Source organism: Engystomops pustulosus, chromosome 6, assembly GCF_040894005.1.
Source record: "Engystomops pustulosus chromosome 6, aEngPut4.maternal, whole genome shotgun sequence".
NCBI classification, from domain to species: Eukaryota; Metazoa; Chordata; class Amphibia; order Anura; family Leptodactylidae; genus Engystomops; species Engystomops pustulosus.
Genome location: NC_092416.1, coordinates 102,447,312 through 103,464,686, shown reverse-complemented (window position 1 = coordinate 103,464,686; position 1,017,375 = coordinate 102,447,312). Strand labels below are relative to the sequence as shown.

General features: G+C 44.3%; 1 protein-coding gene across 3 annotated transcripts; it reads left to right on the top strand.

Annotated features, from left to right (window-relative positions):
- Positions 1-97,133: 97,133 nt before the first annotated feature.
- Positions 97,134-813,424, top strand: CA11 (carbonic anhydrase 11). Of its 3 annotated transcripts, none has more exons than XM_072110509.1 (9): positions 97,134-97,532; positions 234,545-234,619; positions 454,742-454,884; positions 625,129-625,314; positions 629,488-629,583; positions 705,522-705,594; positions 751,337-751,491; positions 798,424-798,589; positions 812,941-813,424. In XM_072110509.1, exons 1-9 carry the CDS (start codon positions 97,469-97,471, stop codon positions 812,964-812,966), a joined length of 984 nt encoding a protein of 327 aa, XP_071966610.1. In that variant the 5' UTR covers positions 97,134-97,468; the 3' UTR covers positions 812,967-813,424. The 3 variants fall into 3 exon arrangements, with proteins under 3 accessions (XP_071966610.1, XP_071966609.1, XP_071966611.1); XM_072110508.1 differs by having other exon boundaries at positions 812,938-813,424; XM_072110510.1 differs by lacking the exon at positions 629,488-629,583 and having other exon boundaries at positions 812,938-813,424.
- Positions 813,425-1,017,375: the final 203,951 nt, after the last annotated feature.

Sequence of the window (1,017,375 nt, the reverse complement as noted above, 5' to 3'; positions counted from 1 at the left end):
GGGGGCATGTGCATATTGTACGGCTCTTACGGAATAACATTTTAAAATTTGTGGTGTTAATGGCTCTCTCAGCCAAAAAGGTTCCTGACCCCTGCTGTAGACCTTGTCTTTTCTGCAGATCTGTCACAATCAGCTGGTGTCTATTATTCAAAAGGCCATATGCTTCTTCTTTTTATACTTTTTCTGTGTATATTGTCTTTATAAATTGATTTGTTTTAATTGATCTAATGCATCAAGTCATTTGGGACATGGTGATATCTGACATGTTTATGAATTTTATTGTTTATTTCTTTTTATATCTGTACTTGGGAAAGGGGAATGATTTTAACTTTTTGAAAAAAAAATCTTTCCTATTTTTCTTTTTTTTTTTATACCATTGATGTTTCCACATACTACAGTATAGATAGTGTATAGATACTGTAGTATGTGGAAACATCAATGGCATAAAAAAAAAGAAAAATAGGAAAGATTTTTTTTTTCAAAAAGTTAAAATCCTTCCCCTTTCCCAAGTACAGATATAAAAAGAAATAAACAATAAAATTCATAAACATGTCAGATATCACCATGTCCCAAATGACTTGATGCATTAGATCAATTAAAACAAATCCATTTATAAAGACAATATACACAGAAAAAGTCCACCAATGGTTAAATAACTAAATATACAGAATAAATAGATCACAGTAACCTGTATAGAAGGTATACACCTCAGAACAAGGTATTCCTTTACAAACAAGTATTGCACGTTACCCAGAAGAAATACAGGGGCAAGGGACACTTATACAGGTATATAAAGACCAAGGGTGGACACCACCCAGTACATGTTTCGCCAGTTTTTTCCTTGATGAAGCAAAGCGAAACACGTCTTGGGTGGTGTCCACCCTTGGTCTGTGTGCAATACTTGTTTGCAAGCAAATACCTTCCATACCCCTATACAGGTGGGTGGGTGTGGGTGCGTTCACACGTTGCGTTTTGACCTGCGTTTTCATTGCGTTTGAAACGCATATACAACAGCTGAGGAGAGGTTATTTGCCTAATTACATCACTGTTAACATTTCTGTTTACAAACCGCATCGTAAATGCGACAATTGAGATACTCTTGATACATTATGTATATGTAGTTATTTGACCATTGGTGGACTTTTTCTGTATCTGTTGTCTTTTTAAATGGATTTGTTTTAACCCCTACGGGACTCAGCCTCTTTTGGCCTTAAGGACGCGCCCCACTTTTCAAATCTGGCCTGTGTCACTATAAGTGGTTATGGCTTTGGAACGCTATGAGATATCCAGGGGATTTTGAGATTGTTTTCTCGTGACACATTGTACTTCAAATTACTTTAAAAATTTGGATAAAATCTTTTGCGTTTAGTTATGAAAAAAACTAAATTTGGCAAAAAGTTGGAAATATTCTTTATTTTCAACGTTCTAAATTCTCTACTTTTGATGCAGAAAGTCATAGTACCCAAATAAATTAATAACTGACATTTCCCAAATGTCTGCTTTATGTTGGCATGGATTTTTAAGATTCCACATATTTTACTAGAATGTTATAAGGCTCAGAATTTAGGTATCATTTTTCACATTTTTTGTAAAATCACCAAAAGCCGTAATTAGATGGACCTGCTCAACTTCTAATTGACTGTGAGAGGCTTAAATAATAGCTAGACTCATAAATTACCCCATTATGGAAACTACACCAATCAACGTATGAAAAAACATTTTTAAGAAGTTTGTTAACCCTTTAGGTGTTTTATAGGGGTTAAAACAAAATGGAAATTATAATATTTTTTCACAATACACTCAATTTGGGTGGAAAATTAAACATTTACAATAGATTAAATGAAAAAAGGCTCCACAAAGTTTGATACCCTATCCCTCTCGATTACACCGATACCCCATATGTGGTGGTAACCTGCTGTATGGGCGCACGGCCGGGCATAGAAGGGAAGGAGGCGCCATCCAGATCAGAATTGCTAGGTCACATTGTACAGGCTATAATTTTTTTCTTTTTTTAATGTGGACCTATAGGGGCTTATTTCTTTTGCCACATGAGATGCACTTTTCTGGTAGGTAATTTTGGGGCATCTATAGCTAATTGGTGAGATTTTATTAACTCTTTGTTGGTGGAGGAAATGAAAATCATACATTTTTAGGAAAATGTTAGTTTTTTTTTTGGTCGTTAACCATACCATAAAAATAGTACATTATTTTTATTCCATGGGTTTGGCACGATTACGAAAAGACCTCATTTATATAGATTTTTTTATTTTTTCTCATTTTTACTGAATAAAAAGTAATTTTGTAAAAATGTTGTTAATTTTAGCATCACCGTCTTTCATATGCATAACTTTTTTATTTTTCGCCTCGCAAATCGGTTTAAGGGCTTATTTTTGCAACAAGGATTGTTTTTTTTAGTGGTCTTATTTTAGAGTGCATAACATTTTTTAAATCACTTTTTAGAACATTTTTTTATAGGGTATTAATTGAAAATTATCTTTTTTTGAGCTTTTTTGTTTTTTTTTTACAGGGTTCAGTTTGCAGTTCTAATAATGATTCTGTTTTATTATGCAGATTGATATGGACACAGGGATACCAAATATGTGGGGATTTTGTGTATTTTATTCAATTGTACTGAATAAAAGCTAATTTGGAGAAATTCTTGTTCATTTTAGCATCACCATCTTTACATATGCATAACTTTTTTATTTTTCGGCTGACAAATCTTGTTAAGGGCTAATTTTTGGCGAGAAGAGTTGCTATTTTGAGTGGGCTTATTTTAGAGTGCATAACATTTTTTAAATCACTTTTTAGAGCATTTTTTATAGGGTATTAATTAAAAATGATCTTATTTCTGAACGTTTTTGCGTTTTTTTTTCTCCAGCGCTTACCGTGCGGGTCCAGTAACGATTCTGTTTAATTATACAGATTGTTACGGATGCAGCAATACCAATTATGCTGTTTTTTTTTGTGGTTTTGTTTTTTTTATACTTTATTAAGTGTTTTTATTGGAAAGTGGCATTTTAGGGGCTTATATTTTAACCCGTTCACGACCCGTGACGTAACAGCACGTCACGGGTCGGCCGCGGGTGCATGGAGAGGGCTCACGCGCTGAGCCCTCTCCATAGCCCGTAAGTCTTTGCTGCATATTGCAGCAAAGGCTTACCAGTAACACCCGCGATCGGTGCTAGCAATGCTGCCGGCGGCTTCAAAAGGATGGCGGTGCGTGGGCGCCGCCATCTTTTCGAGGATTGCCGCTCCCTGTGACGTCATCGGGGAGCGGCGATCCGTCGCCATGGTAACCTCGGGTCTCAAGAAGACCCGAGGCTACTTCGGGTTAACCCATGCATTACAATGTGCTATCAGCACATTGTAATGTATGAGTAGTAAAATCCCCATATACTGCCATACTGTAGTATGGCAGTATATGATAGGATCGTGCAGACAACCTAGGGTTAAAGTACCCTAGGAAGTCTGAAAAGTACCAAAAATAAAAATAAAAAAAAGTTTAAAAAAAAAAAATTATAATAAAAAACCCTAAAAACTCAAATCACCCCCCTTTCCCTAGAACTGATATAAATATAAATAAACAGTAAAAATCATAAACACATTAGGTATCAACGCGTCCGAAAATGCCGGATCTATCAAAATATGCTAACGGTTTTTCACTGCGTTTAATCCCGTAACGGAAAATCGCGCCCAAAGTCGAAAATGGCACTTTTTTGTCATTTAAAAAAATTTAAAAATTCTTTAAAAAGTGATCACAATGTCAAACAGTCCTAAAATTGATAACATTGTAAACGTCATCAAAATCCGCAAAAAACGACACCACCCACAGCTCAGTACACCAAAGTGTAAAAAAGTTATTAGCGCCAGAAGATGTCAAAATCCCCCAAAAAATTTTTGTACAGGAGGTTTTAATTTTTTTAAATGTATGAAAACATTATAAAACCTATACAAATTTGGTATCCCCGTAATTGCACAGACCCAAAGAATAAAGTAGACATGTCATTTGGGGCGCACAGTGAAATCTGTAAGATCCAAGCCCACAAGAAGACGGCACAAATGCGTTTTTTTTACCAATTTCACTGCATTTGGAATTTTTTTCCCGCTTCCTAGTACACGGCATGGAATATTCTATACCATCTCTATGAAGTGCAATTTGTTATGCAGAAAATAAGCCATCACACAGCTCTGTACATGGAAAAATAAAAAAGTTATGGATTTTTGATCATGGGGAGTAAAAAATGAAAATGAAAAAACAAAAAAGGGCCAGGTCCTGAAAGGGTTAATGTATTTATTTTTTATTTATTATAATGTGTAGTGTTCAGTGTTTTTCACTTTTTTTTACTTATACATACTTGAACTTGAACAAGCAATGCTCTGATCGCTGGTTCAAGTTCAATACACTGCTCTACAATACTATTTTATTGTAGAGCAGTGTAATCTGTCTGGCATGCTCGCACATGCTCAGACAGTTTACAGTCAGACCCGGAAGGGGTCTGACTGCCAGGGAGACCGGGCAGCTCCGGGGCACATGCCAGTCCTCGGAGCTACCCAGAAGTGGATCGGATCCCCCGGTAAGCGACGCGGGGGATCCGATCCATAGCGCAAACACCCTTACACGCCGCGGTCATGCTTGACCGCGGCGTGTAAGGGGTTAACAACTGCGATCGGAGTCGGCTCCAATCGAGGGTGTTAGCGCAGGCTGTCAGCTGTGATAGACAGCTGACAGCCGCTGCTTCTGGTGCCGGTTCCGTTCGTGAGCCGGTGCAAGAAGCAGTACGTTATAGTGCGTCCCCGTGCGCTTAGCATGTAGCTCCGGGGACGTACTATAACGTCCTGGTGCGCCTAGGGGTTAATTGATCTAATGAAGTGTTGTTTTAAGCTTTGTACATTTTGGGTTTTGTTTCATTTTTTTGTGGTGTTACATATATACATGTGCAAACTGGTTGCATGTTTATTTATGAAATGTTTGCACTAGTATTGTGTTGCGCTGGTACTATGTACGATGCAACACAATACTGTGCATAGAAAGGGGCTTCCCAGTGCACATTCACACTGGCTGCCACATTGATGTCAGAAGTCTGACATAAATGTGTCGCACACCCATTAAATTGATTGCAACAGAAAATGTGTTTATTGGCTTTGGGCGGACGCAGCGTGTGCTAGATTCATGAATGTGGGGCACAGTGCACATTAGTGCAGTTTGCCTCACTAATAATAAATGCGGGCCATTGTCTCACCACACTGTGACCGTGCACAGAGAAATATATATTCCACCGCACTACGACGCCGGCCCTCCTCTCTCCTGCACTCGGCTTTATGCTCGTCTGGGCTATGAGCATATGTTTGTCTGCATTAGGCCTAAGACTGCATTTACACAGCCATGTGCTCGCCTGGGTGGATCGCAGGCGAACACAGGGCTGGGAGGAGGAGTTCATACGTCCCATAATTTGCACCGCGATCACTTGACTCACAAAGTGGTGCTTCAAATACAGTTTGTACCTGCACACGAGCCGCAGTCGGGCCACCTGCAGCAGCATAACTATGGTTGTGCACTCTGCATATTTTTGAGTACCGTATATGCTCAGGTATAAGCCGAGTTTCTCAGCAGGGGCTATATACAAGGGCTAGCTTGCTGCCTATATACTGGGGTAGGCAGGCTGGCTATATACTGGTGGGGCAGACTGGCTATATACTGGGGCAGGGCCGGATTAAGGTTGGTGGGGGCCCCTGGGCGCAAAATCTGGTGGAGGCCCCCACTGATTGTAGCGTGCATACACGTCCTCCTGCTCACTTTCCACTATCCCAGCTGTAACACAGCTACATACAGCCGCCTCGCCCCCAGTAACACAACTACATACAACTGCCTCACCGCCAGTAACACAGCTACATACAGCCGCCTCGTCCCCAGTAACACAGCTACATGCAGCCGCCTCACCGCCAGTGACACAGCTACATACAGCCGCCTCGCCCCCAGTAACACAACTACATACAACTGCCTCACCGCAAGTAACACAGCTACATACAGCCGCCTCGCCCCCAGTAACACAACTACATACAACTGCCTCACCGCCAGTAACACAGCTACATACAGCCGCCTCACCCCAGTAACACAGCTACATACAGCCGCCTCATCCCCAGTAACACAGCTACATACAGCCGCCTCGCCCCCAGTAATACAGCCGCCTCTCCCTCAGTAACACAGCTACATACAACTGCCTCACCGCCAGTAACATAGCTACATACAACTGCCTCACCGCCAGTAACATAGCTACATACAGCCGCCTCACCGCCAGTAAAATAGCTACACACAGCCGCCTCACCCCCAATAACACAGCTACATACAGCCGCCTCATCCCCAGTAACACAGCTACACACAGCCGCCTCATCCCCAGTAACACATCTTTATATCTACCTTCACCCCTACCAGATATGCAGTCCCATGTAACATACACCTCAGCCCGCACAGCCACACACACACATTCACTGTATAGAGCATATACATACATACCATATACACAGCATATACAAAAACACACACATATATATATATTTAAAGGAAACCTACCAGTTAGAATGGCAGGGGTAAGCTGTAAGTACCGAGCACGAGCTCAGGGTGAGTTGGTGCCAGTACTTACTTTCGTTAGTGTTATTAACCGCTGTATCGCGGTTTTAACACTGTTTAAACTTTAGAGCAGAAGAGGCTGCGGCGCTGCGCACGACCGTGCACGCGCAACATCTCCGGCATTTCCTATGCGTTCACACATCGCCGAAGCCTCTTCTATATACACATATACACATATACACAGTATATACAGATATACACATATACACAGTATATACAGATATACACAGTATATACATATATACACATATACACAGTATATACATATATACACATATACACAGTATATACATATATACACATATACACAGTAGATGCATATATACACATATATACACAGTATCTACACAGTATATACACATTAAGGCCTAATTTACACGGACGTCTGGGAGGACGTGCATGCGGCTGCATATATGTCCCCATAGAGGGCAATGGCTGGCCGGTAGCGGTACGGTGCCGAACCTCGCCGTACACCGCAAAGAGATATAGCATGATCTATCTTTTTGCAAGTGTGCGACCGTGCACCGCTATTCTCTATGGAGGAAGGAGGGGCCACCTCCTCCTCCTCTACAGCACACTGTATACATACACAGTATATACACAGTAGATGCGCATATACACACACAGTATATACACAGTAGATGCGCATATACACACACAGTATATACACAGTAGATGCGCATATACACACAGTATATACACTGTAGTTGCGCATATACACACACAGTATATACACTGTATATACACTGTAGTTGCGCATATACACACACAGTATATACACTGTATATACGCTGTAGCTGCGCATATATACAGTATATACATATATACACAGTATATACACAGTATATACATATATACACAGTATATACACAGTATATACATATATACACAGTATATACATATATACACAGTATATACACAGTATATACACAGTATATACATATATACACAGTATATACACAGTATATACATATATACACAGTATATACACAGTATATACATATATACACAGTATATACACAGTATATACATATATACACAGTATATACACAGTATATACATATATACACAGTATATACACAGTATATACATATATACACAGTATATACATATATACACAGTATATACACAGTATATACATATATACACAGTATATACGTATATACACAGTATATACACAGTATATACATATATACACAGTATATACACAGTATATACATATATACACAGTATATACACAGTATATACATATATACACAGTATATACACAGTATATACATATATACACAGTATATACACAGTATATACATATATACACAGTATATACACAGTATATACATATATACACAGTATATACACAGTATATACATATATACACAGTATATACACAGTATATACATATATACACAGTATATACACAGTATATACATATATACACAGTATATACACAGTATATACATATATACACAGTATATACACAGTATATACATATATACATATATACACAGTATATACATATATACATAGTATATACATATATACACAGTATATACATATATACATATATACACAGTATATACGTATATACATATATACACAGTATATACATACATACACAGTATATACATATATACACAGTATATACATGTATACACATATTCACAGTATATACATATATACACATATTCACAGTATATACATATATACACAGTATATACATATATACACATATATACACAACTAAATACATATTTACACACAATAAACATACATTTCCGGGTGACCGGCCGTGGCGTCAAGCGGGTGTTTGAGCGGATGGGGGGTCTTGAGGGTGCTTGTTCGGCCCGCGGGGGGGGGGTTGCGGCGGGGGGGGCGACGGTCGGACTGTTGCTTGTACGGCCGGGGGGGTGGGTCGCTTGTTTGGCGGGAGAGGAGGGGGGCGGGGGGGACCGTGTTCGGGTGGGTGCATCTTCCGACGGGGGAGTTGCGGAGGGCGGGAGCTTTTTCGGGCGGGGGGCGGTGGGAGTACGAGCGGGGTTGCTTGTTCGGCCTGGGGGGGAGGGGGGCGTTTTTCAGCCGGGTGCTTTTTCTGGCGGGGGGCCGGGGGGAGTTTGCGGAGGGCGAATGCTTTTTCGGGGCTGCTTGTTGGGGCAGGGGGTTGGAGCCTCGGCCATGCGGGGTGTGAGCGGGCATGGAGGCGGTCCACTTCGCCGGGGGCCGTGTGACTCGGCCTTGCAGGGGAATAGGTGGAGGGCAGGCGCAGGATGGGCATGTGGGGAGGCTGTGACCTGTGCCGTGGGGGCGTTCAGGGAGATGTCGGCTCAGGAAGGGAGGCGCGGGGGGTGCCATCTGGTGGAGGCCCCCTGGGGGGGGCAAGATGGTGGGGGCCCCGGGGCTCTAGCCCAGGGAGCCCCGCCTATAATCCGGCCCTGTACTGGGGGACTGGATGGCGGTGTAATATGGTACAGTAATAGTAGTTATATTTTTGTACATACGGGCAGTATTATAGTAGTTATATTCTTGTACATGGGGGGCAGTATTATAGGAGGCATTATTATAGTAGTTATAGTCTTGTACATAGGGGACAGTATTATAGTAGTTATATTCCTGTACATAGGGGGCAGTTGTCAGGCTTGCGGGATGTGGATCCGCTGGACCACTGCAGACGATGACTCAAGCCACTACCTGGGACCAGAGTCTAAGTGGTACCCGGTTTTCACCAGAGCCCGCCGCAAAGCGGGTTAGACAAGCTGCGGCGTGGTACCACCAGGTCGTTCCTCAGGCGTGACTTGTCTGCAGTGGCGGCCAAGGTTGCGGTACAGAAAGAGCAGTCAAGCTCGAGGTCACAGTCCAGGCACAGGGTCAGGGCAGGCGGCAGAGATGCAACGTCAGAATCCAAACCGGGGTCAGCAACAGGAGGTCCAAGCAGAAGGGTACGGGAACACAGAACTCACGACAGCAATATGGAGGGACACTGGTACACGGGAACACGAAGGTAGTCAGGCAACACAGGAACACAGAGGGAGTCAGGCACGCAGGAAACACAGGAACGCAGAAGACACTGGAACGCAGGCAAATCGCAACAGAGCTTTCTCTAAGGCTGTGAGGCACAAAGATCCTGCAAGGTAGTAAGGGTGGTACTTGCCTTTTAAAGGTGAAGTGTTCAGCCAGCGCACCAATCAGCGGTGCGCTGGGCCTTTAAATCTTCTGAAGGTGCCGCGCACACGCCCTAGGAGACGCGCGCGCGCACGACGGAGACACAGGACCGGGGAGAGGTGAGCTGCGCCGGCGCTGCGCCAGCGAGCCCCGGGGAGCACGGGTGAGCCCGCGACCAGCGATATGAGTCGCGGGACCACCCGTGACAGTACCCCCCCCTCTTCGGCCTCCCCCTCCTCTTGGGCTGTAGAAACTTCTGTAGGAGGTCATGGTCTAGGATGGTGTCTTCAGGCTCCCAGGATCTCTCTTCTGGCCCGAACTCCTTCCAGTCAACCAAGAAGAACCGCTTCCCTCTCACCATCTTCATGTCGAGGATCTCCTTCACCTCATAGACGTCCGAGGAGTCAGCCACCGGGGCAGGAGGAGGTACTTGCCGGGAGAAGCGGTTCAGGATGACAGGCTTAAGTAGGGAGACATGGAAGGAGTTTGGGATGCGCATGGTGGAGGGAAGGCGCAGTTTGTAAGAGACTGGATTTATGCGGGAAAGAACCACGAAAGGACCCAAGAATCGAGGACCAAGCTTGTACCCAGGAATCTTCAACCGGATGTATCTAGCGGATAACCAGACCTTGTCACCAGGAGAAAAGACTGGAGAAGGCCTGCGTTTTTTGTCGGCCTGGAGTTTGGTGCGAGCAGAGGCTTGCAGCAAAGAAAGGCGAGTCTGCTCCCAGATGGTCTTCAGATCTCGTATCAACACATCAGCAGCAGGAACATCAGTGGGCACAGGTAGAGGAAGAGGAGGACGTGGATGATGTCCATACACGATGAAGAAGGGAGAAGAACCAGAAGTCTCAGAGTTCAAGGAATTGTATGAGAACTCCGCCCATGGCAATAAAGCGGACCAGTCGTCCTGGCGGGCCGAGACGAAATGGCGAAGATAGCAGCCTAGAGTTTGGTTGACTCTCTCTACCATTAGACTGTGGATGGTATGCAGAGGAAAAGTCCAGTTTCACCTGTAATTGGCTACACAGAGATCGCCAGAAGCGGGAGACAAACTGAACCCCTCGATCCGAAACAATGTGTAATGGCAATCCATGCAGTCGAAAGATGTGACTGAAGAATAGGCTGGCTAGGCGTGGAGCAGATGGCAGTCCAGGCGACGGGATAAAATGGGACATTTTAGAGAACCGGTCAGTTACCACCCAGATGACAGTATTCCCAGAAGACAATGGAAGGTCTGTGATGAAGTCCATGGCTATGTGTGTCCACAGGTGGCTGGGTATCGGCAACGGCATCAGGAGACCAGCAGGTTTAAGGCAAGATGGCTTATTACGAGCACAGGAAATGCAGGAACCCACAAAATCCCGCACATCCTTGGCCAGGTCTGGCCACCAATAGTAACGGGAAATGAAGGCTATAGAACGCTGCACTCCAGGGTGCCCAGCCACACGAGAGCAATGTCCCCAAGTTAAAATTCTCTTCCGAAGAGCAGGTCGGACATACGTCTTGCCTGGTGGAAGCTGCCGGAGATCCACTGGAGCAGCCTGAACCAGTCGTTCCGGAGGAACAATATGACTAGGAACGGGATCTTCTCCAACCACATCTGAAGCACGAGAGAGGGCAACGGTCTTAACGTTCTTCTCTGCAGGACGGAAATGTATTAAATAATCAAATCGGGAGAAGAAGAGAGACCCACGAGCCTGTCGAGGATTAAGATGCTGAGCGGTCTGGAGATACAGGAGGTTCTTGTGGTCGGTATAAATATGAACCGGATGACGAGCTCCCTCCAGTAGATAGCGCCATTCCTCCAAAGCTAACTTTATGGCCAAGAGTTCCCGATCACCAATGGAATAATTTCTTTCGGCAGGTGTGAAAGTCTTTGAGAAAAAAACGCAGGTGAGGGTACGACCCTTGGGCCCCTTCTAAGTGAGGACGGCCCCAGCACCCAGGGATGAGGCGTCAACCTCTAATTGGAAAGACCTCTCCGTGTCAGGCCTTGTGAGTACTGGCGCAGAAGCAAAGGCAGACTTCAACCCAGTGAAGGCCTCTTCAGCAGCCGGAGGCCATAGTCTCGGGTTGGCATCCTTCTTAGTCAATGCCACGATGGGAGCCACCAGGGAGGAGAAGTGAGGAATGAATTGTCGATAATAATTGGCAAAGCCCAGAAATCTTTGTATGGCACGTAACCCGACTGGACGAGGCCACTGAAGTACGGCTGCCAACTTGGAAGGGTCCATCTGAAGTCCTTTATCAGAAATGATGTATCCCAGAAACGGAAGCCTACTCTGGTGAAATAGGCATTTCTCGAGTTTGGCATATAAACGTCGGAGAACCTGTCGGACGTGGGTCTGATGAGACTGTAGATCTGGGGAAAACACCAAAATGTCGTCCAAGTAGACTATGACACAAAAGTAGAGCAAGTCTCTGAAAATATCGTTAACAAATTCTTGAAAAACCGCTGGAGCATTGCAGAGTCCAAAGGGCATCACCAAATACTCAAAATGGCTGTCACGGGTATTGAAAGCTGTCTTCCACTCATCGCCTTCCCGAATACGAATTAGGTTGTATGCCCCTCGCAGATCCAGCTGGGTGAAAACCTTGGCACCCCGTAGGCGGTCAAAGAGTTCGTTGATGAGAGTCAAGGGATAGCATTTTTTTATCGTGACTTAATTGAGGCCGCGGTAATCTATCCGCGAGGGACCATCCTGCTTGGATACAAAGAAGAAACTAGCTCCAGCGGGGGAAGAAGACTTCCGGATGAATCCTTTCTCCAAATTTTCCTTTATGTAGGCAGACATGGCTTCAGTCTCAGGCACTGATAACGGGTATACTCGTCCTGGAGGAGGAGGCATACTCGGTAGCAAGTCGATGGGACAGTCATAGGAACGGTGTGGAGGCTTGCTTCTCAGAAAAAACGTCGGCATAGTCTCGGTAGCACGCAGGAAGGTTCTTCAGAGGCTTGTCGCCCAAGGTAGTTGGCAAGACAGGTACAGGGTGAGGAACTTCTAAGCAACGAGACCGACAATCCGGACCCCAACGTAGAACTTCTCCCGTCCTCCAATCAAGAACTGGTGCGTGGCTCTGCAACCATGGAAGACCTAGCAGAAGAGACAAAGTAGAGCGAGGTAGCACCAGGAAGGACAACTTCTCCTTGTGTAGAGCACCGACTTGCATAGTTAGAGGCTTAGTGCGATATCGCACCGGATCAGAGAGGACTTGTCCGCTAACTGAGGAAATAACCAGTGGCTTGTCAAGTAGGACCACTGGAAAGTGATACCGGGAAACCAGTGCGGCATCCATGAAGTTCCCCGCGGAGCCGGAGTCCAGGAAGGCAGAAACTTGGGTCTGGTTGCCGTCACCAATGCTGAGAAGCACCGGAATCAACAAGCGTGGAGAAGCACTGCTCACACCTAGGGACGCTTCTCCCAAGAACCCTAGCTGCTGGCATTTCCCGGACGTTGGGTTCGGATGGGACAAGACCCAAGGAAATGCTCAGGACTAGCGCAGGACACGCTCCTGCGGTGACAATTTGGCTCTGTCCACTTCCATAGACTCCTCTGCAGTTAGTGCGACCGGAGGCTGGAATGGTCTTTGGAAGGTAGGAGTTAGGCGAGGGGGGCGTCATGGACGGAGTGGAAGTTGCTCAAAACATGACTCTTCAGCACGCTCTCTGAACCGCACATCAATTCGGGTGGCCAGAGAGATGAGGTCACTCAGAGAGGATGGCAGATCACGAGCGGCCAGGGCGTCCTTAACCTGAAAAGATAGACCCTTCTTAAAAGCTGCCGACAAAGCCGCGTCGTTCCAGGAGAGTTCTGACGCCAAGGTGCGGAACTGGACGGCGTACTCTCCGACGGAGGAATTCCCCTGACGTAAATTCAGCAAGGCAGACTCCGCGGAGGAGGCCCGAGCTGGTTCCTTGAATACAGACCGGAATTCAAACAGAAAGGCCGCAAGGGAAGCAGTGACTGGGTCGTTTTGGTCCCAAAGGGTAGTAGCCCAGGCCAGGGCTTTCCCAGAGAGAAGGCTGATTATAAACGCCACCTTGGCACGCTCCGTGATAAATTGGCTCGGCATAAGTTCTATGTGCAGAGAGCACTGAGTTATAAATCTCCTGCACATCTTGGAATCGCCATCATACTTGGTGGGCATGGACAGCCGTATTCTGGGTTCAACAGCAGGTAGACCAGTCGGTGCAAAAGGAGTCGCAATAGCAGCCTCAGGAACCTGTTGCTGGTTAGCTAGCAGTTGTTGCAGCATGGCGGTGACTTGCTCCAGTTGATCACGCTGTGCAGCAATCTGCCGGGATTGGTGGATCACAATAGTGGCAAGATCTGGCTTGCTGGGAGGCGAAACCTCGGCGGGATCCATGGCCGAATCTTACTGTCAGGCTTGCGGGATGTGGATCCGCTGGACCACTGCAGACGATGACTCAAGCCACTACCTGGGCCCGGAGTCTAAGTGGTACCCGGTTTTCACCAGAGCCCGCCGCAAAGCGGGTTAAACAAGCTGCGGCATGGTACCACCAGGTCGTTCCTCAGGTGTGACTTGTCTGCAGTGGCGGCCAAGGTTGAGGTACAGAAACAGCAGTCAAGCTCGAGGTCACAGTCCAGGCACAGGGTCAGGGCAGGCGGCAGAGATGCAACGTCAGAATCCAAACCGGGGTCAGCAACAGGAGGTCCAAGCAGAAGGGTACGGGAACACAGAACTCACGACAGCAATACGGAGGGACACTGGTACACGGGAACACGAAGGTAGTCAGGCAACACAGGAACACGGAGGGAGTCAGGCACGCAGGAAACACAGGAACGCAGAAGACACTGGAACGCAGGCAAATCGCAACAGAGCTTTCTCTAAGGCTGTGAGGCACAAAGATCCGGCAAGGTAGTAAGGGAGGTACTTGCCTTTTAAAGGTGAAGTGTTCAGCCAGCGCACCAATCAGCGGTGCGCTGGGCCTTTAAATCTTCTGAAGGTGCCGCGCGCGCACCCTAGGAGACGGGGACGCGCGCACAGAGCCAGACGGAGACATAGGACCGGGGAGAGGTGAGCGATATGAGTCGCGGGACCACCCGTGACAACAGTTTTATAATTGTTATATTCTTGTACATAGGTCACAGTATTATAGTAGTTATATTCTTGTACATAGGGGCCAGTATTATAGTAGTTATATTTTTGTACATAGTAACACTATTATAGTAGTTATATTCTTGTACATACGAACAGTATTATAGAAAAGAAAAGATCTCTTAACTCCAAAGTCTCGTCTTTTGGACCCCAAAACACGACTTATCACCACCTATAATAACCAGTGGGGTGATATTTGGAGGATTTTAGAAATCTACTGGGGTATTCTTTGGAGTGATACTTGGATAACCACACATATCACAGGAAGACCACAACTAATGGCAAAAGAGCAAGAAACATAAAAGACCGCCTAGTTGGAAGTTACTTTCAACGGCCCACTGTGTCTACAGGTCGAGGTCATAGATTACAGGGGTCTTTTCCATATGGTAATTGTACTGTGTGCCCACAGTACTGTACTGTGTAACCTTTTTAAATGCATTCAGAAAAGCGAGTGTGTGAGCTTTGTGGCGAGTGTGCATTGATCCTAAGTGTGTGCAGTGTCCAAAGTAGGACTTAACCCCTTAACGCTCTGCGCCGTAGCTCTACGGCGCAGAGGTATAAGGGATGTATGAAGAGGGCTCACGGGCTGAGTCCTCTTCATACAGAGGTGGGGGTTTTTGCATTTTGCACAAAACCCCCACCGCTAATAACCGCGGTCGGTGCTTGCACCGATCGCGGCTATTAACCCCCTAAACGCCGCCGGCAAAGTCGCCGGCGGCGTTTAAAAGACGGCGGCGCGCGGGCGCCGCCATCTTTTTTTCGATCGCCACGCCCCCGAACGTCATCGGGGGGCGGCGATCGGTTGCCATGGTAGCCTCGTGTCTTCTTTTGACACGAGGCTATCTGGCAGCTGCATATTCGTTACAATGAGCCAGTGGCTCATTGTAATGAATGTGCTGCAAAAATGCCATATATTGCAATACAGAAGTATTGCAGTATATGGTAGCAGCGATCTGACCATCTAGGGTTAATGTACCCTAGATGGTCTAAAAGATAGTGAAAAAAAAAAGGAAAAAAAAAGTTTAAAAAATAAAAAAAATTAATAAAATATTAAAAGTTCAAATCACCCCCCTTTCCCTAGAACGGATATAAAACATAACAAACAGTAAAAATCACAGACATATTAGGTATCGCCGCGTCCCAAAATGCCCGATCTATCAAAATATAAAAACGGTTACGGCCAGCGGTGACCTCCGAGGCGGGAAATGGCGCCCAAATGTCCGAAATGCGACTTTTACACCTTTTTACATAACATAAAAAATGAAATAAAAAATGATCAAAATGTCGCACAGAAGATGGCAAAATTTTTTTTTTCTTTTTTGTACACATTCGTTTAATTTTTGAAAATGTATTAAAACACAATAAAACCTGTATAAATTTGGTATCACCGCGATCGCACCTAACCAAAGAATAAAGTAGGCGTGTTATTTGGAGTGAAGAGTGAAAGTCGTAAAAACTGAGCCCACAAGAACGTGACGCACGTGCGGTTTTTTTTCAATTTTTCCACATTTGGAATTTTTTTTCAGCTTTGCAGTACACGGCATGTTAAAATAAATAACATTACGGGAAAGTAAAATTTGTTACGCACAAAATAAGCCCTCACACAGGTCTTTACACGGAAAAATGAAAAAGTTATGGATTTTTGAAGTTGGAGAGCGAGAAATGAGGCGAAAAACCCTCCGTCCTTAAGGGGTTAAGGGTCTTAAGTTTGAGGGACTTTATCAGGTAACTGCTGTATTTTTGTAAATAGAAAAATAAGCAGCACTCCAGACGTCCAGGTCAAGTGAAAAAAGTGGTCTTTTTTATTCCATGTAAAGTAGCGACGTTTCGGCTCGTGTTTGAGCCTTTTTCAAGCCAAACAATTAGTGCATGGGGTGGGTATATATACACAATTCAACGGTCACATGACCTACAATAAGCCCGCCCTTAACATCTCAATATACAAAGTTAGTGTAGAAAATACAATATTAAAAGTACAGTGCCTGTGTACAGCTTATACAGAATGCATTAAAGTACGTATGTGACATTATACACGTGAAGTTAGATAATGGGGCAGATTTACTTACCCGGTCCGTTTGCGATCCAGCGGCGCGTTCTCTGCGCTGGATTCGGGTCCGGCCGGGATTCATCAAAGCAGTTCCTCCGACGTCCACCAGGTGGCGCTGCTGCGCTGAAGTCCGCTGGAATGCCTCGAAATACACCGGCCTATCCAGGATGAAGGTGAGTGTAATTTTCGCGACACATATTTTTTTTTAAATGCGGCGGTTTTTCCGAATACGTCGGGTTTTCGTTCGGCCACGCCCCCCGATTTCCGTCGCGCGCATGCCGGCGCCGATGCGCCACAATCCGATCGCGTGCGCCACAATTCCGGGGCAATTCAGGTACAATCGGCGCAAATCGGAAATATTCGGGTAACACGTCGGGAAAACGCGAATCGGGCCCTTAGTAAATGACCCCCAATATGCGAAACAATGTGTTATATATAATCGTCATACAAATATAGATATAAAGTGCAATAAGTGCTTAAAATCCACTACTAGAGTGGAAGGACATACCACCGCGTGATCAAAGGTCTCCGATCCATACTCCGCTTGTTGCTGTGTGTGCATTGGAGCCAGCGGTTCGCTGGCACGCATTTTGGAACGCAAGCCGGGATCAACCCAACTGCGCATGCGTCAAGAATATAAGACCGGAAGTGGCTGTCCGTTGCAATGGAATCGAGCATACAAAGAACATTGCGAGCTATCATCGCTAGGTAATGTTTATGAAGTCATGGTATATAAGTAAAATAGGATTAATGGGCACACTAGTCATGCTTAACCATTATAACAAGTAATGTCACCTGTTTGTGAAGGAATAATATAACGCACTGTGGGGGTGTGGGGAGTTCCATCTGTCACCGATCCCCAACTTTATGACCTCCTATATATAAATAGTACATCCTCCAATCGGTAGACATACCTATAGCCAGCAGACAAATATATGTGTAGCCAATACAAAAAATTTTTTGAAACCACGGCAAAATACGGGCATGAGAGGCACACTGCGCAATTATAAAGAGTAATCAGAGAGCTGTAGAGACACACGGGGGTCATCCTCGATGGCTTTGAAGTGTAATAACATATTCAATCTGAAAAATATATGAATATAATATTAGTATATCAATAGTAGTATACACTAAATTGATCAAATCACATATATGGGGATGATAGAAAAGAATTACAGTATCACTCTAGTACATATACAACAAATCATATTATATATTCAATTTGTAATCCACATTAAGCCCATTGGGTTTCAGGGCATTAAGTGTGAAGATCCAATAAAGTTCACGTTTTTTTAACAATCGTTCTCTGTCACCACCACGTCTTAATATAGGTATGTGGTCTATGAGACGGAAACGTAAGTGTTTCTCTGTATGGCCAGCCTCTATGAAGTGTTTTGAGACCGGTAAGTCTTTTCTTCCAGATCTGATGGTATATCGATGTTGGTTCAAACGAACCTTAAACTCCAATGTAGTTTCTCCTACATAAATATATCCACATGGACAATATAGAATATACACCACATATGTAATGATGCATGTCAAAAAATATTTAATGTTATATTCTACCCCATTGTGCGTAAAGCTGGACCCTCTATGTATCAAACCACAATTTATACAATTACAACAGGGGTAACACCCCTTTCTAGTGTGTCCAAATAATCCAGGCTGTCTACTTGTTTTAAAGGTGCCCACATCTGAGTGGCTTAACCTGTCCCTAATGCTTTGTGCTCTGCGATACGAAAAGAGAGGTGGATTGTCAAATTCTGGAATTGTCATGTTACTCTGTTTCTGGACAGAGTATTGAGAGATCTAGCGATCAATGACAGGTCATATATAAGGGACAGTGCAGACTTCATTAACAAATTGAGTGGGATACACATATTGGCACATGATAAGATTTTACTTGTTTCATTCGACGTAGTGTCACTATACACTTCTATAGGTCACAATATGGGCCTGGAGAAGGTACGCCAACTACTCACCACCATGAACATGACATCGACAGCACAGGAATTTGTCATGACATTGCTTGATTTTGTTCTACGCAATAATTATTTTTTGTTTGGTGACCAGTTCTTCCTTCAACAAGCAGGAGTAGCTATGGGCGCGAATATGGCGCCGACATACGCTAACATTGTAATGAGAGACCTCGAGAGAGCCCTTCAGTATATAGCCTGCAGCCGCTGCCCCCAGTATATAGCCTGCAGCCCCTGCCCTTCAGTATATAGCCTGCAGCCCCTGAACCCCAGTATATAGCCAGCAGCCCCTCCCCCTAGTATATAGCCTGCAGCCCCTGCCCCCAGTATATAGCCTGCAGCTCCTGCCCCCCAGTATGAAGCCTGCAGCCCCTGCCCCCCAGTGTATAGCCTGCAGCCCCTGCCCTCCAGTATATAGCCAGCAGCCCCTGCCCCGAGGAAATATAGCCTGCAGCCCCTGCCCCCCAGTATATAGCCAGCAGCCCCTGTCCCCCAGTATATAGCCTGCAGCCCCTGCCCCCAGTGTATAGCCTGCAGCCCCTGCCCTCCAGTATATAGCCAGCAGCCCCTGCCCCGAGGAAATATAGCCTGCAGCCCCTGCCCCCCAGTATATAGCCAGCAGCCCCTTCCCCCCAGTATATAGCCTGCAGCCCCTGCCCCCCAGTGTATAGCCTGCAGACCCAGCACCCCCTGTATATAGCCTGCACCCCATGTCCCCTAGTATATAGCCAACAGCTCCTGCCCCGAAGTATATAGCCTGCACCCCCTTCCCCCCAGTTAATAGCCTGCAGCCCCCTGTCCCCAGTGTTTAGCCTGCAGCCCCTGCCCACATTATTTAGCCTGCAGCCCCTGCCCTCAGTATATAGCCTGCAGTCCCTTCCCCCAGTATTAACCTGTAGCTGCTGCCCAAGTATATAGCCTGTAGCCCCTGCCCTCAGTATATAGCCTGTAGCCCCTGTCCTCAGTATAAAGCCTGTAGCCCCTGCCCTCAGTATATACGCTGTAACCCCTGCCCACAGTATATACCCTGTAGCCCCTGTCCTCAATATATAGCTTGTAGCCCCTGCCCCCAGTATATACCCTGTAGCCCCTGCCCTCAGTATATACCCTGTAGCCCCTGACCTCAGTATATACTCTGTAGCCACTTTCCTCATGATATAGCCTGTAGATCCTCCCTGAAGAATGTCCAGCCTTTAAGAAAAAAAAAAGTGTACTCACCTTCCGACACCCCCTTGGCAGGTCCTCTTCTCTCCATTGATGCTTCGGCTCCAGTTTCCCTGCCCGATAAGGTAGCTTGTGTCAATGGCAGCACAAACACACAAACACACAATGTCAGCAAGCAGCTGAGGTCATGACTAAAATGGGCGTGAGAACAACGTGTTACATGGGGCAGAGAACTCTGGGAAGGAGAAAGGAACACCCCCGATGACATCTGCAGACCTGTTAGCCAGCAGCGACCAGCAGGCTTATGTGATGTCACACAGCCCTATAAAACCCAGCCATTTTCAAACTCGGCACTTCACACTTCATGTGCTGCCTGTAGCGTCTAGTTGCTGCTACTGTTCTGTGTAGTAACAATTCATGCTGCAATCCCTGGTTGTTCTTTAAGGGGGATCTGTATACCCCAAATAGCAGTTCTATTTAGTGACAAAATCAATTAGGAAGAAATCTGTTTGACTTTCATGCACTGCAGTAGCGGTTGGTGGACCAATCCCTGGTTGTTCTTTAAGGGGGATCTGTATACCCCAAATAGGAGTTCTATTTAGTGACAAAATCGAATAGGAACAAATCTGTTCTTTCATGCATCTGCAGTAGTGATTTCTTTATGCAGCTGCTGTAGTGATTTGTGAACCTCTCACTGGGTGTAAGTTGTAGGGTATCTGTATAACACACATTTCCATCCCTTTTTGGGGCTATAGTTTACAGCCAGATTTACGTGTCAAATCAAAGTAGTTTATACAGTGATTTTCGCTGAAATTACACTGTCAGTTGTGGGGTATCTGTATAACGCACATTGCCATACCTTTTTGGGCTATAGTTTACAGCCAGATTTACGTGTCAAATCCACGTAGTTTATAAACCATTATGTCAGACAGAAAGGTGGCAGGTGGAGCAGGCAGAGGTGGCAGCACAGTAAGGGGACGTCGCAGCAGGGGTGACTCTGTGAGGCCAGAACTGCCGTTGTCATCTAGTGGCAGTGTGTTGATCAACAACTCAAAGGTTGTTGAATGGTTGACTAGGTCATCCAATTTCTCAAATATAACATCTGACAACCCCAGCCAAGAGTCTGTGGGTTCCTCAGATACAACAATTAGTTGGCATGGCCCAGGAGCAGGTCAGAGGCCCTCACCTGTCCTCAAGCAGCCTCTGTCCTGTTCCTTTCCCGCAGCCAGAGAGCTACTAGGTGGTCTGGGCTCAGCGCCACAATTCAGCGAGGACAAAGTGTTTGAGGACAGTCAGCAGCTGCTTGGCAGTGAAGAGGTGGGGCAGACTTCCGCTGCTTCCTGCAGTAGGCAGGCTGTGCATACTGACACCGATGAGGAGAGTAGCAGTGATCGGGAAACGCAAATTGACGATGACGTAGCTGATCGCACTTAGGAGCTGAGTGTAGCAGGGGATTCATCATCGTCAGGCGAAGAGAGTGTCAGCTTGCTCGTCAGGCAGCGGAGCAGGCAGCAAGTTGCTACTGTGGCCGTGAGTCAGCAGGATGGCAGCAGTGTGAGAACTGGAGCCAAACGGCCGTGGGGTACAAATCCTGACTCGCAGGTCCAAGTAAGCAGTGGCACAGGGGCTCAGCGAGGCAGCAGCGGTAGTAGGCCTCAGTGCAGAGTGTTGGCGGTAAAATTACCACCTCGGCGGCTTGTGCCGGACTGAGGTGGAGACTTCCAAGCCACCAAAAAAGTTTTCTCAGGTGCCTGCGCAACCTAGCACGGGGAAACAGGCCGTGCTAAGTTATGCAGGCGCGCGTGTGCCGGAGAGCTCGGTGACGTCACCGGCTCTCCAGCACTTAAGAATCCGGTGTACCCGGTGCACCCGAATTACGGGTGACGGTGCACCCGTAATGTGGAGAGAATGACCTTTGTCAAGATGAATCAGGCATGAGAAATGAGTCTGGGCTCTAACTACCTGCCTCAGCCACTATTCTGATGCTGCCAACCGCCTGATGCCACACATCTGCTGCCAGTTGCTCCATCTGCCTCCTATCATCTTTACCAGGAACTGGAATTGTCCGTCAACTCCACACTATATCATGGTGCCACTCTGCAGGCTCCTGCTGCTACTGATGCCACCAACACACGATATCATTGTGCCACTCTGCGGGCTCCTGCTGCTGCTGCTATTGATGCCACCTACACACTATATCATTGTGCCACTCTGCAGGCTCCTGCTGCTGCTACTGATTCCACCTTTACACTATATCATTGTGCCACCCTGCAGGCTCCTGCTGCTACTGATTCCACCTTCACACTATATCATTGTGCCACTCTGCGGGCTCCTGCTGCTGCTGCTACTGATGCCACCTTCACACTAGATCATTGTGCCACTCTGCGGGCTCCTGCTGCTGCTGCTACTGGTGCCACCATCACACTATATCATTGTGCCACTCTGCGGGCTCCTGCTGCTGCTGCTACTGGTGCCACCATCACACTATATCATTGTGCCACTCTGTGGGCTCCTGCTGCTACTGATTCCACCTTCACACTATATCATTGTGCCACTTTGCGGGCTCCTGCTGCTGCTACTGATGCCACCTTCACACTATATCATTGTGCCACTCGGCGGGCTCCAGCTGCTGCTGCTACTGATGCCACCTTCACATAATTCACATAATTGTGCCACCCTGTGGGCTCCTGCTGCTGCCACTACTGATGCCACCTTCTCACTATATCATTGTGCCACTCCGTGGGCTTCTGCTGCTGCTGCTAATGATGCCACCTTCTCACTGTGGCCTACCATGTTGCCACCACCTCCACACCTCTGACCTCACGCTGCTGCTGCTGGTGCCACCTTTGGAGTTATTTTTGTCAAAGGCCTGATTTTTCAGGAAAACTGTAATATATTATGGATGTGGCTTCTCTAATCAAATTAAAATGGAAAATTTCAACTTCTAATTCATTTCAAACTTCGTCATTGTGCCACAATGTGGCCTCCTCTGCTGTTGGCTATATGGGCTCCTGCTGCCGCCACCTGCAGACTCTATCATTGTGCCACTTTGTGGGCTCCTGCTGCTACTGATGCCACCTTCACACTATATCATTTTGCCACTCTGTGGCCTACCATGTTGCTGCTACCTCCACACCTCTGACCTCATGATGCTGGTGCCACCTTTGGAGTTCTTTTTTGTCAAGGCCTGATTTTTTTTGCGAAAACTGTAATGTATAATAGATGTGTCGTCTACAATCTGCTGCTACTGATGCCACCTCCACACTATATCATTGTGCCACCCTGTGTCTTTCCCTGTTGCTGCCACCATGTTGCTGACACCTGTGGGCTCCTCCTGCTGCTGCCGCCACTTCCACAGTCTTATCATTGTACCACTTTGTGGCCTCCTGTTGCCGCTTCTGATACTACTGCTGCTGCCGCCACCTCCACACTCTGTCATTGGACCACTCTGTGGCTTTCCATGTTGCTGCCACCATGTTGCTGCCACCTGTGGGCTCCTGTTGATGACACCTTCACACTATATCATTGTGCCTATCTGTGGCTTTCCAAGTTGCTGCCACCTGTGGGCTCCTGCTGCTGCCACCACCTCCACACTCTTATCATTGTGCCACTTTGTGGCCTCCTGTTGCCGCTGCTGATGCTTTTGCTGCCGCCACCGCCACACTCTGTCATTGGACCACTCTGTGGCTTTCCATGTTGCTGCCACCTGTGGCCTCCTGTTGCTGCTGCCGCCACCTCCACACTCTTATCATTGTGCCACTTTGTGACCAACCATGTTTCCGCCACCTCCATAATTTGTAATTGTGCCACTCTGCAGCCTACACATGCTGCTGCCAACTGACCGATGTCTCCCTGGAGAATGCTGTTTTCACCCTCCACCACTCTATGATGTTGCCAGTGTTTGGTTTTCCCCTTCATTTCATCTGTCAGAAGGATGAAAAGCTTCAGGATTGATATCCAAAAGCAGGAGTGGATACAGAACACACAGGACATGCAAGTATCCCATTTGCTGCTCATCTCTGGATCATATTATGAATCAACTCCTGTTTGTTTTTGGCTTTAGCAATAATGATAGATTATTGACTGATTGAAAGAAGACACTGACGAGTGAAAAGAAGGGCAAAATGATCAGTGACGTCAATGCAAAATTACTGCCGACACCCTCCGCGTTTAACAGAACAGATTCTGTAGTAATCTATGGAATCATCTGATGTCTGTGTAAAAAGAATGCAATCTTTGATGTAACAGTGGGATCTTGGCCCTCGGCTCGGACCTTTCGAGCTCCCACAGGCGATTCTAAGAGTGGTGGCTGTCATGTGCGTGTCATACTTAAACACAGCATTGTTTGAAGACCAAACCATGCTCCCTATGCATATTTAAGCATGGCACAATGTTCTAAAACACCCTACAGGCTCTCTGCAGCCAGGAAATACCTATTTTTTAACGTGATTCGTCATGATTTGATTCAGGTCGAATATCATTTTTTCAAAAAATTCTGCAAATAGGGTCTAATCGAATTTCAATCGATTTCAGCCATCTCTACTCAGGATAACAAAATAACACATTCTCTAATTTAATTTTATTAACAAAAATACAGCATTTCACAGATATTATTCCAACCTGTCTATCAGTCCTGGTGTACACAATTTCAGTTGCCTCTGGTTTACAACCCTGGATCTTCTGACTTTAGTGTCAGCAGCCATCTTGCCTGATGCTGTGGAGCTGAGCTTTCTCTGCTCTCTGCTTCCTGAAGCAGCCCCACCCTCTGCATTGCAGGAAGCACTCACACCAATACAAACATCAAAGATCAATCCAGCTGTTGAATTATTGTGGTAAAACATAAAAGTTTTATTCTTCCATTAAGAAACAAGTAATGTGATATACATAAATTGGATAAAATAGAAAAAATGCAGACTGGCTATAGCCGACAGATTTCAATATAGATATCTTACTCAAGGCTTGGCGTGTGTCATGCACTGGGGTGTGAGATAATCTCTTGGGGGCAAAAGTCTGTGGAATCCCTTGCCCACCGCAGGGAATGATGGTACTGGCCGCGGTGGCAGCCAAGGTAGGGACACAGGGTAGGCAGGACCACGGGAAGGCAGGACCATGGGAAGGCAGGACCTCAGGATGGTCAATGGGATACTGGACCGCCACAGGAACACAGGACTGCCACAGGAGTACAGGACCGCCACAGGAACAAACGAATACAGGAATACCACAGGAACACGGGAAACACAAAGGCGTCTGAAAATGCTCATGAAAGGCTTTCTCTTCAGCTGAAGGACTTGAAGATCCGGCAGGGGATGCTGGGAGCCGTCGGGCTATAGGAACCAGGAAATGCCAGCGCCAATTAGGAGGACGCTGTCCTTTAAATCTTGCAGAGTCGGCGCGTGGGGACGCGCGGCCTAGTCATGCAGCACGAGCCCCGCCAGACGGGACCGGAGCCAGAATCCGGGAGAGGTGAGCACGGATCCTGGGGCAACAGGCGCGGCAGAGAGGGCACTCATGAGGGCACGGGTGCACCCGCGATCCATACCGAGGATCGCGGGTGTAATCCGTGCCAGCGTGTAATGCTGCCAGCCAGTCTTTAAAGGACCATCTCTTCTATCACGTGAGAAAAAATAGAAAAGATGTAGAGTGTGTTTTTTTAATAGGAACAAATGACGTTTTGTTTATTCAGACCATATGGGGTATGGGTTTTTTAATGTATATATCCAAAAGGTTTACCTATTGAGTAATTTTTTCTTACCGTCCGTCCCTGGTTTTGTTTAAGAAAATATTGATATGCTTGATATGTTGTAGTGTTTGTAACAACTCTAAATTGAGATATTTGTATAAGCCTGCGTTTAATAGTACCATTCCCCCTCATGATAAACGGATCATGAGATCGTCATTTTTCTGCACTTCATTAAATACTGTCTATTCTTATTTGAACAAATTGGAGTTGGAACTGCTATTAGTTTTACTCAGTTCAATCAAATCTTGTTCTACTTGTTCTTGGAACATGTCCACAATAGGCAACCTAGATAGGATAAAAATTTGGGTTTGGAGTTGAACATTACTATTTAAATTGACATCATTGTCTTTTTCTGATTCACCTTCAAGTTTCCGCAATGTACTGTGTATACTCCAGTATAAGCCGACCCGAGTATAAGCCGAGGTTCCCAATTTTAACACAAAAAACTGGGAAAACCTTTTGACTCGAGTATAAGCTGAGGGTGGGAAATGCATGAGTCACAAACTCCCAGTACATAGCCAGCCAGCCCCCTGTAGTATATAGCCTGTGAGCCCCTGTAGTATATAGCCAGCCAGCCCCTGTAGTATACAGCCTGCCAGCAGTTGTGGTAAAAAAAAAAAAATTAACACTGTACTCACCTTTCCAACGTCCTTCGTAGGTCCTCTTCTGCTTCTGATGCTGCCTCGAGTCCTTCGGTACTCTTCAAGTTCTTTGGCACGTTCTGCTCCTCTTCGGGTCTTTTCACTCAGCCGGCACACAAAATGATGTCAGCCACTTGCCCACATCATTGTTTGTGAGCCGCCGGCATCGAGAGGGGACCCAAAGAGGAGTGGAACTTTCCGAAGAAGAGCCAAAGAGGAGTGGAAGAGCCCTAAGAGGATACAAAGGACCCGAGGCGGCACCGGAGCATTGGACGCAGAGGAGGACCCAAGGGGGACGTCGGAAAGGTGCGAACAGTGTTAATTTTTTTATAGACTCGAGTATAAGCCGAGTTAGGGTTTTTCAGCACAAATTTTGTGCTGAAAAACTCGGCTTATACTCGAGTATATACGGTAGTTAAATGTAGTAAATCTTGGAACCAATTCCCACTATAGCGATAATTAGAGATGCTCGGGTGCTCGTTATTCGGACGAACTTTTCCCGATGCACAGGGTCTGCGCAGGGAAGCTTGGCCAAACACCTGGAAACCTCAGAAAATGATGGAAACACCACGAAAAATGGACAGGAAAAAGCAGGGGCAGCATGCATGGATGCCTCTGAGGCTGCTTAATCGCACCATTATGCCAAAATTATGGGCAACAGCATGGCCATGACAGAGTGACCAAATGAGGCTAGATAGCATCTAAAACATCCAATAATTGACCCTGACACTATAGAAGACAGCATGCAGAGGCAGCGGCAGAAGCGGCAGGCTGGAGAGTGTCATGGCGACATACACTAAATGGACTCAGGCTTCAAACCAATGAGTGGCAGAGAGGAACCAAAGGAGGTGAGCAAGAAACGCTGAAATGATTTCCTATGTGAACAAAAGGTTGACTGTATATTTAGTCGATAACACAGCATGGTGGCGACATAGTGACCAAGTTCCATAACACATCTGGTGAAACACCCGAAAAATGAGCCTGACACAGCTCGTTTGATAAGGGGACGACATGTGGAGGCAGCCATGGAGACGACTTCCATGATTAAGAGTGACAGTATGGGGCATCCATATTGCTTCTATGATTGAAACTTCAGGTCTCCAGGATGCCGGCGACAGATGTGCCGAGTTCCATTATATATCTGGTGAAACACCTGAAAATTCTGCCTGACACAGCTCGTTTGATAAGGGGATGATGTGCTATATATCCTCTCGTGCTCCAGCGTCTGGGGTATAGAGAGTTGAAAGTTGCGCATGGGGACATTGGTGGACGCTGTGGAGGATCGTGGAGGCGAAATGGACAGGAAACAGCAGGGGCAGTATGCATGGATGCCTCTGAGGCTGCCTAATCTTGGGATGGAGCTGGCGGTCCGCTGCCAGGCAAGCTTTTGCCTGTCCAAGCCCCTGTCTCTCGGCTCCTCCCCACCCAAAATGGGCCTGGGGGCCAGAAGCGTTATATAAAAATAGTGTATGGTATGTCTTGAGGAACCGCTGAACTATGAGATTTAACACATGGGCCAGGCATGGCAAATGTGTCAGTCTGCCGAGTTGCAGAGCCGCCACCAGGTTATGGCCATTGTCACACACAACCATGCCTGGCTTCAGGTTCAGCGGTGCCAGCCACAGATTAGTCTGCGCCGTGATGCCCTGTAATAGCTCTTGGGCGGTGTGCCTTTTATCACCTAGGCTCAGCAGTTTGAGCACCGCCTGCTGTCGCTTAGCAACAGCACTGCTTCTGTGCCTAGAGCTACCGACTGATGGCGCCATGCCCACGGATGGTAATTCGGAGGAGGTGGTGGAGGAGGGGTGGGAGGAGCAAGCGGCATAGTAGGCCTGAGAGACCTGGACCGAGGTCGGCCCCGCAATCCTCGGTGTCGGCAGTATATGACCAGCCCCAGGGTCAGACTCGCTCCCAGCCTCCACCAAGTTAACCAAATGTGCCGTCAGCGATATATATATAGTGGCCCTGCCCGGCAGCACTCGTCCACGTGTCCATGGTCAGGTGGACCTTGTCAGAAATGGCGTTGGTCAGGGCACGGATAATGTTGTCTGACACGTGCTTGTGCAGGGCTGGGACGTCACATCGGGAAACGTAGTGGAGGCTGGGGACCGAATACCAAGGGGCGGCTGCCGCCATGAGGTTTCGAAAGGCCTCGGTCTCTACCAGCCTATAGGGCCGCATCTCCAGGCTAAGCAGTTTGGAGATGTGGACGTTGAGGGCTTGGGCGTGTGGGTGGGTTGCACTATACTTCCTTTGCGCTCCAGCGTCTGGGGTATGGAGAGCTGAACGCTAGTGGATGCTGTGGAGGATCGTGGAGGCGAAGATGAGGTTTTCGCACAGGAGGTGTTTGGGCCGGGGTCCTGGGCAGGGGGCTGACTAGCAGATGACACAGGGGAAGGAGCAGTGGTGTGCCCGGCCGGAGGTGAACGGGCTTGGTGCCATTGAGTGGGGTGTTTAGCATTCATATGCCTGCGCATACTGGTGGTAGTTAAGCTAGTAGTGGTGGAACCCCTGCTGATCCTGGTTTGGCACAGGTTGCACACCACAGTCCGTCGGTCATCCTGTGTTTCTTTAAAGAACCTCCAGACTTCTGAAAATCTAGCCCTTGCCACGGGAGCTTGACTACGTGAAACATTTGGAGCTGATTCACCAGCTCTGGCCCTGCCTCTCCGTCTGGCCCCACCACTGCCTCTTCCAACCTGTTCTGGTATAGGACTCGCCTCCGTCTCAGAAGCACTGTGTTCACCCGGCCTATCGACCCAGCCTATCTGTCACCTCATCATCCTCGATCCCTCAGTCTGCTCCCCCCTCAGACTTTCTGCCCTGACAACAACTTCACCACTGTCTGACAACCATGTCTCCTCATCGTCCGACACCTCTTTACACACTTCTTCCACTACGTGAATAATGTCATCATCACCCAAAGACTGCGACCGGTGGAAAACCTGGGCATCGGAAAAGAGCTCAGCAGCAACCGGACAAGTGGTTTGTGACTCTGGGAAGGGTCCAGAAAACAGTTCCTCAGAGTATGCCGGTTCAAATGCCAAATTTTCCTGGGAGGGGGCAGACTGGGGGGAAGGAGGCTGAGGTGGAGGAGCTGGAGGAGTGCTGATTTCGGTGACATGGGTGGACTGCGTGGAAGACTGACTGGTGGACAAATGGCTAGAAGCATTGTCCGCAATTCACAACATCATCTGTTCGCACTGTTCTGGCCTCAACAGTGCTCTACTACGAGTCCCAGTAACTTGAGACATGAACCTAGGGAGTGTAGCTCTGCGGCGTTCCCCTGCTCCCTCATCAGCAGGTGGTGTGTCACCCCGCCCAGGACCACGGCCTCTGACCCCTGCAGTAGTTAGACATCCACGCCCTCGTCCTCTACCCCTAGCCCTCGGGTTAAACATTTTCCAAATTAAAGTGTAAACTGTAAATTTATTTGTTTTTTGTGGTTTTTTTTTTTAAACAAAACGATGCTATCCTATTGCTATGGCTAGTTTCTAACCTACACTGACAGCACACAACTGGTTTTTGTGCTGTTCCTGATGACTTTGAGTTATAAAAGAATATAAACGTAAAAAAAAAATAAATCAGCAGACTGTGCCTAATTCAAATCAAACCCCTAATAAATTGTCTCACTTCGGTGTTTGAGGTGGATATGTGTGTCCGGAGCTCCTTGTGTGTCCTTTTATATATCCTTTGATAAATCGATGATTTCACTCCTTTCCCAACTATGTTCCAAATTCTTCAGTACACCTCCACACAAACGGTATATGGATGGGAATAGATCGCTATTCAGACAGTTTTAAGCTGCGTTTTCTTGCATCCTGTAGCCAAATAGTGTACAGCTACTATAGAAGAGATTAAGCAGCAGATAGGGTACTATGTTCAAATATATGGAGTTTATTTTATTAAAACATACTCACAAAATAGAATAAAATCATGTGCATATAAAATCCACCATGTGGACGCCAGACTCGCTAGTTCGCCCAGTTTTTACTAATTGCTAGATGTGGGATCCATCTGTGACTGTTTGGCAGCTCCTATAGGGGATAGTGTGCATCACAAAAACACTTTTTCTTTTGGATATGTGTGTCACTAAGAGCTAAACACAACGGTCGCAAGTCTCCCTGCAAATTCCTCACTACTAGTGGCAGCAAGCCCAGCCACAAGCAAACCAAAAAAAAAGTAAAATATAACGCTATTGTAGGCCTAAGTAAGCCGTTGGGGTTCTCCTATGGCTATTTTGTAGCCTACACTGAAAGCACACTGCTTTGCCAGATTACTTTGAGTTATAAAAGAAAATAAACGTAAAAAAATATATATCAGCAGACTGTGCCTAATTCAAATCAATAAATTGTCCCACTTCGGTGTTTGAGGTGGATATGTGTGTCACTAAGAGCTAAACACAACGGTCGCAAGTCTCCCTGCAAATTCCTCATAATATGGTACTAGCTGCACTACTAGTGGCAGCAAGCCCAGCCACAAGCAAACCAAAAAAAAGTAAATATATAACGTTATTGTAGCCCTAAGAAGGGCTGTTGGGTTCTTGTAGTATCACTCCTGCCTAACACTATTCTAATAGAACACCCTAACGCTTTCCCTGACCAGCTGCAGCTCTCTCCCTAACGGCATCCAGACAGAGAATGATCCGAGCAGCGCGGGCAGGGGCTAGTCTATTCCAGGGTCACCTGATCAGGCCAGCCAACCACTGCTATCGACGTGTAAGGGTACCAAGTCATGCTGGGTGGAGTGCAGAGTCTCCTGGCTTGTGATTGGCTCTGTTTCTGGCCGCCAAAAATCACAACGGCAAGAGATGCTATTTTCTCGAGCTGACGAAATACTCGTCCGAGCAACAAGCAATTTCGAGTACGCTAATGCTCGAACGAGCATCAAGCTCGGAAGAGTGTGTTCGCTCATCTCTAGTGATAATTGATTTCATTTTTTGGGGCATTTTATTTGTGTTTTGGTCCACCTTTTCGTCTTTTTTGGATGTTGAGCGAAAAAGTCCATCCATCCTTCCCATTTTTTTTGATAGCGGAGGAGTTATTTTTTTAGTATTTTCAATTGAACTTGAGAAGTAAAAAAAAAATTCTAAAGTTGTTGCAAAAGATGTCTCTAAGTGGGTGAAGCTGACTCTAGATCCTTCCTGTGTTCCATGTTTATGTGTAGGTTTATTTTTTAGACTAGACGTTCATCTCTTTCCAGGGTTTTTTAACTGTTCTTTTCATTTCCATACATAAACTATTGGTTACATAGTCTTGTGTATCACAATCAAACTTAATTTCCTTTGTTTTCATAGTGTCCTCTTCAATTTTGGTAATATTTTCTTTTGATTTGTTATTTAAGTTTGAAAAAGAATCGCTCAGCATTGAAAACATGTGAACAGACTCCTGTGTTTGTTCAATATTAGTTTGTAACTCAACCAATACTTTTTCTTTCTCTTCTACAATTAGTGCCATACGTTTTATGGAGCATTCAGGTGTTCCTCCTTTGTTAAGAAGTCGGAGGGAGGCACATCAGATCTGATGTGTGTGTTTGTACCTGGGATGTAGAAGATATGAGTGTGTAATAGTGTGTTATATATATATGCATCTCATTATCGCATCTCTGATCTCTCTCATGCTTCTTTCTATGTGTCAGATACAAGTACAATGTTCCAAAGTTATAAACTTCTTGCACAGGTATTTAGGAGTTTGCACCAAAAATGTGTAGCTTAACACCGTTTTGTGGCGTATCCACCACACAACACAAATTCGGTGTGTCTAATTTAAAGGACACCTGTCATCAGGTCTGTGTCACTAGTCCTGTCAACACTACCTGTTGGAGCAGCTCACAAGGATCCCATCCCAGCCTTTATCTAGTTATTTCATACATTATTCATTGTAAAATCATCTATTTTTTATCATGTAAATGAGGCTGGTCACATGGTCAGAGGCAGTGATGTCACTCCTGTTACCCCTCCCCTCTCCTCCCCCTGCTCATGTCTGTGTGTAATGTATAGTAAAGCATGGCTAGTGTGTGTGCTGCATCTGCTGACATGCTGCATCCTCCTAATATACAGGTGAGAGACACAGACATCAGCTACACATGAATCTGACATGTTCTGCTGTAACATGGCTGCCTGGAGCTGCTGTATCTCTCCTATACACACACACACACACACACACACAGGCTGCAGGGGGCGTGGCCACCATCAGCAGGAAGCACATCATTACACAGCCTCACATCATTATACAGCCTCACATCATTACACAGGCTGTCAGTCATGCACTGGGGGTGTGGCTGTGCCTCCCACTCATGAATAGAGTGGACAGCTTGAATATGCTAATGCTTCATTGGACATTTCACAGGTCATTTGCATACAGCTTTAGGACCTCATTGCTTAGGTTTACAGGCATGTAGAGGGACAATGAAGGGATAGAAGCAATGCTCTCTAATGGCAGTTTATGAAAATATATTTAGTTTAGGGGGGTTATTTTGCATGACGGGTTCTCTTTAACCTGCAAAGTCTGTTTCACACTATGTTAATTTTGTGCACCACAAAAAAGTTGGTGAACTCAGTTGGGCCAGTGCAGGGAAGTCAACAGATTCATGATTTCTGGCACCCCTAGCAATATACACAGGCAGAGCACTTTTAGTGCCGTTTCCCACATTCTTATTAAATTTGCTCCACTGTGTTATTTAATATGTGTTGTGCATCAGAAAATGGGGCTCATTTACTAAGGGTCAGCAGACCGCATTTTTGTCAATTTCCGTGTTGCACCGCATTTAACAGGGATTTTTGGCGCACGCGATCGGCTTTTAGCGCATCGGTGACGTTTTTCACATGGCACAAATCGGGGGGCAGGCTGTCGGATGATCTGACGGATTCGGACAACGCGCGGGATTTAACATTGCAAATTGTGTCGCAAGACATGCACTCACATACACCGGGAAGAAGAAGGTGAACTCTGGTGGACCTCAGCGGGGAAGCGACACCTGCAGGATCTCGGGCGTACGATGTTGGTGAATCTTGCCAGACTTCATCTTCATCGGACCGTCCGGATCGGGGATCGCGACAGGACTGGGTAAGTAAATGTGCCCCAATTTATCAGTTAAATCTAACTCCGATGCCATCAAATAACAGTGCTTGATAGTTAAAATCCTCTATGATCTAATTTAGATGTATTTATTTAGACTGCATTTCTGTTCATGGTTGGTATGACTGATAAAGTGTAGTTGCTTTGATGCATGCAAAAGAGTGCCAAGTACTCTTATAAAAAGAAGTCAGTAATGTTCACCTGTGACCACATCCTCCTGCTTCATATCAGTACTGAATATATCACACAGCTTGATGTAAATTTGTCCAATAAAGAGCTCTCTGGTTTGTTATTAACCTTTTCCTGATGTACTTTTACCAGAACTGGAGAGACACTACATTTTTTCTTCATTATCTATTCTAGAGCAGTCTGACTTTCTTTCTACATGATATTTGAGTAAATTCGAAAGTATCCCACAAGCAATGTGGTATCACTAATTATCAGTAATTGAAACATTAATAGACTAGTCCTTTCATGCTGTATTTGAACTGTGTCACCTGTCATACAGTATGACATTTGTACCTTAAACATTACATGACACTGTGGTTGTTGACTTTTTAATACGATCTCAATTGTCAGCAGTACGCTATCAGTGAATCATAAACCTAACTACCCAAGAAATCCCTTCCTCATAACCTCAAAAATGTTTACTCTATAAAAAATACAAAGTCCAAGGGTTTAAAGAACTCAATATCAAACATTTTAAATTACATATAAAAAGTTTATATAAAAAAATATAAAGAAACAGTAATTCAGACCTGTGTTTTAAGTCTAGTACTACTATAGTGTTATGGAAGACACGTGAATTCTTCAAAAACTTTATTCAACTGACTGCTTCAAATGCTATTTTACAAGAGTGGGAGATTGTATGTAGATTTCCATGTTGCTGCAACATGTCATAGTTATACTTTCTGTATTCTTTTCTGTAGTTATTTCAGGTAGTCAAACAGTCACAGTCCCTCTGGTAGCCAATAGTCACACAGTTCCTGAATAGTCACAGTGTCCCTATAAGCTAATAATAACAGGCAATACTATAGGCAATACTTATGGTGCCCCAATAGTCAACATTACAGAGTCCTCAGTAAGCATTATTCATTGATCATAACTAGAGATGAGCAAACACACTCGTTCGAGCATTAGCGTACTCGAAACTGCTCGTTGCTTGGATGAGTATTTTTGAGTAGTTTTGATTTTTGGCGGCCAGAAACAGAGCCAATCACAAGCCAGGAGACTCTGCACTCCACCCAGCATGACGTGGTACCCTTACACGTCGCTAGCAGTGGTTGGCTGGCCAGATCAGGTGACCCTGGAATAAACTAGCACCTGCCCGCGCTGCTCGGATCATTCTCTGTCTGGATGCCGTTAGGGAGAGAGTTGCTGCTGCTGCAGGGATAGCGTTAGGGTGTTATATTAGCTTACTGTTAGGCAGGAGTGAGTCTACATAAACACAACAGCCCTTGTTAGGGCTAGAATAGCGTTATATTTTATTTTTTTTTTGTTTGCTTGTGGCTGGGCTTGCTGGCACTAGTAGTGCAGCTAGTACCATATTGTGAGGAATTTGCGAACGTTATATTCAGCTCTTAGTGACACACACACATCTCAAACACCTAAGTGGGACAATTTATTAGGGGTTTGATTGAATTAGGCACAGTCTGCTGATTTTTTTTTTTTACTTTTATTTTTTTTTTATAACTCAAAGTCATCAGGCACAGCACAAAATCCAGCTGTGTGCTGTCAGTGTAGGTTAGAAACTAGCCATAGCAATAGGATGCATCGTTTTGTAAAAAAAAAAAAAAAAAAAACACACAAAAACACAAATACAACAAAAAAAAACAAAAAAATCCCCATAAATTTACAGTTTACACTTTAATTTTGAAAATGTTGAACCCGAGGGCTAGGGGTAGAGGACGAGGGCGTGGACGTGGGCGTCCAACTACTGCAGGGGTCAGAGGCCGTGGTCCTGGGTCGGGGTGAGACACCACCTGCTGATGAGGGAGCAGGGGAACGCCGCAGAGCTACACTTCCTAGGTACATGTCTCAAGTTACTGGGACTCGTGGTAGAGTACTGTTGAGGCCAGAACAATGCGAACAGGTGATGTCGTGGATTGCGGACAATGCTTCTAGCCATTTGTCCACAAGTCAGTCTTCCACGCAGTCCACCCATGTCACCGAAATCAGCACTCCTCCAGCTCCTCCACCTCAGCCTCCTTCCCCCTAGTCTGCCCCCTCCCAGGAAAATTTGGAATTTGAACTGGCGTACTCTGAGGAACTGTTTTCTGGACCCTTCCCAGAGTCACAAACCACTTGTCCGGTTGCTGCTGAGAAAGTCTGAGGGGGGAGCAGACTGAGGGATCGAGGATGATGAGGTGACAGATAGGCTGGGTCGATAGGCCGGGTGAACACAGTGCTTCTGAGACGGAGGCGAGTCCTATACCAGAACAGGTTGGAAGAGGCAGTGGTGGGGCCAGACGGAGAGGCAGGGCCAGAGCTGGTGCATCAGCGCCAAATGTTTCACGTAGTCAAGCTCCCGTGGCGAGGGCTAGATTTTCGGAAGTCTGGAGGTTCTTTATAGAAACACCGGATGACCGACGGACTGTGGTGTGCAACCTGTGCCACACCAAGATCAGCAGGGGTTCCACCACTACTAGCTTAACTAGTAGGCATATGAATGCTAAACACCCCACTCAATGGCACCAAGCCCGTTCACCTCCGGCCGGGCACACCACTGCTCCTTCCCCTGTGTCATCTGTTGCCTCTGCTAGTCAGCCCCCTGCCCAGGACTCCAGCCCAAACACCTCTCGTGCGAAAACCACATCTTCGCCTCCACAATCCTCCACAGCATCCACCAATGTCTCCATGCGCAGAGTTCGGCTCTCCATACCCCAGACACTGGAGCCCAAAAGGAAGTATAGTGCAACCCACCCACATGCCCAAGCCCTCAACGTCCACATCTCCAGATTACTTAGCCTGGAGATGCTGCCCTATAGGCTGGTAGAGACCGAGGCCTTTCACAACCTCATGGCGGCGGCCGCCCCTCGGTATTCGGTCCCCAGCCACCACTACTTTTCCCGATGTGCCGTCCCAGCCCTACACCAGCACGTGTCATACAACATCATCCGTGCCCTGACCAACGCCGTTTCTGACAATGTCCACCTGACCACAGACACGTGGATGAGTGCTGCCGGGCAGGGCCACTATATATTGCTGACGGCACATTGGGTTAACTTGGTGGAGGCTGGGACCGAGTCTGACCCTGCGGCTGGTCATATTCTGCCGACGCCGAGGATTGCGGGGCCTACCTCGGTCCAGGTCTCTCAGGCCTACTATGCCTCCTCCTCCTCCCACCCCTCCTCCACCACCTCCTCTGAATTACCATACGTGGGCATGGCGCCATCAGTCGGTAGCTCTAGGCACAGCAGCAGTGCCGTCGCTAAGCGACAGCAGGCGGTGCTCAAACTGCTGAACCTAGGCGATAAAAGGCACACCGCCCAAGAGCTATTACAGGGCATCACAACGCAGACTGATCTGTGGCTGGCACCGCTGAACCTGAAGCCAGGCACGGTTGTGTGTGACAACGGCTGTAACCTGGTGGCGGCTCTGCAACTCGGCAGACTGACACATGTGCCATGCCTGGCCCATGTGTTAAATCTCATAGTTCAGCGGTTCCTCAAGACATACCCCAATCTGTCTGATTTGCTCACGAAGGTGCTCCGCATCTGTGCGCATTTCAGGAAGTCCAGCACAGATGCTGCCACTCTCAGGGCAGCGCAGCGCCGCCTCCAACTGCCCGCTCACCGACTGTTGTGCGACGTGCCCACAAGGTGGAATTCAACATTAACCATTGTGACAAAGTCACTATTGAATTGGAGAGAAAATGAGTGTTCATTTGTATTCCAGCGACCACAGTGTGAATTAGGACAAAAAGGAAGCTGTTTTTCATGTGTTGGTCTCTTGGAAGACCTGGTACAGGACTCTAATTGCTGGAGTGAAGACAGAAGTGTGATCATTGCTCCAGACCAAAGGATCCAGTTTCTAATGAGTCTAATAATGCACCAGGTGTGCAATCCCTTAAAGAAGGGTGGGGAGCAGTCAGAAGACGCTCTCTACCTAGAGACACAGAGGCTGGACTGTGTGAGAGCCACACGTGAGTGACACAGGGTTACTGAACGTATGTTTCATGCTGGCAGGGAGAAGCCCTCCAGTGGCTAGTGAGGACCGCCAAGTGTTTAGTTAGAGCCGGACAGGCAAGGATTTTTATTTGATGTTTTGTTTGCTACTGCTGTTTTTGCTGGAATAAATGCACAGTTTCAACTTTAATCCTGCTGTCCAAGAGAGCTTTGTCATTGCCGACCCCCACGTTTGAGCTGAACCCCTACAATTGGTGGAGGATGCAATGGGCAGATTGCTAGCGGCAACTGCATGACAAAAGCTGCGGATGAACTTTAACTTTGTGAAAATTTAAAGGGCCAGAAGTCTATGTCCTGTGTGAAAGCAGCTGCAGGGTCCAGACAAGACAATGGAGGAGCTGATGGAGCAGCTGAGACAGTCTAACCTGAGACATGAGCAAGTTATGGCTGATGTGCTACAAGCCCAACAAGAAGTACAACGGCAGCAAAGCATGGAAAGCTTGAGTGCACGTCTGAGAGCAGAAATTGCTTTACTGGCAGCTAGACCGGCTGCAATAAAAATGGCTGTGAGGTCTGAAGGTCCAGATGCAAGGAGTAAGAGTACTGTTGCTATGGGCAACCAACAGGAGCCATGTTGGGGATGTCTGCAGGTGGATCACTGCATGAAAGGATGTCCTGTTGCTAAGAGGCCCAGTGTTTTGTTGGAGGTGCCATATTGGAGGAGCAATACTGTTGCTACAAGCAACCAACCTCAAAAACGCATGGACACATGGGATCGATTTTCTGCAACAGAGGAATTGCTACATACAACCCAGCACCGATGCCAAACCCCTGGTAAAGTGAAATATCCAGGAGTTCCTGGTAAGACTGTTTTGGGCTTTAAGGGAGCTGGGAGAAGTGTGAACACTGTGAAAAATAATGTTACAGTGGGCTTGGGAAAGCCAGAAGTAAATAATTATGGACCAACTAAAGGTCTGGTGAAGTGTGCGTGTTGCCAGAAGCTTGGGCACGTTCCCATTGACTGTCCATTAATTGCTAAACCCTCTGCTGGTTCTGATCAGAAATATGGTGTGGTCAGAGGGAACCAAACTCCTGGACCTGTGATGACACAACAGGTGCAACTTCCAAGGAAGACATTTGATTGTACTGTGGGTGAAATCCCATTAGGGGTTTGTTTAGTTCCAGACCAAAAGATGTCTAAAATCATGCCAGAACTGTTACTGTTTCTGGATGTTGTTCATGAGACCCGCAAGACTGTGACTTTAAACTTTGAGACTGAGTTTGGAACAGTGGAATATGAACTTATTAAATCTGATGATATTGATGTGGAGATTGTGCTAGGTAGAGATTTCAAGTTCTGTGGGGAAATTCTGGGGAAAAAATATGTTCTTGCTAACCCTGATGTTTATCCGCAGGAGACAAATTCCCCAGAAAATGCTGTGATCTCTCAGAAAGAACCTGCATCCATAGAGCCTTTACCTGATGATAATAATGTGTGTAATGACATGCTATGTGATAATGTCACCCAGTATTCCTCTGGTGTACACCTGCAACCTCACAGTGCAGAGTCTGTAGACTTGGTGGTAGGTGCTCCAGAGTTTGTGGAAACAGAGGCGTCTAAGTGCTCAAGGGCACCCCAGAAGTTGTGGCTGGTAACAGTGAAAATTCCCTGTCTGAGGAAAATGTACCATTACATGATGTCAATGTTGTTACCAATGCTAACACAGAAAATGTTATGACTATGCCAGTATTAAGCCCTAATAATGTGTTTGCTAATAGCGACCAATTCTTTCCTACACTGACAGGGAACAATGATAAGATGGACATTACAGTGGGGGAAGAAAATGTAGTGGTAAATGTGCTTTCCAATGTGACCACACAAGACAGGGAGGTACATAATGGTGGGGAGATTTGTACTGATAATTTAACCCACCACTCACATAACACGTGTGGAAGTGATGCTGAGTGCTGTTCGGAGATGACTGATTGTGTTGTGGACTCCTCAGGTTTGACTGAACTGAGTAAATCAAGCAGCAGAGATCTGTCATTGCATTCAGAGAAGTGCCCTGGTGTGAATGAAGCCATAAATGATGGAGGTGCGTTTCCAGTTGGAAGAGTCAGTGAGGTGCACTTGAGGTGGCTATGGCACCTGTCAGTGAGGTGGGTGCACTTGTGGTGGCTATGGCACCTGTCAGTGAGGTGGGTGCACTTGTGGTGGATATGGCACCTGTCAGTGCTGAAACGCTCAGTACTAAACAATAAATATGGAATAGCTTCCCTAGAAGTAATTATTACTGATGTTATGGAGTATGACACAGACAGGCGCGATTGTGATAGAAATAGTGTGCAAGAGGACAAGATTTCACCCCTAGAAATTGTGCCCCCCGCAGGCAGTTATAATGAAAGAGATAGTGACTGCTGTGTAGCGCTTGATCATGTCAAAGGGATGAAGGGAGCCATGGATATGGATTTCAGCCCTGGTTCTGTGAGTTATGCTGCAGAGCAGGATGAGGGTCCTGACAGCTTTGTAGAAAGGACCTCTACCTTGAGTGAGACACACAAACTGAGTGTGCCTGAGAAGTGTAATGGGAAAGTGATCTTTGCTGACCCGATGGAACATTCAGGTGATAAAACAGAGGCAGATTCCTTGGTTTCCAATGTGGAGGGAAGTGTAACAGATGTAGTGGTGTCTACTACAATGACTTCTCTTGATTTTCAGATGGCTATAAATGCTGGGAATGGTAAGGATTACAGTAGAGGATAGTAGTGATGCATGTATGTCTGCCATGGACACTGGCTGTTCTCATACACAACTGATGAGTGTAAGAGATGATCAGAACACTGGCCTGCAGTTTGAAACAAATACTTCAGAAGATGTTGGGTTGATTGTATTGTCCTCAGGCCATGAATATAAGATACATGAGGAACATATGGAGTGTGTGCATGTATCCTGTGCGTTTAATGTGGCACCAACTGCACAGTCCATATTGCAAGATGACGTGTCCAAGGTTGTTTTTGGAAGCTTGAAGTGTGGTGTGACTGATTCTAAAAACTGTTTGCCCATAAAATACCTGTGTGTGCAAGAAGTGGCGACTGAGAACTGCTTTATCCAGGCAACATTATACATGGACGACATCCCACGCAAGAAACCTTATTACAAGGGGGTGAGCATGTTACAAAAGAAAGATGTCCATTTAAAATTTGGAAAATTTGACCCTGGAGGTTGTAGTCAGGTGATCCCACCTACGGTTGTGATCAAAGAGGGGGGATATGTGACAAAGTAACTATTGAATTGGAGAGAAAATGAGTGTTCATTTGTATTCCAGCGACCACAGTGTGAATTAGGACAAAAAGGAAGCTGTTTTTCATGTGTTGGTCTCTTGGAAGACCTGGTACAGGACTCTAATTGCTGGAGTGGAGACAGAAGTGTGATCATTGCTCCAGACCAAAGGATCCAGTTTCTAATGAGTCTAATAATGCACCAGGTGTGCAATCCCTTAAACAAGGGTGGGGAGCAGTCAGAAGACACTCTCTACCTGGAGACACAGAGGCTGGACTGTGTGAGAGCCACATGTGAGTGACACAGGGTTACTGAACGTATGTTTCATGCTGGCAGGGAGAAGCCCTCCAGTGGCTAGTGAGGACCGCCAAGTGTTTAGTTAGAGCCGGACAGGCAAGGATTTTTATTTGATGTTTTGTTTGCTACTGCTGTTTTTGCTGGAATAAATGCACAGTTTCAACTTTAATCCTGCTGTCCAAGAGAGCTTTGTCATTGCCGACCCCCACGTTTGAGCTGAACCCCTACACCATGTTATCCAGAGTTTACAAGCAGCGCAGAGCGATTGTAGACTACCAGATGTCAACTTCCACCAGAACTGGTAGTCAGGTCAGTCAGCTTCCTCAAGTCTACAATGAGGAGTGGACGTGGATGTCTGATATCTGTCAGGTGCTGAGTAACTTTGAGGAGTCGACACAGATGGTCAGTGGCGATGCCGCCATCATCAGCCTCACCATCCCGCTGCTTGGCCTGTTGAAAAACTCTCTGGTCAGCATGAAGTCGGAAGCTTTGCGCTCGTCACAAGAGACGGGGGAAGAAGATTCCCTTGTTGATAGCCAAAGCACCCACAGGTCTGTTTCTCAGCGCATATCGGAGGAGGTGGAGGAGGAGAATGTTGGCGAGACAGAAGAGGGGACCATTGTTCAGTCCTTCACTGTTCAGCGTGTATGGGCAGAAGAAGAGGAGTTGGAGGAGGAGGAAATGGAGAGTCAGGCCAGTGAGGGGAGTGAATTCTTGCGCGTTGGTACTCTGGCGCATATGGCAGATTTCATGCTAGGCTGCCTATCCCGTGACCCTCGCGTTCAAAGAATTTATTCCAGCACCGATTACTGGGTATTCACTCTCCTGGACCCAAGGTACAAGCAAAATCTTTCCACTTTCATCCCTGGAGAGGAAAGGAGTGTGAGAATGCATGAATACCAGCAGGCCCTGGTGCACAAGCTGAAACAGTATTTCCCTTCTGACAGCGCTAGCGGCAGAGGGCGTACTTCTGCGGGACAAGTAGCGAGGGAGAGTAGGCGAGCAGGCAGCTTGTCCAGCACTGGCAGGGGTACGCTTTACAAGGCCTTTGCCAGTTTTATGTCACCCCAGCAAGACACTGTCACCTGTCCCCAGTCTCAGCAGAGTAGGGCTGATCTTTACAGAAAGATGGTGAGGGAGTACGTAGCTGACCATACCATCGTCCTAAAAGATCACACAGCTCCCTACAACTACTGGGTTTCAAAGCTGGACATGTGGCACGAACTGGCGCTGTACGCCTTGGAAGTTCTTGCCTGCCCTGCCGCTAGCGTGTTGTCCAAGCGGGTTTTCAGTGCAGCTGGTGGCATCATCACCGATAAGCGTACACGCCTGTCGACTGACAGCGCTGACAGGCTGACGCTTATCAAGATGAATAAAGCCTGGATTTCTCAGGATTTCCATTCTCCACCAGGTGAAGGAAGCTCAACCTGAATAATTCATGCACTCCTCCTCCTCATTTTCCTCCTTCTCCTCCTCTTTGTACACTAAAGCAGAGGAAACTGGCTATTTTTTGCCAGGGCCAACTGGCTCTAGCTATAGTACTCTATGTATTTAATCTTTCTGGAGGACCACCTACCCAGTCCTCTGTTTTAAACAATTTTTGGGAGTGCCACATAAGGGCACTCAATCTATTTAATTTTTCTGGAGGGCCACCTACCTGCTCCTCTGGTTTAAAAACTTTTTTGGACTGCAACATACAGGCACTATCCAAATTAAATTGTCTCCATAGCAGCCTCCACACGTAGTCTTTTTAGCTGCCTCCACACGTTGTCTCAATTGCTACCTCCACACGTCATCTCCATAGCTGCCTCCAAAAGTCGTCCATATAGCTGCCTCCATACATCGTCCCCTGAGCTGCCTGAGCTGTGTCAGGCAGAATTTTGGGTTGTTTTCATGGCTTCCACATCAAACTTGTTAACTTTGTCGCCACCCTGCTGTGTTATCCACAAAATATACTGGCAAACTTTTATCATTTACCGATATTACTTCTTGCGCATCTGTTTACATTCCCCTCACCCGCCATAACCCAAACTTATAAGAACACTACTACACTTGATCTTATACAAAAGGTTCTTAGAAGTGCTGTTTGGGGAGGAGACGAGAGACTGGGGCTTGGACAGAAGAAAGCTCATCTGGCAGGGGACCGCCAGCTCCATCCCAAGATTAGGCAGCCTCAGAGGCATCCATGCATACTGCCCCTGCTGTTTCCAGGTTACTCGTCCTGGAGGAGGAGGCATACTCGGTAGCAAGTCGATGGGACAGTCATAGGAACGGTGTGGAGGCTTGCGTCTCAGAAAAAACGTCGGCATAGTCTCGGTAGCACGCAGGAAGGTTCTTCAGAGGCTTGTCGCCCAAGGTAGTTGGCAAGACAGGTACAGGGTGAGGAACTTCTAAGCAACGAGACCGACAATCCGGACCCCAACGTAGAACTTCTCCCGTCCTCCAATCAAGAACTGTTGCGTGGCTCTGCAACCATGGAAGACCTAGCAGAAGAGACAAAGTAGAGCAAGGTAGCACCAGGAAGGACAACTTCTCCTTGTGTAGAGCACCGACTTGCATAGTTAGAGGCTTAGTGCGATATCGCACCGGATCAGAGAGGACTTGTCCGCTAACTGAGGAAATAACCAGTGGCTTGTCAAGTAGGACCACTGGAAAGTGATACCGGGAAACCAGTGCGGCATCCATGAAGTTCCCCGCGGAGCCGGAGTCCAGGAAGGCAGAAACTTGGGTCTGGTTGCCGTCACCAATGCTGAGAAGCACCGGAATCCACAAGCGTGGAGAAGCACTGCTCACACCTAGGGACGCTTCTCCCAAGAACCCTAGCTGCTGGCATTTCCCGGACGTTGGGTTCGGATGGGACAAGACCCAAGGAAATGCTCAGGACTAGCGCAGGACACGCTCCTGCGGTGACAATTTGGCTCTGTCCACTTCCATAGACTCCTCTGCAGGTAGTGCGACCGGAGGCTGGAATGGTCTTTGGAAGGTAGGAGTTAGGCGAGGGGGGCGTCATGGACGGAGTGGAAGTTGCTCAAAACATGACTCTTCAGCACGCTCTCTGAACCGCACATCAATTCGGGTGGCCAGAGAGATGAGGTCACTCAGAGAGGATGGCAGATCACGAGCGGCCAGGGCGTCCTTAACCTGAAAAGATAGACCCTTCTTAAAAGCTGCCGACAAAGCCGCGTCGTTCCAGGAGAGTTCTGACGCCAAGGTGCGGAACTGGACGGCGTACTCTCCGACGGAGGAATTCCCCTGACGTAAATTCAGCAAGGCAGACTCCGCGGAGGAGGCCCGAGCTGGTTCCTTGAATACAGACCGGAATTCAAACAGAAAGGCCGCAAGGGAAGCAGTGACTGGGTCGTTTTGGTCCCAAAGGGTAGTAGCCCAGGCCAGGGCTTTCCCAGAGAGAAGGCTGATTATAAACGCCACCTTGGCACGCTCCGTGATAAATTGGCTCGGCATAAGTTCTATGTGCAGAGAGCACTGAGTTATAAATCTCCTGCACATCTTGGAATCGCCATCATACTTGGTGGGCATGGACAGCCGTATTCTGGGTTCAACAGCAGGTAGACCAGTCGGTGCAAAAGGAGTCGCAATAGCAGCCTCAGGAACCTGTTGCTGGTTAGCTAGCAGTTGTTGCAGCATGGCGGTGACTTGCTCCAGTTGATCACGCTGTGCAGCAATCTGCCGGGATTGGTGGATCACAATAGTGGCAAGATCTGGCTTGCTGGGAGGCGAAACCTCGGCGGGATCCATGGCCGAATCTTACTGTCAGGCTTGCGGGATGTGGATCCGCTGGACCACTGCAGACGATGACTCAAGCCACTACCTGGGCCCGGAGTCTAAGTGGTACCCGGTTTTCACCAGAGCCCGCCGCAAAGCGGGTTAAACAAGCTGCGGCATGGTACCACCAGGTCGTTCCTCAGGCGTGACTTGTCTGCAGTGGCGGCCAAGGTTGAGGTACAGAAACAGCAGTCAAGCTCGAGGTCACAGTCCAGGCACAGGGTCAGGGCAGGCGGCAGAGATGCAACGTCAGAATCCAAACCGGGGTCAGCAACAGGAGGTCCAAGCAGAAGGGTACGGGAACACAGAACTCACAACAGCAATACGGAGGGACACTGGTACACGGGAACACGAAGGTAGTCAGGCAACACAGGAACACGGAGGGAGTCAGGCACGCAGGAAACACAGGAACGCAGAAGACACTGGAACGCAGGCAAATCACAACAGAGCTTTCTCTAAGGCTGTGAGGCACAAAGATCCGGCAAGGTAGTAAGGGAGGTACTTGCCTTTTAAAGGTGAAGTGTTCAGCCAGCGCACCAATCAGCGGTGCGCTGGGCCTTTAAATCTTCTGAAGGTGCCGCGCGCGCACCCTAGGAGACGGGGACGCGCGCACAGAGCCAGACGGAGACACAGGACCGGGGAGAGGTGAGCTGCGCGGGACCACCCGTGATATGAGTCGCGGGACCACCCGTGACAGCAGTTTTATAATTGTTATATTCTTGTACATAGGTCACAGTATTATAGTAGTTATATTCTTGTACATAGGGGCCAGTATTATAGTAGTTATATTTTTGTACATAGTAACACTATTATAGTAATTATATTCTTGTACATACGAACAGTATTATAGAAAAGAAAAGATCTCTTAACTCCAAAGTCTCGTCTTTTGGACCCCAAAACACGACTTATCACCACCTATAATAACCAGTGGGGTGATATTTGGAGGATTTTAGAAATCTACTGGGGTATTCTTTGGAGTGATACTTGGATAACCACACATATCACAGGAAGACCACAACTAATGGCAAAAGAGCAAGAAACATAAAAGACCGCCTAGTTGGAAGTTACTTTCAACGGCCCACTGTGTCTACAGGTCGAGGTCATAGATTACAGGGGTCTTTTCCATATGGTAATTGTACTGTGTGCCCACAGTACTGTACTGTGTAACCATTTTAAATGCATTCAGAAAAGCGAGTGTGTGAGCTTTGTGGCGAGTGTGCATTGATCCTAAGTGTGTGCAGTGTCCAAAGTAGGACTTAAGGGTCTTAAGTTTGAGGGACTTTATCAGGTAACTGCTGTATTTTTGTAAATAGAAAAATAAGCAGCACTCCAGACGTCCAGGTCAAGTGAAAAAAGTGGTCTTTTTTATTCCATGTAAAGTAGCGACGTTTCGGCTCGTGTTTGAGCCTTTTTCAAGCCAAACAATTAGTGCATGGGGTGGGTATATATACACAATTCAACAGTCACATGACCTACAATAAGCCCGCCCTTAACATCTCAATATACAAAGTTAGTGTAGAAAATACAATATTAAAAGTACAGTGCCTGTGTACAGCTTATACAGAATGCATTAAAGTACGTATGTGACATTATACACGTGAAGTTAGATAATATGCGAAACAATGTGTTATATATAATCGTCATACAAATATAGATATAAAGTGCAATAAGTGCTTAAAATCCACTACTAGAGTGGAAGGACATACCACCGCGTGATCAAAGGTCTCCGATCCATACTCCGCTTGTTGCTGTGTGTGCATTGGAGCCAGCGGTTCGCTGGCACGCATTTTGGAACGCAAGCCGGGATCAACCCAACTGCGCATGCGTCAAGAATATAAGACCGGAAGTGGCTGTCCGTTGCCATGGAATCGAGCATACAAAGAACATTGCGAGCTATCATCGCTAGGTAATGTTTATGAAGTCATGGTATATAAGTAAAATAGGATTAATGGGCACACTAGTCATGCTTAACCATTATAACAAGTAATGTCACCTGTTTGTGAAGGAATAATATAACGCACTGTGGGGGTGTGGGGAGTTCCATCTGTCACCGATCCCCAACTTTATGACCTCCTATATATAAATAGTACATCCTCCAATCGGTAGACATACCTATAGCCAGCAGACAAATATATGTGTAGCCAATACAAAAAATTTTTTGAAACCACGGCAAAATACGGGCATGAGAGGCACACTGCGCAATTATAAAGAGTAATCAGAGAGCTGTAGAGACACACGGGGGTCATCCTCGATGGCTTTGAAGTGTAATAACATATTCGATCTGAAAAATATATGAATATAATATTAGTATATCAATAGTAGTATACACTAAATTGATCAAATCACATATATGGGGATGATAGAAAAGAATTACAGTATCACTCTAGTACATATACAACAAATCATATTATATATTCAATTTGTAATCCACATTAAGCCCATTGGGTTTCAGGGCATTAAGTGTGAAGATCCAATAAAGTTCACGTTTTTTTAACAATCGTTCTCTGTCACCACCACGTCTTAATATAGGTATGTGGTCTATGAGACGGAAACGTAAGTGTTTCTCTGTATGGCCAGCCTCTATGAAGTGTTTTGAGACCGGTAAGTCTTTTCTTCCAGATCTGATGGTATATCGATGTTGGTTCAAACGAACCTTAAACTCCAATGTAGTTTCTCCTACATAAATATATCCACATGGACAATATAGAATATACACCACATATGTACTGATGCATGTCAAAAAATATTTAATGTTATATTCTACCCCATTGTGCGTAAAGCTGGACCCTCTATGTATCAAACCACAATTTATACAATTACAACAGGGGTAACACCCCTTTCTAGTGTGTCCAAATAATCCAGGCTGTCTACTTGTTTTAAAGGTGCCCACATCTGAGTGGCTTAACCTGTCCCTAATGCTTTGTGCTCTGCGATACGAAAAGAGAGGTGGATTGTCAAATTCTGGAATTGTCATGTTACTCTGTTTCTGGACAGAGTATTGAGAGATCTAGCGATCAATGGCAGGTCATATATAAGGGACAGTGCAGACTTCATTAACAAATTGAGTGGGATACACATATTGGCACATGATAAGATTTTACTTGTTTCATTCGACGTAGTGTCACTATACACTTCTATAGGTCACAATATGGGCCTGGAGAAGGTACGCCAACTACTCACCACCATGAACATGACATCGACAGCACAGGAATTTGTCATGACATTGCTTGATTTTGTTCTACGCAATAATTATTTTTTGTTTGGTGACCAGTTCTTCCTTCAACAAGCAGGAGTAGCTATGGGCGCGAATATGGCGCCGAAATACGCTAACATTGTAATGAGAGACCTCGAGAGAGCCCTTCAGTATATAGCCTGCAGCCGCTGCCCCCAGTATATAGCCTGCAGCCCCTGCCCTTCAGTATATAGCCTGCAGCCCCTGAACCCCAGTATATAGCCAGCAGCCCCTCCCCCCAGTATATAGCCTGCAGCCCCTGCCCCCAGTATATAGCCTGCAGCTCCTGCCCCCCAGTATGAAGCCTGCAGCCCCTGCCCCCCAGTATATAGCCTGCATCCCCTGCCCTCCAGTATATAGCCAGCAGCCCCTGCCCCGAGGAAATATAGCCTGCAGCCCCTGCCCCCCAGTATATAGCCAGCAGCCCCTGTCCCCCAGTATATAGCCTGCAGCCCCTGCCCCCAGTATATAGCCTGCACCCCCTGCCCCCAGTATGTAGCCTGCAGCCCCTTCCCCCCAGTATATAGCCTGCAGCCCCTGCCCCCCAGTGTATAGCCTGCAGACCCAGCACCCCCTGTATATAGCCTGCACTCCATGTCCCCTAGTATATAGCCAACAGCTCCTGCCCCGAAGTATATAGCCTGCACCCCCTTCCCCCCAGTTAATAGCCTGCAGCCCCCTGTCCCCAGTGTTTAGCCTGCAGCCCCTGCCCACATTATTTAGCCTGCAGCCCCTGCCCTCAGTATATAGCCTGCAGTCCCTTCCCCCAGTATTAACCTGTAGCTGCTGCCCAAGTATATAGCCTGTAGCCCCTGCCCTCAGTATATAGCCTGTAGCCCCTGTCCTCAGTATATAGCCTGTAGCCCCTGCCCTCAGTATATACGCTGTAACCCCTGCCCACAGTATATACCCTGTAGCCCCTGTCCTCAATATATAGCTTGTAGCCCCTGCCCCCAGTATATACCCTGTAGCCCCTGCCCTCAGTATATACCCTGTAGCCCCTGACCTCAGTATATACTCTGTAGCCACTTTCCTCATGATATAGCCTGTAGATCCTCCCTGAAGAATGTCCAGCCTTTAAGAAAAAAAAAAGTGTACTCACCTTCCGACACCCCCTTGGCAGGTCCTCTTCTCTCCATTGATGCTTCGGCTCCAGTTTCCCTGCCCGATAAGGTAGCTTGTGTCAATGGCAGCACAAACACACAAACACACAATGTCAGCAAGCAGCTGAGGTCATGACTAAAATGGGCGTGAGAACAACGTGTTACATGGGGCAGAGAACTCTGGGAAGGAGAAAGGAACACCCCCGATGACATCTGCAGACCTGTTAGCCAGCAGCGACCAGCAGGCTTATGTGATGTCACACAGCCCTATAAAACCCAGCCATTTTCAAACTCGGCACTTCACACTTCATGTGCTGCCTGTAGCGTCTAGTTGCTGCTACTGTTCTGTGTAGTAACAATTCATGCTGCAATCCCTGGTTGTTCTTTAAGGGGGATCTGTATACCCCAAATAGCAGTTCTATTTAGTGACAAAATCAATTAGGAAGAAATCTGTTTGACTTTCATGCACTGCAGTAGTGGTTGGTGGACCAATCCCTGGTTGTTCTTTAAGGGGGATCTGTATACCCCAAATAGGAGTTCTATTTAGTGACAAAATCGAATAGGAACAAATCTGTTCTTTCATGCATCTGCAGTAGTGATTTCTTTATGCAGCTGCTGTAGTGATTTGTGAACCTCTCACTGGGTGTAAGTTGTAGGGTATCTGTATAACACACATTTCCATCCCTTTTTGGGGCTATAGTTTACAGCCAGATTTACGTGTCAAATCAAAGTAGTTTATACAGTGATTTTCGCTGAAATTACACTGTCAGTTGTGGGGTATCTGTATAACGCACATTGCCATACCTTTTTGGGCTATAGTTTACAGCCAGATTTACGTGTCAAATCCACGTAGTTTATAAACCATTATGTCAGACAGAAAGGTGGCAGGTGGAGCAGGCAGAGGTGGCAGCACAGTAAGGGGACGTCGCAGCAGGGGTGACTCTGTGAGGCCAGAACTGCCGTTGTCATCTAGTGGCAGTGTGTTGATCAACAACTCAAAGATTGTTGAATGGTTGACTAGGTCATCCAATTTCTCAAATATAACATCTGACAACCCCAGCCAAGAGTCTGTGGGTTCCTCAGATACAACAATTAGTTGGCATGGCCCAGGAGCAGGACAGAGGCCTTCTGTCCTCAAGCAGCCTCTGTCCTGTTCCTTTCCCGCAGCCAGAGAGCTACTAGGTGGTCTGAGGAGAGTAGCAGTGATCGGGAAACGCAAATTGACGATGACGTAGCTGATCGCACTTAGGAGCTGAGTGTAGCAGGGGATTCATCATCGTCAGGCGAAGAGAGTGTCAGCTTGCTCGTCAGGCAGCGGAGCAGGCAGCAAGTTGCTACTGTGGCCGTGAGTCAGCAGGGTGGCAGCAGTGTGAGAACTGGAGCCAAACGGCCGCGGGGTACAAATCCTGACTCGCAGGTCCAAGTAAGCAGTGGCACAGGGGCTCAGCGAGGCAGCAGCGGTAGTAGGCCTCAGTGCAGAGTAAAATTACCACCTCGGCGGCTTGTGCCGGACTGAGGTGGAGACTTCCAAGCCACCAAAAAAGTTTTCTCAGGTGCCTGCGCAACCTAGCACGGGGAAACAGGCCGTGCTAAGTTGCGCAGGCGCGCGTGTGCCGGAGAGCTCGGTGACGTCACCGGCTCTCCAGTACTTAAGAATCCGGTGTACCCGGTGCACCCGAATTACGGGTGACGGTGCACCCGTAATGTGGAGAGAATGACCTTTGTCAAGATGAATCAGGCATCAGAAATGAGTCTGGGCTCTAACTACCTGCCTCAGCCACTATTCTGATGCTGCCAACCGCCTGATGCCACACATCTGCTGCCAGTTGCTCCATCTGCCTCCTATCATCTTTACCAGGAACTGGAATTGTCCGTCAACTCCACACTATATCATGGTGCCACTCTGCAGGCTCCTGCTGCTGCTGCTACTGATGCCACCAACACACGATATCATTGTGCCACTCTGCGGGCTCCTGCTGCTGCTGCTATTGATGCCACCTACACACTATATCATTGTGCCACTCTGCAGGCTCCTGCTGCTGCTACTGATTCCACCTTTACACTATATCATTGTGCCACCCTGCAGGCTCCTGCTGCTACTGATTCCACCTTCACACTATATCATTGTGCCACTCTGCGGGCTCCTGCTGCTGCTGCTACTGATGCCACCTTCACACTAGATCATTGTGCCACTCTGCGGGCTCCTGCTGCTGCTGCTACTGGTGCCACCATCACACTATATCATTGTGCCACTCTGCGGGCTCCTGCTGCTGCTACTGGTGCCACCATCACACTATATCATTGTGCCACTCTGTGGGCTCCTGCTGCTACTGATGCCACCTTCACACTATATCATTGTGCCACTTTGCGGGCTCCTGCTGCTGCTACTGATGCCACCTTCACACTATATCATTGTGCCACTCGGCGGGCTCCTGCTGCTGCTGCTACTGATGCCACCTTCACATAATTCACATAATTGTGCCACCCTGTGGGCTCCTGCTGCTGCCACTACTGATGCCACCTTCTCACTATATCATTGTGCCACTCCGTGGGCTTCTGCTGCTGCTGCTAATGATGCCACCTTCTCACTGTGGCCTACCATGTTGCCACCACCTCCACACCTCTGACCTCACGCTGCTGCTGCTGGTGCCACCTTTGGAGTTATTTTTGTCAAAGGCCTGATTTTTCAGGAAAACTGTAATATATTATGGATGTGGCTTCTCTAATCAAATTAAAATGGAAAATTTCAACTTCTAATTCATTTCAAACTTCGTCATTGTGCCACAATGTGGCCTCCTCTGCTGTTGGCTATATGGGCTCCTGCTGCCGCCACCTGCAGACTCTATCATTGTGCCACTTTGTGGGCTCCTGCTGCTACTGATGCCACCTTCACACTATATCATTTTGCCACTCTGTGGCCTACCATGTTGCTGCTACCTCCACACCTCTGACCTCATGATGCTGGTGCCACCTTTGGAGTTCTTTTTTGTCAAGGCCTGATTTTTTTTGCGAAAACTGTAATGTATAATAGATGTGTCGTCTACAATCTGCTGCTACTGATGCCACCTCCACACTATATCATTGTGCCACCCTGTGTCTTTCCCTGTTGCTGCCACCATGTTGCTGACACCTGTGGGCTCCTCCTGCTGCTGCCGCCACTTCCACAGTCTTATCATTGTACCACTTTGTGGCCTCCTGTTGCCGCTTCTGATACTACTGCTGCTGCTGCCGCCACCTCCACACTCTGTCATTGGACCACTCTGTGGCTTTCCATGTTGCTGCCACCATGTTGCTGCCACCTGTGGGCTCCTGTTGATGACACCTTCACACTATATCATTGTGCCTATCTGTGGCTTTCCAAGTTTCTGCCACCTGTGGGCTCCTGCTGCTGCCACCACCTCCACACTCTTATCATTGTGCCACTTTGTGGCCTCCTGTTGCCGCTGCTGATGCTACTGCTGCCGCCACCGCCACACTCTGTCATTGGACCACTCTGTGGCTTTCCATGTTGCTGCCACCTGTGGCCTCCTGTTGCTGCTGCCGCCACCTCCACACTCTTATCATTGTGCCACTTTGTGACCAACCATGTTTCCGCCACCTCCATAATTTGTAATTGTGCCACTCTGCAGCCTACACATGCTGCTGCCAACTGACCGATGTCTCCCTGGAACACCCTGTGTTTCCAGAATGCTGTTTTCACCCTCCACCACTCTATGATGTTGCCAGTGTTTGGTTTTCCCCTTCATTTCATCTGTCAGAAGGATGAAAAGCTTCAGGATTGATATCCAAAAGCAGGAGTGGATACAGAACACACAGGACATGCAAGTATCCCATTTGCTGCTCATCTCTGGATCATATTATGAATCAACTCCTGTTTGTTTTTGGCTTTAGCAATAATGATAGATTATTGACTGATTGAAAGAAGACACTGACGAGTGAAAAGAAGGGCAAAATGATCAGTGACGTCAATGCAAAATTACTGCCGACACCCTCCGTGTTTAACAGAACAGATTCTGTAGTAATCTATGGAATCATCTGATGTCTGTGTAAAAAGAATGCAATCTTTGATGTAACAGTGGGATCTTGGCCCTCGGCTCGGACCTTTCGAGCTGCCACAGGCGATTCTAAGAGTGGTGGCTGTCATGTGCGTGTCATACTTAAACACAGCATTGTTTGAAGACCAAACCATGCTCCCTATGCATATTTAAGCATGGCACAATGTTCTAAAACACCCTACAGGCTCTCTGCAGCCAGGAAATACCTATTTTTTAACGTGATTCGTCATGATTTGATTCAGGTCGAATATCATTTTTTCAAAAAATTCTGCAAATAGGGTCTAATCGAATTTCAATCGATTTCAGCCATCTCTACTCAGGATAACAAAATAACACATTCTCTAATTTAATTTTATTAACAAAAATACAGCATTTCACAGATATTATTCCAACCTGTCTATCAGTCCTGGTGTACACAATTTCAGTTGCCTCTGGTTTACAACCCTGGATCTTCTGACTTTAGTGTCAGCAGCCATCTTGCCTGATGCTGTGGAGCTGAGCTTTCTCTGCTCTCTGCTTCCTGAAGCAGCCCCACCCTCTGCATTGCAGGAAGCACTCACACCAATACAAACAGCAAAGATCAATCCAGCTGTTGAATTATTGTGGTAAAACATAAAAGTTTTATTCTTCCATTAAGAAACAAGTAATGTGATATACATAAATTGGATAAAATAGAAAAAATGCAGACTGGCTATAGCCGACAGATTTCAATATAGATATCTTACTCAAGGCTTGGCGTGTGTCATGCACTGGGGTGTGAGATAATCTCTTTGGGGGCAAAAGTCTGTGGAATCCCTTGCCCACCGCAGGGAATGATGGTACTGGCCGCGGTGGCAGCCAAGGTAGGGACACAGGGTAGGCAGGACCACGGGAAGGCAGGACCATGGGAAGGCAGGACCATGGGAAGGCAGGATCTCAGGATGGTCAATGGGATACTGGACCGCCACAGGAACACAGGACTGCCACAGGAGTACAGGACCGCCACAGGAACAAACGAATACAGGAATACCACAGGAACACGGGAAACACAAAGGCGTCTGAAAATGCTCATGAAAGGCTTTCTCTTCAGCTGAAGGACTTGAAGATCCGGCAGGGGATGCTGGGAGCCGTCGGGCTATAGGAACCAGGAAATGCCAGCGCCAATTAGGAGGACGCTGTCCTTTAAATCTTGCAGAGTCGGCGCGTGGGGACGCGCGGCCTAGTCATGCAGCACGAGCCCCGCCAGACGGGACCGGAGCCAGAATCCGGGAGAGGTGAGCACGGATCCTGGGGCAACAGGCGCGGCAGAGAGGGCACTCATGAGGGCACGGGTGCACCCGCGATCCATACCGAGGATCGCGGGTGTAATCCGTGCCAGCGTGTAATGCTGCCAGCCAGTCTTTAAAGGACCATCTCTTCTATCACGTGAGAAAAAATAGAAAAGATGTAGAGTGTGTTTTTTTAATAGGAACAAATGACGTTTTGTTTATTCAGACCATATGGGGTATGGGTTTTTTTATGTATATATCCAAAAGGTTTCCCTATTGAGTAATTTTTTCTTACCGTCTGTCCCTGGTTTTGTTTTAGAAAATATTGATATGCTTGATATGTTGTAGTGTTTGTAACAACTCTAAATTGAGATATTTGTATAAGCCTGCGTTTAATAGTACCATTCCCCCTCATGATAAACGGATCATGAGATCGTCATTTTTCTGCACTTCATTAAATACTGTCTATTCTTATTTGAACAAATTGGAGTTGGAACTGCTATTAGTTTTACTCAGTTCAATCAAATCTTGTTCTACTTGTTCTTGGAACATGTCCACAATAGGCAACCTAGATAGGATAAAAATTTGGGTTTGGAGTTGAACATTACTATTTAAATTGACATCATTGTCTTTTTCTGATTCACCTTCAAGTTTCCGCAATGTACTGTGTATACTCCAGTATAAGCCGACCCGAGTATAAGCCGAGGTTCCCAATTTTAACACAAAAAACTGGGAAAACCTTTTGACTCGAGTATAAGCTGAGGGTGGGAAATGCATGAGTCACAAACTCCCAGTACATAGCCAGCCAGCCCCCTGTAGTATATAGCCTGTGAGCCCCTGTAGTATATAGCCAGCCAGCCCCTGTAGTATACAGCCTGCCAGCAGTTGTGGTAAAAAAAAAAAAAATTAACACTGTACTCACCTTTCCAACGTCCTTCGTAGGTCCTCTTCTGCTTCTGATGCTGCCTCGAGTCCTTCGGTACTCTTCAAGTTCTTTGGCACGTTCTGCTCCTCTTCGGGTCTTTTCACTCAGCCGGCACACAAAATGATGTCAGCCACTTGCCCCCATCATTGTTTGTGAGCCGCCGGCATCGAGAGGGGACCCAAAGAGGAGTGGAACTTTCCGAAGAGGAGCCAAAGAGGAGTGGAAGAGCCCTAAGAGGATACAAAGGACCCGAGGCGGCACCGGAGCATTGGACGCAGAGGAGGACCCAAGGGGGATGTCGGAAAGGTGCGAACAGTGTTAATTTTTTATAGACTCGAGTATAAGCCGAGTTAGGGTTTTTCAGCACAAATTTTGTGCTGAAAAACTCGGCTTATACTCGAGTATATACGGTAGTTAAATGTAGTAAATCTTGGAACCAATTCCCACTATAGCGATAATTAGAGATGCTCGGGTGCTCGTTATTCGAGACGAACTTTTCCCGATGCACAGGGTCTGCACAGGGAAGCTTGGCCAAACACCTGGAAACCTCAGAAAATGATGGAAACACCACGAAAAATGGACAGGAAAAAGCAGGGGCAGCATGCATGGATGCCTCTGAGGCTGCTTAATCGCACCATTATGCCAAAATTATGGGCAACAGCATGGCCATGACAGAGTGACTGAATGAGGCTAGATAGCATCTAAAACATCCAATAATTGACCCTGACACTATAGAAGACAGCATGCAGAGGCAGCGGCAGAAGCGGCAGGCTGGAGAGTGTCATGGCGACATACACTAAATGGACTCAGGCTTCAAACCAATGAGTGGCAGAGAGGAACCAAAGGAGGTGAGCAAGAAACGCTGAAATGATTTCCTATGTGAACAAAAGGTTGACTGTATATTTAGTCGATAACACAGCATGGTGGCGACATAGTGACCAAGTTCCATAACATATCTGGTGAAACACCCGAAAAATGAGCCTGACACAGCTCGTTTGATAAGGGGACGACATGTGGAGGCAGCCATGGAGACGACTTCCATGATTAAGAGTGACAGTATGGGGCATCCATATTGCTTCTATGATTGAAACTTCAGGTCTCCAGGATGCCGGCGACAGATGTGCCGAGTTCCATTATATATCTGGTGAAACACCTGAAAATTCTGCCTGACACAGCTCGTTTGATAAGGGGATGATGTGCTATATATCCTCTCGTGCTCCAGCGTCTGGGGTATAGAGAGTTGAAAGTTGCGCATGGGGACATTGGTGGACGCTGTGGAGGATCGTGGAGGCGAAATGGACAGGAAACAGCAGGGGCAGTATGCATGGATGCCTCTGAGGCTGCCTAATCTTGGGATGGAGCTGGCGGTCCGCTGCCAGGCAAGCTTTTGCCTGTCCAAGCCCCTGTCTCTCGGCTCCTCCCCACCCAAAATGGGCCTGGGGGCCAGAAGCGTTATATAAAAATTATAATTTTCAAAGCAGGCGGGGTCGTTTGAATATTTCATCTAGGAATAATGGAATAGCATAGCGGTTCTATTTTTAATTGTTATTTCGGAAATAGTTCCACGATTAAGAGCGACAGTATGGAGCATCCATATTGCGCTGCTATGATTGCAACTTCAGGTCTCCAGCATGGCGGCGACAGATGCGCCGAGTTCCATTATATATCTGGTGAAACACCCGAAAATTCTGCCTGACACAGCTCGTTTGATAAGGGGACGATGTATGGAGGCAGTGAAGTAGTAGTAGATTAAAGGTGCTGCAGTTAAAACTATGTTAGTTGGATCTTGGGATGGAGCTGGCGGTCCGCTGCCAAGCGAGCTTTCGCCTGTCCAAGCCCCTGTCTCTCGGCTCCTCCCCAAACAGCACTTCTAAGAACCTTTTGTATAAGATCAAGTGTAGTAGTGTTCTTATAAGTTTGGGTTATGGCGGGTGAGGGGAATGTAAACAGATGCGCAAGAAGCGCTGAAATAATATCGGTAAATGATAAAAGTTTGCCAGTATATTTTGTGGATAACACAGCAGGGTGCGACAAAGTTAACAAGTTTGATGTGGAAGCCATGAAAACAACCCAAAATTCTGCCTGACACAGCTCGTTTGATAAGAGGACGATGTATGGAGGCAGCTAAAAAGAAGAAGTGTGGAGGCTGCTATGGAGACAATTTAATTTGGATAGTGCCTGTATGTGGCAGTCCAAAAAAGTTTTCAAACCAGAGTAGCAGACAGGTGGTCCTCCAGAAAATTAAATAGATTGAGTGCCTGTATATGGCACTCCCAAAAATTTTTTAAAACAGAGGACCGGGGAGGTGGCCATACAGAAAAATTAAATACATGAAGTACTATAGCTAGAGCCAGTTGGCCCTGGCAAAAAATAGCCAGTTTCCTCTGCTTTAGTGTACAAATAGGAGGAGAAGGAGTGCATAAATTATTCAGGTTGAGCTTCCTTCACCTGGTGGAGAATGGAAATCCTGAGAAATCCAGGCTTTATTCATCTTGATAAGCGTCAGCCTGTCAGTCGACAGGCGTGTACGCTTATTGGTGATGATGCCTCCAGCTGCACTGACACCCGCTCGGACAACATGCTAGCGGCAGGGCAGGCAAGAACCTCCAAGGCGTACAGTTCGTGCCACATGTCCAGCTTTGAAACCCAGTAGTTGTAGGGAGCTGTGTAATCATTTAGGACGATGGTATGGTCAGCTACGTACTTCCTCACCATCTTTCTGTAAAGATCAGCCCTACTCTGCCGAGACTGGGGACAGGTGACAGTGTCTTGCTGGGGTGACATAAAACTGGCAAAGGCCTTGTAAAGCGTACCCCTGCCAGTGCTGGACAAGCTGCCTGCTCACCTACTCTCCCTCGCTACTTGTCCCGCAGAAGTACGCCCTCTGCCGCTAGCGCTGTCAGAAGGGAAATACTGTTTCAGCTTGTGCACCAGGGCCTGCTGGTATTCATTCATTCTCACACTCCTTTCCTCTCTAGGGATGAGAGTGGAAAGATTTTGCTTGTACCGTGGGTCCAGGAGAGTGAATACCCAGTAATCGGTGCTGGAATAAATTCTTTGAACGCGAGGGTCACGGGATAGGCAGCCTAGCATGAAATCTGCCATATTCGCCAGAGTACCAACGCGCAAGAATTCACTCCCCTCACTGGCCTGACTCTCCATTTCCTCCTCCTCCAACTCCTCTTCTTCTGCCCATACACGCTGAACAGTGAAGGACTGAACAATGGTCCCCCTCTTCTGTCTCGCCAACATTCTCCTCCTCTTCCTCCTCCACCTCCTCCGATATGCGCTGAGAAACAGACCTGTGGGTGCTTTGGCTATCAACAAGGGAATCTTCTTCCCCCGTCTCTTGTGACGAGCGCAAAGCTTCCGACTTCATGCTGACCAGAGAGTTTTTCAACAGGCCAAGCAGCGGGATGGTGAGACTGATGATGGCGGCATCGCCACTGACCATCTGTGTCGACTCCTCAAAGTTACTCAGCACCTGACAGATATCAGACATCCACGTCCACTCCTCATTGTAGACTTGAGGAAGCTGACTGACCTGACTACCAGGTCTGGTGGAAGTTGACATCTGGTAGTCTACAATCGCTCTGCGCTGCTGGTAAACTCTGGATAACATAATTAATGTTGAATTCCACCTCGTGGGCACGTCGCACAACAGTCGGTGAGCGGGCAGTTGGAGGCGGCGCTGCACTGCCCTGAGAGTGGCAGCATCTGTGCTGGACTTCCTGAAATGCGCACAGATGCGGAGCACCTTCGTGATCAAATCAGACAGATTGGGGTATGTCTTGAGGAACCGCTGAACTATGAGATTTAACACATGGGCCAGGCATGGCAAATGTGTCAGTCTGCCGAGTTGCAGAGCCGCCACCAGGTTACGGCCATTGTCACACACAACCATGCCTGGATTCAGGTTCAGCGGTGCCAGCCACAGATTAGTCTGCGCCGTGATGCCCTGTAATAGCTCTTGGGCGGTGTGCCTTTTATCACCTAGGCTCAGCAGTTTGAGCACCGCCTGCTGTCGCTTAGCAACAGCACTGCTTCTGTGCCTAGAGCTACCGACTGATGGCGCCATGCCCACGGATGGTAATTCGGAGGAGGTGGTGGAGGAGGGTTGGGAGGAGCAAGCGGCATAGTAGGCCTGAGAGACCTGGACACAGAAACAGAGCCAATCACAAGCCAGGAGACTCTGCACTCCACCCAGCATGACGTGGTACCCTTACACGTCAATAGCAGTGGTTGGCTGGCCTGATCAGGTGACCCTGGAATAGACTAGCCCCTGCCCGCGCTGCTCGGATCATTCTCTGTCTGGATGCCGTTAGGGAGAGAGCTGCAGCTGGTCAGGGAAAGCGTTAGGGTGTTCTATTAGAATAGTGTTAGGCAGGAGTGATACTACAAGAACCCAACAGCCCTTCTTAGGGCTACAATAACGTTATATATTTACTTTTTTTTGGTTTGCTTGTGGCTGGGCTTGCTGCCACTAGTAGTGCAGCTAGTACCATATTATGAGGAATTTGCAGGGAGACTTGCGACCGTTGTGTTTAGCTCTTAGTGACACACATATCCACCTCAAACACCGAAGTGGGACAATTTATTGATTTGAATTAGGCACAGTCTGCTGATATATATTTTTTTACGTTTATTTTCTTTTATAACTCAAAGTAATCTGGCAAAGCAGTGTGCTTTCAGTGTAGGCTACAAAATAGCCATAGGAGAACCCCAACGGCTTACTTAGGCCTACAATAGCGTTATATTTCAAAGTCATCAGGAACAGCACAAAAACCAGTTGTGTGCTGTCAGTGTAGGTTAGAAACTAGCCATAGCAATAGGATAGCATCGTTTTGTTAAAAAAAAAAACACAAAAAACAAATAAATTTACAGTTTACACTTTAATTTGGAAAATGTTTAACCCGAGGGCTAGGGGTAGAGGACGAGGGCGTGGATGTCTAACTACTGCAGGGGTCAGAGGCCGTGGTCCTGGGCGGGGTGAGACACCACCTGCTGATGAGGGAGCAGGGGAACGCCGCAGAGCTACACTTCCTAGGTACATGTCTCAAGTCACTGGGACTCGTGGTAGAGTACTGTTGAGGCCAGAACAATGCGAACAGGTGATGTCGTGGATTGCGGACAATGCTTCTAGCCATTTGTCCACAAGTCAGTCTTCCACGCAGTCCACCCATGTCACCGAAATCAGCACTCCTCCAGCTCCTCCACCTCAGCCTCCTTCCCCCCAGTCTGCCCCCTCCCAGGAAAATTTGGAATTTGAACTGGCGTACTCTGAGGAACTGTTTTCTGGACCCTTCCCAGAGTCACAAACCACTTGTCCGGTTGCTGCTGAGAAAGTCTGAGGGGGGAGCAGACTGAGGGATCGAGGATGATGAGGTGACAGATAGGCTGGGTCGATAGGCCGGTTGAACACAGTGCTTCTGAGACGGAGGCGAGTCCTATACCAGAACAGGTTGGAAGAGGCAGTGGTGGGACCAGACGGAGAGGCAGGGCCAGAGCTGGTGCATCAGCGCCAAATGTTTCACGTAGTCAAGCTCCCGTGGCGAGGGCTAGATTTTCAGAAGTCTGGAGGTTCTTTATAGAAACACCGGATGACCGACGGACTGTGGTGTGCAACCTGTGCCACACCAAGATCAGCAGGGGTTCCACCACTACTAGCTTAACTAGTAGGCATATGAATGCTAAACACCCCACTCAATGGCACCAAGCCCGTTCACCTCCGGCCGGGCACACCACTGCTCCTTCCCCTGTGTCATCTGTTGCCTCTGCTAGTCAGCCCCCTGCCCAGGACCCCAGCCCAAACACCTCCCGTGCGGAAACCACATCTTCGCCTCCACAATCCTCCACAGCATCCACCAATGTCTCCATGCGCAGAGTTCGGCTCTCCATACCCCAGACACTGGAGCCCAAAAGGAAGTATAGTGCAACCCACCCACATGCCCAAGCCCTCAACGTCCACATCTCCAGATTACTTAGCCTGGAGATGCTGCCCTATAGGCTGGTAGAGACCGAGGCCTTTCACAACCTCATGGCGGCGGCCGCCCCTCGGTATTCGGTCCCCAGCCACCACTACTTTTCCCGATGTGCCGTCCCAGCCCTACACCAGCACGTGTCATACAACATCATCCGTGCCCTGACCAACGCCGTTTCTGACAATGTCCACCTGACCACAGACACGTGGATGAGTGCTGCCGGGCAGGGCCACTATATATTGCTGACGGCAAATTGGGTTAACTTGGTGGAGGCTGGGACCGAGTCTGAGGATTGCGGGGCCTACCTCGGGCCAGGTCTCTCAGGCCTACTATGCCTCCTCCTCCTCCCACCCCTCCTCCACCACCTCCTCTGAATTACCATACGTGGGCATGGCGCCATCAGTCGGTAGCTCTAGGCACAGCAGCAGTGCCGTCGCTAAGCGACAGCAGGCGGTGCTCAAACTGCTGAACCTAGGCGATAAAAGGCACACCGCCCAAGAGCTATTACAGGGCATCACAACGCAGACTGATCTGTGGCTGGCACCGCTGAACCTGAAGCCAGGCACGGTTGTGTGTGACAACGGCTGTAACCTGGTGGCGGCTCTGCAACTCGGCAGACTGACACATGTGCCATGCCTGGCCCATGTGTTAAATCTCATAGTTCAGCGGTTCCTCAAGACATACCCCAATCTGTCTGATTTGCTCACGAAGGTGCTCCGCATCTGTGCGCATTTCAGGAAGTCCAGCACAGATGCTGCCACTCTCAGGGCAGCGCAGCGCCGCCTCCAACTGCCCGCTCACCGACTGTTGTGCGACGTGCCCACAAGGTGGAATTCAACATTAACCATTGTGACAAAGTCACTATTGAATTGGAGAGAAAATGAGTGTTCATTTGTATTCCAGCGACCACAGTGTGAATTAGGACAAAAAGGAAGCTGTTTTTCATGTGTTGGTCTCTTGGAAGACCTGGTACAGGACTCTAATTGCTGGAGTGAAGACAGAAGTGTGATCATTGCTCCAGACCAAAGGATCCAGTTTCTAATGAGTCTAATAATGCACCAGGTGTGCAATCCCTTAAAGAAGGGTGGGGAGCAGTCAGAAGACGCTCTCTACCTAGAGACACAGAGGCTGGACTGTGTGAGAGCCACACGTGAGTGACACAGGGTTACTGAACGTATGTTTCATGCTGGCAGGGAGAAGCCCTCCAGTGGCTAGTGAGGACCGCCAAGTGTTTAGTTAGAGCCGGACAGGCAAGGATTTTTATTTGATGTTTTGTTTGCTACTGCTGTTTTTGCTGGAATAAATGCACAGTTTCAACTTTAATCCTGCTGTCCAAGAGAGCTTTGTCATTGCCGACCCCCACGTTTGAGCTGAACCCCTACAATTGGTGGAGGATGCAATGGGCAGATTGCTAGCGGCAACTGCATGACAAAAGCTGCGGATGAACTTTAACTTTGTGAAAATTTAAAGGGCCAGAAGTCTATGTCCTGTGTGAAAGCAGCTGCAGGGTCCAGACAAGACAATGGAGGAGCTGATGGAGCAGCTGAGACAGTCTAACCTGAGACATGAGCAAGTTATGGCTGATGTGCTACAAGCCCAACAAGAAGTACAACGGCAGCAAAGCATGGAAAGCTTGAGTGCACGTCTGAGAGCAGAAATTGCTTTACTGGCAGCTAGACCGGCTGCAATAAAAATGGCTGTGAGGTCTGAAGGTCCAGATGCAAGGAGTAAGAGTACTGTTGCTATGGGCAACCAACAGGAGCCATGTTGGGGATGTCTGCAGGTGGATCACTGCATGAAAGGATGTCCTGTTGCTAAGAGGCCCAGTGTTTTGTTGGAGGTGCCATATTGGAGGAGCAATACTGTTGCTACAAGCAACCAACCTCAAAAACGCATGGACACATGGGATCGATTTTCTGCAACAGAGGAATTGCTACATACAACCCAGCACCGATGCCAAACCCCTGGTAAAGTGAAATATCCAGGAGTTCCTGGTAAGACTGTTTTGGGCTTTAAGGGAGCTGGGAGAAGTGTGAACACTGTGAAAAATAATGTTACAGTGGGCTTGGGAAAGCCAGAAGTAAATAATTATGGACCAACTAAAGGTCTGGTGAAGTGTGCGTGTTGCCAGAAGCTTGGGCACGTTCCCATTGACTGTCCATTAATTGCTAAACCCTCTGCTGGTTCTGATCAGAAATATGGTGTGGTCAGAGGGAACCAAACTCCTGGACCTGTGATGACACAACAGGTGCAACTTCCAAGGAAGACATTTGATTGTACTGTGGGTGAAATCCCATTAGGGGTTTGTTTAGTTCCAGACCAAAAGATGTCTAAAATCATGCCAGAACTGTTACTGTTTCTGGATGTTGTTCATGAGACCCGCAAGACTGTGACTTTAAACTTTGAGACTGAGTTTGGAACAGTGGAATATGAACTTATTAAATCTGATGATATTGATGTGGAGATTGTGCTAGGTAGAGATTTCAAGTTCTGTGGGGAAATTCTGGGGAAAAAATATGTTCTTGCTAACCCTGATGTTTATCCGCAGGAGACAAATTCCCCAGAAAATGCTGTGATCTCTCAGAAAGAACCTGCATCCATAGAGCCTTTACCTGATGATAATAATGTGTGTAATGACATGCTATGTGATAATGTCACCCAGTATTCCTCTGGTGTACACCTGCAACCTCACAGTGCAGAGTCTGTAGACTTGGTGGTAGGTGCTCCAGAGTTTGTGGAAACAGAGGCGTCTAAGTGCTCAAGGGCACCCCAGAAGTTGTGGCTGGTAACAGTGAAAATTCCCTGTCTGAGGAAAATGTACCATTACATGATGTCAATGTTGTTACCAATGCTAACACAGAAAATGTTATGACTATGCCAGTATTAAGCCCTAATAATGTGTTTGCTAATAGCGACCAATTCTTTCCTACACTGACAGGGAACAATGATAAGATGGACATTACTGTGGGGGAAGAAAATGTAGTGGTAAATGTGCTTTCCAATGTGACCACACAAGACAGGGAGGTACATAATGGTGGGGAGATTTGTACTGATAATTTAACCCACCACTCACATAACACGTGTGGAAGTGATGCTGAGTGCTGTTCGGAGATGACTGATTGTGTTGTGGACTCCTCAGGTTTGACTGAACTGAGTGAGGGCGCGGTCCCACGTTGCGTTTGCAGACGCAGACCAAACCGCGCCCATCGGGCGGTCCGCGGTCCAATCGCATCGGCGTTTTCAATAGAAACATAGAGAAACACCGGTGCGATTGGACCGCGGACCGCCCGGTGGGCGCGGTTTGGTCTGCGTCTGCGTTTGCAAACGCAACGTGGGACCGCGCCCTGAATCAAGCAGCAGAGATCTGTCATTGCATTCAGAGAAGTGCCCTGGTGTGAATGAAGCCATAAATGATGGAGGTGCGTTTCCAGTTGGAAGAGTCAGTGAGGTGCACTTGAGGTGGCTATGGCACCTGTCAGTGAGGTGGGTGCACTTGTGGTGGATATGGCACCTGTCAGTGCTGAAACGCTCAGTACTAAACAATAAATATGGAATAGCTTCCCTAGAAGTAATTATTACTGATGTTATGGAGTATGACACAGACAGGCGCGATTGTGATAGAAATAGTGTGCAAGAGGACAAGATTTCACCCCTAGAAATTGTGCCCCCCGCAGGCAGTTATAATGAAAGAGATAGTGACTGCTGTGTAGCGCTTGATCATGTCAAAGGGATGAAGGGAGCCATGGATATGGATTTCAGCCCTGGTTCTGTGAGTTATGCTGCAGAGCAGGATGAGGGTCCTGACAGCTTTGTAGAAAGGACCTCTACCTTGAGTGAGACACACAAACTGAGTGTGCCTGAGAAGTGTAATGGGAAAGTGATCTTTGCTGACCCGATGGAACATTCAGGTGATAAAACAGAGGCAGATTCCTTGGTTTCCAATGTGGAGGGAAGTGTAACAGATGTAGTGGTGTCTACTACAATGACTTCTCTTGATTTTCAGATGGCTATAAATGCTGGGAATGGTAAGGATTACAGTAGAGGATAGTAGTGATGCATGTATGTCTGCCATGGACACTGGCTGTTCTCATACACAACTGATGAGTGTAAGAGATGATCAGAACACTGGCCTGCAGTTTGAAACAAATACTTCAGAAGATGTTGGGTTGATTGTATTGTCCTCAGGCCATGAATATAAGATACATGAGGAACATATGGAGTGTGTGCATGTATCCTGTGCGTTTAATGTGGCACCAACTGCACAGTCCATATTGCAAGATGACGTGTCCAAGGTTGTTTTTGGAAGCTTGAAGTGTGGTGTGACTGATTCTAAAAACTGTTTGCCCATAAAATACCTGTGTGTGCAAGAAGTGGCGACTGAGAACTGCTTTATCCAGGCAACATTATACATGGACGACATCCCACGCAAGAAACCTTATTACAAGGGGGTGAGCATGTTACAAAAGAAAGATGTCCATTTAAAATTTGGAAAATTTGACCCTGGAGGTTGTAGTCAGGTGATCCCACCTACGGTTGTGATCAAAGAGGGGGGATATGTGACAAAGTAACTATTGAATTGGAGAGAAAATGAGTGTTCATTTGTATTCCAGCGACCACAGTGTGAATTAGGACAAAAAGGAAGCTGTTTTTCATGTGTTGGTCTCTTGGAAGACCTGGTACAGGACTCTAATTGCTGGAGTGGAGACAGAAGTGTGATCATTGCTCCAGACCAAAGGATCCAGTTTCTAATGAGTCTAATAATGCACCAGGTGTGCAATCCCTTAAACAAGGGTGGGGAGCAGTCAGAAGACACTCTCTACCTGGAGACACAGAGGCTGGACTGTGTGAGAGCCACATGTGAGTGACACAGGGTTACTGAACGTATGTTTCATGCTGGCAGGGAGAAGCCCTCCAGTGGCTAGTGAGGACCGCCAAGTGTTTAGTTAGAGCCGGACAGGCAAGGATTTTTATTTGATGTTTTGTTTGCTACTGCTGTTTTTGCTGGAATAAATGCACAGTTTCAACTTTAATCCTGCTGTCCAAGAGAGCTTTGTCATTGCCGACCCCCACGTTTTGAGCTGAACCCCTACACCATGTTATCCAGAGTTTACAAGCAGCGCAGAGCGATTGTAGACTACCAGATGTCAACTTCCACCAGAACTGGTAGTCAGGTCAGTCAGCTTCCTCAAGTCTACAATGAGGAGTGGACGTGGATGTCTGATATCTGTCAGGTGCTGAGTAACTTTGAGGAGTCGACACAGATGGTCAGTGGCGATGCCGCCATCATCAGCCTCACCATCCCGCTGCTTGGCCTGTTGAAAAACTCTCTGGTCAGCATGAAGTCGGAAGCTTTGCGCTCGTCACAAGAGACGGGGGAAGAAGATTCCCTTGTTGATAGCCAAAGCACCCACAGGTCTGTTTCTCAGCGCATATCGGAGGAGGTGGAGGAGGAGAATGTTGGCGAGACAGAAGAGGGGACCATTGTTCAGTCCTTCACTGTTTAGCGTGTATGGGCAGAAGAAGAGGAGTTGGAGGAGGAGGAAATGGAGAGTCAGGCCATTCTCCACCAGGTGAAGGAAGCTCAACCTGAATAATTCATGCACTCCTCCTCCTCCTCATTTTCCTCCTTCTCCTCCTCTTTGTACACTAAAGCAGAGGAAACTGGCTATTTTTTGCCAGGGCCAACTGGCTCTAGCTATAGTACTCTATGTATTTAATCTTTCTGGAGGACCACCTACCCAGTCCTCTGTTTTAAACAATTTTTGGGAGTGCCACATAAGGGCACTCAATCTATTTAATTTTTCTGGAGGGCCACCTACCTGCTCCTCTGGTTTAAAAACTTTTTTGGACTGCAACATACAGGCACTATCCAAATTAAATTGTCTCCATAGCAGCCTCCACACGTAGTCTTTTTAGCTGCCTCCACACGTTGTCTCAATTGCTACCTCCACACGTCATCTCCATAGCTGCCTCCAAAAGTCGTCCATATAGCTGCCTCCATACATCGTCCCCTGAGCTGCCTGAGCTGTGTCAGGCAGAATTTTGGGTTGTTTTCATGGCTTCCACATCAAACTTGTTAACTTTGTCGCCACCCTGCTGTGTTATCCACAAAATATACTGGCAAACTTTTATCATTTACCGATATTACTTCTTGCGCATCTGTTTACATTCCCCTCACCCGCCATAACCCAAACTTATAAGAACACTACTACACTTGATCTTATACAAAAGGTTCTTAGAAGTGCTGTTTGGGGAGGAGACGAGAGACTGGGGCTTGGACAGAAGAAAGCTCATCTGGCAGGGGACCGCCAGCTCCATCCCAAGATTAGGCAGCCTCAGAGGCATCCATGCATACTGCCCCTGCTGTTTCCTGTCCATTTTGCCTCCACAATCCTCCACAGCGTCCACCAATGTCTCCATGCGCAACATTTAACTCTCTATACCCCAGACGCTGGAGCACGAGAGGATATACAGCACATCATCCCCTTATCAAACGAGCTGTGTCAGGCAGAATTTTCAGGTGTTTCACCAGCTACATAATGGAACTCGGCCCATCTGTCGCCGCCATGCTGGAGACGTGAAGTTGCAATCCTAGCAGCGCAATATCGATGCCCCATACTGTTGCTCTTAATCATGGAACCATTTACGAAAAAACTATTAAAAATAAAACCGCTATGCTATTCCATTATTCCTAGGTGAAATATTCAAACGACCCCGCCTGCTTTGAAAATTATAATTTTTTCAAAGTAAACGCTTCTGGCCCCCAGGCCCATTTTGGGTGATGAGGAGCCGAGAGACAGGGGCTTGGACAGGCAAAAGCTCGCCTGGCAGCAAACCACCAGCTCCATCCAAAGATTAGGCAGCCTCAGAGGCATCCATGCATGCTGCCCCTGCTGTTTCCTGTCCATTTTGCCTCCACGATCCTCCACAGCGTCCACCAATGTCTCCATGCGCAACATTTAACTCTCTATACCCCAGACGCTGGAGCACGAGAGGATATACAGCACATCATCCCCTTATCAAACGAGCTGTGTCAGGCAGAATTTTCAGGTGTTTCACTAGATACATAATGGAACTCGGCCCATCTGTCGCCACCATGCTGGAGACCTGAAGTTTCAATCATAGAAGCAATACGGATGCCCCATACTGTTACTCTTAATCATGGAAGTCGTCTCCATGGCTGCCTCCACATGTCGTCCCTTTATCAAACGAGCTGTGTCAGGCTCATTTTTCGGGTGTTTCACCAGATACAAGCATGTAACACCTTCACTACACAGTAGAAAAAAGTGAAAAAAAGCCGGCTCACCCAACCTTCAGATCTCTTCGGCTGCACACACTCTGTGAACGTCTTCTGGTGCTCGGAAAGACTAGTCCATAGGCGTATAGCGCATGCAGGAAAAAATACTGGTAGACCGGCACAGTATGAAGGACATCACATGGGTACACTGCCAACATTGGTTCTTTATTGATTAAAATGTCATAAACACGTGGATACATGCTGGTTAACGCGTTTCGACGGAGACTGTCTTAATCATAACCATTATTAAGACGGACTCCGTCGAAACGCGTTAACCAGCTTGTATCCACGTGTTTATGACCTTTTTATCAATAAAGAACCAACGTTGGCAGTGTACCCATGTGATGTTCTTCATGCTGTGCCGGTCTACCAGTATTTTTTCACCAGATACGTTATGGAACTTGGTCACTATGTCGCCACCATGCTGTGTTATCGACTAAATATACTGTCAACCTTTTGTTCACATAGGAAATCATTTCAGCGCTTCTTGCTCACCTCCTTTGGTTCCTCTCTGCCACCCATTGGTTTGAAGCCTGAGTCCATTTAGGGTATGTCGGCATGACACTCTCTAGCCTGTCGCTGCCTCTGCATGCCGTCCCCTATAGTGTCAGGGTCAATTATTGGATGTTTTAGATGCTTTCTAGCCTCATTCGGTCACTCTGTCATGGCCATGCTGTTGCCCATAATTTTGGCATAATGGTGCGATTAAGCAGCCTCAGAGGCATCCATGCATGCTGCCCCTGCTGTTTCCTGTCCATTTCCATGGTGTTTCCATCCTTTTCTGAGGTTCCCAGGTCCCCTTGAAAAATGCTCGAGTCTCCCATTGACTTCAATGGGGCTCGTTATTCGAGACGAGCACTCGAGCATCGGGAAAAGTTTGTCTCGAATAACGAGCATCCGAGCATTTTAGTGCTCGCTCATCTCTAATCATAATATATGGGACCTTAACAGACCAGTGCTAAATTTTGCTTATGTATTACATACAGGCCAAATTGTTTCAAAAATGTGCAGTTTGCCTGTCAAGTGTGCAGCATGTGACAGATTTATGCACAACTAATATCTATCAAGGCAGGAAGAATGGCTAGGCACTAGAGATGAGCGAGCACTAAAATGCTCGGGTGCTCGTTATTCGAGACGAACTTTTCCAGATGCTCGAGTGCTCGTCTCGAATAACGAGCCCCATTGAAGTCAATGGGAGACCCGAGCATTTTTTTAATAAAACTGAACAGTAAAAGAACAGTGCAAAAAAAAAAATCCAGATGTTTGCAGATGTTTTACTTGTTAGAACACATTGAAATAACACTATTCTTCACTTTGCAGGTGTTCGCGCATGTCTCCCGCTAAGTTAGGAGATGTGCACGAACATCTGGAATGTGAAGAATAGTGTTATTTCAATGTGTTCTGCACTTAAATGGTCCTGTATTCACTGTTTTTAATGTTTTAATTCTATTCTTCACATTGCAGGTGTGCGCGCGTGTCTCCCGATAGGTTCGGAGATACGCCCGCACATCTGCAAAGTGAAGAATAGTGTTATATCAATGTGTTCTGCCCTTAAATGTTCGTGTTTTCACTGTTTTTAATGTTTTAATTCTATTCTTCACATTGCAGGTGTGCGCGCGTGTCTCCCGATAGGTTCGGAGATACGCGCGCACAGCTGCAAAGTGAAGAATAGAATTAAAACATTAAAAACAGTGAATACAGGACCATTTAAGTGCAGAACACATTGAAATAACACTATTCTTCACATTCCAGATGTTCGTGCACATCTCCTAACTTAGCGGGAGACACGCGCGAACACCTGCAAAGTGAAGAATAGTGTTATTTCAATGTGTTCTTACAAGTAAAACATCTGCAAACATGTGTAATATTTTTTTTTTACAATAAAAATACTTTTATTCAATTTATTTTATTAATTTACTGCTCGATCTCGAGCCGGCGAGATACTCGTCCGAGTAACGAGCCGGTCCGAGTATGCTAATACTCGACCGAGCAGTATACTCGGACGAGTATACTCGCTCATCTCTACTAGGCACCTTAACATGCCCTCTTCCTCTGCTACAAGTGCTGGTGCCAAACTTATGGCCTATTTGTGGCAACATTTTCCTTAGGAGCAATCATGGCGGAACACCCAGCATGTGCCTTCCGTTAGTGAATACCACCATCCCATCTGCTGGTCCGCCGTCTGCTCCTGGGGCTCGCCCACCCGGTGTTGTGATATGGCAGGCTCTGCAGATGATGAAGACGATGATGCAGGCCAGTGTTTGGATTAAAGTTTTCAGATGTGGAGATGGAGATATTAGTGGAGGAGTTATATCTAATTTTGTTATATTTATATTTTTGTGGGCAAACTCCTTGTACACCGTTGCATAGAGCTTTGACTGGGTGTGATTCCCCCTTTGAAAACAAACAGAACGATGTCTACTTTGTGCTGCTCGCCCTTTTCTTTCCAAGTTATGGCATTTTCTGTTCTGAAAGTGTCTTACAAAAATCTCTCACAAGAGGTGAAGTGGGCGGAGACTAATGTCTGTCAGTCTATGCCCTCAGGCTGAGCTTGCCCACAGATTCCTTGATGCCTTGTATTCTCTCTCAAAGTAATTTAGCATTACATTCATTTAGTTTTTCACAAGTAAATCCTTTGAACACTGCACAGCCTGGTGACCAGCCTGGCAGCTTCTATCACATGTAGGAGCAGGGAACATGTAGGGCGGTACGTTGGCTGAGTGGTTAGCATTACAGCCATGCAGTGCTGGTTCAAGTCCCATGGTCAAAATCTGCAAAGAGTTTGTATGTTCTCTCTGTGTTTGCGTGGGTTTCCTCCAGGTCCTCCGGTTTCTTCTCACACTACAAAACATACTGGTAGGTTGATTGGATTGTGAGCCCCATTGGGGACAGGGACCGATTTGGCAAGCTCTGTGCAGCGCTGCATAATCTGTGTGCACTATATAAATAAAGGAATGATTATAATTTTAAGTGGTAGAAATCATCAGTACATGAAGGCTATGCCTGTGCTGTTTGAACACTAGCTCACTAGTCTGTGCAGGAGACATCTGAATTAACACATCCAGCTCTGCTACATACACTGTCACATCACCTCCTACCCTGTGAGCAGGGAGCAGCAGCTCCTCCCCTCCCATGAATCCATCTGATAAACATCAGATAAACAAATCTACGGACTTCAGCACATGGAGAGGAAGCAGCAATAGCAGCAATGAGGTAATCTGAGGGGGATAGCAAAGAAACTACTGAATATAGGTAACAAAGATAATAGGCAAAGTTGTTTTACATCCCAAGAGCTTTTGATTTGTGAAAAATAAAAAAAACCTTTACAGTTACTCTTTAACTGACAACTCTCTCCATACCATTGCAAAGTGCTTGGACTGGGATCATTTGTGATCTGACTTTATTTTTGTGCAAAATAATGTAAACCTTACATTTTTTTTTAAGTTGCATCCAATTACCATTTGCTGTTTGGCAGGATGTCGGACACAGTTCCCCTGTCATCCAAGAATGGAATATAGATAGGGATCTTGGAGCAAATAAATTAATTCGGTAACATTTTGTATTGTAATTGCATCTGTCTATTATTACTGTAAAAGTGCTACAGAATATGATGGCGCTATACAAAAATTATGAATATTATTTTTCAGATGTTGAGTATCTTAACATTGCAGAAATAAATAAAAAGTGTCAAGGCTGCAGGAGGAGGATGATAAACAAATTGGCGAAGCAGAAAGAGTCAGCCAGGATGACCAGTGGTGTCAGCATCAGTCGTGGTTAGAGTTGAAGATTAGTCAAATGACTACAGTTTTTACTGTTTCAATACAACTTTACTGTAAGAAGCATAACATGACAATATTTAATATTTACATTTCAAAATTAATTATTCTTTCCTTTATTTTATTGTTCAACAGAGAGTGCAGCTCCACTCCCAGCACCACCAACAACACCACCACCACATAAGGAAGCTTCCCCTCTCCATGTGGATGCTCCCTCCACCTCCTTCAGTAGTGCTATCTACAAGTGCAGATGAAGCTCCCCAACCTGTACCTTCTGGGAATCGGGCCATAAACACCATATTTTAAGGGACTACATGGTTCTAAATGAGGGATGATACAGACTTTGGAAGTTGTAGGTAAAAATATTTGTGATGCAAATGTTCCTGCTGCAAATATTCTTGCCTACAAGCGTCAACCAGGAAATATGGCTCCGGGGGCAGTGAGAATATCTTCCGTCTGGACACTCAAGGTTTCTCCTGGCTTGGATCCAGGCGTACAGCCCAATCCTACCTCCAAACAGGGCAGGATTATAGGGGGTAGGGCATCATAGTATCATAGTATATAAGGCTGGAAGGAGACGCAAGTCCATCAAGTCCAACCTTCAAGAATTAAATAAATGTTTTATCCCCATAACCCGTGATATTTTTTCTCTCCAGAAAGTCATCCAGGCCTCTCTTGAACATGTACATAGAGTCGGCCATAACAACCTCCTGCAGCAGAGAGTTCCATAGTCTCACTGCTCTTACAGTAAAGAACCTTTGTCTGTCCGTTCAGGTATTTGTACATTGTAATGAGGTCTCCCCTCAGTCGTCTTTTTTCTAAACTGAATAATCCCAAATTTTGTAATCTGTCATTGTATTCTAGTCCCCCCATTCCCCTAATAATCCTGGTTGCTCTCCTCTGCACCCGTTCCAGCTCTACTATATCCTTTTTATACACTGGTGCCCAAAACTGTACACAATATTCCATGTGTGGTCTGACCAGGGATTTGTATAAGGGCAAAACTATGTCTTTATCATGAGAATCTATTCCTCTCTTGATACATCCCATTATTTTATTTGCTTTAGCAGCAGCCGCCTGGCTCTGGTCACTAAAATTAAGTTTACCATCCACCAATACCCCCAAGTCCTTTTCAGCTTCAGTTTTACTAAGTAATTGACCGTTTAGAACATAATAATACTTTTTGTTTCCATGGCCCAAGTGCATAACTTTACATTTATCTACATTAAACCTCATCAACCATTTCTCTGCCCATCCCTCAAGCTTCCACAAATCCCTCTGTAATGCTAAACTATCGACCTCAGTATTTATTACTTTACACAGCTTAGTACAGTGATGGCAAACCTTTTAGAGGCCGGGTGCCCAAACTACAACAAAGACCCGCTTATTTATCGCAAAGTGCCAACACAGAAATTTAATTTGTGATTTGTATTCCCTTCTCTGTCACAGTTTTCATTGATACCAGCACCCTGAGGACACCAATAAAGCAGAAAATAGTCCCAGGTAAAGCTGTCACTTTAAAATAGCTCTGTGCACAGCAAGTCCTGGGATGTCTGGGACTGCAGGATGATACCTGGAGTCATCTCTGGTGATGGCCTGAGTGCCCACAGAAAGGGCTCTGAGTGCCACCTCTGGCACCAGTGCCATAGGTTAGCCATAACTGGCTTAGTATCATCTGCAAATATTGAAACCTGACTGTGTAAACCCACTACAAGGTCATTAATAAAAATATTAAAAAGAAGTGGCCCCAATACTGACCCCTGTGGCACTCCACTGGTAACATCAACCCAATCTGAGAATGTGCCATTAATGAGGACCCTCTGTTTTCTATCACTAAGCCAATTACTTACCCAGATAAACAGATTTTCTCCTATTTCCAGCAGTCTCATTTTATATACCAACTTTTTATGTGGCACGGTGTCAAATGCCTTTGAAAAGTCCAGATATACAACATCCACAGCGTCCCCCAGATCCAGTCTTGAACTTACCTCCTCGTAGAAACCAATCAGATTAGTCTGACAGGACCGATCTCTCATAAACCCATGCTGACGCTGGGTTATAAGGTTGTGCACAGTGAGATACTCCAGGATAGCATCTCTAATAAACCCCTCAAATATTTTCCCCACCACAGCAGTTAGACTTACGGGTCTGTAGTTTCCAGGATCGCTATTTGATCCTTTTTTGTATATTGGTACCACATTTGCTATGCGCCATTCCTGTGGAACATAACCAGTCCTCAGTGAATCTTCAAATATTAAAAATAACGGTCTGTCTATCACCGTACATAATTCATGCAGAACCTGAGGGTGTATGCCATCTGGCCCAGGTGATTTATCTATCTTAGTGGTTGCGAGGCGGCGCCATACCTCTTCCTGGGTTAAACTGTTGACATTATAAAAAGAATTTACATTATTCCTCATTGTGTCTTCCACCAGGGTATTTTCCTGGGTAAAGACAGTTGAGAAGGCGACATTCAGTAGATTGGCCCTTTCCTCATCTCCTTCCACCATGACCCCCATGTTATTTCTAAGGGGACCCACACTCTCTGTTTTTAGTTTCTTATCATTTATATACTTGAAAAATAATTTGGGATTATTTTTGCTCTCCCTGGCAATATTTCTCTCAGTCTCTATTTTTGCGGCCTTTATCTGCTTTTTACAGGATTTATTTTTCTCTCTATAATCCTGTAATGCCTCATCGCTACCTTCACGTTTTAGCACCTTAAACGCTTTATCTTTCTCGCTTATTGCTTTCCTTACCAGACTAGTTAGCCACATAGGCTTTTTCTTGTTCCTTTTATGCTTTTTCCCATAAGGTATGTGTTTCTCACAGGACTTTTTCAGAATATATGAGAAAAAGTCCCATTTTTTGGGGGGGCTTTTGTCTTTGAGAGCATTATCCCAGTCTATGCCTTTAAGGTCTTCCCTTAGTTGCTGAAAATTTGCCCTCCTGAAGTTTAGAGTGTTGGTTGCCCCTTCACTAACGTGCTTAGTAAAGCGTAATACAAAATCAATGATATTATGATCACTATTCCCCAGGTTCCCCCCAACCTGTAGTTTTGATATCCTATCAGGTCTGTTGGTAAGGATAAGGTCCAGCAGTGCCCCCCCTCTTGTTGGCTCCAGGACTAGTTGCGACAGGTAATTGTCTTTTGTTGTTGACAAGAACCTGCTACCTTTGAAGGACCTGCAGGTTTCTGCCCCCCAGTCAATATCTGGGTAATTGAAGTCCCCCATGATAAGTACTTCACCTTGCTTTGAAGCCGCATCCATTTCACTTATCAGCATTTCCTCTGCTGCCTCCATTATATTTGGAGCCCTATAACAAACCCCTAGTAATATTTTATTATTCTTTTTCCCTCCTCTTATCTCAACCCATAGGGACTCCACATTTGCGTTACTGATGTCATCTCGCAAGACGGGCTTGAGGCAAGAATTCACATATAAACAAACCCCTCCCCCTTTTTTATTTATACAATCCTTTCTAAAAAGACTATAACCATCTATAGTAACAGCCCAGTCATAGCTACTGTCCAGCCATGTCTCGCTGATACCCACTATATCATATTTCCGCTCCAACATCAAGAGTTCCAGTTCCTCCATTTTGTTTGTGAGGCTTCTGGCATTTGTGTACATACACTTTATATGGTTTTCCCTGTCCGTATTCCTTTTGTCCTTATTCCCCAATCTCATTCCAGCCCCCCTTCCTCCCCCATGGACTATAACTCTTTCCAGCTCTCTATGTACACCGTCTATTTGCCCTGCACAAGTGTAGTTGCCCTCCCCCCAGGTCTATAGTTTAAATACTCCTCCAACCTTCTAGCCATTTTTTCCCCTAAAACAGCGTCCCCCTCCCCATTGAGGTGCAGCCCATCCCTACTGTAGAGCCTGTAGCCGACAGAAAAGTCAGCCCAGTTCTCCATGAACCCAAACCCCTCCTTCCTACACCATTTTTTGAGCCACTTATTTACCTCCTTAATCTCCCGCTGCCTTTCTGGTGTGGCACGTGGTACAGGCAGTATTTTGGAGAAAATTACCTTTGAGGTCCTTGCCCTGAGGTTATGGCCTAAATCTCTGAAATCATTTTTAAGGACCTTCCACCTACCTGTTACTTTGTCATTAGTGCCAATGTGGACCATGACCGCTGGTTCCTCACCAGCCCCTCCCAGTAATCCGTCAACCCGATCCGCAACATGCCGAACCCGAGCACCCGGCAAACAACACACTGTTCGGTATGCACGGTCTTTGTGACAGATTGCCCTGTCTGTTCCCCTAATAATGGAATCTCCCACTACCAGCACCTGTCTGACCTTGCCTGTGCTCCCATTACCCTTCTTACTGGAGCAGACAGTCCCCTGGTTACTAGCGGCCACGACTTGCTGCAGTATTGCTACCCCAGAGCTGATATCCCCCTCATCCACCAGCCTGGCAAACTCATTGGGGTGCACCAGATCAGGACTAGACTCTCTACAACTCTTCCCTCTACCCCGCCTTCTACATGTTACCCAACTAGCTGCCCCCAAATTCTGCACCTCGATACTTCCCTCCCCACAACCATCTTCCCCAGAGAGTTTGTGCTCCAGGTGCAGCATACTTCGTTCCATATTATCAATTGCCCGCAGCCTTGAAACTTGCTCATTTAGATCCAGAATCTGGGCTTCCAGATGAGCAATTTTCACACACCCCACACAGCAGTATTCCCCCTCGAACGGCTGTTCAAGGAAAGCATACATGGCACAGGATGTACACCGTGTAGCAATGCCACTTATGGAGTCCATTATTCTAATGGGGATTACAATAGAAATATGCACAGAAAGAAGAATTTACAGTCAAAGTAACACAAAACACAGAAGTTACCTGCTAAAGCCCCTCAAACTTAAGTCCCTTAAACCTAAGTCACACTTAAGACACTGCACACACTCGGGATCAATGCACACTCGCCGCCAAGCTCACACACTCGCTTTGCTAATGCTTTTTTTTAAAGTTATCTGCCACAAAAATCTGCAGAGCTCACTGCACAAGATCTGGCTGCAAACCACCAAACAAACTGACCACAGAAGTATATAAAGGCTGCTAATTAGATAGCCACACCCCACTATTAATTAGGCAGCACCTGTGACTATACTGTCTAGATAAGCAAGGTGACTGCCTCCCTATACCCCCACACAATATACAGATTATGCAAGTAAAATACCTTCAGATCTACTTGGTTGCAATAAAAATCACACAATGAATATCAGGAAATAAAAATGTAGATGCACTTATTTATTTGTTGCTGGATCCAAAAAGTACTCCTTCCCTTAAACCTAAGTCACACTTAAGACACTGCACACACTTGGGATCAATGCACACTCGCCGCCAAGCTCACACACTCGCTTTGCTAATGCTTTTTTTTAAAGTTATCTGCCACAAAAATCTGCAGAGCTCACTGCACAAGATCTGGCTGCAAACCCACCACTTTGCCCTAAAAGGGCCCCCACCATAGTGATAGCCCGAATGGCCAACAGTGTATTTGGCTCCGGGCTCCTGGGCCGAATCCCGCCCATGTGCCCTGAATAAGTCTATGGCAGAGCAAGGGAACAATAATAATAATAATCGGATGTTAACAAATCCTGACACCGTGGTGGAAGGGAAGGAGGTTGGCGGGCATCGGGGGAATGATGTAAGGTGAGTAAGGTATTATTTTACTTAGGACTGTATATAGTTATTATAGGGAGATTGTATATATTTATTATGGGGATATATATATATATATATATATATATATATATATATATATATATATATATATATAGTTGTTACAGGGGGACTGTATGTAGTTAGTTATTATAGGGAGGCTGTAAATACTTATTATAGGGGACTGTATATAGTTATTATAGGGGGATTGTATATAGGTATTATATGGGGACCGTTATAGTTATAGGGAGGCTTTATATATTTTAGGGGGGTATACAGTCATTATAGGGGGCTTATATAGTTAATGCTGTGGGACTTTGTATAGGTAATATGGGGGGCTGTGAATGTTTATTGCTGGGGGGCTATACATACTTATTACTGGGGGGCTGTATATAGTGATTGCTGTGGGGGCTGTATATAGTAGTTGCTGGGGGATCTGTATATAGTGGTTGCTGGGGGATCTGTATATAGTGGTTGCTGGGGGAGCTGTATATAGTGGTTGCTGGGGTAGCTGTACATAGTTATTGCTGGGGAGCAGCATATAGAGATTGATGTTCCCTGTCTGGACTACATTCAAAATATGGACTACACCATATTTTGCGACCAGGGGCCCCCACCAATCTTAATCCGGCCCTGCCTCCAAATCTGAATGAAGGAAATCCAAGTTCCATTGTTTCAGACTTGTGGTACAGTTCTCAGTTATCTGGTTTCTTGCAACTTTCTTCAGCTTTGAATCCACCTGGGGTATCTGGGAGTTTGGTTGTGACTAGAGATGGGCGAATTTGTTAAAATTCGGTTCGTCCCGATTCGCCGAATTTTTCGAAAAAATTTTATTCGACTCGAATTGAATCATAACGAATCACGCATTAAAAAACAGGTATTTCCTGGTTGAAAAGAGCCTGTAGGATGTTGTAGAATGTTGTGCCATGCTTAAATATGCATATGGAGCATGGTTTGGTCTTCAAACAATGCTATATTTTAGTATGACACACACATGACAGCCGCCGCTCTCAGAATCGCTTTACTCTTCACTTCCATGTGCACTTACATAGGCCAACTTCAACAAATAAGCGAAGTGGGAACGCAGACTGGCAAGGTAACGTTTGTGCCAGCTCGAAAGGACCGAGCTGAGGGCCAAGATCCCACTATAACACCAAAGAGTACACTCTTTTTACACTGACATCAGATGATTCCATAGATTATGACAGAACCTGTTCAGTTAAACACGGATACATGTAGAAACCCCCCAAAAGAGTAGAGAGGGTGTCGGCAGTAATTTTGCATTGACGTCGCTGATCATTTTGCCCATCTTTTCACGTGTCAGTGTCCTCTTTCAACCGGTCAATAATCCATCAGTATTGCTAAAGCCAAAAACAAACAGGAGTTGATCCAGAATAAAATTGAGCAGCAAATGTGATACTTGCATGTCCTGTGTGTTCTGTATCAACTCCTTCTTTTGGCTATCAATCCTGAAGCTTTTCATCCTTCTGACAGATGAAATGAAGGGGAAAACCAAACAGTGGCAACGTCATAGAGTGGTGGAGGGTGAAAACAACAATATGGAAATCACAGGGCGGTCAGTTGGCAGCAGCATGAGTAGGCTGCAGAGTGGCACAATGACAAATTATGTAGGTTGCTGAAACATGGTAGGCCACAAAGTCGCACAATGATAAGAGTGTGGAGGTGGCAGCAGCAGCAGCAACAGGAGACAGCAACATGGTGGCAGCAACATGGAAAGCCACAGAGTGGCACAATGATATAGTGTGAAGGTGACATCAACAGGAGCCCACAGGTGGCAGCAACATGGAAACCCACAGAGTGGTCCAATGACAAAGTGTGCAGGTTGCAGCAGCAGCAGCAGGAGTCCAAAGGTGGCAGCAACATGGTGGCAGCAACATGGAAAGCCACAGAGTGGCACAATGATATGTAGTATGCAGGTGGCATCAACAGGAGCCCACAGCTGGCAGCAACATTGAAAGCCACAGAGTGGTCCAATGACAGTGTGTGGAGGTGGCAGCAGCAGCAGCAGCAGCAGCAACAGGAGGCCACAAAGTAGCACAAAGATAAGAGTGTGGAGGTGGCGGCAGCAGCAGGAGCCCACTGGTGGCAACAACATGGTGGCAGCAACATGGAAAGCCACAGAGTGGCACAATGATAAGAGTGTGGAGGTGGCGGCAGAAGAAGCAGCAGCACGAGCCCACAGGTGTCAGCAACATGGTGGCAGTAACAGGGAAAGCCACATAGGGGCACAATGATATAGTGTGGAGGTGGCAAAAACAGCAGCATGAGCCCACAAAACCCACAGCAGAGGAGGCCACATTGTGGCACAACCATGAAGTTTGAAATGAATTTGAACTCAAAGTATTCAATGTAAATTTTAATTTTTAGATTCGAGACGCCACATCCTTTATAGATTACAGTTTTCCTGAAAATATCAGGTCTTTGACAAAAAAGCACTCCAAAGGTGGCACCAGCAGCAGCAGCATGAGGTCAGAGGTGTGGAGGTGGCAGCAACATGGTAGGCCACAGAGTGGCACAATGATATAGTGTGGAGGTGGCATCAGTATCAGCAGGAGCCCACAGGGTGGCACAATGATATAGTGTGGAGGTGGTATCAGCAGCAGAAGCCCACAAAACCCACAGCAGAGGAGGCCACATTGTGGCACTACGATGAAGTTTGAAATTAATTTGAATTCAAAGTATTCAATGTAAATTTTAATTTGTAGATTCGAGACGCCACATCCATTCTGCATTACAGTTTTCCTGAAAATATCAGGTCTTTGACAAAAAAGAATTTCAAAGGTGGCAACAGCAGCAGCAGCATGAGTTCAGAGGTGTGTAGGTGGCTGCAACATGGTAGGCCTTAGAGAGGCACAATGATATAGTGTGGAGGTGGCATCTATATCAGCAGGAGCCCACAGGGTGGCACAATGTTATTGTGTGGAGGTGGTATCAGCAGCAGCAGAAGCCCACAAAACCCACAGCAGAGGAGGCCACATTGTGACACAATGATGAAGTTTGAAATGAATTTGAATTCAAAGTATTCAATGTAGTTTTAATTTGTAGATTCGAGACGCCACATCCATTATACATTACAGTTTTCCTGAAAATATCAGGTCTTTGACAAAAAAGAACTCCAAAGGTGGAACCAGCAGCAGCAGCATGAGGTGAGAGGTGTGGAGGTGGTGGCAACATGGTAGGCCACAGTGTGTTGGTGCCATCAGTAGCAGCAGCAGCAGGAGCCCGCAGAGTCGCCAAATTATATAGTGTGAAGGTGGCATCAGTAGCAGCAGCAGGAGCTTGCAGAGTCGCCAAATGATATAGTGTGAAGGTGGCATCAGTAGCAGCAGCAGGAGCCCGCAGAGTGGCAAAATGATATAGCGTGAAGGTGGCATCAGCAGCAGGAGCCCGCAGAGTGGCACAATGATAAAGTGTCGAGGTGGCATCAGCAGCAGCAGGAGCCCACAGAGTGGGACAATGATATAGTGTGGAGGTGGCATCAGCAGCAGCAGGAGCCCACATAGTGGCACAAAGATATAGTGTGAAGGTGGCATCAGCAGCAGCAGGAGCCTGCAGAGTGGCACCATGATATAGTGTGGGGGTGATGGACAATTCTAGTCCCTGGTAAAGATGGTAGGAGGCAGATGGAGCAACTGGCAGCAGATGTGTGGCATCAGGCGGGTGGCAGCATCAGAATAGTGGCTGAGGCAGATAGTTAGAACCCCGGCTCATTTCTCAACGTTTGGAGAAGGCGTCATGGCTGATCTAATCTGATGCATTAGGCATTGGTGAGTTGAAATCCTGGCCGATCCAAGCCTGATTCATCTTGACAAAGGTCCGTCTCTCCACATTAAGGGTGGACAAGAGGGTTCTCTTTGGGGTAACGATGGCCCCCGCTCTGATGCCACACTACTGGCCAGGCAGGACAGCTTCTCTACTGCAATCTCCACAAGTTGCGGCCATGCCTCAAGTTTGGCTTCCCTGTAGTCCATGGGATCCTCTACCTCAGGTGGTAAACTACTGTCCAAGCAGGCCACCACCTGCTGGTGCAGGATCTGCTCCATGTCCTGCTGCTGGTGGCGGCTACCCTCCTCACTAGGCGGGTGAAGAAAGTTGCTCAATAAGGAATCCAGACTTAAGCTGCTGCTGATGGAGCTGCTGCTTCTCCTACCCCCCCAGCTCCCCACAGCAGTAGTGGCAGTAGTACACGAGCGATGACTGCCAGGAATCCCCCGGTCAGACCTCACAGAGGATGGACAATGTCGCACATAGGCAGCGGCCAACTGTCTGCACAGTATTTCTGTACAGTAAGCCAGTTGTTTCTCCTTCTCAGCAGCTGGAAAAAAGTCACCAATTTTTGCCCGGTAGCGAGGGTCCAAGAGGGTGGAGATCCAAAAGTCATCCCTATGGCGGATGTTGACTATTGGCTGTCACTAGTTAGGCAAAGCAGCATGCTGCGGGCCATCTGCGCAAGTTACTCTGATGGACTCCCGGCCTCTATCTCCACAGTATAATGCAACGGTGCTTCTGGGTCATCTGACTCGTCTTCTACCTCCTCCGGATGCTCCTGCTCCTCCTCTCCTGTCACCTGAGCAGAAAAACCACAAATTGCACCAGACTCTGCTTGTGCTCCAATGTCCTCCTCCTCATCCTCCTCCAGTTCAGCCCCCACTGGACTTATGTGGCCATGAGATGTAGTCTCCACTTCTCCAGTGCCCTGACCAGACAAATTTTGCAGCATGAGCTCCAGGACCTGAAGCAGTGGAATGACGTTATTAATCCCACAGTCCTGTCAACTGACAAATAACGTGGCCTTTTCAAAGGGCCTGAGCAAACGGCAGGTGTCACGCATGAGCTGCCAGTGGCTGACATCAAGTTACACAAGGGAGTACTCCGGTCCGCTTGCATCATAAAAAAATCATTAATGGCTTTTCTCTGTTCATACAGGCGGTCTTAAAATATGAAGGCTGGAATTCCAATGGGTGGAAACATCGCATATCAAACTATGTTGGAGGAGGCCGTTCTGATGCTGCAACTCGAGGAGGGTGTGCTTGGCTTTGTAAGAATGGCAGAAGTGCATGCACAGTTTCCTGGCCATTTTTAGAATGTCTTGCAGACGGGTGGAATACTTGAGGAACGTGTTGACAACCAGATTGAACACGTGTGCCATGCAGAGCGCATGGACCATCCCTCCTCGTTGCAGCGCAGACACCATGTTCCTCCCATTGTGTGTCACCATGGTTTCGATTTTTAGTTGTCGCGGGGAAAGCCACACATTGATTTCTTGTTGCATGACACGGAACAGTTCCTCCCCTGTGTGACTTTGTTCGCTCAGGCAAACCAGGTGTAGAACTGCATGACACCCCTGTACCCTGCACATGTGGTATGATGGAGCAGCACTTGCGAAGGCTGAGGTGGTGGTGGAGAAGGAGGAGAAAGCTCCGTCTCTTGTGGAAGTTGTTGGTGTGGCAGGGAGGAAAGCACATTCACCCAGTGGGCTGTAAAGGACATGTACTGGCCCTGACCATAGTTACAGCTCCACACGTCCGCGCCGCCATTCACCTTGGAAGAAACTGATAAGCTCAAGGACTGGGCCACCTTCTGTTGTACATAATGGTGACGGGCTGGCAGTGCCTTTTTGAAAAAAAAATTGTGGCTTGGAACTCTCCACCTCAGTCCGGCACAAGCCATTAGTTCTCTGAATGGTGCAGAGTCTACGACTTGAAAAGGGAGAGACTGCGGCACCAACAACTTTGACAAGAGCACGGTCAGCTTCTGCACCTTAGGATGGCTGGACGCATAGAGTTGTCTCTTTGTAATCGTCTTGCCCAACAACTGCTGGCACCATGGGTAGCGAGGAGCAGGAGCATCTGGACCGGGAGATGATGTCAAAGACACACAGCTCCCTTCGGCAGAGGTGCTGGAGCCTTGACTTGCTGAAACAGCATGTGTGCCACTAGGTGCTGCTGCTGTTGCTGCGCCTGTAGGATGGACCACATCTGATACCCGTTTCTCCCAGGCCGTTGGATGGTGATGCTGCATGTGTTGGCGCAGGTCATGGTGCCAAGGTTAGCTCCCTGGCCACGCTTCACTTTCTGCCCGCAGATATGACATATACCCACGATCTGCTCCTCTGGTGTCTTAAAAAAACTGCCACACCGCCGAGGTGGTAATTTTACCACCAACACTCTGCACTGAGCAACTACTACCGCTGCTGCCTCACTGAGCCCCTGTGCCACTGCTTACTTGGACCAGCGAATCGTGATTTGTACCCCGTGGACATTTGGCTCCCATTCTCGCACTGCTGCCACCCTGCTGACTCACGGCCACAGTAGCGACTTGCTGCCTGCTCTGCTGCCTGACATGCAAGCTGACACTCCCTTCGCCTGACGATGATGAATCCCCTGATACTCCCTGCTTCCAATTGCGACCGGCTACATCATCGTCAATTTGCGTTTCCTGGTCACTGCTACTCTCCTTACTGGTGTCAGTATGCACAGCCAGCCTACTGCAGGAAGCAGTGGAAATCTGCCCAACCTCTTCACTGCCAAGCAGCTGCTGACTGTCCTCAAACACTTCGTCCTCGCTGAATAGTGATGCTGAGCCCAGACCACCAAGTAGCTCTCTGGCTGCGGGAAAGGAACAGGACAGAGGCTGGTTGAGGACAGGTGATGGCCGCTGACCTGCTCCTGGGCCATGCCAACTAATTGTTGTATCTGAGGAACCCACGGACTCCTGGCTGGGGTTGTCAGATGTTATATTTGAGGAATTGGATGACCTAGTCAACAATTCAACAGTAAACTACTGCTGCAACGTCCCTTTACTGTGCTGTGACCTCTGCCCGCTCCACCTGCCACCTTTCTGTCTGACATAGTGGTTTATAAACTACGTGGATTTGACACAAAAAGGTATGGCAATTTGCATTATACAGATACCCCACAACTGACACTCTGTAATTTTAGCGAAAATCCCTGTATAAACTACGTGGATTTGACACATAAATCTGGCCGTAAACTATAGGCCCAAAAAGGTATGGTAATTTGCATTATACAGATACCCCACAACTGACACTCTGTAATTTCAGTGAAAATCACTGTATAAACTATGTGGATTTCAAGCGTAAATCTGGTTGTAAACTAGAGCCCCAAAAAGATATTGCAATTTGCGTTATACAGATACCCCACAACTGACACTCTGTAATTTCATCAAAAATCACTGTATAAACTATGTGGATTTCACACGTAAATCTGGCTGTAAACTATAGCCCCAAAAATGTATGGGAATTTGCGTTATACAGATACCCCACAACTGCCACTCTGTAATTTCAGCGAAAATCACTGTATAAACTATGTGGATTTGACACGTAAATCTGGCTCTAAACTTTAGCCCCAAATAGGTATGGGAATTTGCGTTATACAGATACCAAACAACAGACACTATATAATTTCAGTGAAAATCACTGTATAAACTATGTGGATTTGACACGTAAATCTGGCTGTAAACTATAGCCCCAAAAAGGTATGGGAATTTGCGTTATACAGATACCCCGCAAATGACACCCAGTGAGAGGTCCACAAATTACTACTGCAGATGCATGAATGTGAAACAGATTTCTTCCTATTCGATTTTGTCACTAAATAGAACCGCTATTTGGGGTATACAGATCCCCCTTAAAGAACAACCAGGGATAGGTCCACAAATCGCTACTGCAGATGCATGAATGTGAAACAGATTTTTTCCTGTTTGATTTTGTCACTAAACAGAACTGCTATTTGGGGTATACAGATCCCCCTTAAAGAACATCCAGAGATTGGAGCAAGAATCGCTACTGCACAGTACAGTAGCAGCAGCTAGACGCTACAGACAGCACATGCAGTGTAAAATGCCGGGATTGCAAATGGCCGACAGTTTTTATAGGGATGTGAGCCGGTGTGACATCACATAAGCCTGCCGGTCGCTGATTGGCTTACAGGTCTGCAGATGTCATCGGGGGTGTTCCTTTCTCCTTCCCAGAGTTCTCTGCCCCATGTAACATGTTGTGCTTGCGCCCATTTAGCTGAAAAAAGAGGGGAAAAACCCTTTGTTCCCGCGAATCAGCGTAAACTTCAGCTTCGTGACAAATCAAATTTTTTTGTGAAAATCGTATCGAATTCCACTTCGTTAGAATCGATCCGTCCATCTCTAATTACAGAGTAACTCTATCCCCTGCATTTTTGTAGAGAAAGAAAATATATTGGATAATCCAATTACAATTTAAATATCTTGGCATAATTATCAGTAGAAAGCTGAATTACTATATGAATCTTAATGTAAAGCCCATGCTTCAAAAAATAAAACAGAAAGTGGGATCTTGGAATAACATGAACTTATCTTTAGCAGCTAGTTCAATTCTATGTAAAATGGTGATATTGCCACAGACCCTTTATATCTTTCAAAATAGTCCTATAATAGTATCAAAAAAGAAATTGACACTAATGGATAAATTAATTAGGGATTTGATATAGGTGGTAAGAGAGCACGAATAAGTTTAAAAAAAATATATACACCAATAGGGAATGGAGGCTTTGGCCTCCCAGATCTTAGAAAATATTTCTAGCAGCACAATTACAAAACATAATAGACTGTGATATGGGGAAATGAATGTATACACTACAGGGGAAATTTGAACATTTGGAAGGATGTAATGTATGGAGTGTGTTAGAATCTGAGGTTATGGTGAAAAAAGAATTTAAAAATTCTCATATATTTGCTTTGATGCAATGGGTCTGGGAAAGAGTTAAACTAGAGTTAGGTTGGGAAAGTTATCTACACGATACTCCACTTTGGGGTTATAGGGAGTGGACACTGGCCACCTATTGGTATAGTAAAGGGGTGGTAGCAGTTAATAGAAGGGAATAGATTGAAAACACTTGAGCAAATGAGACAACAATTTGGGATTCAGAGAAGGGATTTGCTATTCTATGCCCAGATCGGATATGCCTTTGGTGCATCAGAGAAGTGCAGTATTCCCTACTTAATCTTCTTAGATCACAAGTGAACCGGAAGGGTACACTGTCAAAAATTTACAAGTTATTAGATAATGAACTGAAGGATTGTTCTGCCCCATATTGGTAAGAAAAGTGGAAAAAAGACATAACTAGGGAAGAATGGGATGATTCTCTGGGTATGATTAGACAAGTCACGAAAAATCCTCCATATATAGTATCCAAACTATTCTTGGTACACAGAGTGCATTATACCCCTAAAATAATGAATACGTTTGGGCGGCATAGACAGGAAAAATGTCCCAGATGTGATCTAGTGGAAGCAGACCTGATTCATATGATATGGAGGTGCCCAAAATTGCATTGTTTTTGGGATAAAATATTAGAATGCTTAAGGGCATCCTATGGATGTACTATTCTGGGCACCAGGATTGGAATTGAGGGATCAAAAAAGGCTACTTGCAACATCATGAAGGGTTTATTGATGGCACATATATGAATCCTTTATAATTGGAAGAACAACAACCCACCCAGTGTACAAGCCTGGTAAACAGAATGAGTTACATGTTAGAAATAGAAGCCAGTGCAAAAGCGGAGTTATAAGGAGTAAATGGTTGTATTACCTAAAGATTGGGACATTTAAAATATATGGAAATAAGGATAAATACATGCGCAACAAGGAAGGGTATCTGTATTTATATTTTTTCTTTTTTTTGCTCTTAAATGGGAACAGAAGCAATAGCGTACTCAATCTATATAGAAGGAAAAGGGGATTGTGTTAAAAAGCAACGTAAACATGAATAATAGGAAGAGATACCAGTAATGCGATGGTCAGTTATGTTTTCTGATGTAAATTGTGAATAGTGAAGCAATTCTGAACTCAGTAAAGATGTAATAAGTCTAAGTATAATTCTGTACTTCTTCCTCTTCCATCCGGCTTTATGTTTACTGTTACATTATGTATTTTGTAATTTTTTATACTCAATAAAATTTGTTAAAAAAAAGAAAAAAGAACTTGCCGCACATGGGACTGATGAGACTGCAGGTCTGTAGAATTCACCAAAATGTCATCTAGGTAAAGCTAGCACCTTACATAGTCCGAAAGGCATCACCAGATACTCAAAATGTCCATCACAGGTGTTAAAAGCTGTTTTCCATTCGTCACCATTGCAGATGGAAAAGATCCTGGAACTGCGAAAGTGGTCAAAAAACTCGGTAATCAAGGGCAACGGATAGCAGTTCTTAACCGTGACCTTGTTTAGTCAGCAATAGTCACTACAAAGATGGAGTGATCCATCCTTCTTGGTCACAAAAAAGAAAGAGAGGTACCCGGCAACAGATCTGTAGGGCAGTCGTCGGGACGGTGCGGTGGCAACGTCTCTGCCTGCTTCTTGGAGAACACTTTAGCAAAGTCCTGGTAGCATGTTGGTAGGTCCTGAAAAGACTTAGGAATCATGGAACAGGCCAAGACGGGCACTGTTAGGGACACCGCCATGCCTGACTGACACTCTTGGCTCCAACAAAGAATTTTCCCCGTCAGCCAGTTGAGATCTGGTACATGGAGTTGCAGCCATGGAAGACCAGCAGGAGAGACGAGATAGAGTGTGGCAGCATGTAGAAGGACAATCTCTCCTTATGCAAAAAACCGACCTGCAGGGAAATTGGCTCAGTGCGGTATCGGAACAGATCGGAGAGCATTTGTCCACTGACCAAGGAGAAAACCAGAGGCTTCTCGAGAGAAGGATTGATGCGGTGCCGGGAGACCAGAGCGGCAACCACGAAGTTCACCGCAGAACAAGAGTCCAAGAAAGCAGAGACCTGGATCTGGGTGTAGGTGCCAACGCTGGGAAGCACTGGAATAGTCAAGCATGGATACGCTTTACTCACACCTAGGGACGCTTCTCACAAGAGCCCTAGGTGCTAGCATTTCCCGGACGTTGGGGGCGAACAGGACAAGTTCCAATGAAGTGCTTGGGACTAGCACAATACAGACAGAGGCTCTCGAGATGTCGTCTGGAACGCTCCTGGAGCGATAGTCGGGTTCTGTCCACCTGCAGAGGTTCCATTGCAGACCATACAGGCGGAAGCTGGAGTGGCCTTTGGAAGGAAGGTGCCAGGCAAGGTAAAGGTCTAACCCAGGATTGTGGATGCTCAAAATGTAATTCCTCACCACGCTCCTTAAATTGTATCTCAATCCGAGTGGCCAGTGTGATGATATCACTCAGAGTAGGCGGCAGATCACGTGCAGCCAAAGCGTCTTTGACATGAAGACCGAATGACCTTTTTGAAAAGGTGCCAGTCAGGGCTGCATCGTTCCATGAAAGTTCAGAGGCCAAGATGTGGAACTGTACTGCATACTCTCCCATGGATGAGTCTCCCTGGCGCAGATTCAGCAGCGCAGTCTCAGCAGAGGTGCCCATGCAGGTTATTCGAACACGGAGTCTCCTCTGTGAGTAGCCGTGACCAGATCGTATAGGTTCCAAAGAGGGGTAGCCCAGGCCAGGGCCTTTACAGATAGGAGACTGATGATAAATGCCACCTAGAAATGATCTGTGACAAACTGAGACGGCATGAGTTCAATCTGCAGAGAACACTGGATAATAAAGCCCCTGCACAGCTTGGGGTCCCCATCATACATATCGGGCATAGTTAGCTGTAGCCTAGGTTCAGCGGCAAGAAGACAAGCCGGGGTAGCAGTAGTTGCTGGAGTCTGACGTTGATGCTGCATGGCAAGCAGCTGCTAAAGCATGGTGGTGAGTTGACCCAACTGTTCTCTTTGCGAAGCAACCTGCTGGGACTGCTGGACCACAATGGCGATAAGATTGGCCTGTCTAGATTGCGGAACCTTGGCGGGGGTCCATGGCCGGATCTTCTGTCAGGCTTCTGGGGTAGTAAACTCCCTGGACCACGGCATACAAAGACACAAGCCGACACATGGGGCCGAAATCTGAGTGGCATCTGGTCTTCACCAGAGCCTGCCGCAAATCAGGTTGGTCTTGCTGCAGCGTGGTACCACCAGGTCGTACCACAAGCTGTGGCAGCCAAGGTCGAGATACAAAATCAGCAGGCAATCTCGAAGTCGGGGACAGGCAGAAGGCAGGCAGCAATGATGCAAGGTCAGGGACGAAGCAAGAGGTCAGGGCTGGCACCGGAGGAGCAAAGTCAAGAACAGGCCCGGGGTCAAAACAGGAATTCGAAACACATGCACAAGGCTCAGGAAACAGCTTTCTCATTGGCTATAGCACGAAAATCCGCCAGGGTGTGCAGGAAGAGGCAGACTTATATGCTCTTCGGAAAATGGCCAGTGGCAATTAACGGTGCGCTGGACCTTTAAATCTAGTGAAGCCGGCGTGCAGGCCCTAGGAGTCAGGAACAACGCACCAGTGGGGGCAGAGGGGCATGGGTGAGCCTGCGACCTTCCATATGGGTTGCAGGACCACCCGAGGCAAGCATAGACGAGTCCCTGATACAATTTAAAGGGAGACTTCAATTCTGCCAGTACCTGCCCAAAAAGAGGGCAAGGTATGGCATGAAGATATATAAGCTGTGCGAAAGTAAATCAGGGTATACGTACAGGTTCAGGGTATATGAAGGGAAGGACTCCACTATAGTGCCCCCAGAATGCCCCCCCCCCCTCCTTGGTGTTACAGGGAAGATAGTATGGGATTTGGTGCACCCACTGCTGGAATAGAGCTACCACCTCTACCTGGACAATTTCTACACTAGCACTACCCTGTTCAAGTGCCTCGTTTCCAGAGATACTGTGGCATGGGGCTCTGTACACAGAAATCAGAGAGGTCTCCCTAAGTCGCTGCTTGGACAAAAACTTAAAAGGCACGATAACAGGGCATTATGCAGCGACTCTGTATTGCGTGTTAAGTACAAGGACAAGAGAGGTCCTTGTATTAAGGACACCATTTATCATTGTGAGACGTGCCCAGAAAAAACAGGACTATGTATGAAAGATTGTGTCAGTGCCTGTCCAGCAACCGCACAACCACAACCAGGCTTGGCGCTACCTGTCAGACTAGGTAAGTTGTGGCGAACTCATCCTGCGACGTCCCTGCGGGCTAGGGCCCCGCCTAGAGCAGATTAACCACCATGACAAGGGCGAACCCACTATCAGGAACCTAACTGACGTTCCCTGGGCGACCCTACAAGATGACAGGGAAGACTTACTTTGTCTGACAGCTGCTGGATGGTGGCGAGGACAGGTTACAGGAATACTGAGATAGACCAGTGTTCACACTGGTGCACAGAAATCTAACACAGATCTGAGACAAAGAAAGCGGGATAACACCGGGAGAGACACAACACTGAGGGACAAACTACAGATACTAACAGACAAGGGGAGTCAGACTGAATCAGGTCAAAACCAAGATGGCAGCATAGGTACAGAATCGTATAGCAAAAAGAATGGTCTGTAGGCAAAGCAGAAGTCAAAACACAGAATAGCAAAGAAGATAGCAAGAGTACTAGATAAACAGGTAAGACTGAATAATCAGCAAGGTCTGATGGGAGTAAGTATATAAGGCAGTTCTCGGACACACCTCCTGCAGCACACTGGGGGAACTGTCCATCAGGCTAGTAAACCTTGCAGGCTGAAATCGAAGGAGAAGGGTGTGGCTCAGTTAATAAAATCCAAACACACAAATTAACGCAACCTAATCTGCCAACTAAGATAGTGCAACGTTTTAGCAAGGACGTTACAGATTGATTTCCGAATTTATCATACATCCCTGGATTTTTAGATTACCCTGTTGTTGTGATGTACTATGCACAGCTTATACATCATGACACAAGCCACACCTGCCCTTCTAAACCCTGCCATGTGCTTAGCCTGTAGATTTTTGCCCCATATGTGGTATTGCTGTGTCCGGGAAAACATGCATCATGATTTTTGAGGTGTTTGTCTCCCAAGGCAGGAGCTGGGCAAAATATGACATAATGCGCTATCCATTATTAATTTCTTGGGGATCCACCAGTGGGGTTAAAATGCTAACTATGCCCTTAGATGAATTCATAGAGAGGTGTGGTTTCCAAAATAGGGTCAGTTCTTGCTGTTCCCTATTGTGCTCCAAATGTCAGTTATTCCCTTTTGAGCCTTGCTGTGTCTCCATCCTGCAGATTATTGCCACCTACAGGGTATTGCCCTAACCAGGGTAACGCGCAGAATAATTTTTGATGTTTTTTTCCCCAATGGCATGAGTTGGGCAAAATACTTTTGTCACTACAATGGCATATTTGATAAATTGCAATACAATTTTTACTCTGCACTACTCATTCTGTATGACATTTGAGCCAGCATCTCAGGGCTTAAAATGCTCATACAACCCTACATACATTCTTTGAGGGGTGCCCTTTCCAAAATGAGGTCACTCCTTGGGGGTTTCTATTGTTACGGTACCTCAGGGGCACCCCCAATACCAGTCTAGTGAAAACGGAGCTCAAAAAGCAAAAATTCACTCCTTCCCTTGTCAGCCCTGTTGTGTGCCCATCCTGTCAATTTTTGGCACATGTTTGGTATTGCTGTACTCAGGACAACCCGCAAAATGATTTTTGGAGTGAAGTTCCATGGGTTAGGAACAATATATTAACTTTATTAACAATCTTTACTCTGCACCATTTACTTTGCATTTGATTTTGACCAGCATGTTGGGGGTTAAAATGCTCACCACAACCCCAGATAAATTCTTTGAGGGGTATAGTTCCCAAAATAATTTAATCTCTCATGGGTTTCTATTGCACTGGTACCCTACGAGCCCTGCGAACATGACATGGCACTGTTAAGGTAAACCTAGCTGATCAAATCCTGTCATTTCTACTTGTCTTATTTTCCTCAAAGTACTCTAGCAGAGAATACATTTTAAGATGGCGACGGCATCGTCGGCATATGATTCATTTCCTTGCGACCGTGCACATATGCTTAAATAATTTGAATCACACAATTGATGCACATTCAACAAGGATATCACAAATCCTACCCTAATAGCACTCCAAATCCTAAGGTGTGAAAACGGAGTTCCAAAAGCAAAATTTTGCTCCTTCCCTTCTCAGCCATGCTGTGTGCCCAGCCTGTCCATTATTGGCACATGTGTGGTATTGCCGTACTTGGAACGACCCGTAGAATGATTTTTGGGGTGTTTGTCTAAAATTCCAATTCCACTGGTTGGGCACAGTATATTAGGCACTAAAATGACATTTTTGCGATAAAAACACAATTTTTACTCTGCACCATTTACTTTGCATTAGATTTTGGCCAGCATGTTGGGAGTTATACTTCTCAGGGGTCTAGTTTCCGAAATGGTATAATTTCTCAGAAGTTTCTGTTGCACTGGTACCCCACAGGCCCTGCGAACATGACATGGCACTCCAAACGTATGAAAATGGAGCTCCAAAAGCAAAATTTTGCTCCTTCCCTTCTCAGCCATGCTGTGTGCCCAGCCTGTCAATTATTGGCACATGTGTGGTATTGCTGACAACTAGAAATGAGCGAGCATTAAAATGCTCGGGTGCTCGTTATTTGATTCAAACTTTTTCCGATGCTCGAATGCTCGTATCGAATAACGAACCCCATTAAAGTCAATGGGAGACCCGAGCATTTTTTCACTTAGAAGAGCAGTGAAGAACAACAAATTACAGATGTTTACGGATGTTTTCCTTGTAAGAACACATTGAAAGAACACTATTCTTCACATTGCAGGTGTTGCGCGTGTCTTTCGATAAGTTAGGAGATGTGCACGAACATCTGCAGTGTGAAGAATAAAATAAAAACAGTGAACACAGTGAACACAGGATCATTTAAGTGAAGTACACATTGAAAGAACACAGTGAAGAACACATTGCAGATGTTTGCGCACATCTCCTAACTTATCGGAAGACATGCGGGAACACCTGCAATGTGAAGAATAGTGTTCTTTCAATGTGTTCTTACAAGGAAAACATCTGAAACATCTGTAATTTGTTGTTCTTCACTGTTCTTTCGTTAACTAAATGTTCGTTATCGAGCAGGGGAAATACTCGTCCGAGCAACGAGCCGGCAGAGTATGCATCAAGCACGGACGATTATACTCTCTCATCTCTACTGACAACCCACAGAACGATTTTGGGGTGTTTTTCTAAAGTTCCATGGGTTGGACACAATACATTGAGCACTAAAATGAAATTTTTGCAATAAAAACAAAATTTGTACTCTGCACCATTTACTTTGCATTAGATTTTGTCCAGCATGTTGGTGGTTTAAATGCTCACCACAACCACAGATACATTTTTTTGAGGAGTCTAGTTTACTAAATGGTATAATTTCTCGGGAGTTTCTACTGCACTGGTACCCCACTCGCCCTGCGAACATGATATGGCACTCCAAATCCAAACGTGTGAAAATGGAGCTCCAAAAGCAACATTTTGCTCCTTCCCTTCTCAGCCCTGCTGTGTGCCCAGCCTGTCAATTATTGGCACATGTGTGGTAGTGCTAACAACCCACAGAACGATTTTTGGGGTGTTTTTCTGAAGTTCCATGGGTTGGGCACAATATATTAGGCACTAAAATGAAATTTTTGTGCTAAAACACAATTTTTACTCTGCACCATTTACTTTGCATTAGATTTTGGCCAGCATGTTGGGAGTTAAAATTCTCACCACAACCCCAGATAAATTATTTGAGGGGTCTAGTTTCCGAACTTGGTATAATTTCTCAGATGTTTCTATTGCACTGGTACATCACGAGCCCTGTGAACATGACATGGCACTCAAAATCCAAACGTGTGAAAACGGAGCTGGAAAATCAAAATTTCACTCCTTCCCTTCTCAGCCCTGCTATGTGCCCAGCCTGTCAATTTTGTCGTACTCGGGACAGCGCGCAGAAGGATTTTTGTGATGTTTATTTAATGCGCCATGGGTTGGGCACAATATAATAGGCACTAAAAAAAAGTTTTGAACTAAAAGACTGTTTTTACCCTGCACCATTTACTGTGCATTAGATTTTGCCAGCACGTTGGGGGTTAAAATGCTCACCACAACCCCAGATAAATTCTTTGAGGGGTCTAGTTTACTAAATGGTGACATATTTGGAGGTTTTCTACCAGGGATAACAGACTTCTCCAATGCTGATTTGAATAGTCTGAGATGTTACGTTCATAAAATGATATTACTTGTGGGGGTATATAATACATAAGCCTTTATAGGGCACTTCCAAGCTGAATTGGTCACCAAAAATGTAGTATTTTTCAAATCTCTTGAAAAAAGTTGCTGCTAAAACGTGAAACCTTCTCACATCTGTAAAAAATGAAAACTTAAAGCAAATTATGGAAATACAAAGAAGACCAATGGCAAAAGGTTTATACAAAAAATTGCGGTTTGACTTTTTGTCTAAAAAGTAGAACATTTGAAACTTTGAAAATTGTCACTACTAACATAAACTACAATGTTTCATGAGAAAACAGTCTCAAAACATATCTTAAAGCGTTGAAAAGTTATTACCACAGGAAGAGACACTGGTCAAATTAAAAAAAAAAGGCTGAGCCTTAGGCCGAGGTCACACGTTCCGCTAGGCGTCCATTCATAACGCGACGCTAGCGCACAGGGGGTGGTCCTTAGCCCGAAGTCGCATGCGTTTCACTGGCATGTGCGTTTGGGTCGAGGACCGCCCCCTGTTCACTAGTGTCGCATTATGAACGGACACCGAGCGGAACGTATGACCGCGGCCTTAACGTACAAACAGACTGGGTCCTTAAGGGGTTAAAGAACTATTTATTTTGGGTGGGTTATTTTAAATACAGAGATTTAAAAAGTATCCAACAGCACAATTAAATACAGTGGATGCACAGCTTAGACTTGATTAATCCACCAGATCAAATATATTCAAAAAATATGAGGGGACTTTATTAACCCACAGTGAAAAAGTCTACATTTCAGTTCTTCTACAGGAACCTTTGTCAAGGCAAGACAAGGGTTCCTGGAAAGGAATTGGAACATGGCCTTTTTCACTCTGGGTCAATGAATTACCCCCACCTTTTTAAAAACCTTTGATGTACCACCATTTTTGAATGTATTGCATACCAGATATTGTATACACTCTATATAATTTAGTAGTTCAAATTTTCAATACCATCAGTAGCAATTTTTAATGATGACTGTGGTGGATTTATGGACAAGGGAGCATATTAAACTAGCTTAATCCATTTAAACATCACCCTTTGTTAATTCTCATGTGGCAGAGGATTCTTTTTTACCCTACAGCAAATAGTGTAAGCTACAAATACTAAGACAGCAACATACTTCACCTTACCTTTGCAAGGAACATACTACTAAGTATGTAATCTTATAAAGCACTGTGTATTTAATTTGCATCTCTGTTTTAATTTTCAGTGTGTGAATGTGTTATTGCACCTTACTCATTCTACATTTTTATTGCATACAAGCATTTTGGTTAAACTGAAATAAGTGTTGTTTACACTTATTGCATTATGACAGAAACTAATCAATGTGTTTAATCTACAATATACACACATGCATTATTATCCTTTTTACATTGGAACTGTTTTGTTTCATAGATTACCAATCCTCCTGAGATCACTAAGGGTGATCAAAAAGATAGCGTTTATGCATAAAACTGTGATACATAAAAAGTAGAAATGAAATTTACACCTGAAGAGGAGATGGTGATTACAGAAATGAGGGCAAGCTAGGAAATCCTGAGGGAAAGAATCAAAACATATTATACAAGGAAGACAATACCAGAGAGATAGAGAGAGAGGAAGGGAATAAAATAAATAAATATATTCAAAAGGGGGGGAGGGTAAGAGTAACTGGAAGGTATAGAGCCAGGGAGAGAGAGAAAGGAAAATGGAATAGAATGAAAAAGGAGGAGCAAAATAAAATCAAACAAGAAGCTTTATTCCAGGAACCAAGGAATTCTGCGAGGCAGAGTGATTTTGGGAGATGATAGCTTAGTATATGCGCTAGGCAGCTGAATAGTTTGCACTGTTTGTTACAAGATTCAATAAACTGTAGCAAACATTAGGAAGGGAGAGGGAACCAGTAAGGGTTATCTGATTCATGGAAACTAGCAGCATTTCTCTCAACCTGTATATGTATTGATGGATATCTAGCTGTTTTCCAGCATTCAAGGGATGAAGGGATAAACCAGCAGCAGAATGCCAGAATTTATTTTGAGATCTGTGTTAATCCTTCAGGCAAGCACTGCCATATACACCGCAGGTAAGTAATAGCATGCTGGGCAGTGGCCACTAAGGTGATTTATATTATTAATATTGCATGTGTTCTATTAACAGTCACCACCAAGTTAAGGATCAATATTCTGTGTAGATAGGGTTGGGAAATTGTATTTATTAGTTTGTTATTTTATTGATGGGGTAATGTATTTATTTGTCCTGTAAAAGAAGATATTGACCACTGATACCGGAGTTTAACTTTCATATAATACATGAAAAATGTCAGAATCACTTTGGTTTAGAATGGTATATACTATACCGAGTGCAAGCATTTGTGTAAGTAGCTATCATCCATTTATCCATGTTTCATTAAGTTAACATTACCCAGCACAGAGCTTTTGAGACTGTGAATGTATCTGGCTGTCAATGAAAATCACACAGACTGGTAAATAAAGTATGAATCCATTGTAAGCAATGTGAATTTAATCCTATTCCTTGAAATAGTGACATGTGACAAAGAATGGGTATTATCCAGCCCAACAGTGTTATTTTCTTTAATAGAGTCTAGGTGGAAAGTGATTACTCATGGAGAAATTAGAATATGATAATCTTTGAAAGTTGTGTGGAAAGTTCATTCATCTTCTTTGCTGCAAATCAAATTTCTGTCATTTAACTGGATCATTTTGTGAAATTTTGTGGGATGTGCTAATTGAAGCCTTCTGTTGTTATATACCATATGATTCAACTGGATTTCCATTTTCAAAATAACACCTCAGAAATGCAAGGCAGGATACTGTTAGGTGAAATCTAATAAACCAGGTGATTTTTTATATTTGTTATCCATAGCCTCCTCTCTTCTAAAATTAAGTTTTTAAAATTATTGTAATGAGCCATAATTATGCTAATGAGCTTTGGAGGCATTACCAGAGCCCCTTTGTGCTGCAGCATCACACGATATTACACTGTTAAAATTATTTTATCCTCCCACTGAGTGCTGAAACCTCCTCTTTTGCCATACAATTACAGGAGGAATAGGGAGGGGGGAACTGTACAGGTGGAGGCAGTGAGGAGGAGCTCTGGTAATGCCTCCCAGAGCCCTTCTGGGCTAGTAGCATGATGTTAAAAGTGAATTTTAAAGGGAAAGAGGCCATGGGTAACAAATATAAGAAAATAGGCACAGTTTTGGTGCCTGGATCTATGAATAAGTGTCCTTAGATAATCATGCTTAATTTTGATTTCCTTATATTGCATACAGTATTTTCTATCCTAAGTAACCAAGTAGTATTACTATCTTTAGTAATACAAGTGGATAAGAGCACACAATGTGGCAAGTTAAATGCACGAGTTGGTTGAGAATATATTATTATTATTATTATTATTATTATTATTATTATTATAATGAGCTATGTAGGTCACTTCTCCCTAGGTATAGGATGACATGAATTGTTTATGACTGTTAAAATTAAATTAAATTACTTCATGTACTGTTTACCAAATGTAAATGTTCTTATTCTATTATATGTAGAAATTAATTTTAATATTTTGAGAACATTTGGAAAATATGGGCCTATAAGAATTTTAAAAAGTGGTATGACTTAAAAAATACTTTTGTGGAATACAACTCAAACTAGTTATCTATGTAGATTGTTCTCACTGTGGTATGATAGGTTGCTTCTATAACAGCAAACAAAAGAAAACCCTAGCACAAGTGTAAGCAAAATCATACAGAGTATTGTGTTTTCTGGTAATCTGTAATTTGTGTTATACAGTACCATTCCATTTTACAATTGCACTCCTTTAATGCAGGGTTAAGGAAAGACTGGAAAAATCTTCTGTAGCTTAGGGCACAAAGTTTTATATAAAGTGTTCCTATTTTTGACACTCAATATAAGCTGATAAAATATGTATAACTAATATTTCATACCGTTGAATGTCTTAAAGGAAATTTACCACTTGCATGGTAGTTATTTGAGCTTATTATATGCACCTGTTGGCATCTTCACCCCAATCCCGACACATATCTTCATTAAGCTTGACACGTGGGCAATCCTGTAAAAAAAAAAAAATAGGCATCTAAAAATATGCCAATTGTAATGTATAGAGTATCAGAGGCTAATAATTAAACATCAATAGTTACCTCCTCTCCCCTCATGGATAGCCCAGTGATGTCACCCAGGAGACTTGCATAGTTGTAAGCGGAGAGCACTGGGCAGCCTAAATGATATACAAAGGGTGCCCGCAGTTAATAATTATGCATTAGCCTCGGGTGCTCTGTATACATCACAATGCCCACAGGGCTAATTAGCATATTTTAAAAAGTCTTTTTTAAAGGATTGCTAGTGAGTTAAGCTTAAAGGGTTTTTTTTTCCATGTAAGAAAGTTATTACATTTTTATCCCCTAGTCATGTTTACACAATAAAGAGCATTTTTTAACCCCCTTCCATTTCAATTTTACCTCGTTTTATTGTTGTCTTAGCTTCTAAATTTTCTCGATTTCCCAATTTCAGTTTTCTCTTCCTCAACTCAGTGATGGTCAATGTAAAATTCCAGAGTGTGGGAAGTAGACACTTTATAATTCCTCTGTTCTATGGGATTCTATGTGCAGAGAATGTGCCCTGATTATCAGGGTACTGGGTTTATCTACGCTTTTATTTAGCTTCTGAACATTCTACCATTCTATCGGACAAATAAAAAAAGACAGTTGAGAGATCAGAGTCATGAGATGGATATAAGACACAATAACACACTCCTGCTTTGCTATCTCACCTATATCACACAGTCAGCTCTGCTATAAAGACCTTATTTTGTCTTTGGCTTGTACAGTAAGTTTCTGTATGCTGAATGTTTTCAGGAATTTCCTGTATCAGTACTGTGTCTAAACTGGTCTTGTAATGCAGGGGTAGCAGGAGGCAGAGAGCATTTCAGCTGTGTAGACAAGAGAAGCTATTCATGAGTGTAATCGGACCATAGTGAGAAGATTTACGGTTGGATCAGGGACAACCAAATTTATACTGATTGAGGACTGATAGAGAGGTAGGAATTATATCTGTGAAATGCTGTATATTTATAACATAAGTGAATTAGAGAATGTATTATTTGTTATGCTGAGTATATTTAAGAATCCTTTCTTCATGGGAATACCCTTTTAATGAAGATATGTGCCAGGATTTGGGAGAATAAGCCAGCTTATATTAAGCTTAAATTACTACCATGCAAATGTTAGATTTCCTTTAAGTTGTATTATTAGGAACAAGTGACTATAGTACATTAACACCTCCACTGCTTTGCAGATTAAAAACTTAATTATACATTCTCAAACTCCAGTACAACACAATATTTTCTTATTAAAACCTTAAAGCCTTTTGAAGGAATAAGTTCTGAATACTCACAGTAGTACATACTCCCAGGAGTTGGCAATGCTTTGAAAACTTGTACACCAGTAGCTCAGTGAATATTCATACAGTTCTAAATCAATAATTCACACCAGATTCATCCATGTTGTGCGAATCAAACCAGGAAAAAAGAAAATGTCACTATGCGCTGCAATGACTTTGTTCTGAAGCAATGTATCTTTAACTCAGTTAAAACTTTTTTTCTCTAAAGATTGTTAGCAATCATTTAGAGCAAATATACCTATATTTAGCTATATTTATAATCTGTACAAAAAAAAATATTCAACAGTCCTTTTATCTATGCAAATTGTAAAAGAGCTTCTTGATATATTAGAAGACCGAAAAGTTAATATTTTCAGTAGATACTCGTTTATATTTACCCACCAAAAATTCCTAAGGAAATCAACCATCAGGATTATGGATTATAAATCAGGCACATTTACAGTCCCCTCTCACAGGATCTGCTCTTCTTTTGTTTTTTTTATGCCTTTGTTTTTATGAAGAAAGATAAAGAAAGCCCCTGAGACTCATTTACATAATTCATTAAGATTTTTTTTTGTAAAAACAAAGGCATAAAAAGCTAAAAGAAGAGTACTGCTAGAGAGGACTCACACCAGCATGTCAGTGTGCTTGGTTTATAATCCATAATCCTGGTATATGTCCTTTAAAGGAAATCTACCATCAAAATAAATCATGGTAAACCAAGTAATCATAGATACAGGAACTGTGACTATGGTAATCTACTTGTGTTTGTTATCCATGACATCATTCCTTCAAAAATGAAGTTTTAAAATGATGCTATGGGGGCAGTTCTAAGAGCCCCTCCATGCTGAAAATTCACAGGCTGTTACAGTGTGCAAGAAGCACTTCATCCTACCACTGTGTGCTGAAACTTCCTGTGCTGCAGTGAGATTACATGAGGCAGAGGAAACCAAGCAACACAGAACATGTCCATAAAGCTATATGTAACACTTAAAACACACACAAGTTCTGAAATAAAGTTTTTATTTCTCACGTTCTTACTCTCATTCTTATGAATAGTGGTGGGTTCTGTTATTGTGCGGCTAATACAATGGTGCACATATAAATGAAGTGAATTTTGCTATCTCATTAGCTTGGTTTATGGATATATAGTTTTTTATTTGGGTTACCATTGTGGATGGGAGCATACATTGATAGATCTGTGTGAAGGTCAGTGCAATTTTCAGCAAATTAACATTCCCTTTGCTATGTGGGGGTGTATGAACTCCTCACATCCTGCTTTTTTAGGAAAGTATGTTTTCTTTATATAAGTATTCTGGATTTGTACATATTTTAGAGGAAATTTTGAATTTTCATGCGATGTTTTCATTTGTTTCCTGAAAACTTGCATGAAGGTGGTAGTGTGTATGGATTTAAAAGTTATTCTTGTTTACATGTTGATTTCTGGAAAAATTTTATTTTGACAGAATAGGAGCTTTTTATTTTGTGTATGATATATTTTTAAACACATTCGAGGATAGAAACCAAACACGTCACGGTTTTTGTTTTAGCATTTTTGGGAGTGTAAATTCTGTATGTTGTGTATTGTGGCATATATAAATCTGCTCACTTTGTGTTATTATTTTTAAATCCCTATTTGTGTGTAAACCTCCACTTCGATGTGAGTTTTATGTTAAAATGTACTTTATGAAGGGAAACTGTTTGCAGATTTTGACCAGCGGTGCAAGGCTGCTAACCACTGAGCCGGCACATAGTATGAGTTCAGCAGCGGCTGCGTCATAGTATGCGCCTGCCAGCCGGGAGGATGCATGGCCGCACCCTGCAGGCTGTTACAGAAGAAAGAAGACAGGTGCGGAAGACAGAAGAGAAGCCACGCTGACATCAGGGGAGCCGCGCTGAGCATTGGGGCCGCCGGAGGGTGAGCATATAAGTTTTTTTTTTTTTTAGTGTTGGGCTGGCTGTATACTACTGGGGGCAGGCTGGGCTGGCTGTATACTACTGGGGGCAGGCTGGTCTGGCTGTATACTACTGGGGAAGGCTGGGCTAGCTGTATACTACTGGGGGCAGGCTGAGCTGGCTTTATACTACTGGGGGCAGGCTGAGTTGGCTTTATACTACTGGAGGCAGGCAGGCTGTCTACTACTGGGGGCAGGCAGGCTGTCTACTACTGGGGGCAGGCTTGACTGGCTGTATACTACAGGGGGCTGGCTGTATACTACTGGAGTCAGGATGGGCTGGCTGTATACTACTGGGGGCAGGCTGGGATGGCTGTCTACTACTGGGTGGCAGGCTGAGCTGGCTGTATACTACAAGGGGCTGGCTACTACATGGGGGCAAGCTATATACTACTGGCAGCTTGCTGCCTATAAACTGGGGGGGGGGGGGGTCTGTGACCAATGCATTTCCCACCCACGGCTTGTACTCAAGTCAATAGGTTTTCCCAGTTTTTGGTGGTAAAATTAGGGGTTTCGGCTACTCGGGTCGGCTTATACTCGAGTATACACGGTATATAAAGGTTCTAAATTTTCTGTCTGTTGAGATTTTCATGACCACATCCCAAATTTTTGAGTTCAAATACATTTTCCACCAGAAAGAAAAATTTGAAAGCTTTGAGATTGCCATACCAAATTTTGCTTTAAACATGTCTTTGGTCCATTTTCATATATTTTAGTTTCAAATAGACTTCATTCCTGTAATAAAGATAGAAAGATAGGCAACAGCCTTTTGCAGGTCCATATCCCTTTCTTTTGGGTACAAATAAGCTTCTGTCCTGCATGTTATACATAAAGATATTTTTAACTGTCTCTTGAGGTTTTAGGCTCTATATCCCTATTTTGAGGTGCAAATATGCTTATGACCTGTACATATGGATTTGAAACCGAAAACCTGAGGTTCTTCATTATGTCAGTTGAGGTCCTCAATTCCATATCCATATTTTTGGGTTTAAATATGCATATGGTTTGTTTTCAATGCACTTGAGGTGTTGGGTTCCATAACCATATATTTTGGGTTCAAATACACTTCTGGTTTGTTTGTAATGCAGTAAGGTGCTGAATTGTATGTCTGTAGAGGTGAAAGGATCTATATCCACATATTTTCAGTTAAAATATTATTCTGGTCTATACTACAGAAAGAAAATGTAGTTCCTGTCTAGTCAGATTTTGGGGTTAACATCCAGATATTTGGGGTTCAAACATTCTTCTGGCCAGTGTGAAATAAAGAGAGAACATTTTAACTACTCTTTGTTTAGGTTTTAGGGTCCACCCATCTCCATGCATTTATGCTTCAAACACATTTCTGGTTTCTGTGTAAGAAAGAAAATTTAGACAATGTTTGTTTAGGTTTTTGGTTCCAAATCCATATATTTTGTGGCACTTTACTAAGAACAGTGCAAACTGCACTATTTTCAGTTAAAAAAAAATTGATTGTATTCACATACAAATATGGTCAGCTAAACTTGTAATTGTAATTGATGTAATGAAAACCACCTATGAGGTCCTTTAACCCTTTCCCGACACGCGCTGTCATGATACGGCACATGTCGGATGCGGGTGCATGGAGAGGGCTCACGGGCTGAGCCCTCTTCATAGCCGGTAAGCCTTTGCTGCATATTGCATCATAAACTTACTGGTAACACCCGTGATTGGTGCTAGCACCGATCGCTGGTGTTATCCCATCGATCACCGGCGGCAAAGCTTCCAGTGGCTTCAAAAAGATGGCTTCCGGAGACCCGAGGCTGTCTCATTTGAACCCATTCATTACAAAGTGCGTTTTGCACATTGTAACACATGAAGAGGAAAAACCCCATATACTCTCATACTGTAGTATGGCAGTATATGGTAGGATCAATCAGACAACCCAGGGGGTCTGAAAAATAGTAAAAATAAAACAATTATAATAAATAAACTTTTTCCAAGAAGTCATATAAATAAACGGTAAAAATCGTCCAAAAATGTCCGATCTATTAAAATATAGTAACAGTTTTTCACTGTGTTTAACCCCGTAACGGAAAATAGTGCCCAAATTTGAAAGTGACACTTTTTTGCCATTTTGAAAAATATAAAAGAATTCGACAAAAAGTGAACAAAAGGTTTTACAGTCCTAAAAGTGGTAGCATTGAAAGTCGCAAAAAAGGACACTATCCACAGCTCCATACACCAAAGTATAAAACAGTTATTAACGCCAGAAGATGGCAAAAAAATGTACAGGGTAGAGGTTTTAATATTTGTAAATGTATGAAAACATTATTGAAAACCTATACAAATTTATTATTCCAGTGATCGCATCCACCTAAAGAATAAAGAAGACATGTCATTTTGGGTGCACATTGAAAGTTGTAAAATCCAAGCCCACAAGAAAACAGCACAATTGTTTTTTAACCATTTTCACATTTTTTTTTTCTATTTTTTTTCCCACTTCCCAGTACATGGCATGGGATATTAATTACTGTAATTATGAAGAACAATTTTTTTACACAGCAAACAAGCCATCACAAAGCTTTTTACGTATAAAAATAAAAAAAAATTTGATTTCTGAAGGTGGGGAGTGAAAAATGAAAAATGGAAATGAAAAAACAAAAAAGGGCCAGGTCATTAAGGGGTTCAATTGGTGCACAGAGATAGGTAGAGGGGGGGTAAACTGCATCAGCCAATGGTGTGAATATAATCCAATGGAAGAAAATTGAGTAAGGGCCACATGTAAAGGCTTGAAATGCATAGGTTTGCCTACTTTTTATGCCATGTTTATGCATGTTGAATCTGGCGCACCTTCCGACTGTGCACCAGAATGCCCCCTTCAGTGCTGAAATTTGAGACACATGAAGAATAGTGCAGCCGCAACACAAAAGGGTCCATTAGACTGGTGCATGGAGTTTAGAAAATGTGCCCCTTTGAGTTCAAATACTCTCTGCATTGACTGTAACGCCTGAAGAAAATTTTCAATTGTCTGTTGAAGTTTTGGGGTCCATATCCTAATTATTTTGTTTTAATAAGCTTCTTCTCTGAGTGTTACATAAATATGCTACATTTTCTGTTGATTGAGGTTTTGGGGGTCAGATTCATATATTTTGGGATCATATAAGATCCATTGTAGTACCAAGCAAGGGAGCCCATTCCGCAACCTGGTGCAAATTTAACTTTAACTTATCAGGAAATCTCAGGAGACACATGAGCCACAGTTTATTAGTAGAGATGGGCGAATTTTTCAAAATTCGGTTCGACCAGGTTCGCAGACTTTTTTTTAAAAAAAATTGATTTTACCCGATTTGAATCATGTTGAGTCACGTTAAAAAACAGGTATTTTCTGGCTGCGGAGAGCCTGTAGTGTGTTGTAGAAATTTGTGCCATGCTCAAATATGCATAGGGAGCATGGTTTGGTCTTCAAACAATGCTGTGTTTTTGTATGACACGCACATCACAGACGCCCCTCTTAGAATCGCATTACTCTTCCATGTTCACTTACAGGGGCCAACTTGACCAAAAAGTGAAGCGGGAATGCAGCCTGACAAGGTGACGTCTGTGCCAGCTCGAAAGGACTGAGAGCCAAGATCCCACCATAACATCAAAAAATGCACTCTTTTTACACTGACATCAGATGATTCCATAGATTACAACAGAACCTGTTCCGTTAAACACGGATACATGTAGAATCCCCCCAAAAGAGTTGAGAGGGTGTCGGCGGTAATTCTGCATTGATGTCACTGATCATTTTGCCCTTCTTTTCATCCGTCAGTGTCTGCTTTCAATCGGTCAATAATCAGAGATGACCTGTAAGTGGGATATTTGCATGGCCTCTATGTTCTGAACTGCACTTAACTGCATGGCTATCAATCCAGAGGGTTTTCATTCCTTCTGACTGATGAAATGAAGGGGAAAACCAAACATAGTGGCAACTTCATAGAGTGGTGGAGGGTGTAAACAGCATTATGAAAATCACAGGGTGTTCCAGGGAGACAGCGATCAGCTGGCAGCAGTATGAGTAGGCCGCAGAGTGGCACAATGACAAATTCTGGAGGTGGCAGCAACATGTGGACAGGTAGAGGTGTGCACGGCTGCAGAGATAAGCAAACACTGAAAAAGATAAATGCCAGCTCACCTCTCCACTAGTGTCAAGTGGCATGGGCCACCCCTCTACTGGGGTATAACAATCGTGGAAGTAGGGGATGTACCTGCCATACCACTCTTTGTTGACCACCTCAATAATAACACGTTTAATTTGAGTTTTACCTATGTCACCCATTCAAATGAAATTTCCTTCTTTGATTTATCTTTACACGGTACCAGTGGTGCGAAATTTACAACCAGAACATACCGTAAACCCACGGCGGGCAATACAATCCTACACGCCAAATCCCAACATCCGTCACATATGATTCAGTCCATCCCCATGGAGGAATTAACAAGGGTGAGGAGAAATTGCAGCACCACCACTTTATTCTGTACAAAGGCAACACAAGTATGCAACAGATTGAGGTGTAGAGGCTACCCCGAATGGACATTAGAAAGACCCTATAACAGAGCCATAAACAAAAATAGACACAATCTCATATATCCCCAACAACACTGCAACCCAATTTGCAATCGTAACAGGGGTTCTGACTCCACTTATACTCCTACACTAGAACTACAGTTTAGTCCACAGTTCAAGGCCATTTCTAATATTGTTTAACAACATGTCCCCCTACTTAAAACAGACCCCATACTTGAACAGATCCTCAATAATGGCTGCAAAATTGTTTCCAGAAGGAGTCAAAGCCTTGGTAACTTACTGTCCCCCTCTCTATTCATCACACAACCCAAGTCTACTTGGCTATCTATTCAGGGTTTCTATAGATGTTGCGCCTCTCGATGCCTGACATGCAAATTGGTTAACAACAAAAAGAAGTTTTTTACTACTAGCGATGGCACAAGGAAATTTTTCATTAAAAAACTCATGAATTGCAATTCTGACAATGTAGTTTATATTATACATTGTATCACGTGCAACCTAATGTATGTCGAACATAAGACTTGCAAATTCAAAGTTAGATTCAAGGAGCATCTACATTTTGAATCCTGTGGGTCAGAATTTATCCGGCGCATCACAACATTTTGTCATATTACACAAAGGGGACACTCGTTCACTAAGCACATATGCCAATGGTAATATTGGAGCCCATGTGGCCAACAGGGAGGCTTACTGGATTTTTTCATTAGGAATGTGTTTCCCACAAGGATTAAATATGAAGAGGGAGTTTATGTACCATTACTAATCATTGTAATGTCTCTCCCGTGGCTCTTGCGCATCCTAATATAATTGTTATAACTTTGATGTACATAAAGGGAAGTATTGGCCACAGATATTGTAAATTTTATTGTACCAGTTCTATTCTGTTGCTCCATTCTTTCTTTTATCTCGATTATGTGTTCATGATTGTTTTTATCATTAGCCATATTTTTAATATCTCTACATTCATCTTAGATTTATCGGTACCTTGCCTTGTTGTCTGGGGGAGTTGCCTCGGCTACGCTGCGTGGATCCCCGTCGATGCTGCCCGGACGTCGCTGTCTACCTGCGGTTTCGTCCAGGATCTTCGCAGCGATTCCGATTCCTCCTCGTCAAGGTTCCTTCGCCCCAGTAATCCTTGCTCGGTGCACTCGCTTTATGACCGGGACTAAAAATATGGATGATGCATCCACCGGTTCCTATGCAACCTGAAGCGTGACATGTGAGTTTGATCATGTGACACGAATACTGGTTGCTACTCAACCCTAAGTGTGACACGTGACCTCGATCATGTGACGGGACACGATTCGCCAAAGATGCCGCTAACAGTATACTCCGCCTTAGAGCAAGGGTTTGTGTCATGAGACATGATGCACATGTTCTTTATTTTGGGCATCTTCAAATTGGGATTGCTCTATTATCAGTTGTCTATATGTGAGTACTTTGTTTAATGAAATGTGGGCGGGATCGGAAGTGACTGGTTTGAGAGGAGGTACTGTTGAGTGTATTTTGGATATAAATGTAAATCTATGCCATTACTAAGGACAGGATGTCTGTCGAAACGTGGCAATTTTCTCTTTTTTTGCTCCTTTTATCCTCTGTAGGGCAAACTGCATGTATAATAATTTGCACAGGCAATTGCACTTTTGTTTGCATGATGACTGGGTGTGTGTATGTATGATTCATGGGCCCATGAAAGAATGAGTGTTCATTTGGATATGAGTGTGTCATTGGCAGCTATGTGGGGCACAACTTTAATTGATTGACAACTAACTTTAGGATGAACTATTTACCCTTGATAGTGTGGCATATAGTTATATATAATATAACAAACCCCCTGTTCTTTGTACTAATTTCCACATGTATTTAGATGAGATATATATTTTTTTTTCTATTAGGTATATATGGGCTCAGTGGTTTTTGTATAATGTATAATTCATGCATTCACTTATTTATTATTTATTCTCACATTTTTATATTTTGTCAACCGCTCTTCTTTCTCATCACACTCAGCCGCTCTTCTTTCTCAGCACGACACTAGTTCACACTCAGCTCACACTCAGCACGACACTAGTTCAACACATACCCATATGTTACACTCATGTAGTACATTTGGAGAACACTAGAGGACACTAGTAAGAGCGTGCGCCAGTGCGCCAATCACTCACACCAGAGGACATTAGCAGAAGCGGCCGTCAGATTCTGGCGCATGTGCGATTACTCAGGCTTCTGAGGCCCCGCGAAAATACAATTGACAGCTATGTATCAGACCGGAAGTCACCAGCTGCAGCATCCATTGCTGAATGAGAGACGCCGGCATATAAACGGGACACCAGCCAACACCACGGCACCCCTGAGGAAGCCAGTTGGGTGGCGATACGCATGGGGCTGTGTGCCCCAGCTTCCCCTCACCTCTCCTTTGCATGCACCCGGTTGTTGTAGGTAGATACCCTCATTCATTTTTCATATAGTCTTTCATTGTATATTTTTTTGCAGAAATTTCTGTGGCATGGTTGTTGTTCATACAATTGCAGATTTTCATGGGGGTCCCCTTCCGGGATTCATTGCTTTGATTTCATTCATTGGTATAACCTTTCAGCATTTTATCATTATATCATCTTTTCCATCTTGTGCAGCTAGGGGAGTGTTATTCCAGTAGGGGGAGCTGGAGGCTTGTAGGGATGACCAGCACTATCATATACTAGGTCTCCCTGCTGGATTGGTTTTGTGTGTTGTTCACACTTTTAAACGTTTTTATTGTCTTTTTGTGTCTTGGTGTTTTATGGTATCAATAAAATTTGTTTATATTTCATTTTGGGTCCTATAGCATACTTCTTTTTTTTCTTGTGTTTTTAGTATTGGTATTACATGTATGTCTTTCACCCTTACTATACCTACCAAAGGAGTGCTAGTCCCGCCCCTTTTGTTGTGTCGAAACGCGTAGGCATTTTATCTGTCTGTCTGAGTGGACTGTCTGTATTACGACTATGCATTAAATAAAGAATTCTTCGGTGTTTGGAGCCTGGCTGGACCGCGCACTTATTTCTTCCACAATTGTTATACCCCAGCAGAGGGGTGGCCCGTGACGGACTTGACACTAGTGGTTAGAGAGTGGCCCAATGACAAATTCTGGAGGTGGCAGCAACATGGTAGGCCACAGAGTGGCACAATGAGAGAGTGTGGAGATGGCAGCATCATGGTAGGCCACAGAGTGGCACAATGACAGAGTGTGGAGGTGCCGGCAGCAGCAGGACATCAGAGAGTGGCACAATGGCGAATTATGGAGGTGGCAGCAACATGGTAGACCACAGTGTGGCACAATGACAGAGTGTGGAAGTAGCAGCAACATGGCAGGCCACAGAGTGACAAAATGACAAAAGTGTGGAGGTGGCAACAACATGGTAGGCCAAAGAGTGGCACAATGACAGAGTGTGGAGGTGTCAGAAGCAGCAGCAGGAGGTCAGGGAGTGGCACAATGACAAATTCTGGAGCTGGCAGCAACATGGTAGGCCACAGTGTGACACATTGTCAGAGTTTGGAGGTGGTGGCAACATGGACGGCCTCAGAGTGACAGAATGACAGAATTTGGAGGTGGTGGCAACATGGTAGACAACAGAGTGGCACAATGACAGAGTGTGGAGGTGGCAGCAACATGGTAGGCCACAGAGTTACACAATGACATAGTGTGGCGGTGGCAGCAACATGGCAGGCCCCAGAGTGGCACGATGACAGAGTGTGGAGGTGGTGGCAGCAGTAGCAGGAGGTCAGAAAGTGGCACAATGACAGAGTGTCGAAGTGGATGACAATTCCATTTCCTAGTAAAGATGGTGGGAGGCAGATGGAGCAACTGGCAGTAGATGTGTGGCATCAGGCAGTTGACAGTATCAGAATATTGGCTGAGGCAGACTCATTTCTCAACATTTGGGGGAAGGCATCATGGCTGATCTAACATGATGCATAAGGCATTGGTGTGTTGAAATCCTGGCCGACCCACTCCTGATTCATCTTGACAAAAATCAGCCTCTCCACATTACGGGTTCTCCTTGGGGTAACGATGGCCCCCGCCCCACTGAACAGTCGCTCTGATGCCACACTACTGGCCAGGCAGGACAGGTTCCCTATTGCAAACTCTGCAAGTTGCGGCCACACATGGTGTGGCTGCCCAGTAGTCCAGGGCATCCTCTACCTGTGGTGGTAAAGTACTGTCCAAATAGGCCACCACCTGCTGGTGCAGGGTCTGCTCCATGTCCTGCTGCTGCTGGTGGCGGCTACCCTCCACACTAGGCGGGTGAAGGAAGCTGCTCATTAATGACTCCAGACTTTAGACCCAACTGATGGAGCTGCTATTGATTGAGGGTGTTTCTTTTTTCTTCCCAGAGTTCTCTGCCCCATGTATCATGTTGTGCTTGTGCCCATTTCACTAATAAAGTGGAAAAAAACCTTTGTTCCCACAAATCACTGTAAACTTAAAGTTTTCCTGAAATTCGGAACAAATTCCAATTTATTAGAATCGATTCACCCATCTCTACTCCCGAGGTTAAGATAGGACCCGAATGGCTTCAGATAGGTCGTTAGAGGTGTCGGTAGTTAAATCGGATAAGCACTACCAATCCCAGACCTTGTGGAACTTGTCTGGGTGCTTCCTATTCTTGTTTACAACTTTTTCATATGGAATTACATTATTATCTAAGCCCTTCCACATAGGTAGTGCAGGGAGTATAGGGTCCACCCATTTAAGAACTCTGGCCTTCCTAGATAAGAAGAGAGCTGATGTTAGAAAGATCTTAAAATATTTGGGCTCTGTTTTCTCATCTAACATCGCCAAAAAGGCACACCTCCTGCTGGAGAGGGACTGCACTGAAGAGAGCAAGTCAATAACCTCTGACCACTATGACTGTAATGTGGGACCATATCAATGTGTGCCATATCAAGTGACAAAATGCAGCGGGGGCATGTCAGCACCTATGACACTCAGGGAAAGGAATATGATGCATCCTATATAGCCACAGAGGAGTAAGTTATCTCTGAGGTATGACATGAAGCCCGCAGGTGTGAACGCTTAAGATCAGTTACCATGTCAACATCCAGGGTGGGTATTAATTCTCGCCACCTGGTAACTGTCACATATTAGTGAATGTTCAGAAGCTAAATAAAAGTGCATATAAACTTGAACCCTGATGATCTAAACACATTGTCAGCACACAGGGATCATAATTGGGCACATTTACTAACATGGTCACTGGAGTTAACTGAAAGTACATTGTCCAACTATAAAGCATGTGCGGCAAGTCACTTAGATTGTGTGCCTGATATCATGAATGTGTCACTTCCCCGTTCAGGTCCAACAGAGTACACCATCTTTTTAGTGGTGTATCTAAATGCTCAGGGTTGTGACACAATTTGAACGTTAAATCCCGCACTCAGTCCGAATCAGTCGGGCTGTCTGATGGCATGCTCCCTAATCTGTGTCGCATGGAAGCCAGATAAGCTGTGCCGCAAAAATGGTCACATGCACCACAATCCCAGCACACACACTTATTAAATACCCGCGCAAGATGCTTTAGCCCCGAAAACGGTGCTCAGTCAAAAGTGTGTGCACGACCCTTAGTAAATGTGTCTGCTTAGAACACTCTGGAATATTACATTCACCATCACTGAAGTATAGGAGCTAAATCAGCAATAAAACTGAGTAAAATTGTAAAATAAGGAGATAAAAATGATCTTTATGTGTAAACATCACTAGGGGATTAAAATGTGAGAGCTTTCTGGGGCGGAGCCTGACTGAGCTGCATGGTGGACGCTCGCTGCTGAGCTCCCGAGACACAAGTCCTGCTACAAAGAAATTTCGCAGCTAAACTCACCCAACATGGGTAAAAACAATAAGGAGAAACCCACGGAGAGTTGGGGCACGCCGAGATCGAGGAGAGGGCAGGGAGACATCGACAAATACCTGAGGAAAAGGCTGCAATCCCCGCAAGATAGAAGCACCAAGATGGCGCCGTGCACGCAGCCAGAATCAGATGTGCCTGACGACTCTGATCTGGAAAGCTTAGCGGAACAAGAAGAGCTAACGGAATCATCAGACCCTGCTCCTCTATCAAGATCCTTCATGAAAAAGGTACTTTCACAGGCATTAGCCCCCATTATGAAAGAACTTACCGCGATCCATGCAGAGGTCCGAGCCACGAGGCAGAGAGTTGAAACGCTTGAATCCTCACAAGCCGCCATTATAGAGCACAGCTCAGCAATGGCTCACTATATGTCTACACAAGCAGATGGTCTGAATAATGCGCTCCTACAAATCGAAGACCAGGAGAATAGGAGCCGAAGGAAAAATATAAGAATAAAAGGTCTTGACGAATCTGTCACACAGGACAAGCTAGAGGAGAAGGTCAGATCATTATTTGCCATATTACTTTCAGAGGATAAGGCGCAAACTATTATTATTGAAAGAGTGCATAGAGCACTGCACCCACTGCCTTCAAAAGACGATCCACCAAGAGATGTCATATGTGGATTGCTGAGTTACAGAGACACGGCAGCCATCCTCAAAGCTGCAAGGGAAAAAAGAGATTTAGAAGAGGATGATCATAGAATTTCCTTTTTTCAAGATCTGGCACCGTCCACATTATATAAAAGAAAGCTCCTGCGCCCATTAACGACCAGCCTGAGAGATCAGGGGATCCTATTTAGATGGCTGTTCCCTTTTGGACTCTCCTTCACAAAGAATGGAAGAAGATGCACTATCAAATCTCCGGGAGACCTCATGAAGGCTTGGGACATCCTTGAAATGGATGTACCTTCATGGATGCCGGTAACGGAGCAACACATGGAATTACCAGCCCTACCAGTAATTGAAAAATGGGAGATGCCCAAGAAATTTAAATCTCCAAAGATGAAGAAGAGAGCTTAAAGAAAAAACGTGTAACTCCTTACATAACTCTTAGATTGAAGAAAGTATCTTGGTTTAAGTATTTTTTCCACTCATGCACACCATAGTAGATAACCAAAATTACTTACACCTCAAATACCCATCGAGAGAGTTTACTAATAATTGATAGTACATATCACAACATGTGTAGCAAACTTGTGTCACTCCAGTCAGGAACACAACTCCTTTTACTCCTCCCCCCCCCCATAGATCTCCACAATGGGAGACGTAATTGTGTATAAGATCACTACTGTTACACCACAGAACAACCCTCCACACCCACAAAAGTACTCAGTATCTTGGTTAATGGTCTGAAAGCTTAGTGGCAGGAAAAGGAGGATGATCATTGTTAAATGTTATTTGTTGAATTGTTTGTTTTTTATCTACTCTTTTCAGATCCAACCAATCCATGAGTCTGAGGTCGGAAACAAAATTGATACCAAAACTACATATATATTCCTATGGCTGATATTAAGGTAACCACGTACAATGTAAGAGGCCTAAACTCGCAAAAAAAGAGGTCACAACTATTACAACTGCTGTATAAAGAAAAATCCGACATTTGTTTTCTCCAGGAGACTCATTTAAGAAACAATTGCACACCACCATTCGCACGAAGCAGATATACACATAGATATTATAACAGCTACCATAAAACAAAAAGAGGAGTAGGAATTTTAATTTCACGCTCAGTCCCTTTCAAACACAGCCTCACATGGGCAGACTCAGAGGGAAGAATAATCCTAGTTAAAGGGAAAATAGGGCATACGACAGTGACCCTAGTATGTATTTATGCCCCGAACACAGGTCAAGCTACATGGTTTAGGAGTGCGTTAAGACAAATTGACACCTTAGCGGAAGGGTATAAAATATACGGGGGAGATATCAACATCGCTTTAAATCCCCTCATAGACTGCTCAGCGGGATGCTCCTCACAATCACAAAAATCGCTGAGAATTATACAAAAAAACATCCATGAAGCAGGGCTACTTGACACATGGAGGCTAATCCACCCAACAGAGAAAGACTTTTCTCACTATTCGGCAGTACATAAAAATTTCCAGCGTCTAGATTACATATTTACACCGATTAGCCACCCTGATATCATCAAAACCGCTGAAATTGGACCAAGCACAATATCGGATCACTCCCCGGTTTCAATAACATTTTCGATAGCAGGTCTAGCAAACAAGCCCCCATTATGGCGCCTCAATGAGACGCTTCTAGATGACCCCAAACAAGTTAAGAGAATAGAGGAAAAACTTACTTTCTACTTCATAAAGAATAAGCCGGACGGCACTTCTCAAACCATAAGGTGGGAGTCCCATAAAGTAGCAATAAGAGGGGAGTTGATGGCATTAGGAGCATGGCATAAGAAGAAAAGAGAATCAAAGATACAAAATTTATTATCACGCATTTTGGCTATAGAGTCAGCGGCAAAGCGCTCTAGGGTCAGCAGAAATATGGAAGATTTAACAGACCTTAGAAAGGAGCTTTTAGACCTCCTTAACCAACGAACAGCAAGTAGATATCAGTACGCCAAATTCACACAATACGCGCACGGTGACAAAGGTAACAAATTAATGTCATATTTAATTAAAAAAGAAAGGGAACAAGCCTTTGTAGAATCATTAACGAACCAAAAAGGTAAAAAGTGTACCCAAACTAACGAAATAGCAGAAGCTTTTCGTGAGTTCTATCAAGAGCTATACAACCTAGATAAGGAAACTGACACCAATACTCCCAACAGACAAAAATTAATAGACAGCTTCCTGGGGAAGATAAAGCTACCAACACTAAACGGAGAAGGGCAATTAAACCTCACAAAACCCATAACAGTACAAGAAGTAAAAGAAATAATAACCTCCCTACCCCTAAAGAAAAGTCCAGGCCCGGACGGATTCCCTCCCGGATACTATAAAAAATTTGCAACAATATTATCACCCCACTTAACCGACTGTTGTAACGCAATGATGGAAGGAGTACCACTACCGAAACACGCTCTTTCAGCAACTATCACGGTTCTCCCCAAGCCAGGCAAGAATCCAGAAAATTGCGGTAGCTACCGCCCTATTTCTCTATTAAACTCGGACATTAAGATTTGGGCGAAGCTCTTGTCTAAAAGACTGAACCCTTATCTTCCCGAGTTGATAAATAAAGAACAAACTGGGTTTGTTCCTGGTAGAGAGGGAAACCACAACTCAATAAGGGTTATCCACGCCATTCATTATGCCTCGGTCAAGAAACTTCCACTAGTCCTTCTCGGCACTGATGCCGAGAAGGCATTTGATAGGGTCTCATGGCAATACATGATAGCGACATGTGAAAAATTTGGTATCCCACAGAAATTTATCCAAGCCGTAATGTCATTGTACTCCAATCCTTCGGCTTGCATCAAAGTGAATGGGACTTTGTCAAAATCCTTTAATATTAAGAATGGGACCAGACAAGGCTGCCCATTATCACCAACGCTTTTTATAATGGTGATGGAAACACTATTACAAACCCTGAGAGAACATCCACATATCCATGGGCTAAAAGTAGGGAAAACAACCCATCTAAATGCAGCATTTGCTGATGACCTCCTACTGATGCTCACTAAACCGACCGAATCGATACCAAAAGTAATGGAAACTTTCGAGGAATTTGGCAAAATATCAAATTTTAAAATAAACTTCGGAAAGTCAGAAGCGCTTAACATATCCACACCCGAAGGAATAGTTAAAAAACTACAGGAAACTACCCCATTCCATTGGCAACCATCAAAGATTACTTACTTAGGGATACAAATTACTAAAAACATAAATTCATTGTATAAAGAAAATTACGCCCCATTAATAAACCAGATACAATCCACCCTAGACACATATGCCCTTCCATTTGTGTCCTGGATGGGCAGGAAGAACCTGCTCAAAGCTTTCACAATGCCTAAAGTCTTATACCTGCTGAAAATGATCCCAATAGCTCTACCAAGCACATTTTTCACAAAAATAAGAACACTTTTCTCCAAATTCCTGTGGAGAGGTTCAAAGGCGAGGGTAGCATATGACAGATTAACACTTAGAAAACAAGATGGCGGCTTTGGGCTACCAGACGCCAAAATATACCAAACAATCCACCTTAAAAGATGGACGCAACTACATAATCCTAAATTCCTCAACTTAAGCACGGATATTGAATTAGCCTCCATAGAACCAATGCACAGGGCGAAACTATGGAATATTAGTACCAAATCACAATGCACAAACCCTATCACCTTAGGCATGATCAAAACAGTGAACGCCTTAGTAAAACAAAAGAACCTTATAAATTCCCCCTCACCATTGATGCCTAGCAACCTGATTCCATACTGGATCAATCCTAAAAAAGAAGACACTTCAAACATATGGGACACGTGGAAAGAGACCCCCCCTCAAACAATTCCACACAACTTCATACGACAAATTAAAAGAAAAAGTAGTAGAACAACGTCCTGGTATCACTTTTATACACCTAGCCGAACTCAAATCCACACATGAAAACCTGACAAAGAAAATCTCCCTTCTAAAAGATCCGACTTGGCTTGAAACATGGCTGAAAAAAGATAAACTACCTAAAGGTACTATCTCAATTTTTTATGATTACATTCTAAACAAAACTTCGACACCCAAACCAGCATATGTTTTAGGCTGGGAAAAAGATCTCAAAACAATATTCACAGACACACAAATCAAGACCATTCATAGACATTCACATGGATTCTCTAAATGTGTGAGGATACAGGAAAACACATATAAGACCGTCACCAGATGGTACAATACACCAGACAAACTGAAACAAAAAGGGCTAACTGATTCAGAAAGCTGCTGGAGGTGCAAGAAGGAGAAAGGGACATTGGGGCACACTCTGTGGGGCTGTCCTATAATTAGACCCTATTGGACGGATATAGAAAGGCAAATTTCACAAATAATGGGGAAAAAATTATTACTAACGCCGGAGTCAGTCCTATTATGGCTACCCCATAAAACGTGGACCCCAAACAAAAAGAATCTCACTACACACCTAATACAAGCTGCCAAACTAGTAATCCCAGCAAAATGGTTACAAACAGACCCACCTACCATTAAGGACTGGACCGAGAAGGTAGATAGCATTCTGAGAATGGAAGAACTAGTTAGCTGGGAAAACAGGTCACATCACAGATTCTCTCTCTTATGGGAACCCTGGAAAAAATTCAGACGCAAATGAAAACAAAACACACAAATCGACTCAGTTTATATATCATATAACAAACAGGTCATGGCCCCAGTAGAGTATTAAGAGTATCCTTAGGCAGTACTAGACACTGAATATTAGATTGAACTTACCTTGAACCTCAACTTTTAGACAAGTTAAAACTACAGCAAACTCAAAACAAAACGACCGAAGACTCATGGATGGATCTCAAGTTACCCCCTGTTACCAATACGTTATAAGATAATATATGACTTAAAGTTAATAAGATAATAAACTTTTACATTCCCGGTATAGTAAGAAGTCTTAAGATGTACCCACCCCCCAACCCATCTTTACCCCCCCCCCCTCAACCCATTTTTCCTCCACCCATCCCGCTACAGATATTTGGAGCACACAACAAAAGGTCTTTTCAGGAGATAAAAGAAGATATTAATCTCTTCAAATAGAGAGTCATCATAACTGCGAGCGGGAAAACTCAATCCAAAGAAGAAAGCATTTTCTATACCCTTGTTCCCTCTTTCCTCATCCTCTCTCCTCCCTACCCTCAACCAACTTCCCCCTTAACCTAACTTATATAGTTTTCTCTGAAGAGCACGTAAACTAACCATAATGCTCCTGCGCGAGCGAATGCAAAGTGTAAAATACCTTGTCTTACCAGAGAATTAATTGTAATATGTTTTTGCTGTCCCTTTATCATAAAAAACAATAAAAATGATTTAAACAAAAAAAATGTGAGAGCTTTCTTTCATGGGAAAATCCCTTTGACCATCTTTGTCATTTGAAAAGTATCTGCCACCAGCTAATCAAACATCCTTATTCAGTGATTCTTCGCTTGATGAAGAAGTGGATCCAGTGGATTTTGAAGAAATTATAAGTAGAACATCCAAAACAAATGTTTCTTGGAACAGTAATCTTTCATTAGCCGGACGTACTCCAATACATAATATTGTGAGACATGCTCAGGGAGCTGTGGAAAGTCCTAGGTACTTTCCTCCTAACCCCTTAACGACTTGGCTCTTTTTCATTTTTGTGTTTCCATTTTTTTACTCAGCATAACAAAACCAACAATAAGAAGCCTTTCTAGACACTATACTGAATCTGGCTATACATTCAGGAATGCTCCCGTAGTCTTAGGTTAGGCAAGCAAATAGGGAACACTCTATCCCCCTCCCTGATAACAAGTACATCCAACAATACAAATAAAACATGGTTGAACACAACTGGATTTTTCAAATGTGGCACTTTCCCTTGTAAAACATGTAATTACGTAAGGTATACAAAAACAATCACAAACAATACGGGTGACATCAAATTCACCATAGATAGTTTCCTAAATTGCAACAGTACCAATGTAATATATACTGTGTATTGTGATGAATGCCATTTACAGTATACAAGCCAAACAAGCAGAAAGTTCAAGACTAGACTCTTGGAACATCTAAAAGATATTAAAAACCCAGCAGGGAAAAATTTATCAGGGATATCTAGACACTTTGTGATGGTACATGAGGGAAAAACTGCCAGTCTGAGAGCACATGCATTTGAGAAGATCAGGCTACCTATACGAGGGGGCAATATAAGCACTTTATTAAAAAACAGGGAAGCCTATTGGCAATTTAAGCTTAAAACAATGTTTCCATCAGGGATGAACTATAAGAACGAATTTATGTACCACTACTGAATGTGCTGAGTGTCATCTGCTAGATAGTGTTGTGTTATGCCTTTCTATGTGTTTAATAGCCAAAACTCAGTTTTTGGGTTTTTTCTCCCTTTTTTAATTTTTTTTTCTTAGGTGTGTAGTAACAAGTGTGTACAAGGATGTGTTACCCAGATCGAGTGCCCAGCAGGGTACCGGACACTTCCGTACACACTTTTTAGGGATGGAAAGAAATCCATTGCATATCCCACACAACTTGCTTAATGCATGTTTACATGTTTAATGTTTACATGTTAGCAGTTTACAGTTTGCATATTTACATGTTAACATATGTTTACATGTTTAATATTTACATATTTAATGTTTACATGTTTACATATTAATGCATGTTTACAATCACTACTTGTGGTTTTATATTTACTCATTGTTTTTTTTTTTTTTTTTAAATATAATATTTTAATATTTGTGTCTTACTCTTTGTATTTAGTTACTGGGCTAATCGGTATCCATCGATCGACCGACCAACCGATGGTACCTCGTGGATAATATTATTAACACAAAGTGTTCCCCAACGACCGTGAGATATGCCAGGCTGGTTGGTCCTCGATGCACCGGTATATATACATACCTTTATGAATTCAAGGCGCCACGTAATGTCTTGCTATTGAATGTATTCCGGCTGTTCACCGGTTGCTGTACCAGGTGACAAGTCACATGACCGCAGATACCAGATCAGTGTGGAGTTCCCTTGGTAACAGCTGAAAGGAACCACAGAACACAAAGAAAAACATTGCCTCTGTATTATTTAAGTTTAATTTTTATAACAAACATGATTATTATGTATAATTCTTGCACCTATAATGCCTTGCAATGGAATTTTGTACTAAGTTTTGCAAAGATTGACATGTTTTATTGTTATCACATGTGATTGGTGGAATCTGAAGGGGGAGGAGTGGCCGATGGGTTATTTAACAAACAGGTCGACCACACTCCTCAGTCAAGATTGTACTTCATGATTGTACAAGTGCTTCTAGCACTTGTATGTGCTAGAAACGCGTTGACGATTATACCATGCCACCTGTATTTTATCTGATGGATGCCCTGAAAATCGAATAAAGGCGATTTTAATCTGCAGATTTTAATCTGCTGGATCCGGAAATTTCTTTTTTGTGGTAGAGACCGAGGCCTTTCGAAACCTCATGGCGGCGGACGCCCCTCGGTATTCGGTCCCCAGCCGCCACTACTTTTCCCGATGTGCCGTCCCAGCCCTGCACAAGCACGTGTCAGAGAACATCATCCGTGCCCTGACCAACGCCGTTTCTGACAAGGTCCACCTGACCACGGACACGTGGACGAGTGCTGCCGGGCAGGGCCACTATATATCGCTGACGGCACATTGGGTTAACTTGGTGGAAGCTGGGACCGAGTCTGACCCTGGGGCTGGTCATATACTGCCGACGCCGAGGATTGCGGGGCCTACCTCGGTCCAGATCTCAAAGGCCTACTATGCCTCCTCCTCCTCCCACCCCTATTCCACCTCCTCCTCCGAATTACCATCCGTGGGCATGGCGCCATCAGTCGGTAGCTCTAGGCACAGCAGCAGTGCCATCGCTAAGCGTCAGCAGGCGGTGCTCAAACTGCTGAGCCTAGGCGATAAAAGGCACACCGCCCAAGAGCTATTACAGGGCATCATGGCGCAGACTGATCTGTGGCTGGCACCGCTGAACCGGAAGCCAGGCATGGTTGTGTGTGACAACGGGCGTAACCTGGTGGCGGCTCTGCAACTCGGCAGACTGACACATGTGCCATGCCTGGCCCATGTGTTAAATCTCATAGTTCAGCGTTTCCTCAAGACATACCCCAATCTGTCTGATTTGCTCACGAAGGTGCGCCGCATCTGTGCGCATTTCAGGAAGTCCAGCACAGATGCTGCCACTCTCAGGGCAGCGCAGCGCCGCCTCCAACTGCCCGCTCACCGACTGTTGTGCGACGTGCACACGAGGTGGAATTCTACATTAACCATGTTATCCAGAGTTTACCAGCAGCGCAGAGCGATTGTAGACTGCCAGATGTCAACCTCCACCAGAACTGGTAGTCAGGTCACTCTGCGTCCTCAAGTCTACAATGAGGAGTGGACATGGATGTCTGATATCTGTCAGGTGCTGAGTAACTTTGAGGAGTCAACACAGATGGTCAGTGGTGATGCCGCCATCATCAGCCTCACCATCCTGCTGCTTGGCCTGTTGAAAAACTCTCTGGTCAGCATGAAGTCGGAAGCTTTGCGCTCGTCACAAGAGACGGGGGAAGAAGATTCCCTTGTTGATAGCCAAAGCACCCTTAGGTCTGTTTCTCAGCGCATATCGGAGGAGGTGGAGGAGGATGAGGAGGAAGAGGAGGAGAATGTTGGCGAGACAGAAGAGGGGACCATTGTTCAGTCCTTCACTGTTCAGCGTGTATGGGCAGAAGAAGAGGAGTTGGAGGAGTTGGAGGAGGAGGAAATGGACAGTCAGGCCAGTGAGGGGAGTGAATTCTTGCGCGTTGGGACTCTGGCGCATATGGCAGATTTCATGCTAGGCTGCCTATCCCATGACCCTCGCGTTCAAAGAATTTATTCCAGCACCGATTACTGGGTATTCACTCTCCTGGACCCACGGTACAAGCAAAATCTTTCCACACTCATCCCTGGAGAGGAAAGGAGTGTGAGAATGCATGAATACCAGAAGGCCCTGGTGCACTAGCTGAAACAGTATTTCCCTTCTGACAGCGCTAGTGGCAGAGGGCGTACTTCTGCGGGACAAGTAGCGAGGGAGAGTAGGCGAGCCGGCAGCTTGTCCAGCACTGGCAGGGGTACGCTTTACAAGGCCTTTGCCAGTTTTATGTCACCCCAGCAAGACACTGTCACATGTCCCCAGTCTCGGCAGAGTAGGGCTGATCTTTACAGAAAGATGGTGAGGGAGTACGTAGCTGACCATATCATCGTCCTAAATGATCACACAGCTCCCTACAACTACTGGGTTTCAAAGCTGGACATGTGGCACGAACTGGCGCTGTACGCCTTGGAGGTTCTTGCCTGCCCTGCCGCTAGCGTGTTGTCCGAGCGGGTTTTCAGTGCAGCTGGTGGCATCATCACCGATAAGCGTACACGCCTGTCGACTGATAGCGCTGACAGGCTGACGCTTATCAAGATGAATAAAGCCTGGATTTCTCCGGATTTTCATTCTCCACCAGGTGAAAGAAGCTCAACCTGAATAATGTATGCACTCCTCCTCCTCATTGTCCTCCTTCTCCTCCTCTTTGTACACTAAAGCATAGGAAACTGGCTATTTTTTGCCAGGGCCAACTGGCTCTAGCTATAGTACTCTATGTATTTAATTTTTCTGGAGGGCCACCTAACCGGTCCTCTGTTTTAAACAATTTTTGGGAGTGTCACATACAGATTCTCAATCTATTTAATTTTTCTGGAGGACCACGTACCTGCTCCTCTGGTTTGAAAACTTTTTTGGACTGCCACATACAGGCACTCAATTTATTTAATTTTTCTGGAGGACCACCTACCTGCTCCTCTGGTTTGAAAACTTTTTTGGACTGCCACATACAGGCACTCAATCTATTTAATTTTTCTGGAGGACCACCTACCTGCTCCTCTGGTTTGAAAACTTTTTTGGACTGCCACATACAGGCACTATCCAAATTAAATTGTCTAAATAGCAGCCTCCACATGTTGTCTTTTTAGCTGCCTCCACACGTTGTCTCCATTGCTAGCTCCACACGTCATCGCCATAGCTGCCTCCAAAAGTCGTCCATATAGCTGCCTCCATACATGGTCCCCTTATCAAACGAGCTGTGTCAGGCAGAATTTTGGGTTGTTTTCATGGCTTCCACATCAAACTTGTTAACTTTGTCGCCACCTTGCTGTATAATACACACAATATACTGGCAAACTTTTATCATTTACCGATATTATTTCAGCGCTTCTTGCGCATCTGTTTACATTCCCCTCACCCGCCATAACCCAAACTTATAAGAACACTACTACACTTGATCTTATACAAAAGGTTCTTAGAAGTGCTGTTTGGGGAGTAGCCTAGAGACAGGGGCTTGGATTGGCGAAAGCTCGCCTGGCAGCGGAGCGCCAACTCCATCCCAAGATCCAACTAACATAGTTTTAACTGCAGCACCTTTAATCTACTACTAGTTCACTGCCTCCATACATCGTCCCCTTATCAAACGAGCTGTGTCAGGCAGAATTTTGGGTTGTTTTCATGGCTTCCACATCAAACTTGTTAACTTTGTCGCCACCCTGCTGTGTAATCCACAAAATATACTGGCAAACTTTTATCATTTACCGATATTATTTCAGCGCTTCTTGCTTAGAAGTGCTGTTTGGGGAGTAGCCGAGAGACAGGGGCTTGGATTGGCGAAAGCTCGCCTGGCAGCGGAGCGCCAGCTCTATCCCAAGATCCAACTAACATAATTTTAACTGCAGCACCTTTAATCTACTAAAAGTTCACTGCCTCCATATATCCTCCCAATTATCAAATGAGCGGTGTCGGTGTTTTCAGGTGTTTCACCAGAAACATAGTGGAACTCGGCCCATCTGTCGCCGCCATGCTGGAGAACTGAAGTTGCAATCATAGCAGCGCAATATGAATGCCCCATACTGTTGCTCTTAATCATGGAAGTCATCCCCATGGCTGCCTCCACATGTCGTTCCCTTATCAAAAGAGCTGTGTCAGGCTCATTTTTCGGGTGTTTCACCAGATACGTTATGGAACTTGGTCACTATGTCGCCACCTCGCAGTGTTATCGACTAAATATACCGTCAACCTTTTGTTCACATAGGAAATCATTTCAGCGCTTCTTGCTCACTTCCTTTGGTTCCTCTCTGCCACCCATTGGTTTGAAGCCTGAGTCCATTTAGGGTATGTCGCCATGACACTCTCTAGCCTGCCGCTGCTGCCGCTGCCTCTGCATGCCGTCCCCTATAGTGTCAGGGTCAATTATTGCATGTTTTAGATGCTATCTAGTCTCATTCGGTCACTCTGTCATGGGCATGCTATTGCCCATAATTTTGGCATAATGGTACGATTAAGCAGCCTCAGAGGCATCCATGCATGCTGCCCCTGCTGTTTCCTGTCCATTTCCGTGGTGTTTCCATCCTTTTCTGAGGTTCCCAGGTGTTTGGCCAAGCTTCCCTGTGCAGAGCCTTGGTCCCCTTGAAAAATGCTCGAGTCTCCCATTGACTTCAATGGGGCTCGTTATTCGAGACGAGCACTCGAGCATCGGGAAAAGTTTGTCTCTAATAACGAGTACCCGAGCATTTTAGTGCTCGCTCATCTCTAATGCTTATCCAATGTTGTTGTAGAGGCATCAGATCATCTCTGCAGGAGTGCAGGTCACAAGTTTACAAGAGGACAGTACTGGAAAGAGTAAGAAAAAACAGAGATATAGACAAGGGGAAGCCATTCATACTCACAATGACAACAAGTCACAATTGGAAAGAAACAAAGGAGATGTCCATGTCACTCTCCCTCTCGTCCCAGTTCCTCCGCCCAAAAGCGATTGTTCCCATGTTTTATCATTAAACAATGAGGTGCAGTTATTCAAGGAGGCGGTCAGGGATTCCATCCTGCGAATTTCCCTTACCCTGGAAAGTAGGTGGTAGTGTGGATGTTTAAGTATATTCCTGAGCCTGCCCTCTCTCCTCATACCCGGTGATATTCTTTTTATATATTTCTCACTATTGCTGTATTTGCTATATGCTGCTTAGACTGCTGGTATTGTACCATAGCTCTACAAGATTTAGGAACCTATTCACATTCTTAGGTTAAGTAGGAGACGGGATAATAGCAACCTTTGCTCATTTTGCACAATATTGTTAGGCTGCTATTGCTACCAGTGCTAATCTATGCGCTTATTCTTCTGGTAGCCCTTCAGAAAGCTATGCACATGTTTGTTCTTTTAAAGAGAACCTGTCATGCAATATAACCCCCCTAAACTAAATATATTTTCATAAACTGCCATTAGAAAGCATTGCCTCTATCCCTTCATTGTCCCTCTACATGCCTGTAAACCTAAGCAATGAGGTCCTAAAGCTGTATGCAAATGACCTGTGAATTGTCCAAAGAGTCATTAGCATATTCAAGCTGTCCAGCTTATTCATGAGTGGGAGGGAGGTACAGCCACACCCCCAGTGCTTGACTGACAGCCTGTATAATGGTGTAATGGCTGCTCCATTTGCTTCCTGGTGCTGGCAGCCACATCCCCTGCAGCCTGTGTGTGTATAGGAAAGATACAACAGCTCCAGGCAGCCATGTTATAGCAGAACATGTATAGCAGGTACATGTGTAGCTGATAAAGTAAATAGAAGAAAAATCGCGGCACTCACCAAGGGAACTTCAGTATTTATTGAAGGCAACACAGGTGATACAGGACGCCGACGTGCGGCAAGGCGACGGGCCGTTTCGCGCTAAACAGCGCTTTCTCTAGCCTCTGACGTCATCCTTCCGGGGCGTGCGTGTTTTAAGCGCTGGCCCCGGGAGGTTGTCATGGATACATAGCAACAAGACATACAGGTGCATAATCATTAATAAACGTGACTAAGCTAACAATAAGTTAAAAACAAGGCAAATGGGGGAAATGCATTACACGAACAGTTAATATTTTCAAAATGAGACAGTAATGGCTGAGTAAGGTGTATGCAGAGGGGCAATTTGGGTATACGCGTACACCCTAAAAGGTTATAGGAAAACGCTAAGATCATTTCGATCATTCAATCCTAAAGCACCCATAGCATTACATCTAAGAATCCATTTGGCTTCGCGGCGTAATAGGGTTTTTTGGCGATCTCCACCCCTTGGGTTAATATCCACCCTCTCTATGCCCGCAAAGCGGAGTGAGTCATTGGGGTGATCAAGCCTCATATGTTCGATCAGCCTCGGACAGCCATTCCCGGTCTCAATGGACTTAAAGTGTTCTCTCACTCGTATAAACATATTTCTGATTGTTTTACCAATGTAAAATCTATTACAAGGACAGAAAAGAACATACACTACAAACGACGTTCTACAAGTAATGAAACTTTTCACATCAATCGTCACGCCTCCTATGTTCAGAGATTTAGCCTGCATGTTACATCTGCAAAAATTACAGTGCCCGCATTTAAAGTTTCCCTTAGGAGCTCCTTTACTGAGCCAGTTTTGTCTCGAGGCAGAGTATCTGCTTTGGACGAGCTCAGTTCTCAATGTGGGGCTGCGTCTAAAGGTAACAAGGGGTCTCTGGACCGTAAGTTCAGCCAATTTTGGTTCCTGACGAAGGATATTCCAATGTCTGTTGATAGCCTTACGAATAGCGCCATCATTCGGGCTAAAGTCAAAGGAGAAGGCAAATCTCCTCTCCTCTTTATTCTTCTCTTTCTTAACATTGGCAAACAAACTTCGTCTGGGAATAGAATCGGCTTTTTTCAGGGCAACCTGTATATCTTTGTCTGGGTAACCACGCTCTAAGAACCGCCCAGCAAGTTCCTGTGCTTGTCGTTGGAACCCTGCACTGTCACTATTGAGTCTCTTAAGGCGCAAAAATTGACTGAAAGGGACGCCAGATTTTACATGTGAGGGGTGAAAACTATCGTGATGCAAAAGTGAATTAGTCGCTGTGGGTTTTCTAAATCCTTCCGTAAAAAGTGTTCCGTCGGCTATCTTGAGCCTTACATCCAGAAAATCTAGTGACTCGCCTCCAAACAAAGAGGTAAATTTCATATTCATGTCATTATTGTCATTCAGATAGTCGACAAATGATGAGAATGCGTCATGTGATCCATCCCAAACAATGAAAATATCATCCACGTAACGTAGATACACGCGGATGTTTTTGATAAACGGGTTGCGCAGAGAGTGGACAAAGCGGGACTCAAAAACAGCCAGAAAAATATTGGCTAATGTACAAGCTACGGGAGTACCCATAGCTGTGCCCACCCTCTGCGCATACCACGACTCATCAAACATGAACGCATTGTGAGATAGGACAAAGGTGAGTGCATCGCTCACAAAAGCGATGTAGTCAGCATCCTTACCCGCATTCCGCAGAGCCAGGCGTACAGCCTCGACGCCAAGGTCCTGCGGGATGCGGGTATATAGGCTCTCAACATCGATGGAAGCAAGTTGGAAGCCTTCCTGCCAAGTCAAGTCCTCGATGGCCAAAAGGAAGGCCGTCGTGTCCTTCAAATAGGCCGGAATGTCGTTCAACAACGGGCGTAGCAGCCAATCTAAATATTGGGAGATGGGTTCTGTAATGGACCCTATGCCGGCGACGATAGGACGTCCCGGTGGGTCACAGAGGGTCTTGTGAATCTTCGGAAGGAAATACCACACCGGGTATATAGGATTTTTTGGAAACAGTCGATCGGCTGTCTTTTTAGAAAGGATCCCCTTCTCCACATTGCGCCTAAGTAGGGTCTGAAGACGTGATGCATAATTACGAGTCGGATTCTGGTCGAGACGTCTGTAAGTACAGGTGTCCCCCAACTGTCGTTTGGCTTCAGCCAGGTAATATTTTCGTGTCATGACCACCACGTTCCCACCCTTGTCGGCTGGTTTTATAATTATGTCACCCTGCGTTTTGAGATACTTCAGGGCTAGTTTTTCACTCGAGGATATATTATCTGCGGTGATAGGATAGGTCAGTGCTTTGACATCCTCAATGACGCATTGGACAAAAGTATCAATAGGGTGACCAGCCGGCAAGGGTGGGCAAAACGTGGAGGGGACCCCTCTTCTGAACTCTTCAATGCAAACCTGTGTCGTATCGTTAGGTATGGGCTCAAAGTCGGGTAGGTAGTGTAAATCATGCAGTAGTCGAATGTCAGATTCGTCAACCGTTGAGGTTACATCAGGGGGGCTAAACCCTAAGGGGCCAATAATACTGGGGATCTCGCCAGGCCTCCGTTCTACTTCAGGTGTAAATTTGTCGTGAAAAAACCTGTGTAAATTGAGTTTACGTGCTGCCTTAAACAGGTCAATCTCAAAATTACAAGCATCGAAAGCATTAGGCATGGCAAAATTCAATCCTTTAGACAGCAGGGATATCACATTATCATTAAGGGGGATGTTAGTAAGGTTGACCACAGTTCGGTTAGTGCATGGATCACCTGTTTCGGCTATCGCCAGGAGACCTGTTTTCGTTTCATGCTCTGCTTTCTTCCTCGACCGCCTCGTCCCGCCCCGGCGGGTGCGTCGCCTAAAGGGACAGAGACCGCGGGAGTGTTCTCGTTGCTCTGAACTGTGGTGCCTTGGTTACTTGGTCCTGCTTCGTCAGATGGACTAGAATCGGACTCAGTGGTCCAAAAGTCTGTATTGGTTTTGGTTCTGATATTCCTCCTGCGGTTCCCTCCTTTTCTTCTGTACGTGTTGCTATTAGATTGCCAATCGAATATCCGACCTTCATCGAAATCTTGTTTATCCCGGAGGAACTTGTCACGCTTCCGGTTTTTAACTTCCATCTGTGTTAAGAGCATTTTTTTCTCCAGTTTTTTAGAGAAAGTTTGGAACTGGCTTTCTGAGAGGCGTGATCTCAACTCAGTCTTTGCCTTACAAAGCTCTGTAGTGACAGATTCATATTCGGTTCTATTTCTATCCAGTACCAGTTGCATTATCTCGAGAGAGTACTGCAGGTGTAATTTCTTCCAAGCATCAAAGAAAAGAGGATCATCTTTGTATTGAGCAGGTTCTTTGTATGTCCGTAAACCTCTGGGAACACGTCCGTGGTCCTTATAGGATTGTAGTGAATGATTAGTCCAAAACAATCTAATTTCCTTGTCTGCAAGCGAGAACACTTTATGTTCCAGGGTTTTTGTGCTGATCATTTGTAGCATGTCCCTCTTGTTGCATAGATCAAAAAACGCAGCGGCGTCCTCTCTACCTGTGTTAATATTTATTTCTGCATTGTCGGTGCCCATATTTATCTCCATCTCCGGATCCATCTGATTCAAGGCGTCTTCGCACGCCCCGGAAGGATGACGTCAGAGGCTAGAGAAAGCGCTGTTTAGCGCGAAACGGCCCGTCGCCTTGCCGCACGTCGGCGTCCTGTATCACCTGTGTTGCCTTCAATAAATACTGAAGTTCCCTTGGTGAGTGCCGCGATTTTTCTTCTATTTACTTTTTTGGGACTGTTTCATTGCTCCACTGAGCACCACCTGTGACTTCAACACTACTGCTTCAGATGCCCAAACATAACTCCAGTAACGCCGTGGTCCAATTGTGTCGCGAGGTACATAGAGGTGGTGCCAGACCTACTGTTTCTCTCTGTATATGACATGTGTAGCTGATGTCTGTGTATTAGGAGGATGCAGCAGGTCAGCAGATGCAGCACACACACTAGCAATGCTTTACTATACATTATTTAACACAAACCGCCACCTAAGGTAGCGCTAAAAGTACCCATATCCGGACAGGCGAAATGAAAGTAAAACGTCACTTTTATTGATATCTGATAGTAAAAAGTGATTATTAGCCCGACCCCTGATGAAGCCGGTTTACCGGTGAAACATGTCGGGGCGCTAATTTCTGTTCATTTTAATAGCAGGAGTGCCTAGGCAACCTCAGTCTATTTGAGCCTACGTCTTAGATCTTAGGGGGCAGTTTAGCTGTTCTAGGGTCTAATCAGTACCTGAGAATCAAAATCTACTTAGAATCAGATAGTGAGATCGGCACAGGGTACAATACAAATTCTGTGAGCATATAGGTTCTCAAGCTGAAGTTTTATAGCTTGGTTTGGAATGTACTGAGATCATGTTTGATCACATGCTACCGAACCTAATGCATTGGGTTTAAATGATAATAACCCTTTACATTATAGATGTGCTTATCATGGTCTATTCAGCTTACTTAGCTTAACCCTAGCTTACTTAGGGTATACACTCGCAGTGTGGGGTACACCTATTTGGTACCCTAGATAGCCTAACTCCTATCTCAAACAGGCAGTGGTTCCCCGCTTATACCACTATTTCTCCCTACAGTTTGATCTCAGGCTTATATTGTGTAACTTGTTAGCCTTTGGCACCTGTGTTTTTAACAATTTTTCCTCTAACTGAGCATCTAGTAGTGATTCTACTATCACTTTTTACTATCAGATATCAATAAAAGTGACGTTTTACTTTCATTTCGCCTGTCCGGATATGGGTACTTTTTGCGCTACCTTAGGTGGCGGTTTGTGTTAAATATTTTCCCAATATCCCTGCCATGACAGCAGGTCCATTCTTTAGTTTTTTTTAGATTTACTATACATTACACACAGACATGAGCAGGGGGAGGAGAGGGGAGGTGTAACAGGGGTGACATCACTGCCTCTGATCAAGTGACCAGCCTCATTTACATAATAAAGAAAAGATGATTTTGCAATGATTAATGTATGAAATAACTAGATAAAGGCTGGGATGAGATCCTAGTGAGCTGCTCTAACAGGTAGTAGTGACAGGACAAGTGACACAGACCTGATGACAGGTGTCCTTTAATTGTTTTTAAATGTTTGGCTAATATTGCTATATGTATTTCTACCACAAAAAAAAATTTCAATTGTATTTTCCATTGATTCATTGATTGCATTATTCCAGTACCTATAACACGTCATACTTCTCTTTTGGTTTTGTATAGTACATTGTTCTGACGTGTTCAGACGTGACAGCTGTCATCCTGCACATATTACCAGGAACTTACCTATAGGGGAGTTTATTAGGGCGAAGTGTGCATCTTCGGACAATACCACTTACAACTCTGAAACTACCAATATTTCCTCACAATTACATGAGAGAGTTTATACCTCCTCTGATTGTTAACATGCCCTTAGGCCCCTTCCACACTAGCGAGTGTGATGCGATGAACTCGCATCACACTCGCAACGCAAGCTGCCGGGAACGCACGGCCCGAACGCTGCACCGCGGGAGTGAACTCAGCATGTCAGTTCACTCCCGCGGTGCAGCGTTCGGGCTGTGCGTTCCCGGCAGCTTGCGTTGCGAGTGTGATGCGAGTTCATCGCATCACACTCGCTTGTGTGGAAGGGGCCTTAGAATTGTGGATTCCCAACCACGTTCTCATTACCTCACTGATAAAACCCCCCAAAAATTGTCTGTAACCAAACCAGTGTTAAGTACCAAATTTTCCACTATGTAAGGATTTGTCCCTAACATAGTGAAAAAAAAACCCATTTTACAGTGTGACCCAACCTTGAATAAAATTTTGCATAATGGCATCATGTGCACATCCAGACATGCACCTACTTTAGCTAACTCTATATCCCCCAATACTTTCTCCACTGTGAGCTATGAAGCCACATGGCTGTCCTATAAAGGAAGCTTCTGCTGTGGAGGTATGCGCTGCAACATTTGCAAGTACATGAAAAAAAACTCCAGTTTCACTTCCATTCGTACTCCTAAATCTTTTAACATCTATAGACACATGAACTGCGAGACATCCCATGTTGTCTATTTAGCAGAATGCACAGTCTGCAGTCTACAGTACTACAGAATGCAGTCTACAGTACATTGGTTGTACTTATAGAAAGCTTAAGGATCGTCTCTTTGAGCACATTACTGGAGCCAATCCTAACACAATCTCAAGTATATGTAATATCACAGGTTTATCTAAACACTTCTGTGATATTCATTCAGGTAACATGATGACTATGAAGGTTTGCGCCATTGACCATGTCCCTCCACTTAAACGTGACGGTGATAGGGTTAAAATCCTGCATACAAAAGAAGCCAAATGGATCCTGTTACTTGACAGTGATCTTCTTATTAATTTTGCTACATCGTTATTCTGTCATGCTTTTCTATATACATAATGTCATTTGCTTTCTAAATGCATTCCTATGCTATTGTGTGCTCTTGTTTACTGATGTTAACATATGTTTCATTCTGATGATATCACCTGTGCCAGATCTCAGGGGAGGTGTGACGCTCTGTTCACTTCCTCTTCCTTAAATATCTGTCCATTTTTACTCCCTTTAGGTATGACTAAGGGCCCATTTTCTGCAGTCTGAAATGCGTAACCTGTTACCATGGTACTTCTATTTTTTAAGATTTTGATGAATAAATATTTTTTTACCAGCTAATTTTTCATTTTTTGCCTGTTGCCGGTGGACCTCATGTTTATATATAATTACTATAATACTGCCCCCTATATACAAGAATATAACTACTATATTACTACCCCCTGTGTACAAGAAAATAGCTACTATAATACTGCCCCTATGTACAAGAATATAACTACTATAATACTGCCTCCAATGTACAAGAATATAACTTCTTTAATCCTGCCCACTATGTACAAGAATATAACTACTGTAATACTGCCCCCATGTACAAGAATATAACTACTATAATACTGCCCCTATGTACAAGAATATAACTACTATAATGTACAAATAGCAAAGCAAAAAATGCAGTGGTATATGCTCACCCCTGAGTTTGTAGTAAGCTTGTGTATGCCGTGCACAGATGGTTTGGTTGCTGGTCCGGTTCCAAGCACTTGAAATGAGAATGAATGAAAAAGTGATGTCCATCGGCAGCAGGCGAAAAAAGTCAGTGGCTGGTAAAAAAAGGCTTTATTGAAAAAATAATGGTTAAAACAAGGATACCATGGTAGCAGGTTACGCGTTTCAGACCCTAGAGAGCGGGTCCTTAGTCATACCTAATAGGTAAAGCAAAAAACCTCAACCTGCAATGATTCAAAAAACGCCAAGCCCCCGCCTCCAACCAAACCGAACATAAAAAAATCAACCAAAAAAACGCGGAGAGAGGGCACCAAATGAAGAAAACACAAATTCCTACATGACCAGACAAATGACAAAACCATCGAAAAACTAATGCATTTTTTTCCAAATGTAGTCAATTTATCTGCCTGCACTCTGTTTTTCTATCAGTTAAAGATTTTGTCCAAAGGTCTAGATTTTGCTCCCACCAATACCTTCAACCTTTTTGACACACTTTGTGATGTCAATAAATTTGTTCGTACCTTGACTGTCAAAAAACATTTTTTTAATACCAACAACACAGATGCTTGTATACTTCCTCTTTTCCTCTACAAAAAACCCATATTTTTACCCCATAAATTCACAAGTACCTGTTATGGATTTATTTCAGGAGTCTATTGAAAGAGACTTGAGATTTCTTTATTTCAATATGCCTGAATGTAAACAAAATCTTACCTCCAAAGAGAGACGCGCTATACGAGAACTGAGAACCAATCCATACATACTTGTAAGACCTTCAGACAAAGGAGGAAGCATCACAGTCCTTGACAAAGAGTTATATCGCACTCAAGCTCACATGATGCTGACTGATAAGGCCCCTTCCACACTAGCGAGTGTGATGCGATGAACTCGCATCACACTCGCAACGCAAGCTGCCGGGAACGCACGGCCCGAACGCTGCACCGCGGGAGTGAACTCAGCATGTCAGTTCACTCCCGCGGTGCAGGGTTCGGGCCGTGCGTTCCCGGCAGCTTGCGTTGCGAGTGTGATGCGAGTTCATCGCATCACACTCGCTAGTGTGGAAGGGGCCTTAGAGTACCTACCACTGCCTATCTTCTGATCCCACCAACCGCATAAAAACCCAAATGACATCCCTAATTCATGAGGGATTACATCTAGGAATTATTGATACCCGGACTGCAGAATACCTCATTCCCGAGAAACCTACGTGTGCAAATTTTCTACATGCTTCCAAAGACGCACAAACAAGGCTTTCCACCAGCCTTTCGTCAAATAGTGTCAAACCGGTTCTCTCTTGGAAAAACTTGGAACTTGGTTCCCTATTCCCTTCTTGAACGTCATGCTCACTGGTAACCCGGATGATGGTACAGTTCACACAGCCCTTTACCGCAAGCCCACCAGTGGAAACACACTCCTCAGAAAAGATGGCTGCCATCCAGCTCACATTACAAAAAATCCACTTATAGGAGAGTTTATTAGAGCCAAACGTGCGTGTTCTGACAATATTTCTTATGAAACCGAGGCCATTAATATGACATCTCGCCTACATCAAAGAGGCTATTCTAATTCTGATTGTCTACGAGCCCAAAATATTGTGAACGCAAAACCTCGTTCACACTACTGAAAAACCAAATAAGAATAATATTGCCATCGCCAAACCGGTGTTTTGCACTCGTTTTTCTCCTATGTACACTCAAATTGTAAATACTGTAAAAAAAATACTTACCCATCTTACAATGCGATCCCACGCTTAATCAAATCCTTCAAGAAGGCATCATGTGTACATCCAGACACGCTCCGATTCTGGCCAATATTATCTCTCCAAACACTTTCACTGCTTCTACCCAGGGCAGTACATGGCTATCGTATAAGGGCAGTTTCTTCTGCGGGGGCTCTCGATGCAACATTTTCAAATATATGAAAAAAACATCTACTTTCACATCCGTGTCCACCAATACTAATTACAACATCAACAGACACATGAATTGTGAAACCTCGCATGTTGTTTATTTAGCCGAGTGTGTTACCTGTAAACTGCAATACGTAGGCTGCACTTACAGGAAGCTTAAAGATAGGCTTTCTGAACATATTACCGGTGCCAACCCAAATACCATCGCCAGCACCCGCAATTTAACAGGCCTATCGAAGCATTTCCGAGACACACATCTGGGAAATATGACGTCCCTCAAAGTGTGTGCCATCGATCATGTCCCTCCACAGAAACATGGCGGTGACAGGGTTAAAACCTTACATCTTAAAGAAGCCAAATGGATCCTTCTGCTTGATACCAGACATCCTCTTGGTCTTAACTACAAAAGTGACCTTCTATATATTTACTAAATGTATTATTTTCTCTGCCTCTCTATATAAGTGCCTTGGTCTTTGTGGTCATACACTGTTGTTTTTTCACGCATATTTTTTGCATCTTTTGTATATTCTGTGCCTGTGCTCATTTGAATATCATCACCTGTTACTGAGTATTGAAGAGGCGTAACCCTCAATGGTTTACTTCCTTTTCCTTTAAATACTAGTTCATTGCTTTACCTCTTAGGTATGACTAAGGACCGCTCTCTAGGGTCTGAAACGCGTAACCTGCTACCATGGTATCCTTGTTTTAACTATTGTTTTTTCAATAAAGCCTTTTTTTACCAGTCACTGACTTTTTTCGCCTGCTGCCGATGGACATCACTTTTTCATTCATAACTACTATAATACTGCCCCCCATGTACAAGAATATAACTACTATAATACTGCCCCCTATGTACAAGAATATAGCTACAACAACACCGCCCCCTATGTACAAGAATATAACTACTATAATACTGCCGCCTATGTACAAGAATTTAACTACTATAATACTGCCCTCCATGTACAAGAATATAACTGCTATAATACTGCCCCTATGTACAAGAATATAACTACCGTATATAATCGTGTATAAGCCGAGTTTTTCAGCACAAATAATGTGCTGAAAAATGTCCCCTCGGCTTATTCACGAGTCTATTAAAAAAAAATACCCACTTAAAAAAAATAAACTTATATACTCACCCTCTGATGTCAGCACGGCTCCCCGATGTCAGTGCGGCTCACCGATGTCCCCGATGTCAGCGCGCCCCGTCTTCTTTCTTCTCCGCGGCTCCTCTTCTTTCTTCCGGCATGGACACATGGACATATGACGCGGCCGCTGCTGACGTCATAGTATGCGCGGCCACGAAGAAAACATGGCCGCGTCCATGACAGAAGCAAGAAGAAAGAAGAGGAGCCGCGGAGAGGAAAGAAGACGGGGCACGCTGACATCGGGGACATCGGTAAGCCGCGCTGACATCGGAGGGTGAGTATATAAGTTTATTTTTTAAGGGCTGTGGGGGCAGGCTGGCTGTATACTAACTACTAGGGGCTGCTGTATACTACTAGGGGCTGTTGTATACTACTAGGGGCTGCTGTATACTACACGCTGAGGCTGGCTGTATACTACTAGGCACTTGCTGTATACTACTAGGGGCTGCTATATACTACATGGGGGCTGCTGTATACTACATGGGTGCTGGCAGGCTGTATACTACTAGGGGCTGCTGTATACTACGTGAGGGCTGGCAGGCTGTATACTACTAAGGGCTGCTGTATACTACATGGGGGCAGGCTGGCTGTATACTACTAGGGGCTTGCTGTATACTACTAGGGGCTGCTGTATACTATTAGGGGCTTGCTGTATACTACTAGGGGCTGCTGTATACGACATGGGGCAGGCTGGCTGTATACTACTAGGGGCTTGCTGTATACTACTAGGGGCTGCTGTATACTACTAGGGGCTGCTGTATACTACATGGGGGCTGGCAGGCTGTATACTACTGGGGGTGCTGTATACTACATGGGGGCTGGCAGGCTGTATACTACTAGGGGCTGCTGTATACTACATGGGGGCTGGCAGGCTGTATACTACTAGGGGCTGCTGTATACTACATGGGGGCTGGCAGGCTGTATACTACTGGGGGCTGCTGTATACTACATGGGGGCTGGCAGGCTGTATACTACTAGGGGCTGCTGTATACTACATGGGGGCTGGCAGGCTGTATACTACTAGGGGCTGCTGTATACTACATGGGGGCTGGCTGGCTGTATACTACTGGGGGCTGGCAGGCTGTATACTACTAGGGGCTGCTGTATACTACATGGGGGCTGGCAGGCCGTATACTACTGGGGGCTGGCAGGCTGTATACTACTGGGGGGGGGTTTGACCAATGCATTTCCCACCCTCGGCTTATACTCGAGTCAGTAGTTTTTCCCAGTTTTTGGTGGTAAAATTATGGGTCTCGGCTTATACTCGGGTCAGCTTATACTCGAGTATATACGGTACTACATTTCCGCCTCTATGTATAAGAATATAACCACTATAATACTGCTGCCTATGTACAAGAATTTAACTACCATAATACTGTCCCCTATGTACAAGAATATAATTGCAAAAAAAACTGCCTCCTATGTACATGACCGCTTTACATAGAGGGGGGACAGCAGTCCTGTGCAAGAAAATAAAGGGTGTCAGGCTGCAGCAGGCCAATGTAAAATATGGACCTATGGGGTACAGCAGACCTGTTTAATTTATCCACATGCCTGCTGCACCCCATGGCACCATATTATATGCAGGCCTCCCAATCTTTCCTTCCTCAGGACTGTTGCTACCTAGTGTAAAACAGAAAGTGTCACACTTTGTACAGGATTGTCAGAAGTGACATTTAGCTACTCACAGGTGATGATCTTCTCCATCTGGTATAAAAGTGCACTGAGATTCTCCAGGCCATCACTTGTCGATAAAGAATTCACAGTCACATGTAGTCGGCTCCTTGCAGAACCTCTGTAAGCCTGTGATCCTAAAGATACTACAGTCACACTATTATGTCACCTGAATAACCCTGTGCTCCTAAGTAATATAATGTATGCCCCTCACACCACAACTGACCACACTGTGCCCTAGGATAAATTATGTGTGTACTAAAATAATAATGATATTTACATTGTCACTTATAATTTACTATAAAACATGCAGTTCCCCACTACATTAGAATAACTACAATCTAAATGAATAAATAATATATACCGTATTTTTCGGACTATAAGGCGCACAAAAAATCCTTTCATTTTCTCAGAAATCAAAGGTGCGCCTTATAGTCCAGTGTGCCTTATATATGAATCATCCTTACAGACAACAGCTGTCTTGAACTGTGCACAGGTCTGCCACCTGCTGGTCATTCATCCTTATAATCAGGTGCGCTTTATAATCTGGTGCACCTTATATATGAACCTATACGTTATAGCAGGCATTTATTAATGGTGCGCCTTATAGTCTGAAAAATATGGTACTGTGAATACAGAAGTATATTCTGCTATATTTCCTGTTACAATGTGCCAATTCACACGTCAGCTTATCCAAGCACTCACATTTTATCAACTTTTCTTTTGGGTCAGTCTCTTTTTTAATATCATTTCTTAATCTGGTTATTTGCATCTCCATTTTAAATCCATCTTTTTTTAGAAACACTTGAGCTCAGTCAAGAAACACCATAAACTTAATTTGACTCACCAGCCACCATTACAGCTCCTCCATGATCCCCATGATGCAGGCTGCACTCCAGGCTCTGGTTTTCTCAGGATTCTCAACCCAGCTACTCTATCCTCCTCGGGGGTCAGGAGGCCATGCCTCCACCCTGCAGAGAGCTCACAAGCACACATCTATCCTCTCCTATGACCAAGAATATAACTACTATAATACTGCCCCTATGTACAAGAATATAACTACTATAATGCTGCCCCTGTGCACAACAATACAGCTACTATAAAACTGCTCCTATGTTCAAGAATATAACTGCTATAATACTATAACATCACAAACAAATATTGCAGAGTCTGCAGGCGGATACGGCTTTTTTGAATACACCTTCTATTTATATATAACGCAAGTGTGAATCTTTTGTGATTTCTCTACAATTACATATGGCTACTCTTGGTGAATACCTTAAATTCCCAGAGGCATGAGATCCAACATTCGTCCTCACCTCTTTGCACAAGGCCCTGCAATTTGAATGAAATTTATGCAGATTTCTAATAAATACTTCTTGGATCTAATCATGCTGGACATTGAATATCTACAGCAAGAAATATCTAAATTACAAAGCACTACAAACCAGACGAACTCCACTCTGAAAAATGATCTTACAGAGGAGGATTATAAAAAAAATTAATGGATTCCATTCTAATGAAAAAGTCACAACTTAAGTCTGAACAGGAACAAATTAAATGGTCAAGGGATTAAGAGGACTATCATATTGGCAAAATCTATGCTTGGTAAGGTACACACACTTACACTGCTAACACTTCAAACAAAGATAACACTTGGAAGAAAAAACGCAGTCCCGCTAGGAAAAATCTTGATAACATCAATAATCAGGATACCGCCCAAGCTCAAGCAGAGAATCCTTTTTAGGATCATCTCCAAACAACATAGAAAACCCAGAGGGGTGGAAAACATCAATTCAGACACCGAAAAAGTTAGACCTACGAAGGCACATTTTTTCCCACATAGATCAACGTCCAACAAGAAGAAGCCACAGTAAATATTTCCTCTAAAATTTTAACTAATCATGAGTTTAATGTACTACAAAAAGGACTGTCCTTTAGCCCTTGGTCATATACCAATTGGTTTGAATTGGATGTTGATATATGTAGATTTATACGTAGCATTAAGCTTAAACATTGGTTTTTATAACAGAATTAGAACAGGTGACTCCAACAAGGGGGACACTCTAGACCCCAGACAGTTTGGTCTATTTAATAAAAGTAATTTCATAACTCCCCGGTGAGGTACCAGCGATTGAGGCTTTCGCTGAGGCAGTTAAACATGACATACATAAATTATGATAATGTGACGAGTGCCAAAATTGCAGCTTTGGACTGACTTGACCATTTTCCCATGACGACGACATCATCGCCACGGCTGTTGTCGTCATGGACAAGTCAGCCTATGTTTCTGAAATATATTGCCAACTTAGCGATATAACCGCTTACAAACAAGTATCTCAAGATCCCAAGTTTACACTAGGACATGGAATCAAATATGTCCTAGACATGGCATTGTCATCTGGCACGATCAGTGAAGATATGCAAAAAATATTTATTGGTCAATGATTCGGTTACTCTGGTAATATATATTCTAACTAAAATTCACAAGGATCTTCAACATCCGCCTGGACGCCCAATAGTCTCAAGCAATGATTCTATTTTTTATCACATTACTATTTTCTTAGACCGTGTACTCAGAAAATATGCCATTAAGAGGGATTCATATATACAAGACACTTCAGATTTTCTTTGCAACAGTAATGTGATTGAAAATGTCCCTCATCTGATTTTGGCATCATTTGATGTAGTTTCTTTTATGTACCTCCATCAGTCACACATTGGGTACAAAGGTAGTGGGGAAATGTTTGGGTCAAACTGATTATAATGAACAAGAAATTATGTTTATTTTGAAACTTTTGGAACTTGTTCTATATAACAACTATTTTCTTTTTGGTAGCAATTTTTTTGTTCAGTTAAAAGGGGTCGCAATGGGTGCCAGTATGGCCCCTTGCTATGACAACATCGTCATGACTGCCCTGGAGGAGGACTTTATCTATGTATCCCACAACTTCCAACATGTGTTGAGGTGGTGGAGATACATAGATGACATGTTCCTATTTTGGATCGCCTCCCCCTCAAGCAGCTTTTTGCTTTTCATGAGTTTCTTAAAACCATTTACTCTGACATAAAATTCACATTGGTTCATTCCATAGAGACGATACAATTCCTAGACATACAAGTGACATACACTGATCTGGGACTAAGTACTGATTTGTATCCCAAACCGATGGACAGAAATACTATTCTCAGCTACGAGAGTAGCCACCCACGTCCTATGTTAAATTCATTACCTCTAAGCCAATTCCTTAGAGTTAAAAGGATATCCTCTGATGATAATAAATTCCAAAAAATTTTTGGAAAAATGGCTTCTAAATTCCGATGTAGGGGCAATACAGAAAAAGTTATACAAAATAGTTTGACTAAGACACATGCAAAAACTAGACAAGAATTACATAATCCTTCTATCAATAGGAAACCCATGACCAGGATACTGTTTGTATCTACATTTAATGATAATAGTGATAGTACTTCAGAGTACTGGTAGCTTTCCATGTCGATCATGTGTGCTAATAAGGGCAACACATTCACACATAATAATGTCACATATCGTATAATAGATTACCTGGACTGTAAAAGTGACTTTGTAATTGCAATTGGTGAGGCGACCCTTGACTTTAAGACCAGGTTTACACAACATCGGTATACAATCTGTAAACAAAGACTTGATCTACCGGTCAGTAGACATTTAACGATAAAGGTCATAAAGAATCACATTTAAAATTTTACACTGGCCTTGGATAGGGCTAACATAGTGTGTTTCTGATGCCCTGTTTGGAAAAGACCTTCTATACTTACTTCTTCACTCTCCACCGTCGATTGTATGGCTTTCGCTCCACTTTCCCTCATCCAATATGGGTTCTCTGTACAAACAATGAATGTTATACACTCCAGGTCCAGGACCAAGCCAGCTGGTTGCATGTCTTTATGTAGCGGTTTCTAATTTACATATGTTTCGTGAATGGAACTCACGAGACGATGGGGCGGTCCTTTACCAAGAGGCAACATTGATCAACTTTTTATGCACAATGTACTTTTAATTTTTCATATGCACTTTTGTATTCATGCTACGATTATGAATGTACATTATGTCACATGTTTATGTTTATTACTCCACTATGTAACCAACAAATCAAAATGTGGGATGGTCCTTATATATGCAAATGCTGGTCACTATGTTGTATGCTTGAAAAAGGTGGACACCCACTGAAACGTTGCGTTCATGGAATAAAGATCACCCTGCTTTGGAACACTAAATTGGACTGCTGCTGCTTTTCCTGATATACTATAATACTGCCCCTATGTACAAGAATATAACTACTATAATACTGCCCCTGGGTACAACAACATAACTACTATAATACTGCCCCCAGGTCTAGTTTCCCTCCTCCCCTGCCCTGACTTCTAGTTCCTCCCTCCTGCCCCCAGTACTAGTACTAGTTCCCCCTCCACTCCTGCCCCTAGGTCTAGTCCCCCCTCCCCTCCTGCACCCACTTCTAGTCCTTTGCTTCTGCCCCCGGTTCTAGTTCCCCCCCTACAGCCCCCAGTTCTAGTTCCCCCTCCTGCCTCCAGTTCTAGTTAACCCTCTTGGCCCAAGTTCTAGTTCCCCCCTTCTGCCCCTAGTTCTATTCCCCCCTGCCCCCAGTTCTAGTTCTCCCCTCTGCCTCAGTTCTAGTTTCCCCCCTGCTGCCCCCAATTCTATCCCCCCCTCTCCTACTGCCCCGAGTTTTAGTCCCCCCCTGCAGCCCCCAGTTCTAGTTCCCCTCCCCCCTAGTTGTAGTCCCCCCCCTGTTCTAGTTCCCCTCTCCCCCCTGCTGCCCCTATGTACTGTCTTACAAATCATAGCTTTGAAAACGTCATCAAAATTCACAAAAAATAACACCACCCACAGCCCCATAAACCAAAGTATGAAAAAGTTATTATAAAAGATTTTTTTTTTTTACAGGAGGTTTTAATTTTTGTAAATGTATGAAAACATTATAAAACCTATAAAAATGTGGTATCCCCATGATCGCACCGAACCAAAGAATGAAGTAGACACGTAATTTGGGGCATAAAGTGAAAGCTGTAAAATCCAAGCCCACAAGAATACATTGCAAAAGTGTTTTTTCACCATTTTCGATATTTTTTCCACTTCCCAGTACAAGGCATGGGATATTAAATACTGTCACTATGTAGCTCAATTTGTTCTGCAGAAAACAAAGCCCTCAAACAGCTCTTTACATGGAAAATTAAAAAAAGTTATGGATTTTTGAAGGTCGGGAGTGAAAAATGAAACATGATTACACGATGCATGATCTATTACATGATCCATGATCATGATCCATTACATGATGCATGATCCATTACACATATGCTCCTCTATAATTTTTTATTCTCCTCCTTTTTCCTAACCTCTAAGGTTCGGATCCACCAAAATTCTGACATAACAAGTGTGACAGCGTTCATATGCTGGAAAGAGTCGCTTTGTACAGACTCTAGTCCTGGTGTGCCAGTGGTAATACTTTATGATGGAGATAATTAGATACATGGTTTCTCAGTCAATGTCAGTTATATGTTATGTTATATGTTACAAAAAGCCTCCGATGCAGAGATAACCATGTTATATCAAAGGACCCTCAGACTCTCCCGCAGGGTGGCCAGCCCTATTCCAAGCCCAGATATCAAAACTAGATGCACATCTCCTTCTTGTCAAGCGAGTCTTCTGTGCAGACTTTATGTCTTTCTGTGTATAGTGATGGTGTATCCTGTACAAAGAAAGAGGGAAAGAGACAGCCATTCTTTTTACTATGCAGAAAAATAAGTTAAGGAGTTTGCCAGTCAGAGGTTCACACTTACAGGCTTAAACCAGCGGTAGTTACACTGAGCAATCTTCATCCTTGTAATAAGGATGAGTATCTCTTCTACCAAAGGCTTCATTATCGATCTGTCTACAGAGGGCAGGGCCAGATCATAGGGGGGCACCCGGGGCACGAGCTCCAGGGCCCCCACCACTTTGCCCTTAAAGTGGTCCCCACCAAATGTGGGCGATTTGGAATCGCCCACAGTATATTTGCGTCTGGGCTCCCTAGGCCATACAAAATGCACCTAACTGAATACAGTCTATAGCAGAGTGAGGGAACAATAAGTTACCTACTCTGACATAGACAATCGGAGCTTGCGCAAGATGGTGGCATCACGTGTGACATCACAGTGTCACAATGTTACAGCGGCTTGATGCCACGGCACCAATTGCAGCAGGGCGCCGCCATCTTGTTGACCCATCTTGATATCCACCCGAATAAAGATGACACCCCAAGGAAGGATGAGGACGGCATGCATCGGGGGAACAATTTTATTATTTTACCTAGGACTGTATATAGTAATTATGGGGGGAGTGTATATAGTTGTAATAAGAGTCTCTATATAGTTAGTTATTATAAGGGCTGTATATAGTGATTATAGGAGGACTGTATATAGTGATTATAGGGGGACTGTAAATAGTATCATAGTATCATAGTATCATAGTATATAAGGCTGGAAGGAGACTCAAGTCCATCAAGTCCAACCTTTAAGAATTAAATAAATGTTTTATTCCCATAACCCGTGATATTTTTTCTCTCCAGAAAGTCATCCAGGCCTCTCTTGAACATGTACATAGAGTCCGCCATAACAACCTCCTGCAGCAGAGAGTTCCATAGTCTCACTGCTCTTACAGTAAAGAACCTTTGTCTATGGCTATGGTAGAATCGCCTCTCCTATAGGCGTAGAGGATGCCCCCTTGTCCTGGTCACAGGCCTAGGTATAAAAAGATCTTTGGAGAGATCCTTGTACTGTCCGTTCAGGTATTTGTACATTGTAATGAGGTCTCTCCTCAGTCGTCTTTTTTCTAAACTGAATAATCCCAAATTTTGTAATCTGTCATTGTATTCTAGTCCCCCCATTCCCCTAATAATCCTGGTTGCTCTCCTCTGCACCCGTTCCAGCTCTACTATATCCTTTTTATACACTGGTGCCCAAAACTGTACACAATATTCCATGTGTGGTCTGACCAGGGATTTGTATAAGGGCAGAACTATGTCTTTATCATGAGAATCTATTCCTCTCTTGATACATCCCATTATTTTAAATGCTTTAGCAGCAGCCGCCTGGCTCTGGTCACTAAAATTAAGTTTACCATCCACCAATACTCCCAAGTCCTTTTCAGCTTCAGTTTTACTAAGTAATTGACCGTTTAGAACATAATTATACTTTTTGTTTCCATGGCCCAAGTGCATAACTTTACATTTATCTACATTAAACCTCATCAACCATTTCTCTGCCCATCCCTCAAGCTTCCACAAATCCCTCTGTAATGCTAAACTATCGACCTCAGTATTTATTACTTTACACAGCTTAGTATCATCTGCAAATATTGAAACTTGACTGTGTAAACCCACTACTAGGTCATTAATAAAAATATTAAAAAGAAGTGGCCCCAATACTGACCCCTGTGGCACTCCACAGGTAACATCAACCCAATCTGAGAATGTGCCATTAATGACTACCCTCTGTTTTCTATCACTAAGCCAATTACTTACCCAGATTACTTACACAGATTTTCTCCTATTCCCAGCAGTCTCATTTTATATACCAACCTTTTATGTGGCACGGTGTCAAATGCCTTTGAAAAGTCCAGATATACAACATCCACAGCGTCCCCCAGATCCAGTTTTGAACTTACCTCCTCGTAGAAACCAATCAGATTAGTCTGACAGGACCGATTTCTCATAAACCCATGCTGTCGCTGGGTTATAAGGTTGTGCACAGTGAGATACTCCAGGATAGCATCTCTAATAAACCCCTCAAATATTTTCCCCACCACAGCAGTTAGACTTACGGGTCTGTAGTTTCCAGGATCGCTATTTGATCCTTTTTTGTATATTGGTACCACATTTGCTATGCGCCATTCCTGTGGAACATAACCAGTCCTCAGTGAATCTTCAAATATTAAAAATAACGGTCTGTCTATCACCGTACATAATTCATGCAGAACCCGGGGGTGTATGCCATCTGGCCCAGGTGATTTATCTATCTTAGTGGTTGCGAGGCGGCGCCGTACCTCTTCCTGGGTTAAACTGTTGACATTATAAAAAGAATTTACATTATTCCTCATTGTGTCTTCCACCAGGGGATTTTCCTGGGTAAAGACAGTTGAGAAGGCGACATTCAGTAGATTGGCCCTTTCCTCATCTCCTTCCACCATGACCCCCATGTTATTTCTAAGGGGACCCACACTCTCTGTTTTTAATTTCTTATCATTTATATACTTGAAAAATAATTTGGGATTATTTTTGCTCTCCCTGGCAATATTTCTCTCAGTCTCTATTTTTGCGGCCTTTATCTGCTTTTTACAGGATTTATTTTTCTCTCTATAATCCTGTAATGCCTCATCGCTACCTTCACGTTTTAGCACCTTAAACTCTTTATCTTTCTCACTTATTGCTTTCCTTACAAGACTAGTTAGCCACATAGGCTTTTTCTTGTTCCTTTTATGCTTTTTCCCATAAGGTGTGTGTTTCTCACAGGACTTTTTCACAATATATGAGAAAAAGTCCCATTTTTGGGGGGGCTTTTGTCTTTGAGAGCATTATCCCAGTCTATGCCTTTAAGGTCTTCCCTTAGTTGCTGAAAATTTGCCCTCCTGAAGTTTAGAGTGTTGGTTGCCCCTTCACTAACGTGCTTAGTAAAGCGTAATACAAAATCAATGATATTATGATCACTATTCCCCAGGTTCCCCCCAACCTGTAGTTTTGATACCCTATCAGGTCTGTTGGTAAGGATAAGGTCCAGCAGTGCCCCCCCTCTTGTTGGCTCCAGGACTAGTTGCGACAGGTAATTGTCTTTTGTTGTTGACAAGAACCTGCTACCTTTGAAGGACCTGCAGGTTTCTGCCCCCCAGTCAATATCTGGGTAATTGAAGTCCCCCATGATAAGTACTTCACCATGCTTTGAAGCCGCATCCATTTCACTTATCAGCATTTCCTCTGCTGCCTCCATTATATTTGGAGCCTTATAACAAACCCCTAGTAATATTTTATTATTCTTTTTCCCTCCTATTATCTCCACCCATAGGGACTCCACATTTGCGTTACTGATGTCATCTCGCAAGACGGGCTTGAGGCAAGAATTCACATATAAACAAACCCCTCCCCCTTTTTTATTTATACGATCCTTTCTAAAAAGACTATAACCATCTATAGTAACAGCCCAGTCATAGCTACTGTCCAGCCATGTCTCGCTGATACCCACTATATCATATTTCCGTTCCAACATCAAGAGTTCCAGTTCCTCCATTTTGTTTGTGAGGCTTCTAGCATTTGTGTACATACACTTTATATGGTTTTCCCTGTCCGTATTCCTTTTGTCCTTATTCCCCAATCTCATTCCAGCCCCCCTTCCTCCCCCATGGACTATGACTCTTCCCAGCTCTCTATGTACACCGTCTATTTGCCCTGCACAAGTGTAGTTGCCCTCCCCCCAGGTCTCTAGTTTAAACACTCTTCCAACCTTCTAGCCATTTTTTCCCCTAAAACAGTGCCCCCCTCCCCATTGAGGTGCAGCCCATCCCTACTGTAGAGCCTGTAGCCGACAGAAACGTCAGCCCAATTCTCCATGAACCCAAAACCCTCCTTCCTACACCAACTTTTGAGCCACTTATTTACCTCCTTGACCTCCCGCTGCCTTTCTGGTGTGGCACGTGGTACAGGCAGTATTTCGGAGAAAATTACCTTTGAGGTCCTTGCCCTGAGCTTATGGCCTAAATCTCTGAAATCATTTTTAAGGACCTTCCACCTACCTGTTACTTTGTCATTAGTGCCAATGTGGACCATGACCACTGGTTCCTCACCAGCCCCTCCCAGTAATCCGTCAACCCGATCCGCAACATGCCGAACCCGAGCACCCGGCAAACAACACACTGTTCGGTATGCACGGTCTTTGTGACAGATTGCCCTGTGTGTTCCCCTAATAATGGAATCTCCCACTACCAGCACCTGTCTGACCTTGCCTGTGCTCCCATTACCCTTCTTACTGGAGCAGACATTCCCCTGGTTGCTAGCGTCCACGTCTTTCTGCAGCATTGCTACCCCAGAGCTGATATCCCCCTCATCCGCTAGCCTGGCAAACTTATTGGGGTGCACCAGATCAGGACTAGACTCTCTACAACTCTTCCCTCTACCCCGCCTTCTACACGTTACCCAACTTGCTGCCCCCTCATTCTGCACCTCGATACTTCCCTCCCCACAACCATCTTCCCCAGAGAGTTTGTGCTCCAGGAGCAGGAAACTTCGTTCCATATTATCAATTGCCCGCAGCCTTGAAACTTGCTCATTTAGATCCAGAATCTGGGCTTCCAGATGAACAATTTTCACACACCCCACACAGCAGTATTCCCCCTCGAACGGCTGTTCAAGTGATCATAGGGAGATGTATAAAGTTATTATAGGGGGACTGTATATAGTTATAGGGGTTGTATATATTTATTATAGATGGGTTGCATATATTTATTATTGGGGGACTGTATGTAGTTATAGGGGGACCGTATATAGTTGTTATAGGGAGACTTAATATATAGTTATATTGGGGCTGTATACAGTGATTGATAGGGGAGCTGTATATAGTGATTGCTGGGGAGCTGTATATAGTAATTACTCGGGGCTGTATATAGTGATTACTGAGAGCTGCATATAGTGATTGCTGGGGAGCTGTATATAGTTATTGCTGGGGGAGCTGTATATAGTGGTTACTGTGGTAGCTGTATATAGAGCTTGCTGGGGGAGCTGTATATAGTAATTACTGGGGGCTGTATATAGTGATTACTGAGAGCTGCATATAGTGATTGCTGGGGAGCTGTATATAGTGCTTCCTGGGGTAGCTGTATATAGTGATTGCTGGGGGAGCTGTATATAGTGGTTGCTGGTGGGCTGTGTATAGTGATTGCTGGTGGCTTTATATAGTGATTACTGGGAGTTGTATATAGCGATTGGTCGGGAAGCAATATATAGTGATTGCTGGGAGCTGTATAAAGCGATTGGTCGGGAAGCTATATATAGTGATTGCTGGAAGCTTTAACCCCTTAATGACCGCCCTATCGGGTTTTTACGGCGGTCATTAAGGGTACTTCTTCTGATGCGACGCCTTTCTACGGCGGCGCATCAGAAGAAGCTTTCGGGACACCGGGTCTCGCTGGTGCCGGTGTCGGGCTGTGATATCACAGCCCAGACCCGGCACTAACACCCGGGATCGGAAAAACTCCGGACGGTGTGCTTACCGGGGGATCCGATGCCTCCTGCCGCTGCCCCGGGTTCCGACGAGTGACCCGGGGCTGTCGGCTCCTCTTCTCACCGGGTCCTGCCTTCCTGGCAGGACCCGGCTGTAAGTAACTGAGCATGCGCAGCATGCTCAGTTACTTACACTATACACTGCAATACAAGTGTATTGCAGTGTAAAGGCTTGAATAAGCGATCGGATGATCGCTTATTCAAGCCAAGAAGTAGAAAATGTAAAAAAGTAAAAAAAAAAAATTAAATCTTTTTATAATATAATTAAATAAATAAATAAAAGTCCCATAATCTCCCCAGTAACACATAAAATGCAAATAAAGTAAATAAAACACAAAAACACGTACATATTTGGTATCACCGCGTCCGTATTAATCTGTACAATAAATCTAAATCAATATTGAACCCGCTCGGTGAACTACGTAAAAAAAAAACTCGAAAAACTTCCCATAATATACAATTTTTCATCAAACACCATCACAAAAAATGTTCTAAATAGTGATCAAAAAAATTTACGGTACCTAATATGATACGACTGAAAAGAACAACTGTTTTCGCAAAAAATAAGCCCTCAACCAGATCTGACAACAGAAAAATACAGAAGTTATGGCCCTGAAAAGTTGTCAATAGTAAAAACAATGCGATTTTCTCCAATATTGGTTTTGCTCAGGAAAATTGAGCAAAAATAAGAAAAACTATATAAATGAGGTATCACCGCAATCGTAGTGAACCAGAGAATAAAGATAAAATATTATTTTTATGTTACGGTGAGCGGGGGGAAAAAAATGCTAACAATCCAAAATAAAAATTGATGATTTTGTTTGTGTCACCTTGAAATAGTTAATAAAATCTCATGAATAAGCTTTAGACTCCCAAAATAAATTATTTATACATTGTATATCATCCCATAAAAAATAAGCCCTCATATGATCGCATTACCAAAAAAAATAAAAATTTATAGGTCGTACAATGTGATAATACAAATCTGCTGTGAATGGCACCTCCATTCATTCTATACTTGGCCGTGCGCCTGTACAGAAGTTTACCACCACATATGTGGTATCAGTACACTCGGGAGGAATTGGGCATCAATCGTTGCAGTGCGTTTCATCATTTAATTTATTCTGAAAATGTCAGTTTTGGCCTAAATGAATGTATTTCCAAAAAAATTCTAGTTTCTAAATCGCAGGTCCATATTTTTTAACCCATGTGAAACACTTAAAGGGTTAATAGACTTAATAGAAGTTGTTTTACATATGTTGATGGGTGAACTTTCTATAGTGGGGTAATTTATGGGGTTTTACTATTATTTAGGCCTCTCAAAGTCACTTGAAAGCTGAGTTGTCCCTCAAAATGTGAGTTATGGCAATTTTCATGAAAATAAGAAAAATCGCACCTAAAGTTCTGCACCTCATAACATCCTAGAAAAATGACCGGAAGCATAAAATATCATCCCAACATAAAGCAGATATTCTGTAAATGTTAATTATCAAACTTTTTGGGTAGTTTTACTTCCTGTCTGGAAACCAGAACATTTCAAACTTGGAAAATGAAGAATTTTTACAAACTTTTGCCAAATTTTCACTTTTTTTCAGAACGAAACGCAAAACTTATCACTTAAATTTTATAACTAACATGAAGTACAATGTGTCACGAGAAAACAATCTCAAAATCACCAGGATATGTTAAAGCGTTCCGAAGTTATAACCAATTATCGTGAGACATGTCAGATTTGAAAAATCGAGTCTGTTCATTGAGCTGAAAACTAGTGTCGGTGATAAGGGGTTAAACAGTGGTTGCTGGGGGAGATGTTTATAGTGATTAATGGGGGAGCTGTATACAGTGATTGCTGGGGGGCTGTTCATAGTGGTTTCTGGGGGAGCTGTATATAGTGATTGCTGGGGAGGGGCTGTATATAGTGATTGATGGGACCTCTATAAAGTGGTTGCTGTGGGAGATGTATAAAGTGATGTCTGGGGGAGCTGTATATAGTGGTTGCTGGGGGAGGTGTATATAGTGGTTGCTGGGGACAGTATACAGTGATTGCTGGGGTACTGTATACAGTGGTTGCCGGGGAGCTGTATATAATGATTGCTGGGAGCTGTATATGGTTATTGCTGGCGGGCTGTATACAGTGATTGCTAGGGGGCTGTATACAGTGATTGCTGGGGGCTGTGTATATGGATTACTGGGGTAGCTGTATAAAGTGATGTCTGGGGGAGCTGTATATAGTGATTGCTTGGGGAGCTGTATATAGTGATTGCTGGGGGAGATGTAAATAGTGGTTGCTGGCGGGCTGTATACAGTGATTTTGGGGAGCTGCATAGAGTGGTTGCTGGAGGAGCTGTATACAGTGATTGCTGGGGGAGCTGCATAGAGTGGTTGCTGGAGGAGCTGCATACAGTGATTGCTGGGGGCTGTGTATATGGATTACTGGGGTACCTGTATATAGTGATGTCTGGGGAGCTGTATAAAGTGATTGCTTGGGGAGCTGTATATAGTGATTGCTAAGGGAGATGTAAATAGTGGTTGTTGATGTCGCTGTATACAATGATTTCGGGGAGCTGCATAGAGTGGTTGCTGGAGGAGCTGTATACAGTGATTGCTGGGGGCTGTGTATATGGATTACTGGGGTACCTGTATATAGTGATGTCTGGGGGAGCTGTATATAGTGATTGCTTGGGGAGCTTTATATAGTAATTGATGGGGAGGGGCTGTATATAGTGATTGATGGGACCTCTATAAAGTGGTTGCTGTGGGAGATGTATAAAGTGATTGCAGGGAGCTGTATATAGTGGTTGCTGGGGGAGGTGTATATAGAGGTTGCTGGGGACAGTATACAGTGATTGCTGGGGTACTGTATACAGTGGTTGCCGGGGAGCTGTATATAATGATTGCTAGGAGCTGTATATGGTTATTGCTGGCGGGCTGTATACAGGGATTGCTAGGGGGCTGTATACAGTGATTGCTGGGGGCTGTGTATATGGATTACTGGGGTAGCTGTATAAAGTGATGTCTGGGGGAGCTGTATATAGTGATTGCTTGGGGAGCTGTATATAGTGATTGCTGGGGGAGATGTAAATAGTGGTTGCTGGCGGGCTGTATACAGTGATTTTGGGGAGCTGCATAGAGTGGTTGCTGGAGGAGCTGTATACAGTGATTGCTGGGGGAGCTGCATAGAGTGGTTGCTGGAGGAGCTGTATGCAGTGATTGCTGTGGGCTGTGTATATGGATTACTGGGGTACCTGTATATAGTGATGTCTGGGGAGCTGTATAAAGTGATTGCTTGGGGAGCTGTATATAGTGATTGCTGGGGGAGATGTAAATAGTGGTTGTTGATGTGGCTGTATACAATGATTTCAGGGAGCTGCATAGAGTGGTTTCTGGAGGAGCTGTATACAGTGATTGCTGGGGGCTGTGTATATGGATTACTTGGGTACCTGTATATAGTGATGTCTGGGGGAGCTGTATATAGTGATTGCTTGGGGAGCTGTATATAGTGATTGCTGGGGGAGATGTAAATAGTGGTTGCTGGCGGGCTGTATACAGTGATTTCTGGGAGCTGTATATATTGAATACTGAGTTGCATAGAGTGGTTGCTGGAGGAGCTGTATACAGAGATTGCTGGGGGAGCTGTATACTGTGATGGCTAGGAGAGCTGCATACAGTGATTGCTGTGGGAGCTGTATATAGTGATTGCTGGGGGCTGTATATACTGATGTCTGGGGGAGCTGTATATAGTGATTGCTGGGACCTGTATATAGTGGTTGCTGGGGGAGCTGTATATAGTGATTGCTGGGGGAGATGTAAATAGTGGTTGCTGGCGGGCTGTATACAGTGATTTCTGGGAGCTGTATATATTGAATACTGGGACCTGTATATAGTGGTTGCTGGGGGAGTTGCATAGAGTGGTTGCTGGAGGAGCTGTATACAGAGATTGCTGGGGGAGCTGTATACTGTGATGGCTAGGAGAGCTGCATACAGTGATTGCTGTGGGAGCTGTATATAGTGATTGCTGGGGGCTGTATATACTGATGTCTGGGGGAGCTGTATATAGTGATTGCTGGGACCTGTATATAGTGGTTGCTGGGGGAGTTGTATATAGTGATTGCTGGGGGCTGTGTATAGTGATTACTGGGAGCTGTATATAGTGATTGCTGGGGGAGCTTTATATAGTGGTTGCTGGGGGAGCTGTGTACAGTGATTGCTGGGAACTGTATATGGCTATTGCTGGGGTAGCTGTATATAGTGATTTGTAGGAAGTCTATATGGATATTGCTGGGGGACTGGTTACAGTTATTGCTCTGAGAGCTGAATACAGTGATTTCTGGGGGCTGTGTATAGTGATTACTGGGAGCTGTATATAGTGGTTGCTGACGGGCTGTATATAGTGATTACTGTGAGCTGTATATAGTGGTTGCTGGGGGAGCTGCATTGAGTGGTTGCCGGAGGAGCTGTATACAGTGCTTGCTAGGGGAGCTGTATACAGTTATTACTGGGGGAGCTGTATACAGTGGTTGCTGGGGCAGCTGTATATAGTGATTGCTGGGACCCGTGTATAGTGGTTGCTGGGGTAGCTATATATAGTGATTGCTGCCGGAGCTGTAAATAGCAATTTCTTGGGGCTGTATTTAGTGATTGCTGGGGGAGCTGTATAAAGTGATTATTGGGAGCTGTATATAGTGATTGCTGGGGTCTGTATACAGTGATTGCTGGGGCAGCTGTACACTATGATTGCTGGGGGAGCTGTACATAGTGGTTGCCAGGGGGTTGTGTATAGTGATTGCTGGTGGCTTTATATAGTGATTACTGGGAGCTGTATATAGTGGTTGCTGGGGAGCTTTATACAGTGGTTGCTGAGGGAGCTGTATATAGTGATTGCTGGGGGGAGATGTATATAGTGATTGCTGGGGAAGCTGTATACAGTGATTGCTGGGGGGCTGTTCATAGTGGTTGCTGGGGGAGCTGTATATAGTGATTGCTGGGGAACTGTTCATAGTGGTTGCTGGGGGGGGGGTTTATATAGTGATTGCTGGGACCTGTATATAGTGGTTGCTGGGGGAGATGTATAAAGTGATTGCAGAGAGCTGTATATAGTGTTTGCTGAGGGACTCTATACAGTGATTGTTGGGGTACTGTATAGAGTTATTGCTGGGGGAGCTGTATGCAGTGTTTGCTGGGGAGCTGTATGTAGTGATTGCTGGGAGCTATATATTTATACAGTGATTGCTAGGGGGCTGTATACAGTGATTGATGGGGGCTGTGTATATGGATTAATGGGGTAGCTGTATATACTGATGTCTGGGGGAGCTTTATATAGTGATTGCTGGGACACCTGTATATAGTGATTGTTGTCGGGTTGTATATAGTGATTGCTAGAAGCTTTATATATTGATTAGTGGGAGCTGTATATAGTGGTTGCTGGGGTAGTTGTATATAGTGGTTGCTGGGGGAGCTGTATACAGTGATTGCTGGGGAGCTGTATATAGTGGTTGCTGGGGGAGCTGTGTACAGTGATTTCTGGGGGATCTTTATACAGTGATTGCTAGGGGAGCTGTATACAGTGGTTGCAGGAGGAGCTGTATACAGTGATTACTGCGACCTGTATATAGTGGTTGCTGGGGGAGTTGTATACAGTGATTGCTGGGAGCAGTATATAGTGGTTGCTGGGGGAGTTGTATATAGTGATTGCTGGGAACTGTATACATAGGTTGCTGGGGGAGCAGTAAATGATTATTGTTTGGGGGCTGTATACAGTGATTGTTGGGGGAGTTGTATATAGTGGTTGCTGGGGGAGCTGTGTACAGTGATAGCTGGGAGCTGTATATGGCTATTGCACGGGTAGCTGTATAAAATGATGGCTGGGGGAGCTGTATATAGTGATTGCTGGGAGGTGTACATGGTTATTGCTGTGGGAGCTGTATGCAGTGGTTGCTGGGGGCTGTGTATGGTGATTACTGGGAGGTGTATATCGTTATTGCTGTGGGTCTGGATACAGTGATTGCTAGGAGAGCTGTATACTGTGATTGCTGGGGGCTGTGTACAGTGATTGTTAGGGGATCTCTATACTTCGGTTGCTGGGGGAGCTGTATATAGTGATTGCTGGGGGAGCTGTATACAATGACTCCTGGGGAGCTGTATATAGTGGTTGCTGGGGGAGCTTTGTACAGTGATTGCTGGGAGCTGAATATGGCTATTGCTGGGGTAGCTGTATATAGTGATGGCTGTGGGGGCTGCATATAGTGATTGCTGGGAGGTGTATATCATTATTGCTGTGGGCCTGGATACAGTGATTGCTAGGAGAGCTGTATACTGTGATTGCTGGGGGCTGTGTACAGTGATTGTTAGGGGATCTCTATACTTTGGTTGCTGGGGGAGCTGTATATAGTGATTGCTGCGGGAGCTGTATATAGTGATTGCTGGGGAAGCTGTTTATAGTGATTGCTGGGGATCTGTATATAGTGATTGCTGGGGGGCTGTATATAGTGATTACTGGGAGGCTGTATACAGTGATTGCTAGGGGAGCTTTATACAGTGATTTCTCGGGAGGTGTATATAGTGATTACTGGAAGCTGTATATAGTTATTGCTGGGGGAGCTGTATATAGTGATTAATGGGAGCTGTATACAGTGATTGCTGGGGAGCTATATATAGTGACAGTGGTTGCTAACGGAGCTGTATGTAGTGATTGCTGGGAGTTGTATATAGTGATTGCTGGGAGGCTGTATACAGTGAATTCTGGGAGCTGTATACACTGATTGCTGGGCATCTGTATATAGGGATTACTGGGGGCTGTATACAGTGATTGCTAGGGGAGCTGAATACAGTAATTGCTGGGGGAGCTGTATATAGTGGTTGCTGGGGGACTGTATATAGTGATCGCTGGGGGACTGTATGCAGTGTTTGCTGGGGGAGATGTATGCAGTGTTTGCTGGGCAGCTGTACAGAGTGATTGCTGGTAGCTGTATATGGTTATTGCTGGTGGGCTCTATACAGTGATTGCTAGGGGGCTGTATACAGTGATTGCTGGGGCCTGTGTATATTGATTACTGGAGTAGCTGTATATAGTGATGTCTGGGGGAGCTGTAAATAGTGGTTGCTGGGGGAGCTGTATATTGTGTTTGCTGAGTGAGCTGTATATAGTGGTTGCTGGGGGAGCTGTATATAGTGATTGTTGGGGGAGCTATATATAGTGGTTGCTGGCAGACTATATATAGTCATTGCTGCCAGTCTGTATATAGTGATTGCTGGGAGCTGTATATATTACTAGGAGCTGTATATAGTGGTTGCTGGTGGAGCTGCAAAGAGTGGTTGCTGGAGGAGCTGTTTACAGTTATTGCAGGGGGAGCTGTATACAGTGATTGCTAGGGGAGCTGTATACAGTGATTGCTGGGGGAGCTTTATATAGGGATTTCTGGGGGGCTGTTTATAGTGATTGCTGGGGGAGCTGTATATAGTGATTGCAGGGACCTGTATATAGTGGTTGCTGGGGGAGTTGTATATAGTGATTGCTGGGAGCTGTATATAGTGATTGCTGGGACCTGTATATAGTGATTGCTGGGGGGCTGTATACAGTTATTGCTGGGGAGCTGTATACAGTGATTGATGAAGCAGCTGTATATACCGTAAATACTCGAGTATAAGCCGACCCGAGTATAAGCCGAGACCCCTAATTTTACCACCAAAAACTGGGAAAAACGACCGACTCGAAAATAAGCCGAGGGTGGGAATACAGCAAGCCCCTAGTAGTATACAGCAAGCCCCCATGTAGTATACAGCAAGCCCCTAGTAGTATACAGCAAGCCCCTAGTAGTATAAAGCAAGCCCCTAGTAGTATAAAGCAAGCCCCTAGTAGTATACAGCAGCCCCTAGTAGTATACAGCAAGCCCCAAGTAGTATACAGCAAGCCCCTAGTAGTATACAGCAAGCCCCTAGTAGTATACAGCAAGCCCCTAGTAGTATACAGCAAGCCCCTAGTACTATACAGGAAGCCCCTAGTACTATACAGCAAGCCCCTAGTAGTATACAGCAGCCCATAGTACTATACAGCAAGCCCCTAGTACTATACAGCAAGCCCCTAGTTGTATACAGCAGCCTGCCCCCATGGCCCTTAAAAAATAAACTTAAATACTCACCCTCCGATGTCAGCGCGGCTCCCCGATGTCGGCGCGGCTTACCGATGTTCCCGATGTCAGCGAGTCCCGTCTTCTTTCTTCTCCGCGGCTCCTCTTCTCTCTTCCGGCATGGACGCGGCCATGTTTTCTTCTAGTATAATAATAATAATAATAATATAATAATCTTTATTTATATAGCGCCATCATATTACGTAGCGCTTTACAAATCATAGGAAACAAATACAAATATAATATAACATGACAGAGCACAACATTTGTATGGAACAACAGGAGTGAGGTCCCTGCTCGCCAGAGCTTACGGTTTATGAGGATGATGGGGTACCACGAGGTAAAAGAATATTTAATGGTCAAGCCATTCTTCTTAGGGAATAGAACAAAATATAATAAATGGAATTGCTGTCGCTTGAACCAATCAGCCGTCATCATATATACCAGGTCCAGGGTGAATGGGACTGCAGAGAAGTCTGGTGCCTGTTGGTTGCTGGATAACAGATGGGAGGACGACACAGGACGGGTTAGAAGAAGAGTTAAAACTTCATGCAGTTAATGAGTGTTGCCTAAAGAAATGGGTTTTAAGAGCACGTTTGAAACTTTGGAGGTTAGGTATTAGTCTGATAGTCCGGGGCAGAACATTCCATAGAATTGGTGCAGCTCTAGAGAAGTCTTGGAGACGCGAGTGGGAGGTCTGCACTAGGGTAGAGGTTAATCTAAGATCACTGGCAGATCTAAGAGCACGAGTTGGGCGATAGACTGAGATAAGAGAGGAGAGGTAGGAAGGTGCAGCATTATTCAGAGCTTTGTGGATGAGGGTTATTATTTTAAACTGTATTCGAAAGGAGACTGGCAGCCAGTGCAGTGACTGGCATGAACTGGAGGCATCCGTGTAGCGTTTAGTCTGAAAGACGAGCCTGGCTGCTGCATTAAGAATCGATTGGAGAGGAGAGAGTTTGGTGAGTGGAAGACCGGTTAGTAGAGAGTTACAGTAGTCTAGTCGAGAGTGAATCAGAGCAACAGTTAGCATTTTACAGGTTTCAAATGTGAGAAACGGTCGGATTCTGGAGATGTTTCTGAGATGCATCCGGCAAGAGCGAGCAAGAGATTGAATGTGTGGCTCAAAGGAGAGGTCGGAATCCAACACAACCCCAAGACAGCGGGCCTGCTGCTTTGGGGTTATGGTGACCCCACAGACTGATATGGAGAGGTTAGGATAGGCTCTGTTAGTGGATGGTGGAAAGACAAGAAGTTCGGTCTTAGAAAGATTAAGTTTCAAGAAGAGAGAGGACATGATGTTAGAGACAGCAGAGAGACAGTCACTAGTGTTCTGGATTAAGGCAGGAGTGATGTTACGTGCTGAGGTATACAGCTGGGTGTCATCAGCATAAAGATGATATTGAAAACCAAATCTGCTGATGGTTTGTCCAATGGGTGCAGTATAGAGGGAGAAGAGGAGAGGACCTAGGACTGAGCCCTGAGGAACCCCGACAGAGAGCGGAACAGAAGAAGAGATAGATCCAGAAAAGGAGACACTGAAAGTGCGGTCAGAGAGATAGGAGGAAAACCAAGAGAGTGCAGAGCCTTTTAGGCCAATGGAGCAAAGCATTCTGACGCGGCTGACGTCATAGTATGCGCGGCCACAAAGAAAATATGGCCGCGTCCATGCCGGAAGAAAGAAGAAGAGCCGCGGAGAAGAAAGAAGACGGAACACGCTGACATCGGGGACATCGGTAAGCCGCGCCGACATCGGGGAGCCGCGCTGACATCGGAGGGTGAGTATTTAAGTTTATTTTTTTAAGTGGTCTTTTTTTTTGTAGTAGACTCGTGTATAAGCCGAGGGGACGTTTTTCAGCACATTTTTTGTGCTGAAAAACTCGGCTTATACACGAGTATATAGGGTAGTGATTACTTGGGGCTGTATACAGTGATTGCTAGGGGAGCTGTATAAAGTAATTGCTGGGGGAGCTGTACAAAGTAATTGCTGGGGGAGCTGTATATAGTTATTGCTGGGGGAGCTGTATATAGTGATTCCTGGACCTGTATATATTAATTGCTGGGGGAGCTGTATATAGTGGTTGCTGGGGGGCTGTATATAGTGAAAACTGGGAGCTGTAAATAGTGATTGCTGGGGAGCTGTATACAGTAATTGCTGGTAAGCTGTATACAGTGATTGCTGGGGGGCTGTATGAAGTGCTTGCTGGGGAGCTGTATACAGTGATGGCTGGGGGAGCTGTATATAGTGATTACTGGGGGCTGTATACAGTGATTGCTAGGGGGGCTGTATACCGTAATTGCTGGGGGAGTTGTATATAGTTATTGCTGGGGGAGCTGTATATAGTGATTAATGGGGGCTGTATACAGTGATTGCTAGGGAAGCGGTATATAGTAATTGGTGGGGGAGCTGTATATAGTGATTGCTGGGGAGCTGTATATAGTGATTGCTGGGGGAGCAGTATATAGTAATTGGTGGGGGAGCTGTATATAGTGATTTCTGGGGGCTCTATATAGTGAAAACTGGGCACTGTATATAGTGATTACTGGGGAGGCTGTATATAGTTATTTCTGGGGAGCAGTATATAGCGATTGAAGTTCCCCGACTGGACTACATTCAATGGGCCCCCACCAGATTTTGCGCCCAGGGACACTCGCCAACTTTAAACCTGGCGATGATATAGGGCACTTTCTCTGTTGTATAACAAGCAAGACAGCAAGATAGAATGGGTCAGTGAATGCTTGTGTAGCCCTCTCCACTACTTCTGTAAAGGTTGTTGTAAGACCCATGCCAGCATCGTCTTTTGTATGCAGAAAGCGACTTGGAAGGCATAGGTTCTCTTCTGCGTTTTGTGTGTGTAGACTTTGGGTAAGGTTGCTGCTTTGTTGGGATTGATAGAGCTCCCTGCAGCCCAGCCCTGCAAAGGTTACTAGAGTGAACAACAGCCAATCCACTCAGCAGCAGTCTAGAGATGAGAGAGCACTAAAATGCTCGGATGCTCGTTATTCGAGACGAACTTTTCCCGATGTTCGAGTGCTCGTCTCGAATAACGAGCCCCATTGAAGTCAATGGGAGACTCAAGCATTTTTCAAGGGGACCAAGGCTCTGCACAGGGAAGCTTGGCCAAACACCTGGGAACCTCAGAAAAGGATGGAAACACCACGGAAATGGACAGGAAACAGCAGGGGCAGCATGCATGGATGCCTCTGAGGCTGTTTAATCGTACCATTATGCCAAAATTATGGGCAACAGCATGGCCATGATAGAGTGACCGAATGAAACTAAATAGCATCTAAAACATGCAATAATTGACCCTGACACTATAGAGGACGGCATGCAGAGGCAGCAGTGGCAGGCTAGAGAGTGTCATGGCGACATACCCTAAATGGACTCAGGCTTCAAACCAATGGGTGGCAGAGAGGAACCAAAGGAAGTGAGCAAGAAGCGCTGAAATTATTTCCTATGTGAACAAAAGGTTGACGGTATATTTAGTCGATAACACTGCATGGTGGCGACATACTGACCAAGTTCCATAACGTATCTGGTGAAACAACCGAAAAATGAGCCTGACACAGCTCTTTTGATAAGGGGACGACATGTGGAGGCAGCCATGGAGATGACTTCCATGATTAAGAGCAACAGTATGGGGCATTCATATTGCGCTGCTATGATTGCAACTTCAGGTCTCCAGCATGGCGGCGACAGATGGGCCGAGTTCCACTATGTTTCTGGTGAAACACCTGAAAATTCTGCCTGACACCGCTCATTTGATAATTGGGACGATATATGGAGGCAGTGAACTTTTAGTAGATTAAAGGTGCTGCAGTTAAAATTATGTTAGTTGGATCTTGGGATAGAGCTGGCGCTCCGCTGCCAGGCAAGCTTTCGCCTATCCAAGCCCATGTCTCTCGGCTACTCCCCAAACAGCACTTCTAAGAACCTTTTGTATAAGATCAAGTGTAGTAGTGTTCTTATAAGTTTGGGTTATGGCGGGTGAGGGGAATGTAAACAGATACGCAAGAAGCGCTGAAATAATATCGGTAAATGATAAAAGTTTGCCAGTATTGTAACAGCCACACACGCCAGACCACGATGGGCTAGCAGGGGCGAGTTCTTTTAGATTTCTGAGGGTGTATAGTTTAGGGGATATAAGGCCCAGAAAGGTAAGCACATGTTCCACAGTCTCTTTGAACAGTTTATTCTCAACAGTATGAACACTTAAGTCAGCAATCACAGTAATAATAATAATCCAAGACAAGTTCTAGGGGCTGGGGCAGTGACTCCGGTACCTGATGTATGAGGCTGAGGGGTCTCTGTGCTCCAGTGTCCTCCCTCTACAGATGTCTCTGGGTCCTCTGTAGCTTCTGCAGTTACATATACTCATTCTCTCTGTCCTGTACAGAAATGTCTTGTGCTTCCAGCTCTTTCTAATGTGCAATCTCTTCCCAGCTTTGCTGAGGTGTCTTCTGCTGCTACAGGTTGCTGCACTACAACCCAGACACTGGACCTGCTCTGCACTGCAACAACTGCAGACACTGGACCTGCTCTGCACAGATCTCTGCAAATGTAACAATATTGTGTGATGTCACTACAGCAGCTCTGTTTAGTTAACTCTATAGTTGCTATGTAGCAGTGTGATACACATGTGTATGTGCACAGTTTAGCTGTGTTTGTGAGGCAGGGATCTAGAGATGATGATACCCCTGTTTTCACTGGGCTACACTCTCTGAATTTAATGTTGTCCTCGACATCAGTGATTTACACTGGTGAAGACAGGGTTGGTTGGAACTAGTCCTCCCAGTTTTGTTCCTGGTAGAGGGTTGTTACCCCTGGTAAGGTTTCCTCTGGGTAGTGGACGTCTCCACTTCCAGTGGTCCAGTTGGTAAACTGGTTTAAGGCATGTGACCCAGGTTTCCACCGTGGTAGGTGTATATTGCTTGACCTGTCCTTTTTGTGAGGTGACAAGGGAGGTGATGACCTGACATATTAAGAGATGTAGGTTTAAACAGGTTACAGCAAAAACAATAACATCCTATTTTATAAATTCTAACTAACATTCGCAAAAAATTTCCTGCTTAAAGGAGAAAAAGAATGTTTAAGCTGAATTAAACATTGCATGAATATATATATATAAACAGTTTCTTGAGATCTTGATGGGTTGGTCTGTTGTTCATTGAAGCTTGAAACCTAAGCTAACACTAATTAACTGATAGAACATTTGTATGTCCTTAGTCCATCAAAAAAATATGAAAGGATTCAAAAATCATTGTTCAAAAAGGTTCGAAAAACAAGTGGTTGGTAGGTACCACTCAGGTTGTAATTCCTGGGTAACAGGTAATGAAACTTGTTTCAATTGAACAGTTCTTGGTACGGCACTTGGTTCACCCAATGTGTCATAGGTTAAAGTAAGAGGTCTTCTTCTTTATCTTGTAGAAGATCTGATTACAGTCTCAGGTATTGGATCATCAGCTTCAACTTCCGGAATTGGTTCAAGTTCAGGTTCCTGATCTGTTTCAGCTTCTGGTTCAACTGTAGTTGGCTCTGGTACGATTTCAGTACTTCCCGGAGTTTCTTCACAAGATGTTTGTGGTGTAAACTTTGAGGCTTCAGGGTTTAATGTACTTCTGTTTTGAGGATTACTGCTCCTAGTAGGCATTCTCAAGATGTAAGTATTATCTTCTTCATCTGAGCTATCTAAGTAATTTTCTTCAGGTTCTTCAAATGGTTCTTCAAGTTGCGTTCTTCTTGAAGGTTTAGGTTAATTCCTTAATTCAAGATTGAATTTATCTGGTGGTAGGTAGTCACAAGGCAATAACAAGTTTAAGTGTAGGATTCTTGTTTTATTGTTGTTTCCCGCTTCTGGCTTCACTTCATATACAGGACTATCTTTACTCCTTCTTCCGACGACAACGTAAATTTTGTCTTCCCAGTAAGAATGGAGTTTACCAGGTCCCCCTTTTTCAAGCAGATTTCTAACTAATACTCTGTTTCCAGGTAACAATTCAGCTCCATGACATTTCCTATCATAGTGGTCTTTGTTTTTGTGTTGTCCTTCAGTGTCAACTTTTGAAGCTATTTTATAGGCTTCAGTCATGCGTTGTTTCCAAGCACAAACATAGTCAGGGTAGGTCTTGTAAGTGTCTGAAACTGGTGTATCAAACATTATGTCTATTGGAAGATGGGGTGATCTGCCAAATAGAAGATAAAAGGGTGAATATCCTGTGGCTTCATTTTTGGTACAATTGTAGGCATGCACCATCTCAGACAGTGAATTTTTCCAATCTCTTTTCTCTTCTGAGGTAAGAGTTCTCAACATGGATAGTAGAGTTCTGTTGAATCTTTCCACTTGGCCATTTCCTTCTGGATGATATGGGGTGGTATGTGATTTCTGAATTCTACAGTATCTTCCAAGGTGATGAAAGAGCTGATTTTCAAACTCTCTACCTTGATCATGGTGGAGCTTTGTTGGAAAGCCAAACTTGAGGGCAAAATCATTGAAGATTTTCTCAGCAGCTGTTCTCCCAGACTTATTGGTAGTTGCATAAGCCTGTGCAAACTTAGTGAAATGATCCATGACAACAAGGATGTATTCATAACCTCCTTTACATTGTTCTAGATGTAAGAAGTCAATGGACACCATCTCAAACGGGTAAGTTGTTGTGATGTTTCCCATGGGTGCTCTGATAGGTTTATGAGGGTGTTTGTCTTTTAAACAACCACATTCCTTGGTCACATATCTTTCAATGTCTTTCTGCATATAAGGCCAAAAGAATCTTTCTCGAATTAGGTTAGTTGTTCTTTCAACTCCTAAATGACCCATGTCTTCATGGAGTTCTCTAAACACTGTATGGTGGTAGACTCTTGGTAACACAAGTTGTGAATTGAGTCTTCTCTTTCGATGTAGAATCCCATCTGAAGTCAAAAAGAGCTTAGGCCACCGCTTCAGTAAAGTATTGATAGCAGGTGACTCAGCTTCTCTCTCTCTTTTGCTTGGAAGTCTATCTTGACTTAGATAGTGAAGTACTCTTCCAATAACTCTGTCTTCTTCCTGATCCTTTACAGTTATCTCCATGGCAAGAGGACACCAGGTGGGCATGTATTCCTCTTGTTGTATTTGAATGGCTTGAACAGTACTCACAATGTCTTCCATTCCCACTTCTTCTGAACATTGTTGCATGTAGTCATCTGGTTCAAGTGGCATTCTTGACAAGACGTCTGCATCTGTGTTAGACTTGCCTGGACGATATTTAATACTGAAATTAAAGTCTGCTAGTTCAGCAACCCATCTTTGACCAGTTGCATTTAGTTTTGCTGTGGTTAGGACATAAGTCAAAGGATTGTTGTCTGTGTAGACCACAAATTCTGCACTGTAGTATAAGTAGTCTCTGAATCTTTCACAGATGGCCCACTTCATAGCTAGGAATTCTAACTTCCCAGAATGTAAATGGTAGTTTTTCTCAGCTGGTGTTAAAGTTCTTGACCCATAACCAATAACTCTTAGTTTTCCATTTTGTCTTTGGTACAGGACGACTCCAAGTCCTACTTGAGAAGCATCACAATGTAGGATGAATGAAGTGTTAAAGTCTGGGTATCCCATAACTGGATCAAACAGTCAACTTGTTCCTCTAGCACTTCTTGGTGAGGAGAAGTCCAGTTGATAGGTTGTTGGGCAGAAGCAGATATTCTTCCTTTGGTTTTAGGTCTGCTTTGTTTCTTTTTTTTGTCCTCTGGTGTCACAGCACTAGAGGTGGAGTTTCCTGACAACAGAGCATATAAAGGAGATGCAATCTTGGAAAAGTTCTGAATGTAAGTTCGGTAGTAGGAAAGGAAACCTAGAACCTTTCTTAGTTCTCCTACTGTAGATGGAGGTTTGTCTTTCAATGTTTTCACTGGAGCAATTTCTTTTGGATCCATTGTATAACCTTCTCCGGATACAATCTTTCCAAGATATCTGACCTTTCTCTTGAAGAGCTCACATTTTTTTGGTGTCAACTTCACTCCATGTTGTTGACAACGTTGTACAACTGTTCGACATGATCAGCGAAGGTCTTACTGTGGACAAGGTTATCATCCAAATATGGCTGGCAGATAATCATCTCTCAATCCTTCCATACAGGCTTCCATGCTTCTTTGAAACTCGGCGGGTAAATTGCTGAGTCCAAAGGGAATGCGAATCCACTCATAGAGACCCCAAGGAGTAATGAAGGCGGTCAATAGTCTACTGGCTTCTTCAATAAAACCTTGATGATAGGCCTTGCCTTGGTCTAGGATAGAAAACCATGTGCTTCCGGACAAGCTGTCTAGCATATCTTGTATTCTGGGTAGAGGATGACAATCTGGTATAGTCTTGGAATTTAACTCTCTGTAGTCACAGCAAAGTCTAAGAGTTCCATCCTTCTTCCTAACATACACAATCGGAGAGGAATAAGATGATTTTGACTTCTGGACCCATCCTCTGTTGATAAGGTCTTGTAGGTATTCTTTAACTTCTTTGTGTAGGGGTTTTGGTACTCCTGTATACCCCTTAGTCACTGGAGTATTATCTTTAAGGTTGATCCTCATTTTCAGTGAAGGAATACATCCAACATCAAAGTCATCTTTAGCAAAGGCATGACATTCTTCTCTCAACATCCGTCTTACCATCTGTTGTTCTTCTGCTCCCAAATGCTCTAGGGAAACCGGTGGATCCCAATGTTCTCTCGAGGAAGGTGTCTATTTCTCTTTTTGACAGGTGTTCACTCTGGGAGATGATGATGCACTCTCAGGTGGTGAATGGATTGGTCTCACATTGGCTGGGTAAACAGTCTTGATATCTTCAAGATGTCCCAATGCAGTTCTAGGATCCAATTTCACTTCATGCTTGGTGGAATTCATAACTAGCACAGTCACTTTGGAAAAACCACTATAAGGAACGCTTACCACAGTCTCACCTGTGATGACTCCTTCAGGCAGCTGAGCAGGATCTCGAGGAACAAACAGCATCTTCTGTGGCTTTGGTCTTGGTCCCACTCTGACACCACACTTCACTCCCACCGCTGTATGAGCAGGAATGGTAGTTGAGCGTAGGCCTATCCTTACCTCTCAGACTGACACAGTTGTTTCGGCCTTCTTGAGAGCTTGCACCACTCTCTCTGCTGCCCTGTTAGGTAATGCAAAGGATGTAGACACTGAGTCCACTAGTTGAGTGTGACTCTTGGTTTGGTGAACCACTTCAGCAATCACATTGTAACCAATAATAGGTTCTTCTGCGACTCGCTGGTCACTAGTAACCAGGATAGGTACTGACAGTTCACACGAATTTTTCTGCTTGGCACACAATTGAAAGATAACTTCAACCCATCCTAACAAAGGTATTACAGTCTGATTTGCAGCTCTTCCACTGAATGGGCCAGAACCTACGAGTTCTTGTACTGATCTGATTCTGGTGTGAGGTAGGTATTGTCGCCTCCACTCTTCATTCAGGATACTGACTTGAGCTCCTGTGTCCCACAGAGCTTTAAAAGGAAATCTATCTAGTGTGCACTGGATTATGCATTTTTCTCCAACCAGATTAATTAGTTTAGGCTGGTCTTCTGACATGCTTTCCTCTGATGGCGCATAGCCTGAAGAAGTGTCACTATCAATACTGGTGACTGAGTAGTTTCTTCTTGCTTGGAGTTGTTGAAGACGGTCACACACTTGGGGATAATATTGGCACAACCTCTCTCCATTTTGAGTAGCTTCAAAAGACATAGCATGGTCTGTGTGATTAGTTTGGGACCTCTTTGGGGTTGAGGTTACTGGTTGTCCCTCACCAGCAACCCTCTGCCTTTTAACTGCTTGAAACTAGGTACTCTACAGTCTTTAGAAAAATGTCCTTCTTCACCACATTTAAGGCAATGGCAACAGGCTCTAGCTTGAATGGAGTTTATGCAATCTTCACAAGCTGGAGGTGGTCTGTCCACTGGGGGCGGTCTGTGTTGAAAGACTCAACATGTTCTCCTGAATCTCTGTTCTGGTTCTGCTCTTAAGGCTCTTTTCACTTCAGCCAATTCTGCTCGAAGATCACTCACTACTGCTTCAGTTGGTGCTACTGTCGCTGTAAGTAGTGTTTTGGGGGTGATTGGTGCTTGGTTAGGCACAAGATCAGTTTCTCTGACTTCTCCTTGTGGCACAATCACCATTTCTGTTTTAGGAGGAGTCACCTTGGTGATTTTGCTTGCAGGGTGCTTCTTTAACTTTTGTTCTCTTTCTGATTCAAGGCTGACAGCATCATTTAGTTTCTCAATTAATTCCTCATCTGTTATGTGGGGCACTTCCAGATACCGCTTCAACTGGAACTTGATGTTTTCACTTAATAAACCTGTCCAAACAGATCTGAGAAACTTCTTCTGGATTAAACCTGGATCAAATCTTTCTTCTGCTTCATCTTCTCTTGATGCAAACAAAAGCCTCTCTTTAAGCACAATAGCTCTAAACAAGAAGTTTTGAGGGGATTCTCTGATTTCTTGAGAGATATTGATCAGTTTATGGTAAAGGTCAGATGTGCTTTCTTCTTTGTAATGTCCCTTTAAGATAATTCTGAGTTGGGGTAAAGTCAGATTATTTTTTATTTCCAGCATATTTCTGAGGTGCAGTCCTGGACTGATGGCTTTCACTACTGCTTCAATAATTTCTTCATCATGGTATCCTTTCTCGACTCCCAAATCTATCTGATGAATGAGATTAGTATAGGACAGTCTTTCTCTTTCCTCTCGCTCCTCAATCTTGCCATTTATTTTAAACTCTTTCCTGATGGTGATCTCAGGCGTAGGACTGGTTCTCTTTGTAGGCTTAGACTTGCTTGGAGATGGACCAGTGCTAAATACCCCTTCCAGTGTAGTAGCTGAATCTAACACAGTCTGTTGTAGGGCTTGAACCTGATCTTTTAATCCTTGCAGCACCTTTTGTGGGGATGACAGGTCCTCTTCAGGCACCAAACAATCATCTGAGTTACTAGTTCCAAGGCTTGCAATAAATTGAGCTAGTCTTTGCAAGAACACAATCACAGTCTCTGATTCTTCACTCTCCTAAACTTCATCTAGGGTGCTATTAATGGCTGTGATAAGATGTCTGCGGGTGCGGGCCTGATTAATTCTGTCCTCTGGCACCTTGGCTTGTTTGGCCACTGACACCAGTTCTGCGTGGGTTAATGGCAGGAGAGACCCAGTAATGGCATCTAACTGTTGCTGTATATTCATGGCTATTGTTAGTACAGAAAGGCACTTTCTCTTTATACACAGTTCTGAGATTCACTAGCGGTGTACTGTATCTTCAAGAGACTCTGGGGCATCCCAAATCCACTCAAAATCCGCGTACGGGCCACGAATGTAACAGCCACACACGCCAGACCATGATGGGCTAGCAGGGGCAAGTTCTTTTAGGATTCTGAGGGTGTGTAGTTTAGGGGATATAAGGCCCAGAAAGGTAAGCACATGTTCCACAGTCTCTTTGAACAGTTTATTCTCAACAGTATGAACACTTAAGTCAGCAATCACAGTAATAATAATAATCCAAGATAAGTTCTAGGGGCTGGGGCAGTGACTCCGGTACCTGATGTATGAGGCTGAGGGGTCTCTGTGCTCCAGTGTCCTCCCTCTACAGATGTCTCTGGGTCCTCTGTAGCTTCTGCAGTTACATATACTCATTCTCTCTGTCCTGTACAGAAATATCTTGTGCTTCCAGCTCTTTCTAATGTGCAATCTCTTCCCAGCTTTGCTGAGGTGTCTTCTGCTGTTACAGGTTGCTGCACTACAACCCAGACAGTGGACCTGTTCTGCACAGATCTCTGCAAATGTAACAATATTTTGTGATGTCACTACAGCAGCTCTGTTTAGTTAACTCTATAGTTGCTACACATGATACACATGTGTATGTGCACAGTTTAGCTGTGTTTGTGAGGCAGGGATCTAGAGATGATGTATGGAGGCAGTAAGGTAGTAGTAGTAGATTAAAGGTGCTGCAGTTAAAACTATGTTAGTTGGATCTTGGGATGGAGCTGGCGCTCAGCTGCCAGGCAAGCTTTCGCCTATCCAAGCCCAGGTCTCTCGGCTACTCCCCAAACAGCACTTCTAAGAACCTTTTGTATTAGATCAAGTGTAGTAGTGTTCTTATAAGTTTGGGTTATGGCGGGTGAGGGGAATGTAAACAGATGCGCAAGAAGCGCTGAAATAATATCGGTAAATTATAAAAGTTTGCCAGTATATTTTGGAGATGACACAGCAGGTTGGTGACAAAGTTAACAAGTTTGATGTGGAAGCCATGAAAACAACCCAAAATTCTGCCTGACACAGCTCGTTTGATAAGGGGACGATGTATGGAGGCAGCTATATGGACAACGTGTGGAGGCAGCTAAAAAGACGACGTGTGGAGGCTGCTATGGAGACAATTTAATTTGGATAGTGCCTGTATTTGAAAAAAGTTTTCAAACCAGAGGAGCAGGTAGGTGGTCCTCCAGAAAAATTAAATAGATTGAGTGCCTGTATGTGGCAGTCCAAAAAAGTTTTCAAACCAGAGGAGCAGGTAGGTGGTCCTCCAGAAAAATTAAATAGACTGAGTGCCTGTATGTGGCACTCCCAAAAATTGTTTAAAACAGAGGACCGGGTAGGTGGCCCTCCAGAAAAATTAAATACATAGAGTACTATAGCTAGAGCCAGTTGGGCCTGGCAAAAAATAGCCAGTTTCCTCTGCTTTAGTGTACAAAGAGGAGGAGAAGGAGGAAAATGAGGAGGAGGAGTGCATAAATTATTCAGGTTGAGCTTCCTTCACCTGGTGGAGAATGGAAATCCTGAGAAATCCAGGCTTTATTCATCTTGATAAGCATCAGCCTGTCAGCGCTGTCAGTCGATAGGCGTGTACGCTTATCGGTGATGATGCCACCAGCTTCACTGAAAACCCGCTCGAACAACACGCTAGCGGCAGGGCAGGCAAGAACCTCGGCATGGCGCATGTGTCAGTCTGCCGAGTTACAGAGCCGCCACCAGGTTACGGCCATTGTCACACACAACCATGCCTGGCTTCAGGTTCAGCGGTGCCAGCCACAGATCAGTCTGCGTCGTGATGCCCTGTAATAGCTCTTGGGCAGTGTGCCTTTTATCGCCTAGGCTCAGCAGTTTGAGCACCGCCTGCTGTCGCTTAGCGACGGCACTGCTGCTGTGCCTAGAGCTACCGACTGATGGCGCCATGCCCACGGATGGTAATTCAGAGGAGGAGGTGGAGGAGGGGTGGGAGGAGGAGGAGGCATAGTAGGCCTGAGAGACCTGTACCGAGGTAGGCCCCGCAATCCTCTGCGTCGGCAGTATATGACCAGCCCAAGGGTCAGACTCGGTCCCAGCCTCCACCAAGTTAACCCAATGTGCTGTCAGCGATATATAGTGGCCCTGCCCAGCAGCACTTGTCCACGTGTCCGTGGTCAGGTGGACCTTGTCAGAAACGGCGTTGGTCAGGACACGTGCTTGTGCAGGGCTGGGACGGCACATCGGGAAAAGTAGTGGCGGCTGGAAACCAAATACCGAGGGGCGGCCGCCGCCATGAGGTTTTGAACGGCCTCGGTCTCTACCAGCCTATAGGGCAGCATCTCCAGGCTAAGCCGTTTGGAGATGTGGACGTTGAGGGCTTGGGCGTGTGGGTGGGTTGCACTCTACTTCCTTTTGCGCTCCAGCGTCTGGGGTATGGAGAGCTGAACGCTTGTGGATGCTGTGGAGGATCGTGGAGGCGAAGATGGGGTTTTTGCACGCGAGGTGTTTGGGCCGGGGTCCTGGGCAGGGGGCTGACTAGCAGATGACACAGGGGAAGGAGCAGTGGTGTGCCCGGCCGGAGGTGAACGGGCTTGGTGCCATTGAGTGGGGTGTTTAGCATTCATATGTCTGCGCATACTGGTGGTAGTTAAGCTAGTAGTGGTGGAACCCCTGCTGATCCTGGTTTGGCACAGGTTGCACACCACAGTCCGTCGGTCATCCGGTGTTTCTTTAAAGAATCTCCAGACTTCTGAAAATCTAACCCTCGGCACGGGAGCTTGACTACGTGAATAGGACTCGCCTCCGTCTCAGAAGCACTGTGTTCACCTGGCCTATCAACTCAGCTTGGGTCTGTCACCTCATCATCCTCCGATCACTCTGTCTGCTTCCCCCTCGGACTTCCTGCCCTGACAACAACTTCACCACTGTCTGACAACCATGTCTCCTCATTGTCCGACACCTCTTTACACACTTCTTCCACTACGTCAATAATGTCATCATCACCCACAGACTGCGACCGGTGGTAACCTGGGCATCGGAAAATAGCTCAGCAGCAACTGGACAAGTGGTTTGTGACTGTGTGAATGGTCCAAAAAACAGTTCCTCAGTGTATGCCGGTTCAAATGCCAAATTTTGATGGGAGGGGGCAGACTGGGGGGAAGGAGGCTGAGGTGGAGGAGCTGGAGGAGTGCTGATTTCGGTGACATGGGTGGAGTTCGTGGAAGGCTGACTGGTGGACAAATGGCTAGAAGCATTGTCCGCAATACACAACATCACCTGTTTGCACTGTTCTGGCCTCAACAGTGCTCTACCACGAGTCCCAGTAACTTGAGACATGAATCTAGGGAGTGTAGCTCTGCGGCATTCCCCTGCTCCCTCATCAGCAGGTAGTGTCTCACCCCGCCCACGTCCACGCCCTCGTCCTCTACCCCTAGCCCTCGGGTTAAACATTTTCCAAATTAAAGTGTAAACTGTAAATTTTTTGTGTTTTTTATTTTTTTTTATTTTTTTATTTTTTTTAAACAAAACAATGCTATCTTATTGCTATGGCTAGTTTCTAACCTTCACTGACAGCACACAACTGGATTTTGTGCTGTGCCTGATGACTTTGAGTTATAAAAAAAAATAAACGTAAAAAAAAATAAATCAGCAGACTGTGCCTAATTCAAATCAAACCCCTAATAAATTGTCCTACTTAGGTGTTTGAGATGGATATGTGTGTCACTAAGAGCTAAACACAACGGTCACAAGTCTCCCTGCAAATTCCTCACAATATGGTACTAGCTGCACTACTAGTGCCAGCAAGCCCAGCCACAAGCAAACAAAAGAAAGGAAAATATAACGCTATTGTAGGCCTAAGTAAGCCGTTGGGGTTCTCCTATGGCTATTTTCTAGCCTACACTGAAAGCACACTGCTATGCCAGCTTGTCTGTATCTTTTGTTTTTTTCTCTTTAACTTCCACCATACAGCAGCTGCCAGACAAAGTAAGTTTCTCCCTATCACCTTGTTTGGCTTCTCAGGGACCGTTAGTTAGGTTCCTGATAGCAGAACTGCTTAAGGCAGCCTGTCCTGGCATAAGACAGTGTTGTGAAAGCTTCTGCTGCCTGAAAATACTGTACAGAAGGTAAATGTAAGTATGTGTGTGCTTCGCCAAAAAAACATAACCAATTATGGCTCTCTCACTATGACCCAATTCCAAACCAACAACTGGTTGGTTAAAAAATAAAAACATTTACCTAATTCCACGGTCGCTCTCAGCGTCTTGCCCTGCCATCACTCCGGTCTGTGCCCCATGTAAACAAACAGGGGCTGAGAAACACTGCGTTTAACTTCCGTCTGGCTGAGATGGCCAGCCACGCCCACTCATCCCTATTCTAAGCTAAATGCAGCTTCCATGTCCCTTTTTATTTACATGGGACACGGACCAGAGAGATGGCAGCACATATCATATCACCTTTATCGCTGGCTGCCTGTAACCATTTTCACTTTTAGACTTGTGTCTAGTAAATATAACATATTCACAGGGAGTATTTGTTATTGTGTGCAAATATATATGCACTCAATTTACAACCCTGAACTTGGTTTTTATTCTGTGTGTGTGTGTGTATATAAGGGATTTGGTAGCCTGGTAGTTGTCTCCTGGGGTAGAGACACACATTTTGAGACACCACAACAACAAAGTCCATTTGTTTTAGCTAGTCAAAACCAGTTTTATTTTCCATTATATATAGCAGTAAAAACAAAGGAATAACAAAAATAAATCCTAGGCCGCCTGGCCTTTAACTAGACATGAGACTCCTGACTACCAGAGACTGTGCCTACTGCACAGTCTCCCAAACAACACAGCAATAGACTCGCAGTTGTTTCCCGAGGTACAGAGAGCCCTGAGTGTTATCACCGGTCTCCTCCCAGCACACCTGTAGACCAAGTAATGAGGACATCCAAAACCCAGACTGTCTGGATGGAGTGGGGCCCACCATCTCTTCCCCACTCCAGCAACACAGGTCCCTAGAAGGTTTTTTCCATAAACCTACATGCAGAGGAGCCTGCAAAGAACTGACATACATCTTGGTTGCTTTTCCAGAAACATGTAGATGTGAGGTACCTTGGACAAATGTATGCCCGATCCACAACTTCTCCAGACACTCACATACACAAACACACACAGCACAGACTGGGCTGTCTTAAGCTTCATTTACACTAATGTATGCAATCATAAGGATGTACAGTGCCTGGCTGTACTAACGGGGATAGATAGAACATGCTCTGTCTTTTCCCTGGCTGCCAGATGCCTATTGCCGTCCATGAGGACGTTTTTAATTTGTGGCACACTGTTAACAGATCTCGTCAAATGACAGGCCCTAGAGTCCCATGCAGACCTCAGGCATCACTCCTTGATGTTCCCAGCCAAAATGGCAGTTAACAACTGCAATTAGTGGCAGCACCGACCATTGGTATTAGCAGTAGGTGTTTGTTTCAATATGCAGGAAACATCCGATCTGCATGAAAAAAGCTCAGCCCATGAGCCCTCTCCATACTCCCTTAACGGCCTTAAGACATACTGAGACACTAAGTTATTAAGGGCTTAAATATACACACTGCAAAATGGCTGTGGCAGCGATAATTCACCAGCTGTTTCACAAGCAAAAAAGCTAGCTGATTAGACTGATTTCTGATGTGGTTTTAGGCCTCGTGCACACTGCCGTACTTCTGGCCTCATGCTAGTGGCTAGCACACAGCCCTATAAATTTCTATGCCCAGTTTAGGAGCCAATTGCCTGGAACACAATTTATACAGCACATCCTATTCCTGACCATTTTTGATGCTCGAGCAGTAACTTTGCATTGACACTCATTTGAAACTTTGAGATATCCTGAAGACATGCATGAGAGGTTCCAAATGAGGCTGGGATTATTCTAATATCACTGGCGGATCAAAGAACTCTGGTTGTGCGATACACTGAGATAATAGAAGAGAGATAAGAAGGTTCATCATTATTCAGAGCTTTGTGAATGAGGTTTATTATTTTAAACTAAATTTGTAAGGAGACGGCAGCCAGTGCAGTGATTGGCACAAACTGGAGGCATCCATGTAGGGTTTGGTCTGAAAGACAAGCCTGGCTGCTGCATTAAGAATAGATTGTAGAGGAGAGAGTTTAGTGAGTGGAAGACCAATTAGTAGGGACTTACAGTAGTCTAGTCGAGAGTGAAGAAGAGCATCAATTAGCATTTTTGTGGTTTCAACTATCAGAAATGGGCGGATTCTTGAGATGTTTCTGAGATGCATGTGGCAAGACCAAGTAAAAGATTGAATATACCGTGCAAAGGAGAGGTCGGAGTCCAGCACAACCCCAAGACATCGGGCCTGCTGCCTCGGTGCTATAGTGATCCCACAGACTGAGATGGAGAATGCATGGTTGGGTGGTTTAGTAGATGGTGGAAAGAGAAGAAGTTCAGTCTTAGATAGATTAAGTTTCAAGAAGAGAGAGGGAATGATGTTAGAGCCAGCAGAGAGACATTCACTGGTGTTCTGGATTAAGGTAGGGAAGATGTTACATGCAGAAGTATATAGCTGGGTATCATCAGCATAGAGATAATACTGGAAACCTACTCTGCTGATGGTTTGTCCGATGGGGGAAGTATAGAGAGAAAAGAGAAGAGGATGTAGGACTGAGCCCTGAGGATCCCCGACACTGAGAGGGAGCAGCAGGAGAAGCTGGTGGTCCACAGCATTGAATGCTGCCGAGAGATCCAGAAGAATGAGGTACAAATAGTCATCTTTGGATATAGCATTGAGGAGATTATTGGAGACTTTGGTAAGAGCAGTTTTAGTAGAGTGCATAGTACGAAAACCAGATTAAAGGGAGTGAAGCTAAGGGAGTTAGCTGGCATTAGACCAGGCATTCCAAGAGTTTGAAGATTTTAGTGAGGTGAGAAGTGACTAATGACTAGCTCAAAGAAACAGAGCGAACAAGTTAAGGTAATGGAGGGAACTGAATAAGTGGAGGGATCGGATTGAGAAATTATTTCATGGAAAATGCAATAAATTTTATCTTTAACCCCTTAAGGACGCAGCCTGTTTTTAAGTTAAGGCACACTTTTTTAAAATTTGACCAGTGTCTCTTCCAGTGGTAATAACTTTTCAACACTTTTAGATATCTCAGTGATTTTGAAATTGTTTTCTCGTGAGACATTGTAGATTACGATAGTAGTGTCATTTCAGTGATCAGTGTCTTTTTTGGGGGGTAAAATTTCAATAATTTAGGAAAATTTTGAAAGAAATGACAATTTTCAGAGTTTCAAATGTTCTACTTTTTAGACAAAAAGTAAAACCAATTTTTTTTTTGGTAGAAACCCTTTGCCATCGGTCTTCTTTTTATTTCCATCATTTTTTTTACAGTTCCATTTTTTTATGGATGTGAGAAGGTTTCAAGTTTTAGTAGCTACTTCTCAGATTTTCAAGAGATTTGAAAAATGCTAAATTTTTGGTGACCAATTCAGTTTGGAAGTGCCCTATAAAGGCTTATGTACTATATACCCCCACAAGTAACACCATTTTATGAACCTAACATCTCACACTATTCAAATCAGAATTTGAGGAATCTGTTAACCCTTTAATTTTTTCTCCCGAAGCAAACAAAAATGGATTGGAAACTTTGAAATTTACATTTTTGAACAATATTATTCTCATTTAGCCCTAAAATGGACATATTCAGAAGGAATTTGAGGTAAATTTCCATCCCACAATTTTTGCCCTGCTTCTTCTGAGTACGGCAATACCAGACATGTGGATGTCAACTGCTGTTTCGTGGCACAGCGATGTCCAGAACAGAGTTGGTGCTATTGGGTTTTTGGCAGGCCAATTTGGCTGCAAATGTTTTGTGGTTCCACAGTGTACTTGAAGAGCCCCTGAAGTAACAGTACAATAGAAAAGCCCAAAAGATGTCACCATAAAGGAAACCAGACCCCTCAAAGAATTTATCTGGGGTGGTGATGAGCATTTTAACCCCCAACATGCTGACCAAAATGTAATGCAAAGTAAATGGTGCAGGCTGGGCACACAGCAGAGCTGAAAAGGGAAGGAGCAAAATTTTGCTTTTGGAGCTCCGTTTTCACACGTTTGGATTTAGAGTGCCATGTCATCTTTGCAGGCCTCGTGAGGTACCATTGCAATAGAAACGCCTGAGAATTTATACCATTTCGGAAACTAGACCCCTCAAAGAATTTATCTGGGGTAGTGTTGATCATTTTAACCACCAACATGCTGGCCAAATTGTAATGAAAAATAAATGGTGCAGAATAAAAATTGTGTTTTTAACGTAAAATTGTCATTTTAGTGCCGAATATATTGTGCCCAACCCATGGCTCTTTAGACAAACACCCCAAAAATCATTCTGCGGGTTGTCCCGAGTATGGCAATACCACACATGTGCCAACAATTGACAGGCTGGGCACACAGCAGGGCTGACTAGGAATGGAGTAAGATTTTGCTTTTGGAGCTTCGTTTTCACTAGACTGGTGCTGGGGTGCCCCTGAGGTACCAGTGCAATAGAAACCTCTGAGTAGTGACCCCGTTTTTGGAAAGGGCACACCTCAAAGAATTGTTCTAGGGTAGTATGAGCATTTTAACCCCTGAGATGCTGGCCCAAATGGAATACAAAGTAAATGGCGCAGTGTAAAAATTGCATTGTTTTCTCAAATGTGCCATTGTAGTGACAAATGAAATCAGAACAACTCATGCCACTGTGGATAAACACCCCAAAAATCATTCTGCAGGTTATGACGGGTATGACAATACCCCATGTGTGGTGATAGTCTACAGGCTGGGGACACGGCAGGGCTGAGAAGTGACAAGCAATATTTAGCTTTTGGAGCACCCTTTCCCCTAGAATGTTATTGGGGTGCCCCTGAGGTACCAGTGCAATAGAAAACACTGAGTAGTGACCCCGTTTTTGGAAAGGGCACACCTCAAAGAATTGATCTTGGGTTGTATGAGCATTTTAACCCCTGAGATGCTGGCCCAAATGCAATACAAAGTGAATGGGGAAGTGTAAAAATTGCATTGTTTTCTCAAATGTGCCACTGTAGTGACAAATTAAATCAGCCCAACTCATGCCACTAAGGATAAACACCCCAAAAATCATTCTGTGGGTTATGACGGGTATGGCAATACCCCATGTGTGGCAATGGGCTACAAGGTGGAGATACGGTAGAGCTCAGAAGAGAATGGTATGGAGCACAGACATTTATATAAATCTAGGGGTGAAGAGAGCATTTTAACCCAACAGGTGGACTCCAAGGATGATGCATAATGGATAGTGCATAGTACAAAATATCCATTATGTCATCTTGTGCCCAGCTCCTGCCACGTTAGACAAACACCCCAAAGATCATGATGCGGGTGCATATGTGGCAATTATCTACAGGCTGGGCACACGGCAGAGCTCAGCAGGGAAGGTGCGGCATGCAGCACGATGTATAAGCTTTGTGAGCTGTGTGCATCAGTATACAATTATAAATCCAGGGACGTGTGATATATCCTAAAACATTCCTTCATGCATAACCCTGGTTTGTTGGGGCATGTGTCACACTGGTATATGGATTCCCTCCTTATGCTTCTTTTGGAGCAAACCCAGCACCTTTTTTGATTCCTTCCCTTGCTGGCTGTTTGGGGAACTTCTCCTGGAAAGTGCTGCCCTGGTACAATCCATGATGAGGCCTCGCTTCCAGACGTACTATAACTCCCCCGTTCCTGGTCTCCAAAAATCAAATTCTTGACTACCACCTCTTGAAATTCCAGGAAAGTTCCCCTCTGGCCGGCACATCCATACAGCACGTATGCATTATACAATGCCATCTGCATGATGTGCACGGCCAGCTTCTTGTACCACATCCTTGACTTCCGCATGGCATTGTATGGCTGAAGTACCTGGTCTGACATATCCACCCCTCCCATGTATTTATTGTAATCCAAAATACAGTCCAACTTGGGGGCTTCTACATTGGTACCTCGTACATGGGCATAGGTGATGCTGTGTCCATGAATTGTTGTTAGTACAAGGACACCCCTCTTGTCCTTGTACCTAACACACAATACTGAGTCGCTGCATAGTGCGACTTAGGGAGACCTCTCTGACTTTTCATAACAGTGCCGCATGCCAAAGTTTGTCTGGAAGCGAGGCACTTGAACAGGGTAATACTCGTATAAAAATTATCCACGTAGCCCTGGTCCAATGGTGGGTGCACCAAATCCCAAACTATCTTTCCAGCAATTCCCAGAAAAGGGATTCAGGGGGCACTATCCTAGAGTCCTTCCCTTCATATACCCTGAACCTAAAAGTGTACCCTGATGCACTATAACACAGCTTCTACATCTTCACGCCATACCTTTCCCTCTTATTGGGAAGTTACTGGCGGAACTGAAGTCTCCCTTTGATATGTGCCTCTTTGGAGTATACACTTCCATAAATCGGGCACTCACGTAGTCTAATATGGGTCAGGCCTTATACAACCTATCATAACTGGGGTCATCTCTGGGTGGGCACTGAGAATTGTCAGCAAAATGCAGAAACCTATGGAAGGCTTCAAAGCGCATCCTATTCATTGCCATGCGTAACATCGGGGTGTGGTACAGTACATCTGTGCTCCTATAGTCCCTGATAGTAGGGTTTTTTCCCATCAGAAGTACTATGCCCCAATACATCTCCATCTTTGCTGCACTAACAGGGGTCCACCTGTGGGGTTGCGCATAAAAAGAAGTGGGGTTTTGGGCCAGCCATGTATTGTTCAGCATAGAGATTGATCTGGGAAACCATCAGACCAATTAGGTCCTCACTAAAAAAGAACTTACAAAAGTCCACTGGTCCGAGCCCTGCCGTGTCTCTTTGTATCCCAGGACTGGCCATAAATCAAGGACTTGAGGGGCATAGTTACTGGGGGTCACCCATGTGGGGTCAGAAATCCTGGGCACTCCAGCAGAAGCTGCAGGCACTTCGGCACTACTACATAAGGGCCTTTTGGGGAGTTGCTTTGTGAGGATGAGGTAGACAAATAAAATGGAGGACACCTCCAAATCAGTATATGTCTCCTGGGACATGATGGGGGAATAATACAGAGCCTACACAGAAAAATACCTACTCCTCCACAGAACAACACGTACTCCTCTGCAGAACAAAACAGAACAACACAGAACAACACATACTCCTCCGCAGAACAACACCAGAATGCCTCCTCAACAAAACGCCTGCTCCTCCACAGAACCACTATTCCTCTGCAAAACGCCTCCTCCTCCACAGAACCACTACTCCTCCACAAAACGCCTCCTGCACCACAGAACCACTATTACTCCACAAAATGCCTTCTTCTCCACAAAACCACTACTCCTCCACAAAACGCCTTCTCCTCAACAGAACCACTATTCCTCCAGAAAACGCCTGCTCCTCCACAAAACGCCTGCTCCTCCACACAACACCTGCTATTCGACACAATGCCTGCTCCTCCACACAACGCCTGCTCCTCCACACAACGCCTGGTTTTCCACACAATGCCTGCTCCTCCACACAACACCTGGTTCTCCACACAACACCTTCTCCTCCACACAACACCTTCTCCTCCACACAACGCCTGCTCCTCCACACAACGCCTGCTTCTCCACACAACGCCTTCTCCTCCACACGCCTTCTCCTCCACACAAAACCTTCACCTCCACACAACACCTGCTCCTCCACACAACACCTGCTCCGCCACACAATGCCTTCTCCTACACACAACGCCTTCTCCGCCACACAACGCCTGCTCCTCCACACAACGCCTTCTCCTCCACAAAATGCCTGGTTCTCCACACAATGCCTGCTCCTCCACACAACACCTGCTCCTCCACACAATTCCTTCTCCTCCACACAATGCCTTCTCCTCCACACAACACCTGCTTCTCCATACAATGCCTGCTCCTCCACATAATGCCTGCTTCTCCATACAACGCCTTCTCCTCCACAAGCCTTTTCCTCCACACAACGCCTTCTCCTCCACACAACGCCTGCTCCTCCACACAACGCTTGCTCTTCCACACAATGCCTACTCCTCCACAAAACACCTACTCCACACAATTCGCACTTAAAAGTGCAGTTTGGTGGGAAAGGGAATACAGACAATGGGGGAGAAAGTACAGGGAAGTGGGATACACTGGGCAGGGGGTGGATGAGGGGTGTACTGGTTTTATGCACATTCTACAGGACAGATCACAAGACACTCTGCACTCCAACACTACCAAAAGCAGAATGGCGGCGTTCTGGAGGGTCTTTGATCTTCCGTCCACAGTCTCTGATTGCTGCGATTGGCCAGTCTGTACAGACGGGCCAATCGCAGCGATCGACATCACAGGACCAATCAGATCGGTCCTGTGATATCAGAGGGGGATGTCCCTTCGCGATCCCGGCATGCTCTGGAGGTATGTCATCCCATCTCGGGACGGGATGTCGTCATTTAACTATGGAGCCGCCAGTCTGCAGTCTCAGATCGCTGCAATTGGCTGTCTGTACAGACAGGCCAAACGCAGCAATCAACATCACAGGACCAATATGACAGGCCCTGTGATGTCAGAGGAGGGATGTCCCCTCGCGATTCCACCCGGTTTCTGCGTTCTGTCATACTGTCTTGCGACGGGATGGCATATTCTTTACATGTCGTGTCGCCAGCAGATATATCCACCGCTGAGCGCTAACTCACTGCGGCGAGGCGTTAAAGTAGGTGGCCAGATCTTCAGCCTCAAGGTCTGTGACAGGTAGCTGCACCTGTGGTGTTAGCAAGGAGTGAAGAGTATCAAAGAGCCTTTTGAAGTTTTAGAGAGAGAGGATATTAGATAAGTAAAATAGACCTGTTTAACAAGGTGAAGTGAAGTGGGGTGTTACTCCTGTGTTTGTTGCGGCCCTGATCCTGACAGATGATGAGATATCCATGCTAAGCAAGAGTAACATTTTTCCCTGACATAGGACTTTAACCTTTTTAATACAATATTAGATGTCAACAGATTTGTGCATAATATAAAGATAAAAAGCATTTTGCAGCTTGCTGGTAGTGAGATGGTTATAGTTATATGCAGAATGTATCAGATGACAATCTTTATATTGACTTCAGAGAACAAGAAGGGGTTTTAACGTACAGACAATTAGCATGTGAGGCGACACCGGAGGACAATAACACTGCCACTCCTTTTTCTGCTGGCAATCCTGGATTTTATGCCTTGACATCTAGAACAACCAAACAGGATATATTCCAGGATTTGATAGTTGGAACTAACAGCACTAACAAATGCTCCAAATAGGCTAACCTAACAAGTAAGGAACAAACAACCATACGTACTCTCAAAGACCCCAGTGATTTAATGTTGAGGGCAGCCAACAAAGGGGGATCTGTGATCGTCATGATTACTTCACTGTATAAAACACTGAACAAGGATATTTTGATTGATTAATTGACTTATCGCAGACTCCCCAATAACCCTACGCATTTATGTCAGTGGCACAAAAACGTCTTCTTGAACAAGTGTTTCAGATGGGGGCTATTAATATGAAGTTAATGGACACCTTGTGCATTAATTGTCTAGTCACTCCAATCTTCCACTCTCTCCCCAAGATCCATAAAGGGGTATTTCCCCCTTCCCTATGCCGAATTGTGGCAGGCATTGGGTCTTTGGGAGAGCGCTTGGGGGAGTGGCTGGATGCCCATCTGAAGCCATTTATGAAAGTCCCTCTTGTTATCTAAGGGACACCCCATAATTTAGGAATTCACATGTTGGAAAGGCATCTGGAGCTCTATAGCACATACAGCCCACCCCTTATTAATTTTGTTGATGGCCCCTAGATTCCTCTTTTCTATGTTCAATGGAGATTATTATTGGCAAGTGAGGGGTTTCAAACATAACATTAAGTGGATGGGAAGATTTATCGATGACCTAATATGGGTTTGGAATGACACTGAATTTGTTCACTCTTGAATTTGGTGGTCCTGACATTGCTTTCATGAATGTGAAGCTTCATATTGATCAGAACATTATAGGAGTTTTGTCTTATAGAAAAATTGTAGCAGGCAATACTCTTTTGTTATCACCATCATGTCATCCCAGTTGCTCCAAGCAGCTGGATGGGCCCACTCATGTTTAGGGGTGGACTGGCCATTCAATCTACCAGGATAAATCCGATGGGCTGACAGGTCTTGGGCCTGTTCTTATACTGTGCAGGAGGATATTGGATGCTCTATTGGTAGAGTGACCAGCCTCATATACATCCTCAAAGGGGCCACCAGTTTGGTACTTGAGTGGTAACGTCCTAGGGTCAGTGTCTGCTCTGCTCCTGCTTTGCTCCATCTTTCACAACCAGGAAGTGACTCAGCTTGTTGGGTCTGAGAGGGCTGGGGAGGATGTGTGAAGCCTCCAATATAGCTGCTCCCCTGCATGTCCACCATTCCTCCATAACCCTTCATAAGCAGTAGGTGTATTTGTGAAGTGTGCTTAATTTATTCTAAGTGTGTGGGCATGTATATGTAAGTGTCTATGTGTGTTGTATATGCGTGGGTATGTGTTTAATATATTTCAAAGCATTTCTACGGGTTTCCAAGTGTTATAGCTGGTGGACCATGATCTGGTCAGTTTCCATGGACTGAGCATCATAGTGATATTTAATACAAGAAGTCCCTGTCTGTCAGCCGAACAACATTGTTGGCGCTGTAGTTATGATGTATGACACTGCTCTTCAGCTGGAAGACAGTATCACCTTATGTTTACGATGTAAGGACTCCTGTTCTATTTACTATGCTCTGTCTGGGGGACGTGCAGGGATGACGTGATCACATCACGCTCCGAGTCTCCTCCTCCTCCCCGCTCCGTTCCACCGCGTTCTCCATGAGGTGATCCCAGCTGGTAATGCAGGGACGGAACGCTCCTTCACCCCGCCGCTAGCACCTTCCAAACGGTCCTGAATGGGGTGCCGTGATCGGTGCTGCGCTTAGAGGCCGGAGAGGATAGCTTGTTTTTCGGGGGTTGCCAGGATTGAATCCGGACCCCGGGCATGATGTGAGCGGCGAAGCAGGTGATCCGGATGCAGAGGAGAGGCTTCTTCTTTCATGGCCATAGTAGCAACGGGTAGCAGAAGGCCGGTGCCGGAAAAGGGCTGTGTGGGTCAAAGAATCCGGACTGAAGTACTGTGAAACAGTCAGGTAAGTACTAAGTGACTGACTTCGAAATCTGGCATTTATTTCTGTCTTTAATTCATATGTCTGCTAACCCATATGTCTGCTAACCCCTATGTATGCTCAAAGCTTGGGCTGTGGCTGCATCAAAACCACTTTTTTTTCTCTCTCTATTGAGTGCTGACTGGTTTACTAACATCTATTAGTTATACCAACTCCTGGACAAGCAGACTACTATATTAACTCAGCCAGTCTATATGGAACTTACAGCTGTCTCCTGATCCCGGAGTTCTCTGGGAACGGACTACTGCTTTAATACCAGTGCATGACCTTAACCACTCTGTCTTTGAAATTAAGACTATGGCTGTGCTAAAATACTAAGTGGTATTTTTTTTTTCTTTTCTCAGTACTGGCTGGCCTATTTGCATTTAACAATTGTACTAATTATTGGACAAGCGGACTATTATACTAACTGCTGCAATTTTACCAAGATTTTGTGAGTCTGGACGTATCTCCTGTGCTGGCCGGCTTACTTATATCAAATAGCGGTACTTACTTTTGGACAAGAAGATTACTATACTAATTGTATTAATTCAGCCAGACTATATGGAACTGACCCCGGAGTCCTCTGTGAACGGACTACTGCTCTAAAACCAGTATTTTTCCTTAAGCACTCTTTTGAAATTAAGATTGTGGTTGCGCTAAAATATTAAGTGGTATCTTTTTGAGTATTGGTTAGCTTATCTACATTTAACAACTGTACCAATTATTGGACAAACGGACTATTATACTAACTGCTGCAACTTCTGTGTGTTTGGATGCATTTCCTGTGCTGGTCGGCATACTAATACTTAATGGCTGCACTAACTCTGGGTTAAGCAGGCTATTACACTACAACTGTACCAACGGTACTAACTACTTGACAAGCGGACTATTATACTAACTGCTGCAATTCTGTCAAGATCACATGGAATTGATGTATGTCTTTTGACTCCAGATTTCTCCGGGAGCGAACAGTGGCTTGTACAACGGAAATTTTTTTCCCTTGTCCCTTATAATCGCCAGGTTCTTTGGCTAACATCTCCCTACCTGCCACAGAGGCTTGGGGAGTAGAGATAATTGTTAACTGAGCAATTTATTTAAATTTGGCATAAGTAGATTATTGTAGTATATTGTATTAACTCTTCTCAACGCTACATAGAAGCCAATATTTGTTTGTTAACCCTCTGCATTTTTTTGGGAATGGATTGTTGCTGGTCTATTTACTGAAGGGGTCAATTCTTATGTACCTGCAGGCCGTTTAATTATTACCTGTCTGTGTTTTTTATGTATTAAGACGTTTGACGATTTCTAACTTTGCTAAATTGCTTATTTGAAAATGCCTTCTAAAAATCAAGGAAGGAAGTCTGGGGGTATAACCTCCCCAAAGGAGAAAGAAAAGGCCGGGGGGAAAGTAGAATCCACGGGAAAGTTGGACAAGTTATGGAAATCCCCCAGCATTAAAACGAGACAGGTGGGGAAAACCCCGCAAAGTCAGACGGATCCTCAAGAAGATGTGGCAACAGGGGGGGGTTCCAGGTATGAGGTCCTACCGGTGGAGGGAGAAGAGGTAGAGCAAAATCCCATCCTTAGGGAAATACTGGTAAATGTTCAGAAACTTAATTCCTCCATGGAAGAACTTGGGTTAAATCAGAGATTCCTTGGCGGAGACCAGGGCACAGGTAAAAACGCTAGAAAAAGAGCAGAGGGCCCTAGGAAAATCAACAGAAAAACTAGAGAAGGAGAATAAATTTCTGAGGGAAAAATTAACAGATCTAGAAGATAGGTCGAGAAGATCCAATTTACGGATTGTGGGGTTTCCCGAGGATTTAGGGGATAAGGATGTAGAATCATTTCTGGAAAAATGGATAGTGGACACTTTGAAAATAGAAGGGCTCTCTAAGACCTTTTCAATAGAAAGGGCCCACAGGGTCACAGGAAAATCTCCTTCGGTGGGCCCTCTCCCTAGAGCGATATTGGAAAAACTCCTAAACTCAAAAGATAGAGATACTATTCTGAGGGCTATAAGGGATAAGAAAGATCTAACACATAATGGTAATAAAATATTTATTTTCTCAGACTACTCCAAGGACACTCAACAAAAAAGAGTAAAATTCAAAGAGGTCAAAAAACGTTTGTACGAAGCACATCTGAAATTTGCTTTATTGTATCCAGCTAAATAAAGAGTGATTCATAATGAAAAGGCACATTTTTTTTTACAATAGTGAGGAAGCCTCAGACTGGCTGGAAAGAATTGGAATAGAAAGCTAAAATAGAACTGGAAGAGGGGGGATAGGGGTAGGAGGGGGAGGGATGCACAGAAGGTGGAGAGTGTGGGGAAAGGGGGGGGGCTGGAGGGGAGGGAAGAGAGGGGGAGAGGGGGTATCTTGTGGCTGCAGACTTCGCCAAAAGGGCTTTTTCCTTTTTTTTTTTTTTTTCTTTTCCCCCTCCCAGTTGATAAATGGAATTACAGATAGTCACCTGGAATGTTAGGGGTTTGGGGGACCGTACGAAAAGGTGTATGGTGGAGGACTGCATAAAAAGGCACCTCCCAGCCATAGTCTGCCTATTAGAAACACATCTTACTTTAGAATCTAAACACTGGCTGGAAAGGAAATGGGCTTCAAAAGTATTTCATTCGTTCGGTTCCTCATACTCCAGGGGGGTAACGGTTCTGTTTCATAACAGGATCGATTATAAAATTTTTAAAATCGAGATTGATAAATTGGGGAGGTATATTTTCTTTTATGGGTCCTGGAGGGAGCAGGTTAATATCTTGGCATTTGTCTATATTCCCCCGCCATTCTCGTTTGCGGTTCTTGGAAAACTTTTGGAATTCATGGAAGTGAGGGATCCATGCCCCGTTTTTATAATGGGGGACATTAACGCTATTATGGATGGGGAAAAGGACAGAATGAGAATGAGGGGCAACATGAGTTACAAGAACAGTAGTACCCCAAATTTGAAGAATTTTTGTATGGAAGCCGGTTTTATTGATCTCTGGCGGTTCTTATATTCAGAAAAAAAGGCATTTTCTTGTTTTAGTCAGACCCACGAGAGCTTCTCCAGAATAGACCTTAGTTTGGTAAACCATAAAGCCCTGGATTTAATAAGTGGGATGAAGTATGAATCCATCACTATCAATCGCACAATCGCACTGTTCCAGACCTGAGAATAGGCAGGAAGGTGGGGTAGGCATACTCCTCTCTCCACAATGCACTTTCCAGGTCATTCCTCCTGTACCCTCTCTTACTTTCCCATCTTTTGATGTCCACACCCTTAGACTTTTCCGCCCGTTCTCTCTTCGTGTGGCTGTAGTATACCGTCCTCCTGGCTCACCCTATCAGTTTCTTGACCACTTTGCCTCTTGGTTCTCTCACTTTCTATCCTGTGACATTCCAACCATCATCATGGGAGACTTCAACATCCCTGTTAACACTCCCATTTCCCCTCCTGCCTCTCAGCTCCTAGCACTAACTACTTCTCTCGGTCTTTCACAACTCTGCGATTCCCCCACTCATAGTGAGGGAAACCTCCTCGATTTGGTCTTCTCCCGACCATCATCAATATCTGATTTTACCAATTCCTCCTTTCCACTTTCAGACCATAATCTCCTTTCTTTTACTTTCAATAATCCTTCTCATTCTCAGAATCCTTCCACCCATCACTCATACCTGAACCCACGTGCAATAGATACTCATAAACTCACAGAAAACTTACAGACTGCACTGTCCCCCATCTCCTCTTTCACCTGTCCAAACCTGGCTACTGACCACTATAATCACACTGTCAGAAGCGCACTAGATGAGATGGCACCACTCACTATCCGAAATTTTCAACACACACGCAGGCAACCTTGGCACACTGAACAAACTCGTTTCCTTCGACAGTGCTCCAGGATTGCTGAGCGTCTGTGGAGAAAATCGCGCACATCTGCAGACTTTCTTCACTTCAAATTTATGCTAAAAACTTATAACTCTGCCCTTCACCTTGCTAAACAGGTCTATTTTACTAATCTCATATCCTCTCTCTCTAACAACCCCAAAAGGCTCTTTGATACCCTTCACTCCTTACTAACACCAAAGGTGCAGCCACCGGTCACAGACCTCGGGGCTGAAGATCTGGCCACCTACTTTAAGGATAAAATTGATTGTATCCGCCAGGAAATAGTTGCTCAATCCTCTCACCCTTCCAATCCCCTTCCCTCCCATACCTTATCTTGTTCACTCTCTTCCTTTGAGCCAGTCACAGAGGAAGAAGTGTCTAGGCTCCTTTCCTCTGCTCGCCCCACTACCTGCATCAGTGACCCCATCCCCTCACATCTGGTACAGTCTCTCTCCCCAGCAGTCACTTCTCACCTCACCAAAATTTTCAATCTCTCTCTCTCTTCTGGTGTCGTCCAGAGCATGCTATTGTTAACCCTTTACTAAAGAAACCTTCACTGGACCCATCCAATGCTACTAACTACCGACCAGTTTCTAACCTCCCTTTCATCTCCAAACTCCTGGAACGCTTGGTCTATTCTCGACTAACCCGCTATCTCTCAGCTAACTCCCTCCTTGACCCCCTGCAATCTGGTTTCCGCTCTATGTATTCCACTGAAACTGCTCTTTCTAAAGTCTCCAATGATCTCCTCACTGCAAAATCCAAAGGTGACTATTCTCTCCTCATTCTCCTGGATCTATCGGCAGCGTTCGATACTGTGGACCACCAGCTCCTCCTTAGGATGCTTCACTCCATTGGCCTAAAGGACACTGCACTCTCTTGGTTTGCTTCCTATCTATCTGACCGCACTTTCAGTGTCTCCTTTTCTGGATCTTTCTCTTCTCATCATCCTCTCAGTGTCGGGGTTCCTCAGGGATCAGTCCTAGGTCCTCTTCTCTTCTCTCTCTATACTGCCCCCATTGGACAAACCATCAGCAGATTTGGTTTCCAGTATCATCTTTATGCTGATGACACCCAGCTATATACTTCTGCACGTAACATCACCCCTGCCTTACTCCAGAACACTAGTGACTGTCTCTCTGCTGTCTCTAACATCATGTCTTCTCTCTTCTTGAAACTTAATCTTTCTAAGACTGAACTTCTTGTCTTTCTACCATCTACTAACCAAACCAACCCTGACCTCTCCATCTCGGTCTGTGGGATCACTATAGCACCGAGGCAGCATGCCCGCTGTTTTGGGGTTGTGCTGGATTCTGACCTCTCCTTTTTACCATATATTCAATCTCTTGCTCGCTCTTGCCGTATGCATCTCAGAAACATCTCCAGAATCCGTCCGTTTCTGACATTTGAAACTTCTAATTGTTGCACTTATTCACTCTCGACTAGACTACTGTAACTCCCTACTAATCGGTCTTCCACTCTCTAAACTCTCTCCTCTTCAATCTATTCTTAATGCAGCAGCCAGGCTCGTCTTTCAGGCCAAACGCTACACAGATGCCTCCAGTTTGTGCCAATCACTGCACTGGCTACCTGTCTCCTTCCGTATTCACTTTAAAATAATAACTCTAATACACAAAGCTCTGAATAATGCTGCACCTCCCTATCTCTCTTCTCTCATCTCAGTCTATCGCCCTTCCCGTGCTCTTCGATCTGCCAGTGACATTAGATTAATCTCTACCGTAATTCGAACCTCCCATGCACGTATCCAGGACTTCTCCTGAGTTGCACCAATTCTCTGGAATGCCCTTCCCCAGACTCTGAGACTAATACCCACCCTCCAAAGCTTCAAACGTGCTCTTAAAACCCATCTCTTTAGGCAAGCCTATCACACTCGCTAACTGCTTAAAATGTCAACTCTCCCTTTACTAATTCATCCTATCTCCCATCTGTTATCTGGCAAACAGCTGATATATACCAAGCTCCAGGCTTCTCTGCAGTCTTTTTCACCTAGGACCCTGTAAATAAGATGGAGGCTGATGGCTGGTTCAAGCAGCAACATCGTTGTTTATTAAATTATTTATTAAATTATTTTATATTGTTCCCTTATAAAGAATGGCTGGACCATTATACAACCTCTTGTGTCACCCCCTCATCCTCATAGACTGTAAGCTCTTGTGAGCAGGGCCCTCACTCCTATTGTTCCATATGACTGTTTGTTCTTTGTAATGTAATATAGTTGTATATGTCCCCTATGATTTGTAAAGCGCTACAGAATTTGATGGCGCTATATAAATAAAGATTATTATTATTATATTATTATTATCACTATATCTGATCATGCGCCGGTGGCTTTAAGGTTGAAAGCTGGGGGAAGAGGTAAGGGAGAAATTTCTTTTAGACTAAACCCCCATTGGCTTAGTCTATTAAATGATAAAGGCAGAATTTCGGGGCTCATTACCGAATTCTGGGAGGATAACTGAGGTAGGACCGATCTGCTCTTCGTTTGGGATACCCTGAAGGCATACCTTAGAGGAATACTTAGGGATAAAATTTAGGATACAGGAAAGGTCCCTGAGATGGGACATGGAAAAAAAAACTAAGGGATCTGGTAAATGACCCAACGAGAGAAAGGAGGATAGCATGGTGGGAGGCAAAGAACTCTATGAATACATATATGAAAGAAAAGGCACAGCAAAAGACCTTCTTTAGGGGACAGAAAAATTTCCTAGAAAGAGGAAAACCGGGAAAACTTTTAGCCTCTATTATAGACCCTGGTTCACAGGACATCAAAATTTAAGAAATAATAAATCAGGAGGGAAGATCGGAAAAGACGGAGGAAGGAATATTGGAACAGTTTAGGATCCATTACCAAAAACTGTACCAATCAGAGTTGGAGGTCTCATCTTCAGAAATGGACCATTATTTGGATAATATCAAATTCCCTCAGTTGATATTGGAGGAGAGAGAGGAATTGGAGGCGCCAATTTCCTTTGAGGAATTAAAGGAGGTTATTGGGACTTCGCCTGACTCCAGCCCAGGAGCGGACGGCTTCCCATATAGGCTCTATAGGGAACATTCCGAAGTGTTGGGGCCCCTTCTGTTCTGGGTGTTCAACGAGGCGAGGAGAATGGGTCATATTTCATATTCAATGGAGGAGGCAGTGATAGTGGTTATCCCTAAAAAGCACAAGGATTTAAGGGACGTAGGCTCTTATCGACCTATATCTCTTTTAAATTCAGATATAAAAATTTATGCCAAGGTTATGGCGAATAGATTAAAAAAAGTGATCCCCTCTCTGATACACCCGGATCAGACCGGGTTTATACCCGGTAGGAGTACAAGCAACAATTTACACCGTCTGTATTCTGATATTCGGTTGGGAGAAGGGGGGCGTCGCTCCATCCTGTCATTAGATGCTGTCAAGGCCTTTGACAGGGCGCTTCCTCTGGGCAGTATTACAAAAATTTGGTTTTGGACCAGGATTTGTTGAGGCGGTGAGGATAATGTATCAGTCCCCGAAGGCTAGAGTTAGGGTGGGGGGAGGTGCTTCGTCTTGTTTTTCTCTGAGCAGGGGTACGCGGCAGGGGTGTCCCCTCTCCCCGCTTCTCTTTGCATTGTATATTGAGCCTTTGGCTATTAAAATAAGAGAAATGAAGGATATTCAGGGATGCGGGAGCGGCGGGGAGAGGGATAAGATATCCCTGTACGCGGATGACATTCTGCTTACATTAAAGGACTCAGATGAAGGGATCCCCAAAGTGATTGAAGCAGTGGAAGAATTCGGGAGGTTCTCCGGACTGCTTATAAACTGGGAAAAATCTATAGTTATCCCATTGGGGGAGGAAATTAATTTACGGGAATGTAAGCTGAGGAACCTCAAAAAGGGATGGAATTTCAAATATTTGGGGGTTCAGGTCTCGGAGGAGTTAGGTAGATTTACAGAACTGAATATCAACCCTCTAATCGAAAAAATCAAGAAAAGGGTAAATGGTTGGAAAAAAATGCCTTTCTCAAAAGCGGACAGAGTTAGTCTTATCAAAATGGTGGTCCTGCCACAGTTATTGTACCCTCTCAGTTGCTCTCCGGTTTGGATTAAATTAAATATTTTCAAAAAAATAGAAGGTATTCTGGGAGACCTGATTTGGGGAGGGAAGAGAGCCAGAATAAAGATCTCTCACCTATATAATCCAGTGAATCAAGGGGGATTAGCTATTCCTGATTTTAGGGGGTACTTTCTGGCATCTGAATTGAGCTTTCTGACCCTCAGGAATATCAAAAATTAAATTCAGGTAGAAACAGGGTTCTAATAAAAGGGTAGACGATTAAAGTATCCTTTAGTATGGTTCAGGATTATATTGTTATTAGAATTCGTCTGAAACTCCCAAAATAACTGAATTTTAAGGGTGTTTATGTTATGTTTGGTCATTTACAATTATGTAAGAATGAACCGATGGCTATTATTGAAAACAGGAGAGAACCCCTTAAGGGCAGGATGATTTCAGTCTGTATTTCAGTATTTTTGTTTGATCGGTATATGTAATTCTATTCAGCTGTACTGTATTTACCTGAACATGTATATTTTTTATCAAAGATATTTTGTAAACTTCGAATGGATCAATAAACACTTTGTTTAAAAAAAAAAACAAAAACTATGCTCTGTCTAAAGAATCTGAAGAGAAACATGGGGCACGGCGCCATATTCTGGGAAAAGATAGGACACCTGTTTAGCAAGGTGAAGTGCAGAGGTTTTGAGCATAAATTTGAAGTGTAGAAAGTCTGCAAACATGGGTGTAACTACAGTGGTAGCAGCCATAGCAACCGCTATGGGGCCCACTGTGTCAGGGGTCCCTGCCATCGAACTTGATACACTAATGAGTGGAGGATGTGCATCATTATATCCATATTGTGATGCACATTGTACATCATAATATGTATATATCATATATGTGATGTATATATGCTCCATCTGTGATGTGTATATGCTGTATGTGTTTATGGTGAATGGTGTCTGCATATACTGTATGTGTGTATATATTCTGTGTGTTTGTATATGTCACTGTATGTGTGTGTATATGCTCTATATGTATATGTATAAATGTATCTATGTGTATAAATGTGTGATTGTAACTCAAATGTGTGAGTATACAAATATGTATAATATTTAAGTGGGAAGCAGGGCCCCAATCATAAGCTTTCTATGGGGCCCTGCCTCTCCTAGTTACGCCACTCTCTGCAAATGTGTGCTATTTTCTCCACATAGGTCAGGGCAGTGGGCAGAGGAGCATAGTCAGGAACGGAACTGAGGTCACAATGGGAAATCTCAATAACAGCGCAAGGCTTCAGACACAGCTTTCTCTAAGGCACAAGGCACGAAGATCCGGCAGGGTGAGATGGAAGAGGCAAGTTTAAATAGCCTTAATACATGGAGGAATATTACCAGAAGCCATCCAACACAGGAGTAACGCCCCACGCGTATCGCCTAACACGTACGGAACGGTTCGGTGTCGCACTTGTGCTGCAGTGTGCTGCTCCCGCAGGGCACCGTGCATCCATTGCTGTCTATTGGTGGCGTATATCCGATATATATATGTCGACGGTATATACGTCCCCCATATGGCTGTGTAACTGCAGCCTAAGGGTACATATACACATCAGAGTGCTGGAATGGAGGAAGAATGTCCGTGCACAGTCACAGTGCGGTGAGACAACAGGGAACATTTACTTACCCGGCGGCTAGCGTTCACATGGTACGGAGTGTACGATGATCATGCACTCTGGCGCGATTCACTAAGATTGTGCACCTGATATCCTGCATGTGTCGCTTCCCTGCTCAGGTCAGCCGGAGTTCACCTTCTTCTTCCTGGTACATGTAAGTGCATTGTCTTGCGATACAATTTGAATCTTAAATCCTACGCTCAGTCCGAATCAGTAGGATCGCCCGACGGCACCCCCCCATGTCTGTCGCATGAAAGCCAGCGCAGCTGCGCCATAATTTGATGTTCTGTGACACAATCCCCAGTTAAATACCTGCCACAGCGGTGCAAATCCAGAAAAACGCGCAAAGTGCGAAAGTGCGTTCTGCAGATCCTTAGTAAATAAACCCCAACATGTTCTCACCACACCGTGGCCAGACAACATGAACTTATGAACTTCAATGGGGACTGATATGTGGCTGCAAATCGTATGGCCGCATATCAGCCCCTATTACGTTTCATGTGAATGTACCCTAAGCATGTTTGTCACTATTGACTAACATTACAAATTTAGAGAACCAAATTACAAATTATTAGTCTGATCTGGAGGTCTCCAGTATTTGCTGTCTGCTATGGGAGATTCTAGTGTTATTAGTCTGCTCTGGGGGGGGTCTCCATTATTATTATAATTTGCCTGCTGCAGTGTCTCTTGTTTACTATCTATTTTTTATTAGCATTTATTATTTGTCTGTATTATTATTTGTTGCCTTGATTGTGGTCTGTATTGTGTGATTATTGCCTTGTCTGGGATCTTCATAAGTTCTTGTCTGAATGCAGTATTTGGCTTCTATTCCTTAGCTCCGTTAAAAAAAAATAAAGAACAGAGGTTTAATAGAGCCTAAATTAAAAATCCCATTGACATAAATCTAAATTTTATATCTTCCGTTATGTTGTATATAGGTATCCGTTTAATATATATATAAAATGATGAAGGATGCAGTACTTTTCCTCCATGGATAATGGACACCTGCCTATCATAGTGGATGAATAAAATTTTGTTTGATGTCAATGGGATTTTTATGGTATTTGAATGGTAGTGTAATTGCTGGTTACTGGTGTGGCCCAATGATATTGAGCAGTATGACAATGCGGCCCTTGGACCAATAAAGTTTGCATGAGACTGAGGACTGACATTTGAAATCATTTACATAAGAATTCAGACTGACTGGATGTGTTCTTCAAGATAGCGATATAGCTGCATAGTAAAGCAGGGAGCTAACAGCCTCTGGCATTGACATTCTCTAATATTAACATACCTTGATTGGGGGACCCACATGAATGAGTTTGCCCCCTCTGAGCTGAACCCCTAGTTACACCACTGTGTCATCCTAAGCATGTTACCAGAAATATCCCCTATGGGTAATTTATTAGAACAAAACAGAATTACTCCAGTGATACTATATTTGTTAGGTAAGCCTGTGTGCTTGGTCAGAAGCTAACAAAACCGGGCTACAGTGAACAACTTATTGCATCGGCTTACAACAGAGTTAAGGACAAAACTAGATCTGTGCTTCTGGTAGCCAAAAAAAAACAGGTCACGCACAACACAAAAAATGAAACCCGTTTGAAACGAATTATAGTTGACAATTTGAGAAAATCAAACGTATAGTGAAGAAATATTTACAAATTCTTAAGCAAAATAATGAGCTTCACAATATAGTCTCTCAGGGTGTGAGATTTGTGGCCAAAAATACATGACTTTAGTTTGTTTTCTAGTGAAATACCAGAGGAAAATACAGTCATGGCCATAAGTTTTGAGAATGACACAAATATTATATTTTCACATGATCAGTTGACCTATGGTTTTTATGTGTGTTTGTCAGATGTTTTTATCACATACAGAAATACAAGTGCAATCATATTATGAGTAACAAAAGCTTTTATTGACAGTTAGAATGAGTTAATGCAGCAAGTCAATATTTACAGTGTTGACCCCTCTTCTTTAGGACCACTGCTATTCTCCCTGGCAAGCTCTCAATCAACTTCTGAACCAAATCCTGACTGATAGCAGTCCATTCTTGCACAATCAATGCTTGTCAGCAGTCCACTCCCTGTACCTTTTGCAGAATATCGGTCTGTCCCTGATGTTTTTTCTGGAGAGAAGTGGCTTCTTTGCTGCCCTCCTTGACACCAGGCCTTGCTCCAAGAGTCTCCTCCTCACAGTGCGTGCAGATGCACTCACACCTACTACCATTCCTGAGCAAGCTCTGCACTGCTGGTAGCCCGAACCCGAAGCTGAAACACTTTTAAGAGATGGTCCTGGTGCTTGCTGGTCCTTCATGGGCGCCCTGGGGCCTTTTTGGCAACAATGGAACCTCTCTCCTTGAATTCCTTGATGATGCCATAGATTGTTGACTGAGGTGCAATCTTTCTAGCTGCGATACTCTTCACTGTTAGGCCAGTTTTGTGCAGTACAATGATGACTGCACGTGTTTCTTTAGAGATAACCATGGTTAACAGAAGAGAAACAATGATGCCAAGCACCAGCCTCCTTTTAAAGTGTCCAGTGGTGTGATTTTTACTTAATCATGACAGATTGATCTCCAGCCTTGTCCTCATCAGCACCCACACCTGTGTTAATGGAGCAATCACTGAAACAATGTTAGCTGCTCCTTTTATGGCAGGCCTGCAATGAAGTTGAAATGTGTTTTGGGGGAAAAAGTTCATTTTCTTGACTTTGCAATTAATTGCTGTTAAGCTGATCACTCTTTATAACATTCTGGAGTATATGCAAATTGCCATTATAAAACCTGATGCAGTAGACTTTGTAAAAATTAACATTTGTCTCATTCTCAAAACTTATGGCCATGACTGTAGACATACATGGTCGGACAATCAGGGTTGCCACAAATGGGGTCACAGCCGTTACAACTCCTTACTCTATACATCACAACCTACATAAATTGCAATACCACACATATTGTGTACGTGGCAGCTTGCGTTAGTTGTAGAATGCAGTATGTAGGCTGTACTATTTGTTCAGTTAACCCTTTAATGCTGAAGCCACTTTTAACCTTTTAACCATTTTTTCAAATCTGCCCTGTGTCACTATAAGTGGTTATAACTCTGGAATGCTTTAACATATCAAAGTGATTTTGAAAGTGTTTTCTCAGTATACTTTGTACTTCATGTTAGTTGAAAATTTTTTTGGTATATTTTGCTATTATTTATGAAAAAAGATATTTGGTGAAAATTTGGAAAAAGTCTTGATTTTTGAAATTGCAAAGGTTCATCTTTTTCATAACTGCAAAAAAACTTGATAACTAACATTAACCGGTTCGCGACCGCCCGCCGTGTATTCACGGCGGCGGTCGCGTCGCGCTGCATGGAGAGGGCTCACGGGCTGAGCCCTCTCCATAGCCGGTAAGTCTTTGCTGCATATTGCAGCAAAGGCTTACCGGTAACATCCGCGATCGGTGCTAGCACCGATCGCGGGTGTTTTTACAGCGTGGGCTGCCGGCAAAGCTGCCGGCAGCCTCAAACAGATAGCGGCGCATGGGCGCCGCCATCTTACCTGGGATCGCCGCTCCCCGTGACGTCATCGGGGGGCGGCGATCCGTCTCCATGGTAGCCTCGGGTCTTCCGAAGACCCGAGGCTATTTCGTTTTAACCCCTTCATTACAATGTGCAGATAGCACATTGTAATGAATGAGGAAGAAAATCCCCATATACTGCCATACTGTAGTATGGCAGTATATGATAGGATCGATCAGACAACCTAGGGTTAAAGTACCCTAGGGAGTCTGAAAAATAGTATAAATAAAAATAAAAAAAAGTTAAAAAAAAAAAATTATAATAAAAAAACCTAAAATTTCAAATCACCCCCCTTTCCCTAGAACTGACATAAATATAAATAAACAGTAAAACTCATAAACACATCAGGTATCGACGCGTCCGAAAATGCCCGATCTATCAAAATATGATAACGGTTTTTCAATGCGTTTAACCCCGTAACGGAAAATAGCGCTTTTTTGCCATTTTTTTTGTCATTTTGAAAAATCTAAAAAAATCTATAAAAAGTGATCAAAAGGTCGTACAGTCCTAAAAATGATATCATTGAAAATATTATCAAATCTCGCAAAAAATGACACCACCCACTGCTCCGTACACCAAAGTATAAAAAAGTTATTAGCGCCAGAAGTTGGCAAAATCAAAAAAAATATTTTTGTACAGGAGGTTTTAATTTTTGTAAATGTATGAAAACATTATAAAACCTATACAAATTTGGTATCCTCTTAATCGTACCGACCCAAAGAATAAAGTAGACATGTCATTTGGGGCGCTCAGTGAAAGACGTAATATCCAAGCCCACAAGAAAATGGTGCAAATGCGTTTTTTCACCATTTTCATTGCATTTGGAATTTTTTTCCCACTTCCGAGTACATGGCATGGAATATTTAATACCATCATTATGAAGTGCAATTTGTTACGCAGAAAACAAGCCATCACACAGCTCTTTACGTGTAAAAATAAAAAAGTTATAGATTTTTGAAGGTGGGGAGTGAAAAATGGACATGAAAAAACAGGAAAGGGCCCGGTCCTTAACCGGTTAAACAAATGTCTGCTTTATGTCTCCATTGTTTTTTATGCATTCTCTCATTTTTGTAAGATGTTCTGGGGCTTTGAACTTTAGGTGTAATTTCTCACATTTTCATAAAGCACACAAAAGCAGGACCTGTTCAAATTTCAAGTCACTTTAAGAGGCCTAAATAAAAATAAGAACCCCATAATTTAACCCATGATAGAAACTACACCCCTTAAAGTATGTAAAACAACTTACATTGAGTTTGTTAACCCTTTCATTGTTTTACAGGGGATAAAACAATATTGGATGCAATTTTGAAATGCAATTTTTTTTTTTTGGCTAAATTAATGTGCAAATTCTCAATTTATAAAATACCAAAACGCTCCACAAAGTTTGATACCCAATCTCTCCCAAATATAACAATATGTGTTGGTAACCTGCTGTATGAGCACACACCAAGGCATTGAAGTGAAGCTGCGCCATTCAGAGCAAATTATGCGTTGTCACTTATTAATGGCTATACAATCTTTATTTTTTTGGCAATTTTGACAAATAAGGGCTTATTTTCTGCAACATTAGATGCACATTACAAACATTTCCTTTTAATGGGTGATTAGCTCATTGATGAGAATTTATTAACTCTTAAATGTATGTAGGAAAAAAAATCGTAAATTTTGGTTTCCATTCTTCTTATATTTTTTGGGGCTGTACACTGTACCATATAAATAACATATTGTCTTTGTTCTATAGACTACTACTAGAGATGAGCGAGCACTAAAATCCTCGGGTGCTCGTTATTCGAGACAAACTTTTCCCGATGCTCGAGTGCTCGTCTCGAATAACGAACCCCATTGAAGTCAATGGGAGACTCGAGCATTTTTCAAGGGGACCAAGGGTCTGCACAGGGAAGCTTGGCCAAACACCTGGAAACCTCAGAAAATGATGGAAACACCACGGAAATGGAAAGGAAACTGCAGGGGCAGAGAGTCTCTGAGGCTGCTTAATCGCACCATTGTGCAAAAATTATTGGCAACAGCATGGCGATGTGACCGAATGAGGCTAGATAGCATCTAAAACATCCAATAATAGACCCTGACACTATAGAAGACGGCATGCAGAGGCAGCAGCAGCGGCAGGCTAGAGAGTGGCATGGTGACATACCCCAAATGGACTCAGGCTTCAAACCAATTAAAAAAATTCCTTTTAGTAAGGATAACGTGTAGCGCTGTAGAGAGGAACCGAAGGAGGTGAGCAAGAAGCGCTGAAATGATTTCCTATGTCAACAAAAGGTTGACGGTATATTTAGTCGATAACACAGCATGGTGGTGACATAGTGACCAAGTTCCATAACGTATCTGGTGAAACACCCGAAAAACGAGCCTGACAGTTCGTTTGATAAGGGGACGACATGTGAAGTCAGCCTTGGAGACGACTTCCATGATAAAAGCGACAGTATGGGGCATCCATATTGCGCTGCTATGATTGAAACTTCAGGTCTCCAGCATGGCGGTGATGCGCCGAGTTCCATTATGTATCTGGTGAAACACCCGAAAATTCTGCCTGGCACAGCTCTTTTGATAAGGGGACGATGTATGGAGGCAGTAAAGTAGTAGTAGATTAAAGGTGCTGCAGTTAAAACTATGTTAGTTGGATCTTGGGATAGAGCTGGCGGTCCGCTGCCAGGCGAGCTTTCTCCTGTCCAAGCCCCTGCCTCTCGGCTCCTCCCCACCCAAAATGGGACTGGGGGCCAGAAGCATTTACTTTGAAAAAATTCTAATTTTCAACGCAGGCGGGGGCCTTATCAAGTGTAGTACTGTTCTTATAAGTAATTGGCTTGGTTATGGCGGGTGAGGGGAATGCAAACAGATGCGCAAGAAGCGCTGAAATAATATCGACTGATGGCGCCATGCCCACGGATGGTAATTCGGGGGAGGAGATGGAGGAGGGGGAGGCATAGTAGGCCTGAGAGACCTGGACCGAGGTAGGCCCCGCAATCCTCGGTGTCGGCAGTATATGACCAGCCCAAGGGTCAGACTCGGTCCCAGCCTCCACCAAGTTAACCCAAAGTGCCGTAAGCGATACATAGTGGCCCTGCCCGGCAGCACTCGTCCACGTGTCCATGGTCAGGTGGACCTTGTCAGAAACGGCGTTGGTCAGGGCACGGATGATGTTGTCTGACACGTGCTGGTGCAGGGCTGGGACGGCACATCTGGAAATGTAGTGGCGGCTGGGGACCGAATACCGAGGGGCGGCCGCCGCTATGAGGTTGCGAAAGGCCTCGGTCTCTACCAGCCTATAGGGCAGAATCTCCAGGCTGAGTAATTTGGAGATGTGGACATTGAGGGCTTGGGCGTGTGGGTGAGTTGCACTGTATTTCCTCTTGCGCTCCAGCGTCTGGGGTATAGAGAGCTGGACGCTGCGCATGGAGACATTTTCCTGGGAGGTGGCAGACTGGAGGGAAGGAGGCTGAGGTGGAGGAGCTCGAGGAGTACTGATTTCGGTGACATGGGTGGACTGCGTGAAAGACTGACTGGTGGACAAATGGCTAGAAGCATTGTCCGCAATCCACAACATCACCTGTTCGCACTGTTCTGGCCTCAACATTGCTCTACCACGAGTCCCAGTAACTTCAGACATGAACCTAGGGAGTGTAGCTCTGCGGCGTTCCCCTGCTCCCTCATCAGCAGGTGGTGTCTCACCCCGCCCAGGACCACGGCCTCTGACCCCTGCAGTAGTTGGACGCCCATGCCCTCGTCCTCTACCCCTACCCCTAGCCCCCGGGTTCAACATTTTCAAAATTAAGTCCAACAAGAGATAAAGCGTCTCCGCACTGCTCAAAAAGCCGGTGTGCACCCACGCAGGTGCGCTTCATGGATCGAACAGATGACCGGAAACAAAAGGGTAATACGCTGCTGTGGTAAAGTTCCGTCACGGAGTTGCTCAGCCTGAATTATCAGAGGAGGATCCACAATATGTAAGCAAACAAAGTAAGGCGGCACTCACCGAGTCTGTGGAACAACTTTCTTTATTCAGCAGACGTGATAGTACAGGGAGGACGCTGGAGCCATGCGGCGACGGGCCGTTTCGCGCTTACTAGCGCATCTTCAAGCCGTTTACGTCATCCACCTGCGACGCGCCGAATATAAGCAGCGAGGCAGGTGGGTGTCGTCAAGGAGACAATGTACACATAATCAGATGGGAGACAAATGCATCAACAACAAATATTAAAAAGCGTCAAAGTTTAAAAACAAAATACAGGATGAATATAAAAAATGCGACTGTAAATGAGGGAACGCTAATACATAAGCTGTTATAAGGGTAGCACAAAAGAGCTCGTACAAGTACAGAGTGTAGCATAAGATAGGACGGGTATGGGCACATGCGTTATAAAAAAACGCTGAAATCATTTCTGTCATTAAGGCCCAAAGAACCCATGGCATTAAACCTCATAATGCATCTACTTTCGTGCTGCATAAGGATTCTATTTCTGTTGCCTCCTAACGGATCCGTCGCCACTACTTCAATACCTGAAAATTTTAGAATGTTCGGGTTGCCGTCGTGATGAGTTCTAACATGCTCAATCAAACGTGGGCAACCATTACCATTTTTTATGGACCTTTTATGTTCCTGAAATCGTACATTTAATCTGCGTATGGTTTTACCTATATAGAAGTAGTTGCATGGACAATACACAATGTATACTACATATGTGGATTTGCATGAGATAAAGGACGTTACCTTCTGTGTATGACCCCCAAATTTTATCCATTTTAATTGGCCATTGAAAGTGCAGCTACTACAACCACCACATCTAAAGTTACCTATAGGCACTGATCTGTCTAACCATGTAGACTTTGGGGTGTGGAAGTGACTCCTGATGAGGGCCTTTCTAATAGTAGGGGAACGTCTAAAAGCGACGTGCGGGCGTGTGTCGGTGAGGCCCTGCAGTTGTGGATCGAGCCTGAGAATGCTCCAATTCTTCAAAATGGCATCACGTATCACTTTCTCGTGGGGACTAAACTCGAAGGAAAACACCACGCGCTCGTGGCTATTTTCATTAGTCTGTGCGTGAGTGTTACCACTGGTCTCTGTCATGATTTGTTTTTTGGGCCGAAATAATTCCTTCCGTGACATACCCAACACTTTGTTGTAAGCCTCATTAATTAGTTGTTCGGGGTAGTCCCTAGCTTTCAGTCTATCTTTTAGTTCTTCAGCCTGGATTTTAAATTGTGTTACGTTATTATTAATTCGTTTTAATCGTAAGAACTGACTGTAGGGAAGTCCTCTCTTAGTGTGCATAGGATGATGGCTATTGAAATGGAGAAGCGAGTTCGTGGCGGTGGCTTTTCGAAAGGCCATAGTACTTAGCTCGCCATTCTCCACCCTTACCTTAACATCCAGGAAATCTAATTCTGCTCCTCCATATACGGCAGTGAAACGCATATTCATAAAATTATCAAGGTTGAGATAATCAACAAAATGAGAAAATTGCGTTTCTGTGCCCTCCCACAGAAAGGGCTGAAGAACTAAAAGATAGACAGAAAGCTAGGGACTACCCCGAACAACTAATTAATGAGGCTTACAACAAAGTGTTGGGTATGTCACGGAAGGAATTATTTCGGCCCAAAAAACAAATCATGACAGAGACCAGTGGTAACACTCACGCACAGACTAATGAAAATAGCCACGAGCGCGTGGTGTTTTCCTTCGAGTTTAGTCCCCACGAGAAAGTGATACGTGATGCCATTTTGAAGAATTGGAGCATTCTCAGGCTCGATCCACAACTGCAGGGCCTCACCGACACACGCCCGCACGTCGCTTTTAGACGTTCCCCTACTATTAGAAAGGCCCTCATCAGGAGTCACTTCCACACCCCAAAGTCTACATGGTTAGACAGATCAGTGCCTATAGGTAACTTTAGATGTGGTGGTTGTAGTAGCTGCACTTTCAATGGCCAATTAAAATGGATAAAATTTGGGGGTCATACACAGAAGGTAACGTCCTTTATCTCATGCAAATCCACATATGTAGTATACATTGTGTATTGTCCATGCAACTACTTCTATATAGGTAAAACCATACGCAGATTAAATGTACGATTTCAGGAACATAAAAGGTCCATAAAAAATGGTAATGGTTGCCCACGTTTGATTGAGCATGTTAGAACTCATCACGACGGCAACCCGAACATTCTAAAATTTTCAGGTATTGAAGTAGTGGCGACGGATCCGTTAGGAGGCAACAGAAATAGAATCCTTATGCAGCACGAAAGTAGATGCATTATGAGGTTTAATGCCATGGGTTCATTGGGCCTTAATGACAGAAATGATTTCAGCGTTTTTTTATAACGCATGTGCCCATACCCGTCCTATCTTATGCTACACTCTGTACTTGTACGAGCTCTTTTGTGCTACCCTTATAACAGCTTATGTATTAGCGTTCCCTCATTTACAGTCGCATTTTTTATATTCATCCTGTATTTTGTTTTTAAACTTTGACGCTTTTTAATATTTGTTGTTGATGCATTTGTCTCCCATCTGATTATGTGTACATTGTCTCCTTGACGACACCCACCTGCCTCGCTGCTTATATTCGGCGCGTCGCAGGTGGATGACGTAAACGGCTTGAAGATGCGCTAGTAAGCGCGAAACGGCCCGTCGCCGCATGGCTCCAGCGTCCTCCCTGTACTATCACGTCTGCTGAATAAAGAAAGTTGTTCCACAGACTCGGTGAGTGGCGCCTTACTTTGTTTGCTTACATATTTTCAAAATTAAAGTGTCAAATTTTTTTGTGTATTTTTTGTTTTTTTGTGTTTTTTTTTGTTTTTTTTTAACAAAACGATCAGAAGAAAACACACAGCAACCACAGAAGATGATGACGATTGCTTTGGCTAGTTTCTAACCTACACTGACAGCACACAACAGGATTTTGTGCTTTGCCTGTGATGACTTTCAGTTTTGAAAAAAAAATAAAATCGGCAGACTGTACCTAATTCAATCAAACCTCTAATAAATTGTCCCACTTAGGTGTTTGAGATGGATATGTGTGTCACTAAGAGCTAAATAGAACGTTCGCAAGTCTCCTTGTAAATTCTTCACAATGTGGTACTAGCTGCACTACTAGTGCCAGCAAGGCAAGCCACAAGCAAAGAAAAAAAAAATATATATAACGCTATTGTAGCCCTAAGAAAGCCAGTTGGGTTCTTGTATGGCTAGTTTCTAACCTACACTGACAGCACACAACTGGATTTTGTGGTGTGCCTGCCACTTTAAGTTTTGAAAAAAAAAAAAAAATCGGCAGACTGTGCCTAATTCAATCAAACCCCTAATAAATTGCCCCACTTAGGTGTTTGATATGGATATGTTTGTCACTAATAGCTAAATAGAACGTTCGCAAGTCTCCCTGCAAATTCGTCACAATATGGTATTAGCTGCACTACTAGTGCCAGCAGGCCCAGCCATAAGCAAAGAAAAAAAATATATATATATAACGCTATTGTAGCCCTAAGAAAGCCAGTTGGGTTCTTGTATGGCTAGTTTGTAACCTACACTGACAGCACACAACTGGATTTTGTGGTGTGCCTGCCACTTTAAGTTTTGAAAAAAAAAAAAAACGGCAGACTGTGCCTAATTCAATCAAACCCCTAATAAATTGCCCCACTTAGGTGTTTGATATGGATATGTTTGTCACTAAGAGCTAAATAGAACGTTCGCAAGTCTCCCTGCAAATTCGTCACAATATGGTATTAGCTGCACTACTAGTGCCAGCAGGCCCAGCCATAAGCAAAGAAAAAAAATATATATAACGCTATTGTAGCCCTAAGAAAGCCAGTTGGGTTCTTGATTGGCTAGTTTCTAACCTACACTGACAGCACACAACTGGATTTTGTGGTGTGCCTGCCACTTTAAGTTTTGGAAAAAAAAAATCGGCAGACTGTGCCTAATTCAATCAAACCCCTAATAAATTGCCCCACTTAGGTGTTTGATATGGATATGTTTGTCACTAAGAGCTAAATAGAACGTTCGCAAGTCTCCCTGCAAATTCGTCACAATATGGTATTAGCTGCACTACTAGTGCCAGCAGGCCCAGCCATAAGCAAAGAAAAAAAATATATATTCTAGCCCTAACAAGGGCTGTTGGGTTCTTGTAGACTCACTCCTGCCTAACAGTAAGCTAATATAACACCCTAACCCTATCCCTGCAGCAGCAGCAGCAGCAGCTCTCTCCCTAATGGCATCCAGACAGAGAATGATGCGAGCAGCGCGGGCAGGGGCTAATCTATTCCAGGGTCACCTGATCAGGCCAGCCAACCACTGCTATCGACGTGTAAGTGTACCACGTCATGCTAGGTGGAGTGCAGAGTCTCCTGGCTTGTTATTGGCTCTTTTTCTGGCCGCCAACGGCGGGAGATGCCATTTTCTCGAGCTGGCGAAATATTCGTCCGAGCAACGAGCAGTTTCGAGTACGCTAATGCTCGAACGAGCATCAAGCTCAGACGAGTGTGTTCGCTCATCTCTAATCACTACGATTACGGTGTTACTTCATTTATATAGATTTTTATATATTTTTACAATTTTACTGAAGAAAAATGAATACAGAGAAAATCTCATTTATTTTTGTATCGCCATCTTTTCGGAGACATAACTTTAATATTTTTTGGTTGACAGAGCTGGTTTAGGGCTTTTTTTTTTTTTACGTGTTGAGTTGTCCTTTTCATTGCTATCATTTTGGTGCACATAACTTTTTTTTTATCACTTTTTAGAACATTTTTGTGAAGGTATTTTATGAAAAAAATTTTTTTCGGGTTTTGTTTTTACAGCGCTCACCGAACGGGTCCAATAATGTTATGTTATTGTACAGATTGTTATGGATGCGGGGATACCAAATATGTTGGGTTTTTTTGTGATTTTGTGTTTTTTTACTTTATTAGATATGTATAGGAAATGATTGTGTTTAGGGGACTTTAATTAATTCTTTTTATTAAAAAGTGTTTTTATTACGTGTTTTTACCTTTTTTCTTTACTTTTACAGGTTGGCTTGGACAAGCGATGCTCTGATCGTATGTTCAAGCTCTTCTTCACCTTATACAGTGTAATACGGATGTATTACACTGTATTATGTAACACACTGAGCATGTTGTGCATGCTCAGTCTGTTACAGCCGGCACGTCTCCGGGAAGAAGCGCAGCCCTGGGGCACTGACCAACCATGGGGTTGCCAGCGGAGGATCGGACCCCCACCAGGGGGGTCCAGTTTTGCGCACGGGTCCCTTGCACGCCGTGATTAAACACTGATCGCGGGTGCTAGAGACGGGTGCCAACTGTAACATACAGCTGGCACCCGATGCTTCTGGTATCGGCTCCATTCAGCAGCCAGTTCCAGAAGCATGACGTATTGGACAGTACTATTACGTCAAATATCGGGAAGGGGTTAAGACCCATATTAGACAGCACATCTCTGATGTTACTAACTCTTCTGTTATTGTATGATTTCTGACTCTGCACTTCAGAGATATACATAAAGGAGATGTTACTAGTCTTCGATGGACAGGTATAGAAAGGGTCTATAGACCTATTAGAGGAGGTGACCACTAGAAAAAAACTTTTGAATAGAGAGTCATATTAGATTTTTGCTTTGGGAACTAAGAAACATAATGGGATGAATTCCCATCATGATTTAATCACTAGCTGTTGGCCCCTTTCAGATGGTATGTTTTTTGTAGTATCACATATTGTGATATTCATATAACATCTATATATAACATTACATTGTAGATGTTTTGCATCATATTTACTCCATGATTGTTCGCTTCATCTGAGTACTTACCCACCCACATATCTGAACATGAAGAGTATTTATTTTTAGGGTTAATTAGTTAACCTTGTCCCCTCCCCTTCATGTGACTAGGGTTAGGAGTTTTATGCATGTGTATTGTTTGATGCTTGTTAGATCATGTCTAAGGTTTTAAGCCGAATCGATTGATTGTGTGCTTTTAACCAATGTACTTACTGCTGTTACACAACTAAAGACTTTTTTTATGAGGACGAAAGAAGCCTGCGCTGGAATTTTTCTTCTTGCTTAACCTTAGACAGGATGATCAGGGCAGAACTGCTCATTGACATCTCAGTCAAGAAGGGAACCAAGGCATCCTTAAAACTCGGATGTTAAGCCTTTAGGACAAGCCCTTCAATCACCAGGCTGGCTTCCTCTTCCATGATCATTTCTGTCAAAACATCAAGTGAGGGGTCTACTCCTGGCTCAGGGACAGTTTGAGCCAGGAAAGCCAACATCACATCAAGATCTAGATCCTTCCTGCCCAAGAGGTGTGAACAGAAGGATCTCATGACATACAGAATCCCTGATCTGGACCTTTTCATGGATCCCGTACTATGAACCAGTATTGTTGACAACTTTACCATGCACTGACATCTTGCAGTTTCTGTAAGGGTCTGGCGAACGTAATCCCTTCCAAAAACCAAAGATGCATGTCTGTTGTTCTGACACTTTTTCAGCAAAGATTTCACTCCTCCTGGACCTGTTGTACCTGTCCATCCTCCAGAGGCTCGAGAGCTGGTGGAATAATCTTGCCACCCTCTTCTTTAACATCTCCCACCACTCTGACTTACTGCTACAAGGACCAGCAATGGAGAGGGAAGATGATTATAAACTCCCTCTCTCCATGGTTCAACGTGTCAGGGGCAGCAAAACAACTTAAAGTACTTGGGGGTTTCAAACCCGAATGACATATCAAAACTTTTTGCCCTTAACTATAGACCAATTTTGGAACGCACTTTGAGTCATTTGAAAATTTGTATGGTATGATATGGCAGGCATTTGATAAGAAGCATCTCTCCTGGTTTGGCAGGATTAATGTCCTTAAAATGGACGTGTTCCCCCGATTCTTGTATTTCTTTCAAGGTGTGCCGATCCTCCCTCCATCAAGCTTTTTTTTTGCACTTCAAGATCTGCCATATTACAGTTTATTTTGGGGGCTACAAGTCTTAACATAGGTTAGAAGATGTTGACTAGTCCAAAATCTCAAATGTAGGCCGATCTCAAAATTTATCATCAGGCCTCAATACTATTGATCTTATTGGATTGGCACTTCCATTCTGTAACGAAGCAATGGGTACTGTTTGAACAGATCCACTCCTTGAGCCTTATTGAACTTCTCTCGTGGATCCCTACAAGTTTTGCCCTTCTTCAGATCATTGATCTCCAAAGGCATTCTGTCTTGCCAGTTTAGCCCAATCACGCCTATGTTCTGGAACCTGGGATTCTCTCCAGGGATGGCTAGAGATCTTACTGAAGAATCCAGTCTGTGTTAGGAAAACAATAGCGTTTGAATATTCACAGTTGCGGTCCTTTATAGTAAGCACAGGGGCAGACCCTTTCACAAGTTTTGAGGGTTCCGTTCTCACCGGTTCACCAAAGCATATTATAGCTCTGATTTACTCTATTTTATCAGAAGGCTCAGACATCACAAAGCATCCATTTGTTCGAAGAGGGAGTGGGAACTAGGGACTTCTCTGCCTTCAGAAGAGTAGAAGTGGGGAGATATACTAGACATATGGTTGAATTGTAGTGTATTTAAACCATTCTGGATCAGGTGTTTAATTCGTATCAGCAGATTTCAAGTAAGCAGGTGGATGCTTCCCCCGACGGTGCACTGTGCTCCTTAGTGCTACAAGAGCCCAAAAGAAAGATATCCTGAGATTCAGTTTAGTAGTGGCTCGAGTCGGTGATTCCATGCCACTGGAGTTCTGATGTCTTTTCCCCAATGTAGGAATGGGTGTCTGGATTTCAGGACTTCAAGGAATTTAGAGCCCTTTTAAGAGAATAGGCTTAACAACTTACCGTTATCGTACCTCTTGATCTTATTTCTCCCTTCCATTCATATTCCAGGCCTCCCAGCTCAAATGTATGAATCTTGTAGAACAAGATTTGAGAACACTATACTCAATAACAAAGGATAATGTTTGTTATCATAATTTAACAAACCATAAAAGGAAAGCATTGATAGCACTTAAAGAAAACCTTCCGTTTGATTTGATGCACTATGAAGCAAACATACCAAGATAATGCTGTAGCTACACTGATGCAGGATCCTATCTTGGTTGATCCCTGTGCTTAGTGATTTTACTGAACAAGTGGTTTACTTGTCTTCCCCTGTCTTCCCTTCCTTATGCCAACTCCCTTTCTGTTTAGGACCAGGTCTAACACTTAAGGTTACCATGATCCTTTTTTTGTAACTATATACAAAATGGCAGACTTAACAATATTTAATGTGAAGGGATTTAATATCCCTAGAAAACGTGGTCAGATACTCCACTCTCTCCATAAGAAGTAAGCCAACAACATTATGTTACAGGAGACCCACTTTGAGCCGGAACTAAATTCTCCACTTCAGAGACTGACATTACATCACCTGGCATCCATCTCCAGGTTTAGATGGCCGCTCCAGGGGGGTCTCCATTGGATTTCATTGCTTCTTCTCCGCAGCAGAAATGGAATCACCTATTGATCCAGATGGACGATATTTTTTCTAAAAGCAGCTATATGTTACACCCTGGCTAACATGTACGTTTTCTAAAATGCAGCTATATGTTATACCCTGGCTAACATGTAAGTCATCCCTCTCCTCAGCAGCAGTGCGTAGACTCAGGAAGGAACACCAGAAACGGCTTTTAGTAGACTCATGAAGAATCTTGAACCCCTACACAAGAGACTACTCCTTTTATTTGGTGGCTCATAAGTCATAAAGCTGCATAGACATTACACTCACCGGCCACTTTATTAGGTACACCTGTCCAACTGCTCGTTAACACTTAATTTCTAATCAGCCAATCACATGGCAGCAACTCAGTGCATTTAGGCATATAGACATGGTCAAGGCAATCTCCTGCAGTTCAAACCGAGCATCAGTATGGGGAAGAAAGGTGATTTGAGTGCCTTTGAACGTGGCATAGTTGTTGGTGCCAGAAGGGCTGGTCTGAGTATTTCAGAAACTGATGATCTACTGGGATTTTCACGCACAGCCATCTCTAGGGTTTACAGAGAATGGTCCGAAAAAGAAAAAACATCCAGTGAGCCGCAGTTCTGTAGGCGGAAATGCCTTGTTGATGCCAGAGGAGAATGGCAGACTGGTTCGAGCTGATACAAAGGCAACAGTGACTCAAATCGCCACCCGTTACAACCAAGGTAGGCAGAAGAGCATCTCTGAATGCACAGTACGTTGTACTTTGAGGCAGATGGGCTACAGCAGAAGAAGACCACACCGGGTGCCACTCCTTTCAGCTAAGAACAGGAAACTGAGGCTACAATTTGCACAAGCTCATCGAAATTGGACAGCAGAAGGTTGGAAAACGTTGCCTGGTCTGATGAGTCTCGATTTCTGCTGCGACATTCGGATGGTATGGTCAGAATTTGACGTCAACAACATGAAAGCATGGATCCATCCTGCCTTGTATCAACGATTCAGGCTGGTGGTGGTGGTGTCATGGTGTGGGGAATATTTTCTTGGCACTCCTTGGGCCCCTTGGTACCAATTGAGCATCGTTGCAACGACACAGCCTATCTGAGTATTGTTGCTGACCATGTCCATCCCTTTATGACCACAATGTACCCAACATCTGATGGCTACTTTCAGCAGGATAATGCGCCATGTCATAAAGCTGGAATCATCTCAGACTGGTTTCTTGAACATGACAATGAGTTCACTGTACTCAAATGGCCTCCACAGTCACCAGATCTCAATCCAATAGAGCATCTATGGGATGTGGTGGAACGGGAGATTCGCATCATGGATGTGCAGCCGACAAATCTGCGGCAACTGTGTGATGCCATCATGTCAATATGGACGAAAATCTCTGAGGAATGCTTCCAGCACCTTGTTGAACCTATGCCACGAAGAATTGAGGCAGTTCTGAAGGCAAAAGGGGGTCCAACCCGTTACTAGCATGGTGTACCTAATAAAGTGGCTGGTGAGTGTATATTCATTAGTCATCGCATCAATGAACAGTGTCCTATGAAATGACCATTTAAGACTGAAATATACTTTTGCAAATTTTACTTCATTATAGTATATACAAGTATTTACATTTGTTCATATTCATATTCTTTTATCTTCAATACATTTTCATGACATGCAGTATATTTTTTTACTTTTCACTGCGGCTAGCAAATAGGTAATCATGTGAGTGTGCTAACGTGTAGGAAAGTTTAGAAAGTTCACCTCTCTTGGCGTTCGACAGAATCTTCACACTACTCACTTGTTTAGAGACCCCAGGGCTGAGACATGACTCTAACTGTTGGATAGAGTGGTATCATCCACCTGTTGTGACGTTTCGAGGGACACGCCCTCTTCCTCAGACGTATGCGATACGTGTCTCCAAGGTATTTAAAACCCTGTTGGCCGGAAGTTGTTATATTGTATACTATAAACTTTACAAACGCATAGAATAGTTAAATATATATATGAATTATCACTAGATGTAGAAAATGTATGGTCTAAGTAAAGTTGTGATAACATTTATCTATTATAACACTATTGCACAACCCTTTTATATATTATTTCTACAATGCATTATTTCAAAAATATATTATAATTGCATTCTTCATTTAGACCTTTAGGACTTAAGGACTCCAAACGATTAATCCAATATACTTCTCTTCGTAATAGACGTATTTTAATTTGTTCCCTATCACTACCTTCCACCTCCTCGATTATCATTAGAGATGAGCGAACATACTCGTCCGAGCTTGATGCTCGATCGAGCATTAGCGTACTCGTAACTGCTCGTTGCACGGACGAGTATTTCGCCCGCTCAAGAAAATGGCAGCTCCCGCCGTCTTGCTTTTTGGCGGCCAGAAACAGAGCCAATCACAAGCCAGGAGACTCTGCACTCCACCCAGAATGACGTGGTACCCTTACACGTCGATAGCAGTGGTTGGCTGGCCAGATCAGGTGACCCTGGGATAGACTAGCCGCTGCCCGCGCTGCTCGGATCATTCTCTGTCTGGATGCCGCTAGGGAGAGAGCTGCTGCTGGTCAGGGAAAGCGTTAGGGTGTTCTATTAGCTTACTGTTAGGCAGGAGTGATTCTACAACAACCCAACAGCCCTTCTTAGGGCTACAATAACGTTATACTTTTTTTTTTATTTGCTTGTGGCTGGGCTTGCTGGCACTAGTAGTGCAGCTAGTACCATATTGTGAGGAATTAGCAGGGGGACTTGCTACCGTTGTGTTTAGCTCTTAGTGACACACATATCCACCTCAAACACCAAAGTGGGAAAATTTATTAGGGGTTTGATTTCAATTAGGCACAGTCTGCCAGTTTCTTTTTATTTTACGTTTATTTTTTTAATAACTCAGTGTCATCTCATCTTGCATAGTAGTGTGCTTTAATACTTGGCTAGAAAATAGCCATAGGAGAATCCAAACGGCTTACTTACGCCTACAGTAGCGTTATATATATTTGATTTCTGGTTGATCTGCTGGTGGCTGTAGTTGCTGCAGTGCATCTACTAGCAAATTGTGAGCAATTTGGAGTGAGACTTGCGACCACTGTGTTTTGCGCTTAGTGACGCACATATCCATCGCAAAGACCGAAGTGGGAAAATTTATAAGGGCCCGGGGTTGTATTTCAATTAGGCACAGTCTGCCATTTCCTTTTTTATTTTACGTTTATTTTTTTCATAACTCAGCGTCATCTCATCTGGCATAGTAGTGTGCTTTAATACTTGGCTAGAAAATAGCCATAGGAGAATCCAAACGGCTTACTTACGCCTACAGTAGCGTTATATATATTTGATTTCTGGTTGATCTGCTGGTGGCTGTAGTTGCTGCAGTGCATCTACTAGCAAATTGTGAGCAATTTGGAGTGAGACTTGCGACCACTGTGTTTTGCGCTTAGTGACGCACATATCCATCGCAAAGACCGAAGTGGGAAAATTTATTAGGGCCCGGGGTTGGATTTCAATTAGGCACAGTCTGCCATTTCCTTTTTTATTTTACGTTTATTTTTTTCATAACTCAGCGTCATCTCATCTGGCATAGTAGTGTGCTTTAATACTTGGCTAGAAAATAGCCATAGGAGAATCCAAACGGCTTACTTACGCCTACAGTAGCGTTATATATATTTGATTTCTGGTTGATCTGCTGGTGGCTGTAGTTGCTGCAGTGCATCTACTAGCAAATTGTGAGCAATTTGGAGTGAGACTTGCGACCACTGTGTTTTGCGCTTAGTGACGCACATATCCATCGCAAAGCCCGAAGTGGGAAAATTTATTAGGGCCCGGGGTTGGATTTCAATTAGGCACAGTCTGCCATTTCCTTTTTTATTTTACGTTTATTTTTTTCATAACTCAGCGTCATCTCATCTGGCATAGTAGTGTGCTTTAATACTTGGCTAGAAAATAGCCATAGGAGAATCCAAACGGCATACTTACGCCTACAGTAGCGTTATATATATTTGATTTCTGGTTGATCTGCTGGTGGCTGTAGTTGCTGCAGTGCATCTACTAGCAAATTGTGAGCAATTTGGAGTGAGACTTGTGACCACTGTGTTTTGCGCTTAGTGACGCACATATCCATCGCAAAGACCGAAGTGGGAAAATTTATTAGGGCCCGGGGTTGGATTTCAATTAGGCACAGTCTGCCATTTCCTTTTTTATTTTACGTTTATTTTTTTCATAACTCAGCGTCATCTCATCTGGCATAGTAGTGTGCTTTAATACTTGGCTAGAAAATAGCCATAGGAGAATCCAAACGGCTTACTTACGCCTACAGTAGCGTTATATATATTTGATTTCTGGTTGATCTGCTGGTGGCTGTAGTTGCTGCAGTGCATCTACTAGCAAATTGTGAGCAATTTGGAGTGAGACTTGCGACCACTGTGTTTTGCGCTTAGTGACGCACATATCCATCGCAAAGACCGAAGTGGGAAAATTTATTAGGGCCCGGGGTTGGATTTCAATTAGGCACAGTCTGCCATTTCCTTTTTTATTTTACGTTTATTTTTTTCAAAACTCAGCGTCATCTCATCTGGCATAGTAGTGTGCTTTAATACTTGGCTAGAAAATAGCCATAGCAATAGGATAGCATCGTTTGGTTTTAAAAACTAAAAAACACACAAAAAAAAAAACACAAAAAAAAGTTAAAAAAAAAATTAAAGTTATAACTCTCATTTTCAAAATGTTTAACCCGAGGGCTAGGGGTAGAGGACGAGGGCGGGGACGTGGGCGTCCAACTACTGCAGGGGTCAGAGGCCGTGGTCCTGGGCGGGGTGAGACACCACCTGCTTATGAGGGAGCAGGGGAACGCCGCAGATCTACACTCCCTAGGTTCATGTCTGAAGTTACTGGGAACAGTGCGAACAGGTGATGTCGTGGATTGCCGACAATGCTTCGAGCAATTTGTCCACCAGTCAGTCTTCCACGCAGTCCACCCATGTCACCGAAATCGGCACTCCTCCAGCTCCTGCACCTCAGCCTCCTCCCCCCCAGTCTGCCCCCTCCCAGCAAAATTTGCCATTTGAACCGGCATACTCTGAGGAACTGTTTTCTGGACCCTTCCCACAGTCACAAACCACTTGTCCGGTTGCTGATGAGCAATTTTCCGATGCCCAGGTTTTCCACCAGTCGCAGTCTGTGGGTGATGATGAACTTGTTGACGTACTGGAAGAAGTGTGTAAAGAGGTGTCCGACGATGAGGAGACACGGTTGTCAGACAGTGGGGAAGTTGTTGTCAGGGCAGGAAGTCCGAGGGGGGAGCAGACTGAGGGATCGGAGGATGATGAGGTGACAGACCCAAGCTGGGTTGAGAGGCCGGGTGAACACAGTGCTTCTGAGACGGAGGAGAGTCCTCGACCAGAACAGGTTGGAAGAGGCAGTGGTGGGGCCAGACGGAGAGGCAGGGCCAGAGCTGGTGCATCAGCGCCAAATGTGTCAACTAGTGAAGCTCCCGTGGCGAGGGCTCCTGCGGCGAGGGCTAGATTTTCAGAAGTCTGGAGGTTCTTTAAGGAAACACCGGATGACCGAAGGACTGTGGTGTGCCACATTTGCCAAACCAGGATCAGCAGGGGTTCCACCACTAATAGCTTAACTACCACCAGTATGCGCAGGCATATGAATGCTAAACACCCCACTCAGTGGCAACAAGCGCGTTCACCTCCGGCCGTGCACACCACTGCTCCTTCCCCTGTGTCAGCTGATAGTCAGCCCCGTGCCCAGGACCCTGCCACAAAAACCCCATCGTCGCCTCCACGATCCTCCACAGCATCCACCAGCGTTCAGCTCTCCATACCCCAGACGCTGGAGCGGAAACGCAAATATAGTGCAACCCACCCGCACGCCCAAGCCCTTAATGTGCACATCTCCAGATTGCTAAGCCTGGAGATGCTGCCCTATAGGCTAGTAGAGACCGAGGCCTTTCGCAGCCTCATGGCGGCGGCCGCCCCTCGGTATTCGGTTCCCAGCCGCCACTACTTTTCCCGATGTGCCGTCCCAGCCCTGCACCAGCACGTGTCAGACAACATAATCCGTGCCCTGACCAACGCCGTTTCTGACAAGGTCCACCTGACCACGGACACGTGGACGAGTGCTGCCGGGCAGGGCCACTATATATCGCTGACGGCACATTGGGTTAACTTGGTGGAGGCTGGGACCGAGTCTGACCCTGCGGCTGGTCATATACTGCCGACGCCGAGGATTGCGGGGCCTACCTCGGTCCAGGTGTTTCAGGCCTATTATGCCTCCTCCTCCTCCCACCCCTCCTCCACCTCCTCCTCCGAAAGACCATCCGTGGGCATGGCGCCATCAGTCGGTAGCTCTAGGCACAGCAGCAGTGCCGTCGCTAAGCGACAGCAGGCGGTGCTCAAACTGCTGAGCCTAGGCGATAAAAGGCACACCGCCCAAGAACTATTACAGGGCATCACGGCGCAGACTGATCTGTGGCTGGCACCGCTGAACCTGAAGCCAGGCATGGTTGTGTGTGACAACGGCCGTAACCTGGTGGCGGCTCTGCAACTCGGCAGACTGACACATGTGCCATGCCTGGCCCATGTGTTAAATCTGATAGTTCAGCGTTTCCTCAAGACATACCCCAATCTGTCTGATTTGCTCACGAAGGTGCGCCGCATCTGTGCGCATTTCAGGAAGTCCAGCACAGATGCTGCCACTTTCAGGGCAGCGCAGCGCCGCCTCCAACTGCCCGCTCACCGACTGTTGTGCGACGTGCCCACGAGGTGGAATTCAACACTGACCATGTTATCCAGAGTTTACCAGCAGCGCCGAGCGATTGTAGACTGCCAGATGTCAACTTCCACCAGAACTGGTAGTCAGGTCAGTCAGCTTCCTCAAGTCTACAATGAGGAGTGGACGTGGATGTCTGATATCTGTCAGGTGCTGAGTAACTTTGAGGAGTCAACACAGATGGTCAGTGGCGATGCCGCCATCATCAGCCTCACCATCCCGCTGCTTGGCCTGTTGAAAAACTCTCTGGTCAGCATGAAGTCGGAAGCTTTGCGCTCCTCACAAGAGACGGGGGAAGAAGATTCCCTTGTTGATAGCCAAAGCACCCTTAGGTCTGTTTCTCAGCGCATATCGGAGGAGGTGGAGGTGGAGGAGGATGAGGAGGAAGAGGAGGAGAATGTTGGCGAGACACAAGAGGGGACCATTGTTGAGATTGTTGGATTGTGTGAGAATGCATGAATACCAGCAGGCCTTGGTGCACAAGCTGAAACAGTATTTCCCTTCTGACAGCGCTAGCGGCAGAGTGCGTAGTTCTGCGGGACAAGTAGCGAGGGAGAGTAGGCGAGCAGGCAGCTTGTCCAGCACTGGCAAGGGTACGCTTTACAAGGCTTTTGCCAGCTTTATGTCACCCCAGCAAGACACTGTCACCTGTCCCCAGTCTCGGCAGAGTAGGGCTGATCTTTACAAAAAGATGGTGAGGGAGTACGTAGCTGACCATACCATCGTCCTAAATGATCACACAGCTCCCTACAACTACTGGGTTTCAAAGCTGGACATGTGGCACGAACTGGCGCTGTACGCCTTGGAGGTTCTTGCCTGCCCTGCCGCTAGCGTCTTGTCCGAGCGGGTTTTCAGTGCAGCTGGTGGCATCATCACCGATAAGCGTACACGCCTGTCGACTGACAGCGTTGACAGGCTGATGCTTATCAAGATGAATAAAGCCTGGATTTCTCCTAATTTCCAATCTCCACCAGGTGAAGGAAGCTCAACCTGAATAATTTATCCACTCCTCCTCCTCCTCATTTTCCTCCTTCTCCTCCTCTTTGTACAGTAAAGCAGAGGAAACTGGCTATTTTTTGACAGGGCCCACTGGCTCTAGCTTTAGTACTTTATGCATTTAATTTTTCTGGAGGGCCACCGACCCGGTCCTCTGTTTTAAACAATTTTTGGGAGTGCCACATACAGGCACTCAATCTATTCAATTTTTCTGGAGGGCCACCTACCTGCTCCTCTGGTTTGAAAACTTTTTTGGACTGCCACATACAGGCCCTCAATCTATTCCATTTTTCTGGAGGGCCACCTACCTGCTCCTCTGGTTTGAAAACTTTTTTGGACTGCCACATACAGGCACTCAATCTATTCCATTTTTCTGGAGGGCCACCTACCTGCTCCTCTGGTTTGAAAACTTTTTTGGACTGCCACATACAGGCACTCAATCTATTCAATTTTTCTGGAGGGCCACCTACCTGCTCCTCTGGTTTGAAAACTTTTTTGGACTGCCACATACAGGCACTCAATCTATTCCATTTTTCTGGAGGGCCACCTACCTGCTCCTCTGGTTTGAAAACTTTTTTGGACTGCCACATACAGGCACTCAATCTATTCAATTTTTCTGGAGGGCCACCTACCTGCTCCTCTGGTTTGAAAACTTTTTTGGACTGCCACATACAGGCACTCAATCTATTCCATTTTTCTGGAGGGCCACCTACCTGCTCCTCTGGTTTGAAAACTTTTTTGGACTGCCACATACAGGCACTCAATCTATTAAATTTTTCTGGAGGGCCACCTACCTGCTCCTCTGGTTTGAAAACTTTTTGGACTGCCACATACAGGCACTATCCAAATTGAATTGTCTCCATAGCAGCCTCCACACGTTGTCTCCATTGCTACCTCCAAAAGTCGTCCATATAGCTGCCTCCATACATCGTCCCTTTATCAAACGAGGTGTGTCAGGCCGAAATTTGGGTTGTTTTCATGGATTCCACATCAAAGTTGTTAACTTTGTTGCCACCCTGCTGTGTTATCCACAAAATACACTGGCAAACTTTTACCATTTACGGATATTATTTCAGCGCTTCTTGCGCATCTGTTTACATTCCCCTCACCCGCCATATCCTAAACTTATAAGAACGCTACTACACTTGATCTTATACAAAAGGTTCTTAGAAGTGCTGTTTGGGGAGTAGCCTAGAGACAGGGGCTTGGATTGGCGAAAGCTCGCCTGGCAGCGGAGCGCCAGCTCCATGCCAAGAACCAACTAACATAGTTTTAACTGCAGCACCTTTAATCTACTACTAGTTCACTGCCTCCATACATGGCGGCATTATCAAACATGCTGTGTCAGGCAGAATTTTGGGTTGTTTTCATGGCTTCCACAACAAACTTGTTAACTTTGTCGCCACCCTGCTGTGTAATCCTCAAAATATACTGGCAAACTTTTACCATTTACGGATATTATTTCAGCGCTTCTTGCGCATCTGTTTACATTCCCCTCACCCACCATATTCCAAACTTATAAGAACGCTACTACACTTAACTTGGTGCAGGCTGGGACCGAGTCTGACCCTGGGGCTGGTCGTTTACTGCCGACGCAGAGGATTGCGGGCCCTACCTCGGTCCAGGTGTTTCAGGCCTACTATGCCTCCTCCTCCTCCCACCCCTCCTCCACCTCCTCCTACTCCGAATTACCATCCGTGGGCATGGCGCCATCAGTCGGTAGCTCTAGGCACAGCAGCAGTTCCGTCGCTAAGCGACAGCAGGCGGTGCTCAAACTGCTGAGCCTAGGTGATAAAAGGCACACCGCCCAAGAGCTATTACAGGGCATTCCACATCAAACTTGTTAACTTTGTCGCCACCGTGCTGTGTAAGCCACAAAATATACTGGAAAACTTTTTTCATTTACGGATATTATTTCAGCGCTTCTTGCGCAGATGTTTACATTCCCCTCACCCGCCATATCCCAAACTTATAAGAACGCTACTACACTTGATCTTATACAAAAGGTTCTTAGAAGTGCTGTTTGGGGAGTAGCCTAGAGACAGGGGCTTGGATTGGCGAAAGCTCGCCTGGCAGCGGAGCGCCAGCTCCATGCCAAGATCCAACTAACATAGTTTTAACTGCAGCACCTTTAATCTACTACTAGTTCACTGCCTCCATACATGGTCCCCTTATCAAACGAGCTGTGTCAGGCAGAATTTTGGATTGTTTTCATGGCTTCCATGTTAACTTTGTCGCCACCCTGCTGTGTAATCCACAAAATATACTGGCAAACTTTTATCATGTACCGATATTATTTGAGCGCTTCTTGCTCACCTCCTTTGGTTCCTCTCTGCCACCCATTGGTTTGAAGCCTGATTCCATTTAGGGTATGTTGCCATGACACTCTCTAGCCTGCCGCTGCTGCCGCTGCCGCTGCCTCTGCATGCCGTCCCCTATAGTGTCAGGGTCAATTATTTGATGTTTTAGATGCTATCTAGCCTCATTTGGTCACTCTGTCATGGCCATGCTGTTGCCCATAATTTTGGCATAATGGTGCGATTAAGCAGCCTCAGAGGCATCCATGCATGCTGCCCCTGCTGTTTCCTGTCCATTTCCGTGGTGTTTCCATCCTTTTCTGAGGTTCCCAGGTGTTTGGCCAAGCTTCCCTGTGCAGAGCCTTGGTCCCCTTGAAAAATGCTCGAGTCTCCCATTGACTTCAATGGGGCTCGTTACTCGAAACGAGCACTCGAGCATCGGGAAAAGTTCGTCTCGAATAATGAGTACCCGAGCATTTTAGTGCTCGCTCATCTCTAATTATCATCCATCTTAGGTCTGACACTTGATGGCCACTTTCTTGAAAATGCCTTGCTACTGTAGTTTCTCCGTATTTTTTATTCTTATCCTCTTTTGCTCCTGTTTTTAAATGTGTTCTTATAGCGCTTCTGTGTTCATTAAGCCTAACTCTAATATTTCTGGATGTCTGCCCTATATATGTTTTCCCACATGGGCATTTCAACATATATATAACGTTTTTGCTGTTACAGGAATACCAGCCTTTTATTGGGATTATTGTACCTTGGGTGGGATGGTATAATTTATCACCTTTTATGATGGAATTGCAATTCTGGCATGATAAACATGCAAATGTACCTTTCTGCTGGGCTTTAAGAAAAGATTGCTTTTTTGGTTTATTAAGGTTTTTTTCTACATCTGCTCTGATTAAGTAATTTGCTAGTGTCTTGCCTCTTCTATAGATAAATCGCGGTTTGTTTCTGAATATTTTACCATATTTGGGGTCACATTGGAGTATGTCCCAATGTTTTAGTATAACATTCTGGATCATTCTTGAGTGTTTGTCATACATGGAAACAAATGCTAAATTTTCTCTATCTGCATTATTACCTGAAATACATTTTGTTCTCAGTTCTTTCCAATCTTTTTGTGCTACTACACTTTTGTGATACCACTCTGTCCAACAGTTAGAGTCATGTCTCAGCCCTGGGGTCTCTAAACAAGTGAGTAGTGCGAAGATTCTGTCGAACGCCAAGAGAGGTGAACTTTCTAAACTTTCCTACACGTTAGCACACTCACATGATTACCTATTTGCTAGCCACAGTGAAAAGTAAAAAAATATACTGCATGTCATGAAAATGTATTGAAGATAAAAGAATATGAATATGAACAAATGTAAATACTTGTATATACTATAATGAAGTAAAATTTGCAAAAGTATATTTCAGTCTTAAATGGTCATTTCATAGGACACTGTTCATTGATGCGATTTCTTGGAGGATGTGGAGATCCTACCTAGTCCTTGACCAATGATATAAACGGATACCTCTGCAGAATTATCAATACTTCTACTCTATTCATTAGTCATCCACTTCCTGAACTGGCCACCAAAGCAACTATAGGGTTGATAACATGGTCGGACCATGCCCCAGTATTTCTCACCCTCTCAGTATTCCCCACACCGTGCAAATCGTTCACCTGGTGGCTTAACGAAAACCTTGTAAATGACGCCCTATGTGTAGAGGAGGTAAAAATGGGTCTCCTGGTGACACGTTCTCTTTAAATGTGAGATCAGAATGATTTTTAAGTCCAAAGGCTCACGCTTGAAAAAAGCAAACTCTGCTAAAATTTGTGTTCTTTTAACTCATTTATCTAAGCTAGAAGCACACAATAAAAAGAACTGTACCTCCTCCACCCAGGTAGAAATCTCCAATACACGCTAGGAACTACTTAGCCTTCTAGGTAAAAGATCCTTTTGTGCAAGGGAAAAGTTATATAGGGAATATTACAAGCATACTGATAAGTGTGGCCAGTGGTTGTCCTGAGCATTACAACCTAGAACTAGGGGTTCATATATTACATCTCTTAACTACGGGGTAGGAGCAAAACTCCACACAACTCCATAAATTGTATCGGAGTTCCAGAAATACTATTTTTCTCTATACAATATACAACCTAAATTCGCAGGGGCATTGGATAGCGACAGGATGGCCAAAATGAAAGTATATATTGCTACTCATGACTTACCATCCCTGTTAGAGGAGAATATTACACAACTAGAGGCAGACTTTACCCCTCAGGAACTGGAATTTGTCATAAAGAACTTAAAAATGGCAAAATCCCAGGCACAGACGGATTCACTTCTAGATTCTTTAAGATATTTTCGGAGGTTCTGTCCCCTACCATGATCAGAGTCTTCAACGACATCACAAGAGAAGGAAAATTTCCCCCACAGGTCCTACAAGCCCATATAACTGTCCTCCCCAAACCCGGAAAGGATCCCTCAATATGTGGCAACTTCATACCAATCTCCTTGATCAACATAGATCTGAAATTATACTAGCCACTAGGTTGAACTTCCTGTTACCAAAAATAATTCATCTCCACCAGGTCAGGTTTGTAGTCAGCAGGGAAGCTAGGGACAGCACCCTAAAAACTATAGCTCTAAAAAAGTGCACCAAATTTAGGGTAGTCCTGCAGTGCCTTCCATCCATTAATTCTGAGAAAGCATCTGGACATAACAGGAATTAAGGGGCTATATATATCTGCTCCCCACATAACTTTCCCTAACATACAAGCAGAATTTGAAGCCTTTGGGGCCCTAAGTAACTTCAAAATCAATATGAGCAAGTCCAAAAGTATTGCATTCCTATGTCCACAAGCTCATGTGCCTCTATAAGGGCAAATTTTACCTTTAAAGACGGAGTTCCATAAAACATTTGGGAGTTATTTTTGTCATGGTTTGGACGTACGACAGCAATCAAAATGGATACCCTCCCTAAGATATTCCAATATTGCCGATTCCGCTATCAAAATCCTTCCTTAGGAAGCTGAAAGCCCAGATTATCAGATTTATTTGGAAAGGGACAACGACCCTGCATTCAGCATTCACTATTGACGTGCCATAAACTCAGAGGGGTAATTGGTCTGCCAGACTTCAAGATATATCACAAGGCAGTGATTAGCACCTGTCTGATGATTCCACCATCTGTTCATGTCCGATTGCTCCAAAAAGATCTCCCGAGATTGTCAAAAGAGGCATTTTTCCTTCACTGGAAGGTGATAGGGGACTCTATACTAGCACGCTGGCCTTTTTTCCCCCTATGGGCCCTTTGACACCTTTATTGTTTAACCCCACATTTAACATCTCACAATCTAGGCTCTCCTCATTATTCCCCTCAGCCCCTCCCATTATAAGGTTAAGAGACATAATCACAGAGAAAGGGTTATAACCACTGGCGGCCTTATGTCCTCTCAAGCCAGAGACTGATTAACATACAATTCTTTAACAGCTGGTATTGAATCTTTGGGTCCGATCACTACGTTGAACTGCTTAACATTGAACTATCTTAACAATATTTGAAGAAACACAGAATATTGTGGGTCTACGCACTGCTCAGAGATGGGGTAGGGGACGCAGACTCTTTACCGTCTCCACCTTACCTAACTAAATGTGAGGAAGAGCTGGGAAGATCCTGTGCAGAGGATGAGATAATGAAAATACTTACCATGACCCATCAGCCCTCAATTTTTGGGAGGTGCCAGAAAAGGAATTTTAAAAAACTTTCAAGATGGTACAGGTGCACTACAGTGTTACATAAGATCATCCCTGAGATATCTGATTCTTGTTGGCACAGTCTTTCTGATGTAGGATCACACCTTGCTTGTGGGAATGTCCTTTAATCAAACAGTTTTGGGAGACGATCTGGGACCTATATACTAAAGTATGTGGGGAAGTGATCTTGCCTTTTCCTGACTTAGCTTTATTGTCGCTACTTCCATACTCTATAATGAAAGCTAAGAAAGGAATCCTCCAACATTTTCCAAGTGCTGCCATTACGGTAATACCACGTCATTGGAGGTCCCCCCCACCCAGACACATCTAGGGTAAACTTTGTTCATTGTCTCAACCATATCATGAGAATGAAAGAGCTCCCGGCTTTAGATAATTATAAAGTGAGTACCTTTCATAATGTTTGGTCTACCTGGTCTATGTTTCGGACCTGAGCAGCCATGACATCCTGGCTTTCTTCAGGAGATACTTAGCTGCTGATACTTAGTCCTCTTCACCTTTCGAGTCCCGAGTCCCTTATGTGTTACCCTGTTGTTTTTTCCTTAGTCCTTGTCAACCCCCCCATGACTTATATTATGGTTTCTTTATTTATTTGTTTATTACATATCAAGATATGCCATAAACTGTGCTCTCATGATGCTCTGTTTCATTTAGATTGTTACTTTAGTTCGAAACTTGTCAATATCATCAGCACCTATGACACGAGTGTTGTTTTTCAATGCAAGGTATTCTCAATTAAAATTATTTACCTATAAACCTAACCCACAACCCCACACAGTACATATCTGAGAGATTGCATAGCCTCATTACAGAAGGAGTATGTCTCTGGATTTTTACAGAAAATAGTACAGAACGTCTAAAACCACAACTGTCAGAACTCTAATTATTCTGATGGGATCAGGTTTCAGGCTTCTTGCCGAAAAACCACACCCAGATTGACAGCTCCATTTCTGATCTTGGAAAAGCTGGGTGTGTCTTTGAGCTAGTTTTGTCTGCAGCTGCGGTTTGAGTGATGGACGGCTGAGCCAGTCAGTGCTGGAGGTAGTGTCTATTACTGCCTATATTCTGCCCAGCCCCTGCATTGGATGCTGGTTATTCAATCTCCTATGTTCTCTAGTGCTCTTGTGTTGCTTGCTATTCTGTGTATTGACCTCTGCTTTGCCTACTGACCATTCTATTTGCTATACAATTCTGTACATTTGCCGCCATCTTGGTTTTTACCGGGTTTGTTTGACTCCGCTTGTATCGGGTTCTGTTTATCAGTGTGAACACTGGTCTATATCCTGTCCGCTTCACCATCCAGCAGCTGCCAGACGAAGTAAGTCTTCCTAGTCATCTTGTAGGGTTTGCACCACTTACCTAGTCTGACAGCTAGCACCAAGCCTGGTTGTGGTTGCGCGGTTGCTGGACAGGTACTGACAACAACCAATGCCAAAAACACATTAAAAGAACTTTCCGCTGGCATTGAGACCAATAGTATCGGGAATCGGATCTATTACAGAGATACTAAGCATATGGTTAGATAAAACATTACAACCATTGGTAAAAATATTGCCTAGTTATATCCAGGATTCTAATGTGTTCTGCAAACGATGGAGAAAACGAATGTGTAGAGCGATATGACATCACATGTAAACCTCATATTGTCCATTTTCATATGCAAAATTACAGCAATTATACACCTATATTACAGGAATACATACTTCAAGTACTACTATTCTTGCTGTCAAACAATTATTTCTCCTTTAAAAGGCATCTACCACCAGGATGAAGGACTGTATGCAAATGAGCCTTAGGGGCTGCAGGTTCTATATGTGTTAATGGTGCCTGGAGCCTCTCAGGTTCATTTGCATACAGTCTTTCATCCTGGTGGTAGATGTCCTTTAATAATAAATTTTACCTACAACAACAAGGATGACCGATGGGTGCTTGTTTTTCACTAACACTGGCAGATCTAGGTATGGCATACCTACCTAGGTATTTCTGTGCAGCTATAAGAACCTCTACCTCAAGCTTGATAAGGCTGTTTTACTCCTTGGGACAGCACTTGCTGTGCTGCTGTTCTTCTAGTTTCATATAAGTACCCACATACCTTTAACGTAGTTGCATACATGTAAGTCAGTTTCTATGTATTCTATATCTTGTAATACTTTGAACACCACTAGAGATGAGCGAGCACTAAAATGCTCGGGTACTCGTTATTCGAGACGAACTTTTCCCGATGCTCGAGTGCTCGTCTCGAATAACGAGCCCCATTGAAGTCAATGGGAGCCTCGAGCATTTTTCAAGGGGACCAAGGCTCTGCACAGGGAAGCTTGGCCAAACACCTGGGAACCTCAGAAAAGGATGGAAACACCACGGAAATGGACAGGAAACAGCAGGGGCAGCATGCATGGATGCCTCTGAGGCTGCTTAATCGCACCATTATGCCAAAATTATGGGCAACAGCATGGCCATGACAGAGTGACAGAATGAGGCTAGATAGCATCTAAAACATCCAATAATTGACCCTGACACTATAGGGGACGGCATGCAGAGGCAGCGGCAGCAGCGGCAGGCTAGAGAGTGGCATGGCGACATACCCTAAATGGACTCAGGCTTCAAACCAATGGGTGGCAGAGAGGAACCAAAGGAGGTGAGCAAGAAGCGCTCAAATAATATCGGTACATGATAAAAGTTTGCCAGTATATTTTGTGGATTACACAGCAGGGTGGCGACAAAGTTAACATGGAAGCCATGAAAACAACCCAAAATTCTGCCTGACACAGCTCGTTTGATAAGGGGACCATGTATGGAGGCAGTGAACTAGTAGTAGATTAAAGGTGCTGCAGTTAAAACTATGTTAGTTGGATCTTGGCATGGAGCTGGCGCTCCGCTGCCAGGCGAGCTTTCGCCAATCCAAGCCCCTGTCTCTAGGCTACTCCCCAAACAGCACTTCTAAGAACCTTTTGTATAAGATCAAGTGTAGTAGCGTTCTTATAAGTTTAGGATATGGCGGGTGAGGGGAATGTAAACAGATGCGCAAGAAGCGCTGAAATAATATTGGTAAATGATAAAAGTTTGCCAGTATATTTTGTGGATTACACAGCAGGGTGGCGACAAAGTTAACATGGAAGCCATGAAAACAACCCAAAATTCTGCCTGACACAGCTCGTTTGATAAGGGGACCATGTATGGAGGCAGTGAACTAGTAGTAGATTAAAGGTGCTGCAGTTAAAACTATGTTAGTTGGATCTTGGCATGGAGCTGGCGCTCCGCTGCCAGGCGAGCTTTCGCCAATCCAAGCCCCTGTCTCTAGGCTACTCCCCAAACAGCACTTCTAAGAACCTTTTGTATAAGATCAAGTGTAGTAGCGTTCTTATAAGTTTAGGATATGGCGGGTGAGGGGAATGTAAACAGATGCGCAAGAAGCGCTGAAATAATATTGGTAAATGATAAAAGTTTGCCAGTATATTTTGTGGATTACACAGCAGGGTGGCGACAAAGTTAACATGGAAGCCATGAAAACAACCCAAAATTCTGCCTGACACAGCTCGTTTGATAAGGGGACCATGTATGGAGGCAGTGAACTAGTAGTAGATTAAAGGTGCTGCAGTTAAAACTATGTTAGTTGGATCTTGGCATGGAGCTGGCGCTCCGCTTCCAGGCGAGCTTTCGCCAATCCAAGCCACTGTCTCTAGGCTACTCCCCAAACAGCACTTCTAAGAACCTTTTGTATAAGATCAAGTGTAGTAGCGTTCTTATAAGTTTGGGATATGGCGGGTGAGGGGAATGTAAACAGATGCGCAAGGAGCGCTGAAATAATATCCGTAAATGGTAAAAGTTTGCCAGTATATTTTGTGGATAACACAGCAGGGTGGCGACAAAGTTAACAACTTTGATGTGGAATCCATGAAAACAACCCAAATTTCGGCCTGACACACCTCGTTTGATAAGGGGACGATGTATGGAGGCAGCTATATGGACGACTTTTGGAGGTAGCAATGGAGACAACGTGTGGAGGCTGCTATGGAGACAATTTAATTTGGATAGTGCCTGTATGTGGCAGTCCAAAAAAGTTTTCAAACCAGAGGAGCAGGTAGGTGGCCCTCCAGAAAAATGAAATAGATTGAGTGCCTGTATGTGGCAGTCCAAAAAAGTTTTCAAACCAGAGGAGCAGGTAGGTGGCCCTCCAGAAAAATGAAATAGATTGAGTGCCTGTATGTGGCAGTCCAAAAAAGTTTTCAAACCAGAGGAGCAGGTAGGTGGCCCTCCAGAAAAATTGAATAGATTGAGTGCCTGTATGTGGCAGTCCAAAAAAGTTTTCAAACCAGAGGAGCAGGTAGGTGGCCCTCCAGAAAAATGAAATAGATTGAGTGCCTGTATGTGGCAGTCCAAAAAAGTTTTCAAACCAGAGGAGCAGGTAGGTGGCCCTCCAGAAAAATGAAATAGATTGAGTGCCTGTATGTGGCAGTCCAAAAAAGTTTTCAAACCAGAGGAGCAGGTAGGTGGCCCTCCAGAAAAATTGAATAGATTGAGTGCCTGTATGTGGCAGTCCAAAAAAGTTTTCAAACCAGAGGAGCAGGTAGGTGGCCCTCCAGAAAAATTGAATAGATTGAGTGCCTGTATGTGGCAGTCCAAAAAAGTTTTCAAACCAGAGGAGCAGGTAGGTGGCCCTCCAGAAAAATGAAATAGATTGAGTGCCTGTATGTGGCACTCCCAAAAATTGTTTAAAACAGAGGACCGGGTAGGTGGCCCTCCAGAAAAATTATATGCATAAAGTACTATAGCTAGAGCCAGTGGGCCCTGTCAAAAAATAGCCAGTTTCCTCTGCTTTAGTGTACAAAGAGGAGGAGAAGGAGGAAAATGAGGAGGAGGAGGAGTGGATAAATTATTCAGGTTGAGCTTCCTTCACCTGGTGGAGATTGGAAATGATGAGAAATCCAGGCTTTATTCATCTTAATAAGCGTCAGCCTGTCAGCGCTGTCAGTCGACAGGCGTGTACGCTTATCGGTGATGATGCCACCAGCTGCACTGAAAACCCGCTCGGACAACACGCTAGCGGCAGGGCAGGCAAGAACCTCCAAGGCGTATAGCGCCAGTTCGTGCCACATGTCCAGCTTTGAAACCCAGTAGTTGTAGGGAGCTGTGTGATCATTTAGGACGATGGTATGGTCAGCTACGTACTCCCTCACCATCTTTCTGTAAAGATCAGCCCTACTCTGCCGAGACTGGGGACAGGTGACAGTGTCTTGCTGGGGTGACATAAAGCTGGCAAAAGCCTTGTAAAGCGTACCCTTGCCAGTGCTGGACAAGCTGCCTGCTCGCCTACTCTCCCTCGCTACTTGTCCCGCAGAACTACGCACTCTGCCTCTAGCGCTGTCAGAAGGGAAATAGTGTTTCAGCTTGTGCACCAGGGCCTGCTGGTATTCATGCATTCTCACACTCCTTTCCTCTCCAGGGATGAGAGTGGAAAGACTTTGCTTGTACCGTGGGTCCAGGAGAGTTAATACCCAGTAATCGGTGCTGGAAAAAATTCTTCAAACGCGAGGGTCACGGGATAGGCAGCCTAGCATGAAATCTGCCATATGCGCCAGAGTACCAACGCGTAAGAATTCACTCCCCTCACTGGCCTGACTGTCCATTTCCTCCTCCTCCAACTCCTCTAACTCCTCTTCTTCTGCCCATACACGCTGAACAGTGAAGGACTCAACAATGGTCCCCTCTTGTGTCTCGCCAACATTCTCCTCCTCTTCCTCCTCATCCTCCTCCACCTCCTCCGATATGCGCTGAGAAACAGACCTAAGGGTGCTTTGGCTATCAACAAGGGAATCTTCTTCCCCCGTCTCTTGTGACGAGCGCAAAGCTTCCGACTTCATGCTGATCAGAGAGTTTTTCAACAGGCCAAGCAGCGGGATGGTGAGGCTGATGATGGCGGCATCGCCACTGACCATCTGTGTTGACTCCTCGAAGTTACTCAGCACCTGACAGATATCAGACATCCACGTCCACTCCTCATTGTAGACTTGAGGAAGCTGACTGACCTGACTACCAGTTCTGGTGGAAGTTGACATCTGGCAGTCTACAATCGCTCTGCGCTGCTGGTAAACTCTGGATAACATGGTTAATGTTGAATTCCACCTCGTGGGCACGTCGCACAACAGTCGGTGAGCGGGCAGTTGGAGGCGGCGCTGCGCTGCCCTGAGAGTGGCAGCATCTGTGCTGGACTTCCTGAAATGCGCACAGATGCGGCGCACCTTCGTGAGCAAATCAGACAGATTGGGGTATGTCTTGAGGAAACGCTGAACTATCAGATTTAACACATGCGCCAGGCATGGCACATGTGTCAGTCTGCCGAGTTGCAGAGCCGCCACCAGGTTACGGCCGTTGTCACACACAACCATGCCTGGCTTCAGGTTCAGCGGTGCCAGCCACAGATCAGTCTGCGCCGTGATGCCCTGTAATAGCTCTTGGGCGGTGTGCCTTTTATCGCCTAGGCTCAGCAGTTTGAGCACCGCCTGCTGTCGCTTAGCGACGGCACTGCTGCTGTGCCTAGAGCTAGCGACTGATGGCGCCATGCCCACGGATGGTAGTTCGGAGGAGGAGGTGGAGGAGGGGTGGGAGGAGGAGGAGGCATAGTAGGCCTGAAAGACCTGGACCGAGGTAGGCCCCGCAATCCTCGGCGTCGGCAGTATATGACCAGCCGCAGGGTCAGACTCGGTCCCAGCCTCCACCAAGTTAACCCAATGTGCCGTCAGCAATATATAGTGGCCCTGCCCGGCAGCACTCGTCCACGTGTCCGTGGTCAGGTGGACCTTGTCAGAAACGGCGTTGGTCAGGGCACGGATGATGTTGTCTGACACGTGCTGGTGCAGGGCTGGGACGGCACATCGGGAAAAGTAGTGGCGGCTGGGGACCGAATACCGAGGGGCGGCCGCCGCCATGAGGTTGCGAAAGGCCTCGGTCTCTACTAGCCTATAGGGCAGCATCTCCAGGCTAAGCAATCTGGAGATGTGGACATTAAGGGCTTGGGCGTGCGGGTGGGTTGCACTATATTTGCGTTTCCGCTCCAGCGTCTGGGGTATGGAGAGCTGAACGCTGGTGGATGCTGTGGAGGATCGTGGAGGCGACGATGGGGTTTTTGTGGCAGGGTCCTGGGCAGGGGGCTGACTATCAGCTGACACAGGGGAAGGAGCAGTGGTGTGCACGGCCGGAGGTGAACGGGCTTGGTGCCACTGAGTGGGGTGTTTAGCATTCATATGCCTGCGCATACTGGTGGTAGTTAAGCTAGTAGTGGTGGAACCCCTGCTGATCCTGGTTTGGCAAAGGTTGCACACCACAGTCCGTCGGTCATCCGGTGTTTCCTTAAAGAACCTCCAGACTTCTGAAAATCTAGCCCTCGCCGCGGGAGCCCTCGCCACGGGAGCTTCACTACGTGACACATTTGGCGCTGATGCACCTGCTCTGGCCCTGCCTCTCCGTCTGGCCCCACCACTGCCTCTTCCAACCTGTTCTGGTCGAGGACTCTCCTCCGTCTCAGAAGCACTGTGTTCACCCGGCCTCTCACCCAGCTTGGGTCTGTCACCTCATCATCCTCCGATCCCTCAGTCTGCTCCCCCCTCGGACTTCCTGCCCTGACAACAACTTCACCACTGTCTGACAACCGTGTCTCCTCATCGTCGGACACCTCTTTACACACTTCTTCCACTACGTCAAGAAGGTCATCATCACCCACATACTGCGACTGGTGGAAAACCTGGGCATCGGAAAATTGCTCAGCAGCAACCGGACAAGTGGTTTGTGACTGTGGGAAGGGTCCAGAAAAAAGTTCCTCAGAGTATGCCGGTTCAAATGCCAAATTTTCATGGGAGGGGGCAGACTGGGGGGGAGGAGGCTGAGGTGCAGGAGCTGGAGGAGTGCCGATTTCGGTGACATGGGTGGACTGCGTGGAAGACTGACTGGTGGACAAATTGCTCGAAGCATTGTCGGCAATCCACGACATCACCTGTTCGCACTGTTCTGGCCTCAACAGTGCTCTACCACGAGTCCCAGTAACTTCAGACATGAACCTAGGGAGTGTAGCTCTGCGGCGTTCCCCTGCTCCCTCATCAGCAGGTGGTGTCTCACCCCACCCAGGACCACGCCCTCTGACCCCTGCAGTAGTTGGACGCCCACGTCCCCGCCCTCGTCCTCGTCCTCTACCCCTAGCCCTCGGGTTAAACATTTTGAAAATGAAAGTTATATAACTTTAATTTTTTTTTTAACTTTTTTTTGTGTTTTTTTGTGTTTTTTAGTTTTTTTTTGTGTTTTTTAGTTTTTAAAACCAAACAATGCTATCCTATTGCTATGGCTATTTTCTAGCCAAGTATGAAAGCACACTGCAATGCCAGATGAGATGACGCTGAGTTATGAAAAAATAAACGTAAAAAGGAAATGGCAGACTGTGCCTAATTGAAATCAAACCCCTAATAAATTTTCCCACTTCGGTCTTTGCGATGGATATGTGCGTCACTAAGCGCTAAACACAGCGGTCGCAAGTCTCACTCCAAATTCCTCACAATTGGCTAGTATATGCACTGCAGCAAGGACAGCCACCAGCAGATCAACCAGAAATAAAATATATATAACGCTATTGTAGGCGTAAGTAAGTCGTTTGGATTCTCCTTTGGCTATTTTTTAGCCAAGTATGAAAGCACACTGATGAGATGACGCTGAGTTATGAAAAAACAAACGTAAAATAAAAAGAAACTGCCAGACTGTGCCTAATTGAAATCAAACCCCTAATAAATTTTCCCACTTTGGTGTTTGTGGTGGATATGTGTGTCACTAAGAGCTAAACACAACGGTAGCAAGTCCCCCTGCAAATTCCTCACAATATGGTACTAGCTGCACTACTAGTGCCAGCAAGCCCAGCCACAAGCAAACAAAAAAAAAAAAAGTATAACGTTATTGTAGCCCTAAGAAGGGCTGTTGGGTTCTTGTTGAATCACTCCTGCCTAACACTATTCTAATAGAACACCCTCCCTAATGCTTTCCCTGACCAGCAGCAGCTCTCTCCCTAGCGGCATCCAGACACAGAATGATCCGAGCAGCGCGGGCAGCGGCTAGTCTATCCCAGGGTCACCTGATCTGGCCAGCCAACCACTGCTATCGACGTGTAAGGGTACCACGTCATGCTGGGTGGAGTGCAGAGTCTCCTGGCTTGTGATTGGCTCTGTTTCTGGCCGTCAAAAAGCAAAACGGCGGGAGCTGCCATTTTCTCGAGCGGGCAAAGTATTCGTCCGAGCAACGAGCAGTTTCGAGTACGCTAATGCTCGAACGAGCATCAAGCTCGGGCGAGTATGTTCGCTCATCTCTAAACACCACATATACAAGGCTTACTATTTCTTTTCTCTTGTTCATGGGGATTGGACTAGTCCGCTTTGTCTTTCTGAACTAGTACCTTTACCTTCTTTTTTTCTTTTTTAAGTTGGCTATATATTTGCAATGTTTACTCCAATGTCCTTCCTAATTCAAAAAGTAATTGCAGATATGAGATTGCAGCTCTGAATGTGATTGGAGTATAAAAGATAATATATATCAGATTGATGCTCCAGTCACATACAGAGTTGCAGCCATCTCAAATGCTATAACGGTAGGTAGATGATGGCATCTTGGATGTGACTGGAGTATCATAAATTAACAATACATAGATGTCTGCAGTTCTGGATGTGACTGGAATATTAGAGATGAGCTAATGCATCCACAACAACATTAGCTAAGTGTTCTAATCCAAATCATATAATAAATAAGCTGTTTTATACTGAGAATGTCCTTTACTGGCTTTATAAAGAGTTCATTTTACTAACCTGTAGCAAAATAAAAGCTTATCTGTGATTGGTCACTGATGTAGCAGTCAACAGACAATGGCTCCTGTAGTTTTTTTTTATAATGTGTGTTTGCTTTGCTTGGTTCTGGATTCTTGTTTGCTTTCCTCCTAGTGGCAATATTTACGGTTATATTTCATGCTGTGTTTTGGGAAGCAGAAAAATTTCCAAATGGGGTGTAACTGTCGAAAATAATGATGTCATTTTCTCGTGGGCTCTGTTTTTACAGTGCAGTCCATATTCCGGCCTTTATTCCTTATTTAGTTGGTACAATCACAGAGTTTTCAAATTTACTGCATTTTAAAAGATCTTAAGTATAAAAAAAGTAATTGCAGTATATGGGAGTTTAGCTATGGGTAGATCATCACATTGTCATGGGAACTCATGATGTAATTGTGGTTGTAATTTGTACAAAAAACTTAAATACATGGTAAAAAGGCTATAAAGATATATTATATATTATAATGCTTTTAAACACTTTTATAACTAGAATGACAAATGGGTCGATGTCTTAAAAAGGGACATGGCTTCCCTGGAAAAGGAGCATGTGCCAAAAATATGAACATGCACCATAATTTTCTTGTAGTTTGCTGGTGTAACTAATAGGAGGTTTTTAAAAATGGAAAAAGTCCCAGGAGGATGGTGGCGTCTGTAGATGACCTTTTTAGTACATCTTAAACCTTATAACCTTATCTATCTATAAAGGCTTTCAGAAATATACGTCTCACTACAGGTGAAAGAAAGATCAGAAAAATGCACTGTTATACTTCATGAAGAATGTTACAAATTGGGATAAATGCCAATGTTCTGTGTTTGAACAGTGTGAATGCCAAGCTGCACAAATAAAAAATCTGATGTCAGTATATGGACTTGACAATGGCTCAGTAGATTAACAATTATTATGCTCTCAATGCTCTACCCCATATTGTACAATAATATTACAATATTGCATTTGTGTATTCACAGAACAGTTCACCCCAGCTAAAACTTATGAAGATTGGTGGGCATATAAGGAGGCAGTCCATGGGAGCTTTGTGCCAGGTATGTGCTAATGTCGGATACTGTACAATAAATAAGATATGTTTATAAAAATGAAGCAATTATACACACCCTAGATAAGAGAGAATTATTCAAAACTGGAATTATTGAAGCTTCACCAAATGTTTTAAAAGATTTGGTTTGGGTCGGAATCTAAGCAGTCTGAAACATTGTTGCTTCAATTGTTATGGAAATTGGTAGATAACCTCTTCTAGGGTTAGCGCAAGGGAAGGGGTTAGTGTACACTTTAGGGTTAAATAATTGAAATATTACTAGAAAATTATTGAAATGAGATGAGACTTTTTTAATTTGGAAAAAAAAATTAGGGAACAATGTTGAATAATAAATGAGAAATTTTAAAGCATTTTTATTACTTTCTGAAAATTAAAATTTGACATACATTTCATTAGTATTTGGTACCATTGCCCCTTAACTGCAAACAAACCATTCCGGCTTCAAGAGCAACTGTCCACTCCAAGAATATCATCATTTCTTTATTGAAAAATACCACGCATATACAACGTTAAAAAAAGGACATGGATAGCAATTTGAGTCAGGATAAGTGCCTACACGTTTTGGAAAACAAATATATCCCTATTCGTGGCTATATGACTCTGCAATGAACTTCAAGATATCACCTGCCCGCATAATATAAAACTATAAATGCATTGCAAGCACACAAACATACAATAAAATAAGAACAAATGTATGTTGTAAACAAATATGTAAACATTTATCTCTTAAGTAAAGATCAATGGTTAGTTAATATCAGTTACAATTGACACATCACGTCAAGACGTTTATTTAACCATTTTAGGGTACGTGTTTCAATACAGAATATCCAATACGTTTGGTGGTTGAACATTTTCTTTTTTAAATCACCTCCTCGAGGTGACTTGAAAATTCTTTCAATGCCTTGGCATGTGAAAGACCCATAGTCTCCTCCGTGAACCAATTGAAAGTGCTTGGAAGCCATCGAGATGTTCATGGCATCTTTATTCTTCGCATCAGACAAATGCCGTCTAATGCGAACTTTAAGAGCACCGCTGGTGCCTCCAATGTACTGGACCTTACATAGCTCACAGGTAATCATATACACCACATAAGTGGTATTGCAATTAATGTAGCTTCTAATGTCAAAATTTTGATTCGTATGTGAAGACTGAAAAGACTTTGAAGGTACAGAGTGATTTCAACATAGACATTTGTTGTGGCCACATTTGTAAAAACCCCTAGTGGACAGCCATGTGCCCTTATTAGCGTCTTTCATAAAAAAAAAGACTAGGTGATAAAATATTGCCTAATGTTGGTGCCTTTTTCGGTATAAACTTGATATTAGAATTAATGAAGCCAGAGAGAGAACTTTCTGTTAGTAACAAGGGTAAGTATTTTTTTAATAACTAACTAAATCATTAACTAAATGACATAGAAAAAGTAATCAAAGAGCTTGCAGTAGCATCACAAATATCTCTTTTCCTGTCCCTATCCACAATAAGATCGTAGATATTTTTTTGAATATTGTTCACTATTTCAACGGCTCTACGTAACATCCATGGGGGATAATTTTTTTTTACATAATCCCCTGTGTACATTCTGATTATCTTCCTGAAACACAGTCGGGTTTGTACAGTTTCGTTTAAACCTTATTAATTCTCCAACAGGTATATTCTTAATAACGTGAGAGGGGTGACACGATGTGGCATCTAGAATAGAAACAGTTGCAGTAGGTTTAATATATTGTGCAATTGATCCTGTGTCCCCCCCCTTTCAAGGAAACATCCAAAAAGTTAGTCGTGCGTGAATTCAGGGCAAACGTAACCTTTGAATTCATATCATTCTGATTAATATATTTAACAAAATTAATGGCTTGTGAATTCGTCCCCTCCCATACAAGGAGCAGGTCATCGATATAACGACCATACCACCTGATATGGGAGAGGAACAGATTGTTTGACAAAAAAAGTAAATTCTCCTCCCATACTGGCATGTAGATATTGGCCATGGAGGGCGAACATCTACCCCCCCATGGCCGCTATCCACTGTTGTAAAAAGAATTGGTCATCAAAGGAAAAATAATTATTAGTGAGTAAAAATTTCATCGACATAAGAATAAACTCTTTAACCCCATCATCATAGTTACTGTAAGAGTGCCAAAAATGTGCAAGGCACTTCAATGCTACATCATGTATAAGTGAAGGATATAATCCCACGACATCACACGTCAACCAACCGTAATCTCTCCCCCAATGAAACCCATCTAATGGGGACATGTTTGGTGTCACGTAGATATCCTAGAAGAGTCCTCACCATTGGCTGGAGGTCGACCCACTCACCGAGTTTTTCGGTGAGAGAGCCTATGCCTGCCACTATGGGCCTGAGGGGAGGTGGAAAGACATCCTTATGAATTTTAGGAAGCAAATGGTATATAGGAACAATCGGGTTATCAACATATAAATATTCTGAGATTTTTTCACTGATTGCACCAATATAAACCCCCTCTTGTAACAATCTTTTTAAGCTTCTTTGGAACTGTTTAGTAGGATCAGATGATAATTCCCTGTATGTAGATGTATCTTGTAACATTTGAAAATTAAATTTTTTATACAGACTGGCATCCAAGAGAATCACGGCACCCCCTTTATAAGTCTGACGTATAATTAAATCCTTATTATTTTTCAATTCATCAATAGCTATTTTCTGTGACGTGTGATGTCGATGGAATTTTTACTCACTAATAATTATTTTTCTTTTGGTGACCAATTCTTTTTACAACAGTGTGGAGCGGCTATAAGGGGGGGGAGGGGTAAATGTTCGCCCTCCATGGCCAATATCTACATGGCAGTATGGGAGGAGAATTTTCTTTTTTTGTCAAACAATCCGTTCCTCTCCCATATCAGATGGTATGGTCATTATATCGCTGACCTGCTCCTGGTATAAGAGGGGATGGATTCACGAGCCATTGATTTTTTTTAACCCCTTGATGCTCCATGACGGATATACCCGCCACGGAGCTATGAAGGGTGTATGAAGAGGGCTCACGGACTGAGCCTTCCTCATACAGAGATGGGCTTTGTTGCATATCGCAGCAAAGATCCATCGCTAACACCCGTGGTCGGCGCATGGGCGCATGGTTACCTGCGATCATCACTTCCCCGAACGTCAGACCCAAGGCTGAATGGCTTCTGCGCATTCGTTACAATGAGCCATTGGCTCATTGTAATGAATGACCTGCAGAAACTCCATATACCACGATACAGTTGTATTGCAGTATATGGTAGGAACGATCGGACCATCTAGGGTTAAAGTACCCTAGATGGTCCAAGAAATAGTGAAAAAAAAAGAAAAAAAAAGTTTAAAAATGTAAAAGATTTATAAAATATTAAAAGTTCAAATCACCCCCCTTTCCCTAGAACTGATATAAAACGGAATAAACAGTAAAAATCACAGACACATTATGTATCACTGCATCCCGAAAATGCCTGATCTATCAAAATAAAAAACCATTGTGGCCGGCGGTGACCTGCGAGACAGGAAATGGCGCCCAAATGTCCGAAATGCGACCTTTACACCTTTCTACATGACATGAAAATGTAATAAAAATTATCAAAATGTCACACAGTGGTAGATATGAAAACGTCAGCTCATTTTGTAAAAAATGACACCTCACACAGCTCCGTGCACTCAAGTATGAAAAAGTTATTAGCGTCAGAAGATTTTTTTTCTTTTTTGTACACATTCGTTCAATTTTTGAAAATGTATTAAAACGCAATAAAAAATAAACGCAATAAGTGTGAAAGTCGTAAAATTGAGCCCACAAGAACATGACGCACACTCGTTTTTTTTCAAGTTTTCCACATTTGGACTATTTTTCTGGCTTCCCACTACATGGCAGGACATAATAAATAACATCAGGGGAAAGTAAAATTTGTTGCGCACAAAATAAGCCCTCACATAGCTCTGTACACTTAAAAATGAAAAAGCTATGGATTTTTGAAGATGGGGGGCGTGAAAAGAGCGAAAATACCCTGTGTCCTTAAGGGGTTAAATATATTAATCAGAATGATATGAATTTAAAGTTTACGTTTGCCCTGAATTCACACAAAACAAATTTTTTTTGGATGTTTCCTTGAAAGGATTGTGTAAAAGAAATTATCCCCCATGGATGTTACGTAGAGCCACTGAAATAGTGTACAATATTCTACGAACCTTATTGTGGATAGGGACAGGAAAAGGGATATTTGTGATGCTACTGCAAGCTCTCAGATTACTTTTTCTACGTCATTTAGTTTACAATATCAACAGATTGTCCAAATAATTAAAAAATTCTTACTCTTGTTACTAACAGAAAGTCCTCTCTCTGGCTTCATTAATTCTAATATCAAGTTTATACCGAAAAAGGCACCAACATTAGGCAATATTTTATCACCTAGTCTTTTTTTGATGAAAGAAGCTAATAAGGGCACATGGCTGTCTACTAGGGGTTTTTACAAATGTGGCCACAACAAATGTCTATGTTGAAATCACTCTGTACCTTCAAAGTCTGTTCAGTCTTCACATACAAATCAAAAATTTGACATTAGAAGCTACATTAATTGCAATGCCACTTATGTGGTATGTATAATATCCTGTGAGCTATGTAAGGTCCAGTACGTTGGATGCACCAGTGGTGCTCTTAAAGTTCGCATTAGACGGCATTTTACTGATGCAAAGAATAGAGATGCCATGAACATCTCGATGGCTTTCAAGCACTTCCAATTGGATCACTGAGGTGACTGTGGGTCTTTCTCATGCCAGGGCATTGAAAGAATTTTCAGGTCACCTCGAGGAGGGGATTTAAAAAAGAAAATGCAACCGCGAAACATATTGGATATTCTGTCCTGAAACACGTACCCCAAAAGGGTTAAATAAAAGTATTGACGTGATGTGTCAATTGTAACTGATATTAACTAACCATTGTTATTTACTTATGTGATAAATGTTTACATATATGTTTACGACTTACATTTATTCTTATTTTATTGTGTTATTGTATGTTTGTGTGCTTGCAATGCATTTTTAGTTTTATATTATGCGGGCAGGTGATTGTTGCCGGCTGACCAACAGGCTGGTATTGAGCATGTGACCCGTATTCGTGTCTTATATCTTGAATTTCATTGCAGAGTCATATAGCCATGAAAAAGGATATATTTTTTATCCGAAACGCGTAGGCACTTATCCGTACTGAATTTGCTATCCATGTCCTGTTTTTAACGTTGTGGAGACCCGTAGGGAAAAGAAATAGTAACGGACCGGCGCTCAAATTTGCAAATGAGATAGCAATAGCCTCTTCTGGCATTTGTGAAACTTTTTATTAGCGATGCGACGCGTTTCAGCTCCAGACTGGAGCTTTCATCAGGCATAGTGAAAAGTAAAAAAGACATTCCTTATATACAAAAAACATACAATGAACCGGAAACCACCCCGAGATCAAGTGTGGTAATGGAAGATCAAAGGACATAAGGATGATGTATGTACCAGCTTAGTTTTGACACATTAAAACAATAAAAGATCATCTAAAACAGTATTTCAAAGACATAAAATGGGAGGGGAGAGACATATCATATAAAATAACAAAATAAAATGATATTATAATTAGAGATGAGCGAACATGCTCGTCCGAGCTTGATGCTCGTTCGAGCATTAGCGTACTCGAAACTGCTCGTTGCTCGGACGAATACTTCGCCCGCTCGAGAAAATGGCAGCTCCCGCCGTTTTGCTTTTTGGCGGCCAGAAACAGAGCCAATCACAAGCCAGGAGACTCTGCACTCCACCCAGCATGACGTGGTACCCTTACACGTCGATAGCAGTGGTTGGCTGGCCAGATCAGGTGACCCTGGGATAGACTAGCCGCTGCCCGCGCTGCTCGGATCATTCTGTGTCTGGATGCCGCTAGGGAGAGAGCTGCTGCTGGTCAGGGAAAGCGTTAGGGTGTTCTATTAGCTTACTGTTAGGCAGGAGTGATTCTCCAAGAACCCAACAGCCCTTCTTAGGGCTACAATAACGTTCTACTTTTTTTTTTTTTTATTTGCATCTAGTACCATTTTGTGAGGAATTAGCAGGGGGACTTGCTACCGTTGTGTTTAGCTCTTAGTGGCACACATATCCACCTCAAACACCAAAGTGGGAAAATTTAGTAGGGGTTGGATTTCAATTAGGCACAGTCTGCCATTTTTCCTTTTTTATTTTACGTTTATTTTGTTTAATAACTCAGTGTCATCTCATCTGGCATAGTAGTGTGCTTTCATACTTGGCTAGAAAATAGCCATAGGAGAATCCAAACGGCTTACGCCTACAGTAGCGTTATATATTTGATTTCTGGTTGATCTGCTGGTGGCTGTACTTGCTGCAGTGCATCTACTAGCCAATTGTGAGCAATTTGTAGTGAGACTTGCGACCGCTGTGTTTTGCGCTTAGTGACGCACATATCCATTGCAAAGACCGAAGTGGGAAAATTTAGTAGGGGTTGGATTTCAATTAGGCACAGTCTGCCATTTGTCCTTTTTTATTTTACGTTTATTTTGTTTAATAACTCAGCGTCATCTCATCTGGCATAGTAGTGTGCTTTCATACTTGGCTAGAAAATAGCCATAGGAGAATCCAAACGGCTTACGCCTACAGTAGCGTTATATATTTGATTTCTGGTTGATCTGCTGGTGGCTGTACTTGCTGCAGTGCATCTACTAGCCAATTGTGAGCAATTTGTAGTGAGACTTGCGACCGCTGTGTTTTGCGCTTAGTGACGCACATATCCATTGCAAAGACCGAAGTGGGAAAATTTAGTAGGGGTTGGATTTCAATTAGGCACAGTCTGCCATTTGTCCTTTTTTATTTTACGTTTATTTTGTTTAATAACTCAGCGTCATCTCATCTGGCATAGTAGTGTGCTTTCATACTTGGCTAGAAAATAGCCATAGGAGAATCCAAACGGCTTACGCCTACAGTAGCGTTATATATTTGATTTCTGGTTGATCTGCTGGTGGCTGTACTTGCTGCAGTGCATCTACTAGCCAATTGTGAGCAATTTGTAGTGAGACTTGCGACCGCTGTGTTTTGCGCTTAGTGACGCACATATCCATTGCAAAGACCGAAGTGGGAAAATTTAGTAGGGGTTGGATTTCAATTAGGCACAGTCTGCCATTTGTCCTTTTTTATTTTACGTTTATTTTGTTTAATAACTCAGCGTCATCTCATCTGGCATAGTAGTGTGCTTTCATACTTGGCTAGAAAATAGCCATAGGAGAATCCAAACGGCTTACGCCTACAGTAGCGTTATATATTTGATTTCTGGTTGATCTGCTGGTGGCTGTACTTGCTGCAGTGCATCTACTAGCCAATTGTGAGCAATTTGTAGTGAGACTTGCGACCGCTGTGTTTTGCGCTTAGTGACGCACATATCCATTGCAAAGACCGAAGTGGGAAAATTTAGTAGGGGTTGGATTTCAATTAGGCACAGTCTGCCATTTGTCCTTTTTTATTTTACGTTTATTTTGTTTAATAACTCAGCGTCATCTCATCTGGCATAGTAGTGTGCTTTCATACTTGGCTAGAAAATAGCCATAGGAGAATCCAAACGGCTTACGCCTACAGTAGCGTTATATATTTGATTTCTGGTTGATCTGCTGGTGGCTGTACTTGCTGCAGTGCATCTACTAGCCAATTGTGAGCAATTTGTAGTGAGACTTGCGACCGCTGTGTTTTGCGCTTAGTGACGCACATATCCATTGCAAAGACCGAAGTGGGAAAATTTAGTAGGGGTTGGATTTCAATTAGGCACAGTCTGCCATTTGTCCTTTTTTATTTTACGTTTATTTTGTTTAATAACTCAGCGTCATCTCATCTGGCATAGTAGTGTGCTTTCATACTTGGCTAGAAAATAGCCATAGGAGAATCCAAACGGCTTACGCCTACAGTAGCGTTATATATTTGATTTCTGGTTGATCTGCTGGTGGCTGTACTTGCTGCAGTGCATCTACTAGCCAATTGTGAGCAATTTGTAGTGAGACTTGCGACCGCTGTGTTTTGCGCTTAGTGACGCACATATCCATTGCAAAGACCGAAGTGGGAAAATTTAGTAGGGGTTGGATTTCAATTAGGCACAGTCTGCCATTTGTCCTTTTTTATTTTACGTTTATTTTGTTTAATAACTCAGCGTCATCTCATCTGGCATAGTAGTGTGCTTTCATACTTGGCTAGAAAATAGCCATAGGAGAATCCAAACGGCTTACGCCTACAGTAGCGTTATATATTTGATTTCTGGTTGATCTGCTGGTGGCTGTACTTGCTGCAGTGCATCTACTAGCCAATTGTGAGCAATTTGTAGTGAGACTTGCGACCGCTGTGTTTTGCGCTTAGTGACGCACATATCCATTGCAAAGACCGAAGTGGGAAAATTTAGTAGGGGTTGGATTTCAATTAGGCACAGTCTGCCATTTGTCCTTTTTTATTTTACGTTTATTTTGTTTAATAACTCAGCGTCATCTCATCTGGCATAGTAGTGTGCTTTCATACTTGGCTAGAAAATAGCCATAGCAATAGGATAGCATTGTTTGGTTTTAAAAACTCAAAAACACAAAAAAAAAAAAAAACACAAAAAAAAGTTAAAAAAAAATTAAAGCTATAACTCTCATTTTAAAAATGTTTAACCCGAGGGCTAGGGGTAGAGGACGAGGGCGGGGACGTGGGCGTCCAACTACTGCAGGGGTCAGAGGCCGTGGTCCTGGCCGGGGTGAGACACCACCTGCTTATGAGGGAGCAGGGGAACGCCGCAGAGCTACACTCCCTAGGTTCATGTCTGAAGTTACTGGGACTCGTGGTAGAGCACTGTTGAGGCCAGAACAGTGCGAACAGGTGATGTCGTGGATTGCTGACAATGCTTCGAGCAATTTGTCCACCAGTCAGTCTTCCACGCAGTCCACCCATGTCACCGAAATCGCCACTCCTCCAGCTCCTGCACCTCAGCCTCCTCCCCCCCAGTCTGCCCCCTCCCAGGAAAATTTGGCATTTGAACCGGCATACTCTGAGGAACTGTTTTCTGGACCCTTCCCACAGTCACAAACCACTTGTCCGGTTGCTGATGAGCAATTTTCCGATGCCCAGGTTTTCCACCAGTCGCAGTCTGTGGGTGATGATGACCTTCTTGACGTAGTGGAAGTGTGTAAAGAGGTGTCCGACGATGAGGAGACACGGTTGTCAGACAGTGGGGAAGTTGTTGTCAGGGCAGGAAGTCCGAGGGGGGAGCAGACTGAGGGATCGGAGGATGATGAGGTGACAGACCCAAGCTGGGTTGAGAGGCCGGGTGAACACAGTGCTTCTGAGACGGAGGAGAGTCCTCGACCAGAACAGGTTGGAAGAGGCAGTGGTGGGGCCAGACGGAGAGGCAGGGCCAGAGCTGGTGCATCAGCGCCAAATGTGTCAACTAGTGAAGCTCCCGTGGCGAGGGCTCTTGCGGCGAGGGCTAGATCTTCAGAAGTCTGGAGGTTCTTTAAGGAAACACCGGATGACCGACGGACTGTGGTGTGCAACATTTGCCAAACCAGGCTCAGCAGGGGTTCCACCACTACTAGCTTAACTACCACCAGTATGCGCAGGCATATGAATGCTAAACACCCCACTCAGTGGCAACAAGCCCGTTCACCTCCGGCCGTGCACACCACTGCTCCTTCCCCTGTGTCAGCTGATAGTCAGCCCCCTGCCCAGGACCCTGCCACAAAAACCCCATCGTCGCCTCCACGATCCTCCACAGCATCCACCAGCGTTCAGCTCTCCATACCCCAGACGCTGGAGCGGAAACGCAAATATAGTGCAACCCACCCGCACGCCCAAGCCCTTAATGTGCACATCTCCAGATTGCTTAGCCTGGAGATGCTGCCCTATAGGCTAGTAGAGACCGAGGCCTTTCGCAACCTCATGGCGGCGGCCGCCCCTCGGTATTCGGTCCCCAGCCGCCACTACTTTTCCCGATGTGCCGTCCCAGCCCTGCACCAGCACGTGTCAGACAACATCACCCGTGCCCTGACCAACGCCGTTTCTGACAAGGTCCACCTGACCACGGACACGTGGACGAGTGCTGCCGGGCAGGGCCACTATATGTCGCTGACGACACATTGGGTTAACTTGGTGGAGGCTGGGACCGAGTCTGACCCTGGGGCTGGTCATATACTGCCGACGCCGAGGATTGCGGGGCCTACCTCGGTCCAGGTGTTTCAGGCCTACTATGCCTCCTCCTCCTCCCACCCCTCCTCCACCTCCTCCTCCGAACTACCATTCGTGGGCACGGCGCCATCAGTTGGTAGCTCTAGGCACAGCAGCAGTGCCGTTGCTAAGCGACAGCAGGCGGTGCTCAAACTGTTGAGCCTAGGCGATAAAAGGCACACCGCCCAAGAGCTATTACAGGGCATCACGGCGCAGACTGATCTGTGGCTGGCACCGCTGAACCTGAAGCCAGGCATGGTTGTGTGTGACAATGGCCGTAACCTGGTGGCGGCTCTGCAACTCGGCAGACTGACACATGTGCCATGCCTGGCCCATGTGTTAAATCTGATAGTTCAGCGTTTCCTCAAGACATACCCCAATCTGTCAGATTTGCTCACGAAGGTGCGCCGCATCTGCACGCATTTCAGGAAGTCCAGCACAGATGCTGCCACTCTCAGGGCAGCGCAGCGCCGCCTCCAACTGCCCGCTCACCGACTGTTGTGCGACGTGCCCACGAGGTGGAATTCAACACTGACCATGTTATCCAGAGTTTACCAGCAGCGCCGAGCCATTGTAGACTGCCAGATGTCAACTTCCACCAGAACTGGTAGTCAGGTCAGTCAGCTTCCTCAAGTCTACAATGAGGAGTGGACATGGATGTCTGATATCTGTCAGGTGCTGAGTAACTTTGAGGAGTCAACACAGATGGTCAGTGGCGATGCCGCCATCATCAGCCTCACCATCCCGCTGCTTGGCCTGTTGAAAAACTCTCTGATCAGCATGAAGTCGGAAGCTTTGCGCTCGTCACAAGAGACGGGGGAAGAAGATTCCCTTGTTGATAGCCAAAGCACCCTTAGGTCTGTTTCTCAGCGCATATCGGAGGAGGTGGAGGTGGAGGAGGATGAGGAGGAAGAGGAGGAGAATGTTGGCGAGACACAAGAGGGGACCATTGTTGAGTCCTTCACTGTTCAGCGTGTATAGGCAGAAGAAGAGGAGTTGGAGGAGTTGGAGGAGGAGGAAATGGACAGTCAGGCCAGTGAGGGGAGTGAATTCTTACGCGTTGGTACTCTGGCGCATATGGCAGATTTCATGCTAGGCTGCCTATCCCGTGACCCTCGCGTTCAAAGAATTTATTCCAGCACCGATTACTGGGTGTTCACTCTCCTGGACCCACGGTACAAGCAAAATCTTTCCACTCTCATCCCTGCAGAGGAAAGGAGTGTGAGAATGCATGAATACCAGCAGGCCCTGGTTCACAAGCTGAAACAGTATTTCCCTTCTGACAGCGCTAGCGGCAGAGTGCGTAGTTCTGCGGGACAAGTAGCGAGGGAGAGTAGGCGAGCAGGCAGCTTGTCCAGCACTGGCAAGGGTACGCTTTACAAGGCTTTTGCCAGCTTTATGTCACCCCAGCAAGACACTGTCACCTGTCCCCAGTCTCGGCAGAGTAGGGCTGATCTTTACAGAAAGATGGTGAGGGAGTACGTAGCTGACCATACCATCGTCCTAAATGATCACACAGCTCCCTACAACTACTGGGTTTCAAAGCTGGACATGTGGCACGAACTGGCGCTGTACGCCTTGGAGGTTCTTGACTGCCCTGCCGCTAGCGTCTTGTCCGAGCGGGTTTTCAGTGCAGCTGGTGGCATCATCACCGATAAGCGTACACGCCTGTCGACTGACAGCGCTGACAGGCTGACGCTTATTAAGATGAATAAAGCCTGGATTTCTCATAATTTCCAATCTCCACCAGGTGAAGGAAGCTCAACCTGAATAATTGATCCACTCCTCCTCCTCCTCATTTTCCTCCTTCTCCTTCTCTTTGTACAGTAAAGCAGAGGAAACTGGCTATTTTTTGCCAGGGCCAACTGGCTCTAGCTATAGTACTTTATGCATTTAATTTTTCTGGAGGGCCACCGACCCGGTCCTCTGTTTTAAACAATTTTTGGGAGTGCCACATACAGGCACTCAATCTATTCAATTTTTCTGGAGGGCCACCGACCCGTTCCTCTGTTTTAAACAATTTTTGGGAGTGCCACATACAGGCACTCAATCTATTCAATTTTTCTGGAGGGCCACCTACCTGCTCCTCTGGTTTGAAAACTTTTTGGGACTGCCACATACAGGCACTCAATCTATTCAATTTTTCTGGAGGGCCACCTACCTGCTCCTCTGGTTTGAAAACTTTTTGGGACTGCCACATACAGGCACTCAATCGATTCAATTTTTCTGGAGGGCCACCTACCTGCTCCTCTGGTTTGAAAACTTTTTGGGACTGCCACATACAGGCAATCAATCTATTCTATTTTTCTGGAGGGCCACCTACCTGCTCCTCTGGTTTGAAAACTTTTTGGGACTGCCACATACAGGCACTCAATCGATTCCATTTTTCTGGAGGGCCACCTACCTGCTCCTCTGGTTTGAAAACTTTTTGGGACTGCCACATACAGGCACTCAATCTATTCTATTTTTCTGGAGGGCCACCTACCTGCTCCTCTGGTTTGAAAAATTTTTGGGACTGCCACATACAGGCACTATCCAAATTAAATTGTCTCCATAGCAGCCTCCACACGTTGTCTCCATTGCTACCTCCAAAAGTCGTCCATATAGCTGCCTCCATACATCGTCCCTTTATCAAACGAGGTGTGTCAGGCAGAAATTTGGGTTGTTTTCATGGATTCCACATCAAAGTTGTTAACTTTGTCGCCACCCAGCTGTGTTATCCACAAAATATACTAATAAACTTTTATCATTTACCAATATTATTTCAGCGCTTCTTGCGCATCTTTTTACATTCCCCTCACCCGCCATATCCCAAACTTATAAGAACGCTACTACACTTGATCTTATACAAAAGGTTCTTAGAAGTGCTGTTTGGGGAGTAGCCTAGAGACAGGGGCTTGGATTGGCGAAAGCTCGCCTGGCTGCGGAGCGCCAGCTCCATCCCAAGATCCAACTAACATAGTTTTAACTGCAGCACCTTTAATCTACTACTAGTTCACTGCCTCCATAATAATAATAATAATCTTTATTTATATAGCGCCATCATATTCCGTAGCGCTTTACAAATCATAGGAAACAAATACAAATGTAATGTAACAGAGCACAACATTTGTATGGAACAACAGGAGTGAGGTCCCTGCTCGCCAGAGCTTACGGTTTATGAAGATGATGGGGTAACACGAGGTAAAAGAATATTTAATGGTCAAGACATTCTTCTTAGGGAATAGAACAAAATATAATAAATGGAATTGCTGTCGCTTGAACCACTCAGCCGTCATCTTATATACCAGGTCCAGGGTGAATGGGACTGTAGAGAAGTCTGGTGCCTGTTGGTTGCTGGATAACAGATGGGAGGACGACACAGGACGGGTTAGTAGAAGAGTTAAAACTTCATGCAGTTAATGAGTGTTATAGGCTTGCCTAAAGAAATGGGTTTTAAGAGCACGTTTGAAACTTTGGAGGTTAGGTATTAGTCTGATAGTCCAGGGCAGAGCATTCCATAGAATTGGTGCAGCTCTAGAGAAGTCTTGGAGACGCGAGTGGGAGGTCCGCACTAGGGTAGAGGTTAATCTAAGATCACTGGCGGATCTAAGAGCACGGGTTGGGCGATAGACTGAGATAAGAGAGGAGAGGTAGGGGGGTGCAGCATTATACAGAGCTTTATGGATGAGGGTTATTATTTTAAACTATTCGAAAGGAGACTGGCAGCCAGTGCAGCTACTGGCATGAACTGTAAGCATACATGGTCCCCTTATCAAACGAGCTGTGTCAGGCAGTATTTTGGGTTGTTTTCATGGCTTCCACAACAAACTTGTTAACTTTGTCGCCACCCTGCTGTGTAATCCACAAAAAATACTGGCAAACTTTTATCATTTACCGATATTATTTCAGCGCTTCTTGCGCATCTGTTTACATTCCCCTCACCCGCCATATCCTAAACTTATAAGAACGCTACTACACTTGATCTTATACAAAAGGTTCTTAGAAGTGCTGTTTGGGGAGTAGCCTAGAGACAGGGGCTTGGATTGGCGAAAGCTCGCCTGGCAGCGGAGCGCCAGCTCCATGCCAAGATCCAACTAACATAGTTTTAACTGCAGCACCTTTAATCTACTACTAGTTCACTGCCTCCATACATGGTCCCCTTATCAAACGAGCTGTGTCAGGCAGAATTTTGGGTTGTTTTCATGGCTTCCATGTTAACTTTGTCGCCACCCTGCTGTGTAATCCACAAAATATACTGGCAAACTTTTATCATGTACCGATATTATTTGAGCGCTTCTTGCTCACCTCCTTTGGTTCCTCTCTGCCACCCATTGGTTTGAAGCCTGAGTCCATTTAGGGTATGTCGCCATGACACTCTCTAGCCTGCCGCTGCTGCCTCTGCATGCCGTCCCCTATAGTGTCAGGGTCAATTATTGGATGTTTTAGATGCTATCTAGCTTCATTCTGTCACTCTGTCATGGCCATGCTGTTGCCCATAATTTTGGCATAATGGTGCGATTATGCAGCCTCAGAGGCATCCATGCATGCTGCCCCTGCTGTTTCCTGTCCATTTCCGTGGTGTTTCCATCCTTTTCTGAGGTTCCCAGGTGTTTGGCCAAGCTTCCCTGTGCAGAGCCTTGGTCCCCTTGAAAAATGCTCGAGTCTCCCATTGACTTCAATGGGGTTCGTTATTCGAGACGAGCACTCGAGCATCGGGAAAAGTTCGTCTCGAATAACGAGTACCCGAGCATTTTAGTGCTCGCTCATCTCTAATTATAATCTAATATAATATGGTAGTGACATTTAGATGAGCAATGCAAAAACGCCAACCACTTGACATGAATTAAAAAGATTAGAATGACAACAGTTATTCAAATATATCGATCATATTAGCAACATATTCATAAAATCAATCAAACTTGTAACTTAAATATTATTACTAGGTAGAATGCTCGTATGTATAGACTCGAAGAAGAGAAAATCGATATCCTCAAATTACGGATCGTGTGGGGGACCAAAAAGGGCAAAAGACACGGACGCGCTGTAGGAAAAGTAATGAGCGGCTGTATCTGCAGGGAGGAGAACCAGGCACAGAGGTGAGTGTGGAAGTTGGGAAATAGGAAGAAAAGGGAGGGGAAAAAAAGGGGAGGACCATGCATCAGACCAACTCTATGGCCTCATTTAGGCAATTCGGGATGAGAGTGCCCAATTTGTAAATCCAGTAGGATTCCCTGCGGTTCAGAGTTCCTATTCTATTGGATGTATCCTGCGGTATCTTCTCAATCTGGGTGATCCTAATGGCATCAAAACTACAACTATGTTCCAGTGTGAGATGTTTCGAGAGACTCTGTTTGAGGTAGCCAATCTTAGTCTTGAAACCATGGCCATTCATCCTCATCTTCAGTGACTGAAGTGTAAGACCTACGTACTGTTTACCGCAGACACAATCAATCAGGTAGACAACAAAGTTAGATGAGCAGGATAACTTACTCCTGATTTTGAATGTTTCCTTTGAACTTCTAGAAGAAAATTCTTTTAAACCATGGTTAATTATCTCGCAGCAGAGACATAATTTATGGTTACATCTAACCACCCCGGGAGATATACTACTAAATTTGGTAGTCACCTTAGGTCTTAATTTTCTCAGGGCTATTAGGTTTTTGATCGTGGTCGATTTTCTAAAAGTCATGATAGGTTGAGTCGGAAGGATGTTCTTAAGTAGGGGGTCCTTGAGGAAGATGTCCCAATGTTTCCTTAGGATGGCTCAAATTTTACTGTTGCCTTTATCAAATGTAGTGATGAAATTCAGGGACCTATTTTTGGGATCAATATTCTCCTGGGGACGTTTGTTCGGATTAAGACAATCAGGCTGGGAGATTTTAGAGTATTTCTGATATGCTCATTCTATTAATCCTCCTGGGTATTTCTTTTCATGAAATCTCTTTTTCAAAATTAGAGATTGTTTTATATATTCTGCTTGTGTTGTGCAGTTTTTCCTTATTCGATGAAATTGGTTAAAGGCCATATTCCTTAGCCATTTGGGATAATGTGCACTGTTAAACTCGAGAAAACTATTACTATCCACTGTTTTAAAGTGGGTGGACGTATGGATATCTTCTCCAATATGTGTCAATTGAAGATCCAAGAAAATAATTCTTCCACTGTTGATGTCCATGGAAAACTTTAGACCCCAATCATTAGTATTGAGGGTGTCAACAAAGTTTTTTGCTTCCATCATGGTCCCACACCATATGATGAAGAGATCGTCTATATAACGTCTATAATAGACAATATTATTGGACCAACAATCAAGACTGTATATGGTAGAGGACTCGAACCACCCCATGAACAGATTAGCATAGCTCAGGGCGTCCCGAGTCCCCATCGCAGTCCCACGGGTTTGATGGTATATTTTTCCTTGAAAGTCAAACACATTATGTGTAAGAATAAATTCAGGGAATTTAGTCAGAAAGTCCGTTTGCATTTTATGGAGATCAGTCTGTTCAGACAAATACCAACGTACTGCTTCTATAACAAACTTGTGTGAGATGTTAGAGTACAAGGAGGAGATGTCTATAGCCAAAAAAAGGTAATCGTCCTTCCAAACAAAATCCTCTAGATCCATAATCAGACTAGAGGAATCCCATAAGTATGATGGTAATTTGGCCACCAGTGGCTGTAAGAACAGGTCCACGTAATGGGAGAGATTACACGTCATGGATTCAATGCCCGATATGATGGGGCACCCAGGTGGTCTCTTTTGGTCCTTATGGACCTTGGGTAGATGGTAAAAGATCGGAAGAGAGGGATGGCTTACAGTGAGGAAACCTTTTACTTTTTTATTTATGATTTCTGCTTCGAAGGCTTCTTGGATCATGATTCTATATTCCTTTAGGAAACGATGGGTAGGATCTGAATCAAGTGGTGTGTAGTAACAAGGGTTATTCAGAATATTGAGCGCTTCAGCTACATAGTCTGTTCGATCTTGGACAGCCACTCCCCCACCTTTATCCGCTGAACGAATGACAATATCTGTGTTGTTCCCAAGTCCCTTAAGGGCTTCCATCTCCTTTTTGGTCAAATTGTTACCAGGTAACTGGGAGGATTTGATATTTTTAAACTCATCAGAGACGAGACCAAAAAACATTTCGATGTGATGACCTGTATGCTGAATTGGGTTAACAGAGGATTTTTTACTCACATCTTGATGTAAAGGGATCCTGTGGAACGTGCCCTGTAACATTAGAATGTTTAATTTCCTTATTATAGAAAAATCTTTGCTGCCCCAGTTTCTTTAAAACGGTGGATAGTAATAGTTTTCTCAAGTTTAACAGTGCACATTATCCCAAATGGCTAAGAAATGTGCCCTTTAGCCAATTTAATCGAATCAGGAAAAACTGCACAACACGAGAGGACTATATAAAACAATCTCTAATTTTGAAAAAGAGATTTCATGAAAAGAAATACCCAGGAGGATTAATAGAATGAGCATATCAGAAATACTCTGAAATCTCCCAGCATGATTGTCCAAACAAACGTCCCCAGGAGAATATTGATCCCAAAAAAAGGTCCCTGAATTTAATCACTACATTTGATAAAGGCAACAGTAAAATTCGAACCATCCTAATGAAACATTGGGGCATCTTGCTCAAGGACCCCCTACTTAACCCCTTTGCGCACCTTGACGTGACTCTACGTCATAGGATGCGGGTCTTTCCCGCACCTAGACGTAGAGTCACGTCACAACTTTAAAGTGTCACTGTCACGAGTGACAGTGACACAGACCCGCGATCTCAGCGCCGGCCGCCGGGTTCGGTATCCTAGTAACCGGCAAGGGACCTATCACAGCGGTCCCTTGCCGGCGATCGCTCTGATTGGCCGATCTGTACAGAATGGCCAATCAGACAGCGATCACGTGTCAAGAGGAGGACAGAGGAGGGCTGCAAGCTCCATTCTCCTCATTCAGCGTTGTGAAGTGAAGAGAACGGAGCCTGTGTCCTTCTGCTGTCCCCTCATAGTCAAAATCCACCATTTTAACCCTTTGATCACAGCTGCCCCTCTGTGATCATCCCCCATAACTCCCACACTATTAGGGAGTTCCCAGTTTCTTTTTTTTTTGTCAAAAAAACAAAAACAAAAAAAAAAAAGTCAGTGTTAGTTAGTATCAGTGTCAGTCAGTGTCAGTTAGTGTCCGTCAGCGTCAGTGAGCATCAGTCAGTGTCAGTTAGCATCCGTCAGTGTCAGTTAGCTTCCGTCAGCATCAGTGAGCATCAGTCAGTGTCTGTCAGTGTCAGTTAGCGTCCGTCAGCGTCAGTTAGCGTCCGTCAGCGTCAGTTAGCGTCCGTCAGCATCAGTTAGCGTCCGTCAGAGTCAGTGAGCGTCCGTCAGAGTCAGTGAGCGTCCGTCAGAGTCAGTGAGCGTCCGTCAGAGTCAGTGAGCGTCCGTCAGAGTCAGTGAGCGTCCGTCAGAGTTCAGTTTCTTTGTCAAAAAAACTTATACATAAAAAAATTTAAAAAAAGTCAGTGTTAGTGTTATAAACAATTAGTGTCAGCGTCCGTCACAGTCAGTCAGCGTCCGTCACAGTCAGTCAGCGTCCGTGACAGTCAGCGTCCGCCACAGTCAGTCAGCGTCCGCCACAGTCAGTCAGCGTCCGCCACAGTCAGTCAGCGTCCGCCACAGTCAGTCAGCGTCCGCCACAGCCAGAGAGCTTCCGTCACAGCCAGAGAGCTTCCGTCACAGCCAGTTTCAGTGTCAGCGTCCGTCAGAGTCTCCTAATCTAAGGGAGCTTCAGTTTCTTTGTTCTTTGTCAAAAAAACTTTTTTTAAAAAGTCAGTGTTAGTGTTATAATCAATTAGTGTCAGTCAGCGTCCGTCACAGTCAGTCAGCGTCCGTCACAGTCAGTGTCCGTCACAGTCAGCGTCCGCCACAGTCGGTCAGCGTCCGCCACAGTCAGTCAGCGTCCGCCACAGTCAGTCAGCGTCCGCCACAGTCAGTCAGCGTCCGTCACAGTCAGTCAGCGTCCGCCACAGTCAGTCAGCGTCCGCCACAGTCAGTCAGCGTCCGCCACAGTCAGTCAGCGTCCGCCACAGCCAGAGAGCTTCCGTCAAAGCCAGTGAGCGTCCGTCACAGCCAGTTTCAGTGTCAGCGTCCGTCAGAGTCTCCTAATCTAAGGGAGCTTCAGTTTCTTTGTTTTTTGTCAAAAAAACTTATACATAAAAAATTTTTAAAAAAGTCAGTGTTAGTGTTATAATCAATTAGTGTCAGTCAGCGCCCGTCACAGTCAGTCAGCGTCCGTCACAGTCAGTCAGTGTCCGTGACAGTCAGCGTCCGCCACAGTCAGTCAGCGTCCGCCACAGTCAGTCAGTGTCCGCCACAGTCAGTGAGCATCCGCCACAGCCAGTGAGCGTCCGTCACAGCCAGTTTCAGTGTCAGCGTCCGTCAGAGTCTCCTAATCTAAGGGAGCTTCAGTTTCTTTGTTCTTTGTCAAAAAAACTTATACATAAAAATTTTTTAAAAAAGTCAGTGTTAGTGTTATAATCAATTAGTGTCAGTCAGCGTCCGTCACAGTCAGTCAGCGTCCGTCACAGTCAGTCAGCGTCCGCCACAGTCAGTCAGCGTCCGCCACAGCCAGTCAGTGTCCGTCACAGCCAGTTTCAGTGTCAGCGAGAGTCCAACAGCGTTATTCACTGTCAGACTGACAGTTTTGAACAGTGACAGTTCATCTGTGTCCACCAGCAGCAGTCAGTGTCACTGTAACAATTGTTACATTTGCAAGTAAATTACATTACACATTGTTACAGTTTCAAATAAAGTGCATTAGACAAAATGACACAAAGAACATACAGTGCTGAGGAGGCGTATGCTATGTTAGCCTCAGATACAGAATCAGCGAGTGAGGGAGGCTCAGAATTTGTTCTGTCCTCCTCTTCTTCTTCCTCATCTGATAATGAAGAACCTCCTCGCAGGGTTAGGAGGGCCATAACTCCAGTTTTACCTCCACCTCCAGAAAGTAACTGGTTTTCCACAACCTCCTATGTCCCCCAAGTACTTGACTTTACCGCTGTTCCAGGAGCCCAAGTACAAACAGCAGGGTTATCTGAAATTGGCCATTTCAAATTATTTTTTACAGATGACCTGCTGGACTTGATTGTTGAGCAAACCAATTTATATGCCCAGCAATTTTTAGAAACTAACCCCAATTCATTTTATGCCAGGCCATATAGATGGTATCCAACCACTAGAGAAATTTTGGGCATTAGTGCTAAATATGGGCCTTACAAAAAAACCATCAGTAAGGGACTATTGGTCTAAAGATCTCTTACATCATACCCCCTTGTATGGATCAACAATGCCCAGGGCTCGCTTTGAGGCTGTCCAAAAATTTCTCCATTTTGCAGACAATTCCCAATGCCCCCCTCAAAATGACCCCAGTTTTGACAGACTGTATAAGATTCGGCCCCTGATTAAATTTCTAAGCCACAAATTCTCTTCCCTATACACCCCAAAAAGAGAGATTTCGGTGGATGAGTCCCTTGTGCACTTCAAGGGGAGAATAAAGTTTAGGCAATATTTGCCTAACAAACGTGCCAGATATGGCATAAAGATTTACAAAATGTGTGAGTCCGAAACAGGCTACACTCACACATTTCGGATCTATGAGGGAAGGGACAGTCAAATTCAGCCCCCTGATTGTCCTCCATCCCTCACAATAACTGGGAAGATTGCCTGGGACCTCCTGCATTCAGTGTTTGACAAGGGGTACCACGTGTACCTTGATAACTGGTACACAAGTGTGGCCTTGTTTCAGTGCCTGGCTGAGAAAAAAACACTTGCATGTGGGACGATCCGCAGGAATCAGAGGCACCTTCCCAAGACCCTAATAAGCCAAACCCTGCAGGTTGGGGAGAGCAGAGCACTTCACAGTGATGGGGTCCTCTTTTTAAAATTTAGGGACAAAAAAGAAGTGTTTATGCTATCTAGCATTCATGATGCCAGCAGCTCCCTTGTCCCTGTCCGCGGAACAGCAGAACCTATCTCAAGACCACTATGCATTCAGCATTACAATAAATTTATGGGGGGAGTGGACATGTCTGACCAGATCCTCAAACCGTACAATGCCATGCGGAAATGTAAAATATGGTACAAAAAGCTGGCAGTATATTTTATCCAAACGGCATTGTACAACTCCTATGTCATCTTTAGGAGCACTGGTCACCAGGGATCATACCTGGAATACCAGGAGAAGGTAATTAAATGTCTTCTCTTTGGTGATAATGCGGCAGAGGGAGGAGAAAGTTCTGCCTCTGCGACTGCTGTCTGCAGAATTGTTCCTGGGCAGCACTTTCCTGGAGTAGTGCCCCCCACTGCAAAAAAAAGTCACCCCCAGAAAAGATGTGTTGTCTGCTTCAAAAATGGCAAACGCAAAGACACAACATATCAGTGCGACACATGTCCCTCCCACCCTGGTCTTTGTATTAAAAACTGCTTCCGCATTTACCACACATCCCTGGACTTATAAATTTCTTTTTTACCTGTTTTCTTTTTTTTTATTTGAATTCTCTGAACCCCTAATCTCGTCCACCTCCATAATTCCCATTATACCCCTAGATGAATACCAAGTAAATGAAGGCCTCAGAATCCTTGTGGCGTTCTATCACTTCCAGGCCCTGCCATGTGTCCAGGCAGTATATAAAGGTTTATTTTATGAAAGCAGGGGAAATAACCTTATAAATGTCAGAGTATATTTTTCCACATTTTTGCTGTTGCATGAAAATGATGTACTAAGTGGACATTTTTGATAAAAAATGTGTTTCAATATTTCAGATATTCACCACATCTGTTCCAAAAAAACAAGAGAACAATACAAGCGTATATACAAAACCCCTTAAAAAATATTTAGTGTGGTCTTTTATAAAACAGAGGTACTTATGGCTATAAGGGCCTATGTAAATCAAACTGGGACCTGCAAAACCTATAGGGAAATAGCCCTAAAAGCTTCAAAATCCTTGCATTGTCCTATCACTTGCAGGCCCTGCCATATGTCCAGTGAACATATTTATGCCACTTTGGGCGTATTTCTGAACTCAGGAGAAACAGCACTATAAAAATTAAGCCCATTTGTTTCACTTTCATGCTCTGCATCTGACAAATCTGTCCTATAAATGCTGAATTTGTGAAAAATGGCACAAAATTTTTTTCACGCTACATTTCAACAAAAAACTGTAAAACAGCCATAGCATCAAAAGGCTTATCATAACCATAAATACATTCTTGCAGGGGTGTAGTTTCAAAAATGGTGTCATTTGTGGGGGGTTTCCATCATTCTGGGGGTCCACGGTCTCTTTGAACATTACTTGGGGCTGGTGAATCAATCATTCAAATATTGGTCTTTGAACGCCTCAGGTTGCTGCTTCACTTGCAGGCCCTGCCGTATGTCCAGTGAACATATTTATGCCACTTTGGGAGTATTTCTGAACTCAGGAGAAACAGCACTATAAAAATTAAGCCCATTTGTTTCACTTTCATGCTCTGCAGCTGACAAATCTGTCCTATAAATGCTGAATTTGTGAAAAATGGCACAAAATTTTTTTTCACGCTACATTTCAACAAAAAACTGTAAAACAGCCATAGCATCAAAAGGCTTATCATAACCATAAATACATTCTTGCAGGGGTGTAGTTTCAAAAATGGTGTCATTTGCGGGGGGTTTCCATCATTCTGGGGGTCCACGGTCTCTTTGAACATTACTTGGGGCTGGTGAATCAATCATTCAAATATTGGTCTTTGAACGCCTCAGGTTGCTGCTTCACTTGCAGGCCCTGCCGTATGTCCAGTGAACATATTTATGCCACTTTGGGCATATTTCTGAACTCAGGAGAAACAGCACTATAAAAATTAAGCCCATTGGTTTCACTTTCATGCTCTGCATCTGACAAATCTGTCCTATAAATGCTGAATTTGTGAAAAATGGCACAAAAATTTTTTTCATGCTACATTTCAACAAAAAACTGTAAAAAAAACCATTGCGTCAAAAGGCTGATCATAACCAAAAAAACATTCTCTGTAGTTTCAAAAATGGTGTCATTTGTTGGGGGTTTCACCCTTCTGGAAACCTCAGGAACTTTTGAAATGTGTCCTGGCACCTGATCTGTGTCCTTCGCCTAATCTGCCCTCCAAAAGCTCAATGGCGCTCTTTCTATTCTTTACCCTATTGTGGCCTCATAAAGCGGTTTACATCCACATGGGGATTATTGCCATAGTAAAAAGAAACTGCACAAACAAAAATTTGTGAGGTTTTTTCCTTTTATCCTGTATGGACATATGTATTTTAGGGCTAAATATTAACTTAATTGTAAAAATTAGAAAATTCCAAATGGAACCTCCATCTTGTTTCAATTCATATGAGACACTGAAAGGGTTAACAAACTTATCAATGGCTGTTCTGAGCAGTTTGAGGGGTGCAGTTTTAAAAATGGGATGATTTGTGAGGAGTTCCACAAAATATAACTTGTAAAACCCTTTACAATATGAAATGGCCTCTAAAATCATTGAATCTTACATTTTTTTGAAAATTTGAAAAATTGCTGTTCTATTAGAAAGTCACCTAATGGCCAAATAAAATATTATAACATTTAAAAAATGATGCCAACATAAAGTAGATTTATGGTAAATGTTAATTAGTTACTAATTTGGGTGGTTAGACTTACTGTAAAATGGGAATAACATTTAGAAATCAAAAAATTGCCATTTTTTCAAAATTTTTACCAAATTTCTTACTTTTTAATAAATAAATGCAAAGCATAACAACCAAAATATACCACTAACGTGAAGTACAACATGTCACAAAAAAACAATCTCAAAATTACCTAGGTATGATAAACCGTTCTAAATTTATAACTGCAAATAGTGACACAGAACAGATTTTAAAAATTGTGCTTGGTCCTGAAGCTATATAATGGCTTAGACGCGAAGGGGTTAAGAGCATCCTCCCGACTCAAACTATCGTGACTTTTAGAAAATCGACCACAATCAAAAACCTAATAGCCCCGAGAAAATTAAGACTTAAGGTGACTACCAAATTTAGTAGTATATCTCCCGGGGTGGTTAGATGTAACCATAAATTATGTCTCTGCTGCGGGATAATTGACCTTGGTTTAAAAGAATTTTTTTCTAGAAGTTCAAAGGAAACATTCAAAATCAGGAGTAAGTTATCCTGCTCATCTAACTTTGTTGTCTACCTGATTGATTGTGTCTGCGGTAAACAGTATGTAGGTCCTCACTGAAGATGAGGATGAAAGGCCATCATTTCAAGACCAAGATTGGCTACCTCAAACAGAGTCTCTTGAAACATCTCACACTGGAACATGGTGGCAGTTTCGATGCCATTAGGGTCACCCCGATACCACAGGATAAATCCGATAAATTGGGCACTCTCATCCCGAATGGCCTAAATGAGGCCATAGAGTCAGTCTGATGCATGGTCCTCCCCTTTCCCCCCCCCCCCCTTTTCTTCCCGTTTCCCAACTTCCACACTCACCTCTGTGCCTGGTTCTCCTCCATCCAGATACAGCCACTCATTACTTCTACTATGGCGCATCCATGTTGAATGGCTTCTGCTCTTTTGCCCTTTTTGGTCCCCACACGATCCGTAATTTGAGTATAGCGATCTTCTCTTCTTCGAGTCTATACATACAAGCATTCTACCTAGTAATAATATTCAAGTTACAAGTATGATTGATTTATATGAATATGTTGCTAATATGATCGATATATTTGAACAACTGTTGTTATTCTAATCTTTTTAATTCATGTCAAGTGGTTGGCGTTTTTGCATTGCTCATCTAAATGTCACTACTATATTATATTAGATTATTATATCATTTTATTTTGTTATTTTATATGATATGTCTCCCCCCTCCCATTTTATGTCTTTGAAATACTGTCTTAGATCATCTTTTATTGTTTTAATGTGTCAAAACTAAGCTGGTACATACATCGTCCTTATGTCCTTTGACCTTCCGTTACCACACGTGATCCCGGGCTGGTTTCCGGTTCATTGTATGTTTTTTGTATATAAGGAATGTCTTTTTTACTTTTCACTATGCCTGATGAAAGCTCCGGTCTGGAGCTGAAATGCGTCGCATCGCTAATAAAAAGTTTCACAAATGCCAGAAGAGGCTATTGCTATCTCATTTGCAAATTTGAGTGCCGGTCAATTACTGACGATATTCTTGGATTGGACAGTTGCTCTTGAAGCGGGAATGGTTCGTTTGCATGTTATACTCCATTGAAGCTGGTGAGATCCATGCTCGAGCTATTCACCTGATTACCTGATGCACCGAGGTGAGCTGACAACGCCCTCTGATGTTTCTAAATTGCCCCTAAAATTTATGACTTGGGTAAAACGATTTGGATATCCTTCGACAAGCTTCTCACAATAGTTGATAAAAATTTGGTAGTTGAGCCATGTTTGTAGCTTGCCTTGCTCACACCTGCCTTTTCAGCTTTACCCATATATTTTCATTAGGAATGTAATCAGGGCTTTGTGCTGACCACTCCAAAAAATTTACTTTGGTATCCTTAAAAGACATCTACCATCAGATTGCTGATGGTAGATGCCCCAAACTTACTGGCTTGTCCTGTCTGTCAGGGGATGATTTCGCTTTGACATTGGCACTGTTCTAAAAAAAGACTTCATAAAGCTAATCAAATGAGCTATAGGCGCTCAGGACTAAGTTTTAATGAAGTTCAAGCACTACTTGTTGATGCTAATAATACGGTTTATTTTTTTAAACAAGTTTTTATTGAAAGGATTTTTCAGAAGTACAGGCATAATATCAGTAATGTAAGACACGTCGCCATTTACAAGCATACATTCTTTGGTACCACAGAGGAAATCAAAGCATTTTTATCAAGAGACATGCCTGAGGATAGGTACATTTATATGCCTGGTTTTATATGATGTAGAACATACGCTAAGATCGCACAGAATATTATTCGTACTTATAGGTTTAAATAGCCGGTCATACTTAACTATTAAACCCAACATTTAAACAAGGGAACATTAAACAAAAAGAACATAATTAACAAAAGTTAGGCCATTTGTGGTGTGATCAACCACTCCTCTCACGAGTAGAATATTTAACACATAAATTGTTGAAGCTACCAAAGTGAGAACATGTATGGCGATTGGGTACCTCTTAAGCTGATATACCTGGGCATTCCGGGGTGAGCCATGGGAACAGAGAAATCCATGGATCCCTCATTTTTCTGAATAGGTGGGGGGTCCAGTTTTTATGAGTGAGCAATCTTTGAAAGCTACAATGCTCAGTTAGCAAGTCGTGACATCTTGAATTTTAGGGGGAGAATTTTTCTTCCAGTTTCTGGCTATTAGGAGTTTGGCAGACATCAGTATATGATTAACCAGTTTGCGGCTAGCAGCCGGCACCTTTTTAATACCCACTACCCCCAGAGCTAAGGCTTTATTTTTCCCCACCTTCTTTACTGAAACATTAGAGCACATTTCAAAGACCTTTGTCCAGAAATCATCCAATATTGGACACCCCCAAAATACATGAGACAGTGTTTCTACCTCATTACAGCCTCTCCAACATTTCTCAGAGTAACCCGGGAAAATGTTTGCCAATTTGCTGGGGGTTAGGTACCATCTTGTCAATATTTTGTGATGGACCTCCATCAGGTTAGCTGAATGGGAGGCCTTAGAGGCCCAATATATAGCGGAAGCCCAATCTTCATGGGGGATTTGTTTCCCCAGATCAGCATTCCATTTATTATAATGCGTTAATTCTCCTTTGGATTCCTTTTTCTTAAATGCTGCATATATGAGTTGGATTTAAAGCATTTACTAAGTTTACCTTCCAGCACATTTCCTAGTGGTTCAGGAAAAGTCAAAGTTGGAGAGGGGATTTTAGTTCTAGTTTGCACATATAATAGAAAGTCTGCTGCTCCTAGATTGTATTTATTGCTCAATGATTGGTAGGAAGCTGGGACCCCCCCCCCCATCAAATAAGTCACTGAAGGAATGTATGCCCTTGACGAGCCAATGTTTAGTTGGTAAAGTAGGGTTGATGACGTTCAGAGTTTCCAAGGGGATATGCACTACTTTCGTGAGAATGGACAAGTTGTTCATGGAAAGCAGAGATTTCCAGGCCACCAATGAGTATTTAATAGTAGGTGGAAGATTTCCAGGGAGGGGTAAACCTGACTGGCCAACTTGACTGTGGGTATGTTCCCCCTCGAGCCTTTAATTGCTGAGCGACAAAGGCTTCGTGGTATAGCCAGATATTGGGTACTCCCAAGCCTCCTTCTAATTTGGGGGTATATAAAATTGTCTGAGACACTCTGGGTTTCTGCCCCTTCCAGATGAAGTTCAGCATTTGCTTCTGAAACCTCCAAAGCAAGGATTTAGGAATGGGGATAGTTAACGCTCTCAAAATATACAAAATCTTAGGAAGAACCAACATTTTATATAATGTCATCCTACCTAGCCAGGAGGGTTCCGTTCTATTTAAGGCGTCAAGTTCTTTTTGTAAGACACTCAGCATGGGTATTAGATTAATCTTGGCAAGGTTAGGAAGCGGGAAGCAGATTTTTACTCCTAGATAAGGTATTGCTTCTTTCACCCATTGGAAAGGGAAGGCCTCTTTTATTTGATTACATACCGCTTGAGGAGGGATTTGCTAGCATTTATTTTATAGAAAGAGACCCTTCCAAATTTCTCAATTACCTCCATTACCTCTTTCAACGAATTAAGGGGATCTGTGAGTGTGAGGACAACATCATCCGCAAACACTCCAATTTTATGCTGGATATTCGCAGTCTGGACTCCTTTGATTGAGTCTTTAGATCTGATTTTAATTGCCAAAGGTTCCATTAGTAACACAAAAATGAGTGGGGATAGTGGGCATCCTTGGCGTGTTCCATTAGTTATAGATAAAACTTCGGACAGGAAGCCATTCGCAAGGACCCTAGCTGAGGGAGCTGAGTATAGTGCTTTTATAGCACTCAGTATAGGACCCTCAAATCCAAACTTTTTAAGGGTAGAAAATGCAAAACTCCAATAGATCAAATGCCTTCTCTGCATCCAAAGTTAGGAGCAGAGAAGGCATCCAAGACAAACCCATGGCCGACACTATATCAATAATTCTACGTGTGCCATCAGACGTTTGGCATCCATTAGTAAAGCCCGCCTGGTCGAAGTGTATTAAACTTGGGAGTATTATAAGTAATCTATTGGCCAGGATTTTAGCATACAGCTTGGTATCACAATTTAGCAATGAGATGGGTCTAAAATTGGCTGGAGTTGTGGGTTCCTTTCCAGGCTTTGGAAGTGTCACTATTGTGGCCGCTAACATCTCTGATGGTAAAGAACCTCTAGACATAGCCCTGTTGAAAACTTTCAACATGTATGGGCCCAGAATGTGAGAGAAAGTCTGGTAGTATTCGTTACCGAACCCATCTGTGCCTGGGATTTTCCCCTTCTTTGCATTTTTAATAGCCTCATTTAGTTAATTCATGGTGATAGGTGAATTCAGTGATTCTATTTGGCCTGGAGATAAAGTTGGGACTTTGATTTGATCTAAGAAGGAGTCAATGTCAGCCTGGGAGGGGACATACGTTGCCTTATCAGACTTGAGGTTATAAAGTTCCTCATAGAAGGATTTAAAAATGTTTGCTATTTTATTTGGGTGGGATACCTTCTCTGAGGGTTTTTTTTTAATTATATAAGAAGGGGATTGCTGTCCTTGTTCTTGTGGGTGTGGCCTTCATAGCCATTAACCTACTGAGTTTATTAAAGGAGGAATAATAAGAAGCTTTTTATTGCCATCAATTGTTTGTTATACTGGGACATGAGAGCTGACCTCATACTTTGTCTAGCCTCTATTAATTCTAAATATTTATCTGCCGAATAATTAGATTGCAGGGCAGTCTCAAGAGATCTAATATTATGGATACACTCATCTAATTTCTTTTCTTTAGCTCTATTGATTTGGGCTGCGATCTGCATTAATGTTCCCCTAATGGCGATTTTATGTGCAACCCAAAGTTCTTCTGGGGAAATATTATCCACATTATTTAAAGAGAAAAATTCTAGCATGGCTCACTCAATTCTAGAGGTCATGGAAGGGAGATGAAATATATATGTGGAGTTCCTCCATCTTCTTGTAGGAAGAAGTTTAGGTGACAAATTTATTGATAAATAAATAGGAGCGTGATCAGACCAAGTTGCCACCCCTATCTCAGAGGATTCCACCCAGGGTAAAGTATCCTTATCTGTTAGAAAGAGGTCGATCCTCGAGAAAGTTTTGTGGCAGTTAGAGAAGAAGGTATACTCTTTTGATGTGGCATTGCAACATCTAAAACAATCAAAGAGGCCCCTCTCGATGAGCCATTAACCTAGTGATGGAGGAGATAGCCTGCCCTGATTCGTAGAATCCACCTTGGGGTCTGGAATTAGATTAAAATCCCCACACAACAGTAGGTTTCCTTTTTGTATGCGGTTAAATTTTTTCATTAACTTATTCAGGAACCTTTTTTGTAAGGAGTTTGGACAGTAGAGGTTCACTAGAGTAAAGGGCACTGAATCAATGGTGCATACCAGGACAAGATATCTTCCCCCATCATCTATCAAAGATTCTAGAACACAGAAATTTACACTGTCCCCTACTGCTATAAATACTCCTGCTGTTTTGGTATCCGCATTTGCTTGGAAGGAGATTGGAAACTTGTTGTTAGAGAACATGAGGCTGTTATGTTTAGCAAAATGTGTCTCCTGTAGACAAATTATGTCTGCCTTCACTCTATTTGCTTCTCTCCACACTGATGATCTTTTAAATGGAGAGTTGAGCCCCTTGGTGTTAAGAGACAATATTTTAAGAGACATTAGATATTAAATACAAAGGTGACAGGGTACGTATAGAGGAAACATAAGTATTAATTATCTGCTCACTTCGGTAGTGTGCTTGAACATGGCCTACAACCTGACCACTTAACCTCCAGAACAGAAAACAGAAAAACTTAGTGGCAATGGAGGCGATGCAGTGATCCTGCTGCCAACGCCGAACAATTGCTTTTGACTTGTTGAGGTACATAGCCATAAACCAACACAAGAATACAGGATTTATTTTGACCTGTTGATACATGGGGGTAACAGTCTACCTTCGGCTTTTCAACCTGAAAATGAAAGGTTGTTGATACATTTTTACAATTTTAACTTCTGTGGAGAATCATATTGTATCCCAGTCCTTCCGGATCTTCTGCTGGGGTGAGGTATTGGAAGCTTGAGACATCACAACTTCACCCAAGCCCCATTTTGCCAGAAGTGGAGGGCCTTCCTCAGGGCTATTCAAGACAGATGTAATTCCATCTCGGCGAATTAGTAATTTCAGCAGGAAATCCCATTTGTAAGGAATTTTCTGCTCTCTCAGAATTGTAATAGGAGCAAATTTTTTCCTTGCTTGGATCGTAGCTTGCGATAAATCCACAAACAGATGAATACCCTTAAAGGGGTCTGGGAGCTCCGATAATTTCCGGGACTCAAACATCAAGGCTTCTTTGACATGAAAGAAATGCAGTCTTGCATATACGTCCCTCGGTAAGTTTTCAGAGATGTTTTTGGGCTTCGGGAGCCTGTGGGCTCTATCTATTAGCTGTTCCGCTGGTGGTGTATTAGGCAAAACAGTGGCGATTAACTGGGAAATATATGTTCTTAAGTCCACCGGGGAAACAGACTCTGGTATTCCCCGGAATTTCATGTTGTTCCTCCTTCCTCTATCCTCCATATCAGCAATTTTTACTTTTATCGCCTCCACTTGTTCTTCTAAGCTGTAGTGAGCATCAATAAGCTCATTGTGGGAACTTGTCAGTTCTGACATTTTGTTTTCTATATGGTCAACATGACCTCCCAGGTCATCTATAGAAGCGTGGATGGCTGATGTTAGTTGTGAGAGATCCTTCTGCAGAGATCCCTTTAGCGCCAGCATCATGTTTTTTATAAACGCTTCTGAAGCAGGCTGATCTGATGAAGGTAAATCCTCAATAATATATTCCTCATCCCCATTATTATTAAAGATTGACTGAGAGAAATCCTCTGTTATATCTGACAGCCTCTGGCGCTGTTTATCAGGATTTTGTCCTGGAGTGCTCGGTGTTCTGTTTCTTACCGGCGCCATTTTGTTTTTACCGCCAACACTCTATCCGGATCGCGGAGGGGAATCAGAGGCTAGGTGTGGGGAGAATTCAGGACTTACATTGCTGCTCGGTCCCGTTCATGCCCTCTTCCTCATTTCAGTAAGCGATGGCGTGGAGGAGTTGTTTGACTCCGGCAAGTGCATGCGGAGACCGCGAGATGCCATCTTGTCTTTTCCTGGGCCTTGCGGTCTGGAGGAAAAGAAGTCTGTGAGCCTCTTTGGGCCGCTTTTCGGCAACTTCTTGTGGGTAATCATGATGGTGGGAGATCCCAGTAGGTTCCAGTACCAAATATAGCTTTTTTATGTCGCTAGGAGAAGGTTGCTGTCAGGTCTAGAGACGGAGCTCACTCACATGCGTCCGTCTCGGAGCTCAGTCAGGCCACCCCCCCAATAATACGGTTTATTAAAACACAGCAAATATCAAAAAATGTGTGAGCTTTTGGCCAAGATGGCCTTTATCAAACAGTGGAAAATACATAGCCATGTAATGTGCAGTTCAGCTAAGTGCGGGTGGTGCCCAAACATACGAAGTGCTCACCAACACACAGATTGGGATGATTAAAATAAGCGGAGTTTGAAAAAGAGAGGTCCACAGAACTGTAAGTAATCTACATTTTATATCTCTTGATTTATATATTCATCACAGTTTTGTTACTAGGATATGGGTAGCAAGATTGGTGGTATGCTCCAGTGCACACTCTGCTGCATGTATACACTGCTGGAGCAGGAGTTCCAGGGTGAATACTGCTGCGACAGATGTGCCCATATTTTTCTACTGGATGCTCGTGTTAGAGATGGAGGAAGATATTGCACAGCTGCGAGCAATCGACAATCTTGAGAGGAGTATGCTGCTCACTAAGCAAGCAATAAGTGGGGTAGAAGTGGAGGGTGGAGAGGAAAGCCAGCAGGACCAGGTGGGTAGACGGGTTACTGTAAATAGAGGGGGTAGGAAGGGGTCAAAGAAAAGGAAGGCCAACTCTGACTCCGAACATGCAAGCAAAATTGCAAAATTGTGCAATGATGTAAGGACGTCAGTGTCAGAAATGGCAGCCCTAGCGGATCCTGCTCTCCCTAACAGCCGGGGGAACAGACCAACTAGTAGTTGGGTGGATGGGAGTGCAGGTAAGCCAAGACAGCTAGTGGTAGTAGGGGACTCTATAATCAGAAAGACGGATAGAATAATTTGTCACCAAGACCGCTACAACCGAATGGTTTGCTGTCTCCCTGGTGCCAGGGTTCGGCATGTGGTGGAAATGGTGGATTATGTGACCTTATATGGCTTATGTGACCTTATATGCACTTGCGGGGATTATGCTTGCTATCTTTTTAATGGACTTACCTGAAATAAAGAGCTCTTCGATGGAAGACAAACACTTTTAATCAAGCACTGTTGCGGAGTCTTGTGTTTTTCTTGGAATGGGTGGATAAATTACTGGGAGAGGCTGGGGATGACCCAGCTGTCGTGGTCCATTTTGGTACCAATGACAGAATAGATGGTAGGTGGAGGACCCTGAAGAATAATTTTAAAGAACTAGGTTCAAAGCTTAAGGAAAGGACCTCCAAGGTAGTATTCTCCGGAATTCTACCTGTGCCATGCGCTACACAGAACAGACAGCGGGAGCTCAGGGAGTTAAATGCATGGCTCAGATCCTGGTGTAGAGCAGAGGGATTTGGGTTCCTAGAGCACTGGGCTGACTTTTCATTGGGTACAAGCTGTTTTCTGCAGATAACTTGCACCTAAATGGAAGGGGGGCTGCTGTGCTGGGGGAGAAGATCCTAGCAGGGGTGGCGGAGTATTTAAGCTAGGATCGGGGGAGGAGGAAAAGGAAGATACTAAAGGGGTAGACAGGTCAGAGAGGGGGCAGGTTATGGGTGGTGAGGTATATGGGGGCCTGAGGCAGTGGATAAGGAGATCCACAAGTTACAGAACAGTGGTGAGGATATATGTGCCAGTAAAATTACTTTAAATCAGATAAATAACTGTGGAAAATTAAATTGTATGTTCAAAAATTCCAGAAGTATCACAGGCAAAATGGGCGAGCTTGAGGCTCTGATATTAGAGGAACAGTTAGATGTTGTTGGTGTAGCAGAGACATGGCTTGATGCATCGCATGATTGGGGTGTTAATATTCAAGGTTTTACACTCTCTCGGAAAGACAGGGCAAATAGGAGGGGAGGTGGTGTATGTCTGTATGTCAGAAGAGACTTAAAAGCGATTGTGAACGAAACAGTGGTCTCAGAAGAGTGTGAGGAGGCTGAAACTTTGTGGGTTGAAATCCAAAGCCAAGAGAGCTTTGAGAAAAAAATATTTTTGGTGTAATATATAGACCCCCTAACATCTCTGAGGAAATAGAGGGTCACCTATATAAACAGATGGAGCGGGCTGCACAGGAGGGGACCGTAGTGATAATGGGAGACTTTAACTTTCCAAATAGGAAAAGTCTCTTCTTCATCTGTGAAGGGGAGACATTTTATCAACTTTCTGCAGGATAATTTTATGGTGCAGCTTGTAGAAGATCCCACAAGAGGTGACGCATTGTTGGACCTTGTGATTTCTAACAACGAGGAGATTGTCCAAAATGTCAGTGTCTGGGAACTCCTTGGGAACAGAGATCATAATATAATTATTTTCCTCTTAAACTTTAAAAAACAGAAACAGGTGGGAAAATATTGAAAACTTTGAATTTTAAGAGAACTAATTTCCAAAAATTCAGGGCTGCAATACAGGATATAGACTGGGATCAGATTCTGTCCAATGATAATACTAATGTTGAATGGGAGAAATTCAAATCTATCTTTTTTTACACTTTTTTTTTTATACTTCTAAATTTATTCCAATAGGTAACAAGTATAGACGGGCTAGATTACACCCTGCGTGGCTTACAGCTACAGTTAAAAGGGCAATTAACGAGAAAAAGAGGGCATTTAAAAAAGATAAATCTGACGGGTCACCTGAGGCTTTCAATACTTACAAAAAGCTTACCAAAATCTGTAAAAAGGAAATCAAATCAGCCAAAATACAAAATGAAAGATAGGTGGCCAAAGATAGCAAAACAAATCCCAAGAAATTTTTTAAGTATATCAATGCAAAAAAAATGGGGCAGAACAGGTTGGACCCCTTTATTCTGAAAATGGGGCATCGGTTACTGGAGAAGGTGGAAATATTTAATAGGTTTTTTAGCTCCATTTATAAGATAGAAGAAGGAACTTCTGACGTGGGTGGTGCCACTGCGGGTCATGCTCCCTGTAATATACTAGACTGGCTGAATGTAGACATGATCCAATCTAAGCTCAATAAAATCAATGTGTACAAGGCTCCTGGACCAGATGGGTTACATCTCAGAGTTCTTAAAGAACTGAATTCTGTTATTGCTGTACCGTTGTCTAAAATCTTCAGGGATTCCGTAATGTCTGGTGTGGTGCCAAGTGACTGGCGCAAGGCAAATGTGGTGCCAATATATAAAAAAGGGCTCTAGAACTTCGCCAGGTAATTACAGGCCTGTAAGCTTAACTTCCATTGTGGGGAAAATACTGGAAGGGTTAGTAAAAGACTAAGTACTGGAGTATGTGACATCAAATTGTATAATAAGTGACAGCCAGCATGGGTTTACTAAGAATAGAAGTTGTCAAACTAACCTTATCTGCTTCTATGAAGAGGTGAGCAGGTGCCTGGATGGAGGAGCAGCTGTGGATATTGTGTTCTTGGACTTTGCAAAGGCATTTGACACTGTCCCTCATAGACGCCTGATGGGTAAAATTAAGGCTAGTGGTTTGGCAGAAATCATTTGCAATTGGATTGAGAACTGGCTGAAGGATCATATCCAGAGAGTTGTGGTCAATGATTCCTACTCGGAATGGTTACCAGTTATGAGTGGTGTACCCCAGGGTTCTGTGCTTGGCCTACTATTATTTAATATATTTATTAATGATATAGAGGTAGGAATTAATAGCACTGTGTCTATTTTTGCAGATGACACCAAACTGTGTAGTGTAGTATAGTCTTTGGAGAATGTTCATAGGCTTCAGGGTGACTTGGACAAACTGAATGCTTGGTCATCCACTTGGCAAATGTTTAATGTGGATAAATGTAAGGTAATGCACCTGGGGGGTAATAATCCAAAGGCAAAATATGTCCATGGGGGAGTAAATCTGGGAGAGTCCCTTGTTGAGAAGGACCTGGGGGTACCAGTAGATCATACATTGAATAACAGCATGCAATGTCAATCAGCTGCCTCTAAAGCTAGTAGGATCTTGTCATGTACCAAAAGTGGTATGGACTCTCGAGATAAGGATGTAATATGACTAGAGATGAGTGAACATACTAGTCCGAGCTTGATGTTTGTTCGAGCATTAGCGTACTCGAAACTGCTCGTTGCTCGGACGAATACTTCGCCCGCTCGAGAAAATGGCATCTCCCGCCGTTGTGATTTTTGGCGGCCAGAAACAGAGCCAATCACAAGCCAGGAGACTCTGCACTCCACCCAGTATGACGTGGTACCCTTACACGTCGATAGCAGTGGTTGGCTGGCCAGATCAGGTGATCCTGGAATAGACAAGCCCCTGCCCGCGCTGCTCGGATGATTCTCTGTCTGGATGCCGCTAGGGAGAGAGCTGCTGATGGTCAGGGAAAGCGTTAGGGTGTTCTATTAGAATAGTGTTAGGCAGGAGTGATTCTACAAGAACCCAACAGCCCTTCTTAGGGCTACAATAATGTTTTATTTTACTTTTTTTTGGTTTGCCTGTGGCTGGGCTTGCTGGCATTAGTAGTGCAGCTAGTACCATATTGTGAGGTATTTGCTGGGAGACTTGCGACCGTTGTGTTTAGCTCTTAGTGACACGCATATCCACCTTAAACACCGAAGCGGGACAATTTATTAGGGGTTTGATTTGAATTAGGCAGAGTCTGCTGATTTATTTTTTTTTACCTTTATTTCTTTTTATAGCTCAAAGTAATCTTGCAAAGCAATGTGCTTTCAGTGTAGGCTAGAAAATAGCCATAGGAGAACCCCAACGGCTTACTTAGGCCTACAATAGAGTTATATTTTCTTTTTTTTTGTTTGCTTGTGGCTGGGCTTGCTGGCATTAGTAGTGCAGCTAGTACCATATTGTGAGGAATTTGCTGGGAGACTTGCGACCGTTGTGTTTAGCTCTTAGTGACACGCATATCCACCTCAAACACCGAAGTGGGACAATTTATTAGGGGTTTGATTTGAATTAGGCAGAGTCTGCTGATTTATTTTTTTTTACGTTTATTTCTTTTTATAACTCAAAGTCATCAGGCACAGCACAAAATCCAGTTGTGTGCTGTCAGTGTAGGTTAGAAACTAGCCATAGCAATAGGATAGCATCGTTTTGTTTAAAAAAAATAAATAAATAAAAAAAATAAACACAAAAAAAAATAAAATTTTAAGTTTACACTTTAATTTGGAAAATGTTTAACCCGAGGGCTAGGGGTAGAGGATGAGGGCGTGGACGTGGGCGTCCAACTACTGCAGGGGTCAGAGGCCGTGGTCCTGGGCGGGGTGAGACACCACCTGCTGATGAGGGAGCAGGGGAATGCCGCAGAGCTACACTCCCTAGGTTCATCATGTCTCAAGTTACTGGGACTCGTGGTAGAGCACTGTTGAGGCCAGAACAGTGCGAAAAGGTGATGTCGTGGATTGCGGACAATGCTTCTAGCCATTTGTCCACCAGTCAGTCTTCCACGCAGTCCACCCATGTCACCGAAATCAGCACTCCTCCAGCTCCTCCACCTCAGCCACCTTCCCCCCAGTCTCCCCCCTCCCAGCAAAATTTGGCATTTGAACCGGCATACTCTGAGGAACTGTTTTCTGGACCCTTCCCACAGTCACAAACCACTTGTCTGGTAGCTGCTGAGCTATTTTTCGATGCCCAGGTTTTCCACTGGTCGCAGTCTGTGGGTGATGATGACATTATTGACGTAGTGGAAGAAGTGTGTAAAGAGGTGTCGGACGATGAGGAGACACGGTTGTCAGACAGTGGGGAAGTTGTTGTCAGGGCAGGAAGTCCGAGGGGGGAGCAGACTGAGGGATCGGAGGATGATGAGGTGACAGACCCAAGCTGGGTTGATAGGCCGGGTGAACACAGGGCTTCTGAGACGGAGGCGAGTCCTATAGCAGAAAAGGTTGGAAGAGGCAGTATTGGGGCCAGACAGAGAGGCAGGGCCAGAGCTGGTGCATCAGCACCAAATGTTTCCCGTAGTCAAGCTCCAGTGGCGAGGGCTAGATTTTCAGAAGTCTGGAGGTTCTTTAAAGAAACACCGGATGACCGACAGACTGTCGTGTTTAACCTGTGCCAAACCAGGATCAGCAGGGGTTCCACCACTACTAGCTTAACTACCACCAGTATACGCAGGCATATGAATGCTAAACACCCCACTCAATGGCACCAAGCCCAATCACCTCCGGCCGGGCACACCACTGCTCCTTCCCCTGTGTCATCTGCTAGTCAGCCCCCTGCCCAGGACCCCGGTCCAAACACCTCCCGTGCGAAAACCCCATCTTCGCCTCCACGATCCTCCACAGCATCCAACAGCGTTCAGCTCTCCATACCCTAGACGCTGGAGCGCAAAAGGAAGTATAGCGCAAACTGCTGAGCCTAGGCGATAAAAGGCACACTGCCCAAGAGCTATTACAGGGCATCACGGCGCAGACCGATCTGTGGCTGGCACCGCTGAAACTGAAGCCAGGCATGGTTGTGTGTGACAACGGCCGTAACCTGGTGGCGGCTCTGCAACTCGGCAGACTGACACATGTGCCATGCCTGGCCCATGTGTTAAATCTCATAGTTCAGCGTTTCCTCAAGACATACCCCAATCTGTCTGATTTGCTCACGAAGGTGCGCCGCATCTGTGCGCATTTCAGGAAGTCCAGCACAGATGTTGCCACTCTCAGGGCAGCGCAGCGCCGCCTCCAACTGCCCACTCACCGACTGTTGTGCGACGTGCCCACGAGGTGGAATTCAACATTAACCATGTTATCCAGTTTACCAGCAGCGCAGAGCGATTGTAGACTGCCAGATGTCAACTTCCACCAGAACTGGTAGTCAGGTCAGTCAGCTTCCTCAAGTCTACAATGAGGAGTGGACGTGGATGTCTGATATCTGTCAGGTGCTGAGTAACTTTGAGGAGTCAACACAGATGGTCAGTGGCGATGCCGCCATCATCAGCCTCACCATCCTGCTGCTTGACCTGTTGAAAAACTCTCTGGTCAGCATGAAGTCGGAAGCTTTGCGCTCATCACAAGAGACGGGGGAAGAAGATTCCCTTGTTGATAGCCAAAGAACCCTTAGGTCTGTTTCTCAGCGCATATCGGAGGAGGTGGAGGAGGATGAGGAGGAAGAGGAGGAGAATGTTGGTGAGACAGAAGAGGGGACCATTGTTCAGTCCTTCACTGTTCAGCGTGTATGGGCAGAAAAAGAGGAGTTGGAGGAGTTGGAGGAGGAGGAAATGGGCAGTAAGGCCAGTGAGGGGAGTGAATTCTTGCGCGTTGGGACACTGGCGCATATGGCAGATTTCATGCTAGGCTGCCTATTCCGTGACCCTCGCGTTCAAAGAATTTATTCCAGCACCAATTACTGGGTATTCACTCTCCTGGACCCACGGTACAAGCAAAATCTTTCCACTCTCATCCCTGGAGAGGAAAGGAGTGTGAGAATGCATGAATACCAGCAGGCCCTGGTGCACAAGCTGAAACAGTATTTCCCTTCTGACAGCGCTAGCGGCAGAGGACGTACTTCTGCGGGACAAGCAGCGAGGGAGAGTAGGCGAGCAGGCAGCTTTTCCAGCACTGGCAGGGGTACACTTTACAAGGCCTTTGCCAGTTTTATGTCACCCCAGCAAGACACTGTCACCTGTCCCCAGTATCGGCAGAGTAGGGCTGATCTTTACAGAAAGATGGTGAGGGAGTACGTAGCTGACTATACCATCGTCCTAAATGATCACACAGCTCCCTACAACTACTGGGTTTCAAAGCTGGACATGTGGCACGAACTGGCGCTGTACGCCTTGGAGGTTCTTGCCTGCCCTGCCGCTAGCTTGTTGTCCAAGCGGGTTTTCAGTGCAGCTGGTGGCATCATCACCAATAAGCGTACACGCCTGTCGACTGACAGCGCTGACAGGCTGACGCTTATAAAGATGAATAAAGCCTGGATTTCTCCGGATTTTCATTCTCCACCAGGTGAAAGAAGCTCAACCTGAATAATGTATGCACTCCTCCTCCTCATTGTCCTCCTTCTCCTCCTCTTTGTACACTAAAGCAGAGGAAACTGGCAATTTTTGCCAGGGCCAACTGACTCTAGCTATAGTTCTCTTTGTATTTAATTTTTCTGGAGGGCCACCTACCCGGTCCTCTGTTTTAAGCAATTTTTGGGAGTGCCACATACAGGCACTCAATCTATTTAATTTTTCTGGAGGACCACCTACCTGCTCCTCTGGTTTGAAAACTTTTTTGGACTGCCACATACAGGCACTATCCAAATTAAATTGTCTCCATAGCAGCCTCCACATGTCGTCTTTTTAGGTGGCTCCACAAGTTGTCTCCATTGCTACCTCCACACGTCATCGCCATAGCTGCCTCCAAAAGTCGTCCATATAGCTGCATCCATACATGGTCTCCTTATCAAACGAACTGTGTCAGGCAGAATTTTGGGTTGTTTTCATGGATTCCACATCAAACTTGTTAACTTTGTAGCCACCCTGCTGTGTAATCCACAAAATATACTGGCAAACTTTTATCATTTACTGATATTATTTCAGCGCTTCTTGCGCATCTGTTTACATTCCCCTCACCCGCCATAACCCAAACTTATAAGAACGCTACTACACTTGATCTTATACAAAAGGTTCTTAGAAGTGCTGCTTGGGGAGTAGCCTAGAGACAGGGGCTTGGATTGGTGAAAGCTCGCCTGGCAGCGGAGCGCCAGCTCCATCCCAAGATCCAACTAACATAGTTTTAACTGCAGCACCTTTAATCTACTACTAGTTCACTGCCTCCATACATCGTCCCCTTATCAAACGAGCTGTGTCAGGCAGAATTTTCAGGTGTTTCACCAGATACATAGTGGAACTCGGCCCATCTGTCGCCGCCAGGCTGGAGACCTGAAGTTGCAATCATAGCAGCGCAATATGGATGCCCCATACTGTCGCTCTTAATCACGGAACCATTTCCGTAAAAACAATTAAAAATTGAACCACTATCCTATTCCATTATTCCTAGGTGAAATATTCAAACGACCCGGCCTGCTTTGAAAATTATAATTTTTTCAAAGTAAATGCTTCTGGCCCCCAGGCCCATTTTGGGTGGGGAGGAGCTGAGAGACCGGGGCTTGGACAGGCGAAAGCTCGCCTGGCAGTGGAACGCCAGCTCCATCCCAAGATTAGGCAGCCTCAGAGGCATCCATGCATGCTGCCCCTGCTGTTTCCTGTCCATTTTGCCTCCACGATCCTCCACAGCGTCCACCAATGTCTCATTTCAACTCTCTATACCCCAGACGCTGGAGCACGAGAGGATATGCAGCACATCATCCCCTTATCAAACGAGCTGTGTCAGGCAGAATTTTCAGGTGTTTCATACATAGTGCAACTCGGTCTATCTGTCGCCGCCATGCTGGAGACCTGAAGTTGCAATCATAGCAGCACAATATGAATGCCCCATACTGTCGCTCTTAATCATGGAAGTCGTCTCCATGGCTGCCTCAACATGTCGTCCCGTTATCAAAAGAGCTGTGTCAGGCTCATTTTTCGGGTGTTTCACCAGATACGTTATGGAACTTGGTCACTATGTCGCCACCATGCTGTGTTATCGACTAAATATACCGTCAACCTTTTGTTCACATAGGAAATCATTTCAGCGCTTCTTGCTCACCTCCTTTGGTGAAGCCTGAGTCCATTTAGGGTATGTCGCCATGACACTCTCTAGCCTGCCACTGCTGCCGCTGCCTCTGCATGCCATTCCCTATAGTGTCAGGGTCAATTATTGCATGTTTTAGATGCTATCTAGCCTCATTCGGTCACTCTGTCATGGCCATGCTGTTGCCCATAATTTTGGCATAATGGTGCGATTAAGCAGCCTCAGAGGCATCCATGCATGCTGACCCTGCTGTTTCCTGTCCATTTCCGTGGTGTTTCCATCCTTTTCTGAGGTTCCCAGGTGTTTGGCCAAGCTTCCCTGTGCAGAGCCTTGGTCCCCTTGAAAAATGCTCGAGTCTCCCATTGACTTCAATGGGGCTCATTATTCGAGACGAGCACTCGAGCATCGGGAAAAGTTTGTCTCGAATAACGAGTACCTGAGCATTTTAGTGCTCGCTCATCTCTAAATATGACCACTATATAAGGCATTGGTTCGCCCTCACCTGGAATATGCAGTCCAGTTCTTGGCACCGGTCCATAAAAAGGATGCCCTGGAGCTGGAGAGGGTTCAACGTAGAGCCACAAAAATGATAAGGGGTATGGAGGGTCTTAGTTATGAGGAAAGATTAAAACAACTAGATTTATTTAGTCTGGAAAAGAGACGACTACAAGGGGACATGATTAATTTATTTAAATATATGAATGGTCCAAAAAATATGGTGGTAAGTTGTTTCAGATTAAATCAAATCAAAATACGAGGGGGCACTGTCTCCATTTGGAGAAATCAAGGTTTAATCACCAGAGGCGACAGGTTTTTTTACTATGAGAACTGTCAATCTGTGGAATAGCCTGCCTCAGGCGCTGGTCACAGCAGGGACAGCAGAGAGCTTCAAGAAGGATCTAGATGCCTTTTTACACCTAAATAACATTGATAGTTATGTTATATAGAATTGTTTCCCATAAATTCCTTCCTTATCCAATCCCTTCCCTTCCTCGGTTGAACTTGATGGACAAGTGTCTTTTTTCAACCGTATAAACTATGATACTATGATACTAAGACTGTGTCCCTGGATACGGCCACCTCTGCTGGAGGGATCGCACAAAGAAACAAAAAGTTTTTGTATATGAAATGTCCAGGAGATACTACATGTCCCACAGCCGTCATGTGGTAATGATTGCTGAAGCCAAGTGGTCAGACTCAATAGTGTATGTCTGGCCACTGCTGCCTAAATGTGAGGTGGACGTATCCAAGGAAGCCATCTCGTTTCTAAGGGACAACATGGCTGCATTTATGAGAAATTATCTTCACACAGGAACATTTTTTTAAATAGCATCCAATTGAAGTAATGTTAACATATGGCAAATGAATTAAATTAAATGTAAATGCCCATATGGGATTACCCCTTTAATAAACAAAGGCATTATCTGTACTAGATACTGCCACATCATCATCTTGTAATATGTACTAGATACTGTCACATCATAATTTTGCAACATTTGTATCAATGATCTGCACTGTTATGTGCAGAAGGATTGTTATTGTCTTAAGCAGCGCGTGCTACCTGTTTTTTAACACTACGTGATTACATCATGGATAAGACATTGTCAAATTCTAAATTATGTAATTATTATTCACACTCCAAATGCTTCACATTTGTATCACAGTAAAATACATATTTTATTAAAGTTCAATGGTAATCTATAAGGAAGCATTACATACATACATTAAATATGAGTATCTCTTGTGTACCTATGAGTACCTGTGTATGGAGACAGAATGAAGAGCACAGAAGTAGTGGCATTGGATGAAATACAAACTCATCGTATGGAAGTTATGCTGTGCTTTTGAAACCAGAAACCATTCCCCCAAAGGTGGTCGCGTCACTGTATGGGAGAATAGAAGCACCTGATGGGGAACAGTTCATCTGTCTGATTGCAGGGTATGAGTTTTGAGGCACTTTATTGTTGTTCTTCTGGACTTTGTATGCCATAGAGAATCTGTGGAAGAGCTTGAATGATTTTAGCCAAGTAGACATCTTCCAAAATTCACGCTCATAACTCTGGACAAACAGAGGAAGTGAGGTGGACATGTTGTCTATCAAGATGCTATAGACCAAAGAAAGGTTACCAGTTGAAGAGTATTTAGTGATGCATGGGGTTTCAAAGGGCATCAAGTCCCTTGCACTTCTATTTCTAGTTCTATTTTATTCTAAAAAGTTGGTGTTGGTTATATTCCTAAATTAGCTTAGGGGTCTGAGGTCAGACAGATAGCAAGGATTCAATAGGTTGGAACGTTGACGGAGTAATAACATCACAAAAGGTCAAGGGAGGGTATTACTTTTGACTTCCTAGCAAGGCCCATTGGGAAGTCGCTATTACCAGACAAAGGGATGAGCTTTGCTTTCCGGTAAAGGCATAACTTCCCAGCTAGGGATCTCTGGGCTGCCAATGATTGAGAAGCTACATTGAGTAGATCCTAGAGTTTATAGAATGTAGACTGGTGCCAGGAAAGAGTGTAGAGAGGCCATGGAGACAAAGCTGACTCCAGCCAAACCCACAATTTAGAGTTACGATAATGAAACAAATCTAGAAATCTAGAAGTGCCAGTCACAATATTGTAAGCAATGTAGTCTGAAAGAGCCAGCCCTACACAAATGTTTTTCTGAACAAGGACCTATTTAGCTGTACGGGGATAGGAGGATGCCCATATATACTTGGTGAATAATGAAGACAGATGGTTAAAAAAGGAGGTGGGGAGGTGGAACGGAAGGGTTTGAAAAAGGTACAATAGTCTAGGTAGAGCATTTATCTTTAGGCCATTGATACATCCTATCAAGGCGATATTCCCTCAACCCTATTTCACCAGGTCAGCTTTTATCTGCCTAAGATAGGTAGCGTAATTCAGAGCGAATATCTGGGTTAGGTCAGCAGGAACATGGACGCCTATATATTTCAAGGACTGGGTGGACCAGGAAAAATTGAACATAGAGTGCAGGGAAGCTGGAGGGTCCAGATTGAAATGCATCGATCAATGATTGCTTAAGGCATGCCTGAATAGTTCCAAGAACAGCAGGTAATGATCATTCAGTGTCTGTGATATATATATGAGGACACCATGAGCATATGCTGAGCATTGAAAGTACCAATCTGGGCCTCAGGGTTAGTCTTAATAGATGTCAACAGATATTCCATTACAAAACCATACAAATGGAGGGACAGGAGGCAACACTGTATAGTCCTGTCACAGAGGTTAAAAGGACAGGATATAAAGCTATTGACCGTTACGCTAGCTTGCAGGTTCTCATATAGTGCCCAGATTCTTGTCATCATATTGCATATGCTGTTAAAAGACGCTTGGAGTGAGCCTGCACCTTACACTATTTGCAGTAGGTTGCACATGTGGCACTTTTCTCTGGGAAAATGAGGAAAATAAAGACTACTTTGGATGTAATTAAATCAAATTTAGTGATAGAGAACAAGGTTGGCCATGTTTACTATAGATTAAAAGGAGGGGGGTGTTTTATTTACATGATCATAATTGGAGAATAATTTAACAATACTTAATACATTTATAAATAGGCAAGTGGTTGTTAGTCATCTAGCATTTAATATACACAATGTGAATAGATAACTAGGTACACAGGATATTAGTAGGTCATTTTTTAAGACAGAGATGTTTTCCATCCTCATCTTTATGCATTCAAAATGGATATTTTTATATGCTTTTGCTCAATATTTAATGAAACATCTCAGTTCAGCACCCCCCCCCCCCAATCCCGCTTGCCAGTACTGTCACAAGGAGTCATTAGGAATGCGCATTTCAACTAGAGAGTGGGTGACTGAAAAGAAACAAACATAATTAGAATGAATCTGAGCACAGGCAAACATATTTATACAAATAAAATTCATTGTATAAAATTATAAGCTTAGATTATGTGAGCCTACTAATATTTAAAGCTATTTGTACACATTCATTTATAATTGGCAAACATTTCTTGCAGTCTGATTTTTCCAATTGCTTCTTTATTAATAGGCAGAACTAAATTGATGCAAAATCTCCTGTTACAGCCAAGTCTGGGGAGTTTGCTCTGTATGTACTGTGAGAAAGTCAGAGGTGTCGTGTGGGAGAACTGCTATCTGTCCTACAGGCAGATAAAATGTACATGGTAAAAGCCCTGGATTTATCTGCAGTAACCCGAGGGTTAATGCAGACATGTGGTAAGCAGGAGAAGTCTGTTAGTCTATGTTGGGCTAGCTACCATAGACTCCTTTGTAAAGTCCGTACTGGGTCTGCTTATTATGGCAAGCCTATTCGCAACTACCAGTCTGCTTATGTATTGGCAGGGGTGTTGCATAGGCATCTCATGCATTTCATGTCTCTTTCTATGTGTCAGTGTGTTAGTACAATGTTAGAAGCCAGATGAAAGTGTATATAAACCTGTATCCTGATAATCTAACCACATTGTCACCCCACAGAACTAGATGGATCATGTGTTTTCTTAGAGTGTCCCCACCGACACCCTAGGATTTTACACTGACCAGTCTGGGGAGTGATAGAAGCTAAAACAGCAATAACACTGAGCAAAATTGGAAAATAAAAACGCACAGGTTCTGAGAGACACAGGAAGAGATTTAAAGTTGTTCACACAACTTCCGGATATGGCACAACAATAAATCACAACCCTGAATGGCTATTAGATCCCTCTAACTAGCCTCAGTGAGACAGAATCTTATCAGCTCTGATGAAGCCGCCATCAGTTCTCCTTTAATATAAGCCTGGTCCGTAATGAGATTATATAGGGCTAGGAACCAACCCAGTAGCATGTATATAAGCGAGAATCGGACGTGGGGATTCGTCGATCGAGATAAAAGGGCAACACAGGTTAAATTTTATATTTAATTGACTTACAAAATACTACAAGTATCAGCAGTTCAGTAAGTTAGTTACCTTGTGTGTGTGGCCCTAATGGGGACGGATAGTCCACTCTTTGATATCCTCCCTGCGCTTGTTGATGGTAAGATTTCCCCCAGGTGAAAGACAATGCTGCTTTAGAGGTGATTGCTTATATCAGGTGGAGTCAAACCTCTGCCCACCTCCAGGAGGGGTCATCAGTCCCTTCTACCTGGTACTACAACCAGAGCCCTGGAGAAGCCATAGCTTCTCAAGGGGGAGTCGTAGGGTCATAGTTATGGTATCATTGGATCCGACCAAATCACTGGATTGCAGTGATACTAAACCTGACCCATTTCCTATTGTCCTATTGATATCTCTGTTACTGAGTATTCTAGAGCGCCAGAAATTGGATTATTATGATCTGCTGAAAATAACCAATCCAAAAATGTATTTGTTCTTCTAGTAAGATGGGACATAACTCCCCTATTCAACTTAGTAGCTTAAGAGTTTTGTGCACTGCATGTTCATCAGTGGATCACTGATATCTCTGACTCTTCTCTCTCAGTCAGAAAAGCTAATTTGCATATCAGAAAAATTGCTGTAACTACAGTAATTACAGTAACGTGTCCCACTGGCAGCTAACTTTAGGTGATATGGGGAGGATTTGTAACCCTTTATCAGCAGGCATTGTTAGTCAGGGAGGAAATGTCAAAATCTGTTGAAGTCGGAAGAGGCAAAACCATAGTCGGGCAAGGTGATGGCATACTTATAAAGTCTTAAGGCTGTCTGGTTTTAACCCATTTATTACAATTACTTTGCACATTGTAATGAATGAGGAGAAATATCCCAATATGCTGCCATACAGTAGTATGGCAGTATATGGTAGGATCAATCAGACGATCTAAGGTTAAAGTACCCTAGGGGGTCTAACAAGTAGTAAAAAAAAATGAAAAGTTAAATTTTTTTTTAAAAACCCTTTCCCTAGAAGTCATATAAATATAAATAAACAGTAAAAATCATACACACATTAGGTATTACCGCATCCAAAAATGATCAAAGTATCACAACGGTTTTTCATGGCCTTTAACCCTGAAACAAAAAATAGTGGCCAAAGCCGAAAATGGCACTTTTTTGCCATTTTGTTAAATATTTAAAATTCAATAAAAAGTGATCAAAAGGATGTAAAGTCCTAAAAATGGTAGCAGTGAAACATCATCAAAAGTATGAAAAAGTTATTAGCGCCAGAAGATCGCAAAATAAAAAAATGTATTTTGTACAGGAGGTTTAAATTCTTGTAAATGTATGAAAACATTTCAAAACCTATACAGATTTGGTATCCCTGTGATCATACGGACCCAAAGAATAAAATAGACTTGTTAGTTTGGGTGTAGAGTGAAAGCTGTAAAATCAAAGTCCACAAGAAAATGGCACAAATGCATTTTTTCACCAATTTCGCTGCATTTGGAATTTATTTTAAATACAATCACTATGAAGTGCAATTTGTTACAAAACAAACAAACAAACAAGCCCTCACACAGCTCTGTACATGGAAAAATAAAAAAAGTTAAAGATTTCTGAAGGTGGGGAGTAAAAAATGAAAAATTAAAAAGGCCTCAGCCTTAAAAACTTGGCCATTTTGCACCTTACTGATACAGCCCTTTTTTTTTAAAATCTGACATATGTCATTTTAAGTGGTCATAACTGTGGAACGCTTAAACATATCCAGTTGATTTTGAGATTGTACTTCACGTTGGTTGAGAAATTTAAGCAATATGTTTAGTATTTATTTATGAAATAAATGGAGATTTGGTGAAAATTTTGAAAAAAACTGTTTTCCAAATTAAACATTTTCTACTTTTTTGGAAAGTTAATCATATCACCAAAATAACTTTATAACTAACATTTTCCATATATCTGCTTTAACTTGGCAAAAAAGAAAAAAATTCCCTCAAGAAATAATAAAACACATTTGAAAAATGCGTCAACAAAAGCAGAGCATGCAGAAAACATCGGTATCACAAGATCCTACACGAATTGTTACAAAAAAAAAAAAATAACCAAAGTGTAATATATCTGTCTGGCTGCATTTTTAAGAGGTATTCTGGGAATATGAACATTGCAAAAACCCATAATGCTATAAATAATAGAATATAACAAAACTCAATGTCATTAGTCATAAAATGGAGTTTAAATAGTTTGATTTTATGATTCAAAAAATGTTATGGGCTTTCTAAAGTAGGCGTAGTTATAAACAAAATGGCCACCACTGGAATCCATGATCCCATGATCCTTTAGTTCTCTGTAATTGCTCCTCCCTCTTATGCTCTGCTACCAGTGATGATGTAACTGACTGTCCTGCTCTGTTACCATAGTAATCATGTGTGTAACTGTCATCACTGCACATTAGCTCACTGAGAAGAGTCTCACCACAACACTGGTCATACTGGATACACTGTTACCAACTGACTACAGCCAAACACAATGCTGATCACATGACCTGTCCAGGCACATGTTGGACATGTGATGTGGAATTGTGACCAGCGGCATCTTCTGTCCTGTGTCTGCTCTTAGTGCAGAAAATCAACTGACTGATTAAAGGGCCAGAGTCAAAACTCACCTTTCCGGCAACCCCTGCTGCTGGCTATATGCAGGGGCAGGGGGCTGGCTATATACAGGGGCAGCAGGCTGGCTATATACAGGGGCAGGAGGCTGGCTATTTACTGTGGGATATGGGCTGGCTTGCTATATACTGGGGGCAGGTGCTGGCTATATACTATGGGGCGGGGTCCGGGGTCCGATGACCAATGCATTTCCCACCCTCGGCTTATACTCGAGTCAATAGGTTTTCCCAGGTTTTTGTGGTAAAATTAGTGGCCTCGGCTTATAATTGGGTCGGCTTATACTCAAGTATGTATGGATGTTTATTCCTGGAATACCCATTTTCTGTTTTGTCAAATGGTCTCAATTTAATACATAGGTGGACGTAAATACATTTATCCGTCTTTTAACCCTGTGAAAACATTTTTTCTCAGATGACAATAATCAAGATGTGCCTAATTCACATCTCACTCCATCCACTTTTAAACTTTTGAATGAATGAGGACTAGTCAGATATGAGGGAAAACAAAGTTTCTTTGAACATGTAGTTATGAAACAACTAATGGAGTTACAGACAGAATATTCTTCTCAACAGGACCATATATTGGACACATCGGAATCTGTTAAATTGAAGAATCCTTTTTTTCAAACCAGGACACTGGCTATGGATCAGTTTCATAATATGATAGAGAGACCTATCACTTCTGCAAAAAATATACCACAACAGATTAAAAATATTCATATTCTTAACCCCTTCACGACTTGGCCTTTTTTAGTTTTTTCACTTCTATTTTTCACACCCCACCTTCAAAAATCTATAACTTTTTTATTTTTCCACATAAAGAGCTCTGTTATGGCTTATTTTCTGCGTAACAAATTGCACTTCGTAGTGACGGTATTTAATATTCCATGGCGCGTACTGGGAAGCGGGAAAAAAATTCCAAATGCAGTGAAAATGGTGAAAAAACACATTTGCGACGTTTTCTTGTGGGCTTGGATTTCACAGCTTTCACTCTGCGTCCCAAATGACATGTCTACTTTATTCTTTGGGTTGCTACGATCACAGGGATACCACATTTGTACAGGTTTTATAATGTTTTCATACATTTAAAAAAATTAAAACCTCCTGTACAAAATTTTTTTTTTGATTTTGCCATCTTCTGGCGCTAATAACTTTTTCATACTTTGGTGTACGAAGCTGTGGGTGGTGTCATTTTTTGCGACTTTTGATGGCGTTTTCATTGCTATCATTGTTAGGACTGTGCGACCTTTTGATCCCTTTTTATTAATTTTTTTATATTTTCCAAAATGGCAAAAAAATGTCATTTTTGACTTTGGACACTATTTTCCGTTACGGGGTTAAACGCAGTGAAAAACCGTTATAATATTTTGATAGATCGGACATTTTCGGACGCGGTGATACCTAATGTGTTTATGATTTTTACTGTTTATTAATATTAATATCAGTTCTAGGGAAAGGGGGGTGATTTAAATTTTTAGGTTTTTTTAATATAATTTTTTTTTTTTTAACTTTTTTTTACTTTTACTTTAACTATTTTTCAGACTCCCTAGGGTACTTTAACCCTAGGTTGTCTCATCGATCCTACCATATACTGCCATACTGCAATATGGCAGTATATGGGGATTTTACTCCTCATTCATTACAATGTGCTGATAGCACATTGTAATGAATAGGTTAAAACGAGACAGCTTCGGGCCTTCGTGAGGCCCGATGCTGTCATGGCAACGGATCACCGCTCCCCGTGACGTCATCGGGGAGCGGAGATCCGCGCCAAGATGGCGGCGCCCTTGCGGCGCCATCTTTTTGAAGCCTCCGGCAGCATTGCCGGAGGCGATCGCGGTGAAAGCACCCGCGATCGGTGCTAGCACCGATCGCGGGTGTTACCGGTAAGCCTTTGCTGCAATATGCAGCAAAGACTTACCGGCTATGGAGAGGGCTCGGCCCGCGAGCCCTCTCCATGCACCGGGACCCGGCGCGCGCCGTACTAGTACGGCGCGCGTCGGGAAGGGGTTAAATTACATATTCATTACCAAAGGAAAATCCAACCACGTATATTCAAAGAAAAATATCCAGATTGATTTCTGAAGGAGTCAGTTTAGGCATTTTTTCCACGTAGCTGAATATTTGTTACCAGAATATCTAAAATAGCTATTTTTTATGATTTGCCTAAAACACATAAAGACTTCCTCCCACCTTCCTTCAGACCTAAAAGTTCTGAAGTTAATTCTCTATTAGGACGCATGTTGTCCTGTTGGATACTATGTTACAGCCTCTTGTACAAAGAATACCATCATACATAAAGGATTCCAAATTCTAAAAATCTTTGATAATGCAAATTGGTCTAATGATGATGTATGGTTAACATGTGATGTTGTATCTTTATATACATCTATACCGCACACACAAGCTGTTACTGCTATTCAATATCATTTAAACAAATAATAATTTTATTTCCTAGATAACTGTTTTTATTAACTCAGAATTTTTTTCATGTTTTCTAATGATTTCTATATACAACATCAAGTTTGTCCAATGGGAAAAAACAGCAAATAGTTAAATTTACTGTAGTAGTATGCTAGGATACAATGAATTCCAGATGGTGCTATGGCTTTAGGGACTAAAAAGTGTCCAGGCCAATACACAGAGAAGACCAGTACTTGTCACATAACAATCCAAATATATATATAAGCAATAGTGACTATAATAAAACATAACTTTTAATAAATAAGGGATAAAAGGTATTATGGTGCTTATGACAAAATGTCAACTGAATGATGCCGCACAACAAAATATCTATTTAAGGTAGGCAACTGCCTACCTGTAACAGTAGCAGTCGTGGGATGCACACATGCAGCTACAAAGTGTTGCCAGTCTAGTGCGTCCCTGATTCTGCAATCCCTGTCACCCAACAAAATTGCTCCCGCCCTAACAAGGGCGGTCACACACTTTCCCTGATCACTGTCGCTATTTCAACGTAGGGCACCACAGTTTCATACTGTATAAACAAGGCAATTTGATGTTTTTCCCTTCCCAACGCGTTCCCCGCAGTTTTTAGGGATTCATCAGGGGTTGGAAGGAATTTTGACTATATTATAGTAACCTGTTACTGCCCGCCGTGCACTTGCGGCATTAGCACCCCATGGAGTATATAGTACAAAAAACAGAGTTTTATGGATTAGCATGCAAAGATAATATGTTGAGGAAATGGATTTACAGTAGTAAGTTGAGATTGTAATATTAATGACTTAGTTCTTCTCACTGAGACAGGCAACACATGAAGTTTCAATAATTTTACAGAGGCTGAATATCATAGAGTAACAAGCTGGAGTAATTAGCAGGAGATGTACATTAAATAGGACAAATTTCTCCTACTCACAAAAAAACAAGCATAACTAAGAGTCTCATTCAGGCTCTTTGGTGTCACTGTATCTAGGCGAAAGATCCACCTGGTCCCAATTTCCACCTCGTATGGGTCTATTTACCCTGGTGATAAGGTGGAAGCTAAGAACCTTGGCATCCCCTAATTGTAGACAGTTCACATGTCTTGCTATAGGGGTATCATGATGGTTTCTGATGTCTGAAAGGTGGGCTCTTATCCTCCGACGGAACTCCATGATGGTATTCCCTACATATTCAATCTTACAGTCACACACAGCTCTATCACCCCCTTAGATTTACACTTGACAAATTTCCTGATACTGACATTTTCATTTGACACGTTAGAAATAAACATATTTCCAGTTTTTATAAAGGGGCAGGCTACACAACCACTACAACTATATGTCCCGTTGTTGGTTTGTAAATCCAGCCAGGTACTGTGTGAATTTGGAATAAAATGGCTGTGGACAAGGCAATCCCTTAGGGCTTGTCCCTTTCTATATGTTATAGACGAGGCTGGTCCTATCACATCTTGGATGTCAGGATCCATAAGTAGTGTATCCCAGTGTTTTGTGACAATTTCTCTTGCTGCCTGTGTTCCATTGTCAAAGGTGGTAAGAAGTCTAATCTGTCCATCACTTTCTGGACGCCTTTATGTATCTAGCAAATCAATACGGTTTTGTGCCCAAGCAAAGTTGAAGGCATTTCTGAGGACAATATCAGGGTATCCTCGAGGTTGGAATCTCAAACGCAGGTCATCGGCCTGTTTTTTGAAAGAATGGTCATACGAAAAGTTGCGTCTCAGGCGTAGATATTGACCATGTGGTATACCACGTTTAAGGGGGAGTGGATTGCTACTCTCCCACCTGAGTAACGAGTTGGTGGCTGTTTTTTATGGTAATCCTCCGTCTCCAATGACCCAGTAGTACTCTTAGAGATTCACATCAAGGAAGGCAAAACTCTCCTGTTGCGTCTCAATAGAGTTCTGATTGAGGCCCTGTACAAATTGGTAGAAGGTATTGATTGGCCCCGCCCATACAATAAATATATCATCGATATAGCGCAGCCAGATGTCAATGGCTGCGCTTTCTGGGTCCCGGGTATCTGAGAAGATCTCAGTCTCCTCCCACCAGCCCAGGAGCAGGTTAGCGTAGGCTGGCACACAGGGCCAGCCCATCACTGTGCCTCTGAGCTGGTGGTAGTACCAGTTATTAAAGAGGAACACATTTCTCTTTAGGCAAATTCTAGTATCTTGAGCACAAAATCACTATGCCGGTGTCCCTCTTGAGCATAAATAGTGTTTGTCCAATGGACTCCAAAATCTCGCCACCCCTGGCCAATTTGTGTATGTCCTGGTTTGAAAAATCCTTTTTATTTAACGAAGACAATCCATTCCTTAACCAAATCAGACCATACAATCGTTACATTGACGATTGTCTTCTCATTTGGTCAGGATTCACTCATTACATCCAGTCATCATCCCCATGTCACATGTAAATTACCAAAAGGGGAATTTACCAGAGTGAAAAGAATTTGCTTCACAGATAATCTGTTTCTTACTATTTCTCATCAAATGGTGGAACGAAGACTAAAAAGGAGAAGCATAACAAGAAATTTCAATGGGATTTAACAGGTCTAGAAACGATAAAGGCAGTCCCCGTGTTCTTTAGGTTTGTTCCTAAGTTAAATTTGTATGTACATAGGAACTGTATATTTTACAATTGTAGCTCCAGACAAGTTTATTGTTTGTCCCAGTGACAATTGGATTTTCAAAATTTTTTGCTGTAATGGGACCAAGGATTATTAATAAAACTTAATTACCTTACAGCTGATAATTGCAGCCTTGAACTGAAGTAAAGTATCCAGGGAGCTTCACCAGAGGTCACAGTGGATAGATAGGTCCGTCTGTAACTAGGGGTCGTCTGTAAGTTGGGTGTCTTTAAGTAGGGGACCACCTGTATAGTGAATCGAGAAAAAAGAAAAGCAATCTTTTTTATTTAATGAAGGCAATCCATTCCTTGACCAAATCAGAACATACAACAGTTACATTGACGATTGTCTTCTCATTTGGTCAGGACCCACTCATAACATCCCAAAATTTGTACAGTATTTGAATAACAACAGTTTTAATCTTAAGTTAACTTATTCATATTCCGTCACAAACATCCCTTTCTTAGGCCTTTTGCTACTTGGTAATAGCGATACAGTTAATATCGAATTCAACCTTTTCTAGAAACCTACTGCTGGTAACTCTTTATTATATGCCACAGCCTGTCATCATCCTTATGTCACACGTAACTTACCAAAAGGAAAATTCACCAGAGCGTGAAGAATTTGCTCTACAGATAATGTGTTTCTTAACAATTCTAATGAAATGGTGGAACTACAAGAAAAGGGCTATAATAAATATTGCATAACCATAACATTCAATGGGATTTACAAGAGGTCTAGAAACAATCGGTTATATAGTGAATCTAGAGAAAAAGAAAACTCATACTAGAAAATCAAATTGTGAGGTTTTATTGTGACATACAAGGTGAAATATCATTAGGATTATGAAGAGACAATTACCTATCCTTTTTCAGGATGATACTCTATCCATTATTTTAAAAAAAATGTTGTTTCCAAATATTGTGCCTAAACCTTATACTCTACTCTGTCTCCTGACCAGTTTTATATTTAAGACAAAAAAACCATGGTTACCTACTAGAGGTAATAACTAGAGATGAGCGAACATACTCGTCCGAGCTTGATGCTCGTTCAAGCATTAGCGTACTCGAAACTGCTCGTTGCTCGGACGAATTCTTCGCCCGCTCGAGAAAATGGCATCTCCCTCTGTTTTGCTTTTTGGCGGCCAGAAACAGAGCCAATCACAAGCCAGGAGACTCTGCACTCCACCCAGCATGACGTGGTACCCTTACACGTCGATAGCAGTGGTTGGCTGGCCAGATCAGGTGACCCTGGAATAGACAAGCCCCTGCCCGCGCTACTCGGATCATTCTCTGTCTGGATGCCCCTAGGGAGAGAGCTGCTGCTGGTCAGGGAAAGCGTTAGGCTGTTCTATTAGAATAGTGTTAGGCAGGAGTGATTCTACAAGAACCCAACAGCCCTACAATAACGTTTTATTTTACGTTTTTTTGTTTGCTTGTGGCTGGGCTTGCTGGCATTAGTAGTGCAGCTAGTACCATATTGTGAGGAATTTGCAGGGAGACTTGCTACCGTTGTGTTTAGCTCTTAGTGACACACATATCCACCTTAAACACCGAAGTGGGACAATTTATTAGGGGTTTGATTAGAATTAGGCAGAGTCTGCTGATTTATTTTTTTTTAACTTTATTTCTTTTTATAGCTCAAAGTCATATTGCAAAGCAGTGTGCTTTCACTGTAGGCTAGAAAATAGCCATAGGAGAACCCCAACGGCTTACTTAGGCCTACAATAGCGTTATATTTTCCTTTCTTTTGTTTGCTTGTGGCTGGGCTTGCTGGCATTAGTAGTGCAGCTAGTACCATATTGTGAGGAATTTGCTGGGAGACTTGCGACCGTTGTGTTTAGCTCTTAGTGACACACATATCCACCTTAAACACCGAAGTGGGACAATTTATTAGGGGTTTGATTAGAATTAGGCAGAGTCTGCTGATTTATTTTTTTTACCTTTATTTCTTTTTATAGCTCAAAGTCATCAGGCACAGCACAAAATCCAGTTGTGTGCTGTCAGTGTAGGTTAGAAACTAGCCATAGCAATAGGATAACATCGTTTTGTTTAAAAAAAAAACACAAAAAAAAAAAATTTGAAGTTTACACTTTAATTTTGAAAATGTTTAACCCGAGGGCTAGGGGTAGAGGACGAGGGCGTGGACGTGGGCGTCCACCTACTGCAGGGGTCAGAGGCCGTGGTCCTGGGCGGGGTGAGACACCACCTGCTGATGAGGGAGCAGGGGAACGCCGCAGAGCTACACTCCCTAGGTTCATCATGTCTCAAGTTACTGGGACTCGTGGTAGAGCACTGTTGAGGCCAGAACAGTGCGAAGAGGTGATGTCGTGGATTGCGGACAATGCTTCTAGCCATTTGTCCACCAGTCAGTCTTCCACGCAGTCCACCCATGTCACCGAAATTGGCACTCCTCCAGCTCCTCCACCTCAGCCTCCTTCCCCCCAGTCTGCCCCCTGGCAGCAAAAATTGGCATTTGAACCGGCATACTCTGAGGAACTGTTTTCTGGACCCTTCCCACAGTCACAAACCACTTGTCCGGTTGCTGCTGAGCTATTTTCCGATGCCCAGGTTTTCCATCGGTCGCAGTCTGTGGGTGATGATGACATTATTGACGTAGTGGAAGAAGTGTGTAAAGAGGTGTCGGACGATGAGGAGACACGGTTGTGAGACAGTGGTGAAGTTGTTGTCAGGGCAGGAAGTCCGAGGGGGGAGCAGACTGAGGGATCTGAGGATGATGAGGTGACAGACCCAAGCTGGGTTGATAGGCCGGGTGAACACAGTGCTTCTGAGACGGAGGAAAGTCCTATAGCAGAACAGGTTGGAAGAGGCAGTGGTGGGGCCAGACGGAGAGGCAGGGCCAGAGCTGGTGCATCAGCGGCAAATGTTGCCCGTAGTCAAGCTCCCGTGGCTAGAGCTAGATTTTCAGAAGTCTGGAGGTTTTTTAAAGATCCACCAGCGTTCAGCTCTCCATACCCCAGACGCTGGAGCGCAAAAGGAAGTAAAGCCTGGCCCATGTGTTAAATCTGATAGTTCAGCGTTTCCTCAAGACATACCCCAATCTGTCTGATTTGCTCACGAAGGTGCGCCGCATCTGTGCGCATTTCAGGAAGTCCAGCACAGATGCTGCCACTCTCAGGGCAGCGCAGCGCCGCCTCCAACTGCCCGCTCACCGACTGTTGTGCGACGTGCCCACGAGGTGGAATTCAACATTAACCATGTTATCCAGAGTTTACCAGCAGCGCAGAGCGATTGTAGACTGCCAGATGTCAACTTCCACCAGAACTGGTAGTCAGGTCAGTCAGCTTCCTCAAGTCTACAATGAGGAGTGGACGTGGATGTCTGATATCTGTCAGGTGCTGAGTAACTTTGAGGAGTCAACACAGATGGTCAGTGGCGATGCCACCATCATCAGCCTCACCATCCCGCTGCTTGGCTTGTTGAAAAACTCTCTGGTCAGCATGAAGTCGGAAGCTTTGCGCTCGTCACAAGAGATGGGGGAAGAAGATTCCCTTGTTGATAGCCAAAGCACCCTTAGGTCTGTTTCTCAGCGCATATCGGAGGAGGTGGAGGAGGATGAGGAGGAAGAGGAGGAGAATGTTGGCGAGACAGAAGAGGGGACCATTGTTCAGTCCTTCACTGTTCAGCGTGTATGGGCAGAAGAAGAGGAGTTGGAGGAGTTGGAGGAGGAGGAAATGGGCAGTCAGGCCAGTGAGGGGAGTGAATTCTTGCGCGTTGGGACTCTTGCGCATATGGCAGATTTCATGCTAGGCTGCCTATCCCGTGACCCTCGCGTTCAAAGAATTTATTCCAGCACCGATTACTGGGTATTCACTCTCCTGGACCCACGGTACAAGCAAAATCTTTCCACTCTCATTCCTGGAGAGGAAAGGAGTATGAGAATGCATGAATACCAGCAGGCCCTGATGCACAAGCTGAAACAGTATTTCCCTTCTGACAGCGCTAGCGGCAGAGGGCGTACTTCTGCGGGACAAGTAGCGAGGGAGAGTAGGCGAGCAGGCAGCTTTTCCAGCACTGGCAGGGGTACGCTTTACAAGGCCTTTGCCAGTTTTATGTCACCCCAGCAAGACACTGTCACCTGTCACCAGTCTCGGCAGAATACGGCTGATCTTTACAGAAAGATGGTGAGGGAGTACGTAGCTGACCATAACATCGTCCTAAATGATCACACAGCTCCCTACAAGTACTGGGTTTCAAAGCTGGACATGTGGCACCAACTGGCGCTGTACGCCTTGGAGGTTCTTGCCTGCCCTGCCGCTAGCGTGTTGTCCGAGCGGGTTTTCAGTGCAGCTGGTGGCATCATCACCGATAAGCGTACACGCCTGTCGACTGACAGCGCTGACAGGCTGACGCTTATCAAGATGAATAAAGCCTGGATTTCTCCGGATTTTCATTCTCCACCAAGTGAAAGAAGCTCAACCTGAATAATGTATGCACTCCTCCTCCTCATTGCCCTCCTTCTCCTCCTCTTTGTACACTAAAGCATAGGAAACTGGCTATTTTTTGGCTCTGGCTCTAGCTATAGTACTCTATGTATTTAATTTTTCTGGAGGGCCACCTACCCGATCCTCTGTTTTAAGCAATTTTTGGGAGTGCCACATACAGGCACTCAATCTATTTAATTTTTCTGGAGGACCACCTACCTGCTCCTCTGGTTTGAAAACTTTTTTGGACTGCCACATACAGGCACTCAATTTATTTAATTTTTCTGGAGGACCACCTACCTGCTCCTCTGGTTTGAAAACTTTTTTGGACTGCCACAAACAGGCACTCAATTTATTTAATTTTTCTGAAGGACCACCTACCTGCTCGTCTGGTTTGAAAACTTTTTTGGACTGCCACATACAGGCACTCAATTTATTTAATTTCTCTGGAGGACCACCTACCTGCTCCTCTGGTTTGAAAACTTTTTTCACAACTGCCACATACAGGCACTATCCAAATTAAATTGTCTCCATAGCAGCCTCCACATGTCGTCTTTTTAGCTGGCTCCACACGTTGTCTCCATTGCTACCTCCACACGTCATCGCCATAGCTGCCTCCAAAAGTCGTCCATATAGCTGCCTCCATACATGGTCTCCTTATCAAACGAACTGTGTCAGGCAGAATTTTGGATTGTTTTCATGGATTCCACATCAAACTTGTTAACTTTGCCGCCCCCCTGCTGTGTAATCCACAAAATATACTGGCAAACTTTTATCATTTACCGATATTATTTCAGCGCTTCTTGCGCATCTGTTTACATTCCCCTCACCCGCCATATCCCAAACTTATAAGAACGCTACTACACTTGATCTTATACAAAAGGTTCTTAGAAGTGCTGTTTGGGGAGTAGCCTAGAGACAGGGGCTTGGATTGGCAAAAGCTCGCCTGGCAGCGGAGCGCCAGCTCCATCTCATGATCCAACTAACATAGTTTTAACTGCAGCACCTTTAATCTACTACTAGTTCACTGCCTCCATACATGGTCCCCTTATCAAACGAGCTGTGTCAGGCAGAATTTTCAGGTGTTTCACCAGATACATAGTGGAACTCGGCCCATCTGTCGCCGCCATGCTGGAGACCTGAAGTTGCAATCATAGCAGCGCAATTTGGATGCCCCATACTGTCGCTCTTAATCATGGAACCATTTCCGTAAAAACAATTAAAAATAGAACCACTATGCTATTCCATTATTCCTAGGTGAAATATTCAAACGACCCGGCCTGCTTTGAAAATTATAATTTTTTCAAAGTAAACGCTTCTGGCCCCCAGACCCATTTTGGGTGGGGAGGAGCCGAGAAACAGGGGCTTGGACAGGCGAAATCTCGCCTGGCAGTGGACCGCCAGCTCCATCCCAAGATTAGGCAGCCTCAGAGGCATCCATGCATGCTGCCCCTGCTGTTTCCTGTCCATTTTGCCTCCACGATCCTCCACAGCGTCCACCAATGTCTCATTTCAATTCTCTATACCCCAGACGCTGGAGCACGAGAGGATATGCAGCACATCATCCCCTTATCAAACGAGCTGTGTCAGGCAGAATTTTCAGGTGTTTCATACATAGTGCAACTCGGTCTATCAGTCGCCGCCATGCTGGAGACCTGAAGTTGCAATCATAGCAGCACAATATGAATGCCCCATACTGTCGCTCTTAATCATGGAAGTCGTCTCCATGGCTGCCTCCACATGTTGTCCCCTTATCAAAAGAGCTGTGTCAGGCTCATTTTTCGGGTGTTTCACCAGATACGTTATGGAACTTGGTCACTATGTCGCCACCATGCTGTGTTATCGACTAAATATACCGTCAACCTTTTGTTCACATAGGAAATCATTTCACCTCCTTTGGTGAAACCTGAGTCCATTTAGGGTATGTCGCCATGACACTCTCTAGCCTGCCACTGCTGCCGCTGCCTCTGCATGCCGTCCCTTATAGTGTCAGGGTCAATTATTGGATGCTATCTATCCTCATTCGGTCATTCTGTCATGGCCATGCTGTTGCCCATAATTTTGGCATAATGGTGCGATTAAGCAGCCTCAGAGGCATCCATGCATGCTGCCCCTGCTGTTTCCTGTCCATTTCCGTGGTGTTTCCATCCTTTTCTGAGGTTCCCAGGTGTTTGGCCAAGCTTCCCTGTCCAGACCCTTGGTCCCCTTGAAAAATGCTCGAGTCTCCCATTGACTTCAATGGGGCTCGTTATTCGAGACGAGCACTCGAGCATCGGGAAAAGTTCGTCTCGAATAACGAGTACCCGAGCATTTTAGTGCTCGCTCATCTCTAGTAATAACAAACGTGGAGGTTTAAGATGCAATTCATGCAAATAGATTTAAGTCACTAACACTACTTATTTCACCTACTCAAAACAGAAACTTTTTATTATACCTAAACTGCAATTTGGACCATGTATTATTAGGTGTAATGCATGTAATGTGCAATATATAGGGTACACTATTCATAAATTAATGGTCTCCATTGCAGAACATCTAACAGATATTTCATCCTCCACCTACCTTACAAATTTATTTTCTGCCTCTAAGCATTTTAAAGAGATTCACATATGGAGCGTAAGTTCCCTGTCTGTAACACCTATTGAAATGGTTAACAATCTAAAGAGAGGTCGGGACTAAACGCGTAAAGTGAAATCGAGGGAAGCTTATTAGATCCTAATTTTAGATATTTATATTCCTAAGGGTCCTAATCTCGGCAATGATCTGATGTAATGTATAAGATTTTCATAATAACTGGTTCTATACTCATCAGATCATTATACATGTCCCTATTTATGGGAAAAGTATTACATTTAAGAGTACCAATTTACAAGTGACATTCCTTCCGGGGAGGAACATACAGCTGTTCAGCTATTTATTCATTACTGCCATCAGGAACAATCACACTACGGCTAAGAATCTCTAGGATTCGAAATGCGTCAGCCATGGTTTTTTTCATTTATAGAGAGGGTATATGCCGCGTTCCAAGTGATATAAGAACATAAGAGAGATGACCTAAAGGAAGTCAGATAAAGCTAAGCTTCTTGTGAGGAAGCAGTTCGTTCTCCTCAGGGTACTCTTGGGGGTAAGTTGCTGCTGAATAATGTCTAACATAAATCATATGTGACATTTTATTTATGTCACATATGAGACAAACAAATAAAATATAAAGGAACTATTTTGTATACAGTGTAGTAGGACAACGCGTTTCGGGGAGGAATTAACCCTTTCTTCAGATCCAATATGTATAGTTCTGGAATAGGTAAAGACAACGTATAAGATACAGACACTATCAATATATGCTCAGAATTGAAATAAAATACATTAACTAGATGTAATAAGAGTTTTTTTGTATCTAGTCTAAACAGAAAGTTACTTAATAGTTATATACACTCACCTGCCACTTTATTAGGTACACCATGCTAGTAACGGGTTGGACCCCATTTTGCCTTCAGAACTGCCTCAATTCTTCGTGGCATAGATTCAACAAGGTGCTGGAAGCATTCCTCAGAGATTTTGGTCCATATTGACATGATGGCATCACACAGTTGCCGCAGATTTGTCGGCTGCACATCCATGATGCGAATCTCCTGTTCCACCACATCCCAAAGATGCTCAATTGGATTGAGATCTGGTGACTGTGGAGGCCATTTGAGTACAGTGAACTCATTGTCATGTTCAAGAAACCAGTCTGAGATGATTCCAGCTTTATGACATGGCACATGATCCTGCTGAAAGTAGCCATCAGATGTTGGGTACATTGTGGTCATAAAGGGATGGACATGGTCAGCAACAATACTCAGGTAGGCTGTGGCGTTGCAATGATGCTCAATTGGTACCAAGGGGCCCAAGGAGTGCCAAGAAAATATTCCCCACACCATGACACCACCACCACCAGCCTGAACCGTTGATACAAGGCAGGATGGATCCATGCTTTCGTGTTGTTGACGCCAAATTCTGACCCTACCATCCGAATGTTGCAGCAGAAATCGAGACTCATCAGACCAGGCAACGTTTTTCCAATCTTCTACTGTCCAATTTCAATGAGCTTGTGCAAATTGTAGCCTCAGTTTCCTGTTCTTAGCTGAAAGGAGTGGCACCCGGTGTGGTCTTCTGCTGCTGTAGCCCATATGCCTCAAAGTTCGACGTACTCTGCATTCAGAGATGCTCTTCTGCCTACCTTGGTTGTAACGGGTGGCGATTTGAGTCACTGTTGCCTTTCTATCAGCTCGAACCAGTCTGCCCATTCTCCTCTGACCTCTGGCATCAACAAGGCATTTCTGCCCACAGAACTGCCGCTCACTGGATGTATTTTCTTTTTCGGACCATTCTCTGTAAACCCTAGAGATGGTTGTGCGTGAAAATCCCAGCAGACCAGCCCTTCTGGCACCAACAACCATGCCACGTTCAAAGGCACTCAAATCACCTTTCTTCCCCATACTGATGCTCGGTTTGAACTGCAGGAGATTGTCTTGACCATGTCTACATGCCTAAATGCACTGAGTTGCCGCCATGTGATTGGCTGATTAGAATTTAAGTGTTAACGAGCAGTTGGACAGGTGTACCTGATAAAGTGGCCGGTGAGTGTACACTGGTTCTAGCATTCAATAAAAATTCATATGTAAAATTAATTTATGAAAATATTAAACATAGGTATGTTTTTAGTTACATTAAATCATAGGTGTATGAGAGTGATCATTATATAATAGAATGATACGGAAAACACATTCAGGTAAGAATAATCAATTTCATAGATTTTATAGATATAACACTTAATATAGACAGACAAGGATGTGTGTGCGAGAAGAATAATTTATTTGTTAATTTACAGTAAATGATTAATAAGTGGTATCAATTGGACTGACTGTTTTGCAGACAGGGCTTTGGCTTTTGGAAGACTGTAATTGACTCATATATTTGATACTAAAAAGGGTGAATAGAATGTTAGATGAAAAGTTTTATAGATAAAATAGGGTGATCTTATTATCTGTTAGGTGTTACTTCTGACCCATTAGTTGGAAAGCTGAATAGAGATGTAATGATGATGGTTAGCTGGAGGTGGTATCTTCTGATTATTCAAACACTGCTGAAAGGGTGAGAAGCAGTGGGGGTAATATAATCTGAAATCCAAGGTGGCTCATGGACTATTGTGGGAGTAAGGAGATGTACTTACATAGTAGGGTAAGTCATCCATATGCACGCAAAAGAGAGGTACAGCCATGGGGACAATGTTTGCCCAAAGGTATACCAACCTCTTCATGGGAGAGTTCGAAAACACCTTTATCATAGGAAACCCTAACTTTAATAATAAGATCAAAACTTTAAATGGTACATTGCTGATCTATTCATTATCTGGGAATTTACCGAACAGGAAGTGCGAGAGTTCATTAGGACTATCAACGGCAACCCATGGGGTAATCACTAGAGATGAGCGAGAACTAAAATGCTCGGGTACTCGTTATTCGAGACGAACTTTTCCCGATGCTCGAGTGCTCGTCTCGAATAACGAGCCCCATTGAAGTCAATGGGAGACTCGAGCATTTTTCAAGGGGACCAAGGGTCTGCACAGGGAAGCTTGGCCAAACACCTGGGAACCTCAGAAAAGGATGGAAACACCACGGAAATGGACAGGAAACAGCAGGGGCAGCATGCATGGATGCCTCTGAGGCTGCTTAATCGCACCATTATGCCAAAATTATGGGCAACAGCATGGCCATGATAGAGTGCCCGAATGAAGCTAGATAGCATCTAAAACATCCAATAATTGACCCTGACACTATAAGGGACGGCATGCAGAGGCAGCGGCAGCAGTGGCAGGCTAGAGAGTGTCATGGCGACATACCCTAAATGGACTCAGGTTTCACCAAAGGAGGTGAAATGATTTCCTATGTGAACAAAAGGTTGACGGTATATTTAGTCGATAACACAGCATGGTGGCGACATAGTGACCAAGTTCCATAACGTATCTGGTGAAACACCCGAAAAATGAGCCTGACACAGCTCTTTTGATAAGGGGACGACATGTGGAGGCAGCCATGGAGACGACTTCCATGATTAAGAGCGACAGTATGGGGCATTCATATTGCGCTGCTATGATTGCAACTTCAGGTCTCCAGCATGGCGGCGACAGATGGGCCGAGTTCCACTATGTATCTGGTGAAACACCTGAAAATTCTGCCTGACACAGCTCGTTTGATAAGGGGATGATGTGCTGCATATCCTCTCGTGCTCCAGCGTCTGGGGTATAGAGAGTTGAAATGAGACATTGGTGGACACTGTGGAGGATTGTGGAGGCAAAATGGACAGGAAACAGCAGGGTTAGCATGCATGGATGCCTCTGAGGCTGCCTAATCTTGGGATGGAGCTGGCAGTCCACTGCCAGGCGAGCTTTCGCCTGTCCAAGCCCCTGTCTCTCGGCTCCTCCCCACCCAAAATGGGCCTGGGGGCCAGAAGCGTTTACTTTGAAAAAATTATAATTTTCAAAGCAGGCCGGGTCGTTTGAATATTTCACCTAGGAATAATGGAATAGCATAGTGGTTCTATTTTTAATAGTTTTTTCGGAAATGGTTCCATGATTAAGAGCGACAGTATGGGGCATCCATATTGCGCTGCTATGATTGCAACTTCAGGTCTCCAGCATGGCGGCGACAGATGGGCCGAGTTCCACTATGTATCTGGTGAAACATCTGAAAATTCTGCCTGACACAGCTCGTTTGATAAGGGGACGATGTATGGAGGCAGTGAACTAGTAGTATATTAAAGGTGCTGCAGTTAAAACTATGTTAGTTGGATCCTGGGATTGAGCTGGCGCTCCGCTGCCGGGCGAACTTTCGCCTATCCAAGCCCCTGTCTCTCGGCTATTCCCCAAACAGCACTTCTAAGAACCTTTTGTATAAGATCAAGTGTAGTAGTGTTCTTATAAGTTTGGGATATGGTGGGTGAGGGGAATGTAAACAGATGCGCAAGAAGCGCTGAAATAATATCGGTAAATGATAAAAGTTTGCCAGTATATTTTGTGAATTACACAGCAGGGTGGCGACAAAGTTAACAAGTTTGATGTGGAAGCCATGAAAACAACCCAAAATTCTGCCTGACACAGTTCGTTTGATAAGGGACCATGTATGGAGGCAGCTATATGGACGACTTTTGGAGGCAGCTATGGCGATGACGTGTGGAGGTAGCAATGGAGACAACGTGTAGAGGCAGCTAAAAAGACGACGTGTGGAGGCTGCTATGGAGACAATTTAATTTGGATAGTGCCTGTATGTGGCAGTCCAAAAAAGTTTTCAAACCATAGGAGCAGGTAGGTGGTCCTCCAGAAAAATTAAATAGATTGAGTGCCTGTATGTGGCACTCCCAAAAATTGTTTAAAACAGAGGACCGGGTAGGTGGCCCTCCAGAAAAATTAAATACATAGAGTACTATAGCTAGAGCCAGTTGGCCCTGGCAAAAAATAGCCAGTTTCCTCTGCTTTAGTGTACAAAGAGGAGGAGAAGGAGGACAATGAGGAGGAGGAGTGCATACATTATTCAGGTTGAGCTTCTTTCACCTGGTTGACAATGAAAATCCGGAGAAATCCAGGCTTTATTCATCTTGATAAGCGTCAGCCTGTCAGCGCTGTCAGTCGACAGGCGTGTACGCTTATCGGTGATGATGCCACCAGCTGCACTGAAAACCCACTCGGACAACACGCTAGCGGCTGGGCAGGCAAGAACCTCCAAGGCGTACAGCGCCAGTTCGTGCCACATGTCCAGCTTTGAAACCCAGTAGTTGTAGGGAGCTGTGTGATCATTTAGGACGATGGTATGGTCAGCTACGTACTCCCTCACCATCTTTCTGTAAAGATCAGCCCTACTCTGCCGAGACTGGGGACAGGTGACAGTGTCTTGCTGGGGTGACATAAAACTGGCAAAGGCCTTGTAAAGCGTATCCCTGCCAGTGCTGGACAAGCTGCCTGCTCGCCTACTCTCCCTCGCTACTTGTCCTTAGAAGTACGCCCTCTGCCGAAAGCGCTGTCAGAAGGGAAATACTGTTTCAGCTTGTGCACCAGGGCCTGCTGGTATTTATGCATTCTCACACTCCTTTTCTCTCCAGGGATGAGAGTGGAAAGATTTTGCTTGTACCGTGGGTCCAGGAGAGTGAATACCCAGTAATCGGTGCCGGAATAAATTCTTTGAACGCGAGGGTCACGGGATAGGCAGCCTAGCATGAAATCTGCCCAACGCGCAAGAATTCACTCCCCTCACTGGCCTGACTGCCCATTTCCTCCTCCTCCAACTCCTCCAACTCCTCTTCTTCTGCCCATACACGCTGAACAGTGAAGGACTGAACAATGGTCCCCTCTTCTGTCTAGCCAACATTCTCTTCCTCTTCCTCCTCCACCTCCTCCGATATGCGCTGAGAAACAGTCCTAAGGGTGCTTTGGCTATCAACAAGGGAATCTTCTTCCCCCATCTCTTGTGACGAGCGCAAAGCTTCCGACTTCATGCTGACCAGAGAGTTTTTTAACAGGCCAAGCAGCGGGATTGGGAGGCTGATGATGGCGGCATCGCCACTGACCATCTGTGTTGACTCCTCAAAGTTACTCAGCACCTGACAGATATCAGACATCCACGTCCACTCCTCATTGTAGACTTGAGGAAGCTGACTGACCTGACTACCTGGTGGAAGTTCACATCTGGCAGTCTACAATCGCTCTGCGCTGCTTGTAAACTCTGGATAACATGGTTAATGTTGAATTTCACCTTGTGGGCACGTCGCACAACAGTTGGTGAGCGGGCAGTTGGAGGCGGTGCTGCGCTGCCCTGAGAGTGGCAGCATCTGTGCTGGACTTCCTGAAATGCGCACAGATGCGCCGCACCTTCGTGAGCAAATCAGACAGATTGGGGTATGTCTTGAAGAAACGCTGAACTATGAGATTTAACACATGGGCCAAGCATGGCACATGTGTTAGTCTGCCGAGTTACAGAGCCGCCACCAGGTTATGGCTGTTGTCACACACAACCATGCCTGGCTTCAGGTTCAGCGGTGCCAGCCACAGATCAGTCTGCGCCGTGATGCCCTGTAATAGCTCTTGGGCGGTGTGCCTTTTATCGCCTAGGCTCAGCAGTTTGAGCACCGCCTGCTGTCGCTTAGCGATGGCACTGCTGCTGTGCCTAGAGCTACCGACTGATGGCGCCATGCCCACGGATGGTAATTCAGAGGAGGAGGTGGAGGACGGGTGGGAGGAGGAGGAGGCATAGTAGGCCTTTGAGACCTGGACCGAGGTAGGCCCCGCAATCCTCGGCGTCGGCAATATATGACCAGCCCCAGGGTCAGACTCGGTCCCAGCCTCCACCAAGTTAACCCAATGTGCCGTCAGCGATATATAGTGGCCCTGCCCGGCAGCACTCGTCCACGTGTCCATGGTCAGGTGGACCTTGTCAGAAACGGCGTTGGTCAGGGCACGGATGTTGTTGTCTGACACATGCTTTTGCAGGGCTGGGACGGCACATCGGGAAAAGTAGTGGCGGCTGGGGACTGAATACCGAGGGGCAGCCGCCACCATGAGGTTTCTAAAGGCCTCGGTCTCTACCAGCCTATAGGGCAGCATCTCCAGGCTAAGAAGTTTGGAGATGTGGACGTTGAGGGCTTGGGCGTGTGGGTGGGTTGCACTATACTTCCTTTTGCGCTCCAGCTTCTGGGGTATGGAGAGCTGAACGCTGGTGGATGCTGTGGAGGATCGTGGAGGCGAAGATGGGGTTTTCGCACGAGACGTGTTTGGGCCGGGGTCCTGGGCAGGGGGTTGACTAGCAGATGACACAGGGGAAGGAGCAGTGGTGTGCCCGGCCGGAGGTGAACGGGCTTGGTGCCATTGAGTGGGGTGTTTAGCATTCATATGCCTGCGCATACTGGTGGTAGTTAAGCTGGTAGTGGTGGAACCCCTGCTGATCCTGGTTTGGCACAGGTTGCACACCACAGTCCGTCGGTCATCCGGTGTTTCTTTAAAGAACCTCCAGACTTCTGAAAATCTAGCCCTCGCCACGGGATCTTGACTACGTGAAACATTTGGTGCTGATGCACCAGCTCTGGCCCTGCTTCTCCACCACTGCCTCTTACAACCTGTTCTGCTATAGGACTCGCCTCCGTTTAAGAAGCACTGTGTTCACCCGGCTTATCAACCCAGCTTGGGTCTGTCACCTCATCATCCTCAGATCCCTCAGTCTGCTCCCCCCTCGGACTTCCTGCCCTGACAACCATGTCTCCTCATCGTCCGACACCTCTTTACACACTTCTTCCACTACGTCAATAATGTCATCATCACCCACAGACTGCGACCGGTGGAAAACCTGGGCATCAGAAAATAGCTCAGCAGCAACCGGACAAGTGGTTTGTGACTGTGGGAAGGGTCCAGAAAACAGTTCCTCAGAGTATGCCGGTTCAAATGCTAAATTTTGCTGGGAGGGGGCAGACTGGGAAGAAGGAGGCTGAGGTGGAGGAGCTGGAGGAGTGCTGATTTCAGTGACATGGGTGGACTGCGTGGAAGACTGACTGGTGGACAAATGGCTAGAAGCATTGTCCGCAATCCACGACATCACCTCTTCGCACTGTTCTGGCCTCAACAGTGCTCTACCACGAGTCCCAGTAACTTGAGACATGATGAACCTAGGGAGTGTAGCTCTGTGGCGTTCCCCTGCTCCCTCATCAGCAGGTGGTGTGTCACCCCGCCCAGTAGTTGGACGCCCACGTCCACGCCCTCTTCCTCTACTCCTCGGGTTAAACATTTTCCTAATTAAAGTGTAAATTTTAATTTTTTTTTTTTTTTTAAACAAAACAATGCTATCCTATTGCTATGGCTAGTTTCTAACCTACACTGACAGCACACAACTGGATTTTGTGCTTTGCCAGATTACTTTGAGTTCTAAAAAGAAATAAACGTAAAAAAAAAAAAAAAATCAGCAGACTGTGCCTAATTCAAATCAAACCCCTAATAAATTGTCCCACTTCGGTGTTTGAGGTGGATATGTGTGTCACTAAGAGCTAAACACAACGGTAGCAAGTCTCCCTGCAAATTACTCACAATATGGTACTAGCTGCACTACTAATGGCAGCAAGCCCAGCCACAAGCAAACCAAAAAAAAGGAAAATAAAACGTTATTGCAGCCCTAAGAAGGGCTGTTGGGTTCTTGTAGAATCACTCCTGCCTAACACTATTCTAATAGAACACCCTAACGCTTTCCCTGACCAGCAGCAGCTCTCTCCCTAGCGGCATCCAGACAGAGAATGATCCGAGCAGCGCGGGCAAGGGCTAGTCTATTCCAGGGTCACCTGATCAGGTCAGCCAACCACTGCTATCGACGTGTAAGGGTACCACGTCATGCTGGGTGGAGTGCAGAGTCTCCTGGCTTGTGATTGGCTCTGTTTCTGGCCGCCAAAAATCACAATTGCGGGAGATGCCATTTTCTCGAGCGGGCGAAGTATTCGAGTACGCTAATGCTCGAACGAGCATCAAGCTCGGATGAGTATGTTCGCTCATCTCTAATCCTGATCCTTATGACAGCCCAGATATGTGTAGTGGGTAAATAGCAATACACAGAGTTAGGCCCCTTCCACACTAGCGTTTTTCACGCGCAAGTTCTGCCCTTGCTTTTGACATGCAGAACTTGCATTGCATTCTGTCCCATTGTTTCCAGTGGGCCTTTCCTCATTTGCGTTTTTTTTCACGCTCGTGCGTGCGTTTGTTTTGACGCGCTTCAAAATTGCAGCATGCTCTACTTTTGCATTTCACGCACGTTTTTCCCGCCCCATTCAAGTCTATGGAGACGCATCAAAAACGCATTGCACTCGCAAGCATTGCAAGTGCAATGCGAGTGCAATGCGTTTTAAACGGATGGGTTGCTAGGTGACATGAATAATTCCCCTGCTCGAGATCGAGCATTTAATTAAAAAAACACAGTGAAGAACAGTGAAGAATAGAATAAAAACAGTGAACACAGTGAACACAGGATCATTTAAGTGAAAAACACAGTGAACGGTGAACAGTGCGAACAAAATAGTATGTGAAGAACAATATATATGTGTGAAGAACACATTGCAGATGTATGGAAACATCTGCAATGTGTTCTTCACACACATATATAATGTTCTTCACATGCTATTTTGTTCGCACCGTTCGGCGCGTATCTCCCGACAAGTAAGCAGATGTGCCGAACATCTGCAATCTATTCTTCACTGTGTTTTTCACTGTTTTTATTCTATTCTTCACTGTTCTTTACATCTGCTAACTTGTCGGGAGATAATATAGGCGCGGAACAGTAAAGAATAGATTGCAGATGTTTGCATACATCTGCTAACTTATCAGAAGACATTCTTTTTCAATTAATTAACACATTTTATTCCCGAACCATGGTCCCTTTGAAAAATGCTCAAGTCTCCCATTGACTTCAATGGGGCTCGTTATTCGAGACGATGTGATTTAAAAAACGTGCATGAAAAACGCACTGAAAACGCAAGAAAAATGCAAACAACACACTCGTGAAAAACGCAAAAACGCTAATGACTCCAAGGAAAAATGGAAAAAAAGCGCAGCCAAAAAAGTCAGTTTTTCACGCATTGCACCCTGACGTGAAATGCAATGCTAGTGAGGAAGAGGCCTAACTCCTTCAAAGCTCATATTAATAAAATAAAGCTATTACAAGTAAGACTGTAAAGCTGCAACATGGAAGGGCTCTGGTAACACCACAAAAGCCGTTCTGGTTCATTAGCATGATTTTAAAATTTAATTCGATTTTAGAATGAAGGAGGCCATAGATAAAAAATATTTAAAAAATCACAAAGGAATTCATTGATCCTATACAGATAATAAAACACAATTTAATCCTTTTATTTCATTTTTTTATTTTTGTTTACAGCTAAAGATCTTTTATAGGCAATCATTTCCAAAATGGCAGCCCTAGAATAAGTTCACCATACATCAATTCCCCAGTTACACTCATTCAGACATCTACTCAAAACAAATCCCACTTTAACAAAACTCCTAAGCTAAGAGGGATAGAACTTTATACATATCTCATATTCTATGTATGTTTTGACAAAGAGCTTGTGTAACTGTCTGCCAATAACTATCAGATTTCTGTGGGTTAATTCACACTCTTGGGTGTTCCTTCTTGTTACAGCTTTGGCTTATTTGTCTTGCTGTGCTTCCCCCTCACAGATGTTCTTACTCTTTGCACTCACACAGCCTGTCAAAGATTTATAGGGCTCCTCGACCTGTGGGAAATTACTCCAGATTTCTCTCAAATCAATGCTGAGTGTCCCCTCACTGTCTCTCACCCTGCTCGCCTCCCTCCCAATCGGTCTATCTTTATGTTTAATAGGAACTGAGATGTGATTTTTTTTTTCTATCTCTGTTTGATGAAAAGAGGCTGCAATGTGTCTTCGAGTGGATTGGACAGGCATGGAGAGGGGGGAGACGCTGAGACAAAATGAAAAGGAAAGGGAGAGAGAGGAATATGAATTGGGAGGGAGACACAGATACAAGGTGGAATGAATCTTCAACATGCAGGCAGGAGAAAACTGTGAGACAGGCATATAACAATAAGTCTAAAAGAAAATAATTATGTATGTGTGGATGAACCAAACAGATAAAAACTAAAGGGGGCATCATGTGTCATTTTCTTAAAAAGATGTTTAGAGAACCCTTTAAGAACTTGGATTTTGTTTTCTAATGTACACTATAAGCTGACTAAATATTATAAAATCACTAATGATTTTAGATTCCTTAAAAGGAGCTTTGCAGGAATTTTGCAGACTCAAAATAGGAAAGTATTGTTACCTTGCTCCTTCTCCTACCGAGTTATTGCATTTAGATTGTATGGAGAGAGCTTGAAGGCTGAGCCCTCCTGATACAGGATGAATGACTGAATTATGCGGCAGACTTGCTGCTAATAACCCTGATCAGTGTTTGCACTGAGAACAGGTGTTAACTAGAGATGAGCGAACATACTCGTCCGAGCTTGATGCTCGTTCGAGCATTAGCGTACTCGAAACTGCTCGTTGCTCGGACGAATACTTCGCCCGCTCGAGAAAATGGCATCTCCCGCCGTTTTGCTTTTTGGCGGCCAGAAACAGAGCCAATCACAAGCCAGGAGACTCTGCACTCCACCCAGCATGACGTGGTACCCTTACACGTCGATAGCAGTGGTTGGCTGGCCAGATCAGGTGACCCTGGAATAGACTAGCCCCTGCCTGCGCTGCTCGGATCATTCTGTGTCTGGATGCCGCTAGGGAGAGAGCTGCTGCTGGTCAGGGAAAGCGTTAGGCAGGAGTGATTCTACAAGAACCGAACAGCCCTTCTTAGGGCTACAATAACGTTATACATTTTTTTTTTATTTGCAGCTAGTACCATATTGTGAGGAATTTGCAGGGGGACTTGCTACCGTTGTGTTTAGCTCTTAGTGACACACATATCCACCTCAAACACCAAAGTGGGACAATTTATTAGGGGTTTGATTTCAATTAGGCACAGTCTGCCATTTACTTTTTATTTTACGTTTATTTTTTCATAACTCAGCGTCATCTCATCTGGCATAGCAGTGTGCTTTCATACTTGGCTAGAAAATAGCCATAGGAGAATCCAAACGGCTTACTTGGGCCTACAATAGCGTTATATATTTTATTTCTGGTTGATCTGCTGGTGGCTGGCCTTGCTGTAGTGCATCTACTACCATATTGTGAGGAATTTGCAGTGAGACTTGCGACCGTTGTGTTTAGCGCTTAGTGACGCACATATCCATCGCAAAGACCGAAGTGGGACAATTTATTAGGGGTTTGATTTCAATTAGGCACAGTCTGCCAGTTTCCTTTTATTTTACGTTTATTTTTTCATAACTCAGCGTCATCTCAACTGGCATAGCAGTGTGCTTTCATACTTGGCTAGAAAATAGCCATAGGAGAATCCAAACGGCTTACTTGGGCCTACAATAGCGTTATATATTTTATTTCTGGTTGATCTGCTGGTGGCTGGCCTTGCTGTAGTGCATCTACTACCATATTGTGAGGAATTTGCAGGGAGACTTGCGACCGTTGTGTTTAGCGCTTAGTGACGCACATATCCATCGCAAAGACCGAAGTGGGACAATTTATTAGGGGTTGGATTTCAATTAGGCACAGTCTGCCATTTACTTTTTATTTTACGTTTATTTTTTCATAACTCAGCGTCATCTCATCTGGCATAGCAGTGTGCTTTCATACTTGGCTAGAAAATAGCCATAGGAGAATCCAAACGGCTTACTTGAGCCTACAATAGCGTTATATATTTTATTTCTGGTTGATCTGCTGGTGGCTGGCCTTGCTGTAGTGCATCTACTACCATATTGTGAGGAATTTGCAGTGAGACTTGCGACCGTTGTGTTTAGCGCTTAGTGACGCACATATCCATCGCAAAGACCGAAGTGGGACAATTTATTAGGGGTTGGATTTCAATTAGGCACAGTCTGCCATTTACTTTTTATTTTACGTTTATTTTTTCATAACTCAGCGTCATCTCATCTGGCATAGCAGTGTGCTTTCATACTTGGCTAGAAAATAGCCATAGCAATAGGATAGCATCGTTTGGTTTTAAAAACTAAAAAACACACAAAAAAAAAAAAATTAAAGTTATAACTTTAATTTGGAAAATGTTTAACCCGAGGGCTAGGGGTAGAGGACGAGGGCGGGAACGTGGGCGTCCAACTACTGCAGGGGTCAGAGGCCGTGGTCCTGGGCGGGGTGAGACACCACCTGCTGATGAGGGAGCAGGGGAACGCCGCAGAGCTACACTCCCTAGGTTCATGTCTGAAGTTACTGGGACTCGTGGTAGAGCACTGTTGAGGCCAGAACAGTGCGAACAGGTGATGTCGTGGATTGCTGACAATGCTTCGAGCAATTTGTCCACCAGTCAGTCTTCCACGCAGTCCACCCATGTCACCGAAATCGGCACTCCTCCAGCTCCTGCACCTCAGCCTCCTCCCCCCCAGTCTGCCCCCTCCCAGGAAAATTTGGCATTTGAACCGGCATACTCTGAGGAACTGTTTTCTGGACCCTTCCCACAGTCACAAACCACTTGTCCGGTTGCTGCTGAGCAATTTTCCGATGCCCAGGTTTTCCACCAGTCGCAGTCTGTGGGTGATGATGACCTTCTTGACGTAGTGGAAGAAGTGTGTAAAGAGGTGTCGGACGATGAGGAGACACGGTTGTCAGACAGTGGTGAAGTTGTTGTCAGGGCAGGAAGTCCGAGGGGGGAGCAGACTGAGGGATCGGAGGATGATGAGGTGACAGACCTAAGCTGGGTTGAGAGGCCGGGTGAACACAGTGCTTCTGAGACGGAGGAGAGTCCTCGACCAGAACAGGTTGGAAGAGGCAGTGGTGGGGCCAGACCGAGAGGCAGGGCCAGAGCTGGTGCATCAGCGCCAAATGTGTCACGTAGTGAAGCTCCCGTGGCGAGGGCTCCCGCGGCGAGGGCTAAATTTTCAGAAGTCTGGAGGTTCTTTAAGGAAACACCGGATGACCGACGGACTGTGGTGTGCAACCTTTGCCAAACCAGGATCAGCAGGGGTTCCACCACTACTAGCTTAACTACCACCAGTATGCGCAGGCATATGAATGCTAAACACCCCACTCAGTGGCACCAAGCCCGTTCACCTCCGGCCGTGCACACCACTGCTCCTTCCCCTCTGTCAGCTGATAGTCAGCCCAGGACCCTGGCACAAAAACCCCATCGTCGCCTCCACGATCCTCCACAGCATCCACCAGCGTTCAGCTCTCCATACCCCAGACGCTGGAGCGGAAAGGGAAATATAGTGCAACCCACCCGCACGCCCAAGCCCTTAATGTCCACATCTCCAGATTGCTTAGCCTGGAGATGCTGCCCTATAGGCTAGTAGAGACCGAGGCCTTTCGCAACCTCATGGCGGCGGCCGCCCCTCGGTATTCGGTCCCCAGCCGCCACTACTTTTCCCGATGTGCCGTCCCAGCCCTGCACCAGCATGTGTCAGATAACATCATCCGTGCCCTGACCAACGCCGTTTCTGACAAGGTCCACCTGACCACGGACACGTGGACGAGTGCTGCCGGGCAGGGCCACTATATATCGCTGACGGCACATTGGGTTAACTTGGTGGAGGCTGGGACCGAGTCTGACCCTGCGGCTGGTCATATACTGCCGACGCCGAGGATTGCGGGGCCTACCTCGGTCCAGGTCTTACAGGCCTACTATGCCTCCTCCTCCTCCCACCCCTCCTGCACCTCCTCCTCCGAACTACCATCCGTGGGCATGGCGCCATCAGTCGCTAGCTCTAGGCACAGCAGCAGTGCCGTCGCTAAGCGACAGCAGGCGGTGCTCAAACTGCTGAGCCTAGGCGATAAAAGGCACACCGCCCAAGAACTATTACAGGGCATCACGTATGCAGACTGATCTGTGGCTGGCACCGCTGAACCTGAAGCCAGGCAAAGTTGTGTGTGACAACGGCCGTAACCTGGTGGCGGCTCTGCAACTCGGCAGACTGACACATGTGCCATGCCTGGCCCATGTGTTAAATCTGATAGTTCAGCGTTTCCTCAAGACATACCCCAATCTGTCTGATTTGCTCACGAAGGTGCGCCGCATCTGTGCGCATTTGTGCGCCGCATCTGTGCGCATTTCAGGAAGTCCAGCACAGATGCTCAGGGCAGCGCAGGGCCGCCTCCAACTGCCGCGCTCACCGACTGTTGTGCGACGTGCCCACGAGGTGGAATTCAACATTAACCATGTTATCCAGAGTTTACCAGCAGCGCAGAGCGATTGTAGACTGCCAGATGTCAACTTCCACCAGAACTGGTAGTCAGGTCACTCAGCTTCCTCAAGTCTACAATGAGGAGTGGACGTGGATGTCTGATATCTGTCAGGTGCTGAGTAACTTCGAGGAGTCAACACAGATGGTCAGTGGCGATGCCGCCATCATCAGCCTCACCATCCCGCTGCTTGGCCTGTTGAAAAACTCTCTGATCAGCATGAAGTCGGAAGCTTTGCGCTCGTCACAAGAGACGGGGGAAGAAGATTCCCTTGTTGATAGCCAAAGCACCCTCAAGTCTGTTTCTCAGCGCATATCGGAGGAGGTGGAGGAGGAGAATGTTGGCGAGACACAAGAGGGGACCATTGTTCAGTCCTTCACTGTTCAGCGTGTATGGGCAGAAGAAGAGGAGTTGGAGGAGTTGGAGGAGGAGGAAATGGGCAGTTAGGCCAGTGAGGGGAGTGAATTCTTGCGCGTTGGGACTCTGGCGCATATGGCAGATTTCATGCTAGGCTGTCTATCCCGTGACCCTCGCGTTCAAAGAATTTATTCCAGCACCGATTACTGGGTATTCACTCTCCTGGACCCACGGTACAAGCAAAATCTTTCCACTCTCATCCCTGGAGAGGAAAGGAGTGTGAGAATGCATGAATACCAGCAGGCCCTGGTGCACAAGCTGAAACAGTATTTCCCTTCTGACAGCGCTAGCGGCAGAGTGCGTAGTTCTGCGGGACAAGTAGCGAGGGAGAGTAGGCGAGCAGGCAGCTTGTCCAGCACTGGCAAGGGTACGCTTTACAAGGCTTTTGCCAGCTTTATGTCACCCCAGCAAGACACTGTCACCTGTCCCCAGTCTCGGCAGAGTAGGGCTGATCTTTACAGAAAGATGGTGAGGGAGTACGTAGCTGACCATACCATCGTCCTAAATGATCACACAGCTCCCTACAACTACTGGGTTTCAAAGCTGGACATGTGGCACGAACTGGCGCTGTACGCCTTGGAGGTTCTTGCCTGCCCTGCCGCTAGCGTGTTGTCCGAGCGGGTTTTCAGTGCAGCTGGTGGCATCATCACCGATAAGCGTACACGCCTGACGACTGACAGCGCTGACAGGCTGACGCTTATTAAGATGAATAAAGCCTGGATTTCTCATAATTTCCAATCTCCACCAGGTGAAGGAAGCTCAACCTGAATAATTTATGCACTCCTCCTCCTCATTTTCCTCCTTCTCCTCCTCTTTGTACACTAAAGCAGAGGAAACTGGCTATGTTTTGACAGGGCCCACTGGCTCTAGCTATAGTACTTTATGCATTTAATTTTTCTGGAGGGCCACCTACCCGGTCTTCTGTTTTAAACAATTTTTGGGACTGCCACATACAGCCACTCAATCTATTCAATTTTTCTGGAGGGCCACCTACCTGCTCCTCTGGTTTGAAAACTTTTTTGGACTGCCACATACAGGCACTCAATCTATTTCATTTTTCTAGGGGGCCACCTACCTGCTCCTCTGGTTTGAAAACTTTTTTGGACTGCCACATACAGGCACTCAATCCATTTCATTTTTCTGGAGGGCCACCTACCTGCTCCTCTGGTTTGAAAACTTTTTTGGACTGCCACATACAGGCACTATCCAAATTAAATTGTCTCCATAGCAGCCTCCACACGTTGTCTCCATTGCTACCTCCAAAAGTCGTCCATATAGCTGCCTCCATACATCGTCCCCTTATCAAACGAGGTGTGTCAGGCAGAAATTTGGGTTGTTTTCATGGATTCCACATCAAAGTTGTTAACTTTGTCGCCACCCTGCTGTGTTATCCACAAAATATACTGGCAAACTTTTATGATTAACCGATATTATTTCAGCGCTTCTTGCGCATCTGTTGATTACACTGCTGTGTAATCCACAAAGTATACTGCCAAACTTTTACCATTTACGGATATTATTTCAGCGCTTCTTGCGCATCTGTTTACATTCCCCTCACCCGCCATATCCCAAACTTATAAGAACGCTACTACACTTAACTTGGTGGAGGCTGGGACCGAGTCTGACCCTGCGGCTGGTCATATACTGCCGACGCCGAGGATTGCGGGGCCTACCTCGGTCCAGGTCTCAAAGGCCTACTATACCTCCTCCTCCTCCCACCCCTCCTCCACCTCCTCCTCCTCCGAATTACCATCCGTGGGCATGGTGCCATCAGTCGGTAGCTCTAGGCACAGCAGCAGTGCCGTCGCTAAGCGACAGCAGGCGGTGCTCAAACTGCTGAGCCTAGGCGATAAAAGGCACACCGCCCAAGAGCTATTACAGGGCATTCCACATCAAACTTGTTAACTTTGTCGCCACCCTGCTGTGTAATCCACAAAATATACTGGCAAACTTTTATCATTTACCGATATTATTTCAGCGCTTCTTGCGCATCTGTTTACATTCCCCTCACCCGCCATATCCCAAACTTATAAGAACGCTACTACACTTGATCTTATACAAAAGGTTCTTAGAAGTGCTGTTTGGGGAGTAGCCTAGAGACAGGGGCTTGGATTGGCGAAAGCTCGCCTGGCAGCGGAGTGCCAGCTCCATCCCAAGATCCAACTAACATAGTTTTAACTGCAGCACCTTTAATCTACTACTAGTTCACTGCCTCCATAATAATAATAATAATAATAATAATAATCTTTATTTATATAGCGCCATCATATTCCGTATCGCTTTACAAATCATAGGAAACAAATACAAATGTAATATAACAGAGCACAACATTTGTATGGAACAACAGGAGTGAGGTCCCTGCTCGCCAGAGCTTACGGTTTATGAAGATGATGGGGTAACACGAGGTAAAAGAATATTTAATGGTCAAGCCATTCTTCTTAGGGAATAGAACAAAATATAATAAATGGAATTGCTGTCGCTTGAACCACTCAGCCGTCATCTTATATACCAGGTCCAGGGTGAATGGGACTGCAGAGAAGTCTGGTGCCTGTTGGTTGCTGGATAACAGATGGGAGGACGACACAGGACGGGTTAGTAGAAGAGTTAAAACTTCATGCAGTTAATGAGTGTTATAGGCTTGCCTAAAGAAATGGGTTTTAAGAGCACGTTTGAAACTTTGGAGGTTAGGTATTAGTCTGATAGTCCGGGGCAGAGCATGCCATAGAATTGGTGCAGCTCTAGAGAAGTCTTGGAGACGCGAGTGGGAGGTCCGCACTAGGGTAGAGGTTAATCTAAGATCACTGGCGGATCTAAGAGCACGGGTTGGGCGATAGACTGAGATAAGAGAGGAGAGGTAGGGGGGTGCAGCATTATACAGAGCTTTATGGATGAGGGTTATTATTTTAAACTGTATTCGAAAGGAGACTGGCAGCCAGTGCAGCGACTGGCATGAACTGTAGGCATACATGGTCCCCTTATCAAACGAGCTGTGTCAGGCAGAATTTTGGGTTGTTTTCATGGCTTCCACAACAAACTTGTTAACTTTGTCGCCACCCTGCTGTGTAATCCACAAAATATACTGGCAAACTTTTATCATTTACCAATATTATTTCAGCGCTTCTTGCGCATCTGTTTACATTCCCCTCACCCGCCATATCCTAAACTTATAAGAACGCTACTACACTTGATCTTATACAAAAGGTTCTTAGAAGTGCTGTTTGGGGAGTAGCCTAGAGACAGGGGCTTGGATTGGCGAAAGCTCGCCTGGCAGCGGAGCACCAGCTCCATGCCAAGATCCAACTAACATAGTTTTAACTGCAGCACCTTTAATCTACTACTAGTTCACTGCCTCCATACATGGTCCCCTTATCAAACGAGCTGTGTCAGGCAGAATTTTGGATTGTTTTCATGGCTTCCATGTTAACTTTGTCGCCACCCTGCTGTGTAATCCACAAAATATACTGGCAAACTTTTATCATGTACCGATATTATTTGAGTGCTTCTTGCTCACCTCCTTTGGTTCCTCTCTGCCACCCATTGGTTTGAAGCCTGAGTCCATTTAGGGTATGTCGCCATGCCACTCTCTAGCCTGCCGCTGCTGCCGCTGCCTCTGCATGCCGTCCCCTATAGTGTCAGGGTCAATTATTGGATGTTTTAGATGCTATCTAGCTTCATTCTGTCACTCTGTCATGGCCATGCTGTTGCCCATAATTTTGGCATAATGGTGCGTTTAAGCAGCCTCAGAGGCATCCATGCATGCTGCCCCTGCTGTTTCCTGTCCATTTCCGTGGTGTTTCCATCCTTTTCTGAGGTTTCCAGGTGTTTGGCCAAGCTTCCCTGTGCAGAGCCTTGGTCCCCTTGAAAAATGCTCGAGTCTCCCATTGACTTCAATGGGGCTCGTTATTCGAGACGAGCACTCGAGCATCGGGAAAAGTTCGTCTCGAATAACGAGTACCCGAGCATTTTAGTGCTCGCTCATCTCTAGTGTTAACCTTATAAGCCATCTTGGAACCAATTGTTCTACCATGTAAACAAATATTTAAAAAATTGAAAAAATGTATAACTTCAAATCAGCCCCTTTTCCATAAAACCCTTTTATGAATACATAAATAAATATATATAACCATAAATATGTTATCCTACTTATTGTCCCATGTGGCCTCTACACTGAAAACTGCAGGTGTCTAATTGTACAAAAATGTAAAAATTGTGGGCACTAGTCATCAGAATGACACCTCCTATCAATAATATCAATAATATCTCAAAAGTGTATTAGTATATATGTGACTTTTGAATGATATCACGGTGAAAAACATCCATTATTTAAGGCCAAAATCTGCAGCTGTATATACAGAACATGAAAAAATATATATGGTCATGTGCATGAGGATAAACATGAGCAACTAGGTTCTGAAAGAACATTGCATCTGGAGTGCAATTCACATGCATTCCAGTCCACCATTCAGAGCAAATTCTAGGGGTCTATATATTTTATATAAATATGGAGGACACTAAAATATAAGCCACTGAGGAAGAATCAAATGCTTTGAAACACGTATAGCAGAAGGGATTATTATATCCCACTCATTTTATCTCCTATTGGAAAACATAATTTTAAGTATTGACATACCGTATATACTCGTGTATAAGCCGATTTTTTCACTGGGGAGGCTGGGGTGCTGTATACTACTGGGGGCAAGCTGTATACTACTGGGGGCAGGCTGAGGTGGCTGTATACTACTGGGGACTGGCTGTATACTACTGGGGGCAAGCTGTATACTACTGGGGGCAGGCTGTATACTACTGGGTGAAGGCTGTATTCTACTGGGGGCAGGCTGTATACTACTGGGGGCAGGCTGTATACTACGGGGGGAAAGTTGTATACTACTGGGGGCAAGCTGTATACTACTGGGGGCAGGCTGAGGTGGCTGTATACTACTAGGGACTGGCTGTATACTACTGGGGGCAAGCTGTATACTACTGGGGGCAGGCTGTATACTACTGGGGGCAAGCTGTATACTACATGGGGGCAGGCTGGCTGTATACTACATTGGGGGCATGCTGGCTGTATACTACATTGGGCAGGCTGGCTGTATACTACTGGGGGCAGGATGTATAATACTGGGGGCAGGCTGTATACTACTGGGGGCAAGCTGGGCTGGCTGTATACTACTGGGGGCAGGCTGTATGCTATAGGGGGCTGGTTGGCTATATACTGCTGGGGTCTGTGACCAATGCATTTCCCACCCTCGGCTTATACTTGAGTCAATACATTGGTAATGTAAAAATACCAACATTTATAGGAGTTGCCTGGTAAGGCAATGGACATATAATCAAGTCATCTTTCCCAAGTCCTATTAAACACGTGTAACTTGCATGTTTGTTTGGTGATATGATTCTCAAGAGTCCAATTGTACAGAATTTCTTGTATAATAGCCTGCATATTTAGGGTTTCAGATTATTTTCATTTTCTTGTTTTGAGAACTCTATTTTTAAATCAAGTAATTTTTTATTAACATCATTTAAACATGATCACATAGACCACCAAACAAAACACAAAAATACTTTTACAGTGTCCTCTAAGCCCCCCTCACAGCAAAGGGTGTCCAAGAAACAGACCTAATAGACGGGCAAATAATAATCCACCCAACATTAATCATACATTGTTTTTGAAGATAGTTTTAGTGGATTGGGTAGGCTTGGTACTTTTATGCTCAGAGGTAGAGTTAACTAATGGCCATAACACTTGGTTGGAGTCTTCCAAAAATAATAAAGTGGTCTTCCTTAATTTTATCAGCTCTCGCCAGAAACTTTCTAAGAAAAAATGATGTTTAGAATTGGGACTGCAAACTGAAACTTTTGTGTACTGAATGTTATATACAGGCAGTCCCCGGGTTACGTACAAGATATGTTCTGTAGGTTTGATCTTAAGTTGAATTTGTATGCAATTGGAACTGTATATTTTATCATTTTAGCCCCAATCAAAATCTTTTTGGTCTCTGTGAATTTGAACTGCATAGAATTTTTAAAATGTTGGATTGTCATAAAAAAACACAAACACAAATACTTGTGAACCTTTATATACATATTATGCTGCACATTGTACAGCATAATATGTATAACATATATGTGATATACACTCACCGGCCACTTTATTAGGTACACCATGCTAGTAACGGGTTGGACCCCCTTTTGCCTTCAGAACTGCCTCAGTTCTTCGTGGCATAGATTCAACAAGGTGCTGGAAGCATTCCTCAGAGATTTTGGTACATATTGACATGATGGCATCACACAGTTGCCGCAGATTTGTCGGCTGCACATCCATGATGCGAATCTCCCGTTCCACCACATCCCAAAGATGCTCTATTGGATTGAGATCTGGTGACGGTGGAGGCCATTTGAGTACAGTGAACTCATTGTCATGTTCAAGAAACCAGCCTGAGATGATTCCAGCTTTATGACATGGCGCATTATCCTGCTGAAAGTAGCCATCAGATGTTGGGTACATTGTGGTCATTATCCCAAATTATTTTTCAAGTATATAAATGATAAGAAACTAAAAACAGAGAGTGTGGGTCCCCTTAGAAATAACATGGGGGTCATGGTGGAAGGAGATGAGGAAAGGGCCAATCTACTGAATGTCGCCTTCTCAACTGTCTTTACCCAGGAAAATCCCCTGGTGGAAGACACAATGAGGAATAATGTAAATTCTTTTTATAATGTCAACAGTTTAACCCAGGAAGAGGTACGGCGCCGCCTCTCAACCACTAAGATAGATAAATCACCTGGGCCAGATGGCATACACCCCCGGGTTCTGCATGAATTATGTACGGTGATAGACAAACCGTTATTTTTAATATTTGAAGATTCACTGGTTATGTTCCACAGGAATGGCGCATAGCAAATGTGGTACCAATATACAAAAAAGGATCAAATAGCGATCCTGGAAACTACAGACCCGTGAGTCTAACTGCTGTGGTGAGGAAAATATTTGAGGGGTTTATTAGAGATGCTATCCTGGAGTATCTCACTGTGCACAACCTTATAACCTAGCATCAGCATGGGTTTATGAGAGATCGGTCCTGTCAGACTAATCTGATAAGTTCAAGACTGGATCTGGGGGACGCTGTAGATGTTGTATATTTGGACTTTTCAAAGGCATTTGACATCGTGCCACATAAAAGGTTGGTATATAAAATCAGACTGCTGGGAATAGGAGAAAATCTGTGTATTTGGCTTAGTGATAGAAAACAGAGGGTGGTCATTAATGGCACATTCTCATATTGGGTTGATGTTACCAGTGGAGTGCCACAGGGGTCAGTATTGGGGCCACTTCTTTTTAATATTTTTATTAATGACCTTGTAGTGGGTTTACACAGTCAGGTTTCAATATTTGCAGATGATACTAAGCTGTGTAAAGTAATAAATACTGAGGTCGATAGTTTAGCATTACAGAGGGATTTGTGGAAGCTTGAGGGATGGGCAGAGAAATGGTTGATGAGATTTAATGTAGATAAATGTAAAGTTATGCACTTGGGCCATGGAAACAAAAAGTATAATTATGTTCTAAACGGTCAATTACTTAGTAAAACTGAAGCTGAAAAGGACTTGGGGGTATTGGTGGATGGTAAACTTAATTTTAGTGACCAGAGCCAGGCGGCTGCTGCTAAAGCAAATAAAATAATGGGATGTATCAAGAGAGGAATAGATTCTCATGATAAAGACATAGTTTTGCCCTTATACAAATCCCTGGTCAGACCACACATGGAATATTGTGTACAGTTTTGGGCACCAGTGTATAAAAAGGATATAGTAGAGCTGGAATGGGTGCAGAGGAGAGCAACCAGGATTATTAGGGGAATGGGGGAACTAGAATACACTGACAGATTAAAAAATTTGGGATTATTCAGTTTAGAAAAAAGACGGCTGAGGGGAGACCTCATTACAATGTACAAATACCTGAACGGACAGTACAAGGATTTCTCCAAAGATCTTTTTATACCTCGGCCTGTGACCAGGACAAGGGGGCATCCTCTACGCCTAGAGGAGAGGCGATTTTACCATCACCATAGACAAAGGTTCTTTACTGTAAGAGCAGTGAGACTATGGAACTCTCTGCCGCAGGAGGTTGTTATGGCGGACTCTATGTACATGTTCAAGAGAGGCCTGGATGCCTTTCTGGAGAGAAAAAATATCACGGGTTATGGGGATAAAACATTTAATTTAATTCTTAAAGGTTGGACTTGATGGACTTGCGTCTCCTTCCAGCCTTATATACTATGATACTATGATACTATGATAAAGGGATGGACATGGTTAGCAACAATACTTAGGTAGGCTGTGGCGTTGCAACAATGCTCAATTGAAATCCAAGGGGCCCAAAGAGTGCCAAGAAAATATTCCCCACACCATGACACCACCACCACCAGCCTGAACCGTTGATAAAAAGGCATCATGGATCCATGCTTTCATGTTGTTGACGCCAAATTCTGACCCTACCATACGAATGTCGCAGCAGAAATCGAGACTCATCAGACCAGGCAGCGTTTTTCCAACTGTCCAATTTCGATGAGCTTGTGCAAATTGTAGCCTCAGTTTCCTGTTCTTAGCTGAAAGGAGTGGCACCCGGTGTGGTCTTCTGCTGCTGTAGCCCATCTGCCTCAAAGTTCGACGTACTGTGCGTTCAGAGATGCTCTTCTGCCTACCTTGGTTGTAACGGGTGGCTATTTGAGTCACTGTTGCCTTTCTATCAGCTCGAACCAGTCTGCCCATTCTCCTCTGACCTCTGGCATCAACAAGGCATTTCCGCCCACAGAACTGCCGCTCACTGGATGTTTTTTCTTTTTCGGACCATTCTCTGTAAACCCTAGAGATGGTTGTGTGTGAAAATCCCAGTAGATCAGCAGTTTCTTAAATTCTCAGACCAGCCCTTCTGGCACCAACAACCATGCCACGTTCAAAGGCACTCAAATCACCTTTCTTCCCCATACTGATGCTCGGTTTGAACTGCAGGAGATTGTCTTGACCATGTCTACATGCCTAAATGCACTGAGTTGCCGCCATGTGATTGGCTGATTAGAAATTAAGTGTTAACGAGCAGTTGGACAGGTGTACCTAATAAAGTGGCCGGTGAGTGTATATAAAAGTTGCTTCTGTAATTTGTAAATGCTGTATGTGTATATGTTGTGTGTATATACTTTATGTGTGTACATATATTTTGCACTTTTATGCATGACATAAGTGGGAAAGGAGCCCTTTTCAGAAGGCTGCTATGGGACCCTGCTTCCCTTAGTTATGCCCCTGATCAATGAGGAAGAAGGCTCAGTGGCAGTGTCTGTCTCTCACACACTGCTAGTGATAAAAAACACCTAGATATATAAATAGATAGATAGATAGATAGATATATAGATGGATATGAGTATTGGTTTGCAGTAGATTAAACATGTTCAAGTCTAAGGCTTAAATGAAGATAAAAAAATGTAAAAATACTCTCTGTCAGAACAGGGAGAAAGAAGTACTTTATGCACGCTTTTAACTAGGCTCTTAATAAAAATACCTTCCCTTGACTTTGGGGGAATAAGCCGTCACCTCTCAAGCCTGCTGGTTTTCTTCTGCCATTGCCGATACCCAGCTGTCCTTGGACTCATATTTCCATGGACTTCATTGCAGACCTACTGCCTTCCTCAGGCAATACCGTCATCTGGGTGGTGACTTCCCCAGCACATTGTGTCTGACCATGGGGTTAAGTTTGTCTCTAAATTCTGCAGATAAATTCTATCTGCAGCCAACTTCAAGTGAAATTAAACTTTTCTTCCGCCTATCATCCCCAGACTAATGGACAGGTGGAAAGAATTAATCAGACCCTGGGCTGCCATTTTGTTTCTACCTGCCAGGACGATTGGTCCACTCCTTTACCATGGGCGGAGTTCTCTGAATCCGCGGGCTCCGCCCCACTTTTTGTTAATTATGGACTGCACCCCCGTCTTCCTCTTTCCCTGCCCGTGTCATTCAATCCTGGTGACAAAGTTTGGTTGTCCTCCAAGTATGTCTGGCTTAAGATCCCTGGCTACAAGCTTGGTCCCCATTTCCTGGGTCCCTTCGAGGTGCTGAATCGCATCAATCCAGTCTCCAATCCAATTCCTTCAATGTGTCCCTGATGAAGCCACTTCTCCCGACAACTCTCCCCTCCTGCTCCTGTGGCCGACTCCTCTGACATCTATGAGGTTAAGGAGATCCTGGACCTTTTCTTTTTAGTTGACTGGAAGGGGTTCCAGCTGGAGGAGAGATATTGGGAGCCCGAGGACAATATCCTGGACCAGGATCTCCTGCAGAGATTTCTCCAGCCCAGGAAGAGGGGGAGGCCGAAGGGAGGGTACTGTCAGGGCGAGCCCCGCGACCCATATCGCGGGTTGCGGGCTCACCCGTGTCTCTCACCCTCCGCCAACGCATTGCCCGCACAACTTACGGGCCCCGGCTCCTACTCTGTCTTCTTCGACTCCGGCTGCTGCTCCTCCACCGTCTTCGGCCACGTGTGCGCGTCCCTGAAGCCTATGGTGTGTGTGCGCCGACTTCTGCAGATTTGAAGGGCCAGCGCGGCGCTCATAGGCGCTGGCCATTTCTAAGTAACTATTTAACCCTGCCTCTTCCTGTGACCCCTGCCGGATCTTTGTGCCTAGAGCCCTAGAGAAAGCTTTGTCTATGCCATGTGCCGTTTCTGTGTATTCCCGTTGTGACCCCGGTTCCGTTTCTGACTTTGCTCCTTTGCCGCCTGCGTTGACGTGTTGCTACATCTCTGATTCCGATTCTGTGCTGCCCGTCCTGACCTCCTGCCTGTCCCTAACTGTACCTCGACCGTGGCTGCCACTGTGGACAAGTCACGCCTGTGGAACGACCTGGTAGTGCTACTCCGCAACAAGTCCAACTCGCATTGCGGCGGGCTCTGGTGAAAACCGGGTGCCACTTAGACTTCGGCCCCAGGTTGTGGCTTGTGCCATCGTCCGCAGTGTTCCAGGGGATCCACAACCTCTAAGCCTGACAAGCGCTGGTATCAACACTAAGAGCACAGGAACCGTCAGACGTGGAGAAGTAGAATTCACACCTAGGGATGTTTCTCCCAGGAGACCAAGGTGCTGGCGTCTCCTGGATGTGGGAGGACAGACAGGACAACACCCAATGAAGTGGTTGGTACTGGCACAGTACAGGCAGAGGTTTTCCTTACATCGTCTGGAATGTTCCTTGATGGTGAGATGGGCTCTGTCGACCAGGAATGCAGTATGAGTGCCCGTGACTGGTTTGACTCTGTCCCATAGAAGTGTAGCCCAGGCCAGGGCCTTCCTGGTAGACTTGACGATGAATGCAACCTTGGAGCGTTCGGTGACAAACTGGGATGGCATCAGTTCTATGTGCAGCGAGCATCATACTTTTTAGGCATAGAGAGTCTGAGCCTAGGTTCTGCCGCTGGAAGATAACTTGGAGTAATGAGAGGGGTAGCAAGAACTGCCGCTGGTGCACAGAAGAAATCAGCTGTTGTAGTGACATGGTGACTTGACCAAGTATTCTCCCTGTGAAGCAATCTGCAGGGTCTGCTAGGCGACAACTTTGGAAATATCAGCCAGTATCGGAAGCGGAGCCTCGGCGGGGTCCATGGCTGGATCTTACTATAGGGTTTGGGTTCAGTGGAACCCCTGGACAACCGCGGGAGATTGTACTAGCCGACACCTGGGACCGGTGTCTAAGTGGCACCTGGTTTTAACCAGAGCCCGCCGCAAAGCAGGATGGTCTTACTGCGGCTGTGTGCCACCAGGTCGTTCCAAAGGTGCGACTAGCTCATGGTAGTAGCCGAGGTCGCGGTACAGAAACGGAGTTCAGGCTCTGGGTCAGTAACAGGCACAAAGTCAGGGCAGGCGGCAGAGATGCAGAGGTCAGGTCCGAGGTCACAACAGGAATTCAGCAGAGAAAGTAACAGGAACAACAAAGGAACACACTGGAAGCTTTCACTAAGGCGAAGAGCACAATGATCGTCAGGAAATCCTGGAAACAGACATCCTTTAAGGAAACCCGAAAGTACCAGAACCAATGAAATGGGCGCTATCCCTTTAAATCCTTGAGTGATGGTTTGCGCGTGTCCTAGGATGCGGGAGCAGGAGCGTGGGGAGGTGAGCTTGATGCTGGCGCGGGAGGGGGGGACACCTCAGAGAGAGGCAAGGGTGTGCCCACGAGTCAAGACATGGATTGCGTTGGCAGCGTGACATCTTGGAAATCAACACAACATACGAATACGAAAAAAGCACTATATTAAGGCTTCTTCAGACATCAACCAGTTAAGTGTATATGGTCTTCATGTCCCAAATATAGGAATATAAAATGGGGATTTCATAATAACTGGTAGAAAGCTTCTTCTTTTGCAATATTTGTTTTTTTAATACTCTTCCTTCTGGAAGGACACTAAACTGCCAGCCTGAGAATGTTTCAATGTCTGTACTTACAGGGCATCTACTACCAAGATGAATGAGGTGTTAATGGAGCCTGGAGCCTTATTTTCATTTATTGTTCTTGTTTGAATTAGTGGTATCTAGTACCTTATAGATGACAATCTTTTCCATCAGTAGGACTTTATTCCAGGTTCTCCAATCCATGAAGTATCAAAGGTGAATTCACAGCCAGATAGCTTCAGCTCCATGCAGCATCTCCACCCGGTGTCCCTAAAAATACCACAGTCACTTACGGTATAAAGTCTCCTGGATAACAACACTGTGCTCCTAAATAATATATATACCCCTCACAACACAACTGACCGCACGCTACCCCACATATAACACATCTCTTCTTATATATTTCTAAAGGAGTTATAGCATGCACAGCCACCAATCAATATACAACACCCCCAATTTATTAATACAGAGCCCTAACATTTGGTTTAAATGATGCAAAGTAATCTATTATATTATATATATATTTATTTTTAAAATAGCCTTGCCCTCATATATTAAATTAAATTATATACAACTCCCATATACAGATCCCCTACGGCTTAAATAAAATCTTGCCCCACATATACAGCCCCCTCCTAGCTAAAAAATATACTGTATCCCATATACAGCCCCCCAGCTTAGTAATATACTGTATCCCATATACAGCTCCCAGCTTAGTAATATACTGTATCCCATATACAGCCTCCCAGCTTAGTAATATACTGTATCCCATATACAGCCCCCAGCTTAGTAATAAACCGCAACCCATATACAGCCCCCCAGCTTAGTAATACACTGTATCCCATATACAGCCCCCAGCTTAGTAATATACTGCAACCCATATACCGCCTCCCAGCTTAGTAATAAACTGCAACCCATATACAGCCCCCCAGCTTAGTAATATACTGTATCCCATATACAGCCCCCCAGCTTAGTAATATACTGTATCCCATATACAACCCCCCCAGCTTAGTAATTTACTGTATCCCATATACAACCTCCCAGCTTAGTTATATACTGTATCCCATATACAGCCCCCCAGCTTAGTAATATACTGTATCCCATATACAGCCCCCTCCCAGCTTACTAATATACTGTACCCCATATACAGCCCCCCAGCTTAGTAATATACTGTATCCCATATACAGCCTCCCAGCTTAGTTATATACTGTATCCCATATACAGCCCCCCAGCTTCGTAATATACTATATCCCATATACAGCCCCCCACCTTAGTAATATACTGTATCCCATATACAGCCCCCCAGCTTAGTAATATACGGTATCCAATATACAGCCCCCTCCCAGCTTAGTAATATACTGTATCCCATATACAGCCCCCCAGCTTAGTTATATACTGTATCCCAAATACAACCTCCCAGCTTAGTTATATACTATACACCATATACAGCCTCCCAGCTTAGTTATATACTGTATACCATATACAGCCCCCGAGCTTAGTAACATACTGTATCCCATATACAGCCCCCAGCTTAGTAATAAACTGAAACCCATATACAGCCCCCCAGCTTAGTAATATACTGTATCCCATATACAGCCCCCCAGCTTAGTAATATACTGTATCCCATATACAACCTCCCAGCTTAGTAATATACTGTATCCCATATACAGCCCCCTCCCAGCTTAGTAATATACTGTATCCCATATACAGCCCCCTCCCAGCTTAGTTATATACTGGATCCCATTGCCAGCCTCCCAGCTTAGTAATATACTGCACCCCAGGCGTGAGGAAAGGGTTTAGAATGGCACCATGTGAAGGTCGGGTGCAGTATGAAGCAGTATGAAGCAGCACTCCAATGTAAAGTGAAAAAGAAAAGAAGTTTATTCCACCATCGATGCGACGTTTCGCCTTATCAATAAAGGCATTTTCAAGCATAGTGTTAGTCAGAAATCAGCTGACTTAAATAGGCGGCGTCAGACAACGCCGTAACACGTGACATATCATACAAAGTATTGGAAACATGTTAAACAGTATTAAAAACACGTTAAAGATACAAAAAGTGTAAAGTGACATTGTTGGTGCAAAAAAGCAATAAAGTGCATGGTAATTATTAGAGATGAGCGAACATACTCGGATCATTCTCAGTCTGGATGCCGCTAGGGAGAGAGCTGCTGCTGGTCAGGGAAAGCGTTAGGGTGTTCTATTAGAATAGTGTTAGGCAGGAGTGATTCCACAAGAACCCAACAGCCCTTCTTAGGGCTACAATAACGTTATATATTTACTTTTTTTTGGTTTGCTTGTAGCTGGGCTTGCTGCCACTAGTAGTGCAGCTAGTACCATATTGTGAGGAATTTGCAGGGAGACTTGCGACCGTTGTGTTTAGCTCTTAATGACACACATATCCATCTCAAACACCGAAGTGGGACAATTTATTAGGGATTTGATTTGAATTAGGCACAGTCTGCTGATTTATTTTTTTTTACGTTTATTTCTTTTTATAACTCAAAGTCATCGGGCACAGCACAAAATCCAGTTGTGTGCTGTCAGTGAAGGTTAGAAACTAGCCATAGCAATAGGATAGCATCGTTTTGTTTAAAAAAAAAAAAAAAACACAAAAAAAAAAATTTAAGTTTACACTTTAATTTTCAAAATGTTTAACCCGAGGGCTAGGGGTAGAGGACGTGGGCGTCCAACTACTGCAGGGGTCAGAGGCCGTTGTCCTGGGCGGAGTGAGAAACCACCTGCTGATGAGGGAGCAGGGGAACGCCACAGAGCTACACTCCCTAGGTTCATCATGTCTCAAGTTACTGGGACTCGTGGTAGAGCACTGTTGAGGCCAGAACAGTGCGAAGAAGTGATGTCGTGGATTGCGGACAATGCTTCTAGCCATTTGTCCACCAGTCAGTCTTCCACGCAGTCCACCCATGTCACCGAAATCAGCACTCCTCCAGCTCCTCCACCTCAGCCTCCTTCCCCCCAGTCTGCCCCCTCCCAGCAAAATTTGGCATTTGAACCGGCATACTCTGAGGAACTGTTTTCTGGACCCTTCCCACAGTCACAAACCACTTGTCCGGTTGCTGCTGAGCTATTTTCCGATGCCCAGGTTTTCCACCGGTCGCAGTCTGTGGGTGATGATGACTTTATTGATGTAGTGGAAGAAGTGTGTAAAGAGGTGTCGGACGATGAGGAGACACGGTTGTCAGACAGTGGTGAAGTTGTTGTCAGGGCAGGAAGTCCGAGGGGGGAGCAGACTGAGGGATCGGAGGATGATGAGGTGACAGACCCAAGCTGGGTTGATAGGCCGGGTGAACACAGTGCTTCTGAGACGGAGGCGAGTCCTATAGCAGATCAGGTTGGAAGAGGCAGTGGTGGGGCCAGACGGAGAGGCAGGACCAGAGCTGTTGCAACAGCGCCAAATGTTTCACGTAGTCAAGCTCCCGTGGCGAGGGCTAGATTTTCAGAAGTCTGGAGGTTCTTTAAAGAAACATCGGATAACCGACGGACTGTGGTGTGCAACCTTTGCCAAACCAGGATCAGCAGGGGTTCCACCACTACCAGCTTAACTACCACCAATATGCGCAGGCATATGAATGCTAAACACCCCACTCAATGGCACCAAGCCCGTTCACCTCCGGCCGGGCACACCACTGCTCCTTCCCCTGTGTCCAGGACCCCGGCCCGAACACCTCCCGTGCGAAAACCCCATCTTCGCCTCCACGATCCTCCACAGCATCCACCAGCGTTCAGCTCTCCATACCCCAGACGCTGGAGCACAAAAGGAAGTATAATGCAACCCAATCACACGCCCAAGCCCTCAACGTCCATATCTCCAAACTGCTTAGCCTGGAGATGCTGCCCTATAGGCTGGTAGAGACCGAGGCCTTTCGAAACCTCATGGTGGCGGCCGCCCCTCGGTATTCGGTCCCCAGCCGCCACTACTTTTCCCGATGTGCCGTCCCAGCCCTGAACAAGCACGTGTCAGACAACATCATCCGTGCCCTGACCAACACCGTTTCTGACAAGGTCCACCTGACCACGGACACGTGGACGAGTGCTGCCGGGCAGGGCTACTATAGATCGCTGACAGCACATTGGGTTAACTTGGTGGAGGCTGGGACCGAGTCTGACCCTGGGGCTGGTCATATACTGCCGACACCTAGGATTGCGGGGCATAACTCGGTCCAGGTCTCAAAGGCCTACTATGCCTCCTCCTCCTCCCACCCCTCCTCCACCTCCTCCTCCGAATTACCATCCGTGGGCATGGCGCCATCAGTCGGTAGCTCTAGGCACAGCAGCAGTGCCATCACTAAGCGACAGCAGGCGGTGCTCAAACTGCTGAGCCTAGGCGATAAAAGGCACACCGCCCAAGAGCTATTACAGGGCATTACGGCGCAGACTGATCTGTGGCTGGCACCGCTGAACCTGAAGCCAGGCATGGTTGTATGTGACAACGGCCGTAACGTGGTGGCGGCTCTGCAACTCGGCAGACTGACACATGTGCCATGCCTGGCCCATGTGTTAAATCTCATAGTTCAGCGTTTCTTCAAGACATACCCCAATCTGTCTGATTTGCTCACGAAGGTGCGCCACATCTGTGGACATTTCAGGAAGTCCAGCACAGATGCTGCCACTGTCAGGGCATAGCAGCGCCACCTCCAACTGCCCGCTCACCGACTGTTGTGCGACGTGCCCATGAGGTGGAATTCAACATTAACCAGGTTATCCAGAGTTTACCAGCAGAGCGATTGTAGACTGCCAGATGTCAACTTCCACCAGAACTGGTAGTCAGGTCAGTCAGCTTCCTCAAGTCTACAATGAGGAGTGGACGTGAATGTCTGATATCTGTCAGGTGCTGAGTAACTTTGAGGAGTCAACACAGATGGTCAGTGGCGATGCCGCCATCATCAGCCTCACCATCCCGCTGCTTGGCCTGTTGAAAAACTCTCTAGTCAGCATGAAGTCGGAAGCTTTGCGCTCGTCACAATAGACGGGGGAAGAAGATTCCCTTGTTGATAGCCAAAGCACCCTCAGGTCTGTTTCTCAGTGCATATCAGAGGAGGTGGAGGAGGATGAGGAGGAAGAGGAGGAGAATGTTGGCGAGACAGAAGAGGGGACCATTGTTCAGTCCTTCACTGTTCAGCGTGTATGGGCAGAAGAAGAGGAGTTGGAGGAGGAGGAAACGGAGAGTCAGACCAGTGAGGGGAGTGAATTCTTGCGTGTTGGGACTCTGGCGCATATGGCAGATTTCATGCTAGGCTGCCTATCCCGTGACCCTCACATTCAAAGAATTTATTCCAGCACCGATTACTGGGTATTCACTCTCCTGGACCCACGGTACAAGCAAAATCTTTCCACTCTCATCCCTGGAGAGGAAAGGAGTGTGAGAATGCATGAATACCAGCAGGCCCTGGTGCACAAGCTGAAACAGTATTTCCCTTCTGACAGCGCTAGCGGCAGAGGGCATACTTCTGCGGGACAAGTAGCGAGGGAGAGTAGGCGAGCAGGCAGCTTGTCCAGCACTGGCAGGGGTACGCTTTACAAGGCCTTTGCCAGTTTTATGTCACCCAAGCAAGACACTGTCACCTGTCCCCAGTCTCGGCAGAGTAGGGCTGATCTTTACAGAAAGATGGTGAGGGAGTACGTAGCTGACCATACCATCGTCCTAAATGATCACACAGCTCCCTACAACTACTGGGTTTCAAAGCTGGACATTTGGCACGAACTGGCGCTGTACGCCTTGGAGGTTCTTGCCTGCCCTGCCGCTATCGTGTTGTCCGAGCGGGTTTTCAGTGCAGCTGGTGGCATCATCACCGATAAGCGTACACGCCTGTCGACAGACAGTGCTGACAGGCTGACGCTTATCAAGATGAATAAAGCCTGGATTTCTCAGGATTTCCATTCTCCACCAGGTGAAAGAAGTTCAACCTGAATAATGTATGCACTCCTCCTCCTCATTTTCCTCCTTCTCCTCCTCTTTGTACACTAAAGCAGAGGAAACTGGCTATTTTTTGCCAGGGCCAACTGGCTCTAGCTATAGTACTCTATGTATTTAATTTTTCTGGAGGGCCACCTACCCGGTCCTCTGTTTTAAACAATTTTTGGGAGTGCCACATACAGGCACTCAATCTATTTAATTTTTCTGGAGGACCACCTACCTGCTCCTCTGGTTTGAAAACTTTTCTGGACTGCCACATACAGGCACTATCCAAATTAAATTGTCTCCATAGCAGCCTCCACACGTCATCTTTTTAGCTGCCTCCACGCGTTGTCTCCATTGCTACCTCCACACGTCATCGCCATAGCTGCCTCCAAAAGTCGTCCATATAGCTGCCTCCATACATGGTCCCCTTATCAAACGAGCCGTGTCAGGCAGAATTTTGGGTTGTTTTCATGGCTTCCACATCAAACATGTTAACTTTGTCGACACCCTGCTGTGTAATTCACAAAATATACTGGCAAACCGATATTATTTCAGCGCTTCTTGCGCATCCATTTACATTCCCCTCACCCGCCATAACCCAAACTTATAAGAACACTACTACACTTGATCTTATACAAAAGGTTCTTAGAAGTGCTGTATGGGGAGTAGCCGAGAGACAGGGACTTGGATTGGCGAAAGCTCGCCTGGCAGCGGAGCGCCAGCTCCATCCCAGGATCCAACTAACATAGTTTTAACTGCAGCACCTTTAATCTACTACTACTTCACTGCCTCCATACATCGTCCCCTTATCAAACGAGCTGTGTCAGGCAGAATTTTCAGGTGTTTCACCAGATACATAGTCGCCGCCATGCTGGAGACCTGAAGTTGCAATCATAGCAGCGCAATATGGATGCCCCATACTGTTGCTCTTAATCATGGAACCATTTCCGAAAAAACAATTAAAAATAGAACCACTATGCTATTCCATTATTCCTAGGTGAAATATTCAAAAAACCCGGCCTGCTTTGAAAATTATAATTTTTTCAAAGTAAACACTTCTGGCCCCCAGGCCCATTTTGGGTGGGGAGGAGCCGAGAGACAGGGGCTTGGACAGGCGAACGCTCGCCTGGCAGCGGACCGCCAGCTCCATCCCAAGATTAGGCAGCCTCAGAGGCATCCATGCATGCTGCCCCTACTGTTTCCTGTCCATTTTGCCTCCACGATCCTCCACAGCGTCCACCAATGTCTCCATGCGCAACTTTCAACTCTCTATACCCCAGACGCTGGAGCACGAGAGGATATGCAGCACATCATCCCCTTATCAAACGAGCTGTGTCAGGCAGAATTTTCAGGTGTTTCACCAGATACATAGTGGAACTCGGCCCATCTGTTGCCGCCATGCTGGAGACCTGAAGTTGCAACCATAATAGCAAGGCAATATGAACGCCCCATACTGTCGCTCTTAATCATGGAAGTCGTCTCCATGGCTGCCTCCACATGTCGTCCCCTTATCAAAAGAGCTGTGTCAGGCTCATTTTTCGGGTGTTTCACCAGATACGTTATGGAACTTGGTCACTATATCGCCACCATGCTGTGTTATCGACTATATATACCGTCAACCTTTTGTTCACATAGGAAATCATTTCAGCGCTTCTTGCTCAGCTCCTTTGGTGAAGCCTGAGTCCATTTAGGGTATGTCGCCATGACACTCTCTAGCCTGCCACTGCTGCCGCTGCCTCTGCATGCCGTCCCCTATAGTGTCAGGGTCAATTATTGCATGTTTTAGATTCTATCTAGCCTCATTCGGTCACTCTGTCATGGCCATGCTGTTGCCCATAATTTTGGCATAATGGTGCGATTAAGCAGCCTCAGAGGCATCCATGCATGCTGCCCCTGCTGTTTCCTCTCCATTTCCGTGGTGTTTCCATCCTTTTCTGAGGTTCCCAGGTGTTTGGCCAAGCTTCCCTGTGCAGAGCCTTGGTCCCCTTGAAAAAATGCTCGAGTCTCCCATTTACTTCAATGGGGCTCGTTATTCGAGACGAGCACTCGAGCATCGGGAAAAGTTCATCTCGAATAACGAGTACCTGAGCATTTTAGTGCTCGCTCATCTCTAGTAATTATATAAAAGAAGTCCGTTAGTTGTCATGGACGCTATCATCATATGTGAGTGAAAGATCATACAAGTGCATAACCATCTGTGCATTAACCAATGTCCATATAAAATCAGGGAGGTTTCATGTCGAGGTGTTCAATTACAAAAAAATATAACATGCAAGCTCACGGACCAAACATCGGTTTGGAGCTGTCGATCAGCTTGGAACTGGCATACAGAGTCCGAGACATGCGCATGCGTAGAAGGGTCGTAAGTCCACATAGTAGCCTTCTTCATTAGGGGAATTTCGCCCAACTCCAATACAGCTAGGAACTCACGGACGGACTCAGACAGACCAAGCGGGACTGTAAGTGGTGTGGGAGAATAGGAGAAAGATCACTATACAAGCAGTTGCAGAGAAGAAGGTGCGGCACTCTCCAGTGTGGTACATCAATACTTTCTTTATTCAGTGCGGGTGCAGGTACAGGACGCCGACATGCGGCAAGGCAACGGGCCGTTTCGCGCTACAAAGCGCTTTCTCAAGCCTCTGACGTCACTTCCTCGGGGCGTGCTGAATTTATGCATGGCCCGGGGGAAGTTGTCATGGTAATTGACAACAAAGTTACAATGTGTGGACTGGTGTGTCTGGATACACATCAAAGCCATAAAAATACCCAGGCTACAAGTGACAATTAAAAAGATACTAATACAATAGAGGGGAAACTTATAAGGCAATACACTCATAAGAAAAGAAACATGAAAAACAGTAATGAAACCAATTGGTTAGTTGTCACGGGAAACACAAGCTTAGGATATTACAAGAACACACTAAGATCGTTGCGGTCATTTAACCCTAGTGCACCTAATGCGTTACATTTAAGGATCCATCTGGCTTCGCGCCGTAATAGATCTTTCTGACGGTCTCCCCCTCTGGGGTTTACCTGTACCCTTTCAATACCGGAGAAGTGTAAGGGGGAGGGGTCGTTCGCATGGTGTTTCCTAATGTGTTCTATAAGTCTGGGGCAACCATTTCCTGATGATATAGAGTTCAGATGTTCTCTAACTCTAATAAAGAGATTTCTAATTGTTTTACCAATGTAGAACCTGTTACACGAGCAAAAGAGCACATAAACCACAAAGGAGGTTCTACATGTGATGAAGTCCTTAACGTCTATTTGGATCCCCCCTAGTTGTAGGGTCTTGGCTTGAGTGTTAAGTCTGCAGAAATTACAATGCCCACATTTAAAATTCCCTTTCGGGATTCCTTTACTGAGCCAATTATGTCTTGGGACGGAGTATCTACTCCGGACAAGCTCAGTTTTTAAAGTGGGACAGCGTCTAAATGTGACCAAAGGTCTGGAAGACGCAAGCTCCGCCAGTTTTGTTTCCTGACGCAATAAATTCCAGTGTCTGTTGATGGCTCTGCGTGTTATATTTTTTTTATAATTGAACACCTCGACATGAAACCTCCCTGATTTTATATGGAAATTGGTTAATGCACGATTGGTTATGCACTTGTATGATCTTTCACTCACATATGATGATAGCGTCAATGACAACTTACGGACTTTCTTTTATATAATTACCATGCACTTTATTGCTTTTTTGCACTAACAATGTCACTTTACACTTTTTGTATCTTTAACGTGTTTTTAATACTGTTTAACATGTTTCCGATACTTTGTATAATATGTCACGAGTTACGGCGTTGTCTGACGCCGCCTATTTAAGTCAGCTGATTTCTATCTAACACTATGCTTGAAAATGCCTTTATTGATAAGGCGAAACGTCGCATCGATGGTGGAATAAACTTCTTTTCTTTTTCACTTTATACTACACCCCATATACAGCCCCCCAGCTTAGTAATATACTGTATCCCATATACAGCCCCCTCCCAGCATAGTAATATACTGTATCCCATATACAGCCCTCCAGCTTAGTAATATACTGTACCCCATATACAGCCCCCTCCCAGCTTAGTAATATACTGTATCCAATATACAGCCCCCTCCCAGCTTAGTAATATGCTGTATCCCATATACAGCTCCCCAGCTTAGTAATATACTGTATCCCATATACAGCCTCCCCAGCTTAGTAATATACTATATCCCATATACAGCCTCCCCAGCTTAGTTATATACTGTATCCCATATACAGCCTCCCAGCTTAGAAATATACTTAATCCCATATACAGACCCCCAGCTTAGTAATATACTGTATGCCATATGCAGCCCCCAGCTTAGTAATATATTGTATCCCATGTACAACCCCCCAGCTTAGTAATATACTGTACCCCATATACAACCCCCCAGCTTAGTAATATACTGTATCCCATATACAGCCCCCGCAGCTTAGTAATATACTGTATCCCATATACATCCTCCCAGCTTAGTAATATCCTGTATCCCATATACACCCCCCCAGCATAGTAATATACTGTATCCCATATACAGCCCCAGCTTAGTAATATACTGTATCGCATATACAGCCCACCCCCCCAGCTTAGTAATATACTGTATCCCATATACAGCCCCAGCTTAGTAATAAACTGTTTACCCCCCAGATGAAATCTGGCCCCATATAAATATATAACCCCCCAGGAAAATATAATATATCCAGTCCCCCAGTATAAAATTATTCTGGCCCCATATAATATAGAGAGCACCCCCCGCCCCAGTATAAATGACTCTGGCCCCTTATAATATATACTGCATCCCCCCCCCATAAAATATATACAGGACCCCCCTCCCCCCAAGTATGAAACAATTCTGGCCCCATAAAATATATACAGGACCCCCCCCAGTATAAAACAATTCTGGCCCCATATAATATATACAGTACTTCCCCAGTATAAAACAATTATAGCCCCATATAATATATACAGCACCCCCCCTCCACACACACACACACACACACTGAATAAAACAATGATGGCCCCATATAATGTATACAGCACCCCCCAGTATAAAACAATTATTGCCACACATAATATATTCAGCACCCCCAGTATAGAACAATTCTAGCCCCATGTAATATATACCCCCCCACAGTATAAAACAATTATAGCCCCATATAATGTATACAGCACCCCCCCTCGCCACAGAATAAAACAATTATTGCCACATATAATATATTCAGCACCCCCCCAGTATAGAACAATTATGGCCCCATGTAATATATACACACACCCCCACAGTATAAAACAATTATGGCCCCATATAATGTATACAGTACCCCCCACCGGAATATAACAATTATTGCCACATATGATATATATTCAGCACCCCCCCAGTATAGAACAATTATGGCCCCATATAATATCTACAGTACTCCCCCCCCCCAGTATAGCACGACACCTCCCCACTCCCCCTTATTAGCCACATAGAATGAATGATATTACATGAAAAATAATAAAAATCATACTCACCTGCAGGCAGGCTGCTCCCTCAGCATGCGGCTCCGGTCTTCACGCGGCTCTTCTGTGAGCTGCGGCTCCGCACAGTGATACAGGCGGAGTGACGTCATGGCGCCTGTGTCGCTGCTTAAAATGGAGTGATGCCAGAAGCCAGAAAGGCACTGCGTCACTCCGCGTATAAATCGCGCCGGTGTCTTAAAGAGACAGGCACGATTTATTTAGCTGGTGGGCGATTCGGGCATTAACGGGCACCCGAATCGCCCACTTTAGAGCGGCAAATTTCGACGCTCTTTACAGGGAGCCGCATTCTCGCCTCATGGCAGATGCGGCCCTGAGTGGCGCCTAAGGACACCTGTGCACCTACACTTGGACCCCTATGCACTTGCAATGCTCCCTGCCGCAGAGTGGATTAGTCTGTTTCACTGGACAAATTACATTGTATCAAACAGCTGCCAGTCCAATCAGGAGATCCAAAGGTAGAGACTGAGTCTGAGCACAAAGATCAGTTTCAGACAGCATGTGGATGGCTGCGCTATGAAACATTCCTGAAACTGCTTCCTTGTGATCCCTTCCTTACAGTTATCAGACAATACACTGCAGACTGAGGAAACCTGTGTTGGATGGTGGGAGCCTTCTGTGTAACCAGTATGAGGAAGCATGATCTATTCCTATTCTTGCCGTTTATGTTTATAAGTGTGTTTTTGGCCTCTGCTGCAGAGACAGCCACTAGATCCTGCATACTACATGGGGAAAGTGTTTGATGGATATTGTGTATTATGTGCTGCCCAGAGCGCCTGGGATCCCAGTATATCCATCCTCCTAAGTCATTCATGTCTGAAACAAACACCTCACCAAGCATCATAGACACATGATCGAGCACCACTCCCCAAAATAAGTGCGAAGTGTAAAAGTATGCTTACTAATTATCCCATGTAGTGGTCAGGCTAAGTGGTCCGGTATGTGCTGCAATCCTGCAAAGGAAGAAAATATCATTAGCAGGATCGCAGCACGCCGGACTGCTAGCAGTACAGGTGACACAGTGTCCACAAAACGAATGACGCTATTTCACACTGCTGATGTGTGTTCTTCAAGAGGCAGCCGGCGGCCACCGTGGTAAAGTGTTGCGTCCTGAGTGTGCACATGCGATCCAGCTGAGAATTCTTTCTGGCGACTATGAAGGAAGACACTTGCTCCCTGGCACCCTCAGCTTCGGCGATTCTTTCGCCACAAGTGACAAAAAGGAGGCTGAGAAAGATTTACACTTCTTCAACGGAATTTAATTCCACACTACATAAAATTTCAGAATGAGAAAATTTCATATTTATTCCTAGTCTACCCAATTTGGCAGTCCAAGTCAAGGTATCCCATTAATTAGCTGTTCAGATACCCATAACTAACAGAACAGACTAATGAACTACTAAATTGGTCATTGAGACAAAAAACACGTTCCAAATACAGATCTATAATACAGAAGTTCCATAGATGGCAGACTGAAAAAGGGGTTAGAGTTCCTGGCATTGAAACATAGAACAGGTATTACATTGAATACTCTTAAAACAATCGGTTCTGCTCTTAATATTATAAGCCTGATCCTGACTGAAAACAAAATGAGATTAATAAGCGGCGTTATTGCATCCAGACCAATTGTCCCTACATTTATGTGGGATATAGAATGTAGCTTGTCTAATGGCGCTAGCTTTGTCAGTGAGAACAATGGAATTAACATTAATCCATATTAACGAACTATGGACGTCACAGGACGGTGAGCAAGTGGTCTTACGTAGGTATTAAATGTCTGAAATATGAGTTCTATGGAAGAAATTAGGCCATCAAGCCTTCTGGTAAAAAAAAAAAAATAAATTAGGTGGAGCGCACGCTGAGGACACACCACTTGACCGTGGCGGCTATGGAGCGGTCACTTTCAGTGTACCAACAGACTTAGGCTACATTCACACTAACGTATGGGGGACGTATATACGGCCGACGTATATACGGCCGATATACGTCCCCCATAGGCAGCAATGGGCGCACGGCACCCTAAGGGAGCGGTACGGTGCCGCACACGTGCGGCACCGTACCGTTCCGTACCCGGGAAAAAGATACGACCTGTCCTATCTTTTCCCGTAATACGGCGCCGTGCGCCATAGGTTGCTATGGAGAGGGGCGGGGTTGAGCTGCGCTCACCTCCTCTCCCCGTACACTGCCGTTGCCCGCTACGGTACGGGCGGGCAACGGCAGTGTGAATATAGCCTTAACAGGAGGCAGCCACTGGCACCCATTAGCTGTTACTGACCTATTCCCTTGAACAAATGAAGTTTGCAGCTCATAGATTCATGCAAACAGAGCTTTGTTATTGAGTGCAGTCTGCGGCCACAGTCTACAAGCGCTTTGGCAGAAAAAGGACGGATAAAAAAGTGAGAGCCCTTGTCTTATTTATCCTTGGCAGCTAAGGATAGCCTTTCTGGCCCTGTTTATTATAGCATTGCAATCAGTTATGGTTTAATATGATTAAGGCTGCTTTTACACTTTCCAGTTGACTTGCATTTCTGCCAAATTCCTTGTGGAGCAGGGTAGTGTGTGTGGCTGGAGTCTGAAAGACTGAGGGAGCACTTGTAGACTGTGGCTGCAGACTGCAAAATGTATCTGTATCATTATGCTCCCGCTATGTAATCAGACACTGAAGTCATCTTTATTCCCCTAACATTGTATTTAATTCTATATTCTGCAATGAAAAAACATTTCTCCTTCCTCTTGGTCTGCACTCTCGACAGACCCGTAAAATACAAAAACACTTTCAGTTCCTCAGTAATTTCTACTGCCACTAAATGAAGGTAAAAAAAAGAAATAGGTCCACAAAATTTTCTATATAACATAGCATATTTGATAAAAGTAAACCGTATATAAAGAACTATCACCCACACAGGATGCAGCACATGCCGCGTGGTGGTGGACTGGTGTTACTGGTTACTCAGTTGGAATTGTAACTTATATGAAAACAACAAGAAATCACGATTAGATTCCATACATATACAGTATAAATAAACCTATAGCAAAAAAGAGAAATAACATCCCAGCAATGAAGAATGCAGGAAAAACCTCCATATTTGTTACTGACGGGCATAACTAGATAAGTGTTCAAATGCATTTCAAAATTCAATCCAGCAGGTTGTAAAGCGTTAAATCTATGGATCCATTCAGTTTTGCAACTTGGCTTCAAAGTTGTGGCGATATTGGACCTCTTGTCAAGAGGGCCAATGTCACTTTTTCCAATTGGTACCTGAGATTTTGCTGAAATTCTGCAAATTGTGTCAGAAATATATTGGCTGTGAGAGTCGTTGTCATCACAAATGGGATCCTATTCATTTTGTCTCCTCCCATCTTGTCTCAACAATGTTGACCTGTCTACATTTTTAACCCTAGCTTTGTGTTTTGCCACTAATTTAGTCAGATAACCATGGCTAATTTATCAGTCATATGATCGAGTCTCATGTCCGCCCATTCCAGGTCATCAGTTGGTTTTATAAACAAGTCCTTTTTCAATTTTGTCACCAATCAAAAGCATCAAAAACTGAACTTCAGTAAATGAATAGTACATTGTGCATTTAATATGTGGATCCAGCTGGTTAAGGAAAATCAATAAAGGACAAAAAATATCAAAATCTCCCTTCCAGATCAGGAGTATGTCACCAATATAATGCCACCAAAGAGCCAAAGAATGGCGACGGATATGTCAATAACCAAATCGGACATGAAGATATTTGCATAAATCGGGGTCATGTTGGCCCCCATGGCTGTCACATGTAATTGTAAGTAAGTCATTGACAAGAAAAATTATAATCGCAGGTGAGTATGATCGCCATGATCTCCAACAGACCCAAAATGAAAGAAGTCAGTTGTACATAAGACCAAATTCTTAATTTAATGGCTCTGAAAAATCAGGCTTTGCCTCAAATTTTATCCAATCTATTTTTTCAACAAGATTGATCCGGACATTTAATTCACCATGTCCTATTTATTTACTTAAGTTCAGTATTTGGACACTTGTGTTAACATTGATGGTGACAAATTGAAATGGACTTGTTTTAAAGTACAATTCAATAGTGCAGACCCTAAGAAAATGATGGAATCACTGCCATAAAGTCAAATGACTAGGGTCTGCATGATGGTGGATGACAAGGAAGGGGCGGGTGTGAGACTGGATCAAATGGCTGAGATGGGATACATAGGGACAAAATGAATAGGATTCCATATGTGATGACATATGGCTTTCAGGGTTGGTATGTTTCTGACACGATACACAGAAATCTAAGGGACACATTGGTGAAAAGTGACATTGGCCTCATTGACAAGGTCTAATCTTACAAATACTTTAAATCTGGGTTGTTATCCATGCTCACTACCCTATTAAACATCATATGATTTGAAGGTCGGATCATGAAATTTCAGAGTGCCCAAAAAACCGCAATTATTACAGATTTTGACCTGTCCCTAATAACAGCAGCCTCCTCCTCTCTATACATAAGTGCTCTGAAAGAGGCAATTGCTGTTTTTTGAGAAGACCCCGCCTATCTGGCTGACCCTATGATGAGCAGCAACCTCTCTTTAGCTGTGTCACCGGTATGTACAGTATTGGTGTCGGGACACGTGCAGACATGCATGTGGTTGCTAAGTGGCAGAAAGCTGCTTAAATGGCTTTTTCATCAGTTAAAGGGGTATTCCAGGAATCAGCATAATTCATATACAAATGGGTCCTTAAAATATAAGATAATATGTAGTTGTTATTTAAAATTTTGCTACCCTTATAAGAAAATATTATGGACTTACACTGTGATGGAGAATTAAAATGCTACTCCACATGGAGCAGACACAGGACATAAAATGTCCGCTGGTCACATGTCCACATCACATGTCCTGCACCTGCCTAGCCAGGTCATGTGATCACCACTATGTTTCACTGTAGTCTGTTGGTTGCAGTGCATCCAGTATGGCCAGTGTTGTGGTGATGTGCAGGGTTGGCAGAGCAAGAAAACCTGTTATATCATCACTGGAAGCAGAGCATAAGAGGTAGGAGGGGTTACTGAGAACTAAAGGATCATGGGACTTGTAGATTCCAGTGGCAGCCATCTTAGTGATAACTCTGCATACTTTATAGAGGCCATAACATTTTGTGTATCATAAAATCCAACTATTTAAGCTCTGTTTTGTGTCTAATGACATTGAGGTTTGTTTTATTCATTTATTTTTATCACAATATTCCTAGGATACCCCTTTAATTAAACAGCTTGGTGCTTTTTCCTGAACACAAACCCAGATCTTTAACCCCTTCCCGACATTTGACGTAATAGTACTGCATCGCGGAAGGTGCGTTCCCGCAAAATGCAGTACTATTACGTCAAGCTTCTGGCCCCGGCTCCTGAACGGAGCCGGGGCCAGAAGCTGCGGGTGTCGGCTATATGTTATAGCTGACACCCGCCTCTAACACCCGCGATCGGAGATTTCTCCGATCGCGGGTGTTAACCCCTAACACGCCGCGGTCGCGCTGACCGCGGCGTGTTAGAGGCATTTAAAGTTTATTTAAGCTGAATCGGACCCCCCCGTGGCGCTTACCGGGGGGGTCCGCTCCTCCGATCGCAGCCCCGGGACTGCTGGTGCCCGGGGCTGCGCGATCCTCCTCTCGGTGCCGGGTCCCTGCCTCCTGGCAGGACCCGGCTGTAAGACACTGGGCATGCGCAGCATGCTCAGTGTCTTACATTACACAGTGCAATACATCTGTATTGCACTGTGTAACCTGTAAAAAAGCTTGAACAAGTGATCAGAAGATCACTTGTTCAAGCTAAGATGTCAGTAAATGTAAAAAAAGTAAAAATAAATAAATAAAGGTTTTTTACAGTAAAAATAAATAATAAAAGAAAGTGAAAGTCCCCCCAAACACCACATTTCCCTTTACACAAGTAATAAAGTATAAAAAACACTAAATCACGAAAAAACCCCACTTATTTGGTATCGCCGCGTCCGTAACAATCTGTACAATAAATCCTAATCATAATTGGACCCGCTCGGTGAACGTGGTAAAAAAAAAAAAAAAAAAACTTGCCAAAAATTAAAACTTTTTATCAAATTGCTTTACAAAAAATGTTCTAAAAAGTGATCCGAAAAAGTTACAAGCACCAAAATGATACCAATAAAAAGAGCAACTTGTCACGCAAAAAATAAGCTTACAACCAGCTCCGTAAACCAAAAAATACTATAATTATGCTGCTATAAAAATGGCAATACTAAAACAAATGCAATTTTTTCTATTCTAGTTTTCCTTCAATAAAATTGGACAAATAAAAATAAAACTATATAAATGAGGTATCACCGTAATCGTAGTGATCCGTAGAATAAAGATAATATATTATTGTTATGCTACAGTGAACAACCCCCCCAAAAAATGCTAAAAATCCAAAACAAGAATTGATGATTTTATTTTCCTCCACACGTAAAAAGTTAATAAAATTTCTTCAATAAGCTAAAAACCCACTAAAATTAAGTTTTTTTTTACAGTGCATCTCGTCTCGCAAAAAATAAGCCCTTATTTGTCTAAATTGCTTAAAAAATAAATAAAGATTGTATAGCCTATTCCCAACGAGCGTTGTTATAGAACGGTGCGGCGGGTAGTGACTTTCCAACAACGGTCAGGGTAAGACGGCGGCTGTTCACTGATCGGGGTAAGACGGTGGTTGTTCCTGACAGCCATCCATCCTGCCCCATGGACCAGAAGGGTTACGTCCCCCCCACACACCCCCAGTTTATTATCGCTGCTACTGGCTCATCAATTCAGACGAGCCGATAGCAGCGAATTTACTTATGACGTCAGTAATACCGGTCATCATGTCTATAGACACGGTGATCGGGGCAGGGTGGCGGCTGTTCCTGACAGCCACCAATTTTGCCTTGCGGTCCAGAGGGGTTTTGTTGCCCCCCTCTGTCCATGTTTGCCGCTATTTGCTGGTCGATTTGGTCCAGCCAAAAGCAGCAATATTCGTCACAATGGGCATCGCTAGGGTGAATAAAAGCAACACTTGGTGATAATTTCCCTACTAAAACGAAGATTTGGTACAAAAGTGCGGGCCGTGTACATTGTACAGATTATGGTGTACAACTCTTACGAGCTGTTCCAATGTGCATGTCCTGCCGTATCATTTCTCCGTTTTCAAGAGGAAGATATTAGGAAACTAATATTGGGACAAGAAGGACGGGCCCCAGTATCTCTGGTTTAGATGTTCCTGTGTTTTGCCAGGACAGCATTTTCCCGGTGAATTCTGCTGCTTCTAATGGTAGGACTCAATAAAGAGTCTGTTCCAAAAGAGAAGTTAGGATGGACACTATGTACTAAGAGACCTGCGACAACTCCAGAGTGACAAAAGTTTAGTTGGTCCCCTGATATATTCTACCTCCTTATACACTAGACATTCACAATTCACGCCCAACCTATTGTGAATTAATTTCGGTAAAATGAATAATTGTAACAACTTATGTCCCGTTGCTCCCTATACCCCTCCATTATTTCATAAGGGGCGCCACATAACGGGCACTGAACTTTCCAGAAATAATTGCAATTTCCATCTTGGACTCCGTTGCACATCATATTTGGAAACCACCTATATGTTCAAAATGCTCATTTCACCACGTGTATTACACTACACCACATATTACACCTTGCTATATTCCCCAAGGGGTGTACATTCAACAATTAGGGTCACTTTTCGGGTTTTCCTCTGTTTTGGTACCACTACGGCTCTCCAAATGTATCCTGACACATGTGAAGGATTTCTTACAAATTTGGCCTCTAAAAGACAAACATCCCTCTTTTCCTCTACTGTGCGCCCATAAAGCATTTTATATGCACATGTGGGGTACTTCTACACTCGGGAGAAATAGTTTTACACCTTTTTTGGGGTTATTTAATATATTATCCCTTGTGGCTTACATAAATTAGGGGTAAAGTGACATTTATAGGAAAATTTTCACATTTTTAATGATTCGGGCCTAATTGGATCATTCACCTGTAGGGGCAAATATATATATTACACATTGCAAAATTCTCTAAGGGGTGTGCATTCAAAGATTAGGGTCACTTTTCAGATTCTTATCTGTTTTATACCACTAGGGTTCTCCAAATGCATGTCAAACATTTCTGTCAAATTTGGCTTCTAAAAGGCAAACATTCCCCTTTCCTTTTACTGTGCGCCCATACAACATTTTATATACACATGTGGGGTACTTCTACACTCGAGAGAAATAGGTTTACACATTTTGAGGGGTTATTACTAGAGATGAGCGAGCACTAAAATGCTCGAGTGCTCGTTATTCGAGACGAACTTTTCCAGATGCTCGAGTGCTCGTCTCGAATAACGAGCCCCATTGAAGTCAATGGGAGACTCGAGCATTTTTCAAAGGGACCATGGTTCGGGAATAAAATGTGTTAATTAATTGAAAAAGAATGTCTTCTGATAAGTTAGCAGATGTATGCAAACATCTGCAATCTATTCTTCACTGTTCCGCGCGTATATTATCTCCCGACAAGTTAGCAGATGTGAAGAACAGTGAAGAATAGGATCATTTAAGTGAAAAACACAGTGAAGAATAGATTGCAGATGTTCGGCACATCTGCTTACTTGTCGGGAGATACGCTGTCTCCGTGCCCCGCTGTCTCCGTGCCCCGCTGTCTCCGTGCCCCGCTGTCTCCGTGCCCCGCTGTCTCCGTGCCCAGCTGTCTCCGTGCCCAGCTGTCTCCGTGCCCCGCTGTCTCCGTGCCCCGCTGTCTCCGTGCCCCGCTGTCTCCGTGCCCCGATGTCTCCGTGCCCCGCTGTCTCCGTGCCCCGCTGTCTCCGTGCCCCGCTGTCTCCGTGCCCCGCTCTCTCCGTGCCCCGATGTCTCCGTGCCCAGCTGTCTCCGTGCCCCGCTGTCTCCGTGCCCCGCTGTCTCCGTGCCCCGATGTCTCCGTGCCCCGCTGTCTCCGTGCCCCGCTGTCTCCGTGCCCCGCTGTCTCCGTGCCCCGCTCTCTCCGTGCCCCGATGTCTCCGTGCCCAGCTGTCTCCGTGCCCAGCTGTCTCCGTGCCCCGCTCTCTCCGTGCCCCGATGTCTCCGTGCCCCGATGTCTCCGTGCCCAGCTGTCTCCGTGCCCAGCTGTCTCCGTGCCCCGCTGTCTCCGTGCCCCGATGTCTCCGTGCCCCGATGTCTCCGTGCCCCGATGTCTCCGTGCCCCGATGTCTCCGTGCCCCGATGTCTCCGTGCCGCTCCGTGCCGCTGCCTGATGTCTTCGTGCTGCCGCTGCCCCATGTCTTCGTGCTGCCGCTGCCCCATGTCTCCGTGCTGCTCCCCGGTGTCTCTGTGCTGCTCCCCGGTGTCTCTGTGCTGCTCCTCGTTGTCTCTGTCCTGCTCACCGTGTTCTGCAATGTGTTCTTCACACATATATATTGTTCTTCACATAGTATTTTGTTCGCACCGTTCCGCGCGTATCTCCCGACAAGTAAGCAGATGTGCCGAACATCTGTAATCTATTCTTCACTGTGTTTTTCACTGTGTTTTTCACTTAAATGATCCTGTGTTCACTGTGTTCACTGTTTTTATTCTATTCTTCATTGTTCTTCACTGTGTTTTTTTAATTAAATGCTCGATCTCGAGCAGGGGAAATACTCGTCCGAGCAACGAGCCGTTTCGAGTACCTTAATACTCGAACGAGCATCAAGCTCGGACGAGTATACTCGCTCATCTCTAGTTATTACATTTTTTTATCCCTTGTGGCTATATAAAATTAGGAGTAAAATGACCTTTATAAGAAAATGTTCACCTTTTATCTATTTAAGTCCTAATTAAATCAAACACCTTTACGGACAAATACACATATTACACCTTGCAAAATTCTATAAGGGGTGTGCTTTCCAAAATGGTGATACTTGTTGGGGTTCCGCTCTGTTTTGGTACCACTACGGCTCTCTAAATGCATCCTGACACATGTAAAGGATGTCTGTCAAATTTGGCTTCTAAAAGGCCAACGCCCCTCTTTCCCTTCTGAGCTTCACTGCGTACCCATACAACATTTTATTTGCATGTGTGGGGCAATTTTATACTCGGGAGAAATGCTAGTACACATTTTTTGGGGTAGTTTCATCTTTAATGCCTTATGGGATACAAAAATTAGCCGTAAAAGTGACTTTTTTGGGAAAATGTTCACCTTTTTCCTTTTAGGGACCTAATTGAAGCAAACACCTGTAGGGGAAAATACACATATTACACCTTGTTAAATTCTCCAAAGGGTGCACTTTCCAAAATGGTGACACTTGTTGGGGTTCCCCTCTGTTTTGGTACCACTAGGGCTCTCCAAATGCATCCTGACACATGTAAAGGATGATTGTCAAATCTGGCTTCTAAAAGGCCAAAGCCCCACTTTCCCTTCTGAGCCCTACTGTGCACCCATACAACACTTTATATGCAAAAGTGGTGCAGTTCTGTGCTTAGGAGAAATAGTTTTACACATTTATGGGGTTGTTTCATCTTTTATCCCTTGTGGCTTACAAAAATTTGGGGTAAAAGTGACTTTTTTGAGAAAATTTTCACCTTTTTTCCCTTTTGGGGCCTAATTGAATCAAACACCTATTGGGGAAAATACACAAATTACACGTTGCTAAACTCTCCAAGGGGTGTACTTTCCAAAATGGTGTCTCATGTTGGGGCTTTCCTCTGTTTTGGTACCACTATGGCTCTCCAAATGCATCCTGACACATGTAAACTTTTTCAGCCATATTTGCCCTGCAAAAACGAAACAACGCTCTTTCCATTCCAAGTGCCCCCATGTGCCCGTACAGCAGGGTACAGTGACAAAATGGGTATTGGCATACTCAAGAGGAATTGCCCTCAACATTGTAAAATGCATTTTCCTTTTTAACCCATTGTGAAGGTGCAAATTTTAGTGTTAAATGAATCTATAGTAAGATAAAATTACATTTCTCTAATTTCACTTTCATTTATCTTTCACGCTCATGAAACGCTCAAAGGGTTAACAAAATTCCCAAAGGTTGTTTTGAATATTTTGAGGGGTGTAGTTTCTAAAATGGTGTCATTTGTGGGGGGTTTCTGTCATGTGGGCCTTATAAAGTCACTTCTAACTAAATTGACCCTCCAAAAGTAGGTTTTGATGATTTTTGTAAAAATCTGAAAAATTGCACCTAAAGTTATAAGCCTCCTAACATCCAAAATAAAGGAAAAGATGTTTGAAAAATGATGCCAAGTTAAAGCAGACATATGGAAAATGTTAGTTATCAAGTTATTTTAGTGCTATGACCAACTTTCCAAAAAGTAGAAAATTTTGAATTTGGAAAACATTGTTTTTTTCAAAATTTTTGCCAAATTTCCATTTATTTCATAAATAAATACTAAATATATTTATTAAATTTCTCAACCAGCATGAAGTACAATGTGTCACGAAAAAACAATCTCAAAATCAACTGGATATGTTAAAGCGTTCCAAAGTTATAACCACTTAAATAGACACGTCAGATTTTAAAAAATGGTCCGTGTCAGGAAGGTGGAAAGTGGCTTCAGCGTTAAGGGGTTAAAGGCAGGGGGTGCTTCATCGACCAAATTCAGTACAAACCTGAACTTTGCAATTTGAGTCTGTGCATTATTATTTGATATATAATTTTTTTGTCTGATTATCATCTTGAAACTGTCATCATTTAAAGGAGATTGCAGCAGCAAGCTGCATGGCTGACGCTGACTGACTGCAAGACAGGTTGTTAGATCAACCATCTGTTTTCTGATTATAATCTAAACTGCCATCATCTAATGGAAAATTGTGGACATAACAAACACCACATTGAATTAACCCCTTAATGATGCAGCCAGTTTATAACTTGAGGCTCAGACCCATTTTTTGGATTCTGACTTGCGTCGCTTTATATGGTTATAACTTTTGAACACTGTTACTTATCAAACGATTCTGAGATTATGTTTTTTCCCCACATGCTGTACTTCATTTTAGTAGTAAATGTTAGATGATAAGTTTTGCATTTATTTACAAAAAAAAAAAAAACGAAATTCAAAATCACTGCGTTTTCAGGCAGATAGATTTACAACCTAAATAAATTGCTGAATAACATTTCCCCTAAGTTTACTTTACATTATCATCATATTTTAAATGTCTGGATAATTAACTTTGATGTCACGCGGCTTACAAATCGAATATCGGTTTTCTGTTTTTTCAGAATTGACCATTTGGGGATAAATATCATTTTCATTGAAATTTTACATATTTAACATCAAAAAACACTATATATCAACCCATTTTGAAATCTGCACCTCTCAAACTATCAGAAACAGCTTTTAGGAAGATTTTTAACCCCTTGAGATCTTCATAGTTATTAAATCAAAATGGAGGTGAAATTTGGAATGGTCAAATTGTGCCGGTTATCCGTTCATTTAGCCCTAAAATTTTCACATTTTCAAAAGATAAAAAGAGAAAACCCACCATACAATTTATTCTTCAATTTTTCCAAGTACAGAGACCCCCTACATGTGGCCATTGCTCATTGTCGGGGCTCACAGCGAGGTGCAGAAGGGAAGAAGCGCCCTGTAGCTGCCAGGATTTTAGTTTTCTCGTTGCCTTCTTTTGTAGGCTATAAAATTTTAGCTTTTTTGTTATTGGGCCATGTGATGGCATTTTTTCTTTGCAGGATAAGATGCTTTTTCCAGTGTTACCATTTTGTGGTTGGTATCTCCTATTGTTTTAGGAATTTAGGAACTTTTTTCTGAGGGCAGGAGTAGAAAAGCATCAATTCTGTACTGGATTTTTTACTAACTTTTTTTTTTCACCGTATAGCCTAATAATTATGTTATCTTTATTCTATAGGTTGATACGATTATGGGGATACCATACATGAATATTTTTTCTTACGTTTTACTAAATTTGTCAAATAAAACACTAATGTAGGAAAATCTATTATTTTTGCAACGCCATCTTACAAGTGGCATAACATTATTAAATTTTTGGCTACAGAGCTTTATTGATGGCTTGTTTTTTGCAGGACATGTTGTACTTTGCAACAGTATCATTCAGGAGTACATTTGTTTTTTTGATCACTTTGTATTGCAAAGGTTGAATAGATAAAAATCATAATTTTTGGCCGGTTTTTAACAGTTTTTTTTAACGCCGTACATCGAGCAGGTTCAATAATGTTTTGCTTTTATTCTACAGGTTGTTACGGACGCAGTGATACTATATATGTGGGGGGATTATGGGCATTTTTATTGATTTATTACTTTATTTTTTATTGAATAATATTTTTTTTAACTTTTTCACTATTTCCACCATGGGACATGAAGAAGCAATCATCTGACTGCTTGTTCATGATAATATCCAACGCCATCTTTCAGGCAGTGCCTACAGGCAGCTCTGGGGTCTTGATCAGCAACAATCGGCACTCCCCCAAAATGGCATGGGGGGGGGGGCGATCATGGGGGAAAGACCCATCCAAAGGCAAGTTAAATGCCGCAGTCGCACTGACTGCGGCATTTTACGGGTTAAACACCCATAATCTGACTGCGGGTGTTACACTGGGGTGTGGGCTATCAGTCACAGCCTGCACCCTGTGTTTCCCGATGCTGGTTCATCTCAGATTTTGAGCTGAACTGGCATCAGCTCAGCGTCCAGTATGATATTTTTTGCATACTTTGGTGTACGGAGCTGTGCGAGTTGTCATTTTTTGAGAAATGAGCCAAAATTTTCATATTTTGAGGACTGTGTGACATTTTGATCAATTTTATAAAATTTTTTATGTGATGTAAAAAGGTGTAAAAGTTGTGTTTCGGACATTTGGGCGCTATTTTCCGGGTATAACCATTTTTATATTTTGATTGCTCGGGTATTTTAGGACACGGCGATACCTAATGTATTTGTGATTTTTTTACTGTTTATTTAGTTTAGGGAAAGGGCGGTGATTTGATTTTTTATATTTTTATAAATTTTTAATATTAAACTTTTTTATTTATTTTTTTTTTTACCATTTTTTGTACCCTCTAGAGTACTTTAACCCTAAATGCTCTGATCATCCCTACCATATACTGTAATATTACTGTATTGCAGTATATGTCGTTTTTACATGGGATTAAATGGGAATCTTCAGAAACCATGCAGCCTTGGGTCTGACGAGGACCCAAGGCTGTCATGGCAACCAATTGATGCTCCCCAATGATGTTCGGGGGAGCAGTGATCTCAATAAAGATGGCAGCACCCATGCACCTCTGTGTTTTAAATGCCACCGGCATCTTTGCCGGCGAACAAGACCGTGGGACCTAGCAATAGGTCTTTGCTGCAATATGCAGCAATACCCATCTTTGTATGAAGAGGGCTCAGGCTGTGAGCCCTGGTTATACACCCTCCATAGCACTCTGGACGATGTATTCATTGTTGAGCGAGAAGGTGTTAATAAAAAGCGTTCAAAAGGTACTACACAGGCTACTGATCTTCATGGCCGCATCCACTCACTGCTGGGGTTTAAATACTGTCAGCAGTACTTAACAGGTGCTTCCTGTGAGGAGGTTGGGGTTTGGTACCTGGACAGAATCACTATCGTTTATTACTACTCTGGACACATTCTATTTTTTTCTAAACTGACCATTTATGGTAATAGAATAATTGGAAATGAACCCAAATTAATTTTGAAGTATTCGGATATAAAGAGAGCAAGCTCATGTTGTAGGAGAGGCTTTTTAAGAAGGAATTTATTTTGTCACCTATAGTAGATAGGGTTGGACCAGGTGATGATGCCAACCTCTACACCTTTTAGCAAACATTGGTTCTGAATATTCTCAAAAAAGTAATCAATGAGGCAGTGGGCGCCATGGGGAGGAGGATGGGAGGGTTTGATTAAAAAGTGTAAGGGCGATAAACCATTATCTTTGGTGTTTTTTTTGTTTTTTAAAAAAACATTGGGGCAGATTTACTTACCCGGTCCCTTCGCGATCCTGCGGTGCATTGTCCGACGAGGATTCGGGTCTGCCGCGATTCACTAAGATCGTGCGCCCGAGTTCCTGCATCTGTAGCTTCTGCGCGGAGGTCTGCCGGAGTTCACCTTCTTCTACCCGGTGCATGTGAGTGCTTGATGTTGTGACACAATTCCGTTTTTAAATTCCGCGGTTTGTCCGAATCCATCAGGTTTTTCAAACGTCCGCGCCACCCGATGCAAGCCGGCACCGATGCGCCACAATCCGGTCGCATGCGCCAAAAACCCGGGGCAATTTGGCGCAAAACGGAAATAATCGCGAAAGTCAGGTGTTCGGACCCTTAGTAAATGTGCCTTATTATTTACAATGTTCATTATGTGGGTTCAGAAATTTTGTTTTATTGTACAGGTCATAACGGATATGTGGCTACCATATAAGTGCGGTTTGCAATTCTTTTATTTACCTGCTATGGGGCATGAACAATTAATCATTTGATTTATTGATCACTATAAAACCCTGAAATACTGATGTATACGCAGACACAAATGCATACCTGACACAGTGCCTATAAAATCCTGTCTGTGACAGGACATTACAGGTGTTTACTACAGACAGCCTTGGTGTCTTGAATCATACTCCAGGGATACCATATCAACAATTACCCATTTGAGTAATGCGGTTGTGTTTAAGGAGCTCCAATCGTGGGTGTTGCACGGTGATGTCAGCTGTAAGATACTGATTCAATTCCAGTGATGAGCTAAACTGGTATTGGCTCCTTAACATGCTATGCTGTGACTTGGCGTACAATGCAGTAAGCGTACGTCAAGGAGTGATAAGGAGTTAATGGAGAATTTAACAAAACTGCATACATTTCCTGTTTTCGATTATATTTTAGTGACTTTTGGACGCATTTGGTTATTTGCACAACTTTTTACCCCTTATTCAAGCAGTTCACTGGAGTTCACCACGTAGCAGTAATCCTGGTTTGTGCCTAATTTCTTTATCTATTTCTCCTGCCTCCAGGTGTTTGCACCTGATGTTTTGCCATGTCTTGGGTCGCGGGCACACCCGAGTACCTCCATCTTACGGTACCTCTTTTGCGGCGGCTGCAAGCATACTCACACATCTGCGCTCCAGTGATAGTGCCTGTGTTCTGGCGTGCACCTCCCTGCCCCCTAGGCACTGTGACATTTAAAGGCCAGCGTGCTCCCAATTGGTGCTGGCTGGCTGCTGCCCTGCTATATAGCCGGCCTCTTCCTATGACTGCTGCTGGATCTTTGTACCCTGTTGCCTTAGAGAAAGCATTATTATTAAGTCTCTTGGGATTTATCTGTTGTTACCTTTGTTTCCTGACCTTCTCTGCTGCCTGTCTTAACGTCTGCTACGTTCCTACTCCAATCCTGTGCTTGACTTTGAATCTGACTCTGTCTGCCATCCCCGTTTTAGCATGCTTCTCCTTTTATCACACTAAAGATCAACTGCTGACATACTCCAGGAAGCATCCATCTCTTCCCACACCATGCAACTCAGTGAAACTATACGCTGACCTATCGGCTGCCACGTTGCAAGCCAGAAGAGCCTTCCAATCCCTGACCACCATGCAGCCGAAGCATGGAATTTCGTACAGATGGGGATTTCTGACTAAGCTGTTGATAAAACACCAGAATATATTTCACATAGTGCATACCCCAGAAGACGGCCTAAGACTAATTAACACCTGGGACTTACCTGAAGAACTGTAATGGTCAAGCCGGTATATATGGGCGGCTAGCCAGAGTTACGGTAGCTATAATTCTTACATCAATAATGCTAAAATTAGGCGATATATAAATGTTTATAAATAAGTTGGATGCCACATTTTTTACCTAAGATTTACTGTTCAGGAACAGATGGGCTACATTTATGTGATTACTACTCTTGCCCTCTAGAGTATAGTATGTGCTTTGTACCTAAAAAAAACTACTAATACTGTGTTAATTTGATATTTGTTAAAACTGTTATTTGGTAAATTATCAGTCAGGTGTTGAGTACACACTATATCATAAAAGACTCTAAGGACTTACTGCCCTATTGCATCTACATCTGGGAGAAAGTTTCATACTATTGTGGACTGTAGATAGAACTGATTGCAACATGGGTTTCAAAAGAGTCTCCATTAATGTTAGAGGCTTAAACATTCTGCAGAAAAAAGCCTTTTTATGGAGGGAGGCTATTACTCAAAAATGTGATATATTATGTGCACAGGAGACACACCTACAAGCAGAGAAACCTCCACGACTATACCACAAAAATTTCCCAACAGTCATATCATACAGGTAGAGAAAGACCGGCAGGTTGAAACGCGCATTGGGGATTTTTTCTGACCAGTTAACTATGAATACAGGGCTCGGTGCACAGCTTCTTATATTGTATATGTCCGTGGACTAGTCTTTGGTCATGGTATTGTATTGTCATTGCTGTTAAACCGCTTGGGCACACACAATGCTGTAACTCAATTTTGAGACTGCCAGCAGCATGCCCCTCACTTGTAATTACTTTTCACCTGTATTTCATATGTCCTGGTCTTTGTGAACGTCTGCCTCTCCTGTAGCCATCCTTTTTATCCATTATGTTTTAAATTTACATTGTATCTAATAAAGCAAATATATTTTTTCACCTTTAATGTATCTCATTTTGTCATTATATTCCCCTTCCTCTTGTGCTCCTTGATTGCATCTAACCTGCATGGGGATTAAATATAGTTCCCTGGCACTACCCCCTTCCTATAGGTATAGAGTACTACACCTAGCGTTCTTTTGACCGTAGTCATTTCATCCACATTCAGTAAAAAGAAAAGAGGAGAGATGGTAGCATTTAGAGACACCCTAAAATTGGAAGTACATTCTCAAATAGTGGACCCACAGAACAGATACATAGTGGTGGTCTGTAGCATTAACAATATAGACTTTACCCTGGTGAACATATATGCTCCCAACAAACACCAGATTTTTTTGCAAGGCAATGAAGGTGGTGAGTAAAGTACATAGGGGCAATCTACTCCTCTGTGGAGACTTTAATGCCCCCCCAACACCAGAAATTGACACTACATCACAAAACCCCAACTCAAACAATAGACTAGACGGGGCGGTCTCAGAATACTCGCTTTTTGATGTCTGGAGAGTCGTACACGCCGGCGAGAAAGATTATACAGGCAGTCCCTGGGTTACATACAAGATAGGGTCTGTAGGTTTGTTCTTAAGTTGAATTTGTATGTAAGTCGGAACTGTATATTTTATCATTGTAATCCCAGACAGAACTTTTTTGGTCTCTGTGACAATTGGATTTTTAAAATGTGGGATTGTCATAAGAATCAATATTAACAGTAAAGCTTCATTACAGACACCTGTGATAACTGTTACAGCTGATCATTGTAGCCTAGGACTTAAGTACAATAAATTACCAATATCCAGTTGTCCGTTTGTAACTAGGGGTCGTATGTAAGTCGAGTGTTCTTAAGTAGGAGACCGCCTGTACTTACTTTTCTTCTCGTCATCAAACTTACTCGAGAATTGATCTATTTTTGGCAGATAAGGATCTACTAGACAGAGTGGAAGAGATCAGAATAGGCGAGATCTCGTGGTCTGACCACGCTCCAATTTCTATTCCTCTGAATGACAAACACCCCAAGCATAACGACTTTATCTGGAGGTTAAACACATACTTACTAGCAAATGACCAGAACGCAAAAAAAATAGAAAAATACATACCCGACTACTACCATTACAATACAACCCACAAAGTTTATGTCAGAGGACTTATCTCAGACCTAAGTGGCAGAATAAAACAACGAATGGACGCCCAAATAGAAAGCACATTAAACAAAATCCGGGACTTAGAGACAATCAATAAAAAAGCTCAAAATTCTTCCCTGGTAGAGCGGTTAAAAAAAGAGAGAGACCACCTCCATAACTTAATACAATATAAATATGAAAAAAATCTTAAAACATTAAAACTGAAGCATTATTCACAAGACAAAGCAGCCTCTAAAGTTAAGAAACTTATACAGAAAAGCAGAATACTGAACATAATTCACCCAACAACGTGGGAAAAAATCCTATCACCTAGAGGGATAGCAGGAGCATTCCCGGACTATTACAGTACTCTATACAATTTAAAAGACAATCCGGAAACTCCAATACCCTCTCAAGCTTCCATTGGCACCTTTTAAGAAAAAGTTAAACTCCCAAAACTATCTGAGACCCAACTACAAGAATTAAATGACCCTATAAAAATATCAGAGATTATCTCAACAATAAAATCACTACCCAAACATAAGGACCTGCTGGGTTTGCCAATGAATACTATAAAAAATTTGTGGACATTCTGGCCCCACACCTAGAAATAATCTTTAATAAGGCCATCAAAGAGGGCAGTTTTCCCCCAGACATGCTATATGCCATTATCACAACAATCCCAAAACCAGGTAAAAATCCACACGGAACGTCAAATTACAGACCAATTACAGATCTCGCTCCTTAATGGAGATATCAAAATATACGCTAAAATACTTGCCACGCGTTTGATGAAAGTTACCCTGTACCTTATTAAAAATGATCAAATAGGATTTACACCAGGCAGACAGGCTCCGGACAACACAAGGAGAATAATCTCTTTAATGCAATATTGTGAAAATAAACAGATATCAGCGGTCTTTGTGACGGTTGATGGCATTTGACCGAGTTAATTGGTCTTATGTAGAGATGAGCGAGCACTAAAATGCTCGGGTACTCGTTATTCGAGACGAACTTTTCCCGATGCTCGAGTGCTCGTCTCGAATAACGAACCCCATTGAAGTCAATGGGAGACTCGAGCATTTTTCAAGGGGACCAAGGCTCTGCACAGGGAAGCTTGGCCAAACACCTGGGAACCTCAGAAAAGGATGGAAACACCACGGAAATGGACAGGAAACAGCAGGGGCAGCATGCATGGATGCCTCTGAGGCTGCTTAATCGCACCATTATGCCAAAATTATGGGCAACAGCATGGCCATGACAGAGTGACAGAATGAAGCTAGATAGCATCTAAAACATGCAATAATTGACCCTGACACTATAGGGGACGGCATGCAGAGGCAGCGGCAGCAGGCTAGAGAGTGGCATGGCGACATACCTTAAATGGACTCAGGCTTCAAACCAATGGGTGGCAGAGAGGAACCAAAGGAGGTGAGCAAGAAGCGCTCAAATAATATCGGTGATAAAAGTTTGCAAGTATATTTTGTGGATTACACAGCAGGGTGGCGACAAAGTTAACATGGAAGCCATGAAAACAACCCAAAATTCTGCCTGACACAGCTCGTTTGATAAGGGGACCATGTATGGAGGCAGTGAACTAGTAGTAGATTAAAGGTTCTGCAGTTAAAACTATGTTAGTTGGATCTTGGCATGGAGTTGGCGCTCCGCTGCCAGGCGAGCTTTCGCCAATCCAAGCCCCTGTCTCTAGGCTACTCCCCAAACAGCACTTCTAAGAACCTTTTGTATAAGATCAAGTGTAGTAGCGTTCTTATAAGTTTAGGATATGGCGGGTGAGGGGAATGTAAACAGATGCGCAAGAAGCGCTGAAATAATATTGGTAAATGATAAAAGTTTATTAGTATATTTTGTGGATAACACAGCTGGGTGGCGACAAAGTTAACAACTTTGATGTGGAATCCATGAAAACAACCCAAATTTCTGCCTGACACACCTCGTTTGATAAAGGGACGATGTATGGAGGCAGCTATATGGACGACTTTTGGAGGTAGCAATGGAGACAACGTGTGGAGGCTGCTATGGAGACAATTTAATTTGGATAGTGCCTGTATGTGGCAGTCCCAAAAATTTTTCAAACCAGAGGAGCAGGTAGGTGGCCCTCCAGAAAAATAGAATAGATTGAGTGCCTGTATGTGGCAGTCCCAAAAAGTTTTCAAACCAGAGGAGCAGGTAGGTGGCCCTCCAGAAAAATTGAATAGATTGAGTGCCTGTATGTGGCAGTCCCAAAAAGTTTTCAAACCAGAGGAGCAGGTAGGTGACCCTCCAGAAAAATTGAATAGATTGAGTGCCTGTATGTGGCAGTCCCAAAAAGTTTTCTTTCCAGAGGAGCAGGTAGGTGGCCCTCCAGAAAAATTGAATAGATTGAGTGCCTGTATGTGGCAGTCCCAAAAAGTTTTCAAACCAGAGGAGCAGGTAGGTGGCCCTCCAGAAAAATTGAATAGATTGAGTGCCTGTATGTGGCAGTCCCAAAAAGTTTTCAAACCAGAGGAGCAGGTAGGTGGCCCTCCAGAAAAATAGAATAGATTAAGTGCCTGTATGTGGCAGTCCCAAAAAGTTTTCAAACCAGAGGAGCAGGTAGGTGGCCCTCCAGAAAAATGGAATCGATTGAGTGCCTGTATGTGGCAGTCCCAAAAAGTTTTCAAACCAGAGGAGCAGGTAGGTGGCCCTCCAGAAAAATAGAATAGATTGAGTGCCTGTATGTGGCACTCCCAAAAATTGTTTAAAACAGAGGAACGGGTCGGTGGCCCTCCAGAAAAATTGAATAGATTGAGTGCCTGTATGTGGCACTCCCAAAAATTGTTTAAAACAGAGGACCGGGTCGGTGGCCCTCCAGAAAAATTAAATGCATAAAGTACTATAGCAAGAGCCAGTGGGCCCTGTCAAAAAATAGCCAGTTTCCTCTGCTTTACTGTACAAAGAGGAGGAGAAGGAGGAAAAGGAGGAGAAGGAGGAAAATGAGGAGGAGGAGGAGTGGATCAATTATTCAGGTTGAGCTTCCTTCACCTGGTGGAGATTGGAAATTATGAGAAATCCAGGCTTTATTCATCTTAATAAGCGTCAGCCTATCAGCGCTGTCAGTCGACAGGCGTGTACGCTTATCGGTGATGATGCCACCAGCTGCACTGAAAACCCGCTCGGACAAGACGCTAGCGGCAGGGCAGGCAAGAACCTCCAAGGCGTACAGCGCCAGTTCGTGCCACATGTCCAGCTTTGAAACCCAGTAGTTGTAGGGAGCTGTGTGATCATTTAGGACGATGGTATGGTCAGCTACGTACTCCCTCACCATCTTTCTGTAAAGATCAGCCCTACTCTGCCGAGACTGGGGACAGGTGACAGTGTCTTGCTGGGGTGACATAAAGCTGGCAAAAGCCTTGTAAAGCGTACCCTTGCCAGTGCTGGACAAGCTGCCTGCTCGCCTACTCTCCCTCGCTACTTGTCCCGCAGAACTACGCACTCTGCCGCTAGCGCTGTCAGAAGGGAAATACTGTTTCAGCTTGTGCACCAGGGCCTGCTGGTATTCATGCATTCTCACACTCCTTTCCTCTGCAGGGATGAGAGTGGAAAGATTTTGCTTGTACCGTGGGTCCAGGAGAGTGAACACCCAGTAATCGGTGCTGGAATAAATTCTTTGAACGCGAGGGTCACGGGATAGGCAGCCTAGCATGAAATCTGCCATATGCGCCAGAGTACCAACGCGTAAGAATTCACTCCCCTCACTGGCCTGACTGTCCATTTCCTCCTCCTCCAACTCCTCTTCTTCTGCCCATACACGCTGAACAGTAAAGGACTCAACAATGGTCCCCTCTTGTGTCTCGCCAACATTCTCCTCCTCTTCCTCCTCATCCTCCTCCACCTCCACCTCCTCCGATATGCGCTGAGAAACAGACCTAAGGGTGCTTTGGCTATCAACAAGGGAATCTTCTTCCCCCGTCTCTTGTGACGAGCGCAAAGCTTCCGACTTCATGCTGATCAGAGAGTTTTTCAACAGGCCAAGCAGCGGGATGGTGAGGCTGATGATGGCGGCATCGCCACTGACCATCTGTGTTGACTCCTCAAAGTTACTCAGCACCTGACAGATATCAGACATCCACGTCCACTCCTCATTGTAGACTTGAGGAAGCTGACTGACCTGACTACCAGTTCTGGTGGAAGTTGACATCTGGCAGTCTACAATGGCTCGGCGCTGCTGGTAAACTCTGGATAACATGGTCAGTGTTGAATTCCACCTCGTGGGCACGTCGCACAACAGTCGGTGAGCGGGCAGTTGGAGGCGGCGCTGCGCTGCCCTGAGAGTGGCAGCATCTGTGCTGGACTTCCTGAAATGCGCACAGATGCGGCGCACCTTCGTGAGCAAATCTGACAGATTGGGGTATGTCTTGAGGAAACGCTGAACTATCAGATTTAACACATGGGCCAGGCATGGCACATGTGTCAGTCTGCCGAGTTGCAGAGCCGCCACCAGGTTACGGCCGTTGTCACACACAACCATGCCTGGCTTCAGGTTCAGCGGTGCCAGCCACAGATCAGTCTGCGCCGTGATGCCCTGTAATAGCTCTTGGGCGGTGTGCCTTTTATCGCCTAGGCTCAGCAGTTTGAGCCTGCTGTCGCTTAGCAACGGCACTGCTGCTGTGCCTAGAGCTACCGACTGATGGCGCCGTGCCCACGGATGGTAGTTCGGAGGAGGAGGTGGAGGAGGGGTGGGAGGAGGAGGAGGCATAGTAGGCCTGAAACACCTGGACCGAGGTAGGCCCCGCAATCCTCGGCGTCGGCAGTATATGACCAGCCCCAGGGTCAGACTCGGTCCCAGCCTCCACCAAGTTAACCCAATGTGCCGTCAGCGATATATAGTGGCCCTGCCCGGCAGCACTCGTCCACGTGTCCGTGGTCAGGTGGACCTTGTCAGAAACGGCGTTGGTCAGGGCACGGGTGATGTTGTCTGACACGTGCTGGTGCAGGGCTGGGACGGCACATCGGGAAAAGTAGTGGCGGCTGGGGACCGAATACCGAGGGGCGGCCGCCGCCATGAGGTTGCGAAAGGCCTCGGTCTCTACTAGCCTATAGGGCAGCATCTCCAGGCTAAGCAATCTGGAGATGTGCACATTAAGGGCTTGGGCGTGCGGGTGGGTTGCACTATATTTGCGTTTCCGCTCCAGCGTCTGGGGTATGGAGAGCTGAACGCTGGTGGATGCTGTGGAGGATCGTGGAGGCGACGATGGGGTTTTTGTGGCAGGGTCCTGGGCAGGGGGCTGACTATCAGCTGACACAGGGGAAGGAGCAGTGGTGTGCACGGCCGGAGGTGAACGGGCTTGTTGCCACTGAGTGGGGTGTTTAGCATTCATATGCCTGCGCATACTGGTGGTAGTTAAGCTAGTAGTGGTGGAACCCCTGCTGAGCCTGGTTTGGCAAATGTTGCACACCACAGTCCGTCGGTCATCCGGTGTTTCCTTAAAGAACCTCCAGACTTCTGAAGATCTAGCCCTCGCCGCAAGAGCCCTCGCCACGGGAGCTTCACTAGTTGACACATTTGGCGCTGATGCACCAGCTCTGGCCCTGCCTCTCCGTCTGGCCCCACCACTGCCTCTTCCAACCTGTTCTGGTCGAGGACTCTCCTCCGTCTCAGAAGCACTGTGTTCACCCGGCCTCTCAACCCAGCTTGGGTCTGTCACCTCATCATCCTCCGATCCCTCAGTCTGCTCCCCCCTCGGACTTCCTGCCCTGACAACAACTTCCCCACTGTCTGACAACCGTGTCTCCTCATCGTCGGACACCTCTTTACACACTTCCACTACGTCAAGAAGGTCATCATCACCCACAGACTGTGACTGGTGGAAAACCTGGGCATCGGAAAATTGCTCAGCAGCAACCGGACAAGTGGTTTGTGACTGTGGGAAGGGTCCAGAAAACAGTTCCTCAGAGTATGCCGGTTCAAATGCCAAATTTTCCTGGGAGGGGGCAGACTGGGGGGGAGGAGGCTGAGGTGCAGGAGCTGGAGGAGTGGCGATTTCGGTGACATGGGTGGACTGCGTGGAAGACTGACTGGTGGACAAATTGCTCGAAGCATTGTCAGCAATCCACGACATCACCTGTTCGCACTGTTCTGGCCTCAACAGTGCTCTACCACGAGTCCCAGTAACTTCAGACATGAACCTAGGGAGTGTAGCTCTGCGGCGTTCCCCTGCTCCCTCATAAGCAGGTGGTGTCTCACCCCGGCCAGGACCACGGCCTCTGACCCCTGCAGTAGTTGGACGCCCACGTCCCCGCCCTCGTCCTCTACCCCTAGCCCTCGGGTTAAACATTTTTAAAATGAGAGTTATAGCTTTAATTTTTTTTTAACTTTTTTTTGTGTTTTTTTTTTTTTTTTGTGTTTTTGAGTTTTTAAAACCAAACAATGCTATCCTATTGCTATGGCTATTTTCTAGCCAAGTATGAAAGCACACTACTATGCCAGATGAGATGACACCGAGTTATTAAACAAAATAAACGTAAAATAAAAAAGGACAAATGGCAGACTGTGCCTAATTGAAATCCAACCCCTACTAAATTTTCCCACTTCGGTCTTTGCAATGGATATGTGCGTCACTAAGCGCAAAACACAGCGGTCGCAAGTCTCACTACAAATTGCTGACAATTGGCTAGTAGATGCACTGCAGCAAGTACAGCCACCAGCAGATCAACCAGAAATCAAATATATAACGCTACTGTAGGCGTAAGCCGTTTGGATTCTCCTATGGCTATTTTCTAGCCAAGTATGAAAGCACACTACTATGCCAGATGAGATGACGCCAGGGGCGGACTGGGAATTTAAAGTGGCCCTGGAAAAAGATTAAAAGCGGCCCCATGATATAGGCAGGGCCAATTTACTTTAGGCGTGGCCATCACAAGTAGGCGGAGTCAACTAACCATAAGTGACAATAAGGGTGATGCCACACGCACTGGGGTGGATCGCATATGTGTTTGTACGTAAATGCATGCATCACAATGAGCATCCGGTGTCCCGCATTTACACAATATGCGCTGATTGCCAATCACATACGTTTGCATAGAAACGCATATGCGATCGGCCGTGGCCCGCCACGATGCGTTTTGATTCAGTTACAAAACGGAATCAAAACGCTAAGGGCGCGTTCACACGTTGCATGTTGGCCTGGGTTTTCATTGTGTTTGAAACGCATTACAACAGCTGAGAGGTGATTTGCCTAATTACATTACTGCGTTTCAAACACAATAAAAACTCAGGCCAACATGCAACATGTGACCCCTCCCCCCCCACACACACAGCAGGCACCAGCACCATCTCCCCACACACACACACACACAGCAGGCACCAGCACCATCTCCCCACACACACACACACATACAGCAGGCACCAGCCCCATCTCCCCCCCCCCCCCACACACACACAGGCACCAGCACCATCTCCCCACACACACACACATACAGCAGGCACCAGCACCATCTCCCCACACACACACACACACAGCAGGCACCAGCACCATCTCCCCACACACATACACAGCATGCACCAGCACCATCTCCCCCCACACACACACACACACACACACAGCAGGCACCAGCACCATCTCCCCACACACATACACAGCATGCACCAGCGCCATCTCCCCACACACACACACACACAGCAGGCACCAGCACCATCTCCCCACACACACACACATACAGCAGGCACCAGCCCCATCTCCCCCCACACACACACACACAGCAGGCACCAGCACCATCTCCCCACACACACACACATACAGCAGGCACCAGCCCCATCTCCCCCCACACACACACACACACACACAGCAGGCACCAGCACCATCCCCCCCCCCCCACACACACACACACAGCAGGCACCAGCACCATCTCCCATACACATACACAGCAGGCACCAGCACCATCTCCCATACATACACAGCATGCACCAGCACCATCTCCCATACACATACACAGCATGCACCAGCACCATCTCCCATACACATACGCAGCATGCACCAGCACCATCTCCCATACACATACACAGCATGCACCAGCGCCAACTCCCATACACATACACAGCATGCACCAGCGCCAACTCCCATACACATACACAGCAGGCACCAGCGCCATCTCCCATACACATACACAGCAGGCACCAGCGCCATCTCCCATACACATACACAGCAGGCACCAGCCCCATCTCCCATACACATACACAGCATGCACCAGCCCCATCTCCCATACACATACACAGCATGCACCAGCCCCATCTCCCATACACATACACAGCATGCACCAGCCCCATCTCCCATACACATACACAGCATGCACCAGCCCCATCTCCCATACACATACACAGCATGCACCAGCCCCATCTCCCATACACATACACAGCATGCACCAGCACCATCTCCCATACACATACACAGCAGGCACCAGCGCCATCTCCCATACACATACACAGCAGGCACCAGCGCCATCTCCCATACACATACACAGCAGGCACCAGCCCCATCTCCCATACACATACACAGCATGCACCAGCCCCATCTCCCATACACATACACAGCATGCACCAGCACCATCTCCCATACACATACACAGCATGCACCAGCACCATCTCCCATACACATACACAGCATGCACCAGCACCATCTCCCATACACATACACAGCATGCACCAGCGCCAACTCCCATACACATACACAGCATGCACCAGCGCCAACTCCCATACACATACACAGCAGGCACCAGCGCCATCTCCCATACACATACACAGCAGGCACCAGCGCCATCTCCCATACACATACACAGCAGGCACCAGCGCCATCTCCCATACACATACACAGCAGGCACCAGCGCCATCTCCCATACACATACACAGCATGCGCCAGCCCCATCTCCCATACACATACACAGCATGCACCAGTCCCATCTCCCATACACACACACAGCAGACACCAGCCCCATCTCCCATACACACAGCAGCAAGCACCAGCATCATCTCTCATACACATATACAGCATGCACCAGCCCCATCTCCCATACACACACACAGCAGGCACCAGCCCCATCTCCCATACACAGCAGGCACCAGCCCCATCTCCCATACACAGCAGGCACCAGCCCCATCTCCCATACACAGCAGGCACCAGCCCCATCTCCCATACACAGCAGGCACCAGCCCCATCTCCCATACACAGCAGGCACCAGCCCCATCTCCCATACACAGCATGCACCAGCCCCATCTCCCATACACACAGCAGCAAGCACCAGCATCATCTCTCATACACATATACAGCATGCACCAGCCCCATCTCCCATACACACACACAGCAGGCACCAGCCCCATCTCCCATACACAGCAGGCACCAGCCCCATCTCCCATACACATACACAGCATGCACCAGCCCCATCTCCCATACACACACACAGCATGCACCAGCCCCATCTCCCATACACATACACAGCACGCACCAGCCCCATCTCCCATACACATACACAGCATGCACCAGCCCCATCTCCCATACACATACACAGCACACACCAGCCCCATCTCCCATACACAGCAGGCACCAGCCCCATCTCCCATACACATACACAGCATGCACCAGCACCATCTCCCATACACAGCACACACCAGCCCCATCTCCCACACACACAGCAGGCACCATCCCCCCTACCACCCCTCCAGCACTCACCTCTTCCTCCATGCTGCCAGGCCCGGGCTGTGCTGTGCTGTGGGGGCGTGGTCTCCTGTGTAATGTGCAGGGCTGGGCCTGTGAGGAGCCCAGCGCTAGGGCTGACATCTGCAGGGGAGAACAGGCTCCTGCACTGCCACCCCTGCTGTGCATCCATATCATAAGGTTAATTTATCATATGGATGCATCAGGGAGGGAGGGCAGTGCAGGAGCCTGTACATAGGAAGTGATGTGCCCGACAGCTCGACAAATGTAGTGAGGGAGAGGAGGAGCGGCCAAGCGGAGGAAGGGACCGGCCCTATCAGCTGCTCAGGGCACCGGCCCACCGGGAAGTCTCCCGGTAAAGTCTATGGCCAGTCCGCCCCTGGATGACGCTGAGTTATTAAACAAAATAAACGTAAAATAAAAAAGGACAAATGGCAGACTGTGCCTAATTGAAATCCAACCCCTACTAAATTTTCCCACTTCGGTCTTTGCAATGGATATGTGCGTCACTAAGCGCAAAACACAGCGGTCGCAAGTCTCACTACAAATTGCTCACAATTGGCTAGTAGATGCACTGCAGCAAGTACAGCCACCAGCAGATCAACCAGAAATCAAATATATAACGCTACTGTAGGCGTAAGCCGTTTGGATTCTCCTATGGCTATTTTCTAGCCAAGTATGAAAGCACACTACTATGCCAGATGAGATGACGCTGAGTTATTAAACAAAATAAACGTAAAATAAAAAAGGACAAATGGCAGACTGTGCCTAATTGAAATCCAACCCCTACTAAATTTTCCCACTTCGGTCTTTGCAATGGATATGTGCGTCACTAAGCGCAAAACACAGCGGTCGCAAGTCTCACTACAAATTGCTCACAATTGGCTAGTAGATGCACTGCAGCAAGTACAGCCACCAGCAGATCAACCAGAAATCAAATATATAACGCTACTGTAGGCGTAAGCCGTTTGGATTCTCCTATGGCTATTTTCTAGCCAAGTATGAAAGCACACTACTATGCCAGATGAGATGACGCTGAGTTATTAAACAAAATAAACGTAAAATAAAAAAGGACAAATGGCAGACTGTGCCTAATTGAAATCCAACCCCTACTAAATTTTCCCACTTCGGTCTTTGCAATGGATATGTGCGTCACTAAGCGCAAAACACAGCGGTCGCAAGTCTCACTACAAATTGCTGACAATTGGCTAGTAGATGCACTGCAGCAAGTACAGCCACCAGCAGATCAACCAGAAATCAAATATATAACGCTACTGTAGGCGTAAGCCGTTTGGATTCTCCTATGGCTATTTTCTAGCCAAGTATGAAAGCACACTACTATGCCAGATGAGATGACACTGAGTTATTAAACAAAATAAACGTAAAATAAAAAAGGAAAAATGGCAGACTGTGCCTAATTGAAATCCAACCCCTACTAAATTTTCCCACTTTGGTGTTTGAGGTGGATATGTGTGCCACTAAGAGCTAAACACAACGGTAGCAAGTCCCCCTGCTAATTCCTCACAAAATGGTACTAGATGCAAATAAAAAAAAAAAAAAGTAGAACGTTATTGTAGCCCTAAGAAGGGCTGTTGGGTTCTTGGAGAATCACTCCTGCCTAACAGTAAGCTAATAGAACACCCTAACGCTTTCCCTGACCAGCAGCAGCTCTCTCCCTAGCGGCATCCAGACACAGAATGATCCGAGCAGCGCGGGCAGCGGCTAGTCTATCCCAGGGTCACCTGATCTGGCCAGCCAACCACTGCTATCGACGTGTAAGGGTACCACGTCATGCTGGGTGGAGTGCAGAGTCTCCTGGCTTGTGATTGGCTCTGTTTCTGGCCGCCAAAAAGCAAAACGGCGGGAGCTGCCATTTTCTCGAGCGGGCGAAGTATTCGTCCGAGCAACGAGCAGTTTCGAGTACGCTAATGCTCGAACGAGCATCAAGCTCGGACGAGCATGTTCGCTCATCTCTAGTCTTATGCATTCTCGGTTCAAACAAATTTGGCCTCTCACTCCCAATATTTTCAGCCATCAAGGCATTATACTCTAACCCTAATGCCCAAGTACTAACCAACGGAGTCCTTTCAAAATCTTTTTACTTGACAAATGGAACACGACAGGGATGCCCACTTTCCCCCACTTTTTTTTTTTAATTTCTCCATCAAACCGTTAGCAGAAGCAATTAGGTCTAATGATCAAATCGAAGGTGTAGAGATAGGGAATGAATCACATAAACTTGCTCTCTATGCGGATGATGTGATTTTGATGCATACTAACCCCGCTTCTTCCCTGAAACACTCAATGGCCTTGTTAAAAGCCTTTGGGGAGATCTCATTTTACGAACTTAACTCATCCAAAACACAGATCCTGCCTATTTCCCTACCCATCAAATAGATGCAAATTTGATCTAGACTGGCAAACAGCTAGCGTAGACTATTTAGGTGTCAAACTATCATCTCCTACAAATGAACTATTTAAATACAAATACAAGCCAAAATACAAATGTGCAAATTTATATGGCAAGGCAAAAAGCCAATAACTTCCATGAGTATTCTAACAAAGCATAGACGGATAGGAAAGCTAGCGTCCCGTTATGTGAATTTGTGATATGCGCATTTTTAATGGAATCTTGTGAGTATGATGAACTGAAATAAATTTTAACTTTGTTGGAACGTACCACACCATCTGCCTGCATATTTTCTTCCAGCTACAAATATAATTAAAGGAGGATGATGAGAGTGCAATGGTGCTAGTCTGAATGGTGACATACTTTCAGCAGGAAAAACTGAAGATTGGTCCTCTTCATCAGTGCTTTAAGATGGAATAACGAGGGAGAAGAAAAATATTGGGAGCTCCGGTCATAGTGAAATTATTTTCTCTATTTCTGTACAGCATAGACTAGCGGAAGGACCCCAATCTAGGTCCCCAATCAAGAAGACTACCACACGGCTTGTATGGTTCCACACTGGTGGAACTTAAACACTCAGAAAGCGTGGATTCCACTAGAACTAGCACTAACTAAGACATCATCCTTAAAAAACAGACTGATTGCAGCAATGTGGAATCTGAAACCGCCGCAGTCCGATATGCACACTATACAGGCCTCAGATTGCAGTTGGTCGATGCTCCTTACAAAAACAAAACAGACGTCTAAACTACCTCTACAAGAAATTCCCATAGAGTTTATAGAAGATCAGATTCATGATTTGAACCTGAAATGCTGGAAATCTAGAGGAATAAAGTCTTTATTTGTAATCAAACCAGACTCTCGAAAGAGAGATTCAAAATATTAAAACTAAATTTTAATGACCAGAATCAGAATTCTTAGCAGTCCACAGGATAAATGACTTTTTTACACCCCTCCAAACATCCTCCCCATCAATCAACACTGAGGTTCTTAGATTCTTTACCAACAAAGGAGAAAAGATTAGGGGAATATCAGCCATATACAATATCTTAGATGACAAGACCTTGCTGACACAATCTAAATCGATGAAAAATTGGGTTAGAGATCTAGGCGTACAAATCTCAGACTTAGACTGGCGAAGCGCCCTTAGAGATATATACAACATCTTCAAGTGCACTCAATTCCAGGAAGCCGCGATAAAGACATGCCTCCGGTGGTATTATACACCTTCCCGACCGCATCTCATATACCCAGCAACATCACCCAAATGCTGGAGGGGGTGTGAGCACGCAGGAACATTACTTCATACTATCTGGAAATGCACACAAATTTCTCCTTTGTGGATGCAGACTAACGCGCTGGTTTCAACCCTAATTCGCAGACCTTACATTCTCACGCCCAAGACAGCACTCTTGCTGATGGACCTAAAAACATTTAAACCAAAACAAAGAGTGGTGATTGCCCACATATTGATCATTACAAAACTGGTAATCACGCGACCACATATGCTTACGAATCCACCTTAGCCTCTCAACGCAGATCATCTAACCGAAAAAAAGTGGGCACTATGGTCCTCCTCACCTTATATTGAAATATAGTGTGTACATGCTTTACATATCTGAGCCATGAAAACTAAAGCAGACACCTCCAAACTATGCCTTTAAGTAAGTGTTATTACCGTATATACTCGAGTATAAGCCGAGACCCTTAATTTTACCACCAAAAACTGGGGAAAACGATTGACTCGAGTATAAGCCGAGGGTGGGAAATGCATTGGTCACAGACCCCTTCCAGTATATAGCCAACCAGCCCCCTATAGTATACAGCCAGCCCAGCCTGCCCCCAGTAGTATACAGCCTGCCCCCAGTAGTATACAGCCTGCCCCCGGTAGTATACAGTTGTCAAAGTGACAAAAAATAATTAGCAAATTTAGATTTTGAAGAAAGTTGGAAAAAGACCAAGTCAAGTATGTACAACGTCCCCCACCGGGGCCTAGTCTTTTCTTGGGGCCTGGAGACAGCCGGGGCCCAGAATACCGGAGTGGCTGGCGATTGTGGCCTAGGCACGCTAGTGTCACGGTGCTTGGTATGGGGACCGGAGGGCTGTCCTACAGCCTGGTAGGTCTCCAGCAGGTGTTGTTGGTAAGAAATGATATGGAGGGAGAGGCTGTGGTACTTGTTCTCCCTGGGGCAGCCTTAGAGTCTGTAGTATGCGTCCCTGGTAGATAGATGGGGTGCCCTTGGTGGTGATACATGTGTAGCAGGGACCAGACATAGGCAATGTTGTGCATAAAAGTAACTTACAGTTCTTTATTCAACCAACAGTAACAACACGCCAAACGATTCTGTACAAATGCAGTACTGGAGTGATTTTGGAGAGGAACCTCAGGAGTTGTCTCACCAGCCTGGATGCAGGGGCAGGCTGGGATGTAGTTTGTGGTTCAGTGTCACTCTGTGAAGTTGCTGAGCTGAAGCCTAGTAGCTTCTCCTGTGGTGAGAGCTGGGCCTGAGAGATCTGCACCCTCTGAAGTTTCTGGAACTCTCTTCTAACTCCTCCCCTGATTACGGGTTTAGTTCCTCCCTAGTCAGGTGGTCTCCTTCTCCAATCACACTCCAGTTACAATAGTGGAACATCATTGGATGATAACATAACATTGCTTTAATCCTTGCCTATCCAGGCAGACTCTACCACTGCACAATTACCTGAATATATGTGTAGTGTCCTGCAGGGGAGCTGATCAGACTCACTACCAGGGGGACACAAATATGAGGGGCTTATTCACAACAGTTCCTCTGCCTTGCATTGGCAGGGATGTTGCAGATGTTACCCTCATTATAAGTCAGAGAATCAAAGAGATGTGAAAAAAAAGGAAGAAAGGTAGCTGGTGATAAGAGCTGAGAGGCAGGTGGTTAGACAGGGGTTCATAGGGATGTTAGACTCCCACAATGAATGTTTCAATCTCACAGGATAGAAAGTGAGGGAGCCAAGAGGCAAAGTGTTCAAGGAACTCATGGGCTGAGCCATAGGACAGTATACTACATCCACACAAAGGGAGAACAGGCAGAAAAGCCTCAGGGTATGGACCTCAAAAGATGGAAAGGTGAGAGTACAGCAGAAATGACCTGAAAAGAACATTATGGGCAGAGGAGCGTACATATGAACAGACATCAGGTCTGGAGCAGTGAGAGTTTTAGTGATGGCCAGCAGGTGGAAGGACTTTGAAAGAAAGGTCATGGACCATAGTTTCTTACACACAGAGGTGGTGTTCCAGAGGAACAGGTTTTGTGGGTGGAAGAGAAGCAGAAAAAGGGATACACTGAACCTAATAAGGTTAGCAAGGTTTTTGTGTGAAGCGTTAAAATGAACTAAAGGCAGGCCAGTGCTAGTAGAGATGTCCCCTTCAGCAAGAGAAAACTGAAAAAGAAGAAGATCCAGAGATTTCAAGGAGGTTATTTTTTGCTTCAAAAAAAGAAAGTTGTGATATGCTAGTATGATAACATAAGGAATAGAGTGTGTGAGAGGTGAACAAAGGTGAGTGATGAAGTGAAACGATGTGGACAGTTGGAAAATAAAATAATATAAGATAAGATAAGATAATCCTTTATTAGTCCCACAGTGGGGAAATTCACAGCGTTACAGCAGCAGAGAGGGTACAGAGAGTGAAGTACAAACTATGACAACAATAATATTAGGGATAAATGAACAAAAAGAAAAAGGGGGATAAAAAGACAAAAAAGAGACAAGCAATGATCGGCAGTTTGATGTTTAGTCTGTGGATGGGACCTGCAGGGACTGGTTAGGTGGGGGCGCAGGTTACTTCTGTTTGGGCCTTGTTTGTTGAACAGCCTGATGGCAGCGGGGAGGAATGACTTATGATAACGCTCCCTCTCACACTTGGGGTGAAGCAGTCGGTCACTGAATGTGCTCCCCAATGCCACCACAGTCTCATGCAAGGGATGGGAGCTATTCTCCAGAATAGACTTCAACTTACACAGTGTCCTCCTCTCAGCAACCACCTGCACTGTGTCAAGAGGACCCCCCAGGACAGAACTGGCTTTCCTAATCATTTTGTCCAGTCTGCTCCTCTCCCTAGCTGAGATGCTGCTTCCCCAACAGACTTTGCCAAAGAAGATGGCTGGTGCCACTACAGAGTTGAAGAAGGTCTTAAGAAGAGCCCCCCGCACTCCGAATGCCCTCAGCCTCCTCAGCAGGTGTAGCCGGCTCTGACCCCTCCTGTGAAGTGCGTTTATGTTCTCTGCCCACTCCAGTTTATTGTTGAGGAGGACACCCAAGTACTTATAGGACTTCACTGCCTCAATGTCTGTCCCATGGATAACCACCGGTTGAGAAGGAGGACTGTGCTTACGAAAGTCCATCACCATCTCCTTGGTCTTCCCAGCATTAATCCTAAGGTGGTTTCGCTGGCACCAGTCCACAAATTTCCGGATCAGTTCTTTGTACTCCCTGTCGTTCTCACCTGTAATGAGGCCTACTATTGCAGAGTCATCAGAGAACTTCTGGAGGTAGCAGCTACATGAATTGTACCTGAAGTCTGCTGTGTACAATGTGAAGAGGAAGGGAGCCAGAACTGTACCTTGAGGTGCACCGGTACTACTCATCACAGTATCCGACACACAGTCCTGGGCTCTCACATATTGAGGTCGGTTTGTGAGGTAGTCTAGGATCCAACTAGAGAGATGGTGGTCCACTCCAGCCAGATCCAGTTTGTCCCTTAGTAGCCCTGGCTGTATGGTATTGAAAGCACTGGAGAAATCATTGAACATTATTCTCACAGTGTTCCCAGGTTTCTCCAAGTGAGAAAGAGTTCGATGTAGAAGGTGGATGATGGCATCATCTACACCAATGCCTGGCCGATAAGCAAACTGTAGGGCGTCCATAGATGAGCTCACTAGAGGGCGGAGATGTCTGAGAACCAACCTCTCGAAGACCTTCATCAAATGGGATGTTAATGCCACCGGTCTGTAGCTGTTGAGGTCCGATGGGTGAAGTGTTTTTGGAACTGGTACCACACAAGATGTTTTCCACAGTTGTGGTACCCTTCCCAACTCCAGGCTCATGTTGAACATATGTGCAATGATACCACAAAGCTGATCACCACAGGTCTTGATTAATCTTGCACTGATACAATCTGGTCCTGTAGCCTTTCCCACTTTGAGTCTTTTCAGCTCTTTTCTCACCTGGGCACTTGTAAGGATCAAATTGTAGCCTGATGACTGACAGCTGGTTTCACTGATCTGTGGATGAGGGCTAACAGCAGGGGATCTAGTGGGGGAGACATTGAGTGTGGAGGAGACAATAGAATGGTTTCCTGATGACATGGACTCATGTTGTCTCAGGAGGGAAGCCTGTGAGGTGGGAGAGGCAGGTGTGTGATCAAACCTATTGAAGAATAGATTAAGTTCATTAACCCACTCCTTATCTGCTGTAACCTGAGAGACAGGCTGTCTGTGATCAGATATTGATTTGAGGCTTTTCCAGACCCCACTGATGTTTTTCTGTTGCATCTGCTCCTCTATCTTCCTCTTGTATCTGGATTTCCCCTCCCTTATTTGTCGCCTCAGCTCCTTTTGAACAATCCTCAGGTTTTCCCTGTCACCTAATCTAAAAAATCTCTTTTTCTCTTTAAGAAGAGCTTTTATATCAGGGTTAATCCAGGGTTTGTTGTTAGAGAAGCACCTCACCATTTTTGTGGGTACCGTGTTCTCTGTACAGAAGTTAATATAGTCCGTTATGCAGTGTGTTAGACCATCAATGTCCTCCCCATAAGAATCCTGCAGGACTTCCCATACAGTTGTATTGAAACAATCCCTCAAAGCCTCTTCAGCCTCCACAGACCATATCCTCGCTGTGCGGATAGCAACTGGTTCTCTCTGTACAAGGGGTAGGTACACAGGGCATAGGTGCACAATGTTGTGATCTGCTCTTCCCAAGGGAGGTAGGGCTGATGACTTATATGCCTCCTTTATGTTGGCAAAAAAGAGGTCCAGTGTTTTATTTTCCCTTGTGTTGCAGGATACATACTGTGTGAAATTTGACAATGCAGATGTTGGACAAGCGTGGTTAAAATCTCCAGACCCCAGAAAGAGGGCCTGGGGGTGCAGTGTCTGCAGCCGGCTCAGCGCAGATTGTAGGACGTCACAGGCAGTATCAGCATCCGCAGAGGGGGGCACATAAGCAGCTATGACAATGACATGGGATAGTTCCCTTGGCAGATAAAAAGGTCTCATACTCATAGCTAACAGTTCAATGTCTTTACAGCAAGTTTGCTCCTTAATCATAATGTGCCTAGGGTCACACCATCTTTCATTCACAAATATTGCCAGCCCTCCTCCTATCCTCATACAGCTATCCCTTGTCCTGTCTGCGCAAAAGAGTTTAAAACCTCCCAAGGAGACAAGTTTGTCCGGAATAAGTCCAGTAAGCCAAGTCTCTGTAAACAGCATCATGCTGCACTCCCGAAACTCCTGTTGATACCGGGTCAGCGCCGACAGTTCTTCCATCTTATTTGAGAGAGATCTTACGTTGCCCATAACGACGGAGGGTAAAACAGGTCTATGACGTCTCCTCCTGGCTTTCCGAAGAGCTCCAGCCCTACAACCTCGTCTCCTTCTTTTCCTCAGTTCTTGGGGGATGTCAGGTCTGATAGCATGCTGCCCTGATGTGTCACTGAGCTCCAGCAGCTGTTCCCTAGTGTAGACTATAGACCCTCGGCCCATAGTTCAATCTCTCTTAAGTAGAGTAATAGAAGTAATAAAAAAAAGAAAAAAGAGAATAAGCTCATAGGTGAGCAGGAGCTGCTGTAACAGGCTGCCACTCCAGGCGGCGCCTAACTGTCAACTCATAGTAAACATGAAATCTGAAAAGATTTTTTTAGACAAACATAATTGTTAGTTTCTCTCTGCCTGCTTACCTGTTACTGGGATGTATAACTGTGACACTCGGCAATCTCCATCAGCTCCATAGAGATGAATAAGGAATGGACATGCACAGCCGTCTGCTCCATTTATGTACAGGAGTGATGAGGGGTCTGACGGAGGTACCTCGGACCCTGTTGGACTCACCATCATACCTCCCAACATTTGTGAAAGGGAAAGAGGGACAAAATGGCGGCACGCGTAGCGATCCCCCTAAGCCACACCCCCAATCACTCCCTGGCCGCGCCCCAAATTTTAGCCATATTATAATAATAAAAATCATCTCAATAAAAAAAAAAAAAATTATCATCCTCTATGGGATTTGAACCTAGAACCTGCAGTGTCCATGTACAATAATGTCACAGTGCCTCAACCAAGTGAGCTATGACCTCAGTGATTATCAAGGTTTAGAATTATGGTAACCAAGAACTATGACTACTGTTACACTGTGACACAGATTTAATGCCTTGGTATATAGAGAGGGATCTTCTCAGAGATTATTGTAATTATTGAGACTATTATTATTGAGATAATTATTATTATTGAGATGATTATTATTATTATTAATAATCATCTCCATAATAATAAAAATAAAATTTATAATAATAATAGTTTCAATAATTACAATAATAACCTCTGAGAAGATCCCTCTCTAGATATCAGGGCAGTAAGTCTGTGTCACAATGTAACAGTGGCAGATAACACTTCTTAGTTACCAGAAATCCTCTGATAAGTATCGAATCTCAGCCTGGGCAAAACTTAAAAAGAGTTTGTGTCTGGGGAAGCCCTAGGAGACCATATATGGACAGATACTGATCTGAGTCTGATGACGTGGTCCCTGCTCTCCGCTAACCCGACACATCTCTGAAAAGGATTCCCTGCCGATGTCTGCTCTGGGGAACCCTAGGAGATGCAGTGACCATATATGGACAGTTGTGGATCTGAACCCGATGACGTGGTCCCTGCTCTCCGCTAACCTGACACTTCTCTGAAAAGGATTCCCTGCCCGATGTCTGTAGAAGCCATTCTGTATTAACAGTTCAGGCTTTCAAAGTGTTTACTATGCGGACTGCCCCTCTCACATGTGGCTTTGCCTGCCCGCTTCAGGTGCAGCCTGGCCCGCCTGCCGAGCATCTGGCCCGCGTGACTTACAGGCCTGTTCACCCTCACCTATGTGGTGTCCTTCCAGACCACCACATCCTGACCGAGTGACATCCAGCTGAAGGTGGGCGGAATATAATTACTACGTATGTAACAGTGTGTATATATGCTTTATATCTGTGGTTATGTGTTGTATTTACTGGATGTGTTTATATATATATATATATATATATATATATATATAGCATATATGCTGTATATCTGTGCATCTGTGTTTGTATAAATTGGATGCGTGTTTGTATATGCTGTATATTTGTGTGTATGTGTTGTATATCCTGGATGTGAGTATATATGCTGTATATCTGTGTGTATGTTGTATATACTGAATGTGTGTGTATATATGCTGTATATCTGTTCGTATGTGTTGTATATACTAGATATGTGTTTATATCTGCTGTTTTACCTGTCTATGTTGTATATACTGGGGCTTATTTACTAAGGGTCCGCAGAACACACTTTTGTTGGATTTTTGAAATTCTCAGGATTCGCGCTGCTGTATAGAAGGGGATTGTGTTGCACGTGATTGGATTTTGGCGCATGTGATCCAACGGATTTGGACTGGGCGCGGGATTTAACTTTGAAATTGTGTCACAAGACATGCACTTACATACACCGGGAAGAAGATGTAAACTCCGGCGGACCAGAGCGGGGAAGCAACAGATGCATGAAATTGGGTGCACAATCTTTGTGAATAACGGCAAACTTGATTCACATCGGACAATGCACAGCTGGGATTGCGCAGGACCGGGTAAGTAAATGTGACCCACTGTGTGTGTGTGTGTATGCTGTATATACTGGATGTGTGTATGTGTATATACAGGTGGTCCCCTACTCAACTTACATACGACCCCTAGTTACAAACGGACCTCTGGATATTGGTAATTTATTTTACTTTAGTCCTAGGCTACAAATGATCAGCTGTAACAGTTATCACAGGTGTCTGTAATTAAGCTTTATTGTTAATCCAGATTCTTATGACAACCCAACATTTTTAAAATCCAATTGTCACAGAGACCAAAAAAGTTCTGGTTGGGATTGCAATGATAAAATATACAGTTCCGACTTACATACAAACTCAACTTAAGAACAAACCTACAGACCCTATCTTGTATGTAACCCGGGGACTGCCTGTATACTGTATGTTGTATATGTTGTAAATTTGATATGTATATACTGCATTTATGTATAAGATGTGTATATACTTATGTGTGTAGGAATGTATAGACACGTGTATGAGTGTAAAAATCATTGTGATTGTGTAAATGTGTGTATAAATATGTAAGTATTTTTAAGGGGAAGGGACCCCATTCAATGGTCTGCTATAGGGACAAGCCTCTGCTGGTTACAACTCTGGGTCTTTGTAAAAACATGGCTATATCCCAGAAACATTTGTCAGCTGTGATCACAGCTCTGTTAATTACTACATTAACCACCTCTCTAGGACCAAGTTATACTGAGAAACATCAATATCACTTGTTTTCCACTGTGAAAGCTTACTCTAAAAAAGCCTTATTGGAAATGTTTCGTTCTAAAGGATGCATTCCTAGCAAATACTACCATGCTGTGGATCCTGAGATTCATGATTCATGTGTTAATTCTGGGAGTTGCAATGTAGATTAACAGCTCCTTAAATCTTGTTTCCTGGCTTTCTCCGAATTTAGCCCTACAGTAGCAGAGTTGAAGGGAATGTGTCTCTAGAATTTCATATATACTGAAAACATAAATAATCTCTGCTCACAGTTCTAAAGTTTACACTATACTCATTGACAGAAATGAGGAAAGAGAAAGTCCACTATGGAGCAGGAATGGGATCTCCTGCACAATAGTCAGCTTTGGGGGGTCTTCCAGCAGTTTTATGGGTAGCTATGGGGGTCTTGATACAATACTCCGTTCTGGAGGTTTGCAGCAGTGTTACAGCAAGCTCAGAGGGTCTCCAGCAGAGATGGGTCAATCGATAATAATGAAGTGGAATTTGTTTAGAATTTCAAGAAAACTTCGGTTCGGCATGAATCCAAAGTTTATGGTGATATGTGGGAACAATTTTTTTCCCCCTTTATTAGCAAAATGGCCGCGAGCACAACGTGTTACATGGGGCAGAGAACTCTGGGAATTAAAAAAGGAACACCCTCAATCAAATGTGCAGACATGTTAGCCAATCAGCTACCTGCAGGCTTATGTGATATAAAAACAGACGGCCATTTGCAATCCCATCATTTCACACTGCATGTGCTGTCCTAGTGTCTGGCTGCTTGTAATCAGTAGCTGATGGAGTAATTTTTTTCTCAAGGTCTGGGGTGTCAGTTTCTGTCTGGCCAGTAGTGTGGCATCATAGCGAGTGTTCAGTGCGGCAGGGGCCATCGCTACCACAAGGAGAATCCGCTTGTCCACCCGTAATGTGGAGGGACTGACCTTTGTCAAGATGAATTAGGCCGGCGCCACACAGGGCGCTTTGTCTGCGCTTGCAAACGCAAACAAAGTCGCGCCCACCGGGGCGGGCCTCGGCCCGATCGCATCGGCGTTTCTATGGAAACGCCTGCGATCGGGAACGAGCCGCCGGTGTTTCGCGTTAAATTAACGCAAAAACAAAAATTGTCTGCGTTTGCAAGCGCAGACAAGCGCCCTGTGTGGCGCCGGCCTCAGGCTTGGATTGTCCAGGATTTCAACACACCAATGCCTTATGCATCAGATTAGATCAGCCATGACGCCTCCCCCAAACGTTGAGAAATGAGTCTGGATTCTGACCAGTGCCTCATCCACTATTCTGATGCTGCCACCCACCTGATGCCACACATCTACTGCCAGCTGCCTCCCACCATCTTTACCCAGGACAGGAATTGTCACCCACCTCCACACTCTGTCATTGTGCCATTTTTCTGACCTCCTGCTGCTGCTGTTGGTACCTCCACTCTCTGTCAATGTGCCGCACTGTGGCCTACCAATTTGCTGCCACCACCAGAATTTGGCATTGTGCCACTCTCTGGCCTCATGCTGCTGCTAGTGCTGCCGCCCACCTACACACACTGTGATTGTGCCACTCTGACCTCCAGCTGCTGCTGCACCACCTCCACACTCTGTCATTGTGCCACACTGTGGCCTACCATGTTGCTGCCACCTCCATAATTAGTCATTTGTGCCACTCTGCTCAGCTGCCACTGTGCCAAGTGACCGCTGTCTCTCTAGAACACTCTGTGATTTCCAAAATGCTGTTTTCACCCTGCACCACTCAATGATGTTGTCTCTATGTTTTGTTTTTCCCTTCATTTCATCTGTCAGAAGGAATGAAAAGCTTCAGGATTGATAGCCAAAAGCAGGAGTGGATACAGAACACAGAGGACATGCAAATATCACAGTATCCCAATGACTTTACCCAAGTCCTCAGCAGTCCACTCCCTGTACCTTTTGCAGAATATCAGTCTGTCCCTGATGTTTTTTTTGGAGAGAAGTGGCTTCTTTGCTGCCCTCCTTGGCACCAGGCCTTGCTCCAAGAGTCTCCACCTCACAGTGCGTGCAGATGCACTCGCACCTGCCTGCTGCCATTCCTGAGTAAGCTCTGCATTGCTGTTATCCCGAAGCTGAAACACTATTAAGAGACGGTCCTGGTGCTTGCTGGTCCATCTTGGGCACCCTGGAGCCTTTTTAGCAACAATGGAACCTCTCAACTTAAATTCGATAGATTGTTGACTGAGTTGCAATCTTTCTAGCTGCAATACTCTTCCCTGTTAGGCAAGTTTTGTGCAGTGCAATGATGACTGCACATGTTTAACCATGGTTAACAGGAGAGAAACAATGATGCCAAGCACCAGCCTCCTTTTAAAGTGTCCAGTGGTGTGATTCTTACTTAATCATGATAGATTAATCTCCAGCCCTGTCCCCATCAACACCCACATCTGTGTTAATGGAGCAATCACTGAAACAATGTTAGCTGCTCCTTTTAAGGCAGGCCTGCAATGAAGTTGAAATGTATTTTGGAGGAAAAAGTCGTTTTCTAGGCAAATATTGACTGCAATTAATTGCTGTTAAGCTGATCATTCTGGAGTATAAGCAAATTGCCATTATAAAACCTGATGCAGTAGATGCAGACTTTGTAAAAATTAACATTTGTATCATTCTGAAAACTTTTGGCCATGGTTGTATGAAACTAAGAAGCATTTTTCTATGTAGTATTTTGTAAAGGTATATAAGAAGGTGTACCAGTAGCACTACGCATATCTGAGGAAGGAGGAGCCTTCTCTGAAAACGTCACATTTACGGCTTGGGCATTTATGGTTTTGGGGGGGAAAAGATTGATCGCTATGGACTTATGCTTGTATTTATTTGCACTAATATATGAACATAAAAAGTTTTGACTATACAAGGTCTCCTTGATCTGCTGTATATGAACAAGAGGGAGGTGACGGGCTGCCGGTAAGACCTTGTTCACACCACCAAAAGGAGCTGCAGCATTTTTATGTGCGTGCTTACATGTTTTGTGCATGCTTTTGACGTGCAGAACTTGCATTGCACTCTGACTCATTGTAATCAACAGGCTTTTTCAGAGTTGCATTTTTTTTTCACACACACATTCGCGTGAAAAACGTATGTCTATACATGTCTATGGGGATTAATTAAAAAAGCTGAGACACATGAAAGTGCAATGTAAGTGAAATGCATTTTTCATGCATCAATTTCCATAGAATAGATAGACCTCAGTCCTGAGTCCTTTTCATGCGCTTTATCTGCGCTTTAAAAACGCATTAAAATTTCATTGAAAATGCAAATGAAAAACTGAGACACTGAACAAACTCTGAGGGCGCGTTCACACATTCCGCTATCGTCGTGTTCATAACGCAATGCTAGCGCACAGTGGGCGGGGCTCGGGCCGGGAAACACATGCGATTAATAACCCGTTCGCATGCATTTCACGTCGCGTTATGAACGCAGCGCTAGCGGAACGTGTGAACGCTCCCTGAGGGTGCGTACACACGTTTCCATAGCGTCACGTTGTGAACACACAAGGGGCGGGCCTCAGGGCAAACACATATGCGATCGGGTTATCAATCATATGCGTTTTCCGGGAAAAGCATATGAGGTCGGCCTGAGCCCCGCCCCCTGTGCGCTAGCGTTGAGTTATGAATGCAACGCTAGTGGAACGTGTGAATGCGCCCTGACTGAAAACTGATTGAACTCTGATGAAAAATGTCAGTTTTTCACTGAACAAACCCTGATCGCACCGTGATGTGTGAAAGAGACCTTATACTGCACCAGAATTCATCATCACAGTGATAAATCTGGTGTAGCAAGAGATAAGTGTTTTCCTGCTAGATACTGGCAGAAACTCAGACACATTGTTAAATACCCCCTATATGTTACAGTGGTAGGCAGGTAACTGAGCCTCTGTGAACATTTGGCGGCTATCGTATAACTGGGGAGGGGAGGCTGTATATAGTATAACTGGGGAGAGGAGGCTGTATATTATATAACTTTTTTATAGAGTATATATTTTAATTATTAGGAGGGACACACAGACTGTTTTATATGTTGAAACTGTTTGGTCCGTTGTGGTGTGAGGTGTATGTATTACTAAGGAGCACAGTGACATTATAGTGTAAGTGACTGTAGTATTTTTATGGGTGCAGTGTGACAATGTGCTGAACGGAACACATAGATGCCACTAATGTCTGTAAATGACTGACTACACAGGCTGATGCTGTCTCAGAGAGTGTCAGTGATCAGTTTACTTCTGAACTGGCGGCACTAGTTGGGGGTGTTAAATGCTTTTTTAAAGTTGGTCCATAAATTCAGTAGCCTGGGTATAGCAGGGAATTAGGGGTGTTTAAATTTTGCCTCAGGGCGCGTTCACACGTTCCGCTAGCACCGCGTTCATAACGCGACGCTAGCGCACACGGGGCGGAGTTTGGGGCGATCGCATATGCGTTTCCAGAGAAACTCATGCGATCGGGTTATTAATCGCATGCGTTTCCCAGGAAACACATATGCGATAGGCCCGAGCCCCGCCCACTGTGCGCTAGCGTCGCGTTATGAACGCGACGATAGCGGAACGTGTGAACGCGCCCTCAGGCAGTTAAAAGGTGAGAATTGGCCCTGTTATTATTTGGTATGTTCAGTTGTCAGCATCTGCATTCACACATTCCAGTTGGATTGCGTTTCTAAAGACAATCCAACCGGAACAGGGATTAGCTTGGCCTGAGAGCATATGTGTTTCAAGTGAAATGCATGTGATTGATAAGGAGAATTGTATGTTTTGCATTCTTTACATAGTGTTCGTTTAAAATAGCAAGACTTTCAGTGTGAGAGCAGATGCAGTCACCACTGTGCTTGAATTCCACTCCTAAATGTAATTCAAACCCAATGGGGGACATTTACTATGGTGTTTCCGCCAGTTTTGTGGCGCTTTCACCGCATCTTCTGATCTCCTACCTATTTATTAGCTGTCGGGGACAGAAAAAATGACTTTTTCCGCCTGCTCCGACTCTTCTCTGAAAAGGGGCGTGGCTTTGGCGCAGTGGAAACTCAGACACAATTAATATGTGTCACAGCCATTTTTGGACGCTGTAAACTGGCGTAAAGTAGACCAAAAGAAATTTGGTCTAGCAGGGACACAAAACAGTGCTATTGCACTGTTGCCTGTTCTCTGACTGTTGGACACATTTCTGGTTCTCGGGACAGATTTTAGTCCCAGGGACAGAAAATGGTCTCGGCGCCAGAAATTTATCTGCACAGCTACACAATATTAAATGTGTGTCTTCTTACCGAGAGCAGGTCGGTAACAAAGCCAATGCAGACACCGACACTTTATGTAAATGTACCCCAATGTGTGAACACAGACAGAGGCTGTGTTCTGATGATGTGTTTGTAATGCAACTGCATTGGGCAAAACGTTAGCATGACAGCACCAATAGGTGGCATAAGCACGGAGAGTGCCTAGGGCAGCATCAACACTAAGGCCGCGGTCACACGATCCGCTAGGCGTCCGTTCATAACGCGACGCTAGCGCACAGGGGGCGGTCCTCGGCCCGAACGAACATGCGTTAACAGGGAAACGCATGCGATCGGCTTATCAATCGCATGCGTTTCCCTGTTAACGCATGTGCGGTCGGGCCGAGGACCGCCCCCTGTGCGCTAGCGTCGCGTTATGAACGGACGCCTAGCGGATCGTGTGACCGCGGCCTAAATATGGCCCTGGGAATAGCAAGAATCTCTGGCTTCTTCTGAAGTGTTAAACTCTCCGCCTCCTTGACTTTATGCAACCAAATTACATGTTACTCCAATGTTGATTTTCTGGACGATGCCACCTCGCTGGGCCATAAAATAGACATGATCTAGAAAGCGTTCAACAGCTTGATATACTTGACATACTGGTAGTAGTTTATTAGTTTAAGTCTGAAGTCTGGGCACAGAACTGATGCTGCGTCTAAATCTGCAACTTTGAATTATTAATTTATGTATAAAATTAATTGTGCATGCCCCATAATATTTACTGTATACAATAAAGAAAGCCTCTTCTGTTTTTATTTTAGTACTTCGTTTTTTATATTTTTTCTTTTGACAAGGTCAATGCATGTATCTTTGTTTACATTTTTATTGTACATTTTAAGAATTAAAATATATTTTTAACTTAATAAGATTACTTTTGAAACATGAACAGAATCTCTGTAATATAACATAATTGAAGTCTACAGCATGTCCACTGAACACACAAATTTACTTTAAGGGAAATCAATGCAAGTTGACCTAGAACATACAGTTGGTTCATGTTTCACTTTCTTTCAATTCCCTGATTTCGAGGGATTTTTACACATTTCAAGGGAAAATGATAGCTTTCAAACTGCAAATATTACAGTTTCAGATAGTATTTATTTCAAATTATTGAAATTAAAAAAGTATTAATGTGAAAATTACATTAAAACAGCTCCCTTCAGTAACTCCGGTTCTAAAGCTGCTCTGCGCCTGTCACTGTGTGCTGTCCATAATTTTCATGGACAAGGCCAAGGGTGCTGTCACACAGTCCGTTCTTGGACTGTTTTTACACGAACTCAAACATACGCTTTAAATCTGTTTAAAAACACATGCCTTCTTGTAAATTCTCCACGCTTTTGGCTGGTTTTAATCTGTTTCTCAGGTGCCTATTCTTCTAAAAATAGAAGATAAACAGATTCAAACCAGCCAAACACATGGTGAATATACAAAAGGAACAAGAACGCACCATGTGACCGCACCCTTTAAGAGCAAAGGGATTTCCGTATAAAATGCAGACTTCAAACTTACAAATGAATCACAGCATGCGAGGGCCAGGATGCAGACATTTCTAACTCAAGCAATCTCCAAAACCTTGTGGTCTGTTTTGGGAATGGCATCTAATGGGTTAAATGGCTTTGTTGCCACTTACTATAGCTCTTGAAGCAAGATTTCTAGTGTTTAGACGTTTCAGGCTCCTGTTGTGATTTCACAAGTTGAGCTTCTGAGTCTGTGCAAATACCATGTAATGCTTATAAATTTGAAGACTATTCAAGATGTACAAGGACTGTACTCCTTGGTGTTTTAAGAGATTAAAGCTCACCAAGTACAAAAAAGCTAAATGCCTCATTTTCTTGTTACCATGCCACTATTTGAAGTGGTGTTTTTTAATCTGTTCAGCCAATCAAAGACTTTAACCAACGCAAGTTTATATAGCTTCTCCATTCCATCCAAAATAATTGTAAACTGAGAAGGTTGTACATTGATATCTATAGTCTAGTTTAGTCTCCCAGTCATGGAAGCCTTTGCATCTATTTGAAAAAATATGGCATTAGATTGTTATTGATAAGGACATTCTACTTGATTGCATATAGTAAATAGAACGTGATCTGACTCAGTTGAGCCTGCCACCCATTAATTTGTGCCATCAAGCTCTTTGCACATTCATTTCTCATCCTCTAATAGTAAAAAATATAATTTAATATCACTTTTTATAAAGTAGTTTTACTCTATAATAGCAGACCAAACAAACTACGTATATATATAGGGTTATATGTTAATGATTTTAAAGATCTGTTCAAGTCCCCAAACAAACCAATTTGACAATGTGCACCGTAATTTTGGGGTTTTGATTTAAATGCTATCAGCCACTCTTTTGGTGCTTCCGGGCTAGCAAAGCTGCCAGTGGCGATATAAAGCCAGCAGCACATGGACGCCCCCATATTGGCTTAGATCAATGCTTCCATTGACTTCACTGGGGAGTAATTTGTTACCATGACAGCCTTGGGTCATACATAGACACAAGGCTGTCTCTTTTTAGCTTATCTATTACAATGTGTGATTTGCATATTGTAATAGATGCATTATGGCAGTATATGATAGCATCAATGAGAGAACTTAGGGTTAAAGTACCCTAGGAGGTCTTAAAAATAGTAAAAAAAATTAATAAAAAAAAAATTTTAAAAATCAACCCCCCCCCCTTCCTAGAACTGATATAAAAATAAACAGTAAAATTCATGTTAGGTATTTACGCATCCCAAAATGTGCGATCTATCAAACTATAAAAACGGTTATTCCAGTTCTATAGGTTATTCCCCATAACAGAAAATAGCGCACAGTCTTAAATGCCACTTTTTCGCCATTTTGCAACATATAAAAAATGTAATAAAAGGTGACTAGAAGGCCGTACCTTTGTAAAAACATCATCTCATTTCTCAAAAAATCAACACCACATACAGCTCCGTAAACTGAAGTATGAAAAAGTTATTAGCTCCAGAAGATAGCAGAATGAAGAATTTATTTTTTGTTCTGGATGTTTACATTTTTGTAAATCAAAAAATATTATAAATCTATTGCACAAGTGCAATTTGTTATGCAGTTACACAGCTCTTTTCAAGAAAAAAATTAAAAAGTTATAGATTTTTGAAGGTGGGGAGTGAAAAATGGAAATTGGTCCTGCTCAAAAAACAATTAGAAAATTCAGGACCTTGGGAAAGCTGGGTGCAGGCTGGCTGCCAACCATAAGCACATTACTGAAGTGTCCATACAGGACTAATCAACATAAGAAGGATGACTCCTACACAGCAGCTGGGGGATGGTGCAGCGATTGATTACTTCATCCTGTCAGGGCCAACACGGTAAATACAGTGATCTCGGATTATGCTGGTCAGGACAAGGATGGAGCAGTGCATAATTAGGGTAAGAGGAGAGCACCAGGGAAGCCACAGGAGCGACAGAGCCTGATTATCATAATTTTATAATCAGGAGCGTAACTAGAATAGGCTGGGCCCCATAGCAGATTTCTGTATGGGGGGCCCCCCTTCCCCTTAAAAAAATTATATACATATTTAGGCTGCATTCACATAAACGTGTGCCCACCCGGCTATGCTAGAGAGGAGGAGAGGTGATCGCGGCTCACTCCTCCCCTCTCCATAGAGAATAGAGCACAGCTCAAAACAGTGAGTATTCGTTGTGCTCACCGTAACGAGCCCAGGTGCTATACTTGACTATGAGGTAAGTATATCCGGCAGAAAATTTGTGGCGAGATATACGTCCCCCATAAGTTCCTGTGAGTGTACCCTTATACAGACTTGTTTATACATTTACACACATTTATACACTTATATATACACACCTTTATATAGTTATATACACACACATAAAGTTCTACTTCATATACTCGCACCTATAGACATACACTTATGCCCTCATTTATACACTAATACACAGAGTATATACAAACTCATACAGTATAAACACACATACAGTATACACTGACCATATACACTCACCGGCCACTTTATTAGGTACACCTGTCCAACTGCTCGTTAACACTTAATTTCTAATCAGCCAATCACATGGCGGCAACTCAGTGCATTTAGGCATGTAGACATGGTCAAGACAATCTCCTGCAGTTCAAACCAAGCATCAGTATGGGGAAGAAAGGTGATTTGAGTGCCTTTGAACGTGGCATGGTTGTTGGTGCCAGAAGGGCTGGTCTGAGTATTTCAGAAACTGCTGATCTACTGGGATTTTCACGCACAACCATCTCTAGGGTTTACAGAGAATAGTCCGAAAAAGAAAAAACATCCAGTGAGCGGCAGTTCTGTGGGCGGAAATGCCTTGTTGATGCCAGAGGTCAGAGGAGAATGGGCAGACTGGTTCGAGCTGATAGAAAGGCAACATTGACTCAAATCGCCACCCGTTACAACCAAGGTAGGCAGAAGAGCATCTCTGAGCGCACAGTACGTCGAACTTTGAGGCAGATGGGCTACAGCAGCAGAAGACCACACCGGGTGCCACTCTTTTCAGCTCTTTTGCACAAGCTCATCGAAATTGGACAGTAGAATATTGGAAAAACGTTGCCTGGTCTGATGAGTCTCGATTTCTGCTGCGACATTCGGATGCTAGGGTCAGAATTTGGCATCAACAACATGAAAGCATGGATTCATCCTGCCTTGTATCAACGGTTCAGGCTGGTGGTGGTGGCGTCATGGTGTGGGGAATATTTTCTTGGCACTCTTTGGGCCCCTTGGTACCAATTGAGCATTGTTGAAACGCCACAGCCTACCTGAGTATTGTTGCTGACCATGTCCATCCCTTTATGACGACAATGTACCCAACATCTGATGGCTACTTTCAGCAGGATAATGCGCCATGTCATAAAGCTGGAATCATCTCAGACTGGTTTCTTGAACATGACAATGAGGTCACTGTACTCAAATGTCCTCCACAGTCACCAGATCTCAATCCAATAGAGCATCTTTGGGATGTGGTGGAACGGGAGATTCACATCATGGATGTGCAGCCGACAAATCTGCGGCAACTGTGTGATGCCATCATGCCAATATGGACCAAAATCTCTGAGGAATGCTTCCAGCACCTTGTTGAATCTATGCCACGAAGAATTGAGGTAGTTCTGAAGGCAAAAGGGGGCCCAACCCGTTACTAGCATGGTGTACCTAATAAAGTGGCCGGTGAGTGTATACACATACATGCAGTATAAAAACACCATAAACACACATACTGCGTATACATACAAAATATGCACACATACAGCAAATACACACGCATTCAGTATATACAGCATATACACTCGCATACGGGAAATACACACACATTCATTATATAGTTCATATACATACATGCCATAGAGACAGCATATACAAAAACACACACATGCATTTGTATATACAGGGGCGTTGCTAGGTCGAAAGGGCCCCTGCCCTGGATCTCTTGGTCTGTGCCCTGGATGTCTCACTGTTCATGTCTCACCACAGTTTATGTGGTGTTCCCTGCCTCCTGTCACTTCGTTGCCTCTTTGTAATGTAACTTTACACCATGCCTGAACAGAGTTAAACTCTTTCCTCTGCCCGACACCAGCCATGCCCCCAGCTCCTCCGCCTTCTCTAACAAGCCTGGTGAACCATTTACTGTCTGTGGAGTACTCTAACATCATGCAGGATCTTAGACCTGCTGGCAGAAAGTTGATAGATTAGCTCTCCACATATTAGCGTTTCCTTGACAAGCAGTGTGATAACAGCAGTCCACATGGAGGAGGAGGGAGAATTCCTGCAGCTATTATGTCAGCCCTGCATGCTAGCCACCTTCTACAACTGAAAGCTAGCCACTTCCGATTATCTTCCATTAAACATAGTAAGCTGTGTGAAGATGTCCATACTGTAGCTGTTGTACACACTGAATTTATATTCTTATTTATGTTTTTGAGTGTGCATGAGGAGAGCTGCAAGCGAAAAAACTTATCCCCCTGCTTGCGGTCCGTCTGACCTCAGCGAGTGAGCCAATGTGAATAATCAGAAATGGGCACCACATCATATCCTCTACAAACCTTAGTCACAGCGTGGTGAGGTATACCGTGCCTCAGTGTGCTGTGACCGCACACAAAAGAAGTCTGTGAGGCACTATATGATCATATGATGATGTCCAGGCACTTGCTGGATCTACCAGAAGGCTCCAGCCTCCAGAAAAATCCCAACGGGCACCTGAGAAGTGCTACGGCACTGGGACACTTCCACAACAGATCTGACCTGGCGTAGAATTGCGCCCTAGGCTGTGCATGAATAGGTGCAGTGTGCAGGCGCAGGACAGTAACACCCTGTGCGGGCCCACTGCATTGCCTGGCCCCCTCTCTGCCCAACCAGCTTAGTTGGCAGAGTAGTTGTAATTCCCGGCTCTGTGTCGGAAATTTCAATTAAATCACATATTTTATCTGTTTGTATTTGTACAAGCCATGATAAATCACAGTCGTGCGTGTGAAGCTTATGAACGTATAATTTGAAGGACATACACAATCAGATTCATTTCTTATATCTAGCATCTAGCACCACATTTATTACGCAAAGTCGGACAGAATGCACGGCCCATGCACCCGAAAAAAAATGGTACGCTCTGTCAGAGCAGTGCAGGAGGCACCAGATTCATGAAGAAGGTGCACAGGACACTGCACATAGTACACACTGCACTGTTCTAAGTAAATGTGGACCATTATTCACTGTGCATTAGTGAATAAGGGGGCATTATTGAGTGTGTACGGGAAGGGGCACATCTATCCACTCTGTCAGCGGCAGCATTGCTGCCATGGGGATGGGCCAGTGGGCGGGCCAGGGAGGGGGCGGTTGGGTGTTACAGGAGAGAGGTGGGTGGGCCAGGTTTAGGAGGTGGCACCCGCCAGTGCATCCCCGGACCACTTTCCAGGTTTAGGAGGTGGCAAAGCACTGCCGTGCATCCCTGGGCCCCTTAACCTCAAGGCTGCTACGGTAGTAGTTACGCCATGGTTTTGAATTGTTTTTCAGCAAAACTACTGAGGGATTAAACAAGATATTTTTCCGCATCAGTGTAGCTACAACATTCTCAAGGTATTTTTAGTTCATAATTAGTGATGAGCGAGTATACTCGTCCGAGCTTAATGCTCGGTCGAGTATTAGCATACTCGGACCGGCTCGTTGCTCGGACGAGTATTTGCCCTGCTCGATAACGAGCATTTAATTTAAAAAAAAAAAGTAAAGAACAGTAAAAAAAAATACAATTAAAACATTTAATTTAATCATTTAATTGAAGAACACAGTGAAAGAACACTGTGCAGAATAGATTGCAGATGTTCGCGAACATCTGCGATCTGCTCCGGAGACACGCGTGCAGAACGGTGTTCTCCGCAATAGTATTCGAAGAACAATATGTGTAGAGAACAACTTGCAGATGTTGTCAAACATCTGCAAGTTGTTCTTCACACATATTGTTCTTCAAATACTATTGCGGAGAACACCGTTCTGCACGTGTGTCTCCGGAGCAGATCGCAGATGTTCCGGAGACACGCTTGCACGGTGCAATAGTATTTGAAGAACAATATGTGTGAAGAACAACTTGCAGATGTTTGACAACATCTGCAAGTTGTTCTCTACACATATTGTTCTTCGAATACTATTGCGGAGAACACCGTGTCTCCGGAGCAGATCGCAGATGTCCCGGAGACACGCTTGCAGAACGGTGTTCTCTGCAATAGTATTTGAAGAACAGTATGTGTGAAGAACAACTTGCAGATGTTTCCAAACATCTGCAAGTTGTTCTTCACACATATTGTTCTTCAAATACTATTGCAGAGAACATCGTTCTGCACGCGTCTCCGGAACAGATCGCAGATGTTCGCGAACATCTGCAATCTGTTCTGCAGTGTTCTTTCACTCTGTTCTTTTAGTGAAAACATCTGCACTGAACAGTGCTCGTTCAGTTTTTAATTTTACTAAAAAATGCTCGGGTCTCCCATTGATTTCAATGGGGCTCGTTACTCGAAACGAGCACTCGAGCATCAGGAAATGTTCGGCTCGAGTAACGAGTACCCGAGCATTTTAATGCTCGCTCATCTCTATTCATAATACATAAAAGTAAATGGGAGATTTCCTTTAACACCCACAATTGATGCTGCTGTTTACAGGCAATACCACCAGCGGGGTAGGGTGATCAAAACCCAAACTTTGCGGTTCTATTCAGCTCAACGCTTTTTAAGTGAGCAGAAATATTTAATTAAAATTTTCTTAAGAATACATAGGGTTCCATTAAATGACTTTCAGCTTGAGGTAAGTAGTAATGCTAAGGCTAGGCTCCAAAGCTTAAGCACCCTGGCAGGCATTGGTAATTCTGGTGTGCTTACTTCTTCAAGGATGCATAATGTATGGCTATCTAAAATATTGTCCTTTTAATCTCCTACAAATGCTGCCATTTTGTAGCTTAAAACTGAGCCTATTTCTCCTCATGCACTCTTATTTTACTTCACACCATCCACCTCCATCTTCTGCCTGCTCAATGCACATGACAGGAAGTGGTGAGGGAGGCTGTCTGTGTGTGGAGAAGAGGAGACTGACACAGCTGCCTCCTCCCCTTCTTCTCTGGAATTCGCCATATGCCTCTGGCAGGGAGCCAGGTAATGTGAAATAAACTTTTTGTGAAATAAAGTTCTGAAATGATTCAGAATGCTGACATATGTTGTCCGGATTTTAAAACTGCCCATGGCTATTTCAACCTGTCACCGGCTAAAAATGACATTCCTGGTGGCAGGTTCAGATTACGGCTTAGCTTTACTTTTTTTGTAATTTGTCATGTTTCACTTTATATGGTTTTAACTTTTGAACACTAACTTAGCAAAGTGATCTGAGATTGTGTTTTTATGACATGTTGAAATACGTTTTGGTACGTTTGGCATTCACGAAACTTCACGAAAATTATCTTTTTTTATACTTTTTCAAATCTATACCACTCAACATTTTCATAACAGCTTTTACAATGCTCGTTAGTTATTTTAGAGCTTTACAGTAACTCAAACAAAATTGAGGGAAAAATTAGAATGCTCTAATTTCAAAAGTAATAAGTTCAAAACCCAGTTGTTATGAAGTTTCTCCCAAAGACAGACACCCCACATGTCAACGTTACTTGTTGTATTGGCATATAGTGAGAGGCAGGTGAAAGGTGGGCCATACATCAGCCAGTAAGCTATAAAATATTTGTTTTTCCGTTAATGTGAGAACTTATTTTTTGGGCGAAAGAGATGCATTTTTAATATTTTTTTCTTTCTAAAGTGGCTGCAGGGTGCAAAAATTGCATTGTTTTCTCAAATGTGTCATTGTAGTGAGAAATGTTTTCAACCCAACTTATGCCACTGTGATAAACACCCCACAAATAATTTTGCAGGTTTTTACAGTTATAGCAATAGGCTACTATACTGGTGTATTGAGCATTTTAACCTCAAAGGTGGACCCAGAGGTAGATTGGCCATAAGACCCACTGGAAGAAATCCCAGTGGGCCGATTCATTTGGGGCTAGTCCGGGGCCGCTTTGGGACTGGTGGGGCCGGTGGAAAAATAAACTGCTCCGCTACATGATCCAGTCCGGCCGCGGTCACAGCTCCGTATGCGCCAGCGTTACACAGACTATGACACTGGCAAGCAGCTGACGTCATAGTCTGCGACCCTGGCGCGTACGGAGCAGTGTCCGCGGTCGGACTGAATCATGTAGCGGAGCAGCGGGGGGAGCGTTGGAAAGGTGAGTTTCATGTTTTTTATTTGCATGTAGTGTGTTGGGGAGGGGCTGACTGTATAGCAGAGGGGGCTGACTGTATAGCAGAGGAGGCTGGGCGGAATGCGGCATGATGTATAAGCTATGTTTGCATTAGGGTAAATCATTCAGGGTAAAATTATACATCCAGGGACGTGTGATAAATCTTTAAAAGATTCTTCATGCATAACCCTAGTTTCTCGGGGCACATGTCACACTGGTATATGGTTTGTTTATTTAAACCCCTTTTGGAGCACACCCTGCACCTCTTCTGTGTCCTTACCTTGCTGGCTGTTTGGGGAACTTCTCCTGGAAAGTGCTGCCCTTGTACAATGCGTGATGTGGCCACGCTTCCAGACATATAGCACTCCCTCCTTCCTGGTCACTAAAAATCAACTGCTTGACTACCACCTCTTGAAAAATTTTCCTCTGGCCTGCACATTTGCATGGCGTTATATGGCTGAAGCACCTGGTCAGACAAGTAATTATTGTAATTACTATTGCAATTCAAAATACAGTACAGCTTGGAAGCTGTACTGGTACCTCACACAGGGATAGTGGTGGTGGTGTGCCCATGTATTGTTTTTAGTACAAGGACATCCCTCTTGTCCTTGTACTTAACACACAATACTGAGTCGCTGCATAGTGCTCAGTGAGCTTTTCCCTTAGCAGCGATTTCATGATTTTTCCTAACAGTGCCACATGCTGCAGTTCATCTGGAAGCGAGGCACTTGAACAGGGGAGTACTAGTATAAAAACGGTCCACGTGGAAGCCCTGGTCCAATAGTGGGTGCGCCAATTCCCAGACTTCCATGTGGGCGTGAAAGGGGTCTCGCTAATGCTATCACCCTGGGTAGAAATCAGCACTGCGCAAGCTTTATTTGGTTTCACAAGTCTATATAGAAAAGTAGGAAAGAAGCAGAAGAGGGAGTAGAATACTAATCATAACATCAAAGTTCCCAGCTTATGAAGTCTCTTGATTGGAGAACTTCCAAGCTGTCGCACATTGACGTCATCATAGTGGATTTCTGAAATTCTTTAGCATTGATGTTTTGGGTTGCAGTACACGATGCCATCTTGAGTTCATTGTTTCTATTACAGTACTTTTTAGGAAAATAAGACAAGTACAAATGACAGGATTGAATCTATCAGCTAGGTTTACCTTAACAGTCCCCCCTAAATCCTAGAATTTCTCTCAGCTACTCTTAGTCTAGAACAGTGGTTCTCAACCTTTCTAATGCTGTGACCCCGCAATGCAGTTCCTCATGTTGCGGTGACCCCAAACCATGCACAAGAATATAACGACTATAATACTGCCCCCTATGTACAAGAATATAACTACTTTAATACTGCCCCCTATTTACAAGAATATAACGACTATAATACTGCCCCTATGTACAAGGATATAACTACTATAATACTGCCCCCATGTACAAGGATATAACTACTATAATACTGCCCCCTATGTACAAGGATATAACTACTATAATACTGCCCCCTACGTACAAGAATATAACTACTATAATACTGCCCCCTATGTATAGGAATATATCTACTATAATACTGCCCCCTATGTACAGGAATATAACTACTATAATACTGCCCCCTATGTACAAGAATATAACTACTATAATACTGCCACCGATGTATAAGAATATAACTACTATAATACTGCCCCCTATGTATAGGAATATAACTACTATAATACTGCCCCCTATGTACAGGAATACATATGAATCCTGCCCCCAGTTCTAGCCCTCCCCTGCTGCCTCCAGTTCTATCCCTTTTCCGCTGCCCCCAGTTCTAGCCCTCCCCTGCAGCCCCCAGTTCTAGCCCTCCCCTGCTGCCCCCAGTTGTAACCCTTCCCTGATGCCCCCAGTTCTAGCCCTCCCCTGCAGCCCTCAGTTCTAGCCCTCCCCTGCAGCCCCCAGTTCTAGCCCTCCCCTGCAGCCCCCAGTTCTAGCCCTCCCCTGCAGTCCCAGTTCTAGCCCTCCCCTGCTGCCCCCAGTTCTAGCCCTCCCCTGCAGCCCCCAGTTCCAGCCCTTCCCTGCTGCCCCCAGTTCTGCCCCCAGTTCTAGCCCTCCCCTGCTGCCCCCAGTTCTAGCCCTTCCTGGCAGCCCCCAGTTCTAGCCCTCCCCTGCTGCCCCCAGTTCTAGCCCTTCCCTGCTGCCCCCAGTTCTAGCCCTTCCCTGCAACCCCCAGTTCTAGCCCTCCCCTGCAGCCCTCAGTTATACCCCTTCCCTGCTGCCCCCAGTTCTGCCCCCAGTTCTAGCCCTCCCCTGCTGCTCCCAGTTCTAGCCCTTCCCTGCAGCCCCCAGTTCTAGCCCTCCCCTGCAGCCCCCAGTTCTAGCCCTCCCCTGCAGCCCCCAGTTCTAGCCCTTCCCTGCTGCCCCCAGTTCTAGCCCTCCCCTGCTGCCCCCAGTTCTAGCCCTTTCCTGCAGCCCCCAGTTCTAGCCCTCCCCTGCAGCCCCCAGTTCTAGCCCTTCCCTGCTGCCCCCAGTTCTGCCTCCAATTCTAGCCCCCCCCCCCTGCTGCCCCCAGTTCTAGCCCTTCCCTGCAGCCCCCAGTTCTCCCCCTGGTTACAGCCCTCCCCTGCTGCCCCCAGTTCTAGCCCTCCCCTGCTGCCCCCAGTTCTAGCCCTCCCCTGCTGCCCCCAGTTCTAACCCTCCCCTGCAGCCCCCAGTTCTAGCCCTCCCCAGCTGCCCCCAGTTCTAGCCCTCCCCTGCTGCCACCAGTTCTAGCCCTTCCCTGTTGCCCACAGTTCTGCCCCCAGTTCTAGCCCTCCCCTGCTGCCCCCAGTTCTAGCCCTCCCCTGCTGCCCCCAGTTCTAGCCCTCCCCTGCTGCCCCCAGTTCTAACCCTCCCCTGCAGCCCCCAGTTCTAGCCCTCCCCTGCTGCCCCCAGTTCTAGCCCTCCCCAGCTGCCCCCAGTTCTAGCCCTCCCCTGCTGCCACCAGTTCTAGCCCTTCCCTGCTGCCCACAGTTCTGCCCCCAGTTCTAGCCCTCCCCTGCTGCCACCAGTTCTAGCCCTTCCCTGCTGCCCCCAGTTCTAGCCCTTCCCTGCTGCCCCCAGTTATAGCCCTCCCCTGCTGCCCCCAGTTCTAGCCTTTCCCTGCAGCCCCCAGTTCTAGCCCTCCCCTGCTGCCACCAGTTCTAGCCCTTCCCTGCAGCCTCCAGTTCTAGCCCTCCCCTGCTGCCCCCAGTTCTAGCCCTCCTCTTCTGCCCCCAGTTCTAGCCCTCCCCTGCTGCCCCCAGTTCTAGCCCTCCTCTTCTGCCCCCAGTTCTAGCCCTCCCCTGCTGCCCCCAGTTTTAGTTCCTCCTCCAGCCCTCAGTTTTGGTTCCTCCATTTGTTGCCCCAGTTCTAGTGCCCCCTTCCTGCCCCCAGTTTTGGTGTGTCCCCCCTTCATGCTCCCAGTTTTGGTGTCCCCCTCCCCCTGCTGCTTCAAGTTGTAGTTTCTACTCACTGAGCAGAGCAGTCCTGTTCCGCGGGAGTCTGTATAGAGGAGAAGCCAGGGGGTCATGTGATGATGACATCACCAAAGGTTCTCAAGCTTCCTCTGTATACAGCAGCCACAGGTCCTCAAGCAGTGAGTGCTTATTACACATCTCGACCCCTGTGTTTTGGTCGTTCGACCCCGGGGTCGCGACCCACAGGTTGAGAACCGCTGGTCTAGAAGGAACTACAGATCTGCCCATATGTGCATTGTTCTCCTCTTCACCAGTTGGATGACAGCAGACCCCTGTTGGGTGTGCCCCCATTTAGTGGACTTTCACATATTGGAATCAGATCTCTACTCTACCTCTCCCTACTCCAGGGGGGCTGTTTGATGTTTCAGGGGCGGTTGATCTCAGAGGGATATCTTCATTATGCAAATGTAGGTAACTTGAGTAAGGGATCTTTGGCTTGTCTAACTACTGATACCCATGATACTTGGTGGACTTAATGAGAGGGACCACATAACACGTAAAAAAATGACAAGAGCAAAATCACAATCCCCAATATCACCCCCACCTAAAGGAAGCCCATCCAATCCCCCAACCACAAAGTGAAGGATATAGCGTCCACTTCTGAGTTTCTCTTGAGTTCCCTTCAATCTCTTCAAGTGCATGGGTAATGGATCCATAGGGGGTGATGTCATCCGGGATGTACATGCAACAAGCCGCTCCCACCATCTTACAGACTCCTCCCTTCTCAGAAAGGATCATGCCCAAAGGCATGCGGTTCTGGAAAGCATTTTGGATATAATTCACAAATCTCTGTTGATTACAATAAAAACAGTTAGCCCAATCAACATTTTTGTTCATAGCTATCTGGGAAATAATGGACTCTAGACCTGCCCATATCTGATTGTGAGACTTGAACTCATCTGGGACTCCCCTTGGTACTCCTGCTGTATCTATATAAACATTGTCATATAAGTGCTTCTCACTTAGCCCTCCAGAATCCCTTGGATTAACTACCTTTTCTTTGTGTCCGATCAAACTTATCCTTCGGGATCACTAGGAAGAAATGCGCAAACTTTATCACAGTACACTCACCTTCCCAGCCTCTAGGCAGGCTTGACCTGACTCTCCTATCCCCACAAATCCAGTACACATCAGACACTGCTAATACAGGGTTACCTGTGCTGTCAATGTTAAAGAAAGTCATTGTCTTGTTGCACCGACCATAGGTAAAGTCTCCTACCCTGGGGGAATCCTGTCAGCCCTATAGATACAGTGATAGTCATGGTTGGGGTGTCCCTGAGCATACAGTCAGTTAGAAGAAACCAGCTAGCAAGAAGAATAAGTAAGTTTGCAATAGAAAGCGTGGAAGCATGTTAGCTTCCCTCTAGCTCTAGCTTCACAGACGTGGCACTGGTCAGCAGGACTTGGAAAGGACAATCGTGGCGAGGCTCCAGACTTTCTCTCTCTCTGGTGCGTCGCTTTACCACCACATAGCCTCCAGGCTTCAGGGTATGCATCCTGCGGTCACTGTCTGGATCTGAAAAGGAATCAAACACTTTTGCGGACCTTTTCAAAGGCCTGGCTCAACTGTATGGCATATTCCACCTGGTTTCTTGCCATCAGCTATAGGGTCTGTGGGAAGTAGGGGCCTAGTCTGGGTGCACAGCCAAAAAGTACTTCGAAGGGGACAATCCCTTCATTTTGTTAGGGGTGGTCATGACTGAATAGAGGGCAGCAGGAAGGCACTCGGGCCATGGTCTCCCTGTTACTTCCATGGCCTTCCGGATCTCTAACTTAAGAGTGCCGTTTAGTCTTTTAATCCCACCACTAGCTTGGGGATTGAAAGGGGTGAGCAGGGCCTGTTCAACACCCAGGAGGGACAAGGTTTCAGGTCTTTACCTGTCCAGTGAAGTGGGTTTTGCGACCGGACTCTATGGTCTCTGGAAGTCCAAACCTGCAGAAAAATCTCACTCACCAACTTCTTGGCTGTAGCTCTGCTTGTAGCACTGGTCATGGGAAAAGCTTCTGGCCACCCTGGAAAGAGATCAATGCACACATGCATATATTCCTACGTACCAATTTTTGGTAGCTGGATAAAATCCATCTGCAGTCTCTGGAAGGGATACTGCGGCTTGGATGTCACCTTCTGTGGTGTCTTTACCACCATACCCAGGTTGTGGCGGGCACAGACTAAACAGGCTTTCACTAGTCTAGTGACAGGGATAGTAATGACTCTCGGGCCACCGTGGACTGGAAGACCTGTGGATCAAAGTTCTTAGCTCAGAACTCACCGCTGAGACTTCAGGAAAGTCTCCGGGTTCCATCTGTGCAGCTGCCTTTGTCACCCTGTCAGCCACTTACTTGCCCTTGGCTTGTGGAGTTACCAAATTGTGTGTGCTTTTACTTTTATTATCCCCACCTCTTGTGGAAGTAAGAGAACATCCATGAACTCTTTAATCAGTGTGCCATGCTTAAAGGGGGTTCCTGCAGAGGTTAAGAAATCTCTAGCCTTTCATATAGGTTCATAGTCGTGTTTAGACCCCAAAACTACACCTTGAGTATAGATGTTTGCCCTTTTACCTTCCACCAGCTGTAGCACTTCCTTGAGTACCGTCACTCTCCCTCCAGCACTGACATGTGTGGAGGGAGTGTTTCTGCTTTTACTACCTCATGTGCGCCACTGATCACTGTATATCTAGTGTAGAACTGCCTGGCTTTTCCTGCAGACCTGGAGCCATCTACAAGAAAAAAAAACTCAACATCTGGGTTAATCACTCTTCTCTCGGTTAAGCGCATCTTGTCAGTGTGACATTCCGGGGCATCAAGAGTCTGAGCTGTCTGGCCTTTGCTCAGATGCTTGGGCTATACTTAGGTGAGGCCACTGTGCAAGTCATGTGGGGTTTACAAAGTAACTGAGTGATCTAGGATCTGGGATCAACTCACTGGCCTTACTGAGCAGTTTGCTGTCTGCAGCTATTGACTCATGAGGGGTTCCCCTCACGACTGAGCCTAACCGGGCTTATTAGTGGGCCACTGGGGAGGCTACCACGTTCCTGGGTTAGTACACCTTTGGTGTGGCTTAGATACTCAGTGCAAAACAAAATAAAAGGTCTGGTTCAGTGGGGTGTGCTAGGACCAGGGCAGACAGGATTTGCCAGCTTAAGGCTGTGGAATGCATCAATTGCCTCCTGATTAAGGGCAAATGGGGAAGATGCAGCATCAGGGGCAGCATCAGGCTGGAGACAGCAGACCTTATCCCGGGCCTGCAGTAGCTGGCCAGTCCTAGACAGGGGCATATTCTGGACTGCCAGCTGTCTTTCCTCTGTCAGGTGTCTGCCTGTAGAGAAGAAGCAGTGGCCTAGGAAGACCACCTTCTCCTGGCAGTACTGGAGCCTGTCTCTGGAAACTTTGCAACCCTTCTTGAACAGAAAACACATAAGGTCAACAAATGCATCCTGGCAAACCTGAAAATAGAGGCACAAAAAACAGTATGTCATCCACATACTGTTAAAGAACATCATCCAGTAAGGGGCTAGTCTGCCTGTCTACTCCCTGTAGAGCCTTGGAGTATGAAGTACTGGCTGGGTGAGTTTTACTCCCCTTCAGGGAATATGCCTAGGTGTACTGGAATACTGAACTGGTAAGGGCAAATAGGTACTGTAGAGGCAAAGAGAGGAAAACACTTGCCAAATCAATAACAGTGTATAATATGTCACTCTCAGGGACAGATTTGTGGGTTATGAACCACTGGGCTTCAGTACACACTCAATGGGTTAAATCATCACTGGGCTAGCAGGGGAGAGTTCTACAATGAAAGGAGCTAACTCTGTCCGTAGGGATGTACTTGCTGACGTCCTCGTCCGTTACCACCCAATTAGAATGTGGCCACTCAATTTAGTCACCACAGTCATGTCTCCTCCCTGCAAGTTAAAGCACGCCCCCTTGACCTGGGCTCATCTGGGATCGGAACTTCTTTCAGTTTTACTTTGGTAGTGGTCTGTGAAACTACCGACCCTGGTCTCTGCTCCCTCTGTACGCAAGTCTGGCAGAGATGTCTATAGTCCGTTAACACCTTTGGTAACAACCCGTTACAAAACAGCTGGCAAAGTGCACTAGATGTACACAACACTGTCAGGTCATCCCCCATGTGTTTAAAAGCTGTAAACAGGGGGCGTGGCTTGGAAGCCGAGCTGAATGGAAGCGTGAGGGAAGAGCTCCCGTGTTAATCCCTGCTATTAGCGACAGTTATCAGCGAGAATCACATCTACTTGCCGGTGAATGAAAGCGGCAACCACAGAGGATCTCCCGAAGATGACTAAAAGGAGAAGGAAAGTCTCCAGGCCTAAAAAACTGATGGACTTTTACTTCGGCCCTGCAACGGACCTCAGCCAAGATGGCGCCAGCCTTCATGAGGAAGATCCATCCTCCCCGCGAACCCCAGGACTATCTCCCACTCCATCTAGAGGTACACACTCACCTCCGTGACGATCGACATCAGCCCCAGCTTCCCCACAGTGCAGCGTGGCAGAATCGGAGAGCTGAGGAGAACAGCTTCCACGAGCGGGGAACACGAGGCAACACGTCACCGTCTCAGAGCCATGAAAAGCAAAGGCAGTGCACGAGCCCCAAAGGATCCCGCGACCACGGGGCACAGCACAGATCCCCGGAGGTGAGTCAGGATGAATTTCTACAGATCCCAGCCTCAGACAAAATAATGACTGAGGCACATGTTGGGGGTCCTACGTCACTCCTTCCAAACAGACATCAGTGCACTCTTAAAGCCCATTTCAGCTGAATTAGAACAAACTGGCACAAGGGTAAACCATCTCAAAGTCAAAATGGGAGAAATGGTATCCTCGCATAATAACCTCATAGATGCCCACTATGAACTGGAGGAGGAAGTCAGGAACATACAAAGCAAGATGGCGGACCTAGAGGATAGGTCCCGCCATAATAATATAAAGTTCAGGGGCATAACGGAACTGGTGGGACCAGCAGAGCTGACAAAATACCTGCAAGAGTTAATGAAAACCCTTTTACCAAACTGCACTCAGCAGGATCTAGAAATTGATAGAGCCCACAGATTCCTCAGACCGAAACACCTGGAGGAATCATCCCCACGAGACGTCCTGGCCAGGATCCATTTCTTCAATATAAAAGAAAAACTAATGCTTGAAGCATGCAAACGGCAGAAGATGCCCGCTCCTTATCAAGATGTTAACCTATATGCTGAACTGTCTGCAGTTACTTTAAGAGCCAGACGTCAACTCTCACCTATAACAGCGGCTCCGAGGGAACACCAGATCCCGTACAAGTGGGGTTTCCCAGTACGTCTACTAATTAATCGAAATGGTAGAATAAATGTCATCAGATCTCTGGATGAAGGCATCAAGCTGCTTTCATGGGGCATAAAGATCAAGGAATCAGAACCAGACATCAAATAATCACAGCCTCGGAAGCTCACAGATGAATGGCAGGTGGTGTCTCACAGAAAAAGCAGGAAGGCTGCAGTCCCTTCCCCGCAGGGTAGCGGGCACGGGTAGGACTTTTCTCTCCCTCATTGCTCCGGAATCGGAGTAGAATCTTCTTGGTTCCTGAACCAATGAGACTCCATTCAGTCTCGGAAAACCAGACTGGTCGATACTTCTTTACCCGTTTATCAGAGCAGTTTGGACTGATACTGCTCTTTCAGAGTTTGGTTAGTAATGTAAACTGCATTGTGTGTTATTGTAATGTTTCTTCACAGGAGTTCAATGTTAGCTTGTCAAGAAGTCATATGGGGAAAAATGGGAAGTATGTCAAAAAGGTTTTTAAGAAGAGTCTAGACTACAGGGGTGCTCAAATGATTATAATGCTTAGGATGTTAAAAATATAATGGAACTGAAATTCATGTCTATGAATGTGAAGGGGCTAAACAGTCCTTACAAAAGAAATAGATTATGGGCAGAAGCACAATCCCTAAAATGCGACATTCTATTCATACAAGAGTCACATATAGTGGAAAAAGATGTGCATAGGATTAAAAACCAAGCTTTCCCATACATTTATATGTCTCACTATACAAAAAAGAGCAGAGGAGTGATAATAGCAATTAAAAATACAGTCACCTTTCAAGAAATAGATGTCACAGCTGACGAGACAGGGAGATACGTTATTCTCAATTGTTTAGTTAATAATGTCCCATACACCCCTGTATCGGCCTACGCGCCGAATAACAAACAAATCCGGTTTGCACGTGTATTACAAAGAGTGACAGGTTCTTTGGATTTCGTGTTATAGAATAAGAAAAATGACACAGTCAACAATATTTAAAAGGTTTATTGTAATACAAAAGTATATAAAGAGGTAAATATCAAAAGATTATACTCACAACACTGTCAACTTTCATTGATGAGCTCCGGCACACAAAATCTTCACGGGCTTATCAACTTACAACTCTGTCCAGCATCATTGATGACCTTCCGGCAGGTAGGGGTCTTCACGGACTATCACCAAGCAGTAGAATGACAGGTATTGACAGGTATCATCAGGTCTTGAGGCGTCCCACAAGTACCCAAGCAGTATAGCATCAGTCAAAAGCTAGCTCTCAATTCTCTCAAATCCCTCCGCTAGGTGATAGTACGGAAGTTTTATACCCCATGTCTGTGCGTCACCAAACTATATGGAAAAACATATGTATGCATATGTTTTCTCTCATTATTCTCCTAATGGTATAGTTTCCCATGAAAGTGGCCAGTTTTCATTGGAAAGCATCCCAGGAGATGAGCGCATCCCAGGAGATAGGCACATCCCAGCAGGTGTGTAATGCCTAACAGAGTGCCAAATAAGGATAAGAATATTTCAAACTTAATGAGAATAAAAATGTCAAATATAATGAGGATCCAAATATGTTGATTTGGGCTCATTCACAGTTGAAATAAGGTTACATGAACTGTCTTTTATCTCAAGAGCAGACATGTTGTATCTTCGACTCCATTTTGGTTTTCCATTACATTCCACCCTAGACAGGTCAGGTCACCTTATATGCACCATAAGCTACCTTTATATGCTGGCGCTTAGTGGGTTTGAACATAGCACATAAGGATGGAATGCATTGGAGACAACAGCAACTTACAATTAGGAGAGCTATTATGCAAATTATAATTCCGACAATTTTTCAGAGATATCCAAAATCTGGTAGGAAGGCTAATAGCCAATCCCACCACCCTTGATTTACATCTTGTTTTATATGGGTAATCATTTCATGCAGTTGCTGTAATTTACCATGAACATCTTCTGAATGGTCAGATAAATTAAAGCAACACAGTCCTGCAAAACTTTCACATCCGTGACCGTGTTTGAGTAACAGGTAATCTATAGCGGCTCTATTTTGTAATATAGCCTTCTTATATGAATGTAAATCTAGCAAAATATCCTCTATAATAGCACTAGTGATATTTATATTTCTTATCATAAAGCAAGCCATGTGTGCTAGTGTTCTTTGATTAATTACGGCTAAGCCGGGCACTCCTACTAATGATACAGCCAGACTTATATATTCTGCTGCTGACAGGAGGGTCACATCATAATGACAGTCTTCGGGCAGTTGTATAGTGTCTCTCTTACTCAGAACATGCTCAGGTGGTGTACGTAAGGCATGCTCAGGTGGTGGAGACATGCTCGGACTGAGCCACCAGGGAGCCGGGAAAACCCCCGGCGGGCCCCGGCAGCTCTTGGCTCCGCCCCCTCATTATACTATGCAGAAGACAGATGCAGTGCCTCCTGCATCTGTGAAACCATGTATCCGTGTCAGTGAATATGTCTGCTCACAGCACTAGGTCTGGACTGGCTCCTATGATTGAGAGCAGACACATTCAGTGATCCCACCAGGACTGTCAGAATCATAGCTCCGGGAGCAGCAGAGGGCAGAATCAGCTGGAGAGCAGAGGAGTCTCATTTTCACACAAAGCTTGGGCAGTGAGAGTCACTGAGCACATTACACCTCACTGCCCAGTGCTGGGGGAAGATGAGTGACTCCTGGCTTTGCTCCTGTCAGCAGGCAAAGAAAGGGTTAATTGTACCTCCAGCTGCACTGAGCAGCCAGTACTGGAGCTGCTGAGCAGACATGGGCCCACTAGATTGCACAGTGGGCCCACCCCTGCACCTGGGGCCACCAATGAGAAGGCAGCTTGTAGCTGAGGCATCATCACTCTGCCCCACCTAACCCTGAGCTGCGCGCTGGCGGGACCTGGGTGCTGAAGAGCTGCTCTCCATGGTGGCCTCCTGCACAGAACATTCATACCTCCCAACATTTGTGAAAAGGAAAGAGGGACAAAATCGATCCCCCTAAGCCACACCCCCAATCACTCCCTGGCCACGCCCCAAATTTTAGCCATATTAAAATAATAAAAATCATCTCAATAAAAAAAAAAATAAATTATCCTCATTGGGATTTGAACCCAGAACCTGCAGTGTCCATGTACAATAATAACACAGCGCCTCAACCAACTGAGCTATAATCTCAGCAATTAACAAGGTAGAGAATTTTGGTAACTAAGAACTATGACTATATACTGCCTTGGTATATAGGGAGGGATCTTCTCAGATTATTGTAATTATTGAGACTATTATTATTATTATGGAGATTATTATTATTATTATTATTATTATTATTATTATTATTGAGATTATTATTATTACCATTATTAATAATCATCTCCATAATAATAAAAATAATAAAATTTATAATAATAATAATAGTCTCAATAATTACAATAATAATCTCTGAGAAGATCCCTCTCTATATATCAGTGCATTAGTCTGTGTCACAGTGTAACAGTGGCAGATAACATGTCTTAGTTACCAGAAATCCTCAGCTCTGTATCACTGGGCTTATAGCTCAGTTAGTTAAGCTCCTGTCTACAGTGCACAAGGTCCCAGGTTCGAATCTCAGCCTGGCCAAAACTTTATTTAATTTAATTAAATAAATAGCTTGTGTCTGGGGAAGCCCTGGAGACCGGCCCTATATGGACAGATGGTGATCTGAAGCTGATGACGTGGTCCCTGCTCTCTCTGCTAAGCCGACACTTCTCTGAAAAGGATTCCCTCCCGATGTCTGCTCTGGGGAACCCTAGGAGATGTAGTGACCATATATGGACAGATGCTGATCTGAAGCTGATGACGTGGTCCCTGCTCTCTCCGCTAAGCCCGACACTTCTCTGAAAAGGATTCCCTCCCGATGTGTGTAGAAGCCATTCTGTACTGTGAGTTCAGACTTTCAAAGTATTTACTATGCGGACACAGCGCCGGGACACAGCGGGACCTGGGGGGAAAATCCGTGACAATCTCATAGCTGCCCATGACGCGGGGCAGAGGTACGAAAAACGGGAAAGTCCCGTCAAAATCGGGACTGTTGGGAGCTATGGAACATTAGGTATTTACACCAATAAACTGCACTACACTAACCTCCCATCTGAGAACTACAACCCCCAGCAGCTGAAGGAGCTGCTGAAAGTTGTAGTTCTTCAGCCCACTCTAATTTTGTATAGGTTTACTTTAACCCCCTTTGCCCCATGTTTCCCCCCCTCCACCAAAGAATTTCCAAAGATTCTCCAAAATGCATATTATATAAAACAAACATCAGCTTGCCCAATAAATGACCTCTTACCTCACCGGAGTATAAAAAACACAACTTTCTAATGTTTTCCTTTCAGAAAAATTAAAAACAAACCCTTTTTTAAATCACCATGTTTTATCTCCATGATCACATTGACAAATAGACTGTTTTATTCTATTACATCTGATTTTTAATGTTTCCCAGTACATGACACAGAACAGGATATACTGACAGAAATGTAGGATCACTTATTCTAACAGTCTATGGCCAGGATTTATCAGAAGTGAGGCAATGTGCGACATATACTGGCGCACGGTCTTCCGTAATCTAACGCCCCCTGCGCTGCTCAGGAAGTGGCCACCATCCAATTTTCAGTGCACCTTTAGCATACAGCATGCAACACAATTCTGTCAAGTGGCAGCAATAAAATGAACTCTGACTTAGCAGTAACTCGCTCCGTTAGGTGTTAAACACAGAGCAGCTGCGGCACAAAACTGGAGCTGACACTATAAATACCTGTACAAGCTCCAAAATGTTCTTTCTAGTGCAAACAGAAAACTGGCGCAGCCTGAATAATAGACCCAGGAGTGTAGTCAGGTTCTGAGCCATATGTAATAAATACCAACAAAAAACATACAAGACCAAGAAATCGTACTTAAAGTGCCAAAATGTAATTCTGAATGCAAATCTTTATTAATAAATATAGGAAATCAAATATTAGACATTAAAAACATACATGTTAAAACCACGCAAACAAACAACATGGTGGTGTTCAGTCCATTATCCATAGTACACAATAACACGTCATATAGACATACAAAATGGATCAATAGATGTAGAGATAGGGGCTAAGCTGAGCACCAAGACTGTAAAGTCCATCAAAGTAATATCACAAATGTATAAATAAAGTACCTGTGCCACAAGTCAAGTAAGCCCCAGACCACCACCACAGCACCCCGACGCGCGTTTCGCCGTCGCTTCCTCAAGGGGGTGTGCTGTGGCAGGGCGGGGGGAGGATATATATGCCATCACACTCATAACCAGCTGGTCTTTGTCAACCAATAATAAAGCATCTTACCCAAGATTTGTAAAGTGGGCAGGTGTATGTTAGTGGCGCATCGCTCCGGTCCGACCGGAAGACAGGCCGGAGTTCCGGTAAGTAGATGGCGCGCAATCATGCACGTCATCACTAGCCGGAAGTTAGGGTCAGTCGCCGGAATCCGTGCATGCGCCGGAGAGATGCGCATCACCCGCCCATCTTAGGTGCTGGCAAGGAGTGTGGGCAAGGATCATATCGAGGACCCCTAGAGGTGAGTATAAATGACAGGGAGATAAAGGGGTTATTGCAATGTGTGCAGGTAACAGTAATATAGTAACATCAAATGTATATGGAGACCCGCTATGATTATGTATTATGTGAGTGTTGTGAGGAAATGACTCATTATAAGTTTATATCATGAACTATTGGTTGTTTATTAATTACTTATGTGCATGTCAAAAATCGTGAGAGAAAGACAAAACCAACAAAAAATATTATTATAAAAACATTCATATGTGTTGTGCCAAAAGCTATGTAATTGTGCCTTTGTTTAGAACTATTATATAGTCATAAGAAAGTATATATACATAAAAATGAGAAATTGAAATATATATGGATTCAAATCATTCAAAAGGAAACGAGATGAATCCATATAAGTGACTGTGTCCAAATATGGTGAAAGAGCCAGTAAGGTGTTCAATATCGCATATAAACCGCCAAATATAACTGGAAAAAAATCAATTTATGACCCAAATTTATTCAAACGTGATATAGCTGATGGGAGGCTAAATTAACCCAACTGCTGTGTATGTGTTAATTAATCATGATCTAGTCATACGCACAATACACTTTATACACTTAGCACTTTATGTAAAGTGCCAGAATCACTGCCCTGATAAGTTGAAACTAGAGATGAGCGAGCACTAAAATGCTCGGGTACTCGTTATTCGAGACAAACTTTTCCCGATGCTCGAGTGCTCGTCTCGAATAACGAGCCCCATTGAAGTCAATGGGAGACTCGAGCATTTTTCAAGAGGACCAAGGCTCTGCACAAACACCTGGAAACCTCAGAAAAGGATGGAAACACCACGGAAATGGACAGGAAACAGCAGGGGCAGCATGCATGGATGCCTCTGAGGCTGCTTAAACGCACCATTATGCCAAAATTATGGGCAACAGCATGGCCATGACAGAGTGACAGAATGAAGCTAGATAGCATTTAAAACATCCAATAATTGACCCTGACACTATAGGGGACGGCATGCAGAGGCAGCGGCAGGCTAGAGAGTGGCATGGCGACATACCCTAAATGGACTCAGGCTTCAAACCAATGGGTGGCAGAGAGGAACCAAAGGAGGTGAGCAAGAAGCGCTCAAATAATATCGGTACATGATAAAAGTTTGCTAGTATATTTTGTGGATTACACAGCAGGGTGGCGGCAAAGTTAACATTGAAGCCATGAAAACAATCCAAAATTCTGCCTGACACAGCTTGTTTGATAAGGGGACCATGTATGGAGGCAGTGAACTAGTAGTAGATTAAAGGTGCTGCAGTTAAAACTATGTTAGTTGGATCTTGGCATGGAGCTGGCGCTCCGCTGCCAGGCGAGCTTTCGCCAATCCAAGCCCCTGTCTCTAGGCTACTCCCCAAACAGCACTTCTAAGAACCTTTTGTATAAGATCAAGTGTAGTAGCGTTCTTATAAGTTTAGGATATGGCGGGTGAGGGGAATGTAAACAGATGCGCAAGAAGCGCTGAAATAATATTGGTAAATGATAAAAGTTTGCCAGTATATTTTGTGGATTACACAGCAGGGTGGCGACAAAGTTAACAATTTTGTTGTGGAAGCCATGAAAACAACCCAAAATTCTGCCTGACACAGCTCGTTTGATAAGGGGACCATGTATGCCTACAGTTCATGCCAGTCGCTGCACTGGCTGCCAGTCTCCTTTCGAATACAGTTTAAAATAATAACCCTCATCCATAAAGCTCTATATAATGCTGCACCCCCCTACCTCTCCTCTCTTATCTCAGTCTATCGCCCAACCCGTGCTCTTAGATCCGCCAGTGATCTTAGATTAACCTCTACCCTAGTGCGGACCTCCCACTCGCGTCTCCAAGACTTCTCTAGAGCTGCACCAATTCTATGGAATGCTCTGCCCCGGACTATCAGACTAATACCTAACCTCCAAAGTTTCAAACGTGCTCTTAAAACCCATTTCTTTAGGCAAGCCTATAACATTCATTAACTGCATGAAGTTTTAACTCTTCTACTAACCCGTCCTGTGTCGTCCTCCCATCTGTTATCCAGCAACCAACAGGCACCAGACTTCTCTGCAGTCCCATTCACCCTGGACCTGGTATATAAGATGACGGCTGAGTGGTTCAAGCAACAGCAATTCCATTTATTATATTTTGTTCTGTTCCCTAAGAAGAATGGCTTGACCATTAAATATTCTTTTACCTCATGTTACCCCATCATCTTCATAAACCGTAAGCTCTGGCGAGCAGGGACCTCACTCCTGTTGTTCCATACAAATGTTGTGCTCTGTTATATTACATTTGTATTTGTTTCCTATGATTTGTAAAGCGCTACGGAATATGATGGCGCTATATAAATAAAGATTATTATTATTATTTTTATTATGGAGGCAGTGAACTAGTAGTAGATTAAAGGTGCTGCAGTTAAAACTATGTTAGTTGGATCTTGGGATGGAGCTGGTGCTCCGCTGCCAGGCGAGCTTTCGCCAATCCAAGCCCCTGTCTATAGGCTACTCCCCAAACAGCACTTCTAAGAACCTTTTGTATAAGATCAAGTGTAGTAGCGTTCTTATAAGTTTGGGATATAGCGGGTGAGGGGAATGTAAACAGATGCGCAAGAAGCGCTGAAATAATATCGGTAAATGATAAAAGTTTGCCAGTATATTTTGTGGATTACACAGCAGGGTGGCGACAAAGTTAACAAGTTTGATGTGGAATGCCCTGTAATAGCTCTTGGGCGGTGTGCCTTTTATCGCCTAGGCTCAGCAGTTTGAGCACCGCCTGCTGTCGCTTAGCGACGGCACTGCTGCTGTGCCTAGAGCTACCGACTGATGGCGCCATGCCCACGGATGGTAATTCGGAGGAGGAGGAGATGGAGGAGGGGTGGGAGGAGGAGGAGGTATAGTAGGCCTTTGAGACCTGGACCGAGGTAGGCCCCGCAATCCTCGGCGTCGCCAGTATATGACCAGCCCCAGGGTCAGACTCGGTCCCAGCCTCCACCAAGTTAAGTGTAGTAGCGTTCTTATAAGTTTGGGATATGGCGGGTGAGGGGAATGTAAACAGATGCGCAAGAAGCGCTGAAATAATATCCGTAAATGGTAAAAGTTTGGCAGTATATTTTGTGGATTACACAGCAGTGTAATCAACAGATGCGCAAGAAGCGCTGAAATAATATCGGTTAATCATAAAAGTTTGCCAGTATATTTTGTGGATAACACAGCAGGGTGGCGACAAAGTTAACAACTTTGATGTGGAATCCATGAAAACAACCCAAATTTCTGCCTGACACACCTCGTTTGATAAGGGGACGATGTATGGAGGCAGCTATATGGACGACTTTTGGAGGTAGCAATGGAGACAACGTGTGGAGGCTGCTATGGAGACAATTTAATTTGGATAGTGCCTGTATGTGGCAGTCCAAAAAAGTTTTCAAACCAGAGGAGCAGGTAGGTGGCCCTCCAGAAAAATTGAATAGATTGAGTGCCTGTATGTGGCAGTCCCAAAAATTGTTTAAAACAGAGGACCGGGTAGGTGGCCCTCCAGAAAAATTAAATGCATAAAGTACTATAGCTAGAGCCAGTGGGCCCTGTCAAAAAATAGCCAGTTTCCTCTGCTTTAGTGTACAAAGAGGAGGAGAAGGAGGAAAAAGAGGAGGAGAAGGAGGAAAATGAGGAGGAGGAGTGCATAAATTATTCAGGTTGAGCTTCCTTCACCTGGTGGAGAATGGAAATTATGAGAAATCCAGGCTTTATTCATCTTAATAAGCGTCAGCCTGTCAGCGCTGTCAGTCGACAGGCGTGTACGCTTATCGGTGATGATGCCACCAGCTGCACTGAAAACCCGCTCGGACAACACGCTAGCGGCAGGGCAGGCAAGAACCTCCAAGGCGTACAGCGCCAGTTTGAAACCCAGTAGTTGTAGGGAGCTTTATGATCATTTAGGACGATGGTATGGTCAGCTACGTACTCCCTCACCATCTTTCTGTAAAGATCAGCCCTACTCTGCCGAGACTGGGGACAGGTTACAGTGTCTTGCTGGGGTGACATAAAGCTGGCAAAAGCCTTGTAAAGCGTACCCTTGCCAGTGCTGGACAAGCTGCCTGCTCGCCTACTCTCCCTCGCTACTTGTCCCGCAGAACTACGCACTCTGCCGCTAGCGCTTTCAGAAGGGAAATACTGTTTCAGCTTGTGCACCAGGGCCTGCTGGTATTCATGCATTCTCACACTCCTTTCCTCTCCAGGGATGAGAGTGGAAAGATTTTGCTTGTACCGTGGGTCCAGGAGAGTGAATACCCAGTAATCGGTGCTGGAATAAATTCGTTGAACGCGAGGGTCACGGGATAGGCAGCCTAGCATGAAATCTGCCATATGCGCCAGAGTCCCAACGCGCAAGAATTCACTCCCCTCACTGGCCTGACTGCCCATTTCCTCCTCCTCCAACTCCTCCAACTCCTCTTCTTCTGCCCATACACGCTGAACAGTGAAGGACTGAACAATGGTCCCCTCTTGTGTCTCGCCAACATTCTCCTCCTCTTCCTCCTCATCCTCCTCCACCTCCTCCGATATGCGCTGAGAAACAGACCTGAGGGTGCTTTGGCTATCAACAAGGGAATCTTCTTCCCCCGTCTCTTGTGACGAGCACAAAGCTTCCGACTTCATGCTGATCAGAGAGTTTTTCAACAGGCCAAGCAGCGGGATGGTGAGGCTGATGATGGCGGCATCGCCACTGACCATCTGTGTTGACTCCTCGAAGTTACTCAGCACCTGACAGATATCAGACATCCACGTCCACTCCTCATTGTAGACTTGAGGAAGCTGACTGACCTGACTACCAATTCTGGTGGAAGTTGACATCTGGCAGTCTACAATCGCTCTGCGCTGCTGGTAAACTCTGGTAACATGGTTAATGTTGAATTCCACCTCGTGGGCACGTCGCACAACAGTCGGTGAGTGGGCAGTTGGAGGCGGTGCTGCGCTGCCCTGAGAGTGGCAGCATCTGTGCTGGACTTCCTGAAATGCGCACAGATGCGGCGCACCTTTGTGAGCAAATCAGACAGATTGGGGTATGTCTTGAGGAAACGCTGAACTATCAGATTTAACACATGGGCCGGGCATGGCACATGTGTCAGTCTGCCGAGTTGCAGAGCCGCCACCAGGTTACGGCCATTGTCACACACAACCATGCCTGGCTTCAGGTTCAGCGGTGCCAGCCACAGATCAGTCTGCGCCGTGATGCCCTGTAATAGTTCTTGGGCGGTGTGCCTTTTATCGCCTAGGCTCAGCAGTTTGAGCACCGCCTGCTGTCGCTTAGCGACGGCACTGCTGCTGTGCCTAGAGCTACCGACTGATGGCGCCATGCCCACGGATGGTAGTTCGGAGGAGGAGGTGGAGGAGGGGTGGGAGGAGGAGGAGGCATAGTAGGCCTGAAAGACCTGGACCGAGGTAGGCCCCGCAATCCTCGGCGTCGGCAGTATATGACCAGCCGCAGGGTCAGACTCGGTCCCAGCCTCCACCAAGTTAACCCAATGTGCCGTCAGCGATATATAGTGGCCCTGCCCGGCAGCACTCGTCCACGTGTCCGTGGTCAGGTGGACCTTGTCAGAAACGGCGTTGGTCAGGGCACGGATGATGTTGTCTGCCACGTGCTGGTGCAGGGCTGGGACGGCAGATCGGGAAAAGTAGTGGCGGCTGGGGACCGAATACCGAGGGGCGGCCGCCGCCATGAGCTTGCGAAAGGCATCGGTCTCTACTAGCCTATAGGGCAGCATCTTCAGGCTAAGCAATCTGGAGATGTGGACATTAAGAGCTTGGGTGGGTTGCGGGTGGGTGCGGGTGGGTTGCACTATATTTCCTTTTCCGCTCCAGCGTCTGGGGTATGGAGAGCTGAATGCTGGTGGATGCTGTGGAGGATCGTGGAGGCGACGATGGGGTTTTTGTGCCAGGGTCCTGGGCAGGGGGCTGACTATCAGCTGACACAGGGGAAGGAGCAGTGGTGTGCACGGCCGGAGGTGAACGGGCTTGGTGCCACTGAGTGGGGTGTTTAGCATTCATATGCCTGCGCATACTGGTGGTAGTTAAGCTAGTAGTGGTGGAAACCCTGCTGATCCTGGTTTGGCAAATGTTGCACACCACAGTCCGTCGGTCATCCGGTGTTTCCTTAAAGAACCTCCAGACTTCTGAAAATCTAGCCCTCGCCGCGGGAGCCCTCGCCACGGGAGCTTCACTACGTGACACATTTGGCGCTGATGCACCAACTCTGGCCCTGCCTCTCCGTCTGGCCCCACCACTGCCTCTTCCAACCTGTTCTGGTCGAGGACTTTCCTCCGTCTCAGAAGTACTGTGTTCACCCGGCCTCTCAACCCAGCTTAAATCTGTCACCTCATCATCCTCCGATCCCTCAGTCTGCTCCCCCCTCAGACTTCCTTCCCTGACAACAACTTCACCACTGTCTGACAACCGTGTCTCCTCATCGTCCGACACCTCTTTACACACTTCTTCACTATGTCAAGAAGGTCATCATCACCCACAGACTGCGACTGGTGGAAAACCTGGGCATCGGAAAATTGCTCAGCAGCAACCGGACAAGTGGTTTGTGACTGTGGGAAGGGTCCAGTAAACAGTTCCTCAGAGTACGCCGGTTCAAATGCCAAATTTTCCTGGGAGGGGGCAGACTGGGGGGGAGGAGGCTGAGGTGCAGGAGCTGGAGGAGTGCCGATTTCGGTGACATGGGTGGACTGCGTGGAAGACTGACTGGTGGACAAATTGCTCGAAGCATTGTCGGCAATCCACGACATCACCTGTTCGCACTGTTCTGGCCTCAACAGTGCTCTACCACGAGTCCCAGTAACTTCAGACATGAACCTAGGGAGTGTAGCTCTGCGGCGTTCCCCTGCTCCCTCATCAGCAGGTGGTGTCTCACCCCGCCCAGGACCACGGCCTCTGACCCCTGCAGTAGTTGGACGCCCACGTCCCCGCCCTCGTCCTCTACCCCTAGCCCTCGGGTTAAACATTTTGAAAATTAAAGTTATAACTTTAATTTTTTTTTTTTTTTTTTGTGTTTTTTAGTTTTTAAAACCAAACGATGCTATCCTATTGCTATGGCTATTTTCTAGCCAAGTATGAAAGCACACTGCTATGCCAGATGAGATGACGCTGAGTTATGAAAAAATAAACGTAAAATAAAAAGTAAATGGCAGACTGTGCCTAATTTCAATCCAACCCCTAATAAATTGTCCCACTTCGGTCTTTGCGATGGATATGTGCGTCACTAAGCGCTAAACACAACGGTCGCAAGTCTCCCTGCAAATTCCTCACAATATGGTAGTAGATGCACTACAGCAAGGCCAGCCTCCAGCAGCTCAACCAGAAATAAAATATATAATGCTATTGTAGGCCTAAGTAAGCCGTTTGGATTCTCCTATGGCTATTTTCTAGCCAAGTATGAAAGCACACTGCTATGCCAGATGAGATGACGCTGAGTTATGAAAAAATAAACGTAAAATAAAAAGTAAATGGCAGAGTGTGCCTAATTGAAATCAAACCCCTAATAAATTGTCCCACTTCGGTCTTTGCGATGGATATGTGCGTCACTAAGCGCTAAACACAACGGTCGCAAGTCTCACTGCAAATTCCTCACAATATGGTAGTAGATGCACTACAGCAAGGCCAGCCACCAGCAGATCAACCAGAAATAAAATATATAACGCTATTGTAGGCCCAAGTAAGCCGTTTTGATTCTCCTATGGCTATTTTCTAGCCAAGTATGAAAGCACACTGCTATGCCAGATGAGATGACGCTGAGTTATGAAAAAATAAACGTAAAATAAAAAGTAAATGGCAGACTGTGCCTAATTGAAATCCAACCCCTAATAAATTGTCCCACTTCGGTCTTTGCGATGGATATGTGCGTCACTAAGCGCTAAACACAACGGTCGCAAGTCTCCCTGCAAATTCCTCACAATATGGTAGTAGATGCACTACAGCAAGGCCAGCCACCAGCAGATCAACCAGAAATAAAATATATAACGCTATTGTAGGCCTAAGTAAGCCGTTTGGATTCTCCTATGGCTATTTTCTAGCCAAGTATGAAAGCACACTGCTATGCCAGATGAGATGACGCTGAGTTATGAAAAAATAAACGTAAAATAAAAAGAAACTGGCAGACTGTGCCTAATTGAAATCAAACCCCTAATAAATTGTCCCACTTTGGTGTTTGAGGTGGATATGTGTGTCACTAAGAGCTAAACACAACGGTAGCAAGTCCCCCTGCAAATTCCTCACAATATGGTACTAGCTGCAAATAAAAAAAAAAAATGTATAACGTTATTGTAGCCCTAAGAAGGGCTGTTGGGTTCTTGTAGAATCACTCCTGCCTAACACTATTCTAATAGAACAGCCTAACGCTTTCTCTGACCAGCAGCAGCTCTCTCCCTAGCGGCATCCAGACACAGAATGATCCGAGCAGCGCAGGCAGGGGCTAGTCTATTCCAGGGTCACCTGATCTGGCCAGCCAACCACTGCTATCGACGTGTAAGGGTACCACGTCATGCTGGGTGGAGTGCAGAGTCTCCTGGCTTGTGATTGGCTCTGTTTCTGGCCGCCAAATGCAAAACGGCGGGAGATGCCATTTTCTCGAGCGGGCGAAGTATTCGTCCGAGCAACGAGCAGTTTCGAGTACGCTAATGCTCGAACGAGCATCAAGCTCGGACGTCTCTAGTTGAAACATAAATAAATGTTGGATGTCCCGTGCTCAAATCCTCTCTGAAGTTGCCAATAGGAGAGGTATATAAAGTGTCATGTGCTCATTATTAAAGTGCATAAAACCGCTGTCATTATAAATTGGAGGATAAATAAATTATAAATATCCCATGTTCGATCTCTCTCTATGATTACCGAAAGAGAAAGAGTAGGGAAAATTGATGTGAAAACACATTAATAGTGCAGGCTACCCCCAAGAGGAAGATCATACAACATACAACCAGCCCTTGTATAGGGAAGCATAGAGGTATATATAAGACCTCCACATTGCCACCAGTACGACAATACAATTGCCCAACCATACTCCCAATAGACCATATATATCTCTCCATCACCCAGCAAAGGGAGAGAGTTGAGGGTTTTCCACCAATAAATATGGGTACGGCTATTGGTATTTATTGTCTGAGCCATATGTAGTCTCTGGGTGATCTGTGTGTCATCCATTTTTGCAGAGCCACCAAAAACGTAAGGTTGTCACCAAGGTTGCCGTTACATGATTATGGGCGGCACGGTGGCTCAGTGGTTAGTATTACAGCTTTGTAGCGCTGGGGACCTGGGTTCAAGTCCCATCCATGTCAACATCTGAAAAGATTTTGTATGGACTCTCTGTGTTTACGTGGGTGTCCTCCGTTTTCCTCCCACACTCCAAAACATACTGGTAGGTTGATTAGATTGTGAGCCCCATTGGGGACACTGATGTGACAAGTTCTGTGCAGCGCTGCGTAATCTGTAGGTGCTATGTAAATAAAGGAATTATTATTATGATGTCACAGACTTCTATGCAATTGTCAATTTAACAGCCACTTAAAGGGGTTGTCCACTCTCAGTAAATAAATGGTATTGTTTGTGTAAGGAAAAGTTATACAATTTTCCAATATACTTTCTGTATCAATTCCTCACAATTTTTTAGATCTCCACTTACTGTCCTGCTATGAAAGCTTCTCTGTTTACTTCCAGAAGATAGAGATCTGTCCATGGTCGCGTGATGGACACACAGGTGCGTGAGCCGTTAATAATTGGCCATGCACCTGCATGACCATCACATGGCCAGGGACAGGTTTTTATCCACTGGAAATAAACCTAGAAGCTTCCTATAGAAGGACAGCAAGCAGAGATTTAGAAAACCATGAGGAATTGATACAGAAAGTATATTGGAAAATTGGATAACTTTTCCTTACACAAACATAGCACTTATTTGCTGAAAGTGGACGACCCCTTTAAAGGTTAATAGAGCACCATGGATACATTTAATAATAAATAATAATAACCGTTTTTTTTATATAGCGCCTACAGATTCAGCGAGGGCTGTAAGTAGCTTGCTAGATGAGTCCCTGTCCCCATGGGGCTCACAATCTAATCAATCTACCAGTATGTTATTGGAGTGTGGGAGGAAACCGGAGGACCTGGAGGAAACCCACGCAAACACAGAGAGAACATACAAACTCTTTGCACATGTTGATCTGACTTCAAAGCTTTATTTGCGGGGGTAATTTCATCTCTGTTAAACTACTTGTACCGCCAGTAATCTTACGCTACATTCACACGGCGTTATGTCCGCCGGGTGGGCATACCGCCATGCGCTGGACAGGAGGAGGGGGTGACCCCTCCCCCCTCCACATGAAACAGAATGGTGCCTGGTACTTCAGAAACATTGCTTCCTTCTTCCAAAAACAGCACCACACCTGACCATGGTTTGTGCAGGTAGTCCAGTTCAGATGTATAGAAATAAATGAATCTTGCTTATAATACCAGGATGTTTTTGGAAGAAAGTAGACAGGTCATTAACCCCTCGGACAACCCCCTTAACACTTTGCTATGCAGCAGTGGCCAATACAGTTGTGATTGTAAGGTGCACTATAATCCACTTATTATAGTTATTATTATTATATCCACTGCAGTGGCCTAAAAATGGACATGTAATATTTCCATGTAGCACTAGGTGGGCCCCCATAATCAATTTCACTGGTGGGCCCTAGGCATCCCAGTCCGACCCTAGGTGGAGGGACCATAGTTAAAGTTAACCGGGATAATGCACATAGACCTCCGGTCACATTGGCAGGTAAATAAGTATAGCTGTTAATGCTACAGGCTAAAACCCAACCTGGGGGCAGGGGTACATGTGAGTCTAATGATGGGACAATCATTGTTCTGTTACACTGCATTCGCTGTACGGCTCTTAGAAGATGACAATCCTTGTCAGTTCTATCACAAATTTTTGGCAAACTTTTCTGTACCACTGCCTTTGGTGCGGTGTGTGCACCCGTGGATTCATTTTGTTCAGCGCTTTGTCCCTGCTCATCAGTGTGTTCTGGTGTTTGTTCTGGTGGTTGTGCAGGGGTGTGCTGAAAACATTTATTACAAGCTGGGATGTGTGTTTTGTCACATGTAAATTCAAAGCATAATTCTGCATCAGTTATAGCCCCAGTTGATATTTTGATCATATTTTCTTCTAAATGACTGTAAGTGGGGCAGTTCAAACAAGCATAATAAGGGCTTATCCAGTCCACATGTATATGGAAATCATTGTCCGTTAATTCTGTATCATATAACTGTATGTGTAACAGTTGAGTCCATACTGCAACAGGAGTTGGTACAGCTTGTCTTATTGTTTATTGGTTTGGTTGAGGGTGTGACAATCGGTTGGGTGGGGGTTGTGGTATTTGGTGTTTATACATTTTGGTGTATTTTAAATTATTGTTTTAGCTAGGAGTGAATGTGGCTGGACCAGCAGGTAAGATATTGTATTTATTTTGTATATATTATGTATTATGTTTGGTTTGTATTGTTATGTTTTTTTATTTTTATATAAAATAAAAGATCTACAGCGACCAAACAAGTTTCCAGAACATTGCTGGGCTGTATAATCTAAGGAACGACCCCTCCACGCACCAACCTCAGGCCCAAGAAATCCAAAACTTCCTCCAAAGCATAAAACTAAGAAAATTAGATCCAGCCCAACTGAACATCCTAAACTCTCCTTTAACAGAAAGCGAGGTACTCGCAGCCATCAGATCTTCCCCTGCAAATAAGGCACCCGGCCCAGATGGCCTAACAGGGGAATATTATAAAGTTTTTGCAAATACTTTAATTAAGTTAATGACGGAGTTCCTATCAGAAGCCATGTCTAGTGGATATCTACCTGCAGAAAATCAACAAGCGCTGATTGTGACTCTTCCTAAACCAGGGAAAACCTCAGATACCCCCCAAAATTTCTGTCCCATCTCGCTACTAAACGTAGATGCAAAAATTTATGCCAAGATCTTGGCTGCAAGAATAATGCCTTTTCTACCTAGCCTGATCACCCATGATCATAAAAGGAAGACAAGGGGCGGATAATACAAGGCGCATTGTGAATTTAGTGCATCATCTAGAGAGAGAAAGGGTGCTTTCCCTGCTGGTGGCGCTGGACGCCGAGAAGGCGTTCGACCGAATTTACTGGTCGTATGCCTTCTCGGCACTAAAAGCAATGGGGTTTGAGGGTACCATATTACAGGGAATACGTTCTCTATACTCTAACCCTTCAGTGAGGGCGTTTGTTAATGGAACTCTCGGACCCTTTCCATATAACTAACGGCACCCGTCAAGGCTGTCCGCTATCCCCGCTAACATTTATCCTATCATTAGAGCCTTTGGCTATACAAATCAGCAGATCCCCACAAATAAAAGGAATAGAGCTAGGTGGACAGACCCACACCATTTCTATGTATGCAGACCACATTATATTATCTTTAACAGATCCAGCATCCTCAATTAAATCTGTAATGTCCCTCTTGAACTCATTCAGTAAAATATCTTATTACAAGTTAAACACCGCAAAAACTCAGGCATTACCATTAAATATGGATAAAAAGCTTGTTAAAAAATTGCAAGGGGAATACATATATTCGACTGGCAGGAAAATAGCATCCAATATCTTGGTCTTCAAGTCACATCTTCGGTGCGACATCTGTTTAAATATAATTATATCCCTCTCCTATCCCAGATCAGATCAGAAGCACTCCACATCCAAAAAACAGAAATTGCTTGGATAGGGAGAATAGCGGCATTTAAGATGATGCTTCTTCCAAGGCTACTATACCTGTATCACACTCTTCCCATCCCAATACCCTCTAGCATTTTCAACAAAGCTCACAAGATATTATTCCAATGCATATGGAAAGACCATAAGCCAAGGATAGCCTGAACAACTCTAATCAGGCACAAACTAGCAGGAGGTACAGGCACACCGGATCTTAGGGCATATTACCAGGCAGCAGTGCTATCCAGGGCCAGGGCATGGTGGAAAGAAGAGATGGACATACCCTGGGTTCAGGCAGAACAGGCTCTTTCAGGACACTTCACTCTTAGAAGCCAACTATTAGCCCTCACATGGAAAATAGCTCCTACTTACCAGGTGGCCCCTCCATCTAAAGCAATAATAGATTGTTGGAAGGAGCTACATGCCAGAACACCTCTAACAGTTTCTCCTGAAGCTGTAAAGTTACCCACTGATGTGATAGAAATCAGCATTGGAAGACACACAATGAGGCAGTGGAGAAACAGGGGTATCTTTGTATTATCTCAGCTAACAAATAACCAGGTAATGATACCATTCCCAACTTTACAAAGGAAATTTGAACTTCCAAGTAGAGATATTTTTCTCTATCTTAGGGCAAAACACACTCCACTGTGTATATTGAATCAAGAGGTGAGATACAATCCAAAGGTACATACATTATTATCCGCTGACACGAAGGGATTGAAACCAATTTATAACCTTGAATGCAGTTTTTTCCAAAAAATACGACCAATGCAGAATTGGGAATCTAACCTCAATAGAGTATATGAAGATCTAGATTGGGAAAAGGCTATCAAGGTATCTCATATAGCACTCAAATGCACATCACACGTGGAAAACTTTCTTAAAACATTATTATGTTGGTATGAATCAACTACAGAAAATCTATCCTGGCTCCTCCTCCCACTGTTGGAGAGCATGCGGAGGGAAAGGATCTCTCTACCATATAATGTGGGGTTGCCCTAAGATACAAAGTTTTTGGGTCCTGAAACAAATGTTCCCGCATCTGCTCACATTTAATGCAGCATAAGCCCTTCTACACCTAGGGATAACAGAATTCCTCTTTCCGGCAAGAATCCTGCTATGTAAACTATTTACAATTGCAAGGGTAATTATCACCCGACATTGGAAAGAGGGGGAACCTCCAAAAATAACGGAGTATATAAGGGAAATCAACACTATATTCAATTACGAGAAATGTTTGGCTTATGGTTTATTGAAACACCAACCAATATCATGCATTTGGGAACCATGGACTAATAACCTTGCACAGATATTGAATCCATGCCTACACAATTTACACCCAGCTTCACAATCTTATGAACCCTGTGAAACATTTGTTAATTTATGTTGTTTAGTCTCTGTTGAGACTAGTTAGTAACAGTAAAGACAGATTGCTTAGATACTTTGATACTAGGGTATTACGTGATCAGTAGTCTAGTCTGAACAAGCATGGATTATGGATTGTTGCATGAACAACATTATAAGACAAAGCATAATGATATTTAAGCAGTTATTGAAAATGCTGTAATGATACATGACGCTATTGTAACATGTAATACCAACTTTATTGCATTACTGTTCGTATATGTGTTTAAACTGGAAAAAACCTAATAAAAATGATTGAAACAAAAAGCTGTAAACAGTTCCCGTGGAACTCTTCCATGACAGTTTACATCTCCGCTTTATCATATCCTCTAACACATCCCAAAACCTTCAAACCTTCACTACTACTTTTCTTTTCACCACAATGCTACCAGCCCTTATGTTCCATTATATCAACTTTTCCAACAGTCCTACTTAACTCAACAACTTTCTGTCTATGCATCTTTTCCCTGCATCTTTTCCCTGCACTGAACTATTGCTAGCGCACCAGTGGTTCACTCTGGGAGGACGTTCTTTCTCTTCCGAAAGTGCAGCATATTTTGCCAGAGACCCTTACCGCTGCAGCTGCTCACCGGCCTCAGGGCAGACCTTCAAGCTCACCAATCACTGGTTACAGAGGTTTATCAGAAACCCTTAACGATCTCCCTCTTCTCCTAATTCCTGTCAAAATCCCCAGACACCCGTTCTTTACAAGTTCTCCTATTGTGGCGGCCTATGTCTGATGTGCAGCCATCTGTCCTATTCTCCTATTCTGGAGGCCCCTGTGTCTGATGGGCAGACATCCATCCTTTTTTTTCCTAATTCGAATGGCCCCTATGTCTGATCTTCACTGTGGCTTTGCTGTACTCCTCTTAGTATCTTGACTGAACTTCGAACGTCCTCCCCCTCCCTTTATGTTGTAGCTCAGCAAAGCACTTACACACAGCAACCAAGGCACTTGTTTCAATTTTACACAGGGATGTCTAACAATTCAGACCCCATAAAGGACACCAGGTGGCTATATATATTTACCCTCCAATCCCGGCTGTCTACAGCCAAAGGTATCACCCCGAGTCACAGGCAAGTAATAGGTTAACATATGTAATCTGAAACTTACCGTGATCGTAGGTCAATCAGTCTCAGTTGGGAAGCGGTGATCCTGAGGCTGCAGGCGGTGCTGGAATGAGGGGGTGTCCTGGTCCTGCTTCACATGGATCTCAGCAGTGCCTCCAACTGTTTCTAATCAGTTTTAAATGCATTTGTGCACAGTCGCAAGAAAATGAATCAGACCACCGCCGATGCAAGTCTTGCTAATGCTATCAACCTGGGTAAAAATCAACACTGCACAAGCTTATATAGAAAAATGAGAAAGAAGCAGAAGAGGGAGGAGAATACTAATCATAACATCAAAGTTCCCAGCTTATGAAGTCTCTTGATTGGAGAACTTCCCTTCTGTCGCACATTGACGTCATCATAGTGGATTTCTGAAATTCTTTAGCCTTGATGTTTTGGGTTGCGGTCCATGATGCCGGTGCCATCTTGCATTCATTATTTCTATTACAGTATTTAGATCAAATCCTGTCATTTCTGCTTGTCTTATTTTCCTATCAGCTAGGTTTACCTTAACATTTCTACGGCACTCGGAAGATGGATCAGATATATACTTATTTACATGCAGAAGCTGCACTGCAAAGACAGCTCATTCTATGTACTCAGAGTCTCCATACTCTTGGTCATGTGATGTCATAGTAGAGTCGATTGATGATGTTATATAAGGTGCTTCAATGCTACAGTTGGGGTGGCCAGGAGACAGAGAGAGCAGTGCAGAGTCTCTGCTCTCTCAGAGATTGGGGAAAAAGTCAGGAAGTGCTTCCCCTCATCTCTGAACATAGAGGATGTATGAAGCACACAGGCTAAATTCTCTCAGGTCAAGTGTATGTCATTGAGGTATATACCAGGCAGTAATCAAACCATATTCTACTAATCCCAGAGCCCAATGAGACAAAGTTTAAATTAGCTTTCATAATTTGATGCATACCCCATTCCGGCCTAAGATGAACTAATGGAGAGTCTGGGGGGGGGCAGTATATTATAACTCTTACAAATGATTGGCAGACCCGGTTTGAGGTATCATCATGATTATGCTGATTAACTTACCTGGATGATGAACATTTTTTAATCTGATTGGAGAGGTATACTGTAAAACATGAATAGAGACCAGAAGAAAATTTTTAAAGGAGCCAAATAAAAGCAATAGTCTCACTGCACTTGTCAGTTTTGAGAAACAGAGACAAATTTTTCCTCAGTACATCCATGAAAAAGAATTTGGATGGTAGACTTGGAGTGGTTTTTCCCATAGCCCATCTACATTTTGCTGATTGGCTGATAAGACATTGAAAAGTTATACTGAATTTCGCATGGACTGAATCCGACCGGTTAGAATAATGTGTATCTGTTATAAAGGAAATTGATTAGCTGACAAAATGGTTGAAATTTCCGAGAGACTGTTGGCAGCCCTCTGATTTGTTGATAAGAGGGTGTGCTCACTATGGAGAAATATAATCGGTTGGCTAAAACAAATGTGAAATAGTTCTCACTGGTTTTCCCTCCAGACTACCCAACTGGAGGTTGTTCCATAGCCTTTTTTAGGGACAGGAAGTAGCTAGAAAGTCTTATCCCAGACAGCCCATCGCCAGTGACTTGCTGATAACCCAAGGAAGAAATGAAAATATAGGAACTAATAACTGAGATAAAACACAGCAAGTTAGTATACAAGGGTAGGTAAACACTGGCCATCATGGATTACGCCTGGAAACCATATTACCGATGAGAACTAATTTACATTTTTCATCACTTCCTTCCATGACAGCCCAACTGGAGAATTACAAGATAACTCATTAGGTAGGGACCACTGCTTGGTGTACTTTTCTCCCAAAGGTTAGGTCTTGGGATGAGGCAACATCAAGGCAATAATGGTTTATGAAGGTTAACAAGCTGGAACATGTTGCTGCCTTACTATTTGTTCTATTGATGCCCCTCTTTTTTTCAGCCCAGGAGGTTGCTATGGACAAGGTAGAGTAAGCTGTGACATGTTCAGGAGTCTGAATATTCTGAGAGGAGTAGGCTTGACTAATAGAGGATTTAATCCAATGGGCAATAGACTGTTTGGATGCTTTTAAGCCCTTGTTTCTTCCCCCAAACTGTATAAACAGTTTTTCACATCTTCAGAATTGTTTAGATATTTCTATGTACGCTAGTACTGCCCTTCTCACATCTAGTGTCTGCCAAGACCGCTCTCTATCTCTTTTAGGATTGTCACAAAATTAGGAGAGAATTATTTCCTGGCTTCTATGAAATTTGGATACCACTTTGGGGAATAACACGGGATCTAGTTTAAGACTGATTATATCCAAGGAAATTACATGATAAGGTTGCTGATAAGGGGCTTGTAATTCACTGATTCTCCTGGCTGAGGACATGACTATGAGAAAAGCCGTTTTTTGGGGGGGTTAAGAAATTAATTCTACTTTCAGAAACTTTGTGAGTGAATCTAAGACTATACAGAGATCCCACCTAGGTATATCTGATCTTATAGTGAGGCAAAGTCTAGTGCAAGCTTTGATGAACCTACGTACCCACCCTGTGTTCTTCATGGGGGAGGTCAAAACAGGCACTTTTTGCAGAGTTTTGTACCTTCAATGTGTTTGGTTAGCCCGCCTGTGGAAAAGCCAAGATTTGGGCAATACTGGGATTATGCTGGTCTGGAACCTGGTTGCCGCACTAATTATGGAATCTTTTCCAAATCTTGAGGCATATTTTTGATGTCACTGGTTTCCAACTAGCAGAGAGGATCATTTACTTACAGCATGATTTTCCTGTCGCGGCTGCGAGTAATTTATGAGGAAAGATCACACTTCTTTGACAATCTGGGCGAAGCGTATGCATGGCTGGACTCACTACGTAGATTCCCACGTCGCTGATGCTCTGAATAAAGAACTCTCATCATGATGCTTATTTGCCCCAAGAGACCTTTGCAAGATCTTACTCCATTGTTTAAGTTGATATCCTTTAGTGGTGTGTTCCTGCTGCGTGGGCAGAATCTCATTCATACATGGGAAATGTGCCGTGACATGAGTGGGTGACTCCCCTTATCTGGTTTCCATAATTTCTATAAGGTTCTGTGGAACGGCATAAAGTTGTATTTATAAATGTGGGTTAATAGTTAACCCTGACTTTTGTGTTGCAATGTACCATTCCAGGGTCGTTGGTCTGCGGTGCAATAGTCTGCTGTTTTGAGACCTCAGCACAGAGTACCCCGTTGAACCTACTGTGTGTGGGTCTTTCTTCCCTTCTGTGCTTTGTCCGCAGCGCGAAGCACAGAGGGGCTTCAAGCTCCCAACGCACTTAGTTCTTTTCCCTCTTTTTGGTTCTGAATTGTTAGATCCATTACTCGGTGTTATTGTGCCTCTTTGATGCATTTCTATGTCCCTACGTTTCTTGTTCTGAAATGTGAGAGGATTGGGTGATTCAGGTAAACACCATGCAGTATTTGCATATATCCGCAGGCATCCACCACATGCAATTTGTCTCCAGAAGACACACCTCATGCCGCAAGCCGAGAGGTACCTTAATAGTTCCTGGTTGCAATGGACACTCTACTCCACTCACACCTCCTACGTCCGTGGGGTATCATTGCTTGTAAATAAATCAGTAAGGTGGGAGGTGGATACCACTAGAAGGGACCCAGAGAGAATATATGTGTTTGTTGCTACCTGGATTGATTGCAAACAATATGTATTGCTGGGCCTTTATGTCCCACCTGTGGACTCTCTAGCGGTGTTGTATGAGGTGGCCTATTTTGCGTCTTTGTACCCACGTGCCATGGTTCTCTGCATGGAGGACTTCAACACCCTATTGGATCCCCTGATCTAGGGTATATGCCCCACTGCGACCCCTACAGCAATCCTCACTCGCCATATTGCTGGCTGAAATGGGTTGAGTTGACCTGTGGCGAACCCGTCACCCCACAACTTAAGAATTCACCTGCCATACCCCCGGGAGAGATGCCCTTTCCCATATAGACTACATTTAGAGGTCCTTGATGCTTATCTCAGGAGCTGTCTCCAGTCCTCAATTAAATGGGTTGAGAAAATAACTGCCCAGCAAGAATCAGCCCTTATATCACAATTAGAAGCCTCATTCATTCAACAACCCTAGGATGAAAGTAGGACTGCTTGTCTGCAGACTGGCATGCAGTATCTACATTGCCCATATGATAAACAGAAAAGGCATTCATTTTTTCACAACAGAGGTATTTCAAGCTGGGCAGCCAATCTAGTACACTTTTGGCACACCCAATACACCGAAACAATTCCTCCCCGGCGATCCTGAAAATACGGTGACCAGACAGCATGTTTACCACTTTTTACCAGAAACTTTATAGCTCGATCTACGACAAAATGCCCCAGGACGTTGATAGATACTTAGCTGACTTGGACTTTCCAACCCTTACAGCTTCACAGCGCAATAGTTTAGATGCACCCAGGCGGCGGGCCAAATGGATTTCCAGTGGTAATCTATACCCAATATCAGGAGCATCTTCTCCCCGCTGTACTACTTTGGGTACCAATATACAAAAAAGAATCAAAAAGCGACCTTGGAAACTACAGACCTGTGAGTCTAACTTCTGTGGTGGGAAAAATATTTGAGGGGTTTGTTAGAGATGCTATCCTGGGGTATCTCACTGTACATAACCTTATAAGCAAGCCTCAGCATGGGTTTATAAGAGATTGGTCCTGTCAGACTAATCTGATTGGCTTCTACGAGGAAGTAAGTTCCAGACTGGATCTGTGGGATGTTGTGGATGTTGTATATCTGGACTTTTCAAATGCATTTGACACCGTGCCGCATAAAAGGTTGGTACATAAAATGAGACTGCTGGGACTAGGGGAAAATCTGTGTATTTGGGTAAGTAATTGGCTCAGTGATAAAAAACAGAGGGTTGCCATTAATGGCACATTCTCAGATTGGGTTGATGTTACCAATGGACACAGGGGTCAGTATTGAGTCCACTTCTTCTTTAATATTTTTATCAATGACCTTGTAGTGGGTTTACACAGTCAAGTTTCAATATTTGCAGATGATACTAAGCTGTGTAAAGTAATAAATACTGAGGTCGATAGTTTTGCATTACAGATGGATTTGTGGAAGCTTGAGGAGTGTACAATTTACAAATACCTGAATGGACAGTACAAGAATCTCTCCCAAAGATCTTTTTATACCTAGTCCTGTGACCATGACAAGAGGGCATCCTCTAAGCCTAGAGGAGAGTCGATTCTACCATCAACATAGACAAAGATTCTTTACTGTAGGAGCAGTGACACTTTGGAACTCTCTGCCGCAGGAGGTTGTTATGGCGGACTCTATGTTCATGTTCAAGAGGGGCCTGGATACAGTGGTGGACTGGGAATTTAAAATGGCCCTGGAACAATTTAAAAGCGGCCCCATTTTATGGGCGGAGTGAAAACAAGTGGGTGTGGTCAGACAATGTGGGTGGAGTTATAACCAACAAATTGTTGGTAGATGTTGGTACATATAGAATAGCACATTTAATCCTGCCTTCTATATACTTTCTCCCATATACAAGTTAGATTCTATAATCCTGCCCCCTATGTACAAGAATATAACTACTATAATACTGCCACCTATGTAAGAGAATATAACTACTATAATACTTCCCCCTATGTACAAGAATATAACTACTATATAATTGCCCTCTATGTACAAGAATATAACTACTATAATACTGCCCCCTATGTACAAGAATATAACTACTATAATACTGCCCCCTATGTACAAGAATATAACTACTATAATACTGCTCCCTATGTACAGGAATATAACTACTATAGGAGGCAGGAGCCTCCTAGAGGTGAGGTTGTGTGTGGTGTGAGCTCTTGATCCTCCTCACGTCTGGAGCTAGCCCCGGGACGGGGCCATCCTGGGTGGGGAGATTCCCCAGGCATGGCCCAGGCTTCCAGGCCTACACCGGGAGTGAACTCCCAAAAACTTTCTACTAGGGATGCAAATCCCAAAGTAATGAATAGTGAAGATTGTGCACAGAATGTTGGTGTATTGAGAGTTAATAGCCGCGGTCGGTGCTATTAGCGGTGGGGGTTTTGTGCAAAATGCAAAAACCCCCACCTTTGTATGAAGAGGACTCAGCCCGTGAGTACATAACTGACAGTGTTCAAAAATTATAACCGTATAAAGCGGCGCACGTCAGAATAAAAAAATGGCTGCATCCTTAAGGGGTTAAAAAAGTATCAAATCTGTATGTTAAAATGTTTAGCAAAATAAAATGCAGATATTGCTGATTCAAGCAATGCATATGTCGTTTGAACATGCATCAGCTTCATCTCCTCACAATTTTTCTTCTCCTGTGGAATATAGTAAGAGATTGACAAAACGGGGCAGATTTATCAAGCTGTCAGAATATTTCTTGTTGCCTATGGCAACCAATCACAGCTCCCCTTTAAATTATTCATGAGCACTGGTAAAATGAAAGCTGAGCTGTGATTGGTTGCCATGGGCAACTAGAAATATTCTGGCTTTCAGACAGCTTGATAAATCTGCCCCAATATGTCTTATATGTAAGTCATGCATGCACATATTTAGCGCACTATGCCATGCAGTTATGTCATGGAGAAGGCAAAGGCTCCCGCACTAATAGCCAGGAATCTGATGGCCTCGATCCCAGCTGTATAGCCAATAACATGACAACGGCACCTATAGGGCTTACCCACCTTCCTCCCACCACTATCACCTCTACCAGACTGGGTCCTGGCTGTGTTGATAAACGACCCCAGGGCTACCAGCAGTAACCACCTAGAGTCTAGAGGCAGGATTTACCAGTGCCAGTGTCTCTATAGATCTTCATAGGCAAAAGATTGCTTGTTCAAGTCCCATAGCGCGAGAAAAAAAAATGTAAAAAAATCGAAAATATGTTTACAGTTAAAAAAAATTAAGTGTCACACATGACAAATCCATTATAAAAATACCATATAGCATCTAATAAAGCTGAATGTATGTGTGTGTATGTATGTCCACTAAAGAAGTTTGTACCGTCATGTTTACAATCACTAAATTTTGCACAGTTGTTGCTTATGACTCAGGGAACATCTTAGACCATGTTTTGAGCTGCAATTTTTACCACTCGCTTTCCAAAATCTACTTATTGCCTACCATATACAGGAGCCATTCTCTGCTGCTGCTGTGACAGTTGGAAGCTGAGCCGTGATTAGTTGCCATTCTGCCACATGTCATTAATATGAGCTCTGAGCTGTGATTGGTTAATATAGACAATGAGTAGAAGACGCTTTTGTACGAGGTAAGCTAGATAGGGAACCAGAGATAGGGGAAAATTATCAGAAATGTCTGAGGTAAAACTGTTTCAGTTGCTCATGAAAACCAATCAGAGATCAGCTGTAATTTTACAAACAGCTGTGAAAAATGAAACTTGAGCTCTGAGACTGTCGGCCACACAGACAGTCACTGAAAGAGACTGCCGGCTGCAGAGTAAGTCACTGAAAGAGACTGCCGGCCACACAGACAGTCACTAAAAGAGACTGCCGGCCACACAGACAGAGACTGCCGGCCACACAGACAGTCACTGAAAGAGACAGTCTGAGACAGTCTATAGATACATATAAAATATATTTTTTTAACCAATTGTATTTTGTTGTGGCCAAGAGCAGTTATTTACTATCTCGGACAACGCCTGGAGCTACAGCTAGTATACCATGAAGTGAAAATTAGCTCACAAACACCACATATTTGATAAAACTGTATATAACAATGTACAATAAAGTTAAAAAAATATCATTATTGAACCCACACAATGATCACCATAAAATAATTTTTGTGCTTCCTACCAAACAAAACATGCCTTAAAAATATTACTTAAAAAGTCTCTTTTATATTAGTGTGATAGAAAAAGTACAATTTGTCCCACTAAAAACAAACCCCATGATTTTATAAAAAAAACTAAATATATTATTCAAAATCAAGTGGTTTTTATCCTGAAAAATTAGATGTCAAAACATAAAAGAACCTTATAAATTGGATATTGCCATAATTTGCCATAACATGTCAAAACATAAAAGAACCTTATAAATGGGATATTGCCATAATCATCCTCATCTACACCCGTTGGCAAAATGTTCACTATTCTTGTGTCTTAGAGTGTTCACAGCACCTAAATCCAGTCCACAAAAAAATCTTTACTTTTTGCATTTTGTTCCATGAAAGGTGGCTAAACAGTCATTTATCTCCCACATATTTAACAGTCTAGGGTATGCCGGCTCTCGAAGAGTTAAAGGGCCAGCGCACCATTGATTGCTGTTGGCCATTCCCGGAATCTGTGATAAGCCAGCCTCTTCCTTCACACAACCTGCTTTGCGGCGGGCTCTGAGAAAACTAGGTGCCACTCAGACTCCTATCCCAGGTGTCGGCTTACGTCATCATCCACGGTGGTACAGTGGATCCACTACCCCTGAAAACTTGACAGAGTGTTCTGGTGGTCTATGCTGCTTTTTGATCTTCACATCTCTTGATTTGTCACCCAAACTTTTCAATCATTCCTGGTATGTAATTGGATAACCTGAAGCATGTGATCATTCACATACTAATGACATCACGACAGGTGTTCCGGCCATGGATCTGATTGTCAGCCTATATCAAGAAGAATCTGCAGAAAGGATTCATCCGCAAATCTTCCTCTTCTGCCGGGGCTGAATTCTTTGGTGTAGACAAGAAAGTCAGTTCTCTCTGCGCTTGCATTGACTATTCTGGTCTGAATAAAGTTACGGTGAAGAACCGCTACCCGCTTAATTGGCTCACGGAACTCTTTGTCGGACACTCTGGAGCCAAGTTCTTCACCAAATTGGACCTTAGGAACATATAATCTTATCCGCATCCGTAAGGGAGATGAGACTGCCTTTAACACTCGGGATGGTCACTTTAAGTACCTGCTTATGCCCTTTGGACTGTGCAATGTGCCAGCATTGTTCCAGGAATTTGTCAATGACTTTTTCAGCAACTAACTGTATACTGTGTCTTGGTTTATCTTGACGAGATCCTGTTGTTCTCCATGGACCTTGAAACCAAGAGAAAATCACCTATATGCCAAGCTCAAGAATTGCCAATTTCATCATAAGTCTTCCGTTCCTAGGATTCATTATCTCTTACAAGGGACTACAGATGGAACCTGCCAAATTGTCTGCAGTACTTCAGTGGCCTTGTCCTGTAGGACTTCGTGCTATACAGAGATTCCTGTGTTTCACCAATTATTACCGACAATTTATACCACATTTCCCCTCTCACGTCTCTCCCATAGTGGCATTGGCTAAAAAAAACTAACTCTAAGCTCTGGGTGTGACGCCGTGATGTGAGGAAGCACGTGTCATGCCAGGATCGATATCCTGCGTTTGAATCCCAGGGTCAATTCATGCCAGGCGGCATGAATTGATCCTGGTCTATTCCATCCATTTCCTACCCTCTCCATTGGGTCCTGGGATGGAGTTGCGATCTGGTGGAGCTCTGAAGCGAGCCGACCAGAGTGTGAAGAGCAGAGACTGGCTGGGCAGCCTGTCAGTGGACCGAGGTGCCGATTCTGGTGACTCGTCAGGCGGCAGCAGTGGAGGTACGACGGCATATGGGGGCCCTTGCTGGGTAGCCCTCAGGTGGTTGCTCAAGGTGCGAGCCAGACAGACACCCGAGGAGGACTTACCGGAAGGTCTCTGTTGGCCCCTGTTCCAATCTGGTGGGCAGCATGGAAAAGTCTACCGGAGGAGCTGAAGCTTTGGGAGATCTGTGATGCTCGTTAATCTGCATAATGTGAGATAGCCAGCTGATTTACGATAGCATCTGGTAATTACAAGTTTGCATATTTATTCTTTAATGTACAAGGCATTGGTTCGGCCTCACCGGTAATATGCTGTCCAGTTCTGGGCACTGGTCCATAAAAAGGATGCCCTGTCTTAGTTATGAGGAAAGATTAAAACAACTAGATTTATTTAGTCTGGAAAAGAGATGACTACGAGGGGAAATTATTAATTTATATAAATATATGAATGGTCCATACAAAAATATGGTGGTAAGTTGTTTCAAATTAAATCAAATCAAAAGACGAGGGGGCACTGTCTCCGTCTGGAGAAATCAAGGTTTAATCACCAGAGGCGACAGGGCTTTTCAGGTCAATCTGTGGAATTGCCTGCCTCAGGCGTTGGTCACAGCAGGGACAGCAGAGAGCTTCAAGAAGGGTCTAGATGCCCTTTTACACCTAAATAATATTGATGGTTATGTTATATAGAATTGTTTCCCCTAAATCCCTTCCTCATGCAATCCCTTCCCTTCCTTGGCTGAACTTGATGGACAAGTGTCTTTTTTCAACCGTGTAAACTATGATAACGGCTGAAAAATATGTAATTTCTGGTTTATTCTATACGATAAGGTCTGGAAAATACGTATTTGCTGAATTATTCTATACCATAACGACTGGAAAATGGGTGCTTGCTGATTTATTCTGTACAATAACAGCTGGAAAATACATGGTTGCTGATTTATTCAATACAATAACGGCTGGCAGATACGTGGTTGCTGATTTAACGAACAAACGCAGATTTAATGAACAAACGCCGCAGTGTTAGAGTGATAGCGTTACCGGAGTATAATCATCGAACCACTCAAAAAGTGGTCTGATGTATTCATGAGGGGGCGGTCCGAGGCGCTGCCTCTTCCCCGGACCGCCCCGCTCGCTCCATAGGCCGGCAGAGATTGCCGCGCGCTAGGCAGCAGTCACCGCCCCTAGCCCCGCCCCAACCCGCCACCACCATTTGCGAGCTGTCCCACAATTACACTGTACCCCGCCGCAGTGTTTGATAGCGTTACCGGAGGTTTTCCGATAACGCTATCACTCTAACATTGCGGTGTTTGTTCAAGCACTAGGAGCTGCTTACTTTAGCAGCTGGTCCTCTTTAAAGATGCCATTTTCTTTAATTTGTATGTACTAACCTAGGTCATTAACACAGTTATCTGGTGATTTCTCTTTTATGTATGGTCTGCAGCGAGAAAAGTAACAATTGTTGTCCAGGAGGTCTCCTTACTAGAGATGAGCGAACATACTCGTCCGAGCTTGATGCTCGTTCGAGCATTAGCGTACTCGAAACTGCTCGTTGCTCGGACGAATACTTCGCCCGCTCAAGAAAATGGCAGCTCCCGCCGTTTTGCTTTTTGGCGGCCAGAAACAGAGCCAATCACAAGCCAGGAGACTCTGCACTCCACCCAGCATGACGTGGTACCCTTACACGTCGATAGCAGTGGTTGGCTGGCCAGATCAGGTGACCCTGGGATAGACTAGCCGCTGCCCGCGCTGCTCGGATCATTCTGTGTCTGGATGCCGCTAGGGGGAGAGCTGCTGCTAGTCAGGGAAAGCGTTAGGGTGTTCTATTAGAATAGTGTTAGGCAGGAGTGATTCAACAAGAACCCAACAGCCCTTCTTAGGGCTACAATAACGTTATACTTTTTTTTTTGTTTGCTTGTGGCTGGGCTTGCTGGCACTAGTAGTGCAGCTAGTACCATATTGTGAGGAATTTGCAGGGGGACTTGCTACCGTTGTGTTTAGCTCTTAGTGACACACATATCCACCTCAAACACCAAAGTGGGAAAATTTATTAGGGGTTTGATTTCAATTAGGCACAGTCTGCCATTTACTTTTTATTTTACGTTTATTTTTTTAATAACTCAGTGTCATCTCATCTGGCATAGCAGTGTGCTTTCATACTTGGCTAGAAAATAGCCATAGGAGAATCCAAACGGCTTACTTACGCCTACAGTAGCGTTATATATATTTGATTTCAGGTTGATCTGCTGGTGGCTGTACTTGCTGCAGTGCATCTACTAGCAAATTGTGAGCAATTTGTAGTGAGACTTGCGAACACTGTGTTTTGCGCTTAGTGACGCACATATCCATCGCAAAGACCGAAGTGGGAAAATTTATTAGGGGTTGGATTTCAATTAGGCACAGTCTGCCATTTCCTTTTTTATTTTACGTTTATTTTTTTAATAACTCAGCGTCATCTCATCTGGCATAGCAGTGTGCTTTCATACTTGGCTAGAAAATAGCCATCGGAGAATCCAAACGGCTTACTTACGCCTACAGTAGCGTTATATATATTTGATTTCTGGTTGATCTGCTGGTGGCTGTCTTTGCTGCAGTGCATCTACTAGCAAATTGTGAGCAATTTGTAGTGAGACTTGCGACCGCTGTGTTTTGCGCTTAGTGACGCACATATCCATCGCAAAGACCGAAGTGGGAAAATTTATTAGGGGTTGGATTTCAATTAGGCACAGTCTGCCATTTCCTTTTTTATTTGACGTTTATTTTTTTAATAACTCAGCGTCATCTCATCTGGCATAGCAGTGTGCTTTCATACTTGGCTAGAAAATAGCCATAGCAATAGGATAGCATCGTTTGGTTTTAAAAAATAAAAAACACAAAAAAAAACAAAAAACACAAAAAAAAGTTAAAAAAAAATTAAAGTTATAACTCTCATTTTCAAAATGTTTAACCCGAGGGCTAGGGGTAGAGGACGAGGGCGGCGACGTGGGCGTCCAACTACTGCAGGGGTCAGAGGCCGTGGTCCTGGGCGGGGTGAGACACCACCTGCTTATGAGGGAGCAGGGGAACGCCGCAGAGCTACACTCCCTAGGTTCATGTCTGAAGTTACTGGGACTCGTGGTAGAGCACTGTTGAGGCCAGAACAGTGTGAACAGGTGATGTCGTGGATTGCCGACAATGCTTCGAGCAATTTGTCCACCAGTCAGTCTTCCACGCAGTCCACCCATGTCACCGAAATCGGCACTCCTCCAGCTCCTGCACCTCAGCCTCCTCCCCCCCAGTCTGCCCCCACCCAGGAAAATTTGGCATTTGAACCGGCATACTCTGAGGAACTGTTTTCTGGACCCTTCCCACAGTCACAAACCACTTGTCCGGTTGCTGCTGAGCAGGAGGAGGAGAGTCCTCGACCAGAACAGGTTGGAAGAGGCAGTGGTGGGGCCAGACGGAGAGGCAGGGCCAGAGCTGGTGCATCAGCGCCAAATGTGTCAACTAGTGAAGCTCCCGTGGCGAGGGCTCCTGCGGCGAGGGCTAGATTTTCAGAAGTCTGGAGGTTCTAAAAGGAAACACCGGATGACCGACGGACTGTGGTGTGCAACATTTGCCAAACCAGGATCAGCAGGGGTTCCACCACTAATAGCTTAACTACCACCAGTATGCGCAGGCATATGAATGCTAAACACCCCACTCAGTGGCAACAAGCCGGTTCACCTCCCGCCGTGCACACCACTGCTCCTTCCCCTGTGTCAGCTGATAGTCAGCCCCCTGCCCAGGACCCTGCCACAAATACCCCATCGTCGCCTCCACGATCCTCCACAGCATCCACCAGCGTTCAGCTCTCCATACCCCAGACGCTGGAGCGGAAACGCAAATATAGTGCAACCCACCCGCACGCCCAAGCCCTTAATGTCCACATCTCCAGATTGCTTAGCCTGGAGATGCTGCCCTATAGGCTAGTAGAGACCGAGGCCTTTCGCAACCTCATGGCGGCGGCTGCCCCTCGGTATTCGGTCCCCAGCCGCCACTACTTTTCCCGATGTGCCGTCCCAGCCCTGCACCAGCACGTGTCAGACAACATCATCCGTGCCCTGACCAACGCCGTTTCTGACAAGGTCCACCTGACCACGGACACGTGGACGAGTGCTGCCGGACAGGGCCACTATATATCGCTGACGGCACATTGGGTTAACTTGGTGGAGGCTGGGACCGAGTCTGACCCTGCGGCTGGTCATATACTGCCGACGCCGAGGATTGCGGGGCCTACCTCGGTCCAGGTGTTTCAGGCCTACTATGCCTCCTCCTCCTCCCACCCCTCCGCCACCTCCTCCTCCGAACTACCATCCGTGGGCATGGCGCCATCAGTCGGTAGCTCTAGGCACAGCAGCAGTGCCGTCGCTAAGCGACAGCAGGCGGTGCTCAAACTGCTGAGCCTAGGCGATAAAAGGCACACCGCCCAAGAACTATTACACGGCATCACGGCGCAGACTGATCTGTGGCTGGCACTGCTGAACCTGAAGCCAGGCATGGTTGTGTGTGACAACGGCCGTAACCTGGTGGCGGCTCTGCAACTCGGCAGACTGACACATGTGCCATGCCTGGCCCATGTGTTAAATCTGATAGTTCAGCGTTTCCTCAAGACATACCCCAATCTGTCTGATTTGCTCACGAAGGTGCGCCGCATCTGTGCGCATTTCAGGAAGTCCAGCACAGATGCTGCCACTCTCAGGGCAGCGCAGCGCCGCCTCCAACTGCCCGCTCACCGACTGTTGTGCGACGTGCCCACGAGGTGGAATTCAACACTGACCATGTTATCCAGAGTTTACCAGCAGCGCCGAGCGATTGTAGACTGCCAGATGTCTTCCACCAGAACTGGTAGTCAGGTCAGTCAGCTTCCTCAAGTCTACAATGAGGAGTGGACGTGGATGTCTGATATCTGTCAGGTGCTGAGTAACTTTGAGGAGTCAACACAGATGGTCAGTGGCGATGCTGCCATCATCAGCCTCATCATCCCGCTGCTTGGCCTGTTGAAAAACTCTCTGATCAGCATGAAGTCGGAAGCTTTGCGCTCGTCACAAGAGACGGGGGAAGAAGATTCCCTTGTTGATAGCCAAAGCACCCTTAGGTCTGTTTCTCAGCGCATATCGGAGGAGGTGGAGGTGGAGGAGGATGAGGAGGAAGAGGAGGAGAATGTTGGCGAGACACAAGAGGGGACCATTGTTGAGTCCTTCACTGTTCAGCGTGTATGGGCAGAAGAAGAGGAGTTGGAGGAGTTGGAGGAGGAGGAAATGGACAGTCAGGCCAGTGAGGGGAGTGAATTCTTACGCGTTGGTACTCTGGCGCATATGGCAGATTTCATGCTAGGCTGCCTATCCCGTGACCCTCGCGTTCAAAGAATTTATTCCAGCACCGATTACTGGGTGTTCACTCTCCTGGACCCACGGTACAAGCAAAATCTTTCCACTCTCATCCCTGGAGAGGAAAGGAGTGTGAGAATGCATGAATACCAGCAGGCCCTGGTGCACAAGCTGAAACAGTATTTCCCTTCTGACAGCGCTAGCGGCAGAGTGCGTAGTTCTGCGGGACAAGTAGCGAGGGAGAGTAGGCGAGCAGGCAGCTTGTCCAGCACTGGCAAGGGTACGCTTTACAAGGCTTTTGCCAGCTTTATGTCACCCCAGCAAGACACTGTCACCTGTCCCCAGTCTCGGCAGAGTAGGGCTGATCTTTACAGAAAGATGGTGAGGGAGTACGTAGCTGACCATACCATCGTCCTAAATGATCACACAGCTCCCTACAACTACTGGGTTTCAAAGCTGGACATGTGGCACGAACTGGCGCTGTACGCCTTGGAGGTTCTTGCCTGCCCTGCCGCTAGCGTCTTGTCCGAGCGGGTTTTCAGTGCAGCTGGTGGCATCATCACCGATAAGCGTACACGCCTGTCGACTGACAGCGCTGACAGGCTGACGCTTATTAAGATGAATAAAGCCTGGATTTCTCCTAATTTCCAATCTCCACCAGGTGAAGGAAGCTCAACCTGAATAATTTATCCACTCCTCCTCCTCCTCATTTTCCTCCTTCTCCTCCTCTTTGTACAGTAAAGCAGAGGAAACTGGCTATTTTTTGACAGGGCCCACTGGCTCTAGCTATAGTACTTTATGCATTTAATTTTTCTGGAGGGCCACCGACCCGGTCCTCTGTTTTAAACAATTTTTGGGAGTGCCACATACAGGCACTCAATCTATTCAATTTTTCTGGAGGGCCACCTACCTGCTCCTCTGGTTTGAAAACTTTTTTGGACTGCCACATACAGGCACTCAATCTATTTCATTTTTCTGGAGGGCCACCTACCTGCTCCTCTGGTTTGAAAACTTTTTTGGACTGCCACATACAGGCACTCAATCTATTCCATTTTTCTGGAGGGCCACCTACCTGCTCCTCTGGTTTGAAAACTTTTTTGGACTGCCACATACAGGCACTCAATCTATTCCATTTTTCTGGAGGGCCACCTACCTGCTCCTCTGGTTTGAAAACTTTTTTGGACTGCCACATACAGGCACTCAATCTGTTCCATTTTTCTGGAGGGCCACCTATCTGCTCCTCTGGTTTGAAAACTTTTTTGGACTGCCACATACAGGCACTCAATCTATTCCATTTTTCTGGAGGGCCACCTACCTGCTCCTCTGGTTTGAAAACTTTTTTGGACTGCCACATACAGGCACTCAATCTATTCCATTTTTCTGGAGGGCCACCTACCTGCTCCTCTGGTTTGAAAACTTTTTTGGACTGCCACATACAGGCACTCAATCTATTCCATTTTTCTGGAGGGCCACCTACCTGCTCCTCTGGTTTGAAAACTTTTTTGGACTGCCACATACAGGCACTCAATCTATTCCATTTTTCTGGAGGGCCACCTACCTGCTCCTCTGGTTTGAAAACTTTTTTGGACTGCCACATACAGGCACTCAATCTATTTCATTTTTCTGGAGGGCCACCTACCTGCTCCTCTGGTTTGAAAACTTTTTTGGACTGCCACATACAGGCACTCAATCTATTTCATTTTTCTGGAGGGCCACCTACCTGCTCCTCTGGTTTGAAAACTTTTTTGGACTGCCACATACAGGCACTATCCAAATTAAATTGTCTCCATAGCAGCCTCCACACGTTGTCTCCATTGCTACCTCCAAAAGTCGTCCATATAGCTGCCTCCATACATCGTCCCTTTATCAAACGAGGTGTGTCAGGCAGAAATTTGGGTTGTTTTCATGGATTCCACATCAAAGTTGTTAACTTTGTCGCCAGCCAGCTGTGTTATCCACAAAATATACTGGCAAACTTTTATCATTTACCAATATTATTTCAGCGCTTCTTGCGCATCTGTTTACATTCCCCTCACCCGCCATATCCTAAACTTATAAGAACGCTACTACACTTGATCTTATACAAAAGGTTCTTAGAAGTGCTGTTTGGGGAGTAGCCTAGAGACACGGGCTTGGATTGGCGAAAGCTCGCCTGGCAGCGGAGCGCCAGCTCCATGCCAAGATCCAACTAACATAGTTTTAACTGCAGCACCTTTAATCTACTACTAGTTCACTGCCTCCATACATGGTCCCCTTATCAAACGAGATGTGTCAGGCAGAATTTTGGGTTGTTTTCATGGCTTCCATGTTAACTTTGTCACCACCCTGCTGTGTAATCCACAAAATATACTGGCAAACTTTTATCATGTACCGATATTATTTGAGCGCTTCTTGCTCACCTCCTTTGGTTCCTCTCTGCCACCCATTGGTTTGAAGCCTGAGTCCATTTAGGGTATGTCGCCATGCCACTCTCTAGCCTGCCGCTGCTGCCGCTGCCTTTGCATGCCGTCCCCTATAGTGTCAGGGTCAATTATTGGATGTTTTAGATGCTATCTAGCTTCATTCTGTCACTCTGTCATGGCCATGCTGTTGCCCATAATTTTGGCATAATGGTGCGATTAAGCAGCCTCAGAGGCATCCATGCATGCTGCCCCTGCTGTTTCCTGTCCATTTCCGTGGTGTTTCCATCCTTTTCTGAGGTTCCCAGGTGCTTGGCCAAGCTTCCCTGTGCAGAGCCTTGGTCCCCTTGAAAAATGCTCGAGTCTCCCATTGACTTCAATGGGGCTCGTTATTCGAGACGAGCACTCGAGCATCGGGAAAAGTTCGTCTCGAATAACGAGTACCCGAGCATTTTAGTGCTCGCTCATCTCTACTCCTTACTAATCCAATTTAGCTCGACCTTTGGAAGGTGCCTGTCTAGATATTTGATTGCTTTACTTATGACATTATCCATATCTGATGTGAATAGGTTGGGAATTCCCTTTGGATGTTGAGGCCTGATTTCTAGTTCCAGTCCAGAAGACTGGGGATGCCAGTGTTATATATGTGCCTGACTGATTATAGGGAAAATTGATAACTGATATTGAAAATTGTGCTTTTTTGCTTAAACTTTTACTGTCATTAACTAAGCAGCGTGTAGTCTATAGGAGGTATAGGTTTTACCTTCCAGCTATCATCTGCTTGTTGGAGACCCATTTAGCAGAGTAAACTTTGGGTAGAGTCAGGAGGCGATGGAGTGAAGAAGAATACCACTCCTGTGGGAGTATTTACTCCTCCCTTTTCCCCTTCTACTATTAGGCTTTTAGTGTCCTTCTTAAAAGATAAAGAATCCTGCCCTATCTTGCACAGAATAAGTTTAGAGGGTAAAAATTATGATAACATTTGTAGGACATCATGCCTTACAGAGCTTTGCAAGGACCTGGAGTGGTTAGATGTATGGAGAGTGGAATACGGAAACAGGAGAGTTTATTCTCATTCATATAAAACACTGTCAAGAATTGACTTATGTTTTTCCAATTTGGCTATGTTTTCCATAGTTTTGAAAATGGTCTATGAACCGATAGTCCTGTCTGATCATGCACCTGTAGTTGTAACCATAGGGGTCAGAGAAAAGGTAAAAAGACCATTTAGGCTTAATCCACACTGGTTTGTGTTATTTTAGAGCCAATGCTGAACATGAAAAAAGAAATTGAGTCCTTTTGGTCAGTGAATAAGGACTCATCTAATCTTTTGGTAGTTTGGGTTTCCCTGAAGGGTCTCTTCAGGGGAACCTTGCATAAAGCCATACAAACTGCAAAGTCTAAGCACTTCCATCAGATAGATTATTTTAAGGGAACTAAGCATAGCTTAAGAAGGAATCCAACTAAGAAATCAAGGATACACGTAGCAGATGCACAAAAAAGGTACAGCAAGTTCCTGGATATTAAAAACCAACATAAGACCTTTTTTCAGGGGTATCGTTCATTAGTAGAAGGGGACAGAATGGGGAAAAATCTGGCTAATAAGATACAAAATCCACAAAAAATTAGCTATATCTCAGCAATTAAAGGCCAGGTCAAAATGGAGCAAGCACAGATTGAACAACAATTTGCTAGTTTTTATGAAGAATTATATATATCATTGATCCAAGGATCGGATTCAGATTTGCGGGCATACCTCTCAAAAATCTGCTTCCCTAAATTAAAGGCAGACCAAATAGACTTGATAGCCCTATCCTGATGGAAGAGCTAAAAGAGACTGTGCTTTTATGTGCTAAGGATACTTCTCTTGGTCCAGATTATAGGAAAAATCTGGATGTAATACTTCTCCTTCTGTTTGAAACGTTAAATGAAATCTTTGCATTAGGTAGGGTCTCTGACTCTATGGCGGAGGCTAATATTAGTCTTATTTTGAAGATATTGAACATAATACATGTTGACCAAAATGTTTTTTTGTCGGGAAGGAAAGCAAGTGATTGTATGCAACAATTATTTGCAGCGATGGGGGAGGGGGAGCTGTGCTCCATTCTGTTGTTAGACATTATTAAGGCATTTGGCAGGGTGGAGTTTTCTTTGGGAAACCCTGAGGGGTTCTGGTTTTGACCCTCGGTTTATACATTGGGTACAATGTCTACACAGCGCCCCTAAAGCAAGGGTCAAAGTGAACGCTCATTCCTCTGCTCAATTTGATCTTTTGAGGGGGACAAGACAGGGCTGTCCGCTGTCTCCATCACTCTTCGCACTCTTTATTGAGCCTCTGGCCAGATTGATACAAGAAGATCCAATAATCAAAGGAAGTGGATGTGAAGCAATTGTAATCTTTACGCAGATGATATGATTCCTTATTTATGGTAAATGCTGAGCTCGGTGCGGGGAGTGATGGAGACAGTGGAGAAATTTGGTTACTGGTCAGGATTGAACATCAAATGGAGTAAATCCCAGTTACTGCCCTTAGAACCGGAGTCCATACGCGACCTAGATGGGGTTAACGTAGATATCTGTAAAAATCATATAATAAGCAAAATTTCATCCCGTCAATTAATTTGATAAGACACAAGGCAAGGAGTTGGTGTAAGCTCCCTTTGACTCAAACAGACAGGATTGGTGAAAATGGTGCTGCTATCAAAATTATTGGGTTTTTTTTGTCAGCCAGCCCGATTCGAGACAATAATGAATGATTTCATTTGGAATCACAAAAAGTAAGAATGAAAATTTCACATATGTACAAGAAGGTTGTAGAGGGAGAGCTGAGACTACCTTTTTTTAGTTATTTTATTAGCTCACAAGTAAGTAGATTGATAATGTGGAGAAGTAATAAAGTATTGTGCATATTAGTAGGGTACACTAAGATGAACACAATTTTCAAATGGGTCTTTTTTGGAAAATCAGTTTAAGAAAATGGTAATGTATAAGGTTATTCACATATCATGGTGTAAGACGAAACAATTACTTCATATAGGGGGAAGCTGTATGACACTCCACTTTGGGGGAATTACCATCTTCCAGAGCTTCTGTCCATCCCTGACACCTCCTTCTGGCTTGATCAGGGTGTCGGGTATGTGGCACCAGTTCTGGAGGAGGGCCAAATAGTAACTTTTGCTTTGATGAAAGCTAGGTATGGATTAAGGGCTGCAGATTTCCTTAGATATTTGCAACTTTCGCATGCAATACAATTAAGTAAAAAGGGGAATAATTTTTCCATTAATACACAAAAATGTATTCAGTTTTTGCACAGTTGCACAAACATTCGTAAAGTAATTAAAAACAACAAATGTCAGGCTACACCAAAATTCTCCAGGCAATAAAATGTTTTTGGTTATTTATTAGAGCATAAATGTTATGTAAAACATAAACCCTAAACAATGAAAGTTTGTGGGGCCCTCACGATATAAAGCTAAAAGACAAAAAAGTACAATATATATGAACAATAAGTTGAACACAGGAGTGAAAAAATGATTACACAATAAATTGTCATCAATGAGATTGTATCTCAAACCTTAGTTCAGTTCATACATTCACGGTAAACAAGAGACTTATTTAAAATTCCAAAAAATAGATGTAATCTTCTCTTAATCATAAAAATATGTCATACAATACCCAGTCTTTGAAGCAAACATTGTCGTGCTCCGATGTGGTGTGTCTGCCTCAGTATATACTTTACCACTCGTGTCTCAGGACAAGGTTTAGCGATTGTTCACACCGGCACTGTGTAGATTCCTTGGTGTGCTGAAACCTGTAGTTCGATTTGGTTTGCATTTGCAGGGAATTTCTTTAGCTTGTCGTTGTTTCCCTTTCTCTTTCAATATGGGACAAAATTTGGAGAAAATATTAAAAGCACTGGACATATAACTGTAGTATATGTCTCTTATTTGACTTTTTCCTCTTTATATAATCCTAGTCGGTGCTCTGTAAAACATGGCACGTCGGACATAGACTCTGGAGCGGAGTTGCCTGGTTTCTATGGTATCAATACATATGGGCATCATAATATTCTTTTATATATATATATATATATATATATATATATACACACAAAGATCCATACCTGATCATAGAATTCATTGCACAGATTTATCAAACAAAACTAAATCATACAAAATAAAACCAAAAATTTATAGGTCAATATTCAGACCTTTTGGAACTAAAGTTTCAAAATCATAGATAGCTCTTGATTCTTCTCTTGACATTTTTGAGATGAAATGTCCCCCCCTCAAATCTTTTTTTACTTTTTTCATTGCTGTAAATTTTAGTTTACTAGGATCTTTATTATGAAAATTTTTAAAATGAGCAGATAAGCAATGCTTTTCAAAACCATTTTCTATGTTTCTTATATGTTCCATTAACCTTGTTTTTAATGATCTACAAGTAGAGATGAGCGAGCACTAAAATGCTCGGGTACTCGTTATTCGAGACGAACTTTTCCCGATGCTCGAGTGCTCGTCTCGAATAACGAACCCCATTGAAGTCAATGGGAGACTCGAGCATTTTTCAAGGGGACCAAGGCTCTGCACAGGGAAGCTTGGCCAAACACCTGGGAACCTCAGAAAAGGATGGAAACACCACGGAAATGGACAGGAAACAGCAGGGGCAGCATGCATGGATGCCTCTGAGGCTGCTTAATCGCACCATTATGCCAAAATTATGGGCAACAGCATGGCCATGACAGAGTGACAGAATGAAGCTAGATAGCATCTAAAACATGCAATAATTGACCCTGACACTATAGGGGACGGCATGCAGAGGCAGCGGCAGCAGGCTAGAGAGTGGCATGGCGACATACCCTAAATGGACTCAGGCTTCAAACCAATGGGTGGCAGAGAGGAACCAAAGGAGGTGAGCAAGAAGCGCTCAAATAATATCGGTACATGATAAAAGTTTGCCAGTATATTTTGTGGATTACACAGCAGGGTGGCGACAAAGTTAACATGGAAGCCATGAAAACAACCCAAAATTCTGCCTGACACAGCTCGTTTGATAAGGGGACCATGTATGGAGGCAGTGAACTAGTAGTAGATTAAAGGTGCTGCAGTTAAAACTATGTTAGTTGGATCTTGGCATGGAGCTGGCGCTCCGCTGCCAGGCGAGCTTTCGCCAATCCAAGCCCCTGTCTCTAGGCTACTCCCCAAACAGCACTTCTAAGAACCTTTTGTATAAGATCAAGTGTAGTAGCGTTCTTATAAGTTTAGGATATGGCGGGTGAGGGGAATGTAAACAGATGCGCAAGAAGCGCTGAAATAATATTGGTAAATGATAAAAGTTTATTAGTATATTTTGTGGATAACACAGCTGGGTGGCGACAAAGTTAACAACTTTGATGTGGAATCCATGAAAACAACCCAAATTTCTGCCTGACACACCTCGTTTGATAAAGGGACGATGTATGGAGGCAGCTATATGGACGACTTTTGGAGGTAGCAATGGAGACAACGTGTGGAGGCTGCTATGGAGACAATTTAATTTGGATAGTGCCTGTATGTGGCAGTCCCAAAAATTTTTCAAACCAGAGGAGCAGGTAGGTGGCCCTCCAGAAAAATAGAATAGATTGAGTGCCTGTATGTGGCAGTCCCAAAAAGTTTTCAAACCAGAGGAGCAGGTAGGTGGCCCTCCAGAAAAATTGAATAGATTGAGTGCCTGTATGTGGCACTCCCAAAAAGTTTTCAAACCAGAGGAGCAGGTAGGTGGCCCTCCAGAAAAATTGAATAGATTGAGTGCCTGTATGTGGCAGTCCCAAAAAGTTTTCAAACCAGAGGAGCAGGTAGGTGGCCCTCCAGAAAAATTGAATAGATTGAGTGCCTGTATGTGGCAGTCCCAAAAAGTTTTCAAACCAGAGGAGCAGGTAGGTGGCCCTCCAGAAAAATAGAATAGATTGAGTGCCTGTATGTGGCAGTCCAAAAAAGTTTTCAAACCAGAGGAGCAGGTAGGTGGCCCTCCAGAAAAATGGAATAGATTGAGTGCCTGTATGTGGCAGTCCCAAAAAGTTTTCAAACCAGAGGAGCAGGTAGGTGGCCCTCCAGAAAAATAGAATAGATTGAGTGCCTGTATGTGGCACTCCCAAAAATTGTTTAAAACAGAGGAACGGGTCGGTGGCCCTCCAGAAAAATTGAATAGATTGAGTGCCTGTATGTGGCACTCCCAAAAATTGTTTAAAACAGAGGACCGGGTCGGTGGCCCTCCAGAAAAATTAAATGCATAAAGTACTATAGCAAGAGCCAGTGGGCCCTGTCAAAAAATAGCCAGTTTCCTCTGCTTTACTGCACAAAGAGGAGGAGAAGGAGGAAAATGAGGAGGAGTGGATCAATTATTCAGGTTGAGCTTCCTTCACCTGGTGGAGATTGGAAATTATGAGAAATCCAGGCTTTATTCATCTTAATAAGCGTCAGCCTGTCAGCGCTGTCAGTCGACAGGCGTGTACGCTTATCGGTGATGATGCCACCAGCTGCACTGAAAACCCGCTCGGACAAGACGCTAGCGGCAGGGCAGGCAAGAACCTCCAAGGCGTACAGCGCCAGTTCGTGCCACATGTCCAGCTTTGAAACCCAGTAGTTGTAGGGAGCTGTGTGATCATTTAGGACGATGGTATGGTCAGCTACGTACTCCCTCACCATCTTTCTGTAAAGATCAGCCCTACTCTGCCGAGACTGGGGACAGGTGACAGTGTCTTGCTGGGGTGACATAAAGCTGGCAAAAGCCTTGTAAAGCGTACCCTTGCCAGTGCTGGACAAGCTGCCTGCTCGCCTACTCTCCCTCGCTACTTGTCCCGCAGAACTACGCACTCTGCCGCTAGCGCTGTCAGAAGGGAAATACTGTTTCAGCTTGTGCACCAGGGCCTGCTGGTATTCATGCATTCTCACACTCCTTTCCTCTGCAGGGATGAGAGTGGAAAGATTTTGCTTGTACCGTGGGTCCAGGAGAGTGAACACCCAGTAATCGGTGCTGGAATAAATTCTTTGAACGCGAGGGTCACGGGATAGGCAGCCTAGCATGAAATCTGCCATATGCGCCAGAGTACCAACGCGTAAGAATTCACTCCCCTCACTGGCCTGACTGTCCATTTCCTCCTCCTCCAACTCCTCCAACTCCTCTTCTTCTGCCCATACACGCTGAACAGTAAAGGACTCAACAATGGTCCCCTCTTGTGTCTCGCCAACATTCTCCTCCTCTTCCTCCTCATCCTCCTCCACCTCCACCTCCTCCGATATGCGCTGAGAAACAGACCTAAGGGTGCTTTGGCTATCAACAAGGGAATCTTCTTCCCCCGTCTCTTGTGACGAGCGCAAAGCTTCCGACTTCATGCTGATCAGAGAGTTTTTCAACAGGCCAAGCAGCGGGATGGTGAGGCTGATGATGGCGGCATCGCCACTGACCATCTGTGTTGACTCCTCAAAGTTACTCAGCACCTGACAGATATCAGACATCCACGTCCACTCCTCATTGTAGACTTGAGGAAGCTGACTGACCTGACTACCAGTTCTGGTGGAAGTTGACATCTGGCAGTCTACAATGGCTCGGCGCTGCTGGTAAACTCTGGATAACATGGTCAGTGTTGAATTCCACCTCCTGGGCACGTCGCACAACAGTCGGTGAGCGGGCAGTTGGAGGCGGCGCTGCGCTGCCCTGAGAGTGGCAGCATCTGTGCTGGACTTCCTGAAATGCGCACAGATGCGGCACACCTTCGTGAGCAAATCTGACAGATTGGGGTATGTCTTGAGGAAACGCTGAACTATCAGATTTAACACATGGGCCAGGCATGGCACATGTGTCAGTCTGCCGAGTTGCAGAGCCGCCACCAGGTTACGGCCGTTGTCACACACAACCATGCCTGGCTTCAGGTTCAGCGGTGCCAGCCACAGATCAGTCTGCGCCGTGATGCCCTGTAATAGCTCTTGGGCGGTGTGCCTTTTATCGCCTAGGCTCAGCAGTTTGAGCACCGCCTGCTGTCGCTTAGCAACGGCACTGCTGCTGTGCCTAGAGCTACCGACTGATGGCGCCGTGCCCACGGATGGTAGTTCGGAGGAGGAGGTGGAGGAGGGGTGGGAGGAGGAGGAGGCATAGTAGGCCTGAAACACCTGGACCGAGGTAGGCCCCGCAATCCTCGGCGTCGGCAGTATATGACCAGCCCCAGGGTCAGACTTGGTCCCAGCCTCCACCAAGTTAACCCAATGTGCCGTCAGCGATATATAGTGGCCCTGCCCGGCAGCACTCGTCCACGTGTCCGTGGTCAGGTGGACCTTGTCAGAAACGGCGTTGGTCAGGGCACGGGTGATGTTGTCTGACACGTGCTGGTGCAGGGCTGGGACGGCACATCGGGAAAAGTAGTGGCGGCTGGGGACCGAATACCGAGGGGCAGCCGCCGCCATGAGGTTGCGAAAGGCCTCGGTCTCTACTAGCCTATAGGGCAGCATCTCCAGGCTAAGCAATCTGGAGATGTGCACATTAAGGGCTTGGGCGTGCGGGTGGGTTGCACTATATTTGCGTTTCCGCTCCAGCGTCTGGGGTATGGAGAGCTGAACGCTGGTGGATGCTGTGGAGGATCGTGGAGGCGACGATGGGGTTTTTGTGGCAGGGTCCTGGGCAGGGGGCTGACTATCAGCTGACACAGGGGAAGGAGCAGTGGTGTGCACGGCCGGAGGTGAACGGGCTTGTTGCCACTGAGTGGGGTGTTTAGCATTCATATGCCTGCGCATACTGGTGGTAGTTAAGCTAGTAGTGGTGGAACCCCTGCTGAGCCTGGTTTGGCAAATGTTGCACACCACAGTCCGTCGGTCATCCGGTGTTTCCTTAAAGAACCTCCAGACTTCTGAAGATCTAGCCCTCGCCGCAAGAGCCCTCGCCACGGGAGCTTCACTAGTTGACACATTTGGCGCTGATGCACCAGCTCTGGCCCTGCCTCTCCGTCTGGCCCCACCACTGCCTCTTCCAACCTGTTCTGGTCGAGGACTCTCCTCCGTCTCAGAAGCACTGTGTTCACCCGGCCTCTCAACCCAGCTTGGGTCTGTCACCTCATCATCCTCCGATCCCTCAGTCTGCTCCCCCCTCGGACTTCCTGCCCTGACAACAACTTCCCCACTGTCTGACAACCGTGTCTCCTCATCGTCGGACACCTCTTTACACACTTCCACTACGTCAAGAAGGTCATCATCACCCACAGACTGTGACTGGTGGAAAACCTGGGCATCGGAAAATTGCTCAGCAGCAACCGGACAAGTGGTTTGTGACTGTGGGAAGGGTCCAGAAAACAGTTCCTCAGAGTATGCCGGTTCAAATGCCAAATTTTCCTGGGAGGGGGCAGACTGGGGGGGAGGAGGCTGAGGTGCAGGAGCTGGAGGAGTGGCGATTTCGGTGACATGGGTGGACTGCGTGGAAGACTGACTGGTGGACAAATTGCTCGAAGCATTGTCAGCAATCCACGACATCACCTGTTCGCACTGTTCTGGCCTCAACAGTGCTCTACCACGAGTCCCAGTAACTTCAGACATGAACCTAGGGAGTGTAGCTCTGCGGCGTTCCCCTGCTCCCTCATAAGCAGGTGGTGTCTCACCCCGGCCAGGACCACGGCCTCTGACCCCTGCAGTAGTTGGACGCCCACGTCCCCGCCCTCGTCCTCTACCCCTAGCCCTCGGGTTAAACATTTTTAAAATGAGAGTTATAGCTTTAATTTTTTTTTAACTTTTTTTTGTGTTTTTTTTTTTTTTTGTGTTTTTGAGTTTTTAAAACCAAACAATGATATCCTATTGCTATGGCTATTTTCTAGCCAAGTATGAAAGCACACTACTATGCCAGATGAGATGACACCGAGTTATTAAACAAAATAAACGTAAAATAAAAAAGGACAAATGGCAGACTGTGCCTAATTGAAATCCAACCCCTACTAAATTTTCCCACTTCGGTCTTTGCAATGGATATGTGCGTCACTAAGCGCAAAACACAGCGGTCGCAAGTCTCACTACAAATTGCTGACAATTGGCTAGTAGATGCACTGCAGCAAGTACAGCCACCAGCAGATCAACCAGAAATCAAATATATAACGCTACTGTAGGCGTAAGCCGTTTGGATTCTCCTATGGCTATTTTCTAGCCAAGTATGAAAGCACACTACTATGCCAGATGAGATGACGCTGAGTTATTAAACAAAATAAACGTAAAATAAAAAAGGACAAATGGCAGACTGTGCCTAATTGAAATCCAACCCCTACTAAATTTTCCCACTTCGGTCTTTGCAATGGATATGTGCGTCACTAAGCGCAAAACACAGCGGTCGCAAGTCTCACTACAAATTGCTGACAATTGGCTAGTAGATGCACTGCAGCAAGTACAGCCACCAGCAGATCAACCAGAAATCAAATATATAACGCTACTGTAGGCGTAAGCCGTTTGGATTCTCCTATGGCTATTTTCTAGCCAAGTATGAAAGCACACTACTATGCCAGATGAGATGACGCTGAGTTATTAAACAAAATAAACGTAAAATAAAAAAGGACAAATGGCAGACTGTGCCTAATTGAAATCCAACCCCTACTAAATTTTCCCACTTCGGTCTTTGCAATGGATATGTGCGTCACTAAGCGCAAAACACAGCGGTCGCAAGTCTCACTACAAATTGCTCACAATTGGCTAGTAGATGCACTGCAGCAAGTACAGCCACCAGCAGATCAAACAGAAATCAAATATATAACGCTACTGTAGGCGTAAGCCGTTTGGATTCTCCTATGGCTATTTTCTAGCCAAGTATGAAAGCACACTACTATGCCAGATGAGATGACACTGAGTTATTAAACAAAATAAACGTAAAATAAAAAAGGAAAAATGGCAGACTGTGCCTAATTGAAATCCAACCCCTACTAAATTTTCCCACTTTGGTGTTTGAGGTGGATATGTGTGCCACTAAGAGCTAAACACAACGGTAGCAAGTCCCCCTGCTAATTCCTCACAAAATGGTACTAGATGCAAATAAAAAAAAAAAAAAGTAGAACGTTATTGTAGCCCTAAGAAGGGCTGTTGGGTTCTTGGAGAATCACTCCTGCCTAACAGTAAGCTAATAGAACACCCTAACGCTTTCCCTGACCAGCAGCAGCTCTCTCCCTAGCGGCATCCAGACACAGAATGATCCGAGCAGCGCGGGCAGCGGCTAGTCTATCCCAGGGTCACCTGATCTGGCCAGCCAACCACTGCTATCGACGTGTAAGGGTACCACGTCATGCTGGGTGGAGTGCAGAGTCTCCTGGCTTGTGATTGGCTCTGTTTCTGGCCGCCAAAAAGCAAAACGGCGGGAGCTGCCATTTTCTCGAGCGGGCGAAGTATTCGTCCGAGCAACGAGCAGTTTCGAGTACGCTAATGCTCGAACGAGCATCAAGCTCGGACGAGCATGTTCGCTCATCTCTATCTACAAGTCCCCCTATATATTGTTTTTTATGTGGACATTCAATAATGTATATTAATCCAACGGAGTCACATGTCAGTGTCTCGTTAATCTCATGCATGTAAGAATTTATTCTGGATTGAATGGTAGTAGTTTTTTGGGGAAAATTGGTTTTCTTTCAGGCTCCACACCTATCACACCTGTGGAAGCCAGGCATCACCATCCAAGATGCCAAGGTATAAGTGTTCTGTGATTTCTTTTTAAACATTGGGGCGATTTTCTTGTTAAGATTTGGTGCTCTTGAGTATACTATTGGGGGAGTATAGGGTATTTCTTCCCCTATAACTTTATTTTCTTTCAAGAAATGCCAGTATTTTTCTATTATTTTTTCTATTGTATATTATAGGGTAATACAATTTTCACTGTCAGTGGCATATGTGTTTCCTTAAGTGTGGTACATTCAGCAGTATTTTGGTCAATGAAGAAAGCTTTTCTTTCTTGATTTCTAGCCCTCTCCCAAGAAGATCTTAAAATGTGTTCTGGATAGCCTTTTTCTTTGAATTTTTTTGTCAGATCCTCAGCCTCTATTTCAAATTGATCTGATCTTGTGCAGTTTCTCCTCAACTTTCTATATTGGCTGAAAGGTGCATTTAGCAGCCACCTAGGTAGATGGCAACTTGTGTTCAATATGTAACTGTTCTTAGAGGTAGCTTTATAGAATGTACTGCACTCTAGATGTTCATTTGCTACCTTAATTTTCTAGATCTAAGAATTCTATATTTTCTTCACTAATGTTTGGGGTAAATATAAGATTGGATGAATTAACATTTAATGTACACAAAAATTCTTCCAGGCCTCTTTCTGACCCTTTCCAAACCAATACGATATCATCCATGTAATGCCGCCAGAGCACCAGATCCGCACCAAGTTGGGCATTGATGTATATTTGTTCCCAATATGCCATAAAAAAGTTGGCATAATCTAATGCCCATGGTGGTGTAAGATCGATTTAATGCCGCCATGGGAACCAGATTTGCAATTCAATTTAATAAAAAATCCTAAACTCTGGCTTGAGGCGGCTGAAGAAGCATTTTCCAAGCTGAAGTCTGCCTATGCCTCTGCTCCTGTTCTGACATGGCCTGATACAGAGAAGCCATTCCGACTGGAGGTTGAACACTCCTCAGTGGGAGCTGGAGCGGTGCTCACCCAGAAAGGGCCCAAAGGCCCAAGTCTCACCTGTGGGTTCTATTTTAAGACTTTCTTCACTGCAGATAGAAGTTACTCCATAGGAGACCGAGAACTACTGGCCGTAAAACTTGCTCTAGAAGATTGGCTCCTGGAGGGAGCTCACTATCCAGTCTGCATATATACAGATCACAAGGACCTCCTATATCACCAGACTGCTCAGCGCCTCAACGCACAAAAAGCTTGCAGGTCACTCTTCTTTTCCTGTTTCAATTTCTTGATCCACTTTCATCCTGCAGAAAAGAACATCAAGGTTGATGTCCTCTCTCGTGCCTCTGATGTTAATGGGGAATAACCGGCTCCGGACAGACTGTTTCTTGCAGCTCCAATGAAAATTCTGCAGCTTCCTCCTGGCCAGACCCACGTCCGGCCTGCTCTTCGGAAAAGGATATTGACTTGGTGACATTGCTCTAATGTGGCTGGGGTGCAACACCCTGTCACCCTCATTTCCCGTTTTTACTGGTGGCCAAATCTTGTCAAAGATGTATGGGATTTTGTGCGCTCCTGCACTTCCTGCGCCCAAAAGAAGCCATCTTGTTTCAAAACAGCCAGTCTTCTACTGCTGTTACCCAGCTGCCCGTGGACTCACGTGGCCATGGATTTTTTCATGGGTCTTCTGCCTTCCTCTGGGAATACCGTCAACTGGGAAGTAACAGACCAATTCTCCAAGATGTTCCACTTTGTGCCTCTACCAGGTTTCCTTGCTTTGCCAGCCTGTTCTTTATCCACATCTTTCGGTTACATGAAATTACTTTGCACATAGTTTCTGACCAAGGGGTCCGGTTTGTTTCCCGCTTCTGGCAATCTCTTTGTACTCATCTTGAAGTAAAACTGGATTTTTCTGGATTGATTACCATCTGCAGTCCAATGGACAAGTAGAGAAAGTTAACCAGACTCTGGGCTGTTATCTCCGTCATTTTGTCTCTGCCCGTCAGCAGACCACCCGTTTTAGCGCCAGGGTGGGGGGGGCCGATTCCTGTGAAATGCCCCTTACAGGCACCCGCGATCAGAGGAATCTCCGGTTACTGTCAGTTATAATATACAGTCAACACCCGTAGCTTCTGGTGCAGGCTTACGTCAAATGTCAGGAAGGGGTTAAGTCTATCTGGTAGCAGACTCCACTCTCTTTGCTTGAGGCATCTGCTCAACCCAAGACCCAGACAGATGAGAATTGCAGGCCTCCTCCAGTTTTCTATCTAGTTGATAAAGTGTGGCAGTCTTTCAGGTACATCTGGCTGAAGATTCCCAACTACAAGCTTGGTCCTCGGTTTTTGGGTCCATTTGATGTGCTGAAGCGCATCAATCCTGTGGCCTATAAGCTCCGTCTTCCTCCCACCATATGTATCCCAAACTCCTTCCATGTCGCTGAAGCCAGTCATCCTGAACTACTACACTCGACAAGTTCCTTCTCCTGCTCCTGAGGCTGACCCCACTGATGTCTTCAAAGTAAAGGAGGTTCTGGACATGAAGACAATGAGAGTCAAGCAGTTCTTCCTTATTGACTGGAAGGGGTTCGGGCCTGAGGAGAGGTATTGGGAGCTCGAGGGCCGTGGTCTCCTGCAGAGTCATCCTGAGTAAGAAAACGGTACGTGTTTGAAATACGTTGACCCTCACTCTACTGCAACACTGCGATCGGATGCCACAAGAAATAAAGGCTTCTCTTACTTCCATTGAGCTGGATTGTCATCTTTCCTTCAGAAGATTACTATTACAAACACAAAAAAGTTCCCTATGTTCGCAGAGCAAATCTCACAGAAAAGGACAAACGGTGCTGAGAGGAATAAGATGATCAAAGGTCCAGCAAGACCACCACATTCAAAACAAATACAAATACAGTTATTCCTCTGCCTCTACGTTCTCCTAATAGTAGGAATATTAGGAGAACGTAGAGGCAGAGGAATTACTGTATTTGTAGAAGATTATTATTAACCAGCAGCAAGAGGGATCCGTGCACGGGACATTATAAGGAAAGGTGAGCTGGTAACATTTTCTTTGAACATTGTAGAGGTGCTGCACTACCTCAAAAGCACCAAGCTTGGGTTCACATATTTTTCCATGCCATAGGTTGTAAGGGCATGTTGTTGTGGATGGACAGTGACATTACCGGGACCCCTGTCCTACTGAGCAATGTATCCACTCAGCTAACCTAGAGGAAGGATTCAATACACTGCATCTGCTCCCCATGGGCTACTATTGTCTCCACAGAAAGATGTAGCTTAAAAATCTTTCCTTCTTACCTTTTTTTGCGTATTTCTGGTCAGATAGAGGTAACAATTATGCCTCTGTCTGCCAGTGTATGTCAATGCATATGCTCAACGTATGCATCAGGAGTATTTCTGACGCATACACTGACCTTATACAAAAAGTGAGATGTGAACCCAGCCTAAAATAGACAAACTAGGCCCAAATCAATATAAATTCAGCATCCCATCTTCATTAATGTACACGTCTAAGGAACTGCCCAATGAGCTCATAGACAGAATTGTGGCAAGACACAGATCTGGTTAAGGTTACAAAAGAACTCCTGCAGCACTCAAGGTTCCTTAGAACATTTACTTACCCGTCTGGAGGAGTTCACTCAAAGTGGATTGTCTGATGAGCATTCACTCTGCCGCGATTCACTAAGATTGTGCGCCCGATATCGTGCTTTTGTAGCTTCCCCGCTCAGGTCCGCCGGAGTTCACCTTCTTCTTTGTGGTGCATGTAAGTGCTTGATCTTGCAACACAATTTGAAAGTTAAATCCCTTGCTCAATCCGAATCGTCTGACTGCCCACCTCCCTATTTCTGTTGCATGAAAGCCAGCACAGCTGCACCAAAATCTAATGTGTGTGACACAATGATAAATATTAAATATATGTTAAATGTTAAATATCTATCACAGCAGTGCAAAACCCCAAAAAGGTTGGGAAGTCCGACGAAAGTGTGTCCGCGGACCCTTAGGAAATAAGCCCCAGTGTCCTTCATAATCCTTAAATGTAAGAAGTTTGGGATGTCCACAACTTCTCCTCAACTTGGCTATCCAGCCAAACTAAGCAATCATGGGAGAAGAGTGTTGGTGAGAGAGGTAAAGAAGAACTCCGAGATCACAGTGGCTGAGCTCCAAAGATAAAATAGGGAGATGGGAGAAAGTTCAGTGAAGTCAACTTTCACTGCAGCCCTCTACTAGTCAGGGCTTTTTAACAGAGTGTGCAGACAGAACCCTCTCCTCAGACACATGAAAGCCATACATATCGTGGATGAAAACCTCTTACAGTGTGCTCTGGACCAGTGTGCTTCCTTCCAACAAGATAATGACCCTAAGCACACATCTAACATAACAAAGCAGTAGCTTCAGAATAATTTACCATTCTTGACTGTTCCAGCCAGAACCCTGACCTAAACCCAATTGAACATCTCTGGAGAGACTTGAAAATGGCTGTCCACCAATGTCCGCCATCCAACCTGAGGGAATTGGAGACAACCTGCAAGGAAGAATGGAAGAGGATCCCCAAATCCAGGTGTGAAAACATTGTTGCATCTTTCCCAAGAAGACTCATGGTTGTAATAGTGTACATTAAAGATCAAAAACAAGAACTTTTTTCATCTTACCAATTTGCTAAAATGAAACAAAGAGTGAAAAAATGTATAGGGGTCTGTATACTTTCTGTACCCACTCTACTTATTTGGATAAGCTTGTTGTTGACTGATGGAGTTATGTAAAAAGAGAAGACTCTAAGCTATGTTACACTATGAATTTCAGTTATCCATTTCTTTAAGGCTGGTGAAGAAGCATTGGGTGCTTTATCTGTAGCCAAGTGTGAATACATTGTGGATATAACATACCTCTCAAATTTTTAAACGTCACATAAATCTACTAAAACCAACTATCATGTAGCAGAGAACCAATAACCAGATGTATAATCACAAATGTTTGCCTGTTATTGAGGTTCCATGCTGATTGTGAAAACTGGAGTTTTTGATTTTTTAGGTAACATTTGCAGTTGGAAGCTAAATGGTAAAACAGTAGATCTGCAAAGAGTTGGAGCAGTGCAGAAGGCGTCATATTCATGAAGAAAAGGTACCCTCTGCACACTACAGAGGAAAACTGCACATGTTCCCCAATGTGTGTGAATAAAAATATATTGCTTTTCTAAATGGAGGTATGTGGCACCAGACTCTGAAAAGTGCTGTGTAACATGAGTTTGCCATATAAATTAGATGGAAAATACATTTTAACTATGACTGTATTTACATACAGAAGGTAAAAAATGACTTGTGAGCTTATAATGAAACTAAATATTGTCAAGAATTGGTGATATCGTTCACATACATAAAATGTGACCCTAACAAACATTAAAAAATGTTGTCATTATGATGCTAGCTTTTGCCAACTAGAGCAACAAGTCTTGTGTTTTTCTTTATTGTCACAATCTCACTCGAATGCTTAAGACTGTTGTGCAAAAATAAATTTAATTGACCATTGGAATGAAACAAGTTTTTATGTCTAAGCCAAAGAACCTCAAAAATCTCTGACTATAGCTTGATGTGATGATGAAAATTAAGCAGTTACAGCTTTCTTTCTATGAAAATCAACCATTCATGTAAAGCTTTGTTAAATCTATTGCAGGTCCTGCATTTTGGGGCTTGGTGAACTCTGCATGGAATTTATGTACAATCGGCAAGAGACAATCACCTATCAATATAAACACCAGTCAAATAATCTTTGACCCCTTTTTGCCCCCGCTTAGACTAAGCTTGGAGGAAAAGAAGGTATTTTTGCTATACTTTATGTATTTTGATGTGTTTGATATTCCTGATCCAGAGCTTTATATGACCTGATGAGGTCACTTTGAACACAATGGGGCAATTCACTAACATCGTGCGTCCGAGTTCCTGCATGTGTCGCTGCTGCACCGAGGTCCGCCGGAGTTCACCTGCTTCTTCCAGGTGCATGTGAGTGCTTGATCTTGCGACACAAATCCTTTTTTAAATTTTGCGGTTTGTCCGAATCCGTCGGGTTGTCCCAAGGCCTGCCCTCCAATTTCTGTTGTGTGCAAGCTGCTTCCAATGCGCCAAAATACGATCACAATCGCCAAAATCCCTGTGCAATTCGTCGCAAAACGGAAATATTCGGGAAACCCGACGAAAGTGCGCCGCGCGGACCCTTAGTAAATGAGCCCCAGTATGTATTCATATTTTTCATAGCTGCACACATGGCAGTACAGTAATTTTACTTATCCAGTAGCATCTTTAACCCGTTAAGGACGCAGGGTTTTTCGGCTCATTTCTCGCTCTCCAACTTCAAAAATCCATAACTTTTTCATTTTTACGTGTACAGACCTGTGTGAGGGCTTATTTTGTGCGTAACAAATTTTACTTTCCCATAATGTTATTTATTTTAACATGCCATGTACTGCGAAGCTGAAAAAAAATTCCAAATGTGGAAAAATTGAAAAAAAAACGCACGTGCGTCACGTTCTTGTGGGCTCAGTTTTTACGACTTTCACTCTTCGCTCCAAATAACACACCTCCTTTATTCTTTGGTTCGGTGCGATCGCGGTGATACCAAATTTATATAGGTTTTATTGTGTTTTAATACATTTTCAAAAATTAAACGAATGTGTACAAAAAAGAAAAAAAATTTTTTGCCATCTTCTGACGCTAATAACTTTTTCATACTTTGGCGCACGGAGATGTGTGAGGGGTCGTTTTTTGCAAAATGAAGCGACGTTTTCATTGCTACCATTTTGAGGTCTGTGTGACATTTTGATCATTTTTTATTTCATTTTTTATGTTATGTAAAAAGGTGTAAAAGTTGCATTTCGGACATTTGGGCGCCATCTCCCGCCTCGGAGGTCACCGCCGCCCGTAACCGTTTTTATATTTTGATAGAACGGGCATTTTGGGATGCAGCGATACCTAATATGTTTGTGATTTTTACTGTTTATTATGTTTTATATCCGTTATAGGGAAAGGGGGGTGATTTGAGCTTTTAATATTTTATTAATTTTTTTATTTTTTTTAAACTTTTTTTTGTATTTTTTTTTTCACTATTCTTTAGACCATCTAGGGTACATTAACCCTAGATGGTCAGATCGCTCCTAACATATACTGCAATACTACTAATGCAATATATGGCATTTTTGCAGGTCATACATTACAATGAGCCACTGGCTCATTGTAACGAACCTGCATAAGTCATGTAGCCTCGTGACAAAAGAAGACCCGAGGCTACCATGGCAACCGATCGCCGCCCCCCGATGACGTTCAGGGGCGCGGCAATCGGAAAAAAGATGGCGGCGCCCGCGTGCCGCCGTCTTTTAAACGCCGCCGGCGACTTTGCCGGCGGCGTTGAGAGGGTTAATAGCTGCGGTCGGTGCTATTAGCGGTGGGGGTTTTGTGCAAAATGCAAAAACCCCCACCTTTGTATGAAGAGGACTCAGCCCGTGAGCCCTCTTCATATATCCCTTATACCTCTGCGCCGTAGAGCTACGGCGCAGAGCGTTAAGGGGTTAAATGTAAATGTACCATCAAAATCAAACAGTATAAGCCAAATACACCTACATTTACGTTCATGTACTGTGACTGCTAATCTTCTTTTACAGGCAATCCCCAGGTTATCAATTAAATATTGATAAAATTTAATTACAAACGCCTTGCAGCTGAGAATTGCAGCCTGGGACTAAAGTAAAGTATCCAGAGAGCTTCACCAGAGGTCCCTGGTTTATCATGCTCCATTTTGATGGTAGATTTCCTTAGACCCCCTTAAGCCACCATGATGTTGAGGAAACTAATGGTGAGGTTCTATTTCAGCCACCATGATGTTCCCCAACATCATGTGGATTGCACAGGATTAGAAGCATAGCCTGTACTAGCCGTGCAGGAGGCCGGATGTATGTGACAGCCGAGCCTCTGCACAAACAGGCGGATCGCGAGCATCGCACGACTGCAGCACCTGAAGGGGTTACCCACTCCTGTCCCCGCGATGCCCCCACAAGCTGAATTTGAGGTGCCGATCGTCTCCACAGCAGTTCGGGAGTCCCGAGAGCTGAATTCCATGACTGCCTGCTGGGTTGGACTGAGCAGTGCAGGTGTTACCCTATGCATTTTTATAGGCTGACTGTTATAATACACTGCCATCCATCATTATGGCATTGCATTAATTTGAAGAAGTGATTAGATGATTATTTCTTGAAGTCCCTAAGGGGGGCAAAAAAAGGTTAAAAAAAACATTTTATACAAAATCAAAGGCTGCTTAATGCCCCAAACACAATAAAACATGAAAATCATCACACAAGTAATACATATTGGGTATCAGCAACTCTGTAACAACCCATACAATAAAATAAAGTAATTATTAACCCATGCTGTGAAATGCCTAATTGAAAAAATAATAAATACAGCAAAAAATATGATTTTTGCACATCTAACCAAACAATAAAAGACCATAAAAAGTGAACAAAAAGTCACATTTACCCCTGCATTATACCAATATAAAACACAACTTGTCATGTAAAAAATAAGCCCAAAAATACCTCAATCAACAAAATAATAAAGATATTATGCCTCTTAGTAGACGACAAAAGAGGCATAATCAAGGGACTTTTGACACCTAAAGAGTTTTTATTGTGTCAGACATTACAAATCTATATAAATGGAATATCACTGTAACTGTACTGACCCATAGAACAGAAGTAACATAAAACATAAGCATTAGAGATGAGCGAACATGCTCGTCCGAGCTTGATGCTCGGTCGAGCATTAGGGTACTCGAAACTGCTCGTTACTCGGACGAATACTTCGCCCGCTCGAGAAAATGGCAGCTCCCGCCGTTTTGCTTTTTGGCGGCCAGAAACAGAGCCAATCACAAGCCAGGAGACTCTGCACTCCACCCAGCATGACGTGGTACCCTTACACGTCGATAGCAGTGGTTGGCTGGCCAGATCAGGTGACCCTGGGATAGACTAGCCGCTGGCCGCGCTGCTCGGATCATTCTGTCTCTGGATGCCGCTAGGGAGAGAGCTGCTGCTGGTCAGGGAAAGCGTTAGGGTGTTCTATTAGCTTACTGTTAGGCAGGAGTGATTCTCAAAGAACCCAACAGCCCTTCTTAGGGCTACAATAACGTTCTACTTTTTTTATTTTAATTTGCATCTTTTACCATATTGTGAGGAATTAGCAGGGGGACTTGCTACCGTTGTGTTTAGCTCTTAGTGGCACACATATCCATAGCAAAGACCGAAGTGGGAAAATTCAGTAGGGGTTGGATTTCTATTAAGCAATAACTCAGTGTCATCTCATCTGGCATAGTAGTGTGCTTCCTTTGATACTTGGCTAGAAAATAGCCATAGGAGAATACAAACAGCTTCTTGAAGCCTACAGTAGCGTTCTATATATTTGATTTCTGGTTGATCTGCTGGTGGCTGTAGTTTCTGCAGTGCATGTACTTGCCAATTCTGAGCAATTTGTAGTGAGACTTGCGACCGCTGTGTTCTGCGCTTAGTGGCGCACATATCCATAGCAAAGGCCGAAGTGGCAAAATTCAGTAGGGGTTGGATTTCTATTAGGCAATAACTCAGTGTCATCTCATCTGGCATAGTAGTGTGCTTCCTTTGATACTTGGCTAGAAAATAGCCATAGGAGAATACAAACAGCTTCTTAAAGCCTACAGTAGCGTTCTATATATTTGATTTCTGGTTGATCTGCTGGTGGCTGTAGTTTCTGCAGTGCATGTACTTGCCAATTCTGAGCAATTTGTAGTGAGACTTGCGACCGCTGTGTTCTGCGCTTAGTGGCGCACATATCCATAGCAAAGGCCGAAGTGGCAAAATTCAGTAGGGGTTGGATTTCTATTAGGCAATAACTCAGTGTCATCTCATCTGGCATAGTAGTGTGCTTCCTTTGATACTTGGCTAGAAAATAGCCATAGGAGAATACAAACAGCTTCTTGAAGCCTACAGTAGCGTTCTATATATTTGATTTCTGGTTGATCTGCTGGTGGCTGTAGTTTCTGCAGTGCATGTACTTGCCAATTCTGAGCAATTTGTAGTGAGACTTGCGACCGCTGTGTTCTGCGCTTAGTGGCGCACATATCCATAGCAAAGGCCGAAGTGGCAAAATTCAGTAGGGGTTGGATTTCTATTAGGCAATAACTCAGTGTCATCTCATCTGGCATAGTAGTGTGCTTCCTTTGATACTTGGCTAGAAAATAGCCATAGGAGAATACAAACAGCTTCTTGAAGCCTACAGTAGCGTTCTATATATTTGATTTCTGGTTGATCTGCTGGTGGCTGTAGTTTCTGCAGTGCATGTACTTGCCAATTCTGAGCAATTTGTAGTGAGACTTGCGACCGCTGTGTTCTGCGCTTAGTGGCGCACATATCCATAGCAAAGGCCGAAGTGGCAAAATTCAGTAGGGGTTGGATTTCTATTAGACAATAACTCAGTGTCATCTCATCTGGCATAGTAGTGTGCTTCCTTTGATACTTGGCTAGAAAATAGCCATAGGAGAATACAAACAGCTTCTTGAAGCCTACAGTAGCGTTCTATATATTTGATTTCTGGTTGATCTGCTGGTGGCTGTAGTTTCTGCAGTGCATGTACTTGCCAATTCTGAGCAATTTGTAGTGAGACTTGCGACCGCTGTGTTCTGCGCTTAGTGGCGCACATATCCATAGCAAAGGCCGAAGTGGCAAAATTCAGTAGGGGTTGGATTTCTATTAGGCAATAACTCAGTGTCATCTCATCTGGCATAGTAGTGTGCTTCCTTTGATACTTGGCTAGAAAATAGCCATAGGAGAATACAAACAGCTTCTTGAAGCCTACAGTAGCGTTCTATATATTTGATTTCTGGTTGATCTGCTGGTGGCTGTAGTTTCTGCAGTGCATGTACTTGCCAATTCTGAGCAATTTGTAGTGAGACTTGCGACCGCTGTGTTCTGCGCTTAGTGGCGCACATATCCATAGCAAAGGCCGAAGTGGCAAAATTCAGTAGGGGTTGGATTTCTATTAGGCAATAACTCAGTGTCATCTCATCTGGCATAGTAGTGTGCTTCCTTTGATACTTGGCTAGAAAATAGCCATAGGAGAATACAAACAGCTTCTTGAAGCCTACAGTAGCGTTCTATATATTTGATTTCTGGTTGATCTGCTGGTGGCTGTAGTTTCTGCAGTGCATGTACTTGCCAATTCTGAGCAATTTGTAGTGAGACTTGCGACCGCTGTGTTCTGCGCTTAGTGGCGCACATATCCATAGCAAAGGCCGAAGTGGCAAAATTCAGTAGGGGTTGGATTTCTATTAGGCAATAACTCAGTGTCATCTCATCTGGCATAGTAGTGTGCTTCCTTTGATACTTGGCTAGAAAATAGCCATAGGAGAATACAAACAGCTTCTTGAAGCCTACAGTAGCGTTCTATATATTTGATTTCTGGTTGATCTGCTGGTGGCTGTAGTTTCTGCAGTGCATGTACTTGCCAATTCTGAGCAATTTGTAGTGAGACTTGCGACCGCTGTGTTCTGCGCTTAGTGGCGCACATATCCATAGCAAAGGCCGAAGTGGCAAAATTCAGTAGGGGTTGGATTTCTATTAGGCACTAACTCAGTGTCATCTCATCTGGCATAGTAGTGTGCTTCCTTTGATACTTGGCTAGAAAATAGCCATAGCAATAGGATAGGATTGTTTGGTTTTAAAAACTCAAAAAAAAACAAAAAACACAAAAAAAAAAAAAAAACACAAAAAAACACAAAAAAAAACAAAAAGAAGTAAAAAAAAAAAAAAAGTTATAACTCTCATTTTAAAAATGTTTAACCCGAGGGCTAGGGGTAGAGGACGAGGGCGGGGACGTGGGTGTCCAACTACTGCAGGGGTCAGAGGCCGTGGTCCTGGGCGGGGTGAGACACCACCTGCTGATGAGGGAGCAGGGGAACGCCGCAGAGCTACACTCCCTAGGTTCATGTCTGAAGTTACTGGGACTCGTGGTAGAGCACTGTTGAGGCCAGAACAGTGCGAACAGGTGATGTCGTGGATTGCTGACAATGCTTCGAGCAATTTGTCCACCACCAGTCAGTCTTCCACGCAGTCCACCCATGTCACCGAAATCCCCACTCCTCCAGCTCCTGCACCTCAGCCTCCTCCCCCCCAGTCTGCCCCCTCCCAGGAAAATTTGGCATTTGAACCGGCATACTCTGAGGAACTGTTTTCTGGACCCTTCCCACAGTCACAAACCACTTGTCCGGTTGCTGCTGAGCAATTTTCCGATGCCCAGGTTTTCCACCAGTCACAGTCTGTGGGTGATGATGACCTTCTTGACGTAGTGGAAGTGTGTAAAGAGGTGTCCGACGATGAGGAGACACGGTTGTCAGACAGTGGGGAAGTTGTTGTCAGGGCAGGAAGTCCGAGGGGGGAGCAGACTGAGGGATCGGAGGATGATGAGGTGACAGACCCAAGCTGGGTTGAGAGGCCGGGTGAACACAGTGCTTCTGAGACGGAGGAGAGTCCTCGACCTGAACAGGTTGGAAGAGGCAGTGGTGGGGCCAGACGGAGAGGCAGGGCCAGAGCTGGTGCATCAGCGCCACTGTCAACTAGTGAAGCTCCCGTGGTGAGGGCTCTTGCGGCGAGGGCTAGATCTTCAGAAGTGTGGAGGTTCTTTAAGGAAACACCGGATGACCGATGGACTGTGGTGTGCAACATTTGCCAAACCAGGCTCAGCAGGGGTTCCACCACTACTAGCTTAACTACCACCAGTATGCGCAGGCATATGAATGCTAAGCACCCCACTCAGTGGCAACAAGCCCGTTCACCTCCGGCCGTGCACACCACTGCTCCTTCCCCTGTGTCAGCTGCTAGTCAGCCCCCTGCCCAGGACCCTGGCACAAAAACCCCATCGTCGCCTCCACGATCCTCCACAGCATCCACCAGCGTTCAGCTCTCCATACCCCAGACGCTGGAGCGGAAACGCAAATATAGTGCAACCCACCCGCACGCCCAAGCCCTTAATGTGCACATCTCCAGATTGCTTAGCCTGGAGATGCTGCCCTATAGGCTAGTAGAGACCGAGGCCTTTCGCAACCTCATGGCGGCGGCCGCCCCTCGGTATTCGGTCCCCAGCCGCCACTACTTTTCCCGATGTGCCGTCCCAGCCCTGCACCAGCACGTGTCAGACAACATCATCCGTGCCCTGACCAACGCCGTTTCTGACAAGGTCCACCTGACCACGGACACGTGGACGAGTGCTGCCGGGCAGGGCCACTATATATCGCTGACGGCACATTGGGTTAACTTGGTGGAGGCTGGGACCGAGTCTGACCCTGGGGCTGCTCATATACTGCCGACGCCGAGGATTGCGGGGCCTACCTCGGTCCAGGTGTTTCAGGCCTACTATGCCTCCTCCTCCTCCCACCCCTCCTCCACCTCCTCCTCCGAACTACCATCCGTGGGCACGGCGCCATCAGTCGGTAGCTCTAGGCACAGCAGCAGTGCCGTCGCTAAGCGACAGCAGGCGGTGCTCAAACTGCTGAGCCTAGGCGACAAAAGGCACACCGCCCAAGAGCTATTACAGGGCATCACGGCGCAGACTGATCTGTGGCTGGCACCGCTGAACCTCAAGCCGGGAATGGTTGTGTGTGACAACGGCCGTAACCTGGTGGCGGCTCTGCAACTCGGCAGACTGACACATGTGCCATGCCTGGCCCATGTGTTAAATCTGATAGTGCAGCGTTTCCTCAAGACATACCCCAATCTGTCTGATTTGCTCACGAAGGTGCGCCGCATCTGTGCGCATTTCAGGAAGTCCAGCCCAGATGCTGCCACTCTCAGGGCAGCGCAGCGCCGCCTCCAACTGCCCGCTCACCGACTGTTGTGCGACGTGCCCACGAGGTGGAATTCAACACTGACCATGTTATCCAGAGTTTACCAGCAGCGCAGAGCGATTGTAGACTGCCAGATGTCAACTTCCACCAGAACTGGTAGTCAGGTCAGTCAGCTTCCTCAAGTCTACAATGAGGAGTGGACGTGGATGTCTGATATCTGTCAGGTGCTGAGTAACTTTGAGGAGTCAACACAGATGGTCAGTGGCGATGCCGCCATCATCAGCCTCACCATCCCGCTGCTTGGCCTGTTGAAAAACTCTCTGGTCAGCATGAAGTCGGAAGCTTTGCGCTCGTCACAAGAGACGGGGGAAGAATATTCCCTTGTTGATAGCCAAAGCACCCTGAGGTCTGTTTCTCAGCGCATATCGGAGGAGGTGGAGGTGGAGGAGGATGAGGAGGAAGAGGAGGAGAATGTTGGCGAGACACAAGAGGGGACCATTGTTGAGTCCTTCACTGTTCAGCGTGTATGGGCAGAAGAAGAGGAGTTGGAGGAGTTGGAGGAGGAGGAAATGGACAGTCAGGCCAGTGAGGGGAGTGAATTCTTACGCGTTGGTACTCTGGCGCATATGGCAGATTTCATGCTAGGCTGCCTATCCCGTGACCCTCGCGTTCAAAGAATTTATTCCAGCACCGATTACTGGGTGTTCACTCTCCTGGACCCACGGTACAAGCAAAATCTTCCCACTCTCATCCCTGGAGAGGAAAGGAGTGTGAGAATGCATGAATACCAGCAGGCCCTGGTGCACAAGCTGAAACAGTATTTCCCTTCTGACAGCGCTAGCGGCAGAGTGCGTAGTTCTGCGGGACAAGTAGCGAGGGAGAGTAGGCGAGCAGGCAGCTTGTCCAGCACTGGCAAGGGTACGCTTTACAAGGCTTTTGCCAGCTTTATGTCACCCCAGCAAGACACTGTCACCTGTCCCCAGTCTCGGCAGAGTAGGGCTGATCTTTACAGAAAGATGGTGAGGGAGTACGTAGCTGACCATACCATCGTCCTAAATGATCACACAGCTCCCTACAACTACTGGGTTTCAAAGCTGGACATGTGGCACGAACTGGCGCTGTACGCCTTGGAGGTTCTTGCCTGCCCTGCCGCTAGCGTCTTGTCCGAGCGGGTTTTCAGTGCAGCTGGTGGCATCATCACCGATAAGCGTACACGCCTGTCGACTGACAGCGCTGACAGGCTGACGCTTATTAAAATGAATAAAGGCTGGATTTCTCAGAATTTCCAATCTCCACCAGGTGAAGGAAGCTCAACCTGAATAATTGATCCACTCCTCCTCCTCCTCCTCATTTTCCTCCTTCTCCTCCTCTTTGTACAGTAAAGCAGAGGAAAATGGCTATTATTTGACAGGGCCCACTGGCTCTTGCTATAGTACTTCATGCATTTAATTTTTCTGGAGGGCCACCTACCCGGTCCTCTGTTTGAAACAATTTTTGTGAGTGCCACATACAGGCACTCAATCTATTCCATTTTTCTGGAGGGCCACCTACCCGGTCCTCTGTTTTAAAAAATTTTTGGGACTGCCACATACAGGCACTCAATCTATTCCATTTTACTGGAGGGCCACCTACCTGCTCCTCTGGTTTGAAACATTTTTGGGACTGCCACATACAGGCACTCAATCTATTCCATTTTACTGCAGGGCCACCTACCTGCTCCTCTGGTTTGAACAATTTTTGGGACTGCCACATACAGGCACTCAATCTATTCCATTTTACTGGAGGGCCACCTACCTGCTCCTCTGGTTTGAAACATTTTTGGGACTGCCACATACAGGCACTCAATCTATTCCATTTTACTGCAGGGCCACCTACCTGCTCCTCTGGTTTGAACAATTTTTGGGACTGCCACATACAGGCACTCAATCTATTCCATTTTACTGGAGGGCCACCTACCTGCTCCTCTGGTTTGAAACATTTTTGGGACTGCCACATACAGGCACTCAATCTATTCCATTTTACTGCAGGGCCACCTACCTGCTCCTCTGGTTTGAACAATTTTTGGGACTGCCACATACAGGCACTCAATCTATTCCATTTTACTGGAGGGCCACCTACCTGCTCCTCTGGTTTGAAACATTTTTGGGACTGCCACATACAGGCACTCAATCTATTCCATTTTACTGCAGGGCCACCTACCTGCTCCTCTGGTTTGAACAATTTTTGGGACTGCCACATACAGGCACTCAATCTATTCCATTTTACTGGAGGGCCACCTACCTGCTCCTCTGGTTTGAAACATTTTTGGGACTGCCACATACAGGCACTCAATCTATTCCATTTTACTGCAGGGCCACCTACCTGCTCCTCTGGTTTGAACAATTTTTGGGACTGCCACATACAGGCACTCAATCTATTCCATTTTACTGGAGGGCCACCTACCTGCTCCTCTGGTTTGAAACATTTTTGGGACTGCCACATACAGGCACTCAATCTATTCCATTTTACTGCAGGGCCACCTACCTGCTCCTCTGGTTTGAACAATTTTTGGGACTGCCACATACAGGCACTCAATCTATTCCATTTTACTGGAGGGCCACCTACCTGCTCCTCTGGTTTGAAACATTTTTGGGACTGCCACATACAGGCACTCAATCTATTCCATTTTACTGCAGGGCCACCTACCTGCTCCTCTGGTTTGAACAATTTTTGGGACTGCCACATACAGGCACTCAATCTATTCCATTTTACTGGAGGGCCACCTACCTGCTCCTCTGGTTTGAAACATTTTTGGGACTGCCACATACAGGCACTCAATCTATTCCATTTTACTGCAGGGCCACCTACCTGCTCCTCTGGTTTGAACAATTTTTGGGACTGCCACATACAGGCACTCAATCTATTCCATTTTACTGCAGGGCCACCTACCTGCTCCTCTGGTTTGAACAATTTTTGGGACTGCCACATACAGGCACTCAATCTATTCCATTTTACTGGAGGGCCACCTACCTGCTCCTCTGGTTTGAAGAATTTTTGGGACTGCCACATACAGGCACTCAATCTATTCCATTTTACTGGAGGGCCACCTACCTGCTCCTCTGGTTTGAAACATTTTTTGGACTGCCACATACAGGCACTCAATCTATCCCATTTTACTGGAGGGCCACCTACCTGCTCCTCTGGTTTGAAAAATGTTTGGGACTGCCACATACAGGCACTATCCAAATTAAATTGTCTCCATAGCAGCCTCCACACGTTGTCTCCATTGCTACCTCCAAAAGTCGTCCATATAGCTGCCTCCATACATCGTCCCTTTATCAAACGAGGTGTGTCAGGCAGAAATTTGGGTTGTTTTCATGGATTCCACATCAAAGTTGTTAACTTTGTCGCCACCCTGCTGTGTTATCCACAAAATATACTGGCAAACTTTTACCATTTAGGGATATTATTTCAGCGCTTCTTGCGCATCTGTTTACATTCCCCTCACCCGGCATATCCTAAACTTATAAGAACGCTACTACACTTGATTTTATACAAAAGGTTCTTAGAAGTGCTGTTTGGGGAGTAGCCTAGAGACAGGGGCTTGGATTGGCGAAAGCTCGCCTGGCAGCGGAACGCCAGCTCCATGCGCATCATGCGCTTCTTGCGCATCTGTTTACATTCCCCTCACCCGCCATATCCCAAACTTATAAGAACGCTACTACACTTAACTTGGTGCAGGCTGGGACCGAGTCTGACCCTGGGGCTGGTCATATACTGCCGACGCAGAGAATTGCGGGGCCTACCTCGGTCCAGGTCTCAAAGGCCTACTATACCTCCTCCCACCCCTCCTCCACCTCCTCCTCCTCCGAATTACCATCCGTGGGCATGGCGCCATCAGTCGGTAGCTCTAGGCACAGCAGCAGTGCCGTCGCTAAGCGACAGCAGGCGGTGCTGAAACTGCTGAGCCTAGGCGATAAAAGGCACACCGCCCAAGAGCTATTACAGGGCATTCCACATCAAAGTTGTTAACTTTGTCGCCACCCTGCTGTGTAATCCACAAAATATACTTGCAAACTTTTACCATTTAGGGATATTATTTCAGCGCTTCTTGCGCATCTGTTTACATTCCCCTCACCCGCCATATCCTAAACTTATAAGAACGCTACTACACTTGATCTTATACAAAAGGTTCTTAGAAGTGCTGTTTGGGGAGTAGCCTATAGACAGGGGCTTGGATTGGCGAAAGCTCGCCTGGCAGCGGAGCGCCAGCTCCATGCCAAGATCCAACTAACATAGTTTTAACTGCAGCACCTTTAATCTACTACTAGTTCACTGCCTCCATACATGGTCCCCTTATCAAACGAGCTGTGTCAGGCAGAATTTTGGGTTGTTTTCATGGCTTCCATGTTAACTTTGTCGCCACCCTGCTGTGTAATCCACAAAATATACTGGCAAACTTTTATCATGTACCGATATTATTTGAGCGCTTCTTGCTCACCTCCTTTGGTTCCTCTCTGCCACCCATTGGTTTGAAGCCTGAGTCCATTTAGGGTATGTCGCCATGACACTCTCTAGCCTGCTGCCGCTGCCTCTGCATGCCGTCCCCTATAGTGTCAGGGTCAATTATTGGATGTTTTAGATGCTATCTAGCTTCATTCTGTCACTCTGTCATGGCCATGCTGTTGCCCATAATTTTGGCATAATGGTGCGATTAGGCAGCCTCAGAGGCATCCATGCATGCTGCCCCTGCTGTTTCCTGTCCATTTCCGTGGTGTTTCCATCCTTTTCTGAGGTTCCCAGGTGTTTGGCCAAGCTTCCCTGTGCAGAGCCTTGGTCCCCTTGAAAAATGCTCGAGTCTCCCATTGACTTCAATGGGGTTCGTTATTCGAGACGAGCACTCGAGCATCGGGAAAAGTTCGTCTCGAATAACGAGTACCCGAGCATTTTAGTGTTCGCTCATCTCTAATAAGCATCTATGCTATTTGGTGTAGAAAACACAAAAAAAAATGTAAAAACATTAAACAATGGGGTATTGTGCAAAAAATATAGTGTTACTTTTGAGGGGTCTCATTGTTAAAATATGTCCACCCTTTGAAGGTTTTTACTGCATTACTCTATTAGGGGCTCAGCCAATGAGACATAACACCTGACAACTGTTCTAGCAAAATCTGCCAATAGACTCTCCTTTCCTTCCACGCCCTGCAGTGCACCCATATAGCAGTTTGTGGTCTGGTGTGGGATATTACTGTGTTCAGGAGCAACTGGTTAACAAACTATGGGGTGCATTTACTTCTTTAAACCCTTCTAAAAATAAAAATTAAGGGGCCAAATCAAGGTTTTTTTGGTAAAAAAAAACTTAGTTATTTTTGTATACACATGTAAGATATCAGAGTTAACGAGTTATGTTTTGGCAGAGCAAACTGACTATAGGAAGATCATTAAAGAAACTGTCTTCTCTTAAAGTAAAAGATTTCACAGCACGTAGGCCTGAGCTCCAGTATAAAGCTAATAAAGACCCTATAAGTAATAGGGAAGCTCCCAATTTAGTGGGAAAAAAAGGAATGGGATTGAGCAGAGGTAAATAAAGGAGATAGCACAACAAGCATGAACAACCTAGAAGAGGAGGCATTAGGGGCAGTAGGGGGCTTGAACAGCAGTACTACTGGGGATTTGATGGACAACAACATAAAAGATGCTCAGAATAATGTAACAACATCTAATGAAAGTATAGGCATACAAACAGAACATGAAGGAAATGTTTGAAACTTATCATAAAGCGCTAATGGCTGAATTTAGATCTTCTTTTGGAGTAATAAAAGAGGTAGGTGAGTTGGGAGACAGGACAAATCAACTAGAACAGGCTACTGCATATAACAAGCTAGTGGAGAGTCATCAAAAGCTAGAAGAGGAGGTTACCGCATTGAAAAATAAACTAGGGGATCTTGAAGATAGGTCAAGAAGAAATAATGTCAGAATATGAGGCAGTAGGGGAGAAATATTTGGAAAATGTCTACAGAAAATGTAGAACACAATAATAAGTGATGAAGAGTCACTAGACAAATCAATAGACAGAATTCACAGGCTGCCCAAACCCAAAACATTGAAACCAGAAATATCCAGAGATACTGTCGCCAGGTTTCACTATTTTAAAACTAAAGAAAAATTTATACAATCTCTAAGGGAAATATCAAAACTTCCAGAACCCTTTCACAATATTGAAATGTTTAATGATCTTTGACAAAACACAATGGGGCAGATTTACTTACCCGGTCCTGTCTCAATCCCACGGTGCGTTGTCCGACGAGGATTCGGGTGTGCCATGATTCACTAAGATCGTGCGCCCGACTTCCTGCATCCGTCGCTTCTGCACTGAGGTCAGCCGGAGTTCACCTGCTTCTTCCTGGTGCATATGAGTGCTTGATCTTGCGACACGATTCCGTTTTTAAATTCCCGGTTTGTCCGACGGCCACGCCCCCCCCCCCCTGATTTCTGACGCATGCAAGCCGGCGCTGTTGCGCCACAATCCGATCATGTGAGGGCAATTCGAAAATAATCGCGAAACCCGACGAAAGTGAAGTGTTCGGACCCTCAGTAAATGTGCCCCAATGAGACTGCGTAGGGAGTTTAAAGAAGTTACTGAGATTTTAAGAGAAAAGCAGATAGGATAAAAATGTGTTTTTCCAGTAAAACTGATAATTTGGTTTATGGGCGAGTATACAACTTAAAGTTGCCGAAAGAAGCAGGAAAACTGTTGTGTCAGTGGAAATTGAAAGAGGACAAAGGGACACAGGAAAGTGATAAGACAGATCAGATTAAGAAAATTGATACAGAATAGCAAGGGAAAAAAGCAAAACCCGCTAATATAGAAAGGACATTAACAGTCGAGCAACCTGAGTCGGGGAAAATAAATTCCAGACCTAATCTCATAAATAATAAATTGTGGATGATTATGTATGATTTTTTATTTAGATTATATGTATAAGATGTCTAGAAATGGTAAACAATGATGGCACTGTCTTTTTATAGATGGAAAGAATAAAGCAAGATCTTTAAATAAAGATGACACTCACTCAAGGGTTGAACAGTCCATTTAAGAGGAGGGCCTTGTGGAATGAAGTAACTAAAGAAAGATGTGAAGTTTTGTGCATACAGGAAAAACATTTATTAAACAAAGACATATACCGTTTAACACATAGAAATAAAAAAATATATATTTTCACGCAAATGCAGAAAATAAAAAAGCAGGGGTTAGTATTTTTTTAAATCTATGATTCGTAAAGCACAACAGAATTTGGTGTATAAATAAAGATTATTTTTATTATTATTTTAAATTGTGGAGGATTTGGCCCAGTAGAGACCGTGGTAGCGGGGTGCTGTGATGCAGTTCACGACAGTGACACCAAAGTACAGTCCAAAACAGGTCTAGCCTGTGTTTATTTCAGCAGGAACAAAATAAAACAGCCTTCACATTCAGGCATCAAAAACAAAATAATATCCTACCCGTCAGGGTGCTAACTAAACAATGGTTTTCTGACTCACCACTAACAAAACAGTTTTTGTTGCTCCAGGCACAGAGGTCAAGGCTGCGTACTCTCCAGCCTCCTTCCAGAGAGACAACACTTCCAGCTCTGCTGAGCGACTTTATGAGGCTAATTGGGCTGTTCCCACCACCTGTGTCCAAGGTGCTGGACACAAACCTAGGGGAAACATACCGCCCATCCACAGTTAACCCCTTCAGTGTCTCACAAAATCTACAGTAAAATTTCAACTGGCAGAATGTGTTGGTATTTGATTGTGGTAGGCCGGATTAATGATGTTTTGTACACGTTGGCTTCTATTTATGCTCCGAACACAGGCCAGTGTAAGTTTTTAAATCAGTGTTATAAAAAATAAACACAATTAAACAAGGTACAGTGGGTACCTTGGCTCTTTGGGCTCCTCATCTCAGCCTAGTAAATATTAGACTAACAAATAAGTGCTAGAAGATGAGCTGCATGATATTTGGAGATATCAACCTGTTAATGAACCTGACTATACATATTTTTTCCAAGATATGGGAGCTATTCTAGAATAGACTACTTTCTGGATGATGGTGAGACTCTCCTCTGATGTACGGAGTCAAGGATCGGGAATATTACATGGTCGGATCACACACCAATTATGTTAAATTTAAATAAGAGACCCAGACAAGACTCCGTACCTAGTTGGAGCCTAAAGTTACCTTAAAATCAGAGGAGTGTCAAACAATCTACTGTAATTAAAAGATCAAAATAATTATTTGAAATAAATGATAATAGAGAAATAAATGATGCATCTCTTTGGAACACATATAAGCTATCTGTGAGTGAAGTCTATAAGAGATTAGGAAGAGAGTTTAAAAGGAAAAAAAGAAGCTAGAATGAAACAACTGATAGCAGAAATAAATGAGATGGAAGAACAAAATAAAATTAGTGTAAGTGTAGAAAAAACAAAGAAACTAAGCAAATTGATATTGCAGCTCCGCACATTACTGTTATCAGATTATAAACAGAATAAGTGGAATTGTAAGATAAAATACTACTTAATGCGAGATAAAGCAAGTAAAATTCTGTCCAAAAGAATTTAAAAACAGAGGATCAAAGTTAGAATAGACAGCCTTTAATACCCCAGAAACAGAATAGTTAAGAACCCAATAGCAGAAGCATTTCAGTTGTACTATGCTAAATTATACAACTTAAAATTGACTATTGATCTTCCTAAACTGTCCGAAAAGCAGTTCAAAAATTTAAATAAGCCGTTGGATGAAGAGGAAATAGAGAAAACAATTTTGGTCTCTAAATTAAATAAATCTCCAGGACCAGATGGGCTCTCAAATGAACATTACTGACAGTTTTCTAAAGAACTCAGACCATATATGACACAAGTATTTAGATACTGGCAGGAAAAAGGTCAAATAGAAGCGAATAATTTACTGGCGACAGTAGTAACACTCCCAAAATCAGATAAACAGCAAGATAAGCCAGGGAACTTTAGACCAATATCCCTCTTGAACTGTGATATAAAACTATTTGCTAAACTTTTTGCAATCAGGCTACAAAAGGTTCTTCCCTCTATTATATCACTTGATCATGTTGGATGTGTGAAGGCCGACAAACTAAATTTGGGACAAGAAGTATAATAGATCTTTTGCAGTGGGCCCAGGTATCCCCAGTGTGCTCCTGTCTTTGGATGCAGAGAAGGCCTTTGATAGGATACACTGGGGCTACCTGGACGCCACAGTTTGAAAGGCCCAATACTACAAGCTTTTTTAGCATTACATTCTAACCCAAGAAGTCAGGTCTTAGTGTCAGGGCTCTACTCTTCAGAATTCGAAATCTCCAATGGCGCCCGACAGGGTTGCCCCTTGTCGTCGGGAATTTTTGCAATGATGCAACCCCTAGCCCAAAGTATTAGACGAGAAGGGAATATTACAGGAATCCAAGTGAATACAGAGTTAGGAGTACCAGAGTTGAAAGTGTATCATAAAGATGCTATTTTAGAGGGAGTGAGTGAATGTTGGAACCCCATGCGTCTACACAAATGGATTCAAATTGAAAGTGTTGTACTCCCACAAAATTTAAGTCTTTTAGAGTGCTGAACAAGGAACCCTGTTCCCAGGTTTTGTAAGTCAACAACTCCAGATGGTCTAGATACAACTTTTCTTCTATAATCTACACCTGATGCGTTTCCCTGTTGTAGTTACAGAAAACAGTTCATCAGAGGTGTTACTAAGGGTCCCGCGGCCACATTTTCATGGGATTGTGTCGCACGCGATCGTTTTGTGTCGCAATCACGCTGGCTTTCACGCGATACAAATCGGGGGGTGGGCCGTCGGACGATCCGACAGATTCGAATTGCGGGATGGCCGGTAAGTGTAAAAATACAATTCAGTGATGCGGCCAGAATATATGAATAGGAGGAGTTTCACAATAAGGGGAAAGTGTGGTACACGACAGAGGCATGCCCCACCTTTCATAGGATATAACACTTATGGCAGTGATGGCGAACCTTTTAGAGACCGAGTGCCCAAACTACAACCAAGGCCCACTTATTTATGGATGAGTGGCAACACAGAAATGTAATGAGTAATTTGTACTCCCTGCTCTATTACAGCTTTCATTGATATCAGCACCCAGTGGACACCAATAAAGCAGAAAATAAAAGAAATTTGGATGATCATTGTAGCTTCCCTCTGGGGTCCCATAAACAGAAAGAATTGTCAGGGACGGAGAAGGAGCTTCAATGATAATCCAGATCCGTCCACACCTTCCAACTCCTCCAGTAGTCCCAAGTAGCACTGTCACTTAAAAATAGCTCTGTGCACAACAAGTCTTGGGCTGTCTGGGACTGCATGAAGATACCTGGAGTCGTCTCTGGTGATGGCCTGGGTGTGTATATAATTAAAGTGATTCATTCTATAATTCATATTTACGGGTTCAGGAAAAAGAAGAAGGACAATGCAGGCGCCACATGTGTGAGATCTGTTTTCGGTGTGTGAGTTTTTATAGCAAGATTAGTTTCACTCACCTTTTTTGGTTGTACGTCCGGTACAACACGTTAGAAGACGTTATGAAATATAAATAGGAGTCTGGCAGCCTTCCTGGTCTCCGTAGCAGTAGGCGTCTATGGAGCATGCATCATCGGGTAATGTTGGTTTTTTCAGAAGGTTATTTCGGCGCCAAATACTCACAAGTATTATATGATAAACTTAGAGTTCCTTTATTGGGTAAGACGCGTTTCGAGCCCAAACCGGGCTCTTCTTCAGTTACAAAAGGTATACAGTGCATAGGAAAAGCGGGCTTATAAGCATCACTTGGCGGGAAGATGACCCCCAGCTGACATCAGGGTGATGTCACTATGTAAACATATACATTGTAGTAATTGTATTCATTCATAAAATTGACTCGTATTGAGTCATTGTGACTAAAAGTAATAATAATAATAAACATCATCCTAATATATAAATAAATAAGCGAACTAATTAAAATGCATATTAAAGATGACATAATAGAAAAATCCATAATAAAATAAATTAAAATAAATTAAATAGAATAAATTAACGTATACATAATTGGTAAGATATATATATATATACACATATAAAACCAATAGATACCGGACCTTATGCCTTTACCATATAGAGAGGGAATTATAACCTTGTTGATCCGGCGCAGAGATCTAATCGCGATCCTCCGAGTCAACCAGACTACGGAAGCCGGGAGGGACCAAAAAGCGAGTTGTCAGTCTCGAAGGGAGAATTTAATGAATCATGGTGAGCTGTGGATGTGTTGCGCTGGAGTGCCGGAATTGCGGTATGTATGGATGCTAAGATTGATGGGGATAATGGAGGGAGAAGATATATATTCAACCTGGGATGTATTACTTTTGGGGGAAGAAACAGCAGTATTTTTAACTTAATACGGTTTCTGTCATTTCATTGAGTCCAGACGGTTTCAAGGTGTTAAGTTTATAAATCCAATAGATTTCCTTTTTCTTTAAAGTGGCAAATCTATTGTTGATTCCAGGGTTAATGAAGTCAATTGGCATAATGGTAATTTTTCCTTCGCCTTTATGTTTAAGGGTACAGTGTTTAGACAGTCCATGATTTAAGACCTTATGTCTGATATTATATCTGTGTTGGTTTAATCTACAATGCAGTGCTTGTGTCGTTCTACCAACATATTGGAGACCACACTGGCATTCGATAAGGTAGATAACATAGCTGCTGCTGCAATTCAGCTCAAACTTTAATTCAAAGTTTTCCCCTGTGCTGTTAGATTTAAAATGGTCTGATCTTTTTATCATCCCACAGCATAGACATTGGGGTTTGCCACACTTAAAGCTCCCTTTAGAGGTGCTTGGTGGTACTCTGTTCCTATATTGTTTAGGGATACTGGGTGCCAGGATGTTCTTTACTGTAGGGGCTCTCCTGTATATACATGATATTTTGCCCGGTACAATTTTAGTAAGTACAGGATCTGACTTGATGATCGTCCAATGTTTTTGTAAAATATTGAGGATATCTTTGCTGTCGTTACTGTATGTAGTAATGAATTTTAGTTGGTGTGTTGTTTCGTTCTTTTTATTTATTGTCTGTTTGGTTTGAAGACTTTCTTTCTGGCTACATTGGCTTGCTCTTTCGATGGCATCTTTGATTAGTGTGTTTGGATATTTCTTTTCCTTGAACCTTTTTTTCAGAATATGGCATTGTTGCTCATATGTCTGGGTGTTCGAGCAATTTCTTCTGAGACGTCTGAATTGGCTGTAGGGAATGTTTTGGAGCCATTTCCTATGGTGATTGCTGTAGTAGTCTAAGTAACTATTTACGTCCACTTTTTTAAAAAAAGTGGCTGTAGTGAATTCTTTTTCGTTATGTCCTATTTCTAGGTCAAGGAATTCTACTTTGTCTGGACTCTGATATGGGGTGAACGTTAGTCCCCAGTCATTATTGTTAATCTTATCAAAGAAGTTTTGTAGAGATGTACTATTGCCCTGCCATACTACGAACAGGTCATCGATATATCTTTTGTACAGTTTAAGTCTTCCTAAATGTACTGTTTCTGGCATAATAAAGATGTTTTCAAATATGCACATGAATAGGTTTGCATAAGAAGGGGCTACTTTAGTCCCCATTGCAGTACCGTTTTGTTGATGAAATATTCGTTCTCCATGTGTGAAATAGTTATTATTTAAAATAAAAGATAGACTTTCTAGGAGGAATTGTCTCTGAATCTGTAGAATATAAATGGGTCTACTGGTGCAGCGATTTCTATATTTTGTATTTGTTTTTGTTCTTGGACCGCAAAGTGTCTTTGGATAGTTATTTTCCTTATAAATTTTTGTAAATCTAAAAAAGTGTCAAAACAATTGCTGGTATTTGTGGGACAAAACGAGAGCCCTTTTTCTAAAAGGGATTTCTCGTGTGGGTTAAGTTCATACGTTGAGAGGTTAAAAATTTTTAATGGTTGTGCTAGTGGGTTGTTTCCGGATTGTCCCTCTTTCCTCTTTTTGCCTCCCCTTTTCCCTCTCCTTCTAATTTTCTTTTTGTTTTTATGCTCGGAAAGTAAGAATTGATTGGTTTCATTGGGGTCATCGCTTTTAGTCTTATGGGGTCTTTCGGGGTAATGCATAAAAAATCTTTATCCCCTTTATTTGGACTTTTGTGGTGTGTTGTTTGTGCATTTGGTATCTGGATGGAAAGTGGTTCAAGAAAAGGTACTGATACCAAGGGGCCACTTTGTGAGTGGTCTAGTATGATAGATTGGTCTGTGGGGTGGGTGGAAATGTTCAGAGCCAGATCTGCCACTATCTGTGTACTAGTTGTGTTGGGGGAGACTGTTTTTGCTAGGGTGTAGCTGCTGTTCAGCGCTGCATCACATCTATTGAATTCAGCGTTACGTTCCCTAATTTGTTTGATTTTGATGAGTAGATCTTGATGTTTGCGTGCATAATCAGGGGGGGAGTGTTGTGGGGTCCCCTTGCGTGCATTGCTTGTAGGTGTTGATGGTTGATCAATGTTTTGGGAGGATACATTACTGTTGTTTGTCGTGGTAACCTGTTCATTGTCTGCAATTTTGTTTGTGTAAGGATCCTTGCTGATAGTGGTGTCTATCTGTCCAGTGGTTCGTTGGGGAGTTTTATGGTGTGAACTGCTTCTGTATTTCTGGCGATTTGTAGAATCATGAGACTTATATTTGTGATGGTGGTTCCCTGAGAAAAAGGATCTTCCCTGGTTTGGTCGAACTGAGGGATGGGTGGTGGTGTTTTTAGTATGTTCTGTCTTTGTCTGATCTATGGAGTGTGATTTATTATTTAACCTATAGTGATCCCCTTCCTTGTCAGCTCGATCTCGTTTTAGTTTTCTTGTTTTTCTCTGTATAGTTTCGTGTTCGATTTTCTGTATTCTACCCACAATGTTTTGGCATATTTGAGCAAAGTCAGTATGTGTGTTGAAGAGCAATAGCTGTTGTTGTAAGAATTTGATCTTATTTTTTGCTATCCCATATAGATTGTTTCTTTTTTCAAAAATAGTCTCTATCAGTAAGTTTGAGCATTTGTCTAGTATCGTTTCCCAGTGCTGTGTATAACTCGGGTCTGTAGGGAAGGTAGAAGGGAAATTAATCCTAAGACCCCTAGGTGCAATATTCTCTTTCACATAAATTTCTAAAAACATCATATCAATTTCATGTGCCAGTTCCTCTTTCATAGCGTTTTCTAGTTCATTAAAAAAGCCATTCATTCTCCGAATGTCTTCAATTGAAAATGAGGTATCAGAAGTAGTACTTGCAATTTCATTAGTTCTTTCTCTTGGAGATCCTACGCTCCTTCGAACTTCTAGTTGTCTCAGTTCTTTTCGGTTAATCAGCTGGTCCATTTTTGCAATGATTCCTGCGGCTGCTCTGGCTACTTGTCCTCCGGACCGAGGAGTGTTAGTTCGTCGGTTGGTTAACGGGTTCAGGAAAAAGAAGAAGGACAATGCAGGCGCCACATGTGTGAGATCTGTTTTCGGTGTGTGAGTTTTTATAGCAAGATTAGTTTCACTCACCTTTTTTGGTTGTACGTCCGGTACAACACGTTAGAAGACGTTATGAAATATAAATAGGAGTCTGGCAGCCTTCCTGGTCTCCGTAGCAGTAGGCGTCTATGGAGCATGCATCATCGGGTAATGTTGGTTTTTTCAGGAGGTTATTTCGGCGCCAAATACTCACAAGTATTATATGATAAACTTAGAGTTCCTTTATTGGGTAAGACGCATTTCGAGCCCGAACCGGGCTCTTCTTCAGTTACAAAAGGTATACAGTGCATAGGAAAAGCGGGCTTATAAGCATCACTTGGCGGGAAGATGACCCCCAGCTGACATCAGGGTGATGTCACTATGGGATAGCAAAAAATAAGATCAAATTCTTACAACAACAGCTATCGCTCTTCAACACACATACTGACTTTGCTCAAATATGCCTAAACATTGTGGGTAGAATACAGAAAATCGAACACGAAACTATACAGAGAAAAACAAGAAAACTAAAACGAGATCGAGCTGACAAGGAAGGGGATCACTATAGGTTAACCCCTTCCCGCACCCTGACGTGATTCTACGTCATAGGATGCGGGTAGTTCCCGCACCTTGACGTAGAATCACGTCATGGCGATCGCCCGAGCTCAGAAGCTGAGCCCTTGCGATCGCCGCGGGATCCCAGCGGTACGCGGTAGCTGGGATCCCGCAGTACCAGCCGGGATCGCGACTATCGCGATCCCGACTGTTTAACCCTATAGACGCCGCGGTCATAGTGACCGCGGCGTCTATGGTGTATTGACGCGACGATCGGCACCCTCCGTGCAGGGCACGGAGGTGCCAGTCGTTGCCATGGCAACCTAGAGGCACGATCAGGTCCCCTAGGCTGCCTGTGGCAGCTGCCTGCTAGGATCGTGCACTGTGCACGATCTAACAGTGCAGCTGTCAGCCTATGCAGAATGCATAGGCTGACTATGTCATATGCTGCAATACATTAGTATTGCAGCATATTACAATGAACAAGTGATTAAATTATCACTTGTTCATGTCCCACCCTGGGACAAAATAAAACAGTAAAAAAAAAGTTTAAAAAAAAGGTGCAACTAAAAAAAAATTATTTAAAAAGAATAAAAGTCCCCTTAAGTCCCGTCCCATGCAGTAATCATATAAAACATAAAAAAAGTGAAAATCACCAAAAAAACCACAACATATTGGGTATCACAATGTCCGTAACAACCCGTCAAATAAAATAAAATGGTCACTGAACCCGTACGGTGAACGCCGTAAAAAAAAACACAAAAAAACCTCACAAAAATCATTAAATTTTCACATCTGATCGCATAAAAAGTGCATAAAAAGTGATCAAAAAGTAAAATGTACCCCAACATGATACCAAGAATAAGTACAGCTTGTCCCGCAAAAAATAAGCTGTAAAACAGCGCTGTAAACAAAAAAATATAAATGTTCTGCCCATTGTTACATGGCGATACAAAAACAAGTAAATGTCTCACAAAATGAGTTCTATATTCTGAAAAACAAGTTAACCATAAAAAAGCCATGTAAATGGGGTATCGCCGTAATCGTGATGACCCGTAGAATAAAGATAACACATTATTTTTATGGTACGGTGAAAGTCCGAGGAAAAAAATGCTAAAAACCATAAACAAGAATTAATGATTTTTTTAACCATCACCAAGAAAGAGTTAATAAAATCTGATTATTGGCTATTGAGCCCCCCCGTAAATGATGTACCTGATAAGTGGATCTCATCCACAAAAAAATAATCCCCCATATGTCCAAATTACAAAAAAATAAACATTTTATAGCCTGTAAAATGTGACATTGCAGATCTGCTCTGAATGGCGCCTCCTTCCGTTCTATGCCCGGCCGTGCGCCCATACAGCAGTCACCACCACATATGGGGCATCCTCTAACTCGGGAGACATTGGGTATCAAACTTTGTGGAGTTTTTTGTCATTTAATACTTTGTGACGGTTTAATTTTTGGCCAAAATTAATATATTGTCTAAAAAAAATGACAGCTTGTAAATTAGACCTCCATTTTGTTTTAACCACTGTGAAGCATCTAAAGGGTTAACATACTTCTTAAAGTTGATTTTTTACACATTGAGGGGTGTAGTTTCTAAAATGGCATAATTTATGGGGGTTTACTGCTGTTTAGGCCTCTCAAAGTCAGTTAAAGCTGAGCAGGTGGCTCTAAATAAGGGTTTTGGCGTTTTTCATAAAAATGAGAAAAATTGCTCCCAAAATTCTGAACCTCCTAACAACCTAGAAAAGAGAGAAGATGCATAAAACCCTATGCCGATATAAAGCAGACATTCGGGAAATGTTAGTTATAAAGTTACTTGGGTGCTATGACTATCTGCCTGAAAAGCAGAACATTTTGAACTATGAAAATGAAGAATTTTTAGAAATTTTTGCCAAATTTAAGTTTTTTTCATAACTTAACACAAAAGATATCATCAAAATTTGAATATTACTTTGAAGTACAATGTGTGACGGTAAAACAATCTCAGAATCCCTTGGATATGTTAAAGTGTCAAAAAGTTATAACCTCCTATAATGACACAGGGCAAATTTTAAAAATCAGGCCTGGTCCTAAAGGTCTAAAATGGCATAGACACGAAGGGGTTAAATAATAAATCACACTCCATAGATCAGACAAAGACAGAACATACTAAAAACACCACCACCCATCCCTCAGTTCGACCAAACCAGGGAAGATCCTTTTTCTCAGGGAACCACCATCACAAATATAAGTCTCATGATTCTACAAATCGCCAGAAATACAGAAGCAGTTCACACCATAAAACTCCCCAACGAACCACTGGACAGATAGACACCACTATCAGCAAGGATCCTTACACAAACAAAATTGCAGACAATGAACAGGTTACCACGACAAACAACAGTAATGTATCCTCCCAAAACATTGATCAACCATCAACACCTACAAGCAATGCACGCAAGGGGACCCCACAACACCCCCCCCCTGATTATGCACGCAAACATCAAGATCTACTCATCAAAATCAAACAAATTAGGGAACGTAACGCTGAATTCAATAGAAGATGTGATGCAGCGCTGAACAGCAGCTACACCCTAGCAAAAACAGTCTCCCCCAACACAACTAGTACACAGATAGTGGCAGATCTGGCTCTGAACATTTCCACCCACCCCACAGACCAATCTATCATACTAGACCACTCACAAAGTGGCCCCTTGGTATCAGTACCTTTTCTTGAACCACTTTCCATCCAGATACCAAATGCACAAACAACACACCACAAAAGTCCAAATAAAGGGGATAAAGATTTTTTATGCATTACCCCGAAAGACCCCATAAGACTAAAAGCGATGACCCCAATGAAACCAATCAATTCTTACTTTCCGAGCATAAAAACAAAAAGAAAATTAGAAGGAGAGGAAAAAGGGGAGGCAAAAAGAGGAAAGAGGGACAATCCGGAAACAACCCACTAGCACAACCATTAAAAATTTTTAGCCTCTCAACGTATGAACTTAACCCACACGAGAAATCCCTTTTAGAAAAAGGGCTCTCGTTTTGTCCCACAAATACCAGCAATTGTTTTGACACTTTTTTAGATTTACAAAAATTTATAAGGAAAATAACTATCCAAAGACACTTTGCGGTCCAAGAACAAAAACAAATACAAAATATAGAAATCGCTGCACCAGTAGACCCATATATGCATATGAAAGTACAACCACCAAGCACTTTCTATCCCATTCATAACCAAAGTCATTTTATAAAGACTAGAGATGAGCGAACATGCTCGTCCAAGCTTGATGCTCGGTCGAGCATTAGCGTACTCGAAACTGCTCGTTGCTCGGACAAATACTTCGCCCGCTCGAGAAAATGGCAGCTCCCGCCGTTTTGCTTTTTGGCGGCCAGAAACAGAGCCAATCACAAGCCAGGAGACTCTGCACTCCACCCAGCATGACGTGGTACCCTTACACGTCGATAGCAGTGGTTGGCTGGCCAGATCAGGTGACCCTGGGATAGACTAGCCGCTGCCCGCGCTGCTCGGATCATTCTGTGTCTGGATGCCGCTAGGGAGAGAGCTGCTGCTGGTCAGGGAAAGCGTTAGGGTGTTCTATTAGCTTACTGTTAGGCAGGAGTGATTCTCCAAGAACCCAACAGCCCTTCTTAGGGCTACAATAACGTTCTACTTTTTTTTTTTTTATTTGCATCTAGTACCATTTTGTGAGGAATTAGCAGGGGGACTTGCTACCGTTGTGTTTAGCTCTTAGTGGCACACATATCCACCTCAAACACCAAAGTGGGAAAATTTAGTAGGGGTTGGATTTCAATTAGGCACAGTCTGCCATTTTTCCTTTTTTATTTTACGTTTATTTTGTTTAATAACTCAGTGTCATCTCATCTGGCATAGTAGTGTGCTTTCATACTTGGCTAGAAAATAGCCATAGGAGAATCCAAACGGCTTACGCCTACAGTAGCGTTATATATTTGATTTCTGGTTGATCTGCTGGTGGCTGTACTTGCTGCAGTGCATCTACTAGCCAATTGTGAGCAATTTGTAGTGAGACTTGCGACCGCTGTGTTTTGCGCTTAGTGACGCACATATCCATTGCAAAGACCAAAGTGGGAAAATTTAGTAGGGGTTGGATTTCAATTAGGCACAGTCTGCCATTTGTCCTTTTTTATTTTACGTTTATTTTGTTTAATAACTCAGCGTCATCTCATCTGGCATAGTAGTGTGCTTTCATACTTGGCTAGAAAATAGCCATAGGAGAATCCAAACGGCTTACGCCTACAGTAGCGTTATATATTTGATTTCTGGTTGATCTGCTGGTGGCTGTACTTGCTGCAGTGCATGTACTAGCCAATTCTGAGCAATTTGTAGTGAGACTTGCGACCGCTGTGTTTTGCGCTTAGTGACGCACATATCCATTGCAAAGACCGAAGTGGGAAAATTTAGTAGGGGTTGGATTTCAATTAGGCACAGTCTGCCATTTGTCCTTTTTTATTTTACGTTTATTTTGTTTAATAACTCAGCGTCATCTCATCTGGCATAGTAGTGTGCTTTCATACTTGGCTAGAAAATAGCCATAGGAGAATCCAAACGGCTTACGCCTACAGTAGCGTTATATATTTGATTTCTGGTTGATCTGCTGGTGGCTGTACTTGCTGCAGTGCATGTACTAGCCAATTCTGAGCAATTTGTAGTGAGACTTGCGACCGCTGTGTTTTGCGCTTAGTGACGCACATATCCATTGCAAAGACCGAAGTAGGAACATTTAGTAGGGGTTGGATTTCAATTAGGCACAGTCTGCCATTTGTCCTTTTTTATTTTACGTTTATTTTGTTTAATAACTCAGCGTCATCTCATCTGGCATAGTAGTGTGCTTTCATACTTGGCTAGAAAATAGCCATAGGAGAATCCAAACGGCTTACGCCTACAGTAGCGTTATATATTTGATTTCTGGTTGATCTGCTGGTGGCTGTACTTGCTGCAGTGCATGTACTAGCCAATTCTGAGCAATTTGTAGTGAGACTTGCGACCGCTGTGTTTTGCGCTTAGTGACGCACATATCCATAGCAAAGACCGAAGTGGGAAAATTTAGTAGGGGTTGGATTTCAATTAGGCACAGTCTGCCATTTGTCCTTTTTTATTTTACGTTTATTTTGTTTAATAACTCAGCGTCATCTCATCTGGCATAGTAGTGTGCTTTCATACTTGGCTAGAAAATAGCCATAGGAGAATCCAAACGGCTTACGCCTACAGTAGCGTTATATATTTGATTTCTGGTTGATCTGCTGGTGGCTGTACTTGCTGCAGTGCATGTACTAGCCAATTCTGAGCAATTTGTAGTGAGACTTGCGACCGCTGTGTTTTGCGCTTAGTGACGCACATATCCATAGCAAAGACCGAAGTGGGAAAATTTAGTAGGGGTTGGATTTCAATTAGGCACAGTCTGCCATTTGTCCTTTTTTATTTTACGTTTATTTTGTTTAATAACTCAGCGTCATCTCATCTGGCATAGTAGTGTGCTTTCATACTTGGCTAGAAAATAGCCTTAGGAGAATCCAAACGGCTTACGCCTACAGTAGCGTTATATATTTGATTTCTGGTTGATCTGCTGGTGGCTGTACTTGCTGCAGTGCATGTACTAGCCAATTCTGAGCAATTTGTAGTGAGACTTGCGACCGCTGTGTTTTGCGCTTAGTGACGCACATATCCATTGCAAAGACCGAAGTGGGAAAATTTAGTAGGGGTTGGATTTCAATTAGGCACAGTCTGCCATTTGTCCTTTTTTATTTTACGTTTATTTTGTTTAATAACTCAGCGTCATCTCATCTGGCATAGTAGTGTGCTTTCATACTTGGCTAGAAAATAGCCATAGGAGAATCCAAACGGCTTACGCCTACAGTAGCGTTATATATTTGATTTCTGGTTGATCTGCTGGTGGCTGTACTTGCTGCAGTGCATGTACTAGCCAATTCTGAGCAATTTGTAGTGAGACTTGCGACCGCTGTGTTTTGCGCTTAGTGACGCACATATCCATAGCAAAGACCGAAGTGGGAAAATTTAGTAGGGGTTGGATTTCAATTAGGCACAGTCTGCCATTTGTCCTTTTTTATTTTACGTTTATTTTGTTTAATAACTCAGCGTCATCTCATCTGGCATAGTAGTGTGCTTTCATACTTGGCTAGAAAATAGCCTTAGGAGAATCCAAACGGCTTACGCCTACAGTAGCGTTATATATTTGATTTCTGGTTGATCTGCTGGTGGCTGTACTTGCTGCAGTGCATGTACTAGCCAATTCTGAGCAATTTGTAGTGAGACTTGCGACCGCTGTGTTTTGCGCTTAGTGATGCACATATCCATAGCAAAGACCAAAGTGGGAAAATTTAGTAGGGGTTGGATTTCAATTAGGCACAGTCTGCCATTTGTCCTTTTTTATTTTACGTTTATTTTGTTTAATAACTCAGTGTCATCTCATCTGGCATAGTAGTGTGCTTTCATACTTGGCTAGAAAATAGCCATAGCAATAGGATAGCATCGTTTGGTTTTAAAAACTCAAAAACACAAAAAAAAACAAAAAAAAACAAAAAAAAACAAAAAACACAAAAAAAAACAAAAAACACAAAAAAAGTAAAAAAAAATTAAAGTTATAACTCTCATTTTAAAAATGTTTAACCCGAGGGCTAGGGGTAGAGGACGAGGGCGGGGACGTGGGCGTCCAACTACTGCAGGGGTCAGAGGCCGTGGTCCTGGGCGGGGTGAGACACCACCTGCTTATGAGGGAGCAGGGGAACGCCGCAGAGCTACACTCCCTAGGTTCATGTCTGAAGTTACTGGGACTCGTGGTAGAGCACTGTTGAGGCCAGAACAGTGCGAACAGGTGATGTCGTGGATTGCTGACAATGCTTCGAGCAATTTGTCCACCAGTCAGTCTTCCACGCAGTCCACCCATGTCACCGAAATCGGCACTCCTCCAGCTCCTGCACCTCAGCCTCCTCCCCCCCAGTCTGCCCCCTCCCAGGAAAATTTGGCATTTGAACCGGCATACTCTGAGGAACTGTTTTCTGGACCCTTCCCACAGTCACAAACCACTTGTCCGGTTGCTGCTGAGCAATTTTCCGATGCCCAGGTTTTCCACCAGTCATGATGATGATGACCTTCTTGACGTAGTGGAAATGTGTAAAGAGGTGTCCGACGATGAGGAGACACGGTTGTCAGACAGTGGGGAAGTTGTTGTCAGGGCAGGAAGTCCGAGGGGGGAGCAGACTGAGGGATCGGAGGATGATGAGGTGACAGACCCAAGCTGGGTTGAGAGGCCGGGTGAACACAGTGCTTCTGAGACGGAGGAGAGTCCTCGACCAGAACAGGTTGGAAGAGGCAGTGGTGGGGCCAGACGGAGAGGCAGGGCCAGAGCTGGTGCATCAGCGCCAAATGTGTCAACTAGTGAAGCTCCCGTGGTGAGGGCTCTTGCGGCGAGGCTAGATCTTCAGAAGTCTGGAGGTTCTTTAAGGAAACACCGGATGACCGACGGACTGTGGTGTGCAACATTTGCCAAACCAGGCTCAGCAGGGGTTCCACCACTACTAGCTTAACTACCACCAGTATGCGCAGGCATATGAATGCTAAACACCCCACTCAGTGGCAACAAGCCCGTTCACCTCCGGCCGTGCACACCACTGCTCCTTCCCCTGTGTCAGCTGATAGTCAGCCCCCTGCCCAGGACCCTGCCACAAAAACCCCATCGTCGCCTCCACGATCCTCCACAGCATCCACCAGCGTTCAGCTCTCCATACCCCAGACGCTGGAGCGGAAACGCAAATATAGTGCAACCCACCCGCACGCCCAAGCCCTTATTGTGCACATCTCCAGATTGCTTAGCCTGGAGATGCTGCCCTATAGGCTAGTAGAGACCGAGGCCTTTCGCAACCTCATGGCGGCGGCCGCCCCTCGGTATTCGGTCCCCAGCCGCCACTACTTTTCCCGATGTGCCGTCCCAGCCCTGCACCAGCATGTGTCAGACAACATCACCCGTGCCCTGACCAACGCCGTTTCTGACAAGGTCCACCTGACCACGGACACGTGGACGAGTGCTGCCGGGCAGGGCCACTATATATCGCTGACGGCACATTGGGTTAACTTGGTGGAGGCTGGGACCGAGTCTGACCCTGGGGCTGGTCATATACTGCCGACGCCGAGGATTGCGGGGCCTACCTCGGTCCAGGTGTTTCAGGCCTACTATGCCTCCTCCTCCTCCCACCCCTCCTCCACCTCCTCCTCCGAACTACCATCCGTGGGCACGGCGCCATCAGTCGGTAGCTCTAGGCACAGCAGCAGTGCCGTCGCTAAGCAACAGCAGGCGGTGCTCAAACTGCTGAGCCTAGGCGACAAAAGGCACACCGCCCAAGAGCTATTACAGGGCATCACGGCGCAGACTGATCTGTGGCTGGCACCGCTGAACCTGAAGCCAGGCATGGTTGTGTGTGACAACGGCCGTAACCTGGTGGCGGCTCTGCAACTCGGCAGACTGACACATGTGCCATGCCTGGCCCATGTGTTAAATCTGATAGTTCAGCGTTTCCTCAAGACATACCCCAATCTGTCTGATTTGCTCACGAAGGTGCGCCGCATCTGTGCGCATTTCAGGAAGTCCAGCCCAGATGCTGCCACTCTCAGGGCAGCGCAGCGCCGCCTCCAACTGCCCGCTCACCGACTGTTGTGCGACGTGCCCACGAGGTGGAATTCAACACTGACCATGTTATCCAGAGTTTACCAGCAGCGCAGAGCGATTGTAGACTGCCAGATATCAACTTCCACCAGAAGTGGTAGTCAGGTCAGTCAGCTTCCTCAAGTCTACAATGAGGAGTGGACGTGGATGTCTGATATCTGTCAGGTGCTGAGTAACTTTGAGGAGTCAACACAGATGGTCAGTGGCGATGCCGCCATCATCAGCCTCACCATCCCGCTGCTTGGCCTGTTGAAAAACTCTCTGATCAGCATGAAGTCGGAAGCTTTGCGCTCGTCACAAGAGACGGGGGAAGAAGATTCCCTTGTTGATAGCCAAAGCACCCTCAGGTCTGTTTCTCAGCGCATATCGGAGGAGGTGGAGGTGGAGGAGGATGAGGAGGAAGAGGAGGAGAATGTTGGCGAGACACAAGAGGGGACCATTGTTGAGTCCTTCACTGTTCAGCGTGTATGGGCAGAAGAAGAGGAGTTGGAGGAGTTGGAGGAGGAGGAAATGGACAGTCAGGCCAGTGAGGGGAGTGAATTCTTACGCGTTGGTACTCTGGCGCATATGGCAGATTTCATGCTAGGCTGCCTATCCCGTGACCCTCGCGTTCAAAGAATTTATTCCAGCACCGATTACTGGGTGTTCACTCTCCTGGACCCACGGTACAAGCAAAATCTTTCCACTCTCATCCCTGCAGAGGAAAGGAGTGTGAGAATGCATGAATACCAGCAGGCCCTGGTGCACAAGCTGAAACAGTATTTCCCTTCTGACAGCGCTAGCGGCAGAGTGCGTAGTTCTGCGGGACAAGTAGCGAGGGAGAGTAGGCGAGCAGGCAGCTTGTCCAGCACTGGCAAGGGTACGCTTTACAAGGCTTTTGCCAGCTTTATGTCACCCCAGCAAGACACTGTCACCTGTCCCCAGTCTCGGCAGAGTAGGGCTGATCTTTACAGAAAGATGGTGAGGGAGTACATAGCTGACCATACCATCGTCCTAAATGATCACACAGCTCCCTACAACTACTGGGTTTCAAAGCTGGACATGTGGCACGAACTGGCGCTGTACGCCTTGGAGGTTCTTGCCTGCCCTGCCGCTAGCGTCTTGTCCGAGCGGGTTTTCAGTGCAGCTGGTGGCATCATCACAGATAAGCGTACACGCCTGTCGACTGACAGCGCTGACAGGCTGACGCTTATTAAAATGAATAAAGGCTGGATTTCTCAGAATTTCCAATCTCCACCAGGTGAAGGAAGCTCAACCTGAATAATTGATCCACTCCTCCTCCTCCTCATTTTCCTCCTTCTCCTCCTCTTTGTACAGTAAAGCAGAGGAAACTGGCTATTTTTTGACAGGGCCCACTGGCTCTTGCTATAGTACTTTATGCATTCAATTTTTCTGGAGGGCCACCTACCCGGTCCTCTGTTTGAAACAATTTTTGTGAGTGCCACATACAGGCACTCAATCTATTCCATTTTTCTGGAGGGCCACCTACCCGGTCCTCTGTTTTAAAAAATTTTTGGGACTGCCACATACAGGCACTCAATCTATTCCATTTTACTGGAGGGCCACCTACCTGCTCCTCTGGTTTGAAAATTTTTTGGGACTGCCACATACAGGCACTCAATCTATTCCATTTTTCTGGAGGGACACCTACCTGCTCCTCTGGTTTGAAAACTTTTTGGGACTGCCACATACAGGCACTCAATCTATTCCATTTTTCTGGAGGGCCACCTACCTGCTCCTCTGGTTTGAAAACTTTTTGGGACTGCCACATACATGCACTCAATCTATTCCATTTTTCTGGAGGGACACCTACCTGCTCCTCTGGTTTGAAAACTTTTTGGGACTGCCACATACAGGCACTATCCAAATTAAATTGTCTCCATAGCAGCCTCCACACGTTGTCTCCATTGTTACCTCCAAAAGTCGTCCATATAGCTGCCTCCATACATCCTCCCCTTATCAAACGAGGTGTGTCAGGCAGAAATTTGGGTTGTTTTCATGGATTCCACATCAAAGTTGTTAACTTTGTCGCCACCCTGCTGTGTTATCCACAAAATATACTGGCAAACTTTTATGATTAACCGATATTATTTCAGCGCTTCTTGCGCAGCTGTTTACATTCCCCTCACCCGCCATATCCCAAACTTATAAGAACGCTACTACACTTGATCTTATACAAAAGGTTCTTAGAAGTGCTGTTTGGGGAGTAGCCTAGAGACAGGGGCTTGGATTGGCGAAAGCTCGCCTGGCTGCAGAGCGCCAGCTCCATCCCAAGATCCAACTAACATAGTTTTAACTGCAGCACCTTTAATCTACTACTAGTTCACTGCCTCCATAATAATAATAATAATAATCTTTATTTATATAGCGTCATCATATTCTGTAGCGCTTTACAAATCATAGGAAACAAATACAAATGTAATGTAACAGAGCACAACATTTGTATGGAACAACAGGAGTGAGGTCCCTGCTCGCCAGAGCTTACGGTTTATGAAGATGATGGGGTAACACGAGGTAAAAGAATATTTAATGGTCAAGCCATTCTTCTTAGGGAATAGAACAAAATATAATAAATGGAATTGCTGTCGCTTGAACCACTCAGCCGTCATCTTATATACCAGGTCCAGGGTGAATGGGACTGCAGAGAAGTCTGGTGCCTGTTGGTTGCTGGATAACAGATGGGAGGACGACACAGGACGGTTAGTAGAAGAGTTAAAACTTCATGCAGTTAATGAGTGTTATAGGCTTGCCTAAAGAAATGGGTTTTAAGACCACGTTTGAAACTTTGGAGGTTAGGTATTAGTCTGATAGTCCGGGGCAGAGCATTCCATAGAATTGGTGCAGCTCTAGAGAAGTCTTGGAGACGCGAGTGGGAGGTCCGCACTAGGGTAGAGGTTAATCTAAGATCACTGGCGGATCTAAGAGCACGGGTTGGGCGATAGACTGAGATAAGAGAGGAGAGGTAGGGGGGTGCAGCATTATACAGAGCTTTATGGATGAGGGTTATTATTATTTTAAACTGTATTCGAAAGGAGACTGGCAGCCAGTGCAGCGACTGGCATGAACTGTAAGCATACATGGTCCCCTTATCAAACGAGCTGTGTCAGGCAGAATTTTGGGTTGTTTTCATGGCTTCCACAACAAACTTGTTAACTTTGTCGCCACCCTGCTGTGTAATCCACAAAAAATACTGGCAAACTTTTATCATTTACCGATATTATTTCAGCGCTTCTTGCGCAGCTGTTTACATTCCCCTCACCCGCCATATCCTAAACTTATAAGAACGCTACTACACTTGATCTTATACAAAAGGTTCTTAGAAGTGCTGTTTGGGGAGTAGCCTATAGACAGGGGCTTGGATTGGCGAAAGCTCGCCTGGCAGCGGAGCGCCAGCTCCATGCCAAGATCCAACTAACATAGTTTTAACTGCAGCACCTTTAATCTACTACTAGTTCACTGCCTCCATACATGGTCCCCTTATCAAACGAGCTGTGTCAGGCAGAATTTTGGGTTGTTTTCATGGCTTCCATGTTAACTTTGTCGCCACCCTGCTGTGTAATCCACAAAATATACTGGCAAACTTTTATCATGTACCGATATTATTTGAGCGCTTCTTGCTCACCTCCTTTGGTTCCTCTCTGCCACCCATTGGTTTGAAGCCCATTGGTTTGAAGCCCATTGAGTCCATTTAGGGTATGTCGCCATGACACTCTCTAGCCTGCTGCCGCTGCCTCTGCATGCCGTCCCCTATAGTGTCAGGGTCAATTATTGGATGTTTTAGATGCTATCTAGCTTCATTCTGTCACTCTGTCATGGCCATGCTGTTGCCCTTAATTTTGGCATAATGTTGCGATTATGCAGCCTCAGAGGCATCCATGCATGCTGCCCCTGCTGTTTCCTGTCCATTTCCGTGGTGTTTCCATCCTTTTCTGAGGTTCCCAGGTGTTTGGCCAAGCTTCCCTGTGCAGAGCCTTGGTCCCCTTGAAAAATGCTCGAGTCTCCCATTGAGTTCAATGGGGTTCGTTATTCGAGACGAGCACTCGAGCATCGGGAAAAGTTCGTCTCGAATAACGAGTACCCGAGCATTTTAGTGTTCGCTCATCTCTAATAAAGACCTTTCATGATCTAGTACTTAACGATCTTCAAGAACTAACAAAGAAAAATAAAACCATAAGATCTGATAATAGCAAAAATAAAAATAAAGGTAAACATAAATACAACAGAAAGAAACAGACCACTAATCTTTCCGTAGAAGAAATGACAGCTTTAAAGAAATTAGCGAATAACGACCAACTTGTGTTTAGGTCAGCAGACAAAGGGGGTGGGACTGTAATCCTGAACTTTGAGGACTATGAAAGCGAAGCCTCACACATATTATCTGATACTATGTATTACAAAGAACTAAAAGATGATCCATTTGCAAAGATAGAAAAAGAGTACAGGGGATTCATTAAACACTATGCCAAAATTGGCATTCTTGACAAAAAAGAAAAAAACTTTCTTTTAATTGAAAATCCGAGCAAACCATACTTTTATTATCTACCAAAAATCCATAAGAGCCTTACATCTCCACCTGGCCGCCCAATCATTTCAAACACCAACTGTCTTACTAGTAATCTATCTCATTACCTTGATCTGTTCCTTCAGAAATATGTCATAAACATGGACAGTTATCTTAGGGACTCCTCGCAACTTATCAGGATTCTCAATGAAATCCCCTGGGAAGAGGATTTCATCCTGGCCACTCTTGATGTCACTGCCCTGTATACTAATATCAAACATACATTGGGATTGGCATGCATCGAAGTTATCCTCCAAGAGGATAAAAATATTCTACAGATTCAGAGACAATTCCTCCTAGAAAGTCTATCTTTTATTTTAAATAATAACTATTTCACACATGGAGAACGAATATTTCATCAACAAAACGGTACTGCAATGGGGACTAAAGTAGCCCCTTCTTATGCAAACCTATTCATGTGCATATTTGAAAACATCTTTATTATGCCAGAAACAGTACATTTAGGAAGACTTAAACTGTACAAAAGATATATCGATGACCTGTTCGTAGTATGGCAGGGCAATAGTACATCTCTACAAAACTTCTTTGATAAGATTAACAATAATGACTGGGGACTAACGTTCACCCCATATCAGAGTCCAGACAAAGTAGAATTCCTTGACCTAGAAATAGGACATAACGAAAAAGAATTCACTACAGCCACTTTTTTTAAAAAAGTGGACGTAAATAGTTACTTAGACTACTACAGCAATCACCATAGGAAATGGCTCCAAAACATTCCCTACAGCCAATTCAGACGTCTCAGAAGAAATTGCTCGAACACCCAGACATATGAGCAACAATGCCATATTCTGAAAAAAAGGTTCAAGGAAAAGAAATATCCAAACACACTAATCAAAGATGCCATCGAAAGAGCAAGCCAATGTAGCCAGAAAGAAAGTCTTCAAACCAAACAGACAATAAATAAAAAGAACGAAACAACACACCAACTAAAATTCATTACTACATACAGTAACGACAGCAAAGATATCCTCAATATTTTACAAAAACATTGGACGATCATCAAGTCAGATCCTGTACTTACTAAAATTGTACCGGGCAAAATATCATGTATATACAGGAGAGCCCCTACAGTAAAGAACATCCTGGCACCCAGTATCCCTAAACAATATAGGAACAGAGTACCACCAAGCACCTCTAAAGGGAGCTTTAAGTGTGGCAAACCCCAATGTCTATGCTGTGGGATGATAAAAAGATCAGACCATTTTAAATCTAACAGCACAGGGGAAAACTTTGAATTAAAGTTTGAGCTGAATTGCAGCAGCAGCTATGTTATCTACCTTATCGAATGCCAGTGTGGTCTCCAATATGTTGGTAGAACGACACAAGCACTGCATTGTAGATTAAACCAACACAGATATAATATCAGACATAAGGTCTTAAATCATGGACTGTCTAAACACTGTACCCTTAAACATAAAGGCGAAGGAAAAATTACCATTATGCCAATTGACTTCATTAACCCTGGAATCAACAATAGATTTGCCACTTTAAAGAAAAAGGAAATCTATTGGATTTATAAACTTAACACCTTGAAACCGTCTGGACTCAATGAAATGACAGAAACCGTATTAAGTTAAAAATACTGCTGTTTCTTCCCCCAAAAGTAATACATCCCAGGTTGAATATATATCTTCTCCCTCCATTATCCCCATCAATCTTAGCATCCATACATACCGCAATTCCGGCACTCCAGCGCAACACATCCACAGCTCACCATGATTCATTAAATTCTCCCTTCGAGACTGACAACTCGCTTTTTGGTCCCTCCCGGCTTCCGTAGTCTGGTTGACTCGGAGGATCGCGATTAGATCTCTGCGCCGGATCAACAAGGTTATAATTCCCTCTCTATATAGTAAAGGCATAAGGTCCGGTATCTATTGGTTTTATATGTGTATATATATATATCTTACCAATTATGTATACGTTAATTTATTCTATTTAATTTATTTTAATTTATTTTATTATGGATTTTTCTATTATGTCATCTTTAATATGCATTTTAATTAGTTCGCTTATTTATTTATATATTAGGATGATGTTTATTATTATTATTACTTTTAGTCACAATGACTCAATACGAGTCAATTTTATGAATGAATACAATTACTACAATGTATATGTTTACATAGTGACATCACCCTGATGTCAGCTGGGGGTCATCTTCCCGCCAAGTGATGCTTATAAGCCCGCTTTTCCTATGCACTGTATACCTTTTGTAACTGAAGAAGAGCCCGGTTTGGGCTCGAAACGCGTCTTACCCAATAAAGGAACTCTAAGTTTATCATATAATACTTGTGAGTATTTGGCGCCGAAATAACCTCCTGAAAAAACCAACATTACCCGATAATTCATATTTAGTGATGAATAGAGATGAGCGAGCACTAAACTTTCCCGATGCTCGAGTGCTCATCTCGAATAACGAGCCCCATTGAAGTCAATGGGAGATTCAAGCATTTTTCAAGGGGACCAAGGCTCTGCACAGGGAAGCTTGGCCAAACACCTGGGAACCTCAGAAAAGGATGCAAACACCACGGAAATGGACAGGAAACAGCAGGGGCAGCATGCATGGATGCCTCTGAGGCTGCTTAATCGCACCATTATGCCAAAATTATGGGCAACAGCATGGCCATGACAGAGTGACCGAATGAGGCTAGATAGCATCTAAAACATCCAATAATTGACCCTGACACTATAGGGGACGGCATGCAGAGGCAGCGGCAGCAGCGGCAGGCTAGAGAGTGTCATGGCGACATACCCTAAATGGACTCAGGCTTCAAACCAATGGGTGGCAGAGAGGAACCAAAGGAGGTGAGCAAGAAGTGCTGAAATGATTTCCTATGTGAACAAAAGTTTGACGGTATATTTAGTCAATAACACAGCATGGTGGCAACATAACATATCTGGTGAAAGACCCGAAAAATTAGCCTGACACAGCTCTTTTGATAAGGGGACGACATGTGGAGGCAGCCATGGAGACGACTTCCATGATTAAGAGCAACAGTATGGGGCATCCATATTGCGCTGCTATGATTGCAACTTCAGGTCTCCAGCATGGCGGCGACAGATGGGCCGAGTACCACTATGTATCTGGTGAAACACCTGAAAATTCTGCCTCACACAGCTCGTTTGATAAGGGGATGATGTGCTGCATATCCTCTCGTGCTCCAGCGTCTGGGGTATAGAGAGTTGAAATTTGCGCATGGAGACATTGGTGGACGCTGTGGAGGATCGTGGAGGCAAAATGGACAGGAAACAGCAGGGGCAGCATGCATGGATGCCTCTGAGGCTTCCTAATCTTGGGATGGAGCTGGCGCTCCGCTGCCAAGCGAGCTTTCGCCTGTCCAAGCCCCTGTCTCTCGGCTCCTCCCCAACCAAAATGGGCCTGGGGGCCAGAAGCGTTTACTTTGAAAAAATTTTAATTTTCAAAGCAGGCCGGGTCGTTTAAATATTTCACCTAGGAATAATGGAATAGCATAGTGGTTCTATTTTTAATTGTTTTTTCGGAAATGGTTCCATGATTAAGAGCGACAGTATGGGGCATCCATATTGCGCTCCTATGATTGCAACTTCAGGTCTCCAGCATGGGACGAGTTCCACTATGTATCTGGTAAAACACCTGAAAATTCTGCCTGACACAGCTCGTTTGATAAGGGGACGATGTATGGAGGCAGTGAAGTAGTAGTAGATTAAAGGTGCTGCAGTTAAAACTATGTTAGTTGGATCTTGGGATGGAGCTGGCGCTCCGCTGCCAGGCGAGCTTTCGCCTATCCAAGCCCCTGTCTCTCGGCTACTCCCCAAACAGCACTTCTAAGAACCTTTTGTATAAGATCAAGTGTAGTAGTGTTCTTATAAGTTTGGGTTATGGCGGGTGAGGGGAATGTAAACAGATGCGCAAGAAGCGCTGAAATAATATCGGTAAATGATAAAAGTTTGCCAGTATATTTTGTGGATATCACAGCAGGGTGGCGACAAAGTTAACAAGTTTGATGTGGAAGCCATGAAAACAACCCAAAATTCTGCCTGACACAGCTCGTTTGATAAGGGGACAATGAATGGAGGCAGTGAACTAGTAGTAGATTAAAGGTGCTGCAGTTAAAACTATGTTAGTTGGATCTTGGGATGGTGCTGGCGCTCTGCTGCCAGGCGAGCTTTCGCCTATCCAAGCCCCTGTCTCTCGGCTACTCCCCAAACAGCACTTCTAAGAACCTTTTGTATAAAATCAATTGTAGTAGTGTTCTTATAAGTTTGGGTTATGGCGGATGAGGGGAATGTAAACAGATGCGCAAGAAGCGCTGAAATAATATCGGTAAATGATAAAAGTTTGCCAGTATATTTTGTGGATAACACAGCAGGGTGGCGACAAAGTTAACAAGTTTGATGTGGAAGCCATGAAAACAACCCAAAATTCTGCCTGGCACAGCTCGTTTGATAAGGGGACAATGAATGGAGGCAGTGAACTAGTAGTAGATTAAAGGTGCTGCAGTTAAAACTATGTTAGTTGGATCTTGGGATGGTGCTGGCGCTCTGCTGCCAGGCGAGCTTTCGCCTATCCAAGCCCCTGTCTCTCGGCTACTCCCCAAACAGCACTTCTAAGAACCTTTTGTATAAGATCAAGTGTAGTAGTGTTCTTATAAGTTTGGGTTATGGCGGATGAGGGGAATGTAAACAGATGCGCAAGAAGCGCTGAAATAATATCGGTAAATGATAAAAGTTTGCCAGTATATTTTGTGGATAACACAGCAGGGTGGCGACAAAGTTAACAAGTTTGATGTGGAAGCCATGAAAACAACCCAAAATTCTGCCTGGCACAGCTCGTTTGCTAAGGGGACGATGTATGGAGGCAGCTATATGGATGACTTTTGGAGGCAGCTATGGCGATGACGTGTGGAGGTAGCAATGGAGACAACGTGTGGAGGCAGCTAAAAAGACGACGTGTGGAGGTTGCTATGGAGACAATTTAATTTGGATAGTGCCTGTATGTGGCAGTCCAAAAAAGTTTTCAAACCAGAGGAGCAGGTAGGTGGTCCTCCAGAAAAATTAAATAGATTGAGTGCCTGTATGTGGCAGTCCAAAAAAGTTTTCAAACCAGAGGAGCAGGTAGGTGGTCCTCCAGAAAAATTAAATAGATTGAGTGCCTGTATGTGGCAGTCCAAAAAAGTTTTCAAACCAGAGGAGCAGGTAGGTGGTCCTCCAGAAAAATTAAACAGATTGAGTGCCTGTATGTGGCACTCCCAAAAATTGTTTAAAACAGAGGACCGGGTAGGTGGCCCTCCAGAAAAATTAAATACATAGAGTACTATAGCTAGAGCCAGTTGGCCCTGGCAAAAAATAGCCAGTTTCCTCTGCTTTAGTGTACAAAGAGGAGGAGAAGGAGGACAATGAGGAGGAGTGCATACATTATTCAGGTTGAGCTTCTTTCACCTGGTGGAGAATGGAAATCCTGAGAAATCCAGGCTTTATTCATCTTGATAAGCGTCAGCCTGTCAGCGCTGTCAGACGACAGGCGTGTACGCTTATCGGTGATGATGCCACCAGCTGCACTGAAAACCCGCTCGGACAACACGCTAGCGGCAGGGCAGGCAAGAACCTCCAAGGCGTACAGCGCCAGTTCGTGCCACATGTCCAGCTTTGAAACCCAGTAGTTGTAGGGAGCTGTGTGATCATTTAGGACGATGGTATGGTCAGCTACGTACTCCCTCACCATCTTTCTGTAAAGATCAGCCCTACTCTGCCGAGACTGGGGACAGGTGACAGTGTCTTGCTTGGGTGACATAAAACTGGCAAAGGCCTTGTAAAGCGTACCCCTGCCAGTGCTGGACAAGCTGCCTGCTCGCCTACTCTGCCTCGCTACTTGTCCCGCAGAAGTACGCCCTCTGCCGCTAGCGCTTTCAGAAGGGAAATACTGTTTCAGCTTGTGCACCAGGGCCTGCTGCTATTCATGCATTCTCACACTCCTTTCCTCTCCAGGGATGAGAGTGGAAAGATTTTGCTTGTACCATGGGTCCAGGAGAGAGAATACCCAGTAATCGGTGCTGGAATAAATTCTTTGAACGCGAGGGTCACGGGATAGGCAGCCTAGCATGAAATCTGCCATATGCGCCAGAGTACCAACGCCCAAGAATTCACTCCCCTCACTGGCCTGACTCTTCATTTCCTCCTCCTCCAACTCCTTCAACTCCTCTTCTTCTGCCCATACACGCTGAACAGTGAAGGACTGAACAATGGTCCCTTCTTCTGTCTCGCCAACATTCTCCTCCTCTTCCTCCTCATCCTCCTCCACCTCCTCCGATATGCGCTGAGAAACAGACCTGAGTGTGCTTTGGCTATCAACAAGGGAATCTTCTTCACCCGTCTCTTGTGATAAGTACAAAGCTTCCGACTTCATGCTGACCAGAGAGTTTTTCAACAGGCCAAGCAGCGGGATGGTGAGGCTGATGATGGTGGCATCGCCACTGACCATCTGTGTTGACTCCTCAAAGTTTCTCAGCACCTGACAGATATCAGACATCCACGTCCACTCCTCATTGTAGACTTGAGGAAGCTGACTGACCTGACTACCAGTTCTGGTGGAAGTTGACATCTGGCAGTCTACAATCGCTCTGTGCTGCTGGTAAACTCTGGGTAACATGGTTAATGTTGAATTCCACCTCCTGGGCACGTCGCACAACAGTCGGTGAGCGGGCAGTTGGAGGCGGCGCTGCGCTGCCCTGAGAGTGGCAGCATCTGTGCTGGACTTCCTGAAATGCGCACAGATGCGGCGCACCTTCGTAAGCAAATCAGACAGGTTGGGGTATGTCTTGAGGAAAGCTGAACTATGAGATTTAACACATTGCCAATGTAGTGTTGTCAATTCTGCTGAGTGTAAATTTGCTCTCTTTTGCGAAGTGACAGCACATACAGATGTTGGCACCACATTTGTAAAAGCCCCTTGTGTGCAGCCATGTACGTTTATTTAGTACTCTACTAATGTCACTTGGAGATAAAATGCCTCCTATGATGGGGGCTCTTATAGTGGAAAAAGAACATCCTTCTTTTAGGATGTCACGTAACTCATCATCCTGATTTAGGATGGGTAAATGTGTTCTTTTTTTTATATAATTGTATTTTTATTAGCATTTTTCAAAGAAATATAACAAAAAGGTTAACATGCACATATTTCACATTCAAGTTTTTAACAATAATACAATCGAAAGACAAGTATTTGGGGGGGGTTGAGGGGTTGGGGGGGGGGACCAACAAACGACAGTCATACAAACTCACCATGACAACAATCAGCACTTGGGTAGAAACAAAAGGGATGACCATGTCACTCTCGTTCTCCTGTCCGCTCTTCTATCCAGTAGCGGTCCCAACGTTCCCAAGTTTTGTCGAACAATGGGATACGATTATTCAAGGAGGCAGTCAGATATTCCATACCGTGAGTTTCCCTTACCCTGGAGAGTAGGTCCATATGGGAGGGGGGGGCTTGCCTTTTCCAGAATTGCGCTATCAGGCACCTTGCTGCTGTGAGTATGTGCAAGCTCAGTTTTGTGGCCGTCTTGGCCATGGGCTGAGGAGAGACATTCAGCAAGTAATATAATGGGGAGAGTGGAATGTCCACCGCTACGACCTCCCGGAGGAGAGTCTTTACCTCCTGCCAAAAAGGCTGCACCAATGGACACATCCAGAAGATGTGTTGAAGAGTTCCCCCAGTCGAGCCACATCGCCAGCAAGTATCCGGCGTGTCTGGAAATAACCTGTGTAACAAGGATGGGGTATGATACCACTGCAACATCAGTTTGTACTGATTCTCCTTATGCGTAGCACACAAGGAGGTTTTAGCCGCTCTATTCCAAATCAGTTGCCATGTGTCCTGAGATATTGGTCTCCCCACTATGCTCTCCCATTTGGCCATGTATGGATGTGCGATAGGTTCATCTGAGCTTGGGTGCAATAGTATCATGTAGATATCCGATATAAGGCCAGATGTGTGGACGGCAGTTTTGCAAATGTGCTCAAACGTGGTGGGTGCTGAAACCGTCTCCGTACTGTCCAAAGACTGCAAGAAGTGCCTGATTCGGATGTAGTGGAAATTGGCCGTATGCGGGAGGTGGAATTTATCCTGTAAGGTGGCAAAAGGCAAAATCTTCCTGTCTCGGTAGTCCACAATGTCTGCGAATCTAAACAGTCCCTTCTCATGCCAGGGTTTAATTTCCTGCCCAACCCCGGCCTACTGCATGAGGGGGGTGTGTAAGAAAGATTGCATAGGAGAACACTGAGATACCAGTGGGAACCTGGCCAAAAAGGCCCTCCACAATTTAATCGTGAATGAAATGGGGCCTAATTGGGGGTCAGGTAGCGCAGGCGCCTCTTTAGGCCAGAGGTAAGAGTTAGGGTGAAAAGGGGCCAACCATAATTTCTCTATCTCCATCCACTTGGAGAATGCCAGCAAGGTAGACCATGCTGGAATGCGCCGTAAATGTGTTGCCCAATAGTATCTGATAATGTCTGGCACCGATAGGCCGCCTTTTGACTTGTGAGAGATTAGAACAGACCTGGAGATTCTGTGTCTCTTTTTTGCCCAGATAAAATGTAATATCGATGCTTGCAGAGACCTCAGAGCACCCAACGGGACTGGTACTGGTAGGGTTTCAAAAAGATAAAGCAGCTTAGGCAAGATAGTCATTTTAACCGCTGCTATCCTGCCAAAGAGAGAAAGGGGAAGACTGTTCCAGTTATCGAGTCCTTATTTCCCGAAAGCTACTAGGGAAGTTCTGCCTGTAGAGTGTATTGTAAGAGGGGGTCAGAAGTATCCCCAAATACTTGATAGCATCCGTTTTCCAATTATATTTGAATGTGGCCTTCAGTTGGTCTACCTGTGGTTGGGCAAGATTAAGGGGCAGGGCCTCCGTCTTTGAGGTGTTCACTTTATAACCAGAAAGACGGCCATACTGCTGCAACCGCGCTTGTAGGTTGGGTAGAGAAACCACGGGTTGGGATAAAGTGAGTAGGATATCATCTGCAAATAAAGACAGTTTGAATTCCTTGTCTCTAACCATAATACCATGGATATTAGGGTCTTGTCGGATGATGGAGGCCAAAGACTCAATGCAAAGTATAAACAGGAGAGGAGAAAGTGGGCAGCCCTGACGTGTACCATTCCTTATCCGCAGAGGTGGGGAGGATGCATGTGAAAGTTTAATTTCAGCTGTGGGATTTGAATATAACCCCCTCAAAGCCTGGAGAAAGGGACCTTTTATCCCAATGTGTGTTAACACTTGAAACATGAAGGGCCAGCTGAGGCGATCAAACGCCTTTTCCGCGTCTAAACTAAGGATCAAGGCCTGGTCATTTTGTTTGTTAACTACATCTATGAGATCAATTGTTCTCCTCGTGTTGTCGCCACCTTGCCGTCCCGGTACAAAGCCTACCTGGTCCTTATGGATTACCTGAGGGATCCACTGGATCAGGCGGTTGGCCAACAGTTTTGTGAATATTTTCAAGTTAGCGTTCAAAAGTGCAATTGGCCTATAATTGGCACAATCAGTCGCATCTTTCCCAGGCTTGGGGATAAGAGTGATATAAGAATGAGTAAAAGTTGTAGGCATAGGCTCACCTTGCAAGAACGCGTTAAACACTTTTGTCATATGTGGCAACAACACAGGGGAGAAGGTTTGATAGTAAAGATACGTGAGCCCATCTGGGCCCGGGGATTTCCCATTAGGCATTCCATTAATCACTTCCTCTATCTCCTCCTATGTTAATTCTGAGCTAAGTGTCTCCATAGCCTCCGAAGGGATTCCAGGAAGTGAGCAAGAGTTCAGAAAATCTACTAGCAACGTTTGTCTAAGGCCCTCATCTAGGGGTAGGGTGTTTGGCAGAGAGTACAATTTAGCATAAAATTCTTGGAAACGAGAGGCGATCGCTCTCGGGTCATGTAATAAATTCCCTCCAGAATCGCGTATAATATGGGGGGGTTTGGTGGTCCCTCCTCTCCCTCAGTTGTTTCGCCAGGAGAGAGTGGTGTTTGTTCGCTTGCTCATAATATCGTTGCCTAGTAAATACCAGTAATTTCTCTACCTCTTGGGTCTGAACTTCTCGCAACTGCTCCCTAACCTCAATTAGCTGTTGGAGTCTCCTCCTAGTTGGTTTAGCTAACAAAGCTGCATCTAGCTTACCAATCTCTTTTCTCAGCTCCTTCTCCAGATGGGTCCTATTCCTTTTCAATCTGGTTCCCTGCTCTATGCAATGGCCTCGGAAGAGCTTCCCACATTATAGGAATAGAGGGAATTGAATCCTCATTAAACTGAAAATGTTCCCGCAATGCTCCATTTAACTCCTCCTTGATCAGGGGCTTTTTAAGAAGGGATTCATTCAGGCGCCAGTGACATACCCTCATTGTAGAGGGACCCTCCCTAAGCTGCAGCAAGACTGGTGCGTGGTCAGACCACAATATGTTCCCCACCTCTGCGGTATGCATCATTCGCAAGAATTGTACATCTCCAAACCAGTAATCTATACGGGTATGGGTGCCATGTGGAGCAGAGTAAAAAGTAAATGAGCGGTCACCCGGGTTACTCACTCTCCATTAGTCATACAGAGCAAACCTCCTGATGACTCTACGGAAAGCCGCTGAAATGGTGTTCTGCGATCTAGTGGTGGGGTTGGGGTCAATTGCCAGCCGATCCATATTTTCTGAAAAAATGACATTGAAGTCCCCTCCTATCAGTAGGGGTGCTGGTGGAAGTTTAGCTAGTTTATTCAGGACTTTAGTAATGAAGCGGACCTGGGATGAGTTGGGAGCATATATATTGCATAATAGTACGGGCGAGCCGAACATTTTACCCTGAACAATGATAAAACGGCCCATGGGGTCTGACGTCACAGTTTCAGGCACTATGGGACACGAGGTTGAGGACAGAATCGCCACACCCGCCTTCTTGTTCTCTGTGGACGCCATATAAGAAACCGGATAAAGATGCTTGGCAAAATTAAAATTCCCCGTCGCATCATAATGGGTCTCCTGCAAGAACACCAAATCTGCTCTACTTCTCTTCAGCTCGTTAAGCGTGAGTCGTCGCTTGCGAGCTGAATTGAGCCCTTTTACATTTAGCGTCAAGAGCTGAACCATGATGAGCTAACGAACAGATACTCTTTGGCAAGACTCGCGGCATGCTCCTGCGTAATGCGCGCCTGAACCTAGGGGGGGTGGGGATGAGAGGGGCTATGTGTAGCTTTTACAGTAAGGCTTCAGTATGGGAGTGCGGAAGAGTGTTGGTGTGTGTAGGCCTATAATGTCAGAAACACTAGGAAGGAAAGACAAGGAATACGACGAGGGGGGAGGACAAAACTTGCACGCCACAAAACAGACAATCAATACAAATAAAGAACAAATAAGAAAGTAATAAGAGAACAAGAATAAATTCCCAAATCTATAACCAGGGAGAGGAGAAACCTCCTGACCCTAGTGCAGGTCTGTTCAGCCGGTCTGCCCCTAAAGTAGGGGAGTATAGTCGGCTGGTCTGGATGCACCACCTCCTACTTAAACCCTAGGCCAGGGTCAGAGAGCGGGATCCAGAAAAGACCCACCTAATGGGGGAAAACGTGGCAATGGAACCTTTTAAAGGAAAAAGAATACGTCAAGTACAGTATTACACTGGATTAAATACTTTGATATAACACTATCCAACTATCACTATCCAGAGATAAACCCCGGTGCCTTCATGCATATTATTATTACCTAAAGTTACTAAGGAGGGGAAGGGTACCCCGAATATAAGCAAACATAAGCAAACATGAGACCCCCTTCAAACAGTCAAGAACACAAACTGTAAAGGATATATATCTGGCAGGTGTTCTCCTCTAATCATAAGAGTCCTGGGATGGAGCTCTGATTCTCGATTTTCATCTCTTTTGTTGCGGCTGGTTCTTATACTGTGTTTGGCGCAGCTGAGGGGGGAGACTCCCCCAGTCGTCCAGTCGGGATGTTCCAGATGTCACAGAATTCCTGCAGCTCCTCAATCACAGAGAGCGTTGCCGTTATCCCATCTTTGGTGGCCGACAGGGCAAAAGGAAAGTTCCAGCGATAAGAGATGTCGTTTTCACGTAAAATATCCAGCAACGGTCGCAGAATCCGCCTTTTCTGGAGAGTGATCCCAGAGAGATCCTGATAAAGCTGTATGGCATCTCCGTTGAAGTCAAAGTTCTTGTTTTTCTTGCCGCAAACATGAGGCGTTCCTTTAATTCAAAGTCATGCACACAACAGATAACGTCCCGCGGGTTTCCTCCCAGTGTTTTAGGCCTCAGTGCTCTATGGGCTCTATCAAGCTTCACGTGTGTTTCCGGCTCCCCTAGTAGTGCTGAAAAAAGCGCCTGTAATGTAGCACCCACATCTTCTTTGCCCTCCACCTCCGATAGACCCCTCGCCCGAATATTATTGCGTCTTCCTCTGTTATCAAGGTCCTCCAGGTGCCTGGCCATATCTTGTAGTGTAACAGAATGAGAATGCAAAGCATGTTGCGTATGTGAGATCTGACGCTTTGAGTCCGCCTGTGCAGCTTCCAGATCATCAATTTTCTGCGTCATACACTGAATATCACGTCGTACCTCCGAAATTTCAGATTTGAAAGCCTCTTTGACTTCAGTGATTAAAGATTTAAAGTCCTCTTTAGTAGGCAGATTCTGGAGGTGAGCATGCCAGAACGGTTCTGATGTCGATGGTCTCTTATCTGTCATAGTGTCCATACTATATGGCTCAGGTGATGACGCCCACTCTGGAGAGGGTGCTGCATAGCGGGTGAGGGTGGGGGTAGCACTCAACTCGTCCTCTGGCAGCTGTGATCTAGGGATATATGGAACCCCAGGGACAAATTCCCCTGGCTGCGGTAGTTGGGGAGACCTTAGTGGGAGGCCCCTAGAGCACTTCCCCTGCCCTCCATTTTCTTCTTGCCCTATGTCTATGGGGCTTTGTACATTTCCTGGGGCCTGTGACTGGGGTGAGGTGCTGCTGTGGGTTTTCTCACCTTCAATCAGGTGTTGCTGGTCACCCTTACCTAGGGTCCGCGGGGAGGCTGCCTTGGTTTGGCGCTGCTGCGCCACAGGGGAGCTTCGCTGCACATTAGGCTGGGCGCCAAGATGGCGGCCAGGCGCAGCCTGTAACGTGGCGGCGGGGTCATGGTGTTCGGCGCGCAGGAGTGCTGCGGCGGTTGCCGATAGACCATGCTTACCCGCTGCTGGAGTGGGAGCCATGGTGAGAGCCTCGGTGGTCTGTGCCGGGTTCTTTGATGTGCCGCCGGTTCTCCTGCCTGCTCGCGGGACCGCGCTGGCTGTGATGGTGGAGCGGAGGAAGCGGGTGAGTGAAGTTTCACCCGCTCTGACAGAATCCTGGGGTCCCGGGGTCTTTGCTCCCCTTCTGGGGGTCTTTTTAGCTTTGGGGGCCAGGGTAGCTCCCCTCCTTTCAAGCGAAACGGGCACCGGGATTACGGAGCTCTCTTAATGTGCGGCCATTCTCTCCAGGGTCCAGCCACGCCCCCGGTAAATGTGTTCTAATGATATTTTGTACATGTTTCAATTTCTCACTGAAGATAGTGACAAAAGTAGGTTTAGGTTTCTGTTGGCGCACGTAAGGAGGCTTGTCAGAACTGGAAAGTAAATCTTGTCTGGATCGATCTGAACTAATTTTTATAGCCCTATCCAGGTTCCATTTAGTGTAACCCCGTTTCCTTAGTCTGTTAGTAATAGAATCTACCTCCTTTTTGCATTGCGTGCCTGTGGAGCAGTTCCTTTTTGCTCTTAGCATTTCCCCTACCGGAATTCCCTTAATCGTATGTATGGGGTGGCAAGAGGAGCTATGAAGGATACTGTTCCTAGCTGTTGTTTTGCGGTATGTGGAGGTAAGGATGCATTCTGACTCAGCTGATGTGTTTAAATTTAAATCCAAAAAGGAGATGTTATTCCTATGCCATTGGAAGGTGAAAAAAAGATTAAACGGATTACTGTTCAGTTACTGAATGAAGTCAGAGACGGTCGCCATATCGGAACGCCAAATAATGACAATATCATCTATATAACGGCCGTATCTGACTATCTTGGAGGCAAAGGGGTTGATTTCATTGAAAATGTATAGCTCTTCCCACCAGGCTACGTATAAGTTGGCCAGCGATGGCGATGGGGAAAATAATTGGTGGTCAAAAGATAGTGTGTAACCTCTATGATGTACATCTTGAGATCTGTTGTATAATTAGAATATTTGTCCAGATGGTATGTCAAGGCTATAACTGCCAGTGGATGTGGAATGCAAGTATATAGAGCCTCTATGTCACAAGTTAACCAGGAGTATTGTGAGTTCCAGGTAGTTTTTTGTAATACTTGTAGTATGTGTTTGCTGTCTCTGAGGTAACCATGGCATCGAACTACAAGTGGTTGTAGTAGTGTGTCTAGCCATGCCCCCATGCGTTCATTCAGGGAACCAATACCCGCTACTATGGGGCGCATTGGGTGGGGGGAATCTCTCCTTATGGAGTTTCGGTACAGAATGGAAGATAGGTGTTATGGGATTTTGTACAAATATGAATTCAACCTCCTTTTGTGAGAGAACTCCCAGGTTTAGACCCTCCTCAACAATTGACAGACGTGTAATAAATCGTCCTGTTGGATTACAGGTAAGTGGGATGTAATTATTTGTGTCATGTAACAACAATTTGGTCATTTTGTCATACAATACAGATATATGCCTAAATCAATCCTAAAAAAGAAACCATACAGCAGCGACAAAGAAGGTGACCTCAAAAAATCTGTAGGCTTCAGTTCTACGGAGGCTGAGAGCTGAGAATACCATTCAGATGATTCCACAATCAGGGAAGACACTGCCATTTCAAGGCATGTGTGGGAACATCATGCTGGAGATCATAGTGTTCCACAGTTTCAGATCGTAGAGATAGTGGAACCCTCCCCTAGGGCAGGTGATTTCACACAAAAAAGGATGCAACGTAATTCGAGATGGATATTCTAGCTAAGAACCCTGCAAACGGATGGGCTAAATGAACAGCTAGTTTACAATTGCTCCATTTAATATCTCCCCTGATATGTAAGAGCAAATGGTTTGTAGAAGGAGAGAGGCCTAGTAGATTGCTGTCTCAATTGGTTAGGGATAAAAGTTCAGTAATTGCAGCAATTGAAACCAACGAAGGTAGAATGATAAATAATTAGGAAGATATATTACTTTTTTCCAGGAATATTTTGGGAAAATATATGCCTCAGAGAGGGTAGAAGGGGGAGGAGTTAAAAAATTTTTTGGAAGCAACAGAGGTAAGAACTATGAAAGAAGACAGTAGGCAAAGATTAGAGGAACCTCTCTCTATACAGGAGATAAAATTTGTTATTAATGAGTATGGAGTATGAAGATATATTTATGGACGCTCTCCTTAGGGTCTTCACATTGGCATATGAATTAGGTAGGAGCACTTCCTGCATCAATGTATGAGGCAGACATTGTATTGATCCATAAGCAGGGTAAGGAGAATTTGGATCCTGACGCATATACGCCAATCTCCTTGTTAAATGTCGATGTGAAGATTCTGGCAAAGGTTCTTGCTAGGGGGCCGGGGGAAGTAATAACGGAGGTGGTAGGAGAAGATTAGTGCGGATTTATGCAAGAAAAGACTACCACATGTAATTTGAGAAAACTATATGCCTATATGGAAATGTCTGCGTTTGACCGCGGTTGGGGGGCAATCCTCTCTTTGGACTCCTCCAAGGCATTTGATATGTTGGAATGGGTTTTTTTGTGGGAGACTTTGAGAAGGATGGGGTTTGGGGAAAGGTTTATCAAATGGATACAGATATTATATAAGAACCCAAGTACCTGTGTATGTGTCGGTGGGGAGAGGTCCCTCCCACTCGAGTTAGCAAGGGGGAGAAGACCGGGCTGTCCTCTTGGCAGTGAGTATTCAGGCAGAGGAGAGAGTGGAGGGCTTGAGATATGGAAAGTTGTGGGAGAAGAAATTAGATCTGAAGCTGCCCTTGGAGGTGATAGAGCAGTGATGGCGAACCTAGAGACCTTTTGAGACCAAGTGCCCAAACTCCAAACCAAAGTCCATGTAATCATCGCAAAGTGCCAACACGTCTATTTAGCCTAAAATCACACCATACCACTCTATAAGGGACATATAATACTGCTACATGATGACCATTACCAGTACAACAAGATAAATACCACCATACTGATAATAAACATACCACTAAATAAAGACCAACATCAGCAATTATATCACAAAGCAGGATCCAGTCCCCATCCACTGAGGAACACTACCCCCATCCAGTGAGGAACACTACCCCCATCCAGTGAGGAACACTACCCCCATCCAGTGAGGAACACTACCCCCATCCAGTGAGGAACACAACCCCCATCCAGTGAGGAACACTACCCCTATCCAGTGAGGAACACTACCCCAATCCAGTGAGGAACACTACCCCTATCCAGTGAGGAACATTACCCCAATCCAGTGAGGAACACTACCCCCATCCAGTGAGGAACACTACCCCCATCCAGTGAGGAACACTACCTCCATACAGGGGCAATGTGAAGGATTGTTGAATTCATCAGGGGGTGTGTAGGGTAATGTGTATGTTGTTGGGTGGAGGGTGGGTGCACTGAACAGAAAATCTACATGGAATCAGGTAGGTGAATTTACCATCAAATCATCACATATGACACATGTCTGTGGCCACACACACATATATACATATATACACACTTCCCTTGGTCCAGAACTCTGGGCACCTGTGCCCTGCTGTCAGTGAGGGCAGTGTAGTGCACCCCAGGGTCACTGGCAGCATAGCAAAGTGACAAGAGATCTATGCCAAGGGAAGTTTATATGTGTAAACAGACATGTGTTATACAGGGCAGTTTGGGACACTAAACAATAAACACCTATAGTTGTTTAGTGTCCCAAAGTTGCCTGCCTGCTGCCAGTGTAATGCACACAGAGCAGCTCCAGCCCTCCTGCTGCACTTCTCTGTACTCACTGGGCACAGGCTGCTGTGTGCTCCGGCAGTTCTCTCTCTCACTCTGCTTGTGTTCCCGGGCTGAAGGGGGAGGTGGAGGGAGTGGAGTCGGCGGGCACTGACCTGCTGCTTTGTCTCTAGGCAGCACTGTTGAGCACAGAGCAGGTCTGATGCAGCCCACAGTAAGAGAGATCGCTGGAGCTCTCGGCGATCGGCAGCTTTTCCTGCCTGGCCAGTTCTATAGAAACGGCAGTGGAGATGGTTTGCGTGCCCACAGAGAGGGCTCTGCGTGCCCTCTCCGGCACGCGTGCCATAGGTTCGCCACCACTGTGATAGAGGGTGAAAAATCATTTAAATATTTAGGAATAAATGTGGCAAGTTTCTTAGACAGATTTGTAGAACTCAATATTCTTCCCTTAATGAAAAAGTGGAGGGCTAAGGTTAAAGCGTGGTCAAAATTAAATCTTTCTTATTCTGCTTGATTTTTTCCTTCCATAGGCTTTTTATGTATTCAGGAATTCCCCAGTTAAGCTTACATATCAGATATTCAAAGTGATCGATAAAATATGTGGAGTTTTTTTTGGGGAGGAAGAAGAGCTAGAATCAGAAGGAAATATATGAAATGCCCTAAAAAGAAGGGTGGGTAAGCCCTGCCAGATTGGAGTTCATATTTTTTAGACTGTTTCATATATTTTGTTTGGACTTTAGAGAGATAATGGAGACATTCCCCAGAGTCAAAAAAGGTCAAAGTGATGGATACATCTTTATATTGTTGGGAAAATGTTAAGGAGTTGGTGGGGGAAAATGGCAAATTAGAGTTTTCTCCAATTTGGGACAACATAAATATAAAGGGGGAGAAAATTCACGGATATAAAGATTGGGGCAATAAAGTGTTTTGGTTTATTTCACAGCTATATAGAGAGGGAATCTTTAAATCCTTTGAAGTACTGGCTAAAGGATTTGACCTGGGTATTGGAGAGTATTAACTGTTTGGGAAGTCAGGAAAATATTTCCTTTTGAGTAAAAGGACTTTGTCTAGTACATATGACACAATAATACATAAAATAACTCAAAAGGTGCAGTTTAGATGTATACAAAACTGGAATGAGTATTTTGGGCAGCACGAGGATGGAGAGGAACTTTGAAAGTATGTGATGCAAACTCCAGCTTTTGTATCCAATAATGGATCTCAAAGAATTTCTCAGTTTTTTATAATACACAGATTACATAAGACACCAGATTGTATGTTTAGGATAGGATATAGGGAGGATGATAAATGCATAAAATGTAAATTAGAAAAAGCTGACTGGAGGTGCGCAAAGCTTTTTAGGTATTTGGAAGAGGTGTTTAACACCATAAATGGAATATTTAATGTTACAAAGGTATTGGATCCATGGGTGGGGGTTCTGGGTTATGTTAAAAATGTTCAAATGTGCAAAGAGGAGAAAATGATAATCTCTCAGATACTCTTTTTGGCGAAGAAGCAGTATATTATGTTTTTGGATTTCTAAAAAAAACCTCCAACGTTAGATTTTTGGAAAAAATCAGGTGCAATTAGTAGTCCTATTGGAAAGAACATGGTATAGTGCCCAGGGTAAAATAAATATATATGAAAAAAGATGGGGGAAATGGATAAAATATATGGAGGATTAAGGTCTTCAATTAATATAGGGCTAATCCGAAAATATGTATGCAGTTCCTTTTTTTTTTTGTGCCTCTATCTACTCCAGTGTGGGGTGGCAAGGGGGTGGGGGTATGTAATTTATGAAGATGATATGTGAAAATTTATTTAAGAATCTGAAAACTTTGTATTTTTTCTTTTAACAAAAAATTTTGTAATGCTATAAATTATTAAAATATGTCTTTTTAATTAACCCCTTAGCGCTCCGCGCCGTAGCTCTATGGCGCTGAGTCCTGAGATTGGCGCTCAGCGCAGTAGAGCTACGGTGCGTAGACAATGCCGGTTCGGCTCTGCACAGGAGGCGAGCCAGCATCGGGGGTCGCGGGATGTCAGCGATAGATTACCGGGTAACACCTGCGGTCGGAGTGGGCTCCAATCACGGGTGTTTAACCCGTTAAATGCCGCAGTCAGCACGACCGTGGCATTTAACCTGCCTTTCGTGGGTCTTTCCCCCACGATCTCCCGCCCCCCTGTGCCGTTTTCGGGGATGCCAATCATTGCTGTGCCATCACTGGGGTCCGATCTGGCATGTGCAGAGGCTGACACTGCTAATACCCTGCAATACATTAGTATTGCAGGATATTATCATGAACAAGCAATCAGATGATTGCTTTTTCATGTAACATGGTGGAAGTAGTAAAAAGGTTAAAAAAAAAAGTTTTGCAATAAAAAATAAGTTTATAAATCAATAAATCAATAAGCCCCAAAACATATATAGAGACGTATAATGCTCAAAAAGTCTTGGCCGCTGAGGAAGATGGCCACGTGAGGAGAGAGCTCCGGCCCCATCCCCTATACCCCAGCGACTTACAGCGCACCACGGAGGGAAAATGTCGAGCAAAACAACAAGCTCATGCCCCGGATTCCCTGGGTCAGCGGGGAGGAAGCGCTGTATGTAAGACACAGCAGGAAAGGTGATCAGCCATACTTTCTGGCGGGGACACCATGCGGCAAAGATGGCGCAAGGAGGGGAGGAGGAGGAGGGGGAGAAGCCGTGCAGCGATCACGAGCAGCCCAGGCAGCAACCAACAAAGCCGGCACCGACTCCAAATGGGGAGGTAAGGTTTCCCCCATATATGTTTTGAGGTGCCTGGCAGATGGAGCACAGGCACAGGAGTGTCAGACACACAGACCCCAGCACCATCCCCAGGGACAGTGGAGTCAGAGGGCAGCATGCTGCCGCTAATATTACAATCAGACAGCAGCTCATCTCAGTCTGTTTCCATACCTCATAACATATATGGAGACTTGATAGAGGACTCACGTTTCCCAACAAGCTACCCTGTTAAGCAGAGATCTAAGCACCAGGAGGACTCTCTAACAGATGCATTAATTTCTACCAATGCTAGAAAAGCAGGAAATTCCTCCTCACAACACAGTTTTGCAGCTTTCCAGACTACTGACAAACTGGTGTCTGAGAACACTTTAAAAATCATGCTGGAAGCTCTGAGAACCTCTCTGCAGAGAGATATAACTACACTAATGAAATCCCTACAAGCATCAGTAAAAGAACTGGGTGACAGAGTAGCCCACTCAGAGGATAAGCTAACTTCCTTTGTCACGGCCCACAACAAACTTGTGGACTCTCACAACTAGAGGACACCGTGCCATCCATCCAAGCGAAATGAATCGACTCTGAAGATAGGAACAGGCGCAACAAGATAAAATTTAGGGGTATACTGGAAATAGTGCCTAACGCTCACCTAAAGGCCTATATTCAGCAAATGACAAAATCATTATTACCGGAGCTAGCTGAGTACAAAGTCAGCATTGAAAGGGCACATAGAGTACCCAAGCCACCTAACCTACCTGAAACTGCCCCGAGAGATGTGTTAGCACGATTCACATTTTATCATGTGAAGGAACAGTTACCGTCTCTATCAAGGAAACTCCACACTCTTCCAGAACCCTACGATGCAGTAAAAATGTTCGCAGATCTAACAGCAGCGACCCTTCAAATCAGCAAACATTTCAACTGATCACTACACTCCTCAGGGAGAAAGAAAGAAATTCTAGTAAAGACAAAAATTCTAGTAAAATGGCAAAATAATATAGTAGCCATCAAGTCGATTGAAGAAGGAAGGAAAATTCTTGAGTCTTGGGGAATAAATAGAGAACAAGATGCCTCTCCGACAAACCCAGGACGTCAGAACCACATGGGTGCAGAATGGCGTGTTAAATAAAGGACAATCCTCCAGAGGTATGAATAGAAGGATGAGGGCCAATCCTGTATCCCCACGTTTCCACTGGGACTGGTGACCCCTTAGAAGTACTACGTATATCGTGGGTACCAAGAAACATGTTTGAATTTGTTTTAAATGTTTTTACTGTATTTTTTCTTTCAAATGTTATATGTATTGGCCTAAGTAACCATTCTAGGAAGTCTGTATGCTTGAGCTCTGGAACACACTAACCCCACTTATCCTTGTATAAAAAATATGATACGGCTATTAGCACCACCTCGACCCATAACCATGGAGGTAACACTATTATCCCTTAATGTAAAAGGGCTTAACATATGGGCTTAATATGTTCTATTAATAATGTCACTTTGGTTGACACCATTGTCAACTTATACGCCCCAAAGAGCGGCGAGAGAACCTTTTTTAAGAATCTAATGAGTAAAATTCAGACTGTTAAAAGGGGTTCCCTGCTCATTTGTGGCAACTTTAATGCTGTTAATCTACCTGGCCAGGACACTACTTCAGGCAGATCAAACAGATCCACTTCTCTCAATTACCTTGTTTGGGAAAACGAACTGTATGATATATGGCGGGTTCAACATTCCTCTGAAAGGGAACGCATTCATTCTGAGAGGCGCAGGAAGTGATTTAAAGTTGTCCACACAACTTCCGGATATGGCACAACCCTAAATCAAATCCCTGAATGGCTATAAGATCCCTCTCACTAGCCGCAGTGAGACAGAATATTATCAGCCTTATGCTGCCACCAGTTCTCCTTTAATATAAGCCCGGTCCGTAACGGGATTATATAGGGTGAGGAACCAACCCGGCAGCATGCATATAAGCGAGAAACCCGGACGTAAGATTCGTGATCGAGATAAAAGAGCAACACAGATTAGATTTTATATTTAATTGCCTTAAGGGCACAATAGACAATACAGTACACACAATAGATATATACAGTAATCAGAGCACCAATTACATGGGTAGCACTACAAGTCTAAGCAGTTCGGTAAGTTAGTTACCTTTGTGTGTGTGGCCTAATGGGGATGGATAGTCCACACTTTTAGATCCTCCCCGCGCTTGATTGATGTTAGATTCCCCCAGGTCAAAGACGAAGACCCCTTCAGTGGTGCCTGATTATATCAGGTGTGGACACACCTCTGTCCACCATAAGGAGGGGTCAATGGTCAATCCTACCTGGTATTACATCCAGAGCCCTGGAGAAGCTACAGGTACCCCAGGGGAAGTCCTGGGGTCATGGTTCTGGTATCATTGGATCCGGGTGGATGCCAGGATCGCATTGATACCAAACCTGACCCATTTGTTATGGTCCTATCCAGAGAGTGATACAGCGTTTTTATTGGCCATGGAAATGGATACATGTGACGGGACTGCTTGTCTATCCAATGTGGACAATCTTTCAGATCGGCTGTCTAAGGCTGCAAGTATATTTAACTTCGACATTACAGCCCCGGAATCACAGCTTGTTTTTAATTTGAGAACCAACATGAATCAATTGGAAAATCTGCTGACGAAAGAACTAAAAATTTGGTGGGACTCTGTTACTATCAAGTCTTATATAGATAAAACTATGATACCAAGAGGTTTGCGGATTAAAAAGTTGCCCACTACAACTTATTCACCTGCTTTCCTGGAAAAGTGGAATTCTTTACTGTCGGAATGCTCCTTAAAATTGATGGCCCTAATTATTGAACATAAAGAGCAAGAATTAATATCTATACGAACCCTAATAAAAGACATTCAAAAAAATGTTCAGCCGCATACTACTCATCCGGAGTTTGTGGAGCTGGATAACAGAATAAAAACTAACATTTCAAAATTGGAAAATGTCATCATGGAGACCAAAAAGTCCAAATTTAAAAGGGATACTGAGGACTACGCTTTGGACCAAGTTTACACTTGGAAACGAAACCGCACATACCAAGCTCCAACTAATGTGAAACCCATTCTGAAAAAAAGAAACTACAAAAAGAAAAAACGTTCTGAAAGCAAAGTTAGCTTCTCAGACATTGAGATATCATCCCCAGCGACATCGGAGGACTTTTCGGATTCATCGGTGGGGTCTATGCAAAACCCCAACACTCCAACTTCAAAGAAGAGTGCAAATCCGAGTGGTGCAAATAATAACAAAAGGAATAGACCTCCAAAAAACGGAGGAGAGCTGGACGCAAACATAAAAAATCGGTATCCCTTGAGACAACAAAAATAGAAGAAGTTCCAGTGTATAACCTGTCCAGTTATGTATTATCTTCAGAACAGATAGCAGTGTTGTCCAAGGGTTTGGGCTGTTCCCCCTCATGTAATTTTAATTTGTTTTCCACATTACTAGACGTAAATAAGTTTGCAAGAGCCATTACGTTACGTAGTCACTTTGATCATATAATGCTTACTGATGACTCATTGTGTAGTATGAATATAAGTGAAAATACATCTAGTGGTGATATACTAAGTCTTAATGGTAATATAAACTCATTTCAGGACCAACTGCATTTGGTCGCTCTGAGACAACTGGAGGGGGAAAATCGTGATTCCACACATGCCTTTTCTGATCCTAATATCACCTTTAAAATGTCCAATCCAGATTTTTATCCCATACAGTCCCGTCCGGACATACTAAATGATTTTCAGGATAAAATTGAGCAAGAATTAGTAATACTAAATAGAAATGTTGTAGAGGGGAAATCGTTATGTAATGTGAATCTTCCATCTAAACTTAAATCAGCACTAAAAGAACTAAAAAATAATGGTGACCTACTTATCCGCCAGGCGGACAAGGGTGGTGGAATTGTCCTTATCAATGCAGGATTATACAGAAAATTAAACTTTGAATTATTAGAAAATATTTCTGTATATAGAGAGATTTCCCATGACCCCACCAGTAACATCCAAACTTTGAGAGAAGGAGTGGAAATGGGGGCCATCCCTGAAAAAACAGCACAGCATTTAATGGTCAAGAATCCGGTGGTCCCCATTTTCCACTCCCTCCCAAAAATTCATAAGGAAATATTCCCTCCCCCCTTAAGACCCATTGTGGCAGGCATAGGGTCGGTTAGTGAAAAACTTAGCATGTGGGTGGATCACTTATTACAGCCTTTGGTGTTTTCCCTACCCGGTTTTCTCAGAGACACCAAACATGTGGTCTCTCTCTTGGATGGTTATCCCTGTAAAAACTCTGTGTCATACTGGCTTTCATGTGATGTAATCGGTTTGTATCCTTCCCTAGAACATAACATGGTCTTGACATCTTTAGGTTACTACTTGAAAAAATACAGTAACTATTCTGTGCAAGTGAAGGAATTTTTAATGGAATCAGTGAGTTTTTTACTCAAAAACAATTACTTTCTTTTTGACAAAACATTTTTTGTCCAGAAGTGTGGAGCAGCCATGGAGGGGGGGTGTTCTCCCTCCCTGGCAAACATATATATGTCTTACTGGGAGGAACTATTTCTTTTCTCCTCTGCTAATCCGTGTCTCTCCCATATCAGGTGGTATGGTCGTTACATCGACGATCTCCTCCTGATATGGGAGGGACCGGAAGAGGGCATAGCTGCCTTTGTCGATCATATCAATGATAATAATATGAATCTAAAATTTACATCCAGTTATGACAAAAATGTTATCAACTTTTTGGACATCAGTCTCAGAGGTGATAGAGTTGTGCATACATCTCCATACATGAAGCCCACAGCCACCAATTCTATTTTAGAGGCTACATCTTGCCATCCACCTCATGTCATAAAGAATATCCCCATCGGAGAACTAATAAGAACAAAACGTAATTGCTCGGATGATACCAGCTTTGAGTTGGAAAGTGAAAAGGTGTGTAGCAAGCTCCACAAAAGAAAATATCCGAATTGGATGTTAAATAGAGCACGACACATTGTAGGTAACATCAATAGAGAGGACCTTATACACAAAAACAAAAACAACAATTTTGGGAAAAATCGTGTTTCACAGAGGAAAACATTAACCTTCTCTACTACATATAGTAACCAATACAAAGACATTGTAGGTATTGTCAAACGCTATTTACCCTTATTACACACGGACAGAAGTGTGTCAAAAATATTGGAAAATAGAGTCAATTTTGTGTCTAGAAAAGCCCCAACTTTGGGTTCTATTCTTTCCCCTAGCCTTTTCACTTCCAGCCCTGAAAAACCTAAAAATACTTGGCTGTCTACGAAAGGGTGTTACAAGTGTGGCCACAATGTGTGTCTCTGTTGCAATTATGTATGTTCTTCTAAAACGATTCATTCTTGCAGTACAAATATGCAATATAATATTGGCAGTTTTATAAATTGCAACACTGCAAATGTTATTTACGTTATTATGTGCAAAACATGCAATGTACAATATGTGGGTTGTACCGGAGGTCCGCTAAAAGTTCGTATTAGAAAACACCTGCTTGATGCCAAAAACATAAACACAGTTAATGTATCGATGGCATCTCGCCATTTCCAAGTGGTGCATAATGGGGATTGCAGTTCTTTTGTATTTACTGGTATTGAAAGGGTGTGGAAAACAGTGCGGGGTGGAGACCATAGGCGGAAACTTTTGAACCGCGAAACATATTGGATCTTCATTCTTGACACCAGGTTAGTCATGATTAAGGGTGTCTAACGCCTGAAACGCGTAGACAATTTATGCTGTGAACATTCATGCTGTTGTATCCCATGGCCTAATCTACAATTTTTAAAGAGATAAAATAAAGCCTTGAATATTTTATACGGATTCCTGTTGCATCCTTTGAAGCTGGATCGTGTTTGCTGTTTTCCCATTTCATACCTCTCCAAGCCGGAGTGATTCCATGCTCGGATGGTTCCAGGCACTGTGAAATACATCACCAGGGTGAGCTGACGTCTTTCCCCCTTTTTTCCCTATCCAGAGATATCGATATTTCTGGAACAGAGTATCCCAGAAATATCTCACATCTTCACATCTTCTTTATCAGCAACAAATACTCAATCCAGAAATGTATTTGGTGTTCTGGTGAGACGGACCATAACTTCATAACTGTCTCTATCCAACTTGGTGATTTGAGAGTTTTAATGGCTCTTTGTCTGTTTAGAGTGGGGGGTGCCTGGTGTCGGTTTGTCTGCATAGGTCTTTGAAGCATGGCCACATGCTGGTTTTGTCAACAATCTGGTTCAATTAGGTTAATTTATGGTGGTGAATTACCAGCAGGCCTCCCATCCCCCTGGTCACATTATCACAGACGGATAGACCATGTAACTTCCGACCTATCTCTTTATTAAATGAGGACGCAAAGCTATATGCAAAAATATTAGCCAACAGACTAAAAACAATTGTACCAGGTATTATATTTTGCGACCAATCAGGATTCACCCCCGGCAGCCAAGCCTCTGATAATACCAGAAAATTGATAAGTATTCTTCAAATCTGTGAGATTAACAATCCCTGCAACCCTCTGTACAGTAGATGCCAAAAAGGCGTTCGACAGGGTGAATTGGGAATATGTATTTCAGGCACTGCAAAAATTTGGCCTGGAAGGACATATATTGATGGCTATCAGAAGCACTTTACTCAAGCCCATCAGCAAGAGTATTTGTCAATGGAACGTTATCCCAATCATTCACCCTGTCGAACGGCACTAGACACGATAATTTTTGTTCTTACAATTGAACCCCTGCAGAGGCTATCAGGAAAATAAAAACATTTCAGGAATAGAAATAGGTAAAGAAGAGTATAAAATAACTCTATTTGCAGATGATATAATAATAACATCTACAAACCCAGAAACATCCCTCCTACCCATTTTTGACCTCTTAAACTCATTTGGCAACATCTCCTACTACAAAGTAAACAAAAAAAAATCCCAAATTCTTCCAGTCAATATACATCCTACAACACTACACAAACTAAAAAGAGATTACCCAGTGGACTGGCAAAAAGAACACATTACATATTTAGGTATCCAATTGGCATTCCCGACGTGCAACACAACTATATCCCAATGTTAGACAAAGTAGGAAAAGAATTCAAGAATTCAAAAGGAATCCTTTCTTGGTACGGCAGAATTGCAGCATAAAAAATGATGACCCTCCCCAAACTTCTCTATCTCTTTAGAACCCTCCCTATTCCAGTACCTGAAGCTTACTTCAGGAAAGCAAGATCTCAGATTAGGAAATTTATTTGGAAAGATAACAATCCTAGGGTCTCCCTTCACACTCTAACTAAGCCCAAACCATTGGGGGATTGGATGTACCAGAGATAAAGGACTACACAGCAGCAATATTAGACCAATCAAAAAACTGGTGGAGGGACTCCGATAACAATAAATGGTCATCAATAGAACAGCACTATAATAAAGGATTCCCATTAAAAATGAGAATTTTCAACACTCTATGGCAGATACAAACACCTACCTTCCCCTTGCTAGCAATGCAAGCAACTGATCGAGCATGGCAAGTACAAGCTTCATCTAGCACAGGCTCTAAACAAATCTCACTCAAGATAACTCCCAATACAAAATATAAACTTAAATAATTGGAGAATACAGGGGATACACAACATAAAACCATTGATTAAAAATGGCAAACTGGAACCCTTTACCATACTATCTAAAAATCTAGCAATTCCTCAAGTGGAAGTATTTTACTACCTCAAAATCGTAACTATTTACAAAATAAACTAAACAAACTTTTATCTGTAAGTAAACAAGTGAAGTTTTGGCTAGAAAGCAGAAACCTGGAAAAAGAGGGAATAACTTTTTTTTATAATTGTCTAGAAAATAAGACCACAATGGAGAAATTACCATACATGCTAACATGGGAAAAAGACCTTGATTCCTCATACTCATCAACTCAATGGCAACAAACCCTAACAATGATCCATAACACATTCCGCAGCATCTGCCACATAGAAGCAATAATAAAAACTCACAGACTAAGTGAAATATTTCCCTCTTCTCCCCCGGGATGCTGGCGTATATGCGGACAAAAGGGTACCCTAATAAACACTTTATGGTCATGTCCTAAGATCCAACGATTATGGAGACAATCTTTTGACTTACTTCAAAGCCTCAACATAGACAACATAGCCTTTCCCCCCGCAACAGCTTTGCTTCTAATGAACTTAAAAGAAATCCCACCTAAGGATAGGACTATATCTGCCCACATAATACTTTCCACTAAAATGGTACTCACAAGACATTGGAAGGAACCAACATGCCCAGGGTTAGGAGAGGTGATTATCCAAGTTAACAAGATCTGTAGGTATGAAAAAGCTATTGCTATTCAAACAAACTATTTTAAAACGTTCCAAACGGAATAAGATAAGTGGACACAGAGCCTATACTACCAGGAATGACACCCAATACACAAATACTTTAGGCCTTGTTATATGTTATATGTTTATTGGTTTAAATGGTTTACAAATATTACAATATATGTTATAACTTAGACCCTCGTACACCCCCTAGGGCAGTGATGGCAAACCTATGGCACTGGTGCCAGAGGTGGCACTCCGAGCCCTTTCTGTGGGCACTCAGGCCATCAGCCCTGGACGAGTTCACCAAACAGGAACAAATCCATTGAATCTTCCTGCAGTCCTAGGCAACTTATGAGATGCTGAGCTCAGCACTTTTTTACAGCGACACTTCATTGACTGTTTGGAACTGCTTGAAAAGTGAGAAGGTGTTAAAAGAAGTGCATTATTTTTGGAGGTCATCCTGCTGGACCCACCATTCTTCCTAAACAGAGAGACCCTGGAGAGAAGCTACAATGATCGTCTGAATTTGCCCTCCTTATTTCAACTGTATTGGTGGCCTCAGGTGGCCGATACAATTAAAGAAGTGGAAGAACAGGTAGCGATAAGTTACTGCTTAAAATGGCACATTGGCACATCAGGGTAAATAAGTGGGTGGTTTTGGTTGTAGTTTGGGCACTCGGTCTCTAAAAGGTTCTCCATCACTGCCCTAGGGCCATTTGAGGAAAAAGTCGTCTAGGTTCTTGCAGTCTTACAGGCCCCCGGCCCGTGACATAAGAACCTGAGAGGGTTCCCAGTAGGACTGAAACAAATGAACAGTAATGTCTAGCAAGAAAATTGTGATCTGTAAATCCTCGCTGTATTACGAGCATTGCTCATTTGTCATAAATGTATGGTGGCCCATTGGGCTGTAAATTTGACATGTCAGTACTTTGTTATATTTTGAAAACTCAATAAAAATGTATTAAAAAAAAAAGTCTAAATCATAACACTAACCCCGTATCACCGCGTCCATAAAAGTCCGTAGAATAAAATTAAACAATTATTAATTTTTTGTACAATGAACGCTGTACAAAAAAAACCTTTAAAAACCCGCCAAAAATTATGATTTTTACCTATTGAATCCCACAAAAAATGCAATAAAAAGTGATCAGCAAAACTGATGTTCTCCAGAATGATACTGCAAAGTACCACATGTCCTGCAAAAAACAAGCCATCAACCAGCTCTGTAGCCAAAAAAGTAAAAATATTATGCCACTTGGATAATGGCGATGCAAAAATGATAGATTTTTTCCCACATAAGGGTTTTATTTGGCAAATATTTAAAATAAATAAAGATAACATGATTACTAGGCTATACAGTGAACATGAAAAAAAATAAGTAAAAAATCCAGTACAGAATTGATGCTTTTCTGACCTCAAAAAAGTTCCTTAATTTTTAACAATAGGGGATACCAACCCCAAAATGCTAACACTCGAAAAAGCATCTCATCCTGTAAAAAAAATGCCATCACATGACCCCAACAACAAAAAAAGCAAAAATTTTATAGCCTGAAAAATGGGCCAATGAGGAAACTAAAATCCTGGAAGCTGCAGGATCCTGCCCTTCTGCGCCTTGGCGAGTGCCCATAAAACAAGTCACGGCCACATGTGGGGGGTCTCTGTACTCGAGAGAAATTGCAAAACAAATTATATGGTGGGTTTTCTCTTTTTATCTTGTAGAAATATGTAAATTTTAGGGCTAAATTAACGTATAACCGACAAAATTTGACCATTCTAAATTTCACCTCCATTTTGATTCAATTACTATGAAGATTTCAAGGGGTTAAAAATCTTCCTAAAAGCTGTTTCTGATAGTTGAAGGGGTGCAGATTTAAAACTGGGTTGGTTATATAGGGTGCTTTTAATGCTAAATATGTAAAATTTCATTCAAAATAGAATTTATCCCCAAAATAGTCAATTCTGAAAATATGGATAATCGATAATCTATGTGTAAACCACGTGACATCAAAATAAATTATCCAGACATTTCAGAAATGATGAAAATGCAAAAGTATGGGAAATGTTATTCAGCTATGTATTTAGGTGGTAAATCTATCTGCCTGAAAACACGATGATTTCGAATTTCAAAAATTTTTCAAAAAATTCATCATTTTTTCTGTCTTTGAATGCAAAACTTATCAGCCACACTTTACCACTAAAATGAAGTACAACATTTGGGGGAAAAACATTCTCTGAATTACTTTGATAAGTAACAGAGTTCAAAAGTTATAACCATATAAAGAGATACAAGTCAGAAAAAAATGGGACTGAGCCTTAAGCTACAAAATGGCTGCGTCCTTAAGGGGTTAAAAATAAAACTTATCTGCAAGAAATTTAACAGGGGAGGAGATAAATATATTAGCAAAAGGATTATCATTTGTTAGGGTCCCACAATGTGATATCTTTGGTTGGGTAAAAGATCTGAATTTTTTTTGTCGACACCTTAAATGGAGGAAGTTTTTCAAGTTACATAATAGAAAGTATTGTGAAGAACTGGGTCTTATAGAGGCAGATATGCTAGATTTTCACAAGAACTCTTGGAAGAGGGTGATTGGACTCTGGGGGAGGACCCATTCACTGATTTGAGGCCTAAATCAAAAAGTAATGCACCTTTGGCGGATAACTCACCTATGGATGTCTTTCTCAAAGTTGTTACGGATCGATTGTTATCTGTAGACTCCTCCAATGTAATACAGTGTCATCTATCGAGAAGATAGAAAATAGCCCTGAGAGACCTGGGCAATGACTCCTCGATCATAATAAAATCTTCTGACAAAGGGGGAAATGTGGTCATGCTGGATAGGGATAAATATGTTGAGATGTGTTTGCAGATCTTGAGGGACCAACAGTGTTACAAAAAGTTGTCTAACAGTGCACCGGACAACTTTTATCATGAACTGTCACACATTCTCAACAAAGCACTGAAATAAAAACTCATCACAAAGAATGAACGTGACTACATGCTTCCCAGAAATCCCAGCACGGGATTCCCTCCCTAAAATTCATAAGGGGACTTCTCCACTTAAATGGAGAACAATTGTCTCTTGAGTGGACAGTCTCACGTAGAATGCGAGTATTTACCTCGATAGTGTGTTACATTCATTTGTGGTATCTCTGCCCTCCTATGTAAGGGACACAATGGACATGCTCAGAAGGATTGACGGTATGGTACTTCCACCAGGTACCTTACTTGCTAGTCTGGATGTAGAGCCCCTGTACAGCTCCATCCCACATGACAAGGGCTGTGAAGCTGTGGGGGATTTCCTCAAGTTGAGGGTCATACAATTCTCTGCCCATAATGCCTTCGTCTTGGAGTTGCTTAACTCCATAGTCCTGGAGTTGCTTAACTACTTAATTACTTCCTCTTTGAGGGTTAGTTTTTCCATCTGCTCAAGGGTGTGGCAATGGGGAGCCCCTGTGCTCCCACATATGCCAATCTCTACCTGGGCTGGTGGGAAAAGGAGGTTGTTTTTCAGAAGGACCTTGAGCAATGGACCTCGGCCATATTGTTGTGGCTGAGGTTCATTGACAATATCCTCATTCTATGGAATCGGACAGAGGAGTCATTTAGGGACTTTGTGTTAAGACTCAATGTCAGCTCTGGCCCTGCCTCTCTGTCTGGCCCCACCACTGGCCCTTCCCACCTATTCTGGTATAGGACTCGCCTCCGTCTCAGAAGCACTGTCTTCACCCAGCCTATCAACCCAGCTTGGGTCTGTCACCTCATCATCCTCCGATCCCTCAGTCTGCTCCCCCCTCGGACTTCCTGCCCTGACAACAATTTAACCACTGCCTGACAATCGTGTCTCCGACACCTTTTTACACACTTCTTCCACTATGTCAACAATGTCATCAACACCCACAGACTGCAACCGGGGCATCGGGAAAGAGCTCAGCAGCAACCAGAGAAGTGGTTTGTGACTCTGGGAAGGGTCCAGAAAACAGTTCCTCCGAGTATGCAGGATCAAATTCCAAATTTTCCTGGGAGGGGGCAGACTGGGGGGAAGGAGGTTGAGGTGGAGGAGCTGAAGGAGTGCTCACTTGGGTAACATGGGTGGACTGCGTGGAAGACTGACTGGGGGACAAATGACTTGAAGCATTGTCCGCAATCCAGGACATCACCTGTTCACACTGTTGTGGTCTCAACAGTGCTCTACCACGAGTGCCAGTAAGTTGAGACATGAAGCTAGGGAGTGTAGCTCTGCGGCCTTCTCCTGATCCCTCATCAGCAGGTAGTGTCTCACCCCGCCCTGGACCACAGCCTCTGACCCCTGCAGTAATTGGCTGCCCACGCCCTCGTCCTCTACCCTTAGCCCTCGGGTTCAACACTTTCCAAATAAAAGTCTATTTTATAGGCAAAAGAGAAATATAAACTGCAAATTTGTTTTGGTAATTTTTTTTAATGGTTTTTTTTTTTTGGATTTATAGAAGAACAAAACGTGCAGAAGAAATCAGACAGCAACCTCAGAAGATGATTGCTATGGCTAGTTTCTAACCAACACAGACAATTTTCTGGAGACTAGCTTACTAAACAGTAGCGGGCAGACTATGCTAGATGAAATTGCATTTGCACCACTGACAGCACACAAAAGGATTTTGTGCTGTGACTTTCACTTTTGAAAAATAAGATCGGCAGACCGTGTCTAATTCAATCAAATCCCCAATAAATAGTCTCACTTAGCTGTTTGAAATGGATATGTGTGTCACTAAGAGCCGAAAATAACATTCGCAAGTCTCCCTGCAAATTCGTCACAATATGGTAGTAGCTGCACTACTAGTGCCAGCAAGCCCAGCCGCAAGCAAATAACAAAAAAAACACTATTGTAGCCCTAAAAAGGGCTGTTGGGTTCTTGTAGAATCACTCCTGCCTAACACTAATCTAATAGAACACCCTAACGCTATCCCTGACCAGAAGCAGGTCTATCCCTAACGGCATCCAGACAGAGAATGATCCGAGCACTGCAGTCACTGGCTAGTATATTCCAGGGTCACCTGATCAGGCCAGCCAACCACTGCCATCGACATGCAAGTGTACCATGGGATGCTGGATGTACTGCAGAGTCTCCTGGATTGTGATTGGCTCTGTTTCTGGCTGCCAAAAATCAAAACAGCTGGCGAAATATTCGTCCGAGCAACGAGCAGTTTCAAGTACGCTAATGCTCGAATGAGCATCAAGATCGGACGAGTATGTTTGCTCATCTCTACTAATAACATGTCGAGCAGTGGCCTCCTTTCACAAATAACATGTCCCAGCAGTGACCTCCCTTCACTGATAACATGTCCCAGGAGCAGCCTCCCCTCACTAATAAAATGCCCTAGCAGTGGCCTACTTCACTAATAAAATGTCCCAACAGTGGCTTGCCTTCACTAATAAAATAGGGCGGCAAGGTGGCTTAGTGATTAGCTCTACAGCCTTGTCTCGGGATGCGATTGCCTGACACAATCATGTAGTACCTATATAGATAAAATTCTGCAGCCCTTTGTCTGTGCCCTTCCCTCCTACTTGCAAGACACTAAGGACACCATCAAGAAAATACAGGAATTGACACTCTCACTGCACACAATGATTGCCAGTCTTGACGTTGAATCCCTATATAGTAACATTGAACATTCTTTAGACTTAAAAGCTGTTGAATTTTTTCTCAACATGAAGGGGATTTAATTCAGGGAACATAACAAATTTCTTTTGAAACTTTTACATTTTGTACTTACCCGTAATTACTTTCTGATTATAGGGTCTTTCTACCACCAAGTTAGAAGAATGGGAGCAAGTTGTGTGCCCTCATATGCGAACCTCTTTCTTGGTTGGTGGGAGGATACCTTGGTTTTCTCTGAGAAACTGTCCAGCTATACCCAATATATTGCTTATTGCGGTAGGTACATTGACAATGTAATGATTTTGTGGGAAGGTGGCAGAAGGTTTTACAAATTTGAAAACTGACATCTAGCGTAAACCCACCTCCCCCAACAATCTGCTGGACTGGCAAAACTGGCATCCTCAACCACTGAGATCAGGAATACCCATAGGGCAGTATCTCAGGGCCTATAGGAACTGTTCTGATGATGTGTCCTTTAAGAAGGAACACGATAATCTCTGCAGAAGGTTTAGAAATCGGGGCTATTCCAAAAGATGTCTGTATAGGGCTTTTTCAAGAGCTAGAAATGCTGAGAGATACACACTCTTCCAGAACAAGAAGTTACAGCCTACACAGCAAGTCATTAGATGCATAGGCACCTATGATGCCTATGCAGATAACATTAACAAGATTCTTGCCCGCTACTGGCTGATCCTTTTGGCTGATCCGGATCTGAGGCAAAGACTCACAGAGAGACCTACAATTACATACCGCAGAAGTCCCAACCTGCGGAATTTTTTGGTGAACAGTCATATTACTGAGGCGCCAAGAGCAATAACCTTTATCAATCCAGCAAATGATGAAGTGATATACATCAAATGGCATCTATTTGTAAAAGCACTGCAGTGGTCTATGTGGCACAGTGTACTTGCCCACGTTTATAAGTGGGTAAAGCTGTACAACAACTACGGAGGAGAATCTCAAGCCATATTAGCTCAATCACAACAAATAAAGACATTCCAATCTCGACACATGAGACTCCATCATTTATGGAATATGAGTACTCTGAAGTTTTGGGCGATAGACCAGGCCCAGATGGGTCTACGTCAGGGAAACATTGACCGCAAGCTCCTTCAATTGGAAGCAAGATGGATACATCGCCTGAAATCCCTGAGCCTCTTGTGTCTAAAAGAAGGGTTCACTTTTGCTGCATACTTATAAATCCCTTTTTCTTTTGCACACCTTCACAATTTTCTACTGTATACTTAATAGTGACTGTTATATACACGCAATTCTCTTTAAGGGGGAACATGTGCCTCTCCCTCTTGCTCCTAATTCATATTTTCCCATGGTAGCCGTAATGTGCCAGTTCTCTCTCCCCCTACCAGCCGTAATCAGGTTATTTCTAGCCCAATCTGTAGACTAAATTTTAGCCTTCGCTGTCTTCCTACCCCAGACATGATATATGGAAAGACAATACCGTAGCCTTACTTATGCATATGTATCTCCGCATTCCGGCCTGGCTGTACTATGTAGAATATTTGGTCCCCTCTATTCGGTATGGTCAATCATTTATTTATCTATGCATCGATGATGTGGTTGCCCTTTGGAGAGGTACGGAAGACCAATGGAGGGAGTTAGTTGTTATTTAGTTCATCAACAGTCTCAACATTAAATTCACTCCACAGATATCTACTGAACAAGTGGAATTTCTAGACCTGAAGTTGTTGAAGCAGGATGACAAAATTGAGACTGCACTGTTTCAGAAAGAAACAGAAACCAACAATATACTGCATTACACCAGCTTTCACCCACAGCATTTGGGATACCTGTCTGCCAATTCCTTAGATTGAGACGAAATTGCAGTGATGATCGTGACTTTTAAAGAAATGCACTGGACCTGACAGCGCGACTTCAAGCTAGAGTTTATCCAAAGAAAATCGTCTCTCAAGCCTATATGAGAGCAAAGAATAATGTTAGAAAAGAGATCTTGCAACCAAAAAAGAAACATTCCAACAACAAAGTGAGGCTGATAACCTCATATAACAATCAATGGGGAGATATACATACCATATTAACCCCTTCACGCTCTGTGACGGATATATCCGCCACAGAGCTATGAAGGGTGCATGGAGATGGCTCACGGGCTGAGCCCTCTTCATACAGAGATGGGCCTTGCTGCATATCGGGTGTTAACCTCTTCTTTGCCGCCGGCAGAGTCACAGGCGGCACTGAAAGCATAGCGGTGCACGGGCGCCGCCCTATTACCTACGATAGTCGCTCCCCAGAACGTCATCAGGGGATAGCGATCGGTTGCCATGACAGCCTCGGGCCTTCATTTGACCCTAGGCTGAATGGCTTCTGCATGTTCGTTACAATGAGCCACTGGCTCATTGTAAAGTATACTGTGCAGAAATGCCATATACTGCAATACAGTTGTATTGCAGTATATGGTAGGAACAATCTGACCATCAACGGTTAATGTACCCTATATGGTCTAAGAAATAGTGAAAAAAAATTTGGAAAAAAAAAAATATATAAAAAATTAATAAAATATTAAAAGTTCAATTCAACCCTCTTTCCCTAGAACTGATATACAACATAGTAAACAGTAAAAATCACAAAGACATTAAGTATAGCTGCGTCCCAAAATGCCCGATCTATCAAAATATAAAAACGGTTATTGGCGGGGGTAACCTCTGAGACGGGAAATGGCACCCAAATGTTCAAAATGCGACTTTCACACCTTTTTACATGACATAAAAACTGTAATGAAAAGTGATCAAAATGTTGCACAGTCCTCAAAATTGTAGCACTGAAAACATCGGCTCATTTCGCAAAAAATGGCACCTCACACAGCTCCGTGCCCCAAAGTATGAAAAAGTTATTAGTGTCAGAAGATGACAAATTTTTTTTTCCTTTTTCATACACATTCGTTTAATTTTTGAAAATGTATTAAAACGCAATAAAACCTGTATAAATTTGGTATTACCGTGATCGTACCGAACCAAAGAATAAAGTAGAGGTCTTATTTGGAGCGAAGAGTGAAAGTCGTACACACACATTTGGAAAGTTAATAAATGACATCACGGGAAAGTAAAATTTGTTACGCACAAAATAAGCCCTCACACAGCTCTGTACACGGAAATATAAAAAAAGTTTGGGATTTTTGAAGGTGGAGAGCGAAAAATGAGCGAAAAAAACCTGCGTCTTTATGGGGTTAAAGAAAAATTGAAACATTCTGCTAAGGGAACCCAGATTGACAAAACACATCACTGACAAACCAGCTCTCACAGCTAGAAAAGCCAGGAATCTTAAAAATCAATTGAGCCACAGTCATTTCATAGTATCATAGTATATAAGTCCAGAAAAAGACGCAAGTCCATCAACTCCAACCTTCAAGAATTAAATAAATGTTTTATCCCCATAACCGTGATATTTTTTCTCCCCAGAAAGTCATCCAGGCCTCTCTTGAACACATGTATCTGCGTTTAACAGAACAGGTTCTGTCATAATCTATGGAATCATCTGGTGTCAATGTAAAAAGAGTGCACTCTTTGATGTTATAGTGGGATCTTGGCCCTCAGCTCAGTCCTTTCGAGCTAGCACAGACGTTACCTTGACAGGCATCGTTCCCACTTCACCTATTTGGTGAAGTTGCCCTCTGTAAGTGCACATGGAAGCGATTCTAAGAGCGGCAGCTGTCATGTGCGTATCATACTAAAACACTTGTTTGAAGACCAAACCACACTCCCTATGCATGTTTAGGCATGGCACAGCGTTCTACAACACCCTACAGGCTGTCTGCAGCCAGGAAATACCTGTTTTTTAACGTGATTCATCATGATTCAAATCAAATTTTTTCAAAATATTTGGCAAATTGGGATGAACTGAATTTTAACAAAATCGCCCATCTCTACCTATAACCCGTGATATTTTTTCTCTCCAGAAAGGAGGCTTAGGTATAAAAAGATCTTTGGAGAGATTCTTGTACTGTCCATTCAGGTATTTGTACATTGTAATGAGGTCTCCCCTTAGTCGTCTTTTTTCTAAACTGAATAATCCCAAATTTTGTAATCTGTCATTATATTCCAGTCCCCCCATTCCACTAATAATCTTGGTTGCTCTCCTCTGAACCCGTGTAATTGCCTGTTTACCATGTAATTGCCTGTTTAGAACATAATTATACTTTTTGCTTCCATGGCCCAAGTGCATAACTTTACATTTATCTACATTAAACCTCATCAACCATTTCTCTGCCCACTCCTCAAGCTTCCACAAATTCCTCTGTAATGCTAAACTATCGACCTCAGAATTTAATACTTTAAACAGTTTAGTATCATCTGCAAATATTGAAACTTGACTGCGTACACTACAAGGTCATTAATAATAATATTAAAAAGAAGTGGCCCCAGTACTGACCCATGTGGCACTCCACTGGTAACGGGAGCGCTGCACTCCAGGTGATAGACCCAAGTGATGACAGACGCCGACATGACATGAGCAACAGATATAAGGATTGTGCATTTTGGTATCCATATACCCCTGAGAAAGCCGCAGGGACGTGGCGATACCCGTGGGGACGTCACTCTCCTCTCCGCATTTGGACTTTGGTGACCTGTATACTATATTTATTTTTATCTCTTATTTCATGCTATTATTGTACATGGTTGGCATGTGGCCAGAGCATCAGCACTTTACCTGCACTTTGTCCTTGCCTGCATTCAGCCACATCTATAGGCAATAGAGAGGATAGTACACTGAGGGATTTCACAGTTGTATCGGGAAACACACAGGGTTGTCCAAGTTTTAATGTGTTTTTAATGCATACCAATAAACATTTTTGGATTTTACTTATATGTTACTATTGAAAGGTTTATGACACTGGCCTAGTTGTTCTTTTTTCATATCCATCTATCTAGGTGTAATTATTGTGTACACTCATGACACACTGGCCAATATAGGTGTAGAACGTACACTAAACTATTCTTCAGTACTTAAGTTTGCCATAAGTACTGAATGATGTAATCAATACTCATATATATATATATATATATATATATATATATCATTTTTTTTTACACTTACTGACATCTAAGTGCGTTAAGATGTGTGACTATCACTTGCGCAAGAAAGTTTAGGTCAGATACGTGGCTAAATATTTTGTCATGCACACTGTATGTCTGTGCCAGCCGGAGATGAAGTAAGCGGGCATGTGCATTTGAAACATTATTGGGCTCTTACCTTGCGAGTTGTCATGCGCGGAAAGAGTCAGCTCAGTAGTCAGCCATTGGTGGAGGGATTTTATCCTTTCACACCAATGAGCCGTACAAGCGAGCTGCCACCGCCTATTCATATGTTTTCATTGGCTACCTATTTCTGTCAGTTTTCTGTAGAACCTATTAGCGTATTTTCTGTGGGGGACAACTGTGTTGTTCCTCTCCATATTGGTCAAATACACCTACCCGTGGGAGTGGCTTTGTCTTTATAAACTCGGTGGTTTCATGCCACGTTTTGTGTTAGCCCATACCCCTGATGAAGCCAGTCATACTGGTGAAAGATGTTGGGAGGCTGATGTTAGGTTTTTAATGAACAGTGTGACATGGTCTTTCAGTTAGTTAGCGCAGATGTTGATCCAATATATATAGTAAATATAGGGACTGTCAGAGTGTGATACTTGAGACTTGATACATAGGGTCAGGACAGTGTCTAAAAAACCCTGAAGCATAGGGTCCAGTGTGTGTATGTTTAAGACCTGATATACCTCAGCAGCCTACCTATAGGCTGCCTATAGCCTATTGCCTAGAAAATGAACTTTTTCCCCCAATTTCAACTTCATTGCAGGCCTGCCTTAAAAGGCTCATCTATCATCATTTTAGTGATATATCTCCAGTCCTGTCCTCATCAACATCCACACCTGTGTTAATGGAGCAATCTGTCCAAGAGCAGTTTGGTGATCAACAATGCCTTTTCCAGCATGATGGAGCACCTTGCCATAAAGCAAAGGTGATAACTAAATGGCTCAGGGAACAAAACATAGAGATTTTGGGTCCATGGCCTGGGAATTCCCCAGATCTTAATCCCATTGAGAACTTGTGGTCAATCATCAAGAGACGGGTGGACAAAACCAACAAATTATGACAAAATGCAAGCATTGATTGTGCAAGAATGTGCTATGAGTCAGGATTTGGTCCAGAAGTTGATTGAGAGCTTGCCAGGGAGAATAGCAGAGGTCCTGAAGAAGAAGGGTCAACCCTGCAAATATTAACTTGCTGCATTAACTCATTCTAACTGTCAATAAAAGCGTTTGTTACTCATAATATGATTGCTCTTGTATTTCTGTATGTGATAAAAGCATCTGACTAACACACATAAAAACCAGAGGGCAACAGATCATGTGAAAATATAATATTTGTGTCATTCTCAAAACTTTTCGCCATGACTGTATATGTCACACGCTGTTTACAGCCCTATTGCCAAAGTGAGGACACATAATCCTGACTCCTATTGTTTACACACACACCCAGCCCAAAGCCCCAAACTTATATCTTTATTGGTGTGTACTTTATACAGTTCAGCTGACCGAATCTGCAATACATATGACACTGTCTTTTTAATAAACACCCCCTTTATGAGTACCAAGTAACACATTTTCTTTTACTTGGATAAATATAAGTGACTTTTATTTCTTTCTCTTTTTGTCCGGATTTGGGTGGTCTAGTCTGAAAATGGCACTTTTTGTAAAAAAAAAATTCTGCAGCCTTGCAGCAATGGGGACCTGAATTCAAGTCCCAGGATTAACGTCTGCAAAGAGTATGTATGTTCTCTCCATATTTGTGTGGGTTTTCTCCGGGTCCTCCAGTTTCCTCCCACACTCCAAAACATACTGGTAGGTTGTTTAGATTGTGAGCTCCATTGGGGACAGAGACCGATTTGGCAAGCTCTGTGCAGAGCTGCGTAATCGGTGTGCGCTATATAAATAAATAATTATTTATTATTATTTATTAATAAAATGTCCCAGGAGCGTCCTCCCTTCTCTAATAAAATGTACCAGTAGTGGCCTCCCTTCACTAATAACATGTCCCTGGAGCTCTTGTGGAAAATTGGTCATAACTTTGGAATGCTTAAATGTGACACATTGTACTTCATGTTGGTTGAGAAATTTAAACAATATGTTTAGTATTTATTTATGAAATAAATGAAAATTTTCCAAATTCTACTTTTTGGAAAGTTAGTCATATCACGAAAATAACTTGATAATTAACATTGTCTATATTTCTGTCTATATTATTAGTTTTGCGTTTTCACAAAATTCATCAAAACCTATTTCTGGAGGGACCAGTTTAGTTATAAGTGACCTAAACATGTGATCCTAAACTCTAGCCAGAAAATACAACAGTGCTCCACAATGATAAAGTACTTGGAATACAAATAAATAATAATAATAAATAAAGAACATGGAGAATTATAAAGGATCTGCTAACAAATCCAGATGTTTGGAGGGGAAATAGAAAGCCTAAATAAAAAATAAAACCTACAAGTAACTACATTCCTCAATGAAGTAATGAAAGGGTACTGGGAGCATTTTGACCTAACAGTTGTTGCAATAATTCCTTTTATGCAAATTAATTCACAATAAAGGTTGGAGGTAAATTGTGAATGTGTTGCATATAAGGTGGTAGAATATACTAGGGGACCAGCTAAAATTTTGTCACTCTTGGGTTCTCGCAGGTCTCGTAGTAGTATATAGTGTCCTTCCTAACACTCCCTTTTTCAACAGACTCTTTTCTGAGTCCTTCCTTAAGAAGCAGACTTAAGAAATTTATTGGGAAAATGTTGCCCTGGCACAACACAGGGACATCTAATCTAGTAGTGGGGACCTGTCCTTCTTGTTCAAGTATTAGTTCCCTAATCACCACCTTTTGAAAATAAAAAAATGATATGGCATGACCTGTACATTGAAAATTCAAATAGAGGAGAATTCCAGCACGATCACGGAGGACGCTTGTAAGATTTCAAAAGCTTTATTTCATAGATAAAAAGTCACAGAACATGCAGCACATGGACGTAGAAAGACCTACGCGTTTCGTCTGGTTAAGACTTAATCATGGTCCCACCACCAAGAGACATAGACTGAACACTTAAACCCTGTGTAACACACCTGTTGGACGGGGTGTGGATCACGTGATACCACAAAATGGGAAACAACGAATTTTCACCTACGCCTCTTATGGCGTGAAGTAAAGGGAGCGATCCACCCCCGGTCCAATTTAATAAAAGCATATAAAAGACATAACTTGTTATCGGGAAACTTATTACATGCAATAATATAATGCTATCATTTAGACATGAGTTGGAGGTAAGGAAACAAGTTGCATATAGGGTATTATCCAATTGCATAACGTAGGGGTTCTTTAGTCTCCAATAAACCTCTAACCATTGCAAACAAAAGACGCATTGGTTTGAATCGGAACCTATTGCATGTGACATTATGTGATTGCAAAAATACGGAGATACTCCGTTATTATGTGATCCTAACTGTCCGACCCTCTCGTTCTTATGTGATCCTGGTTGATGTGATCTTAATCTACAATTTATTTGTTTGCAACGTAGAGGAAATATTTGCTCCTTTAAATGAGTATATGGCATATGGAGTTCTTCTATCTAAACAAATTCTTTATCTGCATGCATTGAATGCAAGTTGTCAATGACATCGGCTAACCTCTATCCTAGTAGTACCTAGTGTCACATTTCCATTAACTAAACATTGTGCTAGGGCGTCAAGAAAGGTCAATATATGGCCACCTATGACCATCCATAGTGTAGGTCACATACTTAATAATTAATTATACCAAAGTATTAAATCTTTTCTGGAATTTAACCCCAAGGGCACCCTACTTTCCAGAGAGAATATCCAAAATGCCTCTCGATTCAGGAGTTTTCTCCTGTGATCGCCTCCTCTGCGTGGACGGTGCACCTTCTCAATGCCTTTCCAAGAGAACGATGAAGTGTTCTCACCATGAGCATCCCGGAAGTGTTTTGACACTGCCGAGATGTTACACTGGGTACTAGAAATATCTGATAAATGACGTCTAATACGTATTTTCAAGGGGCCGGTGGTGCACCCCACATATTGGAGTCTACAGATGTTACAGGAGATCACATAAACCACATAAGGTGTGTTGCAATTGATGTATGTGCCTATTCTGTGTCTGGTGTCATTAACAAATGATGTGACAAAATCTACAAAATCCTGATGTGACAAAATCCTTTTGGATACAGTAGATTTTGTCACATCATTTGTTAATGACACCAGACACAGAATAGGCACATACATCAATTGCAACACACCTTATGTGGTTTATGTGATCTCCTGTAACATCCTGTAGTTTCTAACCTACACTGACAGCACACAACTGGATTTTGTGCTGTGCCTGATGACTTTGAGTTATAAAAAGAAATAAACGTAAAATAAAATAAATCAGAAGACTGTGCCTATTTCAAATCAAACCCATAATAAATTGTCCCACTTCGGTGTTTATCTGTGTATCACTAAGAGCTAAACACAACAGTCTCAAGTCTCCCAGCAAATTCCTCACAATATGGTACTAGCTGCACTACTAGTGGCAGCAAGCCCAGCCACAAGCAAACCAAACAAAAGTAAAATATAATGCTATTGTAGGCCTAAGTAAGCCATTGGGGTTCTCCTATGGCTATTTTCTAGCCTACACTGAAAGCACACTGCTTTGCCAGATGAATTTGAGTTATAAAAAGAAATAAACGTAAAAAAAAATAAATCAGCAGACTGTGCCTAATTCAAATCAAACCCCTAATAAATTGTCCCACTTCGGTGTTTGAGGTGGATATGTGTGTCACTAAGAGCTAAATACAATGGTCGCAAGTCTCCCTGCAAATTCCTCACAATATGGTACTAGCTGCACTACTAGTGGCAGCAAGCCCAGCCACAAGCAAACCAAAAAAAAAGTAAATATATAACGTTATTGAAGCCCTAAGAAGGGCTGTTGGGTTCTGGTAGAATCACTCCTGCCTAACACTATTCTAATAGAACACCCTAACGCTTTCCCTGACCAGCAGCAGCTCTCTCCCTAGCGGCATCCAGACAGAGAATGATCCGAGCAGCGCGGGCAGGGGCTAGTCTATTTCAGGGTCACCTGATCAGGCCAGCCAACCACTGCTATCGACGTGTAAGGGTACCACGTCATGCTGGGTGGAGTGCAGAGTCTCCTGGCTTGTGATTGGCTCTGTTTCTGGCCGCCAAAAATCACAACGGCGGGAGATGCCATTTTCTCGAGCTGGCGAAATACTCGTCCGAGCAACGAGCAGTTTCGAGTACGCTAATGCTCGAACGAGCATCAAGCTCGGACGAGTATGTTCGCTCATCTCTAGTCTTTAGCTTATTGATGCAATTTTATTAACGCTTTAATGTGTGGAGAAATATTATATCATCAATTCTTGCTTTGGATTTTCAGCATATTTTTGCGTAGCCGTTCAATATAGAGTAAAAATAATATATTATCTCTAATCTATGGTTCTCTCCCATTATGGTGATACCTCATTCATATAGTTTTATTTATATTTGTCCAATTTTATTGAAGAAAAACTAGAATAGAAAAAAAATTGCATTTATTTAAGGATCACTATATTTTCAAGGGCATAACTTTGATATTTTTTAGTTGATGGAGGTGATTGTGGGCATATTTTTAGCGTTTTAGTTCTTGTTCTTTTCAGTGGTATTATTTTGGTGCTTGTAACTCTTTTGGATAACTTTTTAGAACATTTTTGTAAAGGAAATTGATGAAAAATGTAAATTTTTTTCAGGTTTTTTTTTACGGCATTCACCGAGCGGGTCCAATTAAAATAATGATTTATTGTACAGATTGTTATGGACATGGCGATACCAAATATGTGGGGTATTTTTGTGACCTAGTGTTTTTTTTCTACTTTATTAGATAAGTATGGGGAATTAGATAAGTATGGACTTTATTTCACTGTTTAATTTTATTTTTAAAAATTTTGTTTATGGTCTTAAAACTTTTTTTTTTAATTGACAGGTTGACTTGAACAAGTGATCTTCTCCACTGCGCTAAGTAATAAACTGAGCATGCTGCACATGCAAGCTCCGTAAGGGAAAGGGTTAAGTGTGCTATTATGGGCACAGCCATCATGGGTACAGGTTATGTGCAAAAATTGTACATTGAATCAGCAATACACTATCCAAACAGAATATAACACACACTATAGCATTACAGCATAAATCACCAATCAGAAGTGAGGTTGGTAGTGTAGTGTAGTGTTCTCATATTTTTTAAAATTATAAAATAGTGATGTTCCAGGTCAGTTTGGTCATGATATCTTTTAGAGGCCTGCTCATTTGGCTTGTGCTTCGAGGTGGCTTGTGAACATAAGTGGAGTTTAACAGGTTCACAACCACCCTCCGTGTAGTCACGGCGGCGGTCGGATCCCGGTGCATGGAGAGGGCTTACCGACTGAGCCCTCTCCATAGCCGTTAAGTCTTTGCTGCATATTGCGACTGTAGTATGGCAGTATATGGTAGGATCGATCAGACAACCTAGGGTTAAAGTACCCTAGGGAGTCTGAAAAATAGTAAAAATAAAAATAAAAAAAAAAGTAAAAAAAAAAAAAAATAATAAAAAAACCTAAAAATTCAAATTAACCCCCTCTCCCTAGAACTGATATAAATATAAATAAACAGTAAAAATCATAAACACATACGGTATCTCCGCGTCCAAAAATGCCCGATCTATCAAAATATAATAACGGTTTTTCACTGCGTTTAACCCCATAACGGAAAATCGCGCCCAAAGTCAAAAATGGTACTTTTTTGCCATTTAAAAAAAAATTTAAAATTCTATAAAAAGTGATCAAAAGGTCGTACAGTCCTAAAAATAATATCATTGAAAACATCATCAAAAGTCACAAAAGATGACACCATCCTCAACTCCATACAACGAAGTATGGAAAAGTTATAAGCACAAGAAGACGGCAAAATAAAAAAAAAATTTCGTTCATGAGGTTTTAATTTTTGTAAATGTATGAAAACATTATAAAACCTATACAAATTTGGTATCCCTGTAATCATACTGACCCAAAAAATAAATCAGATGCGTCATTTGTGGCGTGAAGTGAAAGCCGTAATATCCAAGCCCACAAGAATACGACACAAATGCGTTTTTTCACCATTTTCACTGCATTTGCAATTTTGGAAAATGGAAATGAAAAAATGGGAAATGGCCCGGTCCTTAACCGGTTAAGATGCGGTCCCATTTTTCAGATCTGCCCTGTGTCACTATAAGTGCTTATAGCTTTGGAACACTTTAATATATCCAGGGGATTTTGAGATTGTTTTCTCGTGACACATTGTACTTTTAAACAAATTAGTTTAAAAATTTGGATGATATCTTTTGTGTTTAGTGATGAAAAAAAAAAGAAATTCTTTATTTTCAAGGTTCTAGATTCTCTACTTTTGAAGCAGTCATTGCACCCAAATAAATTTATAACTTGCATTTCCCAAATGCCTGCTTTATGTTGGCAAGGTTTTTTAAGATTCCACATATTTTACTAGAATGTTATGAGTAGAGATGAGCGAACATGCTCGTCCGAGCTTGATGCTCGGTCGAGCATTAGGGTACTCGAAACTGCTCGTTGCTCGGACGAATACTTCGCCCGCTCGAGAAAATGGCAGCTCCCGCCGTTTTGCTTTTTGGCGGCCAGAAACAGAGCCAATCACAAGCCAGGAGACTCTGCACTCCACCCAGCATGACGTGGTACCCTTACACGTCGATAGCAGTGGTTGGCTGGCCAGATCAGGTGACCCTGGGATAGACTAGCCGCTGCCCGCGCTGCTCGGATCATTCTGTGTCTGGATGCCGCTAGGGAGAGAGCTGCTGCTGGTCAGGGAAAGCGTTAGGGTGTTCTATTAGCTTACTGTTAGGCAGGAGTGATTCTCAAAGAACCCAACAGCCCTTCTTAGGGCTACAATAACGTTCTACTTTTTTTATTTTAATTTGCATCTAGTACCATTTTGTGAGGAATTAGCAGGGGGACTTGCTACCGTTGTGTTTAGCTCTTAGTGGCACACATATCCATAGCAAAGACCGAAGTGGGAAAATTTAGTAGGGGTTGGATTTCAATTAGGCACTAACTCAGTGTCATCTCATCTGGCATAGTAGTGTGCTTTGATACTTGGCTAGAAAATAGCCATAGGAGAATACAAAGAGCTTACTTACACCTACAGTAGCGTTCTATATATTTGATTTCTGGTTGATCTGCTGGTGGCTGTACTTTCTGCAGTGCATGTACTAGCCAATTCTGAGCAATTTGTAGTGAGACTTGCGACCGCTGTGTTCTGCGCTTAGTGACGCACATATCCATAGCAAGGACCGAAGTGGGAAAATTTAGTAGGGGTTGGATTTCAATTAGGCACTAACTCAGTGTCATCTCATCTGGCATAGTAGTGTGCTTTGATACTTGGCTAGAAAATAGCCATAGGAGAATACAAAGAGCTTACTTACGCCTACAGTAGCGTTCTATATATTTGATTTCTGGTTGATCTGCTGGTGGCTGTACTTTCTGCAGTGCATGTACTAGCCAATTCTGAGCAATTTGTAGTGAGACTTGCGACCGCTGTGTTCTGCGCTTAGTGACGCACATATCCATAGCAAAGACCGAAGTGGGAAAATTTAGTAGGGGTTGGATTTCAATTAGGCACTAACTCAGTGTCATCTCATCTGGCATAGTAGTGTGCTTTGATACTTGGCTAGAAAATAGCCATAGGAGAATACAAAGAGCTTACTTACGCCTACAGTAGCGTTCTATATATTTGATTTCTGGTTGATCTGCTGGTGGCTGTACTTTCTGCAGTGCATGTACTAGCCAATTCTGAGCAATTTGTAGTGAGACTTGCGACCGCTGTGTTCTGCGCTTAGTGACGCACATATCCATAGCAAAGACCGAAGTGGGAAAATTTAGTAGGGGTTGGATTTCAATTAGGCACTAACTCAGTGTCATCTCATCTGGCATAGTAGTGTGCTTTGATACTTGGCTAGAAAATAGCCATAGGAGAATACAAAGAGCTTACTTACGCCTACAGTAGCGTTCTATATATTTGATTTCTGGTTGATCTGCTGGTGGCTGTACTTTCTGCAGTGCATGTACTAGCCAATTCTGAGCAATTTGTAGTGAGACTTGCGACCGCTGTGTTCTGCGCTTAGTGACGCACATATCCATAGCAAAGACCGAAGTGGGAAAATTTAGTAGGGGTTGGATTTCAATTAGGCACTAACTCAGTGTCATCTCATCTGGCATAGTAGTGTGCTTTGATACTTGGCTAGAAAATAGCCATAGGAGAATACAAAGAGCTTACTTACGCCTACAGTAGCGTTCTATATATTTGATTTCTGGTTGATCTGCTGGTGGCTGTACTTTCTGCAGTGCATGTACTAGCCAATTCTGAGCAATTTGTAGTGAGACTTGCGACCGCTGTGTTCTGCGCTTAGTGACGCACATATCCATAGCAAAGACCGAAGTGGGAAAATTTAGTAGGGGTTGGATTTCAATTAGGCACTAACTCAGTGTCATCTCATCTGGCATAGTAGTGTGCTTTGATACTTGGATAGAAAATAGCCATAGCAATAGGATAGCATTGTTTGGTTTTAAAAACTCAAAAAAAAACAAAAAACACAAAAAAAAACAAAAAACACAAAAAAAAACCAAAAAAAGTTAAAAAAAAAATAAAGTTATAACTCTCATTTTAAAAATGTTTAACCCGAGGGCTAGGGGTAGAGGACGAGGGCGGGGACGTGGGCGTCCAACTACTGCAGGGGTCAGAGGCCGTGGTCCTGGGCGGGGTGAGACACCACCTGCTGATGAGGGAGCAGGGGAACGCCGCAGAGCTACACTCCCTAGGTTCATGTCTGAAGTTACTGGGACTCGTGGTAGAGCACTGTTGAGGCCAGAACAGTGCGAACAGGTGATGTCGTGGATTGCTGACAATGCTTCGAGCAATTTGTCCACCACCAGTCAGTCTTCCACGCAGTCCACCCATGTCACCGAAATCGCCACTCCTCCAGCTCCTGCACCTCAGCCTCCTCCCCCCCAGTCTGCCCCCTCCCAGGAAAATTTGGCATTTGAACCGGCATACTCTGAGGAACTGTTTTCTGGACCCTTCCCACAGTCACAAACCACTTGTCCGGTTGCTGCTGAGCAATTTTCCGATGCCCAGGTTTTCCACCAGTCACAGTCTGTGGGTGATGATGACCTTCTTGACGTAGTGGAAGTGTGTAAAGAGGTGTCCGACGATGAGGAGACACGGTTGTCAGACAGTGGGGAAGTTGTTGTCAGGGCAGGAAGTCCGAGGGGGGAGCAGACTGAGGGATCGGAGGATGATGAGGTGACAGACCCAAGCTGGGTTGAGAGGCCGGGTGAACACAGTGCTTCTGAGACGGAGGAGAGTCCTCGACCAGAACAGGTTGGAAGAGGCAGTGGTGGGGCCAGACGGAGAGGCAGGGCCAGAGCTGGTGCATCAGCGCCAAATGTGTCAACTAGTGAAGCTCCCGTGGCGAGGGCTCTTGCGGCGAGGGCTAGATCTTCAGAAGTCTGGAGGTTCTTTAAGGAAACACCGGATGACCGACGGACTGTGGTGTGCAACATTTGCCAAACCAGGCTCAGCAGGGGTTCCACCACTACTAGCTTAACTACCACCAGTATGCGCAGGCATATGAATGCTAAACACCCCACTCAGTGGCAACAAGCCCGTTCACCTCCGGCCGTGCACACCACTGCTCCTTCCCCTGTGTCAGCTGCTAGTCAGCCCCCTGCCCAGGACCCTGCCACAAAAACCCCATCGTCGCCTCCACGATCCTCCACAGCATCCACCAGCGTTCAGCTCTCCATACCCCAGACGCTGGAGCGGAAACGCAAATATAGTGCAACCCACCCGCACGCCCAAGCCCTTAATGTGCACATCTCCAGATTGCTTAGCCTGGAGATGCTGCCCTATAGGCTAGTAGAGACCGAGGCCTTTCGCAACCTCATGGCGGCGGCCGCCCCTCGGTATTCGGTCCCCAGCCGCCACTACTTTTCCCGATGTGCCGTCCCAGCCCTGCACCAGCACGTGTCAGACAACATCATCCGTGCCCTGACCAACGCCGTTTCTGACAAGGTCCACCTGACCACGGACACGTGGACGAGTGCTGCCGGGCAGGGCCACTATATATCGCTGACGGCACATTGGGTTAACTTGGTGGAGGCTGGGACCGAGTCTGACCCTGGGGCTGCTCATATACTGCCGACGCCGAGGATTGCGGGGCCTACCTCGGTCCAGGTGTTTCAGGCCTACTATGCCTCCTCCTCCTCCCACCCCTCCTCCACCTCCTCCTCCGAACTACCATCCGTGGGCACGGCGCCATCAGTCGGTAGCTCTAGGCACAGCAGCAGTGCCGTCGCTAAGCGACAGCAGGCGGTGCTCAAACTGCTGAGCCTAGGCGACAAAAGGCACACCGCCCAAGAGCTATTACAGGGCATCACGGCGCAGACTGATCTGTGGCTGGCACCGCTGAACCTCAAGCTGGGAATGGTTGTGTGTGACAACGGCCGTAACCTGGTGGCGGCTCTGCAACTCGGCAGACTGACACATGTGCCATGCCTGGCCCATGTGTTAAATCTGATAGTTCAGCGTTTCCTCAAGACATACCCCAATCTGTCTGATTTGCTCACGAAGGTGCGCCGCATCTGTGCGCATTTCAGGAAGTCCAGCCCAGATGCTGCCACACTCAGGGCAGCGCAGCGCCGCCTCCAACTGCCCGCTCACCGACTGTTGTGCGACGTGCCCACGAGGTGGAATTCAACACTGACCATGTTATCCAGAGTTTACCAGCAGCGCAGAGCGATTGTAGACTGCCAGATGTCAGCTTCCACCAGAACTGGTAGTCAGGTCAGTCAGCTTCCTCAAGTCTACAATGAGGAGTGGACGTGGATGTCTGATATCTGTCAGGTGCTGAGTAACTTTGAGGAGTCAACACAGATGGTCAGTGGCGATGCCGCCATCATCAGCCTCACCATCCCGCTGCTTGGCCTGTTGAAAAACTCTCTGGTCAGCATGAAGTCGGAAGCTTTGCGCTCGTCACAAGAGACAGGGGAAGAATATTCCCTTGTTGATAGCCAAAGCACCCTCAGGTCTGTTTCTCAGCGCATATCGGAGGAGGTGGAGGTGGAAGAGGATGAGGAGGAAGAGGAGGAGAATGTTGGCGAGACACAAGAGGGGACCATTGTTGAGTCCTTCACTGTTCAGCGTGTATGGGCAGAAGAAGAGGAGTTGGAGGAGTTGGAGGAGGAGGAAATGGACAGTCAGGCCAGTGAGGGGAGTGAATTCTTATGCGTTGGTACTCTGGCGCATATGGCAGATTTCATGCTAGGCTGCCTATCCCGTGACCCTCGCGTTCAAAGAATTTATTCCAGCACCGATTACTGGGTGTTCACTCTCCTGGACCCACGGTACAAGCAAAATCTTCCCACTCTCATCCCTGCAGAGGAAAGGAGTGTGAGAATGCATGAATACCAGCAGGCCCTGGTGCACAAGCTGAAACAGTATTTCCCTTCTGACAGCGCTAGCGGCAGAGTGCGTAGTTCTGCGGGACAAGTAGCGAGGGAGAGTAGGCGAGCAGGCAGCTTGTCCAGCACTGGCAAGGGTACGCTTTACAAGGCTTTTGCCAGCTTTATGTCACCCCAGCAAGACACTGTCACCTGTCCCCAGTCTCGGCAGAGTAGGGCTGATCTTTACAGAAAGATGGTGAGGGAGTACGTAGCTGACCATACCATCGTCCTAAATGATCACACAGCTCCCTACAACTACTGGGTTTCAAAGCTGGACATGTGGCACGAACTGGCGCTGTACGCCTTGGAGGTTCTTGCCTGCCCTGCCGCTAGCGTCTTGTCCGAGCGGGTTTTCAGTGCAGCTGGTGGCATCATCACCGATAAGCGTACACGCCTGTCGACTGACAGCGCTGACAGGCTGACGCTTATTAAAATGAATAAAGGCTGGATTTCTCAGAATTTCCAATCTCCACCAGGTGAAGGAAGCTCAACCTGAATAATTGATCCACTCCTCCTCCTCCTCATTTTCCTCCTTCTCCTCCTCTTTGTACAGTAAAACAGAGGAAAATGGCTATTTTTTGACAGGGCCCACTGGCTCTTGCTATAGTACTTCATGCATTTAATTTTTCTGGAGGGCCACCTACCCGGTCCTCTGTTTGAAACAATTTTTGTGAGTGCCACATACAGGCACTCAATCTATTCCATTTTACTGCAGGGCCACCTACCTGCTCCTCTGGTTTGAAACATTTTTGGGACTGCCACATACAGGCACTCAATCTATTCCATTTTACTGGAGGGCCACCTACCTGCTCCTCTGGTTTGAAAAATTTTTGGGACTGCCACATACAGGCACTCAATCTATTCCATTTTACTGCAGGGCCACCTACCTGCTCCTCTGGTTTGAAACATTTTTGGGACTGCCACATACAGGCACTCAATCTATTCCATTTTACTGGAGGGCAACCTACCTGCTCCTCTGGTTTGAAAAATTTTTGGGACTGCCACATACAGGCACTCAATCTATTCCATTTTTCTGGAGGGCCACCTACCCGGTCCTCTGTTTTAAAAAATTTTTGGGACTGCCACATACAGGCACTCAATCTATTCCATTTTACTGGAGGGCCACCTACCTGCTCCTCTGGTTTGAAAAATTTTTGGGACTGCCACATACAGGCACTCAATCTATTCCATTTTACTGGAGGGCCACCTACCTGCTCCTCTGGTTTGAAAAATGTTTGGGACTGCCACATACAGGCACTATCCAAATTAAATTGTCTCCATAGCAGCCTCCACACGTTGTCTCCATTGCTACCTCCAAAAGTCGTCCATATAGCTGCCTCCATACATCGTCCCTTTATCAAACGAGGTGTGTCAGGCAGAAATTTGGGTTGTTTTCATGGATTCCACATCAAAGTTGTTAACTTTGTCGCCACCCTGCTGTGTTATCCACAAAATATACTGGCAAACTTTTACCATTTAGGGATATTATTTCAGCGCTTCTTGCGCATCTGTTTACATTCCCCTCACCCGGCATATCCTAAACTTATAAGAACGCTACTACACTTAATCTTATACAAAAGGTTCTTAGAAGTGCTGTTTGGGGAGTAGCCTAGAGACAGGGGCTTGGATTGGCGAAAGCTCGCCTGGCAGCGGAGCGCCAGCTCCATGCGCATCATGCGCTTCTTGCGCATCTGTTTACATTCCCCTCACCCGCCATATCCCAAACTTATAAGAACGCTACTACACTTAACTTGGTGCAGGCTGGGACCGAGTCTGACCCTGGGGCTGGTCATATACTGCCGACGCAGAGAATTGCGGGGCCTACCTCGGTCCAGGTCTCAAAGGCCTACTATACCTCCTCCCACCCCTCCTCCACCTCCTCCTCCTCCGAATTACCATCCGTGGGCATGGCGCCATCAGTCGGTAGCTCTAGGCACAGCAGCAGTGCCGTCGCTAAGCGACAGCAGGCGGTGCTGAAACTGCTGAGCCTAGGCGATAAAAGGCACACCGCCCAAGAGCTATTACAGGGCATTCCACATCAAAGTTGTTAACTTTGTCGCCACCCTGCTGTGTAATCCACAAAATATACTTGCAAACTTTTACCATTTAGGGATATTATTTCAGCGCTTCTTGCGCATCTGTTTACATTCCCCTCACCCGCCATATCCTAAACTTATAAGAACGCTACTACACTTGATCTTATACAAAAGGTTCTTAGAAGTGCTGTTTGGGGAGTAGCCTAGAGACAGGGGCTTGGATTGGCGAAAGCTCGCCTGGCTGCAGAGCGCCAGCTCCATCCCAAGATCCAACTAACATAGTTGCAGCACCTTTAATCTACTACTAGTTCACTGCCTCCATAATAATAATAATAATAATCTTTATTTATATAGCGTCATCATATTCTGTAGCGCTTTACAAATCATAGGAAACAAATACAAATGTAATGTAACAGAGCACAACATTTGTATGGAACAACAGGAGTGAGGTCCCTGCTCGCCAGAGCTTACGGTTTATGAAGATGATGGGGTAACACGAGGTAAAAGAATATTTAATGGTCAAGCCATTCTTCTTAGGGAATAGAAAAAAATATAATAAATGGAATTGCTGTCGCTTGAACCACTCAGCCGTCATCTTATATACCAGGTCCAGGGTGAATGGGACTGCAGAGAAGTCTGGTGCCTGTTGGTTGCTGGATAACAGATGGGAGGACGACACAGGACGGGTTAGTAGAAGAGTTAAAACTTCATGCAGTTAATGAGTGTTATAGGCTTGCCTAAAGAAATGGGTTTTAAGAGCACGTTTGAAACTTTGGAGGTTAGGTATTAGTCTGATAGTCCGGGGCAGAGCATTCCATAGAATTGGTGCAGCTCTAGAGAAGTCTTGGAGACGCGAGTGGGAGGTCCGCACTAGGGTAGAGGTTAATCTAAGATCACTGGCGGATCTAAGAGCACGGGTTGGGCGATAGACTGAGATAAGAGAGGAGAGGTAGGGGGGTGCAGCATTATACAGAGCTTTATGGATGAGGGTTATTATTATTTTAAACTGTATTCGAAAGGAGACTGGCAGCCAGTGCAGCGACTGGCATGAACTGTAAGCATACATGGTCCCCTTATCAAACGAGCTGTGTCAGGCAGAATTTTGGGTTGTTTTCATGGCTTCCATGTTAACTTTGTCGCCACCCTGCTGTGTAATCCACAAAATATACTGGCAAACTTTTATCATGTACCGATATTATTTGAGCGCTTCTTGCTCACCTCCTTTGGTTCCTCTCTGACACCCATTGGTTTGAAGCCTGAGTCCAATTAGGGTATGTCGCCATGCCACTCTCTAGCCTGCTGCCGCTGCCTCTGCATGCCGTCCCCTATAGTGTCAGGGTCAATTATTGGATGTTTTAGATGCTATCTAGCTTCATTCTGTCACTCTGTCATGGCCATGCTGTTGCCCATAATTTTGGCATAATGGTGCGATTAGGCAGCCTCAGAGGCATCCATGCATGCTGCCCCTGCTGTTTCCTGTCCATTTCCGTGGTGTTTCCATCCTTTTCTGAGGTTCCCAGGTGTTTGGCCAAGCTTCCCTGTGCAGAGCCTTGGTCCCCTTGAAAAATGCTCGAGTCTCCCATTGACTTCAATGGGGTTCGTTATTCGAGACGAGCACTCGAGCATCGGGAAAGGTTCGTCTCGAATAACGAGTACCCGAGCATTTTAGTGTTCGCTCATCTCTAGTTATGAGGCTCTGAAGTTATGTGCCATTTTTACATTTTTTTATGGAAAAGTGACATTTTAGGGACTTATATTTTTATGTATGTATTTTTAATTCATTATAATGTTTAGTGTTTTTAACTTTTTTTACTTCAAACTTAAACTTGAACCAGCGATTCTCTGATCGCTGGTTCAAGTCCAATACACTGCTCTACAATACTTTTTCATTGTAGAGCAGCATAAACTGTCTGAGCATAAAGACCATGCACAGGCAGTTTACAGTCAGACCTGCAAGGGGTCTGACTGCCAGGAAGATTGGGCAGCCCCAGGGCCCTTGGCAGACCTCGGGGCTGCCCAGAAGAGGATCGGATCCCCCGTTAAGCGCCACAGGGGATCCGATCCATAGGGGGAAGACCATTACACGCCATGGTCATGCTTGTCCGCAGCGTGTAAGGGGTTAACACTTGCGATCGGAGTCCAATCGGCGGTGTTAGCGCGCGGTGTCAGCTGTGATAGACAGCTGACAGCCGCTGCTTCTGGCCCGGCTCCGTTTGTGAGGTGGTGCCAGAAGCAGGACGCCCCCGTGTGAGAAGTATCTACCCAAAGGGGCATACTATAACATCCAGGTGAGCCTAGGGGTTAAACAGCTGTTACAAATGTTTACAAATCGCTAATGTTTTTACGCTTGCATTAACAATGCATTAACAGTTGTGTTTTGTAAACACAAGTGTTAACAGCTGTTTAATTAGGAAAATCTCTCTTTAGCTGTTGCAATTATTTTTAAAATGCATGCGTTAAATAGCAAGGAACTTTTCTTAGGGTCACAATTTATATAGCTTATTTTCTTTCCTTTTTTGCCTGGCTTGCTAATTGGGAGGAGGGATTAGTGTGCCCAGGTGAGGTTTAGAAGTGGGATATAATACAGGAGGATAACTATAGTACCCTTTTAAATGCAGAGAAGAGTGAACAGAAGGAATTTCTATTTCTTATTTGGATTTAATGTAAAAGAAAAGATTAAACACGAATTAGACTATATGGTGAAATGGGAAATTTTCTTAAATAAAAACTATGATATTCATACTTGGTTAAGAACTATAAGATTGTCATGCAAACTATAAATTTGTGTAAACCATTTGGAAACATTGTGGAAATTACAACTAGGGTGGTATATTTCTCGAGTAACATTATCTAAGAATATCTTATAAGATAAGATCTGCCGGAGAAGGTGTATCATGGAAGCCAATGAATATCAAGTATGCTGGTCATGACTCTATATTAAAGATCTTTGGGAACACATCTAAAAAATCAGTAATATGATAATAGTCTCAAGCCCAGATATGACCCTTTTTAATTATAGACATGGAATGAATACCACTTGAAGCAAAGTCGGCTATAAGTAAATTATTTTTGGCTACCAGGGTACAAATTTCTTTCAAATTGAAGATTTCTATAGCTCCAAATTTTTAGGAGGTAATTAAAAGGTTAAAGGAATAACATGTAAAGGAATTGTCACTTTTGGATAAAAACGTGATCAATATTCCTTGATTTAAATAAAAAAAAGATATTTAATAGAGCAAGTGTATTGGTTTTAAGTAGAGATGAGCGAGCACTAAAATGCTCGGGTACTCGTTATTCGAGACGAACTTTTCCCGATGCTCGAGTGCTCGTCTCGAATAACGAGCCCCATTGAAGTCAATGGGAGACTCGAGCATTTTTCAAGGGGACCAAGGATCTGCACAGGGAAGCTTGGCCAAGCACCTGGGAACCTCAGAAAAGGATGGAAACACCACGGAAATGGACAGGAAACAGCAGGGGCAGCATGCATGGATGCCTCTGAGGCTGCTTAATCGCACCATTATGCCAAAAGTATGGGCAACAGCATGGCAATGACAGAGTGACCGAATGAGGCTAGATAGCATCTAAAACATCCAATAATTAACCCTGACACTATAGGGGACTATGCAGAGGCAGCGGCAGCAGCGGCAGGCTAGAGAGTGTCTTGGCAACATACCCCAAATGGACTCAGGCTTAAAACCAATGGGTGGCAGAGAGGAACCAAAGGAGGTGAGCAAGAAACACTCAAATAATATCGGTAAATGATAAAAGTTTGCCAGTATATTTTGTGGATTACACAGCAGGGTGGCGACAAAGTTAACAAGTTTGATGAGGAAGCCATGAAAACAACCCAAAATTCTGCCTGACACAGCTCGTTTGATAAGGGGACCATGTATGGAGGCAGTGAACTAGTAGTAGATTAAAGGTGCTGCAGTTAACCCCTTCCCGACATTTGACGTAATAGTACTGCATCGCGGGAGGTGCGTTCCCGCAAAATGCAGTACTATTACGTCAAACTTCTGGCGCCGGCTCCTGAACGGAGCCGGCGCCAGAAGCTGCGGGTGTCGGCTATATATTATAGCCGACACCCGCCTCTAACACCCGCGATCGGAGATTTCTCCGATCGCGGGTGTTAACCCCTAACACGCCGCGGTCGCGCTGACCGCGGCGTGTTAGAGGCATTTAAAAAGTATTTGATGTCAATCGGACCCCCCCGCGGCACTTACCGGGGGGGTCCGCAGCTCCGATCGCAGCCCCGGGACTGCCGGTGCCCGGGGCTGCGCGATCTTCCTCCCGGTGCCGGGTCCGTGCCTCCTGGCAGGACCCGGCTGTAAGACACTGGGCATGCGCAGCATGCTCAGTGTCTTACATTACACAGTGCAATACATCTGTATTGCACTGTGTAACCTGTAAAATAGCTTGAACAAGTGATCAGAAGATCACTTGTTCAAGCTAATATGTAAGTTACTGTAAAAAAAAGTTAAAACAATAAATAAAGTTTTTTTAAATAAAAATAAATAATAAAAGAAAGTGAAAGTCCCCCCAAACACCACATTTCCCTGTACAAAAGTAATAAAGTATAAAAAACACTAAATCACAAAAAAACCTCACTTATTTGGTATCGCCGCGTCCGTAACAATCTGTACAATAAATCCTAATCATAATTGGACCCGCTCGGTGAACATGGTAGAAAAAAAACCCCAAAAACTTGCCAAAAATTAAAACTTTTTATCAAATTGCTTTACAAAAAATGTTCTAAAAAGTGATCCGAAAAAGTTACAAGCACCAAAATTATACTACTGAAAAGAACAACTTGTTACGCAAAAAATAAGCTTACAACCAGCTCCGTAAACCAAAAATTACTAAAGTTATGCTGCTATAAAAATGACAATACTAAAACAAATGCAATTTTTTCTATTCTAGTTTTCCTTCAATAAAATTGGACAAATATAAAATAAACTATATAAATGAGGTATCACCGTAATCGTAGTGATCCGTAGAATAAAGATAATATATTATTGTTATGCTACAGTGAACAACCCCCAAAAAAATGCTAAAAATCCAAAACAAGAATTGATGATTTTATTTTCCTCTACATATAAAGAGTTAATAAAATTGCTTCAATAAACTAAAAACCCACTAAAATGAAGGGTTTTTTTACAGTGCATCTCGTCTCGCAAAAAATAAACCCTTATCTGTTTAAATTGCTTAAAAAATAAATAAAGATTGTATAGCCTATTCCCAACGCGCGTTGTCATAGAACGGTGCGGTGGGTAGTGACTTGCCCACACGGTACAGACACCATGATCGGGGCAAGATGGCGGCTGATCCGGACGGCCATCCATCCTGCCCCATGGACCAGAATGGTTCCGTCCCCCCCACACCCCCAGTTCACGATCCCTGCTATTGGCTCATCAATTCAGACCAGCCAATAGAAGCGAATTTACTTATGACGTCAGTAATACCGGTCACCATGTCTGTAGACACGGTGATCGGGGCAGGGTGGCGGCTGTTCCTGACTGCCACCAATTGTGCCTTGTGCTCCAGAAGGGTTTTGCTGCCCCCCTCTGTCCATGTTTGCCGCTATTGGTTGGTCGATTTGGTCCAGCCAAAAGCAGCAATATTCGTCACAATGGGCATCGCTAAGGTGAATAAGAGCAACACTTGGCAATAATTTCCCTACGGAAAACGAAGATATGGTACAAAAGTGCTGGCCGTGTACATTGTACAGATGATGCTGTACAACTCTTACGAGCTGTTCCAATGTGCAGGTCCTGCCGTATCATTTCTCCGTTTTCAAGAGGAAGGTATTAGGAAACTAATATTGGGACAAGAAGGACCAGTACCTCTGGTTTAGATGTTCCTGTGTTTTGCCAGGACAGCATTTTCCCGGTGAATTCTGCTGCTTCTAATTGTAGGACTCAATAAAGAGTCTGTTCCAAAAGAGGAGTTGGGATGGACACTATATACTACTAAGAGACCTGCGACACCTCCAGAGTGACAAAAGTTTAGTTGGTCCCCTGGTATATTCTACCTCCTTATACACAACACATTCACAATTCACGCCCAACCTGTTGTGAATTCATTTAGGTAAAATGAATAATTGTAACAACTGTTAGGTCCCGTTGCTCCCTATACCCCTCCATTATTTCATAAGGGGCGCCACATAACGGGCACTGAACTTTCCAGAAATAATTGCAATTTCCATCTTGGACTGCATTGCACATCATATTTGGAAACCACCTATATGTTCAAAATGCTCATTTCACCACGTGTATTACCCTACACCACATATTACACCTTGCTATATTCCCCAAGGGGTGTACATTCAACAATTAGGGTCACTTTTCGGGTTTTCCTCTGTTTTGGTACCACTACGGCTCTCCAAATGTATCCTGACACATGTGAAGGATTTCTGTCAAATTTGGCCACTAAAAGACAAACATCCCTCTTTTCCTCTACTGTGCGCCCATAAAGCATTTTATATGCACATGTGGGGTACTTCTACACTCGGGAGAAATTGTTTTACACCTTTTTCGGGGTTATTTAATATATTATCCCTTGTGGCTTACAAAAATTAGGGGTAAAGTGACATTTATAGGAAAATGTTCACCTTTTTTATGTTTAGGGCCTAATTGGATCATTCACCTGTAGGAGCAAATACATATATTACACATTGCAAAATTCTCTAAGGGGTGTGTGTTCAAAGATTAGGGTCACTTTTCGGATTCTTATCTGTTTTATACCGCTAGGGTTCTCCAAATGCATGTCAAACATTTCTGTCAAATTTGGCTTATAAAAGGCAAACATCCCCCTTCCCTTTTACTGTGCGCCCATACAACATTTTATATACACATGTGGGGTACTTCTACACTCGAGAGAAATAGGTCTACACATTTTGGGGGGTTATTACATATTTTTATCCCTTGTGGCTATAAAAAATTAGGGGTACAACGACCTATATAAGAACATTTTCACCTTTTTCCTATTTAAGTCCTAATTAAATCAAACAACTTTATGGACAAATACACATATTACACCTTGTTAAATTCTCTAAGGAGTGTGCTTTCCAAAATGGTGATACTTGTTGGGGTTCCGCTCTGTTTTAGTACCACTACAGCTCTCTAAATGCATCCTGACATATGTAAAGGATGTCTGTCAAATTTGGCTTCTAAAAGGCCAACGCCCCTCTTTCCCTTCTGAGCTTCACTGCGTACCCATACAACATTTTATTTGCATGTGTGGGGCAATTTTATACTCGGGAGAAATGCTAGTACACATTTTTTGGGGTTGTTTCATCTTTAATGCCTTATGGGATACAAAAATTAGCCGTAAAAGTGACTTTTTGGGGAAAATGTTCATATTTTTCCTTTTTGGGACCTAATTGAAACAAACACCTGTAGGGGAAAATACACATATTACACCTTGCTAAATTCTCCAAAGGGTGCACTTTCCAAAATGGTGACACTTGTTGGGGTTCCCCTCTGTTTTGGTACCACTAGGGCTCTCCAAATGCATCCTGACACTTGTAAAGGATGATTGTCATATCTGGCTTCTAAAAGGCCAACGCCCCTCTTTCCCTTCTGAGCCCCACTGTGTACCCATACAACACTTTATATGCAAAAGTGGTGCAGTTCTGTGCTTAGGAGAAATAGTTTTACACATTTATGGGGGTTGTTTCATCTTTTATCCCTTGTGTCTTTCAAAAATTTGGGGTAAAAGTGACTTTTTTGAGAAAATTTTCACCTTTTTTCCCTTTTGGGGCCTAATTGAATCAAACAACTGTTGGGGCAACTACACAAATTACACCTTGCTAAACTCTCCAAGGGGTGTACTTTCCAAAATGGTGTCTCTTGTTGGGGCTTTCCTCTGTTTTGGTACCATTATGGCTTTCCAAATGCATCCTGACACATGAAAACTTTTTCAGCCATATTTGCCCTGCAAAAACGAAACAATGCTCTTTCCCTTCCAAGTGCCCCCCTGTGCCCGAACAGCAGGGTACAGTGACAAAATGGGTATTTGCATACTCAGGAAGAATTGCCCCCAACATTGTAAAATGCATTTTCCTTTTTAACCCATTGTGAAGGTGCAAATTTTAGTGTTCAATGAATCTATAGTAAGATAAAATTACATTTCTGTAATTTCACTTTCATTTATCTTTCACCCTCATGAAACGCTCATAGGGTTAACAAAATTCCCAAAGGTTGTTTTGAATATTTTGAGGGGTGTAGTTTCTGAAATGGTGTCATTTGTGGGGGTTTTCTGTCATGTAGGCCTTATAAAGTCACTTCTAACTAAATTGACCCTCCAAAAGTAGGTTTTGATGATTTTCATGAAAATCTGAAAAATTGCACCTAAAGTTATAAGCCTCCTAACATCCTAAAAAAAGAAAAGATGTTTGAAAAATGATGCCAAGTTAAAGCAGACATATGGAAAATGTTAGTTATCAAGTTATTTTAGTGATATGACCAACTTTTCAAAAAGTAGAAAATTTTGAATTTGGAAAACATTGTTTTTTTCAAAAATTTTGCCAAATTTCCATTTATTTCATAAATAAATACTAAATATATTGATTAAATTTCTCAACCAGCATGAAGTACAATGTGTCATGAAAAAACAGCCTCAAAATCAACTGCATATGTTAAAGCGTTCCAAAGTTATAACCACTTAAATAGACACATGTCAGATTTTAAAAAATGGGCCGTGTCAGGAAGGTGAAAAGTGGCTTCAGCGTTAAGGGGTTAAAACTATGTTAGTTGGATCTTGGGATGGAGCTGGCGCTCCGCTGCCAGGCGAGCTTTCGCCAATCCAAGCCCCTGTCTCTAGGCTACTCCCCAAACAGCACTTCTAAGAACCTTTTGTATAAGATCAAGTGTAGTAGCGTTCTTATAAGTTTGGGATATGGCGGGTGAGGGGAATGTAAACAGATGCGCAAGAAGCGCTGAAATAATATTGGTAAATGATAAAAGTTTGCCAGTATATTTTGTGGATTACACAGCAGAGTGGCGACAAAGTTAACAAGTTTGATGTGGAAGCCATGAAAACAACCCAAAATTCTGCCTGACACAGCTTGTTTGATAAGGGGACCATGTATGGAGGCAGTGAACTAGTAGTAGATTAAAGGTGCTGCAGTTAAAACTATGTTAGTTGGATCTTGGGATGGAGCTGGCGCTCCGCTGCCAGGCGAGCTTTCGCCAATCCAAGCCCCTGTCTCTAGGCTACTCCCCAAACAGCACTTCTAAGAACCTTTTGTATAAGATCAAGTGTAGTAGCGTTCTTATAAGTTTGGGTTCTGGCGGGTGAGGGGAATGTAAACAGATGCGCAAGAAGCGCTGAAATAATATCGGTAAATGATAAAAGTTTGCCAGTATATTTTGTGGATTACACAGCAGGGTGGCGACAAAGTTAACATGGAAGCCATGAAAACAATCCAAAATTCTGCCTGACACAGCTCGTTTGATAAGGGGACCATGTATGGAGGCAGCTATATGGACTACTTTTGGAGGCAGTTATGGCGATGACGTGTGGAGGTAGCAATGGAGACAACGTGTGAAGGCAGCTAAAAAGACGACGTGTGGAGGCTGCTATGGAGACAATTTAATTTGGATAGTGCCTGTATGTGGCAGTCCAAAAAAGTTTTCAAACCAGAGGAGCAGGTAGCTGGTCCTCCAGAAAAATTACATAGATTGAGTGCCTGTATGTGGCAGTCCAAAAAAGTTTTCAAAGCAGAGGAGCAGGTAGCTGGTCCTCCAAAAAGATTAAATAAATTGAGTGCCTGTATGTGGCAGTCCAAAAAAGTTTTCAAACCAGAGGAGCAGGTAGCTGGTCCTCCAGAAAAATTACATAGATTGAGTGCCTGTATGTGGCACTCCCAAAAATTGTTTAAAACAGAGGACAGGGTAGTTGGCCCTCCAGAAAAATTAAATACATAGAGTACTATAGCCAGAGCCAAAAAAATAGCCAGTTTCCTCTGCTTTAGTGTACAAAGAGGAGGAGAAGGAGGACAATGAGGAGGAGGAGTGCATACATTATTCAGGTTCAGCTTCTTTCACCTGGTGGAGAATGGAAAAGCGGAGAAATCCAGGCTTTATTCATCTTGATAAGCGTCAGCCTGTCAGCGCTGTCAGTCGACAGGCGTGTACGCTTATCGGTGATGATGCCACCAGCTGCACTGAAAACCCGCTCGGACAACACGTTAGCGGCAGGGCAGGCAAGAACCTCCAAGGCGTACAGCGCCAGTTCGTGCCACATGTCAAGCTTTGAAACCCAGTAGTTGTAGGGAGCTGTGTGATCATTTAGGACGATGGTATGGTCAGCTACGTACTCCCTCACCATCTTTCTGTAAAGATCAGCCCTACTCTGCCGAGACTGGGGACAGGTGACAGTGTCTTGCTGGGGTGACATAAAACTGGCAAAGGCCTTGTAAGGCCTACCCCTGCCAGTGCTGGACAAGCTGCCTGGTCGCCTACTCTCCCTCGCTACTTGTCCCGCAGAGGTACGCCCTCTGCCGTTAGCGCTGTCAGAAGGGAAATACTGTTTCAGCTTGTGCACCAGGGCCTGCTGGTATTCATGCATTCTCACACTCCTTTCCTCTCCAGGGATGAGAGTGGAAAGATTTTGCTTGTACCGTGGGTACAGGAGAGTGAATACCCAGTAATCGGTGCTGGAATAAATTATTTGAACGCGAGGGTCACGGGATAGGCAGCTTAGCATAAAATCTGCCATATGCGCCAGAGTCCCAACACGCAAGAATTCACTCCCCTCACTGGCCTGGCTGTCCATTTCCTCCTCCTCCAACTCCTCCAACTCCTCTTCTTCTGCCCATACACGCTGAACAGTGAAGGACTGAACAATGGTCCCCTCTTCTGTCTCGCCAACATTCTCCTCCTCTTCCTCCTCATCCTCTTCCACCTCCCCCTCCTCCGATATGCGCTGAGAAACAGACCTAAGGGTGCTTTGGCTATAAACAAGGGAATCTTCTTCCCCCGTCTCTTGTGACGAGCGCAAAGCTTCCGACTTCATGCTGACCAGAGAGTTTTTCAACAGGCCAAGCAGCGGGATGGTGAGGCTGATGATGGCGGCATCACCACTGACCATCTGTGTTGACTCCTCAAAGTTACTCAGCACCTGACAGATATCAGACATCCACGTCCACTCCTCATTGTAGACTTGAGGAAGCTGACTGACCTGACTACCAGTTCTGGTGGAAGTTGACATCTGGCAGTCTACAATCGCTCTGCGCTGCTGGTAAACTCTGGATAACATGGTTAGTGTTGAATTCCACCTCGTGGGCACGTCGCACAACAGTCGGTGAGCGGGCAGTTGGAGGCGGCGCTGCGCTGCCCTGAGAGTGGCAGCATCTGTGCTGGACTTCCTGAAATGCGCACAGATGCGGCGCACCTTCGTGAGCAAATCAGACAGATTGGGGTATGTCTTGAGGAAACGCTGAACTATGAGATTTAACACATGGGCCAGGCATGGCACATGTGTCAGTCTGCCGAGTTGCAGAGCTGCCACCAGGTTACGGCCGTTGTCACACACAACCATGCCTGGCTTCAGGTTCAGCGGTGCCAGCCACAGATCAGTCTGCGCCGTGATGCCCTGTAATAACTCTTGGGCGGTGTGCCTTTTATCGCCTAGGCTCAGCAGTTTGAGCACCGCCTGCTGTCGCTTAGCGATGGCACTGCTGCTGTGCCTAGAGCTACCGACTGATGGCGCCATACCCACGGATGGTAATTCAGAGGAGGAGGTGGAGGAGGGGTGGGAGGAGGAGGAGGCATAGTAGGCCTTTGAGACCTGGACCGAGGTAGGCCCCGCAATCCTCGGCGTCGGCAGTATATGACCAGCCCCAGGGTCAGACTCGGTCCCAGCCTCCACCAAGTTAACCCAATGTGCCGTCAGCGACATATAGTGGCCCTGCCCGGCAGCACTCGTCCACGTGTCCGTGGTCAGGTGGACCTTGTCAGAAACGGCGTTGGTCAGGGCACGGAGGATGTTCTCTGACACGTGCTTGTGCAGGGCTGGGACGGCACATCGGGAAAAGTAGTGGCGGCTGGGGACTGAATACCGAGGGGCGGCCGCCGCCATGAGGTTTCAAAAGGCCTCGGTCTCTACCAGCCTATAGGGCAGCATCTCCAGGCTAAGCAACTTGGAGATGTGGACGTTGAGGGCTTGGGCGTGTGGGTGGGTTGCGCTATACCTCCTTTTGCGCTCCAGCGTCTGGGGTATGGAGAGCTGAACGCTGGTGGATGCTGTGGAGGATCGTGGAGGCGAAGATGGGGTTTTCGCACGGGAGGTGTTTGGGCCGGGGTCCTGGGCAGGGGGCTGACTAGCAGATGACATAGGGGAAGGAGCAGTGGTGTGCCCGGCCGGAGGTGAACGGGCTTGGTGCCATTGAGTGGGGTGTTTAGCATTCAGATGCCTGCGCATACTGGTGGTAGTTAAGCTAGTAGTGGTGGAACCCCTGCTGATCCTGGTTTGGCAAACGTTGCACACCACAGTCCGTCGGTCATCCGGTGTTTCTTTAAAGAACCTCCAGACTTCTGAAAATCTAGCCCTTGCCACGGGAGCTTGACTACGGGCAACATTTAGCGCTGATGCACCAGCTCTGGCCCTGCCTCTCCGTCTGGCCCCACCACTGCCTCTTCCAACCTGTTCTGCTATAGGACTCGCCTCCGTCTCAGAAGCACTGTGTTCACCCGGCCTATCAACCCAGCTTGGGTCTGTCACCTCATCATCCTCCGATCCCTCAGTCTGCTCCCCCCTCGGACTTCCTGCCCTGACAACAACTTCACCACTGTCTGACAACCGTGTCTCCTCATCGTCCGACACCTCTTTACACACTTCTTCCACTACGTGAATAATGTCATCATCACCCACAGACTGCGACTGGTGGAAAACCTGGGCATCGGAAAATAGCTCAGCAGCAGCAGGACAAGTGGTTTGTGACTGTGGGAAGGGTCCAGAAAACAGTTCCTCAGAGTATGCCGGTTCAAATGCCAAATTTTGGTGGGAGGGGGCAGACTGGGGGGAAGGAGGCTGAGGTGGAGGAGCTGGAGGAGTGCCTATTTCGGTGACATGGGTGGACTGCGTGGAAGACTGACTGGTGGACAAATGGCTAGAAGCATTGTCCGCAATCCACGACATCACCTCTTCGCACTGTTCTGGCCTCAACAGTGCTCTACCACGAGTCCCAGTAACTTGAGACATGATGAACCTAGGGAGTGTACCTCTGCGGCGTTCCCCTGTTCCCCCATCAGCAGGTGGTGTCTCACCCCCCCCAGGACCACGGCCTCTGACCGCTGCAGTAGTTGGACGCCCACGCCCACGTCCATGCCCTCGTCCTCTACCCCTAGCCCTCGGGTTAAACATTTTCCAAATTAAAGTGTAAACTTGAAAAAAAAAAAAAAATTTGTGTTTATTTTTCTTTATTTTTTTATTTTTTTTAACAAAACGCTGCTATCCTATTGCTATGGCTAGTTTCTAACCTACACTGACAGCACACAACTGGATTTTGTGCTTTGCAAGGTGAGTTTGAGCTATAAAATGAAATAAAGGTAAAAAAAAAAAAAAAAATCAGCAGACTCTGCCTAATTCTACTCAAACCCCTAATAAATTGTCCCACTTCGGTGTTTGAGGTGGATATGCGTGTCACTAAGAGCTAAACACAACGGTCGCAGGTCTCCCAGCAAATTCCTCACAGTATGGTACTAGCTGCACTACTAGTGCCAGCAAGCCCAGCCACAAGCAAACAAAAAAAAAGGAAAATATAACGCTATTGTAGGCCTAAGTAAGCCGTTGGGGTTCTCCTATGGCTATTTTCTAGCCTACAGTGAAAGCACACTGCTTTGCAATATGACTTTGAGCTATAAAAAGAAATAAAGGTAAAAAAAAATAAATCAGCAGACTCTGCCTAATTCTAATCAAACCCCTAATAAATTGTCCCACTTCGGTGTTTGAGGTGGATATGCGTGTCACTAAGAGCTAAACACAACGGTCGCAGGTCTCCCAGCAAATTCCTCACAGTATGGTACTAGCTGCACTACTAGTGCCAGCAAGCCCAGCCACAAGCAAACAAAAAAAAGGAAAATATAACGCTATTGTAGGCCTAAGTAAGCCGTTGGGGTTCTCCTATGGCTATTTTGTAGCCTACAATGAGAGCACACTGCTTTGCAAGATAAGTTTGAGTTTAAAATGAAATACAGCTATAAAAAAAAAAAAATCAGCAGACTGCCTAATTCTACTCAAACCCCTAATAAATTGTCCCACTTTGGTGTTTGAGGTGGATATGTGTGTCACTAAGAGCTAAACACAACGGTAGCAAGTCCCCCTGCAAATTCCTCACAATATGGTACTAGCTGCACTACTTGTGCCAGCAAGCCCAGCCACAAGCAAATAAAAAAAAAAAAGTATAACGTTATTGTAGCCCTAAGAAGAATCACTCCTGCCTAACACTATTCTAATAGAACACCCTAACGCTTTCCCTGACCAGCAGCAGCTCTCTCCCTAGCGGCATCCAGACACAGAATGATCCGAGCAGCGCAGGCAGGGGCTAGTCTATTCCAGGGTCACCTGATCTGGCCAGCTAACCACTGCTATCGACGTGTAAGGGTACCATGTCATGCTGGGTGGAGTGCAGAGTCTCTTGGCTTGTGATTGGCTCTGTTTCTGGCCGCCAAAAAGCAAAACGGCGGGAGATGCCATTTTCTAGAGCGGGCAAAGTATTCGTCCGAGCAACGAGCAGTTTCGAGTACGCTAATGCTCGAACGAGCATCAAGCTCGGACGAGTATGTTCGCTCATCTCTAGTTTTAAGCAATTCTCAGGTTATAACTTCAGTTCAGCTTATGTTAGTCTTCTTTTGCCAAGCAGGTAGAGATAAAATTGCAACAGACTAGAATGCTTTTCAGTTAAACTTAGGATAGTTTTATGTCCAAAGCACAATATGTTATATGTTGGTACTTTTTGTTGTAGTATAATTTATTTTGTAATGTTGTATTGTATGTTAATAAGAAAAAATTCTATAATTTTTTTTAAAACCTAAATCTGAAAGATGCTATGGCTTCATAATTTTCCAGTCAATCAAAATCTGAAAGTTGCTGTTTCAAAATAGTTTGCAGTTGCCTCAAAATCTGACAGACGCTTTCCTGTATTATCCAGCAATATCTTAAAGGCACTATGTGAGTCATTTAAAACAAATCTGAAAGGTACAGTCTTATTGTGGTGGTCCATCAAAATCTGAAAGTTGCTTTCACATTATAGTTTGCAGTTGCTTCAATATCTGAAAGGTGGTGTTACTGTAAAGTTTCCCTTTGCATCGAAATTTTAAAGTTGCTGTTGTGATATACTGTAGTTCGCAGTTGCATCAAAATCTGTAAGCCACCATCACATTATAGTTTGCAGTTGCATGAAATTTGATAAGTTGCTTTTGCCTTATAGTTTTCTACTCCATCAAAATCTGAAACATGCTGATGTTGTATATTTGGCAGTAAATTCAAAAACTGAAAAGCGCTGTTGCATTATCATTTTAAGCTCCCTGTATCAACCAGCAATATCTTAAAGGCAATCAATATACTGGAGTTTTCTGCTCCATCAAAGTGTAGGTGCCGTTGCATTATAGTATGCAGTTGCATGAAATTTGATAAGTTGCTTTTGCCTTATAGTTTTCTACTCCATCAAAATCTGAAATGTGCTGTCACATTGCAGTTTGCAGTTGCATTAAAAACTGAAAGGCTCTGTAGCATTATAGTTTGCAACTTAAATTCCAATAGTAACCTTACAGTAACCAAATGAGACCATTGGTCAAATCTAAAATATAAATTTTATTTATAGTTTTTCATAACATGACATTTCTAGATCTAGTGAATTAAAAATGCACATCAGAAGTAGTGGTTCTACAAATCAGTTCACACTAGTGGATTACAGGGCAATGTCATACAAGGAGGGAGTGCATTTTATGGTAGGTAAGGAAGGGGAGGGGAAGGGAAGGGCAGGCCAGTTTTAGACAAAGTGGGGCCCTGGGATAAAACTAATAGTGGGGCCCCAAAATAAAACTAATTTATGAATCAACACATTAATTGAGCTTGCTCCCTGTAGCTCTGCATAATAAAAACACTGCAGTTTACAAAGAGTAGTATCGCAAGGCAATCTGTAATATGGGACTGTAGGATAGAAGATAAATATGAAAGATGTTATAAATTCATAGATATGTAATGTTGCAGGGGAGACGACAGACAACGTGCTGAATATAACAATAAACTTTACTGAACTAGTAATAAATACAGAAAATGTCCATATAATGCAGATAATAATGCAGATGGATTTCCTTTAGCCTCACTGCAGGAATGGGGGTCTTTCTTCAGCTGCACGCCTGCGGGACGGGAGACTCCCTCTCCGTCCACGCTGTCCTAAGACCTCACCTGCAGACTGTCCTTTTCTGGTGCTCACCACCAGAGTTCTGGGCACAGTACTTTCTCCCCTTAGTACCAAGTAGGGGCTTATATCTTAGCCAGGAGCACACAGGCACAGCACCACTTCTGCCTCTTATCAGCTCCTCTGACCTTTCACACTGAATCACTTCCTTTTCCTGCTCCTTGCAGAATCTCCTCTTCTGTACCCTGGTGCCATCTACTGGACAAAGATCCACACTGCAGCCCCTTGTTACACCTCTTCCCCAGGGTTTAAGGGTTGCCGTCCCGACAACCTGAGTTTGCACAACATAATCCTCAAATCGAGTTGGCATTCTGCCAAAGTTGGAGCATTGAGAGTGTCGTAGTGGGGTAGCTTCCTCCACTGTAGTACTCTCTCTGTCTTCTCCCATCTCTGCGAGGGGCACATTCGTCCTGGGTTCCAGTGGTCGTTGACCAGCCATTGGGGGAAGCCACCACTCCTCATCAATAATCGCGGTAGCTGGAGGTTGCGGGACACTTTCGTTGGTAACAGGGGGTCTAGTAACAAAGGCACATGGCCTCAATAAATTCCGATGCACCATCCTTGTGGGTCCCTGCTTCCCTTCTTGTCTCACCTTGAATACCGGCATTTGTGGGTTTGGCTGCCGAACAACTTCATATGCTTGTGGTTCCCACCGCCAACACAGCTTTCCTCTCCTCTGGGCAACCAGGTTATACACGTCCTGTATTCTTTTACGATGATCTCCCATCCATGTCTGAGGAGTCCATTCTTCCACTTCATGTTCATTTGGGACCATCATGAGGCTGAAGGGACATCGACCATTTCTCCCAAACATTAGCAAGAAAGGCGAATATCCTCTAGTAGAGTGCACTGTATTATTGTAGACCCACACTAGCTCAGCCACAAAGTCAGGCCACCTTTCCCTCTTTTCCTCTTCTAGGGTTCGCAGCATTTGCAGCAAAGTTCTATTCATGCGCTCACAAGCACCATTACCTTGTGGGTGATAAGGGGTGGTCCGTGTCTTTCTAATCTGGTAAAGTCGGCACAGCTCTTCAATGACTTGTCCTTCAAAGCAGGCTCCTTGATCAGAGTGCAGTTGGTTGGGACATCCATACACCAGAATAAAGTTCTTCCATAAAGCCAAGGCGGCAGTTTCCGCCGTTTGATCACGTGTAGGGACAGCAACTGCAAACTTGGTAAAGTGATCAACGATGACCAACAAGTATTTGAACCCTCGCACAGATTCTGCCACAGTGAGGTAGTCCATCATAACTAGCTGTAATGGATAACAAGTTTGGATGTTTCTTACTGGTGCCTGTTGCTCTGATGCTCGAGCAAGTCCACAATTCCAGCATCTGTTACAAATATCCTCAGTTAGTCTCCTCAAGCTGGGGTGGAAATAATACCTTTGTAGCCACTCAAAAGTTTTGGAAGAACCAAAGTGTCCTTTTTTCTCATGCATCCATAGTACTATTCCCTCCACCTCCTTAGAAGGCATCACCACTTGCCAGGCCTATCTCTGAGGGGAGCTGCACTTGCCTGTAGAGTACCCCGGCTCGAACTTTCAGCCTCTCTCTCTGCTGCCTGAGCCTTTTCCCATCTGGTAAAAGGGCATCTCGCTCACCTGGTGTAGGACCATGTCCCATCTGTAGCCAATCTCGCACTTTTCGTATCTGGAGATCACTTTGCTGCCTATTCCTCCAATCTTCTTCAGACCCTCCAGTCCAAACCTCAGCTTCGATATCCTGAACTGCAACAGACCTATGAGGCAGCATGGGTTGACTGAAGTCAGGAGTCCCATCTCCTTCACGGTCTTCATCTGTGGTACCAGTGGGTCTCTCCACAGGGTTACGGGATAATGCATCTGCATTAGCATTTTCCCGTCCCGGATGGTACTGTGTTTTAAAGTTAAACTTACTGAGCCGGGCCATCCACCGCTGCTCCAACGCCCCCAACTTGGCATTCTCCAGATGAACTAAAGGGTTATTGTCGGTCATCAATGTGAACTGTGCCCCTGTTAAGATATCAGAGAACTTCTCTGTAATGGCCCAAACAACAGCCAGCAATTCTAGCTTGAATGAACTGTAGTTATCAGGGTTCTTTTCCCCATCTCTTAAAGTCCGGCTGGCGTATGCTATGACTCTCTCTTGGCCTCCTTGCACCTGGGTCAGCACAGCCCCCAAACCTTTCAAGCTCCCATCAGTCTGTAGCACAAAGGGCAAATTATAATCCGCATAAGCCAGAATCGGAGCACTGGTTTAGAGTCTCTTTAGTTCCAAAAAAGCCTGTTCTGCATCGTCATTCCAGGAGAGCACTCTTCGCTTGGCCTCCTCTGGGGTGGCTCACTGAAGAAGGGCATACAAAGGGGCTGCAATCTTAGCAAAGTCTTTAAGGAAACGCCTATAATAGCCCACTAAGCCCAAGAAGGACCGCAGTTCATTCACTGTACGGGGGGTTGGCCATTGCTGCACTGCACGTACCTTAGAGTCCACGGGCAGGACCCCATCTTTGGAAACGATATGGCCCAAATATTCTATGCTCTCCCGGGAACAAATGACATTTGTGGGGATTCAACTTCAAACCGTGGACCTCCAGTCTTGCTAACACCTGGTCAAGTTGCTTCAGGTGCTCCGTGAATGAGGAGGAAAATATGATAATGTCATCAAGGTAGATGAGCAGGCACTCATAGTTTAAGTCCCCCAGGCATAGCTCCATCAGTGTCTGGAACGTGGCAGGTGCATTGTTTAGTCCAAATGGCATGCGCAGGAACTCAAACAGCCCCATGGGGGTAACAAAGGCTGTGTTCTCACGATCCTTCTCAGCAATTGGCACCTGCCAGTACCCACTAGCCAAGTCCAGTGTAGAAAAGTATTGAGCACGCCCCAGTGCTGCCAACGAATCCTCAATGCGGGGAAGTGGGTAAGTATCTCTTACTGTGCAAGCATTAAGACGTCTGTAATCCACACAGAACCGGAGGGTCCCATCCTTTTTCTTCACTAACACAATTGGAGAAGCCCATGGGCTCTTGCTGGGATGGATGACCTCCTTCTCTTGCATTTGTTTTAACATGGCCTTGACCTCTTGATACAGGGCTGGAGGAATCTGTCGGTAACGCTGCCTGATTGGGTGAGCATCTCCAGTTGGGATCTCATGCTGTAGTGTCTGTGTAAGGCCAAAGTCTGCCTCATGTAGGGAGAAAGCACCAAGGTGGGCGGCTAGGACTGAGGATAGTTTGGACTTCTCTGCTGTGGTCAACCCTGCCCCTCTGAGCACACTTCATTCAGGATTTTCTCAGCCGAGAGGGGGTGGTTCTCTGCCCTCACTTGGCACAGGGTGACTACTCCCGCTTCTGTCCCACTGACCTCCAGTTCCCATGAAGACTGACCTGAGATCTGTACTTCCTGTACTGGATACACTTCTGCCATGTGCTCTCGGGGTGGCAATGTCACTACATGGTCATTCACGTTCATTACCCGAACCAGGACATGGCCATCTTGCACATCGCACAAGGTGCGGCCCACAGCTACTCCTTCCATTTGAAGACTGGGTTTCACCATCACTGTAGTACCTTGTAACTTTAGTCCCGTGCCTACAGGCAGTGGAACCAGCAACTCATGTCTTGCCGGCACACGTAATGCTCTGGGGTACTCTTATGCTTCCCAGTCGGCCAGTGACTCCTTCCAGCTCTGCCTTGATCCGGCACTGTCTAAAAGCTCTCTGTAAAGCTCTGTGGGGTGGACGATTATCAGGAACATGTTTCCAATACTTTGGCCCCAACTCACGAGCCATGAGTCTATCAAGGGCTTGCAACACATTCATGCCAAGGATAACTGGCACCTGAGAGTCCATGGTGTTCTGCACTACCACTACACCTTTTCCTTTCACCATACGACCCCAGATCTCGATGGCAGCTTGCATGACTCCCAGGGTTTGGATTGGAAGGTTATTGGCTGCTTTTAAGTTCACCCATGATGCGCTGTCTTTATACATATTTGTTGAGAAATGTCCTTCAAATGCTGCCCGGGCCAGGGTTGTAACTTGGGAGCCCGTATCTAGTAAACATGGCAACTCTACTCCGTTTAACTTGGCTCTGACCACCGGACTCTCACCAACTAAATCCTGGACTTCTAACAGGGGGCATAACTTCATGCTGCCTCCTGCAGTTTGCCCCACAACCGCAAGCGGATCTAGTTTAAATCCCCGGAGTTGGCAACAGCACCCCGTCGTGGACAGTTCCTGGCCATATGGCCTACTTCACCACACTCCCAACACTTCCGTCTGCTTTCGTTCCTGTTTACGGTACCTCGTTCTCTTGTAGCTCTATTTCTACCACTTTCCTGGTTATGCTGCATCAGCCCGCCATTTTGGGTACACAGTGTCTCTTTAAGGTCTCGAAGTGCTTCCTCCAGAGAATTCAGCCTGAACTCCAATGTTCTATCTCGAACGGGTGCTACCTGGATCTGCGTTGCACCAGGAGTTGCTTCACACTCTTCCTCTCTCTCAAGCGTGATGGCTTCTTTCAATACTGCGCCAGTGGCGCAGAGGCCCTGAAATAATCGCAAATGCTAGCTTATTGCTAGCTTTTGCGATTATTTTTCTCAATCCGCCACCTTCACGCCAGTGGGGCGTGAAGGGGTGTGAAGGGGCGTGAAGGGGGGGCGCGGCCGGCCGAGCGGGGGGCGCGGCCGGACTGGAGTGGGCCAGCGCGGGGCGTTACTAGAAAACAGCATCTAAGACATATATAATCATAGTTATCAAAATGCCAAAAGGTGCTGTTGCATTATAGTTTGCAGTTCCTGCCCAATTAAGAAAAATCTTAAAGGCTCAATATCAGTATAGTTTGTAATTTCATCAAAATCTGAAAATAATAATAGTACTGCTGTATGATGCTAGAACTGCAAATTGTACTAACAAGGGCCATGCACTTTACAATTATTTCATATTTCAACTTGTCCCTAATCAGAGTAGCCATATCTCCTTACCTAACTGCCATGGATATGACTATCCAGCAATCACAACGAGGCACAGGGATGGAGTGGGCCTCCACCTGCCAGCCGGCAGACTATGGGTGCATTGGATGGAAAGAAAATTATTTTTTTGCGCTCTGTCTGTGTGTTATCTATGACCCAGCAGGTTGGGACATCATCACACCTACACCTAGCAATGTGAAGACTGAAGACTGCCAGGAGTCCCGAGTTCTAATGAGTAGTCTTGTGCTATATTTTAAGAGGGACTGCAGATTCTAGACATGAATTTAATATGTGGGCTGTTATACAGTATTAAGGAGGGGAATGCTGAAACTTTAATAAATGGTGGGGTTCTGTGCTACACATTAATTGGGAACTGCTGTACTAAATAGTAATGTGGGGGTAGAAGTAACAGGTGTTGACAGTGATAAACATAAGTTAGGGAATGCTGTTTCTGTGGGTTCTGTATCTAAATAAGGACAAAGAGGGAGATGTATTAATTCTGTCATAATGTGCACTAAAAAATGTGCACCACATTTATAAAGGGTTTTAGACAGTTTTCTGGAACATCTACGACTAGTTCAACAAATGGGACGTGACCCATCAAAGGGGTATGTGGCCTTGTGCCAAAAAGGTCAGTGCACCAAAAATAATGCTGACCCAACAAAATTTTGTCCTAGTTTTCTGGCATAAAGTAAGCCAACTAATAATCCCTAAACCAGCACTATCGACTAAAAAATTAAAAATTTATACCTTAGAAAAAATGGTGCTGCTCAGTGTGATCTGTTTGGAGTAGTAGTAGTGGTGTGGAGGAGTAGTAGTTCTGTGGAGGAGTAATAGTTCTGTGAAGTAGTAGTAGTCGTATGGAGGAGGAGTTGTCGTGTGGAGGAGTAGTCATTCTGTGGAGAAGTAGCCGTGTGGAGGAGTAGCCGTGTGGAGGAATAGTACTTCTGTGGAGGAGGAGCAGTCATTCAGTGGAGGAGTGGTTGTAGGAGTAGTCATTGTGTGGAGGAGTAGGCATTATGTTGAGAAGTAGTCATTCTGTGGAGGAGGAGTCAATGTTCTGTGGAGGAATAATAGTAGTTCTGTGGAGGAGTTTGGAGTGCAGAGGAGGTTGTGTACTATCATGTTCCAGAAAACATACACTGCCTTGGATGCATTTAGTTATATGGCCTCCGATACGGAGTCTGCCAGTGGGGACTAGTGTCCATTTTATTTGTCCATATCGTCCTCACTGAGTGACTCCGTGAAACCCCTGAGAAGGCGCCTTTGCAGTAGTGCTGAAGTGCCTGGGGCTTCTGCTGAAGTGCCTGGGGATTCTGACCCCACAAGGGTGTCCCCCCAGCAACTACGCCCCTGAGGTCCCTGATTTTATGTCCAGTCCTGGGATACACAGAGACACGGCAATGCTCGGAGCAGTGGACTATTTTTTTTTAGTGAGGACCTAATTGGTCTGATTGTATCCCAGAACAATCTCTATGCTGCACAATATATTGCCTAAAACCCCAATTCTTTTTATGCACAACCCCACAGGTGGACTCCTGTCAGTGCAGCAGAGATGGAGAAGTATTGTGACATAGTACTTCTTATGGGACTGGTAAAAAAGCCCGCTATTAGGGATTTCTGGAGCACAGACCACACCCCGATATTCCGCATGGCGATAAGTAGGATGAGCTTTGAAACCATCCATAAGTTTATGTATTTTGCCGACAATGTGCAGTGCCCACCCAGAGATGGCCCCAGATATGATAGATTGTATAAGGTTTGGCCCATATTAGACTATCTAAGTGCCCGATTTATGGAAGTGTATACTCCAGTGAGGGACATGTCAATAGACGAGTCCCTAGTACATTTCAAAACAATTGTAAAAAACATAGAACAGAGGATGGTGCTTCAGGTGATATAGTCTGGCAAAAACTTAAAGTTGTAGGTTATTGTGCTCACCTGTTAAATACTTGTACAGTGCACATAGCTCTCTTAAAGATCACCCCCCACGGTGGGGTCCTGTAATGGTGATTGGCACAAGCAGCTCCCAGGCTCCAAAATGGAAACCAGTCACCTATATATGGGCTAGGGTACAGAGTAGTATAGAGAAGAAAAGGCCAAAGGAGGGGGAAGGACACTTTACCAAATAACCACTAGTAGGAGTGTCAGTATTAATTATGATGACTAATTCTACTCATAAGAAAGAAAAAGTGTTTTTATTGAGCAAAAGAGTGGATGATTAACATTCCTTATAACGCTTTTTGAAATTTGAACTAAAGGAATAATGTTAAGAATAATAATTATAATAATGTTAATCAACCTCTCTTTTGCTCACTTTTTCTTATTTATGAGTAGAACTAGTCATCATAATTAATACTGACACTCCTACTAGTGCTTATAGAACCCCCCCCCCCCACCTTTGGTACATTTCAATGGGATACTTCAGTTCCACCAGTACCTACCAAATAAGAGGGCAAGCTATAGCGTGATTTATAAGCTGTGTGCTGTGTGCATCAGGGTACACTTAAAGGTTCAGAGTATATGAAGGGAAGGACTTTATAATAGTGCCCCCAGAATAGCCTCCCTTCCTGGGAATTGTTTGAAAGATAGTCTGGGATTTGGCGCTCCCACTTTTGGACCAGGGGTACCACCTCTACCTGGACAATTTTTATACTAGCCATTAGCCTGTTCAAGAGCCCCACTTCCAGACAAACTGCGGCATGCAGCACTGTTACGAAAAATCAGAGAGGTCTCCCAAAGTTGCTGCTAGGGGAAAAGCTCAGGAGGCATGAGAGCCGAGCACTATGCAGCGACTTAATATTATGTGTCAAGTAAAAGTACAAGAGAGAGGTCCTTGTATTAACAACAATACATGGGCACACCAGCACCCCTGCCCCTGTGCGAGGTAACAGTACAGAAATCCCCAAGCTGGACTGCATTTTGGATTACAATAGGAGGGGTCGACTTGTCAGACCAGGTGCTTCAGCCATATAACCCCATGCGGAAGTCGAGGTTGTGGTACAAGAAGATGGCCGTGCACATCATGCAGATAGCACTATATAATGGTTACGTGTTACATCGACGTGCAGGATAGAAGGGAACTTTCCTAGATTTCCAAGAGGTGGTAGTCAAGCAGTTGATTTTTGGAGACCAGGAAGAAGAAAGTGCTAGTACATCTGGAAAAGAGGCCACAACACGCATTGTACCAGTGCACTTTCCAGGAGAAGTTCTCCAAACTGCCAGCAAGGGAATGACACAGAAAAAGTGCAGGGTGTGCTCCAAAAGGGGCATAAAAATATAAACCATATAATAGTGTGACACATGGTCCGAGAAACCAGGTTTATGCATGAAGGATTGCTTTCGAATTTATCACATGTGCCTGGATAAATACCCTGAATGATGCACTCTCACACAGCTTATACATCATTCTGCTTGCCGCACCTTCCCTGCTGAGCTCTGCTGTGTCCCCAGCCTGTAGATTATTGCCACATATGGAGTATTGCCATGCCCGGGAGAACACGCATCATGATTTTTGGGGTGTAGCTCAGGGGTTAAAAATCTCATACAACTATCATACAATTCTTTGAGGGGCGTCCTTTCCTAAAATGCGGTCACTAGTCAGGGGTTTCTATCGTACTGGTACCACAGGGGCACCCCAACACCAGTCTAGTGAAAAACAAAATTTTATATTTTTTGTTACTTAGTTGGTGTCTCATTATTTAATCCACAATTATTTAATAGATTCTAACACCATTTGGATCTTATCATGTTAATATAATAATAATTCTTTATTTATATAGCGCACACAGATTACGCAGCGCTGCACAAAGCATGTCAAATTGGTCCCTGTCCCCATGGGACTCACAATCCAAACAGCCTAACAGTGTATTTTTGGAGTGTGGGAGGAAACCCATGCAAACATGGAGAGAACATACAAACTCTTTGCAGATGTTGACCTGGGTGGGCTTTGAACCCAGGACCCCAGTTCAGCAAAGCAGAAGTGCTACCCACTCAGCCACCCTGCCGCCCTAATATGAAGGAACTCCCATTTCTCCCAAAGATAATGGTATGAAAACATTTATAAATACGTAAAAAAGTTTATAGCAGCACTCATAGCTATAAATATATATATTTAAAAAACTGGTAGGATTATGATCTTGATTGGATTAATACTTGCTATCAATGCTAATTCTATTTTCCGTATTCTATGTAGTTCCATTTTAACTCTACCTATTAAATTAATCTACCTGGAATTAATTTTTATTGTTGTTTGTTATAGTGATTCCTGTCACGGGTGCTCCTCTCTGTGGCAGCGCTCCCATCCACCAGTCCTCACTTACCTCTCCACGTTCCTGCTCACGTCCTGGCTGGCAAGCGTGCACTCCTGCTTCCTAGGGCGCGCGTGTCGGCACACGCAGATTTAAAGGGGCTGGCAACATCCACGATTTCCTTGCTTCTCCCAGCAATCCCCGCCAGGTCTTAGTGCTTACTGCCTATGAGAAAGCTTCCTTCAGCGTACCTTGCTCCTGCTCTGATCTCCCTTTTTGACCCCCGACCTGACCAACCTTGGCTCCAGTTCTCTCTAGGCCTGACGCGGAGAAGCCCTTTCATCTTGAGGTTGATTCATCCTCTATAGGTGCTGGGGTTGTGCTCACCCAGAAAGAGCCTAATGGCGGTACTCTCATTTGCGTTTTTTTTTTCTCTAATACTTTTTCCCCCACAGAGAAGAATTGGAAATATAGAACTGTTGGTAATCAAACTTGCTCTGGAGGAATTGCGATATCTTCTGGAAGGAGCTCATCATCCTGTATCTTTTCTTCTGCTCACCACCCACAGTCAAATGGTGAACTAGAAAGGGTGAATCAGACTCTGGGATATTACCTCCGCCACTTGGTCTCTGGTCTTATCTTCTACCACAGGCTGAATTCTCCTATAACTCACTGGACTCTGGTTCTGCTGGGGCAGCTCCCTTGTTTGTGATTTATGGACAAATTCCTTGCCCTCCTCTTCCTCTGTCCATTCCCTCGGATGTCCCTGTGGTAGAGGAACTGGCACAGGACCTTAATCTATTTGGGAGCAAACCCATTAGTCTCTCCTCCGAGCCACTGACCGCACCATAGCCCAAGCTGATAAGAAGCATAGGACTTCTCCTGTCTTCTCTCAGGTGACAAGGTGTGGTTATCTTCCAGATATGTCCGGCTGAAGATAACTAGCTACAAGTTTGGTCTACGCTTCTACGGTCCATTTGAGATGATTAGATGCAAAAATACGGTGCCATACAAGCTCCGCCTTCCTCCTACAATGTGCATCCTGAACATCTTCCATGTGTCCCTCCTGAAACCTGTCATCTTGAACCACTCAGCAATCTCCTTCTCCTGCTACAGAGGCTTATTCCATGGATATCTACCATGCTAAGGAGGTATTGGTCATGAAGACTGTGAGAGGAAAGCGGTTTTCCTTGTTGACTGGAAGGGGTTCAGGCCTGAGGAGAGATCCTGGGAGCCTGAAGAGAATATTCTGGACTGTAGTCTCCTGCAAAGATTTCTTCAGACCAAGAAGAGGGGGGGGGCTGAAGGTGGGGGGATACTGTCACGGGTGCCCCTGTGAACCACGTATCAGATCGCAGACACACCCATGCCCCTTTCCGTGCCCCGTCCCCCGGTCCTCATTTACCTATTAGCGCTCCTGCTCCTGTCCTGGCTGGCCAGTGTGCGTGTCCTCGCACCCTAGGGCACACGCGTGCCGGCACTCAAAGATGGCCACTTCCAGGTTTTCCTTAAAAGCACGACTTCTCCCAGCAACCCCCGCCGGATCTTAGTGCTTATTGCTTATGCGTACCTTGCTCCTGCTCTGATCTCCCATTGTGACCCCGGACCTGACCTAGCACCTGCCCTGACTATCGGCGTGCTATGGTGAAGCCCGGATTCCACTTAGATAGCGGTCCCAGGTGTTGGCTTGTGTCATCATCTGCAGTGGTCCAGGGGGCTCATTGACCCCAAGCCTTGACAATTCCTGGATAGGCAAGTCCTTTATTTGCCCATATAAATGGGTATGATTTCCTCAAGGACTCATTCAATCCCCCTATACTTTTTTCTTGAAAAATAATTTCCACAGTATAATTTTCACAGGAATCAAGCATTTCGACCCATTGGGCCACCATACACTAGTAACAGGTGAGCAGTGATACAGTTATAGGGAGTTTTTAAAATACATAAGTTTTCTTGATAGGTATTATTGTCTCAGTTCTACTAGTTTCCCTTTCAGGTCCTTATGTAACGGGCTGGGGACCAGTAAGTATGCAAGAGCCAAATTGGCTTATTTCTCATTTAGCCCCAGGGGCCTAGTAAGTTCCTTATAATTTAACACTTAACATTAACCGTTAAATAGTAAACAGTAAGGGCCGGGACGGAAGTCTGCCTGAGTGGATGAGAGCCACAATCCTGTCTCCATCCTGGTCATCCTATCTTCTCCTGGGTCGTCCTCTGCTCCGCTGGTGCTGGTCATCCTCCAGTGTCCTCCTCTAGCCTTCTGGTGGCCGATGCGAAGTCCATCTCTGCTTCAGGCTTTGACCGAAAGTTTGTGCCGCAGCACTTCTGGTTTTGGTCCCTCCTCTGCCGCTCTGCTCTCTGGATGCTCCTCTCCCTAGTACTAACAGTGCAGCTGCACACATATACATACAGTGGAGGGAGTATAGTACCATGTAGCATAAAAATTTAAATCTATATTTCCCTGAGTTTCCTTCTCATATTCCACTGTTATGGTAGACTCCTACATATACATCGTGGTTGACTTCAATAAACACAAAACCTATCTACAAAAAAGCCATTCCAACCAAAGAATTATAAAGTACAATTAATCTTTATTACAAATCAAATGACAAACACTTTAAAAGCAACAAGAACAGGCTGGTCACATAGAAGGGAAAGCGGAGACACTACACAAAATCAGACAAATCTTGCAGGGTGGTACATGGGAATGAGTGCTACCCTCCTAGGGGGAGGTGTGCCTGAGGAGATATGCTATAAGTCCAAAAGGAGGAATGATCCTAAAATCGATGTACAATGTTTAAAGTGCATAGTGCCTGTGCATCCCAATAGGGGGCATATCTTAATCTAAAAGCACACATTTCATTATAGCTTATCATGGAACAAATAAGACAGCTCTATTATATGTCCTATTCTAAAGGTAAACAAATATATTTGTCATGATAGCAGTGAAGTAATCATATTGCACATACCCATTGTAGTAAGTTCGCCTGCCGTCTGACACAGAAGCCCCGACGCGCGTTTCGGCGCTAGCCTTCGTCTGGGGGTAATGTGTGACTAGGACACCTGGGTTTTTAAATAAGCAGTGGCCAATAGTAGAGAGGAAAACCTCTCTGTACCTGTCAGGTGGTGAATATCATTTCCGGTCAGCGCTATTGAGCGCACGCCGTCCCGGGGGTGACACTCCCTCACCCGTATCCAACCCGGAACACGTGACCCACCACATGATGGTGACGTCACGCCGGGGCACGTGATGCGGGTAATGGATCAGGTGATCGGGGGGCGTGTCTCCCACCGAGCGTGTGCGCTGCTGATCGGGACCTGACAGGTAAAGTGAACACTAGAAACCGTTGTCATGGGAGCACTTTCTATAGGGAGTCATATATGAGAAAACTTATCTATTTATACACAAAATAAGGAGAAGAGGAGGAGGGACAGAGGGAAAGAGTTAAAAAGGGGTCTTACAACGTATTAAACGAAGGACACATATATCACGGGGTTCAGTCCGGAAGTGACTACAAACTAAATATGCAAGACATTATTATTAAAGTGCATGAAAAGTGAATAAATCACTGTGTATATCATTTTTTGAGAAAATGTATTCTATATAAACCTATATTAAAGTGCATTCTACCTTAACAATACTCAAACGCATTGCTCCTCTCCCTCCAGCACAGGATCGCTGCACCAGAGTCGTTCTGGTAAGCTTCCCTCAAGAGAGGGAGATACGAGGGTGCAAATGAGTATTCCACTGGTGCCTGGCCCACCCGTCATCATACGACAGCCATCTTGAGTTCCTTGGGGGGATCTCTTCCTGCTGTGCCTTCTGCCCCTTAAAAGGTGCATGGGGCTGTGTACCTTTCCTCCCTGGTATAACACCCTGTGGGGTCCTGTAATAGGATAGTTATGCTTCCGGACCCTACTATATAAAAGACCCTGTGTGCGGTTACCCATAGCAACCATCCACCCATCTATCTGTGCCTTTGGATTCTGCTACAGTAAAGACCCTATTTGTGGTTTCCAATAGCAACCATTTGCCCATCTGTCTGCACATTACTATGGACTCTGCTACATAAAGTCCTCTGTATGTGGTTACCCATTCACCCATCTGTCTGCACTGCACTGTACCTCTGGACTGCTCTGTGTGTGGTTCACTCATTTAACTATTTGTACAGTAGCTTCAGACTCTGCTATATAATAATCCAGTGACATGCTGCTCACAGCACCTACACACCCAGCTGTTTGCACAAACATCTTAAGCGGATGATTATTGCAACATCCATTTAACTGTCGATACAGGGTCTCTGGACTGTACACTTTAACATTCCAGTGTGTTGTCACCCATAGCATTCCTCTATTCAACCACTTGTGAAGTACCTCTCTGATATCTAACAACCCTACTATTCCAACATGGGTTATGAATGGGTGTTAGACTAAAATTAAAACTCCAGGTGATCCCTCCAGGCATCCTTCTGAAGATGAGTCTGAAATCGGAGATCCACCCTCCCAGTCTCTGCAGGTGTTAGATGGCAATACACCTCCTTCCATTGTTGCTTTGTATTAAATTTGGGTGAATTTGCTGTACAAAAGCTGGAGTGCTTCTTCTTTTCCAGATTAGGTGCTCCAGTGTGGTCCCTTGGCTCTACACCCTCCATGTTTGATGGCTCCATGAGCTCACCGGGGCCAAGTTCCCATTCAGAATTGGAGTCTCCGTCAGTCACCATCGATGAAAAGTTTGCTGAGGTCCTGATGGCAATCAAATCATGTCAGTCCATAATGGTTACAAAGGTGGAGGAACTGCGACAGGACTTCGTGATTCTCCACCATGACATCCAGAAGGTCAGGGGACGTATGGAGGATTTAGAGCATAGAATATCAATTGTTTAAGATGTTCAACGTCCCTATGCCGACACAAATGGCTGACCAGCAGCAACAGATGAAAGCCACTGTAGACCGTGCAGATGACTTTGAAAACAGGCTTAGATGCAACAGCGTCCGCATTGTGGGTCTTCCTGAAAAATCGGAGGGTGCCAATCCTGTGGGTTTTCTAGAACAGTGGCTCAAGGATATCCTCCCTGCTGACACCCTTCCCTCCTTTATCAATGTTTATCAACCATCCTATGCTGGCCCACCTGGGGGTCCCCCAAGGCCATTACTTGCCAGGCTCCTGCATTTTCGGGACTGTGACAGCATTCTCAAAGACCTTCGTGAGCATGTTGATGTCAATTCAACAAAAACAGAGTATCCTTGTACCCTGATTGTTCTGCCTCAGTCAGGAAGCAGTGTACTAACTTTTTTTTTTTCCTTTTTTTTTTTTAATTGAAAAGGCATATTTTAATAATTCATACCATTACAGAATTTTTGTTTTCAGATTCTTACATATCTACACAAATTACAATTAGTATACCCCTTCTCCTAACCCCCCCCCCTCCCTTCCCACCCAACCCTGGAGTAGGTAGAGGCACAAAAAACTAAACAAAACAAAACAAAACAAAAAAAAGTAACTGCATAAATATTTTCAGCTTAGCCGTATATTCGTTAGAGAGATTAATCCTCCATATATTTTAGCCATTTCCCCCATCTTTTTTCACATATATTTATTTTACCCTGGGCACTTAACCATATAGGGCTACTAAATGCACCTGCTTTTCCCAAAAAAACTAATGTTGGAGGTTTTTCAGAAATCCAAAAACATAATATACTCCTTCTCGCCAAAAAGAGCATCTGAGAGATTATCCTTTTCTCCTCTTTGCACATTTGAAAATTTTTAACATACCCCAGAATCCCAACCCATGGATCCAAAACCATTGTAACTAGAGATGAGCGAACATGCTCGTCCGAGCTTGATGCTCGGTCGAGCATTAGCGTACTCGAAACTGCTCGTTGCTCGAACGAATACTTCGCCCGCTCGAGAAAATGGCAGCTCCCGCCGTTTTGCTTTTTGGCGGCCAGAAACAGAGCCAATCACAAGCCAGGAGACTCTGCACTCCACCCAGCATGACGTGGTACCCTTACACGTCGATAGCAGTGGTTGGCTGGCCAGATCAGGTGACCCTGGGATAGACTAGCCGCTGCCCGCGCTGCTCGGATCATTCTGTGTCTGGATGCCGCTAGGGAGAGAGCTGCTGCTGGTCAGGGAAAGCGTTAGGGTGTTCTATTAGCTTACTGTTAGGCAGGAGTGATTCTCCAAGAACCCAACAGCCCTTCTTAGGGCTACAATAACGTTCTACTTTTTTTTTTTTTATTTGCATCTAGTACCATTTTGTGAGGAATTAGCAGGGGGACTTGCTACCGTTGTGTTTAGCTCTTAGTGGCACACATATCCACCTCAAACACCAAAGTGGGAAAATTTAGTAGGGGTTGGATTTCAATTAGGCACAGTCTGCCATTTTTCCTTTTTTATTTTACGTTTATTTTGTTTAATAACTCAGTGTCATCTCATCTGGCATAGTAGTGTGCTTTCATACTTGGCTAGAAAATAGCCATAGGAGAATCCAAACGGCTTACGCCTACAGTAGCGTTATATATTTGATTTCTGGTTGATCTGCTGGTGGCTGTACTTGCTGCAGTGCATCTACTAGCCAATTGTCAGCAATTTGTAGTGAGACTTGCGACCGCTGTGTTTTGCGCTTAGTGACGCACATATCCATTGCAAAGACCGAAGTGGGAAAATTTAGTAGGGGTTGGATTTCAATTAGGCACAGTCTGCCATTTGTCCTTTTTTATTTTACGTTTATTTTGTTTAATAACTCAGCGTCATCTCATCTGGCATAGTAGTGTGCTTTCATACTTGGCTAGAAAATAGCGATAGGAGAATCCAAATGGCTTACGCCTACAGTAGCGTTATATATTTGATTTCTGGTTGATCTGCTGGTGGCTGTACTTGCTGCAGTGCATGTACTAGCCAATTCTGAGCAATTTGTAGTGAGACTTGCGACCGCTGTGTTTTGCGCTTAGTGACGCACATATCCATAGCAAAGACCGAAGTGGGAAAATTTAGTAGGGGTTGGATTTCAATTAGGCACAGTCTGCCATTTGTCCTTTTTTATTTTACGTTTATTTTGTTTAATAACTCAGCGTCATCTCATCTGGCATAGTAGTGTGCTTTCATACTTGGCTAGAAAATAGCCATAGGAGAATCCAAACGGCTTACGCCTACAGTAGCGTTATATATTTGATTTCTGGTTGATCTGCTGGTGGCTGTACTTGCTGCAGTGCATGTACTAGCCAATTCTGAGCAATTTGTAGTGAGACTTGCGACCGCTGTGTTTTGCGCTTAGTGGCGCACATATCCATAGCAAAGACCGAAGTGGGAAAATTTAGTAGGGGTTGGATTTCAATTAGGCACAGTCTGCCATTTGTCCTTTTTTATTTTACGTTTATTTTGTTTAATAACTCAGTGTCATCTCATCTGGCATAGTAGTGTGCTTTCATACTTGGCTAGAAAATAGCCATAGCAATAGGATAGCATCGTTTGGTTTTAAAAATTCAAAAACACAAAAAAAAACAAAAAAAACAAAAAAAAAACAAAAAACACAAAAAAAAACAAAAAACACAAAAAAAAGTTAAAAAAAAATTAAAGTTATAACTCTCATTTTAAAAATGTTTAACCCGAGGGCTAGGGGTAGAGGACGAGGGCGGGGACGTGGGCGTCCAACTACTGCAGGGGTCAGAGGCCGTGGTCCTGGGCGGGGTGAGACACCACCTGCTTATGAGGGAGCAGGGGAACGCCGCAGAGCTACACTCCCTAGGTTCATGTCTGAAGTTACTGGGACTCGTGGTAGAGCACTGTTGAGGCCAGAACAGTGCGAACAAGTGATGTCGTGGATTGCTGACAATGCTTCGAGCAATTTGTCCACCAGTCAGTCTTCCACGCAGTCCACCCATGTCACCGAAATCGCCACTCCTCCAGCTCCTGCACCTCAGCCTCCTCCCCCCCAGTCTGCCCCCGAGGGATCGGAGGATGATGAGGTGACAGACCCAAGCTGGGTTGAGAGGCCGGGTGAACACAGTGCTTCTGAGACGGAGGAGAGTCCTCGACCAGAACAGGTTGGAAGAGGCAGTGGTGGGGCCAGACGGAGAGGCAGGGCCAGAGCTGGTGCATCAGCGCCAAATGTGTCAACTAGTGAAGCTCCCGTGGTGAGGGCTCTTGCGGCGAGGGCTAGATCTTCAGAAGTCTGGAGGTTCTTTAAGGAAACACCGGATGACCGACGGACTGTGGTGTGCAACATTTGCCAAACCAGGCTCAGCAGGGGTTCCACCACTACTAGCTTAACTACCACCAGTATGCGCAGGCATATGAATGCTAAACACCCCACTCAGTGGCAACAAGCCCGTTCACCTCCGGCCGTGCACACCACTGCTCCTTCCCCTGTGTCAGCTGATAGTCAGCCCCCTGCCCAGGACCCTGCCACAAAAACCCCATCGTCGCCTCCACGATCCTCCACAGCATCCACCAGCGTTCAGCTCTCCATACCCCAGACGCTGGAGCGGAAACGCAAATATAGTGCAACCCACCCGCACGCCCAAGCCCTTAATGTGCACATCTCCAGATTGCTTAGCCTGGAGATGCTGCCCTATAGGCTAGTAGAGACCGAGGCCTTTCGCAACCTCATGGCGGCGGCCGCCCCTCGGTATTCGGTCCCCAGCCGCCACTACTTTTCCCGATGTGCCGTCCCAGCCCTGCACCAGCACGTGTCAGACAACATCACCCGTGCCCTGACCAACGCCGTTTCTGACAAGGTCCACCTGACCACGGACACGTGGACGAGTGCTGCCGGGCAGGGCCACTATATATCGCTGACGGCACATTGGGTTAACTTGGTGGAGGCTGGGACCGAGTCTGACCCTGGGGCTGGTCATATACTGCCAACACCGAGGATTGCGGGGCCTACCTCGGTCCAGGTGTTTCAGGCCTACTATGCCTCCTCCTCCTCCCACCCCTCCTCCACCTCCTCCTCCGAACTACCATCCGTGGGCACGGCACCATCAGTCGGTAGCTCTAGGCACAGCAGCAGTGCCGTCGCTAAGCGACAGCAGGCGGTGCTCAAACTGCTGAGCCTAGGCGACAAAAGGCACACCGCCCAAGAGCTATTACAGGGCATCACGGCGCAGACTGATCTGTGGCTGGCACCGCTGAACCTGAAGCCAGGCATGGTTGTGTGTAACCTGGTGGCGGCTCTGCAACTCGGCAGACTGACACATGTGCCATGCCTGGCCCATTTGTTAAATCTGATAGTTCAGCGTTTCCTCAAGACATACCCCAATCTGTCTGATTTGCTCACGAAGGTGCGCCGCATCTGTGCGCATTTCAGGAAGTCCAGCCCAGATGCTGCCACTCTCAGGGCAGCGCAGCGCCGCCTCCAACTGCCCGCTCACCGACTGTTGTGCGACGTGCCCACGAGGTGGAATTCAACACTGACCATGTTATCCAGAGTTTACCAGCAGCGCAGAGCGATTGTAGACTGCCAGATGTCAACTTCCACCAGAAGTGGTAGTCAGGTCAGTCAGCTTCCTCAAGTCTACAATGAGGAGTGGACGTGGATGTCTGATATCTGTCAGGTGCTGAGTAACTTTGAGGAGTCAACACAGATGGTCAGTGGCGATGCCGCCATCATCAGCCTCACCATCCCGCTGCTTGGCCTGTTGAAAAACTCTCTGATCAGCATGAAGTCGGAAGCTTTGCGCTCGTCACAAGAGACGGGGGAAGAAGATTCCCTTGTTGATAGCCAAAGCACCCTCAGGTCTGTTTCTCAGCGCATATCGGAGGAGGTGGAGGTGGAGGAGGATGAGGAGGAAGAGGAGGAGAATGTTGGCGAGACACAAGAGGGGACCATTGTTGAGTCCTTCACTGTTCAGCGTGTATGGGCAGAAGAAGAGGAGTTGGAGGAGTTGGAGGAGGAGGAAATGGACAGTCAGGCCAGTGAGGGGAGTGAATTCTTACGCGTTGGTACTCTGGCGCATATGGCAGATTTCATGCTAGGCTGCCTATCCCGTGACCCTCGCGTTCAAAGAATTTATTCCAGCACCGATTACTGGGTGTTCACTCTCCTGGACCCACGGTACAAGCAAAATCTTTCCACTCTCATCCCTGCAGAGGAAAGGAGTGTGAGAATGCATGAATACCAGCAGGCCCTGGTGCACAAGCTGAAACAGTATTTCCCTTCTGACAGCGCTAGCGGCAGAGTGCGTAGTTCTGCGGGACAAGTAGCGAGGGAGAGTAGGCGAGCAGGCAGCTTGTCCAGCACTGGCAAGGGTACGCTTTACAAGGCTTTTGCCAGCTTTATGTCACCCCAGCAAGACACTGTCACCTGTCCCCAGTCTCGGCAGAGTAGGGCTGATCTTTACAGAAAGATGGTGAGGGAGTACGTAGCTGACCATACCATCGTCCTAAATGATCACACAGCTCCCTACAACTACTGGGTTTCAAAGCTGGACATGTGGCACGAACTGGCGCTGTACGCCTTGGAGGTTCTTGCCTGCCCTGCCGCTAGCGTCTTGTCCGAGCGGGTTTTCAGTGCAGCTGGTGGCATCATCACAGATAAGCGTACACGCCTGTCGACTGACAGCGCTGACAGGCTGACGCTTATTAAAATGAATAAAGGCTGGATTTCTCAGAATTTCCAATCTCCACCAGGTGAAGGAAGCTCAACCTGAATAATTGATCCACTCCTCCTCCTCCTCATTTTCCTCCTTCTCCTCCTCTTTGTACAGTAAAACAGAGGAAACTGGCTATTTTTTGACAGGGCCCACTGGCTCTTGCTATAGTACTTTATGCATTTAATGTTTCTGGAGGGCCACCTACCCGGTCCTCTGTTTGAAACAATTTTTGTGAGTGCCACATACAGGCACTCAATCTATTCCATTTTTCTGGAGGGCCACCTACCCGGTCCTCTGTTTTAAAAAATTTTTGGGACTGCCACATACAGGCACTCAATCTATTCCATTTTACTGGAGGGCCACCTACCTGCTCCTCTGGTTTGAAAAATTTTTGGGACTGCCACATACAGGCACTCAATCTATTCCATTTTTCTGGAGGGACACCTACCTGCTCCTCTGGTTTGAAAACTTTTTGGGACTGCCACATACAGGCACTCAATCTATTCCATTTTACTGGAGGGCCACCTACCTGCTCCTCTGGTTTGAAACATTTTTGGGACTGCCACATACAGGCACTCAATCTATTCCATTTTTCTGGAGGGACACCTACCTGCTCCTCTGGTTTGAAAACTTTTTGGGACTGCCACATACAGGCACTCAATCTATTCCATTTTACTGGAGGGCCACCTACCTGCTCCTCTGGTTTGAAACATTTTTGGGACTGCCACATACAGGCACTCAATCTATTCCATTTTTCTGGAGGGACACCTACCTGCTCCTCTGGTTTGAAAACTTTTTGGGACTGCCACATACAGGCACTATCCAAATTAAATTGTCTCCATAGCAGCCTCCACACGTTGTCTCCATTGCTACCTCCAAAAGTCGTCCATATAGCTGCCTCCATACATCCTCCCCTTATCAAACGAGGTGTGTCAGGCAGAAATTTGGGTTGTTTTCATGGATTCCACATCAAAGTTGTTAACTTTGTCGCCACCCTGCTGTGTTATCCACAAAATATACTGGCAAACTTTTATGATTAACCGATATTATTTCAGCGCTTCTTGCGCAGCTGTTTACATTCCCCTCACCCGCCATATCCTAAACTTATAAGAACGCTACTACACTTGATCTTATACAAAAGGTTCTTAGAAGTGCTGTTTGGGGAGTAGCCTATAGACAGGGGCTTGGATTGGCGAAAGCTCGCCTGGCAGCGGAGCGCCAGCTCCATGCCAAGATCCAACTAACATAGTTTTAACTGCAGCACCTTTAATCTACTACTAGTTCACTGCCTCCATACATGGTCCCCTTATCAAACGAGCTGTGTCAGGCAGAATTTTGGGTTGTTTTCATGGCTTCCATGTTAACTTTGTCGCCACCCTGCTGTGTAATCCACAAAATATACTGGCAAACTTTTATCATGTACCGATATTATTTGAGCGCTTCTTGCTCACCTCCTTTGGTTCCTCTCTGCCACCCATTGGTTTGAAGCCTGAGTCCATTTAGGGTATGTCGCCATGACACTCTCTAGCCTGCTGCCGCTGCCTCTGCATGCCGTCCCCTATAGTGTCAGGGTCAATTATTGGATGTTTTAGATGCTATCTAGCTTCATTCTGTCACTCTGTCATGGCCATGCTGTTGCCCATAATTTTGGCATAATGTTGCGATTATGCAGCCTCAGAGGCATCCATGCATGCTGCCCCTGCTGTTTCCTGTCCATTTCCGTGGTGTTTCCATCCTTTTCTGAGGTTCCCAGGTGTTTGGCCAAGCTTCCCTGTGCAGAGCCTTGGTCCCCTTGAAAAATGCTCAAGTCTCCCATTGACTTCAATGGGGTTCGTTATTCGAGACGAGCACTCGAGCATCGGGAAAAGTTCGTCTCGAATAACGAGTACCCGAGCATTTTAGTGTTCGCTCATCTCTAATTGTAACATTAAATATTCCATTTATAGTATTAAACACTTCTTCCCAGTACCTAAGGAGCTTTGGGCACCTGTGTATTATAAAAAACTGAGAAATCCATGTGAGATCCATTATTGGACACAAAAGCTGGAGTTTGCATCACATACTTCCAAACTTCCTCTCCATCCTCATGCTGCCCAAAATCCTCATTCCATTTTTGTATACATCTAAACTGTACCTTATGAGTGATTTTATGTATTATTGTGTCATATATACTAGACAAAGTCCTTTTTAATCAAAACACCCATAAAACAAGTGTTTCCCTGACTTCCCAAACAGTAAATACTCAGACTCCTACAAATCGATCTCAATTTTATATATTTAAAGATATCTCCAACGCCCAGGTTAAATTCTTTAGCCAGTACTTCAAAGGATTTAAAGATTCCCTCTCTATATAGCTGCCAGATAAACCTCAACCCTTTATTGCCCCAATCTTTATATCCTAGAATTTTCTGCCCCTTTATATTCATGTTGTCCCAAATTGGAGAAAACTCTAGGCAGCCATTTGCCCCGACCAACTCCTTCACTTTTTCCCAACAATATAAAGATGTATCTATCACTTTTGCCCCGACCTTTTTTGACTCTGGGGAATGACCTGTCTCCATTATCTCTCTAAAGTCCAAACAGCGATCCCGATATTCTGCCTGTTCTAAAAAACATCTACCGATAACCTCAAGGGATTCCTTCAGGATAGCCGCCAATTGTGCTGCCAGAAAATATGAGCTCCAGTCTGGCAGGGCTAGCCCACCCTTCTTTTTAGGGCATTTCCTTCCAATCCTAGCTGTTTTTCCTCCCCAAAAGAACTCTCCGCATATTTTATCCATCACTTTAAATATCTGATTTGTAAGCTTAACTGGGGAATTCCTGAATACATACAGAGCCTGTGGAAGGAATACCATTTTTATAAGACTTAATCGTTCAGAGTAAGAAAGGTTTAATTTTGACCACACTTTAACCTTAGCCCTCCATTTTTTCATTAAGGGAAGGATATTGAGCTCTACAAATCTGTCTAAAGAACATGCCACATTTATTCCTAAATATTTAAATGATTTTTCACCCTCTATCACCTCCAAGGGCAGCTTCAGATCTAATTTATTCTCCCCCAATGGCATCACCGCCGATTTGACCCAATTTATCTGCAAGCCTGATAACTTCCCATATTCCTGAAAAAGCTCCTTTATAATAGTCAAAGATCTTGAGGGGTTGCCGAGGAATAGAAGCATGTCGTCTGCGTACAGTGATGTTTTCATTTCCAACTTTCCATATCGCAAGCCCTCCACTCTCTCCTCTCCCCGAATCCTCACTGCCAATACTTCAATTATTAATGAAAAAAGAGGAGAGAGCGGACAGCCCGGTCTCGTCCCCCGTGCTAGCCGGAGCGGGAGGGACCTCTCCCTACTGACACATACACAGGCACTTGGGTTCTTATATAATATCTGTATCCATTGGATAAACCTTTCCCCAAACCCCATCCTTCTCAAAGTCTCCCACAGAAATCCCCATTCCACTCTATCAAATGCCATGGACGCGTCCAGAGAGAGGATTGCCCCCCCCCCCCATCCCGGTCACTCGCAGACATTTCCATACAGGCATATAGTTTTCTCAAATTACATGTGGTAGTCTTTCCTGGCATAAATCCGCACTGGTCTTCTCCTACCACCTCCGTTATTACTTCCCCAAGTCTCCTAGCAAGAACCTCATCAGAGGTGAGTGATCCAAAAACATACGCATACCATATTTTACTTCCTGAATTTCCTGAAGCATCAGTTCATTCCCCAGAGCCAAATCGATCCTCGAAAAACTGTTATGAGTCTTGGAAAAACATGAATACATCTTCTTCTCTGGATTCTTAAGCCTTCAAACATCTAACCATTCTAGTTCCCTACACCACATCCTATTTCTAACGTATCTAGACCCGGCCTATACCTATCCATACCTAAATCCAAAACTCCATTGTAATCACCCAAAAATAAGAAAGGGAGATACTCCAATCTATTGTTTTGTACTTTACTATTAATCTCTCTGCATACCTCCACATTAAAAGGTGGGGGCACATACACAGAGGCCAATAGACACTCTAATCCTTTTATTAGACAGTGCAACAAAATAAATCTTCCCTGTGTGTCTTTCCAACTACTATAACACTGAAACATACAATTATTCCTAATCAATATACACACCCCTCGTGAATAGGTAGAACACCCTGAGATAAAAATTTCAGCTATCCATCTTTTCCTCAACAAATTAACTTCCCCCATTAAAATGTGTTTCTTGGAGACACAGAATTTCTGCATTATAACAGGCCAGTGCACTAAACACAGCTAACCTCTTAGTCCTATCCCTCAATCCTCTCACATTACATGACACGATCTTAACCATAGCTCAGCCGAAAGAAGAAGAAAAAAATAAAATAAAAAATTCCTAACCCCAACCCCCACTCCAGGGACCCCCCATTAACCCCATTAGTAACATATACCTGCACTATGGACCTCCAACCAAGCATGACCCCCCCCCCCCCTTCCTTCCTTTCTAAACATCATAATTTATGTTATCCATTTTTCTCTTTATTTTTCTTGGGTTTCAATATGGAGTCCAACCAATTCTCTGCATCCTCAGCATTGGTAAAGAAGTAGGTTTTATCACTGTGGATCACCCTCAGTTTAGCTGGAAACAAAAGAGCATATTGCATACAGTTTTCCCTAAGTCGTTTTTTACACTCTCTAAAATTGCCCCGATCTTTCCTTGTTTGAACTGCGTAGTCTGGGTATAGTCTTATCACTTCGTTATTCCATTTTAAGTCAACACTTTTCCTACTCTCTTGCATCACTCGGTCCCTATCTCTTGAGGACACCATTTTTATAAGCAAGGGCCTTGGGGAGGATCCTGGTGGAGGAGCCTTAACCCCTTCCCGACATTTGATGTAATAGTACTGCATGGCGGGAGGTGCGTTCCCGCAAAATGCAGTACTATTACGTCAAGCTTCTGGCTCCCGTTCAGGAGCCGGCGCCAGAAGCTGCGGGTGTCGGCTATATATTATAGCCGACACCCGCCTCTAACACCCGCGATCGGAGATTTCTCCAATCGCGGGTGTTAACCCCTAACACGCCGTGGTCGCGTGTTAGAGGCATTTAAAGATAAGTAAAAGGCAATCGGACCCCCCCCCCCTTCCCCTCCGTGCGACGCTTACCGGGGGGGTCCGCTCCTTCGATCGCAGCCCCGGGACTGCCGGTGCCCAGGGCTGCGCGATCTTCATCCAGAAGCCGGGGCCCTGCCTTCTTGCAGGACCCGACTGTAAGACACTGGGCATGCGCAGCATGCTCAGTGTCTTACATTACACCGTGCAATACATCTGTATTGCACTGTGTAACCTGTAAAAGATCACTTGTTCAAGCTAAGATGTCAGTAACTGTTAAAAAAGTAAAAAAAAATAAATAAAGCTTTTTTTTTAAATAAAAATAAATAATAAAAGAAAGTGAAAGTCCCCCCAAACACCACATTTCCCTGTACACAAGTAATAAAGTATAAAAACACTAAATCACTAAAAAAACCCACTTATTTGGTATCGCTGCGTCCGTAACAATCTGTACAATAAATCCAAATCAGAATTGGAACCGCTCGGTGAACGTGGTAAAAAAAAAACCCCAAAAACTTGCCAAAAATTTAAACTTTTTATCAAATTGCTTTACAAAAAATGTTCTAAAAAGTGATCCGAAAAAGGTACAATCACCAAAATGATACCAATGAAAAGAACATCTTGTCACGCAAAAAATAAGCTTACAACCAGCTCCGTCAACCAAAAAATACTATAGTTATGCCGCTATAAGTATGGCAATACTAAAACAAATGCAATTTTTTCTATTCTAGTTTTCCTTCAATAAAATTGGACAAATATAAAATAAACTATATAAATGAGGTATCACCGTAATCGTAGTGATCTGTAGAATAAAGATAATATATTATTGTTAAGCTACAGTGAACACCCCCCCAAAAAAATGCTAAAAATCCAAAACAAGAATTAATGATTTTATTTTCCTCCACACGTAAAAAGTTAATAAAATTGCTTCAATAAGCTAAAAACCCATTAAAATGAAGTTTTTTTTACAGTGCATCTCATCTCGCAAAAAATAAGCCCTTATTTGTCTAAATTGCTTAAAAAATAAAGATTGTATAGCCTATTCCCAACACGCGTTGTTATAGAACGGTGCGGCGGGTAGTGACTTTCCAACACGATTCAGACACAGTAATCGGGGCAAGATGGCGGCTGTTCCTGACGGCCATCCATCCTGCCCCATGGAACAGAAGGGTTATGTCCCACCCACATGATCGCTGCTATTGGCTCATCAATTCAGACCAGCCAATAGCAGCGAATTTAGTTATGACGTCAGTAATACCGATCACCATGTCTGTAGACACGGTGATCGGGGCAGGGTGGCGGCTGTTCCTGACAGCCACCAATTGTGCCTTGCGGTCCAGAGGGGTTTTGTTTCCCCCCTCTGTCCATGTTTGCCGCTATTGGCTGGTCGATTTGGTCCAGCCAAAAGCAGCAGTATTTGTCACAATGGGCGTCGCTAGGGTGAATAAGAGCAACAGTTGGCGATAATTTCCTTACAAAAAACGAAGATTTGGTACAAAAGCGCTGGCCGTGCACATTGTACAGATTACGCTGTACAACTCTTACGTGCTGTTCCAATGTGCAGGTCCTGCCGTATCATTACTCCGTTTTCAAGAGAAAGATATTAGGAAACTAATATTGGGACAAAAAGGACGGGGCCCCAGTACCTCTGGTTTAGATGTTCCTGTGTTTTGCCAGGACTCAATAAAGAGTCTGTTCCAAAATTGGAGTTAGGATGGACACTATATACTACTAAGAGACCTGCAACAACTCCAGAGTGACAAAAGTTTAGTTGGTCCCCTGGTATATTCTACCTCCTTATACGCAAGACATTCACAATTCATGTCCAACCTGTTGTGAATTCATTTCAGTAAAATGAATAATTGTAACAACTGTTAGGTCACGTTGCTCCCTATACCCCTCGATTATTTCATATGGGGCGCCACATAACGGGCACTGAACTTTCCAGAAATAATTGCAATTTCCATCTTGGACTCCATTGCACATCATATTTGAAAACCACCTATATGTTCAAAATGCTAATTTCACCACGTGTATTACACTACACCACATATTACACCTTGCTAAATTCCCCAAGGGGTGTACATTCAACAATTAGGGTCACTTTTCAGGTTTTCCTCTGTTTTGGTACCACTACGGCTCTCCAAATGTATCCTGACACATGTGAAGGATTTCTGTCAAATTTGGCCTCTAAAAGACAAACATCCCTCTTTTCCTCTACTGTGCGCCCATAAAGTATTTTATATGCACATGTGGGGTACTTCTACACTCGGGAGAAATTGTTTTACACCTTTTTCAGGGTTATTTAATATATTATCCCTTGTGGCTTACAAAAATTAGGGGTAAAGTGACATTTATAGGAAAATTTTCACCTTTTTAATGTTTAGGGCCTAATTGGATCATTTACCTGTAGGGGCAAATACATATATAACACATTGTAAAATTCTCTAAGGGGTGTGCATTCAAAAACTAGGGACACTTTTCGGATTCTTATCCGTTTTATACCACTAGGGTTCTCCAAATGCATGTCAAACATTTCTGTCAAATTTGGCTTCTAAAAGGCAAACATCCCCCTTTCCTTTTACTGTGCGCCCATACAACATTTTATATACACATGTGGGGTACTTCTACACTCGAGAGAAATAGGTTTACACATTTTGGGGGGTTAGTACATTTTTTTATCCCTTGTGGCTATAAAAAATTAGGGGTAAAATGACCTTCATAGGAAAATGTTTACCTTTTTCCTATTTAAGTCCTAATGAAATCAAACACCTTTACGGACAAATACACATATTACACCTTTCTAAATTCTCTAAGGGGTGTGCTTTCCAAAATGGTGACACTTGTTGGGGTTCCCCTCTGTCTTGGCACCACTACGGCTCTCTAAATGCATCCTGACACATGTAAAGGATGTCTGTCAAATTTGGCTTCTAAAAGGCCAATGCCCCTCTTTCCCTTCTGAGCTTCACTGCGTACCCATACAACATTTTATTTGCATGTGTAGGGCAATTTTATACTCGGGAGAAATGCTAGTACACATTTTTTGGGGTTGTTTCATCTTTAATGCCTTATGGGATACAAAAATTGGCCGTAAAAGTGACTTTTATGGGAAAATGTTCATCTTTTTCCTTTTAGGGACCTAATTGAAGCAAACACCTGTAGGGGAAAATACACATATTACACCTTGCTAAATTCTCCAAAGGGTGCACTCTCCAAAATGGTGACACTTGTTGGGGTTCTCCTCTGTTTTGGTACCACTAGGGCTTTCCAAATGCATCTTGACACATGTAAAGGATGATTGTCAAATCTGGCTTCTAAAAGGCCAAAGCCCCTCTTTCCCTTCTGAGCTTCACTGCGTACCCATACAACACTTTATATGCAAAAGTGGTGCCGTTCTGTGCTTAGGATAAATAGTTTTACACATTTATGGGGGGTGTTTCATCTTTTATCCCTTGTGGCTTACAAAAATTTGGAATAAAAGTGACTTTTTTGAGAAAATTTTCCCCTTTTTTCCCTTTTGGGGCCTAATTGAATCAAACACCTGTTGGGGCAAATACACAAATTACACCTTGCTAAACTCTCCAAGGGGTGTACTTTCCAAAATGGTGTCTCTTGTTGGGGCTTTCCTCTGTTTTGGTACCATTATGGCTCTCCAAATGCATCCTGTCACATGAAAACTTTTTCAGCCATATTTGCCCTCCAAAAACGAAACAACGCTCTTTCCATTCCAAGTGCCCCCCTGTGCCCATACAGCAGGGTACAGTGACAAAATGGGTATTGGCATGCTCAGGAGGAATTGCCCTAAATATTGTAAAATGCATTTTCCTTTTTAACCCATTGTGAAGGTGCAAATTTTAGCGTTCAATGAATCTATAGTAAGATAAAATTACATTTCTGTAATTTCACTTTCATTTATCTTTCACCCTCATGAAACGCTCATAGGGTTAACAAAATTCCCAAAGGTTGTTTTGAATATTTTGAGGGGTGTAGTCTCTAAATTGTCATTTGTGGGGGTTTCCTGTCATGTGGGCCTTATAAAGTCACTTCTAACTAAATTGACCCTCCAAAAGTAGGTTTTAATGATTTTCGTGAAAATCTGAAAAATTGCACCTAAAGTTATAAGCCTTCTAACATCCTAAAAAAAGGAAAATATTTTTGAAAAATGATGCCAAGTTAAAGCAGACATATGGAAAATGTTCGTTATCAAGTTATTTTAGTGATATGACCAACTCTCCAAAAAGTAGAAAATTTTGAATTTGGAAAACATTGTTTTTTTCAAAATTTTTGCCAAATTTCCATTTATTTCAAAAATAAATACTAAACATATTGATTAAATTTCTCAACCAACATGAAGTACAATGTGTCAAGAAAAAACAATCTCAAAATCAACTGGATATGTTAAAGCGTTCCAAAGTTATAACCACTTAAATAGACACATGTCAGATTTTAAAAAATGGGCCGTGTCAGGAAGGTGAAAAGTGACTTCAGCGTTAAGGGGTTAAATGGAATTCTATGTGCCCTATCTATAAACTGTTTAGATGCAAAAAAATCTTCTCCCAGCCATTTTTTAAACCATTCCTCCAAGAACCCCACTGCATCCTTATACACTTAATATTGGCTCTTCTTAAACAATTCTCCATATCTGTCAGTTTTTCCTTAATATTTCGGTTATCCTGCTTCAACCCATTTACTTCTACCTGGAGAGATTTGAGAGATTTTTCCATGCCACCTACTTGTTTTTCAGTGTTACCCAATCTCTCCTTCACATCCTTCATATCTTTCCTGAGGCAAGCTATCTCATTTTTCAATCCTCCAATCTCCATCACTAGTTCTGCCACAGACTTTTTACAATTTTCAATTGCTGACAAGATTTTGTCTACAGCTGATGTGGGAATGCTCTCTTCTTTGTTTTTACACCCCCCTGCCACTTCGTCTTCCAGGCACTCTACCACCTCTGCAGGCCCAGTAAGCCCCCGAGACATTACACTATTTTTCCATTAGTCTGGCATCTCCTTTTCCATCTGCCTTGGAAAGCTTGCTCTTAGGTGATTTATCCTTAGTCACAAAAGACCCCGACTTAGGGGTATTGTCTTTCTGGGGGTTGTTTTGCTTTTGCATGTTAGCCCCACGAGTCATCATTTAAATAAACCCAAGAAATGCATCAATACATCCAGTGTCTCTGATGAAAATAATCAATGCCCCAGTACACAAAAACTTGTTCAGGACAGAAATCCAGAATATATCCCAACAGATAATCTGTATACTTAGAACTTAAACTGAAGAGTGAATATATACATACACATAAACCTTCTTGCTGGTTCAGACAGTATTTTTGTAAATTCCCAAAATAAGGCATGTATGAGTTTCAGCCCTACCACCCACAGTACCCAAAATACAGAGTGGAAGGAGGAACAGGTTTTCCACCCGCTTCCCCTTCTACATAAACAATGTCAACAGCACTAATGGGGCTAATAAATAGGCACAACCTCTTTGGTCCCTAGCAGGGTAGTTGTTACTTAAGTTCTTCAGACAAGCATGATCACAGTCACACGTACTTTGTGCATATACATATAATTTCAAAGGCGCACACTCACGTGACCAAACAGTCCAGCAAGCTTTATTCCACAGTCCAAATATGTCTCAAAACTGCTGACAGCTTTTTGTTCTCTCTCTAGTGAACTTCAGCTTAAAGCCTGTCAGTTACATCCACATGCTTTGTATTGCAGTTTGTTGTATCATATTACACAGGATCTCTCACATCCACAGTCAGTGTCATAAATCCAAGACGGCACTGCTCCAGGGCACAGGCTTGCTCCTACATCAAAGTCCTGCCTGCAAACAAAAGCCACTGAAATATCAATCAGCTTTAAATGATAGGGAGGACTGCTGGATGCTCTTGCAGACATGGAGTCTCTCACACTCCTGTGCTCAGAGACTTTCACTTTCTTATGTACCAGACAAATGCACTCACAGTAAGCTACAGCCGGGTCAGCAATTGTAACTCCAGATGCTCTCCACCTCCTCAGGCATAGAGATTGTCCCAGACACTCTCACCCCCAAAGCCAGCCAGAGCTTGCAGTATCAGCAGTGCCATACGCTGGACATCCACAAGGGGTCATCGGTATAGGAGAAAAACCTTCAGCTCATGCTTCTCAGAACACCAAGCATACCGCCGAAAGGAAGGGGGCGTAGCCGTGGCTCGTCACTTCCGCTATGCCACTCTCATGCTCCTCCTAAGCTCCCTCAGTGTACTAACTTTACTGAAGTTCGTTGCTGCATAGGGATAAGGGGTATGTCACGGCGAGGACACCGCCGCCTCGTCACGTGACGTGGGGTGCAACTGTATGGGTTAATTTAGTCTACTCAAACTTGCGCTCACCTTTCACTCAGGACACAAATTGAGCAAAAATCACACCTCATACAGCTCCAGCATCCCCCAGACCCGCTGCCACCACTTATTGCATTTATACTGGGACCAATAAGTATCCCACTCTACATCAACTTTTCCTTCTCAGGTAGTCACCTTGTCACACCACTAGACATGCACACTCAGCACTCTAGCAGTAACACAGCTAACCACACTTCACAGGGCTATGAGTTCGCAGAGCATACTGGGACCAAAATTAAAGTGAAAATCTTTAATTACAAAAAGTTGGTCAGTGCATAAAAAAGATATTAAAAACAAAAGAATTACAAAATAAAATGACACACAACACGGCAAAACAGTTATAAAATAAAAAGGGAGAAAAATAATAGAAACTTACAACTTGTTCCCTGATTCCCTGGAGGTGGGAGAAATAAGGAACACACTCAGCTTGTCAAGCAGCCCCCAAAATGTGAACACCATTTCCTGTATTTCATATTGTTTTATATCTTCTCAGTTTGGTTCAGGTTTCAGAACCTCCCATTCATTAATTAGTCCACAGGGTCATTCAGGATTGGGCAAAGTGTTAATGAGGGGGAGAGTCCAGGAATATTTAAACAGTTCTTTGTTTCCAAATCCCTAGATGCAAATGGTGGGGGTAGGTGCACCGAAGAGGTGACCAAATGGCTTTTGATCATAAAACTCAATTACATTGGCTTCCTTGTGTCGCCGATGTAATTGAGAGCTGGCGTGCTGGTGCGGGTTACGTTGGGGGGGCCATCGGAGGACTTGATTGAGAGAGTCGCAGAGCGTCTGTGCTCACTGCAGCATCTCCGGCCTTCCCTGAGGCCGCTCCAGGATCTCCGGCCTCCTAAGGGCTACTCCAGTGTCTGGCTTCCCAAGGGCCACTCCAGCCATCGCGAGGTCCTGCCTTCCCTAGGTCCTGCTTCCTGCTTCCCTACCTTGGCTGCCACCGCATGCCTAGTCACACCATGGAACAACCTGGTGGCACCCCGTCGCAGCAAGACCATCTTGCTTTGCGGTGAGCTCTGGCGAAGACCAGGGGCCACTTAGACTCCGGTCCCGGGTTTCGGCTAGTACCATCATCCCCCACGGTGGTCCAGGGAGTCCACAGACTCTAGCCCCAAGAGACTCTCCCAAACCCTTATATGTGTCAACTTGTGTCTTTTTTCAGCCTTATATACTATGATACTATACTATGATATAGCCTACCCTGTTCCACTATTGGTAGTATCTCAATTTAGATATTTGGGGGTTCAGGTCTCACTAAATCCTCAAGACTTCAACGTTTTGAATTTAGATCTGCTGATCACAAAGGTTGAGAAACAACTAAATTTGTGGCAACATTTGCCTTTGTCCCTCTATGGTAGGATTAATATATTTAAAATGATTTACCTCCCTTAATTTCTATACCTATTTCATGTATTCCCATTCATTCTCCCAAAAAATATTTTTGGGATAGCACTTTACGTCACTTCTGCTGGCCGGTTGGGATGCCTATACTTAGTCTCACCTGGCTTCAGGCTCCAAAGGCATAGGGGGGGGGGGGTATTTGTCGCCCCTAATCTATACTTTTACTTCTTAGCCTCTCAGCTAGTGTACGCTCAATGGTGGCTGTAACTGGATTTGAGTAATGCAGCTACGGCACTGGTGCTCTCATGGGTTCCTATGAAAGTCTTACGAGTGTTCTGTATAGGTTTCAGCCCCCCTGTTTCTATTTGTACGTTGGCCAGGGTGTGGAAGCTTATACATGTGATTCTGGCTCAGACACAGGCTCCTGCATACTTTCCTTGCACTCCTCTATGGGCTAATACCCACTTTCCACACTTGCAATCCCTTCATTATGCTAGTATGTAGGCAAGAGCTGGGGTTACGTTCTTGGGTCACTTATGCGTAGCAGACTCTGGTATGTTGTCCCTGTCTAATCTTGGTTAGTTTTCCTATTTACAGTTGCATCATGCTGTACATGCGCAATTTAACTTCTTGTCTCCCCCACTGGAATTCTCAAAGCTGGAGGGGCTCCTTAGGAAATGTCCCTATAAGTTTGGGAAAATTTGGTCAGGATGGTTGGAGATCTCTGAGATGGCTGGCTAATTTGACCTGTTTTCATTTGAGTGGGTTGTGGCGGATGTGTGACTATGTCTGGGTGAATGTGTATGAATGTGTGTTTTTTCTGTCTTTTCATTGCTTTAGTTCCTACTGGCTGTCATTAGTATGCTGAATGTCTATCCTTGCACAATCAAAAAAGTGGAACCCTGCACAGCAATGGTGTACACCAATAATGTCAACGACACACCAAAACAAATCCAACAAACAAAAGCAAAGCTGTGTGCCACTGTTTAGATAGATACAAAAACATGAATTTTTATAATTGAAATCCACACCTAAACACAGACAATACCATAAAAAAATTAAAAATAATATCAAAGTACATACAGTACAAATCCATGTTATTGATCCTCTGGTAAGTACAACAACAAACCCCTCCTGATTGTGTAGCGTAAACCAAGATCAACCCTGTAAGAATGTAAACAAGTTGAAAGTGCCTGTGTATATAATCAGCTAACATAGGTACTAAATAGGTAGACTGGTGTTTAGAAGGAATGTTCCTCACAAGTTAATAAAGTAAGTACAAGGCAAATCCCCAGTATACATTACAGGTTATCCGCCGTGAAGGGGTTAATAAATAAAACCGTTTAAAAAATAGTAAACAATAGACAAGGCTTTAAACTATTGGTGTATCATGTGTCACATGGTTATATGGGCTTTGAGTCCACTTATCCCATTGGGTTTGGAATGTTTTAATTTTGTTTGGATAGTTATAGCTTTTTCATACCCACATATCCTGTTGAGTGATCACCTCTCCCATCGCTGGGCATGCTCGTTCTTTCCAGGGTCTTGTGAGGACTATTTTGGTGGCATATAAGATATGAGCAGTTATGGTTCTGCTTTTGGGGGGATTTCTGTTAGGTCCATTAGAAGTAGTGCTGTCATGTGGGAGAAAAACTGTTTTTCTATGCCTAGGTTCCTTAGCAAATCATATGCCTGGCTCCATAGTCCCTGGATGGTAGTACATAACATAAAGTATACATTAATGTTCCACTTTGTACCGCAACTGTGCTAACATGCTGGAGTGGTTGAGGGAAATATTTTACTTTGCCTAGTTGGGGTAAATTACCACCTCCTGTGGGTCTTTATTACTGCTTCCATGTGGGAAACGCTGCAAAAAGTATTGTGGGCCATTATCTGTTGTCATTGGATTTTCGAGTATGGGGAGTCAAGGTCTTTTTCCCACACTAGCATGTATGGCAGTTTTCCCATTCTATTTTTGTTCTGAGGCCTTAGAGTATAACTCTATAACCGCTAATATTTTTTTATGTGTTGTCAAGGGGTCTCAACAGACAATCATAATGTGATCCGCATATAGACTTATGACAACATTTTTTTTGTTTTATTTCCAATGCCTATAATTTTGTTGTCTGGCGGCCTGAGCTAAAACCTCAATGGCCAAATTCAATATTAATGGTGACAGGAGACAGCCTTGTTTTGTTGCATTAGTAAGCTCCAAGGTTCTTGATCTTTGTACAAGGACAGAATTAATTGTAAAAAATTACCATGGAATTCATATTTATTTAATGATGCTTCTAGAAAGCTCCAGTCAACTCTGATGAAAACTTTCTCAGCATCAAAGGACAACAATGCACTATTTTATTTGCAATCTGGACCAGGTTAATTACTCATTTTGTTGCATCCCTAACCGGAGCAGCGGGAATGAAGCCCATTTGATCTTGTGGAGTTAAAGGGGTTTTCCCACTAAACAACTATGGCTCTATCCACAGGATAGGGCTTAACTTGCTGATTGGTGGGGGTCTCAGTGATGAGACCCCCATGAGTCAAGAGAATGGGGGATCCAATGTGGTCCAATGTAACCCAGTTGAACTCCTTGTAGCTCCCCAAGATGAGCGGAGCATCTGGCTGCACATGGCCAATTTGCCCTAATCATTTGTATGAAGTTCACGTAAATTGCAAAGCTGTACTTGGCAATCTCTGTCAGCTCCGTAGAGATTAATTGAGCAGCCTGGACATGCACGTCCTGCTGCTCTACTCATCTCAGGGAGCAACAAGAGTTCCAACTGGGGTACATGGTACCCCATCATACCCCTTGCTTTAGTTATCTGTAGGGGTCTCATCACTGGGACCCCAAATGACCAGCAAGTTAGGCCCTTCTCTGGGGGAAAACTCCTTTAAGTAAATGACTTTTTTTATCTTCTTTGCCAGGATTGTAATCAATACGGATAGAAGAACTGGTGTTAGAATATCCTCAAAGGGGTTTGCCCATTTGCCCATGAAAGTTCTCAAATTTTAATTCCCTGACAATGTTTACATGATAAAGCTAATTTTTAACCCAATTACTTTGCAATTTTACTCAGTTTTATGGCTCTTTTAGCTTGTATCACTCAGTGTTAGTAGGAAACTTCATGATCCCTCTATCACTGTGAAATGCTGTTTGCTGACAAAGTGCTTACATGATCAGGTTCCAAAGTTTATCTACATTTTTATTTAGCTTCAGAACATTCTACTAGTATCTGAAACATAGAAAAAGAGAGATTAAACAGATAAGAGAAGAGAGATCCATGAGATGGATATAACACACAATGACAAAGCTTTAGCTCTGCTACATCTCATCTATAACACACACAGAGTGCCTCCCTCTCCTTATCTTATCTGTAGCTTGTAGAGTAAACTTTGCATGCTGCTTGCTGGCAGGAAGAGTCTGTGTGTGAGCCCGTCTTTAAATAATTTATAACTTTTTCTAACGTGGATCCCGTATTTGGTGCATTCAACATATTATTTTAATAATCATTTAAAACAGGGGGTTAATTCTCTCCAGAAATGTTTCTATACTTTGCATTTGGCTTGCTTCTGTATAGTTTTTATTTTTAAAGTTATGTAAATTGTAACAGCGTTCACGGAAGATCTCAAGAATTTCTTCTCATTTTGCCCTGATTATCTCTATTCTGTTGCTCTTTCTCATATTTCTAATTCTGTTTGACAACAATGAAGTTTTATAAGAAACTTTTTTGGGCATGCATATATTTCCAGATGTGGTGCAAATACTGCTCCACCACAATATTACTTATTGATATACAAAGGAAAAAGGCAAGCGGGCAGCACTCCGGTGAATAAGGATTGTTTTATTTCACAAGTGGATACAGCAACGTTTCGGCTGACTCTATGCTTGAGAATGGCTGCATAGAGTCAGCCGAAACGTTGCTGTATCCACTTGTGAAATAAAACAATCCTTTTTCACCGGAGTGCTGCCCGCTTGCCTTTTTCCTTTGGATTTTTTTGGGTCTTGGAGTCAGACCCATCAAGCCTGCACCCACTTAGGATCTCAATCCGTGATCTCACTGTGCCGCCCTTCCCTACTGTGATTATTGATATACATGAGGAACCCTGTGGTTTTCAAACATCTTTACAACATCCATAACACTATTAAAGTCTATTTACACTATTTAACAGTGTATAAATCTTATTCTGTATTTTACCATTTACAATAATGTATCTACTATTAACCCCTTAACGCCAAAGCCACTTTTCACTTTCCTGACACAGCCCATTTTTTCAAATCTGACATGTGTCACTATAAGTGGTTATAACTTCAGAAAGCTTTAACATATTCAAGTGATTTTGAAATTGTTTTCTAATAAAAAAAATGTACTTCATGTTAGTTGGAAAATTTTGGTGGTATGTTTTGCATTTATTTATGAGAAAATCAGATATTTGGTGAAAATTTGGAAAAATTCAAAATGTTCTACTTTTTCCACACATAGTCATAACAGCAAAATATCCAATATCCAACATTCACCGAATGTCTACTTTATGTGGACATGTTTTTTTATGCATACTCTCATTTTCTAGGATGTTACGGGGCTTTGAACTTTAGGTGTGATTTTTCACATTTTCATAAAAAATGCTAAATCATGCTTTTGAAGGACCTGCTCAGGTTTTGAGAGACCAAAAGTAAAACCCCATGAAAGAAACTACACCCCTCAATGTACGTTAACAATTTCTATGAAGTTTGTTAACCCTTTAACTGTCTTTTAGGGGTTGAAACAAAATGGGATATAATTTTGAAATTAATATTTTTTTGGCTATATGAATGTGTTTTTCATAAAATGTACACATTCTCACTGGATAAAATACCAAAATGCTCCACAAAGTTTGAAAACTGATCTCTCCTGATTACGGCAATACCCCATATATGGTGGTAAACTGCTGTGTGGGCACACACCAAGGCATTGAAGGGAAGCTGCCCCATTCAGAGCAGATTATGCATTGTCACATTTTATTGGCTATACAATCTTTATTTTTTTGGCAATTTGGACATATAAGGGCTTATTTTTTGCAACATGAGATGCACTTTACAAATACTTCATTTTAGTGGGTCCGTAGCTTATTGATGACATTTTATTAACTCTTGAGTGTATGGAAGAAAAGAAAAGAAAATCGTCAATTTTGGTTTCCTTTCTTTTTGTACTTTTTGGGGATCGTACACCGTACACTAAAAATACTATATTATCTTTATTCTATAGATTACTACTATTACGGCGATACCTCGTTTATATCGTTTTTTAGATATTTTCTCAATTTTACTTGAAAAAAACTAATATAAAGAAAATCTCATTTGTTTTCGTATCGCCACATTTTCGGAGAAATAACTTTAAGACTTGGTTGACAGAGCTAGTCTTATTTTTTACGTGTTGAGTAGTCCTTCAATGGTACTGTTTTGGTGCGCATAACTTTTTTTGATAACTTTTTGGAAAATTTTTGTGAAAGGAATTTTATGAAGATTTACATTTTTGGTGAGATTTTTGAGTTTTGTTTTTACACAGTTCACCGAGTGAGTCCAAAAATGTTATTGTTCAGATTGTTACAAATGCAGCAAAATATGGGGGTTTTGGTGATTTTGTGGTTTTTAGCTTTAATTTACCCGATAAGCGCCACTTCTGATGCACCATACAAACCGAAGTCAAGCATGACTGTGTCATATAAGGGGTTAACACCTGCGATCAGAGGCAGAGGTGTGTTAGAGTTGGGTGTCAGCTATAATATACAGCTGACACCCGCAGTGAATGGAGCCATCGCCAGAAGTTTTACGTAATAGTACTGCAAAATGCGGGAATGCACCTCCCGCCATGCAATACTATAATGTCAAATGTCGGGAAGGTGTTAGTATCAACTTCTTTTTTATTTAATTGAAATTTCAGTGTATCCCTTAAGACAATCAGGACTCCTGCTTTTTTCTTCAAAGCATGTGAATAATAGATTAAAGGATAGTACCTATATATAAAGGATGTACCTATAACAAATGTGTATCCTGCAGAACGGCCACTTGGCAGGAAGACTACACAATTGTTTTCCAAAAATGTTTTCTTAAGGGAGTTCCCATGTACATTTAAAGACAAAATCTGAAATTATATTTACACTATTTAATCTTTGTGCTTGACAATTTGCCAAATAAAAAGTAAGAGAATTTGTAACAAAGCTTTATCCCAACTTTGTGATAAATGCTACAAACATATAGGACCATAACCATACTTTAAAGCATATTATCACTAATAAAAAAATTACCTTTAAGATATTGATGCAACAGCAAACTATAATTTAACATTGCTTTTCAGATTTTGATGGCATGGCAAAATATGGCAATGTTGGATGATGCATAAAATAGAAACTATACTCCAACAGCTCCATTCAGTATTTTAGTATGGTCCTTCAATATAGAATCCTATAAGTAGCTCTATGCAGTTCATCACAGTGTCCTATAAAGGACAATTATTTCAGATTTCCATCTGTTCCTAATCACAGCAGCCTCCGGTCCCTACACAAGTGTCATGAATTTTGAGAATTCCTTGCCTATCTGACTGACTATATTAACATCCAGCCGCAACTTATCTCTACCTCTGCCTCCTGTGTGTAGCTAGTAAGCGTAAATCTATACACAGAACACTTCGGGATGGATATGTTGGTCTAGACAATTAGATGAAGTAGAACAACAGTGGCTGCTGCATCCCCTGGCTCCAGATAATCAAATACATAGATGTGAAGAAGAAACAAGGTAACTAATGCACTGTCCTAATTAAACAAATGCTTGATATGATGTAATAAGGTTCTATTATTCAATATTCACATGAGAGACAGGGGACAACGCATTTCAGAAGCAGACTGGTCCCTTCATCAGGTCCGAGTATGTAAGTATAACAATGTAGGGATATATTTAAATACATAAAAATATACAGTACAATAATAAATTAAATCATAAAAACTAATATAAATGTTATATGACAAACTAAGCAAACAATGCAAAATGCAATGTAAGAACTCATAGCATAAATTATTTATTTATATATATATAAATATATATATATATCAAATCCAGCTGTTTACACTTAAGTCAGATGTATTCACCAAGTGGGACTTTTTAAAAAGTTGCAAAAAAATTGCAAATGCTAGTCAGCTTGGTCAAAACTGCCGATTGCAATTCCTTTTTTTTTTTGAGAGACTCTTTTATTTTTAAACAAAAAAAAAATGCCAGTGTACTGTATTTCAGCTGCAATATGCAGACAATATAACCAAAAGCATGATATAAAGAAAGGGGTACGAACTGAGCTCTCTCCATACACAGTGGGTCTCGGCTGTATGATACAACTGACGCCCGTCTGTTACCTGCTGGCACCGATCGCAGCAGTTAAACTTTTAACTGAGCGCCGCCATCTTGGATGGCCGGTCGCTGCCCTCAGATTCTGTCATGTTGCCATGGCAGCCTTCAGTATTATTGAGACTCGTAGGCTTGCCATGTGTAATGATCTCTAATAGCCAGCAGATGGCAGGCTATTAGAAATCATCAGTAATATTGCTACTGTATTTTCTGGACTATAAGACGCACTTTTTTCCCCAGAAAATGGGGAAAGAACAGTGGTGCGTCTTATAGTCCGGATGTAGCTGCAGGAGGGAATGGAGGGAACCAGGCTAATGCTGGCAGTAAGCGCAGCCCTTCACAGTGAAGTGCAGCAGCTGTGCTGAGTGCCGCTGCGCTCCTCTCCTCCTCTCAGCCCTCCACTGCTGAGGGGAATGGAGGGCAGCACTTCGTGCGCTCTGCAAGCTCTGCCAGCTCTGCTGTCCTCAGGGCACTGATATACATAAACTCACCGACTCACCGACTCACGGGCCAATCCCCACTCGGCTTGTAAGTAGCTCAGAGAGAAGATGAAGGCTGCTGGCAGTGTGTGAAGAGGAGCCTGTACAGAGCTGTGTGCAGTGTCTGATCTGTAACTTCTCTCCCATTACAGTATCAGATAAGTGATAAGTGCTGCCAAGCACTGTCACCTCCTCTGTCCCCCTCCTCCTCATAAATTGTAAGCTCTTGTGACCTTTGTCACATATACTCATACCTATACAGCCCTGGTAACTCTTGAGACCCCCTGACTACGTGCCAGCATAATTCTATCTAAAGATAGACGGCGGTGGCTTTTTATGTATCCTCTTTCTTTTCTACGTTTGTAGTTGGTGCAGAATTTTGGGTGCAATTTTTCTAATTTTTATGAAAATCGCCAAAACCCTTATGTTAAGGCACCTGCCCAGCTTTAAGTGACTTTAAGGCCTAAATAGCAGAAAAACCCTGTAAAATATGCTGTTTTAGAAACTACAATGTGTGAAAAATTAACTTTAAAAGTGTGTTAACCCTTTAGATGTTTCAAATGGGTTAAAACAGAATGGAGGTGTAAGTTACAAGCTGTAATTGTTTTTAGGCAATACATCAATTTTGGCCAAATATTAAACTGTCACAAGGTATTAAATGATGAAAATGACATGTGTATGGGCACACGGTCGGGCAAAGAATGGAAGGAGCACAATTCAGAGCAGATCTGCAATGTCACATTTTACAGGCTATAAAATGTTTTTTTTTTTTGTAATTTGGTCATATGGGGATTATTTTTTTTGTGGATGAGATCCATTTTTAAGGTACATCATTTATGGGGCTTCAATAGCTAATAATCAGTTTTTATTAGCTCTTTCTTTTTTTATCATTTTTTTTACTGCCCATTCATCGTCCCATAACAATAATGGGGCTTATTTACTAAGGGTCCGCGAACACACTTTCGCTGAACTTCCCGATGTTTTCAGGTTTTGCACAGCTGTGAAAGATATTAACAGGGGATCGTGTGACACGCTACCATATTTTGGTGCAGCTGCGCTGGCTTTCATGCGACGGAAATCGGGGGCGGGCCGTCGGACGATCCGACTGATTCGGACTGAGCACGGAATTTAACTTTCAAATTGTGTCGCAAGATTAAGCAGTTACATGTACCACGAAAAAAAGGGTGAACTCCGGCGCACATGAGCAGGGAAGCGACACATGCAGGATATCGGGTGCACAATTGCGGCAGTGTGTGCATGATCGTTAGACAATGCACTTTCTGTGAACTCCTCTGGACTGGTAGGTTAATGTGCCCCAGTGGGGCAGATTTATCAAGCTGTCTAAAAGTCAGAATATTTCTAGTTGCCCATGGCAACCAATCACAGTTCCCCTTTAAAATATTCATGAGCACAGTTAAAATGAAATCTGAGCTATGATTGGTTGCCATGGAAAACTAGGAATATTCTGACTTTCAGACAGCTTGATAAATCTGCCCCTATGTGTCATATTTATTTTATGGGTCATCACGATTATGGCAATACCACATTTATATAGCTTTTGTATGGTTACCTTGTTTTGCAGAATAAAGAACCCATTTTGGGAGGAATGCGCTTGTTTTAGCATCACCATGTATTAATTTGCATAACATTTTTTTGTTTACAAAGCTGTTGTAGAGCTTATTTTTTGCGGGACAAGCTGGACAATTTAACTATCATATTGAGTTAAATGTTACTTTTTGATTATTTTTTATGCTGTTTATATGAGGTAAATGAGAACATTTTTTTGTTTTTCTTTTACAATGTTCACCCTACTGGTTCAGTGGGTTGTTTCGGACGTGGTTATACACAATATTTAGTAGGGTTTTTTTCACTTTTTTATGTTGTGTGTGACTGTTATATGGGATGGGACTTCAGGGGACTTTTATCCTTTTTTTAATAATTTTTTTTAATTGTACTTTTTAAAAAAAAACTTTTTTTTACTGTTTTATTTTGTCCCAGGGTGGGACATGATAATTCATTTGATGACTTGTTCATTGAAATATGTGCAATACTAATGTATAGCATCATATTGCATAGTCTATGCATTCTGCAAGGTTTTTTTTCCAGGATTCTGCATAGGCATCTTGCATAGGCTGACAGCAGCACTGTTAGATTGGACCTCAGGGCTGCCGTAGCAACGATCTGCATCTCCCTGTCCAGCATGGAGGGTGCCGATCGTCGCAGTAATGCCCTATAGATGTCATAGTGACGGGTCCATAGGATTAGACAGGCCGGGAATGCAATAGTCGCAATCCCCGCTTTTACTACCGGGATCCCTTGGTTATCACAACGGCTCAGCTTATGAGCGCAGGTGATCACAATGACGTAACTCTACGTCAAGGTGTGAGAACTGCATGCATCCTATGACATAGAGTTACGTCAAGGTGCGGTAAGGGGTTAAAGACCAAATTAAATGTATTAGCTTAGCTGCATCTGGCAAAGGGTGTCTTGCATATGTGTAGGGAACAATGAAATGTCAAGACTATCCAGGGATTCTAGGGAGACATTTGCCACAGGTCAAGAGTTTTGCAACAGGATAATGACCCAAAACACAAGCTTAAAGCACCCAAGAATGGCTAAGAGGATCTTTGGAAGAAGCACCTTTTCAGCTATTAAAGCCATGAGATTTCTTTGGAATGATGCAACAAGTTTTTCACCCCTGGATTTGGGTATCCTTTGATATTCTTCCTTACAGATCATCTCCAGTTCATTCAGGTTGGATAGTGAATTTTGGTGGACAGTAGAGATGAGCGAACATACTCGTCCGAGCTTGATGCTCGATCGAGCATTAGCGTACTCGTAACTGCTCGTTGCTCGGACGAGTATTACGCCCGCTCGAGAAAATGGCAGCTCCCGCCGTTTTGCTTTTTGGCGGCCAGAAACAGAGCCAATCACAAGCCAGGAGACTCTGCACTCCACCCAGCATGACGTGGTACCCTTACACGTCGATAGCAGTGGTTGGCTGGCCAGATCAGGTGACCCTGGGATAGACTAGCCGCTGCCCGCGCTGCTCGGATCATTCTCTGTCTGGATGCCGCTAGGGAGAGAGCTGCTGCTGGTCAGGGAAAGCGTTAGGGTGTTCTATTAGAATAGTGTTAGGCAGGAGTGATTCTACCAGAACCCAACAGCCCTTCTTAGGGCTTCAATAACGTTATATATTTACTTTTTTTTTGGTTTGCTTGTGGCTGGGCTTGCTGGCACTAGTAGTGCAGCTAGTACCATATTGTGAGGAATTAGCAGGGGGACTTGCTACCGTTGTGTTTAGCTCTTAGTGACACACATATCCACCTCAAACACCAAAGTGGGAAAATTTATTAGGGGTTTGATTTCAATTAGGCACAGTCTGCCAGTTTCTTTTTATTTTACGTTTATTTTTTTAATAACTCAGTGTCATCTCATCTTGCATAGTAGTGTGCTTTAAAACTTGGCTAGAAAATAGCCATAGGAGAATCCAAACGGCTTACTTACGCCTACAGTAGCGTTATATATATTTGATTTCTGGTTGATCTGCTGGTGGCTGTAGTTGCTGCAGTGCATCTACTAGCAAATTGTGAGCAATTTGGAGTGAGACTTGCGACCACTGTGTTTTGCGCTTAGTGACGCACATATCCATTGCAAAGACCGAAGTGGAAAAATTTATTAGGGCCCGGGGTTGTATTTCAATTAGGCACAGTCTGCCATTTCCTTTTTTATTTTACGTTTATTTTTTTCATAACTCAGCGTCATCTCATCTTGCATAGTAGTGTGCTTTAATACTTGGCTAGAAAATAGCCATAGGAGAATCCAAACGGCTTACTTACGCCTACAGTAGCGTTATATATATTTGATTTCTGGTTGATCTGCTGGTGGCTGTAGTTGCTGCAGTGCATCTACTAGCAAATTGTGAGCAATTTGGAGTGAGACTTGCGACCACTGTGTTTTGCGCTTAGTGACGCACATATCCATCGCAAAGACCGAAGTGGGAAAATTTATTAGGGCCCGGGGTTGTATTTCAATTAGGCACAGTCTGCCATTTCCTTTTTTATTTTACGTTTATTTTTTTCATAACTCAGCGTCATCTCATCTGGCATAGTAGTGTGCTTTAATACTTGGCTAGAAAATAGCCATAGGAGAATCCAAACGGCTTACTTACGCCTACAGTAGCGTTATATATATTTGATTTCTGGTTGATCTGCTGGTGGCTGCAGTTGCTGCAGTGCATCTACTAGCAAATTGTGAGCAATTTGGAGTGAGACTTGCGACCACTGTGTTTTGCGCTAAGTGACGCACATATCCATCGCAAAGACCGAAGTGGGAAAATTTATTAGGGCCCGGGGTTGTACTTCAATTAGGCACAGTCTGCCATTTCCTTTTTTATTTTACGTTTATTTTTTTAATAACTCAGCGTCATCTCATCTGGCATAGTAGTGTGCTTTAATACTTGGCTAGAAAATAGCCATAGGAGAATCCAAACGGCTTACTTACGCCTACAGTAGCGTTATATATATTTGATTTCTGGTTGATCTGCTGGTGGCTGTAGTTGCTGCAGTGCATCTACTAGCAAATTGTGAGCAATTTGGAGTGAGACTTGCGACCACTGTGTTTTGCGCTTAGTGACGCACATATCCATCGCAAAGACCGAAGTGGGAAAATTTATTAGGGCCCGGGGTTGGATTTCAATTAGGCACAGTCTGCCATTTCCTTTTTTATTTTACGTTTATTTTTTTAATAACTCAGTGTCATCTCATCTGGCATAGCAGTGTGCTTTCATACTTGGCTAGAAAATAGCCATAGCAATAGGATAGCATCGTTTGGTTTTAAAAACTAAAAAACACACAAAAAAAAAAAAAACACAAAAAATAGTAAAAAAAAAAATTAAAGTTATAACTCTCATTTTCAAAATGTTTAACCCGAGGGCTAGGGGTAGAGGACGAGGGCGGGGACGTGGGCGTCCAACTACTGCAGGGGTCAGAGGCCGTGGTCCTGGGCGGGGTGAGACACCACCGGCTTATGAGGGAGCAGGGGAACCCCGCAGAGCTACACTCCCTAGGTTCATGTCTGAAGTTACTGGGACTCGTGGTAGAGCACTGTTGAGGCCAGAACAGTGCGAACAGGTGATGTCGTGGATTGCCGACAATGCTTCGAGCAATTTGTCCACCAGTCAGTCTTCCACGCAGTCCACCCATGTCACCGAAATCGGCACTCCTCCAGCTCCTGCACCTCAGCCTCCTCCCCCCCAGTCTGCCCCCTCCCAGCAAAATTTGCCATTTGAACCGGCATACTCTGAGGAACTGTTTTCTGGACCCTTCCCACAGTCACAAACCACTTGTCCGGTTGCTGATGAGCAATTTTCCGATGCCCAGGTTTTCCACCAGTCGCAGTCTGTGGGTGATGATGACCTTGTTGACGTACTGGAAGAAGTGTGTAAAGAGGTGTCCGACGATGAGGAGACACGGTTGTCAGACAGTGGGGAAGTTGTTGTCAGGGCAGGAAGTCCGAGGGGGGAGCAGACTGAGGGATCGGAGGATGATGAGGTGACAGACCCAAGCTGGGTTGAGAGGCCGGGTGAACACAGTGCTTCTGAGATGGAGGAGAGTCCTCGACCAGAACAGGTTGGAAGAGGCAGTGGTGGGGCCAGACGGAGAGGCAGGGCCAGAGCTGGTGCATCAGCGCCAAATGTGTCAACTAGTGAAGCTCCCGTGGCGAGGGCTCCTGCGGCGAGGGCTAGATTTTCAGAAGTCTGGAGGTTCTTTAAGGAAACACCGGATGACCGACGGACTGTGGTGTGCCACATTTGCCAAACCAGGATCAGCAGGGGTTCCACCACTAATAGCTTAACTACCACCAGTATGCGCAGGCATATGAATGCTAAACACCCCACTCAGTGGGAACAAGCGCGTTCACCTCCGGCCGTGCACACCACTGCTCCTTCCCCTGTGTCAGCTGATAGTCAGCCCCCTGCCCAGGACCCTGCCACAAAAACCCCATCGTCGCCTCCACGATCCTCCACAGCATCCACCAGCGTTCAGCTCTCCATACCCCAGACGCTGGAGCGGAAACGCAAATATAGTGCAACCCACCCGCACGCCCAAGCCCTTAATGTGCACATCTCCAGATTGCTAAGCCTGGAGATGCTGCCCTATAGGCTAGTAGAGACCAAGGCCTTTCGCAGCCTCATGGCGGCGGCCGCCCCTCGGTATTCGGTCCCCAGCCGCCACTACTTTTCCCGATGTGCCGTCCCAGCCCTGCACCAGCACGTGTCAGACAACATAATCCGTGCCCTGACCAACGCCGTTTCTGACAAGGTCCACCTGACCACGGACACGTGGACGTGTGCTGCCGGGCAGGGCCACTATATATCGCTGACGGCACATTGGGTTAACTTGGTGGAGGCTGGGACCGGGTCTGACCCTGCGGCTGGTTTCTTTTTATTTTACGTTTATTTTTTTAATAACTCAGTGTCATCTCATCTTGCATAGTAGTGTGCTTTAATACTTGGCTAGAAAATAGCCATAGGAGAATCCAAACGGCTTAATTACGCCTACAGTAGCGTTATATATATTTGATTTCTGGTTGATCTGCTGGTGGCTGTAGTTGCTGCAGTGCATCTACTAGCAAATTGTGAGCAATTTGGAGTGAGACTTGCGACCACTGTGTTTTGCGCTTAGTGACGCACATATCCATCGCAAAGACCGAAGTTGGAAAATTTATTAGGGCCCGGGGTTGTATTTCAATTAGGCACAGTCTGCCATTTCCTTTTTTATTTTACGTTTATTTTTTTCATAACTCAGCGTCATCTCATCTGGCATAGCAGTGTGCTTTAAAACTTGGCTAGAAAATAGCCATAGGAGAATCCAAACGGCTTACTTACGCCTACAGTAGCGTTATATATATTTGATTTCTGGTTGATCTGCTGGTGGCTGTAGTTGCTGCAGTGCATCTACTAGCAAATTGTGAGCAATTTGGAGTGAGACTTGCGACCACTGTGTTTTGCGCTTAGTGACGCACATATCCATCGCAAAGACCGAAGTGGGAAAATTTATTAGGGCCCGGGGTTGGATTTCAATTAGGCACAGTCTGCCATTTCCTTTTTTATTTTACGTTTATTTTTTTCATAACTCAGCGTCATCTCATCTGGCATAGTAGTGTGCTTTAATACTTGGCTAGAAAATAGCCATAGGAGAATCCAAACGGCTTACTTACGCCTACAGTAGTGTTATATATATTTGATTTCTGGTTGATCTGCTGGTGGCTGTAGTTGCTGCAGTGCATCTACTAGCAAATTGTGAGCAATTTGGAGTGAGACTTGCGACCACTGTGTTTTGCGCTTAGTGACGCACATATCCATCGCAAAGACCGAAGTGGGAAAATTTATTAGGGCCCGGGGTTGGATTTCAATTAGGCACAGTCTGCCATTTCCTTTTTTATTTTAAGTTTATTTTTTTCATAACTCAGCGTCATCTCATCTGGCATAGTAGTGTGCTTTAATACTTGGCTAGAAAATAGCCATAGGAGAATCCAAACGGCTTACTTACGCCTACAGTAGCGTTATATATATTTGATTTCTGGTTGATCTGCTGGTGGCTGTAGTTGCTGCAGTGCATCTACTAGCAGATTGTGAGCAATTTGGAGTGAGACTTGCGACCACTGTGTTTTGCGCTTAGTGACGCACATATCCATCGCAAAGACCGAAGTGGGAAAATTTATTAGGGCCCGGGGTTGGATTTCAATTAGGCACAGTATGCCATTTCCTTTTTTATTTTACGTTTATTTTTTTAATAACTCAGTGTCATCTCATCTGGCATAGCAGTGTGCTTTCATACTTGGCTAGAAAATAGCCATAGCAATAGGATAGCATCGTTTGGTTTTAAAAACTAAAAAACACACAAAAAAAAAAACACAAAAAAAAGTTAAAAAAAAAATTAAAGTTATAACTCTCATTTTCAAAATGTTTAACCCGAGGGCTAGGGGTAGAGGACGAGGGCGGGGACGTGGGCATCCAACTACTGCAGGGGTCAGAGGCCGTGGTCCTGGGCGGGGTGAGACACCACCTGCTTATGAGGGAGCAGGGGAACGCCGCAGAGCTACAATCCCTAGGTTCATGTCTGAAGTTACTGGGACTTGTGGTAGAGCACTGTTGAGGCCAGAACAGTGCGAACAGGTGATGTCGTGGATCGCCGACAATGCTTCGAGCAATTTGTCCACTAGTCAGTCTTCCACGCAGTCCACCCATGTCACCGAAATCGGCACTCCTCCAGCTCCTGCACCTCAGCCTCCTCCCCCCCAGTCTGCCCCCTCCCAGCAAAATTTGCCATTTGAACCGGCATACTCTGAGGAACTGTTTTCTGGACCCTTCCCACAGTCACAAACCACTTGTCCGGTTGCTGATGAGCAATTTTCCGATGCCCAGGTTTTCCACCAGTCGCAGTCTGTGGGTGATGATGACCTTGTTGACGTACTGGAAGAAGTGTGTAAAGAGGTGTCCGACGATGAGGAGACACGGTTGTCAGACAGTGGGGAAGTTGTTGTCAGGGCAGGAAGTCCGAGGGGGGAGCAGACTGAGGGATCGGAGGATGAGGAGGTGACAGACCCAAGCTGGGTTGAGAGGCCGGGTGAACACAGTGCTTCTGAGACGGAGGAGAGTCCTCGACCAGAACAGGTTGGAAGAGGCAGTGGTGGGGCCAGACGGAGAGGCAGGGCCAGAGCTGGTGCATCAGCGCCAAATGTGTCAACTAGTGAAGCTCCCGTGGCGAGGGCTCCTGCGGCGAGGGCTAGATTTTCAGAAGTCTGGAGGTTCTTTAAGGAAACACCGGATGACCGACGGACTGTGGTGTGCCACATTTGCCAAACCAGGATCAGCAGGGGTTCCACCACTAATAGCTTAACTACCACCAGTATGCGCAGGCATATGAATGCTAAACACCCCACTCAGTGGCAACAAGCGAGTTCACCTCCGGCCGTGCACACCACTGCTCCTTCCCCTGTGTCAGCTGATAGTCAGCCCCCTGCCCAGGACCCTGCCACAAAAACCCCATCGTCGCCTCCACGATCCTCCACAGCATCCACCAGCGTTCAGCTCTCCATACCCCAGACGCTGGAGCGGAAACGCAAATATAGTGCAACCCACCCGCACGCCCAAGCCCTTAATGTGCACATCTCCAGATTGCTAAGCCTGGAGATGCTGCCCTATAGGCTAGTAGAGACCGAGGCCTTTCGCAGCCTCATGGCGGCGGCCGCCCCTCGGTATTCGGTCCCCAGCCGCCACTACTTTTCCCGATGTGCCGTCCCAGCCCTGCACCAGCACGTGTCAGACAACATAATCCGTGCCCTGACCAACGCCGTTTCTGACAAGGTCCACCTGACCACGGACACGTGGACGAGTGCTGCCGGGCAGGGCCACTATATATCGCTGACGGCACATTGGGTTAACTTGGTGGAGGCTGGGACCGAGTCTGACCCTGCGGCTGGTCATATACTGCCGACGCCGAGGATTGCGGGGCCTACCTCGGTCCAGGTGTTTCAGGCCTACTATGCCTCCTCCTCCCACCCCTCCTCCACCTCCTCCTCCGAACGACCATCCGTGGGCATGGCGCCATCAGCTGGTAGCTCTAGGCACAGCAGCAGTGCCGTTGCTAAGCGACAGCAGGCGGTGCTCAAACTGCTGAGCCTAGGCGATAAAAGGCACACCGCCCAAGAACTATTACAGGGCATCACGGCGCAGACTGATCTGTGGCTGGCACCGCTGAACCTGAAGCCAGGCATGGTTGTGTGTGACAACGGCCGTAACCTGGTGGCGGCTCTGCAACTCGGCAGACTGACACATGTGCCATGCCTGGCCCATGTGTTAAATCTGATAGTTCAGCGTTTCCTCAAGACATACCCCAATCTGTCTGATTTGCTCACGAAGGTGCGCCGCATCTGTGCGCATTTCAGGAAGTCCAGCACAGATGCTGCCACTCTCAGGGCAGCGCAGCGCCGCCTCCAACTGCCCGCTCACCGACTGTTGTGCGACGTGCCCACGAGGTGGAATTCAACACTGACCATGTTATCCAGAGTTTACCAGCAGCGCCGAGCGATTGTAGACTGCCAGATGTCAACTTCCACCAGAACTGGTAGTCAGGTCAGTCAGCTTCCTCAAGTCTACAATGAGGAGTGGACGTGGATGTCTGATATCTGTCAGGTGCTGAGTAACTTTGAGGAGTCAACACAGATGGTCAGTGGCGATGCCGCCATCATCAGCCTCACCATCCCGCTGCTTGGCCTGTTGAAAAACTCTCTGGTCAGCATGAAGTCGGAAGCTTTACGCTCCTCACAAGAGATGGGGGAAGAAGATTCCCTTGTTGATAGCCAAAGCACCCTTAGGTCTGTTTCTCAGCGCATATCGGAGGAGGTGGAGGTGGAGGAGGATGAGGAGGAAGAGGAGGAGAATGTTGGCGAGACACAAGAGGGGACCATTGTTGAGTCCTTCACTGTTGAGCGTGTATGGGCAGAAGAAGAGGAGTTGGAGGAGTTGGAGGAGGAGGAAATGGACAGGCCAGTGAGGGGAGTGAATTCTTACGCGTTGGTACTCTGGCGCATATGGCAGATTTCGTGCTAGGCTGCCTATCCCGTGACCCTCGCGTTCAAAGAATTTATTCCAGCACCGATTACTGGGTGTTCACTCTCCTGGACCCACGGTACAAGCAAAATCTTTCCACTCTCATCCCTGGAGAGGAAAGGAGTGTGAGAATGCATGAATACCAGCAGGCACTGGTGCACAAGCTGAAACAGTATTTCCCTTCTGACAGCGCTAGCGGCAGAGTGCGTAGTTCTGCGGGACAAGTAGCGAGGGAGAGTAGGCGAGCAGGCAGCTTGTCCAGCACTGGCAAGGGTACGCTTTACAAGGCTTGTGCCAGCTTTATGTCACCCCAGCAAGACACTGTCACCTGTCCCCAGTCTCGGCAGAGTAGGGCTGATCTTTACAGAAAGATGGTGAGGGAGTACGTAGCTGACCATACCATCGTCCTAAATGATCACACAGCTCCCTACAACTACTGGGTTTCAAAGCTGGACATGTGGCACGAACTGGCGCTGTACGCCTTGGAGGTTCTTGCCTGCCCTGCCGCTAGCGTCTTGTCCGAGCGGGTTTTCAGTGCAGCTGGTGGCATCATCACCGATAAGCGTACACGCCTGTCGACTGACAGCGCTGACAGGCTGACGCTTATCAAGATGAATAAAGCCTGGATTTCTCCTAATTTCCAATCTCCACCAGGTGAAGGAAGCTCAACCTGAATAATTTATCCACTCCTCCTCCTCCTCATTTTCCTCCTTCTCCTCCTCTTTGTACAGTAAAGCAGAGGAAACTGGCTATTTTTTGACAGGGCCCACTGGCTCTAGCTATAGTACTTTATGCATTTAATTTTTATGGAGGGCCACCGACCCGGTCCTCTGTTTTAAACAATTTTTGGGAGTGCCACATACAGGCACTCATTCTATTCAATTTTTCTGGAGGGCCACCTACCTGCTCCTCTGGTTTGAAAACTTTTTTGGACTGCCACATACAGGCACTCAATCTATTCCATTTTTCTGGAGGGCCACCTACCTGCTCCTCTGGTTTGAAAACTTTTTTGGACTGCCACATACAGGCACTCAATCTATTCCATTTTTCTGGAGGGACACCTACCTGCTCCTCTGGTTTGAAAACTTTTTTGGACTGCCACATACAGGCACTCAATCTATTCCATTTTTCTGGAGGGCCACCTACCTGCTCTTCTGGTTTGAAAACTTTTTTGGACTGCCACATACAGGCACTCAATCTATTCAATTTTTCTGGAGGGCCACCTACCTGCTCCTCTGGTTTGAAAACTTTTTTGGACTGCCACATACAGGCACTCAATCTATTCCATTTTTCTGGAGGGCCACCTACCTGCTCCTCTGGTTTGAAAACTTTTTTGGACTGCCACATACAGGCACTCAATCTATTCCATTTTTATGGAGGGCCACCTACCTGCTCCTCTGGTTTGAAAACTTTTTTGGACTGCCACATACAGGCACTATCCAAATTGAATTGTCTCCATAGCAGCCTCCACACGTTGTCTCCATTGCTACCTCCAAAAGTCGTCCATATAGCTGCCTCCATACATCGTCCCTTTATCAAACGAGGTGTGTCAGGCCGAAATTTGGGTTGTTTTCATGGATTCCACATCAAAGTTGTTAACTTTGTCGCCACCCTGCTGTGTTATCCACAAAATACACTGGCAAACTTTTACCATTTACGGATATTATTTCAGCGCTTCTTGCGCATCTGTTTACATTCCCCTCACCCGCCATATCCTAAACTTATAAGAATGCTACTACACTTGATCTTATACAAAAGGTTCTTAGAAGTGCTGTTTGGGGAGTAGCCTAGAGACAGGGGCTTGGATTGGCGAAAGCTCGCCTGGCAGCGGAGCGCCAGCTCCTTGCCAAGAACCAACTAACATAGTTTTAACTGCAGCACCTTTAATCTACTACTAGTTCACTGCCTCCATACATGGCCGCCTTATCAAACGTGCTGTGTCAGGCAGAATTTTGGGTTGTTTTCATGGCTTTCACAACAAACTTGTTAACTTTGTCGCCACCCTGCTGTGTAATCCTCAAAATATACTGGCAAACTTTTACCATTTACGGATATTATTTCAGCGCTTCTTGCGCATCTGTTTACATTCCCCTCACCCGCCATATTCCAAACTTATAAGAACGCTACTACACTTAACTTGGTGCAGGCTGGGACCGAGTCTGACCCTGGGGCTGGTCATATACTGCCGACGCAGAGGATTGCGGGGCCTACCTCGGTCCAGGTGTTTCAGGCCTACTATGCCTCCTCCTCCTCCCAACCCTCCTCCACCTCCTCCTCCTCCGAATTACCATCCGTGGGCATGGCGCCATCAGTCGGTAGCTCTAGGCACAGCAGCAGTGCCGTCGCTAAGCGACAGCAGGCGGTGCTCAAACTGCTGAGCCTAGGTGATAAAAGGCACACCGCCCAAGAGCTATTACAGGGCATTCCACATCAAACTTGTTAACTTTGTCGCCACCGTGCTGTGTAAGCCACAAAATATACTGGAAAACTTTTTTCATTTACGGATATTATTTCAGCGCTTCTTGCGCAGATGTTTACATTCCCCTCACCCGCCATATCCCAAACTTATAAGAACGCTACTACACTTGATCTTATACAAAAGGTTCTTAGAAGTGCTGTTTGGGGAGTAGCCTAGAGACAGGGGCTTGGATTGGCGAAAGCTCGCCTGGCAGCGGAGCGCCAGCTCCATGCCAAGATCCAACTAACATAGTTTTAGCTGCAGCACCTTTAATCTACTACTAGTTCACTGCCTCCATACATGGTCCCCTTATCAAACGAGCTGTGTCAGGCAGAATTTTGGATTGTTTTCATGGCTTCCATGTTAACTTTGTCGCCACCCTGCTGTGTAATCCACAAAATATACTGGCAAACTTTTATCATGTACCGATATTATTTGAGCGCTTCTTGCTCACCTCCTTTGGTTCCTCTCTGCCACCCATTGGTTTGAAGCCTGAGTCCATTTAGGGTATGTTGCCATGACACTCTCTAGCCTGCCGCTGCTGCCGCTGCCGCTGCCTCTGCATGCCGTCCCCTATAGTGTCAGGGTCAATTATTGGATGTTTTAGATGCTATCTAGCCTCATTCGGTCACTCTGTCATGGCCATGCTGTTGCCCATAATTTTGGCATAATGGTGCGATTAAGCAGCCTCAGAGGCATCCATGCATGCTGCCCCTGCTGTTTCCTGTCCATTTCCGTGGTGTTTCCATCCTTTTCTGAGGTTCCCAGGTGTTTGGCCAAGCTTCCCTGTGCAGAGCCTTGGTCCCCTTGAAAAATGCTCGAGTCTCCCATTGACTTCAATGGGGCTCGTTACTCGAAACGAGCACTCGAGCATCGGGAAAAGTTCGTCTCGAATAACGAGTACCCGAGCATTTTAGTGCTCGCTCATCTCTAGTGGACAGCCATTTTCAAGTCTCTCCAGGGATGCTCAATTAGGCTTAGACCGGGTTCAAGAATGGTCAGAGTTGTTCTGAAGGCCACTGCTTTGTCAATTTAGCTGTGTGCTTAGGGTCATGGTCTTTTGGAAGTTGAACCTTTGGCCCAGAGGTTTTTATCTAGGAAATCTTTGTACTTGGCCGCATTCATCTTTCTTTCAATTGCAACCAGTCCTCCTGTCCCTGCAGCATAAAAACACCCCCATAGCATGATGCTGCCACCACCGTGTTTCACTATTAGGATTGTATTTGGCAGGTGATGAGCAGTGCCTGTTTTTTTCCACACTTACCATTTACAATTAACACCAAAACGCTCAATCTTCATCTAATCAAACCAGAGCATCTTATTTCTCATAGTCTAGGAGTCCCTCTTGTGTTTTTTTGCAAACTGTGTGCCAACTTTCATATGATCTGCCATAAAGCCCCAACTAGTGGAGGTCTGCAATGATTGACTTCAAGGGACTTTCTTCCATCACCCTATTGCATCTCTGGAGCTCAGCCACAGTAATTTTGGGGGTTCTACTTCACCTCTTTTACCAAGGCTCTTCTATCATGAGGGCTTAATTTGGCTGGATGGCCAGGTTGAGGAAGATTTGTGGTCGTTCCAAACGTCTTCCATTTAAGGATGATGGAGGCCACTGTGCTCTTAGGAACCTTGAGTGCTGCAGAAATTGTTTTGTAACCTTTACCTTTCCACAATTCTATCTCTGAACTCCTGGGGCAGTTACTTAGACTTTATGATTCTAATATGCTCTGACAAGCACTGTGAGCTTTGAGGTCTAATATATAGACAGGTGTCTGCCTTTCCTAACCATGTCCAATCAGTTTAACTAAAGACAGTTGGACTCCAATGAAGGAGCAAAACCAACTCAAGGAGGATCAGAAGAACATGGGCAGCACGTTAAATATAAGTGTCACAACAAAGGGTCTGAATATTTCTTTCTTTCTTATTTAATTATTACTAGAGATGAGCGAGCACTAAAATGCTCGGGTACTCGTTATTCGAGACGAACTTTTCCCGATGCTCGAGTGCTCGTCTCGATTAACGAGCCCCATTGAAGTCAATGGGAGACTCGAGCATTTTTCAAGGGGACCAAGGGTCTGCACAGGGAAGCTTGGCACTTGGCACCTGGGAACCTCAGAAAAGGATGGAAACACCACGGAAATGGACAGGAAACAGCAGGGGCAGCATGCATGGATGCCTCTGAGGCTGCTTAATCGCACCATTATGCCAAAATTATGGGCAACAGCATGGCCATGACAGAGTGACCGAATGAGGCTAGATAGCATCTAAAACATCCAATAATTGACCCTGACACTATAAGGGACGGCATGCAGAGGCAGCGGCAGCATTGGCAGGCTAGAGAGTGTCATGGCGACATACCCTAAATGGACTCAGGTTTCACCAAAGGAGGTGAGATGATTTCCTATGTGAACAAAAGATTGACGGTATATTTAGTCGACAACACAGCATGGTGGCGACATAGTGACCAAGTTCCATAACGTATCTGGTGAAACACCCGAAAAATGAGCCTGACACAGCTCTTTTGATAAGGGGACGACATGTGGAGGCAGCCATGGAGACGACTTCCATGATTAAGAGCGACAGTATGGGGCATTCATATTGCGCTGCTATGATTGCAACTTCAGGTCTCCAGCATGGCGGCGACAGATGGGCCGAGTTCCACTATGTATCTGGTGAAACACCTGAAAATTCTGCCTGACACAGCTCGTTTGACAAGGGGATGATGTGCTGCATATCCTCTCGTGCTCCAGCGTCTGGGGTATAGAGAGTTGAAATGAGACATTGGTGGACGCTGTGGAGGATCGTGGAGGCAAAATGGACAGGAAACAGCAGGGGCAGCATGCATGGATGCCTCTGAGGCTGCCTAATCTTGGGATGGAGCTGGCGGTCCACTGCCAGGCGAGCTTTCGCCTGTCCAAGCCCCTGTCTCTCGGCTCCTCCCCACCCAAAATGGGCCTGGGGGCCAGAAGCGTTTACTTTGAAAAAATTATAATTTTGAAAGCAGGCCGGGTCGTTTGAATATTTCACCTAGCAATAATGGAATAGCATAGTGGTTCTATTTTTAATTGTTTTTACGGAAATGGTTCCATGATTAAGAGCGACAGTATGGGGCATCCATATTGCGCTGCTATGATTGCAACTTCAGGTCTCCAGCATGGCGGCGACAGATGGGCCGAGTTCCACTATGTATCTGGTGAAACACCTGAAAATTCTGCCTGACACAGCTCGTTTGATAAGGGGATGATGTATGGAGGCAGTGAACTAGTAGTAGATTAAAGGTGCTGCAGTTAAAACTATGTTAGTTGGATCTTGAGATGGAGCTGGCACTCCGCTGCCAGGCGAGCTTTCGCCAATCCAAGCCCCTGTCTCTAGGCTACTCCCCAAACAGCACTTCTAAGAACCTTTTGTATAAGATCAAGTGTAGTAGCGTTCTTATAAGTTTAGGATATGGCGGGTGAGGGGAATGTAAACAGATGCGCAAGAAGCGCTGAAATAATATCGGTAAATGATAAAAGTTTGCCAGTATATTTTGTGGATTACACAGCAGGGTGGCGACAAAGTTAACAAGTTTGATGTGGAAGCCATGAAAACAACCCAAAATTCTGCCTGACACAGTTCGTTTGATAAGGAGACCATGTATGGAGGCAGCTATATGGACGACTTTTGGAGGCAGCTATGGCGATGACGTGTGGAGGTAGCAATGGAGACAACGTGTGGAGCCAGCTAAAAAGACGACATGTGGAGGCTGCTATGGAGACAATTTAATTTGGATAGTGCCTGTATGTCGCAGTCCAGAAAAGTTTTCAAACCAGAGGAGCAGGTAGGTGGTCCTCCAGAAAAATTAAATAAATTGAGTGCCTGTATGTGGCAGTCCAAAAAAGTTTTCAAACCAGAGGAGCAGGTAGGTGGTCCTCCAGAAAAATTAAATAGATTGAGTGCCTGTATGTGGCACTCCCAAAAAATTGCTTAAAACAGAGGACCGGGTAGGTGGCCCTCCAGAAAAATTAAATACATAGAGTACTATAGCTAGAGCCAGAGCCAAAAAATAGCCAGTTTCCTATGCTTTAGTGTACAAAGAGGAGGAGAAGGAGGACAATGAGGAGGAGGAGTGCATACATTATTCAGGTTGAGCTTCTTTCACCTGTTGGAGAATGAAAATGCGGAGAAATCCAGGCTTTATTCATCTTGATAAGCGTCAGCCTGTCAGCGCTGTCAGTCGACAGGCGTGTACGCTTATCGGTGATGATGCCACCAGCTGCACTGAAAACCCGCTCGGACAACACGCTAGCGGCAGGGCAGGCAAGAACCTCCAAGGCGTACAGCGCCAGTTCGTGCCACATGTCCAGCTTTGAAACCCAGTAGTTGTAGGGAGCTGTGTGATCATTTAGGACGATGGTATGGTCAGCTACGTACTCCCTCACCATCTTTCTGTAAAGATCAGCCCTACTCTGCCGAGACTGGGGACAGGTGACTGTGTCTTGCTGGGGTGACATAAAACTGGCGAAGGCCTTGTAAAGCGTACCCCTGCCAGTGCTGGACAAGCTGCCTGCTCGCCTACTCTCCCTCGCTACTTGTCCCGCAGAAGTACGCCCTCTGCCGCTAGCGCTGTCAGAAGGGAAATACTGTTTCAGCTTGTGCACCAGGGCCTGCTGGTATTCATGCATTCTCACACTCCTTTCCTCTCCAGGGATGAGAGTGGAAAGATTTTGCTTGTACCGTGGGTCCAGGAGAGTGAATACCCAGTAATCGTTGCTGGAATAAATTCTTTGAACGCGAGGGTCACGGGATAGGCAGCCTAGCATGAAATCTGCCATATGCGCCAGAGTCCTAACGCTCAAGAATTCACTCCCCTCACTGGCCTGACTGCCCATTTCCTCCTCCTCCAACTCCTCCAACTCCTCTTCTTCTGCCCATACACGCTGAACAGTGAAGGACTGAACAATGGTCCCCTCTTCTGTCTCGCCAACATTCTCCTCCTCTTCCTCCTCATCCTCCTCCACCTCCTCCGATATGCGCTGAGAAACAGACCTAAGGGTGCTTTGGCTATCAACAAGGGAATCTTCTTCCCCCGTCTCTTGTCACGAGCGCAAAGCTTCCGACTTCATGCTGACCAGAGAGTTTTTCAACAGGCCAAGCAGCGGGATGGTGAGGCTGATGATGGCGGCATCGCCACTGACTTTGACTCCTCAAAGTTACTCAGCACCTGACAGATATCAGACATCCACGTCCACTCCTCATTGTAGACTTGAGGAAGCTGACTGACCTGACTACCAGTTGACATCTGGCAGTCTACAATCGCTCTGTGCTGCTGGTAAACTCTGGATAACATGGTTAATGTTGAATTCCACCTCGTGGGCACGTCGCACAACAGTCGGTGAGCGGGCAGTTGGAGGCGGCGCTGCGCTGCCCTGAGAGTGGCAGCATCTGTGCTGGACTTCCTGAAATGCGCACAGATGCGGCGCACCTTCGTGAGCAAATCAGACAGATTGGGGTATGTCTTGAGGAAACGCTGAACTATGAGATTTAACACATGGGCCAGGCATGGCACATGTGTCAGTCTGCCGAGTTGCAGAGCCGCCACCAGGTTACGGCCGTTGTCACACACAACCATGCCTGGCTTCAGGTTCAGCGGTGCCAGCCACAGATCAGTCTGCGCCGTGATGCCCTGTAATAGCTCTTGGGCGGTGTGCCTTTTATCGCCTAGGCTCAGCAGTTTGAGCACCGCCTGCTGTCGCTTAGCGACGGCACTGCTGCTGTGCCTAGAGCTACCGACTGATGGCGCCATGCCCACGGATGGTAATTCGGAGGAGGAGGTGGAGGAGGGGTGGGAGGAGGAGGAGGCTTAGTAGGCCTTTGAGACCTGGACCGAGGTAGGCCCCGCAATCCTCGGCGTCGGCAGTATATGACCAGCCCCAGGGTCAGACTTGGTCCCAGCCTCCACCAAGTTAACCCAATGTGCCGTCAGCGATACATAGTGGCCCTGCCCGGCAGCACTCGTCCACGTGTCCGTGGTCAGGTGGACCTTGTCAGAAACGGCGTTGGTCAGGGCACGGATGATGTTCTCTGATACGTGCAGGTGCAGGGCTGGGACGTCACATCGGGAAAAGTAGTGGCGGCTGGGGACCGAATACCGAGGGGCGGCCGCCCCTATGAGGTTTCGAAAGGCCTCGGTCTCTACCAGCCTATAGGGCAGCATCTCCAGGCTAAGCAACTTGGAGATGTGGACGTTGAGGGCTTGGGCGTGTGGGTGGCTTGCGCTATACTTCCTTTTGCGCTCCAGCATCTGGGGTATGGAGAGCTGAACGCTGGTGGATGCTGTGGAGGATCGTGGAGGCGAAGATGGGGTTTTCACACGGGAGGTGTTTGGGCCGTGGTCCTGGACAGGGGGCTGACTACCAGATGACACAGGGGAAGGAGCAGTGGTGTGCCCGGCCGGAGGTGAACGGGCTTGGTGCCATTGAGTGGGGTGTTTAGCATTCATATGCCTGCGCATACTGGTGGTAGTTAAGCTAGTAGTGGTGGAACCCCTGCTGATCCTGGTTTGGCAAAGGTTGCACACCACAGTCCGTCGGTCATCTGGTGTTTTTTTAAAGAACCTCCAGACTTCTGAAAATCTAGCCCTCGCCACGGGAGCTTGACTACGGGCAACATTTGGCGCTGATGCACCAGCTCTGGCCCTGCCTCTCCGTCTGGCCCCACCACTGCCTCTTCCAACCTGTTCTGCTATAGGACTCGCCTCCGTCTCAGAAGCACTGTGTTCACCCGGCCTATCAACCCAGCTTGGGTCTGTCACCTCATCATCCTCCGATCCCTCAGTCTGCTCCCCCCTCGGACTTCCTGCCCTGACAACAACTTCACCACTGTCTGACAACCGTGTCTCCTCATCGTCCGACACCTCTTTACACACTTCTTCCACTACGTCAATAAAGTCATCATCACCCACAGACTGCGACCGGTGGAAAACCTGGGCATCGGAAAATTGCTCAGCAGCAACCGGACAAGTGGTTTGTGACTGTGGGAAGGGTCCAGAAAACAGTTCCTCAGAGTATGCCGGTTCAAATGCCACATTTTGCTGGGAGGGGGCAGACTGGGGGGAAGGAGGCTGAGGTGGAGGAGCTGGAGGAGTGCTGATTTCGGTGACATGGGTGGACTGCGTGGAAGACTGACTGGTGGACAAATGGCTAGAAGCATTGTCCGCAATCCACGACATCACCTCTTCGCACTCTTCAACAGTGCTCTACCACGAGTCCCAGTAACTTGAGACATGATGAACCTAGGGAGTGTAGCTCTGCGGCGTTCCCCTGCTCCCTCATCAGCAGGTGGTGTCTCACCCCGCCCAGGACCACGGCCTCTGACCCCTGCAGTAGGTGGACGCCCACGTCCACGCCCTAGTCCTCTACCCCTAGCCCTCGGGTTAAACATTTTCAAAATTAAACTTCAAATTTTTTTTTTTTGTGCTTTTTTGTGTTTTTTTTTTTAAACAAAACGATGCTATCCTATTGCTATGGCTAGTTTTGCTATTGCTAGGATTTTGTGCTGTGCCTGATGACTTTGAGCTATAAAAAGAAATAAAGGTAAAAAAAAATAAATCAGCAGACCTAATTCTAATCAAACCCCTAATAAATTGTCCCACTTCGGTGTTTGAGGTGGATATGCGTGTCACTAAGAGCTAAACACAACGGTCGCAAGTCTCCCAGCAAATTCCTCACAATATGGTACTAGCTGCACTACTAATGCCAGCAAGCCCAGCAACAAGCAAACAAAAGAAAGGAAAATATAACTCTATTGTAGGCCTAAGTAAGCCGTTGGGGTTCTCCTATGGCTATTTTCTAGCCTACACTGAAAGCACACTGCTTTGCAATACGACTTTGAGCTATAAAAAGAAATAAAGGTATAAAAAAATAAATCAGCAGACTCTGCCTAATTCTAATCAAACCCCTAATAAATTGTCCCACTTCGGTGTTTAAGTTGGATATGTGTGTCACTAAGAGCTAAACACAACGGTAGCAAGTCTCCCTGCAAATTCCTCACAATATGGTACTAGCTGCACTACTAATGCCAGCAAGCCCAGCCACAAGCAAACAAAAAAAAGTAAAATAAAACGTTATTTTAGCCCTAAGAAGGGCTGTTGGGTTCTTGTAGAATCACTCCTGCCTAACACTATTCTAATAGAACAGCCTAACGCTTTCCCTGACCAGCAGCAGCTCTCTCCCTAGCGGCATCCAGACAGAGAATGATCCGAGCAGCGCGGGCAGGGGCTAGTCTATTCCAGGGTCACCTGATCTTGCCAGCCAACCACTGCTATCGACGTGTAAGGGTACCACGTCATTCTGGGTGGAGTGCAGAGTCTCCTGGCTTGTGATTGGCTCTGTTTCTGGCCGCCAAAAAGCAAAACGGCGGGAGATGCCATTTTCTCGAGCTGGCGAAATACTCGTCGAGCAACGAGCAGTTTCGAGTACGCTAATGCTTGAACGAGCATCAAGCTCGGACGAGTATGTTCGCTCATCTCTAATTATTACCAAAAATATCTACATTTCTGTTTTGTCTCTGTCAAGATGGGTTGCAGAGTATTCATTAATGAGCAAAAAAATAACTTTTTTGATCTTATTAATTCTATTAACGAAACGAAGAGTGAAAAGTTAAAAGGGGTCTGAATACATTCTTTACCCACTGTAAGTTAAGGGTGACATGTTTGATGAGTTTTATTTATTTATTTTTTAATTATGTTAAAGTGTAGTTGAAAAGCACATTTTCATAAATATGTCATTTCTTTTGTCAGATTTGAGTTACCGTATATACTCGAGTATAAGCCGACCCGAGTATAAGCCGAGGCCCCTAATTTTACCACAATATACTGGGAAAACCTATTGACTCGAGTATAAGCCGAGGGTTGGTCACAGCCTCCCCAGTATATAGCCAGCCAGCCCCTGCCCCAGTGTATATAGCCTGCCAGCCCCTGCCCCAGTGTATATAGCCTGCCAGACCTTGCCCCAGTGTATATAGCCTGCTGCCGCTGTCGGACAGATCGCACGGAAGATATACAGGGGTCGCCGGAAAGGTGAGTTTAGATATATTTATTTTTTTGACTCGAGTATAAGCCGAGTTTGGGTTTTTCAGCACATTTTTTGTGCTGAAAAACTAGGCTTATACTCAAGTATATAAGGTATCTCTGTGAGCATTTTGGTTTTTCTATTATTAAACAAGGGGTACCAACAGTTTTGTCCATGTCTTGTGTATACACACTCTCTTATCCTTACTCACTGTATTTATCAGCATTTCACTTAACTTAATATTTTAGACAGTGGGACCATATTTATTCTTATGGAATGGGCACAAAGCAGCTTAGGTCTGTTCTCTTGCCACTCACTACACAGCCCTCCCACTCTCACTTTGTCCCAGGTGCAGCAGGTCTCTTGGCGAGAGAAAGAAGAGAACTCACAGACAGGGGGAAAGCGAGCAAAGCTCTGTCTGGAACTCTTCCTCATAATGAAGCTTTCAAAGACTTTAATTGGTGAAGACTGCAGATAACAAGCCTTTAGATGTCTCTGTTAATGAAAAAATAAAAAGATTTAGATTTTGCAATACAGGAAGTAAAACCCCAAAAAGGTAATAATTGCCTGATGAAAGGTTCCAATAACCTGATTTAACAATGCCTTTTTTGGCATTCTGAGTAAGTCTTTGCAGCATATTGCAGCAAAGACCTACCTGTAACTACCGGGTGTTTTCCTGCCGAACACCTCCGGCAGATAGATGGCAGTTCATGGGCGTCGGGGAGCGGCGATCCATCCCCATGACAGCCTTCGGTCTTCCGAAGACCTGAGGCTGACTCATGTTACCCCCTTCATACAATGTGCTATCAGCACATTATACTGAATGAGGAGGAAAATCCCCATACACTGCCATACTGTACTATGACAGTATATGATACGATCGATCAGACAACCTAGGGTTAAAGTACTCTAGGAAGTCAGAAAAATAGTAAAAATTGAAATTAAAAAAGGACAAAAATATTATAATAAAAAAACCTAAAAATTCTAATTAAACCCCTATTAAAAATCATAAACACATTAGATATTGCCGTGTTTTTCACCATTTTCACTGCATTTGGATTTTTTTTCACACTTCCCAGTACACGGCAGGGAATATTAAATACCGTCACTATGAAGTGTGATTTATTACGCAGAACACAAGAGCTCTTTATGTGTAAAAATAAACAAGTTATAGATTTTTGAAGGTGGGGAGTGAAAAATAGAAATGAAAAAACAAAAAGAGGCCAGATCGTGGTTTCATGGGATTTAACCAGCACATTGGTCCTTTTCCACAGACTAAGCACATTTGTGTGCAGGTAGTCTAACTTTGATACACATAGGTTCAGAGAGGCACATTTTTTTTCTAATTTTAATTCTTTTGATTTTAATCTCGAAATACATACAATAGCATAATCATAATATAATATTTGAGTTACATCAGATAATTGGATTATTATATATTTTTATTTTATTCTAGGTCAGTGGAATGATGCACAATACTGGAAGACATGTGTCCTTCCGCCTAGACAAGCGACATCATGTTAATATTTCTGGTGGCCCCCTATTATATAATCATCGACTTGAAGAGATTATGTTGCATTTTGGCAGTGAAAATAGCATTGGGTCAGAACATTGCATGAATAAAGAAGCTACTGCTGGAGAGGTAACTGCAATAACAAAATAATGACCACTACCCTTTAAATAATTTTATTCTGTAATTATAAAGAGAAACTAAAATAGTAACTGAAATGTATCTACATGTGTCTAAAATGTAAATTATACATTTACTGATTACATAGATAGATGTATAGATCCTAATGAACAGGAAAGTACAAGTTGTCATAATTGACCAACCAAAACCATGTGTTCCCCAGTGCCTTAACACTGTGCAATGTTATTTTTGATTGGTGACAGGTTCCAATTGACCATGCTTATTTTAAAAATGGCTTTGTCAGCATTCTTAATCATTTCAGTACTTTATAAAACTTTATTTCACATTACCTTGCTCCCTGCCACCAGTTTGTGGTGAGTCCTTGGGGAAAAGTTGCAGTAGCCTGTGGGCCTGTGCATCAGTCTCCTCTCCTCCACTACTATCCAGCTCTCTCCCCACTTCCTGGCATTATGCAGGTAGGGAAAGGAGGGGGCGGTGTGGAATAAAGGAGAAATGCATGATAAAACTGAGACACATGCACACAGGCCCACCTCTACCTACGGACTCAGCAAATGCTACTGGCAGGGAGCAAGTTAATGTGAAATAAAAGTTTTATAAAGTACTGAAATCATTCAGGATGCTGGCAAAGGCATTTTTGAATTCAGCTTAGCATAGGTTATTGGAATCTATCACCAGCAAAGAATTATATTCCTGCTGAAAGGTAAACTTTATTTGCTTTTTTGAGTGCTTTGTAAATATTATTAAGGTGTTGTGAACCTACATTCCAGATTTTTGTCATAGATTGATACTATTATTAAAAGGGTTGTCCAAGAAATTCTGAGTAGAAAATTCTGCTGGTGTGCTGGGAGGGGGCTGTAAACAAAAAATTAACCTTTACTTACCTCTTCAGGCACTCCTGGTGTCATGCGCCGCTGTCTCCGCTGTCGCTGGCCTTCTGTTTGCTTACTGGAGCATGGCCCTTCCACTCCAACAACATCCGCCGTTCTGGCTCACCCACATGTCCCTTGTACCCGTGCCTGATACAGTGCTGGTACAGCGGATGGGTGGGAGTGCCATCCAGAGGATGTAGTCAGATTTTTTTTATACTCTTGGACAAACCCTTTAAGGTAATGGAAAAAATAGAGAACTAAATAACACTGTTTCATAAGTATTTAAGGTTCTTTAGAACACAATAAAAAACGTTTCATTTAATTATGTAGTGCTTTTAAATAAAAGTCATAAATGATGCTTTTAATTCAAGTCCAACTGAGCCACAATGTATTAGCATATACACTCAAGAAGTGAAGCAAGTACCAAATTGATTGATATGCCCTCAGTAAAACATTTAATATTGTTATGTCACTGTGTGTAAAGTAAATCAATAATGTAAATAGATTAGACAGTGTATCATGAAAAATAAATGAGCTTGTGTACATAAATACTGTATTCATTTAAAATGTATTATTTCACTGTAACAATGTTTGCCTCCTTAATGGGATCTTCTGCTTTGTAGTTTTCTTTTGCTGTTTAAAAAGCACAAACTGTTTAAAACAAATGCCTCTTATGCTGAACTACTAATGGCCTTGTGTTTTTATGTAGTTAGTAAGTATCGCCATACTGAAAAGTGACCAATCGAGCCAAACTTTCACTGCAGAGCTCATGTCAGTATTATACCATTTAAGTTTCTTATGATGCAATAAATGAGAGAATTTAATTTACCGTATATATACTTGAGTATAAGCCAACCTGAATATAAGCCGAGGCCCCTAATTTTGCCACAAAAAAACTATGAAAACTATGAAAGCCTAGAATGCATTGCTCACGGCTAGTATACAGCTAGTTAGTGCCTTTCCCCCTTAGTATATATCTATCCAGCCCCTGCCCACAGTATAAAGCCACCCCCCTTCCCAAGTATATAGCCAGCCCCTTGCCCCAATAGTTAGCCAGCTGACTGCCCCAGTAGTTAGCCAGCCCCCTGTACCAGTAGTTAGCCAACCGCTGCCTCTGTAGTCAGTCAGCCTCACGCCCCTTTAGTCAGCCAGCCTCTGTGTTTGCCCAATTCCTAAAAAAAATAAAGGCAAAACTCATCTTTCCGGTGCCCCCTTAAGCTCTTCTCTCCTTCAGTCAGTCAGCAGCGGGTCTGTGTGAAACTCTGGTGCACAAGCTGTCAGGTCAGCCACTGCTGACATCAGAGTGCGTGCCGGCTGGCACACACATTATGATGACAGTATGGTGGCTGATGTCAAAGTCTGCATGGCCAACGCGCACAAACCTGCCGCTGCCAGACCGAAGAAGAGAAGACCTGCGGGGGGGGCACCAGAAAGGTATGTTTTTTCTTGACTATTTTTTTGTGCTGAAAAATTCGACTTCTACTCGAGTATATATGGTAATTAATTTATATTCCTGAATATAGATTTCAGTTGGATAGGATGCTAAGTGCCCTTAACCCAGATTACGGTGGCCTCACATTGGTGGTCTTATTTCACATCTATGTTTTTCTCTGAATTTTCAATTTTCTTTTCCACACTTTAGTTTGGTCAGTGGTCAGTTTAGAACCTGTTCTTTTTGTGTTCACTGACAACATTGAATCAGTGGAAAAAGCTGTAATGTGTAAAAAAAACCATTGAAAAGAATGGTACAGTAAGGCATTAGATTAATTCACTGAAGCCAGGAAGAGAAAACCAAACTGTATGTGTCCATAATCTAAAATGGGTTCAGTGAAAAATCTCTGTGAAAAAAATGCCAATCTGAAACCATTGTCATGTTAAAGGGGTATCTTTATCTAGGCATTGCCACTTAATTTAGCTGTCATATACATTTTTTCAATTGGATGTTTTTTTAAAAATGTCTAATTTCCTATATATGTTAAACTGTAAAACCTATATACTGTATACATATACACTGAAAAACCTCACTTCGGCTTATACATGAGTAAATTAAAAAACATACATACTCATACATATAAATGTACATACTCACCCTCTGGCGCCCGATGCTCCACGTGGCTCCCGGCAGCTCTTCTTCTATTTTCTATGTGCTGTAGTAGCTGGCAGAGATACGTCCATTTGATCTGCTGGCCGGCGCACACAATGATGCTTTGGTGTCGCCACTGATGAGGTCATAGTGTGCTGACAGATCTCGTGGATGCTTCTCTGCCGGGTTACTACAGCATAGAGTAGATAGAAGGGGAGCCATACTGAGGATCAGGAGCCGCGTGGAGTATCGGGGCGGGTGAGTATGTAAGTTTATTTTTTTTATGTGCTGGGATGGCTGTATACTAAAGGGGGCTGGCTGGTTGTATACTACTGATGGCTGGCTGTATACTACTGGGGGCTGGCTGGCTGTATACTACTACTAAATAAAGCATGCAAGGCCACCACTGCCAGAGTGTGGAGGATCATATCAAGGAATAGCTATCTCATTTCTAAGGGATAACATGGCAAAATTTATTTTACACCGGTAATTTTTTAATAACTTGCAATTTAAAGAAATGTATATGTATGGCTGATTATTTAAATGAAATGGTAATGCCCACATGGAAATACCTTCTTAAACTCTAAATAGTTTGGGAACTGTGCTGGGATTTCCCATTAATATACACTAATGACTAGTGATGAGTGGACCCTTTAAAAAAAGTTGGCTCTGATCTTGGGTGATAATAGTCACTAGCAAAGTTGCCAGCAGAATTTAAACTACGGCGGCCATGCACTTGCCAGCACTAATATGCCAGCAGTTCAGATTTGCTCAATACTATTGGTTGCCAGTAGTGAAACCCTTTCTATTTCTGTGTGTTTGCATTTTCAGAGGCGGGTGAAAAATATTTGCAACATGGACTTTGTAACATGAAATTGGGTAAAGTGATTACACTACCTCTTCCTATTAGAGGGTAGTTTGCAGGAATCATTGTTTTATTTGGAGAGATACTGTGCAGGCAATACTGTTACAAAACTGAATATTATTTATTGCACATATTTTTAATAGACACCGTTTAAAAAAAAAACATGGATACCCCCCTAAAAGCCATGATCTCTTCTTTTCATGGAGCTATTAATCTGTGCTCGTCCATGTCTCTTCTCACTATTTCCTACTTACTGTATCTATCTTGTTTCTTTGAAACTTTAATCTATGACTTTCTATCTTCTCTTTTAGCAACTGACCTTGTGAGATACCCCTCTTTTATCACAGGTACAACTGATTCATTATAACCAGGATTTGTACAGTAATGTCAGTGAGGCCTCCCGCAACCCCAATGGCCTGGCTATAATCTCTATTTTCATGAATGTGAGTTCTTGTGTTTTATGTACTTGATTCATATTTTTCTAGCATTAAATGGAGAACGTTTATAATGAGAATTCCTGGTCAATGTAAGGTCTGTGAGTATTAAATGCCAGGCTGTAATAATATTATTTATTAAAAGTGCTGATTATAATCCCTTGCAAACATGCCTTTGAAAAAAATGCATATTACCTTGTATATAGTAGGTTAAATATGCATCACAGATCAAAACTGGAATAATTGTGCAGAAGTATTAGTGTAAACATGAGTAGTGCAGCTTAATAAGTGCACATGAAAAAAAGCATCTTTTAACCAGTTTGCGATCTGAGTCCGATATATATCGAATGCTGAGTGCAGGGACTTGCGACAGGGTGACAAGTGTATGGGGCGGGTTGGGATTGCAAGATGACACCCGCCCACTGCCATCACAGGACCAATTTGATTGGTCCTGCAGTGTTGATCACTGAAACTGGCCAGTGGATACAGACTGGCCAATGACAGTGAAGTAAGTCATGCCATATCATGCCATGACTGATCTATGTCATGACAGATCATCCCATGACAGATCATGTCATGACATATGTAAGTCAGGAGAGAACCGTCACTCTCCAACACAACTATTCTAAATTTGTTGGTGTTGGAGAGATACATGTGATCTGTCCTGTAGGTACTGTTACACAATCACTATTAAACCCCCCTCCAATCATCTGTTTTTTTTTTCTTGCATTATTTCCACCACTGTTCACTTTTGTTCTGATTAAGCCCTTACTGCACCATGACAGCGGGGAACATTCTCGTGAGCTTGTAATTCGTACAAAATGACGCTCCACAACATCATGGAGATTGCACAGCTCAGAAGCAGTGCCCTCCGTGCAGGAGGCCGGCTGTATGTTATAGATCCCAGGTGTTTAACTGTCTGGACACTGCAATCAAACATGACCACAACACCTAAAGGAGTTACCCACCTTTCCGCCCGGTGGTACCTTGCCAGGTACGAGGTGCTGCTCATCTCCACGGCAACCCTAAGGTCCAATAAAGGGGCAGGACCTAGCATTGCCAGTGTCAGCTTATATGTATGCATAAGCTAACTGTTCTAATATACTGCTAAACATCAGGTATTTCTACACTGTAATGAGATCTCCTCTCAGCCGTCTTTTTTCTAAACTAAATAACCCAAAATTTTGTTGTCTGGCCTTTTAGTCCTGTGACTTTTATAAGGGCAAACTTACCCCTTATCTTGAGAATCTATTCCTCTCTTGATACATCCCATAATTTTATTTGCTTTAGCAGCAGCTGCCTTGCTCAGATCACTAAAATTAAGCTTACCATACACCAATGCCGCCAAGTCCTTTCCAGCTCCAGTATTACCAAGTAATTGACTGTTTAGAACATAATTATACTTTTTTATGGCCGAAGTGCATAACTTTACATTTATCTACATTAATCCTCATCAACCATTTTTCCGCCCACTCCTCCAGCTTCCACAAATCCCTCTGCAATGCTATACTATTGGCCACAGTTTTAATTCCTTTACATAGCTTAGCATCTGAAAATATTGAAGCTTGACTGTGTAAACCTACTACAAGATCATTAATAAAAATATTCAAAAGAAGTGGCCCCAATACTGACCTCTGTGGAACTCCACTGGTTACATCAATCCAATCTGAGAATGTGACATAAATGACAACCACTCTGTTTTGGATCACTAAGCCAAATACTTACCCAAATACACAGATTTTCCCCTAGTCCTGTTAGGGTAGGATTTAATATATCCTCTTTTAGTGTGTGTTGGCTGTGTTTCTAATCAATAAAGCATATTGTAACGGATAATGACAGTAAATAAAGTAGGAAAACAGAGTGGCAATCACCGGAATAAAAGCAGAAGACTTTATTGCAAAAATAAATCCAGGAAAGGGGGGATGCACGCCACGACTAGCCTCAAACACTCTCTCAAGCCTCACTCCCGGGGTGCACACTGAGGCAGCGGGTCAGCGTCTTGGTGAGATCGTGGAGCTGTGAGTGGCTGATGTAACGCTGGAGAACTGCGACACTAGAAGGTTGGTGCCGGTCATCTGTGTTCTTCTATCATTTGAAATATTGTAAGGGATGACTCAGACACCTGCTGTTTCAAGTCTCACTTATGCTATTGCCCGGGGCAAATCAGCACTGAACAGGCTTTATTTGGTTTCACATGTATATATAGGAGAATACTAATCATGACATTAGAGTTCCCAGCTTATATAGTCTCTTAATTGGAGAACTTCCCTGCTGTCACACATTGGGGGAGATTTAATTACCCGGTCCTGTCGCGATCCTGTGGTGCGTTGTCTGACGAGGATTCGGGTCAGCCGCAATTGACTAAGATCGTGCGCCCCAGTTCCTGCATCCGTCGCTTCTGCGCCGAGGTCCACCAGAGTTCACCAGCTTCTTCCCGGTGCTTGTAAGTGCAACACATTTGCAAATGTTAAATCCTGCGTGTTGTCCGAATCTGTTGGGTTGTCTGAAGGCCCGCACCCTATCCCCCCACCCCCCGCGATTTCTGTCACCTGCAAGCCAGCACCAATGTGCTGAAATCCAATCGCGTACGACAAAATCCCGTGTCAGTTCGGCGCAAAACGAAAATGTGCTCGTGGAACCTGGAAATGTAAGTTATGAATTTATTTGGGTGCTATGACTATCTGCATCAAAAGTAGAGAATTTAGAACGTTGAAAATAAGGAATTTTTCAAAATGTTTGCCAAAATTGTTTTTTTTTTCATAACTAAACGCAAAGGATTTCATCCAAATTTTTAAACCAATTTGAAGTCATGAGAAAACAATCTCAAAATCTGCTGGATGCAGATGGAACACTTGATGACCCTCATGATGATGCATTTCCGATCACATGGCTGGAACCAGGAAGTACCGCATGCTATTTAAGGAGAGTGTAGCAGACTGACGAAGCCTGACCCGTGGGCGATATGCGCGGGGTCTTTTCTCCCACATCCCCGCTCTGCCTACTACTAGGTAATATTCTGTTTACTGTATTTTGATTTCTTTTGGCATTCTACACTGCTTAAGCCTCTACGTACTTATACATTGTGATTTTTTTTGCTGAGATTGTCTTATTGGCTTTGGATGTTTGCACAATTGCAGTGTTATCTTTATATATTCCTAATTATTTGATTACAGGCAGCTGCTGCCAAAGCAAATAAAATTATGGGATGTATCAAGAGAGGAATAGATTCTCATGATAAAGACATAGTTTTGCCCTTATACAAATCGCTGGTCAGACCACACATGGAATATTGTGTACAGTTTTGGGCACCAGTGTATAAAAAGGATATAGTAGAGCTGGAACGGGTGCAGAGGAGAGCAACCAGGATTATTAGGGGAATGGGGGGATTAGAATACAATGACAGATTACAAAATTTGGGATTATTCAGTTTAGAAAAAAGACGACTGAGGGGAGACCTCATTACAATGTACAAATACCTGAACGGACAGTACAAGGATCTCTCCAAAGATCTTTTTATACCTAGGCCTGTGACCAGGACAAGGGGGCATCCTCTACGCCTAGAGGAGAGGCGATTTTACCATCAACATAGACAAAGGTTCTTTACTGTACGAGCAGTGAGACTATGGAACTCTCTGCCGCAGGAGGTTGTTATGGCGGACTCTATGTACATGTTCAAGAGAGGCCTGGATGCCTTTCTGCAGAGAAAAAATATCACGGGTTATGGGGATAAAACATTTATTTAATTCTTAAAGGTTGGACTTGAAGGACTTGCGTCTTTTTCCAGCCTTATATACTATGATACTATGATACTGTGACCAGGGTCTATGTATGGGATGTTAGGTAATTTTCAGTGGTCTGGCACTTTTTTTTTCTATTTTTAATTCTGATTATATTTAATAAAGTTTATACCATCTGTATTCACACCCACTTTGTTCTGTCTGAGAAGCTTATAATCTTATTTGGGGTGTGTTTAACTAATTTTTGTATACTGCCCCTACACTGAGCTTTAGTTGGACCAAGACACCTGTGGCAAAGTCTAGATACTCAGTGCAAAAGTCCAGTGTGCCTAGGACTGGGGCAGACAAGATTTGCCAGCTTAAGGCTGTGAAATGCACCAATCCCCTCCTGACTAAAGGCAAATGGGTAGGAGGCAATTCAGTCAGAAAGGAGGAGCATCAGGCTGGAGGCAGCAGACCTTATCCTAGGCCTGCAGTAGCTAGCCAGTCCTGGAAACAAGTGAAGAGGCTTAGGGCCTCAGGGCAGGGGCATATTCTGGACTGCCAGCTTTATTTCCTCTGTGTCAAGTGTCTGCCTCTGGCTGAGAAGCAGTGGCCTAGGAAGATCACCTTCTCCTGGCAGTACTGGAGTTTGTCTCCTGAAGCTCCGCAGCCCTTCTGGAACACAAAACACATACGGTCAACAGATGCATCCTAGGTCTTTTTCTTGACTGGGAATGGGTTAAATCATCATTGGGCTATCAGGGGAGGAGTCCTACTTCAGTTCTACCATGAGAGGAGGTAAAAGTACTTGCTGATGTCCTCGTCCACTACCACCCTCCTAGTCCCATCCTTATGTGGGCGTCTCCGATCCCTAGAATGTGGCCACTCACTTTAGTCACTTCAGTAATGTCTCCTTCCCGCTAGTTGAAGCACGCACACTTGAGCTGGGCTCATCCGGCATCGGAACTTCTACCGACCCTGGTCTCTTTTCCCTATGTACGCAAGTCTGGCAGAGATGTCTCTAGTCCGTTAACACCTTTGGTAACAATCCGTTACAAAACAGCTGGCAAAGCGAACTAGATGTACTTTACACTGTCAGGTCATCCCCCATGTGTCCTAAAGCTGTAAACAGTTCCCATGGAACTCTTCCATGACCATTTGCATCTCCGCTTTATCTCATCTAGACATATGGGATTCTCTTAACTATCTATAAACTTCTGGCCGGAAAGCAGTATCTGAAACAGAAGTCAGGTACCCTTGTGTTGGTTTTTAGTCAAAAAGGAACAAATGTCAGTCATAAGCTCTGTCATACAGTTGGTGGGCTTGTTCTTGCATCATCAGCACATGTGGCATAAACAGGGCTTGTATCACAAGCAAAGTCCTTCAAGTCTTTTAGGCTGCCAGCTCTGTCTCCCCCACTTTTTGTAAACACTTATACTTGCAAGGTCACTGTCTGTTCTGTTCTAAGCATAACACAGACACAGTATTCCAAAACAAGCTGCGCAGACTTCTGCCCCCAGAATCTAACCCTCATTAACCCTTTAAACTCCAGAAAGCAGGTACCAGAGACATTGTAACACTTTGTGATATTCACTTGTGGCTGGCTCTTATTCCAGACACTTGTCAAGAATCCCCAGCTGCTAAACTTCAACAAAAACCAGGTGTATTCTACAACTATTATCCTCAACTAGCCTTTATGGCTGCCAACAGAGTAGAGTCATATGCAATTCACTTTCAGGGACTTGGAAAAATAAACTGTCCTAAGATGGCCGCCACTGAAGGATGATAGGGTGTGTCATCTTCTCTAACCACCAGATACAGGTGTGGAGTCTGCATTCCAGGCGCCATCTTTTTCTCCCGAGTAAAATGTAATAAAATCTCTTATTCTCAAATTCTCTCAACATCAAAAACTTTGAAATGTCCCTTATCACCTGTCTCTTTCTCAATGGGCACTCTGAAGGATTCCTGTCACTCCGTCCTGACCGTCCGTCAAAGCCAGAGACTCTAAGTGTCTGTTTGCAAATCTGATCAAGTTTTCTCACTTGTACAATCATCAGATTCTCCGACACATCCCAAAACCTTCAAACCTTCACAACTACTTTGCTTTTCATCACAATGCTACCAGCCTTTATGTTTCATTATGTCAACTTTGCACTTTTCCAACTGTCCTACTTAACTTAACAACCTTCTGTCTACTTACATAAGCCTTCTGTCTATGCATCTTTCCCTTTCCTGCTCTGAACGATCTCTAGCAGGCCAGTGGTTCCCTCCGGGAGGACGTCCTTTCTCTTCTGAGACCGCAGCATCATTTATACCGAGACCCTTACCGCTACAGCTGCTCACCGGCATAAGGGCTGACCTTCAAGCTCACCGATCACCAGTTACAGAGACTTAGCTCAGTGTGTGACATTTAGAGGTTTACCAAAAGGTCCCCTTTAATGATCTCAATCCTGTTCGAATTCCTTGTCAATTTTCCTGACAAAATCCCTGACATATTATCCACTATCCTGGCCGCCTGTATCAGAATCCCAGACGCTTGTCCCGTGTCTCCTTTTTCAAAGTCCCAGACACTTGTCCAGTGCCTGCTTTTCCCTGCGGTCTCTCTCTCCATTCCTCTTAGTATTTTGTGTGACCTTCGAACGTCCTCCCCCTCCCTTTCTGTTCTGGCTGAACAAAGCGCTTACACACAGCAGCCAAGGAACTTGTTTCATTTTCACACAGAGATGTCTAACAATTCAGACCCCAAGCAGGACACCAGTTGGCTATACATATTTATCCTCCAATCCCAGCTGTCTACAGCCACAAGTATCACCACCCCCCGAGCCACAGGCAAGTAACAGGTTAACATATGTAATCTGAAACTTACCGTGATCGTGAGTTGATCAGTCCCAGTCAGGAAGCGATGATCCCGAGGCTGCAGGCAGTGCCGGAATGAGGGGGCATCCTGGTCCTGCTTCAGAGGGATCTCAGCAGTGCCTCCAACTGTTAGGGTAGAATTTAATATATCCTCTTTTGTTGTGGGTTGGCTGTGTTTCTAATCAATAAAGCATATTGTAAGGGATGACTCAGACACCTGCTGTTTCAAGTCTCACTTATGCCATTGCCTAGGGCAAATCAGCACTGCGCAATCTTTATTTGGTTTCACAAGTCTATATAGGAGAATACTAATCATAACATCAGAGTTCCCAACTTATCTAGTCTCTTGATTGGAGAACTTCCCTGCTGTCGCACATTGACGTCATCATAGTGCATTTCTGAAATTCTTTAGCCTTGATGTTTTGGGTTGCGGTCCACGATGCCGGCACCATCTTGAGTTCATTGTTTCTATTACAGCACTTTTTAGGAAAATAAGCCTAGTAGAAATGACAGGATTTGATCTATTAGATAGGTGTACTTTACCAGTCCCAGCAGTCTTATTTTATGAACCAACCTTTTATGTGGCACTGTGAAAAATGCCTTGGAAAAGTCCAGATATAAATATCCAAAGCCTCCCTCAGGTCCAGTCTGGAACTTACCTCCTAATAAAAGCCAATCAGATTGGTCTGACAGGACCAATCCCTGTTATGGTCATGTGTGCTCCTGCGACCTTCCTCCTGTGTGCTTCTCTATGCCCCCTCAGCGTTGCAGCAGGCTCTCTCTAACCTGTCCGCGATCCAGCGCTGTCTCCTGCTTTCCGACACGTGAGTCCCCGCCTCCTAGGGCTTGCCTGCGCTGGCTTCTCAGGTTTAAAGGCCCAGTGCACCGCTAATTGGCGCTGCCCACCTGCCAATCTAGTAAATAGCAAGCCTCTACCCTCATGCCCCACCAGATCTTTGTGCCTCAATCAAGAATGTGCAACCCTGCACAGCAGTAGTATACACCAATTCAAAATATCAACAACACACTAGAGTGAATCCAACAAACAAAAGCAAAGTTGTGTGCCACTGTTAAATTAATACAGAAAACATGAATTTTATTTTATTAGAACACACACCTAAACACAGACAATGCCATAAAAACACTAAGTGCATACAGTGCAAAATCGTATTATTGATACTCTGATAGGTACAATAACAAAACCCCTCCTGAATGGGTAGCATAAACCAAGACCAACCCAGTAGAAATGTAAACAAATTAAAAGTGCATGTGCATATAACCAGCTGACATAAAAGTATTGGAAAAGTAGACTGGTGCCTAGAAAGAATGTTCCTCAATGAGAAATAGATCATATGAGAAAAATTTCCATTTTTGGGGGGCTTTTGCCTTTGAGAACATTGTCCCAGTTTATGCCTATAAGGTCTTCCCTTAGTTGCTGAAAATTTGCCCTCCTGAAGTTCAGAGTGTTGGTTGCCCCTCCTCTATTCCTCCAAATCAATGATATTATGATCACTATTACTCAGGTTCCCCCCAACCTTTAATTTTGATACCCTATCAGGTCTGTTGGTCCAGCAGTACCCCCTCTCTTGTTGGCTCCAGGACCAGTTGTGAAAGGTAATTGTCTTTTTCCCTCTTCTTCTCTCCACCCATACGGACTCCATATTTTCATTTGCGTCACTGATACCATCTCGCAAGACAGGTTTGAGGCAAGAATTCACATATAAACAATCCCCTCCCCCTTTTATTATTTATATGATCATTTCTAAAAAGACTATAACCATCTAAAGTAACAGCCCAGTCATAGCTACTGTCCAGCCATGTCTCGCTGATACCTACTATATCATAATTGTGCTCCAACAGTAAGAGTTCCAGTTCCTCCATTTTCTTTGTGAGGCTTTTGGCATTTTTGTACATATACTTTATATGGTTTTCCCTATCCCTATTTCTTTTGTTCTTATTCCCCAATCTCATTCCAGCCCCCCTTCCTCCTCCATGGACTATGACTCTTCCCAGCGCGCTATCTACACTGTCTTTTTTGCCCTGCACAAGTGAAGTTGCCCTCCCCCAGGTCTCTAGTTTAAACACTCCTCCAACCTTCTAGCCATTTTTAACCCAAAACAGCTGCACCCTCCCCATTGAGGTGCAGCCCATCCCTACGGTAGAGCCTGTAGCCGACAGAAAAGTCAGCCCAGTTCTCCATGAAACCAAAGCCCTCCTTCCTACACCAACTTACTTTACACTTGTGTCGTTGTCTACTTGGACAATATCCTGGTGTTCTCTTCTGACCTGGAGTCTCATCAGGTCCACTTACTACAAGTTATCAGGCACCTAACGGCCAATCGCCTATTTGCCAAACTCAAGAAGTGCCAGTTTCACTAGAAGAGTCTTCTTTTACTCTGATATATCATCTCCAACAGGGATGTACAGATGGAACCTACCAAATTGTTTGCAGTACTTCAGTGTCCTCACCCAGTAGAACGTTGTGCTATACAGAGATTCCTGGGCTTCGCTAACTATTAGAGGAAATTTCTACCACATTTATCCTCTCTAGTCTCTCCCATTGTGGCCTTCCCTAAGAAAGATACTAATCCTTAGCACTGGCCTCCAGCGTCTGAAAAGGTGTTCTCTTCAGAAGTCCGCTTTTGCCTCTGCTCCTGTTCTTACATGGCCTGATACGGAGAAACCATTCCAGCTGGAAATTGACACCTCCTCAATGGGAGCTGGAGCAGGGACCCAAAGCCCGAATTATCATCTGCGAGTTCTTCTCCAAGAACTTCTCTGCGGAGAGAAATTACTCCATAGAAAACCGAGAACTACTGGCTATAAAATTGTCCCTGGAAGAGTGGTGCTATCCAGAAGGAAGGAGCTCGCCATCTGATTTGCGTATATACGGATAACAAGAACATCCTTTATCTCTAGGCTGTTCAGCTACTCAACGCATGCTCGCTGGTCACTCTTCTTTTCTCGCTTCAATTTCCTGATCAACTTTTGTTCAGCAGAAAAGAATGTCAAGGCTGATGCCCTCTCTTGCGCCTCTGATATTATTGGGGAAGAACCAACTCCTCGTCATGTCATTCCTCCTGAACGACTGGTTGTTGCCACTCCAGTGGACCCTCGGCAGCTTCCTCCTGGAAAGACCTGCGTCCGACCCGCTCTTCGGAAGAGGATTTTAGCTTGGGGACACTGCTCTCGTGTGGCTGTGCACCCTGGGGTGCAATGCTCTGTCACTTGCATTTCCCTTTTCTACTGGTGGCCAGATCTGTTCAAGGATGTATGGGGTTTTGTGGGCTCCTGTGCCTAAAACAAGCAATCTCATCTCAAACCAGCTGGTCTTCTCCTGCCATTACTGATACCCAGTTGCCAGTGGACTTACATGGCTGTGGACTTTATCACGGATCTTCCTCCTTCCTATGGTAATACTTTCATCTTTGTGGTAACAGACTGGTTCTCCAAGAGATCCCACTTTGTGCCTCTGCCAGGTCTGTCAGCAGCTCCATGTCTTCGACGCCAGCCTGTTCTTCCTCCATTTCTCCAGCTACATGGGCTTCCTCAGCACATCATCTCAGACCGTGGGCTTTAAATTTGTTTCCAGGTTCTGGCCTGCTCTGTGCGGTCAACTTCAAGTAAAACTGGTCTTCTCTTCTGCGTACCATCTGCAGTCTAATGGACAAGTTGAGAGGGTTAATCAGCCCCTGGGCTGCTATCTCCGCCATTTTGTCTCTGCCCAACAGAACGACTTGACAGGCCTTTAGCATATCATGCAGGTAGACCACAACACAGGTATGTAGCAATTCTCTGAAAATGTCATTGACAAACTCGAGTATTGAAGGCGGTCTTCCATTCATCGCCATTGTGAACGCGGATGAGATTATACGCCCCACATAGGTATAATTTGGTGAAGACTTCGGCTCCATATAAACGGTCAAAGAGTTTCGTTGTGAGAGGTAGTGGGTAGCGATTCTTCACCGTAACTTTGTTGAGATCGCAATTTTCTATGCATGGACAGAGTGAACTGTCCTTCTTGGCCACCAAGAAAAACCCAGCACCAGCAGGGGAAGAGGACTTGCGTATGACGTATGAGGCAGGGGCGCACACGTGGACCATGGGAACCGTCGCTGCAGTGAGGAGAGTGACCCTGCAACCGGGCTGGTGTGGCACAAAGAGGCATAAGTCTCAGGAGCACCCTTAACATCAAGAGTATAACAGTCAACCTACAGTTTGAGCAAATTATAGGCAAGTACCCCACACAGGGGGGTAAGTAGAGGGTAATAGAGCAGCTGATATAACAAAACAGGTGATAAATTATTGGCACCAAACTTAGAGGAGCCCCATGTATTGGTGAAATTAGTTTAAGAATAACAAAACAACAAAAGGCAAATAACACATGTCAGCACAGATTGGACATGTTGTACAAGGATACGTACAGGTACATTTAAAATGAAGCTATAATATGCAAGAGGAATAAGGAAGCCAGGGAGAATTTAGTTCAAGGACCCGTTATAGCATGGCGATTGGTGGACCACAGCTGCCATATTTGTAAGAGGGAGTGAGCTTTTAGAAATCCATAAGCAAAAAGCCATCTCGTAGCCATAAATGTTATTTATTTCAGCTATCAGTTCAGCCCTGGATGGGAACATGCAGGATTTCCACTTCCTAGCAATTAATATTCTAACAATGGTTAATATCTTCCCCAGCTGTTTTTTGTTGTGAAAAGTGAGAGGGGGAATTCCCATTAATATTAGTGCCAGTTGTGGTGCTGGAATATTTTCTGGAGAAGTTGAAAACTTCAGATCAGTAAGGCAAAGCAAGGGACATCCCCAGAAAATGTGTAGTAGTGTACCTTCCTCCCGCCTCATCTCCAGTGTGTTGTTCCTATAGTACCAATGCAGTTATAGTTTTTAAGAGGCCTTCACATCACCTTAGCTCTTAAGCACACCATGGAATATGCCCATGGATTTGATCCAGCTATACAGGGATAGTGTGACTCCAAGTTCTCACTCCCACATTCGTAGGGGGTATGAGTAGTAGACAGACATGCAATCAGTAAACTTAACATAGAACTATTTCAGTCTCCTAACTTTGTGGAACATCAAGGATAGAAGATCCCTATTGTAATTGGGCTTGGTTGTCAGTCTTAATATTTGGAAATTTGGGACCTGGACATATCATAAGTCATTGTCTGCAAGAGAATACTGATCCTTAAGTTGGCTAAATGTCAACCATCAAATTGTAAACCATACACAAAACCATATGTCAGTTACCAAAACTCAAATCTTTGTTCGGTGTATATAAATCCATTTTCAATAGAGACTTAAAAAACACAAAGGTGTCATTTACCCCAAAGAATCTTAAGCGGGACTGAGACATATGATAATGTCCTCAAGATGTCCCCTTATAACTCACATCCAAACCACTACCAAAAAATATATACTTGGAGGAAAATGACAACAGGAGGCATATAATAATGTGATATATTATTAGTATTTTTGTGTTCTTTTATTGTGTGCAGCACCATTCTTGAATATGCATAATATAAGCCAAGTAGCCAACCTATAACACAAGCGAATAGCCCTGGCCTATGAGAGACTCCTCTGTGTAAGAAGCAAGCAGCGCATTGAAACCATGCCAAACCCAATTAGGTATAGATAGGATAAAAAAATATTTTTTGTGTGTGCTCACCCTTCAGTAGAGACGTCCCGATCAATGGCCGTGCTGGATGCGAGGGACTCCTGGTCTGGATCCAAGGTGATAAGTAATGATGATTGAGGAAGGATTAAAGGAAATCCGCACAGGCAATTTGTTTGAAGATAAAAAATTTTTGTAGAGCTTTATTGGTTACATATTAAAAACTGTGACATCACGATAGAAAGAAAGGCAGGTCATAGGTGACGCGTTTCGGACAAAAATTGTCCTTAGTCATACCCATAAGAAATCGTACTGTGAAATACCTTTTATGCATTAAGGGAGAGACGCCACCGGAAGTATGGTGGGGGGTGGGAGAGGGGTGTGTCAGGTAGAGGAGTCACATGATCGCTAGAGAAGGATTTGTGTGTATTCAGCCGTTACTGGATGCATGAAGTCTGGGCAGAGGCGGGAGAGGGGTGTGTCAGGTAAGGAATCACATGATCGCTATAGGAGGATCTGTGTGTATTGAGGCGCTAGTAGATGTATGAGTACATGAGCAAAAAATATATATAATATTAGTAGATATGCATAAGGTCGTTTCTAAAATTCATGCCATTAGGTGATCGTGTATCCAATGCCAGAATCCAGTATGCTTCACGCATGTGAAGTTTCTTTTTTCGGTTACCTCCACGTTTAATAGGTGGAATGTGTTCAATTGCCACTACTGACATGTATTTAGTGGAGCCATGGTGGGCATCCTTAAGATGTTTAGATAACCCCGATAACATCTTAAGGATGCCCACCATGGCTCCACTAAATATATGTGAGTAGTGGCAATTGAACACATTCCACCTATTAAACGTGGAGGTAACCGAAAAAAAAAACTTCACATGCGTGAAGCATACTGGATTCTGGCATTGGATACACGATCACCTAATGGCATGAATTTTAGAAACGACCTTATGCATATCTACTAATATTATATATATTTTTTGCTCATGTACTCATACATCTACTAGCGGCTCAATACACACAGATCCTCCTATAGCGATCATGTGATTCCTTACCTGACACACCCCTCTCCCGCCTCTTCCCAGACTTCATGCATCCAGTAACGGCTGAATACACATAAATCCTTCTCTAGCGATCATGTGACTCCTCTACCTGACACACCCCTCTTCCGCCCCCCACCAGACTTCCGGTGGCGTCTCTCCCTTAATGCATAAAAGGTATTTCACAGTACGATTTCTTATGGGTATGACTAAGGACACTTTTTGTCCGAAACGCGTCACCTATGACCTACCTTTCTTTCTATCGTGATGTCACAGTTTTTAATATGTAACCAATAAAGCTCTACGAAAAATTTTTTATCTTCAAACAAATTGCCTGTGCGGATTTCCTTTAATCCTTCCTCAATCACCAATTAGGTATACCTGTTGCCCAGATTGCCAAATATAGCGGAGGAGAGGTAGGAAAGATGCCCCACGCGTAACGCTACCAACGGTAGCTTCCTGAGGGGTGATGAGTGTATGTGTCGTTCAGGTTTAAATACTAAAATAATACTTACAAATGCCTAATAGCTGCGTTTTGTCATGTGTGGGTAATGGCTGCGCCCATGGCGAGTATGTTCCTAGTTGCGCCTGGCAAGGATAGAATAACTCTCGGTATCTGGGTCAGATTCTGGCGCATGCGCATATCGTGCCAATGTGAAAGACAATGTCAGCCAGGGACGGACTGTCAGAGAGTCTGGACTCCCTGGACCACCGCAGGGGATAACGATACTAGCCACAACCCGGGAGCGGAGTCTAAGTGGACTCCTGGTCTTCGCCAGAGCCCACCGCAAAGCAGGATGGTCTTGCTTCGGCGGGGAGCCACCAGGTCGCTCCACGGGTACGACTAGGCCCGTTGTGGCAGCCAAGGTAGGGACACAGGGTAGGCTGGACCACGGGAAGGCAGGGCCATGGAACGACGGCTGGCAGGACCTCGGCAGGATGTCTGGCAGGACCTCGGAAGGACGGCTGGCAGGACCTCGGAAGACCACTGGGATACCGGACCGCCACAGGATAACCGGACCACCACAGCAACGCTGGAACACCACAGCAACGCTGGAACACCACAGCAACGCCGGAACACCACAGCAACGCTGGAACACCACAGCAATGCTGGAACACCACAGGAATTACGGAGGCATCTGGAAATGCTCAGGAATCACGAAGGCGTCTGGAAACGCTCAGGAGGCTTTTACCTCAGTTAGAATGACTTGAAGATCCGGCAGGGGTTGCAGGGCTATATAGCAGAGCGGGGAATGCTAGCACCAATTAGGAGGATGCTGGTCCTTTAACTTCTTGAAGAGTTGGCATGTGCACCCTAGTGATGGGAGCGCGCGGCCTTGTCAGGAAGCAGACCCATGACCTGGATGGGACCACAGCTGAGCCATCAGGAGCCGGGAGAGGAGAGTACGGATTCAGAGCGGGGCAGGGGCAGGCACACAGCGGAGTACATGGATCGCAGGTAGTAGCTGAAATACAAATGAACATTATTGGGGCACATTTACTAAGGATCCGAATCGCGTTTTTCCAGCGAGTTTCCCCAATTTTTCCGATTTGCACCGAATTGCCTGGATTTTGGCGCACGTGATCAGATTGTTGCGTATCAGCACCGGCTTTCACGCGACAAAAATCGGGGGCATGGCCGTTGGAAAACCCGACAGATTTGGAAAAACCACTGAATTAAGAAAAAAATTGTGTCGCAAGAATATCACTCACATACACCGGAACGAAGCAGGTGAACTCCGGCGAACCTCGGCGCGGCAGCGACAGCTGGTGGACATTGGGCGCACAACCTTAGTGAATCGCCGGAAGACCCGAATCCTCATCGGAGAATGCGCCGCTGGATCGCAACAGGACCGGGTAAGTAAATGTGCCCCTATGTGTCCGATTACTTGCACACGTGTGTATGTATAAATATTTATCTAGTGAAAACACCATAATACGTCTTTTTTATATATGATCCAAAATTGGATTCTCACCAACAATACAGAGATTTAAAAAAATGCAGTAGCTAAATAGTGAAAAATACAAACACAAATGCAAGATAAAAATTAAAATTAATAACAAAAGTAGTAATATACATACAGTTAAAATGGCCATTTATCTAAAGTGCACAATAATGTAAGACAAGCATACCCATATCCACACAGCAAGACATTCCCACACAGGCCCTTATTCATGCATACCTGCAAAGACACCTACCTTATATATGCAAAAAGGGAAAGGAAAAAAAAGGGGAGGGTAGGGGAAAGGGAATGAGAGGAGGGAGAGAGGGGGGAGGGGAAAAAAGGGGGGGGGGGGAGATCCTTGAGGATCTTGATATCCACACTATGTTAGATTTTATTTGCATCCGGGGGATTTGACTCTTGCATTGTACTATGACAAACCTTTTGACATTAGGGTAGCTAAATAATAAGCCCTCCCACTTTTTTATGTTTGATTAGGATATGCCTAGCTAGGCATGGATTTTTACTTGCCTATATACAATGGGAAGCTACAGATTTATTAAGGAAAATTTTGGAAAGGGGGATTGGAAGAGTCCTGAACAGGTACATTAGCGTTTTAAAATCTGCAACCCTCCCCAACATCCACTTTTTGGAAGGATACACACTCTTTGGTAAGTTTGGATAGCAGCAGTGGGTAATTACTAGTAAATAAGGCAGAAGGCAAGATGGTAAGAATGATTCCTAAATATTTAACTGACGAAGCTTGCAGTCCAGGGTATATTTGGATTTCAAATAGTGGAGAGGGTCAGGGGGAATGTGTATTGGGAGAGCTTGGGATTTCTGAACGTTAAGCTTATAAAAAGGAGACTCTGACGAAATCTGCAATAATATCTAGAGATGGGCGAATGGATTCAAACAAAGTGGAATTCAATATGAATTTCACTGAAAATTCGATTTGTCACAAATCCGAAATTTGCGCTGATTCGTAGGGGAAAAGTTTTTTTTCCCCCTCTTTTTTAGCTAGATCGGCGCGGAGAACTGGGGCAGAGAACTCAGGGAAGGAGAAAGGAAAACCATCGATGACATCTGCAGACCTGTAAGCCAATCAGCGACTGGCAGTTTTTTGTTGCTGAAGTTGATAGCAAGAAATAAGTGTCAAATCCACATAGTTTGTAGAGTGATTTTCGCTCTAATTACAGGGTGTCCGTTGTGGGGTATCTGTATAACACAAATTCCAATACATTTTTGTTGCTAAAGTTGAGAGCAAGAAATAAGTGTCAAATCCACATAAATCCATGTAGTTTATAGAGTGATTTTCGCTCCAATTATAGGGTGTCCATTGTGGGGTGTCTGTATTGAAGAAATTTGCTTACTGAAATTTCCATTTCCTTTAGGCAGCACACAGATAGGATTCTTCCCCTAGGTACAATCCAGAAGAGAACAGGTAACAATAAGTAGTAGACAATTAAACAATTAATGTCTTGGCTGACTCCACCTATATAAGGCCGGAGCATACACACAACTAGAGATGAGCGAGCACTAAAATGCTCGGGTACTCGTTATTCGAGACGAACTTTTCCCGATGCTCGAGTGCTCGTCTCGAATAACGAACCCCATTGAAGTCAATGGGAGACTCGAGCATTTTTCAAGGGGACCAAGGCTCTGCACAGGGAAGCTTGGCCAAACACCTGGGAACCTCAGAAAAGGATGGAAACACCACGGAAATGGACAGGAAACAGCAGGGGCAGCATGCATGGATGCCTCTGAGGCTGCTTAATCGCACCATTATGCCAAAATTATGGGCAACAGCATGGCCATGACAGAGTGACAGAATGAAGCTAGATAGCATCTAAAACATGCAATAATTGACCCTGACACTATAGGGGACGGCATGCAGAGGCAGCGGCAGCAGGCTAGAGAGTGGCATGGCGACATACCCTAAATGGACTCAGGATTCAAACCAATGGGTGGCAGAGAGGAACCAAAGGAGGTGAGCAAGAAGCGCTCAAATAATATCGGTACATGATAAAAGTTTGCCAGTATATTTTGTGGATTACACAGCAGGGTGGCGACAAAGTTAACATGGAAGCCATGAAAACAACCCAAAATTCTGCCTGACACAGCTCGTTTGATAAGGGGACCATGTATGGAGGCAGTGAACTAGTAGTAGATTAAAGGTTCTGCAGTTAAAACTATGTTAGTTGGATCTTGGCATGGAGTTGGCGCTCCGCTGCCAGGCGAGCTTTCGCCAATCCAAGCCCCTGTCTCTAGGCTACTCCCCAAACAGCACTTCTAAGAACCTTTTGTATAAGATCAAGTGTAGTAGCGTTCTTATAAGTTTAGGATATGGCGGGTGAGGGGAATGTAAACAGATGCGCAAGAAGCGCTGAAATAATATTGGTAAATGATAAAAGTTTATTAGTATATTTTGTGGATAACACAGCTGGGTGGCAACAAAGTTAACAACTTTGATGTGGAATCCATGAAAACAACCCAAATTTCTGCCTGACACACCTCGTTTGATAAAGGGACGATGTATGGAGGCAGCTATATGGACGACTTTTGGAGGTAGCAATGGAGACAACGTGTGGAGGCTGCTATGGAGACAATTTAATTTGGATAGTGCCTGTATGTGGCAGTCCCAAAAATTTTTCAAACCAGAGGAGCAGATAGGTGGCCCTCCAGAAAAATAGAATAGATTGAGTGCCTGTATGTGGCAGTCCCAAAAAGTTTTCAAACCAGAGGAGCAGGTAGGTGGCCCTCCAGAAAAATTGAATAGATTGAGTGCCTGTATGTGGCAGTCCCAAAAAGTTTACAAACCAGAGGAGCAGGTAGGTGGCCCTCCAGAAAAATTGAATAGATTGAGTGCCTGTATGTGGCAGTCCCAAAAAGTTTTCAAACCAGAGGAGCAGGTAAGTGGCCCTCCAGAAAAATGGAATCGATTGAGTGCCTGTATGTGGCAGTCCCAAAAAGTTTTCAAACCAGAGGAGCAGGTAGGTGGCCCTCCAGAAAAATAGAATAGATTCAGTGCCTGTATGTGGCACTCCCAAAAATTGTTTAAAACAGAGGAACGGGTCGGTGGCCCTCCAGAAAAATTGAATAGATTGAGGGCCTGTTTGTGGCACTCCCAAAAATTGTTTAAAACAGAGGACCGGGTCGGTGGCCCTCCAGAAAAATTAAATGCATAAAGTACTATAGCAAGAGCCAGTGGGCCCTGTCAAAAAATAGCCAGTTTCCTCTGCTTTACTGTACAAAGAGGAGGAGAAGGAGGAAAATGAGGAGGAGGAGGAGTGGATCAATTATTCAGGTTGAGCTTCCTTCACCTGGTGGAGATTGGAAATTATGAGAAATCCAGGCTTTATTCATCTTAATAAGCGTCAGCCTGTCAGCGCTGTCAGTCGACAGGCGTGTACGCTTATCGGTGATGATGCCACCAGCTGCACTGAAAACCCGCTCGGACAAGACGCTAGCGGCAGGGCAGGCAAGAACCTCCAAGGCGTACAGCGCCAGTTCGTGCCACATGTCCAGCTTTGAAACCCAGTAGTTGTAGGGAGCTGTGTGATCATTTAGGACGATGGTATGGTCAGCTACGTACTCCCTCACCATCTTTCTGTAAAGATCAGCCCTACTCTGCCGAGACTGGGGACAGGTGACAGTGTCTTGCTGGGGTGACATAAAGCTGGCAAAAGCCTTGTAAAGCGTACCCTTGCCAGTGCTGGACAAGCTGCCTGCTCGCCTACTCTCCCTCGCTACTTGTCCCGCAGAACTACGCACTCTGCCGCTAGCGCTGTCAGAAGGGAAATACTGTTTCAGCTTGTGCACCAGGGCCTGCTGGTATTCATGCATTCTCACACTCCTTTCCTCTGCAGGGATGAGAGTGGAAAGATTTTGCTTGTACCGTGGGTCCAGGAGAGTGAACACCCAGTAATCGGTGCTGGAATAAATTCTTTGAACGCGAGGGTCACGGGATAGGCAGCCTAGCATGAAATCTGCCATATGCGCCAGAGTACCAACGCGTAAGAATTCACTCCCCTCACTGGCCTGACTGTCCATTTCCTCCTCCTCCAACTCCTCCAACTCCTCTTCTTCTGCCCATACACGCTGAACAGTAAAGGACTCAACAATGGTCCCCTCTTGTGTCTCGCCAACATTCTCCTCCTCTTCCTCCTCATCCTCCTCCACCTCCACCTCCTCCGATATGCGCTGAGAAACAGACCTAAGGGTGCTTTGGCTATCAACAAGGGAATATTCTTCCCCCGTCTCTTGTGACGAGCGCAAAGCTTCCGACTTCATGCTGATCAGAGAGTTTTTCAACAGGCCAAGCAGCGGGATGGTGAGGCTGATGATGGCGGCATCGCCACTGACCATCTGTGTTGACTCCTCAAAGTTACTCAGCACCTGACAGATATCAGACATCCACGTCCACTCCTCATTGTAGACTTGAGGAAGCTGACTGACCTGACTACCAGTTCTGGTGGAAGTTGACATCTGGCAGTCTACAATGGCTCGGCGCTGCTGGTAAACTCTGGATAACATGATCAGTGTTGAATTCCACCTCGTGGGCACGTCGCACAACAGTCGGTGAGCGGGCAGTTGGAGGCGGCGCTGCGCTGCCCTGAGAGTGGCAGCATCTGTGCTGGACTTCCTGAAATGCGCACAGATGCGGCGCACCTTCGTGAGCAAATCTGACAGATTGGGGTATGTCTTGAGGAAACGCTGAACTATCAGATTTAACACATGGGCCAGGCATGGCACATGTGTCAGTCTGCCGAGTTGCAGAGCCGCCACCAGGTTACGGCCGTTGTCACACACAACCATGCCTGGCTTCAGGTTCAGCGGTGCCAGCCACTGATCAGTCTGCGCCGTGATGCCCTGTAATAGCTCTTGGGCGGTGTGCCTTTTATCGCCTAGGCTCAGCAGTTTGAGCACCGCCTGCTGTCGCTTAGCAACGGCACTGCTGCTGTGCCTAGAGCTACCGACTAATGGCGCCGTGCCCACGGATGGTAGTTCGGAGGAGGAGGTGGAGGAGGGGTGGGAGGAGGAGGAGGCATAGTAGGCCTGAAACACCTGGACCGAGGTAGGCCCCGCAATCCTCGGCGTCGGCAGTATATGACCAGCCCCAGGGTCAGACTCGGTCCCAGCCTCCACCAAGTTAACCCAATGTGCCGTCAGCGATATATAGTGGCCCTGCCCGGCAGCACTCGTCCACGTGTCCGTGGTCAGGTGGACCTTGTCAGAAACGGCGTTGGTCAGGGCACGGGTGATGTTGTCTGACACGTGCTGGTGCAGGGCTGGGACGGCACATCGGGAAAAGTAGTGGCGGCTGGGGACCGAATACCGAGGGGCGGCCGCCGCCATGAGGTTGCGAAAGGCCTCGGTCTCTACTAGCCTATAGGGCAGCATCTCCAGGCTAAGCAATCTGGAGATGTGCACATTAAGGGCTTGGGCGTGCGGGTGGGTTGCACTATATTTGCGTTTCCGCTCCAGCGTCTGGGGTATGGAGAGCTGAACGCTGGTGGATGCTGTGGAGGATCGTGGAGGCGACGATGGGGTTTTTGTGGCAGGGTCCTGGGCAGGGGGCTGACTATCAGCTGACACAGGGGAAGGAGCAGTGGTGTGCACGGCCGGAGGTGAACGGGCTTGTTGCCACTGAGTGGGGTGTTTAGCATTCATATGCCTGCGCATACTGGTGGTAGTTAAGCTAGTAGTGGTGGAACCCCTGCTGAGCCTGGTTTGGCAAATGTTGCACACCACAGTCCGTCGGTCATCCGGTGTTTCCTTAAAGAACCTCCAGACTTCTGAAGATCTAGCCCTCGCCGCAAGAGCCCTCGCCACGGGAGCTTCACTAGTTGACACATTTGGCGCTGATGCACCAGCTCTGGCCCTGCCTCTCCGTCTGGCCCCACCACTGCCTCTTCCAACCTGTTCTGGTCGAGGACTCTCCTCCGTCTCAGAAGCACTGTGTTCACCCGGCCTCTCAACCCAGCTTGGGTCTGTCACCTCATCATCCTCCGATCCCTCAGTCTGCTCCCCCCTCGGACTTCCTGCCCTGACAACAACTTCCCCACTGTCTGACAACCGTGTCTCCTCATCGTCGGACACCTCTTTACACACTTCCACTACGTCAAGAAGGTCATCATCACCCACAGACTGTGACTGGTGGAAAACCTGGGCATCGGAAAATTGCTCAGCAGCAACCGGACAAGTGGTTTGTGACTGTGGGAAGGGTCCAGAAAACAGTTCCTCAGAGTATGCCGGTTCAAATGCCAAATTTTCCTGGGAGGGGGCAGACTGGGGGGGAGGAGGCTGAGGTGCAGGAGCTGGAGGAGTGGCGATTTCGGTGACATGGGTGGACTGCGTGGAAGACTGACTGGTGGACAAATTGCTCGAAGCATTGTCAGCAATCCACGACATCACCTGTTCGCACTGTTCTGGCCTCAACAGTGCTCTACCACGAGTCCCAGTAACTTCAGACATGAACCTAGGGAGTGTAGCTCTGCGGCGTTCCCCTGCTCCCTCATCAGCAGGTGGTGTCTCACCCCGGCCAGGACCACGGCCTCTGACCCCTGCAGTAGTTGGACGCCCACGTCCCCGCCCTCGTCCTCTACCCCTAGCCCTCGGGTTAAACATTTTTAAAATGAGAGTTATAGCTTTAATTTTTTTTTAACTTTTTTTTGTGTTTTTTTTTTTTTGTGTTTTTGAGTTTTTAAAACCAAACAATGCTATCCTATTGCTATGGCTATTTTCTAGCCAAGTATGAAAGCACACTACTATGCCAGATGAGATGACACCGAGTTATTAAACAAAATAAACGTAAAATAAAAAAGGACAAATGGCAGACTGTGCCTAATTGAAATCCAACCCCTACTAAATTTTCCCACTTCGGTCTTTGCAATGGATATGTGCGTCACTAAGCGCAAAACACAGCGGTCGCAAGTCTCACTACAAATTGCTGACAATTGGCTAGTAGATGCACTGCAGCAAGTACAGCCACCAGCAGATCAACCAGAAATCAAATATATAACGCTACTGTAGGCGTAAGCCGTTTGGATTCTCCTATGGCTATTTTCTAGCCAAGTATGAAAGCACACTACTATGCCAGATGAGATGACGCTGAGTTATTAAACAAAATAAACGTAAAATAAAAAAGGACAAATGGCAGACTGTGCCTAATTGAAATCCAACCCCTACTAAATTTTCCCACTTCGGTCTTTGCAATGGATATGTGCGTCACTAAGCGCAAAACACAGCGGTCGCAAGTCTCACTACAAATTGCTGACAATTGGCTAGTAGATGCACTGCAGCAAGTACAGCCACCAGCAGATCAACCAGAAATCAAATATATAACGCTACTGTAGGCGTAAGCCGTTTGGATTCTCCTATGGCTATTTTCTAGCCAAGTATGAAAGCACACTACTATGCCAGATGAGATGACGCTGAGTTATTAAACAAAATAAACGTAAAATAAAAAAGGACAAATGGCAGACTGTGCCTAATTGAAATCCAACCCCTACTAAATTTTCCCACTTCGGTCTTTGCAATGGATATGTGCGTCACTAAGCGCAAAACACAGCGGTCGCAAGTCTCACTACAAATTGCTGACAATTGGCTAGTAGATGCACTGCAGCAAGTACAGCCACCAGCAGATCAACCAGAAATCAAATATATAACGCTACTGTAGGCGTAAGCCGTTTGGATTCTCCTATGGCTATTTTCTAGCCAAGTATGAAAGCACACTACTATGCCAGATGAGATGACGCTGAGTTATTAAACAAAATAAACGTAAAATAAAAAAGGACAAATGGCAGACTGTGCCTAATTGAAATCCAACCCCTACTAAATTTTCCCACTTCGGTCTTTGCAATGGATATGTGCGTCACTAAGCGCAAAACACAGCGGTCGCAAGTCTCACTACAAATTGCTCACAATTGGCTAGTAGATGCACTGCAGCAAGTACAGCCACCAGCAGATCAACCAGAAATCAAATATATAACGCTACTGTAGGCGTAAGCCGTTTGGATTCTCCTATGGCTATTTTCTAGCCAAGTATGAAAGCACACTACTATGCCAGATGAGATGACACTGAGTTATTAAACAAAATAAACGTAAAATAAAAAAGGAAAAATGGCAGACTGTGCCTAATTGAAATCCAACCCCTACTAAATTTTCCCACTTTGGTGTTTGAGGTGGATATGTGTGCCACTAAGAGCTAAACACAACGGTAGCAAGTCCCCCTGCTAATTCCTCACAAAATGGTACTAGATGCAAATAAAAAAAAAAAAAAGTAGAACGTTATTGTAGCCCTAAGAAGGGCTGTTGGGTTCTTGGAGAATCACTCCTGCCTAACAGTAAGCTAATAGAACACCCTAACGCTTTCCCTGACCAGCAGCAGCTCTCTCCCTAGCGGCATCCAGACACAGAATGATCCGAGCAGCGCGGGCAGCGGCTAGTCTATCCCAGGGTCACCTGATCTGGCCAGCCAACCACTGCTATCGACGTGTAAGGGTACCACGTCATGCTGGGTGGAGTGCAGAGTCTCCTGGCTTGTGATTGGCTCTGTTTCTGGCCGCCAAAAAGCAAAACGGCGGGAGCTGCCATTTTCTCGAGCGGGCGAAGTATTCGTCCGAGCAACGAGCAGTTTCGAGTACGCTAATGCTCAAACGAGCATCAAGCTCGGACGAGCATGTTCGCTCATCTCTACACACAACCCTTTTATCGTATATAGCAATAAAGTTTCATCATTTAAGGGCAGGAAAGTTGTGCTTCCTCACGGACTAAAGGCAATGGAAATTTCGGTAAGCAAATTTCTACATTCCTTTTCGTCCGTTCAGCAGCACACATATGGGACTTAGCAAGCAGTACTTATGGGGAGGGATCTTAGTCGCCTGTTGCAGCACTGCCTTGTTGACGGCTGAAACATTAGGAGGCAGAGAAGTCCATCCTGCAGAGATTTATAGATGCGGTTGCTCTGAAGAACTGATAGACGTGACAGAGCTCAGCTAAAGAAGCTGATGTAGAGTTGGTTCTCAACTAGTCTGGAGCTTTATGACCGGAGAGACTCAACAGCATCTCATGGAGTCCATAATCCATGCACACAATTTACCCCCTTTTTAAGGTTCTTCGAAATTGTACTGTTTGAAAGAATTGTTTTGAAGACTGTAGAAATCGTTGAATGAAGGCTGGGCAAGAAATTGATGCTTTCTGCCAGAATGTTAAGGTAGGAATAGTTAATGGACAGTGCTTGGAGTTCTGCAGTCCTCGTGGAAGATATTGCGGTCATCAAGCATGAACATGATAGGCTGGCTCGAGGATTTTTCCTGTCCTTAGGCCTTTAGTGAAGCCAGAAGATGTATCCTTTGCGAGCAGGCGCACAGGACCTCCATTCAGCGTTGCATGCAGGAAGAAGATGGGACAACCCGCCTGGACACACAGGTGGATTGACCAGGTGAGGCAGGCGTAGGGACAGGCAGCAGCCACAGGGACATAGAGGGACCTGACCACCCCTCCTGGGCCCCCCTTAGCATTGCAGCTGTAGAAGCAATGGTCAATAGGGACAAGTCCGCCTGGGTACACAGTGTGCATAATTTATGTTTTGGCTGTGGGTCCTGGCCTGGCCCATTAGCATCACTTCTACGGTTGCTATGGCGGTAGTAACGGCACTGATAGCGAGTATTCTGGATGTCATAAATATGACTAAGGATATTAAATGTCCACGGCTGAAGATTCACCACTGCTTAGGGCAGGGTTTAACATTCTCTTGTAAGTTGGGACTTCAGGAACCTCTTTAAAGTAATTGACTTATGCAGGCAGCAGCAAATTGTGATTGCTGCAGACGAGATAAACGTGTTAGACTAATAACATAGAAAGGAGTGTTGAGGAAGCACAGTGCCAGAGCTCCAACCACAACAGAGACTCTGACGAGTCTACAGTACCCCCTAGGGATCAGTACCGCCATCAAAGTATATACCTTGGTGCAGGAGGATCACGGCATTGAATGGGCAGAGAACAAGGGGGAGGAGACAAGTGCCGTCACCAGCTTCAGGCACCCAATGCTGGCCTCCCGCACCAGACCCACGGTCCTCCATTAGAGGTGGTAAGGGCATCACCATCCCCCACCCCTCACTCACTTCCACCCGCAGGTTCTAACGGGTGCGATCTTTGGAAGCTGCCACGAGCAGCAAAGTGAAAGAATGAGCAGAAAATTACAGCAGGGAGAAAGATATAATCCTTAACCCACTCTGCTCCTTTCAACAATCTAAAACTCCACAGACTCAATTTCTCTACTGTCAGAGGGGTATATTAATGGAAGGTTAAGTACCCCACTGTAAGCAGGGGTAGCCTTTTCACAAACAACTTCAAATCGCATAATGATGAAAAGCAACAAAGACAAAACAGGAGAGACACCTGGTACTCCTAAGACTCATAAAAGACAGCCTGTCATCCAGAAGATATGGAAAAAATGTAACAATTTTTCACCAGGGAGAATACATAAATCCCTGATAGAAGTGGCAAGAGATAAGAGGGGAGAGGATTCAGACCTTGTTAGCATACACGAGGGAGAAATAGTAGAAACACCAGCCCCCTCCAAAAGTCCTTTCTTAAAAAAAACATTATCACAGGCAATGAAACCAGTTTTAGCAGAACTAGCTGATATCAAATCAGAAAAAAGGAATTAGTCTCACCGGTAATTCAGTTTCCATAAGTCCACCATGACGGCCCCCTGGAGGTTGCTTCCCCTTCCTCTGTAGGGACAGGAAATTGAGAGTATTAAAAGGCCCCACCCTCAACCTCCCACCAGTGTTTATCAAATAACTACACCGGTATAGGATCCAACTCAAATTTATTCAGTACGTTAATTTCACATACATAGAAAAAACATAAAACTTCTTTTACAAGTGGGAGGGAAAAAAATAGGGCCGTCATGGTGGACTTATGGAAACTGAATTACCGTCCCCCATGACGGCCCCCTGGAGACATACCAAATTATGCCCAGTCAGGGAGGGACCACAGCCTGAAGTACTTTCCGGCTGAAGGCCAGATCTCTGGAAGTTAGAACATTAAGTCTATAGTGCTTAACAAAGGTATTTGAGCTCCATGTGGCAGCTTTACAAATCTCTTCAATAGAGGCTCCCCCTCGCTCCACCCAAGATGTAGACATAGCCCTAGTAGAATGGGCTTTGACTGAAAGCGGTAGGGAAACACCCTTGACCTTGTAGCATTCTTTAATGGCTTCAGTAATCCATCGTCCAATTGTGGTTTTTGAAGCCTTCTTGCCTTTATGTTTTCCTGCAAATTGAATGGTTCCTATGGAAATTAGAGACAACCTTAGGTAAGAAATTTCTGTCAAGCTTAAGCGTAATCCTATCCTCAGATATAGACAAATAGGGTTCACAGATAGACAAGGCTTGCAACTCACTTAACCTTCTAGCCGATGTGATGGCTATAAGGAAGGCAGTCTTTAAAGTCAAGAGACGCATGTTGTTAGAGTCATTTGGTTCAAATGGGCTCTCAGTTAGGGCATCTAAGACTAAAGATAAATCCCACTGAGGGGATGACTCTTTAACAGTAGGACGTAGACGTGTACAGGCCTGGAAAAATCTTGTAACCCACCTGTGTTCTGCAAGTGCGGTGTCATAGAATGCACTCAGGGCCAAGACCTGGACTTTCAAGGTGCTAGGTCGAAGCCCCTTTTCAAACCCGTCCTGTAGAAAATCAAGGATTTGACATACATTAGGAGAATCCTGATTAGGAAACCCCTTCTTACTGTCAGCTGCTTTATCCAGGATATCATCCAGCTCTGCGCCAAACAAAAACTCCCCAGAAAAAGGAAGGCTACACAACTTAGAACGCACATCTCCTGACCACTGCTTAAGCCAAAGTGCTCTTCTGGTTGCATTTGACAATGCGGCTTCCCTTGCGGAAAAATGAATAGCCTCTGCCGAAGCGTTCGCTAGAAAGGCTGCTGCTGACTTCAGTAGCGGGATGGAATCTAGAATCTCTTCCCTAGACGTACCTTCTCTAAGGTGATCTTCAAGCTGTCTTAACCAAAAGAAAAGAGTGCGAGAAACTGAGGTAGTTGCAACATTAGTTTTAAGAGTCGCCATAGAGGCCTCCCATGCCTTCTTAAGCAGACAGTCTGACTTCCGATCCATAGCATCCTTTAACTGGGTAGAATCCTCAAAAGATAAATCAGTTTTTTTGACAACTTTGGAAATGGGAACATCAACTCTGGGCACATTATCCCAAATTTTCATCTCCTCAGGGTTAAATAATAAACGGTTTCTAAATTCTTTGGGGATTGTTAAACGTCTTTCTGGGTCTTTCCACTCATCCAAAACAAGATCTTTCAGATTTTCAATGATTGGAAAAACTCTCACTTTCTTCCTTCTCAAACCTCCAAACAATTCATCAACCACTGACCTTTCTTCTACTGTGTCCTCAATATTTAGGGTGTCTCTTAATGCCTTAATAAGCCCATCCATATCTTCAATTGGAAAAAGATATTTAGGGTCATTCGGTACACATTGTTGCATGATATCAGACTCCTCAATATCTATTTCATATGAAAATGAAGGTTGCTCATCGTCAGTATCTACACATACAGGATTTCCTCTGACTTTCTTATGCGGTGGACTTCTAGAAGCTTTAATCTCCTCACAACCCTTAATTCATCCATAAATGAAGACTTCTCTTCTATTAATATCTTGTCCAAACAATCCTTGCATAAGCTCTTTTTATATGACACATCAAGTTTTGTATTACACATCTGGCAGCGTTTAGACGGTGCCCTTTTTGGTCTCTCCTTATCACATTCCTTAACTTTCTCCATGACAAACATGTCCTTCTCCTAATTATAAAAACATAAAACACAGGAGTGACGCTTAATCAAAAAGACGACTCCCAAACACAGCATATAGTGCCAGCAACATTGGTGTTCAGCCAAACGTCCTACTCACAGAACCCAGGGATATGGAACGATTTTCAGCCTCCTCTGCCATCTTGTTCCCATAGACCTCAGCAGACATCGACTACACCGCGGTCTTATACATGCTGCCGGCGGCTGACATCATCTTCCGCGGCCCGTGGCGCTGAGGCCTCTGACGTCAGTTCCAGCAAAACCGGAAGTGACGTCGCGCACTGAGGAGGCGCTATGTGCCGGCGGACCCGCGAACGAGCCGTAGAGCCGCCGGCAACTGCTCGATGGCAACCGGAGGACCCCAAGTAGGACTCCCTAAAGAGGCCGGACGAGGGAAGCCCCGGGGGAACAGGCACCCACGAGGGGTACGAGATTCCATCGCCCCCCCCCCCCTGGAGGAGAGAGAGGTTTACTCTCAATCCTATCCCTGTAGGGAAAGGAAAAACACTGGTGGGAGGTTGAGGGTGGGGTCTTTTAATACTCTAAATTTCCTGTCCCTACAGAGGAAGGGGAAGCAACCTCCAGGGGGCCGTCATGGGGGACGATATGGAAATTATGAATGCAGGCAGCAGAGTTGATCAGCTTAGAAGTGACATGCTCAGACTCTGCAGCTACGTCCACACTGGCAGACCAGTCAGCGCAACACCAACATCGCCTTTACACTTACAGAGGATCAGGAGAACAGAAGTAGGCGAAAGAACATAAGAATAAAAGGACTGCCTAAATCTTGGTCAGCTGAAACACTGCCAAAAATAGGAGCTTTTTTAAACCTGCTGGGAACAGATAGAGCAGCCAAAATTGTAATAGAGCGGGTTCATAGAGCATTTCGCCCACTGCCCACGCCGCATGAACCACCACGAGAAATCATTTGTGGCCTATTATCTTATGTGGACACTTCACAGTTACTAGCTGCAGCACCTGATAAACAAACCATAAAATACGGCAATGATGAAGTGTGCTTTTTCCAGGACATTTATTTACAAGAAGAGAAGATGATGTCCAATAAGGACAGCTATACCCATTTGTCACTAAAACGTAACTTTTATTTATTTAATATTTAAAAATTGAAGAGAAAATACTCCATCCACGAGTGTGAAATTAAAACTATCAGCAGATACCGACCACAGCCACAATACATGGGTTGGATACAGTCACAACCACCAATGTGCTATAGTGGGTGCTGAGAATCCCCTTCATATAATGTATCCCTATCAGTCTTCCCCTATCTCAAGGGAGGCGAGATTCCCTATTTCCCTAACAGCTGAGCTCAGCGTGCTAAGGGGAGGAGGGGGGAAGGGAGGATTCCTATCAGGCTGCCTCACACACTATCCCTGCTATAGGTACTGCATAATATCTCCAAGCATTGGTGGACTTGATCCTATCTTAATTCCCTGCTTGAATGGCTGCTATATACCGCTGCGCTAAAATAGATACAAAATTAGCCCCCCCCGACATGTTTCACCACTCAAGGTGGCGTCCTCAGGGGTACCGGGGCTATTATGCGGTGCACATCGCAAAGCAGTGTCATGGAAGGGACCGTCCTCGGCAGCCAATCATCTGGCGAGGGGCATGGTTGGACAGACCAATCCACAGTGCACACGGCCAGTGGCATCACACGAGGGGGCGTGGCTTGCACATGTCAATTAACTTAGTGCTGGAGCCACAGCCAGTGACGTCACACGAGGGGGCGTGGCTTGCACATGTCAGTTAACTTAGTGCTGGAGCAACAGTTTTTTCTAGTGCGCATGTCATTTGGACTAGGCATCGGACCAGGTAGAGGGTAAGTGTGCATGACAGGGGACTTAGTCTCCATTTTTAGAGATGATTACATCTGTACTTAGTCATAGGTTATGTGTGCGCTGTTCTTTGGATATAAGAGAATAAATAGGTAAGTATCAATGTTCTTATAGGGGTAATATTATTAGTTATCTAAATCCCCAAAACCTGGATCCTCACTAAGATCACCTCTTCTGATACCTGTTCTGAGGCAATCAATTCCCCAGAAACGTAGATTTTCATAATCACCCTTATGTACAGTTTGTATATGTTTCGATAGTGTGGTATCCTTCTTAGTTCTTACTGTACTAAGGTGTGAAGAGATCCTTTTTCTCAATTCTTGTATGGTTTTCCCTACATATAGCTTCTGGCATCCACATTGTACTATGTAGACCACCCCAGTTGTCTTACAGTTAATGTATTTCCTAATCTGATATAGAAGGTTATTTTCCGAGTCCGAGAATTCCCTTTTCCTGATCATGTACTTGCAGAATGAACAGTCCCCACATGGGTACGACCCTGCTAAGCGGGGAGGTAGCCATGTTGTTAATGGAGTGTGCTTCTCAGTGTAATGGCTCCGTACAAGTAGATCCTTCAGATATCGAGGGGAAATTGGTCAACACTGGTTATAGATCCTTGTCTGCCATTAACATAGGCCAGTATTTGCCAAAGATATCAACAATCTGTTGGGAATAACCGTCATAGGTCCCAATACATCTGATGGGTCCACGTTTATGATTTGTGTAGTTATTTCCAAGCAGGTTCGCACGTTTCGTTAATCTTGCTTTTTGATAGGCTCTGTGTAGGGTGTTTTTTTGGTTCCCTCTTGCTACGAAGCATTTATACAGGTCACCACATTCTTTTTCAAATTCATCCTCTGTCTAGCAGTTCATTCTAGCACGGAGGTACTGTCCGATGGGAATGCCCCTTTTAAGGGGAGTCGGATGCCAGCTTTGCCAATTAAGCAGATTGTTCGTTGAAGTTTCCTTTCTGTAGATTGATGTCTGTATTTTGCCCTGTACATCAATCGTAATGTTTAAGTCCAAAAAATAAATGTGCTCGTGATGGATTTCTAACGTGAAGTGCATGCCTATCCCATTATTGTTAAGCTGAGAGACAAAATCATGAAAGAGATCTTTGTCACCCTCCCACAGGATCAGGATATCATCGATATACCTTCCTCAGTAAATCACATGTTTAGTGAACTTGTGTAATTCATCAGAGAAAACTATGGTGGATTCCCACCACCCTGAGAAGATATTTGCGTAAGTAGGTGCGCAGATAGTCCCCATGGCGGTGCCTCTCACCTGATGGTAAAAGGCACCGCCAAAGAGGAAGTAGTTATGGGTGAGTAGAAAGTGAAGGAGTGACAACAGGAAACTATTGTGTTTTCTATACTGTGTCCCTTTGATGCTTAAGAAGTAAGTCACTGCTTGTAGTCCCAGTGGGTGCTGTATATTGCTGTACAGGGCCTCTACGTCAAGGCTTGCCAGATAAGTGTTTTTTGACACTGTTATTTCTTGTAATTTGGTGATGACATCCTTAGTGTCACGTAAGTAGGATGGCAATGAGGTGACAAACGGTCGTAGTAATTTATCGATATATTCACTTATCGCCTGCGGGAGTCCATCATTCCCAGAGACAATTGGTCTCCTCGGAATAGGCTTTATCTGTTTATGCACCTTTGGGAGGGCATAAAAGGTCGGTATTGTTGGCTTCTTGACAAGTAAATATTTAAATTCATCTTTGGAGATCATATTTTGCTCCAGCACCTCCGTAAGAATGGCTGAAAGTTCTTGGGCGAATTTGTCAGTAGGGTCCCTCTCTAATAATTTGTAGGTATTCCTGTCGGCTAATAGACGCTTGACCATACTTACATATTCCTCCCTGCTCATCACTACTATGTTCCCCCCCTTGTCCGAGGGTTTGAACACCACCTCATCCAGGGCTATTAGTTCTTCAAGTGCCTTATTCTCCTCCCTTGTGAGATTGGAGGCAATTATCTTTTTGTGTGGTTTCATCTTTTCTATATCCCTGGTTACCATATTTACAAAGGCTTCTATTAATGGATACTGCGAAAAGAGAGGTGTGGTCTTACATTTCGGTTTTAAATTTGTTAAAGGTGGAGAAATGTCAAGGGGGGTTATCTGGTTCTCCTGTTGTAGTTCAGAGAGGAGTTGTTCAACCTTCTCATCATTAATTGTAGGGTCCTGCTCTGATCGTGTATGATATTTGTGTAGAGCAATTTTACGGGCGAAAAGGTTTATGTCCTTTATCCAGGAGAATTTGTCAAAGCTGGGTATAGGAGTGAAAGAGAGACCCTTGCGGAGTACTCTAAGTTGCATTTCACTCAATTCCAATTTTGATATATTGATCACCAATCTATCTTTCTGATTCAGCTCAAAAATATCATCCTTTATTTGCCATTGTATCCCCATTTCTCCCTGTCTCTCAGGGCCATATTTGGCATTGCCCCTAAAAAAGGAGCCGAAGGGGGATTTGTTTGTTGTAAACTTCTGTTTACACCCACATTTACTGGGGTAGTTGTAGTGACTACATAAGGGGTAATGGTGTTGTATGTCCCCGCTCCTCCTGTAAGGTTTACATGGGAAGTCACTGGGGCCGTGACAGGGACATTCGCTTGTAATGGTGTGATGGATTGTTGTGATGATATAGCTGAGTATTGCATAGAGGACATATGTTCTGCCCTTGGCCATTGTTCAGGCGTTAAGGCAGAGGACGGCAATCACCGGTTCCAAAAGCATGAAAAGCGTCCTTTATTGGTGGGGAAGCATGCAGGGGGGTAAACAGACAGGTTCCGGCAACGGGGCCGTTTCACGCACTGTGGCACTTTCTCAAGCCGATGGCCACGCCCCTCCGCGTCATCGCTAAAATACACGTGACCGCAGGTGGGTGTGGCCAAACCTAGTGGGGGTGGCCATACCCAGTGGGCGTGGCCATACCTAGTAACAAGCAATGCATTACAACACCTGTGAGAATGAGACCGCAACAATAGTTCAGTGATGCACATGAATATCCTTATATAAACACACAAGGAGACAAAGTATATGTGACAACCAGGTGATAATTAAAACTATTCAGGTAAGTGGGAGGATGATAAATCGTCCTTCCAAAACCCGGACCGGAGGTTCAATCCCACTGCTGAAGTTAAAAACAAGAAGACACTACAGCTGCGACGATCTAATCGTCGATCCATGCTAAATGGCACTTATGTTCAGCGAAATATTAATACCACCCTAGAATTTGAAGAGGGTAAGGGGCGCAGGGTGCTATATGGTAAGGGGCGCAGGTCGCGGAATACTGTATGAGCATATGCTCCAAGTTATAGTAAAATGGTGGCTTGGGATTAAGTGGCCAAGGTAGCCTGTCCAGTATGGAAGAAGAAAAAGGAAGAGATAGTAAATATCACAAGAATACATTGAGCTTGTTGCGGTCATTGAGCCCCAAAGGGCCCAGGGCCCCAAATTTACTAATGAGCCTGCTCTCACGCTGAAGGAGGAGTTTTGCACGGTCCCCTCCCACGCCCTTATGCTCAATCCTCTCAATGCCAGAGAACTTGAGAACATCTGGGTTGCCCCCGTGTACTTGTTGTACGTGTTCAATCAGACGGGGGCTTCCATTACCTTTAGTAATGGATCTTCGATGCTCCCTAAATCGGGTAAATTGATCATCCTAAGGAAGCTCTCAGTCAATAGTTGCTGCCATCCCCTGAGGAAATCTGTGTCCTCCTGATGAGCATTTGGGGATAGGTTAATTCTTAGTCCCCTAAAGACTATTTTCTGTTTGAGATAAGTTTCCAGGCTGGATACTTCCCAGCTAGCTCTTATGTAGGATTTGTATGTCTTGGTAAGCTCCCTAAATGCAGTGTTCACATCTACTTTATTAAGGGGGATATTGTCTCTGGAGAAGACAAAAGCAGCTTCCGTGGCAATAGAGTCAAATGTGGGTTTTTGTGACAGAAAGCCTGCCATAGCCTGTAAGTCAGTCCCCTGGTGGTAGTCAATTTCCAAAAGGGACTTCAGGGGTGATTACTCCCAGGTCAAACTTATGGAGGTGATAACCTCAAATATTTAAACTAACACAAAAGTACAGTTTATATATTGTAACCAGTGTGTGACTGGGTATACAGTGTGTACAATTATTTACAAGAAGAGAAGATGATGTCCAATAAGGACAGCTAAAAATTGAAGAGAAAATACTCCAATACTCTAATCAGCAGATACCGACCGCAGCCACAATACATGGGTTGGATACAGTCACAACCACCAATGTGCTATAGTGGGTGCTGAGAATCCCGTTCATATAATGTATCCCTTTCAGTCTTCCCCTAGTATCTCAATGGAGGCGAGACTCCCTATTTTCCAGGACATTGCACCATCTACATTAGCAAAGCGCAGGATCCTGAAGCCACTCCTAGAGGCACTACGGGCAAGCAATATACAATATTTTTGGCTGCCCCCGTTTGGACTGGCAATCCCCATGGAAGGAAAAAGAATAGTATTCCGAACCCCAAAAGATTTGATTAACTCCTGGGCGGTTTTGGGCATCGATCCCATACCCATTGAATTCTGGCTCCCGTACAATGTCAAAAGTCAACTGTCAACCACACAAAATGGAGGAGAAGAAGGAGAAATACAGAACAAATAATGTGGACGTTATAGATAATACTTCAAGGACTGATAAAGAGTAGATGTACAATATATAAGTGCATATCTGAACACCAACCGATCCCTTTCCTTTCTCCCCCCTCTCTTATATCCTCTTTTTTGCCCCCCCCCCCCCCGACACACACACTCACTCCACTCTGTACCCAACTCTACTAGGCCCTGTTGCCTACATAAATAGGTAAATCAGGCACATTTTTGTGAACCTCGGTGGTTCTTAGCCTTTCCCTTGCATTGTTGTATAGTTGTGTGCAGTAGCATTTAAGTCTCATACAGGAGGTGATATACCCCTGCTTACATCCATTAGAGTACATCCCTCTCATACAGCATTCATATACTCTTATTAAAGAAATTGAACGTCATCTCCATCACTATTTTTGCACGAACAGGGAGCCAGAATTTACTGACCCACTAATCTGGCAGTCACATAAAATTTACATAAAAGGCATATTCATGGCTATCGGAGCAAGGCAGCAGAAGAAGACACAGAGGGAGATAGATGACCTCCTGGACAAAATCTCAGCAATTGAACGCAGGCAGAAAGCTTCAGTATTAATAGAAGCACAAGAGGAGTTGGTAAGACTGAGGACACAACTAAGGGAGTTCCTAGACAAAAAAAGCTACAAAGCATTTTCCTTATTTCAAACATATGACATACGCACACAGAAAAAAAGGGGGTAGATACATGTCAGCTCTCATTAAAAGCAAACGGAGAAAACTCACATTTCAAAAATTCGGAGGGAGGGTTGAATTCAGACGCACCCAAAATAGCAGAGGCTTTTCAAGCCTTTTATTCCCAACTCTATAATCTGAAGAACCCACTTGAGCAAGACAAAAAACCCCAAAAGGCGATAGACGACTTTCTTGGTAAAATTACCCTGCCATCCCTAGCAAGAGGCGGAAGAACTGCCCCCTGCCCTACCCACCTCACATGTGGCCCGCCCCGCCCAACCCACCTCTCCTGTGACGCGACGCCTCCCGCGCCTTGCGTCCTGCCTGGCCTGCGCGCTCTGCGTCCGGCCAGCTTGCACGACTCACGTCCCACCCGACCTGTGTGCCTTATATCCGGCCTGGCCCGTCCGGCGCCTCACAGGGCTGTCCACCTTCTCCTATGCGGTCTCCTTCTGGATCCTGCCACCACGTTCTAACCAAGTGCACTGCAGCTGGGGTGAGTATAATTGCTACATATGTAAATGCATGTATATGTGTTTGTATGTATATGTGCTGTATATGTGTTTTTTTGTGTATATATGCTGTATATTTGTGCTTATGCGTTGTGTATATACTGGATGCGTGTGTATATATGCTGTATGTCTGCGTATGTGTTGTATATACTGGATGCATGTGTATATCTGTGCGTATGTGCTGTGTGTATATATTGGATGTGTATGTATATATGCTGTGTATACAGGATGTGTGTATAAATGCTGTATATACTGGATGCATGTATGCTGTACATACTGGATGCGTGTGTATATATGCTGTATATCTGTGTGTATGTTGTAAATTTGATGTGTATATACTGTTTGTGTGTATAAATCTGTAGACACGTGTACCAGTGTAAAAATCACTGTGATTGTGTCAAAACATGCATGTGGAAATGGTCTGCTATGGAGCCCATTACGCTCCTGATCAGAAAATTGAATTACATCAGCGATGGTATCCTTGTTGCCGATGTAATTGAAATATGATTGTCTCTTACAGTGTCTGAGCTCAGGTGGCAGGTCATGCCGCCACATGAGTTCACTGTTAAGGGCCCCACTGAAACCTGAAGCCGGCCCTGCATACGGATCAAGCAGGATTCTTTAGTGGTAGAGAGGGAAAAGACAACTCTATCAAGGTACTACAGGCCATTCGCTATGCACAAACCAAAAAAGTACAACTAGCATTACTGGGAGTAGACGCCAAAAAAGCATTTGATAGAGCGGATTGGGTCTTTATGGAATCTGTTTTGCTCAAATTCAAGTTTCCGCCTTTGTTTGTTATTCTCTAAACGCCCAACCCCATGCGAGGCTGAAAGTGAATGGCACGCTGTCGCCACCCTTTGAAATTACAAATGGTACCAGACAGGGCTGCCCTCTGTCACCCACCTTGCTTATTCTAGTTGCCGAGACTCTGCAGCAATGTGTAAGAGAAAACTCGGATATTCAGGAGATTCAGGTAGAAAAATTTTCATATAAAAGTCACTGCTTTCGCAGATGATCTGTCATTTCTAATCACTAACCCAGAGAGGAGTCAGCCTTGCCTGGTATCATTAATCTTGGCCTTTGGATCTATATCAAATTTTAAAGTAAATTTTAGCAAATCTGAACTCCTAAATGTATTTGTCCCAGCAGGGAAATTTACACAATTAAGCACCCAATTGCCTTTCAAAACACAAACATGCTCCCTAAAATACCTTGGGGTGCAAATCCCTAGCCGCATTAAAGATCTATACAAATTGAATTATATCCCCCTTTTTAGTGATAGAGAAGCTACTCAAAGCCTACGTCCTTCCGCTTTTTTGTTGGATGGGTAGAAACAATTTGTTAAAAATGTATGTTCTCCAAAATTCTTTATCTTATGCAGATGATTCCAATAGCGCTGGCGCAGACCTTCTTTGCTAGAATGAAATCTATGTTTTCCAATATCTTATGGAAGCAGAAGAAACCCAGATTAGCACATACACTACTTGCGGAGGACAGGGAAAAAGGAGACATGGGTCTACCAGATCTAGTTCAGTATTACAAACTGAGCAGATGGCTCTCCTTAGTAGATTCGGGAAAAAATACAGATACAGTCACGCTGGCCTCACGAGCATATGGACAGTCGTTTCAGGGAGACCTGTGGATTCCAAAGAAAACTCAGTCACTTGCAAGAGAGACATTAAACGTGGGTGTAATAGAAACATGGAGAGATCTAGCAGAGACATTGGCACCTTCACCGTCCCCTTATTTGCCAGCAAAGCTTCTTCCAATACTTATATTAGGAAGAGACTTGCCATATCAAATTATGTAAGATACATTAGGAAACTTATCCGCGGCTGAGCTTTTTAGCCCTAGAGATACACCGTCCCAAGAAATATTTGACGCACATCTACCACATCTTAAACTAACACCCCTTCATTTTCAACATTTTCGCCACATTCATGTAGCTTGGCTGAAGCTTACGAGATCTCCAAGAGACCCAACAGAATTTGAGAAATTGTTGTCGCCGTTAACAGGGACCACGGGGAAGATATCTCTTCTCAGGAAAACTTCTAGGGAACTGGAGATACAAAAAAGAGAAATACTGTATATACTCGAGTATAAGCCACCCGAGTATAAGCCACGGCCCCTAATTTTACCACCAAAAACTGGGAAAACCTATTGACTCGAGTATAAGCCGAGGGTGGGAAATGCATTGGTCACAGACCCCCCCAGTATACAGCCAACCAGCCCCCTATAGTATACAGCCTGCCCCCAGTAGTATACAGCCAGCCAGCCTGCCCCCAGTAGTATACAGCCAGCCCAGCTTGCGCCCAGTAGTATACAGCCAGCCCAGCTTGCCCCCAGTAGTATACAGCCAGCCCAGCTTGCCCCCAGTAGTATACAGCTATCCCCATGTAGTATACAGCATCCCCCGGTAGTATACAGCCTGCCCCCGGTAGTATACAGCCTGCCCTCGGTAGTATACAGCCACCTCAGCCTGCCCCCAGTAGTATACAGCTTGCCCCCAGTAGTATACAGCTTGCCCCCAGTAGTATACACCCTGCCCCCAGTAGTATATAGCCTGCCCCCAGTAGTATACAGCCACCCCAGCATAAAAAAAATAAATACACTTATATACTCACCCTCCGGTGGCCACGATGTGCAGCGCTGCTCCCCCGATGTCCGCGCCACTTGTCTTCAGGCTTCTGCGCCCGTCTTCCTTCTTCTGCGGGGCCCGGGGGAAAAACAATGGCGGCGCCCTGCAGAAGACAGAAGACGGGCGCGGATGCCTGAAGACGAGCCGCGCAGACATCAGGGGAGCAGCGCTGTGCATCGGGGCCACCGGAGGGTGAGTATATAAGTTTTTTTTTTTTTTAAAGTAATTTTTACTGACTGATTGACTCGTGTATGAGCTGAGGGGACATTTTTCAGCACATTTTTTGTGCTGAAAAACTCGGCTTATACACGAGTATATAAGGTATACTGAAAACACCACATGGTTTTTCCACCTGCGTCAGATTACAGGAGAACCACTATAAACTCTTGACTAAGTGGTACAGAACACCAGAAGTAGGCACGCATGCACATATATGGTGGTCATGCCCCGTTCTGATGAACTATTGGAACCCAATAGAACACACTATACGGTTGGTAACAGACTCCGACATTTCACTGACAGCAGAAATAGTGATTTTAGCGAAGCCTAGCACCACTTTCACGCCACACAAAACAAATCTAGTGACACATTTAATAGCGGCTACAAAGTCACTGATAGCGCAACTATGGTGATTCACAGACCCCCCAGTTCACGCACAGTGGATAGCAAAAGTCAGTGAAATCTGCACCCTTGAGACACTCCTAAGTAAAGTACGCCTCTTAGAAGGCTCGCAGGATAACAAATTAGGCTGACTTCCCTCCCCCCAACTCCCCCTTCCTCTTGCTACGATCATTTACCTGGTACACACACAATATTTGAGTAGTGGTGGCTCAAGCAAGAAGAGATAGTCCCTCAGATGCAGAATTTGAGGCTTTAACCCTCACATTGTTGCATTGAATATGTATGTATTTTGTTTTAGATCTGTATTATGCTACTTTGGTTAAAGGATTCTCCACACCCGAATTTGTTCACCAGAAGTAGAAGAACCATTCACCACATTACCGTTGCTGATGTCAAATATATGCGATGGAGCGTTGTATGAAGTACAAATTGATGTATATTATTGCTGGAAGAATCATCTATAATAGCTGTTGTATCATAAAAACTAATAAAACTGTAAAATATATAAAAAAAAAAAATAACATAGAAAAAGTTAAAATAAGATAGAAGTATATGTGACGCTGGCCTGATTGGCTCACCCAATGAATAGAGGACATTATCAGGGGCGCACCTGCCATGAGGAGAGTTGAGACTCTCGCCTCAAGCGGCGTGCCACCTGCTGGACGAGGGGGGCGGCGTGTGCCCGCCCGCTCGTGCTTCCGTCCGCTTGCCATGCTGATGCCTATGCCGCCGCCCAGGCAGACACCCCCTGCTTTCCGGCTGGCACATTCTCTCCCCCGCCAGCCGGCACATCCTTTAACCCAGCGCACACATCCCCCTGCCCAAAGTGCAGCGCCTCCTGTCCACTCCGGGCTCCCACCATGCATACCCCCTCGGCTCCCTCTCCGCACAGCTTCCTCTCCGCTCGGAAGAACCGTCCTGGAAGGTTAAAAGAAAAGAAAGTAAGTTTATCTGTATATGTATGTGTATATTTCTGTGTATATTTATGTGATGTGTATATGTATCTGCATGTGTATATGGATGTTATGTGTATATGTATGTATATGGATGTGATGTGTATATGGATGTGATGTCTATATGTACGTGTATATGTATACGGATGTGATGTGTATATGTATGTGTTTATATATATATATATATATATTACTCTGTATACATTTTATGCGACATGGCGATACTCTGTATGCATTTTATACTACATGGTGGTACGCTGTATGCATTTTATACTACATAGTGGTACGCTGTATGCATTTTATACTACATGGCGATACGCTGTATGCATTTTATACTACATGGGGGGACGCTGTATGCATTTTATACTACCTGGCGGCACACTGTGTGCATTTTATACTACTTGGTGGTTCTCTGTACACATTTTATACTGCATGGTGGCACACGGTATGCATTTTATACTACATGGTGGTACGCTGTATGCATTTTATACTACATGTCGGTACACTGTATACAATTTATACTTCATAGCAGCACACTGTATACATTTTATACTACATGGCAGCACACTGTGTGTAATTTGCATTGCTTTAATTTCACACCAAACCAATATGATGGATCTGGTCCTGTCACTCCCTGATATATTGCATCGGGGTGTGGGTGGGGGGCGCTTCTCTATGACTCGCCTCAGGCAGCAGACAGGCTTGGTACACCCCAGGACAATATCTTCTCTTGAGTGTTCCATGAATTATGATCCTAGATATCTCCTACATGAGACCCCAGCCTCAGAAAGAGGAATCCCTCTGGTTAATGTGTGAGGATGAAGAATCCGGCATTTCCTTCCTATGAATTATTGGGACTGGTTCCTTCACTTCAGATATGGGCTTTGCTCATTGAATCACATCTGTGGTAACAGGCATTTGGCCAGTGATCTTGTCACTCACTAACTTGTTAGCTGAAGTCAGGGGAAATATTACCAATTATAGACTTTCATACTAACATAGTATATAAGGCTGGAAAAAGACGCAAGTCCATCAAGTCCAACCTTTAAGAATTAAATACATGTTTTATCCCCATAACCCGTGATATTTTTTCTCTGCAGAAAGGCATCCAGGCCTCTCTTGAACATGTACATAGAGTCCGCCATAACAACCTCCTGCGGCAGAGAGTTCCATAGTCTCACTGCTCTTACAGTAAAGAACCTTTGTCTATGGCTATGGTAGAATCGCCTCTCCTATAGGCGTAGAGGATGCCCCCTTGTCCTGGTCACAGGCCTAGGTATAAAAAGATCTTTGGAGAGATCCTTGTACTGTCCGTTCAGGTATTTGTACATTGTAATGAGGTCTCCCCTCAGTCGTCTTTTTTCTAAACTGAATAATCCCAAATTTTGTAATCTGTCATTGTATTCTAATCCCCCCATTCCCCTAATAATCCTGGTTGCTCTCCTCTGCACCCGTTCCAGCTCTACTATATCCTTTTTATACACTGGTGCCCAAAACTGTACACAATATTTCATATGTGGTCTGACCAGGGATTTGTATAAGGGCAAAACTATGTCTTTATCATGAGAATCTATTCCTCTCTTGATACATCCCATAATTTTATTTGCTTTAGCAGCAGGCGCCTGGCTCTGGTCACTAAAATTAAGTTTACCATCCACCAATACCCCCAAGTCCTTTTCAGCTCCAGTTTTACCAAGTAATTGACCGTTTAGAACATAATTATACTTTTTGTTTCCATGGCCCAAGTGCATAACTTTACATTTATCTACATTAAACCGCATCAACCATTTCTCTGCCCACTCCTCAAGCTTCCACAAATACCTCTGTAATGCTAAACTATCGACCTCAGTATTTATTACTTTACACAGCTTAGTATCATCTGCAAATATTGAAACTTGACTGTGTAAACCCACTACAAGGTCATTAATAAAAATATTAAAAAGTGGCCCCAATACAGACCCCTGTGGCACTCCACTGGTAACATCAACCCAATCTGAGAATGTGCCATTAATGAGGACCCTCTGTTTTCTATCACTAAGCCAATTACTTACCCAAATACACAGATTTTCCCCTATTCCCAGCAGTCTCATTTTATATACCAACCTTTTATGTGGCACAGTATCAAATGCCTTTGAAAAGTCCAGATATACAACATCCACAGCGTCCCCCAGATCCAGTCTTGAACTTTCCTCCTCGTAGAAGCCAATCAGATTAGTCTGACAGGACCGATCTCTCATAAACCCATGCTGACGCTGGGTTATAATGTTGTGAGATACTCGAGTGAGATACTCGAGGACAGCATCTCTAACAAACCACATTACATTACATACATACATTATATACATTATTCCTCATTTTGTCTTCCACTAGGGGATTTTCCTGGGTAAAGACAGTTGAGAATGCGACATTCAGTAGATTGGCCGTTTCCTCATCTCGTTCCACCATGACCCCCATGTTATTTCCCACACTCTCTGTTTTTAGTTTCTTATCATTTATATACTTGAAAAATAATTTGGGATTATTTTTCCTCTCCCTGACAATTTTTCTCTCAGTCTATTTTTGCAGCCTTTATCTGCTTTTTACAGGATTAATTTTTCTCTCTATAATCCTGTAATGCCTCTTCACTACCTTCACATTTTAGCACCTTAAACGCCTTATCTTTCTCGCTTATCGCTTTCCTTACAAGACTAGTTAGCCACATTGGCTTTTTCTTGTTCCTCTTATGCTTTTTCCCATAAGGTATGTGTTTCTCACAGGACTTTTTCAGAATATATGAGAAAGTCCCATTTTTTTGGGGGGGCTTTTGTCTTTGAGAACATTATCCCAGTCTATGCCTTTAAGGTCTTCCCTTAGTTGCTGAAAATTTGCTCTCCTGAAGTTTAGAGTGCCCCTTCCCTAACGTTCTTAGTAAAGCATAACACAAAATCAATGATATTATGATCACTATTCCCTAGGTTTCCCCCAACCTGTAGTTTTGATACCCTATCACGTCTGTTTGTAAGGATAAGGTCCAGCAGTGCCCCCCTCTTGTTGGCTCCAGGACTATTTGCGACAGGTAATTGTCTTTTGTTGTTGACAAGAACCTGCTGCCTTTGAAGGACCTGCATGTTTCTGCCCCCCAGTCAATATCTGGGTAATTGAAGTCCCCCATGATAAGTACTTCTCCATGCTTTGAAGCCGCATCCATTTCACTTATCAGCATTTCCTCTGCTGCCTCCAATATATTTGGAGCCTTATAACAAACCCCTAGTAATATTTTATTATTATTTTTTCCTCCCCTTATCTCCACCCATAAGGACTCCACATTTGCATTTCTGATGTCATCTCGCAAGACAGGTTTGAGGCAAGAATTCACATATAAACATATCCCTCCCCCTTTTTTATTTATACGATCCTTTCTAAAAAGACTATAAAGATCTATGTAACTGCCCAGTCATAGCTACTGTCCAGCCATGTCTCGCTGATACCCACTATATCATATTTCCGCTCCAACATCAAGAGTTCCAGTTCCTCCATTTTGTTTGTGAGGCTTCTGGCATTTGTGTACATACACTTTATATGGTTTTCCCGGTCCGTATTCCTTTTGTTCTTATTCCCCAATCTCATTCCAGCCCCCCTTCCTCCCCCATGGCCTATGACTCTTCCCAGCTCTCTATCTACACTGTCTATTTGCCCTGCACAAGTGTAGTTGCCCTCCCCCCAGGTCTCTAGTTTAAACACTCCTGCAACCTTCTAGCCATTTTTCCCCCAAAACAGCTGCACCCTCCCCATTGAGGTGCAGCCCATCCCTACTGTAGAGCCTGTAGCCGACAGAAAAGTCAGCCCAGTTCTCCATTAACCCAAAACCCTCCTTCCTACACCAACTTTTGAGCCACTTATTTACCTCCTTGATCTTCCGCTGCCTTTCTGGTGTGGCATGTGGTACAGGTAGTATTTTGGAGAAAACTACCTTTGAGGTCCTTGCCCTGAGCTTATGGCCTAAATTCCTGAAATCATTTTTAAGGACCTTCCACCTACCTCTTACTTTGTCATTAGTGCCAATGTGGACCATGACTGCTGGTTCCTCACCAGCCCCTCCCAGTAATCTGTCAACCCGATCCGCAACATGCCGAACCCGAGCACCCGGCAAACAACTCACTGTTCGGTATGCACGGTCTTTGTGACAGATTGCCCTGTGTGTTCCCCTAATAATTGAATCTCCCACTACTAGCACCTGTCTGACCTTGCCTGTGCTCCCATTACCCTTCTTACTGGAGCAGACAGTCCCCTGGTTGCTGGAGGCCATGTCTTGCTGCAGCATTGCTACCCCAGAGCTGATATCCCCCTCATCCGCCAGCCTAGCAAATTTATTGGGGTGCACCAGATCAGGACTAGACTCCCTACAACTCTTCCCTCTACCCCGCCTTCTACATGTTACCCAACTAGCTGCCCCCTCACTCTGCACCTCCATACTTCCCTCCCCACACCCATCTTCCCCAGAGAGTTTGTGCTCCAGGAGCAGCAAACTTCGCTCCATATTGTCAATTGCCCGCAGCCTTGAAACTTGCTCATTTAGATCCAGAATCTGGGCTTCCAGATGAGCAATTTTCACACATACCACACAGTAGTATTCCCCCTCGAACGGCTGTTCAAGGATGTACACTGTGTAGCAATGCCACTTATGGAGTCCATTGTTCTAATGGGGATTACAATAGAAATATGCACAGAAAGAAGAATTTACAGTCAAAGTAACACAAAATACAGCAGTTACCTGCTAAAGCCCCTCAAACTTAAGTACCTTAAACATAAGTCACACTTAAGACACTGCACACACTTCGGATCAAAGCACACTCGCCACCAAGCTCCCACACTCGCTTTTCTGATGCTTTTTTAAAGGTTATCTGCCACAAAACTCTGCTGAGCTCAAGATCTGGCTGCAAACCACCAAACAAACTGACCACAGAAGTATATAAAGGCTGCTAATTAGATAGCCACACCCCACTATTAATTAGGCAGCTCCTGTGACTATACTGTCTAGATAAGCAAGGTGAATGCCTCCCTATACCCCCACACAATATACAGATTATGCAAGTGAAATACCTTCAGATCTACTTGATTGCAATAAAAATCACACAATGAATATCAGGAAATAAAAATGTAGATGCACTTATCTATCTGTTACTGGATCCAAAAAGTACTCCTTCCCTTAAACGTAAGTCACACTTAGGACTCTGCACACACTTCGGATCAATACACACTGGCCACCAAGCTCCCACACTCGCTTTTCTGATGCTTTTTTAAAGGTTATGTGCCACAAAACGCTGCTGAACTCACTGCAACAAGATCATTATTTTTCTTCAAATTTAAAGTTGAATATTCAGAAGTCCATGGAAGTAACCAGGCTTCCAGGTATGGAACCTTTAATGACATGACGTGGCAATGCAGTGCGCTGGAGTCTGATCCGTTCTCCTGATGTGGAAGCAGAATGGGAATATGAAGAGCTGATAGGACAGTTGATGCTGTGCAGTGATACCTCTGAGGCAGAGATATACAACTAGCAGATTGCTGGTCAGGATCAGTCAGGTGGGAAGGTTACAGAAGTGTATTCTTAATGTATTGTTGAGGACAACAAGCGTATGATAAAGACTTTGCCAATCTGAAGAGAAGGACCTCCGTTTTCTTCTTGTTGATATTACACCAGGCCAGATGCACTAACTCCCCCGATTTTGAGTTAAGTGGCTTTTTACCTAATCATGGAAGGTGTTGCCTGTGTCTGAACCGACCCTGTGTACTAAGTACATGTGATATAACAACAAACTCTTCCCGTTCTTCCTGTTTTTGAGTTTTTATATCTTGAAAATGACAGGGCCTGTGGAATAAATACTTCAGACTGGCAAAGAAGAAAAAAATGTTGAAAATTTAAATAATCCTTTTGCTGGAGCGTCCCTATTCTAGAGCTTTGTCCATACAGCTCTTTTTGTCAAGGCCAAAGCAACCGTGACTTCAGAGGAATCCTTAATGCCGGTAATACAAGCATTAAATAGGTATTGCGACAGGTCACATATCTAGTAGTGGCAAAGACTGTAGAATTTCATCCCTTGGGCACCGGACCTCTAATTTCGTTATCAGGTGCGGTCCATCCATGCTGAAAATATATAGACAGGACTGGGTGAGTAGGGAAGACGTCATCATCAGTGACTGGAAAGTGGAATCATCCTTTCCCTGTCGTTTCCTTCAGTTTCTTTAATGGATTCCACTGGAATCTGGGTCCACGTCCTCAGAAGGAATATCTGGTCTGGGTTATCAGATTTAATCTCTGTGAGATTTAATACTCCTGTAAGCGTGAATCTGCAATAGAGGATGTCTGGAGATCTAGAAGAAAAGGAGATGATCCATGATAGGAAGGCTTTGGCCTGGGATCTATGTGGATCTCTGGATCTGTATCCTGGAGTAAACACAGGAGAATAGATAGTAGACTCATTCTCAATAGGCAATGGGTTCGGACATAACCTCTGCCTAGTTTTCCTCCTCTTTACACCTCTCATCGGGGTCTGTGACAGGTATCTAGTGACAACACAAAGGACACATTAGTATGAGGTAAAGATGTGTATAAACAAGCCATATGCAGCCAACATCACTGTATGAGGAGTTCTGCCTGGATATGAGAGATATGAGACCTGAGCATTCAGCGGGTAGATATTACACCCGAGTATTCAGCAGGCAGACATTATACCATTCATTCAGCAGGTAGATATTACAGCCGAGTATTCAGTAAGATAAGCCTCCACATTATTAGATGACATTATACCAGTGTATTCAGCAAGGTAGACATTATACCTGAGCATTCAGCAAGGTAGACATTATACCTGAGCATTCAGCAAGGTAGACATTATACCTGAGCATTACTCTTACCTTGTTTTGCAGAATTCAGAGGTTATCTGACAGCTCAGACCTGCTGTGAGGTTGCATGATATTATGACTGCAAACGGGTGAATGCAAATGTAAAATGCACCAATACATAGCAATCGCTGACACGTGTTAACATAAAACACCAGAATGTCCAGGACAGGAGCGCAGGACAACCAGGTGCTCACGATCTATATCCCAGGAGCTGAAATGTAGCGCTCCCTGTACTGCAAGTCATAGCAGGGTCAGATGATATCAAGGTATGACATGCGGAAATCTCTGTACAACATGTGGTAGCATAACCTTATGGGTTGCATGGAAGAGGAGAGGGAATGTACTATATGAATCACTATTGTCTATATCCCCATATCATATATCCTCAATTTACCTCCTTCTATTTTTATTGGCCATTATTGAACATACACCCAAGAACTCAGCCAATTTACTCAAAAAAGTAAAATAATTAGATTTTTATTAAATTATAAACAAACTATGCTATGAATACAAAAAAATTAAATAAATACAAGAAAAAAAATCTGCAGTATACATAGGAGTGGGGGATGAGGAACCACCACATTAGGATGTCACATACTCCTTGGAGACATAGTATAGGGGCCAGGGGCAAGGGACATACATATTACACAAAATTTCACATATTGATGGACTGCACAATTACATTAGCTGGTGATGCACATAACTTAAAGTGTCGCACATGGCTCCACTCATGTAGGTCCTGAATTTAAAGTGCTTAGTGCAAAAATGATCAAGTACTATCGTAACATCCAGAAATTTATATAGAGTCCTAATGCATAGAAAGCAGGTCATGTCCCTTCATATTGCAGCCACTACCAGTCATAATTTGTAAACATATCATTTACCGCTGATATCTTGTATGCCCTATATGCCTCACGGACAAGAAGCCTCCCCAGAGCTGCCTGGACAAACTAGTCTGTCTGAAGGGTCCCATTTCCCACTTATGGTGTTTTGGATGCGAGCAGCCGTTGCTAGGGGCAACAGCAGACAGAATTGAAGTTTTAGAAGCTGAAATCTGTGAATGTCCTGGTTGAATGTGGCTGTAGGACTGGAAAAAGGCATTGCAATGGAGGAACTTATCAAACATATCCAATCTCCAACAGCAGCAAGCCCTGGCACAGCAGCAGAAGGTTCATGCAGAGGCCTTACAAGCCCAGCAGCAGGCTTATGCTCAGCAGCAGGAGACTAACCGCCTTCTTATGGAGCAAATGGCTGCTTTAAGAGAAGCAGTGACTGTACCACCGGTTGTCGCCATAGCTGGTCAAACCTCAGATGTAATTATAAAAAAGATAGTACAAGCTGCCTTGCAGAAGATGACCACTGAGGATTATGTGGAGGCTTATCTTGCTGTTTTTGAACGAATTGCAGACAGAGAAAACTTGCCTGTAGACCAGTAGGCTGAAGTTGTGGCTCCATACTTCACAGGTAAACCTGAAAAAGCTTATTATGACCTCACCTTGCAGGATTCAGAGGACTATAGCAGATTGAAGGCTGAAATACTTGCATGATTAGAGGTCAGTATGGCTGTCCAGGCCCAGCGAGTACAGCAATGGATTTTCTGCAAAGAGAAACCACCAAGGTCACAAATGTTTGACCTGTTCCACCTGGTGTGGAAGTGGCTACAACCAGAGTCCTCTACACAAGAGCAGATGGTGGAAAAGGTTGTGATTGATAGCTATGTCAATGCTCTTCCTGTGCAAGTGCAGCGCTGGGTTGCCCAGGGAGATCCCCAGAATGCAGACAAGCTGATAAGCTTGGTGGAGAGCTATATCACTGCTGAATATTTCATCCCTGAGGCAATGTAAAATTACCTCACTGGAACCAGAAAGTTCACCCCATGCCTAGTAGGAGGTTATTGAAGTCTGCAGGAGAGTGGAAACAATCTACAGAAAGCCAGAAACAGAAGGCAGTGGAAACCGCTTCCACAACTCAGTCTTGCCAAATAATTTTTTGGAAGTGTCAAAACGCTGGACACATTGCTGCTCATTGTCCTGTGATGGCAGAGACCATGGAGTGTGATCTGGCTCAATAGCCCTCCTTGTTGGCACAACTTGTCTGCAGTGCTGAGCCATACCAGGCTGGGGGCAACAGATGTGCCAGGTGACAGTCAATGACTGCTCTTTTGGACTCTGGAAGCCTGGTGACGCTTGTTCGCGGTAATCTGTCACAGGTGCTGTGTGCCCCAGGAAAATACCTAAAGTGTGTACATGGAGATGTCAAAGACTATCCGGTGGCTGAAGTGATTATTGCTACTGAATGTGGGTCTGTGTCACACCAAGTGGGTATCGTTAAAGACTTAATGCATGCAACCATTATCGAACGTGACTTTCCTCTGTTTTTGGAGCTCTGATGATTCAGAAAATTTTCCCTTGGAGGTGTTGGTCGGGGAAGAAGGGAATATCTCAGTCTGACCTGACCTTGACAGAACTTCAGGTGAATCGGGTAAATTTTGGAACTGCACATTGGCAAAACCCAACACTAAAGAATGCTTTAGAAAATGTGACAGTTCTTAAAGGAAACCTACCAGTTAGAATGGCAGGGGTAAGAAGTAAGTAACGAGCACTAGCTCAGGGTGAGCTGGTGCCGGTGCTTACTTTCGTTAGTATTATTAACCGCTGTATCGAGGTTTTAACACTTTTTAAACCTTAGAGCAGAAGAGGCTTCGGCGCTGCTTGTGCATAATCGTGCGCGCGCCTACATAGGAATTGCCTGAGACGTTGCGCAGCAGCACCAAAGCCTCTTCTTCTCTAAAGTTTAAAAAGTGTTAAAACCACGATACAGCGGTTAATAACACTAACGAAAGTAAGTACCGGCACCAGTTCACCCTAAGCTGGTGCTCGGTACTTACTGCTTACCCCTGCCATTCTAACTGGTAGGTTTTCTTTAATGGTGTTCCCCAAGAACCCGGCGCTGATAAACGGTATCCTTTTTTTGAAGTAAGCAGCAATTTGTTGTACCATGTTACTAAAGCAAATAATGATGTGGTAGAACAGTTAGTTGTTCCGGGTCCATATAGAAAAGTGGTATTGGATCTGACCCACACTCATGCTTTGGGGAGTCATTTAGCAACCGATAAGACAAGGGAGCGTATCCTTCAGAGCGTATCCTATAGAGAAATTGAAAACTATAAATCATGCCCCACCTGCCAGATTAACGCCCCTGTTTCTCATTTCAAAAGCCCTTTGGTACTGTAATAGAGGCACTGTTTGAGTTCATAGCTATGGACCTAGTTGGTCCGTTAATCAGGTCAATGAAATTAATGTTAAAAAATGTAGTGGAGAAAGATGGTAAAGATTGGGACTGTTTGTTACCCTATTTGTTGTTCTCCATTAGGGAGGTCCCTCAAGCCTCTACAGGATTTCTCCCCATTTTAATTGCTGTATGGTAGGCACCCCCGAGCTAAGGAGACGTGGGAATCTGAAAACACCCCATATATGAGTGTTATTGATCATGTGGCACAAATGCAGGAAAGGATTTCCAAGGTGATGCCAATAGTTAGAGAACACATACAGATGGCCTAGGAAGCACAATGCAGGATATACAATCTGTCTGCTAGAATAAGAGAATTTGTCCCAGGTGACCGTGTCCTTATACTGGTACCCACTGTTGAGAGCAAGTTTTTGGCTAAGTGGCACGGTCCTTTTGAGATTCTTGAAAAAGTTTTGAATGTCTCTTATAATGTGCATCAGCCAGGAAAAAGGAAACCAGTACAACTATATCATGTAAACCTTATTAAGCCATGGAAGGCTGGTAGCAATGAGTGCTTCCTTAGTTACCGAATTAGAGTATAGTAAGGTGACAGTTGCCAATACCTTATCTTGTTCCCAAAATCAGGAATGTAAAGAATTTTTACAACACAACAAGGATATGTTCTCAAGCTTGCCAGGATGTACGAATGTTGTTGAACATGAAATAATTACTGGGCCACACGTTAAAGTAAGGGTAAAACCGCACAGAATTCCTGAAGCCCGTAGACAGGCTGTCTCTGAGGAGGTCCACAGAATGTTGAGTTTGGGTGTAATTGAAAAATCTAAAAGTGAATTGTCCAGCCCCATTGTTTTAGTTCCGAAACCAAATGGAAGCTGGTGCTTTTGTAATGATTTCCGTAAACTTAACGAGTTTTCCAAAATGGATGCCTACCCTATGCCCAGGGTAGATGAGCTGATAGAAAGGCTTGGCCTGGCTAAATACATCACAACTCTAGATCTTACAAAAGGGTACTGGCAAATACCTCTGGCAAAGGAGGCACGAGAAAAAATTGCCTTTTCTACTCCTGAGGAATGCTTCCAATATGTCAGGATGCCCTTCGGCTTAAAAGGTGCTCCTTCTATATTCCAAAGGGCGATGGATGAAATATTAAATCCACACAAGGAATATGCAGCAGCCTACCTTGATGACATAGTCATTTTTAGTCTAGACTGGAAAAGCCATTTAGGTCCAGGCCATTCTAGACTCTCTTAGACTAGCTGGTTTTACAGCCAACCCAGAAAAGTGCGCCATAGGCATGGAACAGGAACAAGTACTTGGCGCACGTGGTAGGAAGAGGTCTGATTAAGCCTCAAGTTAATAAGGTAAAGGCAATTCAAGATTGGCCACGACCTCTTACAAAAAAGAAAGTGAGGGCATTCTTGGGTATTGTTGGTTATTACCGATGCTTTGTGCCCAACTTTGCCAGTATTGTAGCACCTTTGTCTGACCTGACAAAAGGAAGGAAATCAGTTATGGTTCAGTGGTCCCCTAAGGCTGAACAAGCATTTAAAGAGTTAAAATCTGTGTTGTGTAGCCAGCCAGTTCTGATGGCCCCGGATTTCTCTAAAGAGTTTATTATACAGACAGATGCCTCAGAGGTGAGATTGGGGGCTGTTATGTCTCAGGAGGTTAATGGCAAAGACCAACCTGTTATGTACTTGAGTAGAAAACTGAACTCAAAATTTTTTTTTCTATTGTAGAACAAGAGTGCCTGGCAATAAAATGGGCACTAGACTCTCTGAGGTACTACCTGCTTGGCAGGAAGTTCAAGCTTGTCTCAGATCATGCTCCTTTAAAGTGGATGAGCCAAAATAGGGGAAATAATGCAAGGGTGACACATTGGTTCGTGTCGTTACAGGACTTGTGGTAGAGCACAGGCCAGGTAAATTACATGTAAATTACATGGGAAGAATCCCATATGTGTGCTGCCGCACGGATGAAAAGGAAAACACATATTCCATTACTTTTTTGTTGATTTGTCAAATCCACATAGTTTATAGAGTGATTTTTCTCTCTAATTACAGGGTGTCCGTTGTGAGGTATCTGTATAACGCAAATTCCAATACTGTATTGTTGCTAAAGTTGAGAGTAAGAAATAAGTGTCAAACACAAGTAGTTATTAACCACTATGTCAGACAGAAAGATGGCAGGTGGAGCAGGCAGAAATGGCAGCACAGTAAGGGGATGTCGCAGCAGGGGTGACTCTGTGAGGCCAGAATTGCCGTTGTCATCTAGCAACAGTGTGCTGATCACTAGGTCATCCAATTCCTCAAAAATAACATCTGACAACCCCAGTCAAAAGTCTGTGGGTTTGTCAGATACAACAATTAGTTGGCATTGCCCAGGATCAGGTTCATTTCTGTTAGCAAGAGAGCTACTAGGTTGTCTGTGCTCAGAGCCACTATACAGCGAGGACTAAGTGTTTGAGGACAGGCAGCAGCTGCTTGGCAGTGAATAGGTGGGGCGGATATTAGCTGCTTCATGCAGTAGGCAGGCTGTGCTTACTGACACCATTGAGGAGAATAGCATTGACAGGGAAACGCAAATTGACGATGATGTAGCCGATCGCACTTGGTAGCTGGGTATAGCAAGGGATTCATCATCGTCGGGCGAAGAGTGTCAGCTTGCGCGTCAGGCAACGGAGCAGGCAGCAAGTCGTTACTGTGGCCATGAGTCAGTAGGGTGGCAGCAGTGCGAGGATGGGAGCCAAACAGCCGCGGGGTTACAAATCCTCATTTAGAGGTCCAAGTAAGCAGTCAGGGCCAGTACAAGTCCTTTACGGCCCACTGTGTGAATGTGCTTCCCGCCCAGGCACACCACAACAACTTGAACAGAAGACGCCGCTTTCCCCTCCACTTTGTCAAACCGCTGCTCCTGCATCAATATCCGCCTCCTCCTGCTCCTTTTCCACCACCACCTCAGCCTCCAGCGGTGTCATGCAGTTCTACATCTGGTTTGCCTGGGCGAATGCAGTCACACAGGGGAGGAACTGCTCCTTGTCATGCAATCAAGAAATCAATTTGTGGATATCTCTGAGACAACTGCAAATTGGAACCATGGCGACCAACCAGGGGACGAAGATGCTGTCTCACTGCACTGTGGAGGGGTGGTCCATGCACACTGCATGGCGCATGTGTTCAATCTGGTAGTCAACAGGTTCCTGAAGTCTTTCACCTATCTGCAAGACATTCTAAAAATGGCCAGGAAGCTGTGAACTTCAGCCATTCTTACAAGTTTAAGCAGATTCCTTAATCCGTTTAGTGAGGAAAGCAGCTGCCACCAGCAGCAGCAGGACATGGAGCAGAACTGCACCAGAAGGTGTTGGCCTACTTGGACAGCACTCTACCAGCCCAGGTAGAGGATCCACTGGACTACTGGGCAGTCAAACTTGATGTGTGGCCGCAACTTGCGGAGTTTGCAGTAGAGAAGCTGTCCTGCCCAGCCAGTAGTGTGGCATCAGAGTGGGTGTTCAGTGCAGCGGGGGCCATCGTTACCCCAAGGAGAACACACTTGTCCACTCGTAATGTGGAGAGACTGACCATTGTGAAGATGAATCAGGCGTGGATCGGACAGGATTTCGACACACCAATACCTTATGCATCAGATTAGATCCGCCATGACGCCTCCCCCAAACATTGAGAAATGAGTCTGGATTCCAACTACCTGCCTCAGCCACTATTCTGATGCTGCAACACATCTGCTGACAGTTGCTCCATCTTTACCAGGGACTGGAATTGTCACCCAACTCCACACTCATCTGTCATTGTATCACTTTCTGACCTCATGCTGCTGCCACTGCCGCCTCCATGCTCTAACATTATGCCACACTATGGCCTACCATGTTGCTGCACCTCCTGAATTTTTCATTGTGTCACTCTCTGACCTCATGCTGCTGCCACTGCCACCTTCACACTCTATCATTGTGCCACACTGTGGCCTACCATGTTGCTGCCACCTCCCACATTTTCTACTGTGCCACTCTCTGACCTCATGCTGCTGCTGCCTCTGCCGCCTCCACGCTCTAACATTGTGCCACTCTGTGGCCTACCATGTTGCTGCCACCTCCTGAATTTTTCATTGTGCCACTCTCTGACCTCATGCTGCTGCTGCCACTGCCGCCTCCACGCTCTAACATTATGCTACACTGTGGTCTACCATGTTGCTGCACCTCCTGAATTTTTCATTGTGTCACTCTCTGACCTAAGCTGCTGCCACTGCCGCCTCCACGCTCTATGATTGTGTCACACTGTGGCCTACCATGTTGCTGCTACCTACCAAATTTTTTATTGTGCCACTCTCTGACCTCATGATGTTGCTGCCACTGCCGCCTCCACGCTCTAACATTGTGCCACACTGTGGCCTACCATGTTGCTGCCACCTCCTGAATTTTTCATTGTGTCACTCTCTGACCTCATGCTGCTGCCACTGACTCCTCCACGCTCTAACATTGTGCCACTATGTTTGGTTTTCCTCTTCATTTGATCTGTCAGAAAAAATTAAAAGCTTCAGGATTGAAAGCCAAAAGCAGGAGTGGATACAGAACACAGAAGACATGCAAATATCACATTTACTGGTCATCTCTGTTCTGGATCAACTCCTGTTAGTTTTTGGCTTTAGCAATACTGATGGATTAATGACCGATTGAAAGCAACACTGACAGATAAAAAGAAGGGCAAAATGATCAGTTGCGTTGGTGCAAAATTACTGTCGACACCCTCTCCACTCTTTCAGGGGGTTTCTACATGTATCTGCGTTTTACAGAACAGGTTCTGTCGTTATCTATGGAATCATCTGATGTCAGTGTAAAAAGAGTGCACTCTTTGATGTTATAGTGGGATCTTGGCCTTCAGCTCAGTCCTTTCAAGCTGGAACAGAAGTTACCAGGCTGTGTTCCAGCTTCAATTATTTGGTGAAGTTGGCCTCTGTAAGTGCCCATGGAATTGAATAGTGAAGCGATTCTAAGAGCGGCGGCTGTCATGTGTGTGTCATACCAAAACACAGCATTGTTTGAAGACCAAACCACGCTCCTTATGCATATTTAAGCATGGCAAAACATTCTACAACACCCTGCAGGCTATGTGAAGCAAGGAAATGGCTGTTTTTTAACATGATTCGTCATGATTCGATTCGGGTTGAATCAATTTTTTTTTTCATTCATTGAATCGGGTTATATCGAATTTCAACAAATTTGCCCATCTCTAATGATATCCATTGAAGCATGAGTGAACCCTCAGGTTCCAGCATTGTAAATTGTATGTAGTCCATATAAAGGGAGATGAGATTGGAAAGTTCTCCAATTTGTACCCCTTTGACTCTCTGAGATTGATGTAGCAAGCAAGTGGTTCAATTTAGAGGATGAAAATCAAAAGGGAGAGGGGGCAGCTCTGTCCCACCCATTCATTATAGTGAATGGATCAGACAGCATGCTTTTGGTGAATAACAATCCTGAGGTGGAGGAGTTCAGGGCTTTAATGGAGCTTAAGATGAACCCGGCCATTCTAATGGTTTTGAGATCCAATAAGCAAATGTAGCCACTTCAAGATATTTACCACTCTCTTTGTATTGCCTGATGGACCTTTATAAAGTCAGTCTGGTCATCATCTATCAGGTTGGGAATATGGGGAATAAATCTAGATGCATTTGAAGAGGCATATAATTTGGTATTTATGGTTAGTGGAGATGCCTGAAGTTTTGGGGACCTCAGGGGATTTGCCAGGTTTAGAGATCGTCACGATTAAGGCTGGTTTTCTGTCTGGAGAACTCTCTTCAATGCAGCGTCATTAATAAAATTTACAATACATGTAGGGAGAATGTTAGAAAAGGCCTGTCAAGGCCAGGGCTCAGTGAACCATCGTGGCCGCCGTGTACAATAACACAAGCCGACACCTTGGACCAGAATCTAAGTGGCACCAAGTCTTCATCAGAGCCCGCCGCAAAGCAGGTTGGTCTTTCTGCAGCGTGTTACCACCAGATCGTTCCACAGGCGCGACTTGTCCGCGGAGGCACCCAAGATCGAGGTACACAATTGGCAGACAATCTCTGGTCGGTGACAGGCAGTGGGTCGATGCAGGCTGCAGAGGTTCAAGGTTAGAGACGAAGCAAGAGGTCAGGGCTGGCAGCAGAGGAGATTAATCAGGAGCAGGTCCGAGGTTCAAGATGCAACCATTTCAAGAAAAGAAAAATCCATCCTCTAGCGATCCATCCTCTAGTGGGTAACACCATCCCTGTTGATAACAAGGCATATTGGAAATTCACACTTGTATAAAGTCTTGTTGTCCCAGAGAGCTTTAGTGATGGCCTGTAGTGAGCCTGTGCCACTGCAGTGTTACCACAGAGAGATATCTCCTGAAAGGGCTTGGGAAGCGAGTCCAGCTTACAAGATGCTTCCATGAGGTCTGGGGACATGCTGTGCCCAGTCGATGGCAAGATCTTGCAGATATTCAACTTTTGTATGTAGGTGGTTAGGTCTGCAGATGGATTCAGCTCCGATATGTCTCTAAACTTGACATTGTTGCGGCATGACCAGGTCCGCCTTCTTTGTACGCATAGCAGGAATTTCTGATTCCAAGTCATAGTGTGCATCAATCAGTCCATTATATGAAGTTGCAACAACACCAAGCTGCTTTTCTATATGATCTTTTCTGTCTCCTAGAGACTGTATGGCATTGTTAACAGGTCTGAGCATATAGTAAAAGTTGTATTGGAAGGACTTATGTAGGATGCATAACATGTCCTTCATTGATGCTTGGGTGAGAGTGGCTTCCGTTGCTGCAAGGACAGTAAGAGGGTCAGTGTTGTCTGTTACAGGCTCTGCAAAGAAGGAACCATTTGCCCTTTCTGGCAGTGAAGCAGCGCTATATAAGCACAGACACTTTTAGGCTTCGGGACAGCGGCGAGCCTCCATATGAGATTTGCTCTGCGTCACTAACGGGTTGCCAGTATCTTCTCCTTCCTGAGGGCTCTGGAGTGTGGAGATTTCCCTAGCAGGTGATGGAGAGTTGCACTGGGAGGCATTCTCATCCCTGCAATGCAGTAAGACATCACACTGCACTGCGCGGTTGGTGCCAACCTGGATCGTGGCCGAGGAATAAGAGGGGTAAAATTCTGTGTGTTTGCAGGGCCTACCCAGATTTTTCCTTTTCTTGTAATGCCAGTAGGTGTTAGGAGACACTTCACAAATATCAATACAATAAAATAAAAAAAGATTCCAAATTATTGTAATAGATATAGCAAAGATATTGACCTGCCATGGGATTGGCTGTATTAGGATAGACAATACTAACCCTGGATTGGGTTTTAAGTTTAGTAAAAATTATTTCCTCCAGATGTTTAGTATATACCCATACCCATATGGGCAACGTAGCTGTTCAATAATTTAAAATCTTGTTTTATTTTATTGTATTGATGTTTGTGAATCTTTTTTAAGATAATTTTTTAATATAATTGTTTATGTAAACTATGATTCTATTGTTCTCTGGTGTGCATTATGTAGAGGAGTGTAAACTTATTTACTTATGGGGGGGCTCAACGATAGGGATCCAGCCCAGTGATAAGGTTATTGTAAGGTTTAATAATCTTCATTATACTAGAGACTCTTATTGCATTGTCCCTTACTTTTCAAATCCAGTTACTTTCAAAACAGTTTTTTTAATAACATAGGATTTACAGGAATTAATTAAGTAATACATTACAATTGCCTTTTTTACTTTTACAACTTCAAATGAGAGAGTGCACCTGTAGGATAGGCAGTTATATCACTTATTGTAAGCTCTTAGAAGCAGGCCGTCATCCTATGGTTTCAATCGACCATGGTATTCCTCTGTGATGTCTTATTTTGTTTGTGCCCAATGATTTGTAATGTGCTGCAGAATTTTATGGTGCAATATAAATAAAGATTTATTATTAATCAAGACTTTATGGGCATAGTGTACTGCCAGGCTATAATGTAAAGGTACATGCATTTTTTCCTTGCAGGAAGGTTACTTTCATAATTCAGACCTGGGGGTGTAATAATCCTGTAAAAAGTAAAATTGTTTACATATTTTGTAGGCAGCATAGAATTCCAAGGGGAAATCATTTTGTTGGCAATATTTCAAATCCCCTCCTGACTCCTGTATTGAGAGACTTTGTCATAAAAGGTATATATTGCAATAAAGCCTGTCCATACACAGTTTCATTTTCCGTAGGAACAACTTCACAAAGTACAGTATTGAAGTCCTCTACAGTATTTTAGTGAGGTTAATGATTGTGATCTTTAAAGGGAACCTGTCACTAGGTATGTCATATTTAGATGGTAAAAGGTTTTATTAGCCTCTGAAAAATCATGCCTATGTTGGAATTCTCAATTGTTTCAGCACATTATAAAAAAAAAAGTATTTTAGACATTACCAGACTCCCTCTCCTCGATCCATCCGCCGCTCCTACTCTCTTAGCCCTCTGCCTCTCCACCTGACTCACTGGAAGATGCTGTCAGGGAGCTAGATAATATACTTTTGTAAAGTATCAAAATGATTCAGAATGGCAACAAAGGCATTTTAAAACTCATCATTGCAGGTTCCCTTTAAGTGTTAGTAAGTATTAAGGTTTACCAATCATTTCAAAATTTTCACATAAAGTAAATAGCTTTAATGGAAATGGAAATATTACTCAAATTATGTTCTCAAATTTTAATCCCCTAGTGATGTTTGCATACTAAAGATCATTTTAAACCCCCATACTTTGCAATTTAAGTTTTATTGCTGTTTAAGCTTCTATAACTTAGTAATGGTCATTGTGAGTGTGGATTATAAGCAGACACTTCATGATGCCTCTGTGTTATGAGATCCTGTGTGCTGACAAAGTGCTTAGATTATCAGGATACAGATTTATCTACACTTTCATTTAGCTTTGGAACATTCTACTAGTATCTGATACATAGAGATGGGACAGATCAGAGAGGAAAGATGATGGGATTAATGAGATGGATATTAGACACAATGACACACTCCACCTGTAACACACACAGTCAGCTCTGGTATGCCACCCTCCCCTCGGATAAAGAGCATTTCTTGTCTGTAGCTAGTAGAGTATCTGCATGCTGTTTGCTGGCAGGAAGTATGTCTGTTTCTCTAGTGTAGGATAGGTCCAAAAGAGTGATTGTTCATCTTCTGCCAAGTGTAAACCACCAATAGTGACTTAATTTCTTACACAGGGAAAGGGGAAGTAAAAGGGAATAAGTGGCAGATAAAACATAACTTTTACTCTTAATAATTAAAATCAGCACCAAAGACTTTAAAATCTAAATACAAACTGATAGGACAAGAAAAAGGAGGTGATATCCTCCTACGTGCACAAATAGACCCCTTATTTTATATTGTTCTGCATGTGTTCCCTTATATTGAGTGAGTGTAGAGGGTGTGATGTACAGTTACATCCTTTCATGTATGACCATATAGCTCCGGTCTTACACCAGAGCTTGTGTATTTTAGTTTCACTTTCGGTTATTTCAGATGTGTAGTAGAAACAGATTCTGATCCTCGGTGTGTAATGTTTACACTTCTTTATTCGTAAATAAAATGTTGAAACAATGTTGCATGTTGTGAATCAGTGCCTGCACAGTATTCAGCGAAGAGTTATGCAGTGTCTCATATTAAAAACAGGTTCTGATCATAAGTGTTGTCACGACTGGGGATCTGTGGACCCTCTGGACCGCCGCGGGAGGTGGTACTAGCCGACCTGGCACCGGAGCCTAGGTGGAACCCGGTGTTCACTAGAGCCCGCCTCAAAGCAGGATGGACTTGCTGCGGCGAGTAACCACCAGGTCGTTCCACAGGTGCGACTAGCCCGCGGTGGCTGCCAAGGTAGTAACACAGGAGACAGTCTGTACCCGGAGTGATGGCAGGAGAATAGCACAGGAAGGCACACAGGACTCACGTCAGGAATCGCAGGAGCTTGCACAGAGGTATGAAGGACCACAGGAACGTACTGGCACTCAGGAACGCAGGACACAGGAACGGACTGACATACAGGAACGCAGGACCACTGGAACGGACTGGCATACAGGAACGCAGGACCACAGGAACGGACTGGCACACAGGAACGCAGGACCACTGGAACGGACTGGCACACAGGAACGCAGGACCACAGGAATGGACTGGCACACAGGAACGCAGGACCAGAGGAACGGACTGGCACACAGGAACGCAGGACCACAGGAACGGACTGGCACACAGGAATCACAGGAACACAGGAATCACAGGAACGCAGGAATCACAGGAGCTTTCTCTTCAGGGAAGTTTGAAGATCCGGCAAGAATAATAGGAAGGGGCTGGAATTTAAATCAGACCAGCGCCAATTATTGGCGCGCTGGCCCTTTAAATCTTAGCGAGCCGGCGCGCACGCGCCCTAGGAGACGGGGACGCATGCGCCGAGCCGCGGAAGCTGCGGAGGATGCCGTTGGAGCCGGGGAAGGTGAGAGGAGCCGGGGACCGGACCCTGAGGCGGCACGGGTGCTACCGCGATCCGAAACAAGGATTGCGGGAGCACCCGTGACAGTACCCCCCCCCTTCGGCCTTCCCCTCTTCTTCTTGGTCCCGAGAAATCTCTGGAGGAGTGTCCGATCAAAAATGTTCTCTTCGGGCTCCCAAGATCTCTCCTCAGGCCCGAACCCCTTCCAGTCTACAAGAAACCCCTTATGGTCTTCATGTCCAGAACCTCCTTAACTTCATAGACATCTGGGGAATCTGCTTCAGGAGCAGGAGGAGGGGATTGTTGGGAGAAGCGGTTCAGGATGACTGGCTTCAGGAGGGAGACATGGAAGGAGTTAGGGATGCGCATAGATGGAGGAAGGCGGAAGCTGCGGAGGATGCCGCTGGAGCCGGGGCAGGTGAGAGGAGCCGGGGACCGGACCCTGAGGCAGCACGGGTGCTACCGCGATCCGAGACAGGGATCGCGGGAGCACCCGTGACAAGTGTGTTATGTTTTCACTTCTAGCAACCAAAATTGTGCAAAGCAGGACTGATAGAGACAGGTTGAAATTATATTTGTGAAATGCTGTGTTTTTGTTAATAGCAGTGAATTAGACAATGTGTTATTTTGTTATCCTTAGTATACCTAAGAATATTATCTATGTGGGAATACCCCTTTACTGTGAAGGGCCTTAATAAACCATGTATGTGGCATTAGACTATCGCCTTAAAATGTGATGCCACATCTTCTGGCCAAAGATAAGCATAGACTTAAGCAACTGCTGTCTCCCCATATTTTTCATTCTCATATTAATTAAAAAACAATGTGGTGTATCTGCTTCCCAAATCTACTGCAATATAGACCATGTGGTTTGATTATTATTCTGGTGGGGAAAGTAAGCAATGAACCTTATATCTTGGTGAGGCAGTAAGCTCCCAACACACACCTACTTTGCTTTAACCATTTTTTCCCCATGAATATAAAACCTATTCCCATATCAATGTCACGGGGGTCACATGTGCTCCTGCGACCCATATCGCAAGCCGCAGGCTCAACCGTGCCCGTCCGTGTTCACAGGCATGGCGCTCATACTGGTCACCTCTCCCCGCTCCTGATTCCCGTCCGCGGTCCATGTGCACGCATCCCGTCTCCTAGGGTGCAGGCGTCGGCATTTATTGGCGCTGGATATTTCCCAGAAGACTATTTAAATCTGCCTCTCCCATAAAACCCTGCCGGATCTTTGAGCCCATGCCATAGAGAAAGCTCCCCTGCATTATCCCTGAGTAGTCCTGCTGTCCTGGTTGTTCCTGTTCCTACGTTCATGTGTTGCCATACTCCTGTGTGTTCATGCATTCCTGTTCCCGTGTTCCTACATTCCTGCTCCCTTGCTCCTGTGTGCTCCTATTCCCATGTTCCTGTGTGTTCCAATCTGTTCCTGTGTTCCCGTTCCCTTCTGCCTGAACCTCCCGTTGCTGACCCTGGATTGGACTGGACCTTGCATCTCTGCCGCCTGCCCTGACCCTTAGCACGGGACTGTCTTCTGCAAAGGTACCTCAACATTGGCTGTTACCATGGGCTAGTCGCACCTGTGGAATAACCTGGTGGCACCCCGCCGCAGCAAAACCATCCCGCTTTGCGGCTTCTGGTGAAGACCAGATAGATCCATCTTACAAAAAGAAGCCAAATGGATCTTCTTCTTAGATACAGTGACCCCAAAGGGACTGAATGAAACCCTAAGTTATGCCTGCTTCCTCTGACGCTCCCCAAAGTCCTTGCACACCATACTAGCAAGCCACATGACGTTTTTTTACCGTTCTCTTCTTGACATTCCAAACCCCCCACCCCCCCCTTTTTTGCCTAGAATTTCTTCTTAAACTGCCTCTTTCTAAGCCTCTATAACAACTGCTTATTAAATTCTTTGCATGAAAAAGAGCTGCTATTTAACCTCTCCAACCAGAAACTGGATCAGGATAGGACCAAAGAATGCCTCCCGCTTTGCACCGAAACTCAGCTATTACTCACTGAGTTTGTCAGGATGCAATATTTGCACTCCCTGTCTGGATTATAAGCACTAATCCCCAAGGGGGTCTCGTTATCTTATGAGGCATGACCCCTACCTGCTTCTACCTTTACTAATAGTGACATCGTCATTTTACTGAAAAGATGCAGTGAAGGGTTCTTGATTGCTGTTACATCGGGTGATGAGTAAACATCTCCTCCTGCCTCCGATCGCTACCTCTAGCGCGATTGGAGGCTGGAGGAATGACAGGATGCATGTCCCCACTTCTGTTTGACGCTCTCCTGTGTCTCTGTTCATACCCGAGCGCAGCCTCCTCCCAGGTCATGACGCGACGGCTCCCCGTCCAATGATGGAACGGGGGGCGTGGCCTGGGTGGTGCCGTAACCGGCTTTATTTTGGCGCACGCGCAGTATTCTGGCGCCGACGCCGTTATGTATACCTAGTGATTAGGTGAATTCTTGCCTTAGCTGGATGAGCCACTGCCCGATGCCAGCCTGTAGTTAGGGCAAATATACTTAGCCCTCTCAGGAATAGCAAGCCTTTCAGTACTTATCTATTATCTATATCCCCTGATGAGTGCAATTTAACCCTTGCACGAAACGCGTAGGGATTTCACGTTTATACCTGTCGGAGCTCTAGGGCATAATAGCCTTTGCAGGGGCAGACACGGGACCGCCCTTGTAAGGGCTGGGAGCAATTGAAGGGGTCCAGGAGTCAGAGTGAATAGGGATAACTAGGCTCCAACTGGATCGGATATCCCGCAATCCTGACACTCCCGGATGAAGACTGGTGAGACCCAACCTGTTTATACCTCCTTCCCTACTGTCCCAAGCATATACCCAAGGGTGTTGGTTGGCTTATTGTTACCAATGTATGCTCATAGACTCGCTTCATACTGATTGATAGGACACATTTGTGTCCAATTTGATGTGTTTTTTTCACTAGGTTTGTTTTATGTTGATGTCTTTTAGCCGCTGACACAGCTGTGGCTTTTTATTGTATATTAATTAAAAGTTAAGTCTTATTTAATTTTGGGCACCTTGCTTATACTATTGATTCTGTTGGTTGCCATGGTCCGGAGCCAGTTCTAAACATGTTACCTCCCCAATAGAGGAACTCTTTACAGACCAGGTGCCACCTAGATTTCGGTCCCCGGTGTCAGCTAGTACCACCTCCCGCGGTGGTCGAGAGGATCCACAGATCCTGCACCCTGACAATCAATATGTATGTGATCTGACAAGGGATTTGGATATGGGCAAAACTATGTCTTTATCATGAGAAGCTATTCCTATATCTATGGGATATATCCCATAATTGTATTTACTTGTTTAGCAGCTGCCTGGCACTTATCAGTAAAATTAAGTTTACCATCCACGAATACCCCCAGTCTTTTTCAGTTGCAGTTCTACCAAGCAATTGACTATTTTGAACATAATTATACTTTTTGTTTCATTGGCCCAAGTACATTACATTTGTCTACATTAATCCTCATCAGCCATTTCTCTGCTCATTACTCCAGTTTTCCCAAATCCCTCTGTAATGCTATACTAAATGCCTTGGTATTAATTACTTTACACAGCTTTATCATCTGCAAATATTGAAACTTGAAACCCTCTATAAGGTCATTAATAGAAATTTTATCCCAATACTGACCCCTGTGGCACTCCACTGGTAATGTCAAACCCAATCTGAGAATGTGCCATTAAGGATTACCCTCTGTTTTCTATCACTAAGCCAATTACTTAACCAAATTGCAAAGCCGAGTCTGACATCCGAAGCTACCTAGCAGCACCAGCACGTCCCAAGCACCCAGAATCCAACAAGGTAACAGGATTACAAACAGATAATCTTCCAGCATTCTGCCCATAGCACCTGTTCACACCTGGCAGGGATACAGGGACAAGAGAACTCTGTATATCAGTGTCTCACTGACAAGTTCATCAGGCTAGTGATCCTGTCAGCCTTACAGTCAGCTCCACAGCATTTTTATTTAGCTGCCCAGGTGCGCATGTGAAGCCCATCTTTCTATTTCCTCTCCATTCTGATTTTGCCTAAAACTTTCCACTATGGTAAAAGTCATGACAAAATTCTTTCCAGCCATAGCAATGCAACAAGACTTTAACAAGGTCAATCCACGCTCACGTACAATTGATGTGATGGCGACCATTGAAAAGCAACCACCTACTACTATACATGTGGACTTAATTCTATCAGAGCTGCTGTTAGCCCTGGAGTGATCCAGGGGGAGCCCAATATCTGAAGGCGTTTGTGATGCCACTTTGACTCCACTGGATGCAAAGCTCTGCTTTTGGCTACCTTTCATAAAAAAACAGTCCACTCCTGCAGGGACCTCTGCATCAGGCCTCCCTGATTCTACCTTGGAGGGTCTCCCTGTCACTATTCCTGCAATGAAAAATCTGCTGGAGAACTTGCAAATCAATAGTTCTAGAGAACTCCAAAAGACTATCCATTCTATGAAAACCAAGGTGGACTCGCTAGGAGACAGAACGTCTTATATAGACAACAAGGTTGCTGAACTCACCTCTTTACACAATGATGATGTGGTGTATTCCACAGACAGCCTGGAGGAAGAAGTTGAAAACCTCCAGAGCTAAAATAGCCAATATAGAGGGCAAAACAAGAAGGAATAGCCTACGATTCTGAGGAGTTCCAGAAGCTATGTGGCCAGAGTCACTCCAGACTTTTCTGACAGAGTTCTTTGCGACTCTTCTACCATAAGCTTCTTAAATGAACCTCTGCATAAACTGGGCCCATATATTGCCCAAACCCAAGAATATTTCCTTATCTACTCTAAGAAATGTCATAGCTCAGATACACTTTTATATGTTAAAGAAAAGATTGCATCTGCAGCTAGATCTCATCCTAATCTATTACCTCTTTTCAAGGGAATTAAAGTGTACTCTTACCTCTCTGTGGCAACTTTATCAAGCAGACGTGATTTCCAATGCAGCACAGTCATCCTAAGAACTCAAGGCATTGAATATCGATGGGGATTCCCGGTCAAATTTATAAGCTACAAATAGGATTAAACACATAGCTATGTGATCTGGTAAACAAAGAACAGGAGCCTCCACATCTTGAATCACTGAGGAATGGGCAAGAAACAAGCCCCTTAAAGATGTGCTGAGGTATACACAATTCAGAACTATTGTACGTACGCCCAACAAGGTTTCTGACCCCAAAATAAAGAAAACATGATGAATTTTTTGAAAAATGTTCCATTTTCGAAATTCGAAATCATTGCGTTTTCCGGCAGATAGATTTACCACCTAAATAAGTTGCTGAATAACATTTCCCAAAAGTCTACTTTATATTTTCATAATTTTTGAAATGTCTGGATAATTTGTTATGATGTTACGCGGCTTACAAATTGAATATCGCTTTTCAGGATTTTCCGAATTGACTATTTATGGGATAAATACAGTTCTGAATGAAATTTTACATATCTAGCGTCAAAATATAATATTATATTATAATATATTTATATAACCAACCCATTTTCAAATCTTCACCCCTCAAATGATCAGAAACAGCTTTTAGGAAGATTGTTAACCTCTTCATAGTAATTGAATCAAAATGAAGGTGAAATTTAGAATGGTCAACTTGTGCTGGTTTTACATTCATTTAGCCATAAAATGTACCCATTTCCAAAAGATAAAAAGAGAAAACCCACTCTGTTGCTTACCGAAATTACACCGAAATCCCGGCAAGTCGGTGCAAATCGGAAAAATTCGGGAAACTCGCTGGAAAAACGCAATTCGGATCCTTAGTAAATGTGCCCCAATAATGTTCATTTGTATTTCAGCTACTACACACACACTTAGCAAGTTGGCTGTCATGGGTGACCCTGCGATCCATGTACTCCGCTGTGTGCCTGCCCCTGCCCCGCTCTGAATCCGTACTCGCCTCTCCCAGCGCCTGATGGCTCCGCTGTGGTCCCATCCAGGTCATGGGTCTGCTTCCTGACAAGGCCGCGCGCTCCCATCACTATGGTGCGCACGCCAACTCTTCAAGAAGTTAAAGGGCCAGCGTCCTCCTAATTGGTGCTAGCATTCCCCGCTGTGCTATATAGCCCAGCAACCCCTGCCGGATCTTCAAGTCATTCTAACTGAGGTAAAAGCCTCCTGAGCATTTCCAGACGCCTCCGTGATTCCTGAGCATTTCCAGATGCCTCCGTAATTCCTGTGGTGTTCCAGCGTTGCTGTGGTGTTCCAGCGTTACTGTGGTGTTCCAGCATTGCTGTGGTGTTCCAGCGTTCCTGTGGTGTAATCCTGTGGTGTAATCCTGTGGTATCCTGTGGCGGTCCGGTATCCCAGTGGTCTTCCGAGGTCCTGCCAGCCGTCCTTCCGAGGTCCTGCCAGCCATTCTGCCGAGGTCCTGCCAGCCGTCGTTCCGTGGTCCTGCCTTCCCGTGGTCCAGCCTACCCTGTGTCCCTACCTTAGCTGCCACCACGGGCCTAGTCACACCATGTGGTGGCATTTTTTTTTTGCAGGAGGAGATGCAGTGTTCCAGTGTTACTATTTTGGGTTTGGTATCCCCTTTTGTTTAAAATTTAGGAACTTTTTTTTAGGGCAGGAGTAGAAAAGCATCAATTCTGTACTGGATTTTTTCCTTTTTTTTTTTTGGTATTCACTGTATAGACTAATAATCATGTTATCTTTTTTTTACGGGTCGATATGATTAAGGGGATACCATGATACCATGTATGAATATTTTTTCTTACGTGTTACTAAATTTGTCAAATAAAACCCTAATGTGGGAAAAATCTATCATTTTTGCATTGCCGTCTTCCAAGTGGCATAACATTGCTACTTTTTGCTACGGAGCTGGTTGTACTTTGCACCAGTATCATTCTGAAGTACATATGTTTTTTTATCACTTTTTATAGCATTTTTTTGTGGGATTGAATAGGTAAAAATCATAATTTTTGGAGGGTTTGTTTTTTTTACTGTGTTTATCGTGCAGGTTCAATAATTATTTACTGTTATGGGTTGTTATGGACGTGGTGATACAATATATGTGGGGTTTGTGTTATGATTTAGACTTTTTTGGGGGTTAAACTCCCCCGATCGGAGTGGGCTCTGGGGTGTTACACTGAGGTGCCGGATATTGATTACAGCCGGCACCCTGTGTTTTCCGATGCTGGTTAAGCTCAGATCTTGAGCTGAACCGGCATCGGCTTTTCATCCGATATATTGGACGCTGAGTGCTAAGTCACTGCACTCAGCGTCCGATATATCGGACACAAAGCGGGAAGGGTTAATTTACCCAAAATATGCTCCTGACACATCAGAGGCGGTCAAGGACGATTTCCTTATTAGTAATAACAAAGAAGTACACTCATCGGCCACTTTATTAGGTACACCATGCTAGTAACGGGTTGGACCCCCTTTTGCCTTCAGAACTGCCTCAATTCTTCGTGGCATAGATTCAACAAGGTGCTGGAAGCATTCCTCAGAGATTTTGGTCCATATTAACATGATGGCATCACACAGTTGCTGCAGATTTGTCAGCTGCACATCTATGATGCGAATCTCCCGTTCCACCACATCCCAAAGATTCTCTATTGGATTGAGATCTGGTGACTGTGGAGGTCATTTGAGTACAGTGAACTCATTGTCATGTTCAAGAAACCAGTCTGAGATGATTTCAGCTTTATGACATGGCGCATTATCCTGCTGAAAGTAGCCATCAGATGTTGGGTACATTGTGGTCATAAAGGGATGGACATGGTCAGCAACAATACTCAGGTAGGCTGTGGCGTTGCAACGATGCTCAATTGGTACCAAGGGGCCCAAAGAGTGCCAAGAAAATATTCCCCACACCATGACACCACCACCACCAACCTGAACCATTGATACAAGGCAGGATGGATCCATGCTTTCATGTTGTTGACGCCAAATTCTGACCATACCATCCGAAAGTCGCAGCAGAAATCGAGACTCATCAGACCAGGCAACGTTTTTCCAATCTTCTACTGTCCAATTTCGATGAGCTTGTGCAAATTGTAGCCTCAGTTTCCTGTTCTTAGCTGAAAGGAGTGGCACCCGGTGTAGTCTTCTGCTGCTGTTGCCCATTTGCCTCAAAGTTCGATGTACTGTGCGTTCAGAGATGCTCTTCTGCCTACCTTGGTTGTAACGGAAGGCGATTTGAGTCACTGTTGCCTTTCTATCAGCTCGAACCAGTCTGCCCATTCTCCTCCGACCTCTGGCATCAACAAGACATTTCCGCCCACAGAACTGCCGCTCACTGGATGTTTTTTCTTTTTCGGACCATTCTCTGTAAACCCTACAGATGGTTGTGCATGAAAATCCCAGTAGATCAGCAGTTTCTGAAATACTCAGACCAGCCCTTCTGGCACCAACAACCATGCCACATTCAAAGGCACTCAAATCACCTTTCTTCCTCATACTGATGCTCGGTTTGAACTGCAGGAGATTGTCTTGACCATGTCTACATGCCTAAATGCACTGAGTTGCCGCCGTGTGATTGGCTGATTAGAAATTAAGTGTTAACGAGCAGTTGGACAGGTGTACCTAATAAAGTGGCCAGTGAGTGTAGTTGACCCAAATCTGTAGTGCGCTCATTAAGCAACATTGAGCAACTTTATTAAGCAATCTGCATATTTTAAAACAACCAATTCAGAACAGGAAACAAAGCTACAAGATTGCCTTGCAGAAATGCATAGGCTCAACAAGCAGACTTACTCCCCCAACAGGGCCTCCGAGATCACATCAGTCTCTGAGCAACTTCATGAACTTAACATTCATAAGCATGAATTTGCTCTTAGAAGGATGAAAATGTCTTACTATTTGCTGGGTAACAGACTAAGGATCAGTGGTAGTGGATCCTCTTGACCACCGCAGACAATGACGTAAGCTGATACCAGAGACCAGAGTCTAAGTGGCACCCAGTTTTCACCAGAGCACACCGCAAAGCGGGTTGGACTTTCTGTGATGTGATGCCACTAGGTCATTCCACAGGTGCGACTTTGTCCGCAGTGGCAGCGACGTTACGATTCACAATGAATCTTTATCAAGCATGCTTGATATGCTTGAAAAAGATTCATTGTGAATCGAAACATTGCGCTTATCATGTTTGGATGTACTTGTGAATAAACTTTTTGGGATTCAACCCATGGTGCTGGGGCTTCCTCTTTGAAGATAGCCTGGTTCTGGTCACAGTAGGGACAGCAGAGATCTTCTAGAAGGGCCTAGTTGCCATTTTACTACTAAATAACATTTACGGTTATGTTAAATTAATCCCTTCCTCATCCAATCCCTTCCCTCCCTTGTTTGAACTTGATGGACATGTGTCTTTTTTCAACCATATAAACTATGATTATAAAGCCCAGAAAGAACCACTATGTCTATGGGTCGAATCCCTGCCGAAATGTTACAAACCAGGGAAAATCCCAGATCGCCCCTCTAATTTTCGCCTGATAACTTTGTTAAACCCAGTCCTCAAATGATTTGCGAAATTATTAGCTACGAGTAGAGATGGGCAAATTTTTCAAAATTCGATTCGACCAGGTTCGCCAAATTTTACAAGAAAAATCAATTCGATCCTAATCGAATCATGTTGAATCACGTTAAAAAAAACAGGTATTTTCTGGCCGCATAGAGCCTGTAGTATGTTGTAGAATGTTGTGCCATGTTCAAATATGCATGGGAAGCAAAGTTTGGGCTTCAACCAATGCCGTGTTTTAGTATGACATGCAAATCACAGCCACCGCTCTTAGAATCACTACACTTTTCAATTCCATGTGCACTTCCAGAGGCCAACTTGACCAAGTACATGAAGCCTGAACGCAGCCTGACAAGGTAATATCTGTGTCAGCTCAAAAGGACCAAGCTGAGGGCCAAGATCCCACTATATCATCAAAGAGTGCACTCTTTTGACACTGACATCAGATGATTCCATAGATTACGACAGACCCTGTACTGTTAAACGCTGAAACATGTAGAAACCCCCCAAAAGAGTGGAGAGGTTGTCCGCAGTAATTTTGCATAGATGTCACGAATCGTTTTGCCCTTCTTTTCATTCATCAGCATCCGCTTTCAATTGGTAAATAATCCTTCAATATTGCTAAAGCCAAAAATAAACAGGAGTTGATCCAAAACAGAGATGATCAGTAAATGAGATATTTGCATGTGCTCTGTGTTCTGTATCCACTCCTGCTTTTGGCTATCAATCCTGAAGCTTTTCATTCCTTCTGACAGATGAAATGAAGGGGAAAACCAAACATAGTGGCAACGTCATAGAGTGGTGGAGGGTGAAAACAGCATTATGGAAATCACAGGGTGTTTCAGGGAGACAGCGGTCAGTTGGCAGCAGCACGAGTAGGCCGCAGAGTGGCACAATGACAAATTATGGAGGTGCTGGCAGAAGCAGCAGCAGGAGGTCAGAAAGTGGCACAATCACAGTGTATGTAGGTGGGCGACAGCAGTAACAGCAGCATGAGGCCAGAGAGTGGCACAATGACAAATTCTGAAGCTGGCAGCAACATGGTAGGCCACAGTGTGGCACAATGACAAATTCTGGAGCTGGCAGCACCATGGTAGGCCACAGAGTGGAGATGGCAACAGCAGCAGCAGGAGGTCAGAGAGTGGCACAATCACATTGTGTGGGGGCGGCAGCAATAGCAGCAGCATGAGGCCACAGTGTGGCACAATGACAAAGCGTGGAGGTGGTGGCAGCAGCAGAAGGCAGTTAGAAAGTGGCACAATGACAGAGTGTGGAGGTGGATGACAATTCCAGTCCCTGGTATAGATGATGAGAGGCAGATGTTGCAACTGGCATCAGATGTGTGGCATCTGGCTAGTGGCAGCATCAGAATAGTGGCTGAGGCAGGTAGTAAGAATCCAGACTCATTTCTCAACATTTGGGGGAGGAGTCATAGCTGATCTAATCTGATGCATAAGGGATTATTGTGTTTAAATCCTGGCCGATCAGCACCTGATTCATCTTGACAAAGGTCAGTCTCTCCACATTACGAGTGGACATGTGGGTTTTCCTTGGGGTAACGATGGCCCTCGTGCACTGAACACCCACTCTAATGCCACAATACTGGCCGGGCAGGACAGCTTCCTTACTGCAAACTTCGCAAGTTGTGGCCACACATCAAGTTTGGCTGCCCAGTAGTACAGGGGATCCTCTACCTGGGCTGGTAGAGTGCTGTCCAAGTAGGCCAACACCTGCTGGTGCAGGGTCTGCTCCATGTCCTGCTGCTGCTGGTGGCGGCTGCTTTCCTCACTAGATGGGTGAAGAAATCTGGAGAGCCACCAACTATGTGGGTTTGATACTGATTTATTGATATCTACTTTATCAACAAAAAAACACTTGAAATTGGGGAATTCAGAACCCCGGGCACCCTGGACTTTGAGCAAAAATTACTCCACCAACTAGGTGGATTTGAAACGGATTTCTTGCTGTCAACTTTAGCAACAAAAAGGATTGAAATTTGTGGTATACAGATCCCCCAACATGGACACCCTGGACTTTGAGCAAAAATCACTCCATCAGCTACTGAGTCCAAGCACAAATCACTGTAAACTTTGAATTCTTGCCCAATCAATATTTTCCTGAAATTCGGAACAAATTCCAATTCGTTAAAATCGATTTTCCCATCTCTAGCTATAAGAATGGCAGATCTACTTCCCCAGGTAGTAGCACCAGACCAAGTGGGATTTATTAAGAGACCTCAAACTACTGACGGTACACAGAGATTCATTAATATCATCTCAGTGGTGGAAGCCCGTTGAACGCCTTCTCTGCTGCTCACTTTGGATGCATTTGATTGGGTGCATTGGGGGTATTTACAACTGACTTTAGAGGAATTTGGATTGTAAGGTCCCTTTCTAGACACAATTCTAGCTAACAAATAGAACTTTGAAGTCTGTCTCCAATAATATTTGCCTTAGTGATTGAGCCGCTCGCTCCAGCAATACGAATTTCCCCGCACATTAGGGGTGTGGACATTGGAGGCAGGTATTACCGCATTTGCAGACTTCATTAATATGAAGTCTGCAAATGCGGTAATACCTGCCTCCATATTATCATATTACCATGCCGTCATATTATCGGACCCAATCCAATCCCTAGCAGCAACCTCAGATATACTTAGCTCTTAGCTATTATAAACAAAATACCTTCAAGTCCCTCATTCTGGATATGGGAATTCTCCAAGCCATGCAAAGTCACCTGGAAACTCACTACCCTTATAAATGGGCTTCAGGCAAAGTCCCATGCCTAGGCATTTTTCTTACTTCCCATCTTGTGATCTAATATCAGACAACTATCCTACTTTGATGTAATTAATATCTAGTAAACTTCAACAGTACTCCGCTTTCCCTATTTCATGGTTGGGTAGGGTGGCTACTCTGGTGATGTTACCCAAAATGTTATATTACTTCCGTGATATTCCAGTAGTATTGCCTAAACAAATACTAGCTAAATTACAATGTCATTACTCATTTTGTTCATGTGGAAATCGCAAAAAGCTAGAGTCTCCCTCTAAAAACACTAAAAAATATACCCATGTGGTGACTAATGCTACCAAGGGCCACGAATGGACCATTTACCCCCTACTGCAACCTGCCTAAAGTACAACATGTAAACGATACTAAATTAAAGGTAATGGTGAAAAACACCCAAAAAATCATCCAAGTGGCAAAATGTATAAAGTCAAAAAATCATCTGCCTGCAGCTATGGCCCCACAACACAATACGTAAAATAAGTCCCTTCTAAGATGATGGGCCCTGGAGGCATAGGCGGTGGGCAGAACCAAATGTTGTTGCATATCACTATGCTGCTATTGCAGACCAAATTCAATGCTGGTGGTTTGAAGACAAATTATTGGTCTCCATGGAAAAAAATTTAATTGGATCTCGCCCTCTCTGATCTCTATTAGAGGCCAACAGACTATCTACATTAGAAACTTCTTCTTCTTCACCCACCATTGGAGCTAAGCTTCACGTCTAGAGATCTATCCTTTGGCATGACTCCCTTTTACCAACACGACTCAAACTAATTCCTCTCTGTCATATCTGTGCTAATGCCGTATGTAGACTTTAACCTTTGGTCTGACAGTTGTAAAGAACACCTAGATACCTTATATGTTGGGCCCACACTCAGGTCCTTCACAGACTTAACACAAACTTATTCCTTACCCTCTAGAGCAGTGGTGGCAAACCTGTAGCACTCGGAGCCCTCTCTGTGGGCACCCAGGCCATCTCCAAAGAGGACACAAGGTATCTCTTTATGGATTCCCAGACAGTGTTGTTCCTGCGCTCAGTGTTATCATAAAACAACAGTGCTGCCTGTGACTACAGGAGGAATGGGTGGATAGATCTGAATTATCATTGTAGCTTAGGCTCCGGGCCTGAAAATTCTTCATATTCAGGGGAACCTGAATTTGTCGCCCTTTCTTTCTACTGTATTGGTGTTCTTAGGATTCTGATACGTTTGAAAGCTATGACAGAGAAGGGAGCAAGAAGTTACTGCATAAATTGCACTTAAATGTTGGCACTTTGGGATAAATAAGTGGGTTTTGGTTGTAGTGTGGGCACTCAGTCTCTAAAAGGTTCGCCATCAATTCTCTAAAGATTTTTAGAAATACCTGCAATTATGTAATCTTTTAGCTAAAATTCACATTCCCCAAGCTGCTGTAGTATCAGCTTACGAATCACACTTTTTCTCCTCACAAAAGAGGAGAAAATGCACACTGGCTGCTTATTCAGCACTTTAAATTCCCCTTCACCAAGCTTTGAAAACGTAAGGTTAAAATGGGAAACTGCCCTTAACCAATCAGTTTCGGATTTTCAATGTTGAATAGCACTGACAACCAGCACTAAATCATCAAGGTGTATTAACCATATGTAAATGGCAAAAAAGTTACATTATAGGTGGTACCTCACCCCACATAGGCAAGCATAGATCTACCCAGCGACCTCTAGCACATGTATGAGATGAGAGACTACTTTTTGGAGAGACATGTACTCTCTCCTTGGTTCTTGGATATTTCACCTACCCCAGCGGCCACTTGTTGTTATCCTAACAATAGGTTTGGAAAACTTACTAGGAGGTGAGAGAGCCTTTATATGTCATGTGCTTACTGTTGCAAGAACTAACATAGCCAAGCTCTCTCCAAGATCCCGTCTCAGAGCACTATCATTCGGAAGATACAGCGAAATTGTATTTTCGAGCACCTGATTTTCAAAAGAACTGGCTCTACACTTGTATTTAAAAATATATGGAGTAGGTGGCTAGATTTTATGCACTTTACAACCCCAGAGTAAAACTACTTACTCTTTCCCCCCACTCAAATCTTAATTTACTGTTCTATCAAGGGTGGATGAATATCTGTATAGAATACTTTATGGAGTGTGCATACATATTATTATGTGTAAAAGGAATGTCATTTCTTCCCCTCCATCTCCCCACTTCAGAATCCCCCCTCTCTTCTCCCCCCTACTCCCCCTTCCGCCACCCCCCCCCATTGTTACTGAGTGATTGTTATGTTGCTTTGTATTCTCTTGTGATTACTGTATTTCTAATATGTAACACATCTTTATACTGTGAAGCCTAAATGTTTATTGGAGGTGGCTGCCCGTATACAAATTATAAAATTACATGGTCAAATCCTTTTCTTTCTTTCTTTTTCCTTGTAATTTCAATAATTGATATTGCATTTGTTTTTACAAAGTTTCAATAGGATAAGTAGTAGTAAAAGTTGTTGTCTTTTTCCTATCCTATTTCCCATGACAATACTGCAAGGCTTACAAATTTTACCATTTGGCATAGTGAATCATGCATGAGCTCAGCTACATTTCACATACATAATACATTTGGCAAAATAACATTAAATATAAATACTCTATATGAATATATATATATATATATATATATATATATATATATATATATGTATATATATATATATATATATATATATATATATATATATATATATATAGAACAGCAAAATAAGGCAGCACTCCGAGATTTGTGGAAATCAGATGCAAGAGGCTCCAGATGCAAGGAGCCGAAACGTAGCCTTGACACATGTGTGAATAAATGAGTATGTTTTTCTGATTTCCACAAATCTCGGAGTGCTGCCTTTTTTTGCTGTTCTATGGTTTGATGGACCTTGGTTCAGGTCCTGGGAATTGCACCCGAGTTCATAACTTTTCCCGAGTGCTGCCTCACCTCTTTGTATCTATATATATATATATATATATATATATATATATATATGCTGTATATATGTTTTATTCTCAATGCATTAGTTATGCTAATTCTTGGATCTTCTCCTTTGAAGGTGGCGGATAATTCCAATCCATTTCTCAACAGGATGTTGAACAGAGAAACCATCACAAGGATATCTTTTAGAAGTAAGAATTCTGAAGATCCCATGGGGTAAAGCAATATCCTTTTAACATGCAGATGTTGGAGCAGAAATATGATCAAAATGAAATGTGTGATATATTATCAAATCTACAGAGGAAATTTTACCGAGTCACATGGCGATTGATTATATTACACTGTTGAACAACATCTAGAGAAAGGTCTAATACCACAATATGTGGTATAACCAAGACTGTTAGGTCATCACATTGGCAAAATACTGCTAAAGAGGGTGAATTTCCAAAACATGGAATTTTGTTTTAATGAACTTCACATAGAGGTACTGTATTAACATTGTCTACTACATTAACCCCTTAATGACAGGCCCTTTTTCATTTATGTTTTTCCATTGTTTTATTTTTTTAAAGTAAAGAGCTGTGTGTGTTCTTGTTTTCTGCATAAAAATTGTTCTTCATAGTGTTGGTATTTAATATTCCATGTCATGTACTTAGAAGTGGAACAAATTTCAAAATGAAGTTAAATTGGTGAAAAAATGCATTTGTGCTATTTTCATATGGGCTTGGTTTTTACTGTGCGCCCCATATGAGACATCTTCTTTATTCTTCGGGTAGGTACGATTATGGGAATACTAAATTTATATGGGTTTATTGTGTTTTAATACATGGAAAATTATCAAAACCTGTACAACAAACTTTCTTTGTTTTGCCTGGGACTGCACAGCTTTTTGGTTAGTGATTTTCAGATTGGATACTACAATCATCTAGAAAAGCTAGTTTTACTGTCATTGCAGGGATTGATTGTTTCTTATCACACTTTAACCCTGAATTATACACCTAATGCTTCAATGAAATATGACTTGTAGTATAGATTTGTACCCTGTTAGCCATAGAGTGCAAAAGAGGAGCAAAAAATTCACATAATTTTATACAAACTGGACAGTGATCATCAAAGGATATAAAAAAAAACTTTAAAACAACAGAATGATATATACAGAGACATTTTATTTACAACAGAATGGCAATAAACAGACATTGTGGAGCAGATTTGGTACTGTACAGAAACTATAACACAGATATGGACAGATTCTAAGCCAATAATTACATTTGTAGTGTACTATAAGCATGCATCCTTTTTGCCTGGCAGATAAACCTTATATAGTAAGCTGCATTAATTAAAAACTAGAGATGACCAGGAATGGTTGAAATTCAGGTTCAATGGGTTTGTCTGAATTTCACTTCAAAATTTGGTTTGCTGTGACATGAGAGCCCAGCCTCCAGGTCAGAGATAGGGGGTCATGAAGCTGGCATGTAAAATTAGACCACTTTGTGGTCTAAATTTGTATTCAACTAACTGGGTCTCAACATCTAGAGTGCCTTAAGCTACAGTAATAGGAAGGGTGTGTGGTTTTCCATTTGCTTATTTTATTGCTATGAGATTGAGTAACTGGGTCTAAACTCCCAGAATGTCTTTAACTTCTGTGACATATTTTTTTTTATTATATTTTTTTATTATTTCTTATTATTACTTTCCCTAGCCTATTCTGGCTTACTAGTCCCATTTTATAGCCATTTTTTGGTTATAAAATCAAGATCCAATTACTTTAATAGGGTTCGTGGTCAGGTCAAAGTTCGTCTCAAAGTCCAGGTCCCAAACCAAATTTTTAAGTGAAATTCAGACAAACCCATTAAACCTGAATTTCGACCATTCCTGGTCATCTCTAGTTTTAGATCAATATTTAATGAATGCAGCTTACTATATAAGGTTCACTGCAAGGCAAAAAGGATACATGCTTCTAGTATACAACAAATGTAATTATTGGCTTCGAATCTGTCCATATCTGTGTTATAGTTTCTGTACAGTACCAAATCTGCTCCACAATGGACACTATTTGCATCCTTTGGAGTTTGTAGATTTATAGCGGGATTAATTGGGCCTTGTTTCCTTGTTCCACTCATAAATCACAAAATCTGCGACAAAGGATTTGGATAAGGACACCTAATGATGCCTGATTCAATAGCAGCAAATTCTCAAGTTAACAGTGAAGAATAGAACATAATATGATATGCTCAAAGTTCATCAGCATGGATAAAATAGGCTGCGATTCCATAGGCTAGCATGAATCAGTGGTAAAAAATAAAAAATAAAAACTAAAGAAATAAGAATAGCACACATTGCTTCACACGTGAAATCTTGAATAAAGTAAATGGCTTAAAATCATTACTTTTGAATTTTTCCGTTTACAGAGCTGTGTGAAGGCTTGTTTTCTGATTTACAAATTGTACTTTGTAGAGACAGTATTTAACCACTTAACGCTGAGGCCCTTTTTCGTTTTTGCGTTTTCATCTTTCTCCTCCTACCTTTGAAAATCTCTAACTGTTTATTTTTCCATGTAAAGAGCTGGCTGAGGACTTGCTTTCTGCGTAACAAATTGCACTTCATAGTGACAGTATTTAATATTCCATGCAGTGTATTTGGAAGCGGGAAAAAAATTTCCAAATGCTGTGAAAATGGTGAAAAACGCATTTGTGATGTTTTCTTGTGGGCTTGGATTTTACGGCTTTCACTGTTTGCCCCAAATGACATGTCTACTTTATTCCTTTATTCTTTGGGTTAGTACGATCACGTGGATACCAAATTGTTATAGCTTTTATAATGTTTCATACATTTACAAAAATGAAAACCTCCTGTACAATTTTTTTTTATTTTGCCATCTTTTGGCTCTTACATTACTTTTTCATACTTCAGTGTATGGATAAGTGGATGATGTCATTTTTTGCGACTTTTGATAACTTTTCATTGCTTCCATTTTTAGGAGTGTACGACCGTTTGATTACTTTTTATAGAATTTTTTATATTTTTCAAAATCGCTAAAAAGTGCAGTTTTCAACTTTGGGCGTTATTTTCCGTTACGAGGTTAAATACATTGAAAAACTGTTATTATATTTCGATAGATCAGGCATTTTCGGATGTGGCAATACCTAATGGATTTTTTTAATGATTTTTACTGTTTATTTATATTTAAATGACTTCTAGGGAAAGGAGGGTGTTTGAATTTTTAGGTTTTTATTAATATAATTTTTTAAACTTTTTTTATTATTATTTTTACTATTTTTCAGACCACTTAGGGTACTTTAACCTTAGGTTGTCTGATTGATCCTAATATATACTGCCATACTACAGTATGGCAGTATATGGGGATTTTCCTCCTCATTCATTACTATGTGCAAATCACACATTGTAATAAATAGGTTATAACATGGCAGCTGTCATGGCAACCAATTCCCGCCCTGATGACATCACGGGGAGCAATGATCTTCCCCAAGATGGGGGTGCCCATACCCATGCCCATGCTTTGCCCGCAGCGATGGACGCGTTAACCGATAATTGTTTGCTGCAAAATGCAGGCTGCAATCAGGTAAATTGAGGGGGTACCACTCAAGGCACGGCAGTAAGCGGGTTATGGTCCCCTGGCTCTTTGACTCCAAACACAGGGCAGATGGAGCAGAAAAGGATTCCAACAAAGGATTGTAGGAGAACGATTAGGTACATCTGCACAAAGTCAAACATATTAAAACATTGCATTGAGAAGGGTACAAGTAAGCATAAAGACATCACAAACAGGGGAGGGAAGAGGTAAGGAAAGGATATTGGGGTGGTAGTGGGTTGAGCAAGGAGAGGCCAGTTGTCTGAGGGGGGGAAGAAGTGAGATTAATTGAGATTATTTAGGGATCCATTCTCAAGATATCTTTGAAGCTCTGGGACTCTCGGAAAACTAGCCATGGTTGCCACAGCTTTATGCATTTCTCTGTAGTGCCGAGGGTATCTGCCATTAACTCTTCCATCCAATGTATATGCATTCAAATCACTCCATTCAGAGATGGAGGGTGGAGTACCAGAGTGCCATCTACGTGGGATAACTGTGCGTGCCGCTATCAGGGCGAATCGTAGGAGACTACTTTTTTTTGTTTCTCTATGGAGCCAGGAAGAATAGAGAGGAAAGCTGCCTCCGGTGTTTTGGGGGCTGCTGAGCCCAATATTTCAGGCGTCACTTCAAGCACCTGCTTCCAGAAAGGAGATCTTTTTTAGCATGACCACCAGATGTGGAGAAAGTCACCTCTGGTCTCTTCACATCTCCAACACATATCACGGATCATGGGGTAAATGGAATGCAGCAGAGATGGGACTTTATACAATCTTGAAAGGATTTCATAATTTTTCTCCTAAGCTGAACAGGCCACAGAAAGTTTGTGGGTGAATAGGAACGCCTTGTCCTTGAGAGAGAGGGAGACACTCAGGTCTCTGGACCATTTGTGTAGAAAGGTCAGTGGGGAGCCAGTCGATTCTTCCAGTAGGAGGCCATAGATTTATAAAATGCAGTGTTCAGGGGAAGTCCCTAGACGAAACAGGGCCTCAAAGGGGGTCAGCGGCAGCTGTTCTCCCTGGATGTTTGAGGAAGGCTCCCAGCTGGGATATTTCCAGCCACAAGAGATTGAAGGAGACATACAAGTCTAGCATTTCAGAGTATGACTAAATTGGGGCTTCACCCAAGATATCATGCATGCGAATGTCCTCATGGCTGAATCGGCCCAAAAATGTGGATCCGGTGAAGGCCGGCTGGAAATCCAGGTGAGGACTATATGGCTGAGAGAGGATAACATGCTTAATAAGGGATTTCCAAAGTTTCAAGGTATGGGCCAACCCATTGTTTGCTATGCAGGTGAAAGTGGCAGTCGAGCAACCGGACCAGGTTATATGCCTGGTGATATGTTTTAAAATCCGGTAATCCTGCCCCCCTCCCCCCCCAGGTAGTTTTGGCCTAATCAGGACCGCGCATCCTATCCGGGGATGGGTTGTACCCCAGATAAAATGCAAAATAGCTGATCTGAAGAAGGAAGGTGGGGGAGTGATTGGGGCCCCCTGGAAGATGCAGAGAAAGCCAGGGAGCATATCTATATTTACCATGTTAATTTGCTCAAACCATGACAATTGTTGTCTATTGTAGTAGGATAGATCTTTCACAGTACGATACAGCAGGGGTAGATAATTGCTGTGAGTAAAGTTTAGAAAGATCTGCCAGTACTTCAATTCCAAGATATTTAATTGATGTGTGGTGCCAACAAAAAAGGAAGTGCTCTTTGATGTGCCGGGTGTCTTCGGGTGATAATGAGAAGTTTAAAGCCTCTGACTTGCTGTGATTAATCTAGAATTTTTTGAGCAGGGATGGGTGGGAGATCCTCAGCTGGGAGATAAAGAGCAGGAGGTCATACACAAATAGTGCCACTTTATATTGCCGCCGTCCCACCTGGATATCGTGTATGTTGGGGTTGTTCCTAATAGCATTAGCCAGGTGCTCCATCAAAACTACATAGAGGAGAGGGAAAAGAGGGCACCACTGTCGGTTACCATTGGTAATCTGTATACGGTTGGAGAAAAAACCATTGGCTCTGACTCCAGCTGTAGGATGGTTGTACAGCGCTAGAACCCTTCCCAAGAACTTGGGACCCAAGTCCAACCTAGAAAAGGCCACAGACAGAAAGCTCCAATGCACCCTGTCAAAGGCATTCTCTGCATCAATCGACAAAAAGCAGGCAGGAATCGACCTTTTTTGTGCATGAGCCATTATTAGGAACGTCTTGTTCAGGTTATCCCTAGCTATTCTACCCCTAACAAAACTCACTTGGTCAGTATTTATTGATTTGGGGAGGTGCGGGACCAGTATCCGCCAGGATCTTGGAGTACAACTTCAGGTCCACATTCAAAATGGAAATTGGTCTGTAACTAGCCGAGAGCAGCGGATCCTTGTCCGTTTTTAAGTTGACACTGATGTTGGCCTCCAGAGACCAGGGATGGAGGGCGACAGTGAATTGAATACCTGCGTCAGAAGAGGGGAAAGGACCTCCCCCAAACAGTTTATAGAAGGCAGGTGAGAAGCCGTCTGGGCCGGGTCTCTTCCCAGCTAGGGTGTTTTTGATAGCATCTTTTATTTCAGCTAGGCTGAAGTCTGATTCTAGAGCTGAAGTTACAACCTCATCTATTACAAAACAATATTCAGGATATATTTGCCAGTAAAATTACTTTAAATCAGATTAAGTATCACCGGCAAAATGGGCAAGCTTGAGGCTCTGGTATTAGAGGAACAGTTAGATATAGTCAGTGTAACGGAGACATGGCTCGATGCATCACATGATTGGGGTGTTAATATTCAAGGTTTTACACTCTCTCAGAAAGACAGGGCAAAAGGAGGGGAGGCGGTGTATGTCTGTATGTCAGAATAGACTTAAAAGCGAATTCTGGTTTCATAAAATTGTGAGGAGACTGAAGCTTTGTAGTTTGAAATTCAAAATTATTTTTGGTGTAATTTATAGACCCCCTAACATCTGAGGAAATAGAGGGTCACCTATATGAACATATGGAGCAGGCTGCTCCACGGGACAGTAGTGGTAATGGGAGACTTTAACTTTCCAAATATAAATTGGGGTCAGGGCTCTTCTTCATCTGTGAAGGGGAGACATTTTATCAACTTTCTGCAGGATAATTTTATGGTGCAGCTTGTAGAAGATCCCACAAGAGGTGATGCATTGTTGAACCTTATCATTTCTAACAATGCGGAGATTGTCCAAAATGTCAGTGTCCAGGAAACCCTTGGGAACAGCGATCATAACATAATTATTTTCCTCTTAAACTGTAAAAAGCAAAAACAGGTGGGAAAATCAAAAACTTAGAATTTTAAGAGGGCCAATTTCCAGAAATTCAGGGCTGCACTACAGGGTATATACTGGGATGAAATACTGTCATGTGATGACAATAATGTTAAATGTGAGAAATTCAAATCTATCCTGGGTCATTATACTTCTAAATTTATTTCAATAGGTAACAAGGATAGACAGGCTAGATTACAACCCGCGTGGCTTACAGCTAAAGTTAAAAGGGCAATTAATGAGAAAAAGAGGGCATTCAAAAAATATAAATCTGATGGGTCACCTGAGGCTTTTAATACTTACATAAAAACTTACCAAAATCTGCAAAAAGGAAATCAAATTAGCCAAAATACAAAATGAAAGACATGTGGCTAAAGCAAAACAAATGCCAAGAAATTTTTTAAGTATATCAATGTAAAAAAAATGTGGGTTACACCTCAAAGTTCTCAAAGAACTTGGTGTGGTGCCAAGTGACTGGCGAAAGACAAATGTGGTGCCAATATATAAAAAGGGCTCTTCACCAGGCAATTACAGGCCTGTAAGCTTAACTTGCATTGTGGGGGAAATATTGGAAGGGTTAGTAAAAGACTATATACTGGAGTATGTGACATCAAATAGTATATAATAGTATATAGACAGCCAGCATGGGTTTACTAAAAATATAAGTTGTCAGAGTAACCTTATCTGCTTCTATGAAGAGGTTAGCAGATGCCTGGATGGAGGAGCTGCTGTAAATATTGTATTCTTCGACTTTGCAAAGGCATTTGACACTGTCCCTCATAGAGGCCTGATGGGTAAAATAAGGTCTAGTGGTTTGGCTGGAATCATTTCCACTTGGATTGAAAACTGGTTGAAAGATCATATCCAGAGAGTTATGGTCAATGCTCGGAATGATCACACAGCTCTTCTTCATCCATACAGTTACACACACAGCTCTGCATCATCCATACAATTACACACACAGCTTTGCATCATCCATGCAGATTCATACACAGCACTGCATCATCCATGCAGTTACACACATAGCCTGCATGATCAATACATTTACACACACAGCTCTGCATCATCCAAGCAGTTACACACACAGCTCTGCATCATCCATACATTTACATACACAGCTCTGCATCATCCATGCAGTTACACTTCCACCTCTGCATCATCCATGTGGTTATACACACAACTCTGTATCATCCATGCAGTTACACACACAGCTCTGCTTCATCCATAGAGTTACACACACAGCTCTGCATCATCCATGCAGTTAAACACACAGCTCTGCATCATCCATACATTTACACACCTAGCTCTGCATCATCCATGCAGTTACACTCACAGCTCTGATTCATCCATGCAGTTGCATGCACAACTCTGCTTCATCCATGCAGTTACACTCACAGCTCTGCACCATCCATACATTTACACACACAGTTCTGCTTCATCCATACAGTTATACACACAGCTCTGCATCATCCATAGAGTTACACGCACAGCTCTGCATCATCCATACAGTTACACACAAAGCTCAGCTATACACATAGAACTCCCCCTTCTTACTCTTCCCCTCCTTCCCCCCCTTCCCCTCCTTCCCCTATTCCCCTCTACCCCTTCTTCTTACCCTGTCCCAGGGCCGCATGTCTCCATTCTCAGCAGTATGTGGTGATGTAAGAAGCATGTGATCAGTCACATGATTCTGCCATCACCGCAGGTCATGTAGGACACCCGGAAGAGGGGAGAGCAGTGCTGAGGCTCTCCTCTCTGGGAGATCGGGTGCAACTCTATATCAGGGCATCATCCATACAGTTACACACAGAGCTCTGCATCATCCATGCAGTTACACACACAACTCTGCATCATCCATGCAGTTTTACACAAAGCTCTGCATCATTCATGCAGTTGCATGTACAGCTCTGCATAATTCATGCAGTTACACGCACAGTTCTACATTATTCATGCAGTTACACACAAAGCTCTGCTTCATCCATACAGTTAAACACACAGCTCTACTTCATCCATACAGTTATACACAAAGCTCTGCATCATTCATGCAGTTACACACACAACTCTGCTTTATCCATACAGTTAAACACACAGCTCTGCATCATCCATACATTTACACACACAGTTCTGCTTCATCCATACAGTTATACACACAACTCTGCATCATCCATAGAGTTACACGCACAGCTCTGCATCATCCATACAGTTAAACACAAAGCTCAGCTATACACATAGAGCCCCCCATCCCCCTCTTCCCCTCCTTACCCCTCTTCCCCTCCTTCCCCTATTCCCCTCTTCCCCTTCTTCTTACCCTGTCCCAGGGCCGCATGCCCCCATTCCCAGCAGTATGTGGTGATGTAAGAATCATGTGATCAGTCACATGATTCTGCCATCACCGCAGGTCATGTAGGACACCCGAAAGAGGGGAGAGCAGTGCTGTGGCTCTCCTCCCTGGGAGATCGGGTGCAGCTCTATATCAGGGCATCATCTTTACAGTTACACACAGAGCTCTGCATCATCTTTACAGTTACACACAGAGCTCTGTATCATCCATGCAGTTACACACACAGCTCTGCATCATTCATGCAGTTGCATGCACAGCTCTGCATAATTCATGCAGTTACACACACAGTTCTACATCATTCATGCAGTTACACACAAAGCTCTGCTTCATCCATACAGTTACACACACAGCTCTACTTCATCCATACAGTTATACACAAAGCACTGCATCATCCATGCAGTTACACACACAGCTCTGCATCATCCATGCAGTTACACACACAGCACTGCTTCATCCATACAATTACACACACAGCTCTACTTCATCCATGCAGTTACACACACAACTGTGCATCAGCAATACATTTACAAACAGCTCTGGAGGTATGGTAAATATGGTGGTAAATTGTTTCAGGTTACATCAAATTAAAAGACAAGGGGGCACTGTCTTCATCTGGAGAAATCAAGGTTTAATCACCAGAGGCGACAGGGCCTTTTTACTATGAGAAATGGCAATCTCAGGCCTACCTCAGGGGCTGGTCATGGCAGGGATAGTAGAGGGCTTCAAGAAGGGTCTAGATGCCTTTTTACACCTAAATACCATTGATGGTTATGTTTTATAGAATTGTTTCCTAAATTCCTTCCTCATCCAATCCTTTTTTGGTTGAACTTGATGGACATGTGTCTTTTCCCCACCGTATAAACTATGATGATACTATGGGGGGAGGGGCTGTATCCCTGACATAAGAATCTATTCTTGTCGACAATGAAGCTGACTCCAAGTCTGCAGCATGACCACTAATGTTATATAAGCAGGAATAATAAGAGCCAAATTCCACGCTGATGTCCACAGGATTGTGTGTGATCTTGCCCTCTGCATTTTTGATATGTGGGATATGAGACCAAGAGTGCAGGAACCGAGCCAATGTGCGGCCACATTTATTTGAGTGTTCGTATAGATGACCCTATAGGTCGGGAACAAGCACAAAGGATTCTATAGTATTTTTGATCTCTTGTGTACTGAGGGCGTCTTTAAGTAAATGATCATTAAGGCACCAAGACCACGGTCGTTTGGCAATGGAGGGAAGAATTGATAAATATATGGGGGCATGATCTGAAAGTTGAATATTTCCAATGTTGGCGATTGGTTCGCAAGTTAGATCTATGTTGAATGAGAAAGACGTCTATACGGCTATATGAGTTGTGTAATGGAGAATAATAAGCGTAGTCCCTGTCTGTGGGATGAAGAATCCGCCAAACATCGACTAATTGGGAACACTGTGAGAATAATGTTCTTTGATTTCTCCAGTGCTTTCAATACCATACAGCCAGGGCCACTAAGGGACAAACTGGATCTGGCTGGAGTGGACCACCATCTCTCTAGTTGGATCCTAGACTATCTCACAAACCGACCTCAGTATGTGAGAGCCGGGGACCAGGGCCGCACCTGTCATGAGGCGTGTTGAGCATCTCGCCTCAGGCGGTGCGCCTCCTGCTCCACAAGGGGGCGGCACCGTGCTCCACACGCCAGACGGGACCGCGTTGCAGCCCTCAGTCCGGCACCTTTCTCCCCGATGCTGCTGGCACCTTGCGCCCGCCCCCCGCCGCCACCGGCACCTTGCATGTATATATGTGTGTATCTGTGTGTATATGTATGTATATATGTGTGTATATGTATGTATATATGTGTGTATCTGTGTATACATGTATATATGTGTGTATCTGTGTATATATGTGTGTATTTGTGTATATATGTATATATGTGTGTATACATGTGTGTATCTGTGTATATATGTATATATGTGTGTATATATGTGTGTATCTGTGTATATATGTATATATGTGTGTATTTGTGTATATATGTATATATGTGTGTATGTGTGTATATATGTGTATTTGTGTATATATGTGTGTATATGTATGTAGGTGTGTATCTGTGTATATATGTGTGTATGTGTGTATATATGTGTGTATATGTATGTAGGTGTGTATCTGTGTATATATGTGTGTATGTGTGTATATATGTGTGTATATGTATGTATATCCATGTATATCTGTGTATATATGTATGTATATATATATATATATATATATATATATGTATCTGTGTGTGTATGTGTGTGTGTGTATATGCTGTATCTACTGTTTGTATATGTGTATATATGCAGCATTTGTGATATTTATCAGGGCTTCTATTTTGTACTACGTGGCGGTACTCTGTATGCATATTATACTACTTGGTGGTACTCTGTATCTATTTTATACTACATGGTGGTATGCTGTATGCATTTTATATTACATGGCGATATGCTGTATGCATTTTATACTACATGGTGGCATGGTGTATGCATTTTATACTACATGGTGGTACGCTGTATCCATTTTATACTACATGGCGGCATGCTGTATGCATATTATACTGTATGCATTTTATACACATGGGGGTACGCTGTATCTATTTTATACTACATGTGGATACGCTGTATGCATTTTATACTACATGGCGGTACTCTGTATGCATTTTATACTACTTGGTGGTACTCTGTATCTATTTTATACTACATGGTGGTATGCTGTATGCATTTTATACTAAATGGCGGTACGCGGTATGCATTTTATACTACATGGCGACAGGCTGTATGCATTTTATACTACATGGTGGCATGCTGTATCCATTTTATACTACATGGTGGTATGCTGTATGAATTTTATACTAAATGGCGGTATGCTGTATGCATTTTATACATAGTTAGATCTATGTTGAATGAGAAAGACGTCTATACGGCTATATGAGTTGTTTAATGGAGAATAATAAGCGTAGTCCCTGTCTGTGGGATGAAGAATCCGCCAAACATTGACTAATTGGGAACACTGTGAGAATAATGTTCTTTGATTTCTCCAGTGCTTTCAATACCATACAGCCAGGGCCACTAAGGGACAAACTGGATCTGGCTGGAGTGGACCACCATCTCTCTAGTTGGATCCTAGACTACCTCACAAACCGACCTCAGTATGTGAGAGCCAGGGACCAGGGCCACACCTGTCATGAGGCTTGTTGAGCATCTCGCCTCAGGCGGTGCGCCTCCTGCTCAACAAGCAGGCGGCACCGTGCTCCACACGCCGGACGGGACCGCGTTGCAGCCCTCAGTCCGGCACCTTTCTCCTCGATGCTGCTGGCACCTTGCGCCCGCCCCCCGCCGCCGGCACCTTGCATGTATATATGTGTGTATCTGTGTGTATATGTATGTATATATGTGTGTATAAGTATGTATATATGTGTGTATCTGTGTATACATGTATATATGTGTGTATCTGTGTATATATGTGTGTATGTGTGTATATATGTGTGTATCTGTGTATATATGTATATATGTGTGTATCTGTGTATATATGTATATATGTGTGTATGTGTGTATATATGTGTATTTGTGTATATATGTGTGCATATGTATGTAGGTGTGTATCTGTGTATATATGTGTGTATGTGTGTATATATGTATGTATATATATATATATATATGTATCTGTGTGTGTATGTGTATATGTGTGTGTGTGTGTATGCTGTATCTACTGTTTGTATATGTGTATATATGCAGCATTTGTGATATTTATCAGGGCTTCTATTTTATACTACATGGTGGTATGCTGTATGCATTTTATACTACATGGCGATATGCTGTATGCATTTTATACTACATGGTGGCATGGTGTATACATTTTATACTACATGGTGGTACGCTGTATCCATTTTATACTACATGGCGGCATGCTCTATGCATATTATACTGTATGCATTTTATACACATGGGGGTACGCTGTATCTATTTTATACTACATGTAGGTACGCTGTATGCATTTTATGCTACATGGCGGTACTCTGTACGCATTTTATACTACTTGGTGGTACTCTGTATCTATTTTATACTACATGGTGGTATGCTGTATGCATTTTATACTAAATGGCGGTATGCTGTATGCATTTTATACTAAATGGCGGTACGCGGTATGCTTTTTATACTACATGGCGACAGGCTGTATGCATTTTATACTACATGGTGGCATGCTGTATCCATTTTATACTACATGGTGGTATGCTGTATGAATTTTATACTAAATGGCGGTATACTGTATGCATTTTATACTAAATGGCGGTATGCTATATGCATTTTATACTACATAGTGGCATGCTCTATCCATTTTATACTACATGGTGGTATGCTATATGCATTTTATACTACATGGTGGTATGCTGTGTGCATTTTATACTATATGGTGATATGCTGTATGTATTTTATACTACACGGCGGCACGCTGTATGCATTTTATACTACATGGCGATACGCTGTATGCATTTTATACTACATGGCGATACGCTGTATGCCTTTTATACTACATGGCAATACGCTGTGTGCATTTTATACTACATGGCGATACGCTGTATGCATTTTATACTACATGGCAATACGCTGTGTGTATTTTATACTACATAGCGATACGCTGTATGCATGTTATACTACATGGCGGTACTCTGTATGCATTTTATACTACTTGGTGGTACTCTGTATCTATTTTATACGACATGGCGGTATGCTGTATGCATTTTATACTAAATGGTGGTATGCTGTATGCATTTTATACTAAATGGTGGTACGCGGTATGCATTGTATACTACATGGCGATACGCTGTGTGCATTTTATACTACATGGCGATATGCTGTATGCATTTTATACTACATGGCGATACGCTGTGTGCATTTTATACTACATAGCGATACGCTGTATGCATGTTATACTACATGGCGGTACTCTGTATGCATTTTATACTACTTGTTGGTACTCTGTATGCATTTTATACTACTTGGTGGTACTCTGTATCTATTTTATACTACATGGTGGTATGCTGTATGAATTTTATACTAAATGGCGGTATGCTGTATGCATTTTATACTAAATGGCGCTACGCGGTATGCATTTTATACTACATGGCGACAGGCTGTATGCATTTTATACTACATGGTGGCATGCTGTATCCATTTTATACTACATGGTGGCATGCTCTATCCATTTTATACTACATGGTGGTATGCTCTATGCATTTTATACTACATGGTGGTATGCTGTGTGCATTTTATACTATATGGTGATATGCTGTATGTATTTTATACTACATGGCGGTATGCATTTTATACTACATGGCGGCACGCTGTATGCATTTTATACTACATGGCGATACGCTGTATGCATTTTATAATACATGGCGATACGCTGTATGCCTTTTATACTACATGGCAATACGCTGTGTGCATTTTATACTACATGGCGATACGCTGTATGCATTTTATACTACATGGCGATACGCTGTGTGTATTTTATACTACATGGCAATACGCTGTGTGCATTTTATACTACATGGCGATACGCTGTGTGCATTTTATACTACATGGCGATATGCTGTATGCATTTTATTCTACATGGCGATACGCTGTGTGCATTTTATACTACATAGCGATACACTGTATGCATGTTATACTACATGGCGGTACTCTGTATGCATTTTATACTACTTGTTGGTACTCTGTATGCATTTTATACTACTTGGTGGTACTCTGTATCTATTTTATACTACATGGTGGTATGCTGTATGAATTTTATACTAAATGGCGGTACTCTGTATGCATTTTATACTAAATGGCGGTACGCGGTATGCATTTTATACTACATGGCGACAGGCTGTATGCATTTTATACTACATGGTGGCATGCTGTATCCATTTTATACTACATGGTGGTATGCTGTATGAATTTTATACTAAATGGCGGTATGCTGTATGCATTTTATACTAAATGGCGGTATGCTATATGCATTTTATACTACATAGTGGCATGCTCTATCCATTTTATACTACATGGTGGTATGCTGTATGCATTTTATACTACATGGTGGTATGCTGTGTGCATTTTATACTATATGGTGATATGCTGTATGTATTTTATAATACATGGCAGTATGCATTTTATACTACATGGCGGCACGCTGTATGCATTTTATACTACATGGCGGCACGCTGTATGAATTTTATACTACATGGCGATACGCTGTATGCCTTTTATACTACATGGCAATACGCTGTGTGCATTTTATACTACATGGCGATACGCTGTATGCATTTTATACTACATGGCGATACGCTGTGTGTATTTTATACTACATAGCGATACGCTGTATGCATGTTATACTACATGGCGGTACTCTGTATGCATTTTATACTACTTGGTGGTACTCTGTATCTATTTTATACTACATGGCGGTATGCTGTATGCATTTTATACTAAATGGCGGTATGCTGTATGCATTTTATAGTAAGTGGTGGTACGCGGTATGCATTGTATACTACATGGCGATACGCTGTGTGCATTTTATACTACATGGCGATATGCTGTATGCATTTTATACTACATGGCGATACGCTGTGTGCATTTTATACTACATAGCGATACGCTGTATGCATGTTATACTACATGGCGGTACTCTGTATGCATTTTATACTACATGGCGGTATGCTGTATGCATTTTATACTAAATGGCGGTATGCTGTATGCATTTTATAGTAAGTGGCGGTACGCGGTATGCATTGTATACTACATGGCGATACGCTGTGTGCATTGTATACTACATGGCGATACGCTGTGTGCATTTTATACTACATGGCGATATGCTGTATGCATTTTATACTTCATGGCGATACGCTGTGTGCATTTTATACTACATAGCGATACGCTGTATGCATGTTATACTACATGGCGGTACTCTGTATGCATTTTATACTACTTGGTGGTACTCTATATCTATTTTATACTACATGGCGGTAGGCTGTATGCATTTTATACTACATGGTGGTATGCTGTATGCATTTCATACTAAATGGCAGGTATGCATGTTATACTACATGGCGGTACTCTGTATCTATTTTATACTACATGGCGGTATGCTGTATGCATTTTATACTAAATGGCGGTAAGCGGTATGCATTGTATACTACATGGCGACAGGCTGTATGCATTTTATACTACATGGTGGTATGCTGTATGCATTTTATACTAAATGGCAGGTATGCTGTATGCATTTTATACTAAGTGGCGGTATGCTGTATGCATTTTATACTACATGGTGGCATGCTGTATCCATTTTATACAACATGGTGGTATGCTGTATGTATTTTATACTACATGGTGGTATGCTGTATGCATTTTATACTACATGGTGATATGCTGTATGTATTTTATACTTCATGGCGGTATGCATTTTATACTACATGGCGGCACACTGTATGCATTTTATACTACATGGCGATACGCGGTATGAATTTTATACTACATAGCGATACACTGTATGCATGTTATACTACATGGCGATACACTGTATGCATTTTATACTACATGGTGATATGCTGTATCCATTTTATGCTACATGGCGGCACGCTGTATGCATTTTATACTATGTGGCACGCTGTATGCATTTTATACTATGCGGCACACTGTATGCATTTTGCATTGCTTTATTTTTACACCAAACCAATATGATGGATCTGGTCCTGACACTCCCTGATATATTACATATATGTGCAGGGGACATCTCTCAATGGCTCGTCTCAGGCAGCAGACAGGCTAGGTAGACCCCTGCCCGGGACTGTGTGTCGGATACTGTGATGAGTAGTACAGGTGCACCTCAAGGTACAGTTCTGGCTCCCTTCCTCTTTACATTGTACACAGCAGACTTCAGGTACAATTCATGTAGCTGCTACCTCTAGAAGTTCTCTGATGACTCTGCAATAGTAGGCCTCATTACAGGTGAGAACGACAGGGAGTACAAAGAACTGATCCGGAAATTTGTGGACTGGTGCAAGCGAAACCACCTTAGGATTAATGCTGGGAAGACCAAGGACATGGTGGTGTACTTTTGTAAGCACAGTCCTCCTTCTCAACCGGTGGTTATCCAGGGGACAGAGATTGAGGCAGTGAAGTCCTATAAGTACTTGGGTGTCCTCCTCAACAATAAACTGGAGTGGGCAGAGAACATAAAAGTACTTCACAGGAGGGGTCAGAGCAGGCTATACCTGCTGAGAAGGCTGAGGGCATTCGGAGTGCGTGGGGCTCTTCTTAAGACCTTCTTCAACTCTGTAGTGGCATCAGCCATCTTCTTTGGTGTAGTCTGTTGGGGAAGTAGCATCTCAGCTAGGGAGAGGAGCAGACTGGACAAACTAATTAGGAAATCCAGCTCTGTCCTGGGTGGTCCTCTTGTGCAGGTGGTAGCTGAGAGGAGGACACTGTGGAAGTTGAAGTCTTTTCTGGAGAATAGCTCCCATCCCTTGCATGAGACTGTGGTGGCATTGGGGAGCACCTTCAGGTGAGAGGGAGCGTTATCGTAAGTCATTCCTCCCTGCTGCCATCAGGCTGTTCAACAAACAAGGCCCAAACAGAAGTAACCTGCGCCCCCCAGCAAGGATCGAGACGCCATATCGGGAGCGGCAAGGCGTATGGGATCCATTACTTACCAGAGCATCACGGAATACTTGTTTCTGGACTTCTCGGCAGCTCTTCAGAAGTCAAGGGCTACCTTTATAAGTGTTAAAAAGAGGCTACGGGAGATGCATATTCCTTACTCCGTGGCCTTCCCGGCTAGATTGTGAGTTGTCTATGAAGATTGTGTCTTCTTTTTTTCTTCACCCACTGAAGTAGATGACTGGCTAATTACAAGGAGAAGACCGCCTAGGCCCTGAGGCCCAGAGACACCCTGATCATCCTGGGACTATGTTTGTGCAATTCTATGTGCACCATCGGCCCTTAAGTATATTTGAGTTGTGGTTCCTACATAAGTGTTTGAACTGTGCTATCCCCATATGGGGAATAACTCATAACGTTATACTATTATAATTTCAATGTAACAAAGTTTGTGCCCTCCATATGTTTGGAGTGACCTCTATTATCCAGCGGTCTAATGCAATTTTTTACTGCCATGTGAGGAGTGAGCTCTGCCGTGAAGCTATAGTCTGCGCTGCTGTTATTCCACCTAAGGCACAGACTTCCCCGTACTACTTATACTGCAGTAGCTTTGTGATCTCAGTTACTGCATTGTTTGCTCTTTATAGAGCTGGTTATACCTACAACGTTAACTGTTGAACTTAGTTAGTCTCTCTTACAGGGACTTACTTGGTCTTCCACCTGGTAACTAAGGTACTAGCATATGTTACCTACATAAGGTTCACTTCTGGGTATTTCAGGAGAATATGACATTCACACTGATTTCTTGGAATGTTAGGGGTCTGGGGGACGCCCGTAAACGTAAACATAGTGATGGCGGGTATGCTGCAAGATTCCCCCTCTATAGTATGTCTCCAAGAGACACATTTGATGGAGACAAGTATCAGATCCATACATAAGCCCTGAGTGCAGTGGTCTCAACATTCTACTCATACGTCCTACTCTAGGGGGGTTTCACTCATCATAAATCGCTCAGTGAGATGGGATCCAGGTATAGTCAGGAAGGACCCAGAAGGGCGGTATGGGCTGCATCCTTTGCAGCGCAATTCCCGCAGGCTATCCTTCTTTGTATGGGAGCTTTCAACGCCCTACATGATGCTGTCATTGACATATTTAGACATGACCCAGAACTGGGACCCCCTGACATACAGACCCCTCTGGCTCGATTATTACTAGAACTAGGCTGGTCTGATATATGGAGGCTCCGTCACCCTAACAAACGAGAATATACTTGTCACACTCCTGGACGCAACACCCTTTCCAGGATAGATTATGTGTGCGGGAATGCAAATGCGGTTGCGCTCATCCATAACATTGTCCATTTACCAAGAGGTGTCTCTGATCACACCCCTATTTTAGTTGATCTCCGATTCCCAGAGATTCATGTCTCAACTAACCCACGGAAAATTCACCCCTTTTGGTTTTCACTCCTGCCTACCACTGACCATACCCCTGCTCTAATAGCTGACTACCTGGCACATAATGACATGATGGACCCCCCAAATTCTCATGTGGGAAGCTCTTAAAACGTACATACGGGGATGTTTACAATCTTCAATTACGTATGTTAAGAAAGAGGCTCGTAGGGAAGAGGTCAAACTAGCTACCACTTGTGCCCAGCTAGAGGCAACCTATATTGCGGATCCTTCTATTATAAATAAGGATAAGAGGTTATCTAAAGGCCGGCAATACTTACACTGCCTTTATGAAAAAGGCGCACCAAGAATATTTTGAGCTGGGTAACCAGTCCAGTAGCTTATTAGCACAGCTAATACATCAGAATACAGCGTCTCCCACAGTGCTGCAGCTAACCTCTGCTGAAGGAACCGCTATTACGTCTAATGACGACATTTTAAAGGCCTTTGCTGAGTTCTACAGGGACTTGTACTCCACTCAAATAGACTGTTCTGAGGCCACCACTAATGATTATCTCTTGGGGGTGGATTGTCCTACACATAGCCAATCTCAGCGTGATATGCTAGATGCCCCTTTAGCACTCAAGGAGCTCCAAGAGGCACTAAAATTGATGGCAAGGGGTATGGCGTCATGGCCCGATGGCCTCCCCTTAGAAATGTGGCTCCAATATCAGGACTCCCTTTTACATCCAATGTTGCAAATGGTTAACTCCTCATTTAATAGAGGGTATCTCCCGAATTTGTTCTACATGGCTAATATTGTGGTTATTCTTAAGCCAGACAAAAATCCAAAGGAATATGGCTCTGATAGGCCCATTTCTTTATTGAATAACGACTACAAAGTCCTGACCTAGATATTGGCATGTAGACTGATCAAAGTCATTACATCTTTGTTGTAAAGATCCTGATTGGTCCACGAGGACCAATCAGGATTTATGCCTGGAAGGTCCACCTCTGAGAACCTGCGAGGGTCATAAATCATTATGCAAATATGTGTAAAGAGGAAAGAGGAATGGGCTTTGGCCTCACTAGATGCGGCCAAAGCCTTTGACTCTGTGGAATGGCAGTACCGACAGATGGTGCTACTTAGGTTCCGTTTTGGACCTAATTGTTGTAAATGGGTGTCGATTCTCTATAGAAATCCGTAAGCCTTTATATCCGTAAATGCCCCATGAGACGGGACAGGATCGTCTTCCCCTTTACGCGGATGATCTCCTTCTTCTCATGTCGCACCCAGATACTTCCCTGCCCAGAGCAATTGATTTGATAAATTATTTTAGTTTATATTCAGGATTACATATAAACTGGGGCAAATCGTGCCTTATGTATTTATCTCCGGACAAGGCCAATAATCCCCCTGAGACTGTGTCCGATCTCGTGGTCATGGATAAATTGAAGTACCTAGGAGTGATCCTAACCAGACAACCCAAAACGGCTCTGGATGCTAATATCTTTCCTCTACTGGGATACTTCAGGGATAAATTCAAAACTTGGCCGCCCTTCCGCTTTCAGTGGCAGGCAGGATTAACTTAGTCAAAATGGTGGTTCTGACAAAATGTCTGTATGTGATTCAACACATTTTCTATGTGATCTCCAAACACTTTTTCCACACTCTGGACTCCATGATAATCACCTTTATCTGGGGATCCTCTAGATCAAAATTGCAGCTCGCTAAATTACAGAGACCTAAATCCCAGGCGGGTATGGCTCTTCCTAACATTTTTCTTTACTATCTAGCTGGACAGCTAAAATTCCTAGGCACCTGGATTTCACATAAACCCCTCCAGTACCCAGAAAAACGGCTAGCAGAGTATTTAAAGGTTTTTAGGCCTATGGTCATTACTGAGAGATAACAAAGGCACTAAGGGATTACTGCCTATCTATAAGGTAGCTAAGACAGTTTGGTGAGAGGCTGCGCTTATTTGCCCTTCTACTGCTATCCCATCAGAAACCCCACTATGGCATAATGATGAGCTGCCCCATTTGTCGCGATTGCAGAATGGGGACTGGTGGGAATCCCTTGGTAAACACACATGAGAGGCCTTGTATAAGGACAAAGTCCTCCTCTCTTTTGAACAGATAAAAGAACAGTATCAGGTACAACGTACCCACTTTTATAAGTATTTGCAGCTACGCCATGTGTTACAAACCCAATTCCCTGATCTTAACCTCATGGTCTCTTCATACCCGCTTACAGGGGTAGTCAGATCGCAGGGTCCAGGAGGAATAATTTCCACCATTTACTCACATCCTATAAACAGCTTAGCCACCAGTCAGCAACTACCAGCCCTCCAGAAATGAAAGAGTCTCATTCCAGAAATGGACGATGTCTCTCCTGTAGTTAATAACAAAATGACACAGCTATACATCATTCATCAGAGTTTCTCCGCTGCGACTCCATAAAATGGGCAAGTTATCATCACCCCAGTGTTTATGCTGCACACATAATCCAGCTGATTTTTGGCATATGTACTGGGAGTGCCCAAGTATTAAAGGAGTTGTCCGAGTTTTGGAAAAAAACTATATGTGGCCGGGAGTGGGCTGCCTAAAACAATAAAGATGTACTTACAAAGGTGCCCTCCGGTATCCAGCGCTTTCAGCATTCAGCTTCTGGCCGGACCCGACTACCTTCCGGCCTCCATACACAATGCTGTGTATAGGGACGGATAGGCGTACCCGGCCACGGCCGGCCGGAAGCTGAATGCGGCGCTGCTCCGGCGGCCATGTTTGTTTAAATGGCGCCGGGACTGGAGCGAGAACAGCGCTGGATACTGGAGGGCACCAGAAGGTAAGTACATCTTTATTGTTTTAAGCAGCCCGCTCCGGGCCACATATAGTTTTTTTTCAAAACTCGGACAACCCCTTTAAAACATTCTGGTCCTCTATAACTAACCTTCTTTCTGCTCTCCTGACAAAACCTCTCTCTAACACGCCACTAATATGCTCGTTTGGTATTCTAGACGAAGAGAGCTGGTCTCACCATGAAAGAATCTTCCTTTGGGAATCTCTATTTCTAGCTAGGAAAGTTATTGCCCTATGCTGGATGGGTGACTCTTTGCCCTCTCCCTCACAATGGAAACGGTTGGTTAATCAAATTATTCCATAAGAACGGGTGATTTAAAAACGCAGGGGATGCCCTGAGAAATTTGATAAGGTATGGAAGAAATGCTGTGACTCTCCACTTACTTCATTCACCCCAGATGAAATGGAGGCAAGCTTACACAGACAATCCCTATAAGTCACTAATACTGTGACTGATGTATGGTGAGAGACCTTTTGTGATATGCCCTAGCTGTCTACCCCCACTATACCCCCCCCCCCTTGCTCCAGAAATACGCTCCACGCAATAGAAGAATTTCATATGTATCCTTACCAGGTGGATAGATCATTTTATTAGTTAGTTAGGTTTTGGTTTAATATAGTGTTTTGATGTGAAACATGTTAATACTTTCATTGAGCACCATGTGAATCCTACAAAATAATACATGTTTCTGCCTACTAATGTGTATTTTTATTACGCAAATATATCCCGCTTGCATGCGGTGCCTGATGCTAAATGTGCAGTTATTTAAAAAAAAAAGTAACATACACACAGGTCAGCTGAGTGCACAACCTCACAGGGAAAGTACTCTAACTACCAAGGAGGCCCACCCTATTGAAGCATTGATCCAAATAAACCCAAAGATAGAACCCAGCATATTGTAACTGAAAACATTAAGAACAGTGAGGATGACTTAATCATAATAAAGGATACTTTTTGACGGAGAGTCTGTATTCCCAATCACTAATTCCCCAGCTGCTACCGTCCTATGGGGCATCATTTTGATGTCTCCTCCATCTTGGGCCCTCCAGATTGTTCCCAGCTCACCTCCTGGGAGCTCATTGGGGTCTTTGAGGATTCCCTGGATTTGTAGGTTTAGGCAATTGTGGCCAGGCTGGTAAGTCCGGCATCGGTATGTTAAGTGCTGCAACCACTGCAGGAAGGTCATCTGGGTCTCGTATGTTGTAGGTGGCCCCAGAGTGGCGAATTTGGAGGCGGAACAAGATGCCCCAAGTTTAGAAAATGTCTCATTGGCGTAGAGAGTCCACCAGAGGTTTTAGGGCCTTTTGTTTGAGAAGGGTCAGTCTGGATAAATCCTGGAGTAGCTGGAGTTGCCACCGTTGGTAGGTGATCTGATCATGAGAGCGAACGTTATTCATGATAGTATCTTTTAGCTGATATCGGTGTACCCGGCAAATAACATCTCGTGGGGGATCCGGAGCAGCAGGATGGGCTTGGAGAGCCCTATGAGCTCTATCCAGCTCAGCGTGGTTTGTAGTGCATAAGTAGCCTCTCGGCCATCTTGGATTGGCACACGTGGGGATTGTCGGTCGGGGCTTCTGGGTGCAGGAGGCACCCCTACTTCACCAGCTGTGATGGGGAAGGCTGGGGGGATGTTGTGGATATTGGCTACCATTACACGGGCAGTGCCCGATTATCCTATCGGCTGCCATATTGGAGGCCCTGTTGCGCGCGGATATCACCGTAGGGATGTGAATCGTGGCTCATGGCATCTCACCGGAGCTCTCCTTCACTTTTGGGATCAGCAGGGGAAGCGATGCCATGGGGTCCTTTTGGATGTTGGCCTCCAGTTACTGGGTGGCTAGCAAGGTGGCCGTCATCTTGCAGGGAGCCATCATGCCAGGGGCTGATGCGGCAGCAGCTTCCAAGCTGGCAGGGTAGCTGCTGATGCCTCTTAGGGTGACTTGACCTGGAAGGGGCCAGAGGTGTCCTCACAGTCCTTCTTTTTCTTAGGACCCATGAGTTGGGGTGAATAGCTGCTGGGTTTTGCTGTTTATGCTGGTTGTGGACCCGAGTGGTGCAGAAGCTCTCACACCATGCGTCTCCTCTCCTCCATAGTCAGGCCATGCCCCTGTTTTGATAAATTTTAAATATTAAATCCTTCTGTACAAAGTGTTACTTTATGCGAGATAAGCTGATGTTTTATTGTCTCCATTTTGGGGAAAGTAAGACATTTTAATAAAGAGTTTAATAAAAAAATTATGTGTTGCAAAACAGAAAAAAAGGGGCATTTTGGATATTTGGTGATATTTTCCGTTATGGGAATCAGTGCCGGGAATAACCGTTTTAAGATTTTGTCAAACTTTTGGGACTCAGTGATATCTAACATGTTTTTGATTTCATGTGTTTATTTTTATATCAATTCTAGGGTAAAGGAAATTATTTGAAATATTAGGACAGGGCGTGGCCTGCTACTGATGGAAAGAGCTGTGCGGCGTATGAGTTCCGCCAACTATCATCCTATCACTGGATGTCCTGCTGAGACAACTCTTCGGCGTGCCAGCGATCATGTGGTGGGCGCAACCATTTGGCTACAACCGGCCTTACGCTGCATGTGCCCTTATCGGTGGCCAGCGACTGGCTGAGAGAAAGTTCATTTGAGCCTCCCTCTGCTGTCTGGCCGGCTCCTGATTAAATTAAGGGGGCTTCCCTCAAGCCAGGACATCCCCTCTAGGTAATACCACCAGTGTAAGATCCTCTTAGTTTGACAAGATGCTGCTGAAGCCACTTTAGGTACCTGCTACTTATGCTGCATACTGGAGGATTTGAGATAGTGTAACAGTGAACGCTGCTATACACACAGCTCTCCACAGCTATTGCTATAGCGACACAGTAAACTCTGCTACATCTGCGGCTCTCCCCAGCTATTGCTACGGTGTCACAGTGAGCTCTGCTACATCCGCGGCTCTCTCCAGCCATTGCTATAGTGACACAGTGAACTGTGCTACATCTGCGGCTCTCTTTAGCTATTGCTATAGTGTCACAGTATCACAGCAAAGCCCTGCGCAACATGAGGCGAAATCTGCAACCTCAAACTCTGACACCGAAAAGATTATGACGCCCATCGCTGCATGTCAGGCATGCTGCATGTCCAAGGGGATATTAACCTCCTGCAGTGTGATATAGAAAAAATATGAGATAGGACATCTGAGGTTCAATACCGCCTGGTAGATGTAGAGGATTCTGCACATTCCAGAGAACCGATGGTCCAGACTTTGGTGCGACAAGTTAAAGTCCTACATGAGCGGATGAAGGAGGCTGAGAACCATATTTGGATCCTGGGGCTGCCTGAAAGAGCAGAAGGGACTCAACCAGAAGTCTTTATGCGCTCATCGTATCCCCACCCTACCTGTGGGGTCACCGCCCCGGCCTTTTATCCCGAAGTTTCTAAACTACCGGGACAGAGATGGTAACCTAGCTGCAGCGTGACGAAAAGGAGAAGTGCTGTATAAGAACACCAGATTTTCTTTCTTCACAGATTATTAGGCTGAAGTCCAACATAAAAGGAGGCAATTTTCGTCTGTCTGTGGTCCGGTGGATCTCAGACTAAAATACTCCATGTTGTTTCCGACCCAACTCCATGTTCAAGATGGTGCCAAGGTCCATTTCTTGACCACGCCTGAGGAAGCCGCAGACTGGATTGACCACAGGCCTCGGCAGCCTTGTTGATAGCAGTGTTGCACTTTTAAGTTGTTCTGCTATGTCTCTCTCTCTGGGATGGCTGTATAGGGTTGCAGACGGGTGGTAGTTGTCAGGGGGAGATAATTCTGATATCTTCAGTTACAGTTTACATGTTTACAGTTCGTAGGAATCCTCTTCCACAGCAATTCCTTTTCCGCAGCAGGAATATCACTATTCCGAATTGGAGCTCTTCCTCCCAAACCCAATTGTAGGGAGTAATAGTTACTAGAGACGTATCTAGCGACAGGGTTACTAGTCATGAGCTCTTCTCTCCAGCAAGCATGTGTAGTCTCTTTGTTATGGTGTAGATAGGTACACCTCCCGTTAGTATGACAAAATGTATTTCTAGTTCAGTGGATTTAGGCCCGACCAAGTTGGGGTGGTATGGGCAGGGTGGAGATGAGGGGGTTCTTTGGACTCGGGTTGTATATACGGTTTGTGTGAGGCTGGTGTCTGGTATGTATGTCAGGAAGGATGGGGCTGTACCAGTGGGAATGGATACTGAAACTATTCTACCCTCTGCAATCTTCTATATTTACACATTATGGCTGGGTGTCCTGGGATGTCCGTGATCTGAATTGTAAGACTAAGAGAGCTCTTGTATTTGACTTTCTCAAAACCCATAACCCAGACATGCTAATTGTTCAGGAGACTCAGCTGAGGGGTCAGAAAATAATGGTCTTAAAGAGACCGTGGATTAGACATTCTACTCATGTAAGGGGGGTATCAGTCCTAGTGAGTAAATTTTTTCCCTTTTTCCCCATATATCCACTGGGAATTGCAGGAACCCTGAAGGCCCAGACTGACAGAGGAGGGCTAGCTTTACCCCATATGCAGAACTACTACTGGCAGTAAAGTTGACATATGCAATGTGGTGGATAAAGGCGGACCCCAACAATTGTAGCTGTAGTCCTAGAGGCAGCACTTTATGGGCTCATGTGAAGCATTGACCAACTTTGTTTACAGGAAAGGTACATGAGCCTAACACATCTAACATGGTGGTGACCATAATAGTATGCAACAGAGTATGGACTATCAGGGGGATGAATCTGGGGCCTGGTCTCCTGTTACCCCCTTGTGGTGTAACCACAGAGTTGAAATCTCTTTGAGTTCTGGGCGCACCAGACTTTGAGTTCTGGGCGCACAAGGGGATTAAATACCTGATTCAGTTACTTAATGTTGGAGAGTTGGAGATAGCATCAGTTAGCTATTTAAAGGTATCACAATCTCAAGAAGTTTACTTTATTTGACCTATCAAAAGCAACAGGCAACTGGCTAACACGGTCCAAAACTTTTTTTTCTCTTGACTGAATGGAGGATACCAGAACTTACTGCACACAAATGGAAATAAACAAACATCTGAACAAACTAGCACAATTGGACAGTGATATTTTCTTTTTAACAAAATGCTAAAAAGAGCATCTAATACCCAAAGGACGTCACATAAGGAAACCCACTATGTACACCTACAATTCTCAGATTACACAACAACAAAAGCACCTAATTCATGTTTTCTACACCATCCAAGAGGACATACAGGGGCATATTTATCATACGCCGACACTCGTGGTCCAGCATATGATTGCCCGCCCCTGTATTTTTGCAGTGGCATACATCAAGAGGCTTGCACCTCTTGATGTATCAACGAAGGCAGTTAAGCTGCGTCTCTTTTACGCCCGGCAGGGCGACTTTTCACGTATGAAATAACAATAACTCCCTGCACCGGTCTACTCCCGGCCAGCTGCACCCTCCGCTTGGCCGGCCATGCTCCCCCTCACGCCCAGTTTATTTATGAGATTTTGATGATCTGGGCAGGTTTAGAACAACAGGTAATTTCAATGACTTGGAGGCAATAAAATATTGACATTGGCCAAGTAATCTAATTAAGGACCTATTTTCTCAACTTTGTGTATGATTTAATTATTTTTTGCATCATGCCTCTGTTCATTGGGTATAAAATCCGTATCAGTAAGTCTGTTATATTATGCCTGATGAAGGGACCTAAGCTGTCTCGAAAACCTGCTTGTAGCATCTTATATTTCAATTAGACATTAAAAGGTATCACAATCTCAAAAAAGTTACTTTATTTGACCTATCAAAAGCAACAGGAATTGTTTGCTTGTTTGTTTGATCAAAGTTTTCATGTTCTATTTTTTAATAAAGCTTGAAAAGCAAAAGTTGACCAAGTTGAAACTGGTATAAAGAGATAACCAGTCAGCAAGATCAAGACAATAACGTAGGACTTATCAGGGCATTTAACCCCTACGGGACTCAGCCTCTTTTGGCCTTAAGGACGCGGCCCCATTTTTTAAATCTGCCCTGTGTCACTATAAGTGGTTATAGCTTTAGAACGCTATGAGATATCCAGGGGATTTTGAGATTATTTTCTCGTGACACATTGTACTTCAAATTAGTTTAAAAATTTGGATGAAATCTTTTGCGTTTAGTTCTGAAAAAAAAACAAAATTTGGCAAAAATTTGGAAAAATTCTTTATTTTCAACGTTCTAAATTCTATACTTTTGATGCAGATAGACATAGCACCTAAATAAATTCATAACTTACATTTCCCAAATGTCTGCTTTATGCTGGCATGGATTTTTAAGATTCCACATATTTTACTAGAATGTTATGAGGCTCAGAATTTAGGTATCATTTTTCACATTTTTTGTAAAATCACCAAAACCCGTATTTAGATGGACCTGCTAAAATTCTAATTGACACTGAGAGGCCTAAATAATAGTGAGACTCGTAAATTACCCCATTGTGGAAACTACACACCTCAACGTATGAAAAACCACTTTTAAGAAGTTTGTTAACCCTTTAGGTGTTTTATAGGGGTTAAAACAAAATGGAGGTGCAGTCTGCAAATTGTAATTTTTTTTCACAATACACTCATTTTGGGTGGAAAATTAACCATTTACAATGGATTAAATGAAAAAAGGCTCCACAAAGTTTGATACCCAATTCCTCCCGAGTACACCGATACTCTATATGTGGTGGTAACCTGCTGTATGGGCGCACAGCAGGGCATAGAAGGGAAGGAGGCGCCATCCAGAGCAGATTTGCTATGTCACATTGTACAGGCTATAATTTTTTTCTTTTTTTAATGTGGACCTATAGGGGCTTATTTGTTTTGCCACATGAGATGCACTTTTCTGGTAGGTAATTTTGGGGCATCTATAGCTAATTGGTGAGATTTAATTTTTTTGAAAATCATCAATTTTTAGAAAAATGTTTGGTTTTTTTTTGGTCGTTAACCATACCATAAAAATAGTATATTATTTTTATTCTATGGGTCGCCACGATTACGAAAAGACCTCATTTATATAGATTTTTTTTATTTTTTCCCATTTTTACTGAATAAAAAGTAATTTGGCAAAATGTTGTTAATTTTAGCATCACCGCCTTTAATATGCATAACTTTTTTATTTTTCGCCTCACAAATCTCTTTAAGGGCTTATTTTTTCCGAGAAGGATTGGTCTTATTTTAGAGTGCATAACATTTTTTAAATCACTTTTTAGAGCATTTTTTTATAGATTATTAATTGAAAATTATCTTTTTTTTTTTAGCTTTTTTGGGTTTTTTTAACGGGGTTCACTTTGCGGTTCTAATAATGATTCTGTTTAATTATGCAGATTGTCTCGGACGTAGCGATACCAAATATGTGGGGGTTTTGTGTATTTTATTCAATTTTATTGAATAAAAACTAATTTGGAGAAAATCTTGTTCATTTTAGCATCACCATCTTTTCATATGCATAACTTTTTTATTTTTCGTCTGGCAAATCTGGTTAAGGGCTTATTTTTATCGAGAAGAGTTGCTCTTTTGAGTGGGCTTATTTTAGAGTGCATAACATCTTTTAAATCACTTTTTAGAGCATTTTTATAGGGTATTAATTTAAAAATTATCTTTTTTCAGAACATTTTTGCGTTTTTTTTTCTCCAGTGCGGGTCCAGTAACGATTCTGTTTTATTATACAGATTGTTACGGCAATACCAAATATGCGGGTTTTTTTTGTGTTTTTGTGTTTTTTATACTTTATTAAGTGTTTTTATGGGAAAGTGACATTTTAGGGGCTTATATCTTAATGTATTTATTTTTTATTTATTCTAATGTGTAGTGTTCAGTGTTTTTCACTTTTTTTACTTATACATACTTGTAAAGTATGCTCTGTTCGCTGGTTCAAGTTCAATATACTGCTCTACAATACTATTTTATCGTAGAGCAGTGTAATCTGTCTGGCATGCTCGCGCATGCTCAGACAGTTTGCAGTCAGACCCGGAAGGGGTCTGACTGCCAGGGAGAACGGGCAGCTCCGGGGCACATGCCAGTCCTCTGAGCTGCCCAGAAGTTGATCGGATCCCCCGGTAAGCGGCACGGGGGATCCGATCCATAGCGCAAACACATAGTCGGCTCCGATCGTGGGTGTTAGCACAGGCTGTCAGCTGTGATAGACAGCTGACAGACGCTGCTTCTGGTGCCAGCTCCGTTCGTGAGCCGGTGCCAGAAGCAGGACGTTATAGCACGTTCCCGTGCGCTTAACATGTAGCCCCGGGGACGTACTATAACGTCCTGGTGCGCCTAGGGGGTTAAAGGGTCCTAAAAAAACAAAACTAGCAGGAAACTCATAACAGCCCAATAAGGTCAATATTACAATATAAATGACTATTAAGTCACTGCTGTATGGAATCTATTATATTTTTGCATGTATGTACCAATATATTGTAGTCCAACTCTGTATTATAGCTCAGAATGTTCAATAAAAATTTATTTACAAAAAAAAAAGCAACAGGAATTTCTTCAACGGGCTAACAAAACCTTTTTGTTTTACAGTAAAGAAACACTGTAACGGCAACGTTGTTTTGATGAACAGAGAGTACTACATAAAAGTATAGATGAGACAGTTGGAGGTCATGGATACTTATATTCCCTTGAAGTATGGTTCTAAGACAGAGAGCAAACCTGCCTGCAATAGAGCATGGAACATTATATTATATAAGATACTCTCCAATTCAGTCGATCAATTGTGACAGGGATCACGTTGTTTGCACCCCTCTCAAAATTTCTTGATTGGCTTATTTGTCCCTTGCTTATAGACATTCCATCTTATTTAACCCTTTAAGATCCTCACCCTTTTTTGTTTTTACATTTTAATTTTTCACTCCATACAATCAAAAATCTATAATTTTTTTTTACACGTAAAGAGCTATGTGACGGCTTGTTTTCTGCATAACAAATTGCACTTCATAGTGATGATATTGAATATTCCACGGGAAGCGACGATCTCCAACAAGATGGCGGCACCGAAGTGACAATCTTTTTGAAGCTGCCTTCCGCTTTGCTGGCAGCGATGTGCGGGTGTTACCGGTAAGTGTTTGCTGCAATATGCAGCAAAGACTTAAAGGCTATGGAAAGGGCTCACCCCGTGAGCCCTCTCCATGTACCCGCAGCCGACCCGTGACGTGGTAAGTAACACTTCTGCTTTTCTTAATGCCATAGACTATTTTGAAAGTCTCCATACTTCACTTAGCCTCCATACTTTACTTAGCATCCATAGATGTAGAGAGCTTGTATTCCCTTATCCCTCAGGACCTAGTGGTGGAGAGCCTCTGTAATGTACTTATGAGCGAGAAATATATAGATTTTGTATGTGTGGGGCTGCCCTATCTTATAATGCCTTCACCTATGCAATAGGTTTTCCACCCCTGGTCTATGAGGATGAAGGGGTAACACAGAAGCTGACTTGTAAATAATGATAAATGAAACCGTCACCAGTGGCTATCAATATTTTCTGAAACCAAGGAGCATCTGTCTGCAGAGAAACCTGTTTAATGGTATCAAATGATGAGAGATTATATAGAGAGGTGGAGAAATCAGTGGAGGTTTAGAGAAAAGAAAGTACCATATATACTAGAGTATAAGCCTACTCGAGTAAAAAAATATAGGTTTTACCAGGATTTTGTGGTAAAATTAGGGCCCTCGGCTTATACTTAAGTCGGCTTATACTCGAGTATATACGGTAAGTTAAATGCAGTTAGAAAATGGGAAAGGCCTAACTGAAAATATGAATTTTTATGGCATGTTTGAAAGTATATAGCAGCCAGCAGCCCCCACAGTATTTAGCAGCCCCACAGTATATAGCAGCAAGCATCCCCCACAGTATATAGCAGCCAGCTCCCCCACAAGTATTTAGCAGCCAGCAGACCCCTGTTTAAAAAAAAAAATAACACAGTTAAAACTCACCTTTTTCAGCGCCCCCCGAAGACCCGAGGCTGTCTCGTTTTAACCATTTTATTACAATGTGCGACTGTAATATGGCAGTATATGGTAGGATAAATTAGGCAACCTAGGGTTAAAGTACCCTAAGGGGTCTGAAAAATAATAAAAGTAAAAATAAAAAAAATAAACCTAAAAATTCAAATCAGTTCACTTGAACTGATATAAATATAAATAAAAAGTAAAAATAAAAAAAACATAAACACATTAGGTATCACCGCATCCGAAAATGCCTGATCTATCAAAATCTAATAACGGTTTTTCACTGCATTTAACCCCGTAATGGAAAATAGCACCCAAAGTTGAAAATGGCATTTTTTTTTCCCATTTTGAAAAATACAAAAAATTCTATAAAAAGTGATCAAAAGGTCCTGCAGTCCGAAAAATCATAGCATTGAAAACATCATCAAACGTTACAAAAAAATGACACAACCCACAGCTCCGTAAACCAAAGTATTAAAAAGTTATTAGTGCCAGAAGATAAGCAGAAAAAAGCCTTCACACAGCTCTTTACTTCTAAAAATAAGAAAGTTATGGATCTTTGAAGGTGGGGAGTGAAAATGGAAATGAAAAAAAAAAAAAAAAAAAAGGGCCAGGTCATTAAGGGGTTAAGTGTTTAAAATGTATTATTAAATGGTATGTACTGTTGAGTTTTAAGGCCAGAAACAGGGACAAATACAGGCAGTCCCCTACTTAAGGACACCCGACTTACAGACGACCCCTAGTTAAAGACGTACCCCTCTGCCCACTGGTACCTCTGGTGAAGCTCTCTGGATGCTTTACTATAGTCCCAGACTGCAATAATTAGCTGTAAAGTGTCTGTAATGAAGTTTTATTGATAATCCTTGATCCAATTACAGCAAAAAATTTGAAAACTCCAAATGGGCCAAAAAAAAAATTTGTCTGGATCTACAGTTATAAAATATACAGTTTTGACTTACATACAAATTCAACTTAAGAACAAACCTATGGAACCTATCCTGCATGTAACCCGGGGGCTGCCTGTAGAAGCCTAGATCTTCTGTTGGAACTGGAAGTACTGCCATTATCTTGACTAAGGACTATTTGTTAACCCAGAGACTACATTTGAAGGATGCTGTCAGCTGATAGGAAATAAACTCAATTATGATAGAAAGAACCAATGGATTACTTGTAATTGAGTTCCACTGAGGTAAAAAATCTATAATTCTTCCACCACTGTGTGATGAAAGAATTAATGCTTCACTTTCAGGTCAGATCCAAAACAGTTTTTGATCTAACATCACCTGATGATTGCTTTAACCAAAGAGTTGGTCCAGTGGCATCCGGCTTCCCTAGCTGAAAATCAAAGACTTTCTACTTAGGCATCTAATAGAAAGGATGTTTCAAAAGAGTTAAATGACAAACAAGACATTCCTAGTGGTACCTTCGTTGTGAAGATTTATTTCTACAGATGTAGCTGTAATATTAGTTTTAATAATTTATCAGGAAATTTCCCAAGCTTTTTTTAGTAGGTACTCAGTTTTCATATTCATCTCTTAACCAAGCTGAGTCCTCCAAGGAAAGGTTGTTTTTTTTTAAAGTTTCGGTGACACAGGCGTTCACTTTGTAAATAGAGTCCCAACAAACAAAATCCTGATCATTATTAAAAACTATTCTGTTTTTAAACTCTCTAGGAATCTGAATACATTTCACTGAGTATTATTATTAATCCTTGGTAATATTTGGTTTTGTTAATGGGAAACATATGCTCTCAGTCTTAAGGCCATGAGTAGCTCTTCTGGAATGGTTTTAGTAACACTCTCAATAACATCATTTGAGAAAAGATATATAGGATCTACAGGGGACTCAGACCTGCAGGGGTTCATATTCTGTCAGGATCAGGGGTAGTAGAACCACTGAACCACCGTAAACGATGACCTTGGAATGGAGATTAAGTGGCACCCGGTTTTCACCAGAACTTGCTATGGCTGGATACAACCAGATCGCTCCACAGGTGCAACTTTGCTCACGGTGGTGGTCAAGGCGAGGTACAGAATCGTAAGGCTGAGATGGAGTCTTGGTCAAGCGGATGGTCAGGACAGGCGGCACAGGATCGGAGTCAGGGACAAGGCAGAAGGTCAGGACAAGTGGCAAAGAGTCAGGAACTGAATTGAGGTCACAACTGCAAATTACTATAGCACAGGAACAAACAACTAGGAACATTTTATTAAGGCTCAAGGTTCAAAGATCTGGCAGGGGACACAGGAAGGGTCCGGCAATTTATCAGGGCCGGCGGCTGGCACGCTGGCCCTTTATATCTTACAGAGTCGGTGCGCACACAGCCTAGGATGCAGATATGCACGTGCGCTGGAGCACGGGAAGGTAGGTGGGGGCACCCGTGACATATTCAGGAAATTTGAATAAGTGGGAATGGCTATGATTTTCTCATTCTCCTTTAGAAAATGAATGTTTTCATGTTTTTTGGGAGTTAGTTCTTGTGATTTTGATATATGAATTTCCTGTTTAACCAGGTAATGTAATTCTTTCACAAAATATTATTTTTATTATGTAATGACAAAGGCTGGCCGGAGGCTAAGGGAGGCTGTGGATCCCTGTGGATCCCTGACACATGATTGTGTCATGTGGACACAATCAAAGAGGGATCCCTAGGACTAGATACCAAAGGAGGTACGAGATCCATTACATTACCATCTTGAGGCGTGTAGGGACAGCATCACGCTTGTCGGAGGCTGTGGGTAGGACCTTTTAACCTCACAGACTTTCTGTTCCTACAGTGATCAAGATAAAACCTCATGGGGTCGTCAGGGGGATGTAATGGAAAGGATGGATTCTAGGAATGTTTTTGAGGTGCAAACAGCAGGAGTGTGCAGGTGATGGTATTTAAGTCTAGCATACCCATAGACAGTGGGCCTGCTGCCTCTTGGTTAAGCCGATGGCCATGATGGAAATTGAGATGTCAGGTTAGAGAGTGGTCTTACAAACAGCAGAAAGACAATCTCTGGTTTTGCAGAAGTCTATAGTTGGTAATTATTAGTATGAGGATTGTCAGGCTCCAGGTGTAGTGGACCCACTGAACCACCACGGATGATGACGTAAGCCGACAACTGGGACCGGAGTTTAAGTGGTACCCGGCTTTCACCAGAGCTAACTGCAAAGCGGGTTGGACATGCTGCTGGTGCGACTTTGTCCATGGTGGTGGCCAAGGCGAGGTACAGAGATGTTAAGCAGAATACCAGTCAGGGAAAGGCAGGAGGGAATGGGAATGAGATCGAAGTCAGCAACAGAACCAAGGTCACAACGGGAATTCGGAATAATGGCGAAAGGCATCCCACAAGCTTTTTCTAAGGCTGTGAGGCACAAAGATCTGGCAGGGGGTGCAGAAAGAGGCTGGCTTAAGGAATGGCAAACACCAATCAATGATGCGCTGGCCATTAAAATATTCTGAAGCTTGGACGCGGGGCGCTGGGGCACAGAGAGGAGCATGGGTGAGCCCTTGACCCAAGACACGGGTCGCAGGAGCACCCATGTCAAAGATGAAGCTAAAATCTAAATATGATAATGTTTTGTCCAATGGAAGCAGTATAGAGGAGTATGGATGAAAGAGATCCAGAAGGATACACTAAAAGAGAGGTCAGAGAAAAAGGAGGAAAACCAAGAGAACACAGTATCCTTCAATCCAATGGAATATAGCATCCTAATGAGTCCACAGAATGAAATGCTGCAGTAAGATACTAGTCATCTTTGAATTTTGCAGTGAGGAGATCATTGGAGACAGAGCAGTTTCAGTATAGTGCATAGTGTGGAAAAGGTGGTGTCAAGGAAGGAGTCAGCAGAGGATTAACGAGTAAACCGAGAATATACCAAGCATTCCAGGAGTTTGGAGATGAAAGGGAGATTAGAGACTGGTCAGTAGTTAACAGTGCTGGATGGGTCCTGGTAGGGTTTTTTTTTTTAATAATGGGGTTACAACAACATGTTTGAAGGAGTAGGGAAAGACACAAGAAAGAAAGAGATTAACAATTTTATTAAAGTAAGAAGTGACTGCTTGGGGAGGCACTAAACAAGATGGGATTGGTGATGTAGGTAATGGGAAAAGCAGAGGAAAGCAGAGGAAAGGAACTATGGTCCTTCTTCCTCTGTGACTGGCTCAAACGAAGAGAGTGAACAGGGTAAGGTACATGAGAGGACTGTTCCCAATCACGCTCCAATGCTTTTTTTTTTTTAATGTTGTGTTTAGAGGGGACTCACGTGGTGACGCGGGCATGATGTGATCTGCATGCGCGCCGCCGCCGTACCGCCCCCTCCTCTAGCCTGAGGCTCCCCCACGATGTGCCGTCCTCCGATGCGGTTCCCAACTTTCTGAGAGCGAGAAAGGGTGGCTGAATCCACAGAGTTCCCGGGAACCCCCGATACCAGAGGGGACCGCAGGACCGCAAAACAGAGCGCCTAGAGTGAGCTGGAGCTACTCTCTCCGCAGACCCAATCGTGAGGTGCCGGGAATCGCGGCAGAAAAGCTGCCGAGCAGAGCCTAGCCGTATGTCTCTTCACCTGCCGCGTGGAACGTCGGGGAATCACAGAGTATATAACCGGAAGACGCTGGGGACGGAGAGCAGTGCAACAAATCCCGGATCTTTTCGCTGGAAGGAGAATGGACCACGAGTGAAGTTCCTGCCCCCTGCAGTTGTCCAGCGTTTCTATAGTGGTGAAAAGCAAGGTCTAAAGCTGTGAAGCACTGCGGATTGAACAGGTATCCGGCTATATGTCTCACCATTTACTACAAAGCTCGGGTAAGCCAGAAATTAACCCATTGCTACCCCCTAATGTTTCTCCTTGCCAAAAATCATGATTGAGTGTTGACATTGCTCATCTACGGGCGCCATCAGCGTTGTTGGACATCCAGAGAAAAAGTAACTTTGCCCCTTAGGAACTCGTTCTGTGCATGACTGAACTGCCACATTGTGTTGATCCTCCCTCATGTTATGGAATTCCATAGAGGAAAAATCTACTATTCTCACACTCGAAAGATAGACTCTTGGGACTTTATATAAAACTACACATTGGTAGAACTATAGTATAAGGTTACCAAGACAATCTGGTGACCTGGTATTTGCATTGCATTAGTGGAGGTGGTTCTGTCATCTTGTTCTTCTTAGTCATTACTTAGTCCACTTTCCCGACACCAGTCTGCTTTAATCTGAAAAAATTGAATTGTCATTATGCACCTTGACAATATCAAAATGGCTATTTTGTATGTACTGTAGCTCCGAATTACGGACTATAGCATAAGATTACTAGGACAGCCTGCTGTCCTGGTGGTTGCAGTGCATTAGCGGAAGTGGCTCTGTCACCTTGTTCCTCCCGGTCGTTATTTAGCCTATCTTCCCGCTACTAGACTGTATTATAGAACTGTCTTTATCTGCTTTGATATTATTTAAATTGCTATCTTGTATGCTCTGCAGTCCCGATATACGATATATACTTGGGGCACGGGGTAACGGGCTATAGGCTGATGTGTACAGGTTACAGGGTATACTGGTCACTAGGTACTGATTATTGGTCATTATTGGACCCAAAAACACACAGAGGAAATCTGGAGGAGGTATTGATAAACTTTGGAAGGCCTCCCCAGCCAAAACTAGACAGACCCCCAAAGAACAGGGGGAGGATAATGAAGGGGGAATTAGGACCGCTCCACTCCAGACTGAGAACCTCTCGCTGGAGGTGAAAGAAACCCTGGCAGAGATCTTAGCAGTGGTTAAGGAAACAAAATCCTCTGTTGATGAGTCCAAAACAGCAATTGAAAAAATTAACGGTCAGATTAACACCCTACAGTCAGAAGTCACCATGATTAGAGAAGAGATAAATTCAGCCCGGGAAAAAATAAGAGGCTTTGAGAACAGCTGTAAGGAATGGGAAAGAAAATCAAAAGAATTAAAATTGGATATAGAACATAATAGGAAAGAGAATTTTATCCTACAGGAAAAATTAACTGAATTCGAAGACAGATCCAGGAGGGTGAACTTAGAACTATTGGATTTCCAGAAGGGGAGAAAGAAAGGGATATGTCCATTCAGATAGAAAAGTGGTTAAAGGAATCATTTGGTGGAGAGGGTTTCTCAAACACATTTGGTGTAGAGAGGGCGCATCGCGTCCCCTTTAAAAAACAGCCGCCTGGAGCTCCCCCTAGGACTATTCTTGTTAAATTGATCAGCTCCCGTGATCAGGATTTTATTTTGAGGCAAAGTCGGGAGAGAGCAGTGGAGGGATGCAAAAATACAATACGTCCTTATGTTCCCTACTAAGTTGCGTATCATATATAAAGAAAAGTCCTGGTTTTTCGCAACTGCTGATGAAGCAATGAAGTGGCTAGACCAACATGGTCTTTAAGTTTATTTGAAATTGGTGTAACAAGGGGACAATACACAAGAATAATAAAATATGATATGCATATGATTCAATGCGGAGTTGGGCCAGGGATAGGGAGAGGGGGAGGGGGGGTTAGGTGAGAGAGGAGATTTAGAGACCTATGGAGGGAGAGTTGGAAATGGGTCAAGTGGATGGGGGTCCCCGCTGGCAGGGTTTTTTTTCTTCTTTTTTTTATGGTTGAATGGCAGGAGAGACAAGCATATTAACATGGAATATTAGAGGTTCCAGTGATAGACTGAAGCACATACAAGTGTTTGATGTTATCAATAAGCACCTCCCAGCAATTGTGTGTTTAATCGAAACTCATCTGACCCCAGACACGGCCCATAGATTTTAAAAAAAATGGATAGGTAGAGAGTTTCACTCTTTTGGTAATACATTCTCTAAGGGTATATCAGTACTCGTACATAGAGAAGTGGATCTGAGAGTGGATGGTCTTTCAGTGGACAAAATAGGTAGATACATCTTTATTCACGGTAAACTGAATGGATCAAATGTCATTCTGGCTTTTGTTTATTTGCCACCCCCGGCAACATTTGAGGTTCTACGCCTATTAACAGAGTTTGTGGAAAAATATGGTAACTGCCCTCTGTTGGTCATGGGGGATTTTAATATGATTATGGAGGAGGGACGAGATAGATTAAGAACCACACAGAATACCGGTATAAATATGGAAAGGAAGAATAGATTGGCACACTTATGTGAAGATCTAGGTCATATATTGGATCACAATTCTGTCATCTAGATTAGACCTTGAGAAAGAGATACAATGGTTTTGGAAAACAAACTCCAAGTCAGTAAAATTGAGTGTAGCATGGGATACATTAAAACTACATATTAAGTTGTTGTATGGACAGTATATATTTAAGAGGCCAGAGCCGAATTTGGCCAGGAGGAAAAACGTCTGAATAGAGATCTATCTAGTGCAGAACATACCTTTACTGAATTCCCATCAGAGGTAAATAGAGATAAGGTTACGGCTACTAGGAACAGACTATGTACCTTTATGACAGAGAAAGCACAGCACAAATCCTTTTTCCAAGCTCAGAACCGTTTCATTGAGGGTGGCAAACCTGGGAAGTATTTAGCAGCTAAAATACAAAACCCAGGGGAAAAAAAATTTATTACTGCGATTAAAGGGGAAGATGGAAGTATAATCAGGGACTCCAATAAAATCGTAGATGTATTACACAGTTTCTATTTGGAACTGTATAAATCAGAAGATAATATGATTAATAAAGAACGACTGGAAGAATACCTCAAGGAGATCCCCTTTCCAGTTGTAACAACAATAAGACGAGCTGAATGCACCTATATCTCAGGAGGAAATTGGGTGGCCTTACAATCCTTTGATAAAGACACTTCACCGGGTCCCGACGGTCTACCCTTTAGCCTTTAAGTATAGTGATTCACTCTTACCTATCTTAACTAATGTTTTTGAAGAGCTTATCCTAGATGGAAAGACAACAAACTCCATGGCAGAAGCTGGTATAGTCCTGATTCTAAAAAAAGATAAGTGTCCCATGGAAGCAGCCTCATACAGACCGATCTCACTGTTAAATACAGACCTAAAAATTTTTTCAAAACTGCTTGCCTTAAGACTGCAGAAAGTGATACTCGAAATAGTACATAAAGACCAGAATGGTTTTGTCCCGGGTCGTATGACATGGGACTGCATTCATAGGCTCCATGCGGCCATTGAGATGGGAGAGGGGGGGCTCCGCTCCATCCCCTTGATAGACGCAATTAAGGCGTTCGATAGGGTGGAGTGGAGCTTCCTTTGGGACACTATGGGGAAGTTTGGGCTCGGAGATAAATTCATTAACATGGTTAAAATCATGTATAATGCTCTGATAGCTAGGATTAGAGTCGGAGAAAAAGAGTCAGAAATATTTAGATTAAAGCGAGGCACAGGGCACGGATGTCCTCTTTCCCCCCTATTATTCGCTCTATATATGGAACCACTAGAAATTCGGAAAACATTATAGGTGGAGGAGCTGGAGGCCCCAGTGACAAAATCTGCCTCTACGCTGACGACATAGTTTTATATCTACGGAACTCCACCGACACAATCCCAAAAGTTATACGTATGGTGGAAAAATTTGGTGAGGTAATAAGTAAAGAGAATGGATAAGTAAAGAGAGGTGCTTGACTTGTACTGACAGATTCAAATACCTGGGTATAGAGGTCTCCAACAATACAGAGGAATTTAACCATCTAAACCTTGTCCCCTTATTAAAAAATGTGAAGAATAGAATACAGGGCTAAAATGGAGTTATGTTGTCCAAAGCGGATAAGATCGGCCTGATTAAAATGGCCCTTCTACCTCAAATTCTATATACCCTTGCTTCCGCACCTATATGGTTAGATCACTCTTTTTTAAGTTAATAGAATCAATATTGAACAAGCTAATTTGGGGAAGAAAGAGAGTAAGAATGAAGATGGAGTTGTTATACAAACCAATGGGGGAAGGAGGTCTCGGGATACCATTTCTATACGGGTATTATTTAGCCGCACAGATAGGAAGATTAGCGAGATGGAAAGATAACTATCTTTTTCAAAAATTGATCCGGATGTCCGAGAGTAAACCGGAGTCTATGATGGAATTATTGGAGAGCTCTCTTTTGAAAGAGGAGCCATATAAGAACTGGGTCCTGGTGAAGACGCTAGTTAGAGCTTGGAAAAGTTTTTAAAAAACTCTGGGTATACAAGGTTATATACAGGAAACTCCACTTTGGACGAGTGTAAGATCTAAAGAAGAGGTGGGTAATTCAGACAGATCTTTCTGGTTGAAAGCCGGGGTCAGATATCTCTCTCAGGTTATCGAGGATGGTCACATTTTACCCTTCACATCACTACAAGTAAGGTATGGTTTGAAAGAAGGGGATTGGTTACGTTACAGACAATTTATACACACAATTAAGAGTAAGACTCACCAACACAAGTTAAGCTTAGACGCACAGGAATGTTTGGAATTTACTAGAAATACAAATAACAGAAAAATAATTATTTAAAAATATACAAATATATAAAAAATAGTTTCACCAGTCAGTTGAAATACAGGGCACGAAATAGGTGGGAAAATGTTATAGGTGTTGTCGAATGAGAAAGAATGGAGTGTAATTCAAAAAAACACGAAGAAAGGATCTATTAATTGGAATCACAGACTGATAAAAAAAATTTTATTCACCAATTATATTATACACCGGTACAGCTATTTATAATGGGATTTAGGGCCAATGCAAATTGTTGGAAGTGTCAGGCAGTAGATGCAGATTTTATTCATTTAGTTTGGCTCTGCCCCGTTATACAAGTCTACTGGGAAGAGATTTTTAAGAAGATCTCAACATCCCTTGATATAGTCCTGGAACCAACAATTACCACAGCTATCCTTGGGCTTTTGGATCAAGAGTTGATTAAGAATCAATATGGAAAATTGATAATAAAGTTACTGAATGTGGCATTAGTTTGTCTCGCCCGGAAATGGGGATCCCAGGAACAACCTAAAATGGACAACTGGTACAAACTCACCTGTCAAATTAAAAAATATGAACAAATCTGGGCCAGTAACAAATCATTTGGGATACAGAGAAGTAAAATATGGGACAAATGGTAGTTAAACACTTATGGGTTGCAGTGGTTTTTTTTGTTTTTTTTTTCCTTTCTTTCCTGCCAGCGGGGAAACGTGATGGGTGGGGGGGATCGGTATACTATGGTAAATATGTTTTTATACCATTATGTTTATGATAAATACTGCAAAATATGTACACCGATTTAATTAATGTAAATTGAGTTGGAACTGTATGTATTTAATAAAGTTTTGTAAAAAAAAAAAAAAGGTACATGAGAGGAAGGGCTCTTCAGCCTATAAGAAAACCACTTTGGTCCATGAGCCAAGCTTCCCTGCGTCTGTGCTGAAAATTTTTGGATAGAGTGTGGTGCCATCTCATGGAGTGTGCTTTTGACAATATGGTTATAATGGTTAGCATCCAGGTTGGGACACATGTAGAAGAGATAGGGGACAGTGAGGACCTCAAGGTTTTAGTTGGTGAGTAAAATGACATGTTGGTTGCTGTATATATGATTGTCTGAAAGTGGGAAAGAAAAATAAGTAAAATTAGATATTGAAGAAAGTCGAGTGAAAATCAAGTAAAGTATGTTACCCTCATTATGAGTAGGAGAAACAGAGTTGTGAAAACCTAGAGAGCTACTTAGGGATAAGAGCTGAGAGGCAGCAGGGTAAATGGGGGTGTTAATAAGGATGTTTAAGTCACCCATTATAATGATTGGAATCTCACAGGACAGAAAGTAAGGGAACCAAGAGGAAAAGTGGTCAAAGAACTGATAGAGTGAGCCAGGTTGACAGTATACTATGGCCACAAAAGGTACAGGAGGAGTGACCTGGAAAGTGCATTGTGAAGAGAGGAGTATGCAACGCCTCCTCTCTGCCTATTGTCAGGTACGAAGAAGTGAGAGGTATGTTAGCCATCGGACAAACTAACTGGGAGGCATGGCCATGGGGAGCAGAAGAAGAGTGAAGGTACCTGTACCTCAATAACAGCAGGTACAGCAGATTAAGGGAACCTTTTCCTTTAATGTGGTCTACCTTATTATTTGTCAAATGTGTCCAACCACAGGCCTTTATGTTGGGGAAACAGGCCAGAGACTCCATTAAAGTATGAACTCACACAGATCTGATATTAAAAATGAAAGGAAAGATCTCCCAGTGGCTGCACATTTCCCCAGAGAGGACCACACTATGGAAGACTTGCAGATTACTATTTTAATGGGACATTTTAAGACACAGAGGGAAAGAAAAGAATGAGAGTATAAATTAATGAGATTCAACACCTTACAAAGCGGTCTTAATATTTATGCCAGCTTCATGACCTCCTACCTCTGACCTGGAGGCCAAAAGCAGATAAGAAAGAGCCAGGGCTCATGTGTCTCACCTTACAGGTTTTAAATGTTTTTATTGCCGCCCTGTCATAAATAAGATGTCCCTGTATTTATCAATCTGTTGTTTTAGAGTCTTTTTAATATCCTTTGATGATCAGTCACTTTTTAGTGTGTATAAAATGCTGTGAGTTTTCTGTTTCATGCATAGCATCATGTCTGACGAAGAGAACTAGTATTCTCAAAAGCTCACCATCAAATATACTCAGTTAGCCTCAAAATGGTATCACCTGATTTCTTCACTCTTCTTCAGTTAAAAAGTAAGGCTTTTATGTGGATAGTTGGTACTGGAGGAATAGATAAACAGTAGGCAAATAAAAAGAGCATAGTAAACAGAAAGAAAACTGAAAAGATTTTTTAAAAAATACATAATTGTTAGTCTACCTGTCCTGCCTGTCTAACTGTGATGTATAACTGCATATACTTTTAAGAATACCATACTTATAAAATGCTATGGAAAAAAACTATAAATCATCAAAGAATAGAGCAAATATTTTTCAGGTTCTGGCAATCTTTTAATAAGATAATACATATTGAACCAAAATTGAATAAAAGTGCCCATGTCTTTAAACTCAAAGCATTTTTGAAAATGTGACTAAAAAATTGTCTGCTTTCAGAAACTGTATGGGGTTATTGGGCTTAGTATAACTATTTATGCTGTAATTTTGGTTTTATTTATGTCAAAACTGTAAAACTTGCTTTGGCAATAATAAGACAAAACATCTGGGATTATTGCCCCTGTGAGCTCAATTTGGGACAACAATACTAGGGAATCTTAGTGTAAGACGATCACTGTCCCATCACTCTGCAGAATCTAATGGTCTGCTGGTGGAAAACTGATACAGAGCTGCAAAAAATAATGTAATATACAGAAATATAGTAGTATTGCAGTATAAAATAAAACTGTTCAGGCATCCTGAAGTTTTTTAAGAACCTTAGGTTACTTGAACCCTAGGTGTACTAAAAAAATAAAATTGAAAGTAAATGAAAGTAATTAAACAAACATAAACATGCTATGTATTACTATGTCCTAAAATGCCCAAACTATCAAAACAAAAAATTATTTTTCCAAGCGTTGACCTCCGTCCAAATGTCCAATTCAAACTTGTCCAATACAAATCTGAACAAGTGAGCAAAAGTCTATACAGTATCCACATCTCAATGAATATCTCAAGTCAGCATGTACTGCAAAAAAAGACACCTTACAACAGTCCATACATTAATGCATGAAAAAGAATATGCCAAATTAAATAATTTAAATGTATTAAAACTAATATAATTATAAAACTATTAACTAAAGATAAAGGGAGAGATGGCAAGATGCCCATAGTCTAATTCTGTGGTATCATAATAGAACATATCAACGGTTTAAAGCATGCTCAACCTGAGGGATATGCTGGATCGGCAAAACCAAATGCAGCGCTTAAAAGTGTGGAATGTGGCTGCTGCATTTGAGAGTATCCGCCACAGGGAACAAGTAAGTTTTTCAATTGTAAAGAGGTGGTTTGGTATTTCCTCTATGGATTAAATGCACTGGTCATGTCAGACACAAAAGGGTGCGGAAAGATCTTCATTATTATTAAAATATTTTTTATTAAACATGATTCAAACCTGAGCGAGGGTCATCATTAGTATTAAAGTAATAGAGCATATTATATCTATAAAGAAGAGCTTTACGAACCCTTTTGTTTCTGACGTGCCCAGCACATTTAGTACATAGATAAAATATAGAACATCTGCACACTTTAACAGTATTACAAAAAAGTATTATACAATTTATATAAACTTCTAACTTTGGTATCCCCATTATTGTACAGACTCAAAAGTTAAATTCAGGGTATCTTTTGCTCCTCACAGTAAAAAATACATAGACCACAAGAAAATGATACAAATAAGTTTTCCTCTGTCATTTCCACTGCATTTGGAATTTTTTCAATTTTCCCAGTTTTATATTCTAAATACTGACACTGAGAAGCACAATTTTTAAGCAAAGTTATGTATTTCTGAAGGTGAGTAGTGAAAAATGGAAAAGCAAAAACAAAAAGGGCAAGGTGGTCCAGTGGTTAAAAAACAGCGAGTGGATAAAGCAATATTGAAGCCCATGGATGTTCTTACAGAAGAATTCCCTTTACGTTTTCCCTAAATATGATTATGATTGGTGTCCAATTATTCAGTCAGTCATTTAATTGAAACATTTTACATCTCTACCATCAATCTCATATAAATATCTGATTTAAACAAAGAAATACTGATAAGTAAAGGAAATACATTTAGTAGTTTCTGTTTTAATCCACAAAATATACACTTAGTGATATGGCCCTTTACATAAATTTAGGGTAATATAGGGTTTTCATTATATTAAGCAATGTTAAAGGAACATTTTATTCTAGATATAGTTAAGTACCGGTAGTTAATTTGTTGGCAAAAGCTAACTCTTTTTCTTTGTGTCCACAGATGATGTTAATGTCATCCAGGATCTCAGCATTGAAGACTTATTTCCAGAGTCTTTTGGGTTTCTGACTTACCAGGGTTCAATGACCATTCCTCCATGTTATGAGACTGTGACTTGGATCATAATCGATAGACCTTTGAATATCACCTCAATGCAGGTACAGAATTTGTGTATCACAGAGTATTTGGCATATATGATGAAATTGAGATGTACTATAATAATGAAAATGTTATAAAGAGATTCTCTTAAATAGATCGAATATGTACCTTTAAAATTAGTTTGTTTCTGGTCCTTTTCAGGTATGTAATAACCATAGATAGCTTCAGTGTGCATTGTCTAATATGCTGCTAAGTGCAGTGAGAATTAGTTGATGAATTTCAATTCATGCCAGATTTTTATATTTGGTGTGCACGGTGCCAGATATCGGGGGATATTAATCAGGGCTTGTATGCCAAAATAGTGAAGTTCCATTGAAATTCCTAGCTCAATGCCAGTAATGGTGATTATTTCCCCATTTACACCAGAGGTGTGAAGGGGAAAAAGCTCATCAATGGAGTGGGCTGTTGTGGTATGTTCCTGCCCTTTACCTGCACACTAGCTATAGCCTGTTCTCAATCAGGTGTGCTGGGGTGGGTAGGGGTACTCCCCATCTTGATATACATATCACAGAAATATGGGGCTTAATTGATATTAAGGCCACATTGGGGCCACTTCTTTTTAATATTTTTATTAATGACCTTGTAGTGGGTTTACACAGTCAGGTTTCAATATTTGCAGATGATACTAAGCTGTGTAAAGTAATAAATACTGAGGTCGATAGTTTAGCATTACAGAAGGATTTGTGGAAGCTTGAGGGATGGGCAGAGAAATGGTTGATGAGGTTTAATGTAGATAAATGTAAAGTTATGCACTTGGGCCATGGAAACAAAAAGTATAATTATGTTCTAAACGGTCAATTACTTAGTAAAACTGAAGCTGAAAAGGACTTGGGGGTATTGGTGGATGGTAAACTTAATTTTAGTGACCAGAGCCAGGCGGCTGCTGCTAAAGCAAATAAAATAATGGGATGTATCAAGAGAGGAATAGATTCTCATGATAAAGACATAGTTTTGCCCTTATACAAATTCCTGGTCAGACCACACATGGAATATTGTGTACAGTTTTGGGCACCAGTGTATAAAAAGGATATAGTAGAGCTGGAACGGGTGCAGAGGAGAGCAACCAGGATTATTAGGGGAATGGGGGAACTAGAATACACTGACAGATTAAAAAATTTGGGATTATTCAGTTTAGAAAAAAGACGACTGAGGGGAGACCTCATTACAATGTACAAATACCTGAATGGACAGTACAAGGATCTTTTCAAAGATCTTTTTATACCTCGGCCTGTGACCAGGACAAGGGGGCATCCTCTACGCCTAGAGGAGAGGCGATTTTACCATCACCATAGACAAAGGTTCTTTACTGTAAGAGCAGTGAGACTGTGGAACTCTCTGCTGCAGGAGGTTGTTATGGCGGACTCTATGTACATGTTCAAGAGAGGCCTGGATGACTTTCCGGAGAGAAAAAATATCACGGGTTATGGGGATAAAACATTTATTTAATTCTTAAAGGTTGGACTTGATGGACTTGCGTCTCCTTCCAGCCTTATATACTATGATAATATGATACTATGCTTCTACCTGAAATCTGTAAGTCTCTCCTGTTATTGTAGGCAATGGTATGGCCCCTCAGCAACAATAAGCAAATAAATATTTCTCAAATTATTACTACAGTTATCATCATGTTTAGTATGTATGTGCAGGACATTTTCAGGGAAAAGCTAAAGGTAAGGTCAAGTCCCTAAGATTCCCACATGGGAATATATTGACATTAAAAGATTTTGAAGCAACGGTGTCATTAAACACCATTTCCTAAAAATGCATTAACATAGACATCAACTTCCTTGTGTCATCACAGGCAGAGAGGGCTAATGGTTGGATTCAGGAATCCTTTTTAGGGGGAATTTTCCCTATAGAAAATCGTTATTCTTTGGGGTATCCCAAAAGGATGAATTGACCACTTATTTTTGCATACTCAGGCACCAGACCTAGAACATTTTACTTCTTTTATTTTATCAAACTGATATTTTTGCTATGAATGTATCTGTCGTATTTTACATTAAAACTTCACTTTACTAAAAGTCTTCTTGTGGTCCAAAGAATGCAGAAGATTCATTACCTAAATTGATTGCTTAATTTATGAGTGTAATTGTACATCTAAGGCAGGGTGTCTCGTCGGCCTTATATTACAAGTGGTGGTAGTTAAAATCACTTTTGGTTTTGTTGAGCAGAGACTTGTCAGAGGAGGGTACAGTGTGCCAACATGGCCTTTTAAGCTGTAACTTATTGCTACCTGTTCTTACACATCATTTAATTGTATAGGCGACCTGAGGCCAGCAATACAGTTGAAAGGAGGAAAAAATTCAGATTCTTATTGTATCTTCTCTCCAGGGTCTCCCTGTACAGTTCTGTCAACACCTAATCACTTTTCCCACAGTTCCAAACAGTCAATGAAGTGTTGCTTTAAGAAAATGCTGAGAGTAGCATCTCCTATTCGGTGAATTTGGTCCAGTTTGTTGAACTCTGTCCTAGGGCGATGGCCTGAGTGCCCACGGAAAGGGCTCTGAGTGCCACCTATGGCACCTGTGCCATAGGTTCGCCACCACTGGGCTAGATTATACCCTGGGATATAACATTGCTTAGGTCAAAGCATACCTTGTGGTATAAAATAGCCTAAGCCAAACAACCCCAAGGTTAGAATATACCCCTCTAACATGAAGCCCAGGTATGGTATGGTATGGAGCAAGCCACAGTATAATCTGGGGGGTAAACTGTATACCAGGGGGTATAAAATAGCTTAGGCACTTTATCCATCCAGGCCATAATGTTATCACATCACTGGTTTTCTAACCTTTATAATTTGAAGTTTACATCACGTTTACATCTCATGTTTCATCACATTTAAACACTGGGGCACATTTACTTACTCTGTCCCCAGAGTTCACAGAAGGTGCATTGAATGCACTGTGCCGTGATTCACTAAGATCGTGCGCCCAATATCCTGCATGTGTCGCTTCCCCTCTCAGGTCCTCCAGAGTTCCCCTTCTTCTTACTGGTGCATATGAGTGCTTTGTCTTGCGACACAATTTGAAAGTTAAATCCCGCGCTCAGTCCGAATCAGTTGGTTCGTCCAACGGCATACCCCCCAATTTGTGTTGCATGGAAGTAGCGCCAAAAAACAGTCTTGTGCAACACAATCACATCGCAGACACCTGTTAAATACCGGTCAAAGTCGTGCAAACCCCGAAAACGGTGCAAAATCCAACGAAAGTGCAGCATTCGACCCTTAGTAAATGAGCTCCACTATGTGAAAGCAATGTTAGGTTACATTTACACACTGCATCAACATGAGGTTAACATTGCATCGATTTAAACCACATTTACGTAAACGCAATGGGACAGATTTATCAAGCTGTCTGAAAGTCAGAGTATTTCTATTTGCCCATGGTGACCAATAACAGCTCAGCTTTCATTTTACCAGTACTCATGAATATTTTAAAGGGGAACTGTGATTGGTTGCCATGGGAAGCTAGAATATTCTGACTTTCAGACAGCTTGATAAATCTGCCCCAATGTATACACCACTTTAAAGTAAGCATTGTGAACACTCTCTGTTGGCAGGGCTGCATCTGCCAGGCAGCAGATTGCAGATCCCTGCGGGGGGAGAGTGGTGTACTAGCAGTAGCACAGACTTGCCAAACCCAAAAAAAACTATTACATTGGAGTCTTTAGGACACCAATGGAAATGACAGACAGAGTGAATGATACCGGTCTGGTGTGACGGCTAGAATTGATCTTGTCTGTTAGGCTGAATTCACACAGTGTATTTACCTTGCATTTACATGATATTAACAATGATCTAAACCGTGTTTACGCAAACAACATTTGAATGCATCGTTTACACAGTGGGGGGTATTTATCTTATGCCAACCTTCGTGTGCCTCCTTAAAATAGCACCGTCGACCCTCCAGCGCAGCTATGACATCTTCATGTATCCAGCCATATTTTTCTATGCAGGTCCTACTTGGAGTAGTAATAAGTGCAAATGTCAACACACCGCATCAGCCCACACCTCAGCCAGCCGCGGCCTCTGTCACCCTTCTCCATGACTGATGTGGAGGTGGCGTAAAGGGAAAAATAATTGTCAGTGCTAGTGATACGGTAATGTTAGGTAGCATTCACATATTTACATAACAAAAGAGGGGGAATTTATTAAGATTTTAGTTTAGAATGCTAGTCTTAAGAGAATGAATATGGATAGGGTCCTAGACCCATTCATTAAAATTTCACACTGTTGTTATTCTCAATAGGTAATTTTATTTACAGCATGGCAGACACATATTAATTGCCTGATGTTTTGGTGAAAACCTGACCTTTATCAGATGCTGCAGTGAAATAGACATACACAAGTACAATATAATAGATGGATTTGTTTAATATTACTTTAAATGATCACATGGTGATCAAACATGAATGCCAGATAAATAGGAGGAACATGGAAATGCTGCTCTGCAAACAATAGTGCTATTTGTAATGACGGGTGCACCACTGAGGGAAATTGTTTTTAGAGGTTATTCAGACTCCATTTTCTCTCCAGGTGAAATAATCATTTTAGCGTTACTGTGAAGTATGCAGGGTGTGCCTTATTCATAAGTGGTGGTGGACGTTCTTCAAGAATCTGGCACCCCCTGCAGTGCTCTGCAAGTGTGCACTTTTTTTTGTGTGGCACGGTTCGACAAAGCACTAACACGCCCCTGCAGATATTTAAATGAAAATTCATTTGGAAAATGCAATTAAAATGAGATATTGTTAGTATGTGACACCTCGCAGACATATACACTCACCGGCCACTTTATTAGGTACACCATGCTAGTAACGGGTTGGACCCCCTTTTGCCTTCAGAACTGCCTCAGTTCTTTGAGGCATAGATTCAGCAAGGTGCTGGAAGCATTCCTCTGAGATTTTGGTCCATATTGACATGATGGCATCACACAGTTTCCGCAGATTTGTCGGCTGCACATCCATGATGCGAATCTCCCGTTCACCACATCCCAAAGATGCTCTATTGGATTGAGATCTGGTGACTGTGGAGGCCATTTGAGTACAGTGAACTCATTGTCATGTTCAAGAAACCAGTCTGAGATGATTCCAGCTTTATGACATGGCGCATTATCCTGCTAAAAGTAGCCATCAGATGTTGGGTACATTGTGGTCATAAAGGGATGGACATGGTCAGCAACAATACTCAGGTAGGCTGTGGCGTTGCAACGATGCTCAATTGGTACCAAGGGGCCCAAAGAGTGCCAAAAAAATATTCCCCACACCATGACACCACCACCACCAGCCTGAACCGTTGATACAAGGCAGGATGGATCCATGCTTTCATGTTGTTGACACCAAATTCTGACCCTACCATCCGAATGTCGCAGCAGAAATCGAGACTCAACAGACCAGGCAACGTTTTTCCAATCTTTTACTGTCCAATTTCGATGAGCTTGTGCAAATTATAGCCTCAGTTTCCTGTCCTTAGCTGAAAGGAGTGGCACCCGGTGTGGTCTTCTGCTGCTGTAGCCCATCTGCCTTAAGGTTCGACGTACTGTGCATTCAGAGATGCTCTTCTGCCTACCTTGGTTGTAACGGGTGGCGATTTGAGTCACTGTTGCCTTTCTATCAGCTCGAACCAGTCTGACCATTCTCCTCTGACCTCTGGCATCAACAAGGCATTTCCGCCGACAGAACTGCCGCTCACTGGATGTTTTTTCTTTTTCGGACCATTCTCTGTAAACCCTAGAGATGGTTGTGCGTGAAAATCCCAGTAGATCAGCAGTTTCTGAAATACTCAGACCAGCCCTTCTGGCACCAACAACCATGCCACTTTCAAAGGCACTCAAATCACCTTTCTTCCACATACTGATGCTCGGTTTGAACTGCAGGAGATTGTCTTGACCATGTCTACATGCCTAAATGCACTGAGCTGCCGCCATGTGATTGGCTGATTAGAAATTAAGTGTTAACGAGCAGTTGGACAGGTGTACCTAATAAAGTGGCCGGTGAGTGTTTATCACATATATATCAAAACTAGATATGGGCGATTCTAAATTCGTTTAGAATTCTTGGAAAACTTTGGTTGTCACACTTCCATTTTCTGTGTAGCAGATGTGTCCCTCACTGTGTGGCGGTAGTGTTCCTCACTGTATGGCGGTAGTGATCCTCACTGTATGGTGATAGTGTTCCTCATTGTATGGCTGTAGTATTCCTCACTGTATGGGGGTAGTGTTCCTCATTGTATGGCTGTAGTATTCCTCACTGTATGGAGGTAGTGTTCCTTACTGTATGGGGGTAGTTTCCCTCACTTTATGGCGGTAGTGTTCCTCATTTTGTGGCGGTAGTGTCCCTTACTGTATGGCGGTAGTGTTCCTCACTGTTTGGCTGTAGTATTCCTCACTGTATGGGGGTAGTGTTCCTCACTGTATGGGGGTAGTTTCCCTCACTGTATGGCGACAGTGTCCATCACTGTGTAGCGCTAGTGTCCCTCACTGTATGGCAGTAGTGTCCCTCACTGTGTGGCAGTAGTGTCCCTTATTATATGGCCGTAGTGTTCCTCACTGTATGGCGGTAGTATTCCTTGCTGTGTAGCGGTAGTGTTCTTAACTGTATGGTGGTAGTATTCCTCACTGTATGGGGGTAGTGTTCCTCACTGTATGGGGGTAGTGTTCCTCAATATATGGGGTTAGTTTGCCTCACTGTATAACGGTAGTGTTCCTCACTGTATGGCGGTTGTGTTCCTCACTGTATGGCAGTAGTGTTCCTCAATGTATGGCGATAGTGATCCTCACTGTATGCTGGTAGTGTCCCTCACTGTGTGGCGGTAGTGTCCCTTATTGTATGGCCGTAGTGTTCCTCACTGTGTGCCGGTAGTATCCCTCACTATGTGCCGGTAGTGTCCCTCACTGTATAATGGTAGTGTTTCTCACTGTATGGCGGTAGTGTTCGTCACTGTATGGGATAGAGTCCCTAACTGTATGGCGGTCTCCCTCACTGTGTGGCGGTATTGTCCCTCACTGTGTGGCGGTATTGTCCTTCACTCTATGGCACTAGTGTCCCTCACTGTATGGGATAGTGTCCCTCACTGTATGGCGGTAGTGTCCCTCACTGTGTGGTGGTAGTGTCCCTAACTGTATGGGGGTAGTGTTCCTCACTGTATGGCGGTAGTGTTCCTCACTGTATGGTGGTAGTGTCCCTCACTGTATGACCTTAGTGTACCTCACTGTATGGTGGAAGTGTCTATTACTGTATGACCGTAGTGTTCCTCACTGTATGGGGGTAGTGTTCCCCACTGTATGAAGGTAGTGTCCATCACTGTATGGGGGTAGTGTCCCTCACTGTATAGCGTAGTATTCCTTGCTGTGTAGCAGTAGAGTCCCTCAATGTATGGCCGTAGTGTTCCTCACTGTATGGTGGTAGTGTTCCTCACTGTATGGGGGTAGTGTCCCTCACTGTGTGCCGGTAGTGTCCCTCACTGTATGCGATAGAGTCCCTTACTGTATGGCGGTAGTGTCCCTCACTGTATGGTATAGAGTCCCTTACTGTGTGGCGGTAGTGTCCCTCACTGTGTGGCGGTATTGTCCATCACTGTGTGGCGGTATTGTCCCTCACTGTGTGGTGGTATTGTCCTTCACTTTATGGCACTAGTGTCCCTCACTGTATTGGATAGTGTCCCTCACTGTATGGGATAGTGTCCCTCACTGTATGGCGGTAGTGTCCCTCACTGTGTGGTGGTAGTGTCCCTAACTGTATGGGGGTAGTGTTCCTCAGTGTATGGGGGTAGTGTTCCTCACTGTATGGCGGTAGTGTCCCTCACTGTATGGGGGTAGTGTCCCTCATTGTGAGGTGGTAGTGTCCCTTACTGTATGACCGTAGTGTTCCTCCCTGTATGGCGGTAGTGTCCATTACTGTATGACCGTAGTGTTTCTCACTGTATGGGGATAGTGTTCCCCACTGTATGGAGGTAGTGTCCCTCACTGTATGGGGGTAGTGCACCTCACTGTATGAAAAAGTAATTGGATCCAGCACTCATGAGGGTTGGTTTTAAAAACTGCATTTACTTTTTTAATCCATGTTTATGCAATTTTCAAAAAATAATATACAAGCCATATTAAAAACGTGAGCTAAAGTGCTCCCTGTTAAAAAGTTTGGGGGGAAACGGGAGACCTACGCGTTTCGGACAAATACTGGCATGTTGTCCTTAGTCATGGTCTATCTGCCTTAGTGCACAACCTTGTTTTATATTAAAATAAAGGAGGTGTGGTGTTGAACAGGTGAGTGAGGACATGCGCAGAACAGAGGGGATATCGGTACATTGTTTGACTCAAAAAGTGAAGGGGTAATGCATATAGGATTTGTAATTAATAGAAATAGAGTGTATCTGATCTATTGTTTAAGCCGCATGGATAGCGGGTATCTAATTTTAAGATCCAATGGATCTCTCTGTTTCTAAGTTTGTAAGTTTTATCCCCTCCCCTTGGCGGTATCGTAACCCTTTCTATAGCTGCAACCTGTAGGGTAGATATATTGCCTTGGTGTATTTCTAAAAAATGTTTAGATGGACAAGATTTGTTTTTGATGATATTAGTATTGGTAGCATCTCGAATATGTTCTGCTAATCTGGTTTTCAAGGAACGTTTGGTACTGCCAACATATTGAACCCGGCATTCTACACATGTAGCTAAATATATTATATAATTGGTATTGCAATTTGTAAATGTGAGAATGTTGTGTTTTTCTTTGTTGTAGCACGATGTAAATTCTTTTGTTGGGATATATTTGCATGTGTTGCATCTGTTACCGCCACAGGGATAAGATCCCTTAATGGATAGCCATGTAGATGGCTGTTTGTGTTGTTTATTTTCGTATACTGACGGAGATACAATGTTTCCTATTGTTGTAGCCTTACGTGCTACAAAACGACAACCATTTTTGATGATGTTATAGGATTTATCATCACCTGTAAGTATCGGCAGGTACTTTTTGAGAATTTTGTCAATTTCATGATAATCATTGCTATATGGGGTGGAAAAGACTATTTGATTGTTCATATTGTCATTATTTTTAGTTTGGTTGGTTTCGTATATGAGGGATTGTCTGTCCATATTATCTACTTTATGTGCTGCATTGTTAAAGGGGTATTCCGGGAATATGAACGTCTGATACAAAAACCCTTAATGATATAAATAAATGAATACAACAATACTCAATGTCATTAGTCACAAAACGGAGCTAAAATAATATGATTTTATGATTTACAAAATTTATGGCCTCTCTAAAGTAGGTGGAGTTATCACTAAGATGGCCGCCACTGGAAACTACAAGTTCCATGATCCTTTAATTCTCAGTAACTCCTCCTACCACTTATGCTCTGCTAACAGTGATGATGTAACAGGTTTTCTTGGTCTGTTACCATAGTAATGATGTGTAACTGCCATCACCACAACACTGATCATACTGGATGCACTGCAACCAACCGACTACAGCCAAACGTAGTGGTGATCACATGACCCTGCCCAGGCAGGTACAGGATATGTGATGTGGACATGTGACCAGCGGCCATGTTCTTTTCTGCGGAGGAAATTAACGGACTGATTAAAGGGCCGGTAGCATTTTAATTCTTCATTATAGTCTATGTCAGCAGCATTTTCTGCTAAGGGGAGCAAAATTTTAAATAACAACTAATTACTAGAGATGAGCGAGCACTAAAATGCTCGGGTACTCGTTATTCGAGACGAACTTTTCCCGATGCTCGAGTGCTCGTCTCGAATAACGAACCCCATTGAAGTCAATGGGAGACTCGAGCATTTTTCAAGGGGACCAAGGCTCTGCACAGGGAAGCTTGGCCAAACACCTGGGAACCTCAGAAAAGGATGGAAACACCACGGAAATGGACAGGAAACAGCAGGGGCAGCATGCATGGATGCCTCTGAGGCTGCTTAATCGCACCATTATGCCAAAATTATGGGCAACAGCATGGCCATGACAGAGTGACAGAATGAAGCTAGATAGCATCTAAAACATGCAATAATTGACCCTGACACTATAGGGGACGGCATGCAGAGGCAGCGGCAGCAGGCTAGAGAGTGGCATGGCGACATACCCTAAATGGACTCAGGCTTCAAACCAATGGGTGGCAGAGAGGAACCAAAGGAGGTGAGCAAGAAGCGCTCAAATAATATCGGTACATGATAAAAGTTTGCCAGTATATTTTGTGGATTACACAGCAGGGTGGCGACAAAGTTAACATGGAAGCCATGAAAACAACCCAAAATTCTGCCTGACACAGCTCGTTTGATAAGGGGACCATGTATGGAGGCAGTGAACTAGTAGTAGATTAAAGGTTCTGCAGTTAAAACTATGTTAGTTGGATCTTGGCATGGAGTTTGCGCTCCGCTGCCAGGCGAGCTTTCGCCAATCAAAGCCCCTGTCTCTAGGCTACTCCCCAAACAGCACTTCTAAGAACCTTTTGTATAAGATCAAGTGTAGTAGCGTTCTTATAAGTTTAGGATATGGCGGGTGAGGGGAATGTAAACAGATGCGCAAGAAGCGCTGAAATAATATTGGTAAATGATAAAAGTTTATTAGTATATTTTGTGGATAACACAGCTGGGTGGCGACAAAGTTAACAACTTTGATGTGGAATCCATGAAAACAACCCAAATTTCTGCCTGACACACCTCGTTTGATAAAGGGACGATGTATGGAGGCAGCTATATGGACGACTTTTGGAGGTAGCAATGGAGACAACGTGTGGAGGCTGCTATGGAGACAATTTAATTTGGATAGTGCCTGTATGTGGCAGTCCCAAAAATTTTTCAAACCAGAGGAGCAGGTAGGTGGCCCTCCAGAAAAATAGAATAGATTGAGTGCCTGTATGTGGCAGTCCCAAAAAGTTTTCAAACCAGAGGAGCAGGTAGGTGGCCCTCCAGAAAAATTGAATAGATTGAGTGCCTGTATGTGGCAGTCCCAAAAAGTTTTCAAACCAGAGGAGCAGGTAGGTGGCCCTCCAGAAAAATTGAATAGATTGAGTGCCTGTATGTGGCAGTCCCAAAAAGTTTTCAAACCAGAGGAGCAGGTAGGTGGCCCTCCAGAAAAATTGAATAGATTGAGTGCCTGTATGTGGCAGTCCCAAAAAGTTTTCAAACCAGAGGAGCAGGTAGGTGGCCCTCCAGAAAAATTGAATAGGTTGAGTGCCTGTATGTGGCAGTCCCAAAAAGTTTTCAAACCAGAGGAGCAGGTAGGTGGCCCTCCAGAAAAATGGAATCGATTGAGTGCCTGTATGTGGCAGTCCCAAAAAGTTTTCAAACCAGAGGAGCAGGTAGGTGGCCCTCCAGAAAAATAGAATAGATTGAGTGCCTGTATGTGGCACTCCCAAAAATTGTTTAAAACAGAGGAACGGGTCGGTGGCCCTCCAGAAAAATTGAATAGATTGAGTGCCTGTATGTGGCACTCCCAAAAATTGTTTAAAACAGAGGACCGGGTCGGTGGCCCTCCAGAAAAATTAAATGCATAAAGTACTATAGCAAGAGCCAGTGGGCCCTGTCAAAAAATAGCCAGTTTCCTCTGCTTTACTGTACAAAGAGGAGGAGAAGGAGGAAAATGAGGAGGAGGAGGAGTGGATCAATTATTCAGGTTGAGCTTCCTTCACCTGGTGGAGATTGGAAATTATGAGAAATCCAGGCTTTATTCATCTTAATAAGCGTCAGCCTGTCAGCGCTGTCAGTCGACAGGCGTGTACGCTTATCGGTGATGATGCCACCAGCTGCACTGAAAACCCGCTCGGACAAGACGCTAGCGGCAGGGCAGGCAAGAACCTCCAAGGCGTACAGCGCCAGTTCGTGCCACATGTCCAGCTTTGAAACCCAGTAGTTGTAGGGAGCTGTGTGATCATTTAGGACGATGGTATGGTCAGCTACGTACTCCCTCACCATCTTTCTGTAAAGATCAGCCCTACTCTGCCGAGACTGGGGACAGGTGACAGTGTCTTGCTGGGGTGACATAAAGCTGGCAAAAGCCTTGTAAAGCGTACCCTTGCCAGTGCTGGACAAGCTGCCTGCTCGCCTACTCTCCCTCGCTACTTGTCCCGCAGAACTACGCACTCTGCCGCTAGCGCTGTCAGAAGGGAAATACTGTTTCAGCTTGTGCACCAGGGCCTGCTGGTATTCATGCATTCTCACACTCCTTTCCTCTGCAGGGATGAGAGTGGAAAGATTTTGCTTGTACCGTGGGTCCAGGAGAGTGAACACCCAGTAATCGGTGCTGGAATAAATTCTTTGAACGCGAGGGTCACGGGATAGGCAGCCTAGCATGAAATCTGCCATATGCGCCAGAGTACCAACGCGTAAGAATTCACTCCCCTCACTGGCCTGACTGTCCATTTCCTCCTCCTCCAACTCCTCCAACTCCTCTTCTTCTGCCCATACACGCTGAACAGTAAAGGACTCAACAATGGTCCCCTCTTGTGTCTCGCCAACATTCTCCTCCTCTTCCTCCTCATCCTCCTCCACCTCCACCTCCTCCGATATGCGCTGAGAAACAGACCTAAGGGTGCTTTGGCTATCAACAAGGGAATCTTCTTCCCCCGTCTCTTGTGACGAGCGCAAAGCTTCCGACTTCATGCTGATCAGAGAGTTTTTCAACAGGCCAAGCAGCGGGATGGTGAGGCTGATGATGGCGGCATCGCCACTGACCATCTGTGTTGACTCCTCAAAGTTACTCAGCACCTGACAGATATCAGACATCCACGTCCACTCCTCATTGTAGACTTGAGGAAGCTGACTGACCTGACTACCAGTTCTGGTGGAAGTTGACATCTGGCAGTCTACAATGGCTCGGTGCTGCTGGTAAACTCTGGATTACATGGTCAGTGTTGAATTCCACCTCGTGGGCAAATCTGACAGATTGGGGTATGTCTTGAGGAAACGCTGAACTATCAGATTTAACACATGGGCCAGGCATGGCACATGTGTCAGTCTGCCGAGTTGCAGAGCCGCCACCAGGTTACGGCCGTTGTCACACACAACCATGCCTGGCTTCAGGTTCAGCGGTGCCAGCCACAGATCAGTCTGCGCCGTGATGCCCTGTAATAGCTCTTGGGCGGTGTGCCTTTTATCGCCTAGGCTCAGCAGTTTGAGCACCGCCTGCTGTCGCTTAGCAACGGCACTGCTGCTGTGCCTAGAGCTACCGACTGATGGCGCCGTGCCCACGGATGGTAGTTCGGAGGAGGAGGTGGAGGAGGGGTGGGAGGAGGAGGAGGCATAGTAGGCCTGAAACACCTGGACCGAGGTAGGCCCCGCAATCCTCGGCGTCGGCAGTATATGACCAGCCCCAGGGTCAGACTCGGTCCCAGCCTCCACCAAGTTAACCCAATGTGCCGTCAGCGATATATAGTGGCCCTGCCCGGCAGCACTCGTCCACGTGTCCGTGGTCAGGTGGACCTTGTCAGAAACGGCGTTGGTCAGGGCACGGGTGATGTTGTCTGACACGTGCTGGTGCAGGGCTGGGACGGCACATCGGGAAAAGTAGTGGCGGCTGGGGACCGAATACCGAGGGGCGGCCGCCGCCATGAGGTTGCGAAAGGCCTCGGTCTCTACTAGCCTATAGGGCAGCATCTCCAGGCTAAGCAATCTGGAGATGTGCACATTAAGGGCTTGGGCGTGCGGGTGGGTTGCACTATATTTGCGTTTCCGCTCCAGCGTCTGGGGTATGGAGAGCTGAACGCTGGTGGATGCTGTGGAGGATCGTGGAGGCGACGATGGGGTTTTTGTGGCAGGGTCCTGGGCAGGGGGCTGACTATCAGCTGACACAGGGGAAGGAGCAGTGGTGTGCACGGCCGGAGGTGAACGGGCTTGTTGCCACTGAGTGGGGTGTTTAGCATTCATATGCCTGCGCATACTGGTGGTAGTTAAGCTAGTAGTGGTGGAACCCCTGCTGAGCCTGGTTTGGCAAATGTTGCACACCACAGTCCGTCGGTCATCTGGTGTTTCCTTAAAGAACCTCCAGACTTCTGAAGATCTAGCCCTCGCCGCAAGAGCCCTCGCCACGGGAGCTTCACTAGTTGACACATTTGGCGCTGATGCACCAGCTCTGGCCCTGCCTCTCCGTCTGGCCCCACCACTGCCTCTTCCAACCTGTTCTGGTCGAGGACTCTCCTCCGTCTCAGAAGCACTGTGTTCACCCGGCCTCTCAACCCAGCTTGGGTCTGTCACCTCATCATCCTCCGATCCCTCAGTCTGCTCCCCCCTCGGACTTCCTGCCCTGACAACAACTTCCCCACTGTCTGACAACCGTGTCTCCTCATCGTCGGACACCTCTTTACACACTTCCACTACGTCAAGAAGGTCATCATCACCCACAGACTGTGACTGGTGGAAAACCTGGGCATCGGAAAATTGCTCAGCAGCAACCGGACAAGTGGTTTGTGACTGTGGGAAGGGTCCAGAAAACAGTTCCTCAGAGTATGCCGGTTCAAATGCCAAATTTTCCTGGGAGGGGGCAGACTGGGGGGGAGGAGGCTGAGGTGCAGGAGCTGGAGGAGTGGCGATTTCGGTGACATGGGTGGACTGCGTGGAAGACTGACTGGTGGACAAATTGCTCGAAGCATTGCCAGCAATCCACGACATCACCTGTTCGCACTGTTCTGGCCTCAACAGTGCTCTACCACGAGTCCCAGTAACTTCAGACATGAACCTAGGGAGTGTAGCTCTGCGGCGTTCCCCTGCTCCCTCATAAGCAGGTGGTGTCTCACCCCGGCCAGGACCACGGCCTCTGACCCCTGCAGTAGTTGGACGCCCACGTCCCCGCCCTCGTCCTCTACCCCTAGCCCTCGGGTTAAACATTTTTAAAATGAGAGTTATAGCTTTAATTTTTTTTTAACTTTTTTTTGTGTTTTTTTTTTTTTTGTGTGTTTTTGAGTTTTTAAAACCAAACAATGCTATCCTATTGCTATGGCTATTTTCTAGCCAAGTATGAAAGCACACTACTATGCCAGATGAGATGACACCGAGTTATTAAACAAAATAAACGTAAAATAAAAAAGGACAAATGGCAGACTGTGCCTAATTGAAATCCAACCCCTACTAAATTTTCCCACTTCGGTCTTTGCAATGGATATGTGCGTCACTAAGCGCAAAACACAGCGGTCGCAAGTCTCACTACAAATTGCTGACAATTGGCTAGTAGATGCACTGCAGCAAGTACAGCCACCAGCAGATCAACCAGAAATCAAATATATAACGCTACTGTAGGCGTAAGCCGTTTGGATTCTCCTATGGCTATTTTCTAGCCAAGTATGAAAGCACACTACTATGCCAGATGAGATGACGCTGAGTTATTAAACAAAATAAACGTAAAATAAAAAAGGACAAATGGCAGACTGTGCCTAATTGAAATCCAACCCCTACTAAATTTTCCCACTTCGGTCTTTGCAATGGATATGTGCGTCACTAAGCGCAAAACACAGCGGTCGCAAGTCTCACTACAAATTGCTGACAATTGGCTAGTAGATGCACTGCAGCAAGTACAGCCACCAGCAGATCAACCAGAAATCAAATATATAACGCTACTGTAGGCGTAAGCCGTTTGGATTCTCCTATGGCTATTTTCTAGCCAAGTATGAAAGCACACTACTATGCCAGATGAGATGACGCTGAGTTATTAAACAAAATAAACGTAAAATAAAAAAGGACAAATGGCAGACTGTGCCTAATTGAAATCCAACCCCTACTAAATTTTCCCACTTCGGTCTTTGCAATGGATATGTGCGTCACTAAGCGCAAAACACAGCGGTCGCAAGTCTCACTACAAATTGCTGACAATTGGCTAGTAGATGCACTGCAGCAAGTACAGCCACCAGCAGATCAACCAGAAATCAAATATATAACGCTACTGTAGGCGTAAGCCGTTTGGATTCTCCTATGGCTATTTTCTAGCCAAGTATGAAAGCACACTACTATGCCAGATGAGATGACGCTGAGTTATTAAACAAAATAAACGTAAAATAAAAAAGGACAAATGGCAGACTGTGCCTAATTGAAATCCAACCCCTACTAAATTTTCCCACTTCGGTCTTTGCAATGGATATGTGCGTCACTAAGCGCAAAACACAGCGGTCGCAAGTCTCACTACAAATTGCTGACAATTGGCTAGTAGATGCACTGCAGCAAGTACAGCCACCAGCAGATCAACCAGAAATCAAATATATAACGCTACTGTAGGCGTAAGCCGTTTGGATTCTCCTATGGCTATTTTCTAGCCAAGTATGAAAGCACACTACTATGCCAGATGAGATGACGCTGAGTTATTAAACAAAATAAACGTAAAATAAAAAAGGACAAATGGCAGACTGTGCCTAATTGAAATCCAACCCCTACTAAATTTTCCCACTTCGGTCTTTGCAATGGATATGTGCGACACTAAGCGCAAAACACAGCGGTCGCAAGTCTCACTACAAATTGCTCACAATTGGCTAGTAGATGCACTGCAGCAAGTACAGCCACCAGCAGATCAACCAGAAATCAAATATATAACGCTACTGTAGGCGTAAGCCGTTTGGATTCTCCTATGGCTATTTTCTAGCCAAGTATGAAAGCACACTACTATGCCAGATGAGATGACACTGAGTTATTAAACAAAATAAACGTAAAATAAAAAAGGACAAATGGCAGACTGTGCCTAATTGAAATCCAACCCCTACTAAATTTTCCCACTTTGGTGTTTGAGGTGGATATGTGTGCCACTAAGAGCTAAACACAACGGTAGCAAGTCCCCCTGCTAATTCCTCACAAAATGGTACTAGATGCAAATAAAAAAAAAAAAAGTAGAACGTTATTGTAGCCCTAAGAAGGGCTGTTGGGTTCTTGGAGAATCACTCCTGCCTAACAGTAAGCTAATAGAACACCCTAACGCTTTCCCTGACCAGCAGCAGCTCTCTCCCTAGCGGCATCCAGACACAGAATGATCCGAGCAGCGCGGGCAGCGGCTAGTCTATCCCAGGGTCACCTGATCTGGCCAGCCAACCACTGCTATCGACGTGTAAGGGTACCACGTCATGCTGGGTGGAGTGCAGAGTCTCCTGGCTTGTGATTGGCTCTGTTTCTGGCCGCCAAAAAGCAAAACGGCGGGAGCTGCCATTTTCTCGAGCGGGCGAAGTATTCGTCCGAGCAACGAGCAGTTTCGAGTACGCTAATGCTCGAACGAGCATCAAGCTCGGACGAGCATGTTCGCTCATCTCTACTAATTACACATAAGCTTATATTTTGAGTGCCCTCTTGTATATGAATTATGCTGATTCCTGGAATACCCCTTTAAGCATCTGTTTGGTATACCCTCTATCTCTAAGTCTTTTGTCTAATTTATTTTTTTCCCGTGTGTATAGGGAAATGTTGCTGCAACTTCTTTTAGTTCTGATGTATTCACCCAAAGGTAAATTGTAGATGACATGATCCGGGTGGTTGGTGTCTGCATGAAGTATAGAATTACCACTAGTGGGTTTTATATATAACAATGTGATCACAGAGTTAGTAGAAATGGAACCCTGTAGAAGTAAGTCTAAAAATGGTACTTCTATTTTTTCTATCTGATGAGTGAACTGTATGGCGGCAGTGTCCCTCACTCTGTGGCGTTAGTGTCCCTCACTGTATGGCAGTAGGGATACCAAATTTGTATAGGTTTTATAATGTTTTCATACATTTACAAAAATTAAACCCTCCTGTACAAAAAAAAAAAAAAAATCCTTTTGTTATCTTCTGGAACTAATAACTTTTTTTTATACTTTGGTGTATGGAGCTGTGGGTGGTGCCATTTTTTGATGATGCTTTCATTGCTATCATTTTAACCCCTACGTACACCTGGACGTTATAGCACGTCCCTGCGAAAAGATACTTCCTGCATGGGGACACGCTATAACGTCCCGCTTCTGACACTGGCTCACAATCGGAGCCGGCAGCAGAAGCAGCGACTGTCAGCTGTCTAATACAGCTGATACCGCGCTCTAAGTGCAAGTTTTAACCCCTTACACGCCGCGGTCAAGCATGACCGCGGTGTGTAAGGGTCTTCCTCCTATGGATCGATTCCCCCGTGCCACTTACCGGTGGATCCGATCCACTTCTGGGCAGCCCTGGGGCCGCCCGATGTTCACAGCATTCAGACCCCTTCTGGGTCTGATTGTAAACTGTCTGGGCATGCATTTGCATGCTCAGGCAGTTTACACTGCTCTACAAAGAATTAGTATTGTAGAGCAGTGTATTGGAGTTGAACCAGCGATTACAGCATCGCTGGTTCAAGTTCAAGTATGTATAAGTAAGAAAAGTTTACACATTAGAATAAAAAAAAAATAAGCCCCTAAAATGTCACTTTCCCATAAAACACTTAATAAAGTATAAAAAACACAAACACACAAAAAACCGCCACATATTTGATATTGCCGCGTCCGTAACAATCTGTATAATAAAGTAGAATCGTTGCTGGTCCTGAACGGTAAACGCACGGGAAAAAACGCAAAAAACATTCCGAAAAAAGATCATTTTTAATTAATACCTATGAGACCACTAAAAAGAACAACTCTTCTCGTAAGAAATTAGCCCCTACCCAGATTTGTCAGCCAAAAAATAAAAAGTTCTGCATATGAAAAGATGGTGATACTAAAATGAACAAGATTCTCTCCAAATTAATTTTTATTCATTAAATGTAATAAAATACAACCCCCCTCCTCCCCCACATATTTGGTATTGCTACTTCCATTACAATCTGCGGAATAAAACAGAATCATTATTGGACTTGCAAATTGAACCCTGTAAAAAAACAACCTCAAAAAACGATCCAAAAAAAAGATAATTTTTAATTAATACCCTTTAAAAAATCCTCAAAAAGGTGAAAAAAATGTTACACACTCTAAAATAAGACCAGTAAAAAGAACAATCCTCCTCACAAAAAAATAAGCCCTTAACCAGATTTGTCAGACGAAAAATAAAGTTATGCTAAAATTAACATTTTCGACAAATTACTTTTTATTCAGTAAAAATGGGAATTTTTTAAAAAAAAACTATATAAATGAGCTATTTTCGTAATCGTGGAGACCCATAGAATAAAAATAATACACTATTTTTATGGTATTGTAAACGCCCCCCAAAAAACACAAAAAAAGTTCCTAAAAATTGATGATTTTCATTTCATCCACCAACAAAGAGTTAATAAAATCTATAGCTATAGATACCCCATAATTATGTACCAGAAAAGTGCATTTCATGTGGGAAAAAAATAAGCCCCTATAGGTCCACAATAAAAAAAACTAAAAAAATTATAGCCTGTACAATGTGACATAGCAAATCTGTTCTGGAAGGCACCTCCTTCCATTCTATGCCAGACTGTGCGCCCATACAGCAGGATACAGCCACATATAGGGTATCGGTGTACTCGGTAGAATTTGGGTATCTTTGTGGAGCCTTTTTTCATTTAATCCATTACAAATGTTTGATTTTCCACCCAAAATGAGTGTATTGTCAAAAAATATTACAATTTTGTTTAACCCCTATAAAACACCTAAAGGGTTAACAAACATCTTAAAAGTGCTTTTTCATATGTTGAGGGATGTAGTTTCCATAATGGGGTAATTTACAAGTCTAGCTATTCACAGTCAATTAACAGTTGAGCAGGTCCATCTAAATATGAGTTTTGGTGATTTTCCCAAAAATTTTCAAAATGCCACCCAAATTCTTAGCCTCATAACATTCTAGCTAAATATGTGGAATCTTAAAAAAACATCCAACATAAAGCAGACATTTGGGAAATGTAATTTATGAATTTATTTGGGTGCTATGACTATCTGCATCAAAAGTAGATAATTTAGAACTTTGAAAATAAAGAATTTAGCTTTTTTTCAAAACTAAACACAAAAGATATCATCCAAATTTTTAAACTACTTTGTTTTCTCGTGACGGATTGTACTTCAATCTCAAAATCCCCTGGATATCCTATATTGTTCCAAAGCTATAACCACTTATAGAGACACAAGGCAGATTTGAAAAATGGGACCGCGTCCTAAAGGCCAAAACAGAGTCCCATAGGGGTTAAAGTCTGTATGACCTTTTAACCACTTTTTATTGAATTTTTAATATTTTTCAAAATGGCAAAAAAGTGCCATTTTCAACTTTGGGCACTATTTTCCATTACGGGGTTAAACACAGTGAAAAAACTTTATTATATTTTGATAGATCAGGCATTACCTAATGTGTTTGTGATTTTTACTGTTTATATTTATATCAGTTTTATGGAAAGGGGGGTGATTTAGAATTTTTAGGGTTTTTTTTAAATTTTTTTATTTTTACTTTTACTATCAACCCTTGGTTGTCTGATTGATGCTATCATATTCTGCCATACTACAGCATGGCAGTATACAGGTGGTCCCCTACTTAAGAACACTCGACTTACAGACGACCCCTAGTTACAAACGGACCACTGGATATTAGCAATTTACTGTACTTTAGCTCTAGGCTACAATAAACAGCTATTACAGGTATTAAAGGTGTCTGCAATGAAACTTTATTGTTAATCCTGGTTCTTATGACAACCCAACATTTTTTAAAATTCACTTGTCACAGAGACCACTAAAATTCAGTCTGGGGCTACAATTATAAAATATACAGTACCGACTTACATACAAATTCAACTTAAGAACAAACCTACAGACCCTATCTTGTATGTAACCCGGGGACTGCCTGTATGGGGATTTTCATCCTCATACATTACAATGTGCAATTAGCACATAGTAATGAACGGGTTAAATCCAAACAGACTCGGTTCTTTGAAAGACCTAAAGCTGTCATGGCAAGCAATCGTGGGCACCGCCATATTTTTGGTGGCCATCTTTTTGGTGGCGATTTGCAGGTTAACACATCACTGCCACATACACGTGTATACACTGCAGCACATCATCGCCACATACAGGTATACAAACTGCAGCGCATCACCCCCACATACATGTATATACACTACAGCACATCACCCCCACGTACATGTATATACACTGCAGCACATCACCCCCACATACATGTATATACACTGCAGCCCATCACCCCCACATAAATGTACACTCACCCACTTTATTAGGTACACCATGCTAGTAACGGGTTGGACCCCCTTTTGCCTTCAGAACTGCCTCAATTCTTCGAGGCATAGATTCAACAAGGTGCTGGAAGCATTCCTCAGAGATTTTGGTCCATATTGACATGATGGCAACACACAGTTGCCGCAGATTTGTCAGCTGCACATCCATGATGCGAATCTCCCGTTCCACCACATCCCAAAGATGCTCTATTGGATTGAGATCTGGTGACTGTGGAGGCCATTTGAGTACAGTGAACTCATTGTCATGTTCAAGAAACCAGTCTGAGATGATTCCAGCTTTATGACATGGCACATTATCCTGCTGAAAGGAGCCATCAGATGTTGGGTACATTGTGGTCATAAAGGGATGGACATGGTCAGCAACAATACTCAGGTAGGCTGTGGCGTTGCAACAATGCTCAATTGGTACCAAGGGGCCCAAAGAGTGCCAAAAAATATTCCCCACACCATGACACCACCACCACCAGCCTGAACCATTGATAAAAGGCAGGATGGATCCATGCTTTCATGTTGTTGACGCCAAATTCTGACCCTACCATCCGAATTTCGCAGCAGAAATCGAGACTCATCAGACCAGACAACGTTCTTCCAATCTTCTACTGTCCAATTTCGATGAGCTTGTGCAAATTGTAGCCTCAGTTTCCTGTTCTTAACTGAAAGGAGGGGCACCCGGTGTGGTCTTCTGCTGCTGTAGCCCATCTGCCTCAAAGTTCGACGTACTGTGCGTTCAGAGATGCTCTTCTGCCTACCTTGGTTGTAACGGGTGGCGATTTGAGTCACTGTTGCCTTTCTATCGGCTCGTACCAGTCTGCCCATTCTCCTCTGACCTCTGGCATCAACAAGGCATTTCCGCCCACAGAACTGCCGCTCACTGGATGTTTTTTCTTTTTCGGACCATTCTTTGTAAACCATAGAGATGGTTGTGCGTGAAAATCCTAGTAGATCAGCAATTTCTTCCCCATACTGATGCTCGGTTTGAACTGCAGGAGATTGTCTTGACCATGTCTACATGCCTAAATGAGTTGCCGCCATGTGATTGGCTGATTAGAAATTAAGTGTTAACAAGCATTTGGACAGGTGTACCTAATAAAGTGGCCGGTGAGTGTATATATACTGCAGCACATCACCCCCACATACAGCATACCTCCCAACTTTGGGACGAGAGAAAGAGGAACAAAAGCCCTCTACACCTTTTTCTAAACCATGCCCATTATCCCACCCACAAGCATAGTATAATATCGACCTTGACGGTCCCCACATAGTACAATGCCCTTTACTTTGGCCACCCCCATGGACCCGTTTAATACCCCCTAATGCAAATCTGCAACATATAAAACCACTCTTTAATTTTATCCTCCCTTTACCTTTGGTTTTCCACTTTTACTTATCTGCCCAAACTTACACATAATTCTATCTGTTCTCCTACCCCTCCTCACATGGTGTGGTCCCTGTTCTCTATCCTCCTCATAATGTGGCCCCTGTCCTCCATCTGCCTCCTGTAGCCTCCTGTCATCCAGCCTCCTCTTCAGCATCCTCATCCTGTCCCCCAGCCTCCTCCTCCAGCATCCTCCTCCTGTCCCCAGCCTCCACCTGTCCTCCAGCCTCCTCCTTCTGTCCTCCTGCAGCCTCCTCCTCTTGTACCCAGCATCCTCCCATCCTCCAGCAGCCTCTTGTCCTCCAGCAGCCTCCTGTCCTCCAGCAGCCTCCAGCATCCTCCTCCTGTCCTGCAGCCTCCTGTCCCCCAGCAGCCTCCAGCCTTCTCCTATTCTCCGGCACCCTCCTCCTGTCCTCCTGTCCTCCATCAGCCTCCTCCTGTCCTCCGTCAGCCTCCTCCTGTCTTCCTGCAGCATCCTCCTGTCCTCCAGCAGCCCCAGCAGCCTCCTTCTGTCTTTTAGCAGCCCAAGCAGCCTCCTCCTGACCTCCAGCAGCCTCCTCCTGTCCTCCAGCAGCCTCCTCCTGTCCTCCAGCAGCCCCAGCAGACTCCTCCTGTCTTCCTGCAGCCTCTTCCTGTCCTCCAGCAGCCCAAGCAGCCTCCTCCAGCAGCCCCAGCAGCCTCCCCCTGTCCTCCTGAAGCCTCCTCCTGTACTCCAGCAGCCTCCAGCATTCTCCTCCTGTCCTCCAGCAGCCTTCTCGTCTATTCTCCTCCTGTCCCCCAGCCTAATCTTGTACTCCATAGCCTCCAGCCTCCTCCTGACATCCAGAAGCCTCCTCCTGTCCTCCAGGAGCCTCCTCCTGTCCTCCATGAGCCTCCTCCTGCCGCCTCCAGACCCTCCTGTCCTCTATCCTCTATCCTCCTGCAGTTTCCTCCTGCAGTCTCCTCCTGTCCTCCTGTAGCCTCCAGCCCCCCCTGTCCTCTATCCTCCTCCTGTCCTCTATCCTCCTCCTGTCTTCCACCCTCCTCCTGTCCCTATCCTCCACCTGTCCTCCACCCTCTTCCTGTCCCCCAGCCTCCTCCTGTAACCTCCAGCCCCCCAGTCCTCTATACTCCTCCTGTCCTCCACCCTCTTCCTGTCCTCTATCCTCCCCCTGTAGCCTCCAACACCCCCCTTCCTCTATCCTCCTCCTGTCCTCTATCCTCCTCCTGCCCCTAGACTCCTTCTATAGCCTCCAGTCCCCCTGTCCTCTATCCTCCTCCTGTCCTCCGCCCTCCTCCTGTGCCCCAGCCTCCTCCTGTAGCCTCCAGCCCCCCCCCCCCCCCGTCCTCTATCCTCCTCCTGGCTCCTCTTCATGTGAGGAGGTAGCAGGCGTTGGTCCCGCCTCCTCCTTGCCCCCATGCCTTGGCTGCTCTGCAGCTCTACACTACGGAGTCTGGAGGAGGCGAGACAAACCGGGAAAAGTGGGCAGAGCCCGGGACATTCTCGCAGCCGCCCTTGGCAGCATGAAAGTGCCCAAAAACCGGGACTGTCACGCTAAAACCCGGGGCGGTTGGGAGATATGCATACAGGTATATACACTGCAGCATATCACCCCACATACATGTATATACACTCAGCACATCACCCCCACATACACGTACATATACTGCAGCACATCACCCCCACATACAGGTATATACACTGCAGCAGATCACCCCCACATACAGGTATATACACTGCAGCAGATCACCCCCACATACAGGTATATACACTGCAGCACATCACCCCCACATACATGTTTATACACTGCAGCACATCATCACCACATACAGGTAAACAAACTGCAGAACATCACCCCAAATACAGGTATATACAATGGAGCACAGCACCCCCACATACATGTATTTGCACAGCAACACATCACCCGCACATAAAGGTATATGCACTGCAGCATATCACCCCCATATGCATGTATATGCACTTCAGCACATCACCCCCACATACAGGTATATACACTGTAGCATATCAACCCCGCATATATGTATATACACTGCCGCACAATATTGCCACTTAGAGGTATATACACTGAATTCATGTATAAATACTGCAGCCAAGGCCTAATGAATTATTAATTTTGTATATATGATATATGTAGGTATATATATATATATATATATATATATATATATATATATATATAATAAAGTAAAAAGCGGGCAGCACTCCATGGTTCAAATTTCAAAATAAAAGGTGAACTTTATTGAACAAGTAGCTACGTTTCGGTGTGTGACACCTTCATCAAGCAACAGACAAGTGACCCACATTGGATATATATAGCAAAACATAGTAAGTGATTAGCATAAAGAGGCGTGTCTTAAAGTGCCTGTGCAATGTTGTGTTATTCATCATTGTACAAAAATATATATATAAAAAATACATTCAAAGATAAAGTGCATCGGTTTCAAATACATGAATATAACAATGTTGTTGTTCGCTGTACAATTATACAGTACAAAGTGTAATCATAAAGTGTACAAGTGCAAAGACTGGCGTGTAAAGAAGGGGTTAAAATTACCCCGAAGGCTCTGGAGACAACTTTCTTGGTGGGAGCTTCAATCTTAGCGTCTGTGGATCCAACCTGCACATGTGCAGTGGTGCCCTGAGGCTGCCGAGAAGACATTTTGGAAAAGGGCAACCAAGCCCTCAATGCAGTGTGCACTGAGGCCAAGAAAATGAACATCAAATGACCTGTGACAACAGCTTAAAAGGGAAAAATGAGCACATACACATTAACCTAAGTATTGGGGTTAAGAGGATCGCTCTCATTACCATGGCGGCAAGATAGTAATATACACCTCAACGCAGTATACATAGATTCGAGATGATTTGCGCCAGGTGCCCACTATGTTGATGCATCACCTAATGAGGGATAGGTAAAGCACATAAGAATGCGCGCCAGCTGCATTAGTTTAACCTGGATAATGTTTTATAAGGAATGTATATAATCCATTTGTGATTGATGCTATATCCATGTAACAAGTGACTGAGATACAACATGAGTATTGATCTTTACTTCTTCAGATTAATTTGTTTACCATCTATATATGTTCAGATCAGGGGCGTCGCTAGGTCAAAAGATCCAGGGCCCGCGCCCCGGATCTTTTGGCCTATGCCCCGAATGTCCCAGGTCAGTGGGACACTCGTCCCGCTGTCCGGGCATATTTCCCTACTCTCATCGCTATCTACGTGCTCAGGACGTAGATAGCGATGAGCACTGTAGTGTGAACGGAGCCGTCGGCTCCGTTCTCCACTACAGGGAGCAGGAGACGTGATCAAACAGCGTCTCCTGCTGCAAGCAGCTCACTACAGCGCTAGGAGCAGGAGACGCCGGGTGATGATGTCACCGCTCGTGTCTTGCAGTGAACAGGTAGAAGCCAGGGGAAGAGCTAGAGGTGAGTATCAGTGTTTTTTTTTTTTAATTATGAGTGGTGGTGGGGGCACATTGAGGGGAGTTGGCATGGGAAACATTACAAGGGGCTGTGGGGACATTACTGGGAGCTGTGAAGATATGGGGGGGTTGTTGGGGACATTACATAGGGCTTGGGGGACAGTACTGGGGGTTGTGAAGACTTTGGGGGGCATTGGGGACTGTGGGGCATATTACAGGGGGCTTTGGGGACATTACTGAGGGCTTTGGGGACATTACAGGCTGCTGTGAAGACATTGGCAGAGCTGTGGGGGACATTACAGGCGACCTTAAGAATACTACTGGGGGCTGTGGGGACATTATTGGGTGCTGTGGGGGATTTTTCAGGGGGCTTTGAGGACATTACTAGGGGCTGTGAAGACTTTTGGGGGACTGCTGGGGACATTACTGGGAACTGTGGGGACTTTAAAGGGGGCTGTGGGGAACATTACAGGGGTCTGCAAAGACATTGGGGGGGGGGAAAGGGAGGCATTACATTTGGTTTTTTGGTGACATTACTGGTGGCTGTGAAAACTTTGGGGGCGTTGTGGAGACATTAAAGTGGGCTCTGGGGGTCATTACAGTGGGCTCCGGGGGTCATTACAGTGGGCTTGGGGTCATTACAGTGGGCTCGGGGGTCATTACAGTGGGCTCTGGGGGTCATTACAGGGGGCTCTGGGTGTCATTACAGAGGGCTCTGGGGGTCATTACAGGGGGCTCTGAGAACATCTGGGGGGCTCTGAGAACATCTGGGGGGCTCTGAGAACATCTGGGGGCTGTGAGGACATTCGGGGGCTGTGTGGACATTAGGGGGGCTCTGAGGACATTATTGGGGGCTGTGGATGGACGTTACAGGGAGCTCTGGTACATTACAGAGGGCTGTGGGGGACATTATAGAGGTCTCTGGGGAACTTCGCAATGGGGACATTACTGAACTCTAGGGGGACTTTACTTAGTGTAGGTATTTTTAGGTGAGGGGATTCTTTATGTGGGCACTATTAGTGACGGCATTACTTAGTTTTGGGTCACAATAGCGAACATTATTAGGTGAGTGGCACAATAAGGGGAACCATGTATTGTGTGTAAACCTATATATATGTATGTATATACACTCACCGGCCACTTTATTAGGTACACCTGTCCAACTGCTCGTTAACACTTAATTTCTAATCAGTCAATCACATGGCGGCAACTCAGTGCATTTAGGCATGTAGACATGGTCAAGACAATCTCCTGCAGTTCAAACCGAGCATCAGTATGGAGAAGAAAGGTGATTTGAGTGCCTTTGAACGTGGCATGGTTGTTGGTGCCAGAAGGGCTGGTCTGAGTATTTCAGAAACTGCTGATCTACTGGGATTTTCACGCACAACCATCTCTACGGTTTACAGAGAATGGTCTGAAAAAGAAAAAACATCCAGTGAGCGGCAGTTCTGTGGGCGGAAATGCCTTATCGATGCCAGAGGTCAGAGGAGAATGGGCAGACTGGTTTGAGCTGATAGAAAGGCAACAGTGACTCAAATCACCACCCGTTACAACCAAGGTAGGCAGAAGAGCATCTCTGAACGCACAGTACGTCGAACTTTGAGGCAGATGGGCTACAGCAGCAGAAGACCACACTGGGTGCCACTCCTTTCAGCTAAGAACAGGAAACTGAGGCTACAATTTGCACAAGCTCATCGAAATTGGACAGTAGAAGATTGGAAAAACGTTGCCTGGTCTGATGAGTCTCGATTTCTGCTGCGACAATCGGATGGTAGAGTCAGAATTTGGCGTCAACAACATGAAAGCATGGATCCATCCTGCCTTGTATCAACGGTTCAGGCAGGTGGTGGTGGTGTCATGGTGTGGGGAATATTTTCTTGGCACTCTTTGGGCCCCTTGGTACCAATTGAGCATCGTTGCAACGCCACAGCCTACCTGAGTATTGTTGCTGACCATGTCCATCCCTTTATGACCACAATGTACCCAACATCTGATGGCTACTTTCAGCAGGATAATGCGCCATGTCATAAAGCTGGAATCATCTCAGACTGGTTTCTTGAACATGACAATGAGTTCACTGTACTCAAATGTCCTCCACAGTCACCAGATCTCAATCCAATAGAGCATCTTTGGGATGTGGTGGAACGGAGATTCGCATCATGGATGTGCAGCCGACATATCTGCGGCAACTTTGTGATGCCATCATGTCAATATGGACCAAAATCTCTGAGGAATGCTTCCAGCACCTTGTTGAATCTATGCCACGAAGAATTGAGGCAGTTCTGAAGGCAAAAGGGGGTCCAACTCGTTACTAGCATGGTGTACCTAATAAAGTGGCCGGTGGGTGTATATAGGTTTTATGGCTTTTACAACATGTTTTACTAGGAAGCATTTATTGTTTCTGTGTTAACAGCATTTTCTGGAGGAATCTGTCTCTATTGGACCCCTTTCACAGCGGCTAGCATACCGCCACCATAGGAGTGCATTGTGCACGGTACGGTGAGAACAGTCGTGTGTCACCGTGCCATCTCTCCGTAAGAATGGCCCTGCTGTAGGGCTTCTTATAGAGATGGGAGGGGGAAGGAGAGCTTACCCCTCCACCTCCCCAACCAGGCAGTCCTGGCTGTGGCATATCATGTGTATGTGTGAATGGGGCCTTACAGTAAAGGAGAGGGAGTGTTAGGGAACCAAGATGTAGGAACAATAAAGAACATGAGATGTCTGTGTGGTGATCTCCACAGGGAGGACACGTGGCTGAAGAAAAGACGTCGTGATGCCAGGACCTAATGGAGAAATTTAGAGGACACATCACCTGCAGTCACTGGATGTAACAAGTAGGGATTTCTCCTGTGTTTTCTGTATCTGTATGTGTTGTCTATAGCTTGTATATACAGGAGTGTGCATTACTGAAATTGTGATATACATGCATTGGGGCCCGTGCCCCGGATCTTTTACCACCCTAGCAATGTCCCTGGTTCAGATGATATTGAAAAAATTCCTTTGCCCAATCGGATGGATGACATGTCTTGGTGGACGTTACTTCAATTTTTTTATATGAACCATTATGATGTTTTCTTTTGTTGTTGGTTTCTTTTTCACATCTTGTGCCCTGTGCCGGCTGGTTGACAACTATAACATATATCTATATAATATATCCATAGTTGTGTAGGGATTAAGCGCCAAATTGTGCCACAAAATACCCACATATATGTGGGACTGAGAAGGTTGCCAGCTGCAGTGGTTTTGGATGCCCACGCTGGAGGGTGTGAGCGTGATATATGCTCCATCTCCCCTGTGGGATCTTACCACCTCCTTGGGATGTGATTATGCTCACTAAATACCCCACTGGCGTGCATTCTTATGTGCTTTACCTATCCCTTATTAGGTGATGCATCACCATAGTGGGCACCTGGCGCAAATCATCTCGAATCTATGTATACTGCGTTGAGGTGTATATTACTTATATCTTGCCACCATGGTAATGAGAGCGATCCTCTTATCCCCAATACTTAGGTTAATGTGTATGTGCTCATTTTTTCCTTTTAAGCTGTTGTCACAGGTCATTTGATGTTCATTTTCTTGGCCTCAGTGCACACTGCATTGAGGGCTTGGTTGCCCTTTTCCAAGATGTCTTCTCGGCAGCCTCAGGGTACCACTGCACATGTGCAGGTTGGATCCAGAGACGCTAAGATTGTATCAGCTGTGGACCAGAAGCTCCCACCAAGAAAGTTGTCTCCAGAGCCTTTTGGGTAATTTTAACCCCTTCTTTACATGCCAGTCTTTGCACTTGTACACTTTATGATTACACTTTGTACTGTCTCAACAAGAAGATTGGGCACGGCACTGCACTGGTAAAATCATGAGCCAAAGTGCAAAAAAATATGAAGCAAATGGAAGAAAAGAAAAAAGGGAATGCACCTATATGGCAAAAAAGTGTCAACTTTATTAAGTGTAAAGAAGGATATACATACAAACGGACACAGAACAATAAAAACAATTAAAAGCTGTGCTACACAGAGCACAATGAACCCCCCCTTTTTTTAAGGGTGTGGGATAGAGATCCCAACCCCGGGGAAACCCACAGCTGTCCAACAAAAACCCCACCTAAGAATAGACCCCAATATTGAACAATAGAAAGCAATATGTATGAAGTCAGGAGAACTTGACTGTGATCGTATACAATACCTCCTACCAGCAGGTAAGTAAGGAGCGGAGTAGGCAGATGCAACGGGGGAGGAAGGGGTAGGTCAGTTGTGGGGAAGGAATCCCCACGCGTTACGTCACTATTACGTGACTTCCTCAGAGGTAGTGCTGAGTTCGTCTCGCCTATATACCCAAAAACACCCCAAATTACCTGTAACAGGTGCGTAGAAGTAAGATCCAGAAATGGAGTCAGGTGGACTTGACCCCTAAACCGGAAGTATATGCTGGCGCCTGCGCTCTAAAGATATCTTTCTACTGTATAATTGTACAGCGAAAAACGACATTGTTATATACATGTATTTGAAACCGATGCACTTTATCTTTGAAAGTATTTTTTATATATATATTTTTGTACAATGATGAATAACACAATATTGCACAGGCACTTTAAGACACGCCTCTTTATGCTAATCACTTACTATGTTTTGCTATATACACTCACCGGCCACTTTATTAGGTACACCATGCTAGTAACGGGTTGGACCCCCTTTTGCCTTCAGAACTGCCTCAATTCTTCATGGCATAGATTCAACAAGGTGCTGGAAGCATTCCTCAGAGATTTTGGTCCATATTGACATGATCACACAGTTGCCGCAGATTTGTCGGCTGCACATCCATGATGCGAATCTCCCGTTCCACCACATCCCAAAGATGCTCTATTGGATTGAGATCTGGTGACTGTGGAGGACATTTGAGTACAGTGAACTCATTGTCATGTTCAAGAAACCAGTCTGAGATGATTCCAGCTTTATGACATGGCGCATTATCCTGCTGAAAGTAGCCATCAGATGTTGGGTACATTGTGGTCATAAAGGGATGGACATGGTCAGCAATAGAGATGAGCGAACATGCTCGTCCGAGCTTGAAGCTCGTTCGAGCATTAGCGTACTCGAAACTGCTCGTTGCTCGGACGAATACTTCGCCCGCTCGAGAAAATGGCAGCTCCCGCCGTTTTGCTTTTTGGCGGCCAGAAACAGAGCCAATCACAAGCCAGGAGACTCTGCACTCCACCCAGCATGACGTGGTACCCTTACACGTCGATAGCAGTGGTTGGCTGGCCAGATCAGGTGACCCTGGGATAGACTAGCCGCTGCCCGCGCTGCTCGGATCATTCTGTGTCTGGATGCCGCTAGGGAGAGAGCTGCTGCTGGTCAGGGAAAGCGTTAGGGTGTTCTATTAGCTTACTGTTAGGCAAGAGTGATTCTCCAAGAACCCAACAGCCCTTCTTAGGGCTACAATAACGTTCTACTTTTTTTTTTTTTTATTTGCATCTAGTACCATTTTGTGAGGAATTAGCAGGGGGACTTGCTACCGTTGTGTTTAGCTCTTAGTGGCACACATATCCACCTCAAACACCAAAGTGGGAAAATTTAGTAGGGGTTGGATTTCAATTAGGCACAGTCTGCCATTTTTCCTTTTTTATTTTACGTTTATTTTGTTTAATAACTCAGTGTCATCTCATCTGGCATAGTAGTGTGCTTTCATACTTGGCTAGAAAATAGCCATAGGAGAATCCAAACGGCTTACGCCTACAGTAGCGTTATATATTTGATTTCTGGTTGATCTGCTGGTGGCTGTACTTGCTGCAGTGCATCTACTAGCCAATTGTGAGCAATTTGTAGTGAGACTTGCGACCGCTGTGTTTTGCGCTTAGTGACGCACATATCCATTGCAAAGACCGAAGTGGGAAAATTTAGTAGGGGTTGGATTTCAATTAGGCACAGTCTGCCATTTGTCCTTTTTTATTTTACGTTTATTTTGTTTAATAACTCAGCGTCATCTCATCTGGCATAGTAGTGTGCTTTCATACTTGGCTAGAAAATAGCCATAGGAGAATCCAAACGGCTTACGCCTACAGTAGCGTTATATATTTGATTTCTGGTTGATCTGCTGGTGGCTGTACTTGCTGCAGTGCATCTACTAGCCAATTGTCAGCAATTTGTAGTGAGACTTGCGACCGCTGTGTTTTGCGCTTAGTGACGCACATATCCATTGCAAAGACCGAAGTGGGAAAATTTAGTAGGGGTTGGATTTCAATTAGGCACAGTCTGCCATTTGTCCTTTTTTATTTTACGTTTATTTTGTTTAATAACTCAGCGTCATCTCATCTGGCATAGTAGTGTGCTTTCATACTTGGCTAGAAAATAGCCATAGGAGAATCCAAACGGCTTACGCCTACAGTAGCGTTATATATTTGATTTCTGGTTGATCTGCTGGTGGCTGTACTTGCTGCAGTGCATCTACTAGCCAATTGTCAGCAATTTGTAGTGAGACTTGCGACCGCTGTGTTTTGCGCTTAGTGACGCACATATCCATTGCAAAGACCGAAGTGGGAAAATTTAGTAGGGGTTGGATTTCAATTAGGCACAGTCTGCCATTTGTCCTTTTTTATTTTACGTTTATTTTGTTTAATAACTCAGCGTCATCTCATCTGGCATAGTAGTGTGCTTTCATACTTGGCTAGAAAATAGCCATAGGAGAATCCAAACGGCTTACGCCTACAGTAGCGTTATATATTTGATTTCTGGTTGATCTGCTGGTGGCTGTACTTGCTGCAGTGCATCTACTAGCCAATTGTCAGCAATTTGTAGTGAGACTTGCGACCGCTGTGTTTTGCGCTTAGTGACGCACATATCCATTGCAAAGACCGAAGTGGGAAAATTTAGTAGGGGTTGGATTTCAATTAGGCACAGTCTGCCATTTGTCCTTTTTTATTTTACGTTTATTTTGTTTAATAACTCAGCGTCATCTCATCTGGCATAGTAGTGTGCTTTCATACTTGGCTAGAAAATAGCCATAGGAGAATCCAAACGGCTTACGCCTACAGTAGCGTTATATATTTGATTTCTGGTTGATCTGCTGGTGGCTGTACTTGCTGCAGTGCATCTACTAGCCAATTGTCAGCAATTTGTAGTGAGACTTGCGACCGCTGTGTTTTGCGCTTAGTGACGCACATATCCATTGCAAAGACCGAAGTGGGAAAATTTAGTAGGGGTTGGATTTCAATTAGGCACAGTCTGCCATTTGTCCTTTTTTATTTTACGTTTATTTTGTTTAATAACTCAGCGTCATCTCATCTGGCATAGTAGTGTGCTTTCATACTTGGCTAGAAAATAGCCATAGGAGAATCCAAACGGCTTACGCCTACAGTAGCGTTATATATTTGATTTCTGGTTGATCTGCTGGTGGCTGTACTTGCTGCAGTGCATCTACTAGCCAATTGTCAGCAATTTGTAGTGAGACTTGCGACCGCTGTGTTTTGCGCTTAGTGACGCACATATCCATTGCAAAGACCGAAGTGGGAAAATTTAGTAGGGGTTGGATTTCAATTAGGCACAGTCTGCCATTTGTCCTTTTTTATTTTACGTTTATTTTGTTTAATAGCTCAGCGTCATCTCATCTGGCATAGTAGTGTGCTTTCATACTTGGCTAGAAAATAGCCATAGGAGAATCCAAACGGCTTACGCCTACAGTAGCGTTATATATTTGATTTCTGGTTGATCTGCTGGTGGCTGTACTTGCTGCAGTGCATCTACTAGCCAATTGTCAGCAATTTGTAGTGAGACTTGCGACCGCTGTGTTTTGCGCTTAGTGACGCACATATCCATTGCAAAGACCGAAGTGGGAAAATTTAGTAGGGGTTGGATTTCAATTAGGCACAGTCTGCCATTTGTCCTTTTTTATTTTACGTTTATTTTGTTTAATAACTCAGCGTCATCTCATCTGGCATAGTAGTGTGCTTTCATACTTGGCTAGAAAATAGCCATAGGAGAATCCAAACGGCTTACGCCTACAGTAGCGTTATATATTTGATTTCTGGTTGATCTGCTGGTGGCTGTACTTGCTGCAGTGCATCTACTAGCCAATTGTCAGCAATTTGTAGTGAGACTTGCGACCGCTGTGTTTTGCGCTTAGTGACGCACATATCCATTGCAAAGACCGAAGTGGGAAAATTTAGTAGGGGTTGGATTTCAATTAGGCACAGTCTGCCATTTGTCCTTTTTTATTTTACGTTTATTTTGTTTAATAACTCAGCGTCATCTCATCTGGCATAGTAGTGTGCTTTCATACTTGGCTAGAAAATAGCCATAGGAGAATCCAAACGGCTTACGCCTACAGTAGCGTTATATATTTGATTTCTGGTTGATCTGCTGGTGGCTGTACTTGCTGCAGTGCATCTACTAGCCAATTGTCAGCAATTTGTAGTGAGACTTGCGACCGCTGTGTTTTGCGCTTAGTGACGCACATATCCATTGCAAAGACCGAAGTGGGAAAATTTAGTAGGGGTTGGATTTCAATTAGGCACAGTCTGCCATTTGTCCTTTTTTATTTTACGTTTATTTTGTTTAATAACTCAGCGTCATCTCATCTGGCATAGTAGTGTGCTTTCATACTTGGCTAGAAAATAGCCATAGGAGAATCCAAACGGCTTACGCCTACAGTAGCGTTATATATTTGATTTCTGGTTGATCTGCTGGTGGCTGTACTTGCTGCAGTGCATCTACTAGCCAATTGTCAGCAATTTGTAGTGAGACTTGCGACCGCTGTGTTTTGCGCTTAGTGACGCACATATCCATTGCAAAGACCGAAGTGGGAAAATTTAGTAGGGGTTGGATTTCAATTAGGCACAGTCTGCCATTTGTCCTTTTTTATTTTACGTTTATTTTGTTTAATAACTCAGCGTCATCTCATCTGGCATAGTAGTGTGCTTTCATACTTGGCTAGAAAATAGCCATAGGAGAATCCAAACGGCTTACGCCTACAGTAGCGTTATATATTTGATTTCTGGTTGATCTGCTGGTGGCTGTACTTGCTGCAGTGCATCTACTAGCCAATTGTCAGCAATTTGTAGTGAGACTTGCGACCGCTGTGTTTTGCGCTTAGTGACGCACATATCCATTGCAAAGACCGAAGTGGGAAAATTTAGTAGGGGTTGGATTTCAATTAGGCACAGTCTGCCATTTGTCCTTTTTTATTTTACGTTTATTTTGTTTAATAACTCAGCGTCATCTCATCTGGCATAGTAGTGTGCTTTCATACTTGGCTAGAAAATAGCCATAGGAGAATCCAAACGGCTTACGCCTACAGTAGCGTTATATATTTGATTTCTGGTTGATCTGCTGGTGGCTGTACTTGCTGCAGTGCATCTACTAGCCAATTGTCAGCAATTTGTAGTGAGACTTGCGACCGCTGTGTTTTGCGCTTAGTGACGCACATATCCATTGCAAAGACCGAAGTGGGAAAATTTAGTAGGGGTTGGATTTCAATTAGGCACAGTCTGCCATTTGTCCTTTTTTATTTTACGTTTATTTTGTTTAATAACTCGGTGTCATCTCATCTGGCATAGTAGTGTGCTTTCATACTTGGCTAGAAAATAGCCATAGCAATAGGATAGCATTGTTTGGTTTTAAAAACTCAAAAACACACAAAAAAAAAAAAACACAAAAAAAAGTTAAAAAAAAATTAAAGCTATAACTCTCATTTTAAAAATGTTTAACCCGAGGGCTAGGGGTAGAGGACGAGGGCGGGGACGTGGGCGTCCAACTACTGCAGGGGTCAGAGGCCGTGGTCCTGGCCGGGGTGAGACACCACCTGCTTATGAGGGAGCAGGGGAACGCCGCAGAGCTACACTCCCTAGGTTCATGTCTGAAGTTACTGGGACTCGTGGTAGAGCACTGTTGAGGCCAGAACAGTGCGAACAGGTGATGTCGTGGATTGCTGGCAATGCTTCGAGCAATTTGTCCACCAGTCAGTCTTCCACGCAGTCCACCCATGTCACCGAAATCGCCACTCCTCCAGCTCCTGCACCTCAGCCTCCTCCCCCCCAGTCTGCCCCCTCCCAGGAAAATTTGGCATTTGAACCGGCATACTCTGAGGAACTGTTTTCTGGACCCTTCCCACAGTCACAAACCACTTGTCCGGTTGCTGCTGAGCAATTTTCCGATGCCCAGGTTTTCCACCAGTCACAGTCTGTGGGTGATGATGACCTTCTTGACGTAGTGGAAGTGTGTAAAGAGGTGTCCGACGATGAGGAGACACGGTTGTCAGACAGTGGGGAAGTTGTTGTCAGGGCAGGAAGTCCGAGGGGGGAGCAGACTGAGGGATCGGAGGATGATGAGGTGACAGACCCAAGCTGGGTTGAGAGGCCGGGTGAACACAGTGCTTCTGAGACGGAGGAGAGTCCTCGACCAGAACAGGTTGGAAGAGGCAGTGGTGGGGCCAGACGGAGAGGCAGGGCCAGAGCTGGTGCATCAGCGCCAAATGTGTCAACTAGTGAAGCTCCCGTGGCGAGGGCTCTTGCGGCGAGGGCTAGATCTTCAGAAGTCTGGAGGTTCTTTAAGGAAACACCAGATGACCGACGGACTGTGGTGTGCAACATTTGCCAAACCAGGCTCAGCAGGGGTTCCACCACTACTAGCTTAACTACCACCAGTATGCGCAGGCATATGAATGCTAAACACCCCACTCAGTGGCAACAAGCCCGTTCACCTCCGGCCGTGCACACCACTGCTCCTTCCCCTGTGTCAGCTGATAGTCAGCCCCCTGCCCAGGACCCTGCCACAAAAACCCCATCGTCGCCTCCACGATCCTCCACAGCATCCACCAGCGTTCAGCTCTCCATACCCCAGACGCTGGAGCGGAAACGCAAATATAGTGCAACCCACCCGCACGCCCAAGCCCTTAATGTGCACATCTCCAGATTGCTTAGCCTGGAGATGCTGCCCTATAGGCTAGTAGAGACCGAGGCCTTTCGCAACCTCATGGCGGCGGCCGCCCCTCGGTATTCGGTCCCCAGCCGCCACTACTTTTCCCGATGTGCCGTCCCAGCCCTGCACCAGCACGTGTCAGACAACATCACCCGTGCCCTGACCAACGCCGTTTCTGACAAGGTCCACCTGACCACGGACACGTGGACGAGTGCTGCCGGGCAGGGCCACTATATATCGCTGACGGCACATTGGGTTAACTTGGTGGAGGCTGGGACCGAGTCTGACCCTGGGGCTGGTCATATACTGCCGACGCCGAGGATTGCGGGGCCTACCTCGGTCCAGGTGTTTCAGGCCTACTATGCCTCCTCCTCCTCCCACCCCTCCTCCACCTCCTCCTCCGAACTACCATCCGTGGGCACGGCGCCATCAGTCGGTAGCTCTAGGCACAGCAGCAGTGCCGTTGCTAAGCGACAGCAGGCGGTGCTCAAACTGCTGAGCCTAGGCGATAAAAGGCACACCGCCCAAGAGCTATTACAGGGCATCACGGCGCAGACTGATCTGTGGCTGGCACCGCTGAACCTGAAGCCAGGCATGGTTGTGTGTGACAACGGCCGTAACCTGGTGGCGGCTCTGCAACTCGGCAGACTGACACATGTGCCATGCCTGGCCCATGTGTTAAATCTGATAGTTCAGCGTTTCCTCAAGACATACCCCAATCTGTCAGATTTGCTCACGAAGGTGCGCCGCATCTGTGCGCATTTCAGGAAGTCCAGCACAGATGCTGCCACTCTCAGGGCAGCGCAGCGCCGCCTCCAACTGCCCGCTCACCGACTGTTGTGCGACGTGCCCACGAGGTGGAATTCAACACTGACCATGTTATCCAGAGTTTACCAGCAGCGCCGAGCCATTGTAGACTGCCAGATGTCAACTTCCACCAGAACTGATAGTCAGGTCAGTCAGCTTCCTCAAGTCTACAATGAGGAGTGGACGTGGATGTCTGATATCTGTCAGGTGCTGAGTAACTTTGAGGAGTCAACACAGATGGTCAGTGGCGATGCCGCCATCATCAGCCTCACCATCCCGCTGCTTGGCCTGTTGAAAAACTCTCTGATCAGCATGAAGTCGGAAGCTTTGCGCTCGTCACAAGAGACGGGGGAAGAAGATTCCCTTGTTGATAGCCAAAGCACCCTTAGGTCTGTTTCTCAGCGCATATCGGAGGAGGTGGAGGTGGAGGAGGATGAGGAGGAAGAGGAGGAGAATGTTGGCGAGACACAAGAGGGGACCATTGTTGAGTCCTTTACTGTTCAGCGTGTATGGGCAGAAGAAGAGGAGTTGGAGGAGTTGGAGGAGGAGGAAATGGACAGTCAGGCCAGTGAGGGGAGTGAATTCTTACGCGTTGGTACTCTGGCGCATATGGCAGATTTCATGCTAGGCTGCCTATCCCGTGACCCTCGCGTTCAAAGAATTTATTCCAGCACCGATTACTGGGTGTTCACTCTCCTGGACCCACGGTACAAGCAAAATCTTTCCACTCTCATCCCTGCAGAGGAAAGGAGTGTGAGAATGCATGAATACCAGCAGGCCCTGGTGCACAAGCTGAAACAGTATTTCCCTTCTGACAGCGCTAGCGGCAGAGTGCGTAGTTCTGCGGGACAAGTAGCGAGGGAGAGTAGGCGAGCAGGCAGCTTGTCCAGCACTGGCAAGGGTACGCTTTACAAGGCTTTTGCCAGCTTTATGTCACCCCAGCAAGACACTGTCACCTGTCCCCAGTCTCGGCAGAGTAGGGCTGATCTTTACAGAAAGATGGTGAGGGAGTACGTAGCTGACCATACCATCGTCCTAAATGATCACACAGCTCCCTACAACTACTGGGTTTCAAAGCTGGACATGTGGCACGAACTGGCGCTGTACGCCTTGGAGGTTCTTGCCTGCCCTGCCGCTAGCGTCTTGTCCGAGCGGGTTTTCAGTGCAGCTGGTGGCATCATCACCGATAAGCGTACACGCCTGTCGACTGACAGCGCTGACAGGCTGACGCTTATTAAGATGAATAAAGCCTGGATTTCTCATAATTTCCAATCTCCACCAGGTGAAGGAAGCTCAACCTGAATAATTGATCCACTCCTCCTCCTCCTCATTTTCCTCCTTCTCCTCCTCTTTGTACAGTAAAGCAGAGGAAACTGGCTATTTTTTGACAGGGCCCACTGGCTCTTGCTATAGTACTTTATGCATTTAATTTTTCTGGAGGGCCACCGACCCGGTCCTCTGTTTTAAACAATTTTTGGGAGTGCCACATACAGGCACTCAATCTATTCAATTTTTCTGGAGGGCCACCGACCCGTTCCTCTGTTTTAAACAATTTTTGGGAGTGCCACATACAGGCACTCAATCTATTCTATTTTTCTGGAGGGCCACCTACCTGCTCCTCTGGTTTGAAAACTTTTTGGGACTGCCACATACAGGCACTCAATCGATTCCATTTTTCTGGAGGGCCACCTACCTGCTCCTCTGGTTTGAAAACTTTTTGGGACTGCCACATACAGGCACTCAATCTATTCAATTTTTCTGGAGGGCCACCTACCTGCTCCTCTGGTTTGAAAACTTTTTGGGACTGCCACATACAGGCACTCAATCTATTCAATTTTTCTGGAGGGCCACCTACCTGCTCCTCTGGTTTGAAAACTTTTTGGGACTGCCACATACAGGCACTCAATCTATTCAATTTTTCTGGAGGGCCACCTACCTGCTCCTCTGGTTTGAAAACTTTTTGGGACTGCCACATACAGGCACTCAATCTATTCAATTTTTCTGGAGGGCCACCTACCTGCTCCTCTGGTTTGAAAACTTTTTGGGACTGCCACATACAGGCACTCAATCTATTCAATTTTTCTGGAGGGCCACCTACCTGCTCCTCTGGTTTGAAAACTTTTTGGGACTGCCACATACAGGCACTCAATCTATTCAATTTTTCTGGAGGGCCACCTACCTGCTCCTCTGGTTTGAAAACTTTTTGGGACTGCCACATACAGGCACTCAATCTATTCTATTTTTCTGGAGGGCCACCTACCTGCTCCTCTGGTTTGAAAAATTTTTGGGACTGCCACATACAGGCACTATCCAAATTAAATTGTCTCCATAGCAGCCTCCACACGTTGTCTCCATTGCTTCCTCCAAAAGTCGTCCATATAGCTGCCTCCATACATCGTCCCTTTATCAAACGAGGTGTGTCAGGCAGAAATTTGGGTTGTTTTCATGGATTCCACATCAAAGTTGTTAACTTTGTCGCCACCCAGCTGTGTTATCCACAAAATATACTAATAAACTTTTATCATTTACCAATATTATTTCAGCGCTTCTTGCGCATCTGTTTACATTCCCCTCACCTGCCATATCCTAAACTTATAAGAACGCTACTACACTTGATCTTATACAAAAGGTTCTTAGAAGTGCTGTTTGGGGAGTAGCCTAGAGACAGGGGCTTGGATTGGCGAAAGCTCGCCTGGCAGCGGAGCGCCAACTCCATGCCAAGATCCAACTAACATAGTTTTAACTGCAGAACCTTTAATCTACTACTAGTTCACTGCCTCCATACATGGTCCCCTTATCAAACGAGCTGTGTCAGGCAGAATTTTGGGTTGTTTTCATGGCTTCCATGTTAACTTTGTCGCCACCCTGCTGTGTAATCCACAAAATATACTGGCAAACTTTTATCATGTACCGATATTATTTGAGCGCTTCTTGCTCACCTCCTTTGGTTCCTCTTTGCCACCCATTGGTTTGAAGCCTGAGTCCATTTAGGGTATGTCGCCATGCCACTCTCTAGCCTGCTGTCGCTGCCTCTGCATGCCGTCCCCTATAGTGTCAGGGTCAATTATTGCATGTTTTAGATGCTATCTAGCTTCATTCTGTCACTCTGTCATGGCCATGCTGTTGCCCATAATTTTGGCATAATGGTGCGATTAAGCAGCCTCAGAGGCATCCATGCATGCTGCCCCTGCTGTTTCCTGTCCATTTCCGTGGTGTTTCCATCCTTTTCTGAGGTTCCCAGGTGTTTGGCCAAGCTTCCCTGTGCAGAACCTTGGTCCCCTTGAAAAATGCTCGAGTCTCCCATTGACTTCAATGGGGTTCGTTATTCGAGACGAGCACTCGAGCATCGGGAAAAGTTCGTCTCGAATAACGAGTACCCGAGCATTTTAGTGCTCGCTCATCTCTAGTCAGCAACAATACTCAGGTAGGCTGTGGCATTGCAACGATGCTCAATTGGTACCAAGGGGCCCAAAGGGTGCCAAGAAAATATTCCCCACACCATGACACCACCACCAACAGCCTGAACCGTTGATTCAAGGCAGGATGGATCCATGCTTTCATGTTGTTGACGCCAAATTCTGACCCTACCATCCGAATGTCGCAGCAAAAATTGAGACTCATCAGACCAGGCAACGTTTTTCCAATCTTCTACTGTCCAATTTTGATGAGCTTGTGCAAATTGTAGCCTCAGTTTCCTGTTCTTAGCTGAAAGGAGTGGCACCCAGTGTGGTCTTCTGCTGCTGTAGCCCATCTGCCTCAAAGTTCGACGTACTGTGCGTTCAGAGATGCTCTTCTGCCTACCTTGGTTGTAACGGGTGGCGATTTGAGTCACTGTTGCCTTTCTATCAGCTCGAACTAGTCTGCCCATTCTCCTCTGACCTCTGGCATCAACAAGGCATTTCCGCCCACAGAACTGCCGCTCACTGGCAGTTTTTTCTTTTTCGGACCATTCTCTGTAAACCCTAGAGATGGTTGTACGTGAAAATCACAGTAGATCAGCAGTTTCTGAAATACTCAGACCAGCCCTTCTGGCACCAACAACCATGCCACGTTCAAAGGCACTCAAATCACCTTTCTTCCCCATACTGATGCTCGGTTTGAAATGCTGGAGATTGTCTTGACCATGTCTACATGCCTAAATGCACTGAGTTGCCGCCATGTGATTGGCTGATTAGAAATTAAGTGTTAACGAGCAGTTGGACAGGTGTACCTAATAAAGTGGCCGGTGAGTGTATATCCAATGTGGGTCACTTGTCTGTTGCTTGATGAAGGTGTCACAGAAAATGTCAGCACTCCGAGATTCCAATGTGATTATGTACGTACTGTACGTATTTATTCCCGCATGTGTCAAGTAAGCTACGTTTCAGCTCCCCAAATCTGGAGCTGTTTTCAAGCAATGGTGCATACAACAAAGTGGCAATTTATACAAAATTTACAAGGAAGTGACATCATTGTATCAATACACAAAATCATGTGATCACATCAACGTAAATAGTAATTCATGTAATAATTATAACAGTCCATCTAGGTTATTGCATCATAATAAATAGTTGATGTACTGTATCATAAAGTGCATTAGTGCTCAATAAACTATTTCATAATCGATCATACGCTTACCCCATGATCAGTTGTAAACCTGACTCAGTGCCATCGGTGTTCCGCCTCGGTCACTGTGCATGTTCGCTATCATGTGACTGTGAATCTGTCAGAATGTCTCGGGAAACCAGATTACATGATGGGACTGGCAAGTGCGCATGCGCACATCAAAGCAGATGCCTACGTTGCCATCTTGAATGTGGGAAAACTGATCTGCATTGAGTGATGTATAAGAATACTGAAAAGAAGGTGCTGTGTCTCTAAAAGACACAAGGTGTGATTGCTCCAACAACAACCCATAAATTCAGGCTGTGTATATGGCTTCAAACTAGTCCTTAGCAACCCATTCGGGAAAGGACAGGACAGAGACAATTTGCACCCAAGACCAATGTACACTCGTATAACGCAGTCCCCCTAAGCAATTATAGAATACTAGATTCCCAAATAAATAAAGAAGAAATTGAAATGTCTGATCCTAAGGTAATCAGCGATGATCATATTCTTCAACATGGTGTTGTTGTGAGGTGCTAGTTGGTGAGTTGGTTACAAAATCTATAAAAAAGGAAAATAAAATTAGTTTGGCTTGAACTATAATCAAATAACAAATTCATATAAAATATTAAAGGTACACCAACGTTTCTCTGAGAGGATCCCACAGATTCCACCTTGTAGGGAAATGCCCATCCCTAAGTAACATCCATTATTCTGAATTCCACATTTAGTCCCTTGGGCTTCAATGTATCAAGTCTGTGGATCCACTCAAGTTCCTTTTTGCGTAACATGCGAACCCTATCTCCCCCCAATCTGTATGGTGGGACATGATCTCTGATTCTCACTTTCAATTGAAATTCTTTATGTCATGCCTCCATAAAATGCTTAGTTACAGGCAAATCCTCTCTCTTGTCTCTTATTGATTGCCTATGGTTGTTGAGTCTAATTTTTAATGCCATTCTGGTCTCACCAACATACTATAGACCACATGGGCACTCCATTAAGTACACTATAAATGAGGAATTACTGGTCAGGTAATGTCTAATGGAGTATTCCCTATTAGTGTGTCTGTCAGTGAATCGACTACCCTTCACAATGGTTCTGCAATTCACATAGTTCAAACAAGGAAAACATCCAGTCTTTTGGGTGGACAAAAAAGTTTGAGAAATCTTCTTCGAAGGGCCAATATCATACCTCACAATGTCATCCTTAACGTTTCTAACCCGTCTATAAGAGAATATTGGGGGTTCTGAAATACAGTGGAGTTACTCAATCTGTTCCTCAATATTGGCCAATGTTTCCTAAGAATTTCAGAGATTAAACGGCTTGATTCAGTGTAAGTGGAGACAAAGGTAAGTCTATCCATAGATGTCTTATGGGGTACTGTATTAAGGATCTGTTCCTATCTTTTGCGACTGCTTCCTCCCTATATTTAGCCAAAATGTCTGAGGGGTAACCCCCTTTTCCAGAATTTCTCGGTCATGGTGTCCCATCTCTCTTGTATGGGGAGATCCTCATCGACTATTCTCCTGAACCGTAACATCTGACTATACGGCAATGATTTAATCATCCGTCTAGGATGACAACTCTGGAAATTTAACAAGTTATTTCTGTCAGTTTCCTTAGTATATAAATCAGTTACAAGTCTGTTCCCACTACGTGTCACTTTAACATCCAAAAACTGCATATATTTTTTAGAAAACACATAGGTGAATTTCATTGAGGGGGTCGATGGAATTCAAAAAGTCGAAAAACTATTTCAACTGTTCCTCATCACCAGTCCAGATTACAGACGTATCATCTATGGAACGCCACCAACAAAGTACTTGACCAAAGTAGTGCAATGCATAGATATAAACTTCCTCCAGAAAACGCATAAAGATATTTGCATAGGTGGGTTGCAACATTAGACCCCATAGCCGTCTCCTGGATTTGAATAAAGAACCGATCTCTAAATAGAAAATAGTTACACGTCAATATGATTTGAAGCAGAAATATGATAAAAGTGTTGCAATCATTAGAGTACAGAGAAGAGTCAAGAAGGAAGTGCTTCACCGCTGAAATGCCTATAGAGGTATATAGGCTCACTACATCGAAAGAGACCAATATAATATCAGAGTCTACAGGTAAAACGTAGGAACCTCCTCAGTGGCAAGCGGTGTTGGCTGTGATATTGGCCAGGGACAGTGGTCTCGTAAAGGAGATGCCTGAGATGAGTGTGGCCTAGCCTGAGAAGGTGGTGTTGGTGCCAAAGCAGGTCTGTTTGAGGCCTGGAGTTGTTGAAGAAGATCCAATATAGAGGCTCCTGAAGTTGACGGGTCCTTATTTTGCTTTGGCCTTGGCATTCCTCTCTGGAGAGTTGCTCAAAGTATTATGTAGGCGGATAGGCTTGGGTTAGCAAATGTCTGTTGGTGGTGATCCTAGGAGCAGGACTCAGAGGAGCATTTTTAGCCCCCCGCATGTGAGGAAATAATGACCTTTGCTAGGGTGGTGGTGGGGTATGTGAGTCGCAGGCAGCTGTTAATGTAGAGAGAGTACTGGCCCTTTAAGAGATGGTTTTTGTGGAATTGCAGATTGGGCTTGTACACCGGATGCCCTGTCCTGATGCCCTGTTCGATGTAAGCCGCAGTCGCAGATTTTTGTGGGGACGCTCCCCAGGCCTCAGGGGATGCCGATGGGCTTAGATTTTATTGCCCAGCATGGGGCTGCCTGATCATGCGTCCGGCCTGTTCGATGGCTAGGCCATGCCCCTCATGACTGCATGAGCTTTTGATCACTTTTTATAAAAAAATGTATCTTTAAAAATGACAAAAAAAGTGGCAATTGATGGATCGGACATTTTTGGACATTTTGACTCCTAACATATTTATAATGAAATTTTATTTTTTATCAGTTCTAAGGAAAGGGGAGGATTTGAGCTTTTAGGTTTTCTTTTAATATTTTAACATTTTTCTGTATAGATCCTAACATTGTATTGTACGCTATATGGGGATTTACTTACTTAACTATAATAGTGTGTCACTGGCAACTGTTATAGATCGTGCTGAATGACAGGCCTGGGAGTCTCACATAGGCTCTCGGCTCTAAAAGCAACGGATGATCATCCATATTGGATCATACACCCCTTGCCCTCTTCATAAACCCACCGTTGGGAAGTGTCATGGTGGGGAAAGGGGTTGAAACCCTTTAATATTTTGATGCTTAGTGATTTTAATGCCAAGCCTTTAACAATTGCACTACAGAATACATTATGTATAATGTTCACTTTGTTGCATGTCAAGTAAACTCTTATTTAGGGTATATGGTTTTAAAGTACCATGTGACAGAATAATTAATCCTCGAACGCAATGGTATTTAAGATAATGGGGCAGATTTATCAAGCTGTCTGAAAGTCAAAATATTTTTAGTTGCCCACGGCAACCAATCACAGTTCCCCTTTAAAATATTTATGAACATTGGTAAAATGAAAGCTGAGCTGTGATTGGTTGCCATGGACAACTAGAAATATTCTGACTTTCAGACAGCATGATAAATCAGCCCCAATGTCTGTGAATGCCAAGGGATTAAATTCTCTGTTCCATAGATCAGTGGTATGGAAATGTAAAAAAAAAACTTGATGTGGACATAGTGGGGCACATTTACTTACCCGGTCCTGTCACGATCCAGCGGCGCGTTCTCTGTGGAGGATTCGGGTCTTCCGGCGATTCGCTATGGTAGTTCCCCCGATGTCCACTAGGTGTCACTGATGTGCTGAATTCCGCCGGAGTTCACTGAAGTTCATCATGCCAGGCCGGGTGCAGATAAGCGCGTGTCAAGTGACACATTTTTTTAAAAAAATACGGAGGTTTTTTCGACGGCCACGCCCCCGATTTCCATCGCGTGCATGCCGGCGCCGATGTATCACAATCTGATCGCTTGCGCCAGAATCCCAGGGTAATTCAGGGAAAATTGACGCAAAACTGTAAAATTCGGGTAACCCGACGTAAAAACGCAATTCGGGCCCTTAGTAAATGACCCCCAGTATGTCTCCAAATGAATCCCTTACAGAAACCAAATTTAGTTTGCTTAATTGACAAAAGGTTCTTTCATATAATCTCTGCCCCTGCTCCAAACAAAAAAGGAAGAGTAACAATAGCAATAAGAGATTCACTGGTGTTCTATTTCTAATATGATGATTGAACAAAATCGGAGATGTGTCATGATCAATGTCTGATATTATATCTTTTTAGAATAGCTGCAATATATGCACCCTATCAGGCATCAAAATAACTTTTTTGACACATTTTGGCAAATATGACAAACACTAATTTTAGATCTGCCACTTATTTTTCATGAAGTAGATGCCAGATCAAAAAAACAGAGCTCAAACACATTTCTTTTCCATACACTTCTTCAAGAACGCATATTATTATTTATGGAGAGTACACCATCCTACAGAAAAATATTGTTTTCATCTTTTTAATCACTTTTGATTGAGAGCCAATCTAGTTAGTTTCCTGGCAGAACCTAAAAGGAGGTTATCTTTGGGAGACCATGAGACCTTCATTAGTATTGCACTGTAGCAGCATAAATGTGGTCTATTAAATTGATATATTACTGTATATACTGTATATTATTGTCATTATTAAAATGAGTGCATGTTTTTTTTGTTTTGAGTTTAATATTTATTATATATATATATTTATATATATATTTTTTTAATTTTACATTAAGATACACTCCCTTCGCCTTCTGAGCCAGAACCAACCATCACAGATCTTCCAAAGTATGAGTGACAACTTTCGTCCAGTGCAGCCGCTTTTCCATCGAGGGTTAAGAGGAAATCTTAATTTTAGTAAACTTGGACGAAAATGTAAAGGAGCAAACTACAAACTTCATGGTATGGATAAATTCTATATATAAAAAATTATATTACAGCTGTGCAGTTCCCCAATGTATTTCTAAAGCCTCATCTTTTCCACTGTGTAGTACTGGGTCAGTTGAATTTGGTTTGATACTACGCAGATCAAGTACAATGGCCCAGATTTTTCAAACAGTTTTCTGGTACACTTTGCACATAAATATAAAGAAAGCTTTAAAGTTTTCTTTCACTATTGTGCAAGTCGCGTCAGTCTCATATTTTTAGGATGAATTTTTCTAGGCTTGGTTGAAACAAGCCAAGCCACCCTGTCTTCTGGCGGCACTGCAGTTTTTTGGCTTTGGAATACTTTGTTGAGGCCTTATCTCCCATGAGCCCCCTGTATATAGCCAGCCAGTCCCCCAGTATATAGTCAGCCCCCTTTGTATATAGCCAGCCACCCCCCCCAGTATACAGCCAGCCAGTCCCCCAGTATATAACCTGCCAGTCCCCCCAGTGTATAGCCTGCCAGTCCCCCCAGTATATAGCCAGCCAGTCCCCCCAGTATATAGCCAGCCAGTCCCCCCAGTAAATAGCCAGCCAGTCCCCCCAGTATACAGCCAGCCAGTCCCCCAGTATACAGCCAGCCTGCCCCCTCTATGTAGCCAGCCCCCCAGTATATAGCCAGACAGTCCCCCCAGTATACAGCCAGCCAGTCCCCCCAGTGTACATCCAGCCTCCCTGTATATAACCAGCCAGCTCCTGTACATAGCCAGCCACCCCCCCATTATATAGTCAGCCAGTCCCCTAGTATACAACCAGCCAGTCCCCTGCCTAGCACATAAAAATAATAAACTATGTACTGACCTTTCTGATGCTCCCCTGCAGGTCCGCTACTTGATGCACTCTGGCCGGCAGTGACAGGACTGTGCCACTTGCCAATGTCATAGTCTGTGCGCAACTAATGCACATGGACCTATCACTGACGACTGGACTGCATCTAGAAGCAGACCTACCTGGGTGCACCAGAAAGGTGAGAATGTGGTTTATTATTTTTAGACCATCCACACACCAGTCCCAGACCAGCACTGGACCAGTCGGCCCACCAGGATTTCCCACCAGTATACCCCTGGGTGGAAGATGTCGAATGTGAGAACTATTGGTAATAAAATATGCCTGTATTCCACCACATAATACAACCATAAGTCACAAAGAATCCTTATTGTGGGCAAATAGAAAAATGCAAGACTTTACAATTGTGTTACCTCTGATCCAAGATGTAAATTGGAGAAAAAATTTAACACTTAAAGTTAAATTGCGGTAGTTTGTTGCCAACATTTCTTACCATAGAACTAGTCTTGGACTGCATGTAGCAGTGGTCAGTTTTTTATTATACATTGGAGTTGAAAAGTGCGGTCTTATAATACTACTTGACACGATGTCCTGCTTACATCAAGTTCTACACATGTGTGGACCTGGAACTTCATTTACGCTACCTGTCTGTCCATATTTTGGGATTCCAGAGCCATGTGTAGTCCGAGATTAATGTTAGTGGTAAGAAAGTTTGGCGAATAGCCAACAGCAACTAAACTGTAAGTGTTACAATTTTTCTACCTTTTTTTACATCTTAATTGCAAAGTGCCACGTTTTTCTATTTGCCCATGATAAGGATTCTTTGTGAGTTACAGTTGTACTATATGATGGAACATGGGCATATTACAGTTACCAATAGTACCCGCATTTGAAATCTCCCACCAATATGAGACATCTTGCTTCATATATTTCATTTGATGAGAATGACACCTCAGGAGTCATTGGTGCAATCTTATTTTTTACTGCTATGTAGAATTGTTTTTAATGACAACAGTTTGTAAAATTTTTTTAAAAAACCACTAAAGGGGCGTGGCCAGACCGAGAAGATACGCGTGTGAGCTTAGCTTGCGCTCCTTCCCCTGTTGAAGCTGTGTTAAAGCCCAGATTTTGACACCTCAAATATGAAGGAAGACAGGCAGAGCATCCTCGTCACCCCCAGTATGGACCCCCACTCCCTGGAGAGAATTTGTGAGCTTCTTTTCAAGACCACTTGCTTTCCCCGCAGCTACACTTCACCTTAGCAAGCAAGATCAGAACAAAATCAGATCCTGGTGATGCTGCTGATACAGCCTGGGACACAGGAAGCAAGGTTGTCTGTGGCTGGTGAAGCAGAGGAGATATCAGAGTGGCTGGAGATCAACGAGTCAGAGACCCCAACAGAAACCCGCATGGCCACTGGCAGGCCAGCTCCAAGCAATGGCGACAGGCCCGCACAGCCTCAACACTACGTGCAGGTATGGTTGCCCACAAGCAAGGTCTCTGTCCCCCCAGAGGGACGCGGTGCCAGCGGCCCTTCCTCCATATACAGTCGCAGGACATGTGCGAGCCACCGCATGGGGGCGGCCAAAATGGCTGCTGATTTCCCGCCGCTTAGCGGGGAGCAGCAACATGGCGGTATGTTCCAGGGCCTGAACTACCAGGTGTGCCTGCCCGGGACCTGAAAGAAACCACACCACACAGCCATGAGGACCTACCTGCCAGTTGGACCAAGATCACCCCAACAACGGGGGAGCAGAGATCGTAGGGATTACCTAAGAAAGCAGTTACAGCTCCTGGCACCATGCACAAGCTTTCCTTAACAGAGACAATTGGGCCCTGAAACAAGCCCCCTTCTACAAGCACCGCCGGACCCTGCAGATGTGCATCGCCAAGAACAAGGGGTCCCCACACCGGTCTCAATCATCTTCTTCACCTGGCTACTCGCTAATTGCTACCAGCAATTCTCAGATCACCATCGGGAGCTTTCCAGGGCCATGATGAAAACCCTCCTACCCCAGGGAAGGGGTCACCATGCACTTCTCTGCTAGCTCTGGACGGCTGAACCATCCATGGAGTGAGGACCAAGAACTTACCCCACCTGTGTCATACCAGCCACGAGTTGGGACCCTGCCGTACCGATCACTGCTGTGGCTGGAAGGAGGTGAACCATGGCTGTTTGAGAACTCGCACCAGAGACTTTTCTCTATTTGATATTGTAGCGTAGATTTGTCCTTTTAATGTGAAGGGGCTTAATGTACTGGCAAAACGAGGTCAAATAATGTACCGTACGCACAAGATGCGGTGATGATTGTCATGTCAAGAGACGCACTTTGTGGAAGCAGCCACCCCCAAATGTTCCTCCAATTTCTACCCTACTCGGTACTATAGTCCCCATCCTGAGAGTAAAGTAGGGATGTCTCCATAGCATTCCACAAAACCTTCCAACATTCACTTATAGGAGGTTATTTATCAATAGACCAGCTCCTTTGGACAGTTATATGCCTGTTTTTGGAGCTCTGCTGCTCATCAAATGCATAAAAAGTCTCAGCACATAGACCAACAGGGGACTGGAGTAAGTTTGAGACTGTTTGAAAAAGTCTCAAGTCATGAATCTGGCTTTGCACGGTGTTGCACTAGCAGTAGTTCTATGTTTAGGCCAGATTAATGAATGAACTTCTTGTGGAAGTTGTTGTTATCCTCGCTGAATAGTGGCACTGAGCCCAGACCACCTTGTAGCTCTCTGGCTGCAGGAAAGGAACAGGACAGAGGCTGGTTGAGGACAGGTGAGGGCAGCTGACCTGCTCCTGGGCCATGCCAACTAATTGTTGTATCTGAGGAACCCACAGACTCTTGGCTGGGGTTGTCAGATGTTATATTTGAGGAATTGGATGACCTTATCAACCATTCAACAACCTTTGGGTTGTTGATCAACACACTGCCGTTACATGACAACGGCAGTTCTGGCCTCACAAACTCACCCCTGCTGCAACGTCCCCTTACAGTGCTGCCACCTCCGCCTGTTCCACCTGCCACCTTTCTGTCTGACAAAGTGTTTTATAAACTACGTGGATTTGACACATGAATCTGGCTGTAAACTAGAGCCCCCAAAAGGTATTGCAATGTGCATTATACAGATACCACACAACTGACCGTGTAATTTCAGCGAAAATCACTGTATAAACTACGTGTATTTGACACGTGAATCTGGCTGTAAACTAAAGCCCCAAAAAGAAATAGCAATGTGCATTATACAGATACCCCACAACTGACACTGTAATTTCAGCGAAAATCACTGTATAAACTATGTGGATTTCACACGTAAATCTGGCTGTAAAGTAGAGCCCCCAAAAGGTATTGCAATGTGCGTTATACAGATACCCCACAACTGACAGTGTAATTTCAGCGAAAATCACTGCACAAACTACGTGGATTTGACACGTGAATCTGGCTGTAAACTAAAGCCCCCAAAAGGTATTGCAATGTGCGTTATACAGATACCCCTCAACTGACAGTGTAATTTCAGCGAAAATCACTGTATAAACTATGTGGATTTCACACGTAAATCTGGCTGTAAAGTAGAGCCCCCAAAAGGTATTGCAATGTGCGTTATACAGATACCCCACAACTGACAGTGTAATTTCAGCGAAAATCACTGCATAAACTACGTGCATTTGACACGTGAATCTGGCTGTAAACTTGAGCCCCCAAAAGGTATTGCAATGTGCGTTATACAGATGCCCCACAACTGACAGTGTAATTTCAGTGAAAAGTCATGAAAGTCAAACAGATTTCCTCCTATTCGATTTTGTCACTAAATAGAACTGCTATTTGGGGTATACAGATCCCCCTTAAAGAACAACCAGGGATTGGTCCACCAATCGCTACTGCAGATGCATGAAAGTCAAACAGATTTCTTCTTATTCGATTTTGTCACTAAATAGAACTGCTATTTGGGGTATATAGAAACCCCTTAGAGAACAGCGAGGGATTTCAGCAAGAATCGCACAGTGCAATAGCTGCAGCTGGACGCTACAACATGAAGTGTGAAGTGCTGAGATAGAAAATGGCTGGTTTTATAGGGCTGTGTGACATCACATAAGCCTGCCAGTCGCTGATTGGCTTACAGGTCTGTAGATGTCATCGGGGGTGTTCCTTTCTCCTTCCCAGAGTTCTCTGCCCCATGTAACACGTTGTTCTCGCGCCAATTTAGCAGAAACATGAGGGGAAAAAAAACAACTTTGTTCCCGCAAATCAGCATAAACTTCGGCTTGGGGGATAATCAAATTTTTCCTGAAATTCTTACTGAAGTTAGAATCATTAGAATCAATTCGCCCATCTCTAATGACATCCCACAACTGCCAAAGGTATTAAGAGCTGGGGTCCGGTGAGTTCCACTGTCTGAAGTTCCTCACTCGTGTGAAACAGATTGTTCCAGAAAGAAACAAAGAAAGCACAAACAGACTCAAGTAAATCCTTTAGGTAATAGGTGAAAAAGGAGATGGTTCAACTCTCACCTGGTATCCAAAGGTTTTGAGCGTGTCATATTGCATAAAGGTCCTGTTGAAGGTCCTTAGCCGGTGGTAGCTTGGGGACGCTGCTTTCCATGAGACTTCTGGGGTTTTGTTCTCATATAGGATGGCGCTACTATTTTATTTGTTGATAACGCATTTCGGCTCAGGCCGGCAGCCTTCGTCAGGTGCAGATATACACTCACCTGCCACTTTATTAGGTACACCTGTCCAACTGCTCGTTAACACTTAATTTCTAACTCAGGGCATTTAGGCATGTAGACATGGTCAAGACAATCTCCTGCAGTTCAAACCGAGTATAAGTATGGGGAAGAAAGGTTAATTTCAGTGCCTTTGAACGTGGCATGGTTGTTGGTGCCAGAAGGGGTGGTCTGAGTATTTCAGAAACTGCTGATCTACTAGGATTTTCACGCACAACCATCTCTACGGTTTACAGAGAATGGTCCGAAAAAGAAAAAACATCCAGTGAGCGGCAGTTCTGTGGGCGGAAATGCCTTGTTGATGCCAGAGGTCAGAGGAGAATGGGCAGACTGGTTCGAGCTGATAGAAAGGCAACAGTGACTCAGTATTGTTGCTGACCATGTCCATCCCTTTATGACCACAATGTACCCAACATCTGATGGCTACTTTCAGCAAATTAATGCGCCATGTCATAAAGCTGGAATCATCTCAGACTGGTTTCTTGAACATGACAATGAGTTCACTGTACTCAAATGGCCTCCATAGTCACCAGATCTCAATCCAATAGAGCATCTTTGGGATGTGGTGGAACGGGAGATTCGCATCATGGATGTGCAGCCGACAAATCTGCGGCAACTGTGTGATGCCATCATGTCAAAATGGACCAAAATCTCTGAGGAATGCTTCCAGCACCTTGTTGAATCTATGCCTCGGTGAGTGTACATATATATATATATATATATATATATATATATATATATATATAATGTGCTTATACAAATATATGCATTTATAAATACAGTATATGCATCTATACACAGTATATACATATATACACAGTAGATGCATATATACAGAGTATATAAACATATACACAGTATGTAAATATATAGACAGTAGATGCATATATACACATATACACAGTATATACAGATATAGACAGTAGATGCATATATACACAGTATATACACATATACACAGTATATACACATACACACACAATATATACACTGTATATGCATATATACACAGAAGATACATCATATATACACACAGATAAATACATATGTATTGTAATGGGGTTGTATTTCGGCCACATCGCTCCAGTAATAGTGCTTGAGCGGCCGATTCCGACCGCATCGAGCACTATACAGTGACAGGCAGTCCAGACGGACGGAGGCTCCTGCCTGACTGTTGTGGACCGCGGGCCGTAGTTTGGGGAACCCAGCTGTAGACTTAAATATCATTCTCACACATCATTTCAGCATGTTTGCTCATATTAGATACAGTAAATTTAAGCAACTCTAATCTTTGAAGACTGTCATATATAAAAACTCAAGTGTCAGTCTTAGGTATCAAATATGCCGTTATATGATCTATGACTATGACTTCTGGCCATATCCTAAAATGGAAACGATACATTCCTTCCAGTGTGGTGAAATACCCCAATGACATTGGAGGCTCTTCTTCAGCGGGTTCCCAAAGTTATGCTCTTTCCTTTGGCCTCTCCTGGGAGATGAGACAATAGATAAACAACACTACATAAAGCTGTTAATGGAAGAGCTCTCTGTTTGTTACTTGTTACTAAATCTTGTTACTAAACAAAATGCCTTTCGCTTCCAATGCACAAAAACATTATTAAGGTTTCACTGTGGTACTGCTATTCCCTGATGCCTTTTTGGAGTAAGGTATTTAACATAATACATCAGTTTACAGCCCTGGGGTACCCGTGACCACACAGGTCACTTTACTCTTTGTGGTTCCTCACTCCATCTTCCACATCAAGCAGGACTAGTTCTATGCAGCTACCCAAGCAGTGATAATCTGGCCCTCGAGAGCTGAAACACATACAAAGAAAGGAGGAGATGGTATAAAAGGGCTCTGAGGGACACATTAAAATACTGACAGCTTGGCTTTGCTAAGTGAAGTTCTAAAGCTCTGCTGAATTTAGGGGAATGTTTCTCTATGTAAGTGATTCGCAGGAGTACTAGACATTTCGCTCCTGTTGTTAAACAGTCCTGGCATGTTGGAGCCTACCCCCATCTCATTTACCTCCTCCCATTCTTTTCTGCTCCCCTGCGCTACTTTATTATAAATACTTTATTTAACTTGCTCATATCCTATCTTTTGTCCTTATAGATTTATTTTCTGCATTATGAGTGAATTATGATGAAGTGCTTGTTACTTTTAGATGTGGGTGTGTCGAACTTTACCACATGTTTAGTCTGTGCAATGCCCTTGGAAAGTGAAAGAGCCCTGGTTTTGATTTGCTGACTGGTTTTTGCTTGATAAATCACCTCTATAAAGCCACCGTGCAAAAAAGAAACAAATACAAAGTGGGCAGTAATGCAAGTTCTGGTTTCATTCTAAACCGCTGCTAATGGCTGCCTCACAAGCTGTTGAGCTTTGATCAGTGTAATCCTCCTGATGTAAAGTGTGCAAACAGGCAGGTTGGCTTTATAGAGGTGGTCCAACAAGCAAAAACCATCAAAACCGGCGCTCTTTCACTTTCCAAGGACATTCCAAGTGGAAATTTAAATGAAAGACAAACAGTTTAATTTACACTCTTAGCATTGGCTTCAAAACTTCTACAAACAGCTTATGGAGCTTCATCCTATCAAGTAAATCAGAACAACAACTAAAATGTGCTAAATGTTTATTTTACTAATAGACATATAGGGGGATATTTAAGAAGGGCTTCTGCTCCACATCAGCCACTGGTATAGACATTAGCGCTGCGCAGGCCCCCGCCAAATACAACAAGAGGCTAACGCCTCTTGATGTATCCGTATGCCCCAGACCACCATAGGGCACATGTAGCACAGATTGCACATGGCGTACAAACCCTGGAATAATTGCAATTCGTGGACGTGCTAATTGATGCCCCCCTTTTGGCACCTCTGCACCAAGTGGGCATAGAAAGATGTGACGGATGATTTTCACGGCAGCGTAGTGTTGAGGTACTTTTCTTTCCTGCACACTATGAATGGACAATTTTTCACCAAGCAGGTTCGAGCCTCCTAATATATTTAGCAAAGTAAAGGGGTAGGGGCACATCATAAGCCGGCACACCTAGCACCAGCAAATGATAATTTCATTCCATAGACATGCTTTTTTAGAAATGTCACAATACCATCTGATGGGGTTTCCGATCCTGCACATGTGATAGGTATTTATCATTTAACATATCACAACACAAATCATAGAATTCCTGTAGTTCAATGGATAATACAATATTCAGTTATGATTAGATAATCGCATCCACTCAGAAGCTGTGCCCAAGTATTCAGCACAGATTTAACAGCCTGTATACAACCATAGCTTATAAAAAAACAATGATCTGGATCACAGATATTGAGGACAATAGCTGTTTACTGCATCATCTATGAGGTTTATTACAGAGACTAACACCCCTTTATAGCGTATAAAAGGAAATAACCATGCAAAGTCAACTGTCCACTCACTGCAGATAGGAGTTGGATGTTGTGGGACCTTGGAAACCCATGTAAAAATTTTGCTTTTACCTATAAAAAAAATCACTTCTAAAGTCATGTGTAAAAGAGCAGATGAGATTCATATTTTCCTGAAATGATTCAAATTTAGAGGATGCATAGGAGTGTTACTTCATACGCCCCCATCTTTGCCCTGATGATTTTTAAGAAATTTTCCCACCAAAATAGAATGGAGAATTACTGTATGCACATTTTAAATGTGGGAGATCGAATAAAAAGAAAAAATCCACACAAATATACTGTATATTCTTAAATAATTAATTTGCATTTTATTGCATGAAAGAAGTATCTCATACAAGAGCTTAATAACTGGTGCAGAAACCAATGTTTGCAATTACAGATTTCAGACATTTAGTACTTGACTTAGGCCTCATTCACATGGCCGTAAGGGGGGATGCATATGCAGCTGCAAATTCGCATCGGCAATAGCCGTACACGGGGATAAGATAGAGCATGCACTATCTTTCCCCGTATCTACTGCCGAGCCACGCTTTTTTCTATGGAAGGAGTAGGGGTCACCTCCTCATCCTGTCCAACACATAGCTGTAAGCATACGGCTGTATGAATGTACCCTAAGTTTGCACATACCACAGCAGGGATTTTTGCCCATTTCTCCATGCAAATCTTCTTTATAGTGTAACCGTCATTCTGAGCAAAAAAAAACAAAAAAACCCATAATTCTGCTCCAGGTGTCTCTGGGACTCATTCTTCAAAGTATTTTGCCTCTCGGTCCTCATTTAGCACCTTTTTAGGCCCATAGCAACCATGGCTTCCAGCTCTCAAAAGAACTATAATCAGCGGGACCTGCCTCCTGTCACCTCATCACAAGCACCTGCCGCAGACCAATGAGTCCATCCATCTATCTAATATTTCGTATCTTTTCACTGACATGCGCAATAACGTCCTTGAGACGCGATTAGCGTGTGACTATGACGAACATGGACAGGAGGTGGTTCCCGCAGAGGTAAATGATTACCCTATGGTTCAGTAAATTATACTTTTTCAACTAATCGATCACTTGATCTCTTATGTTTATGTATGTAATTTATTGACGAACTTATGCACTGCTGTTTGATCATTGTAAATATATCAAATGATACACAACATTGTTTGCATAGTACATTGTGGCAATGTTTACTTTATTTGTGATGTCACAACACTGTAAGTATATATATATATATATATATATATATATATATATATATATATGTAAGTACCTTAATGCAATTGGCTTGACAAAGGCTGGGAATGCAGTCGAAACGTTGCTGGAGGTGGAATAAACACTGAGCTAATTTTTTCACTTCTTTGGAGTGCTGCCATTTTCTTATGTTTGGATATTCTATGGACTATGGCTTGTGAGAGTACTGGAGGGACCCATTACTATTTTCTCTTAGGACTGTGCTGCTGTTTTTCTATTTTAATTAATATTTCATATGATATCTATGTATATCCTAGCTATCGATCTAGCTATTTAAAACTTCACCACAGCACATGAGGAGACAGCTTGAAGATATGCAGAATCTCTCCTGCCAGCTGATGGGGGAGAGCATTTGTGATCGATCTACAGCTTGTGTCTGTGTGGATTATTTGTTTGCATACAAGTGTAGGGAAAGTGGAGGGAGAGAGAAGTGTAGTTGTTTTGTTACTTCATTAGTTAGTGCTCCTGTCAGCACATGACTGAGTACTGAGCCATGCGGTAATCAGCTAAAAGCAGGGAGAAGAGATAGAGAGGGTTGTGTCTCCCTCTGCAGTCAGCTCCTCAGTGAAGACGGAATATGCCTAGCAACAGCAATCTGAGGAATCCCTGATATGAGGGGAAAGTTTGCAGAATACAAGAGGAAGGAGGAAGATTCAGTTAACTAATCTAATTGCAAAACGGCTTTAAATTACCTGCCCTAAAAGTTTTTTTTACATGACAACATTAAGTTTAAGCTCCCTCCAAAGATTTTCGATTGGGTCTGGGGAGTGGCAAGACCACTCGAAGACCGTGAAATGCTTTTTATGGTGCCACTTATGGAGCCACTTGGAAGACCCAGCCACGATCCATCTTCAATGGTTTTACTGAGGGAAAGAGGTTGTTGGCTAAAAACTTGCAATACATGTTAGTTTTAAGGTTTTTAGATTGTCTGTCTCTCACAGTTGAAGCATATCTATAGTGAAAATTATTGTCCTGTCTGTAGTGGACAGAATTAGAACCCTGATGTAATCTGAAAGATTAAATATTTACAAGGTACTATTGAACTAAAGAGGGGCATCTGAAGTGACTTTCTACCTGAAGTATCTAAACATAACTGAGACAGGCAACATTTTACCATCTTTGTTCATTTTCACAGGACTTTGGAAGTCATTTTTTACAGGCAAACTGGTGAAATTTGACATGAATAAGGGAATTCTAGAAAGGACATTTCATACCCTACTGGTAATAAAATGGGGTCAAATCTGGTATAATTGGGCGTATCTATTATACGGCCAATCCCTTCCCGGCCACGGCCACTTTCACGCCAACCTTGTGTGAAGGTGACATATTGGGGAAAATAATCACAAGCTAGCATTTTTTATTTTTTCAGGGCATCTACACCACTAATGTGGCACAGAAGCCCTGAAGCTGGATGTTCTAAATATTTTTTTTATTTGTATGAAGATAAAATTTCCCATAAATGTAGTCATGCTGTCCCTTGCCCTGAGATTGTTATCCTAGAATACATCTATCCTTATTTCCTTACAGTGGTGAACTGTACTATTGAGCCCTGCAAAACTACCTGGATACAGCATTCATACATCACAGGACAGATGTGCAGTGATTCTTGGCCATTTCATATGCAAAAGCTATTTGTTTCCTTGTGCAATCACTCTAGCAGCGGTTGTCATATCTAAGGAGAACAATCTCATTTCTAAGGGACAACATGGCCACAATTATCTTCACACAGATATGTTTATTTAAATAGCACCCAATTGAATAAATGTATCTATATTTCAGGTGAATTAAAGTAAATGTTAATGCCCTGATGAGAATACCCCTTTAACCCTTTCCCGCTCTGCGTCCGATATATCGGACGCTGAGTGCAGTGACTTAACGCTCAGCGTCCGATATATCAGGCGCAGAGCCGATGCCGGTTCAGCTCAAGATCTGAGCCGAACCGGCATCGGAAAACACGGTTTGCTGGCTGTAACCAATAGCCAGCACCCCAGTGTAACACTCGCGGCTGGAGTGGGCTCCGATCGCAGGTGTTTAACCCGTTAAATGCCATGGTCAGCATGACCGCAGCATTTAACTTGGTTTTGGGGGGTATTTTCCCCATGATCACCTCCACCCCTGAGCCGTTTTCGGGGGTTGCCGTTCATTGCTGTGGCATCACTGGGGTCTGATCTGGACCCCAGTGTTGCCTGTAAGAACTGCCGGTAAGAGGGCGTCTATGCATGTGCATAGGCTGACACTGCTAATACCCTGCAATACATCAGATGATTGCTTGCTCATGTCCCATGGTGGAAAACGTGAAAACGTAAAAAAAAAAGTTATTCAATAAAAAATAAAGAAAGAAATCAATAAAAATGCCCAAAAGCCCCATAACATATAAAGAGATATATAACCCAAAAAAGTCTAAATCATAACACTAACCCCACATATATAGTATCACTGCGTCCGTAACAACCCATAGAATAATATTAAATAATAATTGAACCCGCACGATAAACGCCATTAAAAAAAAACCTGTTATACGCCCTCCAGAAAGAATGATACTGGTGCAAAAAACAAGCCATCAACCAGCTCTGTAGCCAAAAAATTAACAGTGTTATGCCACTTGGAAGACGGCAATGCAAAAATGATAGATATTTCCCACATTAGGGTTCTACTTGGCAAATTTAGTAACACGTAAGAAAAAATATTCATGTATGCTATCCCTATAATAGTATCCACCCATAGAATAAAGATAACATGATTTTTATGCTATATGGTGAACACCAAAAAAAAAAGTAAAAAATCCAGTACAGAATTGATGCTTTTCTATTCCTGCCCTAAAAAAAAGTTCCTAAATTTTCAACAATAGGGGATACCAACCCCAAAACTGTAACACTGGAAAAAGCATCTCCTCCCGCAAAAAAAATTCCATCACATGGCCCCAATAACACAAAAGCTGACATTTTATAGCCTACTATAGGGGCCAATGAGGAAGCTAAAATCCTAGCAGCTGCAGGGTGCTCCTTCCCTTCTGCGTCTCACTCTGCCCCAATAAAACAAGAAACAACCACATTTTGGAGGTCTCTGTACTCAGGAGAAATTGCATAACAAATTGTATGGTGGGTTTTCTCTTTTTATCTTTTGTAAATGTGTAAATTTTATGGCTAAATGAACGTATAACCAGCACAATTTTACCATTCTAAATTTCACCTCCAATTACTTTGAAGATCTCAAGGGGTTAACAATCTTCCTAAAAGCTGTTTCTGATAGTTTGAGAGGGGCAGATTTGAAAATGGGCTGATTATATATGGGGTTTTGATGCTAAATATGTAACATTTCATTCAAAACTGTATTTTTCCCCAAAATAGTCAATTCTGAAAATCCGGAAAAGCGATATTCGATTTGTAAGCCGCGTGACATCAAAATAAATTATCCAGACATTTAAAAAATTATGAAAATGTAAAGTAGACATATGGGAACTGTTATTCAGCAATTTATTTAGGTGGTAAATCTATGGTCCTGAAAACGTAATGATTTCGAATTTCGAAAAATTCATCATGTTTTCTTTTTTTTTTGTAAATAAACGTAAAAACTTGTCAGCCAAAATTTACCACTAAAATTAAGTACAACATGTGGGGAAAAAACAGCTACGTCTTTAAGGGGTTAAGTCTAATGACCATGTTTGTTGCTCAAAAGATGTTGTTTGACACATGATGCTTTAATAAAGAATGTTAAAAAAAAAGCTAGGCTGTTTAGAATTTTTGATCAGGGTATACATAAGTATTTTAAGTTAAAACTAATATCTTACAAATAGTAATACAAAATACTGAACAAAATTTATAGTGTGAAGAAGACCTAAGGATTCTCACTACTAAAATCCCATAGAAATAAGCTATGTTTGAAATGAGCAGAATAGGCATGGTTTAGAAATGTCCCATTTTAATTATTGCTGTGTGCATAACTATGTAATGAATGCACTTAATTAGACAAATGAGTACATCTGGGGACAAAATTTGGAGTATAGAACTAATGTCAAAATCTGGATAAGATTTGGGGCTAACATCTATGTAAAATAACATGATTTTTTTCATGTTAGCTATTTCATATTTATCTTATACTTTCTCTCCTTTTTCACAAAAGTAGACAGACCTTCACCTTTCAAGAACTGAGCAATTCATATATTATGACGAAATTGCAAAAAGGTCTAAAGAACGAAAATAAGAATGGAGAAAAATATTTCTTTTCAAAAGGAAAGACAAGGAGTCACATACTGCATGTGTGGTTATTAAGAGGATTGAACTATTTTAAGAATAATAGAGCTGATTTTCAGCCTTTATTTGTCATTCAGCACAGAACTTAATAAAGAACTTTTATAAATTATTCAACATTTAGGAAATGCACTGAAATAAATGTTTCCTGAAAATGCTTGTGTGAAAGTACACACTTTGCAGATTTCTACTGTTTTGTTAAATGAACTTGCCTGCTTTAATATCCAGTCTGTGATATCATTTGATAAAAAGCATGTAGCTGCAGAAGCTGAGTAACAATATGGCAAAAAGATGAATTCACACGTTATACTATTCAGATTTTATGTTGCCTACAATAAAATCAATGACATTCCTCATTAGACTTTGTATAGGTTGCTTTCATTTAACTAATCCTAATGTATATTAATGGTAATATATATAGCTGAAAGAGATTGTCCAAACCTTTCAAGTTTTATAACAAGCAGATTGGTAAGGTCGTGATTGCTGGGGCACCCACAAATTACGAGAACAGGATCCCCCCTGCAATCCAAAGAAAGGTCCCATTCTCACTATTAAGCATGCATCCTGTTGTATTGGAGTGACTGAAATAGACAACCCCTTTGACATAAAATTTTTGTTTATGATAAATGGAAAACATTAGTTTATAGGATAAAAAAATAATGGAAATACATAGAAAATGAAAAGAATGAGCAGTCTTTTTTGCTTTCTATTTGAACCTGGGTTTACAAAGAATAGAACATAGCAAAGTTTGCATTCCAGTTCTGCAACAAAGTGCAGTACAGTGAAATTTTTATAAATAATTTATAAATCTGCAGCAGATTCGGAGAATGCTGTTGATTTTTCAATCCCCATTATGCCCTACTAGATTCTGGTAGCAGAGTTCAGTAATAAAGCTAAATTTGAGGTGGGTCAGGGAATCAGAAATAGGATAGCTCAAATAGGACTCTGGGTCCTGAATCTCAAAGATATGACCCTGAAAACAGGCATAAATGTTCACAAACATGGAATATATGGAGCCTGTTTGTGTTACACAACGCGTTCCTTTCTACAAAATGAATTTAGTTATGACAGAATTTAAACTTGGGGCACAGATTTGAGGAAAAATCAAGGGGACTTTAACAATTTTTTGAGGAAGAAGCTCGCTTCCACACTGGGTGTTGTGTGCAAGACCAACCCTGTGGATGACTCTGACATGGATAGCCTGCCAGGTACCAATGAAGTAGTGAGTAAGTCTCATTTACCCCTCTCCAGATATTTCTTGAAAAAGTCTCTTTTTTAAGCTATGTCACCAGTCATGAAGTAATTGACAGACATTAAAGCAGACCTTCGTCAAATAGGACATAGAGTGGACACTAAGGAGACTAACATTAGGCCATTATTAACTACACCTCGGCCCTGGAAATTGGCTGTACAGCTCAACTTAAATCAGTAAACACTGCTTTCTCCCTACTGGAAAACCAGGAAAATAGGAGCCAAAAAAAATATGAGGCTCATAGGAGTATTAGAAACCATACAACATGACGAGCTTACAAATACATCAGTCTTGAAATCTTTGCTGACCTCCTGGGGAAAAATGAAAGCACACAAATTAGAATTTAACGTATACAGAGAGATCTCAGACCTATCCCCAAACAAGCTAGAGGGTAAGAAGAAATCTTTTACAACGGATAAGGTCTAATTCTATATCTACACTAAATAAAAAATGCATGTTAAAACCTCTTCAACACCACTTAAATAATAACGAAATCGTGTCTTGATGGCTCTTTCCTTTTGGATTCTCCTTCCAATACAGGGCTAAGCCCCAGAAGATCGCTCACAAGCCTTAAATGTGCTTTGATCCAATTATAATTCGCTCCTGGAAAGCCATCCCACAACAATACCTGGTCCTTCCTGTGCTACCCATCATCGTACACCACAGCTGGGAAATTTGAAAGAGCCAAGCAGCCACAACCTTAACCCCATAGCGCAATAAGACATACCTGTACGTATACCTCACTGGCTAAGCCCTCTTCATACTCAACGGGTGCTTGTTTCACAATGAAGCAACCCCCCCCCCACCTTAGATTGCCGCCGGCAAAACGCATGGGAGCGCCGTGTCCATTTCCATGACAGCCTCGGGTCACACAAAGATCCGAAGTTATCATGTTTTAGGCTTCCTATTACAATGTGTGATTTGCACATTATAATAGATGGTGTGCAATGTCCCCATATACTGCCATACTGTAGTATGGTAAAGTACATGTTGCAACAAATGAGTAAGCAATGTTATTCTTGAACTGCAAGCAGAAAGAATGCAGCCCACTTAATACTCTCAGCCTCAAAGGTGGTTCACATGAACAGCATACTTTACTTTTTGCAAAAAGGAGAAATAAAAGAACAGATTGGCTACTCCTTCTATATTGGGGATCAACAGTTTATATATGTAGACACATAAAGTTCCATAATGATCTGGACAGATGGGAGCAATAATTGAAGACCAAAAACAATGCGGTACTCTATTCCCTGTATAGTAAGACTTGAAAACTTGTAAACATGGGCCATTGTTTTAAAGATGTGTTGGCAAAGCCTTAATTGATTCTGAGGCTGTTGCCAATTTTTTCCATAGGAATTTTGTTTTGTCTTTATGAATAACTTTGCAAAGTCTGCCTAATCTGTGCTAAGGTAAGGTTTTTGTGTTGTTTGTTTGTTATGAAAGATCTTGATGCAGTCCTTGATCTGCCATAACTTCAGGCCCATGATCGAGTTTTTGATTGATTTGATACATGAAAACTGGTGTACACTGTCTTAGTGCAGCTTGCCTCACTAATGTGTATTTTGCGTCAGATAATTTAATAGTGGCGCACGCTCTTAGTTAATAATGTGCAAATAGTTGCACTTGTTTTTATCTTGGTGCACTTTTATTCATGCCACACAATTTTGAAAAAGTGCAGTAAATGTGTAGCAAACTCAGACTAAGCACTACCGGGCTCCTTTAGGTGCATAGTGTTATAAAGTGTAGGACATCTAGTGCGCAACTGTGACACAAAAGTGGCACAAACACTTCATAAATACATGTGCAAGCTCCAAAGACCTTCTTTTTAGCACAAACATAGACAAAAGACTGTCGCTGACACAAAATTATATCTGGGCCATTGTGTTACCAGAGTATATTGCTGATTTTCATGATCACAACACCCAGATTTTGATTGTCAATTGATCTTGTTCAAAGAGCTAAATTCCTCAAGGGTAGAATTTTCAATCTCTCAAATCCTGAGAGGGTAGCTATGAAGGATTACATCCAAAATAACCTGAATAAAGTAGGAAGGAGGAGTCTCCTTCCGCAACATCATATGCGTTTAGCTTGTCAGTGAGCCATGAGACCAGTGTGGATTATAAATCCAATTTATGAATTATTGCTGAACTAATGAGAAGAATGGTGATGTAACTTATGCTTACTTACCTTTTGTACCAAAACATTTGAAAAGTGTACATATATAAACGAAAAGTGATACACGATATAAAGTTGTGGTCTGAATATGAAAACATGTTATAAGACTTCCAGTTCTGGCGCGGGGATGTGAGGACGCAGACCAGGATCTCTCGCTACCCAGCCAAACATTACCTGCAAGATACCGGCCGCAATGGTCCCCGAATCGGTCTTAACACCCAGCAAGGGGCTCGAGAACAGCTCGGGAGCAGGTACGAGGCATTTTATAAAGAACCCCCCAGTGAACAGAGCCACGGCGGGCCACTGCCCCTTGGAAGGCCAGGGCAGGAAAAGACAGCAGCACACAGCATACCACATAGCCGAGCTGCAGCAGCATAAGGCCAGCTCTCACACACAGCCAGTCGGACCAGAGAGCGGATGCTGACTCCCCAATCACCTGGGCAAGCTTGGGCCAAAGGCAGAACCTTGGCGCCACTTGCTCTTCCGGGGAACACGGTAAGCACCGGCTCATAGATTCACATTCCCAGATGATCCTTCACCACATAACCCAGGAGAACCCTCAGTGAACAGCAGGCTGCTACACTGAGATCAGGGCAGCTCTGCATAATTACATCAGCCATAACCACAAGCTCCTGAGAGGCAGGCTGCTACACAAACATCAGGGCAGTTCTGTTCCTCACCTCATCAGGATTAAACGGGCCCCACACTGCCGCTAGGACCTGGTAGTTCAATTGCCATACCGCACATGCCGAGTGCCCGGCTTTGAAGGCAGCTGCTGGCTCGGCATGTGCGGTATGGCAATTGAACTACCAGGTCCTAGAGGCAGAAGTGGTGGTGAAACTAGCTCCAGATATACAAAGGGCATAAGAATCCTCTATGCAAGCAGAAATACAATCGCTTCAAAAGGAATTAACACAACAAGCCAAACAATTGCTAGTAATGGAACAAAGGGTTTCGAATACGGAGGATTCACAAGCAATAACGAGATGTAAATTGGAAGAAGTCACCCTAGAAGTCAAACTCATGAATGATAAAATCGATGATATCGAGAACCGCTCCAGACGAAACAATTTGTGTCTGGTGCTTCTGCGAAATAGAACTCCCAAAGGTCCAAGGCAACACAGGCAGATGCAGAGTAGAACGAGCACACAGACTAGGCCAAGATTCAAAACTTGCAAACTCACAACTCTCAAACAGAGAACTTACCACACTAAGGCCTCGGCAGGTAATTATGCGATACCTGGACTTCATTAATAAAACAGACATCATAAGAGCATTCCATCAATGCACCCCTCCCTTGATGTTCAGAAATTCTAAATTGCTCCTTTTTGAAGATTATTCAGCCTAGGTCACAAAGAGGAGGAGAGCATTTAGCCAAACTGCACAGCGTTGGTGGAGAGACGGATAAGATTCCAGTTGGCACTTCCAGCTGGCACTTCCTGCGACACTAACAGTGTTCTATGAAGATGGCGCATTGGGGACCTACTCAACACCAAAGGCTGCAGAGGAAGCAATGACGAAACATTGAGTACTTACGGCATCCCAACTCCGCCCGGGAAGAGGGACTAGAGATACTTCTCCATCACCTCGCAAAACCTGCGCAGTCACGACTGAAGGTCCCCCTCTCCAGAGGCTGGAATGAACTTTCCCAGATCGCTCAGGAGAGATGGAATCTAGACCACAGGCCCTGTGTATTCTGTTAAGTATTCGTATGCATTGTTATTTTGCTATTGTTTATCATCTACTAAACAACCTTAAAGATGCTATGGAGTTACCAGCAGTAAAATGCCTTGGGGGGGGGGGCTTAGATTCACAAAAGCGGTAGAGGGGAGCTCACCACCTACCAGCCCTAGCGCAAGCAATATCCCAGTTCTGGGATCACAGCAAAACCATAATAAGTAAAATATGAGAGTTATAACATGGAATCTTAAGGGATTGCGTTCCCCGCAGAAACACACAAAAATATTGCAACATTTAGGGCGAGCGCGACCAGACATTGTCCTGTTGCAGGAAACCCATCTGGAGGATGAGGACTATTGGGGCCTTAAAAAATTCTGGGTAGGAGAGGTGGTTGGCTCCTCAGTGCAAAATCGGAAAGCTGCTCTACAAAAATTTTTCAGGGAAAATAACAAACCAGACACATGATACAGAGGGTAGATGGCTCAGACTCCAGATAGACTACCAGGGGGAAAAGTGGTCCATTTACAATATATACGGTCCAAATGAGGCAAATGGGCCTTTCTTTGACCAATTGACTGTCACCATTTTGAATGACGGTGGTGACATGAAAACTACTTGGTGGTGACATGAATGCAGTTTTATCCACAGACGAAGACTGCAAGCGTACTTGCACCGCTCAACCGGTAACAAGACCGATAGCACGCCCTGCTGACCAAACATTAGCTAACTTCATACACAGAACAGGGTTACAGGACGCCTGGTGCACAATGCACCAAGATGCCAGGGAGTATACGCACAACTCCCACCCTCATGACAGTTGGTCACGTATAGACTATTTACTCCTCTCAGATAAGACCTGTAGGCACCTACTGATGGCCGAAATAGGGGATCTTGCTATATCTGATCATTTGCCGGTACAAATTGATATCCATAAAACATACCCCAAAGGCACATACATTTTGTGGAGGTTTCCCTCATATCTGACGTAAGACGATACGTTTATACAACTGCTTGAGGGGTGGTGGACCAAGCACAAATTTGTAAATGGGGCACACAGAGAGGAGCTAGGGGCATTTTGGACATCAGCCAAAACAGTGATAAGAGGCAGGCTCATGGCATATAGGGTTAAACTCAAAAAGAACATAGAGGATCAGTATACAAAGGCTAGTGCAGCACTGCGATCAGCCTACAGAACGTATTTAAATGATTGCTGGTCAACTAACAAATAGGCATGGGAAGAGGCTAGATCTACCTATGAGAGGAGGAACAGAAAGTAGGAACAGTACCACCAACCGATTGAAGCAGAGCTCTTTCGATTTGGGAATAAATTGGGGCATCTACTAGCAAGGCTGGCAATATAAAGGGACAATATAATCCAACACATGTCAACACACTCCGCACAACATCAGGTCAACTAGTCTCATCCCCAAAAGAAGTAAACTCCACATTCAAAAAATGTTATGCTAATCTTTACACAGACGCGATAGTAGGGGAAGGGGAAGCACAGCAGTACTTGGCAGACATAGATGTTCCGTGACTAACCCAGTCACAATTCGAAACCCTTAATGCCGAAATCAGATCGGAAGAAGTAAACAGAGCCAATTATAACCTAAAAATGGCAAAGCTCCGAGCCCTGACATATACATGGCAGAGTTTTATAAGGCACTCTAAGGCAGAAATAATATACCAGTTTTGACACCATATTTCAACAACCTGCTCCAGGGATATCTGCTTCCTCTGCATTCTAAAACGGCACATATAAAACTACTACCTAAAGAGAGGAAGGCCGTGTTAAACCTGGGATCCTACCGCCCCATATCTCTTATTGATCAAGATGTGAAATTAATGTCAAATATAATGGCAGACAGGCTATCACAACTCATGCTATCAGTGATAAGCAAGGCTAAGGTGGGCTTCATTAAAGGGGAGCGGCGGGGACCAATATCAGAAAAGTATTAACAGTCCTGGATAGAGTGCAGTGCAATCCGCGGCCAGAAGTACACCCAGTATTGGTAACATTGGATGCTGAAAAAGCCTTCGATAACATAAGATGGCCCTGGCAGTGGAGGGCACTGGAAAAATTTGGATTCTCAGGGAATCTATACACCGAACCTAAAGCACAGATCCACACCCCAGGTTTTTTGTCTGACACATTTAAACTTCAAAGAGGCACACGCCAAGGATGTCCTTTACCTCCGCTGCTCTTTGATTTAGCTCTGGAGCCTTTGGCCAGAGTACTAGAAGATACAGAGCTATTTAGCGGTATAAGGGTGGGAGATAGAGAGGGTAAACAACCCATGTTCGCGGATGACAATCCGGCCCAAGATCTCCAGCGGGCACTAGACCACATAGGAAAGTTTGGAAGGTTTGCAGGCTTACACATAAACATTACAAAGGGCAAAGCCCTTGATATTTGTCCACACCGCAGGGGCCCTGATTGGCCCTCGGCTAACATAGGCATCAAGTGGGTGGACACACACCTAACTTATCTGGGTGTACTAGTGGGCAGAACACCGAACACCATATACTCCCTGAACTACCCACCACTCATAACTAAAATTCTAACAGAACTCACACGTTGGCAGTAACTACCCCTTACAATGTTGGGTAGATGTTACATGATAAAAATGATCCCTTTCCCCAGGCTCCTATACCCGCTGCAAACCATTCCCATCCTCTTAAAACATACAGATGCGAATAAATTAATGAGGGCATTTCAGACATTAATATGGAGGGGAAGAAACCTCAGATAAAAGCCTAAAAACTAATGTTAGACAAATATGAGGGGGAGTTTACTTAACTAATATCCATGGTTATAAACTGGCAAGTCTCTTCCACCATGTCTTAGACTGGATCCACAACACAAACAAATTTTCCAACACAGAACTAGAATCGGCACTCACAGCACTTAGCAATAGCAATTGCAAAAGCAAAATCCTCGATAGTACTAAGAGATATGCTGGTAGCATGGAAGGAAGTGCGTAAACTATATTCCCTTCTTCCTCTCTAAACGCATGCCCCTATGGCAACATAGAGAATTCACCCCGGGTATAGAAAGTGTCCTCTACAGGCCTTGGAAGGAAAGCGAAATCCAGAAAGTAGGTGACCTACTCCACGAGACAGAACCGCGATGGTTGACGGAACAGGAGCTGCAAGACAAATACTCACTAACATACCACCAACTACACCACTTTCTCAGGCAAAGGTTAGCTCACTAAACAAAAGAAGCCTCAGAAACTGCCTTCACATCTTTCTTGGGGACCCCACAGAGTGTGCGTTCCATTTCCCTTATTGTACACAAATATAAAACTGCAATTGCTCAAGGGGACACAACTGTAGGTAGGAAAGTGCTGGGCCAGAAAATTCTCAGAGAGAGAAGTCTATGAGGGAAGCTTAAAAGGCTGGGCCAAAGTCAGAAAGTGTGTCGCAAGTGAGCAATGGAGGGAAACCTTCTTTAGAACCTTACACCACACCTACTATGGCTTTAAAATACCCAGAACACCATCCAAACCAGATATACTGATAGCGTGCCCGAAGTGCTTAGAACCAAAAGCAGATTTGTGGCATGGCGTGTGGCAATGTGACCACTCACAAAATTACTGGCAATCAGTCAAAGACCACATTCTGGTCAAATGGAAGGTTAACTTACCTATGGACCCGCTGCTTTTTGTTTTACATGTTGAAGAGGTGGGGGAGGACCAAGATGACGGCTACACCATACGACTAGATATACATGCCCTTCTACTGGTAGCAAAAAGGTGTATAATGAATCATAGGATTCAACCGACAATTCCTACTATCACAGAAGTGATATCCCAAATGAGACACCTAATAAGTGTCAGATCCGCTGGCAGGGACTTCGCGTCTGCTGGTCCTTCTACCCTCCATGCTGACAATGCTAGCGATCCTCCCCGAGTTTCTGCGCGTCTCCTCACTGGCTCCGCGAATTAACCCTGCTGCACGCGCAGGGCAGCGGTCATCCAGGACGCATGCGCTTTAGGTAAATTAAAGCTGTCTGTCTTCTGAATCAGCCTGGGTTCCTGCTCCTCTGGGATTCTGGGGGCGGATTTCAGGCTGCATAAATTGGATCTGGACCTTCCACCTGTGCCAGTGTTTGTCCTTCTGGAACTTACAGCCTATCTGGATTCCTGGTCTCCTCTAGCATTGTTTGCTTCACCCTGGTATTGTGTTCACCAGTTATGTTACTCTTCCTTGTCTAGTGGTTTCACCTTAACGTACCCTCTGGTGTTACCCGGCAGTTTTGCTTACCCTTATATGTTCAGTGTCTGTACATCTTTAGTTCTCTTTCCTCATGTCTGCTTTTGTTTCTTATGCTGTCTTGAACCCTGCTTGTTTCATCCTTGTTCATTCTGTTTTTCCCTCTGTCTGAATACTGTCCTAACGCCTACACTGCAGTTTTTCTGTCCGTATCACCTTGCTGCGGCTGAAAGACCTATTTAGGTTCCTCTCACCTCTAAGGGCTTTGCAGGGTAGTTAGGAGGTTCCTGCAGCAGAGGCTCCCTACCTTCAAGGGGGTTTCTGCCTTGGTAGGGTCTAGTTGGTAGATCAGCGCAGGTTTAGTTCGCCCTCTTGCTCTGTTCTGTCAGCCTGCACTCAGACTGTGTGGTAGTTTTGTGTACAGTATTCCAGACGTGAGTTTTCCTAACAATAAGGGTAGACCGACTAGAAACCCTGAGACATAAAGAAAAACAGGCGAAAGGTTTCTTCCGAAAATGGAACACCTTTATTACAACACATATGACAAGGACGGAAATAGTAGAATTAGTTACTCCATTTTGTCTCACTGAATGGTATAATATATAATTCCTCAAAGGCTCATTGGGAGCTCTGCAATTATGAAAGTCAGAACGTCATAAAGGAAGGTCACCAAAGAGCACCGTCCTCCCTACGGTGGAACAAGCAGCGGGTCTTAGAAACAGGTATTAGCACAAACATAAAGACGCACCCTCACAGGGCATCCTCATTTAATAAACATTTAAATTCTCATGTCAATCTACAACATCTCATTTTATGCTTTGTATGTATCCTTACGTGCTGTATCAGAATCTGCATTGTGATTAATAATACTTGCAAATTGTTAATGAACCAAGCAAAATGTGTAAGATGTACATGTTAATGTTCTTTTCTGAAAATCAAATAAAATGTTTAAAAAAAAAAAAACATATTATAAATATCTACAGCACCATTCCATAAAGTAAATAAGAGACACGAGGCAGGGGTGCTCAATGTGCGGATTATCTTAAGGAGGCGACTCTCTAATTCGGAACGTTATGCTGCCTCTGGGAGGTAGTCTCAGTTCAAGTACCGATCAGGATACGTGAAGAAAGTACCTTATATACTCGAGTATAAGCCTAGTTTTTCAGCACAAAAATATGTGCTAAAAACCCAAACTCGGCTTATACTCGAGTAAACAAAATATAGGTTTTACCAGGTTTTTGTCTTAAAATTAGGGGCCTCGACTTATACTTGGGTCGGCTTATACTCGAGTATATACGGTAGTCTCTATTCCTAGAGAACCTTGTGACTTTCCCGTAGATCCAAAGGAAGACCCAGCGTGATTCATTCCAATTGTAGTTTATTTGCAGGGTTCATATATAAAAACAATAAATACAAGAAGGACAAGACGCGTTTCGGATCCGGACCGGAGCCTTCATCAGTTGTGTTACATAGCAAAAATGTGTGTACCGCATTTAAATGTTTTGAAAATGTTTTGGCGCAGTACACGCCAAGGGTGGGGATTCCCGTGCAGGATGATTAATAGAAGACTGATAGAATCGATTGGAAATAATGTGCAAAATAGCAGAAAAAGAAGAACATTACAATAAATAAAGGAATAAAATATAGTAAAAAACACTGAAAATCTAAAACGAGATATGTTTGAAACTTAATATTAAAATTAGGCTTAATTTGTATCCTACTTGCGGGTCATGCGGGTCAGGGTGCTTTTCCGTTCTTTTGACTGGTGTTGGACATAAAAAGCTACAAAGATGGTCGTCAAGTACCTATTGGGAACTACAGCTACGGAAGCCTGTGTGAACCAAACTAGTGCAGTGCGAGTCGTGAGTCCGATGCGCACAAGTGGCTTGTCTGAAAAGGGAGACTGATCTAAGGTATGTATCTCAACAGAGATTTTTCTTAAAGATTGTCGGAATACGTGTTTCATTCCGCAAAATACTAAATGTAGTGAGATTGTTATGGTAAGGAGAGGGGATTCATGTGTTTACTAAACCAGAATAGTTTCCGTGACTTCATTCAATCTAGTTGGCTTCAAAGTTTTTAATTTAAACATCCAAAATATTTCTTTTCATTTTCAAATCTATTTGATATTTCTTCCCCCCCCTGATCTATCGGGGTGATACTATAATTAACATTATTTTTAATGTGTGGACAGACCATGTTTTTAATTGCCGTGATGTATATTAAATCTATGTTGATTTAAACGACAATAGAGAGGTTGTGTTGTTCTTCCGATATATTGCACGCCACACTGGCAGTTAATTAGAAAGATCACATACCAGGATTGGCATGTCATATTCGTTTTTATATTAAACATTTCTTTGGTGGAATTAGAGCAGAAATGTGTCAGTATTATGCTCGATCACTTTACAACACAGGCAATTGTTCTTGTTGCATCTTGTAACTTTTTTATTGCTATTGTCAGTGCTGATAGTGGTACATTTTTTATGTTGTTTAGGTATGCTCGGTGGTGGAAGTCGCTGTTTCAGTGTTCTGGCCCTTCTGTACGTGAATTGAGGGTTTCTTGAAATATTCTTCTCTAAATAGGGGTCATTTAACAAAATATGACAGTGTTTCCTGATTACACCTTCTATTTTCTTATGATTATTGGTGTAAGTTATGATGAATCTGATCTCATTATTATGACTGTATTTGTTGTTATTTTTATGCTTCCGTATTTGTTCTCTTTTAGAGGATAGTAAACACTCTAATTGAGTGTGTTGACTGGCTTGATGTTTCTCAATGATCTTGGCTTGTTCGTTAAAAGTGATGGTGTCGCTACAGTTTTTTCTTATTCTTAAAAATTGGCTATATGGTATATTATGTAACCACTTCTTGTGATGTCCACTGCTTTAAAATATGTTTCGGTAATAATTTTGTTACCGCTATGTTTGATTAGTAAATCTAATAATTACATTTTTTCTTTTTGTACATTTAGGGTAAGTTTTATTCCCCATTTATTATTATTGATTGCTTTGAAATATTTCTCCAGTTGGATTTTATCGCCTCTCCAAATCATGAATAAATCGTCTATATACCTATAATAGGTTACCAGATTTCCTCTGTGTAATTCCTTTCGTGTGATGTGCAGGTTTTCAAAAAACCCCATGAAAATGTTAGCATATGAGGGTGCAATTCTTGTGCCCGTCGCTGTTCCCCCTGTTTGGTGATAGGTCCTACTACCATACACAAAATAATTGCTCTGTAGTTTAAACTGTAGGCATCAGAGGATGACTAATCTTTGCTCTTCTTTAATGCATGTATCATTCTCAAGTGTTTGTTCTATACAGGCTAGGCCAGTGGTGGCGAACCTATGGCACTGGTGCCAGAGGTGGCACTAGGAGCCCTTTCTGTGGGCACTCAGGCTATCACCAGAGAGGACTCAACGTATCTTCCTGCAGTCCCAGACAGCCCAGGACTTGCTGTGCACAGAGCTATTTGGGGACTACTGGAGGAGTGGGAAGGTGTGGACAGATCTGGATTATCAATGTAGCTCCTGCCCTGACAATTCTTCTTGTTTAGGGGATCCTGGAAGGAAGCAACAATGATCATCCAAATTTCCTCAGGGTGCGATTATGAATGGGGTATAAAACACAAATTAAATTTCTGTGTTGACACTTTGCGATAAATAAGTAGATCTTGGTTGTAGTTTGGCCACTCAGCCACTAAAAGGTTCGCCATCACTGGGCTAGGCCCACCCAATCATCAATGTTACTAGATAGGGCTGCAACATCCATGGTGACAAGCCAATAATGTTGTTCCCATGTTAAATCTTTCTTAATGAGTTCACCGGAATCTTTTATGTAACTGGGTAGATTAATGACATACGGTTGTAGAAATAAATCTACATAGTGAGATAATTTACTGGTGAGACTTTGGACATTGGAGACAATTGGGCTTCCTGGTGGTACTGTGGGGTTTGTATTTTAGGGAGGTGGTAAAAATATGGCTTATTGGGTTGAATAACAGAGATAAATTTCTTTTCTTTTTTGTTCAAGTAGCCTTTAAGGTACCCCTATTTGATAATGTCATTAAATTATTTAGTGATGGAAGGAAACGGATCCATTGTAATTTTACGATAATAGTTAGGATCCGATAAAATGTTAAAGGCTTCATTTTGATAGTCTTCCCATGGAAACTATGGTTGCTATGGGCCAAAAAAGGTACTAAATGAGGATCGAGAGGCAAAATACTTTGAGGAATGATGCCCAGGGATAGCTGGAGCAGAATTATGTTTTTTAGTTTTTTTGCTCAGAATGACGGTTACACTTTAAAGTCTCCCTGGGAATCATTCCTCAAAGTATTTTGCCTCTCGGTCCTCTATCAGTACCTCTTTTAGCCCATAATACTTATGGTTTCCAGCTCTCAAAAAAACTACAATCAGCAAGATGGAGGGGCAGCACATGACTCCTGTCACCTCATCACAAGCGCACGCTGTTGACCAATGACACCAGAGCTATCTATCTATGTCACATGTATGTATATATCTATGTACCTAACTATCTATCTATATATCTATCTATGTACCTACCTAAGTCCGTAGTCTCTGCTCCTTTGTGAAGATGGGATGTGCTTAGCAACAGCTGTCTGAGAGATCACTGTCATCTAGGGTCTGCAGAATACAAGAGAAAGGAGCAAGATTCGGGTAACTAATCCAATTGCAAAAGGGCTTAAAATTACCTGCCTTACAACATATCAAAAGTTTTTTGAAATGATGGTTACTAGAGATGAGCGAGCACTAAAATGCTCGGGTACTCGTTATTCGAGACGAACTTTTCCCAATGCTCGAGTGCTCGTCTCGAATAACGAGCCCCATTGAAGTCAATGGGAGACTCGAGCATTTTTCAAGGGGACCAAGGCTCTGCACAGGGAAGCTTGGCCAAACACCTGGGAACCTCAGAAAAGGAAGGAAACACCACGGAAATGGACAGGAAACAGCAGGGGCAGCATGCATGGATGCCTCTGAGGATGCTTAATCGCACCATTATGCCAAAATTATGGGCAACAGCATGGCCATGACAGAGTGACCGAATGAGGCTAGATAGCATCTAAAACATGCAATAATTGACCCTGACATTATAGGGGACGGCATGCAGAGGCAGCGGCAGCAGCGGCAGGCTAGAGAGTGTCATGGCGACATACCCTAAATGGACTCAGGCTTCACCAAAGGAGGTGAGCAAGAAGCGCTGAAATGATTTCCTATGTGAACAAAAGGTTGACGGTATATTTAGTCGATAACACAGCATGGTGGCGACATAGTGACCAAGTTCCATAACGTATCTGTTGAAACACCCGAAAAATGAGCCTGACACAGCTCTTTTGATAAGGGGACGACATGTGGAGGCAGCCATGGAGACGACTTCCATGATTAAGAGCGAAAGTATGGGGCATTCATATTGCGCTGCTATGATTGCAACTTCAGGTCTCCAGCATGGCGGCGACAGATGGGCCGAGTTCCACTATGTATCTGGTGAAACACCTGAAAATTCTGCCTGACACAGCTCGTTTGATAAGGGGATGATGTGCTGCATATCCTCTCGTGCTCCAGCGTCTGGGGTATAAAGAGTTGAAATGAGACATTGGTGGACGCTGTGGAGGATCGTGGAGGCAAAATGGACAGGAAACAGCAGGGGCAGCATGCATGGATGCCTCTGAGGCTGCCTAATCTTGGGATGGAACTGGCGGTCCACTGCCAGGCGAGCTTTCGCCTGTCCAAGCCCCTGTCTCTCTGCTCCTCCCCACCCAAAATGGGCCTGGGGGCCAGAAGCGTTTACTTTGAAAAAATTATAATTTTCAAAGCAGGCCGGGTCGTTTGAATATTTCACCTAGGAATAATGGAATAGCATAGTGGTTCTATTTTTAATTGTTTTTACGGAAATGGTTCCATGATTAAGAGCGACAGTATGGGGCATCCATATTGGGCTGCTATGATTGCAACTTCAGGTCTCCAGCATGGCGGCGACAGAAACACCTGGTGAAACACCTGAAAATTCTGCCTGACACAGCTCGTTTGATAAGGGGACGATGTATGGAGGCAGTGAACTAGTAGTAGATTAAAGGTGCTGCAGTTAAAACTATGTTAGTTGGATCTTGAGATGGAGCTGGCGCTCCGCTGCCAGGCGAGCTTTCGCCAATCCAAGCCCCTGTCTCTAGGCTACTCCCCAAACAGCACTTCTAAGAACCTTTTGTATAAGATCAAGTGTAGTAGCGTTCTTATAAGTTTAGGATATGGCGGGTGAGGGGAATGTAAACAGATGCGCAAGAAGCGCTGAAATAATATCGGTAAATGATATAATAGGTTACCAGATTTCCTCTGTGTAATTCCTTTCGGGTGATGTGCAGGTTTTCAAAAAACCCCATGAAAATGTTAGCATATTAGGGTGCAATTCTTGTGCCCGTCGCTGTTCCCCCTGTTTGGTGATAGGTCCTACTACCATACACAAAATAATTGCTCTGTAGTTTAAACTGTAGGCATCAGAGGATGACTAATCTTTGCTCTTCTTTAATGCATGTATCATTCTCAAGTGTTTGTTCTATACAGGCTAGGCCAGTGGTGGCGAACCTATGGCACTGGTGCCAGAGGTGGCACTAGGAGCCCTTTCTGTGGGCACTCAGGCTATCACCAGAGAGGACTCCACGTATCTTCCTGCAGTCCCAGACAGCCCAGGACTTGCTGTGCACAGAGCTATTTGGGGACTACTGGAGGAGTGGGAAGGTGTGGACAGATCTGGATTATCAATGTAGCTCCTGCCCTGACAATTCTTCTTGTTTAGGGGATCCTGGAAGGAAGCAACAATGATCATCCAAATTTCCTCAGGGTGCGATTATGAATATAAGATGTGACCGCAAGGGGTATAAAACACAAATTAAATTTCTGTGTTGACACTTTGCGATAAATAAGTAGATCTTGGTTGTAGTTTGGCCACTCAGCCACTAAAAGGTTCACCATCACTGGGCTAGGCCCACCCAATCATCAATGTTACTAGATAGGGCTGCAACATCCATGGTGACAAGCCAATAATGTTGTTCCCATGTTAAATCTTTCTTAATGAGTTCACCGGAATCTTTTATGTAACTGGGTAGATTAATGACATACGGTTGTAGAAATAAATCTACATAGTGAGATAATTTACTGGTGAGACTTTGGACATTGGAGACAATTGGGCTTCCTGGTGGTACTGTGGGGTTTGTATTTTAGGGAGGTGGTAAAAATATGGCTTATTGGGTTGAATAACAGAGATGAATTTCTTTTCTTTTTTGTTCAAGTAGCCTTTAAGGTACCCCTATTTGATAATGTCATTAAATTATTTAGTGATGGAAGGAAAAGGATCCATTGTAATTTTACGATAATAGTTAGGATCCGATAAAATGTTAAAGGCTTCATTTTGATAGTCTTCCCATGGAAACCATGGTTGCTATGTCCCAAAAAAGGTACTAAATGAGGATCGAGAGGCAAAATACTTTGAGGAATGATGCCCAGGGATAGCTGGAGCAGAATTATGTTTTTTAGTTTTTTTGCTCAGAATGACGGTTACACTTTAAAGTGTCCCTGGAAATCATTCCTCAAAGTATTTTGCCTCTCGGTCCTCTATCAGTACCTCTTTTGGCCCATAATACTTATGGTTTCCAGCTCTCAAAAAAACTACAATCAGCAAGATGGAGGGGCAGCACATGACTCCTCATCACAAGCGCACGCTGTTGACCAATGACACCAGAGCTATCTATCTATGTCACATGTATGTATATATCTATCTATGTACCTAACTATCTATCTATATATCTATCTATGTACCTACCTAAGTCCCAGGGCCGCATCTGCCATGAGGCGAGATGAAAATCTCGCTTCAGGCGGCAGAATGCGGGTCCCTGTAAAGGGCGGCGAAATTCGCCGCTCTAAAGTGGGCGATTCGGGCGTCCATTAACGCCCGAATCGCCCACCAGCTAAATAAATCGCGCCTGTCTCTTTAAGACACAGGCGCGATTTATATGCGGAGCGACGCAGCGCCTTTCCGGCAGCTGCGTCGCTCCGTTCTAAGCAGTGACACAGGCGTCATGACGTCACGCGCCTGTGTCACTGTGCGGAGCCGCGGCTGCCGGAAGCGCCGCGTGAGGACGGGACCCGCGCGCCAAGGGAGCAGCTGCCTGCAGGTGAGTATGATTTTTATTATTTTTCATGTATTTAATTAATTAAATGTGGCTAATAATTAATAGTGGGGGGGCGCTATATATATATCATATGGGGCCAGAATTATTTTATACTGGGGGGAGAGGGGCTTGATGGAATGCTATGTATTTTATTTGGGGCTATAATTATTTTATACTGGGGGGGTGGGCGCTATATATATCATATGGGGCCAGAATTATATTACACTGGGGGGGGGGGGGATGATGGAATGCTATGTATTTTATTTGGGGCTATAATTATTTTATACTGGGGGGGGGTGCAATATATATTTATATTATTTGTGGCTATACCGTGATTATTTTATACTGGGGGGAATGCTATATATATATTATTTGAGGCTATGATTGTTTTATACTGGGGGGATGCTATAGATATTATATGGGGCCAGAATTATTTTATACTAGGGGCGGGGGGGAGGTTCTGTATATTTTATTTGGGGATTTGGGGCTATACTTATTTTATACTGGGGGGATGCTATAGATATTATTTGGGGCTATAATTATTTTATACTGGGGGGGGATGCTATAGATATTATTTGGGGCTATAATTATTTTATACTGGGGGGATGCTATAGATATTATTTGGGGCTATAATTATTTTATACTGGGGGGGGATGCTATAGATATTATTTGGGGCTATAATTATTTTATACTGGGTGGGATGCTATAGATATTATTTGGGGCTATAATTATTTTATACTGGGGGGATGCTATAGATATTATTTGGGGCTATAATTATTTTATACTGGGGGGGGATTCAGTATATATTATATGGGGCCAGAATCATTTTATACTGGGGGGTGCTGTATATATTATATATCAATATATCACTAAGCTGGGGGGGCTGTATATCAGGTACAGTATATTACTAAGCTGCAGGGGCTGTATATGGGATACAGTATATTACTAAGCTGGGGGGGGGGCATATAGCAGGTACAGTATATTACTTAGCTGCAGGGGCTGTATATGGGATACAGTATATTACTAAGCTGGGGGGGCTGTATATCAGGTACAGTATATTACTAAGCTGCAGGGGCTGTATATGGGATACAATATATTACTAAGCTAGGGGGGCTGTATATGGAGTACAGTATATTACTAAGCTGGGGGGGCTGTATATGGGATACAGTATATTACTAAGCTGGGGGGGCTGTATATCAGGTACAGTATATTACTAAGCTGCAGGGGCTGTATATGGGATACAGTATATTACTAAGCTGGGAGGGGGCTCTATATGTGGGGCAAGATTTTATCCCTTTATAATGAAGGGATGTGTTATATGTGGGGTAGCGTGCGGTCAGTTGTGTTGTGAGGGGTATATTATTATTATTTAGGAGCACAGTGTTGTTATCCAGGAGACTTTATACTGTAAGTGACTGTGGTATTTTTAGGGACGCCGGGTGGAGATGCAGCACGGAGCTGAAGGTATCCGGCCATGAATTCAGCAGTGATACGTCATGGATTGGAGAACCCGGAATAAAGTCCTCCTGATGGAAGAGATTGTCATCTATAAGGTACTAGATGTTACTAATGCCTCTTAGATCCTGTAGTCAGTCACACAGTGTCAGGGAGCTGTCTGTAGGGATGTTACTTGTTAATAAAGTTTAAGGATTTACTTAACAGGGAGCGGGGGGCAGCATTTTAATATTCGCCTCAGGCAGCAAATATGCTAGAATCGGCCCTGCTAAGTCCGTAGTCTCTGCTCCTTTGTGAAGATGGGATGTGCTTAGCAACAGCTGTCTGAGAGATCACTGTCATCTAGGGTCTGCAGAATACAAGAGAAAGGAGCAAGATTCGGGTAACTAATCCAATTGCAAAAGGGCTTAAAATTACCTGCCTTACAACATATCAAAAGTTTTTTGAAATGATGGTTACTAGAGATGAGCGAGCACTAAAATGCTCGGGTACTCGTTATTCGAGACAAACTTTTCCCGATGCTCGAGTGCTCGTCTCGAATAACGAGCCCCATTGAAGTCAATGGGAGACTTGAGCATTTTTCAAGGGGACCAAGGCTCTGCACAGGGAAGCTTGGCCAAACACCTGGAAACCTCAGAAAAGGAAGGAAACACCACGGAAATGGACAGGAAACAGCAGGGGCAGCATGCATGGATGCCTCTGAGGATGCTTAATCGCACCATTATGCCAAAATTATGGGCAACAGCATGGCCATGACAGAGTGACCGAATGAGGCTAGATAGCATCTAAAACATGCAATAATTGACCCTGACATTATAGGGGACGGCATGCAGAGGCAGCGGCAGCAGCGGCAGGCTAGAGAGTGTCATGGCGACATACCCTAAATGGACTCAGGCTTCACCAAAGGAGGTGAGCAAGAAGCGCTGAAATGATTTCCTATGTGAACAAAAGGTTGACGGTATATTTAGTCGATAACACAGCATGGTGGCGACATAGTGACCAAGTTCCATAACGTATCTGGTGAAACACCCGAAAAATGAGCCTGACACAGCTCTTTTGATAAGGGGACGACATGTGGAGGCAGCCATGGAGACGACTTCCATGATTAAGAGCGACAGTATGGGGCATTCATATTGTGCTGCTATGATTGCAACTTCAGGTCTCCAGCATGGCGGCGACAGATGGGCCGAGTTCCATATGTATCTGGTGAAACACCTGAAAATTCTGCCTGACACAGCTCGTTTGATAAGGGGATGATGTGCTGCATATCCTCTCGTGCTCCAGCGTCTGGGGTATAAAGAGTTGAAATGAGACATTGGTGGACGCTGTGGAGGATCGTGGAGGCAAAATGGACAGGAAACAGCAGGGGCAGCATGCATGGATGCCTCTGAGGCTGCCTAATCTTGGGATGGAGCTGGCGGTCCACTGCCAGGCGAGCTTTCGCCTGTCAAAGCCCCTGTCTCTCTGCTCCTCCCCACCCAAAATGGGCCTGGGGGCCAGAAGCGTTTACTTTGAAAAAATTATAATTTTCAAAGCAGGCCGGGTCGTTTGAATATTTCACCTAGGAATAATGGAATAGCATAGTGGTTCTATTTTTAATTGTTTTTACGGAAATGGTTCCATGATTAAGAGCGACAGTATGGGGCATCCATATTGGGCTGCTATGATTGCAACTTCAGGTCTCCAGCATGGCGGCGACAGATGGGCTGAGTTCCACTATGTATCTGGTGAAACACCTGAAAATTCTGCCTGACACAGCTCGTTTGATAAGGGGACGATGTATGGAGGCAGTGAACTAGTAGTAGATTAAAGGTGCTGCAGTTAAAACTATGTTAGTTGGATCTTGAGATGGAGCTGGCGCTCCGCTGCCAGACGAGCTTTCGCCAATCCAAGCCCCTGTCTCTAGGCTACTCCCCAAACAGCACTTCTAAGAACCTTTTGTATAAGATCAAGTGTAGTAGCGTTCTTATAAGTTTAGGATATGGCGGGTGAGGGGAATGTAAACAGATGCGCAAGAAGTGCTGAAATAATATCGGTAAATGATAAAAGTTTGCCAGTATATTTTGTGGATTACACAGCAGGGTGGCGACAAAGTTAACAAGTTTGATGTGGAAGCCATGAAAACAACCCAAAATTCTGCCCGACACAGCTCGTTTGATAAGGGGATGATGTATGGAGGCAGTGAACTAGTAGTAGATTAAAGGTGCTGCAGTTAAAACTATGTTAGTTGGATCTTGAGATGGAGCTGGCGCTCCGCTGCCAGGCGAGCTTTCGCCAATTCAAGCCCCTGTCTCTAGGCTACTCCCCAAACAGCACTTCTAAGAACCCTTTGTATAAGATCAAGTGTAGTAGCGTTCTTATAAGTTTAGGATATGGCGGGTGAGGGGAATGTAAACAGATGCGCAAGAAGCGCTAAAATAATATCGGTAAATGATAAAAGTTTGCCAGTATATTTTGTGGATTACACAGCAGGGTGGCGACAAAGTTAACAAGTTTGATGTGGAAGCCATGAAAACAACCCAAAATTCTGCCTGACACAGCTCGTTTGATAAGGGGATGATGTATGGAGGCAGTGAACTAGTAGTAGATTAAAGGTGCTGCAGTTAAAACTATGTTAGTTGGATCTTGAGATGGAGCTGGCGCTCCGCTGCCAAGCGAGCTTTCGCCAATCCAAGCCCCTGTCTCTAGGCTACTCCCCAAACAGCACTTCTAAGAACCTTTTGTATAAGATCAAGTGTAGTAGCATTCTTATAAGTTTGGGATATGGCGGGTGAGGGGAATGTAAACAGATGCGCAAGAAGCGCTGAAATAATATCGGTAAATGATAAAAGTTTGCTCGTATATTTTGTGGATTACACAGCAGGGTGGCGACAAAGTTAACAAGTTTGATGTGGAATCCATGAAAACAACCCAAAATTCTGCCTGACACAGTTCGTTTGATAAGGAGACCATGTATGGAGGCAGCTGTATGGATGACTTTTGGAGGCAGCTATGGCGATGACGTGTGGAGGTAGCAATGGAGACAACGTGTGGAGCCAGCTAAAAAGACGACATGTGGAGGCTGCTATGGAGACAATTTAATTTGGATAGTGCCTGTATGTGGCAGTCCAAAAAAGTTTTCAAACCAGAGGAGCAGGTAGGTGGTCCTCCAGAAAAATTAAATAAATTGAGTGCCTGTATGTGGCAGTCCAAAAAAGTTTTCAAACCAGAGGAGCAGGTAGGTGGTCCTCCAGAAAAATTAAATAAATTGAGTGCCTGTATGTGGCAGTCCAAAAAAGTTTTCAAACCAGAGGAGCAGGCAGGTGGTCCTCCAGAAAAATTAAATAGATTGAGTGCCTGTATGTGGCACTCCCAAAAATTGCTTAAAACAGAGGACCGGGTAGGTGGCCCTCCAGAAAAATTAAATACATAGAGTACTATAGCTAGAGCCAGTTGGCCCTGGCAAAAAATAGCCAGTTTCCTATGCTTTAGTGTACAAAGAGGAGGAGAAGGAGGACAATGAGGAGGAGAAGTGCATACATTATTCAGGTTGAGCTTCTTTCACCTGGTGGAGAATGAAAATTCGGAGAAATCCAGGCTTTATTCATCTTGATAAGCGTCAGCCTGTCAGCGCTGTCAGTCGACAGGCGTGTACGCTTATCGGTGATGATGCCACCAGCTGCACTGAAAACCCGCTCGGACAACACGCTAGCGGCAGGGCAGGCAAGAACCTCCAAGGCGTACAGCGCCAGTTCGTGCCACATGTCCAGATTTGAAACCCAGTAGTTGTAGGGAGCTGTGTGATCATTTAGGACGATGGTATGGTCAGCTACGTACTCCCTCACCATCTTTCTGTAAAGATCAGCCCTACTCTGCACCTTCGTGAGCAAATCAGACAGATTGGGGTATGTCTTGAGGAAACGCTGAACTATGAGATTTAACACATGGGCCAGGCATGGCACATGTGTCAGTCTGCCGAGTTGCAGAGCCGCCACCAGGTTACGGCCGTTGTCACACACAATCATGCCTGGCTTGAGGTTCAGCGGTGCCAGCAACAGATCAGTCTGAGGTGTGCCTTTTATCGCCTAGGCTCAGCAGTTTGAGCACCGCCTGCTGTCGCTTAGCGATAGCACTGCTGCTGTGCCTAGAGCTACCGACTGATGGCGCCATGCCCACGGATGGTAATTCAAAGGAGGAGGAGGTGGAGGAGGAGGGTTGGGAGGAGGAGGAGGCATAGTAGGCCTTTGAGACCTGGACCGAGGTAGGCCCCGCAATCCTCAGCGTCGGCAGTATATGAGCAGCCCCAGGGTCAGACTCGGTCACAGCCTCCACCAAGTTAACCCAATGTGCCGTCAGCGATATATAGTGGCCCTGCCCGGCAGCACTCGTCCACGTGTCCGTGGTCAGGCGGACCTTGTCAGAAATGGCGTTGGTCAGGGCACGGATGATGTTCTCTGACACGTGCTTGTGCAGGGCTGGGACGGCACATCGGGAAAAGTAGTGGCGGCTGGGGACCGAATACCGAGGGGCGGCCGCCGCCATGAGGTTTCGAAAGGCCTCGGTCTCTACCACCCTATAGGGCAGCATCTCCAGGCTAAGCAACTTGGAGATGTGGATGTTGAGGGCTTGGGCGTGTGGGTGGGTTGCGCTATACTTCCTTTTGCGCTCCAGCGTCTGGGGTATGGAGAGCTGAACGCTGGTGGATGCTGTGGAGGATCGTGGAGGCGAAGATAGGGTTTTCGCACGGGAGGTGTTTGGGCCGTGGTCCTGGGCAGGGGGCTGACTAGCAGATGACACAGGGGAAGGAGCAGTGGTGTGCCCGGCCGGAGGTGAACGGGCTTGGTGCCATTGAGTGGGGTGTTTAGCATTCATATGCCTGCGCATACTGGTGGTAGTTAAGCTAGTAATGGTGGAACCCCTGCTGATCCTGGTTTGGCAAAGGTTGCACACCACAGTCCGTCGGTCATCCGGTATTTCTTTAAAGAACCTCCAGACTTCTGAAAATCTAGCCGTCGCCACGGCAGCTTGACTATGGGCAATATTTGGCGCTGATGCACCAGCTCTGGCCCTGCCTCTCCGTCTGGCCCCACCACTGCCTCTTCCAACCTGTTCTGCTATAGGACTCGCCTCCGTCTCAGAAGCACTGCGTTCACCCGGCCTATCAACCCAGCTTGGGTCTGTCACCTCATCATCCTCCGATCCCTCAGTCTCCTCCCCCCTCGGACTTCCTGCCCTGACAACAACTTCACCACTGTCTGACAACCGTGTCTCCTCATCGTCCGACACCTCTTTACACACTTCTTCCACTACGTCAATAATGTCATCATCACCCACAGACTGCGACTGGTGGAAAACCAGGGCATCGGAAAATTGCTCAGCAGCAACCGGACAAGTGGTTTGTGACTGTGGAAAGGGTCCAGAAAACAGTTCCTTAGAGTATGCCGGTTCAAATGCCAAATTTTGCTGGGAGGGGGCATACTGGGGGGAAGGAGGCTGAGGTGGAGGAGCTGGAGGAGTGCAGTGACATGGGTGGACTGCGTGGAAGACTGACTGGTGGACAAATGGCTAGAAGCATTGTCCGCAATCCACGACATCACCTCTTCGCACTGTTCTGGCCTCAACAGTGCTCTACCATGAGTCCCAGTAACTTGAGACATGATGAACCTAGGGAGTGTAGCTCTGCGGCGTTCCCCTGCTCCCTCATCTGCAGGTGGTGTCTCACCCCGCCCAGGACCACGGCCTCTGACCCCTGCAGTAGTTGGACGCCCACGTCCACGCCCTCGTCCTCTACCCCTAGCCCTCGGGGTAAACATTTTCAAAATTAAAGTGTAAACTTCAAATTTTTTTTTTTGTGTGTTTTTTTGTGTTTTTTTTTTTAAACAAAACGATGCTATCCTATTGCTATGGCTAGTTTCTAACCTACACTGACAGCACACAACTGGATTTTGTGCTGTGCCAGATGACTTTGAGTTATAAGAGAAATAAACGTAAAAAATAAATAAATCAGCAGACTCGGCGTAATTCAAATCAAACCCCTAATAAATTGTCCCACTTCGGTGTTTGAGGTGGATATGTGTGTCACTAAGAGCTAAACACAACGGTCGCAAGTCTCCCTGCAAATTCCTCACAATATGGTACTAGCTGCACTACTAATGCCAGCAAGCCCAGCCACAAGCAAACCAAAAAAAAAAGGAAAATGTAACGCTATTGTAGGCTTAAATAAGCCGTTGGGGTTCTCCTATGGCTAATTTCTAGCCCACACTCAAAGCAAACTGCTTTGGCAGATTACTGTGAGTTCTAAAAAGAAATAAACGTAAAAAAAAATATATCAGCAGACTCAGCGTAATTCAAATCAAACCCCTAATAAATTGTCCCACTTCGGTGTTTGAGGTGGATATGTGTGTCACTAAGAGCTAAACACAACGGTCGCAAGTCTCCCTGCAAATTCCTCACAATATGGTACTAGCTGCACTACTAATGCCAGCAAGCCCAGCCACAAGCAAACCAAAAAAAAAAGGAAAATATAACGCTATTGTAGGCCTAAATAAGCCGTTGGGGTTCTCCTATGGCTATTTTCTAGCCCACACTCAAAGCACACTGCTTTGGCAGATTACTGTGAGTTCTAAAAAGAAATAAACTTAAAAAAATATATATCAGCAGACTCGGCGTAATTCAAATCAAACCCCTAATAAATTGTCCCACTTCGGTGTTTGAGGTGGATATGTGTGTCACTAAGAGCTAAACACAACGGTCGCAAGTCTCCCTGCAAATTCCTCACAATATGGTACTAGCTGCACTACTAATGCCAGCAAGCCCAGCCACAAGCAAACCAAAAAAAAAAAGGAAAATATAACGCTATTGTAGGCCTAAATAAGCCGTTGGGGTTCTCCTATGGCTATTTTCTAGCCCACACTCAAAGCACACTGCTTTGGCAGATTAATGTGAGTTCTAAAAAGAAATAAACGTAAAAAAAAAAAAATCAGCAGACTCGGCGTAATTCAAATCAAACCCCTAATAAATTGTCCCACTTTGGTGTTTGAGGTGGATATGTGTGTCACTAAGAGCTAAACACAACGGTCGCAAGTCTCCCTTCAAATTCCTCACAATATGGTACTAGCTGCACTACTAATGCCAGCAAGCCCAGCCACAAGCAAACCAAAAAAAAAAGGAAAATATAACGCTATTGTAGGCCTAAATAAGCCGTTGGGGTTCTCCTATGGCTATTTTCTAGCCCACACTCAAAGCACACTGCTTTGGCAGATTAATGTGAGTTCTAAAAAGAAATAAACGTAAAAAAAAATAAATCAGCAGACTCGGCGTAATTCAAATCAAACCCCTAATAAATTGTCCCACTTCGGTGTTTGAGGTGGATGTATGTGTCACTAAGAGCTAAACACAACGGTCGCAAGTCCCCCTGCAAATTCCTCACAATATGGTACTAGCTGCACTACTAATGCCAGCAAGCCCAGCCACAAGCAAACCAAAAAAAAGGAAAATATAACGCTATTATAGTATTGTATTGAGGTGGATATGTGTGTCACTAAGAGCTAAACACAACGGTCGCAAGTCTCCCTGCAAATTCCTCACAATATGGTACTAGCTGCACTACTAATGCCAGCAAGCCCAGCCACAAGCAAACCAAAAAAAAAAGGAAAATATAACGCTATTGTAGGCCTAAATAAGCCGTTGGGGTTCTCCTATGGCTATTTTCTAGCCCACACTCAAAGCACACTGCTTTGGCAGATTAATGTGAGTTCTAAAAAGAAATAAACGTAAAAAAAAAAATAAATCAGCAGACTCGGCGTAATTCAAATCAAACCCCTAATAAATTGTCCCACTTCGGTGTTTGAGGTGGATGTATGTGTCACTAAGAGCTAAACACAACGGTCGCAAGTCCCCCTGCAAATTCCTCACAATATGGTACTAGCTGCACTACTAATGCCAGCAAGCCCAGCCACAAGCAAACCAAAAAAAAGGAAAATATAACGCTATTATAGTATTGTATTGAGGTGGATATGTGTGTCACTAAGAGCTAAACACAACGGTCGCAAGTCTCCCTGCAAATTCCTCACAATATGGTACTAGCTGCACTACTAATGCCAGCAAGCCCAGCCACAAGCAAACCAAAAAAAAAGGAAAATATAACGCTATTATAGTATTGTTTTGAGGTGGATATGTGTGTCACTAAGAGCTAAACACAAGTCTCCCTGCAAATTCCTCACAATATGGTACTAGCTGCACTACTAATGCCAGCAAGTCCAGACACAAGCAAACCAAAAAAAAAGGAAAATATAACGCTATTGTATTGTATTGAGGTGGATATGTGTGTCACTAAGAGCTAAACACAAGTCTCCCTGCAAATTACTCACAATATGGTACTAGCTGCACTTCTAATAGCAGCAAGCCCAGCCACAAGCAAACCAAAAAAAAGGAAAATAAAACGTTATTGTAGCCCTAAGAAGGACTGTTGGGTTCTTGTAGAATCACTCCTGCCTAACACTATTCTAATAGAACACCCTAACGCTTTCCCTGACCAGCAGCAGCTCTCTCCCTAGCGGCATCCAGACAGAGAATGACGCGAGCAGCGCGGGCAGGGGCTAGTCTATTCCAGGGTCACCTGATCTGGCCAGCCAACCACTGCTATCGACGTGTAAGGGTACCACGTCATGCTGGGTGGAGTGCAGAGTCTCCTGGCTTGTGATTGGCTCTGTTTCTGGCCGCCAAAAAGCAATACAGCGGGAGATGCCATTTTCTCAAGCGGGCGAAGTATTCGTCCGAGCAACGAGCAGTTTCGAGTACGCTAATGCTCGAACGAGCATCAAGCTCGGACGAGTATGTTCGCTCATCTCTAATGGTTACACTTTAACCCTATATGTTTGGACCTCAAAATACATCTGCATTTTTTTAACATTAAGATTTGTTATGCCTTTTGTTTGATGCATTTGCTGTGCCTTTCAAAACACAATAAAAATGCATTGTGTAAATGCGGCCTAAGAACATACTGCGGAAATTTCCATTTAGCATTAGGTCAGCCCGCAGAATCAATTTCACTGGTGGGCCCTAGGCCCCCCAGTCTGGCTCTGGCAGTGGTACACCTGTTTAATCACTGAAAGGTCCATTTTACACTTGCCGTGAGCAGAGGTTTACACTTGTGGCAGTATATACATACCTATAGATGGCTATAGGCACTCGGTGGTGGTACTGTGCCACAGCCGTGTGGCATTGTACCGTGCCATGCACGGGGAATAGAGAGCATACTGTGTTCACGTTAGGTTTGAAAGGAGCCCAAGACAAAGTTAATAAATCATATACACGTGATCTATGCCAGTTCTCCTAAAATAAATAAGTAAGCAGCAGTCACAAAAGTTAATATTCAAGGCTAAAATCGAGATTTCAGTGACAGCTTCCATAAATTCTACTATGAATGAATGTCCTCCATTTCTAGTATCTTCTTCTTTCAACCTTGGCCTTGTTCCAGTACAGAGATAATTGTCAGTCCTTCATAATAAATCCACAGCAGCCTTCTACCTTGTTGATATACAGTAGCATTTTTGCATGCAATTATAGTGACAGTTTCTCTAAAGATTTAAAGATTCTCTAGAGATTAAAAAGGAATTACAAATATTATTAACATGACTTATACCAAAATGCATGTTATAATTATTCTAAGTTTAGTAATCACTCATTGCATAGGTTTTTCTCTGGGCATACTGATCACTTGTAATAAAATGTTGTTTTGCAGTGACCTGTAACCAGTAACAATTATAGAATTTTTTTCTAATTTATCTTTTAAAATATGCAGGATTCTCAAGAAATTGGAATTAACCATGGCTTTATTTTTTTGTTCCCTTGTTGCACTGAAAAAGACCATCAGCTAACTTTAAAAAAGCCACAATATTAATAAACCACATTCCACACACAATGCCTGACTGTAGCACATAAAAATGATCGCAAGAAGCAATAAATTGTTGTAGCTTTTATGTTAATTTAAGTGAAACATTCACTGTGTTTCCTTCTACCAGCTTCATCCCTTATTATTGTAAGAATTTTACGCATATTAGTAACCATTACATTAGCGAGAATAAGCTGATACGAGTATAAGGACCTAATTTTACACCTAGTTTTACACACAATCACCGTTGAATATTATGGATAAACAAGACCATCAAGCAAATCTGAATAGACTACGGCCCCTTCCATACTTGGGTTTTTCACGCACGTTTTCTGCGCGTGCTTTTGACGCGCAGAACTTGCATTGCACTCTGACCCATTGTAACCAATGGGTCTTTTCAGACTTGTATTATTTTTCACGCGCACACGCACATTTTTTTTAACACGCGTTTAAATTTCGACATGCTCTACTTTTGCAAGTCACAGGCATGAAAAACGCACCATACAAGTCTATGGAGATGCATCAAAAACGCATTGCACTCTGAGACACTTGCAAGTGCAATACAAGTGCAATGCGTTTTTCACACATCAATTGCCATAGAAAAGATAGAGCTCAGTCCTGAGTCCATTTCATGCGTGAAAAACTCAGACACTGAACAAACTCTGACTGAAAACTGATTGAACTCTGATGCAAAATGTGCGTTTTTCACTGACCAAATCCTGATCGCACCCTGATCAAACTCTGACGTGATCTGCAACGCAAGTGTGGAAGGGGCCTACTTCTTCTGCCATTAGTACTTCAAAACCCACGAATGGTCTCTGGCCACTTACCTTTAATGAGCTTATGTCCACAGGTACCCTCCCTCCTCGATGCAGCAAACTCATAGTTTCCTTACCAAAGCCAAAATAAAAAAAATGATACTTATTCTAATTTTAAACGTTATATATTTTTATTGAATATACTTTGTGATATTTTTCCCCAAGTAATAGCAGAAGATCAGGTGGAGTATAGCAAAGGATTGGTGGATGGTATGCTGGTGATAGGCTTCCACGATAGTGATCAGGCCAATGAATCTATCAAAACACCTTCTCTGCTTTATACTTTGAATACTGAGAATGCATTTGATTGAGTTAATTATCTTAGGCTTACACTAGAAGCCATGGAGGCCCTTTTCTGAAAGTGATGATATATAGTATATCGGAGTATATATTTCCGGAATCTTATCACATACTTATATGATAACCATGGGCATGAGGCAAGGGTGTGTCCTATCCATGATGATATTTGCCCTAACTATGCAGTCTTTGGCCCAAGTTATCCAAATCTCATTAGGAGAGTAGTTGAGGAGAGCAGACATTGTATAGGATTTTTTTACAGATGACTTAGTACTATGTTTAATGGAACCAGGGAGATCCTAAGCTGGTGTAACCAATATTTTTAATAAATTTTGTGATTTAAGTTACTATAAACTACCGCTGCATATGGGCATTTCTCTTGTTCTCTGATCCCATTTACTGCTGTGATATCGTTTCAAGTGGCTGCAGGACTCTGTCCCATACCTGGGAATTGCAATCAACTATTAACCCCAAATCATGTAAATTTAAGCTGAGCTAAAAATGCTTGTGAACCTCCCTGTAGCTTCGATGTGCAAGAGCAAAAATTATAGTGCTTCCTAAGATCCTTTACTTCTTTAGAAACATTGAAATTTTTCTACCAAACTCAGTATTGTCACACGTTTTAACATCCTTTGTGTGGAAGGGACAGAGAACTAGGGCACAGGGCAGTCAGGACCACGGGAAGGCAGGACCATGGGAAGGCAGGACCTCGGGATGGCAGGACCTCAGGATGGCAGGACCTCGGATGGACGGCTGGCAGGACCTCGGATGGACGGCTGGCGGGACCTCGGATGGACGGCTGGCAGGACCTTGGATGGACGGCTGCAGGACCTCGGAAGACCAATAGGATACCGGACTGCCACAGTATTACAGGACCGCCACAGGATTACAGGACCGCCACAGGAGTACAGGACCGCCACAAGAGTACAGGACCACGGAAACACCAGAAGAACAAGGGAATGCCAGAGGAACATGGGAACACCAGAGGAACACGAGAACACGGAGGTGTCTGGAAACGCTCAGGGATCACAGAGGCGTATGGAAACACTCAGGCAGGCTTTCTCTTCAGCAGAATGACCTGAAGGGTTACTCCCAGCAGGGGATGCTGGGAGTAGCCAAGCTATATAGCAGAGCCCGGGTGCCAGCGCAAATAAGGAGGACGCTGGCCATTTAAATTCTTGAAGAGTCAGGGGTGCGCGCGGCCTAGTTTGCAAGCAGGAGTGGGACCAGAGCCAGAGACTGGAGCCATCAGGAGCCGGGACAGGTAAGTACAGGAGAGGGGAGCAGGGCAGCTCAGCGGAGCACAACATGGATCACGGGATTACCCGTGACAGGACCGGACCGGGGGCTGCGCGGGACATGGGTGCCCGCACGATCCGTGACGTGGATCACGGGGTCACCCGTGACAACTTTTCAATTCCATGTGCACTTACAGGGGCCAACTTCACCAAATAAGAGAAGCGGGAACACAGCCTGACAAGGTAACGTCTGTGCCAGCTCATTTCACTGATCATTTTGCCCTTCTTTTCATCCGTCAGTCTCCGCTTTCAATCCATCAGTATTGCTAAAGCCAAAAACAAACAGGAGTTGATCCAGACAGAGATGACCAGTAAATGGGATATTTGCATGCACTCTGTGTTCTGTATCCACTCCTGCTTTTGGATATCAATGCTGAAGCTTTTTAATCCTTCTGACAGATGAAATGAAGGGGCAAACCAAGTGGTGGAGGTTAAAAACTGCATTACGGAATTCACAGAGGGAGACAGCGGTCAGTTGGCAGCAGCATGAGTAGGCCGCAGAGTGTCACATTGACAAATTATGGAGTTGGCAGCAACATCGTAGGCCAAAGAGTGCTACAATGAGAAATTCTGGAGCTGGCAGCCACATGGTCAGCCACAGAGTGGCACAATGAATTCGAAGTTGAAATTTTTAATTTAAATGTAAAGATTAGAGAAGCCACATGCATTATTCATTACAGTTTCTCTGAAAATATGATGTCTTTGCCAAAAAAGAACTTCAAAGGTGGCAGTGGCAGCAGAAGCAGTGGCATGAGGTCAGGGAGCGGCACAATGACAAATTCTTTAGGTGGCAGCAACATGGTAGGCCACAGAGTTGCACAATTTTAGAGTGTGGAAGCGGGAGTGGTGGCAGCAGCAGCAGTAGGTCAGAGAGTGGCTCAATGACAAATTCTGGAGGTTGCAGCAACATGGTACGCCACCGTGTGGCACAATCATAAAGCGTGAAGGGGGCAGTAGCAGCAGCAGGTCAAAGTATAGGACAATGAGAAATTCTGGAGGTGGCAACAACATGGTGGGCCACAGTGTGGCACAATGTTACAGCGTTAGGGTGCCAGTGGTGGCAGCAGCAGCAGCAAGAGGTTAGAAAGAGGCACAATCACAGTGTGTGGAGGTGGGTGACAATTCCAGTCCCTGCTAAAGATGGTGGGAGGGAGATGGAGCAACTGGCAGCAGATTTGTGGCATCAGCCGCGTGGCAGCATCAGAAGAGTGGCTGAGGCAGGTAGTTAGAATCCAGGAGTATTTCTCAACATTTGGGGGAGGCGTCATGGCTGATCTAATCTGATGCATAAGGCATTGGTGTGTTGAAATCCTGGCCGATCCATGCCTGATTCATCTTCACAAAGGTCAGTCTCTCCACATTACGGGTGGACAAGTGGGTTCTCCTCGGGGTAACGATGGCCCCCGCCGCACTGAACACCCGCTCTGATGCCACACTACTGGCCGGGCAGGACAGCTTCTTGATGTGCTTGGCTATGTAAGAATGTCTGAAGTGCTTGCACAGCTTCCAGGCCATTTGAGAATGTCTTGCAGATGGGTGGAAGACTTCAGGAACCTGTTGACAACCAGATTGAACATGTGTGTCATGCAGGGCGCATGGACCATCCCTCCTCGGTGCCGCATGGACACCATGTTCCTCCCATTGTCTGTCACCATGGTTCTGATTTTTAGTTGCCACGGAGAAAGATACACATTGATTTCTTCTTGCATGACGTGGAATAGTTCCTCCCCTTTGTTCGCCCAGGCAAACCAGGTGTAGAACTGCATGACAACGCAGTGCCCTGTACATGTGCTATGATGGAGCAGCACTTAGACGGGTGGAGGCTGAGGTGGTAGTGGAGAAGGATGCAGACATTGGCGCAGAAGTAGCAGTTTGACAACATGGAGGAGAAAGTGGCATCTCCTGCTAAAGTAGTTGGTGTGGGTGGGAGGGAAGCACATTCACCCTTTGGGCCGTAAAGGACATGTACTATCCCTGACCATAGTTACAGCTCCACACGTCCGCACTGCCAAGCACCTTGGAAGAAACCGATAAGATTAAGGACTGGCCCACCTTCTGTTTAACATATTTGCGAAGGGCTGGTACTGCGTTTTTGGCAAAGAAATTTCAGCTTGGAACTCTCCTCCTCAGGTTCCGCACAAGCCATTAGTTCTCTGAAGGGTGCAGAGTCCATGACTTGGAAAAGGAGGGACTTGAGTACCAGCAACTTGGACAGGAGCAAGGTCAACTACTGTACCATATGATTGCTGGATGCATACAGCTGTCTCTTTGTAACCGGCTTGTTCAACGACTGCTGGCGCCATGCGTAGCGCAGGAGCATCTGGACCGGGAGATGATGTCAAAGACAAACAGCTCCCTTCAGCCGAGGTGCTGGAGCCTTGACTGGCTGAAATGGCATGAGTGCCACTAGGTGCTGCTGCTGTTGCTGAGCCAGCAGGATGGACCACATCTGTTCCACGTTTCTCCCAGGCCATTACATGGTGACGCTGCATGTGTTGACGCAGGGCCGTGGTGTCAGCGTTAGCTCCTTGGCCATGCTTCACTTTCTGCCCGCAGATTCAACATATACACACGCTCCTCTGGTGTCCTCAAAAAAAACTGCCACACCGCAGAGATGGTGATTTTACCGCCAACACTCTGGACTGAGTGACTAATACTGCCGCTGCCTCGCTGAGCCCCTGTGCCATTGCTTACTTGGACCTGCGAAGTGGGATTTGTACCCCGCGGCCATTTGGCTCCCGTCCTCCCACTGCTGCCATTCTGCTGACTCATGGCCACTGTAGCGACTTGCTGCCTGCTCCGCTTCCTGACGTGCAAGCTGACACTCTCTTCGCCCACCTGGCTCCTAAGTGTGATCGACTACATCATCGTCAATTTGCGTTTCCCTGTCACTGCTACTCTCCTCAATGTGTCAGTATGCACAGCCTGCCTACTGCACGAAGCATAGGATGTCTGCCCCATCTCTTTACTGCCAAGCAGCTGCTAGCCTCAAACACTTCATCCTCGCTGAATAGTGGCGCTGAGCCCAGACCACCTAATAGCTCTCTGGCTGAGGGAAATGAACAGGACAGAGGCTGGTTGAGGACAGATGAGGGCCGCTGACCTGCTCCTGGGCTATGCCAACTAATTGTTGTATCTGACAAACCCACTGACTCTGGGCTGGGGTTGTCAGATGATATATTTGAGGAATTGGGTGACCTTGTCAACCAATCAACAACCTTTGGGTTGTTGATCAAAACACTGCCGCTAAATGACAACAGCAGTTCTGGCCTCACAGACTCACCGCTGCTGCAATATCCCCTCTGTCTGCTCCACCTGCCACCTTTTTGTCTGACATAGTGGTTAATCAACAATTTGGATTTGACACTTATTGCTCTTAACTTAAAAAATTATGGAAATTAGCATTATACAGATACCCAACAACGGACACCCTGTAATTGGAGCAAAAATCACTGTATAAAATAAGTGAATTTGACACTTATTTGTTGCTCTCAACTTTAGCAACAAAAAGTATTGGAATTTGCATAATATAGATACCAGACAATGGACACCCTGTAATTGGAGCTAAAATCACTCTATAGACTATGTGAATTTGACACTTATTTGTTGCTCTCAACTTTAGCAACAAAAAAAATTGGAATTTGCGTTATACAGATACCCCACAATGCACACCCTGTAATTGGAGTGAAAATCACTCTATAAACTATGTGGACTTGACAAGTAAATCTTGCTCTAAACCTTAGCAACAAAAAGTATTGGAATTTGCGTTATACAGATCCCCCAAAATGGATACCCTGGGATTGGACCAGAAATCACTACAGAAAGTATATGGATTTCACACTGATTTCTTCCTATTCACTTCAGCAACAAAAAAGTACTGCTATTTGGGGAATACAGTTCCCCCAAAATGGTCACACTGGGATTGGAGCAGAAATCAATACAGAAAGTATGTGGATTTAACACTGATTTCTTCCTATTCACTTTAGCAACAAAAAAGAACTGCTGTTTGTGGTATACAGAAGCACAAGAAATAACGACCTGGGATTCAAGGAGAAATCACTACAGAAAGTATGTGGATTTCACACTGATTTATTCCTATGTACTTCAGCAACAAAAAAGAACTGCAATTTGTGGTATACAGAAACACAAGAACTGACAACCTGGGATTAAAGCAGAAATCAATACAGAACGTATGTGAATTTCACACTGATTTCTTCCTATTTACTTCAGAAACAAAAAAGAACTACTATTTGGGGTATACAGAAGCACAAGAACAGACACCGTGGGATTAAAGCAGAAATCAATACAGAAAGTATGTGGATTCACACTGATTTCTTCCTCTTCACTTCAGCAACAAAAAAGTACTGCTATTTGGGGTATACAGATCCCCCAAAACGGACACCCTGGGATTGGAGCTGAAATTACAACAGAAAGTATGTGGATTTCACACTGATTTCTTCCTATTTACTTCAGCAACAAAAAAGAACTGCTATTTGGGGTATACGGAAGCGCCAGAACTGACGACCTGGGATTGAAGCAGAAAGCAATTCAGAAAGTATGTGTATTTCACACTGATTTATTCCTCTTCACTTCAAGAACAAAACAAACTGCTATATGTGATATACAAAAGCACAAGAACTGACACCCTAGGATTAAAGCAGAAATCACTACAGAAAATATGTGGATTTCACACTGATTTCTTCCTCTTCACTTCAGCAACAAAAAAGAACTGCTATTTGTGGTATACAGAAGCACAAGAACTGACACCCTGGGATTGAAGCAGAAATCACTTTAGAAAGTATGTGGATTTCACAATGATTTCTTCCTCTTCACTTCAGCAACAAAAAAAGAACTGCTGTTTGTGGTATACAGAAGCAAAAGAACTGACACCCTGGGATTGAAGCAGAAATCACTTTCGAAAGTATGTGGATTTCACAATGATTTCTACCTATTCACTTCAGCAACTAAAAAGAACTGCTGTTTGTGGTATACAGTAGCACAAGAACTGACAACCTGGGATTGAAGCTAAAAATGAATTCAGAAAGTTTGTGGATTTCGCACTGATTTCTTCCTCTTCACTTCAAGAACAAAAAAAAACTGCTATATGTGATATACAGAAGCACAAGAACTGACACCCTGGGATTGAAGCAGAAATCACTACATAAAATATGTGGATTTCACACTGATTTCTTCCTTTTCACTTCAACAACAAAAAAGAACTGCTGTTTGTGGTATACAGAAGCACAAGAACTGACACCCTGGGATTGAAGCAGAAACCACTTTTGAAAGTATGTGGATTTCACAATGATTTCTACCTATTCACTTCAGCAACTAAAAAGAACTGCTATTTGTGGTATACAGAAGCACAAGAACTGACACCCTGGGATTGAAGCAGAGATCAAAACAGAAAATATCTGGATTTTCACACTTCCTATTCACTTCAGCAACAAAAAAGAACTGCTATATGTGATATACAGAAGCACAAGGACTGACACCCTGGGATTGAAGCTAAAAATTATTTAGAAAGTTTGTGGATTTCACACTGATTTCTTCCTCTTCACTTCAAGAACAAAAAAAACTGCTATATGTGATATACAGAAGCAAAAGAATGGACACCCTGGGATTGAAGCAGAAATCACCACAGAAAATATGTGGATTTCACAATGATTTCTACCTATTCACTTCAGCAACAAAATAGAACTGCTATTTGTGGTATACAGAAGCACAAGAACTGACACCCTGGGATTGAAGCAGAAATCAATGCAGAAAGTATGTGGCTTTCACACTGATTTCTTCCTCTTCACTTCAGCAACAAAAAAGAACTGCTGTTTGTGGTATACAGAAGCACAAGAACTGACACCCTGGGATTGAAGCAGAGATTACTACAAAATGTATGTGGATCTCACACTGATTTCTTCCTCTTCACTTCAGCAACAAAAAAGAACTGCTATTCGTGGTATACAGAAGCACAAGAACTGACACCCTGGGATTGAAGCAGAATTCAAAACAGAAAATATCAGGATTTTCACACTTCCTATTCACTTCAGCAACAAAAAAGAACTGCTATATGTGATATACAGAAGCACAAGAACTGACACCCTGGGTTTGAAGCTAAAAATGAATTCAGAAAGTTTGTGGATTTCGCACTGATTTCTTCCTCTTCACTTCAAGAACAAAAAAAACCTGCTATATGTGATATACAGAAGCACAAGAACTGACACCCTGGGATTGAAGCAGAAATCACTACATAAAATATGTGGATTTCACACTGATTTCTTCCTTTTTACTTCAACAACAAAAAAGAACTGCTGTTTGTGGTATACAGAAGTACAAGAACTGACACCCAGGGATTGAAGCAGAAATCACTTTCGAAAGTATGTGGATTTCACAATGATTTCTACCTATTCACTTCAGCAGCTAAAAATAACTGCTATTTGTGGTACTGTATACAGAAGCACAAGAACTGACACCCTGGGATTGAAGCAGAAATCAAAACAGAAAATATCTGGATTTTCGCACTTCCTATTCACTTCAGCAACAAAAAACAACTGCTATATGTGATATACAGAAGCACAAGGACTGACACCCTGGGATTGAAGCTAAAAATTATTTAGAAAGTTTGTGGATTTCACACTGATTTCTTCCTCTTCACTTCAAGAACAAAAAAAACTGCTATATGTGATATACAGAAGCAAAAGAATGGACACCCTGGGATTGAAGCAGAAATCACCACAGAAAATATGTGGATTTCACAATGATTTCTACCTATTCACTTCAGCAACAAAATAGAACTGCTATTTGTGGTATACAGAAGCACAAGAACTGACACCCTGGGATTGAAGCAGAAATCAATGCAGAAAGTATGTGGCTTTCACACTGATTTCTTCCTCTTCACTTCAGCAACAAAAAAGAACTGCTGTTTGTGGTATACAGAAGCACAAGAACTGACACCCTGGGATTGAAGCAGAGATTACTACAAAATGTATGTGGATCTCACACTGATTTCTTCCTCTTCACTTCAGCAACAAAAAAGAACTGCTATTCGTGGTATACAGAAGCACAAGAACTGACACCCTGGGATTGAAGCAGAATTCAAAACAGAAAATATCAGGATTTTCACACTTCCTATTCACTTCAGCAACAAAAAAGAACTGCTATATGTGATATACAGAAGCACAAGAACTGACACCCTGGGTTTGAAGCTAAAAATGAATTCAGAAAGTTTGTGGATTTCGCACTGATTTCTTCCTCTTCACTTCAAGAACAAAAAAAACCTGCTATATGTGATATACAGAAGCACAAGAACTGACACCCTGGGATTGAAGCAGAAATCACTACATAAAATATGTGGATTTCACACTGATTTCTTCCTTTTTACTTCAACAACAAAAAAGAACTGCTGTTTGTGGTATACAGAAGTACAAGAACTGACACCCAGGGATTGAAGCAGAAATCACTTTCGAAAGTATGTGGATTTCACAATGATTTCTACCTATTCACTTCAGCAGCTAAAAATAACTGCTATTTGTGGTACTGTATACAGAAGCACAAGAACTGACACCCTGGGATTGAAGCAGAAATCAAAACAGAAAATATCTGGATTTTCGCACTTCCTATTCACTTCAGCAACAAAAAAGAACTGCTATATGTGATATACAGAAGCACAAGGACTGACACCCTGGGATTGAAGCTAAAAATTATTTAGAAAGTTTGTGGATTTCACACTGATTTCTTCCTCTTCACTTCAAGAACAAAAAAAACTGCTATATGTGATATACAGAAGCACAAGAATGGACATCCTGGGATTGAAGCAGAAATCACCACAGAAAATATGTGGATTTCACAATGATTTCTACCTATTCACTTCAGCAACAAAATAGAACTGCTATTTGTGGTATACAGAAGCACAAGAACTGAGATTACTACAAAACGTATGTTGTTCTCACACTGATTTCTTCCTCTTCACTTCAGCAACAAAAAGAACTGCTATTTGTGGTATACAGAAGCACAACAACTGACACCCTGGGATTGAAGCAGAAATCAAAACAGAAAATATCAGGATTTTCACACTTCCTATTCACTTCAGCAACAACAAAGAACTGCTATATGTGATATACAGAAGCAGAAGAACTGACTCCCTGGGATTGAAGCTAAAAATGAATTCAGAAAGTTTGTGGATTTCGCACTGATTTCTTCCTCTTCACTTCAAGAACAAAAAAAACTGCTATATGTGATATACAGAAGCACAAGAACTGACACCCTGGGATTGAAGCAGAAATCACTACATAAAATATGTGGATTTCACACTGATTTCTTCCTTTTTACTTCAACAACAAAAAAGAACTGCTGTTTGTGGTATACAGAAGCACAAGAACTGACACCCTGGGATTGAAGCAGAAATCACTTTCGAAAGCATGTGGATTTTACAATGATTTCTACCTATTGACTTCAGCAACTAAAAAGAACTGCTATTTGTGGTATACAGAAGCACAAGAACTGACACCCTGGGATTGAAGCAGAAATCAAAACAGAAAATATCTGGATTTTCACACTTCCTATTCACTTCAGCAACAAAAAAGAACTGCTATACGTGATATACAGAAGCACAAGGACTGACACCCTGGGATTGAAGCTAAAAATTATTTAGAAAGTTTGTGGATTTCACATTGATTTCTTCCTCTTCACTTCAAGAACAAAAAAACTGCTATATGTGATATACAGAAGCACAAGAATGGACACCCTGGGATTGAAGCAGAAATCACCACAGAGAATATGTGGATTTCACAATGATTTCTACCTATTCACTTCAGCAACAAAATAGAACTGCTATTTGTGGTATACAGAAGCACAAGAACTGACACCCTGGGATTGAAGCAGAAATCAATGCAGAAAGTATGTGGCTTTCACACTGATTTCTTCCTCTTCACTTCAGCAACAAAAAAGAACTGCTGTTTGTGGTATACAGAAGCACAAGAACTGACACCCTGGGATTGAAGCAGAGATTACTACAAAACGTATGTGGATATCACACAGATTTCTTCCTCTTCACTTCAGCAACAAAAAAGAACTGCTATTTGTGGTATACAGAAGCACAAGAACTGACACCCTGGGATTAACACAGAAATCAAAACAGAAAATATCAGGATTTTCACACTTCCTATTCACTTCAGCAACAAAAAAGAACTGCTATATGTGATATACAGAAGCACAAGAACTGACACCCTGGGTTTGAAGCTAGAAATGAATTCAGAAAGTTTGTGGATTTCACACTGATTTCTTCCTCTTCACTTCAAAAACAAATAAAACTGCTATATGTGATATACAGAAGCACAAGAACTGACACCCTGGGATTGAAGCAGAAATCAAAACAGAAAATATTTGGATCTCACACTGATTTCTTTCTATTCACTTCAGCAACAAAAAAGAACTGCTATTTGTGGTATACAGAAGTACAAGAACTGACATCCTGGGATTGAAGCAGAAATCACTTTTGAAAGTATGTGGATTTCACAATGATTTCTACCTATTCACTTCAGCAACTAAAAAGAACTGCTATTTGTGGTATACAGAAGCACAAGAACTGACACCCTGGGATTGAAGCAGAAATCAAAACAGAAAATATCTGGATTTTCGCACTTCCTATTCACTTCAGCAACAAAAAACAACTGCTATATGTGATATACAGAAGCACAAGGACTGACACCCTGGGATTGAAGCTAAAAATTATTTAGAAAGTTTGTGGATTTCACACTGATTTCTTCCTCTTCACTTCAAGAACAAAAAAAACTGCTATATGTGATATACAGAAGCAAAAGAATGGACACCCTGGGATTGAAGCAGAAATCACCACAGAAAATATGTGGATTTCACAATGATTTCTACCTATTCACTTCAGCAACAAAATAGAACTGCTATTTGTGGTATACAGAAGCACAAGAACTGACACCCTGGGATTGAAGCAGAAATCACTACAGAAAATATGTGGATTTTACACTGATTTTTTCCTTTTCACTTCAACAACAAAAAAGAACTACTGTTTGTGGTATACAGAAGCACAAGAACTGACACCCTGGGATTGAAGCAGAAATCACTACAGAAAATATGTGGATTTCACACTGATTTCTTCCTTTTCACTTCAACAACAAAAAAGAACTGATGTTTATGGTATACAGAAGCACAAGAACTGACACCCTGGGATTGAAGCAGAAATCACTTTAGAAAGTATGTGGATTTCGCACTGATTTCTTCCTCTTCAATTCAAGAACAAAAAAAATTGCTATATGTGACATACAGAAGCACAAGAACTGACACCACAGGATTGAAGCAGAAATCACTACAGAAAATACGTGGATTTTACAATGATTTCTTCCTTTTCACTTCAACAACAAAAAAGAACTGCTGTTTGTGGTATACAGAAGCACAAGAACTGACACCCTGGGATTGAAGCAGAAATCACTACATAAAATATGTGGATTTCATACTGATTTCTTCCTTTTCACTTCAACAACAAAAAAGAACTGATGTTTATGGTATACAGAAGCACAAGAACTGACACCCTGGGATTGAAGCAGAAATCACTTTAGAAAGTATGTGGATTTCACAATGATTTCTACCTATTCACTTCAGCAACAAAAAAGAACTGCTGTTTGTGGTATACAGAAGCACATGAACTGACACCCTGGGATTGAAGCAGAAATCAATATAAAAAATATCTGGATTTTCACACTTCCTATTCACTTCAGCAACAAAAAAGAACTGCTGTTTGTGGTATACAGAAGCACAAGAACTGACACCCTGGGATTGAAGCAGAAATCACTTTAGAAAGTATGTGGATTTCATACTGATTTCTACCTATTCACTTCAGCAACAAAAAAGGACTGTTATATGTGATATAGAAGCAGAAGAACTGACACCCTGGGAAAGAAGCTAAAAATGAATTCAGAAAGTTTGTGGATTTCACTTTGATTTCTTCCTCTTCACTTCAAAACCAAAAAAAAAATGCTATATGTGATATACAGAAGCACAAGAACAGACACCCTGGGATTGAAGCAGAAATCACTACAGAAAATATGTGGATTTCACACTGATTTCTTCCTTTTCACTTCAGCAACATAAAATAACTGCTGTTTGTGGTATACAGAAGCACAAGAACTGACACCCTGGGATTAAAGCAGAAATCACTTTAGAAAGTATGTGGATTTCATACTGATTTCTACCTATTCACTTCAGCAACAAAAAAGGACTGTTATATGTGATATAGAAGCAGAAGAACTGACACCCTGGGAAAGAAGCTAAAAATGAATTCAGAAAGTTTGTGGATTTCACTTTGATTTCTTCCTCTTCACTTCAAAACCAAAAAAAAAATGCTATATGTGATATACAGAAGCACAAGAACAGACACCCTGGGATTGAAGCAGAAATCACTACAGAAAATATGTGGATTTCACACTGATTTCTTCCTTTTCACTTCAGCAACATAAAATAACTGCTGTTTGTGGTATACAGAAGCACAAGAACTGACACCCTGGGATTAAAGCAGAAATCACTTTAGAAAGTATGTGGATTTCACAATGATTTCTACCTATTCACTTCAGCAACAAAAAAAACTGCTGTTTGTGGTATACAGAAGCACAAGAACTGACACTCTGGGATTGAAGCAGAAATGACTACAAAACGTATGTGGATCTCACACTGATTTCTTCCTCTTCACTTCAGCAACAAAAAAGAACTGCTATATGTGATATACAGAAGCACAAGAACTGACACCCTGGGATTGAAGCTAAAAATGAATTCAGAAAGTTTGTGGATTTCACACTGATTTCTTCCTCTTCACTTCAAGAACAAAAAAAAACTGCTGTTTGTGGTATACAGCAGAACAAGAACTGACACCCTAGGGTTGAAGCAGAAATCTCTTTAGAAAGTATGTGGATTTCGCACTGATTTCTTCCTCTTCAATTCAAGAACCAAAAAAAATTGCTATATGTGATATACAGAAGCACAAGAACTGACACCCTGGGATTGAAGCAGAAATCACTACTGAAAATATGTGGATTTCACACTGATTTCTTCCTTTTCACTTCAGCAACAAAAAAAACCTGCTGTTTGTGGTATACAGAAGCACAAGAACTGACACCCTGGGATTGAAGCAGAAATTACTACAAAACGTATGTGGCTCTCACACTGATTTCTTCCTCTTCACTTCAGCAACAAAAAAGAACTGCTATATGTGATATACAGAAGCACAAGAACTGACACCCTGGGATTGAAGCTAAAAATGAATTCAGAAAGTTTGTGGATTTTGCACTGATTTCTTCCTCTTCACTTCAAGAACTAAAAAACCTGCTATACGTGATATACAGAAACACAAGAACTGACACTCGGGGATTGAAGCAGAAATCACTACAGAAAATATGTGGATTTCGCACTGATTTCTTCCTCTTCAATTCAATAACAAAAAAAATTGCTATATGTGATATACAGAAGCACAAGAACTGACACCCTGGGATTGAAGCTAAAAATGAATTCAGAAAGTTTGTGGATTTCACACTGATTTCTTCCTCTTCACTTCAAGAACAAAAAAAAACTGCTGTTTGTGGTATACAGCAGCACAAGAACTGACACCCTAGGATTGAAGCAGAAATCTCTTTAGAAAGTATGTGGATTTCGCACTGATTTCTTCCTCTTTAATTCAAGAACAAAAAAAATTGCTATATGTGATATACAGAAGCACAAGAACTAACACCGCAGGATTGAAGCAGAAATCACTACAGAAAATACGTGGATTTTACAATGATTTCTTCCTTTTCACTTCAACAACAAAAAAGAACTGCTGTTTGTGGTATACAGAAGCACAAGAACTGACACCCTGGGATTGAAGCAGAAATCACTACAGAAAATATGTGGATTTCATACTGATTTCTTCCTTTTCACTTCAACAACAAAAAAGAACTGATGTTTATGGTATACAGAAGCACAAGAACTGACACCCTGGGATTGAAGCAGAAATCACTTTAGAAAGTATGTGGATTTCACAATGATTTCTACCTATTCACTTCAGCAACAAAAAAGAACTGCTGTTTGTGGTATACAGAAGCACATGAACTGACACCCTGGGATTGAAGCAGAAATCAATATAGAAAATATCTGGATTTTCACACTTCCTATTCACTTCAGCAACAAAAAAGAACTGCTGTTTGTGGTATACAGAAGCACAAGAACTGACACCCTGGGATTGAAGCAGAAATCACTTTAGAAAGTATGTGGATTTCATACTGATTTCTACCTATTCACTTCAGCAACAAAAAAGGACTGTTATATGTGATATAGAAGCACACGAACTGACACCCTGGGAAAGAAGCTAAAAATGAATTCAGAAAGTTTGTGGATTTCACTTTGATTTCTTCCTCTTCACTTCAAAACCAAAAAAAAAATGCTATATGTGATATACAGAAGCACAAGAACAGACACCCTGGGATTGAAGCAGAAATCACTACAGAAAATATGTGGATTTCACACTGATTTCTTCCTTTTCACTTCAGCAACATAAAATAACTGCTGTTTGTGGTATACAGAAGCACAAGAACTGACACCCTGGGATTAAAGCAGAAATCACTTTAGAAAGTATGTGGATTTCACAATGATTTCTACCTATTCACTTGAGCAACAAAAAAAACTGCTGTTTGTGGTATACAGAAGCACAAGAACTGACACTCTGGGATTGAAGCAGAAATTACTACAAAACGTATGTGGATCTCACACTGATTTCTTCCTCTTCACTTCAGCAACAAATAAGAACTGCTATATGTGATATACAGAAGCACAAGAACTGACACCCTGGGATTGAAGCTAAAAATGAATTCAGAAAGTTTGTGGATTTCACACTGATTTCTTCCTCTTCACTTCAAGAACAAAAAAAAACTGCTGTTTGTAGTATACAGCAGAACAAGAACTGACACCCTAGGGTTGAAGCAGAAATCTCTTTAGAAAGTATGTGGATTTCGCACTGATTTCTTCCTCTTCAATTCAAGAACCAAAAAAAATTGCTATATGTGATATACAGAAGCACAAGAACTGACACCCTGGGATTGAAGCAGAAATCACTACTGAAAATATGTGGATTTCACACTGATTTCTTCCTTTTCACTTCAGCAACAAAAAAAACCTGCTGTTTGTGGTATACAGAAGCACAAGAACTGACACCCTGGGATTGAAGCAGAAATTACTACAAAACGTATGTGGCTCTCACACTGATTTCTTCCTCTTCACTTCAGCAACAAAAAAGAACTGCTATATGTGATATACAGAAGCACAAGAACTGACACCCTGGGATTGAAGCTAAAAATGAATTCAGAAAGTTTGTGGATTTTGCACTGATTTCTTCCTCTTCACTTCAAGAACTAAAAAACCTGCTATACGTGATATACAGAAACACAAGAACTGACACTCGGGGATTGAAGCAGAAATCACTACAGAAAATATGTGGATTTCGCACTGATTTCTTCCTCTTCAATTCAAGAACAAAAAAAATTGCTATATGTGATATACAGAAGCACAAGAACTGACACCCTGGGATTGAAGCAGAAATCACTACAGAAAATATGTGGATTTCACACTGATTTCTTCCTTTTCACTTCAGCAACAAAAAAACCCTGCTGTTTGTGGTATACAGAAGCACAAGAACTGACACCCTGGGATTGAAGCAGAAATTACTACAAAACGTATGTGGCTCTCACACTGATTTCTTCCTCTTCACTTCAGCAACAAAAAAGAACTGCTATATGTGATATACAGAAGCACAAGAACTGAGACCCTGGGATTGAAGCTAAAAATGAATTCAGAAAGTTTGTGGATTTCGCACTGATTTCTTCCTCTTCACTTCAAGAACAAAAAAAAATGCTATACGTGATATACAGAAACACAAGAACTGACACTCGGGGATTGAAGCAGAAATCACTACAGAAAATATGTGGATTTCACACTGATTTCTTGCTCTTCACTTCAGCAACAAAAAAAACAACTGCTGTTTGTGGTATACAGAAGCACAAGAACTGACACCCTGGGATTGAAGCAGAAATCTCTTTAGAAAGTATGTGGATTTTGCAATGATTTCCACCTATTCACTTCAGCAACAAAAAGAACTGCTATTTGTGGTATACAGAAGCACAAGAACTGACACAAGGGGCGTCGCTAGGTCAAAAGGGGGCACGAGCCCCGGATCTTTTGGCCAGTTCCCCGAATCTCCTCGGGTCAGCAGATCATCTGCCCCGCTGCCCGGGAGATTCCTTCCCTCTCGCTCTCATCACGATCTGTGTCCTCAGATCGTGATGAGAACGAGTGCAGGCGCTGCTTTCCCCTGCAAGGACCTAGCCTCCGGGAGTTCCAGAGGCTGAAGGACCTGTGATGATGTCATGATCACATGACCTGCAGGGGAAGGCAGCGCACAGAAAGAGAGAGAGAGCTGCATCTGTGAGGTGAGAAACATGATAGGGACTAGGGAAGGGGGAGAACATTGTGGGGCACATTATTTCCTGGGGGGCTGTGTGAGGCACATTATTTACTGGGGGGACTGTGTGAGGCACATTACTTACTGGGGGGCTGTGTGAGGCACATTATTTCCTGGGGGGCTGTGTGAGGCACATTATTTACTGGGGGGACTGTGTGAGGCACATTATTTACTGGGGGGCTGTGTGAGGCACATTATTTACTGGGGGGGGGGGCTGTGTGTGGCACATTATTTACTGGGGGGACTGTGTGAGGCACATTATTTTCTGGGGGGCTGTGTGAGGCACATTACTTACTGGGGGAACTGTGTGAGGCACATTATTTCCTGGGGGGCTGTGTGAGGCACATTACTTACTGGGGGGCTGTGTGAGGCACATTATTTCCTGGGGGGCTGTGTGAGGCACATTATTTCCTGGGGGGCTGTGTGAGGCACATTATTTCCTGGGGGGCTGTGTGAGGCACATTATTTCCTGGGAGGCTGTGTGAGGCACATTATTTCCTGGGGGGCTGTGTGAGGCACATTATTTCCTGGGGGGCTGTGTGAGGCACATTATTTACTGGGGGGACTGTGTGAGGCACATTATTTCCTGGGTGGCTGTGTGAGGCACATTATTTCCTGGAGAGACTGTGTGAGGCACATTATTTCCTGGGGGGCTGTGTGAGGCACATTATTTACTGGGGGGACTGTGTGAGGCACATTATTTACTGGGGGGACTGTGTGAGGCACATTATTTACTGGGGGGACTGTGTGAGGCACATTATTTACTGGGGGACTGTGTGAGGCACATTATTTACTGGGAGGCTGTGTGAGGCACATTATTTACTGGGGGGACTGTGTGAGGCACATTATTTACTGGGGGGCTGTGTGAGGCACATTATTTTCCTGGGGGGACTGTGTGAGGCACATTATTTACTGGGAGGCTGTGTGAGGCACATTATTTACTGGGGGGGCTGTGTGGGCACATTACTGGGGGGACTGTGTGAGGCACATTATTTACTGGGGGACTGTGTGAGGCACATTATTTACTGGGAGGCTGTGTGAGGCACATTATTTACTGGGGGGACTGTGTGAGGCACATTATTTACTGGGAGGCTGTGTGAGGCACATTATTTACTGGGGGGACTGTGTGAGGCACATTATTTACTGGGGGGCTGTGTGAGGCACATTATTTTCCTGGGGGGACTGTGTGAGGCACATTATTTACTGGGAGGCTGTGTGAGGCACATTATTTACTGGGGGGGCTGTGTGGGCACATTACTGGGGGGACTGTGTGAGGCACATTATTTACTGGGGGACTGTGTGAGGCACATTATTTACTGGGAGGCTGTGTGAGGCACATTATTTACTGGAGGGACTGTGTGAGGCACATTATTTACTGGGGGGCTGTGTGAGGCACATTACTGGGGGGACTGTGTGAGGCGCATTATTTACTGGGGGGCTGTGTGAGGCGCATTATTTACTGGGGGGCTGTGTGAGGCACATTATTTACTGGGGGACTGTGTGAGGCACATTATTTACTGGGGGGGCTGTGTGAGGCACATTACTGGGGGGCTGTGTGGGCACATTACTGGGGGGGCTGTGTGAGGCACATTATTTACTGGGGGGCTGTGTGAGGCACATTATTTACTGGGGGGCTGTGTGAGGCACATTATTTACTGGGGGCTTTGTGAGGCACATTACTTACTGGGGGGCTGTGTGAGGCACATTACTTACTGGGGGGCTGTGTGGGGCACATTACTAACTGGGGGGGCTGTGTGAGGCACATTATTTACTGGGGGGACTGTGTGAGGCACATTATTTACTGGGGGGCTGTGTGAGGCACATTACTTACTGGGGGGCTGAGTGAGGCACATTACTTACTGGGGGGACTGTGTGAGGCACATTATTTACTGGGGGGCTGTGTGAGGCACATTACTTACTGGGGGGCTGTGTGAGGCACATTACTTACTGGGGGGCTGTGTGGGCACATTACTTACTGGGGGGCTGTGTGAGGCACATTACTTACTGGGGGGCTGTGTGGGGCACATTACTTACTGGAGGGCTGTGTGAGGCACATTACTTACTGGGGGGGACTGTGTGAGGCACATTATTTACTGGGGGGCTGTGTGAGGCACATTACTTACTGGGGGGCTGAGTGAGGCACATTACTTACTGGGGGGACTGTGTGAGGCACATTATTTACTGGGGGGCTGTGTGAGGCACATTACTTAGTGGTGGGCTGTGTGAGGCACATTACTTACTGGGGGGCTGTGTGTGAGGCACATTACTTACTGGGGGGCTGTGTGTGAGGCACATTACTTACTGGGGGGCTGTGTGTGAGGCACATTACTTACTGGGGGGCTGTGTGTGAGGCACATTACTTACTGGGGGGCTGTGTGTGAGGCACATTACTTAGGGGGGCTGTGTGAGGCACATTACTTACTGGGGGGCTGTGTGAGGCACATTACTTACTGGGGGTCTGTGTGTGAGGCACATTACTTACTGGGGGACTGTGTGTGAGGCACATTACTTATGGGGGGGGCTGTGTGGGGGACATTTCTTGGAGCGTGTTCACACATGGCACTAGGACGGGCCTTGGTTTGATCACATATATTTTCCAGTAATACACAAGTGATGGGTAGCGAGCACCTGGTTTTGTTTAAATGCAAGACAAACGTGTGAGCGCAGCCTTTCAGTATTTGGGGGAGATTGTTAGGGGCGGCAGCAGGATAACACTGCCCGGGAACCAAGATGTAGGGACAATGAGGAACATAAGATGTAGTAATGGGGATTTCTCCTTTGTTCTCTGTAGCTGTATATACCAGAAGTAACCTTGTTATTGGCACAACCACATGTGAGGGGGTTATGTACAGGAGGGGGCATTACTGAAAGTGCAATACACATGCATTGGGGCCCGTGCTCCGGATCTTTTACCACCCTAGCAACGCCCTTGACTGACACCCTGGGATTGAAGCAGAAATGAATGCAGAAAGTATGTGGATTTCACACTGACTTCTTCCTCTTCACTTCTGCAACAAAAAGAACTGCTGTTTGTGGTATACAGAAGCACAAGAACTGGTACCCTGGGATTGAAGCAGAAATCTCTTTAGAAAGTATGTGGATTTCGCAATGATTTCTTCCTCTTCACTTCAAGAACAAAGAAAATTGCTATATGTGATATACAGAAGCACAAGAACTGACACCCTGGGATTGAAGCAGAAATCACTACAGAAAATATGTGGATTTCACACTGATTTCTTCCTTTTCACTTCAGCAACAAAAAAAACTGCTGTTTTTGGTATACAGAAGCACAAGAACTGACACCCTGGTATTGCAGCAGAAATGAATGCAGAAAGTATGTGGATTTCACAATGACTTCTTCCTCTTCACTTCAGCAACAAAAAGAACTGCTGTTTGTGGTATACAGAAGCACAAGAACTGACACCCTGGGATTGAAGCAGAAATCACTTTAGAAAGTATGTGGATTTCACACTGATTTCTACCTATTCACTTCAGCAACAAAAAAGAACTGCTGTTTGTGGTATACAGAAGCACAAGAACTGACACCCTGGGATTGAAGCGAAAATTACCTCAAAACGTAGGTGGATCTCACACTGACTTCTTCCTCTTCAATTCAGCAACACAAAAGAACTGCTATTTGTGGAATACAGAAGCACAAGAACGGACACCCTGGGATTGAAGCAGAAATCATAACAGAAAATATCTGGATTTTTACACTTCCTATACAATTCAGCAACAAAAAAGAACTGCTATATGTAATATACAGGAGCACAAGAACTGACTCCCTGGCATTGAAGCTAAAAATGAATTCAGAAAGTTTGTGGATTTCACACTGATTTCTTCCTATTCACTTCAAGAACAAAAAAAAACTGCTATATGTGATATACAGAAGCACAAGAGCTGACACCCTGGGATTGAAGCAATGATCACTTTAGAAAGTATGCAGATTTCACACTGATTTCTTCCTATTCACTTCAGCAACAAAAAGAACTGCTATTTGTGGTATACAGAAGCACAAGAACTGACACCCTGGGATTGAAGCAGAAATCAATACAGAAAGTATGTGGAATTCACACTGATTTCTTCCTCTTCAATTCAGCAACAAAAAAGAACTGCTATTTGTGGTATACAGAAGCAAAAGAACTGACACCCTGGTATTGAAGCAGAAATCAATGCAGAAAGGATGTGGATTTCACACTGATTTCTTCCTCTTCACTTCAGAAACAAAAAAGAACTGCGGTGGTATACAGAAGCACAAGATCTGACACCCTGGGATTGAAACAGAATGTATGTTGATTTTAGACCTCTATATATTCTAAGACTGTATATACAGTCATTTTTGCGGTATGAGAACTGCTGTTTGTGGTATACAGAAGCACAAGATCTGACACCCTGGGATTGAAACAGAATGTATGTTGATTTCACACTGATTTCTTCCTATTCACTTCAGTACCAACAAATAACTGCTATTTGTGGTATACAGATGCACAAGAACTGTCACCCTGGGATTGAAGCAGAAATTACTACAGAAAGTATGTGGATTTCACACTGATTTCTTCCTATTCACTTCAGCAACAAAAAGAACTGCTATTTGTGGTATACAGATCCCCCAAATCGGAGACTCTTGGAGCAAAAAGCACAGTACAGTAGAAGCAGCTGAACGCTACAGGCAGCACATGCAGTGTGAAGTGCCGAGATTAGAAAATGGCTGCCGGTCACTGATAGGCTTACAGTCTGCACATGTGATCGAGGGTATTCCTTTCTCCTTCCCAATTTAACAGGTTGTACTCAAGCCCATTTTTGTAATGGACTTGATGGACTTGCATGTTTTTCTGGCCTTATATACTATGATACTATGAACTCTGTGAACACAAGAACACAGGAACGTGGGAACATGGGAACACGGGAACAGGAACACGGGAACTCAGGAGCAGAAACACACAGGAACGCAGGAATATCGCTGGAGAGCTTTCTCTAAGGCGTAGGCACAAAGATCCAGCATGAGAGTGGCAGGTTTAAATAGCCTTCTGGGAAAATGGCCAGCGCCAATTAATTGTGCTCTGGCCCTTTACATTTTCTAAAGCTGCCGTTCACGTGCCCTAGGAGACGGGGACATGCATGCACGGAGCGAGGATGGGAATCAGAAGCAGGGACAGTTGACACGCACCAGTGCTGCCCCAGCGGGGACTGAGGATCACACGTGAGCCTGTGACCCGTGATATGGGTCGCGGGAGCACCCGTGATAGTACCCCCCTTCGGCCCCTCCCTCCTTTTGGGCTAGAGAAATCTCTGCAGGAGATCACGGTCCTCGGATATTGTCCACGAAGAATAAACAAATAGCATCCAGGAAGGGTGCGTTGCTCTCCTATTTGGAACGTTTGTAAAGGAATCGGCGCTGGCTTGCTCAAAAAGGACGTTTTTTTTTAGAAAAAATGTTCCTTTCATTTAAGCCAATTATGGCAATAAAATATAAAAGAATTAAAACAATAAAAGGAATGACGCGTTTCACGCTCGTGCTGAGCGCTTCATCAGATTCATGTGATTGTATATACAGTCTTAGAATATATAGAGGTCTAAAAGCCTGGTTTTCCCGGGTTTTTTTTTTTTTTTTGAAACATAAAAACTTTATAAGGCAAGAAGAATTGATATATTATGACAAATCCAATAGATATAAGTAATTTAGGCATTTGCAAAGCATATTTATGAAATATACAATAAAATATACAATAAAAACAATGTAAGATCTTGATGAGGGAGATGTTCTTATGTTTTTATGCCGAAGCTGATAGAAACTACACTAATGGTGCTGTTCGTAGAACTACAACTACGGTGTCTCTGAGGTCTCAGCTTGGAGATGATTGTGTACTACCAGGACATCTAGTGGTAAAAAAGAGGAATTGACCTGGGAATAATATAGTGCTATGCACTCAGAATACGGGAGCCGAGAAGGGACACATCTGTTTCAGGTACATTTGAGAAACTTATCGAGGATGGAAAAACAAGCTGTATTTTCTGGTGAGTAATCCCTGATGGTTTAAGGTGTTGGAGTGTATAATATATGTAACTGGAAAAATGAGTCTTTTTTCCTTTTTTCTTTGTTTGATTTTACAAGATGGTTTCTTGGATCTCGTTAAGACCCTGTGGTGCCAGAGTATCTAGCTTATAGATCCAATACACTTCACGTCGGCACAAGGTTGGAAATCTGTTTGAGACTGTATTAGGTATATGGTCAATTGGTGTGATTGAAATGGGACATTTATTATTAGGATGGCAAAGTGTACAATGCTTGGAGACCCCATGTAACAGGAATTTTTTCTTGATGTTTTCTCTATGTTTATTTAGTCGACACTGGAGTGCTTGAACTGTTCGTCTTACATATTGTAGATGACATATTTGACATTTAATTAGATAGATAACGTAATTAGTTTTACAGGACATTTTATTTTTTATTTGAAATGTTTCTCCTGTATTGTTGGACTTGAACGTTTTACCTGTTTTTATGGTGTTACAGCAGAGGCATCTTGGTTTATTACATTTAGTCATACCTCCCAGCCGTCCCGATTTCAGCGTGACAGTCCCGGTTTTTAACCCCTGTCCAGCTGGAACGGGCAGCTAAGATAAAGTCCCGATTAGTCCCTCCCTCCCCCGCACCACCTGTGGTTGTCCCGGCTCCGTGTCCCACCCCCAGCGCCGCCTCCGTCTTCCTGCTGTGTTCAGGTCCGTGGAATCTCCTGCACAGCCCGGCACCTCCCCCATCAACGCCCCCAGCCCAGGGACCAATCAGAGCCCAGTGTCCTCCCCCAGGGCTGTTCTATGAATGGAGCACAGGCTGCACTGAACGTCTCCCAGCAGCAGCTTCGGAGGATCGTCTTATCTGTAAGTGTATATCTGCTCCCTGCCCTCTACCCCTCCTCCCCCTTCTTACAGCCCGGGAGACATGATGTAGCAGAGCCGGGAGGGTGCTGGAGCAGCAGCAGCAGCAGCCGTGATGTCAGGTATTTGTGACTGCTGTCTGCATAGGCAGCTCAAGTGTTAAATACTTTAACTCTCATAGACCCCCTGCCAAATAGGACCCCCCCCCCCCCAGTGCCTGCTATTTTGCTTTTATTTTACTAGATGTGGCTTAACCCCTTAACCACCAGGCCCTTATTTATTTTTGCGTTTGCGTTTTCCATTCCCCACGTTCAATCTTCCATAACTTGTTATTTTTCCATGTGCAGAGCTGTGTGCGGCTTGTTTTCTGTGTAACCAAGTGTCCTCTCTAGTAACGGTATTATATATTCTGCGCCGTGTACAGGGAAGCGGGAAAAAATCCAAATGCAGTGATATTGGTGAAAAAACACATTTGTGCCCTGTTTCTACAGATTTCACTGCGCCCCACATGACACCTATGCTTTATTCTTTGGTCGGTACAATCACAGAGACACCACATTTATAGAAGAATTATTGTGTTTTAGATGTTTTTTAAAAATGTTAATCTTTTGTAGAAAAAAAACTCTTCATTTTGCCATACTTAGAGGCCAATGACTTTTCTATACTTCGGAGTGCGGAGCTGTGTAAAGAGGACCTGTCACCCTGAAAAACAGCACTAGGAGGGCGCGTTTACATGGTGCGTTATGTCCTGCCTTTTCATTGCGTTTGAAACGCATTACATCAGCTGAGAAGGCGATTTGCCTAATTACATTACTGTTAACGTTTCCATTTACAGAACGCACTCTAAACGCAATGTCAACGCATGCGTTAACAAGTAATGTAATTAGGCAAATCGCCTCTCCTCAGCTGTTGTAATGCATTTCAAACGCAATGAAAACGCAGGCAAAACGCACCGTGTGAACACGCTCAGCGATGTTACTAAAGTAAGCAGCTCCTAGTGCTAAGACAGACGCATCAGTGCTATACTGATAGCGTTACCGGAAACCTCTGATAGCACTAACAAACACCGCTGCGCTGTACCCTAGAAACGCCAGACCGCTCTCAAAGGGTTTCGACGTATTCATGAGGGGGCGGTCCCTCTTCCCCTGACTGCCCCGCTTGTTCCATAGGCAGGCGGTGACTGCCGCGTGTCATGCAGCAGTCACCGCCCACAATCCCACCCCCTCATGAATTGGCCACTTTGAGAGCGGTCCGGCGTTTGTAGTGTAAAGCGCGGCAGTGTTAGTTAGCGTTATCAGGGGTTTCTGTGTAACACCGCTGCGTTTGGTTTAGCACTAGGAGCTGATTACTTTAGTAACATCTAGTGCCGAATTTCTGGGTGACAGGTCCTCTTTAAGGTGTCATTTTTGCGGTATGAGATGACACTTACATTAATACCATTTTGGGGGCATCTTATTGAGCGGGTGCATGGCACAATAATTCAGTGCATCCGCCACAGTGTGTGTGGGGTGCCCCCTATTTTTCAAATCAGCCAGCTACAAAAAAGCAGCAGCAGCCTGCCATTACTGAGCTGGGATAGCCCACTGTTAGGGGGCTATTCCAGCGCAACAATACCAGCCTGCAGCTGCCCCACTACCTGACCATCTATAGACGGTCAGGTACTGGTTTGTACCCGGCTTTTCCCGGCACCCCTGGTGGCGGTGGGTACCGGGGTAATGGTATGGGCGTTAGTGTGAATTTGCCAAAAAAATTAAGACAAACACTAAGGCCAGCCCTTAGTAATGAGCACCGTCATCTAGCCGGCACCACTACTATGACAAACTATGAAGAGTGTCGCAAAAAAATAAATCACACCGTTTCTAACAAATATAAGTTTAATTGAACAAAGAACGCAGACACACCCTCGTTGACCTTTTTATTTGTTAGAAATGTCGGTCATCGACGTAATCCTTCGAATCCGAAGTAGTCCACAGCAGGTACGGTCCTGGAAGACACAAATAACACAAACACAAAAAAGAGCACGCAACCATGGGGGGGGGGGCATGCTCGTTGTCTAGGGGGGGGCATGCTCGTTGTCTAGGGGGGGGGACATGCTCGGTTAGGGGGCGTGGCTAGGGTGTGGCTTCTGTGGGTAAAAAAATCGATTTTGTCCCTCTTTCTCCTCCGCAAAAGTTGGGAGGTATGCATTTAGTGACACCGCTGGGGCTGTTGGTTTTATTCTTCTTATGCTGCCTGAGGTTGCAAGGTGCCAGAATGTTTTTAATTGTGGCTCCTCTCCTATTAGTGATTTTGGGACGGTTAGGAAGGTAATCTTTTAGATGGATATCCTTCTTTTGGATTGACCAGTGTTTTTGTAAGGTCTCTCTAATAGTATTGTATTAACAGTTGTACCTAGTCATAAAATTAACCTCGTTTGTAATGCTTGACTCTTTCTTGATCTTAGGTAGAAAGCATTCTTTTTGGCTCAGAGGTTTTGCCCTGTTATATGCAGATCTTAGGATGCTGTCTGGGTAACCCTTTTCATGGAACCTGTCTCTTAGTATTTTCGCTTGTTCGTTATAGTCAGTTATATTCGTACAATTTTTCCTTATCCTCTTGAATTGAGAGAAGGGAATGTTCTTGATCCACTTTTTATGATGGGCACTGGAGTAGTTTAAATAATTATTAGAATTTACTGTTTTGAAGTGCGTTTTCGTACTGAATTGATCATTTGTTTGATAGATTTCGAGATTCCAAGAAAACAATGTTGGAAGCGTTTTTTTCTAGGGTAAATGAGATACCATATGAGTTGTTATTGAGATGTTCTTGGAAGTGTACAGCTTCCTCGATGGGACCTGACCATAAAAAGAAGAGATCGTCAATGAAACGTTTATAGAGGACGATATGGCAGAAAAAAGGGTTGTTTGATTTATTCAGTATGTAATTTTCCTTCAAACATTGTACACTTTGCCATCCTAATAATAAATGTCCCATTTCAATCACACCAATTGACTATATACCTAATACAGTCTCAAACAGATTTCCAACCTTGTGCCGACGTGAAGTGTATTGGATCTATAAGCTAGATACTCTGGCACCACAGGGTCTAAACGAGATCCAAGAAACCATCTTGTAAAATCAAACAAAGAAAGAAGGAAAAAAAGACTAATTTTTCCAGTTACATATATTATACACTCCAACACCTGAAACCATCAGGGATTACTCACCAGAAAATACAGCTTGTTTTTCCATCCTCGATAAGTTTCTCAAATGTACCTGAAACAAATGTGTCCCCTCTCGGCTCCCGTATTCTGAGATCGTGCATAGCACTATATTATTCCCAGGTCAATTCCTCTTTTTCACCACTAGATGTCCTCGTAGTACACAATCATCTCCAAGCTGAGACCTCAGAGACACAGTAGTTGTAGTTCTACGAACAGCACCATTAGTGTAGTTTCTATCAGCTCCGGTATAAAAACATAAGAACATCTCCCTCATCAAGATCTTACATTGTTTTTATTGTATATTTCATGAATATGCTTGGATTTGTCATAATATATCAATTCTTCTTGCCTTACAAAGTTTTTATGTTTAAAAAAAAAAAAAAAACGGGAAAACCAGGCTTTTAGACCTCTATATATTCTAAGACTGTATATACAATCACATGAATCTGATGAAGCGCTCAGCACGAGCGCGAAACGCGTCATTCCTTTTATTGTTTTAATTCTTTTATATTTTATTGCCATAATTGGCTTAAAGGGAACCTACCACCACAAATCTACCTATAAAGGTAGATCGGGTGGTAGGTGGATCAATGGGACGTGAGGATAGCCCTTTTAAGGGCTAATCCTCATGTCCCAGCACTTTTTTAGTAACTTTTATCAAACTTTTATGCTAATTTTATTATGCGGCTACTGGGGCGTGGAGTAGCCACATCTGAGGTTACTCCACGCCCCGGTAGCCTCTTTTCTCCTCCTACTCACTATCTTCATAGCTGCTCGCCCTCGTCCGACGATCCTGCAGTCCGTGCATGTGCAGAACAGCAGGCCCGCGCCTGCGCAGTCACTGCTCCGAAGCCGGGGCTGCACAGGTGCGGGCCTGCTGTTCTGCGCATGCGCAGACTGCAGAATCATCGGATTCTCGTAGCTGCATGCCGAAGATGGTGAGTAGGAGGAGAAAAGAGGCTACCGGGGCGTGGAGTAGCCGCCTCGTGTAACCTCAGATGCGGCTACTCCACGCCCCAGTAGCCGCATAATAAAATTAGCATAAAAGTTTGATAAAAGTTACTAAAAAAGTGCGGGGACGTGAGGATTAGCCCTTAAAAGGGCTATCCTCACGTCCCATTGATCCACCTACCACCCGATCTACCTTTATAGGTAGATTTGTGGTGGTAGGTTCCCTTTAAATAAAAGAAACTTTTTTCTAAAAAAACGTCCTTTTTGAGCAAGCCAGCGCCGATTCCTTTACAAACGTTCCAAATAGAAGAGCAACGCACCCTTCCTGGATGCTATTTGTTTATTCTTCAAGTTACTGCATATGGACCTTTGGGGAGCTAGCAGTGGAACAAGGCAGCGGCATTGAGTCTCATTAGGGCGGCACGGTGGCTGAGTGAGTAGCACTTCTGCCTTGCAGCACAGGGGTCCTGGGTTCGTTTGTATGCTCTCTCCGTGTTTGCGTGGGTTTCCTCCGGGTACTCCGGTTTCCTCCCACACTCCAAAAACATACTGGTAGGTTGTTTAGATTGTGAGCCCCATGGGGACAGGGACCAATTTGACATGCTTTGTGCAGCGCTGCGTAATCTGTGTGCGCTATATAAATAAAGAATTATTATTATTATACCAAGCATCAATAGGAGTTGTGCCCTACCTGCTTAACTTCAAAAGGTGAGTGTATCACTACATCACAATAAATCCCGCGATTCACTAAGATCATGCGCCCGAGTTTTTGCATCCATCACTTCTGCGCAGAGGTCCGCCGGAATTCACCTTTTTCTTCCCGGTGCTTGTAAGTACTTGTCTTGTGACACAATTCTAAATGTTAAATCCCACACGTTGTCCGAATCTGTCAGGTTGTCCGACGGCCTGTCCCCCGATTTCTGTCATGTGCAAGTCGGTGCCAATGCGTCAAAATCCGATCGGGTGCGTCAAAATCCTGTGACAATTCGAATCAAAACGGAAATCGTCAGGAAAACCGACGAAAATGCGCTCCGTGGCCCCTAAATGAGCCCCAATGTGTTGGGGAAGACCATATAGCCAGAAGATATGTTGAAAGAACTGGCAAGACATGGAGCAGAAGGAAGTCCTGGAAGGGGAACAAAATGGGACATCTTCGAAAACCGGTGCGTCACCCCTCAGATGACAATATTGCCCGAGGAAGATGGAACGTCCGTGACAAAGTCCATAGCTATGTCTGACAACGGGCAACTGGGCATCATCGAGGAAGCAAGAGACCAGCCGGTTTCAGGTGGGATGGCTTATTACAAGCACAGGTGGTGAAGGATCTCACAAAGTCCCGAACATCCTTGACCAAGTCATGCCACCAGTAGTAGTGGGAGATGAGGGTCCCAGAGCATTGTACCCCAGGGTGCCCACCCAGGTGCAAAGAATGTCCCCAAAACAAAAGAATCTTCTGCCGCGCAGGTCGGACATATGTCTTGCCAGGGGGAAGCTACCGAAGATCCACCAGAGCTGCAATTTTTCCGGAGGGATAATGTCCTGAGGAACCAACTCTTCTCCAACGACATCGGAGGCACAGGAAAGGGCATCCGGTTTAATGTTCTTCTCTGCAGGTCGAAAGTGGTTAAAGGGAAGAAGGAGTGAACAGCGGAATTGCTTGGGATTAAGACATTGGGCTGTCTGGAGATCAGAGAGGTTCTTATGATCTGTGTAAACGCAGACTGGATGGCGAGCTCCCTCCAAAAGATATTGCCATTCTTCCAGGGCAAGGTTGATGGCCTACAGTTCTCGATCCCCTATAAAGTAATTCCTCTCTGCGGGAGAAAAGGTTTTAGAAAAGAAGCTGCACGTGAGCGTTCGGCTCTTAGGGCCTTTCTGGGTGAGCACCGCCCCTGCACTTACAGAAGATGCATCCAACTCCAGAATAAAAGGCTGCTCAATACCTGGAGGCAGACTTTAACTTTGACAAGACTTCTTCAGCCGCCAAAGGCCAGAGGTGTGAGCACACTTCTTGGTGAGTGCCACGATGGGAGAGACCAGAGTAGAGAAATGTGGGATAAATTGACGGTACTAGTTCACAAAGCCCAGGAACCTCTGAATGGCTCTTGGACCTTCTGGTCGCCCCCACTGCAGAACTGGCGACAGCTTGGCTGGATCCATCTGGAGACATTTGTCGGAGATTATGTAACCGAGGAAAGGTAGGCTTTGTTGGTGGAACAGACACTTCTTGAGCTTGGTGTAGAGATGATTAGCCTGTAGGCGGCCAAGAATTTGCTACACGTGAGACTGGTGGGACCCAAGGTCCAAGGAGAAGACCAAAATGTTGTCCAACACACGTATACAGTAAATCTTGAAAGACAGCTGGAGCATAACAAAGTCCAAATGGCATCACAAGATATTCAAAATGTCCATCTCGGGTGTTAAATGCTGTCTTCTATTCGTCACCCTTGCGGATCCGGATGAGGTTGTAGACCCCACACAGGTCCAGCTTGGAGTAAATCCTGGAACCGCACAGGCAGTTAAAGAGCTCAGTGATAAATGGCAGAGGGTAGTGGTTCTTAACCGTGATCCTGTTAAGTCCGAAATAGTCAATGCAAGGATGCAAGGAGCCGTCTTATTGGTAACAAAGAAGAATCCCGCGTCCGCAGGAGAGGAGGATTTCCATATGAAACCTCTTTGCAAGTTCTCCTTCGTATACTCCAACATGGCTGTCGTCTCAGGAACGTAGAGCGGGTACACCCAACCTTGGGGAGGAGAGGTACCCAGCAACAAATCAATAGGGCAGTTGTAGGGACCGTGAGGCGGCAAAGTCTCTGCCTGTTTCTTGGAGAACACGTCAGTGAAGTCCTGTTGGTAGGGCTTCCAAGGGCTTTGGAGACACAGAGGAGACCAAGACAGTTACTGGTAGAGGCGCCACCAAAAAGCGAGACTGGCACTCTGGACCCTAACAAAGAATTTCTCCTATCATCCGGTTGAGTACTGGTGCATGGAGCTGCAGCCACGAAAGGCCCAGCAGGAGGGACGAGGTAGAGCAAGGCAGCATGAAGAAGGACAGTCTCTCCTTATGCAGAGCACCGACCTGCATGGAAATTGGCTCAGTGTGGTACCGGAACAGAGAGGATTTTTCCGCTGACCGAGGAGATGACCAAAGGCTTCTCTAGAAGGACCACAGGGATGTGGTGCTGGGACACCAGAGCGGCATGTACAAAGTTCCCCGCAGAACCGGAGTCCAAGAAAGCCGTGACCAGGAACTGGTTGAAGATGCCAACGTTGAGGAGCACCAGAAGCCTGAAGCGTGGAGAAGCTTTGCTTACACCTAGGAACACTTTTCCCAAGAACCCTTCTTGCTGGCGTTTCCAGGATGTTGGGGATTGACAGGGCAAGTCCCAATGAAGTGGGTTGGCACAATACAGGCAGAGGTTCCACTGATGTTTTCTGGTACGTTCCGGGGAAGAGAGTCTGGTTCTGTCCACCTGCATAGGCTCTTCTGCAGACGGTATGGCCGGGGCTGGAGCGGCCTTTGGAAAGCAGGAGGCAGGTGAGGTAGACTTCGTAAATAGACTTGGGGTGGCCGATGCGTCCTTAACTTGAGCAGAGAGACCTTTTTTGAAGGTTGCGGACAGGGCTGCATCGTTCCAGGAGAGGGTACGGAACTGGACAGCATATTCCCCTATGGACAAGTCGCCTTGGGGCAGGTTCAACAATGCAGTCTCGGCAGAGGAGGTCTGTGCAGGTTCTTTGAACACGGACCGGAATTCTGCCAGAAAGGCTGTGAGAGTAGACATGACCATCTTGTCTCTGTCTCAAAGACAGGGCCTTCCTGGAGACTGATGATAAATGCCACCTTGGATCGCTCCGTAACAAATTGGGATGGCATGGGCTCAATGTGCAGGGAACACTGGGTAATGAAGCCCCTGCACAGCTTGGGTTCCCCATCATATTTATCAGGCTTAGAAAATGAAGCCGTCGCACTTGCACCCTAGGAGACAGGGACACACGCACGCCACGTAAGGATGAGAATCAGGAGCGGGGACAGGTAACACGTGCCGACGGGGACCGGGGATCACGGGTGAGCCCGCGACCAGCGATATGGGTCATGGGAGCACCCGTGACAATATCAGCATTAAATATACTGCACGCAAGGACGGCACTCGGGCATAGACATCATTTACTGTTAGGCTACCTTTTCCTTCTATGTCTGTGTTTGCCTGTTCCAACCTGCTCTTTTTCCTGCAGTCTCCTCCTTGTTGCAAAATCCTTCTACATCAGGTAGAGAACATCATGGAAACTTCTCCCGGCCTTGACTTATCACTGCAGAATTTGCCACCCGGATGACTATGACCTCTGGAGATCATCTGGAGAATGATCAAAACTTCAGGAGTGCACATTTTCAACAGCTAACTGGGACAATGTTCTCAAAGACAAAAGAATGGGATTTTTTCACAAACATTCTGTAAAAGAGAGAAACACATACCATATGGAAAAAAGTAGAAAAAGAGAAACTGGACTCTATATCTGGACTTTTCAAAAGCATTTGACACATAAAATGAGACTGCTGGGACTAGAGGAAAATCTGTGTATGTGGGTAAGTAATTGGCTTAGTGATAGAAAATAGAGGGTCGTCGGGGGCGTGTCCTGCCGCGCATGGAGTCGGACGTGTAAGCCCGTAGCTCCGGAGCTCGGCGGTCAATAAGCGGCTCAAAGCGGCCACAAAGCTAAAGAAACTACCGGAATCGGTAGCCATTACCTTGCTGAAGGCGCCGGCAGCAATGGCGAAAGGAAGAATCAAGAAGCGAAGCCCGTTAAAGCTAACCAGATTCTTTCCCGCCTCGGAGTCCACCCAAGATGGCACTGCACAAGGGGAGCAGGTGGAACAGGAGACCTGCGTCAATGAGGAGGTGAGAGCTTCTCCGGACCCTGGGCAAGACAACTTACTACTTGCAGAACCCCTCCTCTTACTGGAATCATCCAGCAGCCTGTCCGCCTCTCCAGCTATCCGGGGGAACACTGAATCTGCACTAGATGTGGCCATACCAGTGACCCCAACGCCAGCTCTACTAGATACTCCTCAAAGAGGTTCAACAGTTACGGAGGTTAGTGCACATGAATGTCCAGCTGGCCCTATATCCTCCTCTATAGTTTCTGCCGGACTATCGGATTCTGGTCCAATAACAGTCGCAGCAACGAAACTTATGCTACTGGACCTACAAACAAATATTACTAAAGAACGTTAACTATCCTTACACGCAGTTTGGGACTGAAGTATCTGCCTTAGGGGATAGGACGGTGCACATTGAGAACAAGATGGCAGAAATAATTACAGCCCATAACGATATGGTGGATGCCACTACATCAATAGAGGAAGAATTACAATTTTTGCATGCCAAACTGGCAGATATGGAGGATAGGTCACGGACAAACAACCTCCGATTCAGGGGGATTCCAGAAACGGTTAAGCCTGATGACCTACTGGAATATCTGACTGATTACTTTACACTGCTTCTGCCACAAGCGTCTCAAACTGACCTGATAGTGGACAGAGTACACAGGGTACCTAAGCCAAAGCATCTATCAGGAGATGTCCCGCGCGACATTATAGCGCAAATCCACTTTTACCATATTAAGGAAAAGATTTCTGCGCCTGCCCGATCACAACCTGTATAGCCTCCACGATTGAAGGACATATCTGTCTATGCTGACTTATCAGAAGCCACTTTAGCCTGTCCCCGTGCTTTCCATCTCAGCACAGCCATTCTAAGGGCACACAGAATAAAATACCGCTGGGGCTTTCCAGTTAAACTGCTGATAAATAGAAATGGCTCCAAAGCAATGGCGAATTCTCCAGAAGAGGCCTTTCAGTTGTACAAGCAGTGGAATCTCGTGGAGGAAGGAGTAAAGGATCATCTATCAAAACATCCATCACCATCTCATCTTCAAGAAGAATGGAGTTCAGTGGCCTACGAGAAAAAGAGGGCGACCAGATTGATCCCTATCAAGTTCACTTTGTGGCTCTCCAAAAGGGGTATCTTCATGACCGCTGTGGACATGCTTTTTCAGTTCATCAATGATCTGGACCCCAAATGATCATGACTCTTCTTTGTTAAAGTTATTACTTGTTAATGTGGTAATGTACTTACCTAGTGTGGTTATTTTTTCCCTTGTTCATAGTCACCATTGTATACAAGTATTATTGTATCCAAAAAAGGTGGGGTAACAATTGCCATTAGGGATTCCGTGGCGTTTCAACACCAAGAAACCTCAATAGATGAGAGGGGGAGATGTGTTGCTATAATATGCTTAATTAACAATCAACAGTATACTATGGTCTCTGTATGGGCCTAATAGAAAGCAGCACGCTTTTATAAAAAAAACATGCTAGGCAAGATCAATAGGATTAAGAAGGGGTATTTAATTATAGCAGGCGATTTTAACCAAACAATGTGGCCTTCAATTGACTCCACCTCTGCTAGCAGGGTGCCAGAACCCACTCCATTTGCCCAAACCATATTTAAAAATTAGCTATATGATGCTTGGCGTATAAGAAACCCTACTTAGAGGGACTTTACCTTCTTTTCTAACCCTCACTCAATCTACACTAGAATTGATTATTTTCTATTATATAAATGGGTACTTCCTCTAGTGGATCAGGTCTCTATAGGAGTCATTTCATGGTCTGACCATGCCCCGGTGGAATTAATGGTTAGAGAGGAATTTACACTCACCGGCCACTTTATTAGGTACACCTATCCAACTGCTCGTTAACACTTAATTTCTAATCAGCCAATCACATGGTGGCAACTCAGTGCATTTAGGCATGTAGACATGGTCAAGACAATCTCCTGCAGTTCAAACCAAGCATCAGTATGGGGAAGAAAGGTGATTTGAGTGCCTTTGAACGTGGCATGGTTGTTGGTGCCAGAAGGACTGGTCTGTGTATTTCAGAAACTGCTGATCTATTGGGATTTTCACGCACACACAACCATCTCTAGGGTTTACAGAGAATGGTTCGAAAAAGAAAAAACATCCAGTGAGCGGCAGTTCTGTGGGTGGAAATGCCTTGTTGATGCCAGAGGTCAGAGAAGAATGGGCAGACTCGTTTGATCTGATACAAAGGCAACAGTGACTCAAATCGCCACCCGTTACAACCAAGGTAGGCAGAAGAGCATCTCTGAATGCACAGTACGTCGAACTTTGAGGCAGATGGGCTACAGCAGCAGAAGACCACACCGGGTGCCACTCCTTTCAGTTAAGAACAGGAAACTGAGGCTACAATTTGCACAAGCTCATCGAAATTGGACAGTAGAACATTGGAAAAACGTTGCCTGGTCTGATGAGTCGGATGGTAGGGTCAGAATTTGGCGTCAACAACATGAAAGCATGGATCCATCCTGCCTTTTATCAACGGTTCAGGCAGGTGGTGGTGGTGTCATGGTGTGGGGAATATTTTCTTGGCACTCTTTGGGCCCCTTGGTACCAATTGAGCATCGTTGCAACGCCACAGCCTACCTGAGTATTGTTGCTGACCATGTCCCATCCCTTTATGCCACAATGTACCCAACATCTGATGGCTACTTTCAGCAGGATAATGCGCCATGTCATAAAGTAGGAATCATCTCAGACTGGTTTCTTGAACATGACAATGAGTTCACTGTACTCAAATGGCCTCCACGGTCACCAGATCTCAATCCAATAGAGCATCTTTGGGATGTGGTGGAACGGGAGATTCGCATCATGGATGTGCAGCCGACAAATCTGCGGCAACTGTGTGATGCCATCATGTCAATATGGACCAAAATCTCTGAGGAATGCAGTTGAGGAGCATTTTAAGATTAACGACGATGGAGCAGTAGATGTCCCTACTCTATGGTGTGCGCATAAGGCCACGCACAACAAGCAAACAAGCATCGCACGCCAAGAAGATACATACAAAAAGGGGAAATGAATTACTTAGTCAGTTAGCTAATCTACACAGGTTAAACAAAAACTGCTTTTCAGCAGATAGGGCTTCCGAAATTTCATTGATCACTAGCCAACTTCGAGAAATAAATGCTCATAAGTATGACTTTGCACTTTATTGCTCTTATTGGCTGGGGAATAGGCCTGGAGACCTGCTGGCAAGGTGTCTTAAGACTAGATCAGCTAAATCTTGCATAGCTTTTATTTACAATAAGCATAAGACATGCATTATGGATCCCCAAGGTATTGCAGATGTGTTTGCAGATTATTATGGGGCCTTATACAATTTAGTTGATGATTTACAGATGCCGCAACCTGTGGAGAGTGACATTCGCGAGTTCTTGGAGAAGCTGGACCTACCCCGACTCTCTGTAGATGATGCCACTAGGTTAGCATCCCCATTTACGATTACTGAAATTACCAAAGCTATTTCCTCCTTGAAGCAAAATAAAGCACTTGGTCCCGACGGTTTTTCTAATGAATATTATAAACATCATAAAGATAGATTAGCTCCATATTTGGTGAGAGTATTTAACAGCATTATGAATCAGGGCTATATACCACAAGAAATGCTACAGGCTCTGGTAATAACATTACCAAAACCAGGGAAGCCTGCAGACTCCCCTTTCCAATTTTCGGCCCATTTCCCTATTAAATACAGATCTTAAACTGTACGCAACAGTATTAGCTACGAGACTTATGGACTTGCTCCCACAGGTTGTGGCAAAAGATCAGGTGGGTTTTGAGAAAGGCCGCCAAACTGTGGACAGCACAAGAAGGCTCATTAATCTTATTGCAATTGCTGAAGCCCGTCAAGCGCCTTCTCTGCTCCTCACGGTGGACACGGAAAAGGCGTTCGATAGGGTACAGCTTCAGCTCGGGTATACTCTTCAGGGGTTCTGTCGCAACCTTTTACGATTAGAAATGGCACAAGACAGGGGTGCCCTTTGTCTCCGCTGATTTTTGCCCTGGTTATGGAACCATTTCACAAGCTATCAGACAGTCGGCGGAGATAGAGGGTATCCAGGTGGGCAGCAGGAACCACAGGATTGGACTCTTTGCCGATGATGTAGTCTTCTGCCTCACTGACCCAGATAGGTCACTAAAAGGAGTATCAGCTATTGTAGAGCAATTCAGTAAAATTATCTACTATAAGATCAACCCAACCAAATCCCTTATACTAAATATGGGTCTCTCTCAGACAGTACAGAATAAATTTAAAAGGTTGTATGCCTTTCAATGGGCAGAAGGAGAGCTGCAATATCTGGGAATTAAATTGACGTACCTCAAATGCAAATTGTTCTCTGCAAATTACATCCCTTTAATACCTATGGTAACTAAGGACCTCCAATCATTTTCCAAATTACCTATTTCCTGGATTGGCAGAGTATCGGCCATTAAGATGATGATCTTAGCAAAAATCCTGCATTGTTTTAGGAACGTTCCAATTCACTTACCTAGGCATTATTTACGTAGACTGCATGCGCACCTAACTTCATTTATGTGGAGAGGACAAAAGGCGAGGGTTAAGCTATCAATCCTATTTCCTTCCGTTGCAGAAGGGGGACTAGGATGCCCAAATGTGGAGAAATACTATGAAGCAGTTATAGCTGATCAATTGCAAACATGGTGGCACGGGGACAGTGACAAATTATGGGTGGATATTGAACAACATATCTCAGGCTTACCATCATTACGCTCATTACTATGGGCGTCTAGATTTACTCACAAACCAATTACACATACTTCCCCCACTATATCAGCAGCGTTGTTGGTGTGGAAACTGGGTGTGGAGGCTGGGTGAAATGCCTATGTCAATTGTCTCTGCAATAATTCCTAATGCTAACTATGCTAATTGGATAACTAGAGGAATTACCAAAATAGAACAGTTATGTGATAAGACACAATTAAAATCGTATGGTGATATAACGAAGGAATTTAACGTGTCTAGAAGTAACTTTTATAAGTATTTGCAGCTACGCAATTTCCTACAAAACTATAAGCCATCCGGGTCATCAGAAATATCGAACTATGCTAAGCATTTTTTCTCCCCTAAGCGTAATAAAGGGATCTCCAAGGCATATTCAGCTTTAATAAATGGTGAGAAGCCAGATAAACTTCCATATCAAATAAAATTGGAAGAAGAGTTAAATTGCACATTCACCAATGCTCAATGGTGCACAGCCTTGCAAACTAACCATAAATCCTCACAATGTATAAACCACTTAGAAAATTGTTTTATAGATGGTATTACACCCCATATAGGCTGTCTAAAAGTTTCCCAAACACATCAGCTCAATGTTGGAGTTGCCAGGCGGCAATAGGAACCTTATTACACACGTGGTGGTCTTGTAGCATAATAGTCATATACTGGCAAGAGATCTTCTCCCTAATATCAAAAGTACTACGATAAACACCCCCTTGGGGTCCGAAAGTGGCCCTGCTCTTATTAGGGTTAGAAACACCGAGAAAGCACGAGAGAGCAATAGTGTTTCAAATTCTCACAATAGCTAGAATTAGCATAGCTAGAGCATGGAAAACTAAGGAGGTCCCAGCTATAACTGCAATAATTAGGAAAATACAGTACAACTGCACATTGGAACATCTCATATCTAAGAGATCAGGGTCATCTAGAGCCTATACCCAAAGATGGAGTAAGTGGCTCACATTCATGGGATTAGAGCTGCCAATTACGTAAATGCCTGATGTAGAGATGAGCGAGCACTAAAATGCTTGGGTACTCGTTATTCGAGACGAACTTTTCCTGATGCTCGAGTGCTCGTCTCGAATAACGAGCCCCATTGAAGTCAATGGGAGACTCGAGCATTTTTCAAGGGGACCAAGGCTCTGCACAGGGTAGCTTGGCCAAACATCTGGGAACCTCAGAAAAGGATGGAAACACCACGGTAATGGACAGGAAACAGCAGGGGCAGCATGCATGGATGCCTCTGAGGCTGCTTAATCGTACCATTATGCCAAAATTATGGGCAACAGCATGGCCATGACAGAGTGATCGAATGAGGCGAGATAGCATCTAAAACATGCAATAATTGATAGGGGAGGCATGCAGAGGCAGCGGCAGCAGCGGCAGGCTAGAGAGTGTCATGGCGACATACTCTAAATAGACTCAGGCTTCAAACCAATGGGTGGCATTTCCTATGTGAACAAAAGGTTGACGGTATATTTAGTCGATAACACAGCATGTTGGCGACATAGTGACCAAGTTCCATAACGTATCTGGTGAAACACCCGAAAAATAAGCCCGACACAGCTCTTTTGATAAGGGGACGACATGTGGAGGCAGCCATGGAGACGACTTCCATAATTAAGAGCGACAGTATGGGGCATTCATATTGCGCTGCTATGATTGCAACTTCAGGTCTCCAGCATGGCGGCGACAGATGGGCCGAGTTCCACTATGTATCTGGTGAAACACCTGAAAATTCTGCCTGAGACAGCTCGTTTGATAAGGGGACGATGTATGGAGGCAGTGAACTAGTAGTAGATTAAAGGTGCTGCAGTTTAAACTATGTTAGTTGGATCTTGAGATGGAGCTGGCGCTCCGCTGCCAGGCGAGCTTTCGCCTATCCAAGCCCCTGTCTCTCGGCTACTCCCCAAACAGCACTTCTAAGAACCTTTTGTATAAGATCAAGTGTAGTAGCGTTCTTATAAGTTTGGGTTATGGCGGGTGAGAGGAATGTAAACAGATGCGCAAGAAGCGCTGAAATAATATCGGTAAATTATAAAAGTTTGCCAGTATATTTTGTGGATTACACAGCAGGGTGGCGACAAAGTTAACAAGTTTGATGTGGAAGCCATGAAAACAACCCAAAATTCTGCCTGACACAGTTCGTTTGATAAGGAGACCATGTATGGAGGCAGCTATATGGACGACTTTTGGAGGCAGCTATGGCGATGACGTGTGGAGGTAGCAATGGAGACAACGTGTGGAGCCAGCTAAAAAGACGACATGTTGAGGCTGCTATGGAGACAATTTAATTTGGATAGTGCCTGTATGTGGCAGTCCAAAAAAGTTTTCAAACCAAAGGAGCAGGTAGGTGGTCCTCCAGAAAAATTAAATAGATTGAGTGCCTGTATGTGGCACTCCCAAAAATTTTTTAAAACAGAGGACCGGGTAGGTGGCCCTCCAGAAAAATTAAATATATAGTTGGCCAGTTGGCCCTGGCAAAAAATAGCCAGTTTCCTCTGCTTTCGTGTACAAAGAGGAGGAGAAGGAGGACAATGAGGAGGAGGAATGCATACATTATTCAGGTTGGGTTTCTTTCACCTGGTGGAGAATGAAAATCCAGAGAAAGCCAGGCTTTATTCATCTTGATAAGCGTCAGCCTGTCAGCGCTGTCAGTCGACAGGCGTGTACGCTTATCGGTGATGATGCCACCAGCTGCACTGAAAACCCGCTCGGGCAACACGCTAGCGGCAGGGCAGGCAAGAACCTCCAAGGCGTACAGCGCCATTTCGTGCCACATGTCCAGCTTTGAAACCCAGTAGTTGTAGGGAGCTGTGTGATCATTTAGGACGATGGTATGGTCAGCTACGTACTCCCTCACCATCTTTCTGTAAAGATCAGCCCTACTCTGCCGAGACTGGGGACAGGTGACAGTGTCTTGCTGGGGTGACAAAAAACTGGCAAAGGCCTTGTAAAGCGTACCCCTGCCAGTGCTGGACAAGCTGCCTGCTCGCCTACTCTCCCTCGCTATTTGTCCCGCAGAAGTACGCCCTCTGCCACTAGCAGAGAAACAGGGAAATATTGTTTCAGCTTGTGCACCAGGGCCTGCTGGTATTCATGCATTCTCACACTCCTTTCCTCTCCAGGGATGAGAGTGGAAAGATTTTGCTTGTACCGTGGGTCCAGGAGAGTGAATAACCAGTAATCGGTGCTGGAATAAATTCTTAGAACGCGAGGTTCACAGGATAGGCAGCCTAACATGAAATCTGCCATATGCGCCAGAGTCCCAACGCGCAAGAATTCACTCCCCTCACTGGCCTGACTCTCCATTTCCTCCTCCTCCAACTCCTCTTCTTCTGCCCATACACGCTGAACAGTGAAGGACTGAACAATGGTCCCCTCTTCTGTCTCGCCAACATTCTCCTCCTCTTCCTCCTCATCCTCCTTCACCTCCTCCGATATGCGCTGAGAAACAGACCTAAGGGTGCTTTGGCTATCAACAAGGGAATCTTCTTCCCCCGTCTCTTGTGACGAGCACAAAGCTTCCGACTTCATGCTGACCAGAGAGTTTTTATCAACCGGCCAAGCAGCGGGATGGTGAGGCTGATGATGGCGGCATCGCCACTGACCATCTGTGTTGACTCCTCAAAGTTACTCAGCACCTGACAGATATCAGACATCCACGTCCACTCCTCATTGTAGACTTGAGAAAGCTGACTGACCTGACTACCAGTTCTGGTGGAAGTTGACATCTGGCAGTCTACAATCGCTCTGCGCTGCTGGTAAACTCTGGATTACATGGTTAATGTTGAATTCCACCTCGTGGGCGCGTCGCACAACAGTTGGTGAGCGGGCAGTTGGAGGCGGCGCTGCGCTGCCCTGAGAGTGGCAGCATCTGTGCTGGACTTCCTGAAATGCGCACAGATGCAGCAAACCTTCGTGAGCATATCAGAGATTGGGGTATGTCTTGAGGAAACGCTGAACTATGAGATTTAACCCATGGGCCAGGCATGGCACATGTGTCAGTCTGCCGAGTTGCAGAGCCGCCAGGTTCAGCGGTGCCAGCCACAGATTAGTCTGCGCTGTGATGCCCTGTAATAGCTCTTGGGCAGTGTGCCTTTTATCGCCTAGGCTCAGCGCTTAGCGACGGCACTGCTGCTTTGCATAGAGCTACCGACTGATGGCGCCATGCCCACAGATGGTAATTCGGAGGAGGAGGTGAAGGAGGGGTGGGAGGAGGAGGAGGCATAGTAGGCCTTTGAAACCTGGACCGAGGTAGGCCCCGCAATCCTCGGCGTCGGCAGTAATTGACCAGCCCCAGGGTCAGACTCGGTCCCAGCCTCCACCAAGTTAACCCAATGTGCCGTCAACGATATATAGTGGCCCTGCCCGGCAGCACTCATCCACGTGTCCGTGGTCAGGTGGACCTTGTCAGAAACGGCGTTGGTCAGGGCACGGATGATGTTCTCTGACACGTGCTTGTGCAGGGCTGGAACGGCACATCGGGAAAAGTAGTGGCGGCTGGGGACCGAATACCGAGGGGCGGCCGCCACCATGAGGTTTCTAAAGGCCTCGGTCTCTACCAGCCTATAGGGCAGCATCTCCAGGCTAAGCAGTTTGGAGATGTGGACGTTGAGGGCTTTGGCGTGTGGGTGGGTTGCACTATACTTCCTTTTGCACTCCAGCGTCTGGGGTATGGAGAGCTGAACGCTGGTGGATGCTGTGGAGGATCGTGGAGGCGAAGATGGGGTTTTCGCACAAGAGGTGTTTGGGCCGGGGTCCTGGGCAGGGGGCTGACTAGCAGATGACACAGGGGAAGAAGCAGTGGTGTGCCCGGCTGGAGGTGAACGGGCTTGGTACCATTGAGTGGGGTGTTTAGCATTCATATGCCTGCGCATACTGGTGGTAGTAAAGCTAGTAGTGGTGGAACCCCTGCTGATCCTGGTTTGGCACAGGTTGCACACCACAGTCGGTCGGTCATCCGGTGTTTCTTTAAAGAACCTCCAGACTTCTGAAAATCTAGCCCTCGCCACGGGAGCTTGACTACGGGAAACATTTGGCGCTGATGCAGCTCTGGCCCTGCCTCTCCATCTGGCCCCACCACTGCCTCTTCCAACCTGTTCTGCTATAGGACTCGCCTCCGTCTCAGAAGCACTGTGTTCAACTGGCCTATCAACCCAGCTTGGGTCTGTCACCTCATCATCCTCCGATCCCTCAGTCTGCTCCCCCCTCGAACTTCCTGCCCTGACAACAACTTCACTACTGTCTGACAACCGTGTCTCCTCATCGTCCGACACCTCTTTACACACTTCTTCCACTACGTCAATAATGTCATCATCACCCACAGACTGCGACCGGTGGAAAACCTGGGCATCGGAAAAGAGCTCAGCAGCAACCGGACAAGTGGTTTGTGACTGTGGGAAGGGTCCAGAAAACAGTTCCTCAGAATATGCCGGTTCAAATGCCAAATTTTGCTGGGAGGGGGCATACTGGGGGGAAGGAGGCTGAGGTGGAGGAGCTGGAGGAGTGCTGATTTCGGTGACAATGGTGGACTGCGTGGAAGACTGACTGGTGGACAAATGGCTATAAGCATTGTCCGAAATCCACGACATCACCTCTTCGCACTGTTCTGGCCTCAACAGTGCTCTACCACGAGTCCCAGTAACTTGAGACATGATGAACCTAGGGAGTGTAGCTCTGCGGCGTTCCCCTGCTCCCTCATCAGCAGGTGGTGTCTCACCCCGCCCAGGACCACGGCCTCTGATCCCTGTAGTAGTTGGACGCCCACGTCCACGCCCTCGTCCTCTACCCCTAGCCCTCGGGTTAAACATTTTCCAAATTAAAGTGTAAACTTAAAATTTTTTTTTTTTTAAACAAAACGATGCTATCCTATTGCTATGGCTAGTTTCTAACCTACACTGACGGCACACAACTGGATTTTGTGCTGTGCCTGATGACTTTGAGTTATAAAAAGAAATAAATGTAAAAAAAAATAAATCAGAAGACTGTGCCTAATTCAAATCAAACCCCTAATAAATTGTCCCACTTCGGTGTTTAAGGTGGATATGTGTATCACTAAGAGCTAAACACAGCAGTCTCAAGTCTCCCAGCAAATTCCTCACAATATGGTACTAGCTGCACTACTAGTGCCAGCAAGGCCAGCCACAAGCAAACAAAAAAAATAAAAATATAACGCTATTGTAGGCCTAAGTAAGCTGTTTGGGTTCTCCTATGGCTATTTTCTAGCCTACACTGAAAGCACACTTCTATGCCAGATGACTTTGAGTTACAAAAAAAATTAAAGTAAAAAAAAAAACCCAGCAGACTGTGCCTAATTCAAATCAAATCCCTAATAAATTGTCCCACTTCGGTGTTTGAGGTGGATATGTGTGTCACTAAGAGCTAAACACAACGGTAGCAAGTCTCCCTGCAAATTACTCACAATATGGTACTAGCTGCACTACTAATGGCAGCAAGCCCAGCCACAGGCAAACCAAAAAAAAGTAAAATAAAACGTTATTGTAGCCCTAAGAAGGGCTGGTGGGTTCTTGTAGAATCACTCCTGCCTAACACTATTCTAATAGAACACCCTAACGCTTTCTCTGACCAGCAGCAGCTCTCTCCCTAGCGGCATCCAGACACAGAATGATCCGAGCAGCGCGGGCAGGGGCTAGTCTATTCCAGGGTCACCTGATCTGGCCAGCCAACCACTGCTATCGACGTGTAAGGGTACCACATCGTGCTGGGTGGAGTGCAGAGTCTCCTGGCTTGTGATCGGCTCTGTTTCTGGCCGCCAAAAATCACAACGGCGGGAGATGCCATTTTCTCGAGCGGGCGAAGTATTCGTCCGAGCAACGAGCAGTTTCGAGTACGCTAATGCTAGAACGAGCATCGAGCTCGGACGAGTATGTTCGCTCATCTCTAGCCTGATGGTGTTAATAGTTAAATATATCTACAGATTGTGACAGTGGATATATTACTATCTCGTTTTTTATATCTGAATGAGTATATTTGTTATTGGTGACTACAAGCTGTTTTATATATGCTATAATTTGTTCCATACCGAGTTGTACATCCTTTCCAGTATACCTGTACCTTCCCCTATCCATTCCCTCCTTTCCCTTTACTCTGTATGTTACAAGATGTGGTTCCTGACTGGGATCCATATTTTGTTGTTTGTATATTAATTGAAAAACTCAAAAATGTGTTTAAAAAGTGCAACAGCGGTCAGTATTGGAGCCACTTCTATTTTATATTTTTATTACTGACCTTGTAGTGGGTTCACACAGTAAAGTTTCAATATTTGCAGATGATCCTTAGCTGTGTAAAGTAATTAATAGTGAGATCGATAGTATAACATTACAGAGGGATTTGTGGAAGCTTGAGGAGTAGGCAGAGAAATGGTTGATTAGGTTTAATATAGATAAATGTAAAGTTATGCACTTGAGCCATGGAAACAAAAGGCACAATTATGTTCTAAACAGTCAATTACTTAATATTGGTGGATGGTAAACTTAATTTTAGTGACCAGAGCCAGAAAGCTGCTGCTAAAGAATTACGGGATGGATCAAGAGAGGAATAGATTTTCATGATAAGGGAATAGTTTTGCCCTTATACAAATTACTGGTCAGGCCACACATGGAATATTGTGTACAGTTTTGGGCACCAGTGTATGAAAAGGACATAGTACAACTAAAACGGGTGCAGAGGAGAGCAACCAATATTATTAGGGGAATGGGGGAAATAGAATAACAACGACAGATTACAAGATTTTGGATTATTCAGTTTAGAAAAAGACGACTGAGGGCAGACCTCATTAAAATGTATAAATACTTAAACGGGCAGCACAAGGATCTCTCCAAAGGTCTTTTTATACCTAGACCTGTGACATGACAAGGGGGCATCATCTTCGCCTAGAGGAGAGGCAGTTCTACTATCACCATAGACAAAGGTTCTTTACTGTAAGAGCAGTGAGACTGTGGAACTTTCTGCTGCAGGAGTTTGTAATGGCAGACTCTATCTACATCTTCAGATGAGGTCTGGATGACTTTCTGGAGAGAAATAATATCACAGGTTATAGGGGAAAAAAAAAAGTTGGACTTGATGGACTTGCATACTTTTCTAGCCTTATATACTATGATACTGATCTCCACACTCCATCCCTCCACACACACCCTCGATCACATGTGCAGACATGTAAGGCAATCAGCAACCGGCAAGCTTATGTAATGTTACAGCCCTTTAACCCCTAGGGGACACAGCCTATTTTGGCCTTAAGGACGCGGCTCCATTCTTCAAATCTGGCCTGTGTCACTATAAGTGGTTATAGCGTGGGAACGCTGTGAGATATCCAGGGGATTTTGAGATTGTTTTCTCGTGACACATTGTACTTCAAATTAGTTTAAAAATTTGGATGATATCTTTTGTGTTTAGTTATGAAAAAAAACTAAATTTGGCAAAAATTTGGAAAAATTCTTTATTTTCAACGTTCTAAATTCTCTACTTTTGATGCAGATAGTCATAGCTCCCAAATAAATTCATAACTTACATTTCCCAAATGTCTGCTTTATGTTGGCATGGTTTTTTAAGATTCCACATATTTTACTAGAATGTTATGAGGCTCAGAATTTAGGTATCATTTTTCAAATTTTTTGTAAAATCACCAAAACCTGTATTTAGATGGACCTGCTCAACTTCTAATTGACACTGAGAGGCCTAAATAATAGTGGGACTCGTAAAATACCCCATTGTGGAAACTACACACCTCAACGTATGAAAAACCACTTTTAAGAAGTTTGTTAACGCTTTACGTGTTTTATAGGGGTTAAAACAAAATGGAGGTGCAGTCTGCAAATTGTAATATTTTTTCACAATACACTCATTTTGGGTGGAAAATTAAACATTTACAATGGATTAAATGAATAAAGGCTCCACAAAGTTTGATACCCAATTTCTCCCGAGTACACGGATACTCTATATGTGGTGGTAACCTGCTGTATGGGCGCACGGCCGGGCATAGAAGGGAAGGAGGCGCCATGCAGATCAGATTTGCTATGTCACATTGTACAGGCTATAATTTTTTTCTTTTTTTTAATGTGGACCTATAGGGGCTTATTTCTTTTGCCACATGAGATGCACTTTTCTGGTACGTAATTTGGGGGAATCTATAGGCTAATTGGTGAGATTTTATTAACTCTTTGTTGGTGGAGGAAATGAAAATCATCACTTTTCAGGAAGATTTTTATGGGTTTTTTTTTTGGCTGTTTACCATACCATAAAAATAGTATATTATTTTTATTCTATGGGTCGCCACGATTACAAAAAGACCTCATTTATATAGATTTTTTATTTTTTTCCCATTTTTAGTGCATAAAAAGTAATTTGGCAAAAATGTTGTTACTTTTAGCATCACCGTCTTTCATATGCATAACTTTTTTATTTTTCGCCTCACAAATCTGTTTAAGGGCTTATTTTTTGCGAGAAGGATTGTTCTTTTTAGTGGTCTTATTTTAGAGTGCATAACATTTTTTAAATCCCTTTTTAGAGCATTTTTATAGGGTATTAATTGAAAATTATCTTTTTTCTGGAGCTTTTTTTTGTTTTGTTTTTTACGGGGTTAACTTTGCGGATCTAATAATGATTTTGTTTTATTATGCAGATTGTTACGGACGCAGGGATACCAAATATGTGCGGGTTTTGTGTATTTTATTCAATTGTACTGAATAAAAACCAATTTGGAGAAAATCTTGTTCATTTTAGCATCATCATCTTTTCATATGCATAACTTTTTTATTTTTCGGTTGACAAATCTAGTTAGGGGCTTATTTTTTGCGAGAAGAGTTGTTCTTTTTAGTGGGCTTATTTTGGAGTGCATAACATTTTTTAAATTACTTTTTAGAGCATTTTCTTATAGGGTATTAATTAAAAATTATCTTTTTTTGGAACGTTTTTGCGTTTTTTTTTCTACGGCGTGTACCGTGCGGGTCCAGTAATGATTCTGTTTTATTATACAGATTGTTACGGACGCGGCAATACCAAATATGCGGGGTTTTTTGTGTTTTTGTGTTTTTTATACTTTATTAAGTGTTTTTATGGGAAAGTGACATTTTAGGGGCTTATATTTTTATGTATTTATTTTTTATTTATTATAATGTGTAGTGTTAACTGTTTTTGCATAATTTTACTTCTACATACTTGAACTTAAACCAGTGATGCTCTGATCACTGGTTTAAGTTCAATACACTGCTCTACAATACTATTTTATTGTAGAGCAGTGTAAACTGTCTGAGCAAGCTTGCGCATGCTCAGACAGTTTACAGTCAGACCCGGAAGGGGTCTGACTGCCATGGAGACCGGGCAGCTCCGGGGCACATGCCAGTCCTCAGAGCTGCCCAGAAGTGGATCGGATCCCCCGGTAAGCGGCACGGGGGATCCGATCCACAGCGCAAACACCCTTACACGCCGCGGTCATGTTTGACCGCGGCGTGTAAGGGGTTAACACCCGCGATCGGAGCCGGCTCCGATCGCGGGTGTTAGCGCAGGCTGTCAGCTGTACTAGACAGCTGACAGCCGCTGCTTCTGGTACCAGCTCCGTTCGTGAGACGGTGCCAGAAGCAGGACGTTATAGAACGTCCCCGTGCGCTAAGCATCTAGCCCCGGGGACGTACTATAACGTCCTGGTGCGCCTAGGGGTTAAAAACATACAGCCATTTGCAATCCCGTCATTTTGCACTGCATGTGCTGTCTCTAGCGTCTAGCTGCTTGTACTCAGTAGGTGATTTTGGGAGATCTGTATACCCCTAATTTCCATTCTTTTTTTGTTGCTAATTGATATCAAGAAATCTGTGTCCAATCCACATAGTTGCTGGAGTGATTTTTGTTTAAAGTCCAGGGTGTTAAACATAATACTGTTTTCACCCTCCCCCACTCTATGATGTTGCCACTATGTTTGGTTTTCCCCTTCATTTCATTTGTCAGAAGTAATGAAAAGCTTCATTATTAATAGCCAAAAGCAGGAGTGGATACAGAACACAGAGGACATGCAAATATCCCATTTACTGTTCATCTCTGTTTTGGATCAACTCCTGTTTGTTTTTGGCTTTGGAATTCTTGATGGATTATTGACGGGTAAAATGATCAGTGACGTCAATGCCAAACTACTGCTGACACCCTCTCCACTCTTTTGGGGGGTTTCTACTGTATCAGAGTTTAATAGAACAGGTTCTGTTGTGATATATGGAATCATCTGATGTCAGTGTAAAAAGAGTGCCCTCTTTGATGTTATAATGGGATCTTGGCCCTCAGCTCAGTCCTTTCGAGCTGGCACAGACATTACCTTGTCAGGCTGCATTCCCGCTTCACTTATTTGGTGAAGTTGTCTCCTGTAAGTGCCTATGGAATTGAAGAGTGAATGTCATACTAAAATACAGCATTGTTTGAAGACCAAACCATGCTCCTTATGCATATTTAAACACTGCACAACGTTCCACAACACCCTACAGGCTCTCTGAAGCCAGGAAATACCTTTTTTTAACGTGATTCGCCATTATTTGTTTCGGGTCGAATCAAATTTTGTCAGAAAATTCAGTGAACTCGACGAATTACATTTTTTTAAAATTTGCCCATCTCTGTCTATAATATATGCTATTATATACTTCCCCCTCATTAATCCGTTAGCCCCACCACACTTAGCCCAGTATATAAGTAGCCCACGCCTTCAGTATATAGCCAGCCAATAGTATATAGCCAGCCAGTCCTGTCCCCCCAGTATATAGCCAGCATGCCCCCCATAATATATAGCCAGCCTGCCCCCTGTAGTATATAGCCAGCCTGCACACCCTGTAGTATATAGCCACCCTTCCCCCTGTAGTATATAGCCAGCCTGCCACCCCTGTAGTATATAGCCAGCCAGCCTGCCCCCCCATAGTAAATAGCCAGCCCCCTCTGTAGTATATAGCCAGCCTGCTCCCTGTAGTATAAAGCCAGCCTGCCTTCTGTAGTATATAGCCATTCTGCCCCCCTGTATTTTAAGCCAGTCCCTCTGTGGTATATAGCCATCCTGCCCCCTGTAGCATATAGCCATCATGCCCCCTGCAGTATATAGCCAGCCTGCCCCCTGTAGTATTTAGCCGGTCGTCCCCCTGTAGTATTTAGCCAGCCTGCCCACCCTGTAGTATATAGCCAGCCTGTCCCCCCCTGTAGTAAACAGCCAGCCTGCTCCCTGTAGTATATAGCCAGCCAGCCTTCAGTAGTATATAGCCAGCCTTCCACCCCGTAGCATAAGCCAGCCCCCACTGTAGTTATAGCCATCCTGCCCCCCTGTAGTATATAGCCAGCATTCCCCCAGCAGCATATAGCCAGCCTGCCCCCTGTAGTATTTAGCCAGTCGTCCCCCTGTAGTATTTAGCCAGCCTTCCCCCCTGTAGTAAACAGCCAGCCTGCTCCCTGTAGTATATAGCCAGCCAGCCTTCAGTAGTATATAGCCAGCCTTCCACCCCGTAACATAAGCCAGCCCCCACTGTAGTTATAGCCATCCTGCCCCCTGTAGTATATAGCCAGGATTCCCCCTGCAGTATATAGCCAGCCTGCCCCCCTGTATTATTTAGCTAGTTGCACCCGTGTAGTATAGAGCCAGCCTTCCCCCCCCTCAGGTAGCATATAGCCAGCCTGCCCACCCTGTAGTATATAGCCAGCCTGCCCTGTATTATACAGCCAGCCACCATGTAGTATATTGCCTTCCTGCCCCTCAGTATATAGCCAGCCTGCCCCCCCCCCATTAAATTGCCAGCCTACCCCCCTGTAGTATACAGCCAGCCTGCCCCCCAGTAGTATATAGCCATGCCCCAATAAATAATAAAATATTATTATTTTATATATTACTCACCTACCTGCGCTCCCTGGAAACGCATGGTTCAGCCAGCATTGCCAGCGTCCTCTCACTCTGTGACCCAGGTTGTGCCTGAGCAATGAGGTCAGGGGCAGCTGCGTGCCTGGGTCCTAGAGGGCGCTGGCTGTGCACAGCAACCAGCGATATGTGTATCTTAAAGGTACATATATCGCTGATTGCTACTGGGGGCCAGAATGGCACTCCAGGATGGGAGATGGTGGTACGGCCCTAGGTGATTACCTACCCTTGCCTAATCCTTGTCCTGGTCCTGCCTTGGAGTGTTTATAAAAGGACATTTTTAAATGTACTGCATTGTTTTGTACTCCCTGAGCAGCAGCTTTGTGAATGCGGCCTTTAGTTGTTAGTAATGTGTGTAAAATGTTTTGGTATAATAATAAAGATTAATATATTGATGCATTTTTCATTTCTCAAAAAAATGCATGAATAATTAATTACACTTTAATTATATTTGGGGCAAGTTTTTTTTAATTTCTTTTTAGAGAAATCAAAATAATAAGATAAGATCAAATAATCCTTTATTAGTCCCACAGTGGGGAAATTCGCAGCATTCCAGCAACAGAGAGAGGACAGTACAAATAATGACAGAACAAAAATATTAGGGATAAATGAACAAAAAGAAAAAAAGGGATACAAAGAAAAAAAAGAAGACAAGAATGATTTTCTATTCAGTCTGTGGATGGGACCTGCATGGACTGGTTTGGTGGTGAGTACAGGTTACTTCTGTTTGGGCCTTGTTTGTTGTGCAGCCAGATTGCAGTGGGGAGGAATGACTTCTGATACCGCTCCCTTTCACACTTGGTGTAAAGCAATCGGTCACTGAAGTTGCTACCCAATGCCACCAGAGTCTCAAGCATGGGATGGGAGCAATTCTCAAGAATAGATTTCAATTTACACAGTATCCTCCAGTATCCTCCTCTCAGCACTGTGTCAAGAGGACCCCCAGGAGAAAGCTGTATTTCCTAATCAGTTTGTCCAGTTTGCTACTTTCCTTAGTTGAGATGCTGCTTCCCCAACAGACTACACCAAAGAAGATGGCTGTTGCAACTACACCAATGGCGAGCACCGATCGCGGTTGTTTTCCCGCCGATTGCTGCCGGCGGCTTCAAAAGGATGGCGACGCATGGGCGTCGCCATCTTCCCAAGGAACGATGTTCCCTGTGACGTTATCGGGGAGCAGCGATCCCTTGTCATGAAAGTCTCGGGTCTTCTGAAGACTCAAGGCTGTCTCGTTTTAACCCTTTCATTACAATGTGCTATTAGCACATTGTAATAAATGAGGAGGAAAATCCCCATATACTGCCATACTGTAGTATGGCAGTTTATGGTAGGATCGTTCAGACAACAAAAGTTTTAAAAAAAAATTATAATAAAAAAACAAAAATTCTAATCACCCCCTTTCCCTAGAACTGATATGTATATAAATAAACAGTAAAAATCATAAACACATTAGGTATCGCTGCATCCGAAAATGCCTATCAAAATATGATAACAGTTTTTTACTGCGTTTAACCCCATAACAGAAAATAGCACCCAAAGTTGAAAATGGCACTTTTTGCCATTTTAAAAAATATTAAAAATTCTATAAAAAATATCAAAAGGTCGTAAAGTCCCCACTATGATGATATTGAAAATGTCATCAAAAGTCGCAAAAAATAACACTACCCACAGCTCTGTACACCAAAGTATAGAAAAGTTATTAGCGCCAGAATATGGCAAAATCAAAAAAAAATTTTGTACAGGAGGTTTTTTTGTAAATGTATGAAAACATTATAAAACCTATACAAATTTGGTATTCCCGTAATCGTACCGACCCAAAGAATAAAGTAGACATGTCATTTTTGGCGAACAGTTAAATCGGTAACATCCAAGCCCACAAGAATTCGGCGCAAATGCGCTGTACAATTTCACTGTATTTGGATTTTTTTCCCGCTTCCCAGTACACGGCATGGAATATTAAATACCACTATTTTGAATTGTAATTTGTTATGCAGGAAATAACCCGTAACACAGCTCTGTACATGGAAAAATAAAAAAGTTATAGATTTTTGAAGGTGGGGAGTGAAAAATTAAAACACAAAAACCAAAATGGGCATCAGCGGGAAGGGGTTAAGAAGTGCCCCCTGCACTCCAAATGCCCTCAGCAGGTATAGCCTAATCTGACGCTTCCTGTGAAGTGCATTTATGTTCTCTGCCCACTCCAGTTCATTGTTGAGGAGGACAACCAAGTACTTGTAGGACTTCACTGCCTCTATGTCTGTCCCCTGGATGACCACTGGTTGCGAAGGAGGACTGTGCTTATGGAAGTCCACCACCATTTCCATGGCTTCCCAGCATTAATCCTAAGGCGGTTTTGCTGGTACCAATCCACAAATTCCCAGATCAATTCTTGTACTCCATGTCGTTCTCACCTGTAACTTCTGGAAGTAGCAGCTAAAAATAATTTTTACTGTTTCTCACTTTTCACCCCAAAAGGGAGCTAAAAGGGGTTGTCCATTTTAGAATAACTTTTCTATAGGGTTTGGGATCACGCTAACTAACATTTGTGTAACTTACCTTCATAATGAATTCTCCTTTATTATCCCAAACCTTCTGTTTTGGTCCTGCAGTTACTGCTTAGTCTTCTGTCTTCTCTTACTTTCTGGATGTCTTTCTTGGCTGGAGGAACAATTGATCTTCTTCTTCTCCTTTGTGTGTGCTACTACATTGGAGTCCATTTTCAGCTGTACATGCCCAATGTGCTCATAGTTGCATCCCAATACAGAAACATGGACTACTAATTCGACTGGGTCCATAGACTACACAACATTATTTACAAAAAAGGCCAAAAAGTTTACTAAAACTTGACTTTTATTTCATCATACTAAAATTTAATAATCAATTTGTCCTCAAGTGAATTAAAAATCTAAAACCTTTGCAGGACTATGTATGGAGTATTATTATGTTTTGTTATATTTTTTATATGTTTAAATGGCACAAGGTGGTGGAATACAGGCTGTTTTTAATATTCAATGATAGGTCAGGCCTTTCACAATTCTTAGAATACCAAAAGTAGAATGGAGATGGGATATTCAGATTAGACACTAGATGTCAGTATTTCTCTTCTCAAAAGAAGTAATCTGTATCAGTATCTAAGTTATTATTAAGTAACTTCCTTATTGTTACAATGTTCTAATGTATTCATGTATATATGAACGCAGAGCACTCTCTACATATAATTATTTTCAGTATGAAAACTCACAAGGTGTTTCCACTGGTGAATATAAAAAATAATAAATTGTATTACAGAAACATAATACATCTGACTATAGTGGCAAAGTGACTCTGAGTTTCCATCCCTATGTCTCTATCTTTTACTCATATATAAAATGATTAACCACTTGTGCTGAAAGGTCAATGTGATAAACCATTGGTGTTTTGCTCAATGTCGCTGTTTCGCACAATCACCCTATTCTGCCATTAAACTTTCTCTGCCACGTTTATTTTCCTGAGTTGACAGGTTGCTATACACCCTGGGTGAGGGAAATCTGTGGGTTTGTTAGGTAAAAAAGGAGTTCAACAGCATAACCCCTATTTTATATGTGGAGCCTTGGAGCCCTATCCCTGAGATGTTAGTATATGATGTCAGTATTAGCAGTATTATTTGTAGTATGGCAAAAAGAAATGGGGAGGTCCCGGGGACTTTACCTGCCTCCGTCTCTTTTATGGCTAGCTGAAATTGTAGATCAGTGATGGGGGCTTGTAGACCTTCTGCTTCCTCCCCTTTGCTTCGCTTTACCAGTGTAACGTATTGTTATATGTTTAATGAAAATGTTTTTATTTTTTATATGCTTGCCGAATGCTGAAACTAAGAGGAAATTTGACTATGGATGAAGCTGATCAAAGTTCAATCCTCTCCACCAAAGGAATGCATATGTCACGAGTGATTATGAATACTATCTACTTCAGGGAAAACAGAGCCTTTGTGTCTGCAATGCCCACGTAATAATTTATCAACCAATGGACTATGAACATTACTTCTTCATCCCTAAGTACCTAGCCCAGGGCCTGCCCCACTGAAAGGTTCTGTATAATCCTTTGTGACACAAATAAAGCATCTCACATCTGCCTAGCCTTGCATATCATCAGTGCTCCACAGAGATTGAGATATTATACCATATATCTTTCTTGGAGTGATTTCTTTGTGCTCACACAGTGGATTTTATTAATAATTAGAGCACCTGAGGTGTAATAAACAGGGGCAAAACTTGACAGCTGCAGCTGGAACCCGGGATCTACACTCGAGCAGCCGAGAGGACTCCTGGACCAGAAATCAAAGGGTATTTGCTGGCCATTTACTGGATTGACACAAGCTTGATCAACTCAACTGAACATAGTAAGTTCAATGATTTTATTGTGACTCTTTGTCTTACCTCTGATGTTGGTCCAGTGTTTGAGTTAGTTTCACTTTTAAGCCGACCTGAGGGCAGTGCCTAAGTGACAGGTCTCTGACTCTGCTGTGTAGTTCCAATAATTTATACATTGTTAGAGTGTCACTGCCAACCTAAGTTACTCTAAGCCTTCTCCAACCAGGTGTGGTTATTGCTGCAGCAGTGAAAATATTGAGTTGTGTTCAGGTCTCATACACTTCCTGACTCATATCATTGAATGTGGTAACAAATGGAATTCTCTTAGTGATCTCCCTTTGTGGTTTATTTTGTAGTAGATCATGTCTGTCCCTGGCATCTACTTTGGCTCTAGTTTTTTGAATAACCTTAATGGGGTAACCCCATTCTCTGAATTTCTTTTTCATGATGTTCAGGTCCCTATTGAGATCTTCCTCACTAGAGATTCTTTTGACTGCAAGAAAATGACTGAGGGGTAGTGAAGGTACCATGGGTCTTTGGTGGCTGCTTTCATATCTTAAGATATTATTTTTATCAGTGGGTTTCTTTCTTATCTACAAGATGACCAAGTGTGGGGGCACTGCAACCCTCCTTGTAAGGAGTTTTTTACAATTGTGATGACTTGAACTTTAATCCGTTTAGGTCATTGCCATCAAGTTCCTTTTCCAAGTTTTCAACAATATGGAGTCTATTCCAGGGGACTTTTTGAATGTGTTTACCTACACGGATGAAGACCAGGAGAGGATCATACGGGGATTACAAGGGGATGCTGTGTTCTAGAACAAACCAGGTGATACTGAACTCAAACGAAAGTTTGAAACCTTGTCCAAGAGACTAGTGACTTTATAACTGCACATGATTGGATTGGGAGAATATTACAAGGCACGCAGAATCCCCAGAGGCATGAGATTGAATGTACAGCCTAACCTTTTCTCACAAGATCCTCTTTTTTGTACAAAATTTATTCACATATCTAACAAGTATGGACTTGATTTGTTATTACTAGAGATGGGCGAATTAGTTTAAATTCGTTTTGTCCCGATTCGCCGAATTTTTCGTAAAAATTCGATTCCACCCGAATCATGACGAATCAAGTTAAAAGACAGGTATTTCCTGGCTGCAGAGAGCCTGTAGGGTGTTGTAGAACATTGTGCCATGCTTAAATATGCATAGGGAGCGTGGTTTGGTCTTCAAACAATGCTGTGTATGACACCGCATGACAGCCGCCGCTCTTAGAATCGCTTCACTCTTCACTTCCATGTGCACTTACAGAGGCCAACTTCACCAAATAAGCAAAGCGGGAACACAGCCTGACGAAATCAGATGATTCCATAGTTTACAACAGAACCTGTTCTGTTATATGCGGATACATGTAGAAACCCTCCAAAAGAGTGGAGACGGTCAATAATCCATCAGTATTGCTAAAGCCAAAAACAAACAGGAGTTGATCCAGAAAAGAGATGAACAGTAAATACTTGCATGTCCTCTGTGTTCTGTATCCACTCCTGCTTTTGGTTATCAATTCTGAAGCTTTTCATCCTTCTGACAGATGAAAGGAAAAGGAAAACCAAACAGTGGCAACATCATAGAGTGGTGGAGGGTGAAAATAGCATTATGGAAATCACAGGGTGTTCCAGGGAGACAGCGGTCAGTTGGCAGCAGCACGAGTAGATTGCAGAGTGGCACAATGACAAATTATGGAGGTAGCGGAAACATGGTAGGCCACAAAGTGGCACAATTATAAGAGTGTGGAGGTGGCAGCAGCAGAAGCAGAAGCAGGAGCCCACAGGTGGCAGCAACATGGTGGCAGTAACAGGGAAAGCCACAGAGTGGCACAATGATATAGTGTGGAGGTGGCATCAGTATCAGCAGGAGCCCACAGGGTGGCACAATGATATAATGTGAAGGTGGCATCAGCTGCAGCAACAGGAGGCCACAAAGTGGCACAATGATATAGTGTGAAGGTGGCATCAACAGGAGCCCACAGGTGGCAGCAACATTGTGGCAGCAACATGGAAAGCCACAGAGTGGTCCAATGATATAGTGTGGAGGTGGCATCAGCAGCAACAGGAGGCCACAAAGGGACACAATGATAAGAGTGTAGAGGTGGCAGAAGCAAAAGCAGCAGCAGCAGCAACAGGAGCCCACAGGTGGCAGCAACATGGTGGCAGAAACAGGGAAAGCCACAGAGTGGCTCAATGATATAGTGTGGAGGTGGCATTAGTATCAGCAGGAGCCTGCAGGGTGGCACAATGATATAGTGTGGGGGTGGCATCAGCAGCAGCAACAGGAGGCCACAAAGTGGCACAATGATAAGAATGTGGAGGTGGCAGCAGCAGCAGAATCCCACAGGTTGGCAGCAACATGGTGGCAGCCACTCTGAAAGCCACAGAGTGGCACAATGATATAGTGTAGAGATGGCATCAGCAGCAGCAACAGGAGGCCACAAAGTGGCACAATGATAAGATAGTGGAGGTGGCGGCCACAGAAGCAGCAGCAGTAGCCCACAGGTGGCAGCAACAGGGAAAGCCACAGAGTGCCACAATGATATAGTGTGGAGGTGGTAGCACCAGGAGCCTACTGGGTGGCACAATGAAATAGTGTGAAGGTGGCGGACAATTCCAGTCCCTGGTAAAGATGGCAGCATCAGAAAAGTGGCTGAGGCAGGTAGTTAGAACCCAGACTTATTTCTCAACGTTTGGGGGAGGTGTCCTGACTGATCTAATCTGATGCATTAGGCATTGGTGAGTTGATTCTGGCCGTTCCAAGCCAGGGTATACGGGTATACAAGCGGGTTCTCCTTGGGGTAACGATGGCCCCCGGTGCACTGAACACCCGTTTTGATGCCACACTACTGGCCAGGCAGGACAGCTTCTTTACTGCAAGCTCCGCAATTTGTGGCCACGCATCAAGTTTGGCTTCCCAGTAGTCCATGGGATCCTCTACCTGAGGTGGTAAAGTGCTGTCCAAGTAGGCCACCCCCTCTTGGTGCAGGGTCTGCTTCATGTCCTGTTGCTGCTGCTGCTGGTGGCTACCATCCTCAATAGGCGGGTGACGGAAATTGCTCACACACAGCAGTCATTGCAGTAGTACATGAGCAATGACTGCCAGGAATTCCCCGGTCAGACCTGACAGAGGATGGATAATGGGGCACATTGGCGGTGGCCAACTGTGTGCTCAGTATTTCTCTATAGTATGCCAGTTGTTCCTCCCTCTCATAAGCAGGAAGAAATTCACCCATTTTTGACCGGTAGCGAGGGTCCAAGAGGGTGGAGAGCCAAAAGTCATCCCTATGGCGGATGTTGACTATTCGGCTGTCACTAGTTAGGCAAAGCAACATGGGCCATCTGCGTAAGTGTCTCTGAGGAACTCCCGGACTCCATCTCCACTGTATACTGCCACGGTGCTTCTGGGTCATCTGCCTCGTCTTCTACCTCCTCCGGATGCTCCTGCTCCTCCTCTCCTGTCACCTGAGAAGAAAAACCACAAATTGCACAAGACTCTGCTTGTGCTCCAATGTCCTCCTCCTCTTCCTCCTCCAGTTCAGCCCCCACCGGACTCATGTGGCCATGAGATGTAGTCTCCACTTCTCCAGTGCCCTGACCAGACAGATTTTGCAGCATGAGTTCCAGGACATGAAGCAGTGGAAAGACGTTATTCATCCCGCAGTCCTGGCGACTGACAAATAATGTGGCCTCTTCAAAGGGCCTGAGCAAAGGGCAGGTGTCACGCATGAGCTGCCAGTGTCTGACATCAAAGTTACACAAGGGAGTACTCCGGTCCGCTTGCATCAACAAAAAATCATTAATGGCTTTTCTCTGTTCATACAGGCGGTCTAACATATGGAGGCTGTAATTCCAACGGCTGGAAACATCGCATATCAGACTATGTTGGGGTAGGGCGTTCTGACGCTGCAACTCGAGGAGGGTGTGCTTGGCTTTGTAAGAATGGCTGAAGTGCGTGCACAGTGTCCTGGCCATTTTGAGAATGTCTTGCAGATGGGTGGAAGACTTCAGGAACTTGTTGACAACCAGATTGAACACCCTCCTCGGTGCAGCGCGGACACCATGTTCCTCCCATTGTCTGTCAGCATGGTTCCGATTTTTAGATGTCGCGGAGAAAGCCACAGATTGATTTCTTGTTGCATGACACAGAGAAGTTCCTACACTGTGTGACTTTGATCGCCCAGGCAAACCAGGTGTAGAACTGCGTGACACCGCTGTGCCCTGCACATGTGGTATGATGGAGCAGCACTTGTGGAGGCTGAGGTGGTGGTGGAGGAAGAGGTGCATACTGGCACAGGAGGAGCAGTTTGACAACGTGGAGGAGAAAGTGTTGTCTCTTGTGGAAGTTGTTGTCATCCTCGCTGAATAGCAGCACAGAGCCCAGACCACCTAGTAGCTCTCTGGCTGCAGGAAAGGAACAGGACAGAGGCTGGTTGAGGACAGGTGAGGGCAGCTGACCTGCTCCTGGGCCATGCCAACTAATTGTTGTATCTGAGGAACCCACAGACTTTTGGCTGGGGTTGTCAGATGTTATATTTGAGGAATTGGATGACCTAGTCAACCATTCAACAACCTTTGGGTTGTTGATCAACACACTGCCGCTAGATGACAACGGCAGTTCTGGCCTCACAAAGTCACCCCTGCTGCAACGTCCCCTTACTGTGCTGCCACCTCGGCCTGTTCCACCTGCCACCTTTCTGTCTGACATAGTGTTTTATAAACTACGTGGATTTGACACGTAAATCTGGCTGTAAACTATAGCCCCAATAAGGTATGGCAATTTGCGTTATACAGATACCCCACAACTGACACTGTAATTTCAGCGAAAATGACTATATAAACTATGTGGATTTCACACGTAAATTTGGATGTAAACTGTAGCCACAAGAAGGTATGGCAATTTGCGTTATACAGATACCCCACAACTGACACCCAGTGAGAGGTCCACAAATCACTACTGCAGATGCATGAATGTGAATCTTAATGGGCACTGAGCATAAGTATTATTGGAATCAAGTTTAAGATGGATGTGATCCTTCCATAGAGGCCACTGAAAATTGGAATGAAGTAACCTGGTTGTTAGTTTGGTCGTCATGGATAGGTAGGTGGGTACCGACATCCACCACTTCCCTTTAGGTGATTCATATGTTTATGCCAGTTGTGATGCTCAAACTATTGGCACAGACCTTTTTTATTAATTTTCATTACCATACAAGTTGCCTTTTCTCAAGATGGCATCTCGGCAGCAAATTTTTGGCAAATGCATGGTATGGATTTGAAGACGCCAAGATCTACATTGTTTTGGATCTGAGGCTTCCACAACTGGAGATTGCTCCAGAGGATATTGGGTAATTTTAACCCCTTTTTTCAAGTATATGATGTACACTAAACGATGACACTATGTAGTTTGTATATTGATCATGAAATATGGTATTGTTATATGAATTATCTTAACACTGATGCACTTTATTGGATATGAATTTTACTTGTAAATACAGCTATATATTTTTTTATATGTTGCACTGGCACTTTAAGACAAGCCTCCTTGTATGTGTTTGTTTACTTTGTTTCCTATATATGCCCATTGTTGGTCACTTGTTAATTGCTTTATATCACCTTTCCAATGCCCCCCACTGGTCCTCTTCTTTTTTCCATGCTCCAGGTCCCTGAGTACAGAGACTGCTTTTATATAGACTCAAGAATAAGCCAAGTTAGGTTTACTCAGAACGTTTTTTGTATATACAGTACATATGACATCAAAAGTTACTTAAATTGTAACACTGATTTTGTAGTACATCTAATTCAATGTAATGTATTCTGAAAAATGTTGTATGTACAGTAAGAATATTCATATAACGCATGCTAGAACATACCAATGACATTAATAACTGGTCCAAAGATAGCAGATCTGAACACTTCTAAGTGTAATAATAATAAGGGACAGCCTGACTTTTTGTTGAATGCCATAAGGACAATGTGTGATCATTTGAGGCACTAGCTACTGCACAAGTTCTTTCTTTTACCGGGGGGTGGGGGTGGGGGTAAGGGCTCAAATACTCTGGGATGGGGAAGCTACTGGATTGGGTACATCTGACTTCTCCCTTATCAATGACAAATTTATTGTGCATCAACACAGATCCAACGTCTCCATAGAACACATCAAATACTAGGATTTCTACCCAAAGCTGAACTAATGCTGCAATCACACAGCATTTGGTGAAGACAAACACAAAGAAACAAAAACAAAAATATAGATGATTTTTTTATGCTTGAGTCCAAAGATAACTGAGAGAACGACGACCCTGATAAAACCCATAACGGCCTTCTTTCTACCCAAAAATTAATTAGGGAAGCGCGGGGGCCAAGAAAGGAAGAAAAAGGTTTTAAACAAGGAGAAAACCCCTGACAATTAAAAAAAAAAACGTAAGTGAAAATATTTAAGATATCAAAATACAAGTTGGCAGTGTATGAAGAAAGTGTCTTTAAAAAAGATTCTGTCCTACTAATTCCTCAGATCCTTTTGATCTGTTTTTAGATCTTCATTGCTTCACTAGAAAGCTTACAATACAACAACACTTCGCACTACAACAACCACTTGTAGACCCATAGAGACACTTGGATGTCCCATCACGCTTTTACGCTACTGAAAGCCAGGGAAACTATATAAAAACCTTTCACACATAGTGGAAGCACATCTTCAAAAAACTATTAATAAAGAGAAGAATAATAGTAAGAAGAATGGGAAGGCCAATTTGTCCTATAAAGAGAAAAGAAAAATCAAAAACACTTCATGAAAATAAGAGCATAGTAATCAGATCTGCTGATAAAGTGGGGGCATCGTCATTCAAGACTTTGAGAAATACCAGCAAGCCCTAAACATCCTTTTGGATTCCTCCTACGACTAAATTATCCTCTATAACCCGTTCCCCAAACTTGAATATAAACTTAGACAATTTGTAGACAGAGCACATAAATACATAATTTTAATTAAAAGAGAACAGAATTTTTGACCATTTGCCTATACCTTATTTCTACCACCAGCCTAAAGTGCACAAGAATATTAGAAACTATCATTTTTAATACTAATTCATCTATGTCTAAGTTCTTCAACTTTATACTTACAATCTTATGTTCAATATTTTCCTTGGTATCTAAAAGATTCCACACACCTAATCATCCTACAAGATCTACAGTGGAGTGAAGAATGAATATATACTAGCGACTGTCACAGGTGCTTCTGCAACCCATGTCTTAAATCGCAGGTGCACTCTTAACTGTCTAAGTCTTAACTGTCTAAGTTCCAGTGACAGCCCTCAAAAGTGCATGCGCCGCTACTCTGATATATCGCCTGCCTCTTCCTGTGACCCTTGCTGGATCTTTGAACACTAACTTTGTATAGACGGGTCTATGTTTAGAATAAGTGATGAGACACCCAGATTCATATAGTACACTGGTTTAAAGAAGAAGGCGGATGTCCACTGTATTTTCAAAATACAAATTGCATCTTTATTTAATCACAAAAATAGTTGTAAGTTAAAAACATTTAAAAAGCACAACTGAGTGCTAAACAAGCCCCAATATCCAAATAATAAATAAATCCACTAGAGGTATAATAGAAACATAGCAGCACAAATCATTTAGACTATAACTGAAGCAGTCACAGTTAAATATAAGAATTACTAAACAGGGGTAATCAGTACATAGTCTTCAAAGTGGTCATAATTACCTCAGTATCTAAAACATCCAGCTTAGGGATAGAAGGGGCAGGAAGCAGTCCCCACGCATTCCGCCTGTCTGTGCAGGCTTCCTCAGGGGTAATGTGCAAATGGGGAGTTTGGGAAATATATATGGTGCTTACCCTCAGAGTCCAACGCTTAGCAGCTGTGTCTAGTCGGTATCTAGAATCGGCGTGCGTTTCACCTGGCCGGATGTGACGCTGCTTGATCTTTGTGCCTTGTTGACTTCTACTTTGTTTCCCAACCTCTTTTATCTGCCGCTTGTCTTGACCTTCTGCCTACCACTTCTGTACCTTGCCTTGGCCACTACCACAAGCAAGTCATGCATGTGGAGCGACAAGTCCAACAACAAGTCCCGCAACAAGTCCAAAACGCTTTGCGGTGGGCTCTGGTGAATACCACCATCGTAGCTCAGCAGTCCCAGCAGATCTCCATGCAGCTTAACCAGCTTACTGCAGTCATGCAGCAGTTACTGGCCACCTAGAAGCATCGTCCAGTTCCTACAGCACGTCTCGCTACAGCGATTTCTGCAGAACCCAGACTACGTTTGCCTGTGCCCTCCAAGTCTGATGGAGATGCTAAGTTTGGCAGGGGCTTCATTACCAAATGCTCACTGCACATCAAGCTGAGGCAGACACAGTTGGCACGTAAAGGTTTAAGGTGTCATTTGTGGTCAGCCTATTTTCCGGGAAAGCCTGGGACAGGAATGACCTGGTCACTGCCAACATCACTGCCGACATCATCTGTGTGGGAGTGGCCACCATACAGAGCGATGGCTGTTCGTGTCATCGCTCGTCTCAGCTCTGCCCCCAAAATACAATTGGTGCAGAGTCCAACACCTAATTCTCACACACATATCCTGGCTCATACCTGGACAAGGTCCTCAGAGATTTTGTTGTAGCACTTCCATCATACACTAGAGATACCATGGATCTGTTATCCAAATTAGAGGGTATAGTTCTTACAGATGATCATCTCCTGGGAAGTATTGATGTCGAAGCCCTCTATTCTTCGATACCGCACTGGAAGGGATTGCAGGCAGTAGCATACTTCCTTAAATCTAGAGTGAAACAATACGAGAAACACAACACATTAATTTCTAAATCTTTGGGATTTCTTTGTATTTGACGGCAAGCTCCACCACCAGCTCAGGGACACGGTGATGTGCTGGCCTTGTTCGCTAACCAACCTGTTCCTGGGCTGGTGGGAGGAAACGGTTGTGTTCTGTGAAGACAATGTGAAGTATACCAGAAATGTCAAAGCCTTGTATAGATTTATAGATGACGTGTTTGTCCTCTGGCAGGGCCCGCAGACAGCCTTCTCTGAGTTTGTAGGGGATCTTAAAGGGGCTATTCCCACTTTGGCAAATTAATGTTTAATTATTTGTATGGTGAAAAATTCACAGTTGTGGAAGTAGTGTAAGACTGGGTACATATAATTCACTGAAACCCATTAGCCTAAAACTTAACTTTTATTAACTTTTTAAGTCAGTAAAAGAAGTGAATTATATACATGAACTTCAAATAGTAGGATTAAAAATCTACAAGTAAATGGTGCTGTCTGCCTATTAATAAACTATTCATGTTTACACGTGGAGGGGGAAAGTAACCCTACTCTTGTACACTAATAGGGATGTCTACTAGAGGTCACTAATATTCTATTGATAGAGTCTGCAACTGTTCAGTAACCTTGACAATATTGTAACTCTTTTGTATCCACATCAGTAACTCTGTCACACAACAGTGCCACCAATGCTGGTAACAATGACTCAGATTTAACTGGCTACTTCACATGTCCGAAGTGTGTGTATTGACCATCTACAGGGTCCCTTGAGAAAATAGTAAAATCATCTTTAGGTCAGGAGGGGGGTAACCATCCCCTATTGCTGCAGTATACTTACCCAGTACATGAGCGATGTGTATGTGAGACAACTTGGATCGTCCAGCCAAAACTACCGCATCACAACGGAGCTCTGCTGCGCATGTGGGTGAACAGGAATAATCTGGCCAATGGGGCCGCTTTTTTGCGGCTGCGCCAATACCTGGTATTCTCTCATGAAATAGATTTTCCACTACGCATGTACTTAGTTTGTTTTGCCAGTTGCAACATGTCACTCTGCGCACGCGTCTACTCTTTATCTTTTTCATGTAGATGCCAAATCCAGGTACACATGCTTCCACACTTTGTACATTAAGCTACAATGGTGTACATAATGAAACTGTGTACATTAAGCTATATATGTGGCTGTACTTGTTCATATTGTTATCATGACAACACAATCATCGCGCATGTGTCGGTTCTTGATTTTATATTATAGTAGGTTATATCCATTGGTGTGTAATTACTATACTTAATCTTATTCATTGTGCATCCTTCTGTGCATACAATTGAACCCACTTCCATTTGATGACGACAATGCGCCTGTACTGTAATTACATAAATACCAAGTCTTTAGCACACTACAGTGCATATGGAACATATATTTTATATATGGTATTGAGAGTGCCTAGACATAATTTTGTAAGCAACAAACTGGGTAAGTATATGAGTTCTTAGTGTGGATCATCTCATTTATAACAAAGGAACCCTTACATTGAATGTTACAGGATCATCTCAGGCACAGTGGCCCTACATTGATTATAGGAGGAAGTTCAAAATAGATATATCTCTTATTTTAAAGTTTTAAGGTTGATAAAAGGTAAGTATTATAGTGTTAGAATATGGTTAATGCTTGTATTACCAATGGATTAATCTCTGTATCCAAACTTAGCATAGAGTGTTACATTACTATTCTATAAATGTTACATAAATGCTGCTTCGGGCTTCTATTTGTAAAAGGCGTTTGTCCACATTGCCGTTTCGAGGGTCTCCTTTGAAATTGTTTTGTATTAGGCATGATTTGCACAAACTGCAATCGCCACAGGGAAAGGATCCCATTGTAGGTGATGAGCCATGGCCTCTTTTACGAGTATGAGGTTGTGAAATGGCTATGAACTTACTTGTCCCCGAGGTTAGAGCCTCAACAAAACTTGATACTTGAATGTTTACTCAGTACATCTGTAAGTTTGTCATCGGTCTGTAAGAGGCCAATATCTTTTTACAATTTCCAAGACATCATCCGCTTATGCATCATAGGCGCCAGTGCTAAGCATCGCTAAGCGACAGCAGGCGGTGCTCAAACTGCTGAGCCTAGGCGATAAAAGGCACACCGCCCAAGAGCTCCAAATTATAGGGCATCACAGCGCAGACTGATCTGTGGCTGGCACCGCTGAACCTGAAGCCAGGCATGGTTGTGTGTGACAACGGCCGTAACCTGGTGGCAGCTCTGCAACTTGGCAGACTGACACATGTGCCATGCCTGGCCCATGTGTTAAATCTCATAGTTCAGCGGTTCCTCAAGACAAACCTCAATCTGTCTGATTTGCTCACGAAGGTGCGCCGCATCTGTGCACATTTCAGGAAGTCCAGCACAGATGCCGCCTCCGACTGTTGTGCGACATGCCTACGAGGTGAAATTCAACATTAACCATGTTATCCAGAGTTTACCAGCAGCGCAGAGCGATTGTAGACTGCCAGATGTCAACTTCCACCAGAACAGGTAGTCAGGTCAGTCAGCTTCCTCAAGTCTACAATGAGGAGTGGACATGGATGTCTGATATCTGTCAGGTGCTGAGTAACTTTGAGGAGTCAACACAGATGGTCAGTGGCGATGCCGCCATCATCAGCCTCACCATCACGCAGCTTGGCCTGTTGAAAAACTCTCTGGTCAGCATGAAGTCGGAAGCTTTGCGCTCGTCACAAGAGACGTGGGAAGAAGATTCCCTTGTTGATAGCCAAAGCACCCTCAGGTCTCTTTCTCAGCGCATATAGGAGGAAGTGGAGAAGGATGAGGAGGAAGAGGAGGAGAGTGTTGGCGAGACAGAAGAGGGAAGCATTGCTCAGTCCTTCACTGTTCAGCGTGTATGGGCAGAAGAAGAGGAGTTGGAGGAGGAGGAAATGGACAGTCAGGCCAGTGAGGGGAGTGAATTCTTGCGAGTTGCGACTCTGGCGCATATGGCAGATTTCATGCTAGGCTGCCTATCCCGTGACCCTCACATTCAAAGAATTTATTCCAGCACCGATTACTGGGTATTCACTCTCCTGGACCCACGGTACAAGCAAAATCTTTCCACTCTCATCGCTGGAGAGGAAAGGAGTGTGAAAATGCATGAATACCAGCAGGCCCTGGTGCACAAGCTGAAACAGTATTTCCCTTCTGACAGCGCTAGCGACAGAAGGCGTACTTCTGCGGGACAAGTAGCGAGGGAGAGTAGGCGAGCAGGCAGCTTGTCTAGCTCTGGCAGGGGTACGTTTTACAAGACCTTTGCCAGTTTCATGTCACCCCAGTAAGTCACTGTCACCTGTCCCCAGTCTTGGCAGAGTAGGGCTGATCTTTACAGAAAGATGGTGAGGGAGTGCGTAGCTGACCATACCATCGTCCTAAATGATCACACAGCTCCCTACAACTACTGGGTTTCAAAGCTGGACATGTGGCACGAACTGGCGCTGTACGCCTTGGAGGTTCTTGCCTGCCCTGCCGCTAGCGTGTTGTCTGAGAGGGTTTTCAGTGCAGCTGGTGGCATCATCACCGATAAGCGTACACGCCTGTCGACTGACAGGCTAACGCTTATCAAGATGAATAAAGCCTGGATTTATCAGGATTTCCATTCTCCACCAGGTGAAAGAAGCTTAACCTGAATAATGTATGCACTCCTCCTCCTCATTGTCCTCCTTCTCCTCCTCTTTGCACACTAAAGCAGAGGAAACTGGCTATTTTTTGCCAGGGCCAACTGGCTATAGCTATAGTACTCTATTTACTTTAATTTAATTTTTCTGGAGGGCCACCTACCCGGTCCTCTGTTTTAAACAATTTTTGGGCGTGCCACATACAGGTACTCTATGTATTTAATTTTTCTGGAGGGCCACCCACCCGGTCCTCTGGTTTGAAAACTTTTTTGGACTGCCACATACAGGCACTCAATCTATTTAATTTTTCTGGAGGACCACCTACCTGCTCCTCTGGTTTGAAAACTTTTTTGGACTGCCACATACAGGCACTATCCAAATTTAACTGCCTCCATACATCGTCCCCTTAGCAAACGAGCTGTGTCAGGCAGAATTTTGAGTTGTTTTCATGGCTTCCACATCAAACTTGTTAACTTTGTCGCCACCCTGCTGTGTTATCCACAAAATATACTGCCAAACTATTATCATTTACCTATATTATTTCAGCGATTCTTGCGCATCTGTTTACATTCCCCTCACGTGCCATAACCAAGCCAGTTACTTATAAGAACAGTACTACACTTGATCTTATACAAAAGGTTCTTAGAAGTGCTGTTTGTAGCCCCCGCCTGCTTTGAAAATTATAATTTTTTTAAGTAAACGCTTCTGGCCCACAGGCCCATTTTGGGTGGGGAGGAGCCGAGAGGCAGGGGCTTGGACAGGAGAAAGCTCGCCTGGCAGCGGACAGCCAGCTCCATCCCAAGATCCAACCAACATAGTTTTAACTGCAGCACCTTTAATCTACTACTACCTTACTGCCTCCATACATCGTCCCCTTAGCAAACGAGCTGTGTCAGACAGAATTTTGGGTTGCTTTCATGGCTTCCACATCAAACTTTGTCGACACCCTGCTGTGTTATCCACAAAATATACTGCCAAACTTTTATCATTTACCGATATTATTTTAAAAATAGAACCGCTATGCTATTCCATTATTCCTAGATGAAATATTCAAACGACCCCGCCTGCTTTAAAAAATTATAATTTTTTCAAAGTAAACACTTCTGGCCCCCAGGCCCATTTTGGGTGGGGAGGAGCCGAGAGACAGGGGCTTGGACAGGCGAAAGCTCACCTGGCAGCAGACCGTCAGCTCCATCCCAAGATTAGGCAGCCTCAGAAGCATCCATGCATACTGCCCCTGCTGTTTCCTGTCCATTTCGTCTCCACGATCCTCCACAGCATCCACCAATGTCTCCATGCGCAACTTTCAACTGTCTATACCCCAGACGCTGGAGCGCGAGAGGATATACAGCACATCATCCCCTTAACAAACTAGCTGTGTCAGGCAGAATTTTCAGGTGTTTCACCAGATACATAATGGAACTCGGCGTATCTGTCGCCGCCATGCTGGAGACCTGAAGTTTCAATCATAGCAGCGCAATATGGATGGCCCATACTGTCGCTCTTAATCATGGAAGTCGTCTCCATGGCTGCCTCCACATGTCGTCCCCTTATCAAATTTTTTGGGTGTTTCACCAGATACGTTATGGAACTTGGTCACTATGTCGCCACCATGCTGTGTTATCGACTAAATATACCGTCAACCTTTTGTTGACATAGGAAATCATTTCAGCGCTTCTTGCTCACCTCCTTTGGTTCCTCTCTGCCATCCACTGGTTTGAAGCCTGAGTACATTTAGGGTATGTCGCCATGACACTCTCTAGCCTGCCGCTGCCGCTGCCTCTGCATACCGTTCAGGAAAAAGAATTCAGGAAAAGAATCTGGGCACACCTAGGGGACATTACTCAAAATAGGGACCTACCCCTGTGTGCCACCACGGACGATTATGTAAGGCGACACCTGGGACCAGAATGTAAGTGGCACCTGGTTTTCACCAGAGCCCGTCGCACAGAGGGGTGGACTTGCTGCGGCATGATACCACCAGGTCTCTCCACAGGTGCGACTTTGTTCGTGGTGGCATCCAAGGAGTGGTACAAAAATGGAAGGCAAATTTGTGGTCGGGGACAGACATGAGGTCAGGAAGGGCGGCATGGGATCAACGTCAGAGGTTGAGTCGCAGGTCAGGGCTGGCAGCAAAGGAGCGTAAACAGGAACACGTCCGGGGTCACAACGGGAAATCAATAAACAGGCAAAGGGCAATAATACTGGCTTTCTGAGAGGCATATAGCACAAAGATCTGGCAGGGATGCTGGGAGATGCCAGCTTTTAACTATTTCCTGGAATGGCCAGCACCAATCAGAGGTGCGCTGGCCCTTTAAATCTATGCAAGGAGTTGGGGACACACGCACACAGCCACGGGAGCGAGAACAGGGACGGTGATGCACTGGGGGGACAAGAGGGGCATGGGTGAGCGGAATGGGTCACGGGAGCACCTGTAACTTATACCGACTACTTGCAAAAATGCAAGTTATAGTGTATGGTGATATAGGGCCCTTAGGATCCATTGTCCTAACCCCTCAACTACAAATAATAATAATTCTTTATTTATGTAGCGCACACAGATTACGCAGCGCTGCACAAAGCATGTCAAATTGGGGCTCACGGGGCTCACAATCTAAACAACCTAACAGTATGTTTTGGAGTGTGGGAGGAAACCGGAGTACCCCAAGGAAACCCACGCAAACACGGAGAGAACATACAAACTCTTTGCAGATGTTGACCTGGGTGGGATTCGAACCCAGCGCTGCAAGGCAGTGGTACTCACACAGCCACTGTGCCGCCCTACAACCCAACGAATAAGAAGACTGGTGAGATCTGAGCCTTTTTATTACACTGGGGTTTGGTGTCCAGTCATGGCATCTTATGTGACATTATTAACTCCTACATGCACCAGGACGCAATAGTATGATCTTGCGGAAAGACACTTCCCGCACGGGGAAATACTATAGCATCCCACTTCTGGCACCAGCCCACGAACGGAGCCGGTACCAGAAGCAGCGGCTGTCAGCTGATTATTACAGCTGACACCGTGCAACCATGACCGGGCCTGTAATGGTCTTCCCCCTATGGATCAGATCCCCCGTGGCGCTTACTGGGGGTTCCAATCCTCTTCTGGGCAGCCCCGAGGTCTGCCAAGTGCCTCGGGGCTGCCCGATCTCCCCGTAAGTTAGACTCCTTCCGGGTCTGACTGTAAACTGTCTGCACATGTGTCTACAATGAATATGCATTGTAGAGCAGTTTATTGAACCAGTGATCAGAGCAGTTTGTATGAGTGAAAAAAAGTAAAAAAATAGTAAATTTTAAACATTAGAATAAATAAAAAATAAATAAATATATAAGCCCCTAAAATGTCACTTTCCAAGTATAAAAAATACAAATACACAAAACCCCCACATATTTGGTATTGACTTGTCCGTAACAATCGTCATTGTACCTGCACGGTAAACGCCTAAATAAAATATATATATTCCGAAAAAAATATTTTTTTTAATCAATACCTTTAAAAAAATGATCTAAAAAGTGATTTAAAAAATGTTACGTACTCTAAAATAAGAACACTAACAAGAACAACTCATATTGCAAAATATAAGCCCTTAACTAGATTCATCAGCCAAAAAATAAAAAAGTTATGCATATGAAAAGATGGTGAAGCTAAAATTTTTCAAGATACAAGATTTTCTCCAAATTAGTTTTTATTCAGTAAAATTGAATAAAATACACAAAACCCCTACATATTTGGTATCACTACGTCCAGGACAATCTGCATAATAAAACAGAATCGTTATTGGTCCCGCAAAGTGAACAACCTCAAAAACGTTCCAAAAGAAAAGATTAGTACCCTTTACAAATGCTCTATAAAGTGATAAATAAAATGTTTTGCAATTTAAAATAAGACCACTAAAAGGAACAACCCCTTTCTCGTAAAAAATAAGCCCTTAACCAGATTTTTTAGCCAATAAATAAGAGTTATGCATATGAAAAGGCGGTGAGCTAAAATTAACATTTTCATCAAACTACTTTTTAGTAAAATTTCGCAAAAAAAAAAAAAAAATCGGTATAAATGAGGTATTTTCTTAATCATAGCGACCCACAGATAGTATACTATTTTTATGGTATGGTAAATGGCCAAAAAAACACAAAAAAATGTTCCTAAGAATTGATGATTTTCATTTCCTCCACCAACAAAGAGTTAATAAAATCTCACCCATTAGCTATAGATGCCCCAAAATTATGTAACAGAAAAGTTCATCTCATGTGGCAAAAAAATCAGCCCCTATAGGTCCACATTAAAAATAGAAAAAAAATTATAGCCTGCGCAATGTGACAATGCAGGTCTGCTCTGGATGGTGCCTCCTTCCATTCTATGCCCGGCCGTGTGCCCATACAGCAGGTTACCACCACATATGGGGGATCAGTGTACTCGAGAGAAATTGGGTATCAAACGTTGTGGAGCCTTTTTTTATTTAACCCATTACAAATGGGTTTGAAATTTTCCACCCAAAATGAATGTATTGTCAAAAAATATTACAATTTGTAGACCGCACCTCGATTTTGTTTCAACCCCTAAAAAAACCTAAAGGGTTAAACAAACTTCTTAAAAGTGTTTTTTCATACGTTGAGGGGTGTAGTTTCCATAACATTCTAGTAAAATAAGAAGAGCCTTAAAAAGCCATGCCAACATAAAGCATACATTTGGGAAATGTAAGTTATGAATTTATCTGGGCACTATGACTATCGGCATCAAAAGTAGAGAAGTTAGAACTTTGAAAATAAAGAATTTTTCTAAATTTTTGCCAAATTTTTTTTTTTTTCGTAACTAAACACAAAAGATTTTATCAAAGTTTTTTAACTAATTTGAAGTACAATGTGTCACGAGAAAACAATCTCAAAATCCCCTGGATATCTCATAGCGTTCCAAAGCTATAAGCACTTATAGTGACACAGGGTAGATTTGAAAAATGGGAAAAAGGATGGCTCACTCGGTCCAGGCATTGATTATCGTGGACTAAACAATATTACTGTGAAGAACCGTTACCTATTGACAGTGATCACAGAACTTTTTGACTGTCTACGTGGAGCCAAGATCTTCACTGAATTAGAACTACGTGAGGCATATAATCTCATCCGCATCCATGAAGTCGAAAAATGGAAGACCACCTTCAGTAGTCGTGATGGATGCTTTGAGTATCTTGTCATGCCGTTTGCAGCACACCAGCCGTATTGCAGGACTTTGTTAAGAACAATTTTAGAGACCTGCTTTATACTTGTGTCGTGGTCTACCTGGACAATATCCTGGTGTTATCTGCTGACCTTGAGTCGTATCAGGTTCATGTATGACTAGTCCTAGCACCTAAGGGCCAATTGTCTGTATGCCAAGTAGAAGTGTCTATTCCACTAAAAGAGTCTTCCTTTCCTCAGGTATATGATCTCTGACAAGGGACTACAGTACTTCTGTGGCCTCGCCCAGTGGGACTTCATGCCATCCAGAGATTCTTGGGCTTTGCCTATTACTACCAGCAGTTTATACCACATTTCTCCTCTCTCGTGTCTCCCATTGAGGCGCTGACCAAGAAAAACGCCAATCCTAAGCACTGTCCTCTGGCGGCTGAAGAAGCTTTCTTCAAGCTGAAGTTTGCCTTTGCTTCTTCTCCTGAACTAACTTGGCCTGATACGGAGAAAGCCTTCCTGCTAGAGGCTGATGCCTCCTCGGTAGAAGCAGGTGCCATTCTCACCCAGAAAGGGCCCAAAACCGAACTTTCACTTAAGGCTTCTTCTCAAAAACCTTCTCAGCTGCATAGGAGAACTACCCCATATCACAGGTGTCCCCGCGATCCTGGTCAAGGATCACCACGGTCACACCCACATTCCTCTCCGTGGCTGCATCTCTGCCCCCATCCCCGGACTTACCTTTCCTGGCTCCTGGTCTCCGGCGTGCAGGCCGCAGTCTCCTGCCTTCTAGGCCACGCGCTTCCGCTCCTAGGGCGTGCGCGCCGGCTCCTTAAAACTTAAAGGGCCAGTGTCCTCTCCATTGGCACTGGTCACTTCTGGATTTCCTTCACTACCTGCCGGATCTTCAAGTGTTCCTGAAGTGAAAGCCTCCTGTGTGTATCCCAAGGTCCCATTTCCTGTGTGTATCCCGAGGTTCCGTTCCTGTGTGTATCCTGTGGTCCCTGTCCGGTGGTCTGTATCCTCTGGTCTGTGTCCGGTGGTCATTATCCTGTGGTCCATGTCCGGTGGTCCATGTTCGGTGTTCCTTATCCTGTGGTTCGTGTCCGGTGGTCTGAATCCTGTGGTCCTTATACTGTGGTCCGTTCCCGTACGACTGTGCTCCTGCTGTGTCGTCCAGGGTTCCAGCCTAGTAGTGACCTCCTGCCTTCCTGTACTTCTGCCATGCCTTCCATGGTCCCAGCCCAGCGGTGTCTTCACTCCCTACCAGCATTACCAGTGATCCACTGCGTTCCTGCTGTCATCTCAGGTTGTGACTGTTTTCGGCATTTATTACCTTGGCTGCCACCGTGGGTCCCATACCATCCCCCGCGGTGGTCCAGAGGGTCCACAGACTATTCCCAAAGAGACTCTCAGATGGTACGCCCCTCAGGAACACTCCATAGGGGATTGAGAACTTCTGGCCATAAAACTTTCCTTGGAAGAGTGGCATTATCTTCTGGAAGGAGCTCCTAATCCGGTCTATACCTATACTGACCATAAAATTCTCCTGTACCTCTAGATCGCTCACCGCAGAGAGAGTCAATCAGACTCTGGGCTGCTACCTGAGTCACTTTTTTTCCGATAGACAAGACGAATGGTCCACCCTGTTATCTTGGGCGGAGTTCTCCTATAATTCGATGGACTCTGAGTGTTGTTTTTGCATGACATCCAGGCCCACCTCTTCCTCTCTCTGTGCCTTCTGATGTTCCTGCCGTGGAAGACTTGGTACAAAACCTCAAGTCCATCGGGGAGCAAACTCAGCAGTCTCTACTTCCGGTGTCTGCCCACACCAAAACCCAGGCCGACAAGAAACGCAGGTCTTCTCCAGTCTTCTCTCCGGGTGATTAAGTGTGGCTGTCCTCCAGATATGTCCGTCTGAAGAGTCCTTGTTTCCTGGGTCCATTCGAGGTGCTGAAGCGCATCAACCATGTGGCTTACAAGCTTTGTCTTCCTCCCACCTTGTGCATCCCAAATTCCTCCCACATGTCCCTTCTAAAGCCCGTCAATTAGCTGCTCCTTCTCCTGAGGTTGATTCCACATGTCTTTGCCTGTCGCAACTAGTCCTGTCGCAACTAGTCCTGGAGCCAACAAGAGGGGGGGATTGCTGGACCTTATCCTTACCAACAGACCTGATAGGGTTTCATAACTACAGGTTGGGTAATAGTGATCATAATATCATTGATTATGTATCACACTTTACTAAGAGCGTTAGGGAAGGGGCAACCAACACTCTAAACTTCAGGAGGGCAAGTTTTCAGCAACTAAGGGAAGACCTTAAAGGCATAGACTGGGATAATGTTCTCAAAGACAAAAGCCCCAACCAAAATTGGATTTTTTTCTTATATATTCTTAAAAAGTCCTGTGAGAAACGCATACCTTATGGGAAAAAGCGTAAGAGGAACAAGAAAAAGCCAATGTGGCTAACTAGTCTTGAAAGGAAAGCAATAAGCGATAAAGTTAAGGTGTTTAAGGTGCTAAAACGTGAAGGTAGCGATGAGGCATTACAGGATTATAAAGAGAAAAATTAATCCTGTAAAAAGCAGATAAGGGCTGCAAAAATAGAGACTGAGAGAAATATTGCCAGGGAGAGCAAAAAATAATTCCAAATTATTTTTCAAGTATATGAATGATAAGAAACTAAAAACTGAGAGTGTGGGTCCCCTTAGAAATAACATGGGGGTCATGGTGGAAGGAGATGAGGAAAGGGCCAATCTACTGAATGTCACCTTCTCAACTGTCTTTACCCAGGAAAATCCCCTGGTGGAAGACACAATGAGGAATAATGTAAATTCTCTTTGGAATGTCAACAGTTTAACCCAGGAAGAGGTACAGCGACGCCTCACAACCACTAAGATAGATAAATCTGGATGTTGTATATCTGGACTTTTCAAAGGCATTTGACACTGTGCTGCATAAAAGGTTGGTATATAAAATGAGACTGCTGGGAATAGGGGAAAATCTGTGTATTTGGGTAAATAATTGGCTTAGTGAAAGAAAACAGAGGATCGTCATTAATGGCACATTCTCAGATTGGGTTGACGTTACCAGTGGAGTACCACAGGGGTCAGTATTGGGGCCACTTCTTTCTAATATTTTTATTAATGACCTTGTAGTGGGTTTACACAGTCAAGTTTCAATATTTGCAGATGATACTAAGCTATGTAAAGTAATAAATACTGAGGTAGATAGTTTAGCATTACAGAGTGATTTGTGGAAGCTTGAGGAGTGGGCAAAAAAATGGTTGATGAGGTTTAATGCAGATAAATGTAAAGTTATGCAATTGGGCCATGGAAACAAAAAGTATAATTATGTTCTAAACAGTCAATTACTTGGTAAAACTGGAGCTGAAAAGGACTTGGGGGTATTGGTGGATGGTAAACTTAATTTTAGTGACCAGAGCCAGGCGGCTGCTGCTAAAGCAAATAAAATTATGGGATTTATCAAGAGAGGAATAGATTCTCATGATAAAGACATAGTTTTGCCCTTATAAAAATCCCTGGTCAGACCAGACATGGAATATTGTGTACAGTTTTGGGCACCGTGTATAAAAAGGATATGGTAGAGCTGGAATGGGTGCAGAGGAGAGCAACCAAGATTATTAGGGGGATGGGGGGATTAGAATACAATGACAGATTACAAAACTTGGGACTATTCACTTTAGAAAAAAGACGACTGAAAGGAGACGTTATTACAATGTACAAATACCTGAACGGTCAGTACAACGATCTCTCCAAAGATCTTTTTATACCTAGGCCTGTGACCAGGAAAAGGGGGCATCCTCTGCGCCCAAAGGAGAGACAATTCTACCATCAACATAGACAAAGGTTCTTTACTGTAAGAGCACAGACTATGGAACTCTCTGCCGCAGGAGGTTGTTATGGCGGACTCTATGTACATGTTCAAGAGAGGCCTGGATGCCTTTCTGGAGAGAAAAAATATCACAGGTTATGGGGATAAAACATTTATTTAATTTGTAAAGGTTGGACTTGATGGACTTGCGTCTTTTTAAAGCCTTATATACTATGATACTATGAAGTAAAGGAAATCCTGGACATGAAGATGGTGAGAGGGAGATAATTCTTTCTTATCGACTGGAAGGGATTCGGGCTACAGGAGAGACCTTGGAAGCCTGAAGACAACATTCTGTATAGCAGTGTTCTTCAAAAGTTCCTTCTGCTATGTTCCTGACTCCGATCCTATGCCACCTGTCCTTAATTTCAGCCTGACTATTACTCTGATTCTGCCTGCCATTTCTGTAGCTCACCTTTGGAGCAACCTGGTGGTATCCCGCTGCAACAAGTCCAAACCGCTTTGCGGCGGGCTCAGGTAAATATTGGGGCTCCACTTAAACTTTGCTCCCAGGTGTCAGCTTATTCCATCGCTTCAGTGGATCGATTTCCATTGATCCTGACAGTGACAATGGATGTTGTAGATAAATGCTCAGCACTTCTTAGTATTTGGTGTGCTACAGTCTCGGGATCCAACTATTTATGAAAATATAAGACTGTGCACAACTTGGTTTCAAATGCAGACAAAAGGGAAACATGAATATAGGGATCAGAGTATACAAAACTGTACATATATATACAGAGAAGATGCAATCCATCATAAATCAATGTAAGATATCAATATATGCAAGATCGGGTGTCCAATCACTGGTATGGTTAGAGTGCCAAAGGTTGTGATCTCATGTACATTAGCCAGTGACAGCATGATCATAACACTGTTACGGATAGATACAAGAGAATACAGATCAATAAATTTGTCACAGTGATATAGTTATATAGTACATCGGTCAGTAACAGAGAACATAATAGTAGTACATTATAGCGCGACAACAGATTGCTAAATGGCCAGATGTACAACAATGAATGTAGTAAGGACGACATTATCTTAGTAGTTGGAAGATACCTGTATAGAAGAAGAACAACAACATATAGCTGAACATGTGTAACTCCTAATGCTGACTTACCAAAATGGATGCTGGATGCTATATGTGTGGTGCAGTTAAACACTGGAATGTGTCGGCTGTACTGGTGTTTACTGGGAGAATATAAAGAGGATAATGTAGGGGTGGGCATATAGTGATGCCTCACTGAGAGCGTCTGTTTCCTACCACCAAAATCCTTCCCTTTTCTTTAGAAATTGCTTTCGCGTCTGCCTCTACATGGTAGTATCGTATTTTGAAATTCAGGAGTCTCGGAAATGATTTAGTCAGGATAGACCAATGATTACGTAGGATATGTAGTACTTTGTTGGCTGCGGGATGAAAGGTATGTACAAAAGGTATGTGTTTGCCTTGTGAAGTGCGGGATGTTCTGGGTGATGGTTGAAGTGCATCCCTAATGACTTTTTCTGGGTATCCTCTGTATAACGCACATTGCCATACCTTTTTGGGGCTATAGTTTACAGCCAGATTTACGTGTCAAATCCACATAGTTTATACAGTGATTTTCGCTGAAATTACAGAGTGTCAGTTGTGGGGTATCTGTATAACGCAAATTGCCATTCCTTTTTGGGGCTATAGTTTACAGCCAGATTTAAGTGTCAAATCCACATAGTTTATATAGTGATTTTTGCTGAAATTACACTGTCAGTTGTGGGGTATCTGTATAACGCACATTGCTATTTATTTTTGGCGCTATAGTTTACAGCCAGATTTACGTGTGAAATGCATGTAATTTGTAAACCATTATGTCAGACAGAAAGGTGGCAGGTGGAGCAGGCAGAGATGGCAGCACAGTAAGGGGACGTTACAGCAGGGGTGACTTTGTGAGGCCAGAACTGCCGTTGTCATCTAGCGGCAGTGTGTTGATCAACAACCCAAAGGTTGTTGAATGGTTGACTAGGTCATCCAATTCCTCAAATATAACATCTGACAACCCCAGCCAAGATGGGGTCCAATGTGGCTCCCCCTCTATGCCAATTGTTTCATGAACGATCTTGAAACCCATTTAGTTTACAATAACAGTTTTTTTTAACCAACATGCCTCACTTGGAAACGCTACATAGTTGACATCTTTTGCAAGCACGTTTCGGCTCGAAATTAGCCCTCGTCTGGGGGTGCGGTCTTCCTGGACAGTGGAGCTTATCACCCGTTCCTACTAGGTAAGAACTGACACTAACTATTGAGTGGTCACCTAACATTACTATACTTCACAGGGATCTTCTCTAGCTGTCTACACAAAAAAATCATTCACTAAACAACACCAATGGGGGTATTCATTTTACCTTTAACTACAGTAACACTGATATAGAATTTTTGGACCTGTTACATATCCTGAAGGCAACCATCTGTACTAGAACATTTTTCAAATTGGTGGATTCCAATAGTTATTTGGAATTCCACAGTAATCATTACAGGACATGGCTGGAAAATATTCCATATAGCCAATTCTAGCACATTAGGAAAAATTGTACAAAAGATAATGACTATGAAAAACAGTCAAAAATTCTGAGCTTTTGAGAAAAATAATATACTACCACTTTAATAAAAGATGCATATGAAAAAAATAAAGAAAAAACACAAACAGATGGTTGGTTACTAAGAAAAATGCTGATAAGATACAGGCACCCATAAACATGGTAACAGCATTTTCGAGTGACCATAGTATCACTAAGAGAACCATGAACAAACACTGGTAAATTTAGCAAAATGTACCTCTATAAAAACAACTTTGCCTGCCACACCAGTACTTACCTACAAAAGAGCACCAGGCTTAAAAAACCCTTTTGGCACCCAGTATTTTAAAACAGCATAGAATGGTGGAAACACAAAAAAATCAAATAGGCAGTTTAAGATATAAAAATGCAGAATATCTGTACTCAACGTTGCTGCACTCAGATAAAATGTACATAGGAGTTGTTCGGCTCAGGGGTAGTGGAGCCACTGTACCACCACGGACCATGACGTAAGCCGCCACCTGGGAGTCTAAGTAGTACTTGGTTTTCACCAGAGCCCGCAGCAAAGTGGTTGGACTTGCTGCAGCGTGGTACCACCAGGTCGCTCCACAGGCACGACTTTGCTCACGGCGGTGACCAAACCGAGGTATAGAGGCGGAGAAGGTCAGGTCAGGCAGCACAAGATCAGAGTCAGGGACATAGCTGTAGGGCAGGACAGGCAGCACAGGAGCGAATTCAGGAACAGAATCACAACGGGAAATCAGGATAAACGCATAGGGCAAGGAACACAGCTTACTCTGAGGCATAGAAGCACAAAGTTCCGGCAGGGGATACAGGGAAAGGCTGGAAATTTAACAGAATGGGCAGCCGGCTAGCGCCAATTAAGGGCACGCTGGCCTTTTAAATCTCCAGAAGCGCTGGCTGGCAGAGATTTAAAGGCAAGGTGCAAGGTGAGTCAGACATGTACTCGCCCGAATCATCCACTCGCATGAATCATCCACTGGCGTTTGTCTGCGCTGCCAATGCTCTATGGCTGTGGAGGACGCAGGCGGTGTGATGTCATTAACCGCCGCCTATGTCCTCCACAGCCATAGAGTAATAGCAGCGCAAACGGGTGTGCCGCTTGCCGAAACTGATGGCAAATGGGCAGCACTGACTGTCAGCGGCAAGTTCGCACTTCCAGTGGATGATTCGCCAGTGGATGACATGTTCAGCAGCGCTGCCCGGCAGAAGAATCGGGAGTAGAGGACCTCGACGTGGGAGAGGAGGTAAGTAAACATTTTACTAGTTTTAAACTGGCCATATAATTAATAAAAAAAATATATGTGGTGGCAGAGAGGGAGATTTAAATATTGAGGACAGATGCTACATACATTGGGGCTCTATATATGACAAAACTTGGAGGAAGAGGAGTCATGACTCACTATGGTGCCCATGGTTAAAATGTATATAGGTATTCTATATAATTAAACTGGGCTGGAGGGGGATTTTTTTTTTTTTAGAGGATGGATATTAATTGAACTGGGGGTGGCCTGATGGGCTGCTATATGTAACATAAATGGGGGTGGTTATATATGGGGGACACATCTTAATAGGGGGACATTCATGGGGTAGGTTGTTAAGGGGTACTGTATATAATTTAATTGGGGCTGTATATACAATAAGTTTATTAGGTTGGTGTTTTATATATTAATTTATTAGGGTGGCACTATTTATTAAATTATTAGGGGGCTATATATTAAATTGTGTCGCTTGGCATATATACTACTTAGGAGCACAATGTTCTATAGGTGACATACTGTAAGTGACTTGTATTTTTACGGGTGCAGTGTGGAGATGCTGCACGGAACTTCATAATGAAGTTGTCTTCCTGATGGAGCAGGATCCTGTAAAGTACTAGACACCTCTAATGTCTGTGTCACCAACTGACTACTAGTGTGTGAGACAGTGTCAGTATGTGTAGTGTCAGTGATTTGTAATTAGGTTTTAGATTCTTTTTTTAAGATGTGTCTGTAAATTCAGGGGGCTGAATATAGGAGAAGATTAGAGCTAGTTTTTTTTTCCCTTATTTGGGGGGAAGGGGCATTGGCATTTCAGTTTTCGACTCAGGCAGCAAAGAGGCTAGAAAAGGCCCTGATATAAGTATACACAGAATTGCTTTTCACAAAAAGAGACATTTATTAAACTTTTAAAATTTGTACATTGAATCCTAATGCCATAAATGAACTAGCTGAGACAATCTTGTAATAAAACGATATGTAAACAATTTCTTTAGCTTGCGGGGCATTGATCCATGATGTGTGTTGAGATGTTTTGCCCTAATTTTATTTTTCAGATCTTTTTTATTTTACTAATCTTATACACTATAATGAAATGTTTTGTTTCAATTTTCTATTTATATGTATATACATCACGGTGCTAATACGGAATGTGATGTTCTCAATTTGACCAGTGACAACCCAATCTCTAGCCGGGATAACCTCGGAGCACATCCTTTATTCGAAATTTCGTGCCAAAATGAGTTAAACCCCTTGAAGACGTAGCCTGTTTGTACGTTAAGGCTCAGCCTTTTATTTACCAGCTGTAAACAGTTAGAAGGTATTAGAGGGAAATATATATCCCGAAATTTTTGGCCTGTTACTTCTTAGCATGGCAATACCTGACCCTTCAATTGCTGTTTTGCCGCAACATACTTTGGCGTGCTATAACTGTAAATACTTACCTGTTCCATCCCTTCTGAGGGGTCAGTCATCACCCCACACTCCAACTCCTTCTGTGAACATCTGTCATTGCATTGTGGGAAAGTGTAATTTGCTGCTCTAACTCAGAACCAAAACCCACTTGTTTAGTTTGATTTTAATATATTGACCTGCTAGTAATATCAATTTATTGTATCACATGAAAAAAGTGTTTAACATTTGATCGCAGTCTTTGCGTAAGCATAGGCATATGCCCCGTTACAATGTATATGTGATGGGTGCATAATAGGTCTCTATCGGTGACCACTTTCACTGATATGCAAGCTCTCATATTAAGCGATTATGTTTCACTTACTATTCTGTTGTCCCTGCGGTGTGAGGTCAATTGAGTGGGTGTATACTAAACACTCCCCCCTAAGCGTCACAACACAGGGATCCGCCCGGCACCTTCCGCGTGACTGGTCATCTGACGCAAACATGTGACACTGGGCGGAGCTTTGCGGACTAGCCGGGCATGCGCAGTAGACTCCTCCACACGGCAGCCGCCTATCTGGGTGTCACTATGCCAGGATAATTTAGTACAATAGCCACTGCTGTGTACTTTAATAAGTAACCATATTATCTCCATGCGTTGCTTGGATTGCTACAACATCTATGTCCCCTGATGAATCCGCAGGACAGCGGAGGAAACGTGTTGGGAATTTGATTATATTTTATTTTCCAGGAGTAGTTATTTAGGGACAGCTGTGGACGGGAGTCTGGGCATGAATAAGGTCAGTGTTAGGGCCTACAATGTCCCATCTCCCTGAACCGATTAAAGTGGAAATGGGTCTTCAGGAACTGGTAAGAACATTCCATTTTTTGGCTTGATTATCTCTATTGGTCCTACTATTTTTGTGGCAGCGGAAATATGTTGCATTGTTTGTATATACAAATGAAAACATGCTGGAGCACTACTATTCAGGGGCACAAATCAATCATCTTGTTGCCCTTACATATAGCTGTCCTGACTATTTGTTAGATACCTAATTGGTTGTGCACATTGATCAATATCTTTGTGACTTAATGCTTTATACTCTCCTGGTTAAGAGCCATCTGATTACTTGTGGTTATGGTTACGACACCTTCAAATGTCAATGTTGTCTATGGTAATGCACCATTAGGTGTGGAAACGATCATGTAACTGTAATTTGTGAGTTTATTTTATGCTTAACCCCTTACCGACATGTGACGTAGTACTACGTCACATGTCGGGTCCCGATACATGGAGAGGGCTCGCGGGCCGAGCCCTCTCCATAGGCGGTAAGTCTTTGCTGCGAGGTCTCAGGCACTTTTCCCGCAGAGGTCTCGGGCACTTTTCCCGCAGAGGTCTCGGGCACTTTTCCCGCAGAGGTCTCGGGCACTTTTCCCGCAGAGGTCTCGGGCACTTTTCCCGCAGAGGTCTCGGGCACTTTTCCCGCAGAGGTCTCGGGCACTTTTCCCGCAGAGGTCTCGGGCACTTTTCCCGCAGAGGTCTCGGGCACTTTTCCCGCAGAGGTCTCGGGCACTTTTCCCGCAGAGGTCTCGGGCACTTCTCCCGCAGAAGTCTCGGGCACTTCTCCCGCAGAAGTCTCGGGCACTTCTCCCGCAGAAGTCTCGGGCACTTTTCCCGCAGAAGTCTCGGGCACTTTTCCCGCAGAAGTCTCGGGCACTTTTCCCGCAGAAGTCTCGGGCACTTTTCCCGCAGAAGTCTCGGGCACTTCTCCCGCAGAAGTCTGAGGCACTTCTCCCGCAGAAGTCTGAGGCACTTCTCCCGCAGAAGTCTGAGGCACTTCTCCCGCAGAAGTCTGAGGCACTTCTCCCGCAGAAGTCTGAGGCACTTCTCCCGCAGAAGTCTGAGGCACTTCTCCCGCAGAAGTCTGAGGCACTTCTCCCGCAGAAGTCTGAGGCACTTCTCCCGCAGAAGTCTGAGGCACTTCTCCCGCAGAAGTCTGAGGCACTTCTCCCGCAGAAGTCTGAGGCACTTCTCCCGCAGAAGTCTGAGGCACTTCTCCCGCAGAAGTCTGAGGCACTTCTCCCGCAGAAGTCTCAAGCACCACTCCCGCAGAAGTCCTAGACACTTCTCCAGCATAAACCCTACTGCTCCTTCTAGGGGGTTCTTTCAGGTCACTGTAAGATGATGAGGAGGAAAGGTAAAAGGAGATATCATCCCCACAAGCTGACTCTGTGTCAGAGGCCAGCAATTTGTATGCCTCCAACATGGTGTATGTCTTCTGAGAAATCGTACACAGAAAAATAAGCTGATTTGCACCAGAAAAATTAGACAATGTACACCAAAAAAATTAGATATTGCACACCAAACTACATGGACAAGCCGCACAGCTGCACACCCAGTATGTCTAGAAATAGCGCCTAAAGGGTGGACATTTTTAGAAGCCTCAGTGAAGCCTTCCTCAGTTTATGGTTACCTCACCCACCTGGAGATCTTTGGGATCGGTAATTTCACTGGCTGCCCCAAGGACACCTTTATTTATTTTTTTCTTTTAAAAAAAGTGATTTTACAGGTTGTGAGTCTTTCTTTTGTATGTCATTCATTCAAAGAAGTGAAAGCACCAGCCATTGCGTGGTATGTTCACTATCCCTAACGACCATACATTTCTGCATAGAGATCTATTTAGGTACTCTATTAAAGACACCTATTCCTTTTATGATTGCATGTTCCCAGTCCTTCCCCAATTCTTTATAACTTTGTATAAAATAACAATTCCACACCTCAATCACATAGCTACCAAGTTCTATTTGTAGCCACAACCAACTTGACGCCAGCACCTGGGGCGTCAGGTTTTTGAATCCCACATAACTACTATGCTTGCGCATCACCGCCGACCACGGATCTCAGCTGCAAAAAGCCATGCAGCACCCATCATCTCCATACTCTCTGGCAGCGTCGGTCTGGCCCGCCAGAGGGCCGGGGAATCCCCCGGTGGGCCCTGACTCCTGTCACCAGGGTCGGTCTGGGCCGTGGGCCCTTACTCCAGTCTCTATGGCAGGGGCCTCTGAGCGGATGCAACGGAGGCCCCTGCCAGTGGCTGCAAAAGTACTCGATGCGTTCGAAAACGGCCGCATCGAGTACTATCACTGACTTCAGCCGAAACACACCGCCGGGTACCTCCCAGCGCACGCCTCACTCAGGCCCTAGATGACCCGCCGTGACGTCATCTCGCGGCCGCTCATCTCTCACAGCAGCACCAGCAAATGAAGACGCTGGTTCAGGTGAGTTGATTTTTTTTTTTTCCTTGATAAAGGGGAGGGGGGGCCCTTAATTAAATATGGAGGGGAGGGGGGGTTCCTTAATAAATTATTGAGGGGAGGGGGGGAGACCTTAATAAAATATGGAGGGGAGGAGGCGCCCTTAATAAACTATGGAGTTGAGTAGGGGGGGGTGCCTTAATAACATATGGAGGGGAGGGGGGTCCCTTAATAAAATATAGAGGGGAGGGGGGTCCCTTAATAAAATATGGAGGGGAGGGGGGCCCTTAATTAACCCCATAGCGCAATAAGACGTACCTGTACATTTTATTGCGCATGGGGTAGTATGAAGAGGGTTCACGGGCTGAGCCCTCTTCATACACGCCGGGTGCTTGCTTCACAATGAAGCAAGCACCCGTCGCTAACACCCGCGATCGGTGCTTGTACCGATCGCGGGTGTTAACCCTTTCATCGCCGCCGGCAAAGCTGCGATCGGGGAGCGGCGATCCGTTGCTATGACAGCCTCGGATCACACAATGATCCGAGGCTATCATGTTTTAGGCCATCTATTACAATGTGCGATCTGCACATTGAAATAGATGGTGTGCAAAATCCCCATATACTGCCATACTGTAGTATGGCAGTATATGGAAGGATCAATCAAACAACCTAGGGTTAAAGTACCCTAGGGAGTCTGAAAAATAGTAAAAAATTTTAATAAAAAATAAAAAATTATATTAAAAAAACCTAAAAATTCAAATCACCCCCCTTTCCCTAGAACTGATATAAATATAAATAAACAGTTAAAATCATAAACACATTAGGTATCGCCGCGTCCGAAAATGCCCGATCTATCAAAATATAAGAATGTTTTTTTACTGCGTTTAACCCCGTAACGGACAATAGTGCTCAAAGTCGCAAATGGCATTTTTTTGCCGTTTTGAAAAATATAAACAATTCAATAAAAAGTGATCAAAAGGTTGTACAATTTTAAAAATAAAAGCATTGAAAACGTCATCAAAAGTCACAAAAAATGACACCACCCACAGCTCCATACACCAAAGTATGAAAAAGTTATTAGCGCAAGAAGACGGCAAAATGAAGAATTTTTTTTTTGTACAGGAGGTTTTAATTTTTGTAAATGTATGAAAACATTATAAAACCTATACAAATTTGGTATCCATGTGATCATATTGACTCAATGAATAAATTAGACATGTCATTTGGAGTGCACAGTGAAAGGCGTAAAATCCACGCCCACAAGAAAACGGCGCAAATGCGTTTTTTCACCCATTCAGAATTTTTTTCCCGCTTCCCAGTATATGGCATAGACAATTAAATGCCATCACTATGAAGTGCAATTTGTTACGCAGAAAACAAGCCATCACACAGCTCTCTACATGGAAAAATAAAAAAGTTATAGATTTTTGAAGGTGGGGTGTGAAAAATAAAGACGCAAAAACGAAAAAGGGCCTGGTCCTTAAGGGGTTAAATATGGAGGGCAAGGGGGCCCTTAATTAAATATGGAAGGGAGAAGGTCGGGCCTTAATAAAATATGGAGGGGAGGGGGTGCCTTAATTAAATATGGAGGGGAGGGGGGTTCCTTAAAAATTATGGAGGATGGGGTGCCCTAATAAATTATAGAGGGGAGGGGGGGAGACCTTAATAAAATATGGAGGGGAGGAGGCGCCCTTAAAAAACTATGGAAGTGAGGGGGGGGGAGACCTTAATTAAATATGGAGGGGAGGGGGTGCCTTAATAAATTATGGAGGGGAGGGTGGTCCCTTAATAAATTATGGAGGGGAGGGGGGTCCCTTAATAAAATATGGAGGGGAGGGGGGTGCCTTAATAAAATATGGAGGGGAGAGGGGCCCTTAATTAAATATGGAGGGGAAGGGGGCCCTTAATTAAATATGGAAGGGAGAAGGTCGGGCCTTAATAAAATATGGAGGGGAGGGGGTGCCTTAATTAAATATGGAAGGGAGGGGGGTTCCTTAATAAATTATGGAGGGTGGGGTGCCCTAATAAATTATGGAGGGGAAGGGGGGAGACCTTAATAAAATATGGAGGGGAGGATGTGCCCTTAAAAAACTATGGAAGTGAGGGGGGGGGAGACCTTAATTAAATATGGACGGGAGGGGGTGCCTTAATAAATTATGGAGGGGAGGGTGGTCCCTTAATAAATTATGGAGGGGAGGGTGGTCCCTTAATAAATTATGGAGGGGAGGGGGGTCCCTTAATAAAATATGGAGGGGAGGGGGGTCCCTTAATAAAATATGGAGGGGAGGGGGGCCCTTAATTAAATATGGAGGGGAAGGGGGCCCTTAATTAAATATGGAAGGGAGAAGGTTGGGCCTTAATAAAATATGGAGGGGAGGGGCTGCCTTAATTAAATATGGAGGGGAGGGGGGTTACTTAATAAATTATGGAGGGTGGGGTGCCCTAATAAATTATGGAGGGGAGGGGGGGAGACCTTAATAAAATATGGAGGGGAGGTATAAAATAAAATATACCGAGTTTATCCAAGGTTCCCAGCGTATGTGATTTTTTTTTAGACCTCTCAAGAATACATATTGGGGCACATTTACTTACCCGGTCCCTCTGCTATCCCCGAACCGGACTGTTTACGAGGATGAACTCTGCCGCGATTCATGAAGACCATGCGCCCGATTTCCTGCCAGAGTTCACCTTCTTCTTCCTGGTGCATGTAAGTGCTTGGCTTGGGACACAAATTTAAATCCCACGGCCCGGCCCCAAATCTCGTAAAAGCCGGCGCAATTGCGACACAAAACGATCGGGTGCGACACAATCCCTGGTGCGATCCCCTTAAAGTAGGGAAAACCGTTGAAAATGCGCCAATTGGACCCTTAGTAAATAAACCCCAATTGTGTTCATTCTCCTTGTTAATTCTAGAAAAGAAGGGATTCTGTGGGATTTTAATAGTGACGCAATCATAGTGATAACCATTGTGGAAATATGTACAATAATATTTTGTTCGCTTGTTGAATAGACAGATAGTCCCAATCCCAGTAGAGCTAGAGCTGGAGTTAGGAAGATAGGACATTTAAAAATATCCCTTAGTAGTTGTTATACCTGCAACCAAAAAGTGAAGAGCACACTTTGATAAAGAAAGTGTCAGTTTAAAGAGAGAGCTCAAGGTCTCCTCGTCAATGAAAGTCCCTATATCATTTTGCAATTGCTCCAAGCATGATAGTGTCAGAGATAATAAATTCTCTTCAATGGTTTTATATATCAGAGACATCCCTTTGATGTTTTTAATAAGGTTAATGAAATTTTGTTAGAAGAGCGACTTTGCCTCTCTCATATAATCTGGGTGTCTTGATATGAAGTGCCCAAATATTTGTAAAAGTCATTTTTGGTTATGCCAAATTTACTGCATATATCTGAAAATGCTTGTAAATTATTTTTCTCCCAAATATCTGCTACACTATGTATTCCTGCCCTTTCCCAATTACTGAGATCTATATCTCCTATTAGCTGTGCCACCCCTTTACATGATAGGTTCCTCCCCCTCAGGCAAAATAATTGTGAATTTTTATAGTATTGGTGCCATTTGCGGCTGGCTGTACCGAGACATTCTGTTTACTTGACATTGCGATTTCAAATTGGATCCAATGTTTTTCCGTTAAGGGGAAGAACCATTGTCTTGCTTGTTCTAAAATAGCTGCATCGTAGTAGCTATTAATGCGAAGTAGGTTAATTGTATGTCTAGGTAAGGAATGTGGTCTACAGTCCATGTAACTGAGTTATTTATAATAATAATAATTCTTTATTTAAATAGCGCATACAGATTATGTAGCGCTGTGAAATTGGTCACTGTCCCCAATGGGGCTCACAATCTAAACAACCTTCCAGTATGTTTTGAAGTTTGAAAGGAAACTGGAGGACACCCACGCAAACATGGAGAGAACATACAAACTCTTTGCAGATGTTGACCTGGGTGGGATTCGAACCCAGGACCCCAGTGCTGCAAGGCAGAATTGCTACCCACTCAGCCACCGTGCCGCCCTATTTAGATGTGAAATAAATCCACATGGATCCACATGGTCTTCCAAATGGATTCCTAAAATCAAGGATTTACTTGTATTTAATTTACCGTATATTCCGGCGTATAAGACGACGTGGTGTATAAGACGACCCCCCTACTTTCCTGTTTAAAATATAGAGTTTAAGATATATTCACCGTATAAGACTACCCCTTTTCCAACGCATACAAAACACCGGTAAAAATTTAAAAAAAAACAGATTTGAATTTAACATGGTCCTTTTTTTAATTTAAATTCTTATGACATGCAGGTATATAGCAGGAAAACTGTCGCTCATAAACATAAGGCATACAACAACAACATTACCATTACAGCACAGCCCCCAGTAGTATACAGCACAGCCCCCAGTAGTATACAGCACAGCCCCCAGTAGTATACAGCACAGCCCCCAGTAGTATACAGCACTGCCCCCAGTAGTATAAAGCACTGCCCCCAGTAGTATACAGCACAGCCCCCAGTAGTATACAGCCTGCCCCCGGTAGTATACAGCACTGCCCCCGGTAGTATACAGCACAGCCCCCAGTAGTATACAGCACTGCCCCCAGTAGTATACAGCCTGCCCCCGGTAGTATACAGCACTGCCCCCGGTAGTATACAGCACTGCCCCCGGTAGTATACGCCTGCCCCCAGTAGTATACAGCACAGCCCAGCATTAAAAAAAAAAAAAAACTTATATACTCACCCTCCGGTGGCCCCGATGTCTGCGCGGCTCGTCTTCAGTGTTCCGCGCCGTCTTCTTTCTTCTTCTAGGCGCCGCAATTGATCTTCCCCGGCAGGCGCCTAGTATGACGCTGCTGACGTCATACTAGGCGCCGCCCCAGGGAAAAACATGGCGGCGCCCAGCGGAAGAAAGAAGACGGCGCGGAAGACTGAAGACGAGCCGCGCAGACATCGGGGGCCACCGGAGGGTGAGTATGCGCCCCGATGTCTTTTTGAGGCTGCTGGCAGCTTTTTGAGGCTGCCGGCAGCGCACGCTGTGAAAACACCCGCGATCGGTGCTAGCACCGATCGCGGGTGTTACCGGTAAGCCTTTGCTGCAATATGCGCCGGTCGGGATTACCGGCGTATAAGACGACCCCAGACAAGACAGAAGATTTTTCTGTCTTCAAAAGTCGTCTTATACGCCGGAATATAGGGTATAATATGAAACTTTACTAAACTCCTGAAGTAAAGTGTACACTTTTTGTAATGATTAGAGATGAGCGAACACACTCGTCCGAGCTTGATGCTCGTTCGAGCATTAGCGTACGAGTATTTCGCCAGCTCGAGAAAATGGCATCTCTCCACCCAGCATGACGTGGTACCCTTACACGTCGATAGCAGTGGTTGGCTGGCCTGATCAGGTGACCCTGGAATAGACTAGCCCCTGCCCGCGCTGCTCGCATCATTCTCTGTCTGGATGCCGTTAGGGAGAGAGTTGCTGCTGCTGCAGGGATAGCGTTAGGGTGTTATATTAGCTTACTGTTAGGCAGGAGTGAGTCTACAAGAACCCAACAGCCCTTGTTAGGGCTACAATAGCGTTATATTTTTTTTGTTGTTGTTTGCTTGTGGCTGGGCTTGCTGGCACTAGTAGTGCAGCTAGTACCATATTGTGAGGAATTTGCAGGGAGACTTGCGACCGTTGTGTTTAGCTCTTAGTGACACACATATCCACCTCAAACACCGAAGTGGGACAATTTATTAGGGGTTTGATTTGAATTAGGCACAGTCTGCTGTTTTTTTTTTTTACATTTATTTTTTTTTAGAACTCAAAGTCATCTGGCATAGAAGTGTGCTTTCAGTGTAGGCTAGAAAATAGCCATAGGAGAACCCAAACAGCTTACTTAGGCCTACAATAGCGTTATATTTTTATTTTTTTTGTTTGCTTGTGGCTGGCCTTGCTGGCACTAGTAGTGCAGCTAGTACCATATTGTGAGGAATTTGCAGGGAGACTTGCGACCGTTGTGTTTAGCTTTTAGTGACACACATATCCACCTCAAACACCAAAGTGGGACAATTTATTAGGGGTTTGATTTGAATTAGGCACAGTCTGCTCATTTATTTTCTTTTTTTTTACGTTTATTTACTTTTATAACTCAAAGTCATCTGGCATAGCAGTGTGCTTTCAGTGTAGGCTAGAAAATAGCCATAGGAGAACCCAAACGGCTGACTTTGGCCTACAATAGCGTTATATATTTTATTTTTTGTTGATTTGCTTGTGGCTGGCCTTGCTGGCACTAGTAGTGCAGCTAGTACCATATTGTGAGGAATTTGCAGGGAGACTTGCGACCGTTGTGTTTAGCTCTTAGTGACACACATATCCACCTCAAACACCGAAGTGGGACAATTTATTAGGGGTTTGATTTGAATTAGGCACAGTCTGCTGATTTATTTTTTTTTTACGTTTATTTTTTTTTAGAACTCAAAGTCAACAGGCACAGCACAAAATCCAGTTGTGTGCTGTCAGTGTAGGTTAGAAACTAGCCATAGCAATAGGATAGCATCGTTTTGTTTAAAAAAAAATAAAAATTTACAGTTTTTACTTTAATTTTGAAAATATTTAACCCGAGGGCTAGGGGTAGAGGAGAGGGCGTGGACGTGGGCGTCCAACTACTGCAGGGGTCAGAGGCCGTGGTCCTTGGCCGGGGTGAGACACCACCTGTTGATGAGGGAGCAGGCGAACGCCGCAGAGCTACACTCCCTAGGTTCATGTCTCAAGTTACTGGGACTCGTAGTAGAGCACTGTTGAGGCCAGAACAGTGCGAACAGGTGATGTCGTGGATTGAGGACAATGCTTCTAGCCATTTGTCCACCAGTCAGTCTTCCACGCAGTCCACCCATGTCACCGAAATCAGCACTCCTCCAGCTCCTCCACCTCAGCCTCCTTCCCCCCAGTCTGCCCCCTCCCAGGAAAATTTGGCATTTGAACTGGCATACTCTGAGGAACTGTTTTCTGGACCCTTCCCACAGTCACAAACCACTTGTCCGGTTGCTGCTGAGCTCTTTTCCGATGCCCAGGTTTTCCACCGGTCGCATACTGTGGGTGATGATGACATTATTGACGTAGTGGAAGAAGTGTGTAAAGAGGTGTCGGACGATGAGGAGACACGGTTGTCAGACAGTGGTGAAGTTGTTGTCAGGGCAGGAAGTCCGAGGGGGGAGCAGACTGAGGGATCGGAGGATGATGAAGTGACAGACCCAAGATTGGTTGAAAGGCCGGGTGAACACAGTGCTTCTGAGACGGAGGCAAGTCCTTTACCAGAACAGGTTGGAAGAGGCAGTGGTGGGGCCAGACGGAGAGGCAGGGCCAGAGCTGGTGCATCAGCGCCAAATGTTTCACGTGGTCAAGCTCCCGTGGCGAGAGCTAGATTTTCAGAAGTCTGGAGGTTCTTTAAAGGAACACCGGATGACCGACGGACTGTGGTGTGCAACCTGTGCCAAACCAGGATCAGCAGGGATTCCACCACTACTAGCTTAACTACCACCAGTATGCGCAGGCATATGAATGCTAAACACCCCACTGAATGGCACAAAGCCCATTCACCTCCAGCCATGCACACCACTGCTCCTTCCCCTGTGTCATCTGTAAGTCAGCCCCCTGCCCAGGACCCCGGCCCAAACACCTCCTGTGCCAAAACCCCATCTTCGCCTCCACGATCCTCCACAGCATCCACCAGCGTTCAGCTCTCCATACCCCAGACGCTGGAGCACAAAAGGAAGTATAGTGCAACCCACCCACATGCCCAAGCCCTCAACGTCCACATCTCCAAACTGCTTAGCCTGGAGATGCTGCCCTATAGGCTGGTAGAGACCGAGGCCTTTCGAAACCTCATGGTGGCGGCCGCCCCTCGGTATTCGGTCCCCAGCCGCCACTACTTTTCCCGATGTGCCGTCCCAGCCCTGCACTAGCACGTGTCAGACAACATCATCCGTGCCCTGACCAACGCCGTTTCTGACAAGGTCCACCTGACCACGGACACGTGGACGAGTGCTGCCGGGCAGGGCCACTATGTATCGCTCACGGCACATTGGGTTAACTTGGTGGAGGCTGGGACCGAGTCTGACCCTGGGGCTGGTCATATAATGCCGACGCCGAGGATTGCGGGCCTACCTCGGTCCAGGTCTCTCAGGCCCTACTATGCCTCCTCATCCTCCCACCCCTCCTCCACCTCCTCCTCCGAATTACCATCCGTGGGCATGGCGCCATCAGTCGGTAGCTCTAGGCACAGCAGCAGTGCCGTCACTAAGCGACAGCAGGCGGTGCTCAAACTGCTGAGCCTAGGCGATAAAAGGCACACCGCCTAAGAGCTATTACAGGGCATCACGGCGCAGACTGATCTGTGGCTGGCACTGCTGAACCTGAAGCCAGGCATGGTTGTGTGTGACAACGGCCGTAACCTGGTGGCAGCTCTGCAACTCGGCAGACTGACACATGAGCCATGCCTGGCCCATGTGTTAAATCTCATAGTTCAGCGGTTTTTCAAGACATACCCCAATCTGTCTGATTTGCTCACGAAGGTGCGCCGCATCTGTGCGCATTTCAGGAAGTCCAGCACAGATGCTGCCACTCTCAGGGCAGCGCAGCGCCACCTCCAACTGCCCACTCACCGACTGTTGTGCGACGTGCCCACGAGGTGGAATTCAACATTGACCATGTTATCCAGAGTTTACCAGCAGTGCACAGCGATTGTAGACTGCCAGATGTCAACTTCCACCAGAACTGGTAGTCACGTCAGTCAGCTTCCTCAAGTCTACAATGAGGAGTGGACGTGGATGTCTGATATCTGTCAGGTGCTGAGTAACTTTGAGGACTCAACACAGATGGTCAGTGGCGATGCCGCCATCATCAGCCTCACCATCCCGCTGCTTGGCCTGTTGAAAAACTCTCTGGTCAGCATGAAGTCGGAAGCTTTGCGCTCGTCACAAGAGACGTGGGAAGAAGATTCCCTTGTTGATAGCCAAAGCACCCTCAGGTCTCTTTCTCAGCGCATATCGGAGGAGGTGGAGGAGAATGAGGAGGAAGAGGAGGAGAATGTTGGCGAGACAGAAGAGAGGACCATTTATTCCAGCACCAATTACTGGGTATTCACTCTCCTGGAACCACGGTACAAGCAAAATCTTTACACTCTCATCCCTGGAGAGGAAAGGAGTGTGAGAATGCATGAATACCAGCAGGCCCTGGTGCACAAGCTGAAATAGTATTTCCCTTCTGACAGCTCTAGCGGCAGAGGGCGTACTTCTGCGGGACAAGAAGTGAGGGAGAGTGGGCGAGCAGGCAGCTTGTCCAGCACTGGCAGGTGTACGCTTTACAAGGCCTTTGCCAGTTTTATGTCACCCCAGTAAGACACTGTCACCTGTCCCCAGTCTCGGCAGAGTAGGGCTGATTTTTACAGAAAGATGGTGAGGGAGTACATAGCTGACCATACCATCGTCCTAAATGATCACACAGCTCCCTACAACTACTGGGTTTCAAAGCTGGACATGTGGCACGAACTGGCGCTGTACGCCTTGGAGGTTCTTGCCTGCCCTGCCGCTAGCGCGTTGTCCGAGCGGGTTTTCAGTGCAGCTGGTGGCATCATCACCGATAAGCGTACACGCCTGTCGACTGACAGCGCTGACAGGCTGATGCTTATCAAGATGAATAAAGCCTGGATTTATCAGGATTCTCCATTCTCCACCAGGTGAAGGAAGCTCAACGTGAATAATTTATGCACTCCTCCTCCTCATTGTCCTCCTTCTCCTCCTCTTTGTACACTAAAGCAGAGGAAACTGGCTATTTTTTGCCAGGGCCAACTGGCTCTAGCTATAGTACTCTATGTATTTAATTTTTCTGGAGGACCACCTACCTGCTCCTCTGGTTTGAAAACTTTTTTGGACTGCCACATATAGGCACTCAATCTATTTAATTTTTCTGGAGGACCACCTACCTGCTCCTCTGGTTTGAAAACTTTTTTGGACTGCCACATACAGGCACTATCCAAATTAAATTGTCTCCATAGCAGCCTCCACACGTTGTCTTTTTAGCTGCCTCCACACATTGTCCATATAGCTGCCTCCATACATCGTCCCCTTAGCAAACGAGCTGTGTCAGGCAGAATTTTGGGTTGTTTTCATGGCTTCCACATCAAACTTGTTAACTTTGTCGCCACCCTGCTGTGTTATCCACAAAATATACTGGAAAACTTTTATCATTTACCGATATTATTTCAGCGCTTCTTGCGCATCTGTTTACATTCCCCTCACCCGCCATAACCCAAACTTATAAGAACACTACTACACTTGATCTTATACAAAAGGTTCTTAGAAGTGCTGTTTGGGGAGTAGCCGAGAGACAGGGGCTTGGATAGGCGAAAGCTCGCCTGGCAGCGGAGCGCCAGCTGCATCCCAAGATCCAACTAACATAGTTTTAACTGCAGCACATTTATTCTACTACTAGTTCACTGCCTCCATACATCGTCCCCTTATCAAACGAGCTGTGTCAGGCAGAATTTTGGGTTGTTTTCATGGCTTCCACATCAAACTTGTTAACTTTGTCGCCACCCTGCTGTGTTATCCACAAAATATACTGGCAAACTTGTATCATTTACCGATACTATTTCAGCGCTTCTTGCGCATCTGTTTACATTCCCCTCACCTGCCATAACCCAAACTTATAAGAACACTACTACACTTGATCTTATACAAAAGGTTCTTAGAAGTGCTGTTTGGGGAGTAGCCGAGAGACAGGGGCTTGGATAGGCGAAAGCTTGCCTGGCAGCGGACCACCAGCTCCATCCCAAGATCCAACTAACATAGTTTTAACTGCAGCACCTTTAATCTACTACTACTTCACTGCCTCTATACATCGTCCCCTTATCAAACGAGCTGTGTCAGGCAGAATTTTCAGGTGTTTCACCAGATACATAGTGGAACTTGGCCCATCTGTCACCGCCATGCTGGAGACTTGAAGTTGCAATCATAGCAGCGCAATATGGTTGCCCCATACTGTTGCTCTTAATCATGGAAGTCGTCTCCATGGCTGCTTCCACATGTCGTCCCCTTATTAAACGAGCTGTTTCAGGCTCATTTTTCGGGTGTTTCACCAGATACGTTATGGAACTTGGTCACTATGTCGCCACCATGCTGTGTTATCGACTAAATATACCGTCAACCTTTTGTTGACATAGGAAATCATTTCAGCGCTTCTTGCTCACTTCCTTTGGTTCCTTTCTGCCACCCATTGGTTTGAAGCCTGAGTCCATTTAGGGTTTGTCGCCATGACACTCTCTAGCCTGCTGCCGCTGCCTCTGCATGCCGTCCCCACTATAGTGTCAGGGTCAATTATTGGATGTTTTAGATGCTATCTAGCCTCATTCGGTCACTCTGTCATGGCCATACGGTTGCCCATAATTTTGGCATAATGGTACGATTAAGCAGCCCCAGAGGCATCCATGCATGCTGCCCCTGCTGTTTCCTGTCCATTTCCGTGGTGTTTCCATCCTTTTCTGAGGTTCCCAGGTGTTTGGCTAAGCTTCCCTGTGCAGAGCCTTGGTCCCCTTGAAAAATGCTTGTGTCTCCCATTGACTTCAATGGGGCTCGTTATTCGAGACGAGCACTGGAACATCGGGAAAAGTTTGTCTCGAATAACGAGCACCCAAGGATTTTAGTGCTCGCTCATCTCTAGTAATGATGTTTCCGGCTGCGTGAACGATATTATCACATCATCCGCAAATAAACCTATTTTATGCTCAGTTTGTCCCACTTTAATTCCATTTATCTCTTCAGAGGTCCAAATGGCTTCTGCCAATGGTTCCATCACCAGTGTAAAAATGAATGGTGACAGAGGGCAACCCTGCCGGGTACCATTTGTAATGCTAAAGGGTGTGTATGTATAACCTGACATAGACACATAAGCCGATGGGACCATGTATAAATCCATGATACTTCTCAATGCCTCTGCTCCATAGCCAAACTTTTGCAGGACTTCTTTTAAGTATCCCCAATGCATATGGTCAAATGCATTCTCTGCGTCCAAAGAGAGCAGCAGAGATAGGGGCGTAACTTGAGGGGGTGCAGAGGGTGTGGTCGCAACCGGGCCCAAGAGGCTTTGGGGCTCTCACTTTCCCATATGAGAAGATAAGTACTATAAACCATACATTATAGTCGGGCCCTGGCACAAACTTTGCACTGGGCCCATCAGCTTCAAGTTATACCACTGAGCAGAAAAGATCTACAATATTTTCCCACAAAATCCCACAGATCCATGAAGGAGCGGGTGCCATCTGAGGAGGTCCTCCCCCGATGAAGCCCACCTGATCTCGGTGTATGAGTCAACCTGAGGGGGCCATCCTCTAAACCAATATTTTAGAATATAATTTAAGATCTGTGTTTAAGAGTGATATAGGGTGAAAATTTGAGGGACGGTCTGGTGTTTTACCAGGTTTTGGTAGAGTTGAAATGGATGCTAGTAACGTTTCCTTAGGAATTACTCCTGATGACTGTGTACGGGGCTGCCAAGTGCGGAATCAAACATTTGGCATGCACCTTGTAGTATTCGTTGGTGAGGACGTCAGGACCTGGGGCTTTATTATTTTTTAATGATTTGATCGCTTTAGAGAATTCTTGTCTCAGAAATAGGGCGTCCCAGCTACATAGACTGCTCTTGTGTCAAATTTGGTACATTAACAGAATAAAAAAAAGGACATATATTATCATAAGAGGGCTTTTCAGTGCTGATATCATCCTGTAACATAGGGCATGCCAGCTCCAAGGACTGCTCTTATTTCAAATTTGGTACATTAAAGAGGACCTGTCACCCAAAATTTCGGCAATAGGAGCTGCTTACTAAATTTTGCAATGCTATTGCTCTCTCGTATGCGCAGTTGGAGTTTACTTGGTTAATGACCTCTTGAATATGTGGTGAGGAAGGTTATTTCCAGGCTCGCATAATAAACAATTTGGTGGCCATCAATATTTAGGTTATCACTGTTCTAGATTTGGTAGGGATATTATGCATTTCTAGTGGGAAAAGAGCCTGTGGGGCTGATAAATTTCAATCTTTTCCCATTATTATTGATATTATGTGTTCGCTTGCAAGCCATAATGGGTGAATTACAGGACAGGCCCACAATATGTGTAGTAATGTCCCCTTGCACTTACATTTCCGCCTCCATCACTGGGTCACATTAGGGAAAATGAGATTTAATCTAGACGGAGTGAAGTACCATTTGATTCTAGTTTTCACCATTGTTTCCTGGTGAGGTATGCTTCCTAACACGAGAGAGCATTTTGCCATTGCTGTGTTGTATAGCATTTACCTAAGTCTTCTTCCCATTTCTTCATATGGGGAAGTTTCCCTTTACCTTTTTTTCTGCTGTTAGATATTGTATTATTTCTTTTCCTAGTGTTAAAGAGTCGCAAATACAGGCGGTCCCCTACTTAAGAACACTCGACCTACATACAACCTCTAGTTACAAACGGACCATTGGATATTGGTAATTTTCTTGTACTTTAGTCCTAGGCTACAATAAACTGCTGTAACAGTTATCAAAGGTGTCTGCAATGAAGCTTTATTGTTAATCCTGATTCTTATGACAACCCAACATTTTTAAAATCCAATTGTCACAGAGACCAAAAAAGTTCTGTCTGGGATTACAATGATAAAATATACAGTTCCAACTTACATACAAATTCAACTTAAGAACAAACCTACAGACCCTATCTTGTATGTAACCCGGGGACTGCCTGTATCTCCTTTCAACATGCTTCTAATTTGTAAGAATCTATAAAACTCTCTATGAGGGATATTAAAGTTGTCTTGGATTACAGAAAATAACTATTTCACATGTGGAGGTGCTACGTACCATCAAACCAAAGGTACAGCTATGGGTACCAAAGTAGCACCTGCATATGCAAATTTATTTATGGGTATCTTTGAAAATATCCATATAACCCTGAGAGAACAACATGGAGGCCATCTAGTCGCTTACTTTAGATATATTGATGACCTCCTTCAAATATGGGGAGGCAACCAGGAAACTCTGAAAATTTTGAAAAAATCAATAATAACCAATGGGGAATAAAATTCATCCTGAACATAAAAAGAGAAAGTATCGAATTTCTAGACTTAGTAATTGGTCATAAAAATAATAACATTATCATGGAAACATTTAAGACAGTGGATATAAATAGTTATCTAAATTTTCAAAGTAACCACCATAAAAATTGGCTTAAAAACATTCCTTATAGCCAATTCCTACAAATCAGGAAGAATTGTTCTGACGCCTCTACATATCGAGAGCAAGCTAAAATAATAGAAGAAAGGTTTCTCGAAAAAGGATACCCAAAGGGGATAGTAAAGGATGCCAAAAAGAAAGCAGGCCAACATTACCAGCAATACTGTCAACAGCCAAAAAACAGAGATGAAGACAATGATAGCAATACAAACAAGAACAAAAATAACACTAGATTTATAACCACATATACAAATGATCATAAAAGAATGGAAGCCATCATAAAAAAACACTGGCATATTCTCCTAAATGATCCGTATCTGGAAAAAAAACATCCCTAGAACACCACAATTCACATACAGAGAACTTTAAAACAAAGGTTGGCCCCCAGCATACCAAAACAACATAAAAGTAAAAACTCTACTAGAGACGCAAAAGGAAAAATATCAAAATGCAATAAAAAAAGATGTCTGTGCTGTGAAGCTATAAACCATGATACCAACTCCTTCCATTCCAACTTAAATGGGGAAACCTTTGAAATTTCGGAAAACATGAACTGCCAGTCCCGCTTTGTGATCTATCTAATAGAATGTCAGTGTGGGATGCAGTATGTGGGCAGGACCACACAACCACTTCACTGCAGACTAAATCAGCATCGATTTAATATAAATCATGGTAATAAAAAACATGGTTTATCCAAACATATGGAATTTAAACATAAGGGAGAGGCACACTTCAGCATAACTCCAATAGATCATGTAAGAGAAGAAATTTCAAACAGATTCGAAGTTCTCAAGAGAAGAGGAATATTTTGGATCTACAAACTAAAAACACTTAAACTGGAAGGTCTAAACGAAGTCACAGAGTCAATCCTAGTCTAAGTATAATAAACATACTTGTGCCAAAAAGATCCGCCCTATGTTATAATATAAAAGTCAGCTGCTTACCATGTGATATATACATCAATCCCACCTGACAATATTATTATAACCTGCATTTCATTGATAGATCCGCTTTATGTGACAACACTCCGCTACCTACTTTGTGATAAATACAAACAACTAAAACACCGATCCTTTCTGACAACATCACTACAACCTTAATTTTAATATGGAAGAATCATGTAAACGAATATACATAAACAAACAGATGATGCATACCTCACTGCAGCGCAGCAACAGCCTCTCAAAGAGGAACACTTTTTGACTCACCTGTAGTACACAACAGCACGTGATAGCCATTTTGGTAGTTTCCTAATGTTTTTGGTCTACACAGGCCACCATACTTGTAGTACTAAACATCCTTGGTTAGCCATTTTAGTAGTTTTTTACCTCCGTTCGATTGTAATACTGGGATTTACACTGACAAGAACACATATTTTTATTAAACCACAATAAATATAACAGATCCTTGGGCCTCTAAACACAATTCTAAATTAACTACCGTATATACTCGTGTATAAGCCGAGTTTTTCAGCACTAAAAATGTGCTGAAAATCCTCTACTCGGCTTATACACGAGTCAATAGGCAGCCCAGCACTTAAAAAAAAAACTTATATACTCACCCTTCGGTGTCCCCGATGTCCGCACTGCTCACCCGATGTCCGCGCGGGTCCTCTTCTGTCTTCTATCTTCCTCTGTCTTCTGTCTTCCGCAGGGTGCCGCCATGTTCTTCTCCGGCTGTCGCATAGTATGACGTCAGCACTGGCCGCGTCATACTATGCGCCTGCCACCCGGGAAACATGGCGACAAGCTGCGGAAGACAGAAGACAGAGGAAGACAGAAGACAGAGGAAGATAGAAGACAGAAGAGGACCCGCGCGGATCATCGGATGAGCAGCGCGGACATCGGGTGAGCAGCGCGGACATCGGGGCCACCGCAGGGTGAGTATATAAGTTTTTTTTTTGTTAGTGCTGGGCAGGGTGTATACTACTGGGGGCAGGCTGTATACTTAAGGGGGCAGACTGGGCTGGCTGTATACTTAAGGAGGCAGGCTGGGCTGGCTGTATACTTAAGGGGGCAGGCTGGGCTGACTGTATACTTAAGGGGGCAGGCTGGGCAGGCTGTATACTACTGGGGGCAGGCTGGGCTGGCTTTATACTCAAGGGGGCAGGCTGGGCTGGCTGTATACTTAAGGGGGCAGGCTGGGCTGGCTGTATACTACTGGGGGCAGGCTGGGCAGGTTGTATACTACTGGGGGCAGGCTGGGCAGGCTGTATACTTAAGGGGGCAGGCTGGGCTGGCTGTATAGCACTGGGGGCAGGCTGGGCTGGCTGTATACTACTGGGGGAAGGCTGGGCTGGCTGTATACTACTGGGGGCAGGATGGCTATATACTGGGAGGCTGTGACCAATGCATTTCCCACCCTCGGCTTATACTCGAGTCAATAGGTTTTCCCAGTTTTTGGTGGTAAAATTAGGGGTCTCGGCTTATACTCGGGTCGGCTTATACTCGAGTAAATATGGTTATAGTTTTTTAAATAAAGAAAAGACTTTTGGGTAGAATCGATTACTCAGTACTCAACACGTCATCCTTACTGACAATCCCAGTTGATAACATTTTCCCGCCAAATCACCTTTAAATAAACCACAAGCATAGAGACACTACATATGCAACTGATGAAGGATCCGTTACGGATCTGAATCGCGTATTGCTGGCCATTTTAATTTTAAGTTCATGTTTGTAAACAAGTTTTTACTATAAATAAAAACCATTTTTGAAACAGGAGGTGACAGCGTCGGAACCTTGATGGGAATACGGGAGTATCCAATTGATATCAAGATTGGAATCCTTTATGGATTACAGAAAAGGGATGCATTCCAGGGAGGCATTCCAGGGATCTTTCCAGGTTTTCAAATGTAACCCTGGTATAACTAGTTCTAAAAAGTCTAAGGGAATGTAGTCCAGAGGAAGTTTTATATTGTTGTGCATTTGGGATTTAAGATGAGACCACGCTCAATGCTTTATTTCCCTGTAATTGCCTCTCTATCTTACACCAAGTTTTATCTGTTGTCAGGTCCCACCAATGTAGGGAACTATCTAGTTGGGCTGCTGTATAATAATCATTGATATTTGGAAGGCCGAGGCCTCCCACCAATTTTTGCTTCTGTAGTATATCAGAGGCAATTCTGGGCTTTTTACCTGCCCACACAAATTTGCTGACCATATTTTGTACTTTTTGAAAATATATATTAGATATATCTAAAGCTAATGTTCTAAATAAGTAAAGGAATTTTGGTAATACCATCATTTTAAAAGGTGGCTATGCATCCAAACCATGAAAGGATGTGGCTGGAGTATTCTTTTAATTCTTTTTCTACTGTGTTTAATAGAGGGAGAAAATTGTTACGGTACCGTAAATCTCTTTGAAAGGAGATGTGATTTTTACCCCTAAGTATTGTATTTTAGATATTTGCCAATCTAAAGAAAAATCTTTTTTCATACTTTTAATTTCACTGTCGCTAATAAATATTGGTAAAGCTTGGGATTTATTATTATTAATTTTGTAGTGCGAAATTTTACTGAAATCCTCAAATATTTCAATTAAGGGGCGGGAGTGAATTTAATGGGTGTGTTAGTGATATGATAATGTCGTCCACGAATAGTGCGATTTTATATTCCTCCTCACCAATGGGAATACCAGATATGTCTTTCCTTAACCTAATAGCTTGTGCCAAAGGTTCTATTGATAAAATGAAGAAGATAGGGGATAGGGGGCAGCCCTGTCTTGTTCCATTAGTTAGCGAAAAATCTTGTGACAGGACTCCATTGACATGGAGTTGGAATATAATGCTCTTATTGCCTGATGTATACGTCCTGTAATCCCAAATTTATCCAAGGCTGAGAAGGCATATGTTCAATTTACTCTGTCAAACGCCTTTTCGGCATCGACAGTAAAAAATAAAGATGGAATTTTGTAGGACTTGCAATATTGCAATAAATTCAGAACTCTGCGTGTATTGTCAGGTGCCTGTCTTCCAGGTGTAAAACCTCTTTGGTCTGTTTTAATAAGATCCAGTAAAACCATTTTTAATCTTTTGGCCATTATGGTGGCATATAGTTTTACATCGCAATTTAATAATGATATAGGCCTAAAATTGAAAGGCGTAGTAGGCGGTTTCCCTGGAAGTGTCACAATATGTGCTCGGAGCATTTCTTTTGGGAATTCACCTTTCTCATTCGCCCTTTTGAATACTTTCAGTAAATATGGGGATAAAATCTTGCTACATTTTTTTTTATAGTAGCCTCCTGGGAGGTCATCAGGGCCCGGGGTTTTATCCTTTGGGGTTTCTTTGATGCTTTCTTCTAGTAATTTCTCCATCCAGTACTGTTAATTGGCTCTCTGAGAGTTTTGGTAGGGGTAAAGGTTGTAAGAATTTTTGGATATCTTCATATGTAGGATGTGTGGTATCTTGCAATCATTTGGTGCAATAATGGTGCAATCATTTTCTCACCTGTGGTATGGTGTATAATAAATGCAATTTTGGATTTTCTTAGTCTTTTTTTTTTTTGAGCATGTTTGCTAAGATTGAACCGGCTTTTTGGCCTTGGCTATAGTTTCATTTTGAGTTTTTGCAGTGAATATGCAAATTTGTGTAAAAGCAGGTTTCGTAGGCTCTTTCTGACCTCAGTGCTTGTTGAATGTATGATTGTTTTTTGTCTTGTACTTTTTTGTCTTCTACTTACACTAGTTGTGTAATTTTACCTAATACCTTATTTATTTCCTTTTCTCTCTCTTTTTTGACTCGTCTTCCCAATCTTATTAGTTCTTCCTTAATAAACATCTTATGGCTTATCCACATCGAAGATATATCTGCACAACCATTATCATTGTACCTTAAAAATTCATTTAGCACATTTTCAATGTTTCCCTTGTGACAATAAAGATAAATTGGCAAACAAAGTTGTTTCGGACTGCAAATTTATCTTTTAAAGTGATCGTAATTGGAGCATGATCTGACCATTGTATAGATCCAATTTCAGAAGCGATCACATTTTCTATTAAACTTCTATCCACCAGAAACATATTAATTCTTGAATAGGTATCATATCTAGCTGAATGGAATGTGTAATCCCTTTTAGAGGAATGATGAATCCTCCAAATGTCGTATAAATCTTCTTGCCATAAGAAGGAGTCAAGAGTGAAGGATCTAGGACTTGCCAAGGAATTGGTATCAGGATAGGGTTGATTGATTGTGTTAAAGTTGCCACAGACAATGAGCGCCCCTGCCTTAATTTTTTGTATCCTTTTCCATAATTTCTTTATGAATCCTCGCTGTTTAATATTGGGGGCATAAAAATTTACAAGGGTATATTGTAAATTATTTAGAGTACATATTACAATGATAAATCTGCTTAGTGGCTCTATTTCTTGGTGTATTATCGTTACTGCTACTGTGGTTTTAAAGACAATCAATACCCCTCTCTTCTTCTTGTTGTATGAAGAAATTAAAACTATGGGGTAAGCAGGGTGAGATATTTTTGGTTTATTTTTTGATCTGAAGTGTATCTCTTGGGCACAGATAATGTCAGCTTTATATTTATTTCCTTCTCTCCAAAGAAGAGATCTTTTATAAGGGCTGTTTAATCCCTTCACATTCATCGAAAGTATTTTAGTCCCCATTATCTGAGCTCGGAAGGTAGCTATGACCTGTAGAGTGGTTAAATCTTGTTTGGTTATCTGCTGGAGTTTCAGTTAACCTAGTACGCCCAATATGTGATGCTACAATTAACTTAAAGGACACCTGTCATCAGGTCTGTGTCACTTGTCCTGTCAATATAACCTGTTGGAGCAGCTCACAAGGATCCCATCCCAGACTTATCTAGTCAATTCATACATTAATCATTATAAAATCATGTATTCTTTATTATGCACACACGGCTCACATGGTCAGAGGCAGTGATGTCACCCCTGTTCCCCTTCCCCTCTCCTCCCCCTGTTCATGTCTGTGTGTAATGTATAGTAAGGCATGGCTAGTGTGTGTGCTGTATCTGCTGACATGCTGCATCCTCCTAATACACAGAGACACAGACATTAGCTACACATGTAGCTGACATGTTCTGCTATAACATGGCTGCCTGGAGGTGTTGTATCTCTCCTATACACACACAGGCTGCAGGGGGCGTGGCCGCCAGCACCAGGAAGCACATCATGATACAGCTACACACCATTATACAGGCTGTCAGTCAAACACTGGGGGTGTGGTTGTGTCTCCCACTCATGAATAAGCTGGAAAGCTTGAATATGCTAATGACTCATTGGACATTTCACAGGTCATTTGCATACAGCTTTAGGACCTCATTACTTAAGTTTACTGCCATTTATAGGGACAATGAAGGGATAGAGGCAATGCTCTTTAATGGCAGTTTATGGAAATATATTTAGTTTAGGGGGGTTATTTTGCCTGATGGGTTCTATTTAACCCCTTAGCGCTCTGCGCCGTAGCTGTACTGCGCTGAGTCCTGCGAATAGTGCTCAGCGCAGTACAGCTACTGCGCAGAGACTATGCCGATTCAGCGCTGCATAACAGCCGAACCGTCATCGTTAGCTGCAGGATTTCAACGGTAATCTACCGTTGACATCCCCGGCTAACACCCGCGGTCAGAGTGGGCTCCGTTCGCGGGCGTTTAACCCGTTAAATGCCGCGGTCAACGCGACCGCGGCATTTAACATGCCTTCCGGGGGTCTTTACCCCACGATCGCCCCCCCCCCCGCGCCGTTTTCGGGGGGGCTGATCGCTGTTTTGGCACCTCTGGGGTCCGATCGGGACCCCAGAGAAGCCTGAAGGCGGTGCCTTTAAGATGGCGTCTGTGACGTCATCTTAAAGGCAAAGTGTCAGCCTATGCATCGGCATAAGCTGGCACTGCTAATACCCTGCAATACATGAGTATTGCAGAGTATTATAATGAACAAGCAATCAGATGATTGCTTGTTCATATCCCATGGTGGATCAAGTAAAAAATGTAAAAAAAAAATGTTTTTCAATAAAAAATAACTTTATGAATCACTAAAAATGCCCATAAGCCCCAAAACATAGAAAGAGACATATAACGCTCACAAAAGTCTAAATCATAACACAAACCCCACATATATAGTATCACCGCGTCCGTAACAATCCATTGAATAAAACTAAATAACTATTGAACCCATATGATGAACGCCGTAAAAAAAAAAAACGTTAAAAACCCGCCCAAAATTATGATTTTTACCTATTATATCCCACTAAAAATGCAATAAAAAGTGATCAACAAAACATATGTACTCCAGAATGATACTGTTGCAAAGAACAACATGTCCCGCAAAAACAAGCCATCAACCAGCTTGCAAAAATGATAGATTTTTCACATTAGGGTTTTATTTGGCAAATTTAGTAAAACATAAGAAAAAATATTCATGTCTGGTATCCCCGTAATCGTATAGACCCATAGAATAAAGATAACAGGATTATTAGGATATACGGTGAACACGAAAAAAAAAAAAAGTAAAAAATCCAGTACAGAATTGATGCTTTTCTACTCATGACCTCAAAAAAAGTTCCTATATTTTCAACAAAAGGTGATACCAACCTCAAAATGGTAACACTGAAAAAAGCATCTCATCGCGCAAAAAAAATGCCATCACATGGCCCAAATAACGAAAAAGCGAAAATTTTATAGCCTTCAAAAGGGGGCAACAAGAAAACTAAAATCCTGGCAGCTGCAGGGTGCTCCTTCCCTTCTGCGCCTCGCTGTGCCCCCATAACACAAGTAATGTCCACATGTGGGGGGTCGCTGCACTCAGGAGAAATTGTAGAACAAATTTTATGGTGGGTTTTCTCTTTTTATCTTTTGGAAATGTGTAAATTTTAGGGCTAAATGAACTTATAACCGACAAAATTTGACCATTCTAAATTTCACCGCCATTTTGATTCAATTACTATGAAGATCTCAAGGGGTTAACAATCTTTGTAAATGCTGTTTCTGATAGTTTGTGGGGTGCAGATTTGAAAATGGGTTGGTTATATAGGGGGTTTTTGATGCTAAATATGTAAAATTTAATTTCAAACAGTATTTATCCCCAAAACAGTCAATTCTGAAAATACAGAAAATCGCTATTCGATTTGTAGGCCGCGTGACGTAAAAATAAATTATCCAAACATTTCAAAAATTATGAAAATGTAAAGTAGACAAATGGGAAATGTTATTCGGCAAGTTATTTAGGTGGTAAATCGGGTCCTTCACCCGTGCTGCAGTATCTATCCACTTGATAAAGGAGTCATTGTAGACTCCGAAACGCGTTGTGTTCCAGAGATACAAAATAAAAATACCCCCTTTTTGGATTCATCTTGTGTATGCTACCTATCTGTGTGCGCCGAATTGAGACAAGTACCCCTCCTACTCTACCGACTAAATTCAAAGGTCATTGAATCCCACCCAGGGATTCAAAGAGGATACACATCGTGTTTGCTAGTCACACCTTGATCCAGCAATACCGAACCAGACCCTTTTTACATAGAGCATATCTCACCAACATCAGGTAATAACAAGTCTCCATGTTATAAGAATTTGGGGAAGTCCTCTCCATGTGGATTCATCGGTGCCATTCTGCCGTCAAATGGGTTGAAGATGTAAGATGTATTTTGAGGTGCCGGTGCCATAGTGTCCACCTTTGGCATAAGATCCCATTCTTGAAGTAGCTGCCTCAGTTTTGCCGGAGTTGAAGCCACCGCATTTTGACCATCTTTTTGTATTATAACTTTCACAGGAAACCCCCATTCATATGGGATGTTGTAGGCACTGAGGATTTTTGCCACCTCCTAAAATTATTGCCGTCTTGCTAAATTAACAACAGATATATCTGTGAATAAGGAAAGTTCTGGAAGTTCTTCCGGGCTTCTAGCTTTCACATCTTCTCATTAGCAATCACATCTTTTGGCACCAACATAGGTAAGGGCTTTGCTTTGGGCAGTCTATGCATCAGGTAGTAATGCTACAAAAATGTCAGTTAAGAATTCCTCCAGCATGTCTGGCTTAAATGTTTCGGGTATGCCCCTGAACCTCACATTGTTCCTTCTGGAACGATCTTCCATGTCAGCCACTTTCGAATGTAAGTCTCTCACCTCCTTTTTTAATTCACTGTTTACATTTACCAGCTTGTTATGGGCTAATGTGAACTCTGCCATCTTAGTTTTCACGTGCACTGTACGTTCACCTAATTCATCACATTCTTTTTGGAATACAGCTAGAGCTGATTGTATATCATGCTGGAGAGACTAGCGCAATTCTCTCAATAGCGTTTTTAGCAAGTCCTCTGATAACGGCCTTCCTGCTGGGGTTAATGACATGCATGCTGTTGTGGGTATACCGAAGTGGGGCCCCAAAATAAAACTATTTTATGACCAGTCACAGTCAGTAAGAGGCTCCCTTTAGTATGGTAAAACAAATTGTAATATGTAATATAGGAGATAGATAGATGATAGGGAGATTGATGGGCAGCATCGTGGCTCAGTGGTTAGCACTACAGCCTTGCAGCACTGGTCAAGATCTGCATAGAGTTTGTATGTTCTCTCTGTGTTTGCGTGGGTTTCCTCTGGGTCCTCCGGTTTCCTACCACACTCCAAAAAATTACTGGTAGATTGAATAGATTGTGAGCCCCATGGGGACAGGGACCGATTTGGCAAAGCTCTGTGCAGCGATGCGTAATCTGTGTGCGCTATATAAATAAAGGAATTATTAATTATAATTATTAAGATAAATATGAAATATGATAGAGATTTCTAAATGCAGAATATAAAGTAAGTGATATACACTCACTGGCCACTTTATTAGGTACACCATGCTAGTAACTGGTTGGACCCCCTTTTGCCTTCAGAACTGCCTCAATTCTTCGTGGCATAGATTCAACAAGGTGCTGGAAGCTCCTCAGAGATTTTGGTCCATATTGACATGATGACATCACACAGTTGCCGCAGATTTGTCGGCTGCACATCCATGATGCGAATCTCCCGTTCCGCCACATCCCAAAGATGCTCTATTGGATTGAGATCTGGTGACTGTGGAGGCCATTTGAGTCCAGTGACCTCATTGTCATGTTCAAGAAACCAGTCTGAGATGATTCCAGCTTTATGACATGGCGCATTATCCTGCTGAAAGTAGCCATCAGATGTTGGGTACATTGTGCTCATAAAGGGATGGACATGGTCAGCAACAATACTCAGGTAGGCTGTGGTGTTGCAACGATGCTCATTTGGTACCAAGGGGCCCAAAGAGTGCCAAGAAAATATTCCCCACACCATGACACCACCACCACCAGCCTGAACCGTTGATACAAGGCAGGATGGATCCATGCTTTCATGTTGTTGACGCCAAATTCTGACCCTACCATCCGAATGTCGCAGCAGAAATCGAGACTCATCAGACCAGGCAACGTTTTTCCAATCTTCTACTGTCCAATTTCGATGAGCTTGTGCAAATTGTAGCCTCAGTTTCCTGTTCTTAGCTGAAAGGAGTGGCACCCGGTGTGGTCTTCTGCTGCTGTAGCCCATCTGCCTCAAAGTTGGACGTACTGTGCGTTCAGAGATGCTCTTCTGCCTACCTTGGTTGTAATGGGTGGCGATTTGAGTCACTGTTGCCTTTCTATCAGCTCGACCCAGTCTGCCCATTCTCCTCTGACCTCTGGCATCAACAAGGCATTTCCGCCCACAGAACTGCCGCTCACTGGATGTTTTTTCTTTTTCGGACCATTCTTTGTAAACCCTAGAGATGGTTGTGCGTGAAAATCCCAGTAGATCAGCAGTTTCTGAAATACTCAGACCAGCCCTTCTGGCACCAACAACCATGCCACATTCAAAGGCACTCAAATCACCTTTCTTCCCCATACTGATGCTCGGTTTGAACTGCAGGAGATTGTCTTGACCATGTCTACATGACTAAATGCACTGAGTTGCTGCCATGTGATTGGCTGATTAGAAATTAAGTGTTAACGAGCAGTTGGACAGGTGTACCTAATAAATTGGTCGGTGAGTGTATACAGTAGATACATATGAGAGATAAATACAGTAGAAGAGAAATAGATTGAAAAATAGATAGAGCAAAAGTGAGACATATAACTGGTCAGATTATAGGAGATTGATAACTAGACAGATAGATATATAGACATGATATAGATGATAAGCATCTTCACCTGGGAATTCAACCAAAAGGCATTAACCCTTTCACCGCCCGGAATTTCTGGATATTTTGTCGCGTTATTGGCCAGAGCAATTTTTACAATTTTGATGTTTAAAAATAAAATCGAAATTACAGCCAAAAGAATTAAAGTAAACTGCAGCAAACCATATATTTTCTGAAAGCAGACATTTGCCCCATTTTCAAAATTGCTTTAAAGAGTTTATAGACATAGGCGCCTTCATGCAATTTTGATTCAAACTTAAACATTTTATAAAAAATACTTAACATTTGAACTTTGATGGCAAAAAATGTGCTCCAAACAGAAAATATTTTTTTTTGTAATAGATGGACATGTGTAGAGTTCACAAATGCCTCATATTCACATGTTCACAAAAATAAATCCACATAATATCACTAAAACTTTAATAACTAGATATCTGCTTTTCAGCTACAGTCACAACCTGGAAAATATAGAAATAAAACAGAATAAAAAGTAAAGGCGCCATAAAACCTATAGAATTTTGAAAGCAGACAACCAGGCGATGCATTTGGCAATTAACCTCTAAAATATGTACACATCCAGAATACTTATGTAGAGAAAACATACTTTCCTAAAACAGCAAGATGTGAGGAGATCATACAGACCATACATGTGTATATTCACCAAAATATGCAGCAAATGGAACGTTAAATCCACAGGGGACACCAAATTGTGTGAGAACCACACAGATCTATAATTGTATGTTCCCTTACACAATGGTAACCCAAATAACTATATATCCATAGCTAATGAGATAATAAAAGTCACGTTAATTGTGCGCCAATGTATTAGCCACACAATAACAGAACCCTCCGCGGTTCATAAGAATGAGAGTGAGAACGTCGTAACATAGGTGTAAATAATGGAGGATGGTGTGGAATAAAAACTTTATTCCATAACATGTGTGTGTTTTTGGTGTTACATATAACTTTTTGGACATGTTCTGTGTCGCCACATTAATATGTAGCGACATTAGGCGAAGAGGATCGAATCAGTCAATTTTTGCAAAAAAAAAAACTATCAATAAGAGAGAAAGTGTGTTTTTAAGTAGTTCTGCATAGAGATGGGCTAAAAACATGAATATTAGTTGATATAATTCCTTCTCAAAATGTAGTAACATATAAAGTGAATATTTCCATTATCTGTGAGGAGCAGCAGCTCCTGTGTGCAGCAAATTCTCCCTGTAGCTCCCTCTCTGGCTCTATGAACCTCACTTCTTTTTTTTCTCTTATATGAATCTAAATCTGTGTTTCTAAGTGTCAGGAAAATGGAGATATTAACTGTTAAACTGCCGTTGGGAGGGATATACAAATGTCACTCGATATTCTCACTTTAAACCTGAATATCTTTGGATCCATGGCACCTAGAAACAAAATTCAAGATTCATTTGAAAGAAGAGATTCTCCCCTTTCAGGAGGCCCACTTTGCCTACCCATAGCGCCGGCCCTGGCAGTGTGTGTGTGCTACTTCATGTGCTGCTGGCCGCGCCCCTTAATTATTTAACTTTTTAATTCAATGATCTACACTATTATGAATATGCATTATTTATTGATAAATTACTACTATGCTTTAGTTTATTACTAATTATTCTGATATACCTGCCTGTTTATATTCTTGCAAATGTACAGCTGATAGAGACAGGACATTTAATTTAGCCCAGGCAAATATTTCTTTGATACTAAGAGAAGGTCTGGGTTTCTTGTACACCCTTGGTGGCGTAAGTATGCTAGTGTAGTTACATTGTCCGAGAAGACTTTAATATGTTGGTCTTTCAACCTGAGGGTACTTATTTTTAAGGTCTCCCATACTGCTCTCAATGGTTTGAGAATTGAGACATTATGGAAGTCGACCATTGACCTTGAAGGGGATGACCCCCTACATTCGCTCCCCAGCCAGGGTACCCCTGTTTGTAGGTTAATTATCTCTTTCCACTTGTTCAGGGATATCTTTACAGAGTCTGAAAGCTCTTCTTTTTGATCCAGATGAGATGGGTTTTTGTCCCAGATGGACAGTATCCAATTCTGCAGAACTTTTGTATGGATCTGACTCCACTGAACAGACTGTATACATGCCGTAATCTGACCTAATATCTTTATGGCTTCTCTTACGTTGGTATATGGTAGTATGCGTTCCTCAAGTCCATCATGCACATGAATGCCCGGGTTGAATTACAGTAGTTGTAGAGTTTACTATTTCCATCTTGAACTTCCTGTACTGCATGTGTCTGTTTAAATTTTTCAGGTTGCAGATCAAACGGAAAGATTTGTTGGCTTTCTAGATTAGGAAAAGAGGCAAATAATGTCCTTTCCTGTGAATTCCTGGAGGGACTGGAATAATTACTTCCATCTCTTTAGAAGCTTTTGAATTTCCAGCCACAACTGGGTTGTAAGTGCTTGTGATGGCTGCTTGGTAAGTATGTAATTTTGGGGAGGAAGTTGGGTCAATTCCAGTTTGTATCCATCTTCCACTATTGATAGGATCGAAGGATTCAATGTGATTTGGGCCCATTGATGATGGAAGAGTAATAGTCTTCCTCCCACTCTGGCGTCATTGTTTTTAATATACCCTTTAGGGTAGCTCCATCTATCTTTTTTACCTTTCCCTTTGTATGGAAATCTTCCTTCCTTAGGTGCAGGAAAGGACTGTTTCTTCTGACTTACTCTAGCCTCTGGAAACAATTTCTTCTGGTCCGCCTTTTTAACCCCTTAAGGACGAAGGTTTTTTTCGCTCATTTCTTGCTCTCCATCTTCAAGAATCTATAACTTTTTAATTTTTCCATGCACAGAGCTGTTTGAGGGCTTATTTTGTGTGTAACAAATTTAACTTTCCCATGATGTTATTTATTATTCCATGCTGTGTACTGGGAAGCAGGAAAAAAATTCCAAATGTGGAAAAATAAAAAAAAAACTGCATGTGGGCTCAGTTTTCACTCTAAACTCTTCGCTCCAAATAACACCTCTAGTTTACAATTGTGTTGATACCAAATTTACACAGGTTTTATTGCGTTTTAATTTTCAAAAATTAAACAAATGTGTACGAAAAAGAAAAAAAACATTTAGCCATCATCTGACGCTAATAACTTTTTCATACTTTGGTGTACGGAGCTGTGTGAGGGGAAAATTTTTGCGAAATGAGCCGACGTTTTCATTGCTACCATTTTGAGGACTGTGCAACATTTTGATCACTTTTCATTACATTTTTATGTCATGTAAAAAGGTGTAAAAATCGCATTTTGGACATTTGGGCACCAATTTCCCCATCTCGGAGGTCACCGCCGTCAATAACCGTTTTTATATTTTGATATATCTGGCACCTTGGGACGTGGCAATACCTAAATCGGTGATTTTTACTGTTTATTATTTTTTACATCACTTCTAGGGAAAGGTGGGTGATTTGAACTTTTAATATTTTATTAATCTTTTAAACTTTTTTTTTTCTTTTTTTTTCACTATTTCTTAGACCTTCTAGGGTACATTAACCCTAGATAGTCAGATCATTCCTACTATATATTGCAATACAACTGTATCGCAGTATATGGTATTTCTGCCCATGCGCCGCCATGCTTTCAGTGCCGCCAGTGACTTTGCTGGCGGCAAAGAAGAAGTTAAAAGGAGGTTAGTGATGGGTCTTTGCTGCGATATGCAGCAAAGCCCATCTCTGTATGAAGAGGGCTCAGTCCGTGAGCCCTCTTCCTGCACCCTTCATAGCTCTGTGACGGATATATCTGTCACAGAGCATGAAGGGGTTAAGGATTGTATTCAGTTCTGGACCAAACATATACTCTCCCTCAAAGGGAATTCCACACGATTTGGACTTTAATCTGAAGTCCCCACTCTATTGCCTGAGCCAGATTGAGCGTCTGGCCGAGTTGGTGAGCGCTCCTTCCTTGCACTAAACCTCTCCCCTTCCGTGGAGACATCTGCGATTAAAGTGTCCAACAACATGTTTTGAGGTGTTCCATCCATGACATGATTTTCTAACTCGGATATCCAGCAACTGAGAGTCTTAGTGTCTGTCCCTCCTCGACTGTCCCAACTGAAGGAGACTAAGGAGATATTACCCTCAACTCCCTGCTCTGTGTAAGGACAGGAAGCACACTAGTGTGGGGATGCAGGGGTGGGGCTTGTAACCTCTCTCCTTCCTGTCCCTACAGAAGTCAACCTCCTAGATAACCAGGCAGTTGTAATAACATCAGAGTTCGGGGAGTCCCTGAGCCAAAAGGCCATGAAAAGGTGAAAGAGGTACTGGAAATGATCTTTAACAATATCCTGGGCATCCGGAATCACACAAAATCAAAATGGACAGGGCCCATCAAGCACTAGGGGCTAGGGGGTCCACTACCAGACCTAGAGACACAATCTGCTGAGTGACAGACTATGAGCTGAACGAGAAAATCATGCTAAACGCCGAAAACTGGACTCTTTGTCATACAAGGGTGCCTCTATTCAGGTCTTTGCAGACCTCTCCTGGATCACCTTGCAAAAGCGCCGCCAGCTGAAACCGCTGCTGGCGCAACAAAGAGGACGCAATATCCCATATAGATGGGCCGTTTTCCCTCCTGGCCATACAAAATGGCCAAACGTTTCCACTTATGCTGAACTGCCTGGATTCTGCCAGGCCCTGGGAATTGATAGCTCCGACATCCCGGATTGGGAAATTACTCCTCCGCCACCAGCGCCCCTTCCGTAGAGGACACCAGTGAAAAAAGGAGAAGATGCCGCTCTTCACTTAAGCATTGAAAACGGAGTACAGCTATTCAACAACTTTGAGCCACTGAGACGAGAGCCGTTACAGTGAGGATGGCCCTCCCTGGGATTAGGGCTTCGGCAGTCCAGACGGGTGAGGACCGTTCAACTGAGACCTATCACTAATTGATCTAGGACATCTAGTTTTACCATAGATACCCTTCAACAAATTGTATTTTTCTATTTGTTAGTGGTATCTTTCCCCCTGGAACTGGGTGACAGTGGCAACTTATTCATGGATCCCACCAGGGATTAATGATGCCCTCACCGATCCCTGCGCCTGCAAGTGTATTTTGGTTATGGTCAATATTTTGTGGGTTTTATTGTAATGTCTTGTGTACCCCTCCCCCTTCACTTATGTGTTCTCCCCCAGGTACCACAACTTACACCAGAAGAGAGAACCTCCTGCGGTCTAACGAGAACCGCACTTACCCCCGGAATCTCACTCACTCATCCACCTCCACAGAACAGTGAGCAACCTCTATATAGCGGAACCGCTTTCTGTAACCTTACCCATGGTTAAGTTCCTCACCCTGAATGTAAGGGGGCTTAATTCCCCTGCTAAGAGGTGTTTGGCCCTTACGGAGATAAGAACCCAGAGGGCTGACGTGGTCTTTTTATAGGAGACTCATTTGGACGCGTCAGGATCCGTTGCTTTTGCCGAAGGGAGTTACCCGATCTCTTATGTGGCATCTGGGGAGAGGAAAAAAACGGGGTAGAGATTCTGATAGCCGCTTCCTGCCCCATTCAGTGACAAATGTAATCCCGGACCCAGGGGGACGGTACCTCATAGTATAGGGCACATTACAGGGAAACTCGCTTTGCAATATCTACGCTCCCAATAAAGGGCAGCGCAGACAGATAGACTGGCAGTTAACAGCAAAACCCCGCCTCCAGCGTTATTATCTTTGACTAGTGAATTTCGTAAGCTCCTTCACTTACATCTATTGTACAACCTATGCAGGATAGACAGGGGACAGAACATTCTCCTTCTACTCCCCACCCCATGGTACATATACAAGGTTAGGCTACTTTTTCGGTACAATACGGTGATGAAAACGCCCGATTAGCTGGTCGGACCAAACCCCATTGACGGTAGACACTACGGACAACTTTTCAACTTCCCGGGCCTGTCACTCGCGATTAAAAGAATAGTTAATTAAAAAAACAGTACAAAGAGAGGCACTGGCTTCGGCCATCACATAATTTTTTCAGTAATGAAAAAGATGTCTCTCTGGCAGCGCTATGGGAAGCCCATAAATGATGGTCCGAGGACAGAGCATATCCCTCCCTATGTGTCAGGCTTGTCGTGCTGGAGCAGGCGTTGGTCAAATCCCTTTCTAAATCTAATAACAAGCAAATAGTGGAGATGAGAGCTAAACTCAAGGAACTGACAATGAGCAGTATTGAAAAACTACTGCTATACTCAAAGTATTATGAAAGAGGGAATAAGGCCCACACTATTCTAGCTTGGCAACTTAGGGATGACTCTCCCAAAACTCAAACACACTCCCTTAAACACTTGGATGGATCACTTACTTATGACCCCGGAGAAGTGGCAGACATTTTTCATAAATATTATTCCAAACTATATAATTTACCAACACCCTATCGGTTTACCAGACCTCAAGAGATGCCCACATAGATGCCTTCCTGCAGGGCTGTAATCTCCCACACTTAACAGATTTGGGCCCTAAATTGAGGTGGAGGAGATAGTGGACACCGTTTGGACACTACCGAGGGGTAAGGCGTCTGGCACAGATGGCCTAACTTATTTATATTATCAGACGTATCAGGCCATTCCATTCCCCTACCTACTCACACTGTTTAACTCTTTCCTGAAGAGCTCCCCACTGCCAAGAAATATGACGCACTCTTATATCACCCTAATTCCTAAACCTCATAAGGACCACACTGAGTGTTCCAACTATAGGCCTATAGCGCTCTTGAATACAGAATAAAAACTCTTTACCAAAATCCTGGCCAACAGACTGATCCAATGTCTCCCACAACTAACTCACAAGGACCAAGTGGGTTGTGTGCCATGTAGGCAAGGGGGGATGACACGAGACCCAACATAGACCTAATTGACATAGTTAATAATACGGCAGGGAGGCCCTACTTTTGAGTCTGGATGCTGAAAAAGTGTTTGACCGCCTAGGCTGGTCATTCATGTTTTGAAACCTGCAGACCTATGCCCTAAGGGGACCCTTTATGCATGCTATTAGGTGCCTGTATACCACCCTATCTGCGTTATCACCCCACTTTCAGATTCATAACTGGACAAGGCAGGGATGCCCGCTGTCCCCGCTGCTGTTCATTTTATGTATAGAGCCCCTGTCAGCAGCTATCAGAGGATCCGCAGACCTAAAGGGAATAATGGTGAGGGATAAGAAATTTAAATATTCGCTTTTCGCTGATGATATCATCCTAATCCTTACGCAACCGCATATATCATTGCCTAATGTCCACAGACTACTAGAGGAGTATGGTAATTTATCGAGGCACAAAGTTAATGTCAGCAAGGCAGAGGCCCTTCCCATAAACATACGGCCGAATCAACTGGCCACAATCTAATTTTGAGTTCCAATGGCAAACCCAATCACGGAAATATCTAGGGGTACAGATCATCCCATCGTACGGATCTTTGTACTCCCAAAACTTTCCTGCCCTGTTCGATTCTTTAGAACAATTGATGATAGGATGGCACAAACTGCCTTCATCCTTTTCTGGCAGAATAAATGCGGTCAAAATGACCATTCTCCGGTGGGAGTGTTGAAGGCGCTCCAGGTTTCTGTGGTCCAGTTCACCTGGGCCCAAAAATGACATAGACTATCCCAAAGATTTAAATGCAATCTAAAGAGAAGGGGGGCCTGGCGGCGCCAGACCTGCTCAAATATTACTGGGCGGCACACCTACGTAGAATTCCGACGTGGTCAACACTCCTAGCCTACTCCAGATAGATGGAGATTGAGAAGCTCTGGAGTGCCCCAATACATACGAACGCCTTCCTATGGGCGTCAACTAGCGAACCGCCCCCCTTCCCCTTATTGGGCCCCATGTCTCATACAAGGATGATCTGGTAAAAATGTACCCAAAAATTCCCATTGTGCTCTGAACATTCCCCCACGACTTCCTTTTTATACAACCCAACCCTGCCCTCCAGCCTAAGGGGGACCGTGACAAGACCCTGGCACACAGCAGGCCTTATCCTGCTTTGCGGATGCAGCAGATTACAGCAATCGGGAACTATTGAGTTTCTCATACCTGAAAAATAAATTCTGACTAGCCCCCAACCACCTACAGCTATCTACAGATCAAATCATACCTGCTCTTCCTGTACAACTCTACAGCAGTGTCACAGCCTACACAGTTTGAAATACTCTGCAAAGAGGGGTCTTATTTCAGCTATATATGCCATATCGAATGACCCCCACCCTGCCGCTCACCCCAGACATGACTATATGACAAAATGGGAGCGTTTTTGGGAAAGGATTTGCCGCCTTCGGTGTGGAATGGGATATAGGCAGCCAAGTCATCACAATTTATACAGTACAAAGAGAATCAATATAACATACTGATGTGGTGGTACCATTCCCCAGCTTTATTGCACAGAATTTACCCTGCCACCAGTGATGCCTGCTGGAGATATGGATCTAAAGGGGCAGATATTCCACACATTTTTTGTGGAATATGCCCTAGAATACAGGGTTATTGGAAAATGGTGAGCTCAGTCATAGGGCTGTTATTAGGTTGTGAGACAACCCTAGGCCCTGGTATCTATCTTTTGAACACTACCCCTCCGGCTTTAGGCAAACACAGCTCTAAATTACTCCTACACCTCCTTACAGCTGCATCTCCTCAAAATGGAAACAAGCAACCTCCCCTTCCCGAACAGATTTTATCGCGCAGGTCCTGGAGGTACGTGCTATGGAGCCTTTAATAGCCCTATTGAATAACAAACTAGAGCACTTTTACTTAATTTGGGCCCCATGGAATGACTTCTGGAGGAATAAGGACAATTAAGGACAAGTAAAGTATCATACACTCATTTAAGCTAGGTATATGGGAACATATAATGGTGCCTGCCCCCAAACCCCCCTCCTTCCCTCGTGTATCTTTCCCTTGTCTTGTTGATTATACTGGTTAACTGGGGGATTTTACCACCCTTGGATTCATGTTACCCCAGACATGACTATATGACAAAATGGGAGCGTTTTTGGGAAAGGATTTGCCGCCTTCGGTGTGGAATGGGATATGGGCAGCCAAGTCATCGTAATTTATACAGTACAAAGAGAATCAATATAACATACTGATGTGGTGGTACCATTCCCCAGCTTTATTGCACAGAATTTACCCTGCCACCAGTGATGCCTGCTGGAGATGTGGATCTAAAGGGGCGGATATTCCACACATTTTTTGTGGAATATGCCCTAGAATACAGGGTTATTGGAAAATGGTGAGCTCAGTCATAGGGCTGGTATTAGGTTGTGAGACAACCCTAGACCCTGGTATCTATCTTTTGAACACCACCCCTCCGGCTTTAGGCAAACACAGCTCTAAATTACTCCTACACCTCCTTACAGCTGCATCTCCTCAAAATGGAAACAAGCAACCTCCCCTTCCCGAACAGATTTTATCGTGCAGGTCCTGGAGGTACGTGCTATGGAGCCTTTAATAGCCCTATTGAAAAACAAACTAGAGCACTTTGACTTAATTTGGGCACCATGGGATGACTTCTGGAGGAATAAGGACAATTAAGGACAAGTAAAGTATCATACACTCATTTGAACTAGGTATATGGGAACATATAATGCTGCCTGCCCCCAAAACCCCCTCCTTCCCTCGTGTATCTTTCCCTTGTCTTGTTGATTATACTGGTTAAGGGATCACAATTCCCATAAACATACGGCCTAATCAACTGGCCACAATCTAATTTTGAGTTCCAATGGCAGACCCAATCACTGAAATATCTAGGGGTACAGATTAGAGATGAGCGAACATACTCGTCCGAGCTTGATACTCGTAACTGCTCGTTGCTCGGACGAGTATTTCGCCCGCTCGAGAAAATGGCAGCTCCCGCCGTTTTGCTTTTTGGCGGCCAGAAACAGAGCCAATCACAAGCCAGGAGACTCTGCACTCCACCCAGCATGACGTGGTACCCTTACACGTCGATAGCAGTGGTTGGCTGGCCAGATCAGGTGACCCTGGGATAGACTAGCCGCTGCCCGCGCTGCTCGGATCATTCTCTGTCTGGATGCCGCTAGGGAGAGAGCTGCTGCTGGTCAGGGAAAGCGTTAGGGTGTTCTATTAGCTTACTGTTAGGCAGGAGTGATTCTACAACAACCCAACAGCCCTTCTTAGGGCTACAATAACGTTATACTTTTTTTTTTTATTCGCTTGTGGCTGGGCTTGCTGGCACTAGTAGTGCAGCTAGTACCATATTGTGAGGAATTAGCAGGGGGACTTGCTACCGTTGTGTTTAGCTCTTAGTGACACACATATCCACCTCAAACACCAAAGTGGGAAAATTTATTAGGGGTTTGATTTCAATTAGGCACAGTCTGCCAGTTTCTTTTTATTTTACGTTTATTTTTTTAATAACTCAGTGTCATCTCATCTTGCATAGTAGTGTGCTTTAATACTTGGCTAGAAAATAGCCATAGGAGAATCCAAACGGCTTACTTACGCCTACAGTAGCGTTATATATATTTGATTTCTGGTTGATCTGCTGGTGGCTGTAGTTGCTGCAGTGCATCTACTAGCAAATTGTGAGCAATTTGGAGTGAGACTTGCGACCACTGTGTTTTGCGCTTAGTGACGCACATATCCATCGCAAAGACCGAAGTGGGAAAATTTATTAGGGCCCGGGGTTGGATTTCAATTAGGCACAGTCTGCCATTTCCTTTTTTATTTTACGTTTATTTTTTTCATAACTCAGCGTCATCTCATCTGGCATAGTAGTGTGCTTTAATACTTGGCTAGAAAATAGCCATAGGAGAATCCAAACGGCTTACTTACGCCTACAGTAGCGTTATATATATTTGATTTCTGGTTGATCTGCTGGTGGCTGTAGTTGCTGCAGTGCATCTACTAGCAAATTGTGAGCAATTTGGAGTGAGACTTGCGACCACTGTGTTTTGCGCTTAGTGACGCACATATCCATCGCAAAGACCGAAGTGGGAAAATTTATTAGGGCCCGGGGTTGTATTTCAATTAGGCACAGTCTGCCATTTCCTTTTTTATTTTACGTTTATTTTTTTCATAACTCAGCGTCATCTCATCTGGCATAGTAGTGTGCTTTAATACTTGGCTAGAAAATAGCCATAGGAGAATCCAAACGGCTTACTTACGCCTACAGTAGCGTTATATATATTTGATTTCTGGTTGATCTGCTGGTGGCTGTAGTTGCTGCAGTGCATCTACTAGCAAATTGTGAGCAATTTGGAGTGAGACTTGCGACCACTGTGTTTTGCGCTTAGTGACGCACATATCCATCGCAAAGACCGAAGTGGGAAAATTTATTAGGGCCCGGGGTTGTATTTCAATTAGGCACAGTCTGCCATTTCCTTTTTTATTTTACGTTTATTTTTTTCATAACTCAGCGTCATCTCATCTGGCATAGTAGTGTGCTTTAATACTTGGCTAGAAAATAGCCATAGGAGAATCCAAACGGCTTACTTACGCCTACAGTAGCGTTATATATATTTGATTTCTGGTTGATCTGCTGGTGGCTGTAGTTGCTGCAGTGCATCTACTAGCAAATTGTGAGCAATTTGGAGTGAGACTTGCGACCACTGTGTTTTGCGCTTAGTGACGCACATATCCATCGCAAAGACCGAAGTGGGAAAATTTATTAGGGCCCGGGGTTGGATTTCAATTAGGCACAGTCTGCCATTTCCTTTTTTATTTTACGTTTATTTTTTTCATAACTCAGCGTCATCTCATCTGGCATAGTAGTGTGCTTTAATACTTGGCTAGAAAATAGCCATAGGAGAATCCAAACGGCTTACTTACGCCTACAGTAGCGTTATATATATTTGATTTCTGGTTGATCTGCTGGTGGCTGTAGTTGCTGCAGTGCATCTACTAGCAAATTGTGAGCAATTTGGAGTGAGACTTGCGACCACTGTGTTTTGCGCTTAGTGACGCACATATCCATCGCAAAGACCGAAGTGGGAAAATTTATTAGGGCCCGGGGTTGTATTTCAATTAGGCACAGTCTGCCATTTCCTTTTTTATTTTACGTTTATTTTTTTCATAACTCAGCGTCATCTCATCTCATCTGGCATAGTAGTGTGCTTTAATACTTGGCTAGAAAATAGCCATAGGAGAATCCAAACGGCTTACTTACGCCTACAGTAGCGTTATATATATTTGATTTCTGGTTGATCTGCTGGTGGCTGTAGTTGCTGCAGTGCATCTACTAGCAAATTGTGAGCAATTTGGAGTGAGACTTGCGACCGCTGTGTTTTGCGCTTAGTGACGCACATATCCATCGCAAAGACCGAAGTGGGAAAATTTATTAGGGCCCGGGGTTGTATTTCAATTAGGCACAGTCTGCCATTTCCTTTTTTATTTTACGTTTATTTTTTTCATAACTCAGCGTCATCTCATCTGGCATAGTAGTGTGCTTTAATACTTGGCTAGAAAATAGCCATAGGAGAATCCAAACGGCTTACTTACGCCTACAGTAGCGTTATATATATTTGATTTCTGGTTGATCTGCTGGTGGCTGTAGTTGCTGCAGTGCATCTACTAGCAAATTGTGAGCAATTTGGAGTGAGACTTGCGACCACTGTGTTTTGCGCTTAGTGACGCACATATCCATCGCAAAGACCGAAGTGGGAAAATTTATTAGGGCCCGGGGTTGTATTTCAATTAGGCACAGTCTGCCATTTCCTTTTTTATTTTACGTTTATTTTTTTCATAACTCAGCGTCATCTCATCTGGCATAGCAGTGTGCTTTCATACTTGGCTAGAAAATAGCCATAGGAGAATCCAAACGGCTTACTTACGCCTACAGTAGCGTTATATATATTTGATTTCTGGTTGATCTGCTGGTGGCTGTAGTTGCTGCAGTGCATCTACTAGCAAATTGTGAGCAATTTGGAGTGAGACCTGCGACCACTGTGTTTTGCGCTTAGTGACGCACATATCCATCGCAAAGACCGAAGTGGGAAAATTTATTAGGGCCCGGGGTTGGATTTCAATTAGGCACAGTCTGCCATTTCCTTTTTTATTTTACGTTTATTTTTTTCATAACTCAGCGTCATCTCATCTGGCATAGTAGTGTGCTTTAATACTTGGCTAGAAAATAGCCATAGGAGAATCCAAACGGCTTACTTACGCCTACAGTAGCGTTATATATATTTGATTTCTGGTTGATCTGCTGGTGGCTGTAGTTGCTGCAGTGCATCTACTAGCAAATTGTGAGCAATTTGGAGTGAGACTTGCGACCACTGTGTTTTGCGCTTAGTGACGCACATATCCATCGCAAAGACCGAAGTGGGAAAATTTATTAGGGCCCGGGGTTGTATTTCAATTAGGCACAGTCTGCCATTTCCTTTTTTATTTTACGTTTATTTTTTTAATAACTCAGCGTCATCTCATCTGGCATAGCAGTGTGCTTTCATACTTGGCTAGAAAATAGCCATAGCAATAGGATAGCATCGTTTGGTTTTAAAAACTAAAAAACACACACAAAAAAAAAAAACACAAAAAAAAGTAAAAAAAAAAATTAAAGTTATAACTCTCATTTTCAAAATGTTTAACCCGAGGGCTAGGGGTACAGGACGAGGGCGGGGACGTGGGCGTCCAACTACTGCAGGGGTCAGAGGCCGTGGTCCTGGGCGGGGTGAGACACCACCTGCTTATGAGGGAGCAGGGGAACGCCGCAGAGCTACACTCCCTAGGTTTATGTCTGAAGTTACTGGGACTCGTGTTAGAGCACTGTTAAGGCCAGAACAGTGCGAACAGGTGATGTCGTGGATTGCCGACAATGCTTCGAGCAATTTGTCCACCAGTCAGTCTTCCACGCAGTCCACCCATGTCACCGAAATCGGCACTCCTCCAGCTCCTGCACCTCAGCCTCCTCCCCCCCAGTCTGCCCCCTCCCAGCAAAATTTGCCATTTGAACCGGCATACTCTGAGGAACTGTTTTCTGGACCCTTCCCACAGTCACAAACCACTTGTCCGGTTGCTGATGAGCAATTTTCCGATGCCCAGGTTTTCCACCAGTCGCAGTCTGTGGGTGATGATGACCTTGTTGACGTACTGGAAGAAGTGTGTAAAGAGGTGTCCGACGATGAGGAGACACGGTTGTCAGACAGTGGGGAAGTTGTTGTCAGGGCAGGAAGTCCGAGGGGGGAGCAGACTGAGGGATCGGAGGATGATGAGGTGACAGACCCAAGCTGGGTTGAGAGGCCGGGTGAACACAGTGCTTCTGAGACGGAGGAGAGTCCTCGACCAGAACAGGTTGGAAGAGGCAGTGGTGGGGCCAGACGGAGAGGCAGGGCCAGAGCTGGTGCATCAGCGCCAAATGTGTCAACTATTGAAGCTCCCGTGGCGAGGGCTCCTGCGGCGAGGGCTAGATTTTCAGAAGTCTGGAGGTTCTTTAACCCCTTCCCGACGCGCGCCGTACTAGTACGGCGCGCGCCGGGTCCCGGTGCATGGAGAGGGCTCGCGGGCCGACCCCTCTCCATAGCCGGTAAGTCTTTGCTGCATATTGCAGCAAAGGCTTACCGGTAACACCCGCGATCGGTGCTAGCACCGATCGCGGGTGCTTTCACCGCGATCACCTCCGGCAATGCTGCCGGAGGCTTCAAAAAGATGGCGCCGCATGCGCTCCGCCATCTTGGCGCGGATCTTTGCTCCCCGACGACGTCACGGGGAGCGGTGATCCGTTGCCATGACAGCATCGGGCCTCACGAAGGCCCGAAGCTGTCTCGTTTTAACCTATTCATTACAATGTGCTATCAGCACATTGTAATGAATGAGGAGTAAAATCCCCATATACTGCCATATTGCAGTATGGCAGTATATGGTAGGATCGATCAGACAACCTAGGGTTAAAGTACCCTAGGGAGTCTGAAAAATAGTTAAAGTAAAAGTAAAAAAAAGTTTAAAAAAAAAAAATTATATTAAAAAAACCTAAAAATTCAAATCACCCCCATTTCCCTAGAACTGATATTAATATTAATAAACAGTAAAAATCATAAACACATTAGGTATCACCGCGTCCGAAAATGTCCGATCTATCAAAATATAATAACGGTTTTTCACTGCGTTTAACCCCGTAACGGAAAATAGCGTCCAAAGTCAAAAATGACATTTTTTTGCCATTTTGGAAAATATAAAAAAATTAATAAAAAGTGATCAAAAGGTAGCACAGTCCTAACAATGATAGCAATGAAAACATCATTAAAATTCGCAAAAAATGACACCACCCACAGCTTCGTACACCAAAGTTTGAAAAAGTTATTAGCGCCAGAAGATGACAAAATCAAAAAAAAAATTTTTGTACAGGAGGTTTTAATTTTTTTAAATGTATGAAAACATTATAAAACCTGTACAAATGTGGTATCCCTGTGATCGTAGCAACCCAAAGAATAAAGTAGACCTGTCATTTGGGGCACACAGTGAAAGCTGTAAAATCCAAGCCCACAAGAAAACGTCGCAAATGTGTTTTTTCACCATTTTCACTGCATTTGGAATTTTTTTCCCGCTTCCCAGTACGCGCCATGGAACATTAAATACCGTCACTACGAAGTGCAATTTGTTACGCAGAAAATAAGCCATAACAGAGCTCTTTATGTGGAAAAATAAAAAAGTTATAGATTTTTGAATGTGGGGTGTGAAAAATGGAAGTGAAAAAACTAAAAAAGGCCAAGTCGTTAAGGGGTTAAAGAAACACCGGATGACCGACGGACTGTGGTGTGCCACATTTGCCAAACCAGGATCAGCAGGGGTTCCACCACTAATAGCTTAACTACCACCAGTATGCGCAGGCATATGAATGCTAAACACCCCACTCAGTGGCAACAAGCGCGTTCACCTCCGGCCGTGCACGCCACTGCTCCTTCCCCTGTGTCAGCTGATAGTCAGCCCCCTGCCCAGGACCCTGCCACAAAAACCCCATCGTCGCCTCCACGATCCTCCACAGCATCCACCAGCGTTTAGCTCTCCATACCCCAGACGCTGGAGCGGAAACGCAAATATAGTGCAACCCACCCGCACGCCCAAGCCCTTAATGTGCACATCTCCAGATTGCTAAGCCTGGAGATGCTGCCCTATAGGCTAGTAGAGACCGAGGCCTTTCGCAGCCTCATGGCGGCGGCCGCTCCTCGGTATACGGTCCCCAGCCGCCACTACTTTTCCCGATGTGCCGTCCCAGCCCTGCACCAGCATGTGTCAGACAACATAATCCGTGCCCTGACCAACGCCGTTTCTGACAAGGTCCACCTGACCACGGACACGTGGACGAGTGCTGCCGGGCAGGGCCACTATGTATCGCTGACGGCACATTGGGTTAACTTGGTGGAGGCTGGGACCGAGTCTGACCCTGCGGCTGGTCATATACTGCCGACGCCGAGGATTGCGGGGCCTACCTCGGTCCAGGTGTTTCAGGCCTACTATGCCTCCTCCTCCTCCCACCCCTCCTCCACCTCCTCCTCCGAACGACCATCCGTGGGCATGGCGCCATCAGTCGGTAGCTCTAGGCACAGCAGCAGTGCCGTCGCTAAGCGACAGCAGGCGGTGCTCAAACTGCTGAGCCTAGGCGATAAAAGGCACACCGCCCAAGAACTATTACAGGGCATCACGGCGCAGACTGATCTGTGGCTGGCACCGCTGAACCTGAAGCCAGGCATGGTTGTGTGTGACAATGGCCATAACCTGGTGGCGGCTCTGCAACTCGGCAGACTGACACATGTGCCATGCCTGGCCCATGTGTTAAATCTGATAGTTCAGCGTTTCCTCAAGACATACCCCAATCTGTCTGATTTGCTCACGAAGGTGCGCCGCATCTGTGCGCATTTCAGGAAGTCCAGCACAGATGCTGCCACTCTCAGGGCAGCGCAGCGCCGCCTCCAACTGCCCGCTCACCGACTGTTGTGCGACGTGCCCACGAGGTGGAATTCAACACTGACCATGTTATCCAGAGTTTACCAGCAGCGCCGAGCGATTGTAGACTGCCAGATGTCAACTTCCACCAGAACTGGTAGTCAGGTCAGTCAGCTTCCTCAAGTCTACAATGAGGAGTGGACGTGGATGTCTGATATCTGTCAGGTGCTGAGTAACTTTGAGGAGTCAACACAGATGGTCAGTGGCGATGCCGCCATCATCAGCCTCACCATCCCGCTGCTTGGCCTGTTGAAAAACTCTCTGGTCAGCATGAAGTCGGAAGCTTTGCGCTCCTCACAAGAGACGGGGGAAGAAGATTCCCTTGTTGATAGCCAAAGCACCCTTAGGTCTGTTTCTCAGCGCATATCGGAGGAGGTGGAGAAGGATGAGGAGGAAGAGGAGGAGAATGTTGGCGAGACACAAGAGGGGACCATTGTTGAGTCCTTCACTGTTGAGCGTGTATGGGCAGAAGAAGAGGAGTTGGAGGAGTTGGAGGAGGAGGAAATGGACAGTCAGGCCAGTGAGGGGAGTGAATTCTTACGCGTTGGTACTCTGGCGCATATGGCAGATTTCATGCTAGGCTGCCTATCCCGTGACCCTCGCGTTCAAAGAATTTATTCCAGCACCGATTACTGGGTGTTCACTCTCCTGGACCCACGGTACAAGCAAAATCTTTCCACTCTCATCCCTGGAGAGGAAAGGAGTGTGAGAATGCATGAATACCAGCAGGCCCTGGTGCACAAGCTGAAACAGTATTTCCCTTCTGACAGCGCTGGCGTAGTTCTGCGGGACAAGTAGCGAGGGAGAGTAGGCGAGCAGGCAGCTTGTCCAGCACTGGCAAGGGTACGCTTTACAAGGCTTTTGCCAGCTTTATGTTACCCCAGCAAGACACTGTCACCTGTCCCCGCTCCTCGGTATTCGGTCCCCAGCCGCCACTACTTTTCCCGATGTGCCGTCCCAGCCCTGCACCAGCATGTGTCAGACAACATAATCCGTGCCCTGACCAACGCCGTTTCTGACAAGGTCCACCTGACCACGGACACGTGGACGAGTGCTGCCGGGCAGGGCCACTATGTATCGCTGACGGCACATTGGGTTAACTTGGTGGAGGCTGGGACCGAGTCTGACCCTGCGGCTGGTCATATACTGCCGACGCCGAGGATTGCGGGGCCTACCTCGGTCCAGGTGTTTCAGGCCTACTATGCCTCCTCCTCCTCCCACCCCTCCTCCACCTCCTCCTCCGAACGACCATCCGTGGGCATGGCGCCATCAGTCGGTAGCTCTAGGCACAGCAGCAGTGCCGTCGCTAAGCGACAGCAGGCGGTGCTCAAACTGCTGAGCCTAGGCGATAAAAGGCACACCGCCCAAGAACTATTACAGGGCATCACGGCGCAGACTGATCTGTGGCTGGCACCGCTGAACCTGAAGCCAGGCATGGTTGTGTGTGACAATGGCCATAACCTGGTGGCGGCTCTGCAACTCGGCAGACTGACACATGTGCCATGCCTGGCCCATGTGTTAAATCTGATAGTTCAGCGTTTCCTCAAGACATACCCCAATCTGTCTGATTTGCTCACGAAGGTGCGCCGCATCTGTGCGCATTTCAGGAAGTCCAGCACAGATGCTGCCACTCTCAGGGCAGCGCAGCGCCGCCTCCAACTGCCCGCTCACCGACTGTTGTGCGACGTGCCCACGAGGTGGAATTCAACACTGACCATGTTATCCAGAGTTTACCAGCAGCGCCGAGCGATTGTAGACTGCCAGATGTCAACTTCCACCAGAACTGGTAGTCAGGTCAGTCAGCTTCCTCAAGTCTACAATGAGGAGTGGACGTGGATGTCTGATATCTGTCAGGTGCTGAGTAACTTTGAGGAGTCAACACAGATGGTCAGTGGCGATGCCGCCATCATCAGCCTCACCATCCCGCTGCTTGGCCTGTTGAAAAACTCTCTGGTCAGCATGAAGTCGGAAGCTTTGCGCTCCTCACAAGAGACGGGGGAAGAAGATTCCCTTGTTGATAGCCAAAGCACCCTTAGGTCTGTTTCTCAGCGCATATCGGAGGAGGTGGAGGAGGATGAGGAGGAAGAGGAGGAGAATGTTGGCGAGACACAAGAGGGGACCATTGTTGAGTCCTTCACTGTTGAGCGTGTATGGGCAGAAGAAGAGGAGTTGGAGGAGTTGGAGGAGGAGGAAATGGACAGTCAGGCCAGTGAGGGGAGTGAATTCTTACGCGTTGGTACTCTGGCGCATATGGCAGATTTCATGCTAGGCTGCCTATCCCGTGACCCTCGCGTTCAAAGAATTTATTCCAGCACCGATTACTGGGTGTTCACTCTCCTGGACCCACGGTACAAGCAAAATCTTTCCACTCTCATCCCTGGAGAGGAAAGGAGTGTGAGAATGCATGAATACCAGCAGGCCCTGGTGCACAAGCTGAAACAGTATTTCCCTTCTGACAGCGCTGGCGTAGTTCTGCGGGACAAGTAGCGAGGGAGAGTAGGCGAGCAGGCAGCTTGTCCAGCACTGGCAAGGGTACGCTTTACAAGGCTTTTGCCAGCTTTATGTTACCCCAGCAAGACACTGTCACCTGTCCCCAGTCTCGGCAGAGTAGGGCTGATCTTTACAGAAAGATGGTGAGGGAGTACGTAGCTGACCATACCATCGTCCTAAATGATCACACAGCTCCCTACAACTACTGGGTTTCAAAGCTGGACATGTGGCACGAACTGGCGCTGTACGCCTTGGAGGTTCTTGCCTGCCCTGCCGCTAGCGTCTTGTCCGAGCGGGTTTTCAGTGCAGCTGGTGGCATCATCACCGATAAGCGTACACGCCTGTCGACTGACAGCGCTGACAGGCTGACGCTTATCAAGATGAATAAAGCCTGGATTTCTCCTAATTTCCAATCTCCACCAGGTGAAGGAAGCTCAACCTGAATAATTTATCCACTCCTCCTCCTCCTCATTTTCCTCCTTCTCCTCCTCTTTGTACAGTAAAGCAGAGGAAACTGGCTATTTTTTGACAGGGCCCACTGGCTCTAGCTATAGTACTTTATGCATTTAATTTTTATGGAGGGCCACCGACCCGGTCCTCTGTTTTAAACAATTTTTGGGAGTGCCACATACAGGCACTCAATCTATTCAATTTTTCTGGAGGGCCACCTACCTGCTCCTCTGGTTTGAAAACTTTTTTGGACTGCCACATACAGGCACTCAATCTATTCAATTTTTCTGGAGGGCCACCTACCTGCTCCTCTGGTTTGAAAACTTTTTTGGACTGCCACATACAGGCACTCAATCTATTCCATTTTTCTGGAGGGCCACCTACCTGCTCCTCTGGTTTGAAAACTTTTTTGGACTGCCACATACAGGCACTCAATCTATTCCATTTTTCTGGAGGGCCACCTACCTGCTCCTCTGGTTTGAAAACTTTTTTGGACTGCCACATACAGGCACTCAATCTATTCCATTTTTCTGGAGGGCCACCTACCTGCTCCTCTGGTTTGAAAACTTTTTTGGACTGCCACATACAGGCACTCAATCTATTCCATTTTTCTGGAGGGCCACCTACCTGCTCCTCTGGTTTGAAAACTTTTTTGGACTGCCACATACAGGCACTCAATCTATTCCATTTTTCTGGAGGGCCACCTACCTGCTCCTCTGGTTTGAAAACTTTTTTGGACTGCCACATACAGGCACAATCCAAATTGAATTGTCTCCATAGCAGCCTCCACACGTTGTCTCCATTGCTACCTCCAAAAGTCGTCCATATAGCTGCCTCCATACATCGTCCCTTTATCAAACGAGGTGTGTCAGGCCGAAATTTGGGTTGTTTTCATGGATTCCACATCAAAGTTGTTAACTTTGTCGCCACCCTGCTGTGTTATCCACAAAATACACTGGCAAACTTTTACCATTTACGGATATTATTTCAGCGCTTCTTGTGCATCTGTTTACATTCCCCTCACCCGCCATATCCTAAACTTATAAGAACGCTACTACACTTGATCTTATACAAAAGGTTCTTAGAAGTGCTGTTTGGGGAGTAGCCTAGAGACAGGGGCTTGGATTGGCGAAAGCTCGCCTGGCAGCGGAGCGCCAGCTCCATGCCAAGAACCAACTAACATAGTTTTAACTGCAGCACCTTTAATCTACTACTAGTTCACTGCCTCCATACATGGCCGCCTTATCAAACGTGCTGTGTCAGGCAGAATTTTGGGTTGTTTTCATGGCTTCCACAACAAACTTGTTAACTTTGTCGCCACCCTGCTGTGTAATCCTCAAAATATACTGGCAAACTTTTACCATTTACGGATATTATTTCAGCGCTTCTTGCGCATCCGTTTACATTCCCCTCACCCGCCATATTCCAATCTTATAAGAACGCTACTACACTTAACTTGGTGCAGGCTGGGACCGAGTCTGACCCTGGGGCTGGTTATATACTGCCGACGCAGAGGATTGCGGGGCCTACCTCGGTCCAGGTGTTTCAGGCCTACTATGCCTCCTCCTCCTCCCACCCCTCCTCCACCTCCTCCTCCTCCGAATTACCATCCGTGGGCATGGCGCCATCAGTCGGTAGCTCTAGGCACAGCAGCAGTGCCGTCGCTAAGCGACAGCAGGCGGTGCTCAAACTGCTGAGCCTAGGTGATAAAAGGCACACCGCCCAAGAGCTATTACAGGGCATTCCACATCAAACTTGTTAACTTTGTCGCCACCGTGCTGTGTAAGCCACAAAATATACTGGAAAATTTTTTTCATTTACGGATATTATTTCAGCGCTTCTTGCGCAGATGTTTACATTCCCCTCACCCGCCATATCCCAAACTTATAAGAACGCTACTACACTTGATCTTATACAAAAGGTTCTTAGAAGTGCTGTTTGGGGAGTAGCCTAGAGACAGGGGCTTGGATTGGCGAAAGCTCACCTGGCAGCGGAGCGCCAGCTCCATGCCAAGATCCAACTAACATAGTTTTAACTGCAGCACCTTTAATCTACTACTAGTTCACTGCCTCCATACATGGTCCCCTTATCAAACGAGCTGTGTCAGGCAGAATTTTGGATTGTTTTCATGGCTTCCATGTTAACTTTGTCGCCACCCTGCTGTGTAATCCACAAAATATACTGGCAAACTTTTATCATTTACCGATATTATTTGAGCGCTTCTTGCTCACCTCCTTTGGTTCCTCTCTGCCACCCATTGGTTTGAAGCCTGAGTCCATTTAGGGTATGTCGCCATGCCACTCTCTAGCCTGCCGCTGCCTCTGCATGCCATCCCCTATAGCAGTGATGGCAAACCTTTTAGAACCCGAGTGCCCAAACTACAACAAAGACCCGCTTATTTATCGCAAAGTGCCAACACAGAAATTTAATTTGTGATTTATACTCCCTTCTCTGTCACAGTTTTCATTGATACCAGCACCTGAGGACACCAATATAGCAGAAAATAGTCCCAGGTAGAGCTGTCACTTTAAAATACCTCTGCACAGCAAGTCCTGGGCTGTCTGGGACTGCAGGAAGATACCTGGAGTCATCTCTGGTGATGGCCTGAGTGCCCACAGAAAGGGTTCTGAGTGCCACCTCTGGCACCAGTGCCATAGGTTAGCCATCACTGCCCTATAGTGTCAGGGTCAATTATTGGATGTTTTAGATGCTATCTAGCTTCATTCTGTCACTCTGTCATGGCCATGCTGTTGCCCATAATTTTGGCATAATGGTGCGATTAAGCAGCCTCAGAGGCATCCATGCATGCTGCCCCTGCTGTTTCCTGTCCATTTCCGTGGTGTTTCCATCCTTTTCTGAGGTTCCCAGGTGTTTGGCCAAGCTTCCCTGTGCAGAGCCTTGGTCCCCTTGAAAAATGCTCGAGTCTCCCATTGACTTCAATGGGGCTCGTTACTCGAAACGAGCACTCGAGCATCGGGAAAAGTTCGTCTCGAATAACGAGTACCCGAGCATTTTAGTGCTCGCTCATCTCTAGTACAGATCATCCCATCGTATGGATCTTTGTACTCCCAAAACTTTCCTGCCCTGTTCTATTCTTTAGAACAACTGATGATATGATGGCACAAACTGCCTTCATCCTTTTCTGGCAGAATAAATGCGGTCAAAATGACCATTCTCCCAAAATGTATGTACTATTTCGAAACACTGCCAGTCCCGGTTCCGGTGGGAGTGTTGAAGGCGCTCCAGGTTTCTGTGGTCCAGTTCACCTGGGCCCAAAAATGACATAGACTATCCCAAAGATTTAAATGCAATCTAAAGAGAAGGGGGCCTGGTGGCGCCAGACCTGCGCAAATATTACTGGGCTGCACACCTACGTAGAATTCCGGCGTGGTCAACACTCCTAGCCTACTCCAGGTAGATGGAGATTGAGAAACTAGCGACAATTGGATGGTCTCTGTGACAATTGGATTTTAACCTCTTCCCGACCTGTGACGTAATAATACGTCACATGTCGGGTCCCGGTACATGGAGAGGGCAGTACATGGAGAGGGCAGCAAAGGCTTACCGGTAACATCCGCGATCGGTGTTTTAGTGCTGATCGCCGCCGGCAAAGGTGCCGGCGGCTTCAAAAAGACGGCCCTTACCGGTAACACCCGCGCGGGCCCCGCCATCTTAATGAGGATCGTCGCACCCCGCGACGTCATCGGGGTGCGGCAATCTGTCGTCATGGTAGCTTCGGGTCTCACGAAGACCCGAAGCTACTTCGGGTTAACCCATGCATTACAATGTGCTGTCAGCACATTGTAATTTATGAGTAGTAAAATCCCCATATACTGCCATACTGTAGTCTGTAGGATCGTACAGACACCCTAGGGTTAAAGTACCCTAGGGAATCTGAAAAATAGTAAAATAAAAATAAAAAAAGTTAAAAAAAAATTATAATAAAAAAACCTAAAAATTCAAATCACCCCCCTTTCCCTAGAACTGATATAAATATAAATAAACTGTACAAATCATAAACACATTAAGTATCGACGCGTCCGAAAATACCCGATCTATCAAAATATGATAACGGTTTTTCAATGCATTTAGCCTCGTAACGGAAAATCGCGCCCAAAATCGAAAATGGCACTTTTTTGCCATTTAAAAAAAAATTAAAAATTCTATAAAAAGTGATCAAAAGGTTGTACAGTTCTAAAAATGATAACATTGTAAATGTCATCAAAATACGCAAAAAACGGCACCACCCACAGCTCTATACACCAAAGTCTGAAAAAGTTATTGGCACCAGAAGATGGCAAAATCCCCCCAAAACATTTTGTACAGGAGGTTTTAATTTTTTTTTAAATGTATGAAAACATTATAAACCTATACAAATTTGGTATCCCCGTAATCGTACCGACCCAAAGAATAAAGTAGACATGTCATTTGGGGTGCACATTGAAATCCGTAAAATCCAAGCCCACAAGAATACGGCACAAATGCGTTCTTTTACCAATTTCCCTGCAATTGGAATTTTTTTCCTGCTTCCCAGTACACGGCATGGAATATTAAATACCACCATTTTGAAGTGTAATTTGTTAAGCAGAAAATAAGCTGTCACACAGCTCTGTACATGGAAAAATAAAAAAGTTACAGATTTTTGAATGTGGGGAGTTAAAAATGAAAACGCAAAAATGAAAAAGGGCTGCGGCGGGAAGAGGTTAAAAATGTTGGGTTGTCATAAGAATCAGGATTAACAATAAAGCTTCATTGCAAACACCTTTGATAACTGTTACAGCTGATCATTGTAGCCTAGGACTAAAGCACAATAAATGACCAATATCCAGAGGTCCGTTTGTAACTAGGGGTCGTATGTAAGTCTAGTGTTCTTAAGTAGGGGACCGCCTGTAAATTGCATGACACATTTTGTTGTATATGTCCTGATCTGTAACTTTTATTAAGAATTAATGAACATCAAAAATGATTGAATCGGGAGTGGTGCAAATCGATTAATACAACATGTCAGGGAAAGAACTTAGGTTCCTTGAAAATGCAGGAATTGAAGTGTTAACACTTCCAAAAAAAGGAGGACATAGGCAGCACATTTTCCTGCAGACGGTGGGGCTAAATCAGAAAATTGATTATGGCATTTTTTTGTGACATTGACATTATAGACGCTTTTCTATAATGAGATATGTATATACCGTATTTTTCGGCCTATAAGGCTAAGACATCTAGGTTCATATATAAGGCGCACTGGAGTATAAGGCGCAGGATCAAATGCAGTACTTAAAAATGACCAGCAGATGGCAGACCTGTGCACAGTTCAAGCCAGCTACACTTCCCGGGAAACTTGTCTTCAGGGTGTCAGAGAGCTCCGATCTCAGAGGTATGGGCTGCTGGGGGTTAATGCAGGGTGATGCAGCAGGGGTTAAGCGGTCTCCCTCTGCCCCTTCTCCTTCCCTCCTCAGCCAGGGTGTTATTTCTGTGGGGTTCCCTGTGGCTCCTTCTCTTTCCCCTGTTACAGGGCTGTCAGGTATGGGGGATTGTTTACTGATGATGATGATTGCCTCGTGGTCGGCACTATGGCAGCTACGGTCTCTCTGTGCTAGGGGAGGGCAGGATGGGCACAATGTTAGTTGTGGTGCCAGGGCACTTCAGGAGCTATGGACCCTGTATACTGTGTGGGAAGGTGCAGGAAATTTCTGGGGATGGAGCTATTAAAACTGGTAAATGTACAGTACATCTTGTCTGTAGTACATTTCTGTATAAGTTCATATATAAGGTGCACTGGCCTATAAGGCGCACCTTTGATTTCTGCGAAAATTAAAGGATTTTTGGTGCGCCTTATAGGCCGAAAAACACGGTATATTGCTGGTAATGGAAATAGCTTTAAGACATCAAGTGAAGAAGTGATTATTAAGTATTCAGGTACTGTTTACCTTTTTTATTTTAATATATTCATGAAGGGAGTTTTTTCCTACATTGGTACGTTACCCTGTCTCAATTTTTATTGCGTACATCTAATGCACCGTTTTAACTAGTGACATAATTATATTGGCCAATAGGTTGCCACAAGATTTATTAGGCTTTGCATTGCCCATTTAGTGCAAATACTGTGCACCCTCACACCTGGGCACATCGACGTACACACGATTCTGCAGCAGACATGTGCGGCATCACGTTGCTGTGGTAACGCATTGTGTTATCTCAGAGTCGCAGCGGACCGCGTGGCGCCAGTCTTGTGACGTGTCCCATGTGGGTTGCCTTGGGGGCAGGGCCCTAGTCCTGCGTGTCGGAGGAAAAACCCATACTGTGAGGATCCCACATGTGTGTAGGTGATGCAATTTTGAATTAGGGTAAGTTAGCCAATGTGGAGAACATGTTTTCGTTTGTTTAACATATTGTTTAACCTATGAGACAAAAGAATAGAGGTAAAAGAATGCTAGGTCACTTGTAAGTATATAACATCCCATCAGTATAGGGTGAAACTGCCGTTGCCTCGCTCTCCTTGAGCATGCTGCAATCACTCCCTCCCTTGTATGTTTTGATGTAATCATGTGAGTATTGTTATATGTATGAATAAAGAAGAAATAAGATTTGACTGAAGATTGGTGAGTGCCATCCATTCATTATACCTACATACCTCATTTTCTACCTACAGAGCTCAGACTACATAAGTAAATGGACACACTAGCACTAGTATCAAGATCAAATCAGTAGGAGATAAACAGAGGGAAGCCGCATCAATCCACAAGAAGTAGTATGGTACACTACTATGGTACAGGTATTTAACAGGGGTCTGTGCTAGGATTGTGTCGGACCTGAGCAGGGAAGCGACACATGCAGGATATCAGACACACGATCTTAGTGAATCGTGGCAGCGTGCATTATCGGCGGACAAGACACTTTCTGTGAACTCCAAGGAACGGGTAAATAAATGTGCCCACTGTGTTTCACTCCCCAACACGTTTCACCCCTTAACCCCTTAATGACCTCCGTATCGGCTTTTTACGGCGGTCATTAAGGGTACTTCTTCTGACGCGTACGCCTTTCTACGGCGGCGGTGCGTCAGAAGAAGATTTCGGGACAACGGGTCTCGCTGGTGCCGGTCTCAGGCTGTGATATCACAGCCCAGACCCGGCACTAACACCCGGGATCGGAAAAACTCCGATCCCGGGTGTTTAACCCCTTACCCCTCAAGCATGACTGTGGCGTGCAAGTGTGTCCCCCGTGGATCGGACCCCCCCGGTGTGCTTACAAAAAACGTACATATTTGGTATCACCACGTCCGTATTAATCTGTACAATAAATCTAAATGAATATTGAACCCGCTCGGTGAACTACGTAAAAAAAAAACTTGAAAAACTTCCCATAATATACAATTTTTCATCAAACACCATCACAAAAAATGTTCTAAAAAGTGTTAAAAAAAGTTACGTTCCCTAATATGATACGACTGAAAAGAACAACTGTTTTCGCAAAAAATAAGCCCTCAACCAGATCTGACAACAGAAAAATACAGAAGTTATGGCCCTGAAAAGTTGTCAATAGTAAAAACAATGCGATTTTCTCCAATATTGGTTTTACTCAGGAAAATTGAGCAAAAATAAGAAAAACTATATAAATGAGGTATCACCGCAATCGTAGTGAACCAGAGAATAAAGATAAAATATAAGTTTTACGTTACGGTGAGCGGGGGGAAAAAAATGCTAACAATCCAAAATAAAAATTGATGATTTTGTTTGTGGCCCCCTTGAAATAGTTAATAAAATCTCATGAATAAGCTTTAGACTCCCAAAATGAATTATCTATACATTGTATATCATCCCGTAAATAATAAGCCCTCATATGTTTGCATTACCAAAAAAAATAAAAATTTATAGGTCGTACAATGTGACCATTCATTCTATACTCGGCCGTGCACCCGTCCAGCAGTTTACCACCACATATGGGGTATCAGTACACTCGGGAGGAATTGGGCATCAAGCGTTGCAGTGCGTTTCATCATTTAATTTATTCTGAAACTGTCAGTTTGGCCTAAATGAATGTATTTTCCCAAAAAATTCTATAGTTTCTAAATCGCAGGTCCATATTTTTTAAACCATGTGAAACACTTAAAGGGTTAATAGACTTAATAGAAGTTATTTTACATATGTTGAGGGGTGAACTTTCTATAGTGGGGTAATTTATGGGGGTTTACTATTATTTAGGCCTCTCAAAGTCACTTGAAAGCTGAGTTGTCCTTCAAAATGTGAGTTTTGGCAATTTTCATGAAAATAAGAAAAATTGCACCTAAAGTTCTGCACCTCATAACATCCTAGAAAAATGACCGGAAGCATAAAATATCATCCCAACATAAAGCAGATATTCTGTGAATGTTAATTATCAAACTTTTTGGGTAGAACATTTCAAACTTGGAAAATGAAGAATTTTTACAAACTTTTGCCAAATTTTCACTTTCACTTTCACGAAACGCAAAACTTATCACTTAAATTATATAACTAACATGAAGTACAATGTGTCACGAGAAAACATTCTCAAAATCACCCGGATATGTTAAAGCGTTCTGAAGTTACAACCAATTATCATGAGACATGTCAGATTTGAAAAATCGAGTCTGGTCATTGAGCTGAAAACTAGTGTCGGTGATAAGGGGTTAAGGCTTCAACAGGGGTATATATAATCTACCATACATGGTTGATATGTGTACAACCTCTAGTTTTTTGCTGCTACATGCTTTGTGTGTTCTATTTTAAATGATTTTATGTGAAATATATCTAAATAAAGATTATTATAAGGGGAGATTTATCAGAAGTGTCTGAGAGCAAAAATGTTTTAGTTGCTCATGGCACACCTTTCATTTAACAAACTGCTAAGGAAATGTTTTAAATGAATATCTATGAATGTCATGAACAACTAGAAAAGTCTTGCCCTCAGACACTTCTGATTAATCTCCCCCTTATTATATTTTATATTGGTCACTTTCTCTTTTGACATTTCCTGAAAATTATGGGATCTCATTATAAGTCTATGGGAGAATGATAATGGTTTGTGCTGAAATGTATCCACTTTTGACCCCATTAGAAGGTATGAAAAGAGAGCAGTCATAGTCCCTAGTGCCTTGCAGTTTGGGGACAACGCTTGGAAGAGGATACCTGCCACACCTGCCAGACTGACTAAATAACTAGAAGAAAAAGCTCAGATGGGGATAACGAGCCATAGACCCTGGGCTCCTAACCTTTTGGACATGGTTCCAATATTCAGAGAAAGAGAGAGACAGCTAGTCCAGGTCTTTTCTCAGTTTTAACCCTTCTTCAGCCAGGTAGGAGATTAGAGAAGTCAGTCCTAGGATTTGTTTGTATTATTTTGCACCTGAGATTTTGGAATAAAAAGCTGGACTCCCTTCCCATTGGGGTGCAACACACCTTACCACCCCTTTCCTAATAGCAGCAAGACGAAGGGACACCTCTACATTGTATGCTTAACCCAGCATAGCGTAAAGACCACCCCTATCCTAGGTATTGTGTTTTCAGTTGGGGAGGGGGCTTATTTGCTTAGTGAGTTTGGGAGGAAAGGCTTCTGTGGGAAAGGGAGTGTGTCTTTTGGCAGTGGGGGAGGGGAGGTTTGTGTGTTGTCATTGAGGGTGAAGACTTGTTTGTTGTTAGTGGGGGAGTGGTTAAAAGCCATGTCTATACATGTACACTGATATGCATCGTGTTATATGTGTAGGTCCAGAAGGATACAAATGTGGCTTATTGTGTCCATGCTGATAACCAGCCATATTTGCTCTGTTTGTTACATTGATCTTTTCTGTTTGATAGGTGAATTGGTCCATGAAATCAGGCTTAGATGTATAATAATGCCTAAACTTTTTTCATTTTATTTGCAGATTCGGCTGTGAACATGGAGCCTAAAGCTGCAGTCAAATAAAGCATTCAAACAAATCCAAAATTGGAGAGGGAGGGGGTTATTCTAAATACAAATGCTTTTGGACTTTTGAGTGGGAATGAACACCACATGTTTTGCAGTGTTTACAGGCAAAACACATGTTGCTTGTTCTCCATGAACCTGTTATTGAAAGAAGCACACCAGGATGACCTCATAAAGAAGTCTTTCATTTTTTCTTTATAAGATATATGGCATAAAATGATGTGAAAGGGCTGGACCTCTGCAACTTGATTTTATATATATATATTTGTGGTAGAAAAGTGGCCTAAACAATAGGTCAGTGGTGGCGAACCTTTGGCACGCGTGCCAGAGGTGGCACTCGGAGCCCTTTCTGTGGGCACTCAAGGCTTTTTACTGTTGTATAAGACAACCCAGGACGTGCCATGCTAAACGCTATTTTAAATACACATACTTGGCTGCCAGGACTACAGTAGGAGAGTGGACAGAAGGTGTGTGCAAAGATGGATTATTGTTGGACCTCATGCTTTGGGTCCCCTGATTCTTCCTCTTTAGGGGGCCCTGGAGGGAAGCTACAATCCAAATGTCTCCTGCTTTCTATTGTAATGGTGTCCTCAGGAAACTCGAAACTTGTGATACAGCAGAGATCAATAGGTTAAAGCTCAAATTGTCATGTTGGCACTTTTCAACATAAGAGTGGGTTTTGGTTTTAGTTTGGGTACTCTGTATCTAAAAGGTTCGACATCACTGCAATAGGTCATAGTTCTCAGTGGCTATACATTTCATACATGTGCTCTGGTGGTTGCACCAATTACATGTACTTTTTGTTTGAACATAACTTTATATGGTATATACATTATGTAATTGTAAGGCAGAAAGTTAATCAGTCCTGTGCACAGAATGCCAACTCAAAATACAAAACATTATGATATGGGATAGAACTGCTGCAGAAGTTCTTAAGACAGACCTGTGCTGCAGCAGAACCTCATTAGACATACCCAAGCTGTTGTAGAACATCATACAACACACCTGAGCTGCTGTAGATCCTTATAAGACACACCTGACCTCTTGCAGAAGCTCATTAGACACACCTGTGCTGCTGAAAATTCACATGACACAACTGAGCTGCTGCAACATCGCATAAGATACACCTGAGCTGGTGCAGAACTTCAAAAGATACAGCTGAACTGGTGCAGAACCTTGCAAGACACACCAAAGCTGGTGCAGAAACTCAATAGACCTATCTGAGCAGCTGTAGATTCTCATGACACAATTGAGCTGCTGCAAAACCTCATAAGACATGCCTGAGCTGCTGCAGAACCTCATTAAACACACCTTAGAGCTGCTCAGAACCATATTAGACACATTTGGCTAATTGATGAGTGCTCACACTATTCGCACTGTGATGGTGCATGTGTGAGATCTTGGTACCAGAAGAGTAGGGGACTGGATTATAAGTGTGAAGGAATAAGAGAAGGAGGAAGAGGTTGACTATATGGTGGAGGGACCCCGCCTCCTAAACTTTATCAAGGGGGTGAACAAAACTGCTTTTTGGAGAAGTGGTGGCACCATTACACTATATAAAAAACATTGATAGAAGACGTAAAAGGTTTTCTATAAGGTATTCCATGGGGTTTGTAGGGGGTATGGGTGTTGACAAGTTCCTTCTAACTAAGAAATCCTATACTATATATAGACATAAATGTAGAGCACATTAAATATTACAAATGCTTATGTCATAATGGAAATCAAAGTATGTAATGGCAGAGAAATTAGAGGAGGTAGCTAAATATACACTCACCGGCCACTTTATGAGGTACACCTGTCCAACTGCTCGTTAACACTTAATTTCTAATCAGCCAATCACATGGCGGCAACTCAGTGCATTTAGGCATGTAGACATGGTCAAGACAATCTCCTGCAGTTCAAACCGAGCATCAGTATGGGGAAGAAAGGTGATTTGAGTGCCTTTGAACGTGGCATAGTTGTTGGTGCCAGAAGGGCTGGTCTGAGTATTTCAGAAACTGCTACTCTACTGGGATTTTCACGCACAACCATCTTTAGGGTTTACAGAGAATGGTCCGAAAAAGAAAAAACATCCAGTGAGTGGCAGTTCTGTGGGCGGAAATACCTTGTTGATGCCAGAGGTCAGAGGAGAATGGGCAAACTGGTTCAAGCTGATAAAAAGGCAACAGTGACTCAAATCGCCACCCGTTACAACCAAGGTAGGCAGAAGAGCATCTCTGAATGCACAGTACGTCGAACTTTGAGGCAGATGGGCTGCAGCAGCAGAAGACCACACCTGGTGCCACTCCTTTCAGCTAAGAACAGAAAACTGAGGCTACAATTTGCACAAGCTTATCGAAATTGGACAGTAGAAGATTGGAAAAACGTTGCCTGGTGTGATGAGTCTCGATTTCTGCTGCGACATTCGGATGGTAGGGTCAGAATTTGGCGTCAACAACATGAAAGCATGGATCCATCCTGCCTTGTATCAACGGTTCAGCCTGGTGGTGGTGGTGTCATGGTGTGGGGAATATTTTCTTGGCACTCTTTGGGCCCCTTGGTACCAATTGAGCATCGTTGCAACGCCACAGCCTACCTGAGTATTGTTGCTGACCGTGTCCATCCCTTTATGACCACAATGTACCCAACATCTGATGGCTACTTTCAGCAGGATAAAGCGCCATGTCATAAAGCTGGAATCATCTCAGACTGGTTTCTTGAACATGACAATGAGTTCACTGTACTCAAATGGCCTCCACAGTCCCCAGATCTCAATCCAATAGAGCATCTTTGGGATGTGGTGGAACGGGAGATTCGCATCATGGATGTGCAGCCGACAAATCTGCGGCAACTGTGTGATGCCATCATGTCAATATGGACCAAAATCTCTGAGGAATTCTTTCAGTACCTTGTTGAATCTATGCCACGAAGAATTGAGGCAGTTCTGAAGGCAAAAGGGGGTCCAACCCGTTACTAGCATGGTGTACCTAATAAAGTGGCCGGTGAGTGTATATCTTCGTTTCCAGAAACATTTACTGTAATAATGACTATGACCAATAAATATGTGGGTTGAGCAATTATGTATGTACTAAAATAATTAAGATATTCTCATGTTATGCAACCTTAATTAACAGGTACTATGACTAAAGTGTATATATTCATCTCTTTACAAAATACACTGGGAGTAGCACATTTCGAATCTACAAGAACATTCAACGAATGTAACTTCAGCTCCATCATAATGTTATAGACAAGACTGAGGTGGGCTAAGACAAACAATGCAGTGTACAAGGCAGATGAACAAAATAGTGCTCCCCTCCCTCTGTAAAATTATAGAAAAAACATGACAGTAGATCCTGAGGTGATAAATGAAATGGCTCCTTCCCCCCATTAAAACACATAAGAATCCTAACTACTATGGGATAATTTACAATTAAACCTAGCAGCAGTAAATATAGTGAAAATAGAAAAATGTGTTCCTTCAGTGAATATATAACACATATAAATATACAAACTGAAATGTACATACCCAAATATAAATATATACCAGCATTTAGTAAGCTGCCCACATGAAAATATACTGCACATATAAATGTATACCAAAAATGAATATACCTCATGCATAAATATATATTAGCAAAAAATAATAATTCATAAATATATACCAGCATTAAATGTACTGCACAACTAGGCTGCGTTAGGGCAGACACAGATATCGTTTACCGTATAGATTAGATTGCAGCTGTTTACTTCCACGTCTGTGTTGGCTTGGTCCATCATGGTCTTTTTACTCCTCATAGCTGACAATCCTTCTCCATCAAGTAGAGAACATCATGGCAGATCATGACTTATAACTACAGAATTTGCCACCTTGGTGACTTTGGCCTCAAGAGAATATCTAGATAAAAGCAGAAAAGTGCAGTTAAAATTAATTTAACAAAAATATATTGACAAACATAGAAAACAAATTGCAATATCAAAAAACAACACACAAAAACAAATAACAGCATCATCTGGACTACTCAAATAGCCTTTTGCTTGTGGAGCAGTCACAGACAAACATATCCCTGTACAGCTGATTATATATCACATAGTCTCCTATACAGGGCCGGCTCCAGGTTTCAGTAGGCCCATGGTCAACAGAGCCTCAGTGGGCCCCTTTACAATCATGTGGCAGCATTAAAAATTCAGTAATTTGAGTCTCCTGTTCCCTTAAATATTCCCTAGTTTATCATCTCAAACAGTCCCATCATAGTTATTTAATACACTATGGTTATATTATATACAGCCCCCCAATGGACTCACCAGGCACCTCGCCACAAGCCCAAGTATTCTGGGTGCTGGTGTTGTCCATACTCCTCTATAATCAAATTATATCAGAAAGGAGACAAAAAGGATGGATCTTACCAGTCTGTGATTTTAAGGTAGGCCAAGGATATTCAGCAGCATGTGAGGGGCAGAATTACTTCTGCAGGTGGATTTACTTATTGGTTATCTAACACTAATTCCCCAAATAGCTTCCACCCATACAAGGGCGTTCCCAAAGAATAGCCCTGCTACCTATAGATTCTGCACCTCCTTTACCTGTTTCAACTTTAAATGGAGGCTCATCGGAGGGACACTGGTGCTGAAAGCAATGAGTAAAAGAAAAAGAAATTATAGAGTTATGCTCCACGCACCCAAAAACAACATTTAATAAAAATTCAGCTGCGCCTGCACCAACCTCGCATGGAGGGGGGGGGCATTTGGGGGGGCCTAAGTCTAAGTCAGTCATAGTCCACTCTGTCAGTTAAAATTTCTGAGAAGAATTAGAAAGGGTTGTGCCCCTTTATTTATTGCATAATTTAAAATTAATAAAATTGTCTCAATTGTCTATTTAAGTACAGAAAATAGGGGGTGTAACTGATAATTTTATACTCCTTCTTGGCTAAATATACTCCTCAGACGTATTATTACTTTTCTGGAAAAATGTTATTGCAACCTCTGATATATGTATTTAACCCCTTAAGGACACAGGGTTTTTTCGCTCATTTCTCGCTCTCCACCTTCAAAAATCCATAACTTTTTCATTTTTACGTGTACAGACCTGTGTGAGGGCTTATTTTGTGCATAACAAATTTTACTTTCCCGTAATATTATTTATTTTAACATGCCATGTACTGCGAAGCTGAAAAAAAATTCCAAATGTGTAAAAATGTGTATAAAATTGTCTCAATTGTCTATTTAAGTACAGAAAATAAGGGGTGTGACTGATAATTTTATACTCCTTCTTGGCTAAATATACTCCTCAGACATATTATTACTTTTCTGGAAAAATGTTATTGCAACCTCTGATATATGTATTTAACCCCTTAAGGACACAGGGTTTTTTCGCTCATTTCTCGCTCTCCACCTTCAAAAATCCATAACTTTTTCATTTTTACGTGCACAGAGCTGTGTGAGGGATTATTTTGTGCATAACAAATTTTACTTTCCCGTAATATTATTTATTTTAACATGCCATGTACTGCGAAGCTGAAAAAAAATTCCAAATGTGTAAAAAATTTTTAAAAAAACGCCACAGCTTTATTCTTTGGTTCGGTGCAATCGCTGTGATACCAAATTTATATACCGTAGGTTTTATTGTGTTTTAATACATTTTCAAAAATTAAACGAATGTGTACAAAAAAGAAAAAAAAAATTTGCCATATTCTGAAGCTAATAATTTTTCATACTTTAGCGCACGGAGCTGTTTGAGGTGTCATTTTTTGCGAAATGAGTCGACGTTTGCAGTGCTACCATTTTGAGGTCTGTGCGACATTTTGATCATTTTTTATTCCATTTTTTATGTGATGTAAAAAGTTGTAAAAGTCGCATTTCGGACATTTGGGCGCCATTTCCCGTCTCGGAGGTCACCGCCGGCTGTAACCGTTTTTATATTTTGATAGATCGGGCATTTTGGGACGTGGCGATACCTAATGTGTCTGTGATTTTTACTGTTTATTATGTTTTATATGAGTTCTAGCCAAAGGGGGGTGATTAGAATTTTTAATATTTTATTAATTTTTTTTATTTTTTAAACTTTTTTTTTTACTTTTTTTTTTCACTAATACTTAGACCATCTAGGGTAAATTAACCCTAGATGGTCAGATCGTTCCTACCATATACTGCAATACTTCTGTATTGCAATATACGTCATTTTTGCATCTCATTCATTACAATGAGCCACTGGCTTATTGTAATGAATCTGCAGAAGCCATTAAGACCCGGGTCAAATGAAGACCTGAGGCTACCAAGGCAACCAATCGCCGCCCCCGATGATGTTGATTTGCCGGCGGCAATCAAAGGGTTAATTGCACCGACCGCGGTTATTAGCGGTGGGGGTTTGCTGCAATATGCAACAACCCCCACCCTTGTATGAAGAGGACTCAGCAACATTTTTTGTTATACAGCATATTTTAGGTGTTTATTTGATTAAGTTTTCCAGGGGTTTTGGGGTTTACCATATAAAACAGTATATGGTGTTGTATACAACATAGAAGAAAGATCAACATGGCCACAATCACAGCATCCTTTTTATTTCCTTTTTTTGCGCAGAATCTTTTTTCCTTTATGTGAATTTTTTGGTCTTTTAACTGCAGTTACCTGCACATACAGAAGCCTTTTTCTAGAGTATGTGCTGCAACAACTGAGCGCTATTCGGTGACACCCCGCTGATAAGCAACCGCTGTATTTTTTTGTGTGAAAGAAAAGTGTATATATATATACCATCCCTTGGTAGAGTGATAGATGGGCAGTATGTCCCTTTCAGGTTCCTAGTCTAAGGGACAAAGGAGCGTATACTTCAGAGGTTCTATTGGCCCAGCTGCTATAGAGAAATTGAAAACTACTTGCCACTTGCCAGATTAAAGCCCCTGTGTCACATTTCAAAAGCCCTTTGGTACCCCTTCCAGTAATTGAGGTACCGTTTGAGCGCATAGCCATGGACCTAGTTGGTCCCTTAGTTAGGTCTGCTAGTGGCCACCAATACATTTTAGTGGTTTTGGATTATGCCATGAGATATCGATTGAGTTGTACCAGAGTGGGTCTTCCCAAAGAAATCCTGACTGACCAGGGTACACCTTTCATGTCGAATTATGTAAGATACTTAAGATTAAACAGCTAAGAACTTTGGTATACCATCCACAGACTGACAGACTGGTAGAATGTTTTTATAAAACCTTGAAATTAATGTTAAAAAATGTAGTGGAGAAAGATGGTAAAAATTGGGACTGTTTGTTACCCTATTTGTTGTTCTCCATTAGGGAGGTCCCTCAAGCCTCTACAGGATTCTCTCCATTTGAGTTGTTGTATGGTAGGCACCCTCGAGGTCTGCTTGACATAGCTAAGGAGACGTGGGAATCTGAAAACAACCCATACATGAGTGTTATTGATCATGTGGCACAAATGCAGGAAAGGATTTCCAAGGTGATGCCAATAGTGAGAGAACACATACAGAGGGCCCAAGAAGCACAATGGAGGATATACAATCGGTCTGCTAGAATAGGAGGATTTGTCCCAGGTGACCGTGTCCTAATACTTGTACTCACTGTTGAGAGCAAGTTTTTGGCTAAGTGGCAGGGACCTTTTGAGATTCTTGAAAAAGTTTTGCATGCTTCTTATAAGGTGCATCAGCCGGGGAAAAGGAAACCAGTACAACTAAATCATGTCAACCTTATTAAGCCATGGAGGGAAAGGGAGTCACTGGTTCCAATAAGTTCTTCCTTAGTTACCGAATTAGAGTATGATAAGGTGAGAGTTTTTAATAACTTATCTTGTTCCCAAAAACAGGAATGTAAGGAAGTTTTACAACACAACAAGGATTTGTTCTCAAGCTTGCCAGGGTGTACGAATGTTGTTGAACATTAAATAATTACTGGGCCACAGGTTAAAGTGAGTGTAAAACCATACAGAATACTTGAAGCCCGTACATAGGCCATCTCTGAGGAGGTCCACAGAATGTTGAGTTTGGGTGTAATTGAAAAATCTAAAAGTGAATGGTCCGGCCCCATTGTTTTAGTTCTGAAACCAAATGTAACCTGAAAGGCTAGGCCCAGCTAGATACATCACAACTCTAGATCTAACAAAAGGGTACTGGCAAATACCTCTGGCAAAGGAGACACTTCTTGTGCTATTCTCCTGCCATCACCCCGGGTACAGACTGTCTCCTCTATTACTACCTATTCGCACCTGCAACACCACTGCCGATGCAAGGCAGAGGGGTTGTTGCGAATACGCCCCACCATGTAGCTTACAGCCTGTGTAGGGTCTGATCAACCCCACTGCAGGTCACTACATAACACAGGGTCACTACATAACACAGGGGAACACTGCAGCGGTAGAGTCTGCCTGGTAAGGCAGGAGTTAATTCTTTATGTGATGTAATATGTGTTGACCAATCACATGTGTTATATATTATGTCTGTAAGCTGGGATCCGATTGCAGTCGGAACCACCACCTGACCAGTGGGAGTAATAAAACCCCTGGTCAGGAAAGTTCTAGAGTTCAGAAGAAGAGTTCAGTCAGACCAAGGAGTCTGAATAGTCTCAGTCCAGTCTAGTTAGACAGCCGGGGCTCTACTCCACATGCAAACAGCGACCTGCAAGTCTAAGAAAGTTATTGGATTACCTGAAGGAGATTGCCTGGAAAAATACATCTGTGGATTCATCTCCATCACCACATTTCGGAACTAAGAAGGACCCGCTCCACATCGGACTGGGAAGTTTTGCTATCTTTCACCATCAGGTATCCATCTAGTTACCATTCACATTTTAATACAATATAGAGCTCATCCACACACACATTGTATGAGTATCATTATATTGTATATCATTGCATATATAAAAGAGGTTTGTAGTATCAAATAGATTGGCACAGGTACTCCATTTTTTATTCTATTATCGACAGTTTATTCCCCATTTCTTCACTGTCTTGTCTCCCATTGTGGCACTTACTAAGAAGGGTGCCAATCCACGTGCCTGGTCTGCTACAGCTGAAGAGGTCTTCTCAAAGTTGAAGTCCACTTTTGCCTTGGCTCCAGTCCCCTCTAGGCGTGATATGAACAAATCCTTTCATCTTGAGGTGGATGCACCTTCCGTAGGAGCTGGAGCAGTGCTCTCCCAGAGAGGGCCCAAAGGCCGAACTTCCACATGCGGCTTCTTTTCCAAGACCCTTTCTCCAGCTGAAAGAAGTTATTCGATTGGAGACAGAGAGCTGTTAGCCATCAAGCTTGCACTAGAAGAATGGTGGTATCTTCTGGAAGGTGCTCTCCATCCCATGAGTGTGAACACTGACTTGTTATACCTCCAAACAGCCCAGCGCCTGAATCCCAGGCAACCCCGGTGGTCATTGTTCTTTTCCGTTTCGACCTGCTAATCCATTTTCATCCTGCTGACAAGAATGTCAAGGCTGATGCCCTGTCCCGGGCTTCGGATGTTGTTGGAGAAGAACCGGCTCCTCGGCACATAATTTCTCTGGACCAGCTTGTTGTTGCAGCTCCTGTGGATCTTCGGCAGCTACCTCCCGGCAAGACATATGTTAGACCTGCTCTCTGGAGGAGGATTTTATCTTAGGGTACATTCTTCTCGTGTAGCTGGGCACCCGGGGGTGCAACGCACCGTGGCCCTCATCTCCTGCTACTACTGTCGGGCAGACCTGGTCAAAGATGTTCAGGGGTTTGTGGGATCCTGCTCCTCCTGTGCCCACAACAAAGCCTCTTGTCTCAAACCGGCTAGACTGTTACTGCCATTGCCGATACCCAGTCACCAGTGGTCCCATGTGGCAATGGAATTTGTCACTGACCTGCCTGTCTCCTCGGGCAGTACTGTCATCTGGGTGGTGACGGACCGAATTTCAAAGATGTCCTATTTTGTTCCCCTTCCTAGTCTTCTGTCTTCCCCACAGCTTGCCAGTCTATTCTCCAGACACATCTTTCGGCTGCATGGTCTTCAGATACACATCGTGTCTGATCGAGGAGTCCAGTTTGTATCAAAATTCTGCCGTTCATTATGTAACCAACTGCAGGTCAACCTTGACTTTTCTTCTGCCTACCACCCGCAATCTAATGGGCCAAGTGGAGAGGGTAAACCAGACTTTCGGCTGCTACCTTCGTCACTTAGTCTCAGCCCGTCTGGACAACTGGGCTGACCTACTACCTTGGGCTGAGTTCTCCTATAATTCCCTGGGCTCAGGGGTCTACTGGCTCGGCTCCGTTCTTTGTGGTCTATGGACGTATTCCTCGCCCGCCTCTTCTGTTGTCTACTCCCTCGGATGTCCCTGCGGTAGAGGATTTGGTGCAGGACCTCAAGTCTATTTGGGACCAGACCCGCCAGTCATTTCTACGAGCTACAGACCATACGTAGGGGTGCATCCCTATGCCAAATAAAACCCCATAGACCCCCTAATGAGGTGGAGATTAAGACCTACCTGGAGTCAGCATTCCTCCCCTCATTATCGTCTGAGGAGAGAGAGGCGCTGGAAGCTACGATCTCGAGGAATTTAGAATGGCCCTAGGCTCAATGCAAGCGAGGGCCCAACAGTTTCACGGTGCACTACTACAGTTTACTGAGCATCTGACACAACCCCTTCAACTGCCTGTTCTTGGGATGTGACATCCCCCCGGACACATTTGGGGCACAAATAGTGGTAATACCGAAAGAGGTTAAGGACTCTGCCTCCTGTGCTAGCTCCAGGCCAATATCCTTGCTCAATGTGGACCTTAAATTATTCTAAAAACTTTTAGCCAACCGCTTAGCTCCTTTAATGCCGAGCTTGGTCCATCTCAACCAAACAGGGTTTGTACCCTCACAGGAAGCTAGTGACACACAACTAAGGCATTGAATATGGTCCATCTAATCAAGATAACGACCCTGCCCACGGTTATTTTATCTACTCATGCCATAAAGGATTTTGATAGGGTGCGCTGGTCCTTCTTTATTGGTGTAATTAAGCATTTGGGGTTTACCAGTGTGACACCTGCACCTGCAACTGATCCTATGTAATTCACCAAATTAGGCCTTGAATATGCATGCTACTTGATCGTTCCTGAGCCCTGTTGCATTTTTCTGGTTAACAATTAGGGTCACTAACCAATCAGATCTGTGGAGGAATTAGGAAACTATTGAAAGTGTCTATAAATTGGCATTTGGCACCTTTGCTGGAATCTGCTGCGTTATACTGCGATCACATACTGCAATGTATTTCTTTTGCATTCAGTAGTTGTAGTTTCCTTATTCATACCTCCCCCTTTTTCTAAACCATGCTCATCGTCCCACTCACAAGTATAGTATAATATTGACCTTGATAGTCCCCACATGTTAAAATGCCCCTTTCTTTGGCCAACCCACCCATTAACCTGTATAACTACACCTAATGCAACTCTGCAACATAAAAAACATATAAAACCCCCCATTAATTTTGTCCTCCCTTTAATCCTTCCACTACCCCTCCTCACATGGTGTGGTCCCTGTTCTCTATCCTCCTCATTCTGTGACCTCCTGTTCTCCATCCTCCTTCTGTATCTCATGTCCTCCATCCTCCTCCTGTCCTCCATCCTCCCCTGTGGCTCCCAGCCTCTATACTCCTCCTGTCCCCCAGCCTCTATACTCCTCCTGTCCTCCAGCACCTATAGACCTTCTGTCCCCCAGCCTGCTCCAGACTCCTCCTGTCCTACAGCACCTCCTCCTGTCCCCGAGCCTCCTTCTCCTGTCCCTCAGCCTCCTCCTCCTGTCCTCCAGCCCACCTGTCCTCTATGCTCTTCCTGTGCCCTTCAGCATCCTCCTCCTGTCCTTTATCCTCATCCTGTGTCCTCCAGCTCCCCTCCCCCTTCCTTCTATCCTCCTGTGTCCTGCAGCCTCCTATTCCTGTCCTCCATCCTCCTCATGTGTCCTCCAGCCTCCTCTTCCTGTCCTCCATCCTCCTCCTGTGTCCTCCAGCCTTCTCTTCCTGCTCCCAGCTCCCCCTGTCATCTAGCCTCCTCCTGTGTCCTCCAAAAGCCTCCTCCTGTCCCCCAGCAGCATCCTCATGTGCCCCAGTTGCCTCCTCCTATCCTCCAGCAGCCTCCTCTGTGTCCTCCAGGAGCCCCCTCCTGTGTCCTCCAGCAGCCTCCTCCTGTGTCCTCCAGCAGCCTCCTCCAGTCTACCAGCAAACTGCTCCTGTGTCCTCCAGCATATCCCTCCTGTGTCCTACAGCAGCCTCCTCCTGTGTCCTACAGCAGCCTTCTCCTGTCCTCCAGCAGCCTCCGCCTGTGTCCCCTAGCAGCCTCCTCCTGTGTCCCCCAGCAGCCTCCTCCTGTGACCCCCAGCAGCCTCCTCCTGAGTCCTCCAGCAGCCTCCTCCTGTGTCCTCCAGCAGCCTCCTCCTGTCCCCCAGCAATCTGCTCCTGTGTCCTCCAGCAGCCTCCTCCTATGTTCTCCAGCAGCCTCCTCCTGTCCCCCAGCATTCTCCTCCTGTGTCCTCCAGCAGCCTCCTTCTATGTCCTCCAGCAACCTCCTTCTATGTCCTCTAGCAGCCTCCTCCTGTCCCCCAACAGCCTCAGCATCCTGTCCCCCAGCAGCCTCCTTCTGTCCTCCAGCAGCCTCCTCCTGTCCCCCAGCAACCTGCTCCTGTGTCCCCCAGCAGCCTCCTCCTGTCCCCCAGCAGCCGGCTCCTGTCCCCCAGCTCCTCCTGGCTCCGCTGCTTGCCACAGATTGCCAGGTCGCTGGCAGGTAGAAGTACAAGAAATGGAGGGAGAGGCTGAAGATTTAGAAGGTTTCTCCCTGGGGCAACCCCGATGTAGATTTTGGGATCCCTGGTGGTGGTGAATGGGGTGCACTTGGTGGTAACAACCTTACACAGGGATCACTTGGAGGAAGGGAATTTAAAGCATTTAACTTACATTTCGTTTATTTGAGGCAGACTCCTGAAGGTGGATGTCTTCTTGGGGCTTGGTCTCCAGAGAGGCCAAGTATGCCAGGGAAGTGTGCCTCAGACACATGTGCTCCTTATTCCATCCTGGGCAGTAAGAGTAAGAGACAAGAGACCGACAACCTTCCACAGCAAAGGTTTATGTCCAACTCAGGTGGAACATCCAACCAGCACCTCTGTACAATGTGACAATAGCAGTGCGTGTGGTCATTATAAATACACATTCCTTCTCAGGCAGTTATTGAGCAGCTGCAGTACCAAATAGGGCCAGTAGATTGGGGCGTTGCTAAGGGAAGGACTTCCCACATTAAGGGAAATATACTCTTCTTAAGTTGTCCTATGTAAACTATACAGATTGCAGGATTAGTGGGCTCTACTACTCCTACATCTATGTACACCTAATGTTCATCCATATAAAGGATGAGAAATCCAACAACAAACAAATATAGACAAAGAAATGTATGAAAAAATGTAAATACTTTATTTTCCACAAATTGATAATAACATACTGATTAAAAATTATGTCGGCCCCAGTGAGACGCAAAAAGAGAGTTGTATTCCATGCAACAGTATCACAATATATGATAATAATATATAAAGGCATCAGTGGCCATGGTGTTTATAATGAGTATACATGGGAGAGGTATGACACAAGTGTGTTAGTTCATAGTAATACATGAAAATATCATAGTTCAAGACAAAACAAACTCACCCATGGTATTCCTGGTCACTGCCTGGAATAACAACAGCCCTCTTTGTCTATATTTGTTTGTTGTTGGATTTCTCATCCTTTACATGGATGATCAATAGGTGTACATATTTGTTAGCCAACTAACACTATGGTAAAATAATATATAGGGACATACACATTGATTTAAGCTCCTGATTGAAGGACAATTTTCTCTTTCATATTCCTAGTGTGTTCAACTGTATTTCTACTCCTACATCTAGAAGGTATTTAAGGATCACACTTTTGTAATATTAATAGAGATGAGCGAACATACTCGTTCGAGCATTAGCGCACTTGAAACTGCTCGTTGCTCGGACGAATATTTCGCCAGCTCGAAAAAAATGCCATCTCCCGCCGTTTAGATTTTTGGCGGCCAGAAACAGAGCCAATCACAAGCCAGGAGACTCTGCAGTACACCCAGCATCACGTGGTACACTTACATGTCGATAGCAGTGGTTGGCTGATCAGGTGACCCTGGAATATACTAGCCTCTGCCTGCGGTGCTCGGATCATTCTCTGCCTGGATGCCGTGAGGGATAGAGCTGCTGCTGGTCAGGGATAGCGTTAGGGTGATCTATTAGATTAGTGTTAGGCAGAAGTGATTCTACAAGAACCCAACAGACCTTCTTAGGGCTACAACAGCGTTTTCTTAAATTTGCTTGTGGCTGGGCTTGCTGGCAGTAGTAGTGCAGCTACTACCATATTGTGACGAATTTGCAGGGAGACTTGCGAACGTTATTTATGGCTCTTAGTGACACACATATCCATTTCAAACACCTAAGTGGGACAAATTATTGGGGGTTTAATTGAATTTTTTTTTTTCGAAAGTGAAAGTCACAGCACAAAATCCTTTTCTGTGCTGTCAGTGGTGCAAATGCAATTTCATCTAGCTTAGTCTGCCTGCTATTGTTTAGCAAGCTAGTCTCCAGAAAATTACCAAAAAAAAGTTTACAGTTTATATTTCTCTTTTGTCTATAAAATAGACATTTATTTGGAAAATGTTGAACCCGAGGGCTAAGGGTAGAGGACAATGGCGTGGGAGTGGGCATCCAATTACTACAGGGGTCAGAGGCCGTGGTCCGGGGCAGGGTGAGACACTACCTGCTGATGAGGGAGCAGGGGAATGCCGCAGAGCTACATTCCATAGCTTCATGTCTCAACTTACTGGGTCTCGTGGTAGAGCACTGTTGAGGCCAGAACAGTGCGAACAGGTGATGTCGTGGATTGCGGACAATGCTTCAACTCATTTGTCCACCAGTCAGTCTTCCACGCAGTCCACCCATGTTACCCAAGTGAGCACTCCTCCAGCTCCTCCACCTCAACCTCCTTCCCCCAGTCTGCCCTCTCCCAGGAAAATTTGGAATTTGATCCGGCATACTCTGAGGAACTGTTTTCTGCACCCTTCCCAGAGTCACAAACCACTTCTCAGGTTGCTGCTGAGCTCTTTCTCGATGCCCAGGATTTCCAACGGTCGCAGTCTGTGGGTGATGATGACATTGTTGACGTAGTGGAAGAAGTATGTAAAGAGGTGTCGGACAGTGGTGAAGTTGTTATCAGGGCAGGAAATCCGAGGGGGGAGCAAACTGAGGGATTGGAGGATGATGAGGTGACAGACCCAAGCTGGGTTGATAGGCCAGGTGAAGACAGTGCTTCTGAGACAGAGGCGAGTCCTATACCAGAACAGGTTGGAAGAGGCAGTGGTGGGGCCAGACGGAGAGGCAGGGCCAGAGCTGGTGCATCAGCGCCAAATATTTCACATAGTGAAGCTCCCGTGGCGAGGGCTAGATTTTCTCAAGTCTGGAGGTTCTTTAAAGAAACAGTGTATGACCGACGGACTGTGGTGTGCCACACCAGGATCAGCAGAGGTTCCACCACTACTAGCTTAACCACCACCAGTATGCGCAGGTATATGAATGCTAAACACCCCACTCAATGGAACTAAGGCCGTTCACCTCCGGCTGGGCACACCACTGCTTCTTCCCCTGTGTCATTTTCTGCCTCTGCTAGTCAACCCCCTGCCCAGGACCCCGGCAGAAACACCTCCCGCTCAAAAACCACACCTTCGCCTCTACGATCCTCCACAGTGTCCACAAAGCCCTCCTCCAAGGACCTGTCTGTTCCTGTCCGCCTGGGTTGTGTGCCAGCTACTGCCTGCTTGCCTGCCATGAGTTCCAGCTCTTCCTTCCAAGCCGTACTCCTGCTGTCATTCCAGGCTCGGACTGTGTCCTACACCCCCTGCTTCCCTGGCTGCCTGGTCCAGAGGGTCCACTGGTTCACAGACTCCTCCATCCGGACTCTTCCCAAAGAGAATCTGGTTCTGTTGTTTGTGTACAGTTACATCCTTCAGTCCCATCAGGTCCATGTAGAGCAAGTTCTCAGGCGCCTGAGTGCCAATCACCTATATGCCAAGCTCAAGAATGCCAATTTCATCAGAACAGTCTTTCGTTCCTAGGATATATTATGTCTGACAAGAGACTACAGATGGATCCTGCCAAATTGTCTGCAGTTCTTCAGTGACTTTGTGCTATACAGAGATTCCTGGGTTTCGCCAATTATTACCAACAATTTATACCACATTTCTCCTCTCTCCCATAGTGGCAATGACAAAAAAAAATGCCAACCCTAATCTTTGGCCTACGGCGCCTAACGAAGCATTTTCCAAGCTGAAGTCTGCCTTTGCCTCTGCTCCTGTTTTCACATGGTCTGATATGGAGAAGCAATTGCAGCTGGAGGTTGACGCCTCCTCAGTTGCTTACCTAGAAAAGGCTCAATGGCCGAAGTCTCACCTGTGGGTTCTTTTTTAAGACTCTCTGCACTGCAGAGAGGAATTATTCGATAGGAGACCGAGAACTACTGGCCATAAAACTTGCCCTAGAAGAGTGGTGCTATCTTCTGGAGGGAGATCAATATCCATTCTGCATATATACAGATCACAAGAGCCTCTTATAGCTCCAGACCACTCAGCACCTCAACCCACAAAAAGCTCGCTGGTCACTCTTCTTTTCCCGTTTCAATTTCTTGATCCACTTCCGTCCTGCAGAAAAGAACGTTAAGGCTGACATTCTCTCTCATGCCTCTGATGTTATTGGGGAAGAACTGCCTCCTTGACATGTCATTCCTCCTGAGCAACTGGTTGTTGCCGCTCCAGTGGACCTTCAGCAGCTTCCTCCCGGCAAGACCTATATCCGACCTGCTCAACATTGCTCTCATGTGATCTCACTTCCTGTGCCCGAAACAAGCCATCTCTTCTTAAACCAGCTGGTCTTCTTCTGCAATTGCTGATACCCAGATGCCCGTTGACTCTTGGCTATGGACAGATCACATATCTTCCATCTTCCTTGGGTAATACCGCTATCTGGGCAGTAACCAACCGGTCCTCCAAGAAGTCTTACTTTGTTCCTCTGCTTAGGTCTGCCATCCGCTCCACTCCTTGCCAGCTTGTTCTTCCTCCACATCTTCTGGCTTCATGGCCTTCCTCAGTACATCGTCTCAGACCATGGGGTTCAGTTTGTTTCCAAGTCATGGCAATCCCTGTTTATTAAACTTCTAGTGAAGCTGGATTTATCCTCTGTATACTATCCGCAGTCCAACGGACAAGTAGAGAGAGTTAACCAAACCCTGGGCTGTTATCTCCGTCATTTTGTCTCTGCCTCTCAGGATGAATTGTCCACTTTGTTGTCGTGGGTGGAGTTTTCCTTAGACTCTGCTGGCTCTGCTCCTTCTTCATCGTCTATGGACAGCACCCATGCCCTCCTCTTCCTGTGTCTTCAGACGTTACTGCCGTGATAGAGTTTAATAAAAAAAAAAAAAAGTTACACATAATTACCCATACAACTGTAATAGCATCAAAGCATATGTACCCATACCACCTGGTCGAGACAAACCCATATGAGCTGAGGGAGAAATCAACAAAGAAAAAAAAAGAAAAAAATTACTTTTTAATTGAAAACAACCCTACCTCATGTATCCACACACCAAACCCTCTTCCATTCTTCTATAGATCTGCCCCTTTCTGCAGTGAGTTTCTCATAGCTTTTACATTTTTGTACCTCTATCATGAATTCATCACAAGATGGGATCTCTGCACTACCCTACTTCCTAGCAATGATCAATCTAGCAAGGAAGAGGAGTTTATGAACCATCAGCCTTTGCCTCTGCTCTTCTCTACCCAAGTTCTCTACCCAAGTGGACGAGACTAAGGAGCAGGACCTGGACTGAAAAAATAAATCTCAAATTATAAGTATCATCTATATATTCCAGTATCCTGCTCCAATAATCCCTTAGTTTGTGACACCCAAAAGCTACAAGAAGGAAATCTGCATTCTCCAGGAGACACCTCCGGCATCTAGAATCGGTTCTAAGTTTAATTTTAAATAGACCCTTAGGAGTGTAATATAATTGGTGAATGAAATTAAATTGTACCATCATATGATTCCAAGACTGGGAGGACAATCCAATTCCCATATAACACAATTTCCAATCCTCTACTGATATTTCCCCCACTTGCATATGCCATTTGTTCCTTGAGGGATGGACCACCCCTTTCACAAACCCATGCATTATATATTTATACATCTGCGAAGTCACCTCCCTCCTTGTACTCGTATTAATCAAAAATTCTATTCCTGTGTCTGTGTATTGTCACGGGTGCTCCCGCGATCCCTGTCTCGGATCGCGGGCGCATCCGTGCCCGCCCGTTTGCCCCTGCTGCAGGCCGGTCTCTGCACTCACCTCTCCCGGCTCCTGCTCTTCCCCGGACTGCCGTGCGCGCGCGTCCCCGCCTCCTAGGGCGCGCACGCGGCTCCTGCCGAAAATTTAAAGGGCCAGCACACCGCTAATTGGTGCACTGGCTGAACCAAGCTTCCAAGCAAGTATTCCTGCGTTCCTGTGTATTCCTGCGTATTCCTGTATTCCTGTGTTCCTATGTATTCCTGTGTGTTCCCGCTCCTGAGTCCTGTGTTGCCGTGTTACCTGAGTTCCTCCGTGTTGCTGTGTTCCGTGTGACTGTGTTCCCGTTCCCACCTGCCTGGACCTCCTGTTGCTGACCCCGGACTTGGACCTGACGTTGCATCTCTGCCGCCTGCCCTGACTCTGTGCCTGGACCTGTCTACGAGATCCGCTAGGGTACCTCGACCTCGGCTGCCACCGTGGGCTAGTCACACCTGGGAACGACCTAGTGGTATCCTGCCGCAGCAAGTCCAACCCGCTTTGCGGCGGGCTCTGGTGAATACCAGGTGCCGCTAGGCTCCGGTTCCGGGTGTTGGCTAGTTACATCTCCCGCGGTGGTCCAGAGGATCCACTGATCCTAACAGTAAGATCTGGCCATGGATCCCGCCGAGGTTCCGCTTCCCACTCAACCAAACTTTGCCGCCATAGTGGTCCAGCAATCCCGGGAGATTGCCGCTCAACGCGAACAGCTGGATCAAGTCACCACCATGCTGCAACAGCTGCTAGCCGCCCAGCAACAGCAACAGGTTCCCGTGTCTGCTCCCGTGGCTCCTGCAACCCCGGTCTGCCTTCCTGCTGCTGAACCACGACTACGGCTGTCTATGCCCAGCAAATTTGACGGAGACCCCAAACAGTGCAGGGGTTTTATTACTCAATGCTCCCTATAAATAGAACTTATGCCTTCGCAATTTGTCACGGAGCGTTCCAAGGTGGCATTTTTCATCAGTCTTCTCTCTGGGAAGGCCCTGGCCTGGGCCACTCCTCTTTGGGACAGAGGCGACCCGGTCACGGCTACTCTTGCGGCTTTTCTGGCGGAGTTCCGGGCCGTTTTTGAGGAACCAGCACGGGCTTCTTCTGCCGAGACTGCGTTGTTGAACCTGCGCCAAGGCAACTCATCTGTGGGAGAGTATGCTGTTCAGTTCCGCACCCTGGCCTCTGAACTTGCCTGGAACGATGCAGCTCTCATCGCCTTTAAGAAAGGACTCTCGCCGCAGGTCAAAGATGCGCTGGCGGCTCGGGATCTACCGTCAACTCTGGGTGGTCTCATCACACTGGCCACTCGGATAGATGTCCGGTTTAAGGAACGCGCCGAGGAACTTCGCTCTGAGCATCCTCAAGCTCAGGTAAGACGTTTTCCTCGCCTCGCACCTGCCTTCCAAAGACCGCTCCAGCCTCCGCCTGTATCGTCTGCTGAGGAACCCATGCAGGTGGACAGAATCCGGCTCTCTCTACAAGAGCGTTAGAGAAGACGACAGGAGAACCTTTGTCTGTATTGTGCCAGTCCAGGGCACTTCATCGGGACTTGTCCTGTTCGTCTCCAACGTCCGGGAAATGCCAGCACCTAGGGCTCTTGGGAGAACCGTCCCTAGGTGTGTGCCAAGCTTCTCCACGTCCGATTATTCTTGTGCTCCTCAGCGTAGACACCGACACCCAGATTCAAGTTTCTGCTTTCCTGGATTCAAGCTCTACAGCGAACTTTATGGACGCAGCCCTGGTCTCCCGGCATCACTTCCCAGTGGTTCATCTTGAGAAACCATTGTCCATTGCCTCAGTCAGTGGCCAGATTCTTTCCGTGCCCATCCGGTTTCGCACGGAACCCCTGCTTCTGCAAGTTGGAGCCTTGCATAAAGAAAGACTTTCTTTTTTTGTACTACCCCAAAGCACTTCCACCCTCCTGTTGGGTCTCCCCTGGTTGCAGCAACATGCCCCTGTGCTGGACTGGTCCTCTGGGGAGATTCTCCGTTGGGGCCCGGCTTGTTCTTCTCATTGTATGGATGTCCCTCGTCTGCTCCCTGTCTGGACTTCCACCTTGTCTCCCAAGCCCCTGGAGGGGCTCCCCGCTCCATACTTGGATTTCGCAGATGTGTTCTCCAAAAAACAGGCAGAGACTCTTCCTCCACATCGTCCCTATGATTGCCCCATCGACTTGCTGCCCGGCTCTTCTCCTCCACGGAGTCGGGTGTACCCGCTCTCGTTACCCGAAACAGCCGCCATGTCTGAATATATTAAGGAAAATCTGCAAAGAGGTTTCATACGTAAATCCTCCTCTCCAGCTGGCGCAGGTTTCTTTTTTGTCACCAAGAAAGATGGCTCTCTTCGCCCCTGTATAGACTATCGTGGTCTTAACAAAGTCACCGTTAAGAATCGCTACCCCTTGCCGCTGATCACGGAGTTGTTTGATTGTCTACGGGGCGCGAGAGTCTTTACCAAGTTGGATCTTCTTGGTGCCTACAATCTTATTCGCATCAGGAAGGGTGACGAGTGGAAGACTGCCTTTAACACCCGTGATGGGCATTTTGAATATTTAGTTATGCCCTTTGGACTTTGCAATGCACCAGCCGTTTTCCAGGAATTCGTTAATGATATCTTCAGGGACTTATTGTACAGCTGTTTTGTGGTTTACCTGGATGACATCCTCGTGTTTTCTGCTGATCTCGAGTCCCATCAGTCCCATGTACGGCAAGTGCTCAGTCGCCTCAGGACTAACCATCTCTATGCCAAACTGGAAAAATGCCACTTTCATCAAAGGAGCCTTCCATTCCTTGGCTACATTATTTCCGACAGAGGCCTGCAGATGGATCCCGCTAAACTATCTGCAGTTCTATAGTGGCCACGCCCAGTGGGACTGCGTGCTATCCAAAGATTCCTGGGCTTTGCCAATTATTATAGGCAATTCATTCCACATTTTTCTTCCCTGGTAGCTCCACTGGTGGCGCTAACAAAGAAAGGTGTCAATTCTCGTCTCTGGCCCCCTGCGGCTGAGGAGGCCTTCACGAGATTAAAGACGGCGTTTTCCTCTGAATCTGTTCTTACCAGACCTGATACCGAGAAGCCATTCTTTCTGGAAGTCGATGCCTCTTCCGTAGGAGCTGGAGCGGTTCTTACCCAGAAGGGGCCTAGGGGCCGAACTCTCTCCTGTGGCTTCTTCTCCAAAACATTTTCCTCCGCAGAGAGAAGTTATTCTATAGGGGATCGTGAGCTTCTGGCTATCAAGCTTGCCTTGGAGGAATGGCGTCATCTGCTGGAGGGAGCTCGGTTTCCAGTCAGTATTTTCACGGACCACAAGAACCTCCAGTACCTGCAGACAGCTCAACGTTTGAACCCACGTCAAGCCCGGTGGTCCCTATTCTTTTCCCGTTTTGACTTCCAGATCCATTTTCGCACAGCCGAGAAAAACATCAAGGCTGACGCCCTGTCACGTGCTTCCGATGTTATGGGGGAGGACTATGCTCCGAGACACATCATTCCTCCAGAGAGGCTTGTGCTGGCAGTGCCGGTGGACCTTCGGCAATTACCTCCTGGCAAGACTTATGTACGACCTGGACTTCGACAGAGGATCCTGACCTGGGGACATTCTTCTCAAGTGGCTGGGCACCCTGGGGTGCAGCGCTCTGTGGCCCTGATTTCCCGTTTCTATTGGTGGCCTGATTTGGTCAAGGACGTTCGGGATTTTATGCGGTCTTGTGCCTCTTGTGCGCGCAATAAGCCCTCACGACAAAAACCAGCTAGTCTTCTGTTGCCGTTACCCGTGCCTACCTGCCCGTGGTCTCACGTGGCTATGGACTTCATTACTGATCTGCCGCCATCATCTGGCAATACCGTTATCTGGGTGGTAACAGACCGCTTCTCTAAGATGTCCCATTTTGTCCCTCTACCAGGTTTGCCTTCAGCCCCACGTCTTGCCAGTCTCTTCTTCCAGCACATCTTCCGGCTTCATGGCCTTCCCCGGCACATCATTTCTGATCGAGGTGTTCAGTTCGTGTCCAAGTTCTGGAGATCTCTGTGCAATCAGCTGCAAGTGAAATTGGGACCCCGGTTCTTGGGTCCATTTGAAATCCGCATCAACCCGGTGGCCTACAAATTGCGGCTGCCTCCTAGCATGCGCATACCCAACTCCTTCCACGTTTCCCTCCTCAAGCCAGTCATCTTAAACCGCTTCACCCGACAAGTTCCTCTCCCTCCGGCCCCACAAGCGGACTCTACTGATGTCTTCGAGGTGAAGGAGATCCTGGATACTAAGACAGTGAGAGGTAGGCGGTTGTTTCTGGTAGACTGGAAGGGATTTGGTCCTGAGGAGAGATCTTGGGAGCCAGAGGATAACATCTTGGACAAGAGCCTGCTCCAACGTTTTCTCAGGCCCAAGAAGAGAGGGAGGCCAAAGGGGGGAGGGTACTGTCACGGGTGCTCCCGCGATCCCTGTCTCGGATCGCAGGCGCATCCGTGCCCCCCTATTTACCCCCACTGCAGGCCGGTCTCTGCACTCACCTCTCCCGGCTCCTGCTCTTCCCCGGACTGCCGTGCTCGCGCGTCCCCGCCTCCTTGGGCGCGCGCGCGGCTCCTGCCGAAAATTTAAAGGGCCAGCGCACCGCTTATTGGTGCACTGGCTGAACCTCACCTTTAAGAATCCTGCCTCTTCCTGTGTCCCCTGCCAGATCTTTGTGCCTCATAGCCTTAGAGAAAGCTTCCAAGCGAGTATTCCTGCGTTCCTGTGTATTCCTGCATATTCCTGTATTCCTGTGTTCCTGTGTATTCCTGTGTGTTCCCGCTCCTGAGTCCTGTGTTGCCGTGTTACCTGAGTTCCTCCGTGTTGCTGTGTTCCGTGTGCCTGTGTTCCCGTTCCCACCTGCCTGGACCTCCTGTTGCTGACCCCGGACTTGGACCTGATGTTGCATCTCTGCCACCTGCCCTGACCCTGTGCCTGGACCTGTCTACGAGATTGTCATCCGCTAAGGTACCTCGACCTCGGCTGCCACCGTGGGCTAGTCACACCTGGGAACGACCTAGTGGTATCCTGCCGCAGCAAGTCCAACCCGCTTTGCGGCGGGCTCTGGTGAATACCAGGTGCCGCTAGGCTCCGGTTCCGGGTGTTGGCTAGTTACATCTCCCGCGGTGGTCCAGAGGATCCACTGATCCTAACATGTATAACGTGAATCTATCTTTAGTCAGCACCGCATTGAATGCATGGTGCAGTTGCATAAACCGGAAATAACCCGAATCCATCCCTGTGAAACGATTCAAAAACAACTTATAATCGCATAATTGAGACTTAATCAAAATTTGTGAAAACAACCTGACCCCCTTTTTAAACCAGTACTCACTATCCGGAATAGATTTAAATTCTCCAAAGTGAAAATTCTCCCATATTGGGGTGAACCACAAAATACCATCAATACCCTTTAACTTTTTATATGCCTCCCAACATTTTTCGAGTAACCCCGCCATGTGAATATTCTTATAATTATTAAACCTTAATGCAACACTTTCTAACAAAGAAAAAATAGAATCCCGACTTCCCATGCTAAGCTCTATTAATCTACCAAAGACATTGCAGTTCTTTCTCGTAAGAAAGGCCAATTGTGAGGCTAAAAAGTAACCAAAAAGATAAGGGACCCCCAGCCCCCCGTCCTCCAAAGGACAGTAGAGAGAAGCCCAATCCTAGCCCGCCTCTTCCCCCATATCAAATCTCTAACCAAACCCTCAAGCATTCTGAATAGTTTCTTGGAGAGCCAAATCGGGGATACCGCTAAAGGGTAAAGAAGTTGCGGGAGGAGGATAATTTTAACAATACCTATCAGCTCTAGAAAAGGGCATTTTTATCCATCCCAAGATATTCCTTCTTATCTTGTTAACAATCGGCTTTATATTTAATTCCATATACCTCCCAAGATCCCCAGAGATACGTATTCCCAGGTATTTAAAGGAATCACCCCTTTCTAACCAGGAGATTGGTAGATCTTCCTCTCGTCCCACACCATCTATAGGAAGAAGGACCGATTTTCCCCAGTTGATCTTAAGTCCCGAAAAAGATCCAAACCTATGTACCAACTTAATAGTCTCCCGTATAGAGTTATCTGAACTCTGAATGGTCAGCAGGATGTCATCCGCGTACAAGGATATCTTGTCCCTCTCTCCCCCACACCCCCAGCCCCTAATCTGATCAGAATCACGAATCCAAATAGCCAGAGGCTCAACAAGGGAAAAAGGAAGAGGGAGAGCGGACATCCCTGCCGATTCCCCCTATACAATTTAAAAGGCTCAGAGAGCAATCCATTGACACACATCCTCGCTATAGGGGAGTGATACATGATCTTAACCCACTTAACAAATACCCCACCTAACCCGAATCTATCCATAACCTTCCATAGGTAGCGCCACTCCACCCTGTTGAACACTCTAACAGCGTCTAGAGACAGGATGGAGTGGTCCCCTTTAGTTCCCAATTGAATATCTGAGAACAATCTATGAAGGTTATGCCCCGTACTCCTTGACGGGATAAACTCGTTTTGAACCGGGTGGACAATGACGGAAATCACCTTTTTCAGCCTAGAGGAAAGAATTTTTGCTAAGATTTTTATATCAGAATTCAATAAAGAGATCGGTCTATAAGAACCCATCTCAACTTCATCTTAATCCTTCTTAAGAATCAATACTATAGCGGCCTCCGTCATTGAGCCCTGTATCGCCCCCTCTGTAAGTGCTGCAAACACCACTTTTAGTATTGGAGACAAAACATTCTTATACTTTCTATAAAAGGCAAAGGGTAAACTGTAAAGTCTGGGTGCTGAATCTGACGATAAAGTCCTGATGGCTTCCAAAATCTCTTCTGCTCCTATAGGATCATTCAATGGAAGCCTCTCTTCCTCTGACAGGCTAGGGATAGGGATCGACTCCAAAAAACTATCTAACTGACTATCCGTATATCTTGCTTCTGATGCATAGAGCGCTTCATAGAAGAGCCTAAAGCTCTCCAGAATTGCTCTCTGTTCTTGTACCAGATTTCCTGTGGGATCTAAGATTGCATGTACCCCTTGATTACTATCTTTTAAAAAAAAAAAATAAGAAAATTAGAACATTAGCCAAAAGTTTGCCCGGTTTACCCCCATCCACATAATTTCTATATCCCCTAAATAAAGCTCTATGCTGGGATTTCTCTGTTATAAAGGAGCTATAAGCCGATTGGGCCCCCAAGAACTTATCTCTATCTGCTTCCGAGGACGTAGCAACCTAGGTCTCCTGGCTAAGATCTAACTCAGTTTTAAGTTTTAGCTCCCTCTGCCTAAATTCCTTTTTCTTCCAGTTAATCTCTGAAAAGAAAATACCACGTAAATAGGCTTTCAACGAATCCCCCGCCCTCCCTGGTTCCCCACTCCTCGAATTACATGTCCAGAATTCTTGTATCAATCTATTTATCTTCTCCTCATTATTCAGGATTGAGAGCCAGTGAGGGTTAAGTCTAAAAAAACTTCCTCTTTCCAAACATGTTCGCCTCTGCATCCTCAATAAGAGGGAAACCGGGCCGTGGTCAGAGACCACTATAGACTCATATTTCATTCTTTCTATAAATCCAAGAAACGCATCATTGGCCAAATATAAGTCAAACCTGGACAAAGATGAATGAGTCCAACTGAAGCAAGAGAAGGTGGGTTTATCCAAATACTTTGTACACCATACGTCCTTAAACAACCAGCTTTCACAGAACGTTCTTAAGCCCGGGGACCCCCTATCTTTTTGCCTACCCGAACTACTCAGGAGTGCCTGTCCAAGTCCCCATCAAAAACTGCATTAAAATCCCCCAAAACCAGTACCGGATTGTCCTCCCTATCTTTAGTAAACTGGATTAGCGCATTTAAAACTTCCATTGAAAACGGAGGTGGGATATAATGAGTATAATGTATAATAAGCAAAATAGAAAAATAAACCTCCCTTTTTTATCCGTCTTGAACGCTAATATTTTTATATCCACCCTGTTATGAATGAGGACTGATACTCCCTTGGAGAATGCGGACCCACATGAATGGAAAACAAAAGATGCCTACCTTCTATCAAGCCAGGCCATGGTTTTGGGCGTGAGATGTGTCTCTGTTAAACAAACAATACCAGGCAAATGTCGGGCCACAATGTTGTTTACAATGCATCGCTTTCGACGATCATTATGACCCCTGACATTCCACACAAAAACCTGAGTAGACATTTTCTTATAGAAAAAAAAGGAAGAGAGAGAGAAAAAAAGGAAAAAAATAAATAAAAATTTCCCTCACCCGGCTCAGTGTGTCTCTCCATCCCCCAAGCAACCCACCCAACTTTTGACCTACCGCTAAGTGGAGGTCTCAATAAAGCTCCTAACTTCCATTCCACCCCCGCCTCCACCCAAGCCACTGAAAGACCAAGACAATACAACATTATTACAAAGTATCCGCCGATACAGGACTTCCATTTTAGAAGCCCTTTGATTCCAACCAATTAGAGGCCTCAGTAGGGTTATCAAAAATACAGTGGGATCATTATAAACCACCCTCAACTTGGCTGGATACAATAATGAGAACTTCATCCCCACCTCCTTCATATGGAGTTTAACATCTTTAAACTTTACGCTTTTCTGCTGTGTTGCCAGGGAGAAATCAGGAAAGATAGAGATCTTGACTCCATTATAAGTCAAGTCTTGTTTAGAACGTGAAAATCTTATAATCCTATCCCGATCCTGGGAACAAAGAATTTTTGCTAAGATGACCCTGGGAGGTGCACCTGGAACCGAGGGCTTACCAGGGACCCGGTGGGCCCTCTAAATCATAAATAGAGAGCCCCTCAGGGCCCATTATTTCTTTAAGCCAAGATTGAACCCATTGCACCAGGGAATTTTCTCAGAGTTCCTCAGGGAGACCAATTATACGGATGTTAGAGCACCTAGAGCGGTCTTCTAGGTCCGTCAGTTTTTCCCTCAGGAGAGTCGGTGTTTTCACCATACCCCCAACCTCCTTCTTAAGGATTTTGGTTTCCCCCTCTAGGGTTCTAACCTGACTCGTCACATTAGACACCTTGTCCCGGATCTTAATCATTTCCTCCTTCACAAGTCCTATATCGGATGACAGGGACGCAACCTGTTTGTCCAGCCCCTCCACCGTTGTCCCTATCTTCTGAACAGTTGATAAGATTTCCACCCAGATTGGGTTAGTGTCGTCTTCTTTTCCCTCTATTACAACCTCAGGGGCAGATTTAGCAGAATGTTCTCCTGGGGGAGGAGGGGGTAATACCGCTTTTAGCAGTTTGACGGGTTTTTGTAATGCGGGAATTCCATATTTTTTCTAGCTTTCCGGACAAATCTGATTTCCCACCACTCCGATCCTTCCCTTCCTTCGGGGACCCTCCACCCCACCCCCCTGATTTTCTCCCAGAATTTTTCGGGGGCATTTTACTATCTTTCCTTTTCCTCTCTTCTCCCTTTCCTTCCCTCCTTCCTTCCCCTTCTCTTCCTTTCTTCTCCCTGACCCTGCTTATATTGGGACAAAAAACTTCTCCCGTCACTCCAAATTGAAACGGTTACTATGTGTACACTTATCCACAAAGTTAGCTTACATCACTCTATTTAAATTGCAAAGAAAACAGTCAGATTTTAGAAAACAGAGTAACAGTGGGGGAGTTAAGCCCAGTAACACTTCTTGGGGAACCAAATAAAACGTCCAGCGAGGTATTAACAAAGTCTGCCCCAGCAGAAAATAAATCAATCCAGTGAAGGGACTCCTGATAGATAATCAATTAAGTATGGCAATAAGCGGAAGCCTTTTTCCCGTTAAGAGGATATAGTTAGTTAGTACATGCAGTTAATAAGAAGAAGTCACTGACCAGGACTTTCCAATAGAAAACGTTGATTAGCAGCACAGTCAGATTAGTAAAGTTAGTGAACAACAGCAAGGAGGTAGCAGATATATGCCATTCCAGACGGATAGAGCGGCAACGCGCGTGACCGTACGGCCCACCGGGATGTCAAACGTTCGCCAGATAACCACTTCAGAGGCAGGCACCCTCCAGCTTAGCAGCGTCCTCTTTGTGCACAGCCAGGCACTGCATACCAGCTCCAACTCTCAGCCGAGGTTCCAGCTTCCAACAATCGCTCCAGGGGGCAGTCACCGCTCCAGCTGCTTCAGCCGTTCAAGCATTTTGTCATCATATCTGAACTGCTCTGCCAGGACTGCAACTTCTTTGGACACTGGGGGCAGTGTTGCCAGCAGGGCTCTTGGCGCCTCACCGTGGATCAGACCCTACTGGTGTGCTTACTGGGGGATCCGAACCCTCCTGCCGCAGCCGCAGGGTCCGTTAAGTGCCCGAGACTGTCAGCTTCTCTCCTTGTCAGGTTCCGCCTCCTGGCAGCATGCTCAGTTACTTACACTGTACACTGCAATACAAGTGTATTGCAGTGTAATACACTGAAGCCAGGTATTAAAGTGATCAATAAAGGCAGTGGCAAGATGACAGCCACTTGGAAGTTAGAGGGAATATAGATGAGGATGGAGTGGACTTCAATAGAGGGAAAGGTGAGAGAGGGTAGAGGTGGGATTGGGCTGAAGGAGCAGTTATTAGACAGGAGGATACCAACTCCTCCACCAGGTTTATTGCAGGGCCGGGGAGGAGGCGACCATAACATATCTCATAATCATATGTTCACATGAATAAATAAGCATTATATTACTAGAACTGAAATAACTGAAAGTCAGCGTTTCAGCTAGAAATTTTAAGATGGTGACAACCTGCAAAATATAGCAATATAGCAATTTAAAACTGATTTTAAAGTAAAGGCACCCCTAATCCCCATATTTTTAAAGCAGACAACCAGGCGTTTGTATTTGCCTTGATTAACATTTGCCAGCCTGTACCACCCTCATGTAACTTTGTGACAAACACAAATTATTAAACAAAAAGTGCATTTAAAATGCCATGAAAACATAAAGCTCACATCAAAGCGGAGGTTTATGCACAAATAGGGATTTAAAAATAATAACACAAAGAGAGCAGATTTATATACCACAATTCACAACATCAAGAATTTACACTCCCAAAAATGCTAAAAAAAAGAAACCGTGGGGTCACGGGTGTCCCTGCGATCCATGTCTTGGATCACGGGGAAACCTGTGCTCTGCTGCCACTTCCCCTCGGCACAGTACTTACCTGTCCCGGCTCCTATTGGCTCCATTGCGGTCCCGTCCAGGCTGCAGGTCTGTCTCCTGTGTAGGCCGCATGCTCCCGCTGCTAGGGCGAGCGCGCCTACTCTCTAGGAATTTAAAGGGCCAGCGTCCTCCTTATTGGTGCTGGCATACCTGGCTCTGCTATATAGCCTGGCTACTCCCAGCATCCCCTGCCGGATCTTCATGTCCTGTTACTGAAGAGAAAGCCCTCCGTGTTCCCGAGCGTTTCCAGATGCCTCTGTGATTCCAGTGTTCCATGGTGTTCCTGTGTTCCGTAGTGTTTCGTGCTGTTCCTGTGGCGGTCCCGGTATCCTGTGGCGGTCCCGGTATCCTGTGGCTGTCCCGGTATCCTGTGGCTGTCCCGGTATCCTGTGGCGTTCCCGGTATCCTGTGGCGTTCCCGGTATCCTGTGGCGGTCCCAGTATCCTGTGGCGGTCCCGGTATCCTGTGGCGTTCCCGGTATCCTGTGGTGGTCCCAGTATCCTGTGGCGTTCCCGGTATCTTGTGGCGTTCCCGGTATCTTGTGACGTTCCCGGTATCTTGTGGCGTTCCCGGTATCCTGTGGCATTCCCGGTATCCTGTGTCGTTCCCGGTATCTTGTGGCGTCCCGGTTTCCCCTGCCATCCGTGGTCCTGCATGCCATCTGTGGTCCCCGTGTTCCTACCTTGGCTGCCGCCGCGGGCCTGCTCGCGACCTGGTGACTCCCCGCCGCAGCAAGACCATCCCGGGCTCTGGCGAAGACCAGGAGATCACTTAGACTCCGCTCCCGGGTGCGGCTAAGGTTGTTTTCTCCCGCGGTGGTCCAGGGAGTCCACTGTTTATCCCCCGAGATTGTGACACGTGGCTTTTTTGGTTTCTATCCACAATTGTGTTTAAAAGTATATAACTCACAAAGAAGCACATATTCTGTCACAATCTATTTTTTCCCCAGAAATCATGATGAAAACAAGAATAACTTTTTGATTCATACACACTTTCACCTTCATGCAACTTTGCTGTAACAGTAACAGTAACAGTAATAAAATGCAAAAATTGCATTCAAATTCAAAATTTCCTCTAAAATATGTACAGATCCAGACTACTTACATAAACAGAAAGATGTGAGGAATTCATACATACCACATGTGTATATGCACCGAAATATGCAGCGAAGGGAATGTTAAATTCACAGGGAGCGCCAAATTTTTTACAGAAAATTGCACTGAACTTCACACTGATATATTATTGTACGCTCCCTTTACACAATGGTAACCCAAATATAAACCTGTATATCCATAAACCAAGCTAATGAGATAATAAAAGTCACTTTTAGATGTGCGCCAATGTATTAGCTGAGCAATAACCTTCCTTGGTTCATACGAATTTGAGTGAGAATGCCAGTATGGATATAAATATTGGGTATAAATAGTGGAGGATGGTGTAAAATAAAAACTTTATTACGGAACATGTTTGTGTTTTGGTGTTAAATATATCCACTTTATGAACACGTTCTGGGTCACTGTGTTAATAAGTATCCACATTAGGCGGAGAGTATCGAATGTCATTGTGTTGCTAAATTTTCCTATCGTGAAATAAAAAAACCTATCGCGAAATAAAAGGCAATCGGAGGCCAAGTGTGTTCTTAGAATATTGTGGATACCAGAGGGTTAAAAACAAGAACATTAGTTGATATTATCCCTTATCAAAATTTTGTAATATATGAAGTCAATGAGGCACATTTACTTACCTGGTCACTGGAGTTCACTGATATTTACTTTATCTGTGAGGTGCAGCAGCTCCTGTGTGAAGTAAATTCTCCCTGTAGCCTGGCAGCTAGAAATATCTGAAAGGGGGATACACTTCAGATGGCTATATATTTGGCTTTGTGACATATTTGTGTTTCTAGGTGTCAGGAAAACAGAGATATTAAATGTTAAATTGCCGTCGTAACGAGTGATTTATATATATATAAAATCGCACATGAAATTTTCACTTTAAACTTGAATATCTCTGGTTCCCTGACATGTATAAAGACAATTTTTGATTCATTTGAAAGAAGAGATTCTCCTCTTCCAGGGGGCCCTGGGCAAATGCCCATTTTGCTACCCCTATTGCCAGCCTTGCCCATGGAGAGGGGGAGAAGGAACTTTCCTGAAGACATGAGGTAAGAGAAACACTGCCTTGTATGATTAGCCCATACCCTTGGGACTCCTGGTTAAAGTACCCTAGGGAGTCAGAAAAATAGTAAAATTAAAAATTAAAAAAAAGTTACAAAATAATTATAATAAAAGAACCTATAAATTCAAATCACCCCCCTTTCACTAGAACTGATATAAATATAAATAAACAGTGAAAATCATTAACACATTAGGTATCGCCGTGTCCGAAAATGCCTGATCTATCAAAATATAATAATGTTTTTTCACTGCATTTAACCCTGTAACGGAAAATAGTGCCTAAAGCCGAAAAAATGTTTTGCCATTTTGAAAAATATAAAAAAATCAATAAAAAGTCAAAAGGTCGAACTGTCCTAAAAATGGTAGCATTGAAAACTTCATCAGAAGACTCAAAAAATTACTCTACCCACAGCTCTGTAAATTGATGTATGAAAAATGTACTAGCATCAGAAGATGGCAAAATGAAAAAAAAATTCTACACAAGTTTTTAATTTTTGTAAATGTCTGAAAACATTATAAAACCTATTCAAATTTGATATCCCCGTGATCGCACCAACCCAAAGAATAAAGTAGACCTGTCATTTGGGGTGCACAGTTAAAGCCGTAAAATCCAAGCCCACAAGAAAACGGCGCAAATGCGTTTTTTCACCATTTTCACAGCATTTTGAATTTTTTGCCCACTTCCCAGTACACGGTATGGAATAATAAATACCATCACTATGAAGTGCAATTTGTTACGCAGAAAACAAGCCACCACTGAGCTCTGTACATTTAAAAATAAAAAAAATAGTTATAGATTTGAAAATAGAAATGAAAAAACAAAAAAGGCGAGGTCCTTAAAGAGTTAATATCGCATAGTCCAAACATAAATAACCACACAGAAAACCATTGCTTAACCATTCTCAATTGTGGGGTGACTCAGATTCGGCCACAGCTTAATTGAAACCATTAATAATTTAACCATTTCTTTATTTGAATACATACACACTTTTAACCATTCCACTTTACATAACACCAGATACCCCCCTATATGCCTGCCTTATGTAAGGGCATGTAGGGCAGTGCTCTCTGAAAAACCGCCCACTGTTACAAAAAATACACGAAAAAGTTACAAAAGGGGGGGGGGAAGCAAAACCATTGAAAAAGAGGGTGAGTCTCTGCTGTTCAGAGTATCTAAGCATGTGCTCACCTTCTGTACCACCCACGTTACTAGCCACGCCTCCAGCACATGTCCCTCTGATGAATGAAGATGAGAGAGGGAAGAGCAACCTCCAATTAAAGGGGCCACTTTAATTGTATCCGGACTGCTAGCCAACGGCTATACACCTGAGGGCTATCAAGTTTTGAAAGGCATTAGGAAAACTACTTCAACACATGTAAATACATTTTCTTAGTAGCAGCGTTTGTGTGACATTGTTAGTCATCAGACCCCTGTTCTCATGATCCGCTAGGATTCCATTACTGAGCCCCCACCCATCAGCAATTTAGGCCCTATCTGACAACCCCTAATACTACTGACAAACTAACCTATACAATGCTCTCCATAATTAAAGACGTTGAGGGAGTGGGGGGCATCAAAACAAGAAAGCTGTTGTATTTACCCCCTCTGGTGCTCCAATCCAGCATCGTGCCTGCCATCACTCCCGGAATGTATGTATACAGAGGCGCAGCAGTGATATCACAACTGAAGCGGCAGCCGCTACAGGTCCTGGCTGTGGTCAGTGTAACACTTACACAGGCCGCAGGTTGAGGCTGCACTGGGAGCGCTTTGGTGGTGACATCATTGCTGTATCTCTGTATACATAAGGACCAGGGGTGATGGGGACAGGTGCTGAAGTACTGTTCATTATTACTTATGTTTGGGCAATGTTTAACTCATTAAGGCTTGTACATCATGGTACTGTTAAGGATGCATGAAAAGTGCTCACAAGCTGAGTCCTCTTTATACACTCACCGGCCACTTTATTAGGTACACCATGCTAGTAACGGGTTGGACCCCCTTTTGCCTTCAGAACTGCCTCAATTCTTCGTGGCATAGATTCAACAAGGCGCTGGAAGCATTCCTCAGAGATTTTGGTCCATATTAACATGATGGCATCACACAGTTGCCGCAGATTTGTCGGCTGCACATCCATGATGCGAATCTCCGGTTCCACCACATCCCAAAGATGCTCTATTGGATTGAGATCTGGTGACTGTGGAGGCCATTTGAGTACAGTGAACTCATTGTCATGTTCAAGAAACCAGTCTGAGATGATTCCCTCTTTATGACATGGCGCATTATCCTGCTGAAAGTAGCCATCAGATGTTGGGTACATTGTGGTCTTAAAGGGATGGACACGGTCAGCAACAATACTCAGGTAGGCTGTGGCGTTGCAACGATGCTCAATTGGTACCAAGGGGCCCAAAGAGTGCCAAGAAAATATTCCCCACACCATGACACCACCACCACCACTGTGAACCGTTGATACAAGGCAGGATGGAGACGCCAAATTCTGACCCTACCATCCGATTGTCGCAGCAGAAAACGAGACTCATCAGACCAGGCAACGTTTTTCCAATCTTCTACTGTCCAATGTCGATGAGCTTGTGCAAATTGTAGCCTCAGTTTCCTGTTCTTAGCTGAAAGGAGTGGCACCCGGTGTGGTCTTCTGCTGCTGTAGCCCATCTGCCTCAAAGTTCGACGTACTGTGCGTTCAGAGATGCTCTTCTGCCTACCTTGGTTGTAACGGGTGGCGATT

Bases quoted from the DNA above. Each gene is read 5' to 3' on its own strand.
- CA11 (XM_072110508.1), top strand. From the start codon at position 97,469: ATGCCAGAATTTATTTTGAGATCTGTGTTAATCCTTCAGGCAAGCACT. The intron at 625,315-629,487 runs GTAACTGCAATA...CTTTTATCACAG, and splicing joins AAGAAGCTACTGCTGGAGAG to GTACAACTGATTCATTATAA. The intron at 798,590-812,937 runs GTATGGATAAAT...TTTTCACAAAAG, and splicing joins AGCAAACTACAAACTTCATG to TAGACAGACCTTCACCTTTC.